General features: G+C 40.4%; 3 protein-coding genes, 1 non-coding gene and 2 pseudogenes across 5 annotated transcripts; 4 read left to right on the forward strand and 2 right to left on the reverse strand.

The window, feature by feature from the left end:
* The first annotated feature begins 59,655 nt into the window (after positions 1-59,655).
* ST6GALNAC3 (ST6 N-acetylgalactosaminide alpha-2,6-sialyltransferase 3) lies at positions 59,656-569,805 on the forward strand. Of its 2 annotated transcripts, XM_070403386.1 has the most exons (5): positions 59,656-59,774; positions 274,391-274,585; positions 372,480-372,889; positions 566,457-566,564; positions 567,609-569,805. In XM_070403386.1, exons 1-5 carry the CDS (start codon positions 59,757-59,759, stop codon positions 567,793-567,795), a joined length of 918 nt encoding a protein of 305 aa, XP_070259487.1. In that variant the 5' UTR covers positions 59,656-59,756; the 3' UTR covers positions 567,796-569,805. The 2 variants fall into 2 exon arrangements, with proteins under 2 accessions (XP_070259487.1, XP_070259488.1); XM_070403387.1 differs by lacking the exon at positions 566,457-566,564.
* On the reverse strand, positions 108,211-108,698 carry LOC139004388 (DNA-directed RNA polymerases I, II, and III subunit RPABC1-like; annotated as a pseudogene).
* Positions 569,806-782,336: 212,531 nt separating the features above from the next.
* On the forward strand, positions 782,337-947,388 carry ST6GALNAC5 (ST6 N-acetylgalactosaminide alpha-2,6-sialyltransferase 5). The gene is made up of 5 exons (XM_070405400.1): positions 782,337-782,555; positions 783,352-783,606; positions 924,086-924,495; positions 933,430-933,537; positions 944,880-947,388. The coding sequence occupies exons 1-5, from the start codon at positions 782,541-782,543 to the stop codon at positions 945,109-945,111; spliced, it is 1,020 nt and encodes a 339-aa protein (XP_070261501.1). The 5' UTR covers positions 782,337-782,540; the 3' UTR covers positions 945,112-947,388.
* LOC139004502 (U1 spliceosomal RNA) lies at positions 790,487-790,650 on the forward strand. Its single transcript, XR_011470384.1, has one exon. It is a non-coding gene; the product is annotated as a U1 spliceosomal RNA (small nuclear RNA).
* Positions 947,389-958,079: 10,691 nt separating the features above from the next.
* On the forward strand, positions 958,080-958,554 carry LOC139002416 (large ribosomal subunit protein uL24-like; annotated as a pseudogene).
* A 13,481-nt stretch (positions 958,555-972,035) lies between these two features.
* On the reverse strand, positions 972,036-1,071,903 carry PIGK (phosphatidylinositol glycan anchor biosynthesis class K). Its single transcript, XM_070405401.1, has 11 exons — positions 1,071,796-1,071,903; positions 1,068,400-1,068,453; positions 1,065,934-1,066,025; positions 1,037,784-1,037,919; positions 1,035,220-1,035,331; positions 1,032,310-1,032,406; positions 1,029,219-1,029,336; positions 1,028,033-1,028,143; positions 1,025,726-1,025,898; positions 1,002,946-1,003,030; positions 972,036-976,002 (listed from the first exon to the last, which is right to left on the reverse strand). The coding sequence occupies exons 1-11, from the start codon at positions 1,071,886-1,071,888 to the stop codon at positions 975,886-975,888; spliced, it is 1,188 nt and encodes a 395-aa protein (XP_070261502.1). The 5' UTR covers positions 1,071,889-1,071,903; the 3' UTR covers positions 972,036-975,885.
* Positions 1,071,904-1,111,922: the final 40,019 nt, after the last annotated feature.

Genomic DNA, 1,111,922 nt, shown 5'->3' on the forward strand with positions numbered 1-1,111,922 from the left:
TAACAGAAATAACCTATTTTTTTGTGTGAAAACTAACTATATACTTTCAATAACAACAAAACAAGTGAGAGAAATTACATTGCTTCACATTTTTGTAAACTTCTTTAATGTCACTTAGAGAAGACAGCTGGATGGATTCTCATGCCTGCTTCTACATTAAGTCTATCGTGATATTACACATCATATAGCCTCTGGCAAACTCCACTGCACTCTTATAAGAGAACTAGAGGCCCAGTGCATGAAATTCGTGCATGGGGGCAGCATCCCTTAGCCCAGCCATTCTGGGACCCCTGGCTCCTAACCGCTCACCTGCCTGCCTGATCGCCCCTAACCACTCTGCCTGCCTGGTCACTAACTGCTCTTCCCTGCCAGCCTGGTCACCCCTAACTACCCTCTCCTGCTGACCTGGTTACCCCCAACTGCCCTCCCCTGCTGGCCTGGTCACCCCTAACTGCCCTCCCCTGCCAGCCTGGTCACATCTAACTGCCCTCCCCTGCTGGCCTGGTTGCCCCTAACTGCTTTCCCCTGCTGGGCTGGTCACCTAACCACCTCTGCCTTGGCCCCCCCCACCGTGGCTTTGTCCGGAAGGATGTCCAGAAGATGTCTGGTCTAATTATCATATGACCCTTTTATTAGCATAGATGAGAATGAAAAAGGCAATACCATCTTAGTATTATTATTTTTAAAATGCTGACCCCACAGCCCTAGCCTGTTTGGCTCAGTGGATAGAGTTTTGGCCTGCAGACTGAAAGGTCACTGGTTCAATTATGGTCAAGAGCATGGGCCTGGGTTTCGGGCTCGATCCTCAGTAGGGGGCATGCAGGAGGCAGCCGATCAATGATTCTCTCTTATCATTGATGTCTCTCTCTCTCTCTCTCCTCCCTTCCTCTCTGAAATCAATTTTAAATAAATAAATAAATAAATAAATAATAAATAAATAAAATGCTGATCCCACAGACTCCCTGAAAGTGTTTTAACAATCCCCAGGGTTTCTTAGGCTGCCCCTTTGAGAACTGCTACTCCAAAGGAAAATGATCTTGGTAGTAAGATTTACAACTCTGTTTACAAGAGATGTTACCATCAATCCCATTAGTTAGATAATGAAACCACTGTAGAATTCCTTTATCACCTGTAATTACCAGCATTGGAAGTATATAGAAAAACAGACCACAATTTAAAGATTGCTTTAAATTGGAGATCCACAACCTTTCAATCCTGATAACATCAGTAGGGTTAAGTGTGAAAGAGCTAAGATTCAGATAAAGGAGAACAAAGCAAGGGGGAAAAAGAAGAAGAAACAGTCATAGACCAATGAGAAGGAAGAAATGACAAGGGAAAGGGTATATGTTGTGGGAGTGGAGACTAATGGAAAGAATGCCTCGCTTAGTGGCTCCAGGTACCCATTGCCCATTCTGATTAACTTTGCTTCAGCAGCCAGTTCCAAATGGTGTTTGTGACCTGAGATCTCCCCCACAGAAGGGGCCCAAGGAGGAGATCCCCACATGTCTAAAGTCATATGTTGGTCTAACATAACTTGGAGGTTGTAAAAACAACCTCCGCCTAAGCTTTCTCAGCTCAGATGCCAACACTTCATTTCTAAAATGAGATTCTGGTTTTAATACTATAACAGCCATAAAATTCACTGTAGGCGAGTGCGACTGAATGTAAAACAACCCAGCACTCCATTCACCTGAATCAGAATGAGAATACAATTAGACAAACCTACGAGAGAGGAGGGGGTGACACTTCATCCACCTCCAAATGGAGAATCAGGCAAAAAAATGACTTTTCCTTCCAGAAAATGCAATGAATCAATAAACAACATTCAAAACCAAAACTATATTAATGCTCAACTTTTGCCATTAAGAGTCACAGGGATTGACAGCATCATTACATGGCCTTGAACTTCAAGGTGATGTGAGAGACATCTGTTCTGATTTGAAGGCCAGGTGCAATTTTCCAAAGAGTTTCTACTGAGTTTACTCAGCCTTACAAAACACAAACCCCCAGCTGCTAAAAGTGATATAGCTTGAAACTTCTGTGCTGGGTGAAAGGTGGCCTGAGGTTGTTTGTGACCTGCTTATTCCTACTGCCAGCATGGCCTTGGTATTCTGCCACGTGTCTGACATCACTGACAAAAGGTTAAAGTCCATCAGGGCTGGTGGAAAAAAAGTCCAAATGCCTACCTGCTTGCAACTAGAATAGGTATATCCCCACTGGATTATCATAGGGTTGTTGGAATCATTTAGTTTCATTATCTGAAAAGCCTACTATTCTTCCTCTTTTTAAAAATGCAAATGAGAATGGCACTGATGTCTCTGGGCTTTGAAGAGCACAGATTGATTGTTGGGCTATGCTCTGTGGCTCACGGCAGCCAGAGAGGGTAGAGAGTGACTCATTTTCAAAAGCCAGGTGTGAATCCATGGGCTTAGGAAGGCCGTGACTTATTTACAGCTTGTTATTTGTCTCTGAGGTCATTTAAGGTTTTATAGGTTTTTATAGAGAGTGATATATATATAGATTGGCCTCTTTGGGGGGCGGGCATGTCTGAAACGTTTCTGAGATTCTTGTCACAGTTGTTACTTTTTATTTGTAGTTCTAATTTAGCACAAAATACAACTTGGACTGTCTCTTTGTGTGAAGATTTTATGTCAACTTAGTCAGCAGGTAAAATTCTGTTCTGTGTTGTGAAAAGAGGCAGATTAGAACTCATTAGTCACTGACGATAGTTTATCAGCTCTCTCTGGTTCACTACAGTAGTCTGGCAGACAATAACATAGGCTGTCAAAATCCCTGTGGGCCAACTGGTAAAGTGGAAAGAGATTCTCTTTGGATTAATCCCCCTCAGAGGAAGTGGACATTGTAGTGATAGTGAAAAGAGTTAATACTGTGGGCTTTGCAATCAGAGAGACCTATGTTTGAATTCCACTCATTTATTTATTGATTCAACAACTATTTATTGTGTGCCTGCTATGTACCAGACTCTGTTCCAGACATTGGGATACAAGAGTGGGGAAGGAGCAAACATGAATGCCTACCTTCTAATTCAGCAGTTCTCAACCTGTGGGTTGCGACCCCTTTGGACCCTTTCACAGGGGTCGCTGTTATGGGTTGGCTCAACGAGATAGACCACCGACTCAGAATTTAAATTTGAAAGCCTTTTTATTAAGCTGGCCAGCTGACCACAGCCCGTACCTTCCCCCTCTGGGAAGCCTCGCGGCATGTGGCAAAGAGCAAGTGTGCATTATGATTTTTATAGCAAAAGTGTTACCTTAGAAGCAAAACAGTGTTACCTTAGAAATTCACAGAAAGTTCATAAACACAAAAAGGGGGGTAAACAGAGTCACACTTGACTAGTCTAAGACAATCTAGCAATTTTTCTTCTATGGTTCCTAACCCTGCAACTCCCCTCCATACGTCAGTCCCTCCTCCCAGCACATACACAATCCTCATATCCTGGCAACACAATCCTTCTCCATACGTCAGTCCCCCCTCCCAGCACATTCTGTAACATTCTGTAACCCTTCCATGGCGCAGTCCCTCACCCTAGCACATCGCCTAAGACCATCGGAAAACACATATATAATTACATATTGTTTTTGTGATTAATCACTATGCTTTAATTATGTTCAATTTGTAACAATGAAATTGGGGGTCACCACAACATGAGGAACTGAATTAAAGGGTCGCAGCATTAGGAAGGTTGAGAATCACTGTTCTAATTGGAGAGGCAGGCACTACTATCCCGGGGACACGCTCCAGGCTCACTCAGCCTTTATGCTGCAGTGGTTCTCAACCTTCCTAATGCCACAGCCCTTTAATACAGTTCTTCATGTTATGGTGACCCCCAACCATAAAATTATTTTCGTTGCTACTTCATAACTGTAATTTTGCTACTGTTATGAATCGTAATGTAAATATCTGATATGCAGGATGTATTTAGGCAAACCCTGTGAAAGGTTGAGAACCGCTGTGCTAAAGAGTTGTGACGGTATTACCTCCCAGCTGCAAAAATCTTCCCTGCACTGCTCTGTGGGGCCAGGCTCAGGCTCTAGAAACTTCTTGCCAACCGGCTTCCTGGAAGGGCCTGCTATAGGGACAGTAGCGGGAGACTGCAGGGATGGAGCAAGGGCCTTTCCCTCCCTGTTTTCGAGTGGGTCCTATCAGTATTAATACCCCAGCCTTGGCCTTCGTCTGACAGCAGCAGTTGGTTCTGGTCTCCAGTCTCGTTGGTACTTTCAGAACCCGCCTCTGGGCACGTTCTCAGAACAGTCACAGCACCTGGGTCGTGCCCCTCCTCAGAGGTCTGAGCCCCAGCTCAGTGGGACTCTTTCTCTGAGCTTCTGGGCTTTGAGGATTCCAACCCCTTCCCTGGATAGCTGCTGCTCCTGCTGTTCTCTGCCAGAGTTCCATTGTGACTCCTTTTGCCCATTCAGACTTCTACCATCTGGGAAACCAATCCCCCGTAGTAAATTTCATGTTGCAATGTCTCCTGTGGTTTTTATTTTCTGGACTGGAACCTGACATATACATACCATACCAACTTAAGATAGTTACGTTTGTAGCAAGGATGGTGGGGAAAGCTAATTGATTATGAAGCACATCATCTTGGCATGTGCATCATTTTCAATAAAGAAAAAAGAGCAAGTGAGTGTTTTCATTCACTTGAGTATTTCAAATGAGTTCAAAGAGAGGGAAGTATAAATGTCCACATTTATTTTCAACAGATCAACATTTCATTTCCATAAAAATGAAACAAATGTTCCTTAAACACTTGTTTAGAACTGTAGGAGAAATAATTCCATGACTTTTCACAAAAAAAATAATTGGATGTTGTAAATCTGTATTTTTTCTTTCTTTTTTTCTTTTTGACTTGGGAGCAAGGCTCCTACTCATTGTCATCCTTCAACCTCTTTTCTGCAAATGTATGTTATTTCTATTATCTCCTTATACAAGATTTAACCAGAATATGTGTAGATTGTATTGTAAAGAATGTGATTAACAACAATCATTACTATACCCATATTCACTTTTAAGTCAAGCCCTTACTATTTCTTGATGTTAATTTCTAAGTGTAAAATAAAATGTTCCTCAAATGCTGTCTAGCATGTAATGCACTGGGCTTGAGAAAACCAACTTCACTTAATCAGGATCAATGTCTCAGATATTGATATGCTGTTAGACTCATAGTTATAGACAATAGTCTTAAACTATGAAATGAAAATAGTAATTTATCTCTATAAATGAATATCAAGTATTTGTCTCTCTTTTTGCTGTGCACCTTGAAGTTGCTTTGATATGTTTTAATAAATGAAAGTTTGGCAAGAAGATGTAAATCTTTGTTGACAGGCAATTGATAAAAAGCCAAAAATATGAAAGTTTCAGTTTCACGTAATTTTAAATCCACAAACAAGGTTTCTTTAAGTCAAAGACTATAATGAATTTAGTTAATAATTAATGGTCACTTGATAAGTTCCCAATAAACTGAAAAGTGAACCATTTTAATGCCATGATAACATATTCTTTTATAAGTGAGACTGTTTCCAATCCGTTGTTATCTATAAAATTGAAGAGGACCCCTTTGAATTATGAGATGAAAGATCATAAAAAATAATTTTGGTGTAGATCCCATATGATTTTTGGCATGTAACTCAGGAGATAAAAAAATTGAGTACAATATAACAGAACTCTGTCCATTTCCATAAAATGATTCCTCAGCACTTAAATGGATTAAACAGAACTGAACTGGTGTTGAATCCTATTTTATTTCAGCATTAAATAATATTCATCCAAACTAACATGAATTGAGGGGGGGAAATCTATTTCATTAAGAGATATATACCCGATAACATTTTACTTGTTCTGCCCAGTAATTACTTTTTAAAATTGGAAACATAGGTATATTGCTTTAATCAACCATGTACAACTAATAATTTGAAGAACACAATACAGAAAAAGTAATTTAATGGTTAGAGCTTCATGTTTACAAAAAATAATTTCAATTTAGAAATATATTTGTAGTTGAGAAATGGGGTAATCAATAAAATATTTTCAAGCTTAGCATAATATTACACTAGGATACAAGTATGTGAAGAAAGTGGAATGGAAAAAGTTCACAAGGAGAAAAAGTATTATATAAGATGGCCAATAAAGAGCATGTTCATCTATTTTTTAAATAGATGATGGTGGATACCAAACACTATGGTATTTAGATTCCATTGTATTTATTTAAAAACATAAGGGAATACTTGATATTTGCAAATGTGAACACTGTATTTACAATATGCTAGAAATGATCTCTTTGCAACTGTTTAAACTGGAGATTGAGCCTGCAACCCAGGCATGTGCCCTGACCTGGAATCAAACCAGCAACCTTTTGGTGCATGGGACGATGTTCAGCCAACTGAGCCACACTGGCCAGGCTAATATTGAATCCTTTTAGGTAATGGTCTAAGAATATGTGAAGGAGTATCTAGTTTTTCATACTTATGTTATGTGACTCATGAGTAAGAAATTTTGAAGACCACTGGCATACAAGGACCAGCCATTAGCCAGTTTAGGAGAAATAGGCAGGTATTTTGGATGGCAATTACTACCTCTGAATCAACGTGGCGATCCTGCTTTCAGCAGAGGGGGTCTCTTGCAGGATTCCTTTGTGTACTTGGGCACAGGACCCCACTTTTGAAATTTGGATCACGCACAATCATGAAAAGACCTGTAAAATTGTATTTAGTATTTTACACATATGTTAAAAGTTGTTAGAGCTAAAATATAATTTGACTTTCTATTTTTAATACCACAGACATTGTTTCTTTCTCACACACTACTAGTGTCTCATGGATCATCATCTTGGGGTACTATTTTTGTCTGACTCATTTCCATGTGCTTTGTACCTTATACTTTGCTTGACAGGTAGAAAATAGCTAATACGTGTTGTTGAGTTCAATTAAAATTAAATAAGATAACATCTTCAACCCTGCCATGTTTGGCTGGCCAAGGTGGGAGCACTGGTTACCTGTCACTTTGATGCACGGATTGTGTGCCATGGATGCTTAGCTCTGAATGGGGACTTTTCAAGTCTACAGGGCTTATAGGTTGCTAAAGGTCATGCTGAATCTATAGCCTCTAGACATAACTATAGATTGTAAAAACCAAGACTATTAGGGGAAGATATAAAATTCTTTGCAATGCACACAGTAGTGGAAGAAAACAAAATCAATCTTGCAAATACTAAAATGTAAATATCAATATGCCCTCAATCAGGTATGAGCATTCACAAACATGGGTTCAGGTACTAGGGGTGCCGGGAGCATTAAAAAGCAAAAATGCAAGCAGTTTTGTCCTGTGTTTGCAAATGTGCTTAGCACAGGTTCTGTCAAATCCTTGTTCACAGAACCCAGTTTGAGTAATTCTGTTTAAATAAGCTGTCAGCACCCCTTTTCTTATTTTCTACCCAAACGAGACTGTATCCTTGAAAATAGTGTTATAAAAAATTTTCTCCCATTTCCTACCTTTAGCCTCACACATTTTTGCCCTAAAATTGATTCCAAACAGTAGCCAGAAAACATATCCATGGAAAGTGTATTCTAGCCAACCCAGCCTTCCTAAAAAGCAAGCAATCTCTTTGCTTCTGCAATTCAGCATGGCCATCCCATAAATAGCCTGCTGACCATGTTAGTGTGCTTTTCATTTACACTTTTACAAGGTTGGAAAGGTCACTCTTTGTCAAAATAATTTTACCCACTGGGAGGTTCACAGAGGCCTGAATACAGGTCAAGGTGACTCTTAATTTTGTGCCTGGAGTTAATTCTTCATTTTCTAAAACAGCCAAGTAGGGAGTGAGGAGGTAGAGCAGGAAAAATGAACACTGTGCTGAGTTAGTTTGTGAGAATGATAAACCTGCAGCCAAACTTTGGATTCTCTCTGTCTTTTTATGTGCTATTTGTTTGTTTGTTAATATATTTTTATTGATTTCAGAGAGGAAGGGAGAGGGAGAGAGAGATAGAAACATCAATGATGAGAGAGAACCATTGATTGGCTGCCTCCTGCCTGCCCCATACTGGGGATTGAGCCTGAAACCCAGGCATGTGCCCTGACTGGGAATCAAACCATGACCTTCTGGTTCATAGGTAGATGTTCAACCACTGAGCCATGCCAGCCAGACTTTATGTGCTATTTGGAAAGAGTTTTCTCAAAAGCATCACTGTCAACACATTCACTTCCCCAGTATAAGTGAAGGTAGGATTTTATAAATAGTTGAATCTCATTTTAGTTCCTGTACTCCTGGCGTGTTCAACAATCTCTATTGAACGTGTATTCAAGTAACACATTTCAGTAAACATGCTAGTTATTGTTGACCTTGTTAGAAGACCAAAGAAGGGCAGCATTTCCAGTATATGTATATATATATTAATGGTTTTGAATTTACATATATTGAAGGGTAGAAGGACTCCTCCATCAGTAACCTCTTGCTGGCATCTACTGATGTCTCTCCCTCTAAATATTTTATTAGTTGAATCAGAGCATTCACCTACATCCTCAGTAAAAACAGATTTAAAGCCAGAAGTTTAGAACTGTTAATGAGTTTGCTGGCAATGCTGCTAAGTAATGGAAATCTTTAGAAAGACTTGACCAGTTCTGGGTGAGGTCTTGTTTGGTGTGGGGAGGTCACATGCTCTGAGTAATCCCTTCTTCAGGCCACCGTTAAATAGCACTACCATGTATCCTGAGGGTCCCAGCACAGTTGCACTGGCTCCTTCAGGAGAAACAGTCGTGACCGGAGACCCATGACACTCACTATCTTGACTACATCCAGGTTCCCAGGAGCAAACAATTTAAGCTGCTCATCCACTGTGATGAGTTCTGAGGTGTTTGAAACTTCTCAGTAGAAAGATACATTATGGGCATGGATCACTGCATCAGCACAGAGGAGCATGTGGCTTCGGAGGTCAGAATAGTTAACAGCTCACTCCAGTAAGTGGGGAAGGGATAATAAAAGAGAGAGTACTAAATATTGGCACCACTGAAGATGTTGTGGGAATTGATAGGTCTAGGGGTGAGGGAAAATCTTGTGCCACTACTGAAAAACCCTGTAATCCTTAAGGTCTCTTCACAGAATGCTGCATTCCTTAGGTCTTGGCTGCACCATGGTTCTGCCTCCCCCCGCCTCAACCCCCATAAAACTACCCCTCCAGACCCATTCAGAGGGGCTACCATTCTCCCAAAGTGTGCACCACAGGTGGAGGGTTGTAGTCTGCACCAGTGTTCCCCAGGCATCCCACAGCCCCTTCTCACAAGCATGCATCTACCTGTGTGTGAAACTCATATTGGGCAGTTGACACCACAAAGCGGTACCAAGTGTATTAGTGACTATTGTTTATGGAGCCAGCAAGTCATTCCAACTAATTCACAGAAGTCTCTAGCTTTCACTATTATTCTCCACCTCAGTATTTCAGGAGCATGGAGGACAGATGAATCAGCCCCCATTGGAGTCTCATAATTTCTCTGATCTTAAAAACTCATTCCATTGCAACCACTTAGGTAGAAACCTATGAGTTCTCCTTAACTCCTTCCTCCTTGCATCAAGCCCTACCTAATTACCTTCGGATTCTTAACTCCTTCTCTACAGACATACCTAGTTGAGGATTTTATTTGTTTCTCTACTTTCAAACATCTTCATCCAGTCCTTTCTCTACATAGCCACCAGTGTGATATATTTTATTTAAGTATGACTATATCAATTATTTATCAAAATGCTACAATTGCATTTTCTCTACCAATTTTCTACAGGGTAAAGTGCAAGGTCCTTACCATGACATACATCTATGAGCCACCTCCAAGAGCTGTTTCCTGCTTATCTCTCCAGCCTCATCTCTCTATATTCATCACTCTCTGCCTTGAACTGGCTTGTTGCTCCCTGAACACATGTCTTGCTGCCATGCTTTTATGATGCTGTTCCCTGTATTGGGATTACTCTTCCATTCTTCCCAGTGCTGAACTTGCATTTAGCCTTTAAGACAGTGGTTCTCAACCTGCTGGCCCTTTAAATACAGTTCTTCATGTTGTGACTCAACCATAAAATTATTTTCGTTGTTACTTCATAACTCTAATGTTGCTACTGTTATGAATCGTAATGTAAATATCTGATATGCAGGATGGTCTTAGGCGACCCCTGTGAAAGGGTCGTTTGACCACCAAAGGGGTCGCGACCCACAGGTTGAGAACCTCTGCTTTAAGACATCACAGGTGATACTTATTAGGAAGCCTTCTCCTACCCTATGAATTAGGTACTCTTCCTATAAGCTCCCACACTACCCTGGGTATTTCTCCATCATTGAATTCATTACTTGTTCATTGACTAGCTGGAATTATATGCTTATATAATAAAAGCCTAATATGCAAACTGTCCCCTCGACTGGGAGTTCGACAGCTCCTTATGACATGCGCTGACCACCAGGCAGCCATATCGAACATGGTGGGTGTTGGTGACACTGTGCTGGTGGCAGCAGGTGGCAGTGGAGGCGCTGCTGGCCCAATGGGCTCTGGCAAGAGTGGGACCATGGCAGGATGGTGGAGCAGGTGAGCGGATGGCACCAGGCCAAGGCAGATGCAAGCGGGGCCCAATTGCCCCACCGATTGCCCTGCAGATGTCGACCAGTGGTGGTGGCGGGGGGTCGGGGCCACCACCTGGCTCCCAGGTACTGAGGAAGCCAGGCAGGGGCCTTATGACTCAGGCGGAGGAGGGTGCATGGGGGCCTGGGAGCCCAGGTGCTGCTCAGGGCCCAGAGTTCAGCTGGGACCTGCCCTTCCATGCCAGACACTCACGCTTTGATCCCCGGTCAGGCCTAGGGACAGCACCCATGCACGAATTTTGTGTACCGGGCCTCTAGTCTGCTTATATTTCTCTCTCTCAATCTGGACTATGAGTTTCTTGAAGTAATGAAAGGTGTCTTGTCTATATTTGTTTTTCAATACTGAGCATAAGTGATTGCAAGTGAGAAATAATGGTGGCAACATATTGACAACTTCTTATGCACATGGCATTTACTATGCATCTTATTTAATCCTCACCACAACTCTAAGAGGTGGTTATTACTGCACCCATTTTACAGTGAGGAAACTGAGATTTAGAGAGAGGGGTACCTTGACCCAGGTCACCTGTAGAGTGAGTGGCAGAATTAGGATTTGAATCTCTGTTTGTCTGATTCTAGATGACACATTCTGTTTACTACAACCACACATGAAGGTCACCGTGGAAGGATGCTTTGCTTTCTGAATCATAATAACATGAAAAGGCAGGAAATTTAGTACATGAAATCTCTTGCTAGTCACCACACCCCTGGGCAAGTGCAGAATTTCATCCTTAGCTGCATTTCTATGTCCTTTACCAAGAAAAGTCCAGTGGCTGTGGACAGTAAAAATATTTACCAGACTGACTTACTATAAAGCATAACTTCTTCATAGAACAAAGAATGACATGAAGAGTGTGCCTTTTAGATTGTATGACATGAAGAGTGTGCCTTTTAGATTGTAGTTAACACTCCGGTGTGGGGTGAATTTCCCGCCAAAATATAAGATGGCGCGGGCAATTATTTAGGTTTCCCGCGCAAAATCAGGGATTTTTATGATACCTATTACCCCAATGGGTATGAAACGGTTCGCATACGCAGGTAGGTATCTTTGTGAACGGCAAACAAACAAATATTTGGTAATACGCAGTTACAATCGGCCCGAGTTTACACGTTTCCCACACTCCACCGCAAATCTATATGAACCGAGTTAAGACGGCTCCCGCGGAGTACGCGCAATTCACGCGAGCCGACTTAACTCGTTTCCCCCACTCCAAGTGTTAAGTAAGAAAACTGAAGGCATCACAGGAAAGGCCCACCTACTGCTGCTGTTTCACTCAGTATTATTTTTTCCCATGATTTGTGGATTTACTTATATGAAAATTCTAAAATGTATATACATTATGAAGTTATCAATATAGTTAAGTAGTTACAAACTTCATTTTGAAAAGAATAAAATTATATGGATTCAAGACTGTTCCAGAAAATGGGGAAAGTATGAACCATCACATATATTAAGAACCATCACAGTGTAGTTACAATAAGTATTGCAAAATGGAATCTATGCATATTTCCAAACAATGTATCTGTGACTTAAATTAGCCTCTGTCATTATGACAACTGTACACCATTCCCAAAGCTTCTTGTCTTTATTTGGGGCCTAGGCCAGCCCTTATGTCAGCATCAAGTAAAAATCCCTCTCCATGATGCTAGCAAGTGGGTTTCATTTAATCAAGGAAATTCAACTACAATTTATGGAGCATCTATTGCAAGAACTGACCTGGACACTGTGGAGGACATAAATATAGTACATCTCTCCCTTAAGACACTTATAAAATGGTCATAGATGAAAAGTTAACCAGAATACAGTGTGTTGTAACAAAAGTGAGTGGCACAGACAGTGGGTATTAGTGACTCCTTATCCTGCTTTATATTTTCCTCATAGTACTATTTCTTGGAGTCATAAGATATTAATTATAATAAGTAAATTATATATATATATTAAGTAAATTATATATATATATATATATATATATATATATATATATAAAATTTTTGTCACTCTAGTCTTCCCCATTAGGATTTTAAGCTCAATAAGAGTGGAGACTTGTATATTTTGCTCACTGTTTTATCTACAGCACCTACAATAGTACCTGACACATAGTAGGTGCTCAATAAATATTTGTTGACCAAATGAGATTTAACAAGGGCAAGGTTTGGGAGGTATGATGAGCTGGGAGTAGACTTGCCTGGTGGGAGGGTATGTTTCCTACTGTGGATAATTTAGCTACTAGAGGCCCGATGCATGAAATTCGTGCAAGAGTAGGCCTTCCTTCCCCAGCAGCTTCCCTCTGGCACCCAGGACCCAGGCTTCTCTCAAAGCCCTGGCTTCATCCGGAAGGACATCCGATCTAATCAGCATATTATGCTTTTATTATTATAGATAAGTGCATTTGGGGCTGAGTTGATCAAGTAAGTAAGGAGTTTCCTCTGGAGAATAGGCACTAGAAATATTTGGGAGACTGAGTTACTCATGTAGGAGCAATTTCTGTTTTCCCAAGTTTGTGGCAAACTCTCTGTGTTTGTAATCACAAGTTTGTTACAACTGCCTGGACTGCATGTTCCTTGTCTTGCCTAAAGCAAACGAGTAACAAGGCCGCGTTGAGCAGGCTGTCATCACTGACAGGCTCAAATGTTACACTCCACTGAGAATGACACTTCTCTACTAATATGTTTTGCAGAAAAATCCTTCAGAGCAAGGACACGGGCTCTTTCAGTGTGTTTCAATTCTTAGAATTCCCCCCATCCCCATCCACGTGCAAGACGATTCATCCATCTTGATTTTGCTCCCTAAGCACCCACAAAGATTGAAAATCAGTGATTCAGAGTTCAAAAGCCGAGCACATCCTTTATCAATCCACCAGATAAATCTGAGTAAAGACTCTGTGGGCTGGGCTGAGTGACTTTGTCATGGAGGTCATCCCCAGCAGGGATTCAGTTAGAAATTCTAACTTTGGGTGACCCAAGTATCCTGTGTCTCAACTTGGAGTATATGTAGAAACTATAAAATTATTAATTTGCTGATGTTTTTTGCATTATTTTTTGTCCTCGAGGTTTTCTCAAGTCTGATTTTTGCTTCACATTCTTACCGAACGTTTTAAAAAAAGATGGCTGGAAACATTTATATTTTACTTACAAAGACAAAATTTCAAATTTTTAATTAGGGTTTTAGTTAATATTTTTTAACAGACTGTTTTATAAATGGAATTCTCTAAATATATAGGTAAATAAAACATCAGAAGGGAATTGCTCTGATTAGAGAAGCGGCGGGGGCAGAGTGCTCCCTGCTGATTTCCTGCTTTTCTTTTTCTCCCCTCCACCCCCCATTCTCGAACACACTGAACACAATTTGATAACCACTGAAATACAGTGACAAAAGGATATTTAACTGGACCATCACAAGGATAACCATCCATCCAAGATTCCCTAAGTAGTATATGCGCTCCAATATACCCTGTTCCCTGATGAATTATGCCACAATAGTGGACTTACTAGTATTCTCCTGGAAAAGTCGCCCTCCTTGTGCTGGGAATTTAAGGTGGGAAAGTACAGACTGTGTTATGTTTTAACTAAACATAGAGAATCCTAGCAGCAATAGAAATGATTATTGTGAAAAAGCAGCTTTCACTTGCAAAATTCTTTAGGTTTTTGCCCGAACTCTCCATATTTCAGTTATTTAGTAAAAATTCCACAAAATTCCTCAGAGGGTGGGTCTGGGTTAGGAAGTATTAGCATAGTACTATGATTGCCACCAGGAGCTGTGAGATATCTAACCTTTGGTTAATCTTCAGAACCCCTGTTGGTTAGCAGGGCGTCTCCTACTCTGCACAGATGGTGCCCTTCGGCTGTGAAGGCTGTTGGGGGGGACAGGTCATGTCCCAGGCATGGGATAGGATTGGCGTTAGGTTTTGCTCTTCCCTTGGACCCTCTGCAAGATTCATGTTCCTTTTGTGTCCACTATACTTAAAAGTAGCCAATGTTGCCTAATATGAGTTATATTTGGAATAACCCACCTGTAAAAATTTTAGAGTAAGGTCTGCATAAGAATTTTACCAAGACAACATATAATTAGTTAGATCTGGCAAAGGGTAGCCTCTATATTAGTGGGGTGGTGGTGCAAAAATTGCAGGGGTATACAAGATGACCCTTTGGGTTGAGAGAAGAAAATATTAGAATATATTTAAATTTGTATAGCATTTTCCTACTTTTGCATTTTTATAATTATACTTACTATTGCAGTACCACAAGTACAGAATTTATGAATCTATACATATACATGTTTTAGAAAGATTTTACTAATAGGATGTGAGAACTACATCATATAGCTCTCACTGCAGGAAAACGAGTTTGTTATTTTATTACTCAATCATTCAGATGAATACAAATCCAAAGAGAGAGGCATAGGGACAGAATGAAGATTTGGGCACCAAAAGTCCTGGGTTCAAATCCCAGCTTGACCACTTCCCACACCGGTCATCTAGGATGAGCATACATCACTGAACATCAATTTCCTCATCTGTGAAAAAGGGATAATTATCCCCATGATTTTAAATGAGCTAGCTAATTTACTGAAAGTGCATACTAGAGTGGTTGGCACAATAAATAATATCTGCTATTTTTTTTGTAAAATCCACTACTCAAATTGTCATAAAATTTGTCACATTTTTATCTGTGTCAATAGAACATGGTTCCATTAAAAACGTAAATAATGTCTGGTCCCTTGGGCTAGAGAAAGATGTGGATTTTCTTCTCCTTTTCGATTCTGGGACCATATAGTCTACATCCTGCACATATTAATCTGTGTGCTGAGGAAGGAGGACCTTTGATTCTTGTCTTCATGGGGCTCTGCTCCGCTCAGCCATAGCTGGATTAATGCATGTCCACGTCTCCATTTCAGGATTCATTAAGAAGAGAAAAGTCAGCTCACACTCTGTGGGTAGGGAGAATGGAAATTTACTTATTAGAAATCTTCCAGAGAGAACATTTCTTAATTACTTGCTTTCGATTAAAATAAAGGTAAATGGAAGTAGTTCTTAAGCCCTGTGATTGTGTTTTCCTGAAACTAGTGTGGGAGTCTGGCAATCAGGAAGCAATTTCTTGTTCACACTTGTCTGCGTCTCAGACAGTTTGCAATCAAACTAATAGACAGAAAAGCCACCTCACAATCTTTTCAGAAGAAGGTGATGTATAAGTACGCAGTTTACCAAGAAAAAATTGCGTCAGATCAGCTTGATTCTTTTAAAGAAGGTCACTAAGCCACTTAGTCAGAGAACTATTATAGATATAGACATAATGTATCTGATTTTTAAAAACATCTGCAGGGCATATTCTGTCAACCTTGTTGTCACTATGGGAAATATGGCCCTGACTATCTGAAGATTAGGTAGGTAGGATTGTGACCCAGTGCATATAGGACAGCAAGTGAGGTAGCAAAGCCTTGAGTGATTGTTCTCAGGGAGATGGTTGATGGTATAACATTGTTGCACAGTAGGAGGATGCATTTCTAGTTAGAATTAGAAGAAGAATGTGATTCTCCTGATTTTAGTATTTAAAATGCTCCTTCGATTACTACAGGTGACAGAAAACCCCGATTGCTTCAGGAAGAATGCCATCACATAGACAATACAGATAGAAAGAGATCTAAAGCTGCATCATCATGCAATCATCTAGTCAGTATGACATTGACCTTGTGTTGGATCATTCATAGCTCTCATCAGCCCTTTGATGTTTTTGCACCATCAACAACGGTGGCAAAGTGCCTAACACTGCTGAACACAGAGAGCAAGGAGCGATGGCGCGCAGCATCTAACATGAACACACATTTTCTTGGCTCAGTTTGATCATGTATTCCAACTTAGAAGTGCTTCTTAGGTAGTTCTTCCCAATCTTTGTGATTTTTTCCTACCTAACTAACATGACTTTTTTTTTTAATGGTGAAGTCTTATAGTTACTATATTATACTTATTTTCTGAGGACTTAACATTAAAAAAAACATACTAAGTGTTTTTCTATTATTTTTGTTAATGCCTGGTTATTAAGTTGCATGTGTTCTCAATGGTCTGTCCTTCTGTCTCTTTTGCCCATGAGCGCATGAATTTTTAAAGTGTCATTCAGAAGAATAAATGGTGATAGAACAGAATTGTCTCTATTGGATAAGGGACTGGATTTACAACAAAGGTTCCCAAATCTGACGGCACATCCTAATCACCTAAGGAGCCTTAAAAACTCCAAGTTCCTAGGCCCACCTCAGAGTCTCCTAGGAGCCGGACCTATGCCATTGTGTTTTTAACAAGTTCTTCGCTGCCAGCCTGGGACCATCTGAGAATCTGTGATTTGAAATCACTAGGTAGATGACCTATTAGCTCTGCAATTCTAAGATGCCATCTGCCTCCTCTGCCATCTATTAAGATGAGACACATGCTATCCTTGGAATAAAGTAGCAAAATAAGCATTTCACTGTTGACAGGACAGCTGCCCCCACTGCGGTGAACTTTAGGCATCCCACACAGCATGTGTGAGAACCACAGGAATTTTGCAAGATAAGCATCTCTTGTTGAAATAGCCTTCAAATCACAAAATTTTCACACCCCTAAAGTTAAGCTCTCAAGAGTATTGTGGAGTGTGTGTGTGTGTGTGTGTGTGTGTGTGTGTGTTGGGGAGGGAGGGAGGTATTTTAAAAGGCGAGGCAGTCAGAAATTTAAACAGATTAGGGAATGTTATGAGGCCAAAATGCAGATGGAGAGTAGGATATTAATTTCTGACTCTTTTATCCAGGAAACTCCCCATTGGCACAGGATGTTTAGACTTTACCGAAAATCTTTACTCGTGAGAGCTGTTGTTAGGATAGGAAGAGAGGAGCAGATCAGCAAGGGGGTATATTTGGCTCTACAGCTGCTCATAGGACTGGGACTTGCTCAAGTCAACTTCATGGCCATTAATTTCAGTATCCCAATTATAAAATTGACTTCAAAGGCCATTCGTATTGCATCTGCTCCCCACTTCAATCTTGTCTCCCCCCTGAGCACTGTAATTTCCTGTGTGACTGCTTAACAGACAACTTAATGCAGGCAAATTTTGAACTTTCCACACTGAATTGGGACCTAACTTTCTAGAAAGTTTCTCTGGCAGTAAAATGTTTTCTCAGTCTTGTATTAAAGCATAAAAAGGCAGCTGAGCTACAGGGCTCCTGCTGTTGAATCTTAATAAGAGAAATGTCAGGAAGTTTAAAGAAGAAGAATAAGAAGAACCTGATATAAAGCTGCGCTTCAGTACTTTCAGCAAATTATAGGATATTTATAACCCATCCCAGGTTGTCCCATGGGCAGGCAGGCTTATTGTAGCAGAACAGAGATTATACCTTCCCCTGTGTACCTTAGACGTCTGGCAAAACAAATTTAAAACAGGAACCTTAACTCACAAATCAAAGGTGAAAAATATTCCGTTTAAACATTTCCTTGAAATGACACGGCCTGTTCAACACTGCCTTCAACTGCCAGTGAATTGGAATCTCATTAGAATGGCAAGTGATGGGTTTTGCAGCCAGGAACCTGGCACTTTGCAGAGTTGTCACCACTGGCCTTGACTTCTTGGTTTTGTCTTCATGACAAAGAGTCATACCAGAATGGCATCTCTCCAGATTTTTTCTAGAATAATGCATGTACAAAATCTGACCTTATTGGATACATTTGTATAGGTAACACAGAAGGCTGAATCTATCACTAATAATAATAATAATAATAATAATAATAGAATAGGTAAAGGAGCCAAAGCAAGTCCCAAGTGGAAATAAAAATTCCTGTTACCCTCCACCCTATGCAAGAGTGTGAGGTTCAGAACTTTTTACTGAACTGCAAATTCTCTTAAATGAGCAAGACTCAATTGAAACTTTCAATAATCTCCAGGCTACTTCCTGAATAAAAGATTCTAATTAGGAACAATCAAATGAACGATTTCACAGGAAAGTCACTAAAAATATAAGCAAGCAATAAGAGGATAGGTAAATTGAGAGAGGGGAAAAGAGAAGAGAAAAAGGATGGAGTTAGCAGCCTGTCACTTCTTGCCTTTGAGAATGTTACCAATGTCCACTTCTTCTAAACCTAAAAGTTCCATATCACTCCTCAATGATTCTATATCCTTCTCTAATCATTATTACAGAAAACTAGGTGGACCAATATACTAAAAATTAACTAAGATCCCCTTTTACTTCTGCGTGAACTTTCCATTTGACAAGCCTGTGATGTTCTCTGGAAAGGCTCACCATGGGCGGTGCTTAGGATGAAGGCTAGAATTTTTTGAAATTTTTTTTATTGTTTGAAGTATTACATATGTGTCCTTTTTCCCCCATCGACCCCTCCCTGGCCACTCCCACCCCCCAGGACAAACCCCCACCGCCCCAGTGTCTGTGTCCATTGGTTATGCCAATATGCATGTATACAGGCTAGAATTTTTATTATTGTTATTTTAAAAATTTATTTCAAAGAGAGGAAAAGAGAGAGCGATAGAAACGTCAATGATGAGAGAGAATCCTTGATTGACTGCCTCCTGCACACTCCCTACTGGGGACTGAGCCCGCAACTCGGTCATGTGCCCTGATGGGGAATTGAACCAGTGACCTCCTGGTGCATGGGTCGATGCTCAACCACTAAGCCACACTGGCAGGCTGAAGGCTAGAATTTGAAAGCTCTTCTGACCTGCTGCCGGCTCAGCACCATTATTATCACAGATTAAAACCAGAGGAAAACTGCTTGTTAATGCTCCCTCCCAGTTCAGAAAGGGAAGAGCAACTTGCCTGTTCCTTAGTTTAAACTTAATCATACAACAAAATGTGACTGCTTCCTCATTCTTAGTCCATTCAGGAAACCAGCCAAGTATAGACATATCTTTGGTTCTTGAGACACACGAGTCTGGAATATGACAAATATGAGTTCAGATCTTGATTCTAGCAAGTGGGCCAAATGACTGCTTTCAAATTCATCTAAGTCTCATTTTCCTTATATGTAAAATAAAGATATTATTATTATTATACCAATAAGTTTGCTTTGAGGATTAAATGAGATGATACATGTGCAGGACTTTTAGAGTGCCTGGCAATATCATAAGCACTCAATAGTTGTGTTTCTTCAGTCCCTTGGTGTCTAGTGTCCAGCACAGATTCACCAGAGGTGAGCAACCTTTTGGCACTAAGATCAATTTAGGATATATTAAATGTTTATGAGTCACTTTAGAAATGGAAATTTAAAATTTATTTAATTCCCTTGGAAAGAATGAATATCCCTACAAATTAAATTACCTATTTTATTTAATACAAGAGTGTCAGTGAGAAAATGGCATGCTTATTATCCACAAAAAATTATGCTGTTACTCTCTAAACTTTTATCCTAAAATTAGCTCATGGGCCAAAAGGGGCACTTTAATCAGGGGTTGCTCAGCTCTGCAACACAATGCTAATAGCTGACATACTTTGACTGACTTGTCATCATCAATAAATCAGGTAGCACATGGAAGCATACCACATATATTTAATATTATTGCTTCAAATCCTTAGTGTTCTTCTCACAACAGTAAGCATTTTGCTTAACAAGATTTTATCCTTTTTAATTAAAAGAGTGTATAAGAAATGTTTTTACAATGCTGATCTAAGAACATTCTGAATTATGTCAGAGAATTGTTAAAAATGCAGATTTTTGAGATTGGGCTGGTCTTGGAAATATGCATTATTAGGGCCCCAACGATACCAAATTTAGAGTTTTGTTGCCCTAAAACAGTGGTTCTCAACCTTCTGGCCCTTTAAATATAGTTCCTCATGTTGTGACCCAACCATAAAATTATTTTCATTGCTATGTCACAACTGTAATGTTGCTACTGTTATGAATCATAATGTAAATATCTGATATGCGGGATGGTCTTAGACAACCCCCCCCCCCCCCACCCCATGAAAGGGTCGTTCGACTGCCAAAGGGGTCGCGACCCACAGGTTGAGAACCGCTGCCCTAAAACATACAGTGATCAGCTTTTGATGCCATTTCTTAAGCTTTCTGTCTTTCTCTTTGCACATTTTCCAAACAAGAAGCCAATATAATGTCAACCTAGAACAGTGATTTCAAACCCTAAGGCCCCACCTGATTCTGCTTTCAAAGTGGGATTCTGATTCTGACGGTGTAGAGTGAGGCTGATCATTCTGATGTGTCTCTAGGAATCTGATAGTCCCGATTTTATTAAAGCTTTTGTGATGGTTAAATAGACTTTCTGAATAGAAGGCAAATATTTTGTTTTAGTGATAGATTACAGTATGTTTTTTTCTTTTCTTACATTGGCCTTCAAGAAAACCTGGCCTCAAACCTTTATCTGATGGACTACTTCATAGTCTGAAGAATAATGAAACATCTGGAACCTTCACGAACAATATAGAAATTTCAGTTTTGCAAAAATTATTAGCACTCTAGGATTTGGACAAACAATTCCCATTCCCTATGCTGAGTAAAATCAGATAACTGTTCTAGTGCAATGATCCGGATTTGAGGTCCTCTATGGCCCTACCCCAGCTCCATAACCACAACCTTGGAGAGGCACATCCACTGCCTCCATGAGGCCATCTTTTCCCCACCCTGGGATGGGAAGGCAGAAAGCTGCTCTGCAAAGGGCTCTTCTTTAGTACCTGGGAGTTGGGAGGGAGGGGGAGAACAGACTGCAGGCACCATAGTAGATGTATTTATCATCTTTTCTTTTAACTGAATGACATGGTTTTTAATTTTAAATGTTTTTTTAAATGTATTTTTATTTTTGAAAGTATTACAGATGTCCACCTTTTTTCTCCATTGATCCCCTCTACCCTGCACAGTCCCCTCTTTTTTTGTGTTTTAGTCTGAGGAAGGGGAAAGATGAGGAAAGAAGGAAGCCGTAAAGGATCTTAGGAAAGACAAGAATGAAAGGCCACTCTGGAAATGGGAGAGAGAGAAGAGATTCCAGATTTCAGATTCCAAGCAACCTCTTTCTTGGCCTCCTGATTTCTCCCTCCTCTCCCTAAATGCCCTGTATGCCAGCTTTCCTCTTTCATAGGTGATGGTCCCTACAGTGTACTTTTCTCTTACCACTGTCTGCTGTGGGCGGCCCAGGATTTAGTTTTGGAAAGGTGTGGAATGGGAGAAAAATACAGAAACAGTGAATAATTTGCAAAAGCAATCATTGGAATTAGCCAGAAAATTATAGCCTTTCAATCACATTCCAGATTTTGGGGTCACTGACCTTCTTCTTTAATCTACTGGAGCCTAATCTAGTAACTTTCCCCGACCAGGCATCTCTCCTTCAAATATCGGAGAAGAAAGCAAACTGCCGGCTTTCAAAGAGCCGCTTTCCATGTATGTTGATGAAATCGATAGGCTTCCCTTCCTGAAGTCCAAAGATATTTCTTCCTGCACACATCAGAAGTACTTTTGAAGTCTTAAAGAGGCTAAACTTTATTTGAAAGAAATACATGTTTAAGTTGTTTAATGATGAGAGCAGAACTGTCTTTGATCTGATGCTAAATCAGTGTGAGGAGACCATGTACATTTTCAAATAAACTTTGAAAAAGTCAGGAAACCTGGAAAGGGTGTACCAGCATGCTGCCTGTAGCCGAGGCTCACAGAAGCCCATCACGGGGTTAGAAGAAACTGGTGTAAACACACGTCAGCATCAAAAGTGTCCTTTTATTGGAAAACTTTTGCAGCTGTGGAGGTCTCATATAATTTAAATACCTGAGTTGTAGTCTAGTTAACAGGCATGTAAATCTGGCAGTAGAAGCAGTTGAGACGATTTTACAGTGAACCTGCCTAGAACTTCATCATTAAATTTTCTGAATGCCTTCTTACTTTTAACAGTTGCCTCATTCAAATTGAGGCAGATTTTTAAATTTCTGCCTAAATTAGACTGGCATCTGCAGGTATATTGGCAGCATTTTAGAATCTACTTATTTTTAAGGACATGTGAATTTGAAAAAAAGCAAAAAAAAAAAAAAGCACACATGCGAAGTGTTACAACGGGGAAGCTTCCTGCACAGTGTCTGGATGTGTTCTATTTATTGCATTTGGCAAGTAGATAGCTGTCACTCAAAAGAAAGGTAGCTAATGTTCAAGTTGATTTAAAATACCTACCTGGAATCGGATTTATTTTTTCTAAGTTGGTCTGGAAACTAAGCAGTTCATTCTTGGGAGATAAGGAGGAGGAAAATGAAGGGAAGTATTTCTAGTAATTTAATTTAATTTAATTTAATTCCATATAATTTTACATTGAACATTAGAGAGTTCCTCAAGCAAATGCTGAATATTAGTTTGCCATTTAACATTAGATTTAGTGTACTTAAGCCCCCAAATCAGATTGAAGCTAAACCGTACATTAAACAATCTTTCCTAGTGTTAATCAACTCTAATACCCGGGCCCAGAGTCATCTTTATTTTGGAGCATGAGTAACCAAATACTGATGATCACCTTTGGTGATTAACACTGTTGTCTTTGTCTGGGCTGCTATAACAAAATACTGGGTGGCTTATAAACAGCTAAAATTTATTTCTCACAGTTCTTGAGGCTGGGGGTTCAAGATCAGGGTACCCGCGGATTTGGGGTCTAGTGAGGACCTGTTTTCTGGTTCATAGATGGTACCTTCTCACTGTGTCCTCATGTGGTGAAGGGGGCTAGGAAACTCTTGGGCCTCTTTTATAGAGGCACTAATCACCTCCTAAAAGGCCCCACCTCCTGATATCATCACATTGGACATTAGGTTTTCAACAAATGAATTTGGGGGTGACACAACATTCAGGCCATAGCAACTGTGGCTTAGAAGCCAACAGGATTTAGGAGTTTGAGGTAGAGTAGTTTTGGGGTGAGTGGGGGTTGGATCTGGAGTTTGTAAACATCTTTCCTGGGGCTTGAGTGAGCTGAAATTCACTTCCTTGATATTTAAAATCTATTCGTAGTGTATAAATAGCAAGCTGAAGAGGACTGACTCTAATGGACACTGTTGGGTGCCTACCCTGGATCCTTTCCTCTTCTCTGATTCTATCAGAACTTTGATTTTATTTGAGTATCTCCTCCTCTCCAATGTAGACATATGTCAGGAAACCCCATGAAGTCATATGGGTTTATAGAGCCCCAATCAAGCTCTGTGGGTGGGCCTCATTGCCTGAAATATCAGTCTTATTTTCCTTGCTAATGTTTGGTTTAGTGGTGAACATGTGACTCAGCTCTATTAATCTAGAAGCAAGTCTGCTGGGTGAGGGTGGGAGAGGGGTTCGGAAGAACATTTCTCAGAGAGAGTTATAAGAAGATACATGTCTCTATTCCACCCAGTGTTGTTGTGTCTGGATGTGATGCCCGGAACAACTGCAGCCATTTCGCCACAGCCTGAGGATAGTGCTGATATTGAGAAAGGCACAGCAGGGTTGGCAAGAACCTAGGTCTTTGAGGATAATGATAAGCCATGAATCAACTAACTACCTCTAGACTCCTTTCTTTATGAGATAATAAATTTCCCTATTGTTACACCATTGTGTTTCTTTTACTGCAGCCAAATGGACCATAACTGATAAAACTGTCCAAGGGGATTTGGAGACTTGGTTAATTCAGTTGCTGAAATAGCTTTTCTAGTGCTAGAAGGTAAAATAATGTGGGCTTTAACTATTCTATCAAAGATGAAAGCTATATGAGACAGCTTAGTTGAGTATATGTCATTTTGAGAAAAAAAAATCAAAGCTAGTCTGAGTGATCTGGGGTGATCCAACAAACTTCAGTGTCATTTCTAAAATTGAGCTGAAAGCACCTCAATTTCTCAGGAGTGCTTCCAGGATAAATTCAATTACATAGTTTTAAAGTACTTTTAGAAGAAAGATATGTCATGAGTTAAAATAATGATAGCTTTTCCTCACATGTCTTTGTATCCGTGTAGGAACAAAGGCTTCTCATATTTCTCCTCCTGAGTCTACAGGGTAATCATGTTTGCGTACTATTGTAATTTCAGTGGTAGCAAAGAAAAAAAAATCATTTTAGTGATGTACTCCATAAATCCATTCTCACTGTATTTGGACCAAATATTCACACATATGTAACAAATGAAGCATATAGAATTTCAGTACTAGATTCCTGACTCACCATTTGAGTGTTCATCCAATGACACTGCACAAAAATCCATAGAATATTTTTGAAGCAAATTTGAAGAAATGAAAATTCAGTTGTTTTAAGGAAACATACCACGCTTATAAATAGAAGGATTCAAATTGAAACATGCTAAATATTCATCAGAAGGAGACTGAATGAATGTATTGGAATATTACATAGCAGTGAAAATTAATAAATAAGAGCTACATACATTCACATAAATGGATCATCTACACTAATAAAAGAGAAAGATGCAAATTAACCATCACTCTACCACTCCGTTACACCCACCAGCCAATCAGAAGCTAGTGTGCAAATTAACCCAACTAAGATGGCAGTGGCCACCTTAGTTGGAGCTGGAGCGAGCAGGAGGCTTGGGTTGCCCCCAGCAATGGAGGAAGCCAAGCTTCCCACCTGCCCTGGCTGGCCCTGGGCTCCAATCAAGGCTACAAAGTTTCAATTATAGAAGATAAATAAATCCCAGATACCTGCTTCCAGCCACCCTGGCGTCCTCTCAGGGAGACACTGAAAAGAAAAAGAAAGAAAGAAAAAAAGGAGAGGCTGGGAGCTTGGGTTACCGGGGGGAATGGCCAGCCTGAAAATGGCCATCAGCCCCTCACTCAGGCTGGCCAGGCACCCCAATGGGAACCCCCCACCCTGAAGGGGCTGTGGGCAGCCTGAAAATGGCCCTCAGCCCCTCACCCAGGCTGGCCACACCCCCATGTGGTGAGGGACCCCGCTGTGGGGCTTGGCCAGCCTGCAAACAGCCATCAGCCCCTCACCCAGGCTGGCCAGGCACCCCACCCTGAAAGGGGTGTGGCCACCCTGAAAATGGCCCTCAGCCCTTCACCCAGGCTGGCCAGGCATCTCAGTGGAGACCTCCACCTTGAAGGGGCTGTGGCCAGCCTGAAAACAGCCCTCAGCCCCTCACCCAGGCTGGCCACACCCCCATGTGGTGAGGGACCCCGCTGGGGGGCTTGGCCAGCCTTCAAACAGCCATCAGCCCCTCACCCAGGCTGGCCAGGCACCCCAATGGGACCCCCATCCTGATCCGGGACACCCTTCAGGGCAAACCAGCTGGCCCCCACCCGAGCACCAGGCCTCTATCCTATAAAATAAAAGGGTAATATGCAAATTGACCCTAACAGCAGAACGACTGGGAATGACTGGTCACTATGACACACACTGACCACCAGGGGGCAGACGCTCAATGCAGGAGCTGCTCTCTGGTGGTCAGTGTGCTCCCACAGGGGGAGCTCTGCTCAGCCACAAGCCAGGCTGATGGCTGCCAGCACAGTGGTGGTGGTGGGAGCCTCTCTTGCCTCCTCAGCAACACTAAGGATGTCTGACTGCAGCTTAGGCTTGCTCCCTGCTGGCAAGTGGACATCCCCTGAGGGCTCCCAGACTGCAAGAGGGCACAGGCCAGGCCAAGGGATCCCCCCGAGTGCACAAATTTTTGTGCACTGGGCCTCTACTACATATATAATAACAAACAGAAAAAGTAGGTTGCAGAAGAATATGATTGTGTTAATATAAAGTATAGAACCATATAAAATGATACTATTCTTTAGGGTTACATAAATTTATAGAGTAAGTATTTTAAAAAACTCTTGGTGCTTGGCTAGTGTGGTTGAGTGTCGACTTATGAACCAGGAGATCACAGTTCACTTCCTACTCAGGGCACATGCCTGGGTTGTGGGCTCGATCCCCAGCAGGGACCATGCAGGAAGCAGCAAATCAATGATTCTCTCTCATCATTGATATTTCTAATTCTCTCTTCCTCTCATTTCTTCTCTGAAATAAAAAAATATATATTTAAAAAAATAAATAAATAAAAATCTAATTTTTCTCCCTGATGGGAGTGCTGACAATTTTCCTAGCCATGTGAGGACAAGAATCACACTTTCAATCTAGAAAATTCTAGATTCTCCATTTATTATAATGCCTTCTAACTATATGGGGTGGAAGCTCCTTAATACCTTTATAAGAGAGCTAGACAAACATGTGAGTCTAATCAGATGATCTGGGTGGTTTATTATAATTTATTATTTTTCTTTTAATTCATGTCTAATGCAATAGACATGTACATGTGTGATGTACTAGACTGTACTCTAGCAGGCCAGTTATACTATGTGGATAATCTTCTCCTTGCAAGGTAATGAAAATCATATATATCTTCTGTTATTTTAAACCCATTGTCCCACTGCATCTTGCAATACCTTCTCTTTTAAACTGTACACCACATACCTCTCCTTCATGGAAGTTGTATTTATATTTGTGTGATGATTAATATGTGTTATTATTTAATTAATGTCTGTATTCTAGACAGGATTACAAGCTCCAAAAAGGCAGAGACTTTCAGTTTTTCTCACCATTGCATTCTTAGAGCTTAGTAAAGTGCATGACATAGAATCAGTGTTCAGTATATGTTGGCTGAATGATTGAATAAAATATGATTGCATGACTTTTTTTTTTTCTCACAATAGCCTACGGACATTAAGACTGCACAATTTCCTCAGGGACATGAGAAAATGGTTTACTGCCGTCCTTTCCACCAAATCCCTCTGCTTTATTTCTCTTAGGTGTTTTGTCACCACTTGACAATTTTTTTTAGGTTTCTCCAAACGAGGGCCTGACTTATGTACAGGAAACATAAGGAAGGAAATGGGAAGAGTGAGACAGAAAAGAGAAAAAGGTGTTTTGTCACTACTTGACAATTTTTTTTAGGTTTCTCCAAACGAGGGCCTGACTTATGAACAGGAAACATGAGGAAGGAAATGGGAAGAGTGAGACAGAAAAGAGAAAAAGCCAGTGAAAGAGATTGAAACAAGATCCAGACTTGAGGGGAAAGGGTCTACAAGTTCATACCCTCAGTTACCTGACAGGTCTTCATTCCCTGCTATAACCTGGGTGGGGTACTAGCAATGAAGTGCATAAAGTCAGTTTCCACTATCTCATTTCTAGTGTAGGTTTTGGGGACATAGTGTGGCATGGTGGTTGAGATGTAGACTGCACATTCAGTAGCCATTTGTGGTTCAAACAGACCTAGGTTTGAATCCTGCCTCTTCTACTTCACTAGTTTGGATGCTTTGGGCTGCAGATAATAAAACACCCTGACTCTGACAAGATTAAACAATAAGAAAATATAGTGACATAACTGGAATTTCAAGGTAGAATGGAATTCAAGGTTGGCTTAACCCAGTGACCCTGGCTCTTTTTTCTTCATATTTTCCTTCCTAAAGAAGTCCATGTGGTTTCCTCTGTCTGTTTTGTCAACAGACAGGTTTCTCCCTCAGTGAATACATGCATATTGCTTCCCAGCACCTGCCTTTTTTTCTTTTCTGGAAGAGCTCAGATTTTGTCAAGCATTTATCTTTCTATATATTCAAGAGAGTTTGACCCTCTGCAGCATAAAGGGGGATATTAATTAGTCAAACCAAACATGGTACTCCTATTCTTCTTGCTTGAGATTGGTTTACTCATGGGTATGAGAAATAAGGAATCTGCCTGGGATACTCAGGATTTGGCAGCAATCACAAGGAGAAAATTAACTCAAAGCTCCCTACCTACCTTTAGGCCTTCTGTTCATGAAACAACAAATTTTCCTAATTTGTAAGCCAGTCTTAGTTGGGTAATATATTTGCTGCCAAAATTGTCCTTATACTATGGCAAAACCCTCTTATTCCAATCTTTGTATGTTGCAAATCACCATGTTCAGAGAAAGAGTGGACATCTCTTACAAGTGAGAAAACTCTTTTGCAGGAACCTGTTAACCTTCCCTTGTGTCTTATTGGCTCAGATGGGATCTTATTCCTATCCTTGTGTTCAAATAAATGCCATTGTCATGGCCTGGAATCAATTATTGGGTTGGGGAGATGGGACAATTTTTGTATGCATCAGGAGCTTTTTTCTGCAGTGTAGGCTGAACTACAGTGGAGTAGTGTTAGAGACAGGGCAGTGAGGAGGATGTTGGGTAGGCCAACTATGCCATCTTTTTAAACCACTTGCAAACTGCACCTGTGAAATGGCAATAGTGATTGTACCATCTTCATAGGGTTGTTGTATGCCTTAGACCAGTGGTCGGCAAACTGCGGCTCGCTAGCCACATGCGGCTCTTTGGTCCCTTGAGTGTGGCTCTTCCACAAAATACCACATGCGGGTGCGCACGTACAGTGAGATTGAAACTTCGTGGCCCATGCGCAGAAGTCGGTATTTTGTGGAAGAGCCACACTCAAGGGGCCAAAGAGCCGCATGTGGCCCCTGAGCTGCAGTTTGCTTACCACTGCCTTAGACGAAATAATACTCTGCCCGGCATTTAGTAAGGTAGTCAACAAGTGTTTGTTATGATTGTTGTTGATGATGCACAAATCCTAGCTCCTTGCCCAGACCTTTGGTATGCAGCTAGTATTCAAATAGCCCATGTTTCATCCCATGTTATATTACAGCAAGTTTAATAAGAAGAATCAGAGTGCCATTCATTCAGCATTCTTAAGTGAAGGGGCTTTAACTAAAGAATACAGATAAATTGAAAAGTAATACCTCTTCTTCCATTTGCATTCCTGCTTTAACAATACAAATTCTTTTTGAGGTACTGCAAATGCCTCTTACTAAATAAAGAGAAGCACACAAACAATGAAATGTCCAGAAATAAAACACATCAATATACTTAGGAATATATCATCCTTGCCACAATTGTCCTAATATAAATAGCTGAAAAATAATTCAATTGGTTCAGTTATCACTTTGAGCCATGTTATGTTACTGACAGATGTTACTCCCTGCCCTTAGTTAGGTGTCCACCCTGGTCCAATCAAATATGGAATCAAATAAACCATATTCCTGATGAGTTCTGTGGGATTAAGGGTGGTGCAGTAGGCAAGACAGTTATTCTGAGGCTTCCCCACGCCATAAAATTCTCTTTGTGGTCATTATGCCTTCAAGCCCTCTTGAGGATGTTATTTGCTGTCTACCCAAGTCATTTTCCCCACTCACACCACCACTGCTTTTTCCTTCTTGAAAGTGCACATATCCCCAATATATAAACAAGAAATGCCCGCGCTTTCCCAACCCATGTTGCGTTTAAGGCAGAGATGTATGGCCCGCATGTGACCCATGGCACTTGAGCTCTGCACCTGAGCTCTAGGAAAGGTTTTCCTACTGACACACAAAAGAGAAATACCTCTCTTCATTATTTTTGCCAGAACTTGTTATATCTAAATATAATGCCTACAAGCGCTGTAGCTATTTTGTAACCCAAAAGAATAAATACGGATGATGTGCTGAAATCTGTGCAAAAATTATGGAGAATGCTGGGTCCGAGACTTTGTGAGCCACCTACCAACCCTGGAACTGCCCTGTTTCTGAGCTTCTTGTTTTGTGATTAATTGTCCTTATTTTTTTAGAATAGTTTTTTATCAAATTTTTTATTATTTTAATATATTTTTATTGATATCAGAGAGAAAGAGAGAGAGAGAGATATCAATGATGAGAGAGAATCATTGATCGGCTGCCTCCTGTATATCTCTCACTGGGGATCCAGCCTCCAACCCGGGCATGTGCCCTGACCGGGAATTGAGTTGTGACCTCCTGGTTCACAGGTTGACACTCAACCACTGAACCACGATGGCTGGGCTTGTCGAATTTTTAGAGAAGAAGGGAGAGGGAGAGAGAGATAGAAACCTTGATGAGAGAGAAACATTGATTGGCTGCCTCATGCAGGCCCCCTACTGGGGATCAAGCCCACAACATGTGCCCTGACCAGGAATGGAACTGGTTATCTCCTGGTGCGTGGGCTGACCCTCAACCACTGAGCCATGCTAGCCAGCTGTCCTTATCTTTTTAAGACACTTTCACCTGCCATTATGTTCCTTGCACCCAACTTCCTTTTCTGTTCTTACAGTCTATTCAATTCATTCTGTTTTCATTTTTTTATACATTATCCAGTATGCCCTTCAGGCTAATGTACTATCTGATGCCCCGGAGTCTTTTGTTTGTATACACACTTATCAGCTGATTGCTCAACTGATGTTTCTTTCTTTTCAGATTTAACCCAGTATTCAAAGTGTGTATACATTTTTTGGGGCACCCTGTATATGTGTTTACAAAACCTAGTCTTGGTCTGATACATAGTAAATGTTCAGAAAATGTAATTTTTTTTTTTCATGGATTCCCTTCTTCCCCCAGACTTTGATTCAATTTGTTCCTTTTTGGCAGCTCCTTCCCCATAGCCTAAAGCAGTGGTTCTCAACCTTCTGGCCCTTTAAATACAGTTCCTCATGTTGTGACCCAACCATAAAATTATTTTCGTTGCTACTTCATAACTGTAATATTGCTACTGTTATGAATCGTAATGTAAATATCTGATATGCAGGATGGTCTTAGGAGACCCCTGTGAAAGGGTCGTTCGACCGCCAAAGGGGTCGTGACCCACAGGTTGAGAACCGCTGGCCTAAAGCATACCCAGGTATCCCTTTCATAGGTAAAAACCTTTCCTTGATCTTTTTACTTCCTGAAGTCATATCTGAATCTTCCTTTACTCTTGATCTACGTCCATTAGCTTCTCTTCTCTCCATTTCCTCCACCTATACCTTTGTTCATGCCTTCATCATATCTTGCTTGAACCACTGACTGGCATCTCGGGGTCTTCTTACCTTTAATAATTCTTGCCTCACTCTATCGTCTGCCTAAAGCCCCACTGTGATTGTGTTATCTTCTGGTCAGAAATCTTCAATAAATTGTTATCCCCTAAAGATAAAATCTGTCCTCTTAGGCTCACTGTCAGGGTCTTCCATGTCTTTCCAAATGTGCCTCGCCTTTCCCTACATTTAGGCACTACTCCATCCCCCTGGATATATGCCCTTCTTCCCCACCCTCTGCATTTGTTAACTTTGTTCACTTATTCTAGTGAATCATCTGTCATCATTCCCAACTGTGAAAAAGTCTTGGTTCTTTATTTTTTTTGGTGTTGAAAGGAGTTTTTAGGGGTGAAATAGGCAGGTTTAAGAAATTTTAGGAATTAAGGGGTCCATGGAAAAAGCACAGGGCTACAGAGCTGCAAAGGGTACATTTCCATAAGATAAGGGAGCTGGGAGTAGCAGAAGGTACATTTCCATAAGATAAGGGAGCTGAGAGCTGCAGAAAGGTATACATTTACAGAATAAAGGGAAGGAAGCCCCTCATTCAGAGAGGAAAGAAGAATGCCCAGAGGGGATACAGAAACAATAAGGGAGAAGAAGGAGGGGACCTCATGTACTTCACAATTCATGTGGTACTTCATGTGAGATCTGAGCTCTGGAGTTGCTATAGTAACCAATCTAAGGGGGATAGTGACCAATCAGAGGGGATATCAAGGCACAAAGATCTGCAGCCTTTATAAACCGAAGAAAAAGGTTGGGACTCTTTCCCCATCCCCACATGGGAGTCTGTGCTTGTTTCTCAATAAATTTCCACCTTTTGCTATACCATCTTTCATCCATGGTTTCATTACTTGACTCCACTGGACAAAGAACCCAGGAACCATCCTGCCCAGGGGAACACCACGCATTCAAGTCCAATTTTCCCGTATTAGTGTTACTGTTTTGGCTAAAAGTCTTGAATAGTAGGAAATGCAGGCATCTTGATAGGACAGTGGAGGTGATATTTTAAGCTGGGAAAAAATTGCTGTGCTCCCCCATTATTTAATGGCTTAGACATCCATGCATAGACTGGTGGGGAGCTAATGTGACTGGAGAAAAGGTTGGGCATTTCATTTAATAAACCCTGGGTTCTAATGGGCATTTTGTTTAATAAACCTTGGATTCTAAAGGTTTTGCAGTCAATGCTATTTGAAGTTGTGGTTATAATGAAGTTGCACTGAATTCTGAACTTAATTTAGAACCACACAATCCCATGGAATGATCCACATTGACTCTCACCCATGATGTTTTTATTGGGCTAAAGTTGCTCAAGTAGATCTGTTCCTGGAGTCCTTAGAAAGGTGTATCCATTGTATAAGTACTTAAGGTCATTTATTGACTATTTACTGCTACATTGTGGAGGTTTTGATATTGGGAGGTGTGATTACTAAGTGAGGAAACTAATTTTACTTGTGTAGCTAATTGGTAATCAAATTTATTTTACATCTCAAATTTGCAAATAAGGGAGTTAATAAGCTTAAAAAATTTAAAGCTGATAATTTTTTTAAAATGTATTATAAAAACAACACATGTTTATCTTATGAACTTGAAAAAAAAGAGAACAATAAAATTGAAATTACTAATTTCACTAACATTTTTATGCTAGAAAATCTCTTTGTGTGTGTGTATAAAAGCCACACTGTTTAAAAATATGTTTTTATGCTGTTTAAATGTTTATTTAAAATACATACGATATTTAAGGTGTATGTCTTTAAGGTCTATATATCTTTAAGGTTTACAAGGCATATATTTTTATAATTTTTACAAATATTTTAATATACCTATGTCTTTAAGAGGTATCTTTGTGTATAAATCTCATAAAATATGTTAAAACAGTTTGGCTTTTATTTATATTCAATTAGGTTAGCAAGATTTAATCTTTTCTTATTAGACATTTTATTAGATTTAATAAACATGACATTATTTTCTAGAAAAATCTTGATTTTATATATATATATATATATATATATATATATGAGTCCCCAAACATGTATATACTCTTTAACAGCTGATAACTTAATTTAAAAAATGAAATGTACTTTAAAAAACACTGCTTTATAATTATCCAAAGTGTGTATACTTTTTTTTATATTTAAATCTAAATGACCAATTTATGTCCTTTATGAAAAGATATTAGGTGTAAGAAAATTAATTTTTCTTTGCAGTGGGGTTTCTGTTAAGTTGATAGCCCTTGTTTTTACTTAGACTACTTACCTGGTTTAGCACTGAGTATTAGTCCTGGTTCTGCCTTGTGTTGTTTGATGTTGAATTGGAGAATAGCTTGCCTGGGGCCTTCCTAAACCACATTGAAATCATTTCCTCCTCTGGTGATTTCATGTCAGAAAAGTTCTGTGAACTTATATTACATTTGCTCCCTGGTGCAGTGTTACCATGCTACCTGGGGATCTCCTGTAAACATACCTTTATGAACATAAGGATGGCAAATTGATTATAGAACATTCCCTTTATACGTATAGAGAAACTACTTTTCAATAATATATACCTCCTAAATCTAACATCACCCAGAATATAAAACCCCAAATCCCTGGTCTATGAAAAGGTGTAATTATCTGTGAAACTAGATCTTTTTTTTTTTTTTTTTTGAGTCAAAACACAGAGTTTGGTCCTCATCACCTGTAGGTTATTAGCTGGGAATACAGGGTACATCTGGCAATCCTTTCAGAAGTCAGTCTCTGTTATACAGAACAAATAAGGTTTCTGAGCCTGAAAACAGCTCCCTACCAACCTTGGTGAAATAGCAGTAGCACTCACAGCAGCTCTGCTTTGATTAAACATTAATGGTGCTGTGGTCACTGGGAATTAATTATGAGCTGTGAAATTTATGTCTGATACATTTAAGAAAAAAATGAAAAGTATGACTGTTTAATATAGACTATTTTCATTGCATTTTGAAGGCTACCTCCATATTAAAAAGGATTAATTGATTTCAATAGCTTTTTTTGCTACTTTTATTAAAGAACAAACAATGCTAAATGTATATGTTGCTCTTCTATAAAAATGCTCAAATAATATTTTCTTCAAATAATTCTAAGAGAACTGGTAATGCATTCTTAATTTGCTGCCAATTTAAGTACAAAAATGTTTATATCTTATTGAAGGTTTAGAACAATGGCAATGAAATCTAAAGATATTTGTTATTTGCTACTCTATAAACTTGCTTAATATTTGTTTCACTTAATTATTTGAATCACATAAAATATGTTTGTGTGAAATATCTCAGTCTGAAGAAAAAAGATGCTTGAGAAAATGTAAAATGATTCTTTTGCCTTGGGAATTTTTCCTTCCATTTTTCATGATTTGGTATTTGGTGCTTTTCCAAGGTATTATAGATGCTTAATGAGGTCTGGGAAGGATGAGATGACAGGCATGTAGGTAGCGTTAATTTTTACAAATGGCTTCCTTTAGGATTTGCCCTCTAGATTTGACTACCCCATGTATTACAATCAAAAGCTTAATATAAGGTACTTATGTCCTGAAATATCTGTAGGGTACATTTTTTCTCCATCCCTTTCTCTCTTCCTCCCTCTTGCCTGCCTTCCTCTCTTCTACTCTTTCCTCCCTTCTTTCTTCCTTCCCTTCCTCCAAACCTCCCTCCCTTTTTGCCTCCCCCCTCTTTCTTTCCTCCTTTCCCCCTCCCCTCTTTCTGTTCTTTCTTTTTCTTCACTTATCCATTCAATCCTTTATTCATCCACCATTATTGATTACCTTCTAAATGCTCACTAAACTTGATTCTCTGTGGGAGATGATCAGATAAAGCTGTAACTGAGCCATTATTTAATCATCTTATCAACCTCATGGGTTAGGTTTATTATTCTTTTCTCAACTTAAAAAATTTCGCCATCTAAGAGGCTTAGAGACATTAAATCCTTTTGTAAGGTCACTGAGGTAATGCATGGCAGATCAGGATCTTTTTTTCTATCTTTGCTTTCCTTCAAGTAAACCCTCTTCCTATGTGTCAGAGATAGTTCTGAACCCTGATATGTAAGCTCATTATACTATACTATTCTGCATTCACACACAAAGATGGGAAAATGTGAGGAAGAGAAACTATTGGCTGGTTTAAATAGAATCAACTAAACTTTAGGTGAATCCATGGATGATAAATCCTTAGGGAAATCTATGTAAGAATAAGTACCATATATTGAGTGCTATTAGGTCCAGAAAATTTTTACATTTTTGTCTCCAGATTTTATGATAATTCTACAGAGGTTGCCCCTCTTACAGACGGAAAACTGACCTTTAATTTAGAAAGATTATCTTGATGAAGATCACAGTCTAGTACAGTGGTTCTCAACCTTGGCTGCACATTAGGATAACCTGGAATCTTTTTTAAATCCTGATTTCTGGGCCTTATCCCTCGGAAATTCTGTTTCTTTGTTATGGGGTGGGGCCACAACATTAGTAACAAAGAAACAGAATTTCCGGAGGATGAGGCCCAGAAATCAGGACTTTAAAAAGATTCCCAGGTGATTCTAATGTGCAGCCAAGGTTGAGAACCACTGGTCTAGTAGAAGGTTGGGAACTTGACTCAGGTCTGTTTGATTTAGATTTCTTTCCACTGTACCACATGATCTTTGGAGGGTGAAGTTGGAGAAAACAACTTGGTGTCACAGAGAGAAATCAACTAGGTACTCTTGTTACTGGAGAAATTAGGGGGTCCAATTTCCCCGACACTAGTGGAGGTGGGGTGGCTCTTGCAACATCTTCAGAAAAAGATTTTTCTAAGACTCACTGGAGGATGAATGTTTTTTTATTGGTGTGGAGTTATATTCCTTGGGTTATAAAGTGCCATGTCCCTTAAATCAGTCCTGAAAAGATCCAGCTATGGGTTCAGCAAAGTAAAAAGCAAAGCCAACAGCATCCAGAGCTTCTGTTCCATCCTGCAGCCAGGGTCCGTCCAGTCCAGCATCAGTTAGTACAGTCCATCAGTCCATTGTGTGGAGTATACATGGCAATGGATATGCAGGGGAGCACATTCCCCCTGCAACAGGAGTCAGGAGTGCAGGCAAGCTGGAGAGGCAAGAGCCTAGAGCGAGGGCTCCTTTGTTCAGAAGTTTAAATATTCAGGTTTTCAGGCCCTTGCAGTGGCCACGCTATTCTGGCCACTGACTCACTCCCAGGTGTGACTGACAGACAGGTAGGCACCTCCCCACATCACTCAAACCTTATTGAGCATGCATCCAAAGCACCTTTGTCCAGTCCCTTTCCCCATCGATGAATAGGGAGCAGTCTTGGAGAGTGTTAAATTAGCAAAGCTGTATAAATGGCATGCCTATATTATCTAGTCTTCCCTTCCCTACTTTCTTGTGAAATAAAACCCAGGTTATTATAACAGTGGCACTCTCATACATATTCTCTTACTGAATTCTTAGCATGGGCCAAGCACCTGAACTACAGTGACCACAAATAGACAGATTCTTCCTTCATAAAAACCTTCTCTCTGGTCCTTCTAATACTAAAGCCAAAGCTGTTTCTAGCCCACTGCCTACGGGAACATTTCTTACATACCTATCTATTTTGATTTAAAATGGTGTCTAATAAGAATGTATTTCTGAAAATATGAAGTAAAAGAACAATTTTCTGTTTTCATTAAGGACAATTGTGTTTTTTGAAGAGAAGAATAAAAGTTCAGTGTTTATGTAATAGTGACCACATTAACCATCATGGTAACCATGGGAGAAAGTCAGCTTTGATGTGGAGTTTTGTGTTGTAAGAGTTTAGAACCCTCTAGTTAAGAAGTCTCTTTAGAGTTGTTATGGTTGCATGTTATTCACCAAGGTAAAACAATAGAGGAAGTGGCCCGAAGAAATAATAATAAAGACAAGGGCCAAGTGCTCACTGCATGCTGGGCACTCACTGTGCCATGTGCTGACGTTTATAATTTAATGTAATCCTCATACCTGCTCTAGAAGGATATAAATTCATAATCCTCATTCTACAGAGAAGACTGAGACACAGAGAAGTCAAGTAATATACAGCAGAATGGGAATTTGAGCTTAGACAGTAGATGATCCAGGTTGATTAAATTCACTTAACAATTGCTCATCTGTCCCTTAATTTTGCTCATGTAAACACAGTAAAGTACTCATTTTGCTTAATTCAACAAACAGTATTGCTCCAAACCTTCTAAAGTGTCATAATTATTCATTGTTGTCATTAAACATTTATTTAGCACCAGCCACATGCCAGACCTCATACTAGGTGGCCAACATACACAGTGTTTGGTAATAGCTAATATAATGTTTATTTTCCAAGGTTTTTTATTTGGATCTTCTCAATATTTTATCTCCACATAATCTTTCTTCAGAAAACAACACATTCTCTGCAGAATACCAATGAGTAATTCCTTTCCATTCTTTTGTGTAAGGCATAATTCAAATTATAGAAAAGGGTCAATTTCATAAACCTAAGTTTCATAAACCTAAGTTTAGGTAACATAAACATGGGATTCATTCAGGTTCTAGTTTTTACAGCTTTCTAAAATCCATGAGTCCTCGAGTGTGTCTTGCATTAAAAACATTATTATTATTTGTAAGATGATCAGGGATGAGGTGAGAATTGAGGTCACGGGGCAGCAAAGATCCATGCAAATGCAATGCAAGGCCTTGGCTATTATGGTTATGGGCAATCAGGGAGTGGTTGTCTAAAGACCATTGCAGAGTCCCACCTATAGCAGGGAGCTGGGTCTACTCTGAGCTGCCTGCTTTCAGGCAGCTCCTTCACTGCTTTGATGTGCTGGTTCTTCATGTCATTCCCCAGCTCTGATCTCCAAGGTTTGATTGTGAGCCAGGGCCCTGGCACCCTGCTGCCTCTCACTTCCAGCCCCAGGGGGACTGTTATAAAAAAAAAAAGAAAGAAAAAAAGAGCCTGTTTTGCTTCTCCACAGATGGAATGTTTTACGTGAGAAATAATCCAGCTGAGTCTGCTCCACAGTTTGAATAAGAATGAACTGCCCTGTGGTTTAGAGAGTAGGGATTCGGGTCAGGAATGTACTATGCTGTCAGAAGAGGCAGTTAATGGTGGGAGTTTGCGAATGCTCCATTTTGGGTTGGCCAATATGGTCTGGTAGTGTTAAGTGTTGATTCTAGAGTTAGAAACAAGTTCAAGTCCTGATGTTGCTATTCATGAACCATGTCTTTGATACTCACTTTCTCCTGTGAACTCTAAAGTTGATGCAAGAAGTAAAAGAGAGAATGCTTAGCATAATGCTCTTCAGTTCCATCCATGCTGTTGCAAATGGCAAGAATTCCTTCTTTTTTTTAACGCAGTGTAGTATTCCATTGTGTAGATGTACCACAGTTTTTTAATCCACTCATCTGCTGATGGTCACTTAGCTAAGTGAAATAAGCCAGTCAGAGAAAGATAAATACCACATGATCTCACTCATTTGTGGAATATAGAGAACAACATAAACTGATGAACAGGGACAGATCCAAAGACAGAGAAACAGTGATCAGACTATCAATCCCCAGAGGGAAAGTAGGGGAGGGTAGGGGAAAGGGAAGAGATCAACCAAAGGACTTGTATGCATGCATATAAGCCAAACCAATGGACACGGACAACAGGGGGATGAGAGCATGAGTGGGAGGGGGGAGGTTGGGAGTTGATGGGGGGATGAGGACACATTTGTAATACCTTAACCAATAAAGAAATTAAAAAAAAATAAAAGAAAGAATGCATGCACACTATTTAGCATATTTCCTGATACAAGCTGAGTGATCAGTTAATGTTATTTATTATTCTTGTTATTTTAGTCTTTATTTCATGAAAAACAAAAAAGGATCCCACTTCTGTTTTTAAATCTTCCCCAGAAACATAGTCCCTAGTGTCCTACAAAACAGTTAATGGTATTAACCCCTTCACATCACCTCCATGCCAGTGTAGCCAGGCGATCATGCTTTGTTATACTAGCGTGTAAAAGTGTAAGAGGCCCTTCAGCTAATGGATGACGTTCTCAGCAAAGCCTTCACTGACCATCTTATTGTAAATTTCAACACTTCCTCTCCCCTATCTTCTATCTATATCCTTACTCACTTTTGACTGCTTGATCTATCCATTTCTAAAAGAAGCATTTTTAAAAAATATATACTGTGGTGTTGAATGTTTAACTAGCTCCTTGAAATTTTGCCAGTTTTTACTTTAAATACTTTGTAATTGTATTGTTAGAAGTATGGAGATTCACACTTACTTTACTCTCTTGGCATAATTTGCTTTTTATCATTGTGTATAGACCCTCTTTAACCCTAAAAGTATATTCTAACTTAAATTTTCATTTGTCAAAAATTAATATAGAAACATCAGTTCTCTTCTCTGTAGAATGGAATAAAAAGGAATGAAGTAGTGATGCACATGACATGGATGGATCTCAAAAACATTAACCTGAGTGAAAGAAACCACAAACAAAGATTACATACAATATAATTCCATTAACAGAACTCTAGGGGGGGAATTAAATTTAATTTGTATTGATTGAAAGTAGACCAGTGGTTGCTAAGGGACAAGAGCTGAGTGGAGAAATTGATTGAGAAGGGGCACAAGGAAATCTTTCCTGGTGAGGGAAATGTTCTGTACCTTGATTGTGGTAGTAGTTACAAGGCTGTGTTTGTTTATTTTTAAAAAGTTTCTTTTTTTTAATCCTTACCCAAGGATATGCTTCACTGATTTTAGAAAGAGGGGAAGGGATAGAGAGAGACACACACATATTGATGTGAGAGAGAAACATCAATCAGTTGCCTCCTATACACACCCCTCCTGGGAATGGAAGCTGCAACCTAGGTATGTGTCCTGACTGGGAATTGAACCTGCAACCTTTTGGTATATGGGACGATTCCAACCAATTTGAGCTACACCAGACAAGGAAAGGTTGTGTTTATTTTTAAAATTCATCAAACTATCCTTTTAAAATGGATGTGTTATTAGTGGTATATTAGACCTCAGTCCTTGAGTCTGGCTAAGAAAGAATTCAGAGCCAAGAACTCTAATAAACGAAGTTTATTCAGAAAGTCACAGAGGTAAAAGAAGTGAGCCAGCTGGGATGCGTGGACTCAGGAAACAATTTGCAGAGGCAAAAGAAGGGCCCTTGGAGCTTAGGAGAAAGAAAGCAAAGGTATGTACCTGAGAAAAAAAGGTGTGAGTATGTTCTAGAGACAGTAAGAGAACACACATGGGTTCTTCATCTTAAGAGTTTTTATCTGTCCCCTAAAGGTGGGGATTTTAGGGGAGGATCTCAATAGAATATTCAACAGTTTTCCAGGTGTATCTTTTTGGGGTTATGGTCTCTACTGATGGGCTGTTGCTAGGGTCAGGTGGTCATTAGTCATCCTATCTGGTCCTGATGTCAGCCACAGTGTCACTTTGTCCGGTTTTGTTGCTTTTCTGGGCCTGGAACTGAAACACAACTGAGGCCTAGATGTTATCTCTAGTTTGACCCATACTCTGTCTCTGTGGTCAGTAGATATGAGACTTTGTTCCTAACATTATTTGATGCGGGCTTAATGCTTAAGAGAGTGGTCATGCAAGGGTTTGTATGGGAGTTGTATGAAGCTATTCTCTGGCTCCCCTGATCTTCCTTTAAGGGGGTCTAAACCTCATGACTAATGACAGGTCAGGGGAAGAAAGGTCCCTTTGGGGGAGGTCCTAGCATGTAATAGTCATTTTCTCTAGTTTTGCCCATTGCTAGGTACCTGGGACTTTCTGCTCTGTGACATTCCATACCTGACCTATTGTTCCTGCTTTGCTCATGCCTGTCTAACTGCCTACTCTATCAGATGTACTTTGTTATACGTGAACTATGTTGCAATAAAGTTGAGTAACAAAAAAATCTGATCTTATGCTTTCTGTCCTTTACCATCTGAGCTTTATTTTGCCTTCATTGTCATCAAAACTTAGTACCACACAGATTTTTAGGTTGATAGTCATTTTTCCTCACACTTTAAATATATTATTCTGTTATCTATCTGTTGTTGCTGAGAGGAACTCAGTCATTCTAACTGCTAGTGTGTCTTGTTTTCCTCCTCCAGTAGCTTTGAAGATTTGCTTTTTTGGGATGTTGTCCATTTCACTAAAATGTGTATAGTTGTGAATTTATTTTTTACTTATTTTGCTTGAGATTTGGTAAATCTAATCACACTTTTCTTCAGTTCTGGAAAGTTTTCATCCATTTTCTCCTTGTATATTGCATCTTTTTCATCCTCTTCATCCTTTCCTCCTAGAATTCCTGTTGGATATGAGTGAGACTTTCTTACATTAACTTTCTAGTTTCCTAATATTCCTTTCATATTTTTAATACTTATATCTTTGTGCTTTACTTGTACTGGAATAATTTCTTAGGTCTATTTTCTATTTCATTAGTTCTCTTTCTACCTGTTAAGGATTTTTATTGCTAAAATTTCAATTTAATACTTTTCAAACATGACTATTTATTTCTTATACTGTTCAATTCTTGCTTTATATTTTGTGTTTCTTACCCTTCACTCTTTGTATCTTTTATTATTTTTAATTTTTTAAAAAATATATTTTATTGATTTTTTACAGAGAAGAAGGGAGAGGGATAGTTAGAAACATCGATGAGAGAGAAACCTCGATCAGCTGCCTCCTGCACACTCTCTCCTGGGAGTGTGCCCGCAACCAAGGTACATGCCCTTGACCGGAATCGAACCTGGGACCCTTCAGTCCACAGGCCGACGCTCTATCCACTGAGCCAAACCATGTACCTTTTAAATGTGATTATTTCTAAGTCTCATTTTCTTCATTATCTCAGGTCACAGTGAGCAGTTTCCACTCTCTGCTATGCCTACATCCTGTTTTCCTTTGTGGTTTATAATTTTTGGTCACAAGTTCATTTTCAGCAGGGTTGGTTTTCCATGTGAGTCCCTTAAGGCTTGGATTATGGAAGTGGTTTTGAGTTTGCCTCTGTGAAGTCCCTAGAGGTTTCATTGGTTCTGGCTTAATTTTTATGTTAAACTTCTATGGTAGATTATGTTTCCAAAGAATGCTAAAACAACATCACCTTTCCTGCAAACTCTTTTGCAATGTATCCTTGCCACTATCCCATCAAGAAATGGAGTTTATTCCCCCCCGCCCCCAATTCTGGGCACCCCTTTTCTTGGGCTTTGACTAATAAAAATGCAGCAGAAGTGACATCACATAACTTTTAAGACTGAGCCCTAAGAGATCCCCAGCTTTCCTCTTCACCACTTGGAATGCTTCTTTATGGAGGCCGGTTATTTGGTTACAACCCTGACTACCTTAGGGGACCACCATGCTATGAAGAAGCCCACATTATCTACAGGTAGAAGCAGAGACTGAGTGGAGGAGCACCAACCCAATCAAACATATGGATGAAGATTTCTTAGACCTTCAGTCTCACTCAGCCCCGTTGAGTCACCAGCTGAATGCGGGAGAATGAATGACCTCAGTCTCCAGTGGAGCAGAAGAACCATCCAGTCAAGTTCAACCTAAATCCCTGGAATATAATCTGAATCTACCACAGCCTTGGGATTCTGATTCTTACACTTGACTCTTTCCCACTAATGATTTAGGCAGATGGTAAGCTCTTTTACCACTGTCATAGTCAGTGGGTACAGTTTTTCAAAGCCACCTTCCATTGGAATTTTTCGATGTCAGATCAGTTTACTGCAATGACTGGAAATGCATCCTCACTCGTTAGGACCCAGCTCAGTTCTTAGCCCCTCTGGCACACCTTTCTCTGGTCATCATAGAGGAGAAGGAAAAATTATTTTCTCTCTCATGCCACCCCTCTACTCACAAACTATACAGTGGTTTCCCGTTTTTTTTTTATGGAATGAGCTTATATCTTTTTGCTCAATATTTTACCTATGGTCAATCTCACCTTTTATATCTCACTGGTTCTCTTCACATATCTCTGATCAGTCAAAACGAACTACCTCCTATTCTTGTACACACCCCACTCCACCTCCTATCTGCAGAATTTTGCTCAAATTGCTTCTTTCACATGAAACACCCAATCCTCTGGTGCCCATATGTAGATGTAACCAAACTTTCAGGCCCTCACTAGAATGGTCCCACTTCCATAAAGCCTTTCTTTGATAGCTCCACCTGCAATCCCATGTAGATCAATAACATTTTTGACCTGTAATTTTTTTTGACTTCTACCTTCTCAGGAATTAATTAATTAGTTAGTTAATTAATTAATTAATTAATAGAGAGGAAGAGAAAAAGAGAGAAACATCGATTTATTCCATTTATTTATGCATTCATTGGTTGATTCTCATATGGGCTCTGACTGGGGATCAAATCCACAACCTTGGTGTATTGGGACGATGCTCTAACCAATTGAGCTACCCGGCCAGCGCTTCTTCTTAGGGTTTTAAAGCATAGTGGTTTAGAGCAGAAGTTGGCAAATGATAGCCCACCAGACAAATTTAGCCCACTGCCCATTTTTGCAAATAAAGTTTTAGTTGAAGATAGTCATACTCATTCATTAATATGTTGTCTATGGTTACTTTTGCTCTACAGTGGCATAGTTTATTAGTTGTGACAGAGACCATATGGCCCACAAAGCCTAAAATATTTACTATCTGGCCCTTTTCAGAAAAATTTTGCTGATCTCTGGTTTAGAGCATGAGAATTGGACTTTGCCTCACCCTTAACATTTACCAGCTGTTTGATCCACAAGCTTACTGTGAAGGTCAAATGATAGAATAGGAATGAACTCTTTTGGAACTTTTAAAGCATGAATATAGAGTATTATTATTGCTGTTACTTTTGCCCCAACTTAAAGTATGTATGCTTTATCTGTAACTGGAGAAACCATTCTTATAAAGAAATGGAAAGAAACTAGAAACAAGCTGGTGTTGTGTTAGATATTATTGCATTCTTTTTATCGAGGTGTAGAGAGATATGTGTGCACAACGAAGTGCTGTAGACTTGAGCTTCAATAAACAAATACTTAGATTAAGCTTCCAAACATAGAGAAAAATTTCTCTTTGTAAGCTCTAACGTGGAGCACATGATTGCAGAATAGACACAGCTAGTGTATAAAAGCACATCTTGGGTTGTTTGTGTTAAATGTCTACCTTAAGGTGCTATTTAGAAAGTGTGGAAGTTGATGCTACCATTTTCCGGTCATGAAATGAACACTCAGCTTTTGTGTTTTTGCAGAGCCAGATTTTAGAAAACCGAATTTCAAAGATGGTTATCAGTATGGATAAAATGAGTGAAAGGCCACTGTTAAAAAAAACAACAACACAAAAACGAGGCTTACTGCACACAGTTCAGAGGTGGTTGTAAAGGGAAATCCCTTTTCTAACCAAATCTCCCAACCAGTGGTATTTTAAAAGAAGTAGATGTTCCATCAGGAAATTTTGCTTTCTGTCTCTCCTGGGACATTATTAAATTTTCTTCTAGGAAGGAGAGCCCCGTAAGCTACAAATTGCTTCCTCCACTGTTTGTGCAGTGAAAACAGCGGGCGGGAGGGGTGTTTAGGAGCCTGGCATTCTGCAGAGCATCAGGGCCTCTTTAATTAGAGAGAGGCTGTCAGGGAAGATGGACAATGTTCCCTTTGTTAGAGCAACACAGTGTCTTTCAAAATCATATTTGTTTTTAAACTCAGGGTATTTGCACACAACCTCGATGAGAAACACAGTTTAGATGATGCATAAGAATTAGACTAGGAGATGTTTGCTTTTAAAAATATAACAAATAGTGGCACAGGTTTTTTAAACCAGCAGCTGCAATGAGAGTGCTGTAAAAAGTTCACTCTCACTTTGAAATTTGCTGGTAAACAAGTTATATCGACTTGAGGGGAGCTGTAATACACATGGATACTTAGGATATGAAAATGGAATTGAAACGATTCTCTTCTGGCAGTGGAAGTAAATTTTATGACAATGAATTCTTAGTTTCTTTTATTCTTTCTTAGGCATCTTCAACTCTAAGTACATTCATGCAACAGTAAAACGATATAGATTGTGATAATTTTTCAACTTCTATGGATTTCATTGACTCCGGCAAGAATATTAAGAGGGCTTTTGTTTCCAAGTATCTTAGTGATGAAAACCACATCATCCAAGAAATTTAATTTTCTAGGGCAAATGGCCTAGTATGGCTACTCAATAGTATATTGATACCTTAATGAAGCATTTTATTTAAGGAAAGTTACCTAGGGGTCAGAAACAGTTGTTGAAATTCTGGCCAGGTCTCTGAGCATATAAAATACCTTTTGTTTCGTTTATTTTTCCCACTGTGGTTTTATTCTATGCATGCTGGGTTACCCAGTAGGAAAACTGGACACATTTCTAAGAACATCAACAAAATAGGGACACCAAAAAAGAAGTGATTTGAGGTGGGCAAGAAGTTGATTGTTGTGTGTGTATGAGTGTGTGTGTGTGTATGTGTGTGTGTGTGTGTGTGTGTGTGAAAATTGCATTTTCAAGGCAATTTCCATGAGAAAAACAAATAAGAGCTTTGTTGTACTTTCTTTGTTTTTAAAAATATATATATTTTATTGATTTTTTACAGAGAGGAAAGGAGAGGGATAGAGAGTAAGAAACATTGATGAGAGAGAAACATCGATCAGCTGCCTCCTGCACCGCCCCCCCACCCCCACCCCGGGGGATGTGCCCGCAACAAAGGTACATGCCCTTGACTGCAATCGAACCTGGAACCTTTCAGTCTGCAGGCCGACACTCTATCCACTGAGCCAAACCAGTCAGGGCTTTGTTGGACTTTCTTACAGATAATTTGTGTTAGGAGGGTTTCTGAGCTGAATTATATATTGAGGGAGGGGGGTCCGTAATATTTTCAATCGGGACTTGATTTATATGTCTTTCATCATATAGGCCTATAGAGGAAATTAAAGAGAAGACATAGCCACTTCCCTCAGGGAGCCTGTGACTTACACAAGCCTGAGACATATACCCAGGAAACAATTAGAGACCTAACCAGTATACAATGTAATTATAATTGTGTATTTGATATTTTATTGATTTCATTATTTTGTTAACTCTCATGATGATGGGTTCTTTTATTAAATTGTTAAATACCCATTTGTTTGAAATATGGGTCATTTGCAGTCACTGATTAAATGCCATGAGAGAACCCACCACCCCGCAGGTGGATGATCAGAGAGCAACCCTTCATAGTTGAAGTTTGCCAGCTGTAGCCCAATAGACTAATGACTATGGTAATAAGCTACATGGGAACCCAATTAACTGGAACCTTCTAATAATTGGATTTTTCCCCTTGCACTTTTTGGGAAAGAAGCAATGCTAGGATGGGAATCAGTAAGAGGAGTTTTTTTTTTAATTGAGTAGGAACTGAGCATGGCTTTAGATGAGTATATATTAAGTATATATCAGTATAGAAAGACACTGAAAAATACCAGCCGTTAAATTTTTTCTTTTTTTGCAATGTTGTTGTTGTAAAGTGGACAAGCACATTCAGGAACATTTTCTAACCATGCAAACAGAGGTTTCTATACAATTCGTTGTTTATTTTACTGAAACCACAGTTATACTTATTCAGCTCTACCTCCCACTTTGGCACAATTAAGTTTTGCTGTGTCTGGAGATGTGCTCTGTGGCCTGACATCCTTCTCGGGGTCTCTGGGAACAGCAGCATCTCCAGAAGGCCCGTCAGAGAGATCCATCAACTACGCTTCACACAAAGAAGAATAAAGATCCCATCTACCAAATACATTAGACTTAGTAAAGACCGCGGGGTTTGGAAGAGGACTTGAATGCTACAGTGCTATATTGCCGGAAACTGTGTTTGCCTTGTTCAGAGCTCCATGTCTCACTCAAATGAATTTGTTGAATAAATATTTCCTATTAGGATGATCAGCATGTCAATGATAGCTTTTGAATTAGGCATTTAAAGATGAGTTGAATTTTGACTGCTGAAGAGAAGGGAAGATGATCCAGGTGGAGGAATGCCATGTGAAAAGATGCAGAGGTGGAAACAAAAGTGGGGGTGAGGGGTGAGGTAAAGTGCCGCATAGAGTTAGATAAAGTCACTTAGTAGATTATCCTTATGTCTTATCTCATGCATGGATTTGATGATGGCTTTAGAGAGAGATCATTTTGTTTTTGTGTTATTTTTTAAAAAATCCTTTATTGTTTAAAGTATTACCTATGTCCCCTTTTTGTGTTTGCGTTTTTTTTTTTTTAAGATTTTTATTGATTTCAGAGAGGAAGGGAGATGAAGAGAGAGATAGAAACATCAATGATGAGGGAGAATCATTGATTGGCTGTCTCCCACACAACACTACTGGGGATCGAGCCTGCAACCTGGGCACATGCCCTGACCGGGAATCAAACTGTGACCTCCTGGTTCATAGGTTGACGCCCAAGCACTGAGCCACTCTGTGTTTGTATTTTTATTCTTCCACATATTATTCTTACCTTCTCCCCAAACACCACACACACACACACACACACACACACACACACACACACTTTGGATTAGGAGAAAGTGCACTGCTTATTGCTAGGGCGAGCTGAGGTTTTAGCCTCACAGCATTTTGAACAAAAATGATAACTGGACATGCTCACTCTGAGGTGCAGAGCTAAGAGAAACTTAGAAGACTCTAAAAGTATTCCATTTGACAGCATGTCTTCCCTTTTATTTAAGATGAGCCCTTGGCTAACTCTCATTGTTTCGCTATTTCAAATCTTATATAAAGAAGCCACTTGAGGTGCTGCTGAAGCACAGGAGTCTGCTGATGGGTATGGCTGGGTTGGTACATGAGGTCACTGGCACTGTGTCCCCTGTGGAAATGCCATCCCAAATGCATCATTTTGCTAAGTGCTCCTCTTCAATGCCAGCACTGGTTTGTCTTCTGAATAGGCGTGCTTTCTGGAAATTACCCTTCAGCTGACCCCACAGCATACCACATATTACGTGTTAAGTGATGTCATTCCCATTCCCCGGTATCAGACTAGAGACGCCTGAGAAGAGGAGAAAGTTTACCATCGAAAGGAAATGAAAAGTGTTTATGTTTCTCATCAGAGGCTCAATGCCAGACACACATTTCAGGATCTAGTGCAAGAAACACGCATGGACGCCTGAGTGAGAATGGAGAATCCAAGTGGACTGTGGGACCCGAAAGAGACGGGGAGATCAGAGTTATCTGTAATGAAAGACTTCTCATTTGTTGGAAGAGAAATGCCAGGTCTCACATAAAGGAGGATTTTAGAAAGATTAAAAGTACTGAAGCTGAGGGTTTCTAATGAATGTTGTAAATTTTCCTCTCCAGATAAGGTGGGTTCTCTCCTTTCTGAGATGGAGTAATAGCACTGTCTTTCCTGAAAACAGAGGGTGAAAACAGATGCCCACTTAAGGCATCATTAATGTTTGTGCAGTAGCCAGGTCTGTGTGACTGCTTCATATCATTAAAAAATATAGAGAGCAATTATGCAAATTAAGAACCCTCCTGTCTATACTTTCTCTAATTCCTCCCTGGGTTTGGTAAGTGAATATTTGTGTTTGCTAAAAACAAGAAGGAAAAAAGAAGAAGTGTAATTTAGAAGGAAAAAAACAAACCTATTTGGTTATATGAGCACCTTCAATGTTTAACAGAGCATCAGTTACTCAGCAGTAATTCAATCACCACTCTCTATATAGCTAAAACTTTAGTAATATTTTATGTAATCTCTGGTCAAGAGAAAGATAGGAGTGTGTGTGTGTGAGTGTGTGAGTGTGTGTGTGTGAGAGAGAGAGATAAGAAAACAGAAGGGAGCCATAACCGGTTTGGCTCAGTGGATAGAGTATCGGCCTGCGGACTGAAGGGTCCCAGGTTCGATTCAGGTCAAGGGCATGTACCTTGGTTGTGGGCACATCCCCAGTGGGGGGTGTGCAGGAGGCAGCTGATCGATGTTTCTCTCTCATCGATGTTTCGAACTCGCTATCTCTCTCCCTTCCTCTCTGTAAAAAATCAATAAAATATATTTTTTTAAAAATCAATAAAATATATTAAAAAAAGAAAAAAAAAACAGAAGGGAAATAAAAGATTTTAAGTCAATGAGTAAATATTTCATTTTACAGTGTAGAGTACCTTGATGGAATATGAAGTCTGAGACTACAGGAGAAATAACAATTATTTTGAAACTGTAGATTTTAGAATTATTGATTATCATTATTATTTTTACAAACTCTGCTTACTAAAAAATTATTTGAGGCAGCTCATATTCCATCAACAAATACTACGGGATGCTAAATGCTTTTCTGGTTGCTTCAATTTGTTGAAAATAGGAACATATTATAACAGTCAAAATTCATAATGACATGTACGGTGAATGTTACTAGTAGGGGATAATTATCAATTGATTTCTTAAGTTTCTGTGTATCTTGCAAATGGAGGTGGAGAATGCCTTTGTTCTGGATTCTCTTTTCAAGGATGTTTGTATGGTTATCAGGCTTGGACAAGAGAGATAGCATTTCCCTCAGGAACAAAAGGTCAGCACACTTCTTGCCCATTACAAAAGAATTCCCCAAGCACAAGGTTCTTCTACTAAATGCAAACCATGGTTCCTGCAGGCGTGGTAGTTTTCTTTAAGTTATGTTGTAGGCATCGGGGGTTTGGGGAATGGGTGCAAATGCTGATACTCTGCCTGCCAGCAATTGCTGTGCATAATAAGTAGTCTTATGACTGTAAATAATAAATAGTCCTATATCTCTGGCCCCAGAGTCTTGAGCTTTAGCCAATAGCCATAGAAGTATGCAGATAGTTCTTAGTTTGCATGTAGGGTGGAATTTCAGGCACTTAACAAATCTTGCCAATTGCTTTGAGTATTTGCATTTAATTCAGACAAATGCTTGAGCCAAACTGGTCCTTTCTCAAGGTAAAATGTCTTCCTTTGTCTTTAATTTTCTTATTAAATTTAAACTGAAAAACTTTTCCAGGGAAAAAAGGGTAAAGTATGTTGTTAAAGAAGGAAGAGATAAAATGGAGTGATAGGAATACCAAACATTGTGAAAAAGGAAAATCAGGTTAAAGAAAAGAGCAGGACGTAGATACTAACATTTTTATACGTTTAGACAAATGCAGTCTTTTATTTACTTATTTTTATTTTTTAATGGGGTTCATTCAATGGCTGTGCTAATAAATATTCCTTTGTTGAAAATACCAGGAGGCTAGTTTATTGGGAGAGAGTTGGTTTACTATTTTTTCACCCATTTTTACATGACAAATTTTAATTGTGATTTAAAAATGAAGAAAACTATAGCATTTAAAACGGAGGCTGATGAAACATAAAGGAAATAACATTTTTCTAGTGTTCCAATTATGCGGTGCTTGTCTTAAATACTGCTGAATTCGCCACTTGAAAGGGAAGACTAATCTTATTTGGAATATGCCATTACTTAGTATGTAACTTCTTACTATTTTTTAATTACAAATATGTCAGTAAAATTGCCATTTCAGTTATTTAAATATTTGATGCCTTTCATTTTAATGAAAATAAAGATAAAATAAAATGGAATGAACTGAAAAAAAATCAGAGCATAAGTCAGTGGAGTCATTTTAATGAGAATAAATATCAGATAATGCACCATGACTGATTAAAAAATACTGTACATAGTGATTTAAAAAAATTATAGTGGAAATAAGGCAACTTCCACTTAGAATAAAAGCATCATAGATTTCTCAATCAACTGAGAACACCCACAGGGATAATTACAGGCCACTCTTGCCATTACACATGGACTGCAAAATCCATCTAAATCAAGTAGTCACTCTGTTGATTAAAACATAAAAAAAAGGCTAAGGTGATCTGATACATGCCTATCCTATCTAATAATAGACAAACATGGTAATTAACCGTACCTCTGACACGCTTCCCATTGGCTAATCAGGGTGATATGCAAATTAACTGCCAACCAAGATGGCGGCTGGCAGCCAGGCAGCTGAAGCGAATAGGAGGCTTGCTTGCTCCAGTGATGGAGGAAGCCAAGGTCCCCCGCCTGCCGCCACCCAGCTCTAAGCTGCACTCTAAGCAACTATGTTGCAATTATAGAAGCTAAACAATACCCAGAAACCTGCTTTCAGCCAGCCGGGCCTCAGAGCTGGAGTTGAAACAGTGTTTTGATTATAGAAGCTAAACAAAGCCCAGATACCTGCTTTTAGCAGCCAAGGTCTCAGAGCTGAAGCCGAGCCTCAGAGCTAAAGCCGGCTCTCAGCTCCAGTGACAGCCATAGAAGGTAAATAAATCCCAGAATAAAAAAAAAAAGGAAAAAAGGAGAGGTTGGGAGCCAGTCACCCGCCAGCCTGAAAACAGCCCTCAGCCCCTCACCCAGACTGACCAGGCACCCCAGAGGGAACCCCCACCCTGAAGGGGTGTGACTAGCTTCAAACAGCCATCATCCCCTCATCCAGGCTGACCAGGCACTCAAGTGGGATCCCCACCCTGATCCGGGACACCCTTCAGGGCAAACCAACCGGCCCCCACCAGTGCACCAGACCTCTATCCTATATAGTAAAAGGGTAATATGCAAACTGACCCTAACAGCAGGACTGGGAATGACTGGTCACTATGACACACACTGACCACCAGGGGGCAGACGCTCAATGCAGGAGCTGCTCTCTGGTGGTCAGGGTGCTCTCACATGGGAGGAACTCTGCTCAGCCACAAGCCAGGCTGATGGCTGCCAGTACAGCGGTGGTGGTGGGAGCCTCTCCTGCCTCCTCAGCAGCGCTACGGATAACCAACTGCAGTTTAGGCCTGCTCCCCTCTAACAAGTGGACATTCCCCGAGGGCAGCTGGGCTGCCAGAGGGATGTCTGATTGCCATCTTAGGCCCAATCCCCTGGGGAGCGGGCCTAAGTCAGCAGGTGGTCATCCCCTGAGGGGTTCCAGACTGCGAGAGGGCACAGGCAGGGCTGAGGACCCTCCCTCCCCCCCAAGTGCACAAATTTTTGTGCACCGAGCCTCTAGTCCTATATAATAAAAGCCTAATATACTAAGTGTCTGGTATTCCATTCAACCAATCAAAGCATAATATGCTAATGATATGCTAAGGCTGCTCAACTGCTTGCTATGATGTGCACTGACCACCAGGGGGCATACAGTTGACTAGTTGAACAGTCACTGGCATGCACTGATCACCAGGGGGCAGGCGCTCAACACAGGAGCTGCTACCTGGTGGTCAGTGTGTTCCCACTTATCCAGAAGCCAGGCTCATGGCTGGCAAGTGCAGAGGCAGCGGTGGGAGCCTCTCCCACCTCCACAGCAGCGCTAAGGATGTCTGACTGCCGGCTTAGACCCGCTCCCCAGCCATTGGTTGGACATCCCCAGAGGGCTCCCGGACTGTGAGAGGGTGTGGGCTACACTGAGGAACCCTGCCCCCCGCAACCCCTGAGTGCATGAATTTCATGCACCGGGCCTCTAGTAGAGAAATATATAAAGATCTTAGAATATCATTATGTGTGGGAGGGATTAACATCCAAAATTCTCTTCTCAAAATCTTTGATTGTTGCCCAAAATGATAAGAAAATCTGATTTTCAGTTTTATAAATTTGTGGTTCCAAACACTTTCTCACCTGACATTTTTAGCTATCACCTTCACAATTGCTGTATTTCCTTGCTTGGGACACAGAGAGGTGAGGGTGAAAAGAAAAAAGATAAGCCAGAAGTTTGTGATCCTTTTGAGAAGGAAGACCAAAAATAAAAGGCACAAATAAAGATTTAGGTAATAGGACAAATTAATGCTAGAAGCAATGCCACCAGATAGGATGTGATTGATTGTGAAAGAATTTTGCAAACAGTAATTGCTGGAATTCAAATAGGGGAAACTATAATAGATTAGGGTGGTCTGAAAAGCATTTAGGGCCAAATGGAATTTGATCTAGGCTTGAAATATGGTGAAATCCAGCTCAATGCAGAGGGCAACGATTGAGACAGAGGTTGGCAAACTACTGTTGGTTCAAACCTGGCCTGCAGACTGTTTTTGTATCCCTGCAGAACCAAGAATGGACTGTACATTTTTAGATGGTGGGGGGAAATAAGATCAAATAAGAATAATATTTCATAACATTGGAAATTATATGAAATGTAAACTTCAGGGCTCATAAATAAGGTTTTGTTGGAACACAGCCACTCTGCGTGGCTGTTTCTGTGCTATGATGGCAGAGTTGAGTAGTTGTGACAGGGACCAAATGGCCCGCAACGTCTAAATTATTTATTATCTAGACTTTAACTGACAAAGTTTGCCAACTCCTGGTGTAAGAGAATAATAGATAATAATGGTGGGAAGGAATGTTGGCAGGCTTATAACTGTACCTACCTCTGAAGATAAAGAGCCACTGAAGCTTTTGAATATAGGAGAAAGCCAATTCACAACTGTGATTGCTAAACACATCACCTGGGGTTGCAAATATTAGTTAAATCAACAAATCAGGACAATGTTTCAGATTCCTAAGCCCACTGTTTTACTACATATATGTATGCATGTATGTACATATATATTTGATCTTGAAAATAATGAATGCCTTTTTCATATGGGATATGCTTCTTAACTCTCTCAGTTTGTCCATCCATCCTAACCTCACACATGTTTGCTGTGAGCAGCTCTCAGAGATTTTCACATTGTTGGACACAAAACAAGACCTTATATCTTGGGGCTTCTCTACGAGTGTATTTAGATGACTCTGCCTTGGATCTTTCTTTTTTGGACTGCGTGACGTTCTTCTTCTACCTTTCCTACAGCAGCTCAGACACAGATACAGAGTGAGAGTTTGTATTGACACAAAGAATTAGCAAAAAATCCTAGCTCTCTCCAGAGGTTTTGTGAGGGCCAGATCATTAGAGAAAAATTAGTTCAGGCAAAACAAACTTCAGAAGGAGGCCAGCTGTTCGACCCCCCTCGTCCCCGCTATGGGTGTTCCCATCAGATCCATCATGGATGCATTTCAAATTTCCACTCTAATATTTTAAGGCAGCATGTTACCAAGCCTCAGAGGCGAAATCTAAGATGTGTAGGAAAACACACATGGGAAAAACCTCACAATAAGAAGAAAATAAACTCTGGGAAATGTGGTTAAGAAATATCAGACTCAATTAATACTGGAGTCTTCAAAAACCTTGGAGAAGTCCAATACAAACCAAATTTAACTGCATGCCAGCGCTTTCAACCATATTTACTTTCAATTGATTATGTTTTTAAAAATCTTAGCAGGGGAGGGGGATTCTTTAAGAAAACCAAACCTGGTTAAAACTTGCATTCTTCTAGGTAATGAAAATTAGGTAAAGAACATTAACTTCAGATTTTGTTCTCTTTTAATTAAAAACAGATATCTTAGTATTTTTCTTTTTTGGTTCATTTGAAAAAAGATTATTTTTTGAAAAAAAAAAAACAAAAAACGATGGGAATTTCCAATAGGAAGGGTAGAGCAGAGATGAACTTAAGGAAGAATATTAAAGGAGAATGAGAAAATCTATAATATTTTTAAAATGCAATTTGAAATCATGCATAACTTGTCTTGGAGTTCATCCCAGAGAAGTGTCAGTATAGTCAGGGATAATGATGAATTCTGGGTTAGAACTGTGCAAGGCTTTGAAAAAGCAGTAAGCTCAAGTTTTAGGAATGCAAAATGTATGACATTTTGGAATGATCTACTATCCAAATGGAGGGAAATGAAGCTTAACCCCATATGTCCATATATTCTTATAAATATTCACCTTTTAAGGGCACAGGCACAGGCATACGTGTACACAGATATAGGTACAGACATGACATGGACATGGACAGATAGATACATGTTTTAAAAAGTTCCTATGTCAAAACTGTAACAGTGCAATGGTTCCTAGTAAAAAAAATCATTTCCTAATCTGGCTCAGAATGAAAAAAAATTACTTCCCCATACATTGTATAATGGATCTTGCAGTCACAGTGTCCTATGGAAGCATAATTTATCTAGTGGATGACACAAAGAATTTTACGATATCTATGATCCATTTACAATCTTTAGATGGGAAAAATTGAGAGCCAATTAAAACCTTAAAAAATGACTCTGTGTAGAATATAAATATATTAAATTAATATGTGTACAAGATAAAATTGGAAAAGTTATGGGAGCCTGCATTTTAATTTTATTTCTCTCAGGAAACTGCATGTTATAGCTCTGAGAATTACTTGGTAATAGGGTTGTTGATAATGAAGCAAAACTGAATTTAAATAGGACATTTTATCCCAAGACTTGTCATAACTCATAAGGTATCAGCCTTAAGGCGTGTTGAGATCTTATTGGAGGGGGAAGATGAACCAGTCAGAGACCAGAGGGGCCTAGAGAGGCTGATGTGGTGATAGGGTCAGCCCACAAGGATCTCTCCATCAAGGGAAGCAAGGACTGGCAGGCTACTACATGGCAGCCCCATGTCATAGGTGAGATAGAGCAGTGCGATTCCTTGGTGGGAGGTCATTCTCATGGGCAGAAGGTGGTAACAGTTTGGTTGTATGGGAGACCTGGACGAGATGTGCAGCAGCTTGGTTAAAGCAGGTTGATAGGTACAGAATGAGTTTACTGTCCTGTACATCTATTCTCCACATACATACATACATTCATACATACATATATACATACATACATACTTACGCTAGGTTTTATCCTGTATGTTCCCTAGGGGGGACACATACTTACCTTGGTTTCTGACTACCAAACCTATGGCAACAGAGTAATCTGAATGGTGCCAAATGTCGGAGACTGGGCTCCTAACATACTGGCCAGCTGAATGTAGTGGTTAAAATGGCAGACCAATCAGTCAAACTACCCAGGTTCAAACCCGTTTCCCCACTCACTAGCTGAGGATGCCAAAATCCATATGCTGTAGATGTCTGAGATCAAATGGCATATTATATTAAATTGAAAGGTGCCTCTATTTTGTTATTATTTTTGGAAGCAGGCTTTTGGCTTTAAGTCACATAACTTGAGACTTGGAAAATTATGCTACATCTATGGGCTAGACTAAGCTATTCCTGTAGTTTGGCCCGTTTTAAAACAAAACAAAAAAAATCCTGCCATATTCTCCCTCCACCCCACTCCACCCCACCACCATGCTCCCAGATATCTGGCTGTACCTTCATCCTCTAATAGGTTCCGAACCTGTTTTCATTTCCATCCAACTGCTCTTCCCCACCTAACTGCTGTCCATCAGAAAAAGTGATTGTTAATATTGCTTTTGTAGAACTTCTGGTCTAGATTTATTCTAGAATCTCTTGAGTTTGTTTTTAGGTTGTTATAAATGTACCTCTGTTTCTATCTATATTTAGGCATAACTTTTAGATGCTAATAAAAATAATGCTTTGAGAAGTGTGGGCATGGGTGGGAGTTTAATTGGGAGAGCCATACCCAAGACTAATGGAGTTAGTAAAGCCCTCACTACAGGATACCCACGTTGTAAGACACTAAATGTTGGCCTCAGTGTTCGTCTTTCTGAGACAGCCACGGTGAATGGAAATCATCCTATTCATCCTCTCCCAGAAGCTTCTTTAGTCAAAGGTTTTGTTCTTTGGGTAATTAGCACTACAGAGTGTTCATAGTGCCAGGAATTGAGGTGAGTGGATTTACAAGCATTATCTCATTTAATTCTCACAAGGATAGATCCTATCCTGTAGGCTAAGGACTAAAGAGAAGTTAAGAAACTTGGTCAAGGCCACCCAGCAAGCACTTGGAGTGCGGGAAACGAGTTAAGTCGGCTCGCGTGAATTGCGCGTACTCCGCGGGAGCCGTCTTAACTCGGTTCATATAGATTTGCGGTGGAGTGCGGGAAATGTGTAAACTCGGGCCGATTGTAACTGCGTATTACCAAATATTTGTTTGTTTGCCGTTCACAAAGATACCTACCTGCGTATGCGAACCGTTTCATACCCATTGGGGTAATAGGTATCATAAAAATCCCTGATTTTGCGCGGGAAACCTAAATAATTGCCCGCGCCATCTTATATTTTGGCGGGAAATTCACCCGACACCGTAGTGCTCAGCAAGGTTGCTCACTGGAGTCTGCTGTGTTGTCTCCTAGACCTGCAGACTTTCTGGAGAGAGCATGGTGTTCTCTGCCTCCCCTCCCCTTCCCACCTGCCACCCTGTCAGGCCCAGTCCCTCTTTCCTTAGAGCTTTGCTTCCACTTGGTTAAAGAACCTCCCATGTTATCTTATCATGTATCTCTTATCTCTCTTACTTGACAGGAGCTGAGCCACTGTTTCAGACCACAAAAATCATTCTTTCATCCCTAACTGGTTGGTAGTATCTCAATAAAGCCTTGACCCTTCAGTTAGTGGTAACTCAAATAAGATTTATTCTTCTAGTAGTAGTCCAATAAAGGTTTGTTGAATTAATAAATGAATGAAAGAGTAAGTTTTCCTGGCTCACCAAAGACCATGAGATAAAGCAGCAGTTTAAAATACACAGTCCTGATCCAGAAGTTCTTATTGAAAATGAGCAGCTCTCTGAAGCAGACGGAGGGGCTGGGGGAAGGAAAATGTTCTCTCAGGTCACTGAAAAGAGCAGCTTCCCTTGGGAGCAGAAAGTTCATCCTCACTCTCAGCCCCCTTTTCCTGTGATTCATTCTGCTCTCAGGATTCTGAATGTTCCCGTCAATAAAACACCAAATCCTAGAAAGCCTGGTTTCTGCCTTGTGGTTTGTGAGCAAATTTCATGACGTCACTGCCTACTAGCAGCTCACAGTGCTTTTCCTGCTCCATGTAGGTGAAACCTCTTTTGGGTAAATAGTTTGGGTCTGGTTTTTAAGATTTTTCTGACAGACCACGTGGTAGAAATCTGTTTATATACAAAGAATGCTCTCTCCTTCTTCTGCTGCATGTGATGTTACTTTCCTTGTAGAAATAACTCTGCTTCTTTTAGCTGGTTCTTAGAATTGGGTTTTCTTGTTGATTTCCACTCAGTGAGGGTCTGCTGAGGATGGGTGGAGAGGACCCAAAACATTGCTTCTCCCAGACACCTGCCTGTTAAGTAGAGGGGCTGTATTACTCTGGTTTAGCCTAAGAGTTCAGGTTGCATGGTGAAATGGCCTCTCTGGATTTCCAAGACTAACAGGAACATTTAGATTTAATCTTGTTACTGAAGTTGCAACAAAGTTCATTCAAATTCTCAATGTATAGCAGGAGGAATAAGCCAAAGAACATATATGCTCCCGAGTGTCTCGGTTGGTTGAGCATGGCCCTGTGCACGGAAAGATTGCTTGTTCGATTCCCCATCAGGGCACATACTTGGGTTGCAGGTTCGATCCCCAGTCAGGGAACCTATGAAGGCAATGGATCTCTTCAGGTGAGGATTAAAAAAAAAAAAAAAGAAAGAACATATATGCATGACACATAAACACAAATAGTAGTGTAATGGTGGCCAGGGGGAAGGGGGTGGGGGTGGGGGCTGGGGCTAGGTGGAGGTGTGCAAAAGGGGGTAAAATGGGGCCATTTGTAATGATGCCAACAATAAAAATAAAGCTAAAAAATTAAACTTGTAACAGGGAAGAGTAATGTCCTGCCTATGCATGTGCACACACACACACAATTTATATACATATATAATCAAAGTATATATAAGAATGTTCTATTTACTGTATTTATGTTTACACACATTTTCATAAACGCACAAGCTTAAAGTATGAAAGAGAAATACATTATATATGTATACATATACACACATATATGTACATGTGCATGTGTGTACATAAAATAGATGGTGTAAAATTCACGGCATCTTTGGTTAATAGGTATTTCTGCTCTTATTAATGGAAAATTATTAACTTTAAGTAATCCCATCACAGAGTTTTTAAGCAGAGTGAAGGCTTTATTAAATAGCCCAGGGAGAATTTCCTTTGCTACTTTTGAAGAATCCTTAGATGGTGCCTGTAGAGGGGTGATCCCAAGCCCATTTAAACTTTTTAAAAAGTAAGAAATGTCTGCAAGGAGTTTTCTTAATCTGTTAGAGGAGCCCGAATCAAGGAGAGGAAAAGACCGCTCTCTCTCCCCAGCCTGCTGCTGGCTTTGTATAAGTTGAACGACAGAACATTTACAGAAATAAAAGAGAAAAGAAAAAGTAGCAAGCACCAAAGGGCAGCCGTGGCGCCCGGGACGGCACGTGACGCGGGGGGCGGGGCGTCGCGGGCAGCCAGCCAGTGGACTGGACCGGGGGCGGGGCCGAGGCCCGGGGGGCGGGGCCTGTGCCCGCGCAGCTTGCACTGAGGTCCCCTTATTTGGATCTGCGGGAATGTGGGCTGGAGCGGTCCTGCCGCGGTACCAGCCTCCAGCCCGTCGCCAAGACTGCCCCTGACTCAGGCGCGCCCACTGCTCGGTGGCAGGAGGGTCGGCAGAGCGTCATGGCCTGCATCCTGAAGGTAACGACTCGGGTCTGTGGCTCCCATGCGTGGTTGGCCAGCCCCTTGCTGCTCAGGGGCACGGAGTCAGCCGCGGTCCCACTGCATCCTCATCTCAGTTGTCTTTTCCTGGCACTGATCTTCTTTTTGTTCCTTTGGCAAATGCATATGGAGGGAGATTCTGAAGCATGCAGTTTGCACAGCCTCTCTTCCCACCATTCTTGTCTGCTCGTGCCTGCATCGAAGGAGCTGCAGACTGTTGGCTCCTGGGGAAAGCAGGGCTGCCTGCGGAATAATGGGGCTGGCAGGGAGGGGAGGGGTGTTCCCGCGGTCCTGTAGCTCTGTTGCCTGAGGCCTTTGAGGGGCCACGGACAGAGGAGAGACTGTATGGTTATTGGTGGTGAGGTGTATAGCACTTTGAATGGAGGTGAGAGTGAGCAGAGAGGTGTACTACTGAGCATTTGATCATGTGAAGACAGAAACTTCTGAGAGTTTTTTTACAGGTAGTCCCTCAGGAATGAGTTTTCTATGAGATCTGTTAGCTCCACGTGTCATTAGCTCTATTTTGGAAAAGTTCATAGCCGGATGTATTTATTAGTCGAGAATTTCGGACCCTCCCTTTGCTCATAAATTTGAACAAACAAAACAATTTCATTCCCTGTCAGAGTCCTCCCCTTAACCACCCCTTCTTTGTTGAGTTTTCTTTCTCCAACTCTGGGTTCTTAGCCTGGACTGAGCATCTTTCTGGGTTCACAGCCTTGGGGCATCAGGTGGGAGTATTTGGTGTGAGTGCCTCACTTGAGAACTTTTCATCCCACAGGAATAGGGTTTGTTTGTTTGTTTATTTTTTCCTGAACTACTGTTTCTACCCGTGCCTAATCTGACTCCTGAATGCATTAATCAAAAACATTCACAGCATGGCCCAGCCAGTGTGGCTCAGTGATTGAGCGATGACCTATGAACCAGGAGGTCAAGGTTGGATTCCCTGGCAGGGCACATGCCCGGGTTTTGGGCTTCATCCCCAGGTTTTGGACTTCATCCCCAGTGGGGCGCATGCAGGAGGCAGGTGATCAGTGATTCCCTCTCATCATTGATATTTCTCCCTCTCCCTTTCTCTCTGAAATCAATAAAAATATATTTAAAACACACACACATTCACAGCATGAAGGTCTTTTGGGCTTGAATAGCGAATGCAAAGGCATATTTGTTCCAAGCTTAGGGGAACTATATGTGACAGAGGGGAACACCAGAAAACAACTTATTTTTAAAATTGTATTATTGTGATATGGCCTTTGTTTCTCTGTAGGATGATTTGAAGCCATCCACTGCTCTGCTAGTTACCTCTTCCAACATCCCTTAGTATTAAGGATGCAAATTAGAGACTAACCTAGTAGAGTTTGTTTCCATTTGACTTAGAGTAAAGGAGATCAGATATTTCCTGTGACTTTTCTGAGCTTCCTGTTTGGTTTCGGAACATTTTCTGGTACACAACAAATAGTTGCAAGATCAAGAGGAAATAATACACCAGTATTACAATATGGGATTTTTACCTTGAAACTTAACACAAGGATTGAACTATGAATATGAGTCACCTCTAGTGTTTCTTGTACTATTAACTGAAAGGGAAATTGAGGAGCATGCCATTTATTGTTGGCTGTCTTCTTTCCTTTTGGCTTTCCCCTCCCTATCTTATACATGTTCCAAACAGTTTTAGTACACATCCAAGCTACACATGAATCTGATCTGACCTTCCTAGCACCTAACACTGACCTCAGAATTTGGGCATATCTGAATTCTCATATTTTCTCCACTGAAAATAATCTGTTATGCATATGGGTAACCTGCAAAGAGCTTTGGACTCAGAAAGACCTTGGTTTGAAAGCAAGCTCTGCCAATTGCTACCTGGGTGACCTTAGACAAGTTGTTTAAATGTCTTTGAGTCTAAATTTCCACAATATAAGATCAAAGTAATAGCATGGATTCCACAGGGTTGCTGTGGGAATGAAATAAAATTGGGTATGAAAAATACTTCATGCACAGGCATTTTTAAAAAAATGTTTTTTTAAATTGATTTTTTTTAGTGAGGAAGGGAGAGGGAGAAACACCAATGAGAGAGACATCAATCTACTGCCTCCTGTACACCCCCTACTGGGGATTGACCCCACAACCTGGGCATGTGCCCTGACTGGGAAGCCAACTGGTGACCTCTTGGTGCATGGGACCAGGCTCAACTTCTGAGCTATACCAGCTTGGTGGCACAGACTTTTAATATGTGCCAATTTTTCCTGACATTATAATAACCACAGTTTAACATATAACAAACCCTGCAAGGGTGAGTATCATTGTTTAAAACCCCATTTTACAGATGAGGAAGCCAAGGCCCCTGGGTTTAAGAGATTTGCCCTAAGGCAGCAGAGTTAAGGATAGAGTGGGCCTGGAGTTAGACCCAAATCTGCCAACATTCCTTCTACTTTAAATCTGTTTCCAAATACTATTCAGAATCCTTATTACCATTGAGAAACAAAGTAACTTTGTGCAATGATGGTCTAAAGTAGCGATTTTCAACCTTTTTCATCTCACGGCACATACAAACTAATTACTAAAATTCTGCAGCACACCAAAACATATATTTTTTGCCAATCTGACCCCAAAAGGCTATAATTTTGATTCATTCAGCTATTGTTGTGTTGGCTCTTGTCATTTTTTAATTTGATAATCTAAAGGAAAAAAAGGTCAGCACCCTGACTAAATGGTCAGGTATTGCATGTTTTAAAAATTCTTGCGGCACATCGTGTACCATGGCACACCTGTTGAAAATCACTGGTCTAGGTGGTCTATGGAGGGCCTTTTATCCTGTTGTCTTTGAAAGGCCATGTTTGCTGGAGTGGAGAGTCTGGAGACCTGGATTCAGTGTAAGCTTGCTCTCCTATGAATGATTTTATAGTCACTGCAACTTGGAACCTCAATTTACTCAAGTTGTAGAATGCAGATAATTATCATAACTGCCTGATAGGGTTTTGTGACAGTAAAATAATGGACTATTTTCTTTCTTTCCCTTTCTCTCTTTCCCTTTCTCTCTCTTTCTCTCTCTCTCTCTCTCTCTTCCTCTCTCTCTCTTCTCTCTTTCTTTTTAAACAAAGAAATTCCCCCATATGCCCGTCCTCGACTTGGTGATGGTATCACAAGATGTCTAAGCCATTGACTCCATTCTCAAGTGGCTTATGGTATAGTAAGGGGCATGGAAAAGTAAATGAATATTAGGTTACAATGTGAAGAATCACATAGGTCTGTGGAAGGCCTAGTAGAAGCATGGAGGGAGAGAGCAGTGATCTCTCATTGGGTGATTGAGACAGGCTTCTCACTTAAGATACTGGAGCTGGTTTTGAAGACCAAATAGTATTGACTGGGATGGAGCTTGCATTTTAGAAAGATAACTCTTGAAGCAGTGTCACTTTTATTCTAAAAGCAAATCTTCTTCTCAACAGATTTTTGAGGTAGATTTTATTATCCATTTTTACATATGAGAAAACTGAAATACCGAGAAGTTGATTAAAGTCTCATTACTGCCTACACAATAGTGACCCTAACAGTGAGAACCTCTGACTAGCTGAGAGGAGAAGCCCCTGCCGTGGCAGCTAGTGGTGATCTTTGGGGTCATCCAGAATTATTTCCTCAAGGTATCACACATGCGAAGGCCTGTTCTGCTCAGGCATAGATCTGGCTCTCATAATAGAATGATGATTACCTCAATAATCATGTAATTGTGGAATTCATACTCACTCCACATGTCATGAGCTTTGAGGTCAGAAACACATGGATTTTAATTATAGCTCCACTATTTACTAACTGTATAACCACAAGTAACTTTCTTGATTTCATTGCCTGTGTTTCTGCAATGGAGATCATCATGTGTCCCTCAACAGGTTATTCTTGGAATGAGAAGAGAATATCTGTAGTTAGTAAGGACAGGCTAGCTATACTGCAGTAAAAGAGTCTTACTAGGTTCATTTCTTGACATGTTCTTGGTTAGGTAGCTCTCCTGGCTAACTGCCATTGTGAGAAATCAAGTCAAAGACTGGTTTCTTTCCATCAGGTGTTTTGAACGTCTTTGAAATTTGATAGAGAAATATTTAATTTGTATCTATTTGATTACTAGTGAAGTAAAACGTTTAAATTTATATAGCCATTTTTCTTTTGTAAGTTACAGACAATTTAAAATGTTATATACTAAAACCCATTCAGATTTTCTTCTATGATTTCTACCTTTGATCCGCGATACTTTTTGAGTATAGTATCTTATAAACCTTCTATATTTAACAAATATTTGGTGAGTTGTGTTTAGTTATTTTTCTATTCAACATTGAAGTGGACACTGAGTGGACAAATGGGCACAAGACAATTGTGAGTCATTTCTTTCTTGGAGAAGATTATGGTTTTGCCAGGTTGATGAGACTTATGAGCATGAAGTAGTTAGACAATAACACAATAGGTGCATGACTAAGTTACTGTTACCTTCTCTACCAGATACCTGTCCTTGTTGTATAACTTTTATCTTGATTGCTGGAAAATTGGATGAATGTTCATGTCAAGTTATGAACTTTGTGTCTTTTCAGTTATTCTTCCTTCCCCTGATTCAGACTTAATTCTTCATTATGTTGCATCAATTCTATCTCAAGAAATCTCTCAAATCCGCCCATTACTTTCTATCCTTACTCCCTCTGCCTCATCTAGAGCCTAGTATTTGATCTTTTGAAATAGCCTCCTTTCCTTCAGACTCTTTGCAATCTTGCCCATTTCCCACATCATTCTCAGAGTATTGTGCTAAAGTGCACTGCTGATCAAACCATTTGTAGGCTTAAATGCTTGTCTTGGCTCCCCAACTACTATGGGATAAACCCAACTATTTAGCTTGGCATTCAAGAACCTTTAGTATCTGGCCCTGTCCAGTAACTGGCCTCACCACCTACTACTTACCCATGGTCCAGACACTTATCTAAACTTATCCCAAGTCGGTACATGTAGCACCTCCTTTCATGGCTCTGTGCCTTTGCAGCATAGTATAGGAATTGAGAGCCTGGGCTCTGATGTCAGACCACACTGTTCCAGTATAGTGAGAACTCTAAGCCTCAGTCTCCACATCTGTGAAATGGGAGCAAAAATAGTGCCTACTTCTTAAGGTTAGGAAGAATAAAAGAGCTAATTTCTGTGGAACAGAACCTGGATATAATTAGTCCTTGGTAATATTTATCTATGAGTTGTTATTATATATGAGGTTTTCTCTACAGGAATTCCCTTTCTATCACTTTCTTTCACTGACAGAAATTCTAATCTTCCAACTCTTATTTCAGTGTCACATCTGCATTCAAACCTTCCCCTGCTTCAGCAGGCTTCCTTTGTGCTCTCATGGCCCTAGTTTTTATCTCTATACTGCCAACTAGCTGGTTACATGCCAGCGCTTTTGTTTGACTATAACTCATAGAGGGCAGGAGCCTGCAGTAGGTCAATGATCAGCTAGTGTTTACTAAGTGTCAGTATATGAGTACTGTTCTCGCCCTAAGTAAGATAGCAGACTCAATGGAAAGGCAAATAAAGTAGTATGCGAAGTATGCAAAGTATTTTGAAATGTATACCTAGTGGTATGGGGGTATATGGGTTGGGGTGGTGGTGTTGAGTCTTGAGACAGAAAAGACCTTGTCTTATTCAGCTTGTTATCAATAAGAACTAGCCTGGATCTCAGCAAAGTGTTTCCTAAATGTTTGTTGAATGAATGCATGGTGTTGTGAATTTTTATAAAAATGCTGATTATGGACATGGACTGAATCTGTCCTCCTTTGTAAACAGCTGGATCCTTCATGAAGATAGCATGGATTTTTCACTCTAACTTATAGTACGTTTAGAGTTTATGAATTAATTTGCTCCTTAAGATCCTTCTCAGTTTACTTCTTATAAATCTGTTTCCGCTTCTCAAAAAAAATCTGGGGCCCTAACCGGTTTGGCTCAGTGGATGGAGCGTTGGCCTGCGGACTGAAGGGTCCCGGGTTCGATTCGGATCAAGGGCATGTACCTTGGTTGCAGGCATATCCCCAGGAGGAGGTGTGCAGGAGGCGGCTGATCGATGTTTCTCTCTCATCAATGTTTCTAATTCTCTATCCCTCTCCCTTCCTCTCTGTAAAAAAATCAATAAAATATATTTTAAAAAAATCTGGGGCCAGTTTGAAACCTAGAGAGAGGGGGAAGAGAGGACTGGACTGGAAGAAAGAAAGAAGGAAAGTACAGGAGTGGCTTATCTTTTTGTTGTGATCATTTTGGTTCCCCAAGTAAATGGAAACAAAAAAAGCAAAAGCAGAAAATAAAACAAAACAAAACCAACATCCCACAAGCACAGTTTGTGATTCTCAAACTGTGAGTCTCAAAGCCTTTGAAAATACATAGTATGGCTTCACTGAGGTTGGGGAGCACCGGAGACTTCACAGGTAGCCAGGTTATACCTCAGAAACTCTAAGGTAACCCCAGCAAGTAGAACAGACAAGGCACTTTGCCTAATGAGTCTCCTATGACATTGTTTTCTGCTGCCCAAGAAATGCTGAAGTCTCACTACCTGCCCGGACTAATTTTCAGTCTTACGGTGACTGAGCATATGTGTTTGCAACTTCCTTGAGCACGCTTTGGGGAATGGGTTCTTGTGTAGAAGCAACAATGCTCTTTGGATGAATTGATAACAACAGCAAGGATAATAGTTACTACTTATTGAAACCTAGAATGTTCAGGCTGGGTCCTGTGCCAAGTGCTTCACATGCATCATCTCATGTGAACTTTTATTACAAGTGAAGATACTGAGGTTCAGAGAAGGCGAGTAACTTGTCCCAGGTCCTGTGGTTAGCCGGTGGTGAAGGTGGGCCTTACCCCAGCTCTGTGTGGTTATGTTCTGTCTTCAGTGCCAAAGAAGTGATTGTAGGAGCTTTGAGTTTATTTCGCCATCTTCTACCCAGGCAGTACTCAGTCTAGACAGCTTCCTAACGCCAGCCTGGTGGGGATCACTTTTAGCTGTGCTGTTTTTATTTGTTCCTTTCTCAGAGTTTCCTTTGTGACAGAGGAACTAGAGGAAATAGAGGGGCCACAAAGACTGGGGAGATAAGAAGGTTTTAATTCAGCCTCTAACACTGAATAGCCCTTTGACCCTGGGTAAGTCACATGTACACCGTCCCCCTTCCCCTCCTTGCCTGAAAAGCTCTCATGTCTCTTTGGGGAGTGAAGAAAAGGGGTGGTATAGACTTGGGGTTACCCTTACCTGTAGGGCTCCTTCAAAGCTCTGGGAAGAGGCCCTGGCATTTTTGTATTTATATTTAGAATTTTATATTTATTTTCTTTAAGAGACCCACAAGTTGTATAAGTTTCAGGCTCCCCAACCTGGATCCCCCCTGGGGTGTTGTTGGAGTCCGAAGGAGAGAATGTTATTAATGCACTTTTTACGGCAGAATGCACTGTACACACATTGCAGAACTATTATTAATATTGTTAATAACCAGATAGCAGCTTGAATCCAGGAAGCTACCTTGGGGGCTGGTGGGAGAAAGAAGGGCTTACATTTGAGGAAAGCAGAGGGAGCCTGCAACCTTTCCAGTGGATGGCGTGAGAGTTATGAAATCTCCTCCCCAGGAGGAAGATGTCTATCTCTTTGTGAGAATTTAACACATACTTGCGCCTGAGGGCTGGGAGTTGGACGAGTTGTTTTCTGTTTCCTGGCTTCAGGGAAAAGTGGAGGACAGCATTTTTCTAATTGGAGAGGGTAGATTTACAAGTGCTACCTGGATCCCATTACGGAAAGTGGCAATTCGCTCCTGGTTATTAAAAGGCTCATTATTCAGTTTATGGATTATCCAGATCCTGTCTGTTTCTGGCCATTCTGATGTACACCCTGTATGCATTTTACTGCCAATTATCACCTCCACCAGAGCTGGGAAGGGAGAGGAGCTGACCCCCAAATTGGTTCATTCCTCTCCTTGTTAGCAGCTCTGTCAAGGTTCGTTAGCAGGAAGTAGTTCTGGGAAATGGCTTAAAGGAGGTGAAGGGATTATCAGTGCCTTCACTATTCTCTCCTCAGTTTAGGGATTGAGAGTGGGTTATGATTTAAAATGGATTTAGAGTCACTAAATCAGAGAGACCGTGGCCTAGCCTATCCACAGCAGTGTCAGGGTAGCTAACAGTCTCAGAGGGACCCTCTGCCCCCACACCCCATATCTCTAGGCCTGTCTCTCATTTCCTGTGTCATGTGGAGGGGTGGGAGCTCACAACATCTGGTACTTGGGAGAGTGGGGGAAAGTTAACTCATAAAGAGATTGTTCAGGGGCCAGGAAAAGGGAGATCCTTGTACGTGAATCATTTAGTGTTTGTGTGTAAAAAAACTGTCTCTGCATATGCATAGTGAATGTAAATATATAAATAGAAATATTCACCTACATCCATTCAATCCAATAATATTTTCTTATATTTGAAAACTCTTGCATGTAAAATCCTTTTCCAGAAGGGACTTGCCTAACTCCAAAGGCTATTTTGTTTCCTAGTGAGTTTATTAGCTGTGCATTCACCAGATACAAAGGAAACACTTCTTGGTCGGTTATGAAAACTGAATTTGCACCTTCCTTCGAGAAGATCATGATCATAGGGAACTGGAAGTATAATGTGTATGTCCTGTGTTGGGAATGACCTATGATGTGGGATTTAAATGTGCAAAAAGAGCTCATCTTAGCTTTTAGGGCTGAAGTGAGCAAGTGACTGTCCTGGAACCATTTCCCTCCTTGGGACAGGTGGGACCCATCCCTGTGGAAAGCAGGGCCACCATTCCTGGTATCAGTGCTTGGTGTTCTCAGCCCCAACAATGCACTGATCTCTAAAGAAAGAGAAGTGAAAGTCTCTATTTGTGAAGGGTTTGCCTTATCAGTCAGGGAAAATGGGCACCAGAGAAGAAAGAAGGCTGCTCTCTGGGACATGGGCAGTGAGAGGCCTGTCGGGTGCAGAGGTCAGAGCTGGACTGATTCTGATTCCAGCTTTGTGCTGAATATGAGTAAGGAGAATAATACCTTCGTTTAATGCTCTGTAGCAGTGCTGTCTAGTAGGACTATAATGCAGGCCACTTACACATTTTTATATTTTCTTTTTAAAAAAATATATTTTATTGATTTTTTACAGAGAGGAAGGGAGAGGTATAGAGAGTTAGAAACATCGATGAGAGAGAAACATTGATCAGCTGCCTCCTGCACACTCCCTACTGGGTATGTGCCCGCAACCAAGGTACATTCCCTTGACCGGAATCGAACCTGGGACCCTTGAGTCCGGAGGCCGACGCTCCATCCACTGAGCCAAACCGGTTAGGGCACATTTTTACATTTTCTAAGAGCCACAATAAAAAAGCAAGCAAAAAGAAATGTGTGGAATTTAATTAATGTATTTTATTGAACCCAGTATATACAAAACATTTTCATTTCAACATGTTATTCATGTAAAAATGGTTAATGAAACATTTATATTATTTTTTCATAAGTCTTCAAAACCTGGTGTATATTTTGCCGTGATAGCATATCTCAATTTGGGTGCTAAATTTTTACCAGAAATACTTGATCTGTATTTGGAGTTTATAAAATGTATAGTCAAAAAAGTAGATTCACATTTCCAAGTTGCTCTTAGGATTCTTAGAAGTATTTCAGGAGTTGAATTAAGTGTCAGTCTTTAAACGTAAGCAAAGTAAAATAAAATGAAATAAAAAATGTGGTTCCCCAGTCACACCGGCCATGTTTCAAGTGCACAGCAGCTGCAGGTGGGTAGTGGCTGCTGAATTAGGCAGCATGTTCATCAGTATTCATCCTCACCATCAGAAGGGACCAATGAACTTAGAGGCAACAAGAGCAATGCAAGAGGGTTGGGGAAAGGATTGTCTACTGGCTAAGGAATGGAAGGGGAGGACACCTTTGTTGGTCAGATTCTTGGCAGCCAAAGGAAAGCAAATGATGAGCAACTAGTGAGTACTGCATCCAGGGACACATTGGAGCCTTTGATGGCCCCATGAAATTTCTCCTGAAAATGAAGTCCCAGGTTTTTCCATATTCTGAGCCTGTTTGGCCCCCCAGATGTTGAGCAGCTGTGAATTCTCCCCAGGGCGTGCTGCTTTGGTCTCAGTGTGGTAGTGTGAACTCCTGGAGGCTTTGAGGTCAGAGACAGACTGTATCCACTTTTATTTGAGTCATTCCTTTGCTCCAGGGGGGCTGTCACATATGGCAGCAATTCAGACAGAATAAACCATATGTCTTCTTTGAAGTCAAGAGATTAAGGTGATGGGAGTTCCTTTGTACAGTTTGCTTATTTTTCACTGCTTATTTGGGTGTATGTAAATTCAGCGATATGTTAATAGATGTCCAATGGTGCTTAGAGCAAATCCACTTGTAAATCAGCAGCTCTGTTTTGCTTACTCTTCTGAGTTGTATTCCTGCCCTGCTCTACCTTATCTTCCTGGATCATAGAGCATTAGCATTTTTTTCATGAGATGAACATTTCATTATAATAATGACAGTCTTTCACTTATTTTACAGATATTTATTAACTCACAAAATTTCAGGATGAGCATTATTACTTTCACCTGACAGATGAGGAAACTGGTTCATATACTTAACTACTTTCTAATGCAAGAGCATTGTGGGGTCCCATATCTCAGCTGCCTGTTTATTTATAGTCCATGATTAAGAATGGGTTTTGCATTTTTAAATGGTTGAAAAAAGTCAAAAGAAGAATGAGATTTCATGACATGCAAAAATATATGAAATTCAAATATCAGTGTCCACAAAGAAGGTTTTATTGGAATACAGAGTACTTATGCATTTCCTATTGTCTATGTCTGCATCCATGCCACAGTGGCAGAGTTCAGAAGTGTCCATAAAGCCTTAAATATTTTTTGTTTTTAATTTTTTATTGAATTTATTGGGGTGACATTAGTTAATAAAATTGTTGTCTGACCGGCATGGCTCAGTGGTTGAGCATCGACCTATGAACCAGGAGGTTACAGTTCAATTCCCGGTCAGGGCATGTGCCTGGTTTTTGGGCTGGTTCCCCAGTTGGGTGCGTGCAGGAGGTAGCCAATCAATGATTCTCTCTCATCATTGATGTTTCTCTCTCTCTCTCTCTCCCCCCCTTCCTCTCTGAAATCAATAAAAATATATTAAAAAAATAATTTGCATATATAACAAGCTCCCAGGTGATTGTGGCCCACACTCTAAGTAGCCCTGCCATACTTCATCCTGTTCAATAAAAGTTGTTGAGTTATGGAAGGCTTCACACCCATACATTCCCCAACAGCATTGACTAAAAATTTAAGTCAACTTAGAAATTTAAGTCATGTGCATTCTAATTGCCATTGTTTGATATCTGCCTCCATTGTTTTTCACTGAAGCCCAAGCTTTCCAATGTCATGGGACTCCGGGCACCATGAACGTTGAAACGCACGTGCCTCTGTGCCCAGCAGTAAGGATTGGGGCAGAAATGAACCTCTCCTCGGTGGCATCCCTCATGCACTTCTGGAAACTCATTTTTTTTTCAAATCAGTTTCAAAATCAGTTTATGATGGTTTATAAACCAGGAAGTTGGTTCCTGCTGATTGTATGTCAAACCCTTTCTTGTTCCATCGTCCCGGTTTCTTTGCTGGCTGACAACAAGGGGACAGCTTCTGCAGTCGGGTTGTACTGGCTTTGGTCACAAAAGTGAATGCGTCAGTGCTCCAGTTTACTTTCTTAGTTATTGGCTTAGGGCTGTCAGATGTTTAAAAAGTCATTATTTAAGGATTAGGGATGGGGAGAGCAAAGCTTGGTGAAAGGTGATAGCGTTTTTTTTTTTTTTTCATGTTGATGATTCATAGCCTTGTTTGGGATTTTAATAAACAACGAAAAGGTTTGGAAACCACTGGCATAAAGAAGAAAATAAGTCTCTGAAGTTTTCCTCTTTGCTCTCTCCTGGCTCTCTGTTTCTATGTCTTCACTTATTGTCCAGCCTATTTTTCTGATTCCCCTCCTTTCATCTCTGGCCTCAGGGCCTCTCCCCAATATAGGTGCTCTGGGGACCATTAGCTAGTAGGTCTAAAAAAATCATAATCTAAGCCAGAAGTTCTCAATCTGTGGGTCGCCAACCTGTGGGTCTCGACCCTTTGGGGTTTGAACAACCCTTTCACAGGGGTCGCCTAAGACCATCGGAAAACACATATATAATTACATATTGTTTTTGGGACTAATCACTATGCTTTAATTATGTTCAATTTGTAACAATGAAAATACATTCTGCATATCAGATATTTACATTACGATTCATAACAGTAGCAAAATTACAGCTATGAAGTAGCAACGAAAATAATTTTATGGTTGGGGGTCACCACAACATGAGGAACTGTATTAAAGGGTCGCGGCATTAGGAAGGTTGAGAACCACTAGAAGGGAAGCCTTATGGAACCCTATTGCCGAGTAGAGAAAGCCCTCTTGCAGAGACCCAGAATAGAGGCCATTTCATTAGAGATTCATAGAAACTCAATTCTACACCTTGTATAAAATTACTGGCATGATGTTCATGACAGCCCATTGATGCATCCGCACACCTTGGCCACGATGGCCTGGAGGCTGACTTTACCATTACCTGTGCTTTCTCTTTTATTGCTGACCTTCTCGACATTGTCATTCTTTCCTTCCTTTCTCCCCATTTCTAGGAGAAAATTTATTCCCCAGAAGCTGCAAGTATCTGAACCATTGCCACCTTATGCCTGCCGCCTTATTTATTGTCCCTCTCATTCTTTCAGTTGGGTGTAGGAGGATTTCTCACTCCTACCTGGTTTGTATCACTTCATCATTTGTTCCCTGCTCGTATAATGTTTGTTTAATTTTACCATGCTGTTTAGCCCTGGCAACCTGGTTGATGGCTTGAGTTGAGCCAGGATTTCTGCATGTGACTTCTAACTTGTTGGTAAGGTAAAGTTTGTTTTCCTCTCTCCCACATTTGACCTCAGCTATTGAAACCTAATTTAAGAAACGATAGCCAACCTATAAATCACTCTAAATTTCTGTATTAGAACAATTAAAATTCACTATATAGTCTTCTAGATTTGTATGGGTAAAAGGGGTTTAGCAAATTGAGACTTTTGAAGGGGAGTTCATTATTAAGTACCTGGAGAGAATCCAGGTATTAGAGGTGAGAGGATGGGGAGAGGGAATGAAGGGAATTAAATGAAAATTTAATTCTGTTTTAAGGGAAATTAGGGTTGTATGAATAATAATATTGTAACTTACATTTACCCAGTGCTTATAGGTATTGTGTTGGGGCTTTATATTTTTGTATTACTATTTAATCCTTACAAGCTCAAAATAGTATGAAGCAGATACTATTATAAATTCCCATGTAGGTGAGGAAATTTAGGCTTCTTTAAATAACCTCTCTAAGGATGTACAACTATCAAAGGAGGGGGAAGGATTTGAATGCAGAAGTTTAGCTGAAGTAAAATACACCTAATAGGATATATTCCGAACATACGGACAGACCTATTTGTAACTTGACCAAAATAATAACTTTTATGATAAAATAACATTAGTAAAAATTTTCTGGGCACTAACTTTATGGAGGTACTACTAGTATCTTTAAGATATACACATGAGCCCTAACTGGTTTGGTTCAGTGGATAGAGCGTTGGCCTGTGGACTCAAAGTCCCAGGTTCGATTCCGGTCAAAGGCCTGTACCTTGGTTGCGGGCACATCCCCAGTAAAGGGTGTGCAGGAGGCAGCTGATCGATGCTTCTTTCTCATCCATGTTTCTAACTCTCTATTCCTCTCCCTTCCTCTCTGTGAAAAATCAATAAAATATATTTAAAAAAAGATATACACATGATTTCCTTTAATATTAAACAATTCTATTAGAAAAAAAATGCTATTACTCTCATATATATTTCACTTGTGAGAAAACTCTGAGGCTTAGAGATAACTCAAGTTCTTTGCCCAAGGTCTCATGGTTAGGGAGCAGAAAATTTGTGTGGTGATGTTATTTTTATAAGTATTATTGTTAGTAGTTAACATTCACTATATGCAGTAAAGCCTTTACACTTAATTAACTAATTTAATCCCTATTTTCCAGATAAGGAAACAGGCAGAGAGTGGTTAAAGTCAGCAAACTATTTTTAGGAGTGATGAGATTTGAACCCAGGCAGTTTGGCTCTGCCATCTGTGTGTGTAACAAATGTGCACATGGCCACAACACCCTCTCCCACCCTCCCCACCCCGTTTTTTTTTTTTTTTTTTCATTTTGCTGTTTTACCTCCTAGTGCAGCTAATCACTTAGGACTATTGAAATCTTTTTCCATCGAAATCAACCCACTTCAAGGAACTTGTGGAAATAAAAAAAAAGATTTTTGAACTGAGATAAACTGAATTTTAAAAATCTTTGAGGTTTTGTTTTGTTATTTGTTTGTTATGCCTTTGAGGACTTTTGAATCAGACCACACTGATTAGGACTCAGATGGGTCTTCAGACCTGGTGAAGTTACCTTCCTTGTGGACATGGCATTGGTATTTGAGCATGAGCACATCATTCTGTGTGGGTGGGGAATGCCAGGCAGTGTTCCCTCTAGTCTAGACAGCTCTCCCTGCTCTCCACATCATTGCCTGTCCCCCTGGCTAACTCGCCAGGGCAGCCAGAGTGATCTTTTAAGAAGTAAATCAGGTTATGGCAGTTCCATGACTAAACCTTTGGGTGGCCGGTGGCTTTCCTTTTCTCTTGAGGCAAACTCCAAACTCCTTTCTGTGGCCCACAGTGCTCATGACCTTGCTCATGCTTACTGTTGGGGGATCACCTCCTACACCTCAGTCCCCTGCTCATTGTTATTCCACCCAGTTCTTGGACCATGTCAAGTCCATTCTTGCTTTAGAGATGCAGGGCTGTTCGTTCTCCTGCCTGCCAAACCTTGCTGCCAGGTTCTTTTTGAGGCTACCTCTCCCCATCTTTCATGTCCCAAATTAAAATTCATTGCCGTGGGCAGGCCTTTGCTAATTCGGCCAATGAAATAAAACTCTTCCTGATGTCTTCTATTTTGGTTCCCTGCTTATTGTGTACTTAGCACTTTCCTAATATATGAATGTATGTGCATTTGTTTGCTTATCTGTCAGTGAAAAGACTGAGAAGGGGGGGATCGCTATTGTTTTGTTTATCACTGTGTACCTAGCATCTAGCACAAGACAGTCGACAAACGACTAATTCAATGAATTCATTTCAGGTAAAAAGAATAGCGTGTGCAAATATATGGTGGCATGAAGCAACAGGTTATTTTGTAAGCCCCTGTCAGTTTGTATTGTTAAGGAAGAAATGATTAGCTTATAAAAGTTAAGAGCTTACAAGTTAAGGGTTTAAACAAGTCACAGCCTGTACGTAGCACCAGGGAGTCTCACTCAGTTCTGACTGACTCCAAAATCGATGCTCTTATCCCCAGCCCTGCCCTAGACAGAACACTATCCTATAGTCAGGGAATGCTAGATAGGAACAGAGGAGAGGTCTCTTTTTATAATAGACCTTAAATAAAAACATCTCTGGGGTCGTGAACTGAAGCCCACCTTTCTGTCTTGGGGTCATTTCTCTCGTTAGAGATATACTTTGTTTTGCCTAATAGATTTTTTTGTTAAGTGGTACAGACATCAGTCTTTTGTAAACTCAATCAAAGTTAAATAAGGAAGTTCCTATTTAAAGAACCTTGTTGCTAATCCCTTGGCAAAGTAAAGAATTATTCTGTATTGGATATTAATGCCTTAATTATTCTCTTTCATAATTTGACTTAAAAAAATAATAATGGCGAAGGGTTTACTTTGTGCATTTTTTTATGGGGTTTTCTAATCTGATCCTCACAACAACCCTGCAAGATGGATGCTAGTATCATGACCTTTTCACAGAGGAGGAAACTGAAGACAGTCTGGCCTGTGTAGCTCAGTGGTTGAGTGTTGACCTATGAACCAAGAGGTTATGGTTTGATTCCCAGTCAGGTCGATCGCCAGAGTGGGGTGAGCAGGAGGCAGCTGATCAATGATTCTTTCTCATCATTGATGTTTCTGTCTCTCTCACTCCCTTCCTCTTTGAAATCAATAAAAAATTAATCTTAAAAAAAAACACACACAAAAAGAAGATGAAGACAAAACTTGTAAAAACTATCATGAAGAAGTTTTAATGAGATACTTTTTAAAAAATATATTTTATTGATTTTTTACAGAGAGGAAGGGAGAGAGATAGAGAGTTAGAAACATCGATGAGAGAGAAACATTGATCAGCTGCCTCCTGCACATCTCCCACTGGGGATGTGCCCGCAACCCAGGTACATGCCCTTGACCAGAATCGAACCCGGGACCCCTCAGTCCGCAGGCCAATGCTCTATCCACTGAGCCAAACCGGTTTCGGCTTAATGAGATACTTGACATAAAGTGTGTGGCACATAGAAACTGTTCAATAAATGTTATTGTTTTATTTTTTAAAAGAAAGGAGTTAGTGTTCCAGTGTTGAGTTAGAGGAGTGAGGCCAAGAATGTAAGAGATGTTTACACAGTTTCCACCCTCTCCTCTCATCTCCCCCTCACCTTCACCCTGCTACCCCCATCTTCAGCCACTTTCTTTCCTCAGAGCTGAATGGAATTGGATGTCTTGTCAACGTGGTGCAGCCTTTGCTATAGGGCCCCCAGACATGCCCTTCTAACACTCTTGGAAATGAATCAAAACACCAATAGCGAGGGGTGTTAGTTGAACTTTCTAACTTTTCCTCCCCTCCTGCGAGGATGGCGCCAGCTCTGGTGAACTCATTCAGGAGATTGGAGGGGCCAGAGCTGCTGGTGGAGGGCTTGGTTACCTAGGTGACATTTACCTATGCAGATGGCAAAGGGGCCCACACTGCCATGGACTCATGCAGAAGTGTACCAAGGGATGGGGGAGGTGGAAAGAAATAATTTTCTCTTGAAATGAGGTAGATGCAGGTGTTAATTTCCTTTGACTGGCAGTTAGTTTTCTGTTTTCAGGGAAGCAGGATGAAGATTAAACTTTAATTTTTGCCTGTAAATACTCAGTTCGTGAACCTGGCAAGCCTCTTAACAATAAAACAGTCCTGGCGCCAGACTTTTGGGCTTCTTGTCTTTTCAGCAGCTTATTGCATTTATTTTACTGCTTTGGGGGATTAGAAAATAGTCTCTGAAGGCTGTTTCTTAAGTGACTTGGAATATTAATGCAGAAAACTTGCTGTTGGACAGTACAGTGAATACTATAGCTTTGTCTCTAATTGGCTATTGGGTCTTTCACTCCCTAAAGTCTTTTTCTTTTTAAACATTTTCTTTATTGTGAAAGATAACACATATTAAGAAAATTCGTAAGACAATGAAGTAGGCCTGTGTGTATTATAAAGTGAATATGTTTGTGCTTGTGACCAATACTGAGGGGAAGACAGAACATGGCCTGTGTCCCAGAAGCACTTCTACTTCTTCCCAGTCCTCACCTGTCGACCCTGCTCCCCCCCCTCCGCCCAGCTCCCCTTCAAGGAAACCCCAGTCTTGACTTTATAAAGAAAAGCAAAGAAGTTATTACTACAAGTTTTGTCATTTAAACTTTAGTGTTATATTGTAAAACACTGTTTTACTTTGTATCTGTTTGGAATTTCATGTAGATGGAGTCATACAGTCAAGTTCTGCTTTTTTTTTAAACCAACACTTTGTTTGTGAGGTTCATACCTGTGGTGGTATGTCGCTGTCATTTATTTATTTTGCTTGCTGTATTATATTATCTGAATATACCACAGTTTAGTTATCCTCTTGACCACTGATGGATGTTTATATTTTTTAACTATTTAAAATAAGGATGTTATGGACATTCTTGCACATGTCTTTTGAGCTCATAGCATGCGTTTCTATTGGTTGTGTGCCTGGGAATGGAATTGCTAGGGCATAAGATATGTATCTTTGGCCTTAGTGATGTTAAAGGATTTTTTTTTAAGTAAAGTTATTAGTCTCATACAAGAATAGAATGAACAACTGTCAGAGGTTTCATTGAACTCATTAATGAGGGAACAAAAAAGGTATTACAACTAGTTTGAAGAATGAAAGACCCATCCATATACTATAGGCAACAAGGAATGCTGAAATGAATTTATGACCAGATGCAAAATGAATCTATCCACAAGGCTATACTAATTCACCAACACCATTAATTTGCATTTCTGTGGACAAGAAGCATTTGTATCATTATCAGTTTTTTTTACAATTTAAACAGTTGCAGAATAGCTCGAAGACAAAGAAAGGTAGAGGGTAACATGGAAGGGTGCACGGGACTGCATACTCAGTACTCTTTCTTCCCTATTCGGAGTCTGGCAGTTGAGAATTCCAAATTGCCTTCCCAAGTGGTTGTTTCAGAGTAGCCCCTCACTAGCAGTGCACCAGAGTTCCTGCTATTCCATATCCGGGACGGCAGTTGGTATTGTCGGAATGTTAATCTTGCCTAATTTGGGTAGGTGTTCAGTGGTATATTTTTGCGGTTTTAATTTGCATATTTGTGATTCAGAATGAGGTCGAGTATCTTTTCAGATGTTTGTTGGCTATTTGACTATCCTCTTGTGTGAACTGCCTGTTGTAGTCATTCTCCCATTTTTAAAAATTTGGGTTACATGTCTTTTTCCTGTTCATTGGTAGGAATTCTTCATATATGTATTCTGTATATATTCTATATATGTTATGTATTTTCCAATTAATTATATGTGTTGCAGAGATCATCCCCACACTTTGGCTTGCCTTTCCATTCTTTTACTGTGTCTTTTGATGGGCACATTAATTTTAAAACAGCCCAGTTTATTATTTTTTTTAATTTTATAGTTAATGATTTTTAAAATCTCTCCTTTTAAAAATCTCAGTCTTTTACTACACTGATGTCTCAAAAATATTAACTTCTAGGAATAATATTATTCTGCATTTTGATTTTAGATCTGAAACCTATTTAGATTTTTCTGTATTACTTAAAATAAACTATCTCCCTATCCCCATTATGGTAACCAATTTTCCTGGCACCAAACATTAAAAAGACTTCCTTTTACTCTGCTTGGTAGTAGTATGTTTGTCAAACACCAAGTGTTCATATATGTTTGGGACAATTTCTGGGCTTTTTGTTAAATTCCATAGATTTGTTTGACTATTTTTACAGGAACACCACACTGTAGTGTTTTTAGAATAAGTAAGTCTTTATTTCTCGGAGAGCTGTTCCTTCCACCATGTTGTACCTCTTTAAGGCTCTTTTAGCCCTTTATATTTGCTTTTGAATTTTAGAATTATCTCATCAATTTCACAAAAATTGTGGAATTTTATTTATGGTTTTTAGGACTGTATTAAATCTCTAGAAATGTCATTCCTAGGTATTTATCCAACAGAAATGAAAACATGTGTCCCCAAAGACACATGTACATTAATATTTATAGCACTTTATTCATAAGTGCTCCATACTAGAAAGAACAATATTTTTATATAATGTAAAACTACTAAGCAATGAAAAGGAATGAATCATTGAAACATTCAAACACCATGGATGAATCTCAAAAACATTACATTGAGCAAAAGAAGCCAGACATGAAAGAATACATACTGTGTGATTTCCTAACAACCACAGCTACTCAGTATTGGTAAATATCAAATCAGAGGTTGATTAGAGTAGGGGGTGAAGGAAATTGGGGTGTTGAACTGCGTAGAGGCATATGAGTACTTATTTGGGTTAGTGATTACAGAGCTCATCAAACCATAACCTAAAAATGTGTATGTTTGATGGTATTTTGTTATGTTTCTCCTTTTTAAAAAGATTCAATTAACTCTAAAGATCTGTTTGGGAAGAACTAACATGCATGTTTACAAATTAAATATTTTATATTATATCTATAAATATTTTATATAGCTCTAAGTATTATTGCCTTTAAATTCTCTCAGAAATATTTTGTTTTCTATCTAAAGATCTTTCACATCTTTTTAAGAATTATTCTTAGGCTTATTTGTAGATATTCTTGAGTATTTTTTATGTTATTACTGGTATGAAACTGACATTTTAAAATTTTATTTTGTTTCTAACTGGTATATCAACACATAGTTCATTGTTTTTTTCTCTCCAGCGTTTTTGCTAAACTCATTAATTGTTGTTTATCTGTAAACTTTTTTTTTGGATTTTTACATCCTTCAACATATCTGCTAAAAATAAATCTTTTATTTCTTCTTTTCTAACTATTTTATTTTTCATATCTTTTTCTTATCTGACTGTGATCTAGGACCTTTAATGAGATGCTGATTCCAAAGAGAAAGCCATCAACATTCCATCAGTATGTGTTAGGTTGGTAGTATTTTTTAAAGATATATTTTAAAAGGAATTTTAATCTTATTTTGCTAAGAGTTTTTAATAATCAATGGATATTGAATTTTATTAAAGTTATTCTTGCACATATTAAAATATTATATGTTTTTTCTTAATTCTGTTAATATAGTGAATAACAGTTTTTAAAAATGTTAACAATGGGTTTCTGGAATATGCCTGATTGGTCAAGATAGATTAATCTTTTTACATTTTGTGGTGGTATTTGGTTTGCTAATATTTGGTTTAGGCTTTTTATTTAGGCTTTGTATCTCTATATTCATGAGAGAAGTAGACCTGAATTTTTCGTTCTCACAAAGTCCATCTCAGGTTTTAGTTATCAAGGTTAAGCTTAAAGTGATTAGGAAATGTTTTCTCTTTTTCTGTTCTCTGGAGATCTTGAGTATGATCAGCATGTTTCTTCTTTAAATTCCTGGTAGAATTTCCTGGTGGAACTTTCAGGTTCTGGTGTTTTCTTTGTGCTAAGTTTTTTTTGTTTTGTTTTTTAAAGGTATGTTTTTATTGACTTCAGAGAGAGGAAGTGGGGGGAGAGAGAGAGAGAGAGAGAGAGAGAGAGAGACAGAAACATCAATAATGGAAGAGAATCATCAATCTGCTATCTCCTGCATGCCCCTCACTGGGGATGGAGCCTGCAACCTGGGCATGTTCCCTGACCAGGAACTGAACAGTGACAATTGGTTCGTAGGTTGACACTCAACCAGTGAGCCACACAGGCCAGGCTGTGCTAAGGTTTTAAGTAATGTATTACACTTTTTTTAATAGCTTAAGACTTCAAGTTTTCAGATTTAAAAAGTTTTTGGTTTATTTTTGTTTGTTTGTTTTTTGTGTGTCAGATTTGGTGAGGTAGTTTTCTAGAATTTTGCCTCTTATCTAAATTTGCAAGGTTGTTAGCATAAATTTGTCCATAATACCTTCTTATCTATTTAATACCTGGATGATCTATAGGATGTCCTCGATTTTATTATTCTTTTCAACAAGTCTCTGGGTTGATCTTCTGAATTGTATGTTTGTTTTTCTTCATTTATTTTTGGTCTTTGTCCATTTCCTTTCTTCTATTTTATTTGGGTTAATTTGTTGATTTTTAAAGATGATTTCTTGAAATGGGATGCTGATTTTCAGCTTCAGTTCTATTGTAATATATGTATTTAAATAATAAATTTCCCTTTAAGTACTGTTTTTGTTGCACCCCACTCTTACATAAAATTATTTTATTATTCAGTTGAGTATTTAATTGCAAAGATATACGCACCCTTATGTTCATCACAGTACTATTCATGGTGGCCAAAATATGGAAACAACCAAAGTGTCCTTCCATAAAGGATTGGACAAAGAAGATGTCCAACATCTATACATATATACAATGGAATACTACTCAGTCATAAGAAAAGATGAAATACTGTCATTTGTGACAACATATATGAACCTTAAGAATATTATGCTATACAAAGTAAGTCAGAAAAAGCTAAGAATCATATGATTTCACTCATATGTGGGATATAAAATTGAAACTCATAGACACAGACAACAGTATGGTGGTTACCAGCAGGAATGCGGTGTGGAGGATAATAAAGGGTAAAAGGAGCTAAACGTATGGTGATGGAATATGATTTGACTTTGGGAGTGGGCACACAATGCAGCATACAGATCATGTATCATAGAAATCTACACTTGAAAACTATATAATCTTATCAATTAATGTAACCCCAATAAATTTAATTAAAAATTGTTTTATAAGTAAACAAAAAGAGAGTATTTTCTAATTTCTACTGGAGATTGTCTAGCTGTCATTCTGTTGATTTTTAGCTTTATTGCATTGTGAGCAAAAAACAGATTCTGATTTCAGTACTTAAAAATATATTTAGAATTGTTTGGTTTCATAGAAGCACATGGCCCATTTTTGTACATGTTTCTTATGTGCTTGAAAATAATGTTTATTCTCTAGTTGTTCTATTTGTTTATTTGGTTAGGCTTGCTGTTTTTGTTCTTTAAATTTTCTGTATCTGATTTCTTTTGTCTTATTTGACTTACAGGTTTCTGGGAGAGGTGTGTTCAAATGCTATACTATGATGGTAGACCTGTCTTTTTCTTCTTTTCTCTCAATTTTACCTCTACATGTTTTGGAACTATGTTATTATATACATAGCAATTTGAAGTTGGTATATCTTATTGGTGAATTGAGCCTTTTGACATTACAAAGTGATTGTCCATACACCTAATAAGAGTTTTTACTATAAAGTATACTTCGTCTGATATTAGTAAAACTATACCAGCTTTCTGTTAGTTAGTACTATTTGCCTAGTTAGTATATCATTTAAAAATATTTTTCATCCCCACATTTCTATATCCTTATGTTTTAGATCTGTCTCTTGTATACAGCAGATTGCCAGGTTTGACAACCTTTATACAGACAGTCCTTGGGTTACATCGGACTCGATGTAGGTCGGTTACGTCGGACTCGACGTACGTCATTTCGTGGTTATGTCGCCATCTCCCACTTATTTATAAAAAAAAAGTTCCATCATTTCGACGTATGTACATATGTGCTTTATGTGTTTTTTATTATTTATTTACCACAAGTAAAGGTCAGGAATTGTTATCTTTCTTTTAGATTTTTTTTTACTGTTTCACTTCATCGCTATTGTGTATGTGCTCCATGTGAGCCACGTAGGTGCTTATGTAGGTGGGTTCCGACTTACGGCGAAAATCGGGTTTCGTCGTGCCGTAGGGTTCCGATGTAACCCGAGGACCTATTGAATTTAATTGGAACTTTTAGTTCATTTACTTTTAATGTGTTTACACACATAGTTAAAATGAACTATCATAATAAGTGCTTTCTTTTAGTCCAGCATGTCCTATGTTGTTAATTTTCTTCCCTTCTTTTGAATGGAATTTGTTTGCTTTTTTACCATTCTACCTTTTCTCTCTATTAATTTGGAAGTTTTACATTCTTTTATTATTATTTTGATGGTATGAGATTTAAGTATACATTCTTGATTTAGGCCTCAGAACACTAACACCATTTATGCCTCTCTTGACTTACGTTGTTGTGTTTTTACCTTGTACATTTCAAATGCCCAAGATATTATTATTGTTTACACAATCATTACTTATTTTGACTTGCTCATGTATTTATTCTGTTCTTTCCTTTTCATTTATTCTTGTATAATCGATCTTCCATCTGGGGTTACTTTCTTTTTGTCTGAAGAACAAGTACTCTTTAGTATTTCCTTTATTGTAGATCTGCTAGTGATAAATTCTTTCCATTTTTGTTTTGTTGAAATGTTTTGCTTTATTTCACCATCATTCTTAAGTGTATTTTCTCTGGGCATAGAATTCTAGGTTGTCAATTATGTTCTTTCAGCACTTTAAAGAATTTGCTTACTCTTGGCTTCCCTTTTTTTCCTTTGGCAGATTTTACGTTTTTGGCTTTGTGGTGTGTGTCAGTTTTATAATGTGCCTAGATGAAGTTTTCATTTTATTTATCCCACTTGGGGTTTCTAAGTCTGCTTGTCTTAGCTGCTTCTAAAGCCAGATATCTTCAGTTTTGAAAAGTTCTCAGCTATAATTTTGTCAAATATTGCTTTGCCCCATCCACTTTCTTCTCCTGCTTTGACTATAAATACTTATATTTAGTTTATTAATTGGGCTTAATTACCTTCTTGCTATATTGTGTAATGTGATAGTTATTCTAAACTTTAAATTTGGTTCTCTCTCTCTCTTTCTCTCTCTCTCGTTTCCCATTTATCTTAATTTCCTAGGGCATTTTTAGTAATTTATGAAATAACTAAAGACTGGATGGCTTAACACAACTGAGATTTATTTTGCCACAGATCTAAAATCAAGGTGTTGGCAGGGCCACACTGCCCCTGAAGGCTCCCTTCCTTGCCTCTTTCATCTCCTAGTGGCCGTCAGCACTCCTTGTTTAGTGACCACATCTCTCTCTGCCCCACTTCACATTGCCTTCTCCTGTGTCTGTCTTAAAACTCCCCCTTATGAGGATACATGTGCTTACGTTAGGGCTTACCCGGATAATCCAGGACAAACTCCCCCTTTCAGCATCTGTAATTTAGTCAGATCTTTTCCCATATCAGGCAGTATTCATTCCTTTGCCACATAAGGTAATATTCATGGGTCCCAGGGATTAAAACATGGACATATCTTTTGTGGGGCCACTATTCAGCCCACTGTACTGTTCTATACTGAAATTCTCAATCTTATAATTTTATCTTCCTACACATAGTAAAACTGTTAAGAAAAAAGTCTGTTTCAGATAATTCCAGATCTGGAGCCCTGTGGATCTGTTTGCTATTTCTGTTGTTTTTACTGGTTTTTACTTACATCTTGTCTCTTCATGTGTTTGTTATTTCTAATTGTGTTATGTTTGCACAGTTGTTTACAGACGTAACTTGAAGTCAATGTTACCCAACTCTAGAGGGATTTACATTTGCTTCTGCAAGTGCTTGGGAGCATCAGCGGTCTAAAAGCACCTTGTTTCAGAGTCAGAGATTAGGATGATTTGAAGGTAAACCATGGTCCTCTGCAGGGGCCTGTTAGCTTTCTGTTCTCTCTTCCTGCTAGGGTGCATGCAGCTCTTTGGAGACCCTAACCCAGACAAATGGCATGCTCAGGTCTATTTCCCCATCCTCAGCAGACTGTGAACACAAATTTCTATTCCCCTGGCCCCTCAAAGCATCCACAGAGAGAAAACAGCTTCAAAATGTCATCTGGGTTGCCTTCCCTTCATCCTCACTTGATTCTTCTCCCCATTCCTTTCCTTCCCCCCAATTTTGTTGTCTTTGGATGTTTTTAGGCATTTAACAAATATTTCATTTATTTTAAAATTATCTTTGATGGGAAGGGTTATTTAGCGTAGTGGGTTATTATTAGAAGCAGGAGTCTTCCTTACGTTTTTTTCATTCTTCTAAATTTTTTATGATGGAAAAGTTAAAACATCAAAAATGTAGAGAGAGAAGAGTGCAAAGAATCCCCTCCCTCCCTCATTAACCAAATTCAATTATTATCAAGGTTTTATTACATACTAGAGGCCCAGTGCACGAAATCTGTGCACTCGGGGGCAGGGGGAGAGGGAGGCCCTCAGCCCAGCCTGTGCTCTCTCACAGTCCAGAAGCCCCACAATCGATCTCCCTAAAGAGGTAGGCCCCACCCACCCGGCTGGGACTCCTCGATGGATTGCCCCCACAGAAGGAGGCCCAGGCTACCTGCTGCAGCGCCGCCGGCTGGGTAGCCTGGGCCTCCCTCTTTGGGGCAATTGTGCACGGAGTCCCCCAATTGATCAATCACTCTGCCGTCTGGCCAGTGGCCTGGGCCTCCCTCTTTGGGGCGATCGTGCACGGAGTCCCCAGTTGATCAATCATTCTGCCGGCTGGCCAGTGGCCTGGGCTTCCCTCTGCTGGGCGATCATGCGATCGATTGTGCCTTGCAGAGGGAGGCCCAGGCAACCCGCCACAGCGCTGCCCTCTGCAGGGCAATCATGAGGCGATGGTCGGGCCCCTGACCAATCACATCGCACCCACCTTGGCTGGCCTGGCACCAGTGAGTGCCATAGCCTGGTCGTCTGGATGGTAGTTCTGCTGTTCGGTCGTTTGATCGATTTGCATATTATGCTTTCATTATTATAGATGCTTGGACATTTTCATGTTGTATAAGAAGTTACAAAGTGGGATTGTATTTCAACCCTAGCCATCCATTCACCTAAATTCCATCATCAGAGACAGGACTTCTGCCTTGGTCACTGTTATGTCCCCAGCTTCAGGCACAGGCTGTGCTGGTTTGTGCTCCATGAGCTGTTGTTGAAGAATAGAATTCTCTGTAGAACCATAGACCATTTGAAGCTAGAAGAGGTTTTAGCCTGTCATACTGAAACCAATTTATAGATGGAGATACCAGGATCCTGAGATCTGAGAAGTGCTCAAGGTCACACAGGTGCATAGCAGAGTCAGACCAAGGTCTTAGCTCAGGGCTCTTCCTACTTTTCTCCACTCCCTCCTCACTTTGCTGGCTTGTTTAACCACCACTTTTTCTTTCCTGATAACACTGAACTTTAAAAGCATTTCATTACAAGTGTGATGATATAATATGGCATTAAGACACGACAAGGCAAGTTTTATTGGCCATTACTACTTGCCTCAAGTGAGTGGTGAAGCCTTTGACCACTCGAGGCATATATTAATAGCCCCATAAAATACATCCTGGATTGCTAGTGCTATTATCATCCGGCTATTATATTTCCTAAAATTATTGTACAAATGCCACTTACACACTTTTTTTTCTTTTTCTTTTTTTATTAATCTGGGGAGATTAGCCTTCTTTTATGAAAGACAGTTCTTCACTTGCTGGAGAAAATAGAATTGTCAGGTGACTAGGAGAGACTATAAGCTTTGGAATCAAACTGATCTGTGCTCAGGGGGTTGCTCTGCTACTTTCTAGTTCTGTGGCATTAGGCAAGTTTCTTAACCTTTTTGAACTTTAGTTTTCTCTTATGTTAAATAACAAAAATAATACTTGTTTCTTAGAGTTCATATATATATATATACATATATATATATGAGTTCATATATATATGTATATATATATATATCACCTAGTTTAGTGCTTTGAACATAGTAAGCAGTTAATAAATCATATATTATTGTTTTGATGAATGCAGATGGGATTTTTTCTTTTAATTAGTCAATTTATTTGTAATATTAAAAAATGGCTCAGAACTTTAACATGAATTTAAAATTTTTTATTAATAAAAGAGCTAACATGGGTGGAACATTTGCTGTGTTTCAGGATTTATATGAAGTGCTTTAAATATACTGTTTCATTTAATCCCCACTTTATGAGATAAATGCTGTTATTATCCTCACTTACAGGTGAGGAAATAGAAATATTAAATAATTTGGGATTTCCAAGCTGGCCAGAGACAGAGCTCACACTAAGCCCGGTGTTCCCATTGCCTGTGATCTTAACTATTCCATCGCACTGCCTCACTCCACCACATCTTGAGTTCACAGTGATGCCAAGGAGTTCATTGAAAGGAAAACATGTCTGATGAGAATTAACATTGAATGGGGAGAATTTGATCAGGAAAATGTTGCTAATGCAGATGGCTCTTGCTAATTTGGAATTTGTCATGAGCCTGATAGAAGGCTTGGCTGAAAGTCTGCGCTGGTGCTAATTTTGAAGGTGGTAATGGGTAAACAAATGAATCCTATCAACAAAAGGAATGTTGATCCTATTTAAGTACTTAACTTCCCCACCCCCAGCATTTTACCACTTCTCTGCACACAAAATTAAATGTAAATTGTTCTAATGTGTTCATGATCACAGATCCTTCAAGTGATCTCTGTTTGGCACGCTTTTGGTTAGTAATGTAATACAGTTGCAGTGGTGGACATTTGTTTCTTATTTTCTTACCACCTCCCCTTTTCCTAATAGCATTTAGATAATTATTTTGGGAACTAACACCTTCTTCCATAGAATTTGGGAGAGATGGGCCCTGATTGGCATTGACCCATCTTCTGAAGACCATCCTCCTTGTGCAGTGGTGAGCAGACTTCAGCCAGGCCTTACTTAACACATAGCATTTTCCGGGTCTGTGTTGATGAATTCAGTCCTGGGCATGTGCCCTAGGTTGGTTGAATCAGAGTGAAGCCCAGGACTTTTCTTTGATGGCTGAAGAGAGAGAAAATTTCTCTTGTTCAGAATGGTCTGGGCTGCCCAGGTGAGGCCTGGAACTGCTGCAGCCACTTTGTTCCCATGAGGAAAGCCAGCTAAAGAATGAGGCAGACATAAGGAGGAGGTGAAAGAATTAAAGAGGGACTGAGTTAGAGTACTGATCAAACCATCTCTAATGTCTGTCCTACTGCTGGACTTTTTTGTTACATGAACTAATAAATTTCTTTTGTTGTCTAAGCCAATTTAAGTTGGGTTTCCTGTTTCATGCACTTGTCCTAACTGATAAAATTGCATTGTATACTTTTTCTATAATTTGGAGTTTACAGTAATAGAGATGGAACCCTCACATCAATAATTGCATTAAGTATCGTTTAACTATTAAGGCAAAACTACCTGGCAGAAAGCAAGTATTTAGCCACAGCATCTGTTACATAGTGAATACTTAATGAGTGTTATTTGCTGCTATTATTGGTATTATTGTAGTATTTATTGTACTTATTAACAGATCATTCTCTTTCAGAGCAAATCTTTGTTTCCTCTCTAGCCCTCATCCTTTAAAAAATGACCTGAACAATGTTGATTAGGACAAGAGGTACAGACAGAGCAGAGTTTTGCTAAGTCCACAGAGTGACTTAGGAGACTCTTCGCCATTTCCCTTCCTTCTCTATTCTTCCAGACATTGAGTTCTGTGAGTGAGTCTCGGTCTGTGCTCAGGGCTCAGCAGTGTGTTTGGGATGACTGTGTCCTCCAGGTGATCTGTTGATGGCCTTGGGGGGCTCTGAGCAGGGATCGCATGGTGCAGCCCAGTTCCTCGTCAGCCGAAGTCGTCATGTTGCTTGGTGTGGGGGGAGGCAGAGCAACAGCAGCAAAGTCCCCCCACCCCCTCCCTTTTTGCTTTTTGAATCAAGAAAAAAAATTCCTAATTCAAACATTAGGAATATTCATTTTTGGATGGGAGAGAGTGAATGTATGAACAACAATAGAAGCCTGGGCCAAAGAACAGTGACTGAAATCAGTGTGCTGACATATATAAATGAATGAAATCGTTGCACTTCCTAAGTGTCCTTCCTTCCCCAGTCTCTCTGCCGTTGTCATGGGAAATGTGTGCATGGCAACATGCACTCTGAAATGGGAAGGAGATTTTTCTTTCCTTTTGCCCAAGATTTGTACACTCTAAAGAGCCAGAAGTCAGTTTCTCGCTATCGTCCTGAGACATTAACTTCTGGTTTTCCCTTCCTGTGAGCCCAGAGAATCATTGTCATATGCTCCCTGGTCATTAGTTCATGGTAAGAAACACAGGCCTCCTTCAGGGTCTCCAACAACTGGGCAGGGTTTCGTTGGCCAAGGAGGGAAGTTTTACTGCCGGTTTGGGTTTGCAGCTGTAGGGCCTGTAGTGCGTGCACTTCTTCAAGTCGCAGTGGACTAAGCTCATTCAGGACTAACTTCTCTGTCTAATCCTGTGAGTGCAATCAATAGCTGATGAGAATAAAGGCAGCTATGGCCAAGTAAGTATCAATCTAGCACATTCTTCTTCAAGTATGTTCTCATTTTATCTCACAATGATCAACAACCCAACGATATCGGTCCTATTTTTAATGGTCATTTCACTGATGAGGGAAGGGAAGCGTTGAGGGGTTCAGTTACTTGCCCTGGTCACAGTCTTAGGAGGTAGAAGCAGCACTCAGTCCCACCTTGGTCTGACACTAGAGAATGCATTCTTAACCAGCCTGCTCTCTCTTGTTACCATGATTATGTGCTCCCTTTGTAGGTGCCCTGTGTGTGCTCTTATCCTTGTTTTCTCACTACTCTTGCTATGCAGAGGCCTCTTTCTGCTTACTTGCTCTTATTCGAAGTTTCTTCCTTACTAATCAGTATGCACCTTTTTTGTGATGGTGCCTTCTTCCTTCTGTCCCACTCTCCAGCCCACCTCATGTTCAAACACAGTCCCTGGCAGCCTTTGTGGATAGGCTCATAGGAAGATGCGGTGTGGAGAAAATGGAAACTTCACTGCTATGGTAGGTTTAGGCTCTTTCCCCCCCTTTTCCTTTCGCATGCACCCCAATGTACTGTAATTGTCCATATGCTCCTAGTAACCCCAGCTATGTGCTAGACCACTTTCTTGTTTAATCACATTCTTAATCTCCAAATCAAAGTGTTCTCCATTCTGAATAGAGATAGCAATATAGCCCAGCTTCTTGGATGGAACAGTGTTTAGCCAAGTTCTGTTTGCTCCTTACTGAAACGTAATCAGATGGTAAAAAGAACCAAATAATTTTTTTAGAATTCCTTGTGATCAAAAAGATGTCCTATGCAAAGGTACTGTCTTTACCTAGTCAGCCTTCTGAGCCTTAGGATGTAGGGGCTCTGAAATATTTTATGGGGAATTTAAATCCTTTGATTGAAACAAAGATCCTAGGAGGGAGGAAAGAGAAAATCTCAGTAATGATTAGGTATAGTGAGTTAGGCATTCACAAAAGTGTCAGTTATTTTGAAAAAAGAAATACTCAATACAGTGAGTTCTCAAATCCGGAGACGTGTGTGTGTGTGTGTGTGTGTGTGTGTGTGTGTGTGTGTGTGTGTTTGTCTGATGTCTGAAGAAAATGAAATTTTTCACATCTCAAAAAAAGGAGCATTTTCCTTTGGGCTTTCTTAGTCCACAGCAGCTTGACAGCTAATCAGAGAGCTGCCACTATGCGGGGTTTCATTGACTCCATTTTCTTATTATTTAATTAGATGATTTATGGTTTCTCTGACAGGTCTGGTGCAGCCTTTGTGTTGCTAGGGGGAATCATACATAACTTGCCGTCCTGGTTATGAAGCAAATAACCGTACCCAGCCCTCATTTGCTGTGATGGTTTATGTTGTCATGATATGTATGACTTTCATCAACGTTAACAGAAATTGGCCAATTACAAAAAAGTGAATAACATTTTTTGCTGACTTTGTCTCTGGTTGCGCTCCCACTGCTCCCTCTTGTTAGGAGTAACAGGAGACTTCTTGAGTTAGAGTGGCATTGTGTTTCCATGCACAAAACCAAAGCCTCCTTCCTGTAAACTGAGCTGAGGTGGGAAGGGCAGGAAAACCAAGGACTAGGCACCTGCCATTTGTTATGAAGGGGTTCATTATCTGAGAGCATTCTGTACATTCTTCTAGAATGTTCTGTTCAAAGGACAAGAAGCAAAGTCCTGCCTCACCTTCCTGAAGTGTTTGGTGGCCCTGTCCCCTGAGCAGTGTGCCCTGCTTGGTGCCTGGCTGTCTTGCTGTAGCGTTTTGGAGAAGCCCGATTCCTCTCTGGCCTGGCAGATCTGGTCTCAGGCTGAGCAGGGAGGAGCGAAGGCTGCGTCTGTACTGCTCGCTCTTGGCATTGCTAGCCTGCCAGGGCACCATGCAGAGCCCGGGCTTCCAGGCACACTTTGGGTGAAGTCATTCTTCCCTGAAAACGGAGATGGGAAATTTCTCCTGACGCTCAGGAGCTGACTGAGAAGGTTAAGCAAAGCCAAGCCGAGGAGAAGGCTGGGAGTGTGTTCTTTCAGACACAGGTTTAGAGTGGGATCACATTGCTCTTCTATGGTTTCCTCTACTAACAAATTATTAAGGTACATTTCCATTGTAAAAAATAATGGCCATTTGAAGGTATTTGAAAATGGACTAAGTTGTACATTTTTTCTTAAAACTGTAATATAGAATATGAGATTAGCAGTGAGCTGAGAATTATCTTTCAAGTTTAATTTGTTTGCTTATGTTTATCTGAATGAAAACCAATAGGGTTGGCCATGCTCAGTTCCTCTCTCTCTCCTTTTCTTCTGCCCATCAGGCTCATTATAGCTTCTTTTCATTCTTTTAGTCCCCCATGTTCTCCACTTCCTCTCCCCCTCTGGAACCTCACCCTCGGAGAAATCTGATCTCAGTTACCTACACTTTATACCTCTTAATATGAATGTAAACCTGGATACTGATATTCCCAGGGGGCTTGGAATAATATCACTTATTGTGAACTAGAAGACTTTGCCTCCTTTATAAAGGAGGTAGAAACCAGAACCTGAATCCCTTTTAAAAATAAACTTGAAACTTTTGTGCTTTGCCTTGTTTTTGCATTGCCTGGACTGACTGTGACTCTGTTAAGTTAGAAGTGTGTGTGAGTAAGCCTTATAAACAGCACTGTCGGGGAGAGATGGAGACCTAACAAAATGCAAACTTGCCACCAATTTGCACTGTGGATTTGGCAACGTCAGCTCACCATACTGTTGTATGTGAAAAGGTTGTATTAAAAGATCTCGATGGGCTTTTATAGACCCCAGAGTCCAAAGAGTTTGTCTTTTTTTTTTTTTTTTATTAAATCTTTATTGTTCAGATTACATTTGTTCCTCTTTTTTCCCCCCCATAACTCCCCTCCTCCCAGTTCCCGCCCCACCCTCTGCCCTCACTCCCCACCCACTGTCCTCATCCATAGGTGCACGATTTTTGTCCAGTCTCTTCCCGCATCTCCCATTCCCCTTTCCCCCCCCAGAATAGTCAGTCCATTCCCTTTCTATGTCCCTGATTCATTATAATCACTAGTTCATTCTGTACATCAGATTATTTATTCACTTGATTCTTAGATTCACTTGTTGATAGATGCATGTTTGTTGTTCACAATTTGTATCTTTACCTTTTTCTTCTTCCTCTTCTTAAAGGATACCGTTCAGCATTTCGTATAATACTGGTTTAGTGGTGATGAACTCCTTTAGCTTTTCCTTATCTGTGAAGCTCTTTATCTGACCTTCAATTCTGAATGATAGCTTTGCTGGATAAAGTGATCTTGGTTGTAGGTTCTTGGTATTCATCACTTTGAATATTTCTTGCCATTCCCTTCTGGCCTGCAAAGTTTCTGTTGAGAAATCAGCTGACAGTCGTATGGGTATTCCCTTGTAGGTAATTGAGTCTCTTTCTCTTGCTGCTTTTAAGATTCTCTCTTTGTCTTTTGCTCTTGGCATTTTAATGATGATGTGTCTTGGTGTGGTCCTCTTTGGATTCCTTTTGTTTAGGGTTCTCTGCGCTTCTTGGACCTGTAAGTCCATTTCTTTCACCAGGTGGGGGAAGTTTTCTGCCATTATTTCTTCAAATAGGTTTTCAATATCTTGCTGTCTCTCATCTTCTGGCACCCCTATAATTCTGATATTTGTACGCTTGAAGCTGTCCCGAGGCTCCTTACACTATCTTCATATTTTCAGATTCTTTTTTCATTTTGCTTTTCTGGTTGGGTGTTTTTTGCTTCTTCACATTTCAAATCTTTGACTTGATTCTTGTGCTCCTCTGGTCTGCTATTGGGTGTCTGTATAATATTCTTTATTTCAGTCCGTGTATGCTTAATTTCTAGATGGTTCTTTATCATAGCATCGAAGGTCTCATTAGTTTTCGTGAGGCTCTCATCAAGTTTATTGGCTGCTTCTAGCACATTATTGCAAGCCCTCAAAATTGCGTTTTTTAGCTCTATATCCTCCATTTCTGTCATGTTTTTTTGTCTCCGCATTTTTTATGCTTTCTTGGTGCACCCCCTTGTGGTCTTTGTGCACAGTCTTGTTCTAGTTGAGCCTTGATTGTTGTAGTTAATACTAGAGGGATTTGACCACCAGGCCGACTGGCTGTGAGAATCAGCTGTGGGAAAACTTCTGTCCTCTGGAGAGGTGCTAATCTAGCTTTGCCTGAGGAGATCCGGCAAATGGCTCTGCGCTGGGCTTGGGCGGGGCAGGATCAACAGGGCGGGCGGAGGGAGCAGTTATGGCTGCTCTCAGTCCCGTTCCTAGAGGCTCTGCTTCTCAGAACCCCAGCAAGGGCTGCAAACCTCGGAGAGAAAGCTGCCCTCACGTTCCAACTGATGCCAGACAATCCCGCTTCTCCCGTTTGAGTCTGAGTCCCTAGAGACTCGCCCGGATCTGGAGCTCAGATTCTGAGACTCCCTCTTGATTGAAACAGACAACCACGCCCTCAGCCACCAGCCAGCTTTGCGCGCGCACCTCGGTACCTTTATATTTTCCACACTGCGCCTCCTCTGAGCCTCGGAATGCTGTTGTCTTTCCTTCTAGTTGAAGAATCTCTCCTCAGCCAGCTTTCCTGTGGTTCTGGGTGATGTCCGTTCCGTCTTTTAGTTGTATTTTTGAAGTGATTGTTTGCGGCAGCAATCTCAGGTGTTTACCTATGCCGCCATCTTGGTCTCCTCCCCAAAGAGTTTGTCTTAAAGGAACAGGCTCTGTAGACAAGTTGCAGGTACCCAACAGTGGATGATCTTGGAGTAACAAGGCTGCCTTATCATGGTTTTGGGCCACTACAAGCACAATATATAAAAAAGGAGAAAATGTTATACCTTTAGTAGCTGATATCAGGCTTTTCTTTAGGAAGAGAACTGATTTTGTTTGAGAAAATACCATATAAGTCATTTGAAGTAGATGATAAAACACTGAAACCATTAGTGTGTGGGAGCCCAAGACACAGATAGAGATGATTAATCTTTTGTATATGAGAATGTAAAAGGAATTTGTATTTTGTTCAGACCTGGGCAGGGTTGGAGAAGAAAATAAAGGAGTAGAGACAAGAGAAGAGAGAGAGAGAGAGAATCTGGAAAGATGGCAGAAGATTGGTAGCTAACTGTTCTACAAGGAAAAAAAACCCAAAAAACCCCCAACTCATAGAGATATTAGAAACTTAATGTCTAATATGAGATTTTAATTTAGTTTGCTGTGTGTTCTCTACTTTTTGTGACTTACTAATCTTTAGTAAATCCTATTTTATTTTTAAATAGTTTTTGAGTGGATTATTTTATGGGAACTAAGGAAGGCTTTGACATTCTATGTTTAGAGTAATCTGGAGTAGAATAGAGATTGCAGATCTATATATATAAACGCCTAAGCGACTGGCCGACCGGCCGGTAGCTATGTCGTGCACTGACCACCAGGGGGCAGACACTCAATGCAGGAGCTGCCCCCTGGTGGTCAGTGTGCTCCCACAGTGGGAGTGTCGATCAGCTGACTGACGGGCGCCAGATGCTGGGCTCATGGCTGGAGAGCACAGCTGAGGAGGCACAAGCCTCTCCTGCGGACAGTCCCCCTGGTGGCAGTGGTGGCTGTGATAGCAGGTGCAGTGGGGCCTGGATGAGAGGGAGTGGCACGAGGCCTGGGCTCTGACTCCTCCCTGGCCACCTGTGGCTTCACGCACTACTTTGTGCTGTGTGGGATGGACGTGGACGGCGGGCTAGAGCCTGATGAGCTGGCAGGTAAGGCGGGGCTGCAGTGGTGCGGAGGTCCACTGATCCCTGCAGGCCAGACCCAGGGACCCCACCAATGCACGAATTCCGTGCACCAGGCCTCTAGTATAGACATAAAATCCTATAGGTGGAGCTTGACCATGAGAGCATAGCTTCAGCGAGAAATTTGTAGATATCTTGGTGAGAGATTTGTATTTCTATTGGGAATGGAGTTGTAGGGTTCCTAGGTCTTAAAAGGTAGATAAGATGGAGGAGTTCCCAAATGACGTTGTTATGGGGTCTTTCCTACAAACCCAGGACTCTGGTGAAGTAATGATGGACTGCCAGTTTTGACACATTTGCAAGATCCTGAAAAATAAAAAAAGAAGAATCTGGAATGTGCTCTTATATATTTTTTGTTGTACCTTTGAGATGATGTGTTGACCTCATCCAGTTCTTGATGATGGTTCTCTTTCAGCCAGAGGTTATTTGACTGCTTCAGAGAGATCTAGAAAGCATGCTTCCTTGGTTTCATCTGTGGCAGCTTGCAACTCAGTGATGGCTGTCTTGCTCACTGTTGTTTCCTGGAATTTCTGAGGGAAATTCTAAGACAAACCATTGCTTTGTCTGTAGACATTAGCTTTGAAGATGATGAATTAAATTTCCATTGTCAAACAGTGCGTGCTATCCAATCCCAGGTGGATAGAATGGATTTGTATTTCACAATCACTCTGAAGAAAGATAGGAAGCTAGAATGTTAATTAGAGTAAGGGGTACCATTCTAGTTTTCATAGCATCCTACCCTGTACTTTTTCTTTGTAGCACTTACCAAAATTGAAATTCATTACCTGTGTACTTGGCTATCAACTACTTTCTTATAACAGGGACTGTTTGCCCTATACCAGACCAGGAGCAGTGTAAACTAAACCTGAGCAATGGGATGAGAGGTACTTATTTTATCCTTCCTATTTTCTCCAGTTTTATAGCTTCTACAATGAATTCCCCCCCCCCCCATTACAAAATACAAATCTTATGAAAATGAAGGATGTATAACTAAGTACTCTATATAACTTATAAAAGATGATATTTGTGCAGTTGAATAAGAGACCTACATAGAAAGAGCTGCAAAGAAAGGGACAGATTGAGAGCTGTATGTACTTGCTAAGTTTCCTCTCTTGGATCTAAGAGCTTGATTAGTAGAGGAGATATCCTAAAGGGAGTCCCACGTGTGCTGAGATTGAGGAGAGTCTATCCCCACAATAATTGACATGGGAGCTTTGTCTTCACTTAAAATAAGGCCACAGTTCATATTTTGTTCTGTACCTTTTAGAATTGGCTTCTGTTTTTTCAAGGGGGAAAAAATGAGACTGCTACTATAGGATCACTTGTTAGATGTATTATGTTTCAAGATATATTTCCAGGCACTCCATGGTGGAAATTTGGCTCTTGGAGCTTAGGCTTGGTTTGTGTATATTTGCTGCATGTCAGTATATTTCAGTATGTTTCTAAGTAAACTGTGTAGTTACCCCCAAACCCCAAATGATTCATGACTGATTTGGGGTAGCTGTAATTTTTCTTTAAATGTCAGAGGGAAGAGAATTTAAATGTATTACATGCCAATAGTATTCCAAAGCCACACTTCATGTTCAAACCACAGAAAGAGTCATTTACATTTAACAGGGCCTGTGAGTCTTAAGTAATGATCGTTTGGGAATGTATCTTTTGATTTTAGGTTGAAAGGAACCATGATGTTTTTAAATTTTTGGTTTTCAGATGAGTGGCTAATAACCTGTTTTGAGAAAAGCATTGGGGATGGGAACATATACGTGGCTTCTCTGAGCACAGAAATCCTGCTTCTCGGTGGACCACAGTTTGACTTTGTTTTCAGGGTTGCCTTGGTGTAACAAAGCGTCCCTTATGCCTCTGGGGTTTTCCTTGCCAGCCATCACCTGCCAATTGGTTCCTGTCTATGTAAGTGTTCTGAGTCGGAAAATGAGGTGTAAGAAATGCTTTATTTGATTCTAGGCCACTCCTTCCTTTTGGAGACCATTAAATTTCAAAGTTTAGCATTTGGCCTGGTTCACGTGCTCTTTTTTTTTCTTCTACTCAAAAATATGTATTTAAGTCTTTTTTTGAGCCTTTACCATTGCAAGGCACTGTGTATACTAGGCGTTATGGAATTAGAATCCACCAGGAGAGTAGGGCTCTGCCATTGTTAAGACTATAGTGTGATAAGATAGAAAAGACATCAGCTGTAAAGCCACACAGCTCTGTCATTGCAGACATGGTCAGTGCTCTGGTCTGGGATGGGTGGATGGAAGAAATCTAAGTAGAAGATTGGCTGAGGGGAGGTGGCTAGGTGAGTGGGATGGAGAGTATAGGTGATATTTTAAGGAAAGATCTTCAAGTGAGAATGAGCTACTGTCATTGTAGAGATGAAAAGAAGATGCAATGACTGGAAATCAGAGCAGAAAGGTGAGTGTGCCCCACGTAGGAGAGAGTGGAGGGCAGGGGCTGGATCATGAGGGCTTCAAGCAACATTGAGGCGTTTGGATTCGTCCTGAGCTAGGAGCTTTCTGTTCACATAAGTGTCCACCTCAGGAAGGATGTGTAGCTTGACCATCCCTCTGCCGGAAGCCGGTCCACCCTTGCTGCTTGATACAGTCACTGCAGGAAAGAAACATCTGCACAGCATATGTTTCAAGGGACCTGGCGATATAGCATACTGTTCTTAATATGTTTGCTCCCCTTCTTGGTGCTATGTGTTTTAACCAAGGTCACCTCTCTGAGAAAGGTTGTTTCCCCAGGTAGGGATTTTTCCCTGAAGTTAGGGAGGAGATAAAACCCCTTAACTAAGTGCCAGGCGGGTAGTTAATCACTTTAACTAAGAACAATCACACTTAAGCTACATAATCTTTACTCCCTGGAATGGAGATAAGAAACAACGCCCTAACCTTTGGAATAGAAATTGACAGGATTAAAATCAACTAGTATAAATACAGATGTAACAAGACAACAGAACACAGAACCTAGAGACAGAACCTAGTAAGAAAACATGGCAAGAGAACCTGACTAGAACCTGGCGACAGAACCTGACTGGAGATCCGGGCTAGAACCTGGCTGGAGAACCTAGCGAGAGAACATGGACACAGAACCTGGCTGGAGAACCTGAACAGAACCTGACTACAGAACTTGGCAGGAGAACCTACCAGAACTTGGCTGGAGATCCTAACCAGAACTTGGCTGGAGATCCTAGCCAGAACTTCACTGGAGGTCCTGACCAGAACTTCGCTGGAGATCCTGACCAGAACTTGGTTGGAGTTCCTGGCTAGAGATCCTGGCTAGGCTGCTGATCAACTGAAGGCTGTCTCTGTGTCATTCCCTCATCACCGACTCCGTCCACACCTTTGGGGACCCCTGGACCTGCTGGGGTTGGATCCCAGCACCCCTCCCTATCCTTCCCTAATATTCCTTCTCCGTAGTTATCACAAGGCAGCCATGTTGCATTAGGCTACTCTGTTTCTCAGCCACAGGCGATGGATCAAGGGGTTTTTTCTTAGTTGATTGCCTTGGGTATTGGCATTGGAATTGAGGAAGAGAAGTTAGTCTCTCTCCTGGTGGCTGAAACAGAGGGCCTGAAAGTGAAGAGCTATTGGAGGCATGTTCTGTCACATGGCGTGAGGCGCAGACATGAAGGAATGAAGCAATTCCACGGAGAGAATTTAATGTGAAATCAGAGAGGGAGAACATACTCCCGGGCCTTCCTTATGCTCCAGGCCCTGGTGCTGTTAGCCTGGTTTCCATGATATAATAGTACTCCTCTAGAAAATCTCCAGTCCCAACTTTTTGTTTAAAGTAGCCAGAGGTACTTTCTGTTACTTGTGTAAAATTATTTTTTCTGTGTGTGCAGATATTTATAGACATATATTATAATTCTGCTTGAGGCCTGTCTTCTGACTGTACATGAGCCTCAAAACGTGTTAATTCATGAAAAGTCAATTACCCTCTAGTTTAGTTTGAGGATACAAAGGAACAGGAGAAGTTAATTTCATCTAACATTTCCCGAGAGTGAATGTGATCCACGGAAGCTTTGCTGCGTAAGCAGAAAAACTTTAATGGGATAATGTAAGAACGTAAAGAAAATTTACCTGTAGCATTCTCTCTCACCTGAGTCTTTATAGCCCACTCAGATCTTAGTTCTTTTTGATGTAAACAGCTTCGTATTAGCATAAGTAAAAAATGTGGTTTATTGACAAGCATGACCAACTACGTTTTCCTCATTCTGTCTTTGCTGTATTGCCAACTCTTGGCAAGAGCAGCTTTGCTAATGGCAGGGTCACACTCTCTGGTCCGGCCTCTGGGCCTGCTCATTTGAACGGACAGTCTCTGCCAACCACTGCTGAGAGTTGAGAAAGTGCTAGCTTGAAAATGGGCAAAGTAAACACAATCCCACACTGTGGTGTGATAACCAACTAGTCTGGTTGCCTAGTTACTGAGCTGATGGGGAGGCATGTTGTACAGTGGATTAAGAACAGGCTTATAGATTCAGACCTGTGTGCATATCCCACCTCTGCTAGTCACATGCTGGGTAACTGCAAGTTTCCTGTTCTTTCTAAATCTCAACTTTCTTATCAATAAAATGGAGGTAATAATAGTATGTACTGTATAGGAATATTATGATTTAGTACAATATTTAAGAAGCACATAGTAAGTTTGTAAGTATCAGCAATTATTATGTAAACCTGGCTACCACACCTAGAATTTGATAAACGCTATGGCTCTTTTACCCTGAAAATGTACATATTCATATCTTTAAAACTTCAGTGGGTATGTATCTCCCCTGACCTAGCTGTCCCTGAACAGCAGGTTAAAGATCCCTGACTTAATCTCACCCTTCTTTCATAGGCAGGGATATTGAAACCCAGAAGAGCTGCAATTTTTCAAGGTCAGGCCTTGCTTGGCAGAGCTGGATCTGGAACTCAGGGACCTCTCTCTTAATTCACTTCTGTACCCACTATGCTGCCTATTTCCTGTGCAGAACTAGAGCATTCCTTAGCTGAATTGATATGTCTATAGAGGATACATGACATTTGAAAAAGATACAGTTAGAAGCCCTCACAAACCTTCAAACTTATAAATATGTAAATGTTTATATAGACCCTTGTTTATTCCCAATTATATTTCTACTAGAGGCCTGGTGCACAGATTCGTGCACCGGTGGGGTCCCTCAGCCTGGCCTGTGGGGATCAGCCTGAAACCAGCTCTCCAACATCTCCAGAGGGGTCCCGGATTGCGAGAGGGCGGTTCTTGGATGATGCACACCAGAATCGGGTTCCCTCCTCTCTGGTTCCAGGTGAGTCACTGGAGAACCTCAGCTGCCAAGTCACCACAACTCGGCAGATCCTGTGTTGAGCGTCTGCTCCCTGGTGGTCATTGCGTGTTATAACTACTGGTAGGATGGTTGAACAGTCGGAGGGTCATTTAGGTTTATATATATATATATATATATATATATATATATATATATATACATAGATTAGGGATCAGGCGTTTCATGTGCAAAGCTTTTTTGTGTGTGAATACAATTTTATTAAAGTATCTTCTCTTGCTTGATGGCAAGTTTTCAAAAGGAATCTGAGTTTGTAATAGCATCACAGGCATTATTACATTTGAGGACAAGGATGGAATCCTTTATGGCCAGAGAGATGCCAGTCCCCTGGCATCTCCGTAACTCTCCTGAACACGAGTTGAGTCATCTGCAAGATCCACATTTGTACTTCAGTGAAATTTCACACTAAAGCATGCCACAGATCTTTGGAATCGCTGCTTACCAACAACTGAAACAAGGATTGTTAAATCCTTTAATGCTAGATAGCTAGATATATAAAAGCCTAAATGACTGAATAACCAGAATGACCGGAATGACCAGGACGAACAGTTGCTATGATGTGCACTGACCACCAGGGGCAGACGCTCAATGCAGGAGCTGCCCTCTGTGGTCAGTGCGCTCCCACAGTGGAAGCGCTGCTCAGCTAACAGACTCGTCCAGTGGCCCGTCGTCCCGGCTGCAGCCACTCCCTTAGTAATCCTGCAGATCCAATCTCTGGAGAATGGGCCAGGTACTGACAGACCAGCACCACCGGCACAATCCCAACAGCACTGCCAGCTTCCTGGAAGTTGGCCTTGGGCACCACAGCCTCTTCCCCTCTCTAGGTGCTCCACAAGGAAGAAAGGATATAAAAGTGGCTGCCAGGTGGCTCCTGACAACTGGCATAAACATCAGCGGATGGTTCTGGATCCCACGCCGGCAAGGGCATCCCACTGTCCACCCAGAGGGCTGATCATGTCCCAGCCTGCCCCCCCTTCCCCGGACCCCACCCTTGTACGAATTCGTGCACCGGGCCTCTAGTTTACTCTATAACATCTCTGTTATATTTGACATTGGTCAGACTGCTGTGTTCCATTGAGGGTTATATTTTAAGAGGTCCATAGCCAATCATAATACACATAAGATCAAGCAGTGAAGATGGGCAGGAATCCTGGGAGTTGGGATCTCTGAGGGATGGTAAAGGCATTGAGTGTATTTTCCCTGGAAGAGAGATGAAGAGGGCTAATAAAATCTGTCTTCAAATAACTTAAGGTTGTCAGGAGGAGTAGGAATTTTAGTTATTCTTCATACTGGATTTTTCACTGAGACATATTTCTGGCTGTTTATTAAAAAAAATTAGGTGATACTTTAACAATAACTATAACAATTAAGGCAGCCACTTATTGGGCTTTTAATGAATACTAAGTACTATGCTAAATGCTTTCCAGGGACTATAATCCTTATTTTATAGATGATGAATTTGAGATTCAAGTAGTTTTGGCAATTACTTCAAGGACTCCAGAGCCTTGTGAAGGGTGAATGCCTCCCTCACAGGGCAGGTGAGAGGTTGTAGGAGGAATAGGTTCCTTGAGCACCAGCCTTCCTGTGTCCCATCTACCTGGCGGTCTCCAACAGAGCCAGTGCTCGGCAAATGAATAAACAAGTGAATGAATAAACAATTGAACCCTGCATTCCGTGGGAGATTGGACTTCTCTACTGGTCTCTAAGACGCTTTAAAACTCACTGAGCAGGAAATCAAATACATTCCCCCATCCTTCGGCTGTTTGTTATGAGCTAGTCAGAGTCTGGCAGGTGGTGAGAGTGCCCTTGTAGCTCTAGTCCTTGGGAATGCGCTGGGTGATATGGTGCTTCTGTGAGAACTGTGGCCATTCGTTGCCCCCAGTGCTGCTGTCTGCATTCTGTGGAGCTTAATGGGATGGGATGAGCTCTGTGGAGCAGAAGACTTGAAGAAATCTGTGAAAAATGACTCCTGCTCCTTTGGATTAAAGACCAACTTAAAGGAATAGTAAATGCTTTATGTTAGCCACACACTTTGAATACTTGGCACAAAATGTCTCCTTTGATCTTTGAGGTAGATAAAGAAGATATAATTCCTATTTTATAAAGGACACTTAAGCTCAGAGAAATCAAGGGACTTGTTCAAGGTCATATGAAGTTCCAATCTCCCCCTAAGCTGCAGGCTCGGTTGTCATCGACCTACTTGGTATCTCCACTGGGATAGAACACAGATACTTCAAATCCAGGCTGACCTAACAGAGCTCCTGATTCCTGATTCCTGATTCTTTCTCTAGTGCTGTGCCAATAAAAGCCATCATAGTAAATGTAGGTGTATTAGTTTCCTATTGCTGCTGTAACAAATTGCCATCAACTTAAAGCAACACAACTGTTATTACCTCATAGCTCTGGAGGTCAGAGGTCTAAAATGGGTTGGCAGGGCTGTATTCCTTCTAGAGATTCTAGAGGAGAACCTGTTTCCTTGCCTTTTCCAGCTTCTAGAGGCTGTTCCTACTCCTTGACTCCTGGCCTTGCATCACTCTGACCTCTGCTTTCATGGCCACATCTCCTTCTCTCAATCTGGCCATTATGCCTCCATCTTTCTTCTATAAGGATCCCTGAGATTACATTGGGCCCATCCAGATAATCCAGGAGAATATCTCCATCCAAAGATCCTTAACTTAATTGTACCTGCAAATCCCTTTTGCCATGGAAGATAACCTGTTCACCCCTGAACAGGTTTTGGAGATTAGGATATGAATATCTTTGGGGGCCATTATTCTGCTTATCACACCAAGTTCTAGGGCCAAAACCATGGTGTTACCTTTGTTCTTTCTCCTATTCCATCAGGAGGTCCTCTTGGGATATGTGTCATCACCCCCTTGCTCCCACCCTCTCCCACCTGGACCATTGATGCTGACGCCTCCCATCTGGTCTCCATGTGTCCACCTTTGCCTCCCTACTGTAGCTAGAGTGGCCTTAAGAACGTGGGTTAGATCGCACCAGTCCTCTGCATGCGAGCCCTCCAGGAGGCTTATATCTCACTCAGAAAAAATATCCAAATCTCTTTCCTGCCCTTTTGCCTTGCATTTCGACTTCTTGCTGTTTCTTAAACATGCCTGGGACTCTCCTCCCTCAGATATGTGTGCAAAGCTCACTCCTTCCTCCTTTCATGTTTCCGCTCATATTTCATTTCCTCAGAACCACCTTCCATGCCACCCTGATACTCTCTGTCCTTGTGTCCTGCTTTATTTCCCCATCTGAGCATTTAGCACTCATGACAATGTGTGTGTGTGTGTGTGTGTGTGTGTGTGTGTGTATAGCTTGTAAGTGTATCATCTGCCTTCTTCTGTTGAAAGGGTAGTTCCAGGAGGGCTGAGATTTGCATTTTCTCAGAACTTGGTATGATTCCTTGTGCATAGAAAGAACTTAAATATATAAATGAAAGCTGGGCTTTAAATTCAGGTCTTCTGGTTCTGGATGGGTTACGCTCTCCCCTCCCTCATGCTTCCTCTCCATGGGGTGTTAAAGAAAAGTATGATTTTGTAACATGAGCAAAGTCTTCTTTGTCCTGGTACCTTTAGGTCACATGTGCTCTGTGCATGCTGGGAGCTGTTACCCTCTCATTAGAGACAGTGACCCTGCGGTGTAATGTTTTCATATCTCAGAGTTACTCCTGACTAAGTACAGATTTTCAGATGAGTTTACCGTGGGGGTAATTATGCTGGAGAATATTCACTTGACTCCAAAGCACCTCACACATTCTGGATGTGTGGGCGAGCTGCAAAGGAGGTGCCTGAGCTCCGGGAACAGAGAGCATCATTTTCAGTCAGTTCTGCCAGAGATTGCTGAGCATCCACTATGAGCCAGGGACTGAGAGGAGGGCTGGCCACACCCAGAGCAAACAGCTCCAGTCCTTGCCTTGGAGGAGCCTGTGGTCACATCAGTGCTGCTTCGAGTGTGGTCCATGGGCAAGCAGTGTCTGCATCACTTGGAAATTTGTTAGAAATGCAGAAGCTTGGGTCCCACCCCAGACCTCCTGAGTCAAAAGGTGCATTTTAACCAGATACCAGGTGATTCATGTGCACATTACAAGCAGCAGCACTGTAGGGAACGTGACAAACACATTAGCAGATAGTTACCGTATACAGTACTGTTAAGAGTGGGAAGCACCAGCTACCCAGGGAGGGTGTCAGATCTATGTGAGCGTGTGAGTGGGCTTTCGTGTGTGGCGCAGAGCAGGCTGGGAGGGTGGCATTGACTGTGAAAGCCAGCAGAATGAGGTAATAGCTGAGGCAGGAGTAGGAAGGAAAGAGTAGGGGTTTTTATAACAATAATCATAGCTACTACTTATTGAATACCCAAGAGTATGTAACAGGTTATAGGAACCACTTACATGCTTCTTGCATGTTCCAGGCCCAGTTGTACTCATTTTAATTTCTAATACACTTAGTTTAGTACATTAGCTCACTTTAATCCTCAGAGGTCTCTGTGAGGCTGACATGGTTATTCTCCCCACTTTTCAGAAAACGAGACTCACATGCAGAGGTCAAGTTATTTGCTCAAGGTTGCACAGCTAGCAAAGGTCAGCAGTGGGATTTGGACTTGTCTTCAAAGCCTGGTCTTTTAACTACATAAACACTACTCCACCTCTTCTCTTAGGGGTGAGTGTGTGTGTGTGTGTGTGTGTGTGTGTGTGTGTGTGAGAGAGAGAGAGAGAGAGAGAGAGAGAGAGAGCACTCCCACTAGCTGTGTGGCATTACCAGAGTATAAAATGGGAGGTGGGGAAGGTAAGGACATGTGGCAGACAAGACTTGAGGGGCAGACAAAAGACAGCTTCCATTTGCTAGGTTAGGCGTCAACATTTCACCCTTTTTCTCTCTCAGGGTGAGAGTTTCAAACTAACCACTTTTGGGGTTATTTGAAGAGAAAAAGAATGTTGGTAGTTTCAGATGCAGCTGTGAGGTCTCAGAAGCTGGAGGAGTGAGGCCAGCAGAATTGAGCTGGGCTCCTGACTGTGATTACTGGCGGGCATGCCAGGTGATGGTGAGCTGGGCAGTTCCATTCATCTCCTGTCTGCCCTTCCTCCTCTGGGAGCCCACCTCGCTGCTGATGAGATGGCAGTAGAGAGCCGGGAAGCCGAGTCCTGTTAATGTTTCCATAGCCAGGAAATCATATACACCCTTTCAAGGTGATGTGGAGAGATGACTAAAAGATTTTTGAGAAGTTCCAGATAGAAATCTTTCTAGGTGGCATTGGGAGGGCCTGTCTCCTGGGCAAGTTGCAGTCCTCCCCTGCCTGACCTTGCATAATGAGGCGTGTCTGTGGCTGAGGAACTCACTCCCCACCTACGTGTATTAGAAAGCGGTATTGACTTATTCCTAACAGGCAGCCAGCTCTGGTCTCCATCCACAGCAGCTGCCATCTGCTGTACTGCTCAGCATGCATGAGGTCAGCCTAACCCCAGCTTCTTTCCCTTTTGGGACAGTGTTAAAAAAAGCTCCCTAACTGTCTCAATTTTCCTCATTTGACACCCTCCGTGCTACCTAGAACTTTTGGAGAACTCCTGTTGATCATATATTTCCTCAGGTTTTTTATATATTTATTTCCTCAAGATTTGGGGAAAGGCAAAGTGTTGGTATACAAACCGTAAAACCACATTGTCCACATGGCAGCCATGAGCTACACGTGGCTACTGAGCATGAGAAATGCGGCCAATTTGCATGAGATGTGCTGTAAGAGTAAGATACCAGATTTTAAAGACTCAATACCAAAAAATATAAAATATCTCATTAATAATTTTTATATTCAATACTTAGTTAAGGGTCATATTTTGATATATTGGGTTAGCTAAAGTACAATATTAAATTCAATTCCACCTGCTTACTTTCAGTTTTTTTAATGGAACTACTAGAAAATTTTAAATGACAGGTGTGGCCTGCATTATATGTTTCTGGGACAGCCTTTCTCAACCTCTTTGATAAGGAAGTGGCCAACAAGGCTTCCGTCTGCTATAACCCATTCTTAGAGCTGAAGGTCAAGTGAATTTAATTTTCCCCCCACCCCTAGGACTTCCTCTTCCCTCCTCACCCCTTGCCTTGGTGGTCCTGGGCCCACTAATCAGATCTCATTCAGGTTTTGGGCACTGAGACTATTGATCAGCAAGTGGCTGCTGGTTGGTGCTTTGCCTCATCTGGCCTTTCACTGGGACTCCTCAGCAGGGGCCTCTCAGTCAGCCAACCCCAGAGGTGAGTGACCTCACCATTCTGACCTCAGCCTTCTTCCCTCCCTTCTCCCCTCTTCCTTTCCCTTCCCTTCCCTTCTCTCCTTGGATGATCCCATCCATGATTATGGCTTCATTTACCATCTTTAGACTGATGACACCCAAATTTATTTCTTTTGCCCCAACCCTTCTCCTGACACCATGATCTCAGCTGCCTCCTGGACGATGGTGCTGGGCTGCCCTGCAGGTACCTCAGAGCTTAGCATGTCCTCAATGGGACTCAGACTCTTCCCCCTCCCATGTTTGTTTTGGCTTGTTTTGTCTTCAAATCTTAGGGAATGGTGCTAATGTCAGTTCACTTCTCCAAGTCAGGTACCAGGCAAACTATCCTTGATGCCTCTCTCTTGTATCTTCCATATCTAGTCAGTTCCCAGGCCCTGTCTATTTTACTGCTAAATCCTTTTGAGTGCATCCTCTTCTCTCCATACTCTCTGCTATGGCCCTAGGTCAGGACACTGGCATCTTTCCATCTGTGTCTGCTTCAGTTGCCCCACTTCCTTCCTTGTTGCCTCTAGTCTTGCTCTCCTCTAGGCCATTCTCTTTAGTGTAGCCAATGTGATCTTTCTAGAACACCAAGGTCCTTGCTGTTAGGATCAAGCCCATATTCCTTTATGTGGCCTGCAAGGATCCATGTTTTCCGGCTTCTACCAATTCTTTTTTAAAAAAATATATAATTTTAAATTGATTTCAGAGAGTCAGGGAGAGTGGGAGAGAGACAGAAACATCAATGATGAGAGAGAATCATTGATCGACTACTGCCTGCATGCCCCCTACTGGGGATAAGCCCACAACCTGGGCTTGTGCCCTGGCCAGGAATAGAACTGTGACCTCCTGGTTCATAGGTTGACACCCAACCACTGAACCACACTGGCCAGGCTTCTGCCAATTCTTTAGCTTCATCTCTTGGTTTCTCCTCTCCAGCCCAAGCTCCCTACTCACCAACCAAACAAGACTGCATTAGTGCCTCTGAGGACCACCCTCAGTTGCCTTGCCTTCCTCAGTGAGGTTAGGAGTTCCATAGTGCTCCAGGCTTCCTTTACTATTCTTCTGACAGTGATACTAGTCCGCAGCTGCTGGTTTAGTTGTCACTCCCTGTCCTTCTGTGTGTGATTCCAGGAGATCAGGGGCCTGTCCTTCAGTTTAGCTGCGTCACAAAGGCCTGCACTCTGTGACTACAAGAACTTCAGTAATCTTTATGATGTGAGTGAACAACAGATTCAGTTATTACAGGTGGTAACATTGGGCAGAAAGTGAAAGTGGGACTTATATTCCTTGCTTGTGGGTAGGGTAAGAGCACGGCCACTGAGCACACTGCTGGCTGGGCATCTGCCTGGACCAGCGATGAGCATGCATTTCTACTCACTGTTTAGTTGCTGGATCATGGGGAGGTGTGGGGTCCTGGTGACCATTTACTCACAACCAGGATGGCTGAACTAGTATCTGCCAGTGAAAGATCTGGTGAGGGAAAGAGTTCAGATTTAATGACTCAAAAGAGTTTGTGTGTGTGTATGTGTGTGTGTGTGTGTGTGTGTGTGTGTGTGTGTGTTGATGAGCAGCTCCTGCAGAAACTGTTCCAGGATGTACTTGGGGGCCATGTCGACCAGGGACTGCTTGACGGAGGGTGTCATGCCCTGCTGCACCACGATGAGGGCTCAGGTGATGTTTTCCTCCTGCATGCGCTGGCAGTACACCTTGATGGTCTTGATCCCCACCTTGGGCTCCTCTGGGAAAAAGACAAACATCTGGTCAGTGGGGTCAACATTGTGGGCCACCAGCACTGTGAGGTCCGTGCGCTGTGGCTGCCCTTCACTTGGCTTGTCCCCATACTGGGCCTTGAACTCCTCTAGTGTCTGGTCCAGCTCATCCTGAGTCACCAGGTAGCTTCGGTCATGGCACAGCTGCATAATGGTCTTGCAAATCTTCCACAGCCGGTATGTCTCCTCCTCGTCATCCATGCCGACCGCCGCTTACACTCACTGCGCCTCTTTTTATTTACCTTACCTGTTCTGACCTGAACTTTCCAAAACTCAACAGCAAATTTGGAACACCTTATCAGTGAAATGGCCATAAGACAAGATCTCCACGGGAGTCCCACTCTTTTCTTGACCTGGAACCCCTGGCAAGACATATTTAACTTCCAGACAATTGCAAGAAACAATAGCCAAGTGAGATTGAGATAGTTACCTTACAACATGAAGCATAGGCAATGGATTTTATTTCTCACCAGCTGGTGTAGTGTATGTCTCCTTGAAGGTGTGATTTAGAAGAGCACAGTAAGTGATATAATCATTTAGTGTCCAGCCCAATCTGTTTACTTCCTTCTGAGCCTCCCCCTCTGCAGGAAGACACAGGTGGCATCTCATTGTGTTTCTGGCTTGTTGTGTTTTGCACTGCCTCTGCGCTGCATCCCACCCAGTTGGTCATGACTTTGGTAGGATCTGAGGATTTAAAAATGCTTAGGTACAGATGCAGGGGAATGACGAAACACTGACAGCTCGTGATTAGAGTATAAATGGTGGTTTGGGACTCAGATGCACACTGAACTCCTTTCAACTTGCCATAAAAGGCTCCATGGTCCATCTGGAAGGAGACATAAAACATCCTTTGTTGTCTTATTTTAGTACCTAGAAGACACTGGGAAGATCAGAAGCAGTTTCTCCGTGCTCCAAAGGCATGTGTTTCCTATCAACAGACAGCAGGCCCTTTTGTATCTGGGTTCACAATCTTTTTGACTGCTTCTGGCATCTTCCCAGCTTTTTCGGATCTGGGGATGATAGCTTTTTGCTTCTCTGCCTTCTCTTTGACACTGAGATCTACTTTATCCTGATGCATTTTTAAGTACCACTTGCGTCCAAGCTGAGGTATTCACTGACACCCGCCACAACAGTCTCCTACTTTTATTCCCAGTTTCTATGTTAGAATCCTATTTAGATGGATAGATGGAGCCAATTGAGCAGCCCCGCTGAGAAGCCATATTCAGTTAGTGTAAATCTTCCTGCTGGGGTTGGAGACAGTGAGGTCCCCTGGGATTCTGTCTGGAAATCTTATTGGATTTGCAAGACTTAAGTTAATATAGAGCCCCTCAGATAGTATAGGGCTTCATTTCTTTGCTTTGAAAGATGTTTTCAAAGGTCTGTTTCAAGAGTTTTACTGATAAGGAAGTTACTTCTAATATTTCAAGAGAAACAGGACACAAAAAGTCTTCTGTGTTCTAATACGTTTTCTCTCCATGCCTTTCTATCACTTTAGTGCTATGTTAATGCTTCTCCCCTACATTTCTTTCCTTCTTTCTCTCACTCACTCTTAACCTTAGGCCCCTTTTGCAAATGGAATTAATTACTAACCATGAAACTTGGTAAGTGATGTCTTGAAGGGAAATGTGTTTCTTGTTCGCCCCCACTTCGATGAGCAATGAATGTCTCTTACAGACATAAGTGAATACATTTCATGATGAAGTACATTTCCCCCCTAAATCAAGTGAGCATCTTCTTATTCCCATGAAGGGTACTGTTCTCTGATTGTTGCTCTGGGAAACAACACCTCACAGAAGAAAGAGTGTGGGCCTTGGAGTCAGAACCATGAGTCTGAGGTCTAGCTCCACCTTTATTTGGGGAAATGATGTCACTGCTCTGTGTTTGCATTAACTTGCTGTAATACAGGGATAACAGTATCTGCCTTACTAAGTTATGTTAAGAATTTAAAAAGAAGGTGCCTATTATGTACGTAGCACCTAGGACACATGCCGATGGTAGTTCTAAGCAGCTCCAGCCACGATCTATGATAACTGTCTTGTCTTCTCCTTCTCGAGTCCAGGAGGCATGGAACCTCCATGTCTTCAGTGAACTAGATCCTGTACTTCCAAAGCCCTGTTATGACTATGTAAGAAAATGACAGCAACAACATTAAAAGTTTCTCAGTTCTTCAGTGATGCTTTTAAAAAGAGGTTTTGAGGTAGGAAGTACATTTCTGGAGTCATTCTTAAGATGTTTGTGTGCTCATTGACGTGAACTACGTAAAATGCACATCCTCAAGGAATGGTTGGATGTGTGAGTGAGGAAGCCTGTGTCATAGATGCCCAAGCAGTATGATGGACCCAATGACGATGCTTGGGTTTTAATCAAACTGAAAAGCCATCAGGGGGACTCCAGGCCATTTGTAATGCTTTATTGGCAGCAGAGTGGCTCTGTATCTGCATTGTCTAAAAAATGTGAATTTTCTACTCTCTTTTAACTATTATGACGGCATTAATATCTGCCCCAAATGTAGATGTTGACACCCCAGTCCTCAGAGTGATGGCATTTGAAGATGGGGCCTGTGGGAGGTAATTGGATCATGAGGGTGGAGCCTTTTTGATGGCATCTGTGCCCTTATGAGGAGAGACATGGGGGAGTTTGCTTTCCCTTTCTCTCTGTCTCTCTGTCTCTCTGTCTCTATCTCTGTGTTTGTCTTTTTATCTCTTTGTCTCTACCTCTGTTTCTGAGCCATGTGAGGATACATCAAGAAGGTGGCTATGGACGAACCAGACAATTGACCTGCAGCACGTTGATCTTGGACTTTCCGACCTCCAGACTGTGGGAAACAAATGTTTGGTGTAAACCACTCTGGTATATTTGTTATAGCAGCCAGAACTGTCTCAGGCAGTAACTAAAGGGTATATGGCAAGAATGATGTTACTAAGAACACTTTATTGCAAATCTGAAATGGAAATAAAGTCAAGGCTCAGCCTTTATTTATAATGAACTTTATGTGTCACATGGGCTTTTCTGTTCTTACATTTTAGTGTATGATGAAATAAACATTATATGCTTGTGGCAGTAAACTGTGGTCAACATTTTACATTGATTAGCTCATTTCTTCCTCATCAGGATGCTGAAGAAGGCATCATTATTATTTTCAGTAGTATCAAAAGGTTGGGATAAAAACTCTGTAAGAGCACTTGGTAATATATCAATGGTGTGTCTTCTGAGATGGGACAATGATGGATGGGCTGACTGCCCATTCAGGGATGCAGTCTCCTGTTGGCTCCAGGAGCCATCAAATGTGTGCCTGGGGGCTGACCACCCAAGGTAGGTGACATGGGCCCACCCTCCAACTGCACTCACCTGCAGTCTTTATCTCATCTTTAAGGTCTTACCAGACCCAACTTCACCTTCTGTAATTCTGCCTATGTCTCTCTTTTTCCTTGCCCTGTTTTATATTTCCACGTAGCAGTGGTTACCTGGCATTATGCTATCTGTCGAGCAGGAAGATCCAGCTCCCAGTCCCAGGTGAGGATTCCACCACATGGTGGAAAGCAAAGAGCATAACAGTGCCAACCGCCAGGATAGTTGTGGGCCCGCCGCAGCACCTGTGGGCCCCCAGTCCCCCAGAAGGACTCAACACACGAAGTGCTGGCTGGAACTGTGCTTTACTCAGAAAGGAGAAGGAGAAGTGACGTAGCAAGATCAGCATCTGTGTTGCGTGCTGTTCTCCCATGACCATCTGGTCCCAAGGCCAGTGCCCGGGCCGTGGCTTGTTCAATGGCTTTTGATGCTTGCTGTTGAGAAGGGCCCCTCTTGGAAGGTGGCTGCCAGAGGATACTCGGTACGTGCTGTCTCCATTTGAAGAGGCCCGCCAGCTGCTGTGCTTCCTCTTCATTAGAAGCCAGTGACAGCGACTTCTCTGGAATACTCCGCTGACTCCTGTTGGAGTGGCAGGCGGACTCCTGCTGGGATAGTGTTGTTCTGACTGCCCAGAGAGTGGCTCTCTCCCATAACCATGTGATAAAACCACCATCTTCAGACAAACAACCTCTTTCAAGAATTTCAGACTTAATAACGAACTTTCACTAAAACAATAAAATGTTGCCATTATAAAAGTCATATTTTCTTCTTAAAAGAAAATTTGGAAAAGGAGAGAAAACTCACTTAAATCCTGACCTCCACACAAAGGTGGAATGGCTAAGAATCTAGTGCATTTCCTCCTATTCTGTTTTATATATGTCTGCTCAATTGCACAGGGCTGTACTGGTGTTAGTGTTTGCTTTTTAAACATAATATGTAAGTATTTTCTATGTTGTTACATGACCTGTTTTAAAAATGAACTAATATTGAGCTGGTGGCTCAGTCGGTTGGGTATTATCCCATGCACTAAAAGGTTGCCAGGTCACTTCTCAGGGCACATGCCCAGGTTGTGGACTTGAACCCTGGTAAGGAGCATGCAGCAGGCAGCAGATCGATGTTCCCCCCTCATATCGATGTTTCTCTCTTTCCCTCTCCCTTCCTCTCTCTCTGAATATCAATAAAATATTTTTTAAAAATAAACTACAATTGAGTACCTACTGATATGACAGAAATGAACTGGCTATTTCTATATAAATTAGCTCATTTAATACTGCACACCAGTGAGGTGGACATTATTATCCCTGTTTTTCATTTGAGGAAATGAAGGCTCAGAAAATTTAGCAGATCCTATAGCTACAAAGGGCCAGAGTCACAATTCATCTGACTTGGGGCTGACATCAAAAACCTGTGTCCCGCTGACTGCATTTAAATGGCCGTCCATATCCTATCTAATTGCACCACATGTTGACTGAGCATCAGCTGAGGGCTACCTGCCCCTGAGACAGAATTCCTCCTTTCAGGGAGCTCTGTCTTCCAGGCCCAACCCAGCACACAGACCTAAGGTGGGAGGGCGACTGCTTTCCTTCCCAGCACAGGTTTCCACCCCGGGGGCTCTGCTCTGATCATGGGGACGCATAATTGGTCCCAGGTGTCATGAGTGTCCCCAGTGGTGGTGTGGAAAAGGAGCCCCTCAGCAATACCCTGGAAAGGCTTGGCTCCGTGTTGGCAGAAACACATTTCTGGAAGGCAGGTGATCCAGGTGCTGATGGTGAAAAGACACGGTTCCTTTGTGCTCCTGTGACTGTGACTCGGTTGCACATCCGAGGCCTTTTTGCTCTGTCTCCTTTAAAGACCTCTGCTCAGGATGGGCCCTGGGGAGGTCAGCTTGGTGCCGGCTCATGTGCAGTCTTCTGGAACTTGCTGCGGCACAGGGCTGGGACGTAGCAGCGCCTGCCACTAACAGGCTCAGAATATTTAATGCAGGTGGTTTATTTTAGAAGTTTATATCCTTCCCTGTAAATAGCTAATAAAAAGAGAAAGCTACAGGCCATTTATAAATGCACTTCTAGAAACCAACTTCAGAGGTTTACTAAGTGGCAGGAACCTGGTCAATAGCTGTTTGAGATGCATTTATTTCTAACGGGAGACAGACTTTCTCCAAAATAGCTTTGTTGTCAATAGACTCTTTGTTCCTTGATGTACAGCTTTACAGATAAATGCCTTTATAGGACTTGCTAATGTGTGAGGGTTTTGAAATTAGTGAAAAATTTGCAGTCTATAATATATCATCTAGTCATCTTTGACAAACTCAATTTTAATCTCATTAAATGGTGTCTTCTGTGATTGTGTGTAGAGATCCCTAAGCTAATTCTACCCTCCTTGTTTTTCACAGGAGAAAAAAATCCCCATGGGGACTGTTCACCAAAGTAGTGTGTGTGTGTGTGTGTGTGTGTGTGTGTGTGTGTGTATGTGTGTGAGTGAAATATTCCTTTTAGATGAACAAGTCCCCAGACGATGCCTGGTAATAAATAGCTTTCATAGTTGGTTAAGCATCAGATCTGGGGAGGTAACTGACTCCCAAATTATGTGATATCTTTGTGCCTGCCAATTCCAGGAGCCTTATTTTTGCTGAGAAAAGATTTGACATATTTGAGGAATTATTTTCTTTTCAGTGCTTTGGGTAGGATGACTTGGACTGGCAGTCATCGTCACTAACCCTTTGATGAGATTCTTTTTCCCAAAGTCTACCAAATCTGTGGGTCTCAGACATGGCAATTCTCACACAAATTCCAGTAGTGATCCTAACCATCTCATATCCAGTGTCAGAGTCAGCTCTAGGGGCTTGAAAGGCAGTATCTCATTTAATCTTTATAGTTGCTTATAAAGTGTATATTTTTTATTAGAAAGCCCAAAACTCCAGTGATTTAAAGGATCTAGAGCACATATTGCCTATTCAATTAAGAGGGAACTATAGCCCTAACTGGTTTGGCTCAGTGGATAGAGCGTCAGCCTGCAGACTCAGGGGTCCCAGGTTCGATTCTGGTCAAGGGCATGTACCTTGGTTGCGGGCACATATCCAGTAGGGAGTGTGCAGGAGGCAGCTGATCGATGTTTCTCTCTCATCGATGTTTCTAACTCTCTATCCCTTTCCCTTCCTCTCTGTAAAAAATCAATGAAATATATATTAAAAAAGAGGAAACTATATAAAACTGAATAAATAAGTTTATGCTGAAAAAAAAGAAAGAAAGCCCAAACTCAGATTGGTTCAGTAATTAGATTACACAGCCAGGGATTGACAGAGGAGGGTTTGAAAGGGAGGTGTGCTTGGGTGGGAGCCTGTACTACTTTCAGTCCACTTTGCTGCCTGCTGCTCTGCTACCCTGCCTATCTATGGCTAACTGACTAGCTGTTGTTTTCTATGATACTGTGTCTGTCTGGGAAGCCTGAGTATTTGTAGAGATTCCTGTCCCCCATTGGGGCACCCTCATCTATTAGCTGCCGCATAAACCAGATATTGGGGTGAGTTCTTGGGACCCCGTGGGCAGGTGAGTACAGATGAAAAGACTTTCTTTCACTTGCTCTAAATAAACGTGCTCCAAAGTTGAGCTCTGTTGGTAGAAACACATTTCTGGAAAGCAGATGACCCAGGTGATGATGGTGAAAAGACTCGAAATAGATAGAGATAGCACCAAACCAATGCAATGGAAGTTCAGGATGTTTGGTTAAAGTTTAGACACTTCCAATAGAGCAGAATCACCCTCCCCCGACCTCCATCAGCTCCAAAGATTTTACTTAAGAATCCTTTGTGTGTGACTTCAGTACTGAAGCAGAAGGCATCTCTGGCTTCCTTTCTCATTAAGTTGCAGTCATGCCCCCGCAAGGGAAATTGTGGGCTAACATGGGTTTCGAGGTGGTGATTTTCTAGGCTGGAAATCTTTTTAAGGGATTTAATCCTTTCCCCAAAGCCAAAATGCTTGTCTGGTTCAGCAGGAAATGACTATTTGAATATGCTTTCCTTTCTTCCAGCTGCTTCACTGAATTCACTGGTGCCCCAAGGAAGCAAAGGCTAAATCCTAACCCCCAAGGTGATGGTACTTGGAGGTGGAGCCTTTGGGAGGTGATTAATTCATGTGGGTAGAGCCCTCATGAATGGGATTAGTGCCCTGATCAAAGAGACCCCAGAGAGCTCCCTGTCCCTTCCGCCCTGTGAGGACACAGCAAGGAGACAGCCACCAAGGACACTAGACACTGAATCTGCTCACATCTTGATCTTAGACTTCCCAGCCAGAACTATAAAATATAAATTCCTGTTGTTTATAAACTGCCTGGTCTATGGAATTCTGTTACAGCAGTCTTAATGGCCAAAGATATATACATACAAATCCACAAACTAGAACTTCACACACACACACACACACACACACACACACACCTCTCAGACACATGTACATATACAGCACTCTCACACACATACACACATAAAGTCATGTAGACACATATAAACACACAAGCACATATACTGTTTCCCTGGAAGAAATGCTCATTTGATGACGATGGGCTTCTTTTTCTGTTTGCAGTTTTTGCCCTTGGCCTTGATTTTTGCAGAAAGCCAGGCTGAAAGCTTCTCAACAGCTGCTGCTTTTGTTCTGAAAGCTCTGTTTTGGTGACATAGATTGAGAGAGAGAGAGAGAGAGAGAGAGAGAGAGAGAGAGAGAGAGAGAGAGAGAGATTAAAGGAAAAAGGTCTCTAAATAAGTCAAAATCTTTCCCAAATAAGTATTTGTCTAGTGGCAGGTTCTAGGCTCAAAGTGGGTTAGTGGAACAAGCCTGCCACTGAGTTCTAATTCTGGTTTTGTCACTAATCAGCAGGGCAAGGCAGTTACCTTTTCTAAACCTCAGATTCCTCACCTGTAGAGATGAGGATCTCTAAGATTTTAGGTCTGAGATTCCATGGATGTCTTTTTCCCAGTGACAGAGGTAGTATACAGCAGAACAGCATTTGAATAAGCTCTAAATCCCACCTGTCTCAAAGATGGACAAGATCAAACACCATCCCAGAGCTACAGGAGCCTCTACTTCAGTGGTTCTCAACCTTCTGGCCCTTTAAATACAGTTCCTCATGTTGTGACCCAACCATAAAATTATTTTCATTGCTACTTCATAACTGCAATGTTGCTACTGTTATGAATCATAATGTAAATATCTGATATGCAGGATGGTCTTAGGTGACCCCTGTGAATGGGTCGTTCGACTGCCAAAGAGGTCGAGACGCACAGGTTGAGAACCGCTGCTCTACTTCCTAACGGCTGTGCTCCGTGCTCACGTTAGCTGTATCTGTCCATCATTGGTTTATTTATATGGCGCTTCTCACCATGAAATCCAGGTTCTTGAACAATATGATTAGTCTAATTTTGGTTTTCTGACAGCAGAAGCAGATGTACCCCCTGCCTGTCTCTTGTCTCAGCTATTATTGATTTTGATGGTGAAAGGGATTAAGCTGATGCTGGTGGAAGTAGATATCAAGATCTCTTTAGCAGAGACATTTTGGATCTGCCTGTTTGGCATTTGTAGGGCATTTCATTAACATTGCAGGTGACATGCATCTTTTACTTTTGGCTGCCTTTGCAATACATTCACTGAAGGAAGGCAGGCCTTGCTCTTGCCAGGTAAGGAGGAAAGAAGGGGTGCCTTCATCACCTATATGGAGTCTGTTGAAGAAGGAGAGAGAGACAGAAACATCAATGAGAGAGAATCATTGATCGGCTGCCTCTTGCACATCCCACACTGAGTATCAAGCCTGCAACCCAGGCATGTGCCCTGACCAGGAATGGAACCGTGACCTCCTGGGTCATAAGTTGACACTCACCCACTGGAGCCCTGCTGGCCAGGCCCCTGCTTATCTTTCTGTCCTCGTCTCTAACCACTCCCACAGATTTTTGTATACTTTAGCATAGTGTTTGTCAGATTATCTGGAAATTGCCTCTCTATATCTGCCTCTTTTACAGAACTTTAAAATTCTTGAAATAATTAATGACTTGAGTTAATCTGGACCAAAGCAGGGATGGATGGAGAACATTTTTTTGTGTGTGTGTGTGTAGCCTGGAGACTTGATTTTCATGCTGGGATGTCCCTGGCAGCTCCATCTAGTGAGCTGGCACCAGGGAGTGTGCCAGTGTTCTCTGTGGCAGCCCAAAGCACATTTTATTGGCCGGCATGGTCTATTTCATAACGCTGAATTGAGACACCCTGCATAGTTAGGGATTTCTGTGGTGGAGACAAGTTCTCAGAGCTGTCCCGTTCCTAGATTAGATAGAGTTCCTCTTGTCTATAACCCAGGGAAGAAGTGAGTAAGGATGTTTGTCTACCTTAAGACAGGCTGAGAGGTGGCCCCAGCCACTGGCATGCTAGACGGAAAGTGAATATTCCTTCTGGCTAGCCCCTGAAGCAACCTGCAGCTCCTAAGTCCCCCTTGGCCCCTCAGAGGCTTGTGCTCAAGTCACTTGAAGACCTAGAGAATCCAGGTCAGAGGAGGGGAGTCAAGATCCAACAAAAGATAACAGGCTTTTTTTTTTTTAGGTGTGTGAGACTAAAACTTACCTTTCTTAAACATGATCAGCATCATGCTTGCTTGTGACAAAAACAGCCTAAAAAACACATGGGGATTTTTGTAACTTAAAGCATTTATTAAAATCCCTGTTATATGTCCAGTTCTATAGCAGAGTATTGGGGGAAGCAATGACACACACAGCTCTGCTTTCCGGGAATGAAAGGAACAAGAACAATTGTTGGAGCATCTTCATTATGCTAGGCATTTTAGCATGTGCTTCATTCTCTTCGCAGTCACCGGGACCGGAGGCTATATTCCTTGGTGTCTTCGTGGGAGGGGCAGTGCGGTGTCCCAGGCTTTGGCAATACCCTAGCATTGCGCACCCATGAAGATACGGAGGAATCTGCCCGTGAGACAATTAGACTCTTTCCAGCCAGTACCCGATCGAATGCCGAAGTATCAGATCAGTAGGACGACACAGTCTCTGAGAGATGGACCTGTTAGGGGAGGACTCTTCAGAGGGGAGGAAGGAGAGCCCCTGGGTCTTGGAGGATTAAAACATTTATGTAGGAAGAGGAACCCCGGAAAAGGCAGGTAATGTTACAGAGTAGGAAAATTTTCAGGCCTGCTTAATTACCTAGCCACCTCAGCAGCTTGACAGCCTGTGCAAAGTTTCTAGGAACTGAGCTCACACACCTGAGCAACAGCCCACAAAGAACAAACAGATCAACACACCTGAGCAACGGCCCACAAAGAACGAATAGATCAACACACCTGAGCAACGGCCCACAAAGAACAAACAGATCAACACACCTGAGCAACGGCCCACAAAGAACGAATAGATCAAAATTAAGAATGGTTCTGACCTTTAATTACCCAGAAATGAGTAACAGGAGGATGAATAGCTTGGCTAAAACTATGCAATTAGCTTTTGTAACTTGGCTTTGCTTGCTGTGCGGAACCTGAACACGGATGTAGTTGTCCCCTTTAAATATTGAACCATGCAGATGGTCTGGGCCGCTTCACTCTTGGGCTTCCCGAGTGGAGGAGCGGACACTGGCCAGTCAATAAAGGCTCTCGAAATTTTAATCAGTCTGGAGTTCTGGTCATTCTGTCACTTGTGCTCCATAACAGTATCACCAAAAGACTTCAGGCGCAGATGTTGGGATGGGTGGAGAAATTCCATCTTTGTTGGGACAGGAGTTCAGGATGGGTGAATTCCTTAAAGAGACTTAATAAAAAATAGTGGCTTACATCAAATAGAAGTTTGTTTCTCTGTCACATGATAGTACAGATGTAGCTGGGTATCTAGAAGGGGTAGTTGGCTCTGCTTCCAGATGTCTTCCAGAAACACAGGGCTTTTTATTGTGGTGCTCGCCATCTCCTAGGGCAGTGATGGCGAACCTTTTGAGCTCGGCGTGTCAGCATTTTGAAAAACCCTAACTTAACTCTGGTGCCGTGTCACATATAGAAATTTTTTGATATTTGCAACCATAGTAAAACAAAGATTTATATTTTTGATATTTATTTTATATATTTAAATGCCATTTAACAAAGAAAAATCAACCAAAAAAATGAGTTCGTGTGTCACCTCTGACACGTGTGTCATAGGTTCGCCATTACTGTCCTAGGGTGTGGCTCATGTGCCCATGGTCCCAGCTGGCTAGCCACTGCCTCCCGTGGCTAGGGGAATGAGGATGGGAGTCAGCCTCCTGGTCATGGTGAGGCATTCAGAGTCCCATGGCATCACCCCGAATCAAGATGCCAGGGCCACGCCTGCTGCAGGAGGGGGTGAGGAGGTAGCTTCTTACTGGGTGGGTGGTAGGTTCTGCTTAGAAAAAGAAGGGGAGACAGCCACCCATCTCTGTCACCAGGAGATAAGGAAGATGAGAATGAAAACTGTCAAAGACCTTTGTGAGGGAACTCATAGTCTTTCTAAAGACATTGAAGAATTATGTTTGGATCTAACCAGTGGGGGAGCAGCCAGTGTTGGTGTCTGCTGAGTGCAATGGGCAGGTCCTGCTGGTGGAGGCCACATGTCACTGTCTTGGACTCCTTTTCTTCTAAATTTTGCATCTGCTTCAGGACTGCCTGACTGCGAGCCACCTTGGGTCAGTTCACCTGACGGACTGGGCCTGGGGACACTGTGTATTTTCTTTCTTAGGTTTTATTCTGTTTGAGAATGTTGGTCTGCAGCCAGAGTAGGGCGAGGGTGACAGAGGGATTACTTTCTTATCACAAGGAAATTAGATGCCTAAGCTAGTGATAGAGTGGGGGTTTTTTTTTTAAACCAATTTTTAGGAAAATTGAACTTATCCTGTTTACCCTTGTGGGAAGGAATCTATTTTTGCATTTAATGAAATGGATCTTGGCAGTAAAGGGTTTAAAACTAACTTTGGGATTTATTTAGAAAGTAATCTCCTTCCCACGAACTTGCCTTCTGTCCTTAAAAAGAGGAAGCTTTTTACGGTGCTAACAGAAGACGCAGTTTCTTTCCCGTGGTTGGCAGGCCCATTAGCGCACACATCTGACAAAGCCTTTCTACATGGTCACAGAGGTCCTTGTCCAGGACCCAACCTGGACTTTTTACCAGGTCATGTGTGTGTGTGTGTGTGTGTGTGTGTCCATCTGGCCATGTGCATATTTGAAATGGGGTGTTCAGGACAAAGGCTTACAACACCCATTTACCCCCTGTGATAAAAGGTTTATCCAGGAAGAGGACTTAAAACATGAAAAATAAATAAATTGAACGGTTCCATTGGAATATGATACCAAATGGTATGGCGGTGGCTGCTCCTCCTCCTCCTCCTCCTCTTCCTCCTCCTCCTCCTCCTCCTTCTCCTTCATGTTGGAAGATCTATAAACATTTTTCAAAGAATTCAAATAAGTTACTCTTCCCTTCACTCCCATGTGGAGATAAGAACTTTTGGGGAGAACTAGTGTTACCTAATAGTAGTATCAAGTTTTGTTTGAAAGGAAATAAAGACTTTCCTACTGAGACAAGTGGGATCGTTGTCACACGGTCTAAGGTGCCAAGCACATGCTTGAGGCTGGACTGTGAATGTGGTGTGTGATGAAGGCATAGGGGTCACCCGGGCCTTCACATTGAGAGGCAGTTTGGAGTTATGGGGAGAGGGCCGTGGAGTCAGGCTGCCAGGTTTAAAGCCCGTTTGGCCACTTCCTGGCTGGCTGACATTGGGCCTCAGTCTCCTCGTCTCTGAAATGGTATAATGCCATAGAGCGCACTTGCCGTGAGGACTAAATGGTTGATACCAATAATGTGCTCAGAGCAGTGGCCACCACGTGGAGGTGCTCAGGAAGTGAACCAGGTTTTTACAACTCCAGAGCTCACGTTTTTCCCACTTCACCAGGACACAGCGCTCCTGGGCACAGAAGGAGAGGCTGGGGAAGCGCCCTGCATTCCTAATGGAAAGAGGAAGGTCACTAGCTGCTCAGAGGCCAGGGAAGGGGGAGGAGCAAGAAAGGGGGAGGAGCAAGGAGCATCAAAACATCAAATGTCACATAAACAAGAAACCCTAACTTCCTTAATAAAGTAGGAAAGCAGATGTTAACCTCTTGTAGTCAGGGTCTACGTCTTGTTTTTACACCCACAGGGCTTGGCCCCTAGTAGGAGTTAAATACATGCTAGAATGTGTTGCCTTGTTCCTTGCTCAGTCATTCAACAAATATTATAAAGTTCTTCCCGGCTAGGCACTGCCCTGGGAGCTTACGGTCAGCAGTGAAGACCACAGACGGAGACAGAACCCCCTGCCTTCATTCCACCTGGACCGTGAGCCCGGGCTCCCAAAGCTCACCACTTTTCTTAACAAGTACAACACTCATTTCCCCCGCCCCACCCTCAGTTTTGTTAAGTAAACCCATCTATCATTCCTGATATCGTTATTTCTTGAAAATTGGACATTGATGCTCTTCTCAAATATCGGTGACCAACAATGGTTTTGGGATCTCCTCGGCAGGTTGTGTCATTTAGAGGAAAGAGCTCCTTTCTTGATGGCAGAAGGCCTCCTGGGTTTGAATCTTTAGCTCTGTTATGGGTTGGGGAGCCTTGTGTATATGCTGACTTTCCAGTATTTTTTACTGAAAAATGAGAAGAATGTGTCTCATCGTGCAGTAGCTTGTCTAGATCTCTCATGGTCCTAAGGATCAGTTGGGTATTTATAAAAATCCAGATCGTGAGCCTCAACCCTAACTAAGCTAAGGATACCCCTCTTTACTATACCTAGCAGCTCAGAGTAGAGTCCTGCACTGCACTGCACTGCACTGCACGGTTATTACAACTTCATGCGTCTCCTCTGCATTTGTTCTCCCTCATTTTGCACATATGATTTTGGAACCTGAGCTTTCCAAGTCTTTCCAGACAGAAGGGGCCACGTCCTAGCTGGCTGTCATTGGGCCTCAGCCTCCTCATCTCTGAAATGGTATAATGCCAGAAAATCCAGCAGGAATCGTCAGGCAAACTAAAAATACAACTCAGTGGCTTCCACCCAGCTTAATTCATCAAGCCATGCTGCCTCCCTTAAGCCTCAGCCCTGGAAGATAATCTATTGCCCTGCTACACAAGAAGGGTGGTATGTTGCCTTGGCCGGTGTGGCTCAGTTGGTTGGGTGTTGTCCTGTGCACAGAAAGGTCATCAGTTTGATTCCTGGTCAGGGCACATGCTCTGGTTGCGGGCTTGATCAACCAGTGTGTGTAGGGGGTGTGCAAGAGGTAGCTTATTGATGTTTCGCTCTCACATCGATGTCTCTATCTCTCTCTCTCCCCCCTCTGTCTCTCTCCCTTCTTATCTCTCTAAAAATCAATTAAAATATATATTTTTAAAAAGGGGGGCATATGTAGCAGCAGCATGAGCATCACTGGGAGTTGGTAGAATGTGTAGAAATGTCAACTCCCAGGTCTCCCTAAGACTTACTGAATAGAATCTGAAGCTTAACAAGTTCCCCACATTACTGTTTGAGAAGCATCAGTCGGTTGACTTCTGGGGGAAATTATTCAGGTGTGTTGTTGTTTTTAAATTGTGGTAATAATTAGTGACTTGAAGCTCCCTTCTGATTCAGGGCTCATGGCTGTTTAAATAGACACATCTGAATCACTGCTGTTATAATGGCATCACAGACTTGATGGCATTTATGAGCTAGAGAGTAAATTCTATATGTGCTGAAAAATTAGAGAAATATGAATTTCACTTGGCAGTTTAATAGAGGCTTTAAAATTTTACCACATGTAAATCATCTTCGGCTTTTGCAATGGCTTTCCCTAAGTAGTTGGATCAGAAAAGAAATTTGTTAGTCCCTTTCCCTTCCCTGCCTCAATGTGGACTTACAAGTGATTAATTTACACATTTGCACACTGGTTAGGAGGTGACATTGATAATCAGCACTGGTCCTCTCAGACAACTTGGCAAATAAACATAAATGGCTTCCTAGGTCTTTGCTTTTTAAAACTTATTGCCATTAAAAGTTGCAAAGCCAATTTAATAAATACAGACAACCTGCTAAGCCAAGAAAAAAAATGCTTGAGTTATATATGTCTGCGCGCGCGTGGACACGATGCGCTTTTCAGGATTAATGATTTCAGATGCTCTTTACCTTCCTTGCCTGATTAAACAGTTTCATTCTAAACAACACTTTCTCCTTTTCGTGCTTCTTCAAAATTTCCTGTCCTCGCCCCCTCAGGATTGATTGCCAGGGTCATCGAGGATGCTGCCTGTCCAACCACACTTCTCTCTTCTTATGAAAGGAAGATTATCCCTTTCTTAATTCCTTGTTTACATTGCTGTCAGATGGGCGGCTTCCAGAAGTGAGTTAGCATTCATTGCGCCTTCCCAGAGGTGGCTCAACTTTGGACGGAGATGCTCTTGCGGATTCTGAGTCCGTGTCATCACGCGTGCTCCTGTCCTCTGTGACTTTGACGGCTCCTCCCCTTCACTCCCTAGCAAGCGGTTGCCAGGGCCTGTCATTCACCAGCTTCTCCCTCCTTTGAAAATCCATTCTCTTCTCCCAATGTGCAGGGTTTTATTACTTTCCCTCTTGATCAGCATTTCCCAAAGTTTATCCTGCCAGGTTTTTTTTTTTTTTTAAATAGATATTCTGCCTCCTCTGGACCCCTAGAGAAATTAATTGGTTATGAAAGAGTACAAATGCTGACTCAGACAAAATTAAACATGGTTCTATGTGTTGGTTTAATCACAGGACAACTCGGAACCCTTAATATGCCACTAGGTAAGGGTTGGGCTGTCGTGCCTCCTTCCCGCATTTTGTTCCTGGTAGAACCTTCTTGGGAAGTAACTAGCAAGACCAGTGTTCAGCAAAATGCACTTTCTGACCTTCTTCTGGGTGTCCCCCCTGCCTGCCTCTCTTCTTTCCTGAGCTGTGTCTAGTGATTGCATGTGTTGCTGAAAATTTAGTGGCCTCAAAATCATCCGGAATTAACCATCGCCACCAATGGCTAACTTTTACTGATCGCTGATGTTTACTGCTAAGCCTTTTACAGGCATTTTTGTTTTTCAGAAAGTTTACCTTTGAACTCAAGTTCAAATGCCTTAACTTGATATTCAAGATGGTCTGTGTTCTTGGACCCATTAACTTGTAGCCACGCATGCCTCTTCTTCAGCATTCAGGATCCATCTCTGGGCTTGGTTTTTCTGTATATGCCCTACACCTCCTATTATCATTTACTATTGATTTGTTTATTGTCTGTCTTCCCTCAGCTACCATGCAAGCCCCATGAGACTGGGATGTTTGTTTTGTCCTTGCTATACCCCAAGCACCTGCAACAGTTCCCAGCATGTAGTAGGTGCTCAGTAAACATTTCAGATACAGGTCGCATTCTCAGTTTCATTTCCTGCCTGTGCTCAGTATTGATTCTCTGTGCCTTCCTTACGTTTGTTTACTCATGTTTAGCCCTTTGTCTTGATCTGCCATCATCTCCCTACACCCTCCAGAGCCTAACTCTCTAAGCGCCATTTCTTTCAAAGTATTTTCTAATCACAACCCCTCCCTGATGGTAAGGGTCCCTCTCTCTGGATGGTTGCTGTTTATACCTGTCTAATCAGTAATTACATGCTGCCTTGTAGTCCAGTTACTTTTAAGTTGAGAAAGGATGGTAGGGCACTCATGTCTGCCTGTCACATCACTGTGGAATATGCTCAGTAAAGTTATAAATGAATGGACCAGACCCTCATTGTGCTTCCGGGGAAGTGAGCCCAGTGTATCCCAGGCTGCACACAGGGACCCCGGCGGGCTCTTCATGCACCTGTGCCCTCACTTAAGGCCTCGAGATGCACACTTGAAGTCCTCAAGAGTCTGCCTATGGGAATTTTTATTTCCCCAAAGTTTCTTTTTACCCTACAAGGCATTTCTGTGGTATAGAACAAAGCTTGGGTTGCAAAAATGTCAATTGCTCATCATGGTAGGAAAAGAATGGTCTCGAATTCAGAGATGGGAGGGCCGTAGGGGCTCAAGCTCATTTTCTTTTTGGGTTTCATTTTCCTATTTCATTCTTTTTAAAATAAATATATTTTATTGATTTTTTACAGAGAGGAAGGGAGAGGGATAGAGAATTAGAAACATCGATGAGAGAGAAACATTGATCAGCTGCCTCCTGCACACCCCCTACTGGGGATGTGCCCGCAACCAAGGTACATGCCCTTGACCGGAATCGAACCTGGGACCCTTCAGTCCGCAGGCCAATGCTCTATCCACTGAGCTAAAAACGTTAGGGCCATATTTCATTCTTTTTCCCTTATTTGGGCAAACAGGTTAATAGCTATAGGGAAAAAAATCTGTTTAAAGAGTTTCCCCCCAATATCTTTATTTTGTTCTCTTTGTTATTTGCTTTCCCTCCATTCTCTCAGAGGGAATTCCCACCCTCCCATGATGTACAGATGCTGGGAAGTGGCAATGCTCTTTGCTACAAAATACGTTTTCTTGGGCAGAGCTAAGCTCACGTGTGTTTAAGGCTGCTGACGCTGGCTTTCCACGGAGCCACAGGAAAGCATGTCATTCTTTCTCGTCCACAGCAGGTCTTCTGTGCCCAGGGGGCTCAGTGGCAGCCAAGCCATACTTATCCACTTTTCAGAAACACCTCATAGTCCCCCAGCCCCTTTCTAATGCAGCTTTTCCATTTATTCATGTCACCACCTGAACTTTGTTCTGTTCTAAGGTGCGGATTAACCCAATGAATAACAATATCTATTTATTTGGGAGGTAGGACAGCTAAGGCTTGGGACCAGGTAGACTTTCATCCCCAGGGTCCCCCATTGACCAGTATGTCACCAGAGTCAGTTTCCTTTTCTAAGCCTCCGTTTCCTCATCTGTAAAATGGGGATAACCATGCCTGCCTCAGAGTGTTGTGGCAAGAACCGGATCAGATCACTTATGTAAGACCTGGAGCACAGGGGTGACACCTGGCGATCACTTTCTAAATGGCCAAGATACTGCAGGTGGTGCTCTGCTTTTCTGGCGAGTGGACTCCTGAGGGCCGGGGTTTTTTATCCTGTGTGTTTGACACCTAATGGTCAAATAATTTTTGTTTCAAAGACAAAAATGCAGCATTTTGCTTTCACGAGCCATTCAACTAAGTTCACTGAGGGGTGCAGCAGGGTAGGGCTGAGTCTGCTGTACTCAGACACTGGAAAGACGTGAAGGTTCCTCTCTCTAGTGCCCTGGCAAGGAGCCTAGTCCTGGGGAGTGTGGCACTTCCTGTTAGTCTAAAAGCAGACCTGTCAGCAAAGGAGGGCCAGGGATGTTGGGTGACATCCTGGAAGATAGGGTGAGGTTTTTATACACAGGCCCCCGCTGGAGGATGGGGATGGCCTGCGTGTGAACTCTCCAGCGGTCATGCTGGGAAGCGCTGTGCTGAGGAGAACAGGGTTTCTCCCCTGCAACACAGGAGAGCCTGCAGGTCTCTACATTGCACTTCCTCCTGCACAGGATGAGGAGGCAGCTGGATTGTCTTTGAGATCTTCTGGCACTGAAGGTCCCAGCTTCATTCCCCACTTAAGAGCCCCGTTATGCTTCCTGTAAGGGCATCTTCACCATTCACTGCCCTGGTGGGCTGGCTTTGGTGTGTAAGGTACATTTCTTCCAGGTTGTTTCAACTGTCCTCTTCACCTTTTTCCTTTTGTTCATGCTGCCTCTCTTCTTGAAAGGTGTCAGGTAAAGCCACCAGGGTTAACTCTGGCTCTGGCGCGTTGAAATCTGCAAGCTGGGAGGTTTCCTCACTCCCGCCTGGGCAGACTGGTGCCTCCTCATTGCATTCTTTCTTTTGATCATGTAACATTTTTTGTCCTGGATTTTCCTTGAAGTTTCAGCCTATTCTCCCTTCCTCATGCCTTTCCCTTTGTAATCTACGATTCCCCGTGGGTAGTGCCGATTTCTTGCCGCCTGCTGAGGAAAGCGGTGCAGCAGGAACAGGGTCCTCAGGGTCCCCTGTGAGGGTGGCACTGTGGCACACTACCTGCACACACATGTGTACACAGATCCATAAACCGTGCACACTCACCGCTTGGTTCCCACCTTTGCTTTATCCGGACGCCGACAATTACAGCAGCTCAGACTGGGCGTAAAGGTTTCTTCAGAGATGGTCTAACGGAGACTTGACATCTGCACAGCAGGCTGGGGACCAGCGGTGCCTGTCTCAGCAGATCTAGGCTGCATTTGAGCCTGTTTCTGCCAAGCCAGGGTCTCAGCGGATCTGGGCCTTTTTACATTTTTGTTACATGCCGGGCTGTAACCATGACCTCTCAACCGCCATGAGGAATGGTCAGGCCCTGAATCTTTAGCCACAACTCCCACTCAGCCTGCTGCACGACCTGGCATTCCGGGCAGCGGTGCCCCTTTCTAAGTGTGCAGGGACACACCGGTATCCCTCTCATAGCAGGAGCAGGGGACCGAGGAAGTGGGATAGTGGCCTCACGTTCTGATGCAAAAGGGAAGGTGCGTTCAGATCAGTGCCCCTGCTGTGTTGGTGAGTCCTTGGTGAGGACCATTAGGAGTCGGGCGGAGCCATCAGAAGTGCCCTGAGATGATAGAGGGGAGGTATGAAAGCAAAATTCTCAAAAGTTTGCATTTAGGTTTATTCCCTCCTTCCTACATCCCAAGGAAGGATTAACCACATAAGGGCAGGCTGTTTAAAAAGACTCAGTCCCTGCTAGAAAGGCATATACCGTCCCCTCTAGTTTGGGTTCCTACAGAACCCCAACCTGAGAGCAGGATTGCAGGGCATGTGGTTTCTGTGGGAGGTGGTCCCAGGAAACACTGAAGGGGATGGGGGGATGGGACGGGGGGAAGGAGGTCAGAAAGGGTGTGTAATCAAGTTAGTGATCCCTGTGGACGACTAGAACTCGGTCCCACGGAAAGTCTGGGAAATAGCATAGCACCTGAGAGGTGAAGGCCCCGCTGGCCCGAGAGCCCCAGGTGGAGAGATGCGTTTGGAGGTCGGCTTACAGCGGAGGAGAGACCTGTGGGCACTGAAATAACGGCCCAGGGCATGTGGTGGAGCACTGGCAGCTCTGCTACGTCTGTGGTCCCATATTCACCTTCCAGAGGAGCCTAGACATTTTCATTACGGAGAGTGAATCCGAAACTCAGGCATCTGAGCCCAAGGTCACAGAGCCGGTTCTTGAGATTCAAGGTCATAAGAGTCCAGGTTTCCTGACTCCGGTTCTAGTGCTCGTGCCACTTGGCTACTCAAGGCAGAAATTTAAACTTGTAATGATTTATGAGGCATGCTGCACCTGACTAATGGGAATAATATTTTGCTTTCCACTGTGGATTCGTTATTCTTTTCCTGAGTGAAAAATTGTCAAAGGGATTAAATCCTCTTTGGGAGCCAGAGAAACAGCAAAAAAATGGCTGAGTGTGTAAATAAAGTCTCCCAGGAAGATCATATTTTTTGAAGGTATTTATTATTCATGTCTTTTTGTCATTGCATGTCTTAAGTGTTTACTTGGGCTTCTAGCTCTTTGCTTTTCCAAGGACACGGCTGATCCTTTCTAAATGAGCCTGACAGCCATCGCCTTAACAATGGCTCTTTACTGTCCAGGTTATTTAAGGCACGGAGAAAAAGTTTATCACAGAAAAGCAGCTCCTAAGCATGTCTCCCCAGGTGTGATGAGGTGTGTGACTTGTCCACCTCTCACCCTTGTGGAGCTCCTCTGGACGGAAGGGTCAGGGTTGTTCAGAAAGCACTGTGGTGGGTGAGGCGGGGCTCTCTCTTAGATTCTGAAATGTCCACAAGCTTTTTAATGCGGAGGGGGGGGCGTCTGTGATCTTCTAGGCTGAGCCTGAGGCTTCAGCCAGCCTGTGCCAAAGAGGACACGTGCTGAGGAGCTGACCGCGGGCTCCTAGCAGAAACAGAAGACGCAGGCGGACTGAGAACATTTAAACGGGAAGTAAATGCCTGTGCATGACTCTGAACTCGTGAAACTAGCTACAAACATGGCAAATTATTCTGAGCTTTGGTCAGAGGTGTCCAACCATGGAAGACCACATCCCAAACTCAGGCATCTGAGCCCAATGTCACAGAGCCAGTTCTTGAGATTCAAGGTCAAAGACAACATCCCCCGGAAAAGTGGAGGAAAGGTCCCGAATTTCCATCAACACTTTCCGTTAACGCTTGGATGCGTGTTGGCTGTTGAATGATGTCTTCATTTTCTAATTTATCCAAAGCCACAAGTTTAAGTCCTGATATGTGGTCGACATAAACCTTTGAGAAAGGGATCTTCCTATTGGAAAAGCTTGTCTAAGTTTTTCTTTAGAATCCACAGAGGGGAATTTCTGGGTCTTATGGTGTGCACCTTTTTCAAGATGTTGGAGGCATCTGGTCTCCAGGAATGGGAAAACAAACCATTGTTACACTTCCCCTGCATCATGATTTCTGATGTCTCTTTTCGTAGATCTTCTCCAGTGCTGGATGTGTCATTCTTTCTCATGTTGCCAGTGATAAGTGGGAAATAATATAACATCATCACTTTAATTTGCATCCCTTTGAATACTATTGTGAGTATTTTTCCCGTGCCTATTGCCTACTTGCATGTCCAATGAAGTTGCCTGTCTTTGAAGGACATGGATGATGCTGTCCTCCCCTGCCTTTCCCTTTTTGCTGCCTGAATAGCCTCAGTAGGCCAGGCATGCCATTGCTCCTTCTCCGTGGCCCCTGCATATCCACAGGCTGCCTGGAGAGTACCTGTGTGCCCCTGGGGAGATGGGCCACCGCCTAGCGCTGCTCCCAGCACAGGGCCTCACCTGCCTGTGCGTGTAAAGTAGGCCCAATAGAGGCATCCAGCTAACAAACCCATTTGAGGGAGCGGATCTCAATTCGGCACGTTCCTCATTCACCTCAGTAAAACAAAGAATGAGTCCAGGCAAGAGGGTCCACCTCCCCTCTAGTCAGACCTTTCTGTGTTTTGTTGTTGATATAGCTTGTCCCATGTAGCTGACTTTTAAACGAAAACTGCATTTTGTTCAAACAATAAACATGGCTTTCTTTGAACAGTGTATTTTGCCTTCTAACGAGGGGAAAGCCCTATTCTATATCAGGCCTATGACTCTGAGCCCCTTCACTTCTCATTTTTCTCTGTCTGAGGGCACACCAGGTTACTGGATTTGAAAGAAAGATCTGGTAAAATCAGGAAATCTTCCCCTTTTCCGTGTTTGTCTAAGGTGTGCCCCGTGGAATGGACAGTGTTTTCTGTTTAGATATGTTCTTTAAGATCTTTCCCTCTGGCTTGATGCATTGGGCTGGCCTTGTTTAGTGGTGTGAAGATGTCAGGTGGTATGTTCAATGTTGAGAATGAGCTATAAACCCACACAGATGAAGCCAGACCTGGCCAGTCCACCTGAAAATTTGCCTATTCATTTCTCTCAGGATTTTTCTTGTGCTGTGTGGGTGGACAATGCTCTCTGAACTCCTGACCAGCTCCGTGTGGCGTTGGGTGCAGGTTTACACCCTGCATGCAGGGTCCTTTGATCCCCACTAGAGGGCACTCGCGTCACTCTTAAAGCAATAGTACCAGGGAAAAAGGGTGGCTTCTTGGTTGGAGTCCCCAGAAGCGCACTGCATTTCAGATGCTACCTGTCTCAGCTTCCACTCTCAAGGTGTGTTATGAAAGTAACAACACTCTCCAGCCCAGCTAGGTGTGGGAAGATTAGTGTCCGGAAACTCCTGTTGTAAATTAAGCACAGTCCCTGCCTGTTCCTGTTTCCTTACTGCAGTGTGATGGTAACCCTGTGGCTTTTTAAACACAGGAGCAGCATCCATCCATCTTTGAGGCACTGCACACCCAGCCTGCTCTTCTCCTTGGTGCCCTCGGTTTATATGTGGCCATGGCACAGTCCTGCTGAGTGGGCGTGAGATGAGGATTCAACCCACTGTGTTGATCCTGCTCATTCCTGGGGAGAGCTAAAGGATGCCCATGGTCGGAGTGGGTTAGCCTGACAGGAGATGTTGCATTGAGAGAGGACTGAAGACTTTCTGCAAGGGAAACACAAGCCACACAGTGCCTCATCAGGGAATGCTACCGCTTCACACAGCCACCATTCTGATTTCTGGGGTTTCTAGGTCACCTGACAGCTACTTGTGGGCTCAGTTCCTGGACCCTTGGTCAGAGCTTCGTTCCCATGACAAAGCATCTCTTTATTGAAATCTTTACATTCCCACCGGCCTTTTCTTTTCCTTTTTCTCTTTCTCTCTCTCTCTCTCTCTCTCTCTCTCTCTCTCTCTCTTTCTCTCTTTCTTTCTTTCTTCTTTCTTTTTCTTTCGTCAGCTCTTCCACTTCCTTTGCCTTGGGAGATGTGTGAGCTCACCTGTCCTTATCTGTGAGTGGGGGTGCCTGCTCCTAGAGAGTCCCCAGTGTCCATGCATAAAGCCACTGGCAGAGCTTTTCCTGTTGGGAGCACAGGGTTTGGGAGGGTGGTTGCTTGGTGACGGCAGAGTGACAGCTTATTTTCTGGGCCTGTGAACTTAAGTTTGCATAGGAAGACTATAAAGGACTCACTTAGCAAATCTCGCCCCCCCCCACTATGCCCCCCCCCCCCCCCCCCCCGGATCCATAAATATGACTACGACCATCATTACTAGCTAGTAATTATAAAACGTGACCACGTGCCAGGCATGATTTATTTACTTTTTGTTATGATAAACTTTATGTTTTAGAGCACTTTTAGATTTACAGAAAAATCAGTGAAGATAAAACAGAGTTCTCAAATGCCCTACACCCAGCTTCCCCTGTTAACATCTTACATTAGTAGGGCATCTTTGTTACAGTTAGTGAACCAATGATGACATGTTCTTATTAAGTCCATATTTTAGCCATTTGAATAGGTATGTAGTGGCATCTCATTTTTGTTTCATTTTGTAATTCCATAATGACAAATAGTGTTAAACATTTTTTCATACTTACTTGTCATCTATATGTCTTCTTTGATTAAATTTCTGCTCAGATCTTGGCAAAATTGTACTGCCAATTTGGAAGACAGCCTTTTAAGGACATCTTGGTTGCTTCTAAGTTTCAGCAATTACGAATAAAGCTGCTATAACATTGGCATGTAGGTTGGGCTTTTGTCCATTTTTTTATTGGACCTTCCGTTGTTCAGTTTTATGAGTTCTTTGGATACAGATCCTTTGACAGATATGTGTTTACAAATATCTGCAAACTTCTGTGGCTTATTTTTTCATTCTTTTAGCAGTATGCAGAGCAGGAGTTTTTAATTTTAATTAAGCCGAACCTAGATCTTGTTTTTGGTGTTTCTAAAAGCTCATCTCTAAACTTAAGGTCATCTGGGTTTTCTATTTTGTTCTCTTCTAAAAGTTTTATAGTTTTTTATTCTACATTTAGTTCTGTGATACATTTGAGTTAATTTTTGTGAGAGATGTAAGGTCTGTGTTTAGCTTCTTTTTTTTTTTTTTTTTTTTGCATATGAGTGCCCAATTGGGTCAACACATTTGTTGTTGAAAAGACTATTGTTTCTCCACTGAATTTGCATTTTTTCCTTTGTCAAAGGTCATTTGACTCTATTTGTGTGGGCCAGTTTCTGACACATTAATCTGATCTATTTGTCAGTTCTTTCACCAATACCATGCTGTTTTGATTATTGTAGCTTTATTGTAAGTTTTGAAGTCAGTTAGTATGATTCCTCCAACACTGTTGTTCCTCAAGTCTTGTGTTTGCTATTCTGGTCTTTTGCTCCAGGCATGGTTTTAAGTCCTTTACATTATTTTAACTCATTTGTTCCTCACAGTAGCCCATCAAGAGGCCCAAATAAGCTAAGCAACCTTCATGAGGCACCTTTATGCCTACAGTCTGGAGAGCATAGTCAAGGTCACAGAGCTGATAAATCCAGGAGGCAGGACTCAAGTCTTGGCAGGGTGGCTGCAGAGGCTGGCTCCCAATCACCCAGCAGTGGCCTCTGCCAGTAACGAAGAAGAAACCCTTGTTTATTTTTGACAGTTAAGTGAACATATTCATGAGGCGATTTCCTAGGCCATTGTGTTGGGAAACAGGCGTTGCGTGGGGAGTCTCAGAGTTCTTGCTCTATTGTCACAGCCTGGGGTTGACATGGCTCCACCAATAACAAGCCACGGGACCTTGGGCAAACGAGCTCTAAAGCCAGGGTCATCACCTGTGAAATATCAACCTGTTAGCCCCTTTAATGGTGTCAGGCTGGCTTCCTAGACAGTCGCCTTCTCAGCAGTGGGGAGCTGTGGGTGCAGTGTGGTTCTCCTTCCTGGCGACAGCATCTGATTGAGTCAGGACAATGAACTCCTCTAGCCTTGGAATTTAAAAACCAGAGAGAGGGGCCCATGGCGCCGAGGCAGCTTTATGCCCACAGTCTGGAGAGCAGGTTCGTCAGTCTTTTTTTTAAAATATATTTTATTGGTTTTTTTACAGAGAGGAAGGGAGAGGGATAGAGAGGTAGAAACATCGATGAGAGAGAAACATCCATCAGCTGCCTCCTGCACATCCCCTACTGGGGATGTGCCCGCAACCAAGGTACACGCCCTTGACCGGAATTGAACCCGGACCCCTCAGTCCGTAGGCCGTCGCTCTATCCTTTGAGCCAAACCGGTTCGGCGTGGTTTGTCAGTCTTGTTGCTGCAGTTTCTGGGGTTGCCCTGGTCCTCACCCAGCCTGGGCTAGGTGCTTAGGGAGTAATTAGTTCTTTAAGCAACTCTAGTACCTTTAAAAAAAATCCATTCCTCATTAATTCTCCCTCTTTCACCTTCTCCCCTTCCTCCTCCTCTTCCTTCTCCATCTCCTTCTCCTTCTTCTACTATTTCTTTCCATTTAAGCCAAGCAGAACCAGCCCCTCTTGCATACAGGCACCTTAATTAGCACAGGGGTAATAATAGCTACCACATTGCTTATCAGGATTGAATAAGATAGAGTGCAAAGCACTTAGCACAGTGCCTGTCAGAGAGTAAGTGCCTGGTAATTAGCAGCTTTTGCTATTATCTAATCATAGCTCCTGATATGCACTTAGTGCTGTATCATATAAACGACGCACTCCTGTGTTGCCTGCTTATGCTCCTTAACGTTTTATGGATGAGAAATGGTGGTGTTTAGGAGTTTGCCCAAGATCACTGAAGCTGCCCAGTGGCTGAGTCGGGAACCCTAGCAAGATCCTTCGCTGACAAGGGCAGGGTTCTTTTCACTGTTTCCAGCTCCTATGCAGGAGGAACGATGATGTTGGGGGGCGGCAATTTCCTTTTCCACTTTCAGGAAACAAGAGTGGAGGTGAGGAAGCCTCACCACTTTCCCGGGCACAGAGAGTAGAATTGTCTGAGACATGCTTTTTTCTGTAGTTAGGGTGTTAAATTGTCCCTGTTAGATCTGGAGTCCTTTTCTGAGCTGCCGTCTGAGCCATGCGCTATGCCTGGTGTCAGCCTATTTTTGGCTTCACCCCCCTCTATATTCTTCTGCATTTATTGAACAAACATTTTGTTTAGTGCTTTTCATGGGCCAGACACTGCTAGGGACAGAGATAAAAATATAAATGAGACCCGTTAAAGGTCTGCCTTTTAAAAGCTTACAATATATTGGAGAAAACAGACATGAAAATAATGAACTATAATGCACTATAATATCAGAGAGATGAAAACAAGCATTTTGGGAGCACAATAATTTATGTAGTACTTACTAGATGCCAGGAACTGAACTAAATGTGTTGTATGGATGAGCTAATTCAGTCTTCACATCAACAGTATGAAGGAAGTACTCTTCTTGCTCCCATTTTACAGATGGGGAAATTGAGGCACAGATATGTTAAATAACTTGGCCTAGGTCATACAGCTAGGATTATGGAGTAAAGTTCCAGAGATTGTGCTGTTAATTATGGAACTAAACCGACTCCCTAAGAGGGTCTGAATACATGGTTCTTTCTGGGATAGTCCATGAGACTTTCAGAGGCGGTGTCTGTACTGGCTATGTGGAATCTAATGAGTAAAATAAACTGATGAACAAAATAGGTCCAGAGGCATGGATGCTTGTAACAGACTGACAGATCTAAGAGTGCGGAGGGTTGGGAGCGAATGGGAAGAGATTAACCAAGGAACTTATCTGCATATATGCATAACCCATGGACATAGACAATAGTGTGGTGAAGGCCTGGGGTGGGGCGGGGGCTGGGAGGAGGGGGGAAGTGATGGGGGAAAAGGGGACATCTGTAATATTGTCAACAATAAGCAATAAACTTAAAAAAAGGATGAATAGCAATTTATAGGTGGATAGAAGGGAAAGAGTAGTCCAAGTAGAGGGGACAATGTGAGTTAAAGCACAGATGAGTGAAAGTATATGATGTGCTCTGGGAGTGACTAATAATCCCAGGGGTGGAGGAATAGCTGAGAATGGTTGGTGATTAAACTCAAAAAGTTAATGCTAATGCAGTAGGCATTGGGGAGCTCTCAGAGAGAGGATTTTATGCAGGGTAATGAGTGTCTAGATATGTTTCCAAAAGATTCCTGTAGCAGCAGTGTGGAGCCTGGCGTGGCCTGGGGGAGGGGGGGAGCGCCAGGGGAGGAGGGGGGAGGCAGGTCTCAGAATAGTGTGAAGCCAGGAACACCTGCCCGAGGTTCCATAATAGTTTAGGTGAGAGAGTGCGTCACCCTAGGAATAAGACAGTGGGTGTGCCTGCCCTTGGTGGCTTTGGGAACTGTATTTCACAGAGTAAGAAGAGCTGTCACCTGGTTCACTGGAGTCTCGCTGGGGAAGGCCCAGCTTGTTGCTCTCTAATATCGCTCCATAGAAGTAGCCAGTCTATGAACTGCTTATTATCATTTGGGTGAAGATAAGGGGCTTGTACCAGAATGTCAATCCATGCACTGCTTCCTTCATTGTGAAAGTCACACACACACACACACACACACACACACACACACCACAAAGTCAACTGAAGCAAACAGTTGCTTAGTGAAGAAGTTGAATTACATATATAAAGTGCAAACTCCTAATTCTTTGCAGCCTGGTAACAATGTGCAGGTCTCCATCGGTCCACAACCACAATTAGAGTAGCGTTGCTACGTAATTTATTTTACATGTAGGCGATATACTTCACATATGTTTTTCTATATGGCCAAAACCTGTATGTGGGAAACATGCTTTAGTCAACCAATAAATAACTGAGGCCGTTAAGCAAATTAAAAGTTCATTTGGGATCTTAAAGGGTTTGAATCTGGGAGACATAGACTCGGGGGAAGGCCAGAAATGTCCTTGGGTGAGACAAAGAAAGCCAGAGCTCATAAAGGCAAAAAACCCCCCACCAGCTGGAACAAAGGAAACGTCCCCTATTGGCTATTTCACATGGTGCGATGGCCAAATCAGATAGGATTGGTCAAGTCCAGAGATGAAATCGAGGTAAACATCTTCATGGAAACAAGGAGTGGGCAAGTCCCAGGAAATACTACAGCAAACAGGGATGTCTCAAACTCCCACCCTCGTCTGGGTGTGGAAATGCCTGAGTCTGACTTCTTTAGAGACCTCCTGACTCCATGTTTGGAACCCCTGATGTTTATGACTCTGTTTTAGTTTATTTCAGTTTACAGTTGCAATGTTTTTAGAGTTTTCTGTTCTCTCTACAGGCAAGCCAAATATGTCGAGAACTCCTCTTTTACTTTTTACATTTTGGATCCTTACACGACCACTTAACCTTGATTGGTAATTGGTAACTCCTTCTGTAGAGATGAGCTGGTGGCCTCTTCCCCCTCTCCAGTATCGTTGCCTTTCAGACCCCAGGTTCTCTCCAACTTCCAATGCCTGGGCCACGATCCCATCCCCAAGGTTCTGAGAAGTGACTGACAGCCCTGCAGAGGGAACGGAAGTAGTGCTTTCTCTATCACTTGGGTGTAAAGCGTTAACTCAGTCAACAGTTAACAGTGATGTTACTAAAGGGATTCAAACATAGGCAAAGTGTCTGAACTAACAGACCTTAAAGATTCTTTGCCACCCTGAGATTTTTCTAAATATATATATATATATATATATATATTATTGATTTCAGTGAGGAAGGGAGAGGGAGAGAGAGATAGAAACATCAATGATGAGCGAGAATCATTGATCGGCTGCCTCCTGCACGCCCCCTACTGGGGATCCAGCCGGTAACCCAGGCATGTGCTCTTGACTGGAATCGAATCTGGAACTCTTCAGTCTGCAGGCTGTGTTCAATCCACGGAGCCAAACCAGCGAGGGCCACCTTGAGGTTTTTCAGTGAGATCAAGGTCACAGAGCTGGTGGCAACAGAGGAGGGCCAGCATGGAGGACTCCGGACCCCACCTCACTGCTTCCTGGCCTGGGCCTGCTTCCCAGTCCCCGCCCCTCGGGCCCTCACCAGGAGCTGCAGACCAAGTGACAGGTTCCCCGGAGGATGGGACAGATGCTGTGGGCCTTCATTTAGTGACAGGACTTTGGAGGCTTTTCTCTCTGCTAATGACCGCAGCCGAAAGGCGCTTTCCATATTGTACTGAGATCTAAATCTGTATAGCAGATGGGCTGACATCGACGGTCTACAGTGCATGTTGGGAAGATAATTCCCAGTCTCCCGAGGAAAGAGATGTCAAATTCAGTTTTACCGAGGAGCTGATCTGCAATTTGGCTCTTCCATCTCTGGCTTACCCTCGCACTGAGCCACATAATTTCCCTGAAGGACCACCTCTTGATGTGGACACAGTCTGTGCAGACGCCAGTTTAGCATAGCACCTCATGCTGAGTCTGTGCGACTCTCCTGGCTTACCTTTTCTAAATGCTGTTTAATTACAGCAGTGTCCATTAGTGTTTTCGTTAAATGTTATCAGGCTTTTGTCAAAGACCCGTAACTGGAGATTGGAAGTTGGTCAGGAAAAGTTGATGGAAATTGACATTTCGCAATGTCAATTGGCCAAAGACAATCAGCACTTAGCTTGAGAAACAGCCAGAAAAAAAATCTTCAAAAACTGTGCTCCAAGCCTGGCTGGTGTGGCTCAGTGGTTGAGCATTGACCTATGAACCAGGAGGTCACGGTTCAATTCCTGGTCAGGGCATATGCCTGGGTTGCGGGCTTAAGTGGGGGTCATGCAGGAGGCAGCTGATCGATGATTCTCTTTCATCATTAATGTTTCTATCTCTCTCTCCCTCTCCATTCCTTCCTGAAATAAATGAAAACAAACAAACAAACAAAAAGCACACACAAAAAATCTGTGCTCCCAACTCCTCCAAACTTAACATCTACCACGTGGCCTTGCTGCTCACCAGCTGTGTGGGTAGGCAGGTTACTTAGCTGATACTTGGCCTCCCTCAGCCCATTTCTCTCTTGTGAAGGAGAATTAGTAAACCCAATCGCCTTATGGGGCGATTATGAGAATAAATAAGATAACCAATGTCAAAGGCGCTCAGCCCCCATCTGGCATATGGCAGGTCCTCAGTAAATGTTTAGTTTGAATCTGTTGCACATGCATTACCTGCTGTAGCCACGTAAATCTCTCTGTGCCACGAAATGTCGTTTTCTTCCTGCCCCCGTGCTTTTGCTGACGGGCAGGAGGAGGGTATGGCCGAGCTAACAACATGTTTTTGAACTCAGAGCACTGGAGTTTGTGGTGCGTTGGGAAGAGCCGAGAGAAGTCCAGCACGAGTCTCATGTGTCCTCAGGAAAGGGCGGTTGTTATTATCTAGATCCGTAGCAGACTCCTGAAGCCGGATTCAAAACTGGGGTGCCCTCTTTAGTCTCATCCCCCCTTTTTATGAAGCATCTTTAACCACTTAAGAACTGATCTCACTCTACTCTCAACACTTATAGCATTTTAGTCCGTGCTACTTATTCCAGCACTTAATTATTTGCTTTAAAATAAGTGTTCCTGAAGTTTATGTATCTTTCTTCCCCATGAAAGATGATTGAAAAGTTCCTTGAGGAAAGTGTTCAGATTTCATGTTACCTGGGTCTCCCAAAGTCTGAGCACAAGGTTGAGTCTGCCGTGATCAACAAATATGTGCTGCTTGATGTGTGAAATAAGTCAACTACCTGAAAACTAGAGTGTACCCTGGACCACGTGTTAGAGTTGGGAGGGTGTGCCACAATTTCGAATCCAAATGGGTGGGTTGAACCTTGACATTTTCTGTGTATGTGATCTTAGACAATTTACTTTTTTTGAGCCTCAGTGGAATAAAAAATAAGGCTACTCCTGTAGTTCACTTACAGTTAAGACTCATTTAATTTTCTTCACATTTTAACATTTTGGAAACTTGGATATGTCTTACAACATGTTATATATAGTTCAATTGGCAGTGTGTGTTTTTTTTCTTCCCTGGTATTCAGTGGCATTTTCAGATTTGATGAAACTTTTACTTGTTAGGATTGTTGTGAAAATTCAAGATAATGTATGCAGTTCATCTTATATTTTACCTGATGTTGCCATAACAGTTAAAAGCAGTTACACACTGTAAAACTAGCCTCATGACGTGTTTATAAAGCCAGCCTTAGGACTCAGGACAAACTTTGCAAGCTGGCAAAGTTAGAAGCCTTTAGGGCCCATGCTTAGGAAAGCACAGAGAAGCTCAAAGCCACCCACCCTTACCCCAGTGGTTCTCAACCTTGGTTGCACATTAGAATCACCTGGGAATCTTTTTAAAATTCTGATTTCTGGGCCTCTGAGGCCCAGGTGATTCTAATGTGCAGCCAAGGTTGAGAACCACTGCCTTAATCCCTCCAAATATACACTGAGTGGCCAGATTATTATGACCACCTGACATTTGTAGGCAAATTAGCTATAATTTCCCGCTGAAGTTGCTAGAGGGCCATACCATTATAAATAGGGAAGCAGGTTGTTTACCACGACACTAGAAGTGATTTTTTCTGAAGATATGGGTAAACAATGGGATTTAACAGCCTTTGAACGTGGGATATATAAATATACATATATATATATCTTCAGAAAAAAAATCACCTCTACTGTTGTGGTAAACAACCTGCTTCCCTATTTATAATGGTCTGGCCCTCTAGCAACTTCAGCACGAAATTATAACTAATTTGCCTACAAACGTCAGGTGGTCATAATAATCTGGCCACTCAGTGTAGTTTGCCAATGTTAACATTATTAAGGTTCGTGGCAGAATGCTCAAGATGTTGAGGTTGAAAAACCCTTCCTCCTCCTCAGATAGCAACACTAGTTCTCCTACCCAGGATCTGAACTAAATAAGAAAGAAGATGAAAGACCTGCAGGTGGAGAACCAAAATGCCACTAGTTCTAGGTTGGTGTGTGACTTATATCAATGGGTAAGTGGGCTCCCTGGCACTGCACCCAAAATTACTTGTGCAGTCCCAGGTACAGCAACCAGTAGGGAAGGAGTGGAGGGGCAAAGGAGATCTTGGTGCTAGGCAGGCAGTTCAATCCAGGGACAGAGGGAGGAGAGAGGGCTGAACTATACAGGAGGCTCACAGATCAGAAACCCACTCACCTTCCAGGCCAGGAGAGGAACTAGGGCCCCGCCCAGCTAAGGGACACTTTTGGAATGGGGCAACACCTTTCATAGAGTGAGGCTTTCAAAGGATGGTAGCTATTAAAGAAAAGCATGACTGATGATCCCATAGTTGGCAAATACTCTATTTTACATAATTTACCCCTTAAGTAGACATTTAAAAGTATATTTACCTAGAATTCCATTGTTTTCAGTTCTTAGCCCAGCTATCATTTACTTGGTCAGTTATGCAATTCACAAATCTGATGGATTTAAAAAAATTAATGTCAGTAATTTTTGCATACAATGTTTAAATACCTCAAGCCCATAATCATAGAGTGTGGCAAATTTAGGAACTGCTCTCGTAATCTTAATAATTAAAGAATAGGAGTAAGTAAACACCGTAGGAAGGCGAAAGGATGGTGTTAGTCAATGCCAAGGCTGATTTTGTGGAATCAGAACAAAAACATATATTTAATTGGGAAAAATGCAGGCATCTGTCTCTAAGGCTTTAAACAAATGCAGACAGTAGTAATAAATTGCATTGCCAGAAGGGATAAAAATGCTTTAAAAATAAATAATTTCAAAGGTCTATATAAAGCCCCAGATTCTGTTAAAGCCCGGTTCCTCGCTGGCCTGTTTACTAGTATATCTTCACTGGCCAGGGATTTGGCTGGGAGGAGAGCTCCTCGGTGGGGAGAGTAAGCCATGTGTGGTTTGCACTGGACATGGTTTAGCTTTGTTTCTGTGTCAGACAAGCTAGTTTAATTTACAAATGGAGTTTTGATACACTCAGGACTGTAAGTGTTGGTGAGGGTCTGTTAAAAGGCAGACAAACCACAGTAGCTCATTTCCTTTTATTGATCTGAGCACAAAGCATTGCTGTTGCATTTTAGAAATTAAAATCCTCTATTCACAGAAGTATAGTCTGGTGCAGTCTGGAAAGATGTTTTCATGGTCTCTCAGGAGTAAATAATATGAATTTTTAAACATTCCCCAGGAATAATTTACACGATTTTAAGTGTTGTAAAGGTATTATAATGTACAGTATTTCTAACAGTAGAGGGAACAGTTAAATATTTTGGGAGAAGTGAAGAGGCAGAACTGTGTATTTGGTAGGACTATATTGTGAAGAACAAGGTATTTCTTTTGTTTGTTCTTAACTCAACAGGCGCTCACTGAGGTGTGTGTGTGTGTGTGTGTTGGGGAGAGTGTTATCTTAAATACTAATATCATCCAGAGATAAGATAGAATCTCCTACTTTCACACTCTCCATAGTTACAGCCTCTCCCTCCCATCCCCTCTTGGCATATCTCTAGAGGAGCTATTGATGTTACTGTTGTTTTTAGTGTTCTGCATTAAATTAAAAAAGTATCTTCCTAGAGCAATTATAAAATGTTCTAGTTGATTTTATGGTTAGTATAAATTCTAAAACATCACAGAGAAACACAAAGAAAAAGAAAATAGCTAACTACTATTTGCATTTTTGTTCATGTGTTTCTAATATTTTATTTTTAAACAGATATACATATATTATAAAATTATATATAAACTATATGTAATTGGTATATAAATGTATATATATTTACATATAATACACTTTATATGTAATTTTATATACATAAAACAAAATTACAAAGTATGAAATTACATGTGCTTTATAATGCTTTATATGGTTTCTAGTCTGTTCTTTTCTTTTATTTAGCAGTAGGTCATGACGATTTTTTCCCATCAATAGGTTTCCGTGTATTCCGCTGCAATGGAAATCCTATTATTTACTTTGCAGTCTTCTCTTATTGAACATTTACATTAATCAGTAAATGACTGGTTTTTCTCTATTGTGAAAAGTGACATCTAAAACATCTTTCTGCACATCCAACTTTGTGTACATCTTCGATTACCTCCTTTGTGTAGTTCTCAGTGGTTACACTTTATTTTATTTAAGAATGTCAACCTGTAGCGCTAGAGCACTCTCCAGAGAGGTTGTAAGCAGTTTCCACTGCCTTGGAGATATATGGAAGTGCTTATTTTTCCATATCCTCTCCAACGGGATGGTCTCATTCTTTTAAGCATTTTTAGCCCATCAAACGAGAGTATATTTTCATATTTTATTGGCATTTCTTTGACTTTTAGGAACTAAATATTGCAAAGCTAATTTTGTCCTAAACATTTTAGAACAAAACAGAAAATAAGAAATCTTCTTTTGTCCATACCTTGGTTTGATCCATTTGCTCTGAATCCCTTGTGGTCCTTTGCCCTGAGGAAAGGGGTTGACCTGACCAGGATGGGGACCCAGTTGGGAGAGGAGTGAAGTTAGGGTCATTTAAGAGAACCTGGGCCTTGTGAGAGAAGGACCAGAAGATGGGAAAAGGGTATAGAAAAGAAAAAAACAAAGAAATCAAAACCTTAAAAAAAATCCCTCTAGGTCTGTGCTTTGCCATGAAAAGAAGGAAGAAAAATTCTCACTTCCCCTGTAAGCTCCATTACCCCTTGGCCACTGTTCCAGAGCTCAGACTGCCCTGCACATGCGGGTGAAATGGTGTATGTGTGCTCTTTCAAGAAGGATGATCCTAATCACAATTTTAACATCGCTTCTCCACAAAGAAGCACTTTCTAGGTTACTAACTTTGCGAACATAAGTTATTTGGTCATTTGGGGAACTACTTATCCTTTTATTTTTCCAATTTAAACATTAACCAAGGCAATCTGAGCTTTGGCTTTTTTCCCTCTTGGGTAACTTGATTCTCCAATTATAAATAATGATTATTTAATGTCTGTTAATTCTATCACAGTTTAGGGTGAATTCTAATTAGCCACCTCCCTAAGATATGTGGTTTGTGGCTTGAAAAGTTTTCTAATGCCTTCCCACCCTGAGATTAATGACTCAGAACCAAGAATGCCTGACACAGAGCTTCATCTTATGCTGGGGCCGCAAATGCTTCAGAGAGCAGCCACACCCTCATACAGATGAAGAACGGAGGCCCCCTTCCCCGCTCCCCGCCCCCCGTCTTGTCTCAGTATTGCAACTACTCACTATTGCACCAAAAAGGCTCAGTTTGACTCTAAGGATGCTCCTTTTTTGGAAGCCATAAGCACTATTTTTCTGATGATCCTAGGTAGTCATTTTTCGCAGTGCTTTAAAGGTTTTGCACAATTCTGGAAAATGGTAGATCAAGATCAGGGTGCCAGCGTGGTCATGCTCTGATGAGGACCCTCCAATGTATGCACTGCCAACTTCTTGTTGGATCCTCACATGATGGAAAAAGCGAACTCTTTAGCCTCTTCGTTTTCTTCTTTTTTTTTTAAAAAATAGATTTTTATTGATTTCAGAGAGGAAGGAAAAGGGAGAGAGAGAGATAGAAACATCAATGATGAGAGAGAATCACTAATCAGCTGCCTCCTACATGCCTCCTACTGGGGATTGAGCCCGCAACCTGGGCATGTGCCCTGACTGAGAATTGAATCATGACCTCCTGTTCATAGGTTGATGCTCAACCACTGAGCTATGCCAGCTGGGCTGGCCTCTTAGAAGAGCCCTAATTCAATTCATGAGGGCTCTAGCATTACATTGGGGGTTAGATTAGATTGTAACAGGTAAATTCTTGGAGAACACAAACATTCAACCCATACCACCCCACCCCTCAGCTTGGGCATGTGGATACTTTAATGGATTAAATGACATTTCCTGGAACCACAGAGCTTACCTTTCCTGAGCATAATGTATAAACTGGGCTTAAACATGAGTTACATCATAAAAAATATATAGTCCTAATTTTACTCTATATAAGAAATGAAACCCTAGGCAATATATTCAAAGAAGGGGCATTTCTGTTTAGTAGAATTTTCTGATTAAGAGTTAAGCAGTGGATGAATGGGGAGAAGTTTAATGGGGACAGTTGCAGTTTTACACGATGAAAAGAGTTCTGGTGGGGGTGTTTGCACAACAATGTGAATGTATTTAATATCACTGAACTGTACTCTTGAAAATGGCTACGGTGGCCAATTTCATGTTATGTGCATTTTACCACAATTAGAAAAAAAAGAGTTAAATGGGAGCCTCTTTCCAAGAGCTTTTTGATCCGCATTTTGACTTAGTAAATATAGGAGGTCAGTATATTTGTGTGTGTACTGACTGTTTGAGGGTCATTACTCTGCACACAGTTCTCATTTTTATAAATATGAAGAAGGCAGAATGTCTTTTGGATGCAGGGCAAATTTGAGAAGAAGCTTAACATTCCTTTATGTTGCTGTGCATTCCTGTGATTTCATTCTTCTCCTGAATGTGCAGAGAGAAAAATAATTTGGATCCCAATTAATTGGGTTCTAATTTATCCGTGTTTTAGGCTCCGGTTGACAAGATCTACCTACTGTAGGACTGAATCATGGCTTGTACGTTAACTGCGCAGGAGAAAACGAGTTTAAGTGCATTTTTCCTCCCTCCCGTGCTTTCCCTCAGCCACTGTGCTTTGTGTTCTTAAGACTCAGTACATTTTTTGGAAGGTCAGCTGTGGGGCAGAGGAGAATTAATATTAAAATGCATTTAATGAATAAGCTGTCAGATGGTTCCCTGAGATAGCGGAGCAGCTGGAAGTCTTCGTTCCCTTTTCTTTCTGATCACTGTGTACAGAGGGAATCATGGTTAATATAGAGGCTCTCTTGGCGTCTCCTCACTGGCCTCCAGTAATCATTCCTACCCCAGTGTTGCTCTATGGATTTCATTACTCTTGAGTGACGGAGCAATTTTCTCACAGAGCACGGCCCCTCTCTGGGAGGAAGGGGGCAGGGAGAGTCATCTACCAGTGTAACAGTAGGAGAATAAAAAAAGAGACAGATTCGGCAGAGAAGGCCTGCGCAAACTGACCCTTGTGTTGCTGGCAGTTTGAGAGGGGTTTTGTTCTGGCTTGGATTGTCAGAATTATTTAATGTGGAGTGTCATGAGGCCATGATTTTGAACTCTGTGCCCTTCTTAGGTTCTGCTGCAAAGCCCAAATGCAGAAAGATTAAACATTAGTTCAAGCAACAAAGAAACTACACAGGAGAAGAAAGAGGTTCAAGAAGAAGAAAAACATCTGGCCTCCACACTAAGGGGAGTCATTTTAGGAAGAAGGGTCTTGTATTGGACTCTGGAGATGGATGTCAGAGGGCTTCACTAGACCCGAGGATGGGAGGAATTTCTTGGGAAAGTATTCTGCCTTTGATGCCTCAGAATAAAAAAAATTGGAAAAACTCAGCAGATGTTGGACCATCTGGGGGGCCCTAATGGTATGGAGAGAAGGAAAACAAGACAATGTTCAAGATACATGTTGGGAGTGTCTTTGGTTGTAATTGAGGAAACTTGGTGGAGGTGGTTTCCAAGCCTGACTAAATGCCTTGCCTCCTGTAGATTACAATTCAGTATATCTGAGAGGGGGCCTGGGAATCTGTATTTCTAAGAGATTTCCTGGCTTGGTTTTAAAACTACTGGCCACAATCAATAGTTTTAATTAAAATGACAGAGAGGGTGGTAGGATTGAGGGAAACTGGCAGAGAGAAAGAGGGAGAATGACCTTTGTTCAAATATCTGAGGAGGAAGATACCAATCAGTCCAAAGCAGAAGGGCTGGCTGAATTGGGGGCAGGAGGCCTTTCTTAGGATCCAAGGGCCACGAGAGGGAAGACCATGCTGAGAAATGCAGACTTGGCACTCACCCACTGGGCTCCTGTGGCTGGTCACTTCCCTCTTCCCTGTCTCCTGCTGCCACCTTCAGCCGCTTTTGGCTGTTTCATCCCTGTGTCAACCCTTCATGCACTAGTTTTGCCCCTTCAGCCACCTCTCCTGGTTCTGCTGTCCATTTTCTTCCTCAGCTCAATGAGCTCACAGGTTAGTCTTCAGCACGATACCTGTCTGCTTCCCTGAGGTACCAGAACCTCCACTTTCGATGCCCTTCTATTTGCTAAGGTCAGAATCCTTGCAGTCATTCTTTGCTCCTTTCTGTCACTCACACCTCACATTTAAATAGTGAATCCTTCCAACTCTATTAACAAGCCATCTATTCTTACCATCTCGGTTATTAACACCTGGTCCAAGGCTCCATCACCTGTTGCCTAGATTATTGCCACAGTCTCCTGACCAGTCTCAGCTTCTGTCCTTGTTCCTTGATTCTTTTCCCAACACAGCCACCACAGTGATCCTTTAAAATAGAACTCCCTCCCTTCTTTGCTTAGATGTCTTCTCTCTCAGAGTCAAAGCCAAAGACTTTATAGTGTCCTGCTAGGCCTTCCATGATGCAGTTTTCTCCTCCTTGCTCTCTCCTAAGTCATCTCTGGCTTATATGTCCCTTGGTCATCCTGCTCTGGCCATAATTTTCTCCTTGTTGTTTCTCATTTAGCTAAGCTGATTCTGCTTCTGTTTCCTCTGCTTGATGCATTTTTTTAAAAAATTATTCTATAGTTGAAAGTATTGCAGATGTCCCCCACTTTCCCCCTTAGCCCACTCCACCAGGCTCATGCCCGACCCCAGGCCTTCACCTCACTGTTGTCTTTGTCCATGGGCTATGCATATATGCATGTCAGTTCTTTGGTTAATCTCTTCCCACCCTCTGAGATCTATCTGTCCCATTTAATGAGCTAGTTATATGGTTCCCTCATTTTCTTTCAAGTCTGACCATTTATTGCTTTAATAGAGAGTCAATTCTGGACCAGTTTATATAAAAATGGAACCTCTCCATTCGTTTCATATTCTGTTTTCCTCTTGTCCTGCTTTATTTTTCTTCATAGCACATTTCATCACTTGACATTCTGCTTCTGTATTTTGTTTGTTTTTATTTGTCAAGTGGTAACAAACAGTTCAAGAAAGCTCCGTGAGGTTAGGGCCCATGTTCTGTTCACTGCAGATCCCCGGTGTCTGGAACAGTACCCAGCCCATACCAGGTGTTCAGAAAGTATTTGTTGAGTGAGTGTATTATTAGACCTGGACTTTCAGTTCAGCTTTATTACTTATTCGTTGTGTGACATTCAACATGTTACTCCTTAGAGTCCAAGTTTTCCTTATTTAAAAAATAGATATAACTTCTGTTTCCGGAGGTTCTTTTACAGAGTAGAACTGATGTTAGATCATGTTTGCACTTAAAATAAAATAGCTATTATTATTGTGGTTGGTATTGATGGAGTTTTGATTTAAGACTGAATTTATTCAAGCATGGGTTGGATTTCAATGGCAGTGGAATCCAGGAATTGGCTCCAATCCCTTTTAACTTTTCTAGAAGAGAAGTTTTAGGTACTTCTATTCTACTTCTCCTAAAACAGTGTGTGCTACCTTCTGATGACTGCTGGGTTTTGAATGATCTTTGTGTAAGTAAAGACTTCCACAGTGTAAATTTTCCCAATGTTTTTAAGCAAGTGATTATAATTAAATACAACTACAGATTGGAGAGTGTTCTGTTTTTTCCAATTACATAGGGTTGAGAAAGATTCATTTCTTGTGTTTTTATGTTTATCCAGCACACTGTGTTTTATATGCTTTTATCTCCCATGTGTTAAGAAGGTAATATCCTTGGTAGCCAGCTTTTTTTTTTTTTTTTTTTTTTTGACATTAGCCAAGAAATATGTGAGTGCTCAATTTTGTGAAGAGTACTCGTGCAGATCGTTTGCTTATTAGCCAGGCTTGGTGTCATCCACACACGTATAATGTTAATAATTACTGGCTATTAATATTGTAAATTTAGCTCAAATATTGTAAATGTCTGTTCTTCCAAGACGGAATGTTAAGATTAGAATTTAGAATTTACAAGTGTGTCTAAATCATTTCAAACAGAAAGCGATGAATCAAATCAGAGACCAGCTGGAGGCACATTTGCATGATTATTTTAATGTGAGGACAGGCATGAACACATACCTGCAAGGGTCACTGACTCACTCTTATGATATGGCCAAGTATCATGCTGTGTTATCAGGAAATCCTGCTGATGAAAATGGAGAGTCCAGTGTCAAACTCACTCTGCCTATTTGTGTTCTTTGCACATTGGGTTTGAAGACTGAAATGGAATGGAGGATAATACTTACATTACTGGGGTTCCTTAGAATTGCTCCATAGTTTTTCAAAAGATAAATCATGCCATGTGATTATTGGTAATCATTTGTCCAATCAGTGTCAAAATGCAGAATGCCCGCTGTGTACTGAGCAGCCACTCTTCATAGAGACACAACAAAGCCACTTTTTGTGAATGAGTCTAGAGTAGTCTTTTCTGCAGCATGAAACTAGTATCTGGCTGACTGAGTCTTGTTGCATGGTCATTTCTCATGCATATACGACATCCTTTATTACTATTCATAAAACTGTTTGTTATGATGGCTTCATGTATGTTTTCCTTTAGAGAGACATGATTATCTGATTTCACATTACTCTGTTGCACTTAAAGTGTGTGTGTGTGTGTGTGTGTGTGCATGCGTGTTTGTAAAATGCTCTCTGGCCTTTTTAGTAATTATATTCATTTTAGTTACTCAAATGAATTGCCAAATGAAATAAATTACTCAGATGAAATAAACATTGGTGGTCATATAGAATTGGAGATGATTCTGGTCTAAATGGGTAAGTAGGCAAGGAAAGAAGATTATTGCTCTACATAAACAAACTAATTTTTTAAAGAACAGAACACTTGATATATTGCTTGATGTTTCAATCTGGTATGGTATTTGAAGAGCATAAAGTTATAACATAGATTTTCATTTTAATGGGAGAGTTGTAATACCCTCATAATTTTTTTTTTTTACTTCTCATTAGTTTTTACAACCTATGAATTACCTAAAACAACTTCAGTCATTTGAATTTTGACTTGCCACTTATTTTCCTAGGAGCAAAATTGTCAGTTGAGAAGCGGAGTCTGTATTTATGGTATTGGTGTCTAAGGCCAGATAGAAGGACTGGTACAGAGCACACAGATGCTCCTTGTGTCATGCAGTCCTGCCGTCACTGTGGGGCTCTGTGCAATATATGATTATGAAGATACATAGAGAGGAATGACAATGAAGCAGTAGTTACTGCCAATCTTGTGCTAAAATAATGAGAATTTAGGAGACATTTTGTACATTCATGTAGAACTCCCATTTTAGACTTGTCTGGAGAATGTTTTGTATGATTTATTTGAAACTTAATTTTTCCAGTTTGTTCTTTCATAGATTATTACATTATTATTTATTTTTAATAATGGTCAGTATCACAAGACTTCAAGCCTTAATATCCTTTTTGTTGTTACTGTTGTTGATTTCTATACTACATTTCAGAAATGGCTTTTACTGAATGTGGGTAGAGACAAATGATAACTATGTGTACATATTTACTTCATATATGTTATTGAATATAGATGATGTATGCATGTTTTGGGAGGGTAGAGACAAGTAATGGCTATATGTTCATAAATATGTTAATGTTGTAGACTTTATTGAAACCTCAGTTCATTGTAATATACATACATATACATTAACATATAGTCTTACGTATGCATCCATATGAAATTACACCTATTATGTGTTTATTCCCTCTTGTTTCTCTTTGCCACTTCTCTTCCTGTCCACTCTGAGCTTATCCAAGTAACCCACTTAAATAACTATATATTCTTGCATAACTTTCTTCCTTTAGCTCATTTTCAGTCATTAACTCTGTTATGTGATCATCCCTTATGGGAGCCAAAAGCATCTCCAAAGCAGTATTTCTCTGAAAGAATTGTTTCTGCTTCATTTAGATATGTTAATTTACCCAAGTCACTAGAACTAGTAAGTTAGAAAATGTACACACAGCCCAGAGGGTTCTAGCTCTTTTCACTTTGCCCGGGCATAAAACTACCAGTGTCGGGTTGAGTGTTGACCTTTTGAGAAAGGTCACTGTGAGTAAATCAACTGATGAGACCCTCAGTGGGAACGGATGCTGTTTGGAATTGGGCTGGACATCAGGGCTCACTCTGGGCAGGTTATTGTGGCTGATCAGAGGATACTTTGTTACTTAAAACTGATTGTGTTGGCCTGGAGTGGGGGAGTCTCCTTCAGACATGGTTATCAATGTGGGAGAGTCTCATGGTCTTACTTTGACTTAAAAGATTTACAGGTGAGGATTTGCTTCAATTTTCTGTCCACGCTCTCCAGCTGAGCATGGTCAAGCTTCTGTCCCTGTTGAGGAATAATAAGGATAATGATCAAGATCATGATCTGGGAGCAGTGGGTTTCATTTCCTGACCACCAAGTCCCCTCTTCTGTACTAACTACTTTAAAGGGAGCATGTCTTTTAACCTCGCAACAACCCTGTGAGCTATGTACAGATGAGGAAGCAGGATCAGAGAGGTAAAGTAACTTGCCCATGGTCACTAGGCTCGTGAGGGGCCAGCTGAGACTCACATCTAAGCCTGCAGTGCTTCCTAATCCAAGCCAGTGCTGTTCTGTGCTTCTGCTTCTCCTGATGCCTGATGTTGAGTTCAGTTCAAGAAATACTTAGGGCGCCCTTTCTGTGGGCCCACAGACACTGTGGCTAGCACCGAGGAATCAGAGATGATCAAGACCTGGGCCTGGCATGAAAAAGCTGACAGATGAGTGGAGGAGACTGACACATAAACCATTTTAGTGTAACGTGACTGAGTGCCACTGGAAGGTAGGCTCCGGGACAGCAAGCCTTTTATTTACGTATCTGTTTTGTTCCAAAGCACTTAAAATGGTGCCCGAAACATTGTAGGTGCTTAGTAAATATTTGCTATGTACATGTATGAACATGCCATGGAGGGAAGCATATTTAGCCTTGTCCATGGTTTTTAGTTGTGCTCTTACTAAACCCTGCTCCTGGCTCCTGACCCCTAGATGGCGTTGCCCCCAGGCTCCCGGCCCACCCTGCTGCCCTTAGCATTTATTCCATAAATGCCCCTTGGAGCATAGTCTGTGTTCCAGGTATTGTACTGGTTCTAGGGACATAAAGGTGGACAGACCAGGCATGGTCTCTGTCCTCATGGAGGGATATGCTTATACTAGTCAATCCAGATGCACCTCAGCTCCTCACCCACGCGTGATCCTCCGCCACACACCATCCCTGTGTCATCAGCAGGGTTGATTTTAAGCGTCTAAATGGTAGAAAGGGCCCATGTACCCAAACTCTTACTTGACCAGATTCCACACCCTATGAGCTTCTCTATAAAGACCTCCTGCCATGGACTCTCATATGAATTCTTCTTCTTTGTTCATATGGGATTTTCTGAGGTGGAAAGCAGACGACAGGTCAAAATAAACCTTTGGCTCCTGGGAAGAGAAAGATCATTAACACGTATGAGCCCTCTACTGTGTGCCAGGCATGTTCTGGGGCACTTCCTCATTCATTTGATTTGCACAGTAACCCTGAGAAGAAAATGATATTTTCTCTGTTTTCCCAGATGAGGCCCAGTGAGGCTAGTGGGGTGTCCGAGCTCAGAGAGCAAGAGAGTATTACAGTGGGATGAGGAATGAAGCTCAGTCTCCCGGCAAACCTGCTTGCCTGAGACTGTGCTATGTTCTCAGGCCAATGAGAAAGGATCTGGGAGGGCTGGGGAGTGAGTGCCTGCTGGTGCCTGTTTATATCCATGCCCTGAAATTGTACCTGTAATTCATTCCTGCTGTCTTCTGCTTTCTGCAACCTCGCGGAAGGGGGAGGGGGGGAGTGCTTTCTCATGTTCCTCTCTAGATTGACGACCTTGTACACGGCACCTCCGCTCTATGGCAGTTTTTAGAGTTCCCCGAGGATCCTCGTAGAGATCACAACTATTTAGGTTCTAAATTACCCTTGTCCAGTTCTAAGCGGATGAGCAGTATTTTCTCCTTCTAAACAATGATTCCTGAGGCTTATTGTTGCAATAATATCACATTGAGTTTCCAAGGAAACTGCATATCCATTCCTTGCTCCATCCCTCCCACTTCCTCAAGGCTGAGTTTTAAAAAAAACACACACAACAAACTTAAAATGTACCATGCTAACCTCCTGCTAGTGTTAAAGTTTTAGTTCCGGCACCAGTTTCTATGAAATGAGTTTTCTTTCTGATCTGTTCTGGATGCTCTTCTGCAGAATAGCTGTGCATTGTAAATGGCACTGAAACAAATTACTGCCTTCATTATAACACACAATAGAGGAATGTTCCACACTTCAGAGTCACAGCTTCTTCAGCCAGACACTCTGGCTGCTTTCTATCCTGTGGTTTCATAATTGCTTACCCGATATTCCATTGTGAGGCCTGGGCGTAAAGTGCAGGTCAGGCTGTGATATCGATGTATAGTTTACTCTCAGTAAGCATGGGTGTGCCAGTGAACGGACTGGATAGATTCATTACATTTGTAATGTCCAGATAAATTACCTGCATCTAAGCACCTTTTAATAGAGCATGCTATCGGTGACTAAAAATATCTTTGGACATTGTATAAACCACTGAATCCAGACAGCCATGTATACTATAAAAGACAATAAAGTGTGCACTTCTTCCAGGGTCCTCCGGGTGCCTGCTGAAAGGCAGGGTGAGCCACACCCTGTCACAGGATGGTAACTTGCAGACCCACTGCCTAGGCATTTGAGCTATGTTGATTGAAGACGTTCTCTCCTCTCTGATCAGTTTCCCCATCCTACACACACACACACACACACACATACACACACACCCTCTTCCCATATAGAAAAGAGTGGTGAGCATCCTTGTGTTTACAGAGACCCTCACCTGGCAGCATCTATAGGTTTATAGCAGCTAATTTCTACCCCAGGGGTAGCTTTAAGCCTCCATGCTGGCCTGCATCCTCTGAGCCTTTGATAGAGATCTATATCTTGCGGGTTTTTTTTTTTCTCCTTTAAAATCACTCTGAGACTTAGCTCTTGAGGAATGTGGAACTTGGGATCTAATTTGTTTTCAGAATTGAGTAGTAATTCACAGGGTATGAGTAGATAGAAATAGCTCAGAAACAGCTGTATGTATTTTGTAGGACAGGGCAAAAGTGATTACTATAATACGTATTGAAATAGGAAGAAGTTATATATAGGATTAAAATTGTGAGGACTGCTAAAGGATTGTTGTGTGTGGCAAATTGCTTTTCCATTGAAGCACGCAGGCTGCTGGGGTCATAGCAGGTGCTGCTTCTGGTATGCAGCAGGTCCAGAGCAGCCTTTCCAGAAGAGTTGGATGGGACCAAGGGAGTGTAACCCCTCCACCTCTCCCCAAAGGAGAATGGGAAAGGGGGTTTCCTTAAGGGGCCCTGGCTCTACCAGGCTCTAAGTTTCTGTAGAAAAGTTGCTCCTCTACATTCCGGGGGAATATTCTTGGTGTGCCCATCATCATACAGGTGAGCTCTTACATAATTTTCTTCCAGTAGAGTGCTTTCCATCCTTTGCCTGTGTCTATCTCCACCACCGCTGTGATAAGTCCACAGCTTCCAGGATCTCAGAGCCCAGCCATGGGCACAGCGGACCTTTCTGCTCCTTTTGTATCCATTTTTGTGCACAGTCATTCTGAGCTTCTTGGTGTCCCCTCTTTGATCTGGGCTGAAGCCGAGAGGCCAGTAGACAGTGGAGTGAATATGGATGGACAGTGGTCATTGTGATTAGTGAATTTAGAATTTTTAAATCTGAGACCAGTACACCTTATGATGGGCAATGAGAAGAATGACTAATCAGAGATCAGAGGCCCTCACAGAGTACATCCAACAACAACAACTAATAGTCTACATAGAGTTAGAAATTCCTTAATTTTAAATGGGAATGCTAACTTAATTTCCAATGAGATTCGTTCCCCAAGCCCACTCTATGCAGAGGTGGGGAGAGAAAGGCTTGTGGGGGAGGCACAGTAGAGCAAGTGGAGAGTGCAAGGGCTGTGCTGCAAGGTAGGTGGGCAGCAGCTCCAGCTCCATCTTGGGAGAGGCCTCATAGTCCATATTAAGGAGTTTGAGCATCATCTTGAAGATGTGAAGGGACCCTTGAAGGCTGTTTCGTGGGGACTGACACTGTGGGAACCCAGCCCTGAGCTTGGCTGGAGGCATGAGTTTCTGGCCATTGGATTATAGTAGAATGTGAATTCTGGTAGCTCAGTTATGGCAGATAAAGAAAAGTTCATCTGCTGGTTGCTTTTTTTCTTTATGACAATCTTCTGACTTGGCAGTAGAGCTTTAACAATCCTTGTTTTAAGATCATCCTGATGTCTAATTGGTAATTAATGCAACAAAAGTAAAGTAGTTTATGACACTCATGACATTTCACCAATATAAGTAATTGATGGTCATTTGTCCAGGAGCATTCTGTGATAGTGATAAGACTCAAGGACTGTGTCATCTGTCATCTGTGCCAATAGATTGGTGGGGAGAATAGGATGAGAGGCAGCCTCAGAGATGGGAAAGAAATATTTTTCACAGAGCAGTGTGAAATGGTTAGAAAAGTACACAGGACACCCAGCTTTCAGCCTAGTGACATCTTGCTGCTTTGAAGTGGTTGCTCTTTCCTTTTTTGCAAGCTTTGGGGAATATTCCCAGTGGTTGGAAGGATTTAGCTTACAGTATATTGAAAAATACAACAAGGCAAGCCTGGCGAACAAAACAACACAAAACCTCCACAAACACAAATAAAACTATTTGCTTTCTTACAAATTTCAGCTGGAATGTGCAGAAATGTCTATTGCTTGTGGTCCACAAAGTCTTCAGGAATTTGACCACCCTTGTTGATCAGATTTATAAGGCAATAGTGCCATCATTTGTGAAAAAATTTATTTGCTCTTCAGCCATTTATTTACACACAGTGGCCTCCTCTTCATGAGGTAACGCTGTTTGCCGTTGTTCTTATGGATATATAAAACGATGAAATAAGGGTGTTAAATTACATTTAAAAACTTAAATAAGGGTTCTATATTTATTGAAAGCCACTGAAAAAGGGTGCTCTTCCTCAAAAGATGTAAGTGAATGAGTCAGACTGTTTCCCATCCCCAGAAGCCCATTAAAGAAAATGGATGTTGGTTGTAGCAGCAGAAATAGCAGAAGTGAAATTAGAGTATAGACATTTACTTCTCAAAGTGTGGCCTCCGGACCAGCAGCATCAGCATCACCCGAGAACGTGTTAGAAACTCAGAATCTCTGGCACTGACCCAGCCTTCCTGAGTCAGAAACTGTGTTATACTATGCTCCCCAGCTGATGTGTTTGTACATTAAAATGTGAGAACCACTGGTGTGGGCTATCCTTTCAAGAAACTTGACCGTGCAGAAAGTGGAGTGGTTATGAAGAAAGTCCTAGCTAGAGCTAGTGGCATTTTTTTTAAAATTTTGGACAAGCCTTGAGCATGTATGTATGTACTTTTAGAGGAGAAGACCTTTGGGAGTAAGAGAAAGGAGAGAAGTGGCTGAGATCCCTGGGAAATTGGAAGGGCTATGGTGTAGGCCAGTGATGGCGAACCTTTTGAGCTCGGCGTGTGAGCATTTTGAAAAACCCTAACTTAACTCTGGTGCCGTGTCACATATAGAAATTTTTTGATATTTGCAACCATAGTAAAACAAAGATTTATATTTTTGATATTTATTTTATATATTTAAATGCCATTTAACAAAGAAAAATCAACCAAAAAAATGAGTTCACGTGTCACCTCTGACACGCATGTCATAGGTTAGCCATCACTGGTGTAGGTACAGGTGGATGATTAGGTTGAACTGAGTGAGTGACACTTGTTCTTTTGAGATGGGAGGGAGGGAAGAAAGGGTGGAGGTGCGTATAAATTAGCTTTATGTTGAGGAAAGGTTAAGGAGGGAAATGGGAAAATTGAGAGCAGTCATGCTTTGCTTAAGGACAGGGATATGTTCAAAGCAATGCATCATTAGGTGATTTCATCACTGTGCAAACACCGTGGAGTGCACTTATACAAACCTAGATGGTATAGCCTACTTCACACCTAAGTTATAGGGTATAGTCTATTGCTTGGAGACTACACGCCTGCACAGCATGTCACTGTATAAAATAATATTTGAGTAAATCAACTACAATAGAAAATGATGCAATCAAGAGAGGTGGTGATCATGAGGTATATGAGGCTGCTGCTGGCATAATGTGGCATAGTGTTTTACAGCAAACTCGTATTAAGTAGAACGAGTACACTCTAAAATAACAATAAAAGTATAGGATGGTAAATACACAAACCAGTCACATAGTTGTTCATTATTATTATCAAGCATCCTGTGCAGTACATAATCGTATGTGCTCTACTTTTACATGACTGGCAGCCAGTAGGTTTGTTCGCACCATGAAAACGGGAATAATGTGTTTAGCTATGGCATTGTGATGGCTACGATGTCACAGGGCAATAAACATTTTCAGCTTATCTTATGGCACCACCATTGGGTATGCCGACTGCTGTTAATGGAAATATTATTATTTGGTGCATTACTGTAGTAAAAAATGGTTGCTTGCTTTCATTGATGATGGAGGTGAGGTCCTTTCCTGAGAGGAAAGGGGCAGACCTGGTCACTGGACTTAAGGAAAGCACAGGTGCCTTTGGTAAAACACATGATGAGGGAAAACAGTAGGAGAGAAGAAGGAGACCTGAATTACAGCTTGCTTTGGCCACTCTCTTGGATAATTCAAACACCTTCTAGATCTGGCTAATGGAAGAGTTACTCTAGATCTATATATTCTAAATTCTAGTGCTAAGCATTGTAATATGATTAAAGAAACTAATATAATGCTGGTCTGAAATGTGACACTGCATTGGCTGTATTAATACTGTCTTATTTTCAAAGAGTCCGAGCTCCTTTACATAGGAACTAATTTTCTTCAAAGGAATTTATCCTGTGAGAGATGGAAAATCTTGGGCACAGATATGCCATAACGTTTGCCCATAGTCTCAAACTGAGGTTGGTACTAGGCTATCTGCTGGCCCCCAGCTAGGGGTATCTTCCACTAGACTATTTACATTTTATGATTTTCAACAGCTTGCACTATACTTGACTTGGAAAAAGCATTTTTTGAAGAGCCCTGCTCTCACAGAACATCTGAGGGAATGCTGAAGGAAAAGTTAAAGAGAGACATACATACTTTAATATTTTACCTCCACACACAGTCTCAGAGGTCTCACTTCTATTGTCTCTGCCAACAGGAAATCTTAGCTGCTTTTCATCCCTTTGTTGGCCTCTTGTTTCTGGGGTCTGTGTTTGGTAAGAAGCTGTTTTGTTTCTCAGTCTGGGTGGTTAAAATATACTGCCTTACCTGGAATATCCGTGGCTATGTGCTGCTCAGCACTGTGGACCAGTTTTTCAAAGCTTTTCAATGCTTTTGCTCTTTGATCAGGAAAAATCACTTACAGTGAGACTGGAATCTATTTCATATACTCCCATGTGTCCTTGTTCTCACCTATTGGTCTTTACTTCCCTGAAGAGTCTGACCTTATGAATTCAATTCTTTCTGATTGTAACATTAGTCAGGAGAATTGGGGAACTGGGGACTTTTGTTTATTGATCCTTTTATCTCCTGCTTTTTTGCCTGTAAAGGTCATTTTTCAGGTAATCCTACTTCTCTTAGTAATTCTCAATGAACACTAACCTTAGGAGATTCGTATAAAAGCCAGAATAAACATTAAATTTAGAAGTGTCATGTAAAAACTGGAAACAAATCTTTGTGCTTCTGAGTATAACGTAAATTAGAGAGAAAAAAATCTAATAAAGAAAGTAGCAGGTTCCTCCAGCCTGTGTAAGGCCCACAAAGGAAAGATATGATCATAGACTTGGAAGACCTCTCCTCACTCTTTGATGCAATCATAAATGTCATTTTCTCCAAGGTGCCTTTCTTAATGTCTACTTCCCTGCCAGTCTACATTAGGCCTCCCTTTTCTGTCTTCTCTTAATGTCCTTGACTTCCACCACAACATTTAACACAACTATAGTTATACATACTTTTGATCCCTCCCCAATCCCCTGCCTATAGTCTCCATGATGGCAGGAGCCTTGCTGACTGTAGTAGATACTAAATAAATATTTGAATGAATAATAATGATAACAGATATTATTTATTGTGCTTACTATTTACTAGGAGCTATGAGATGATTTACCCATCTTATTAATCATTTGTCTTAGTTTGCTCAGGCTGCCATAATAATATGCCATAGGTTGGATGGCTTACACAACAGAAATTTGTTCTGAAGGTTAGAAGGTCTGAAGGTTAGTTGTCCTGAAGGTTAGAAGTTTGAGCTAAGTTCTGGCTGATTTGGTTTCTTTCTGACTTGGAGACAGCCATCTTCTTCCTCTGTCCTCCTGTGGTAGAGAGGGGGAAACTAGCTCTCTGGTGTTTCTTCACATAGGGACACTAATTCCTTTGCATCAGGACTGCACCTTTATGACCTCATTTAACTTCAATTGCCCCCTTAATCCAAATACAGCCACACTGGGGTTTAAGGCTTCAACATCTGAATTTTAGGAGGACGCATACACCCTCCCAACAACTCTAATGAAGTAGGCATATGGTTATCTCTGTTTTACAACAGAGCTGAGGCCTAGAGCAAGGAGGTTGGCCAAGGTGAACTACCCAGGTCACAGTCACAGGTCTTGTGCATTCACACTGGTCTGACAAAGGTATAAAGATCTGAACTATGGTAAACATACAGCAAGAGACTTGAGAATAAAAAGTGATTAGAGCTGTTTGTGTGTAAACCAGGAAAGCCTTTTGGAAGAGAAGTAATCTGAGATACTGAGTAGAATCTTAAGGAACTATATGCAAGGAAGAGGCTTTATATCAGTGGTTCTCAACCTGTGGGTCGCAACCCCTTTGGGGGTCGAACGACCCTTTTACAGGGGTCGCCTAAATACAACCTGCATATCAGATATTTACATTATGATTCATAACAGTAGCAAAATTACAGTAATGAAGTAGCAACGAAAATAATTTTATGGTTGGGGGTCGCCACAACATGAGGAACTGTATTAAAGTGTTGCGGCATTAGGAAGGTTGAGAACCACTGCTTTATAGGCTAGCATAGTGCTTCTTAAACCTTGTGTGTTAGGACCTCTTTACACTCTTAAAAAGTCTTGAGAACCTCAAAAAGCTTTGGTTTATTTGAGTTATATCCATTGGTATTTATAGTCTTAGATATAATCCCTGGGAAAGCTTAAAATATTAATTTATTTAAAAGTAATAATAACCTTGTTACATGTTAGAGCAAATAATATATAGTTATGAGAAATAATTATATTTTTCAAAATAAAAACATAATGAGAATGGTAGTATTAAATTTTTATTTTTTGCAAATCTCTCTGATGTCTGTCTTAATAAAAGAAAGATTCTCATATCTGCTTCTGCATTCAATCTGTTGTATGGGTTGAAGTTGATGAAGAAAATTCAGCCTTACAAAGATACGTAGTTGGACAAGAGAGGAGTATTTTAATAGTCTTTTCAGATGATTCTGGACATTCTGCGTTGTTAATACAGCAAAACTCCAGGTAATAGTTTCTTAAAGATTATTTCAATGTAAAATCTGAAACCGAATCAATGAACTTTTCATATTCTGTTATATTAAATCCATTGGTCTATATTGCACTCTGAATGGATTTTTTTACCCTGCATGATTTTCTAACATCTTGTGTTGGTCATTTGAAAATATCGGTTCACTGAGTTAAAGCAGATCTTTTAAATGTTGACACATTTCGTTACACAATAGCCAAAAATTACATTCCTTAATATCACTACTCAAATCTCTCAACAGGAAAATCTTTAAATCCTGGAAAGCTGTCAAGCTCATGGTGGCAGACACAAGTTTTAGAAAATCAGAATTTTCATTTGAAAACTAGATTTTTAATATTGGCATCATATATTGTTTATTGTTTTGTTGAAGTGAAGTAATAGGATGACTTCATATGTTTTCAAGAAAATATCTGCCCAATGGCCAAGTCTAAATATTCATACTTTGTTAGTTTTTCCTTTCAAGTAAAATTTGTGTTTGATGAAAAAAGCAACTAATTAAGCTTGCAACCCTAGCAGTTGCAGAAATTCTCTTCCTTGTGAAAATCATCATAGTTACATATGCAGGTAAAGAAAAGAGGGAAACCATATGAACAGAATTTCAGGCTGAACGGATAGTATATAGGGAGACCTAGAGGAGATTGTGAACAGTGTCTTTGAGAGGTTGAGTTTGGTTGGCTCATTGATGTTAGGCCACGGGCTTATTGGGGGCAATATAGAAGGTAGGAAATCACAAGAAAGTGGAAAGGTTAAGCATAGGCCTTTATTCCTTTTGGGTTTCTCAGTCTTAGCACTACTGAGACATTGGGCCAGGTAATTCTTTGTTGGGGTGGGACGTGAGGGCTGTCCTCTCTCGGACTCTTTCCCAGATGCCAGTGACGTCCCAACCTCTAATTGTGACAACCAAATATGTCTCCAGACATTGCCAGGTGTTCGTGGGAAGTGGTGGGTAAAATTGCCCCAGTGGAGAACCACTGTTACCAGGTTTTGTCTTTATATTAAGAGCAGCAGAGGGCAGTTAAGAGAGTTTTATTCAGGTTCATGGCATGAGCAGATTTACATCTCTGGACAATCACTATGACAGCAGAGGAGAGAATGATGGGAATTTGGCAGGCCTGGAGACATGGAAACCTGTTAGGATATTGTTGTAGTAGTCTGGGTGGGAAATACCAGACATCTGACCTAAGGTAGTGGCTGGTAAGGTAGGGATGGAGAGAAGTATACAGACTTGATAGGTGATAGAATTGACAAAAGCTGGTGGCTGACTATACAGGAACAGTGAGGGAAAGAGAGGAATCAAGGCTGGCTCAAAGTTTCTGGCTTGGTCCCTGAAGAAGATGGTGGGACTGTTTATTGATGTAGAGACTATAAGAGAAGGAACAGATTTATTTAGGAAGATCAGGAGAGGCTAGCTTGAATTTAGATGCATTGAATTTGAGGCACCTTGTGAGATTTTCATTGTAGGTGGAGTTTTGTTTCTAGACCTTAGGGGACAGATATAAACCAATCAGCAACGAGGTGGAAGTTGAAACTCTGGGTGAAGCTCATGGAAAATCCACTGAAAGCAGGGAACTAAGGGCAGGTCCTGGCAAGAGTAGGAGTGGCTGAGGAAGAGGGGGAGTGTGGAGGAGGAGAACCAAGGTGTGGCAGGGTCAGAACAGTTTAGAAGGGTTTAGTTCTGTGAACAGGAACAAACTTTGTATCCATAACTCAAAGTCCTGTCTTTCCTTCAGTGGCTCCCAAATGCTCATTAGGACTGTTCTGCAGTGATGGAAACCTCCAGGAGATAGAAGGGTGTGACTGGTTATGGAGATGGCCACATTCACCCCTCAGGTAACTGAAGCAGAAGCTCTGAATCATACCATGTAGAGCTGGAGGCGATGCTGTGCCGCTGTAGCGCTGATGCTGCCCAGACTGCTAAATTATGTAGCGGGCTTTGTAATGGAGACGAGTCTCCCCAGCCAGAGGTCACTTACCACTTCCTGAACGAAAACTCTTTTTGAGTTGATGAGTCATAGAATGGTGTTTCTCTTCCATAAAAGCCACTTTTGATGAAAAAGTAATAACTTTAATTTAGTGATTGTGTAGCTATCACTGAAGGGTTATGATGTCATATAACCCAGTCTCCAAGGTCAGCGTTGTACAATGTATATGATTTTTTTCCTGAGTGGTATATGCTCCAGATACCTGACCTTTGATGGTACTAATGTATTATTTACTTGAAACTAAGATCCAGTGCATTCTAAATGGCTGTGACTTATCATGGCTATTTCAGAAATGGATCCTGTGGCTATAAGCTATTTTCACTTGGAGGAAATTCTGTGCTGTGTACTTGGATTTCATGCTTAAAAATTTCAGCAATAGTTTCAATGCTCTGTTCATTAAAATAAGATGCTTCATAACTTTTTCCACATAATAGAGAATGCACTCGGTTGCTCATGTTAGAATTAAAACCTTTAGAAGCTTTACATTTTCTGGTCTGGCAATCTTTGTTTTTCTAATTTATGTGTCACATGCACCCTGAAGGAGTTGGGAAGTTGAGATTTACAGCCATCCCAACTGGGACAGTTAAAACTCTTAATTAAATGAGAGCTTGTTTGTGTATTGAAATGGAAAACTGTGGCTGGACAAAGTAAAATTTGCACTCAATTTGTAGTAAGTTAATTCCCAAACTTACTGCATTTGACCCTTTTCTGGTAATTCCACTGGCCCAACCATCTCCATGGTGACTCTGGGAGGAACCATTTTTGTATGTACAACTTGTTAGCAGTGATAGATTGGATCAGGATTGGGCTTTCCTGCCAAACTATGCCAATAAGCCCCTGCATCTGGAACTTTGTAATTGGTTATGCCAGATTCCCAGTGTGGGAATGGGGCTGTTTTCTTTTGAGTGGGGCCATTTTCTGCTATGTAAAAAGGGAAACTGAGAAAGCAGGTCTACAGAAATAGAAGAATAAAGGCAGAGGAGCAGAGATAAGCAACAGAGAGGAAGGACTCTCAGGACTTTGTGAGCTAAGCTGGCAGTCAGACATCCCTCTGGCAGCCTGGGAGCATCCTAGTCCCTAGTTCCAGCAAATTCCCAAGACTCAGCTCATCCATGCCTTTGGATCTCTGGCTGATCCTGTATTCTAATAAACGAGCAGGTGTGCTTAAACCAGCCCAAGATTTTCTGCACATGGGAACAATGAAATGGGCAACATTGTCTTGATTTCTGTTTTTCAATTGGATGGTGGTTATCATGCTTTGTCTATGTACTTAAAACAAGCTTTTTTAATGAGTTGAATATTATTTGATGGCTTCAAGTTGAGCTAGTCTTTGGTTTAATTGTTACTGATATTTTCTGCAAAGTACAGCAATAGGCATAGGAAATGTCACAACATACAAAAGTTTGAAAGCAGATTTTTAAAACAAAGGAAGGGTGTGTATGTGTAAGCGGTGGTTCATTCCATGTCTAGGAATTCAAGACTTTTAGAGTTTGATGTGTGGACAAGGAAAAGATAGTACAGTCTCTCAGTGATGGTTAGGAGATGCTATGTTGTGGTAACCAGGGTGCCCTTGGGATGTAAGGTTGCTTTCAAGCCTTTTCCCAGAATACTTTATTTCTCATTTTTGGGGGGGTCACATTTCTCTTTGTTCCTTGAAATAAATACTTTGAGATCCCAGCCTAACCAGGACTCTCTGATGACACAGTATTTTCAACGATTGGGAAGAAGATTACTCTTTGATATTTGAAGGTTATCCTATATAATAAAAGGCCAGCGACCGTAATGGCGTAACGACTGAAATGACCTATAGACCCATCGCTATGAGGTGCATTGACCACCTCTCGGTCCCTTCCCCTAGCCTGCAGGCTCTTATCGCTGGATGGCCAATGGGGAACCGTAGGGAGCAGGGGTGGATGGCGGTGGGGCGGGACTGGGGACTGGTGAGCAGGCGAAAGGCAGACCTCCTGGTCTCTCCCCCTGGCCCACAGGCTCAGATCAATCACCTGGCCAACGGGAACCAGGGTGGGTGGAGGCAGCAGGGTGGGACCGGCGACTGGTGAGTGGGCGGAAGATGGCCCTGATTGCAGGCTAGGCCTAGGGACTCTACCCATGCATGATTTCATGCACTGGGCCTCTAGAAATAATAAATATTCTCACAAAGTTCCTCTGTCCATAAGATAGTAATGCAAAAACAAAACATATCCCAATGATTGGTGTGTTCCTTTTTATTATTCAAAACTGTGATAAATGTAGGTTTATAAATATATATATACTAGAGGCCCGGTGCACGAAAATTCATGCACTCGGGGAGAGGGGGTCCCTCAGCCCGGCCTGTGCCCTCTTGCAGTCCAGGACCCGTTGGGGGATGTTCACCTGCCAGCTTAGGCCTGCTTTCCAGGGGATCGGGCCTAAGCTGGCAGTCAGACATCCCTCTGGCAGCCCGGGAGCCCTTGGGGGATGTCCAACTGATGGCTCCCTCAAGGAGTGGGCCTAAGCCATCAGGCAGACATCCTTAGTGCTTCCAAGGAGGCGGGAGAGGCACCTGCCACAGCCGTTGCACTCACAGCCATCAGCCTGGCTTGTGGCTGAATGGACCTCCCCCTGTGGGAGCACACTGACCATCAGGGGGAAGCTCCTGCATTGAGCTTCTGCCCCCTGGTGGTCAGTGCATGTTATAGGGACTGGTTGTTCTGCCATTAGGGTCATTTGCATATTACCCTTTTATTATATAGGATATATAGAAATATATGTTTGTATGAAGGACACATGTGTTTGTATGTAGACATAAAGAGAGGTCTCTATATGTTCAGAAAGATTTTGTGATAAATAGCCCCCAAAGGGTTAAAAGCGATTACTTCTGGGAAAGGGGAGCTGACAGAGCAGGGGAGGAAACTGTCACTTATTTACCTTAAAATTTTAAAAAGTGATGACATTAGAGTAGCATTTAACTTTATATGCACTTTATTACTATAAAAATAAAAATTGAGTTATTTATGCTTTGAAATCATTATAATGAGATATGAATGATCAATAGTTGTGCTTATTTATGTAAGTACTAATTAGGTTGTTAGAACAGAATGTGTGTGTGTGTGTGTGTGTGTGTGTGTAAAGGTATAAGGAAAATTGACTTCTAAGTATAATAAACTGGGAATTTTTATATGTGTCACATACAAATATCTTAGATAAGTAAAATTACGAATATCCTCTTCCATTATTGTATAATTTCCAAATTACTTATTAACATCACATTGTTCTGTATGTAACATGTTGTTATTTTCTAAATGTCAGTCATGTTCATTTAAGGAATACCTTTCTTAGTGACTTTTACAATTTCACTCATCTCATGCTGGTTATGGCCTTTAGAATCTCAAAGGAAGGTTTTTTAGGAACTCATACATGCCCTTACTGTGTAGTCATAAGAAACATCTTCTTATCAGTGTTCCTATAAGTGGTCTCTACATGGAAAAATGTATCAGGGAACAGGAAATCTGAGAACTTGGACCCGATTTTATTTATTGTAAATATGAGTGAACAATATTTCTGTTTTTCCTTGGAGTATTAAGAAGAAAAATGTTTGCAAGCATAGTGATAAAAAGTTATACTTCTTGATTCTGTTAATGGCTAGATCTTTGAATTTGGGCAAATTATTTAAATTTAAGAATCTTAGGTTTTTCATCTTCAACCATCCATTCATCCATCCATTCATTCATCAAAAATGGTAGAATATCATGATGAGCCAAAAAAAAAAAAAAAAATTCCTCTTAGATCTTACAGTCTGCATTGCTTCTAAAGTTTGAGCATGTATCAGTCACCTGTAGAGTTTGTTAATATAGGTAACTGCACTCCACTCTCTGATTTCTGATTTAGTAGCTCTGGGGTGGGGGCCCAGAACTTGCATTTCCAGCAAGTTCCCAGATGCTGCTGACACTGCTTGTCCAGACCCACACTGTGGGGGCCACCTTTCTAGAGCTTGCAGGCTCTAATCCGAGTTGTCAAATTCCAAACTGTACTAAGTGCAGCACAGGAGAGGGATCTGGTGCTGTGAAAGGACATATGAACATTTGAGAGGTCAGACAAGGCTTCTCTGAATAGTAACCCTTGAGATGAAGGGAGAGTTGGAAATAAGTAGGTGAAGAAGAAATGAGACAAAGATGGTTTTTCAGATAGAGGCTCTGAGGAGGGAGCATAGAGTGTGCTGGAAACAGTTTAGCTCTAGTACTGAGAACTGGGGATGTGAGGTTATGAGATAAAGCTGGATAGAGGGAGGGGCAAGTACGGAGCTGTCTTAAGGATTTTTGTCCTTGACTCAAAGGACCATGGGAAAGCATTAGTATTTCTAAAGAGAGAAGGGGGAAGGGAGTGAAGTGGAGTGGGAGGCAGGGATGTGACCCATTTAGTGTTTCAAGACAAACACTTATCTCTTGACTGCAGAGTTGTGGACATGAATGTGGGCAGACAGGAAAGGAGATGATGCCAGCAGCCCAGGTGAAAATTGATGCCACCTTTTAAAATAGGGATAGTAATACATAAGGCTGTTAAGATGAAGAGATAATGATTCATGTATGATGCTCAGTACTGGCACACAGTAAGTGCTCAGACAATGTTATTGCTATTAGAATTCATAAAAACAAATATTTTTGAGGGCTGGAAGTTATCAGGGCCATGGAAAGGGCCATAAAATGTCATACATCCTTGAATTTTCAGGCCTTTCCTGTTCTACCCCAGCTACAGTGGCCTTTGAAAAAGTGGCAGGTTGCCGAAAGAGAAAAGAAAGATGCAGATATTAAATTTTTATGTCTAACACTGAGAACATGAAAGCAAAAGAGGATTCATCATCGAGACAGAAACTGAATTTATAGGTGGTTATATGGCTAGTTGGCACTGATGACAACTGTTTGTAGTTCTCTCGTGTGTAGAAAAAAGTAATGGTGTCTTTGCTTGGGAAGCCAAGATATAGGTGGTAGGGAGAAAATAGCTGTTCAAAAAAGAATACCACAAATAATAAACTCTATTTCTGTGGAGATGTTAAATTAAAACAATAAGAGGGAAATGGTAAAAACGCGATCTCAGCAGAAAGGAGGTAAAGAAGTGCCTTTGGGTAATGCCATTTGGGATCTACAGGAAGATGAAAAGCAGGTCAAGAAGCAGTTTTTAGATGCAGAGTGGCATTTCCCAGTTCATAAGCACTAATAACACTCATGTACACAGCATTTGGCATGTGCAAAACATATTGGCAAATGCGTTAGTAAAATTTAACTATCCCAAGCTCTGGGAGCATTGACTTGGCAAAATAATAGTATCCCCATTAAAGAAAAGTGATTAACTGACTTACCACTCTTTCTGGGTTAATCATGAAGGACACAGAAAATGAACCAGGGGCATTTTATAGCTACAATAGAAGGATGACAGACAGAGAGACAAAGCCATGCACACACCATTGAGTCTTATTTTGACTTAAAGGTCATGTTCTTTACCCAAAGAGCGGGGGGGAAATCATTGATATATCTAAGAGGGTCCTTTAAGGAAGTGTGTGTGTGTGTGTGTGTGTGTGTGTGTGTGTGTGTGTATTCATATACAGTTAACTCCAAGGCTTTAAAGAAATGCAACATAAGTATTTCTTGTGAACCTCTTTGGTGTAAGGTCCCTGCAAGGTATTAGAGGGGATACGGATATGGATAGAGCCCTAAGCTTTGCTTTTACAAAGTTGAGCATCAAATGGGAGGGAAGAGTGCCCCACCTCTACCCTCAGTCCTCTCCCCCAGCCTCTACCAGTCATGGCGCTCAGGGAACTGCAGTAGGAAATGATGAATATGAATGGTGAGTTGCTGGAGAGGGTAATGAAGGTGATACTTAAACAACATCAAATGAGAGGGTGAAGGACAAAGTATCTGCAATCAGTGACTGCCTATTTTATGCTGACGAAGCTGGACAGTCTAGGATCTTAGATCAATTTTTTTTCCAGTGAAAAATTGGCCTATGGTCTTAAAAAATGCAGGCAAGTCATCTCTGTGTGGCTTCAATGCATTGAATTTTCGGAGTATTGATTTATTAGGTATAGATTGATGTGGCCTTTGGGCCGTTGGTATTAAATATGGAGATCTAAATGTTCTTCATTTCATCTTAATTATGAAGAAATTGCCTGTCAAGGAAGGAAATACTTCCAGAGATAATCAAGTCTGCAGCTTTATAGGTATTTAAGTATGGTAACTTTCAACATATGATTAAACTTTATTGATTCTGATTAATTTGTGGGATGTTGTAGAATCAGAGTTTAGGATATTTTAAATTAGATTTTTATTATATATTGAAGTAAACTTAATGACAGTCAATGATGCACAATTGTTGGACTAGGTCTTAGTGTACATGCCAAAGAAATGTAAGGTTGTTCTCAGCCTTGGTTTCAAGGTAGAGTCACCTGGAGCACTGTAGGAAAATCTTGAGACCCAGGTGAAACTCAAGGCAATGAAAGCTTCACTCAGATCAATGGAGGCTGTACTTACTGGAAGCTATACTCAGATCAATGGAGGTGGCTCTCAGACAATATAGGGGCACTTGTTCAATAAAGAACACACTCAGATCAATGAAGGCAGCACTCAGACCAGTGAAGTGCACACTCAGACCAATGAAGGCAGCACACAGATCAATTAAATTAGAGTCTCTGGAGATGAACCAATGCATCACTAGTTTATAAAGCTCCACAGGTGGTTCCAGTGTGCAAACACACGTGAGAACTAGATCAAAGCTCTGGAGAGCTCCTAAAACTACCCAGTATCAATTATATAAAGCCTCTGAGGATTGGGCTGGGGTTGGCAAGTTTTACAGGCTCCACAGATTAACTTTCTTGGGCTGTGGGGCACATTGAGAATTTAACACCAGTGGTATACACCTTGCCCTGAAGAGGATTACAGTCAAATTAGGGGAAAAGATGACTTACATGTGAAAATGTTGAAGAGACTTACAAGGAAGTCCATGTTTGAATGTTTGATATTCAAAATGAATAAAAGGCAAGGAGTGATAAGAAAACATAAGTACTAAATATTTAATGACAAAAATAATTTGTATTTGCATGTTGATTCAGATGGAAATTGTGTTTCCAAAGTGCAGAAATTCTTGGAAATCCTTATTTCCATCATACATCCTTACCATTCATTCTACATTAAAGATTAAAACCAGATCATCTTACTGCCAGGATTACTCTAAATTCTTAGAGTGGAAGAGTTGGAATTGAGAACTGCCCCTTTTATCTGGACCCTAATACAGTCTGGGGTCTGTAGAGGGGAGTAGGATGGAGCGGGTGCTCTGGGAGGGCTCTGATGGGGAAAGAGTCCTTTTGATTCCACTGTGGAGGTGGGAGGAGGGGTATGTGTTGGCCTGGATATCCAGGAGCACGTTTCACAAATGTGCACTCTTCAGAATATTCCGTATCGCAGGATGTGCGTGCATCTCAATGCTATAATCAGGCCCTCACAATCTTTTCCATGGAGTGTGGGAATATTTACTTGATAGAACTTTCTCAATTTACGTTTCACTCTCATAATCTTTTAGCTCTTTGATAACTGCCACTGGTAGTTTCTTAAGAAGATTGAGTGAGAGATGGTATGGGGGACTTACATTGATTTCTATAGCAAAAGCCTTGAAATCTTGTATAATATTAATACCTTACCTCACAGGGTTCTTCTTCAGACTTAGGTGAACTGGTACGTGAATGTGCTTAGGACAGTGCTGGGCTCAGAGTAAGCACTCAGTAGATGTTAGTAATAGCGTAGCTTTCCCCCTGCTGCTATTATTCCCATCATTTGTTTCTTGGGTTGTGGGGCCCTTGAGGGCAGGCAAGATCTCTTCCTTGTCTTTATATTTCTAATTTCTTGACACAGTGCTTGGCCTAGAATCAGCACTCACTAAGTGTGTGCTGAGGAAAGGATTGTCCAGCTCAGATCTGATTGGTCCAAAGCACTTATGCAATAATTTTAAATGTAATATAATTATAATACATTTCAATGGTATTCTACCTGAGCGAAGAGCTCCATGCTGTCCACTATGTCAACACAGCGGGGAATGACCGCCTTAGAAGAAAGGGCTTGTTGTTCACTCAGAGGTTCTCCGTCTCCCCTGTGCCTTCCTAACAGTGGATAGTCCACTACACCTCCCCGTCTACCTCCTTCTCTTCTCAGCATTCCTCAAAGCACAGGTGAGTCCCTGAGTCTCGCGTCCAAGGCCAAAATAGCGGTGGCTATGATTGCAGAGACGGGGTGGGGGAGAGATCCTGGTGATGTGTCAGATAGACACATCAAAAGAGCCCCCTTTCAAAAGAGCATCTTGTTCCATCCCAGCTGACATCCTCTGCGGGAAAGTTAGTGTGTGTTTATGAATGGGACCCTTGCTGTTACTTTTATGTTATCAAGGAGGAAGGAAATCTACAACGGGGTTCAGAAATAATGAAAGTGCGTATATTTTTTCTCCCAAAGAAACCAGAAGTATTTCCACAGCTATATTCTCTGATGCTGCCGATTTTATGCTTCAAAGACTCGAGAATGAATACCTGGCAGTAAGTACTAAATCTGTGTGTGATGACTGACAGATTAAGCACTAGGGACGTTAAAGGAGATTATACCGTGGGTCCCCAAACAGAGAATGTCAGTATTATTTTCCATCTTGGAATTGAATGAAATTGCCTTTACGTTTCTCACCATTGCCAGTGTCATTATATTCTTCCAATTTGGTTCTTACAGTTTTTTCTCTCTTTAGAACCTCATTCACGTATTCAAATAGTGTTTCTTGATCTCCTTTCATGCTGTGGCTTGGTGCTAGCTACTGAAAAAAATTTAACAAAATGTGAGACATGGCCAGTGGATCTTTGTAGCTTATATATCAAGAAACAGAAAAATGAGACCATAAAATAATCCTACAAGTCTTATGTGATGAAGTCCCATGAAGCCATAGTGAAAGAGTCCTTTGAAGCAAGTCAGGAAGCAGCATAGAAAATAATACTGCCTTTCAGGATGGGTGTAATCCTGCCTCATTTGTTGTCAGCCTAGACAGCTGAGGGCTGGTGGCTTTTAATTCTCCTCCAGGTTGTGGAAGGCCGTGGGGGTGGTAGAGGAGCATGGTCATTAGATTTGAATCCTGACCCTGCCACTTTCTAGTTGTAGGGCTTTAGGCAGGTGACTTAATATTTCTGAGCAAAATTAAATATGTCTGTGTCTTTCAGAGATGTGTAAAGAGTGGCAGTAGCCTGGCCAGTGTGGCTCAGTGGTTGAGTATGGACCTGTGAACCAGGAGGTCACAGTTCAATTCCTGCTCAGAGCATATGCCCGGATTGCGGGCTCCATCCCCAGTGTGGAGCTTGTAGGAGGCAGCCTATCAATGATTCTCTCTCATCATTGATATTTCCATCTCTCTCTCTCCCTCTCCCTTCCTCTCTGAAATCAATAATATAAAAAAAGGAGTGGTAGTAATGTTCACAGCTAGCAATGCACTGGCATTTAGAAGGCACTCAATAGGTGGTGATGGTTATTAACGACAATCATAACAGTCAAGACATTTCTGTTGGGCCGCTGAATGCATACTTAAATGGTTACTTTCAGCGAGATAACTCCATTCACCTTGTTCAGGTTAACTTGTCTTTCTTTATATGACACATTGAATACTTTCCACTCTTCTAAATTCGATGCATTAGATAGTATGTCATGGAGCTGAGCTTGCTTCCGTTGAGAAAGCAATGTGTTGTTTGTTTTTTATTCCTTTGAATTTCGTAAGAATTCCCAAAGCAGAAAGCCTCAGGTGACTCCCACCACATATGATGACGAAGTGAATCCAATATTTTTGACTTCTGGTTCTTCTGCCTCTCTGCCATTTTAGTAGTAACTAGCAATATCAACTTGTACTTTTTGAGTCACTGTGCTGAGTATTTTACACCATTAATGTCATTTAACTCTCCTAACAGTTGTGAGGTCAGTGGTTAGCCCCACTTTACCCATTAGGAGCCCCAGTTGGACAGCTGTCCAGTGGGTGACAAGGTGGGATTTGTACTCTCAAAGTCTTGCTCCAGAGCTGGTGCTTCTCTTTGCACTGCCTGGCTCCCCTGCCTCCCACCTGACCCACCAAGCCTGGGGCGGCACCACCTGGCTGGCTACTCCTGCACACTTGGGGTTTAGCACCACTGGGGAGGATACATGACAAGCCCTCACAGCCACCTGCCTCCTTTTCAAATTGATGCTAAAGAATGGATATTAAATTTATCTTCTCTCCGGTGTTGATTCCCCACAGCCCATATTCTTTACTGGCTGTTAACTGTTCACCTTAAATGCTCCAATTCCCCCAACATATAAAATGACCTTGGAACCTGCTTCATGAAGGCGCTGTACTGTCCTTAGACCTGAGCCTTGTCCTTATGCTTCAGAGGGACCTGTTTAATGCTTTGTTTCAGCTGTTCCCACCCATGGAATAAGTGGTGCCCAAGGACAAGGAGTCGCTGTCCAGGAAACCACACCACTCCTTCTGCACCATTGGGTCCCAGGGCCCCAGAACTCTCCACTCAACAGCTCTTACCCTGTGTCATGTCCTGCTGAGGACTTTTCCTGGGATCCTCCTCCTGCAGGTTCCCTTGGCTCTCCCTGTGGGCCTGAGTTTATGGGCAGCTCCTGGGATGGTGTCGCAACTTACAGAACGTCCTAAGAATCATTAAGACAATGATTTCTATATCAAAGTGCTTTGCCAATGGTAAGAGGCTATCTTCATCTTTTCGGGCTACTTTAACAAAATACCACAGACGTGGTAGCTTATTAAAAACAGGCATTTATTTCTACCAGTTCTGAAGGCTGGAACTCTGAGATCAGGGTACCTGTGTGGTTGAATGAGGACCCTCTTCTGGTCACAGGCTTCTCTCTGTGTCCAAAGGGAAAGGGATCTCTTTGGAGCACTTTTATAAGAACTCTAATCCCCTTTCTGAATGCTCCATTCTCATGACTTAAGCACTTCCCAAAGGCCCCACATCCTAATACCACTGTCTTTTGGGGTTAGGATTTTAACAGGTGAATTTGGGGGGCGGGTACAAACATTTAGATCATAGCAGCTATCAGACAAATTTAGCCATTATGTCATGACTGCTTGTGCAGCAAAAGCACTTGAATACTATGACTTCGCCAGAGGATTAGCCTATGAAAAGATTAGGGTCTAGTAGATCACAACCTCCGGGGAACAGAACAGAGACTCACACCATGCGCCTCTGTCTTCTCAAGTCTAACTCTTAGGGGGGAATTGCTCTGGGTGAAATCTGAGGTCTTTCACCCTAACATCCTGAGGGGGGTTCCTTCAGGGGACTTTTTAGTGTCAAGCCATTGAGTTAAACTTAGTGGCTGAGAGTGGGCCCAAGTGCAAGTCCATCATCTGTGGGTTGAGAAAGGTGGTGGGGTGAGGGTCGGGGGGGGGGGTGTCACATTTCTACTTCTTGTCCTTGCCTGGGATCCGAGTGACCCTGTTACACATAGCAGGATTCTCTTTCCATCATGCTGCTGGGATTTCTAAAGTGATTGTTGGTATGCTCTTTTTTTTTTTCTTTTTTAACAGCTGCCTCTGCCATTTTCTAGGAGTAATATGCATCCTAAAAATCATAAATGTCTGTCACATTAATGTTCTGTTCCAGTGGATTTACCTGTATTCCATAGGCACAGCCCACCTCCCCCACATACACATATACATTTCTCTGGAGACAATTAATGCTGAAAAGGATTTCATGGCATTTCTCTTTCCCTCTCTTTGGTGTTTTCCTTCGTCTTGGCCCAGTTTTGTGTTTCTTTGCTCTCCAGAAACCTTCTGTGCTTCTTAAGAGATGAATGTATCTTTTGTACTTCTCAAAGCTTTTGTGTTTAGTGGCTCATTTTGTGTACGTGCTGGAGCTTTCTCAGGCATTTTATTATTTGACTTTGCAATTTTCAAAGGTTTCTTAGAATTTGCCAGGCTGATACTCCAATGTTCACTTGTTAAATTGCTAAGTTTGCATTGTCTTGAGAACAGGTTCCTGGTGTTGTGCCCATTGTAATGGCTGCTTCCATCCCGTTTCCATGGCACTTGGAATGCTTCTTGTAGGCGACGAGCTTGTTCTGTGATGAAAGCATGAACTTTTTACTGTCTTCAGCATGGTGGCTCATGCGGCTTCACACACTCTGTCTTTTACATCAGAGCATCTCATTTGATTGTGCAGATTGCATCCTGCTCAAATGTGCCTGGCCAAGAGGCTATGCGGGGGCTGACTGCCAGCCTGTACGTCCCTTGCCAAGCCCTGCACCTGGTGCTGAGCTGCGTGCCTCTGGGGGGAACCTTTTCCTAATATACACAAAGGTGCCATGTGGGCCAGCAGCTAGTGTGCTTTAACTAGCAAGGTATCTTTAGGAGAAAAGATAGATGAGTACATGGTGGTGTTTCTACTGGGGAACTAAGATCCGCTTACTCACCTGGAATCTTGGCACTCCCCAAGATAAAGGAAGCCAAAACAAATTGTGTAAAAGTTCTTAAAGAACCACTTGGCATTTGCTAGCATTTTACATGCCCTGGAGGATTTATTGTGTTCTCCATTATTCTTCACTTAGTAGGGAACTTGCAGCTAGAGCTACACATCTGACTTCAGCCTGAGTAACCCCTGGGACGTTCTTGCCTGCTGAGAGCCCCACTCTCCCTAGAGGATTGCTGCCCCTAAGGTATATTCCAGCAGCCCAGCGATAGACCACCTTGCTCCCAGGGGCTCCGGCAAGCCAGCCTGTACTTTCCACCTAGTTTGGTCAGTGCCCAGAGTAACCTGATGTGCCACTGGGACCATGTTTTCTGGAAATAAACAATGTAGTGATGTGGTAGCTTTCATCAGGCTGTATTTATACCCGAGAGCTATGTGTACCTTAGTCTTTCTGTTTTTCTCCTCATGGGAACCATAAATACCCTTTCTCCATATAGTATCCTGAAGGGATAGCATAGTTCCATTTAGTAAGTATTTCCCGATGTTTCCCTTTGTTCTGAGGTCTGTGACTTGTAATCACCTATACTGAACTGAATTTGTTACCTGTTCACCTGGGAACCTGTACATTTCTGTATTCATTCTTATTAGTCCAGCAGGACTGCCACAACAAAATACTCCAGGCTGGGTGACTTTAACAGCAGAAGTTTATTTCTCACAGTTCTGGAGACGAGAAGTCTGAGAGCAATATGCCAGCGGGGTTTGTTTCTGGTGAGGACTCTCTTTGGCTTGCAGATGGCTGCCTTCTCCATGGGTCTTCACATGGCCTCTTCTCTATGTGTGCATTCCTGGAGTTGCTTCCTTTTCTCATGTGGACACCAGTCCTATGGGATTAGGGCCTCACCCTTATGACCTCATTTAACCTCAGTTAAAGGCCCCACCTCCAAATACAGTCACATTGGGGGTTAGGACTTCAACAGATGAATTTGGGGAGGACACGGTTTAGTCCATAATCACCCACACTTGCTAGACTTTCTCATGTAAACATAACCAGTGGATATTAAAACATCACCATTTCAGTGGCAGCTTTCCTATCCATTTGGGCTCATGCTGCCATGCTAGAGACTTCATTTCTACCCTCAGAAAAGCACTCCATGTACACAAATTACACTTTGGATCTTGCTCCTTAGATGGCATCCTAATTGTTATATCCAAAAAACTAAGCCTCATTTTGGAAACTGGTCCCTTATGTTAAATGTAGTGAAATGCTTCCAGACAATCTCATTTTGTTAAAATTAAATTGGTGTTTTTTGGACCATATTTGTACCGTAAGTAACATTCTCGAAGGGCTCGGCAGGCTGGGCCCCTAGCCTGTGCTTGCAGTAATCATGTTGATTTTTAATCAAGAGCCTCATTTTGGCAGCTTCTCTTTCTGATCATTTAAAAAATACCTTATGATGGTTTGGAGTTTAGATTCCCGGGTATTGGACCACGGGAAGGAGTCTGAGGCCTTAGTTTTCTAGGAAAAAGTACCTGCCTTGTATGCAATATTAATGGGAAATTTTGGTAGTGATGGCAATGAGGAGGATTTGATTATTCACCTGAACTTCCAGTTATTTAGGGAGCATCACGACATAATTCATGTCTACCACGCAATATTTAAGAATTTCAACAACTGGATTTTTTCTGGGGTAAAAATGATTTCTATGAGAACAGAGTGTTTTGGGGTTTTTTTTTTAGACGATTTTGAAATACAGGTGCATGATAAAAAATACAGATTCTTTGGAGATTAACTCTGAAATGTTTCAGTGTTATTATAAGGAAGCTTCAGTCTAGTTAAATAAGGGCCATATTCTTGGTTATGAATTTTCTATTTGCACTATTTGTTAGTTACTTGTGGGTTAGATAGTATCTGTGGGTGCCATGGTGGTCTAAGACACAGGTAGGGAGAAAGAAAACAGCTGAGGTGTGTATACTAAAGTCTGCCCTGTTCTGTGCTGGAAACATTTGGTAAATAGTTAAATCTATCGCTTATGCTTGAAATGAATAAATGAGTAAATGAATGACTTCATTAATTCAGGCTGGACTGTTTCCCAAATAATTAAAACTAGTGGTAGTGGCAAAGATGATGCTATGTGTTCCCTAAACCCTGTTCCTTTTCCTCCTGGCACACAGCTGGAATTGCGTATCTCACTCTTACTTGATGTTTGGTAAGGTCTGGGATTGAATTCTGGCCAGTGGAATTTTGTGGGAATAACATGTGGCGCTTCAAACCTGGCTTCTGAAAATCTTCCTGCATGATCCTCCCCATTTTCTCCCTTCCCTTAGCCAATGATTGGATGCAGAGGATGCAGTAAAAAAGCTGGGAGATGGTAGAGACATAAGAATGGAAGCATGCTGGGTCCCTGAAACACCGTATGGAACAGAGCCCTCATCAACCCACATGGGACTGTGATGTGATTTGAACAAGAAATAAATCTTCATTGTATTATAAGCCATCAAAATTTGATTTTGAGGTTGTTACAGTACCTTGTGTTAAGTACCATAAACATTCACCTGAGTTTTGTTTCCCATTATTATTATGCTGAAAAGCATTTGACCTGAAAGCAATGCATGCTGCATCCCAATGTACCAATGCCAGTTTTTGCCCTATTAATGACATATTCCTTTTGCTCTACTTATTCCTAGTTGACTCATAGGGAGGTGCTAACTCATAGGCCAAATGAGTATTTGTCAGATCTTGTGAAGTCACATGTACATTAAAACAACATATAAATACCGATTTTTTTTAGAGAGATGAATAGTGCCAAGTATTTATTCTGCCTCTGAAATTTGCCTAGGAGTCTGCTTTCCTGGGCATAACCCAGCAGATGAGAACATCTGTCTTTGGTAGCCATCACCATCTGATGAAAGGAAGGAAGGCACCAATTCAGTCACATGTTCTTAACTGTGGAAATCCCACAAAGGGGATGTGTTTGCAGAGCAAAGCACATGAGTCCCATGATGACCACTGCCTACTTTGGTTCAGGTCTTAAGTGAATGGTTACAGTTTATGAACATATGAATGGACTACTTGTCTCTCAGGATTGTTCTGAGAGAAACCCAAGAAAAAGCAATGACCAGTAGCCACAAAGAATGAGTTTATAAGTTCCCACCACCAGTTTTCCCCTCTTTAAGAGGTCATCATTTTGTAACCTAGAGTTCTCTGGAGTTGTGTGGCTCAATAAGGCAGCCACTAGTCCTATGTGACTATTTAAATTAAAATTGATTAAAATTAAATAAAATCAACAATTTATTTCCTCAGTCACAGCCACATTTCAAGCATGCAATGGCTAGTGGCTACCACACTGGATAGCACAGATATAGACCATTCCCATCATTGCTGAAAGTTCTCTTAGCAATGACATAGAGAGCTACCTCTGATATTTTCATCTTTTTAAAAAAAATAGATTATTGATTTTTTACAGAGAGGAAGGGAGAGAGATAGAGAGTTAGAAACATTGATGAGAGAGAAACATCAATCAGCTGCCTCCTGCACATCTCCTACTGGGGATGTGCCCACAACCCAGGTACATGCCCTTGACCGGAATCGAACCTGGGACCTTTCAGTCCGCAAGCCGATGCTCTATCCACTGAGCCAAACCGGTTTCGGCAGATATTTTCATCTTTTTATGATATAACCAAATTTTCAGATTTTCTCACTTCTCATATATTTGGGACAATAGACCCAAAACGGAGTCACTTATGCTAAGCTCTATTACCAAACCAAGACTTAATTACAGTCTCAGCTCTCCCAGAAATGGATTCTTAAACCAGTCAATCACCAGTCACCTGGATAGTATTAGGTAATGTTCCTGATAAGCCCCTGCCATCCTTTAAAGAAAAGTAACCTTACAGTAGCAATCTGTTTTTGTTTTTTGTTTTTGCCTAGTAAATCTTCCTTGTTTCTTCTCTCTTCTGTGTATAAAATCTTTTGCTTTATATAGCTCTTCAGAGATCCTTTCTATCTGCTAGACTGGTGCTACCCGATTCATAAATGGCTGAATAAAGCCAGTAAGATCTTAAAATTTACTCAGGTGAGTTCTTTTTAACAGCACTGTGCTGGTTTTTGTCTGTTTTGTTTTAAAGCATATGAGATGTTTTAAAGATTGTTACAATATAAATTCTGGAGAGATTCTGGAACAAATCACATGAGGATGATTTCTGAGTACTTGTGAAAGGATGTTGTGATAATTAAGATCTAGCAAAGGTTCACAAGTTATGATGGATTCATTTCATTTCTTTCTATGACTGGCATAGCAATCTAAGGTTCATGAAGAAGGAATTTTTAAAATCTATTTTCTTCATTGCCGGGTTCTCAATATTTTCAGTGCTTGGAGCATAGAAAGTATTCAATAAATATCTGTTGAATGACTATCATAGAAATATGGTTAATGCAGTTAATTTTCATTCTCATGCTATCTTCATAGCAATTTGCTGGGTAATAAGAAAGTTGGGTGAGTTGATAATTAATTAAATAACATGAGAAGCAGCAGATGAAGAAAGCATGCGTCTTGAGTCAGCTATAGACCTATTTTCAATTCTTGGCCCTTTTACTTAACCTGCGTAATCCCAGGCAGTCGTTTCACCTTCCTGAATGACTGTCTCCTCATCTTCAGGTTGGGCATAATAATATCTACATCATAGGATTGCCATGAGATACAAGTAGGGCAATATAAAAGGCTAGCAGGAACATAACCTGGAAGACGGTGTTTAGCAGAATTTTATGGGGTGAGTCTTCATTCGGACCTAGCCAACACTCATATCTCTGACATCAGTAAGGGTATATTGATTGGAGTTGTGGATGGCCTAAACTGGAGTAAGAATTCTAAGGAACCTTAGTAGACTGAAATGACAGGCTAACTCTAATCCTTTAAGGTTTAAGAAGAAGAAATATGATGATTTATATTTGATTCAAAGAAAAAAGTGCAACAGTACTGAATAGAGGATGTCTGCCATAACTTCAGTGTGAAAACAAACTTGGGGACTTAAGAATTAGTGTCATGCACCATGGGTTGTGGCTGCCAGAAATTAGTTTTAGCAATAGAAATGAGGCAACCAGAGTTGCACATTTGAACTCCTGGGAAGTTAGAAATGCTGATGACTGGGTGATGGGCAGATGTTCTGATTTAATTGGGGTGAAATGCAGCTTTGGCACTGGGATTTCTAACTTTCCCCCTTCCCCACACCCATACCAGGCTATCCTAATGTACAGCCAAGTTTGAGAACCACTGGCCTACGCTGATGGAGATCTTGCCATGCTCTGTGTACTTTATATTTATGCAGTCTATACATTTACTTGCATAGAAAAATGCATGGGGCATGAAGTTCTGAATGCCCCATTTAAGCTTCAGGGTAGTGTTAGGAAGGAGTAGACTGGCAGTTGTAACATTCTAAGGGAAAGGTTGAAGAAAACAAAGACAGTTTCTTGAAAAACCATAGGAAGAGGTTAACGCTCTTGGATGTTGCTTGCTTGGTGTGTCTTTGGAAGCTGGATTCAGTTCCTTACTTTGGCATTGCAGAGGGTACATGGAGATTCACTGACTGAGTGGAGATGGGTATGGAGAAGTACTTGCTGGCAATAGTGCTTTCTGGAGATGGTGGGATTACCAGGCTTGAGATTGAGACCTCACAGATTTTATTGTGGACATAAAGGGATGTAAACATGCTAGTTGGTGGGTTGAACTACCAGCAATTTTTTTTTTTTCATTCTTGACCTCACCTCCTGTTCTCTTACTCACATCACCTGTCCAGCCAACAAGCTAGTCTCCTTGCTGTTCTTTGACCCCTACCTCCTTCCGCCCCCAAGCACTTTATCCATCACAGGGTCTTTGCAGTTGCTTTTCCTTCTTTCTGAAACACTTTTCCTCCAGATATCTGCACAATTTGCTCTCACCTCCCTTTCCCCTCTTGTTCAAATTACCTCTCCCTCAACTCTGTATCCCTTTCTTTTTAATTCTTCTCCATCACCCTCTGAAATCTCTCTCTCTCTCTCTCTCTGTCTCTCTTTCTCTCTCTCTCTCTCTCTCTCTCTCTCTCTCACACACACACACACACACACAAATACACACACACACACACACACAAATACACACACACTTATATGTCTTCCTCTAACCGGCTCTAAGACTCCATGGTCCTGGACTTCTCTCTGACGTGGGCACTGATCTGTCCTTAGTGTCAGAATAGTGCTGGGCATTCAGAGGTGCCAAGAAATGTTTGTTGTTGAACACATCACTGGGGTCATCTACTTCTGTGGAATCTTCCCAACTGGGTCTAGATTTTTCTGGCCCTGATAAACTTCCTGTGAAGGAGTCCACCTTATATGCACCTTGGACCGAGAAATTTAGTAACATGGGTAGAACGACCACTTTCAAGTTTCCTTTTCTCCTCCCACATCAAATGGGAGCAGCATCTTCGAAAAAGAAAACTTTATTTACCAATTAGCAGTTTTCAGGCAACCACCGAATGAAATCCAAGGTGGAAAGAAAATATGGAACGTTACTGCAGTGTAATTTGTGCTTTCCGAGCCACTTTGGGTACAGTAAAGGTCAGGAATGCGCAGGAAGGCTGGGTTTAATTTCTCTGATGTGTAAAAATTAGTGCTTTGTCATCAATTACAGATGCAGGAGGACAAATCACCAGCACATTAAGTTGTTCCTGCTATGTAAATTACAAATCTTGTTAGGAAAAAGTATTAGCATTGTTATTTTAAAATGCCATGTTTGATAAACAGTCAGCGGTGGGCATATATTAAAATGCTTGAATTGTGCTAAAATAAATTCTGCCTTTCAAGATAACACCTCATTTCAATTTCATACATGATTAAATATATCAATTTAAAGGTCTTTTAACATATACGTTTTGAAATAATAGTAGTAACCTTTAATTCCCTCTGGAAAAATGTAAAACTCTCCCTACTTCTTTAATAACTTCCTTTATTGACAGAAAATTTTAAGAAATCCTCAGTTACTTTGTTTTGTGTTCTTGTCTATTTTTTCTCAAGGAGAAGAGGAAATTAAATTGTGATCCTAAATCCCTTTCATTTTCAGAAGTAGGTTTTTCTTTTAATCATAGTCTGGATGGAGGTTGTAACAGCTTTGCTAATCAAATATTTTATCTCTAGCACGGTGAGATCATCTAAATCATTGTCCTATATCCAGCAAAACCTTTATTCCTGCATCCGGTAGAACTTGTGAATTTTTCACTAGCGTGCATAGTGCCTCCTCACTGCTGTCCAGAGTGACTGCTTCTCAGCTCCCTTGTAACTCGAGTGTGAAGAGACCTAAGGTTGGGGCTGCCTGACCGGCCCAGGCCCAGGAGGCCATCTGTAGGCAGAGCAGCGCTGCAGTCTTCAGAAGGAGGAGGCCTCCTGTTCAGTCCAGAGACCTTGGAGGCTCGTCATCAAAATCTCCTTAGAGAGGAGACCCTGTCAGTAGATACTTACTGAGTACCTTCTGCATGTCAGATTCCGGGCTCGGGGCTACAGTGGTGGGGAAAACAATATATTCTGTAAAACACCCGACCTAAAGAACTAACGCAACACTTGCCTTTTATTTCTTTGAGATAAAGAAAAGCTGACCCATTTTCTGCAGAAAAAAAAAATATAATACATTCATATATATCAGTACTTATAAAATATTTATTTACTTCTTTCCCTTACTTCCTTCTTCTGTCCCTTTCCTCCTTCTCTTCCTTCCCCTGTGCCCAGAAATAAGCTCTCTCTAGAAACACTACATGGGGTTTTTCCTGGTGACAAGGGGCCTTGAGGAGTGAACAGAGGCTGGTCTTTGACCACATGTTGCTAAGAGCATGTCGTATGTGGGGAGGTAGTTGTGGGACTGGATATGATGAATGTGTCATATGACATATGAAGTGCATCATTGGATAGCGTGCAATTTTCATCTGTAACTGAATAAAATTCTGTGTTGCAAAATGACTCCTCTGACACATAGACTTTACTGCCTCTAACCTGGTTAGAGTTTTATGTTGAGCAAGTTGGGATTGGAGAGTTGGATTTCTGGAGAGTGGTCCGGGTCTTGTTTGGGATTCCCAAGTTGCTGTGGGTCCCAGCCCTGAGTCACTCCCGTGACTCATGGTGGTTGTTGTAGAGAAGGTACCTATCAGTAAACGAAGGAGGCTTCTTCTTATTGTTTGTAAACACCACTTTTATTTGAAAATCTATAATAGAAAACTCTGCTAGAGTAGAAGCATTTGCCCCCAATTTCTCTGCTATAATTTTCTCTTAGTTTCTGAGGGTTTTGCTTCACATTTTATAAGAGCTTACTTAATAGTATGGTAACTTTTGTCAGAAGTTAGAGGCCACGGTAAAACTTTCCAAATTTTTCCCCTGAAACTGAATAGTATGATTATAGTATATAATTTCTTGAAGAACTATCTTCATTTTGTATTTTGGGAGAGACATTAGAGACAGAAAATAATTAGTGTTGAGGGTATGCACATTATATGAGTAAATTCTCATTTATAGTTGTTCTTTAAATATATACATTTTACACAGAGTAAGAGTATTTTAGCAGTCTGTTTTATTTTTAAGGTGTCCCATGCCTGCATGCATAATTAATTGAGTCATTCATTCAATTTAGTTAATTCATTCATCTTCTATCCATCATTCCAAGCCATGGTCCCCTGCCTAAGTGACTCAGAAATGAGCTCTATTTTTGCCCGCCTTCCTCTTTCATTACATTTTCCTAGAAATTCAAACAAACTAGGAAAAATTATGATAAGCATTTCTCGTCAAACTTGAATGTAAACTTTGGGAAGATAGACTTTGTTTCTGTCTGTTCCCTAAAAGGAATGATAGGCTTCTCACTTAAGTTAACTTAAGGGCAGATATTTTTGGTATAAAAGTTACTAAGATAAAAATACTTTAACTCAAGGAATATCACTGCTATTTCACACTTCCTGCAAAATTTTATTATCCAACTCTTGGCGTGAGCTTTGTGTTGAAAGAATGAACTTGCGTGTTTTTGACTCTTTAATGTGAGTGATGAATAGGGGAATGATTGCTCTGTTGTTGGGTAGCCAGCCTTTTGAAGAGGAGGATTCTGAAATGTTGTCTTCATCCATGTGTTTTTTTTCCTTCCATTTTTGACCTCAGCTCTTTCTGTGTTAATAATTAGACATTTGAAATGTGCTTTGTTTCCAGGCCAGAGCTTATATAAATCCATGTTATCATCTTGCAGTTGGTCAATATTGTTAAGAACCTGTGCACTGGTGTTTTCTGGAATATTGCAACAACTTTTTGTCTTCCAGTTATTAAGAACCAGAAAGTGGTCTTTTCTGGAACATTACAACAGCTTTCTGCCATCCTGACTCTACTAATTCACTTTCCCAGTCTGTACCGCTTATTAATGCCAGTATACTTTTTTCAAATAATTTGAGTATATAAAATTTCTGGATAAAAACCTCTCTAGTTTAGGAATTGTTAAACCTAAATCTACAAATAGCAGTCAGGGAATTGATTAACTCTCTGAATTAGTTGTGCAAAATTCTATGTGTAGAGGATCCAGAATTTTGGTCAAAGTGTCCAAGGCATCCTTGATCCACTCTAGAATATTCTAACTCTTTAATAAGAAACACACCTGTTCAACTTGACATGCAGCCTCCAGCCATCATCTGAGGCTCCCCTCACAGTGACCCATTCAACATTTGCTGACCACTCTGCCCTGCCATACCTCACTGCCAGTGAACCAGATGATCATTCTGTTTATAATGTGTTTCTTGTAATGGCCTTCTTGGCTTCGCCTGATGAACTTCTATTTTACCTTCAAGATTTTACTACAGGGCCATCTTCTCTGAAGAGACTTTATTTCCTTTGTCAGGGACAAAATGTTGCCTCCTTTACAGCACTCATCACATTTCCCCACTAAATTTAAGGACAAGACATGTCTCTGTTCAACTAGGTATCCCCACCGTAGAGGACAGTGCTGGCCCAACGTAAATGCTCCTTAAGTATTTGTTGAACAAATAGGCACAAGGGGAGAAGACACATTCATTCCTCAGATGGAGTTAAGGTGCACCCCACAGAGCCCCATGCTGGAATCAACAGTGCCTCCCTGCCGGCCAGTGGTTGATGTAATCCGGACGCCAAGTTGCCAGCCCCCTGGATGAGCTATCTTAGTCTCCGGTATTAAATAGTAGTACATTGATTCTCTGTTCAACACAACAGGTTATAATGGATTCCTCTAAGTTTGTGAAACAAAGGATTGCTGGTGCTGGAGGTTGATTTTGGCCCTCATTAGCTTCGCTGTAAATCTCTAAGGGGACAAGGAGCCTAGGCAGATGCAAAGTTTTCCCCCTACATGAGCCCAGTAAGTTCTGCCTGACAGGATAGCCTCTGTCTCCTATGAAAATGCAGTTTTCTCACCAAGTGACTTTGGAAGGTATCCGGGGCCCTTATGAAAGAGAGATCTGGTCTGGAGTGGTGGTCGCTGGAGATTTAGTTGATATTGTGGTCATGGGATGACAGCAGAGAACCCGGGAGGAGCAGCACGTGTTTTGTGTGTTTTGTTGTCTTTTTCCCAGCCTGTGTAGTTGTCCACCTGGCACTGCAGGACAGGGAGCTACCTAAGCAGATGGCAGCTTCCTCATCAGTGCATCAGGAACATAGACTGAGCAGCGGCCAATACAACAACACTTAGGGTTCTCTTCTGAAGCCCTCTTTTATTTTTGCCTGAGAAAGAGTGCTGCCTGCTACTCTTTGAGGCAAAGTCTTCCTTACTTCAAAATATGTCTCATGCCATCAAAATCCACTCTGCCGGAAGACTTTAAAGGGCCTCTACATTTGCTGAAATGGGATTTCATCTGAATTTGAATCTTATGCCTTCTGCCCAAAGAGCATGAGATTCTACCCTCCCCAGCCCATGCCTGTTTGTGGATGCTGGCAATTTCATAGCTAGAAACTCTTTATTTTAGCTTAAGGCTCAGTCCCCTGTGAAGAACACATTTTGCTTTTTAAGGGATGTGTGTATTCCTCTGAATAAGTCTATCAGAAGTTCCTTTCCTGAGACCAGCCATTGATAGAGACCAGAAAGAGAGCTGGTGGTGCAGACCTGAGGGGAAAACAGACTCGTTAAAGAAGGAAAATACCCCCTCCCCCCTTCCCCCCCAACACACCAATAGCACTGAAGGCCACCAAGATAGCAGTGCCTATGTCACTATTTGTTCTGGAGGCAGTTTCTAACCTGCCATATGCTCCACTGGATTTAGAGAGCCTAGTTAATGCTCTCTCATTTTGCAAGGAAATAACATTACTTAGATAATAGCTTATGGAAAGTGGGTAAATAGTTTGCTAATAAGTTGCATGCATCTATGAATTGCATGACGGAGAGAAAATGATGACAAATTGGAATGAGTGTAGTATGGGAACCAAAGATTTAAGCTTTCAAAGGAGCCATTTTATTTTAAGAGGCACTTTCTCTCCCTCTACTCATCCTAGGGCCCCAGTTATTACTTACTTGCCTCATCCTACATTCCACCTACCTACACACCAGTCCCCGCAAATACTCCCAAGTATTTTCCTTTAACGTTATTTTTGTACTTAATCCTCATGAAGGTTAATAAAGCCCTCTCTCTGTGTGGTATGAAAGCATAACCGATGACTTTATTGGTGCAAATATATTATGGCTGCTTTGACATTTATGTTTTCAGCTCTGATAGATGAATGATTCCCATGAAAGTAAATCAACTGCACCCAGACCGTGGGTATAAAACACACTCTTGTTCTAGGATTTCTTTTTTGTCTGGCAGACAGTGGAGGGGGAGAAATATTGGAATTTGACTTAGTAGTGCATGTTTTTTCTAAAAAAGAGAATTCCCTTTGTTTTGTTTCCTGAAGTGCACCCGTGACCACTTAGTACCAGCCCAGGGACAGATGCCTCTAGTGCGGGGACCTGTTCATGCTCAAGGGAGCCTTGGTGGCTTCCCTGGGTCTAGTTGGATGACTTCATTTTTCTTCTAGAGGGTTTCACCCAATTAAAAATAATTATAACTATAGTTATGAAATATCTTGTTTGTGTTGGCAAATGGAATTTCACTGGAATCCTAATAATTAGGAATACCAGAGAATGATTCCAGTTTCTGGGTTGGGTTTAACTGACTTTTGTGATAAAAAAGAGACATATTGTTTCATCATGTAGAAATACAGATGTTGTGGGGTTTTTGTTTGTTTGTTTACGGGCTTTTTAAAAAGTAATTTGAGTTGACAATGGAAGTCAAAACCAGATGCAACAGAAAATGTCAGTTGTTAGTGCAAACTGACAGGTAGATCCAGGAAGTGTATCCCTATTTTCTTTTCATCCTGTGCCCTTCTTTACATGTTTAAAAAATATATATATTTTATGGATTTCAGAGAGGAAGGGATAGGGAGAGAGAGATAGAAACATCCATGATGAGAGAGAATCACTGATTGGCTGCCTTTTGCATGCCCCACACTGAGGTTCAAGCCTGCAATCCAGGCATGTGACCTGACTGGGAATCGAACTGTGACCTCCTGGTTCATAGGTCAACACTGAACCACTGAGCCACGCCCACTGGGTTTCTTTATGGTTTCTCCCTCCTTTGTGTACAGGAGTGCTGTGGCCCTGATCAATCATGGATGCTGTCTGTAACTTCCAGTAAAACTTCATGATCGATTTCTATTATAGCATTTATCACATAGTATTAAAACTATTTGTTCATTTGTCCAGCTTAATTTCTCATTAGACAGTGAAGTCCTGAAGGCACACTGTATTTACCCATTGTGTGTCTTCATTACCAGTTTGTATCTTCATTACTTGATACCCACTTAGTCTAGAGACAGCACTTAGTAAATATCTGCTAAATGAATTAAAATTGTAGAGGACATTTAGAATGTTTATTCTAAGTAAGTACAAATGTGTCATGTGTCATACACCTATCCGTATTTAGATCTCACTTTCTGGAAAATATTTGAGCAGCAATTTAGTTCGTCACCCTGAAATTGACTGGGGGACTTTGGGACCTATATGTTAAGACTCTCTAGAGAAGAAAATTCCACAGCTTTCTTGTTACTCTTTTTAAAAGTTCAATTATAGTAATACTGAGCATCTACTAAGTAGTTAAGGTATTTCTAGTATCATTTGCTCTCACGTGACCATGTATATATCCAAAGTGCTGCTAGAGATTTGCAGCTATGACTATACAGAAACTTTAGAAAATACTGTGCTGAGCAACTTGTAAGGAATGTGATTCCTAGAATCTGTGTTGGGCGTAGGGGAGGGATGGAGGGAAGGCTATCTAACACCCCAAAGTACTCATTAGTGGAACATATCATTTCATTACTTCTTAATGAAGTGTATATCTGGAGGTAAATACCAATTAGCTACAATTAAGCTTCGGGCCCAAGAGAATTGAGGTTAAGATGTCAAGGCAGAAAGATGCCTATTGTAGCAAAACACATTTGCTCTAGAGGAGGGTGCATTTTCCTATTGAAACATTGGAAATGGACTGTTTCACAGAGGTTTGCCTACCACTTCACATTATAGTTCAGGAGCGCCAAATTTTATGCAAAGCCTTGTGGTTTCAACGGTACTATTAATCACATCACGACTCCTGTAAGAACAAGATCTCTGATAAACTGAAGGACCTTTCTCTCACACGCTTCCTCTAACATTCTTGCTCTTGCATTGCCCTGAGAAGTTGATGGCACAAATCCCATTCTTTTCCTGAAACACTTTATTGACCAAGATAATTCAGAGGTGGTCTGGTGACTTTGGAAAGAGAGGTTAGTTTGGAGTGCATGCCTCTGAAGCCCTCATTCAAATTCATTTCTGTTCAACTTTATGTCCAACTTCATGCATCCCATTTTCTTGTCTACTCTGTGCTCTGGGTCAAACCATCCCAGCACAACCCTGTAGGTGTGTGTGTGTGTGTGTGTGTGGGGGGGGGGTGGTCCTCAGGACCCCAGAGGAACAGTGATGTCAGTCTTGCAAATTATTTGTTAATTATCCATTCCTCAGACATCCTGGTTGGTTTACTTCCAGGAAAAATATTATCTCTGTAAATGCGATGTGCTTGCTCTGGTAAGAATACATATTGTAGTTGAGAGTGAACTTAGATTCAGATACTTTGCTGTATATTAGTTTGTAAGTTTGAAATGAAGCAACGTGAACAGTGGTTTCTGCCTGGAGTGGCTCCCACTGGTCAGGGAGCGCCCTGTGTGTGGATCGTCATTCTTGAATGATAAATGCTGATAGTTATCTGAACAGAGAAGACAGAAGCTTGAGGAAGGGAGCCGCCCTCCGAGAGGCTTCCTCAGATTCAAATTAGAGTCACCAAGGCTATGCTCACTGCCCCTTTACTGAGTTCTGTTTAGGGCTGAGAGACTAAATATATAAACCAACAATGTGCCAAACAATATGTAAAAATAGAACTTTGACCCATGACCTGCAGAAACTTGTTCAGGTTATATACCCTTATCTACGATAAATAGCCCAGGCAGCCTGCCTGCTCTGAGTTAGACTTTTTAGAATTCAGACTGCTGTCTCTAGTAACAATCCAGGAAGCCAGACAACTTCTAAAACAATCAGCCTCAAATGGCCAGGACTTGATTAATGACTGACAACTTCCATAATTCTTATTCCCGCTTTCACCTTAGGACTAATCAGAGAAAGCCAAATATGCTCCCCCTAACCAGTCAGATAGGACGTCTTATTTCTGGTTAGTCCACCCCCAGCTTCCACAGGCCAATGGAACTCCAATCAGGCCCCCCTGAAGTCTTTCCTTTTCTCCTCTGGGACGCTCTCCCACTCCCTGGCCTGCCGTGCCCGAGACTTTGCCAAAACACAGTGACTGTGGCTGACTCCCTGTCTGCAGTAAGCTCTGAGTATATAGCCAGCGCTTGTTCTCATGTGGTTGGCCTTCCCAAATTTCCACAGGCCTGGTTGGGCAGGGAACGTGGTGATCCAGGAGCACTTTTGAATCTCTGTAGGTGGGTGATTCCACATGGCTGCTGTTCCTTCGGGTACATTAGCATTTCCCAGCTCTGGAGAGGGCGACGGCTAGCCCGAGAGAGATGCACGTGGCCCCTGGTTGCCATTCGTGTGTGGAAAGGGCAGAGCAGTAAAGCACATTAGAAAATGTCAGTGCATGCATTAGGTATTACCTTCTGACCGTGCACCCCATTATATTGGTGCTGAGAAGGGAGGAGCGGAGGGTTTCTTTGTGACAGAGATCAGTGGCCAATGGCTTTTTTCTTTCTTTCTTTCTTTTTTTAATGTTAAGGTATAAAGGAAAAGCTTTTCAAATATCATCCTCACAAGATTTGGAAATGGGAGATCTGAGCTCAGGAGGTCACCAAAGGGCTAGTACTGGCTTATGGATGAGTTGGCTGAGAAGCTCTAAGTTCCGCACACTCTTATTTGTGCTGATAATAGGATCCAGTGCAGCAGTGCCTGAGAAACAAAAGCCAGGTTATTCTTTCTCCTTTTCTAATGAAAATTCAATGACATTTCAACAATGACCTCTCCTCAAACCTTAAGGAGTACATAGAAGTGTTCAGAAGAGAAGTTGGAACAATTGCCTAAGAACACTTTGAAACCATGGGACACCTTATTTTCTTATTATATTTGGTTTCTTCTGCACTGAGTTCATTATCTGTGTTCACTCTGTTATTGCTGTATTTAAAAATTGCAATTATGGAGCTTTAATAAGATGAAAGAAAAGAAGGATGCAAAAATACTTAAACATTGTTCGCGGTGAAACATCTATATTATTTTCAAATTATATTTTATTTTATTAGTTGAGCTTTTAGGATCCAATGACAATATCCCTGCATTCAAGTATTTTTTGAAAAAATTTAATTTTATGTGTTTATGATTAGATAAACCTACTGAATTATATCAGTTTATAGAAAAGGTATGAGATTAGCATTATTAAATTTCATATTTTAGTTTGCCTTTAAAAACTTTATTTACATAAAGCCCTCTATATCTTTATGTAATATAGATATATAATGCATATCTTATATATTTAAATATATAGATACTGTGAGATATAGATGCCTATTAGTAACTGATGATTTTTCCTCATCTCCGTTATCTGGAGAAATACATTGGACAGATATCAGAATCAACTACCATTTATCAATTGGCAAACATTTCTGGAATTCAAAGAATTGTAACAACAACAACCCCTCCCCCCCAAAAAAAACCAACAAAAAACAAAAACCACACACACAAATACCCCACACACAATAATTGCCCTTTATTGAGTACTTACTATGCACTAGGCACTGTCTTTAGTTTTTGCTCTTCTTACCTTAAGTGGCATTTTCTTTGTGAAGATCATTTTAATAATTACTTTATTACTTATGCATGCACATTTGCAATGTAAATTTGATGTCTGCTTCTTCCCACTCCACTCTGAGAGGGAATCTAATTTTCAATTCTTTGAATCTAGGATAACTTTGTGACTTTCTTTGACCAAGTGACTCTGGTGGAATTTATGTTTTATAACTTGCAAGCCAGGGCCTCGACAGGACCCACTGCTTACTCTGTCATCCTCTGGGAATGCAGGGCTAGGAGGAAAAGCCACACAGAGTGGGAAGTCCAACCAAGAGCTAGCACCAACCCCTTAATATGTGAGTGAGGTCATATATTACAGAAATAGCACCAAGAGGATATATCTAGATCTAGATTTTTAAAAATATTTTTGTTTATTCTTATTTTATTGAATTTATTGGGGTGACATTGGTTAATAAAATCATACAGATTTCACGTGTACAAATCAATAATACATCATCTACATACTGCATTGTGCACATACCACTCAAAGTCAAGTTTCCTCCTTTCCCCATTTATTCCCCCTTTGCCCATTTCCCCACCCACCTCCCACTCCTCCCACTTCCCTCTGACTGTCACAGTACTATTGTTTGGGTCTAGTGTCACATATATATAATATATATTTTTTCTTAATCTCGTCATCTTTTTTCACCCAGTCCCCCAAACTCCCTCCCCTCTGACAGCCGTCAGTCTGTTCTTTGTATCAGTGTTTCTGTTTCAATTTTTTTTTTGTTAAATTATTTTGTTAATTAGATTCCACATATAAGTGAGATCATATGTATTTGTCTTTCTCTGACTGGCTTATTTACTTAGCATAATAATTTCCAGGTCCATCCATGCTGTTGCAAAAGGTAAGATTATCTTCTTTCTTATGGTCGGGTAGCATTCCATTATGAAAATGTACCACAGCTATTTATGATACGTCTAAGAAGTGCCCAGCTCTGCAGTCCACAAGCTGGAGACCTAGGAGAGTTGTGGTATAATTTCAGTCTGAGTTCAAAGCTCCGGGAACCAGGAGAGTCAATGGTGTAAGTTCCAGTCCAAGAGTGAGTCCAAAAGCAGAAGACTGATGTCCCAGCTTGAAAGCAGTCAGAGTGAGTGAGTTCTCGCTTACTCAGCATTTTGTTCCATTTAGGCCTGCAATGGATTAGATGAGGCTCCCACACTGGGGAGGTCAGTCTGCTTTACTCAGCCTTCCTCTTCAAATGTTAATCTCATCCAGAAACACCCTCACAGACCACCCGCCCCCCCCCTCCCCCCATGGCCCAGTCAAGGTGACACATAGAATGACCCATCGTAGAGGCCGTTTTGAACAACCCAGGTCCAGTTGAGTCACCACAGGACTGTAGACAAGGCCAAGTCCAAATGGCTGTTCCACAGAATTGTGAGTCAAGAAAATAGTTGTTTTCTAATTTTTATTTTATGTTTTATTTTTAATTCTGGTAAAATACACATAACATAAATTTACCATCTTAACCACTTTTAAGGATGCAGTTCAGTGGTATTAAGTATTTTCATGTTGCTATAAACTAATTTCCAGAACTTTTTTATCTTGTGAAACTGAAACTCTATGCTCATTAAACAACTCCCCATTTTGCTTTCCCACTAGTCCCCCGCAACTAGCATTCTTCTGTTTTTAAGATGAGTGTGACTCCTCTAGAGACCTCATGTAAGTGAAATCATGCATTGTTTGAGCTCGGAAGTCTGGTAGCAGAATCCAGCTCTCTAACACAGCACAGTGTAGTACTTTACAGAAAAGCATGCTCAGAATTGTTTTATCTACAGGGGTCTACACTGGACAGAGAGAAGCTTGAGTAACCATCAACACTGAAAAAAGACCATCCATGATTAATGCAGTTCAAGGAAGTGTGCTTTAAGGTGATGGTATTTATCTATCATCTGGCAGTGTTTTAGTCCCCTAGGGCTGGTATAACAAATACCACAGATGAGGGATTTATAAACAACAGAAATTTAGTTCTCACAATAATGGAGGCTGGGAAGGTCAAGATGTGGTGAGCACCCTCTTCCTGTGTGTCCTCGTGTGGCAGAGAGCACAGGGAGAAAGGGCCACCTCCCTTCTAATAGGGACACTAACCCCATTGTTAGGGCTTCACTCTCCCCCTACCCCCTAATTATCTTCCAAAGGCCCCACCTCCAAATGCCATCATAGTAAGGATTCAACATGTGCACTGGGGCGGCGGGGGGACCCAAATACTCATTCCATAGCAGGGTGATACCTCTAGCAAGGGCATAAATGATTCTTGGGCATAAATAACCTTACTTTGTTTATGTGTAAAGCAGAGATATAAATACAATACAATATGTAAACAGAAATGCAGTGTATCTGCACTATCAAAATTGAATTGGGGGTAATTGGGAAATGGTATGTCTAAAAAGGCTCCTGGGTGGGGCAATACTTTTTTTTTAAGTCTAAAAATAGGTGGAAAATGTAGGTGGAGAGGTTAAATAATTTCCAAAGAGCACAAAATGATTAGGTGGGAGAGCTCAGACTCAGCCCAGGCCTGTGTGGTGCCCGTACGTGTGCTTTTATTCACTACGCCTGGATGCCTTCTTGCTGTTTGTTCTGAGGTTGGGAAGCAGCTTACCTGCCACCTCCCTCCAGTTGCTTTTCTGCTTTCCTTCTTTCCAAATTCCTCTGTATCCTCCCCTTGTGGTGGCCTGTGCCCCCTAAACTGCTCTGTTTCCCCTCTTGGATCTGAGGCCTTACCTCCTCGGCTTCCTTGCTAGCACAGGAGTGCTCCAGGAGAAATCAGCTGCTGGAGGGCAGGAATGGGTGTTTGCATTTTAATGTCATGCTGCGGCTTTACCCAAAGGACTGGCTCTCTCCCAGTGGGTTTCAGGGTCTGTCCAGTGGGAAGTGACTTGGAACCATGTGCACTGCAGACCCACACAGGCCGTAGCAGGAAGGCAGTTGCCTGTCTCTAACCAAGCCTGTGTGCTACTGTCTTCACCTGACCCTCTGGACTAGAATCTCCCGCTGTTATTCTATAAACTAGGCTTTACACCTGAGTGTCTCTGTGTAGCAATTCCAAGAACATTCAATCTTCAAAACACATTTTATAGTAAACAGAGGCAGCCATGAGAAACATTGTGTTGTTGCGTTTAACGGTTGTTGCTTTGAAAGAATTGAAAAGCCAGTCTTGGCTTTTTAACCAGGGTTTCTAGCATCAATTTATCTGGAATGAGTGGATTCCTTTTTCTTCTTCTCAGAGGGCCCATGGACGATGAGGAATATCAGCAATGCTAGTACATAGATTGGATTTGCATTTAAAAGCTTCCTTCAGGAGGGTACTCACCCAGAGTGCCCTGCTTAGATAATCAGATGCTAACACCCCCCCCCCCGCCCCCCCCCCCCCCCCACACACACACAAATATAGCCCATGTCTGGTCAGAACCAAGAAGGGTGGGCTTCAGCTTCTCCCTAGAGATGCTAATGGTTAAACCTGGGGTAGCAGGGCCTGGCACTTGTGCACTCTCTGCAGTCTGCAGTCCCTCAGCTGATGGTCTCTGGCTTTCAAGAAAAAGGAAGAACTGTTCAGAGCCATTGCACAGAAGAGAAAAACTCACATGGATGCATGTCAAAGCCTAGGTTATTTTCTTAGAACAGTAAGTAAATAGGTTTCTCTCACTTGATAGAGTGATATAGTAGATACATTTAATGCCTCAGTTTCCCCATCTATAAAACGGGATTATAAGAATAAGTACCTGTATGAGTTTGCTGGAATTGCTGTAACAAAATACCACTAAGGCGACTTAACAGAAATCTATTGTGTTGCAGTTCTGGAGACTAGAAGTTTTAGATCAAACCGTCAGTAGGGTCGTTCCTTCTGAGGGCTTTTGGTGGCTTACTTTGACATTCCTGATCTCTGTCTCCGTCTTCATATGGTGTTATCCAAGTATGCATGTCTGTATCCGAATTTCCCCTTTGTATAAGGACACAAATAAGATTGAGTTAGGGGCCCATCCTACTCCAATATGACCTCATCTTATTTAATGAACATAGCTGCAGTGACCCTATCCTATATAATAAAAGGCTAATATGCAAATTGTCCCCTCAACCTGGAGTTTGACTGGGAGTTTGACCAGGGGGTGGGGCCAGCCTACCGGCTTGCCAACCGTCCGTGGCCCCACCCCCTGGCTGGCCCCACCCCTGATTAGCCCCCACACCCCCTAGGTGGTGGGGCTAGCCCACCAATAGCCTGCGGCCCCTCCCCAAGCTGGCCCCGCCCCATTGTCTCCCCCATCCTGACTGGGGGCGGGGCCAGCCTGCCAACCACCCTTGGCCCCTCCCCCTGGCTGGACCACACCTGCACACCTGTACACAAATTTGTGCACCAGGCCTCTAGTTTCTAAATAAGGTCACATTCTCGAGTACTGGAGCTTAGAATTTTAACATGAATTTTTTTTCAGAGGAACATAATACAACCCATAACATCACTTCATAGCACTGCAGTGGATTAAATGATAATACAAAGTGCTAGATGAGGGTTTGCTCTGATTATTGGTAAGTAGGCATCTTAAAGATAACCATATAAATAGTCACCATGACTATTTTAGGACCTACTATGTGTCAGGGACTATATTGTTATACTTTCTTCTAATCCTCATAGAAACCCTTAAAGTACATTCTTTTTCTCCAGTATCCCCAGTTTACAAATGGGTAAACTGATGTTTAGATAGGTGAAATGATTTTGACATGGCTGACACATCACAATTTGTTTATGATTATAAACAAGATTGTAATCTCAACCTGATCGTGCAACACTTTGAATAATGAAACAATATTTCAAACATTTATAGCTCCTTACTTGTTTTTATATGTAAATGCAATTTTCCATATAATGTGTTGCATTTGCATAATCAAGGTTCTGCCATAATATTTTAGATAGGAAGCTCAGTTGTTGCATAAAAAACTGGTAAACAGATATAAAATAGTATTTTGATCTTGTCAATAATTTTTTTTAAACATGGCAGATTCCTGATTTAGTTAACACTCAGTGAACAGAGTTCCCCCATACTATGTTAGAAATCCTCAAATCATTACAACCTGTCTCCTGCCTGCAGACTGCTGTGTTGGATTCAGGATGGGCCACTGGCCAGGCTTCGAACCAGCAAGGCTGAGGGCAATGGGGCTGGAGCACAGCAAGGCTGAGGGCAGTGGGGCTGGAGCACAGTGAGGAAGAGTCAGATGGATGGTCCTGGGGAGAGGTGTGGAGAGGCTTACATGGAATCAGTAAATCACTTTAGGCATTTGTATTCTGAGAGGAATCTGATTTTCAGTGCAAGTGGAAGGAGGTAAGGACCCATTTCATCTGTACCTTTAGGCTCATTGAAGGGCCTGTCAACAAAGCTGAAAAGTCCAAGAGACACTTATCTATATCAGCCCATGCCTGATTTTCCAGAAATATGGTAGAATTTAAATGGGTACCACAGGCTGAGAAGTATCAGGCAATCAATGTATATGGATGATGGAAAAGCAGTGTTGTTGTTTTTCTTCCTCGTAGGGCCATCTCCCATGGGAATTGGGAACATCATGGAAAGAAGTGATGTAGAGGGCAGGGCCCCTAACCAAATGAATGTTCCTGGAGATGGGAATGTTGGGTTTAGTGCCATGTGCACACATGACTATGCTTTAGAAGAGCGTGGAGTCTAGGGGAAGAGAGATACTTCCAGCTTTGTTCCTCACTTCCTGCTTTTAGATGAATTATGTTGATGTTGATTAATGATAATGGGATCATTTTATTTTTCATTGGTAAGATGCTTTTAACCTTTCAAAGTACTTTCCCATCCTATTTTTCTTACCAGACTGTCAAGCAAACCTGGATAGGGATAGGGGCTGAGCTGAGCTCAGAACTGGCACTCCTGGGGGCTCCCAGGAGTCTGGCCTGGCTGCCACTCCTCTGAGGGCAGTGGCCTTCTTTTGTCATTTCTTCCCAGTCTGTGTCTTCTACCCTTCCTCCTCATTTTCCACACTGTGCTTATGTTATTCTGGTCTTCCTTGCTGTTGCCTTGGAGTTCTGTACATAGCACACTGTGCTCTTTGGAGCAAAGCTATTACAGAAATCTAATAAATAATAAATTTCAGCCCTCAGACAGATCAATAAAATGCATGATAAGAAGAGGCCATTACGGCAAATGAAAAATGCACAAAAGAATGCCCACAGCATGAGTCAGCCTTCAACCAGAGGAAGCTGAGCCTCATGAAACAAACACCAACCGGGCCATATTGGGGCATTTGGAAGCTTTGATTGTTTTAGTTCATTCATAGATATTTGTTAAAGGTCAGTCCCCTGCCATGCCCAGTGCTGGGCATTGGGCATGCAGAGACGTTCTCTATCCAGGAGCTCAACAATTTAGCCAAGGAGGTGGATGGTGCAGTTATAGCTAATTGTAATGCAATGCAATTACCTCTGTAGATAATAAACAAAAATCTCTGAGAGCTCAGAGGAGGAAGGAATCAACTATGCAGACGAGGGGGCCAAGGCTTTCATTAAAGTGATGACATTGGACTTCAAATACAAGGGATGGGTAGGATTTTTTTTAGGTGGAAAAGTTGAAATAGAATGTTTTTGAAGGACAGCAGAAAGGTACACAAGTGTTGGATTGTACACATACTGACATGTCCAGGGCTTTTTTTTTTGTCCATATTTTTTTTCAAATAATTTAAAGTCCTTCTCAATCTGGGTCATTGTAGATAGCCAGCCTTATCTTCCCACTCAGCCTGCTCCAATATTTTGGATTTTTACTGTTTAAGGAAATTTAAGGCCAATAAGCAAGAAGCAACCACAAGAGCAAGGAGACTTGGCCCCAAAGGTGTTGGCAGTGCTGGCCTGGACCATCAGCTATCTCCTGGGTTCCCAGTTTGGCCCCATAGAAGGAAGAATCTGAAGAGAATGACCCAGGCTTGTTATTACCCTGGTCACCTACAGAACACATATGGAAGAAGGGGAATTTTTGCCTCAACGGGCTCTTCTTTCTAACTTACAATTTTTCAAATAGGTGGTCCTTGGACTTGACCTATCAATAGCAACACTCTTTTTCCACAGGGGAGGAGGTTAGGATGCAGAGACAGGAGCCTTGGATTCTCTGAGGAGGAAACATCAATTTCCAACCACAACTTGTTATGAAATCTGATGCAGGGCTGAGATGAGATGCAAAGAAGGCCCTGAGCTGACGGAAGATTCCTCTATCAGCATCTAAATCTTTTTCTTCTGGACTCTGATTTTTATCTACCTACACTTTATTTCCATCTCCCAGGCACAGGGTTTAATCCTCTGTCTCATTTCTGCCCTTTTCTATTAAAGTGGCCATTGACAAATTAATTCTGGGGAAAGAGTATGCAGTTTACCTTTGAGCAATGCGGGGATTAGGAGCATGGTCCCCACGCGGTCGAAAATCTACATATAACTTTTTATTTTTCTAAGGAGATACAGAGTCTGTTCAAAGTCCCTGTGCTCTTGGAAAATGACTTTGTCGAGTCTTTCCTGGCTGGACTTTTATGATCAGTCTGTCAGCGGTAGCATCCATACTCTTTTTAACCTTAGATCTATACAGACTACTCATTCATAATTTGTCTTACCTACTTAATTATTTTAAATTTATTTTTGCGTATAACTTTTAACTGTACAGTCAGCCCTGTGCATCTGTGGATTCTACCAACCTGGGATGGAAAACAGTATTTTTGATTGTGGTTGGGAAACTGTGGCTGGGAATGTCAAAATACTGTTTTCAGTCCCCCACCATGGCTTGATTCTGCAGATGTGAAACCTGGAGATACAGAGTCCCGACTGAATTAATTGGAAAAACACCCAAGTGTTAGTGGTCCTGCACAGTTCAAACCCATGTTGCTCAAGGGTTAGCTGTATACACTTTGGAGTCAGAGGTGGGTTCAAATCTGGAAACTCTTAACTAGTTTAGCTACGTGGCCTCATTAGAGTGATGTAACCTCTCTGAGTCTTAATTTCCTTAAATGTAAATTGAGCATTAAATTTGTCTTTAGATTTGCTGGGAAGATGAAATGAAATAATATACTGCATAGTGTGTTGTAGTGCAGGCATTCTATAAATGGTAGCTCTGTTTGTGTTTATTTCACTGTTAGTTCTTTATTAGTATTGTGCTCTACTGGAAAGAGCTTGAGTTTGTGAGAGCATTCTCTCCAAGACTTGCTAGCTGTTTGTCCTTGGGCATCTTATTTAACCTTGACTAGTTTTCATTTTTCCTTTGGAAAATGGAAAAATTGCTACCCACCTCATTGGATTTTTGTGGGGATTAATTAGGAAAACATACCTAAATTGCTTTACATGGTATTTTACATAAAAGGTGGTTTAAAATGTCAGCCCCACCTTCTCTTGCAGGCCTACACACAGTTTCTGACTCTCTTCCTCTCTGCTCGCATTCTGTGTCAGTTCCTGGCAGAATAATATCTAACTTAGCCATGTTGAGCACTAACTGCGGGCTGAGTATCTTGATTTGTCCTCCTGTTTTTCTTTTGTTTGACCATCTTCTCTTCATTTTCCAGCCTTCTTTGTAGTTAAGTATGACCACTGGACATAGTGTTCACCAATGATATGAGTGGAAGTGACATGTGCCACTTCCAGGCTTGGCCATTAACTTCCTGAAAGTCCTCCTCTGTGCTGCTCTCTTCCTTCTAGACACCTGGGACGGGGCTGCTCAGAGGGACCTAGGGAGCCAGTCCACTGTGTTGCCTTCAGTCTGAGCTCCTGAGTAACTATTGAGCAGAGCAAACCCTCTACCACTATCTTAACACACACACACACACACACACACACACACACACACACACGCAACTGAGATATATTGGGAAATAAACTACTGTCTTTGAGCCATTTCATTTGGGGTCTTTTTGTTTTGGTAGTGTAGCCTACTTTAACACTCCCTCCCCGCACCCGCTTCTATTTCAAAGTTTGACCGAGATAGCAAGAAAACACCAAACTGTAAAGCAATTTTGGAAGAGCATTGACCCTAAAAACAGAACTGGGTTTGAGACTTGGTTTATGATCTTTTTATTTACTTATTTGACCCTTCTCCTTATTGAAAAAAGGGGATGATAGTCTCTGTGACTTTGTCTAAAATGATAGCCCCTAGTCATATGTTGCTATTAAATACTTGAAATATAACTAGTTTGAATTAATAAACTCTGTACGTGTAAAATACACACTGGATTTCATAGGTTTGCTGTAAAAGTAGCAAAAAAAAAAAAGAAAAATAAAAGAATGACAACTAGCTCAAAAAGTTTATTGTTTGATTACATGTTGAATTGATAATATTCTGGATATATGGGGTTAAATAACATATATTACTGAAATTAATTCCCTTTTTTCATCTTTAATATGGCCACTAGGAAATTTAAGATGACAACTATGGCTCATATTACATTTCGTTGGGCAGTGCTGCTCTAAACATCGAAGTATTACTAGTTAGTATAAGCAGACATCCTCTAATACCTCGGAATCTGGGACCTGGGTAGTGGGAATTGGGAAGCAGGGTTTCTTGAATGGAGATGATGGGTCTTACCTTGCAGGACTGTTACTGGGATTAAAGAGTTTACTCCTACGTGCTTGGTGTACAAAAATTGTTCAGCACATGGTAGCTGTCATCATTCTCCCACATTTTCCTTTCATCCACAAGCAGCTTCCTCTGTTACCTACTGGCTTTGAAATTTCTTATTAAGCAAAACATTATTTTGTTTCCTCTTTTAAAAACCCTTCTAAAATGTATTGGCGATATCAAAGATGAGACTTTTTGTTCTCCTTCACCGCCTTTTAATGTCATCATCTCCCTACGAATGCAGTTATAACAGGGAACCTCTCTCGAGATCTAATCTCAGGAAACTGAGAATAATTAGTTTCATTGGAATTAGGGAAATGGGTTTCAAGTCTAGCAATCCCTGTTTAAAGCCTTTTGCTTAGCTAATGCTTTTCTTTAATCAAATCACATTCTTTGAATTTCTAAAGGAGGGGGTCGAGCTAAATGGTCATTATCCTAGACTAGAAATGTTGTATTTTTCTTTGCTTTTGGTTGAAGATCTATAAAAGGGACTGTCTACATGAAGCATGTGCTTTATTTTTTTTAAATATATATTTTATTGATTTCAGAGAGGAAGGGAGAGGGACAGAGAGATAGAAACATCCATGATGAGCGAGAATCATTGATCAGCTGCCTCCTGCATGCCCCCACTGGAGTTGAGCCAGCAACCCGGGCTTGTGCCCTGACAGGGAATGGAATCATGACCTCCTGGTTCATAGGTCGACGCTCAACCACTGAGCCATGGCAACCAGGCAGGAAGCATGTGCTTTCCAATACTGCTCTCTTGGGACCAGATACTTGTTTCATTTTTTCTCTTATCCTCTTCTCCCCTTACCCCTCTTGCCTTCCCTTTCTCCCTCTCTTCCCAGTTCTTTGCTTTTCCTCTTCTCTCTTCCCTCCCTTTCCTTTATTTGTTCACAAAGGCAAAGATAGAAAGAGAATGACACATTAAGAAGATGGAGAAACTGTCCCATTTGTGGCCACTTATAAGCCAGAAGTCACTAAGATGTAAGACTAGTGAATTTCTTCTCAAAGCATTAGTTTATTTTGTATTAACATGGCCCTCCAGACACTCTTGAGGCCAGTGTTTCCTTCTTACTTCCTGGGTAGACACTGTTTATGTTCTCACTTTAGAGGGTGACCCTGAGAGATGTATGTGTTCACAAGTTAGTTTATTCTTTCTTCCCTCCCTTCATCCCTTCTTAAAATAATGGTTTTATTGAGATATAATTCACTTACCATAAAATTCACCCTTTTAAAGTGTACAATTCAATGCTTCTCAGTATATTCAAAGAGTTGTGCAACCATCTTCACTACCTAATTTCTTCTTTTATTACCCTACAGAAAGTACTTATTAGCAGTCACTTCTACGCTCTCTCCTCGCAGACCCTGGAAACTACTAATCTACTTTTTGTCTGTATTTATTTTCCCATTATGGACATTTTCTATAAATGGAATAATATAATATGTGACCGTCTATAACTGGCTTTTTTTCACTCAGCATAAAATTTTTGAGGTTCATCCATATTATAGCTTGTATGAACACTTAATTCTTTCTATTTTTTTAAAAAATATTTTATTGATTTTTTACAGAGAGGAAGGGAAAGAGATAGAGAGCCAGAAACATCGATGAGAGAGAAACATCGACCAGCTGCCTCCTGCACATCCCCTACTGGGGATGTGCCTGCAACCCAGGTACAAGCCCCTGACTGGAATCGAACCCGGGACCCTTCAGTCCGCAAGCCGACGCTCTATCCACTGAGCCAAACCGGTTTTGGCACTTAATTCTTTTTATTGCCAAATACATTCCATTCTATGAATTTACTACTTTTCATTTATCCATTATTCATTATATTTACTTTTTGGATAGTGTGAATGATGTTGCTATGAACATTTGTGTGCAGGTTTTTGTATGGACATGTTTTTATTTCTCTTAGGTACATACCTAGGAGTGGAAGTGATGATCATGTAACTATAGGTTTAACTGCTGAATTGTTTTCAAAAGTGGCTACATTATTTTACAATCCTCCCAGGAATGTTTGAGGGATACAATTTCTCCACATCTTTGGCAACACTTGTAATTGTTCATCTTTTGATTTTAGCTATTTTTGTGAATGTGAAATGGTATCTCATGGTTTTGATTTGCATTTTTCTGATGATTAATAATGTTGAGTACCTATTCTTTTGTTTATTATCTATTTGTTTGTCTTCTTTGGAGAAAGGCCTATTCAGATCGTTTGTCCATGTTAAAAACTGAGTTGTCTTTCCATTGTTGAGTTGTAAGAGTCCTTTATATATTCTGTATACAATCCCTTATCCTATATAATAAAAGGCTAATATGAAAATAGACCGAACAGTGGAACGACCCGGTTGCTATGATGTGCACTGACCACCAGGGGGGCAGACGCTCAATGCAGGATCTGTCGCCTGGTGGTCAGTGTGCTCCCACAGGGGGAGCACTGCTCAGCCAGAAGCCGGCTCACAACTGGTGAGCTCAGCAGTAGTGGCGGGAGCCTCTCCCACTTCCACAGCAGCGCTAAGGATTTCTGACTGACAGCTCTCAGACTATGAGAGGGCACAGGCTGGGCGGAGGGACACTCCTCCTCCCCCAAGTGCAGAAATTCATGCACCAGGCCTCTAGTCAGATATATGATTTTGTGAGTACTTTCTCCCATTCAGTGGATTGTCTTTTACTTTCTTAATGGTACCCTTTAAGTACAAAATGTTTACTTTTAATGGAGTTCACTTTACTTATTGTTGTTTGTGCATTGAGTATCATATCTAAGGAATCATAGTTTAATTCCTAGAAGTTTCTTTGGGGGATTAAAAAAATCAGAGACATACAGAAGGGAGTGGTTTATAATTTCTACCCTGCCCTCGTCAGGCCTCAATGGCTTTCAGACAAAGTTTTGGCTGTGCTCTCAAAAAATGGTTAAAGTCTTATTTCCATAGCAGGCTGGTGGCATGAGGAGGGCACCGCTGCTAGGCATTTGGAGACTGCAGCAATTGCCTTAATTGGACATTTCTCACCTCTGTAGTTGGACTTGTTAATGGCTTTTTAAGTGAGACACACCGGCCAAGTGCTTTAGACTCTTTGGCAAGTCAATTCCTGCTCCATGGAAAATAAGCAGAGGCCTTCAGCCATGAGGAAACCTGAATTTTCTTTGCAGAGGTGAGGGAGAAAGAGCTGTTGTCTGCAGTCTCAGGGGCTTCCAAGTCCACTTTCAAGGGCTGTCTGGGGAAAGGTCTTCCTATCTATCTGTTCTCTCTCAACCACACTTCTTCAACTCAGCAGGTATTTATTGGTGCCTGTGGGCATACAGGGAGGTCTGTCATGTGCCTGCCCTAAGGAGCTTCCCTTCATTGGGAGGTATAGAAAATACACATATAAAATATGGTCAGAAATAATTCGCTAACAATGTAAGACACTTTTCATCCACTCCTCACTGTGTGTATTCCTGCCTCAGTCAACCACTGTTCCCAGATTGTTCTCTCAGAGACCAGTAACCTACCAGCGGCCAAATTTGATAAAATTCTACATCTGTGTTTAATGCCTTGACCTTTCTTCTGAGCTCCACCCTGAATTTCCAAGTGCCTATCCCAGATCTTTACATGGAAGTCTTGGCAGTGAAAGTTTCACACATCTAAAATTGAACTTTTGTTCTCCCTTCTTTCTCACCTCTCCTACCCTCACCTGTCAATCTGTTCTATGCCTTTTGTCATGGCAAAAACATCTACTCTAATTTCCAAATTCTCCTATTATCACTCCATGTCATCAGTTCTAGTCTATGTACCTTCCTTTCCAATCTGCTGTCTTCATTCAGATTTTGATTGTCTCTTTTTTTGAGAATGTTACGATATAAAGCTACTTTACACACAATTTCTTCTCTAATCCTTTGTCTATATTTTTGCCAAAATTATGTTTTAAAAATATGAACCTCATCCTGCCAGTCCTCTGTTCACACATTTTCAGCGACTCCACAGCCCAGAGAATAAAGTTTAAACTCTTTGTGTAGCTTATGTAGACCAGTTAATTCTTCCTCAACCTCCTTTCCTAGTCTTATTTCCCATAGCTCTAACTTCCTTTCTCTTTTCTGATCAGATCCACATCTTTGTCCACTCTCTTACCTTTGCCTGGAGAGTCCCTTTTCTTTCTTCTCTGCTTGGTGAACTTTGACTCACCCTTTAAGTTCCCATACCCAGAATGGACTCTGGAAAGTCTTCCTTGAGATCCATGGGACTTTGCAGACTTCTATTAAGATTCTTAATCACGCTTTTGTGATTGTTCATAAGTTTTCCTCTTGCTCCAAACCCTCACTCTTGCTCCCACCAATGCATTCTTTAATCCCTTTCTCTCTTTTCTCTTTCTCTCAATCTCTCTCTATCCCAAAACTTAGCTTATAAATCTGTCCGCTCCTAAATAAGTAGAAACCATCTTGACTGAGCACTTGGCATAGTGCCTCATTCAGTAGAGATAAAGGTCCTAATGAATGAAGTTACTGACCCAAATATGTTTAAAGGTACTCTCCTCACCCACCTAAAGGCAAACATGTCCAAATTTCAGATTAGTCTACAGTATGGTTTAAGTACTTTTCGTGTGCCAATTATTATTATTATTGCTTATTATTATTATTGTTTTTGGATGATTGGGAGAGTTATTAGGGGGCAACAAAAAACAGAAAAACCCAGTGAGAGGACTTTAGTGCTGCTAAAGATGTAGTATCTTGTCTGGCTCTGTACATGGTGTGGCAGCTTCTGTAACTGCTGCTCAGTCCCATAGAGGGGTCTGTGGGATAGGTGACACTGTAGCATGCTAGACACGTGAGCATTGGCATTAGTCAGAAGGAATTTGCATCTAGGCTTATAGGTTTCATTGGAGTCATCGGCCTAACTTCTCTGAACCTCAGTATCTACCATTTTGATGTGAAACAACACCTTCCTCAAGGATTTTTGTGGGAATAACTAGAATTATGTGTTCTGTGCTTAGCCAAGTGCTTGTATATGGTTGTCAAATAGGAGCTATTTCATGTATATGTTTGAAAGGTTTTGTATGTGTTGTTTTATGTGCTATTTGACTAGTCTGGAAAAGATACAGGTAATATTTCTAATACTAGAGGCCCGTTGCACAAAATTTGTGCAAGGGGCTTGCCCCCCCCCCCCCCCCCCCCCACCTCGCTGCCACAGTGGCTGCCTTGGCCTCCACCCCTGTGGCTGCCTCTGCCTCAGCCCCCACCACCGTGGCTTCATCTGGAAGGATGTCAGGTCTAATTAGCATATTATGCTTTTATTATTATAGATAGTATCTGACCCAGTTCCTTTGACCATGATCCCTTTTCTTAATTTCTGGGACCAGGAACCAGGCTCTCATTCCTGAGTGTGGCTGGTGCTGAAAAAGATGTGTAGTGAAAGCCAGTGTGCTGAACTTGGGAAAAGTGAAATTCTTCCTAGAATTTATATCCTGGGGGATACGTAAATAGCAATGTCCCAGGCTGTAAATGCAGCTGAGAAAGGCTGTTATTGCATTTAATAATCTCTTTTCTGTACTATTAAGACATCTTGATTTAACTGGTAAGCTGCTCTGTGATAGTATTCAATTTAAATAAGGTTTGTGGAGAGGGGGACCATAAGGCAATCTTTCATGGATCGAAGATTGCTGATGAAGCCTACCTGAGTGCTGTGTGTCAGAAATCAAATCACTATCTATTGTCATGAGCCAGTTGAATAGATTCTCTTTTTGATGGTAGAATGCTACTGGGGGGAAGTAGAGAAAGTGAGGATATAAATTGGAATTTTACCACTTCTGTATTGTGCTGCTTACTTTATGGTATTGGAAGGGCCCTGTGTCTCACTGTACTGGTATATTACTAGTCAATATTTTCATATGAAACAAAAATATGGAGACACACACACACTCCCACACTCACAGGCTCAACCTGAAGGTGGAAATCTGAAGGAAATATAATTTAGAGAAAAGTGTAATTTCGTCATAAAAAAAACCCTGGGAGCTTTGGTATTTTATGTTTAGAACTAGGGGCCTGGTGCACAGATTCATGCACCAGTGGGGTCCCTCGGCCTGGCTTATGGGATCAGGCCAAAACCATCCCTCTGACATTCCTTGAGGGGTCCCAGATTGTGAGAGGGCACAGGCCAGGCCAAGGGATCCCACTGGCGCACAGTTGGGGCTGGGAGGGACCACGGGAAGGCTCTGGGGCATGTCCAGCCTGTCTCACTCACTCCCGATTGGCCGGACCCCAGCAGCAAGCTAACCTACCAGTGGGAGTGTCTGCCCCCTGGTGGTCAGTACACATCATAGTGAGTGGCCTTAGCATATCATTAGCATATTACGCTTTGATTGGTTGACCGGAAGACCGGACACTTAGCATATTAGGCTTTTATTATATAGGATTATTTCCAACCTAAACTTTCCTGTGCATGTTCTTCCATCAGTAAATTGGTAGCAAAGAATAGGCCCTATTTACTTTCTGAAGAGGGAAGTAGACACGAGTGTTTGCCAAGTTGAAGTCCTGGACAGAAATCCTGTCATCGATGTCTTGGGCATGCACGAAGATGGAGGAGCTCGTTTAAGATGTGGAGCCTTTCACTATTAAAGCTTCACACAAACCTGAACTGACACCGAATCAAAGCTTTTGTGAGAGCATGACAGAAAGAGATTGATTATGTCAACACACCAGGTGCCAAAAACGTTGCGAAGCATCAGACTTCTTAGTATAATGTATGACTGCTAAAATGCCTCTGAAATTTGGTCAAATTGCAGAATTCTTTTACGATTTCTTATTTAAAATGGGCTTAATTGGAGCATACCCTCTATGGAAAATTATTGATGCAGTTACATTAACCCCGATCACCATGGGGACATATATAGCTGTAGGCTTGGCTGAAAATAATATAAGGCAGGCAAACCAGCACCATTCAGCACAGGAGGCCCCCACATTGCAGAGAATTCTGACTCCCTTAGTTTCAAGGGCTCTTGCAGATGGCCTGGGTTGTTGGGATCCCATCAGTTCCCTGGGCACTGCCTTCCTTCTTCCAGTAGGAGTCTACGGGAGGACGGCGTGTGCAGCACAGATCCTGGGATCTTTCAAAGGATTCTCACAGCCCCTCCGTGGCCAGTCAGCAGTTAAGAGCGAAGTGGTGGTAAATGAGGTAGAAGCCCTCTGTGAATAAAGTAATGGTCTGGAAGGGTCCATAAGTTTGTGTTCCCATTCTGCTAATTTTCTCAGTGACCTTGGCTAATGACTTTATTTCTGTGCTTTTGCAGATGGAAGGAATCATGCAAAATGGTCATACAAAAACCTAGACACCATAAAATGCCATAGAAATGCTAAATATACTCCATTAGGAGGTGCTTTTCTTCTGTTCTTAGGACCGTTACTGTTTCTAGGCATACGTGGATCAGAGATGCTCAGATGCTCTGAGAAGAAAACGAGTGTAAGCTGGCTACTGGTGTGCTCAGCAGCAATAGGAAGCTGCTGTGGAGTGACTCACCCTTCCTCAGGATGGCACAGCTGCTTCAAGCTGAGTTTTTTTAATTTTTCTCTCCTGTTTGTCCCTTTTGGCATGCACCCACTGCTCACCAATGAAAGCCAGTGGCTTCTACAGAAGTCTCTCTTTTGTGATGGGAGAACATTGACAATTGCCCTCCTCTTGTGTTGTCTCCATTTTGGGTAAGTGGGGGGCAGAGTTTACATTGGGTATTGTTTCAAAGGCTGTTTTTGTGAAAAATCATTCCTTCCTGACAATGGTAAAACGGTAGGGGAGAGACTAGAGTTGGCTTTTTTTTTTTAAACCTGGTTCAACCATCTGCAAAGGCTAAATTCAATTGCTGTCCCATAGTCACTGGGAGTGTAGTTATTGCTACAATCTGCCTGTGAATGTCTAGCCTGCAAACTACCTTTATGTTACATGAAGCTGGTTCTTACCCTATGATGTTGACCACATTCCTGTGTAGATTTCATCACCCTTCTCCCCTCTTATCTGCACTGAGTTGTTTGGGCTTGGGAGGAGTGTAAACTATTTCAAAGCAGGTTAGCTTGAACAAGTTATAGTTAAATGATACATTTCCTAAGAAGAGCAGTGCACACTGAGGTCATCTGTATGCAGATTTTGGATTATCTGCTCACTTGTTTTTATCTATGCTGTAGTACTTTTCCATTAGTACAAATAAGAAAGAGTCTATTGAACTTCCTGTCTGGAGAGAGATAAAATGAGATTGAGAATAAAATCTTGCCATGGTTGCAAACTGACCTTGTGGGTTGAATTCGGCCCTTGTATGTATTCTGTTAGGCTGGTACAAATTTAAATTCCACTCCATTTAAGTGACTTTCCAGCTGAATTTGTGATGGTCCCATTGCTCCTTAATGCCTTATACTTCTACGCAGCTTTATTGCATCCTGCTCCCTGAATGAATTTGTGATTGGAACTTCTGGTTAAAAGACTCATTCCTACTAAGAAGCCATATGTGTATATGCTAAGGATTTGCTCTTTTTCTCTGATATGCAGGAAAAGATGTCCATACCAGAACAATAATTAGAAATTAAAAAGTAGAAAGAAAAGAATGACAATTGCAAAAGGCAATAGAAGGGAGGGAGAAATGGGGAATTAATATTCAACAAATACAGTGCTTCAGTTATGCAAGATGATTAAGTTCAAGACATCTGCTAACAGATTTGTACACTTAAAACATCATTGAGAAAGAAGATCTCATGTTCAATATTCTTACCACAAACATGAAAAGAAAGCAAGGACAATACATAAAATTCAGGAAAATAATGACATAAGGAAAATAAAATAGAAATCAAATACATTTACTTCTATGAGAACGTCTATAAAGGAAATGGAAAAAATAAAGTGTGATACAGTGCAAAACAGAATTAAAGAATTAAAAAAACATTTCTATGGTGAAACACACACACACACACACACACACACACACACACAATACAATTAGGAAAAACTATAAAGGGACCCCAAGTCTAACTTATTTAGCAAGTCTGGTAAAATATAGGTACTTATAAAACTTACCAAAATTAAAACTGTCTAATATTTTCAAGGTAAAAATTAAGTTACTTTAAAATACCTTAATAGTTTAAAATTGTATTTCTATTTTGGGTACATTTGAGTCGTTATAACAAGTGTTAAATTGCCTTTGTCATTTGTAAAAGAAAAGAAAAAGGTAATGGCCTCCCCTCCCTCTCCAATGCTATTTCTTTGGGACTGCCATTATTGAATAGATTGCCAATCCATTCACTTTTTGAAATTGTAGTAATTTTACAGGACAATCTTCGTGTAAGAGAAGGCCAGCTATTTGGACTGTTCCTTAATCATAAGGAGAAAAGACTGAAACTCGGAGGCATCAAGTGGCCCCCATTACAGGTGCAAAGAGTAGCTGTGGAAAGAAAGTTCCTGAACAAGATGCTTTTGGAGGGGGCAGGTGTATGTTAAAGTGGTTTCCTAAGTGGCATCCCACTGCTCCCATGAATTTAAATTGTATCCACGAAAAAGAAAATAGAAGCCAATTTTTTAAAAGGTAGAATTTCGAGGATACATATGGATAGGTGAGATTTTGTTTCTTGATTTTTTTAAAGGTAAGATTTAAAAATATCTCCTCCCCTGGTGTTTATTATGGGTTCACAGGTGGCAGTAGATATCTCCAATGAAATGCTTTGGAGTGCATCATGAAGTTCTGAAAACATAAAACTACTTGGGATTTTTTTTAATTTCCAGGAGACTTGAGAAAACAAGTGCTGTGTAAGTTATAAACAGGACATACTGAACAGCGATTTTACAGGAGTGGGGAAAATACCCCCGTCACAAAAGTTAAAATCAGGGTAATCTGCGGCATTCACAATACTCTGAATATCCAGTCCATATTCAGGGCTACTGATTATATTTCTAAAGAAATTTACAAAACCAGATGTCTGGCTGGCAATTGGTTTTGATGAATCTCCAAATCTTAGCCTGGAGAAAATTTGACAGTTGTCAAAAGCAGCTAGTCATTCTGAGTGAGAGGGAATTGTCTCATCTTTTGCAAGAACAGAACTATTAAAGGAGGCTCTGCATCCTAACGTCATGTTTATAAAGAAGGTTTTAGAGCATATGGTTTAGACCCCCAGTTTTTTAAAAGTGATCGTTTTCTTGCATGGTGGAAGTTACTTTAATACGTATATTGCAAAGTATGATTGTATTATGACCAGTCAAAATGTTTTGATATTTCTTTAGAGAAATTCATTTTATATGACGAATTGCATTGCCAAGAAGTGACACCCTGACACTGATGTGGCTCCTAATGGTGGTTCTGAAGCCTAAATGTGCATCAGAATATTTTGGAGGAACTTGTTAAGTATACAGTTGCCCCGGTCCTACCCCACTCCTGTCGATTCTGATTTAGCAAATCGGGGTGGAGTCCAGGCATCTATATTTTCAACAAACCCCATGGGCCATTCGGAACCACAGTTGAGTGAAAAGCACTGCTTTCGTTTGCAAGTTGCCTTAGCTGTGCCCTTTAGCAACAGTAGCTCCTCATACTGCCTTGTGTATCCCATTAAATCTCCCCCATTTGCTCTTTCATCGCCCCCCTCCCCTGAGCTTATGCCCTGACTGTGTCCCTTTTGGCACACACCCACTGCTCACTAATGAAAGTCAGTGGCTTCTACAATGGGCTGAGATTCACAGTTGACATAAGTTGAGAAAGAATGACAGGTATTCTGCTGAATGATGGTGGAAATAAAGAATGTGATAGAAGCCTAATGATGCTATTTTATTTTCTGTCCAGTATCTTTGCACTCTCGGGTGCCTTTCCTTTCGCTAACGGGCCTCTCATGCAGAATCTCACTCTATAAAGCAGATGAGCGGGAGCTGCTCTGGCTGCGAGCCCTGCCCGTTTGGCCTTCTTCTGACTCAGAGACCGGTGTTCAGGCCCCTCTCATGAACCAAAAACCGCTGTGACCTTTAAGCTGCTGTGTTACACCTAAAGGCAATAAGCATACGGCAGTGGCTTTCTCATGTTTAAAATGCTAAAATGTTCTCAAAGTAGAATTGCTCCTTAATTAAAGTGATTTGCATGTAATGTAAAGTGTTTTCCGTCATAAACCTATCCCAACATTTATAGTGAAACCCAATTGTAACGGAATATGAGGTGTTAGGTTTAATTATTTTTGGAAAAAGACACTCATTTAATAAGCACTTATTAAGCATTTTCTAGGTCTGACACAATTCACAGTTAAAAAAAATACAGCGTAGCTCCTCACAAAATTGCATAATCTTTAAATTGGAAGGCCAGATATTCTCATCAAATAGTGCTTATTCAGGTTCTTACTGCTTTAGCTTTTTAAAGAAATGGGCACCTTTCATATGGTGGGTTTATATCCAGATGATAATTCCAGAGCCATCAGGCCTTCAGGTTGCTGGGGAAGGAAATCAATTTTCTTGTCATTTGAAGGCTCCCCTGGGATGAAGTAATATCAGAGGAAGCAATGCAGTCTGGAATGTCGACTTTTCAGAGGTTTAGAGTTTGCTTAGAGAAATAAATGATCTCTGACTTAATTAAACTTCCTTTGAACACCTGTTACTTTAAAGTACTATAGGAGGGCTAGGTGTGCGTGGTGTTGGAAGATGTGGTTCCAGCCACAGGGCCTTACAAGTCTAGCTGGAAATAAAGGTCTGGCACTAAGAAAGCACAGTGAGCCCAAATGCAGGGTTCAGACACTGTACACTACAGGATGCATGATGTGACTGAGGGGACAGAAAAGCAAGTGAAACAGCAGACGCAGGAAAACCAGCATGTTGTTTTTGAAATACCTGTGCCCCTCAAAATCTTCCTCCTCCAAATTTTTCGAGTGAAGTGAGGGCATTAAAGCACTTGAAGCTCTTTCAAATGCGATGGGAGTGTCTTGTTTCTATGAGAAGATTTATGTTCTCCCTGCCCTTTTGATCCTGTTTTCCTATCTTTAATGCTATAAACATATAGAAGGAAAATAGAAGATGCATGCATGTTCTGAAGGAATATAGAATGATGATGCTCAGCTGAAATAGCCATGGTGTCTTTTAGGAGATGAAATAATTAAATATGTAGGTGACAAGCATTAGAACAAAATGCTTTGGGTTGCCATTTCCTTAAAAAACAATCAGAAGCAGTGACAGTAGTAGAAGACATCAAATACTAGATAGCGAAGGACTAAGGACTCTTGAGACCTAGACTGAAGGGTGTAGTGGTTGAGTATGGGCTCAGAGGACAGACTGTGTGGGTCTGAATCCTGGCCCATCGCTGTTTGGAAATGGTTGCTTCACCTCTTCTAGTGTGTTTAATGTGATGATACCTGCCCCTTGCAGTGTTTGGCAAAGCACTCGGCATGGTGCCTGTCACTGAGTCAGTACTCAATAAATGTTAGCTGATGTCACTCTCATCTCTACCACTATCATCCTTCTCTAATAAAAATCAAGCCCTTCTTTTTTGGATAAGCCCATCATTTAATAGAAAAGGCTTGTTTTAAAGTAGTTTAAAAGCAATAAACTCTCCATAGATTTCAGTGGAGAAATTGTAAGTGAAATGGATGCTGTGACCTGTTTGGTACTGACGGTAACACCTCTCTGCTAGTATAGAAATGCTAGCGCTGAGTACACCCACTCTGAGGCTGAATTTAATTAACTGGGGCACTAGCATTTCCCCATGTTGACAAGATTTTATTTATTTGCTGTGGTTTACAAAGCAGCTGGGGTTGTCCAAAAATCTAGAACTCTCTTTCCAAAATTAAAGTTTCTCCTTCATGTAGTTGCTCTAGAACCTAATGGTACCCCAGAGGGTAAAGGGAGACTGGTCTGCCTGTCCCCCTTTCTCAATCTCTTGCTCTCATTTACTTTTTTTCTTTTTCCAACTGAAACATGGAATCCTGGGTTATGTTCATTGAGCTAATTACCTGATTAAGGCCTTAAAACCTAAAGACCCGTGGATGATCTGTGATCATCGCAAGCAGGAAGCCCTGGAAACCAAATGTCCCGTTTGAAATAGCCTTGGTTTTAAAATGTAGGAGGGAAGCTGAGCAGCTAGAGGGTACCATGTGGCTGCCTAACCAGAAAATGTTGAAATGGAAAGATGTTGGAATTGAAAATCAAATGTCATTTATTCATCAACCCACGTTGTCACAAGTACCTTCCTGGAAGACTCAGAGTATTCTGTGTGGTGGTGGCCTTTTAAATGTCAGTCTGCAGAAGGAGTTCTGCTTTTTAGCAAAGCCTCATCTCTAAGGCAACTTGATAATAGTTAAAGTGTTAACCACCATGTATTGAACACTTGCTATGTGCCAGGGACTGTGCTCAGTACTTAGTCACATTTTCTCATCCAGTCAGGCACAGCATCCCTAGGAGCTGGGATACTAGTATCATCATTTTGTAGTTGAGGCAACTGAGGGCTATAGATGAGTAATTTCTCCAAGGTACTGGGTAATAAGTCACAGAGATGGGATACGAACCTGGATCTGTGTGACTGCAAAGCTTCTGCTCTTAATCAGTCTCTATACTGACCATGTATGTTTCATGGGGTACAGTTTCTACCGGAAGGATATTTTTAGCTTGCAGCTAAACTAAATCAGGAAAGGCCTAAAAACGTTAGGTACAGACTCAGATTAGATGTAATGTGTTCATCTCTCTCTTATTCCCGTTGTTTGTTGTTTTTTTCCATTTATCTTAAGTTTTTTAGGGATTTTTTTTTTTTTTTTTTTTAGTGTGTGTTAATTCTCACCCAAGGATATTTTTTTCCCATTGATTTTTAGAGAGAGTGGAAAGGAGGGAGGGAGAGAGAGAGAGAAACATTGATGTGAGAGAGACACATTGATTGGTTACCTCTTGCATGCACCCCTACCAGGGAGAACCTGCAACGCAGGTACATGCCATTGACCCCTTGACCGGGAATGGAATCTGTGACTCTTCAGTCTGCAGGCTGACACTCTAACCACTGAGCCAAAACTAGCCAGGGCTTTTTTAGGGATTTTAAAAAACTGGGCAATATACCATGAAGATCCAATCAGGCTGCATAATATGGTTTGGAAAACCATCATTTGTTGAATCATTCTTTTATTGACTAGCATTCATGTTATTTCAGGTTTTTGCCAGATAGGTAAATTTCCCATGTGAAAGCTGCTGTTATCTCCATCTCAGCTGCTTTGTGATAAAAATGGAATATTGGCAGTGTGTGGACAATTAAGAGACACAATCCCGGTGGCAGAGTCAGTTAGACCCTGGTCCAAGTTCTGGACCTACCACCCACCTGCTGTGTGACCTTGGACAAGCCATCTAACTTTTCGAAGCCTCAGTTTCTTCAGATGAAAAATGAGAGAAATAGTGCCCTCTCAAGGAATAACCAAGAGGGCCAATGGAACACTGTGTGCAGAGGACTCAGCACAGAGCCAGGCACCACCCACCAAGGGCAACAATATTGCCAGTGCCCAGCAAAGATGTCCTCCAACTACAGCTGGGCTGTGACTTCTAAGGGCAAAGCTGTGTTGTTCATCTTTGGAAGATAATAAATACTCAATAAATATTTCTTGTTCAATGAGGCTTGAAAACTTACTGCCTGTCCTGGGCGATATTTGTCTCTTTTTCTTATATCTTTATAATAATTATAACAATTGCTGAAACACATTTCAAGAGTGTCTAGGATGGAGAACCTTCCGTGGTTTAAATAGTTTTACCAGGGAATTTTTTTTTCACATGGAAAGAAGACTGAATTTATAGTGACCTTCCTTGCCTCACATTTTTTATTTTCCCAAATGATGCGTTTATAACTCCAATGTCAGAGCTCTTCAGCCTAACCCTTATTTCTGTAATAATAATGATATCATGATAGCTAACATTATTGAGTGCTTACTATGCACCAGAAAAATGTGTCCAACACCCGTTAGCTACGATTCTCTAATCATCACAGCAATCACATTACTCCTTCTTATACTCGAGAAAACTGAGACTCACTGAGATGAAACAAATTTGCGCAGGTGAGTGGGTTCAGGACTCTAACCCAGCTCTACACAACACCAGAGCCAGCATGCTAATTCCTTGCCATGTGGCTGTAACTATATATTATTGGGCTCCGTTTTTATGGAAATTTGTGTTTGTAAAGATATAGGAACATTTACTGTAATACTCATGGGAGTAAAAGAGGGATATACAGGGGGGTTAAATGAGAAGAATATTGCTCAGCCAATGTAGCTCAGTGGTTGAGCATCAACCCATGAACCAGAGGTCACTGTTCAATTACCAGTCAAGACACATGCCTAGGTTGTGGGCTCCATCCTCAGTAGGGGGCGTGCAGGAGGCAGCCGATCAGTGATTCTCTCTCATCATTGATGTTTTTATCCCTCTCTATCTCATTTTTTAAAAGAGGAGAGCATTATTTTGTCAATTTTGATGCCTCTTCTTTGATGTTAATATCTGCATCATCTAAGCAATCAACTTGTTATCACTTTGGAACAACTAAGTTGCCTTAAGACAAAAACAATATTCAAGAGACTGGTCTGGCTACTCTGTGTAGAATGAGGTAGAGGTGTTAAAAAGCTGCAGTCAATGCAAGCAGCTATGAGTCTGTTGGTGTCATTAGGCATGAGGTCAGGAAATGTGGGATGAGAAAGTTGGCAAATAGAAATACAGTTGGTAAGTGTGAAAAACATTGTGTTCGGACTTAAAACTGAGTAATTAGATCTTTATCCAGGAGTGGACTGTGGGGAGTGGGAGCATGGTTCATCGTCCTCAGGGTGTCACCTGTCCCTGGAGAATAGAAAAGTCCACCCTAACATTTCCTACTCCACTTTAAAAACTTTTGGCGGGGGAATGTCAAGGGGGAAAAGAAAAAAAAAAGGAGTCATATGTAATACTCTTTGTAATACTTTAAGCAATAAAACAATATATATATGAATATATATATGAAATATATATATGAAATATATATGAAATCTATATCTATATCTATATATATCTATATATCTATCTATCTATCTATCTATATCTATATATATATATATATATATATATGAAATAAAAAAAACTTTAGGGAATATAAGCAGGTGGCATTTCCCAACCTTCCGGAGTGCTGTCATATCCTAGATGAGGAAGCATTTCTTTCATTGGGAGCTCACTGGCTCCAGGGTTATGTGGTAACCTGAAGGTCATACTGTAAAGACATTGTCTTACAGTGGTTCTCAACCTTCTGGCCCTTTAAATACAGTTCCTCATGTTGTGACCCAACCATAAAATTATTTTCATTGCTACTTCATAACTGTAATGTTGCTTCTGTTATGAATCATAATGTAAATATCTGATGTGCAGAATGGTCTTAGGCGACCCCTGTGAAAGGGTCGTTTGACCGCCAAAGGGGTCGTGACCCACAGTTTGAGAACCACTGGTCTAAGAGTACCTCTGGCAGGGGCTCTCAGTAGGTTAGCTGAGCCACCATGTTCCAGATCTGATCTTCAATGTTGTGAATATTGAAAATGGTTATCTTTAGGTCATCCAATTTAGCCTGTGCCTTATGAAAACAGAATTGGAAGAACAGCATAAAGGCTATTGCTCAGGTTGTTTGCCACTTTTAAATGTGTATCCTTGGGTAAGTTACTTAATCTCTCTTCAGCTTCCTCATATTAGTATGGGATCTTCCTTGTAAGATGCTATGTTGATTAAATGGGGCCATGTGTGTAAAGTTCTTACAGTGGTGTTTGGAACATAGTAAGTGCTCAATAAATATTATTTGCTGATATTATCATGTCTTATATATAAATCAGAGTTAATGCATGCAACATCCTTTTTATAGAGGCATTAAATCCTAACTCCCTATATTAAGGTCTCTCTGTACCTACCCCTCCTTGTCACCTTTTCTGTTCTCTACCCTCATTCCATTATTAGTATTACTGGGAAACAGTATTGTTTGATCAGAAGGTAGCTCAGTGAACATGGAGCCTGAAAAGAAAGGAGATCATTTAGGCATATAATACTGAAACCCTGAGAAAGTGACAAAATATTCATACCTCACAGTAGCAATTGCCTTTCTGGCACTGGAATTGGTTATTTTCTCAGCTCCAGTGTCTTATTCTTTTGGGCACTGCTGGCTAAACACATTTTTCCCCTCTGAGCATCATGTTTCTCTAATGCTCATCCCTGGCACCTGACATATTCTCTCTGTTGATGGGTTACCATCACTCATTAAACCAAAGTCAGGGTCACCCTTCTTGTGGGCCTGGGAAGTTCTCTTTTCTATCTTTTATCTGTTGATTGGCTTTTGTGCTTGAGTGGCGTCTTGCAATGGTATACCAGTGCAATAGCATTGCTATTTTTGTATTATACACAGAATCCATTGTATACTCTTGGAGCTGTAAGGAACCACAAAGACAACCTCTGTCTCCTCATATTACAGATAAGAAAATTACTTAAGTAATAGTCTGAAATACTATTAGAACAAGCAGATAATGTTTCAGGAGGGAGTTGGGGCTAGCTCTAGGCAGCTACATCAGCATAATAGTAGTAGCTTCAATTTTTCTTCATATGGCACTAAATTCATTTGGTATAATGAATCTATCTATCTATCTGTCTATATTATAGCCATCAAATTATCCTTAGTAACTAGATAGGTGTTATTAGTTCAAACCTTTAAGACCCATGAAAATACTTTGGTTCACCAAGCACGTCTGCCATATGCACTTAAGAAGATTCTGTGCTGAATGGTAATTGTAGTAACCGCTGCCCTACTCTTGTAATATCTTCTATAAAAATAATAATTTGTGTTTCAAATATCTCTTTCTGTGAGTTGCTCAAAGTACTTTGTAGGAAGCACTTACTTAAACCCACCCTTCGAGGTGGCGTATGGAATGGCTAGCTTACCGAGGAGAGGCTCAGTTGGAGGTGGGGAAGAGTGCCAAGAGGGCCCGGGAGCCAGCCCGAAACCTGATCTTGTCCACATGTGATCCTTACTTATCATATTAGAATAACAACATAGATGTTCAAAGATATTTCATAGTTAATGACTCAACTCCACATTAAACTCCTGAAATGGTGGTGATAGATGTCATGTCCAATGATTTGAAGAAGTCCTTTTCGGCCCTAACAACACCAAAATGACTACTGATGAAACCATGCCCTATGACTGTGCTGTAACTCTAGTGTTTTTTCTATTAGATTATATTACTTAGAGATGTCTTTTCTGTGATAACACAGTGGCACATTTAAGGGGTGGCCTTTATACCTCTGGATTACAAAAAATAAATGACCTATTCCTCATTACATCAAGCCAGTCAGCTCTTTCAGGACCATCAAGAGTCCGTTTACACATGCAAAAGATAAAATTCCATGCCATTTTGCTCCAGGGATGCTTACACAGGTGCTATTTGACTTTGACAACTGCTTCGAAGGGAAAAAACACACTATTTTGGTTAGAGCAATGGTTCTCAACCTGTGGGTCGCGACCCCTTTGGCAGTCGAATGACCCTTTCACAGGGGTCACCTAAGACCATCCTGCATATCAGATATTTACATTATGATTCATAACAGTAGCAACATTATAGTTATGAAGTAGCAATGAAAATAATTTTATGGTTGGGTCACAACACGAGGAACTCTATTTAAAGGGCCAGAAGGTTGAGAACCCCTGGGTTAGAGTAGGAGCAATTAAGAATTGATGGGACAGCTTTCAATGAGTCATGTGTTTTCTTCCTTCCTTTCTTTCTTTCTTTCTTTCTTTCTTTCTTTCTTTCTTTCTTTCTTTCTTTCTTTCTTTCTTTCTTCCTTCCTTCCTTCCTTCCTTCCTTCCTTCCTTCCTTCCTTCCTCCTCTCCCTCCCTCCCTCCCTCCCTCCCTCTTTCTTTCTTTCTTTCTTTCTTTCTTTCTTTCTTTCTTTCTAACCACAATTCAATTTGTTGAGCTCAATTATGGCTGAATTGGCCATCAGGTTCCCTGTAGGCAGGTCATGATGTTATGCGGGATGGTGATATTGATACAGTGTCATGCTCTAAGCATGGTCTAGCATAATAACCCAGTTTTGCTAACCATTTTAAATCAAGACTGTGAAATTCAGTGGTAACATTTCACTTCACACATTGCATTGCTGTCCATGTCGCTATTGTTGTCTATGTTTCTTCTTCTTATGTGTTTCTTGCTTCTATTGCTCCTCACATTGATAGGCTGTGAAAACCTAAGTGCCCACAAATGTAAACCTCTCAGTGCTTCACCACTTTTATCAAAATCAAAGTAAAATAAGGCTGAAAATGGACACAGAGCATTCTATTTATTATTGCTTCTGTGCCTGTTCATTGACCTCCGATCAGTGTATAAGAGCAAGGGTTTTAGATTTGGGCATATCTGGGATGGATCCTGTCTCCGGTACTTACTGGCTGTGTGACCTTGTTCAGGCCAGTTTCCTTATCTATGAAGTGAGGACAATAATACTTGCTTCAAAAGGTAACTATACCGATTAAACAAAGATGTGTGTGATGTCTCAAGCTTAGGGCCTAGAATAAACTATTGTCAATGAATGTATCTGTGTTTCTCAAATTCTCGTGTGCTAAATCACCTGCCGTGCTCATGAAAGCTTCCGATGCTGATGCTCACAGCCATCTGCCTCTAAGGGCTTTGGTGCAGTAAATCTGGTTGGAGCCCAGGAATCTGCAGTTTCACAGGTGGATGGTCTGATGATCATAGTTGGAAAAGACAGCTTCAAGTTCTAAGCAAATGGGCTGTATAATGAGTTCTTCAAACTTTTCTGGGTTATGGTCAAATTCCTCAATTTTTCAGAAAAGAAATTGTAACTTTCAGGGATCACTTAACTTACTGCAAATAGCTAGTAGGAAATTGGATGTTGTGGAATTCATTTATCCATTCACCATATGGTTTTTGGGCACCTTCTCTCTGGCAAACCCTCTTCCAGCTGCACTGAATACAATGACAGACAAGGCAGGCGTGGAGGCAGAGCCTAGACCAGTGATGGCGAACCTATGACACGCGTGTCAGAGGTGACACACGAACTCATTTTTTTGGTTGATTTTTCTTTGTTAAATGGCATTTGAATATACAAAATAAATATCAAAAATATAAGTCTTTGTTTTACTATGATTGCAAATATCAAAAAATTTCTATATGTGACACAGCACCAGAGTTAAGTTAGGGTTTTTCAAAATGCTGACATGCTGAGCTCAAAAGGTTCGCCATCACTGGTCTAGACAAACACTTCCCCTTCCTGGGAGCTCTAGGCTCCATTTCTCAGGGCAACTCTCCCTCATTCTAGTTATTATTGCTTCAGGATGACTCAAGAGCAAGTGGGTCTGTAGGTTCTTTAAGTTCCCTCTGCCAGGATTTCTGCCATTGCTCCTGAAAGAGGTTGGGTCTTGAAGGCAGTTGTCTCAGAGGAAGAAGAGCCTGAAGCCTCTGCTCTGTTGGGACCAGAGCCTGCATGCCTGCATTTCTGCTCATACCAAATGGACCTGTTTTCCTGGGACAGCAGATGTGGCCTCCCGCCTGGGAAGGCAAGGCCCTCTAAACCGAGAGGAGGAGACATGGCTGCTTTCAGGGCCCGGTCTAACAGCTTCTCAGTAGATGCCATCTCCTGTTCTCATCTTCCCGCTCTGTTTTGATCATGGCCACCCATCTGAGCTTCTGGCTGCCATTCACCTCGTGAGTACACCAGCCACTAATGGTACTCCTGTCCCATTGGGGGCAGTCCCCTAGTGGTTGGGGACTGTCTGACCTCTCATCTCCTTCTGCTCTTCAGACTTGAGTTCACTTATGTGACACCCACAACTTCAGGCTCAGCTGCTCTGCAGGACCAGGCACAAATGGCCCAGGGAAACATTTTCTTTGGGTTGAGTCTGATGTAGAGTCATGCTCGGGTCTGGTTGAAAGGCGGCATGGTGCATGATGAGAGACCTGAGCTGGGAGCCAGAAAATACAGCCAAACCTCTCTGCTCTGGCCCACTCCCCAACCTTGGCTGAACCCCAAGTTTCTCTAGAGAAGCCCATCTCTCCTTCCAGCCCAGGACTGCGGTGGGATGGTGTCGACAGTGTCTGTGTGAAGACCTCTTTTCTATATTGTGACCACTTGGACTGAGATTCCTGACCCCTTGTCTCCAGTTATCTTCTGATTATGGGTCCTCAAGGCTTGACCTCTTATTCATGACCCCTTGCTTGATGGGCCCATGGAACTATCTGCTTCATCCTCCCATCCCGCACTGACTTCTCTGGGCTTGGTCATTAGTGTGCTTCACTCAGGATCTTGCTAGGTCGCCTGCTCTGCCTCCTCCATTCCCATTCTGCCCAAGCTCTGTCCTGAGGCTGTACAAGGTCAGATGAGGCAGAACTGCATTCCTCACAGTATTTTTTCATCTGTTTCCCACTTTGCTTCTCTGTCCCAGAGAAGAGCACCTGCATTCCCCTCACTGTACTTCTACCACCTTTTCTTCAGGGCCCAACTGAAAATAAGATAAATATTCTGAAGGAAAACATGTCAGTACTGAGGCTGAATATGAATCTGATCTTCAGAATTGTCAGATTTGAAAAATATAAATATTTTCTGAAGAAAATAGACTATTATCTTAATGATCACTTCTGTGAATTTGTTAATGGTCAGAGGCCCAAGGAATGGCTTTGCTTTATGTGTGATATGCAAATGAAGTGAATTCATGGGAACTGAGATCCCAGCTTTAAAAAAAGCTCTTTTGAATCAAAGCAGCCAATATTCTATAAGTCCTCCCCAGATAGGGTTTCTTACAGAAATACTGGCAGACTGCAATGACTGTGGCTGCTTTGATATGAGGATGTAGTCATGAAAAATGATTTCAGCTTTTTACCTTCTGCAGTATAGAGAGGAGGGGAGGAAGTACTCAATGTTCTCATGTCCATCTGAGTCTGCGACCAAAATGCTTTATAATTTTTTAATTGATTCATCTGGAGTCTATTCCCTAAAGAACTCAGAGATCTCCATTTATGTAGAGAAGAAAATTGTAGTCCTATTCCCACGGCTGCTTGAAATTCCATTATTGATGCGATGAGCTCATTGTTCCTCATTTTGATACCGATAAGATATTGAACTGAAGAAAATGCACGAAATATATCATTCTCTACTAATGAACCGAGAAGTGGTGGTGTTGCTGTTTGTTAATTCAAGATTTGTTTTGCTTTGCCAAATGGATTTGCCATTAATTTCACTCAGGCCAGACAAAACTCTCCATCAGCGACATGCAGAGATGGTGGTGGAGCTGTGGAGTAGCTGCCAGAATTTGTCTTGATGATGCTTGATGCAGGTTTAAGAGAGAGAGGAAGTGAAAGGGCCAGAGCCAGGAGGACAGCGGCTGCCACTCTGAGCAGGACCCTTTCCTTCCTGGGCCTGGCTTGGTGTCGGTGAGCCTTTCCTTCAACAACTTCTCCATCCATTCCACCCTCCCCCCCCCCGGCCCCGCCTCCGACCTCCAAAAGTCAGTAAAGCCATGCAGGAGTGATCTGATGTGAAGAGAGAGAAAGAAATTAGGTCCCAACTTCTCAAAACGGAGATACTTATGCACTGAGCTCTAAGAGGCATCTCATTTTTAACTAGCTTAGTGTTTCCCATAGTTTGACAACAGCCCAAATGAAGAAACTACTTCAGGAAGAAAAATCGAGCTGCTGGAAATTAAGGGCAGTACCTGACGGCTGAATGAATTTGACACTCTTTTCTCCTGTTGTTTTGATGCGATTGTGTTTCCCTCCATACAGCCCGTGGCATGCTCTGCCTATCTGTGATGTACTCATCTTCCAAGGCCCAACTGACCCCTCTCCCTCCAGGCACCACCCAGATCACCTTGTCTCCAATATCACACATTTTGGCACTTTATGTTGCCTTGCACTGCCATCTCATGTTTAAATTTCTTACTGGGACTTAATGTTGTTACTATAGAAAGATTATTTTTCAGTAAAAGGAGAAAAATGGACTTTGTTTTGCTCTCAGACTTAAGTTACGGTCAGCTGAGAAGGAGCCAAAACCAGATTTGTGGCCCATTCCCAGCTGAGTGTGCAGAACTGTGCAGCAGACACGGGTGGGTCATGACCCTGTTCCTGGCATTGTTTCATCTCTCCCTTCTCTCAGAGTTGTCTGTCTCTTCCAGGCCTCTTTCAGTTTGTCTAGGGATTAGGTGGAGCATAAATAACCTTCCATAGGCTAAGCCAGGGATCCATCCACACAGAAGCTCGCAACCTCCAGGCAGGTAATGGAATGACCCAGCCCAGGGAGGAGAGCATGGCCCATCTGCCCAGCTCCACCCACCGGCGGACACCCTGGAATCAGGGCTCATGGTTGCCAACATTTTAGATTTTTCAAGAGAAATGAGAAATCCAGACTCTTAAGTAAACATCACAATCTTTAAACATAGGCAACTAATGTGTGTGTGTGTGTGTGTGTGTGTGTGTGTGTAGTATTATATATATTAGTGTATAGTATTATATATATTCTTAAGTTTCCCCCTATTCCCCCCCCCTAAATATTTGACTGCCACATCTAGTCTGTGTACCACTGGTTCGCACTGTCTGCCTTAAATTTTTATTTGGTAGAGACCCAGTTATAATAGGATTGACTATCCTACCATCTTTCCCTTAGTGTAAGGCCATGCATATTTGGTCAGTTACCAAGTGCCACTTGCTGATCAGCGAAAGCTGTTGGAGGATTCTGAAAAGAGTAGGAAAAAGGAAAGCTTGTTGCTTAGTCCTGTAATGACCCTGGCATTCACATCTGTTTGTGAATACATTCTTCAAAATCCAGGAGCTTCTTCAAGAGCCGCCTTCTCCGCCAGACTCTAACCACTCTAGAGTCTGTGTGCTGAAACGCAGTGAGACAAGTTCCTCTCTCTTGCCCTCATGTGAAGCATCAAGTTAGAGCCATAGCTATGCTTCCATGTGAAAATCGTTCTGGATAAGGGATTCAGGGGGCTGACATCAGTGCTCCCCAAATGCTGGTTCCTGAGGAAGTTTCTGTGACCTACAGCTCAGACTGTGAGAAAACCCCCACTTGTTTCATAAGTTAAAATTATTAAACGTATGTTGAGATTATATACCTATTATTTTCCATGAGTATGTCACAATATCTTGAGGAGGAGGTCTTTTTAGAAAGAGTACATTTGCTTATCAGTAAAAAGTTGTCAGCCTTACAGAGGTTCCTTCCATCTCTTTCTTTCTAGATTGTGTGGGTTGTGCAATGGAAAAAGTCTGTGGCCAGGCTTGGGCCACACCCTCAGTTAATGACGGGTGGGGAGAGGAAGGGAAGGATTGGAAGAACTGGGAGCTCCAGGTGCAGGAGGAGTTTGTCCATCTCTGTGAAACTGGTTGCCTTTGCCAGGCAGCATGTCATCCTTTGGTTCACACTTGAGAGAGATTTATCAGAAAGCTGTTGCAAGCAGCTCAGGTTTTAACATTTTTTTTGTGGGGGGAGGAAGGGGGGCAGGGTTGACCTTTCCAGTCTTTGAAAGAGAATGCATCACTCTTGAGAAACAAAAGATCTTATCAGCATGTTTGAATTCAGCAAACAGACCTGGAGACGGCCCCGAGGGACGATGGGCTCAAAGAACATGGATGGGATCATGTAACTTTGACCCATTGCATATGAGCCTCTGTGAGCCTGCTGTGTGGGACCGGCTGCCTTGTTTGTTTTATGAATTGATTCACATATCGATTCCTTACTTGGTGGCTGTGGAAAAGAAGTCTCTCTCCTGTTCGAGCTCATGTCTCTGTGGCTGTCTTCAATAAAGGACTGATCTGCTTATAACACGAAAATCTCCCAGCCCATGTGGATTTGCCAGCCGACTTCCCTGCTGAGAATTTCCCCAGCTGTGGAGTAGGTGGAAAGTGGTTTGCGTACTGGGGAAGGTTAGCAGAGAGGATGCTATATCCATTTTGAAATGACACTTAACTGATGTTACTTCTTGGAACCAGAAGAACTTATTCTAGGAGAGAAAGTATTTATAAATTTCTAATTTCACAATTATTTATTGAGTGTCCCCCTCTGAACCTGGCTCTATCAAAACACAAAAAGGCATATCTTCAGTGATCTTATGCTCTAGGGCAGTGGTCGGCAAACTGCGGCTCGCGAGCCACATGCGGCTCTTTGGCCCCTTGAGTGTGGCCACGAAGTTTCAATCGCACTGTACGTGTGCGCCCGCATGTGGTATTTTGTGGAAGAGCCACACTCAAGGGGCCTCAGTTTGCCGACCACTACTCTAGTGTGACAAAACAGACAAAAGAAAACAAAACCCACACCACAGAAGTTTATTGTATGGTATGTGAGAAGGGCACAATTCTGTGTGGAACACAGAGCTGGGGAAGCAAATAGGGACTGCTGTTTAAAACAGGGTGGTCAGAGTGGGGGTCCCTGATTAGGGGACATTTGAGTAATGACTGTTTATGCTTTAACAACACCACTCTGGCTGCTTCTATGGGAAAACACTCAGAAAGAGCTAAGCTGGAAACATGAAGACCCATTGGGAAGCCATTGTGATAACATTGAAGAAAGGTGCCTGTGGCTTGGAGCAGGGTGGTGGCTGTGGAGGTTGCGAGAAGTGGTCAGATTCCAGTGTATTCTGAAGTTACTATGGATTTCCAGGGAATTGGGCACAGTTACTATGGATTTCCAGTGGATTGGGCACATTTATAAAGTAGGATTGGACTTTAGGGATCATTTAGACCTCTTTTGAGGCCAGGGAGGGAACATCAATGCATGAAGCGAGTTGCACAACACTAGGGGCTTTGAGAAGCAGGATGCTGTGCCCTATCACATTAAAAAAATTAAAACACCACGTGAGCCAAATGAAATGTATTTGCACAATTGGCCTGTGAACTTCCAAACTGCATCCTCTAACAGTCAAGTCCTTTATTTACAGATGAGAGATCAAGGTCCTAGGAAGATCATTGACTTTGTCCAAGGTCATTAAGGGCAAAATAAGGGTCGGAATCTCAGGCTTCCTCAGTACTTGAACTACAAATAGCTTTTCCACCTTAATGTTACTGTCTGTGTGAGCACCAGCAGAGCAGAATGCTACCCCCGCCCCCTCCACTGAGGCAGAATGATGTATTCATTTTACTATTCCTTCCATCTCCATCACTGAGTGTCATCTTAAACTTGCAAGCCCTTCCCTCTCTTAGCCACTCCCACAGAATGTCCTTGGGACTGACTGATCCGATTGATGTGTATGTTGAGGGAATAGGGGTAACGCTGCATCCTCAGTAGTTGGCTGGGTGCTGCAGTAAGGGGAAAATGACAGAGCGAGCCCCTATAAAATAGGAACAGAAAGCTGTACTTTGGGCAATTTGATGGATGGGTCAGTATTTATTTATGTAACAGATAGAAAAGGTAGGTGTGGGGAAAGGAGAGGCCATTTAAAAAAGTGTTCAAAGGGTTCACCTGCAGTTCTTCCCCTGACAAGATGTTCATTGCATTCCTAAACTTAAAAAATTATAGCATCTTTTTTTATTATAAAATAAATACATCCTGGTATGTAGGATGATTTAATATATTTGATAAAGATGGTATTTCTAGGAAAGAATGTTGAGAAAATGAGGTATCTGGGGAAACATTAAGTGGTATTTTCATCTCATATTATAGACAGAAATAAAAATCTCCATAGATTAGAGGTCCTCTAATGACATTAAAGTGAATATGTATTTGCTCCCTGTATAAGGAATTTTGAAGTTTTAAAAGCAAAGTAAAATAGGAAAACATTTATTACATAAAAAATTAAAACACGACCAGAAGCTATTTACAGTACATATTTGACAAAAGGTTAGTATCCTTAATGAAAAAAACTTTATATAGATATATCTTGAAGGAAAACAATCCCCTAATAAAAAGATAATGGAATTGAGACGAAGAACTCACAATTCACAAAAGAAGAAATACAAAATGGCACATCAACTGCCCTAGCCAGTTTGGCTCAGTGGATAGAGCGTCAGCCTGAGGACCAAAGGGTCCTGGGTTCGATTCTGGTCAAGGCACGTACCTTGGTTGCAGGCTCCACCCTGACCCGGGCCCTGGTCAGGGCTCCTGCAGGAGGCAATCAATCAATGTGTTTCTCTCATATGTTTCTCTCTGGCTTTCCCTCTCTCTTCTACTCTCCCTAAAAATCAATGGAAAAATATCCTCCGGTGAGGATTAACAAACAAACAACAAAATGGAACATAAACTTACAGGAAAGGTTATGACCTTCCTAGTAATCAAAGAGAATGAACACTAAACTAAAATGAGATGCTGTTTTTTGTTTGTTAAATAGATAAAGGTAAAATAAAATTTTTAATACTTAAAGCTAGGAAATTGTGATAGATCTGTTTGTATATCTGTGGTATACATACTTCCTGGTGTACTGATCTGGAAAGCAATATCCAACATGCATTGAAAACCTTAAGATATTAATATTCATCAATCAATTAATCTGACCTTTGGGACCTTATCCTCAAAAAGAAAAAACTACAATTGGAGGAAAGGCTTACATCACAGCCTTATTTACATTAGGGAACAATTTGAAACAACCTAAACATCCACTCAAAATCTACCAATATTCATATGTGAAATGAAGTTCCTAGAAATTTACTTCTCACACACATAGTCCTTGTGCCACTCTTGTGCTTTATATATTATGGCGGGTTATTGTAAAATATTCCTGGTCATTTCCAAAACCTTTGGCACCTCACTGCTTCATTCGTTGGGAACATGTTATATGGCTCAGAGGTGAGAGTCCCACTTACCACAGAAACTTTGGAGCATAGATAAAACTAAAAACAAGAAAAAGACCAGCCATAGTGACAACATCCGAAGTCAGAAATAGTTAATATTTTAGTATTTTTCTTTTTAAACTTTGTTAAACATATTCCTAGTTAGAGGGGATTTTCCTTGGTTGTCATCTCTCAATATAGAAAAACTCAAGCGATGCATAGATTAGATATGTGTGTACAAATTTTATTCTAATTTGCTAACTTAATACTACACCCTTAACTTATTCTAAGTCATATTAAATTTTTAAAATTTTTATAAAGATTCTAATTCACCCACTGCCTCTTAAAAACACACCTGCTGTGCAAAGTGAAGGTGGACAACCCAGCTGTGAAGTTTGTCTCTGTAACTTTTAACAGCACAGTGGCCTGCAGCGTGCAGGGGGCAGTCTTTTCTGCGTTTGTTCCCAGCCTCGCCCGATCTCCAGGGACTCAGGCATTTCACTCTGCTCAACCTTACCTCTGATCAGCCTCTTCTCCCATCATTTATCATTCTACATCAGAAATCTACAAGTAAGCAATTTGAGTGGACATGCCTTAAAGCTATTTCTGCAGCCCAAACTTCTTCAATCAATAAAAGAGTGTCAGAAGTTCTGTAGTCAGATGTTATTAAATTCTAATATTATTCCAATATTATTTAAAAAATGCTAGGCCCAGTCCTCTCTGTTTGATTGCTACTCTCTGAAGGAAACAGTAAATGCAGACATAGGCATTTTAAGGGGGTGGGAGTTTAAAAGGGGATGCTTTGCCAGGGTGCTCATACTGGTTACGTGGGATTTGACAGTTGCAGGTAGAGATTGTCACCAACAGTTTACTGTGGCAGCAGAAGCACTATGTTCACCTTCATCCTGAGGGGAATTCAAACCTGGTTGGAAGGCCATTGCTTCACTAGGAATAGAAAAATGTTGCTCTCTGATATCACAACAAATGCAGCCTAGGGCCACGGTTGGTGTCCTTAGTGAGGGGGTAATGGTGTGGCATCCCTGAAGACAGGCTGACCTCCTGCACTCTATGGCGACAATGTTTCTCAAGATGTGTTTCATGCAATTCCAGTTTCCTGGGCTTGGGATAGGTGTTCCTCTGGAAAGTTCATTGCTCAAATGCATTTAGGGAACATTTCATCGCAGGACTTTAATATTCTAAGGTGCATTGTGAACCAGCAAGAACAGGTTGTAACATACAACATTTCCTAGACCTCTATCAACATGAAACCTTTTGTCACAGAAACTAGTGTTTTCTAAAGCTTAATTTTGGAAATTCTATACTGGGGCTTTGTTGATGTAACAGATTTTAATCTTGGTCTATAAACTCAGATAAACAAGAAACATCACACTTTAAAAATTTTTTTGACTATTAAAGTCTGTTTATGAAGCACCTATTCCTCCCAGGTGGTAGCAAGTGTAACCTTAATATCTTGCTTTTCTTGGGGCTCTGTCCCTGCCTGTAAGCGTGGTGCCAAGGTTCTGGTCATTGCTCATCTGCCTACACTCGACTGTTGCCTCCTGTCTCAGCACCTGGAAACCATCCTGAAGTCTTTCCTGGGCAATACCTGAGTCACACTGCTGGAGATAGGGGTGATTTTTTTTCTCCTGAACCTCCCTCCCCCTCTCTACCCCCAACATTCTTTTATTGCCTTCTTCTTGATGATATGTAGCATTAGATACTCTGGCTTTATTTTATTCTTAATTGAGGGTTTTCTTAGTATTTAAGAAAAGATCCCCTCTAATATTTGTGTACTTTCAAGAAGGGGAGTTACTGGCGTCCATCTGAATGGTGCACAGGTAGGGCAAGCTTCAGGATCGGTTTGATCCAGCAGTTTAACAGTGCCATCCGGTACCATTTTCATTCTTCTCTATTGTGTTGACTGTGAAATGATATTGATCCAGGCTTTATGTTCATATACCACATCCTCCAGAAGGAGAGAGACAGTTGGCTTTGGGTAGCTTCTCGGGATCTGAAGAATCTTGGATTCGTGCACTGGTGGGGGCGTGGCCTGTGGGGATGGGCCCGCTGTGGGAGCGCTGCTCATCCTAGTCAGCCGAGCGGCTGTGTACCTGTGAGTGGCTGCTCCCTGGTCCGGCATCTTCCGTGGAGCCGGGGCACTCGCCTCTCCAGGGGACCTGGTTGGGACCGGGCCCAGGGACAATAGCACTGAGAGGTGGTGGAGTAGGCCTCAGTCCTTGGCAGCCAGGAACCCACCTCCAAGCCTCCAGGGTCAGCTCTGTGAGCCTGGCGGTGGCGCTGCGTGGCCTGTGGGCATCTGGAGGAGGCAGCAGGAGCAAGCAGGAGGAGCCTGGGGTGAGGAGTTTGACGACTGCAGCCCTGGTTCCTGCCCAGCCCAGGTTCCTGCCTGTCAGCCCCGGGTTTGCATTGGGAGCAGCCGCTCATCCTGGTCAGCTGGGCGGCGCTCTCACTGTGGTAGCACACTGACCACCAGGGGGCAGCTCCTGAGTTGAGCGTCTGCCCCCTGGTGGTTAGTGTGCATCATAGCGACTGGTTGACCCATTGTTCTGGTCGTTCCACCATTTGGTCGCTGGGCTTTTATTATACAGAATATTTTATACATGTAAAAGAATAAATGTAGCATATAAGATAGATGAAGAGTAATATAATGCAAATCCATAAACCAGTTCTGTTGGAGGCCCCTTCTCAGCCTCCTTAGCTGAGCCTTCCACATTCACTGCCAGAAGTAAGGTTTCTTCGTGTTTATTAATATCTTGTTTTTCTATATAATTTCACTTATAGATTCCTAAACAATATGTTGTTTAGTGTTGTGTGATTTTGATATTAATATCATCTATGTGTATTGTTCTGCAGCTTGCTTTTTTTCACTCCACATGGTTTATGAGATTTGTCTGTGTTGATGAATGAATCTATTTATTCATTTTCACTGTGCTATAGCATCCCATTATATAATTAAACCACAGTTTATTCATCTGTCTCCTGTTGATGGACCTCTGTACCAGCTTCAGTTGGAGGCTATCATGAATAATGCTGATGAAAATCTCTCATGCATTCTGGCCTGTGTGGCAGGGATTCGTAAAAGTACATATAGATTTAAGGTTGACATTGCTGAAGGAGATCATGCACAATTTTAATGTTACTAGTCAATGCAAAATCATTTTCTAAAAGAGAATAAAATTGTTTGCAATGTGAGTAGAATATAAGAAATCCTATAATTCTACATCTTTTCTAAGTACTTGATTTTTGTCAGACTTTTATATAGTTGACAGATTGGCCCAGGAAAATTGGATCTTGTAAATTGCAGTTTGCTTTTTGACAAATTTATTAGGTTGAGGAAATTTTTTTTATTGATGTTTTATTTCATCTTTTGTTAGTATCTATTCATGTCTTTGCCCATTTTGCTTTTGGGTTGTTTTTCTCTTCTAAATTGATTTGCAGTTCCTATAAATTCTGCTTGGTAATCCAGTATCAGTTATTTATGTTGCAATATCTTCTCCCAATTTGCAATTTATATTTTTACTTTTAAAAATAACGCCTTTTAATAAATTTTAAAAATTTAAGATGGTTGAATTTATCAAACTATTTCTTATGGTTTATAGTTTGGTGTCTTATTATAAAAATTATTTCCTACTCCACCTTCATTTTACACACACACACACACACACACACACACGTGTTTAATTGACCTTGCATGAAGGAGGGACCCTATTTCATTTATTTTCTGAATATGACTATTAATTGTTTCAGCATCATTTATCTTTTTCCAATGATCTGCAGTGACATCTCTTATCTATGAAGTTTTAATATATGCATATATTCATTTCTGGGCTCTTTGTTGTGTGCCCATTGGTCTGTTTGTCTGTCTTTGTGTCAGTACCACATTGTCATTGACTTATATACCTTTAAAATAAACTTTTAAAAAATAAAGAAAAAGTAAGCTTTAAATCTAATTAAATCTCCCCCACCTTGTATCTTATTCTTTAGGAATGCTTTGGCCATTCCTGGTTCTTGTTGTTCTGCATACATTTTATAACTGGCTTGAAAATTTCCAATATTTTTTTTATTGAGTTACATTAAAATTATACATTTAGGGAATAATTGACATCTTTATAATTTTATGACAGTGAGTCTTTCTATGTCTTTATTCATAGCTTTACTTATTTAGTTCTTTGTGTCTTTAGTAGCTATTATAAATGGTATCTTTCAAGATCACATTTTCTCCAGCTATTTCTGGACATTCTTTTTTCAACAGAATTTTGTTCTTATACGGATCAAGAAGAGCCTTATTTTAAAATTCTTTATTGTTGAAAGTATTACATATGTCCCCTTTCCCCCCATTGTCCTCTCTCAGCCTGCCCCCACCCCCCAGATGGACCTGGAGATCATTATGCTAAGTGAAATAAGCCAGTTAGAGAAAGATAACCAAAGAAGAGCCTTTAATATCTCTCACCTCTACTTTTTGACCAGCCCAAATGCTTGAAGCAAAGACTGACAGCGTTTGCCTAGTTCCTTGAAAGAAGAAGATAGGAAAAGATAGAGGGAGAACAATGCTATTGAATGGTAGTTTTAGTAAAATTTCCTGCCACACTATATGACCTTATCAAAGCTCACATTTCCAGAAAGATACTATATTTTATGACAAGTAAACCTAGTTTAGAGAAGCCAAATAATTTGCTCAAAGTCACATAGTTAATGTGTTTATGGCAAAGCCAGGATTTAAAATTAGGCAGGCTTTCACTCCAACATGGTTGTATTCATCACACTCTACTTTCTTTGGGAGCAAAAAGAAGGTTCATAACTTTTTAAATATTTTTTTATTGATTTCATAGAGGAAGGGAGAAGTAAAGAGAGATAGAAACATCACTGATGATAGAAAATAATTGATCAGCTGCCTCTTGTACGTCCCCTACTGGGGATCAAGCCTGCAAACTGGGCATTTGACCTGACCAGGAATTGAACTGTGATCTCCTGGTTCATAAGTCGATGCTCAACCACTTAGCCACACCGGCCAGGCTGTTCAGAATTTTTAAAGCACTGACTACAGTGACCAGAATAGATAATCCATTCTGTAGCCCTATTTATATGACACTCCATCCACCCAAAGTCAGCAGAGGTCTGATAGCACTCTATCCTACTCCTCTTGTCACTGTGGCTGGCTGAGGGGGGCAGCTGCTCCCCAGGGAAGAGTCTTTGCACAGCGGAGGAAGTAGACAGCAGCCAACAGCCAGCACCGGCATGCTTCCCTTGGACTGCATATCGATGCACTTAGCCGTCGGCTGGGGAACCACAATGGTAAAGCAGAAGTGTGTGTGGTGTCGAGCTTCTTAATATTTTCCTAAACAGCCAGTGATGGAAAACTGCGATAACAACACAAGTAAAAGCTGATGGCTGTGCAGTCTCCTCTGTGGATTCGACTAGAAAAGATTCCCTGCTGACTATGGCCTGGATGCCTGAGCCCAGCGTTCTTCGGTGAGAAAATTACCGCGAGTCATCTGCCATCTGTGATCCTCATGGGTGGAATCTTCTTCTGGAAGACACGGTTGTTTTCAATCAACCTGCATGCACTACCCCACAGGTCTCCGGAGCTTCGGGGTGTTGTTACAGAAGAAACTGGAAAGAGATGCCTGGTGTTCTTGGTGGCTTGTCAGCGGCAGGTAGTGAGTACAGTGCTTCAGAGTGCTGGGCTCAGATGCGGTGCTTGGAGAAGTGTCTGCCAGTGGCTTTTGGAGGCAGAAGTGGAGTCCACAGAGGCCATTGCCTCTGGCGGGCTCCCTGCTGTTTACAGCCAGAGCACAAGTGTAACTTCTGCACCAGGCACACTGACCCAGGAGACCCCAAAAGTGAAATATGAAGAATTAGGAAGAAAGTCACTGAAACTTAATGGAGTCCTCTTCACAGACGCAAGTTTAGAAACACAGTACAGACGTGGGTTATTCAAGTGGAGGAGTTCTAAATGTTTTCCTGCCATAAAGACAGAGTGGGTGCTCAGTAAACATTTCTTCCTGTCACCCTTCCTCTCTTTCTTGCCTCTCCCCTCACACGGCTCCTGTGTCCATCTGTCCTCTCCCCTCCATTTCTCTGTCTTACCTGCTTCTAACTCTCCCTTCCTCCATTATGTTCTGAGTCAGTGATGCCAAAGTAGAAAGTTGGAAAAAAATCTAAGAACTCTTATTTATATTTGTTTTATTTTATCAGGTGTATATGTCTATTTTGGTGTGAGTAAATTGGGGATATGTTCTTAAAATATATTGCTAACTAAGTCAAGAAGTACTTCTAGGTTATATTTCTTGTATAGTATTTTCAGTATTGATCGTTTTTGGTAAATGAATACCTAGCATGCCATTTTGGGAGCTAACTTCATAACCGTTTCAGCCAGGGGCATGGACCTTCTGTTGGCAAGCCCCTTATTGCTGCCTCCAGAGACAGAAGATTGAATCGGATGCACTATGGTCCTGGCAGCAGCTTGTTCTTTGTACTGTCACAAAGGATTCTTGTAATAATTAAGTGTAATGATGGGCGTGGGATTGAAAATGAAATAAGTGTAGCTGTTGTCACCATTACTAATAGCATGTGCATATTGTGGTATAAAAATTTGGGACTCAAATTAATCTCTGTTCAAGTCCAAGCTCAGTTTGTTGCCAGCTGTGTAAATTTGGGCAATTCACTTTATGCTACTTGAGCCTGTTTTCTGTAAAATGGGATCAGTAATACCAATTTGCAAGCTGGTCACAGAGACAAATGAGGTAATATGTGGAATCACCAGAATAGAAGCTCACTGGGTGTTGCCTTCCTTCTTATCCAGGTCTGTTTCTTGGGCCCCATGGTATGTATGTGTGAATGTATATATCGATCAAACATTAATCGAATGCCCCATTTTACAGATACAAAAGTACAGAGAGGTTTAATAACTTGCCCAAAGCCACATAGGTCTGCCACGTGGCAGAGCCACTAACTGATATTTGTGTGAAGACACCTTAATGTGATCCTTTTTTCATTTTAATTGAAGATATTTATTACCTTGAGATATTGCCTAGAAATCTATATAGGTCTTTCTCTTGAGTCTGCAAATTTTCTCTCCTTGAGGCCTTGGGAAAACTCCAGATGAAACAAATGCATACCTAATTTTGAGTTTATTGTCTGTGTTAATGGAGTAAAGGGGTGAATGAATGCCTTTAAACCAGCCGTGGGCAAACTACGGCCTGTGGCCGGATCCGGCCCCTTTGAAATGAATAAAACTAAAAAAAAAAAGACCGTACCCTTTTATGTAATGATGTTTACTTTGGATTTATATTAGTTCACACAAACACTCCATCCATGCTTTTGTTCCGGCCCTCCAGTCCAGTTTAAGAACCACAATGGGCCCTCGAGTCAAAAAGTTTGCCCACCCCTGCTTTAAACACATTCTCCTTTAGTGCTAGTCTGAGGTGTTGGATTGCAGCCCTGGATTGCTGCACTGGAGCTGGCCAGACAGAGGTGCCCGCAGCCTGCTGGGGACATCCTTGCCAGCTGCTCCGGCCGTGTGCCTCCTCCTCATCTGCAGGGAGCGCACACAGTGGTCACAGGCACACAGCTGGGAATTCAAGTGGGGCCACGTTTCCTGGGGAAAGGGTTGGGAAGTGAAACCTAGCCAGCAGACAGCACTCTTCTGTTTAACCAGAGCTCTGGAGCCGGATCCAGAGAATAATAACGATCACTGACTGTAGTTTGGGTTCTTTCAGCATCTTGTTCTCATTTTCAAATGATTGGTCCTTGGGAAGGCCCCAAACCTCACTTTGCGACTCAATTATACTGCCTGCTTAGGAGTTTTCAAGGAAAATGTTAATTCATGTGGCCTCGATTCATTATTATTTAAGACCATTATCACTTTTTTAGGTACAATCAACAGTAAGGAAAGGGAGGCAGGAACATATATTGAAGACATAATAGGTACCAGGTGCCCATGCTAGCTTAATTGATGACACCAGAGAAGCAGAAATACCTCCAAACAGTAACGGAAAAGGTAGGAAAAGCTTAATGGAGAAAGTAGGGTGCATGGAAATGGGAAAACTAGGACTCATCTAAGTCTTTTTGGTTCCAAAATCCATGTCCTCAAGTCACCCGAGGTGATTAGACACAATGTATAATCACTTTGTTGAGGAGATAAAAATTATATTACGAGTGTTTCTCATCTTCTCTCTCCTGCTGCCTGCTGAAGGGGTTCTGGCTTCATTGGTTCAGTTCCTTTCCTTCCTTTTGATCTGCCTTCAGAGACTGGTTATATTAAAGTTTGTGTTCGATTTCAGGAAGGGGGGGGGCAAGAGGCTTATGGACATATATACATATTCATATCTGTATTTATATTTATATTTTACATATGTGTAAAATGTCAGAATGATAAATCCATAGACATAAAATGAAAATATATCATACTTAACTTTTGTTCTGTTTTAAATACTTCAAGTTTATTGTGAACATTTCTCTTGTCAAAATGTTTAAAACTACAATATCAGCTTATTTATTTATTTACTTTAAAAAAATCTAATTTATTGAGGTGACATTGGTTAATAAAATTATATAGGTTTAAGGTGTACAATTCTATAATACAACATCTGTATATTGTATTGTGTCTTCATCACCCACCCCAAGTCAAGTCTTCTTCCATCACCATTTATCCCCTCTATACCCTCTTCTATCTTTCTTTCCCTCTGGTAGTCACCATATATCTTTTTAAAAAATGTTTTTATTGATTTGAGAGAGAGAGAGAAGAAGGGAGAGGGAGAAAGAGAGAGAAACATTGATGAGAGAGAAACATCAATGGGCTGCCTCCTGCATGCCCTCTATGGGGTTCAAGCTACCAATCCTGGCATGAGCTTTGACCAGGAACCAAACCAGCAACCTCTTGGTGCATCAGACGATGCCCAACCAACTCAGCATCACCAGCCAGGACACCATACATCACTTTTAATATTGCCTAAACCTTTATAGTAAGTACTAGAGGCCCGATGCATGAAATTCATGCAAGAGCAGGCCTTCCTTCCCCCGGCTGCCGGCACTGGCTTCCCTCTGGCCTTGGCTTCGTCAGGAATGACATCTGGTCTAATTAGCATATTACCCTTTTATTATTATAGATATGCCAATATCTGATTAGTGGATATTTAGGTCATGTCCAGTTTTTAGCTTTATTAACGGTATTGCAATGACATCTGGAAAAAAATTTTTAAGTGGTTCAAATTCTTATTTCTCAGGAGAAAACTTCATTGTGTTTTTTCCTTAAGTCAGAAGAATTAGCTATATTTTCAAACTAATTCTTTGAAGCCCTGGTATCATTCTTATAACAGGGTCTTATGGAGACCCACGTCTGAAACCCACAGAAGTGGCATTTCCTCCCATGGGTTTCGCTGTTGCCCCCAGTGACCCATGACCTCCACAGGACCCCATGCACCCCAGGACACTGTGGCACAACCACTGAGCGAGGTGACAGCTTTATTTTTCTTCGGCGTTACTATTTGCTGACGTAGCATACTAATGAAAATTTGTTTTTCCCTTGAGAAGAGGAAACTCCATTTTCTTTTTCTAACTCACATTGAGTTTTGATATACCCCTTTACCAGCTGAATTAATAATTATTTTTTATTTTTAATCTATTTTTACATATATATTGTACTAGAGCCTTAATTTTTAAATGGACTCAAACACATCCAGGCAGTCTTGGGTAGAGCTCACTGAAGTGTTTGTGTGTCTGAGCAGGGACATGAGGTCCAGTCAGTGGCCTCTGTCCCGTCAGCTTAGGGAAGGCACAGATGATCAGGGCTTACATATCTCCTAATCAAGAACAAAAAGAAAATCTGGCCCCCTCAGTACAACTGTCCTTCATGTCTTCTTCCTTTTGATCTTCTGCCTTAAGTATGTGTTTGAAATGTTAACTATGCACCTTGTCCTGACTTCAAATGGTCGTATTTGTTTCCTGCTCAGCAAATCTCCATTCTTCCTGCTTTCTATGTTTCTTCAGTGATGCTGGGATAGGGAGAAGGAGGGAACCAGAAACACAGGCATCAGCCCTAGTGCTTCCATTGCAGTTCTGCTGTTTGTGCCCCCTGGGGCGAACCCCAGAATGAGAGTGATCACAGCAAGCTCACCAGTAAACAGGTGGCATCTTTTCTTCAGCTGTTGGGGTTCCAACTGGAAATTTCACATATTGAGCTTAACTTATAGACTTCGTGTGACTGTGCAAAGGGAGCCTTCATGAATATGTTATTAGAAACCTGATCTCTTTGTCATTGATCTTTTCTGTGTCCTTGATTGTTGGGAGAGGAGAATTGAGTGAGTGGTTCAAGCAATGGAAATGTCAGAGAACTGAGTTAGATATGCACAGGATATGGAAAGGACAGAAATGTATGCTTTAAAGTATTACCATTATTAGATTTATAATTTTAATTTTTTTCTCTAGTCTTAGATAAGGTGAATTGTTGACAAGTCTCTGAGACCAGAAGGAAATTAGATGGTACATGTGTGTAGGTAACACCAAAGGCATTTAGAAAGAGATCCATGAGCAAATAAAACAGTGGTTCTCAACCTTCTGGCCCTTTAAATACAGTTCCTCATGTTGTGACTCAACCATAAAATTATTTTCGTTGCTACTTCATAACTGTAACTTTGCTACTGTTATGAATCATAATGTAAATATCTGATATGCAGTATGGTTTTAGGCGACCCCTGTGAAAAGGTCGTTCGACCGCCAAAGGGGTCGCGACCCACAGGTTGAGAACCGCTGAAATAAAAGCAAATAGGAAGAGGACATTATTGTAAGCAAAAACTGGCAAAAAGGAAGGGTTTGGGTCCAGCAAAGTTCAAATAATCCTACCCAAAGTGACAAATCTTTTTAAAAGAGCACATTGAACATATTTTCTATTCTGCTGGGGTCAACAAAAACAGATGGGAAGATTTGACTGAAACAGAAGAGATTTAGGTGTTTTTCAAACATTTAACAAGCAAAAGAAGGCATTTTTTTTTTGTCCTATTAGTAGCATTAAGATAAATTTAATGTGCTGGTTTCCTGGGATTTGTGCCATTAATTTATAAGTTTTGCTGATAAAGAAGAAAATAAGTGACATTTTATTCTATTTTGCAGGGAGATAGAAAAAGCTTAGGGATCTATTTTGAGGATGGGGGGCCTCTTTAATTAGAACTATTACAGAAACAAGTTAAATGACCAAATATCAAACCTGAAAACTACCTTAGCATATGGATGATGGTTCTCATACAAGGTTTCTCAGCCTTCACAGGCTGAGGTGATAAAATCCAATATCTCTGACCCACACCTTGTCCTGCCAGACCTGAGAGCAGGCAGATCAAGCTTTGTTACATGTGAGATGCCAGGAATCCTTAGATGGTGTGAGTCCTGTCACAACAGGGCCCCAGCACAGACTTGTGCACGGGAGAAGATGGCTTCACATCGCTCTCACCAGCCAGCTCTGCCAAGCAGGTGTCTTGTGTCTGAGGCCTGGCCTCTCGGAGGACTCCTCATGACTAACATAGAGCTAAAGCTGGCAGAAACATATACTTAGATTATTTCTATCCTGAAGCCCTTATCAGAAGCTTTCATTTTAACATTCCATCATAATGACAAGACTAGTGTCACCACCTTAACCTATAAGAAGTAAGAGAATGTGAAGGAACGGGATAACATTAGCCCTGGAGCTTAGATCAGAAGTCGACTAAGTGATCTAACCTACACTTTTCCAGGTTGAGAAGGAGGGGCCAGCCCCTTGGTGTGGTGCCTCTGTGTGCACGTGTGTGTGTGAGGGGGCGGGAGAGAGAGAGAGAGAGAACGCTGGGTGCAGTGCCTCAGGCCCATGATCATTTTAGGGGTACACAAGCATTATTTCATATTTTTAATCAGGAGAAAAAAACGGAATATAATAATAATGAATATATGATAACAGAACCATGTTCAATTCTATCTGCCTCTAAGCCAGTGCTGTCATTAACTGTGTTTAACTGTGTCTACATATGCTATCGAGGGAGGCGCCCATGAAGGCACAAAGGCCAAGGGCCTTGAAAGTCATAATGCAGCCCCGGCTGACTGACAACTGGGAGAGGCCCAGGGAGACGAACAGTGAGTCACAGAGGCAGACAGAACAGAGAGAGAGAAAGAGGTAGGGAGATACACATAGAGTCAAAGATAGAGGGAGGTGAAGAAGGAATCATGCCCGAGGGAGAGACAGGCATGTACACACACACACACACACACACACGCACAGAGAGAATCAGCCTGGCAGATACAGAGAGACACAGGGAGAGGGAGACACGAAGGTATCACAGGGAGCACTGTTAGCAGGGGCAGCCATCAGCTTAGTCTGATTTTTTCCAGCCTCCCAGGATCAAAGCTGCCAGAAGAGTTACAGGCCCTTCCAACCACTCCTTTATCCCCAAACACAGAGAATCAGGTGAGAGGGCCAGGCCTTCCTTTTTCCCCTGCTCCTGGTGCAGGGAGTCCCCAGAGGAAGGGCTGTACCTGTCTCTGGCCTTGACCTTGGGCTGTGCTCCTCTTGGCAGGTAGAATGAGATGCAGTGGCCTTTCCCTTCCTCCAAAAAATGTCTCAGTCATTGCTGCAAAGCCACCAGCCTCCTGGCTGTGCTTGAGCCCAAGCAGCTGGGGCGAGCTGTGCTTGAGCCCAGCAAGCTCGTCCTTGCAACGTGAAGCCTGGGTGAGGGGAAGCGTGCCCGGCTGAGCTCTAGGACCACGGCTTGGTTGTGAATGTACCTGGAAAGAGGGACGATCAGAACATGAAGATCTTGTCCCTTGATTCAGAGTCACACAGTTCCCTTTCCCTTCTGTTGACTCTGGAAAATAGGGTTGGATATTGTTTATAAAAAGTCCCAATAAGCCCTAACCGGTTTGGCTCAGTGGATAGAGCGTCGGCCTTCGGACTCAAGGGTCCCGGGTTCGATTCCGGTCAAGGGCATGTACCTTGGTTGTGGGCACATCCCCAGTGGGGAGTGTGCAGGAGGCAGCTGATTGATGTTTCTCTCTCATCGATGTTTCTAACTCTCTATCCCTCTCCCTTTCTCTCTGTAAAAAATCAATAAAATATATATATTTTAAAAAAATAAGTCCCAATAAGATAAACACCGTTTAAAATGCCCTACAACAGTGGTCGGCAAACTGCGGCTCGCGAGCCACATGCAGCTCTTTGGCCCCTTAAGTGTGGCTCTTCCACAAAATACCGACTTCTGCGCGTGGGCCACGAAGTTTCAATAGCACTGTAAGTGCGCGCCCGCATGTGGTATTTTGTGGAAGAGTCACACTCAAGGGGCCAAAGAGCCGCTTGTGGCTCGTGAGCCGCAGTTTGCCGACCACTGCCCTACAAGAAACCCCAGTGCCATGAACTAATTTACACTAAAAAGTATAATACTTTGATCTTCTCTGAATTCTCGTCTTCTAATCTTGGCAGAGATGGTTGTAGGAAGAAATCATTAAGAAGAAAAGAGAGAGAGAGAGAGAGGGAGAGAGTTAGTTATTACTCCAGACAAGCTCACCCTTCCCACCTTTCAGGGCCAGCGTGGAAGCAATAGGTGGCGGGTCTTTTGGAAAACACACCAGCCCGGAGGAGAAACTGCGCCCGTGTCCTTGGCCGTGGAGTGTAAAGTGTTTTTAGGTGGAAGTAATTTCTTATTTTGCACACAGGATCACAGCGGGGGTCTGTTTGTAAATTCAGTCCTAGCCACAGCCCAACATCATTATGGAGATAATTTGCTCCGCCAAGAGAATAAGGGCAGTTGAAGTGATAATTTATCAGTTTGTTTTCTGTCAGCTGCAGGTTATTTTTCTGCCATTTGTTGACACCAGCCACAGAGTGCAGATGCTGTGTAAATTCCATCAGAAATGGAGTTCTAGGGCCACATTACACGGAGCCCTTCCCCACCCCCCGAGCTCACAGCAATTATTTTGGATTTATTTTCGTAGGTGTAGACACTCATCTATTTAGAAGATGAATAGTTTATTTAGGATTATCTGGCAGCAGCAGGTTAATTGAAGAGTGAGTCCATCATCTCTAGCCCGAATCACAGGCCTGCTTTCTGACTGTCACTGAGATGGATCCAGCGGTGCCCAAGGAACTTAAGTGTTGTTAACAATAGGCCCATTGGGTGGATTTGTTCTCCTTCCCCACTAAACAGATATTAAGAGTATCTACTAGTTTTTTTCTCTCTTGATTATAGACACTTTTTATAATATAATAAAGAAGTGATTGTTTTGCAAACAGTAGTGTAGCTAACACTCTTCTAAGTGTGACACATTTATTTATTTTATTTATTTTTTATTGATTGATTAAGGTATTACATATGTGTCCTTATCACCCCATTGCCCCCTCCACCCCCCACTCATGCCCTCACCCCCCTAATGTCTGAGTCCATTGGTTAGGCTTATATGCATGCATACAAGTCCTTTTGTTGATCTCTCCCCCTTACCCCACCTTCCCCTACCTTCCCTCTGAGGTTTGACAGTCTGATTGATGCTTCTCTGTCTCTGGATCTGTTTTTGTTCATCAGTTTATATTGTTCATTATATTCCACAAATGAGTGAGATCATGTGATATTTATCTTTCTCTGACTGACTTATTTCACTTAGCACAATTCTCTCTAGTTCCATGCATGCTGTTGCAAATGGTAAGAATTCCTTCTTTTTTACCGCAGAGTAGTATTTCATTGTGTAGATGTACCACTCATCTGCTGATGGGCACTTAGGCTATTTGCAAATCTTAGCTGTTATAAATTGTGCTGCTATGAACATAGGGGTGCATATATCTTTTCTGATTGTGTTTCTGGTTTCTTGGGATATATTCCTAGAAGTGGGATCACTGGGTCAAATGGCAGTTCCATTTTAGTTTTCTGAGGAGACTCCATACTCTTCTCCACAGTGGCTGCACCAGTCTGCATTCCCACCAGCAATGCAGGGGGTTCCTTTTTCTCCACATCCTCTCCAGCACTTGTCCTTTGTTGATTTGTTGATGATAGCCATTCTGACAGGTGTGAGATGGTACCTCATTGTTGTTTTGATTTGCATCTCTCAGATGATTAGTGACTTTGAGCATGTTTTCATATGTCTCTTGGCCTTCCTTATGTCCTCTTTCGAAAAGTGTCTATTTAGGTCCATTGCCCATTTTTTGATTGGGTTGTTTATCTTCCTTTTGTTAAGTTGTATGAGTTCCCTGTAAATGTTGGAGATTAAACCCTTATCAGTGATAATATTGGCAAATATGTTCTCCTATGCAGTGGGCTTTCTTGTTGTTTTGTCGATGGTTTCTAATTGTGACACATTTAATTGTCACCGCAAACTTTGAGGTGCCAGTACTGCTATTAACCCAATTTTACAGATGAAGAAACTGAGGCACAGAGCTGTTAAGTAACTGATCCAAGACCACACAGTGTGTGGGCAGCAGAGCTGAGGTTAGTCACCAGCCTGCCTTGGGAGCCTTTGCTCCCCTCCTCAGCGGCAGTGTGGGGGTCACACCTCCAGCTCTCTGTTGATGGGGTATTGATTCATTATTCGACTGATGGGGCAGCCTCTCCTGCTTCCCAGGATTTTTATCTGATGCCATTTTAGCCTGTGGGCCCAAGCTACGATCATTGTCTAAAGCTTTGGAGAAAAGGAAAGTATAAAATCACTATGGAAGCTTAGAACTAAAGTGTTGACTATTTTATCCTCTCCAACCTTCTATCCAATGATATATGGTCCGATTTCTGCTTTCAGAGTGACCAGAACAATGTTCCCCCCCACACACCTTTTTATAGATGTTTTAATAGGCACATTATAAATAGCAAACCAATGCAGATCCCAGTCCCCCAAACATGGCAATCCATCCGTCATTCTGCTACCCCAGGGAAGTATTTGGAACTGCAAGTCCTAGCTGGTCCTTCCCACCCAGGAGCAGAGGTGAAACAGAGGGGATGGCGCGCACAACTATCATGTCAGCACTCACTGCAAAGAGATTCAGATGAGTGGTGCACTCCGCAATTCTACAGAAGCTCAGACGAGGGAGATATCAGACCGGCTGGGTGGGCGAGGAGAGCTCCAAGGAGGGGCAGAATGTGGGCTTGGTGGTTAGGAGGAGGTGGGATTTGAAGTAGACCCTCAAAAGTAGGCTGGGCTTAGAGGACTGGAGAAAAGGAAATTCCATGTACAGAGGTATATGACCAAGCCTCTGGGAATTTAAGGGGCAGACAACGGCCAGAGCTGTGAAGTGAGCACTGTTTTGGGAGTCCCAGGGGATGAGGTTGGAAAGATACCAACTGACCCCAGCTCCCCTACAGGGAGCAGGAAAGTGAACATGTTATACTTTGCTTATGTGTGTAGGAAGGTGTGGGGGTCAAGAATCTGATTTCGTGTGTGGCACGTGGAACCAGTGTTCACTCTCCAAGGGATGGCTCGTGCTATTGGATGTTCTTATATTGTCCAAGGAGCTATATTTTTAAGTGCCATGAACTCCAATAAAAGCAGGTTTGTTTTTTCCTCCCACTGTGTTTTTGAAGCCTCTGTTTACAGGACCTTATGTTACTTGCACTGTGGTGTGATGCCTTTGATCTCAACCTCTATTTGCTACTAACACATCTCCAAGGTGTAGTTTCATTTGGGAGAAACTCCACTGATCTCTGTCTGTGAGGCAAGGTATGTTTCTCAAGAATATAGGGGCACGTTTCTCTGAGAGGCAGCAGGAGCACAGGTGGAAGGCAGACTGGGCGAGGAGCCCAGCTTTGACACTTACTGCTGTGGAACTTCACATTTCCGTGCTTCAGATTTCCATCTGTGTTTAATGATTAAATGTGTTCATTCAGGTCTGATGCTTTAAGTTGTACCTCGAACATAGTAAAGAATGGTGAACTCAGATCCTGCGTTCTAAATTGCTACATGCCCAAGGAGTGAATATCGCATTGTTTATTTAGTCATCTTACTTTCTAGTAAATGTTTATGTCATTTCCATTTTTCTTTTGCCACAACTAAGAATGCTGCCTCTTTGGGCATGTGGGTGTATTTCTGTAGCTGCTCTTTGAAACAAATATTATTATCCTCAGCAAAGGACGGGGAGGCCCAGAGAGGTTACGCGGGCAGTGGGGAGCAACCCCAGGGCCGGAACCCAGGTCTTTTTGTTCCAAATTCAGGTTTGATGGGCTTTCTTCCCTCCTACTCACAATTGCTTCACATTCTCCCCAAACCGGAACATTTGCATTTGGTGACCTATTTCCCAATACAGTTATGTGTCACTTATTTACATTCTGAAAATAACATTTTTAGGCGACTTTGTCATAGTGCGAACATTACAGAGGGCATTGACACACACCTAGATGATATAAGCCTCCCACACACCTAGGCTATGTGGGTGTAGCCTATTCCTCCTTGACTAAAAACCTATACAGCATGCTACTGTCCTGAAGACTATAGACATATCACAATGGTAAGATATTTGTGTATCTAAACATGGGAAAGGTGTAGTAATAATGTGATATGCAAGATGAACAATGATAGACTTTATAGGGCACTTTCCATGAGTAGAGCTTGCAGGCCTGGAAGTTGCTCTGGGTGAGTGAATGTGAAGACCTAGGACATCACTGTGCACTGCTGTAGGCTTTATAAACACTGCCCCACAGCCCTCTCCCTGCTTCCTTCTGAGAGGGTCAGAAATAGAACATCAAAGCTGTCAGTGCCGCTGTATGAACAGGGATGTGGGCTGGGTTAAATGGAAGAATCAAAGAGAAAATGGCTGGGTAAGGCATATGTCACCATAATAGTGACTGAGAGGAAGGAGGGAAAGGTGGCCTGAGGATCTGTAGGAATAAGAAATCAGGATGGAGAGATAAAGGAATGTAGGGGATCATCATGGCAATGTGGTTTTGGCTCCTGCATGTCGGAACAGTGGTCAGATTAAGGAACTTTGTGGTATTCATTAAAAAAGAGGGTATTTAACATGGAGAGAGTGTGGGACTCAGGAGTTAATATTTTGACTTTGGAAATTTGCTTTTGGTTTCATTGACCCTATCTGGTACAAAGGGCTCTCTCTGGCACTGAAGTGGTGAAAGAAATAAAACTTATCTACGCTTCACATCATTGCAACCTGAAAATATTTCTAAAATACAGAGACAGCCTGGCTCCACACTACCATAGAAAGCTTTTACTCAGGGGGCAATGTGGAGCCACCTGTTAGGGTAGCGTATGTGGACCTGTGTCCTTGTACAGGCTCTTAGGTCCTCAACAAAGAATTTATAGCAATGTGCTCTGAAGACCACCAGCTAGACCTGGGAGGGCTGCAGCAGCCTCTGAACAAACAGCGCTGGGCAGGCTCCTCCGTGCTGAAACAGGTCAGTGTCAGTGGCTGGTTGATTGGGATGTAATCTGGGACTCAAAATTGAGGTGCTGTATCTATTACCAAGCCCCACAGAGAGATTGCTCCTGTTAGAGGAAGAAAACTCCTCCTAAGCCACATAGCCTTCCATTTCTCACTGGAAGTTCAGCTCTATTATAGTGTAACTAGAGGCCCAGTGCACGGATTCGTCCCTCGGCCTGGACTGCAGGGATCGGGCCAAAACTGGCTCTTTGACATCCCCCAAGGGGTCCCAGATTGTGAGAGGGTGGTTCTTGGATGATGCACCCCAGAATCGGGCTCCCTCCTCTCTGGTTCATGGTGTGTCACCCTAAAAGCGCAACTGCCAAGTCACTACAGCTCAGCAGCTCCTGCATTGAGCATCTGCCCCCTTAGTGGCCATTGCGCGTCATAGCTACTGGTCAGAGGGTCGAACGGTCGGATAGTCGCTTAGGTTTTTATATATATAGATGGGACCACTGTTGTATATAGGGTCCATTGTGGTCCATTGTTAACCAAAATGTTGTTATGAGGCACGTGACTGTAGGGGCATTGCTACGAACAGCTGTCACAAACCTGCTGCTTCTTTCCTTACTTTCAATAATTAATCATCTGCTATATGCTCCCTGAGGGATGGTGGCTTTAGGTAGGTGAACAGCTGTATGTTAATAAAATGGGGGTGGAGGAGATTTCATGGAATGCCTGGCCCAACCTGTTTACCAAGCCATTGTGCCAAAGCAAGCAGTTTTATACACTGTGGCTTTAATGTGAAAGCCCTGGCTGAGAAATGTCAGGGTGAAGTAACACTTAAATTACTAAAGAAGAAGGCCCTGCACTAAAGAGGCTGCAGAATGACAGCCTATGGAGACGGGCTTGTCTTCAGCAGGAAAAGAAGAGATGGATGCTCCAATTGACCATCTTACTTTAACATTAAAAAAGAAGTACATTTCTGGGTGTGACTAAAAGCTTAATTTAAGAGAACCCCGACTTCTCTTTGATGAGATTTCTTCATATATATAGATATAGATACTAGAGGCCCAGTGCACAAAAATTTGTGCACTTGGGGGGGGGGTCCCTCAGCCTGGCCTGTGCCCTCTCATAGTCTGGGACCCCTCAGGGGAATGTCCACCTGCTGGCTTAGGCCCGCTCCCCGGGGGACTGGGCCTAACCTGGCAGTCAGACATCTCTCTGGCAGCCCAGGAGCCCTCAGGAAATGTCCACTTGCCAGCGGGGAGCAGGCCTAAGCTGCAGTCGGACATTCTTAGCGCTGCTGAGGAGGCGGGAGAGGCTCCTGCAACCACCACTGTGCTGGCAGCCATCAGTCTGGCTTGTGGCTGAGCAGAGCTCCCCCTGTGGGAGTGCACTGACCACCAGGGGGCAGCTCCTGCATTGAGTGTCTGCCCCCTGGTGGTCAGTGTGTGTCATAGTGACCAGTCATTTCCAGTCGTTCTGCTGTTAGGGTCAATTTGCATATTACCCTTTTATTATATAGGATATATATAGCAATGGCATATTAAAAGAGTTTCTTAATTAAGCTCCTCCAATACATCGTTGGAGGAGCTGTGGATCAGGATGGTTGGACCAGCTCTTCCTTCCCCAACTGATTCAGGCTGCAGTGCCCTAGGCCATAATGCCACCTCCACCAGCTATCCCAGCCAAGGGGGCACTCCTGCAGGACCATCAGAGAGGATGCCAGCTGTATCGGATCCCGGCAGAGGCACGGAGCCTGGCGCATTCATCGTGGCTTTGCTGCCCCAGTCCATCCGGACACTCCCCTGGACCCAATTAGCAGATCGGAAATAGCATCCAAGTAGGCTGCAACCACTAAGTTAAAGAGGAATAACAGACATGAAAGAATCAAGTGGGAAAAGGACATTTTGGATTCTGAAGGAGAGGGTTGCTTGTCAAAGATGTAAGGAACTGAAACAAAATAAGTTGTTGCTCCTTAAGCTTTTTTCCCTACCACGGCTGGGGTTCATTAGCTTGGGGAAAATCACCAACATTGCAAAAGAAAAAAAGGAATGCTTATTGTTCCCATATTCAATTTCTTATTTAATATAACAAAAAAAGGTTTTAATAGGAAAGGGAGGGCATCATTCATTTTAGAGTCTGAAAGAAATAAAAATGAAAAATGATCTGCTGATTAGTGATACGTAATTTTTTCCTTGAACGTCTTCAATAATGTGTGAATGTCACATTATATAACACTTATAATGATTAAACCAGAAGATGAAAGAAGATAGGATAGATCTTGTGTTCTTCCCTTGACGAGTGGACAACTCCTCTCATCAATCTCTCTGGGCTTGCAGCCTTAAATTGAATAAGCGGTGTTATTGGGGGAGATTTATTGCCACAAGACTTAGAAGCCTCACTGAGGAAATCATAGAATACTGTTCTGAGAAGCCTCCAGGATAACTCTTGGGATTTGCATGCATTGTAGCCTGTCATGAAACATCGTCTGAACCAGTAATGAGTGGTGAACCTTATCAGGAACTTAATATTCTGACAGCAACATTGAAAATAGGCAGTTGTTGGTGTCCCAGCTCTTGGGAAGGTAACGCATTCTCAGTCCTAATTTAGTTATTTTGTTAGAAATAGTGGCTTCATTATAGTGGGAGGTTATACACTGGTCACCCTGGGTACTGACTGGGGAATACTCATGTAAAAACAGTGAGCTTTTGACAAGTGGGACTACATCAAACTGAAAAGTTTTTGCTCAGCAAAGGAAACCAATGATACCTCTGATAAAAGGTTAATATCCAAAATTTGTAAAGAACTCATATTAAACACCAAAAAAAAAAATTCAATTTAAAAATGGGCAGAGGATCTGAATAGACATTTCTCCAAGGAGGACATTCAGAAGGCCAATAGACATATGAAAAGATGCTCAAAGTTACCCATTGTCAGAGAAATGCCATTTAAGAGCACAATGGGATATCACCTCACACCTATCAGAATGGCTACCATCAGTAAATAAACAAGTGTTGACCAGAATGTAGAGAAAAGGGAACCCTCGTGCACTGTTGCTGGGAATGCAGATTGGTGCAGCCACTATGGAAAACAGTATGGAGTTTCCTTGCAACTTAAAAATGGATCTGCCTTATGACCCAGTGACTCCACTTCTAGGGATTTATCTGAAGGAACCCAGGATACTAATTCAAAATAATATGTGCACACCTATATTCATTGCAGTGTTAATTACAATAGCCAAGATATGAAAGCAACCCAAGTGCCCATCAATAGACAAGTGGATAAAAAAGTGGTGGTACATGTACATAATGGAATACTACTCCGTCATAGAAAAGAATGAAATGTTGCCATTTTGTGACAACATGGATGAGCCTAGAGGGTATTATGCTAATTGAAATGAATTAGTCAGAGAGAGACAAATACCATATGATTTCACTTGTATGTGGAATCTAATGAACAAAATAAACAAAATTGAAAAGACTCATAGGCACAGAGCGGAGGGGTGCTGGGATGCTGGGTGAAAGAGGGGAATGGATTATGAAGTATACATTGATAATTACACAATAGTCATGGGGTGTAAGTAAGGCATAGGAAATGTGGTCAGTGGTGTTGCCATAATTTGGTGTGGCTGGTTGGGGTGCTGGAGGTTTCGGGGGGAGCACTGTGTGGAATGCATGACTGGCTGTTGGGCTGTGCACCGGAAAGCAATTAAAAATGAAATGGAAAAAAAATTAAGATAAAAAAATGAATACACATATTTTTAAGAACAGTTTTAAATTTAGAGCAAAATTGAGGTGAAGGAATAGAGATTTCCCATGAACTCCCTGGCCCCACACATGCATATTCTCCCTCACTAATTGACATCCCTCACCAGAAGGGTGTATTTGTTACAATTGATGAACCTACACTCACACATCATTATCACACAGAGCCCATAGTTTACATTAGGTTTCATTCTCTGTTGTATATTTTATGGGTTTGGACAAATTAATAATGACATGGATCTACTTTTATAGTAAGATATGCAGCAATTTTAATACCCTAAAAACTTCTATTCTTCTCCTATTTATACCTCCCACCCTCCTAACTCCAGAAAAAAACTATTTTTTACTGTCTTCATTGTTTTGCTTTTCCCAGAATGTCATATAGTTGGAATCATACAATATGTAGCCTTTTCAGATTGGCTTCTTTCACTTGGTAATATGCATTTAAGTTTCCTTTATGTAGTTTTATGATTTGATAGCTCATTTCTTTATAGTGTGAGTATTTCATTGTCTGGATATACCACAGTTTATTCATCCACTCACCTACTGAAGGACATCTTGGTTGCTTGCAAGTTTTGGTAATTAGGAGTAAAGCTGCTATAAACATCCGTGTGCAGGTTTTGTGTGGACATAAGCTCTCAACTCCTTTGGGTAAATACCAAGGAACATGATTGCTGGATCGCATGGTAAGAATATTTATAAGAAACCACCGAACTGTCTTCGGCAGCTACCACTTTTATATTACTCTCAAATTCAATACAAGAAACATTGAACGTCTTGTTGAAATCCCAGAATATTATGGAAGGTTTCCTTGTCTTTTATGTGGCGGTCATATACTCATGTTATTTTGGAGATATAGCAAAGTGGCGCTCTTTTTTCCTTTCTTCTTCTGAGACCTTTGGGAAAATTTGCTCTATCTTTAAATAGAAAACTTCAAAACATGAAATGATAGTGTTGTCTAACAACTGGTACGTTATAGGTAGAAGTAAGCATGTGTGTGTATGTGTGTGAAGGAGGGATATGTGTATGTAAGTCAATGTGCATTTGCTCTTTTTTTCATTTTAAAATATATTTTTATTGTTGATAGTATTACAGATATCTCCCATTTTCCCTTCCTTTCCCCACCTCCAACCAGCTCCTACTGCCCCCCTGCCCCTCAGGTCTTCACTACCCTATTGCCCTTGTCCATGGGCCATACATATAAGCATGTGAGTTCTTTGGTTCATCTCTTCTCATCGCCTCAACCCCACATTGAGGTATGTCAGTCTGTTCCATGCCTCATTTGCTTTATTAAGAAGGAATAGAAACAGGATGATTTATTGGTCAATGAAAACTCTTCACATGAAGGCAAACTGGTCATTTATGCACAGCTATTTGGGGGGCATGCTGCCTTGCCTTGTGATCACTAGGGAAACTGTTTTTGATGAGGAAACTTACATTTGTTCAGTGCAAAGGAAGTAGCTCTTTGCACCTTGCTGACTGAATTGCTAATGATTCTTCAGCCACAAGTCTCATTGTCCTCATTGTTTAGTGTTTAAATACAGGTAAGACGATGTCTGTACTGCCATTTACAAATAACTCCTTTACTTCAGTCTCTAAAACCCAGGATCAAACAACACTTTTCTCTTAGGCATATTTTATTATTGGTTAGACTAGAACCAGTCTATAAATTTTCAAAGTTAAAGACACTGAGAAATAGTTTCCCTTAGAATCTTCTTAGAACTTAAGTTTACTCTGAGAATGGGTTTTAGTGTGTGTGTTTGTTTTTAAGAACACCTGTAAAATCTGTTGTTTCATAACTGTTTGTAGGGAAAGTGTGGGCCTCAGTATTGTTTAACTGCAGTCCAACAGAGGACTATCATATTGTACTTCTAATCAAAAAATAAATTGAACATAGTGGTAGGCTTATAGAAAGAGAGAGAGAATTAGATTTGATTAGATTAGCTTTAACCTGCCTGGAATAAAACTGCCTGCCTTTCCTGTTATTTGTCAGCGTTTATAGCAGGTTTCGTCTACATTGCTTTCACTATTATTTCCAGGCGGTAAAAAGGCAGTCAAGCAGAAAAGACACTCATAAATGTCAGAAAAGAGTAAGTTTTTTTACATTTCAAGGGCTTTGAAGGTCAAGTGCAACCCACTTAAAGGAAGCAGAGTGATGGGTATGTGGTAGCATACTGTTAGTTGATATATTTAAGCATATAATTTATGTCAATTTAATGCATTTGTCTATTACTCTATGAAAATGAAATATCCTGGGAAGACTCTATTTATTTTATACATTTTGTTCACATCTTTGAAGGTAAAATAAGTAAGTCAAATTTCCATAATTTGTGATAAGGAAGAAAAGATGTTCAACTTGTCAAAACTGATCAGGTTATGGAGCTCTGTGTTTCTTTCCTTGTTCCTCCCATTATAACTCAGTTCTTTCTCCTGGCAGCTTCCACACTCCATGATGTGAAGAAGAAGAGCTCTGTTAAGAATTCTTGCAAACCAGGGAGAGATTTTTTTCCCCCTCTGGAAGCCTATATTGAGATGTTTTATGTTTCTTTCTTTTCTTTTCTTTTCTTTTTTTCGTTATGAGGTTTTATTTTTTCCCTCCAGGGAGTCTGAACAATTATAGTTTAAAGCTACCGAAAATAGATATGTTCTTTGATATCGAAGAACTTCTTGAAGATTTTTCAAACTAAAGAGACCCAGAGTTTGTGTTTCAAGGTGCTACTAGCATGGGTCTTTGTTGTTAAAAACTCTCAGAATGTTCTACTAAGTGTATTATTCTTTGGAGATGTTGGAGTTTTCAGTACTATGCATTTGGTAAACAGTAAGGTGTTTGAGTGTGTATGTGTGAGTGTGTGTGTGTGTGTGTGTGTGTGTGTATATCTATGTGCGTTCCCACTTCTGCTGAATTGAGTCTCAGTAGTTACCAATTGTTTCTCATGGTGTAAGATGAATAGAGAGAGGATAGGGAGTAGGGAATGGCATAGATATTGCTGAGTGCTCACTATGTGCTATATACATAATGTATATATTTTTGAATACTCCCTGTTACTATGAGAAGTGGTAGGTTACTATCCTCATTTCTCAGATTAGAGGTTCAGAAAGGTAAAGTATACTTGTCTAGGAGAAAACCCAAGTTTCTTTAACATCTAAAGTTAGCTCACTAGGATCGGCTCCAGAGAGGAGGGATTAGAGGGAAGAGAAATAAAGAATAAAACCTGCAGATCAAAGCCAATTTCTTGGTAAAAGTGTGTGTGTGTGTGTGTGTTAGGGAGAGAAAATACATTTATATGTACTAATATGCATTGAGAACTGTAATATATCTACATGGTAAAAGTTCAGGCGTTCTCTTTTCTTTCTAAGGAAATGTCTTTGGTCACCCTACTTAGGTCCTACTTTCCTAGACTTCTTTTCTTTTATTATACTCTTCCCCTTCTATTTCCAGTTTTCAATCTGAAAATTCCTGTTGCTTTGCATATATGGAGAATCACTTCTCTCTTTGCTTTCACTCTCCATTTCTAGACCATGCCTTATCTTAGAATCCAAAGTGTCCATTGTAGTATTTTACTAAAAATGAACCATGAAAGTGTATTCAACAAATGTTTGTTGAGTTCCACATGTAGGAGATAGGATGATGCAGTGGCAACAAAAACAGACCATTCCTTTCCTTGTGGAATTTCAGTCCTAATGAGAAAGAGAACTGACCCACTCCACATTTATATGGAATTTTGGTGTTTATGAAGGAAAGCTTTGTATAGGTTTTATCAGTGTTAAATTTCATAAATCTGTGAGGAAGGGACCCTTAAAATATCCATTTTATAGTTTAGAACTCTGTAGATAGGAACTACTTTGTCTAGTGTGGAGCTGAGGTTAGAATGTAGTCTTTCTATCTACAAATCATATTACCTCTTAAAATGATTAAAACAAAACATCAAGAGATAATACAAGCATTTCAATTTCCATTTACAATAACTATTTTCTCACCTGAAAACCACAGAGACAAATTATTGCATTCATTTAATTTATTGACTCACCAACATTTCTTTTCTTTTTTTCATAGTGACTTTAGGAGTTTTATTTATGGAACAGTTATTTTTTTAATCACCAAGTGATTTTATTATATATACTAGAGGCCCCATGCACAAAAATTTGTGCACTCAGGGGTCCCTCAGCCCAGCCTGTGCCCTCTCGCAGTCTTGGACCCCTCCGGGGATGTCCACCTGCTGGCTTAGGCCTGCTCCCCGGGGGACTGTGCCTAAGCTGGCAGTGATACATCCCTTGGGGGATGTCCACTTGCCAGCGGGCCGAAGCTGCAGTTGAACATCCTCAGAGCTGCTGAGGAGGCAGGAGAGGCTCCCACCATCGCCAATGTGATGCCTTCAGCCTGGCTTGTGGCTGAGCAGAACTCCCCCTGTGGGAGTGCACTGACTACCAGGGGCAGCTCCTGCATTGAGCATCTGCCCCCTGGTGGTCAGTGTGTGTCATAGTGACCAGTCATTCCCAGTCGTTCTGCTGTTAGGGTCAATTTGCACATTACCGCCCTAACAGGTTTGGCTCAGTGGATAGAGCATCGGCCTGCAGACTGAAGGGTCCCAGGTTCGATTCTCGTCAAGGGCATGTACTCTGGTTGCGTACACATCCCCAGTAGGGGGTGTGCAGGAGGCAGCTGATTGAAGTTTCGCTCTCATCGATGTTTCTAACTCTCTATCCCTCTCCCTTCCTCTCTGTAAAAAATCAATAAAATATATTTGGGGAAAAAAATTGCATGTGCACATTACCCTTTTATTATATAGGATAGAAGCCTGGTGCACGGGTGGGAGCCAGCTGGTTTGCCCTGAAGGGTGTCCCAGATCAGGGTGGGCAGGGGACCCCCAGCTCCCTACGATCGCCCACGCCGCCCCTGCTCACGATCGCTGGCTCTGCCCATGCTCACGCCTAACACCTCTGGCCAAGGCATTAGGCCTGGGCAAGAGACCCCCAGCTCCCCACCATCGTCAACTCGGCCCCTGCTCCCTGCAATTGACCGCTCCGCCCTAATGCCTCTCGCCCAGGCATTAGACCTGGGCAGGGGACCCACAGCTCTCCAAGGGACCTCCTGCTCCACCCCTTCCCAGGCCTAATGCCTGTGGCCAAGGCATTAGGACTGGGAAGGGGACCCCAAGCTCCCACCATCAGCGACTGTGCCCCTGCTCCCCATGATCGCTGGCACTGCTCCTGCCCAGGCCTAATGCCTCTGGCCAAGGCATTAGGCCCGGGCAGGGGATCCCCGCAGCTGCAGCCTCCCAAGATCATGGGCTCCACCCCTGCCCGGGCCTTACGCCTCTGGCCGAGGTGTTGGGCCCGGGCAGCGGGGACCCCCAGCTGTAGCTGCCCCTGCCCCGGCCTAACACCTCCTCTGGCCGAGCTGTTAGGCCTGGGCAGGGGACCCCCTCAGTTGCAGCCGCCTGCGATCGTGGGCTCCACCCCTGCCTGGGCCTTACTCCTCTGGCCAAGGCGTTAGGCTCGGGCAGGGGACCCCCCAAGCTGCAGCCGCCCCCGATAGTGGGCTCCGCCCCTGCCCAGGCCTTATGCCTCTGGCCGAGGTGTAAGGCCCTGGCAGGGGACCCTCGCTGCAGCTGCCCCTGCCCCGGCCTAACACCTCCTCTGGCTGAGGCATTAGGCCCGGGCAGGGGACCCTCGCTGCAGCTGCCCCCCGATGGTGGGCAGGGGACCCCCCCAGCTGCAGCCGCCCCTGCCCAGCCTAACGCCTCTGGCCAAGGCATTAGTCTCAGGCAGGGGACCCCCCCAGCTGCAGCCCCCCCCCATTGTGGGCTCCGCCCCTGCCCGGGCCTTATGCCTCTGGCCGAGGCATTAGGCCCGGGCAGCGGGGACCCCAGCTGCAGCCGCCCCTCCCGGGCCTTTTGCCTCTGGCGGAGGCTTAGGCCTGGGCAGAGGATCCCCCAAGCTGCAGCGCCCCCCGATGGGCTCCGCCCCTGCCCGTGCCTAATGACTCTGGCTGAGGCTTTAGGGCAGCGGGGACCCCCAGCTGCAGCCGCCCCCCCCACCCAGCTGCAACCGCTCCCTGATCGTGGGCTCCGGGCAGTGGCTGCAGCCACCTCGCGATCCCGGGCTCCACCCCTGCCCAGCTCCCATTGCTGGCTCCACCCCTACTTCCTGCTATCACTGGCCAGTGCGGCAAAGGCCAGGATTCTCCGATCATGGCTGGGGGGCAGGGCAAAGGCGGCCCTGGGGGCCGCCTTTGCCCTGCCCCCTGGCTCTTAGCTCCCCCCTGGGAGTGCCAGGGAGCTTCTTCTGTGCTTTCCATTTTGCCTCCCTGCATTGTGCCTACATATGCAAATTAACCGCCATCTTTGTTGACAGTTAACCGCCATCTTGGCTGGTGATTAATTTGCATATCTCCCTAATTAGCCAATGGGAAGGGTAGCGGTCGTACGCTAATTACCATGTTTCTCTTTTATTAGTGTAGATATATTAGAAGCCCGGTGCACGAATTCGTGCGCCAGTGAGGTCGCTTGGCCTGGCCTGCATGATCAAGCCGAAACTGGCTCTCCGACATCCTCCGAGGGGTCCTGGATTTCGAGAGGCTGCAGGCCAAACCGAGGGATCCCACCAGGGCATGATCGGGGCCAGGGAGGGACATGGGAGGTGGCCAGCAAGGGAGGGACCGCAGGAGGGCACCAGGGCATATCCGGCCCATCTCGCTCAGTCCCAATCTGCCGGACCTCAACAGCAAGCTAACCTACTGGTTGGAGCATCTGCCCCTGGTGGTCAGTGCACATCATAGCGACTGGTCAACCAGTCGACTGTCTGCCCCCTGGTGGTCAGTGCATGTCATAGTGAGCGGTTGAGTGGCCTTAGCATATCATTAGCATATTACACTTTGATTGGTTGAACAGACAACCAGACACTTAGCATATTAGGCTTTTATTATATGGCATATATATATTCTTCCTTTCCTTTGTGGTTTTTCACCCCAGTGCTTGGAAAGATGGAGGCAGGGTATGTGATCCTGTGGTCTGAGGGCAGGCTCTCCTGGCAAGGCAGATATCTAAGAGCAGATTGCAGGAAATGCGATGGAACTCCCGAGTTCCCCTGTCCCCAACAGAAACATTTCTTTCCTCCACGTGGACCATCCCTTACTTCTAAAATATATTTCCCTCCTCACAGTCCCAGAGCAAAGGAAATCCCAGCAAGGTCATAGGCCCATCTGCTACCACTCCTGGGTTCCTTTTTCTGCTGACCAATTACATGCACGGTAAAAATGCTTATTTTCACCAACATTTCTTGAGTACCTAATATGTGTCAAAGATTGAGTTTCCAAGACTAGGGGTCTAAGATGCAGTCATTCCTTCAAGGTATTATAATTTACTGGAATAGACAGACATAAAAGTAAATAAATACAGGGCCATGAGATAAGCTACTCTAGAGGTATAAAGAAATGATCACTAGCATTTTAGACATCTTTATTGAATTTTGACATCACTACTTACTAGCTGCTCTCTTCATTTGTCCCCTTTGACTAACAGTTTCCTCAACTGCATAATGCGGGGGAGAGGCGATAAGAGTATTTACATGGATTACAGTGGTCAATATTAGAAGAAAAGTGTGTAAAGAGTCCAGCACAATTCTACACACATAGTAGGTGCTCAATTAATGAGACTATAATTATAACATGTATATCTATGTATAAAATTTGTATTATATCTATATCTATTTTACTAGTCTGTCTATCTATCTATCTATCTATCTATCCATCCATCCATCTATCTGGCTATGGACTCCACAAGAATCTAGGGACTAACTAATTTCCTGATGAGACAATAGAAAGGCTAGGGGAACTCTCTGAGAGAAGATGAAGTTTTCAGAGTATGAAGACAGATTCTTTATTTTGTTTTATTGGTTTTTATTTTTTTCCTGAATTGAAATTTTGAGTAGAAGGAATGATACCAATGTATGCAGCCATCAAATGGCATGGAGCTTTCCGAGAACCACAGGGCACCTATAATAGCTAAGGTATGAAGTATGAACCTGGGGAGGCTGATATGCTGAGTGAATAGACATCAGATCATGCAAAGCCACTTGGACTTGGTCTTATTATACAGACAACTTCCTCTCACCTAAATAGAAAATGACAAGCCTGAACTTAAAGGGGTTAAAACAACTTACCTTTGCTTGTGGAGTTCTTGATTGAGTGGAAAGAATAGAAACTCTACCAAAAATGTATCTGAAAAACCAAGACATGATATATATTGAACAAGAATCTTTATTACTGAGGGACAATGGAGAGGTGAGATTTCTGGTGATGTATGCCATTAGGAAGCATCTTAACCCAAGTCCCAGGAGGAGCGAGTGGGCTGTGCTGATGTAACAGGCAAAGTACCCTGGGGCAAATTTTGTCCATTTAATGGCAAGTTCCAAAGCAGCAGGGACAGAGCTCAGAGTGCCTGAACCCCAAGTAGAACACTTACTGTTTTTCCCTGAAAGTCAGCATAAATATTTGATAATGTCTCCTTTTCTGAGAAGGGGCCCTCTCTCAGTGGGAGTGGTATTTGGTATCCTTAGCAGACCAGAATTTTTTGTTTTCTTAAGTTTTTCTTTATGTCTTGAGGTGGATTCTAAAAGATCCTGGGATATTTTGATTTTGAATTCTCACAAAAGTATTTTTTTCTTTCACAGTAATTCAATATAAAAGGCAGTAAAAGTGATATATTTAGAAGTATTCAGGACCTGCTATCAGTGCCACCTGGGAATAAACTATCTTGCCACTCGCACATCCCACAGGAGAAAAGAATCACAATTCACATTTAGGAAATATTGCATGTGTTTGCCTCTGTTTTGCTCGTTTTGACTGCCCTGCTGAAAAGCAGATTTTTTTGCAGATAAAAGTTGCCCTGTCTTGCTGAACTGCTCATATATTTTGCTCTGGAAGAAAAGGCTTTGTTAAAATCAGGAGCAAAGTCTGGTTTGCAAAATACTGTCTAAAAATAACAAAATGCAGGAAAATGTCAAACTGTGCCAAGACTATCGGCCAACTTCGTGCTTTGGAAAACTACCCAGAAAATTTAGCAAATATCGTTTTTAAAGTGAAGAGTAATTATGTGTTTTCTAAGCAGCATCTTATGAATTGATGGGTAGGTGCTTGAGAATAAACGAGGGTGTGGAGGTCTGTGGCCTTACCCTTGTTGCTGAGCTAGGCCAATGGATGCACAGTTAAAGGAGATGAGCCGTGCTGTGCTCGCTTGGGGCTCCAAAACTGTTTGCAGATTCCTCATGTGTTTTCAAGGTTTGTGTACTTGAGGCTTCTGGCTTGGCTGCTTTTGCCAATGGGGAAACATTGGTGAATAAAACAGAGTTTCTATTTTTCAAGAGCTCACAGTCTAGCAGGGAAAGAGATAGTAAGCCGGCCGTTGCAACAGTGAACAATAGGCAGGGAAGGTTCAGTCATAATTCTACAGAAGAATGCCCACTAAGGCTGGGTCTTGGGGACCAGAGCACAGATTTTTAGTTGAAATGTTAAGATTTAGCACAAGTTTACGTCCCGTCCACTGAATGTATTTCTAAAGTTTGGGGAAATGGCTTTTGTTTTGTCACAACTCTTCATTGGTACTTCTTCCCCTGGAACTACCCTTGTGTATATTTTTATGATAATGTTTGCTGATTAAATCTGAATATTTGGCTTATGGAATGAGCAAATAATCTTCAGAGAAATCTTCATCTTTATGCAGCCACATGTAAGAAACAAAAACAGAATTTTCTTTTCTTATTCTAAGAAATATGCATACAAATGAAAAATTTCAGACTGCCTTTGCTTTTACTTCAGGTTTTGAACAAACTAACTCAGTGGGCATTTGCTATTCCTATTGTGAGTGCCATGGCTTAGTGGAAGTGGTTGGGCCAGCTGTGTTAACCCATCAGTGTCCATATACACAAGGGAGATTGAACTTGATCCCATTCTGTACAACGGAAGAAAAAAAAAATGGACTCTTCCTTTTAGACAAGGGTTAAAAAGGAAATAATCTCTTTTGCTGCAAAGTTTTTCTCAGCAGGTACAAAATAGCTGCAATCAGGTAGGCTTTAGTAAATGGCAGCTGCTATCTACCAAGTTGAAAGATCACAAATTCTCACCCCATTTCTATTTCAATTTCGTAGACATTGGGCTCAATTTGTGAGTGTCTGAAGGCATGTCTAACTCTGTGACAAGATATGGGCCTGTACCCTGAGTGGGAACCACGTACACAGCTGTGCTGCCAGCCTGCCTTGTAATGACGTCAGCTCTGGCCAGTCAGGGTCCTTGGGTCATCACTACAGAGTCTTAGATTTGAGAGCCAGCTAGGATCCTAAAAACATTCCATTGCACTGGGCTAAAGAGGGTAACAGTCTTCTGCATGGTCACATGGGTTGTAAGATTTATTAAGACCTAGCTTTTGGCCTCAACCTGTTACCTGTTCTGTGCTAGCAGGATAATATGCCAGGTTGCACTGATTAGTACCACTACTGCCTGGAGCATTGAGTTGAAAGGTGTTGAAATCGCACCCTGACTCAGGGAAGTGGTGCTATAGTTGTGTCCAGCGCTGTGAATTTGGTTGAATGATGAAGGTTGATTGGCAATCAAGTAATTATGACATGATGTGAAGTATGCTTCAGAACTAAGTGTTCTGAACTCTTCCTGGTGGGTCAGGACCATAGAGGCGATGTTTGGGTTTGGTCATGAAGAATAGGGAACAGTTTTCCTGACAGAGAAAGGAAAGGAAAAGACATTTCTGGAAAGAACAATAGCTTGTGGAAGGGACCTGCTATGTGGAGGTAAGAAGGAAACGAATGGCCTTTGAGAGCCTGCTCTGTGCTTGGCACTAAGCTAGGGTGCCATCTCATTATTTGATTTTCAAAATGACTATCATTTTGCAGATGAGGTACAGGGACAAAAATTTAAGTTGCTCAAGATCATCTAGCTACTAAGTAGAACTAAGATCTCAGTTGTTGGGGTGCCAAGTAACTTTCGTGGTAGTTACTCAGGAGGACAGTATTGGTGAGGAAGACTGGGTTGGAGAGGGGGGTGTCAGTAACTTGGGTTTGAACTATTGAATTGGAGTAGCCATCTAAATAGAGGTGGCTAGTAGGTTTTAGAAAAATGGCACTAATTCATCTGGTTATGATAAAAATATACTGAAGATTCGCTGATACCAGGACAAGTCCAGTGCATGCATTTCTAGGCTTCTGCTTAACGGTGGAGATCTTTCTGCCTTTGCTATTCCAGCACAGAGACTCTAAGTAATAAGCTAGTATGCTTTATGCTGCAGGAGCAATTCAAATTACTGTCAATGCAATATTAAATCCAGAATTGATAGGAAAATGGTCTTACTTAGAAATTCAAGTGTTCTTGGCACAATACTATTTATTACCACCATGGGACCTGTGCTCTGGCAAACCTCTGCTTGTGTTCAGCAAAAGACCCTTTACTATGGAAGCGTTCCTCTGCCACGGCTCAACTTTGATCTACAAGAGAGCAGTGTCTATTCCTTAGAGAGAGGCTGGGAGGTGCCACAGTTGATATCTGGCCTGGGAATGGGGTTCAGATGCATATGTATACAAGGCTGTCTAAACGTGTTTAAAAGAGAAGGTTTTTTTGTGTTTTGTTTTATTTGTATAGTCTCAACCAGAAGATAAATTTCCAGATTTTTATGTTAGTGAATCCAATGTCCTAGGCAACTCCAGGACTCCTTGTCATCTTTTCTTTATGGACTTGTGGTTATGCTTTCTTTAGGGTAAAGGGTGAGGGAAGATATTTAAAATAGTTGAGGCCCGATTCTCTTTGCTCCCTAGGATGATGATGATGATGATGATGATGACAACCACAACAAGGATTAGTGCTATGGTGAAAACACCACCATATTTTATTGATTTTCAAATGTTTTCCCATTTTTTTTCTCATTTCTGAGATTGAGGTGTGTCTCATACGCAATACCACTTTGCAGTTGCTATTAACCTGCAATAAAGGGAAATTCTCCCAGATAGGATTTGTGTGGGTTTTTTTTTACAAATCACCTGGGGACATTTCCACCCTGAGACCACTTCGAATTGAATTATTTACTGAGTTTTTCTTAAATCGCACTGGTAGTGTGAACTTATATCAAAAACCTGCTTGAGTACCTGCATGTGGTTCAAATTCTCAGGAGAGTTTATTTTCCTGTTCTCTCTTCTTGCTGTGCCTTTCTTTCTGAATACAAGCTTTATTTCTATAATATTCTAACTTTAGGGGAATACCATTTTGGTGTCTTAGCTTTTTGCAGAGGTTTCTTATTAGACTCCCCATCCTGTTATTCTTATCATATTTAGAGTAATGGGGTGACTAACAATTGATATATCTTAGATTTGATGAAATACTGTAACAATAAATTTACCATTTACAGGGCACTTTCCCTTTGCCAGGCAGTGTTTTAAGGCTCTTTATAAGTAGTAACTCATGTGAGCCTCTAACAGTCATATTAGATTGGTACTATTGCTGCCCCAATTTCAGGTAAGAAAACAGAGGCACAAAGAAGTTAAGCAGGAACCTGTGCCCACGTTCGCATGTATTAACTCATTCAGTGTAGCTCGACCACTCTGGGTTTCCAGACAGGCTGCTGGTGGCAATCTGTTGTCATTCCTGGAAGGTACTGGTTATAGTACCTGATACTTGCTGAGCACACAGCTCAGAAAATGGGCCATTGTCCTTGTTAGAAGAACAGAGTATCCTTTTGTTACCCACTTTTCATTCCCTGATGCAGGATTCTTGCCTCAAGTGTTTTCCTCAGACAAAAGCTGGTTTTCTAAAAAATATGAACTCTTGTCTTTTCATTATGTGTCATATAAAGGATGTTGCTCTAAGCAGGTCTGCTACCATGCAGGCCTGCATGTTCTATCAGGAACTTCAAAGCAATTCTCAGTGAAAAGTCCAGTTCAACCAAAACTCAAATTCTTCTCACTTCACTTTGTCTTCCCATCCTATTTCTCTTCCCCCACCTGCCACCACACCCACATCAAACCTACAGAGAAATCTCCAATGGAGATATATTAAGAGGAAAGAAGAAAATAATATTTGTAGGTCTTCCCCTTAATGAAAAATGTATTTTTTCTAATGATCCTAATCTGAATTTTGGGGGATAATTTATTGTGTGTATTTAGAAGAGAATAAGTTTTGATTCCTCTATCCCTTTTTCTTTCTCTTCTTTATTTTTCTCATGTCTTCTACCAGTATTTACTGACTAAATTCAAGACACTGTGTTGAGAGGGAGAATTCTCAGACTCTGTTCACGTACTTAAGAAAAATTTAAAGATAAAATTATAGGGTAATCTTTTCCTCCCTCCCCCTGTCTTCCTTACTCCTTTCCTCCTTCACCCACCCTGACCCACTTCACCTTCTTCTCCATGAACAGGAAGCCAGGGAGGAAGAGAAGACTTTAGGGAGGAAACATTATTTGAGCTGAGTCATATTTGAACTTGTACAGATGGGGATGGTCAAAAACAGCAGGACACCAGTGAGGAGCAGCCTGGACAAAGGCTGGGCTTTGGAGAATGGTGAGAAGTCCAGTCTGAAGTGTGGAGGGCATGAAAAGAGAGATGAAAGATGAGACTCAAGGAAAAAGTCTTCCCTTTCTCCTTATATGGAAAATTATGTGAGGTGATAGATCTGAATGCACTTAAAAAGAAAAATGCTGTGTAATGAAGGTCAGGTGGGTTCACAGAAAAATAAGAGGTCCCAGTTGGTGTCATCACCATTGTCCTCATTGTGGTTATTCTTATCATGGTCCTAATGACCTCTGAGAAGGGCCGGATACGGCCCATTTGAAATGAATAAAACTAAAAAAAAAAAAAAAGACCGTACCCTTTTATGTAATGATGTTTACTTTGAATTTATATTAGTTCACAGAAACACTCCATCCATGCTTTTGTTCCGGCCCTCCGGTCCAGTTTAAGAACCCATTGTGGCCCTCGAGTCAAAAAGTTTGCCCACCCCTGCTCTAAGACGACCAGCATTTTGCCCTTATGCTCCACTTCAATGTCTCAAACACCTCCAAAGTAAGAATCTATATATATAAGGCTAATATGCTAAGTGTTCGACTGTCCGACTGGTCGCTATGACGAACACTGACCACCAGGGGGCAGATGCTCAATGCAGGAGCTGTTGTGATGCACACTGGCCATTTACAGAGAAACGGCACCACGGACCTGGGGCCCACACAGCAATACTCGGCTTCCCCCAAGTGGGACATAGGCCCCGCCACTGTCCGGGAGCGACATCCCACCAAATCGCAGCCTATGCTGCTGAGATCTGATGGTGCAAAGTGTGGCCCACAGCCCAGCCCAGCCCGGAAATGGTGGCTGTGGGCACCGGGTAATGATGTCATGTAGTAATGCCTGGCTTCCTCTCCCTTGCAACTAGCCTCCTTGGAGTTTCTTCACAGGAACACGACTTGCTTTATAGCCAGGTGGAAACATTTCACACTTTAACCAAATGTCTGTGAAGTGTTTTCCTGTGCTTCATCTCATTTGATCCTCACAGAAGTCCTGGAGTAGGTAGGAGACTTGGTGGAATCCTATTTTCTTTTGATTAGCCAGAAAACAGAGATTTAGAAAGCTTAGAAACTTGACCCGACTGAAAAGAAGTAAGAAATGGTGACCTTGAAAATGACTTCAGGTTTGCTCACTGCACAGAATATAGTCAAACACTGCTGCAGTTAAATATTTTACCCTTTGTTCTCTCTGTGTGATCTACAATAATAATCTGCTTTGTGTTGATATTTACTGCTGTGTTGCTGAGAATTACCTGAAAGAGAAGTTGGGGTGCTTTACTGGGCTGGAAAAAGTAGCTAAATCAGAAAGCAAGTCTAATTAAGCACATTTTTTTTCTATAAAAAGCTAAGTTGACTCTTGCATGCACAATATATATAAAGCTCTCTCTGGTGCCAATCACACGTGTGTGTTTCGATCTGTCATTGTCGATCATGAATTTGGTTGATGGTTATTGTAAAGAAAGGGTGAATAGTGATAGTAAAATATTTCTTCTAATTAATTTCCTTTCAATGTGCACGAATTTGTGCACTGGGCCACTATTTGGAATATAGGAGACAAACTTACTTCTTTAATAGTGAAAGATACCAGCAGATGTTTGCAGAAATCAAATAAGGCCATGAAGGTGAAGTGGTTGAGAATACAACAAAAGCACCTGCTCTGATTGCCTCAGTACTTTCGTTGTCCCTGGTTAGTTAGTACCTCTCTTTCCTCAACGGAATGCTAGGGGCACAGAGAGAGGACAGCATGGGACTGCAACATATTCCTTCTTGTAGTACAAACATCTAATGAAAAAAAAAAATAATTGCAGGGCCATCTACCCCCATCTCTAATAGTCTCCTCATGAGAACCAACCATTTGGATTACATTTTTCTCTGTCTGTTTGTACAGCCATACTGAGAGTCTGCTTTCTGGACTCTTCATACCAGATATGCAGTATTAAGCTTTAACTTTATCTTGGGTTTCTGAAGAGCTTTGATTTCTTTTTGCTATGGGAAAGGACATATGCTGAAGTAATTTGGTAAAGGTGTAGTGGCAAAATGAGATAGAACTGCTTTTATATAATTTTACAAAATGAAACAAACTCAGTGAATGTAGCCATGATTGTCTCATTTGATATTGTAGTGGTTTAAAAGTCAAATCTGGCCAGAAAAACCTAAATCCCCTCCTCAAATGAAATAAGAAAAATGTGCAGGTATATTAAAAACATTTTTCATTATGCTTTTCAAATAGGTGTTAGAGCGTTCAGTGGGATTTCTTATCATATCATCTGACAAACTCATAATGCTTGTGTTTACTTGAACTTCTCTATAGTGTTTGCAGCTATAGGAAGTCTCTGTTGGGGAAAAATATCCCTGAGGGAATTTTGGCACTGGTAATTTTTCCCTAGGCCTAGCTTTTTGCATGGAATAATTTATGACAGTTTAGCCCATGAGAACTCTATTTCCTCTGTTTTTTGTTTGTTGAGTGTGTAAATTCTTACTGGATTATACCCAAGACTGAAAGTGAAATGTTGATGTGGGCTCCAAATTCTTAACATGGGCCAACATATTGATGGTGTTCTACTATTTTTAACCTTTTTCTTCTTTTTTTTAAAACAAAAAATGATCAATATTTTGTTGTTTAGCTGCATCCTTATTGAATAAAAGGATCGTGGAATTGTGGGGCTGAGAATGGAAGACATATCTGTTCTATTACATTGGTTCTTACGAACTGCCTGCAATAAGATACCACACTATTGATTGACAAAGGCTCTTAATGTTTTCTAGCAGAAGTGGAAAAATAATTGCATTATTTTCCCTGAGTGCTAACCAATGGTCCCCAGTAGTTGTCTTTTTGGTACTGGGAATAGAGCCAGATTTAGGGAAAATGAATTAAATTTGCCCACAAATTACTGATTTTGAAGTAAATATAATTACCATGCTTCAGATCAGCCTCTTAATTTTCCCTATGAATTAAGTATTTTGTTTATTGACAAAAAGTATTACAAAATCTACTTCAGGGCTAGTATCAGTTTTAAAATTTATGAAGCAGTTTTATAAGAGCAATTCCATTGGTATGAATAACAATTAACAACTTAGTTAATTCAGTCACTAGAACACAGGCTCCAGAGTCAGAATATCTGAGTTCAATACCTGTCTTTACTGTGTCCTTGCTCTATGACCTTGGGAAAGTCACTCAATCTTTCTATATCTCTCTTTTTTTGGGGATGGGTGTCTGGAAAATGGGAATTACAGAAGTATTTCTCCAACTGATAACACTGAAATATTTTCTGTCAAGACTATGATGATCATTTACATGTACACACTCTATCAAGACTTTATTCCTAGTGCCCCTACTTGGAGAAGAAAGGCTAATCTCTGAAAGTAATGATTGTACTTTTCATATTGATCATTTAATGTCCACTAATGATATTTGATGAAGTGGTCATTGTTGCTCTTGTCATCCCCCCCCCCCCACCCCCCATGGTCTTTCCACCACCCCCTCTATCCATTGATACACCACTTCCAGGGTGAGCTTTCCAAAATCAAGTCTGATCCTGTAGATCATGCCAGACTCTATGGCAAGATATGTAAGACTTTCCATATCAGATCCCTTTCTTGCCTCTCCAGCTCCATTTTGCCTGCCTTCTTTAAAGTCTGCTCTCAAAATCCATTTCTTTTTTAAAAATAATTTTGTATTGATTTCAGAGAGGAAGGGAGACGTCGAGAGAGATAGAAACATCAATGATGAGAGAGAATCATTGATTGGCTACCTCTTACATATTCCCTACTGAGGATCAAGCCCACAACCCAGCCATGTGCCCTTGACCAGAATTGAACCCGGGACCCTTCAGTCCGCAGGCCAGTTGATGCTCTATCCACTGAACAAAACCAGTTAGGGCCTCAAAATCTATTTCTTTTCCTGCTTCCTGGATTCTGAAATGCTGCTTATCCTCCCATGTTGACATTGTTAGACATTCACTATTCGCTTCTTGATGACCTCAATAGTTCTATCACCAGCTATGCTGCTTAAGGCTGGCCTTGACAAGATCTTGAATGAACTCCGCCAATCTAGGACTGTCTACCTTTTATTATCCTCCTTTTCTTATCTCCCAACAAATGAGTGAGAGTTTCCCCATGGTTCAGTATAGTTTAATAAGCAGGATCCATACACAGTTTGTTGATTCAATAGCTAAAACAAAACAAATAAAGACTTCATTTATATAATCTGAGCTTTGCTGCTTTATTCTGTACAAATGGAAAGTAGCTTTATTGCATTTATGGAGAACCAGACTTGAAGCTTAACCAGTGGCATAAGGCAGAATTACATTGATTACACAACTTTTTACATGGGGGAATAATTTGTATTTGATAAGGTCACAAATAGGTAATGGGTAGGGGCTCATCAATGTGTGAGGTGATTAAACACTCATAAAAATAATACAATTGACATTTTCTTTTATATTTATTATTGGGTAAATGAAAGCATATGGATAAAAGTGTGCATTATTTTATCCCAGTAAGAAACTACTTCAGTCATTTCAATAAAGAAATATACCTTTATAGTGTTGTTTATTATGTATGAAAAAGAAACAAAACAAAATAGCAACTGACTAAATTAATAGTTAAAGACATTGTGGTTAAAGACTAGCTCTGTGATAGAAAAAAACTAAAAATATACAGATATAAATATAGCTTCCAAATTTGCTAGGTCCACATTCCTGCAATTGTTTTCTTTCTAAATCATGAATTCTCTGTGGGTTTTATTTTGAAATAGGTATTTCTGCTATAAGTCTGATAAATGATATTCCAACTCTAAAGAGCAAGTAACTAGAATGCCACATTTTTGACGCATATTTTTGCAGCACAGAGGGGACTAAACTCTAAATGTCTCAGCTGTTAAAGGCCCCGTCAGACTTGCCCAAAATGAAGAACAGAAGGAGAAAGCTTTCCCTAAAGCAATTCATCAGTTCTGTTTGGGCACAGGAACACTCTCTTAGAGCTTGTGTGGATAAGTTGCACTGAATAGTTCAAGGTTTTGTAGCTGCTTGGAATATTTGAGAAAAAGATATCTCTAAGTAATTGTCATGCATTTACATAGGCTGGACAAATTTGTTCTGTCCACCAAAGCTCTGATCATTTGTAGTCATATTATAATAATAACTAGAGGCCCAGTGCACGAATTCATGCACCTTGAAAGAAACTGTGGGCCATGAAGCTGTGGTGGGCACAGGGGCAGGTCTCGGCCCATCCTCCACGCCCCCGTCCAGCCCCTCATGCCACAGCCCCCAGTCCCCTGTCTGCCAGCAGCCCTGCTCCCGCTGCTGCTACCACACGCTGATGGCACAAGCCCCACTAGCACCCACTGACAGTGCGGAGTGATCGGGACCAGCGCTGGATGCCAGCTGCAGGTGCGAGCGGGGCCAGTGCCGTCAGTGGGTGCAAGTGGGGCTGTCATCAGCAGTGGGTGCCAGAGGTGGCTGCTAGCCCCGATCACCCATCAGGAGCAGGGAGAGGTGGAGAAGTCCTGAGGGGCTATCAGGGCTCGCAGCTGCCGCTCGCACCTGCTGTTGGAACCAAGTGATCAGGGCCGGAGCCAGGTGCCGGCAGTGGGTGTGAGTGGCAGCTCTGGTGACAGCAGTGGGTAGGAGCAGGGCCGGCGCTGACAACAGGTATAAGTGCTGGGCAAGACCGCAGCACATGGGAGCAAAGAATTTTCAGTAACCACTAGGGACTTGCCCTGATGACAGTGATTGGTGCCCTGATGACAGTGATTGGTGCCCCGCCTTGGTCTGGCAGCCCCACTTACCTGCTCCACCATCCTGCTGTGGCCGATGCCCACCATGGTTCACACGTGTGCCCCCTGGTGGTCAGCGCATGTCATAGCGACCAGTTGTTTGGTTGTTCGGTTGTTCTGCCATTTGGTCTATTTGTATATTAGCCTTTTATTATATAGGATGTTTGGTTTTTGAGTGCTCACTATGGGTCCAAAACTATACTCTGCATTTTCTACATATAGTGTCATTGAATGTTCATGCTTCTGATGTTAGGGGACCAGCTTATGAAGTTTATGTCAGTTTTTTTGTAGTACAAAAGTTTGTTGAGCTGTCTTCTACATTATAAGCTTGACAAGTCCTTACTGTTTTTTCTTGCTTATCCTTATCTGATTGTTGGTTGTTGAATCTAGGGGATTCTTTGATTACTTCAATACAGGCAGCAGTGATCACTTCCATAAACAAATTGTTAGACATAGAACACATGTATAAATAGGTAGCATCTTCTAATTTACTGATTGTTGGTAGACTAGAAACAAGCCTCTGAGTGAATAAACTTAAGTCAAACAATTGGAAGCAGGGCACTGTGGTATGTTACATAGCAGTTTCTAATAAAATGAACTGATTGACATATTTGCATATGGTTGGAAAGTGAAGAATTCTAAAACATGGTACTTTTATACATTCATCCTTTTATTATCCTAAAGTAACATAGATAAGAAAGATAATTTTATCTGAGTTAATGTATTTGTCTATTGTTTGTTTTATGATTGAATCCTGTTTACTTACCTAGTATTACCTCCTACCACATAAAATCTACATACTCTTATTATCAAATGACTTGCAGGTTTCTGACCAAATTAAGGCCTTTCAAAATTCTGTGCCTTAGCCTATGCTGTTCCCTCTGCCTGGAATGCCCTTCCATCTTCACTTGTCTAATCCCTTCTCATTCTTTAGGACTCCATTTAAATACCACCTTTCCAGGTAAGCATTTCCTGATTTGTTCTGCACTACCGAACCCCACTTCTTCTGGGTTGCACAGCACCCTCAGCATAACTCCGTCACCTCCTGAATATGTGGTATTATACTTTTCTGTTGACTTGCCAGCTGCACTAGGTTGTGACTCTTTGTAAGCATGGTCTGTCTTTTTGGGCTTATTTCTGTTTTTCTGCACCTCACCAAGTTTATACAGTATATGAACTTAATGATCAATTGTGACTTGAAGGAGTGAATACATTCGTATAAATCATGCATATCAGTGTTTTGTTACTTCCCCAACACACACAGGCGCACACACACACACACACACACACACACACACTCTCTCTCACTACATTCTGGTATGTGTAGACTTCAAATAGTCTCGTCTGGTTTTGTTTTAATTCCTGAAGCTCAAGGTCATGACCTCGCAGAGTGACTACTATAATAACACACATTCATGTTAAGTCCTGTTGTTCTTGCCAAGTCACACCTTTTCTAGTGAAATTTCAGGGAGGTTTTATATCAGCACCATGGGAATGCTTTTATATTAAACAGGAATGTGGAAGCATGAAGAGAAGTAAAGAATCAGGTCCAGACAACACAAAAGATATTGAGCTGGAAGCCTGAGCTATGAAAGGAACACCTCTACCCACTGCAGAATATGACTTCAGGTCAAGGGGAGATGGTGTCTGGCTTCCACTCTCCATTTGCTTGCCGCATCTTCTCTGTGCTTATCATTTAGTTCCCTTTTATAGGACATGGGAAGCAGACATGTATTACTAGGGAGCAAGCTTTTACAACTATGATTTCATTCCATATTGTAGTTTCTCTCAAAATGGTTTGTTTTCTTCTCATGTACGTGTTATTATACACAGATAATTCAGAAAGACTGTCCACACCTTTGTCCACAGACCCCCAGCCATACAATGCAGTGTGACAACCAAGAGAATCAGAGCCATGCTGGGCTCTGGACTAGACAAAAGCACAAATCCCATCTGGGTCTCCTTCAGAGCAAGCTGCTGTTTGCAACAAGCTACCAGATGGTGGTGAAAAAGTTCTTACCTGTTTACTTAATGGGTGACTGGCCTCTTTGCTTTTATTTAGCCATCTGTTCTGGTCTATGTCCCTTTAACTTGTAAGATCCATCACCTCATTTAAGCTGTTACCTTGACACAGTGCAATGTTGTGGACATAATGCTTCCACAGAGGCGCAAATTAACATGGGTTTTCATGATTAGAAGGTTAAATGGGGTAAGGCTGTGGTAGTTAGTGGTGAGATAAGGGGTTTTGAAGAGGCAGAACTCAAGGGAATTTCAAACAATAGAAAAATTAGGCTGGTTAGACAGAGGGATGGAATTTTTACAAATTACAGCGGCTGAGTAAGAGCAAAAATTCCCTTTGGGTGTCTCTGATTTGTGGGGGCTTATCTTCTGGCCAGAGAGACACTGTGACTATGGGCCCAGAGACGATAAGGGGCTAGCTTTGGATTTCTTTTCTCCTTTTGGGACATTCTGTAAAGAGCAAAAAGAAACTGATTACACCAAGAAGTGGTAATCTAGAACCACAGCAACAACCTCAAACATATTTAGTCATTCCCAGAACGATATTTGGTTTCCCTTAAGTTTGAAGAAGAATCAGGGTCCAAACCCAACTTCATGGAGGAACAGTTTGTGTGTCTTTGCCCTGGATTTGAAAACAGAGTTCCAACCTTGACCTTAGCCTGACTCCTTGACAGTTCCATCCAGATCACCAACCAGGCTTTGAACGCCAGGACTTAGGAAGCCCAGAGCTCTGTCTTCTTATTGTATCAGTTCTGGCTCTACCCACGCTGGTCTCCCCTGAAATAACCAGTATTATTACAGTTACTGAGACTCAAAATATTGGGCATCTCTGAATTTTCTGTCTGCCAATTCTATCCAACCAGTAACCAAGTTCTCTGCCTTTTACCTACATTGAGTTTCTTATGTCTTTTCCCACCTTTTTATTCCCCCTGCCACTGCTCTAGTTTTCCATCCCTCATTACCTCTATCCTAGCCAATTGGAATAACCTCCTAAGTAGCTCCAACTTTTAGTCTCTTCCTGCTCAAAGCATCTTAAATACTGAGGTTTGATAGTAACTTAAAGCAGTCACCTTAAGAAATTAAACAGAAGCCTCCTTCGGTTTACTATCACCTAGCAAATTCAGTGAATTTCTCAGCTTGGTATCCAAGGCAGTCCCTAGAGTTATCACTTGTGTTTCCAGCATTTTCCAGTTCTCTGTGCCCCAGTAAAACAAAGTGGCATGTGGTTAGGAATAATCCCATGTTTCCTTGCCTCTTCGCTCTGTTCCTTCCTCCTAAAAAGCCCTGGAGGATATTTTAGTAAGCTCAGGTTCCAATACATCTCTGCTTTCCCCAATCAGATGCAGTTGCTCATGCTCTTGTTCCGTAGCAGCACATTTCGGGGGATATTCGTATGCTGCTTGCACGCATTTGTTCCTGCCCTATTGTTAGCTTTTCATGTCTTACTTGTGCATATCTTATAGCACAGGTTAAAGTTTCGTTTGCGTAGAGGGTGCTAGATAAAGACACAGGATAATGATTGATAGTGGGACTTTGTCTGTAAGAATGCAAAAAACTTACCCATTCATTCATTCATTCACTCACTCAAGCGTTTGTTGGGTGTCTATTAGTATAGTATGTAAGGTACTTGGAAACAGAGATCAGTATGACATAGTATATCCCATTTCTCCAGGAACTCACAATTACATGGAGGGAAAGTCACATAAATAATTGTACAATGAAAAGTATGCAATAAAAGTGCCTTCAAAGTATGGGAGTTGCAGGACTTCTTACTTCGAGTAGGGTAAATATGTTGGGGATGAAGAGATGATGGTGAGGAGGAAACTGAGCAGTTAACAAGGGCTTCCCATGGTTGGGAATGTCTCTTTTGGATTTGAAAATTGAATAAGTGTTGTCAAGGAAGATAGACAGGTAAGAAAGGGTAGGAATGGAATGGAAAGATAACCCAAGAAAACTGCTTTGCTTACTCTCAGAGGCTTAGCACACTAAGGCAACCTAGTCACCAAATAATTATTTTCTGTTTCCAGATAAAAATATCCTAAATGACAGCATCCTTTGATATCTGTGAAGGAGAAAGGGAGAGTAATAAAGGAACCTCTGTAACTGCTTTTGGTTGAAAGTCATTCATTCTTTCTTCTCTCTCTCTCTCTTTTTAAAATGTTTTGTAGAGAAAGTCTGTGATTGCAGTGAGCTTCATAGCAGCGTTTCTCTTCCTGCTGATTGTGCGCCTTGTAAATGAAGTGAATTTCCCATTGCTGCTGAACTGCTTTGGACAACCTGGTACAAAATGGATACCATTCTCCTACACATACAGGCGGCCCCTTCGAACGCACTATGGATACATAAATGTGAGGACACAAGAGGTAAGACCTCAGAGGGTTATCTGGGATTCGAGGGTATCCATGGTAACAGGTTTTCTTTAGGAGCAAGATGCTTTACAGTCACTGAACTGGCTTTTGCTGCCCCACTGAGCTTCTCTGGGGCCCTGACATTTTCTCTGTTCTCATTGTTAGATGGTTACTGACACACGTCTAAAGTCTGCTGGCCCTTCTGATTCACTGGCTTCATGTGGAGTTGAGGAAGCAATTACCTGTTTTCCTGGTGGTTTGTGGCATAACATACACATCTTTCCATTTATTAACTCTGATAAGCAGTGGCCAGCTAGAGAAGTAGCTGGTTTTATTTCCTGGGGGTCAACTGGTTGGGGACAGCTCTTTGTAGAATTGCAGAAGAGCATTTATACTTTTGAAAACACTAATTCTGAGACCTGGAGCTAGAAAAAGGCCAAGCTGATTTTCAAATTCTCCGTGGCTGCAGAGAAAATGGTATTTAAAGAGTTTTTAGATTTAAAGGGCTTAAAATCATTTCAATCCTGTAATCTCTGGACCTTCAAGTCTTTGTAGCCAATTGGTGGTACAGAAGAGACTGGAGGCATATTGAAAGCGGGGAAGTGCACACTAGACTAGCACTTTCGCAAGCAAGGATTCCTATCATGGAGTAAAGAAAAAAGTAATGAACCTCACAAAATGTGAAACGTGCACAGAAGTGATTAATAAAAGTGTTATCTCTGTTTGTTTCTATGTAGTGCGGTGAATGTGAGGTTAATATTCATAGATGCAAAGTCTGCATTTGAAGTTGTTGGTAACAAAGGTACAAGTTGTCTGTGTATCTACATCCCAGAGAAGAGTTTTGGATCAGATCCCATTGAAGGGTCATTTTATGAAGATACTAGAGAGGAAAGTTACACACAGCACAGAATGCTACTCCTGTTCTGAGTTATTCTTCGCATCCAGGGAGGAGGTGAGAGCTGGCTTCGTACATCCCCTCTTGTAGGCAATATCATGCCTGAGTCTTTGCATCTGGTTAATTTGATTTTTTGAAAACAGTTTCTGTATCTGCAGGATTTACAAGCTATTTATTAGACCTTTATAGTTAGAAAGAAAAAGGCACCATTAATGACACATAAATTCTTAGGAGCCTTGCTTGATGTTTATCCTTTAAATGGTTTCAAATTAATTTTTTTAAAACGGGTCCGTGGCTTGAATTTGTTGCATGTCCTATTAATTGATTTCCTGTATAAAAATCACCTCAGAGAATAGTTTGTCTCGCTCTTGTCTTTGTTACTTTTATTTCTGGCTGTCAATTAGTATTCTATAACTCTACTAGATCGTGTTAACCACTTCACAAGGACCTGTCACAGGCAGAAACATGCGCCTGAAGTTTTTCACAAATTCCTCTCAGGAGGGAAATCCCACCTCAAATCAAGGACCCTTTCATTTGTTTAAATATTAATTGGTTGGATTTTGAAGTATTAAGGGAAAAACTGATGTATGGAGGCTGTTTATTAAATTAGTCATATTAGCTAAGCTATCTTTGATATTCTTTTGGTGTAGTTTTTAATATGACTTTACACAGGATATTGATAATTATTTTGACCCTACAGAGGCTATTTTTTGGAAGGAAACATAATTACTGCAGAGAGTTTTGTTTGTTTGGTATTTTTAGGCTTCAAAAGCACACAGGCATGGCTTGAGTGAAGATAGGGCTAACCATATCAACTAGCAAAGTTATTATGAGGATTAAATAGGGCAAAGTGCATGAGGTGCCCAGTTCCTAGCTGATGTTCAATGAATGAAGATTTTTTTTTGTTTTGTTTTGTTTTTTTTACTTCTCTTATACTTACCAGTTATGACTTGAAGTTCTCAGTATGAATAAACACTAAAATACCACAGTCCAGAATAACAAACTTTGCATTTAAATTTTAAAGACTTTGGATTCAAGGCAAGTGATTAGAAATCAGGGTTTTGCAACTTAAAACCACAATGAGAAGAGAAAAAAAGCATATTACTGCACACTAAATATCAAATTGGCAAAAAATTAAGAATCTGATAATACCAAGTGTTGATGAAGGTGTGGAACAAAAAGAACTCTTGTACACTGGTAGGTAGAGTATAAACTGGAACAACCATTTTGGAAAAAACAGCTTCCTATTATCCTGTAAAGTTGAAGATCTACATAACCCATGCCCCAGCATTTCCAGTCATTGATATATTCACATGGCATGCATGGACAGCAGGTACTGCAGCATTGTTCATGATCACAAGAATCTGGAAACAACCCAGATGTCTATCAGTAGGAGAGTGGGTGAAAATTGTGCTACATGCACTAAAGTACTATACAGCAATAAAAAATGGAGCATGTGACAACATGAATAAGTCTTACACAAACATAGTTTTGAGCAAAAGATCCTATATAATAAAAGGCTAATATGCAAATTGTCCCCCTGACTGGGAGTTCGACCGGGAGTTTGACCAGGGGACATGGCCAGCCAGCTAACTGCCTGTGGCCCCTCCCCCAGCCATCCCCATTCCCATCCCCAATCGCCCCCTCCCCCACCCTGATCAGGGGTGGGGCCGGTTGGCCAACCTCCCACATCCCCTCCCCCTGGCTAGCCTGGCCCAATCGGTCCTGATGGGGGCTGGCCAGCCGGACCCCACCAGTGCACGAATTCGTGCACTGGGCCTCTAGTGCAAGAATAAGATAATGCACACAGAATGATTCCTTTATAGATCAGAGGAAGAGGCAAAACTAAATGATGTTGCTTAGGTGCATACATATAAGGTGCAACTAAAAAGAAACAAAAAGTAACGAAATTATTATCATACAATTGAGAAGAGCAGTTACTCTGAGAAAAATGTGTGGTTTGTGAGCAGTGTGTGTTCCTGGGACACCAACAAAGATGCTACCTCTTGATCCAGTTGAAAGTGACATGGGTGTTCACATTCTAAATATTTTTTTAAGTATCCATTCATGTTGTATGCACTTTTCTGCATTTCTATTTTATAATGAAAATTGCAAAATATATTCTGAGCCCAGTAGGATATTTATTGACCAGGAATTACACAAAGCATTTCACCTTATTTAACAGTAAGAAATCACTAAAGAGAAGCAATGAGGCATTAAGCTAGCTAAAACAAACTAGACATATTTACAATTGGCAATTTCATGTTATGCAAAAAAAACTAGTAGATATGCAGGTAACTTATTCTTGTAGTCTATGCATGATAAAAAGGCCCCATATAACATGAGTGAAGGGGATGAGCAGGAAATTTTGCATGGGAGTTGGAAAACAACACAATACCTAAACAAAATGATGGATTTTCCTCCATCTCAAACGCCTCTAGGTTACATTGACAGGGAAGCAAAATTTGCAGGCTCTCTACCTTCCTCTTCATTGATTTCATCTTTTCTTCTCACAGTCCCAACCCCCACCATCCCTATGTCTGTACTTCATTTGTACTCAAATGCTCTGTGCATTGGTCCTCACCAAATAATGGCTTCAGGTGCGACCCTACCCAGAGATAGCTGCATTAGATAAGATTCTGGAGGAAAAGGTCTTCAAGAACCAAAATAATACAGCTAAAATGATAGGTGGTGGATTGGATATTTGGAGAAAATGGCTTCAATGGGGCCCCTCAAAGCTTGCTCCTAAAGCAGCCTATGTCCCCATTCATTCTATTCTCACCTAGAGAAGGGTCAATAGCTGTGGCTGAGCTGAGCCAGGTGAGCACCGAGCTCATCTACTTATTTTAAGATCTTGTTTCTCAAGGTTTTCTCAGAAGTTTTTCAGAAGAAAGCACATGCTTACTAGAAACCAGCAGACTTGCAAGAAATATTTTAAACAGGTAGACATATGAGCAATGATTTCTAGATCTAGAGTATCTGCAAACACAATCATTGTTGATGATAGTTTTATTGGCTGATGCTTCAGCTAGGCCAGACATTGCTGTCACTAGACAAAGATTTTTATGAGTGGAAACATTTATGAGAAAAAAAAATGTCTCTCCACTACTGTCAATGCAAGGTGGGGATGGGGGTGGCTGAATTAGGTTGAAGATTTAGTAGACATAGTGGAGAGCTGGGTTGCTTAGGAGCAAAATCTGATTCTCTGGTTATTTTATTTTATTTTTTTAAATGAGTTCTGGTCCCTTTGGCTTGGCCCAAGTGGAAGTATAGGCAATCTCATGGATCTGTGACAGTCTGCCCTGAAGGCCTCACATTTAGTAAATTATACCCAGTTCAAGCTCAGCTTCATTTTATCAATTCACCCAGTTTTTGAATGATCTGTTCCCAAGGAAAGTACAAAAAGTAAAAGATAAGAAACACAGGAAAGATAAACCTGGGACTTGCTTATATTTTACATTGTTAGAATATTGTTTTCCTAATCCAGACCCATACAAAGGAATATGTTGTGAAAATCATGAGGACTGTGATAGAAATAATTGAGCACTGAGATAGAAATAATTAGAATAGAAGGAATTAAATACTCCTCCCACTCTATAATGACCACATATACCATGCATGCAGTTGGTGATTGGCTCCCATCGTTTGCCCTGTCTCCTTCCCTTTCTCAGCCAGTGTGAGCTAAGGTTCTTATATTGGCAGAGGGGAAGTACTGAGAATCAGGGAAGCGAAATGAGTGCCAACTAACAGAATGAGTGCTGGTATCCTGAATTTTGCTGGCCACAGAATTCCTCATCCATTCTATGTTTGAGCCAACAACGCATGAAGCAGTGCCAACCCAAAATTTGGACCAGAAGTGATTTAGATTTTGCAAGAGGTCCTATATTTCCCTTTGCTCCCCACCCCTATTAATTTTCTGGCCCACTAACTTAGCTCTCAGACTTGCCCTGCCAGGTCATTACTGTATTAATAATGCAACCCTCCATTTAAACAGGATTACATTTAGGGGTCCCCACCTGTAACATTAGGTCAGAAGCACTGTATTATTGGTTGACCTTTGACATAGTACAAAACATAACCCCATATGTGTTTGGAAAACGAAATCTCTGCTTAGCAATACTTTGTGAACTCTGCTTTCTCCTTAATGCAAATTTTAATGGTTCATTTTGAATTAATTAATTATAGTGGATAGGGAACATATAAACTACTAAGATACTGCAGGACTTTGTTGAAGGTAATCATTGTTTCTGCCTGTTGTGATCATGGCAGATTTTGAGGGAAAAGAAGAAAATGTACTTCAGGCTAGATTTTGTTTGTAGTTTCCAGATATGGAATCAGTTTTCCTGTCATTTTTTTGTTGTTGCTGGTGCTGGGTGACCTGGTGTGAAGATAATTCTCTGAGCAAATAACCTGCAACTCATTTGCATGAACTACTAGATAAGAGAATGAAACTCTGACAATCAATAGAATGCCACGTGCAGATGTTTCTGCTGATCAGTGAGGATGACAGATGTCTCCCTCATATCTGATAAGAGAATCTTAGTATGCCAGCACTGCAGAGGTTCTCTGGTATTTGGGGAAGAGTGACCTTTTGGATGGTCTTCAAATGTGCTAAGTGAAAACACACAAGATTTCCCGAACATAGCAATCAAGTTGTAGGGCGGCATATTGATTTGCTTAATAATTTAATGAGGCCAAAACAGACCTCTTCAAAAATGAGAATGTTTTGAAGTAGACTAAATGAGAATACTTAAGATCAGTTGCTATGACAGACAGGCTGCATAAGCCTAATTAAAGATGTGCATAACATATTGATGTTACAATAGATTTTCCCAAGTTGTGGTTATAGCAACAATTAAGGAACAGAGCTGACTTTCTTGGCAATAAAAGCACACACTCCATGCAATCAAACAAATGTCCACATGTAACTAAGCTGACATGAATATATATATATATATATATATATATATATATATATATATATATATTTGAGAATATAGGCTTTGGATTTTATATAAGTCTATTGAGAACAATTATATGCAAATATGTTTCAAAAGCTTAAAACTAATCAATGTCATTGTTAATTAAAAGCTGAAATTCACATTTGTATAATCATAAAGCAAAAGAAATTTCAACTGTTAAATTGTTATAGAAAAGAAAACAACTACATGAACATCTAAAGATTACTTATTTGGTATGTGCATATTGGCTTAATCATTTTTAAGATCATTTATCCTTTTGCTAAGTATGAGGGCACATATTTGCTGAGTGGAGACAAGATTATGTTTCTCAGTCTGGTTGTGAAACAGGAACTCCAAACAAAGGCCATTATCTCAAGGCAATCTATGCTCTGCTGGCAAATGAAAGGGTCAGGCATCCCTGTGGCTTAAAACAGTTTCAGAAAGCATTCTTGGGAGAGGTGAGGCATCTAGTAGGAGAAGGATTTGGATGGGATAGAAAGAGAAGAAAATCATAGAGTTGGACGTGTAGGAGGGGTTTAATTGTCCCCTGTTCCCTCCTAAGTTCTTTGACTGGTCTCACAATTAAATTGACATGAGACAGACTACCAAGAGAAAAACAAGTTTGATTTCATGCAGGACCCCTACAAAAATCTGAGATTCAAAAGGCAGCCAGGCACTTGAGGCTTCTACACTCCCCTTAGCGAAGAAAAAGGTGGGGGTCTGGGCTTCAAAGGAGAGGAGGGCAATTCATAAGAAGACAGGAAGAGCAGATGTTTGGTATAAGCATACACATGTTTGCCTTCCATGCAGATAGGTTTTTTAGATGAAAAAGTGACCTCTGGTAATAGCTCTCTTATAATGCACTTTTCCCATATAAAAGAGTAACTTCTACTCTGTTTTCAAAGTCTCTCCCGTGTCTGCAGCTCAGAAGTAATCCCCGACACATCATGAGGTGGCACATTCTTTTTTTTTATTGATTTCAGAGAGAAAGGAAGGGAAAGGGAGAGAAAAATAGAAACATCAATGATGAGAGAGAATCATTGATCAGCTATCTCATGCAAGTCCTCTACTGGGGATTGAGCCACAACCCAGGCATGACCTCCTGGTTCATAGGTTGATTCTCAACCACTGAACCACACCGGCCAGATGGAATGGCACATTCTGCCACCCTTCAGGGAAAAGAGCAAAAGCAAAAGTTCAGAACACGCACTGTCCATTTCCCTTCAGCACCTACCACTCCCAGCCGGCCATGGGTACTACATTAGAAGTCACAATCAGCTCCTGGCTGTGTTGGTAATCACCATGGCCTCACACTCCATCCATCCATTTCTTACCTCTCTCTGGTTCCATTACCCTTTGTCCTAATCTCTGGGCTCCTCATTTTGTTTACCTAATTATCCAGTCTTAGAGAGACCTTACCTTGGTCCTGCCAACCTGAAAACTATATAGGAAGCCAGGCCACTTATGTACCCCAACATGGAAGTGGCATCCCATGCCCAGGAGACACTGCCACATGTCTGCATGATCCTCTGTCTTTCCAGAGAAGGAAATCAGATACATAGGGGGGCAATAAATAGGCTACTCTGATTGAAATGCAACTTACTCTGGGGTATAGAGGATAGAAAAGAATTCATTAGGTAATTATGATTTTGGAATGTGAATAGAATCACTGGAAAGGGAAAAGCCAACTCATACTTGCAAAACAGTAATACATATAATATATTCATGAATAACTATATCCATATTCATGCACTAATGTATAGAAATATACAGAAAATCCACCCATCCATATACACATATATGCAGCAATATATACATATACACATGCTCACAGAGCAATATATATTTTCTTTAATATAAACACACTGTATTCTTATGTACTTCGTTATATAATAAAACTAGAGGCCTGGTGCATGAATTCATGCACAGGTAGGATTCCTTGTGGAGGCCTGCAGGGATCGGGGCCCCAGCTTGAGCCTCCAGGCTCACAGCTCCAGCTCACACCCCAAGCCTCACAGCCCTGCAGCCCCACCTGGCACCCCGCGTTGGCTTGGCACCGCTCGCGCATCTGCTCCACCATTCCACCGTGGTCCTGCTCTCATTGGGGCCCATCAAGGCTGCCAGTGCCACATCACAGACAACCGCCATGTTTCACTCTGCCCCCTGGTGTTCAGCGCACTTCATAGCGAACGGTCAAACTCCTGGTCGAACAATTTGCATATTAGGCTTTTATTTTATAGGATGGTTAACATGTGTAATTAGCCAGTTAGGTATATATAGTGCCTCTTGTGCTTGCCTATTCTCCACCACCCTTTTATTACAGAAACAGTCCCTTCCCTCCTGACCAGAGGGGTGTGCAGAAGATTCAGGCTACTGATTGGCTAAATGAGGGATTGGTCAAGAGATAGATGCATGGCCCAAAATGGGCCATTCTGATCCCTTCCCAGATTTTCTTGTTCTAAGTAATGCTGTGGGGAAAGATCCTCTTTTCTTTGGTAGTAGTGTGTTGAGATGTGGATCTCTGAGTGTCAGTGGCTGTGCTCCTTGGGGTGAATGGGACCAAAACATTGAGAGAGGCACTAGCCAGGGACAGAGCTAAAGTGAGAGCCTGGACAATTCTCTAGTGCCAAGCCAAGCAGTTCTTGAAGGCATTCTACCTTCCCTGATCTGGGGAGCTAAACCAGTGAATTCTTTTTTCATGTCTTCTAGTTTGAACTATATTTTGGTCACTTGCAACCAAATGAGTCCTAGCTGATATGTACATTATACGTTATAGTTATTTTACAACAACCAACGAAGAACATGCTGAAACTCATCTTCCAACAAGGTGCTGGCTGGGAGAGCCATCTTTCCAAATCCATACCTGACAACTGCTGGGAAGTGGAGCAGGAGGTCACATCTGTCAGTCCTTCGGTTGGACCAGGTGTCCACAGAGATGTGTGCTCTATATCCTCCTGCTGAGGGACGTATGTGTAGGAAATGAGCTTATCTTTTGAAAAAGGGAAGTAAAGGTCACACTTTTCCAAGGTCCTCAAGCCAGAAAATGGCTGGACAAGACTGATAACTACTGAATTTCTAATCCTACGCAAATGATAGATCACATGCTTTTCATTTTAATTATTCAGAAGAAATCTTCCCTATTGCTATGAGGCATCATCAGTCAAAATAGATTTTCACTTTACAAATCACATCTGTTATTGATGAAAGATCCATTATCATAGTTTTCAATGTTTCAATTGGTTCCCCCAGAAAATATAAGAGGACTTGATTCATTGAAGAACCTTAGGTAGAAAAATGCCCTTTTACTAACTGTCATCTTAATACACTTCACGGGAGTCTGTTAGACATTCAGATATCAAATTGCCTCACCTGAGATAAGCAAAGCAAAGCAAAACAGAGCACCCAACAAAGAGCAACCTGATTTGAGAGTTGAAAAAGATGAGAGGATTAGCTGTCCCCCATGGTAAGAGTGTTTGTTCAGCATTTCTCAAGTTCCAGTTAAATAACCTGACAGAGTAGGTAGGAAAGAAAACAAACCAAAAAAAATTCACCAAGTGGCTATTAGTATTAACCATGATTATTAGTCACCAAATACTTAATAAGTGCTCACTCTGTTCCAGATAAAGTATTAAGGCTCAGCAATGAACCCCACTTTAAAGAAAAATTAAAATTGGGGTTCACGAAGGAAGAGAATAAGACAGACTGGCTTGCAATTATCCTAGAAAATACCACCCAAGGGGCATAGACATTTCAGCTTAACAGATTCATTATTTTGCTCTTAAGAATAGTGAAACCATAACCAGTTTGGCTCAGTGGATAGAGCATTGGCCTGCGGACTGAGAGGTCCCAGGTTCGATTCCGGTCAAGGGCATGTACCTTGGTTGCGGGCACATCCCCAGTAGGAGGTGTGCGGGAGGCAGCTGATCAATGTTTCTCTCTCATCAATGTTTCTAACTCTCTATCTCTCTCCCTTCCTCTCTGTAAAAAATCAATAAATATATTTAAAAAAAGAAAAGAATAGTGAACATTCAAGTAACTTCAATTAAACAATTGTATTCAATGTCTGGCAGATAATTTGCCACTAAGTAGATGGCATCAAATTGTGATTTCTCATTTCCCAGAATAGTCTTACAAAGGCTTACTTACAAATGAAAAATATTCATTAAAGACTTTTTTTTTTACCTCAAAATTAGCTATATGACTCCTACATCAAATGTTACCCCACAAGGCTTTGAAAATGGTATACCTGGTTAATCGAGTAATCTGGCTTATAGAAATGTTTTAAGTAGTAAAAGGAAAATGAAATTGAGTTCTGATATGGCAATATAGCGGTCTAAGATAGCATGACAGTTGTCTTGCTGTATAATACCAGGGCCTGCTGGATAAGACAGGATACGTTATTTAAGGCCCATGGCCTTGCACAAAAGAAGGGAAATCTTCAGGCACCAGCAACTGAGAAGGTATGGAAAGAGACGAAAGCATGAAAGCTGATAGTGTGGCTTCCTGGGGGTTTATCAGTATCCATCAAAACTGAGGGGATGGATAATATCAACCCTGCAGGACAGAAGGCAAGCCTGGGTTCAGCAGAAGCAGAGACTGAGATATGCCAGCGCCACCCCTCCCCACAACCAATCAGACTGAAAGCTGGGACTTGACCAGCTCTGCCCTAATAAAAGGCTAGGCTAGGAAACAAACAAGCAATCACATGAACACTGGCACAGAGAACAGATAAGGAAGCTTATTTATATCTTTAGTCTTTGGATAACAAAAAATTACCCCTGGAAATTAATTTTAGACTTTGAGTAAAGCTGATTATCCTCCATAAGGTGGGTGGGTCTTATCTAACCAGTTGAAGGCCCAATAGAACCAAAATATATGTATTTTAACATATTTTTTAAATTCTTTTTTTTTAATGATGGAAACAGCTCTGGAGTATTTCACAGATAATATTGCTTAAAAACTAAAGTACTTAATTCTAGTAATTTTTTTTGTAATAAATGCAATACATAATCATTGTAGAAAAACTGGAAAACATATTTAAAGAAAAGGTTACCTAAAATGTACCACTCAAATATAGCCCAGGACACTTAATATCTTTAGCTATTTTCTCTAAACCTTCTTTCTCTGTCTACATTTAGAGTTGACATAATCCTCTACATATGCTTCTCTATCTCACTTATTACCATTTAACATTATGCAAAAATGTTCTGTACTTTAGGACAAAAAAGTATTTTCTTCTTTGCAATTACAAAGCATTGCCTAGTGCCCAGCATGTAGTGGATTCAACAAGTGTGATCCAATGAACTTTCTGACTTGAACTGACAACCCCTTCCTGAAACCACTTAATGGAACTTGCTGACCAACGCAATTTCAGTATCTTCTGTTGCCCTCACAGGACAACTAAAATCACTGGCAAAGAGTCACCGATCTCCAGCCTTGGAAAATTAGTTAAATCAGTAAAATAGTATGCAGTCTGTAAGGACTAAAAGAGATAATGACATGTGTAGTGCTTAAGCATACAAATTCACTATCCCTTATCCCAAATCCTTTGGGCCAGTTACAGTTTGGAATTTGGAATTCTTCCATTGGGGATGAGGATAGAGCAGATGAGCAGTATATTATGAAACACCACAACTGGCTAGAGGGCAATGCATTGCAATCAAACAGGAATAGCAAAGCATTTTTATAGCAAGTCATGTGAATAACAACAATAAGTAGACCCTCTCCTTGAGCTTTACAAGTGTTCATGGTGCACTATAAGAATCCCTTGTGTCTGGGTTGTGGAAACACCCTCCAGAGGAGTTTCAATCCTTTCAGCTCTTGCTGGGGACCAAATTTTTGGTTGATTTCCCAGCTTGCAGGGTTCCTAGAAAATGCAAGTAGTAAAATTCAAGCTGACCATTAGGGTCCAGAAAACAAATTCATAGACAACCTGCAGAATAATGTTTGACCAAATACCTGGGCATTATGTTCTGGCCAAGTTGACAAATAAATGAACCATGACAGTGTATAAGGCTTTTAATGAATCATTGAAATGTTCTCACAAGTAATCTCTAGGTTATGTAAAGTCATTTTCCCATATTGTAGATGAGGAGATTGAGACTAGGACAGGATATACAACTCGCTCCAAGTCATACTTGCTCAAAATGGCAGGACTAAATCTTGAAATCCAGATGTCAGAGCCCCAGATTTTAGTCATATGGTCAAATAAAGAGTACCCAATGTGTTGACAAGTTGTTTTCTATAGTGGCCCTGCTTCCTTTGCACAGTTAAACTGCCTGTATCTCTATATGTAATTTAATCTTGATGGCTTTTGTTGAGTTGGGTGCCAAATATTAGAGTTGAAATTTTACTTAGTGCTTGTTATGAGCTGCTATAAGTCAATTATCTTGTTGCAGCCCACATCTGGACAGAGTACAATCATGCAGCTCCCCCCATGACTTTTTACTGTATTGTACTGATAGGCATAACAACCGCAGCATTACCATTCTTGCTATCTTGTTGATGAACTGACTTGATGTTTCTCTCTTTACATTTTTCAAAAGATACAGTGCTTTTTAAGGGTTACTTAAGCCATGTTCCAAAAGCAGAATGGTTGATTACTGCGTTTCATCCCTGGTTGCCCTGTATTCTTGGAATATGTACTTTCAGACAGGATGTGTTGAGGACAGCCTTTCAGAGGGAAATGTTGACTTTCCCAGATTAAAGAACAGATTAAAATACAGTCTCTTGATTTTAAATTAGGTAAAAATTAATATTGTTTGTCAGAAATCCACTGAGGATGAAAATGAGACAGAGTTTTAGGTGCTGAGCTATGTGCCAAATAGCCCTTGTGTTGTTGTTCTTGTTAATCCTCACCCAAGGTTATTTTCCCATTGATTTTTAGAGAGAGTAGAAGGGAGGGGGAGAGACATACAGAGAAAGAAACATTGATATGAGAAAGATACATTCATTAGTTGCCCCCAGCATCAGGGCAGGGCATCGACCTGCAACCAAGGTATGTGCCGTTGACAGGACTGGAACCCAGGACCCTTCAGTTCTCAGGCCGATGCTCTAGCCACTGAGCCAAACTGGCTAGGGTTTGTGTTTCTTTCTTGAACATCTTCTTCAAAGAAACAACTGTCTTTGATATCTCTGGGAGCCACATGAATATGACTTGACTCCAATTGCCCTCATCATCTTCAGAGTTTATTTATTTATTTATTTATTTATTTAGTGCACGGGTCTGTGATCATTTTGCTCATTTACTTCTCGAAACTGGCATGATCATTGTAAATCTCCTTTTCATTAAATAACCCACTCTCAGGCCGTTGTTATTATTCCAATTTAGAGTTTTGGAATGGAGTCACCTAATAGGAGGTCAATCAGCCCTCCGGTGAGTGGTGTGCTTGTGTTAAAAATTCTTATGCTGACAAAAGCACAGGAATCATGGCAATGGAATAATATTCACCATCCGAGCCACCTTGACATTTTGCTGCTAGTAGGAAGCTTTCTTTTTTTATTTTTTGCTTTTAACATAGAAGAATGCATTTTAAATTCTGTAGCCTACATAATCATGCCCATGAGCTTTCTCTTTTCAGTGCATCTTGCCCCCATCACTAGTTTTCTCTGTAAGTGATGTTAAGTATGCAGAAAGCCAATTAGGAGATTCCACTTAGGATTCCTTCTCTTAACTGTATCTCAAAACTTATGTGGTATAACTGCTAGCAAAAAGACATGAGAAGAACAATGTATTCTATATTGGCCCTTCAATTTCTCAACTTTATGCCTCAGTTCAAACTGGCAAGTTTCTCTCTGCTATCTCTATGTAGAAAATCTACCCATTCCTCAAAGCCCAGTCCAAAGTCCTTTCCCTTCATGCTGATTTTCATAATTCTCCTTAGAAGTCACAGCTTCTTCCTACGATCCCTTTCAACGTTTTTTTTTATGGTAAGTAATAATGACAAATACTTGTATTATGCTTTGCAAAATTTATGGACGTATTATTCCATTTAATAAATAATTCTGTGATTTTGATAATATCCTCCATTTTAAACTGAGAATGTTAAACAAATGGAGAACAGAGAGGCTAAGGAATTTGTTTTATGCCACAGAGCTGTCCTCTGTCTCTACCATCAAATCTCTTTATTTGCCAGTTATATCCTGTTGGTTTCCAACCATTAGCATCATCTTAGCCAACACTGTTGAAGACTTCCCTTTGTCAGGCATCCTTCTAAATTGTTCTTTTTTTTTTTTTTTTTTTAATCTTTATTGTTCAGATTATTACATTTGTTCCTCTTTTTTCCCCCCATAACTCCCCTCCTTCCAGCTCCCACCCCACCCTCCACCCTCACTCCCCACCCACTGTGTTCATCCATAGGTGCATGATTTTTGTCCAGTCACTTCCCGCATCTCCCACACCCCTTTTCCCCCCAAGAATAGTCAGTCCATTCCCTTTCTATGTCCCTGATTCTATTATAATCACCAGTTCATTCTGTACATCAGGTTATTTATTCACTTGATTCTTAGATTCATTTGTTGATAGATGCATATTTGTTGTTCATAATTTGTATCTTTACCTTTTTCTTCTTCTTCCTCTTCTTAAAGGTTACCTTTCAGCATTTCATATAATACTGGTTTGGCGTTGGTGAACTCCTTTAGCTTTTCCTTGTCTGTGAAGCTCTTTATCTGACCTTCAATTCTGAATGATAGCTTTGCTGGATAAAGTAATCTTGGTTGTAGGTTCTTGGTATTCAGCACTTTGAGTATTTCTTGCCATTCCCTTCTGGCCTGCAAAGTTTCTGTTGAGAAATCAGCTGACAGTCGTATGGGTATTCCCTTGTAGGTAATTGAGCCTCTTTCTCTTGCTGCTTTTAAGATTTTCTCTTTGTCTTTTGCTCTTGGCATTTTAATGATGATGTGTCTTGGTGTGGTCCTCTTTGGATTCCTTTTGTTTGGGGTTCTCTGCGCTTCTTGAACCTGTAAGTCCATTTCTTTCTCCAGGTGGGGGAAGTTTTCTGCCATTATTTCTTGAAATAGGTTTTCAATATCTTGCTGTCTCTCATCTTCTGGCACTCCAATAATTCTGATATTAGTCCGCTTAAAGCTGTCCCAGAGGCTCCTTACACTATCTTCACACTTTAGGATTCTTTTTTCATTTTGCTTTTCCAATTGGGTGTTTTTTGTCGAATCTTTGGTTTGATTCTTGAGCTCCTCTGGTCTGCTATTGGGTATAATATTCTTTATTTCAGTCCGTGTATGCTTACTTTCTAATTTCTTTATCGTAGCATCGAGGGTCTCATTAGTTTTCGTGAGGCTCTGCACAAATTTATGGCAAGCCCTCAAAATTGTGATTCTTAGCTCCATATCCTCCATTTCTGTCATGTTTTTTTGTCTCCGCATCTTTTATGCTTTCTTGGTGCACCCCCTTGTGGTCTCTGTGCGCAGTCTTGTTCTAGCCAAGCCTTAATTGTTGTAGTTAACACTAGAGGGATTTGACCACCAGGCCGACTGACTGTAGGAATCAGCTGAGCGGAAAACGTCTGTCTTCTGGGGAGGCGCTAATCCAGCCTTTGCCTGAGGCAATTGGCAAATGGCTGTGCGCAGGGCCTGGGCTGGGCGGGCTCAACAGGGCGGGGGGAGGGAGCCGCTATGGCCGCTCTCAGTCTGTCCCCAGGGGCTCTGCCTCTCTGTCCCCACAACCGCTGCAAACCTCGGAGGGGCCGTAGCCAGACAGTCCCGCTTCTCCCGTTTGAGTCTGGGTCCCTAGAGACTCGCCCGGATCTGTAGCCCAGAGTCTGAGACTCACTCCTGATTGAAAACGACAATCGCGCCCTCAGCCGCCAGCCCGCTTTGCGCGCGCACCACCTCACCACCGCACCACCGTACCTTTAAATTTTCCACACTACGCCTCCTCTGAGCGTTGGAATGCTGTTGTTTTTGCTTCTAGTTGAAGAGTCTCTCCTCAGCCAGCCTTCCTGTGGTTCTCTAAATTGTTCTTATGTAGCAGAAGCAGCAGCAGTAATTCCTGACACCTCCTTGCTAGAGACTCAGTTTTCAAAGTAGCTCTGGGCAATAGGTACTATTATTCTCCTGGCATTTACAAACGAATCATCCAAGAGCTGGAGAAGTTTAGTACCTTATTCAGGGAGCATCACTGTCTTTCCATATCACAAATCTGATCTGTAGTCAGTGAAAATGCTGCAAAAACTCACAACTGCCAGTCACCACCCTTCAGCCACCATTGCTACAGGAAGATTGAGCGCCATCTCCTTCTGCACTTACAATGTTTCATGAATGTAATCCATTGGGAGAATCTTAATAACATCTGGCACTATAGTGGCAAGGAAGTTTGGGAAATATAATTAGCTTTCCAGCCCCTGCTACACAGAATGGGGGAAGAAAACACAGAAGAAGGTAAAAATGGATACTGAATACCAATGGACGATATCAGCATCACTATGATAATGATGTGAGACTATTGGCCACTCATTTTGAGTAAGAGTCTGGTAAGATGGTCATCGAATATTTAGTCACTTATATGTGCAGTGGTTTCACCTCATCCATGGGGGAGATGAACAACCACATGGTTCCATGTCACAAAGAATGATTACTTGTTAATGATCAGTGAATTCTGGGTCATTAACCCAGAAGAAAGGAGTGGGTGTTTTCTACAGCTTCTGAGGAGAAGCGTATTCTCTCCTTAATGGAAAATTAAGCAGGTAAACCAATACCCATAGGACTATCCAGATGTGTTCCTATTGGCAGCCACTCAGTGGATATGTAGCTATCCAAATACTTTCTTAATCCTTCAACCCTAAATCACGATGGGGGAGAACCTCTGCTCCCCCTTTCCTGCTCAAATGCTATCCCATTACTTCTTGTCCAGACCATTTCTGCAACTTATCTATTTAAATACTGGAGAAGTTGTCCTCAATTCCTCACATGACCAATAGCTTACAAGTTCCCATTCTAGTAATGGCCCTAGCATAGAAATAAATGCCCATCATGATATTTTCCCCACTACCTCCAATTGATTAGGGAAGAGTTTGCTTTGATGAGTATCTATTTCAGGTGGGTTTTTGTTTGAAAAAGTACCAATACTCATTTCATGAGGAATAAATGTAAATGTTGACATTTATTTACCAAACAGAGTGATTGCTTAAAAATTACTAGCTAATAATCGCCCTATTTGTCAGTATATTGTATCTTTTCCGATTATTGTTCTCTTTTTGTAAAGAAACCTGCTTAGAGTATCTCATGGATTTTTCTCCCTCAAGTGTGCTTTCCAGGAGTTTCCTGCAGGATTGATTGGAACATAAGGATTTCAGTTCATGGCATCCTGTTAATCAGCTCAAATTTGTTAAAGTCATTAGTGTTACAAATTTTCTTGAACTCACAATTTTCCTTACCCAGGGTTAATTCTGCAGCAGTGTGTTAGCATGGGCAGGGAATCTTCCATCAACTCTGTGTTCTTAATGGAGTTTCCCGGGTTAATGACGGTGGGGTTCCCGATAGGGAAAATAAGGCATTTGGTTCAGACAACTTATGGGAACTGAACCTTGCTGAATGCTCTTCTGGGGGTTTCCTTACTGATCTGTCAACAACTGGTGCCTGCATCCCATCAATTCCTCTTCACTGAAGCCTTGCCACACGGTGTATGTTATTTACCCCATTGTTTCCTTTTTCTCATTTTCTGATTCATGAAAAAGACCCAAAAGTATTTGGAAAAGTTGGGTCTCAGCAAATTGTAAGATTAATTTTCCTATGTTAGTCCCCATAATCTTCAGATTGTGATAAGGCACTTAACTTCACTGAGCTCTCAGTTGCCTCCTGTAGAACAGTCAGTCGATACCACTTCCTTGGGAAGAGGTCAGACCATGATTACTCAGGTTTTCACCATGTTGAGGCTGTGCTACATGTTTCAGAGATGGTGGCACTCCTGAGGTAGTGGATGAGATGGTTACAAGGTTAGAGCTTGTGTTAGCGATTGATCCAGGAAAGTCTTTAGGACCATTCGGTCTACAGTCTCTGACATCTGCCCATCTCTTGGCTCATCTCTCATTGCACCCACTCCCCGTGGTGTCCGATGCTTCAGCCATGCTGCATCAGTTTGAATTCCAAAATAACAATATATTTTATACCTTTATGAATTTTCAAATGCTTGCCCCTCCTCTCATTTGCCTGGTGATCTATTCACCCTCCAGGCCTTTTCTGATGACCTCTTTCTGCTTTGTGTTCTTAGTGTAGCCTCTACCTATTTCTGTCAGAGCACCTATGACATTTATTCCCATTACTGTGTACAGAGCTGACTTCCGCTATAAACTGTATGCGCCAAGTCCTTTACATTTCCTTCCTGCCAGTAGTGGTGCCTTCACTCAGAGAGAAACACATTGAAAATATTTTAAAATGTGGGAATTTTAGTGTAGTATTTATTTCAACCCTAACAGAAATACAAATTAGTTTGTTCAGAAACGTGGCTCTTCTCAATTATAATGTAATCAGTAGGTGGGAATACTCAGCAAGATTTATATTTTATAAAGTCACAGGAAGGAGGACCAGTGAATTAGAAGGTATGAGGCAGATTTGAGCTCAGTATGAGTAATAACTTTCTAGGCATTAAAACTGTTCAAAATTGGAATGTGCTATCTTGTCAAATAATGAGGTTTCAATGACCAAAAGTAGTCATACCAAGACTCACAGGGAGGCTATTAAATATAGATTCTTAAATTGGTTTGGAATAGGTGCTAGCCAAGATCCTTTCTAATCTTAGATTCTATTTTTATCTCTTTAACTCAGTTCAAATATCATTAACTTTTTATAATTGCCAATTATGGATTCAATATATATCAAGTTATCTCAACCTTTATTTAAATATTTTTATTAATCAAAGTCAATGAAAAAATTTACCTTCTGCCTAAGCCATTAGTCGGAATGCATCTAGCTGTCCTTGTTTATCTATATTTTCTTTCAGTCCTTGTCTAGCCTATTTAATAAAAGGGTAATATGCAAATTAACCCTAATTGGCAGAACAACTGGGAACAACCAGTTGCTATGATGCACACTGACCACCAGGGGGCAGACGCTCAACTCAGGAGCTGCCCCCTGGTGGTCAGTGCGCTCCCACAGGGGGAGTGCTGCTCAGCCAGAAGCTGGCACATAGCTGGCCAGTGCAGCGGTGGTGGCGGGAGCCTCTCCCACCATCGTGGCAGTGCTAAGGATGTTGGATTAACAGCTTAGGCCCGCTCCCTGTTAGTTGGACATCCCCCAAGGGCTACCAGGCTGTCAGAAGGATGTCTGATTGCCAGCTTAGGCCCGTTCCCCCAGTGAGCAGGCCTAAGCCAGCAGGTGGACATCCCCAAGGGGTCTTGGACTGCGAGAGGGTGCAGGCCAGGCTGAGGGAACCCCCAGTGCACAACCTTCGTGCATTGGGCCTCTAGTATGTATCATAAAATTCCTAAGAGTTTTATAAGTATCTTTCAACTTAAGCCAATCAATACTTAAATGATAGGCCATATGCAGTAGGAGATACAAAGAAGACATCATGATTGTGGTAGCTAACATTTATCAAGTGTTTACTACCATTTTACATATATGCACAACAATGCCATGTTGTAGGTACTATTTTGTAGATGAGAATACTGAGGCACAGAGAGGTTAATTTGCCCACGATCATATAGCTACTAATACTAAGTTGAAGAACCCAAGCAAACTGATCTAAATTCTGTTCCTACAACAATAAAGCATTACTGACTCTTGATGAATAAATTGAATAGGATACTAATCTTACCTTCAAAGATGACTTTACAAAGAAAAAAAAAGATGACTTTACCTGGTAGAATTACATGTGTTTGCTTTACTTGGACAAGGTTGTTCTTGCTTTTACTTTCCTAAAGATTTCTTCTTTCAAGTTTCTCTTTACTGTTGTTGCTTTATGGTATTCTGGCATTGGCCAACTAAATCCATGTAATCTATACCATTTCTGATATTCTAAACTTCCCATATAACTATATATATTTAGTTTAAACTCTTAGGGATATGATTCTGTCTCCATGATTATGTTAATTATCCTCCCCTGAGAATCCTTTATTCATATTTTGCTCTTGTGGGAACCATAATAGTATTCAATAACCCAGTGACAAATTAACTTCTTCTATAAGCATACCTGAGTCCCTGGAAAGTATAATTTAGAGAAGCAGTTTTCAAATATTAACATGCATCAGAGTTGCCCGAAAGATTAGGTAAAACACCAATTTCTGTGCCCTAACCGGTTTGGCTCAGTGGATAGAGTGTCGGCATGCAGACTGTAGGGTCCCAGGTTAGATTCAGGTCAAGGGCATGTACTTTGGTTGCGGGCACATCCCCAGTAGGAGGTGTGCAGGAGGCAGCTGATTGATGTTTCTCTCTCATCGATGTTTCTAACTCTCTATTCCTCTCCCTTCCTCTCTGTAAAAAATTAATAAAATATATTTTAAAACAACAACATCAAAAAAAAAACACACACTAATTTCTGGGCCCCAACATGAGGGTATCAGATTCAATAGCTATGAAGTCAGTTTCAAAAGTCTGCATTTGTTTCATGTTCCCAGTTAATTCGGGTGCTTCTGGTCTTGGGACCACACTTTGAGAGGCTAGGCTTTTTAGAGGTTAAGCTGGATCACAGGTATCACAGGGATGTTTAGAAAGCTTCACAGGTGCTTCCAATGCATACCCAGGAGTTAACGTATTCATAGTATTACTCCAAGTCTTTTAAAAAGCTTGAGCTGATACCATTCAATCCTTGACTGACTTTGTTCTAGAACACTCTATTTTTCACTATTTGATAAAATGCCCACACCTACTTGCTTCAAAAGATCATTTGGGAATAGAACTCTCCTTGAAACATACCTCAGCACAGATCTAGCAAGTAATCAATTGTGGCTTTTAATAACTCCTTTTCCAATTTATGTTTTCCAATTGCCATTCATAGCCCAGCACATAGTAAATGCTCAAGGAATTTTTTAAAATGAAAGAATATTCCACTAGGCTAAATTGACTGACCACATATCTCAAACCATGCCAGAATACCTTTTTCTGATAAAAAAAAAAATAGTAATTTTATTGATCCAAAAGAACCATGTCAAATTGTTTTCCTCTTCTTGCTGTTTTCAATTTTTCCAATTTGGGCTCAGCCAGCAGTGCCACCACTGAACAGGCTGCATGGATTTTAATAAGGACTCCTCTTCCTGGGGAGGATAATAGGCAAGTCCGGAGGGCAGGGTCACACCCTCAAGGCCTGCCTGACTAGAGGCCAAGATTAAAATGCAAGGGCAGGCGGAGAAGGTTGGAAAGAAGCCGCAGTTTCCCACTGCGGATTTCCTCCGAGTGTCATTAGCTCGCCGTGAAGAACACAGGGTAGACTGCATTTGCATGAGGGAAGCAAGGTAGAGCTCAGTTTTCTTAATTTAGTTTTTTTTTTTTTTTTGGGGGGGGGGGAGGCATTATTTCAATTGTTTGTTGCAGTAATAGAAATTTGATCCAAAATATATTTCTTAGTATTATATTTCTTAGCATTGCAAGGCATGGAGTATTTCCCGTTTTTCCCTAATGATCCTCATGGATGGCCCTTGAATTTATTGTGTTAAATAGATCCCAAGGCAGTAGTATAGAGATCACCAATTCCAAACAGCGGTGCTTCCTGGTGGTATAAATGAGGCTCTTGTATCCTTTGCATCAGGATACAGTCAATCGTGGGCCTCAGCACATTGGGCAGTTTACAACACAGTCCTATTCTACTTTGATCTTCACTAGAAATTTGTGAGAATGATTATTGGGAAATTAACCCCATTCTATAGGTGATGAAACTAAGCCTCAACAAGTTTGTTAAAAATAAAACAGCCAATGACCGGTGAGGGCTGTGAAGACATCTCAGGCTTTCTCTCCCCCAGTTTCATGCCTGATTCCAGACACTGCACTGCCCAGTGCCTCTGTGAGAGGAGCTCCTTTTATTCCCACTTGTCTGATGAGAACAATATGAGGCAGGGGAAAGGTGAGTGCATTGTTTAAGGTCAAAGGCAAGGGCAAGAGTTGCTTCTGGAATCGCATCTCCTGGATCAAGGCAGAAACACACCCCATTCCTCCATACCAAATGGTTCCTTTCCTTATTCCCCCTTCCCATTGGTCTGCTGCGTGTTTGTGAGCAGCAGCTGCTGGACCCTGTAGCCAGGGCTTCCTCCAGATGAGCTGATGTGCTGCCAGAGTGGAGACTAGCAGGGCTCACTTCACAGGCCAAGAGGACATCTGCATTTGCCTCTCAGCCCCAATTATTCAAATCTGCTCACAGCTGGAGGGATGACAGGTCCACAGAGAGGCCAGTTTCTGATCTCCAGACTCCCTTTCACCCAGACCTGCCCCTCCTGTTGCTTAAGCAGAGGCCAGGATGAGCTCCCTTGGATGTGGAGCACAGTAATTCCCAGAGTCCCTAGGCACCCTCTGGCTGCTGTGTCAGCAACTGGCTGCTCGCCCGGGCTCTGCAGGGCTCTGGAGTCTGGAGCCTGCTGGCCCTGAGGCAAGAGGGCTGCCAGATGTGCGTGCTAACAAATGGCAGGAGCTACTGTGCGATTATAGCGGCACAGAAATAAGTCGGGAAATTATCTCTCCCACTGGGCTTGGAATCCAGGGTAACTGAGGCAGCAAACAAACTTGTCTGTGTGTGTGAGATGGGACTGGTGTTCTTCTGTTCAGGGTTGTTTTCTTCTCAGAATGAGACCTTTGTGAGCTAACGGCTGAGAGGTTTAAAAGCAGGTTGGCTAGTCCTTGATACCTAAAGTGTGGGCTGGAGGCCCCCATCCCTTGGTTGCTGGTTAGAAATGTGGCATCCAGGAACCAGTCCAGAGCTACTGAATTACAATCTGCATTTTAACAAGCTCTGCAGAGGGTTTGCTTGTGTGTGTGAGGAGCCCTGACCTAAACAATACTCAGGAGCCTGGGGAGGATCTTACGGGCATGCAAGATAGTTCCTCTGCACTTTTGTAGCATAACTTGGTCGCACGGAATGGGGTTCTACCTCCAATACTGGGGATAGGGTGAAATTAATCCTCCCGTCTTCTCTGGCCTGGAGCGGCATTTCCAAAGGGCTGTGTGAAGTGGTACACGTCCAGACGGGGGATTTGCAGCTGCAGGAGCACCACAGGCTTTCTCCTGGCAGTCTCTGACCACGTGGCCCTCTGTGGAGTAGCTACTCACTACATTGCACCCTACGGACAGAAAAGCCCACAGCTGCCCTGCTCAGGGGAGCTGCGCAACTATTGGAGGAGCTGCATACTGAAAATGATGTTGTGGCTATTAACATTTTTATGGGCGGACTGCTTTGCAAAGCCAAGGGAAAGTATTACTCTTCTAGGATTAATATATTTAACAAAAAGTCTGCCAGGAGAAGAGGCTTCTGCTGATAAATAGGATTATGCTGTTGATTTATCTAGTAATGGAGACTTGAAATTACAGGAATCGATGTGTATGTGAAAGCCATTGTCGTCTGGTTAATTATGTTTTGCCAGCATTATGGGGAAGCACTTTATGCTCAGGGCAGCCAAATGTATTTCAGCCAGAAACCTGCATTTTAAGAGATGGGCCGAAATGTAGATAAAGACAAAGCCACCTACAATTCCAGATTTCTGGACACTTGATGTCTCCAGAGGCCTGCCTTCCCCACCCCCTGCATCGGGGCTGTGGCATTGAGGTCTGTTTCCTCCAGTACAATGGTTTTTAACGGGGGTGATTTTGCACCATCCCACTACCTCCATGGGCCATTCATGAATATCTGGAGACATTTTGGTTGTAACAGGTGGGGAGGTGGTGTGGGTAGAGGCCACGGATGGTGCTGATGGTAAATATCCTATCCTATAATGCACAGGACAGTTCTCACTCTCACCCCAACAAAGAATTATTTGGGCCAGAGTATCAGTAGTGTGAAGGTTGGGAAACTCTAGAGCATTCTTGCTTGTGATTCTGACCCAAAGAATTGGGACCAAGTTCATATCCTGTTTGTCAGTAGATACAGAAGTTAGGTCTATGGGAATTATATTCATCTGGGATTGTCTGCCAGAACAGATACCTAGGATGGAATCTAGATGAGTGTACAGTTGGAAATGCTGAAATGGTTCCCAGGGCATTGCCACCTGTCTGTCATTGGTAGTGATGCTGTTTTCAGGGGCATTCTCAGCTTTCTTTTTCCTTTTAAAAAAATTGGTTTTAGAGAGGGAGGAAGGTATAGATGGATGGATGGATGGATGGGTGGATGGGTGGATGGATGGATGGATGGATGGATGGGTGGATGGAAGAAAGGGAGGGAGAGAGAGAAACATCCATGTGAGAGAGATACACCCATCAGTTGCCTCCTCTATGTGCCCCTAGGGGGGATCAAACCTGCAACCTAGGTATGTGCCTGTATGCCCTGACCAGGAATCAAACCCACAACCTCCTGGCACACGGGAGGACACTCCAACCAACTGAGCCACACCAGCCAGGGCTCAGCTTTCCTCTTTCTTCTTTGTGATGAATCAGCCGTTGGTTTGGAAGGCCTAACCTGCACATAGTTTCAGCTCTGCTATTTGCTGAGTGACCTTGAGTGTGGGAGTAGAATAATAGCCCCCACAGATTTAATAGAACCCGTGAATACATTACCTTAGATGCATAACAAAGGCCACTTGCAGATGTGATTAAGTCAAGGGCCTTGCAAGGAGAATACCCTGGAATATGGGAGTGGGCCCAATGTGATCACAGGGGTACTCTTAAGTGACAGATGGAGATTGGGGAGTCAGGGTTAGAGATTTAAAGAGGCTATGCCATTAGTTTTGAAGTTGAAGTAAAGTGGGAAGACAGGACCATGAGGAAAGTGGGCCACCTCCAGAAGCTGGAAAAGGCAAGGAATCAGATTTTTCCTCTGGAGCCTCCAGAAGGAACATACCCTGCCGATATTTGATTATAGCCAGCAAGGCTGGTTTTGGACAAGTGACCTCCATAACTGTAAGATAATGAAAATGTGTTGTTTTAAGGTACAAAGTTTGTGGTAATTTGTTATAACAGTGACAGGAAACTAATATATTAAGTCAGACATTTTCCCTCTTTATGTCCCACTGTAAAATGGGCCTTCATTCATTCATTCATTCATTCAGCAATTACTAATCAATTGCCTCTTATGTGCCAAGCACTCTTCTAAGCACTTGGGATAGAGCAGTGAACAACAGAGACAAGCCCTACTCTAACATAGTGACAGGAGAGCAACAAACAAATAAAAAGTGTGACTGTATAAATGGTATATAAGTGATAAGTGCTCTGAGGGAAATTAAAGCAGTCAAAGGAACTGGAATCCCTGGCTATTTCTTAGGAGGTGTTCAGGGAAGGATTTTGTGATGAGGTGATGATATTCAACAGAAACCTCAAGGAGCTGAAGGAGAAAACCATGAAGACATCTGAAGGAAGGATGTTCACAGCAGAGGAGAAGAGAGAACATGTGCCCTGAGCTAGCAGCTTTAGAGAGCTAAAATACAGGGAGGGGTCCAGTGTGGATAATGATACAGGCTGTTGTGAGAATTCTGGGCTGTTGTGAGAATTCTGGGCAACATACATGAAACCCCTTGGTTTACTTAAAAACACTTTGCAAATATCAGCTATTATCATTGCTGTGATCCCTGAGAGTACATTTGTGGGGTTGCCAAGTGACCTCGAGGGTGACCTTCATTTTTTCTGTCTATATGAAAGTGACGAGGGAACATCTGTTGGCTCAAAGCCCTAGAAATGGTACAGAGAGGCCCAGAAATAGGATTATTTTCTTATCAGGGAGCTGATAGTGATTCTATGTGTGCCTTCCAGATTGGTAACCCTGTTGCAGGTGGTGAAGACAGGTAAGATGGATGGGAGATCAGGATCACTTTTGCTAGCCTCACCCCTTGTAGCTGTGTGGTCCAGGAGGCCACAGGCCAGATGGGGCCTGGAGCACTTAAGTTGTCTCTCACTTGAGTGCACACCATCCTGAGAGAGAAATCACAGAGGGATTTACAGACGGTGACCCTGCCTGGCTGGGGCCTCTGACAGCCCAGCCTTGTGGGCAACTAATCCCTAGGAGAAGCCAGCTCTCCCAAAGGATGAAATGGAAATATTTGAAATATAATTCAGACTCTTCTTTTTCCAAGGCAGATGGTGAAAAGGTTTAGTTTTTAGAAAAAGCTGAGAAAATGAAAATGCTGAAATGCTGCACATGGCATTGTGTTGGGAGTAGGGATTTCTTCTCTGCCACTGGGGGTGGGGGGTTGGAGAAAGATCAGGGGGGAGGCGCCCAGAAGGCTCTCAGAGTCTAAAGCTGGCCTGTGTGCCTACCCATTAACATCTCCAGTTTAAGAGTGTTATGTTATTTTTTCCCCCCGATGCATTTTGTATCTCTAATCTGGTAATGACCAAGGCAAGGTCATAGATGAACTGTGTGTATTACACTCTTCTTTATGCTGAATAATCCACTTGTAGCTGAAAGGCATTTCAGTCATTAATTTGATTATCCTGTTAGATGTTTTCTTTTTTCTCTAAATGAGTTTCTCTAAGCTGTCTTTCCCTGCTTTCTGATAGATAAATGAAATAGCTTCAGAACTGAAAGATTAATGTGTGTGCTTTATCACCGGAGTGGGGGAGCTTTCTCTTTTTAGACACATAATCATAAAAATAAAGGGGCCGTCTTCAGCCCCACCGCTCCTCCGGGGGCAGAGCCTCCTTTATAAAACCTGTGCTTGGACATGTGTGTTCTGCAGTCCGGAAGGGCTGTCAGAGGAAAGGTAGAGGAAGGCTAAGCAAGATGAGCAACTCCAACTCAGGGGGAATGAAGCTAAAAGGAGGGCGAGATCAGCCTGTGCCCTCAGTTCTGTGGGAGCTGAGTCCGTGTCCTCGAAAGCTCGGGGAAGGAGTCCAAAACAGACAGAAACCAGGCATGCGGCCAGGCGCACAGCTAGAAGAACTCAGAGGAGCCATGGCAGGTCAGGCACTGTTGTGCAGGCAGCTTCCCCTGTCCTCAAGGTCAGAGCAAATTCCTACCTTACTTCTCCCTGCTCAATCTCAACATCTAAAACAGGACCTCCACCGAATACAGAGGAGAAATGAGGACCAAACACATCCTTCTGGCTTTGAAGTGCTTTGATAGTTTGTGCCTTTTATTTTCTTAAAGCCTCGGTGGCATGTTAATGTCGAATAGCAGGAGTCCCTTGCATTATAGGATAAATGTGCTGATGAAAAGTAATTGTAAAGCAAGTTTTTCCTGAAGAGTTAAGCCCATCTATGAGAATCACTTCAAGTGACATATTCATTCACTTATTCAGGGAAGAGTTGTGGTGCTCATAAAATGTCAAGCCCTGAGCAAAGCATTGGACCTGGGGCAGGTGTGGGATAAGTCCTCATCCTGGGCCTCCAGAATCATAATATAAATGATGGGGAAACAGACATGCAAATATGCAATTAAATGACACATTACCTGAAGTGTTATGAAAGAAACAGGGAGGATATTATGCTAGGGGTTATGGTGGGCAGGTAAAGGACCAGGGATCCAACTTTGAGTAGCCAAGGATAGCCTTCCTGAGGTTTCACCTGAGACCTGCGTGATGAAAAAGAGCCAGGCATATTGTTCCAGGCCAGGAATGGAAACGATTTCTATGCCAGCTATTCTGGGAAGATGGGAAAGCCTGTGTTTACACAGGGAGATTATTTGTAGAGTCACCAGGACTAAGAGGAGCCTGCCACCCGTATTCTTCTAAGGGGAACTTCCCTGGTCCCCCTTCTCACTCACCTCCTGCCTCCTGAACTTCATGTTCCCTTTATCTGCATTATGTTTTCTCCCTAGCTCTTACCAATACCTGACATACTCCCTAATTTACTTACTTACCTGGTTTATTGCCTTCCTCCCCCACTAGAAAGTGAGCTCCCTAAGAACCTGCATTTTGTCAATTTCATTCACAATTGTGTGTCTCCAGTGCCTAGAAGAGTAGCTGGGTGTTCAGTGAACATTGTTTTCATTGCTCTAAGCTATTTCTTTTTGCCCTTGGTGGGGATTGTGGCATAGAAGGCAGATCAAGAATTTTGAAAACTGCCAGGTGTGGAATAATATGCAATACTTTCCAGGGCTTTCCAGGATTTAAATGTGAAAATGTGCTTAAAAATTGAGTTCCATGCTGGTGTGTAATAAGGACTGAGTGAATATTCTCTTGTGAGATTTATCAACTTTGTGAAGTGGGAGACAGTAGTATCTACTGATTCTCCGTTCCCTTGTTGGGTTCCCCTAGTCTCCTCCAGTGCCTCTCTCTGTCACACGCTATACCCAGCTCTAGCCCTCCATCATGCCCCATCCAGTCCTATCTGTTTGTCGCTCGAGGCCCTCGGATCCTTGGCTTTGTTTTACAAGGGAACAGCTGCTAAGTCTGCAACAGATTCATGCTTTATCATGTACCTCTGATTAAGTTTAATTTATAGGCATAGTAAGAGATTAACAACAGAAACTAATAAAGTAGAACAAATGCAACATTATAATACTATACAGTAATAAAAATTATGTGAATGTGCTCTCTTCTTACTAGAGGGAAAGGGCGGTGGGAGGAGGTAGAAGAGGGTAAAGGGGTGAGAAACAGTAATGGAAGGAGACTTGACTTGGGGTGGTGAACACCCAATACAATATACAGATGATGTATTATAGAGTTGTACACCTGGAACCTATATAATTCTATTAACCAATATCACCCTAATAAATTCAATAAAAATTTAAAAAAATATCCTGTACTGTAGTCACACTTCTTCCTGTGATGATGTGAGACACAGTGCCTACATGATGAGAGGAAGTGAGGTGGATGGGACAGGCATTGTGAGATAGCATTAAGCTACTATAAATATTATTTTAGCACTAGACCTGTGATACCTTGGCAGTCCATCTGATAACTGAGACAGCTACTAAGTGGGCGGATAGTGTATACAGTGTGGGTACACTGGAGAAAGGGATGATTCGCATCCAGAGGAGGATGGAGGGGGACAGAGAGAGATTTTTATCATGCTACTCAGAATGGCACACAATTTGAAACTTAAGAATTGTTTATTTCTGGAATTTTCCATTTAACATTTTCAGACTGCACTTGATTGCAGGTAACTGAAACCGAGGTAAGCCAAATTGTGGATGAGGGGGACTACTGGTGTACAGAAGAAGTGAGAAAGCAAGGCTAGAGATCAGATACGTAGAGAGAGGACATATTGTAAAGAGCAAAGGGAGGAGAGAGGAGAAGGAAGGAGATAAGAGAATGAATCAAAGAGCCAAGAAGAATAGAGGCAGTGGGTAAACAAGCCTGTTAAATGTTGGCAAATCTTATACCCATAGATCAGATGTTAATGCCAAGGTCTGTGAAAATCCTAACAGGGTAGTACCTCTACCTTAGAATACTATATCTAATGATACAAGTGATAATACAATAACATTTATTAAACACCTGCATGTTCCTTTCAGTTGAAAGGAAATTCTGTCATACCTATACTCAGAATTTTTCAAACAGGTCTCATGTTACTCAGAGTAAAAACCAACAGCTTTATGGGATCCTCTCCCCAACCCCACATCTCAGTATGATCCACTTGCCACCCCCAACTCTGAAAGTATTTCCTCTCACTCTCTCCCTTGTTCCCCCATTTTGTTGACAATGGCCTTCTTGCTATTGTTGTTCAGACGAATTATTCTCCCTCAGGGCCTTTGCACTGGTCTTATTTTGCCTAGAACAGTCACCTCCTGGGTCCTCATGATTTTCTCCCTGGTCTTTCTTCACTTTCTAAGCAAAAGTTGTCAACTCCCCACTGCCATTACTTCCTCCTGCTAAGCATCCTCTTCCCTTTGCTTTTGTTTTATCTATACTAACTTACCATCACCTATCATAGAATTTTCCTTTGTGTCAATTGGTTTTCTTTTTAACTATAGACTATGAATACAGGGACTGTGTCAGCTTCCTTCTTGATTCATAGTAGATTCATGAGTGCTGTATCTTCACAATAGCCATAGAAGGTGGGTACAAAAGAGAAATATTAAATTCTATCAGGTAAGTACACTTTCTAAGGTCTAGATAGAAGGTAGTAAAGCCAGATTTCAAATAGATCTGCCAGTGTCCAGGGCCAATGCTCTTAACCACTGTGCTAAGTGGTTCTCAGGGGGAATTTCCGTACTGTAAGGGCACCTGCCCCACAGGGTAGATTAGCACATACCTGGCTCATGGTGAGAGTTCAATAAGCACTCAAGAAATTACTATTATCATAATCATTATGGAGTCTATTTACTACATATATACAGAGAAAGTCTTGGTTGAAATGTTATATGTTCATAAGTTATAATTTTTAAAGAAAGGACATCTATCTAAATTTGGAGATGAGGCAAAACCATGACTGTATGTCCTTTCCCTGTCATACCAGAGCATCATCTAACAAGCCCTCTAAGGATTGTCTGACTCTGCGAAACAATATAATCTTATCTAGCTTAATATTTACCATTGATCACAGTCAAGACTCTAAAGTTTATGTTAACGTGTAGACAACTAGGAAGATGAAAATCACTATTACTGTCCAACAGACAGGCAAATGATTTCTAAGTAGAGAAAATAACCCCCAAATATCAGTGTTTTACTACTCTCTAGACCATTATGCAGTTTGGAGTATATATCTTGGAAATATTATTTTAGAAATCTTTTTGCCCATCCATTCATCCATCCATCCATCTACCTACCTATCTACTACCCAGCTGTCAGTTTTTTTATATCTTTTTTAAATCAATTTTATTGTCTTGCTGATTCCTTCACCAGTGATTTTAATGTAACTTTGATGCGTGCCCCTTATGTATTTGTATTATAATAGTTATTTCATGTATATATTACCATGAAATAGACTGACAATATGATATAATATGGTCTCCTAGCAAGGAATCGGTGGTATCTACATTATTTAAATTCTACCAACTGTCTAGTTCCTATGCTGCTACTCCTGATGAAATCAACTGCTTATAATAAAGTTTACTGTACTTTTGCTTACTAGATATGAGAAAGGTACATCATAGTGGTTAGGAACCAGGGTTCTGGGGTTAGGCTGCCTGGGTCCAAGATCTTGCTCTGCCACATATTAGCTCTCTGATTGTGATGGTTAATTTTATGTCAACTTGACTGGGCCGTAAGATCCCCAGATATTTGGTGAAACACTATTTTGGGTATGTCTGTGAGGGTGTTTCTGTATGAGATTAAACATTTGAATCAGTAAGCTGAGTAAAGCAGATTGCCCTCCCTAATGTAGGTTGGCCTCGTCCAATCTGTCGAAGACCTGAATAGAATAAAAGGCTAGCCCTATCCAGTTTGGCTCAATGGATAGGGCGTCAGCCTGTGGACTGAAGGGTCCTGGGTTCGATTCTGGTCAAGGACACATGCCGGGATTGCAGGCTCGATCCCCAGTCGGGGCGTGCAGCAGGCAACCAATCAATGATTCTCATCGTTGATGTTTCAATCTCTCCCTCTCCCTTCTTCTCTCTGAAATCAATAAAAATATATATTTTTTAAAAAGCATAAAAGGCTAGATAAGAATTCTTTCTCTCTGCCAGTCTTTGACCTAGAACATTGGTCTTTTTCTGCATTTGGGCTTAAACTCAGACTGGAACTTATAACATTATCTCTTCTGTGTCTGCAGCTTACTGACTTTAGATCTTTAACTTCTCACTCAAAATAATCATGTGAGCTAATTTCTTATAATAAATCTCTCTCTGTATCTCTCATATATATGTGTGTGTGTGTGTGTGTGTGTGTGTGTGTGTGTGTGTGTGTGTGTCTATATTTATTTATTTAGATGTAGGTCTATCTATCTACCTGCCTACCTATCTATCCATCTGTTCTTCTGGAGAACTCAGACTAGTACAGTGATCTTGGACAAGTTCTTAACCATACCAAGAAAATGGTGCCATATTAGTACCTCTAGTCTCAGAAGGTATTTTGAGGAGCAAGTGAAGTAATGTATATAAAATGCTTAGCATGTTATCTGGTACATGATGTTCAATAAATGTTATTTATTAATATTAATTAATAGTAATATTAATTATGATTGGTACTTGATTTTCATTTTAGAAACTTAGTAAAGAAAATGGAACTTTGCAAATCTATCAACAGTGTTTAATTTTAATACTCTCTTTGCAAGCCAGGACAGTAATTAAACAACTTTCTTCCTGTTTTTCCTAGAAGCCTACCAACAAGTGTTTACACTGAAGGATATTTTATTTTTAGAGAATCCTACAAATTAAAATAACCATGCTGACTGTATTTGAAAGGTGGCCTCTTATTTATTCTCTAACTTTCTACACTGTGTTACAGTCAGAGATAACTTATTGTTTAGTACCGACAGTCCAGTCTGTAGTTTTATTATCTTGTGCACTTTTGACCCTATTGATTTACGCTAAAAGTGCAATTTAGAGTGAGAGACCACCTGTGATATTTGTACATTTCAGAATGTGGAAGTGTCTTTCCCAGCAACTATTGCATTCTGATTTCCTTTGCACATGAGAGTTGGTGTGGAAAAGGCCACTAAACAGAGGTTGGCAGCCTCTCAGAAGTGCTACGCCAAGTCTCTGTGTATCCCTCTAACTTACAGTTTTCTGTGCCAGGAAGAACCTTCTCTCCTCCAAACCACTGGAGACTGAGAACTGCCAAGACAGAGTGAGACTACAGAAATTGCAATTATCATTACCTGATAGCTTTTTCATTGTTTTTTTCTTTCCTGAAAAACAAGAACTTTGAAAAACTTGTTGCACATTTTCTGCAATCCAGGCACAATGTTCATATTATGTGATGAGGTGATCAGTGGACAAGACTGGAGTTCTGAAACTTGTTGTGGCTTTTCATGCAATGTGTTAATTTATGTAAGCACAGCTCTGGACATGCAGTGTGCATTCATTTAGTAGTCCACTCATTAAATCAATATTGAGCCTTGACTTTGAATAGACAATGCTTTTTCTTTTTGAAGAATAAGTAAGATAATGTATTTAAAGTTCCTAATATAGAGCCTGGCTCATAGTAAGTATTTAGTAATGAAAGCCATTAGTTTTAATCTTCTCGTTTAAAATGTAACAAAAGCAATGAATGTACTAGTAAAGAATCATGCAGAAGGCTTGAAATAAAAAGCAATTATTGCTTTTGCTCTTCTCATATTATTGTCTTAATTTTAAAAAAATCAGTTATTGTGATAATTGCTTGTATAACATTAAATAATACAGGTACCAGTGGTGCTGCATCTTCCACTGGACTCTCACAGGTAAATTGCCTGCTGGGTCCATCTACACTCACCTGGGTCTGGGACAGTGTGTCCTCTTACCCTTTGCAGGGGATCTTACAAGTGTCCTTGATTGTTGAATGCCAGACCCATTGTTCATGGGATGAACTAATCTGAGAGAGTCCACAGTCCAGGACATCTCATCTTCTGGATCATTTCTGCACGGACTTCCAGACCTCTGGGCTGGATGGTTTGCTTTCTGTCTCTCGAGGATGTCTTCCTTTCCTTCTCTTTCTTTACCCTTCCCCTTTCCCTTGGCCTTTCTCTTCCCCTTCCTTTTCCCCCTTCCCCTTTCCCTTCCCCTTCCCCTTCCCCTTCCCCTTCCCCTTCCCCTTCCCCTTCCCCTTCCCCTTCCACCTTCCCCTTCCCCCCTCCCCCCCTTCCCTTTCTCTTTCCCTTTCCCCTTCTCTTTCTCTTTCAGACTTCTGGTTTTTGTTCCATCACCTATAGGGAGCCTCTCTTATCTATCCACCAAGATGAACAATTAGCTCCCCTCCATTCTCTCTTCTTTTATGTTGTCAAGGTTGCTAATGTTCCATTCTGTAACTGTATTTAAAGTTTCCAAGTTTTAATCAAGCTTGATTATAAAAAAGTTAAAAGCCAGATAACAGGTTTTATTTTATAATGTTTATCAACAAGATTTGAAAATCAACTGTATATTAAAGAATAGTATTGTTTCACTATTAGACTTCTTGAATTTGGTAGTTAGATTATGCTTACATAAGAGACTATCATATGTGCAATATACACGCTGAAGGACCACATAAATTGGTTTATACAAATAGTTTAGCAAAAAATATATAATAATAATAATAATAAAAGCATAATATGCTAATTAGACCAGACAGCCAAACGACCTTCCATAGGTCCTTCCGGACATCCTTCCGGATGACCTTCTGGATGAAGCCTGGGCTTTGAGGGCCGAGGCAAGCTGCTGCAGCTGCAATGGCCGAGCCTCTTGCACAAATTTCATGTATCAGGCTTCTAGTTTATATATATATATATATATATATATATATATATATATATATAGAGAGAGAGAGAGAGAGAGAGAGAGAGAGAAAGATAGGTAGGCAGATAAAGACAAAGTAAATGTGGCAAAATGTGAACAACTGTTGAGTCCAGATGAAGGGGGCGCATATATTAATTTCCTTGTTCATTTAAGATTTCTGTTGGTTTACATTTTTTCAAAATTTGAGGAAAAAATTAATAGTCCATTTTCAAACTTCAGAAATTTGAACAAGTTTAAAGCAGATTGATATATTGTATGCTTACAAAACACCCCTCAAAATATATACCAAGCACTGAATTCAAAAAGGGAATTTAAGCTTCAATTTTTTAAGGTCTAACTACTAAGAGTTAATAAGATTAAGAAAAACATGAAAATCTCCTTTGAGTGACACATGTTAAAAGCATTCGTTTTAAATCAGGTTTCTTCAGCTCAAGTGCAATTAATAGTCTAATAAACGAATCATCAATAAGGAGAGTAAATGTGTAAATCAGCTCTTACATTTTTAAACCAAGACAGGTTGAAAATAAACACATTCTCCAGCTCCTTAGATGAGCTTTTTATTATACCAACTCTGTGACATGGATTAAAATTATGATAACGGAGTAAAAGTATTATTTTATCTCATCTAAAAATGAAATATTAGTGTCATAAAGTCTTTTAGTACTTACACTAATATAGGGGCTGACAGTTGTAAAGCAAACACTAGGTTACTGAAGCTCTCCCAAGCATTATTATTCTGATATATGATCACACTATTTTAAACACCACATCTCAATTTTCTGACACATTTTTTACTTTTATAGTTTAAGGATTTGCAGCATTACATTCTTCTCTAACTCCCTGCTGATGGGACTAAGAAAAGTGTTACACTAAGTATGAAAGCTCAGAGTGTAACTTAGCATCGAGAAATAAGGCAGATTTTGTCCTGGATGGTGCATACTAATCAATTTGCAATGATAAATTAATCTGCTAGTATTTCTTCAGGGTGCTCATGTCTATATTCATACGTGAGATTCCGTTTTTGTGTAGTATTAACTGTCAGGTTTTGTTACTAGGTTTATACTACCTTTATAAAATGAATTGGATGACTTCCTATCACAGCTTGGGGACAGATTGTGTAGCATATCTTTTAACTATTTTTTTAAGATTTCAAAGAGTTTTTTTCCAAAGAAATGTATGGCCTAAATTTCATCTTGGAAATATTTCATTAATAACATTTTAAGTTTCATTAATGATTACTTACATACTGTTTTTAAGTCTTCTTAAACCCATTAAAATTTTTATACATTCCTAGAAAATTCCTTTTTTGTCTAAATTTTCCAATGTGAAAATTTATTCTGGGCAGGTTCAGGTGGGACAAAAGTTCTTTGATATAGTAATGGTTTGTGGCTGTCCAAAGGGCCATAGTACATAGATAATATACAGTCTATCTGTAGTATTAAAATTTCATGGGAGTGGGAGTACAAAGAGGAAAAACTTGTCTAAACAGGCTACTTAGAAAGACAACAATGAAAAAAAGGTTAAGAAACACTGTAAAGCTGTTCGAATAGTGCCACTGATTATTTTCTTTCCTTTTTTTGACTAAGTTTTTCGGGTGTTTTATAATTTGAAAGTGATTGTGACTTTTGTTTAAATAATCAGTTATATTTTCAGTACTGAAATGCCCTTGTTGCATCATTTGTGACATCAATGTTGTCATATTTTTCTGTCCTTGCCCTTGGTTGACTTTACTACTCAACATCTGATCCAACTTCCTCCTTCCCCAGAGCAAGAATGCTATGGGTCTCACAGGATTGTGTGAACTGACAGTGAGGTGCTCAGAACTGGTTTTCCCTCTGTCTCATTGGATGTTTTCAGATTTGTTTGATTGCCTTTTCACCTCTGGTGAATTTCTAATTATTGGAGTGTAAAAAGCTGAGCACGGGGCCTCTTTTCTTCTCTACATTTTATTCCCAGTTTCTCCATTCCTTTGCTGGAAATTTTCTTGTATAATTTTATACCTCCAGCCCTGATGCCTTTCATGATTTCCTAACTTGTTTATCCAATTGCCTACTTGATACTTCCATGCGTCTATATAGTAGTTATCTCAATTAGGTGCATGTTCAAAATAGAGTTTTCTCTCTCTTCATACCTGGTTTTTCCCATTTCTCCACATCTCAGCAAATGACACAGCAATCCACTCAGTTTCATAAGCCAAAAACCTCAGAGGCGTCCTAGAGGTTTAACTGCCTCACCTACCTCCACATTTCCATCCATCAGTATGCCAGCCAGTAATAGCTCCAAACCTGTCCACTTCTTTTGATTTCCCCGTTACTCTCTAATCCAGGCCAACACCAACTTTCACCACAGAGCTGCCAAACAGAGCTCTTAAAAATATAAATCAGATTACTTGGCTCCTCTCCTTAAAATCTCTATCAGCCTTTTATTGTTGTCAGAATAAATGCCAACTCCTTATCATGGCCAATGAGGAACCCTGTCCGCATCTCCCCTCCATCATCTGGCCTCCTTCTATTCCCAGAATGTGTTGCACATGTTTTCCCCACAGGGTTGCTGCTTTTTCCTTTCTCGGGACACTTTCCAGGCCTTGGTCTCCATGTGGTTGCCCATTTTTGTCTGAGAAATCTCAGCTCAGTTGTTACTCCCTCAGAGAGGCCAGGCCTTCCCATCTGGCACTGTACCTAATGGTCGTCTCTCTCCTTTAGTGACTACTAAGTCACCCAGGCAAATTCTGTTTGTTTGTTTACTAGTATTTTGAACCAGAATTATTCTTCCAGATGATGGCCAAGGTTCCAGTTGGGTAAATCCATATGATTTTGGGCTGGTCCCATGGCCAAGACTGGGCAGGCAAGACATGAAGGGGTAGAAGGAGGGCATCTGCCTATGGACCTCAGCTACAAGATGATGTTGGGCACCAGGTGGCAGGTGAGGCCTGTACCTTGGCCTTCATGTCCAGAGCCTTCACCACGCCATCATCTATCACCATGTAGAAACTCTTAAGGCATTTGTCTCCAAAGAGTGGCAAAAAAGAATTATCTAATAGTAGATCTGTCTCCTTCCCAAAGGATTCCATGGAGCCTGCTGGGAGTTGAACTTCATCTTCCATATCGTGGGCTCATTCCCACTTACCAGTCACAGAGACACTGACAGTCAGACATGGGCTGGGGCCTACTTGTCCTTACCAGCCTCATCCGGCTCCACAAACCTCACCACGTGGGTCTCGGGACATCCCAGGGTAGAGGCACCTTCTTGACCTTTGCTCTGCCAGGTTCACCTGTTTGAAGGCTTCCTTCATACAGCACCCAGGCCAGGATGGCATCTCCCTTTGGCAGGGGCTGTGGCTGTGGAGGTGCTGCTGAAATGTAGGTCCTCCCAACTGTTCACCCTCCTGCTGCTTCTGGTTGCTGTCCTGCTCCTGCTGCTGCCACTGCTGCAGACGCACAGAGGCTGCCCAGGGGGTGCCAGGCCAGTTTGACAGGCCCAGGCTGCTGATTGGTCCCACCAGTCCCAGTCCTGGCCCTGAGGCCTCAATCACCCCGCCTACCCATGGAGCCGCTGCATGTCTTCTACAGTGGTCTTTGAGTTTATTCTAGTTCTGAGTTCGGTTCTCTCCTGCTGGCCTTCCACTTGTGTCCTGTCAGCCCCATGAAAGAAGGAACAGTGTCGTTCCATTTATAGTGCATATAGCTGGAACAGCACCTGTCTGTCAATAGGTATTTGTGTGTAATGGACTTGTGGCTTAAGTTTCATAGATGAAATGATGAATCTTAAATTATAAATGCCGAGGACATGCTGTATTTAGAAGTTTTGTTGATTGGTTGGTTTTAAAATCAAATCAGGTTTTATGTATGTGGAATTTTATGGAATTTGGTGAGGTGTGTGCCTGAGTGCCTGGGTATATAGGAGAGAGGTTTTTTTTTTAAATTTCCTTTCAAATGAGTAGATGTGCTTTCCCAGTGTTGTTTCAGAACGTCTGTGAATATTGCTTTGGGGTATGTAGCTAGTACTGATGATTCTACATTTATCCATAGCTATCAGGTTGGTCATTTACTCCTGATAGCTCTGCTGGTGTTTTGTTTTTTATTATGGTCTTTTAAGATAAAGCAAAGCAAAACAAAATAAGTTTTTGTAGACTCTTACTGAGATAAGAGAAAATTTGAGATGTAAATATTAATTTATTTGAAATGACTATACTGACTAAAACAGAATTTAAGAAGTATAAAATAATTTAATTTAATTTAATTTAATATAGTATCTCATCAGGGTGATTAGAATTGCCTATGCTTTGGTTGTTTCCAAAACAATCATGCAGATTTTTTTTTCCTTTTGCTTAATCTCAAAATGATTTGGGGTGATATAAAAAAATCCTCTTCCTCCCTACCACCTGATTAATTTCTTATTTAGTGGAGATGCCATGCTGTGGACATGAGCTTACTGCCAAGAAGCCTTGGAGCAATGATCAGTCTTTTAGAGAAACCTTTGATTTATTCTTTTCCTAATTGAAGCATAATATATATTTATTGTAAAGAAATAAAATGTAAATTGTGCATACTCCAAAGACAATTTCCAGTTTAGTGTATTTCCTTTTCAGCGCTTTTTCTGATACATGGTCTTTTTTCTCTTCCACTGTGAGCTCTGCATTGTGATTTCCCTTTGTGATAAAGAGGATGAATCTGCTGGCTCATTTCCTTTTATAGACTGCCACCTTCTCCACCAACCAAGAAAAAGTGTATTCCGGATTTTGCTTGGGTTGCAGCAGTTTATGCTAGAAGAATTATAAAATGTGGAATCTGTAATCCGAATTTGGCCTACCCTGTATCAGAAAAAAATAGCTCCCACCATAGGCAGAGAGGAAACTTTGCGTATCACCCAGAGTGCCAGTGCTCTTGATACATATTTCATGATCACAGCTGAGGCTTCTCCAAGCTCAGAGTGCTGTATCATTCATTTATTCTTTTACACTACAAGATTATTTTTGGCTCTTTGTGTTGGCACGTAGGATTTCCCGTTACTGATCTGCATGAACCATTTATCAAGTCAAGGGTTTAATCTATCAAAGTCAGAATTTCTTTGTTCTGCCTCTCTCTGTCTTGCCTTTCCTTATGGTATTGTCTCCTATGCGTATATTGTTGGCTTAAAGAAGGTTATTTGGAATGCAAGGATTTATCATATTTCTCTTTTTTTTTTTCGAAATAATATATTATGAAGCAAAGTGATATTTTATAGGGAATGATAATTATACTGTAAATCATTTTCTACAGCATTAGATTAATCTCCAAACTTGCTTCTTTGCTAGTATTCCTATTATTGCCAGTAGCTTCTACTTTTCCTTCCCACTCATTCTGAAAACCTGAATCTTCTTTGATTTCCTTCTCCCGCTTCTTCCTAACAGTTATTGAATTGTCAAATTCTTTGGATTCCTGGATATTTCTTGAGTCCATCCTTAATCCTGGCTGTTGTCTTCTGAGAAGCAAGGTAATCTGTTTAGAAGAGTTTTAATGGGACCCAGATATAAAGAGCAAAACAAATTAAGTAATACATTCAATAATACTGAGTACCTGCCATGTACCAAACAACTTTTTAAGCTCTGGAGAGATAGCAGTGAACAACAGAGTAAAAAATTTTTTTTCATAAAGCTACCATTCTAGTGGGAAATACGGGAGAGAGAGAGAGACAAAAAATAATATAAGTAAAATATAGTCTGTTGGATGTTGTTCAGTGCTATGAAGAATAGTAAAGCTGGGTGGACAAGGAAGGCATAGATATAAAGCAGGTGATAGAGATGATAATAAAAGTTAAAACTTCAAGGAGCATCACGAACAAAAACTATACAGCAAAAGCCTTTCTAATTTTAACTGTTTCTTGAATCTCCTAGTTATGATGCCAAATCATAGTGATAATTTGTGCCTGAGCGATATTCCATATGGTCCCTCTCTCTGAGCCATCCCTGTCCTGGCCAGTACTTTTAGTGAAAAATTATTAAGATCTAAATATAGGAATTGTACTGACAGTAGAAAAGAAGGAGGGAAGGAAGAAATTGTATCTGAGAGAATGTGGTAAGGTTGATCCAAAGAGGCGTGGCCACAATGGATGACTCAAGGGACACAAAATGGGGCTTCCAGGGGCCAGAGTGAGACACAAATGGGAATCATGAATAATGTTTAATGAACCTTTACTGTCAATAGGAAAAAAACTAAAATCTTTAGCCTGTTACTCACAGACATCCACCAACTAGTTTCCAACTTTTTTGCCTGGTGCTTCCTTCACATTTTCCAGTACCAGTTTTCTAATTTCCTTCCTTGCTGCTTTTACTTGTTTATTTGTTTAGCGGGAGATCTTTCTCAACCATCACACTAAGTGTCTAAATTCTATCCACACTACTGGACCGAGCTCAAATGTTTCTTTTTCTATAACAAATTAAAAATAATTGCCCCCCTCTTCTGAATGTTAATAACAAATTCTTTTGGGGCCATTTTGCATTACATTTACATATTTATGAGTGTGCCTCCACACTTCTGTTAGACTTAAACCTCTTTGAGAGTAAGCTTCTGCTCTGACTGATCATTTATCCTTCCCCATGCCAAACAAGTGTCCTGCAGGGGTGAGGGAATAATTAATAAAAGTGCACAGTGGCGTATTCAAGGAAAATATTGTCATACTAGAGTGCCTCCAGTGGAAGTCCTGGAAATGGAAATGGAACTATTGTGATAGAATTAGGAGGCCTATAGTGAAGCAGAACGGGTCCCTACTCCAATATGACCAGTGTCCTTCTTTTTAAAAATGCCATGTGAAGAGATAGATATGCACACAGGGGGAATACCATGTGGAGATTGAAGTTATACTGCCTTAGGCCAAGGAGCCACCGGAAGTTAAGAGAGACACCAGGAGCAGACCTTTGCCTAGCTCCTTCAGAGGAAGAGGGGCGGAATCTCACCTAAAAACCACCACATTGATTTCAGACTTCCAGCCTATAGAACTGAAAGCCTGTACATTTCTGTTAAGTCACTCAGTTTGTGGAACTTTGTTATAGCCAATCTAAAAAAACAAGTGTAGTGAGGCTAAATCTGGCTGCGTTGTGGGGAATTGTTTGGACATGTGCAAAACTGGATATGGGGAGACGATTTGAGGCTATTAAAATCAGAGATGCTATGTACTGTGGGAAAGATTAGAGAGCTAATTTGAAAGTAGAACCAACTAGGGTGGGTGAATGATTGGACTTGCATTATCGAGAGAAGAGATGGAAGGCTTGCGAAATTGTGGAGGATTTCAAGTCCCAGTGATTGGTTGGTGACTCCCAAATGTGCATCTTTAGCTAGACTTCTCTCCAGTCTTCCAGATCCTCATATTCAAATGTCAAGTCAGGCCTGGTTGGTGTGGCTGAGTGGTTGAGCATTGATCTATGAACCAGGAGGTCACGGTTTGATTCCTGGTCAGGGGGTATGCCTGGGTTGCAGGCTCGATCCCCAGTGTGGGGCATACAGGAGGCAGCCGATCAATGATTCTCCCTCATCATTGATGTTTCTCTCTCTCTCTCCCTCTCCCTTCCTCTCTGAAATCAATTTAAAAATAAATTTAAAATTTTTTTTTGAATGCCACATCAGTTCCACTGAATTGTCCACAGCCACTTGGATGGATGTTTAAATTAAATAAATGAATTAATTACTAATAATTAATAGGTTTACCATGTAAACGAAAGAAGAGAGACTTAATATGTTACTCCTTCGAATAATTGTATGCTAAAGGGAGACATACTTTCATTTAAACTAAGAAAGAATTTTTAATCAACCAGAACTCCCCAAAATGGAATGGATACCCTTGGAAGGTAAATTTTTATCTCTGATGGCTTGAAGCAAGGGCTAAATGACCATAAGTCTATGACTTCAGGCTATTTTTCTTCTCTCATATTGTCCTCCTTAAACTCTAATTATATGAAGCCTAGATATATTCCTCATTTTGTTATGAGATCTCTAGGAGCAAAGACTATGCTTGGTTCAATTTGCCAGTACCTGTAGCCTAGCACTGAGCTGTATAACTTCGTTACTGCTGCTTTGTTGAGAAAGAACAAGTTTAGGCCTGATTTTAAATATTCTCTATCCCAGCTAGTTCTTTCCATAGTTTAGTAATAAATACACTTGTCTATTTTCTTGCTTAATAATAAAAATGCAAAGTGTTGAGATGAAATATTTCTGGTAGCTAATCAATATTTCTGTTATCAATTATCCATGCTAGATTATGTTAGGCATTAATTTGATGCCATGCTCTGCAGCGTATGGTATGTATGTTGTGCAAAGGCATAATTGCTTGTGTTCATACATAATAAGTAGGTTGGGGAATTTGCCTGATGGTATATCTTAGTTATTAATAGTGATCGCCAAGTGTACATTTCAAGTTTAGAGCCTCATTGGCCTTTTGGGAGTCAGCATCTCAAGTTCAAGGAAATATTAAACCTTTCCTTTCATGGACTCCTGTTCATTTAATCCTGTCAAAATAAGAGCTTTTCTTTCTGAGGAAAAAGCTAGCTGCTAATTAAAGGACTCATGGCAAGGGTTTCATGGCTCTGATTTAATCTGCAAAGGAGTGATGAATTACACGTAAACAAGTCAGAAACACACCTGAGTTTGTTTTTTTTTAAATTATGGCAAAATATCCATAACATAAAATTTACCATTTTCACCATTTTTAAGTGTCCAGTTCAGTAGTGACAAGTACATTCACTATTGTACAACAGATCTCCAGAACATGTTTATCTTGCAAAACTGAAACTATGCCAGCCACACATCTCCCTTTTCTCCCCTCACCCCAGCCCCTGGTAATCACCACTCTACTTTCTGTTTCTATGAATTTGACTATTTCAGACATCTCATGAAGGTAGAATCATACATTGTTTGCTTTTTGTGACTGGCTTATTTCACTTAATATCACGCCCTCTGTATTTGTCTATGTTGTATCATGTGACAGGATTTCTTTTTTAAAGTTGAATAATATTCCATTATATGCATATACCAATTTTGTTTATCCATTCATCTGTCAATGGACATTTGGATTGCTCCCACCTCTTGGCTTTTGTGATGCTTTTACACTTTAAAATATAAAGTTCTTAGATCAGATTTGTTTTTAATGTTCCCTCTAAAAAATATTTTAATACACTTAAAAATTTCTCAAAAATATTTTTCACTTAAGCCTCCTTATTCTAGATTGTGATTATCTAACAATAATGGTATCAAATATTTCTTTAAGCAGAAAAAGATTGTGAAACACAGTTTTAAAACTCTAAAAACAGATATTTAAAACTCTAAAAAAGATATTGTATGTTTTGTCAAATAGGTAAATAAATATGGAAATGATAGGCCCTTGAAACTACTGAAGGTTCAAGGAGATTTTGTAAAGAATTAAGATAAACCATCACTTTAAAACACTCTTTAAAAATTAAATCCCTTTCCACATTTACTGAAGATAAAGCTATTTTTTTTTTTTAACTTTCTAGTGAGTAGAATCTTCTGTGATATCTTAACTAATTCCAGGACCTGATTCTGTGGTTCAGAGGTTTGTGCCAGTGAAAAGCAAGGTGTCATCTACATAATTAAGATCTTTTCGAAAAAGAGTTCTAAAGAGCTTGGAGTATGTATGTAAAAATAGGCCCTAGAATTCTTTTAAAATAATGACAAGCATAGTCTCTTCATTTTTCCATGTCGTGAAAATTGATAAACTCTCTCTCTCTAATTTTCTGAAGATTAAATTCATTAGTTTAATTCATGCTTATCATTCTTGTGTCAACTGCACGGATGTATGCATCTGTAAATATAATCTTCTACTTTTACTGCCTTTCAAGTCCTTTTATTATCCACAATCCCTGGCAAAACATTATGTGTCAGGTGTGAAATTACGGAATTGCCAGTAACAGAAAAAACTATTGCCTTACTACTTCAGACTGAGTCTCTCCTATTTCTCTTTTCACATTGGATGGTGTCTTTATTTCCAATTAACTTCTTGAATTTTTTTTCTCTAAGCTGATTCGTAATCCATTTCATAGTCCCTTACCCTTATGTCATGTTTTCCTTATAAATCAATCTGTGCATGAAATACCCAGTTTTTAACCAAGCTTAAGTTTATCCAATGCACCTTATTTTTGTTGCTGTTTTCAAAGCTGGCAAGAAATTTGTGAACTCAACTCCATAATTATCTTTTAAAGACCTAATATGACTGACTCTTCCAAAACTCTTTTTCCCTGACTTTTAATTTAGCCTACACAATAAATTATCTATTTATATTGTTAGAGATTTGAAAGCAGTTCTTAAGTGCAAAAAAAATGTGCATAGTCAATTATAGTTGATTCCTGCATTTGGTGAAATATCACCTGTTTGCCTTTGTCCCCAGGAATTATCTACCTACCAAAAGAGGTAAATAATAAGAATAAGGAAATATAAGGATACAGGTTGCAAAATGACCACCATATGTCATGATCTCATCCAATTTTGAACAGCTTACTTCACTGAGAAGTTCTAGGTCCTTTCTATTTGCTTGATCTCTTCTATGTGATTGTGGATATACAATGATTAAACAGAATGTTCCCACCTGGCAAGTATCAAGGTACCCTGATGTCACAAGTTGAAATCAATCAGGAGATCACTTTTTCTTTCAGTAAAAACTGCCTTCTATCTCCCTGGCTTAGCAGAAAATGCAAGTGTTGAAACTATAGCAGATAAATGGTACCATTACTAGGCGTAAGATTTGGAAGCCAGCAGTTTTCAGGGAAGATAGAAATAACAAAGCTCCATAGAAATACAGTTAATTCAATGTCTATTGCATGAAAGATCAAGAAATCTTCATAGTAAAGGGTAAAAAATTCTGACACAAGGAAGCAACCATTCTGGCAGATCAATATTAGAAAATGAAAGTGTAGTTCTCCAAAGCAGAGTATCAATGAGATGTCAAAATCTGGACACAGAAAGGCAGAAAAATCCTTCTAGTATATAATAAAAGCCGAATATGCAAATTGTTCCCTCGGGCGGTTGTTCCACCAGGAGTTCGACCGCTTGCTATGATGTATGCTGACCACCAGGGGGCAGTGCAGAACATGGCGGGTGTCAGCAATGTGGTATTGGCAGTGGGCAGCAGTGGAGGTGCTGCCGGCCCTATGGGCCCCTACAAGAGCAGCACCACAGAGGGATGGTGGAGCAGGTGAGCGGGCGGCACCAGGCCAAGGTGTGTGTGAGTGGGAGCCCAATCGCCCCACCAATCACCCCACATATGGCAACCAGCAGCAGTCCTGGGGGGCAGGGCTGCCGCCCGGCTCCCAGGTGCTGAGGGAGCCAGGCAGGGGGCTCAGCCATGATCAATTGCCTTGCAGGCTGGATGGTGGAGCAGGTGAGGGGGCGATGCCAGGCCACAGCCGAGTGCCAGGCAGGGCTGCAAGGCTGGGGGACCGAGCTGGGGCTGCGAGACTGAGGACTCAAGCTGGGGCCCAATCCCCACAGGCCACCCTGAGGGACCCCATCCTTGCAGGAATTCATGCACCGGACATCTAGTCTATATATATAAAAGCCAAGTGACTGGAACGACTGAATGACTGTTCGCTGTGAGGCACACTGCGGCTGGCCAACCAGCCCAATGGGGGTGGGTCTGGCCGGCCAACCTCCTGCAGCCCCATCCCCCGGCTGGCCTGGCCCCTGCTGGCCCCCCCAACTCTGATTGGGGGTGGTTCCGGTGGCCAACCTGTGTCCCCTCCCCAGCCGGCCCGACCCCAATCGGGGCAGGCGGGCTGGACCCCACCCATGCACAAATTTGTGCACAGGGCCTCTAGTACATAAATAAACTCTATCAGGAAGGAGAACATCCTGTGAGCGACACCTGGCTAATTCCTTAATGTGAAGGAAATGGGGGTTGATATCAGAAAAACAGGGCTCATTATTCTTGTAACCATGCTTCTTAATTAAAGAGTAACCTATATATAAAATTCTCACTCTATAATATTAATACAATCATTATTAGCTTTTTTCTTTTCACGTATACATTAAGTCACTAATTGAGGACCCACACATGTCTCAGGCACTGACTTACAATGGTGAAAAGGACACAGCTTTGCCCTCAAGAATCTTACAGAAATGGAATAGACAGCAGGCAAGAAAGGACAACTGTGTGGTAAGCACAGTGCGCTACTGGAACAGGAAGTGGGGCTATTTATCTCAATCCTCAGGGGCAAAGGAAAGAAAATTACTAAGAACAAAGGGTAGGAAGATTACAGGAGGGTAGTGGGGTTGGTTCCAGGCAGAAGGATGTACTAAATTTTAAATGGAGCAGAAGTTCAGTGAAGCCTAGGAAACCCCTGCTTATCTATTGTACAAAGCTCTCTGAACTGGAAGAACTGATGGTGTGGCCAGACTGGGGGTGCCACCCCTGCAGCATTTCCTTGAAGAGGGCTTGTCCCATAGCTTGTCAGATGCTGTATTTATTCTTCATGTTGCTGGAAATTTAGAAACATAGTTTTGACCTCTTCCTTTCATAGCGCCACAGTGGCGATTGCTGCGTGTTTGACCAGAGACGAGTGCACAGAAAAGAGTACCTGTCGACTCATTCCATTTTGCTTTGTACTAGTCCTGTCCAATCCAAAATCAGATTAAAGCAGAAGGAGGGTCGCCGGGAGCGTGCTCACCACGTTGCCAGTGCCCCCAATGACCTAGTCCAGGGGTCGGAACATCTTTTTCAGCAAAGGATCAGGTAGTAAATATTTTAAGCTTTGAAGACCATATAGCCTCTGTTACAACCAAACTCTGCCATTGGTAGCATGAAACCAGCTCTGGGCAATATACAAATGAATGGACTTGTCTCTGTTTCAATAAAATTTGATTCGCAAACACAGGCGGTGGCCTGTAGGCTGTAGTCTGCTGACCCCTGCTTCAAACATTCTCTAAGCCACGGTGCCTGGACCCTTCCACAGACGATTGCTGTGGCTTGGAATGCTCTCTTCCCTTTCTCCCCCGGGCTGGATTTTTAGTTATTCTTCAGCTCTCAGCATAGAGGTCATTTCTTCAAAGGAGAAGCCCTCACTGCTAGACATCCAGGTGTATGTCCCTCAGGGGCTCCCACAGCACTGCACATCTTCCCCTCCGGAGCATGACTGATTTCTAGTTGCCTGGAGACTTGTCTCTCCACTCCAGACTGTGGGTTCTGAGGGGGTGAAAACTGCTTGCTTCTTATGTGCTTTGTATCCTTAGCACCTAACACGCAGTGCCTGGGACATAGGAGGGGCTTAATACATATTTGTTGAATGGTCAGTGAATACAATCACTTACCCCTTCTCTGACTTTGTTAGAACCATAAGTCTAGCAGGTGAAATTTATTTATGGCTTTATAGCTTCTGAGTCATGTCACCATCTTTAGTAGTCATATTGTAACACAGCGATAGTCTATATCTTGGTTCCAGTAGCATTCAGCAGGCTGTGGAAATCAATAGTTTTAGCCCTGTTAGCTAGGTGCCACTTGGGCAGTCTGTGACCACCAAAAGTTTTGTCCCCCATCCTTTTCTCCCCCTAACTGCTGCTCCATTTGAAGTGGAAGCTAGCACCTCTCTGTTCCCTCAGTGTCTTTAGAGGGGGTCCCAGAACCATGCTGTCTGTTCTCCCAGTGTTTTAGAGAATTTTTAGTAAAATATCTCTTTTTAATATAGCATATTATTTCCCTAGAACCAAAGAAATCTATTTGACTTATAAGACTAGCCTGGAGTCACATCAGATGTAATCAGAGTAACTCCCGACCAAGGCTTTGTTGCTGGGTCCAAATTGTGGGGCTCAGCCCTTGGAAGAATATTTCCTAGGAAGCTCCTCAGTCCCTTACAGACACACATCAAGGGGCTGGCTCGCCCCCACCCCACCCCCATTTGTCAACCTGCCCATATATCTCTGAGTTCTAGCCAGAGCGAGCTGGGGTTTGCCCACAGAATCTCCTTTTTTCCTCTTCGACTTGCAGGAAGGACAACTAATAGCAATACTTCTAAGGAGCTCATTATGCACCAGGCATTTATAATCTGTAAGCTGTTTGCAAATAGTAACTTATTTAACCTCCTTGGTCATTTTATTTTACCAAAGAAGAAACTATAGCACAGAGAAAATAGCTGCATTGCTCAACAGAAAATAGCTGCATTGCTCAAAGTCACAGAGCTGGTAATTGTGGAGCTAGGAGTTGAACTCAGGCCATCTGATATCAATATATTAAATCATTTCACTGATGCTATGATCACTCACCTCCCACCCTCTACCCCACCCCTACCCCTGGCCCACTTCCTGTAACATATGCAGCCTCCATTCTATCCACTTCCTTCTTAGAATCTCAGAAAAATAGGAATGAAGGAGGGGCAGGAAACAAATAAGAGTGCATGACTTATGGAAGAGGCTGGGGCTGGAGTGGAAATGTCTAGAAACTACATCAGGTATTAGGCAATACTATTTCTGCATAAGAAAAAGAATTCCAAATCCAGAATACTGTGAGCCTTGAAAATCATGAGAGAATTGAAAATGCCCTTGCATGGCTATGCTGCTTTTTCTCTTTTCAAAGAGCTAGCTTGGGACATTGAAAAGATGTTCTTATTCATTAAGTGTTTTTTGCAGAGTCTGAAGTAGAGTTTTAAACACAAATAGGTGTTTTCCTTAAAACTGAAATGTATTTGTGCTATAATGTAGAGAACATACTGCCTGATGCTGTTTTTCCCAGTGACAATGCAGCAGACACCAAGCAGAAGGAATGCGGCCAGCCATTGGGCAGGTACTTACTCCATCTCTAGAATGGTGTCACATGAAATGATTCTCACCATTACATGTTGCAAATAAAAATTAATAAATAATAATAATAGTAAGCTTCCTTGTGACACAGGTGCTGGCCACTATGGGTCTGAAGATATCAGATCTCAATTGTTTTGTGAAAGCTGGCTTCATTCCAGAGTTGATTAAATTGGAATAAACATAACTTGAATATGTTTTAATGTAAAAATTTTCTGTTTTCCTTCCAAACTTTTGCTTTTTCATAGCTTCATATTCAATGGTTAATTTTTATTTGGAAAAAAATCACCCTTTTTATAGGAGTTTCCATAGACTAAAACATGCTGCATTTGACCCAAAGAAACTGTTTCTTCATAAACTCATAGGCATTAAAATATTTTTTTTTGCAAGGTCACCAAAAGTGATTTGTTTGAGAACACCCGAAGTTAATATAGAAGTACATTGAGAAATCAGATTCTCTCTTCTCTGTTTTCCTAACCTTACTGTGGATAAGGTGAACCATCACTTTTTAGCCTCAGAAACTGATTTACATAGAGGATAAAAATGTTTTTGGAAAGTTTTTTTTTTTTTTTTACCAATCATAAAGCCAGTGTTTTACTATGTAGAATGAATTCATTCATCCATCCATTCACCCACTCACTCATCTATCCACCCAGTCATCTACTCATCTGTCCAGTCTAAATTTTCAACCATTCTGACCCATTTTATCTTTCTTCTATTCTTTACTTTTTCTCTTTGCACTTGTAACCTTATTCTATACAATTTACTTATTTTGTTTATTGTCTGTTCCATACTCTAGAATGTAAATTCTTTTAGATCAGAAATGCTAGTCTACTTTGGTCATAGTATATCCCCAGACTTAGAATGGTACCTGGCTATAAGTAATAATACATATGGAACATTGATTGAATTTTTATTAGATAAATATTTACTTACCATCTACTACTTTTTATTGTACTAAACTGTGAGCCAAAAAGAATCTAACATACAACGATATGACTCTTATTCTCAAGGAGATTCCAGGCTAAAAAAGACATTATGGAAATATATCCTTCAATCAGCATCATTATAAATGGGAAATAGTGTTTCCATATTTGAAATGAAACAGAAGTGCTATTTGTATTTCTAAGAGAATGGCTTCCCTGAGGAAGTGAAATACGTGATGGACATTGACCCTAGGGAAGGATTTGGAAATGGGGAGTTGTGGTAGAAAGGCATTCTAGAAAATAGTGATAGTAGAAATTAACAAGTGAAGGTGGAAAATAGGATAGATGAGATGGAAGAGCAGGGGTTTCAGTTAAGGAGGCTTGGAGACTTGAAAAATAGTAATAGAAGACTTACAGGGTGTCCCAGAAAGATGTATATACACTTTGATTAATTACTAATTCCAATGGGTTAAATCTGACAAGAAAGAAACATTGGAATTAATAACTGTGTTTATATTTTTTGTGGACACCCTATATTTGGAAAGTGTGATTGGATAAAATCATGGAGAATTTTGATGTCACTTGTTGGCATGGCTGAATCCAAGATTCTTTTTCTCTGGTATCTGAACCCTTTCATTTCCCCTCCATTATTACTTCCTAGTGACAATATTATGTGCTTCACATTTTGGGTTTCAAATTAGCAACTTGGCCAACCCAGTTTCCAGAGCCTGGAAGGGATCTTGTGTGAAATGCAGATTTAGTCTTTGATCTACATTTTGTAGGTCAACAAGCTCAATCACTAGGCAGTAATTACAGGGCTCACAAGGAGGATGTTCTTGAATAATTTACTTAAATATATTAGTAACAAACAAGTTTTCACCTCTGAGCATCTCCCTACTTCTCCTATTACTTTGCAGTAGGGAGCTAGGAATTGTCCCCAGTTCTAAGACATTGCTAGGAAGTTGATCTGGAATATGGATTTCTACCTTCTCAAGTGTTGCAGCCCTGGAGCTGTGTAATAACGGTATCATTTAGGGAGGACACTGTGTTTTTATCTTGGCCTGCGAGTCTTCCCAGTGTGTCCTTGTTCCATAAGTGTCCTTTTCAAGTGATGAGAAGCAGACTGATTGGGGGCCCTGCATGAGCAGACAGTACTAAAGCTGCTTGAATGGCCCTTGCCCAACAGTTTGGGGGTTTTCGTGGAAAAATTTACAATTTTAGATATTTTGGTAGAATTTATCATTTTCTTCATTCTCAATTCCTTTTCCTCTAAGTTCCTCCTCTCTCAGTTAATGCCACCACTGTTTGATCTTTCCAGGTACTCAGATTTGAAACTTCAGTCCCGTTAGGAAAACATGGTAATAACATATTTTATTTAAAATACATTTAAGAAACTTATTGATTTAAATGTTTTTCTTTAATTAGCTCTGACAGCCAGAGCTAATTTCCACGGCATGAGTATTTGTGCTTTCAGTTCGTTTTCTTCCATGTTTTCACCTCCTATCTCTTGAAAACACTCTGAAATGTGAATAATACCAAATGCTTTTCCATGAGTTGGTACTGAGTGTCCTTCTTACACGTTGCTGGATTGAGCAAAGCTACCTCTTCAGAAAAGCCTCCAAAGTCATTTTCCCAGTGACTTCCTGATCATCCCAGCCAGACATGCTTCTTGCCTTGTCTACCTTTCTATAATAATAAAAAATTCTAAGAGGAATGGCCTCATACTTATTTTGTACCACTCTCCCAGCTCTAATGGCTATGGCTTTTAAGTGTTGTTGTTTGTTGATAGAGCTCAGGTTTGTGGCCAGGCAAACCTGGGCTCAAATGATGACTTCCACTACATTCGTGATAGCCTTGGGGCATGCCACTGGAAAGGACCAGGCCTGTTTTCCCACCTGTAAGATGGAGGTAATAATAATTGCCTTTCAGGGTTGTTGTGAGAGTAAATGAGATAATGTATGTAAGGCACAGAACATGGGGCCAATGGAAGTTGTTACCGTTGTTTCATTGAAAGTAAAAGGGACGATTCTCAAGGACAGGGACTGCATCTTGAATATCCTTGAAGGACAGCATTTGTGATAAACAAAGGGAAATACTTGTGGGCTGGGGGTAAAGTGTGAGCCTTGAACTGTGAATGCTTTCTTTGCCTTTTGCCTTTTATTTTAGAGGACTTTCTTTAGTATTCTGCCTCCTGATAATGAGGACAGGGAGAAGACCGACTCATCCATGTATTTGCTTCAGGCAAGTCATTTTTGTCTCTGGACCATGGTTATCTATTTGCAAGGATGCAGTCTGTGATAGCTAAATGTTGCTTTGTTTTCCAAAATCACACTAAGACAAACAAATGTAAGTTTGACGGCCAAAAGCCCTTTCAAGAAAGAGGGCCCTGTTAGTGTTTTCATTTCTCAAAAAGCATTCTAGAGCCTGAAAAATTGTGTTCCCTTATCATCCCTGGCATTCTTTGTTCTGGTGCCTGGAGAAGACTGAGTGAAGATGGAAGGAGCACTCCAGGGTGCCCATTTGCCTGGGGTTCAGGGGCCACTGCTGAATTTCTATGTTCTTTCTCTGGAGAAATATGTAGCCTATGGTTTGACTACCACCCATAGTTAGAGAGAAGGAAAGCGTGCACGTTTTGCAGTGAGCCAAGGTAAAAAAGAACTCTTTTGTCAAGGTAATAATAACACTTAGCACTTACAGAGGGCTTTTTATCTTCAAAGGGCTTTCCAAACATTAGCTAATTAAGAAGTCTGCTCAATGTGCAGCAGCTGTTGAAAAAATAAATGGGATGCTTGGGTGTATTAAAAAAGAGAGCAAAAACATGAGGACATCCTATATCAAGCAGCTGCGGTGCTCTGTCTAATTTGTTTGCTTCACCTGGTGGAATAGATCAGACGCTAAAACAGTCCTGCCTCGCAGAGTAATAATGGCTAGGGATGAGGCAGAGCTTGCGCATCATGGAATATTGCAAGGGCTACAGAATATTTACCTGAAGAGGGGAAGCTTCATCGCCTAACTTTTATTAAACTTGCATAACCACAGGGACATGCAACACTAATGAAATAGACATCTGACATGTAGACACAGATGCCCTAAGGAAAACCATGCTCATTTATTCATTCAAATTCACTCAGCAAATACATATCAAGCACTTGCTAGATATTGGAGGTGCACATTTAACAATTACATGGGAACAATGTAAAAACAATTGTAGATCTGTTGTGGTATGTCCTTTACCTACTGTATCTTAATTGTACACCAATAATAACATGCATGTGCACGCATGCACACACATATTTGATTCAATTAGCACTGTCTTTGTTGACACATTGGCAGAAATGAGCTATCATACCCATGCACGAGCTGAGCTATGACTTTTGGTAATGAAAACAAACTAACCAAATGCTTTTTGTTGTGGTTTTATGCAATAGGCCTTGGGAAGCGGCCAACTTTCCTTTTTCTCTTTCTTGGTTTTCATAACAAAATCCATTCATCTAAACCTGCCATTCTGTTTAAAGTGTGTATCTGCGAGATTGCAAATTTTACAGAGGTGAGGGGAGGTCGTACGTGAAGAGAAAAGGGAGAGGGATCATAGGATGTCAAAATATGAGTGCTTGCTTTCCCCTCAGCATAAACACCATGCTATTTATACATGTTTATACACCTGCAAGGCATATTAGAGTGCCTTACTTCCATTGTATTCAAGGAGAAAGGGTAATTATCCTTGTTATTGAGCTGCTTGTCAAAATGGTGTTGTAAGGAAAATTATTTTCTCATTCAAGGAGGACCAGTCATAGAAGAGATGGCAGGGAGGTAAATAAAAAAGAGAGGCTGTTCTAGATATGGGAATGAATAGAGAGGGAACAGGTTCATAAAGTGGAGAAAAATGCCTGCCAAAAATTATTCATAGGTTTATTTTTGCTAAGGAAAAGTTATAAGCCTAGACTAGAGTAAAATAACAATGAGAAGATGAGCGATGCGAAGATACATAAGCAGCTGGTCAGCATCTTCTGAGTTCGGGGCATAGCATTCTGTAAAGTGGTTGGAAGGCCTAGGCCTGCATCCCAGGAGCCAAGGACCAAGGGTTGATTTTCTTTTGTTGTTGTTGTTGTTTAAATTTATTGATTGATTTTAGAGAGAGAGGGGAAGAGAAAGAGAGAGAGGGAGAGGGAAACTGATATGCTGTTCCACTTATTTATGCATTCATTGGTTGATTCTTTTTTTATTTTATTTTTTTAAAAATATATTTTATTGATTTTTTTTTTACAGAGAAGAAGGAAGAGGGATAGAGAGTTAGAAATATCGATGAGAGAGAAACATCGATCAGCTGCCTCCTGCACACTCCCTACTGGGGACGTGCCCGCAACCAAAGTACATGCCCTTGACCGGACTGGAACCTGGGACCCTTGAGTCCGCAGGCCGATGCTCTATCCACTGAGCCAAACCGGTTAGGACGGATTCTTTTTTAAAAATATGTTTTTACTGATTTCAGAGAGAGGAGGGGAGAGGGAGAGAGAGATAGAAACATCAGTGATGAGAGAGAATTGTCAATCAGCTGCTTTCTGCACACCCCCTACCAGGGATCAAACCCACAACTTAGGGATGTGCCCTGACATGGGTCGATGCTCAACCACCAAGTCACACCAGCAGTGCACACTGGTTGATTCTTGTATGTGCCCTGACCAAGGATGAAATCTGTAACTTTGGCATATCAGGATGACACTCTAACCAACTGAATACCGTGCAGGGCCCCAAGGGTTTTTTTGTTTTTGTTTGTTTGTTTGTTTTTAAATACATTCTTTTGATGTCAGAGAGGAAGGGAGACGGAGGGAGAGATAGAAACATCAATGATAAAAGAGAATAATTGATTGGCTGCTTCCCGCATGCCCCACATTGGGGATCAAGCCTGTAACTTGGTCATGTGTCCTGACGGAATCGAACAGTGACCTCTTGGTTCATAGGTTGACGATGAACCACTGAGCCACACTGGCTGGGCCCAAGGATTGTTTTTGAGGGTGCATGCATGGCATAGGACTTGTTAGAAATGGTTAGAAAAAATCAATTCAGTGATCAGTGGCTTCTCTTGGAGCATTGTTTGTAATAGGAACTACTTTGAAATAAAATTTCTGTTTTTTTGTTGGATCATGTTATTCTGTAAAGAAAGGATTGATTAAGTAAATAAGAATTTGTTGGTAGGATTGACTACTGTGCAGCTCTTAAAACAAGAAGGATATGTAGAAAACAGTCACAGTGATTATTCCTTGGGAAGAGAATGGAGGAATTGGGAGACAGAGGAGATGGGAGACTCCCTACTCAGTGTATTTTGCCTCCTCCATTTTTAAAAAAACTTTTTATTTTGAGATAATTGTAGATTCATAGCAGTTGTAAGAAATAATACAGAGATCCTATATACCCTTTACCTGGATTTCTCCAATGGTAAAATCTTGCTATTGGAGAAGTATAGTTTAATATCACAACCAGACCTTCACACTGATACAATCTACTGAGCTTATTCATATTTCACTGGCTTTACATGCACGTGTGTGTGTGTGTGTGTGTGTGTGTGTGTGTGTGTGTATGTGTTTAGTTCTGTGCAGTTTTATCACATATATAAGTTTGCATGATTAATACCATAGGCAAGTACAGTAACATCACAAGGATTTCTTTTATAGCCATAGCCACCTCCCCCCTTTTCCCCCTCCTTTCCCCCTGGAAACCACTAATCTGTTTCCTATGTATATCATTTTGTCATTTTTAAGAATGGTGTATAAATGGAATCATGTTGTATGTAACCTTTTGAGATTGGCTTTTTGAACTCAGCATAATTCTCTTGAGATTCATCTAAGTAATTTTTTGTATCTATTGTTATAGATAACATATTTTTGGATTATTATTTTATTCTATTTGCAAAACAAAACAAAACAAAACAAAAAAAAAAAAACCCTGACTTTTAGTTGGTGTTTGTAGACCATTTACATGTGAGGTAATTATTGATATGTTAGGGCTTAAGTCTGTCTTATTACTTGTTTTCTGTTTTCTCATCTTCCTAAGGTTTACTTGAACATTTTTAGGATTTCATATTTATTATTCATGATGTTTTTGAGTATTTCACATTGCATAATTTTCTTAGTGGTTGCTTTGGGTATTACAAGAAACATATAAATTAGCAAAGCCTGTTAATATTATATTTCTCTTATAGCTTTTGGGTAACTTTTTATTACCTACAAGTTAATATTATAAAATGAAATAAGACTACAAACCAAAACATTTCACTAATAAATTGGTTGTGGTATCAATTCCAAAGTGGAGGCGTGAGTGGGGCTCCCACACAACACCAAGCAATTCTTGGACACCTTCTGAGTGTCCATGAAGTCCACTCAATTCAGACACCATCTACTGGGAGCTAGCATCAGATTCCACAGGTTAAGAGTTTAGTCCTGCAGGACCCCAACCTCCACCCCCTCTTCAGAAGCCAGTAGCAAGCCCAGGTTGTTACCTGTACTTCTGACTAATGGGCTATAGATTAGAGGTTCTTTGGAATACAGACATCAGTAGCAAATCCAGGTTGTTACTTGTACTTCTGACCAGCTGTCCATAATTTCCCAAGACCTTCAACTTGGGTTCAGTCAATTTGCTAGAGTGTCTCACAGAACTCAGAGGAATATTTTCCTTACTAGATTTCTGGCTTATTATAAAAGGATATAACTCAGGAATAGGCAGATGGAAAAGATATGTAGGGCAAGTTGTGAGAAAAGGGCACAGAGTCCATGCCCTCACAGAGGGTGGTGTACCACTCCCCACATGGTCTCAGAATCCTGTCCTCTGGGTCTTTATGGAGGCTTCATTACACAGTCATGATTGATTAAATAATTAGCCATCGGGATTGATGCAACCTCCAGCCCCACTCTTCTCCCCAGAGGTCAAGTGTGGGACTGAAAGTTCCAACCCTCTAATCACATGGTTGGCTCTCCTGGCAACCAGCCCTCAGCCATAGGTGAGGTCTATATGTCACCTCATTAACATAACAAGAGCTGCCTTTGCCACTCTTAACAAGTAGGGTTTTGGGAGCTGTGCCTCAGGAACCCTGGAAGAAGACCAAATATGTATGAGAAATATACCTTTGGGCATTTGAGTGGCTAAATATATATTTTGCTTTTTAAATAATCTTCACCCCAGCATATGTTTTTATTGATTTTTAGAGAGAGAGGAAAGGAGAGAGGGAAGGAGGGAGAGAGAGAGCGAGAGAGACAGAGAGAGAGAGAGAGAGAGAGAGAGAGAGAGACAGATCCACGTGAGAGAGAAGCATCAATCTGTTACCTTTCATATGCACCCTGACCAGGATCAAACCCACAACCTAGGTATGTACGCTGACTGGGAATGAAACCTGCAGCCTTTTAGTGTAAGGGACGATACTCTAACCATTTCAGCCACTGGGCCTGGGCTATATTTTTCTTATAAATCAAAATATTACACTCACATTTACACTCACCCAAAACAAATAAAACAAACATTTATCTGAGTACAGTCAGAATGTTCTGAGTACAGTCACAATGTAGACCAGAAGAAAAGAAAGATCAAAGCACTTCAGATGAAATAACTCAAAGAAATCTTGAGTAGGAAGAAAACAGTAAATCAAATGTTCCAAAGCATGCTTGAGACATTGAAAGTGAGGGGCTTATCCAGGACCTCTGAAGCATGTAGCAGAGACCGCCACAGTGTTGAGTATCCAGCCTGTGAGTTTTTAGAAACTGCCACTCATCACCTGGGTGACCCTATTCCATTCCTTAAACTTTCTAAGTCCTAGCTATAAGAGGAATTAACAATGGAACCTATCTTACAGAATCATGAGGATTTGCTGAGGAAATACTGTATATGTCAAGTTCTTAATGCTGTGTCTGGCATATGGCAACTCAAACAAATTGTTGTATGATGTAACTGAAGTTTCCTCTGAGTGCTTACCTGGGTCCAGGGGTTCAGATGTATAGTGACATGGTGCCATTCTTCAGGATGAGAAGACTGTGTCCCATACGTGCCTCATGGATAGCGCCCTCTTTCCACTTTCTCCACTAAGGCAAGATTTAATCAGATAACTATGTTCGGGGTAAAAAGGGCTTAATCCAGGCCTTTTGGCTCATTTCCCTGCTACCCTTAGATTGATGGTCTTGGTATATGGGAGTAATTGAATATGAAAGAAAAACAGAGTAAAAAACATTGGATATTAATTCAGCTTCTTACTTTAAGGGGATGAGAGGAAAATGTCAGAACTGATAGCATCGTCCTTAGCAATAAGACACATGATCATGCTTTTCCAGCCTTCCGTGCGTCCTGTTGACAGGTCTTTGGATAGAATCTGTTGCAAACAATGCACGCTGTTTACCTTCTTTATACAGGACCCAGAGTATCACAAATGACCCTGAGAACTGCAGTTTGAGTGTTTTCTGTCCTACAAAAAATTGTCCGGGTCTGTTGGATGGTACTTCACACAGGCATACTTGTCATGTTAGGTTATCCTGACCAAGCAGAGATCACTTCTTTTTATTTCCCTTATTCCTTACATGATAGTTAATTTTCATGGTGTGAAGACGTGACTTTGTTTTCAGATCAGCAGAAAAGTTATCACTGTACCTAAGAATATTTTCCTTTCCTTGTGCCTCTTCCCTTTATGGGCCCTGATCCTTTGTTTATAAACAATTTCTATCCATAGATTTTCTTTCCAAGGCTGTTTTTCCTCTGCATCTTGCCAATATCTCTAACCCTCTCTCATCCTTCAGCAGACCTTGCTAAGTCTCCCACAGTGAATTTTATTCCCAGATTAAAAGTTTGGACCCATCTCCCATTCTATTGAGAAAACTGCAAGGAGATTGAGTCTAAGGATAGTTTAGAGTCAACAAGAACTGAATAAACTTGCAGCTGGTGGTACCATCTGTGCCTGTCAAACCATGGCCAAATAGTTTTCCATAGTGGAGAAGGACAGAGAATCTAACAGCCTTTGGTTTGAGGTTACTGAGAAATGATTCTGCCCTGGAGGAAGATTAGGAGAGCTGGTAGGCAGCTCGTTCTCTTTGTATAACCAGGCTTCTTCTGGCAAACGGTCAAATTTGACATGTGGGACCTTAGAGCGGCCTCTTGTGTGTGTCCTTGCTTCCCTCGCCCATCTGCAGGATTCTGACTGTGCCAGGTGCCCACCATGGCATAGGGGAGTCATAGAGTCATGAAAGAGAATTTAAAATAAACTCACAGAACTTATAAGAAACTTCTAAGAAGTTTCGGGGCTGAAGGTGATGCAGAAACAGGAAGATGGTAGAGAGTAGAGGCAGGAGAGGAGGGGGAGGCTCTCCTTTGTTGGGGAGAATCTGCTTATTTGAAGAGGCAAAGAGATAAGGAGAAAACTATGGCAGATAAGCGACATCATTCAATATTAAGAAAAATAAGTGAGAATAAATGAGGAAACCAGGAATGTGTCAGATTAGCCACTTGGATGGGGTGAGGGAGAGACTTCAGAGAAAAGAGGAGAAGCTCGGAAGGGGGCATTCAGGAAATGTTCTTAAGATGGGCAAGAGTGGAACAGGCACTTCACAAGACAGGATAGGGACATGGACAGTAAGCAAAAGGATACTCCACCTCATTACTAATCAGGATAATGCAAATGAAAAGAACAATGAGATAAAAATATTAGCAGAATGGCTAAACCAAAAATGACTGAGAAAACCAAGTACTGACAAGGATATATAGGAATTGGAACTCTGATACTGCTGGTGTAAAATCCTTGTGATAAACTATTTATCACTATCGTTAAGATTGAACATACACTAGCACATACCCTAAATCCTAGCAGTTCTTTTTCTAGGTATATACTCAAACAAAAGAATGAGTATATATAAGCACTGAATATCATGCATATCAATGTCTGTAGCAGCTTTATTCATAATAGCCACATTTGTAAATAATAAAAATGTCCATAAACATTGGAGTAGATAAACAAATTGTGTATTTATGTCATGGAATACGTTAGCACTGAAAAAGAATGAAATGTGGGTGAGTCTCACAAAGGTAGCTACAAAATAAATCAGATGTTTAAAGCTAACTATGATTTTATTTATATAAGTTCAAAAGCAGACCAAGAGAATTTATATGTGAGACAGTGGTTGCCTTTGGGGCACAGAGAGTGAGTAGTAATTGGGAAAGGGTATGAGGGGTTTCTGAGGTTCTTGTCACCTTCTATTTTATGATCAATCTGAAATAATCTATGAAGCTTTACATTTGTGATTTTTGCCTTATTCTGATGATATGTTTCAATCAAAGAGTTTCTTTAAAAGGAGGAGGGTTGAATTATAAATTAGATCTTATATATTTATCTGTTTATCTACCTATTTGTTTACTGATCTCCCTTTGAGAGATCAGTCAGATTGGAATTGTTGTTCAATAATTGCATTTGTTCAACTCTATTCCTTTTCATGTGACATTGTGCCCAAACAATAGCCCATGGGGCTCAGGAGGGTAACCTTCCTGTATAACATGTTTGGTTAATCATCTTTTACTCCCCAGTGCTTTCATACTACACACTCCTTCTCTGTAGTTCTCTTCCAGCAGCAACACAGTCTGAGTGACTTTTAGACCATCCGGAGCCAGAATTGCCCTGGATTGTCTGAGAAACTGCTGCTTCATCTGATGCTTGTTTATTCTGGATGATAAATAGGCACGGTACTTAGGCCATGGTGTGGTTTTACAGAGGACATATAATGATAACTTGAATTCTGGGGAGCACTCAAGAGGTGAATTTACATGAAAAAATCACCAGAATTGTTGGTTGAGCCATGCCAAGCTTTTTATAGTGGGATCCAAAGGGAATAAAATACTGGGCAATGTTTTTAAAATTATGGTATAAATGCTTAAGAATTATTTTGTTCTAAGAGCTGCAATGTCCAAAAATTGTCCCCATGAAAGTATTTTTTAAATTGGGTTTCTCAGAACTTTTTGGCTATAAGATTACATACCTCAGGAATGTTTGTCTGTCTATGTATGTAGGTATGTATGTATGTATCTATTTATCTATCTATCAATCTATCATCAATCATAGGGAGGGTTGAGATAAGAGAGAGAAAAACAGGCAACTTTGGATCCATTTATTGGAGATTCACGTAAGATCTTGTTTGAAAGTAGTTTGGGCTACTTAAAAAACAACAACCACCACTCCTTTAGAGAACTGTTAGTATGATGCTGAAAGAGTACCAGACACCAGGAACTTCCCATGCATAAGACCATGTAATGTAAAGGCAATATCTGTGTACTTACAATGCCAGGGTAAAGTGTTGGAAGAAACAGCACTTGGAATTGGGAGTTTGGAATAAGGACTCCAAGGAACATTACAGTAAAAGATGCCCCAGGACTAAAAGTTAGCTAATCTGCAGGAATAATAACAGTGGTAACTTTTTATTGAATAGATACTATTATTTAGTAATGTTAGCTATTTTTAAGCATTATTTAATCCTCACAAGAGCACATTGCTTGCAGACATGATGGAAGAGATGATAACAGACCAACTCACCCACTAAGAAGCTACATAAATGACTACTCAAAGGCACCCAAGTGTTTCAAAAAAAGGGCTAGAATTTGAGCCATCCAGACACCTGGGAAAAGGAAATGCATTGAGGTGAGCAGGAGCTTCTTCGTGGCTGTTCTCTGTGATGCATTTGCAATACATAAGGGTTATAGAGGCTGAATAGAAAGTAGTAAGCTAGATCTTATAGGAACTTTACTGGAATTGGCAGACAAAAAATCAGTCAGAATTGCTTCTTAGCCATGATAATGAAGGACCAAGATCCCAGAGAAAAGGGAACCAGGAATATCTGAGCCAGCATTCTGCATGCGACTTCCCATGAGGAACCTGTTGGCTTCTACACTGTGCACAGAGAAGCCAAGAAGAGTGCAGTAGTTGAGAGATTGCAAATCTAAGCAGGGATTTCAGGAATCTCATAAAACAGAAAAGGCAGGAATTGTGATCCAGAGCCCCAAAGACCCTGAAAAAAAAACAACATTAGCAAACTCTCATTTGAGACTAAGAATTAGCCTCTAAGAGCCAGGGCAAACTGGAAATAGACCATTTGCTACTGAGTCAAATAATGTGTCTATGCTCTATCTTTCAGAGACAACAAAATCCTCAATGTTGGAAGATAATACCCAAAGCCTATATAACTCTTTACTTAAAATGTACAATAGTCAATAGGAAGCTACCAGATATGTCATGAAACGGGACCAAATATCGGAATTCCAACAGAAAATGGAAATAAACTGTATTTTATTGCTCTACTGAGATTATCAGATTTTAAAAGAACTATGATTAATATGCTTAAGGAAATATATGTACAAATAAATTATTTCAACAACAGCAATCTATATACAAGGATCAATTGGAAATCCTAGAATTGAAAAACGTAAATTAAGAACGCAGGAAATCTGTTTAATATTCCATTAAAAGGCATAAAAGTAATTTTATGTTCCTGAATAGACACACTCAAATATCAAGACATAAAAATAGAAGAATGGAAAAGAAATGCCATATAAACACTGATCAAAAGGAATCTGATGAAACTGTACTGATATTAGACATTGTAGATTTTAAAGAAAGAAATGATACTAAAAATGAAAGAGGCCATATCAATAGTAATAAATGGGTAATTTGACAAGGAATATCCAATAGTCTAAAATATATGCACTTAATAACACAATCTAATCTAATAAAAGAAAAACATGCAAATTGACCATAACTTTGCTATGCCTTAAGCCATGCCCATCAGCCAATCAGAGCGACTATATGCAAATTAACCCAACCAAGATGGCGGCCGCAGCCATGGAGCTGGAGCGAGCAGGAGGCTTGGTTGCTCCAGTGATGGAGGTAGCCAAGCTCCCCGCCTGCCGCCGCTGGCTCTGAGCTCCACTGAAGGCAACAAAGTTTCAATTATAGAAGATAAATAAACCCCAGATACCTGCTTTCAATGGGAGTGAGCAGGAGGCTTGGTTGCTCCAGTGATGGCAGAAGCCAAGATTCCCGCCAGTCCTGGCCGGCTTTGAGCTCCACTGAAGGCAACAAAGTTTCAATTATAGAAGGTAAATAAATCTCAGAATAAAAAAAAAGAAAAAAAGGAGAGGCTGTGAGCTTCTGTCGCTGGGGGGCTTGGCCAGCCTGAAAACATCCCTCAGCCCCTCACCCAGACTGGCCAGGCAACCCAGTGGGGACCCCCCACGCTAAAGGGGGTGTGGAAATCCTGAAAACAGCCATCAGCCCCTCACCCAGGCTGGCCAGGCACCCAAGCAGGATCCCACCCTGATCCGGGACACCCTTCAGGACAAACCAGCCTGCCCCCACCCATGCACCAGGCCTCTATCCTATATAATAAAAGGGTAATATGCAAACTGACCCTAACAGCAGAATGACTGGGAATAACTGGTCACTATGACACACACTGACCACCAGGGGGCAGACATTCAATGCAGGAACTGCCCCCTGGTGGTCAGTGGGCTCCTACAGGGGGAGCTCTGCTCATCCACAAGCCAGGCTGATGGCTGACAGTACAGCGGTGGTGGTGGGAGCCTATCCCGCCTCCTCAGCAGCACTAAGGATATCCGACTGCAGCTTAGGCCTGCTCCCCGCTGGCAAGTGGACATCCCCCAAGGGCTCCTGGACTTCCAGAGGGATGTCTGATTGCCAGCTTAGGCCCAATCCCCCAGGGAGCAGGCCTAAGCCAGCAGGTGGTCATCCCCCCGAGGGGTCCCAGACTATGAGAGGGCACAGGCCGGGCTGAGGGACCCCCCCCCCCCCAAGTGAACAAATTTTTGTGCACCGGACCTCTAGTGTTTAAAAACTGACAAAATTAAAAAGAGAAATGGACAATCTGACAATCACAGTTGGAGATTTTTATAGCACTCTCCCTCTTTAGCTGTTAGCATTAGCAGACAAAAATATGAGTAAGTATATATAATAGATTTAAATAATACAGTTAACAAACTTGACCTATCTAAAGGACATATGTAGAACTCTGCACCCCAAAGTTGTAGAATACACAGTCTTTTCAATTAAACATAAAACATTTAATAAAATTGATTACATACTAGTCAATAGAGTAAGTGTTTAAAAATTCAGTGGATTGAAATCACATGTAGTATTTCCTCTGATCACATTGTAATTAGATTAGATTATAAATCAATCAAAAGATAAGAATATATATATATATATATATATATATATATATATATATATATACATACACACACACACACACACTAATTGACCAGGAACTCCATTCCTGGATACTTAACATAAATAGGTGCATTTAGCAGGAAAGGAAATGTATGCTAATGAAATTTAAAATAACTCTTTGTCAACTGTGGAATAGAAAAATTATATGTTCTGTATTCGTATAATGGAATAATAAATGAACTGCTGCTGTACACAACAACATGGATGAATCTCACAGATGGAATGATGAGCAAACAAAGTTAGACACAAAAAATGTATATCATGTGATTCCATTTATAAATCCCCAAACAGGTAAAAATAAGCTATACTGACACAAGTCAGAATAGTGTTTTGTTTTCTTACTGTGTACATGTTATACCTCATTCAAAATGTTTTAAAAAAACAACAACAAAAAATCTTAAGATAAAAAAAATGCAGAAGAGCATTCTGGGTAAAAAAGGTGGGTGAACATTACAAATGGAATTTTCTTGGGTTCTAGTCTGTCTTCTCCATGAACCTTCCTCTAACTAGTAAACTCTTTTCTTTTAAACTCCACTAACATCTAGCCCATTCTATATTATGGAAATAAATAGAATAGTGAATGGTATTATTTAATTGTCTCAGATCTCTTTTTCTCCCCTATCATGTAGGGCATATGAGACAACATGATGCAGTGGTTAAAACATGGCCCTGGAGACAGACCACTTGGTTTAAATCCCAGTTTAACATTTGGGCAAATCACTTAAACACCATGTTTAGTTACCTTATTGTAAAACCTAGGTAACAACAATAACTATGTCATGTGCTGTTTGTAGAATTAAATGAATCAGTAATTAAAACTAGGTCTATCCCCAAAGTCAGCACTGTATAAATGTTTGTGACTGTTACTGTAATCACCTTGGGGGGAATTGGACCGTTCCTTATATTTGTTTTAAATCCCTCTAATACCTAGACCTGAACTGAGCAATCAGAAGGATGAGGTTTCTGGAAAGCTGGAGGCAGAGATATTTTGGGAACTGACTCTGTTTTCTCTCTATGAATGAAGATGAGCTTATACTGAGGACAAGTTTTGCTCCTGAACCATAAGCTTAACTACAGCTGCCTAAATTAGTGTATTAAGAATTAGATTGCCCTAACTGGTTTGGCTCAGTGGATAAAGTGTCCGCCTGCGGACTGAAGGGTCCCAGGTTTGATTCTGGTCAAGGACATGTACCTTGGTTGAGGGCACATCCCCAGTAGTGGGTGTGCAGGAGACAGCTGATCGATGTTTTTCTCATTGATGTTTCTAACTCTCTATCCCTCTCCCTTCCTCTCTGTAAAAAAAAATAAAATAAAATGTATTTTTTAAAAAAAGAATTAGATAGGAAAATGTTGTTTTCTCAACTCTGGCAGGACCTACAATCCCAGAGAGTGGCTCAGCACTGTCCTGGGGCACCAAATGGGGAGTGCCAATCATATGACATCAGTCTCTTCCCAGTGCAGTCACCTGTTTCCACTGCATTCTTCATTCATGAGTAAGTCGAGGATTTTAGCAAGGGTATGCATCTGTCATTTTCTGCAAATGTGTAAGCTACCTGGACTCTGAAAGGCTATACATATATATATATATTAGAGGCCCGGTGCACAAAATTCATGCACGGGTGCGGTCCCAAGGCCTGGCCGGTGATCAGAGCGCAAGTGCCTGGCGTGGAAGGGCAGGTCCCAGCTGACCTCTGGGCCCTGGGCAGCACCTGGGCCCCCAGGCCCCCACATGCCCCCCTCTGCCTGAGTCACAGTGCCCGAGTCATCACGCAGAGATGTAGTGAGCGCAGCCAGATGCTGTGGGCCTCTGGGCCACCCTGCAGTGCCACATGGAAGCCGGGCAGCCAGCACGCTCTCTTCCAGCCAGGGAGAGGTTGCAGCGCCCCTCCCCCCCCGCCCGACCAATGGGATGTTGGTCGCCACTACCCACCCCCAATTTCCCGTCCCAGCCTGGCCCGGCCCCGATCCACGATTGGGACCTGCAGGCCACTGGTCATCATCTGCAGGGCGATCAGCGGGGTGATTGGGCCCCGCTCTCGCACCTGCCTTGGCCTGGCGTTGCCTGCTCCACCATCCTGCTGCGGTCCCGCTCTCATCGAGGCCCATCAGGGCTGGCAGAGCCTCCACTGCTGCCCGCAGCGCTGGCTGATGCGTGCCATGTTCCGCTCCACCCCGTGGTGGTCAGAGCGCGTCATAGCGAGCGGTCGAACTCCAGGTCGAGGGGGCAATTTGCATATTAGGCTTTTATGATATAGGATAATTCCTTCCTGTTCTGTCTACATTCTTATCACGAAATAACCAGTGAGAGAGTATTCATCAACCATATGTAGAGGATTCCTGAAAGACGGGTATTACCCTAAAGTATCCTAAACAAGATGTACAAGAACATCTCATCTTTTCAGATGTGGTCATTAGATGATTGACACAGGGCAGTAGAGGTTTTAAAGAGATCTAAGAGGTTTGATATTGAAGTTTCATTTAAGGATGCTCCCTCGTGGACCCACATTTTCACTCTCCCACACTAGGGTTCATTTGAGCTTCAACCTCTCCCCAGAATGGCCTTTCATCCTGCTGCATTCTTCTCGCTCTCAGGTGGGCTTTTTCTGGTCCTCCGCCTCCCAGGCCAGAGATGATCATCTCACCCACGTTTGTTGCTCATTTCAAGGCACCAACTCAGTAATCATTTTTTTTTTTCCTTTCATTGGCACTCAGGTTATCTTGAGGAAAATTGAAGTCAACAGCCAATCCACTTAATTTTAACTAAGGTGACTATAGGGCTGGGGGAGGTGTTCTGCCTCCCCTCTCAGCACTAATTGAAAGTTGCACTACTATTTGTAATACCTTAAACAATAAAATAAAATTTTTTAAAAAAGAAAGCTGTATGAGGACAGGGACTTGGTCTTCCTGCAGAATCCCCCAGGGCATGGGGCAGTGCAGATAGATGCTCATTACATACTTGCTGAACGAATGACTGATGCTGCAACTCAGAAATCCCTCACATTTTAATTTCATACCTTTGTTATCCCTTTTCCCATACATCTCAGATTTTGAGTTAGACTCCGTTTAGATGTGTTTGAGTTTTGGTGGCTTGAATTACCTTGTGTTCTCGATGGATTTTAAACTTCCTGGATCCTTAGAAGTGTTTTCTATCCATACCCTGGTCGAGATGTTTAGGACCACAAATTTACCTATTGTTTGAAAACTGGATTTTTGAAATAAATGAATTAAAAATAGCGATTATTTGGTCCTAATTAAATTCTAGCACTAAATTACTTAGGAAATTTCAGTTGATTAAGGTTTTCTGTTGATTAGGTCATAGGCTATTTGGCTTTTTTGATCTGAGATGCTGTTTCCACTCTCATTGCCAGATTATATAGAATAGCACATGCTATAATTAGTCACATTTGATTTTCCCTAATAGGACATTAGGCAGCCTTTTCTAACCACCCCCCAAAAACCCATGAACAAACCAACCCTACAACAATGAAATGTCAGGCAGCCTGTGCTGGGCCTCTAGGCAGGACCCAAAACGCAAGCTCCTTCGGACTCTGGGCCTGCCTGATGCTGCAGTGGGAGCAGGGGGAGGTTTGCTCTGCTTCCCTTCTGTGCCAAGGCCTCTGGAGAAGCTTTTAATCCACTCTATTTCAGACAGTTGCAAGCAAAGAAAAAATGTCATGGGAATATCCAGACTTGGGCAGATAACAGCCCTTCTCTTTATAACCCACTTATTAATCCATAGGAAGGACGGGGCAAAGCGGTCTTTGAACGGGCAGCTATCCATGTGCAGTAGTTGGATGCCGAGCCCTTTTCAAATGTACTCAGAATAAAAATGAAACCCCACTACTTGTTTTGCCCATTAGATAGCATTATCTCCACGGAACGCAAATTCATATCTCTTTGTGCTGTGTGTGGTTCTCACATATGGGATTTTAATAACCTGCATGCTGTGCTATGAATTTATAAGCAGGGCCGATAGAGGAAAAGCACCACAGGACTTTATTTTTTCATTATTACTCTTTTGAAAACAGGGTCTGCCTCATTTCTGTAAGGTTCCTCTGACAGCACTGGCAGTGTTGCGGCTAGAGGTGTAGCTGCTCCTCTGGAAAGGAATAAGCTCCTTATTTATTTGCTGTCTGTTTTTTTTGTTTTGTTTTTCCTACTCCCTTTCCCACCCGCATCCTGCCTTTAGCCACCTCCATAATATCCCATGGCTTTGTGCTTGCAGCTTCAGTGAACCGATTGCACAGAAACAGGCCCCGTTCTCCAGCTCTGAGGTTCATCTTACATGCTGACTTTTTTCCTGAACATCCTTTAAGTGTGGTCGCATTTCTCCTCCATCCAGTTCTGCATGTCCAGGGAGCCTGCATAGTGCAGCCGATAGAAGAAAAGCAGGCTCCGTGGTCAGCTAGTCCTGTATGGGAATGTTGGCTTTGCCCTCTGATCCTGGAGAAATTATCTGGATTTTTGTTAACTCCTTCATTAAATGCTGATGATAAACCTTCCTCCCATTTGGATGCAATGGTTGATTGTTATGTTATCTCTGTGCTGTTTAGCACAATATTTGACAAAGTGTTAATAGAAGCAGCTATTATTATTATTCATTCAACAAGCACTTACTGATTTCTCACTAGATGTCAGACACCATTCTGGATGCTGGAGTGATACAAAGAACAAAACCATTTCCTTGCTTTTATAAAATACACTATCTAATTACTAGTAGCCCGGTGCACGAAATTCATGCGCTGGGGTAGGGGGCGGAGGAAAGGGGCCCCTCAGTCTGGCCTTCACCCTCTCCAATCTGAGACCCCTCAGGGAATGTCCAACTACCTGTTTGTGCCCACACTTTTAACAGATAACAGCTCCATTCTTGTTTCTTTCTTATGCTTAAAACCATTGGAATTAGTAGGTATTCAAAGTGTGTATACATTTTGGGGGGACACCCTGTATATCTCTAGTGAGCAGTGAAAGAAACCAACAGCAGATTTGGAACCCCCAGACAGGGAACCTCGCTCACTCCCCACATGTCTCCCCACTTCACTTTCCACCTTCATGGGCAGCAGGAGAATCAATGTTTTCTCTCATTAATTCAGAAAAGCACATCCTGTCACCCGCTGCCCAGCAGGAGTGCACTAGGCCCCAAGCAAGTGAGGCTCAGTCAGGGCAGCCTTCGCTCATGGGTGCTGGCACCCAAAGTGCACATTCCTCCTCTGCAGTCGCCCCGACTATCCCACTGTTTCACTGAGAGGAAGGAATTCCTCTCCGCCTCTGGGCTCTTGATCTTGAACACTGACCAAAGGCACCTCAGCGAGGGCCGCCCGCGCCCACCAGGTGTGTCTGTCTGCACCTGCTCCTGCCTCAGCACCTGCATTAACCCCCCAGAGGTGATCTCGTAGCTGCACTGGCCTCCGTGGGAACAGGGCATCACCACTCTGCCCTCTCACTGTCATCTCACAGGCGCCCACCCTCAGCACCCAGAACACCCAGACACTCTCCAAAGGACTTGAGCTCATCAGAGGGGATGTGTGCACATCCTGTGGGGGTGTTAGGCATGCCGGGTTGATGGAAGTGCGGTGGAGAGGCAGGGGGAACTTGTGCACGCCTTGGTTTGCAACTGTTGCAGGTGCGGGAGGGTGACAGTGTGCTGGGGGATGTTCGCATGCCAGGGGGGATGTGCACACCGGAGGCCTCTGGCTTTGCAGATCCGCAAACCCCCGTGGTACGGCCAGGAGGACTTCAGTCTGGCCCGCCATGGTGGCTGTCCCTGCGATCCTGCACCTTCTGGGCCAGGAGGCGGATCTTGCGCAGCCACTCCTGGGCGCTGATAGCCTGCAGGCGCTACTTCAGCTCAGCCTGCAGGCTCTGCTTGGCTCACTCACAGCTGTCACCACCGCCATGTGGGGAGTACAGGCCGCCCTCTGCTGGCCTGCCTCCCCTGTCCAGAGGCTCTCTGCGCTGCTCACCTGCCCAGAGTGACTGGGGCTGGGCGGAAGCCAGGCGTCCTGCCCTGCCCAACCCCTGCCGATCCACCCCTGTGCGAGCTGCCTCCCCGCTGGGAAGGGTCACAGATCTGGGTCCCGGGACCATGGACAGTCTCAAGTGCTGCCCCCCACCCGGCAGGGTCACAGATCCGTGTCTTGGTCCCGTGGACAGCCTCAAGCGCTGCCCCCCGCCCGGCAGGGTCACAGATCCGTGTCTTGGTCCTCTGGACAGCCTCAAGCACTGCCCCCCACCCGCCAGGACATGGATCCGGGTCCCAGACCACGGACAGCCTCAAGCACTGCCCCCCACCCAGCAGGGTCACAGATCCGGGTCCTGGACCTCGGACAGCCTTTCCCACTGCCACCTGCCTTCAGTATGCAAATTAGCCACCATCTTGTGGCTTCAGGGTGGGGGTCCCCACTGGGGTGCCTGGCCAGTCTGGGTGAGGGGATGATGGCTGTTTTCAGGCGGGCGGGCAACTGAGGCTCCCAACCTCTCCTTTTTTTCTTTTTTTTTTTTTTTATTCTGGGATTTATTTACCTTCTATGGCTGTCACTGGAGGTGAGAGCCAGCTTTAGCTCTGAGGCTCGGCTCCAGCCTTGAGACCTCTGCTGCTGAAAGCAGGGATCTGGGTTTGTTTGGGTTCTATAATTGTAACACTGTTGCAATCCTGCTGGCTGAAGCCCGACTGGCTGAAAGCAGGTTTCTGGGGAATGTTTACCTTCTATATTTGCAACAACGTTTCTTAGAGTTGCAGCTCAGAGGCTGGCAGCAGCAGGCGGGAAACCTTGGCTTCCTACGTCACAGGAGCAAGCAAGCCTCCTGTTCGCTTCAGGTGCCTGGCTGCCGGCTGCCATCTTGGTTGGCAGTTAATTTGCATATCTCCCTGATTAGCCAACGGGAAGCGTTTGGGGCCATGGGCAATTTGCATCTTTCTCTTTTATTAGATAGGATGAAAGAGTCATTCAAATTGCAGTTGAAAGTTATACCTTGTACCTTTTCCAGGAACACTTAAAATTTGCATTTTTCTTTTCTCAATTAGAGGTGGAGGTTTAACGTCATTTTATAATCTTATATGTAGCTGAATAATCCTACTGTACTTTTATGCTTTATTTTCCATGCTTTTATATCCCTCTTCCATCTTTATGTTGCACCTATTTGGACTGACCTGCTTAAACAAGAAAAATCCTATGACACAGGTTTCTCCTGCTATCATAATCTTTTAATTACAAATTCAAGTCTGTTTTAGATTTAGTCCCTCTAACTCAATATGGTTCTTTATCTTAAATTTCATATTAGACCTCTTAGACGTTAAAGTAAAATGTAGGTTAAGAAAGCAATTTTTGAAAAGTTCAGGAGAAGAAATAACTCAGGGGCTAAATCCTCACATGTCTATGCCAGGACAGTCTGTCCAGTAGGGCCCCTGACTAGAAATCTGCTTATGTGTGTTTTGACACATGGGGACACATGTGTTCATGTACACATGGACATATATTTGTGTGATTTAGACACTGAGTATATTTTATATGGTTTCCCAGGTCAAAAGGAAATTGATAAATTGTATGCCCGTTCCAATGGTACTGAGGTCTCCACCTTCTTAGAGATTCCTATGAATTTACTAAAGCAAGTAAGACTTATGCTCTGAAAATATAAATGCTGTGCAAATAAAGTAGGACCCAATTTAACGTTGATGTTGAGTAATGGTGCTAAAACTGCTATATCAGTAAACATCACAGCTAAGTCCTTTAACCAGTGGGATATGTATAGTTCATTGGAACCAAAAATATTAATACCTGCTTTGGGCCAGGCAGCTTGTTCATGTGGTTGATATTGAAGTATTCTCTTCCTCCAAGAAACATAGTGACTAGTGGGAGAGACCAACAATGAATGAGTAAATGGGTTAATAAGCACACAATTATAATAAGGGTAAGTGTCTCTGAAGGTCCAGCACTGTGTGCTATGTATGAATGGGCCTAATGGGAAGAGTTACCTTTGAGAAGCTGATATTTAAGTTGGGTTCTGCATGAGGAGAAAGTACCTGCAAAAAATGGGAAGTGAAGTGGAGGGCAAAGTATCTTGGGGAAAAAAAAACCCAGAATGCTCCACGTCCCAAGGCTGAGGATATGGCATGGTCAAGAAACTTAAAGAAATTAAGTTTTCTGGCTGACTGTGACAGAGAGGGCCGGTGTCCAGGGTTCCTGAAGCCAGATGAAGGGTTTGGAGTTTCTTCTACACACAATGGGAACCTTGTTGATTTGGGGTTAACAGAAGTTAATAAAGCAGCCTCCTTAAGGTTTCTTCACCCAAGGAGTGCCAGAGGGCAGTATCTTGCTTTATGTAGTTAGTATTTTGATTCAATTTATTTTATGGACCTATACGCCTTGTGAGAGTAGGAGATGTGGATGCCAGAGCTTAGAATCTCCGTGTTTATTTTGAGCTAATTACCACAAATACGTTTTTAATTGGCAACTGTGTATCTTAGACACACTTCATTACATTTAACCTTTGAGATCACTTTTAATTCATCCTCTCAAAAAAAAAGTTTTCTATTAAGAAAGGATGGTATACATTAACATTTTAATTACTTTCTTCTGGCAGATTTTGTGTTGGGCACAATTTATCTGTCAAGGAGGAAATAAAGAAATGGTCATACTTTGAGAAAACAATGCTCAAGTGTCAAACATCCTAATGCATTTAATATTCTGCTTTTACAGAATACTGTTTAGATACCTTTTTGGTACCATTTATTAAGAATATATATAGTTTAATTTTTCATCATAGCTAACAATTGAAAGCAGCTGGATATTTGCTTTATCCCCTGTCAATAACCTGCTAACACTTTCCTGTCATCCTATCAGACTGACCTTTAACCCAGCCTTTACACACACTTAGTCATGTGCATGATTCTTACTTTAATGGGTTTTGATAGATTTCCCTGTGCTCATTTACTTGTAAAATAAATTTATTATTCTACATTTATTAGTTATGTTGTTTCTTGATGCTTTTATTTTTCTGTTTCGTTTTGGTGGAGCCAGCTCATGTTCTAAAAAGTATTTCTTCATTGGGTATACATGCATTTTAGATAAGTTGTTCCATATGAAAAAAAGGTCACAATTCTTTCTACCACTGTCTTCATCTATTATTATCTTTAGTTTCCAAGGATTTTTGCTTTGCTTTTGGAAGGAATTTGTTGAATTAAATCTGCGATAATGAGAGGGACTCGAGTTAACTAACAGAGCTGGCTGCCCCTCTCTGGCATCTACGTCACTGATATTTGTTGACCACTAACCTTCTATAACACCAGTATCTTTCAAATTCTACAACTTTGCTAAGACTTGTTAAGGATCCTGCTACTGGTAGTCAACCTTTTAGCTAATGAAGCATACACTGAGTCTTTGCACAGAGGTTGGTTCCCTCCCAAGAGCTTTTGGCTTCAAGGACTAAGTGTTGCCTTGCGGCTTTGGCAGGCCTCAGAGGAGCCTGGCTACTGGGAACTGAAATGCGTGGAGCTTGCCAACCCCAAACCACTGTGTTCCTCACAGCTCTCCGGTGCCAGGAGCTTGTGTGCCAAGGAAACAGAAACCCGTGTAGAAAATAAACTGTTTTCTCTTGACTTTTCCTCTAGGAAGTTTAGAAGAGGTTGAACCTTGCAAGTGGTTCCAAAATGACTTAGGACTTTACGTTGGAAGTTGAATACTACAGTTTCATACAGAAAACAAAGTGGTACATTATTTGTACGCTCCCTCCCTCCCACCCCCTCCCCATCATCTTACTCCCTATATTCAAAATGTGTATTCTCAACCTGTGGGTCGCAAACCCTGAAAATACATCCTGCATATCAGATATTTACATTATGATTCATATCAGTACCAAAATTAGAGTTATGAAGTAGCAACGAAAATAATTTTATGGTTGGGGGTCACCACAACATGAGGAACTGTATTAAAGGGTCACAACATTAGGAAGGAAGTGATCAGTAGAATTGTGGTGGTGGTGACACTCTTTTTAGCTCTTGAGCTAAGGCTGTGGGTGTGAAAGGCCTCAAGTGAGAGTGTGTGGTGTGGGTGTGTGATGGGGAGGGAGATTATCCCAGTTGGGTGCTTGTTTATGAATGAATGTTGGTTATGGAGGCTGGTAATCTTGATGAGGTCAGTAGAAAATAAATTCATTGGCTAACAAAGCATTTTGCAGGATTCTATATTTTGGAACCCTGTAACATTGGAATTGCCTGTACTCACTTACATCTAATCATTTCTATCACTTCTTCTTATTTACCCTAGCTTTATTTTTCTATTCTTTCCTATTTCTCCTTCAGTACTTTTTCTCTATCCAGTTTTCATCAGAGGAAAAAATATTATTTAATTTAGCACAAGGCTGAGATATGAATGTGGGATACTATGAAATCAAGACTTGACCAACCTCGCCGAAACCGGTTTTGCTCAGTGGATAGAGCGTCAGCCTGCGGACTGAAAGGTCCCAGGTTCGATTCCGGTCAAGGGCATGTACCTGGGTTGCGGGCATATCCCCAGTAGGAGATGTGTGCAGGAGGCAGCTGATCGATGTTTCTGTCTCATCGATGTTTCTAACTCTCTATCTCTCTCCCTTCCTCTCTGTAAAAAATCAATAAAATATATTTAAAAAAAAGACTTGACCAACCTTTAGTACAACTAGTATTGCTCCAAAAAGTTAGACTCTTGTGAAAATTATATAAACTTGGAACACAGAAAAGATTAAATTCATAGCACTTATGTAGCCTTATTTCATAGGCCTGTTGCCTATTTATTAAAATTCCTTGATTCCTTTTAAACCTAAGTTTCTCAATATATTTGGGGTGGGATAATTCTTTGTTGTGGGTGACTTTACTGCTCTTTGAAGGATCTTTAGCAACGTCCTTGGCTCCTACCCACTAGATGCCAGTGATACCCCCTAAACAACCAGAAATGTCTCTAGACGTTACCAAATATCCCCAGGAGATTCCCAGTTGACAATCACTATTTTAGACCCAGGTATTTGGACAAACCATGTTATAAATCAATACATTAAATGTAATGTTTTCTCTAAAAATCTGCTTTTAAATACTGTATTTCCCTATCTTATCTCATTATTTCCAACAGCATTCAAATTCAAAAGCCATTGCCCAATGCTAGCCAAGTCTGAATAGAAAGAAAGTAAACATCTTGCTTTTTATTAGATAAGATGTCCAGCAATGAAAATAGCTGGATTTAAAGAGCTTGTTAAGATGTATTATGTCAGATGAAAAGTGCTATTTTAATCACTCATTGTTATTCTTAGCATAGACCTTTTATTTTGGAAAAATGGATAATTAGCATTTTGGCTTATCACTTTCTATCCATGAATATGAATAATTTGATAGACAGACAACCAAGAGAGACTTCATTAAATAATGGGTCTAATTAGTCTTGGACTAGAGTAAAGTAGAACTTAGATTTCCAGCTTGAGAGTTGGATCTCAGGGTTTAGTGGCAATGTCCTCTCATTTATCCAGGATATTTATGTTGATTCACCTAAAGTTACAGTAAAAAACCAGAGCACAGGTCAATTGGCTAGAAATAAAAGTCAAAACTCAGCTTAGAACTGCATTCAACTTGCAGCTGGATACTTGCAAGAATGCTTTCAAAGCATAACTACAAGTCCTGTGGTGTTTGTACTTAGCAGCTTCAATTTCTAGATAATGGCCCATTATTCACGTGGAAGTGTTAGAAATATTAGCCTGGAACCATTCCCCTTTGTATGCATTATACACTTAACTGCCCTCTGTGGTTATCCATAACACCTTACCAGTTTTCCAAAAAGGACTACCAAAAGCACTTTATATTTTTGAGAACAGCCTTTCTAATACCCAGCCAGGAAATCTGTTTTGAAATTAATTTTCTTTAAAAAAAAATTAATGTAGTCTATCCTTTTGTTTCTGAGACACAAAGCCCAATGCTGTGTTTGATTTGGAGCCATCTTACTGTCAGTCAGAGGGGACAGATAAACATCAGTGGAATTTTCCTGGCCTTGGTCATCTTTTGAAGCTTGCAGTGCAGTCTGAAGAAAAGATCATGATGATCACTTAGACTTCCTCTGTGGGGCAGTGGGAGAACTTAGATCTGAGAGATTATTCTCATCATGAGATGGAGGAGTGATTTTATTCACAATTCATACTCTACATTCATGATCCAACCCATGCAGAAGCATTCTCTCTGTGTATCCTTAAAGATACATCTGACATTTTACCTCCTGATGTTTTCTAAGTCGCATTTTTCTACCAAGGCAACTTGTGTGAAAAAAGAAAATGAAGGTAACAGACATATGATGCTTCTAAAACATATTTAACTTTATTACTAACATCTTCTAAGAGAAAAATAACAAAGAGCCAAAACAGAATGATTTTTCAAGTTCTGAAAGGAATCCTCACATGCTGCAGTGCAGGAAATAAAAAGGTCGTATTTCCCTTTGTAAAATATGTGTTTGAGTGCACTCATTTATTAATCATATCATTTGTTATTGATACATATCTAGTAACCCCTAAGATGGGGGGATCCTGGTAACTACAGTCTTTAGAGGGCTCAGAGAGTGATAGTTGTGAGGATACAAGCTTGGATAAACCAGGAGGAATATACTGCTTTGAAAAGAAATGGAGAGGAATGACGAGTCTCGGATATGTCATTTGGAGGAAATGAAGATTCAGATCTTCTGCTAAATTTACCTTGCCTACTAATGCTCTATGGGCTGGCTTTTCTTTTGTGGGGAACGAGAAATAGTGTTTAATTTTACTAAGATTTGCCATAGGACAAAGACAGAGCTTGCTCATGGGAAAATGATGAGTTGCAGAAGTTAAGAAAATAAAGTCCATGGAGAGTTCTAAAGAATTTGGGAAATCTATGCAAAAGCACAGCTAAAAAGTGGCAGAGGGGGATTTGAATGCAAGACTGAAGACAAAGCCAATGCTTATTTGCATTCTATTATGCTGTTAGAACCTGTTTCTATTATCATTTTCTCAGAACACCGTAAGTGCTTTCAGATGAGATGGAAGTGGAATATGATGAAATGAAGGTTGCTGGTATTGAAGTCACTCTATACAATTATATATATATATATATATATATATATATATATACACACACACACACACACACACACACACACACACGTAATATATTATATTTTATTGATTTTTTACAGAGAGGAAGGTAGAGGGATAGAGAGTTAGAAACATCGATGGGAGAGAAACATCAATCAGCTGCCTCCTGCACACTCCCTACTGGGGAATGTGCCTGCAACCAGGGTACGTGTCCTTGACTGGAATCGAACCTGGGACCCTTCAGTCTGTAGGCCGATGCTCTATCCACTGAGCCAAATCGGTCAGGGAAAATTATATAGTTTTATATACAAAGTTTATATGTTAAACTTTCAGTGTCCTGATATTGATCACTTCTATTTTAAATTATGTCTTCATAGTTTAATCCATATTGGAAAATGTGATTTATGCTTTCGGCACCAAAATGATATAGAAATGATGTGGCCATGGTATGATAAACTTCTGGTCTCCTCTAACATGAAGTAAACATTTAGTTGGAATGAATCCTGTTTTTTAAAGTGTTACCCATGCTTTGCCTAATTAGCACTTGTTATTTATAGCAGTTACACACATGCGCGCGCACGTGCGCGTGCACACACACACACACACACACGTGAAAAGCATTGAATAAAATTTAGAACTGCAAAAATTATTTGGCTTTTCACAGCTCCCCCGCTCCACTGTATCCCCCAGATGAATTATGTGCTACCAAAAGGTTATTTATTTTTATGGTCTGGCTGGTCAATAATATATTCATACATAATTCATTAGCTTGTTAATTAGGCCCATGTTTCACATTCATGGCTGTAGATCTGGCCCAGGTGTGAGGCAGGGAAGCTGTGATGACATCTGTGTCTCTGCTGCCGTGTGTGGCCAGGACTCTTGCAAGGTTCAGATTTCCTTTTTTTAAGGAAAGTAGGAAACCCAATCTCTATATGGCCTGTCAGTAATCCTATTTTATCAATGAAAGAAAAATAACTACTGGTTTCCATTTTGGATTGGCTGTGCTTTAACATTTTATGGCAATTGATCTAGTTCTATTTAAGAGCCTTTGTTTTTAGCCTTAAAATATGTAAAGTAGCTACAATATTTAGTACTTGAGATTTGTCCAAATTGCTCTTTAACAAAATGATCCCGTGGAGAGTTCTAAAGTCTAGTTAAATAAGTTTGAAGAAGACACTAAGAAAGTCCAAAATCTGCTCTTAAAACCGTGGCTAAAATGCACTATAGTTTTTAATAAAGCATTTTGGTTCATTCATCCTGTGAATCATTATTTATTCACGGTTGTTTTTTGATCTTCTGAGTGGAGCCTTCAGTTTTTCTGGTTTGTCTAGTTTCTGCAATCTTGGGTAGTGGAAGAGTGGTAATTTTCTGTTTTAGCTAATTGCTAAGCTTTGCATGGTCACAGGGACTGAACATTTTAGAAAGCCACTTCATTAAAGCATTAAAATACTATGAGCTCAGTAATTTCATTTACTGGGTCAATAACCCATGATATCTGAAAGAAGATTTAAAATAGTTAAAAATAATTGTTCAAATAAGAAAGGAATTTCAAACTATAATTACCATAGCAATAAAAGAGACTCCAAAGCAAGTATAAATATTCCTGTTAATTTAAACCTTAAATATTGAGTTCCTATAATTCAAAAGCTTTAGTTTGTCCATAGTAGATCACAAGATCTTAGACATTAAATAAATTTCAGCAAGCATCTTATCTAGATGTAGAAATTCAAGTATTTCCGCCCCCCCCCCCCCCCCCCCCAGCATTCTTTCCCCTTAAGAACCACATAAAAAAAAGAACTACTTACAATTTAATACCTGGATTGACAGGGTATTCCAGTTCATTCTTATATGAGGCACTCATTTCTCATTTTTCTTAAAGCATTAGCAAAGTTCTTATTTATTTCCCCCCTTAGGTATTTTGCTTGCTATTGTACATTAGATTTCTTTCTATTGTAGATACATTTTTTTTGCTGAGATAATCTTTTTGTTGGTAATTTTGTATATCCACATGTCAGCTGGCTATCATTTTAAAATTTTTCTATTCTAATAGTTTTTCTATGGTTTGATATGTTTGCAAAGAAGACTGTCATATCATCAGCAAACAATGATGATTTTTTTCTTCTGTCCATTATTAATACCTTGCTCCTCACCGCATCTGGTCTCCAGTTATTACACTGAATAGAACTTAAAGAACAATGGTGAAATAATAATGGAATCAGTCACCATTCATATCTTATTCCCAGCCCTAACAAAACTATGTCTGGTGCACAGTTTCCAAACGATGTTTCTCAAGCCATTATCCCATAAGATAATAATAAATTTCCTATAAAAAATGACAGTGAGGTTTCTAAATAATTTTCTGGAATACTGAATTAAACAGAATGGGACAGACTTAAGTGAATAACTACTTATAGCCTTTAGTATTTAATATTCAGTGGCAATCCCCAAGAGGTGACAAATGTATATGACATTTGTCCATAGGGCACCATTTATTAAGAATACTTAATTACCATTTTACAATATAATATGTGAACGCCACTCTGGCAGGGCACTGGTAACTGTGATGTTTGTTTTAGTTTCAGAATGATAACCCTTATAATGTTAAGAAATTATTCTAATAACTATTTTCTTCAAATAGGTTTTCAATAACTTGCTCTCTCTCTTCTCTTTCTGGCACCTCCATAATGTGAATGTTGGTACACTTGAAGTTGTCCCACAGGCTCCTTAGACTATCTTCAAATTTTTGGATTCCTTTTTCTTTTTGCTCTTATGATTGGATGTTTCTTTCTTCCTCATATTCCAAATTGTTGATTTGATTCTAGGGATCCTCTACTCTACTGTTGAATCCCTGTAAGTTATTCTTTATTTCAGTCAGTGTATGCTTAATTTGTGATTGGTCATTTTTCATTTCTTTGATGTTCTCACTAATTTCCTTGAAATTTTCATAAGATACTTGAAATTTTAAGTCCGTTGAAGCTCTCATTAAGATCCTTGAGCAAACTTATAACCATTGTTTTCAACTCTGTACTCGGTAGTTTGCTTGCTTCCATTTCATATAATTCTTTTTCTGGGGATGCCTTCTGTTCTTTCATTTGTTTTTGTTATTGTTGTTGTTGTTGTTTTGCTTTCCTTTTCTTTATTGATTAAGGTATTACATATGTGTCCTTATCCCTCCATTGCCCCCTATTTCCCCAATCATGCCCTCACCCCCCTGGTGTCTGTGTCCATTGGTTAGGCTTATATGCATGACATGTTTCTTTGTATGTCAGTTGCTTCCCTGTGTTTTTTTCTATGTATTAGGTACAGCTGCTATGTCTCATGGAATTGGTAGAGTGGCCTTGTGTAGTAGGAGTCCTGTAGGGCCCAGTGATTCAGCCTCCCTAGTCACCTGAGCTCTAGATACCGCTCTGTGTGGGCTGTGTGCACTGTCTTGTTGTAGTTGAGCCTTGATTGCTGTTGGCATCAATGGGAGGAATTGACCTCCAGGCCAGTTGGCTGTGACAATCAGCTGAGACTACAGTGGAAGAGCTGCTGTGCAGGAGACACCCCTATGAAGCAGGACTTGCTTCAGTGGGGCCTTGATGCTCATTGAGTCTTCCCCTTGAGTGTGTCGCTTATAGATGTGTATAGTCGTAATCTGGTATGGTCTGAAGCTATCTCCACTGGCTCTGGGGCCACCTGGGATGTGCAAAGTCAGCGACTGCCTGGGACCACCTGGAAGAAGCTGCAAAGCAATCTGCAGATGTTTACTACTTATATTGGGCTTGAAAGTGCCCAGGCAAAACCAAGCTGTGAAGCAGGACAGGATGGTGCTAGTGCTGGCTCTTAGGCCACTTATTGATTCTATGGGGCACAATAACACCAGCTGCTGCTTGTTTGAGAGATAATGACAGAAAGGTTCCCCTACCTGATGAAAGAAATAGACTTACAAGTTCAGGAAGTGCAGAGAGTTCCAAACAAGAGGAACCCAGACAGGACCACACTAAGACATATCATACTTAAAATGCCAAGGGTTAAAGACAAAGAGTGAATTTAAAAGCAGCAAGAGAAAGCAGTTAGTTACCTACAAGAAAGCACCCATACCACTGTCAGCTGATTTCTCAACAGAAATTTTGCAGGCCAGAAGGGAGTGGCAAGAAATATTCAAAGTGATGAATAGCAAGAACCTACAACCAAGATTACTCTACTCAACAAAGCTGTCATTTAGAATTGAAGTTCAGATAAAGCTTCACAGAAAAGAAAAAGCTAAAGGAGTTCATCAACACCAAACCAGTATTACATGAAATGATGAAGGGTATTCTTGAAGGAGAGGAAGAAGAAGGGGGAAGAGGAGGAGGAGAAAGGAGAAGAGGAGAAGGAGGAGAAGAAAAAGAAAAATACGAACAATAAAATGGCAATAAATACATATCTATCAGCAATTGAATCTAAAAATCAAAATAAGCAAACAAGAATCTGACAATCAAAATAAACTGATGAATTAAATAGATCCAGAGGCATGGAAACATGGAACAAACTGCCATATCTCAATTGGAATGGGGGAGAGGCTGGTGGGAAGAGATTAACCAAAGATCTTATGCATATATCCATTACCTATGGACAAGGACAATAGGGTGGTGAAGGTCTGAGGCAGGGCAGGAACCAGGTGGAGGTAGGTAATAGGGAGGGAAAGGGGGACATCTGTAATACTCTCAACAATAAAGATTTTAAAAATCTGTTTATTACAAAAAATTATCCTATATGTATATTCAACTATGCAGAATAATGCCATAGTTTTCCGAAGTATTAGTGCAAAGTTCACATTCCTATCAGTTATTGCAGGAAACTTCCAGTAGTATGTTCTTTTTAACACTTGGTATTGTCAGACATTTTAATTTTTAGGCAATCTGGTGGGTGTATAATAGCAGCTCATTGTTTTAGTTTGCATTTTTTCTGATTATTAATGATAAGCATTTTTCTGATGCTTATTTGCCATTTGAATTTTTTCTTCTATGTAATGACGATCTTTTGCCCATCTTTCTATTGCTTTGACTGGCTGCTGTCTTTTATTGTTGATTTGTAAGTATTTGTTACATATTTTATATATTAACTCTTTCTAGGACACTCACACACCTCCCCTACAGAGAGGGAGAAAAAAAAATCCTTTTTTGTTAGTTCTTTTATGTCTTGTTTAAGAAAAATTTTTCCTTGTCTGATTTTATGAAAGCTTTCTCCTATATTTTCTTCATAAAGTAGGCAGGCAGGCAGAGTGGTTAGGGGCGATCAGGCAGGCAGGGGAGTGGTTAGGGGCAATCGGGCAGGCAGGCAGAGGGGTTAGGGGCAATCGGGCAGGCAGGCAGAATGGTTAGGGGTGATCAGGAAGGCAGGCAAGTGGTTACAGGCGATCAGGCAGGCAAGCAGGCAAGCAGTTAGGAGCCAGCAGTCCTAGATTGCAAGAGGAATGTCCGACTGCCAGTTTAGGCCAGATCCCGCTGTGGGATGGGGCCTAAACTGGCAGTCAGACATCCCCTGAAGGGTGCCGGATTGCGAGAAGGTACAAGCCAGGCTGAGGGATCCCCCTCCTGCCCCTACTCACAAATTTTGTGCACCAGGCCTCAAGTTATAAATAATATACTTAGATTTCCATTGTTGCTGATATATCAAAATGCAATTGATTTACATTCAGATTTATATCTAGCAATCCTAACTCCAATGAAAATGATAACAAGTAATATGAGAATTATTATATACCATCAAATCATCTGTAAATAATTATATTTACTACCTTTATATCTTTCATCCTCCCCCTTATTGTACTGGCTAGGATCTCAATGCATTGAATAACAAGGGTGAGAGTGGAAATCATTGTCTCATTCCCAATTTCAAAGTTACAGTTTCCAACATTTTACTATTAAGTGTGAAGTACTACAATGTTGTTGTTTTTGTTTGTTTGCTTGCTTGTTTATTTTTACAATGTTTGATATAAAAATTTTGTTTTATAGAAATAATTTATTAAATTAAGAAAGCTCCCTGTTACTTTCCCTTAACTAAGAGATTTTTTATCATTAGTTGATATTGAATCATATCAAAATTTTTTGCACTTTCTGAGCTGATCATATGATTATATGATTTTACTTTTGAAATGATCATATGATTTTACTGTTATTGTTGCAAATTACATTGATTTTTTCTCCAAAACATTTTTATTTTATTATTTTTTTAAATTAAATTTATTGGGGTGATATTGGTTAATAAAATTATATAGGTTTCAAGTGTATAATTCTTTGATACATCTTCTGTACATTGTATTGTGTATTTAGCACCCAAAGTCAAATCTTCTTTAGTCACCATATGTTTGAACTTCTTTACCCTTTACTACCCAACTTTTTTATTTTGAAAAATTTCATGAGTTCCAAGGTCATTGGACACCATTTTACTGGAAATAACCAACAGACAAATGATGACTATTTATATTTCAATACTTGGCAGACATTTGCCTGAAAATGAATGAAGTGAGCCTGTCACTTAAAGAAAATAACTGTATTTTACTAGTGACAAAAATTGAGCTTTCAAGTAAAAATTAGCATGTACTTGACAAACTTGTATTTTCACCATCAACTTTTCAGTTTTGCAAAACTTACAGGCTTTTCTGATTAGATCAGTGGTATTATCAATTAATGTGTTTAAACTATATAATGAAATTTTTAACATTTTGATACAACTTATTGGACTAATATTTTATAAATGACCGAAGTGTGATGTTACAAAATCATACATAAGTCAATGATCCATGCAAAGTACAAGATAGACCAATGGATTCTAATGTAACAGTAGAAAATCTTATTGATATGGTTTCAGATTGTATATTGCAAATGAACTTTAAGAAATTGCCACATGTCAAATTTTGGTATAGATTCAAAGAAAAATATACACAATTATCTTCCTTTCCCCACTACATAACATTGTAAAACTGGATTCTTTTTCATCTACTTTAATCAAAATAGTCTGTTGTGTGAAAGCAGAAACAGTTGAGAATTTATCTATCTTCAATTAAAGAAATTTGCAAAAATAAAATATAAACAATGCCACACTTTTCACTATTTTGTTGGAAAAATTTGCTTTTTATAAAAAAATCAATGTTACTATGAAATGGGCATACTATTATTTTAAAATGAATTAATGAATATTTTTAAATTTTCTCATTTTCAACTTCTAATATAAAAAATGATATATATTCAAGTCACATAAGCAAAAGATTGTTGGAGTCCTCATTAATTTTTGAGTATAAATGGGACCTTAGACAAAAAATTTAAGAACTACTGCCCTAGGAATAGCATCAGGCATCCTAAGCTCTGAAGATACGATGTTATTTGGCACATTTACCCTCTTTTCATGACAATGTAAGGACCTTACAATATTTTATCTCTATTTACCCCCTCCAAATTACAGTTGAACTTTGAACACTGTAGGGGGTTAGGGCACCAACCGTCCTCCTTCTTCCCCCGCATCTAAAATCCACCTATAACTTAAGTTGGCCCTCAGGATATGAGGATTCCTGATGAAAATACTGTTTTGCAGTGGTTGGTTGAATCCGTGGATATGTAATCCATAGATACGGAGTGTCAACTATATGTCTATTGAAAAAAATTCACTTCTAAGTGGACCTGTGCAGTTCAAACCTAAGTTGTTCAAGGGTTTACTATATATGCTATTTAATGGTAATTTTAAATTCTATAGTTTCCTCTTTGTTTTTGTTTTTATGAAGTTTCACTGTAATTTAGATTTTGTATTTATTTTCCCTGTGAGTCATTTGAATTTATGGATTCTCGTACGTTCTGGAAAATTGTCAGCCATTGTCTTCTGCCCATTTTCTCTCTCCTATCCTCTGATATTTCACATACATTTATTTTAGGCTTTCTCATTGTATCCCCTGTGTCTCTGAGTCTTTTTAAAAAATGTGTTTCATTCTGAACGGTTGCTTTTATCTTCTAGTCCACTAATCCGCTTTACCTTTGTCTAAATTGCTATTAAATATATTCATTGATTTCCTTATTTCATGTGTTGTATTTATTATTTCTAGAGTTTCTAAGCTGTTCTTTTGCACATACACTCCATCACTTTTTATAGTTTTCATTTCCCTATCAACATTTTCAGTTAGCTTTTATCTTCTTGAACACAGTAAGCATAGTGGTTTGGGTCTGTGCCCTGTAATTCCATGTATAGAGTTCCTAAGGGGCTGTTTCTGTTTGTTTTCTCTAATGGCGTTTTGTCCCTTCATATGTCTGGGTTTTTAGATAGTGTGTTGGCTATTGTACTTGAAAACTTATTTGTAGCAATACTTGGAGACCTAGGATGATATTATCTTCCTCCAGAGAAGATTTCTCTTTTCTTTCTGCAGGGGTCTCACAGGCCTCTAGTAGTTTCGGACCCCATAATGTAATTTTCAAAATCGAAGTTTTCAGAGGCATCCTATTGATGTGAAAGAGGGTAATAGATTTTGCAAACTTGTTTATTTCAGACTTTCCTTTAGAATACACTTTAGGAGTTCTAGTCCAAAGTCGATGTTGAATTACCCTTTGGGGGCTCTACATTCTGATTTCTGTTCTCCTAGGCCCAGGAGGCTGCCAGAAGCAGAGCTCAGCTACTTCTTCCAGAGCCGCAGATGCCTCCTGAGCAAAAGCAGTTCTTAGTGTAGGTGCACCTCCCTGAGTTCCAGACTTCTCCAGGCTGGCAGTTCCTCACTATCTTGTTAGGTCTTGGATGGTCTCAAATAAATAGTTTTTATATTGTCCTCAGTTCTCTTAGTTATCGTCCGTGGAAAGGTTGGTTGGGATTTAAGTTAACATATTGAAGCAGACATTCTCATGCCAGTACTTTTCAACAACAATGAATTTTAATATCTCTGTGCTTTGGTTTTGCATTTTCAAGCTAGAATGAATGGCTTATACTGCAGCTTCTTTCCTGAAACCTGTTGCAATTGGAACCATAGACCCTTAATTCAAAGCTTATAAAAACAACATTATTTTCTCCTTATTCTGAAGGTAAGCATGGTCTCAGGACATACAATGCAAACATATGTCACCCAGTCTCCAGTGAATGGTTATAACCTCATTGAGAGATATCCATTGCTTCTTTTTTTAAAAAATCTATTGTATTGCTTTTTTACAGATAGGAAGGGAGAGGGATAGAGAGTTAGAAACATCGATCAGCTGCCTCTTGCACACCTCCTACTGGGGATGTGGCCCACAACCAAGGTACATGCCCTTGACCAGAATCAAACCTGGGATCCTTCAGTCCGCAGGCCGACACTCTTACCCACTGAGCCAAACCGGTTATGCGAGAATACATACTTTCTTTTTTAAAAAATTTTGTTTCAATTGCTTAAAGTATTACAAAGAGTATTACATATGTCTCCTTTTTTCCCCCCCTTGACCTTCCCCCGGCCTCCCCTACCCCCCAGTGTCTTGTGTCCATTGGTTATGCTTATAACGCATGCATACAAGTCCTTCGGTTGATCTCTTACCCCCCACGCCAACCCTCCCCGGCCTTCCTGCTGTAGTTTGACAGTCTGTTCAATGCTGCTCTGCCTCTGTATCTATTTTTGTTCATCAGTTTATAATGGTCTTTATTATCCATAAATGAGTGAGATCATGTGGTATTTTTCTTTCATTGACTGGTTTATTTCACTTAGCATAATGCTCTCCAGTTCCATCCATGCTATTGCAAATGGTAAGAATTCCTTCAACCACGCAAGCAGCAGACACGTGAGCAGCCCACTCCTGTCCATTGCTTCTTTATCTCTTTCACTTGCTCATTTTGCCATCATTTCCTTTCACTTTCAGCTTGGAATTCATGTTACCAGTGCCCATAATTATTTCTCAACTTTGCACTTTCAATACACCACTTGCCACAGTCTCTAGTCCTTGATCAAGCCGGCTAACGTGTGTCTTTGGTTCTGCTTTGGTGCTCCTGAGCCATACTAGAAAGAATATGGTAGGTTAATAAAAAGTCTATAATTTCTAAATTCCAGCTGTGGCACAACTGGAAATCCTTTTTTTGTAGTTGCTCAAAATATTCTCTTTCTCAAAAGTTAACCCCTCTCCTGAAGTTTGTTAACCTTACCTCTAAGTATCCCATCTCTCAATCAACCCTTACTACTGGAGAGAAATGTAAGGAAATCTGGAGTGAACTTAATTTCAGTTCTTTCTTTAAAGTTATCTGGTTTTCCTCTGATTCTTAATTCATTTTTATTATCTCATAGAAAGATCTGCCTCTACCTTTTCAAAGGCTACCTATCCAACACTATTCTTGTATTATTGACTTCTTCCTTCCCTTGGTTCTTACTCCATTAGTGGGACATTCTCTTATATTCACAATCATTCCATCTCTACCACTTCTTCTGCTCAATATAAATTATCTTACAGACTAAAAATAAGACAAGATAAAAAATTATATTGAATGCATGTCAACAAAATGTTGAAATTACCATAACCCTTACTGGCTGGCAGAAATTCCTCATGAATTAAGAAAATGTATAAGGTACCATGATTTTCCTTGCTTTCAGAGCAAATTCTACTTAGAATATAAAGACCTCTAATGCTATATAATCTATAATAATAAAAGCATAATATGCTATCTAGACCGGACAGACAAACTACCTTCTGGACGTCCTTCTGGATGAAGCTGCCCCAGTGGGGGCTGATCCAGAGGCGGTTAGGGGTGATCAGGCAGGCAGAATGGTTAGGGGCGATCAGGCAGGCAGGCAGAGGTAGTTAGGGGCGATCAGACAGGCAGGCTAGTGGTTAGGGGTGATCAGGCAGGCAGGTGAGTGGTTAGGGGTGATTAGGCAGGCAGGCAGGCAGAGGGGTTAGGGGCAATCAGGCAAGCAGGCGAGCAGTTAGGAGCCAGCAGTCCCAGATTGTGAGAGGGATGTCTGACTGCCAGTTTAGGCCTGATCCTGCTGTCAGACATCCCCCGGATTGCGAGAGGTTGCAGGCCAGGCTGAAGGATGCCCCCCATGCAAGAATTTTGTGCACCAGGCCTCTAGTTAACAATAATGTTGTAGGAAATAAAAGTTCTCATGCTTGGTACTACATACAAACTTCCAACATCATCTCCGTTTACTCTTCATAGCTTCTGACATCTAGGACTAATTTCATTTTGTTGGAGAGAGGGAATTCCCCTTTCTACCCTTCTTCAGTTCTTGCGTCTGGGCTACTAAGAAAATTGGCACAAGGGAGAAGAACATGAGGAAAATCCTGAGTTTTATTATATGTACACAGGAAAATTAAAAGAAGAATTCTCTGTGAGTGAAGTAGAGCAGGCTATTAATATATCTTTTAAATAAAGAAACAATAAATTTATGAGGATTTGACAAGATAATGAAACATAAGTTTAGGGGTACATAGTAAGAAATTTAAGTAGAATGTTGGCTTAGGGCAGTAAATTTGTAAAATTAACAAGGGTTTGTTTATATAGGTTTCTCAGCTCTGGATTTTCAATATCCGGGATAAAACTGTCTCTTCCTTAGTTTGATTGATTATTTCTTAGCCCTTTCATAGCAGGGAGGGCACTTTTCAAGGGAGATTTATTTTCTGCATTATAGAGACAGAGAAGAGTCAGAGAGCTCTTCCCACTCCTGCTACTTCTCAAGTGATTTTAATTAGAAATAATCAATGTCATTGTGGGATATTTGGGGGCCACCTTGCTGTGGGCCCCAAAGATACACGTGTAAGTGCAGCTCACCAAAGCAGTGGTATTGAGTGGTACCTGGAAAGATTTACTACCCCAACATCTTTCTCACTTGGGCCCCAAATATACCAATTTACATTTTGTCATTCATCCCTTTGATTAGGCATTTTGAACTCCTCTTCTATTGCCACTAACTCTTCGAAGACAATGTTTCTGAGCCCTAAATGTTCATTGGAATCACGTGTGGAACATAGAAAAATACTTATGTGCAGGTGCCTTCCTCTTGAGTTGTTTGATTCATTTGGCCAGGCATGCAGTCCAGCCATTATAATTTTGTAAAAGTTCTGGTCATTGTAATGTGCAACCAGTTGAGAACCATGTCCCTAGTTGGGTGCCATGTTACCATGGCTTTCTCTCTTATTTTCTTTGTGTGACATACCTGGGTGGTATGTCAGCACTGGGTCCTGAACTCATCTTCCTGAAAGGAGAGGAAAATAATCCAGAGGAAGTCAGTCATAAATGAGTCCAATTTTATTATAATCTCATAGTGATAGTGAAATATAAATGACTTCTTTATCCCAGTCCACGGGAGAAATCTCTCTCTTGGTGTGAGAAGCCTCTTTTTTTTTTTGCCTTCCAGTCCAGAGAAAGCAAGCTGCTTTTTTGGGCATGCCTCCATGATTATACAGACCCATTTCTCTCAAGGAACTTTCAAATAAAGAGAACACATTATCTATGGTAACTGAGAAGCATAGCTTTATGTTGCCTGTTTTAGAATTATTTCTTGACATTAACATTTTTATGCATCCCCATATTAAGTTTTATGCTTGGATATAATGCCACCAGGCAGAAATCAAGGTAAATGCCATATCCCAAATCCACAGAGAGTCAGAGCCAAACCATGGGTTATCAAATCTGTCTTTTTATATGCTGTTACTCATAGTGTATGATTTATACACACTGCTTGCACCAACTGAAAGATGCTGGTTTGTGGAGGGGGAAAGAAGTACATAAACTGGCTGGATTGAACTGTGTTGATTTCTCTCTAGAACAGTCTTCACAGTTCTTTGCTCACAGTTAGAGGTCTGCTGAAAGTGACTCGTAGAGATGAAAACAGCTTGCTTAATCATTCCTGAAACATGGGGAAAATTAAAATACATTTTTTCCTTTGTCAAGCAATAAAAACAATGCCAGATTGTTAATGCCTCTTTTGTACCTTTCACTTGAAAGACCTCAAAAGAACATCAAGGAGAATAAAGGCAAAATCTATTCCCCAATGGCATCATTATACATGTTGAAGCCTCTAAAACTGAAACTCTAAAGACATTCAGAAAGAGCAGAGGAATAAATGACAGCAAACTGAAGAGTGTGTCTCTGGAGCTCTGTTCAACCTGCTTTTTTCAAATCCGTCCAAATTGGATGATGAAAAGCAATGATCTCATTTGTTTCAACATTAAAATAGTAAATTAGTGGGTGGTGAGTTGATTGTCCTATATAGCATTTAAAATGCCAGGAGTACCCCATCTCCAATATTTTAAATTGCATTCTTATGGTCGAAATGAAAGCAACCATGAGGGTCATGTAAAACAATGCTTTTAATAATTTAAACTTGTTCGATTCAAATATGATTTTTGTCCTGAAATATTTATCAAAGCTCCTGTTTTGATTTGAGATGAGCAAGTTTCATTTTAGACTTCAAGACATCAAATGGAAACTCATTTTCAGTTCAGGGGCTCAAGTAGGGAGATAGATTAGTGTATCCAGTGTTGTGTTTCATCCCCGGCTGTTTCTGTTTGCTTCCAGGGTATAGAATTAACAGATTTGGTTAAATTTTAGCTGAGTTTTTGGCGACCTTTTCTAATCCTAGCTGTTTCATAATTTAATGTCTTGACCTTCGTTTTCCATAAAGCCACCTCAGTGATAAATGCAGAGATTTAATAACTACCACTAGTTGACAGGTGACCTTTCGTACATGGCCATTTCTCTTTGCTGGGAGAACCACATTGTTTTGCAAGTTTTAATTCACAGATTTTAATTATCTGTTCTATTGTCTATAAGCTTATTCACGGAGTAAAAAGTAAAGGTTAAATATTTCATTCTTACTGATTAAAATGTAAAGTGCTTGGCAGTTGTCCCAATATATCATTCAAAAAGGATGAGGCCATTTGTCAAGTTCTTACCCACAGAAGAGAGGAGAGGAATTTTGCAGAGTGGTTGGTACGGAGCAGGATGATAAAGTAGATAGGAGAGTGAGCTATCTCATCAACTGGATAAGGGTAACCGTGTGTGTGTGTGTGTGTGTGTGTGTGTGTGGTCACATGAGTGTATTTGTGGATATGTGGATATGTGTGTGTATAGTAAATTTAAAGTTGAGAAACAAAAGAGTTCTTTAACTATATGTATATGAATTTGAAAAGTGACTGTGACTCAGCAAAAGCTAAAGCTTGCCAATCAGAGTAAACAGTCTTAGTTTACTAGAAGGTCATCCTTTCTTTTTCTAAATAAGGCAAGGATCAGTTGGGCATGTCATGATAAATTGGTTTCTAGGGTCTACATAAATAATACTTAAACACAGAAAAGTAAAGCTGACTATTAAAATGTGGCAAACTCTTAAAAAGCAATAAGAATAGACACATCTTTCTCATTCCTGCCCCCATAGTTATAACATTCTTCAGCATTTTTGCAAACAGAATTCATTTTGTGCCAAATAATCATTCTTATAATAAAAATAAAAGTCAGCATGACTGTAAAATGACCTATGTTATGAGCATAGTATCCCAGTTGGCTAGCACCCTGGAGTTTTCAGAAGTACAAAGGGGAGAACAATCCCTGAGTTACAGAATGACTTGGCAGTTTTGAGCTAACTTTCATTCCCAAGGACTTGAAAACAGCTATTGTGGGTGTTTCTAAGGTGAATTTATGTCAAGGAGGTTTTCATGAAGGGAGGAGACCAGCTTATTGAAACATCATCTGCCAGAGTCTTATTTTTCTTTTTTTCAGACATGGACTGTAACCATTTCATGCTTCAGAAAGACACACAACGCACTGCCGTTGTGAATAAAAATTGAAAAGCACATTGAGTAAGATGTGAAGGACCATTTTAAAGCTAATAATACTGGTTGTGATTAATTTATGTTAGACTGAAATTTCAGCCATATTACAAATTGAAAATATTATGAAGAAAAAATATATATGATTTCTTATACCATGATAATGCCATTGCCAGAAAGGACAGGTAAATTCCACTCACATGTATACCTAACATTCCTGAGGAGGCTTTCATCAATGTTAATTTTTTTTTCTTTTCTGATGAAGTTTTTGGCTACCACTATGTTTAAAATATTAATTTATAATTTAATACAAATAATTTAAATATAATACATGGTGAGATTTGAGGTGTTTACTTCTATGTATATTGGGAATAGTGCAAAATGATTCTATATAATAAAGAAGTAATATGCAAATTGACCATCACACCCTCGCACAAGATGGCTGCCACCATGTGGGCACACGATGGCCACCACAAGATGGCCGGCAGGGGAGGGAAGTTGTGGGCCATCAGACCAGCAGGGGAGGGCAGTTAGGGGCAACCAGACCTGCAGGGGAAGGCAGTTAGGAGGAACCAGGCCAGCAGGGTAGGGCAGTTGGGGGTGATTGGGCCGGCAGGGAAGCAGTTAGGCGTCGATCAGGCTGGCAGGGGAGTGGTTAGGGGGTGATCAGGCTGGCAGGCAGAAGCGGTTAGGGGCAATCAGGCAGGCAGGCAGGCGAGCGGTTGGAAGCCAGCAGTCCTGGATTGCAAGAGGGATATCCAACTGCCAGTTTAGGCCCGATCCTGGGATCGGGCCTAAACTGGCAGTTGGACACCCCCCGAGGAGTCCCAGATTGGAGAGGGTGAAGGCTGGGCTGAGGGACACCCTCCTCCCAGTGCACGAATTTTGTGCACTGGGCCTCCAGTAATAAATATTTCTTTATTCTCTCTCACTTCTTAATAGTGATGTGAATGTGTTTCATCAAAGGTAAAGTGCTCCTTTTTAACATGAATGGTATCTACTATCCACTGGACATTGTGTTCATGTCCATTTCCTCAACCCTATAGTGGGAAATAAAAACAAAGTTTTGAAGAATTTATTATGAGAATTGAGTGGAATAATGTGAAAAAGTGCTAGATAGGATGACTGGCTCATATTAAGTGCTCAATCATCCTATCTAATAAAAGACAAAAAGGGTAATTGACCGTACCTTCGCTACGCTTCCCATTGGCTAATCAGGGTGATATGCAAATTAACCGCCAACCAAGATGGCGGCCGGCAGCCACGCAGCTGAAATGAGCAGGAGGCTTGCTTGCTCAAGTGATGGAGGAAGCCAAGGTTCCCCGCCTGCCGCAGCCCAGCTCTAAGCTCCGAAAGCAACGAAGTTTCAATTATAGAAGCTAAACAAACCCCAGATACCTACTTTCAGCTGGCTGTGGCCTCAGAGCTGGAGCCGGCTCTCAGCTCCAGTGACAGCAACGCAGTTTCAATTATAGAAGGTAAATAAATCTCAGAATTAAAAAAAAAAGTAAAAAAGAAGAGGCTGGGAGCTTCAGTCGCCAGCCAGCCTGAAAACAGCCATCAGCCCCTCATCCAGGCTGGCCAGGCACCCCAGTGAAGACCCCCACCCTGAAGGGGGTGTGACCAGCTGCAAACAGCCATCAGCCCCTTACCCAGGCTGGCCAGGCACCCAAGCAGGACCCCCACCCTGATCTGGGACACCCTTCAGGGCAAACCAGCCTGCCCACACCCATGCACCAGGCCTCTATCCTATATAGTAAAAGGGTAATATGCAAACTGACCCTAACAGCAGAACGACTGGGAATGACTGGTCACTATGACATACACTGACCACCAGGGGGCAGATGCTCAATGCAGGAGCTGCCTCTGGTGGTCAGTTTGCTCCCACATGGGGGAGCTCTGCTCAGCCACAAGCCAGGCTGATGGCTGCCAGTACAGTGCTGGTGGTGGGAGCCTCTCCTGCCTCCTCATCAGCACTAAGGATGTCCGACTGCAGCTTAGGCCTGCTCCCCGCTGGCAAGTGGACATCCCCCGAGGGCTGCCAGGCTTCCAGAGGGATGTCTGATTGCCAGCTTAGGCCCAATCCCCCGGGGAGCAGGCCTAAGCCAGCAGGTGGTCATCCCGCAAGGGGTCCCAGACTGTGAGAGGGCACAGGCTGGGCTGAGGGACACCCCCCCCCCCCCCAAGTGCACAAATTTTTGTGCATCGGGCCTCTAGTGTTTATATAAATGAGTATAATACCCTATACTTATACATCTTTATCTAACTGTTGCTTCCCTTCCTCTCTTTTTCATGCTCTACCTGTGCTACAGACAGGAATTAAATTTTTGTTTTTTGTAAGGAAGCAAATGTCAATATTCATTTTAGTAGAGGAAAAAAACCTTGATTTTCAAGGCAATCTCTTTGGCCTTTGAAATAGTATATGAACTGAATCTTAGTTGATCATATACTGAAGTTAATCTCACACTGATTAGGAATTTAAAATTATTTTACCCTTCACTTTGCACAGATTAGATACTAAGTAAAAAATTACTTCGTTTTTTAATAGATGTCATCAAATTCTTAATTTTCTCCAAGCTGAGTGTTTATAACCAGATATGTAAGCAAGAGCTAGTATACTTTTGCAGAGAGAGAAAATACCCAAGTCAAATATAGGGATATTATTATAAAAATCAATATCTTAGATTTCAAATAATAGGAAGTTTTTTACATTTGTGGTCTTTCTTTCAGCAGGGACACTGTAGCTCAGACAGGCTTGGCTGCGTATTTGTAGGGATCTCAGTGTATAGACACAGCCCAAGCCTAACCAAAGCATTTGGCTTGATGATATTTTGAGTGTACAAGAGAAAAAGATAAAGAGGTCAAGTTTGTTTGTAATGAAAAAACAACAACAACACATGCATAGAAATAGGGACAAGTCAACAGAGAAAGAGAATTCAGAATAAAGAGAGGACTTGATAAAGTAGAACCAGACAATTCTTTCCAAAGGTCTCAGAAACCCTAGGAATAAACTGATTGCTGAGGTAGAAACTGAGAAAGTGGAGGCATATGCAATAAATTTTCAAACAAGTACCCCAAATCAAATAATATAAATGAGCTCAAGAAACAGCAGTGCATTTTAACAAAGAAAGTTGAGATCACAAGATGCAGGGATAAAGCCAATAAAAGGAGCTCGGATAACCAGATAAGAACAGCTCTTGGATCAAACTGTCCATTTGTGACTAGGTATTTCTTTCTTTTTATCATAGCTTACTGTAGTTTGAAGGTGCCTTCAAAGGTAAAAATGAGTCCTTTGGGCCTTAGCAAGCAAGCTCTTTGTGTTACCTGAAGCTTCTATTATGATGAAGAATGTTTCACTCATCTCACCCTGCACTCCTATCATACTGAAAGGATGGTTCTTGCAACCAAGTGGTAAATAGAGCAGTCACCTTGTGCACACATGTTTCCTGGTACCTCATTCAGAAAGTCAGACAGCGAGGCAGGACTGTGACTAAGCAGAAGGGCCATGTGACAATGCCCTCCTAAGACTCTGGCCATGGTGACAATACAGCCAAGTGATTAGGATGAAAGAAAGAGGCAATTTAAAAATTATCATCTACCCCCAAAGGCATTGCATTCATAGCACTCTGCCCAATTACATATTTGTTACTTAAATAAGAGGCTGTTGTTCCCATTGTTTGCCCTCAAGTTGTTAGTCAGCTGGTGACCTCATAATCTGCACAGCTGCAGCATCCCGATATGTTGTCATGAAACAGATTGTGATGTCTTAATTGATCACTTTCAGGGGTTACAACTGTCAAGTGAAACCAGTATGTTGATTCTTATTAGTTAAATTAAGCCTTGTTACAGCAGAACCAGATAATTCGCTTTTGTGACTGGGAAATCTAATGCAAATTGCTGCATTTTGTAGATTAGAACATGTCTAAGGCATTTTCTTTATATCTTCCTTTTTCCTTTATGATATTTTTTTTAAATTGTGGAGTCCACACCCCCCAAAATGCTTTTATTATACAGTGAAACAACCTCTTGGAACAGAAAATTGAATATAACTTCCCCGCACCATATGCATCTTGGTGATAAGTTGGAGTGTGCCATATGACACACTCGATTTAAATCAGGCATTGATTTGCATGACTCTGAGTGACTTTGGAGAACTGAGCTAAGTGTTCTTTATCACCCCAAAAGATTTTAGGCTCCTGTATGCTTGATGACGAGTCTTAGATCAATGCCTGATCCTAAGAGACACCTTCTCGTGTCTCCATTTGGCCATTGGTGAAGTCTTCACTAAGGCACCAATCTTCAGAACCTCATTTTAAAGTGCACTAATATACTCATCTACCTTGAGGGGACCTATTCTAACCTAGTGCCTGGACCACCTGCTGTCACCTTAGTTCAGAAATCTAACTGTAGCAGGAATGATGGTAAATCCCTTTGTTAGCAGTTTTAAGATACCTCATAAATGAACCTTTGTGGGCTCTACAAGTCAAGTTTCTTCAAAATTCTTAACTTTGACCTCTCAAATAAGTAGATGCCTTTGTCTCCCTAGCATATTTTATAGGTCTACAATGAAAACTAAATCAAAGAAGTAAAGTTAAATTAATGTATAACTGTTAGCATTCAAAATCCAATGGGAAGCACAAGTATGTTCATCAAAGCAGTTTTTTTTATAATAGAAAAAAAATCAGATAATAACTGAATGCCAAGGAGTAGGCAAGCAGGTACATTGTGGTATACCATATAATGGAATATTGCATATGCATTAAAAATGTCTCTAAGGACTATTTATTGACATGGAAAGGCTTACTGATATGAAATCAAATAAAAAACCAAGGTTACCAAATTGTATGAATGGTATTTCTCAACCTTCCTACAATAATATATCTAGAAGGAGAAAAATACAAGAAAATATTGTAGCAATTGTTGAGCTAAAGAAATATGAAGATCTTTTATCCTTTTATCAATTCTTTTATTTTTTATTTTTCAACTTTTTCATAGCAAGCCCACATTACCACAATAATGAGGAAAAATACTCTCCCCCCCCCCCCCATATCCCTATAGCCATCCTTATTCATTCAGATCATTCATCACATATCATTTTTCTTCTAAGGTCTTTACTGATCACTCTACCAACACACACACACACACACACACACACACACACACACACACCCACACACATACCCACACATTAACCTCTGTCCTTGCTTTAATTTTCTTTACTTAGCACTTATCTCTATCTAGCTTATTTGAAGTCCTAAAAGCTGGTGCTTAACCTCTATGAGTCCCTGTTACCTCATTAGTTAGGAAAAGGGAGGGTGGTGGTTAGAGTAGCCCTAGAGATTGTCTCTGGATAGTCTGAGATCTCTGAGTTCATAAAAGAAGCCTTTCCTTACCCATCCAGAATAAAGGTAAACCCAAAAGCCAGCCAACCCAAGGATGCAAAGGAAGTTTTTAAGGATCTCTGTAATATTTTTGCTAACCTGAGACTTGACTTAAGCAGTTTTCTGAAAATCTTTTTCAGAACCTTGCCATTTGCTGAATTTTTCATATTTTCTTCAACTTCTACATAACCATTCATGCACATAAGTAAAATATAGAATTGATGCCTGGATAGCTCCCTTTTACCTTCTTTTTAGCCATCATCCTTATTAAAGAGATCAGTTCTTTTTATATTTCCTTATTTCATTTGAAATTAACAGTTTTGAATGAAAAGAAACCATTTAGAGTGGAAAACACATGATAATTTGTCCATTTAACTTTAAACCAATACGAGGGGATAGAAATTAAAATTATTACTTAACAATTTGTTTTACCTTTTTAAATGAAAGGATGGCCCTAGTTTGATAACCTGGGGCGCTCAGTATAGTACTGGTATGTATATTTCAGAGATATTCCTACATTCAGCAGGTATATATAATAATCTGAATTTTCTGTTTTCCCAGAGAAACTTGTTTGGATAGGTGGGCCTTACTAATTTATATTTCTTCCCTCATCTTGTTTCTCTTTATGTTTTTCAGCCTTTGCAGCTGGACTGCGACCTTTGTGCCATCGTGTCCAACTCAGGTCAGATGGTCGGCCAGAAGGTGGGGAATGAGATAGATCAGGCCTCTTGCATTTGGAGAATGAACAACGCCCCCACCAAGGGTTACGAAGAAGACGTTGGCCGCATGACAATGATTCGAGTTGTATCCCATACCAGCGTTCCTCTTTTGCTAAAAAGCCCTGATTATTTTTTCAAGGAGGCAAACACCACTATTTATGTGATTTGGGGCCCTTTCCGCAATATGAGGAAAGATGGCAATGGCATCGTTTACAACATGTTGAAAAAGACTGTTGACATCTATCCAAGTGCCCAAATTTATGTCACCACAGAGAAGCGCATGAGTTACTGTGATGGAGTTTTTAAGAAGGAAACTGGGAAAGACAGGTGAGTCCTCTGAGAAGCAGCCTTATTGTCCTTTGTTTTGAATCTTTGCTGAGTCCTTTGTCAGCTATCAAATGAATGCAGAGATTTTTCAAACTGACTGTTATGTGCTTTTGACTATTATGATTACTTGATGAGCCAGCAACTCGGTCCCATTAATTCCACCTACACTACCTTCTGTTCTCTCCAATTTGATTGGTTTAAGGCTCCAAAAAATGCTGGATGCTTTCCCGGGATATCTTTCGATTTGTTCTTATTTAGCTCAATTTGCTATTGATTAAATTGGATTTTAGCCAAAAGTTCCTTAACATTTCAAAACAGAAATGTTAAGGAACTTTAGGACCAAAACTCCTTTGCAAGCAATGGCAAAAATTTACCTGAGACCACAGAACAAACAGGCTATTGATTCTCTAATAAGGCACACCATCACTTGGTATCTAACATGTTAAGCAGAATATCAGACTGAAATTATGCATTACTTAAAAATCATTAACGGTGAATTCTTGAAGAAAAATAAGGTATAGAAACTACTCGCTCAAGTTTTTAAATATCTATTTGCACTTTTCATTGTATCCATTGTTCTGCAGCATTCTATAAACCAGCCTTCCACTTCTTTTTTTTTTTTGAGGCCTGCTCGCCTCATTTTTTCCCTACTCCTTACTTCTTCTGTTTCTTCTATTTCCTCTTCATCCCCCTCATCTCCCACATAACTCTATTGCCTGCCTTTTTTTCCCTCTCTTTAAAAGGGTAGCAAGTATATAGGAGAGAAGTGGAATTCTAAATCAATAGCTCTTAGTTCATATATATAGTTCTAGTAAAGAACTACTGAAAGAAAATACTGAAAGTACTTGCTAAGGTTTTAAATTACCATGAATTTTGCTTATTCATGCAATACCATGGATAAATTGACCATTGGCTATAATTCCAATAGTAACATTCTGATTCCTCAAAATCTGTACCTTTTACTCTTCAATATTATCAACATAACCTTATATTGGGGTATATCTTGTAGGGGAAAAGTTCCTGATGTCTATGGCTATAATTTCAATATTGATAATTATTTTAAAACTAGAGTCCCAGTGCATGAAATTTGTGTACTCGGGGGGTGGAGGGTGGGGTCCCTCAGCCCAGCCTGTGCCCTTTCACAGTCCGGGAGCCCTCGGGGGGATGTCTGACTGATGGATTAGGCCTGTTGCCTGTGGGGAGTGGGCCTAAGCCAGCAGTCGGACACCCTTAGCGCTGCCACTGAGGTGGGAGAGGCTCCTGCCACCGCCACTGTGCTCATCAGCCGTGAGCCTGGCTTCTAGATGAGTGGCACTTCCTCTGTGGGAGCGCACTGACCGCCAGGTGGCAACTTCTGCATTAAGCGACTGCCCCCTGGTGGTCAGTGTGTGTCATTGTGACCAGTCATTTCGCGGTTTGGTTGATTTGCATATTAGCCTTTTATTATATAGGATCTTATCTCCTATTTAGTGTTTTCTACTTCTGAGCACTAAAAATGAACAGCTTCTAATGAAATGTAAGACAGAAATAGCCGTAATACTGTCCCCTTATACTGTTAGATGTACCAAGAAGAATCTCAATGGTTAGATTTGAATCAGGATAGCATAAGCTATTGAAGGAGACAGGCAGTAGAGATAAGAAGAGTAAGTAATCTCACATGTAGGACCATTTCACATAAATATGACCATTCTTAAGAGGCTTTGGAAATATTTGGTCTCCACTACCCCAGAACAATGCAATTAATTAGAGGTCTTTGTTTGTTGATTAGTCACAGTTAGCACTTGGGGTATCCCCCAGTTATAATATAAGCCCTTGAACCATTTTGGAGTATCAGAGAAGAACTTAGTATGCCATATGTTTCCATGTGTTTATATCACATTGCCTTTTGCTGTGAGCTTTCCATGAGACAGCACTGCCACAAATGTGTGGATTGTATAACGAGAACTGGGAGAGTATAGCTTTGGGATATGCATTTTCCTACTGCCTGTGATGAGGGGAGCTGTTTGTATAGTGGGGGAAAACTCATCTGGTAAAATTAATTTGCAGGTATCATTCAGTTGGTAGAGTTATCAAAATAAATGTAGGGGTAGTAGCCAAAATAATTTTTTGATGCTTTCTTGCTGTTTTCTTCATCAAGTCTAATCCTGTCTTGTTGCTTCACCAAATACTACAACCAGACCAAAGAAGACAGCTATGCTAGTGGCTTAGAAATGAGCAGAATACATGGTTTAGGTAAAATCTGTTTGATAAAAGTTGACCAAAATGACCTCAAAAGCTGCTACCTCCACTCTAATTTAAATCTATATCCTAACTATAGTTGTTTGGATTTTATTGTCTAAGGATTTCCCATAGTAACCTGATGCTCATTGACAAATGTCAAACGAGTATTTTTAACCTTTTAATGAAAGAAAATGTCATATTTATAGAGACACTAATGGTGTAATGAACCTCTGTATACCCACCACACAGATTGGATAACTATTAATTCATGGCCAACCTTGTTTCACCTATAGCAGTACTCACTTTTCCCCTCTCCAATGATTATTTTGAAGCAAACGTCAGACATCATATTATTTCACTTATTAAATTTCAGCATGTTTCACTAAAAGATTAAGATTCTTAAAAATAAACACAATGCCATTGTCCTACATAAGAATCAACCATACTTCCTTAATAATGTTATATATTTAGTCTGTTTTCAAACTTCTCCAATAATCTCATTAATATTTAATTTGAATAGTTAATTTGAATCAGGATTAACATTAAAGTCCATACATTCTTCAAATCAGGAGTGCATAAGGTCTGTACATTGCAATTAATTATGTCACCTATATTTCTCTTAATCTAGAATTTTTCACCCTCTCTCTTGCTCTATTATTAAAACAAACAAACAAATAAACAAACAAAAAACACTCACACACACACACACACACACACACACAAGTTCATTTGTTCTACAGAGTTTTCTCAATCTAGATTTTGCTGATTGTAACCAGGATATTTCCTTTATGTTGGTATTTCTATACTGAAGTTTTATTAGGTTCAAGTTTGTTTTCCAAGACCATTGGACCATTGGGTGATACTTCTATCAGGAGGAATACTGTCCGGTTTTCTCTTTTTATGTTAGCTGTCTTTAATGATCATTGCCTAGGTCCAATAATTCATTGGAGGTTGCAAAACAGTGCTATTTCATAATTTCTTTTTCCTTTATTTGCTGATATGTTTTATAAAGAGAAACTTGCCTTCATTAGCCATTTGGTTACCAAGAAAGAGATGGTACCAATCCTTTTTCTTTATCAATCTTAAGATATTGCTTCCCTAACATCATTCAAAAGTGACCAGTAAGTTTATTATTACTAACATTTACATATTGACTTATACACTGAGTGGCCAGATTATGACCACCTGACGTTTGTAGGCAAATTAGCTATAATTTCGCGCTGAAGTTGCTAGAGGGCCAGACCATTATAAATAGGGAAGCAGGTTGTTTACCACAACAGAAGTGATTTTTTTTCTGAAGATATGGGTAAACAATGGGATTTAACAGCCTTTGAACGTGGGATATATATATATTTTAACATATGACACAACATGTATACATATTTAACAGCCATGTTCAAAGGCTGTTAAATCACGTTGTTTACCCATATCTTCAGAAAAAAATCACTTCTACTGTTGTGGTAAACAACCTGCTTCCCTATTTATAATGGTCTGGCCCTCTAGCAACTTCAGCACGAAATTATAACTAACTTGCCTACAAACGTCAGGTGGTCATAATAATCTGGCCACTCAGTGTATACTTAAACATATTTGAAATATTTCAGTTCATTAAAATTATATCCTTATGTTCAAATTATCCTATTTTGGGTTGTGGGAATCTCTTCAAATTGGCTTTTGAGTCCTTTTGACATGTCTTTAGTCGTCTGGATGGCTTCTTTGCTTCCTGGTATTATGCTTCATGTTCTTTTTATATATATATCCTGGTGAAAACCTGGATTCAGATACTTCTCATTTTAGTATTGAAGAGAGCATAATTTTGGTGCTACAGGTGCTTGGCACTGGGTTGCTCTTTGTTTCTTGGTCTTTTCATTGGACAGAGCTAATATGTAAACAACATATGTTGTATATATCATTTGAAGATAAAATCATTATGAGTTCAAACTGAAACTTTCTATTCAAGTTCAGAGCTACCAGCTTTTATTTTATCCCGTGAATCTTAGATCTATTTTTTTCTGCCATGTTGACAATCATAGGTCTTAGAGACACCAATGTAAATGCTCATCTGCTTTATCCCACAACACACCTACAACAATCTTAGAGTAAGAATAACAGCACAACCAGCAATATTATTACAATAAGCATTTTTAGATTATTTTGCATCAAAGAAGGCATTTTAATGGCAGGCATTCATGTGGGTTCATGCTCACAAACTGTGTGTTGGTTATGTCCTAACAAAAACTATAAATGTTTTTCTCCTAAGTACATAAGGGTAAGTGGTACACATAATTGCAGGCTTGAGGAAGTCAGGAAACAGGGATGTCCATTTAATTTAACATTAAATTAACAAAATAGTTGTAAAGCTATTTTGATTTGCCTGTGCTTATTGAAACTCTTTAGTAAGGGCTCCTTTTCTCATCAAGTTTTTAATGGAGAGATTATGTCACCATTACAATGCATAATTTATAGAATTTTTAAAAATTGTGTCCTTACTAGTTAAAGTGATTCATGATAGGTAAATGATTAAATGGAGTTTCTCAAAGAAAAATTTGCCTCTAAGCTAGCTTCTTCAAATTATCAAATCCTTTCTAAAAAAATAAGCCCCTCCCTCATTTATGGGGAGTGTCGTTTTTATTTTTGTTTTAAGGGATTCCTCATTGAGAAAACATGAAGTGGTAGAAGAAATATGTATACTGTTAAATTTCTTTTAAAAAAATGTATTTTTACTGATTTCAGAGAGGAAGGGAGAGGGGGAGAGAGAGATAGAAAAATCAGTGATGAGAGGGGATCATTGATCAGCTGCCTCCTTCAGGCCCCTGCTGGGGATCAAGCCCACTTCCTGGGCATGTGCCCTGACTGGAATCTAACCGGCACCCTTTTGGTGCACTGGCCGATGCTCAACCAGAAACCTCTGGAATGAAAAGTCTTATATTCAAAATATTGACCAAAAAGGATCTCTTTTTCCCCTTTGAATGATTGGTGTACATAAATAATATTAGCCTGCTGACATTTACATATTTGCATTAATACATCTTAAGACTGAAATACCCTAGAGGTGCTGTACGGCTGACAGTGCCACACTCAACATGTAAAGAATATGATTATGTGCCTGGCCATGTACAGGTGCAAAAGGAATGTTAACTCTTCTGGAGAAGCAACAGAGAGTCAGTGTGAGATATTCTGCTTACCTGTGCGCAGGTGGGCAGTTGTAGCTTGCATCCCACTTTAGAAATACATTGGCAAATGCATACCCATTATTTAATTAAGTAATAATTGAGAAAGCTACCATCCCCATTAAAAGTGCAACGCTAACGCAGGGCTGATAAAGGCCTTTGAGCTGGGACCAATGTGGCTCCGCCTGCAGGGATGGGTGAAATTGATGAAAGCTAGCAGCAAATACATCAGTGTTTCAAGATGTTACTGCCTCAGGTGCCCAGAATAAGAAGGGAGAGAGTTACTTTGAAGGATCATTTAGGAAAAAGGATACACAAAAGTCAGTCTCAGAAAACACTGTCAAACTGGGAAAGTGATGGGTAAATACTGAGATGGCTAATCTTTGGCTGCATGCTCCATCCATTCCCACTCAGTCTGAAGGAGAGAAAAAGAAATGAGCGTTGTGTCATTTCTCAGTGTTTCTGCTGGAGACAGCTTTGTCATCCGGCGTGGGTTGTAAGTGCAGCCCAGGTTTCGCTATCACAGCGAGGCCATTTGGAAAGTTTCTTGTGCCACTGTGTGATTGACTTTAGTTATCAAATGGGCCCACATTCCTTAGGTCTGCACACATTTAGTAGTTCCTAGAGTGGGAAGAGGTTTTAAGCCCCTCCCCTGAGAATTTGGGAACTCTCTAAGTTTCTTCAACAAAGGCAGTGCAGCCGGCTGGGAAGTGGTGGTGGGGGGGGGGCGGGGGGGGGGGGGGGTTTGCAAGGGAGACAAAAACAAGAACAAAAAACGGTGCCAGCCCAGGTCAGCCACAAGGTGCAGAAACCGGCCCAGTTCACCCAAAGAAATACTGTTACTCTACCTGGACTCTGAAAACAAAGATGTCTAATTATTTCTGACGCAGAGTGAGTCGGGACTAACCCCAGGAAAACCTGGACCAAGAGAAAATGGGCAAAATACAATATTTCTAGGATTGAAAGATAGGACACTATTAAAAACAGCACCCCCACTTTTTCTTTTCTTGGAATGCAGTTTTTTCCAATATAGCAGCTCAGCACTTTTTTGAGAGCAACATTGACATACTTCTCTGTTAAAACGAATTAATGTTCCCACCCAGCTGATGTATTTGGCAGGAACAGTAAGTTCACGTAGCAGTCACAGGCAGACCCAGAGGACCCCTGAGTCAAAAAGCGTATTGAGTTATCCAGGCCTGTGCTTGCACGCTAACTAACGTTGGGAAACAGGGGACTTCCTTTTTCCCATTATTCATAATGCATCCAGTGACCTATAGAAGGCCTCCTCCATAATACACATGCTAGAAATTAATAATTCAATAAGAAAGAGGAAAGAATCTATTTTAATTATGGAAGGATGGCAAGGATGTTTTCACTTTAGCAAGCTATCAGAACTAACCTGTCATGTGTTTAAAAACCCACACATAGCCCTAACCAGTTTGGCTCAGTGGATAGAGCATCGGCCTGCGGACTGAAAGGTCCCAGGTTCGATTCCGGCCAAGGGCATGTACCTTGGTTGCGGGCACATCCCCAGTGGGAGATGTGCAGGGGGCAGCTGATCGATGTTTCTCTCTCATCGATGTTTCTAACTCTCTATCCCTCTCCTTTCCTCTCCGTGAAAAATCAATAAAATATATTTCTAAAAAAACACCCACACATGCACACACATTGACACACACACATGGACATGCATACACACAGGGTGAAACTATGCTATGATATATTTGACAAGGCAGCATAGTTTAGGATTAAAACAAGAGAAACCGCTAAGATTCAGTGGACATTTTTTACAATGGAAGACTGTGCAGATTCTGGTTGTAGACATCAGGACTTGAACACCTAGTTGCTTAGGGAAATAATGTTCTCCAGCACCTGAGGATGTGACTTGGCAGAATAGTTAGAGCCACAGCCAGATGATATTGTATAGAAAGAAAGTCCCAAGAGACCCTTGCTTTGAACATTCCCTCAACGTGAAGGCTTTTGAACACTACCAAGGATGTGAGCCTCAAAGACAAGCAGGCCTGGAATTAGAAACCTCAATAGAATATGTTCTCACTTTGAAAATTTAGGAAGGCTTTGAAGGTTTTTTTCTTTTCCTCTTTGTTTGAAGTCATGTGATTAAATTCTTCATTTGATTTATTTCTCTCTATAATTTGGACTTCTCTTATCCTTTGATTTCTTTAAATTGACCATCTTTGTCTCTCTTCAAAATTAAGAAAATTAAGAATAGTTATACACCTGCCCTGAAAAAATATGAGCCAGGGGCAATTTCTTTCTTTTTTCCCATGATTCTTGTGTGCCTTAACTCTTAAGAGAGAGTTAGTTGTTTTGAGACGTTTGTCCTATACTATGCCTTTCATTTTATACTGCTGTGCTTTTCGCACTTGAATGTACATACAGTCACCTGCTGATCCAGGTGATTTGCAGCAGGGAGGGGCGTGGGGCTGAGAATGTGCATTTTGCACAAGTTCCCAGGAACCTTGTATATTTGACTCTAACAGGTATTCAGTAAACATTTGAATAAATGAGGGAAAGAAATAATACCTGATAGTTTTTTATTAAGTCTACAAGTCCCATTGCCACCTGTGAATTTCAAAACAGTTTTCTTCAGTATTAGGGGTCACAGTGATACCAAACAAAGCAAGTTCTAGGATTGGATTTTGATAGAAAAGTTTCCACAGTTCTACTCAGAGAGACTACCCCTTGCTCTGTCTTACCAAAAGGTTGGCAAATCTATTACCTTCTGTAGGCATTTTGTGGACTGGGCATTGGGTTTTTAATAAGTCACTGACAGAGCCATTCCTCAAATATAGGTTTCCATTTTAGTTTCACTTCAGTGGTGAATCAAGTTCCAAGGCTTCACTCACAATTCTGTGAGCTGTCAGTTGCCTGGTGTAAAAAACAAATCTGAGCACCCTAACCCAAGGTTATATATTGGGTCTCAGGAAGCAGATGATAAAAAACAAACAAACAAACAAACAAACAAACAAAAAACAACCACGTAGAAGGCAGAAAACAAGACCCAAGTAAAGAAGAATGGATTGTTTTCCAACTCTATCTTCTAATTGTCTCCAAGAAAACAATTTCTTCTTTGTTAACAAATAAAGTAACTTGCCTTACTTTTAAATAACTTCATGCAGAACATAAAGAAAGGAAAAAAAATAATAGCAGTGTTTTCCAACCCACTGCATTAATAGCTGACTTTATACATAGACTTAGAGGAAAATGAATGAAAATGTTTTGACATAACTCAGATCATGTCACTCTTCTACTAAAAACCCAGGGATAGTCCCCCATTTCCCTTAGAGTAAAAGCACAAGTTTTTACAATGACTTACCATGACTTCCACAGTGATCTGACCCTTCGTTTCCTCTCAAACCTTTATTTATTAAATTCCCCTCATGCTCACTCTGCTCCAGGCACACAGACTTCCTAGTTGAATATCAAACACACTAGATATGCTCCCTCCTTCAGGCCTTTACTTCAGCTCTCTGCTAGATCACCCTCCTTTCCCATATATCGCAAGATCCACTCCATCATCTCCTTCAAACCTTTGTTCATTTGTTACCCACTCAATGAGTCTACCATATACTACTTAACATTGATACCCCACTTTCCATAACCAGCATGTCCAATTCTCTTTACCTTGTACTACTATGCTTATTTTCCTCCATAGCATTGTTCACCTTCTAACATTCTCTAATGTAATTATTGATTGTATCATTTATTGTTTTTGTTTATCTCCCCACTAGGATATGAGTTCCTTAAGGGCAGGGTTCATTGTCTGTTTTTGTCACTGCTATATATGTAGTGTATGGCATGTAGTAGATATTTAACATTTGCTGAATGAATGATCAGGAGATGGGAAAACAAATAAAGGGTTCAGGCAAACTTGCACTATTGTCTCAGTGGGTCCACCTAAGTAGCTGAAGAAGAAGAGAATACATATGCTCAGAAACCACATAATTAAGGTAGCTGTTTTAAGCAATTTCTTGTGCTGTTGTTCTACAAAAAAATACTAGGATGACAGCTCTCTCATATTCAAAGAGATTATCATGTCATTCAACGAACTGGTCTGACTGATTTTTATTGTTTAGCACATGGACCAGTTGTTTAAAAAGAATTGACTGTATTAGCTAAATTTTTTGGTATCCAGCAGAAACAGCAAAACTCTCTGACTCTTATTCGGTTTGGTAGAACAATGGTTTCCAAATATGAGTCTATATCAGAATCACCTGGAGGGATGGTTAAACCATAAATTGCTGGGCCCCGCTGAGAGTTTCTGAGGTGGTTTGGGGCAAAGCCGTAGGCTTTGCATTTCTAACAAATTCCCAGGTAATGCTGTTACCGCTGGTCCTAAAACCACACTTGGAGAACCGCTGCAGTAGAGAAAGATTTGAAGATATCAGGAACCATATTGAATTATTTTAAAAGCATTTGGTCCTATCATCTTTATACTATTGCTGTAGTGTTATGTGAACATCTAAAGTTATTTTTATCATGATTATTTTTTAATGGTGAGCAATTTTTTAACCTCCTACTAAAATCCTGCTGTAGCTCTGTCATTTTATTCTTCACTCTCTTAAGATCTTGCTGCTTGATGGTTATGCCAGATGGTGATGCTCATTAGCTTATGAGGAAGTGATGCTTTATCATTCTAGACAGAGAGACAAATCATTCTGTTCTCTGACTTTGAGACAAGAATCAACATTTGGGTGTATGTTCAATCTACTATTTGCTTTACAATTTTGTCATTAGGTATTTATTACCCTGACAATATATGAGCTAGTCATTATCCCTCTGTCATGTATTTCTTTCAAATTATATTCATTGGAAGTTCACATTGGCACTGTTTAACAGTTGCCATCCTCACAGCTTTACCTCCACTAATATGTAATTTCCCTTTTGCCTGAATTATCTGGGTGAGGTGGTTATCTAGGAAGTATATGCATAAAATGAAGATACTGGATAATATTTTATTCTCTGACTCACCCTGTTCCCAATGGATAACTGGGACAATTGGTATTACTGATTTGTGAAAAGCAATAAAACTTTGGTACAAAAAGTAACATGATGACCAAAGTCATCACATTCTTTTTCATTAATTGTACATTTCCCCTATGAAGAAAGAAGAATGACAATTTAACTCAAATTATAAAAACAAAAACAAAACAAAACTTGAAACAGTGAGACACTGGCAACGTCATGGTGGAAGTTTTCCCATGTGAGGTGGTTTAGAATTCAGGATCTGAAAAAAAGGAACATATTTAAGATATTCAAGTCTTAGAGCAAAACCACATTTTTAAAAATTTATAATTTTTACTAAAAGGGTAATTAAAGTTAGTGCTAAATAATTCATGCAAAGACACTATTACAGGGATATATGTAATAGTCTCTTGATGTGAATAGGTAGTTATTCTCCCCAAAATGCCCTATATAGATGAAATATTAAACATGTCAAATTTTCTTAAATTTCTGTTGATTTGAGTGTTGGAAAAAGAGAGCCTTCTGGCAGAGGTTGTCAATCTGCTTTAATTCTTCCAGTTAATAGCATATCTTTGACCATTACATCTTTATTAATTAAGATATTAGTATCCTTGTGATGAAATGAGTATCCCACAGCATGGTTGTATGTATCATTGTGAAGGCACAGAGTCTTTGAAGATAAAAGCAAGACAAAAAATGGCTGTTTTTTCAAGGTCACTTTTCTACTATATATTTTATATTTCTAGTATGTTATGTAGTCCTAAAGAGTACAGTTGGGTTTACTTACATGTGCATTAAATATGCCTCCATCAATGGAACAAACTTCCCTTATGCTCCATGGAGACCATAATTAATTTGCCCTTTGTCTCCTCTTTATCTTTACTTCACTCATAACTCATCTGATTGCTCACCATTCCACCTTAATTAAGAGAGATGACCCTTCCAAAGAGTGAACCATTGGCAACTCTGTCACCTTGAAAGAGTTACATAAAATATGTTAAAAACAGAAATGACTGCATAACTGGTTCATCATATTTTCCACAGCAGGTGGATTCTTGGTGGGCAGAGAGCCTGTTTCTCGTGTTTTTGCTGCCAAGCACATTGTGGGTGTTTAATAAATATTAAATAAGAAGAAGAACTTCCTAATCAAGAGGAAGATTTTTCTATATTAAGCAGATGGTACTCAATAGGAGCAGCCCATCATTTATAAGTAGGAATGACACAAGGTGCTGCCAATTGTCTGGGAAACGTGGCTCTCCCTTCAGATGCTGATTATATGTTGAAGCAAACTTTTGTGACAAACAGCTTGATCAATATTAGTTAATGTTTGTGATAAAAACTGTGAATAGGGATGGACTTTGTGTATCTATGTCTATGCTTCTGCTGTTTTGATGATTAATATTGGCTTCAGTTATAAAAGTATTTCTTGCTATTGGCTTCAAGACAAGTTTTTGCAAATCAGTGTATATCTCATTTTAATCCACAGGCTATCCATTTGATTTGAATTCTCATTATTGCCTGATTTCTAAAGAAGATTTTCTTTCAAGTCCTTTGAGTACGCCTTTGTGGATATTAAAACTAGATGTGAACACCTCTATGATATTTGCATTGCTTATGTTAGTAGCTAAAACCTCAGTGGAACTAATGAGAGTTAATTAGGCATTCCCAAAATACACATCATTTTATGATTTTGCAGATCACCCCAATGAAAATAACCGTCTAATTCCGTCAAGTCATGTAAATTGTAGTGAAAAGGATGATGAGAGTAGGCAATTCTTAGTTCTTTCGAAAAGTTAATTTTGTTGTCAGCACATCCACATTTCCTAAAATCAAAAACCACAGGCAGAACTTTCTAGCACAAGTGAGATTTGGTGATCATGTACTATTTCCATTTCTATCGTCTGCCTTCTTTATAAGATCTATGCAAATGGGGGCTTTCAAGGATGTAAAACTAGCAAGTTTCTCTATTAGGAGCCTAGCAAGCAGCTGCCACTCTTTTTCATAGAGTATAGAAAACATCCTGTTTACTAACATACACCCACACACCCTCATCCACATCTACTTATGACAAGCTATTCTGTTTAAGCAGAGCTTTTATTTTGGTTTGAGATCAGCAGCACAGAAGTATTTTTCAAGTTTTTTTTTTTTTTTTTTTTTTTTTTTTTTTTTTTTTACAAACGTCTCATTCATTCTTTAAGCATATTCCCTGGGTGCTAACCAGGTGTCAGACAATGTCTTAGACTAGACATGGGAGAGCCACTGATATTTGAAACATATTCTCTAGTTTCATTGGGAATTCATCAGAGGTTCTGACATGTGTTGGCAGGTTCTTTGCATCGGTCTCACCACCCTATTTTTAATATTTATAAATCATGCTCATCAGCCTGTCAGTAGGTAGGAAATGAAAGCAACTAGGAAACCCTGCTAAGACAAGAAAATCCGAGTAAAATAAAAATATGTTGACCACAAGGATGTGTAGCAAACCAAGATGTTCTTGAAGCAGCAAAAACATGTACCAAAGTCCAGGCTTTACCTCATTGTCAAATAATCAGTAGACTAGAGATTTCACCTGTTAAGAACTCATGACATGTGCTTTTCTACAACCTGGAGTTTTCCCAGAACACGAGCTTATAAATATATTAGCTTGAGTAAGGCTTATGATAATATAGAAGAAGAATTATCTTTCTATTTGAAAAGCATGTATTCTATAATTCAATATGGCTGAGTACTCCCAGGTTTCTATGTGATTTTTCTGTGTTATGTCTTTAGGTCTTGGTTCAAATGCTGCCTTATCAGAGAACCTTTCCTTAACAACACCTTCCACCTGCCTGCTCCTCCCCGACCCCCATCTGCTTACCAAACTCATGTCCTTTATGTCACTTATTAAGGCCTTGAGCTCTCTTCTGTCTTCCAACACTAAACTGTGAGATCCTTGAGAGCATTTCACCCAGTGCTGTATCTCTGCCCCCTGGAGCAGCGCCTGGCACATAGATGACACTCACTCCCCAGTTGTTGAGAGTATGACTTGAGGCTGTTTGGAATTGTTGCTTTAATTTAAGAAGGAACATTGGCTAAGAACTCTTAGGATGGGAACAGAACTTAGAAATCTCTATCGCACTGTGTCCCAATGGTTTTTTGTAACAATACTCCTTTGTGAAATTTTACCCCTGTGGGCTTTATGCTTTGAAAGATGTGATCAACACAAAACTAAACCAAAAAGCAACAACAGCCCTACATTTGTTAACAAGTATTCATTTCTTCATTTTTGTAAATCCGAGACAAATATAACTGCCATCAGAAATTCTGATAACCAGAAGATAGTGTTCTAGCCGAAAACAAAACTGGATGTGTCAAGAAGACTTTTGTATATTTGATAAATAAATTATTCCTATTTGACTTTTGAAATTTATACATAGAATCTCTGTTACTAACTTCATGGCCCCGTTGCATGGCAGTCTCAGTGAGGAGATTCTAAAATGAGGCCAACACACATCTCCTGGGTGAGGAGACTGAAGACCAGGGTAGATGTAGAGGCTTTATCAGGGTCCTACCTCCTATTGGAGTGCAGCCTCAGTGTCAGGGTCTGATGAATCCAAGGCTCGTGCTGTGTTCACTGGTCCAGGTGGCTTCCCCACCACTGAACTGAGCACCAGCTGCAGTGCTTTTTAAATGTCTTCCATGGACCACCTGCTTCCGAATCTTATGGAGGATCTTGATAAAAACATGACCTCTCAGCCCTGTGGAGTCAATCTCTGGGCACAGGACCTGGGGCTCTGCCTGGTAATCAGTTCCCAGCGGTGTCTTACTCAGACCAGTGTTGGAGAACCAGTCACCCCTTAGGTGCCAAGATTCTTGATTCTCCTCCATTTGAATGGAAAAATAAAACAGTCAGCTCTTTTACCAAACTATATTTATTTGAACGTTGACCAACAGCTTTTCTAAGAAAGGGGCACTGGACCATGTTAAAACTTGTTTAATTTTACCATCAAGTTAGATAATATAAGCTGTGATCTACCTTGAAGTGTGGGGATTAAATCTAGCTAGTTTATTCATTTATTTCACAAACCTTGCAGAGTGCAAGGTGCCGGGGGTTCAAAAGTAACTGAAACAACACTAGTGTAGTTGGGAGAGATATACACTGAGTGGCCAGATTATTATGACCACCCCATCAGTACTTTGTTGGGCCACCTTTTGCCTTCAATACTGCGGCGATTCTTCTTGGCATTGACTCCACAAGATGTTGAAAGGTGATGCGAGGAATCTGACACCATGCCTGATGAATAGCACTGTCAAGTTCTGTGAGATTTGATGGTTGTGGAACCAGCTGCCTGATGGCTCTTTTAACTTCATCCCACAAATGCTCAATTGGATTGAGATCTGGTGATTGTGGGGGTCACCTAAGCAAGGTAAAGTCTCCCTCATGTTCTTGAAACCACTCCATATGAGCACCATGGCATGGTGCATTGTCTTTTTGGAAGAAGCCATCTCCATTGGGATACGCCATCAACATGATAGCATGAACCTGATCAGTAACGATACTTAGGTATGTTGTGCTATTCAGACGTTGTTCCACATGAATTAAAGGGCCCAAATCATGCCAGGAAAACATGGCCCAAACCATAACACTGTCCCCACCAGCTTGAAGGGTTGTACTCATGCATGTGGGGTACATGCTTACAAGCTGTTTCCGCCAAATTCTCACTCTGCCATCTGCATGATGCAACTGGAAACGTGAGTCATCAGACCACATGACTTTTTTCCCAATGCTCGACTGTCCAATCCTTGTGTTCCTGTGTGAACTGGAGACATTTTATCTTGGTAACTGCAGACAGCAAAGGTGTTTGAACAGGCCTTCGGCTTCCATATCCCATACGATGCAGTGTACAGCTAATTTGCCTACAAATGTCAGGTGGTCATAATAATATGGCCACACAGTATATATACTGAGTTCAAAGGCTGTTAAATCAAGTTGTTTACCCATATCTTCAGAAAAAAATCACTTCTACTGTCATGGTAAACAACCTGCTTCCCTATTTATAATGGTCTGGTCCTCTAGCAACTTCAGCATGAAATTATAGCTAATTTGCCTACAAACGTCATGTGGTCATAGTAATGTAGCCACTTAGTATATATGGTTTCAAAGGGCTACAGAGAAGGGTTTGTGATGCCTCCATATGAGGTCTCCGGGCCTAGTAACACAACCAGCTAAGGCCAGGTTTCTAGTAGGCTGCATTTCTAGACCTGTTTGCATATTCGTAGATGGCTTTCCAAGTCCACCATATAGTCTCATTCTTCACAAAATGAATAATGAGGGGATCTGTGAGTTCTCAGAGGTAATGGTTAAAAATAAAAACTGTTAGATGTTATTGTTTTGTGATTAGTTTTCAGGACCCAAATCGCTGTCCAGTCACATCACCCTTATCCTTTGCTCTAATCAATGCCATCCTACTCTTCGTCATCTTTGGGGATGAATTATATAGTTCATCAGCATTTTATTTCCCGACATAGAACCTAGAGATTGAACCATTCAAAAAATTTTCCAGAAATGGCTTTGTGGGATGTTAATTTAATTCTCCAAATGCTGAAAACTGTTTAAGACATTTTTCAAAGGTTAGGCTATTGAATATTTCATATCATGGAAACTGTATTAAGAAAGAGTTAAAGACTAAAGGGCACAAAAAATGAGGGACAATATACTTGAGGAAATCTTAAGCACTAGAACTTCTCATAAGAATATTAATATATCATTCTTTTTCTTCTCCATCTTGAAATGTCCTCAGGCGCATGTAGAATGAGCTGACTTCATGGTTGTAGTTTTGTTGTTCTTTCCTTGTTACTTTGTAATTCTCCCTGTGGCCATCATATTGATTTCAACACTGTGGTCATCATTATAGGAAAATGAAGGCATTAATAATTTGGTCTCTATGGACAAATTGTAATAGAAAACTTTATAAATAATTACCCACTAATGGAAAAATTAAAAATATGCATTGTATTATAATGGTCATAATATATTCATTAAAATTACAATTATGTGACAATGAAAGAACTCATTATGCATTAGTTTATCTTTACATAATATTGCTAGTTAATGGAAGTGTGACGATTACATCTAATTAAGTTTAACAACATTTCTGCACTTCTTGTAAATGGACTATATGTTGCTCGAAATAGTGTCTGTGGAGACATTAGTGAAGCTGAGGTCCATCTCTAGTATGGGTTTTGAAATGTAACCATCAATCCTATCAGAAACCTTAAATTTATGCCTTTTTGTTCGATAACTAGAAATGCAAGTTCTTACCAAGAGTAGCTTTATAAAAAGGTTTCTTGGACTATTTCATTGATACAGTTAAAACACCCATTTGCCCTTCCCCTCTCACAAATTTGTGTGTGTGTGACTCATTTTTGTTTTGTCTATAACTATAGACTTGTTATAGTAAACTAGGGGTCCGGTGCACGAATTTGTGTACCTTAAAAGGAACTGTGGGCCACGAGGCTACAGTGGGCACAGGGGCAGGTCTTGGCCCATCCTCCATGCCCCCACTCAGCCCCTCCCACCACAGCCCCTGGTCCCCTGTCTGCAGCCCTGCTCCCACCACTGCCACACCCACATACTGATGGTGCCGGCCCCACTCGCACCCATTGACAGAGCAGAGAAACTGGGGCCAGTGCCGGCAGCTGGTGTGAGCGGGGCCATCACTGACAGTGGGTGGGAGCGGCAGCTGCTGGCACCGATTGCCCCTCAGGAGCAGGGAGAGATGGAAAAGCCCTGAGGGGCGATTGGGGCCAGCAGCTGCCGTTCACACCTGCTGACAGTGCTGAGTAATCAGGACCAGTGCCAGGTGCCGGCAGTGGTGTGAGTGGCAGCTCTGGCACCAACAGTGGGTGAGAGTGCCAGGCAGGATCGTGGCATGCGGGAGCAAAGAATTTTCAGTAACTACCAGAGGCTCGCCCTGATGACAGTGACTGGTGCCCCACCTTGATCTGGAGCCCCCGCTCACCTGCTCCACCATCCCGCTGTGGTCAATGCCCGCCATGTTCTGCATGCGCCCCATGGTGTTCAGCACACATCATAGCAACTAGTTTTTTGATTGGTTGTTCCATCATTCGGTCTATTTGCATATTAGGGTCCTATAGACTAGAGGCCTGGTGCACAAAATTCGTGCACTGGGAGGCGGGGGTGGGGGGATGTCCCTCAGCCCAGTCTGTGCCCTCTCACAGTACGGGAGCCCCGCAATCGATCGCCCCAAAGAGGTAGGCCCCGCCCACCCAGCCAGGGCTCTGTGATGGGTCGCCCCTGCAGAGGGAGGCCCCGCCCACCAGCTGCAGCCAACCAGTCAGTGGACTGGGCCTCCATCTGCAGGGCAATCATGGGGCAATGGCCGGGCTCCCAACCAATTGCATCACACCCGCCTTGGCTGGCCTGGCACCAGTGGGTGTCATAGCATGGTCGTTGTCCAGACAGTTGTCCTGTTGTTCGGTCATGTGGTCAGTTTGCATATTACGCTTTTATTATTATAGATTTTCAAGTTAGAGGAGTTTCATCCATATTTGGATTATAATGATGGATGGGAGTAGGTGTTTGTTCTTTGCCATAGATTAGAGCACATGACTGTTCCTGGTATCCTATCTGTGTGACTTCGGCCATGTTTAAAAACTCTCTAAGCTTCAGTATTCCCATAAAGCAACTAATATTTATAAATTTCATCATTAGGGCCTGGCACATGGTAAGCATTAGTAAATATCAGTTATTATTATGACTTCTTTTACATACATATTATAATATCAAGAGAATAATTCCAAGTTAGTGTCCCTTTTACTGCCCTGAATTTTAATGATTTGGGTACTCATTCAAACTTATATTTCCTTCCTTGAAAAAAGTAATTACATGTATCATATTGGAAACAGCATAGGGTCTCTCAGCATGTAATAAAAATGTCCCCCAAATGGAGTTTTGAGACACTTGAGCTCTGGAAGGCATTGGCCAAGCCACCTGGGTTTCCAACTGCTCAGGTTTTACTATCAGAATGAGGGTCTGTGGGATTCCTTCCAGACCCTTCGCTACCATCATCAGTCTCAGAGCATCAGGAAGCAGAGACTGTTCCAGGAAATTCATGTAGGAGTTGGAAGACTTGGTCAGTTGCTACTGTGATTCCAAGAATTGATGACACTGGTCTTTATTTTTCTTCTATCCCCATTATATGTTCAGTATACATTAAACTTTCCCTCTGTGAGAGGACTCATTCACTTCCATAGGTCAACCATCAATATTATATGTTATCGTCGTCTCTGACACCAATTCTATATCTTGGTCTCTAAAACTAGGTTAGCTATTAGTATTTTCTATGTGAAATTTAATCTGTCTAAAACTTGGCTCTCTTTCCAGACCCAACTCTGATTGTGTTATCAAGACCACCATCTCTTGCTTCATAATATTGATTATAGGAGTATGTGCTTGACTTCTATTTTAAGATTTTCATCAAATTATGTCTAGACTGTTAAAACGTTGTGCATCTCTTCTGTTTTCTCTATTTTGTTCTTTAAGTCACATTTTATACTTCTTCCAGATTAATCATCTTAAATCACTTTTGTATTTCATTCACCTCCCCACAACTCTTTGATGGGCTCCTCATCATCTATATGTTTCATCTGACATGAGAATTTTGCCCAGTTCTCTCTCAAAGGTCGTCACCAACTAGCCCTTACAAATATTCTCCAGCTTAACCAAATGAGTCTGCTCTTCATACACCCTCCCCACAACATAGTCTGAGCTTTGTAGCTTTTCTGGCCCTGATCCCTCATCTGAAGTGCCCTTCCTTTTGTATTTCAGTCATAAAAATCTGTTGGGACACAGATCAAGAGTCAACCTTTCATGCAGCTGTCTGCAATAGCCCTGTTTATCTCTCGCTCCTGTGAATTCCTCAGGCATTTATTTTCCCACCCTGTATCTTGCACTTTGTATAGGCTGCTTTGGCTGTTTCTTATTCTTTATACATGGTTCTGACTGGCCAATGAGATGAGCATGATGGGAAGCCCCTCCAGGCTGTCTTAAATCTCTCTGTGCAAAGCACGCTGTATATACCAGGTCCTCAACAAATGTGATTTTTTTCAAGCACTTGGAGACAATACTCAAAAGCCTTCTTGCAACTACTGGAATCTGCCTGGAGCTTATGTCATACTGAGAAGTAATACTTTCTATGCCTCTTTCTTATAGGAATCTTGAAAAACCTCTTGGAAGAATTAAGCACAATCCCCTCTGCCCTAAATTCAAAGACCTTCTTGGGGAAGTGTCCTCTTAGCTCAGAGTTCACGGGAGAGGACAGACACACAGGGATCAGCATCATAGCCCTGGTAGCCCCTCTCCTGCTGGGGCCAGTGGTCTCAATCTCCCATTTTAGAAGGGCTTTAACTTCCTTTTTCTGAAAGAGCAAGTGCTGTGTGATCAGTAGCTGATGTCACTTAGCAACCCCCAGAAACAGAAGCAGGTGAACACTGAGCATGCTTGCTCAACTTTGTCACCAACCAGCTAGATAAGCTTGGATGAATCACCTCCTACAACCTCAAGGCTTTATTTCCTCAAACTAGAATGGATGAAGAGCTTTGACATTAAAGTTTGATGATTTTTGTTTCTTTTATTCAGAAGATCCAAATAAAATACATCGCATTTGGTAAAAAAAAAATAAAAAATAAAACTCAAGACAAATCCACCTGATTTTTTGTAGCTCTTCATTTTATAGAGGTTAATCCATCACAAATTCACTTCTCCAATGTCTCTCTCTCCTCCTGCTACCTGCTCTCTCTGTTCCCTCTGTAGCTCTCTTTGTTCTTCCTCAGTGCTCTTGCCTCTGCTACTTATGCTTCTCCATGCCGTGGTGTTTTCAGACAGGCTGATTTGATTAGTGTCTATTCTTTCTCCCATTAAAAGCTTTCTCTGCCCTGTGTATCCTCTAGATATCTGGTAATGCTGTCATTTTTGGTGGCTTTTATTCTTGTTTTGCTTTCATTTTTTCCTTGAGTTTTTTTTTAACTTTATGAGAGGAAAAGTAATATTTTTTAAAAAAATATGTTTTTATTGATTTCAGAAAGAGGAAGGGAGAGGGAGAGAGAGAGAAATATCAAGGAAAGAGAAACATTGACCAGCTGCCTCCTGCCACCCAGGCATGTGCCCTGACCAGTAATGGTACCAGCAACCTCTTGGTGCATGGGGCAATGCTCAACCAACTGAGCCACATCGGCCGGGCAGAAAAGAAGTACTTTCATCCTCCCTCTTATTCCAGGACTTTCTTTGTGTTTCATTTTGTAATGCAGCTATGCAGTATGTCTTAAAGTCCGAAAGGATAGCTAGAGTGGCTTGTGGGGTTATGCATGATGTCTACTTTCTTCCTGATAGTATCCTGTATTTTTTGAAACTGTTTCATCGTGCATATATACATATGTCTGTAGTTAGAAATAAATTGCAATGAAACTACTTACATTGGGCAAGGAAAAACAATGAGTGCCTGGCTTTGGATCTTGCTTCTAGCTCTCCATCAAATGTCCTTTTCCTTGTCTGTCTTCACCACCAAGCAGGACCACAATGGCTGGCTGAGCTGGAGATGGACAGCAGGCCGTGGGGATTACGGAAGTGATCCGATGGTTAGCAGGCGCCTACAAAACTGCAAGTCACGGGTCACTTCTGCTGAATCCCCAGGGCTAGGCTCTTGCTCTTGCTGCCAGTTGTTCCTAAATGGAAGAAATGCAGGAAATAGCACTGACTGCTTGTGAGATCCAGCAGCCTTAGTCCAACATAGCAGTTGTTTTTTAAAGCTGTTGATGGTAGGAGATACGGCCGAAACACAATGAGGTTTATTCATTATGATAGCATCACATCGTGATTACAGAGGTGTGTTTTTTAAATTTTTCATTTGATCTATTTATTCATTCATTTACTCACGTTAGCATTCTCATTGATTGTTCTTATTGATTGCTACATGCTCATTTAAGTTGCATGATGTGTTGCTACTTGCTTACTCCTCATAGATATCAACCTCAAAAAGCAAACCGTGGCAGGCCACCCAGAAACTAAGGTAGCAGGAATCACAGACAGAAAGTAGGTTTGTTTTTACATGCCCGTAAAATTATTGCCACTCATTATATTCATGTAAACATAGGCATGGTGCTTCCTGACTATAAATTGTCATGTTCTAAGCATTTTGGTCTTTCAGGATGTGAACCAAATAAGCGTCTATCCTAAGGAATCAACTCACATAGAATAACGAATCAGTATTTCATTTAATTATGCAACAAGCACTTATAGAACATGCATGACATGCTGTAAATCCTGAAACAACAAATAACATGGGAATGTAAAGCTCTTATTTTTAAAAATATATTTTTATTGATTTCTGAGAGGAAGGGAGAGGGAAAGAGAGACAGAAACATCAATGATGAGAGAGAACCACCGATGGACTGCCTCCTGCCCTCCCCACACTGGGGATTGAAACCCAGACATGTGGCCTCACCAGAAATAGAACTGTGACTTCCTGGTTCATAGGTCAACCCTCAACCAACCACTGAGCCATGCCAGCTGGGCAGAACTGTAAAGCTCTTAAAGTACCTCTTCCAGTGAGGGATGCAGACATGTCAACAAATAAATGCAAAACAAAATTATAAAATTTTATTTTAGAAGAAGTAGCTATTTACAGGATATAGTAGAAAGAGGGGTTAAAGTTGTAATAAACCATTTTTTATTGTCATGTGAACAAAATTGTCTTTGTATTGCATTCACTGCAATTGGTTGATAAATATGTACAAATGCATATATGAGCTGTCCTGGAAGATAACTTTTATTGCCATTTTATATTCTGGTAATTTATATTCAGTGCTCTTAGTCACTTAGTTTCTCAATACCTCATTTTTCTTATGTGTAAAGTTGGGTTCATAATTCATGTATTCAATATTCAAAAAGTATATAGGTTAGGGATATTAAAAAATATATATTATATCACAGAGTTGATTGAAACGACCAAGTAATACTATGAATCTATAAATAATTTGAGAGTATATATAGAATGAAAGATATTACAACTGTTATTATTAGCTTATCTATGGGAAAACAAGTGATTAAATAAATATACACATATTGTGGAAGACAGATTTATGAAATGTGTGCATGTGGCAAATGAGAAAAATCTAATATCTTCTCTTTCAGAAATAAGGAACATTCTTATTCATTTGCTAGAGCAAAAGGTGAAGTTTCAGAGGTTTGCCATTTCGGGGTTTGATAGATCATAGATAATAATTGTCCTAAATGCAGGGTAAATGAATAAATCTAAAAATGTGAAGTGCATTGTGTGAGGCCCTGGTAATACTTTTTCTGAATAATAATATTTTCCCATAATTATATATCCCCTAAAATTAATATTTTTTCCTTCTGAACAAATTTCCATATTATTCTGGTCAGCATTTCTGTGTATCTTCAAAATAATATTAGTTTTGATGTGTTCATGGTGGTATTGGTCAATTATTTTCCATTGATGATTAAATATCTACAAGTCTTATCATTTCACAACCTTCCTATCACTTTATGCTTTACCCTTTTCTTAAACTCCTCAAATTGGAGTGAAAACCAAAATGACTTTCTTTGTTCTTAAAACGACTTTAAATAAAATTTGTAATTCAATCTTTTGCATTATAGCATTTGATTGCAAAAAATATAAATTTCCTCTGTGTCAACATGCAATTTTCTAAACTCACTTCAGTGCAGACTGCTAATCATCAAATGAGACTGAGTTCCAAGATAGATTAAAGGACAGATGATTGAGGATGGCAATAATTACTGAAGGACCAGGAAGTCCATGAGAAGATCATATTTGGGTCATTAGGCTAGCGCTTGTAAATTTAAGCCTAAAGGGATAGTGTTTTCTTTTAGAATGAATCAACCAATGTTATTACTGAGCTATTCTGAGTCACATTTTTTTTTCATTTAATGAGGACTATGTAATTCTCAGGAAATCTGAGTCCGAATTTCTGCTTTACTTGTTTGTGGTACATCAGCCATTATTTAATGCCTTAAATATTGGAAATAAGTCCTTAACCAAAAATATAGTGGGCATATAAATATGAGGCTTTTATTTTTCATTTTTTAAACCATTTAACAAATCCTTGGCTTTGTACCAGGCACTGTACTAATTATGTCTCTTCCATTATCTTGTTTAATCCTTATAATATCTTTAGGAAGAAAAATATTACTCCCCCCTCCACACACACACACAGGTAAGTGTATTGAGACAGAGAGACATTGCATACAATCCAAACTTATTTTGTCTAAAATGATTTACAACACATTTGAGGATCTTATTTTATTTTAAAAACTAGAGGCCCGGTGCATAACGATTCATGCACTGGAGGGGGCGTCCCTCAGCCCAACCTGCCCGCTCTCACAGTCTGGGAGCCCTCAAGGACGGGAGGTGACCCAGCGGTCAGGGGAAGGTGATGCCCCCATCACACCTCTGCTGCTGCCGCTGCTGGCAGCGTAAGCCTTGGCCGGCTTTGGTTACCTGCGCCTTGGGCAGCCCTGGGCGGCTGGGCAGCCAAAATCCAAGGCTTGCCTGTGCCTCAGGCAGGCCCTGGGCAGCTGGGGGACTGAGGGGACTGGGGGATTCTGGAAGCAGGCTTGCGACTGAGGGGACTGGGTACCACCATATTGTGGCTGTGGGTGCCGCCATTTTTGAGGGTGGGGCAGTCAATTAGCATATTCTTTCCTTTTTGGCCGTGGGTGCCACCATCGTTGTGACAGCGTGAGGGTCAATTAGCATATTTTCTCTTTATTAGTTAGGATTGTCCCCATTTTGAAAACTAGCACAACTATTGATTATGACATCACCATTTCAAGGAGGTGAACCATTGCATATTCTATGAATTCTGTCTTTAGTCCCCAACCAGAAGGCGTGATGGAAAGGGGACACCTGATCTGACCAGAGGTACAACGTGGGTGAGCATGTGGCTGACCTACTCTTGCCTTATCAATACAGAGTACTTCAAACTTCTTTTAACCTGTAATCCCATCTGACTGTGTATCCATACCAACACAAAGTACACTATTACAAAATGAGCAAAAACCTTCTTCTTGATTTCTTTAATTTTTTTCTCAAGTCTTCACATCCTCAAAGGAAATATACTTTAGAAAATCAAGTCCAAATGAGAAAGCAAAAGCCCCACCTGATAGAAGAGAGGACCATGTCCTTAGAGGTTGACTTTTTAGGGTCAGCTTTCTAAGTCTCTCAGGATACTGATTCAGAGCCCTTTCTCTGAAGCACAGGATTCTCAATTCTGTTAGGTTTCATGTCTATGCCTCTCAGCAGCCTGTTCAGTAAGATATTCTATTGTCTGATTGTACCCACAATCCTATGTGCTTTCTGCTTTCTAAGGTGAATTTGTTCATTGATAAATATATCATTGGTTTACTCATGTCCAGTGAAGTCTTTTTTTTTAACTTGCTGAATTATTACAAAAATATAATTAATATAATTTTAATGTAATATAAAAAAATGAAATTAATATAATTTTACATTAATAATATAATTGATTCATTTATTTTCATTTTGTATTTTCTCAATTTCTTAAAATCAATTCTAAGGATTTACTTGGTAAATAATAGGTTCTCATTAAGCATTTATTTAAAAATTAATGTCAAAATAAAGAGACTTTCATATTCTAAGTGTGGCAAATGATTAATCTAAACTAATTTTTGCTTATGATAATTTATCTTCTTAATTTTTGAACCAAACCTTGATACTTTTTTTTAAAAAAAATACTGATGACCTGTGGTCTCTTTAGGAAAGCCTTCTGATTTCCTTTAAGTAATTTTAAGATCATTAGATGAGATGCTATCAAACAACATATTTCAACTTTTTATTAAATGATTTAATTGCATTTAATTTCTGTAGACCTCTGCTTTTCTTCTTTTTAACATTCTTATGTGAGATTCACAGCTATAGCCTCTGCCCTCCTTATATGAAGTAGGGCACATCTTTTTATTCTCTCTCTTTATATCATTATAAGGAGATATAATGCTCCAACAACAACATTCTAAGCTTCCCCTCTTGCTTTTATGCTCATAAATGCTATCTCTCCTCCCTGTCATTCTGGTTCCCACCTTGCCTTCTCTGGCCCAAATTAGGGGCTTCCTTGAGGCTAAGAAGTGGCACCTCCGTGGTGACCCCCCTGCTTTGGCCACATCTAGGCAGAGTGGTTTCTTCTTTCCTTTGGTCTTTCATACTCCCTAAGCAGTGGTCAGATTGTAGACAGAGTTGAGTAAATGTCTTCCTGATCAGCTAAAATGTGAACTTTCTTTAGAGCAAAGGGCAATTTTATTCTTTCTATATCTGCAACACTGTGCTAGAAGAAATTAGCTTGGGAATCAGAAAAGTGGTGATAAGATGAGCTAAAAGGTTCTTTTTCTTCTTTGAAATAAGGACTCAATTGCTCATTGCTAACATACCTTTCTTGAAGGTTGCGTGGATACTGAGATGTTGTTTTTTGAAATGTCTGAAGGTTTTCCATGGTAACGCGGTAATTCTCCCATAGTAATTCTCCCACAGTAACTCTCCACCTAAACTGTTAGTCAAAGTAAGCAATCTCCCAAGGGAGGACATGAAATGTCATATATTATTGGTGTTCCTATGACACCTAAGGGAAGAAGAGAGTTCTGGTGAAATGGCGTAGTAAAAAGTCTTTGCAAAAGAGTTATTGTCAAAACTAAACTAAGCTGTTTCAGGAGACTCTTAACTCTCCCCAATATGTGTAGCTTAAAATAAAATCTAAACTACAGAAATGAAAAAGGGAAGTTTGTTTAAAAGGTTTGGGACTTTGAAAAGCTATATGCTTTATACTTTCAAATTCTCATATGCGTCAATAACTCTTCAGATTTAGGAGTGTTTAAAGCATTTGGTTATTGCTGTAGGTTGAAAAATGTCCTTTTACAAAAGTATACCATTTCTGAAACTCTTTCATTTTCTCTCATCAACTGACTTTCATTTCTATCCAATTGCCACTAAGCCCATTTTGCAATCAACTGAAGATAAGATAGCGTACAGGATGTTAGGGAAATCTGTAGAGAGCTGTATTTTTCTTATTTGCATTCATGCAGTTAGTAACCATTAGTTAAACACCAAGGAAATGTAAGGCATAGCGTTGGACCCCGAGCTTATAACACATCAAACTATAACAAGCACCGATGACAGTATAAACAAGTCACTATCCTAGAAAAGAGGACAGAATTCATTTGGACTGATCGGAAGTAGCTTCTAAGTGCCAGGAGTGTGATTTAGACACATTATTTAACCTCTGTGTGCCTCACTTTTCTATAAACAGAGATAATAACACCACCTCATAGGATTTCGTGGAGATCGAAATTTTATACATTCTCAGTGCTAAGAACAGTTGCTAATACCTAGTATGTGCTTAATAGAATATAAATACGGTTGGTTTCACAAAGGATATTCTGGACTCTTTAGGGGGAAAGATGAGAAAGGACTTCCCAGACAGAGGTAACAGTCTGAATAAGAACAAAAGCATGGAAGTATAAAGTATGCTGGAGGGTTCAATGTGGTAGAATTTTTTAATGGGAAATATTGAAAAGATGTCCTCGAAATGTAGTTGGGCAGCAAATCAGAAAATGCAGCCCTTGCTGGTGTGGCTCAGCTGGTTTAGCATCCTCCCATATATCAAGAGGTCACTGATTTGATTCCCAGCCAGGGCACATGCACAGGATTGACGTTTCTCTTTCTCCATCTCCCTTCCTTTCTCTAAAAATTCAATAAAAACATTTTTTTTTTAAAAAAAAAGGAAGAGCAGTATATACCAGGTCATGAATTTCTGACCATGATATTTATGTTTTCAAAAATGAACTTGTGGCATATATAAACGATGTTTTGTAAAGGAGATACAGCCAAAGGTCCAAGTTAGGATTACTGGTTAGGTTATTCCAATGGCCCATGGTAGAGATGATGAGACTAGGATGGGGATGTGCTATCCTTGAGAAGGCAACAAGAACCAGGATTTGAAAGCAAAGATTATACCAAGGGCAAAATATCCACTACAGGTGCATTCTTTCTCTTTTCTAGAAAATAGAATGGTTTTTGATAAAATCGTGTTGTTGTTCTTCAAATTCTGTTTTAGATTTTTACTTTCAAACCACCCAGGAACACTATAGCCTCATATACTATAATTGATTAATTTTATGACTCACTGTTTAAAATAAATGGAAATTTCAAACTTGTTTTTTTATCATGAGAGTCCCTATCTGGCAATAACTAGGCAGAGAAAATAAGATTAAAAAATGTACTTTTTCTCAGTATCTGAGTAAAAAGAGAAACAGGAAGCAAAATGGACACCAGTCTTTAAGGAACTAGGAGAAAATATGGACGTGCTCAACCCAAAGGTGTATGTACCTGTACGTATTGTTTTAATGAAAATAAATATCATTTGTGCAACGATTACTATATGCCAGGCCATGGGCTATATATTACATTGTCTTATTTGATCATCTCAAAAACCTTATGAGGCAGGTACAATTATTATCTTTATTTTACAGGTAAGGAAATTGAGCCTCAGAAAGAGTATAATTATTTGCTTAAGCCAGCAGAAGAAGGAAATATGGGGTGGGGAGAACGTGTTCATGGCAGGATTTGAATCTATATTTGATCTAGAGCCCAAACACTTAGCTGTCCTATACTGAGAACACACAAAAAGCACTGGCAGAAAATACCTAAAAGCTGAATAATTTCTCATTGAGACAAGTAACATTGTCCTTCGTCAACAATGGTTCTTTCTTTGGCCATTGTCACTAATACACACCTTGGTAAGCTTCCCTGGATGTCCGTCTCAATCTTCAACCCATTTAATTTCTTTAAACACCTTCTTGATGGTCTCTCATTCATCAGTTAGTTAGAGCCTTTGGTCACCCATATCTGTTCTTTCAATCCACTCCGATAATCACTAATGTGCAGGTGCATGAAGCAAGTGATGTGACTGAGTGGGAAGAGTCTCCGCATCAGAGGTAAGAGACTGGGACCTCTAACTGTGTGGCCTGGGTTAGGTGAAGTAAGTCAGTAGTAGTTTTCCTTACATAAAATGAGTTGATGTCCATTCCCCTCCAGGATCTAATGGTTAGTTAACTCTAAATTTTGCCACCTGGAGTTTATCTTTAGAAAAACAGCATTCCAAGCTGAGTTTTTCCTCCCACTCCAACTGTCTCTTCTACCAGTTGATGTGAACATAGAGGCTATACACTAATTTTCACATTTCCTCAAGCAAAACACAAACACAAAGGTAAATCTGACACCTCCCAAAAATACAGTATATTCTATAACCCAAAATCAGTGAGTTCCCTTTCTTATGGCATAGCCACATCATTGTTTGCTGTCATTAGCATGACATCGTCCAGTATTTACAATATTGTTTTTATTCCATGGCTGTCCAAGATGCAGTCTGTCCATGTTGTGAAATAATTCATGTCTGGCTTTAGGGAGCCAGGGTGTGAACTAGGAAAAAAAGTATGAGGTACTTCTTTCGGCTCAATCAATCAAGAACAAACTCTTACTTTTTTCTTCTCCTCCCAACAACAGACTTGTTACCTAATGAGAACCCCTGACTTGCACCTACGCTGGCATTATTCTTACACCACCTAGCAAGTGTCCTGATTTGTGGACATCTTAACACTGTCCCCTTTGGGACCCCTTTTCTCAACAACAGAACGTGACCTCCAATACAAATATGTATTTAATTAATTATTTTTTTAAGACTTAAAAATTCGAATGGAAACAACTTGGCTATTCCTCTTTCATCAGATTCCTAGGGAATTCAGTCCTTTTTGCACAAATAGGACTGATGAGAAAGATCAAAATGGTCTCCTACTGTGTGTAAGATCTTTTCTCTTTTAATTACTGGTTTTCTGCAACTTTCTTCTGTGATTGCTCACATCGATAGCATCACAATTTTGATTACTCAAGACTTCTCTTCTTTGAAGTCCCCATCTCTGGATTCTTGGGAGCACCAACTGGTTTTATTCCAGCAGGTTTACTGGCATAATTTTTAATTATGAGTGTCTTCACCAACCAAGGCAGACCTGTCATTGTAAATTCAAACACTTCCTGGAGAGTTAAGTCAGTGTGATCCAACTTGACCTTAAAGAGTGACAACTCTATCGGTTCATCCAGCCTAGAAATTGGAGGGCTGTGCCTCCTGTCTGCAAGATTTTGTTGGAGAGTACAAAGCAGGGCTTCTTCTTAGAGGTGCTGGCAGGGCCAGATGAGTTCTATCACAACACAGCCCTCTGCAATTCCTAAGCTTCCTTCCCCTTCTCTACCCCACTGCCACCAAGAATCCCTAAACCAAAAGGATCTTACTTTATATGTTTAATAGCTTTGGTTGAAGTGTGAGGGAGACTGTGGCTTAGTTCTCTTGGCCTTTTCAAAATTTTTAAGTGTAATGATTTCTAAAGATTATTTTATAGGTTTTGAAAGAAATGGTTTGAAAATAAAGATAGGATAGAAAGCAGCATTCTGATCTTGCCTTATGCATTACAAGGAGGTCAGGCTCCCACCCAGGAAAGATGGCAAGAAACTTATATTTCATGTAAATACTGTTTTCTCTAGCTTTCTAGTAGACTCTATACTGGTTGCAATTTGGTGTCTTAAAAACTGTGGAAGTGTAGAAAGCAGTATTTTCCATTATTTTTCAACACAAATTTTCATTGGCATATTTTTATTAGAGTAGTTGAGACCAATGTTTCAGGTAACTAGAATTGACTTTCTACGTGTCATGGAATCAGAAGCAAAGAAGTTGAAGTCTTTTTGGGAAAGGAGGATTCATTTTTAAATTTATGATAGACTTGGGTGACTTTAGGCTTCATTGTATCCACACGTTTTTTCTTTCCCAGTGAGTCAACTGACAGCTACTGACATGGCGTCCCATCTTTAACATTCATCTCTCTAGAATTGATCAGAGTATAGACCCATAGAGCTAGATGAAAGGACATTAGAAGATTTTTTCTCAATCTACCCATTTTTCGGAGGCTGGAGGAAAAAACTCTCCATATATGCTCTAAATGTTTTCTCCAATATTTTTCTGACAGCTTCTACAACATTTGTTTACCCATTTAGTAACAATTTTTACTCAGTACCAATTCTGCACCATGCATGGTGCCAGACAAACAGTCTAGTCAAAGACAGAAAATTCATAAAACACTAATGAAACTGGAAAAGTTTTCAGGGACCAGCTCCTAAAAAACCTCATGTGCCATTCTAATCTTGAAAATAACAATTTTTAAACATCCCTGGAAGATAAAAATGGCAGTGATGTTACCATACATTCACATAGCACCTTTATTTATTAAACTATTTTCTTGAGTTTGATGCCATTAAGAACAGGGTGTCTTTCTGACTCCTGATTACAGATAAGGGAAAGGAGGCTTGTCCAAGGTCACACCATTAGTGAGCTACAGAGCAGCCATAAGAACCCAGGCCATGAATTCCTATCAAAGAGTTCATTGTTCAGCCTCTACATACACTTTGAGTGTAGGTGGTGGTATTTCCCTTAACAGCTTGCTTGCTCATGGACAAGTGCTTAAGTTATCTGAAGATAACCGAGTCTTCTCTTTACCCTTGGTAATTAATGCTCACCATAGTTGCTTCAACTTAGTCAATGCTCAGTCAATGACTTTCTACGTGATGTAGTTTATGTTGTCTGGATTTTACATCACAACTCTCCTTTATTTCTGCCCTTAAGGGGGAAAAAGTCATGAAAAAAATCAATGAGGAGAAAATAGCTGGCCTGGATGTAAGCAGAAATTCGTTTTTCTGATGAGTCTTGACTATGCTAAATGCCCTTATCTTATAGGGAATGTTAAGTGCATAGGGTAGGGTTGAGGCTCTGGTAGGGAGTCACTAATGTCAGTCATCTACTTCCACTGCTCCCTCTTTTCTGGAAACATGAGCGGGGGAACAGCATCTAACAGTGAGCAGAGTCACAACAAAGAGTAGTCCTAGCTCTCTTCTTAAGAGACAACTCTGACAAGTCTCGTGCCTCTGCTTATTAGACTTAAGCAGGACTCTCTTCCTCTCATCACCAAGGATGCTGAACTCACGTAAGCCCCTCCCAGTCATCTGGAACTCAGAAGATTTTGGTCATCAAATGATACTTCTTAAGCAGTAATGTTTTACTTTCTCCACTTTGTTAATCAAAGGCATATAAAAATGCTGAACAGAGCTGCTGATGTGTCTGAAATAGTCAGTATTGACTAGAGAATTCTAAGTCCAAATAAAGAAAGCGTGATGATTGTAGTTAGTATGAACAGCCTTATCATAGGTACATCCAGGTTTTCATTCAGCTTTGTCAGCAGTGGAGTATGGTTTCTCACCTTGGTGAGAACTTCAGAGACGACTGAGAACCATGTAGGGTGTGACGTGGGAGCATCTCTTCCTGGAAGGTTTCCCTGATGCCCATGTTGGGCCAAGTGTCAGAGAACTCTGCATGCAGCAATGTCAGTGATGTTCAAAGTGCAGTCCCAGGCCAGCAGCATCAGCATCTCCTGGGAGCATGTTAGAAATGTCAATTGTTGGGCCTTGCCCTAGACCTTTTCATCGGAAACCCTGGCATGGGGCTCTGAAGTCAGTGTTGAAACCAGCCCTCCAGGAGATGCTGATGCATGCCCCCTATTGAGAACCCCTGCTCCTTATTGGCAAACACAGCATACCAAAGCTTATCTGCTTATATGCCAGCCTTCATACTGGACTGGAAATTGAAGGTAGGGACCATTTATTTTTATATCCACATTATATACACATCATGTGTGCCTGCATGTGTGTTTTAAAAAGTGGGATCACACAATGTATACTGTTATAACTTGCTCTTATTTGCCCCAACAATATGTCCTGAACATTCTTTCTTTTGGATACAGATATTTTGTGATATGGTATTTGATGACGGTGTAGCATCTTCTAATATTGGTTACATCAATATTTATTTAATTAGAAATTATTGGACAACTTGGAGTTCCTTTATGAAAATAATGCATGCATACTTAAAAGTCTGTTTAAAGATAGCCCACTCACTGTTCCCCACTGTTTACTCTTACCTCTAGGGGCAATCATTTCCCACCCCTTTAAATGATGCTATTGCTATCCATGTTTCTAAATAGGATATATGTACTTCTCTGGTGTAGACCTTTTCTATGAAATTCCTGTGACGACAGTTGAAATTTTTTCTCTCACACACATTCTCTACTCATTCTTCCAATATAGATTCATCAAAGCCAAAAAGTGTGCTATGATTATATTTCTTCTCTTGAAAATATTTTTGAGTGATATTAGTTGCTTTGTATTTTGACTTGCACAATTTTCTAAATGGTTCAAATACACTCCCATGTGCCCATCAGTTTCTCCCCTCATATTCAGACACACTGCCTCATCTGGACAGGTCCTCCTCTGAGCCTCTTATGTCATTGTCATCACGGATCCCTGTATCCCATTTGTTGTTGGATTTCTGGATCCTTTCTTTTTCTTTCTTGGATAATGCCTTCATTTTGCTGGGTTACATCTACTAGAAGCTTACAGAGAAAGGGTGGATAAGAAAAATACATTTCTTGCATTTTTGTCTGAAAGAATCTTTATTCTACCCGCATTCTGGATTGATAGTGTGGTTACGTATAGAGTTTAGCTGGGAAAAATTTCCTTAAGAATTTTGGAGAAATTTCCCATCATTTTCTAGTTGGGAAGTCTGGTACTCTTTTGATTTTTTTTTTTTTTATCTTTTGTGCCTGACCTGATTTTTTTCCTCATTAAAACTTTAAGAAGTTCTTCTCTTCATCACTGGAGTTCTGATATTTCAATGTGATATGCTTAAGTGTGGTCTTTTCAAATGAATTGTGCTAGGCTTCGGTGAGCAGTTTGAATGTGGAGACTGCAGTTGTTCTTGCGCTCTGGGAAATTTTCTTGAATTACTTCTTAGATAATTCCCTCTTATTTTTTTATAGCTCTCTTTGGAACTTCTATTAGACAATGGATTTGTTCTCAAAGTTTCTTTAATTTTTCCAAATTTCATCTCTTTGTTCTTTTATTTTCTTTCTGGCAGATTTATTTAAATGTACATTTCAGTCATTAGGTTTTTAATATTCAGCTATTAAATTTTCCATTTTTGAGAGTTCTTTTGCGTTCTCAGAGTGCTTCAGTTTCATAACAACCTGTCCTTATTTTATGGATGCAATATCTTTTCTTATTTACACCATGTCATTACATTTTCTCCTGTTTCCTGCACATATTATGAATGCATATAGGGTTATTTTTATCATTTCTTTATTTTCTGTTGGTTTTTATTTTCAGGTTTCATTTTCGAAGCTTTCCTCATTTATGCCAATCTCTTGCTGCTGATTTATATTTAAGAATAAAGCAACGAGTTAAGGCTACTGGAAAGTCATGTTGGGTGGAGGGTTTTGTGTATGCTGGTCTTGTTTAGCCAACTTTGGGGGAGGATTCCTAATTTAATTTATGTAGGTTTTTTTACTCAAGGGGGACATTTTATTTCTTCAAGATATGCCCCAATTTGCTGGGGACATCACCTTGGTGGTTAAGATGCTGAGGACCTCACCAGTTAGTGTGCAGATTTGGGAGTTTTGGCTACAAGGTCTTAGTCCCACTTTCTATTGTATCTACTGCTCTGTATTTCAGTTACTCTAGAAGACAGCACTTTGCCCGCTCTCTTGAGGAGGACCAGAGTTGCTTAACTATTCCCTAACTACTGACTTTGAACGCAATACTTCCTCCTCTTTTAGCCCAGCATTTTGCTTGGCCTTTTAGGGTAGCTTGGATTCTTAGTCTGGCTGCTACTATCACTATAAATAAAAATTGCTTATATTTTCAGAGCCTCCTTATCCTTCTCATAAAATGCCAACCTCACAGGTGCATCATAAGAATGGAATGAATTAAATATGTGAAAACACTTTGTGAACTAACTGTAAAGCACAGTACAATCCTGCAGCAAGATGGTAACTTCTCTGTGCGGGATCCTCATACTTTTCCACCAGCATGCCCATCGCTACAGATTTTGTATGGTCTGCTGCAGTTTACAAAGTGCTTTTACGTATTCCTAAAGGCAGTGGAGAATAACTTGCCCCTCCAGAGTCTGAAAGCTAATGAGAATTTTTTTTTAAGTCTTGTATAATCTTAAAAATACACGTGGATCTTGCATCGTGCTCCATACGTATGTGTTTTAATAGGAAAGTAATGTTCTTAGATCCCTTGTCATGGAGTGAAACAACAATTCAGGAAGATGAACAGTAGTATTTCTGGGATTTATATACCTCCCAACATGTCAGTAAATACCGCTGCGATTACACATACCTCTGCTTAAGTTGTACAGAAACAACCTCTGAAACATTATTTCTGGGAAATTTTGTTCCTTCCATTTCCTTGTAGCTGTTTTTTTAAAGTTAAATTCAAGATTAGCTGACAAATTAGCATAGATAGAGAGATATGGGAATAGAATGGAATTGATTGTGGACTGCTAAGGGGAGTAGCTTATTACAAGTGTATAACATGTTTGCTCCCTGTTGCTACACAAAACAATAAAAATTGTCAGGGGAGTCAAGAAGAAAATTAGCAATGTTTCTATATTGCAGGGAAGGAAAGTGGTGACATTGGGAACAGAAATTATAGGCTATGCTCCTATAAATAAATTCAGATTTAAAAATGTGAACTTTGTTGAATACATGAAGTCTACTTCCTTTGCTGTGTGTCCACTACAAGGAATGGTATATCCCATATTAATTGTTTTAAAATGGAAAAAATTTCTACTTCTATGAGGTGTTTTTACATTGTCAATGCGATGGGATGCTTTTCATAATTTTCTCCCTTCCACAATTTTCATCAGTCTTTTACTCCTAAGTAAATATCCTTCTAAGTGAAAACTATATTCATGCTTAGCTAACACAGTTTTGATGCAAACCTCTAGACCCCTCTCAAACATGTTTCTAGCCCCAAACAAATCCCTTAGTTCTATACAGAACTTCTGGAGCTGCCATGGTGTGTGTGTGTGTGTGTGTGTGTGTGTATTAAAATACACATAACATGAAATTTACCATTTAACTATTATGAAATATTCAATTCAGTGGGGTTTAGTACATTTACAATGTATAAGCCTCATGACTATCTAGTTTCAGACCATTTTCATCACCCAAAAAGAAAAACCGTACCTATTAAGTAGTTACTTTCCCTTCTACATTCCCCATCCCCTGGCAATCACTCATTAGTCTGCTTTCTGTCTCTATGGATTTGCTTATTCTGAATATTTCATATGAATGAATGCATTCATGCAATATGTGGACTTTTGTGTCTGGTATTGTTAGCATAATGTGCTCAAGGTTCATTGATGTTTAGCATGTATCAGTACTTCTTTCCTTTTTGTATAACATGAAATTTGTGCATGGGGGAGGGGTGTGTGTGTCCCTCAGCCCAGCCTGCACCCTCTCCAATCTGGGACCCCTCGAGGGATGTCCGACTGCCCTCTCACAATCTGCTGCCTACCAGCCTGATCATCCCCTAACCACTCCCCTGCCAGCCTGATCGACGCCTAACTGCTCCCCTGCTGGCCCAATTGCCTCTAACTGCCCTCCCCTGCAGGCCTGGTCACCCTTAACTGTCCTCCCTTGCAGGCCTGATAGTTCCCAACTCCCCTCCCTTGCAGGCATGGTCCCTCCCAATTGCCTTCCCCTGCTGGCCTGATTGCCCACAACTGCCGGCCATCTTGTGTCCACATGGGGGCGGCCATCTTGTGTTTTGGAGTGGTGGTCAATTTGCATATTACCTCTTTATTATATAGGATAATATTTTGTTGAATGAATATACCACATTTGTTGGTACATTCTTCAGTTGATGGACATTTGAATTGTTTCCACCTTTTGCCATTGTGAATAGTGCTGCTATGAACATTCTTTACAAGTTTTTGTTTGAACACTGGATTTCAGTTCTTTTGGGTCTATTCCTAGGAGAAGAATTATTGGTTCAAAATATGATTTTATGTTTAACTTATTGAGGGACCACCAAATTGTTTTCCACAGTGATTGTATCATTTTACATTCCTACTAGCAATGTATAGGCCTTCCAATCTTTCTATATCCTTGCCAACACTTGTTTTTTTTTTCTTTAAATAGCCATTATAATCCATGTGAGATGACATCTCATTATGGATTTGGTGTACATTTTCATAAAAATTAATGAAATTGAGCATCTTTTCAGGAGCTTATTGGTTATTTCTATATATATTTTGAAGACATGCAAAATATTTTGCCCATTTAAAAATTGGGTTGTTCATCTTTGTGTGTCATGTTTTAAGCATAAAACTCCAGACAAATGGAAGCTACTCTTTGTTCTAGTTGTTTTTCTTTTTATTAGAAATAACACAACTTGTAAAAGTCTTAAGAATAAATTTTGCTAAGTTCTTTGTCCACTATTCACTAAGAAGTCTTTCTCATATCTTTCTCTTTGATCATTGGTCCTCTGACTCCATCTGTCAATAAATAAGCCAACCTTTGATTTTAGGAAATAAATGAGACACCACAAAACAGAGTCCTAATATTACATCTGAAGTTTCATCACGGTGGGTATCCAGGAGTAAGCAATGCCATCAAAGACAATTGCTAAGTGGGTCTGACTTCATTTTTCTTCATTTGCATTGGTAATTTATCTAAGTAATAACATTATTATAACCCAAACCAGAATCCTATTATTTTTCACTTACTTGATTTAATAAATAGAGATGGAGTCCTTTAAAAAGCATTTGCTTTTCTTCCTTACATCACCAAAATTACTCTCGATGGAAACACTTAACCTTTTAGATACAATGACTAGGTGGGAATTAGAACTTCTGATTTTGTTCAAACATGTTGGTAAATGGGTAGAAGGAATGGTAGCAGGTTTTACTGTGGCTGGGTTAGGCTCCTGTGAGCCTTAAGTCAAGTGAGTAGGAGTGATGTCTGTGATCATTTCATTTGAATGTCTTATTTATTGAAGATCATGGCACAAAAAGATCCAACTTAGGAAAGCTGGAAGTGAAATTAAACCCTGGCAGTCAAGATTGGTCATTGTCTTATTTAATCAGGCTCTGTTTTTTTTCTTCTCACCTATAAAATTATTCTTTATGATACTCTGTATCTGCTGATACTTCGTATCCTCTGTAGATTCCTCTAATTATGCCAAACATATATCAATGATCAGTTATCATTTGAACCTTTATACAACTTTAATAAGGTATGTGTTTTATATTTAAGTAGTTTCTCCCCTGGTGAGTGCCCATGGCAGACTTTGGAGTTTGATAGCTCTTCACTCCTTATGTTATATTTCATCTCGAAGTAATTATACGCTATGCCCTTAAGTCTCAAAAGCAGCAAAATATTTAAAAGTACACGATTACACACTGTAGATAACAATATTAAATCTTCAGGAAAAGACACTCCAGAACAAGGCTCTGCATGCTGGAGTCTTTATGCCACTTCTTTCTTCTCTAAAAGCTTCTGTCTCCGCATGGGCATCTCTTATGCTTGTTACAAGTTCAGGGACCCTGCCTCAAAAAGTCTAATCATTCATGATGCCATTTTGCAAAGGAACTCTTGCCACCAGCTCTGAGAGACAAACAAAATGTGATTTTGATGTTGACAGTGATCATGATAAAAACAGTGAGCATGTGTTTTACTACTGGTGCTGTGCTAAGCTCCTTATTATACATCATCATGTTTAAGCCTTACCATAATCCCACTAGGTGGCTGTTATTACCTTTGCATTTTACAGATGGAAAGACTGAGGCTCAGAAGGTTGTTTAAGGTCACTCAAGCAGTAAAATACAGAATAAGGATTTAGTCTTAGGTTAGTTACCCTTATGGAGTCCTTGAAATGCAAGCTGGGTAGGTTCTAGCATGCTTGGTCTTTAACGTGACCTCCTCTGGAAAGTGTACTTGACTGTCTCAGTTCTGTTGACCGCACGGCCTCCTGTTTCCTCTGCACCCTGTTGTCAGCTACATAGTAATTATCTCCATATTGTCATCTTGTTCCTGAATTGCTAACTTCTGGAGTATCTCTCTTCAGGACACAACACAGAGCAGGAACTCAACATTTGTGGAGGAATGGTTGAATTATAATGGGGAAAAAATAAATTCATGTATGTGTGTAAATGAATTAATAGGTTGTTTCCTGCCCTTCTTCCAATTCGTAATATAAAATGGGTGCAGCCATCTCCATCGGTTCCTGTATAAATTACTCCATTATTTTTCTCTTTAGTTGCTTCAGTCCCCATCATTTCTTTTTTAGGGTGCCTTGTGCTTTCTTAATTTCGACAATTGGCACTATATATGCACTAAACCAAATCCAGCCTTTTAAAACTGTAGGTGTCTACCCATTAGTGGGTCTTGAAATTAGTTTAGTGGGTGGCACTCAGCATTCTTTTTAAAAGAAATAAACAGACTAGAAAAGAATACAACTTCTCAGCATGCATGGCACATAAAAAGACACAGTATTTGTTTCAGATGGATGGATAAAAAGAGGATCCATATCTATCAATAGCATTGATTAAGTATCACACATTAAGACATGTTTTAAGCACTGAAAAATGCCACATGGCATTGTAGACAGTGTATCTCTACATGTTCATGAAGAAAAACATTTTGCATTGTGACCCAATATACATCTGAGTGTGCCCTAGATTGCTAGGCAAAGTATATTGCTTAGTGTTTGAAATACACTTTCCTAAATGATATCCAATGTCTAACTTGTGGTCAAACATCACTTGTCCTGCTTAAACAGTTCCTGGAGTTTGATATTTACTCAGCTTCTGTAAAAATTATGCCAAAGTTTAGAAATTTTAATCCCAGTAGAATTATTTTAACATCATCTGATAAAAAAAAAATGCTACAGAGAATTTTAATAGGGAAGAAAACAGAAAGTTTTTTAAAAATTAATAGTGGAAGCTTCACTTTGAAATGCACAGAATTACTTTATTTTGTACTTGTCTTTAAATTTGTTTCCCCAGATGTTAACCTGAAAGCACTGCAGCTTTAGTTAAGTCGTGGGGGCTCCCTTCATGTCAGTCAATGGCATTAATATAGGATTTCACTTTAACTTGCTGTGAGACAGCCAGGCTTTGCTGTGGAATCCATTCATGTGCAGAGCTGCCTTGCACAGCTCATTGGAGATAAGACAGTTTTGACTTCACATGCCAAGCTTTTGCCATTTTGTGTATTTTTAAATTGTTTATGACTCTGCAGCGACATGCTTTTGATCGGACTAGTAGCAAATTGAAAATGTTCTTAAAAATATTGAATACCGAAGTACATACCCATGCAATACTGCTCTTCCTAAAACAAACATTTGTTATGTGCTTATTTTGAGTTAGGCCATTGTTGGACAATAGGTGACAAAATTCTATGGGTAGACTGAAGATCCTTGCATTTGCCTGCCCAGATCCACCCTACACCCTTCGCCTTGCTCTCTGCCCTGGGAGATTGCAGCCAACGGCTCTCTGTCCTGTTGGCTTCGGTTTGGTTTAGCCAGTGGAAACACTAGCACATCAGAGGGAGGGAGGAGGGTAAATGAAGTAGTTCCTGTCCCAGCTCCCTCCTTGTTGGCTCTGTGTGTTCAGGTGACCACTCCCCCTCCTATTGTTTTTCCCTGGTACCAGGCTTGTGTTACTGCGCTCTCCACCCTGCCTTCTCTACACCCTTCAGCATTGGGTACCTTGACTGAGCACTGCTTTAACTCTAAACCTTTTCCTTTAAGACATTTCAGTTCTCCTGACTTACTCCTCATCTAATTTTTCAACATGCACAGTTGAAACAATTTCAAAAGATATATGTGCATTTCTATGTTTCCAGGAAGTTATCTTATTAATCAATACGGAAAGGCATTTAAAACCACAACCTCTGGTTCCTGCAGTGTTTTATCTCTACCCAATTGATACTTGAAAAGCTCAATAAATATTTGTTACTGTGGATGGTGTTGCTCATGACCCATGAAGGAGTCATAGCATTCATTGTTAATTACCTGGTTCACTAGGCTTCCTGGTAGATATCCAGAGAGGAACAGTCTTGAGGGAGAGTAAGAAGTAACCACCTTGCTAACAAATGTTCCACCAGCCCCTACTTCATGAGTCCTAGTTGAGCATTGATTGCTATCTGCTCTCAGAGATGAATGAAAAAGGGTGAAGTAATAATTTAAACCCCTGGCAACTGCAATCACAGAATCAGTGACCATTTATTCATTGTCTGTTGTATGCCAAGCATTGTACTAGACTGGCATCATACTAGAATATTTAAATTAGTATCTTATTCTGTCATCGCAAAAAATTCTGTTTTATAGGCAAAGAAGCTGGGAGTTAAAGAGAATGAGTGACTTGTCTAGAATTGCACAGCTAGTTTCAGAACGAGCTTTGGTTTTACTGTCTTATCTCATCTTCCAAAAGCCTCTTTGTTTTTGCCACCAACTCACCAACTTTGCCAGAGGTCAAATATGCCACCATGTTTGATCTCTTCAAAGTTTCAAACATGTTTTTAAATTAGGCATTCTATACATTGCCAAGAAAAATCTGATTTGGATTAATCTCCTTCCTTTCCAATGGTAAAAGAGTAGAAAACATGGCATTTGTGGATCTGTGGGAGAATAAAGAAGAAAAAATGTGTTGTATATTAGCAAAGGACCTGGGTAGTTTTAGAGCAACACCACCAACACTTTATTCCCTTGGAAGCCAGCATATCCAAGGATTTCTGCACTAAGAAAAGGGACTGAGGCGAACAGAAAACAGAAAGCCACGGAGTCTATCTGAAAACTGTCGGTATCATCTCTATGGAGAGTTATGTTTTTTTGACTTCAATGAAAAAGCAAAAGAAAGCAAGCCAGCTGGTTATAAATTTAATTTATGAAAAATAATACAAAAGTCTAAAGCATCCAACAGTACAGCCATTGATTCTTCTTTCTTGTTCCTTGGGGAGCCATTGCTGTATTTGATATGGTGAACTTCAACTTGTCTTACTTTATCATTTAAATGTCACATCAGCCGTACACAGAGAACAGCTGGGGAGTTGCAGGCTTACTGGGAAAAGACCGGAGAATGTTTCTCACTTCTTTAGGAAAAAAAAATATTACTTGGTTGACAGGTTTTTCCCTGTTGTGAGGATAGCTGTTGTTTTCCTAATTCTTTTCCTCTTCTTTGTTTCTACCCCAAGGTTGCATTTCCTAGTTTCTGTGGGAGGACGTGGGGAAGGGTAAATCATAATGTTCCGGATCTATGGTCTTTCTTAACCTCTGGGATTATTTTCTTTAACATAGTTGTTGGAAAGTCGGCTGTTACCTGCCAGAAAATAAAACAACCGATTTTTCATCAGAAGTTAAATAAACATTGAAAAATCAGCATTCTACAAGGACCATTAGCTTACGTATCACTGTAAAATATTTCATGACTCTTGGTAAAAAGGGTGCTCATATAAGAAATAAATTGTGTTATAACAAACATTTCTCCCTGTCATGGTTAGTAATAGCCCTAATATCAAATAAATCTAAGTTGAATAGTGTGAGTCTCCAGAAAAACTGACCTTCAGTTTCTAATAGTTGGATTAAATCATCGTGACGATGACAGTCTCAGATATAAGGAGATACAAACTTGTATCAACTCCCTAGATCATCTTTTATTTAGAAGAGGAGTGATGTCTCAATGAACTGAAATTGCTCTGTAGTGACCCATTTTATTTATGTATCTGCGTATTCTGACTATCACTTCATACACGGTGCCAAAGAGAGTTCTGCCCATAGCTCCCCGGGGTTCTTGAGAGAGCAACCCACAAAAATACATAGATTAAAAACCATGAGCAGTTACCATTTTACATCTGTCAAATGATAAATAATTTTTGAAGTATAATAATCTCTACTGGTACAATATTGGTGAAACTGCTGGACTCATATCCTATTGATAGCATTTAAAAAAACATTTTGGCAATACATTAAAAGTATCCATATCCTTTGATACTATATTTACACTTCTGGGAATTTAGCCCTAAAAAATCCTTTAGACGAAGTAAAAATAAAAAGATGATGTTCATTGTAGATTTTTTTTATATTAGTGAACATTTAGAAACAACCCAAATACTCAACAGTTAAGATACTTTTATTCATTTTTAAGATATATATATATATATATATATATATATATAAATATATATATATAAATATATATATTTATATTTATATTTGAAGTCTAAGTGATAACATGTGAAATTTTATTATATAGGGCTCAGTGAAAAAATTCTGATTATGAGAATATAAAATTATTGAATACATATAAAATGGAATTTGGTAAAATGTGTTCAGATTTAGCTTTTAAATTTTATTCTAGTTTTATAATGTTGTTTTGCATTTAACAATAATTAAGGCCTAAAAATTACTTGACTATGAAGATTAATATCAGTGAAAAGTTTGTTGTGTTTTTTATTTGAACTTTGTTAAGATGCAGGGGTGGGGAACCTTTTTTTTTTGCAAAGGCCATTTGGATATTTATAACATCATTTGTGGGCCATACAAAATTATCCACTTGAAAAGTAGCTTGCTATATGTGATCAAACATTTAATTAACTCACCCCTAATGACTTGGCCGGGCCAGATCAAATGCTTTTGCAGACCTTATACATCCCAAGGACTAGATGTTCCCCACCCCTAGAACTTAAGAGAATTTTAGTTGTTCAGAAGTAAAATTTTGAGGCATGAAAGTGTCAAGAATTTGGGAAATTAACATTTAAATTATTACATTTAAGCAAAAGTGAAACCAAATAGATAAACAAGAGTTAGACATCTTTCCATAATAATGATGTCCCATTCTTGTTCTTTTTTTGAGTTTTTAATGTTATTACTTGGAGTAAAAAGATCTCAGTAGATGATTTAGACAGAATTAATTTTCTTCAGCATGTTGTAGCAGTGCAGTTTATGGCCATGACCTCACAGTCCTTAATGCATGGGTAAAGAGACTTTGTGGAAGGGGCTGTTTCCCAAAGAACCATCGAACAGAAGAAGAGTATGACACTATCCCTTGCAGGTTTAATCAGATCTAAAAACACCCATTAGAGAAAAACCTATTGAAATAACTTAAATACCCAACAGTAGATGATTGGTAAAATAAAGCATGCTGTAGACATAGGATGGACTATTAAATGGGCATTGAAAGTGAAGTAGAAAAATACATATTAATCTAAGTAAAGTCCACAGTAAAATTATGTGGAAAAAGTGAGATGTAAAACTTTGCATAGAACATGACTCTCATTTTTACACTCAATCATAAGAAAAAATAAGAAATGTGTAAACTTGTCAATAGTGAGATAACAGGCAATTAATTCTCTATTCATGTCCATGTTCTCCAATTTTTTCTCCCTCAGTTAGGAGAGTTGTTTGTAAAAATTGTTTCTTAAATTGAGTTTAATGCAGGCACTCAAATGCATGATGATTGAACTGATGCCTGAAATAATTTTGGAAAGAAGTAACATGAATTAAAATAAAATGAACTACAATAAAATGCAATTTTGGCTGCATTAATTGACTAAAAGTGGACAGTGACAACAGTGTTCAGATAAGGTTTTATTTTTGTGTAACTCCACCAGTAAGTAGCTTATATTGAAATGCCAGTATTGATATTTATGTCCATTCAAGCTCTTGCTGAAATTCATATTTTTTTCTTAAAAAAATTATTTTGCAGGAATTATGATGTTATGTATACCAGATTCAATCAATTCTTCCTTCCTTCCTTTCTTCCTTCCTTCCTTCCTTCCTTCCCTTTTCCTTCCTTTTATCTTTCTTCCTTTCAGTTCTACAATAGTAAGCAGAGTGAGTGAGGATGGGTTTAACTCAGTTTGCCCATTTGCAAAAGGTCTGGGGTTCATGAAATCTTAAAAAAAAATGAAGGTAGCAGGCATCAAAGACCCTCAATTAAGTACCGGTTAGCAACTAGATAAAGCTTTTACCATCACCACCCCCCAAATACTTTAGTGCCTGTGACAAATAAATAGCTATTTGGGGCACTTTGAGAAACCTGATGTTAGCCTTCTGGATTCATAGAGTATGAGAAACAAAAAAAGCCCTTAGCCTTGAAACTTACTAAATAGAACAGCCTGTAAAAGGACAATGTATGTTTTTTATTTGTGCATATATTAAGGATGATTTGCTCCCAAATTTGTCAAATTCTCATCACTTAATACACCAGCCCCTTAGTTAATGAAATGCTATAAACTCTCAAGACTACTACCTTCCTCCACCCCTTCCTCCCAAAGGGGGAGTTTGTTTAGTTATAATTCTGTTCCTGTTCTTTACTCACTTTTTTTACCCAAAGATTTTATCTTTGCTTGTAGAAGGTGAGGATCTAGACTCCTATCATTTGAGGTCAAAAGGCTATGGAATTCCAGGTCAAGAGTGTGGTGGACCAGTGTAGTTAATCATTAGAAGGGATTTTTAACCAATATAATTTGACAATAGCAACAAGTATAGTTTTTAGTAAATATTTTTGAAATGGAAAAAAGGAGGGAAGAAAACAAAGAAAAAAAGGAAGGGCTGTAGGGGAAGGAAGAAAGATAGTTTAGCATCACACAGAAAAAAAACAAGAGTCTTTTCTTGAACATGTGTCTGCTGAGGGGGAATTGCTTGCTTTTTCTACCTTGGTAGTATTAAAGAGAAGGCCTCACAAATGGGGAACCTATTGATTATTACCATAGTATTAGCTAGGTAATGAAATCATGTTACTTATGCCGGAAATAATTATTGCTCCTGTTTCTTTTCAATTACTCTAGTTATGTGTTGCAAAAGTTTAGCCTGGGGGTTAGCCATAAATGATTTTTTTTCTAATAGAAGACTACCATTGAAAGACTTCTTTTTCCTTATTTATTGCTACCTTAATTCAACACACCTCCTCCTATTTCCTCCTTCATGGCCTCATCATTTACATTTTGTTACTTTCTTATGGATTTGAAGGATGACATCTAATAGTATAAAACCTCAGATTGCCCCAGGACCTAGCACAATGTCTGGCGTAGTATAGGCGCTCAGTAAATATTTAATGAATTCAATTCAGAACCCTGGGGGAAAGAGTCACAAATTTATCAAATAATTCACAAAGAGACATATCCCTGGCAGCTAATCCAGTTAACTGTATGAAGGTAAGCTGAATCCAAAACATGTTTCAAATCATTTCTCTTCTTATAAAATTTTTGTTTTGTGGCTGGAACACTTGTTTCTCAGTATGTTGATCAAATGTGACTTGAGCCAGAGAGATTCACAATAAATAACACCAGGAGGCTTATGAATGATGTATAGAGCCACCAATTTAATGACAGGTAAGGCAGAGGAGAGCAATTACTTTATTTCAGAGCAGCCAAAGCCCGGATAATGTAATGCCACCATGGGAATACTGAGTGGCTGTGGCCAGTTTGGAGAAAACGCCTAGAATTTTAATCGTTTGAAATGTTGTGATGGGTTTTTGATTTTTTTTTTGGTATTAATGGAGCCATTGCTTCAGGTGAGCACAAGTGAAAATGGCCCCTCTTGCTTCTCTAGCATCTTCCCACTGAAGGTTATCTGGGCCAGTTGACTGGCATTTACAGTTTTAATCACTTTTCCCTTGCAGTGAAACTATACTTTTTTTTTTTTTTTTTTTTTTAGTTCTCACCTGAGGATATGTTTTTATTGATTTGAGAGAGAGGATGAGAGAGAGAGAGAAAAAAAATCCATTGATTGCTTTCCCTACACACCCTGAATCAGTATTAAACCCTAATCCTAGGTACTAGTATGTGCCTTGACTGGGAATTGAACCTGCAACCTTCTGGTGTATGGGACAATGCTCCAATTGACAGAGCCACCTGGTCAGGGTGAAACTATCCTATATAATAAAAGAGAAACATGTAAATTGACCACCCCTCCGCTATGCTCATCAGCCAATCAGGAGTGAGTATGCAAATTAACCTGACAAAGATGTTGGGTTAATTTGCATACATAGGCACTGGGCGGAGAGCAGAGCAGGATAGCCAGAGGCTTGGGGGGGACGTGGCTCCCTTGGTCACTCCCAGGGACTGAGGTAGCCATGCCCCGTGAAGCCACTGGGCACAGAGCAGAGTGGGAGAGCCAGCAGAGAGTGGAGTGGGAGAGCTGGTGGCTTGGAGGACTTGGCAGAGTGGGAGGCCGTGGGACAGAGACAGAGCAGGAAGGGAAAACCAAGAGCACGGGGAGCACCAGGAATTCTGGGAATAGTAATTCTGGTGGCAGCCCCAGGACCTGAAGCCGAAGCCCAGAGCGCTGGGAGCACCAGGAATGCTGGGAATCTTAGTTCTGGTGGCAGACAGATCTCCTAGACACTAGAGCAATGGTTCTCAACCTGTGGGTTGTGACCCCTTTGGAGGTCGAACGACCCTTTCACAGGGGTCGCCTAAGACCATCAGAAAACACATATATAATTACATTACGATTCATAACAGTAGCAAAATTACAGTTATGAAGTAGCAACGAAAATAATTTTATGGTTGGGGGTCACCACAACATAAGGAACTGTATTAAAGTGTCGCGGCATTAGGAAGTTTGAGAACCACTGCACTACAGCAAAGTGAGCCTGGAGCAAGTTACTGTTGCAGTGGGGGATGGAGGGAAAGCAAAGGTGAGAGACATAAGTAAAATCAGAGTGTGTAGGAAAAATTAAAGGGGAGATATCCTAGAACTTCCAGGAAATCTCCACCAATGAAGCAAAGAAAAAAAATGCCTCTATTATTCTGTGAGCAACAAACCAAATTGGGTTGGGGGTCTCTGACAATTCGTTAATATGATTGCAAAGACAGACAGAAACTCCCGGATTGGAGAGGACTCCCCTGAGGGCTCCCAGATTGGAGAGGGTGCAGGTCGGGCTGAGGAACCCACCCCTGGTGCATGAAGATTCGTGCACCGGGCCCCTAGTACATTTTATAAAACAGGATCCTCCATGACTTATTTTCTCTCTAAAGCCTAGCTTCTGCAACAAATCAAAGGATTTATTGCATTGTTACTGCTTGCCTAGTACTGTGATTCTGTCATTGACTTGATAGAAACAGATCATACTGTTATTGGGTGGACATAAATCATAGCTCATGGGTGAAAGAGATTCCAGGTGAAACTAATTGACTGTTGGCATCTAGGAATAAGAAATGATATGGTTGATTGGCTAACTGAAGACTGGTTTCCTCTCACACGATATCTAATCTACTAGTATTTCTGCATATAAAACAAAATACTAAATTCTTATTCATTAAATGAAGTCCTTATTATATCAGAAACCTGCAAGTTATAAGAAAATTCCTGCCAAAAATGGCCTAAGCAAGAAGTTATTATATCACAAACATGAAATATACTCTCTTCTGTGTGGCCTCTATTTTCAAACAGGTTTTCCCCTTATGCTTACCCAAATCCAATAGGACAAAAAACAAAACAAGGTTTGTTGTTACTGTTTTTTCCTAAAAAGTTTGAACAGAAACTCGTCTTGATCTCTTTAGACCAAGTTAAGTCACATGTCCATCTCACGAATCTATCACTGGGGCCATGATCTTGCCTGGTACTAGTTCTCTCCTGGAGCTAACCAGCTCCACACAAACTGGACTGAGCATGAGGTAGGATGATTTTGCTCAAGTGCTTTTACCAGAAGCACAGGCTGGATGCAGTTAATAGATGACAAGTGGTCACTATACTTACTGATAGCCAGGCCTTGTGCAGGATGTTGATACAGAGACAAATACAGCTTGGTCTGTTCCCTCTTACAGTCTCACTTCTCCAACCTATATAAAAACCCCTTTGCCAGTTCACCTTCTTAAGTCAAAATTCTAATCCTGCCCTACTACTCTTTGCTTTCAATCCTGGCAAAGCAACTGCTCCATATCTTTTGGGTTTTCCTACCTCTGTGGTTTTGCCCTGGAATATCTTTCTTCATGCCTATCAATGGTAGTCTGAATCTCTTTCAAATACTATGATCATAAAACACCCACCGAGTTCCTTATTCCAACGTTTTAGCACTTAACATGAATCTATGTTATGGCACTTACTGCTTAACAATTATTTATTGAATGCTTACTATATGCTTATTCCTATTCTAAAGTGTTTCCATTTTTTCTACTTTGTATTATTGTTCATGGTGTTCTTGTCTTCTACCCCCCTACCTCCGCCCCCCAGTAATCCATAACTCATTGAAAGTGAGATTCCTAAAGGCAGTGACATACCAACAACCCATCATGGGCTATCAGCATATGCCTCTTGAATGAACAAACCTTCATTCAGTTGGCATATCTATTGATCACTAACATTTAAAGCCTAGGAGAGTAAAGTTCTGTTTTATCTCAGATCTCTTTCTGTACAAAGTATGGCAGCGTGCATGTGCTCTTAGCATTCAATAGACATTTGTTGTCTATCTAAATGAGATAAAAATAAAAAATATTCAAATATCTAAGAATTAACTTTTCCCCCTTTGTTTTACATTCTTTAGTCTTTTGGCATCATTTTTTAAACATTTCATGGTCATATTTTTGCAAACAACTTTTATAAGAATGCCTAAGTTCTGTTCTCAGACTTAAATAGGATTCAGGTTATTTTTTTTAACAATGGGACCTTTTTCAATAATTGCACATGCCAACTCTATTGACCCATTATTAAAAGACTGAGCTCTATGAAGTTCTACAGCCAAAGGATTTTTCAGGCCTATATTATATGAAGGTGTTAGCGAGTAAGAGTCATCAGTGGTTCTAGCAAAATTGGCGTTTAACAAGATCAACACTCAAGTTGATCAACACTCAATTACAAGTATAATTGAGCACTTGCCTTTATCTGTGAGTTTGTGATTTGAATTGAGTAACATTTCTGATGTTTTATGTTGTCATTTGGTCTCAAATATAAAAGCCATAAATGAGTGGGAGAAAAGATGCATTTTCTTGATCTCAGACATGGTGACGAGGACAAAGTTTCCCATGCTGGACCTTATCATCCGAACAAGAGATAGGAAGTCTCTGCCATCGTTCTTTTCAATTTCCCTCCTCATTCCTCATGAATAATTTGTCGTCGGTCTTAAATGAGTGCCAACAGGTGTTATTGAAATTGGCAATTAGCATGGCCTTGGTGACCTGTGTGAGAGCAGTTTCAGGACAGTGAGGAAGGCAGAAGCCAGATTACAGTGGACTGAATAGCATGAACGGTTGAGTCAATAAAGTCTGGTGAGGAGTGCAAGGGCTCTGACTGGACTGCCCAAGTTCAAACCCAACTCTGCCATTAACCAGCTGTTGACTATGGGCAGGTTATTAACTCTCTCTCTCTCTTTCTTCCTCTCTCTCTCTCTCTTTCTTTCTCTCTCTCTGCCTCAATATCCTCTTCTACAAAATGGAACAAAAATGGAACTATCTTAAGGTTTTTATGAGGAGTAAATAAGTTTACGTACATAAAATGCTTAGGACAGCACCAGTTTCCTTACAAATTCTCAGTAAATATTGGCTGTGATTTTTTTTATAAATACCTGAGACAACAAGGTGAGACTACTTTTGAAGCTTGGCTATGAAAACTGAAGAGAAATTGAGGTCATTATCATATAAGAGGCAGAGATTAGGATTTTTAAAAATTCCAGATAGGTGAAAGATGAATATTTATGTACTGAAAGAAAATATATAGTTCTCATAGGGTGACAAGTTGAGGCATGTATCAAGAACATGCCATTTAAAAAGAATCTCAATAAAGGATAAATTACCCAGTTTAAAAATGGCCAAAATTAAAAAAAAGATAGGCATGAATTCATGGAGTGATATTACTGAAAAGATGAGGGAGAATAGAACTTAGAGAAGAGGTGATGGATGGATGGATGGACCTTGATTAGGAGAGTCTTCTTGTTTTCTAAGGCTGAGGGTAGTAAAGACTTTTGGGGAAAGCTAAAGATGCATGTCTTTGTGGGTGGGAAGGAGAAACTTGAAGTCATTTAAGACTGAGAGCTGGTTGTTTTTGTGAAATAGGAAGAAGTCATCTGGCAGGAGAAGAGAAGTGGCGGGAGTGAGGAATGGAGGAGGACTGATAAATGAAGTAGTTTATCAGTAGTAACTTCTGGAGGCGAGATGACACTAGCCAGAATGTATAGTCTGACAAAAAGAGTGAGAGTTCTGCTATGATAAAAATTGTGTTCACAGAGTGAGACATTGGTGTTTGCTTCCAAAGGTGGAACATTTCCAGGCGATAAGTCTAAGGTGAACCATTTCAACATTTTTTGTGGTCTACAGTGTGAAGTTAGAATTTGAAATACTTCTTTACCACCAATAAATGATTGATGATTACATCCATATATTTCTTGATTTATTCAATTACCTTTCTCTTGCTTACAAATATGCAATGCTATTGGAAAGGCAGACTTTTAAGGTTGGATTTGATCCTATCCCTATACCACCCAATCTGCTCTTGAATATACTTATAGATGGGATAATCACTTTTTATAGAGCTGACCAGTCTATTTTTGAATAGTCTAAATCCATTCATATTGAAACATAAGTGCTAGAATATGGATTTTATCTTGTGATGGTAAAGCCCTCCAAACCCACATGTCTTTTTACAATTCTATTTTGTCATTTTTCCCATCAAGAGGTCAAGTCTATCCCCTCCTCTTGAATCTGAACTTGACTTGTGAATTGCTTTGACCAGGATGAGGCAGAAGTGACACAATGTGACTTTTGTGCCTATGCCTTAAGGGACATCACAGTTTCCATGTTTGTCCTCTCAAAATCCTGAGTTAGCAAGTGAAAAAGCCCGAATCCCCTGGCCTGCTGGAGAGAGGCCAGGTGCACAGAGGCCCTGGGATGAAAGAGCATGGGAAGAGCTAGGCCCAGGCAGCCAGGCCTGTTCAGCCATCCCAGCTGAATCACCAGACATGTCAGTAACACCACCTTCCTTCCTGCAGCTCCCAGTCTTGTAGCTCCAGCCATGTGGAGCAGGGACAAGCCATTGCCACTGACCCCTAGCCACCTTGCGGAATGGTGAGCAGGTGCTGGTTGCTTTAAGTCTCTGAGTTTTGAGAGCTTTATCATGCTGCAATAGGGTGTGAAGGGGAAGAGTCTCCAGGCAGGGAGACAAGTGAAAAGGCTTCAGACACAATCCAGGTGTCAGGTGATGAGCTGACAAGAACAGAAAGGTGGGCTGGGGTTGGGGGGATCCGAGGGAGGAGGCGGGGGGCGGGGGTGGAACATGGGAGAAAAGAAGGCCACAAGTCTCAGTATGACCTGGTGATTGAATGGGAGATCAGGGGCAAAGGAAAAAGGGAAATGAAAGAGTATTATGAGCCCAGCTGGCATGGCTCAGTGGTTGAGCATCGACCCATGAACCAGGAGGTCATGGTTCAATTGCCAGTCAGGGCATATGCCCAGGTTGTGTACTCGATCCCCATTAGGGGGCATACAGAAGGCAGCCAATCAATGATTATCTCATCACTGATGTCTCTCTCTCTCTCTCTCTCTCTCTCTCTCTCTCTCTCTCTCTTCTTCCTTCTTTTCTCCCTTCTTCCTTCATATATATTTTATAAAAGAGTATTATGAAACTGTCTGGGAAATACTGTTGTGGACAGCAATATGTATAGGTAAAGAATCAGATTCTTGAGGAAGGTAAGTCCAGTGTATGACTGTTATTTTTTGACATGATAGCACAGCTACTGTGTAATAATGTTCCCTTAGCAGCTGGACACACAGATCCAAAGGAGAGGGCCAAGTCGGGGCTGGAGCCATTAGAGGTTTCAAACCTCTCCTTCCCTTTTGCCCCAGTCTAAAGGGTCTTTTCTCACTTCTTTCTCTTATATTTAGTAGCAAAGGTGGCCACATCAAGCAAAGGCACAGGGAGAAAGAAGGGGGAGAGAGAGGATGGCACACAAGCGCAAAAGCCAGGAGGAATCCTGTGGGATTGCCTCTTATTTTAGTTACACCTCTTGGAAGGCTGCATGCTCGGATAAAAATAAGGACACAACATACACACTCAACTAAAATTATCACCTTTTAAAGGTTCTCCCTTTAAATAGACCCAAATGAAAATAAGAAACTCTAACCTCAGCTTTTTAAGTCACAATGAAAGGACAGGAGATGTTCTCCTTTTAGGGATTTGTAAAGCATTCAAAAAGTGTACTTTTATGTTCCGAGCAGGATGGCTGTCTGTGTGTGCACGCAGGGAGGAAGCTGAGCATGCTGAGGTGGTGAGGCTTCTCCCGGTGGGCAATGTCAGGACTTCCCACTCACCAAGTTGTGCAGTATTTATAAAAAGAGTGAAAAATAAGATATACTGTCTGTCTTCTAAGGGAGATGGTATAGTGTAGTGATTCTACAGTATAGTATAAAGGTTACATGCTTATGCTCCACTAGAACTGGTTCAAATCCTTGTCCCATCACTTATTAACACTGTGGCCTCAGACATGCTATTTACCCCTCTGAGCCTCAGTTACTTCAGCTGTAAAATGGGGAGAATACTGTCCACCTCAGGGGTTGTTGAAAGTGTCAATGAGATACTACATGCAAAGCATTTACTCTGGTAAGAGCACAATAGGTGATACCTATAGTAATTGGAATTAGGGATAATTTGGGGCTTTTGTATATTTGGCCTCTCATTGAGATAAGTTTTCAGGAATATTTACAACATAAGGAAATGAGGCCTGAGTCCATTTTCGTTAGTGACTTACATGTAACAAGTATTTAATATAATATTATTTAACAACAGGTCACTTAATAATTTTAGAGTCATTACATTTTCCTCCTGGGGACACATTCTGTGGTTTCACAAAATCTTTGTAAATCTTAAAGCAAATCAAAACTGCCATGCTGGTTCCTCCTTATTTCATCATTCATAGTTTTGAGTGTAAGAAAATAAACAATGTTCTAATATAGGAGTTAGCAACTTTTTCTGTGAAGAGCCAGATAAATATTTTCTCTCTGCAGGTCACATATGATCTGTATCTCATACTCTTCTTTGTCAATTTTTATACCCCTTTTACAATATACACACCTTTCTTTGCTCGTGCAAAAGAAAGGCCACTGGTTGAATCTGACCATAAGCTGTAGTTTGCAGAGCTCTGCTCTAGTGTGAATTTGTATTGTTTATTACTGGGATACTTATGCCAATAAGTGTTGAAAAAAGAAAATGAGCAAATGCGTTAAGTAAATAAGATGTAAGCGATTCTGATTCAGACATATGATGAGCTTAAATAAGACCTTTCATCGCTCTCCTTCACGGCACAGGACATCTTCACTGAGACAGAAGGAGGTTCGGTGTGACTTTGAGGATTGGGGACCATCCAGCACATTAGTTCTGAACAGGATCCTTGTGTTTTGCACAGATTTCTTTCTCTTCCTCAGAGGAGCAGTTTAGAGACAGGGCTTTATGGCATCAGGCATAAGCTGCCATTAAAATCCTAAACTGAAAATTGTGTTGCCCTTTATGAAGATGAACAGCTGGTCAGCCCCAGATGATTGCCGCCCTCAGATCTATTTGTGTTGTGTACAAGCAGCTTGAATATCCCTTCACGACAAGGGGTGTTCAAGACACCTTCCAATCACCAATCGTGAGGAAAAATGTCACCAGCACTGAGTATTCCTCTCAGCCCTGCGTCTGCTGTTGCACCTGTCTCTCTGTGGACTGGACCCAGGACAGAAATATTCTCCTAAAGTCACCGTCTAGGACTGTCTTGATCTTTTCTTTTCTACCTCATGTCCCAAGATGCTTCTCTGGAGACACTGGCAGAGTGTCCTTTTCCCCTCTTTGCCCTGCTGTTCTGCTTGCTGTTCTATTTTCTATTGACTACACAGGGAGAAAAGGAGAAATAATTTTAGAACATATGAGGTACTCCAAGGTATTTATCCCTGGATATGCTGAGAGCAGAGTACATTCTTTCTTTTAATGTAACATGTTCCATGAGTTCTGTCCTTGATCACTTTTGTTCAGTATTGTGAAACCTGTGGGCCTGTGACCAAGAAAAAGTCTTTGGACCTGACTAATCCATAGCAGTCTCGTATGGAAGAAGGGTAGACAGGGAGGAGTGGTAAAAAGGGAGCTGTGAGCTGCTTCTTCCCACATGTCCTGATTATTTTTTAAAAAATATATTTTTATTGCTTTCATAGAGGAAGGGAGAGAGAAAGAGAGATAGGAACATCAAGGATGAGAATCAGTGATCGGCTGCCTCCTACACACCCCCTACTGTGGATCAAGCCTGCAACCTGGGCATGTATCCTGGAATTGAATCAGGACTTCCTTTTTCATAGGTGGATGCTCAACCACTGAGCCACACCGGTCAGGTTGATTCTTACTGTGACTAATGATCACTTGTTCCTACCTCCCTCTAGGTCTCGAGCACGTGTGCAGTCCTGTGTGTTTCATCTCCTAGCCTCATCTGATCATATTCTGTTGGTGTGGTCTTGGGCTAAATTTCCTTTACCTACATGATGATCTGTAAGCCCTCAGCCTATAGCCCCAGGACTGTCACACTCGCTGCACAGGTGTCATCTTTATCATGTCACGGCAGTCAAAGCTTATTTTGATTGGGACAGAGAAGGTCCTTTACTGAATGGAGACACCACCTGTCTTGAGCGTTGGCAAACACATCCTTTTCTGTTTTCTGGAGTTCCCTCTGGTTTATTTTCTGAGAACATTCTTCTGACTCCAATGCTTGTCCTATGTTTGATGTATTTTGGCTTTTCCATTCTGATTGATCTGTAGGTAATTTCTAGGGAGACTTTAATTCTTCCTTGAAGTCAGGTTCCTTGACATCCAGGCCCAGTGCCTCTAACCCAGGGGTGGGCAAACTTTTTGACTCTAGGGCCACAGTGGGTTCTTAAACTGGACCAGAGGGCCGGAACAAAAGCATGGATGGAGTGTTTGTGTGAACTAATATAAATTCAAAGTAAACATCATTACATAAAAGGGTACGGTCTTTTTTTTTTTTAGTTTTATTCATTTCAAAAGGGCCGGATCCGGCCCGCGGGCCATAGTTGGCCACAGCTGCTAACCCATTCGGAGAGAGAATGAGCTTTTATTAACCACAGTGAAAATGACATGTCTTTCCTGTTCTAAAATCCAGATACTCCCAGTACAATTTTTTTTTAGTCACATGACTCTAGACTTTTTTCTCTGGTTAACCTTCTTCTCTATGGTCAGATTTGTGGCTATGGCCCTTCCACTAGATTATTAATTTGTAATATACCCTCCCCAGCACAGTATCAGCATGCTCACAATGGTATTCTATTTACATGCAGGCAGAACTGAAATACTGTCTTCACATCACTAGAAACAGTTACTCCAGGAAGTTTTTGAGCGGTTATTGGAATGCAGAGACAAAGACAACATTCTTCCCTTTCCCCAAACCTCACAGAGCCTCATACAGTCAAACAAGATCTTGGCCACCCATCGTTGGTTTCCTCTTGACCAATGAGGACTCTTCTGAGTATGTGTGTGTCAACCCCTATTGTCCAAATTTATCCCTTTTCTGTTCAGTCCTTCTGTTAAAAAATCACATTTTCTACATAACATACTGACCTGAAAGTAGTGAAGTTGTCTGTAGCTGTTGGTTAATAAAAGCAACAAAACTGACAACTCCCACGTCTGTAATTAAATGTGTGAAACTAACAAATGAAAATAATAGAGAAATAAATTTTTCCTTACCAGTCATGTTGTGACATCAATTTGTATTAAATAATGAGAGTGAGAACTTAGTGGATTTGCTTTTCATTATGGAGCAAATTAGCATTCAACTACTGATCCAAAACAGATTTGCAAAGAGTTACCACTATCAGTAATCATTTAGAGTTAATTTTACCCAGTTAAATTAGAATCTCCAGCAGGACTTAGCTTCTCCATTTCTGAAAAAGAGATGAAAATAATAGCTATTTCTTACAACTGAATCTTGAGATTTGAAACAAACCATGTACATATAGCTTTCTGTATCTGCTCTTACATTTTAAGTATAAACATGAATAAATGTTTCATGAAAAATAAGATGAAATTTAAAAATAATGGTGGATAGCCCTGGCCGGTTTGGATCAGTGGGTAGAGCATTGGCCTGCGGACTGAAAGGTCCCAGGTTCAATTCCGGTCTATTTACATGCAGGCAGAACTGAAATACTGTCTTCACATCACTAGAAACAGTTAGAAACAAGGGCATGTACCTTGGTTGCGGGCACATCCCCAGTGGGGGGTGTGCAGGAGGCAGCTGATCGATGTTTCTCTCTCATCGATGTTTCTAACTATCTATCCCTCTCCCTTCCTCTCTGTAAAAAAACAATCAATAAAATATATTTTAAAAAAATAGTGGTGGACAGACAAAAGTCAGGAAATCATGGATTTGAAAGATACCAAAAATGTCCATTTCCCTGCATAGTACCTCTAGCTGCTGTCATACTCAATAATCTCCAATGAAAAAAGAAGAAAAAGATACTTCAGTAATCAGCTTTAGGAGTCCCTTCCGCCCTTCCCAAATACCAATTCTTCAAACTCTCTTTATTACAGTAAAATCTTATGTATTTATATGGCCTAAATAATATATTTTAAAGATGGTAGAGGGGATAATAACAGGTAGTCACTATCCTTTTTTATTGCCCTGTACATATGATATATAACAATGACATCAACCACAATAATATCAATGCTGAATGTTTAAATGGGTTAGACACTCTTCTGAATCCTTCTTTTTAGTATTATTCTATTACTATCCATTGCTGTTATCAATAAAGAAATAGAGACTTAGGAAAGGTAAGGCATTTGGCCAATTGCAGCTTGTAAGAGACAGCTGGCATTTTGACCATCTGCTCCAAACCTTCCCTCTTAACCTCCTGATCCTGCGTCATTGTATGGTAACTGTGAATTATTGAAAGACTCTGAGTAGGTCCCCCTGTGAGTTTTCTCATCTCTGGATTAATTATTTCCAATTTCTAACATTTTGTCATAGTGTCATGTTCTAGCATTAGTCTCTAACAGAGATATATGGTAGGCTGTTAGTTTAAAATCTATACACATCAAGAAAATCAGCCTAATTGGAGGAAATTAAGGTGGTTGCAATTTCCTGATGAATAAGCACGATAATATGTTGCTAAAGGAAGTTGTAGAATTTTTTTCTTTTGAAAATCTGAAGGGAAAAAGCACAATTAAGGTTTTAACAAACTCTGATTTGGACTCCAATTTCCTGATTTCATAAAATGAATGGTTTAGACTAGGTGATCTCCTTGGGTTTCCCCTAGGCCTAACATCCTGAAAGTCTCACTTAAGGTAGAGATTGGATGTTTTAACCTTTTTAGACTTCTATTTTTATGCTTGAATGATTCTTGACTCCCTTTGATTTGACTCTACATTCTTCAGTGTCTTTCAAATGGAGATCTCATAAGAGCTATTATTTAACAGTATCCCAAATGCACAATGTACAAAATTAAATACACCCGTGCATTTAGAAACTCAACAATCACAGTTCATCAGTGCTGTAAGTTCATTCTCCTATTTGATTAAGGTTAAACAACAAGATAATATTTCTTCATTGTATAGCATTTTAAAATGCATTGTGTATGTGGCAGATGGGATCTTACAAATGCATTAAGTGTGCTTATTTTAATATCTAAGCATATGCAAAAGTTCTAGAAATATTTTACATGCAAATGTCTAGGGATCTTCAAGAGCCCATAATAGCAACCCATACTGGGTGACTTCAAAGCCTTAGTCTCGACAACTAATCACTTGGCTATTTCCAAATCGTATTTCTTCAAACAAATCAAGGGCATTTGTCCTACCCAAGAACCAAGTTTGACATTTTAAAAGCAAGCTGCTTATTGAGATATTCATGCACTGAAAAAGGTACCCCGAATTTCTTTCAAGGGATGAGAAACACCTTTTTTCATGCTCCAGTGACTCAGAAATTTGTCAAAGAGAATTTTATCAAATTTTCTTCACACACAAGAAAAAACTCACCTTTGCAGTTAGAGCCAGCATTTGGAATTTTAGCCGGAGAGATCTTTCGTTTTCTGAAAGGTTATGAGCCCCTGAGGTTTCATTCCTTTCGGAGTCATAATCTCAGTGTTGCTTCTGAGTTGTTAACAATAACACTGATTAAGAGGAGAAAAGAAGGGAGATATTCCACATATCAGTATTAAATGGCTTCACAAAGTAGGAATATTTTAAACACCACAGCATTTGTGGTGAGTAGAATAAAGTGCCCAGTTTTCCAGGGAGCAGAGCAGGAAAGAAAAGCAGAGAACAATAATGATAAATAACTAACCTTTATCTAGAGCTTTCTATGTTCAAGGAATCATGCCAATTCCTTCACATGCATTGTTTTATTTAGTCTACCCAACAAGCCTCCATGAAGGTACTTTTGCTATAGCATTTGTACCAAGAGGAAGCTGGGGCTCAGAGACATTGAATAACTTGACCAGAGTCACCCACACAAAGTCCAGATAGGGTTCATTCCAAGCCTCTGTTCTTAATTGCCCAACTCTGCTCCTATCTTCTCTAAGAGAGGAATACCACAGAAGCATGAAGAGCTAACTAAGAAACAGGAAGACCAGGGTGGGGTTCTAATGGACAGCCCTCCAGAACCCACATCCCACAGCCTATACATACTGGCTTAGTGCCAACACTTAATAAATATTTGTTTAATGAATGGCAGTATGAATAAATGCAAGACAATGTCAGATAATTTACAGGTCATTCTGGCCCTTCAACAACCCCTCACCCCAGTCATTTCTTCTAGCCCATTCTAGCATCTGCCAGTTGTCCGTGATTCTGTAAGACAGCCTGGCTTTCACTGTCAGGGCCAGTGCTGCACAAGTTTGTGAAGAGAGCAACATTCCTGTTTGTCAACCTCTGACCTTTGCCGTTCGTAGCTGATGCTGACATTTCCCAGGCTCATGCTGTCGTTTATGCTGGCTGTTGGCTGTCAGAACTCAGCAAGTCCAGGGAAAACCCCATTAATAGACTGTGATCATCTTTCTTCTTTTTTCCCTTCCTCCCCAGTCAAAATTTAAGGCTTTCTGAAAGCAATTGTTTATTTGCTAATCTGTCTTCCTCCTTTGAACAGTAAGATCTGTGAAGACAGGAGCTGTATCATCCTTATAGCTCCAATGTCCATCATGGGACCTGAAAGAAAGTAGCTGTTTAGTCAACATTTGTTATCTAAATTAGTGAATGAATGGATGCAAGTTTTCACTGCAAACCTTGCTTATCAAGATTGAAAGTAATTGGATACTGCACTGTTAATAATTATTATAACAATGTACTTATTTAGAGGTATTATTATAGAAAGCTTTATAGTTTTCAGAGTTGCAGAGGTGTGTGTGTGTGTGTGTGTACAGAGTGTCCCAAAAAATGTATACACACTTTAACAGCTGATAGCTCAATTTTGACAGTGAAATGTATTTTACTAAACAATGCCTTTGTAATTATTCAAAATGTGTATACATTTTGGGGATGCCCTACATATATATGAAACTAGCATGTTATTCATTAATTTATTCAATAAATACGTATTGAATACCTACTGTTCTATTATGTGCCACAGTTCTGGGATTGGAGTATATTGCTGTTGACCATTACACAATAAAAATGCAACCTTTGCTTTTTACAATCCCTTTAAATTGTTTTTGGAAAAGGATTCTTTTTCTCTGCTCCTGGATGAAAATTCTAATAGGCTCTATAATTCCTCTGCTCACTCATGGGTAAAACAGTCCTCCGATGCCTCGAAGTCACAAACACAGCCTGTAACTGTGATTTCCAGTTCCACAGAATAATCAAAACTCTGAGCGTGAGTTAGCATTAAGCCTTCATTTCCTCAGAGCGTATGAGCAGGTTCATGTAGCTGTTCCACTCCTCCAGATCTGTTCCCCCTTTCTCATCAGGGATCCCTTATCATCTCAACCCAGGCCCTTCGTAGGGTCCTGCTTGTCCACATCTCTCTAAATATCTGCAATTCTATGAAGTTTTTCAAATAGTAGAATATCTGTCAAAACGTTTGGTTGTCTTACCATAACCTTGACTCAACCTTGATAGGATTTCTGAACACATTCCTGGTGCCATTTTCCTAATACATTTCTGATCCATTTTGAGTGCTAAATGATGTCTTGACCACATCCTATGCTTTCTAGACTTCACACCACCTTAAATATCTAGCAATCTCATTTCTGACATTCCACTAAGGGAATTCTATTTTTAGGTAAAGTTACTTTTCTTTCTTGGAGAAAATGTTGGTCTTATCAAGTCACTTAAGCCTCTTGAATTAAGTGTTCTAACTCATTTGTTAATATATATATATATATATATATATATATATATATATACATTCAAGTTATATATTTGAAATATGTATGTCAAGATTTATATATATCTCACATGCTTATGGAGGCTGACAAGTACCAAAATTTGCAGGTGCCAAACTGGAAACCCAAAAGAGGTGACAGTGTAGTTCTGGTTCAGCAATTTTCAACCCATGTGCCATAGCAACTGGTATACTGCAAGAATTTTTAAAAGAGGTCAGTGCCCCTAAACTAAATAAATAGTCAGATATTGTTTTAAAAATTCTTGCAGCGTACTGGTAGAGAATTGCTGTCTTAGTCCAAAGGCCTGTCGATTTGAGAACCAAGAACAGTTGGTATTGAATCCATAGGCAGGAAAACAAACAAACAATCAAACAAAAAGTGTCCCCACTTAATGCAGTTAGACAGTTTCCTCTTACTCATCAGATTGGTCTTTTTCTTTTTCTTTTTTCTATTTAGGCCTCCAACTGATTGAGGCCCACCCGCATTGATGAGGACAATCTGCCTTTTCAGTCCACCAATTCAAATGCTATTCTCATTCAGAAACACCCTCACAGATGCATTCAGAATAATGTTTGCCCAAATGTCTAGGCACCTTGCGTCCCAGTCAGGTTGACACATCAAAGTAACAAACACAGAGGATATATGTGTATGCCGGGTACACAACAGTATTTATTTAACATACCTTTTTACTATTAGGAAATAGAGAGAATAATAGTGTTAATTTTGCTATTATTAGAGGAAAAGTAGTGAAAATAACAGTATATTTGTCATAATATCATTGCATATGAGTTAGATGCTTTAGGGAAGATATCTTATTGTGGTTAGAAGATATGCAATGGCTGCTTTATAATCTCAAACAATGGTATGAAAAGTCAGAGGAAATGAAATTTAGAGGTTGATACTGTAATAATCAACCTCTAAGTTTTGCTAGCTTAATAAAAATGTTATTTTTCATATCACAATCTGTTAAAGCTCAGGAGGCTCTCCTAAGTAACTCACCTTCAAGTTGTAATATCCAGTAGCACAACCCTCTCATATGTTTAAATTTAGATTTTAAAATCATTACATGTCATTTACTTTGAGAAGAAAAAAGATATAAAGTCAATTCCAAAATTATATATATTTAATTGATCACTGGCTCCTATAAATTAGGAGCTGCATGACCTTGGACATATCATTTTTCTTCATTGATGATTTTCTGTAGAACCCAGGGGGGAAAGACTGCAAGTTGAAATAGCAAATTAAACTTCCAAAAGATTGTGTTATTCTGGAGTCTTTCTTATGGAGAACTTTGGAAATATGGACTGGTTAGGCTGATACAGCAGAGGGAACCCTTCAATTGAGTTTTCGATTCAAGTACCAATGTCTCTTTAATCTGGGTAACGTAAGCAAATTAATGAACTACTCTGGGACTTCGCTTCCTAACTTGGAACTTAGGATGTTGGCCTCACTGATTTTTCTAAGTTCATCTCCCAAAAAAATGCAGTTACTTCAGTTGGACAATCATTTCTTTCAATTTGGTTTAAACATGAGTTCTACTTGTGGTTGAGGAAAGGAAGTGGTAAGATGTGAAATGGTCCCTCTGTCCATATGAAACAATCTCCCTGTCTGTAAGTCCACTGAGCACCAACTGTGGTTTGTCTGAACAAGGTTAAGGTCACAGGTCTCATTTACTGAGCATTAGCTGCTTGCTAGTCATAATGTGCCAGAGACTGAGCTGGAAAGGCTGAGGCAGAAGGCAGTCTGGAACTCTGTCACTATCCCAGGGAGACACGGGGAGTCCACACCAGACATGCTGGCTTCTGGCTTGATTTCAGTTCTGAATTAGACATCCTCATTTTAATCGGCATTCATTGTTTCAATTTGTCAGCATTGTTATATTTCTGAGCTCCACACAGAATGCATAGCTACTCAAATGACCTCCTAAGAACTGGTAGCAGAAGCACGAAGATCCATCCTGGACCAACCCCTGCTGTGCCATACACAACCTTCTCAAGAAAGCAAACATACACTGCCTCTGAGCCTCCCACCCACTGCCACTTTGCTACAACCTCAAGGGAAGCCACGCATCTGGAGAGGTTTCTTTCCTGTGGAGCAAGAGGTATCATTTAAATGGTGTCCCAGCAGTGGAGGTTCCTTAATGATGATGAGCCCAAACTAATTGTATTGATTTGTTTATTACTGGCTTAGGAGGCCCATCAAACAAACGGACTGAGACTATTTCCATATTCTTATCTGTTGGGTAAATGAGAAACAAATGACCTCTCCATATGTCTGCATCCTGAAGTCACTGCCCTCTAAGGCTGACTGCTCTGTGGCCTTGGGTGGGCGCTTTCTCCAATGCTGGGACCATTCTGCCATCTGTCTTCTTCAGGCTGGTGAAGAAACTGAAAAGTTTGGTATTTAATTAATTTATGGGGATTTGCTTTTAACGGTTACAATCTGGAGCCTTGCCAAAGGGGCCAGATGTATCTTCTTTCTTCAGGAGACCTGGTCATGAGTATTAATAATCCTAATTTGGGATTGTCTGAGGAAGGGGGAGCTATAATATCTGGAATGGCTGGAAATGAGAATTCAAAGCACTAACAAAACCATATGAATTGAAAGAAAGGGACTCTCTATTTCTGGTAGGGAGGGAGGCCTAACTGTGGAAAGCTCTGGGGTTATGGGGGATGGGGAAGAAAGTCTGTTGCACTTACATCTGTTGGATCTTCTTGGTCTTGGGGCATGGAGCCCACTGCCCAGCCTGTTGTTCCACAAATTAAGAGAAATGTGAGGACTAAAGGGGCTCTGAAGGGAGGTGTAGTAAAGTCTAGGACTGGAAAATTGGGCCCAGGTGGAAGAGAATAAAATAAATGGTTTTATCAGGCTTTAAAAGCCTGAAGCCTAACCATGGGTGGAAGGTTGATCTGTGACTCTTCATTTTCATTGAGGTGAAGCAGCAAAATGGTCCTTAGAAAAGATTTCGGGGGATTTAGAAGGAAAACCAACATTTATTGAGTTCAAGTTCACCTGCAGTTACTCTAAGTGCATTATATGTGTTGTCTCTTTATTTCTCTCACCTACTCCAGCATGTAGGTATTCATGTCCCATTTTAGAGAGGAGGTAGCTAGGGCTTAGATAGTTTAAGTAACTTGCCGAAAGGTGTCCAGTTAGTGTTGGTAGATTCAAAGCCAAAGCCATTCACATCAAAATCATAATCTTAAGAGGTAAAAGCAGATCTCTCTTTCTCTTTATTTTCTCAATAGAAGTCAACAGAGTTGACATGGGCAATACTGAAGAAAATGACACTTTCTGCCCCTCTAGCAGTGCCCTCACTCACCCCAAGGGAGGGCCACATCTGAAAGAGGACAATGTTGAGAGCCTGAATGTCTTTGACCATGTTGGTCAAGGCAAGAGCACAATTCAAACCTACCTAGGCCACTTTAGGCTGACTTTTCTCTTATTGCCTACTAGAGGCCCAGTGCATGAAATCTGTGCACGGGTGGGATCCCCAGGCCTGGCCAGCAATTAGGGCCTATCGGGGCCATCTTGCACAGTCCCAATCAGGGCTGGGCTGGCAGGGTCTTGCTGGACAAGGGGAGGGACCGCAGGAAGTTTGTTGGTGGTGGAGTGGGGGAGGAGGGACCAGGGGAGATTGGCTGGCTGTGGGAAGTTGGCTGTGGGAGCACACTGACCACCAGGGGTCAGCTCCTGCACTGAGCGTCTGCCCCCTGGTGGTCAGTGCACATCATAGCGACTGGTCGACCAGTTGTTCAGTCATAACAGTCACTTAGGCTTTTATATATATAGATATTGCAGCTTGGCCTGCTCTGTGATTCCATCCAGAAACAGGCCATAAAAGAGCTGCTTCTAGCAGCCCAGTCAAGGCTTTGCCCTCTTGGTCTCTGCATTTCTGCTTGGACCTATGGTCCCCACAGAAGGTGGTAGGGAGCCCTTCCATATTCCCCACTACTACATATTATCATAAAAAAGCTGAAGCTTTTTATGTGTTTACCTATTGGCTCCTTCTTTCTATCTGTAATTGGTTAGGACCTCTAGGATAGGAAAGGTGAGTGATTTGTTTTTTCTTACCGACAAGACCATGGATAAACTTTCTGAATGTGAGAGTCATTAAGATGACCTGATAGGCTACAGTGTCTGGGAATGTTTAGGGAGAGTCTTGATCCACAGGATCCCACAAATTCGTATTGTTCTTTTTTTTCTAATTCAAGGTTTTATTTTAGAGGAATTCATCTTCTAAAAGTACTTCACATTTTATCTCCATTTGCAGATCTGAACTACTTTGCAATTCATGTAGGCTGTGTAGGGTTAATAGCCATTGATAAACTCTGCCTCATTCAGTTCTCACAACAACAGCAAAAAACAGAGGGAGATAGAAGATCGTTTCCTCTCTATAAAGAAAGAGATTTAATGAAGGTTAAGTGATTTGCCCAAGGTCACTTGGCTGCTAAGTGGCTAGATTGAGTCTCTGACTGCGTTTCTGCGTTCTGATACATTAACCAGTTGATCTTAAAATATAACAACACTTCACACACAAGATATAAGAAAAGCTGTTGATACATTTGATTACATAGAAATGTCTTCTGCATAATAATGGTAATTAATTAATTAAACAACATGAAAAGATAAATAATAAATGGAGGAATAATTTGTCCCTCTGACAGACAAAGGGTTAATTTTCTTAATATATAAGAAACTCTTCATATATCAGTAAGAACGATACAAACAACCAAAAACAAAATAGACAATGAAGATACATAATTGGTCAATGACCATGAAAACATGATTAAAGAAATACCCCGGAGATATTGTTTTTCACTAATTGGCAATAATTAAAAAGTTTGATGATGCAAAACATTGGTGAGGATATGGGGGAAGGGGGGCTCTTGGTGGGAGTTTAATTTGAAACAGCTTTTCTGGAGGGCAATTTGGCAATATTTATTATAACCTCTTAGTAATGCTCATAATATCTGGTAGAGTGTGAAAGTAGAATCCCATTACCGGAAATAAAGTATAGATGAAGCCCAGAGGATGTGTTTGCTCTGTCTATTGGGCCACTTAACAAACTACAGAGGCCAATTCAGATGAAAGTCAGGGAACCCCTGCTAATTTCCTTTCCTCTGCCCTCTCTCACCTTCTCTCCCCGAGGTCCTCTCCCTTCCCAGCTGTTCTTTTTCATCTTTCTGGTCTTCTCCCAGACTTCCAGCTTCCAGGTTGTCCTGGGTTTTAATGGACGGTAAGGGGCCCTATGGACTTCAGAGTAAAAATATGCGAGATAATGAAAACATCTCCCTTGCTGATTTTGACCACCGCTTAAGAATGTAACTCAAATGCAGTACACTAATAGGCCCTCCCTCTCGGTGAGCAAGATTGAAAATAAAGAAGGAATAGAAAATTCCATTTAGCCCTAACCAGTTTGGCTCAGTGGATAGAGCATCAGCCTGCGGACTGAAAGGTCCCAGGTCAATTCTGGTCAAGGGCATGCACATCCCCAGTAGGAGGTGTGCAGGAGGCAGCTGATCAATGTTTCTCTCACATCCATGTTTCTAACTCTCTATCCCTCTCCCTTCCTCTCTGTAAAAAAAAATAATAAAATAAAATATATTAAAAATATATATTTAAATATATTAAATATATTAAAATATATTAAAAAAAGAAAAGTCCATTTAACTATAATGTAAATTGACCCAGAAATTACACTTAGAGGACTTAATTCTATAGATTACTTGCAAGAGCACATGAAGATACATTTCAGAAAATTAATTGCAATTTTGTAATTGCAGAGCATAAAATATAAATGGTCATCAGTAGACACCTACACAAATAAGCCAGGGTGCATCTCTATTATGAAATACTCATTAAGAGACCCTAAAGAATGGGGCAGATCTTCCATTATTCTCTTATAGGAAGTCTCCTAGAATAGAAAGCAATCTCATATTCTCCAATGTAAAAAAATTTTAAAGACTTTGGCCAACTTATATGTACATTTAGAATTATAAGCAATATTATCAAATGTCTACCTGTATTTATTAATCCAGTTACACATTCACAGTTAAGATCATGGATATTATTTTGGGAGCATTTCCACTTTTTTCATGTTTTTGCTTTAGTATTTTTAAATGTTTCACATGTATCTTTAACACACTGGAGCTCCTTTCTGAGTCATCTACGCATATTTTTCAGCATACGTCTGTCTTATGCTACATCTGTTACTTGAGATGTAGCATTTGTTGGCCCACATAAGATGCTTTCACTAGAAATTTTGTCCCAAACCACAAGTACCCATTCACATAACACCAGGAAAATTATTTTATTATCACTCATTCTGTAGAGGTATATGTAGGATTTCACAATATAACTATTCTGTTGCTTTTCTTTTAACCAGGATGACCATGAGAGGCTTTGTTTGCACCCAGCATAGTCAGGCCACAGCGAGGTTGCTTGTTAAATGATGGTTGAAAAGCTTCTTTATAGAATCTCAAGATGGAAATTTTGAATTCTTACCACCAGCAGTGAAGACTAATCTGTGGTGTATTTCTTTGCTACCTTTTAATCAATTCAACAGGTAACCTCAATAAGCATCTGAAGCTACTCTTGCTCGAGGCTAAGGCATCTTTCACAAACAACAATCTTTTGTTCAAAATTAAGCAATAGGGAAAGAGAGAATTTCCAAGTAGCCTAAGGTAATTATCCTTCTTTTCTGAAGGATAATTTTGGGAAAATAACTTCACCATTTCTCAGTCATTTATGGAATGTATATAGCTGTGGAAAAATATACAAGATATATTTTGAAATAAAAGAACATGGTGCATAGTTGTATTTATGGTAAACCCATTTGTACGGAATAAAAAGGCTGTACAAGTAAACATTATCTATAAATATATGTGACCACATACTCATGAACTTTTTCAGGAATAATACAAAGTGATTACTCCTGGCCAGGGAAGGACCACAGGGGGAGGAGGAAGATGTATCATTTTCCTTTTTACCCTTGTTCCAGTGTTGACAGCATGCATTAAATGGCAATTAATTTAAAATTCTCTCCTTTCCTTTTTCTCTTTCCCCTTTGCCTCCTCCCACAAGCCATTTCTTATTTGGAGTTTTGCTTGCTATTACCACAAGCCAAATTAAACCACTGGCCTGCTGGTGGAAAAGGCAAGAGCCTTTTCAACGATTCTCCTCTCTTTCCTACCCATTGTCTATTGTCAGCACAGATCATGTTCCATCGGTGATGTGTACATCCCCAAATGTATACAGGATGCCTTCCAAGGCCAATGAGTCAAAAGGCAAAGTCCTTATCCCAGGAAATTATATGCCCAGTCACACAAAAACAAGCACCAGGAAAGAGTAAATCATTTTGTTAAGTTGAAACAGCAGGAGAGGACATCGGTTTGGGATAAACTGACTGAAGGGAGCAAATTTTAAAGGAAAAGAAAAAAAAATAAGCTTGATGAATAAGCCAAATGCAATTTTCAAATTAATGAAACCAAAGATAGAGAAGCAGGATATGAAGGCAGTTATAGCAGTAAGCCTCAGAGGAAAGAGAGAGGAACAAAGCTACAGAAGCTTTGACATGAAGCCAAGGGAAAGGGGAACCCGTGTTTAATGAGTGCACACTATGAAATGGGAGCATTGTTGCTTCAGTTCGGTACAGGAATCTCTGACTAAGAGTACCTAAACAATAGAATTTTTTTTCTTCATCTATAACAACCAGTCTGAATATAGGCAGTCACTGGAATTGATCCAACCTGTCAGTAAAATCAGAGCTCCGGATGAGTTCAGTGTCTCCATGATACTTTTGTGCCCCATTGTTCCCACAGTCTGAGAGAGCTGTGGCAGTCTCAAGCATCACAGCCTCCCAGAATCCACTTCTAAGCCTTGAGCCAAAGGGTGACTAAGGGCAGTGTTTCTCCACCTGTAATTCTCTTATCAGGAAACAAGATCTGGCTCAGAACCCCCAGCTGTTTTCCTTGCCTCTTATTGGCCATAGATGTGTCCCATGCTCAGCCTACTTCAAGGACTGCATCCACATTTTTTAGATCAAAGGCTCTCTTTCTGATACCAAAAGAAAAACCAGAGCTCTGTTAGTACGAAGGAAAGGTGATGGTCTTTAGGAAGGTGAGCACCAATGTCTGCCATATTATTTAATCCTCTCAGATATCCTTTTGAGATAATAGCATTAGTATCATTTGTATTAGTTTGCTAGGGCTGCCATAAATTGTACCACAAAGACGGTGGCCAAAACAATAGAAATTTATTATGTTGAATTTATTATGTCACAAGTCTGGAGACTATAAATTCAAGATCAAGTTTTGGGCGGGGTTGATTTCTTTCTGAAGACTGTGAAGGAAGTATCTGTTCCAGGGCTTACTCCTTGGCTTGTAGGTGGCGGTCTTTTCCCCAGTCTCTTCACATTGTTGTTTCTTTATGCATGTCTCTGTCCAGATTTCCCCTTTTCATAAGGACACTCGTTATATTGGATTAGGACCTACCATAATGGCTCATTTTAACTCATTTCCTTCTGTAAAGACCTTTTCTCTAAATAATGTCACCTTCTGAGGTACCAGAGGTTAGGACTACAACATATGGGTTCAATTCAATCAGTACCATTGAACAGAAGTAACAGAGACTAGTGAGATTAGATAACTTGCCCAAGACTGTACCTGCAAACCCAAGTCTGTCCTGTCATGAACTGGTGTTCTTTCCACCATAACACAAGAAACCAAAACAATGTATGAAAAATAGAGCGAGTGAACAATATTGTAATATTTCCAATGTCTATAATAGAATTAGGAATATCACATGGATATGTAAAAAATACACATTTTCAGGTAAAACATTTGAATCAGTATCTCACTATAGAAATAGTTTAAAATATCATTATAGGTCAGATAACAGTAAACAGAACCTAAAAGTTAAGAAAGTATGCATTAAATGGACATGGACAACAGGGGGATGAGAACAAGAGTGGAGGGGGGATTAATGGAGGGGATAAGGACACATTTGTAATACCTTAACTAATAAAGAATTTAAAAACATTAAAAAAAGAAAGTATGCATTAAACTTTATAGACTAAAATAGATGAAAGTAGCAAAAGAATTCAAGGAAGTGGGGCAGAAGGAATAGCTGGCCCACCAAACACTATCAGCAAACAAAATTTGACAAAGGGAAAGGCATCCAATGGTGCCTCAGTTACATCTGCAAAGACCCTTACTCCACATAAGGTCACATTCTGGGTTGATATAGTTTGGAGGGAATAAATGAATGAATATTTAAAGTGGCTTCAGTATTTGGTGTAAAGAATTATGCACTTATAGTCCATGAGAGTAAGCTGTACTTAATAGTATACAGAAATATAAATGAAGATGAGATATACAGATAGCATAGGCAACCCAAGAACATTTAGATGCTTGTGTTAGGGGGTAAGACTATGATATTTTTGGCCCTTAACTATATGGAGTCTTAGATTTGAAAGAATCTAATGTAACTTGTGGTCCAGTGGTATAATAGATCATATTCAGTGAAATTTTACTATTGCTGGAGTTATATTATTTGTGACTTGAGCTGCTCTAAACTGTTAAGTAGTACTATCTATTAGTATTGATATTTTTAAAAGACAGACTGTAGAAAGATGTTCTGATGTATGGAAATATTTAATAGGACCACACCTACTGTCACTTCTTTTCCTAGCATACTTATGGTATGCCCTTGTTCCATGCTAGGGAGCTCAGAGGCTGCTAGTCCCTCTCTCCTGTCTTGTAATTTCACATGTGAAACCAAACATGGCCAATAGGGAGGTGGGTATCATAGACCTACTAAATAGAAAGAAATTCTCTATCAAGTAATGTGGCTATTTTTTTCTGATATTTAGGAGAAGTGTTATTATTTTCAGTAGTGATGTGCTTATTAGCATACTCAGGCAAGAAATGGGCAGCCAAACCTACTATTGAAAAACTTGGAAATCAGGGTAATATGTCAGATAACATTTAGACATGTAATCAAACAAGGGCTTGTTCTACATCATCAGTTATTGACACCACAGGGAGTGGTCCTTCTTCATTTTATAAATAGATCCAAATACAACCTAGACTGGGGCACAAATCGGCAAGACTCAGCCAGCCGAATTGGAGAATTTTATTTCCAAAGAGGCAAGGACTTCAATATGTTTAGATGTAGAATCGCCTCTATATCCCTGGAGAAGCAGAGCTAGTCTCTCTGGCTGTACTTTGCTTGAAGTGCAGTGTTGTATATTAAAAGAACTGAAAATAGATCTCAGAATGGAGGGCCCGAGGCCATATCATCATGAATCTTTCACCTTTGCTAATCTTAATCAGAAATAATTTTTAAAAGGACATGTGGGACAACATGTGCAAGGAGGTAGAGGTGCCACTTAATTTCAGTGCCAGGCACTGTGTTGATTTGACTGTATTTTCAATAGCTGCTAAGGGTAACCTCCTCATTTAACAGCAGAGGAAAACATGAGGTATGTTCAGCTCCTAGGTTGAGACATAATCATTATTTACTAATGTGTTGTATATAGAACATGGGTTTTATTTGACATCACATGCTAATAAACTGCAGGGTGGTGTTGAGCCCCTTGGAAATGGCACCCGTGTTTCCAATGGTCTTCTGCTTGCATTGGGAAGTACCCAGCACCTTGTTGAATCGTGAGGCTCTTGCAAATCTTTATTAGCTGATTTATACCCAAGGGGAGAGAGCACCCACTTCTACTACCACTGAAGTATGATAGAGATTCAATAGTGGTAGAGTGACATTGCATTGTCCCAGAAATGAGGGAGTCTGGGCCTGTCCCAGGAAAAATTGTAAATTAAGTGAAATATCTCTTATACTAAAGCCTCATCCTTCCTTTAACAGTCCCTTTCTCTCTTTCAGTGACCCATGTAAATAGATTGTCATTGCCCTGGGACTTTCCAAGGCTGTGCACATCTTCCCAGGGCGGAGGTTCCCAGCAAAGCAAAACCCTCCTGGACTGTGTCACATGTCCCAGACCTTCCCAACTCATCCTTGAAAAATACAATTGTGCAACTGTTGTGTTTGACTCTATACTGTGGGACATATGTGGGAGTGTATCAAAATGCTTTCTTTTACAAAGTACATTTAGAGGTCAAGGAGGACTTCAGTGTCTTATTTCAAAGGAGGGACTGATAATGAGGGTTCCAGTTCCAAAGCAGGTGGCTTCGCTCGTGAAAAGAGGATGGAGACAGTTTGGCTAAGGAGGCCTGCGTCAGACTGTGTTGAAGGCAATCAGCTGTCACCTCTCTGTGGAAGACAGGCTCTAGAGAAACAACTTGAAGTAAGTAACTATGAATGTTAACATAGTGGAGTGGAGCCTTGGAGCATGAGCGGAAGAGAATAGAAATAAATATTTAAGGTGAACATCTCATTGGAAATAATGAAACATGACATGTGGTTGGTTTCTGGCAGGAGTTTTCAGGAAGTTGCAACCAAGCAGGATCAAGCCAACCAAAGGCCCTGCTAGTCATTGTTTCACAAACAAAACAAGACATAAAAATCTGGCCAGTCCAGCATTGCGCCTCTCAGAGCTGCTGCTGGTTTTGATCTTGTCAGTGCAAAGTAAAGAGGAGGCAAGGCTGGAGGAGGTATTTGGGTTAGACAACCAGTGACACAGCTCGGGAAATAACTCAGTGGAAAACATTTATTTGTTTCACTTCTTTAAAAAGTTTTATTAAGATGTAGTTCACACGTCATATAATTTGCTCATTTAAAGTATACAATTCAATGGCATCCAGTACATCTGAGGTCGCACAACCATCACTACAATCAATTTTATCCCATTTTCATCCACACAGAATATAACCCCACACCCCTCAGTGGTGACCCCTCAGACTTCCAGACCCTGCTAGCCTTAGGAAACCACTAATTCCCTCCCTGCCTCTACTGATTTTCCTTTTGTGGGTATTCCACATAAATACGGTAATACAATATATGATTCTTTTACATATCCTAATATTTCAAGATTCCTCATGTTGTAGCAAGTAGCGTTACTTTATTCTTTTATGTGGCTGAATAATATTTGATTGTATGACTATGCCACATTTTATTTATCCATGCATCAGCTGATAAACATTTGGGTTGTTTCCATTTGTTGGCTATTATGAATTTGTTGCTATGAACAGTCATATACAAGTTTCTGTGGGGACTTGAGTTTTCATTTCTCTGCCACATCAGTTTATACTCCAGCTGCAGTGTATGAGAGTTCCAGTTCCTCTACATTCTCACCAATACTTGTCATTGTCTGTCTCTTTTATTAGAGCCATCCTAGTGGGTATGAGGAGTATCTCGCTGTAATTTTGATTGGGATTTTCCTGATGGCTGATGATGGTGAGCATCTTTTCACATGCCTATGGACTCCTTTCACTTCTTCATCTTGACGAGTGAGACCTGGCCCAGTACAATGGAAATGCAATGGCAGAAAAGTCTCAACACTAATGTCAATGGACAAAAGAACCCCTAGAGCCAGGCCAGTGTGTCTCAGTAGTGGAGAATCAACCTATGAACCAGGAGGTCACAGTTTGATTCCTGATCAGAGCACATGCCTGGGTTGTGGGCTCGATCCCCAGTAGGGAACGTGCAGGAGGCAGCCAATCAATGATTCTCTCTCATCATTGATGTTTCTATCTCTTTTTACCTCTCCCTTCCTCTATGAAATCAATAACAACATATTAAAAAAAACAACCCTGGAGTCTCCATACAAAGACAGGAAGGCTTCATCAGGTTTGACATTTGTCACCTGGGCCTCAGTACTACTGAAACATAACATCCAGATCTCTGCCACTGGAGTATATGATGCTGAGAAAGGCATCTAGAATGGGCTCTAGAAAGGGCAGGGAGGGAGGGAAGAAGGTTTCCCAGCAGGCACCAGCCAGGGACTGATTTGAGTTCTAGGTTAACATCAGGCAGCACATATCCCATAGTCCCCTTTCATTCACCCCTTTTTATATTCTAAATTTTACAGATGGTGGAACACAGTGTCACTTTCACATTAATGATCGTTTGAAAATGTTCAGGTGATATCTGAAACACTGAGCATATGTCTCATTTAAGAACCAGTATTTTTGTTTTTGTGTGTTTTGTTGTTGTAATAGTATAAAAAATATACTGAATATAAATCAGATGGCGAGCATAGGGTGACAACTTAGTAAGGACAATAAACATTTAGAATAAATATCCTACCAAGTAAGACAGAATTTCCTAGGCCTGGGATGCTCCTAAGGTAAGAGTCTAAGACTTGAACAGCTTGTCAGTTGTAAGCTCATCAAGAAATAGGAATGAGGTCATTTATTCTGGAAGGACCACCAGATTTATTCTTTAGTTGTTGGTATAGATTTTTGTTGATATGGAATTACTTGAATGCTGGTGTTCTAAGGAAGTATCTTTTATCACTCATTGAAGTCTAAGGGGAAAAAAAACAGGCAAAAAAATAAATAAAACCAAGTGAATACAAAATGAAAGATAAAAGGGATGAGTATAGTGGCTGTCCAATTTGTATTCAAAGAATGGTTCCAAAATTATTGGCAGGAATTCAGAAAACCGACTTGGGTCAAATTGACTTTCATATTAAGAATAGATGGAAATTTGTAGTACTGGGGTTGTTTGGGCTGATGCTATAGCTATATCTTGGTTAGAATCATAAAAAGCATGGGAAGCCACGCATACTCTGGCACTTGAAATGTAGGAGCAGTTTTTGAGATAGTGGGACTACATCAAAGGGAACAAGTAAACTGGAAATTTTTGTACCAGTGCGATTTGAGTTAGGGGTGTATTAGTTTCCCAATGCTGCTATTACAAATTACCACAGATTTAGTGGCTTAAAAGAACACAAATATATTTTCTTACAGTTCTGAAGTTAGAAGTCAAAAAATGGGTTGGCAGGGCTGCGTTCCTTCTGGAAGCTCTAAGGGAGTGTCTGTGTCCCTGCTTTTTCCAGCAAAGAAGGCACACTGCCCACGCTCCTCAGCTCATGGACCCATGTTGCTCAGACCTCTGCTTCCATTGCCACATCTTTCCCACTCTCCTGTCTCCCCTTTACTCCTAAAACCATCATTGTGATTACATTGGGCCTAAATAATCCAGGATAATCTCTCCATCTCAAGCACTTTAATTTAATCACAATGGAAACATTTCCATTGCCATGTAAGATAACATATGCACAGGTTTCAGGAATTAGGATGTGAACGTCTCTCTGGGGCCATTAGTCTATCTTCTACAGGGAAGGAGGGACTTCTCAACCCTTTGAATATCAGCTTGAAGGTGGTGGAGAGTGTGTTTGTTTTGTGAGGGCTGAACCTGACTCCCCAGGGCACAGTTAAAACTTGGTGGGCTGTCCCGAAGTGTCATCTACTGACAATAAAATCAGAGACTTAAATGGCATAGATGGTCTCTGTTAGAATAAGGATTCATAGCATAAATACGTAAGACATGATCTAACCCATGGCATATGAGGAGCCCTGGACAGAAACTTTAGAATGAGTGTTCATACTGAGTTTAATTTAGTGGCATTCCCAAGCGTATCTTTGAGCTACAAATAATATGTATAAGATACTGTGGGCTTTGGTTCCTACCCTTCATCAATAATACCTTGAGGACCTTATGCAAGGTAGCATGCTGGTTGCTGGGCAAGGTAATACGAATGAGGTGCAGATCCCACAGCCCAGCAGCCTACAGCCAGAGAGAGCACAGGGAGTGTCAGAAAGCATTAGGATGGGAACAAGAGAGTGAGCCATGGGACCACAGCGAAGAGATGCTAGAGGAAGGATGGTCCAAAGAGTGGGAGAACAAAATGTAAAGAAGCAGAGAGAACACAGTGGATCCCAGAATAACAATACCAGTTCCTGGTCTGAGATCTTTGTGGATATGAGCTGATCTTATCCTCACAACTCAAGTGTGATAAATTGACATTTGAGATGTTTCTCAAACACATCTCCACTCCCCCTACCTACTGTTACCACTCTAGTTCAGGACATTGACATTTTTGCCAGTGTTTCCAATTGGTGTCCCTGGCTTCTTCTCTTACGCTACACTAGAGTGATCTATTTATAAAGCAAATCTAACTCTGCACTTCAAATCCTGCCCAGCATAAACCCTAAATTCTTTTACTCTCCTTTCAAAGCCCTCAAGGATCTGACCTGGTTCCACCTCTTTGACCTCACCTCCACCATCTCTCTCCCCGCTGACTTTTACTATTTACAATCCAGAGAGAATGGACTCCCATCTCCCTGCAGGCAGCTGTGCTGTTTCACGCCCTTGGACCTGCCCTCCACACCTCCTTCCCCCAGGTAAACCCTGCTGCTGTTGAAGTCTCACATTAAGTGTCTGCTTCTGCTCAGGATTTCTTTGCTAGTCCCCTTCCTCCCCACCTGTGTCCGGCGCCCCTCCCCTACTCTCCTGCGGTGCCCTGAGCACAGAGGCAGGCAGCCTTTGTGCCTCTGATCTCCCCAGCAGCTTCGAAGGTTCTTCAGAACCAGGACATAGAATTTTCTTCTCCCCCCCTTTAGCCCTTGTACAGCGCTTGACACATAAATGCCTTTCAGTCAATATTGTTCAATTCAACTAACCTGAGCAGGAAAGCCTCTGCCTTTGGTGGGACTGTGCCTTTTTGACATTCAAAGCGTGGCGGTGCAATCGTGGGTGATTTGAGGACACTTAAACATGGAAAGGTTTCCATATCGAAGGCCTCTTGAATCCTGTGAAAATGAATATCAAAATCAATATGCTGTTCAGTTTAGGAATATGAATAAATGATTTCAAATGAATTGAATTTTCCTCTCAACATTAAGTGGTAGAGCAAAATGAATTATTAGATAACACATTTGAAGTAACAGCTCTCTGCTGATTTCTCCTACAATTTGTTTTTACTTCTCTTGCAGACCTCTATGCTGATGTCATGACAATCTGAGAAATATTTATCTTCTTTAACCTCCTACAAGAGAGAGATGGTATCATAGCTCCAAATTTAGAATTATACTTCTTCCTTTGTTTTGCCATCACATCATTTCCTCCTCTTAAATGACTGTTTTTACCTGGAAAACCTCATACTTAAAATTTATGGGTTTTGTAAGCCCGAGTTTAGCAATATGAAAAATAGAATTTAATGTGAAAGATTGCCTCCATTTCTCCTTCAAAGCCATGCTACTTCCCACAGGTAACCTCTAGTATGGGTGTAGCCCTTTCCTATGCATATACATCCACATACACACACCCTGCACTAAGGTGGTCTTTGTTCTTTCTGCTGCTTCTTATTATTTGGATGGAATTCTACTCTCAGCATTATTCTGCCACTTGAGTTGTATTTTAAATTTTATCTAACAACATGTCTTAGAAAATTTCTCTCTATGGAAACATATATATCCATTCACATATATATGCACTTAATCTTAGTGTTTGCTTTTAATAGATACATGGTTTTATCTTTTGGTTGTTGTTTGCTTTATACTTAAACTTCTTGAGTTGGGTTTCTATAACTGACAATTGAAAAAAACCCTGTCTACTTTTTTTGGCTATTATTCTATATGCTATTGCTATCTATGACTTTTGCTATATATGAGGTTTCTATCAATACAAGATTCTTGCTAGGAGAGATTCCTAGAAGTGAGGTTACTAGGTCAGGGGTTATGTGCATTTTATATTCCGACTAGAGGCCCGGTGCATGAAATTCATGCACAGTTAGGGTCCCTAGGCCTGGCCAGGGATTAGGGCCAACCTGGCCTTCTGGCTGGTGGCCGAGGCCTTCCTTCCAGCTGCCAACTGGGGCCTCCCTTCCCCAGCTGCTGGGTGCTGGCTGGGGCCTTCCTCCTTTCCACGCCACCCCCGGGTGGTCAGCGCACATCAGAGGAAGCGATAGAACTCCCAATCTCCCAGTTGAAATCCTGTGGGGACACTTTGCATGTTAGCCTTTTATATATATAGATAGCTACATTCTGACATAGCTTCAAGAGGAGCTGTGCCTGGATTGTATCTGTGCTTGTTCTTTTCACTACATTTTAAAAAATACTATCAATCTTTTTTACATTCTCAATCTAATGGGTAAATATGCTGTCTTCTTATTTTAATTTGTATTCTCCTATACTAGGGAGATTAATGAATGTTTTATAATTTTCTTAGCCATGTATATTTCTTTTCTTGTAAATGGGTCTTCATTCAGGTTTCTATTAGCTTATTTGTCTTTATAACTTTTTAAAGTGCTATATAAAATGGATAGTAAACTGTTATATATTATACATGTTTTAGGCATTTTTTCCACTTACGTTTCAGCTGCTTATTGTAGCTTTTTCAGTATAGAAGTTTCAACATACATGTATAATAAAATCAGTGTTTTCCTTTATTTTTTCTAAGTTCTTGTATAATTTTGTTTTTAAATCTGATATCTGCTGTAACAGGTTTCAAATAAGGTTTAATTTTAAGTTCTCTTTGATATGCTTGAGTGTTTTATTGTTCTGTATAAACTAAAAAATTATCTATTTAAATTGATTAATATCCATGGGATTTTGATTGAAATATTATTAAATGTTTAGATTTATACAGCAGTGGGCACAGTAGGTTTACAGTTATGAGTACACAAAACACAGAATTTATTTTTGTATTATTATTTTTTCTTGTATTATATATTTTTCCATATGAACAACTATAAACCTACTTTTTCCCACCCCTGTATTGGGAGAATCAACACATTTAATATATGGACTCTTCCCACCCAAGAATGTGATATATCACTTTATTTATTCATCTCCTTTTATGTCTTACTAGAGGCCCGGTGCATGAAATTCATGCACGGGGAGGGGGGAGGGTCACCTCAGCCCAGCCTGCATCCTCTCCAATCCAGGACCCCTTGGGGGATGTCCGACTGCCGGTTTAGGCCCATCTAGGCCCAATCCCGGCAGTCGGACATCCCTCTCATAATCCTGGACCACTGGCTCCTAATCACTCACCTGTCTGCCTGCCTGGTTGCCCCTAACTGCCCCCCCCCCCACTCTGGCCTGATCACCTCTCACTGCCTCTGCGTGCCAGCCTGATCACCCCTAACTGTGCCCCGCTCCTAGCCAGGTCGCCCCCAACCGCACCCTCCCTGCCAGCCTGGTCGCCCTGAACTGCCACCCCCTGCCGGCCTGGTTGCCCCCAACTGCCCCCCTGCCAGCCTAATTGCCCCCAACTGCTCCCCCCCCCATTGGCCTGGTTGCCCACAACTGCCCCCCATCCTGGCCTGGTTACCCCCAACTGCCGCCCCTGCTGGCCTGGTTGCCCCATGCAGCCTGCTTGTTCAGTCATTTGGTCGTCTCTCACTAACCCCCCTGCTGGCCTGGTCACCTAACGCAGCCTGCTTGTTCAGTCGTTTGATCGTCCCTCACTAACCCCCCTGCCAGCCTGGTCATAGGCAGCCATCTTGTTAGGGTGTGAGGATTAATTTGCATATTACCTCTTTATTATATAGGATAGTAAAATTTCATCTTTTTCTTCATCTATGTATTGCAAGTATTTGGTAGGCTTATGTCCATGTATTTTACAGCTTTATTGTTTTAGTGACTATGACTTTTTAAGTATGCTCTTAATGTTTTATTTTTGGCAATTAAAAAAAGTTATTTTATTTTTACCTCACATTAGACTTATCAATTTTTGTATATTTTATTTATTCTTGCAAAGAACCAGCTTTTGTTGTGATTAATCAAGCCTATCTTTTTAAGGTTTACCTTCAATTATCATTATTTATATTCTATTTTATGAATTCTTTCCTTTAACATTTTTTGGTTTCCTGTTGTTGATTGTATCATTAAGTTGATTTTTAAATTATTTTCTTTCTTTTTAGTTTTTTTATAACACCCATAATAACTTCATTTTATTTTTAAAATTTTAAGTTTTTTATGTTTTGTTATACAATATTGTATTAGTTTTAGGTGTGCACCCCAGTGTTAGACATTATGTAATTGACTAAGTGATTATCCCGATAAATCTCATACCCATCTGACACTATACATACTTATTACAATACTAGAGGCCTGGTGCACAAAATTTGTGCAGGGGGGATCCCCTCAGCCCAGCCTGCACCCTCTCCAACTGGGACCCCTCGGGGGATGTCCAACTGCCGGTTTAGGCCCGATCCCCAGGACTCTCACAATCCGGGACTGCTAGCTCCTAACTGCTCACCTGTCTGCCTGCCTGGTTGCCCCCAATTGCTCCCCCATGCTAGCTTGCTCACCCCCAACTGCCCCCCCTGCCAGCCTGGTTGCCCCCGACTGTCCCCCCCTGCTGGCCTGGTCACCCCACACAGCCTGCTGTTCAGTCATTTGGTCATCCCTCACTAACCCTCCTTCCAGCCTTGTTGCCCCACACAGCCTGCTGTTCAGTCGTTACTGTCACTGTGATGGTGTCCCCTGACAATTTGCATATTCCTCTATTATTAGTATAGATTATTGACTGTATCCCCTATGTTATACTTTCCATTCCTGTGACCGTTTTTATAACTGACAACTTCCACATCTTAATTCTTTCTCCATTTTCACCCATTCCCCAAACCCTTTGCTTTCTTTCCTTTGTTATTTTTTTAAATTTTATTCTTTATTGATTAAAGTATTACATATGTGTCTCTATCCCTCCATTGCTACCCCCACTCATGCCCTCACCCCCTACTATCTGTGTCCATTAGTTATGCTTATAGGCCTTTGCATACAAAGCCTTTGGTTGACCTTTCCCCCTTCCCAAGTGTATTTAAGGCTCCAGTTTGCCATTGAGTTTTATCTTTGGGTGAGCCCATTTTGATATGTATTCACTGCTATCTACACTAATAAAAGAGAAACATGCAAATTGGTGTCACTCCGCTACCCTTCCCATTGGCTAAACAGGGCGATATGCAAATTAACTGCCAGCCAAGATGGCGGCCGGCAGCCAGGCAGCTTGAAGCGAACATGAGGCTTGCTTGCTTCAGTGATGGAGGACTCCAACGTTCCCCGCCTGCGGCTGCCGGCCTCTGAACTTGCAGTTTGAAACATTGTTACAAATATAGAAGCTAAACAAAACCCCAGAAACCTGCTTTCAGCTAGCCGGGATCTCAGAGCTGGAGTTGAAACAGTGTTTCGATTATAGAACCCAAACAAACCAGATACCTGCTTTCAGCAGCCGAGGCCTAAGAGCTAAAGCTGGCCCAGAATAAAAAGAAAAGAAAAAAAGGAGCGGTTGGGAGCTTCAGTCACCCGCCAGCCTGAAAACAGCCCTCAGCCCCTCACCCAGACTGGCCAGGCACCCCAGTGGGGACCCCCACCCTGAAGGTGGTGTGACCAGCTGCAAACAGCCATCATCCCCTCATCCAGGCTGGCTGGGCACCCCAGCTGGGATCCCCACCCTGATCCAGGACACCTTTCAGGGCAAACCAGCCAGCCCCCACCCGTGCACCAGGCCTCTATCCTATATAGTAAAAGGGTAATATGCCTCCCAGCACCGGGATCAGCAGAGCCGTGAGGCCTCCCGGCACCGGGATCAGCATGACAGGGGGCAGCGCCCAAACCCCCTGATCGCCCTGTGGCTCTGTGTGTGACAGGGGGCAGGGCCACAACCTCCCTATCCGCCCTGCTCTGTTCGTGACAGGGGAAGGCGCCCCAACCCCCTGATCAGCCCTGCTCTGTGCCTGATAGGGGGGAGCTCCCCAACCCCCTGATCGCCCTGCAGCTCTGTGTGTGACAGGGTGTGGCGCCCCAACCCCCTGATTGGCCCGGCTCTGTGTGTGACAGGGTGCAGCGCCACAACCCTCCCCCCCCAAAGGCCCTGCTCTGTGTGTGATGGGGTAGGGCCATAACCTCCCCATCGGCCCTGCCCTGAGTGTGATAGTGGCGGCGCCCCAACCCCCTGATCGGCCCTGCTCTGTGGGTGATAGAGGGCAGCGCCCCAACCGCCCCCCACAGGCCCTGCTCTGTGTGTGACAGGGTAGAGCCATAACCTCCCCATCGGCCCTGCCCTGAGTGTGACAGGGTGCGGCGCCCCAACCCCCTGATCCGCCCTGCTCTGTGTGTGACAGGGGCGGTGCCCCAACTCCCCCTATCAGCCCTACTCTGTGAGTGACAGGGGGGAGCACCCCAGCCCTCTGATTGTCCCTGCTCTGTGTGTGACAGGGGGTGGCGCCACAACCTCCCCATCAACCCTGCCTTGAGTGTGACAGGGGGCGGTGCCCCAACCCCTCAATTGGCCCTACCCTGAGCGTGACTTAGGGTGGCATCACAACCTCCCGATCCGCCCTGCTCTGTGCATGACAGGGGGTGGCGCCCCAACTCCCCAATCAGCCCTGCTGTGAGCCCGACCAGGGGCTGCACCTAGGGATTGGGCCTGCCCTCTGCCACCCGGGAGCAGGCCTAAGCCAGCAGGTTGTTATCTCCCAAGGGGTCCCAGGCTGCGAGAGGGCACAGGCCGGGCTGAGGGACCCCCCCCCTCCCTGCTGAGTGCACAAATTTTTGTGCACCGGGCCTCTAGTTCATTCATAAATGAACTTTGATTTTAATTTTGATTTCCTCTTAATGTTGTCATTTATTAAAAGTAAGGGTTTTTCTTTGCATTTATAATTGGAGAGTTAACTTTCTACTGTTTTTCTTTGTTGTGCAGGAAGGGTGCTTGTTTTTACTCTAGTTAGTTAGAAAATCAAGACTGTAATTTCTACTTTCAAAAAATGAGCTTTTTGTGGCCTCACCTAGTCAGTTTTCATGCATGTAAAGATGTAGCTGTATATATATAAAATACAGGCTAATTTTGATTATCAAATATTCTGTATTCTTTACTTCAGAGTACTTCCTTTAGTTGATTTTTGAGAGAGCTGTATTTTCAGTGTCAAAAAATAATTGTAAATTTATTTCTCCTTACATAATTCTAATAAGTTTACCTTATGTTTTTAATGTTATGTTGTTAAGTATATAATCCTTTTGTTTTTTTTTCATCTTAAACTCAAGTATATTTTTTATCGGTAGAAGTGGAGTTCTTGGGGTACCGAAAGGAAAATAATTTCTAGAGGCTCCCATGGGAGGATGGGGTTTCATGGAAAATTTATTAATGATGTAAATTTAAGGGGGTTCCCCTTCAAGGTCTCATCTCTGTCCATCTCGCCATGGAAAACGTCCAGTGTTGTGTTCAGCAGGGTCAGAATTAAGGCCACTGCCCAGAATTTCTGCTCCATATTCAAGTACAGTCCAATTCAGCATCTGGCTGGCTTAACTTGTGTTCCCAGCTGCAGTCCATTGTGTGTGGGGTCCACTCTGTCATGGGCCATATGACTGCTTAAGGCCACATGGCTATGGAGAGAGAACAAGCCAGTGCACAGTCGAGTGCAGGTCATAGAGCAAGAGAGCAAGAGCCAGCAAGAGGAGAGGGAATTCTTATTCTGAGGATTTTAACCAGGAGCTTCTTCAAACTAACCAATTAACTTTTAAGATTTCATGTGCTTCTGAAGGGGTCCACCCCCCTATCCAATAATCTCTTTCCCAGGCTAGACTGATAGGCAAGCACCTTCCCTACTCACCGGACTTCACTGTGCATATGCCCATTTTCCCCTTTGTTCAATCCCTTCCCCCAGTGATCTGAGGGGATAGACCAGTGGTCCTTGGAGAGCATGAAGCTGTAGCTTCCTGGTGGAGCTGCCCAGATGACCGTGCTTATAATGTCTGACTTCCCTTTGCTTTTTTTCCTTTATTAATATTAACTAGTTAGTTATGACAATGTATTTACAATTGATCGGGCCAGTCTTGATATATTAGTGAAACTTTATGTTCAACCATCCAATGCTATTTTAAGATAGCTTTTGACCTTAATAAAGAGCATATTGCTGAAATTCTTTTGTGTGCCCCAATGGGCTCCTATTTTAAATAAGATATTTTAATTAATACACATTTATTATACTAAATAAAATATTTAATCTTTTATTTTTGGTCACTTTTTCTCTTTTCTGTATTAAGTTGGTTTTATTGTTGTTGTTTTTTACCATTTCTTTTATAGTAATTATGCATTCCATTTTTCTTCATATAGTGTATGTTTAAATGCACTATGGAAACTTAGAGTTTACAATTTTATGTTAACATTAAGTAATTTTCAAAACTACCTTTCCTGAATTAGACCCTGTAGTATGTTTCATTTTCAATTTCCTTACACCTTCCTTCCCCTTCCTATGTTTTGTTGAAATGATCAAAATTTATATATTCAGGTTTTTTTAAAAAAAACAAAACAAAACACTCTCTTAAGAATTATTCCTGCAAATTACCTTAAGTGTCACAGCCTTATTACCAACTGTTTTTAGACCTACTGATATGCTTTCTGGTTAAAATATTAACTATTTTTTCTTATCTAACATCTTCACTGTTTTTTAGATTCTTTTTGGTTTGTTTTTTGTTTGTTTGTTTGTTTGTTTTTCTGGAGCATATCCTCAAGTATTCCTTCCAAAAATAACCTACGGTATAATGCAACCTGAGAACTTGTATCTGGAAATGTTACCTCAGTCTTCACATTTGCAAGATAATATAAATGTAAAAATCTAGGCTGAAAATCATGTTATCTCAGAACTTAGAATCTACATGCATCCAAATTTTTCTGATGAAGAGAATGATGGCAGTCAGTTCCTCATTTCTTTGTGGATAATCTTTATTCACTACAATGTTCAAAATAGTTGCCCCCTATCACAAGTGTTATTGGGCTTTTCAAATGTGGGTAGTAGATTGGTTAACTGTGATTTTTATTTAATCACAATTTAATTAATTTAAATACCATATATAGCTAATGACTATTGTATTAGTACAGTTCTGCAATCATGCATGTGCATATAGTTGTTTCATTAATCTTTATGCATACTCATTATGGACTTTCATTCTCCATGAGTCATCTTTTCTTTCATACTTTTCAACCCTTTGTCTTTTTGCTGTTATGTAGGAGAATCCCTTTTTTGATCTTCAATTTTCAACTATTAATGGTAATTATGTTTCTAATTTCCAAGGACTCTGCTCATTTATTTTTCATAGCAGCCAGCTGCTTTTATTATAGGTAATATATTTTTAAGTATTTGAGATTAAAAAATTATGTATATATACATTCCAGTATATACTTTTTTTCTTTTCTGTTAACTTCTGTTTCCTTAGTGGTTACATCTGTTTGTTGAGTCAATGACTTCTTTTTCATGCTGTCGTTTATCTCAGTTATTAAGTGATTCATGTACGTTTGCTCATATCTGTATCTGATGGTCTTGATTGAAAGATATTGATGGTGACACCTTATTTACTTAGCACAAATGAAAAATCCCTATTGACCTAGCAGCAGATACAGGCTTTAATAACAGGTGCCTTGGTTCCAGGGACTAGGCAAAGAGAGATGCATAACTGAAAGGGCTCCTCTTTAAAGTTAGTTCATTACTTCTCATGTGGTACAGGAGGCCAAACGTTACCAGAGGTACTTCTCAGAGTTTGCACTTTATCCTGCTATAGTTAGAGCTTAATCCCAGAGGCAAATATCGGAGTTGGTTCCTCTAAATGCAGGAGATTGGCATAGCGCGCACACACACACACACACACACACACATTGATAAAAGCTACCTGACCAACCCACCCACACTCTACTGCTTTCCAGGCTTCATTACTACTTCTAATTTTGTGGTTAATTAAGGTTCTTCTGGAAAATTTTACTTATTTTAAAGGGAGATTCTGTAGATCTGCTAATTTTTTTTTTATATTGGATGCATTTAGATTTATGATTATTATATCTTCCAGGTGGATTAGTCCCTTAATATGATATGACCTTGTTTAGCTCCAGTAATCCCTTTTGCCTTCAAGTTATTTTGGCTGATATCATTATAGCTATACCAATTTCCTTGGGTTAGTATTTATATGGTACATGACCACCGTCCTGTTGTAAGCACATGTAATTTTTTGAAACCTAGCCTGAAAGTATTAATCTTTTGCTGAAGTATTTTTGTCTATTTATAATTAATGTACTTATATATTTGGGTTTACATCTACCATCTTATTATTTGTTTACTATTTGGCATATCTGGTTGGGGTTTTAAAATGCTTTTTTTTTTTTTTGCTTTCTATTGGATTAATCAGGTGATGTTTGCCCAGTTTTTTCTATCACCTTGTCAGTTTTACAATTTTAAACATACTTTTAATGATTAAGTGATAAAAATATTTATTCATGATTTATTACTGCTAATACTAATGATTATTTTTATCTTTCATAATAATAATAGCATCTTAGAAAATTTAACTTCATTTACCCCTTTGTGTTATCTTTGTCATGCATTGTAATTCTACATATATTTTAAATTCCAGACATAATCATTATTGATTTGTACCATCTATATTCAGTTATATTTGCCCACATATTTATCTTTGTGTGTTCCTAAATTCTTTCTTCATTTCTATATTTTTCTCTATAATTGTACTAGCGGCCTGGTGCACAAATTCGTGCACTAGTGGGGTCCCTCGGACTGTTCTACAGGATCAGGCCAAAAATGGCTTTCCGACATCCCCTGAGGGGTCCCGATTGTGAGAGGGCACAGGCCAGGCTGAGGTACCCCCCCCCCCCCCAGTGCATGATCAGCCAGACCCCAGCAGCAAGCTATCCTACCAGTCGGAGCATCTACCCCCTGGTGGTCAGTGCATGTCATAGTGACTGGGCAACTGTCTGCCCCCTGGTGGTCAGTGCCCGTCGTAGTGAGCAGTTGAGCAGCCTTAGCATATCATTAGCATGTTACGCTTTGATTGGTTGAACAGACGACTGGACACTTAGTATATTAGGCTTTTATAATATAGGATTTCTTTTGCCTGAGGAGCATTTTTAATATTTCCTTTAGTGCAATCCTATTGACAATGAATTGTTTAATTTTTTGTTTTTTGGGATATGTCTTTATTTCTTCTTTATTTTGAGGTACATTTTCACTATTTGTAGAACACTAACTTGACAGTTTTTAGCACTTTTAAGGTAACATTCAGTTATCTCTGGCTTAGATCATTTCTGTTGAGAAGTCATCAGTTTTCTCATTGGTGTTCCTTTGAAGATTGTCTTTTTTTCCCTCTGACTGCTATTAAGGTTGATTTTGTCTATCTCTTTTTTTAAAATCTATTTTTCTATGATGTGTCTTCAGTAATCCTTTTTAGATCATTTTTATAATGTGCTTTAATGATTTTAAAAGAATTTATTGTGCTTGTAGTTTGCTGAGCATTTTGAACATGTGAATTGATTTTTTACTTTAGTTTAGAAAATTTTGGTATTTTATCTTCAAGTATTGTTTTTGTTCCAATATTTTTCTCTCTTTTTGATGCATCAATCTCAGTATAAAACACCTAAAGATCCACCACATAGTGAATTTTAACCTCTCACAATTGACAAATTTTTATAGTGAATCAGATTGTATTCGTGTATATATCTGTTTGAATATAATGTATATAATGTATAAACATGACTGACTCAGATTCTAATTACCTGATAAAATCTCCATTTCCTCTTTTCTTTGCTATCATTTTTCTTTTCTCGTTTGTAGTAATCAGATATGTTATAGTCCTTCTAACACCAATGTCTGTATCACCAATGAATCTCTTCCTGTTGCCTATTTTTCCTTTCTTGATTTTTGGACACAGGGCCTCATCTCTTGCCATGCCTGGAATGATTTTAATAAATGAAGAGCACTGAACATAAATACTGAAAAGACCACAGGCATTGTGATCTTGAGTCAGAAAAGGATTTTTTTCCCTCTGTTAAGTTGACAGTGCGAGAGGCTACCTTCAATCATTTAAGAATGAGCCAATTTTAGGCTGAATTGGGGTTTTTATTAAATTAAACTAAAACTCAGTCTATCACTGGTTTTCCTTGTCTTTAGTCCGAGGCCTCCATTGCTTGCAGTTAAGATCTTGATATATTTACTAGGTCCATTTACCGTACAGGTCTTTGTCTTCTTAGCACCAGGTGACTACAGAATTTTTCTTCTCGCTTCTCAGAGTTTGTCATATAGCTCTTCAGTCTCTATCTTGTATGCCTTCAGAATCTGGCACTTATTTTAAGGGGGAATCATTTCTGTCTTGAGGCTTCTCAAGTATTCAACTTGACTCCATCTCACCTAACTGTGAAAATACTTTCTGGTTTCTCTGTCCTCAACCATGGCCCTTTGCCCAGTGAAAGCCCAGTTTCCCAATCTATCCCTACAAGAATCTGCACAAGCTTCCAGGGAAAAAGGCAGATGAAAATCATTACACCTTTCCAAGAGTCTCCCTTTTCATGATTTTAGCCTTGCTAGTCCTCATTATTTCTGAAGTTGTGTATATCTTTAAACAGATGATTTTTAAATTTATTTTGCTTTTTTAAAATAATTCTCAGTAGGTAAATTGGTCTACCCAAAACAAATTTATCTGGAACAGAAATGCCTGTCAACCCATTATTATCTCATTGATGTCTTCCCAAATTCCTACCAGTATACTGCTGTGCTGTTAGGATACCGTTTTTCTGTCTTACCATGGCTTTTATAATGATTTCTTATAAGCCCATATCAGCAATAATTTGAGAGGGAAGACAGGTTAACATGAACTTTCAGTAAGCCACCTTAAACTAGAAATGCCATACACTTTGAACCTTCTGCCCTATATTAGAATTATCTGTTTATGTCTGTCTCTACCACTATATTATGAATTTCATAAATTTTATGTGCATGCTTGTCATAATACTTAGCATATTCAATCACACTAATAGTTGCTCATTATTTACCTGTTAAATAAATTATGCAATAAATGAATAAAAGGCCTCATAATGTTCATGATCAATGACTGTATTGGTATCTCTCACATTATGAATAGTATTGTTTTTAAGAATCAAAAATATTACATATAATAATAGAGAAATAGAGACAAATATTTTATTGCTTTATAAAACCTGGCATATTCTGTGCTCTTAAACAGAACTTAAACAATAGTAATGTTAGGTTAGGTGGCTCAGGAGGCGGCGCAAGAAATAGAGTCCAGTGAATCAGAAAAGAAAGGAAAGGAAAGTTTATTCTGCGTCCCCGGGAGACCCACGTACCCCCAAAGACAGGGCACGTGGATTCACACCAACATGGAGGGGGGCGCTTTTTTTATACTGCGGTTGGGTGAGGGGCGGGGACATAAGCTGAGGTATTCAGTTGAGGAGGCTTCAGCTGCAGGGGGGTCAGCAAGGTATTCAGGGAGAAGGAGCCATCTGTGTCTGGCACGTTGACCTGTGAGAAATCCCAGGTCTGTGAGAAATTCCAGAGGAAGTCCATTGTCTCATCCCATGTCTGTATGTATCTGATCCTGCGCTCTCTCCGACCTAACATCCCGACCTAACAAGTAACAAAATATTTCCCCAGCTTCTGGGATTTCTCAAAGAAAATTCTTTAAAAATGAAGAACTTTAATCATTTGGTCCCTTTAGATTTTAAAGTAGTTTAAGAAATATATGTTTGAAATTCCTAATATATATTTAGTTCTCTCATAACACCTAGTATATTTCCCTTTAGAAAAGAAAAAAAATCACATAAAAAAATTGAAGAGAAATATTACCTAACATAAAACACATATTTTTCAAAGATTATATTTCCATTTCTACATAATATACTCTCATTATGAAACTGTCATTGCATTTTTTAAATCATAAACATGGGCACTAAAAAGAAAATGAATGACAATATAAATGACTTTCTGAAAGTGACATCTATTCCAATCTTAGAAAAAAATGAACTCTCTGAAATATTAATCGATCATAATGAGGAGGCCAGCCGTTAGGTAAACAGAGGAGCCAGGAGTGTTTCCCATAGGCCTGCAGCTCGTTGTGAAGGCACCTGGGAACACTGGCTTTGAATTTGAATTTAAAAGTAAATAAAAATAGATCAGACTGTCAACTTGAAGAACTTTAACTGAGAATGCCATGCTTCTGTGTCTTTGTAATTTAACCACAGAATAGGAAGAAATATAATTTTACTAGAAAATAAAATTGCCATAATTCCTGGGCATTGGAAAGGAATTTCAAAAGGATTAGCTTCCGTTTCTGTCTTCCCTCACTCAGAAATAAGTTAAAGGTATGGGTCATGCTATGAGCCAATGACCAAATGGCCAGTTGTTTTGGCAGTACTCCAACTCTGTCAAAAGAATCTTAATCTGATATCTTTTTCATAACTGGTACAGGGGACAGCTCCACTATCCACAAACTTCTCATGCTTTTGGTCTTCACATTCTGGACTTCTCCTTTGATATTAGTCCTGAGTATTTCATTTTCCATGAGGCTACTATTTATAAAGCTTGTTTGCAAGGAACAAAACAACTTATTCAGCACAGTTTCTTCAAACACCAGACTTTTATTACCAGAGGCTTCCTATGGACACCTCTCTGGAGTGGGCCCAATATGTGATAGGGTTAAATATGGAAGAAGACTGTCAAGTTCCAACCTGTACAGCAAATTCCAAAAACAATGACAAATTCAGTAGTTGTGCAGTACTGTAGTGCATAAAAAAAAATGCTTGACCTTGTTCATCTTTGCGTTGTTTTCTGAAGTTGCTAGTACTGTACTTGGAATAGTATAAACTTAGAGAAATGGAAGCTCATCTTTCCCCTTCCTTTGAATATCTTTTCATGATGATTGCCCTTTCCCTTCTCTCCAGCATTTATCCCATCCCTATAGTTCACAATACTATTTTTTTGAAATTTATTTTTAAATTATAATTTAAATATATATATATATATATATATATATATATATATATATATATATATATATAATAGAGGCCCTATGCACAAAATTCATGCAAGGGCCTTGGCCCTGGCTCCCGCCCAACGCCACCATGGCCGGGGGCCTCTGCTGCCTCTGCCTCGGCCCCTGCCCGCTGCAGCTTTGTCTGGAAGGAAGGATGTCTGGAAGGACATCTGGTCTAATTAGCATATTATACTTTTAATATATATATTATATATATATTATATATTATTGTTGATAGTATTACAGCTGTCTCCCATTTTCCCCTCCTTAACCCTCTTCCTCCCAGCCACTACCTACCACCCTATTGCCAGTGTCCATAGGCTATGCATGTAAATATATAAGTTCTTTGGTTTATGTCTTCTCATCTTCCCATCCCCACATTGAGGTATGTTAGTCTGTTCCATGCCTCCACTCTTTGGTTCTTATTTTGTCGGTCAATTTATTTTGTTCATTAGATTCCACAAATGAGGGAGATCATGTAATATTTGTCTTTCTAAGATTGACTTATTTTACTTAGCATAATATTCTCCAGGTCCATCCATGTTGTCCCAAAAGGTAAGATATCCCTCTTTTTTACAGCTGCATAGTATTCCATTGTGTAAATTTCCCACAGCTTTTTTACCCATTCATCTACTGATGGCCACTTGGGCTGTTTCCAAATCTTAGCTATTGTAAGTAATGCTGCTATGAACATATGGGTGCATATATTCTTTCTGTTTGGTGTTTCAGGGTTTTAGGATATACTCCCATAAGTGGGATCTCTGGGTCAAATGGGAGTTCCCTTTTTAATTTTTTGAGGAAACTTCCTACTGTTTTCCACAGTGGCTGCACCAATCTGTATTCCCACCAGCAGTGAACTAGTGTCCCCTTTTCTCTGCATCCTTACTAGCATTTGTTTGTTGAATTTTAAAGATAGCCATTCTGACTGGTATCAGGTGATATCTCATTGTGGTTTTAATTTGCATTTCTCAGATGATTAGTGACTTTGAGCATTTTTTCATATGTCTCTTGGTCATTTGTGTGTCCTCTTTGGAGAAATGCCTATTCAGTTCTTCTGCCCATTTTTTAATTGGATTATTTGTGGTCCTTTTGTTGATTCATGAGTACTTTATGTATTTTGGATATTAACCCCTTACTAGATGTATCATTAGCAAATAGTTCTCCCATACAGGGGGTTCCCTTTTGATTTTGATGCTGGTTTCTTTTGCTGTGGGGAAGCTCCCATCTTTTTTCAACGAATTAGTGGGCACACAACTTCCATTCCCAGCACTAAGGACACTATGTCTCAAGCAGTATACTGTAAAACCAAAGGGGGGCAAAATTATTTAGAATCTGGTCTCAGAATCCTAAAATGCTGTGGTTACAATTTCAGGTAGTTTTTGGACAGAATGAGCTATAACCCTTTCCAAATATTCATGCATGAAGTTCATTAATAATTTTTTCTCTCAGTAACTGAAGATGGATCCTTTAATTTGAAGTGGCCTTAACACTAATGAGTCGTATCATTACTCTGAAATCTTTTAAGTTGGTTTTTCCCCACCTCTCATTGACTCAGTGAGGTAGAAATTAAGGACAGCTCCCATTAGCTCTACATAGTTCCTGCAGCATCTGCTCATGGTTGCAAATTGATCCATCCTAAATATTTATTTGTCTATAAATGCCATGGAGTCAACACAATTGACATTTCACTTTAGACTTCTTTTTTTTCTTCCTCAAACACAAGATTTCCTTTAAAAGTTCTGTCAGTAACATCATTTGCAATTTAAATGCTTTAAAAATATGATCCTTCCTGCTGTGTTTTTGAATACTTCCTTCATATTTAATTGCTGCAGACACTTTAGTTCGTAATTAAACTTTATTGTTTATGATGTTGCAGTCATTAATAGATGTAATAGGAAAAAAGTGGCTAGTTCTAGAAAAATTTCTGACTGCTAATTATAGTCTTAATCTTATTACTTTCCATAACCGTAATGAAGTCATGGGGCTGAGAGGAAGATGGGTAGAAAGTGGGACACAAAACAAGTACACAGTTCATGTTTTTGAGGATTTACTAGACATTTTGGAAGACAAGCTTGAATTGGACTTAAATTGAATTGGACTCCTTGATTTGTAGGGGAGATTAGCTTAGAAATAGCATCTGCAACACTTGCAAGATGAATATCCTCATTTTTCAAGGCTCCTTTCTCCAGCACATCCCCAGGTTTTGCACTGGTGACAGAGAGGAGCATATATTGCAGGGCACAGAGCTTGCCTGATCTCAGAGCCTTAAAAGACTTTTATTGTGAGAGAATGGAGACACTTGATGAATCTGATGGGTTGTGGTCGTGGAAAGATTTGCTATGAACCATTGCACCAAGGTTGAAATGCCCAAGAGGCTGACAAGCTTATTGCCCATTTCAGAGATTAAATAGTTTGGGGAAAAATTTTCTCCCCTGCCAGTTGTAATTGTGTCTGTGAAATAAGTGTTCATTCTGCTTGAGCACTGTGGTTTGTATGCTTCCTTCTACATTTTCCCCCAGTGGGTTGATTCTAAAAAGGTCAGCTCACATTTTCCTGTACCAGTGCAAATTAACCCGTGAACTTGATAACACCTCTCCCCAGCCCCCAACATCCTTGCCACATTCCATGCCAATGAAAATATCAGAAACTGTCAAGTCCCTTTCTTATGGATTGTCTCTGTAGCTGGTTGAAGGGAAGGAAAGGAGCTGAAAAATCTTCCAGGTTAAGGATGTGAGTGTAAGTAATGGGCAAAGGCTACTTTTGGTAACCTTGAGAGTGTGAAGCTGCCAGAGTAGCACTCCTCAGTAGGTAAAGTGGTCATTTAGTTGTTGGAACTTCCAAGGCAGGTTGGAGGGCCTCAATTGCGCCACAGAGAATAGGATAAAGATAACATCTCAAGAAGAAGGAAGAGGGCACAAGCAGAAAAACACAGGCTCATGACAGACCATTTATTCCCTGACATTGCCCAGGGTCAACATTCCATTATTACTCTGCTCACTGCTGACCAGTAGCTAACCTTTTGGGGGATTTAGAGAACGTTTCTGTTTTTAGCCTGGTGGATAAAGTTCATTATGTGTTAACACAAACCACAACATATTCTCCTTTCATAGGCAAACCTTATCTAGAATTCCTGGGTTTATCATTTTCAAAAGTCTCAAGAGCATACCTCAAAATTGAATGTGAGAATATCAAAGAAACCTGGAGTCAGTAATATTTATTCCTGAGCATTCCCCATATCCCTGCCACTGTGCTGAGCCTGAATGTGATTATCTTATTTAATCCTGTAACAATTCTGTGAGGCAGATTCTGGTTTTATCCTGTAGAAACTGATACTCAGAGAGATTGAGCAACTTGCCTACAGTCACACAGTTAGCAATCAGTTTAATCAATTTGAACCCAGGTTTCCTGATTCTAGAATTTGAGCTCTAACTATTGTCCTTTACTTCCTTCTCTTTAAGCCTCAGTACCTAGAGAATGCAGGTTGAGCTGATGCTAGAAACAGTATGATTCTTTACTAACCAGAAGTATGTACTGTATGTGGACCTGAATGAGGTCTGCTTCTTTATGCTTTTGTATTAATAGGGATGCCTTCTCACTAAGTGTTGACTGTGGCTCCTAAGCATCCTAAGATGGTGTTTTCAGTCTGATTACCTTATTCAGGTACCTTTCTCTCTCTACTTTCCTGAATTGTCAGTGGTGATCAGCATCCATGCCTGAGGAGAAGCAGGGGTAGTCCCAGTACATGAGGGAAAAAACAGTGGCCAAGAACATCTTTGTTCAGGTGACTGGTGGGAATAGCCAGTATTACATCCTCCCCTAAATACAACTGTTAACTAAATATCGAGGAACATGAAGTAACCTATACTGAATATGCCAAAATCATACTAGATGTTAATACTAGGCAGGCCATTTTGGGGGAAAGAAGAAGTGGGAGAGGGCAATAGAACTTGAAACATACCATAAAAATATCATGAAAATTTACAATTAGAAGCATATCTTAATCAATGGAAATGACCACTAATAATGTCGTGACTAGGGTACAGGTATTTGAAGTTGAAGATGAAGGTTGGTTGCTCTTTTATTATATCTTATTACTGTCAGAAGTGAGTAGTTATTTTTGTATGGATAGTGTGTCAAGGGCAGAGCTCTACAAAGTCATAGGATCTTCCTTTCATGTTCAATGTCCATAAGTCTCTATTGCTCTTGGCTGCCTGTATTTCCTTGCTTGGTTTGTCTGATTTTTTTCCTCCTTCCCTAGTCCACCAAGTGTTTCAATACCAGGAGGTCAGGAGCTCTGAGACAGGCTAGGCAACCTTCCCTTTCTCACATGCGTGTTGTAGGGCTTAATGAACTAACACATTCTAAATTGATTTTTAAAGGAAAAGTACTGTGTATGTGACAAGCATGATTAACTAACAGCTAAGTTACTAGGAAAGTGAATATTAGGCACCTTTTCCGAATTTCAGAAAAATGGATGTACATAGTCATTTTCAAAGCCACTATTATTTGAATGATATTCAGGCACTTAAATAAAGTCTAGCCCAATCCTAATTATCTGTACTTTTCTCATACCAGTCATAGAGACTGTAAGAGTGGCATGTTTATGCAACTACAATCTTGTGGCATTTCCAGTGCATCAAGGAAAAGATAGACAGTACACTGCAAAATATTAGTTGCCTTTCTATCTACACCCCATACTTCTAGCACAGGAAATATTGTAGCCTGGTGGTTGGGAGTGTAAACTCTGACCCCAGACTTCTGGGGTCCAAACCCTCACTCCACTGCTAGTTAAATGACTTTGAGCAAATTGCTTTACCTCTTTGCATTAGTTTATTTATGTAAAAACTAGGAACAATAATAGTATCTATTTTATAGTTCAGACATCTAAGGTGCTCAGAAAAGCAGTTCCCGACATGCAGTAATAGCTCCTTAAATGTTAACTAGTATCACTATAATTGCCACTAATACTGGCTTAAGCAGGTTCCACCCTTGGATAGAGAAATAATAAGTGGAATTGGTAGTGAATTTCCTAGGATTCACACCTGGTGTTTGACAGTGTACAATACCCACTTACTTTTAATACTAACCTACGGCTGTTCAGCACTTGCTGTGTGCCTGGATCCTCAGAACAACTTGCTGGGATAGGTTACTAGAGTGGTCGCTCTCATTTTTGCTCAGGAGGTTTTGATCCCTCTTCTTCTTATTATTCACTGTAGCCACTACCTTTCACCTGAGGTACAGGGGTGGGTACGGCCCCATGCCTGGGCAGTCATGAACTTCTCATCCTAAGGTAAACAAGGGAACCAGCACAGCCAATCCCAGGGCCTCTCCTGGCACACTAAAGAAGGCAAAGAACAAACAGCTTTGCCTCTGGGTTCATGATGCTGAAAGGTGTGAAATCAGGGTTAAAAGTGACCAACCTCATTCCAAGTGAAAAAGGTATGGCTGCAGTAGGAGAAAATGAAGCCACACAGAGTGAGCTGATCTGCTAGATGGAAGGAGAAGGGAGTTCCAGTAGTTTTAATCCTACAATTTGAGGCCCAATTCCCATCCTTTAATTTGGTCAAATGGCCCAGTATTACTTCCAGCCATGTGAGCCAATAAACTTAATTTTTGTGTTTCTCTTAAAATAGTTTGAATTGGTTTTCTGTCTCTTGAAACTTAAAGAGTCTTTAAAAGACAAGTGCTATAATTCACCCATTTTATGGATAAGGTAATTGAGGCTCTGAGAAGTTAAATGAGTTGGTCATGAAAATCCCATTACCAGTGATTTTCAGAGCTAGAAATTCATAGTCTATTTAATGACACCAAATGCTATATTCCACTTAAGAGAGCCAGGCTGGGGAACTTGGAGAGGGAGCTAGTTAGTAATGAAAAGGACAGAAAAGTTTTGGGGCACCATCAGGTCATGACTATCCATATAACTAACTCATTCACTGATTCATCAAATATTTGTTCAGTCACCAGGAAACAATATAAGGCAAACTGTCCGGCAGAGGAGGTGAGGAATCTGCAGGTAGCCCTGGCTCTCATAAATAGTTGCCTGTTCTCAGCTGCTGTTGGCCTAGCAAGGGCTAGGAAGCCACAGGGCAGCCTACGTGTGTTTTCCGAGTTGCTATTCCAGTGAATAAAACATTTGCAGAATATGTCAAACACTTGGGCCTCTTAGAAAATTGATTATAGATCTTGCCCCTTCCTTAAAAACCCGGCTTTTGTTTTTATTAGCCTGTGTAAATTCAAAATAACTCCTGAATGCAAATACGGATGGCATTTTATTTTTCTGACAAGTTTGGAAGCAGCCTGGGGCAGAGTGGCAGTGAATCAGTAAACATCACGTGTCTTACACCAGGAGTTCATCAACTGTGCACACTATTAATGGGCTTAGGCCATATGTTCCATAATAGCATGTTTCCTCACGTGGACTTGGGCTGCCTGGTCGTATGACAAAGCTGCCACGTCAGTTTCTTGATGTATAGAAACAGGCTCTGCTTAGCCAGCTGTAGAAATCTACCAAGGTCATTTCAGGAGTAATTTCCATTTTGTGTGCTTTTTTTCCCCCTCATTGACTGTAAGAGAATGTGATGTGCCTCATTACAATGTGATTCCAGGTGCATAACACAATAATGACCTTTATGCCAAAGACTGAAGTTCATGTAATTGATAAGATAGAATCCCGTCGATGTTGGGAGCCATTAGCTGGAGGCAGGAACCCTGCTAACTTCTTGACATGGGAGGTCAAAGGGTCAAGGTGAAGGCCCAGGATACAGCCATGTCTGAACACAGATGAAAGAGGAGAACAGTGCTGCCTGGAAGCATTGGGGGGTGCAGCCCTCCCGAGGAGAGTCTGTTAGGGGAAGGCCTGGGGGTCAAGGTGGGGACTAAGGGAGCAGCAGAGCCCAGCTCCAGAGCAATGGGCTGGAATGATGGTCCTCTTCAAGCAGGGGCACTGTGATAACCATCACCCCTGTTTCTTTTTTCAGGTCCTTACTGATTTTCTCTGCTTTGCATCTAACCCAAAATGATATGGTCTCTACAGAGCCATTGCTTCTTTGTCTCTCCTGAATTCTCGATTGTTGGTGCTCCAGTAGGACATCAGGGATTTGTTAAGGAGTCTTTACAATAACTTGGGAAACCTGAGGATTCCACTTTCACCCACCCAGGGATGGGTTTCCTGCCAAAACCTTGTCTGACTTCTGCTCTTCATTGAAAATGGCCAAACAAATCAAATCCTTCACTAGGTGATTATGGCTAGAGTATTGATTACCATTATTTAAACACACATTTACAAATGGCGCCTGGATACAAAAACTGCTGCAGACCTCAGGACCCTTCCTAATGCAGCTTTGTTAGAGTTGCTCGTAGCCGGCACTTGCTCTTTGTGCTCATTCTTATTTTACTCTGACTGGGAAGGTCTTATTTCATGTCTCCTACAAGCTAGCAGAGCCCAAAGCTGGTGCAGAGAAATAGGCCCTGGAAGAGGAAAGTGAAAAGTCACATGTTATCTGAAACCTGAGGCATGGGGTGGGGGTGGGGGTGAGATAGAAATAAAGATAGGGATAGAGACAGAGAGAAAAACAACCCAAATGAGAACGCATTTGGTCAGAAGAAAAAAGAAGTGGGACCTTGAGGGTTTTAAGCAGAAGAAACAAAATGAATACAATGATGAACAAAATGGCTTATTTGTTTGTTTACATCCCTTAAAGTTATAAATATCTCTGTCTGACCATGGATTAATAGTTTTTTTTAGGAGGAGCCTATTGTGTGTGCTTATCCATGTTTGATTTCCAGTACTTTTAGCTCAAACAGGGACAAAGGCTCTTATGTGCCGCTAATGCTTGTAGACGAATAATGTCTTTTTAAATTATTGCCAATCCTGCTGTCATTTCAGGACCCTAGAGACTCTGCTCATTAGGGTGGCAGGAGAACGAAGAAATGAGTTAGGCACAGAGGTGGCAGGGGTTAATTTCATATTTGTCACGAGATCTTGCATGATTTCCCTAAAAGACATTTAATTTCCACTGGGCATAATAACTTGCAGCTGCCGGAATACGCTGTATACTAGTGGCGAGTTCTTGTCTTTAGAGATTCGTGCAAGTCGTTATTTAAAAATAGAGATCCGGGTGCTACAGCTGGCTAATTAATCTACCACCAAGCAAAGCGAAGCAAGTGACCCACTTAACTGTTTTCAGGAACCATGGCTACACTGAAACCAACTTTCCAAAATGTTCTGCACAAGGAACCAAAGCGATACACCCCTGTGGCGTGTTTGTGGTCTTCTCACGGTCTATGTTTCTCTTCTGTATCTCCCTTGCTTTCCCGTGAGCCCCTATATCAGGTCCTCACCCACATGCATTGGAATGTTCTCCAATAGAATTCCTAGATGCTTCATCATCCGGGTCCTTCTTCCCAAGGATACTGACAGGCTCCCATTCATCTCCTGTTTCTCGTCACCAATCACCTGCTCAGGAAACCCCCTCCGTCTGTGTTTTCTACCACATCAGCTTTCAGGCCTCTGCCTGGTTTCTGAGGATTCCCCTAGAGATCCAAGCCATGCATTTCCCCATATTTCCCCTGCTTCCTCCGCATGCACCTTCCTGTCCTGGCATAATGGTCTCTTCCCTCTCACACTGCCTCCTCAACCAGATCACCTCTTCCATTCCTCTCTCAGCCTGAAAAGTTGTACATCCTACAGAGCTCCACGTGTCCGTTCCCAGGCCACCTTGAGTGTTTTCTTTGGACTTGATGGCAGAAAGTTGAAGTAATCAGATCACCATTCATTTTCATCATTGGTCTGTCAGGGCCCTGATCTTATTTTTAGATTCATCAATTAATTAATGCATTTATTATATTTATTCCTCTCTGCATAGGTATGCATTCTATTATGTTTTATGTGCATCATTTTTATTGCATACATCTTTGTCGAATTATTATTTTTACATGTGCATGGATTTTGATTTGCACATGTGACGGATATAAAATTTCACCTGTTTCTTACTTTATTCACTCAACCCTATACCTTTTTGAGTCCATTCCTGTCTCTAAGTCTGGCTGCTGCAGACTCCATGGTAGGCAACCATCACCTTTACCCATGTATTTTCTTCATGATGTACATACTTAGATTCATCCCACTGTCTAGATCAGTGGTTCTCAACCTTCTGGCCCTTTAAATACAGTTCCTCATGTTGTGACCCAACCATAAAATTATTTTTGTTGCTACTTCATAACTGTAATGTTGCTACTGCTATGAATCATAATGTAAATATTTGATATGCAGGATGGTCTTAGGCGACCCCTGTGAAAGGGTCATTTGACCGCCAAATGGGTCACGACCCACAGGTTGAGAACCGCTGGTCTAGATCTTCCCTTCTCTAAAATTCTTGGCATTCATTTAGCACACAAATGGGCTCTTTATTATGTATTGTTTTGTTTTCCTATGAGATTGTTTTGTTTTTCTATGTATTATTTTCCTATGAGAGTTTCATGGTTTTCCCTCACATTTTATGTAACTCATTGGAGATCAGGGGCCATCTCTTGTCATCGCCCCTATTCCACTCCACCCATCCCTACCTCTGCAGCTTGGTGAATAATAAGTGCTCAATAAATCCTTGTTTGTTTAGTGAATTGAGTAGCATGACTTCATAAAAATTGGTCTTTTCGCTGTTCCTACCCATACCCCCAGTATCTAAAATGGTGCCTGGCATGGTGTAGGTGGTTAGGAAATATGTTTGAAGCAAGTCGGTGTCTCATCTTTCACATAAGAAAATACACATGGAGCAGAAGGGTATTACAGGGTTCAAGACACTATGTTCTAATTTCCAACCAGGTGTGTGACACATGGCATGCTAGATAGATTTCTCTAGGTCTTGGTTAAACGGAATGATTTCTCAGATCCTTGTCTATTCTAACTTGCTCGAGTTCTGTGGCTTCACTAACAATTTTCAACACGAAGTAAGGAAGTCTTCAACATGAAATTATCTCCACAGAATACAGAGTAATCACGCTCAAGTCAGTAGAGCATGGAAGAGGTAGTACTGGGTAGAGGCGAGAGCATATTCAGTGGGTTCTGATCTTAAGCTCCCAAAATGATTGGAGACAAAATGAGTATTACTTGTAAAGTTCTTAGAAGAGTATCTGGCACATAATAAGTGCCATGTAAGTGTTTAGTATTATTTTTATAAATTTAAGAAAATCTACTAGTCTTTGTGACCAGCTCTGGTCTGGCACTTGGAAGTCTGTTCTTCATGCTGATATGCAAACAAAGATCCATGAAATTTAGTGTCACTGCTGAAATTAATAGTTTTCTCTTATAAGACAACTAGGGTCCCAGTGCACAAATTCATGCACCTTGAAAGGAACTGTGGCCGAGAGGCTGCAGTGAGCACAGGGGTGGGTCTCAGCCCATCCTCTGCACCCCCGCCCAGCCCCTCTGGCCACGGCCCCCGGTCCCCTGACTGCTGGCAGCCACACTTCCACCGCTGCCACTCCCACGTGCTGATGGTGCCCACCCTGCTCGCACCCGCTGACAGCGTGGAGTGATTGGGTCCAGCACCAGCAGTGGGTGCGAGTGTGGCTGCTGCCCCAATCACCCCTCAGGAGCAGGGGAAAGCGGAGAAGCCCTCAGGGGCAATGGGGGCTGGCAGCCACTGCTCACACCCACTGATGGCACCAAGCAATCAGGAGCAGTGCCAGGCGCCAGCAGCAAATGCGAGCAGCAGCTCTGGTGCCGGCTGTGGGTGCGAGCGGCAGCTGCTGGCCCCGATCACCCTTCAGGAGCAGGGGGAGTTGGAGAAGCCCTGAGGGGTGATTGGGGCCTGCAGCTGCCACTCACACCCACTGACAACGCCAAGCGATCAGGGCCGGTGCCAGGCACCGGCAGCAGGTGCAAGCAGTGGCTCTGGCACCAGCAGTGGGTGCAAGCAGGGCTGGCGCTGGCAGCAGGTGCGAGTGCCCGGCGTGACTGTGGCGCGTGGGAGCAGAGAATTTTTAGTAACCACCAGAGGCTCTCCCTGATGACAGCGACTGGTGCCCTGCCTTGGTCTGGAGCCCCCACTCACCTCCTCCACAATGCCCACCATGTTCTGTCACCTGCTGCTGATGCCCACCATGTTCGGTGCGCGCTCCCTAGTGGTCAGTGCACAACATAGCAACCAGTTCGGTTGTTCTGCCTTTCGTTCTATTTGCATATTAGCCTTTTATTATATAGGATAATCACTAAACAACAGCCTGATTTCTTTTAGGCCCAAACGTTGTCTTTCTGGTAATGGGCAAGTTCTGATTTTCACGGCTTTTGTAAAGTGAAGCAAAGGAATATTATCTTTTAGGATCATGTAGCAGCCAATAAAGATGTTGGGACAAGACTCTTGTGTTCTATATTTGCTATCTATATAAAAAAAAACAAACACCACATATACAATTTTTTTTTCTATTGAGCAGTCACTTAGAAATGGAAACAATATGAATGTATTAATATCTTATGCAGATAATATTTTCCCTTTAGTAGGGAAGGAGTAATTAAATAATATACTTTGCTTTCTCTTATCTAGAGGGAAGTGAATGCAAATATTGGACAAACCATTATTAAAATTCTGAACAGCATTTAAAGCCTGAGCTTGTGTGTTGCTGTAAGGCTTCTTTTTCTCTAGGTCGAGAGGTAAAGCTATTTGTCTTAAAGAAATGACAGAAAAGGTATTGGTGATGGGTTACAGGTTTTATCGCTTAACTACATTTGTTTCATAAGCAAAAATAGCATTTGATAACTGTTTTATTCTACTGGGCAAAAGAAGTCTTAAACAACATTTTAGTTTAATGCTCTTATATGCACAATCCAATTTGTGAATTCATCTGCCACCTAAAAGTTAAAAACAATCAGGTAAAAATACAAAATGAGAACTGGAAACTGCATATGGACTAGAAATTTTGGGACCAAGGAAGGAGTCAACTTCTACTCAATAGGTTGGAAAAATAGGTAGGCAAAATGTTCATTTGGCAACAACAACATAGGAAAATGACTGCGTTGTTTGTTTTAGAGCTCAGAAACACTGAGTAAACTCTAAGACTCACATGGTAAATGGGGATTTTTAAAACAGAACACCTTGGTTTTGGTTTTGATTTTCACTCATGAACTTAATTTGGGAGTCCCATAGTTTCCATTAAAGGAAAGATGGGCTGTGTTCTGTGAACATCTTTCTGTGTTGTGTTCCTCAGGTAGTTCTCAGCTAAAACTGCCTTTCATTTCCATGTGGTTTATATTGAAATAAATATGCATGTTGACTAGCTAGGGAGGATTGCCCTGAAGGTTAGAGATAATGTATGGGAAGGCAATCTGACAAATCTAAAGTCTTATACACATTGTTTTCATTTAGTATTGCATTCAGTAAAAAGCAGAAGCATGCCCTAGCTGGTTTGGCTCAGTGGATAGAGCATTGGCCTGTGGATTGAAGGGTCCCAAGTTCAATTCTACTCAAGGACACATGCCCAGGTTAAGGACTAGGACCATGCCGGAGGCAGCCAATCAGTGAGTCTCTCTTATTATTATTATTTTTTTTAAATATATTTTATTGATTTTTTTACAGAGAGGAAGGGAGAGAGATAGAGAGTTAGAAACATCGATGAGAGTGAAACATCGATCAGCTGCCTCCTGCACATCTCCTACTGGGGATGTGCCCGCAACCCAGGTACATGCCCTTGACCAGAATCGAACCTGGGACCTTTCAGTCTGCAGGCCGACGCTCTATCCACTGAGCCAAACCGGTTTCGGCGAGTCTCTCTTATTATTGATGTTTCTATCTGTCTCTCCTTCTTCCTTCCTCTCTGAAATCAATAAAGATATTTTTTTAAAAAAAAATCAGAAGCATGCCTACTGTGTGCCAGGAATTGCTTTAGGCAGAGAGTATTCAGAGAAATAATAATACTGATCTTTGCCCTTAGAGTTTATAAATACATTGGGGAAACAGGCATATTTACAGAGAATGTAGTGTGGTAAGTGCAATGATTGGGATATGCCAAGTGCTTGGGAACATAGAAAGGGATTCCTGATGGTTTTTAAAGTCAGGGAGGGGTGAGGAAGTTAGGGAGAGGAGAGGAAAGGAGCCCCAGGGAGAGAAGGTTGCATGAATGTAGCCTTGAGGTGAAAAATACTTCAGTGAAACCCAAGTCAGTAAAGAGATCTATATAACTAGAGCTTAAAATAGCAAGCAGAGAACAGCAGAAGATGAGTCCCAGGAGGTCAGATTACAGAAGGCATGTCTATTATGTTAAAGATTCATATTTTATCCTGTTAGTGATGGCAACCCAGTGACATCAGACCTAATGTGGTCACTCTGGGGGGGTATGGAGGGTGGATGTGAGGGTCAGCGAGCAGGATATTGCTGTAGCACAGGTGGAAGATAGTGAGAGTGGGTGAGAACTGGATAGAACTAAGAGGACAAATCTGAAAAACAGTGAAGAAAAGCAATGTATGGTGATTAATTTTATGAGAGTTGGTGAGAATGATCCTCAAGTTTACAGTTTGAATGATTAAGTGACTTGTAATACAATTTACAGGGCGGGGCAAAAGTAGGTTTACAGTTGTGGATGCATGAAAGTTTTTCTTGTATTATTTTTATTGATTATTGTATTATTTTCCATACGAATAACTATAAACCTACTTTTGTCCCACCTTGTATATACAGAACACTGAATGAGAATCAGATAATGGGGATAAAATATATGTTCATTTTTTGGCCATGTTTTTCTTAAGGTTTCTATAAGACATTTGAGTGGAAGTACCAGGAGGCCCTGATTGGGAATAACAGTTTGGGTAGGAAATTCATATTTGTAAGTCATAAGCATTATATGTAAGTGGTAATTAACGCCCTCAAAGAAGCAAGGCAAGGACAAAAGCCTGGGAACACCGGCTTTTAGAGGGTGGGCCAAAGAGAACATCACAAAGGACGCCTGGGGGGGACGGTGCAATGGTAGAAAGGGACACACTTCAGCATCATGTCACAGAGGCTGAAGGAACAGAGGTTCAGGAAGGTGGTGGGATCCAAAGTGAAATCCAAGCAATGAAATCCAGGATAGGGACTTACAAAGGATCCCCTAAAATGGGAAAGCCATGGCTTTTGGTGCCTTTATCAGAGCAGTCTCAGTGCAGGGGTGGCAGCAGAAACCCAACTACAGTTAGGTGAGTGAATTTGGGGAGACTGAGCACAGAGTTTTTCCTTCCAGAGACGGGAGGGAGAGGCATAGTAGGGCAGTTAGAGGAAAAGTAGGGTCAGGAGCAGATTGTTTTAAGAGAGGAGAAATGTAAGGTTGGAGGCTGAAGAGAAGGAACCAACAGGGGGAGATAGATATGTATGATAACACTACCTGATGTAGCCTGTTCCAAAAATGGGAGAGGTGGAGGGGATGGGATTTATAGGAAAGGCTGGCTTTAAGCAAAAAGGACTTAAATTCTTAAATCTCTGAGACTGGACGGATGAATGGATGGAAGAGAGTGGGTGATGGGGGCATGGAGAGGGAGAAATGGATTGCTTCATGGCTTCGGGGCAGAGGTATTTAGCATTTACTCATTGCCTTAAGGAACAGGCACAGGCGAAATTGTCTTCTGAAGCCCCTCAGCACCCTTCTCAGGGTTGCTTTACAGCACCCTCCTCAGGACCCTTGCTTCCCATCTCCATGCTGTTCTTCCCCCACCTGCATGAGAAAGCTTTTATCCAGTGGTTCTGGATTCCCCACATCCATACTGTTTTTCTCTTAAAATACCCATTGATTGTCTGAATTCAAGTATATTATAAACGATTTCATTCAAAGATATAAATATCTGATATCCTGCTACTGGCGTAACCTTCCCAAGAGCATTGGCTTTCAGATGGACACCCTTGCTTTTCAGCGGCCTTGCCCTATTAGACCTGACCAGTCTACTCAACCCAGTCTTCCCACACCCCATCAGTCCACACCCTCTGCTCTAGCCACACTTTTCCAGGAAATGAAGCGCATGGTATACAATCTGAATGACTGGAATAATAATTAGGACAGTGTAGATTTTCGGAGGCATCCCCATTCTCAGACCCTGACAGAGGCAGCCCACAAGCAGTGCTGTGTAGAACTGTGCTGCTGCTTCTGGTATGGTATTTTTTAATACATGTTACCTCCATTCATTGGAAGTTTTAAGCTACAGACTAGGAGTACTATTCACCTGTCTGTCTTAATAGAAAGTTAGGAAAATTTGAGTTAGTGCTGCATTTTTAAATCAGGCTTTACTGCTGTTTACTCATTAATGTTACAATCACAGAAGCAAAAGGCTATATTTTTTCCCTAAAAAAATAGTGTTTTCCATTGTGTCTAAACAATCTCCAAATGAATGCAATGAAAAAATACTCACAGGCGCTCCTGTGCTCAGCATCATGCGTAGATGCCTGAACCCCAGAGGTACTGGCTGTGCCCATGCAGAGAGGATGGCTGTGCTCATTATAAAAAGACCACAGAGCTCTGATCTCTTCTGAGTCTGGGTCTAGCATGTGCAGCTTTATGATTAGGGGCACTGGTTTTAGAGTCACACTGATTTTCTTCCCGATTACCAGTTACAAACTGTGAAACACATCCCATAGCATTGTTGTGAAGATTAAGTGTGATCATGAATTTAAAGGATTTAGCTTCATTGCTAGTACATAGTACGTTTTCAATAAATGGAGGCTGCTACTGAATTATAACAATCAATAATTCATGCTCTGATTTAAGAGACAGCCTGGTTTCTCTAGGTCCAGGCAGAGGTGGGGGCTGCTTTCTCATCCAGCCTCAGCTACATGGCTATTAAACGGTGAGTTTCCCTTACAAACAGGCACACATACTTGCTTTACTCTCATCACTGCTGCCTACTCTTTTTTAGTCAATTAATGTGAGCAGTCACTTGGGGTAATTGTTTCCCTAAGAACCAAATGTGCTTACATCCAGTGGCATCCACTGTAATACAATTAATTTTTTTCTAATAATATTCATCTTGTAGATAGGCACAGTATAAATGAGAGCCGTAATGATAAACTACCTCCTGTTTGCTCATTTTGAAAAGACTCATTAGGGACAGTGGTCCTCAATGTTAATGAAATGATACAATCTAATTAGAGAATTGCAGTTACACACACCAGTACTAGAATGAGAGGAATTGCTGCCTAACAGGTAATGCCCCTGTCTGCACCTTGCTGTTGCCCTCCTTTAGGATGCTTCCAACTTAGTCCGGATCCCATCTTTTCCTGGGGTCCCTTTTGGAATTTAGCTGGCTTCTTAAGGCTGGTAAAAGCAGAAGCTATAAATAGCTTGCTTTTCAGTAGAACAACTCATGCCTGAAAAAGTTGATAATGATTTCAGAATTTCTTTAATTGAGTTTTTAATTATAACACAGATAGCAACTATCCCATTCATATGTAATTTTGACAAAGAGGACAAGCAATTTCATATTCTTTGGCGATCATCTGACAAGTGTGGAAGCCTACAGTTAAGTACCAACTGCCTCGTTTTTGGACAGGAGTACCTGGCAACCACTCACTCGGGAAGATCAGGAATTGGAGCATCTGAATCTTAATAAATTATTTGATAGAATAATCCAAGTGCTATAACACAAGCTGCCACTGAGAATGTAAATCTGATTGGCTGGCTTAGAATCTTGCTTTTCTACTTTCGTGCACATATTGTGAATTGGGATACTGTATAGCCAATTGGTGTATGAACAAGGTCTTACCATAATTATTTTTTTTCTACCTTTAGACTTTATCAGCAGTACATCAGGTAAATTATTCAAATAAATTTTTATAAAATGCAAAGCTTAAGTTTGAGATAAGTACCATGTTCCTTTACTCTTTTTATCTTTTGATACCTTCCTAAGAGTTCCAGAACTTCAGAAGTAGAATTAGACCAAAGAAACTGCTTCATCTCAAATAGCAGAAAACCAGTCCAACATTAGCCTGTTACTACCAGCACTTTCAGTAGCTTTCAAAGGCCAAATACATAGGTCATTAAAATATACAGAGGCCCAAGCTGATGTATCTTTTGCAACCACAGAACAGTAATTTTCAGAACTTTGGATTTCAGAGACCAGGAAAAAAATTCCCCTTAACCCTTTTCGGTCCAACCTCGAGGCTGACCAAGCGCTAGGAGCAGGTCCAACGTGGAGCAATAAGAACATTAAAAAGTTCAACATTCAATCCCGTCAATTAATTTGGACCAGACTGTTTGAATTCCAAAAATAACATTGGACCGCAAAGGGTTAAGTGTAGTCCTACAAAGGGTGGTCACCTTTTTATTTTACCAAGTAAAGATGTTTAATATTTTTTTTCCTTTTCATTTATTTGTTAATTTGTGAATATTTATTAAGCACATACTATCTGCAGATACTAAAGTGTGCCCTGCAGTGACAAACAAAGCGAGGTACATTCTATGCCCTCAAGTATCATACAGTCAGGTGAGTAGACAGTTATTAATCAATTACACTAATATATAGAAAATTGACATTGAGATAGGTTCCATGAAGGAAATGAACATGGTTCTCTGAGGGCATGTAACTCATTAATTTGTAATGGATGGAGAGAGTCAGAGAATTCTTCTCTTTAAAATTAATGCTTGGATTTCAGAGGTCTCAGACTATTTGGGCCTTGTAGACCATGGTAAGGATTTTAAATTGTATGCCAAGAATAATAGAAAGTCATTAAATAATTCTAAGCAGGATTTATGTTTTTAAAAGAATACTCTGGATACTATTGGAGAGTGGATTGGAGTGAGATCAGCTGGGACAAAATTCAGGGGTGTAGATCTGACTAGTGTGGTGAGTAGTTGGATTTGAAGAATATTTTGTATCTAAAATTGATGAGACTTATTGATTAGGTGGGGGGCTAATGAGAGGAAGAAAGAATAAAGGTATAAGGATGGCTTCTATATTCCTGGCTTGAGCAAATTGCCATTTAATATACTATTACTGAGATAAAAAGGCCGGGAGAGGAAAAGGTTGAGGCGGGAAGAAATAATCAAGGGTCCTGTTTTGTGCTTGTTAAATTTAAAATACCTGTAAGATTTCCAAGGCAGGCAGATATACGATTCAGAAGCTTAGAGGAGTATTTTGCTACTAGATATAAGCATTTAGGAGATATCAGCATATCAATGATATTATAGTCATGGGAGTGGATAAGGTTTCACAGAAATAAACATTATGGAATTTAGAACATTTTGAGGCTGATACCAGAGAGGAAATCTTCAGAGCATATTTCTAAAAAAGGGATGTCATTTTAACACCCACAAAATAGAGATAACAAAATATTAGTCCTTTAAATTAAGAGCATTCAGTGGCATCTTTTCTCCATTGTCCTTATCATTCTCATTTTGCTGTGGAGCAGTGAGAACTCTTCGTGGATCAGTGGTTGCAAACCACTGCTAGAGTTTCTGCATCTGCCTTAGGCAGAAATGGCCTCTTTGTCATAGCGGAAGGTCTTATCCACACCCAGCGTCTCCGGACCTCTTAGACTCTACAAGCAAAAGACACATCTGTGGGGTCTGGATCAAAGTAGTACAAGATGGAAACTCACAGAGTAACATAAGGTCCTACAAGAAGTAATCAGTTTCCTCCTGTCCTGAAGCACAAAGTCAGCTGCCTCCTATGTACTTTAAATTGCAAAGAACTAACATTTTAATAATATCGAGTCTTTCAATTCATGAACACAGACATCTCTTCATTTGTTTAGATCTTCTAAGAGGACTGACTGCATTAAAAACTATTGTGTAGTTATTTGTGTGCATCAGGGTCAGTTAACATTGCATAGCTATCTCCTCCTCCCGCCCATCATAGTATTGGCATCCATCACAGTATTCTTTCCTAGTGGACCTAGTAAAGGTTCCTGAATTATCCTATCATAGGGTCCCAGGCAGCCTTGATCAACCAGATTGGAATATGGGAGATAAATACCCTACTACTACTTGCAATAAGAACCATTTTTATCATTATACTTATAACTATGATTGTTAATAACATTCTTAAGACTTTGTGTCATGCATGGCACTAAGCGTTATCCATATCTCATCTTATGTCAACCCTACCAACAACTTAGAGAGTTGAAGCATTTTATAGGTGAAGTCATGGAGGCTGAAAGATTGACATCCCAGGTTTATATTTCATAATCATTTTTACATTATATTGTAATCATATGCCATTATATGCTACAAGGGAAACCCACTGGGACTCTATTTTTCCTATTTGAAATCTCAGCACCTTACGGTGCTGGGCACATTTAAAGTTCTTATTAAATGTTGAAGATCATATATACTCTATAGTGATAGAGACCTTTTGAAGGGCAATGAGTGTGTCTTACAGGATTGGGAATCTCTCACACTACCTAGCCTAATACTCAATAAATATTTGGAAGGTCGAGCAGGTGGGTTTTAAAGTGGCTGAGAAACTGCTATAAACTCAGAAGGTTGTGAGCGGTGCTGCTGGTGGATGGATTACTAATGAAGGCGGATTAAGAAGATGTGCTGCCTGATATGCTGTTTTTGCATCTGTGGGTCTGACTCTTATTTAAGCATTCTTATTCATGACCTGATGGAAAAAAGAAAGAAGCTGCTCATTTTTGGAATTCACTAATGATTCCAATTTGGAAAGTACTGCAAGCAGCTCAGGCAACAGAAATAAAATGCAAACGACCTTTGAGACTTGAGGTATGTAGGTTGGGAATAATAACTTTGTGCACATTTGAAAAAGGCAAGGCAGTGAGTACACCTGGGGGGAGGGAATCCAAACACAGAGCTGTTCTCTGAGAAACAGACGCCAGAGCACAGCGATGCCAAAGTAGGCCCAGGGGGCACCGTGGTGTGCAAATTAAATTCAGGCCAGCCAGGCAGCCTGGCACGATGAAAGGGAAGTCCGGGCTGAGGCTGCCTGCGCAGAAGGGCACGGAATAGCAGTGCCTCTACGGACATTTCTAGCTGAGCAGCACCTGGCGCCACACATTGTGCTCCCACCACCTCATTAGAAAGGAAGCTCAGGCAATTTGGCAGGAGTGCAGGGAATAGCAACAAGAGTGTATGAATTCAGGAGCCTGAAGAAAGGACACGGATAGAAGATGGAAAGGATTAGAAGCTATAGTTTAGCTGCGGAACGCTAAGGGGAAGAGGATGGAGAGGCCCAGAAACTGTTAATAAATATCCAGGTTTACTCTAAAATAGTCACGTGGAAACCTGCAGATCTCCATCAAATTAAGACTTTTCAGATTGAAAATAAATATTTTCTTCCAAGCGATGGGCTTCATGCCTGAACCAGCACTCTGCCTACCCAGGTGCTCAGTAAATACTACCTAATCAAGTAGCCATCCTTTGCCAAAAGACTGTGGGATCCAGGACATAGGCCAACAGGAAGCACATTAGAAAACCAGCCAACCCTTTCCTTAGTGCCCAGTGAAGACAGGATTAAAGGAACTAGATTTTTGTTGTGTTGTTTGAGTCAAACTCTTTCAACAATGAAGGTGCCCCTTCCCATTCAGATAAATACAAAACAAAATAGAAACCTTTGTAGCCTAGAGAATGCTTAAGACACGGATGGCTAGGCTCTGGCTAAATCCTATCACTGTAATTTACTTTTTATGTCAAGGGGACTGGTGAGATGCTCCTTTCTCCCCTAGTGGGCAGTGGGGGAAGAGTCAGAGAAAGCTGTGCCTTCTTTGAACTTAATTTCAAAAAGATCAAACACACAGATATTCAGGTAGATGGACTTGAGGTTAATTCTCTGTTCTATAGAACGGAGTCTCTGAAAACAACAATTGCCCTGGGTGCTATTGCATTCATCTTTGTTTGCAGATCATAACTACACTGTTCTTAACCTCCCGCCTGAGGACAGTCAGGTGTTCCGATTCCAGCCAGTTGAAAAGAAGTCACACTGATGTTACCCAGCTCCAGGCTCCATGTTCCTGCTCTTGCCTTTCTCTCGCTGGACACAACCACTACCCTGAATTTGGGTTTACTAATCTAGTATGTGTTTTTATACTCTAACTATAAATATACATATCCATAAGCAAAAGGTGTTATTTTGCATGTTTTCTAGTTGTATATAAATATTATATTTTGTAAAATCACTACAAAAATTATATAATTACTAAAAGTATTATATTTCAACTAGTGGCCCAGTGCACAAAATTCGTGCACAAGGGGGGATGTCCCTCAGCCCGGCCTGCACCCTCTCCAATCTGGGACCCCTTGAGGGATGTCCCCCCTGTGGGATCGGGCCTAAACCGGCAGTCGGGCATTCCTCTCACAATCCGGGACTGCTGGCTCCTATCCACTCACCTGCCTGCCTGCCTGATTGCCCCTAACCACACTGCCTGTCAGCCTGCTTGCCCCCACTGCCCCCCCATTGGCTTTTTCACCCCCAACTGCCCCCCCTTGCTGGCCTGATTTCCCCCAACTGCCCGCCCCCCCCCCCCCCCCTGCTGGCCTGCTCACTGCCTACTGCCCTCCTCACCGGCCTGCTTGCCCCCAACTGCCCCTCCCGCTGGCCTGATTATGCCCAAATGCCCCCCACTGCTGGCCTGCTTGTCCCCAGTTGCCCCCTCACCAGCCTGCTTGCCCCCAACTGGACCCCCCCCACTGGCCTGTTCACCCCCTACTACCCTCCCATCAGCCTGCTTGGCCCCAACTGACACCCCCCCCACTTGCCTGATCACCCCCAACTGCCCTCCCCTCCTGGCCTGATCACCCCTAACTGCCTCTGCCTCAACCCTGTCACTATGGCTTTGTCTGGGCGGCGGCCACGGAGCTGGCTGGGGTGACCAAGGAAGCCAAGCCGGCCAGAGAGGAAGCCAAGCCTCCTGCGCCCACTCTCTAGCCGACTTGGCTCTGTGGCTCCAGCCGGCGCTGCCATCTTTGTCACATCAATTTGCATATTCCCTCCTTATTGGCTGTGTCACTGCCATCTTTAAGTGACAGTTAATTTGCATATTACTCTTTTATTAGATAGGATTATTTTCATATATCTTGCTATTGATTTTTAACCATATTTTTGCATGTGGTTGTGTAGTGTTTTATTGTATAAATATGCAATAACAGTTTAGTTATATATTTTTCTCCTGATAAACATTTTGACTGATTGTTTACAGTATTTTCCTCTTACAAATAATACTACCTATAATTAACATTCTTCTACATGTTTCTTTGTCACATGTGTGAGGGTTTCTTAGTCTAAGGTATATATCTAGAAAGAAAGTTATAGGGTAAAGGAGGCATATTTCTTTAATTTTCTTTGATTTAACCAAAGTGTTCTACAAAATATTGTATCAGTTGAAACTTCCACAAGCAGTGGATGAGAGAAACTATTTCTGTATTCAACACTAGTTATCAAACTCTGATTTTTCTTAATCTATTGGTGTGAAATGGTATAAATTTATTTTATTTTGTATTTCCCTGACAACAGGTAAGGTTAAGAATCTTACAATAGGTATGTTGGCCAATCAGGTTTCCTTTTACAAAAATAGCCTACTCATATCCATTGCCCTTTTTAGGGGAACAGGGTGTATTCTTTGTCTTATTGCTTTGTAAAGGTCTTTATATATCGTGGATAGCAATTCTTTCTTAGTAACACACAATGCAAATTATTTTCCCATACTGTTGCTTAACTATTCATGTTGTTTATAATGTTGCTTTGTGAATAGGAGTATTCAAATTTAATATAGTAAAATCTATCAACCTATGACTTTGTGGTTTGTGCTTTTTATGTGTTATATAAGAAATCCTTCTCTACCTCCAAAACTTGGAATATATCTTCCCATATTTTCTTACAAAAACTTTAACAATTTTGCCTTCCACAATTAGTCCAGCTGGAATTATTTTGATCTAACATAAAGGAATCTTGTTTTATTTTATTTTTTTTTCCATATGAATAACTCGCAGTCTCAGCCACATTATTGAATGCTCCATTTTTAGGTCATTAATTGATATTTCCATTTATGCATAGTTCACTTTCTGAGTTCTATATTATGTTTCAGTGGTCTGGTTTTCTATCCCTGTGTCAATATGACACCTTGTGTATCACCATAGCTTCAGCGAAATTATTGCATAGGTTAGATACAGGAACTCTGGAGACACACTGCTTGGGTGTGATCCTAACTCTTCCATTCCCTAGTGTGGCACTTTCAGAGAGACCTTCAATTTCTTTCTTATCTGTAAAAAAAAAAAAAATGACAATGGTTGTACCAAACTCATAATGAATTTAAACTTTTTGCCTGGCATATAAATGCTCAATAAATGTTATCTGCTATTATTTTATTTGTAATATCAATATTATTATTACTAACTATGATATCTGATAGGTTAGGACATCTCTACTTTTTTTTCCAAAAACGGTCTTAACTATTGTTGACCTTTTGCTCTTTCAAATGGATGTCAAGATGGGCTTATAATGTCTCATGAAAAAGCCTGTTGAAATTCCACTGTCATTGCATTGATACATGTATTCAATTGAGCCTTCTTATTCATCAATTTGATATATCTCTTTGTCTATTCAGTCATTTTATGTCAATCGAAAAGTAATTTTGTAATTTATTCCACAAAGATCAATGCGTATTAGTTAGATTTATTCTTAGCTACATTTTAGTTTGTTGATATTGTAAATGAGGTAATTTTTTATATCATTATTAGTGCTATGTAAAAATACTATTATTTTTATGTTGACCCTGTATCTAGCCACCTTGCTGAACAATTAATAATTCTAATGGTCTATAGATTATCATAGATTATTTATGTAAACAGACTGATCATTTATACAAAAATACAGTTTTGTCTCTATCTTTACAATATGTACCTCATTTTATTTTTCTTGTCTTATTATAGAGGAATAATGCTAGCAGGCATCCTTGTCTTATGCTAACTCTAATGGTAACAGTGTCAAGTTTCATCACGTTTGATCCTTGCTATAAATTTTTGATATATAATAATCAAATTTAAGAAGTTCCCTTTTATTTCTAATTTACTGAACGTTTAAACATAAATGAATGTTAAAATTCATTACTTTTTTTTAACATGGATTGAGTTTATCATGGATTGTTTATTTTTTTTACTCTGTTAATATTGTATAATGTACTCATAGATTATCTAATGTTGAAACATCATTTCATTCCTAAGATAATAAACTCTGGTATTTTAAAGAAAACTTGGGTTTTTAAGGAATTAGTTGTTGATTTGACTTCACCTAAATTGTCCTTTTTGGGGTCTTAGTATGTTTAGTTCATTACTTCTTTATTTCTCTCTCTCTTTTTTTGGCATTTCTACATTTAAAAAATAAAGCTTGTATAATAGTAGCCAAATATATGAATAGTGAATGATGAGGAGTTTAGAAGTATTAGCTCCACTTATTTTGGAACTTTCTACCAGGAAAGGATTTCTGGGGTATGTTGGTCCAGTGCCATAATTACCTTATTTTCTGAGTAGGCAAATCATGTTGGCGATTTCTCTAAAAACCTGGTGACAGCTGTATCTAGAATGATTTAAGAAGCAGACTCAATTTTTCCAGATAACTGAGTATTGTTTGTATCTTCCTAGAAGCTGTCCTGGGTAGCTGGTGATGGAAAAGGCATCTGCTCTTACTCTTTGGAGCCACTTTTGGTTTTTCTGTTTTTATTCATCTTTGGTAATTGCATTTTTTATCGTTCTAATACTCAGCAAAGAAAATATGTTCTGCTCCATAATTAGTGTCCATTTTACAAAATCATTCTAATGTAATTGCTCTTGGTGTAAAATCCCAGGTCAGTGTAGAATATAATTTTGATGTTTTTGAGCAGTCCTGTTTCTGAATACCTGTCCTAATTGCATGCACACATTCAATTACTGAGAAGTTGTATAGCAAAAGAACTGTATATGAATAGTAACAACAATGTGATGTCCTGGTCTGTTAGCTTTAAAAAATATTTCAGAAATTGATTAAAACATTTAATGTTAGTTTTTCATTCAAGGCTTTGTGAACCAAATGCCTTATTCCAACTGGAAATGTGTTAAAAAGAGAATACTCTTTTCTCCGTCCCTTCTCATCATATAGTATATAGGAAGAAAGAAACTAAACTCCTGGGAGTTATCTCCTTGATTAACTGTGAAGTAATAAACATAGGAAAGCAGCAACAATTCATGGAGTTGGGTACTAAATCTCTACCTTTATGGCCTGCATTTGCCAACTGTCTCTGTATTTGACAGATAAAGTGCATCTGTGAATTTTAAGCTTCTCAGGTTACAGTTAAGATATGTAATTAGATTTCTAGATTTACATGTTCCACCAAAACTTCTGCTACAGGGGGAAAAAGCCAATTAAGCCGGCTTTACTCAGCTTCAAAACAAAACTTCAACTTGAAAATTGATGGAAGAACTTAACTAATGAGGACACTTCACTTGGGGCAGCTTATTGCTCGATGCAGGCTGTGAGCTCTGGGACGCAGGCTCGTCTTTGAAGGCCGGAGTTAGGAACTTTACTTGCCTAATAAAGCTAATTCCTTTAGACATATGGCTTGATGCAAAGGGCAATCAGAAATTAGTATTTTGAACATTTATTGCTTACCGTTTTCTAAGCATTTACACTTACTGGATGAAAGGTAGCTATATGAGAAACTGTATTAACCCCATCAGGTAAATGAAGAGCTACTTCAATGCTCTGAAGCAAAAATACATTCCAAATGCGTAAAACTCTTTGGATTGCTAAGGACTAATTCGAGGCTAGAAATACTTCCAATAATCATAGTGACTAGGACGATAAAAGTAACTAATGTTTCCTGAGCAGATACCACATTCGAGCACTCCCTAAACCTTAAAAACCTTAAATAAGCATTAACTTATTTAGTACTTATGAAGAATATGCATGATAGGTCATTTTACAGTTAGAAACTAATGTTCATGAAAAGCCGAGCAGTTTGCCCAAGGCTATCTATCTCCTTTAGCAGGTTAAATTCTTTATCTTCTGTGAAATGGAAACAGACTTGTTGATTATTGCCTTTTATAAATTAGCCTTAATGGCCTTAAAAGTAAATGCTTCCTTAAATAATATAAGAATCCAGGAAGACACTAGAAATGTCAGCTCATTAGGGTAAGCATATATTTTATTGTTAACAGGCCCAGGAAATTCATGTGGGATAAAGTTACCTATATATCTTCAAGAAGATCATCATCTAATCAGGCAGATAAAACAATGCATGAGGAATTACTTGAAATAATTATAAAACAAAATGTCAGCAAACACAAAGTAGGAAAATACTTGGAATTGAAGTCTAGTTCCTCTGGACCGCATTTGCATCCGCCGTAAAACAGTGGGGGTGGGGTGGGCAACTACTTCCCTTAGGTTTCCTCTTGCGCCAACACCTAAGCTGGTGATTCATGAGTGCATGTGAACAGATCAGTGTGGAGAACACAGCAAGGTCTAAGTGCTGACTGAACAAAGCAAAGTGGGGATGGTCATTCAAGGTGTCCCGGAGATGACCTTTGAACCAGATCCAAATAAGGTGAGTGATGTTGATTGGTTTAGAAGGGCCGAGATCATTCTGATTTGGGGATCAGGTAGAGTGAGGATAGTGATCAACTGGATAAAGAGTGCGAAAATAGTAACTAAAGAAGGGAACAGGAATGGCAGGTTAAATAAAATTTTTCTAAAGTAGATGAGTCAGAAAAATTGAAGAAATGTCAAACTTTTAAGTTTGACATTTTTGAGGAACAACTAGACTGCTTTTTTCAGAGCAGCCACATCATTTTATATCCCCAACAGCATGGAATGAGGATTCCAATTTTCCCATCTTTGCCAACACTTGTTAATACCTATCTCTTTTATAGTAGTCATCCTAGTGGATATGAAGTTGTATCTCATTGTGAGTGGTATCTCATTTATAAATCAAAAAGCACATTAGAATAGCCATAAATCTATTTTTTTAAGGGTTTTGGCGCCAGAAAAACTAATCATAAACTCTGGAAGTAGGATATTGTTTTTTGTTGTTGTTTTCTTTATCACTTTTTCTTGAGATGTATAATTGTATACCCATTTGAAGTGGTTTTTAATATATTCATATTGTGCAACCATCACCACAATGAATTTGAGAGCATTTTTATCACCTTCAAAAAAAAAAAGCTATACCCTCCAATTCTAGGCAACAACTAATCTGTTATCACTATAGATTTGCCTATTCTGAATATTCCATATCAGTAGAATCATACAATGTGTGGCCTTTGTGACTTCCCTCTTTTATTAGCATGTTTTCAACATTCATCCATGATGTGTTATATTTAAGTACATCATTATTTTTATGATAAAAATATTCTATTAAATGTTGGGGAGTTAATGGGGTCAATAGGAGAAGAAGGGGGACATCTGTAATATTTTCCAAAAAAAGATAAATTTTTAAAAAGGAAAAAATAAAGGGGAAAAAACCTAAAATGGAGACGTTGTTATCTACTGAGGAAATTAAGGAATAAAAAAATATTCCGCCCTAACTGGTTTGGCTCAGTGGGTAGAGCGTCGGCCTGCAGACTCAAGGGCCCCAGGTTCGATTCCAATCAAGGGCATGTACCTTGGTTGCGGGCACGTACCCAGTGGGGAGTGCAGAAGGCAGCTGATCGATGTTTCTTTCTCATCGATGTTTCTAACTCTCTATCCCTAACCCTTCCTCTCTGTAAAAAAATCAATAAAATACATTTTTAAAACATATTCCATTAAATGGGTATATACACCTATAGATTTTATTTTTTCATTTATGAGTTTATGAACTTTGGGTCGTTTCCTTTTTTGGCTATAATGCTCATGGACAAGCTTTTATGTAAACATATGTTTTTATTTCTCTTGAATATTTACCTAGAACTGGAATTTCTGGGTGATGTGCTAACTATGTTTGACATTTTTTGAGCAACAACCAGACTGTTTTTCAGAGCAGCCGCATCATTTTATATCCCCAGCAGCATTGGATGAGGATTCCAGCTTTCCCATCTTTGCCAGCACTTGTTAATACCTATCTCTTTTATAGTAGTCATCCTAGTGCAGGTGTGGGCAACCTTTTTGTGAGTGCGTGCCAAAACCAGCAAAATCTCTGACTCAAAATTCTTCTGCGTGCCAACCCTAATTTTTTGAGAACATGTTACACCTACTTGATATCTCTGAAGGTGTACGTATGTGAAGAACCTTGAAGAAATAATAAAATTCATTCAAGCAACAAAAACACAGTATATGATGATGAAAACTACATTTATTTTTTAATGTATACATGTACACTGATAGTCCGACAGAAAACTTTATGACTCGGTTTGATATTATCAGTGGGACTTTTGCTGCTGCATCACTGATGACAGATTTTACATCAGTTTATATTTCGTGACTCTCGGAGATATGCACGAGCTACTACTTTCATCCGTCAGGCTACTCCTATTATGAGACTTAACAAAATTCGTCACTGAGAACAAAGATTCACAAGCGTATGTGGATGAAACCAAAACACTGGTCGGATCTAGGAAGGCAGGGAGAGTTAAGGCAGAGGCATAGAAATTGCTCTTCCCCTCTCTTGTCAATCCATGTCTATGGTCTTTAAGATAACTTGTTATGTAAAATTATTTATTTATCTAAGATGCACCTACACTGAATTTATTGGAAAAAATAAAAAAGTCTATATTAAGAAAAAAATTGTAAGTGGAAGATTATAAGACAGGGTTTCCTGTACCAGCAAAAGTTATTGGTGTGCCATGTTTGGCACGCATGCCAGGGGTTGCCCACCCCTGTCCTAGTGGGTATGAAGTGATATTTCATAGTGAGTTTGATTTGCTTTTCTCTGATGCCTAATGATGTTAAACATCTTTTCATATGCTAATTGGCCAGTTGTATATCTTCTTTGAAGAATGTCTATTCAAACCCTTTGCCCATTTTTTAACTGGATTTTTGGGGTTTTTTTTGTTATTGGGTTATAATAATTCTTAGCCCAAAAGTGGAAACATCCCAATTGCCCATCAAGTGATGAATATATTTTTTAAATGTTCTATATATACACTATAGAATATTATTCAGCAATAAACAGTACTGATAAATGCTACAACTTGGGTGAACATTAAAAACATTATGCTGAGTGAAAGAGGCCAATTACAAAAAAAAACAACATATTGTATAATTTCACTTTTATGAAATGTCCAGAATAGACAAATCTATGGAGACAGAAAATAAGTGATTAGATGTTTCCTGGAGCTGAGGCAGGTATGGGCACAGGGTTTTATTTTTGGGCTGATAAAAATGTTCTCAAATTATTTTGTGGTAATTGATACACAACTCATTGAATATTCTAAACACCACTGAAATGAATACTTTAAATGAATGAGTAATATGACATATAAGTTATATCACAATAAAGCTGTTAAAAAGAAAATATTATTGCATGAATGTAGAGGACAGGATGTTAGAGGCTGAAACTGTAGATAAGGAAACAAGCACAGAAAATGTTAATATAGTCAAAGGAAGTAAGGACTTGAGCTGACATAGTGGTAATGGGGATGGTACAGCAGGGACAAATGCAGGAGGTAACTAGGCAGGCTCTCCCCACATCATCTCTGATGGGTGGTAGCCATCTCTTTATTTAAAAACACCAGAACTGAGGTCTCTGTCCATCACCTCCTATCCTCCAGCTGGCCTGACTAGAGAATCATTTTAATTAACTTTATTGTTTAGGGGCAAAATTTGCTTGTCTGCAACATTTACCCATTGTCTTTAATTCTGCCTTGTCAAAATAGACATGTTGCTATAATAACTTTGGAAAACTTTGTTTGGTAAATGATCAGGATCTGTTGTGGATTATAGAATGTATAAATGTTTGTACAATAAAGGTCAGAGAGATTAGTTCTCAAATTAGAATTCTATTTTTGAAAAACTAAACTGTTTATCAGATGGCAGATGAAGAGATCAAACCCCCATGTGTGTTGGCCCAGCTCTCTCTCCACAAACACACTTTGGGCTGTGCATCAAGGCAAAGTAACCCCCATGCTAGGTGGGGTTTTTACTGATCGCATCTTTCTAGAATACTAATAAGGTACTATCGATACTCCTGACATTCAGCTTAATCAACATGTGACCCTTTCAATTCAACTAACAATATGTTTACATTACGCAGACAGAATTTCTCTCTTAAGATTCCATTAAATATTTAACTAACACAATGAAAGAAAAACACAACCAGTAACATGGCTGTATCAAAATGGGAAATCAATCCGTTTCAATCCTGTTAGGCAGCCCTCTCACTAACCCTGCGGGCAGGAGACCTGTGGAAAGGGAGGGAGGGATCTTAGGCCTAGAGCCAGAGATGGAATTAAATCTTTGTGGGTCCAGCTTGTTTACAATCTTCTTCACTGGCCATGTGCTGACAAAGGGCCAGACTTGGAGACCCCGCTGCCTGCCATCTCTGTTTATCAGGAGATTCAAGGGCTGCCTCGGAAGTCCTGTTGATTGTTTCAGCATTTTCTTTAAAATGTTGATCTTCTCATCCATACGATTTTCTCCGGGATTCCCCAAAGGAAGATACCACTAGGATTTCAGCGTTTCAGCAACATGCTGATGACGAAGTTTGGAATATTGAGTAACCAATTTAACGTTCATGCCCCAAAGCAGTAGAAATAATAATAATAACTATAATAAAAATAGTTTACACTTATTTAGCACCATAACAGTTACAAAACACTTCATATGTATTCTTATTTAATGTATCCAGCGGGAAAAACAAAAACTGTGCTCTTTAACTGTTCAATATATGTTTTGTTTGATTTTATTATGAAAAAATATATAAAGCAAAAAGATGTTCCTCCATAAGAAAAATAAAGGCCAGAAATGTATTTTTCCTTTCTGCTGCCCCTCAATTTGCTTTGTCTAACAGCAAATGTTCCTAATCCCTTCAGCAGGAGTAGAGAGTAATAATGCTTTCTCCCATTTTGTGCAAGAAGGATCCAGTAAGCATCCCAAGTCCAGGGAGAAGTAGACACAAGTTATGGGAGTGAGCATGTGATGAGCTTGACCACATAGCTTTTCTCCAAAAAGTATAGTCATAGAGAGAAAGTAGAGTATCCCCTTCCAGTCTGCTAGTTTGCCTGTGATTAGGCCACAGACTTAATCTTACAGCATAGGTTGTTGTAGAAAAAAGGATAACCTATTGGAATAAACTAAGCATCACAGAGTTAACATGAACCTAATGAAGTGTGAACCCCTGTGAGAGGAAAAGAGATCAGAGAAGAAAAGGAACTAAGTCTGTAGGTCTCCAACAATTTGTTGTGTTTTATATTTTCATTTTAAATTTTTACTTTTGTACCGAATTTATATTGTAATCTTATTTTTTCTTAGAGATCCCCACTCCCCTCCAATCACATAGGGTCTAAGCCTCAAGTCACCTGGATCTACCCTTGCAGAGTACTTAACTCAAAATCATACTACAGACATGACATCAGCCTTCAGAGCAAGGCCAGATTTGGATTAAATGCCAGACTGATGGTAAATCTGGTGATACCAAACTGGTGAGATAAAAATATGAAACACACCAGATTCAAATATGCAAAGTAAATGCATCATTTTTATTTAACAATCCTCATCTGTCCTGGGGCATTGGATGTCTCTAAAACAGCATGGGGGTGTGCACAAAGGGGAAGCACGCTGATACAATTCAGAATTATGATCTCTCCCATAAGACTATTATGAGGATTTGTTCCAGATTTTCTTTTGAAAGCTTTTATTTTGAGCAGTGTTGTAATTTTTATTTGATTTCAGTGACTGTTCTAAGCTATACGTTGGTATTCTGATATCACTCAGAAACTAGTCAGGTAAAGTACATAATTTATATTTGGTTAACAAAGATCCTGTTTTGGATAGTAGATACTAGTTCATGTGTGACAGATGCCTTCTGAAACCCTGGAGGCCAAATTGCAGCCAGCAAGTAATGTATCTCCCAGATTCTAAATCAAAATAGTGGCATACTCTCTTCTAGCTATGTCTGTCTATCTGTTTGTCTATCTATTCAAATAGATATAAATATATCTAGATGTTCATATATCTTTATATAGAGATAAATAGATCTATATTATCTATAGCTTTCTATATACATATATATCAGATATGGCTTAACATATGCATTAGCTCTTAAAGAGGCCTGACTTAACAACTCGAATGTAAAGAGCAATTCACATAGTCAAAAGATTCCAACAAAAAAGGGACTGTAGCAAAAACTTCCTAACTAGTTTTTCTTCTACTAATCTCTCTCCCCATAGTTTATTTCCTACACAAAAACCAGAAACTTTCTTATCAACTTAAATAACCTTCCAGTGGCTTCTGATTGGACTCAGAGTAAAAGCTCAAGTGTTTTTTTAGTGTCCCAGTAGGTCCCCCATCTCCTACCTTCTGCCTTCCTTCTCACCTGTTCCAGCCACCCTGGCCTCCTTGCTGTTCCTGCAATCCTTCCACATACTCCTGCCTCAGGGCATTTCCAATTACCAGAGTCCTCTTCCCTGAGGGACTCTGGCTCTCATTCTCTCACAGCCTTCACACCCTGCTGAAATGCCTTCAAAAATGTTTTGTTGAGCCACACTGAGAATCCTCTTCTCACCTTACACATCACTCTCTTCCTCCGACCTGTTTCATTCTTCCTCACACCTATTTGCACTCTCAGAATTCATTGTCTCTTCTCTGCACTGGGAAGTGCATGAGATGGGAGCTACTTTATTTACTGTTGAATGTCCAGCACTTAAGAGGAATATCCACCCCAGGCCTTTGCCACTCTATTGTCTGTGTCCATAGGTAATGCATATCTATATATATAAAAGCCCAGCAACTGGAACAGCAGAACAACCAGAACAACCAGTGGCTATGACATGCACTGTAGCAGCCAACCAGCCTGATCTGAGCCCCAATCAGCTCCCCGACCCCAGCTCCCGATCAGCCCCCAACATTCCAATTGGAGACAGGGCTGGCCAGCCAACCACCTGCAGCCCCTCCCGCTCCCCCCACCCCCGACCCCAACTGGCCTGGCCCAATGAGCCCCCATCGGGGCGGGCTGGCCAGTCCTCACCCGTGCATGAATTTGTGCACCGGGCTTCTAGTATGCATATAAAATCTTTGTTTAATGTGGGACAGGAACCAAGTGGAGGGGGACAATGGGGAGAAAAAAGAAGAACATTTGTAATACTCCCAACAATAAAGATTAATAATAATAAAAGAATAAAAAAGAGTAGGATCCAGCCAACTCATCCCAGCTTGCTTGAAAATTTCTCCGTTTTATCAGAAAATTTTACATTCTTGAAATATCCTCTGTCCCAGGAAATCCCAAACTGTCGGTCACCCTACTGTCAATAAATAGTTGTTGAATGAAAGATAGGAAAAAATAAAAGGATGAAGACAGAAAAGGAGGGAGCTAGAAAGGACAGGAGGACGAGAGAGGGGGAAAGGATATTAATGGTTCCCAATTATACATGTGGAAAGCAAAAGCAGCATTTTTGTACTGTTTTCAGGAAATGCTTGGATTACATTAAATATGTTTTTTGAAGCTATAAGACCCTCTTATTCTTGTTTTTGATGTTTCACAGTACCATAATACATCTGATTGGAATTTCAATTCCAGGTTTAATATACTCTGCAAGCTGGTGTAGGTTCTATAATTATGCATATTCATGGGAGCAATCATGCCCTTACTTTTGATATGACTGTCAAAGTAAGGTACCGACAAGAGAACAATAATCAAAGAAACAGGGGGACTACCATTTGTTATTTACTTATGACATTTTACTAGAAAAACTCAAGCACAATGAAAGACTATTTTCCATGTGTACTAAAACTAACAAAGCAATGTTATGAAATTCTATTTTTTCTTTCTTTTTACACAATAAAATATTTTAAAGCTACACCACTAGACAGCCACTCCACCAGATGCAATAAAATTCAAATGGGAAGGTACTTAATAATATTGCAGTTTTAATTCCTTTGATATTTCAAAGAATCCTTTGAACAGCCGAAATCAAAACAAGCTAGTACTTAAGGAAAATAGATATCTCTCATGGATCCTTATACTGTGGTCTTAAGAACCGACTGTGTCTCTTCTGGGTGCATTTCAGTGATTTACCTTGAAAATTCTTCATCCTGTCCAGGATGAGTGTGTAAATTCATAATCAGTTTGTGGAATACACTAAGGGAGCACCTGCCTTCCTAAGCTTGGAACTGTCAGTTGGGTATCAGGACACAGGCTCTCCATAAAGTATCTGTTTTATTTGACCTAAGCAAATAACTACAGACCTCTGTGCCTCAGTAGTTGCATCTGTACAGTAAAAATAAGATTACTGTTGCTTGAGGACTATGAGAATGAGAGAAGAGGCTTTAGAAATTAAAGGGGAAAAACTTAGGACAGGACTCACATATTATTTTTTGTATCCCCAGTGCCTGGCAGAATGCCCAGCAAATTCACTGTGGGCATTAGAAGGTTGCTTATCCATTATATCATTCCATCCTGTAAGCCACCCTGTGAAGCAAGTGTTATTTCACCCTACTTGTAAAGCTCAGCGAGGTCAGTGGTGTACCCAAGGTCAGGCAATAAGTACATGGTAGAGGCATGACTGGAACCCTGCCCTTCCAACTGGAGTCTTGTACTCATTCCAGGTCACCTGTGCATTTTCTCCAGTAATTAAACTGAATAACATGGGAAGCATTTCACATTGTTTTAACACACCCATTTATATGTTAAGCATTTCACCTTGTTTTAATGCGATACAGAAATATTATGGAAGGTTTGTGCCCAAGCATCCCTTTGTGTATATACTTTCTTCCTGGCACATCTCTATCCCAGCATGACAGTTGTCTCCCGACCAGGTGCAGTCACACTGTAATTTGGAATCTCTACAGGAGCCTCACTGCATTGAACCAATGCAGGGATTAACACCTATTTCTTCACACACAACCATTCCCCACCTACACAGGCAGTTTTTACCCAACCAAACAATAGCAGACTGAGGTTTTTCACTAGGGAGAGGAGGCGATAGACAGGCACCGTGAAAACACCCACACATTGTACATTACTTGGTGTGTAGGTGCATTAATGAGCCCTTGCCTCAAATCCCAGGTTTGCCAAGTGAGTCTCTGCTCATGTATCAAAGCAAAGTCATCTCGGGTGTGAGTGGAAAAATGCTGGGAGTATTCATTCCTGCACTAAACATTTCCCGGAATCCATTACAAAAGATTCGTTTTCCAAATGTATTTTGTTATTTTAATTTATTTTGTTCTAGTTGTAGCTGGAAACCTAGAGGGAAATTGAGAAAAATAAATGGGTTAAAGTGCCCCAGGGGATGGCTCGCCTGTGGAAGCATCCCAGGAGAAAGGACCTTAATGAGTACTGCTTGTCAAAGGATCTGATATGCGTTTTGCAGAATAAAATAACTCCTTTTCCAGTCCTTGATAAACCATTCTCTAGGGAAATGAATGAAAGGCCATATAATTCTGTCTCTGCTACCCAAAACATACACTTGTAGGAAGTGAAGGCTACAAAAACAATACATTAAAAAATAATTAAAAATACCCATTTCTCTATTTTCCAGTTACATTTTCCTTCCAAGATATATTTTATTGTACTGATGCAAAATGAGTTCAGTGTATATGAGGAGGAGGAAGTATTCCAGCCAGAAATGGATTTCAGCCTGGAGAAAATGAATTAATAGAAACATGGCAAGTCACTTATTCAACCCAGTACAGGGGCTGCCAAATTAACCTTGTGTGAGCTGAGACAGCTCAAGAAAATTCTGCGTTTGTTCTGCTGCAAAATTAACCCAGGCAAATCAAAACAAGACTCCTAGGCACATCAAAATGACACTTTCAAAATAAAATCATGTTAATATGGGTTGCAAATGCAACTTTATTAGCAAGTCAACTTTAGGAGAAGTGCTGTCTGAATGTGAAACCTGATTGCTTGAAAAAAACAAAACACCCCAAATATTCTCCTAATAGGACTACAATTAAGGTCACATAGGCTAGCTAGGGAGATTCTTCCTACTCCTTTTCACCATGTATATTATTTATGCCTGCAGGTTAGGTTATACCCGCCAAACCTCATATTTCTCACCAGAAACAGCACTGAGAAATTGGATGCTATAGGGCTTAATGTTCAATACTGAATCATTTTAATTATCACTTGTGCTATTAGCATCAGAGGTTTGGTGGTGTGTGTGTGTGTGTGTGTGTGTGCGCGTGCGCGCGCGCACGCGCGCGCGCGGCGCTTTTAGGCCATGCAACTTCTGTGTTCTTAGATACGATGTTCATGAAATTAAGGAAATCAGTTTCTAACATGTTCTCTTCTGTTTAAGAATCAAGTGACTTTGTGTTTCACCCGTGTCTAGATGATCTGAATCACCAATCATTTTCTGTCTGAGGCTAGATGTGAAGCCAATCCATTTTCCGTAATGAAGCAGCAAAGTTAAAGAAGGGCCAGGCATGGGAGTAATGGATCTAATTTAGACAATTAATTCAGCCATTTCTGAATAGTGTGCCCTCATGTTGGTTGAGCTAATAATGTTCATCTTAAATCAATATGAAACTTAAACCTTTATGGAATGTCTTTATAAAAATATCTTTATAAAATATAAACCTTTTTGAAATATTATTTAAAATGTATATGTAGTAATGGGCAATTCTTCACCTGTACTTTGAATCCTCTGGTCTCATACCTAGGGTCCTTCTATTTTCTTCCTCCCTCTTCCCTTCCTCTCACACTTCCTTCGTTCCTTCCTTTTTTCCTTCCCTCCATACCTTCAGTTATTTCTCTGAACTGTTGATTTTTCTTCATGCAGCCTATGAAATTGCTTAATTTCCTCCATTTATTCTTATTTATAATTTTCTCAATCCCATATTTTTTCTATTTTCTATGATAAAACTCTGCCATGCTTCATATTTAGCTACTTCAGAAGCATGTACTTTCAATGTCTCTCTCTCTAAATTCTCATTTCTCCAATTTATACAGCTAGTTTTTCACACTACAACAACAATAAATTTACCACTGAAATCATAGGTTGCCAAAGTACATGCACATTTTCTTTGTTTTTATTAATCTTTCTGGGCATTAGACACATTTTACTTTATGAAAATGTTCCCTTCTCTTGCTTTGGGGGAAACCACTCAGGTTGTTCTATTTTCATATGCTTCTTTGGATTTTCTTTTAATCCAGAAATATCATTCTGGATATCATTCAGAAATATCATTCATTCCAGGACTTTTTTCTTAGTTATTTTCATTCTATGTATAATTATTAGGTGACTCCACCCATGCCCACAACCTCAGGTACCATTTATATGTTCATATTCTCAGCCTATGCCTGCTCAGCTCCAGGTACAAATATCAGTTATCTACTAGATGTCTCTAATTCAGTACCTTTGTAGGCAACTAAAACTCACAATTGTTTGAAATAGCACATTCTCTTTTCTCTCCAGACACTCCTGGAGTTATTTCCCTAAAGATGAATAAAGATGATGTACATTGTTTGTGATGAACAAGGCTTCTTTCTATCCAGGCCTAAAGTCAGAATCTCAGTTATCTAAGATTCTTTTCCTTGTCTTCCACATTCAATTTTATACCAAATCTTATCTATTTTAATTCATATTTGCATACTTCTCCCCATTTCCACTGTCTTTTAATTGTCATCTCTCCAATGAATTATTTAAAAATCTTCTGAGATATTATCTTTACTTCTGCTATAATCTCCTGTAAAATGCAAATCCCGTCACATCATACCCCTGATTGAAATCTCTCAATGGTTTCCCACTGTATTAATCAAGGTTTTCTCAGAGAAATAGAACTGATAGGATGGACACACACACATACACACACACACACACACACACACACACACGTATATGTGTATATATTTATTTGTCATAAGGTATTGGCTCACACAATTATGGAGACTGAAATTTTCCAAAATCTGCCATCTGTAAGCTAAAGACCCAGGAAAACTCTTGGGGTATTTTGAAGGCTGAGGCGTGGAGAAACAATGGTGTAGGTTCCAAAATGAGTCTGAAGGCCTAAGAACCACTAGTGCTGAGAAAAAAGATTGATGTCCCAGATTAAAAAGTCAGGCAGAAAGTGAATTCAATCATCCTCTGCCTCTTTGTTCTATTCAGGATTTCAAAGGATTGGATAATGCCATTGAAGGACAGTAGGAAGGACCATCTTTCTGACTCAGTTTACCAATTCAAATGCTAATCTCTTCCAGGCACACCCTCACAGACACAACCAAAATGTTTAACCAGCTATCTGGGCATCTCTTAGCCCAATCAAGCTGACACATAAAAATAACCATCACATTTACTTTTTTATTGTGTTACTTCTATAGGTATTTTCTTTGTGGTTATCATGATGCTTACATAAAATATTTTATAGTTACAACAATCTATTTTAAGCTGATAGAAACTTAACTTCACTTGTATTTGAAAACTCTATATTTTTACCTCATCCCCTCCACATTCTGTTACTGATATCATATTTTATATCTATTTATATTATAGCATAATTTATATTTATAACAACTTTATAGTTATGCTAATTTGTCTATATGTTTACCTTTACATTAAGTTTCATACTTATGCTGTCCTATTACTCTTTAGCATCTTTTGGTTTCAACTTGCATAACTCCCTTTGGGATTTCTGTCAGGCAAATCTAGTAGTGATGAGCTCCCTCAGCTTTTATTTGTCTGGGAAGTCTTTGTCTCCCCTTTACTTTTGAAGGACAGTTTTTCCAGGTATACTAGTAGTATTCTTGGTTGGCATGTGTTTTTTTTTTCTTTTAGCACTTTGAATGCATCATCATGCACCCTTTTAGCATGCAAAGTTTTTGCTGAAAAATATGTTGATAGTTTCATGAATGGCAGGAATTCCCTTGTATATAACAAGTCAATTTTCTCTTGCTGCTTTTAAAATTATCTTTGTCTTTGACCTCTGACCATTTGATTATAATGTGTCTTGGTGGGTATTTCTTTGAATTTAACAGATGAGACATTTCTTGAACCCATCCTGAAGTTATTTCCTACCTACATGGATCCCTCCCCAAAAATAAATAACTTATTTTCAAAAGTACATTATATTTTGTTTTGGCAACTCTGTGCTTTTGCTTTGCCCTGGGGTAACTTTCTATATCTCAACCCCCTTCTTATAGTTATCTCCTATTTATTCTTCAAACATTAGAACTATTATCACCTTGGGAAATCTGGTTTAGACTCCCCTCTCTAGTTCACTTACCTTCATTTAGCATTTACTAAACTTCACTGTAGTCATTACTGCTAACATTCTATTTGCCCTCATAGGCCTTGAGCTTATCATGATACCCAGCTCTTGTTAGATGTTCATTAAATATTTTTAGAATAAATGAACAAATTCATGAAAGTGAGTAAGTAACCGAACCTCTCTTTATTTGGACCAAAAAATGTAGGCTACTTCGATAACCAATCTATTTTTTAAAAGAGGTAACTTACACATTTATAAAGGCCAGTAAACCTTGTACCAATTAAAGGACTTTCAATGCCATGATTTTTATCATAGGCTGTGGAACTGGAACCTCTTTCTTTTAAAAAAGCATGTTTTGTTAGAGAACTGTGTTGAATTCTTTACCTCCATTACCTCTATTTTGAACCTTCAGAGACCTAGTTGTGTTTACTATCTTACAAATGCAAACATTTCTTTTTCTGGATAAAGAATAGGAAAGCATAGCTAGAATTGGATATAGGCAAACAATGCCCACTGTGCCTGAGTGGCTTGGTGCTCTTTATCTACGATACATAAAGAGACTGAATTTATTATCACCCTATTATGTATGTCTTAATTCAAAACCAGTCTGGCATTCATTGTACTTTGTACTATTTGGTTCTGATGGTTTGTAAGATAACAACTTATCCAATATCCACATGGGTTTTCTTAATTCTCTTACTAAGAAAAAAGAGGGAAAAGTGCCTATGTTCTCTTGTTGGAACTCTCTTAGCAGAAATCATTGCCCTTTTAATCAAAATATAGACTGAAAAGATCATGTTGTATCTTCTGTTTTTCTCAAATATTTGGAATTTTTATTAAGTAAGTTATATCTTTCTCATGGGAAAATAATCCTTAAAACTTCAACAAAAACATCAGCCAGAATTGCTGCTGTAATTTTTTTCTTTTTTGGCTTTACCATTCTATACATGAACTATTTTTTCTTACCTATTCCAGTAATATTCTGAGCATCTCATTTATAATTTTTGTTGATTTTTCTTTTGAGATGATGAATTGTTCTAAAATGTATTGTGGTAATGGTTACACACTGTGAAAATAAACAAAAAATTATTAACTTGCACGCATGAAATGGGTGAATTGTGTGAATTATATCTTATAGAGCTATTATCACAAAAAATCTAAATTGTTTTTAATGCTTTAACTGTTTTACTTTTTACATTTAAGCATTATATCCATTTGAAATTTATTTTGGTGTACTAGGTGATATAAGGAGCAGGCCTTTATTCCTTTATGTTGAGGCAGGGTTGTTTTTTTTTTTACATTATTTATTGAATAATCCATTTTTTCCACATGGCTTTTACATTTCATCTTTATTATTTGGTAAACCACCAGACCTATGCATTCACTCAAGGTGTTAGCTTGATGTGTCTGTCTATTCCTGTGCCTGTACCATGTTTGAATGACCACCACTTAAAATACATTTAAACTACTGTTACTTCTTTTTCTCTTTTGCTATTTTTTCAGATATATTGACTATTTCAAATATTTTGTTCCAAATATTTTTAAATAATATTTTGTTAACAGCAAGTACACAGTATGTTCATTAAATTTATACTGAACTAAAGAATTAACAGACCACATGAAATCTCCCTTTATGTTTTACTTATGCATGGCTTCATTTAGATCTCCTAGTGGAGCTTTTAAATTAAGTTTATTACTAAATAATTAAATTGAAATATTTAAATTAATTTAATACTACATATTTTGTCATTGATGACGGTTTGCTGTACATTTTTTTTATTGATTAAGGTATTACATATGTGTCCTAAATAAGGTAATTATATTTTCTTGAACACAAAACATGCCTTTTCTTTTTTAAGATAAAAGTAGTAGGTGTGCCCTAGCTGGCTTGGCTCAGTGGATAGAGTGTCGGCCTGCGGACTCAAGGGTCTCGGGTTTGATTCCAGTCAAGGGCATATGCCTGGGTTGCGGGTTTGATCCCCAGTAAGGGGTGTGCAGGAGGCAGCCAATCAATGATTCTCTCTCATCATTGATGTTTCTATCTCTCTCTCCCTCTCTCTTCCTCTCTGAAATCAATAAAAATATGTATTTAAAAAAAAGTAGGTGACTTTGAGGTGGCTGAAACAGTGCCTACACAAGTAAGTGCTATTAAATGCTCAAAAAATGTTGTCTGAGTGAATGAACTCAAATCCAGGTAAACATAAGAATAAAGAAAAAATAAGAGTGAAGCAGTGATTAGTGGGTTTTATTTGTTTGTTTGTTTTGTTGGTTGTTTTCATATTCATCACCTATTGGTAGTTTCCCAAGAATAGTTAATTGTCCATGTGACAAGGACTTTTTATCCTTATGTCACCTGCCTCTATTCCCTTCCTCCACCAATTTTTGAAATAACTTTACCAGACCACCAGATGCACACCATTAGCTACTGAAGAATCTCTTGTCTGTCTCTTTAGCTTTTCCATAAATACACACATTTCTTCATTTGTTTTTAAGCCAATGCTGTATGTGTAATCATGTGTGAATCTTTATTGAACACTTATGGAATGAGCCACCTGTTCTTACAAATTAGCTGAGTTCTCAAGAAGGCCCAAATTAGTAAATTAGTTGATGAAGGAAATTCGTTGCAGAGACAGCAGGCAGCTAAAGGATTTTCCAGCTTGTCAAAAGTATTGTTAGTCTCACAGCATGGCAAAGAGACAAGAAGATACCATTTCGAACAATTCTAGGTAGTGACTTAGGGCCTTAAACTCACTAGAGAAGATAATAAAATTGCTTGTCTTTATCAGTTAAGAGAAGTTTTACTGATCTCAGACCACAACCCAGAAAGTTAACTAAGTTTTGTAGATGTGGGTAATCTTTTTTCAGTGATCAAAGTGGCTAGGTTAGAAGAGTGTTACCAGGGGAGCTGTGGGGAAATACACTTGCTTATGTTAGTTGTACCTCTGGCTGAAGGCATTGCTGCACAACACTCAGAAGTCACTGGGCCAGGTCTCATCCAGGAAGCATGCAAGGTACCTAATGATCACTTTTTTCAAGTAATTACCAATCCTGCGAGTGAAACTGCCTTTAGGGTCCTCTCACAAGCATTTAATTACTTGTTGAAATATCAACTGCAATATCAACCTTCTGACAGGTCATTGTGTCTGCCTCTTCCTTCCACATTACAAATTCTGTTGTTGTTTGGCATGCAACAGCATCCATCTTATTTGTTTGTTGGATTGTTTATTGTTTAATGATCTATTTAATTTAATGCACTATCTCCAAAATATTGAAGTAAGTCAGAAAGGGAGACATCACATATATTTTAAATACTCAAAGGCAGTGTTCAATTATGTCTAAGGAAGCAAGGCTCTGTGTGAACAATTAAGTACAACTCAAGATTGGACCCAGCCCTGGTCCAGGGAGTCTAAGTGTTCAGCTTGTTCTATGCTCAGATCTTTGCATGACCATGTGATCTGGGTCACATTGCTTATGCTTCACCTACAAAGAGTTAAAGGAAAAACATCCTCTTGGCTCCGTGTTTATAGAAATATTGGCCACAAGTGTGTGAAGGTATGGCCAACCTGACTTCTTTTCTTTACCTCTCCTTTTTTTTGCTGGCATACTGGTAATAAAGTTCATTGTAGAAAAATTATTAAAATGAAAATACATAAATAAATAAATAAACACATTCATAATTTGCCTAGTAGGTATAAATATTGTTAACATTACCGAAACCGGTTTGGCTCAGTGGATAGAGCGTCGGCCTGCGGACTGAAAGGTCCCAGGTTCGATTCCGGTCAAGGGCATGTACCTGGGTTGCGGGCACATCCCCAGTAGGAGATGTGCAGGAGGCGGCTGGTCGATGTTTCTCTCTCATCGATGTTTCTAACTCTCTATCTCTCTCTCCCTTCCTCTCTGTAAAAAAATCAATAAAATATATTTTAAAAAAAAATATTGTTAACATTTTGTATTTATCCTCTGGTCTTATAATTCTAGGAAGCAATAGTGGTCTAGTCATGTTCTTTGCATACTTAGCGCGATTATGAGTTGGAGTAGGTGGGTGGCAGGGGAGATAGAAAAGGATCCAAGGAAAATATTTGCTCTAGACCAGTGGTTCTCAACCTGTGGGTCGCGACCCCTTTGGGGGTCGAACGACCCTTTCACAGGGGTCACCTAAGACCATCGGAAAACACCTATATAATTACATATTTATTTGTGATTAATCACTATGCTTTAATTATGTTCAATTTGTAACAATGGAATTGGGAGTCACCACAACATGAGGAACTGTATTAAAGGGTCGTGGCATTAGGAAGGTTGAGAACCACTGCTCTAGACAGATACTTTTATCTTTTTTTTTTGTCCAATCTTTTCATTAAGAAAATGTTCATCATTTAACAAATATTAATGGAACACCTACCATGTACCAAACACTGTTTTAGATACTAAAAATATGTCAACGAATAATGCAAAAATGCCTTTTCTAAAGAAAAAGGTAGAAAAACCCAGTGCAAAACTTGAAAATCCAACAAATAATTTGTAGCCTTACTGCCCTGAGTAAGCACTTACAGGACCTGTAATCTGACATAGTTCTGAGTAATGATGTGTTAAATTCATGATCAGGAATTCTTATCTAATCTGTGTGTCTAAAATAGTGCACTACATAAAAATGAGACAGTCATATCAGTCTTATTTCTAGATGATATTTTATAGACTTTGGATAATTATTAAAGTCTGCACATGGATAAAATTTATCATCACTTGAGTCAAGTCTATCAGACTGATAGAATCTCAGAGATGGAAGAGTCTTGGAATATTATAGTGGCTGCCCTCTCTGTTCTTACTTACTCTGCATGCCTGGTCCCCATGGCTGAATCCTCTCCCAGTGTATTAAACAGTAATTACCCACATCTTTTTGAGGTCTCCCAGCTTAGGAAGCTCTCTACTTCCTGAGACAGCCTATTTCATCAGCCCATAGCTCCTGTTTTTAAAATTACCTTCCTGATATGAAACTGGAATCCCCAACCTGTGTTTTCTTCTGTTGAAATTAATGTGCAAGTCTCAGGCACTGTCTCCGGCAGTGGAGTTGAGGCATAAGCCCATTTCTTTCCCAAGCTTCAATGGTCAACCAGACATAAAGAGCCCTGGAAGTGTCGGAGGTGCTAAACTACCTTTCATACAACCAATGGAGAGGATAATAGGGTCCATAAGGAAACACCAGTGGTATGTGGACCTGGGGTAAAGTGGTCTGGCTTTGATTTCTGTCATTTTTTTTTTATAACAGGGTTGGTTTTATCTGACTTAGCTAGTTGGAAGGGTGGTACCTTTCTCCCTCACTATGGGTGTGACCTGCTTCAAGCTGTATGCTGAGGCAAAGACTGATCTTTTAAGCTCTATCTGAACTCTTCTTTGTTCAAAGGTATCTAAATAGCTGAGTTATTTTAATAGAATCTCTGAATGTGAAATTGCAGTTTGAAACAGCCCAAAAATCTATTTTTATCGTTGAGAAGAGACTCTGACATGTAGGCTATGCTGTAGAGGAGAAGCCAGTAATGAAATGTCTTGGTGTGAGCCATAACAAGAGATTATCTTTATGTGCAGAGGAAATGAAAACCCACTATAATTACAGATGAAAAAATAATAATTCTTAGGTTTCTATCCAATATCCATTGCAAACACACTAACAGTTTTATTATAAAAATAATACAAATGAACTTTCTCTTTATCTTGTGATTTCCAGTAGCACCTGAACACTACTGTCATGTCATCTAATGCACTCTGTGGTCAATCAGGAGGAAGACAGACTATTCATTAATTGCACAAATGATACATTCACTGAGTGCATATTGAGAGCCTAGGTTGTGTCAGATACTTGCATTGTGCTGAGAATTCATAGACCAATCAGACAAATATTCTCCCATCCCTCAAAGGAGTTTATGGAAACAGCCAATTAAACAGGTTATTTTAGAGAAATGCACAGGATATGAAATTCATCTATGAGACATGTTCCCAAGAACGAATCAGAGTTACTTAGAAGAAGAAGGGGTAGGATATTTGAAAAATGCTTGTGCATCATCTGATGGTGCTGGAGAGCCACTGAATGGCTTGAAGGAAGGGAATAAAAATAGCAGATTTGCACTTCAGAGCAATCATTTGACTAAGGTGTGTAGAAACCATTCAATGGGAATAGGGCTAAGACAAGGAGGACAGGTGGGACTAAGAATGGATTGCTGCCTCTGTGCTATAATCTCAGTGAGAAATCATGAGAGCCTAAAATAAAGTAGTATAGTGTGTCTGGGTTGCAGTTTACTGGGTTAGAAGATAATGAGGAGAGAGGACTGATGGTAACTAAGTGTGGGAGTGGTGAAGGAGAGAATAACTCACAGGTTTCTGACTTGGCTAGTGAAGGTGAAGAGTAATGAGAAGCAGCATACTGAAATCTGCAAGGAAGAGAAGGTGAGCAATGATTCACCAATGAGGGTGTTTGTGCTCCAGGGTCCAGGAACTTTTCTTCAGACACGGACCCCTGAGCTTGGGGGTGTGGCGGACTACACTGTTAAGAACTAGCATCTTTACTTTGAAACTCCAGCTTTCCCTTTTTAAATAAGAGCTCCTGGTTAAAAACTGTATGTCAGGCCCCATCTGGGGGCTCTAAGATCTAATTTTACTTCAGGACTCCAAGGCACAGTGGCTGGCCAAGGATTTGAGAAGATCTCAAATAAAAATCTTGAGACCAAGGGAAAGCAATTTTCATAATGAGGAGGAACACAGCACCCCATATATCATCGTTAGTCTGAGACAAGGAACAGAAGGTTAGGAGTGGGAAAGGATGGTTTCTCCAAACAGGGAACAGGTGGCCAGAATAGTCAGGGCCGGCTACGGACACCTTAGGTAACTCCGCTCAAAGAATTTCTCTGCTTCTCCCCTAGAGACTCTCAGATGCAGTGGAGAACAGGATAATTAGCTGCTTAGCAATGGATGTTTTTCTTTATGACGGTGCTTTTATTCTTACGGCAACACAGGCAAAGGCCAAGGGATAGAACTTAATGGAACCGATAGACACTCTGGAAAATGAAGTGTGTTTTTTTAATCTCCTGATAAACTGAAGTTTTGACATCACAGAATGTTCAAGAAGAAATTTGGCTCTCATTTGAATTGCTTCCTGCAAAGTTCATTGTTTGCTCCCAATCCATAATTGATGATAGCTTTCCCCTTGCTGCAGTTAGACCAAGGAATTGGCAGTCTTGTGCTGTGGAAAGCAGACACAAACAGGTACTAACACCCCAAGAAGAGCTGAAATATTAGTCTCCCAAGACACAGGCTGTACAAATGTCTCTGGCTTACAAAAGAGACATCGCTCACACCTTAGAGCCTATCTTGGAGACTTGGTTTCATAAAAGTTGTATAATGACTCTGGAATTCACAGATGACATGTTAGGAGAAATGCTGAAGGATGAGCTCTGAGCAGCCTGATAACCATTTCCACGGTAGTCTCAGGAATGAGGGTTCTCATAGCTGAAGGAGTAGATTTGCATGTGTAACTAATTCCTCTCTCTCTCTCCACACACACACACACACACACACACACACTTACACAATGTATATTTCTCTGAAACTGCCATACCATTATCTGGAGTCTAGAAGTTTCATTACTGATCTGGTAGGATCTCTTGCCTATGAAGAGTGTCCCTCCCACTGTAGGTATCAAAGTTCTCTTCTTTTCAAGCCCTAACTCTTCATCTCCTCTACATGGAGCCCTTTCTGGATCACTGTAAATGTCTTTGATTTCCCTTGTCCCTGAACTATTTACTTAGAGTCTGTGACATCACACAATGTAATCATCCTTTATAGATTTTAGAGAAGGAAGAGGGAAAGAGAAACATCAATGATGAGAGAGAATCAATGGCTGCCTCCTGCATGCCTCCTACTGGGTATGGAGCCCAAAACTCAGGCATGTGTCTGGACTGGGAATCAAATTGTGACCTCCTGGTTCATAGGTTGAGGCTCAACCAGTGAGCTACACCAGCCAGGCTGTAATCATTCTTTCTGACAGATTGTTCTGTACAGTTTCTCTCCCCTTCCTACCTAGACCCTGAGACCAAAACCAGTTTGATATTACTTCGCCACTCCCAGAATGTCTAGTATAGAGGTGCACATGCAGTGTTGATTGATTAAGCAATACCGGTCAACACCACCACTACCACCCTGGGAGGGAAGGAAGGAAGGGAGGAAGGAAGGAAGGAAGGAAGGAAGGAAGGAAGGAAGGAAGGAAAGAAAAAAGGAAGGAGAAAGGAGGGAGGGAAGGAGGGAAGAAGAAAGGAAAGAAAAAAATTTATTTCTATGGTTCAAAGATATAAATTGTGGCTGTGTGCAATTTTTTTTCCTGTGTTGACTTGATACAAAATGATTCCAATATAATGGCAACAGGAATGGGGGTGGGAATTAGGTTATGTGGACATTTTTAAAGGTTTTCTCTCTTTTCTAATATGTTTTATCTGATTTGCCCTCATTGAATCTTCTTCGAACATGTGTTCATGCCCCCATTACTCTGATTTTGATTACAAAGCTGTAGACTGGTGCATGCTGATTCCTCCCAGGGAATGGCTTTCTTGAAAAGGCCGCGCCAGGTCTTCCTCGCCACTGTGTCCTTCCGCTGGGAACGTGACCTGTAGCGGGAGCTGTGGCCTCTTCATCTTTTCATTGGAATTGCTCTTGTGAGAATGGGGCCCGACAGTATCTTGGCTCACTAATTCATGCCATGTGGGCTAAAATTAAAGCATTAAAATTTCATAAATATAATACCATTTATAAATCATCTCATAAAAAACATTCCTTCCCCATGGAGCTTGGAAACTGGGCATGTCTTCCTCCAGCTGCTGCTTAAAGTTCCCTACAAGCACACTGATATTTGTCAAAAATAAAATTGTGGTAAAGTGGGGGAATATTCCAAAGCGACACCCTGAAAGCACCAAGGTGCACACAGCGCGCCCATTAGTGGTGATGGAAACCGCACGCCTGCCGCGGTGCAGTGGCAGAGCCAGAGCTCAGTCTCAGAGCACGCAGTTCTGGGAGGCCAGCCGTCTGGTTTGTTTATGACCTTATTCTGTTTAGATGGAGAAAGAAACGATTTACCACTTTCCGCACGTTTCTCTCCTATAACATCTCAATATGTTTAGTGGGCAAGGACAGTAGATTCATTAAGTAGATGGTCAGCACTGGCCACAGTTCAAACAATGACTGAGGCTCCTTCTTACCATTTAGCCTCAGAAAGTAGAAGGGGGGGGGGGGGTGTTGATAATGGTTTAAGTTACAGGAATAATTGGCCTAATTTACTACTCAGTTTTTAAAAATGATCTTTGGCTACGCTTGGATAAAAATCCTTTTGTTCTTTTGAAACAGTGGAAATTAGAGTATCCGCACTGAGGTGTTTCCGGGAGGTACATGACACACGTTCATTTGTTTGGCTCGCAGATACTAATGGATATATAATCGCATTTGCCAACCATAAAACCCCTGTTGGTAAAACACTTTGTCTGCAATAATCCACTACTTTCTTGAAACATGCTAATTTGCTCTAATAACTTGGGGACCTTTAAGGGTTTCTGTGTTGTGTAAACAACTAGTTGTGGTAAACGATCAGACTAGAGAGGCCATCTATAAAAATAAAAGCGTAATATGCAAATCAACCAAACCACCGAACAGCAGAATGACTATCTGGACGACCTTCCAGACAACCATGCTATAACATGCACTGGCGCCAGGCCAGCCAAGGTGGGTGCCATGCAATTGTTGGGGGGGCTCCCTGCCATTGCCCCACAATAGCCCCGCAGAGGGAGGCCCAGGCCACCCTCTCTGGGGAGATGATGGGGGAACTCCGCAATTGATAGCCCCAAGGAGAGAAGCCCAGGCTACCCGGCCAGGGCACTGCAGTGGGTGGGCGGGGCATCCCTCTGCTGGGCGATGTATCACAGAGCACCGCAATCAATCGCCCCACAGAGGGAGGCCCAGGCCAGCCAAGCGATCACATCCTACGCCTGTCACCTGCAGAGGGAAGCGACTGGTGGCAAGGGGAGAAGGCAATACTGCACAGATGGCAAACAGTGGCAGAGGAGGGGCCAGCTCCCCACAGCCAGGAAAGGAAAGTCCCCATAGGCCCTGATCACGAGCCAGGCCTAGAGACCCTACCTGAGGGGTCACGGATTGCAAGAAGGTGGAGTTTGGGCTCAGGGACAACCCTACCCCCCCCCCCCCCCCCCCACCGCCCCTGCACGAATTTCATGCACCGGTCCTCTAGTTAGTACTCATAATAATCTGGACTTCATTACTTTTCAGGAATTTGAGAGATTTTGTTTGTTTGCTTGTGTTGTGTTGTTTTGTTTTAATTTCATGTGTTTAATTTGTTAGCATTTCACAGTGTAGGATTAAGATGGATGCTTTGACCTTTGACCTGAAAGTATGTGAACCATATTTTTATTGCTTGATTTGTTGGATTTAGTTTTAAGCACTAGCCCCAGGAAACTTGGAGCAGATCTGAAGTGTCAATTCCTAGATCCAGTGCATGTTCCACAGGCTGAAATATATATATATATATATATATATATATATATATATATATATATATATATATTGCAGTGCAGAATTCCTGTCATCTTTGAGGCCAGTGTCTGCATGCAATGGATGCACTTTATATATGTTAATACCGTACCACCAAGATCATGTGTCAAGTACATCATCTGAAATGTGTTTCTGTGTTAATTGAAATACTGTTTTGATTCAGCCTGAACTCAGCCTTCTCCAACAAGGCTATAAACAGTAACAGGCTGAATATCAGAGGTGCAGCTGGGAATATATCTACTACGTATAACCACATTTGTGTATATGTGAACATACATATACAAGGTGGGGCAGAGTAGGTTTACAGCTGTCATATGGAAAAAGACATACAAGTTATGAATCTTACAATAGCTTTATTAACCGTGTTTCTCATACAACTACAAACCTACTTTTGCCTACCCTGTATTCTATATTAATGCACTGGGGAGAGAGTTCCTATGTTCTTCCTATCATGTCATATATTCATATGGTTCCATGTGGATATAGCTTTAGCACTGAGAAAAACAGACCATTAGATGTTTAGTAACTTGACTGGAAAACCTGAAACAATTTAAATTAGCTAGTTGCTGCTGGTCTTTTGGGTATATGAATTCATATGTCTACTAATATTGTTTCTTTTTGATATTTATTGGAAAGAATTCTAAACATACACAAACATAAACAGAGTAGTATAATAAACCTTCAGCCCCAGTAAACATTACTCGTTTATGTCCCCTGACCCCTCTCCACCATTAGCCACATCTCCCTAACCCCACCCTCTGTATTATTATTTTGATCATATTATTTATATATTTTTTTAATTTCTAAATATTTCAGTATATATTTCTAAAAGATAAAAACTCATTTTTATATACGACCAGAATACCAGTGTCACACTAAAAATGAACCATCCTTGTTTATAGCATCAAATATCCAATCAGTGTTTACAACCCCAATTATCGCATAAGTATCATAAATACTTATACTTTAAAAAGTAGGTCAAATATATGGATCTAAATAAAGTCCAATATTGCAAGTGATTGATATGTCTTTAAGACATTTAAAAATATATAGGTATTCCCCTCCTCTTTTTTCCCTTGCAGTTCATTTGTTGACGATACTTGGTTGTTTGCTTTGTACCTTCTCACAGTCTAGCTTTTGCTGATTGCATCCTCATAGTGCAGTTTAGTATGTTCTTTGGTACTCCTCTTTCCTCTCATTAGTAGATGGGTCTAGAGATTTCATCATATACAGTTTTAACTGTTTTTATAAGACAACTACGTATCTGATATTGCCTGCTTAATAGAAAACACATAGTATCTAGTTGTCTGTTTTGGAGATGTTAGCCATTGGTGTTCGATGCCAAGATCCATTAATTCATTAGGGATTATTAAATGGTGATATTCTAATTTTCTCATGCATTCTTCACTTATTCGATGTAATATTTCCAGAACAACAACAAAAATACCCTTATTTTCTATTTTGTTGACGTGGGATAGTTAGTGTAGAAAAGGAAGGGTAAATTATTGATTCATTTATTTATAGTTTTTAAAGTAATAACTTAGCTCCCTGGCATTCTTCATCAGTACCCAATAAATTTTTAATATAATAAGAAGACATGAATTTTAAATGTATTGAAGAGATTAAACCATTGTAGTTATTATCATTATTGATGCTCAGATCGTCTCATCTTTAGCTAGTAGGAGCCTCTTAAAGTTAGTTAAGTTCTTTGGGCACATTCATGCCCACTCTTACCTCTGTTTGAAAGATTGTATCCCAGAGACTTTTGGGGTGGGCTGCTCCATCTCCCTTTTACTTGGCCTATCCTTTCTGTCTCTTGCTCCTTCCAGGTGTTCTGTCACATGATTTGAACGTGGGGATAGCTGCTCAGAGAGCTAGATTTTAAATGTAAATTACTCAGATACACGAAATGCCAGAACACATTAGTTTTTAACAACCTGTCTTACTCTTCTCACATTTTCATCATATCTTAGGGAACCAAATTCACCTGGTATTTGGAATTCTAATTTTTGGTGTCTCTAAGGCCCAGACTGCAAATGCTATGAGCGTCTGTCACCTTCATCACTGCCTGTCACATGGTAGCCACTGGAGTGCTTGTTGAATGAATCGGTGACTGAAAGAACACTGGAAAAAAACAAGACCATGCTCTCCTTTTACTTTCAGAAATAAATTCAGGTTTAGATATTGTGTTGTGAAACTGAGCACAGTATTAGCTGATAAGAGAGAGTTGATATTGCATGAGCAGGATGAGGTTAGAAATTCTGAGCCATTTGTGGAGAGGGCTTCAACCATGGAAAACTGTCCCTTGTATGGAGGAGCATTCCCTGTGCAGTGTTTCGGATACTAATTTTGACAAACACCGAAGTAAGACATGTGCTTTGGAGTGTTATGGGATTTTGTGCCAAGAGGTTGAAATAATTTAGTGAATCTGAAGGGGGTGGAGGTGGCATAGAATTACGGTTGCTTTATCCATTTCTTCTGATCTGTTTGGGTGATTTATCTATTCTGACTTCCCCTGAATTGTTTAGTGCTGACATTTCATGGAAATAGGTGTGCTAAAAGCCACTAAATATTGTTTTTTAATTACCTCACAGCCTCAAAGGAACAAGTAATCCTCATCTTCTTTTTATGGGCACTAAAATTTCCTCTAACTACCAGCTCCCATAAAGATCATTCTCTTTAAAGCCTTGTTTCTTCCTAAGGAATGTTGGTTTTCTGCATAGATCACTGCAGAATGGAGTCAGGCAAAGAATAATCATTGTCATTCAAGTCAGTGATTCACACTATATCTGGGTATTAAGAGCAGCTCTAATTGGAAAGGGTCCACATGTTATAATAAAGTTATTTATCGCCCAGAGAAGGAGAGCAATAATTTTATAATGTATCATGTGTCAAAACTCACATAGACACAAGAGTATATACAGTTGGAGAGCAATGGCAAACAGTTCCCCGTGCACTTACTAAATCCATGCTTACACCGCCCCTTAAACCAGTAGCCTACATTCAATTTCTTATTGCACTTGCTATATAGATAATTTGGGGGCATTTAATCTCAATAAATTTGGTTGAACCATAGAAATTGACATTTTGTGAATTTTATATTTTCTAACCTCTTTATTATTTACAAATATGTACACATGTGCTTGCTATTATCTCTAATATACTCAGGCACCACTCTTAGGGTGATGGTCAAGAATTTAGTGGAGCCTGGCTGGTGTGGCTCAGTGATTGAGTGTCGACTTATGAACTAGGAGGTCAAGGATTCGATTCCCGGTCAGGGGACATGCCTGGTTGCAAGCTCAATCCCCAGTGTGGGGTGTATGGGGACAGCTGATAAATGGTTCTCTCTCATCATCGATGTTTCTATCTCTCTCCCTCTACCTTCTTCTCTGAAACCAATAAAAATATTTAAAAATAATATAGAGGATGTAAACCCATATTTCATATATTCTCCTGGATAATTTCTAAACTGTTAGTTCTGATCAGATCATTACAGTTTCTGTTCTGGCACAGGACCTAGCTGGAAACTCAACCTATGAGAGTCAACTGCCAGCTCGGCCAATTTCTTTCAATATGCATGTGTTTGCATCGTTAGTATTTTTTTTTTCTTGTCAGTCAGTGGTTTCTTTTCAGGAATCACTTTAAACCCCTTGTCCATTAAGTTAATTAATAAGTCAAAACTAAACAATATAATAAATATAGAAGCCAATCTAACTAGACCACCTAAATCAGAGTAGGTCACAATATGCTGAAAGAGAACATTGAATATGTTGACTCTGACATATGGATTCACTGTCAAGTAGAATATTAAATTTAGTAGAACTTTATGTTTTTTCAAATGATAAAGTAGATATAAATGAAAGCTTAAGCTGAACTGGAATTTTTCTTCCCACATGTGGTCTTTCTCCAAGGCTTAGATTTCTCACAGAATGGCAGTTGGCTTCTGAGTGAGAACCTCTCAAAAGCAAGCTTTCTAAGAAAACACAGCAGAAGTTGCCTATACTTTTAAGACCTAGCTTTGGAAGTCACATGGTGTCACTTCTATCATCCTTAATTAATTAAAGCCATTGCAAGCCCACCCAGATTCAAGAAGAGAGGACACAGACCCCATATTTCTATGGAAGGAAGGTCAGTTTGTCAAATTGCCGATTTGTGGCCGTTGTTCATAAAGCACCACACTACCCCATTAATGAATCCCATATATAGTGTCTCTAACCAACAGTCATCTCGTGACATGGACCTCATTATTACAGAATATAAATTATTCCTTTTCCGAACAGAAACAAATAGAAAATCTTTTTCTCACATTAGACAAAACTATGCTTTCTCATAATTTCCGGTTTCAGGCCCTCATTCTGCCCTCTGGAACAGGACACAGCAAGTGAGCTTCCCTTCTTGCCTGAAAGTAGCTTTCAAGTGAACTGTGTTTTTTCTTAGAGGCTAACATTCCTAGTTGCTCTAACAATGTTTCCTATGTCCCTCATCACCTAGTTATCCTCTAACAATGGTTTATCCTTATCCCACTTAAAGTGCTATTCAATTGGAACACATGTTTCATTTAATACTGCCTTTTGCTAGCTCGGTTGTTATAATACTATTTTTACTTGAGACCATTTCCCAAAAGAAAAACATATGCATGTATAGAGAAATCCATTAGAGCATATTATTAATCTATAATTTTTCAGATCCTCAGAGTGCCAGCCTACCCTGAGCCAGTGAGAGCTGGTGTGGTAGACCATTCTATAACCTTTCAGGCAGCAAACATTTGTGCCTCATGTGGCAAATATTCTCAGCCAGTGAACACTCTGCTGCACCATACTGAGTTGAAAGTGTTCGGCAATGTGTGTTATATAGCCTTCGGGAGCCTCTCTTTTGCCATAGATACTTGTGTTCTGGTGAACTGCTTCAAACCAGAAAAGCAGAAAAAAAATGTATGCAAGTGTTAGTGCTGAGACTGAGGCAAAGAAACAGGAAGAATATCATCCTGGGTGTTAACGTGCAGGGTTTCCAGCAGCTTGAGAAAACTTTGATGAAAAGGTCAAGGTAAAGATCAGCAGGAAATTAGGGGTTGGTGTGAGTCCTTTTGACATTCTGAAGGGCATTAGAATGCATCCCTGCAGGAATGACTAACAGTTATCTGAAACATTTCCAGAAGAAACTAAAGCTAGAGCATGTCATGACTCCTAGTGATTTAACAAAAATGAAGCATGCTTGTCAGCATATAATGCCAGGAGCTCATCTTCATAGAGATTATGTTCTTAGGACCTGTGTAATGCAGATACAGTTGGTACTCCATTTTCAGAAATGCGTGCCCCACACCAAAAAGCATGTTTCTATATTCTATGTGAGTTTTTTAAATTATTGGGGTGACATTGGTTCATAGTATTATATAGGTTTCAAGTGCACATTTCTATGATATATGATCTGTATATGCATTGTGTGTCCACTACAAAGTCAAATCATCTTCTGTCACCATGTATTTGACCCCCTTTACCTTTCACTTCCCCCACACCCTTCTTCTCTCTGGTAACCACCACACTATTGTCTGTGTCTTGGAGTTTTTATTTGTTTGTTTGTTGCTCTCAGTTTTATATTCCACATATGAGTGAAATAATATGGTTCTAAACTCTTCTGTCTGACACTTTGCTTAGCATGATATTATCAAGGTTCATCAAGGTTTATCAAGATTGTAGCAAATGGCAATATTTCATCTTTTCTTTTGGCTGAGTAATAGTCCATTGTATATATAAACCCATCTTATTTACCTATCCATCAATCAAATGACACTTTGGTTGTTTCCATGTCTTGGCTGTGAATAATGTCTATGGCCCTACCACCCTGAATGCACCTGATTTCATCTAGGTAAGTTTTGATCAAGGAAGACTAAAGCAGAATTAACTTCACTACAACCGGACATTTTCACCCATTACTTGCATTGATTTAGCTTTTTAAAGAGCTATATTACACTGTTGACTCATAGTAAATGTCTTCCATAATGACCTCCAGATCTTTTTTAGATGAAATTTTGCAAAGCCAGATTCTCTTCCACACCCACACTCTAACATTTTGTCTAGTCATGGTTGTGTTAAAGTTCATGACTAATGTTTATTGAGTACTTGCTATGCTCCAGGCACAATTACGTGTCTTTCATTATCTCAAAAAATCTCTGCAACAAACTTATAAGGTAGTTATTTATATTATCATCATCTTAGTTTTGAAAGGATTATAGAAACCAAGTAGGGCTTCTAGTCAATATGTGGTAGAGCTGCGATCAATGTCACAGTTGGAATGATATCAGATGTTGAATATGCCTCTTGTGATATCAGCTGTCCATCCTTGGTTGGGTTGTAAACTCCATGAGAACAGGACTTGATCTGGCACAGTGCTTGCTTGGTTCACAGTATATGCTGAACAGATAAATGAATGAATATATTATAGATCAGTCAATCTATGAAGCCATTAATAAACATATATTATACAAAGCCAAATTCCTGTTGATGCAAAGCATGTCTTTCATTCTAATGTGTACTGAAAGTATTTTTAAAGCTATAATTTCATAATTATAGGATTCCATAAAAATGTCATCTGGGGATAGCAAGCAGCACTGAGGCAGAGCAGTCATTTTGTTCAGGAAATGTTAGGTATCTCTGCTCTCCAAATATCTAAAAATCTAGTTGCGGCATCAGACACAAAATTATTTACTGGGCAATCCCAAAAGGAAAAACATGTTCTAAAAGAAGAACATACAAGAAAATCTGACTTTGACTCTCAGTGGAAATTGACATGGATCATGTCAAGTCTAGAGAAATACGATATCTGCCATTAAAATTATATGACCAAAGAAACAAATCTGAGATTATTGAGTTGAGCTTTTTCAATGGTTGAATAATTAGAAGAGCTTGAATAATAAGATGGTTGTAGTAGATTGTTAAAAATATTGCCACTCCTCCCATATAGACTCTTTCCTATGGAACGATGATACCTCCCCCCTTTTTTGATGTCAATCTTGGCCAGTTGACTATTTTGGCCAATGACGTGAGCAGAAGTGTTGTGTGCTACTTCCAACAAGAAGTTATTAGAAGCTTTATGGGGTATATACCTCCATATGGACTTTGCTTTGTTGGAAGGCCAGCCATGTCCCAAATGAGAGGGTTTCATTAGCCTGGGTCCCATAGTGAAGAAGACATCTAGTGAATCCATTATGGTCATGTAATACTAGCAAGAAATAAGTGGTTATAAGGTAGTGAGGACTTGGGGTAATTTGTTACCACAGCATGGTTAGCCTAAGCTGACTGATAAACTAAGTGAATATGCTTGAGGAAATCTGAGCTGATACTGGAGAATCATGTTGGACATAAAAGGAAGAATGGCACGTTGCAGTCCCAACCATTTCCAGCAAACAGAAGAGCTGGACAGTCTAGGAATAGAAGTGTACACAGAGTGGATGTACTGCCCGTGTGGGACTAGGCCCACAGTTGAGGGCCTGAGATAATATGAAAGAAGATGGTATCTTTTTTGCTTCTTCCCTATCATAATCAACCAATTCTATAAAGCCCTTCTTTTGAAACACATAGTCAGTACCTTAAAATCACTACAGTACCTTAAAATCAATAAAATACCAAATGGATTTTTATTGTACTTATTTATGGGTTAAATAGTAGTTTTAGGTTGTGCATCTGAGTACACTGTGGCATTGAGCAGCCAAGGACCTGGAACACCCTGACCCCAACCCCAGGCCCATTAATCAACTGACCTACTCCACTTCCATCTATTTCAAATATTTGCTTCTAATTAGATTTCATTGGTTCTGTCACCAAAAATGTTTAGAAAAACCACTGCTTCAGATAGGGCCACAAGATCATGTCAACAATTTAAACTGATTATCATCAAGTTCTGTGGACTCTGTTCCAGTCGGTTTTAATCTCAACCCTTCTTTTTTTTCTGAGCATGTGGCAGAAGAATCGTCACTACAGAGGTAAATATTCATGTGCCCTGCATTTTGCTTACAGGCACCATATAAACTACATTTAGAACTCTAAATGTTGAGATATACTTGTCAATAATGAAATTTAATTACTGTGATGGACTGTAAGTCCATGTGCATTCTTACACTGTGGAATGAACATCACCTCTTGTGTTTGTTCATTCTCCTTTACTTTCCTGCGGGAGAGGGTTGAAATATAATTTAATCAGGGCACCCACCTGCTCTTCTCTTGCCAGTGAGTGAAATAAACTCTCCATTTTATGGCTGTTTTAGCATTATATTGTGAAAAAAGAAATATTGTCTTGCTAAACTTTTTGGACACTTCTCAATATGCGATATCTTCCTACTACTCCCTGTTATCAGTCATTCTGGTAATGAATGATAATGTATATTGCTAGAATTTATAAAGCTCTGTCAAGGGAGTCCATTATTTTAAGCTCAGGTTAAGGTAAGGAATTAAGATTTATATAAGCCTGGTGCAGTTTCATTAAGAACCAAAGGCATTTTAATCTTTCTCTCTCTTTACCCAAGAGACCTTAATTTCTTAATGTTACATTAATCCGGATTTTAATATTTCTTTCAAAATGTATCTCTTCTCTGAATGCTATTTACTGTCTTTGTCAAAGTCAATGAACAGGTATAGAAAGTATGTACAAGATTATAAAGAAACTACTGCCTTCATGGCCCTTATGGAGGAGTAGGGAAGTGGATGCTCTTAAAAATGAATCTGTCCATGGTACTTTTTCTAGTCCTGTTTAGGATTTTGATTTTACTTAAAATAAATGGCATAAGCCCCAGCTCTGAAAACTAATAGAATGTCTGCACTTACTTGCTGATTTATAACCATTAGGTTAGAATGTGTGTCCATTTGCAGTCAGCAGTTGGATGAAGCAATGCTTTAAAACCAAAGTGAAAGGATCTGTGTTACACGCCAGCAGGCATGGGATATGAAGGCCAGTTTGGGTGGATTATTATTAGAATGATGTTATACTAGTCTTGGTAAGTGGTACAAAATAAGTGGTAGGAAGTAGAAACAGCCTCCTAAGCGAGATAGAGACAAAGAAAGAAATATGTCTGATTACCTGACACCAGTTTACTCTGTGAGACGAAGGCTGATAAGGAGTCCGGGCACTGGGAGAGCATGTTGCATGAGGCCTGGTCGGTACACTGGGAGTGTACGCACTGTCACTGGACAGCTGGTGTCTGTGCCGGTGTAACATCCAGTTGTTTGCAGCTCCAGTGTGTGTGTGTGTGTGTGTGTGTGTGTGTATGTGTGTGTACAAGCACGTTCGGAGCTGTGACTGTGGCTTTGAAATGCCTGGCTAAAGGTCAAAGGTCTCTAGATGCAGAGATCCTGGTATATAAAAAAGGTACAGCTGCCTTTAGAACTTGTGCTCTGTGCTGGCCCTGGGCTGTCTGAGACAGTATAGAGGAGGGCTTTAGTCCCCCCCCATTCACAGTGGATATGTCCCCAAGTCCCTAGTAGATGCCTGAAACTATGTATAGTATGAAACCCTATATATACTGTTTTTTTCCCTATACATACATACCTATGAGAAAGTTTAATTTCTAAATTAGGCACAGGAAGAAATTAATAACAATGAATAGTAATACAATAGAACAATTACAACAATATACTGTAATGGGTATTGTGTGAATGAAGCACCATTATGTAAAATTAGGTTACTGGAACATAAGCACTACGACACTGTGACAGTTGACCTGATCACCAAAAGGCTACTAAGTGACTGTTGGGCCTGTAGCATATCCAGGTTTTCCATGCTGGACGGATGGATGATTCATGTCCCAGGCAGGACAGAGCAGGACCGAGTGAGATTTCATCATACTACTCATAACAGGAACTCATGGAAGCGAAACCACAGACACAGAAGTTGGTTGAAATCCCACTTCTATGATTTACAGTTTGGGTGACTCTGGGCAAATTATTTAATCACTAAATCTGTCTCTTTATCTGGAAACGGAGTTGCCATGAGGATTAATGAAATAATACAAACAAATGTCGGTCCAGTTCTGGGCACATAAATGAAAGTTATAAGAGGGCCTGGCCCTCAGCAGTGAAATTCAGGTCAAATGAGTTCCAGGGAGACGAGAGAAGTGGCATGTGGGTGGCAAAGCCTGGAGCTGTGATTGATGGATTGATGAGAAGCAAACCCGTGGCATCAAAAAGTGTGGACAGATCCTGCTGCTGCCTGTGGTAGCACAAATTCTCTGCAAGTGAGGGTCCGCCCAGGCCTCAGAGATATGAGGAGGCACCGGGCAAGACCTAGGATGCACTGAGAGGATGGAGGTAGGAATCAGAGCTGATGGATCCATAGAACACACTTTGTCCTTTTTCCACCCATAGCCACTCTGCTCCTTGCTGGAACAGATCTCAGCCTGAAGCTCATTTCTCTTTGTACTCTATGTGCCCCTAGAACAGCCGTGGGCAAACTATGGCCTGCGGGCCGGATCGAGCCCGTTTGAAATGAATAAAACTAAAAAAAAAAAAAAAGACCGTACCCTTTTATGTAATGATTTTACTTTGAATTTATATTAGTTCACACAAACACTCCATCCATGCTTTTGTTCCTGCCCTCTGGTCCAGTTTAAGAACCCATTGTGGCCCTCGAGTCAAAAAGTTTGCCCACCCCTGCCCTAGACCCATTCTAAAAATAAACCGTGGACCAAGTAAATGTTTGATAGTCATGAATGCTTTCTTACTGTACAGTCTGCCAATAGAAACATACTTTTAAAAAAGCATTCCACCCAGATCCAAATGAACTGTGCAATACCTTCACGACCCGTCTCCTCCTTTGGACCATCCCCTTCTCATCTCTCTTCTTTGCACAACAGACTCCAGGATCTGTGTGTTATACAGGGCACAGGAGACAGGTCATAAAAGTCACCAGAAAAGATAAGGAAAGGATAAGAAGTTAACTGAATTACAAAGCTTATGGCACAAAAGGAATGCGCTTGATAATTGCCAAGGATGGGATGTTGCAGGGCAGTGCAGGTGCCCTGGTTGGCCATTTGCCTGTTTGCCTTTAAGACCATTGTCCTCCCTTCCATTGCTCTACTGCCAATCACAAGAACCACCATGTTTAAAGCATCCTTGACCACCAGCTTCCTGAAGTTTGGGCCAGCAGAAGGCTGGAGGGGATGGAGAGAGGGAGAAGTGATGGTGATTCTCCCTCTGCCTTGGACAGTCATTTGCAGTAGTGCTGCCTCCTCTGGCCCCACTCCCACTGGACATCCCTACCCAGCATCTGCTAGGCAGTCTCCATGGTGCTACTTGCTCCAGCCTGAGTGTACTGTTTTCTGGGAATACCACTTTCTAGAGGCAGTGGCTTCCTGCTGCTGCCTGTATTTGAGATCCTTCATCTTCCCCTGATTGACTTTTCAGGTCCTCCATCATCTGTATAACCAATTCCAGTATTGCATTTTCTCTATTTGAAGTACCTCAAGTAATTTGTGTTTCTTATCTAGACCCCGAGGGATACACTCCACATGGTGATATGAACCTATTTCTGCCTAATGATTTCATTAAAATGGGAACGTTAATGCATTTAAGCAGATGTGTGTCTATAAAGTTCTGAATAAAAACAAAAATGCATGAATAATGCACCAAGACATTCCATCACAGCAAAGCACTGCCTTGGTCTCTAATATCACTTGCCATTTGCAAATATCTCCCTGTTGGTTATTCTGGGGATTTGTCTTTAGGTCTAAACTCCTTCACCATGACAATCAAACACATTCGGCAGTAGTTTGCAAGAATTCTGCACTTTTCCAGCTGGGAAAAATAGCTCTGAACTGGGTTTTCCCTCCCCCCTGTGCTTCCTGACATGCAGTCCATTTCTACTCACCAGAAGGCCTGTCCATGGTGTAAAGGAATGTGCCTGGTCCACATGTGCCCTGACCTGCTGTCCACTATCCCCTTCTGAATGAGGAAACCGGAAGAGAGGTGTTATTAAGTGGTGAGAGAATAAAACGTGTTATTTTTGTAAGAATTCAGACAGTAGCTTATAAAATGGGCCATTAAAATAATCCATGTCTGGAACTTAGCATTAACATGACCCAGCACGTCAGGTGGGGGAGCGGACACCTCCGAGCTCTCGTCCTCACTGTGTGGCTGCGGAATCCTAGTGGAAGAACCCATCTGAAAGAAGTGGAAATGGAAAAACTGGCTTGTTTTTAAGGTTAGCTTAATTCGCTTTGAAAATAGCAAGATCCCACTAGAAGCAGATGAGATTCTGATACTTAATGGGCTGGAAACCAATTCTTCCTTGACAACCAGCACCCCCTCACACTTAGCTTCTTGTTCACACCAAACTGGGGAAGCGACAATGATAGTCCTGACTTTCTCCCTGAGGGGTCGAGGGTGGTTTCAGCTCTACTCTTACCATCTATTTTGTATTCAGCTGGGGTAAGTACCTAAGTACCCTCCAAACTGGGAATGTATCTCAGTCATCTCCAGCTGAGTCCAATGGCAGCAAAGGGCAGGATCAGCAAGTGGTCTTGGAAAATGAATTCATGTTGTGTCCAAAATGTACTCATGTGGTACGTCCATATTCAAGATGTGCCTCGGTTTCTACTCCCCATTAACTGGGGTCTGCAGAACTTGGTGTATGCGAGACCCATACTTTGTTGAGGTTTTGATCATTTTTCATCTGCCATTACTCTTAGTGTCTTTTAATAGCACAGAATATATCCATTCTGTAAGAGAAATAGGATTAGGATTTTGAGAAGGATATAAAATGATGCAACAATAAATTCTTCAATACCCAGTTGTCAGATATGTTTCACTAAATTGCAAATATCAGATTGCTTTTTTAATTATTTCAAACTCACACTGGGAATTCTATAAGAACCACACATTAGAGGAGAAAATAGGCTTACCTTTTCTACTGTCAGACTCCAGGCACCCACATGGATCTTTATGGCACTGATTTCAACAATACTGTTAATACTTACTTATTTCCAATCAGAGCTGAGAGACAAACCCTCTATGGATCCACTCATTTTTTTAAAAATTTGTATTTAAAGTTAATAATTTTCTTAGGCATTTGACAGTGAATAATAAAACTGAGCTCATTTATTTAAAGTTTCAAAATAGCCCTAGATCGTTCTCTGTGATGAGGAAGCCCGTATGCAGAAATCCAGTAACTGTCCCAGGGTTTCATCCCTCACTCTGTGACCTTGAACAGGCTATTTAATTGTACTCAGTGTCCTTTTGTTCTAGAAAATGCCTGTGACCAGGATGTTTATTATTAGAATTATATTAGATTATTTATTATTCAACAAATATGTTTTGAGCATCTCCTATGTAATAGACATGGAGCCTGTCCTTGGAAGGTTTGGAAAAAATAAAAATCAAATAATTACAAAAATAAATGTAATTGTAGGTGAATAAAGATTACAGAAGAAAGATATTTGATGCTATAAGAATAAATGATAGGGACTTCATTTAAATTAGAGAGGGGAGGGGATCAGGGAAGGTTTTCTGACGAAATACAAATAAGTTGGGATACAAATGATTTGTAGGCATTAACTAAGCAAAGGATGTGTGTGTGTGTGTGTGTGTGTGTGTGTGTGTGTGTAGGAGGGTGGAGTAGACATTTCAGGCAATGAGAGCATATACCCAGGTTCCCTCTGGAAGTCTACGTACCTGAGACAATTGCTAACCTCTATTCCAGTATTTATTTATTTACTTATGTATTTATTTATCTATTTTTAGCAAAAAAATATTATTTTGATCCAGAAATGTGGGGAATTACTTTGACAGTAGGGGTGTGTGTGTGTGTGTGTGTGGGATGGGGGTGGCGTCCTCTGGTGATGCACTGGTACTTTGTAAATATGCATCCTCCACCCTTCCTCGTCTGAGACCTGGTAACTCTCCTTCCTGGTCACTGAAGAACTTGTAAATTGACTCATATCCCCACTGGCCTCCTGCCCAAATTCCTGCTATTGCCAAGGCATTGCCCTGGGACAAGTGAGCTATCATATATGGACCTTTCTGGACAGAAAAACCAAGATATTGCTAAGAGATATCTTGTCCCTCTGACACACCCATCCTGGGCATAAATAGAAGAGGGAGGCGGACCTTACACAGCTTGGAGTGGTGGGGATTAAAGAACCTTACAGAGCAGCAAAAGAACATTTTATAGAAAGATCTATTTTAAAAGGACTATTCATTTCCACACACAGAACACAAAATATTTGTTTTGTCCTCCTCTTTAAAAAAAAAAAAGGGTATTCACTCACAGTTGCTAAGTTGCTGAGAATGGAAACTGTCGACATGATTTCTTCTAAATAACTCCCTGGGAAAGCACTTAAAGTCTCCATTTATTAACCCAAATGTAACTTAAAGACAAGAATGGAAGAATTATTTCTGAAAGAAAATAATCAATGAATCATTTATCTATTTTCCTGCCCTTTGTATAACAAATGGTAATTAGTGTGATGTCTTTGTTGGCAAGTGCTTATCAGACAAAATGCAGTAAAGAAGCAAAAGAAGCTTCTGTAAAGAACTGTGTTGTTTGGCAGAGTAATTGTGATGCTATCGCTGGAATTTTATGTGGTTGCATTGTTAATTTTTAATTTGGTATCCTGAATAGCAACAAGGTTATTAGCACCTACCTGGTGTTCTGAGTGTCCACATTAGATAACATAATCTTGGTAGAGTGAACACTTGGAAATATTCATGTGTCTAAGAGAGAAAAAGAGACCCAGTAGGCTCTAATGGCCTGGAACAGGGCACAATTTTAAGAAATCGAATTTGGCAGAATAAAAAGATATTTTACCAACCATCTTTCTAAACTACTTTTATATTTTCTTTCTTTGGTAAAGAGTGAACCATACCCTGTCCAGAATTTTAGAATCACCTGCCAGACTCTTTATCTTACAGTGTTTGTTCTACTTCCCCCAAAGTTTATTTTCATTCTAAATGCCTACTAGTTGTAATACTTGCTAGAAAAGAGCACCGGTCCCTGCTCTCAAGGTGCTCACATTGGAGTCTAGTGGGAAACACAGGCCTATAAACAGCTGTTTCCAATACAATATAGGAACTATAGTGATGTAGTACATCTTAGGTTATAGGGAGGTAAGGGAGGTGAATTTACTCATGTGTGATAAGCCACCCACTCTCCTGTAGGATCTCTGAGAATTCCCAAATTCACACAGCTAGCATAAAAAAGAACCAGAGTGGAAGGGGCCCCTTATGCTGTCTCTTCTCCCTGAAGTTCATCCAGAAGGAGCTCCTGGATTGGCCCTGGACATGACTCTGAACATGGGCTGGGGTAACTTTCAGTGTCTGCTGAAATCCAGTCATATGATCATGTGATTTTGGTTGTGACTCTTGGAAATAAATATATTTTTCTGATAAATGCAGACAATGAAAAAATACTAACACAAAAGGAAGCTATTGAAAAAATAAAGCTATTTTTTATAGAACTAATTTTATTTTCGATTAGAAGGTGAGCTGTCCCATCAGTAAGTATTACAAATATGATATTCCATGATTTCCATTTGCAATACTACCCATGGATAAACAGAAAATAAGGAAAACATACCAAATCTACCCAACTCTTTAAAAGTGTTGCTCTCTTTTATGTAAAACATACTTATTCCTCAATATTGTTCTTGACTTTTAGGACCTTCAAAACTACCAGGATCTCTAGTATGTTCTAGTTACTTATAGCTTTTCAGAAGACCTGTTATCAAATTATACTCTATAATAAATTATTCTTTATATCCTGATATTGCCATCTCTTAAGGAAAACCTCAATAACAATAGATAGATGGATTATAGATAGATAGATAGATAGATAGATAGATAGATAGATAGATACTAGGGATAGATGGACACAAAGACAGACTAAGGGGCTCTTTTGGGACCTTCTCTTCTTTGATCATCTTTGAATCAACTATGATTCTACAGAATTAGCATGAATGCTACCACATGAATGCCACCTATGCTACCACTGATCCTTAAATTGATTTATGTAACCACTCAATAGATGTATGAAAGTATGTCTGTATGTATGAAAGAAAATATAGTACACCATTTCTCATCTGTCTACAACTTCCCTGAGGAAGTAACAGTACAGCTATTCAATATCCATCAGGCAGTGTTTCTCTAACAAACTCACAAGTCTTCTATGGCCATACTTGGAAATTTGGTTACCCAGAAAACTTTAGGATAAGAAATACATCCTACCTCTTGAAGGACACCTTGCAAAATCTGTACAGTCTTCCAGAAGCTATTCTCTTGGCATTGAGGTGACAGCTAAAGTGTAAGGAAATGAGTCTCATGTCAGACAGCTGTGAAGCTAGCTGTATTAGAAGCCTCATGCTTCATAGGAGCCAATATCTCCCATAACAACCATAGGCATAGCTTCCAAGACCCCCACAACGATCATACCAATTAAAAGGAGTCCCCACATTCAAGTAACCCTAAAGCTATGGCTTCCTATCAGATGTTTATGGTTCTCTCAGCTCAGATGCAATTTATCAACCAGGTGTCATTTTTGTAAGTAATATTGACCTAGTAGCATGGATTATATTCTATCTTATTAGGTTATAGGAGGAGAGCTGGAAAGTTACTGAAGGTCAGATTCTCCTATAGAAAGAGAAAGGTAACATTGAATGGTGTATTTCAGATCTAAAAACAAAAATGACAGACTTTTTAAAAAGAAACTTCAAAATTTTTGAACAGTATAGAGTTACCATATAACACACACCAAATTTCCCCTATTATTGGCATCTTACATTAATGTTTTTTAATTTGTCATAGTTAGTAAACCGATGTTTATATGTTACATTATTATTAACTTATGATTACCTGTATTTTATTTAGAATACCTCAATTTTTCAAGAAATGAGAAACTTTTCATTGGCAATATAATCTATGTTTAATCTGTTGCATACTTAAAATGTTCATAAATACTTAGAATAGTTTGAGACAGGAATCATTTCAAGTACTTATAGCCCCAAAGTGTTTAGCATATAAGAGCATTCAGGTCCACACACTGATTTTTAATTCTCAATGCCCAATAACTCAATATGGTAAACATCATTTATATATACCAGGCCACTTTGTATTTGATGTTTACATTGGCTGCAGTTAGGGTTACAAAGGTAAAGTTGTGGATTTTAAACTTTGTATTATTCTTATGTTTTCTTTCAAGGAGATATATGTATATCTATAGATATACATATATATATTTCTTTTCTCTTACCTTCCCCCCAAATAATGGTCCCTGTGGCTTAGGCAGAGAGGCTGTCCTATAGGCTGTCTATTACTGTTAAAAAGTTGTCCTTAGACCTAGTAACATAATTGGAATCACCTGAGGACACTTTATTAAGGTGCCAGCGGCTGAGGCTCACTCCAGGGATTCTGAATTATAATTTGTATAGTCCCCTCATTCCCAATTTTTCAAGAGTTCCCCAGGTGATTCTAGTTCACGGCCAAGGCTGAGAACCACCGCTTTGGAAAATACAGTTTATCTTTTTAATTCAGAGAAGCACATGAACTGTGGGCCTTGTTTATTAACAGAAGGCCTGGAGGACTCCAGGAAAATTCTTCAAGGACCTCCTCCTTTAGCTCTTGTTTCCCCTCGGTCACCCAAGCAGAATTAATTATTCCCGCCTTAATAACTTATGCATGCCTCTTTTATTTTACTTATCACATGGAGTGATAATTATTTGTTCAATGCCTGTCCCTCAGTTAGACTGTCAGTCTCTGAGATAGAAAGCACGTTCTGTTTTTGTGAGATAGCCTCAGCTTTTAGCACAATTCCTGGCACACAACAGTTGCCCAATAGATGTCCTAGGACAGGGGGGTGGGCAAAAATACCCAAAAAAGATATCTCGTATTGTGTAGTGTTAACGGAAAAAGTTCTTTTTGGACAAATGCTGACTTCAAATTCCAAGAAATTAAGTGTCAACAAATCTGTACTTGTATTTCCCCTGATATTTATAAGATATATGGCAGCTATTCAATTTTTTATTTACATAATTTAGCCTAGCATCTCATTTAGAACATAAAGCAACATATAGTAAAGTAGGGATGGCTTACAAGTGAATGACTAGTTCCATGGAGCCGCAACTAAACTGAAATAACATCAGCGGGGACTTCCCCCTATATTTCATGTCAGAACATTTGTTACTACTGTTGCCATCAACGCATTGTACGCTTGGCCAACCACAGTCTGGGGCTCCACACACAGAGATGTATGGGATGCTGTTAGTCGGTCTCCATAGTCCTGAATTCAATTTTGATTGAACATGTTTATACTTGTGAGCTTATAACCATCCCTGAGTTCATTTTAAGAGATGATCAAATGTTTCTTCTTTTTTTTCCCCCTCCTTGCTAACTACTGATGTTTTCAGAGAGACTTACTAGCCTAGAAGATTTCTGAGGCCATTAATAAAGTAAAGAAAATTCATGATTTAGTCTGAGCCTGAAAACATAAAGCAGAGAGATGCTGGGCAGTCTTCTAATGATTAGTGTCCCCATTCGATCAGTGTAGGAGGCCTGCTAAAGACACTCCTCCCCAGGACTATTCCTGAGTGGGGAGCAGAGAGCCAAGACTTTCCAATTCAACGAATCATTCATATTGATTCATCTTCTATTTATTCACTAAATGCAAGTTGCTTGCTTATCATGTGCTGTGTCCTGGTGATTTCTGCCCTTTCTAATGGGAAGCTATAACCACCTAGTAACAAAAGATTTTCCCACACACAGACCAGACACACCCATATACTTCTCTCTCCCCCACCCCCCCACTTTACCTCACATTTAACATGTCAACCAGAATAAACGCTCAGAACACAAATGAAGGAAATTGTATGTGCTATACATTTGATTTTGTGTCCTGAGATTCAGACCCATTCTACATCAACCCAGGAGTGGTCACCCATGGTTTGAGAAGCATGGGAAATAGCTGCTGATTGAACTGTTCCCCTGTGTGAGGGGAGGTTCCATAGATTCACAAACCATTCAACTCTGCAACATGGGAGGCATGGACTAGGCACTGAGTGCAGATGCCAGAGCTGGCTGTCCCCCTCCAACCACGGTGGGTGTCATTTATGGTGGGAGGGAGTGGGGGAGATGGTTTACCCTTCTCTTCAGATTTGCAATAGGCAAAAGGACTCTATTTCTGAAAAAAGTTACCCCTAATATATGCCAATAAGAAGGAGAGAAACTATTCCTGGTTTTAAACTTTGAAGGATCATCTCAGCCTGCCATTTTGAAAGAAATTGAAGAATCCATTCTTTTGGACTGAAGCAGATGGACCTCTCTCTGCTGAAAACCTAAACTACCAGTGAGTACAGGGCTTCTGTATTTTACTGTCACTTTACCGAGGAAGAAACTGAGGCTCACACAGATTGAGTGATGAGCTCAGATTCACACTGCCAGGTGCCAGAACTGAGACTGCTGTCCTGGAGTCTAAGTCCTTTCCACTGCACCATTCCTAAAAGAATGCTGTGCTCATGCTCCCCACCCTGTATCGCAAGCCTCCTCCTCACCAGGCCCGATTTCAGTCGTCCAGGCTCCGTTTAAGTACGCATAACCAGACGCCTTCTCACCGAGATTCTTCATGACCCGGGTGCCAGACTCCAAGAGGGCAGGCATCCCACGCGCTCATGTGCTTCTGCTCACCCGACAGCATCGGTGCTTTCTGAAGGATGAGCTGCCCCAGGGCACCAGAGGAATGACTGGTGTCGAGCTGACAAGAAGAAATGTTTTGCAAAGTGTGGCTTACAGATTCAGAATTTAAACTGATGGTGAGGCCTTGGGAAAGAAATATGATTTCTAATCCTATTTCAGTCTTTATGCATCAAAAAACTTTTTGTATCTAACCCCATTGTATTCAATAATGGGGAGAAGTAAAATACCTTTTCAAACCTCCACTAATCCTCCAACTGATCTATTCTCATAATTTAGGTGTGCTGTATAGACAGGCACAGAGCCTCGCTGCTCATTCGTGTCACAAATTCTTCACACATTAATAAGTAAGTGGAAAGGCTCTGTTAGACTGACAGGGAAAGATTTTTTTTTGCCTAAATGCTTAAATGAAGACTGATTAGGGCATTTTTTCAATACCAATGTTTACCATATACTTTTTATACCTATGTAAAAAGTAAATTTCTAGCCATCACAAAACAGAAGGACAACCTAGCGAGTGGGAGAAAATATGCACAAATGATACATAAAGTAAGGAGTTAATATCTAAATTACACAAGGAACTCATACAAGTTAAAACTAAAAACAAAACAAAACCACAATCCATATTAAAAAGGGGTAAGAATACCTAAATAGACATTTCTCCAAAAAGGACATGCAGATGGCCAACACACATATGAAAAGATGCTCACCATCACTAATCATCAGGGAAATGCAAATTAAAACCACATGAGATATCACCTCACTCCTGTCAGAATGGCTATCATCAATAAACCAATAAACAACAAATATTGGGAAGGATGTAGGGAAAAGGGAATCCTCATACACTGTCAGTGGGGTTATAAATTGATACAGCCACTATGGCAAACAATATGGAGATTTCTCAAAAAATTAAAAATAGAGCTGCCATGTGATCCAGCAATTTACTGGGTAGTTATCCAAAGAAAGCAAAAACCCTAATTCTAAAAGATATATATACCTATGTTTATTGCAGCATTACTAGTAATAGCTAAGATATGGAAGCAACCTAGATGTCTATCAATAAGTGAATGGATGAAGAAATATTATTCAGCAACAAAACAGAATGAAATCTTGCCATTTTCAAAAACATGGATGGACTTAAAGGGTATTATGCTGAGTAAAATAAGCCAGACAAAGACAAATACCATATGATCTTAGTTATATGTGGAATCTAAAAAAATAAATGAATGAATATGTAAGACAAAACATAGACTCATAGAGATAGAGAACAAGCTGGTGCCTACCAAAGAGGAGGAGTGGAGGGGTGAGGGGGAAAAAGAGAATCGATGGTGGGAACCAGGGTCAGAGTTCCAAGAGCTTCAATGAGGATGTGGGCTTCACACTGCTCAGCTAAGCTTTTGAAGATGACGTCTGGGAAGGGCAGAATGAGTAGATTTTTTAGAAAGTTCCAATTCCTATTCAATAAAAACATAAGTAAATAAATAAATTTAATGTGAAATGTAAGTACATCTAACTAATTCTCACTACATTTCTGTGTTTTTTCATGGAAAGTAAAAACACTCGATGAAACTTATGATCATTGAAATTAATTTTTCAAAGGCATTTGAAAATACATTCACTAGTATTTGCTTCTGCTTTTTTATGGTTGTAGACTCATTGCATTGCTTTTCTTATAGATATTTTTAGGATTGTTGATTTCCATAACTTTGACAAAAGAAACACTATTAATACTTCTCACTTATTTTTCATTAGCTGTTCACATTAAAATAAGGTATCTTTAATCATACTCTCATACATATAATTAAAATGTTCATGTAAAAGTTTGCCATTTTTCAGTTTTAAAGTATGAGCCTATTATAAAGGAACTATTATGGAGTAAACAAAACATTTCATGGTGAAAAGGAACTGAGTGCTATATCTACAAATAAAAAATCAAATATAATTCAATCCAGGTGCATAGATTGCCTGGAAATTATGATAAAATTGGTTGTTTGATTATTTTATTACCCCCTCCATTTTTAGCCCATTGTGTGTGTGGGTTGTGTGTGTGTGTGTGTGTGTGTGTGTGAGAGAGAGAGAGAGAGAGAGAGAGAGAGAGAGAGAGGTTCTGTTGCTAAAAAAAATCTTCCATTCTCCGTCATGTGTTATTATTTTGGGTGATGCACACCAATGAGATTATGATCATTAATATACAATTTTCAGTATGCACACTTTGATAGCTTATGTGTTGTGTTTATTCTTTGCAGCTGGAAAACTGATCTAGTGGGAAGAGAGAAATAGGGATTAAAAATTGATTTTAGAGCAAAGGTTACTGTAAAGGTCCACATTTGGAAGTGGGTTAGCCTTCACCTCTCTCAAATGAAGAGTCATATTTCCTCCCCACCCTCATGATTTAGTCCAAAACTTTCTCTGAGTGCCCACTCTGAGTACATACATCTACTGGGAGCCAGGGGTATAAAGACTGATAAGACAGGACTCCTGTTCATTTTTCTGTGCCCCCTTTACCTCCAAAAAGTCCTGGATCTGAGTGTATGCCACTCACTACCTCATCTGCTATATAAATCAATTCAACCTTTGTGGCTGTTTCACTGTGCTGAGAGAATACTGTGCTGTGTTTTAAAGAAGTCTGTCTGGTATATTTTAAAACATGTCAAGGTTATTATAAACTAAATGCATCAAAGCAACGTTTTTTTTTTGCCAACTTTCAATTTATGAATATAGATTGGCTTTAATAATTAGATTACCATACTATTTCAGGAGCCATTTATCTAATGTATTTTTTTCAAATTGCATTTCACTGAAAATTTTTCCTGGAAATGGTCATTTACAAAATAGACAAAATGTATTGAGGCCAACATGCTACGTACAAAGTCTTCTCTCTCAGGGAAAACAGCATATTAAAGTTCACTAATTTCAGTTCTTTTTGCTTTTTATTTTCTAGTATTTGCTAAATAATAAGAAAAAAAACAAAGTGACTAAGGTCATTTGAGAGAAATGTATAGTTATTGTCAATAAATAAAGGAATTATGTGTCCTGTTTAAAAGAGATAATTATGAAGTAAAAGTACTTCAATAATTAGCTCAAGAATAGTAACTTATTTTTCAAAGTTGAAAGAGGAGATTAAAGAGGCAAGTAAATTAAAAGTTTGAAAAATAGAATTTACACATAGAGAATTCCTATCGTGCTGGCATGAAGCTCGATTTCAAATACTATGTCTTCTTTAATCCTAACACCCTAATGAGGTAGGAATAATTGTTTTCATTCAATAGGATGCTGAAGCTGAGAAAAATTCCTTATCTTTCTTCCTAAGCTTGGAACAACCAGTCAGTGCCAAAGTCAGGATTCAAATGTCCTAAGAAAAACCTTTGGAGTCCATGACCTAGAGAGGAAATGGGAGAAGCCAGTTTGCTGTGGAATAAGGAAGAAATGGAGTGGGAATGGAGATGAGCACAGGAGGTGCAGGAAAGACCAGCTGAGGGAGAAAGCACTAGAGAGACTGCAAGGCAGTAAGAGAACGTCTAACTAGAAGTTAGTCGAGACAAGATCCAAGCATTGGGTTCTGTTAGAAGATAGACCTCTTCCACCCAAATGAATGAAAACAGATAACAATGGCAGGAAAGTTTAGAGAAGGTAGGGAAGACAGTGAGGAAGAAATTTCAGAGACTTTTAAAGACCCTAAATATTTTGCAAAGTAAGAGGTGAGGTCATGTCATCAAGGAGGATGTTAATAGGGCTTCTAGAAAGAGAAAAGGCTGTTAAATGCACACTTGACTGCTGAAAAATCCCTAACACGGGAGTAATAATGGGTCAAAATGTATAAAATAAAGTACTATTTTGGTGTGGGAGTTGTCATGAGGCTGCGTTTAAGTGACTTAACTATATGGAATATTAATAGAGTATTCATTGAAATATGTAGATTTGTTCAGCCACTAATGTTAATGAACATTTAAATGAAACATACAATTTTTGGAGATTTTACATAATTGAATAAACGTCAGTGTTACTGAAAGAAAGAGCAAAAGAAAAAGGTACTGGAGAAAAATAAAAGAGTCCTAACTACAGACAGCTGAGCTACTGAATGCATTGAACAAGCACATAGGAACAAGCTTACCTGTGGAAATCTGATGCTGCCAGTTCACCTGAGTTATAGTTGGGGACCAGTCCAGTGAGGAAGCAGAACTGGAGATGAGTGGGGGGAGAGAAGAAGAGGGATACACTGGTGCACACATTTGTGTCTGTGTGTCTGTGTGTGTCTGTGCACATAGGAGGAGATTGTGAGTGCATAAAGACCAAGGAGGGGACTAGCAGGAGGCAAAGCATAAAAATACACTTGACACCTCCTAAACCATCTTATAAGTTGTTAGTATAATAATACTAAGTTAGTATAAAATACGTTTGTGGTTTTAAGTTGTAAGGCAAACAAAGGCAATGTGCTTTTTAAAAATTGGATATCCATTTTGAGATAGTTTTCCTAAAAACAGATCCCAAAGCACAAACTAAAGGAAAAGATTGATACATTTGATTACTCTTATCAATTTTATTAATTAATAAATTAATGTACTGATTTTTGTTTTCAAAAATTTCATCCATTTAACTAACTTTATAGGTTTTAAAGGAAATAAAACTAAAAAGATAAGCTACAGTGGGAGAAGATACTTGTAACATACAGATGCAGTAGCACAAAGGATTCCTAAAAAAGCCATTAAGAAAAAGACAAACACCCACTGGAAAAAATTAAGCAATAACCTGAACAGTCATTTCACAGAAGAAGAAACATGAATAGCTGATAAACATGTAAAAATATTCTCAGCCTCATTAGTAATCATGGCAATGCAGATGCAAACCAAAATTAAATACCATTTTATGCCCACCTGATTGGCCAAAATGTTAAGGTCTGAAATATATAATATTATTGTGGACAAAGAGCAGCAGGAGCTTTTATATGCTATTGATGGGAATATATATTGGTCTCAGTCCCTTGGAAAGCAGTTTGGAATTATCTCGTAGTTGAACATTTGTTTACTTTTCTACCTAACAATTCTACTCCTATTTACTTCTCCAGAGAAACACTAGTACAGGTATGTGAATGTTCACAGTGGTAATGTTTGCAAGAGGAAAAAGAAAACTGGAAACGTTTCAAATATCCATTGACAAAAGAATGGATAAGTTCATTGTTATCTATATATATAAAAGCCTAAGTGACTGGCCAACCGGCCAACTGTTTGACTGTCTGACCAGTAACTATGACACGCACTGACCACCAGGGAGCAGATGCTCATGGCAGCTGCAGTTCTTGGGTGACGCACCCGGAACTAGGGAGGAGGGAGCCTGATTCTGGGGCGCATCACCCAAGAACTGCCTTCTCACAATCTGGGACCCCTTGGGGATGTCAGAGAGCTGGTTTCAGCCTGATCCCCACAGGCCAGGCTGAGGGGCCCCTCTGGTGCACGAATCTGTGCACTGAGCCTCTAGTGTATTTATAAATAGATTTTACTATGGTAGCAAAAAAAATGAATGAACTACAGGCAAGCATTAGTAGAGATGAATCTCACAAACCAAATATTGAATGAAAAAGACAACTCACAAAGGAATACATGCAAAAAGATGCCATGTGTATGAAATTGAAAACTTACAAAACCAAATAATGACTTGTTCATGGAAACATACATAACATGTATATATAGTTTTCTAGTAAAACTTTACTGGAAAAAAAAAGTAGTAATAAACCCCAAAACTAAAATAATGGTTATTCCTGCTGGGGAGATGGAGGTTAGAACACAGGATCTGAATTGGTAATACTCTATTTCTTAAACTTGGTAGTTTATTATTCTATGGACCTATGGACACGTTACCTCTAGTCCTTTGTAGGTATGAAAATAGTTCATAATTATAATGAGTGTAAATTTGGAGAAAAATTTTCTGTATGCTGGAAATGAAAAAGTCCAGCATACAGAAAAAAACTTGGTATCTATAATAATAAAAGCGTAATATGCTAATTAGACCAGACAGCCCAACAATCCAGACATCCTTCTGGACGAAGCTGGGGCTGTGAGGGCCGAGGCAAGCCACAGGGGCTGCGAGGGCCACCTGAGGCTACGAGGGCCGGCTGAGGCTGTGAGGGCTGGCTGAGACAGCCGGGGCTGTGAGGGCCGAGCCCCTTGCACGAATCTCATGTATTGGGCCTCTAGTTATTCTATAAACATACACATTGGGGTCATATGTATAAATCTTTGTGACTTTCACTCTGAACCACGTAAAGAATTGGCTGTCCCTTACAAAGTCACAGATCTTTGTAAGAATGGTTGAATATTTGAATTATGAGAACAGATCAATTCAATGTTTCATTTTTAATAGGTAAGAAGTACTTTATTATAATGAGTCTGTCAAGTTAACTTTTGCACATAACACAAGTTTACAAAAAGTATACAGTGTAACATTTTCCAGAACATGTTTTATAAAACATCAGATGTTAAAGGTCCCATAATCAAATGCATTCAGGAAATGCTGGACACTAAACCACTCTTAGAAATTTATAAGTGAGCACCTAATCTGGCTGCTAGATTAGTTTTTTTCCTATTAAAAAATTAATGAAGAGAACAGTATGCATAATTTAAATATTCTCTATGAGAGAAGGAGAAAGCATATAAATATAATCTCTGTCGAGGTCTAAAAGAATCCTGCATTAAGTGACATCTGTCACAGTGTCTTCTCCACTCTTTTTTTGACCCCTTGCCCAGGGCCAAATGTTGGAGTTCCTTAAAGACCCACTCTTCTTCCTCCCCTCTTCTTGATTTATATTCCTCCACTATAATCAATAATCTGATTATTTCAAAATATCTTTATGCAAACCTGACGTGTCCAAACTCAGATTCTAAATTCATCTTGGAAATTCCCAAGCTGAAGTCCCAAAGACATCTCAAATTTAAGATGCTATCCGATACCCTAAAACAGGGGTGGGCAAACTTTTTGACTCGAGGGCCACAATGGGTTCTTAAACTGGACCGGAGGGCCGGAACAAAAGCATGGATGGAGTGTTTGTGTGAACTAATATAAATTCAAAGTAAACATCATTACATAAAAGGGTACGGTCTTTTTTTTTTTTTTTTTTAGTTTTATTCATTTCAAACGGGCTGGATCCAGCCCATGGGCCGTAGTTTGCCCACGGCTGCCCTAAAATAACTTGGCACCCGATTTTCCATTTCCATTACAGTCATCATCCCACCTGGTTTTCAAGTTAGAAATAACTTTAGTTTGACTCTTTGCTGAATCTCCTTGCACCCATATTGCTATTTCTCAACTTGGCTGCTCTTCTTGCTAACCCTGGTCACACCTTAGTCTTCATCTTCCTTTTGTCTTCATTAGGCTTGTCTTGTCATTCTATCACCTATTCCTCCCAAATGCAGTTCATAATCCACATAGGTTTATTATCATAAAAATCTAATCATGGTATTTCCTAACAAATCTCCACTGTCTCTCCATAGCTTAAAAGATACTTTGCAAACACAAACTTAGCAACAAAGGCTATTTTACAGTCCAACAATTCAAATCTGTCTCTTTGGTCTCATTTCCTGCCACTCCATGATATATACTCTGTGTTGTGGTGATATTAAACTCCTCATCCTCTGAATTGCTACATTTTATCATATATTGATCCCTCTGTCATGAATGCTCTGCCTCTCTTCATCCAACATGCAAACTTCTATTTGTACTTTAGTACCCAGAAATATCACCTTCTATAGAACACCTTTTCCAACATTCCCTATAAAAGCTGATCACTTTCTCTTCTAAAATACAAAAAACAAAACAAAAACCCCCCCAAGCTGGTTGGACCTCCATTGTGGCACCTAACACAGTGTACTATCTCCTCACCTACACTCTGTCCTCCTTGTATTTTTCATAACCTGATGGCACTTGGAAAAATCTCACTAGATGAATTCACGAATAGAAGGCTAGATGGTATTTCTGTAGTTAAATATCTCTTATTATCAATCTTTCTGAGATTAATTTTTGGGTATAAACTTATTCAGAGTCTTTTTACGGTCATGTTTCCAGCATTGTTCTCACTTTGGCCTCTTTGTTTAAATTTTTTTAATCAATTTTATTGAGATTTATTAAAGTGAGGTATTTTTCTCTCCTAACTGTAGTGAGTGGTGGCCCTCCCCAAGACCATTCTCCTTTTTCCTCACTGACAAATGTTCTGGCTGTGGAATCTCTGTCTTCTAAAGGAGTGGTTGATACACTAAAGAAGTCTCCATTGTGATCAGGCCCACTACCCTAGCTAGCTTTGTTACAAGAGAAAAAGATGCCCCTCTAGGTGAGGGGTTACTAAAAGGCATCTCTTTCTCTGGGCTGCTGTAGCCAGAACCAAGAAATAAGTCTTGGCAAGCAGAATAAAGGCTGTTTTCAGGCCCCATGTGTCCCCAGCCTCGCTCCTGGCCCTGTGCCCTTGTGTAGGGGCACGCTGCACAGCCATGACCTACAGCTCTCATTCTGACTCAGCAGTCTGTACCTTATATGATCCCAGGACTGCCCCAACCAAGCATAGCATTTGCCTAATTATCCTTAGCAGCCAGCCTGCGGCTAGGTGGCTAGGTGACAATTCCCCTTAAACTACTTCTCTTATAAGAATCCTCTAATACACTGAGATAAGCCAATCAGTCAACACAAATGGGAATTTCCATAGGCCTGTGACGGATTCCGATTAAAATGTGATTTTACCCAAAGCTTTATGCCCTCTTTTATATGAATTACAATTTCATGACAAAATAGCAAGTCCATCCTAAATCAATGAGGTAATCCTAAGTACATGAACCTAGAGCATAAACATACTGATGTGAATTAAAATGACAGTCACTCATGAAATAAATGAGGCAGAATGTCCAATGAATTTCCCATGGACACAGACAATAGGGTGGTGGAGGCCTGGGGTAGGGGTAAGGGGTCATGGGAGAAAAAAGGGGACATGTGTAATACTTTCAACAATAAAGATTTTAGAACAAATGAAATACTTAGAATAAATAGAAGAGACTAAATGGTATTTATTTATTCAGCAAACAAATATTTATTGAGCCTTTACTAGGCGATAAGTATTACTCTAGGTCCTAGGAAAACAGATTAAACAAACAAATGACACTCACAGAATTTACAGGAGGAAATGGGAGGAGAAAGACAATAAGTAAACAAATTTCTACAATGACAGATGGTGATAAATGCTGTGGAGAAAAATGAAGCAGGGTGAGAGGATTAGGGTGAGGAGTTGGGTCATCTAATATTGATACAGGGTGGTTGGGGAGAAAGAACATTTGTCAGAGAGAAGGCCAAAGTCCCTGAGCTAGAAACATGTGTGCCTACACCTCTGCCCATTTTCTTCAGTATTAGTCTTTTTTCAGTCATTTTTAAAAGAGCAATTTTTATATTCAAACAGTAACCCTTTGAATTCCATATGTGTTACCAGTGTTTTTTCTCCCACTTTGTCAATGTGTTTTACCTCTGTGATTATTTTTGTACCAATGGAATTTTGATCGGAATTGCATTCAGATTTACTAATTTGGGGAGAATGGACATATTTTCAGCCTTCAGTCTTCTCAGTAAAATTGGTAGTGCAGTCCTGAAAGTTTCACAACTTTTTGCTAAAATTATTCTTTAGTATTTTTTATATTTTTGCTATTTTGAATTATAGGATTATTTTGGTACATTATGTTTTCTAATTATTGGTTCTGGTTATAAGAGAAAACTATTATTTTTAATATATATATTGTATTCAACCATTTTATTAAACTCTTATTCCTACAGTTTTTTGCTTCCTTCTACAATGTTTAAACAAATTTTATGTTGATATAAGGTCTCTATTTATTCTCATTATTAAAGTTTCATGTCTACTTCACTCACAAAAATTTGCAGAACAATGTTAAAGAAAAAAGATAATAGCATACACATTTTCTTGTTCCTGATTTTAATGACACATGCCTTCTAGCATTTTACCATTATTTATGATTCTGGCCCTTGGTTTAAGAGAGATGTTATTTATTATGTTAAGGTGATATTTATTTATAGTTTAAAACAATTGTATTTGGATTGAATATTGAATTTTATCAAATTCTTTCTGTCATTGGTTGAAGAAATAAAATTATGTTTCTTTTGAATAACTGATACAATGAATGAAATTAATATAAGATCTACCAAAAATGTTTCCAGAGAACACTTTTCTACAGGTTGGTCCATGAAAAAGAAATCAGCTAGAGAAGAAATTATCCTCTGGTCAAATACCTTAGAGGAATAATTTTGCATAACATATACTCTTCTTGGAGATTCATTAGCTCATTATCATATGAAAGATGAGAAGTCTGGCAGTCAAGAAATTCAGTTTAAACCAAAACAAGGTAAAATTGAAAGAAAAAATGTTTTTTGTATCCATATGAGATAATGCATGTTAACTAAACTTATTGTGGTAATCATTTCATAGTATATGGAAATCAAGTCATCATTCTATACAGCTTAGATAGTGTTGTTTGTCAATTATATCTCAACTAGGGGTCCAGTGCATGAATTTGTGCACCTTGAAAGGAACTGTAGGCCACGAGGCTGCAGTGGGCACAGGGGCAGGTCTTGGCCCATCCACTGGGCCCCCGCCTGGCCCCTCCCACTGTGGCCCCTGGTTCCCTGTCTGCCGGCAGCGCAGCTCCCACCACTGCTGCTCCCACATGCTGATGGCACCAGCCCCACTCACACCTGCTGATGGCGCGGAACAACTGGGGCTGGCGCCAGCAGCAGTGCGAGCAGGACCTACATCGTTAGTGGGTGCAAGCAGCAGCTGTTGCCCCGATCACCCCTCAGGAGGAGAGGGAGGTGGAGAAGCCCTCAGGGCAATTGGGGCCAGCAGCCACAGCTCGCACCTGCTGCTGGCACAGCCCCAATTGCTCTGTGCCATCAGCAGGTGCGAGCAGGGTTGGTGCTGGCAGCAGGTGCGAGCACAGGGCAGGGCCACGCTGCATGGGAGCAAATAATTTTTAGTAACTACCAGAGGCTCACCCTGATGACAGCAACCAGTGCCCTGTCTTGATCTGGCGCCCTTACTCACCTATTCCACCATCCTACTGCAGCCAACGCCCACCATGTTCTGCACTCTTCCACCTGCTGGCGACCCTTGTCATATTCTATGCGTGCCCCCTGGTGTTCAGCACATGTCATAACGGCCGCTTGTTTGGTTGTTCGGTTGTTCCGCTATTTCGTCTATTTGCATATTAGGGTTTTATATATATAGATAAAACTGAAAAAATACCTGTCCCCTTCCCTCATATAATACCCATTAGCATTCCATGGACTTCAGGTTCAATCTAACACACTTGAGAATTGCAATGTTAATGGCTTTTCTGATATTAAATCATTCTTGCATTCTTGGAATAAAACCTGCTTGGCCATAGAATCTGGGTGTTTGATTTAGTGCTAAGATTGGTTGGTTGGGTTTTAATTGAGGATTTTTGAGTCTGTAATTATCAATGGGATGGTCCTGTCATTTTTCATCCCTACCCCCGTTTGGCTCTTTCCTGGGTTTCAGTGCCAGTGTAATTAATGCTGGGTTGGTAATATGAACTTGGGAAATGTTTCATATTTTTCTGGGCTCTGGAGCAATGTAGGCAGCATGGGAATTATCATGGGATTGTATCTTCTTAATTTGAAGCAGTTTCTATAAAATTGCTCAAAGAGAGATGAGCCCAAACACAGTATTAACTGGTTGTCAGGGAGCTTGTCGTTGACTCTCCAGTTAGCTCTGTTTTCTTTACTGATGAGGCTTCAAGTGTCTCCGAGTTTCTTCACTGTGTGTACACATGATTGCCCTTTGCTCCGGCAGGTCAACGGTTCAGACAGCCTACTTTGCTTAGAAGCAATAACTCCTTGCTCTTGTCACTCAGTTCACCACGGAACAGGGGGGCATCAAAGTCAGGTCAGGGGAGCAGGAAATGATGGAATCCCAGACAGGAGAATGAAGCCTCACCAGGAGCACATTGACCCAGATGCTGGGAACAAAGTGAGGTGACAAGAATGGAGGCCTGGAGGGAGGGAGGCAACAGAGCCAGTGAATGGTGGGGCTAGAATCCCAAGGAGAGGGTCGAGGAGGATTGATCCTATTTTTAAAACACTTTCTTTGAAGCAGTGTTAGGATGAGGTTGGACATGCGGGGTGTGTAAGGGGAGCAATGGGATGTTAAAGCCACTTTTAAAATCAATTCCTTCCCAATACAAAAAAAAACCTCTTTATTCAGAGAGCTGCCGCATTGTTATATACAAAAAGTATTTCACAGATCTGCTAAGGGCTTGGGCATAATAGCACAGAAAGGTGTTTACAGGTTTTCTATTCTAATACAGGGTTTACTTAACATTAAATAGCAAAATCCCTTAGTTGTGTAGGGCCAGGTTCATAGCAGGCGCCTTGCTGTGCTTGGTGTTTTTTAAATAAATGCATATGTTGTCTTTCCCATTTTTATGCAATTTAACATGCTCCTGGAACATAGGGAACACATTACATTGAGATAAATAAATCCTTTTTCCAGGTTTTTAAATATTTATAATAACTCCTTAGGTGCTAAATATATGTGTTTTTTAATCTTGTTTAGTGTATTTCTTAGCATTGATACTTAAATTTCATCTTCCATTATCCTAATACTCTCTAAAGGTGTAATAATGGTCTCATATTTTAACATATTAAAGGCAGCTTAATATTCAGAATTTATATTTTTTTCTAAATAAGCTAATAAGTTACCATTTTTTCTCTTTGTATTTTCCCATGCTGGGTAGTGTTAAGAATAAAAGTAATTGCTCCTTTGTCTGAAACACAAGTTGCACATGATACTATTCTTTCACCATATCCTAATATATTTCTTTAAAGACAAAAAAGAAACTGCTAAGATTACAAACCCCTGGCTCATCCTCATCATGTGATAAATGCCAAAAAGGAAACATGTAAGTTCAAGGACAAAAACAGCTATAGGTGGAAAAGTGGCTCCCTCCAAGCCAGGCCCACCCCTCTCTCCAGGGAAGCCTGTTTGTCTAGGTGAGTTGTTGGGAGGAACTCATTCATCCATTCATCCAGCCAAAGGTCCTTTCTCTCATTAATGCCAGGCCTGTGTTTATCATGCTTATTGGATACTCCTTCTGGAGTGCTATATAAAAAGGAAAACGTAGACTCAAAAAAAGACTTTGATGGGATGTTGGAATAAGAAGTCAGGATTTAAATGGCTGTACTATTTTAAGCAACACTGAGTTCTTTGAAGCTCTTTGATTATCACAAAGCTAAAAATCATTCCTTACCCTTGATTAGAGGAAAGATCTGATTTTCCTGTTGCGGAGCCTTCTTGAAAGGGATGATGGGGGCACGTGCCGCGGTGAAGAGCTGAGACTGAATCAAAGTATATTGATTTTGTGTCTAAACCAGCCTGCACTTTTTCAGTTCCCACACCTCACGGGGAAATACACAGAGGCTGTTTCCACAGTAAAGTTACCTGTGACTAGAGAAAATTATTGGGTAGGAAGATAGGAAAACATATCTTTCTCCTTAGCAATGCTTGAGTGTTTTTCTTTCTTTTTAAAAAAAGAAGACTTTATCACCTTCCTTGCTTCCTGTTTTTGTGATTTTAAAGTAAATGCCAGGTTTGAATATCTTCTGTGTTGATGGTGGTTGCCTGGGACAGGAGTCCTGTTGCTACCAGCTCAGCCACCTCATTCATTCCCTCTTGTTAAAGGTGAACGTAGACTCATAGATGTACCACAGTGGATGGATGTACTGATATGAGGCCTGCCCTGAAGCCACCTCGTTTCCCAGGGTTTTGAGGTTGTAGTGGGGTGGAAAGAAAGAAACAGAAGTGGGAGACAACGTGAAGAGATCGCACAACTCAAGAACAGGGCAAGAAGTATAGTACATGAGCAAAGTCAAGGGTGGCGCACATATCCGGGAGGGTGATGGTGCTACCATCCAGGGAAGTTAATGAAATGAAGTAGTTCAGGAGCGGATGCCACCTCCTCTCTGACATAGCCCTCAGCTGTATTAATATCAGCATTAATTCCTAAGCCATGAGTAGAAGGAAGCAGTATTCACAGCACCACGGCTGTGAGCACTTTGGTTTTCTTCTCTTGCAATGTGCAAAGCTTCTCAGTAAGCCATAGCCCGGGCACCACCCTGAAGACATACAGCAGCCCTGCTAACAGCACACTAGTCATGTGGGATTGCCCCAGGCCCACCCCAAGGTGAATGGCACATACTCTTATAATCAGGCTGCTCAAAGTGAAAGGTACAAAGACATTTCAACACTGGAAAGTGGCCTTCTGATAAATAAAATGACACTTCTGAGGCTGAACATAATTGAAAGAGCTTTGTGCTGACATAAAGACTAAGGACGCTTTCCTACAAGAGGCTAGTATGCAAATAGCACGTTCTGGACTCTGCTGAGGGTGAAACTGGAGGTCAGAGCAGTGAGAGTTGTGGGGGGCAAAAGCAGGGAGGAAAAATTCTCCCTGTGTTTGTAGAATGACTGAGGACATTAACTGCCTCGAGATCCAATTAAGTATGCGCGTTATAACCTCAGGAAAGTACAAATGACACAATCTTCTGAGAGTATGCTTTGCAGTGTAAATTCAAAAGACTAAAATTAATTTAGTTACATTGATATTTTGCCTGATGATTTCAGAGATTTAACAGTGAATATGCCTCTTGATGTTGATATGTTTACTGTGGGTTCAATAAATTACAAAAACACACCTTCCCGTTACTTAGGAGCCCCGTCTTCGTGTACTCCCTTTTCTTTGGCACACTGTGTGTAGCCAGCCCTTGGTTATGATTCGTTATTTATAAAAAGTACAGAGCACATTGCAATCCTGGGTGATGAAATTGGAATTCTGGCTGAGCTATGGGTCAAATAACTAAGAAAAAGGAGTCTAAACCCTGACTCTGTCCCAGCTACAAGCTAATGCACAACATGGTGACTGTAATTAACAATCCTATATTATATACTTTAAAACTCCTAAGAGAGTAGATGTCAAATGTTATCACCACACACGTGCGCGAGCGCGCGCGCACACACACACACACACACACACACACAAATTGTAAGAATGTGAAGGGATGGAGATGCTACCTAATCTTACTGTGGTAATCATTTTGCAGCATACACATGTATCTAATCATCACACTGTACACCTTAAACTTACATGTGTTATATGCTTTTAGTAGCTCAATCAAGCCAGGGTTTAAAAACTGAATCTGGAGGTAAATGGCTACAAAGGGCGCATGTGAGTCTTACCAAATTTTGAGTGGTGATTTGGGTTGTATCCCTGGCATTAGGTATACCCTTAGATACATCAGTAAGTCTCTCTGTTAACAGCATCGATGAGAAAACCCTGGCAAACTGTTTAAAATTCCTTGGGGGAAAATATTGGCAATTTCCTACTTAGTATCAACCTACAATCCAAAAATTATGCAACTGGACAAACTGAGTGCCCCCTACGTGCCAGACATAAGTATCTACAATGGGACGTCTTTACCAACGAGCACCCCTTCGCTGGCAAGTTTACAGTCAGTGTGCAAGTCAGCTACTTATAAATTGGGACACATTTTTCTAAAGAAACAATTTTTGAAACAGTGGTTAGATTCTCAAGCCAATCCTCAACAGCTAATTTAATTCATAATAAAGTGGAACTCAACTTCTAATAGAATCCTCAAACCTAACTGCCATTATAGCAGTGATTTTCCACCTTGGCTGCACACATCACACTATAACCACCAAGGGGGGAATATATATATATAATAAGTATTAATACCCAAACTATACCCTCAGGACAATAAAAGCAGAATCCATTACCGGGGCAGTGGTGGGAAATGGAGCTTGGGAAAGGGTGGAGAGGACAGGAAACTGCCTCTAGGGAGCGTGGGTTCAGGGCTATGAGTGGGAAGGGAGGCCAGGACTCCAGGGTGTAGAGGGTGGGCCAGGGTTTTGTGGCATTGAAGGCTAAAGCAAGAAGAAAAAGAATGGGAAAAGAAATTGGATTGTGGGCTCAGACTTGGATTTGTGGGATTGGATGAAGAAATTGTGGCTCTGATGAGGATATAGGGTTCTGGCATCGGAAGATGGTAGAGGGTCTGAATATTCAGGTCTAGGAGTACAAGGATTAGTGTTACAGTGATGAGGAGGGAGCCAGTAAGAACCCTGTAGGTCAGCATCACTCACCACTTGCTTTAGTCCAGCTCATGAGGAAGGAAGGCAGCTACTTTCTATCTACTTTCTTATTTTGGGTAAGGCTTTCACAAAATTGTATCCCTCTACAAAAAAGAAAGAAAGAAAGAAAGAAAGAAAGAAAGAAAGAAAGAAAGAAAGAAAGAAAGAAAGAAAGAAAGAAAGAAAGAAAGAAAGAGGAATATGTAGTTCTCTTCATCCTCTTGGCCTGATTATGGTCTTTAAGACTAAGCAGATGTAAGGGGGGAAGGGAAGAGGAGTGGAGGGAATCCAATAAGTGGGCTCCAAAAATAAGAGCAGTTTTGTTTATTTACTGTTGCTATCCAACAGCTTTCAGAGTTCGGCAGTCCTTCTCATCCCTTTTTGCAGCACCTTTAGTCAGAATCATGGGCATAAAGTGTTATCATTAACTGGTGAAAGCACATATGCCAGGTGGAGGATCTCCTCAACCACTTTCCTGTGTCCTTCCCATTGTGTAGCTCTGTGTGGAGATTCCTGGCCTCCCAGGACTGTGGCAATGTAGGAAAGGCTATGGAAATGAACCACATTCTCGCATTTCAATCAGGTGTTCTCAAAAGACATTTCTAAGCTCTACCCTGTATTTCTTCCTGGCATTTTCTAGGGCGTGTTGCCTTAGCTCTGCATTCTGGTTCACTCTGTCTGGCATTTTGGCTACTCTGGGTCAACAGAATTACTGGGCTTGAAGAAAAGACACCTGAAAGCAGTCTCTCCTGAGGCAGGTGCAAAACTGAAACCATCCCTGGCCCAGGCTATCTCACCGTCTGCCTCCAAGGCTGCTGAGAGCATCTTCACACACTTGTCCTGGGCAGAGTCCCCTGAGATAGCAGGGCGCCAGGAGGCCCATGGGAGGGGCAAAGCCGGGGTCTCAGGGGCTGCTGGGTGAGTTGGAGGTCTGTGCTTTTGATCTGCTGTTGTTTCATCGGAGGGTGGCACTCAGTAGAGACATTTGACATTAAACAAATAAAGCATTTACACAGCAGCAACAACAAAAGTTATTTATTCTGCTTGGAAGAAGGGAGGTGTTGCTATTATATCCTCTCTGGCCAGAGAGATGGTCCTTCAGTGCTGGAATGAATTTCTCTTCTTTACATTTTTGGATATTTCTGATTTTTTCCTGATGTTGGCAGAACAAATTATTGTGAAAAGAGGAGAAGATGCTCTGGTTCTTCAAGTTTCTGGAGGTCCTGGTATAGATGTTCTGGTATGGGGAAGGTGTGCACAGAAGGGCTCCTTCCCAGGTACAGATTTACTGCAAACAACACACACACAGGTGCTTTCCCCATAGACTTCCAGCTGAGCTGTGTAGCAATACTGTAGGGAAGACGCCACCTCCATGAGAGAAATTCTTCACTCCACTAATCAAGGCAACTAGCTCAACTGGAAATCTGGGTAGACTTCACAGGAAGCATTTTCTTTTCCAAACCCAATGCCATCTCAGGAAGAGAGAGAGAGAAAAAAAATGGAGTTTTTAGGACTGAAATTCCTGGGCAAAAATAAATAACATTCTACCTTAGTGGGCCAACGTCTAGCTTAATAGATGACACTCCATTAGCTATGACTGTTTCAAGGTCATCTGGCTTCAGATGTTCTGCGGGAGCAGACAGACTCGCCTTTAGGAATTTGTGGGTGCCGGAGCAGAAGAATTAGCTCAGCGCCTGCTTGATAGGAGGATGATAACCTGTTGTTTGGCAAAGGTGTTGTGCATAAGGTAGTCAGAAATGTCAGCCTATTGGAAAAACGACAAGTAAAGCCTCCTTCTCTAAGTTAGAAACGAAAACTCTCGGTGCCTGAAGACCCATATGTCAGTCTTGCTGTTGATCTTTTCTAATTGAATTATTCTTCGTTAGTGAGCCGATTACAAACAATTTTAATAGATGTGGGAAATGGGAGTGCAGCTTTGCTTTTCCTATTAAAAATAAATATTCCCCTCGACATAATTTATTTCAGGACTTATTGAGCCATATAACTCAGTCAGAAAAGCGATAATAGATTCGGATAGGCAGGAAATGGCAGCAAAATTAGTCTTTCTTAACCAGAGAAGGTCAGAGCTGCTTTGTGTTTTCTACATTTTCTTTTTCTGTGTAGTCGATTGCTCGGGTTCTGGCTGAGGCTGGTTTAATGATGACCCCAGTGTTAACGGAGACCTTAGCAACAAGCTTGGACACCCCATCTCCTTCAATGGGGTGAAACCATCTCAAATCCCTGTCTGAAAACCTTGTCAAATTTAGTTGTTTAAAAGTTAGCTTTAAACGTAAATGTTCATTTTGAAAGAGAAACAGGGGCCCAGAAAGCATTATTTGTCAGAAGCAACTTTGAGTCTGATTCTGTGCTAAAACAATTTCTAAAGGAAAAGAGGTTGGCTTAACTCAAGTTCCATTTAAATCAAAAAGTAAAGGAAAAGTGAGTCATTTCACTTCTCTTCTAAAAAGGTAACGTGCCAGGAAAAAAAGTATTTCATCTACTGAGATATACCTGATTAAAATCTTTCTTTTTGTCTTTTATTCAATATTAAAGCAAGTATATGCAGAGGGAATATAAGAGACCTGGAAGAGAAAGCTCAAACTTTCCATTAATTACCTTTATCAGGTTAGCAGGAGAACAGGCACCTATGCCTTAGGTAGAGAAAGGTGATTAGCATTCAGAAAACTGAAGCTCACATCAGTGTAGGAAGGGCATGATTTCAAGATAAGTTGAAGGGTAAGTTTTGACAGAAGCAACTTTTTAAAGCCTAACTATAAAACCAGGATCCGATCAAATAGTGATTGTTAATAAGCGTTAAAGATTAGTTAGACGCAAAGTCCCTCATTATACCTAGAGTATTTAATAGACTCATTGTGTTGGAAAGGATCTTAGAGGTCAACCAATCCAACATCAAATCTTTGGTAGCAAGGAACAGACACCTCCTTCAGCTGCCAGAAGCCAAAGAGGAGAATTTATGAAAAGGTTACAGAACCTAAGGGCTGGAAGGAAGCCATGCCTGGGAAATGAAGTGGATCCAGGCACTTGATCTTTATTTTAGAACGTTCCCTTTATTTCTTTTAAGGCCGATGCATATATCCACATGAGTGGTGTAAAGCTGTTATTTGAACATGACTGTGGCTGAAATTCTAAAAAGTGTTTTGAATCCTGAAGTTATAAACATAAAATCTATAAAGTAGTGATCGTCAGCCTGTGCTAAAAAAGCAGCTGCACATTTAGAATCTCTGTAACATGGAATATGTTACTCTAAGTGCAATTACAGAACATGCGTGATAAAAGATCCTAAGCCTGCCTCTTATTCTGCCATCAAAAATAATGTTGCCCCAAAGAAGATTTCCTAGGATGCTAACAGTAGAACCAGAGAAAAAATTGAGGTCCTCTGATGGCTGCTCAGTCAGACATGAGGTGCCTTGGACAATACTGAGAACGAAGATGACCAAGAAAGAACTCAGTTAAGAACCTGAGCTCACGCCATAGCCGGTTTGGCTCACTGGATAGAGCGTCGGGCTGGGGACTGAAGGGTTCTAAGTTCGATTCCGGTCAAGGGCATGTACCTTGGTTGCAGGCACATCCCCAGTAGGTGGTGTGCAGGAGGCAGCTGATCGATGCTTCTCTCTCATCGATGTTTCTAACTCTCTATCCCTCTCCCTTCTTCTCTGTAAAAAAAATCAATAAAATATATATTTTAAAAAAAAAGAACCTGAGCTCTCTGGTGTCAGACTGTCCTTGAGCAAGTTCTTTACACCTCCCTGAATTTGTATGATGAAGATTTTAATACTTCCTATAGGATGGGGGTGTTGTGAGGCTTAAATGAGATGACCTTTTGGCACAATGTCTAGTTCATGTAAATGTTCTATAAATAATAGAAATGATCATTATTAATCAAAAAAGCTTATTTAGTCAATTATTTCCGCGTAACAAATTATTCTGAAATTCAATAGATTACAAGAACATTACTTCCTACTCATTATTTCCTACTCAGCTATAGTTGTGCTCAGCTCAGCTGAACTTAGCTCCAGCTTTGGACTCATATCTGCTGCATGGGTTTCCTCACCTCAGGACTCAGATTAAAGGAGCACCCTTACTTAGGATGTGTTGTTCCCATGATGGAGGAAAGGTGTGTAAGAAATGGGAACCCTGTGTCACCTTGTTCACTTCTACTTATGTTCCATCAGTCAAAGCAAGTCATTTGGCCACCCCCAGAGTCAATGAGGCAGGAAAGTTACTGCACCCACAAGCAAGCCATGCTAGGGAGGGAATGAACAATACAATCCAGCACAGGAAAGTTGAAAGAAAATCTATGGCCACTGATACAGGAGGAATAAATTGTGATAGAAGGAGACTTGACTTGGGGTGGTGAACACATAATATAATACACAGATGATGTATTGTAAATGTGTACACCTGAAACCTATATAAGCTTATTAACAATGTCATCCCAATACTTTTTTTTTAAAAATCTATGGCCATTGAGACAAGGGCCTCGATGGTAGCTTGAATGGTCTGAAATTAGAACTCACGCTGTCCATAATACCTTATGTCCTCAAAATCATGGGCCATTCTTTTAAAAAAGTGGAGACCCAGGGAAGACAACAGAGTTAGTTAGGGTAGAGATTGGATGTTAAGGTACGTTGGTACAAACAATTATCATCCATTCTCAGAAGCTGTTCAAAGGAGAGGAGATGTTGTTTTAGAAGTCATTTAGCTCAGTGTTTCCAGACCTGAAAGGTATTTCAAAGGGCTCCTTAAAGCAGCAATGGTATCTGTTTTCATTTCCATTAATCAAAAAACAACAACAAACAAACAAAAAACCTCAGTAAATTAAATGTGTTTTGTAGAAACTGTTTCCCTTTTAAATAAAGCAGGTTGAGAGCCTCCAGGTGCGTACTGATAAAGCTGGCTTGGTGATAAGTGAAGAGTAGATGGGTTTGCTCATGACTTGTAACTTAGTGTATAACACAGATGAGCACTACTGGGTGCTCCATTAGCATCACACATTTTTAAATTGCTTTTATTCTTACTCATATTTGTTTACATTTGTTCTCAATTCTGAATTAATGAGGAATTTAATGAGAAAGTAAAAACATAATTCTTCCAATTTCCCCCTAGATACTTTCCTCCAGATCCATAAATTCCCACCATCTGAAAAAACTAGTTATATAGAACATCAAGATATCTCTAATATTTCAAAACATACTGTAAGGAAGGAAATAAATCAGTGTTACTTATGCATCCTGTCTCTTACCCATAATCTATTATGGAAATAACACTGATTATGCTTTGAGGTCCGTCCATGTTTGAGGACATATGAGAACTATTCCGTTTTTCCATTATTCTCAACCCTCAATACAACTGCACAGGCTATTCCCTCTGCCTGCAGGACTCTCCTGCTTCTTTTTCTTCTCATTTAGCCTGAATCCACAGCTCAGCTCTTACCTCCTAGTAGGGAAGGAATTACCTTCCCCAGTTCCCTCCAGCTGTGTCTGTTGCTCTTCCCTCAGTACCCCCATAGCACTTGCAGGGAATTACCTCCTTGATAGCCCTATTTTTGAAAATAGTCATTGAGTCTGTCTTCTCCACTTGACCCTGAGTTCACAGCAGGGGCAACTTGTTATTTTCAGTGCCTGGCACAATGCCTCACATCTACAGTGTACTCAATAAATGAATCTTGAATAAATGGGAGTAAGAAGAATTGAAGCTTACTAGGGTGAGAAACTGGAGAGGACATGGGGGAAAGCACTTAAGGAAGACAGAAGGTGTGCACAAGTAAAGAATGAAAAGACAGAGGCTGACATGCACAAGATGTACTTAAGGGCAGCAAATGAACCAACACGTCTAGATATAGCGTTCAGGAACAGAACTCCCAGAAAACATAGTAGGGAGTTTAGGTTTATGTGGAGAGAGCCTTGAAAGACAGCCATTATCTTAGGCTGCTCAGGCTGCCATAATAAAATACCATGAGCTGAGTGGCTTAACAACAGAAATTTATGTCTCACAGTTCTGGAGGCCGAAAGTCTGAGATTAGAGTGCCAGTGCGGTTGCTTTCTGGTGAGCACTCTTCTTGGCCTGTAGTCTTCTTGCTATGTCTGACATGGTGGGAAGAGAGAGAACTCAAGTATCTGTTTCTTTTCATATAAGGGCACTAATCCCATAATGAAGGCCTCACCCTTATGACATCAAATAAAGCTAATTACCTTATGACATCATATAAAGCTAATTTCCAAAAACCTCATCTCTGAACACCATCACAGTGGGGGTTAGGGCTTAAATAAATGCATTTGGAGGAGATACAAGTCAGTCATTACTGAGTGGTTAAGGAATCAGCTCTGCCTTAATAAAGGCCCCAAAACATCTCCATCACCCATCCCTGCCATTCCTGAGATGCTATTGTTCATTTAAGAAAGTGAGCGAAATCCCACAAATTAACGTTTCCAATGGAAGGGGCTTTATAGCCCAAGGGCAAGAGTGAAATAACCTTTTAATTTCTGAGATGAATGAACAAAGTAATTTTTGTGAGTAGTATCTTCTATTTCTATAGCAGTCATAAATCATACCTTGGGGAGCTGTACCATTTTACTTTCAAATGTTCATTTTGAAAGGGACACAGTCGGTTCTTATTATGTTCCTTATGTACAATTTCATTGAATTCATCACAGTCAGAGTCCTGTTGATTCTGTGGCAGGAAAACTATTTGTTATATTCACAGCCTAAGAGCTTACTGATCAGCACAGGCATTTCCCATTAGCTGCTCAGGATGGTAGTACAGCCTTTTACTAAGATTTACTGCTGTCTCCATTTACCCAGGATCCATTTTTTTGTTATTTTCTAGGCCTGGATTCCTTTCATTTGGCACATTCTTTTAAGACCCACCCTCCAACAGTCTGATGTTTGTAGCCATTTGAAAAGTTTATGTCCATTTGCAAATGATTCTAGCCAAGATCGAGAATTCTGCTGCCTGATTTGCAGAAAGCTGCTGCTGTTTAAAGATTTGCTGGGCATGTCCTATTGATAGATCGTTCAGATAGATACACAGTGTTAATATAATGGTCAAACTCCAGAGTATTTCCATACCTCCCAACAATCAAATGATATATGAAAATGCATGGCTTGGGGACAGCTGAAATTCTTTCCACACTTTGGACTTTGCTTCCATTAGACTGGTTCACAGTAGTAGATTAAATCCCAAGACACTACTGATAATCATCAGCTGTTTTTCTTACCTACTCTCTTTGTTTAAATGTATTCTTTCACCATCCATGTGCTTTTGAAACAAATGGGAGAACAAATGTTTTTAATTGAATAATCTATAGTCTGTCATGTAGTCCTCTCCCTAGGAAGGTATATGGAAACTTACTTTGCCATTTTTATTTATCCTGCTAGTGGAGTATATTGATGAGTTCCAATAGTGTTAAAACAAGACATGAAATATTGATTAACTTTTTTAAAAATATTCTCTTTTTTCTCCTAAGTAGAGCAGATTTCAGAAGGTACTGCCAATATTGTGCTGTCCAATAAACCTCTATTATTGGGAGGGTCTTGATCTCTTTGGGGCTTGGATAAGTGATTATTAAGCCTTTGAAATGTTAGCTCAGGGCGCTCCAGGCCTTGTTTTCATCAGTTCATGGAAGAAATAAGTAAGAAGCAGCAGGACTTAGACTGTAAAGTTTGAGCCAAAGGCCCCCAAAGGAACCATTCCATGAAGAGGAGGCAGCCACAGAAACTGAGGCTATGGACTCCTCACTCTTGTTCCAACCTGACAATTTTTCTTTCTCCCCATTGCAGGGGAGGCCTTGCTCTTTGGTTCTAGGCCAAGTGGGAACTGTGAATAAGGAGAACCTGTATTTTTAGAGTCAGGGATGTCCTCAAGGCAAACTACCCCAAGCCAAGAATAGGCACTGAGGAATCAAGACATCTACTGCCCTCTGAGGACACAAGTGAGCTTGGAACAGGAGAATCCAGTGAAATGTGAAAGAGATCTTACCACACAGGACATCCCCACAACAAAGAATTATTTCATCTAAAGTGTCAATAGTGCTGAGATTGAGAAACCCTGATGAAGAGAAAGTGTTGTTATTTTGGCCATCAAAGGATGAGCTTCTTAAGTTCAGAACCCAAGTCATTGTGCTAATTGTGTTCAATAATTAGAACAGAATCTGGTGAATAGATAGGCTCTATCTATGTAATCCAGTTTTCTTTTGAAGAGTGACCACTTCACTTTCCTCAATTTCTCCCCTAAAATTATCCAAAAGGGATGCAGGATTGCTCAATGGCTGAGCATCAACTCATGAACCAGGAGGTCATGGTTGGATTCCCGGTCAGGGCACATGCCTAGGTTGGTGGTTTGGTCCCCAGTAGGGGGTGTGTAGGAAGCAGCCAATCACCATTCCTCTTACATCAATGTTTCTATCATTCTCCCTTTCTCTCTCTCTCAAATCAATTGTTGAAAAAAGGAAAAAGTTCTCCCTTACCAGGAAATAGGTGAAAAATGCTTCACAATATGTTTCCATAAATGAAAAGATGAGAAAGCATGCTCAGAAACAGCAATGTAGGCAAGTGAGGGTTGCTAACAGGCCAAAATGTTGCAACTGCTATAAACAAGGATAGCTTGACAGACAAGGAATCCCTGTGGACATGTGATGGCCTTTAGACATCAAGGAATGGGGGTAAACACCAAGGGGCAAGTAGCTTATATTTTATTGTTAATAAACTGGATGAAAGATTGTATTTTAAATGTTATGCCTTCAAGCATGTGCTACATCAAGGTGTTGACAGCATCATTTTTCCAAGAGATGAGCAAATAAATTTAAGTAGTTTCCAAATGGTAAGTATCTTGATTACCGAGGAGCAGTGGGATGCAAAACTTGGCCGGTGGAAATAAATGATTGATAGCTTCCTCTCATACTCCTGCCTTTATTTTCTCAACTGCACGGCTCATTATTCTGCTGCATTAATTTAGGCTTTCCTATTGTACTGAATTAAGGACTTAAATTCTCTTAACAGCCCTATGGGACTCTTGATTGTTTATTTGTAGATGACAATAATGGTTTTTATCGATCCCCCAATGTGGGAGGTATAAACAGGGCTATGGCTGATGGCCAGCTGGTACATAGTTAGTGCTGCACACATGAGTGACAAATTACAAGACCATATTTGGCCCCAGAGGACACCCTTTTAGAACTTTTTAAGGCATCTGATAATTATCACCAGGTCTCTCCAAGCTGAAAAGCATAAACAATTTCTTGTACATCAGCTCGAGTCATTTTTTTTGTTGTTTTTATTGAACCTCCTAAGGTCTGCTTGGGTATAATTTATACTTCCTCATTTCTAGTATGCCCACACAGCAGGAGAGTTTGGGGACAGTGCAGCTATAAGTATTCCCAGAGCCAGTGCCATCCAGGCCAGTGCAGTCCCTTAAGGACCCAGATCACTAGGGCACTTAATGGGAAGAACTCCTGAATTCATTTAGCAGTTGTCATTATTCCACCACAAGCATCATTATATGGACAATGGCTCCAGATAATTTCAGAAAAACACACTTTGCTAGCCCTCACATGTACTTTGGGTAGGAAACTGCCCACAATTTCTCATCCCAAAGTTATCAGAGGCACCAGGGAAAGACAATGCAACTGTCTAATTAAGTGCTGTTTGTAGGACAGGGCACTTGGGCGGTATGAGCCTCCCCAAGCTGATTCACAGGCAACACAGCTCGCTTGAAGAGATTTGGGGTTAATTATGATGCGCACTACCCAGAAACAGAATAAATCAGATTAGTCTTAAATATAGCACGTATCAGAAATATGGTAAACATTTTCTTATTATGTGGTGAAATAGAAAGATCTTTGACCAGGTGCTAAACTCTGAAATTCCTGACCTTCTTTCCTATGGTGAAAGAAGATGTCATGCAGAGGAACCACTTGGACAGCATACCTATTTATCCTTTGAGGGTTCTGCTCAGAAAATTCACTGTTGAACCATCAGAAATGACTACCTGGGGTGGACAGAATGAGCCAGGAAAGCGTGTTTTGCAAAGCAGTGGCCCATATGCCACACAATGATCCCCTTTTAATCCTGGAGCTATAATGTTATCTTGGTTCTTGACAGTTAGCAACTCCAAGAAACAACACACATAAAAATAAAATTATTTTTTTCTTATTTAGATTTATTTTCTCTCTCACTCAAAGTAAGCTCTACCCTCAATACTTTGGTCCAGTTGTGTAGTTAGTGTTGAGGTAAACATAGAGCGCCTCCCTCCAAAAGTTGTGATGATAGCCACCACCATTGCAAGGTAACAACTTCACATAAAAATATATACTCCAGCCCTAACCGGTTTGGAGGGCGATAATCATAGGATCATTTGATTTTCAAATTGGAAGAAACCTTAGATATGACTTAGTTTATCCACCTCATTTTTGAGACAAGGAAACTAAGATGATCCAAAGAGGCGAAATAGACTGTCCAAAGCCTCTCATTCCAGTAGTGGCAGAGCTGGGATATGGAACCAGGCAGCCTCACTCTCAATTCCGTGCTGGGCTGGGAGCCGACCCCTGTGCCACACTGGGAAGGACCCCTGTGCCGCACTCGGAAGGACCCCTATGCTGCACTGGGAAGCGACTCAGAAGGAACACATGGCCTTGTACTTTGTTGCACTGTATTTGATCAATTGTTTCAACATGTGTGCCTCCCCCGCTAGATCACATGCTCTTGAAAAAATGTGCATTGCCAGCTTCTAGTATAGTCAGTGACACATAATAGGATCCCAATAAATATTTGTTGAAAAAATTAAGAAATGGGTGAATAAGTGGTTTTTCTCATCATAAACAAACAAATGGCCGAAGCCGGTTTGGCTCAGTGGATAGAGCGTCGGCCTGCGGACTGAGGGGTCCCGGGTTCGATTCCGGTCAAGGGCATGTACCTGGGTTGTGGGCACATCCCCAGTGGGAGATGTGCAGGAGGCAGCTGATCGATGTTTCTCTCTCATCGATGTTTCTAACTATCTATCTCTCTCCCTCCCTCTCTGTAAAAAATCAATCTACACTAATAAAAGAGAAACATGGTAATTAGCGTACGACCGCTACCCTTCCCATTGGCTAATCAGCATATCCTTATGCAAATTAACTGTCAGCCATTTGGCGGCCGGCAGCCAGGCAGCTGGAAGCGAACATGAGGCTTGCTTGCTCCAGTGACTGCAGACTGCAACGTTCCCCGCCTGACTTGCTGGCCTCTGAGTTGCAACTCTAAGCAACTATGTACTATGTTGCAAATGTAGAAACCAGCTTTCAGCCTGCCGGGATCTCAGAGCTGAAGTTATACATTGTTTTGATTATAGAACGGCAAACAAACCAGATATGAAGCCTCAGAACTAGAGTCAGAGCTAAAGCTGGCTCAGAATAAAATTTAAAAAAGAGAAAAAAAAGGAGTGGTTGGGAGCTTCAGTCAACAATCACCAGCCTGAAAGCAGCCCTCAGCCCCTCACCCAGGCTGGCCAGGCACCCCAGTGGGGACCCCCACCCTGAAGGGTGTATGACCAGATGCAAATAGCCATCATCCCCTCATCCAGGCTGGCCAGGCACCCCAGTGGGGACACCCACCCTGATCCAGGACACCCTTCAGGGCAAACCAGCCGGCCCCCAGGCCTCTATTCTAAATAGTAAAAGGGTAATATGCCTCCCAGCACCGGGAGCAGCAGAGCCACAAGGCCTCCTGGCACTGGATCAGCGTGACAGGGGGCAGCACCCAAACCCCCTGATCGCCCTGCAGCTCTGTGCGTGACAGGAGGCGGGGCCACAACCTCCCTATCCGCCCTGCTCTGTTCGTGACAGGGGAAGGCGCCCCAACCCCCTGATGGGCCCTGCTCTGTGTGTGACAGGGTGCGGCACCCCAAACCCCCCCCATCCCACGGGCCCTGCTCTGTGTGTGATGGGGTAGAGCCATAACCTCCCCATCGGCCCTGCCCTGAGTGTGACAGTGGTGGCGCCCCAACCCCCTGATCTGCCTTGCTCTGTGTGTGACAGGGGGCGGTGCCCTAACTCCCCTATCGGCCCTACTCTGTGCGTGCGTGACAGGGCGGAGCTCCCCAACCCCCTGATAGGCCCTCCTCTGTGCGTGACAGGGGGTGGCGCTGCAACCTCCCCATCGGCCCTGCCTTGAGTATGACAGGGGGCGGTGCCCCAACCCCCCAATCGGACCCACCCTGAGCGTGACTAGGGGTGGCATCGCAACCTCCCGATCCGCCCTGCTCTGTGTATGGCATGGGGCAGTGCCCCAACTCTCCAATCAGCCCTGCTCTGAGCCCGACCAGGGGCTGCACCTAGGCATTGGGCCTGCCCTCTGCCACCCAGGAGCAGGCCTAAGCCAGCAGGTCGTTATCTCCTGAGGGGTCCCAGACTGCGAGAGGGCACAGGCCAGGCTGAGGGACCCCCCCGCCCCCCCCCCCCCGCCCAAGTGCACAAATTTTTGTGCACCGGGCCTCTAGTAAAATATATTAAAAAAAAACACACAAAAAAAAACAAAAAAAACAAATGCTGTAATTTTTAGTGATCTCTACTAATGCTTGGTCAACCAGGTAAGGAAAAAGGATAAAGAGGATGGAAAGGTAGAAAGTCATATAAGGCAAAGAGAGGAAAAGGGGGCATACAATTCAGTGGGAATAATAACCAGAAAAAGGCAGTGCATAAACATAATTTCTAGATTCAATTTGAAAGCTTTTTGCAAGACTCTTGCCTCTTCTGATCTCTCTTCATTTTTCAAATAAGGACGTTTTAAGAGATGGAGCTTTAAGCAGTTCCCATCATTGCTGCCCCTCCTAAGACTCCAGAGCGCAGGATTGACTGCAGGTCCCGCTGCACAAGCAAAGTTGCCCTATGTGTAGTTCCCTCCCTGTGGTACATCTTGCCACCCGCTTGGTACCCATTCCTAACCCATGCTGCTGCTACTATTCCTGTGACAAAGGAAAGGGCACATAATTCATTGTAAGCCTGTTTCTGGAATACTTTCTATGTAGAAGACATGCCAGGAGCTACAAAGGAAAGTACTTACACCATGGCATTTCAAATTCAGTGACAAGTCATCAGAGGGAATGGGTATATATATATATATATATATACACACTAGAGGTCCAATGCATGAAATTCGTGCATGGGTAGGGTTCCTAGGCTGGCCAGCAATCAGGGCCGATCTGTGGGGTGACCAGTGGGGTGATCGAGGGGCCCCTCTAGCACCCACCTTGGCTGGCTTGGGGCCTGTGGGCTGGGGGCAGCTACTGCATTGAGCATCTGCCCCCTGGTGGTCAGTGCGCATCATAATGACCAGTCGTTCCACCTGTCGTTCTGCTGTTCAGTTGATTTGAATATTAGGCTTTTATTATATAGGATATGTATATGGGCTGGGTTTATCTTTCCTTGCAAATGACCCAAAGTCAATGAAAAATAAAGGTTAAAAGTTACAATTATCAACCCCCACTCTGAGTTTATGTTGCTCCTGAAATTATTGTATGCTGTAAGTAATTTGATACTAAGCAGTGCCTGATTAAAAGTACATATATATCAAAGGATTCAGGGTCCTAATTACAGCATGCTGAAGGCTTGGTACTGGAGAAATGCATCAGCAATATTGGACTTCAGTGGGGAGCATCTACTGGCTGGAGTGCTATACCCAGAGAGGGGTTCTCAGGAGGAGGAGAGCTGGCTGTGCTTCCATAGGCAAAGAGGTCTAGATGTAGGACATTTAGTCTTTTTTAGAGCAGGTGCTACACAGATGCCAAACAACCTGGGGTGAGCCAGATGCCCCTATGGGGAGAGACTTAGGGAGATTGTTCGTTGTCTGTTTTGGGTGGAAGGGGTTACCATGGCTAAAGACAAGTATGGAGATCCCACCTGTCATCAAACATTCCCTTGAACTATTTGGAACTTGGCAGACTGCTCCCCCCCTCCGCCCCCCGCCTACTTAATCAACACTACTTCTCACCCTTCAGTTATTATTCTTGCCATCTCTTCCTTAAACATACCAAGCACACTTACATGTTTGTGATTTTGCCCTTAGCATTTCCTTTTCCTGAAATACTTTTCTCTCATAGCGTCTGTTGAGCAAGCAGCATCTGTCACCAAGAGTAGAAATCCAAGCCCTTCTGCCCACTGCCTGTTGGTATCCGAGTTGCGGAGGCAAACACAGCACAAACACTAGATGGAACAGCACCGCACTCACATAGGGAAGAAACAGAACAAGATAAGTATTAGCGGTGGGCATGGACCCCCAGGGCCAGTCGGTCTCTCCCAGTGGCTAACGCAGGGCCATTGGCCTGCACGCAACCCTTTTGTGCCACAGAATGAAGAACCGATCCCCTCTTTTCCGGGAACAGACTTAACAGTGAGGTCAGCCAGGTGACACATGATACACATTTACAAAGAACAAAGACGTGCCCATCAAGCTAAGTGAAATTAATCAAAGAGAGAAAGACAGATATCATATATTTCACTCATGTGGAATCTACAAAACAAAATAAATGAACATGCCAAACTTATAGGTACAGAGAACAAACTGATGATTGCCAGACAAGAGAGGGTTTGGGGGGCTGGGTGAAAAAGGTGAAGGCATTAACAAGTACAAATTGGCAGTTACAAAATAGTCATAATAGTATGTAAGAAAGGTTTTAATAAAAATTTTGTAACTTAACTTTTACAATATCCTGTTATACATAATATATATATATATATATATATGTATATATATATATATATGTATATATATAGGGTTATATATATATATATATAACCCTAATATGCAAGTAGACTGAACAGTGGAACAACCAAACAACTGGTAGCTATGACGTGCGCTGACCACCAGGGAGCGCACATGGAACATGACAGGTATCGGCCATGGCGGGATGGTGGAGCAGGTGAGCAGGGCCGCCAAACCAAGGTGGGGTGCTGGTCACTGTCATCGGGGCAAGCCTCTGGGGGTTACTGAAAATTCTTCCCTCCCACACACTGTGGTCCCACCCAGCGCTTGCACCTGCTGCTGGCACCAGCCCTGCTCACACCCGCTGCTGGCACCTGGCTCCGGCTCTGATCTTTCGGCACCATTAGTGGGTGCAAGCAGCAGCTGCTGGCCCTGATCACCCCTCAGGGTTTCTCCACCTCCCCCTGCCCCTGAGGGATGATCAGGGCCAGCAGCCGCCACTCGCACCCACTGCTGACACCAGCCCCACTCGCACCCGCAGCCAGCACCTGGCGCCAGATTCGATCACTCAGCACCATCAGCAGGTACGACCAGTGGCTGCAGTGCCAATCGCCCCTGAGGGCTTCTCCATCTACCCCTGCTCCTGAGGGGCAATTCAGGCAGCAGCCACCGCTCACACCTGCTGACGGTGCCAGCCCCACTCACACCTGATGCTGGCTCTGGCCCCAATTGCTCCATGCCATCAGTGGGTGTGAACAGGGCCGGTGCCATCAGCGCATGGGAGCAGCGCCAGCGGCGGAAGCAGGGCTGCTGGCAGAGAGGGGACTGGGGGTCATGGTGGGACAGGCCAGGCAGGGACACAGAGGATGGGTCGAGACCTGCCCCTGTGCCCACCGCAGCCTCGTAGCCCACAGTTCCTTTCAAGGTGCATGAATTCGTACACTGGGACCCTAGTCCTATATAATAAAAGCCTAATATGCTAAGTGTCCGGTTGTCTGGACATTTGTTCAACCAATCAAAGCATAATATGCTAATGATATGCTAAGGCCGCTCAACCGCTTGCTATGACTACAGGGGGTAGACAGTCGACCGGTTGACCAGTTGCTATGTTGTGCACTGACCACCAGGGGCAGAAGCTCCAACCAGTAGGTTAGCTTGCTGCTGGGGTTTGGCCAATCAGGACTGAGCAATACAGGCTGGACATGCCCTGGAGCCATCCTGCAATCCCTCCCCGGCCCAATTGTGCACCAGTCCTCTAGTTATTGATAATGAAGTACAACGTTCGCTAATGACTGATTACTATAACTGTGTTGCATTCATTTCCCTTACATGCCTTACGTGCAGGCGCACCATTTCTCTCCACTAATACTAGCAGCAGATATTTTAGCAGCCAATTGCCATGTCATTAGTCTTGTACTGTCTTATTTGGTGTGCGCAATAGGAAATATTTCGCTTTCGGAGAACAAAAAAAAATAGGTTTATTTGCGTTTTGTTTATTAATTTGTGCAGTTATCCAGTGTCTGGTAAGTTAATGTTCAAGAAAAATATTAATTTTTATTAAAATGTTCTTTTATTTTAACGATTACTCATTTATTTCAGCCCTTTGTATTCAGCATGTCTCTATCAAAATAAGCCTATGTTTCTATGAAAGTTGAAGCTTTAGTTTTTTTTGCAGCTCACATAAAGTTAAACCTTGTGTATTTGGCCCATGTTAGCCTTTGAGTTTGACTTGCTTGCTGTGCACCTAAAATGAATATAATATTTAATGTCAACTATAATTGAAAAAAAATTAACTCTGAAACAGGGTAAGAGATCCCACACAAGGTGGCAAGTCCAGCACCGGCTGTGAGAATTCCTTATCTTTAGGTGAGAAAGTGTTCCAGGCCCACAGCCCATTCTTATGTGACCAAGAGGTGGTCCAAAGCAACACACATGAGCTTGTCTTTCCCAATATAGTCCACATGGCTTCTTCCTATTTCCCTAACCAACCCCCTCCCTCCTTTCAAATCTTTGTTACCATTATCAAAAGAGCCTTCCATGGCCAATCTTTATAGTTTATATCATAGCCATCTCCAAATCCAATCCTCTGGTCTCCATGAAGACAAAAGCTTTGGTTGTTTTGATAACTGCTGTATCCTCAGCATCTACAATAGTGATGGGCACATAGTAGGTGTTCAATAAAAATGTGTCTAAGAGGTGATTAAGACAGGTCTTACAAAGGAAAAGTCTGGTCTCATGATGCCTGCAAAGCAGTGAAGGAAAACTTTTCAGATACTTTCATAGACCAAGTCATTCACTCACACTGCATCCAATTTACACTTAGGAACCCAACAAGCCTGAGAGAAGGCGATATGTCCAGGATAGCAGATAGCACTGTTATCACTCAGTTCTCATCAGGGCTCCAAGCAACTTGCAGAAAACCTGTCTTCTGATATACAGCACTCATTTGTGTCATACAGAAAATCAAACAAATTATTTTTCGCCAGAAGGGAGCAGGATTATTTGACTTCAAATATTTGCCATATGGCTTCTCTACCATGCAACATAGCTTCTAGGCTCAAGGTAGTCAGAGTGGGAGCACGCCCATAAATTATTCAGAGATAATTCAAAGTAAGTGTGACTCTTTGACAGATTGTCAAGTTTCTTGATGCCTTTTCCTGATAACAAGTGCTGTGTTTTTGACAGAAAGTGGCTTGTTCCTCATCACACTTATTGTTGCTCTGTGTATGTTTTCTGTGTTGTTTTGTTTTGTTTGTTGTTTTTGTCCCCCCCACAGAGTCCAGTCTGGCTCTTATCTCAGCACTGGGTGGTTTACCTTCATTCTGGCTATGGATGCCTGTTACGGCATTCACGTCTACGGGATGATAAATGACACCTACTGCAAGTAAGATCACAGGAAATTATTTTTATGCATCTCCAATTCTGATATCTTGTCAAAATATCACAATTCATTTTAATACCATAAATCTGGCAAACAGATAAAGCAACAATTATTTCCCGGTGTTCTTTGCTGACATGACATTTCATTGTCAGAGCATCGAGCTATGACTTTTAGGAGTGATAAAAAGAAAAATATTTACCATCGCCTAATGTCAAATGTCGGAAGAAACGTTTTCCCCTTAATCAGTGGCATATCAGGGACTTGTGGCTTAGAAGTACAGAACAACGTTAGTGGTTATTTAATTTGCAAAGCAAGTGTGTCTTTTCTGGTGGGCTAATGACGTGAGAGATGGCTATCTACTCAATGGCTATATTTGATCATGAAGGACAAAATATCCCGGAGCCTCCGAGAAGCTGACAGCTTAGCAAGAATGTCTGGAAATAAGTGAATAATCTGCCAGATCCTTATTTAAGATGGGTGTCTTTATCCACATATATCCCCGCTGGTGGGATAGTTTCTAATTAGATAATAAAACAAACCTCCCATGCTTCATCAAGGTAATGAAATGTATTTCCCTACCAATAATTGGCACAATATAATTCAGAGAGTGTTTTAATCATATTTTCAAAATGATAATTAAGCCGCAATCTTTGTGATCAAATATTTCTCCACTAACTAAAAGCATATTGGAGCACTGATGAACCAACTATCTTACTCTGAAAAATCACAAAGCTCCTTCAAGCTCTATAAGAGCATTGAACTATGCAAAGCTCGCTTCCATTATGCACCATTTCCTCCTTCAAAGGATAGCTATATGTTTGAATGTAATTGGTGTGATATATAAATTTTATTTGATTTATTAAAGCACTAAGGACCTAGTACATCTTCCTAAAAGCTTTTATACATAATAGTTTTAACTGAGTTCATGGACTAGAATCATGAATAGGTTTGCAAGTAAATGCAGTTCCTGGGCATATAATGTATTCTTGTAAATGAATGCTTTATTCTTCATCTCAATCTTTCTCTCCTTTTTTTTTTCTTTTCTAGGACAGAAGGGTATAGAAAAGTCCCCTACCATTACTATGAACAAGGAAGAGATGAGTGTGATGAATATTTTCTTCATGAACATGCCCCATACGGAGGCCATAGGTTTATCACTGAAAAGAAAGTGTTTGCTAAATGGGCCAAGAAACACAGGATAATATTTACACATCCGAACTGGACAGTGTCTTGATATTGGTTTCTCTTATCTTGCCACACCACTTGACATGATGATGTTCTGCAACTGTGATGCTAAAGACGCTGTGATGATGCTATTGATGATAACAATAATGATGATCAAGACTATACATTCTCAGATATGGATGATGACTCTGCCAGTAACTTGAACTTGGGATTCCGTGCAGGGTGGTTGTGCTCATTACATTATTTCTTAAGGTTCAACATTACCTATTGCACTTTATAATTTAACTGGAATTGCAATGAAGGCCAGTAACATGATAGCAGTGACCTAAGAAATGAAAAGATTTTCCTTCAAATAGTTTCCCAGAATTCTTGAACAGTGAGTAGCTTCCAAAAGCTGTGGGATTTGTCCTCATGAGGCAAGGTTATTGACTCCGTGTTCTCTTGAACCTGAGCAGCTGCACCATCTTAAAGAATGTTTGATTGTCAAACACTGGTACAAGTATTTTGTACTCTTGGTACAAGTATTTTCCCCACAGTTACTAGTTAGGCTGAGGGCAGGAAAGAAATCTTTTCCTGATTAACCATCGTCCTACAGCACCTCTTACCCATAGGACTACTTGACTGTCTCAAACACTTAATTCAAAATGGGCCAAGTAGCACATCTGGATGAATTTTCCATTCTTACCACTCCATTCTTACTACCCCAAACAATATCTATATTAATGTTTAGTTATTTTTGGTTAAGTCCAAAACATTTCAGATGGTTATTTAACATGTAAGATTTCAGCACTGTAATAACATATACTGTGAAAACATGTCTTTACAAAAACCAAAAGGGTTTACTAACTTTGCTTCAACATTCAAAAACACAAAAATACATGCTTTTAAAATTCATGAAGCAGGGAAAGCAAAGCATATTTTTACATCAATTTGTACCCTACCATACTTCATAATATATATTTGTATACTCAAATTTCTATTTTATAGATCCAAGGTGTGTCTCTCCATAGGTTACATTATTATTGCCAAGTGCCAACTGCTAGACATGGAGAGGAAATGATTCCTTGAATTAAATCTGGCCAGAACTTTTGCCTTCTTGGGGTTTGTTTTCCCCAGAGTGGAACAGTTGTTATACCATAATGACAACAGTAATAATGACCTTAATGTCCAAAGTGCTCTGTCATTTAGAGTCCTTTCACATATGCTGCCCCATGTGATGCCCATGACCACCCATTGTCCATCGCCTACTCATTCTGACATCTCTTTAGCAGATGATCTGTAATCTGTTGATTGTTCTGCTATATTGCTCCCCATGCTAATATTTGTATAGGATAGCATTTATGTAGACTAGTCAACAGTTGATTTCAGTGCCAAATACAATATATTATGTCAGAATTAGTCAAAAAATATCATAAGAATGGTCTCGGACATAGACTGGAAATATAGGTACTTTTGATTTTTTTTTTAATGACTCTGTTTAGGTGGAGAAAAGATAAGGAAGCAGGGACAATAGGAGGGAATGAAAGCAGAGAAATACAGTTTCTTGTCCCAGGTTTGTGATGACTGTTTATGATATACTTACTGCTCATTAAGTATTAGCAGGTTGATTTGCTGAGAGGCTGAAAACATTCTTGCAAATGATTCAAAAGATAAAAGCCAGGCGTAACTTACAGAATGTTTTGGAAACCCAAGTAATGATACATTTCACCTCAGGAGCACTTTGCAGGTCTTTACCAGGGCTAAGTCCCATGTTTAGTTTTCATTATTATGGGTCATCTTGGGCCAAAGCCTCTTTCCTGCTCTCTTTTGTCAACTTGATACCCCAGCACTGGTATCCATAACAATGACCAAGTGCCACTTCCATTGTTGAAACTGTTATTGTTGTTATTCTTTTGTTGTTTCTGTACGTGATTTTTAGTTCCATGTATGTTAGTTGTTTTGAGCTAATGATGAATAAAAATGCTCACTCCAAGAAAAATAAACAGAACCAAATGTTTAAATTGTAATATGGCTGTTTTACCCCCATTGTGATACAGAAGTTCCATCCTATATAATAAAAGCTGAGTATGCTAAGTGTCTGACCTTTCAACTGTTTGACCAGTCGCTATGATGTATACTGACCACCAGGGGGCAGATGCTCTGACCAGTAGGTTAGCTTGCTGCTGGGGTCTGGCCGATTGGGACTGGGCGAGACAGGCCAGACACACCCTGGAACCCTCCCGTATTCCCTCCCTAGCCCCGATTGTGCACCGGTGGAGTCCCTCGGCCTGGCCTGTACCCTCTCGCAACCCGAGACCCCTCAGGGGATGTCAGAGAGCCGGTTTTGGCCCAATCCCTGCAAGCCAGGCTAAGGGACCCCACCAGTGCACAAATCCATGCACTGGGCCTCTAGTTTTTAAATAAAAAGGAAACCTTGATCATCATAATGCTTCAGGGAATTGTTATAGGCCTTTGGACAGACATGAGCAGAGCAAGGAGGACGGGCCAGGTACAGAAGCTCAACAGGGTGGAAAGTCCAGGGTGCCCCCAGGGTAAGCTTTCCTTTTCTAGTATATTGCTGATCATGTGCTTTAGATCCCCTGATGTTTCCTTCCCTAAAGACAACAGCTAGGCCTCAGTTGTATTTCAGCTCTAGGCCCAGAAAAGCAGCAAAACCAGACAAATGATGCTGTGGTTGCCTTAGGATTGCATTGACTAATGACCTCTTACTCTAGTGCTGACCAATCAGCAGAGACCAGGACTCTGAAGGAGCACACCTGGAAAACTGATGAATATTCTACTGAGACCCTCCCCTGAGACCTCCCCTAAGATTCCCACCTGCCAGAGAGAGATAAATACCCTCAACAACAGGACCCAGCTGGAGCTCTTGCCTGGAAGTACACCCTCTCCATTCCCTTCCTCCCTTCTTCCCTCTCAGGTTCCGCACAAAACTTGCAACCAGGGGAGCAATGGGCAGCAGCAGTTTCCCCAGAGCTAACCCCCTGATCCTGTCTCTAGGGCCCCTGTTTCTCTGACTTCCCAGTGAGCCAAAGCAGCCCAGCCTAGGCTCTCCTGTTGCTTCTTCTATGCCCTTCCTGTTTCACTGTCCTAAGTGGGTTTTGGCTGCAGCCAATAAGTTCTTGCTTGCTTTGCTGCACTTTGTCTCTTGATTGAAATCTTTCCTTCAAGAAGACATGGACTGAGGTCTCATCATCTCGCCGATAACAGAATGGCATAATTTATTTGGTTTTCTGGTAAGTGAAGGGCCAACTCTATTTGCTTTAGACTTTACTAAACGTCCTTGCTCTTCTGCCTCACTATAGTTTTTTCTGATAGAGACTTCTGCAGTGCCCCATATCCCTCATTCTATGGCAGCAGGTGGCATTTTTTGTGTGTGTGATTGGTTGTTTAGAGTGTTTTTCTTGAGAGGGGGCACAAAGCCTTTCCTTCCCTCTCCTCCCCTTTCTTCCCCACCCCTTCTGCCCACCCCTTACCTTCTTTGCCTTTTTTTCTTTTTTTTGGGGGGGGGGGGGGGAGGAATCAGTCAATGCCCTTATAATTTCTTTTTTTTTAAATCTTTGTTGTCGAAAGTATTACAGATGTCCTTTTTCCCTATTGACCCCCTCCACCCCACACCTGCCCCCTCCTCAGGCCTGCACCAAACTATTGTCTGTGTTCATGGTCAATGCATATACACATATAAGGTCTTTGGTTAATTTCTTCCCCCCCTCTCCTTCTCTTTGTGATTGGTCAGTCTGTTCCATGTTTCCAAGCCTCTGGTTCCATTTTATTCATCAGTTTATTGTGTTCATTAGATTCCACATATGAGTGAGAGCATATGATATTTATCTTTTTATGACTGGCTTATTTCATGTAGCAAAATCATCTCCAGGTCTCTCCATGCTGTCGCAAAGGGTAGTAGAGCCTGCCTTTTTCTCTTAAACCCAAATTCTACACTTTTTATGGTGGTTGTCTCTTGTTTTTCTAAAAGTGAGAAACAAAAAACACTTTATTCTCAATTTGGAGACCTAGTTAAATAATTCCCAGTGTAATCAGCATTTTGATAGAATCAGATGACTTAGTTTTCTCTGTGTTCTTTTTTTTTTCCTTTTCTAATTCTTTTTTTTTTTTAAATCTTCAACCAAGGACATGCACACTTATTTTAGAGAGAGGGAAGGGTGTAGAGAGAAACACTGATGTGAACATTGATTGGCCATCCAACTGGGGACCGAACCTGCAACTCAGGCATGTGCCCTGACCAGGAACCAAACCCCGGCCCTTTGGTACACAAGACAAAGCTCCAACCAACTGAGCCACACCTGCCAGGACTTTGCATTCTTAATATTCTCTGCTTCCATTTCCTGTTCTTCTTTACCCTCAGCTTCCTAATTCTAGTGGAAATACAAGATTTAATTTCTTCCATGTTGAGGAGAAATCTAAGATTTCCTGAAAGCACAGAGAATGATTAAGGAGCAATTCAAGAGAGTACCTGGCCATTACACAGATGCTGGTCAATTGAAAGAGATTTCACCCAGCATGGAAAATGTAACTCAACTCACTCATCGCTGATGTATATGTATCCCAGAAGCTAATTAACATCTGTAAAAAAATAAAAATATTTTAATACTACCCAAGGCTTTAGGCAAATGTCTATGGAACCTGGCCACAACTGCTAAAATCGGCATAAAAACATGCAAGCTAAAAATAATAAGCATTATTTTTAATTCTGCAGAATCCTAGAAAAAAAGCAAGGAAATTTAAAAAAGGGTATTAGAATGAATGTTTGAATCTTTTCTAAGTTAGCCTACTAATAAAGTAGTAATGATTTGTATTATTATGATGATAATATGGATAAGAAACTTTTAGAATGTATGGTTTTACATTGTTATGAAATCTATCAAAGAAAAGCTGACATGGGGGAATGTTTGTATGTATGTACATAGACTCCATTTGTCGGGGGGGGGCGTGCACACAAAGGCATATTTGCAATCCTATGTTTTTCAGGTTGTGTATGAAACATAGAAAACCTATTTTAGTCTTCATCTAAAATTTGTTGGGTTACCTTTTGACTCCTGGTGCAACAAAAACAGCAAAAATCAAAATTAAATGTACTGACTGCTAAGAGTACATAATATCCCTTTCCATGGCTGATCAGAAGAATAAAGCTAGAGAAGCTGCTAAATCCAGGACTAAGAACACAATTAGATGCCACAGTTGCCGCAAATCAGACCCTTAAATATAGCAATATGTATTGTAGGCTTTGCTGACTGCAGCTCAGCTAAAGTCACATGGAAAAACATAGCATCAGGCTTCATTCACACTGAAGTGAATGAACACTGGTCTGCCTATTCAAATAAGCCTGTCTTTAGTGTAAGCAAACTCAGATCTACATGATTTTTATTATGTGGCTAGAGAACTGTGACCATTGTGAAAAAAGAAAATTATATAAGGAGATTGCTCTTTGAGGATTTGGAATGAATCAGCCTATGTGGGAGCAAGAGTCTGAATTGGGGACTTTGCTGACCTATCCAAAAGTAAAAAGCCATCAGAAGAGAATCCCTCATTATTTCCTTAGGAAAATGACAACACGAAAGCACTTCACCTGGCAGTGTGAATTGGATGTTAATTATAAGCTCAATTTAATTTTAATAAGCAAGAAAATATAATAAGATGGCTTGCTTTTTTAAAAACAACATACCCATCTGGGATTTAATGTGGCATGTCAAATGCCAAGAACAAACTATGCTGCCCAGTGTCAGTGTTTGCATGTCTTAGCACAGCAAATGATTTACGATCCCAGGGCTGTGATGAGGGAAAATGGTTTCCCCTCAACTACACTTTTAAAAGGCAAGGCCTCATCATTTTAATAGTATACGTCCACCTAACGACTGAAGGAGCCAGTACTAGCCTTTGTAAGTAGTCTGGACTTTTAGAGCTTCAAGGAGCTTCAGGAATCTGCCATTCCAACCCCTCAAACTTTGAGTTAAGATTGACCTTCTCTAGTACTTTTTCCAGGCGTTTTGTTTTTGTTGTTGTCTTTAGTGCAGAATAGTAGCTGGGAAAATGCATATAAGTGACTTAATTGAAAGAGTCTATTCCTGGAAACTAAGGGCTCCAAATCCTGTTGAAACTATTCCCAACCAGAGAAACCCCCACATGCAAGTGTAGAAATAACTAAAGGAACCTATGCCAGGACTTGTCAATATTCGCTATTACCTCTGTTGCTAACACTAAACCATGTTGTGTCATCATGAAATTATAGGACTAGGTTAAACCATGTAAAAGTGAGTTTCTTAGTTTCTTGGTAACTGAGGATGATGAAGCCTTTGATACTTCTATAAGCTACAGAGTATGAAGGTTGCCTGGTATAACTGGCAGGTCCTATGATTGCACTATGCCCAGGGCCTAAGTAGCCTCATCCCCTACCCAATTGAACTGCCCAATTTGTCTGCACCGATTGGCGAAATGTCAGCCTTTGGCTTCACACTCACCTCTGCACTGCACATGATCTTTGAGCCCAGATACTCTTCTAGAAGGTAAGTGCCCCACAAGACTCAATTACCATGCAAGATCAAAAGGTTTTTCTTTCAAATCCACTCATATGATACTGTTAGAAAAGGGAAATCTGAAACTCTATGCAGTCAGCTCTGAAAACGGTTCCTGTGGCTCAGAGAGAACATACTGTTTTGTTGCTTATTTTTGCTGAACCTTAGAGAAACCACTGCAGTAAAATTCCATGTACATTGCTAAGGCATCAAATCAGAACTGTCCTTGGGCATTGTAACGATGCAGAAAAACCACACTTCGCTTTTCTTTTTTTAAGTTCTCCACTTTTTTATTTTTCTTCTCAGAACAGGCACAATTTGTTTATGAAGGGCGAAAAGCTCTGTTTTCTCCACAGATATGTATCTTTTTGTTTGTGCTTTGGATACTTCTGAAAAAATAGAAGCTCGGTTTCATAAAAGTGAAGAAGATATTGATGAATAAATAGCCAGCTGCTAAACTCATATATTTGCCTATAAAGTGAGCAGTTTCCTCTAAGAAACTCCAAAGGGACCAAACCTAGGGCATTCTGTGGTTCCTTGTTTCTGAACCTACAAAGCACTAATTTTCTTGTGTTTAACTTTGTTGTCATTGGTACAGAGTAAATACCCATTTCTATTACGTAGAGTATATTTTATGCTTCACTCATGTGTCTGAGTTCACACAATTTTTGCTGTAGTCTCTCATTCACTTTAAAAACCTGTAATCTTCATCTATTTATAGAAGAGACTATAAATGCACAGTTGTGCATTTGGTGAGGGTTTTTTTTATTTCCTGGCATCAGATTGCTTTATTTATAGGCACCGTGCCTTAGAATTAAGCTTACTAAGTGGCAAAGGGCTCCTGGTATGTTTTAGTTTGGTTCTCTTTCACAAGACAGCTGAGGAGAGGTGAACAAAACCAGAGTAGGGGTGAGGGGTGAGGTGGGGAGAAGATTCAATAGACTCATATCCAAAGCAGAGAGACAGCCAAGAGACTATTGCAGACAATCATAAGAGTAAAAGTCCACAGTAACTACCTGATGCTAAGAGATATTTACCTCCTTGCTGTGTCAGATTCGTTAGCAAAGTTCAGTTAGTACACAAGCTACTTAAAAAATAGAAGTCTTCATTCTTTCCTCCCTTCTTTCCTTCTTCTAGTCCTCATTTTCTTTCTAGAAAACTTAGCGTTCCTTCAGTGAATAGCCTTTCATTTTACAAGTCAGTTTACAGTACTCTACCAAATTCTATGAGAAACCCCTATTTGGATATGATCTTAAAATGAGACTCTTCTTTGGGAATAAAATAACCATATATTATACTTACATGCCTGGGTTATTACAGGGCTGTTTATCTCCTTCCATTTCCTCAAATACTCTATGAGGTAGGTAATGTTACTACCAGCATTTTGCATACAAGGAAACTGGATCAGAGTGGTTAAGTACAAGGTTATATGGCTAGTGATGGAATGACATTTTTCACTCAGGCAATTTGATACAAAGTCCATACCAAGTTGGGGCAGGCTGATAGATGTAACCAAGTCCAAAATGTCAATGGCTTAACAGAATAAGGTTTCTCTCTCTCTCTCTCTCTCTCTCTCTCAGTTAAATCCCATGTAGATGTTCCTCTCCAACCACCTTGTCTCCAAGGATGACTCAGTGGTGCAGGGTCCTCCCATCATGTGACTTTTATCGTTTTCATCCTTGGAGTCCTCTCTATTTGGCCTGTTGACCGGGGGAGAGCATGGGGGATCCTGTGTTGGAAGGTTTTGTGAACAAATAAAAGACAGTGTGCACCTTTCTACCCACATTCCCTTTGGCCTGGCTCAGTCACATGGCCACGTAGTGAGATTAGCAATGTTGTCTGTGGGGGCGGAAAAAGAACAGGATTTTATATATAAGAACCTGTGGAGGTCTCATAATATTTTAGTCATGATGACATATAGTCTTTTAAAAATTACTCAGTTTTATGCAACTGTTTTTGAATTGTTTATGTTGATAATGCTTATTAGTAACAAAAAAATTTTTATCTACGTGAATGTCAGCACCCACTTCTCAAACAAAGCAAACTAGGAAGCAAAATATTGTGCTCCGTCCTATTATGCCAAGAAACGAGAACATGATATCCTTTACTCAAGGAAGTCATGAGAGAAACTAATACTACAAGCACTTTTAAGTGACTTAATTCTACCAGTGGCAAAATTTACTGTCTCAGTGATCTGTGGTTAAAGTATGATAGATCCATCCTCACCTGATCAACCCATTTTGTGTTTGCCCATTTCCTTTTCAAGATGTCGCAAAGATTAAATTCCCTTTTCAACTTTCCTTCGGTCTTCAAGTCTATGTAGTGGCTCTGATGATTTTTTAAAGTAAAAAAAAAAATGAAACTGCTGGTCCACATATCTTAAAATTACAAATATCTTTGTTATACCCCTTTTCCTTTCTCTGTTCACATTAGCATATAAATTTGCTCAAGCAAAAAGTCCAAATATTCCATAAAAATAGTGGTCCATCACCCAACCATCACAGGTATATTCCCATAGAGAAAGGTCCTTCGTATTTTTGTTCTCTTCAGCTCTCAATGTTTTTCTTCCCTTCCAAAGGCTTTCTATTTTTTGACATTCTTTTCTTTAAGATATCTAGAAATCCTTTTCTCTTAATGTTAATAGATTTTATATCCTAAAATTCTTTCTTCCCTAGTAAAAAACTATTTGCTGTCTTGAGAAATATGCTTTGCATATTAGCATATAAATTTTACTAGTTTGTCCATTGAGAGAGATTAGTTGAGACTCTAAAAACAAAATAATTAGAGAAGGGAATCTGCCAATGCTTACCTTCTTCCAGATCAATGTGAAATTCCTGAAGGACAAGAAAATTTACCTGGTTGGTAAATGACATAGGTTTGAATTTCTTTCTAAGAACTGTAACTGGCAATAATATCTTAAGTTGCTTTACAGGATTAAATTAGGTTTTCATTATCCCTAAAATTCTTGAATAACACAAGTATACAGTGTGTGTACACCATTCAATGTTAAGAGTTCTTACATCTATCATTGATAACATTTTTCAAGCAGATATTTTTCTATGCTCATGAAATCACTTAAAAATCTATATAATTTTTCAAAGTAATTTTCTTCCACATGCCTAAATTTCCCCAGAAGTATAATACATGCAATGAAATTTACTTAGAATTGTTTTTCATCTTCAGTGGTAGTTTTACTTCAAATTAAAATGGCTAATCCAACACACCTTTTGGTGCTGCTGATTATAATGAGTTTCATTTCTAGTACAAAGGGGCATACATACTCTACAATCTTTGATGGATAAAGGGACATTAACGTTGGGTGAGGACGTTAATGTCATGCAAATAGATCTGTGGATCATGCAAAGCTGTGAGCGCCTGTTCAATATGAAGCCATATGAAAAAAGGGGGGAAAAAGCATTCAACTGTACAACATATGGGCTCAATGAAACCAAATAAGATTTGACAGGAGTGCAATGTGGGGGCTGGGAGGAGAAAAGATAAACCAAAGAACGCATATACTTATATGCATAGCCAGTGGACATGGGCAATAGAGTAGTGAAGACCTTGGAGGGGTTGTTTAGGAGCTGAGAGAAAAGGGGCACAGGGGGGGAAATGGGAGATATCTGCAATACTATCAACAATAAAAATGTATTTAAATAAATTAATTTAAAAAAACTGAAAGAAGCATCAAAAAATAATAACATAGTCACAAGTGGCAATTACAGAAACGCTTGCTCTTAGTGCTTAGCTTCCTTAATCTTCAACCCCATAGGAACTATAAGCTTTATTCACAGCACACCTTGTTTTCCCTGGGGAGAAAAAAAAATTGACAGGAACAAGTGGAAAGCCGGGCACTTAGGTCCAAGCAAGACTGGAGCATGATTTCACAGCAGCACCCATAAAAAAACATTTGGAGGTTTTAGAACACTAATGTGAGACATAGCAATTTAAAAGGTCAATATGACCTAAGATGCATGGAAGAGTCTAAGAATAAGAAGCAAAGTTTACTTCTGGAAGTATTTTTAAAACTTGTTTTTACTCTATTTCTGATTAACACATAGGGTATTTTCATTGTCAAAACCATTAAAAAGACAGAAAGGTATAATATTCCTCATCATATTGGCCGGTATTCATTCAGCAATGTTCTATAAATATTAATAAAATTATACATATACTAGAGGCCCGGTGCACAAAAATTTGTGCACTGGGGCGGGGGGGGGTCCCTCAGCCAGGCCTGTGCCCTCTCGCAGTCTGGGACCACTTGGGAGATAATGACCTGCTGGCTTAGGCCTGCTCCCGGGTGGCAGAGGGCAGGCCCAATCCCTAGGTGCAGCCCCTGGTCGGGCTCAGAGCAGGGCCGATTGGGGAGTTGGGGTGCCGCCCCCTGTCATGCACAGAGCAGGGCGGATTGGGAGGTTGCGATGCCACCCCTAGTCACGCTCAGGGTAGGGCCGATTGGGGGGTTGGGGTACCGCCCCCTGTCACACTCAAGGCAGGGTCGATAGGGAGGTTGCGGCGCCACCCCCTGTCACGCACAGAGCAGGGCTCATCAGGGGGGTTGGGGCTCCATACCCTGTCACACACAGAGCAGGGCCGATCAGGGGGTTGAGGGGCTCCCCCCTGTCACTCACAGAGCAGGGCCGATAGGGGAGTTGGGGCACCGCCCCCTGTCATGCACAGAGCAGGGCAGATCAGGGGGTTGGGGCACCGTCACTGTCACACTCAGGGCAGGGCCAATGGGGGGGGGGGGGGGTTGGGGCACCGCACCCTGTCACACACAGAGTCACAGGGCGATCAGAGAGTTGGGGAGCTCCACCCTGTCACGCACAGAGCAGGGCCCATCAGGGGGTTGAGGAGCTCCCCCCTGTCACTCACAGAGCAGGGAAGATATGGAGGTTGTGGCCCCGCCCCCTGTCACACACAGAGCCGCAGGGTGATCAGGGGGTTGGGGAGTTCCCCCCTGTCACACACAGAGCAGGGCCTATCATGGGGTTGGGGTGCTGCACCCTGTCACACACAGAGCAGCAGGGCCAATCAGGGGGTTGAGGGGCTCCCCCCTATCAGGCACAGAGCAGGGCTGATCAGGGGGTTGGGGCGCCTTCCCCTGTCATGAATGGAGCACAGCGGATAGGGAGGTTGTGGCCCCACCCCCTGTCACACACAGAGCTGCAAGGCAATCAGAGGGTTTGGTCGCTGTCCCCTGTCACACTGATCCCAGTGCCGGGAGGCCTCGTTGCTCCACTGGTCTCGGTGCTGGGAGGCATATTACCCTTTTACTATATAGGATAGAAGCCTGGTGCACAGGTGGGGGCCAGCTGGTTTGCCCTGAAGGGTGTCCTGGATTAGGGAGGGGGTCCCGCTTGGGTGCCTGGCCAGCCTGGGTGAGGGGATGATGGCTGTTTGCATCTGGTCACATCCCCTTTAGAGTGGGGGTCCCCACTGGGGTGCCTGGCCAGTCTGAGTGAGGGGCTGAGGGCCGTTTTCAGGCTGGCGGGTGACTGAAGCTCCCAACCTGTCCTTTTTTCCTTTTTTTTTTTTATTCTGGGCCAGCTTTAGCTCTGAGGCTCGGCTCCAGCTATGAGACCTCTGCTGCTGAAAGCAGGTTTCTGGCCTTTGTTTACCTTCTGTATTTGAAACAATGTTGCAGTCCTGCTGGCTGAAGCCTGGCTGACTGAAAGCTGGTTTCTGGGGTTTTGTTTAGCTTCTATATTTGTTACAATGTTGCTTAGAGTTGCAGCTGAGAGGCCGGCAAGGCAGGCGGGGAAGCTTGGCTTCCTCCGTCACTGAAGCAAGCAAGCCTCCTTGTGCGTGTCAGCTGCCTGGCTGCTGGCCACCATCTTGGTTGGCAGTTAATTTGCATATCTCACTGATTAGCCAATGGGAAGGGTAGAGGCCATATGGCTAATTACCATGTTTCTCTTTTATCAGATAGGATTATACTATTTTAACCTGCATTTTCTCCTTAATAAGAAATGGCAAGCATTTTCCCAATGTCACTAGATTATCTTTAAAATTTTTTAGTAGCTGCACTGTGCCATAATTTGATTAACCATTTCTCCATTGTCACTTTTTTCTGTATGATAAAAAGGTTAATTCATGAAATTTTGAATATTTCTCTGTTTGTTTTTTTTTATCATACCAACATGCAGTGGTGCCTGCTTCCATGCATCCTTGCCAAAAGTTGGTATTTATTATGTTTGCCAACTTTATATGTGCTAAATATGTTATCTTGATTTAATTAGCATTTAATTGATGACTATGGAAATTAAACTTTTTTTATATTTATTGGCAATTTACATTAATTCTTTTATGAATTAGTCCTTCCAATACTTTGTCCATTTTTTATTGCAGTGAGATTCACAATACTCTGAAGACACAGACAAATCAGAATTTATTCAAAAGAAAAGGATCCAGGTTGAGTGACCTGGATCATGAGGGAGTTGGAAGTCTTTTGCGCCAGGGATTGAAATCATTTGGCTAGCTTCATAGAACGTGCTGGGCAGAACTAAATTCCAATATTTTAAAGGCATAATGCAGGCACAAAATTAGTTTTAAACACTATAGCTCCATTGAATGGAACTAGAGCCAACAGATGAAATTTCAGATTTTATCTCAGGAGGCCATTCAGAAGAATCCAAAATTGAATGTAAATTTTTAGAATGAGTGAATTTGTGTGATATATTCCCAGATAGACCAGATCACCCACTTGTTCAGTGTTTCATGCAACCAGAAAGAAAGTTGGACTCAATGGCCCTCAAGGCCCCCTCCAAAGCCCATGTTCTGTGAAATAGGCTGCAACTCCATTGGGAAGGCAAGATTTGACACTGAAGGTCTGGAAATACTAAGCCTAGAATGGTTGAGCTTTGGGAGCCCCTCGCCCAAGCAGTAGCATATTCAGATGTCAACTCTTAAAACGAGTTATTTCTGATGATTGCAAATTTCACCAAATTCACATTCAGAGTTGGTTCCCAAATTCTGGAAGTACATTCCTTTGCTGGTAGGTACACACATACCATCCCCCCTCCCCCCCCCACCACCACCACTACCAGTCCTACCACTGCCAATCAATGACTTTATTCTAGTAGTGCTTCACAAGGAGCTATAACTTTGCTTCTCAGTGGGGAAATTTATTCACTTTGTAGCCCACATGTTTTTATATACTTGCTATTGTGCTATGTCTTTGAAATGTAATGACTCAAGAAAATTACATTTAGTATTATAGCATTTCTCATGTTAGTAATTTATGATAATGGATGTCACTGTAGATTTAGGAGTCATTTATATTGTCCACCTTTTCCTATTTCTGCTAGATTAAATAAATTCCTCATATTGGGTTTTACTGCATTTTTCAGTTTTCTAGTCTGTAACATTCACTTTCAGTATATTTATAATCCTTTTACCTAGTCTTTGTAGTTTCAAAATGATGCCTAGGATATTTTAGGTTTTGAGCAATCAATGCCCTTTTCAAATTGCTATCTGAAGGTTTTATAAAATAATATTCCCCATAATACAACTTTAAATTACCTGCCTTTTCCTTCCCTAAACTTAATCCAAGAAGGCTAACGAACATTAAGCATTTTAATCATCCCACATTGTCAAAACTGTCTTCTCATTACTGAGAATTGGAGAGGCCATGAGCCTAATTGTATTCCTGGCAATGTAACTAGAGTGAAAGCTTGATAATATGATTAGTATGTAAATATGAAATTAGTCCTGGTCTTTATTAATTAACTACACCAAAATAATATCTCAACAAATATACATTGAATATAACCAAATTCACGGTTCTACGTTTCCTTATGGAGTTTACCAAAGAGTTATAAAAATAAAAATTCTAAACAATACAAGATGACCGCTGAACAAGAATAATGCAAATAAAAATGTCATATGTTATATAGAAGTATAAGGAAATAATAATTCAGATATAAAAATTATCATTGCATTGTATTTTCAAGTAATGTTCAAATAAACCTACAGGGTGATTCAAACTCTCAGGATGATACAGCACATAGTAGATCTCAGGAAGTGCATCTAAACTTCTATTAGCAATTCCTTATAGAAATGCCTAATACAGGAGACAGCCACCAAGACATCAAGGTGCTTTTATCTAACACAAGATGAGGCTTCCTGACAGCAGCATCTTGTAGGAGAGCAGGAATCTGCAGGGGACTCCAGTGGTCAGGCAAGGCACTGGTACTATTTTGAAGTATATTCTTTGAACAAACAGCACCTTTCAAAGACATTTCAAAGTTAGTGGGGAATTCAAATAGCATAGGATGCGGAACCACTGTAGGTGTAAATATGGGTCCATTTCATCCCTTTTATCCATGTAGATCAATTAGTTTGTGTTATTATTCTTGGTATGCATTTACTATCAGCTTTAGGAGTTACCATGAATATGAATTACCTTGATTATGCTTTTTCTTATGACAGTTTCATCTATACTGAGCTTGAATAAAATTTTTCTGCCCTGACTGGTTTGGCTCAATGGATAGAGCATTGGCCTGCGGAGTGAAGGGTCCCAGGTTCGATTCCGGTCAAGGGCATGTACCTTGGTTGCAGGCACATCCCCAGTAGGGGGTGTGCAGGAGGCAGCTGATCGATGTTTCTCTCTCTTTGATATTTCTAACTCTCTATCCCTCTCCTTTCTTCTCTGTAAAAAATCAATAAAATAAATTAAAAAAAAAATTTCTAATGTAATGATAGCTATATGCATCTAATTGGAGAATTAAGCAGGGCTAAGACTGGGAAAGCAAAAATTATAATATGCTCCTATCCCAATTTTCAGTGGTTGTCTACAACTTCCAAAGAAAGTCTAATAGAAGAGTGACACTCTTTTATGTGATGTAATGGCTTTGATGACCTAAATAACCTACTTATGGCTTCCTGGAAGCCATATTCTAGGAAAAATCACTGTCCTGTGTTAGAGATGAATTACTCTGGGTGGAGAATAAAGGTAAAATGAGAGTGGATAGCTAGTTATAAAATCCTATCATAATATTTTTTCATGTTTCTTAAACTCTTTCCTAATGGATCTTCTTCTCATTATATATTCATCAGAAAGAGCTACTCAGGTGATCTCGTGAGCTATTGTCATTGAGTTTAGAAAGAGATTCATATATGTTTGGTCAATTGATTTTCATAGACATGCCAAAATGAATTTATGGGGGAAAAATCGTCTTTTTGATGTATGGTGCTGAAACAACTGTATGGAAAAAGTGACTGTTAATTCAGACCCCTCACCATAATATAGGAAAGGAGCATGAGAATCATATAAATTAACTGAACCAATCAAAGTTAAGTCAGGGGCCTCCTACATGCTCCCTGACATGGAGCTAGGCTGACCAGAGATGCAAGCAGACCACAGGAGCATCTGGAACAAAGAAAAATGCTGCAAAAATTGATTTATAACTACTCACCCATACCTTATTATTGACCCATGTCATAAAAAGAAAACGCAAGGCCACAAAGTATACCATGTGAAAGTGAATCCCTCCATATGTTTTTTTCCCTATGCCAGCAATTTTCCACAGAAACTACAAGCAGATATGAGCTCACCCTCTAGATATGATTGGGGTCTCGCTTTCCTCTCTTGTGACGAGAGTCTGCCACTCTGTCTATGAAGTGACTTTCACGCTGGCCTCACTGGGAAAGAGAGATTGCTGCACAGTCTGTGAAGCATCCCTCTCTATCTTATTGCTTCACTTCACTAATAAACTTTTTTAAATTTTAAACTCTATGCTGGTTCAAATTTGAATTCTTTCCTGTGCGAAGCCAGGACTCCACAGTGGGTTGTGGATCTTTGGGTTCCTGGACCCCCAGGATGCCTACATTAACCATACAGAAAAATTAACCAGAAATGGATGATTAATCTAAGCATAAAAAACAATCAATGATTCTTTCTCATCACTGATGTTTCTATCCCTCTCTCTTCTTCTCTAAAATCAATAAAAATATATTTTTAAAAATGAAAATAAAAATACAAGCCATAGTCAAGAGAAAATATTTACAATACATATAGCTGACAAAGGACTTGTATCCTGAATATATAAAGAACTTTTACAACTCAACCAAAAAAGACCAAACATCTCAAGTTAAAATAGGCAAACAATTGGAACATATGCTTCACAAAGAAAGATATATAAATGTCCATGAAAAATGCTCAACATCACAATGAACAGGAAATACAAATTAAAACTGAACACTCTACTAGGCTTAAGGGACTCATTGGTGAAAAATTTTAACATACATTCTGCCTTTTTGAAATTTACCGTATAATGAGACATACAGGTAAGTTAATCGGCATTCACAAAGAATGGTAAATGCTGGAACAGGAAAAACACGGGTGCTTTGAAGTGATGACAGAGGCCAAGGGGATTATCAAGGCAAAGTGGATTTAAGCTGAGTTTAGAAAGATGAATGAAAGCAAATTGAGCTACAGAGCTGTGAAGAAGATAAGCGTGGAGAAGAAACGGTATGATGCAGAAAGTCATAAAGAAGAGAAAAGGAAGCATGACAAGTTTAAGAATCTAAAAGAAGTTTACTATGGCTGGTTGGAGAAAAACCACAAGGGTGAGAGAGACAAGGTTGTGGTTAGAGAGAAACAAGCAATTTAATCAGAGGTCAGATCGTACAAGTCTTACAGGCTGTCATAAGGAATTTAAACTTGGTTGTAAGAGCAATGCATGAAAAGCATAGAAAGTCTTTAAACAAAGGACTATAACTTGCTGTTTAAAATGATCACAGAAAGGGCAGAGAAATCAATGAAAATTCACAAGTTTTTAGCTTGAAAAATTGGGCAGATGTTGATGCTACTACCTATAATAGGAAATATAGTAGAAAAAGCAATTGAAGAATTAAGATTTTGACATGGTCAGTTTAAGGTATGTGTAGGACATTGAAATGAAATTTCACATATGAAACTCAGGAGAGAGGTCTAGCTAGCCTAAAGGTATACATTTGGGAGTCATCTATCATAGAGAATAGGATGTGGTAAGTGCTGTGATAGAAATATGGACAGAATATCATAAAAGCACAAAGATCATCTAGTATAGAGCTTGATAGAATCAATCAGTTAAGACTAATCCCATGAAGTTGACTTTTTGAGGAAAAGCAATATCAAAGGGGGAAAACTGTAAAAAGTCATCCTGTTTATAAATGTACACATGAATGGAAAAGGAATATTAGATATTGAGAGTGGAGGTCATGGTGTTAAAAGGAAGCATAGCAGAATGAGTAGGTATGAATGAAGGAGTGTTAATTCAGTCATGATCAAGAGTTAAGGGAATAAAATCTATTTCTAAGAATGTGTTGTTTGTGATTTGGCTTCCCAAACAGGCACGAACACACTGGGGACAGAAAATCCCAGACATATTGGCACTGGACAGGTTCTGAGATGAGGAGAAAAGGACAAAACAGTGAGAAATGCATTCAAGTTTTTAAATGTGCTGTGATGTCAGCAATACTCTTTTCCAGAAACGCGTGAGCCACAGGCTAGAAAAATGAGAAGCTGAAATCACATTTTAAAATTAGGGCAAGACATGCATCATAAATGTGAAGTGTATAGAGGGGAAATTCCAAGACCTCAAAAAAAGGCAAAAATACCTTTATTTGATATTTTAAATGAACAACATTTACCAGGTTATTAATTTATAATGTATTCATTTAACAAATATTAAGTGACAGTGGAAAGTTTAAGTAAAATAGTTGGGAACATTTTTTTAAAATAGAAAACTATAACACTTCAAATGAATACTCAAGCCTGGTGCTAGGCTATCTATATCACAGTTGGAATGTGGCAAAGGGATAGAGAAAAGCTAAAATAAACAGCTTTCAGATCTATACCACCTATGGCTTAAATGGAGATTTTCTTTCTGACTATAGTAACAGAAAATATTCCTGACTTGAGGGCACAAAGTGACAATTCAGAACTTTTGGCAGAAAAAAAGTTAAGTTTAAAATATACTATAAGCAATAACTCCAGGAACTTCCCTGATTGTAATATTTCTCAAAGGAAATATTTATTAAATGATATAGGTATGGAATTGAAGAAAAATGAGATACTCAATCAACAGGAAAGAAAATTACCTCAGGTGTAATATTTGGTTTTCTTTTTGCACTCCATGTTAATGTTGGATAACTGTTATTTTCTTTTCCCCAAAAAAACATTTTTTTCTTTCCCCTGTCTCTTTACCCAGTAACAAACTATGTTCATACATGTGGGCCTATAATCCTGGATGACCAAACTTTGCACCATATCATCTTGGCCATAGTAATTGGTTTGGAATGGGTACCTATCCCAAGCAAGTACAATCAGATCTCTTTCCTGTGACTGATGTATAGATTCTGGAAGAAAGAAATTGACTCTTCCCAGTGATGTTGCTGCAAAAGTATGGTAACAGCTTATCTGGCCAATATCTATCTTCCCTTCAATGGGAAAAATTGCCCATGCTGCAGAGAAGGGCAAAGATAAAGGCTAGCTGGTTGGTAAATACCTTTAAGCCCTCAAAAGTATGAATAATGCCTATTCTAGTTTGTTTTTCATAATTATAAGAGCTAGTAAGTTCCCCTTTTCTCTTTTGTTTCAGACAAACTGTCTAAAGGCTAAATTAGATTTTTGTTATTTTATTATTTGCTGTCTAAAGAATCTAGGCTAATGAAATCTTCCAAAAACATAGACTCCATATTTTGAAAGATATTGTCTATTATATTGTGCTTAGTAAGTAAAAAGTAATGTGATTTACATTCTTAATAACAGAAATTTTTACATCTATTCTAAACTTGTTTCTTTTAATTTAATTTTTAAACATTCTTTTGATTTTATGTCAGGAAGATTTATCCATTGATGTCCATGGGTGTTAAATTCCCTACTATGACTGTATTACTGCTGATCTCTCCCTTTATGTCCATCGAGATTTGCTTTATATATTTAGGTGCTCCTATGTTGGATGCATGAATGTTTACAAGGGTTATATCCTCTTGTTGAATTGTCCCCTTTAGCATAATGTAGTGTCCTTCTTTGTCTCTTAGAATGGCCTTTGTTTTGAAGTCTATTTTGTTAGATATAAGTATTGCTACCCAGCTTTTTTTTTTTTATTTGCATGAAATATCTTTTTCCATCCCTTTTCTTTTACTTGATGTGTATTTTTCATTCTAAGATGGGTCTCTTGTAGACAACATATATATGGGTCATTTTTTAATCCATGTGCCTACCCTATATCTTTTGCTTAAAGTATTTAAGCCATTTACATATAAAGTGTTTATAGATAGGTACATATCTATTGTTTTTAACTATGCTCTTCTGGTCTTCTTCTAATTATTCTTATTCTTCAAGAAAACCCTTTAACATTTCTTGTAATACTGGTTTGGTGGTAATGTACTACTTTAGCCTGTGCTTGTCTAGGAAGCTCCTTATTTCTCCTTCAATTTTAAATGATAGCCTTGTTGGGTAAAGTAGTCTTAATTGTAGGTTCTTGCTTATAATTACTGTGAATATTCCATGCCAATCCCTTCTGGACTAATATGCTTCTGTTTAGAAATCAGAAGTCTTGGGAGCTCCCTTATAGGTAACTAAATGTTTTTTCTCTTGCTTCCTTTAAAATTCTCTCATTGGCCTAGCTAGTGTGGCTCAGTGGCTTAGTGTCAACCTATGAACCAGGAGGTCACAGTTCGATTCCTGGTCAGGGCACATGCCCGGGTTGTGGGCTCGATCCCCAATGTGGAAGGGGTGTGTGTGCAGGAGGCAGCCGATCAATGATTCTCTCTCTCTCATCACTGATGTTTATACCCCTCTCTCTCTCTCTCCCTTCTTTTCTGAAATCAATTATATAGATATAAAGATTCTCTCTTTGTCCTTAACCTTTGCCATTTTAGTTATGATGTGCCATGGTGTGGGCCTGTTTGGATTTATCTTGTTTGGAACTATCTGAGCTTGGGTGTCTATTTTATTCACCAAGTTAAGGACGTTTTGTCATTACTTTTTCAAATAAGTTCTTGATCTCTTGCTCTCTCTTCTTCTCCTTCTGGTACTCCTATGATGTGGATGTTGTTACACATCATGTTGTCCCAAAGATAGTATAAACTATCCTTAATTTTTAAAATTCTTTTTTTTCTTTTTGCTGCTCTGATTGTGTCTTTTTTGCTACCTTGTCTTCCATATCACCGATTTGATCCTCTGCTATATCCGACCAACTGTATATTCCTTCTAGTGTATTCTTCATTTCAGATATTGTATTCTTCATTTCTGGCTGGTTCTTTTTTATGGTTTCTATGTTCTTTTTCATGCTGTTGTAGTTATCACTAAGTTCCTTGTGCATCATTCTAACCATTTTTTGAACTCTATATCTACTTGCCTCCATTTCATTTAGTTCTTTTTCTGGAGATTTCTCCTGTTCTTTTATTTGGGGCATGTTTCTTTTTCTATCTGATTTGGCTTCCTTTTTGTGTTCGTTTCTATGTGTTAGGTAGATCTGCCATGACTCTGAGTTTTCATGGAGTGGTCTTATCTTGTAGGTGTCCTGTGGGACCCAGTGGCACAGTCTTCTTGGTCACCTGAGCTGGTGCCTCAGGAATGTCCCTTGTGTGGGTTATGTGGGCCCTCCTGTTGTAATGGAGGGATAAAGACACATATGTAATACCTGAGTCTTGATTGCTCTTGGCCAGTTTGTGTATGGGATCAGCCCTCAGGCTGGCTGACTATGAGGATATACCCCAACCACAGTGTATGAGATGCTGTGCAGGTGCTAACCACTGAAGCAGAATTAGCCTCAGCAAGGCCGGGTGCCTGCCAAAATGTCCCTTTGGATATGCCACTTGTGAAGCTAAGTGGATCCTAATGTTGTCTGAAGCTGGGTGTGCTGGTTATATTCTTCTTGGGAGGAATTCTAGTATAGGCCAATGTCAGATGCTCCCTGTGACTGTCTCTGGGCAACCTGTTTGGAGCTATAAAGTGATCCACAGTTTGTGGCTGCCTCTGCTGGGCCTGTGCACATGTGGGAAGAACCAAGCTGTGCACAAGGCAAACTTTTATAAACCCCAGGCCCAGGAGCAGATCAGCAAAAGTCCCAAGGCACCTTGAGATCTGCCTCTGCCTTCCTTCACCTACTGGCTGGCTGTTAAGCTCAGTCACTGAAAGTGCCTCTGCATGTACTTGAGTCGCATGAGGTAGATCCTCAATGAATCATCTGGTAGGGGCAAGTGGTGTTCACTAGATTGATACAGGTTCACTCTCAGTGCCAGTGCTGGGTCTGAGGCCACTCAGCAAATGTCCCAGGGCATACCAAGCCTAGCTGCCACTCACTGAATGCTTGAACACCTTTGTGGTGGATCAGGGTCTCAGGGAGTCATCAGGGTAAGGCTAACAGAGTTTATCAGGCCCAAACAGACCAACATTGTGCCATGTGAAGGGGGCAGGGGTTCTGCACCTGTTGGGTGTTCAAGGGAAAATTTCCCCCATTCTAAAATCACACACTCATAGTTTACCAGATTCTGCCAGGAGCTTAATCTCAGCCAGGTGGGGCCACAGAGAGTCAGGACTTAGTAGATCCCCCTGAGAGAGGGAGGTGCCAGTAGGGCTTATAGGAGGTGGCGAGGGGAGTGGCCACCACACATCTCAGTCACTGACACCCCCTGAGTATGCTCAGACCTCTACACCCCAGCCCAGGCAGCTGACTCCTCAGTTGGGGAAGGCCTGGATTTATAGACAGAGAGTGGGGCTATTGCATTTCCACAGGCTGATACCATAAGGAGGCGAGTGCTTCACCCAGGAAAGATGGTGTCTGCAGTGTGGAGAGTGACTCAGCACAGGGATCCTATGGCTGTCCTTCAGCTCTCTCCCTAGAACCACAAACCCCAGTCTCTCCTCACATGACTCTATTCCACTCCACCTTCCCTCTGCCAGAGCCCAGAGTGAGTGGCTTTGAATGAGATTTTATGAATTGGCCCTTTGAGAGGGTGCCTGTGTCTCTAACAGACTCCATGTCCCGCTAGAGGACAGAATCCCTGCTAGGTGTTATATGTATGCCTCTTCCTGGCTCTGGTTCTCTGGGCTGAGGAGCCAGGCTTGGGGTTGAGACCCCACACTTACCAGGGGGAACCTTTTCAGCTGAGATATCCTCCAGAATCTTAGCCACCACCACTGGGAGCAGGGCCAGCCCTTTATACATCTCCTTCCTTCCAGTCTTGATATGTTTTTTTTCTTTTTTTGTTAATCCTTAGTTATAAGGCTTTTCTTCAGCTACTCTTCAGTTGGTAATTCATGTTGCTTGCTCTGTATTTTGGTTGCAATTTTATTCTAAGTATTGAATCAGGATGAAAAAGCTAGAATTACTAATTGAGATGACAGAATTCCAAACAAATGAAAGATTGTCATGCTTTGCTAACTTTTAGAAACTAAACAAGGGCATACATGTAAGTTCTGTGAAGTTTTTCAAAATATTACAAAGGATTTGGAACCTACATGATTAACCTCAGTGTGTCCTAGATTCCAGAGACTCCAGTAGAAACTACGCTCACTGGAAAAATCTCTCTATAGCACTTACAATATAATAATGTAACATATGGTTTATATGCCAATCTCCTCTATTAGACATCCCCCAGATTTTTTACAGTAAGAAAAGTGGCACAGGAATAGCTAGATTTTCCCTAATATCTATTTTACCATTCTCCTACAATGAAAGAACCTCTACATTTTGGCTGGGCATATGGACATGCACCATTCCTGGTGGATATGGTCTACAGTCATATTATTAAATACTGGTTAATTACATGTAAGCTGTAAGCCTGGGTGTTGTTTAAGCTTGAGGTTGAAACTTTAAGAAATAGTTGAGTGTTTCCTGATTCCATTTAAGGACTGAGTACATTCTACTCCATCTCCCACTGAGTACAGCTAAAATCCCTAGTAAGGAAAATATAAAAAAAAACTATCTGAAAAGTAAATAAGAGCAGTCAGACTGGGATGCAAACAAAAATTTGAAGACAATCCCATATAGCAGTGTATTCCCCGTTTGTTTTTTTCCTTTCATGTTTCCTGGATTACAATCTAGATATCCTAAATCCTAGAACAGTGTATCTTGCATGGACTGAAAACCTCTCTCTCTCTCTCTCTCTCTCTTTCTCCAAACTGAGGGCTACAAAGACAGGCTCCTGCAAGATGGAGCCACAGTAATGAACCTGCATCCCTACAGTGGTCATGCTGGTAGCAGGAATAGCACAAAAGGCTCTTTTCTACAAATTGTGCACCCAGTGGGGGAGGGACTGGATTTATAGGCAGAGAACAAGAAAAAGGTCCCTCTGAGACCCAGATTATGTAGGACAAATCACAGAGAGGAAGGAGGTAGAGAAAGGGATCCTTTAAACATGTGTATGAAAAGTAGGATCTAAAAAAGATTATAACCTAATGATCCTTTATGATTCCCCAAGGCCTTAGCAATGTGTATGTATTAAAAAAAAAAAATACTTGAACAAGCAAAAAAAAAAAATACTTGACAAATAAAGATTAATTTCATGAAATGATGCCTATTGATTATCAAAATATTGTATTCTCCAGTTTGGCCAGTGATGAAATATTGTTAGAACCATTTTACTAATGAGTAGAAAGAGAAGTTTTACTATTGTCATTCTTCCCTGGTAAAATGAAAGGTTTGGTTGAGTCTGTCTAGATAAGTCAGGCATTGTACCTATGGATTCATCACACCAAAAGAATCCATTCAGCTGGTTTAAAACTATTCAATCTCGCCCTAACCGGTTTGGCTCAGTGGATAGAGCGTCAGCCTGCGAACTCAAGGGTCCCTGGTTCGATTCCGGTCAAGGGCATGTACCTTGGTTGCGGGCACATCCCCAGTGGGGGGTGTGCAGGAGGCAGCTAACTCTCTATCCTTCTCCCTTCCTCTCTATAAAAAATCAATAAAATATATTTTAAAAAATAAAACTATTCAATCTAAAGCAGTTAGACTCTCCTCTGGCTCAGGTTTCCAGGAATCTGACTGTAGAAGCTACCTGCCCATATTTTTTAGATTAAAACCCTGTTTTAGAGAATGTGAGTTCCAAAACACTCCTATCTGTGGGAATCTTAACATCCCCTTTTACATTGACAACAATAGGCAAAAAATTCAGAGGTGCCTTTATTTCAAAAAACTTTTGTCAAATCCTGTCAACCTAACTTACCTGTGAAGTAAGCTACAAGAGCCTTGGATGTAAGCACTTTCTGTAGCAATCATAACCTACACATCAACAATTTTCTTGAAATTCATTTGTTCATTCAATAAGCATATATTTTTCACAGTAAGCTTCAGTCTGGAATTTGGAAGCTGGCTCTGGTTTTGTCCTGTCTAGGCTGTGTACTTACTTCAACACATATATCATCACACACACACACACCTTTCTTCCAAGGATTCTATTTAATACTACTCATATCCCTGCCTGCATCCACCCAACCCCTCTATTTGCATGGTGTGTAGCCCATGGTAAACACACAAAAAAATTCTCTTGAATAGGAATAACAAAACTGTTATTCAGAGTACTAGAATAGAAGAAATAAATATTGTTATGGCAAGAAATCGAAGAAAGGGAAGAAATAAGTGGAGAGACATTTCCAGCAACACATTTATCAGTTGTTGCCCCTTACTGGGCCTTTGGTCTGTGCATTTATGGTTTCTCTGGTTCCATAGCTGCTGCTGGACTCCAGAGATTAAACCTCTTTTCTGCAATAGATCAAAACCTGATTATGGTTTTGGATCAAAATCAGAAGAGCACTTTGAGGCCTTAAGGCTTCTGAACTCTGACAATATGAGGATGCTGGATCAAAGTGTCAGTAGCAGAACACTGATTTTGTGAAGAATGAATAAATCCTGGGGAGTTAAAGGTTTTCAGAATTTCTGTGTCTGACTTTTCTGACATTATTTTAAAACTTTGATGTAGTTTAGCTGGCTCACTTTTCTGAGCCTATATTTATTTATCACAATGACTCTTCAATAGCATCTTTTATGGGAAATTTTAACTCTGGGATAAAATAAATATTATTTTTTTAAATTGGGGGACGCCTAATAAAAAGTTTATTAATTCAGTCAGTCAGTAAATAGGAATATATTCTATATGTAGGACAAGGTGTGATGAGTAAAAAATAGAACTGTCTCCTAGGAGTTTACCACCTAGTAGTAAAAAATAAATTATATACATCAAAAATTAAAATTTTAAAAGCACAACAAGAGGCTCTGATTCCAGTGATGGCATAGAATGTGTGTAAGACTAACTTCTACTGCCAAGAACTGGGAAAGTTGGATAAAATATAAATAAAAATCTGTTGAAAAGCATTGGAGAACCATCAAAGAGGCAGGTATCTAGGAACCAAGATCCTTAGAGAAGTGAAGTCCAAAGAGGTAACTCTGACATTTAGCTCTTCTTTTCCCTTCAAAACATTTGCAAATTTTTAGGCAGCCTCTAAGAGTCTAAGAAGGTAAGCAGTTTTTTAAACGAATGGGGCTTGGGAGTAAAAACTTTAAGCTCAAGGCCCACCAAAAAGTAGAGGCTATGCTAAAAACATCTAAGGCTTTTGGTTGAAAGGACTACTCAAAAAGAAAGGCTAACAAGAAATAGACCAGCCTACATGAAAGCAGATTATAATCAATCCAATCTCTAATTGAATTAAAGTGATTTGCCCCCAGCTTAACTGCCTGCCAAGAAAAAATATACCCTCTTTGAAGAAAAATAATATGATCCAGAGTAAAATTATTTCTATATTACTTCACATGCAAAATCCAAGATATTTTGTTTTTGTTGTTTTAAATAAAAATCTATTAGGCAAATCAATAGAAGAGACCAACAAGGGATAATGTAGACAGTGGAAATAAACCTTTGGGAAGTAGAATTATGTATAAGAAAGGAACTATCTAATATATTCAAAGACAATATGGCAAGATGAATAATTCAGAAGATAACTAAAAACCAAATAGAAATTCTACAATAAAAAATTCAAAAACTGAAAAATAAACTGAATAGATAGGTTTAGTAGGAAACTAGATATAGCTGAAGAGAAAACTAGTTAACTATAAGATAGGTCAGTAGTAAAGATCCAGACTAAAGCATGGGAAAAAGACTAATGTACATATAATTTAAGTGCTAGAAGGAGAAGAGAGTGAGAATATTTGAAGATACATGGCCAAGAAATTTTCAAAAATAAGAAAGACATCAAGACACAGATTTAAGAATTTTTTTAAACTCTAATAAGAATAAATACAAAAACAGTGTGACACGCTTGCCTTGCCACATGATCACAATACACATGACCTTCCTGGCCACATCTCTCTTCTTGGTATTGCTGATCATTGACCTAACCAGTTGGTCTTCCTACTCCTGCATCTGATCATTTAATGTTTGCAATTTGGCTGCTATCCACAGGAATGTCTGATGGTATCCCATGTATTCCTGCTTGGTGGTAAGTCATCTATTGGTATTAGCACACTATCTTGCCTCAGGTTTTGAGTAGACTGGAAAAGCTTCTCCTAAACCAGCATCTCATGGAGAAGTCAGCTCCTCTGGAAACCATGGATCTCATCTTCTATGATTCTATCTTGCTTCTGCTCTTTTAAACTCTCCTGTTGTCAGATCATCCTGCTCGGAATGGAGGTCATGCCTCTAATCACATCAAAGATTATAAAAAATGTGTTATAACACTTTTGAAATTATAGGCAGGACAGCAATGGTTTAAAGCTTAGGCTCTGAAATCAGAGGACATAATTTTCAAATCCTGGCTCCAATTTCCAAAGTGTGTGGTCTTGAGCAATACATTGATGATAATGAAGCTGGCGCCTGTCTATCATGTATTGAGTGCTTACTCTGTGCTAGGTACCATAGCCAAGAAGTTTTCACACATTATCTCATTTAGCATTTTCAATAACTCAGGGGAATCCAATAGATACCTATATTGTCAGATGAGGAATCTGAGACTTTTCAGATTTACTCCTCATACAATGTATGACTCTGTACAAGTTACTTCATCTCTCTAAGTCTCTTCTACAAATGCTAAAATATAAAATTTATAAGCAATTGACATGATTAAATGAGTTGATGCAGGTAAAGAACTTGGCCTATAGTGAGCCAAATAAGTACTATTTCCTGGTACTATTATTACTACCTTCCACTCTCCAATATGTAAATGATTTGCATATAATATAAAGAAACAAAAAAATTTTTACCCAGTCAGTTAGATCAGAAAGATACAACCAAATTGAGTTTTCAGACCAAAATCTTCACTTTGGTGATAGTTGTTGACAATATCGACTTCAATTTTCATTATAAAATCAGAATTGAAGATATAGGTATGTTGAATTCTAGGGATTAGTTGACAAGTTGAAGATATGTAAACAATCCGAGACCACTGAAAAAATACCAGAACTGTCCCTGGATAACCTAGTGATAATTAGGCAGTCAGATGTCCCTTCTCACCTACTTCCTCACCCTCATCTCCGCACCCAACCAACCATTTGAGGAAATTCCAGGTGTCACAAGCCGTCTGCCCACTTCAAAGCCTATACTATATTATATGGAGTAACACAAGCTCAGCTTCCCCATCAAAGACCACACAAATGTAAATACTCTTGCTTAGTGAAGTCTTTCATTTGTCACTCTGGACATCTATGGTCTCACAACTCCAGAGGAAAGAATCGATGCCATCACTATTCATTTCCATCTATCATGACACCTCAAAGAGATGTCCTTCACAATGACACCATCTTATTCTAATGCTTTACACAAAGTATTCTTTGTCTCATTAATAATTTCACTGACGATGATGAAAGATACCTGAAATGCGGCTTGCCTGTCAGTGTTACTGCTTTCTGGTAATTCTAATGATGTCCAGATGTTTTCCTGCCCTTTCAACCTTCAGACACTCACAGGGAAAACAAAAGCTTTCTTTAGTTTACTTTTAGTTGCCAGTGGTACACTACTTATAGAAAATGTGATTAGTTCCCTGTTTTCATGTGGTTTCTAGTTCCAACTTCTTAAATTTATTATTTAAAAATAAACAAATATTGGTCAGTACACATGACAAAAGTGGCTTTTCCCAATCAAATAAATTCAGGCAGTCTAATCTTTCTTGTATACCAGTATATACATACATTATATAAATTTTATATACATATAAAATTTAAGACTTCCTTTTCTGACCATAACAAGGAAAGATTGAATTTATTGTTTTGCCTGAAACAATAAAAAAAGTAAATTTAATACATAAACCCTTGGTTTTCAAAATACTGAATATCAAGCAATAAGGAATAGTAATCTCTGAGAAATGAGAAACAAATGAGGTGAGTTTTATGACTGCCTCAGCATACTACTTGAAAGAGTTTCTAAGCCATGTCTCATGGAGATAGACCCCAAATAGGATGGCAGATACCATAAGTAGACAAGAGGAAGCTGGGATTCTAGGTGACCAGAGTTGGCAAGACAGAGTACCAGAAGGAGAAAGGTGTACAGAGAGAGAACATCAAAGATTTTCAGAAGCGCCTCCCCGCCCCTCCAAACCCCCCCGCCCCCGCCCGCCAGCCACCCCACTAAAATAGTCAGATGAGTTTCAGCACAGCAGTTGAAACCAGGGAACCAGGGAATCAACTAGCTAAAAGAATTACAAGACTTAACTACCTAAAAGAATTACCAGAGTTTGCCAAGATTCCCATTCTCATTAGCAAAACTAGAAAATCGCATCATTTATAGAGCACCGAGAACAGTACTCAGAAAGTTCTGTGAGTGGGTAATACCACTCTGGTCCCACCTAACAAACCTTAAGAGCAAGGCCTGAAAGGATTCAATGAATCCTAGTAACTTAACCATGTCCCCAACAAGGTCAAGAATATTTAAAAAAATACAAAGATGTCCATTTCCCCCCAAAATAAAAATTTATAAATCTGGCATTCAATAAAAAAATTACTAGGGGTGCAAAAACTAGGGAAATATGAAGAAAAAAATCCAGAATTGACAAAGATGTTAGAATTAGTAGACAATGGCATTAAAACAATTATTATAACCTTTGTCTATATGTTCAAAAAGGTTTAGACATGAAAGATATCTAAAAGACTCATTAAATTTCTAGACATGAAAACTGTAATATATGGGATTAAAAATACACTGGATGAAATTAATAGCAGATGATTAAGAAAAAAATAATAGTGAACTTGAAGATAGAGATAGAAGCTTTCCAAAGTGAAACTTAGAATAAACAAAAGTATGCTCAAGATGGGTCTCACTGAGAAGGTGACTTTTAAGAAAAAAAATTGTAGGAGAAAAGGGACATAGCCATATGGATAGCAAAAGAAAGAGTACCCCAGGCATTACTGGAAGTGATGGATCCAGAGAGAGTAATTGTAAAGTAATGTAGTATTTAGCATTTAATAAGCACTGAAAGGATTCAAATTATCACTGCTGCTGTTATTGTCATTGTCCTTGTTAAGCCCCAAGAGTAGGTGACAGAGAAAGGGGAAGGGAACTCATGTATATAGGGCTTTCTTTTGCCAGGCACTCATCTTGGCATTATATAGACAAACATGGTAATTGACCATACCTTTGCTATGCCTCCCATTGGCTAATCAGTGTGATATGCAAATTTACCACCAACAAAGATGGCAGTTAATTTGCATACATAGGCTCCAAGCGGTGGAGTGAAGCCTGATGGCCCGGGGCCAGCAGAGCAGTGAGGCCTGATGTTTCTGGGGCCCTGCTCCAGCCAGAACTCAGCCAGAGCAAAGGCCTGGGCCCTGGGTGCCAGAGGCAAACCGGTGCCAGCAGCCACGGGAAAGAAAGGCCTATTGCATGAATCTCTTCGTGCAACAGACCTCTAGTATATATATATAATCCTCACAGTAACCCTATCAGATGAATAACCCTATTTTATCAATAAGAGAGCAGAGACTTTGAGGGGTTGAGATATTTAAGAAAAGTCACCAAGAGACTAAGATAGATATGATTTGGTCTCAGGTGTCTCTAACTTCAAATCTTAGATTCTTTCCATTACTCCACTTTGCCACACATGGGATTTGGGGACTTTGGAAAATTAAATGTTCCAAGCTCCTACACATCTCTGTTTTGCCCATCAGTCACAATTAAATGGGGCTACCATAATGTAAGATATAGTTGGGAGGGAAGATCGTCTGTAGCCAATATTTAGTTTTGAGTTAATATTGACATGAAGGAAGGTAGACCCCATATTGCTAGGGCTTCTGTATAAGTTTTCTCAAGAGAAGCCAGAAATTTATGAAATTTCTTTATTTTTAAACTTTCTCTGTGGGTCATTTAAAAGATAACTATGATTCCAAATATAAACTTAGAAACATTTGTTTGACATGTCTGGTCTAGGTAATTAATTAATTAGTTTACATGAATATCAATTTATTGGGTTTTTTATTATGAAAATATTGCAACTAATATTTAACAAACACCCCAAGAATACACAGTGGGGAAAGAATAGACCCTCTAGTAAATGGTGCTGGGAAAAATTGGATAACCATATGGAAAAATATAAGTTGGAGACATACCTACTAGTACTAGTATATCATGTACAAAAATCAACTCAAAATGGATTAAAGACTTAAACGTAAGACCTGAAATCATAAGTTCCTATAAGAAAACAGGGGAAAAGATATATGAAATTGGTCTTAGCAATGATATTTTTTGATATGTACAAGTAACAAAAGCACAAGTAACAAAAGCAAAAATGAACAAGCGGGACTACATGGAACTGAAAAGTTTCTGTGCAACAAAAGAAACAGTTGACAAAATTAAGAGGCAACCTACAGAGTATATGTGTATATGTGGAGGGGTGTGTTTGTAAACCATATATTTGATGGGGGGGGGGGGGGTAGTATGGGATGTGTAGAGAATTCATATAACTCAATTTAAAAAATAACCCAGTTAAAAATGGGCAAAAGACCTGAATAGACATGTTTCCAGAGACACAGGTATATTAGGGTGTGCTCAGCATCACTAATCATCAGCCATGTACAAATTGGAACCACGATGACATGTAGCCCCAGACCTGCTGGGGTAGCTATTTTTAAAAAGTCAAAAGATGAAACATATTGGTGAGGATGTGAAAAAAGGGGGACCTTTATGCACTATTGGTGGAAATGTGGGAAATAGCAAGGAGTTTCCTCAAAAAAATTGAAAAATAAAGCTACTAGAGTAGTAATTCTGCTTCTGAGTGTATGTCCTCAGGAAATAAAATCACTATTGTGAAGAGATATCTGCACTCCCATTCACGATAGGCACAATATGGAGACAACCTAAGTGTCTATTCATGGATGAATAGATAAAAAGAATGAATAAATGGAATATTACGTAGCCTTAAAACATAAGGAAATCCTGCCTTAGTTGAGTTATCATGGATGAACCTAGAAGACATGCTGGGTGAAATAGGCCAAACACAAAAAAGAAAAATACTGAATGATCTCACTTATATGTGGAATCTAAAAAGGTCAAACTCATGGAAACAGAGTAGGGATAGTTATCAGGGATGGGAGTGGGGAAATGTGGAAATGTTGGTTAAAGCGTACATTCAAATTTTCAGTTATAAGATGATTATATCTTGAAGACCTAATGTACAACATGAAGACTATAGTTAACAATAATGCATTGTATACTTGAAATTTGCTAAGAGAATAGATCTTAAGTATTCTCACTACAAATAACTATGTGAGTTGATAGATACAGTGTACAGGCATATCAAATCATCACATTGTACATCTTAAGTAATATAATTTTTATTTGTCAATTATATCTCAACTAGGGTCCCAGTGAATGAATTTGTGCACCTTGAAAGGAACTGTGGACTGCGAGGCTGCGGTGGGCACATGCGCAGGTCTTGGCCCATCCTCGGCACCCCCTCCTGGCCCCTCCCGCTGCAGCCTCGGTTCCCTGTCTGCCGGCAGCCCCACTCCAGCCACCACCACTCCCATGTGCTGATGGCACCGGCCCCACTCACACCTGCTGACAGCATGGAGCAATTGGGGCCAACGCCAGCAGCAGGTGGGAACAGTGCCCTGATCTCCCCACAGGAGCAGGGGAGGTGGAAAAGCCCTGAGAGGTAATCAGAGTCAGCAGCTGCTGCTTGTACCTGTTGATGGCGCCAAGCAATTGGTCCAGCACCAGGCACTGGCAGTGGATGTGAGCAGGGCCAGCTCCAGCAGCAGGTGTGAGCACTGGGTGGGACCGCAGCATGCGGGAGCAAAGAATTTTCAGTAACCACCAGAGGCTCTCCCTGATGACAGCGATTGGTGCCCCGCCTTGGTCTGGTGCCCCCGCTCACCTGCTCCACCATCCTGCCATGGCCGACACCGGCCATGTTCCGTTCACGTCCCCTGGTGGTCAGCACATGTCATAGCGAGCAGTTGTTCAGTTGTTCGGTTGTTCTGCTGTTCAGTCTATTTGCATATTAGGGTTTTATATATATAGATAAATCTGGAAAATATTTTAAAATAGAAAAAGGAAATATATATTGAGTGAATGAAATAATTTCTCAGTATCTCTAAACATTGCACTATCCAGTTAATATTTACTCTGCAACCCTCAAACTTCTCCACATCAATCCCAGACTGAAAAACATCAGAGCCAGAGCACCACCAAGATGAAACTTAAATGACATCTCACCATAAAGCCTTTTCTCATCCCCTCTTTTGTTTTCAAACTCATTTCTAGGCTTTTCTACCTTGTACTGGAGTCATTTTTGTATCTGTCTCATCCTTCCTATGAAACTGTCATTTATCTGAGAGAAAAACCAGCCTTGTTTTTTGGTAGTTTTTCTTTTATCCTACACAACACATAGAAAAACCTTCACAAAAACCTTTTTATTATTAAAAATTTCCAGTATACACAAAAGTAGAGGCCCTAACCGGTTTGGCTCAGTGGATAGAGCGTCGGCCTACAGACTGAAGGGTCCCAGGTTCAATTCAGGTCAAGGGCATGTACCTTGGTTGTGGGCACATCCCCAGTAGGGGGTGTGCAGGAGGCAGCTGATCGATGTTTCTCTCTCATCGATGTTTCTATCTCTCTATCCCTCTCCCTTCCTCTCTGTAAAAAATCAATAAAAATTTTTTTTTAAAAAGTAGAAGGAATCTTATAATAAACCTTCATTACCCATCACCAAACTCTAGCAGTTACTAATGTATTACCAAACTTGTTTTACTTTACCTCAACATCCTCTACATTTCCTAATTATTTTTGTCACCTTTATTTAAATATAATTTTCATACTATAAAATTCATCCCTTTTGAGTATAGAATTCAATGAGTTTTAGTAAATTAACAACTTGTGCATTGCCATGGTCCAGTTTTAGAACATTTCCATCAGCTCAACAAGTTTCTTCATTGTCAGTTTGATATAAATTCCTGCTCTCACTCCCTGCCCCAGGCAACCACTGATCTATGTTCTGTCTCTATAGACCTGCCTTTTCTGGACATTTCATATAAATTGTCATATGATATGTAGTCTTTTGTGTCTGACTTCTTTTGCTTAGCATATATTTTGGGCATTTACTCATGCTCTATTATGTTCCTTTCTATTACAAAATAGTATTGCTTTGCATGGATGAACCACATTTTGTTACCCAAATGATGAACATTTATTTGGATTTTACAACTCAGGGTGTGAATATATGATTTTAATTCTCTTGGGTACACTTCTAGGAGTGAAATTTTGGAGGAATGTAGTGATTTTGTGGTCATTTATTTGGGGAATTGCCAAATGTTTTACAGGTAGCTGCCTCATTTGGCATTTTGACCAAAAACAAATGAGAGTTCTCACTTTTCCTCATGTTCTCTGACACTTGATACTGTCTGTATTGATAGGGCCACTCTGTGTGTATGTGATGCTATCTCATTGTAGATTTTGATTTGCATTTCCCTGAAGATAAATTACGTTGATTATATTTTTGTGTTCTTATTAACCATTCACATATTTTATTTAATGAATGTCTACTCAAATATTTGGGCCACTTATTACTAGTAAGCGGGTTTTTTGCACACTTATCGCTGAGTTGTGTGAGTTCTTTATATGTTCTAGATGCAGGCATATTGTTGAGAGTATAGTTTGCAAATGTTTTCTCCCACTTTGTGGTTTCTCTTTTTATTTTTTTTATGAATCAGAAGCCTAAATGTAAGAACTAAAATTATAATAAGTCTAGAGAAAATAAAACCAAGTTACGCATAATCTTTGTACAAATATTTAAATTACACAAAAAAAGTATAAAAGATAAAACAGAACTTGCTAGAATTTCTACAAGTAACAATCACTATGCCTTTTATGCATATTTTTCTGGTGCTAATATATATTGTATTAACCAGATAATTCTGCTTGAATAGACATTTTCCAATAAGACATACATACAAATGGCCAATGTGTACATGAGAAGATACTCAACGTCACCTGTCATTAGGGAAAAGCAATAGGAAAATTAAAATTGACATCACATTCAGATATGACTATGTACCCGGTAGTATAACTATTGCAAAAAATTAAAATAAAATAAAAATGGAAAGAAGGAAATGAAGGAAGGAAGGAAGGAAGGAAGGAAGGAAGGAAGGAAGGAAGGAAGGAAATGGAGAGAGAAAGAGAGAGAGAGAGAGACAGAGAGAGAGAGAGAGAGAGAGAGAGAGAGAGAAAGAAAGAAAGAAAGAAAGAAAGAAAGAAAGAAAGAAAGAAAGAAAGAAAGAAAGAAAGAAAGAGAAAGTTTTGGTGAGGATGTATAGAAATTAGAACCCTTATGCATTGCTAGTGGGGATGCAAAATGGTCCAGCAGTTATGGAAAATGGTCTTGAGATTCCTCAAAATTTAAATTACCATATGATTCAGAAATTCCATTTCTGAGTATGTACCCAAAAGATGTGAACAAAGGAAGAAGGGACTTAGAGACTTGTATGCCCATGTTCATAGCAGTATTATTTACAAGAGCCAAAAGGTAGAAGCAATCCAGAAGTCCATTAAAAGATAAACGGGTAAACAAAATGTGGTATGTACATACAATGAAATGTTATTCAGCCTTAAAAAGGAAGCAGTTTTGAGACATACTACAAGGTGGATAAATCTTAAAGACCTTATGCTATATGAAATAAGCAAGCCACAAGAAGCCAAATAATGTATTATTCCTCTTATATGAGGTTCTTAGAGTAGTCAAATCCATTGAAGTAGAATGGTGGTTTGTAGGGTCTGGAGGGAGGAGGAAATGCGTGTATTTACCACAATAAATCCACACATTCCAAAACCCAGTGGGCCGTTACAACATTTGTGTTCACCCTCACAAGTCTGCAGGTAGGCTAGGGTTTGTCTGGGGTTCAGCTGACCAAGACGGGGCTGGACTCCAGCTTGAGGGCTGGGATAAGGTCAACTCAGTATTTCCTTTCACATTCCCTGGATTAGCTGCTCCCTGGTCATGTTCTTCTCATGGTCGGTGACAGATGAATAAGAGAATGAGTGCAAGCACATGATGCCTTTTAAAACCTTGGCTTTTGCTGGGCCATTTTGACTTCTGCCAACATTTCATTGGACAAAATGAGTTATATGGCTAAATCCCATATCAATGGAGCCGAGAAATATACTTTGGCCACTCTTGGGGGACATATTGCAAAATTACATAGCAAATGGTAAAATTATAACATATGGAAAGTAAAACATTGAAAACAAGAACCCAGCTCTGCCAGATGACTCGGTTGGAGCATTGTCCCATACCCCACAAAGGTTGTGGTTTTAATTCCTGGTCAGGGCACATACCTAGGCTGCAGGTTCAATCTCCCATTGGAACGCATATGGGAGGCAACTATATACTTGGGTAAATATAAAAATGAAAGAAAAACAAGAACCCAATCTGCACATAGACATGAAGATATATTTATATAGTTTTACATAAAAGGCATCATATGTGTCTAGTTCATTCTTGATAAGTCACAGAAATAGAAAAACCTGGTACCTGGCTTTACAAACCCCAGACAGTTTATTAATAAACTTAGATATAAGAGGAGGAATAAAATTGACAGCTTCTTTGACTTTTGGTAAAAATCTGAATTCTTTTTTCACTTGCTACTCTGTATTTGCATGTTTCCCAGGAATCAACAGCAGTACTTGTGCTACCAGTGACCTAGAAAGTAAATAAGAAACACTGTAAAGATATATTAGTCATTTAAGGAGAGAAATTATTTTCAAGTTCCAGATACCCCTAGATAAGATGGGCCCTGTAGAGGAAACTGGCTGCATATTAAGAGATTCAAAAACCAAGGTATTTCACCGCAAATGAAAGGAATATTCTAAAAAAATAAATTTAAAAAAAAGAGTAGACAAGTAGAGAAGGAGGTAGAAGCATGATATGCTTTGCTTAAGAAGGGGACTTTTATAAAATACTTTCATTTGCCCAAGGTCAAAAACAAGAGAATCACAGATTTCGTATATTCAGGCCAAACAAGAGCTTCTTCAAGCCTGAAATGTTTATTTCCCGCCTAGATTATAAAACAGCAGGAGTTGGAAAAATAAATCTTGTGTCATCAGATAGCCATGTTCCTATTAATATGCGATGCAATGTATTGATAACATGAAGTTCCAGGTTGGGGTCTGCTGGATGCCTGACCTTTGCCCAGAGGGGTATTTGAGGGAAAATTATTTTATTAGTGGTGCTGCAACCCTTCATCTTCCCAGTGTTTTGGACACAAAGACCATGGGATTAATTATATACTGTGAGCAACAACTCATGAATATTTAACACACTCATCTATACTTAATGAAAAAATTTGCATTTTGACACTATTATTTAATGTTCTTTAAGGAAATACTGCTCATTACCTTTCAATTTCATAGATTAGTTGAATGTAATCAGAATGATAAGGCAGGAGAGATATACTATTATTTAAATAACATTGTTTTTTATTACTGCTTCTGCATCTTTGAGCCTCCCCCTTTTCTTTTAAAAGCAACTGGGTTTATTTTATTCTATTCTGGCTGTTCTGTCTTAATCATTTTGCCTCCATGCTCCTTGCAGAAGGGAGTTTCTTTATATTCATGGAAAAACAATGCAAATTAAATAATCAGTGTTGTGCTTCCCTCTGTGTATCCTGTAACAGGGTGTTCTCTCACACAAAATATCCCAATGCAATTGGCAGTAACAGTGTTCCACCTGGGCTGGCAGGCTCAGCTGTGTTGCTCAGACCTGCAGCAAGCAGAGGTAGGCGCATAGCCAGGGGCAATGAAGAGGTCTCTAATTTCCCTGAGAAAGGTGGAACCCCAAGGATTCAGGGTTCAGAAAAACTGGCTAACTGGTGAGGATGCTGTGGGAGATAAGCTTGTCTGTTTGTTTGTTCTCTAATCTGGCTCAATGCATGGTGGGTTTTTATTTTTTTCTTATAAGGAATGAATTTTGATTGTGAAGTGAGCACCTTATCTCCATATCCACTTTAGGGAGTTTGGGCTGAGAATTTGCCTCTAAGAATCCTATTTGTATGAAGGTCACATGTTCTTTCCAAAAGGAAGGGGACTTTGAAACAAATGACCAGGCTCTTCGGAATCAGAATTAAAACTGCCTCACAAAGATGAAGGACAAAAATTGGACAAGGGCAAGAGGAACAGAAAAGAAACTAAAAATCTAGATGCCAGACACTGTGCTAAATGCTTACATGTAGCATCTCATGTGATCTTTACCCTGTGTGGTCTTCATCGTCATCCAGTGTTCCTTCATAAATGTGGAAACTAAAGCTTAGAGAGGTTAATACAGTTACTGAAAAATGGAGCTTGGGTTTGAATCCAGAACTGTTGGAACCTAAAATTCTCATGATTTCAACAGTTCTCAACTAATTGAGGCTTTAAAGTGATTTGCTGTCTGTCAAACATACTGGATTTGAATTAAAATGTCCCTTCCTCAGGAAAGCCTTCTGTCCCCCAGTCCTTGATCAGGTTCTATGCTGATTACAATGTGTGATTTTATATATATACTAGAGGCCCTGTGCATGAAATTGGTGCATGGGCGGGGAGAGGGAGTCCTCAACCCAGCCTGCACCCTCTCCAATCTGGGACCCCTTGGGGGGATGTCCGACTGCCTCCCACAAGGAGCAGGCCTAAACCAGCAGTCAGATATCCCTCTCGCAATCCGAGACTGCTGGCTCCTAACCACTCACCTGCCTGCCTGATCACTCCTAACTACTCTACCTGCTTGCCTGATCACCCCTAACCCCTCTGCCTCCTGGCCTGATTGCCCCTAACCACCTCTGCCTACCGACCTGATCACCTCTAACCACCTTAGCCCCCACCACTGTGGCTTTGTCTGGAAGTATGTCCAGACATGTCTGGTCAAATTAGCATATTACCATAGGGATATATATATATATATATATATATCCCTTCCCTTCCACACACTTGATTACTCCAAGAGAGCAAGGACTACTGTTTGCTCACCATCCTATCCCTAGCATTGAAATGACTTCAGAACTGTGACTGGTTGCTAACTCAGTTCAGAACTCAATCAAGAATTGAAAGAAGTTAACTGAAATCTGAGTGAAAATGTATTATTCCTATTACCCAAATTACATAAAAGAATTAGGAAAGTTGTGACCTTTGAGTTCCCTACTGACCAGAAACTACTTTTTAAAAAGGACTAAACATATGACTTGGATGAATGTAGCTCCTATATCTGCCCTGTAGTCTCAAAATCTTGACCAGTACGTAACACTATTACCCTATCCTATCCAAGATGGTGAGTGTAACATGAGTATGAATTACTGATACAATGAACTTACCCAACCAGACATAAAATGTCTCATAGTTAGGCATCTTTTCAACCCTGGAAGGTTTGGAAATAAGCATAGAAATGAATAAGCAATTCCAATTATAGCATAAATACTGTTGTATTAAATTCAAACTAATCCATATTTTTTATTTAAAGTGATTATAGAGTTTAAGATACCTTGGCATATTGAATCTGAAAGATTAGCTTCTGATGCCAAATTTAAATCAGTAGTTAATTTTAGATTTATGATTTAAATTAAAATCTGTACAAGACTTTGGCTGTTTGTAAATAAATTGGAATATTCATATGAATTTGAAATTTCCTGTATTTATAAGTTTAACTTATTAGATTATTAAGATTATTAAGTATTTGGAAAGGTTTTGCTTGTTAGGACTTTAAGTATTTCCTTTCAGACTTTTTAAATGCTTAAAGAAAAAATTAAATGTATTACATATATGTGTGAAATTTAAAAGTTTAAGCATGTTTGATTAATTAGGTCTATAAATGGGATTGTTGGTTGAGATCGTATGTATCAGTCAGGGTCCAATCAAAGTCAGAAATAAAAGTCACACAGCAATTATTACAGGGAAAGTTCAATAGAAAGCATTATTACCTATAACAGGGGATTGCAGTAATAAGGGGTTGTCTGGTAAGAAGTAAAGAGAACTATAATGTATATAGGACTAGCAGATATAAGAAGCGGTCTTACCTTTAGGGTGGTCTATAGAGCATCCAGGGATGAGATCAGGACCCTGTGGGAGAAGGTTCACTGAATGGCAGAGAAAGTTTCTTTGTAGATCTACTGGTAGAACTTTCTGGAAATGCATACCCTGGAATTTTCCTGAAATCTACTCTATAAGATACCAGGGAATGCTGTTTTTAGAGTGTCTTGCCAGAGGCATGCTGTTTCAAAACCTCATGGGGGTGCTGGGGGAAGCTGCTGGCTGTCAGGTGCTGCTGACATCTGCACACTGCAGGTTCCAGGGCTGAGGAACTGCCCCCACTGCAGGAGTCTGGGGGTGGAAAAGCCATCCCCCCTGAAAGACATTGGAGGAGCCACTCATGCCATCGTAGGAAGGTAGAACACTTGGAGAAATTGCACACACTGCAGGAGTCTCCCAAGATGAAGACATTGGAACTAGGAAGAAAAGCCCCTTCCTCCTGAGTGTCTCTCCAGCACCTGCTACTGACAAAGCTTAACATCATGCCAGACAGCAAAGAAAATGATATTTCAAGGGCTGTTAGGATCAACTTTTGAAGAGCAATTAATGAAGGGTGGGGCAGTCCAATTGGCAACAGTGTCAGAGGATTGACTCTGTTAATTTGAGTTAACAGACATTTATCAGTTGTTTCTATTTAATACTAGAGGCCCAGTGCATGGATTCGTGCACCGGTGGGGTCCCTCGGCCTGGCCTGCACCCTCTCGCAATCCGGAACCCCTTGATGGATGTTGGAAAGACGGTTTTGGCCCGATCCCAGCAGGCCAGGCCGAGGGACCCCACCAGTGCACGAATCTGTACACCAGGCTTCTAGTATGCATATAAGATCTTTGGTTAATCTCTTCTCGCCCTCCCCGCTGCCCACTTCCCTCTGAGATTCATCAGTATGTTCCATGTTTCCATGCCTGTGCATTGAGCGCCTGCTCCCTGGTGGTTATTGTGTGTCATAGCTACTGGCTGGTCGGCTGGTTGGCCGGTTGCTTAGGTTTTTATATATATAGATATAAATTACTAAATTCATAAATAGATTAACAAGACTTTCTATTTAAAGGGAAAGGCTTAACTTTAAAAAAAAGGTTTTAAAATTATGATTTTAATAAAGTAAGATTAATTTAAAACCTAAGTAACTATAAGTAAAACCAATTTCTTTTGGTCCTCAAAAACTACCTTGGATATTAAAATTTTTCATATTGACACTAGGGTCTCACTTATTCTGAAGAATAAGGTAAAGTACAATAAAAATCTAAGTCAATCCCATCTAATAAAGAGGGAATATGCTAATTGACTGTCCCACCCTTAAAGATGGTGGCGCCCATAGCCAATAAGGAGGGAATATGCTAATTGACTGCTCCACCCTTAAAGATGGCAGCACCCACCTCCACAAGATGGTGGCGCCCAGTCCCCTCAGCCCCTCAGCCACCCAGGGCCAGCCTGAAGTGTAGGCAAGCCTCGGATGGTGGTGGCCCAGCCACCCAGGGCTGCCCGAGGCTCAGGTAACCAGGGCCGGCCGAGGCTTGTGCTGCTGGCAATGGCAGCAGCAGAGGTGTGATGGGGTGTTTCCTTCCCCTGATCGCTGGGTCGCCTCCCACCCCTGAGGGTTTCCAGACTGTGAGAGGTTGGGCTGAGGGACCCCCACTCCAGTGCATGAATTTTCATGCACCAGGCCTCTAGTTTTTACATTAAGAAATAAGAATGGGGCAGAGGATAAAAAAACAAACAAAATAGGATACTGGTGAGACTGTAGCAAAGTTTTGACCACAAGGCTCAGGGAGCAACTGAGATTGTGAAAAAAATGGAGAGGAACAAACAGGGGTTTTGAATAAGTGCTTCTGTATTTTGAATTATACCTCTTTTATTGTCTGTCCTTCAGGAGCTGCAAGTAAAAATTGGAACCATGCACTTTTTACTTATTTTTGTTGCTGGATTGCATTTGCTTACCTGAAACACTACGGAAAACTGAGTTTTGTGAAACTGTAATTTATCTGGATATTACTTAATTAATTAAATAATTAAAATAGTAATCCATTTGAAAAACAAATGCACTGCTCAAGCCCTTCCCGAGTCATTGGCATCAGCAGCCTTGGCTGGGGAGGTCACTCCCTCTGTAGGGCAGCATCGGTGACAGGCTCAGCCATCCAGATGTGGCATTTGTACCCTCATTTGTATGTCATGTGATCCAGCATGGGCTAAAGGAGTGAGGAAAAGCCTCCCAATTCTCCTGTATAAGGGTTTGATAGGATTAATCCTTAGCACTCCTTTCCCTTCTCCACCCAAGTTCAGAATTACTAAAGACTGGGACCTTAAAGTAGAACAGATTATTGAGAAAGCTGATTGTGGAGCCTCCTGACTACAATCTATTGGCCACGTGGGCCTGGTAAATCATGTTCAGTCACCATGTCTGATTCAGCTCATTAGTGGTTCTGCGATGAGATTACATGGCAACAGAAAGACTCTCCAGCAACAAAAGACTGTAACATACTGGAATTTCAAACATCTCCCCTTATGTAATTCCCAAGGAGAAACTGAAGTTCAAAGATTAAAGGCACAAAGACTTTTGGGCTGAATACCAAAGGCTCTGACCTCTCCATCAGGGCCCCAGCAGCTACAAACTCGGAGGAACGGAGCAGATCGTGAACTTTCTGAAGGCAGCCAACTCCCAAAGAGAAACAGGAAGCACGAAGTTATACCTGTGCTCTCCTTCTCCCAAACCAGCAGCCAGTGCAACTCTAGCAGAGGCACCCAAGGAAGGAAGCACAGAGGAGTAATTACATGAATGGAATATTATTCAGCCATAAAAATGAATGAAGTTCTCATATATGCTACCATATGGATAAACCTTGAAAACATTATGATCGCCCTAGCTCAGTGGTTGGCAAACTGCGGCTCGCGAGCCACATGCGGCTCTTTGGCCCCTTGAGTGTGGCTCTTCCACAAAATACCGACTTCTGCGCATGGGCCACGAAGTTTCAATCGCACTGTACATGCACACCCGCACGTGGTATTTTGTGGAAGAGCCACACTCAAGGGGCCAAAGAGCTGCATGTGGCCTATGAGCCACAGTTTGCCAACCACTGCCCTAGCTGGTTTGGCTCAGTGGATAGAGCGTCAGCCTGCAGACTGAAGGGTCCTGGGTTCGATTACTGTCAAGGGCACATGTCCAGATTGTGGGCTGGATTCCCAGTGTGGGGTGTGCAAGAGGCAGCTGATCAATGATTCTCTCTCATCATTGATGTTTCTTTCTCTTTTTCCCTCTCCCTTCCTCTCTGAAATCAATAAAAATATATATTTTTTTAAAAAACACATTATAATTTGTGAAATAAGCCAGACACAAAAGGACAAATATTGCATAAATTTATTTATATGAGATATCTCTAATAGGCAAATTCATAGACACAGTAAGTAGATTAGTGGTCACCAGGGACTAGGGTGAGGGAGGAGGAAGGATGGTAAATTATTGCTTAATAGTTACAGAGATTCTGTTTAGGATGATGAAAATGTTTTGACAATAGACAGTGGTGATGGTTATACAACATTGGGAATGTAATTAATGTTGCTGAATTAAATTGTACCTTAAGAATGATTAACATGTCAAATTTTGTATTATATATGTCTTACCACTACCAAAACAACAAAAGATTAAACACTTGGCAATTATGTAAAAGCTGTGTTTAATTCCCTTAAGATTTCTTGTAAGAGTTCTGGGGAGTAATGATGATAGAATGCAGTTTTCACCCAACACATGGACTGTACATCTGGAGACCCTCTCTAACGTAAGATTTCTATCCATTTTCATGTCTAAATGTTCCACTTCCTTGTGCATCAGGCCAGCCTCTCTTTAACTTGGGTTTTTCCACTGTCTTCCTGTGTCTGCACTCTTTCTCTTTTAGTCTCCTTTATCCTGCTGGGTATTCACATTTTCTATCCTGAATGATCTGAACACCTCAGATCTTCTTTCTGATTCCCTTAGTCTGATGCTGAGGACCTGGGAAGAGCCAGAATGGGAGGGAAGAGGTGATTTCAAAGGACTCAGGGAAAGTAACAGGGAGTTTCACATGGGTTATTGACTCATCCCAAGCTCTTGTGTTCCTCATTTATGGGATGGAGAAGAGGAAGAATAAGCACCTACAAATATGAGCAGCCTAAAACCCCAAGTTACTGCAGCCTGACTGATTAATTTTCAGCCATAATAATACCTTCCTCCATGATCTTCATCCATACACTAGAGAGCTCCTGACCCTGACTCCAAATGTGAATTTTAAACTGGGACCGCCCCACTAAGCCAGGCCAGAGAACTGCTCATTCCCAGCTGCAGAGGGCAGGCCCTCTTGCATTCCCAAGACAGGACTTTATTTAAAAAGTGTGTAAAACTAAAGCTGCTAGGCCATCCAAGTGTCTCAGAAGTAAAAACCAGCGGAGGAAAAGATGATTGCAGAAGTCAGTATTCTCAAGTAGAAACCCTGACACTAAACATTTTTCTAAATGTATAATCAGCACCCAAATAGCCTTTGAAAGTGTAGGAGGAAGAAAATTCCTTCAAACAAAAGGAACATAGAAAAATTCTTCGTCTTAGAAAATGTCTTTCAGTCTTTCTCAGATCAAAATACAAGGCTTGATTTGCTTATCCGCCTACATATATTTTTCTTTGTAATCTTAATATCAAAAAAACATAAGAGCCCTCACATGAATCTGTCTCTGACAAGGCAGATGTATCATTACACACGCCAATGCCGGACCACACTGTGGCTCCTGTAATATCAGCAGCTCAAGGTTAAGTAGGTTGTTAGTCATCAGATTCTAAAAATAAGAATGATATTTCTTGAAATTTATCATGCTTTTCATGCAGCTGAAGGTAATTTTCTCCAGATTTGTAAGGTTCTCTGCATTGGTATTCTAATCGCTTACCTTAAACCCCACGGGTGATCTCTGGCTGCAGAATTTGGTGTTTAAACTTTGCATCTGGTTCTAACCAAGATGATATTTTTCCCATGTGACCTATTAAAGTGGGACATGGTTGAATATTGGTCACCCACAAGATGTGAGGTGAATAAGGGTACTTCTGCCTGGTTCCAATGGGGGACCTAGTTTTTAACCAGCCCCCAAGTTCATTTACCAAAGCAGACTACCTGAACCTGGCTATTCAATCATCATTTTAGAGTCTATCTTTTATAAAATTTACTCAACTGCTACAAAAATAATAATCTTAGAAAATAATTTTCTTCCCAGAAACACTTATTTTCTGCTTAGATTAAGAATTTTTTTATGATACTTCTCATCCTCTATCTCCCTTTACCCTCTTCATAAACCCCCACAGACAGCCACAACCTAAACTAATTAAGGAATTAATTTACATCCTACTCCTTTGAGAGAACCAAGTGCTTTTGTATGACAGACACCATTCAAATGTGATATGTGACAACCGTGATTCCATTTTAAGTTGCTAACTCTTGGGTGGGGGGAGGCTTTAATACAATAAATATATCCAAGGGAATATCAGAGGTGATGTGCTGGTGATGGGCACTCGGTGAACAGAATAATTAAAATCATACAATAGGCTCAATAAACTTTTGCAGGGATAGAAAAACCTTGGAGCTCATTTAACATTTTAGACCAATTTCTCCACTTTGGAGAAGAGGGATACTGAGACCTAAAACCAGTCTGGGCCCGACCACTGGCTCTCTGTGAAGAGTTCCTTCATGAATATGGGCCTCCTGTAGGGGGCGCATCCTTGCTCCCAACCCCCATCTACTATCAGGTATGTGATACCATAACAAAAGGAAGATGCAATGAGACCGAGATGGAACAGGAATGAGCCCTTCCCTCATCCTCAAGGGTAAACAGGAGCCTCTTGCATATTGATAAATCAGTTCTAGCTCGGGACACAGAAACATAAGTTCTAGCTGTGTCTTTGGCACCCTGGGCCCTGCCCTCTACATTACCGAGAAGACTGCTCTCTAGGTCTGTCAAAGTCTTTTGCTCCTCAATTTCCAACACCCACAGGCAGGCCAGAAGACAAGCAGGGAGCAGAGCATTTGCTCACATTCAGAAGAAAAAGAATAAAATTCACCCTGTCATTTAATGGAATGATGGGAAGAGGCATTGCTGGTGCAGTGATCCAGAGAAAGAAGTTTTGTTTTTTGTTTTTTAATCTTTATTGTTGAAAGTATTACACAGGTCCTCCTTTTCCCCCTATTAACCTCTTCCAGCCCACTCCAGTCCTCCCCCCTGCCCAGGCCCTCACCACCCCATTGTCTGTGTCCACGGGTTTTGCACATATGCATTATAAGGTTAAAGCTGGGGCCCACGACTCCATTTCTTGCACCAAGAGTTGCATTAGAGAGAGCTTCATTAACACAGCTAACGTGGGTAAGGCATTTAGCGGAGTTGGTGGAGTTTATAAACTTCACTGGTCCAATGAGCTCAAGAAAGAAAAAAAGAGGGGGAACAAGAAACAGATGGGGGACAGAGAGAAGGGGGAGGGAATTTCTCAGATTTTTTAATTCAAGACACCATTAAGTCACTTTCCCCATTAAATACTAAGGGGGGGTGCTCACCCACCACTGATTCCACCCATGCTATGGGCCTGCCTTAGCAGTGAACAAGTTATTTTATGCTGCTTGATCAAGATAACAGTCCTGGATAGGTTATCTAACTTTATGCCGATTTCTAAATGGTGGCAGGTTGCATTGCATCGATACTCCACAGCGATCATTTTCAGCTGGCCTTGCAAACATGAAGCAGTCCTGAATTAGCTTTCCCAAAGAATCTCAGGAAAGGTCCCACTTGGGTCTGAGTCATTGGTATCCTGTGTGATCACGCCGCTCTTCTGGGCGGAGAAGACTGACACGTAGGTCTGTATATCACAGTCAGGGCAACACAATCATCTCCAGTGGAATTCTTTCCTTCCGGCATTCATTGGAACTGATACTAGACTCACTTAGAATTCCATTACCAAACACAAAGGGAAATCCAGGCCGACTGTGACCTGCTGTTTATTCGTGACCAGGAGGATGGTCAGAAGGACTAAGGGCCTGCGGTCTTCATACTAGCATTGCTCGGATGTGATTACTCAATATCAAAACATTGTGTTTCTTTTTCAGAGGTCACATGTCAAATTAAGAGCGCCTTTTCTCTGAGTGCTCATTAATGAAAAAGTTAAAATACAAGCAGACTATCCTACTGGAAACCATGTGGCCTTTGGAATGGAAGGTTGGATTTGGATTCTGTCTTTTATTCATTTAATAACTGTTGACTGATGGCCTGTTTTTCAGGCACTCTGCGAGGAGTTCTGTCACTTTCCAGCCCTGGGCATGTTATCTGATATTTCCACACTTTAGTTAGCCAGAGCTCCTCATTCTTCTTTTAAATAAATGGCAACGGGGCTGGGCACTGGGCATGACAAAGAAAACCATAGGAGCCCACACTTTTGTAGGGCCAACTTCCCCAATTGTACATAGCAGCCCAGCCTCAGAACCCCCAAGGCCATCCTTCCTGCAAAGATGTGTGTGTGTTTTGCCAGTGTCCCTTGTATGTAGAGTACATACAGGCACAGGCCAGCCCTCTAGCAATTCCTGCTATAAGTCTCTCCCGAACCCCCAGTACATACTGCAGACAAATAGAGGTTGAAACAAGCTGGGAAATAAGTGGAATCCTTTTATCCCTAAATATCTCACATCCAGGGCAATATCTTCTCTTTTAAAGGTAAACCAGAAAGGCAAGTGGGCTGGAGAAATAGAGGGTAAACCAACCTGTGCAGATGTAAGACTCTTGAACATCTGCATGTTTATCCTTAATGGTCATTAAAACCCGTTTCTCCAGTGCTCGGGCCATTTACTACATATGTGACCCCGGCCAAGTCACGTAATGTCCCCAGGTGGCTTTGGGGCTTACTGATGTTATCATCATCATCACCGCTGTCATCTGGATCTGGACTTTCTGGTCAGAAAGAGCATGATTTGGAGACTCTACCCCAGGTTCTCCAAGGCAGCCTTTGTGGGTAGTCACACTAGCTGGGAGAGCCGTGACACTGCGTCTTTCCCTGATTGCATTCTCAAACATGGAAAGCCTGCCTGTGTGCAAGAAGTCAGTCTGTGTGAATGCCTCCCTGAACCTGCCCAGAAATGTAGAAATGAATTGGAGCCATAGCAACCTTGCACACTCAGCGCATGAAGGGGGCAGAGCCCGAGCTCCTCATTCTTCTTTTAAATAAATGGCAACGGGGCTGGGCACTGGCCATGACAAAGAAAACCATAGGAGCCCATACTTCAAGATAGTCCCAGAGGACATAGGCATCTGGATGCAATGGGGGAAGGGAGTGGGACAGGCATGAGGACTTCACTGCACTTTACAGTGTGGGATGAAGCTGATAGTGCAGTTCCACGCCTGTTCCTGCTCTGAGAAAATCTCTCAGGAGGCCATAGAATTGTCTAAACCCTGGACCAGTTGCACACTCAGGCAGTGCAGGTAGCTAAGTGCCAAAAGGAAGAGCGTTTTCAATTCCCTTCTCTATGCCAATGACACAAAAATTCACTTTTCCAGAAAGGTGGTATCAGGCATTGGTGGTCAGAGCAGGGAGCCTGCTCGCCTCCATCTGGCCAATGAAGCCTCTGCTTGCAATCTGACAGGAGAAAGGCTTAGTGCATTCTCTCAGTTGTTCTGAATGCTTGCTTGGGTTTGTACAGCAGAAGGATATTTCTGGAAATATGACTTCCTGGTCTGGTGTCTGGTTCTCATTGCTAGGAACTGGGAAGAGCCTCTTGAAGTACTGAATCAGAATCCGGTGAGTGGCATCACAGTGGGGGCATTGTGTGGAGGATCCCAGGTTGTACCGCACTGTGTGGGGGTATACACTGTGCAGCCTGAGTCTCCCGCAGGCAGTAAAAGTGTGTATAGTGAAATAGCTCCTACAATTTAATGAGCCTTAGTGTCTAGCCCTTTTTTTGGAACATTAGAAATCAGTTTGTTAGCCTTGAACATTAATAAGGCTGACATAAAATATTTAGATTGATAGACAGTATTTCAGGTGGAAGATTTGGTAACTTGCTGAGCCAGCCTCTTTGAGTAACAGCCTTCTACCTTTGGATAAACAATAATTCTAGAAGAGATTATGGAGGCCATCCCCACATATAACATGCCCTCACCTTAGCAAGGTATCATTGATAATGCCTGTGCCATCTAACCTCCTTCTCAGGGGATCTACCCAAGCCCACATCTCTGCAAACAGGCCCAGCCATGCCATGCACCACCTGACCTCACACTGGCCACCATTGTTGTCCAGGGATGGGCATCTCTCTCAAGAACAGTCCAAAATAAAGAGACCAGTGACCCACTATTTATGTGGCCAGGCTCAAAATGTTTAGGTGGGTTGGGCCAATGAGATTTTTAAACAAACATATTCTTTTATTGATTTCAGAAAGGAAGGGAGAGGGAAAAAGAAATAGAAACATCAATGATGAGAATCACTGATTGGCTGCCTCCTGCACACCCGCTACTAGGGACTGAGCCCACAGCCCAGGCATGTGCCCTGACCAGGAATCCTACCGTGACCTCCTGGTTCATAGTTCATTTGACACTCAACCACTGAACCACATCGGCAGGGTCCAATGATATTTCTTAATAAATATTTGGAACTGGGAAACTGAGGGTCTATTTGAGTTTATCTGGGCCACGGCAAATAGAATGACACAAGTTCAGCGAGCAGAAACATGAGTGAGCAGAGGAAGTTGATGGTGGAAGAAGGGACTGGAGCAGGAAAGAGTAGAAAGAAAATGCTGCCAGGAGGGAGAGAGACAGAAAAGAAAAGAGAACCCTGAGCTATTTCTACCCCCCACTCCCCCACCCCCGCTGTTCCTAGCTTACACATCCTTTGGGCAATTCCTCTGTTCTTGCAATGAACACACACACCCATGCTGTATTTCAAACACCCCGTGTGGTCACTCCAGGGACGGGCGGACTGGCATGTGCCAGGTGGCGCATTGGGGAGGTGTCTTAGAGGCAAGTTTCTCTTTCAGCTCCAGGCTAAGCAGGGGTGTCTAGTCTCTTGCACCCCACCATTTTATTTTCCATTCTTCACAGGTGGAAACCGCTGTGCTAGCACACTTTTGACATTAAATATATGCTCCCTGCTTCTGGGTCAGCTGGTGGAAAGTAGTGGCCTTTACCCCAGAAACTGATTGTTTGATCATAGACTTATTAGCGTTGGAAAATATCACTTTGGAAATGATTCTGTACTGCAGCCTCCGCAACAATCTCATTTTTTTCCCCTGAGGGACACATTTTGAAGAGCCAGATGGTGCCTGTGCTGCAGCAGAACCCCGTGTTCTCTCCCACCCCCGTAGATTAGCTTCAAACACTTTCTTTTCATCCGGAGAAAATATTTATGCGCATTTGTTTAGCACTATCCCAAATATCTCACTTGGCCTTCACCAATGAGGCAATGGAAGTACATACATTATTGCTCACAAATTGAAAATAAGGGACCTAAGGCACAGAGATACATAGTGACTTACAGAAAGTCACACAGCACTGAGAAGTCACAGGGCAGACTTGAATTGAGGACTTTGAGGCATAGCCAGTATCTTTTCTGCCACAACAGAGCACAGCTCTGATTTTATTTCCTGCCTGAGTCTTTCCATTAAAGTCCTAAACAGTCTGATTAGGTTGAACTAAAAGTCCTTTGCTTTTGGATAGAATATCTTTAGGGCACATGTGTAGGCTGGAAAAAAAAAAAAAAAAAGGTACAGACTGGAGCTCCTCTCCTTTACTCATCTGTAAAGGCCAACAAACCTCAAACCCATGACTCTGAATTGCCAATACCTTAAAAAGCATCAAAGTATTTATAGTGTTAACTAGGGGCCCCATGCATGAATTCTTGCACCTTGAAAGGAACTGTGGGCTGCGAGGCTGCGGTAGGTACAGAGGCAGGTCTTGGCTCATCCTTCCCACCCCCGCCTAGCCCCTCCCACCACAGCTCCCAGTCTCCTGTCTGCCAGCAGCCCCACTCCTGACACCACTGCTCCCATGTGCTGATAGCACTGGCCCCGCTCACACCTGCTGATGGCGCAGAGTGATTGGGGCCAGCGCTGTCAGCGGGTGCGAGCAGCAGCAGCTGCTGCCCTGATCACCCCTCAGGGGCAGGGGGAGGTGGAGAAGCCCTCAGGGGTGATCAGGGCCAGCAGCCACCACTCACACCCTCTGATGGAGCTGAGTGATCAGAACCAGTGCTAGGCACTGGCAGTGGGTGCAAGCGGTGGCTCCAGTGGCGGCAGTAGGTGTAAGTGTGACCAGCGCTGGCAGCAGGTGTGAGCGCCAGGCAGGACCGCAGCCGGAGAGAGCAAAGAATTTTCAGTAACCACCAGAGGCGCATCCCAATGACAGATACCAGTGCCCTGCCTTGGTCTGGTGCCCCCACTCACCTGCTTCACCATCCCGCCACGGCCAATGCTCGCCATGTTCTGCGAACACACCCTGGTGGTCAGCACACGTCATAGCGACCAGTTGTTTGGTTGTTCCAGGTGTTCTGCGGTTTAGTCTATTTGCATATTAGCCTTTTATTATATAGGACTAGAGGCCCGGTGCACACAAATTCATGCACTGGTGGGGGTCCCTCAGCCTGGCCTGGCCCCTCTCACAGTCAGGGAGCCCTCAGGGCATGTCCTACTGATGGATTAGGCCCAATCCCCTAGGGAAGTGGTCCTAAGCCACAGTCTGGCCTCCCTCTGTGGGAGGCCACCAGGAAGATCAGGGGAAGGTGCCGCCCCCATCACCCTGGTGCTGCTGCCACTGCTGGCCACCACAGCTGCCGGCCCTCACTTCTTAGCACTGGCCCTGCCCCTGACCCACTGGTGGGTCAGGGCCAATCTGGGGCCAGGCCAGCTGGGGGAGGGGCTGGAGAGGTTGAGGCACAGCAGGTCTCACCTTGTCCAGCCTTACTGAGTACCTGCTATGTGTCAGACATTATTGTATCAGCTAGGAGTAAACATGAATAAAATGAGACAAAGTTCTTATCTTCATGGAACTTGCATTTTGGAGAGGAGATAGACAGTAATAAAGAATTAAATAAAATCATATAGAGATTTGTGCTATGAAAAAATAAAGAGCATATAAAGCAATAGAGAATGACAGGGAGATCACATGATTTTTGGTCAAGGACTGAGGAGGTGACGTGAGGTGGGGCACAGAGCATGTGAAACACAGGAAGAGAGTTCCAGGTAGGAGGAACAGCAAGTGCAGAGCCCCGAGCAGGGAGAGTGCTTGGTGTGTTGGAGGAAGCAGGAGGAAGCCGGGGTGGCTGCAGCTCATATTTGAGGGAACAGGTGGTAGGAAATGAGGGAAGAGACTTAGCCAGGCAGGATCTTACAGGTCATGGTAAAGACTCTGGATTTTATCTTAAACATGATGAGAAGAGAGCATGACATTATTTGGTTTATGATTTAAGTGGATCATACTCGGGATATTTGCAGAAAAGAACATAAGATGCAAGATTGAATATAAGAAAACAGTGAGAAAGCCACTGCAGTGGTGGAGGCAAGAGAGGATGATGTTGTGCGTCTCTCCCATTAGCACATAAATGCACTGCTGTTTCTTTTATTTCTCCTCATTTTGTGATCTCCAGTAGCTACTGCCTGACATCCCTGCTCCTCTTTGCAGCAAATGTCCTCCAAAGAGCAGTCTACTAGTATAGATACTATCCCCAATTTCTCTGCTCTCCTCTCTTAAACCCTTAACATTTACATTTTTGTGAACCACCACTCCTCCAAAACTCCTTCTATCAACGTCACTATTGGCATCCACATTGCTATAATCAGTGATCAATTCTTGGTCCTTACCTCACCCAGCAGCAGTGAGGGTTACCGTGTAAAGCTGTGTAGGTTATGCCAGAGGGGGTGGGAGTGAAATTTAGTGCACGCTGCACTTGCTGAGCTGCAGTTTGCAGGAGCACAGCTCTGGAGAGAGGGTGCCTTTTCTACTGCACACAAGGCACTATCCTGACTAGTAGCAGTACACCTGTCAGCAGCAGGCATAGTTCATCACCTTCCTCCTTAATGTACTTTCTTTAGCTGGTTTCTAGGACCCCACACACTTGGTTTTCCTCCCAACTCACTGATTGCTCCTGTCTGTCTCTTTTACTAGTTCTTCTTCTCCTGGTACATATAGTAATGTTAGAATCAGGATTTTAGATTCCTTTTCCCTCCACACTTATACTTATGTGATATCACCCAGTTCCTTGACTTCAATATTATCTCTATGTTCTTGACTTCCAAAGTTATATCTCCAGCCTAGACTTATATTTCCTGGACTGTCCCTAAATTCCAAGCTTTTAAGTTCAACTGCACCCTCAGTATCTTCATCTGGATGCTTAACACACACCTCTAACTTAACATGGCCCAACTGAATCCTGAAATCTGCTCCACCCATGTTAACACCAGGCAGCTCAACTCTTCCAGTGACTCAGCCTAAGCACCTTGAATTACTTAGCACACTTCTCTTTCTCCTGCACACCATATCCCATCCATCAGCATACACTGTTAGCACTACTTTCAAAGGCCATCTACAATTGAACTGCTTCCCACCTTCACCCTCCTATCCTGGTTTGAGCCATGTCACTGTAGCCGGGGTATTTCTCAGCATCTAGAAGCATTCAGGAATCTGGAGAAGGGGCTGCATGTAAATTAGTAAAGAGACTAGAAATATAAATTTGGAATACATGGGGGAGCCAGAGGAGACTTCTCTATAGTAACCAAGTTCTCTCTATCTCCGGACCCAGGGTTCTTTATTCATACATTTTGCCCTATAGCAAAGCAGATATACATATCAAAGGTAAGTTTGGTAAATAGCAGGCATTGTCAGGTTGGGGAAACTGCCCTTGGGGTCAGGCAGCAGGCAATAATATATGCAAATCTTTAGGTTTGGGGAAATGCTTTCAGCTATTCCAGCAGCAATAACATGATTCCGCCCTGCTGAATATAGAAGCCCATCAACCTTTTGAGGACTTCTTGCACTTATTATGACATGCTGGAATTAGCCTCCAGCAACTGTTGTTTGCTTCCCTGCAGTAGCCTCCTCTCCCACCTTTGCCCCATCCATCCTATTCTTGGCAAAGCACTGAGGCAGATCCTGTGAAAATGGTCATTCCTCTACTCAGAACATTCCAGGGTTTCTTGGTTTCCCTCAGAAAAAAGCCAAAACACTTGATCTTTTCTCTTTGCTTCTCTGACCATGTCCTCCTACTCTCTCATACTGTACATGCTGCAGCGCCTTTCTAGTCCAAAACACTTTCCCAAAAATATTTGTGACTAAATCCCTCTTCTCCTTTAAGACATTATTTAAATTTCATCTTTTGAAATTACTACCCTTATTCTTCTCCTATTTCCCTGATATGTTCTCTCCCTTTTATCCAGCTTTATTCTCTTTCATAGTGCTTATCACCTTCAAACATTTAGTTATTATGCTTAATTTGTGGTCTGTCTCCCCAAACTATAACTTAAGTTCTTTGAAAGTGAGAATTTTGTTTGTGTCATATTGAAGCCCAGGTGTCTAGAATAGAGTCTTGCACATAGCAAGTGTTCAAAAAATATTTATTGGGTGGAAGAAAGAATGAAACCATGTTATTAAATGCTGTCTAATTTTAATTCCAACCATGTCCCAAAATGTAATACTAAGCAGTCATGCAGGGTATTACAATATTTAATGACTTGGAAAACTATTTACAATCTAGTGCTAAAACTTTTTTACAGTCAGGTTTCAGAAGTGTAGGTACAATATATTCCAATTTTTATTTAAACAATGTACATATTTGCATATTAGAAGGCTAGAAGGAAGTATTTACTTGACAAAATTTTTTTGAAGTGCCTACTATGCACCAGGCATTATGCCACTTAATTCTCCCTGGGTTGGGATTATAAATTGCTGTATTTCTTCTTTATGATTACCTAAATTTTCTGTACTTAGACCCTAATCATCTATTAATTTTATAATAAATATAATTAAGCTGAGTGTTTTTATTTGCTTATGTGCTTTTGAGTGGTCTGTCTTTGGGCAGCACATTTTCAGGATACATGCATAGCCCTATGGTTTATACAGTATTCATGGAAGAGACTACAAATGTGGTTCTCTCTTAAATCCCACTAACTACAGAGAAGCCTAGATCTTATTGCCTGTTCAAACAACTGCAGGAATAGATATGACATCAGCAATCAACATTCCTCCAGCCTCAGAGAAGATATTCTAGGCAATCCCATATAATAAAAGCCCAGCGACCCAATGGTAGAATGACCAGAACTACTAGTCGACCAGATGCTCAACACAGAAGCTGCCCCCTGGTGGTCAGTGCACTTCCACAGTGGGAGCAGCCACTGTCGGCTGGGCTGACTGGGATGAGCATGGCACTTCCACAGCAGGCCAATCCCCAAAGGCCACGCCCTTCACCAATGCCCGAAACCCGTGCACCGGGCCATAGTTGTAGATAATTGGGAAAAGATCACATGTCACACCACTGCTCACCATCTCTGGTCTCAGCATTTTAATTGCTTGTTAGTAAGACACTTTGGAAAGCCTTGAGCATAAGAGAAACAATACACGTTAAACTCCAGTATAATTGTCTTGTATTCATTAATTCACTGCCAGCTTGAACATGATTTCCTTTGTAAGAGGGTGTACTGTTATTTACAAGAACAGTACATTCTATGTACAGGTTTGAAGAGCAAACTCTACCTGGAGTTTATTCCCTGGGGTTATTTCTTTAGCATACTATTTGAAGATTCCTCTATTTCAATTTTAAAAACCTCCATCTGCAGATGTTGAGCCAGGCTGTGAGATTCTCAGCACTAGAGTGGGACAGATGTTTTCCAACGCTGATTTTTTTTTTTTTTTTTTTTGCCACTGTCACTTTGTGCTTTGCTATATCAGTCATATAATGAAATGATTAATTAGCTCTTTTCCTTTTGCCACAGGATCATTTTATAAAATGGTAAATTATGAGCTTTGAGAATGAGATATCTTCATTTGGCACACAGGTCTCTGAGTCCAGGTGTGTCTCCTAGCCATCTTTGTCTGATTGAAATGCAGGGGCACTTCTGGTTACACATGAGACAGAAAGCCTCTGCATAGGCATCAGTGGCTGGGATGGTGGCCACAGTGGCTGGGATGGAGCTCTCCTTCCTAAACAGCCCAAATATCATCTATTTTATTTGGAAATAACCAGTTGAGGCAAATCAGCAGCATGGTCCTGGTTTCTGGGAAAATACTTCCAGTGACATTCACTCTAGGCTAAGCTTTGTCTCTCAGATGACATCAACAGCGAAAGTCTTCACCCATGTTGACTATCCCATGGCGAGCAATCCAATGCAAGAGCCCATTGTCCTTTTCAGGAGGGTTTTTCTGCCCCTGTTGCAATTCACATTGTCAGGTGTAATCCAGTCCCTCAGCTCCTCTAATCTTAAAAAGAAATCATTTTTCTTCTCTCCACTCCATCCACCTCATCACCCCACGCTGCAGTCTCTACAGCTTGCTCATTATACAGGTGACGTGCTCAGCCAGCCGCCTGTCCATGTTTCTTTCCCTCTTTAGCCCCTTCGGCCCTCATTGTGAACAGGAGTGTTTTCTGAACAAGAGAGAATTTTATCTGTGGTCAAATTGGGATTTCAGGGTGATCTCCCCCACCCCCACCCCCCTTGGCTGGCAGATATTTGCTCAGGGAAAAGCTAGCAGGCAAATCGGCTGACATATTGCCCGCAGTGACCAGTCAAAAAATGAGACTTTCTCAGGATGTTGCTATAACTACTATGGTCAGCTAGAAGAGACATTCTTTCTGCTAGCAAGGATGTTGGATTAAGAGACGCCACAGGAAAGAAGAGCTCAAGGATGATCACATTGTGACGGGGCGTGCGGCCGTCAGCTGATTACATTAATGTATCTGAACATTTAATGTAGTCAAGGTCAACGAGGTCTTCTTCACAGTAGTTCTAGACAGGAAACTGAAAATATTATGTATGCCGGCAACAAGTGCCATGATTGATTTTTGTTATGGAATTAATCTGTCAAGGGTTGCAGCTTCAGGTTTGCTGCTGTGAATTATATGTCTGGTTCAGCTGGAAGACACGGTGCTGGGGAAAAGGGCTAAGCCGTCTTTGGCTATCTGCCTCTATCAGAGCTTTGTTAAATGCTTGCTGCTACTGCTGTTGATAGGGAGGTAGATGAGAGGACTGGGGCCAAACATCATTCCATTTAAATTGCAATGAAAAAAGACCGGTATGTGGCAGCCAGGCCAAATGTGGATGGAATAGTCGGGTTAACTTCTGGGTCCAGCAGCAGAGACTCTGACTAATGTGCCTGGGTGGAGCCCAGGGAGCTACATATTAACAACATCCTGCGTGGTCCCCAGCCTCACTCGAAATACAGGTATAAGGTGTCGGACTTCACCATGTTGATGATGAGTCATTAGGCAGAGAATTTACTGTCATGCTGTCGATGTGTGGGAAACTCTTGAGAAGTGTCAGGCAGGGGTGAATTGGCATTTTAGGAGGAAGACTCAGGCAGTCCTATACAAATGGATTTGAGACAAGGAAGAGTAAGGTAGTGGAAACAATGAGGAAGCTGTTTGCATAGGAATTACTGCATCTTTTCAAGGTGAGGACACCCAACAGGGCTACATTCTGTCCCCATATGAAGCTCAATATTCAAAGCAAAGGGATGTGTTCACCATGGCCAAAAGCAATCATCCTTTATTTTGTGTACATCACAAAGTCATTTCATAGACTGGTCTATTCTGAAATAAATTTAATTTTTATTCTCATTCCCCTCTCCTTTCTGCCTCTCTCCTTGTTGCTCCTAGGTGCCCAAGTGCTGATTTGTAAAATAGGGTGTAAAAATAAATGAATAATTGTGAAAACAAGCTATTCACTACTACACAAAAGAGGATAGTCTAAAACCATTTTTAGAGAAGTGTGGTTTTTGTTGTTTTATTTTTCAAAAACATCTCAGCCAAAGCTCAATTGATTGGCAATTTTAATTTCTTAAAAGCAGGGAATATAAAAATATAGGATCATGGGATCTCAGAGAATGCAGACCCATTATTGATTATCCATCCAAACTCATCCAAAGCATGAATTCCTTCTACAACATCCCCTCCAAGGAACATTACCACTAACAATGTCTAAAACTAACATAGCACTCATATGTTTACATTTGTTAATTATTTAATCCTCACAACAACCATATAGGACAGGCATTGCTTTTATCTCCATTGAGACACAATAAAAGCACAGCTTGTAAAGGGGCAGAACAGGGATTTCAACCCAGGCAATCCATCTCCAGAAGGCATGCTTACCCATTATGCTACACTGCCTTCAGTGGATGTTTTGCATAAATACTTCCAAGCATAGGGAATTCACTAGCCCCAGAAACTGCCTACATCATTCTTGTTTATTTGGGTGAATAGACATATCTTCCAATAATCTAAAGCAGGGGTGGGCAACCTTTTTGTGAGTGCGTGCCAAAACCAGCAAAATCTCTGACTCAAAATTCTTCTGCGTGCCAACCCTAATTTTTTGAGAAATGTTATGCCCAGATTTCAAGATTCCCAAGAAACCACATCAGGGAGCCAGCCAATCCAATGCAAAAGCATAAGAATCTGTATTTCAAGCTAGCTTGAGCTCCCCTCCACCAGACTCACCGACACAATGGCAAACCAAGTGGCCGAGAGACAGAACCCTGCCTAGAGACGGGTTTTAAAGGGGGGGGGGTTGGAGTAAGGGGAGGAGAAAGGACTGTGCTCTGCCGATTGGCCAGGCGCAAGTCGATGTCTTGTTCCTGTGTGTGGCTAGCAGAGTCTTAGACTTCCGAGAAGAACCTTCTTGCCAAGGACGTGGCCAAGGTAAGATGGAGGACGTAGCCCTTACCCTGGGGCAAGATGGAGGGTGTAGCCTTTACCCTGGGGCAAGGTGGAGGGCCTAGCCTTTACCCTGGGGCAAGGTGGAGGGCCTAGCCCTCGCCCTTTCAAGAACATCTTACGCCTACTTGATATCTCTTAAGGTGTACGTATGTGAAGAACCTTGAAGAAATAATAAAATTCATTCGAGTGACAAAAACACAGTATATGATGATGAAAAATACATTTATTTTATTTTATTTTTTAAAAAATATGCTTTATTGATTTTCTTCCACAGAGAGGAAGGGAGAGGGACAGAGAGTCAGAAACATCAATGAGAGAGAAACATCTATCAGCTGCCTCCTGCACACCCCCCATTGGGGATGTGCCCGCAACCAAGGTACATGCCCCTGACCAGAATCGAACCTGGGACCCCAGAGTCCACAGGCCGAAGCTCCATCCACTGAGCCAAACTGGTCAGGGCGAAATATACATTTATTTTTTAATGTATACATGTACACTGATAGTCCAACAGAAAACTTTATGACTTCGTTTGATATTATCAGTGGGACTTTTGCTGCTGCATCACTGATGACAGAGATTTTACATCAGGTTTATATTTCGTGACGTTTAGAGATATGCATGAGCTACTACTTTCATCCGTCAGGCTACTCCTATTATGAGACTTAACAAAATTAATCATTGAGAACAAAGATTCACAAGTGTATGAGGATGAAAACATGGAGCGTAACGCTATTGCAAAGTTTTTTAAACAGAAAAAATTTTCTGGAATGGCATTCCAAGTCCTCAATAGTTCGTTTTCAACACCTCTCTGGTACTCCTGTCTCTAATCGCTTTTTTTTTCAATGTTTTCCAAGTCAACTCTAAGGTCACTAAATTTCTCCTTCAAAATTGAGCTACTCTGAAATTCAATCAACTGCATTTCAAAGTCAGCCATGTCTATGGTCTTTAAGATAACTTGTTATGTAAAATTATTTATCTAAGATGCACCTACACTGAATTTATCTGAAAAATTAAAAAGTCGATATTAAGAAAAAAGTTGTAAATGGAAGATTATAAGAGAGGCTTTCGCGTGCCAGCAAAAGTTACTGGCGTGCCATGTTTGGCACGCGTGCCAGGGGTTGCCCACCCCTGATCTAAAGTCTTCTCTAATATTTCCACACATTGCATCCTCTGGAGTAATAAGAATGTTTAATTTGTATATTGCCCAAAATCTTTTCCTGGGTATTCAAATTTGTCCTCCAAGACTTAATTCATGTCATTTCTCTGTGAAGTTTTTGGTTCTAAAATGTGGTATATTTTTTTTCTTTGACAAGTTATGTGTGTTCTACTGCTGCGTTTGTGTGTTTGGGGATGTAATATTTTTTAATCGAAGGAGTAGAACTTTATATTTCCTTATTATATGTAATTAAAGGTTGAGCCTATTTTCCATAATCTATGAAGATATACTGTTATCTCCAAATATTGCCCATTATTCATGTTATCATTTGATAAAACATGAAAAAATCAAGGCTCAAAGAGGTTAAGTCACTCAAAGTGTCAGTAAGTGGAATTTGCACCCAGTTCTCTCTGACTTAGAAATGCATGCAAATCCAATGGCTCACTGGGGCCACCAGGTCTGCTTGTCACCACATCTGTTTCTGGCTTCCTCATGCCCCGTCCCTGTCCCTGCCCGCCAGAGTGAAAGGGGCCCGGCTGCTGAGGACTCCCTTGTTTCAGAGCCACCTCCCTCTCTACTCTTCATTTTTATTTGACTTGAATCATGAGAAAAGGTGTTGTCCTGATATATTACCTAATAATAATGTAGCTTTTGGCTTAATACTGATTCTTTTTAGTCATCTCAACCGTATTATCTGTGATTACGGTTTTTAAAAACAACTTAAAGTCATAATGAAATTAATTCACCACTGTGCTAATGTTCAGAAAAAAATTATTCCAAAGACTAATGCGAATTAGTAGGAAGGTTTTTAAAGCTCTGTGATTGTACTAGGGGGTGATACAGAGTCAAAAGTGCCAACATTATTCTTTTTTAGTCAAAATAATATTTAGGAAGGTATTTGCCAGCTTATAAACAACTTAGAAACATGCAACGGTCCACAGTGTGACAGACAGGAAGGGTGTAGTGACAGTGGAGATCACCTCAAAGATCACTTTGAACCCTAAAAATAAGGACAGCAATAGGAAAGAACAAAATAAAAATCTCACTGCAGGATCTTGAGATAATTTCTAATCTTTAATTTTTCTTCCCCTTTGGCATTACCAAAATACATCTGCAGACATAGGACATCCTTATCATCATTTTCAAACTACCTGTCTCCATTTTCATCCTAAATCATTTTCTTCACATCCCTACTTCTCAATCAACTTAACAAGGTATTATTAGAAACCAACTGTGATCTTAAAACTATGCGAGTTACTCAGAAAGATTCATAGAAAGATAGCTACAGTAGCCTTTTTAGAATTTTAAATCAGTTGGTAAGACAGACTACACAGAGGGAAAAGAGCCCTCCTGCTGATATATTCAGTATATCTTCCAGTACTAAACCCATCAGGCTAGATACATATGCTATAAGAATCAGAGAATTTATTCATTTATCCTAAAGACATTCTGTGAATGCCTGCATGTGTAGTATTCCAGAGGGGGCCTGATGAAACAAAGATGAATCAGATATGCTCCCTGACCTCAGAGGCACAAATACTACTGGGAGAGACAGAAACATAAAGACATCATCAGAAATTATCATGGTTGGGCTTTGTATTAGGCCTGGAAGGACAAGTAGGATTTCACTATATGCAGAGCAGAAGGGAGCTCGTAAGGTGGCACAATTTAGCTCAGCAACATGACAAGAAAAATGCAGGAGGGTGGTAAGCACACAGCTTGGGAGGTGGAAGGGAATTGGAGAGGAGTGAAGAAGTCAGCCCGATTAACAGGACCACCTCCTGGATGTGGCTGTCATCGTGTTGCTAGAACTTTGTGTTAGGAAGAAATGCAGCAAGATGCTGGGTCTTACTAAAAAAAGACACCTAAAACATTTACTTATCTTTGGGTTAATCCTCACCTGAGGTATTTGTCCATTGATTTTTTAGAGAGAGTGGAAGGGAGTGGTAGAGACAGAGAGAAGCATCAAGGTAAGTGCCCTTGACTGGAGTCATACCTGTGACCCTTCAGTCACAGGCCAATTCTCTATTCACTGAGCCAAACCAGCTTGGGCTTTAAAGCATTTTGAAAAATGATTTTTAATTTACATACACATGCATTGTTTTACATTATTTTATACACACATTAGACTTAATAGCCATTCTTCTACTCCCTGGGCTCTATCCCTAACATCTATAGGACAAAGAGCAAGACATACAATATGTTTAAATATTTATAATTTATAAATCAATTTGGCAAAATGTTAAATAAAAACTTCTACCTTCCTGCCTTGACAAATATGCTTCAAAACAACCTGGGAGATCAGTTTTGAATTTAAGAGTTCTTATTATCTTCCAAGGTCCATGCTGGAATATGGTGGTTTGGGGAAATCTCACTGATAGCCCATTGCCCATTCTTCCCACACTGTGGGATGTTCAAACATATCTGTCCACTTCTGTCCATTGGGTAAGTTCCATCATACCTGCCCCCCCCCCCCCACGACCACCACAAACAACCACCCAGGGCCTAGAGGGATGTGCACTTGAGGTATGGCCCATTCTTGGAAGAACATATTCAGGGAAGAATTCTGCACAAGCCTTAGTAATGGACTTTGAGCCATGGATTAATGGTGCCCAGAATGTAGCCTAAAAGTCAGGCTTGGAGATCAGATCCTGCTGGGTCTATTTCTTTGCCCCTGGGACTCCTACCCAGTGAGGAACTACCTAGACTTCTTTGCTTCATTCTTGTTTTCACTCTTTGGGTGATCTCATCAGTCTCTTAGGCACAGAGGAAAGGCTAGAGTTGTGTCCCCTAAAGTGCAGAACACAGGGTGGAACCTCTCCTTACCAGCTCCAAGGGCAGTATTCCCCCACCCCGTCTTGCACTGGGTAAGTTATCTGGAGTTCTTCACCTGGATGGTTAGGACTGAGGACATTTATACTGAATGTTCCCAAAGCTTCTGATAAGGTGGTGCTTTAATTTAATTGTCACATTGTGATCTCCCCTAAAGGCCTGTCTATTAACGCCACCTTCCTCCAAGCCAGAGTCAACAGTCAGTTTGAGTGTGTGTGAGCATGTGTGGGAGGGAACAGTGAGATGGGGAACTCACTTTTCTTACAGGCATAGCCTGGTGAAGTATTAATTATCAACATTAAACTCTTTCTAAACTTCTTTACCTCATATTTCACATGTGTGTCTCCACCAGTGTAGAGAAGAATGCCTCTTTTTGTTATTGAGACCGAAAAAGGAGTAAAATAATAAAATATAGGCAAAAAAACAAACAAACAAACAAACAAACAAACAAAAAACCCTGTCCCTTCCGGCCACAAGGAAGTGTAGGCAGGTTGACCAGAGGAAGGGGATGGGATGTGGTGGCAGTGAGAGTATCCTGTGAGAGTATCGTGCTGTGAGTTCCATCCTGGGAGGTCATGAAAAGGCTGTAGAGTATGGATCTGAGGCACACCGACTCTCGCCGCACTCTCTGCACAGGCACCTGGAGGAGGTGGTGCAAACCTCAGTGGAGACAGCCCCATGAGAGTAAAGGCAGATGATCAGCAAGGTTAGCAGAGAAGAGCCCGAGTGCTCTTATCAGATCCCCCATTTCTCTTTGGCTCCTTGATGGCAAAGGCAGGAGCCCAGCACCCTGAATGCTGGCAGCTTTAATACTGTGCTGTATGAACGACACATCTCATATATAGATGTTTGCTCCCATCAGTTGGGATAGATGCCTACAAGAGCCTTTGTGTTTGTTTCCAGTTCTTAGTCCTCATCTTACTGGCCATTCAGGAACATTCAACACAGCTAATTAGTCTCTGCTCCTTGAAAAACTTTCTTCACTTGGGTTTCAGGATATACTTTCTCTGGATTTATCTCCTACTTCACTAGCTTCTTCTTTCTTCCTGTTTTTAGTCATATTCTGTCTATTCCTCCCCATCTCCCTAGCCTATAAACACTGGAGTGCCCCATGGCAGAGTCCTCAGGCTTCTTTGTTTCTTTCTTGTTTTCACTCTTTGGGTGATCTCATCCAGTCTCTTGGCCTGAAAAAAGCATCAATATACAAGGATTCCTATATTGGCATTCCACATTGGACCTCTCCTCTGAACTCCAGATTCATATATCCATCTGCTTGCTCAATAGTTTATTTAAATTAAAATTGGATGCTGACAATCTACTATCATATGGGATACTTAAACATGATGTTCTTGATAATTGATACAATAAGTAGTCAAAATTGAATATGGATAGATAAAACTTAAACAGCACAATGAGTGATTTAGGATTAGGAAGAACATTGTACCCCAAAACTCCAGGATACATATTCTTCTCTGGTACACCTGGAATATTCATGAAATTCAATGATGTACTAGACCATACAGAGAGCTTCAATAAATTTCAAAGAATTAGTATCATCATAGTATATTTTCTGATCACAATGTATATAATCAGAAATTAATAACAAGAATTTTAAAAACCTAAATATTTGGAAGTTTAAAATTATACTTCAAAACAAATCCTAGTTTTAAAAAACAATGGAAATTCAGAAATGCTTATAACTGAACAATTTTTGAAATAATACTTATCAAAAGTTGTGGTATACAGATAATACATTAGTTAGGGGAGAATTTATAGCCTTTAATACTTACACCCACATGCAAGATTTCCTTTGGGTGCATCCAGGAGTAGAAATACTGGGTCATAGGTAATGGGAGTATTCAAATTCACTGTGAAACACGTTTTCTGAAGAGACTGTACCAATTTACAACCCCACAGCTGTATATGACAGCTATCATAGTTCTACATGATCACCAACAATTGATCTTTTCCAACAATTTATTTGAAATACTAATCTATTATTGGATAAATGTAGTAAACATCTTTTTGCCAGCTTTTGGATTCTCATGCTTCTCTTCATTAGTCTTTTAGTGAACAGGAGTATGAAAAACAATAAAACTTCTTTTAGTTTATAAGTTGAGCTTTTGTATCTTGTTTAAGAAATCCTTACTATCCCAAGATCATAGAAGAATTTTCCTATACTCTGTTTTTAGAAGTTTGTGAATTTTCTTCACATATAAGAACTTAAACTTTCTGGAATTGATTTTTGTGTCTGGCATGAGGTAAGGGTCCAATTTCACTTTTTGTTCAGTGAAGAACCAATTTTCCCAGTGCCTTTTATTACATAATCTGTCATTGCCACATTAATCTGCAATGCCAGTTTTCTCATACATCATGTTTCCATATTAAATGATTTTATTTCTAAATTCTTGCTGTTTTATTGGATTATTTATCTACCCCTGAGCTAATAAAAAAGTGATAATTTCCATAGTCTTATAACTTTTAAAAATATCTTATAGGGAAAATTTCTCTTATTTCCCCCTGCAGAAAACAGGTAACTTTATGACATCAAGTTATCATCTACAAGATCATTGTACAGTTTACATTTATTTACATATTATATGGGAATGTCCATAGTAACAAAACCTAGAGACAACCCACTCTCCATGAACAGTAGAATGGACAAGTTGTGATCAAATATGAAATAATATACAACAGTTAAAATGAGTGGAGAATAGAAATATATGTAAACATGAATGGTTTTCAAAAAAATGATATTTTAAAAATTTAAGGTCTTTATTGTTTAACTAGAGGCCTGATGCATGAAATTTGTGCAAGAGTAAGCCTTCGCAGCCCTGGTGGCTGCCTCGATCCCTCCTTTGCAACCACCTTGATCTTCCCTCACAGCTGGAGGCAGCTGCCTGGATCCCTCCCTCGCAGCAGGGGGTGGCTGCCTGGATCCCACGGCTGAAGCCCTGGCTTCATCTCAGAAGGACGTCTGGAAGGATGTCCAGTCTAATTAGCATGCTATGCTTTTATTATTATAGATGTCCTAGAGGCCCAGTGCATGAAAATTCGTGCACTGGAGGAGGGTCCCTCAGCCTGGCCTGCCTCCTCTCACAGGCCGGGAGCCCTCAGGGGTGGGAGGCAACCTGGCATCAGGGGAAGGCAATGCTCCCATCACACCTCTACTGCTGCCACTGCCGGCAGCACAAGCCTTGGCCAACCCTAGTTACCTGAGCCTCGAGCAGCTCTGGGCGGCTGGGCAGCTGCCATCCAAGGCTTGCCTGTGCTTCAAGCTGGCCCTGGGCTGCTGGAGGGCTGAGGGTAGGTCTGGCCACACTGTGTGCCTGCTGTGCCCCCCCCTCCCGCCCCGGCTGGGCTGAAAGGACTGTGGGACTCCAGCAGCAGGCACAAGGAGCAGCTGGATCTGCCTGAGGGTGGGTCCGGCCGCACTGCGCACCTGCCAATCCCCACCACCCCACAGGGCTGAGGGGACTGGATGCCACCATTTGTGGCTATGGGTGCTGCCATCCTTGTGATGGTGTGATAGTCAATTTGCATATCCCCTCTTTATTAGATAGGATTATATAAGTCTCCTTCCGCGCGCCCCCCCCCCCCTTGACCTCTCCCTGGCTGCCCCCAACCCCCAGCATATGCCCTCACCTCCCTCCCCCGATCTGTGTCCATTGGTTATACTCATATGCATCCATTCAAGTCCTTTGGTTGAACTCTTACCCCGTAACCCCCCTCCTTCCCTCATAGGTTGGACAGTCTATTTGATGCTTCTATGACTCTGGTTCTGTTTTTGTTCATCAGTTTATGTTGTTCATTACATTCCACTAATGAGTGAGATCATGTGATATTTATCTTTCTCTGACTGGCTTATTTTGCTTAGCATAATGCTCTCTAGTTCCATCCATGCTGTTGCAAATGGTAAGAGTTTCTTCTTTTTTATAGCAGCATAGTATTCCATTGTGTAGATGTACCACAGTTTTCTAATCCAATGTCATTCATACAAAAAAAGATAAAAGATATAAATGTATTTAATTAATACATTTATACCCAAGTGAAGGTCTGCATTTCTCTTAAAAGCTAGGCAAAACAATGTGTATTTATATGTTTAAGTTAAAATCATTAATGTGTTTATGAATCTATTTTTATGATGTCCTGCCTTATTAAGCTCTTTCAAGTAACCAACTGAATATCAATAATGAGAACATCAGATAAGAAGGCTTCTGTGGTATGGTATCACTTAATTGAACTAAAATCTAGTTTCTTTTCTTTCCTCATTACCTGGAGGGTGGCAGCTTGGAAAAAGAGTTAATAGTTAATAGGTGAAATGTATATCTGTGTATAGTGTGAGTAACATTTTTTAGTCCTGTCAATGTATTTTATGTTTGCTTGGAATTAATATTTAGCTTATAAATACCACATCTATTTTATCTATATTGACTATTATGACAGAGCCTGCCTGTGTTTCTCCTTCCAGAATAATAGCTAGAAAACATTGCCCAATGTCCCTTGCAGCTGGATATGGTGAGAAGACTGAATTTTAGCCAGTGGAATATAGGTGGAAATGATGTAGACAAATTTTAGGCCAAAAAAAAAAAAACTACCATAGAAACCTCCCAGGTAAAACCTTCAATGACAAGTTCTCCTTCCAGCTCAATAGAGATGACCCTGCAATGTAACCTGGGAGACACAAGTGGAAGGCAGTGCAGCCTTAAGATGGAAGGAGCCTTGGTCACTGTAACATAACTGGCAAAAGAGTCTTCCTGACCGGGAGTACCTGCACTGGATGCCATGAGTAAACAATAAGCTCCAGTGATAAGATACTTAAAAGGCTTTGGGGTTTATCTGTAACAGCAATTAGAATTTATCTTAATCAATACCAGAAAAGCTATTTAAGAAAAAAAAAATAGAGGAGAAATGCAGCTACAATTAGATATCTCTTTCTTCTCTCTAGAGAACAAACAGATCCAGAGCAGTCCCATATACACTAGCTGGCTGGACTGGGACAAAGAAGGAAGAGAGCAACTGCTCAGCTGCTGCCCATTGACCTTTACAAATTGTGGCAAAGTAGTCTGTGGCCAAAGTTTTGCTCTTGCCAATAGCCCATCATCCAACCTATGATGGGATTCAAGGCCATTAAAGGCTTGAATTGTAATGGCATGCATTTATGGATTCAAAAAATATTTGTTGAATACCTATTATGTGTTGGAAACTGTAAAAGGTTCTGAGGATACAGTACTGTAATAGTGCTTTCCAAAGTGGAAATACCCAGCATTGCTAATGTTGAAATTATTGATATTATTGAATTTCTAGAATTCATGTATCTATAAATCCCTCCACATTCTTGGGGAAAAGGACAAATTTTTTTGGTTCTGTTTAGCTACACTTTGAAGTTTGCTTTTCCCTCTTCCAAATAGAAATAATTTTAATTTTCTTAAGATATGGCTGAGAGCGCTGGAACTCAAAATATATCCATGTGCTTCACTGCATTTCTCTGTCCTCCTGTAGCTAGGTGAGGTTATGTGACTAATTCCTACTGGAGGAAAGTAAAAAGAAGTCTAAATCCTTTCTAATATGAGACTAATAAGAGTGGATGTGCCTTTTCCACACATGCTCTTTCTCTCTTCCAGCCAAGAGGCAGGAAGCAAAGAATTTGGAGATTCCTGATTTGCAAGATAGAACTAGCCTGGTCCCCAAGCCATAGCTGGGATGAGAGCCACACAGGAATGCCACATGACCACACTGCATTGTGCCATGAGTGAGTCAGAAACATTGATTGTATTAATCCAATAAGACTTAGGTCTTTATTTGGTGAGCAGTGTTGTCCTGATAAATACTAAAAACTGTGCTATATATTAAAACAAAGGAAAACAGTCAAAGATGAACAATACTTATTAAAATATTAAAAGCCCAGTGCATGAATTCATGCATGGGTGGGGTTCTGCTGGCCCACTCCAATGGGGACCGATCGGGCCAGGCCAGTCGGGGGAGGGGACGTAGGAGGTCAGCCGACTGGTCCTGCCCCAGATGGAGGCAGCTGATCGGGGGGGGGGGGGGGGGGGGGGCCTGGCCTGGGAGGGGGGGGCTGTGGCAGGTTTGGAGGTGGGGGGGCGATCAAGGCCCCGATCATGCCAGTTGGCCACCACAGTGTAAGTCATAGCGACTGGTCATTCCAGTCATTCTGGTAATTCCAGTTGTTCTGTCGATCCGGTCGCTTGGCTTTTATATATATAGACTAGAGACCCAGTGCACAAAATTTGTGCACAGGGGGAGTGTCCCTCAGCCCGGTCTGCATTCATCTCTCAACCCAGGACCGCTGGTTTCTAACTGCTCACCTGCCTGCCTGCCTAATCGCCCCTAACTCTTACCCTGCCTGCCTGATCACTGCTAACCACCTCTGCCTGCCTACTGATTGCCCCAAACTGCCCTCCCCTGCCAGCCTGGTCACCACTAACTGCCTTCCCCTGCTGGCTTAGTTACCTCTCACTGCCCTTTCCTGCCAGCCTGGTTACCCCTAACTGCCAACCCTGCTGGCCTGGTCACCCCTAACTGCTCTCCCTTACAAGCCTGATCCCACTAACTGCTCTCCCCTACTGGCCTGATCACCCCTAACTGCCTCTGCCTAGCCCCGCCACCATGGCTTTGTCCGGAAGGACGTCCGGAAGGATTTCTGGAAGATGTCCAGTCTAATTAGCATATTACCCTTTTATTAGTATAGATTAGAAAAACTGAGGGAAAAAATACAGTCTCAATCCCATTTGTATTTTACTGAAGAAGGCTCTTGTAGAAATTCTCAGCCTCTTCTAACACCTTAGGAGCTAGCTCTGCCTTTCCTCCTGACTGATCACAATAGGCCACATGATCACAGAAAGTTACCACATCTCAGTGGAAGTCTGAAAATTTAATATAATGGGATACTTTTATGACTCAACATGGAATTACTAATGATTTTGTTTCAGCACAAGGGAATTGATTTAATTGGGAAAGTGAATTAAAATACTTTATTAGTGTTGCTAACATAATTATCATTAAATATTTTTAATACCCCAGCAGTGATATATGCATGGGCATAATGCTGTATGGAGAATAAATGAGAAAAAAACAAAGGCCTTGCAACAATTGGTTAGATTTGAGAGGGTAGAGCTATTCCTCAGGGTAGGAATTTTTATATTCTTTTTGTAAAAGAAATAGGTTCTTTTCTCAAAGTCTGCTAAAGATGAAGAAAGCCAAGAGCTACATGGGTTTAAAGAGCTATTTTCTTCACCATGAACACTGAATGCTAGCAAAGCAAATATTGTTAAGATAGATGCTGCTGCATTTTAATAAAACAAGTTTCTGTGCTCTTTTCTCTAAAATACAGTTTACCAGAGTTGTGTAAGTTGGAAGGGTTTCTTCTGAAAAAAAATGCCCTTGCTGTTTTTTAAAAATTTTCTGTCAATAATCAGTAAACCTTCACTACTTATTAAGAAACAACTATGATTATTTTTAAGCAATATATGTATTTACTAAGAATTATGCTACTAGTATATAGCTGCATTTATGAACCAATCCAAAATCCAAAATATCTGCCTCAAATATTAGCTACATGGAGTACACATTCACAAAGGCATGTTGCTGCAGCATAATTTCCTTTTTCTCATTAATCACCTTTCTGAGCTCCTTGTTTACCAGACTTCAGCTTTACTTCTGCATTTCCTAATCAGCAAAATGCACGTCCTAAAGAAAACAGCTTGTACCATGACTGCATGGCTGAAAATCCAGGGCAAAAAGCACAGTTGGTTGTTACTTTCAACCAACTCCCACTGTGAAATGATAAAATGTACCGAAACATGTCATCCTAATCTCCAGAGGTAGGCTAGGGCTGGTGTCAGATTTAAAAATCTCACCATGACAATCTAGGAAGGGACAGGTTCTGTTGAGAAATTTGCATAAGTTGTTGTTTTTTTAAAAAATAATCACAAGCCTTATTTCTTCATTGGTCCCTTAGACCAGATTTCTATTACCTCTGTATTGCCAAGTGAAAATATGATGCTGATGTATTCAGAGAAACAAGGGTTCCACAGTTGTGTGCAGAGATAGAAATATTAATTTACATTAGAAATGCACTCAGACAAAAAAATATGTGGGCTGAATTTTTGGGTCATATCCCATAAACAGCATCCTATTGAACAATACTTAGAATTACAGAATCACAAACATTTAGGTCTGGAAAACATCTTTCATGCTGTCATAATTTAATGCCTTTATTTTCAGAGAAGGAAACAGAGCTCAGAAGGGTCAAGTGACTTATTTATGATCACACAGCTATTTAAAGATAGAGCTGGGTCAGAAATTGAGGTCTTACAACTAACTGAGCATTTCTTTTGTGCATACAATGCATGGGGTGGACCAGATGAATTAAGAATGAATGGAAGCCAACGCACTACCTAAGTGATCCAGGGGGATACCTGTAGGCAGAGCTATTCATTGATTTGCCACAGACATTTGATGAGGAACTTGAAAATAGACCACTCTCAAAACACTCACTTGAATTCGATAGAACAAATGCTTATGGAGACCCTTATGGGCAGTCACAGAATCAGGGAATGTGGGTGCTTTGTATTTGAGCATCTAACACAAACTTCTAGAATATTCTCATGGAAGCCCCATGTGTCACCTGCATACTTTAATATGCATGTATTCATCAGTACACCATCAGGCAATAGAGAGTCAAAGGGAAAGAGACATTTCAGTTTCTGTGAGGAGAGACAGGGGGCACAGCAAAGGGATGAGGAAAGATGGACTAAATCTCTTCTACACCTAAACTGGAGGTCTTGTCCTGTTTGTTTTGTTCTTTCCTCTCTTTTCCCATTTTTCTTCCCCCCTCTACCTCATCCCCTCTCTTTCCCTAGGGCTTCTCAGAAATAGGTAGATGTTTGGGATATTCAGAAACAGATAAGGTCTGGGATATTTCCTCTTTTCAAAAAAATTCTGAGGCTCCAAGTATATATTAAATGTTTTCTTTTAACAAATTGACAATTTTAATATACAGCAAAAACAATGTCATTGCACAATTCATAATATAATTATGATTTTTAAAAAGAATTGTTTCACTGCTTACTAGGACTGTGACCCTGAATGGTACACAATCCTAAAGTTGTAGGAAAGATGCCCTCTTTCTAACCTTTCTAACCCGAGTTTCTAACCTCTTTCTAACCTGTGTGATTGGATGAAAGAAACCAGAAGTATAAATATGAGAACTTGTATGTACATGCCAACCAAGTACCCTCGCCATCTATTTTGTTTCTCCATTGCCTGTACCAGAGAGGACAGAGCGCAGTGTTTCAGGAAACACAAGACCAGGACCTCTCTCAGGCCCTCCCGCTGGGTTTCAGAGTCTGGCAGGTGGAGATCAGTTGGGCAGCTGCAAGCCAATAAGAGGAGTTCACTCATGGAAGCACCAGCAACTGTTGTGAGGGAACAAAATTTAAGAACGAACCAAGGGAGAAGGTAGATGGGGTAAGCATTATTTCGATTTTGAGACCAGACTCAAAATCTAAGGAGAAACCTGAATGAAGGGCCAAGATGCGTGGGCAGAGGAAGGCAGCCCTGAAGTTAGACCCCGACAGGACAGGTGAGACCTGGAGGACACTGTGTAAACTTGGACGGGGAAAAGTTTGGTTCAGAGGTAAGGCCAGAGTTGGTGGGAAAATATGAACAAAACCATCCTCTAGTCTTTCATCTCTTTCCTGTTTTAAGACAAATAGTCAACTTTCATCACTCAGGAGCTGGTCATCTAAAATTCTCTCTCTTTGTATTTGAGCATCTAACGAAAACTGGCTCTACACACTAGACATTTATTCTCCATTGTTCCTCTACCAGAGTAGACGTGGGAAAAAAGAGCAAGTGGAATCCAAACCAGTTAGAATCTGACTTGGTAGGGATATAGGAAAACCATTTAACTCTAATCGTTTTTTTCTAAATCACATGGATTTCATTTCACCACTATCATTGGCCTCATTAAATCAAATGCTTGAGAATTGGCAGTTGCATATGCTTTATCTGGATAAAGGGTTGCATATTGGCCACTTCTTATATGTCAGTCTCAATCTAAGACTGAAAACTTACTACCAGGTTTCTAGCCCTGGAACCTCATGCAAAACTAGTTTATATGTGTATTTTTCTGGTTTGATTGTCTACAGATTATATTAGATCCTCAAGACAGGCCTATGACCCTAATACTATAAAAATAACTTTTTGTGGCAGTGGGAGATAGAACAGGGTAAAGGAGGGATAAATGTCGATGAAAGGAGGTTTGACATGGGGTGGTAAATACACAATGCAACATGCAGATTATGTCTTGTAGAATTATATACCTGAAACCTATCTAACTTTTTAACCAATGTCACCAGTTAAAAAATAACATGTGTGTTTGTGTGTAAATTAGAAGATAGATTTTTTTTTTTATGCTTTGAGGATTATAATAACCAGATCAAAAGATAAATTACTTTGTTCTTTTTACTTATGTCAGACATCAAAATGGTCCAAGACCAGACAGCTTTGCCACATAAGCTTGTTATCTAAGGCATACTGAGCAGAGTTGGTTTGAGGCTCCAGGCATGCGACGGGATTGTTGCAAAATGCAGACTGGGTGGGTGGGGCATTTGTTCACCACAGTTTTCCAGGGAAGTTGAGGTTCAGGTCCTGGTCACTATGCTTAGCCTGTCCTATAAAATTACAGAAGAGAAATAGGAAAAGGGACTCAAGCTCGAGTTCCAAGCAGACTTTCCCCACAGAGAGATATGGAATTGTCCTCATTATCATAAACATCCAGTCTTCTTCAGGGAAAGACAAAGTGTATTCTCTCCATTTGTGTTGAATGGCTTGAGTATGGTCCTGCCAGCAGACAGAGGGATGGACCAGAGGACCTCCCCAAGGACCTCTGAATTTCCAGCATTTTGTGAAGTTTAGACTTTTATTTTATATTCCCCTAATCTACCTTGAAAATGGCCAGAAATGACAAAATGTATTTTCCCCTCCAACACCAGTTTCTAGGCAGGTACCTATGTCTTTATGGGGCCAAGCCCTCTCTCCATTCTATAAGGTGTACTTATGTAGAACACTTTTCTTACACTTTGTCTGTTCTTCAGTGCCTGACCCTTTGTCTAGATGATTGTTTTCAGCCGGCCTGGTGTTTGGCTGACTCCCAGGGTTCTGATAACTACATTTGGAAGGGTGTATCTGAAAATGCAGAGAGCCATATAAATTGTACTTAGAAGTGTACACATTTGAAAATTTAATGGGATGCATCCATCACTCGTGGACACCAAAATGATGATTTCATAGATCATGTAATTGTTCTGAATACCTTCTCTTGACAACCCTCATCTTTGAACTTGTAGCTGTTTCATTTATTGCAGCTATGTGGATCATTTAAAATTTAGCCCACTTTGTTCCAGGTGATTTATTTAATGTTTAGAAGTCCATTTTGACATGTTCTTTCATTCTTTCCACACAAAATAAATAAATAAATAAATAAATAAATAAATAAAATAAAAAATCTCGCCCTATGGTCTTAGTAGAGGCATCATTTACAGCTAGAGAAGCATATCTGAAAATGCATTACCTTTAAATAGTAGGATTCATCATATCTGAGTTCATGTCTGATAGCCAAAAGCCCCATTTCATTTCAAAAGAAAAATTGCTTCTGTCAGTGTAAACAGAATGCATTATCCTCTTTTAATAACCATTCTTAAGTATTCTGCTGTATTACTTTTTCACAGCTGTATTCCAATAAGCTGTAGAGTAATTGCCAGTTCTCCTGTCTAATAGGTTCATTATTCTTTTGCCATAATTGCAGCCATTAAATGTTCAATTGTTAAATTTCCACTCCTACGTTTACTTAGTGTTACAGTTTATAATGGGGCATGTCATTACAGCACCCCAGTGGCCAGGGTTGTTGTTCAAAGTGTTTCTAAAAGTCAATGAGATCCCTGTGAAATATGTCTTCATTTTTCATTTGTTCAGTCATCCTCGCCCCACCCCCACCTCAAAACTTTTCTTCCCTTTTTTTAAACATTCTAAATAGAGTCTTACAAATTGGTAGGTTTTACTAGAAGTTTAAGGACCTGACCTAGGCTAGAAGACATAAAGCTGAGCCTTCAGTGTCTCTGAGCACTGCTTTCTCACTTTAGTATCATGATTCATATATAACAAGGTGATAAGGCGAAGATTTCACTAAGGAAATTAACACTTAAGACTTAATGGTTTTTTCAAGAGCTCTGATTTATCTTTTATCATGTTACATTCGTGGGGCCTTTTCATCAAATGAAATATACATTGGTCAGAGGTTATGGGATCATTAACAGTGGCCTGTGATGCTCCTGGTAATAAAGGGAATACCTTCCCTTTATTGCTTGACATTTCTATATATGTCACATCCTGGGGTCTGGGCTCACCTATTTTGTCTGATGCAGTAGACTGTGTTACTTTAGGAGGCTATACTGATGAAGATGGATAGGAAATGATAAGATATTTTAACTCACTCATTGTATACAGCTGCGCACCTTCTGATTTGCTTTGTTTGTTTCTTTATTTCCTTTGGGATGTTGGTATAGAGCTGAAAATTCTTTCAAATGACATCTACTATTTCTTAAGCACTTAAAGATTGGCCAAAAGCTTTGATCTAGATAACATTTCATTTTTTAAAGAGTTTTTAGATCACCTATTTATCAGGTAATCATTACTTTCAAGTTATTTTATTTCACTTTCATTTATCACATTAGCTTTTATTTCCTTATGAAGCTGAAAAATAATTTTTTACAGCCAATGGGTTCACATTGTAATTTTGTTTAACTCATTTCAGCTCTGTGTTCTTTTGGGAATATTCTATGATATAGAGTTGACTTTGTTTTTTGGTAAGAACAGTAGAAGCCTTTTAAATAATATGGTTCATGATATCAGACATAGATCAAGTTATACACCCTACACTATAACCACTTTTATCCATATATGCACTTCTTCTGTTAATTTACCCTGATGTTAGCATCAATAATAGATAACATTGTCCTGTCTCTATACTATCTGATTATATACATTGTTTCTCATTTAATCTCTATGAGATGAGTACATTTATGATTTCCACTTTGTAGATGAGGAAACTAAGACTCAATGAGTTTAAATAACTTTGACTAAGTTATAAGTAATATCTGAGTCCAGTTATTTAACTTCCACTTGACATTGTTATAGAGGGAATACTGCTACAAACAGTGAAAAGAACTTAAATGCATTCATGAAATGGCAAATGTTAAATAACTCTAGAGAACTCTTCCACCTTCTTAGGCAGACAGATTGAGAAAGCAACTTGTCAAAGGTTTCTGGGGAAAAATGAATATCCAGGACAACATTCTTCTCCTGTCAATCCTCCTCCACATTAATCCTTCCCACAAAATAGTCTAAAGGAAATAACTGTAAAATTGACCTAAGAGTGGTTTATTAGTTCCAATAACTATCCAAAAAAGAAAAAAAATAGATTTAACATGTTTAACGTAGTTGTATCTATCCCAAAAACTCTATCAAAGTGGCCAGGTGTTACTGTCTATCATATACCAGGAATATAAATTTTGTAGTAAGACTTTAGATATAATTTATTTGCTGCTGATGAAAAAAAATGACACTTCTTTTTCTCTTCTGGCTATATTGGCTTTGCAACAAGCCCAAAAGTGAACAATTGTTGTTGTCAATAAAGCAGTCAGCTGTGTCACTTGGGAAAGATATATATGGAGCAAGGCGGTATTATTTTGACAATCACTTTCTTCTAAAGAAATACAGTAAATGTATCTTATTTTGCTCGTTTACTCACAACACAATGGCCAAGATGGAAAAAAGAAAGAGCACAGCATAGGTAGGGTCGATAAGAAAGCCATATTGTGTGTTTAACAAAAAGAAGCACATTACCTGATGAAGTCAAAGGCATCACCCAGGAAGAATGACTATAATGGCTGCAGAAATAATTGGAGAGGAAGTGAAAAGATAAGTATCTTCATGTCTGAAAACAGATTTCTTACCTGTCTCATTAGGTAGGTAATCTTTTGGTGGTGTCATATTTTAGAAAGTAGTCAGCTACCAAAAATAAAAGTCATAAAAGATTTACCAATTATAAAGCAGCTATCACTAGAGTTAATTTAGTGCAAGATAAAATTAGCTGATCAACTTTTGGAAGTTTTCTGAAAGGATTGAGTATAAAGCAGTTAAAGAAAAGGCTGTCTCTTGTACTCAAGTTCTCTTTTGATTAGAGATGTCACAAAGAAATGACACAACTAAAGAAAGTATATGCAAGATCCATCACTCTAATTGTTTAATACTAGAGGCCCGGTGCACAAAAGCCATGCATGGGTAAGGTCCCTAGGCCTGGCCGGCGATCAGAGCCAATTGTGGCCTTTGACTGCCTGCCAGGGCCTTCCTTCATTCCTCACCGCCCCCTGGTGGTCAGCACATGTCATAGCAAGTGGTCAAACTCCAGGTCGGTCGAACTCCCAAGGGGACAATTTGCATATTAGCCTTTTAGTATATAAGATATTCAAATGCTTTTCTCAGGTCATTGAGAGCTACAATGACAAATTATGTTCATTTACTTAAATTAACTATTCTAAATGAAAGGGTTTAGTAAAAAAATACTTATTTTAAATATATACATATAAAAATTACAAATGGTCAGAGAAAGAGATCATATGTTGATTTCTTTTCCTGTTCCATAGAAACATAATGATTTCAACTTCTTTTATATCCTTGTTTCTTAAAAGAAATAAAAAAACACATATATTAAATATGAGAGATTTAAAGAGGTTTAGAGAAGCCTAAACTGAATCTATTACATGGAAAATTTACCTAGATATGATTTCATTCTTCCAGTTCAATCCTGGAGGGGTCCAGAAACCACAGAAAGCTTCATTACAAAATATTACAAAAGCAATAGGAGAAACCCTGGAGAAACAGAAGGTAGTTAGCTCCCCGTATGCATATTGGGTGGAAAGGGGGTGGGAAGGCACCTAGAGTTGAAGAGGAGCAGGAAGTGGAGGAAAGTTTTCTTGTATGCACTTTCCTCCGCCTTACATTGACCTCAGTGAGGTAAAAACACCCAGCAACTCCAACACAACCAACTGCATATTCTCTCTACTGCTGGTAAAGAAATGGAATCTCTTTAAAATATTGATATTGTATCCTGGAAATCTGCTAAATTGTTTTATATTTAAACAATTCCAAAGTGTATATTTTTATACATTTTAACATTGAAAAGAATCTTAAAATCTAATTTTCTAGGTAGTAATCATCATTGCCTGCGAATGAGTGAATTTGGTCATAGCTATTATCATCATTTCAACTGAATTGTGTGTATAGTTAGTACTACATGTGCTGAGTGTAACTGTCAATTTAAATGTCTTCAAAACAATTACACTGTTATTAAATTTGGAAAGAAAAGTTATTGAGTATACAAAAAAGCCACAGAAACAGAGCAACAAAGCATAAACTAGATATTAATGTAGTAAATATTCATTATAGGAGGAATAATCAAAATATCATATTTACTTATAAAATAATAACCAAGTGCTATTCAAAAAGAAAAGAAAGGAAAATCACCATAGTAGATAGAGCTGTGTTATAGGTATTTACTGCAAGGAGTGCAAAATAATTATCTACCTTACATCAAGCAAAAAAACCGAGGGAAGAACTTTCTTAAACTCTGGAAAGACTAGAGAAACTGACAAATCCTTCTGTACAAATAAAGACTAATTCAAGCGGTATGCAGCACTATCGTTAAGTCAGTGTCAGAATTTAATTGACATCATTTTTTTTTCTTAGTAGAAAATAATTACGTCTTAGCAAATGATAAAAGTTTATAGACTCAATGTAAAACAATATGAGTTTTAATAATACTCATTATCATAGTTGAAAAAAAGACAGCTGAGTTTCTTTATAATCTTTTTATGTTTTTTTCCTGTCATATTGTGCTGGCTGGGATCTCCAACAAATACTAGAAGAAAGGAAGATAGGAAGGAGCCTGTTATCCTTCAGTAATTTCAAAAGCAAAGCTTTCAACATTCTACTTTAAACGTAAGGTTTAACAAAAAATTGTTGTAAATATATTGTGGGTTAAGAAACTTTCTTAATTTGCTTAGAGTTTTAATCATAAATAGATGTTTTGTCAAACAACTTTTCTGCATTTATGGAGATAATCATGTATTTCCCGTTTATCTGTTGATGTGATAAATTGCATGCATTAATTTTTCTAATGTTAAATGAGTATTGAATTCTTAGATTAAACCCAATGACCAAAATGCATTATTATCTGTCTTTTATGTTGCTCAATTCAATATAATATTTTGTTTAGAGCTTTTACATCTATGTTTATAAGTGACCTATTTTTCCTTTCTTGACTAGTCCTTTTCAATTCTTAGTATCAAGATTCAGTTAGTCTTATAAAGTGAGTTTGGGAGCATGTTTTCTTTTTCAAATACCTCTTGAATCATTTTCTGAGGGCGGGGAGTACCTTTCCTTGAATGCGTTGTGAAACTTGCCAGTGAAGCCATCTGGTCCTTGAGTTCTCAATGTGGGAAAATTTTTGACAACTAATAAAATTTCTTTAATGTTTATAGTTTTATAAGATTTTCTGTTTCCCCTTGAGTTGGAATGGTGAGTATAACCTATTATAGAACACAATCTATTATATTTATATTTTTATTGTACCTTATATTTTAATAGAATCTGGGTTATTTCATCTATTTTTCAAATTTAATTCTACTAAACTGCCTATAAATCAATATTTTATCTTAAATGCCTGTAGCTTCTACACTTTTACATCCTTAATATAATTTGTGTCATTTTTTTTTGTCTGTGCTTCACTCCCTTCCACAGGTTTGTCATCTTTACTAGTCTTTTAAAGGGGAGTTTGTCTTTTTAAATTCTCTTGTTATACTGCATTAATTCTCTATATGCTAATTGTATTCATCAATTTCTATCCTTATATTTATGTTTATATATTTTTTCTTTATTTTTGGTTCTTGGAGTTTATTTCACTGTTTTGTTTTTCTAATTCTACTTTGAATGATTAGCTTATTGAGTTTTACTAGTTTTCCTACTTTTCAAATGTCAGCATTATTATATGGTAAGGCTATATATTTACCTTTTGGTTTTTTTTCTGTTGTTGTTTTATTTTTGCTTTGTTTTGTTTTGTTTTGTTAATGTTCACCATAGGGTATTTTTCTATTGATTTTTTAGTGGAAGGGAAAGGGAAAGACAGAGAGAAACACCAATGTGAGAGAGACACATCAATTGGTTGCTTCCTCCAAGGGTCCTGACCAGGGCTTGGAATTAAGCCTGCAACTGAGGTAAATGCCCATACCCTTGACTGGAATCAAACCAGGGACCCTTCAGTCCTCTGGCCAACGCTCTATCCATGGAGCCAAAGCAGCTAGGACTATTTACCTCTTGTTTTTGTTAAATTTGTTGTTACTTCACCTCGTTCATTTCTGATTTTGTTTATTTGGGTCCTCTCTCTTTGCTTCTTGGTGAGCCTGGCTAGAGGTTCATCAATCTTGTTTATCCTTTCATAGAACAAGCTCTTGGTTTTGTTGATCTTTTGTATTGTTTTTTGTGGGGTCTCTATGTCCTTTATTTTTACTCTGATCTTTATTATTTCCTTCTTCCTGCTTACTCTGGGCTTTTCTTATTACTCTCTTTCTAACTCTTTGAGTTGTAAGGTTAGATAATTTATTACCATTTTTTCTTATTTTATGAGGTAAGCCTGTAGAGCTATGAACTTCCTCTCAAGATTGTTTTCACTGTGTCCCATACATATTGGATTGTTGTATTTTCATTGTCACTTGTTTCCATGATGCTTTTTATTTCTTCTTTCATCTCTTTGGTAACCCAATCATTGTTTAATAGCATGCTATTTAGCCTTCAGGTGTTTGATTTTTTTTCATTATTTTTATTGTAGTTGATTTCTAATTTTATGCCATTGTGATCTGAGAAGATGCTTGATATGATTTCTATCTTCTTGAATTTGAAGAGACTTTGCCTGTGTCCCAATATGTGGTCTATCTTAGACACGTGCATTTGAGAAGAATGTATATTCTGTGACTTTGGACTGAAATGTTCTGAAGACGTCAATAATTCCATCTGATCTAGTGAGTCATTCAGGATTGATATTTCTTTGCTGATTTTTTTGTTTAGAGGATTTATCCAGTGGTGGGTACAGTATTCTTGGATTCAGACCCTTGCTTTGCATGACTGTATATTTCATTCCATTCCCTTCTGGCCTGATGTGTTTCTGTTGATAAATCAGTCACTAGTCTGATGAGAGATCCCTTGTAGGTAACTTTCTGTCTCTGGCAGCCTTTAAGATTCTTACTTTGTTGTTGGTGTTTGCCAATTAATTATAATGTGTTTTGGTGTCAGTCTTTTTGGGTTCATCTTATTTGGGACTCTGAGCTTCTTGGACTTGTGTGAGTTTTTTCTTCTTCCCAATATTAGGTAAGTTTTCTGTCATTATTTCTTCAAACAGGTTTTCTATTCCTTGCTCAATTTCCTCTCCTTCTGGGACCCTTATTATGTGGATGTTGTTTTATTTTGTGTTGTCCCAAAGTTCCCTTAGCTCTCCTCCTGTTTTTTAAGTTGTGTTTTTTTTTTTCCAGTTGCTGCTCTGCTTGAGTATTTTTTCCTTCCTTGTCTTCTAGCTCACTGATGCTGTCCTCTGCTTCTTCTACTGTTGTTGCTTTCTATTGTGTTCTTTATTGCAGCAATGTAATTTTTCATTTCTTCTTGGTTCTTCTTCATTTCCTCTTGGTTCTTACACATATTGTTGAATTTGTCTTCCAACCTTTTCAGCATCCTTATGACCATTACTAATTCTTTCTCTGACATATTGCTTGCTTCCATTTCATTTACTTCCTTTTCTGGTGATTCCACCTTTTCTTTCATATGGAGGCTGTTTCTTTGTCTCCTCATGTTTGCTCCTCTCAGGGTTTCTGGTAATGTAGCTCTGTCTCTTCTTCATTGACTTAAAAGCACAAAAGACAAGACACAACACACAGGGCACCTAACACAAATGTATTCACAATACCAATAACCCCAAACAAAGGTGACCACCAGAGAAAAGAGAATTAGGGGATAGAAAAGAGTGCAAAAATGATATTGAGAAAGGAAAAAAAAATGTAAGAAAGAGAAGAAAAAAGAAGGGGAAAAATATATGTATATGGGAAGAAAACTCCAAAAAACCAACAACTAATCCAAAAAATGCAAAAAATAGATGCCAAAACAACAAATACCCAGCTTAATCTGAGGAAGCAGAGCAACTGTGTTTAATTCGCCAATTCTGAGTGGATATTATTTGATTCAGCTGTTCCTTCTATCTGCTCTGTGAGAAGGTACAGGTCCTGTTCGCGTATTCAGCCACCATTCTGTCTCCTCCTGGACAAACTTTTTAGGTGCCTGCAGCCAGGGAGACTGGAGTCTGGATGTTCGTGGGTTCGCAGCTGAGGCAGCTGGTCCCTGAGCATTGTAGTTGTAGGGTCCTGGGAGGTATCCGATGTTTCCCCGGTTGAAGGTAAGGCTGGGCTTCTGATCACAGCCGCTCTCCCCTTCAAGATGGCACAGTCTCTGCGGCAGAGCCAGCCACTCTGGGAGAGATTTCAGCAGTAGTAGAGGCTGCCCTGCCAGGGGGGCCTGGTCTGCCAGTCCCCAACAGTCCTGTGGAATATAGCTGTCCCTCATTCACAAAAACAGACACTCCCTGCATGTCCACGCACTCTCCTTTCGCTCTCTCACTCACACACTATCTTACAGCCTGCTGTCCCGTCAGCCACCATCTTCTTCCTCTCAGATTTGATTCTTATAAAATATATATTAGGATAGCATTTATGCTTGGCCTCGACTTTGGTTAAATATTGAATTTAATACCCTTCTGAAATGTACATTTAATGTACCTCCAGAATAAACCTAGAGAAACCCCTATCTGTGTGCATCCAGAGATGTGCTCAAAATTGTTCATAGCAGCACTATCCATAATTTTTAAAAGCTGGAAACACAAATGTCTATCAATATTATATTGAATAAATAAATCATGGTATGTTTATACAATCAAATACTGCTTAGAAGCAAAAAAATAAATAAACTAGAGATAGGGGTGAATCTTATAAACTTAATTTTAATGAAGAATCAAGTTATTGAAGAATGAATGTGATATAATTCCATCCATGTAAACTCAAAACCAGACAAAATTAAACATATGTTGTCTGAAGATACATAAGCAGATATTAAATCTATTTCTGAAACAGCAAAAAAATTATTAATACACAATTTGGATTTCTGCTTACCTCTGGGAAGGAGACAGTGAAATTAAATAGTTGAGGAAGGCTTAGGATCCTGTAAGTTAGTGTTAATGTCCTAGTTCTTGGGTTAGGTGACGAATTCATCATTTCATTATATTATTATGAAATGGAATAGAAATAGCAGTCTATGGTAGACCAATTATAACAGTGTGCCATGAACCAAGAATTATGACTAATACAATTCTGTGCACCTGGGACCCATAGAAAAAGCAAACAAAACCAAGAAATGATTATTCCAGAAATTCATGGTCATGCATCCTTATCGTGGCTACCACTGCTGGCTGGGGGCAGGTGCTCTGCTTGGGAGCCTCTGTGGTACCTGCAACATTCCAGTTCCTATCTAGATGGTGGTCACGCAAGGGTTCACTTCGTTATTTTTTAGTAAAGTGCCTTTATATATTTTCTTTATATATAAAGTCGTCCATAATTTTTAAAAGACATATACAGAGGGACACAGATACAGACATATTACATATGCAATTGTGTATAGGAAACACGTTGGGGAAGTTTGGTGGGAGCGGACTGTGGCGGTAGTCACTGGGGATGGGGAGTTAGAAACAGTAAACCTGTTTCTAACAAGCCAGTGGTTTTGTCAGTTCTGCTTACACTCCCTATGTAATTGATGGTCATGAAAGGAAAACTGTACACTTACTGCCAAGGCTTAGAACAGCTCCATTGGACTCACATCAGCTGTATAACCATTTTTATTACACGGGATAATTTATAGTACATGTACTTACAGTGATTTTCCTCTGCTAAACCAAAGCAGCAAAATTTCCACAGGCATCAGACAACATCGCCTTATATATCCTCTGCCAGTTTTGCTCCATTATTTACTATTTTTATCCCCCTTGACTGGTTCTGTTTCCACTGTACTTTATTAAAATATATTCATCATTTATTAAACACAGTTTTGAAAAAGGAAATAAATCATCCACAAGGGCACCAGACTGAGATAACTATATTACATTCTGCACATTTTATTTCCACTCATATATTTTTAAGCAGATATAATCCTAATGTAAATAGTATTTTAATTCCACTTTTTTTCTCTTAACATCATAGTGTAAACATTTTTCCTTGTTATTCATGGCCTTCATAATTATGATTTTAGTGGCTGAATAATAGTCCATAGACTTAATGGTTCATAATTTACTAAACAATTTCATAACTATTTTATACATATAATTGTTTTTCAGAGACATTTTGTAGCTGTTCTTACGAAGCTGCTGCAATGAACATTTTCTTGCATGTAGATGTTTTGCTTCTGTGGAATTATTTCCTTACGACACATTCCCCAAGGTGAGATTGCAGGGTTAAGGGCTATGACTGTCTCTATAGTTCTTCCTTCGTGTTGCCATATTGCTTTCAAAAGGGTCATAATAGTTTACAATTACTGTACAAAAGTGCTCATTGGAACGTAAGCAACTGGCATTCGTGGGATTAATCATTTCTGCTATCCTAAATTCTTTCTCTCAAGATAGAAGTTTTTGATGCTTTTCTTTTCTCCATTTTCAAGAAATTAAAACTCTCCTGAACCTGGCTTGTCCAGAGTTCTTCACCAACCGGGGTGATGGCCACAGCAGTTTGCATTTGGCAAAACCCAACCCATGCAGGCTCTTCATCTCCACCACATGCTGTTTCTCCTGTGGCAGAAGCTCGTCCCGCAGTAACCGGGCATTTGTTATAAGGAATCCATGTTGCACGAGATTCCTGCCTTGCCCAAGTATGTGTCAGTAGTTCCTTGAAGATAGATTTTTAAGATATTTATTCCCAAGTGAACATTCTTTATTGGATAAATGCTTGTTTCTCTGTTTAAATCTTGGAAATTCACCTCTCTGCAACTTCAGCACATCCTATTTCTATTTTATACTTAAAAAAAAAAACAACTTTAAAAGCATTTATTTTCAAAAGAGTTCTCCCCTCCTACCAGTATTTCAACATGGGCAGCGCTGTTTGAATCTAACATCCTGTCAGTGTCACTTTCTGCCATCCCCGTCCCCATTTAGACTCACAAGAACTGGAGAGGCCAGAACCAAGATGCATTGGGTAAGCCCAGGCCTCGGCTTCTTCGTTCCAGTGGGAGCTCCACCCACCAGCATCTGGTGACATCAACTATTCCTGGGTCCACCCAAAACACTCCATCAGGGAGTCCACTTACCTGCTGGGGGAAGCTTAGAGAGTCACCAAAATTGACACCCGAAATTTGGTGACAATTTTACCCTTTTTAAAATAATTAACTCCTAAATGTGAATTCTCTCATATTTTATTTTTCTGTTTCATTCTTTCACATCTTTTTGTATTGTCTCCCCTTCCAAAGTGTACAGTGGAACTCTGCAACTTGTCCAGAGCCCCCGAGGAAACAAAATCCCTGATAAATTAATTTCAGTCATAAAAACGCATACTCGAAATGGAAAGTCATTTGTTCTACAACCAAAGACATACACCGACAAATATTGCTGATCAAAGTATTTAAATTAATACTTCATTGTATACAATGTTAAAATCCTGAAAAGGTAACTTTCATTTTATTTTATTGATTGATTTTTAAAAATCTTTATTGTTGGAGAATTACATATATCTCCTTTTCTCCCTATTGACCTCTTCTAGCCTGCCCCTGCTCTCCCTCCTCCGCCCAGGCCTTCACCACCTTATTGCCTGTGTCATGGGTTATGCATATATATGCATACAAGTTCTATGGTTGATCTTTTCCCACCCACCTTTCCCTCTGAGATTCAACAGTCTGTTCCATTATTTATTGATTTTAAGAGAGAGAGAGAACACACATTGATGTGTTGTTCTACTTATTTATGCATTCATTAGTTGATTCTTATATATGCCCTGCCCAGGAATCGAACCCACAACTTTGGCATATTGGGATGATGCTCTAACCAACTGAGCTACTCAGCCAGGGCAAGAAAGTAATGGTAACTTTCTTCTCATCTTCCATGTATCTATCTAACATTTGTCAGAATATGCTACAGTAGAATGATTGAAACTTGCAATTTAGAAACCATGTCCTTACAAAAAGTATCCACCCCAGATAACATCCTACCTTTTTTTTCTCTTTTCTGCTGAATGTTTGGGAAGGGAATTGCCATTTCTATGCTGTAAAACAGCAGACATACTAGGTTAAAAACACACATGCAAAGACAAAACTGTTTAAACTGCTTTTAGTCAACAGCAGTAGCCTTCCATAGGCAGACCTCAATTTTAATGACATGGCATAATTTGAGAACAATTATGGGCATTGCAGTGTTCCCTTTAGCACATTATCACCTCTGATGTCATTCTTTTGTGCCTTTTTAAACTCAATTAATTTTCATACATAATAATATTTATCAGTAAGTGTATGTCAACCCCATATTGGAACTTGGGTTTCTACCTGAAACATTTTTCTTTTAGACCTAGCTGCAAAGTTGATATATCTAATTTCAGAACATTTATATACTGACCTGTAAAAACCTATATGTTACAGCAGATCACTCTCTGAGCTTTAATTTTTTATAAGGATAATAAAACTTTCAGACTATATTTCTATGTATAGCAGAAATTGCTGTCAACAAGTAATATAGGCCTGGTTCATAGAACACAAAGTAACCTACAAAAGCGGCAAGCATATAGTCAAGTTTGTGATAAGTTTGCATGATGATAGATGATTATTAGAGTTAGTGGGGTGATCACATTGTAAGGTATATAAATGTAGAATCACTATATTATACACCTGAAATTAATATAACTAATATAATATGGTATACCAACTACACTTAAATTGTTTTTTTAAAAGTAAGCAAGAGTTATTGGAGGACTGGATGAAGAAGTTTAAAGAAATAACAAGGATACTAATAGGAATACTGGAGACAAATGTAGGCCAGGGGTATCAGAGTAAGCCTATGTGTAATTAGATCTTTGGGGGACACCCATTTTCACATTTAAAAAAAAAATTAATGCTAGGTTTTTGAAATATCTTTCTGTATTCCACCCCCATCAAAGCAATTGAGTTTTGGTATATGGAACACATGTACTTTTTAATCCCAAGCCCTGAAACCCCAGAAAACTCTAAATGTTTCTAAAGAGAAAAAGTAAAAATAAAAACAACTACCAACAAATTGATATTAAAATCTCATGAAACACTAGATTTTGGAAAACAGCAGAGCATGTCTTTAAGCTCTGTCTATTTTGAACATAGATTTGTTTGCCAGGCCAGCGAATAAAGGAATATAGTTCTAGACACACAAGGGTCAGAAGGCTTACCACCCAAGAATCCCTTCTGTCAAAATATACTTCTGCAAAATAAAAATAAACCCAAGTAGAAAGGAAGCATGGGATGAAAGAAAAAACTAAGCAAAGGACCAAAAGTGACTAAAATGACCCAAGGACTGGTGAGACAAGCTGTTCACCTCTATGCTAATTAAGATGTTGTGAATGCTGAAGTTCTGGCCATGATGGAGTACGAGGGACCGGATTAACAACCCTACTGTAAACAACTGGAAAATCAGACAAAAGAGATGTAACATTGGTTTTCAGTCATTGGACAACAGAAACATAGGATAATGCTGCCTGAAAGTAAAAAAAAAAAAAAAAAAGGAGCCCTAGCCGGTTTGGCTCAGTGGAGATAGAGTGTGAGCCTGCAGACTCAAGAGTCACAGGTTCGATGCTAGTCAATGGGCACGTGGGTTTCGGGCTCGATCCCCAGTGTGAGGTGTGCAGGAGGCAGCCAGTCAATGATTCTCTCTCATTATTGATGTTTCTATCTCTCTCTCCCTCTCCCTTCCTCTCTGAAATCAATAAAGATATATTTTTTTAAAAATCACGGGGGTGGGGGGGGGGGACAATTTGAGTTTTGTAGTCTTCCCAGTTCACTGCTTGGGGTGAGTTTCCAGGCCTCGGGACAGGAAAGAGAGATAGAAGCCAAACATCTCAGCAGTTTTGTTGAGTTGAGGAGACATACTAGTATTTCACAATTCAGAGCTGTCAAGTGGCAAGAATTTATGGGGCAGAATATTGAGATAAGGGAGATGCACAAAGACATAGCTCTAGAAATCTGCAGAAGGGTCCCTTCAAATCAATGTTTGATCTGCACATGCATGAGCAAAAAATTCCCAGATCTGGAAGGGTGTAGATGGAATACTTCCTGGAGCTTGGCGGGGCTGGGGATAGTTTGTGTTCAAACCAGCCAGAGTAGAAATCCCACTGCATACACAGGGCATTGGGTAATGTCCTCAGAGGTTATTATGTTTGTAGAGGAGCCAAATTAACTCCTCATTAAAGACTGCTCTAGACCCACCTATGCAAAGCTTACAAGTAAGTCTTGGAAGAATCAAACTCATTCTAACTAACATAGCTACATCTCAGAACAAAGCTCAATAATATGTAGGGTATTCCAAAAACATGTATACACATACATTTTTGATAGCTTAAGTGATGTTTCTTTCTTTTCAGGTTTAACCCATTGGAATTAATAATTATTCAAAGTATGTGTATGTTTTTTGGGACACCCTGCATAAAGAAATACAGCAAAATCCAGTATCAAATGTTATGAAAATTTAATAGAAAATTACGAAGCATAGAAAGAATCAGGAAAATATAACTCTTTAACAAGAGTAAAATCAATTAGAGGAAAGACATAAGAAAAAATGCCAGAAATCCAAATTCCATCCCTCCATGAAAGCAATGGAAAAATAGCAAAAACTGCCCTGACCGGTGTGGCCCAGTGGTAAGAGCATCGCCCCCCACACTGGGGGGACATGTGAGTTTCAGGCAGACTAGTGTGAACTTCTCAACTTCAGGGCCTTGTATTATTCAGGTTTGCACTTTAAATTTACATACCCTCGGCCGAAACCGGTTTGGCTCAGTGGATAGAGCATCGGCCTGCGGACTGAAAGGTCCCCGGTTCGATTCCGGTCAAGGGCATGTACCTGGGTTGCGGGCATATCCCCAGTGGGGGATGTGCAGGAGGCAGCTGATCGATGTTTCTCTCTCATCGATGTTTCTAACTCTCTATCTCTCTCCCTTCCTCTCTGTAAAAAATCAATAAAATATGTTTAAAAATAAATAAATAAATAAATTTACATACCCTAGAAACAGTGTAGACTTTGCATCCAGATGCAACAGGTCTTGGGCATGTTATTTAAAACTGGCCACAAACCACAAACTGGGGATAATTGTTCCTGAAAGGCTAAAGAACTATTTAGCCCAGTGGCATGGCTCAGTGGTTGAGCGTCGACCTATGAACCAGGAGGTCACAGTTCCATTCCCGATCAGAGCATATGCCTGGGTTTCAGGCTCAATCCCAGTAGGAGGCATGAAGGAGGCAGCCTATTAATGATGCTCATCCTTGATGTTTCTACCTCTCTCCTCCTCTCCCTTTCTCTCTGGAATCAATAAAACATACACACAGACACACGAAGTATAGGGTTATTTGTCCTCTGAGATTGGGAAAGCAGTAATGTCATCCTTCTAACCAAACATGGGAGAACATGAAGGATTTGCCTGTGGGCACAGAGCAGACACAGCAACCCTAGCACTCAAGCCAGATCTCCTGAGCCTGAGTCTGTCAGACTTCTTCTGTGTGAGTCTATGGTAGGCAACACAGCAATGTGGCTAACAGCACAGATTTTAGGGTAAGGCTGCCTAGGTTCAATTTCAAGTCAGCCCCTATGTAACCCTGGAGAAGTTATTTAATCATTTGGTGCATCAGCTTACTCATCTGTTAAAATGGGGAAACTAAGACTGCTTACCTCATAGGGTTGTTGAGACAATTCATGCATTGAGGTGCTTGGCACAGAGTGAGTGCTCAGTAAGTGCTAGTTATTATTACACTGATTTGTCCAATTAACCTGAATAGGTCATTTTGGTGGGGTGTTTTACAACCAACCTACTTTTCAGCAACTATGGAGCAGGCTAAAAATCATTTCAATGAAAGCAGATTATGTTAAAAAAAACAAAACAATAAAACAGAACCAACACCATCAGCCAAATCTCCTCTAGCTCTGTGACTCCCTGGGCACAAGGTGCATGAATTCAGTTCCACATACTAATCAAACTATCCTTGCTTAGCCTGGTGCTGAGGCCAAGATGTTTTCTCTTGACTCCACTTTGGACAATTCTGAAACTGGCTGAGTCAGCAAAAGCTTTTCACTCCCTTGACAATCCAGTGTTTAAATGTAATTAAAAGTTCACCTACCTTCTCTTAGCACCATCAGGAATAGGATTGAGATTTTTGACAACTCTGTTCTCTGGCAAGACATCTCAGCATAGTTCTTGGTGCTAACGTAGTTCTTGGTGTGTAATTACCCTGTCACCCAGAGAACTATTAGTCTCCTCCTCCTTTAACGGATACATGTGAAGCACAGAAGTAACCCTCAAAGAAATCTGAAACAATTCAAAAGAACATGTTCACCCCTATGTTCATTGCAGCATTATTTACAATAGCCACGATTTGGAAACAGCCCAAGTGTCCATCAGAGATGAATGGATAAAAGAGCTGTGGTACATTTATACAATGGAATACCACTCAGCTGTAAAAAAGAAGAAAATTTTACCTTTTGCAATGGCATGGTTGGACCTGGAGAGCATGATGCTTAAGTGAAATAAGCCAGTCAGAGAAAGATAAGTACCGTATGATTTCACTCATATGTGGAATCTAATGAGCAAAATAAACAAACAAACAGACTGACAGCTACTGGGGGAGGTTGGGGAATTGGGTGAAAAAGTGAAGGGATTAAGCCAAAACCAAACAAACTCATAGACACAGACGGCACTATGGTGACAACCAGAGGTAACAGAGGGTTGGGGGAGGTAGAAGAGGATAAAGGGGGGATAAACAGTGACAAAAGGGGTGGTGAAAATACAATACAATATATGGATGATGTGTTATAGAATTGTACTCCTGAAACTTATATAATTTTATTACCAATGTCACCCCAATAAATTCAATAAAAAGTTTTTTTAAAAGAGAGAAATAAAAGGTGAAGGATTGAAAATATTTTAAAAGATGTCATTATTTACATACTACACGGCTTGTAACCAAGATGACAGATCCAAATGATGACCCAGTGATCTGACAGCTTGAAATCTCAAAGCTTCATTCACCAAAGAGTGGCAGCAGGATTTGGTGGAGAGGAGGAGGGGTGACAACCGAGAGAAAGGCAATGAAGTGTTTTGTCTACACATATGTAGATGTGTCCTCCTAGAAATAGGCTTCGGGGAAGGAGTGCTAGACTGGTTGTATAGCCTGATCAATACAAAGCAAGGGCTCTAGCTGATCTGACTCAGTGAATAGAGTGTCGGCCTGTGAACTGAAGGGTCCCGGGTTTGATTACACTCAACGGCATGTACATCAGTTGCAGGCTCAATCCCCATTCCTTCCGGAGGCAACCAATTGATGTGTCTCTCTCACATCACTGTTTCTCTCTAGGTCCTCTCCCCCTCCCTTCCACTCAATAAATATCAATGGAAAAATATCCTCAGGTGAGGATTAACAAACAAACAAACAAAAAATGCAAAGCAATGGGGCAAAGAAAACGATTGTTAGGTGGGGAGGCACTTTTCACAATCATTATAACCAGTCTTCACTAGGGCCCTCTAAAATAGGTAATCCCGCCATCATTTTGCAGATGACAAAACCAAGGTCCCAAGAGAGGTTACATATACTGACAAGGTCACAGAGCAGATGTCAGATGCAGGATTCAAGTGATTATCTCTCTGGCCCCAAAGTGCCTACTCTTCCTTATATTAAGCAGTTCTTCTGTGAATATAGAACATTCCCAATTACTGCCCAGATATTTCAGGCAAAACAAAAGTTACCCACATTGCCCGCCTAGAAGACATTTGTCTGAGTGAAGCAGCAGTCACTTGGATTCTAAATTAATCTCTCTCTCCCTCTCCCTTTCATCCACTGTGGAGAGGGAGCCAACACATATGAGAATAGATAAAGGCAGTGATTAGAAGGGTGTGAATACAAACTATGAGAAAGCATGAAAGTAAGGTTCTGTGTTTATAATTGGCTTTAATTTGGAGTTCAGTGCACGAAAAGAGATGCTAGACCCAGCCCTTTATGTGTGATGATCAGGAAAGTGATTTTGAGATGAAAATTTATTAGTCTACATATCTGCTCCTCCCTGAAACTCTGAGCACTTATTCTCATATTTTAATAAGTTTCACTACAGCTCAGACAACAGAGCTCTTATAGCTGTGAATAACCCACTGGATTCCATGCCTCTTTGTAAATTCCTAACAATTAACTAATTTGTCTAATGACACAATGCTGGAGGAGGTAGATGATTTTTGTCACAGGTGCCAATGAGGGGAAATTTTTAATTGCATTGCCAATCGTAACTACTCGAGACCCGTTTTTCTAATTTCTCCACTTGTCACTTTCCTTTTTTTTTATCTTTCTTGTCTTCTGCTCACAAGTCATCTCTCCCTCTCTTCCTTCCAATGTCACCCCTGCAAATGGCACTCAAGGATAGAGTTTTCTCATCCCTGATTAAAATATCCAAAGATTCACATGTATTTTCTTTTTCCCAAGGGCCTACTACTAGATTCTGACCACACATTAGTTACCTTTGGAATAAGTTAATACCCCTAGATCAGGGGTCCTCAAATTATGGCCCACGGGCCACATGCAAATACAAATATTGTATTTGTTCCCGTTTTGTTTTTTTACTTCAAAATAAGATATGTGCAGTGTGCATAGGAATTTGTTCATAGTTTTTTTTAAACTATAGTCCGGCCCTCCAATGGTCCGAGGGACAGTGAACTGGCCCCCTGTTTAAAAAGTTTGAGGACCCCTGCCCTAGATGATGTGAATCAACTTTTCTAGAGTAATGGCTTGAACTGCCTGGTCTAAGCCGTTGTCATCCTTCTCTGGGACCACTTTAATGGTCCCTTTAGTGGCATCCCTAGTTATGCTCTTCCCCCTGCAACCCATTCTCACACAGCAGCTAGAGGGTTTGTTGCTGTTGTTCTTAATGTAGTTTTTAATCCATGTGCTGATTTTTGAAGAGTCCATTGGAGAACTCTTTAAAGTTCTCCAGTGGCTTTAACCACACATTAAAAAAACAACAACTACATAGAGAAGAGCTGGTCCCTGCTTCCCTCTCTATCCTCTCTCAACTCATCTTCCCCTCCATCATCTATTCCAGCTACAATGGCCTTCTCTTTGTTCCTATCCACCGCCGAGCCCTTGCACTGGCTGATGTCTCTATGCTCTTCCCGAAATCTTCCCATGGCCATTCCTTTTGACATGTACTGTTTCATGTTGTTTTCTGAAGGAGGCCCCCTCTGCCCAAACAAAAGCATCCCTCAACTTCCATCTATGACATCAGCCAGTTATGTTTTTATGATATTTTGTTTATTTCTATATTTTCTGTTCTCTTTAGATATCCACTATAATAAGTCCTCCATAAAATCTAGAATTTTCTTGTGTTGTTCACAAATCTCCATGCCTGCCTGACACATAACAGGTGATTTTACATATATACATATATATATGCACATATGTATAAAACAAATGAATACATATTTACAGCGTACTTTTAATATAAAATTGCCTAAAAATAGTATGTCTGCATTTTTATAAGTGTGAGTATGTGTGTATGTGCCTCTGTGTGTATGTGTACAGAGTAAATATTAAAGTAGCAAAAAATAATAACTGGTTATCTCTAGGTTATTATAAACAGTTTATCTTTTTACTTTTGTGTAATGTCTATAATTTCTAAATGTTCTTCAGTTATTATGGATTTGCATGGTATTACCAGGCAAGATCTTACTCCCCAATATTTGTATTGAGTCTGCCCAGCAATGTGAAGCAAGGGCCAGCCCACCCCTGCATAGTCCAATAACCCCTTCCCCATTTTCAGTTCATGACACCTGGAATGTGGACAACTAGATTGCTCCCCTCTACCTGTGGTTTGTGTGAGACTGTAGATGACACAGTAACACACCATGACAGCCATAGAGTCAAACAGAAATCTAGCTGACAATGAAATTCCTAACCCAGGAAACATCTCAGATACAAACGGGAATAAGGTGCATGCAAATCACACAGAACTGCAGCCCCCAGCAGAGAGCCTGAGAGTACGGGCACTCCATAAACCCCTACTGAATACAGTGACTTTTACAAAGCTTATTGTTCTAAGTAAAATAAGAGGCAGACCACACAGCTGGATGCTTCCATCTCAAAACAGCTCTGGGGTTCTTGCTCTTGGCAAAACGACCTCATCAACCTGCAAACTTTGTGGCTTGAAGAAGATGGAAATCATGAAGGAAAGTGAAGGTAGCCATGGCCTTGGTATCTTTTTGCTGTCACTTCCAAGATAGTTTATTCCTCACTCCACAATGAAGAACTGGAAAAATGGCTCATCTGGAAAAAAAGAATTGTATGCCTTTGATAGTTGCCACCCTTCAACAGTTCTTTAGGGGCACACGGCACTCGGCGGCAATCATTGTCATTTTCCCTGTCTCAGCAATAAAAGCCAAATCAGCTTCGGTTAGGTGGTTATGAAAATCAATTGTTCAATAGTATAATTATCAGCTATTCTGAAGAGATTGAATTTATCGATGAGAGTCAGCAATCCGATGCATATGATATACCAGGGATAAGGCCTGAATTGCTAACTGTTCAGTGAACACGCCGGGCCTCTGCAATTTTCATTGTGACAAATTGTTGACCCAAGATAGATTTTCTGACCTGTCCATCATATCGTTCCGCTAGGGCAATTCCGCTGCAGGCGATAGTGGCTGTTACTGACACTTGCGTGGGGGAAATAAAGCTAAACATGACAAGGCTAAGGCATAGCATGTTTTCAGATCAATAATCAGAACTTGTGCAGGTGACGCTGGGACATATAGAAAGAGCGCCTGATTTGTTTTTATTAGGGTGAAGTGGGTTTTATTGCAGCTGTTATGATCAATTGGAGGCAAAAGGGAGAGAGAAATCTACACAGAGAAGAGGAAGGTCTCCTCTCAAGGGCAGCTAGAAATCTGTCATGTAACCTAATCATGCCAGACACACTGTGATCCGGGTCGTTCTTTAACCCAAGGGGTTTCCATCCGGACACGAGCAGAGGAAACAGCGAGTGGTTCTGTGAGCCTCACAGTTGCTGAAAGTTCCCTGTAATTTCTCATCCCCATAATCTTACTTAAAAGTGTCGTGTGCGATAACAAAAGGAACAATCTTACGGCTGAAGTTGGAATCCTACTCACATGTTTTCTACTCAAGTTCAGTATAATTATGCACAACTCTGCCTGTGGGGAAAAGGAAGTGGATCTGTAAACAAACAATCCAGATTCATGCTTCGAAGTTGAAAAGCAGGTGGGAAATGTAGGATTATTTGCACACACATGTCAATGAGGTATGTGACTATGGGACTCAAATTCTCTCTCCTTCAACATTTATGTCCCCTCAGCTTTCACTTGTTTGCAGAGGGAGTAAGTGGTCGTGTCAGCAGCAGCTCCGTGCAGTAAAGCCTCATTTAGTCCATTTTAGGTTACCTGAATGAAGTTTTCTGAGTTTGATAAATCTTCGTTTTTGACACTATCTTTCCATTAGGAATGCCTTGCTTTCTGGAACTGCTGAGTCACTGTTTATGCTGCCTGCCCTACATTGAGAATGCGTCTCACCGTGTATCCACTTGCCCCTGTCCTGCGTCACCTGTGGGCCCCACTCCTCACATCTGCCTCCAGGTGCCTCTCTGTGGTCTCCTCAGTCAGAACTTCTCTTCCACTCCCCTGTCCTCCCACTGACCTTTGTCCTTGATCTCGCCCCATATTCACTGCAGGTCCTGCAGTCATTCTAAGTGACTTCAACACCCCCAGGGGGACTAACCACTATTCCCATCATCCTCCACTTCAACACCTCATTCCCACCCAGGGTCTTAACTTCAGCATCATTTTCAGCAATAACAAGCACAACCTCTCAATTCATCCCAGGGTCTAAATATTCCTTGTACTATTCCAACTCTTTTACTCCCAATCCAACTCTCCTTTGCCCCTACAGGAAGGGGGGATGTGCTGACCCCCCACCGTTTTACTGTCCTCATGTTTTCTGAATCTATATCTCCAATTCTGACCCTGCCATGAGCTACAAAAATAGATTTATGACTACCTATCACACATCTCTATTTGGATATCTAAAAAGGTACCACAAACTTAATGTCTTAAAATGAGATCTTGATTTTTATCTCCCAAACTTGTCATTTCCCCAGTGTTCCCCATTCCAATAAATGTCACCACCATCCATTAAGTTAAACTAAAACTCCTACATTGCCATTGTTTTTAGACACATTTTATTTTTTCCAGATTCTCTCTCTCTCTCTCTCTCTCTCTCTCTCTCTCTCTCTCTCTCTTCTTCCTTTCTTTTCTTTTCTTTTTTTTTTAGAGAGTATGGAAGGGAAGAAGGAGAGACACACAGAGAGAAAAATCAATGTGAGAGAGACACATCAATTGGTTGCCTCCTACAAGCACCCTGACTAGAGCTGGGGATCAAGCTTGCAACTGAGGTACGTGCCCTTGACTGGAATCTAACCTGGGACCCTTCAATCCAAGGGCCAACACTCTATCCACTGAGCCAAACCGGCTAGGATCTCAAATTGCTATTTTAAATTTTTCTCTTTTTAATATATCCTTCATTTAATCCTTCAGCAAGTACTATAGGTTCAACCATAAACATATCTCTTGTCAACATTTCCAACATCTAAAGTTAGCTCTAGTTTAAACTAATACATCATCTCTTAATTTTTTTTCCTGTTTCCTTTTTGTCTCCTAAATTGCATGCTCCACACTGCAGCCAGAATGATCTCAATGCTTTCATTAAATCACATCACTCACCACTGTCTTTCCATTGTAAAGGCATCGTGGAAGGCTTAATCTCCTGCTGACCTCATCTCCTCCTCCCTCTCTCTCACTTAATATATTCTAGGCACACTGGCTACCTTTCTGTTCCTTGAACACATCATTTTCTATCATGTCTCAAGGTCTTTGCCCATGTTCTCCCTTCTGCCTAGACTCCTCTTACACCCACATAGTAGTTTGCCTGTCTTCCTGTCATCATTGAGACTTTAGACCAAATAACATAAATGGAGAGAGATGTTTCCTAACACTATTAAGTAGCCCCTATTCCCCTAGGCACTCCCTTTGCCAACTCCCAATTTAGTGTGTTTGTAATACTTTGTGATATAAAAGTGTGTTACTAGTCTTGGCCAGGGTAGCTCAGTTGGTTGGGTGTTGTCCCCTGCACTGAAAGGTGGCCGGTTAGATTCCTGGTCAGGGCACATGCCCAGGATGCGGGTTCGGTCCCCAGTGGGGGGTGTGCAGGAAGCAGCAGATCAATGTTGGGCTCTCACATCTCGAATCAATGTTTCTCTCTCCCTTCCCATCCTTTCTTTCTAAAAAAAAAAAAAAAAAAATTTTTTTTAAAAAACAATAAAGTGTGTTGTTACAATAAATCTGTCTCACCATCCCCACCCGCCAAAATAATTGAAAGCTCCATAAGGTCAGGAAGTTGGGACATTTAGTTCTTTCTATATCTCTTGGACACAAAACAGCGCTGAATGTAAAGCAAATTCTCAGTATTTATCGAAGATGAAATCAATAAAATTACATTGAGAAATGGCCTACAGTTTAATTTTATGCTGATAAAGATGGAAGTGCTGTGCTTCCAGACAAGGAAATGTATAAACGCGATTTCAAAGAGGATGTTTGGCTACGTCGTAGCACAAAGCTCTCAGAAGCACCCATTTTCAGACAAACTTCATCTAAACGCTTATACTGATGCTTCAATTTTATAACTATAAATGCTTGGAATTTTTTTATTTCTGTGTTAGGGCAAGACAGCTGACACAACACAGGGTAAATATAGTGATGCTTATAATTGTTTTAAAGAGCCCATAGTTCACACATTTTATTAATTATTGCAAACTGGAATGGGTTTATTAGGTATGATCTTTGGGTTATATACCAATGTGACAAGGTTTATTTTATAGACATGGGGAGTGTTAAAAGAACATTTCAAGGATGTGCACTCCACAAAGTTGGTCAAGGATAACACATCAAATATTGGTTAGCAGCAACCAGTTTTAATCCTGTCATTTTCTTTAATGCATGTCTATAGAGACAAAAGAAAATAACTGATGAATTGTTGGAAATCATTAGCTAACAACTGATAGAGCTTGAGCAGAGCTGTGCAGACTGCAATTGTACATCTCTCTAATCATTACTTGAATTTACTCTGGACCATGTGTGTTTAGGTAGTACTAGTCATGCTTGATGGTGTTCATTTTGTTTGGAACCTGAAAAAAATGTAAGAAGATTGGACAGAAGGCAGTTGCCATTTATAGTCAGAAAGATTAGCTCTTGTTAACAATTATATCCCATAAAAAATAGGATCAAGCTCCCATTGCAGTATTCTCCTCTTCCTTCTGTGATTCCCTAACTCTTAATACTGTTCACTACCAACGACACCCAGGCTGAAACCTTGGAGTCATCAGAACTTAATTCTCTCCCTTCCTCCTATTGCCTCTTAAGCTCAGATTTCTTCCACTTCATTGGTTCCTACTTGTGCTTTTTTCTAGCATTGCAGAAACCATCTAATTAAATTACCTCCCGGCCTGCTGTACCCAATTCTATCTATTCCCAGTGCTGAAGATTGAAGAGCGGGGAGGGAGGTGTTGCAGAGAGACAGGACTAAATCCCTAAAGAGGTGCACAGGAGCTGCTCAATGCCCCCCCTCCCCCTCCACGGCCTCATTAAAACTGTAAGCTAAGAAGACCCAGTGAAAAAGGCCCTTGCTTGTGCCCTGGGAAATTCATCACTGGATGATCATACCACTCATGTCCAGTAATCCCTATTGAAGAAAAGTTTTGTGACATACCATCCCCACTCATGGGGGCTTAGGTACTACTCCTGTATGCTCCCTTAGCACCTAGGCACAGATTTATAGGGATCTGACCCCCACATTTATGGAGTTTATATAATTAAAGCTTTGTTTGAACCACTTGAATCTCCAACCCAGATACTTACATGTCATCATTTTATTCCTGGTACATATTACAATGTCTAGCATATCATAGAAGCATCGACAAGCCCTTGTCATGTTATAAGCATGCAATAACTCTTTGTTAACAAAGTAATTAATTAGTGCATGATTGATTAATAAACTAGGTTGTTCATGGGGCTTGAGGAGATGGCATTAGGGTCTTAATAACCTATTTTGGGAGGTGCACAGATGAGGCATCAAGAGTTCCCAATAGAACTCAAGCAGCTGATGATCTCAGTGCCTATTGTGGAAGAAAAACATTTGTTGTTAAATGCTTCATTTTTATACATTAAGAAACATATGCTAAGCCTACATAGAAGCAAGGCCTTAATTCTCTGCATTCGTTCTATGCTCCTTGAGTCCTGTGGATGGTACTTTATGCCTGGACTTTGATTCAAGCCAAGCGGCCTTGATAATTCAAGGTTCCTTAATGAGCCAACAGAACATTCCCACAAGCAAGGTTTTATGGACAAAGAAACTGAGATTTAGAAAAGTTGAATAACTGCCAAAGTCACAAAGCTAGTTAAGTGCAGAGCAGGAATTCTAAACCAGTTCTGTTTAACCCCTAAGCCTTGTCTTAAGCACCATGATATTCTGCTTCTGCACCAAAGGTGAAGGTAAATATAGAAAAGAACAGCACTTTTAGGTAGTTCCAGCATCATTAGTCAGGTGAGCGCTAACTCCTGTGTTAACTAGAGGAGAACAGGAGGATCCCTACACTGGATTGGTCAATAGTGAGTCATACACATGTCACTTACATTTGCCTTGAATAAGTATCTATGTGCTGTAGGAAGAAAATTCAGTAAGACATGCTACCTGCTCTGGAGAGTGCCTTAATGTGAAAGAGAGGTAAAGATAAGTTTAGAATTCTCAGGAAACCCTTAGAACAGACATTTGGTCCAGTCTGGAGTCTAGAAAGACTTCCTGGAGAAGCCAGAGCTAGAAGTGAAAAATCAGAAGAAAAGTAAAAAAGGGTTTCCAGGCTAAAGGAACAGGATGCACAAAAACTCGGAGGCTTGAAGTCAAATAAGTGGGTACAAAACTCTGAAAATATTTGGGTAGTGCTCAATGCAAAAAGTGGAAATAAGGGAGTAAGTGTAAGATTGGAGTCGCTCAAGGAATTAGGCAGACGCAGAGAGCAAGCAGGAGGGAAGTTTATTAGAGGGAACGGGGGAATGGAGCCAACTGAGGAAGGTTAGGACTCAGCCTCCATTGTCCTTGGGGTTGAATTTTATGCGCCAAAACCACAAGGAGCAGAGGCTGTGGGATGTAAGTGTTCTAGTCTGATTAGATGGAGTTCATTGTCCTTCAACCTGATTGGTGCTGGCCGTTGAGGCTGTGGGCTGTAAGCGGCTGTTGTTATCCTTGGCCGGCTGTCTCGCCCTCGGTGCCGCTGCCTCTTATTGTGCCGGATAGGGTGACCGCAGGCTGTTCCACGAAATGAGGCTGGGAGCCACTTCTCATTTGGGACTTTCTAGTCCACCTGAGCCAAATGTCCTCTGCTGGCCTGTCAGTAAGCAGATGAATAAGGTGACCAGATGCCCAGATGTTCCTGGGATGATGCAGTTTTATACCTGGATTTACATCTAAGTTAAGTGTGAATTTCCCTCAAAAGTATCCTGGTTTGGGTGATAATTTATATGGACACCCTGCAGATGAGGCTACAGAGTGAAATAGAGGCCAAATTAAAAGAATCATTTATTTCACACTGAGAAGTTTCTGGATTTACCACAAATATAAAGAGATGATTTTAGGTAATTCACAAACAAACTTTAAAAAAATTTTAATAGCTGTCTATGTAAGAAATATCCAAACCTATAAAAAATTTTTGCAAGAGTTTACTTGAGCCCAATCTGACAATTGCCAGGAAGCAAGATCTTAAATGCTCCTGAGAATGACAGTTTTGCCATTTCTTTTATGCCCTCGACATTAAGGAGGAAACATAGAGATTACAGGAAGGTCAGAGAAAGCAAGGCAGGGATTGGGTTATGAGATAATTAACAAGATTATGTGCTCATTAGGGTGTGGTAACCCAGCTGCAGAGAAACAATGGACAAGGCTTGCTTAAGGCAAAGATTAGCCTTTTACTAAAATCATTATATGCCTGGGGCATGACTACTCACCATTACCTGCCCAGTTAGAGATTTATAATCATATCATCCTGTGAGGTTACTTTCCTTGGAACCCCCTTTTCATTCACATAGTTATATACATACTAGAGGTCCGGTGCATGAAATTCGTGCACTGGGGGGAGGGTTTCCCCCCAGCCTGGCCTGTGCCCTCTCACAGTGCGGGAGCCTGGAGATCGATCTCCCCAAAGAGGTAGGCCCCGCCCACCCATCCGGGGCTTCTTGATGGATTGCCCCAAAGAAGTAGGCCAGAGCCACAGGACCTGCCTCCGTGCCACGCAGAGCCGTGGGACCCCCGGCCTCGGTGCACAGAGCCACAGGAACCACCTTCACGCCCCGCCCACATTCACGCATGCAGCCTCGCCCACCCTAGATCGCCTGCTGCACACACAGCCTTCTGGTGATCGCTCGTTTCTGTGTGAGGGCCTCATGACCACATAGGCTTTTATTAATAGGATGTTAATGAATATTGGGGGGAAACATAGCTAGCACATCAAACTCATGATTTCATGGACATTATTGTCTTAAATAGACTAAAATAATCACTGCTCTGGTGATCCATCCTACTTGGACTCAATGTATTCAGACCCAGTGTTCTGGCAGGAATGTTTCAGAGCTTGAACACCAAAATCTTCTCTCACAATTCTAAAAGGTTGGAAAGGACACATCATATGAACTCATTATATGGATTCTCCTATATTGACTAGTATGGGTATCAATATATTCTTTTCAACAGTACACCGAGTTCCAGTGGTGCAAAATACCACAACGGTATGAAAGGGCTGTGTTAATGGCCGGAATCTAGGAAGCACTTCAGTAGGAGTCAAGGAGATGAGGAAGGGCTCCAGGCCAGGGATTTCCATGGGAATATTTTTATTTTACTCTCCTGCTTAAAGCGTTGCACTTTGATCCCCGGTTGGAGTTAAGGAAGCAATGCTAAATGGAGAAAATCCAGGAAGAAAAAAAATTATTTTCATAATTCAAATAAATGGTGAAGACTTAAAAATAAAAGAGGGGGGAGAGAAGGCAATTTTTGAGATACTGTATGTTTAAGGGCTAAAAATCAATAAGACTAGATGATTGAGCAGAAGTGGGAGACGAAAAAGTCTAGTTTGACTCCTAGGTCTCTGACTAAGGCAACTATATAGAAAAGTGGTTCCACCATCCACAGCCAGGGCTATGAAAAACAGCGGGTTACAAGCAGAAGACAGTGAATTTACCAGTTCTTCAGCCACAGCATGACCACATGGGAGTGGGAGGTAGAGGAGATGTTCAGAAAAGAGCATCACATTTAGAATAAGAAGAACTTGGTTCAAATTTTAGTCTCATTATTTACTTCTGGAAAATGTGCATAATGTATCAGTAGGTTGTTGTGAGAATTAAATGAGAGGCCATGTGTGAAAGCACTTTGTAAATTGCAAAGTTTCAGTTGTTATTTTGAAGTAAATAAGCAGAAGTGATAATGAATTCTAAGAGTCTAAAAATGATAAAGCTCAAAGGCACACTAAAGGAAGACTACCACGTGGTCTGCTCTTGCTGTGCTGCACTCAAACCACCTCCCACAGATGAGAATCTTATTTTTAAAAACCCTTAGAGAAAGAAACCTGATTCACCTGGTAAAAATCCTCACTATTTATCAATACTTAGCCTAATTTTATTGTGCTTCTACTCCTTTTGTTCTATATCGTTGGGTCCCTTATATTATTGATAACCCTTCAGGAGGGCTTTCCATCTTGTCTTCAGTAGGCTAAATGATACCTTATGTATTAAGCTATCTGCAAAGCTCTTGAATGTATGTATTTCTCAGAGAAACCAGCTTAAAGAAATAACAATTCCCCACCTCCTTAAATCCTTTCTGGAAAAAAACAGGTTATAAATAAGGAAGGCTTATTGTGTACTGTTTTTGGTTTTTTTTTTTTTCAAGCTTAAACATCAAGATTTGTCCCTTGTAATTTATCTGAGATTAGATCAGTACAAGCCATCCTAACCTTAGTTTCTTAACCTAACAAAAGTGGGTGCAGTGATGCCTGCCCTCACTCTAGCACCGGTGAGGGGTGAAGCTGTGGTGATTAGCAGACTAGGCAAGAGGGACAATAGCACTGAAAGTACTTCACAGTGTAAACACCTACACTGCTGAAGAAATGCTTATGACGTGTTAGCTTATTTGACTCCTCTAGAGCCCCAGGAGGCACATTTGCACATGTAATGTCACCACATCAGAGATGGAAAAAAGCAGACATGAAATGGTCAGTTCTCATGTTCAAGATCCTATAACCAATAGGCAATGATGCCAAATCCTTGATCTACTGACTCTTACTCATGCATTCACTCATTCAACAAGTTCTTTTAATCACTTGTATATGTGATGTGTTAGATGCTTGGAAGAAAAAACAATAAAGAAAAATGTACACCTGCCCTCCCACTGCCTTCCCCACCAGAGCTTACAGTTCTAGTAGGGGAGAAAAATAAATAAGACTCCACCAAAAAATTTGTCAGAAACTGGTTATCTGTCTGCTTCATATATTAAAAGCTTGGAATAATCTCCCTGATGAAATATTTGGAATATCAAAAATTTTAATGAATTTACAAAATAAATTGTATCTCACACATCTTATAGCTTGAGGCAAACACAAGTTGTCTAACCAATATCCATACTGATAAAATGCTCCCCATATTTCTTACCAATAGAACCCTGAATTTGTTTAAAAAAGCAAAAAAAAAGATAACCAAGTTTCCCCACTTCTTTTGATGCTAATGCTGGCTATTTGGTTCTGTTTGGACTGAAGATATGGAAGTAAAAATCTACTTAGCTAAGATTTTAGGAAAATTATTATTCTCCTAATAAAAAGGGACAGACTCAGCTGGCATATCTCTTTTGTCCTTTATTTAACTTCCCTTGCCCTACCCCACCCCCTGTTTCTTCATGAAATTGGATGTAATGCTCAGACAAGAAAAAGCTATTTTATGAGCATAAGGAAGACAGTTAAACAGTGGGATGTCATAGCAGAAAGACAGGTGAAGTCTGGGTCCTTGATGACATCATGGAGCCAAAATACAGCACAGGACGATCTACCTCCAAACTTCAGTATGTAAGGAAAACAAAGCCCTATTCTGTTAAACCCCTGATGTCAAATTTCTATTCTGTGCAGCCCAAAGCAATTACCAATATGTACGCAGCCTTTGCTTTATTAGCAACGAGAGACACCAAGCAGAATTCTTTGACATGAAAGAACATAATGTCACAGAGTAGTCTAGTCTTGGGTTTTCTTTCTCTACTATCTTAGCTTGGAAGCAACAAATGAGAATATAATCTATGACAATATATATTGACATATGATCTATGACAGTAAGTGTTCTTAATTGAGTTATTTAAATTTTCTATTGATCTGGATGCCAAGGCACAATTTTAGGAACAGTGTGGATATTTCTAGGGTGGTTGTGTGGCATGTGGTCAGAATTGTTCCCTGTGTGCCTTTACCTTATTTGTGTGATATTCTACTGCCATGACACAGAACTTGTATACTTCCAGATAGGAGGTGTATGTGAGGTATTAGAGACACAGACACCTATATAGTCTGACAGTGTGTGTGTGTGGGGGGTGGGGGGGGCGGGGGGCGGGGGGAGGCAAAACACGTTCTCTTCAAGACTAGTCTATTTACAGGGAGTTCTGGATTCTCATCATCTTATACAAACACAAGCAAACTTTCACATCTTGGTCCTACTGAGATCCAGTGCAAAAGATAATGGAGGATTCCCTACAAATGAGGAGCTTAAGGCTTCAAGTTTCTCATCACTTTTTCTGACAGCCATAGATACTCTGAGATCTGGATGGCTTCATCAATGGGCCCCAACTGGTATGAAGACAGCAGTGTGAGCTGGATGAGTGTTCTGCTGCCTGGGCTGTCCTAGAGAGGTGGCCATAGCACTATCCCTTGATAAGGTGAGCAGAGAGGAGCCCTGATGCCAGTTAGAAGTAGCAGGACATGCAGAGATTGGGCTTCTAGCTTCATCAGTAGTAACCAGGTACATACATTTTGTACTGACCATCCAAAGTGGCCAGACATTCAAGAGCTGGAGACGTCAGATGAATCCCTTAGCCTTTTAAAAGCCTATACCTAAAAGCCAATCATAAATTTCAAAAATTGCACTGGCCCAGAAGTTCAAACTGAAGTATTCAGTTCTTGTTGCAATAGCTGGCTTTGTACCCCAGACCTAAAAACTTTTTTTTTTACTCTCCCAGGATCAGTATAATGAGAAAATAAAGAAGGAGGAGGAGGAAGAGGTGGAGGAGGAGGAGGAGGAGAAAGAGGAGGAGGAGGAGGAGGAGGAGGAGGAGGAGGAGGAGGAGGAGGAGGAGGAGGACAAAGGGAATATCTCTGCCTTCTTACCAAGACAGCACTTAATAAAAATTGAATAAACCTTTTGCAGCTTTCCAATGAAATAAGGAGTCATTACTTTAAAATCAGATAAAAAATATTACCATTCTTTCAACAAATATTTATTAAATGCTGATTTTATTGGTCTGGTGCTTTTAATTATATTAATTGATTATATAATTCATTGTGCACATAAAGGTTTTGTATCATGCAGGTCCATGTGGCAGGTCTTGAGCCTATTTTGAACTTCCCAGCCAGCCAGCATGCTTCCTGGCCATGTTTCTCCTCCTATACCTTTTCTTCTACACCCCTGCTACCAAACATCTTTCAAATGCAGACGGCATACAAACTAATTTTACTATTAGCTTAAGCAAAGCAAATAAGGCATAAATCCTCTGCCAAAGAAGTCATACAGTGCATCCTAAAGCCCAGTTTTATATGCAATTTTTAAAGGATCTACTGTTTGGTGTAAGTCATGACACTGTTCTCCTTTCATTAACTCAGAATTAATTATGGGATCTCTTCTTTTCACCACCTGAGACTCTGAAATTGAATCCAGCATTTTAAGAGGCCCTGGTCCTCTTTGCTGTAGTCAACACCCATCACTAGTATAGTGAAACTTACAGAAAGTCACCTCAGGTCATCACTACCCTCACCCCCAACCCCACCAGAAGCTGGCTTGATGTTTATAAAGGACCCAGGAGGGATAAATAGAGCTCCTGAGTTGCAGTCAACTTTGGGCCAATGACCATGTATCAAGTACAAAATTTTACAAATATGTTAGGTAAAACGATGGTAGAGCAGTTCTGAAAATAACATTATAAGGGCTCAAATTAATCTCTTGAAGTAGAACATTTCACAACCCAAAGCTCTTGCCAGGAAATTCTTTTAGTCCGTTGAAGCTTTTCTGCCTCTCCAGGTCTCTTCCTGTCATTGAGATGTGCCTGTTCGATGTCTGAAGTCAATTTTCCTAGGCAGTTGTTTTCACAAATGTTTTCTTTTTAGGTTTTTTTCTTTTTCTTCCTTCCTCCCTTTCTTCCTTCTTTTTTATTTTTCTTGATGTTCTTCTAATCTCCATTTTTTTTTCCAGTCTCCTGGTTTTCTTTGTCCCAAATGACATTTGCTAGGATTTTCAATTTAAGTCCAAAGGTAAATTTGATTTTCTGGGTGATAATGGAAAGTACACAAGGCTACCAGAGAGTCTTTCTAACGTGTTAGTCTGATTATAAAAATCTGCTACACAAAATTCTTCACTCAGAATAAAATCAAACTTCTTCATCAAGGCCTTCATTTATTTATTCAATCAAACAAATGTGGTTTCACTGAGAGATCTGTGTGTCGGGTATGGCTCTAGTACGCAGAGATTTAATATTAAACAGAGAGCATATACTCTCATGGAAGTTACATTCTGGTGTGAGAGAGTGAGACAATAAAACAGAATAGAGTAATTTAATTTCTGATATTGACTGTGAAGAAAATAAAGAAGTATAAGGGGAAAGAGTGACTGGGGAAGGGACTCTTTAGTTAAGATGCTTAAGAAAGGCCTCTCTTAGGAGTGACATTTTACCTGATGACCCAATTAATAAACACTTAAGATCAAAGTATTAGTTAAAAAATGAATGTTAACATTTTTAAAAGAAATATTTATTTCCAGTTGATAATTGGCTTTAAGAAATTTGGGGGCAATCAACTCACTTTACATTACTGACTCTCAGCTACTTCTACACCAATTGCAAGGGGGCTGCTGGGGAAGGGGAAATATTGTGTGTACAGGGAAGAGGGGTGGGAAACACATTTTTTGAGTACACTCTATCTGAGTCATTGTGCTTGATGCACATTTCTTAATCCTCAAAAAAATCCATAAGACACATATTACTATCCCTATTTTATAATGAAACTGAAGTAAAGAAAAAGTCCTCGGTATATTTCTAAAAGGCTTTGTGTATTCATCATATCATAAGCAGAATATTAAATGTTAATGTTGCAGAGGATTTTGTGGCCAAAAAACTCCCCCAAACCTTTAAAAAAAACTTTTAGGAGAATCACACTGATAAAGTGTTGGTTGGCAAGACAAGAGAAAAATCTAAGATAATCAAATCTCTCCAGTGAAATCTAAGAAAAATAAAGTGTTAGTTATCTGTGAAATCCAGTTATATGAAATTTAATTTATTCCTTTATATATGTATTTTACTTTGTAAGAATTATTTTGAATAACAGCCTATTTTTATCTCTTTCTACAATGCTACCTTGTAGACTAACTTTTTGTACTTGTGTGTCCTCTAAATTAATAGAATCTCATGTTAAAGCAGAGTCAACTCTCTTCCAGGTAGTTCTACTGCTACTCAAAATATGGCCTGTATTGGGATTGAAACCCCTAAGTATTGTGAGACCTTGGGCAATGGGGTTCTTCTCAGGTAGATAATGAGAACATCTAATATCTAAAAGTCTAAAATGTTTAAAATGCTGTAATTCCAATTTTGGTTCCTTTTGAATTCCAATGGTTATAGTTTTAAGACCTAAGGAATGGCCTTGTCTTTGCAGTTTCAAATGAAGTAGATAAAAAGAAAATTGAATAATAACTGACATTTATTGAAGTCTTATTAAGAACCATGTTCTAAGTCTTACATGTAAAAATTAAATAATCCTTTACACCAACACTGAATAAGTATTATAATGATTTTACAGATGCAGTCAAGCTATGGTTATTTTGATAGTCCAAAACCATAAAATAAAAGAGCAGGAATTTGATCTCCAATGGATGGATATCAGAAGCTATAGCTTTAATTATTACACCATACTATACTCTTAATACCTATACTGAAGACCCTAGCTAGATAAAGGTAAACTCATCTTTAACAATGGGTTATGAGAGAGAGGGGAACTAGAGTAGTTTGGGGTTCCCCCCTTTTTTCTCTTTACCATGAGCATGTACAATTCATTTAATTCCATTTTTAAATCACACAATAATTTATTTCTTCTTTTTCATATCAGACAGCAAGAGCAGGAGTGGAGTTGCTAAATCAGTGGGAGAATCCACAGTTTATGGCAGAGTTTTGTGAATTTATGTCACATGAGCAATAGCAATGTTGAGCAACAGGTGGAAGTGGTAGGAGTATGAATGTGTGATTTTTGTATTACATGGTACATTAGTTGTACTTTTGGAAAATAAGGCCTGGTGCATGAAATTCATGCACTCAGGGGTGGGGGGGTCCCTCAGCCCAGCCTGCACTCTCTCATAGTCCGGGACCCCTCACTCCTTACTGTCCGCCTGCTCACTGCTCCTTACCGCTCGGCTCACTGCTCCTTAGCACTGTCGTGGAGGCAGGAAAGGCTCCCACCACCACCACTGTGCTCACCAGCCATGAGCCCAGTTTCTGGCTGAGCAGCGCTCCCCCTGTGGGAGCGCACTGACCACCAGGGGGCAGCTCCTGTGTTGAGCGTCTGCCCCCTGGTGGTCAGTGCGCGTCACAGCATCCGGTTGTTCCACTGTTCAGTCAATTTGCATATTAAGCTTTTATTATATAGGATATATAGATATGCATTATTTGACACTTAAAATATTTGATAAATCTATCTGTTACTTTTCTTGCTTTAAGGGCTATGAATTTTTCCAGTTTTATTGAGAAATAATGGACATACATCACTGAATAAGTTTAAGTTATACAGCATGATGGTTTGACTTACATATATTGTGAAATGATTACAGTAGATTCGGCTAACATCCATCGTCTCATATAGATACAATTTTTTTAAAAAAAGAAAGAAAAAAGGAAAAACATTCTTCTTGTGATGAGAACGCTTAGGATTTACTCTCTTAACAACTTTCTTATATATATACAGTCATGTTAGCTATATCATGTTGTACATGAGCTTTTTAGGATAAATGTGAATGTGTGGCTTAAAAATTATTACACTCTGAGAATCCTTTGAAGAATCTCTCTCTAATAAAGGAAATCATATTATCTTTAGAGTATAGGGAAGTATATTATATATGCTCTTTGGAGAAAAGAGGGGTAGGAATGGAATTCACGTGCCTTTAAATGCAGAGTGTAGGAAAGGGATTAAGACCACAGCTCACACTGCAAAACAAATACATGATAATGTCCATAATTAACTTCACATATATGAGGTTAAAAGGAAAGGAGGTCAATTTGTGTTCAGGCTAAAATGAACTAGGTCTATGGTCAAGTTCAGGTTTGATGAGCACAACTTAGTAAAGGTTTGTGCACTGATCTCAAGCCAAATGGCAGTGAAATAGGACTGCAGGAACCATATTATTGGACATTGAAAATATTAGGCTGGTAGTCACGTGTATATAAAAAAATGAATGCAACTTCACATAGAATTTTCTTTCGTACCCATAAAAGAGAAATAAAGACAATAATATAGAGCACACACTAGCTGATTCTAGGGGCTTCTTTTTTGTTTTTCTTTAACAGGGAAAGGAGCTTCTGTGCACCCTGCTGAAAAGAGGAATTGTATTGGGTCCATGACAATAATTCACCACAAGACCTAGTAGGCTTTGACATGCAGACTATTATTGTTCAGTGAATAGACTCTAATGGAAGATTCTTGGAGGAGGGATTACTGACATCGCTCTAGTGGGTACTGACCAGTACCCCGGGCCTATTAACAGGTAAAGTCTTATAGGGAGAGCATCACTGACCCAGTCTTGGCCATAAAGGATACCCTTTGACTGTTCTCCCCAGTGTTTTTCAGAGTTCCACATTCCACTCTTAAGGGTGGGCTTAGCTTATGTTGTTGTCTTTCAGCTATTGAGGCCTGGTGTATTTGCAGCTTGTTCAAGTCAATTTTATAAGTAGTCTTTACTATGTGCAAGGCATTTGGGATGGGGCATTAGCAGAAGGCTACAAAGGTGAATAAGATGTAGTCTATTCTCTCTAAAATCTGACCTGGGGGGACGGGGGGGAGAACACATGTAACTGAAATACAAGGCAAAATGAAATTCATTCTAAAAGCATTCCAAGAGAGAAGCTGTAGGAGGACAGAGTGCTGGAAATCCTTACCATTTAGTGTATCACATAGATGTGGATGCATCAATCAGTTTCAAGCAACAGACAGCAGCCCAGGCTAATGTGAATAGAAAATGGATTTACTAAAATGGTGTTGGGTAGCTCACAAAATTTCTAGGAGGGCCAGGCATAGAGGCTTTGTGGACAAAAGTAGTGTGCAAGATCGCATAGCACAGAGCTGGTCTGATGAAGACACCAGTGCTACAGAGCTGGACACAGATTCCACGACATGTACCCAGGGACAGTGAACATAGCATATGGCCCAGAACCACATTCTGAAGTCTCTGAAAACTGATGTTGCTGCAGCGACTCTCGCCGGAGTGGAATCCACACAATCCCTGCCTCTCCACATCACCAGCACCCAGCTGCAAGTCTGAAGTAGCTATCCCTCATTGCCAGGGTCTGAGTAATGTTCCTGGACCATGAATTCAAGTGCCTGGGAGAACAATCATGTTTTCAGTTTCTCCAGTAGGCTCCAGTTCTTTATTATATGAGAGGGTGAAGGGTGATTCACAAACATATGAAGGGTATTCAGATGCTGGAAGGCCAAAATTCATTGCAACAGCCTACCTACATTGAGCAAGCTGTACTGGACACCTAATTTAAGAAGAGGAGATCTGTAATCAGCCCATTTTTGCTTGCATGTCCTCTTTCCTTTGTTCAGTGAGATGATGCTTTTTATCATTTGCTACTATCCTGTATTCCCTTTCATCTTAGAGCATTTTGCAGTCTCCTGAGTGAGATAGTCAGAGCTGGTACTTCTAGGATTTATTTAATTGTGGTTTTTTATTTGTGCCCAGGATTATAAATAAGACTATATTGAATGGAAGATGTTTAGTTAAAGGGAAAAATAGTAATTCTTCTAAATTAGGTGGTGATTTGGAAGAAAAATATATATTATTATAACACTAGAGGCCCAGCCTGCACCCTCTCCAATCCGGGACCCCTCAGGGGATGTCTGACTGCCGGTTTGGATCGGGCCTAAACCGGCAGTTGGACATCCCTCTAGCAATATGGGACCACTGGCTCATAACTGCTCACCTGTCTGCCTGCCTGATCACCCCTAACCCCTCTGCCTGCCTTCCTGATTGCTCCTAACCCCTCTGCCTGCCTAATTGCCCCTAACTGCTCCCCTGCCAGCCTGATTGCCCCAAACTGCTCTCCCCTGCCTGCCTGATCACCCCTGACCACCTATGCCTTGACCCTGCCACTGTGGCTTTGTTCAGAAGGATGTCCGGAAGGACATCTGGAAAAGGACCAATCTATCTGGTCTAATTAGCATAATACCCTTTTATTAGTATAGACTAGAGGCCTGTTGCATGAAGATTTGCGCAATAGGCCTTCCTTCCCCTGGCTTGGCTTCTCTGCTTGGGCCGTAGCAGCAAGGCTTGGCTTCTCCACTCAGGCCGCAGTGAGGCTTGGCTTCTCCGCTCTGGCTGCAGCGGAGAAGCCAAGCCTCTTCAGTCTTCATTTGTCTTCGCTCCACGCCTGCATATGCAAATTAACCGCCATCTTTGTTGGGTTAATTTTCATACTCATCCTGATTGGCTGGTGAGCATAGTGGAGTGATACCAATTTGCATGTTTCTCTTTTATTAGTGTAGATGTATTTTCAAAGAAACAGTTTGAGATAAATCAGACAGGTGGATAGTTCATCTGACAAAGGAAAAAAATTTGAGATATGAAAGTAAAGGCGCCGAAACCGGTTTGGCTCAGTGGATAGAGCGTCGGCCTGCAGACTGAAGGGTCCCGGGTTCAATTCCAGTCAAGGGCATGTACCTGGGTTGCAGGCACATCCCCAGTGGGAGATGTGCAGGAGGCAGCTGATCGATGTTTCTCTCCCATCGATGTTTCTGACTATCTATCTCTCTCCCTTGCTCTCTGTAAAAAATCAATAAAATATATTTAAAAAAAAAAAAAGTAGAGGTGACACAATCAGCTATATGCTTCCTTACAATGAGCAATATTCAATCCAAGATATATAAGGAAGCAGAAGGACTTCAGGCAATGGAAAACTACAGTAAAAGGAAAAACCTTGCTCAAGCATTTAACAGGATAATATGAAACCTCTCTTAGATTTCCCTAAGGGGCTCTGATTCACTAATAGATACTTCCTTGATTTCCTCTGATCATTAAGTAGAAAACTTTTGGTTACTAAAAAAACTTTAAATTAAATAATTACACAACATAAATGACTATATAGAAGATAAAAGGCATTCCCTCTGAATTTCAGACTCATATATATACAAATTTCTATTCGAAGTCTACTTAGAATCCTCAAGTACATAGCACTCAACATCCCCATCTGAATTATATTATCTTCTCTCCAATCCCTGTTCCCTTTATATTTCCTAGCAACCCCCGCCTAACCTCCTACATATAATCCATTACAATATTCCTCAATTTTACATCATAAATACGTTTTCAATCTGTCTCCTTCTCCTGGTTATCACAACCACTCTGTCTGAGTGCTAGTCTTCTCTCACGGGAATCACGCCATGTGCTCATACTTGCCTCCTTAGCTCTGACCTGTTGCCCTCAGAGCCATCCTCCATGCAGCATCAGAAGGGCCTTCTGAAACTCAGATCTCCTCTTGGCTCCTCGTTGCACAGCTTTTTGCATTCTTAATATGATAGTCTTGGGCAAATCACTCAACCTCTCTAAGCCTCAATATCTTCATTTCAAAACGGAACATAATGCTTTTTAAAATGGAAATTACTCTAAGAATTGAATGATAAAATGTGTTGAAAGTGTCCAGCACAGTTGCCAGCGTAAAGTAAATCCTTCTGTGAAATTTTCCATAATCATTATCAACAATTTAAGTCTTTTGGTGTAGATTTTTCCATCAGAGAAGAATTCTAATACACAGCAGATACCTTTTGTAAAAATTAAGAAACAGAAAGGACAATGCATAAAAGATTATTTGCATGTTGTCCAGAGCACCATGTAACAAATGATTTCCTTGGAATCTCCCAAGGGGAAAAGGAGTCATTTACTTTTCAGTGGGAACAGTGTGTCAATGCAAAAAAAAAAGTTAAAATCCACCCAGATGCATGAGGAGTGACAGCAGCAACAGCTGCAGCACCATTAAATGTTTTACAGGTATTCATTCATTTATGTATTCATCAAACATTTATTAAGCACCGAACATGTGCTCTGTGCTTCTTGCTGGGAATACCAAGAATAGAATTCAAAGTGTGCTCCTAAAAGAGCTCACAGTTTAGTGAGAAATTTGTAAATTAATGTGCTCTCTATGATAATAGAAATGTGCACATCCTTGGAGATCTGTAAGACCCCCATTGAAAGGGGAAGGAACTGAAGGGAGTGACAAGAGTAGGAGGAAAAGGAGGGGGCAGGAAGGTCATTTGAGACAGAGCAGCACCTGAAAGACACACCTTTCAAGAGGTCCTGCTTGATAAGTCAGCCATGAATCATTTAAGGTGGCTGTAGCAGTGCATCCAGTTGTGACAGGCTTTGCCCTGGGACACAAAACTGGGGCAATATTAAGTAGAGTATTATTGCCTCTGGATCCTGTTATCATTTGAGGTGCCTCCTTGATCACTGGTCTCTCCAGATCCAAGTTTAATACATTCAAAAGACCAATACCTTCAGCCCCTTCTTCACCAAAATGCACAAGACGGAGCTAAATCAGTCCTCCTTCTGGGCTACTCTGTCTAACGCCTTCCATGTGACCAGATTCTCTAAAGATGCAGTGCCTTATGGCTTGTTAGAAGAATAGCAGAGGCCAGAAAGGAAGGAATGCAAGGCCATGATTGTTGTTGTTGTTTTGCTTTGTTTTTAAATCTTTATTGTTGAAAGTATTACATAAGTTCTTCTCCCCCGGCCCATTGACTTCTTCCAGCCTGCCCCCACCCCTGACCCCAAGCCCTTACCACCCCATTGTCTGTGTCCATGGCTTATGCATATATGCATACAAGCTCGTTGGTTGATCTCTTCCCACCTCCCCTGCCTTCCGTCTGAGTTTCAGCAGTCTGTTTGATGCTTCTATGTCTCTGGATCTATTTTTGTTCATCAGTTTATTTTGTTCATTAGATTCTACATATGAATGAGATCATGTGCTATTTACCTTTCTCTGACTGGCTTATTTCACTTAGCTGCATAATACTCTCCAGATCCATCCATGTTGTTGCAAATGGTAGGAGTCTTTCTTTTTTACTCTCATATAGTATTCAAGGCCACATTTTAATCACTGAGTTAGATCCTTATGCCAAACAAGGATTTTCCAGACTGTCAGTACCTCAGATAGAAGGCCACCAATGACTCTCATTCATTCATCTCTAATCCATATTCTCTCTCTCTCTTTCTCTCTCTCCTGCCCTTTCTTTTCCATATCACCTCTCCATATCTCTATTCAATCACCCAAATTATTGTTCAAGAAAACTAAGCTCCTCCCCAAAAAACCCTTTTTTGTGTGTTCCTGCCTCAGTCACTCATGGCATTCTCTTTGGCCTAGTTACTGAGGTCCCCAGAGAACAAAAGGTATTCTCCCAAATCCAATTGTATCCCCTTAATGAGAACTGCAGGTCCCCTGACTTCCTTGCTAATTTTAAAGTCACCCCGTAGCTTAGGCAACTGGGTGGGTGGCAATATCACTAGAGACAGGAAATAAATAAATCTGAAGGGAGCATAAGAAGCCCTCAATTTGACCATGTCAAGTTTGAGGGAATCTCTGAATGGAGGTATACAGTGAGCTGTTGGAAATACGCACCTGCCTCTCAGTAGAAAAGTCCTAGAAATAAAGACCCAGGAGACATCACCATGTAAAATAGTGCCAAAGTCAGCAAAATTGATGAGATTGCCTAAGAGCAAAATACAAGCAGGGAAGAAGAATAAAACATTAAAATCCAAGATGGATAAAGAAGATTGAGTACAAGTGAAGGAATGCATGGGCAGGGAGACAATTGGACCAGAAAGTGTGGTGCCACAGAAGCTAAGAGATGAGGAACATTCAAATTTGTTCATTCAACCCAACACTGATCGAACATCTACTATGTTCCAGGCACTACTATGGATGCTGAAACAATACTTGCAAAAAAAAGGGGGCAAAGGGGATAGTCCATTTCCTCATGGAATATTCTAGGGGAAACAGATCAATAACAGGTAGGCAGTGATAAAAGCTATGAAAAAATCTAAAGCAAGTAAGGGGATTGGAAGTGATGAGGGAAGGGGGTACTATTTTAGATAACTATTTTCAGGGAGGGCGTCTTTAAGAAATAACACTTACACAGAGATTTGAATGAAAAGAGAAAGCCATGCAAATACATGGAAGAATAATACATGTTCTAGAGGCACAGACACTGCACTGTCACATGCAAAGGCCATAAAAATGCACTGCTAGCTTGTTTGCAGAACAGTAGCTGTGGTGTGGTAAGGGGGATGCAATAAGAAATGAGGCAAGAGTGTTGGCCTTGGGCCAGACCATGCAGGGTCTTGCTGAGAGGTCAAATGTGATGACTGACAAGATGCTATTGGATTTAACAATTAACAGACCATTGATGGCCACCGTGAGAGCAATTCAGTCAAGTATTGTGGAAAGAAGCCAAACAGACTGCAAGAGTTGAAGAGTGGGCTGCACAAGAGAAAGGAGAGACAGTGAGTATAAACTCTCATTCAAGATGTGTGTAGAGCAGGGAAAGGAGGCAGGGGTGGGCAAACTTTTTGACTCGAGGGCCACAATGGGTTCTTAAACTGGACTGGAAGGCCGGAACAAAAGCATGGATGGAGTGTTTGTGTGAACTAATATAAATTCAAAGTAAACATCATTACATAAAAGGGTACGGTCTTTTTTTTTTTTTTTTTTTAGTTTTATTCATTTCAAACGGGCCGCCGCGGGGGCCGTGGTTTGCTCACGGCTGGGTTAGAGTCTGGCTGATGGCATTGCAGGTTGAGATAGCATTTGTTTTAAGACGAGGAAAACTTGACAAAGAGAAAGATGCAGGAGAAAAAAAGGAAGAATCGTGGACAAAGGAAGGCCCCATAGATGAAAGAATGAGATTTGAAGCACAAGGCGGTGAAGCTTCGCAGAGGAGGAGGGACCTCTGTGTGCCTACTGTTATGCATATGCCACGTGATGGGGTGAGGTGAGCTCAGGAGTGTACGCACTGGCCTCTGTTTCTCCTGGGAATGACGAGGCAAAGTCCTGTGCTGACAGAGAGGACTGGGCACAGGTGGGAGTCTGAGCCGTGTAGGGAAAGAAGATACAGGGAGAAAGTTGCCTAGAATCAGGGAAGGGGCTGGAAGAGGGGCAACCCACACTGAAGGCATTGACAAAGGTGGAAAACCCTTAGGTTTGAGAACCCCAGCATCCAATGAGAAACTTGGGGGGCTTTGGGAGGCAAGTCAGGCCAGAAAGGATCCCAGAGAGTAAATGGAAAGAGATGAGAGAGGAAAAGGAGCCATCTGGGAAGCTGATGCCCACACACTCGAGTGCCAACCCCTAGTTGTGAAGAAAGTGGTGGTGGACAAGAAAATCCACACTCTGTCATCGCTATGCATTTAGCAGGCCGAATTCACAGCTAATTAAATCTATGCCCTATCTGTCCAATGATTTCCTTTATTTCTGAAGTTCTGGGAAAGCATATCTTTCAAGTATGGTTGACTGATAAATACTTAATATTGGAAGTATTTCCATGTCAGTTATCAGGATGTTACAGAATAGTGACTAAAACTATCTTCTCTGTCACCAGACCTCCTAGATTTGACCCCACCTCTGATGCTTACCAGATCGGTGACCTTAAGTAAGTTCCCTAACTTCTCTATATTTTTCTCAACTGTAAAATGGAAATTATAATAATACCTACCCCCGTGGGTGATTATGAATATTTATTAATTAGTAGGACAAAGTCTGGCAATATGAACACTGTATTTGTTTAATAATAAAATTCTATTATTAAATAAAATTACAATGCTAACCATTGAACATCAATTAGCCTAATCCTCATTTAAAAACTATAAAATATGTTTGTTGTTTCCATTTTACAAATTAAATAAACTCTGGAGGGTTACATGACTTTCCCAAGATCACACCGAAAGGAAAAATAGTAAGTGGGACTTAATCTCCTGTTAATATGCTCCCAAGGCAAGCACTCCTTTAACTAAATCATGTTGCACTGTGAAGGTTTACACTTGCAAAGGTTACATCTATGCAGCAATTTCCAAGTAGAGAAAGCCACTATGTACTTGGATGCTGTTCCCTTTTGAGTGGCTTATGTGGTCTGTTCTCATATGCATCTCAACTATGGAATCCAAATCAAATTGCACATACACCAACCCCCCCCCCCCCCCCCCCACACACACACACACATACACACAAAACCCTTATGTTCAGCACTGAATCACAACCCAGATTTTGAGGTTAACTTTAAAATGTATTAGTTTTGGTTTGGTTGTTTTAAACCTTTAATGACATTTGATACATTAAGTTTCTGCCACCCTGAAGTATTTTTAAAATGTCAGTTGAAATGATTGATTTGTACTCACCTTTTATAAGGTTGCTCAAGCCCTAGCACAAAACGTCGATGACTGATTAAAGAAAAATGAACCATTTGCCCTATCTACCATAGGAATTCCCTCCATAAACAGCTCAGCTCATTTTCATTCGGGTCCCTTGCTGGCACAAGGCCTTCAGCAGCAGTCCAGGGCATCCCAAATGCCAGTCCAGACTGTTCTGTGCCAATGTCACCACAGGTTGCAGTGACATGGAAAAAATAGAATAAAAACATCCATGCACACTCAATATGCTGTTTCTTTTTTGGGAAGGACTGTCTTGTTAGAGATGCAAGGCCATGTGATATCCAAGATCACATTACACACTCCAGATCCAGCCTGTGGATCCAACTCCCAGCCTCACCACCTACCAGAGGGGGACCCAGGCAACTTGTAAACCCGGTGCCTCAACTTCCCCTTTTGTAAAATGAAGCTGGTAAGTTTCAACTGTACAATTTTTGTGTGAGAATTCATTGAATTCATGCATTTAGAATATGCCTGGCACATAGCATGCAAAATATATAACCCACTAGTATCATCATAGCATTTTGTTCTTTCTCCCTGTGGGTTTGGAAAATAGGCTTTGCTTATATAAGTAGTATCACAAATACATGGTCGTTATGCATATTTTATTTGTTTGTTTGTTTATTTTGGTATGTTTAGTTTTTGTTGTTGTAATATTATTATGTGGCCACATAAAAAGTCTAAAAGATGTCACTAGCATATGGTGGTTATTGATTCTTTTTCATTTTGTCATTTGTTGTTGTTTTAATATCCTTACTTGACAAAACAAAAAGTTTACAAACCCATGTCAGTCCCCAAATTAATTTTTTAAATGTAATGGTCCATGAAACCCCCAAATTTGGATATCACTCTCACCCTTAGGAATTTCTTCAATAAAACAGCTGCACCACTGGCTCATGTGCAGCCATGAACTGTAGGACATTCCATTTTAATTCCAGCAAGTGGTATGAAGGAATACAATGAAGACAGCTAGTGTGGCTCCTGGGACTCTTTTGCCAGCCCATCTAATTAGAGGCTCAGAGGTTACTCAGGCAAGGCAGGAAGATTACCCTCGGCTGAAGTAGTGAAACTAGTTTTATAATTTGAACATTTGGAAATATAAGAGAGGCAGTGTGTCCATTTGCTTTACAAAATATATCATGTAGTTGGCCCAAGAGTTTTCTTTTAAATGTGAAATAACATCAATGTAGTCAGAATTAAGTGTACCACACATATAGAAAAATCTTAAATTGAGCCTTACACTTCTTAACATCTTAGACGTCTGCAAATATGTTCTTGGACTGCAATAATTGTTATTCTGGGATGTCTATTAAACAGCATTTCTCAAAGTAAGTTCTCCAAAACAGTAGTAGACTGCATACTGTATAAGTTTCCTGGGGCTGTCATAACAGTATTAAAAACAGAGTGGTTGGAATAAGAGTTACCTATTTTCTCACAGTTCCGGGAGCTAGAAGTCTGAGATCAAGGTGTCCTCAGGGCCACACTCTGGAGGCACTAGGGAGCACTCGGTCCAGGCCCCTCTCCCAACTTCTGGTAGTTCCTGGGCTTCTGGCAGCACAGCACCAGTCTTCACATGGCATTCTCCGAGTCTGCCAGCACCTTGATCTTAGATCCCCAGCCTCCAGAACTGTGAGAACTGAATCTTGTTTAAGCCATCAGTCTATGGCGTGTGTTTTTTAATTACAGCAGTTTGAATTAAAATAGAGCTTGGATATATGAATTGAGGGGTGGGGAGCACAACTTAATATATAACAAATACTCTTTCATAAAATGGTTCTAAGACTAAAAAATATTGGGAAATTTTGCCAACTCCATCCACTACCTTCTTGAAAATATTGAGCCTCTAGAATAAAGAAACTTTATGCAATTTAAAAAAAATTCATAAGACGCAATGTGTCTCAAATTGAGGCAACTGGGGGATCTATTTCCTTAAGTGACATTCATTTACACCCACTATTATTCCATGAAATACTGCTCAGAAAATGCAGCCAGATTTCAAGCAGGACAGCAACCTGAGGCTTACACCGTGGTCATTGTCCATAACAACTGTGAAAACAAATTCCAGGCAAAGCAGCAAGCCAAGCCAGTCCATAACCCTCTGGTCTCTCCTTGTCTCTTTGGGAGAAGAGGAGTGTTACAAATCCTGGACATAGGAACTCTTTGTGGCAATCATGACAGACTCAGAATCAAGTGGCCAAAAGGAGGAGAGGGGATCAGGGCGCTGACATTCTGCCCAGGCTCCTTAAATGAGGTCATGCACTGAGTGCACAGGCGACCAGCCTGAGAAACGGCAGTGCAGGAAGAACCCGTAGGGAAACAATAGAGCGCGGTGGCGGCTGTTTTATGAGGGAGAAGGAAAAAGAGTTAGGATGCGCACTGGCTGCCCATAATCAGATCCACAGCTGGCTGCCTCGGGCAAGCGCTCCGCCAGGCTCAGCACCCCAGCGCTGAGGTTTGTGGCCCTGCTAATCCCACTCTGCATATCTCCCTGCTTGACAGGCACGAGAGAGAAGCTACTGTGCAGGGGCTGATGTGCTTTCCTTTCCCAGCAGATGCTGCTTTATGGGATGCCTGACTTTGCGATTAACTTTGGCTTATTTTTATTTTGCTTTAGTTCCCGGTGCCAGCTGAGCCCCTGTGAGTTTATTAATCCAGCCCTGGTTCTGCTCACCGCAGCTGGTTCACCACTGTGTCTGCAACTGGCGTTTTGCTCGCCTCCTTTGGCCTGCCCAGAACAATTGCGGGCCTATTTGTCTCCACCGGCTCTTTAGCCCACAGACCGTCTCAGATACTGCAGAGCCACAATCTTCATTCAGAGCTGAAAGAAAAATATGCTACAGATGACAACACCTGTGGAATTGTAGTAAGGCCTGCTATCGAAAGGGGAGAAGCGAGCAATTGTAGTGCAGAGAGGACTAGGGCAGCCAACCAGGGGCATTTAATTAGAAAGCAAACTAGCCTCAGGTATGTGAAGATGTGAGAAGTGATGCCCGAATTTTGATGAGAAACAAATATTGAATAAAACCTTTAAAAACAGATGGGGGAAGAGCACGAAGTCTGTCTTTTAAAGGAAACTCACTCAACTGAGTTCACACAAAAAGCGACGTGAGCTTAGTAATAAAAGGCGTTTGGCGTCCTCTGGTTAAAACCGGGGCTTCAAATGCCAGCTTCTGGGGTTTTCAATTATAGCCTCTAAATTCCAAACATAGGCCCTTATCCACATGGAACAACTGCTTAGCAGGTGAAACGATTCGCTGAACAGCAAGCTCAGAGATGGGATGCTAATGCCACGTTAGTGTCATGAAACTCAAGCAATCGGTGTCTGTATGATAAGCCCAAGCTCCCACTTGGCCATTATTTGAAGCTTTAGAAGATGATCCATTTTCCTCCCTGTTACCACACACCAACACGGACTCAGGCACACACAGACACACACATTTACATGTACACACACACACACACACACACACACACCACTAGAGTTTCTGCTTCTCCATTTAGACACAGGAGCTAAAACCTGTGTACTTGAGGCCTTATTGCCAAAGGCATGTGTGTTCTCCTGCCTCCCCTCTCCACTCCACCTGAGGGACACTGAACAAAACAAAGACAAGCATATTGAGGAAAACTGGGAAAATAATACTTGGTTCTCCTGGTGAGAAATTGAAACCCATCAAGACTGTTGGATAAAATGCAATTGTTCTTCAGTCAGCAGCATGGAAGCCAAAGCAAAGGACTGCAGAAATCAGAGGCTGGGAAAGACAACGAAACACAGGAGGGTGTGAGTGATTCCCTACAAGTGGTCTGGGGTGTTCTTTAAAACCGCATCATAATGTCAGGCTCCCTGCAGGGCTTTTTCTAAGCAATTCCTTCCAAGTGCCCTCAGAGTGAAAACTGGTAAGCTCGAGGAAAAATGAATTTCTGAGATAGAATACGCAATATCTCTGGAGTCTGTGAACCAGAGGGTGGTGCAGGAGGGCATTTTGATGCTAGGAATTTGAATTGCAACAAGAAAGAAAATATGGTGGGGAATCCAACTGTCTTTTGGCAAAGTTTGGAATATTTTGCAAAATTTTCACAAGCAATAAAAAGGAAATCAAACAAAGCATTTTTTCCTAACAATATTTTTCTCCCCCCCCCCGCCCACCCCCCCCCCCCCCCCCCCCGCCAATTCCATCCATGTTTTGTTGTTATTTCCACTAATAAGTCAGCTAAACAACAATGCAGAAGCCCCGAGGTAGTGAATTGCTATTCAAATGTACCTTATTTTGTCACTGAGACTAAAGATAGGACAGGTGAGCCATGGCCCCTCTGACCCCTTTCAGGAGACAGTATGTCCTCTGAACAGTGAGTAACCCAATGTTCTCAATCTTGGCTGAACACTGCTATTACCTTGAGAAGTTTTTTGAAAAATACTGATGCCTGGATCCTCCCTCCCCAGAGAGTCTGATTTATAATTGGTCTGGGCTGCGGCATGGCACAGAGATTTTTTTTAAGCTCCCAGGTAATTCTAACTTGCAGCCATGGCTCAGAACCAATGTAAAACTAACCGATAGCATTTGGATTTATTGTTTCTGCAAATCTTTTTCTCTAATATCCTTTTCCTTCCCTGCCCTTCCAGAATTCCCCATGGGCCTCTCTCCTGAACCACCACAAACTAATATTGTAAGTCTGAGTTGTAGCACAGTGCATGGGCCTAATACCCTTTTCTGCTGGAGTCTAATGCAAGACGAATTAAAACAGCCCCCCTTTTCGCACTATCGGACTTCTCAATACACACATATATATATATATATACAAATTCAGTCTTCCCAGATTTAGTACACCAGACTGTGCATCAGACAGACTGAAAACTTAGTAGAAGGGTTTGGGCAATTTCAAACAGGAGTTTCAAGTCTAGAAAAAAACAGGGCTTTCTACTGAAGTGGACTCTCCTGAGCCTCAAACGAAAGGGAATCTCATAGGTAATTCCCCCACTATTTACCAGGGCCCCTGCCATCACAGGTAGCAAGCTCCTCCACCAAAGGCCTTATTTCTAAAACCCCTCCCTAGACTTACTTCACTTAGCATAATCCCCTCTAGGCCCATCCATGTTGTCATAAATGGCAAAGTTTTATTTTTTTATTGCTGGGTGATACTGCGTTGTGTGTTTGCATCTTCTTTATCCATTCATCTATCGGTGAACACTTAGGTTGCTTCCATATCTTGGTATTGTTAATAATGCTGCAATGAACATAGGGGTGCATATATATTTTCAAATTAGTGTTTTCCTTTTCTTTATCTTTGGATGAGAACCCAGAAGTGGAATTGCTGGGTCATATAATCCCTACCTTCTCCAGGAAAATGCCACCTCTTCCCACTCCCTGGGACTCTCCTATACACCATATTCCAAATTGGAGTTCCCCTGGAGAGGCAGCCATATGTGTAAGCCAGATGGGCAGTGATGCTCTTAGCCTTCCAAGCTTCCCAACTTGCCAGGGGAGTCATGGGATCTAGACACAGGAGACAAGGTTGTCCTGGATAGTCCAACTGAGTTTGTTTCCTATAGCTCGCCACTAAAGTTATAGTCCTACCAACAACTTCAGCTAAAGAGTCTAATAAGTTAATTAGGTAACTTATCTCAAGAGTGAGTTATTTGTCCCTCCCCATTCTCTACACACACCAGTATAGTCTTTGCTAGGAATCTCAAATTTAAGTAACTTCAGAGATCAGGGAGATACATGGGTATGAGACAGTAGAGAAGGTTAGTGACAATTCATTTAATGCTATTCCACACTGTATTAATCAGTGTTCTCCAGAGAGATAGAACCAATAAGATACACATGTATGGAAATATATATGAATCTATATGGAAATATATACTGATTTGTTATGAGGAATTGGCTCACATATTTATGGAGGCAGAGAAATTCCATGATCTGCCTTCTACAAGCTCAAAACCCAAAAAGGTCAGTATAATTCAATACAAGTCCAAAGGCCTAAGCACAGGGTTGCCAATGGTTTAAATCCCAGTCCAAGGGCTAGAGAGGATGAGATGAGGTGTCTCAACTCAAGCTGGAAGGCAGGAAGCACAAAAGGGTGAATTCCTCCTCCCTCCACCTTTTGTTCTATTCAGACCCTCAATGAATTGGATGACACCCATTTACTTTACTGAGGCTACTGATTCAAATGCTAGTCTCATCCAGAAACACCCTCACAGACACACCAGAAATTATGTTTAATTTGGACACCCATGTCAAGTTGACATATATTATTAACCATAATAAATATTAAGGACATAAATATATAAATTATAAAAATTACTGTGCCAACCAAACAAAATACATTTGAGGATCTAAGTTAGCCTTCTGGTTCCAGTTTTTGAACTCAGATCTAATTCTATATTGAGGAAAAAATATTTATTTATTCCATCTTCAAGGCATATGTCTCAGCTTAGGAATCATTACTGACCTAAAAAAGATGTCCCACCTAAATCACCATTGAAGAGTTATATTACCACTAGTGGATGCACTCTCTGCCCCCATAATCAACAGAACTGTATAATTCTCACATTTACACTTTTTTTGTTAATCCTCACTAGAGGATATTTTTTCCATTGATTTTTAGAGAAAGTGGGAAGGAGGGAGGAGGGGAGAGTGAAAGAGAGAGAGAGAAAAAAGAGAGAGACAGAGAGAAACATTGATGCAACAAAGACACATCCATTGGTTGCCTCCCACACACTCCCCAACCAAGACCAGGTGTTGAACCTGCAAACAGGTACATGCCTTTGACTGGAAATCAAACCCAAGGCCCTTTGATACAGGACCAACTCTCTAACCATTTAGCAATACCGACCAGGGCTCACATTTATACTTTTGATCAAATTTCTCTTTTTATCCCTACCACACATCCCTCTGTTCCTGTACCTGGCTGTTGCCTCAAATCTCACCTGAGGTGGAACTTTCTCAAGGGAGCCTTCTCTACTAACTACCCAAGTTAATCTGGACACCCTTAGGCATTCCCGTAGCACCCTGCATTTATTTGTTCATGGAACCCTTTATAATTTTAAATATCTTCTCTAGGCACACCGACCAGATTGGAAAAGATTTATAAGTCAGATGATATTATATATTAGTGAGGCTGTGCAGCAAAATGAACTTTTTAACACCACTGGTGGGAGTAAAGATCTATATAATATGCAATAGAACAAAAATTAAACACCTAAGTATCAATCCCAGGGAAATTATTTCACATGTGTACAAGGAGATATTGCTGATAATGTACACAGACGTATTTTTGTAATGTATGTCATTAACAAAATGGATAATTAAATTTTATTCACTAAAGTATATTCATAAAACAGACTACCATGCAACAATAAAATGAAGATATTAAAATTACATGTATCAATGGATCAATCTCATAAACATAATTCTAAGAGAAAAATTCCAGTCATAGAAGACCACCTGCAGCATGATATCATTTATATAAAGTTTTGAAATATTTAAACAAAATTATAACTTGCTTAGGGAACATATAATGAGTTGTATTAGTTTATCCCAGGTGCTGTAACCTGGACCACACTTTGGATGGTTCAAACAACAGAAATGTGTCTCACAATTATGAAGGCTATAAATCTAAGATCAAAGTGCCAGCAGGGTTGGCTCCTTCTGAGAGCTACAAGAGAGAATCTGTTCCATGCCTCTCTCCTAGATCCTGGCCATTTGCACACAATCTCTAGTGTTTCTTGGCTTGCAGACGCATCATCCTGATCTCTGCCTCGATCCATACATGGCTTTCTCTCTGTGTGCATACCTGTCTCTGTGTCTAAATTTCCCCTTGTTATAAGGACACAGTTATATTGGATTAGGGCCCACCCTAATGATCTCTTCTTAACGTAATAATTTGCAAAGACCCTATTTCCAAATAATTCAGAGGTAATGGGGGAGGGGGGCACAATTCAACCTGTAACATAAATATATAAAGAAATGCATGATAATGATAAATGCTAAATCAAGGAAAGTGGTTACTTTAGGGGAAAATGAGGGACATGTGTTCAAAAAGGGGTTGACTTGGACTTCAACTGCTGTTACCGGAAATGGGGCCAGGCCCTGAGTGGGTCTGCCAAGGGCTTAGTATAGAAGAAGCAATAGGAGAGCCTAGGCTGGGCTGCCTTAGCTCTCTGGGAAGTCAGAGAAAAGGGGGCCTTGGGGATAGGTTCAGGGGACTAACCTGTGGTGAGTTGCCACTGCCCATTGCTCCCGGGTTGCAAGTCTCGTGGGGTCCCTTAGAGTTTAGAAGATGCATGCTTAGAGGGAAAAGGGGAGGAAGAAGAGGGGAAAGGGAATGGCAGGGCCTGGTTACTTTGTCTTGAGGCTTTATCTCTTTCTCGGAGGCGGGAAATCTTGGGAGAGGTCTCAGGGGAGGGCCTCAGCAGAATATGAATCCATTTTCCAGGTGTACTCCTCCAGGATCCTGGTCCTTACTGATTTACTGATTGGTCAGTGTCAGAGAAGGAGCTCATCAGTCATCGCAGCTGATCCTGGTGTCGCCCACCTGGTTTTGCTGCTCTTGTGGGCCTGGAGCTGAAATACAACTAAGGCCTAGATATCATTTCTAGGGAGGTGACCTTCGGTATCTGCTGTAAATTATTATCAAATTGTTCAGCCATCTGTTTCAGTTTCCCTATTCTACTTGTCCTGGCTGACTGGACTGTCTCACTACTCTGGGGGTATTTTATCTCTTAAGTTGATCATGAATACACAAATATTCAAACTATTATTCATTATAGTTCCTTTCATGTCTAAAATATTTTATGATAATTACTAGAGGCCGGTGCATGAAATTCATGCACGTGGGGGGAGGGGGCTGTCCCTCAGCCTAGCCTTCACCCTCTCCAATCTGGGACATCCCTCCCACAATCAAGGACTGCTGGCTCCCAACCGCTTGCCTGCCTGCCTGACTGATTGCCCTTAACTTCTTCTGCCTGCCAGCCTGATCACCCCCTAACCACTCCCTGCCAGCCTGATCGACGCCTAACTGCTCCCCTGCCTGCCTGATTGCCCCTAACTGCCCTCCCTTGCCAGCCTGGTCACCCCTAACTGCCCTCCCTTGCCAGCCTGGTCACCACTAACTGCCCTCCCCTACAGGCCTGGTTGCCTCCAACTGCCCTCCCCTACTGGCTTGGTCCCCCCCAACTGTCCTCTCCTGCAGGGCTGGTCACCCCCAACTGCCCTCCCCTGCCAGCCCAGTCACAACTAACTGCTCTCTCCTGCTGTCCTGGTCCCCCCCAAACTGCCCTCCCCTGCAGGCCTAGGTCCCCCCCAACTGTCCTCCCCTGCAGGCCTTGTCCCTCCCAAGTTCCCTCCCCTGCCAGCCTAGTCACCCCCAACTGCCCTCCCCTACAGGCCTGGTCATCCCTTAACTGTCCTCCCCTGCAGGCCTGATTGCCCCCAACTGCCCTTTCCTGCTGGCTCAGTCACCCCTAACTTCCCTCCATTGCTAACTACCAACTGCCCTCCCCTGATGACCATCTTGTGTCCACCTGGGGGCGGCTATCTTTGACCACATGGGGGTGGCCATCTTTGTGTTGGAGTGATGGTCAATTTGCATATTACTTCTTTATTATATAGGATAAAATATATATTTATGATAATTATAAAACACATATTTAATGATAATTAAAACATTTTTCTTAATGTTGGTCTTCAATATAAACTATAGAATATGTGAGGGCAGAGCCTCTGTATCACAAGCCTAGCATAGACCTTGGCATATAGTGGGCATCTAATAAATTCCTGAATTAGTGAATGAGGTGGACATTATTATACTACTTAGAGATGAGGAAATTGAGAAGCAGATGAGGATACTGAGGTTATGGTCATATTATTGTATGGATGGTCAGCAGAGTCAGGGCTTGAACTCAAGTACTCTGACCTTCCAATATCACTAGCCCCCTTTCTTTGAGTAGATGAGGAACTGAGGACCCCAGAAATCAAGAGTTATTGCTTCTTTTCTGTTGTTTTTGAATACTCAAATAGTTAATGGGCCAGAGACACTCAGTTATTAACAGGCCTCAGCACCTCTAATGACAAGCGTACTTGTTGAGAATTTAGGGACCAACAATGTAAGTATGTGGAGCTCCATACCCACTGAAATTGCCTGGATGCAGGTGGGCAACCTTGAAGAATTACAGTGATCACATATTCTTTGTGGCAAAAGTAAATAAATAATGAACTGAAAGCCGAAACCGGTTTGGCTCAGTGGATAGAGCGTTGGCCTGCGGACTGAAAGGTCCCAGGTTCGATTCCGGTCAAGGGCATGTACCTGGGTTGCGGGCACATCCCCAGTGGGAGATGTGCAGGAGGCAGCTGATCGATGTTTCTCTCTCATCGATGTTTCTAACTCTCTATCTCTCTCCTTTCCTCTCTGTAAAAAAATCAATAAAATATATTTTTTTAAAAAAATAATGAACTGAAAGGAGCTAGAGGGGGGAAAAAGCATACGATACAGCACATCTCTAGGGATAACAGTATCTAGTAAAGTCTGCCCATATTCCCAAATATCTCCCCTGATTTGGGAATTGTCTCTTATCGACAGAAGTGGATCTTCCCATTAAGTTTATACATCTATCCCCACCCCTCTCATTGTGGTTGATTGGATCGAAGATAATTATCAGACCAGAACTTACCAATCACCTATGGATGAGAAAAAGAAACTGAGAAGTTTAGTCAGTATCTGCAGCTGAATGGAAGCATAACATCTGGTTTGCATGCTATGGGTTGGCCATATTCCACATGTTAAACGGTAAACCTAGAAAGAGGATGGAGAGAGAGAGAGAGAGAGAGAGAGAGAGAGAATATCATGAGAAGGAGAGATAGATTAGAGATGAAAAACAAAGAGAGCCAAAGACTTACCAGGTGCTCTTTCCAAATCCTTCCCGAGGGCCACCTGTCCAGGGAAAGGTCCCTGAAACTTTAAAATAAATGTTCACTTTACTTAAGTGAGGCCAAGTTAGTTCATATTACTTGTAACCAAAAGACCTGACTAATATAGCTTGGCAGATGGTGGGGACAAAGCACAAAAGAGAAAGGAATGAATGTCTCAGCCTAACAGGTGGCAGGAATAATGTACCCAGTCCCATTCTCCCAGCCTCGCCCACCTGCTACCTTTCCATCCCACACAGCAGACACATTTCCATATTTTCAATCCAGAATGGAAAACAAATGAGAGAAACAAAATCTTCTAAACTATTAGCAGAAGCCAAATGGAGCTGGACAGCCTCCAGCTACCCACTCAGCCACCCTCAAGCAGCTGTCTCCAAGAGCTAAATGGGGACAACTGAGCCAATAAGAATTCAGCTTTGGGAGTGCGCAGGAGCCTATCCCAGGGCCAAGGAAAGAGGTGGGATGCTGACGTAGTCATGGGAGTGAGAAAGGGTTTTAAGGCTGAGGAGTTAGGGTGACAAAGGTAAGAACTGATAAAAAGAGAAATTAGAGTAGGCAAAACACCAAATACCTTGTTTAACTTAACTCTTTAAAGGCCACATTAGTCACTATTGAATGAGTTTGTAATAGTTTGAAGGGAAGAAAGGAAAAAACCCAAACTCACTTATTGGAATGTGTTCATGTATACCAATTGCCTTATACTGGTAATATGCATATATTAGATGAACATCATAATCTTTAAGTAGTTACGCAGAACTAAGCTGTATCCAGACCATGAGCATGAGTAACCATGTTTTATTCAACCTCATGTCACCAGTAAGCAGCATGGTGCCTGACTTAAGGTTTGCATTCAACATATGCTTGGTGAAATTGACTAAACTGAATTTAATGTGCTGTAAAGATGATCTGTATTGGGACTGAAAGTTGGGAATATCCTCTTGATTACTGCAACCAGAGGTGAAGGTCTAATATTAATACATGAAGCCATGTTTCTGCCAAAAAGGAGAAAATCAGCTTCTTTTCTACCAAACAAGTTCAAAATGGTGTCTTCTACACTGTAGCATAACTGAGAAGACAAAACATATACGGAAAGCCTAAAGCATTCAGATTCTAAAGAGACAGAGCTTCAGCTGCAAGCAAAGCAAGGCTATGAAGCATTCCCTACACAACTGGGGTGGGTTTTTCCGCTATGCAATCCACCCATGTCCCTTCCACACTGCCAACATGCCTATCAGCATCAAACATTTCCATCATTTGATGAGGGGACCGGTAAGTATCCCAGAAGGATTAAAAAAATGAAGGAATGTGCCCTTGGGATGGTTCATATGGGCCCAGCAAAGCTTCATTTCTTCTGGTGTGAGTGAGAGTAAACAACCCACTAATGATAGGCTTGCTGGAAGCCATTACTGAAAGGACCCCTCCAGGCATCAGGAGCATCACAAAGGGTTAACGTGGATTCCTAGCTCAGATGATGAGCAGCACCTCCCAGAATGCTGATTGATGTTCTGCAGGATTGGTCTGGCTTCCACCAGGCCCAATGCATTGGGGCTCAGTGATCTTCTGTTGCAGATTACTGTCCCCCGCTTGTGGTTCCCTTTGGTGTGACCTCTACCCCAGCTTCTCTTCTAAACCTATGCCTCATTCCACTTCTCAACTCTCTCAGTGATCCTCATTTCAAGCTCCTGAGAGGAAGATCATCTTGACCTTTTCTGCTTCTGTTTCCAGTGTGATGTGCTGGCATAATCTTTAGGCCAGGCATGCTTGAGGGCTGCCTTTGTGTTTCTCAAATCCTCTCCTTTTTAAATGAATCCCTTCTAACTCAGAAGTTTTACTTCTCAAACACATTTCTGTTTCAGACTTTAATAGCTTATAATGGAAGTAAAAAAAATACCAAAAACTTCAACTTCACTTCTTTTCCTCTGCATTTCTGCTGCAACAATTCTCATTCTTTATTCTTTTCAAGGCAGCATGGATTCCTCCAACTATCTAAGGAACATGCCATTTACCTTCAAGGAAATGGTGAGAACAAAACTGTACATTTCTTGGTATTATTCCTATGTACTATTTTAACAGAAATAGGTGGCCAGCACTTTGCAAAGTCTTTTGGAAAAAGGAAACTTAGCAATTTTATTTCTAAATATTGTACCTAACGGGAACTAAAAGCAGGGAAATTTTAAAAGCTGATAGTCCTTTCTAGTTTCACAGCCAAGATCTGAAGTCCCTGAATCCTGACTCCCCAACTAAATTTCAGATGGATAGAGAGAGAACCCCCCAAATTCAAACTCTTAGTCACTAGCTAGGTTTTGCTCCAATTCTCTTTCAGGTCTTCTACCCTGGTGAACTAAGCTAGTATGTGTGACACCTGCAAGGATACTTTTTAACCTTTCAGGCTAAGATCAAGCCTAGAGGCTTAGGTTCTGATCCCTCTTACCTTTACCTTGGGGCTTATCTTTGTCTCTTCAAATGATGGTGAGGTTGAAAACCCAGGGATTCCCCTAGTGTCACACTATGTGAGATGGAAGGAAGAAGTACAAAAGAGAGGCAAAGAAAAAAGAGAGAGAGAGAGAGAGAGAGAGAGAGAGAAGATAACTGTTTAACCCTCTTCTTTCCTCCAATTTAGCTGTACCTCTATCAAAGAAATCCCACTGCATGTAACTAGAAGACTATGTTGTCCAGTATCCAATCAAAGTCCCTTTGTCTTGGACTTGCACTGTCCAATATGGTAGTTACATGTGACTGTTTAAATTTTAATCTCAATTAATTAGCCACATTTCATGGTGTCAAGAGCCATCTGTGATTAATGGCTGCTCTTCAAATACTGTAGATACAGAACATTTCCAATACTAGAGAAAATTCTAAGGAACAGCACTGTAAATCTAGACAATGGAGAGAAGGGGGTGGGGCTAGAGTTTTCTAGGACTTAGTATGACAAATAAAGGTGAAATCATAAGGCAGACTCAGATGGTGGTAATTGTAGGAGTGGTGCTGTTAGTAATAGCTTGGCATGTATTAAGCACCTACCCAGGTAGATGCAGGTTTTATTTCCATGTTATAGAAGGGAACAGAAAGGTTATGTAATATGCTCAAGGTTATACATCTCTGAGTGGTGGAGCCAAGTCTCAATTCAGGAGGTTGGGTTTTAAGAGTTCATTCTCTCAACCACTATGTGGGATACAGAAAAAGATCCACAAAACCTGAAAGAGGAGTTACCCATACCAGACACATGGAGCCCAATCCAGTGATGTTTGAATAAGGCTGTGTTTTTGCAGACACTGGCTGCAGCTTTCCATCAGCTACTCAGAGAGAAGAACTAAGACATCAGTTCCAGATTCAACAGTGTGGCCTTTGTCATATTTGCAGATGTTGGTACATTATAAAATGCATGTTCATTATTATTCCATAATCTCCAATACTTCTTTAGCTGCCATTTTAGCTTATAAATTCTATGGAGGTGGGGATCATGTCTGTCTTCCTCATGACTGTAATAACAGTATTTAATACCAGTACTTAATATAGTATAAAGTTTGTAGTAGGCTCTCAATATGTCTCCTTGTGTGCTTACCGAAGAAATAAATAAAAATAACCTCCCCAAGTTTGCTATACAGTGAGATGTGGACTGGTGGGGTTGACCTGATTATTAGAGTCAGGATTTCGGTGTGCACAAGTAGTCAAGTACTTTGGTGCCACAGACTCAGCACTCTCTCAGGATGTCTCACACAATGGACAGTTCTTAATTTTGCAACTCAGCTTGCATTCTCCTTTCCTATGGCACAGCACCCCAATCTACCTGGGGAGTGACTGGTTCCCCATTGTGTACAACCTTGGAATCCTGTTATTTAAAGAGACCTGCCCTCCTCTAGCCTCATGGGAAGCCAAAGTAAACCAACCCAACTCCCCTTCCAGACTGAGACAGGCAGGCGGACAGGTTCACTCCAGTTGTGACACCCTGCCCTTTGAAACTTCCCTGATTTCTGCCTTTTCTGAATCTGTTTTCTCAGATGTTCCTTCAGTTGTCTGAGTACCCTGCATCCTTCCCAAACAAAATAAAACAAAACAAAAAAGTTTTTATTAAGTTAGCCAAGTTAGTTTAGATTTTGTTAAACAACAAACAAAAAATTCAACTAGTGCATCTAAGGAGGCTTTTCCCTGCCTGCATGTGCTCAGCATCTCACCACCATCATCTCACCCAGGGCTGGCTACATCATCTGTGGGCTCCTTTTACAAAACAGGGAGGAAGTGCTATTAAAATACTAAAAATAAAGCTTTTTCTTTCTTCTGTGGTCTGTCTCTCAACTCATCATGGAGTTTCTTTTTTATTTAGCATCATTCTAAGTTTCAAAAATTACAATTTGATCCCTAGCCAGTTTTGCTCAGTGGATAGAGTGTCAACCTGTGGATTGAAGGATCCCAGGTTCAATTCCGGTCAAGGGCTCATGCCTGGGTTGCAGGCTCAATCCCTAGTAGGTGGTGTCAGGAGGCAACGGATCAATGATTATCTCTCATCATTAATGTTTCTATCTCTTTTTCCCTCTCTCTTCCTCTCTGAAATCAATAAAAATATATTTTAAGAAAAAAGTTACAATTTGAAATTATTATGATGAACTTTACTGTTTATATTGTGCAATGTCTTTTTTAAATTAAAATATCAGAGCATTTAATTGACATGCAGAATGATCAAAATTACACATATTGTATTTCATAGATCATATAACACGTATGTATTTCGTTCTTACTAGAACAGTGGGAACACTGCAAAAACTAACTCAACTGCTTTTACTTCACTTCTTGGTAAATGTACATTCCACCTTTGACTCACTCATAAGTAATTAAAGACCCAAAGGAATAAGAACTACAGGAACCTTCCCCTTTTCTCATCATGTTCAGCATAAGTTTCAGGATGGCAGCACAAGTGAGAAAGGATGTGATAAAGTTCCTTAGTCATTCATGTTTCTTAGAAATCCTTGCCTTTCTGCATTAAGAGCAGGCTCTGGTTCGAATGGAAAGCATGGCCTCTTGGGGCTGTCAGCACCCCTATTTACCCAGTTGTAGATGTACCACAGTTACCTTGTTGTGGCTTTGAGTCTCACTGAGCTCCAACACATTGTGTATCCACTCAAATTCTGTGCTTATGGGGTATTGCAAAGACTATATGCAAATGAGATGGCAATGAACAGCAGTGAACATGCATATTGTCCATACCCCTTCTGCTACACACCCACTACACTATCTCATTGGACTTTATTCATAAAATATAAGTTAAAAGATAAAATTGTTAACAATTTCGGGATTATGACAGCAGCAAATTGCTCCTGGGTATGGACCTCTGCGTGACTGCACAGATTGGATTATGCTGAAGGCAGCCTTAACCTCATTTCAACCTGGATTTGGAGTAGTAGCAAACAGCCTACCCTCCATCAGTGTCTGCCCTAAAGTCCGCTGGCCTGCCAACTCCTCATTACAAGGAGGTGCCCCTGAATGGTAGAATACCCCGTATCCTTTCTGGAGGATTCAGAGAAAATAAGAAGAGATCAAATTTCAAATAAGGGTTTTATGCTTTTCCTACTTAGGTGCATTTCGGAAAAGCCTCTATAACCCCACTTAATGAAAGGGCAGAGAGAAAATCCCTGAATATTATTCTACTGCTTCATATAATATAAAAGAAGGGAGATTTGTACATGGCAGGAGAGCATCTAATAATGACCCTTTACTAGACAAGATGAGAACATTGCTGGAAATATTCTCAGAAGCTTTGAGAGGGACCCTCCTCATTCCCAAAGTCTCTGCTCTGCCCTCTTATTGTCTCAGTTCAGCTGTGGTAGCATTTGAGTCATAGAATCATAACAATGTTGAATTGGAGGGAACCTTTGAGATAATCAGATCTAACTAATTTTACAAATGGGATTCGATGACTTGCCTGAGGTCACAGTACTAGTCAGTAGCAACACCTGAAAAACACCTTCTTATTTTACTTTTATGCCCATCATTAGCCCACAGCACTCTTTTTCCTAACTATGAAAATAAAAAAATATACTGCATGTTTCTAGTTATAAAATGTTTTTAATGGAGAAGAGAATTGTGATTGCCAGGGGTTTGAGATAAAGGGGAGTGAAAGGAGTGGGTGTGGGTGTGGCTGTGACAGGAAGTGAGAGGTCCTTGTGGTGGGTCTGTGTCTTGACTGTGTCAATATCAGTACCGTGATTATAATATTGTGCTATAGTTTGAAGAGATGCTCATTGGGGAAACTGAGTAAAGGATACACAAAGTCTCTCTGTATTATCTATATATATATAAAAGCCAAGTGACCGGAATGACTGGAATGACTGGTCACTACGACAAGCACTGCGACTGACCAACTGGCCCAATCGGGGGCGGAGCCAGTGAACCAACCTACTGTGTTCCTTCCTCTCAGATGGCCCAGACCCCACCCATGCACGAATTCATGCACCGGGCCTCTAGTTTCTTATAACTGCATAGGAATCTACAATTATTTCAAGATAAAAAGTTTAATATAAAAATTTAGTCAAGGGTACACTTAAAGTTTGACTTCAGTCATTTGTGATAAATAATAAAAGAAAACCAAACACTAAATTAATAATAATTGAGCCCTATTTTCTTACATGAGCAACCTGAGGTTGTACCTGGGCCCTCATATTTCACACTATTCTTGATTTATTATTATTATTATTATTATTATTATTTCATTATTAGTAGGCTTTACTCTTCAAAGTTTTTTCTTGACATGGGCTATTTGACAACACCCTTCCAAAAAAGTAAGAGATCACAGTCCCAGAATATACACAGTGAGGTGACATTGGTGTCACAAATAACCAAGAATGCTTACTTCATTTAGAATCCAGAGAGATTCTGAACATCAGGCCACACCTTTGGACAACATGGTTTCATCTCTTCAGGATGACAATACAGGAGAAGAAACATGTTTTAAATATGTTTTTATTCACTTTAGAGAGAGAATAAGGGAGAGGGAGAGAAAGAAACATTGAGTGAGAGAAACATCAATTGGCTGCCTCCTGCACACCCCACACCAGGACCAAGCCAGCACCCGGGCATGTGCCCTGACCGGGAATTAAGCTGGTGATCTTTTGGTGGATGAAACGATACTCAACCAACTGAGCCACATCAGCAAGGGAAAGAAGAGGCATTTTTAGAAGAATGTCCATTGGATACAAAACCACCCCATAAAGATTATTAAGGCCATTGGGGCTACTAAAGCCCATCCTGGAAGAACAGGGAAATATAATTTCTTTTTCTTTTTCTGTGTTTCTCTTTTTTTTTTTTAATAGAATGATTTAAATTGCTCAGCCTCATCTCAAATTATACGAGTGGGTTAAATGAGGTGCCACTTCCTGGAGTAAACACTGATCTCAATTCAGCATCTGTACTAACTACCATCAGAGAAGAATTCTTTGTTCCTTGGTCAGATAAGTCCTCCATACATTAAAGTAATGTAACTTTAAGGAAAGAGGAAAAGAGAAAAGGGATAAAGACATTAAAATTCAGAATAAAGATAATGAATTGGCTTTAAAAGAAGTTTAAACGAAGAAACTCTTTGTTCTACAGAATTCCCAGTGGGTCAACATTGATTCATTTGGAGTTAAAGCTAAACTATGTTAGGCAAGAACCAGACTATTTTCAAGGGTGGATGTGAATAGCCTTTTCACAGGTATAATTGCCTTGTAAACAACCATGAAACAGAAGTTATGTATATTATTAGAATTATTAGGAGTGTGGATACATGAACAAAAAATATCAGTGTAGCACTACTTGGGCATGTATCTTAGTCTTCACTTTATTCTAGCATTTGAAACAAACTAAAGGTAATTGGGAAAATTTGGCCTTTTAATCACTTAAGCAAAACATCATTTCTTTCCAAGAGGAAAAAGAAATGACATTTTTGTTTCCCTTATTTATCTATTCATCCTTTAAAAAGATAAAACCATTGCCTGGTCAGTGTGGCTCAGTGGTTGAGTGTCGACCTATGAACTAGGAGGTCATGGTTCGATTCCCAGTCAGGACACATGCCCAGGTTTTGGGCTTGATCCCCAGTCGAGGCTATGCAGGAGGCAGACGATCAATATTTCTCTCTCATCAATGATGTTTCTATCTCTCTCCCTCTTTCTTCCTCTCTGAAATCGATTAAAAATATATGTTTTAAAAACTATTCTATGTAAGCCCACTAGTGGCTATACAGTATATCTTGGGGATACAGCTGTGATGAAAAATTATGCAGCAAAAGTTTATCTAGTTTACATAGGTTCCAGGCACTATTACAGCAAAGATTAAATCATGTCGTTTTTTTAATAGCCCTGTGAGTTAGATATCACTATCTCCCTTGCTGTCTTCGGCGTGATGCATCCAGAAACTTGTAAATTCTTCATAAGGAGAATCATCTCCAGTCTGTGGTAAAGAGCAAAACTGTAAAACCTGCCTGGCAAGTCAGGTGTCAATTTCCCAGCTACTTCTTGTGGGCATTTTAAGAAATGTTTGCTATTAGTATTTTATATTTCCTCCTGATATTTCCACTGAAAGCAATTTTATTAATGTAAGGATTCAAAAGGACAACGTGAAAGGAAAAGTAAATGATTTTTTTACATTACAGAAAAACCTTCATGGGAGAACGGACGGTTGGAGCTCAATCATCTTTGCTCATTTCGAGCCCACAAGCCTAATTAACACTGGCTTGTAATCAAGGCTATTATTCTAGTGGCTACTTCCTCTGCGGACCTGCCACCACAGCACTTCTGACCACTTCTTGTTGTCAAGTTCACACAACAGATCTTTTCTAACATGTCTCTTTTTCCTTTATGAGCATGAAACGAGTGGACGTTAGCCATCTCCCCCACTGCTTTTCTTTCTGATTCCTTTTTATTTATTATTTCTATTCTGAGGGCTTTCTCTGGAATGGAGTCGCTTTTTCTATTTTGCAAAGGCCTCCTTTCCCACTGGAAAAAATCGGGGTTTGCTATTCAGCAAAGTGGAGGTCCTCTGACTGTAAAATTATTAGAAAGCACTTTGCTGGGAATTCTAATCCCACACCCCCCTGTGAGCATGAGATTGCTCCCCAGAACATGGTGGAGGGCCCTGCAGGAAACTGGAAGGACCCCGGCCTCAGAGGTAGGCAGATTTCATGGAAAATTCCAACTCCATGACTTTCTGGCTCTGTGACCTTGGGCAAGGTTGCTGAGCCTCAGTTTCCTTATCTATAAAATAAAGATAAAAATGTGTACTTTTGCAAAATTGTTTTAAAGATTTGGTGAGTACAGAACCAAATGTGTCTTTTTCTTTATTCCCTGGGGGGAGGTGGGAGGATCAAAGTCAAGGTGTTGGGCATCAAGTGGAGAGCTAAGGGAAGACAGAAGAGAACCCTATACAGACTCAGCGTGCAGCATCCAAGCACTCAGTGAGAGCTATTATGGGGGCATGTGATGAAAACCACGTGTGGGGTCTAAAGTCAGACAGACTGTGGTTAAGTCCAATCTTCACTAATTACTAGATCTTTCCTTCTTCTGTAATTGGGGGAATTAATACCTGTTTCAAAATGTCATCATGAAGATTAATTTGCATAATATTGGCAAAGTGCTTAACCTAATGCCTGGCACATAGTAAGCTCTCAGTAATTGATAAGAATTTTCATTAATATTGGTAGCAGTTCGATGTCAGTTTTTACTTTAAGGGCATTTCTAAATCTTTTCAGGCCTTTATTTCTCACTTGGAAAATGGGTGCATTTAGAAGGTACTTCATATGGCAATTGTTAGAATCGAAAGCAACCACTAAAAACAGTTGGCAGCATACTTGGCACCTAATGGGTAATGAGTACTTGTTTTCTCTCTTGCCTGATCATCAAATAGTAGTTGAAGACTATACTCTGGACTTTCTGAAAATGAATATTACTCCTACCTACTTCTCATAACCTCTTTCTTGGTATTTCTCTCCACCTCTTTGATTGGTTTTTCTCTGTCCTTCTCGGACATGAACCTTGATGTGCGATCCATCATTTCTGATTATCCAGGAGATGTATCTGAAGTTTTCCGGGAAGACCCTCCTTCCAAAAATGGTCTCTACTATGGTTCCCACATTTCTATTATCAGCAATTTATTTCTCCATGTTCTCTGTAAGACAGAAATTCATTTTAACACTTCAATTGGAGCAAGTTAAAACTTTCCTTCTTGACAGGAAAACTAAATACCCTGGAAGGGGCTGGGTGACAGAGTCAATGAAGAATGTGAACATAGAAGAAAAAGCTTTCAGAATAAAGGCAGGGGAAGGGTTATCAAAGAACACAATGCCATATTTTCACAGCGTTTTAAGACATAGACCAAGGTCTTCTAGAATTAGCTTCTCGAGTTTCTCTCTTTCTTCCCCGCCCTCCCCTTCTCCTCTCTGCCTCCTTTTCCCATGCCCCTCTCTTTCTGCTCCCTCCCTTTCTTCTTTTTCTGATTCACATTTATGTTTGTCCACTTAAATAAAGAACCCTGCTTTCTCTTTTTCTATTTAGGGTGTTTTATACTGTTTCCCATTTCCCTTTCGTAGTTTCAGGGACCATTTTTATTGCATCTGCAACCCATATGCTGACACAGCACCATCCCTCTCCTTCCCTTTTCCCATTTATATCAAATACTGTGCAGAAAATTCATCCTGCTCAGTGTCAAACGCCAGATCCACTTTAGACATGCATTATTTTTATTCGAGGTGGGTTTTATTCCTACTGTCTTTCCCATAACCTTCACAACACACACACACACACACACACACACACACACACACACACACACGTTCCCCATCATTACCTGACCAGTAAATCAAAAAGCTGTCTATTCTTTGTACCCTTTAGAGATGTGTGGAAATATTAGATGGTGAAAGCTGGATCAGTGTAGAGTGAATTGGTGCCCAAAATCTAGAAAGCAGGGAAGCTTATCTGATCAGATTTCTTCTTCTTTTTCCTGAAACTTATCCCAGCTTTTGAATTTGTAAAAGTGAATGAATAAGTTGGTGAGAAACAGATTTCTCAGAAGATTTGCATCATGTCCAGCTTCTTTTTAGGGCTGAATTTTTTTTTTTATTAAGAACACTCTTTCCTTCTGGCAATTGGAGAAATTCATGTCCAGGAAAATACAATGGACTCACAACCTAAAGGACACACAACTAAAGAAACACATGTGCTCTTAGAAATATTGAGTCTGTGGTCACTACCTTTGGAGTTGCATTTAAGCCTAATACAGAGACCAGCATCTACTCTGGTGTTCACTATCATTGGGCTTAAAGATCTAACATGTAGTCTATAACCAAAACTGTTGGAGGAGTCTTTATTGCACAAATGCTCCCACACTCTGATCTCAAACAAGTAATTCTTTGGGGACACTACTAGTAAAATTATTTGGGATATAATAATTGTGTTCCTATAATAACCCACTAGATTATTATAGTCTCCCTTAAGGAAGGCTCCTGATTCCAGGCCCCACAGCACAGTGCATATGGCGTGCCCTCAGTAAAACATTTTGCGGTGAGTCAAAAGGTGGATATTAGCTAAGCCATGCTTAATGAGTGAAGCACAGATGAATAGGTCAAAGGTTCAAACTACCACAACCTGTCATCACATTCCATTATGTAGTCCCAGACAGATTCAACACAGATATAGAGTTCAATTTAGAGGCTGAGACAATGGCCAAAGAAAACTGCCTTTCTCCCAAGCTCTTGTCTGTTTTTCCCTTTGTAACATGCTATACATGTTCCATTTATTTGGTTTGTTGCTTCACTGGATTGTTCATGCAATGCAGTATCATCAGACTTTGAGTTGAGATGGTCAATTTATGTGCAACCAGAGAGATCCTGGAAAGCAGTCATGTTGCACTGAGACAGTTTTGTCCTGACAGGAGGCCATTAGCATTGAGCTCCCTCACTCCCAGGAAGACTTGCCTTACTAAGACCAGCACAGTTACTCATTGGAGCATCATTTCTCATAGAACGCTGGAGTGTGAATCAGAAAATCTGTTTTGCATTTTTGCCTCTTCCCACACTTGTCCTTGGGACCTTGGGCAGGTCACTAAACCTCTCAGGACCCATCCAACAGCACCTTAAATTAGTATTTTCACATGTGTCATCTTATTTTTTCTTAACAGAGCTCTTTAGGCTAGATGTTGCTCTCCTTGTTCTACAGATTCTTACAAAAGCCAGCATTGGTTGAGCACCAACCATGTGCCTTGCACTGTTCTAGATTCTGGGGATAATCAAACTTATGGCTCAGAGAAGTTTTGTAGTGAGGCCACTACCCTAGAAATGTTTTCTAATGATGACAATCTGGGTAATTTTAATCAACACTCAGGTTGAAGACAACAAAGAGGAGGGAAGAAATATAAGAAGCATCTTCTTTAAAGCACCTAAGAACTACGAAGACCCTGAGAATGACTCAGCCACAGTCTAGGAGGATCTGAAGATCCAGAGAATTAGATCCAGCTCTCAAAGCTGCTTTTGCCTGAAAATACTTGCCTATTTGGAAGAAACAGCTGCAAAACCAAGTTGTGAATTTGGTGACTTTGAAAGAAGGGGTTGGGGGCGGAATAAAACTCTAGGACCTGCCAAACCTAGGGAGTATGACAATTTCCCTACATTAAGGTGGGAACCCATGGGACATATAGTCTCAAGAGTGAACCAGAAATAAACCATCTCTTGCTTGATTCTCAGCCTATATTCATGGCAATTAGGAGTCCAGAGAACCTTAATGCTTAATCTTCTATTAATGTTTTATGAGATGAGTATAGACTAAGTCCCTGGAAGCGGCCAACAAAAATCCTCTTTGGATAAAACTATAATTATCCTTGGCCTCCAATTTTTAATAATATAATGTCAAGTATATTTGTATAACCAAACAGCAAGGAAACATGGGTCAAAAGGGGTACCACAAAGTATTAGTAATAGGGTTGAATTATCAAACATAAACAATAAAATGACATATTTTGCTTACCATGTTTAAATAAATAAAAAGTATCCTATAAGAATATATATAAGTAATAAGAAACTATAAAGTTACATAGCAGATTTGAATAAGAACAAATAGAGCCCTTGCAGGCTTTGCTCAGTGGTTCGAGCATCAACCCACAGACTGAAGGGTCTTGTGTTCAATTCTAGTCAAGGGCACATACCTCAATTGCAGGTTTTATCCCTGGCTCCAGTGTGGGCACATGCAGGAGGCAACCAATCCATGTCTGTCTCTCTCTCTCTCTCTCTCTCTCTCTCTCTCTCTCCCCCTTCCACTCTCTCTGAAAACCAATGGGGAAAGACAATATATCTTCAGGTGAGGATTAATAAAAACAAACAAACAAACAAACAAACAAAAGAACCAAATAGAAGTTCTAAACTATAAGTTAAAATAACAAATTAAAAACTGAATTGTATTTAACCCATGTTAAATGCAACTGAAGATAGAATTGGTGAACTGAAAGACAGGTCATAAGATATTGTGCAGAACAGAGCGCAAAGAAGCAAAATACAGAGTATAGAAAAGGTAAAATACATAGAAGGCACTGTGAGACTAACACACATTTAAATCGGGATGGGAGAAAGGGACTGTGATGAGAGAAACATTTGAAAAAACAACTGCAGATAATTTTTCAGAATGCAAAATTAAACTCAAGGCTTGTAACTCCAAATTGTATGTTCTTTCTTTGTAGTTGGCACAGTTTTAAATCTCTTTATCCCAGCCTTTTTTACTGTTTGACATTTACCTTTTTCCCCTTCATTTACTCTTATCATAGGTGTTTATCCTGAAAAAAAATTATAATATCAGTTGTCTTTGAAGAATGATGATGATTCTGCTCACCATGTCTTATAGTAAAAAATAAAGGACTTATTGAGTGTCTCAAAAAAGGTCTCATTATACTGCCAAGGGATCAGTGCTATATCCCTTGGTTTTTTAAATAGTGTTATGGGGATCATAGAGACGGAAACAGGTAACTCAGTCATGGGGAGCTTAAAAAGCCTTCACCAAGGAGATGACATTTCACCTGGGTCACAAAGAGTCTTGAGGGAAGACTGGGAGTTTGTCAGATTCATAAGGTGGAGTGGGCATTCTAGGCAAAAAAAAAAAAAAAAAAAAAATGTGTGCAACCATCCAGACATTAAAATTCATGGGATGCATAAGGAAGCAATTCATGTTGCTTGGAGACAGAGTACATGATAGGACAGGAGGGAAGTTCTGCTGAACAATTTAGATGGCACTAAAATGAAATGCGCATCCCTTTAAGGAATTTGGTTTTATCCTATAGGCCAATATTCCTCAAACTAGAGTCCATGGATCCTTGGAGTAAAGTGAGGACACACCCTTGGGATGCAAAAGTTCTCTCAGAAAATTTTTTCCCTCCTTTTTGATGAGAACCTAAATAAAACAAAACAAAGAAGCAAATAAACAAAAACCCTACAATGAATACATTTATATTCTTGATCATTTGGATTATTACAATATTTGTTGCCTCTGGTTACATTGTCACATTAGATCTAATGTGGGAACCAAATATGCAGTAGAATCCATTTTACAAATAAATAATCACTCTGACAATAAAACAATCAAGAGTGGTAGGGTCTATGTTTATTAGAGACTAGAGGCCCAGTGCATTAAATTTGTGCACAGGGGAGAGGGGTTTCCTCAGCCCAGCCTGCACCCTCTCCAATTGGGGATCCCTTGAGGGATGTCCAACTGCCAGTTAAACCAGCAGTCAGACATCCCTCTCACAATCTGGGACCGCTGGCTCTTAACCACTCACCTGCCTGCCTGCCTGCCTGCTTGCCTCTAACCAATCTGCCTGCCTGCCTGATCATCCCTAACTGCTCCCCTGCCAGCCTGATTGCTCCCAACTGCCCTCCCCTGCTGGCTTGATTGCCCATAACTGCCTCTGCTTCGGCCCCCACCAGCATGGCTTTGTCCGAAAGTCGGATGTCCAGAAGATGGCCGGTCTACCCGGTCTAATTAGCATATTATCTTTTTAGTAGTATAGATAGATTATATACAATAGGATTGCTTAAATGGAGTGGGGGGGGAGCCTTTTTCAGCAGGAGGAGATGCTCTTAGCAAACAAAAATACATAATCCCTATATCTGGACTGATAGCCAGCCATAAGCACTATACTGCCAAACCAGTCATTTAAAAATTGAACCACTTTCTTACACCTTACACGAAACAGTGTTGCCTTTAAAACCCCTTCTTAGCCCCCATTTTACGTTCTGCCTTCATAGTTAACCCAGATTAGGTTCTGATTGGTCGGTTTCTATGCCAGTCAGTGTCAAAAGCTCTGCCTCCTAGGTAGCCATTGGCTCCTCACAGTTCACCCAGATTTGGTTCTGATTGTTCGGTTTCTATGCCAGTCAGTGTCTCTGGGACTATCTCCTGGCCTATCTCTGGGCCTGATCCACAGCCGCCACAGCAGCTGCGGATCAGGCCCCACTTCTCTCTCTCTCAGGCCTCGCCAGCAGCCCTGGCGGCTGCAGATCAGGCCCTGCCTCTCTATCCAGGCCTGATTTGTGACCTGATCTGAAACCACCACGCCTGCCTCGCTCCACCCACACACATGCTGCTGCCCCGCCCGCCAGCCGCCAGCCTTACTGTGATAGGAGCCTGTGGGCTGTGGGGGAGGGACCGAGAGGTGCTCCATGCACGTACTGGTGACCGGTCATCCATCTGGTCGTTTAGGTCATGACGGCCCTTGGCCTTTATAATGTAGATTACATGCTTCATTTTACAAAGTATCCAAGTCTGATTTTAAAAGAAAAAACTTTATGCAGTTCAAATAAAACAGAGTACCATCAGTTTTTGACCTTGATATAAGTGACAGTTTTTAAGTTTTAATTTGTTGGTAAGTGCATTTGATTATATGGGGTTACATAGACATATCCTAGTAGCAAAATGACAATTGTCGTACACTTAATTAATTATATTCACATTGAATTATTTTAATTATGAAATTATTATTGAATTATTTTATTATAAAAAATGTTTTATGTTTCATTGATAATTGAAATAAAACACATTTTCCTAGAATACAACTTTTGTTCCTTAAGTAAGGCAATAAATTGAGACTCTGATGTGAGATCATGAAAACAACATTGTACAGGAGAGTGACAGCCCCTCTAAGGATTTCTGGTTTATAACAAATGGTCAGAGACAGATTTGTTAAATAAATTATTTGTTTGGAACAAATCAAGTCCAGGTAGCATCATGAGGCATTGGACAAAAGATCTTTGGTTGAATTTGAATAGGTTTTCTTCCGAATTTCAGACAAAATGGAAACAATGATAGAAAACTTGATTTATTAGTCAAGTCGTTTCAAAATGGTCTAAATTAGCCATTTCCAGAATTTGCTGACATCTTTCCACTGGTTCTGTGCTACAGCCATGAATATTTTCCAACAACTATAAGAAATAAAAAAAAATAACTTCGAATATCATTTTCCCATACACAGCTCCAGTTACAATTGGATTAGGTAATTATATAATGGAGATTGAAATCTACCATAATGATGAACCTATCATCAAGTCACCAAGAGAGCTCCATACGGATCAAGGGACAGCCTCACTACAATAGGCATTTGATGATTATTCCATAGACAAAATTACTATAAGTAGGTGGTCTGAACATCCCAAAATAGTAAACAAAACTGTGATGCTACTTAATACCCTTATGGACAACATCCTTAAGTTAACAGCATTGCCTCTGTAGTGTTTTTAAATTTAAGACACAGAAACTGAGTAAAGATAACACATACAAATATAGAAAAATTTAGCTTTATCACTGTACTTTAATCTTTCACATTAAATTAATGTGGTTAATTAGAATCTTATTGATTCTATAGTTTTGCTTGTATTCAGTTGTATATTTATTTTTGGATTTAGATTTGTATATTATTTATGAGGAAAGTAAGTTATTATACCTCATCATACATCTATAGATTTTGTTCATATTATAATAAATAATGTAAGTCAGCACTACGAGTCTCAAAGAATTTTTCGCCTTTAAAAGAAAAACACTAGTATAGGCCCTGTGTTGCCACTGAAATATTTAAAGGGGGGAGTAGGTGGCCAAGTTTTCATTTTAAATTTACCCTCAGGCAGTGTGTGAAGGTTAGCATGAAAAGGGGCAAGACCTGAGACAGGAGTTCAGTTAGGAAACAGTAATCTAGTTGAGAGATAATGAGGATTTTAACGAAAGATACTGCTTCAGGATGGAGAGGAACTGGGACATGCCAGGTGGGTCCCTTGTGATTTATTTCCTGTTGTTTACAATGGTTTGGGATCTATTATACAAGGGCATATGGCTACGTTTATGGAATAGGCTCTGGGGGGAAGAGGATAACTTACCAGCTGGATCAAGAAGTTTAAGAAAAGGTGACGGTCTCTGGACCTCAACATTATTCCACAGAGGGGCATGCTGGGCCTGAAGCTCTGATGGACATGAATGGGGGGCCTATGTTTAAGTGGAAAGATGCCCCCCCATTCAGCCATGAATCACTCTCTTTATGGGACAAGCCTGAAGAATCAAGCCTTGCCCCTGGGGGAATACACAGTCCGCCTAGAATAAGACTATCTAGCCCTAATTGATTTGGCTCAGTGGCTAGAGCATCGGCCTGCAGACTGAAAGGTCCCAGGTTCCATTCCAGTCAAGGGCATGTACCTTGGTTGCAGGCACATCCTCAGTGGGGGTGTGCAGGAGGCAGCTGATCAATGTTTCTCTCTCATTGATGTTTCTGACTACTCTCTTTCCTTCTCCCTTCCTCTCTGTAAAAAAATAAAATATATTTGAAAAAAAAGACTGTCTAAATTTGAGGTGCTAGCAATTAGGGAATTGCTAGGAATGCTAGTTCTTCTGAACCTAGAAAGCTTGAGCTCATGAGATGAAGCAGTTGACCTCACTGGAGGGAGGAAACCTCTTGACACATTGGAAGTAAAGCTTCAGTGCAGCTCCTCCCTCTGAGAGAAAAAGAATTCCTAGTTCCAGCTAGCTCTTTGTTCAAACAATGAGGGTGAGCTTCCAGTGTCATTTCAGACAATTCTGCTTATTACACTGCTATCTAAAAGTTATTTTATAGATACAATTCATCAGAGTTGGTGAATAGTTGAATTTGGGGGTGTGAGAGAGAGGGGAAAAGGAGTCAAGAATCACTCTGAAGTTTGTATCTTGTCTAGTTGAGCATATGGTGATTTCTTTAACTGAGATAAAGGATATGGGTGAAGAAAAGGGCGCTATGGTGAAGAGGGAGATGATACATTCACATTTGAGTATGTTGAGTTTGAGATGTCTCTGATACATTCATTTGAAAGAAATGGAAGCCAGGCAATATTGATTTGAAAGTCAGATGCACTGGTTATACTACTTGAAGCTTGAGAGGTGAATGACAATGATATTTTTCTATGTAGTCTGGGAAGAGAAGAGAATTTTAACATTTAACAGCAGTGCAGAATAGTAGATCAATTGTTAAGTGAGATGAGGCTGGGGCAGAAAGAGAGAAAAAAAACATATATAAGAAGCCCAAGAGCTATCATTATAGAACTATTCAGACAATGTGAGAATTTTTAGGAAAGTAGTGAAAGCACATTTTACCATTGTTTGAGAAATGGCTGAGCTTAGAAAGCAGATGACTTTTTTTCTAGAAGTTTGCTGATGAGAGAAGAGAAAGAGAGATAAAGTAGGAATCAATGAGGAACCATGTGAGAGTATTATTTATTAAACTTTAAAATCATATTGAAAACCTTATGAGTTTGGTTGACATATTAGCTGTATGGGATAAAGTTGGGTCATGTTTGCCCACCTCAAGTTTTTTCTAATGATTACTAGTATAAATTTTGAGGTGTTTACCAGCGGAGAAGAAGAGATTTTACTTTAAGTGTAAACCAGATCTGCAAAAATTGCTTCTCTATTCTAATACCCTTCTAGCACTTGCCCTGACTTCATTTTTAGCCCCTCCAATTCAGACCTCTCCCCAGTTCCCAAGACCACAGTAACCTACCAAAAATAAAATCCCAGTCACATCATTCACTTGCTCCTGCATTCCACTATCTGGTCCTTGCCCAAATTTAAATGTCTGTTAAGCACATATTCACTGAATACCTCCATGTGCAGTCTAGTGTGGGAGACCAAGAAGTACATGAGCAATCGTAAAACAGCCCGATACAAACTATAATAGGGAGGAGCCTGGAAAACTAGATCTAGAGATCCTCGGAATGTTGATGGCTGAGAAAAATCCAAGGGAATGTCAGGAGTTGATTGCATCTCTCATAAATGCTCCACTTTGCACTGGTAATTTTTGTGTGTTTATATATGCTGTCCCTTCCATCTGAAATGTTCACCTCCATGCCCATCAGCCTGTGGAACTTCTACTTATCTTCAAGACTTTACACACATGCATCTTTCCCTTGAAGCTGTCTACAACACTCCTTGGCTGGGCCAGATGCCCTGACTTTGTACTCCCAGAGGAAGTTACACTTCCTTGTGCAAAAACATTTGTCTCCACCTCTATCTATGTATGCATTCTTTGAGGGTAAAATACGTCTTTCATTTTTAATACCTCCCCATCTAGCATAGTGCCTGGCACATAGTAAATTACTGAGTGAATAAAGTTGCTTGACAAATGAGTTATCTAATTCTAAAGCTTTTTAGAATTCTGGGCAAAGAGGCGCTATGACCCTTGAAAATTTCATTTAATTTTCCAGATATTTTCCAGCTTTATGTTTGGCTATTGATAACTAAGGTCCTTTAATACAATAAAATTCCTAACTCTATTATTTGACTCTCTGTGCCTATGAGCACACATAAGATTTGATTGCTCAAACATGTTCACTATTGGCAAAGTCTGATAAATTCATGCATTTAAACTTCAACCAGAATTTATTAAATATTTACTGTGTTCAAGGACCCGGGCTCAGTATATCAACAATGCAAATAAAGTCAATATATTTATGGAGTTTATAATCTAACTAGAGGCCCGGTGTCCAAAATTTGTGCACTTGGGGAATGTCCCTCAGCCCACCTGCACCCTCTTGCAGTCTGGGACCCCTTGGGGGATGTCCACCTTCCAGCTTAGGCCTGCTCCCTGAGGTATTGGGCCTAAACTGGCAGTCAGACATCCCTCTGGCAGTCCGGGAGCCCTCGGGGGACGTCCAACTTACTCCTTAGGCCTGTTCCTGCCACGGCCGCTGTGCCAGCCAGCCATGAGCCGGCTTCTGGCTGAGCAGTGCTCCCCCTGTGGAAGCACACTGACCACCAGAGGGCAGTTCCTGCATTGAGCATCTGCCCCCTGGTGGTCAGTGCACATCATAGCAACCAGTCGTTCTGCCATTAGGTTCAATTTGCATATTACCCTTTTATTATATAGGATGAGAGAAACATAGTAAAGAAATAGGCTTGCATGTAAATACAATTTGGGATAAGAGGTATGTGGGTGAAAATAATGTGCAGTAAGAGAGATTAACAGAGGAGGCTTATTTTAAATTATGGGGCCTGTTATGTGGAAAAAAATATTTAAAGCTAAGACCTAATGGGTGCATTAGGAGGTGAGGACAGAGGGAGACCATTTCTGCCAAGGGGAGACATTTGAGAATGCCTGTCCACAGGAAAGCTAGTGTGTGCAGAGCCTGGTGAAGGAGGGGGTAAGTCTCCTGAGTTGGAATTGGAGAGGTAGGCAGATGCCAAACCATACTGTGACTTATGGGTGGGTCAAGTTAAAAATTGTAGAATCATTTTTACCATTAATGGGAAATTTTTGAGGATCTTTTAATAAGAAAATTATATAATCATTTTCATTTTTAAAGATCACTTTACTATGGTATAGAAAACGGATTTGGCCCGACCTGTGTGGCTCAGTGGTTGAGCATCAACCTATAAACCAGGAGGTCACTGTTCAGTTCCCAGTAGGGAACATGCCTGGGTTGTGGGCTCAATCCCCAGGAGGGGGCTTGCAGGAGGTAACCCATCAATGATTCTCTCTCATCGTTGATGTTCATATCTCTCTCTTCCTCTCCCTTTCACTCTGAAATCAATAAAAATATATTTAAAAAAGAAAATGGATTTGAAGGGGCAGGAGGAAATATGAGAGCCCAATTAGAAGACATTTGGTTAGAAATTTGGGTTTGGTTGCCTATAATGGAAAACCCAGAGAACAGTGGCTCACAAAAAGCTCGGAGCCAACTCACCTCTCATGTGTGAGGAAGCTCAGAAGAGCAACAAGGGCTGGGGCATAGGCTTCATATGTCAGAGCTGGAGCTTCTGTGATGATCTGAGCCTTTCCCTCATGGGACAGTCACAAGGCATCTGCCAGTACTGTCACATCTCAGGCAGGAAGAAAAAGGAAGCTCTAAGGCAAAAATGGAACATGTCAGCACCTGTCCCCACCCCTTAAAAGACTTTCTCAGAATTCACCCAACAACTTTTACTCACATATCACTACTCAGAACTGTGTCACGCAGCCAACCCTATCTGCAAGGGAGCTTCAGACTTTTTTAAAAATCTAGGTTTGTTGCCATTCCAGACAAAATTAGGCTTAGAAAGGGAGACAAGAAAAATGAAGAATTGATAGCAAAAGCTGCCTCTACCCTTATCCACCCCTTTTCATCTCTTGAAGGGAGGGTGGGAGGGTTTGCTTGTAATTAGGATGGTTGTGCTGTGTGAGGCAGAACATGCTGTTGTTTGTAAATTTAAAGACAGGAAGAGAAATGTGCTTGAATGAAAAAGGGCTGAGAAGGAGGCTGAAAGATGCAGTAAGTTGGTTCACTCAAAAGCCATGCAGCCCTCTTTTAACTTGCCTTCTGAAACAACATTCCTAGATCCCTTTGCAGCTGGGACACTGGCATATTATTTCTTGTTTACACCCAATACACAAAGTCCCCCAAATTTTGGATGCAGAAGTGGGCTGTGAGTGGTGGCATATCAATACTCTACAGATATCAGCTTTTCTGGCAGGAAGTTGACAAAAGATGTCTGATCTGCAGGTATGGCCAGAATTCTAGGGTCCTGTTATTAATATCTGCCAAAGAATCCAGGGATGTGGTTGGATATTTGCGTGGAATGCATTGCCCCTAGCTGTGTTGTTTATGACCATATAGTATCTAAAACTCATCAGCTGTTGGGTTTTTTTAGATTTCTTTTTTTAGTTAATGAGTTTTCTTTAATAGAGACTGTCCTGATACAAATAGCTACAGTGGATTCAGTTGTCTACATCTAAGGACCTTGAGTGGTATAGGAAGTAGAATCCTATGGAACAGTGTATAGGTAGTTTATTGTACTGTTGTGAATATAAAATGTTTGCATAATGTGATGAATAGCACATGCCATTTTATTAAAAGCCAACTACCTACTTAACTCTCCTTTTGGATATATTTCTTTTTTAAATATGTTTTTATTGATTTCAGAGAGGAAGGGAGAGGGAGAGAGAGAAAGAAACATTAATTATGAGAGAGAATTATTGATCGCCTGCCTCCTGCATGCCTCCTACTGGAGATCAAGCCTGACCTGGAATTGCACTGTGACCTCCTGGTTCATAGGTCAACCCTCAACCACCAAATCACACCAGCCAGGCTCCTTTAGAATATTTTAAAGATGCCCCAGACTCAATGTGTCCAGATAATGAACTCTTGACAATGAACTCCCGATAATGAACTCCAAGGTTTGCCACTCAACCTTGTTTTTATGGCTTTGGGTTATGGCTTTGAGTATGTTTTGTAGATAATTCATCAGTGCACACATTCATTCATAGCCAAGTTCTATTCTGCTACCTAAATGTCTGGATCGCATCTACTTTTCTATATTTCCATCATCACAATCAAAGCTACCATGATCTCTCTCCTGAATTACTAAATTAGTCTCTTAATTAACTGAAAATTCTCTCCCTAATCTAGGTTTTACAGTTTTGCCTGAATTTTCAATGCAAAATATTGTGGATTAAGAGAAACCAGTCTCTGCAGTCTGGCCCTTGCCCACCTTTCTAGGCACACTGGTCACCATCCTTTGTTCTTTGTCCTGATTACTTGCCACACTCCCCAGCCATTGCCCATGCCAATTCCTCTTCAAGAAAGTTTTTCTGCCGAAACCGGTTTGGCTCAGTGGATAGAGCATCAGCCTGGGGACTGAAAGGTCCCAGGTTCGATTCTGGTCAAGGGCATGAACCTTGGTTGTGGGCACATCCCCAGTAGGAGATGTGCAGGAGGCAGCTGATCGATGTTTCTAACTCTCTATCTCTCTCCCTTATCCCTTCCTATCTGTAAAAAAAATCAATAAAATATATATATTTTTTAAAAGAACGTTTTTCTCCTCCTTCTTTCCCTGGGAAACTCTTACACATCCTTCAGATCTCAGCGTAAGCACAAATTTCTGCTCCACTACCATTTATAGCTTTCATCATAATGGCAACTATTAATGTATTTGTTATTATTTGTTAATGCTTATCTAAATCCTCTAGATCAGAAGTTCTATGTAAAGAGGAACAATGTTTGATTTGGTTCTCTAGATACCATGTATTGTTTTCATTTAAATTTATTTGTTTACTGAGATTGAATAAGGACAGCGCCTTTTGAATAGTGAATAAAAAGAACTAACAAACCAGGTAGTTGCATATGTAATTGCTCATTTTCATATCAAAACTGCAAAGTCAGCAGTATTTCTAAATTTGCAGACAGGTTCCATGAGCAGTAAGTGGCAGAGGCAGGACTTAAGTCCAGGACTGTCTGACTCCAAAGCCCGAATTCTTTCCATTTCACCATGCAGACTTCCCCTCTTAAATGAGACAGTGTATGTGAGAGCACTTTGTAAGAAATATCACCGGGTGTTGGGTATTTTTATCATTATCATCTAGGCTGGGAGATGAACAAAGGGCAGTAATGCTGCCCACCATCAATATCAAATAGCAAATGATGACGGAAATATCTCTGTTTGCACAACACCACACTATCAGCGTCCTTGCATTTTGGTTTGGTTGGCAGCCTCAATAATTTAATGTTTTGTTAGGTGTCTTGTGATAACCAAACACAATTCATCTTGATTATTAATGTCTCTTGAAAATTTTTATAATAAATATAGTGTTCTGATCTGAACCAGATAAAAGTAAGATTTTATTCAGCTCTCCTCATCTTAGAAACCCATAAGTCATCAAGGATGTAATGCTAGAGACAAAGAACAGAGGAGGAGGAAGAGGAGTGCAGACAGACTAACTCATCATTTTCTTATCTCTGAGGAATGTGTCCTCCCTGTACTTCTGACCCACTTCAGCCAATTACTTTGATTTGTAGCTGGGACTTGGTAGCTTCCAGGTAAACACACGGTCTGCTCCTTCTACTTAGTAGAGGCAAAGGAGGGAAAGTACACAGTCCTTAAGGTCTCAAGAGCACCCCAGTCCTTAAGGCAATAACCAAAGCAGACTGGGATTTGAGGAACAGTTTAAGAGCAGGAAGAGCAGGAACTCTGAGGACTGATGACCAGTTAATCCAGTCCCTCATCTCAAATGAGGACAGGAAGGAAACAAAACCAGGAACAGTTTTCCCAACACACTCAACATTACCAAAATAACTTATAGGCAGCGATAAATAGTATAAACAATGCAATGGTATATGGCTTTTTTACAAATAACATTTATTATTTTGCCATTGAGGATTTGAAAGAAAGGCTAATTGTAAGAAGTACAATGATATTAAAAAGCAGCCAATGATGGTGCCACCCAGAAATAACATTTGTTAAGTTTTTATTAGATATATTTACTTTCAGTATTTTATATTAATAGTTTCACACAGCTGTTAACAATTGAAATATACAATTTTGCATTCTTTTTATATTATCATCTTGCAATATCATTAAAAATTCTTCATAAGCATAATATTAATAGCCAACATAGAATTTTATTAGAAAGTTATGCATATTTTACTTAGCCTTGTTTCTAATTGAAGATATTTTCTTTTTTTCCTTTTACTGCATTACACCATAACAAACATTTTTATTACTAAATTTTTGTCTGTATATTTTATTATTTCCTTAGAACAGATTCTGGAGAGGAGATTTTTGCATCAAAGGATATGAAGAGCAAGGCTTTCAATATATACTTTGAAATTGCTTACACATACACACACACGCACACACCAGTGCTCATCAACTTTAAATATTAGTCATTTAAAAAATCTTTAATATTCCAATAAATAATGTCTTATTTTAATTTATATTTATTTGATTACTGAGAGTCAGTTGGTGTTTTTATATATTGCTTATATTTCTTCTTGTATAAAATATATTTACATATTTATTTTTCTATTGGGCAGTGCTAATTTTATTAAAGATTTACGTGAGTTTCTTATATGTTCAGGATGTATATAGTTTCATGGGACTAAGGTCTATGAGTTGCTGTAATTTCTGAAATAAACAGAGTTTGGCAATCAACTGACTCCAATTCATATAAGTTACTACTAATATTTTGAAAGATGGGCAAAGAGATCATGATGATTGAGAAGACTAACAAGCAAGCTTTAAGTGTCTATAACCAGTGATCTTTATATTAGGAGGGTTCCAATAAGGCAGACATTTTTAGGATGAGAGGAGAATTCTAAAGGTTCTAATGATTTCAAGGGAATTAGAGAGTTTGCCTTCAAGGTAAGAATTTTATTTGACTTTCTATCTCTGTAGTGATGGATTATGGGTGTTAAAATGCAAACTGATAAGCAAGTAATCAAATTAAAATGAAAAGACAGAACGCTTTCGACGTTGCTTTACTTTGCTGAGATGATGGACTCATAGACAAGATCAAATAAATTATCCAGGAGTTTTGCAATTAAAAAATATTTAACTGTGGAGAAAGAAATGAAAATCAAACATTAAGAATGACCTGGAAGGTGGGAATTGGCATATTTATTTATTCTTTATTTCCAACCCTATGACTTTTTTCAGTAAATATATACCACTTTATAGTCAGATATAACAAAAAAAAGCTATAAGAAAATAGCATGGACTATTTATTTGCAAGTTCAACAACTTTAACAAAATTAAAACAAGAGGAAATTAATCCCAATAAAACTGCAGTAAATATTTGAAACTATTTATAGAGTGAAAAATTGGAAGCAGCACCCCTACTAACACCAAAGAAGAAAGACATGTATTAAGTAATGAGATAAGCACAGTTGCCAAAGGACCACCTAAAGAATTCAAGATTTGCAGCAGCACAGACATAGACCTAGACCTCCACTTTTTTATTAAATGATCTTACAAAAACCTCTTAGTCTCTTAGCCTCAGCCTCCTCATCTGTAAAACAGGTGTTAATAATACCCACTTGCAGGATAACTGAACATTAGTGACAAGGTATGTAATGCATTTAGCATAGGTTGGCACAAAGTACGTACTCAGTAAATGGATAAATATTATTTTTATTATTATCATTGTAACATAAAAAAGGCATTTTATTTCCACTCTCCAGATAAAGACAGAGAGTTTAGATAACTTGCTCAAGAGTTGGTAAGTAGTGGAATGAGATTTAATCAACCTATTTTTTACTTCATAACTGCTCAGAACCACTAAAGTGTTCGATACACAATATTTGAATGGCTGAATGAATACTAAATGTAAAGAGAAGATGCTAAAAGCCAATGATATAATCAAAATAAATATGTTTTATGTCTCTGGAGAGCTTAAAGTTCTAGCTCGGAAATAGGAAGAAGTGGGGGTCTACACGGCATTTTAATTCCTTCTCCCAATAAAAATTTCTCTCAGTGTAAGAGAAATGAGCACATTGAGTCAAACAGCAGGGTGTTAGAGGAACAGAATTTAGCTGTTGGACACAAATTCTAGCAAGAAATAAAATACATATCTCAAAATCTGGGGAAAAAATGTTTGCAAAAAGACTCAGTAACCCAACCAACAGTGTTTTAAACTGAGATGAACAAGAGAAAAGTAAATAAATAAAACCACCACGCCACATTCTGTAGAGGACAGCAAGTGTGACAAAGAAAGGTGCCATCATGAGAGTACAGCTGGCAATCTTCAAGAAAAGACTGAGGAGTGAGTTGGTCACAATCCTCACAGCATCAGGCCTGCCGATATGCTACAGGGGAGGTGGTCACGATCATACATGGAACAGAAAGAGGTGAGAGTGTGGTATGGTAAAGGAACTGCAAGCAACTCAATATGGCTAGAAGGCAGGATGTATCCAGGGAATTATGGAAGAGAGTCAAGAAAGACTGGCAAGATCCAAGGTAGGAATGTCTGGTATTCCAGGCCAGAAAACTTGAGTTTTATATTGAAGGAGAAGAGATGCCACTGTCAAATTTTAAGGAGGGTAATAACAGGATCAAGTTTGTGTCTTTTTATGGAGACTGGACTGGAGAGAGACCATGGCAGTTGGCCATGGCAATGGCTGGGATGCATACAAAGTAATTAGGGCAACAATTATGATGTCTAAATGCAAGAACTTCCAGGGAAACTGGAAGGAAGGAGGCACTTTTATGAGCTATTTAGGAACTAAAGGCACTAGACCTGGGTTGTGTGGGATGCAGGAGAGCTTAGCATTGCAAATGACTCATCGAACTTGAAACATCTGCACTTGTTTTTTTTTCTCTCGGTCTCAGTTAAAATGTCATTTCTTCAGAGAAGTAGTCCCTGACTACCCTTTGAAATACACACACACACACCACCACCACCACCACTACCACCACCACCACCAACAACAACCTTCTCAAGAAACGATGAAATACTGCCATTTGTGGCAACATGGATGAACCTTGAGAAAAGTGTGCTAAGCAAAATAAGTCATCAGAAAAGGCTAAGAACCATATGATTTCACCATAGGTGGGAAATAAAACTGAAAATCATGGATGCAGACAACAGTATGGTGGTTACCAAAGGGCAGGGGATGAGGGGTAGTAAAGGGTAAATGGGGCCAAATATATGGTGACAGAAGATTATTTGATTTGGGGGTGCTGGGCACACAATGCAATGTACAGATCATGTATCATACAAATGTACACTTGAAACCTATGTAATCTTATTAACCAATGTCACCCCAATACATTTAATTTAAAAGTTAAATTCAAAAGAAAACACCTATCTCTCACATCACTGTGCTAATGTTTTTCATAGTAGCAATCTCCATCAGGGATTATTTTACCTATTTGTTTACTAGCCTTTGTCTGCCTTCTCACTAAGTTATAAACTCAATGAAGAGTACTCAATGTTTGTCTTGTTCATCAACACAGGGCCAGACATATAGGTTCAAAATAAATGTTAGTTAAGTTCATGTTTCTAACCTGAGCAACTGAGAGGTGGTGGTGCCAATGACAGAGATTGAAAATACAGGAGAAATAAGAAATTTTTGTGGGGATGGAGGAGTAAGATGAGGAATTCTTCTTTGAAAGTTTTTAAATTTTAAGTGTCAGTTTTAAGTTATTGGAGAAATTACAATTGGGGATATCTAGTGGCTCACTGATGAAAGGTGATAGAAACTTGGAGCAGAGATGTGGGCTGGAAATGGGGTTAAGAGCCAATTGTATTTGACAGCAGCACTTGAAACTATTTGTATGACAAGGTGCCCTGCACATTGGTACTGATTCTAGGGCACAAGTGGGAGCTGAAATTGAGCCTGGGTCTGGCTTGCCAAGCTTTGTGCCCTAGAGAAAATCTGAGATCCCTTGAGAAAGGAAGTTTGCTTCTTCACCAAAAGGTGGTATTTTCTGGCAAGAAACTGTGAGATAACCCAGAAAAGCAAGGAGAAGCACCTTTTTCTAACGTGCACAAAAGCATTGTGTAGGCAAGCAGCATGCCTGGCTATAAATGAAGAACACCCAGGAAAGAGGGCAGAATAGCAGCAAAGGACCTTCCACAGTCTCATTCAGATGGGCTACACTTTGATGTCTGGCTGTGCAGTGCTCAGAATATGAGGAAAGTGGGATGTGGGTTCCTGGGTGTGAGTCCAAATTCCAGCTCCTTTGATTAGTAACTGTCACCCCAAAAAGTCACTTTACCTCTACACTTGCTTTTTGTTTTTTTTAAAATGGGGGGAAATAATGGTGCTTAGCCCATAAGACACTTGAAAATATTTGATGACATAATGTTAGTAATGCATATAGTCCAGTGTTTGGAACAGATCCCACCCTAGAAAATGCTGATCATCATTATGATGGCTGTAGAGGACACTGATGCACCATCACCCAGATGCTTCTTTTGGAAGAAAGGAACTTCTCCCCCAGTGGAGAGTACTGCAGACAGAGAGTGCTTAGCTGTCAGCATCTACAGAGATGTTCTGGGCTGTAGAGAGCCACCTTCCACAAGGTCACAGACCCTTCCTGGAGCAGCAGGTATCTAATGACTCATGCACATGGGATATAAAGGCCAACTCCCTTCACCCCAAGTTAAGACAACTCTGAAGGCTTATTCCAGATTTGGACCTGCCCTGAAGGTTAGGCCAGCCTCCACTGAGGCTAAGGAGGGAATAAATAAGTAAGAGAATAACACACTCAGAGAAGGGAACCAAAGTTAAGAGCTATGCTATGCAAGGCTGCAAAGCTCACTAGAGGTCTTTGTTCCATGGGAGAGCCTGAATGATCCACCAATCACCAAAGTAATAAGAAATACACCGGTTACATGGGTGCTAGTAACTCTAGGAAGTGCACTGGTGGCTCTCCTTTTCATACCAGAGCTGAAAGCTGGAGATTCCATTGTGGATTAGACTCACAAATAACAGGGTGATGATAAGACCCTGAGACACTGAAGGCCAGATGCCAGAAGCCTGATGGATGCAATTATGGTGAGTCAGAAGGACAGATGTAGGGTAGGGGTCTGACCGACAGAGGATTATGGAGAAGGTTAATTATCTATGGCATGCCTGGGTAGGGCATGGGTAGGAGAATAAATGGGCAGCCAATGAGGATACCAGTCTACATACATAATCAAAAGATATAAAAATAGATAAAATAATAGATCACAACAACCAAGGAGGCAGTAACCCCACTATAAAGTCACAATCCCTTGCCCAGTTTCCAGGGTTGAGCCAGGTTTCCGACCTGGATCCATTGACTGAAAGAAAAGGCAGGCCCCAGGAAAAAGGACCTTTTAATGCCACACAAGTGTACATAATAATTCCCCCCAAAGTGACCTACAGCCATTTACAGTGAAGAAAGGAGATTATCTAAACCTTGAGAGGACTCTTGGACACTGGGTCTAAGTTGACATGGACAACTGGAGATTCAAGGTGGCATCATAGTTTATCATTAGTATGAGGATATACAAGAGCCAGGCCATAAATGTAGGTATAGGTAACAATGGGCCCCTTGAGTCCATGGACCCACCCAGCATTCAAATGTGTAATTAGCCTGAAGATACCTAATAGTTGATACAACTGACACAGAGAGTGTTTGGCCTTTGGGGCAAGAGCTACCATACTGGGGAAGACAAATGGAAGCCTCTGAAATTGCTCCACAATTTCAGCTAAGATAAGAAGTCAAAAATAATGTCACATTTTAGGGAGAATGGCAGAAATTATTGCCATTATTAGACCTAAAGGAGGTAAGGATGGTGATTCCCATCATAACAGCATTTAATTCATAAGTCTGGACCCTATAATGAAACACATGAATAGTGAAGGATGACAGCATGCTATTGCAAATTCAAAAATTAGGAGCCCCAATTGCAGCTGCTATGTTAAATGTGTTATCTATGCTAGAGCAGATTAACACAGCCTCAGATACATGTTATGCAGTTATTTATCTGGCAAATTAATTCTTTTTCATTCCTATCAGAAAAGAGGATCATAAATAGTTGCACTCACTTGAACAGACAGCAATATATCTTTGCAGTCTTGCCTTAGGGCTTTGGAGAAGAGACACACCACAGGGCATCAAATGACCATAAGGCCAGAACTGTCCATCATGACCTGAATTCTGTCAGACTTATCAAGTCATAAAATTGGATGTGCCCAGCAGCAATCTATCTTAAATTGGAAGTGGTACAGCCAGGACTGAGCACAGCAATTCTGGAGTATACGAACAAGCGTCTAGGGGAGGTAGGACAGATCCACATGTCACCCACCAGTTTTTCTCCAGCACTTCTTCCTCACCTGTACTTCAACACCTGGCCCCCCTGAGAGATCGCTCATGAGCTCCAAGCTTGCTCTGTCAGCATGCTATATAAGTGAAAGCTGAAAATAAATGGTGGCAGCAATACCACCTCATTCAGAGGTGTCTTTGACAGTAATAAGTCAAAATCCCCCCAATGGGCAGAGCTTTAGGCAGTTTACCAGGTCACCCAATTTGTGTCAAAAGAGAAGTGGCCTAAGTTAAGAGTATAAGTGGACATGTGGCAAATGTCTTGGCTGGTCAGCATAGGGTCTAAAAAGAGAAAGAATCTTGGGAACGAGGAATTCTAGAGAAAAGGGATTTGAGTACGAGCAAATATTATTATAGTGCAGCTCAGTCTTCCTCTATCAAATTCTCCCTGCCTTCCCCATGTGTTGAATCCAATAATGCAGTCTAAATAAATCTCTAACTCAGTCTGCTCTCTGGGGAACCAACCTGCAAAAATTAACTAAAACATTGAAATCATAACTTTATTTTGTTGTATTTCCAGTGCCTAGTTCTGCCACAAATTAGGGTCTTTTTTTATTGAATTTATTGAGGTGACATTCTTAAAACTATACAAGTTTCAAGTGTACAATTCAATATTAGTTGAATAAATGATGGAACCTCTAGGAGGCTGATTAGACAAGGCCATCACAGAACTATTTCTGAACTCTGTATCAACCTGTAAATTCTTGATTTCTTGGCTCTAATTTATGTTTCAGTAGCCTGAGGAAGACATAAAATAGTAAGGGTAAGAAGCTTGTTATGACTGCAAACACACACACACACACACACACACACACACTCAAAAAGACATACCAAAACACACATTTTTGTCTGTATTTTGGACAAATATAATACAACTTAATAACTTTTAAAATCATCACTAACACATCAATATCATCAAAGAATAGTTAATGAACTTCTATTCTCAGAAAATTGTCATAGAGACAAATAGAATTTCATAGAATATTAGATTTTTTAACAAAAATTCAAGTTTCTTATTTAATATTCCTGCCTTAAATTTTTTATGGATGCTTAAATGCAATACATCACTAAAGTTGAAAATGTGGCTTGTATTGTGAAGCCAATTTGTTTTCAAATATTCAAAACAATAGAAAAAAATTTTGTTAAAATATATGTAGTATTAGTTGCAAGAAGTAAACTGAAAGGAGCTTGAAAAACGTTCTTGGTAAGATTCAATGCCATGTATCATAGCATCCTTCCTAAAATGTGAAGAATTCGCTACCTGCCTTTTGTCAGCTTCTTTTCCTGACTTGCTCTCATAATCCACTTGTCTGAAGAGAAAGAACTGAAAGCTCTGCTTGCACCATTTGTGGGATAATGAACATTCTAATTTTTATCAAGATAATTCCCTATGAGCCAACACAATTGGGTTGAATATGAAATTTGAGCTCTCCCACTGTTTAATAGGACTGGGCTGGTCCAAGCTGGGTGTAGGAAAGTGCTAATGATTTCCAAAGTGTCCACAGACTATGGTGGTAGCAGCAGTAGTGCAGCTTAACTTGGTATTCTAACATACAACTTCATTGCTTGGGACACGGAGGTGACAACATTTTTTAAATTTCTTTATTGATTAAGGTATTACATGTGTCCTTATTCCCCCATTACCCCCCCAACCCTCCCACTCATGCCCTCACCCCCCTGTTGTCTGTATCCATAGGTTAGGCTTATATGCATGCACACAAGTCCTTTGGTTGATCTCTCCCCCTTACCCCCACCCTCCCCTACCTTCCCTCTGAGGTTTGATGGTCTGATCAATGCTTCTCTGTCTCTGGATCTGTTTTTGTTCATCAGTTTATGTTGTTCATTATATTCCACAAATGAGTGAGATCATGTGATATTTATCTTTTTCTGACTGGCTTATTTCACTTAGCATAATGCTCTTCAGTTCCATCCATGCTATTGCAAATGGTAAGAACTCCTTCCTTTTTACCGCAGTGTAGTATTCCATTGTGTAGATGTACCACAGTTTTCTAATCCACTCATCTGCTGATGGGCACTTGGGCTGTTTCCAAATCTTAGCTATGGTGAATCGTGCTGCTATGAACATAGGAATGCATATATCCTTTCTGATTGGTGTTTCTGGTTTCTTGGGATATATTCCTAGAAGTGGGATCACTGGGTCAAATGGGAGTTCCATTTTTAGTTTTTTGAGGAAACTCTATACTGTTCTCCACAGTGGCTGCACCAGTCTGCATTCCCACCAGCAGTGCATGAGGGTTCCTTTTTTGCCGGAGAACAATTCCAGCATGACAGCAGGGCTGAATCTGGGAATGGCTGATGGCATTTCCCCAAACCTGAATAGGATACATTAAATTGATTTCTTGGCTGCCAGACAGCTGAAGGGCATCTTAATCTACATGTTATTGCCTCCTACTGGCCAAACACCTGAACAACCGTAGGCTAATTCCCCCATTCTGACAATGCTTCTGTATACCCTTTGAAGTGTATATTTCTGCCTCGCCTCAGGACAAATTGTGTTAATAAAAAGCATGGGGTCCTTAGACCAGCCGTGAGCAAACTACTGCCCCGGGCCGGATCCAGCCCGTTTGAAATGAATAAAACTAAAAAAAAAAAAAAAAGACCCCGTATCCTTTTATGTAATGATGTTTACTTTGAATTTATATTAGTTCACACAAACATTCCATCCATCCTTTTGTTCCTGCCCTCCCGTCCAGTTTAAGAACCCATTGTGGCCCTTGAGTCAAAAAGTTTGCCCACCCCTGCCTTAGACCGTAGACCTTTGAACTTAGATCTTAGTTTCCTTTAAACTAAGCTCCTCTGACCCCCAAATACCTTTCAAAATTATGCTTTGTCTCCGGACTCTTACTTAATCTACGCACAGCCTTCTCCAGATTTCCTGAACCCTTCTTGATGCCAGAATAAGAACCCCGGCACTTTTTCAACATTTTAAGAGTCAATTGTAGATGGTAAGTATTAATTCATATATTACAGTATTTCTTTTATCTGAATCATTGCTACAATTTTAAGATAATCTCTATTGCTGGTTCCTCTTTCATTTATTTGTTTAATTTTTAAAGTATTTGATCATGTTTACAAAATTATAAAACTATTACTTATGCACTATAAAAATGCTAACGATAAAAACTTATAATCCTCCCCTTCTCTTCCCATTTACATCCACATGCACAATTATGAACAGGTAATCTTTGACTGGAGGAGGGAGATGGAGGTATATAAATATTTTATATGCATTGAATTTTATATAAAGGACATCATAAAATCATCCAAATTTTATGTCTTTTCAATCTTTTGCTAGATGGTCAGTATTTTAGTTTTACTTTGGCTTGTAAATTTTCATTTCTGATCTGCTTTTAGTTCTTCTGATGTTAAAACATTAACTATAGAAAAGGAACATAAGTCCCTGTGTCTTGGTTTAGCAATGTTATATTGAATCTGTTGAGTCTGCAATATGAAAGTTGAGGACATTAGTGCAAGTATATCTCTCCTTATTTCTCCCCAAACCTCTACCACCTCACATATTGGGGTTTGTCAATTGTTTTATTACTTTTACTTTGTCAAGTATAATAACATCTACATTTTGGTTGGCAACCATAATCCTCACAGTACATTAGTCTCTTCTTTCTTGTTATAGCTATCTAATGCCACAGGTCTTTATTTGATTCTCATGCTTAGCTTGATTTCTTCATTAATTACAGCTCAAATATTTGAGAATACAGGGTAGGACAGAAGTAAATTTACAGTTGTGAGTATGAGAAACAGAATTAGTAAGTATTAGTTATTTTCCATACCAACTACTGTAAACCTACTTTTGCCTCATCCTGTATATTTGTTTTGTCTTTATTAATAAACAACTTGGCTTAAAACAGACTCCTGGTTTACCCCTAATTCTCTCTTCTCAGACCACTAACGATATTGCTCCAATATTTCCAAACTTTGAGGCCAATCTCATTTTTTTCCCAAGTGTCACTACTTACTTGTTCTTCCTATCTAGATAGCAATACAGCTCTTTTAAATTTTTCTAGAGGTTTGTTGCTAGCATACCATGTCTTAGGGTTTATTTAAAAATATCATTTTGTTGTTGTTGCTTTTGGAATAAACTAATGTGAGGGGATAACAAACTGTCTTGAATATCAGAAGATCTGGCTGCTAGAACTTGATATAAACATATACTAGTAACTTTGTGGGGGAGTGGAGGGGTTGAGCAAAAAAGAAAAAAGAGAGAGAGAACTCATGGACACAGACAACAGTGTGGTGATTACAGGGGAGGGGTAGAGGTGGAAGAGGACATAGAGGGAATAAATAAAATTACAAAAAAAATAGATAACTTTGGATTGCTCATTGATGCTCTCTGGGACTTAATTTCCAGATAGTAATATAGGAGAAAAGATAACACCACCTCTATCAAATCTTCTGGCTCCACAATCCAATGATGCCTATTCAGATTCATGGCTTTTACAATATTTACTAAGTCACTGCAATCCTTGATAAGCTGAGAGTATTATAAGAAATATAAATTAATTATAATAAAAAAGAGAGAATAGATGTGGACATCTCATTAGCTCTTCCTCTTTTTACATGTGCAATGGGTTCCACTAAACATAAATAAATGGTCATATGTGTAACATTAGAAATATATGGAAGAATTACTAGGAGAAAAACAACAGTCTTTTTTCTCAGGGTCCATGTCCACCCTGGCTTGGAGTTGGAAGAGCACTGGGTTCTGGTCTTATTAACGTCACTGACTCATTGGTATGAGTTTGGGCAATTGATCCAGGTAAGCCCAGGTGTGAATCCTACCTTTGCCATTTCCTGGCTGTGTGCTATTGAGCGAATTGTAAAGCTTTACTTACCCCCTGTTTCCTTGTATGTAAAATGACAATAATTATTCCTACTTTCTAGTGGTGTTTGGGGTATTAAATGAAGCATATTTATTTAAATGATGTTTAGTTCCCTACCTTCCAGCCACTTTCTCTCTGAACTATCTTCTCATGTTAACATTCTATTAGTCTAATTAAATTCTGGATAATGTAGTATATTATTCATTTCCCCCCTATTTCTCTGTGATATTTTTGTAAGGTACTTGCCATTATAGCTTGGGTGTAAAATTTTTCTATTACTTGGAAATCTCATTTTTAATGAAATATTTGCTGAAGACCCATTTATAGTTCCTAATTAGGCATGGCAAATGTATCCCTGAGACCACCATTTAGTAATTGCAAAATAGATATTGTAAAAATACATAAAGAGAAAGAAAGCTGCCTGATAGCAGCCTGAATCTCCTCATTTCTCCTCCTAGCAGAGTCTTTAGATTTGGGAAATTCTCTGAGGTCAAAAGAAAATTAGCTGCATGAAAAGAACTTTGACACTTTATTTCTAAATAATCCACCTGAAGAATCTGAATTTGACATGAAATCTTACTCAATTAAAGAAAAGAACAAGTTAAATATAGCATTTCACAAATAACAAACAGGTGCTGGTGAGTATTCTGTACTTTAGGTCTGTTAAAAATGCAAAAGAGAAATAAAATATATGCTTAACTGCTTTAACTCTTTTAATTTTGTCTCCTGAAGCCATATATCACCTGGCTTGGTGATTGATTATATCATTTAAATTCAATTCTCAAAAATAAGATAGTCTATTAAATCACAAATAAAATTGTCATATTTTTTCACTTACAAAAAGCAAAGGTAGGATATGAATAAATTACTAGTCTAACATCTCCCCTCAGGGGATCTTCCATTAAGCTTTTTTTTAAAGTAATGAGCAGTGTGGTGGAATCAACATTAAAATCAGCTCTATTTATTAGCAGTGCAACCTTGGGCAAACTGCTCAACCTACTTGGGGCTTCATTCTCTTGTCTCTATAGTGGGGGTTAAAAAAAAAGCCTTCAAAGGTTTGTTTTAAACACCAGGTTAAGAGATCAACCTTGTAAGGGCACTGTAAAAAAAAATGACATCATTAATAATAGTTAATAATTAAAATAAAATCCTGGCATTTTTGTATGCTATCTCATTTCCTCACAACCCAAAATCTAGAAGATTATTATTTTTCCTCTTTGTTCAATTTGTAGGGAAAGGTATGCATTTTGAGAAACCATCCCATTCCTCTTGGTTTGACCTCCAAATTTAAAGCATTCGTAAGTACCCAACTAATATAATCAACACATCTTTGTTGAGGCTCTATGTGTGCAATACATTGCATTGGGTGAAAGGAGACAAGAAATGCAGCCCATGTTAGTGTGTGGGACTGAATGAAACAATCACATTAAGCAAAGCTTGCCTTCACCATAGGTGGTGCTGAACATTTGAGTCATCCCTTTAAAAGGATTTAACCTTCTCTTCTCTATCCCCCTGTGTTGAATATCTCCCTTTTACTTCCAGTCTCATCTCCCTGCTTTGCCATCTTGTTCTGTGCCTTCTGAAGATCTGTCTGGTTGGCTACATTGAAGGCCTCCCTTGCTCTGGTGGCCTTCAGTGCATGGGGAACCCCACAACAGGAGAATGGAAAGGGAAAGAGGGTGAGGCTGGGGTGAAGGTCACAGTTTCTTCTCTGTTTGTATCTAGGGATTACTTCAAACACTACTGCTAGCATAGGGCTATTAATGATGTCTGGGCACTATACTTCCCTTTATGGTTTTCCTTCACCCTCTGTAACTTTATAAATACTCTCTTTAGTAAAATCTTTTCAAATCACTCAATTTAAATACTCTTCTATTTGCTACCAAGACCCTGACCGACACACCTTCCTACCCCCAACCTCTACCTCTACCTCTTCCCCACTTTCAAATCTAGGTCCTGCTTGGCTTGGTGTCTCTAAGCCAGTGTTTCTCAGACTTAGGAATTTTCTGACCCTGAAAATACATTTATGACCTCTCAGAAGTCCATGGACATCAATGTGAAAAGCATTGGTCTGCCCAGTATTCAACCCCCCCTCCCAACATAAGAACCCCATAGTTTAAATCTTTTTCTATTTAAAGAAATCTGATCATAATAGAAAGGAGTCAAAATAACAATTACATGTTATTGTTTGTTTTTATAATTCATTGCATATTACAAAATCCCAATGGTTTACAAGACCTACGGTTCTTAGAACTAAAAAATAATCAGAAAGACAGTTTAATTCAGTGTTTTCATCTTATAAATGAACTGAGATTTAGAGAAGTTAAGTGATTTACTCAAGGCCATACAGCTTTCACTGACCAAAGTTACAATCTGCTCCCTGAGTCCTAATCCAATGCTATTTTTGGCCCAATACCTTACCCAATTTACACTATCTTATATAGAAAATAATGAGAAATAAAATGTTCTGTGCCTGAATAGGAACACTTTTCTAAGAATCTGTTCCTAGAAGCAGAGGAGAAATGATAGGCTTTTGAGATATTAGCCATAGAAGATATCTTTAGACTCTCCCTGAGTTTCTATACAGGGAATCTGAGCCCCAGTTAAGATCCATATCTTGTGCTTCTCATATTTCCCGAAGTATTTCCATAGCATTTCCCCCATCACTTTCAGGATCTCTAAGGGGACTCTGAATAATTTCATACCCAGACTATCCCCCAAAATCTATCATTTTTCCTGATGATAGAATTTTAAGACTCAAAGAGATAGTAAGACATAGAATAGTGAAAAAGCAAAATATGCTGTCTGATAAAGAATAGCACAGGAACTAACCTATAAATTGAAATATGAGTTAGTTAGCAGTTTCCTTTACACTACCTTGATAGCAACTGACAAAGGCTTGCTGAAAGAGGACATATTTGCCCTTGAGCCCACAAAGTCAAGGTCTATGGCAATGCACTGTTCAGTCAGCATGCACTCTAGTGCTAGCCTTTACATGGGATGCCATCACCATTGCAAGCCATTCGAGATAAAGTTTTTCATCTCTGTCTGAGGAAGGCGTGACTGCCATTCGATCCAGAGGAACATGTCAAAAGCTAGTATTAACACTGAGCAGACATCATTTTTTATCTTAAAGAGGATATTAAATAATCATAGTAAGTTCATACAGGTGAGCCTCCATGTACTGGCCATAAAACAGCACATTGTTCAGGTTGAATTCTTTTATGAATGCTTATTCTGTGAGTCAATTGGCCAATAACTTTGCCAAGTTGTTAATATCTATATTGAGGAAGGCCATGAAATTGAGGTCCATGGCCACCACTGGGATAAAATCAACTCCAATTTCCTTCTACTACCGTTATTAGTGGGTACATTGGAATTTGAACATAGATACTTGATATTTGTCCTGAGATGTCCATTTCAGAAAACCCAGAGCTAGTATCTGATCAATACCCTTTGCTCAGCTCTAGAACAGAAAAACCTTTTACAACACAAGCATTTTGCTCAGTCAAATTAGAATTTCTTTATTAAAACAGAAGATGAGAGGTAGAAACGGAGGTGAGGTATTTCCAAGCCAGAGATTCTATTGAGGAAATTCATAGATGAAGATGATCCCCAGGGTCCCTTTAAACTTTCTAATCCTCTAGTTTAGGAATGCAACACACAAAGTGGAGCAAAAGTAGGTTTATAGTTGTGAGTATGGGAAACAGTCTATTCTTGTATTATTATTTATTAATTATTGCATTATTTTCCATAGGAACAATTGTAAACTTACTTTTCCCCCACCCTTTATGTCTCTGGCATGGTCTGTGGATTGACAACAGCTAAACGTAGTTCATAGAGGTTTGCTGCAGAATAATCTAGACTTTTGTGTCTCACAGAAACACATTTCTGCCCTTCTCCTACTCCACCTCCATCTCCAATGGCTGTACTATGACTCTCTGAGACTTCCCTGGCCAAGAGAGGGTCTTTATTCTTTAGGGTGGCGGAAGGTTTGACACCCCTAAATTGACTGCAAAGCTAGGGGGAGTGCAGGGGTGCCTCCCATGAAACCTGCAGGAGTGTTTTATCCAATTTAGTCAGAGTGAGGTGCTTGAATTCAGTCCTGGGTCTGAAACCTAGTTTAATGCTGGCCCAGTTCACTAACCTCTCATCCATAAAATAGAGGTTGGTACTTTCATCCATAAAACAGAATACACATATTTATGCAGTAAGGTGGATGAAGGGTTAAAGAGAGAATATATGAGGCTTACACTAAAGCTTAGCTTCAGCCCTGGGGTGTAGCCAAAATCTGGTATTCGGCTTCAACTTTGCCCTTGATCTTTGGAAGATTTAATAAACAATTTACCTACTTCATCATCATTTCTGGCATCTCCCACCTCGAGATCATCAATGATTGTGGGTTCTCACCAGCCACACAAGATCAATACAACACATGACAATATTGGCAATAAAAGGAAGGGGTTCGATTAGGACACAGCATTGCTCTAAGAATATTCAGCTTCTACTACACACATACACACACACACACACACACACACACACACACACACGAGTAAATTAAAAAACACCAGTCCAGCTGTTTAAGCCTCCCAGTAGAAATCTCCAGTCCTCTCTTCATTGGGAAATTACAGATCAATTTATAGAAGAGTTTTCAAACACTCATTATAATAAGCTTGTCTAGGTCATGCCAACAATGTCTATAAATAGTTACAGTACCGAACTCCTAACATCTGGGCATAGGAAGCATCATGTCAGGTGGCAGGCCCTATACTCATTCACCTCAACCTGCTTACCATCACCTCTTCTGAGAAGCTCTTCCTGGTATCTCCATAAAATGGTCACCAGTCCTTCAAGGTATCCTGTTGCAATTCAATTGTTATGCTGCAAGTTGCTGAAAATGTTTAAGAACAATGGTTTAAACAAAAGATATGTTTATTTTCCTTCTATGTAAATGAAATTTTAAGGTAAGAAGCCCAAAGCTAGAGGCTGGCCTCATGGTCACCAAGATCTAGACACAGTGGTCAATCTGCTTTCCTTCTGACCTATTCTCTCCCTACTGGCCTCCACCTCCATTTCAAGATGGATATTCAAACTCTAGCTACCACATTCCAGATAGCAGAGAAAGACAGGAGACAACAAAGGAATGTCCTTTTATCTTAGGAAACACCCCAGATATTGCACACAGAACTTCTGTCTATAGCCCACTGGCTATAAGTTAATTGCAAGGACACACAAGTGGAATCGGTAAATAGTATTTTAGCTAAAGGGCAGTGTTTCTGACAAAATTTGGGGTTCTTGGTTGTAAGAAAGAAGAGATAGTAGAAGGCATCGCAGTTTCTTCCCCTCCTTTAAGAGGTTACCACACTTGTTTACCTGTCTTTTTAAGCAGCTGGTAAGTTCTTTTAAGAAAAGCTAGAACAAAGCAGTGTCTTTCTTTCTCAGGTTCGAAGAGGGCCTGATAGGAATTACACTCAATAAATGTTTATTAGTAAAGGCAAATTTGAGGCACCTGCAATGTACCAGGCACTTGATATATGTGATCTCTAGTTCTTTCTTAATTAAAATATAAAACAAAGACCTTTTTTAAAAAACAAGTACACTTAAAAAAAGAACTTGTTTCAATCCCATTTTATAAAAAACTAGAGTCCCGGTGCACAAAATTCATGCACTCAGGGGGGTGCCTCAGCCCAGCCTGTGCCCTCTCGCAGTCCAGGAGCCCTCAAGGGACATCCTTAGTGCTGCCGCGGAGGCAGGAGAGGCTCCCACCACTACCTCGGTGCTTGCCAGCCATCAGCCCGGCTTCTGGCTGAGCAGCACTGACCACCTGCGCTGAGTGTCTGCCCCCTGGTGGTCAGTGCAAGTCATAGCAACTGGTTGTTCTGCCGTTCGGTCATTTTGCATATCAGCCTTTTATTTTATAGGATAGGAATCAGGCTCAAAAATATTAAGTAACTTACACAGACCTTCTGTCCTGTGGGTGGCAGAGTTTAAGAGTTTGTACTTAAAGAAAGCACCGCCTGACTCCAGTCACACTCCTTTTACTATGTGGGCTCCCCTACCTGCTACTTCTATGGTTTCCTTCCCTGCCACTAATGTGACAATTCCAGGGATCAACATGGGTTTCTGAACCTTGGTTTATTGACCCATATCATGACCACTCTAGTGGGAAAAATGACTGGTAAGATCAGTGTGTCCTGGGCTCTTGAGAGTGAATACTTGGTACATCTCTTTTATTTACTGTGAAATCCCTTCCCCATTTGATCTCACATTTTACCATTTAGTCCAACTGTTCCTTCACTCCTAGCCCTACTCCAAGAGCCAACTGATAAGACTATCCTCTGCTCTGCCTGGATGACTGCTTATTTCCTTTGTATAGATTTTTGCTCATCCTATATCTCAAGATAAGGAGGAACTCAGTACCTAGACCACCAAGAGTGATGCTTGCAGAGTTCATCCTTATCTCAGATTTCTGCCTCACAGTCAGACTCTGATTGCTGTCCTTGGCTTTTACCATTACTGTGGTCACAAAAACATAGATCTTCACAGCCTCCTCCTCTCCATGTTAATAGTGCCTTAAAATAGCTTACTATCTAAAAACCCCTTCTTCCACATCCACTGATGCAGTATGTTCTATTTCTATTAATATAACACAAATTATTCCTAAGCATATGTTACCACATAATTATATCTTTATAAACCCTCTAACCAAATACATTTTATATACTTATTAATTAAACTCATAAAAGTCCCAATAAAATTTCATACTGATCTATATTACATGTCATATTACACTATTTTGCCTTTCAAACAGAGAAATTCTTAAACACTGTTAGCATATGACTATACAACTAGAATTAGCCACAGGTAAGGATTAGAATGCAAGGCCTTTGGAGAAATGGACTAATTATATGTCTTAAATGTCCATATATTCTGGCCCTCACCTTGCCATGTATCATATCGACCATCACCTAATTCCCAGAGTGATCTATATGGACAAACAATGTCTACAGCCAGTGAATCAGGCCCAGCTCTAACTGTCCATTGGATTATATTCAGCAGCACATTATATTCTCCTAAGAAAGCAATACTATCGCCTCATGCCCAAAAGTGCTGAATTCTTTGCCTTCTTTCCAAATAGATATTTTCAAGAAACGAATTTGACTTAGGAAAAATGGTTTTGCTCATGTGTGGGTCCTACATTTCCTAACTAAGCTATATGGCAATAAATAGCATTTTAAGAATTTGTTTACCAGGATAGGGAGAATTTTCTTTTACTCTCCCTAACCATGGGTGGGCATTTTGCATCTTCCAGGAAGTGTTGGTGAAGGCCCTGCTGTCATCACACCAGACTGGTTAGTGCAGCCAGTGAGGGACAGATGCAGACACTACTGCATCCCCAGTCACAGAGTTGGGACACAAACTTCAGGGGCTTTCAAGGGACTGGGTGGGACCTAGAACAGGTCTGCAAATTCTAGAAATCTTTTTAAAGAAGAATTTGAAACCATTAAAAAAACACAATTCTATTTTAACTAAATCCAAGAAATATATATATATCAATACTGAGTACACACCAGAAATAATACAAGGGACCAGGGACACGTAGATCAGAAAACACACCCTCAGTGGATTTACAGACCTTGGAGGGAGACGCAGTTATACCTAATTAGCTCATGCATGTCACCTTGTGCCATGCATTCCAATAAAGGCATAAGAATAAGAACAAGAATAAAACATAAATACAAATACAAAGCAAACACAAATATAAGAATAACTAATATTTGCTGAGTGCTTGCTGTGAGCTCTAAAGGCATTATCCCTTTTATTCCTCACAGCAACCTATCAGGTATAAGTCAATACATTTCGTTTTGCAAGCAAAGAAATGCAATTGGGATGAGCAGACTGGAGTAAGAAATTTTGCCTTCAGGCATTGGGGAAGGCTTCACAAAGGAAGTAACATTTGTAGAATCATCAAATCTGGTTCCTGATATAGCCCCCACCAGGCAGTAATGGAACTTCATAATAAAGTCACTAATAGAAATTACATACTGGGGGATTTCCTATGCAGTTGCTAATGGGGAAACTGCCTATACTAGATGACTAAATATGTTGTTCTAGGCCATTAAAATTGTATTATGCATATGCTGAGGTTGGGGTTGGCTAAAACATTATGGAGGGCTGCTAATCTGATCACTAGACCATGTTCAGTAAATTTGTTCAGGGATGAGCCAACGTTGAAAGTATAAATCCAGCTGTAAATAAGGAAATAATTGGAATGCCTGCATCCATTGATGGTAGCTTGTGGCCAGTTAGAACCTTTTTAAAAATTTATTTTTCATGAAATATTTTGTGCATTTAGAAAAGTATGTCTAGTGAATAGCTAAGGTATAAAGAATGATTAAGTGAACAGCCATTTGCCCAGAGGCAGATTAATAAATAAAACATTAATAATTCTGGCAAAGCCCCCAATATCATTCCCCATTAGATTTTTTATTTCCCTCTATCCCCACTAAAGACTGTGGCTTTTAAAATAGTTTTATAACAGCCCTGGCCAGGTGGCTCAGTTGGTTGGAATTCGTCCCATATACCAAAAGGTTGTGGGTCAATTCCTGGTCCAGGCACATACCTAGGTAGGGGGTTTGATCCCAGGTAAGGGTGCATACTGGAGGTAACCAATCAATATTGATGTTTCTCTCCCACATCGATGTTTCTCTCTCTCTTTCTCTCTCTCTCTCTCTCTCTCTCTCTCTCGCTCTTTCTCTCTCCCCTCCTATCTCTAAACATATCTTCAGGTGAGGATTGAAAGAAAACAGTTTTATAACATATGCATGTAAACTAGGAATATGTGCTAGCACTCATTTTTGTACATTTGAACTTTAATAAGTGTAATTATGATCTGTGTATTTTTTGTGATTTGCTTTTTTTCCCCACTCCACATTGTTGATTTGCATCCATGTTGAAGCAGACAGTTACATTCAATCATCTTCACTACTGTATAGTATGCAAATTATTGATCCATTCTCATGTCAATGGATATTTGTGTAAACACAGTATGAATATTTTTATACATTACTAGAGGCCGGATGCACGAAATTCATGTAAGAGTAGGCCTTCCTTCCCCCAGCTGCCACACCGACACCCGGGACTCAGGCTTCCCTCGCAGAGGGAGGCCCCATCCACCCGCCACAGCCCATCAGTCAGTGGCCTGGGCCTCCCTCTGAGGGGCAATCATGAGGCAATGGCCGGGCCCAACTAATCACATCACACCTGCCTTGGCTGGCCTGGTGCCAGTGAGGGTCATGGCGTGATCCTGGATGGTCCAGATGGTTGTTCCGCTGTTTGGCCGTTCGGTCAATTTGCATATTACTCTTTTATTATAGAGGGTTTATATGAGCAAGAATTTCTCTATAGTGTCACCTAAGAATGAAATTGCTTGGTAATGGGATATGTTTTCTTCAAATTTAAAAAAATAATGGCAAAGAATTGTCCAAACCGGTTGTACTGATTTACACTCTCACAAGGCCTCTATGTCTTATATTCTCATCAGGTTCAGTATTTTCCAACTTTGCCTGTCTGATGGGTGTAAGATACTAACTTCTTGTAGTTTTAATGTGCATTTCTCTGGTCACTAATTAGGTTAATTTTTACCCCACACAGTTATTAGCATTAACATTTATTGTTCTTCAAACTGTCTTTTGACCACTTTTTCCTCTCGGGTTTTCTTTTATTTATTTGTACTGTGATAAACATAATTTTTGTGTTAATATAATTAAATTTATTACTTTTTCATTTATGGTTTATGATTGTTTAAAGTTACATCTCTACCTAATGTAAATATTTTATTCTATATTCTCTTTTAGAAATGTTACAGATTTCTTTTTTTTTTTTTTTAATATATTTTATTGAATTTTTACAGAGAGGAAGGGAGAGAGATTGAGAGTTAGAAACATCGATGAGAGAGAAACATCGATCAGCTGCCTCCTGCACATCTCCTACTGGGGATGTGCCCGCAACCCAGGTACATGCCCTTGACCGGAATCGAACCTGGGACCTTTCAGTCTGCAGGCCGACGCTCTATCCACTGAGCCAAACCGGTTTCGGCGAAATGTTACAGATTTCTTTTCACTTTTAAACTTTTAATTCTCCTGAAATCAACTTGATTAAAATATGAGGCAGATATCCAATTTCACTTGTTTCCACAAGATAGCTAATTGTCCCAATACCATTTATTGCATAGTCCATGTTCCCCCTTGGTTTGCAAGGAGAGAACTCGGTATCTGTTAGGATTCCATATGTGGATGGGTCTATTTCTGGCTCTATTCTGTTTAAATGATCTCTTTAAGTACCAGAATATTAGGCTAATATACAGTTTTATGACAAATTTTTATAGTCAATAGGTCAATTTCCTCACATTTGTTATTTTTTTTTCAAGCTGCTCTTAGCTGTTTATCCTTCCCTCTTTTACCTCCTTGTTACGTGCTATCTATCAAGTTTCATCAAGAATTCATTTATTACTTTAATAGACCACTTGTGAGAGACCTGATCTAAGAGCATGTTGTATCTGCATTTACTTAGGTCTTCTTTAATGTCTTTTAGTAAAATTGTGTACTTTTCTGCATAAAAGACTTAGACATAATATATTTTGTTAAATTTGTTTCTCAGTATTACATTTTGTTGCTATTTTAAATATATTTTATTTTAAACCAATAATTATTGATTGCTATTGTATAACTATGCAATTGACTTAAAATTGATCTTGTATCTGGTAACCTAGTTAAACTCTCCTAACGTGTGTGTGTGTGTGTGTGTGTGTGTGTGTGTGTGTGTATAGAAAATAAGTCTTTTACTTGGACAATTTCCATGTCCTCTCTGAACAATCAGTTTTGCTTATTCATTTCCAATCATGCCAACATTCATTTATTTATCTTGCCTTACTCCAATGACTAGAGCCTCCAGTACAATGTTGAATAAAAGTCATAACACTTGACTTCCAAAAATTGGAATATTTCAATGACCTTCTTGCAAAGGAGGTCATGCTAATATTCTTGGACTCATTCTATTGTTAGTTTATGTGCTGCCAAAGGGAGAGACAACTAAACACTGGTGTCCCAGGTGGCAATTGTCCTCTCCTGTAATTGGACAGGGACTCAAGGAGGTGATTGCACTGGTGAGGCCTTCTGAGGAAGGATACTGTTTCCAGGGTAACAAGTTTCAGCCCTATTAAAATCATCCTTTTGAGCATACCTTTTTGAATAAAATCTTCATCTCATAAGCAGCCATGCCTTTTATGTATATTCTCTCACTTCAACTGCCTTGAAAGGGGAGGCAACTGTACACACTTTGGCAACACATACAAAAAGGAGGCAACATTTCTGCCACAAGGTGAGCACAGAGAGGTCCTAGCCAAAAGAGTGACCAGGCCGTAGCCAGTTTGGCTCAGTGGATAGAGCATTGGCCTGTGGACTGAAAGGTCCCAGGTTTGATTCCGGTCAAGGACATGTACCTTGGTTGTGGGCATATCCCCAGTGGGGGGTGTGCAGGAGGCAGCTGATCGATGTTTCTCTCTCATTGATGTTTCTAACTCTCTATCCCTCTCCCTTCCTCTCTGTAAAAAATCAATAAAATATATTTTAAAAAAAAGAGTGATCAGTCCTCCACAGGAACAAATTTGCATCGGTACTAATACACTTGATTATCATGCCAGCCCAGATGTGCCATCTTTATTATCTCCATAACCAAGTGAATGTGTTTAGTTAGGCATTTCAGCGTGCAACCTCTTGCCTTTCTTTCTAAATCCCTATTAGATAAATTGGAATTTCAGCAGCCAGTGGCAGATTTTAGTCCACACTACTTTTTTTCCTGGCTTATGAGAGTGGCATTGAGCATTTTAGCTTTAACTGCAGTAGACATGTAATTTATTGATAAAATGGGAAACTGGGAGTGAAATGGGTGATAGATAGGTAAGATGCCTGGATGCAGGTGAAAACTAGCACTCTTCTGAAAACACCTGGGTACATAACCACACCAGCTATACTACTTTGATAAGGGCCACTTCTTTCTCTAGCTCCTCTCCTCCATGATGTTTCTTACTGTCATGTTTCATCTCTAATTCAAAAGTTTTCAGTTCTATTCTGTGAGGGATTCACCCAACCACCGTCGAACCTACCAGTCCACTTGGAAACTATAAAATGGCAAATGAGGTGTAGCTGAAGTACCTCATGAAAAATCATTGAAAGAACCTCTGCTTGACCTCAAATGCTGTGTTTCACATCCTTTGTTGTGTTGTGGAAGACAAGGCTCTAATCTTCTCATCTGTACTTTTCTTTCCAAATTATACTATCGTAATATCCTGTTAAAGTGGATGACATGCAGGACTTAACACATATATACACACATAAAACATTACATAAATGGTGTATTTATCCTTGATCAAGGAAATTTGCTGTAAATAGCACACCATATCAAGATGGTCTTTGGTATGCTTTTTGTGCTTTATTGGTGATACTCAGAGAAAAGCATTTCAGTTGCTTTCAAATAACATTTCAACAGGTTTTCAGCTTATTCTGCCTACCTAACAGGCCTGAATGCCTCTAATACAAGTCAACAGCATGTTACACCAGAGCTGTAATCTATTAATTGCATTTCAATTATTTTCAACTATTTCAAGAGGAGATGACCTTCAAGTGTGGTAGAAACAAACTTGAAATAGAATGGAGACTACTCCCATTGAAGAACTGGCTTTTCTGAAACAGATAATATAAGTCCCACAACCTACATTTTCTGATGTTTCAAACTGTATCCTGATAGTTTCCAGTTTTACACTTTCATAGAAAATTAAAATGTGTATCTATCAAGAAAGACGGCTCTAAAGAGCTAGATTCAAGGCCAGCACTGAGTTTTGTCTTACAGGTACATAGAGATTGAGAAGCTCACAAAACAGTAAATGATAATAATAATCAATATTTTTTAAATTCTTATCATGTGCCAAGTTATTATCATGTTAAGAGCTTAATCGTTATTACCTGATTTAATCTTCCTACCCCTGTGATGTAGGTGCTCATATAATCTTCATTTTATAGGTGAAAAAACTGAGGAACTTGTTTGAGCTCATAACATAAAGTGATAGAGCTAGGATTTTATTCCAGACCTGCTGCCCTTCAATTCTTCAGTAAACATGGCTTGCTGTGTGTGTATGAACTAAGTGCCAAACCTCTGATGCTTGCTTTCAAACTCTCTTGTCACCTTATTCTGCTTATTCTATTAGGGAGACTCACCCAGCCTCCCTAAGATTTGCTGTTACTCATGCTCCTTGACTATAGTAAGATAGAAACTTATTTGCTCATCCACACATCTACTCATTCACCAAAGAGATATGCTCCTACAGCTACTCAAAGAAGAAAATCTTGTTCTCAGACTGTGATAATATAGGGAGATTTTAGAGGCGAGCTACAGTTGACCTGTTTCTTCTAAAAGCAAGGACGGGAACCTTTCCAAGTTGGAATAAAGAGAATGTGACATGACACAGAGTTGGGAAAGAATAAGGATTGCTTAGGAAACATGGTGATTCAATGCAGAAGTTGCATAACAAATGATAGGAAATTCATTTGGAAAGGCTGGTCAAGCCAGATCACAGAAGTTACCAGATTAATTCAGGAAGCCACACACATTCTCCCCCCAAAATGATAGTTTTTGGAGTCAAGGACCATGACATTGATTGTAGTGACACCATCTCCCACACAGAACATTGCATGGTCTTTAGCTCATCATATACACTTATATATGTGCTAAACTTATAAAGAAATAAAATGTCAGTCTCCCCAAGGCAATGTGCTTAAAAAAATGGATTACAACCTTAAATGAAAGGAAGTACATTCAAGTGGTGTAGTGTGGCTCGCATAAAAAGATAAAAATAATTTAAGGAGTTAGCGTCATCTCAAAAGAATTCCTAAAACTGCATGAACTAATTAAATAACTAACATTTTTCGTGCTTGTGCTATGTGCCAGCCAGTGTTCTCAGCGTTACATTTAGCATGTCACTTAACAAACTTTATGAATACTAGTACATATAACTATTATGCCCAGTGATTCTGGGATACTGGGGGTTATTAATAATCTTTCTAACATTAAACTAAAATTAGTGTGCAACCAGAATTTATAGAAGCCAGACTTTATGATTCTACTGAGTCCGACCATTTTTCAAGGCTTGGCAACATGGGAAAACTTCTGCATGGAATAGGCACATGGTTAAAATTTTCAGTTTAGGGGAAGAAAGCTTATTATTAGAATATGATTTGTGTTGTCTTGATCGGGTGCTGTGATTGTTTTTAATTACTATTACTATATTGATTTCTTTTTATAGAGAGAGCAGGGTGAGGGAGAGAGAAACATTGATCCATTGTCTCCTATATGCATCCTGACTGGGGATCAAAAGCACAACCTCGGTATGTGCCCCAACCAGTAATAGAACCCACATCTTTTCTGTGTATGGGATGATGCTCTAACCAACGGAGCCACACCAGTCAGGGCTAATTACTATTACTTTAGCTTCATTGTTTTTTACTTCAATTTTTATAGGTTAATGACTCTAAAATTGGTAATGACTTTTGGGGGGCCCTCTATAATTTTTCAGTAAATAAGTGGAAGAGCTTGAGTATAGTTTTCATTATTTTATTCTACTCCAATTTTTTGTTAGTGTAGAGTTGTTGTTTTTACTAGAAAGTTGGGAATGGATAAAATAGATGAATCAAATAATCTTTTGCTCCACCTGAGCCTAGACCTACTCAGATGAGGCAACCTGAGAAACAAATTAGTGTCCATCTAAATGATTTTTGTTGGACCCAGAAAGCACTAACACTCAAATTCAAAGCAATTGGGTCCTACAGTTTTGGACTGGCCAATGTGGCTCAGTTGATTGGGCATTGTCCCATGCACCAGAAGGTTACCAGATGTGGGCACGTGCAGGAGGTAGCCGATCAAAGTTCTGCTCTCACATCAATGGTTCTCTCTCTCTACTTCTCCCTCTCCCTCACTATCTAAAAGTCAAATAAAATTATTAAAGAAACAAAACAAAACAAAAAAACCCCAAGACCTAAGCAATGTTAATGGTTAAACACTGAGAAGAAAAACAGAGTTATCCACACGTGAATACTGACTATCCAACAGCTTTTTATTTAATCAACTATTTTCTTTTCTCTACCAGGGAAAACTCTTTTTCTTTCTCACCCAAAATACAGGTGACAAGAGCCATCATCATTCATTTTACCCCATTGTACTGTCATCAGACAAATCGTGCTAGTGATTATTTCTGCTCAAGACTTGCCAGTGAAAATGCATCAGAAAATGTCAACCTTCCATTTCTCATCTTAAAGACAACATAAAATAAGAACCCAAATTCACACAGGTGAACCCATCTGCTCTAAGCATAAAAGCACACAGTCTTCAGGATGAATTATTTCAATGTTTAAGCTTTTTGAGTCAGATGGCCAACTTTGTCAAATTATTAATGTTTTTACTTCTTTCAGATAGAGATAATTCAGAAGGAAGTTTTCATTCACACCCCATTATAATTTTAAATTTAAATCAAGGGTTTGGATGGTTTCGTTTTCCTGACATTTTGAAAGCAATCTGGAGTTAAAGATTTTGCACCCCTTTTTCTTCTTATGCTTCATTAAAAACATGTGTCTCCTATTCATCCACTAACCAGTGGGCAGCTCCCAGAATCAAATATGCCTCCTCATCTTCCCTCATCCCTCCCCCCCTACAATAATAACACTGACCAAACGTCATTGAAATCTCACTTAGCTCATGTCACAGACATTGCAAGAAATGGAAGACCACTACGAGGGTCAGAACTGGGGATGTGTTAGTTTTCTTATGGTTCACTTGGCCTTAATTAAAAAAAATTGAAGGCAAATGTCCTTCCCTACATAAAATATTTCTCTAAATGGAGTGCTACTTATACACCAATAAAAAGTTTGTAAGTCCCTCCCTTAGCAAACAAATTAAAAGTATAAGTATTTTATATGCATTTAGAGTATATTGGTGAATTTTTATTTTAATATTAAGACCAGTCTTTTCAGAATTGGCAAGTCTTCCGTTTTATGTCATGTCTATTAAGACTAACAATTATCATCTTAAATGTAAAAATTAGACTTAAACATGATTACCTAACGTCTTGTTCCATAAATAAATACATTATTTAAATTATTTCTTATTACAAAAGGAATACATGCTTCTTGAGTTTTGCTAAAAACAAAATAAAAAAGTAAAATGTAGCCACTCGTCCAGAGTAAAGCTCAACTAATATCTAAATGTAGATGTCCCTGTCTTTTATCTTTCTTATAAATTAATATGTAGGCAGTGTATTCATTGGATGTAAGCAAAGGAAACCTAATTGAAGAAATTAATGCAAAAGGGAGTATTTATCATAAGAATCGTAAGATGTCTCCCTAAATTCACAAGAAGGAATGCAGCCAGGCCTTACAATCAGACTAAAACATACAGGAGGGGTGGGGGTTCTCTTCATCCTTCATCTCTCTTTCCTCCTCCTGAGGCAGAAAAGGGCAAGTACCAACACCTTGTGATTTTAAATCTCCTCTGTTCAAGCTAGCAGCCAAACCGAGAGTGGACACAACCCCCATTCAAAGCGCTCTGGGAAAGGAAGAGGATTTTTAAAGGACCCATCCTGACCCAGTCAGCCATGGACAGAGGCATGCTTACCTTCTGGTTCTACAAACATGGCTGCTTTCACTGTGACTACATGTTTGAGCTGAAGAGAGAAGTAACCCAAAGAAAGGAATCACTGAGCTGCCAGGACAGTCATGGATATCCACGAGGATTATTTTTATTTTGCAAAAGTAAAAACAAGCCATACATATTGTTTCTAATTCTCCCCCTGTCAATACTTGCTGCTAATGTTCAAATTGGTTTCCTTTTTCCTCCCTTTATTTTTGTAATTGACCAAAGTTTCTCTGCATGTTTGTTTTCCTAATCCAGCACTTTCACAAGTCTTTTACATTATGGCACACACACGGAAAACAATGCTTCTGTTGCACACTCAGTAAACTGGAGGAAATAAGAGGGCATACATACACACACACACACACACACACACACACACACACTAGGGGCCCAATGCATGAATTCATGCACCTTGAAAGGAACTGTGGGCTGCGAGGCTGCAGTAGGCACAGGGGCAGGTCTCGGCCCATTCTCTGCGCCCCCGCCTGGCCCCTCCTCCCATGGCCCCAGGTCCCCTGTCTGCCTGCAGCCTTGCTCCTACTGCCACTCCCACATGCTGATAGCGCTGGCCCTGCTTGCACCCGCTGATGGCGCCGAGCAGGTGGGAGCTGTGGCTGCTGCCCTGATCACCCCTCAGGAGCTGGGGGAGGTGGAGAAGCCCTCAGGAGTGATGAGGGCCAGCAGCCGCTGCTCGCACCTGCTGATGGCACCAAGTGATGGGGACTGGCGCGCCAGGCACTGGCAGCAGGTGCGAGTGGGGCTGATGCCAGCAGCAGGTGCGAGTGCCAGGCGGGACCGTGGCATGCAGGAGCAAAGAATTTTTAGTAACCACCAGAGGCTCACCCCGATAACAGCGACCGGCACTCCGCCTTGATCTGGTGTTCCCACTCATTTGCTCCACCATCCTGCCATGGCCAATGCCCACCATGTTCCACACAGGCCCCCTGGTGGTCAGCGCACGTCATAGCTACCGGTTGTTCAGTTGTTTGGTTGTTCCGCTGTTAGGTCTCTTTGCATATTAGCCTTTTATTATATAGGAAATAACTGGGTACAAATTATATTTTATTTGTATTTTAAAGTTATTATTTAAAAGTAAAACAGTAAAATCAAAGAACATATTAAATATTGAATTTTTATAAAGCTTCCAAATAAAATATTCTTAAGGTTTAATAAAAACTTCAGCTTGCTTTCACTCTTTTATTTATATCAGATTTGATGTTTGAAATAACTACACAAAATTCCTGATGAAATATTTTCATGAGGATATTTTCAAATTCTTGATAAGCAACATCAATGAAAACCTCTGCAGATTAAAAAATGTAAAGCATTTTTACAATTATTCAAAAATGTACACTTAAATTTAATTTAAAAAATGAACAGCTCTTCCTTTTCCTTTTATCTATTAATGTAATATTGAAATTTCTTGTGATGATATAAATAGATTTTGAATACACTGAAATTTTTTATATTAAGTATTTCAAAATTATATATATATATGTGTGTGTGTGTGTATATGTATGTATAGATATAATGCTGTAATTTTCAGAATAAGCATATATTCTTGGAGAGGCCATCCTGAAGTTAGATAAGTTGTCACTAAAAATTTAGGACACTCTTCCACAAATGAACAGAAGTTTCCCATATATGTGATAAAAAGAGCTTTACCCACCCAGAAGCCCCGCCCTGGACCTACCTCACCTGGGGCCAGCGCAGTATGCCCCCAACATCTTGCTGACATTGGCTGTTGAAAGAGATATCCAAGTGGTATGAGTACCTCCTTGCCTGCTCTCTGCACAGCATAGTGAAGCAGAGTGCAAATGAGGGACAACACAATGCCAGCCTATGGGTACCAAGGCAGTAGATGCCCATCAACAGGATAACCAGCCCCAAGCCCGTGATCCTGGCCCACAGTCCCAGGACCCACGAAGCACCTGTATTCGCTATGAGACCACTCCACCCTTCAAGGAGCCCCAGATTAGGCAGCTCTGAGTCAAAGGCTGTGGGGCTCCAGCAGCTCCAGGCCTGCCCAGCCACCCCGCAGTCAAAGGAGATCATCATCTTATGGCTCACCTGTAAACCATTCACAGCACCGGGTCAAGGTTGTGATCTAATGATAGGAAAGTTTTATTCATTTGATTCTACTAGTGAATAATGGTTTTCAGATTTTGTTCTATGAGCTCCAGGATTTTGTTACAGGGCCTCAGAACCCTCGTGTGGGTGAAGGGTTGGAGGTATGAGTTTGCCTCTCTCTCGCGACAAGAGCAGTCTTCACTGTTACCTCTCTTATATTCAGGTGTGTGTATGGGAAAGGGAAGGATTTCAGCTTCTCAAAACAAAAATGTTTTAGCCCACAATATTGGTGTTTATCTTTAAAACTTTTAAAAATGTACATGAAGATACATCAATCAAGAAACAGTGTACTCCATCTTATAAAATGTGAAATTTAATCCTCTCCCCTTTTCCGCTCATTTGTTATTGAAATGGCCTAAGACTTTAGATCTCAATCTTTTAATACATTTTGACATTATGTATCTTCTCTTTCCTTTTATTTTTGACATTTGCAGTGAGTTTTATAACTACATTAGAAATAGTAATCTACACTTAATGCTATTTCACTGGCTACATCTTTTACTACAGTTTCTTTTAGAAGTCTTCCTGATTTCTAAATTCTTTGTTATGATTAATTTCTTGGTTCACTGGAGCACTTATTCAATAATTTTTTCCAGGAAATATACACTAACCATATGCTTTCTGATGCCTTATGCATCCAAGATTGTTTTTCCTCTATCCTTCCATATGAAGGCTAATGTGGCTGGATTAGAATTCTGGTAACACAATATTTTGCTCCTTGAAATTATGTGGACAATGTCTCATTATTTTCTGCCAGTGTTCATTTTAAAGAGGAAAATGTTGACATCTGCTACATTATTTTTCTTTATAATTTATCTATTTCATTGCATTGGAAAATCGGTGAATTAAAAAGGTTTGCCTTAATATATCATCATTTTAATTATTTCAACTCTAAAATTCAAGTTTTTCCTCCATTTAAAAATGTTTTTCTTTTACTATTTCTTTGACTGTTGCTTCCCTCTACCTGTTATGTGCTCTTTTAAAGGTATTTCAATGTCATGATATCAGCTCACCTAAATTGTGTTCCACTTCTTTTCTCTCATTGTTTCCAAACCTTTACCCATTCCCTTAGTGTCTTGGTACAATTTATCAAACTTATTTCTCATTCATTAGTTCCATTTTCTTCTGTGTTCAATTAACTCTCTTTCCATTGCATGAATTAAGAGTTCATATTTTTTTTCATCTCAAAGTATTTTTGGACCTAGCTGGTTTGGCTCAGCAGCAGTTCTCAACCTGTGGGTCGCGACCCCTTTGGCGGTCGAACGACTCTTTCACAGGAGTCACCTAAGACCATCCTGCATATCAGATATTTACATTACGATTCATAACAGTAGCAACATTACAGTTATGAAGTAGCAATGAAAATAATTTTATGGTTGGGTCACAACATGAGGAACTGTATTTAAAGGGCCAGAAGGTTGAGAACCACCTGCTCAGGGGATAGAGTGTCAGTTTGCGGACAGAAGGGTCCCAGGTTCAATTCCAGTCAAGGGCACATGCCCAGGTTGTGGGCTTGATCCCCAGTGGTGGGCATGCAGGAGGCATTCTCTCTCATCATTGATATTTCTATCTCTCTCTCCCTATCCCTTCCTCTCTGAAATCAATAAAAAATATATTTTTAAAAAGTATTTTTGACTTTCAGACTCTTCCCTTTTCAAGACTTCCTATTCTGCCTCATTAATACAATATACCTTATTGAAAACACAAATGAAAGATTATCTGAGAGATTTTGTCCTTCTTATGACTAGAAGGCCAACATTTGCCGGGGTTCATCAGCGAGCCTGCTGTTTCTTGAGCTGCTGCAGCTTCTCAAATATCTAGTGCATTTCCTCCGGTCTGCTATGCTCACCCAGCATTTGAGAGTTCAGGCAGATTCTGCCCCAGAGAATTTGGGTTCCTAATCAAGTATTTCAGGCTGACGACAAATAGAAAAAGAGTGAATTTAGATTTACTGTAGTTTTAGTTTGGGGATGTCGTGTCAGCCAGACAGTTGGCTGGTGCTCCTCCTTCCCCTTGCCACCTGGCACAACCGCCTTTCTTAGGAGCCTGCACAGCTTAACTTACCATCTGAGCCAATGACAAACCAATAGTGAGGACTATGAGGGGGCCGGTTGCCTCATCTATAATGCAGGTGCTAGTTCATACCTCATGGTGCGGTTGTAAGGATTAGAAGAAGACACACACACACACACACACACACACACACGCACACGCACTCAGTCACCTATCCTATCCAGTAGCCCTGCGAGCTATGTCAGAGGGCGTTGGGAACTTCTACGGTGTCTCCTGTTTTCCCACCCATGGACTCTTCCTCCTCACACAGCAATTTCAAAGCTAGACAGCACTTCCCTCAGTCTGGACTCATCACCTTTTCCAATTATGTTAACTTGCTCTTCTGGGTGGGAATTTGGAGGAGGGAGTAAGTTTTTACCCTACTGCAACAGTACCTGGCATAACACCAGTTCTTAATTTAGATTCATTGAATGAGACACTATCCACAGCATCAACTCCCCTCTCCATTCTAAAACTTTCCTGTTTATAAGTGAGAGGCAGTGACCTAATGTCACCTCTAGAAAGCCCAGGCTTACTGAAAACAGTTTTATCACAGTTGGCAGCAGCTGACACCAATCAAAGTCCAATTAGTTGATGAGAATGTCAGAGAAATGATTTTAGACTCCTTTAGGGCTGGGAGTTGGAAAGGCAATCGGTCAGTTGAGTTAGACAAGAGGCTTGGAAATTTACTGAAGAGTTTTGAAGAGTTGGAACACCTAAATGAACATATCCTAATCAAAGATAGACTGAACAGCTGAAATCTGCTCAGAGGCATGGAGAGCTTCCGCACTGAGCTAATTTTAATCACCATCTTTAGATAAGAGAGAAATAAGCAGGCCACTCCGATACATTTAGAAATTCAATTTGAGGTTTGAGACTGAGAACAAGGAGGTGGAATACTGAGTCTCACATCAGGATTGCAAAGGCCCAAATAGCCCTCTCCATCATGAGAGCAATAGTCCTGTGCAGGTTCTGGCATAAATTCAAAAGAATATTGAATTTGGAAAATAGAATGGAAATCGTTGTGGAGCCACCAAATTAATCCTTCTTTAATGATTAAAAAGGTGGCGCACCCAAGATCAAAACAAATCTCAAACCGGCAAGAGTCAAGCTATATAACCAAGCTAAGAAGATCAGCTGTCCAAGAAAATAAAAATAAATATTCAGACCTCTCTGAGGTTCCATCCCAGTGGATTTGGTTAAATGTGGTACAGAAAGAAATTAGTCAGAGAAAACCAAAGCCAGGGTGGTTCATGTCGATTTACTGAGCGGTGCCTAAAAGGAGGCTGCATCCCCAAGAAAATGGAACTACCCCCATCCCACCTTAAATTAGAGCATTAAACTCTTTTATGTGAAGCCACTAAGAATTTTAGATTTATTTTTTACTGCAGTATAGTCTGGCTGTTTCAGTTAGCTCTCACTAAATAATGTTGTCAAAGCAAATGACCACAAAATACCAGTGACCTAAACACTACTGGACTTCCTTCTATCAGATGTGGCTATAAATTGACTGTGTCTCTGCTTTATGTGTCTGCGTTTCGGGATGCAGGGTGAAGAAGCAGCCCTTATTTGGTGTGCTGCTGCTCTCGTGGCAGAGGCAACAAAGGTGGTGGAACCACATGATGACTTTAAAGCCTCCTGTTCGGAAGTGGTACACAACCCGACTGTCCCCATTCCATTGCTCAAAGCAAGTCATGTGGTCAAGCCTTCCTACAGTGTGGCAGAGCACTACAGTCCCTTCACAGGTAGGGGCAGCAAATAATGGGGAAGAATAGTAGAATCTACCACATTACCTCACCTTGGCTGGCACACATTTTGGAATGGAAGTGAGCTGTCATCAAATACCAAAGCAAACACAAATCCCCATGAAAAAAATACACAACAAAACCCACTCTAATATGTGGCATCGGCTTAGCAGTGAAGTGCTGAGAAAGCCTGCTATGGGAAGTTGAAGAGATGGATATCTGTGTCATATCTTTGGTGAAACTATCTTCAAAGGTGCCTTGGAAGGCAGCTCTCCTGGATAGGCATCGTTAGAGGGAGAGGGAGAAAAGTCAAAATTTCATGTCATGTTTGGCTGTGTTTGGCAATATTACAAGACAAGCAATTCATCAGAGAAAAACTGAACAATTTCAAGCAAAAATGAAGTTAGAGTGTCTAGAAACGTGGGGTCTTGCAAGACCAGAAAAACTGACTGCTTCCAGACTCCAAACAATAAGAGATGAGATGTACTAGCAAAAAGTAACCTCCAGTGATAAACTAAAAGAGAACTTTGGTCTTTGGAGCTGAACTGCCTACTCATCCTGGAACATCTAGCCATCGAAAGCGGGAATGGTAGACAAGAGGTAAGTGTCGATATTATTTGTGATGTTTTGGAACTTCTATGTTATAGCAAATTAGTTTGAACCCCAACTAATGCACAACTGTAAAGTCACCCTGAGTACTACTGCATCCAAGATTGAGTTGTACAGCAAACCTCTTGGAGGCCAGTACCATTGTCCAGCCTTGTTTGATATCTAACCTAACCTTGAGTAACTTCTTGCTCAGTTAGTCTTTATAATTACCAAAAAAGTGGTGGGGGGAGTGGTGGCTGATCTAATTTGTTTTCCTCCTTTTATGAAGTGTCACTCAGGCAAATATTAAGGAATTCAAAGACCTGCAGGAAATTATAATCTTGTATAGAATTTACATTGAATTTAAGGAGAGGTGAATATGCAAGGTCAAATCTAGGTACTAACATTCTCCCCAATTCAGTTCAGTTCTCCAAACATTGATTGCAAACCAGAGAGATTGAGAGACAAGCAGTTTTTGCCCTCAAGAAGTTACAATTGATTAAGGAAAACTTATCAGCAGGTATAACGTTGTGATATAGTGCAATAAATGCTATTGCAGAGGCAAGTAAACATGGGGTGCCCTGGGAGCATGGGGTGCTCTGGGAGCATGGGTGTTTGAGGCAAGCACTCGGGGAAGGTTTTGCAAAAGAAGAGATGCCTTCGCAGACTCTTAAAGTAAAAGTGAAGGAATTATCCTTGCAAGGGGTGAGGGAATAGTGTTCCAGGCAGAGAGCACCAGGGGAACTAAGCCAAGTATGTGAAGGAGACATCTCTATTCCTATTCCAGAGTCTCTAGTTGAGTATTTTATCCAGAACTGTCACTCAGGTGAGTAACAGGCCACTGGGACTCTGAAAGCTACCTATTGTGCTTGCCTTCCTTTCATTGATGAATCATTTCAAATGACTAGCCTCAGAGAATGTCCTTAGATACATGTGTATAAAGTTGTAAGGGCTAAGTATTCTTTCTCTCACATGTTGGTTGACAATTCTTCATGGTGTTTCTGCATGTCTTATATCAGCTTTCGTTCTAGACTATCTTTTCAAGAGTGTCTGTATGATAGACAGTCCTTGAAGATAGAGATAATATCTCCCTGCAGGACAGAAAGCACATTTGTTTTCTGATCCAGGATGATAAAGTTACTGTTTCATTCTAGACATTATCCCAAGATTGGACTGAGGTTTACTAGCAACAACCTTTCAAAGATAGGCATTTCCACAGCTGCAATGCAAACCTACTGTGTGCATATCACCTAGGTTCCCTGTGCGATTTGAGGACAAGAGGAACCAATGTGAACATGAAGCTCAAGCAGTCTGCTAAGCCATCAGTAATAATGAAACTGTGGCAGCCTAACTGGTTTGTGTGTAAGTGAATAAAATCTGCATAGAGATTGACATTCCAGGTTTATTTTCATTTTGAGTCAGAAAACATTCCCTAAACAAAAGGGATGAATTTCTAATAAAGAATTTCAGACATTAGCAACAGGTAAAACTGTGTGTTAGGACAGCCCTGGCTGAGTGCTTTGGCATTGGTTCCCCTTCTAAAATGAAGGAGTGGGAAAATCAGAAGGGGATTACTGGTGTTTTTCAATGTATTGCAAAAAAAAAAGGCATTGGAAGTCTGACAGTGATTCATGTGTGTGCTAATACCTTTTATATTGTTGAATGTATTGTGTCATGTTCTGGAGTATAGACCTGCAGTTAAATCAAGTTTATGGGAAACCACACATGTCACACACACACACGCTGCCTTCTGAACTCCAGGGGTTTGCCATCTCCTAGGTGTGGTCCTGGTCATCGAATCAAAGCTATCTCGATAGCACAGTGTTCGTTTCCAGCCTGTGGGAAGGCAGAAAGAGAGCCGAAGGCAAGCAAACTTCTTTAAGGCAAATGTCATGAAAGTTGCATACTTTCCTTCTATTTATCATCTTTTGAGAGAGCTTGGGCACATGATCATAGTGAGCTGCAAAGGGAGCTGGGAAATTTTGCTTCTGGCTGGGTTGCTTCTATGTGCCCTGCTGAAACTTGATGGGGATAGGTGGAGGCTCTGTAACTGTAGAAAGAAAGAGAAAACAATGAGAGGCACGTTGTTGTCTGTTCCACAGACTAAAAATATGGTGACCCACTGTCCTCTGCTTTCTTGCTGATGAGTCAGTTCCTTAAAAAACCTGACCAATACATGTGTCGTCCTCAACAAATGCTGCTTAATTCACCTGGTGGAATAAAAGAGTGCTATCTCTTTATATGTCAGAGTGACCACAACGCACCTGTGAGTGTCCATGGTATGTCCAGGTGAGATCCAGGGATGTTCACATGGAAATGAAAATCCCTTGTGTGCTTGGCCAGCTGGACTTACTCCATGGAGAGAAGTCAGTATCACTCACATTGACGAGTCACAGACATTTCTCTCTCACTGCCTCACTGTTGATTGAAAGCCAGGTGGAGAGGTGATGGAAAGGTGGGACTTATCCTCCCTTTCGCTCTGCATGAGGCTGCTTAAGGGAAGAAGACACTGTGAAAATAAAAGGGAGGGAAATCTTTCTTCCCTGGACACAGGTTGTTTTACAATAAAGAAGAGAAGCAATTTCCAGGTAAGACTGGTCTGTTTTTTTAGTGAATTATCTAAATAATTCAGTGACATATTTTCTTGCTTGATGAAGGGGATGCAGTTAAAAAGATGCCAACCAGCATTTTATTCAATATTTCTAAGACATTTTTGGGGGGAGATGAAAATTGGTTTGAATCCCAAGAGTGATTCAAATAAAAGTTTAAAAAACAACAATAAGCCCTTCATCAGTATTTATGTGTTAAGTGAAAACACATTCAACTAAAAGAAAACTAAGTTGCAAGCTGAGTGTTATCAGCACAATCTCTCATTAGCAGCTCATGGCCTAAGGGCAAGGCACCTGGGAAAAAAGTTTAACCCTTCCATGGGCATCCCATGTGCTACTGGAACCTGAAAAAAGCCACATTTGCAGTGAGCTTTTACTGGGACTGTTCTTGCTCTTTGCTGTCAATTCTAAAATGGCTCCCCCCTCTGGATCCTCCACATTGTGGTGGGAGTAATCCTTCTAAAGCACAAATCTCATCATGTTACTCCTCCACTAATTCCCTCCAGTAACTTCTCATGGCCAAGGACAGTGGTCCGCAATGGCTTTCCCACTGCAACACCCAGGACAAATGTCATTTAGATGCAAGAACTCACCCACTGCTGACCAATGTAAAGAAGCAAAGCAAAAATCATCACAAATATTTGTCGAGGGAATATTTTCACATGTAACCAGCTACACATCTCATTTCACGAAGAAAAAAAAAGTAGCTAAACATGGCCAATCTTTATTTTTAAGGGGAGCTTTGCTTTTTCTACCAGGACCCTAAAGTTCTTCCTTCTTCAGGACCTTTGCATCCTCTCATATCTTCACAGGGTTTACTCTCACTTCTTCCAGCCTTGCTCTGTTGCCATCTCCTTAGGGGACATTTCTGATAGCTGCCAGTCAGTTACCTATTCCTTTACTTTTTCTTAATTTCTTCTTCATTGCATTGATCACTCCTTGAGATTTTATAATGTATTTTTTGTTTTTCTATTTATTTATTTTTTTCTCTCCCCACTAGGAATAGAAGTTCTCAAAGGACAAGATCTTTCTGGTTTACTGCTATATTCTCAGTGACCACATCAACAGTGCATACATATACAGGGTGTCCCAAAATAATGTATACACATTTTGAATTATTATAAAGTCATTGTTTATTAATAATGAAAAGGAGTGAAAATTAAGTGAGTTATCAGCTGTGAAAGTGTATATACATTTTGGGGGGACATCTTATATTTGTTGAGTGCATGAACAAATATTGATACATTAGTCGCTATCTCTTAAACTGGAATTATTTTTATACTTAAACTTTTTATTCAAGTATGATATACATTCTGAAGAGCACACATATCCTAAAAGTACAAAAACATGTTAAGTTCTAGAAGCAAACACATATCTGTAACTAGCACCCAGATCAAAAATATAACATTGCCAACTACTCTAAAACCCCCTCATGCTTCCTTTCAGTCACCAACCCCCCACCATAGCTAATTTTTGTCCTGAGCTTTCGAGCATAAGTTAATTTTATCTATTTTTGACCTTTATGCAAATGGAACCATAAGTATATTCTCTTTTTTCTCTAATGTTTACACAATGTGCTGTGTGTAGTTGTATTTTATTCATTCTCATTGCTATATGATTTTGTACTGTATGAATGTACCATAATTTTTTACATATATTTTTTTATTGATTTCAGAGAGGAAGGGAGATAGAGAGATAGAAACATCAATGATGAGAGAGTATCATTGGTCGACTGGCTCCTGCACACCCCCTACTGGGGGGAGGGGGGGTTTTGCCCACAACCCAAGCATATGCCCTTGGCTGGAATCAAACCTGGAACCCTTTAGTCCGCAAGCCGATGCTCTATCCACTGAGCCAAACCAGCTAGGGCTGTACCATAATTTTTTATCATTGTACTGTGTTGTTGATGGTCATGTGGGTAGTTACAAACTGTGCTGTTATAAATAGTGCTGCTCTGAACATCCCAGGGCACATACACCTGCATGTCTACTGGGTCTGTACTTAGAAGTGGAATTGCTGGGTGAGAGGGTTTGCTATACATTTACATTTTCTAGCTACAACCACTTTTCCCAAGTATTTGTGTCAATCTACACTTCTACTGTGATGTATGAGAGTTCAGGATGCTCTTGAGTTATTGATCATTTCAATGATTATTTTTTTCTACCTAAATAATTCTGAATGTTTTTGATAGTCTCTTGTTCTTTCCTTTTGTTTTTTTTATTCCTTTGATATTTCACACATAGGTACATTATATTCTATATCATATAATCCATATATCTGTAGTAGTTTATTGAGTTCAAATCATTGATTGGCTATTTCTGCTGATTTTCAAACACAGTGGCTTGTTTTCTCATGTTTGCTAAGTTGTTGGTGGTGGTTTTTTAAATAATAAGCTCATATTTGCCTGAACTTAATTTTGGGAAATGTAAGTAGCCAAAGTTTGAGATGGCTTTCTCCATCTTTAAGTTTTCAAAACTTCAGATGCCAGAACCAGGTTAATTTAATCTCTGGGCTTGCTATTTGCCTGACTACAGAGGTTATATAAATTTAAACCCAGACACCACACAGGAATAGGTCTATGATAGCAAAGTCTCAGGAGATACTTTTGTTTTTCTGCTTAGAAGAGATAAGTCAGTTTCACAGTCAATTTTGAGTCTCCCTTCTCTTTAAGGGTGTGGCTCCTTACAGTGTCACTAATGTATATGGGATTGACGCATTCGGCTGCTTGCTTGGCAATATTCTTTATGCCTGTATTTGGCTTCAATCCTCAAAGCTCTATTTTCCAGGAACCTCACCTCTCCCCTCCTCCATCTAGGTCAGCCCAGTTTTTGTGTCCACTTCCTACTCTGGTTTCAGCATCTCAGTATTGTAATTTTATTTATGATTATGTTACTCTCCTTTGAACATTTCTCTTACTTTCTTGCACAGTTAGTAAAGTATTTAAAGCTTTTTTGTTGTGTGACTTTAATTTATGCACCACCTGGGTGTTTGTCGGTGAAAGAGCTTTTCAAAATATCTAATCTGTCATGCTCTAAACGCCTATGTTTGACTTCTTAATTTAAAAAAAGAAGTATTTCTTCTTCCTTTCCCCTTCCCTTCCTTTCCTATGGAGGCAGAAGCAAAGGAAGGTGTGGGGCTGAAAGACAGCAGAGTCAAGGAGGTGGCTGTAGGGTGGGGGGCTGAGAATGCAGTGGGGGTGAGGGGCAAGAAGACAGCAACAAGGCCAGGGAAGCAGCAATAGAGCTGAGGATCAAAGAGACAGCTGACATGACCTAAGGATTGGTGACATGCAGCAGGATTGACCATGTAAGTAAATATGTTTAAAATAATAGAAATAGGTTCCTCACTGTCAGAGAAAGGATTAAAAATATAGATAAAAGGATGGCTAGAAAGAACTTTAGGTGCTGGATTGGAATTAAAGGTGTCAGTATAAAATCATAGGTTTTTAATAGGTATGTAAATAAATATTGATGTATATATGCATATAGATAGGTAGATAGATATCATAGCTCTGTCCAGTGACCCAATAGCAATAAGTAAATCACACATGAAAATCTTCATTTCTATTTTGTTAGTCAGATCCAGAGACACTGAAGCATGCAACCGACTGATGTATTACAGAGGGAAGGGGGGTAGAGGTCCAGAAGAGATTAACCAAATAATTTATATGAATATATGCATAACCCATGGGCACAGACAATAGTGTGGTGAAGGTGGGGGAGGGGGTCAGTTGGAGGGGAAAAGGGGACATCTGTAATACTTTCAATAATAAAGGTAAATTTTTTTAAAAAATCTTGGTTTCTAAATACCATCTGCATTAGTAGGAACCAGAGAACCTTGGGAAAATAGCTAACTTTAAGGGTGAGACAGGGAAAATATGAGATGAACCTCTAATTGACCAGAATATAAAGAATGTTCAAAGAATGACAAAGATACTCAAAGGGACAGAGGAGTAGGCTTGGAAAGACTTCCACTGGTCAAATCTTGGACATTACAAGCAACAAAATAAGTGATGATAGTAATAGATTAAAATATGTTATTGAATAAAACAAATATTCATGAGGCCACACAGATGGGAGGAAGGAGGGAGGAAAGAATGAAGGAAGGAAAAAGGGAGGGAGGGAGGGAGGGAGAGAGGGAGGGAGGGAGAAGGGAAGGAAGGAAGGATGGAAAGAAGGAAGGAAGAAAGGAAGAAAGGAAGGAAGGAAGGAAGGAAGGAAGGAAGGAAGGAGAAAGAAGGCAAAGTTCATCCTTAAAATAGAAAGCCAACCAGTAATAGAAAACAACATCTGACAATCAATATACTTGGTAGCTGATTTATTCTGAAGTTGTCTTGGAAGTCAAGGCTGGTGGGTGATGATTAGATGGGGAATAGGATAAATACCTATCAGCACAAAAGGAAAATTATAACTTTGCAGTAGAGGAACCTGGAAGACACCATCATGACCAAGTGACCAAGGTAACATCAGCAGTGATGAATCAGATCAACACTGTGCACCTTCTGACTTGATAACCAAGAGCACAGCTTCATTTCTGCAAAGCATGCATGCCAAGCCTGGTCATGAGGAAACACTGAGTGGACCCAGACTGTGGGACCTGCTAACACTGCACTGTCTGGGATGATAGCCACTTAGCCATATACGGCTGTTGAGTATGTGACCAGACCTAATTGAGATATGCTGTCTATACACTTAATTTCAAATACTTTGTATAAAAAGAATGTAGATATATAACTTTATACTTATCTACACTAATAAAAGAGAAACATGGTAATTAGCGTACGACCGCTACCCTTCCCATTGGCTAATCAGCATATCCTTATGCAAATTGTCAGCCAAAATGGCGGCCGGGAGCCATGCACTGAAGTGAGCAGGGAGGCTTGCTTCCTCCAATGATGGCGAACTCCAATGTTCCCCGCCTGCCACTGCCGGCCTCTCAGCTGCAACTCTAAGCAACTATGTACTATGTTGCAAATAAGAAGCTAAACAAAACCCTAGAAACCGGCTTTCATTCAGCTGAGCTTCAGCCAGCCGGACCACAACATTGTATTGATGTTTTCAGCAGCTAGGCCTCAGAGCTAAAGCTGGCCCAGAATAAAAAAAAGAAAAAAAGAAAAAAAGGAACAGTTGGGAGCTTCAGTCACCGGCTTCCGGAAAACAGCCCTCAGCCCCTCACCCAGACTGGCCAGGCACCCCAGTGGGGACCCCCACCCTGATCCAGGACACCCTTCAGGGCAAACCAGCCAGCCCCTACCCATGCACCAGGCCTCTATCCTATATAGTAAAAGGGTAATATGCCTCCCAGCACCGGGATCAGCGGAACAGCGAGGCTCCCGGCACCGGGATCAGCGTGACAGGGGGCAGCACCCAAACCCCCTGATCAGCCCTGCTCTGTGCCTGATAGGGGGGAGCTCCCCAATCCCCTGATTGCCCTGCGGCTCTGTGTTTGACAGGGTGTGGCGCCCCAACCCCCTGATCCACCCTGCTCTGTGTGTGACAGGGGGCAGTGCCCCAACTCCCCTATCGGCCCTACTCTGTGAGTGACAGGGGGGAGCTCCTCAACCCCCTGATCGGCCCTGCTCTGTGCATGACAGGGGGGAGCTCCCCAACCCCCTGATCGACCCTGCTCTGTGTGTGTCAGGGTAAGGAGCCCCAACCCCCCTGATGGGCCCTGTTCTGTGAGTGACAGGGGGTGGCGCCGCAACTTCCCCATCGACCCTGCCTTGAGTGTGACAGGGGGTGGTGCCCCAACCCCCCAATCGGCCCTACCCTGAGCGTGACTGAGGGTGGCATCACAACCTCCCGATCCGCCCTGCTCTGTGCATGATGGGGCGGTGCCCCAACTCCCCAATCGGCCCTGCTCTGAGCCTGACCAGGGGCTGCACCTAGGGATTGGGACTGCCCTCTGCCACCCAGGAGCAGGCCTAAGCCAGCAGGTTGTTATTTCCCGAGGGGTCCCAGACTGCGAGAGGGCACAGGCCAGGCTGGGGGACCCCCGTCCCCCCCCTCCCCCGAGTGCACAAATTTTTGTGCACCGGGCCTCTAGTTATATTATAAAATGATAACATTATAAAATACAATAGATTAAATAAGTATGTTATTGCTGTTCATTTCACCTAATTCTTTTTCTAATGTGGCTACTAGAAAAATTTACAATATACATGTGATTCATGTACTGAGCAATGAGGTCCTATAAAATGGAAGGCCTGCACTGTTTAATATATCACAGATGTGAGAGACAAAAAAAATGTTGAAGAAATATTCCAGATTGATGGAGACTAAACTGGCAGGACAATTAAATGCACAGACTGGGTCCATCCTGTTTCCTCATGACCAGACTCAGGCATGCATTCTTTGCAAGAATACCACAGAAGTGAATGGTTGATATCCAATTCACGGGAAGAATTATTGTATCTCCTAGTAGAAATAGAACCCAGTTTCATAAGGACAGAAGACACAAATGTTACTGAGAGGCATTAGGTGTAATTCTGCAAGGTACCACTCCTCTTTATCAGTTGGTTCCCAGAGGTCTCTATCTTGGCCATAGAGAGGAGGAGGAAGAAAACAGGCCATATATTGATCTCTAATTTATAGCCACATATAAGATAGCACACTAATTTTATAGAAGGTTGGCTTCAGTCAAGAACAATAGTCTTTAATATTCCATTTATCCACAGTTGAAAACTAGCTGCTTCTGGGGGTTGAGGAGTATAATAATACTAGTGATTTCCATATGCATCATCATACTGACCTTTTAAATAATATAGAGGAAGAGGAAAAGAGGAGAGAGAAACATCAATGAGAGAGAAACATTGACTGGCTGCTTACTGCTCACCTCTCACCCAGGATCAAACCCTCAATTCGGGCATGTGCCCTGACTGGGAATCAAAGCGATGGCCTCTTGGTTCATGAGACAACATTCAACCAACTGAGCCACACCTGCCAGGGCCCTACTGACCTTCTTATTGATATAATGTTTATCCTCTGGTCCAACATTGGATATACCATCATAAAACTGCATTAAGATGTTGGTTTGCACAGAGGGACTGGCGAGGCAGGATGGGTAGGGAAACCACAAGCAAATCCTCTCATCAATCCTATGATGTGGATGCTCTTATTATTTCCATTTTACATATGAGGAAACTGAGACAGAAGTTAATTAACTTGTCCACACAGTAAGTGGCAGACAGGATTCACATCCACTGTCTGGATGCAGGGTATGCTCTTAACCACCGAGTCTCTCTTTGGAGAAGTTAGATGACTCAACCAACAGAACAACCAGGACATTGGTCATCTAATTACTGCTTTATCCCTCTGTACTCTCCGCTATACTGCCTGCCTTCTTGGAGGATGCTGGAAAGAGAACACCAAGGATTTATAATCCATAGGAGAGAACGAGTAAATATTCCTTACATAACCATTGAAAGTACTAAACATATCATGTTGTTTATCTTACAAAGACGAAATGTGAAACCTCATTAATTTTTAAGTAGTATAGATTTAGTAGCATAGATTTTCACCAAACAGAAGTAAACTGAAATCATTTGTCACCCTCCTATGTAAAACCCTTCAGTTATCCCTCACTACCTTTCAAATATAGTCCAAATTCTTTAGCCAGGCACACTTCATGGACTAGATCCTGCCTACCCAGCACTCCACGCCACCCCGCAGCCCTACTGCTCATGTTGCATTCTCACTCCAGACTCCAAAAATACTGAAATACAAACATGCTTTTCCACGTGCCTTGGTACATGCATAAGCTGAACCCTCTGCCCAGAAAGCTCTTCTCCTCTAGGTTTAGGCCTGTTCTGGCTGCCCTGGCCCCACATGGTTGTATTAATGATGTTTTATTATATCGCATATTTTGATGCTTTATTTTTTGGGGCCTTGTTGATTCTGGAGGGACTGCCCCTCTGAAGGTTTACTAATTCCTAGAGATGGCAAACAACTAACCTAGGAGCATGCCTTTACATGCAAACTACGGTATTTTTTCATGTATAAGACACTATTTTTTTTTTCTAAAATCATTAGGCTGAAAATACGATGGGTGTCTTATACACGGAAGTCAGCCAAGGAGGGTGCCGCGTAGGTGAGTAGCTGCCCATACCTGTCAAACAGACTTCCTCCGATCACTAGCCTTATTGTTACTGACATCAGCTGATGCCATAATTGGAGGTGGAGGTGGAGGTGGAGGTGGAGAGTGCATAGATGCAATAGGGACCTGAGCATTCTGAGTCCATAAAGATGTCAAAAAAAAAAAAGATAAATACCTGTAAGCGATTGTCTTACTCTGCAAAACTCAAACTGAACGCAATCAGCTATGCAAAAGAGCATGGAAATAGAGCTGCAGAGAGACAATTTGGACCTCCTCTCACTGAGTGTATGATCAGACAGTGGAGAAAACAGGAAGAACAACTCCTTACGATGCCAAAAAAGAAGAAGGTCTTAAGAGGAAAACCAGCAAAATGGACAAACTTGGAGCAGAGGCTTAAGACTTGGATTATGGAGCAGCACCAGAGTGGCTTATGTGTGTCAACCAAGCTTATTCAATGTCAGGCAAGAATGTTTGCAAGTGAAATGAACACTGTTAATTTTACAGGAAAGGCAAACTGGTGCTTCAATTTCATGAGGAGAGAAGGGTTGGCCATGAGAGCACAGGCAAAGTTAGCTCAGAAAATGCCACCAGTTTATGAGGATGATCTAACATTATAGACAGTGACTCAGAAGACAGCAGTGATACAATAGAAGTTAAAGAAATTGATATGTCTGTAACTTATAGTGATGAAGAAGAGAGCAATGATGCAACAGAGGCTAAATAAAGTGATATAATGCATAATATCATAGCACTGTTATGTAAACATTACCTGTGATAATTACTAAATAAAAGTGTGTTCTGTTTTATATTTAAAATATTGATTTCTTAATTTTGGGTTGGAAAAGTGGGGGGCGTTTTATACATTGGGGCATCTTATACATGGAAAAATAGGAAAGCAATCCAGAGCCCATCCTCTCAACTGACTTCTTTTTTTCACCTCTCATCCACCCAAGCTAATCACCCCAGGACCAGGAAACTAAGGACAGCATAATGCCCCAGAGCCTACTAAAATTATTCAATTAGCCAATCCTAAATTTGCATACCCTGCCATGCTCAACCACAAGAAAGGCCCATATCCCCTCCTCCCTCCACCTCCTGACCAAACGTGGCCCCTTGTGTTATGACATGCCTCCTCCTCCCGAGGTCTCTGAGCATAGCCAACTATCTTTCAATGGCAATCATCTCCTGACCTGTTGACTTCATCATACCTAAATAATAACCCATTTAATAACCAATAATTTAAAACTTGGTGGGTTCATTGCTCTTGTTTTTTTTGCCACCGTCACACCATGGGCATGTTGCTATTATTGTACTTTCCACACACCCCCACTGCAATCCTTTCTGGAACTGCCTCTACTGAGACACCTAGCACACAGCGTGTCACAGTGTAGGCTCTCAATAAATGTTTGATAGATGAAGCAATTAATTAATTAATTAATTAGCCCTAGAAGCCACAGCATGTCCAGTCACTTAGATACAAATCTCATCACTTTTCAATTAGCCTTTCCACTTATGACACCTATAAATCCAGACACCAAATTTATCCATGCAATATTAAAACACAACTCACTGGTATCTATCACTAGTTAATAAAAGCATGAAACAATGCCAGCCATAGTAGCAAAATATTATTTGGTACAAAATGCGTGTGAAAGAAGTTCTGAGAAAGAGTATGAATTGGAACTTTATCGCCTCAATTTTATACCATGCATTCCAACCTCATGAATCTGAAGGTTCATAAATTCTATTTGATGAAAGCTTACAAAAAGAAGAAATGACTTCTATATATTAAAGCCCTTGATGTATAACAATGCATAAATGGTAAATGATCTCACCACATATCATTTCAGCTATCACGTTCTAAGAGGGAGGGGGAATCACATGTAACAGAGGGCCCATGTGTTAATTGAATTACAGAGTTTAAGCCTCTTGATAATCTTGCAAGTGGCAACCCTGTTCCTTCAAAGACATCATGTTGAAGGAGACCCCAGCCTTCGATCTGACTTGTAAAGTGAATAGAATTCACATGAGAAGTTAGCCCTGGTTGGAAGAAAGTAGAATGAAGGGTCTGAAAACAGAGAATGAAACAATGCATGCTTCTCCAGGAAGAAAAGTCAGAAACGTCACAAAACCTGTAAGGATATGTGGGAATTGATGTCCGTTTCTAGATTGAGATGGCGTAACAAAGAAGTGGTCATCCACACCCACACAGGAGGGATGGGCTACCACTGGCCACCTGCAGGTGCCCAGTGATGTGAGGGAGGCAGCATAAGCCTTCATAGCTGGATTTCTGCTTCAGTATCTTGAGCCCAATTAGCAATACCTAAATACTAGGACCATGTTGATACATACTTTGTATTCTATCAATAGTTAATGAATGCATGCATATTTTAAAAATAGTTTAAGTTGTTATTCAAGTACAAATTTTAATGCAAAGTCATTTGGTTGTGCCATTGAGATACCCATTTTGGCTCTCATAAAAACAGGCCCAACAGCCGCTGTCATGGCTCTTGCCTGGCATCTTAGGAGATGCAGCTGTTTATCTGAAGAGTGACAGGAGAGGTTATTTTACTTCCAAAATATCCAATAGGCCATGTGAGGCAGGCCAACGAACACGTGTAGTGATCATCAGCCTGCTTTAACTTTTTAAATTAATGTTTCTTCTCTCTCCCAGGATTACAAAGGCCATTCTTTTCCAAGTTCCCCTAGTTTTCCAAGGGTGCTGCCTCGGGAAGGACGAGGAGATCTGGGGTTTCCACTTCAATGTGGGAACAGCTCCATTTAATTGAAATAGTGAGGCACGAGGTAAGATTTTATTTTAATGATAATAATAATTGACAGGAGTTTGCTGTTGTTGTTTTAAGTTCATTATGTGTGAAAGTTCCAATATTGACACTGCCACTTAGTAACTATGGGATGTTGGGCAAGATACTTTGCCTCTCCATGCCTCGGTTTGCTTATCTGTAAAAGGGGCATAACAATGACACCTAACTGAGAGGGTTGTGATGAGAATTAATTACACAGAAAATGTTATCTACATATTAAGTATTCTCACTATTATCTCATTTAATCCTTAAAGTAGCCTCTCTGAGAAGGGCAGTATTCCTGTCACCCTGGCATTATTGGGACAGCTGGCACTTAGAGAGATTTAGTATATTACTTGAGGTCACAGTCTACAAAAGGCAGAGCTGGGATGAAAACTCGAATCTAGTCAACAGTGGAGCCTTACCATTAACTTTACTCAGATGTGAAGTGTAGGTTCCACATATTAAAAAGAAATTTGAGCCCTGGCCTGTGTGACTCAGTTGGTTGGGCATTATCCCACGTGTGAAATGGTTGCCAGTTGAGGCAGCCGCATTCTCATATTCATGTTTCTCTCTCTCCCTCTCCCTTCCCCTCTAAAAATCAATTTAAAAAAAGAAATTTTAAAATCACAAATGTAGGTCTTTATTGAGGAGGCAAAGTTCAGGTTAAATTTTTTTAAGTGTTGACTTTTAAAAATTTTAACATTTCAATGCTGCTTCAATAAAATCAGCTATTTTAAATGGCACAGGCAACATTTCCAAACAAAAGTAAGAAGACAAGAGAATAATATAAGTTAGCGTGAGAAAAGAAGCAGGAGATGTATGTAGTTTAATCATGCCTTTTACATTAGCAGAAATATTGCAAGGACACTCAAGAACACACTTTTCAATTCATTTTGAAAACTCTTTAGCTGGTTTCCCCTCTTGCAGCTGCTACTCCTTGTGTTGTAGGCTGCTTTAAAAGAACAATGAGCCTGCCTTTGTCCGGTGGGCCCAGCATCGCCCTTGACTTACCAGGAGAACCAGGAGCACATCCTCACTCAGCTGTCAGGTCATTACATTGGGTCCTGCAGGGATGGGCCTTTATCTTTCATATATGGAGGGAAAATTTGCTTTCTTTTAAGGCAGTGGTTCTCAACCTTGGATGCACATTAGAATCTTTGTTATGGGGTGGGGCCACAACATTAGTTACAAAGAAACAGAATTTCCGGAGGATGAGGCCCAGAAATCAGGATTTTAAAAAGATTCCCCGGTGATTCTAATGTGCAGCCAAGGTTGAGAACCACTGTTTTAAGGGGTCACTGTGTTTACTGGTATTTGTCTCACCCCATTTTACTTTGAGATATTATAAATAATAAAACAGAAATCAATTCCTAATGTAAAATGCTTCCTCTCCTGAAGTTCCCTGGTCTTCCTTCATCGAGACTGGCATGCCCTCAAACACTCCAAATTTCATAGGTCTGGGAGATTTATGAATCCCAAAAAAAGACTCAGCATGTCCACCCTCGCTGAACTGTACTCTGGCAACAACATTTCTCTACAGGAAAGTGGAAGAGCTGAGTTCAAGTCCTGTCTCTATTGGTCATGTGACTTTGGATCACATGACTTTGGGTAAGTTGCTTTAGCTCAGTCCCAATTTAAACAAAGTTCAAACAGTGATAATAATAATCATCCATCCATCCACTCAATCACATTCACTAAGCACCTACTGTCTGGCAGGCTCTGGGAAAACAAAGGTGAATAGTACAGAATTTCTCAATTCAACTGCTCACAATTGACATCAGGAGATGGACACTTAGACAAATTATTGGTGAGAAAAAGGGGAAGGACTTGACAAGAGGTGTTTCTGTTTGAGATATCAGCTGTGGAGGCAGGAGGAAATAGCCACGAGTAAAAGATCCCCAGCCTTAGTTGGAAACCACACATGTTTCTACCTCACAAGGTTATTGGAAGGTTCAAATGACATAAGGAATTTGAATCCTTTGAAAACTCTGAAGAGCAATTTCCCTGTGTGGCAGATGCTGTGGGCACCCCGCCAAGCCCCCTGCCTTTGCCACTTTCATGCAAACTGGGGTCTTAAAGCTCTTGCACCTGCGAGCCTCGGCTGGAGGGATTGTTTCCTGCCTCCAGGCCCGCCTGCTTTGCCACCTGTGCAGCAAGGGGCAGCTGCCAAGGAACCAGTGCCCACGGCCCCACCCAAGGCAGTCCTCAACTAAACAAATGACAGGACTCCCTCCGCCCGTGGGTGGAATAACCGAGGCCTGAGTTCCACACTGGCTGCCAGAATTTCCCTGACAGGATGAGCCCCAGTTGTCTACAGTAATAACTTGCCTTATAACGCACCATTTATTGGCCGCTTTCCCCTCCTGTGTCACTTCCTCACTACCCCCAACGGCGTTTTCTTCATCTGCCAAACAAACACTTGCACATGGTATGCTTATCCCAGGGTATGCTTTCAAGAGAACCCAAAGTAAGACAAGAGGTAAGCCAATGTGTATTGTGTATTATTATTCTATATCTATCTGAAATGCAACCAGAATTATTCAAACCATTTTTTTCACGGCAAAAATAAATACATACACACTTAAATAAATAAATAAATGAATAAAAATAACAGCTTTGTGTTTATAAACCCTCTTCTGCATAGTTAGGATGTGATCCACTTTAGCTAATAGAACTTAAATGCCTGTCTAAGAATTTCTATAATTCATCTGACCAACACTGCTCTGGCTGAAGCTTTGACCTCTCGCCTGGCTTTCCACAATAGTCTCCTAGCTGTCCTCCCTGGGCCCTGACATTCCCCCCACAAATCCATCCTTCTCACTGTCTCCAGAGACATCCACCCAGAGAGTAATTCTGGCCAGATCACTCCCAGCCAACCCAAAGAATACTATCATGAAAATTTTAAAAGTTTTTTTTAATCTTTATTGTTAAAAGTATTACATATGTCCACTTTTTTCTCCCATTGGCCCCTTCTAGCCCACCTGCACCCCCCATCCCAGGCCTTCACCACCCTATTGTCTGTGTCCATTGGCCATATATATATATATATATATATATATATATATATATATATTCATTGGTAGTTCTCTTTCCACCCACCTGCCTTATAATTGACAAAAGGTTTTGCTTCTATCGAATGGAAAAATTGTAATATTCTGATATCTGTAGAGCAAGATGCTTGCTGGCCATTTTTAAGAAAAATGACAAAGTAAATATACAAATCTGCAATGTGGACAATGTGCGATGCCCACTTAGATGTGCATCATTGTGCACTGCACAACCTGTTCTACTGCGCAGACCACCCTGGTTCTGACAACTCCCTGCCTCACCCATAAACTCCCTGTCTGCTCCCAGCACACCCATGAGGTGCCATGCTTCCATGCCTTTGTTCATTTTGCTGTCCTCTCTGCTTGGCCTTCTCTCAGCCTGTTTCTAGTGACCCTTTAAAACCATCTGAGCATTTCTGCTTTGCCAGAAATCATATCTGAACCATTCTCACACCACCATGTTTCCTTCTTTGCCCCCTCTAGTTCTTCATGTATTACTCAACTTTTACACTTAACATATTGGGTTCTAATTATCTGCTCATGTGTTTGTCTTCTGCAGGAAGGGCTGTGTCTTACTCCTCTTTGCATCTCCAGAATCTAGTGGAGGACCTGGCCTAGGGCCAGAGCGTTTAGAAAGCAGTGGAGTGTGTGGAACGTGGAGATTGTGAGGGAAGGGTCTGCAGTCAAACAGACCTGATCAAAGCTTGGCTGTCACTTTCTAGCCACAAGACCGTGGGCAAATGGCCTCACACCTCTACATCAGTTTCCTTGTTGGTACGTGGAGATGACATCATTACAGATAAGCCCCTGCCTATATTAGCATAATGCCTGATGGCAGGCACACAATATATCTTAATAATAATTATTTTTATTACTAGTGGCCTAGTGCAAGAATTTGTGCACATTGAAAGGAAATTAACCCCTAGAGTGCTGGGGAGCACGAGCGCGCTCCTCCTCTCCTGTCTTTCGCCAAAAGTGCCAGGAGCGCTATCATAATTTTTTTCCTAAACTGCTGTAAAATCAGCAAAAATGCTTTGGAAATTTTAGCATAGTTCCTAGAATATTGGTTGGCACACAAAGGGTTAAGTAGAAGAAATATTTTAATATCGCTATTCGCCCTTTCTCTCTAATAGAAGTGTCAACCAAATTCACGATGGACTATGACAGATCAAAACACACGAATGTGATTGGCGTCAGTGAGAGCTTTATATGTATCATGCATTCGTGAGTCAACTTAGCCTTTTATAGATATAGAATAAACTTGCTTAATTAGACCTGCTTTCTGATTTAGCTAAACTTTTTCTAGCCCAGTGAAGCACCCAACTTCTCTTTCAGGTAATTGTCAGCAACGCAGCAGTAAATATCAACATGAAGCAGATTATTATTGTAGATCACACAGGGAGAACAAAAGGTAAAATGTTTAACTACAGCAATGTTTGACTATATTCTGCGTAGTGAGAAAACCTGAAGTCATTTTCAAGGTCCACCATTTCTTACTTCTTTTCAGTTGGGTCAAATTTCTAAGCTTTCTAAATCTCCATTTTCCGGCTAATGAAAAGAAAATAGGATTCCACTGAGCCTCCTATCTACCTACTCCAGGACTTCTGTGAGGACCAAATGAGATGAGGCATAGGAAAATGCTTCACAGACATTTGGTGAAAGTGTAAAATGTTTGTACCTGGCTATAAAGCAGTGATTCCCAAAGTGAGAACTACTGCCCCCCGGTGGGCACTGTAGTGATCCAGGGGGGGGCGGTGATGGCCACAGGTGCATTTGGGGGCGATGAGTAACTGCTATTAAAATTTAAAAAAAATTAATTTCCAGGGGCTGAGTAATATTTTTTCTGGAAAGGGAGCGGTAGGCCAAATAAGTTTGGGAACCACTGCTACAAAGCAAGTTGTGTTCCTGGGCTGAAGAAACTCCAAGGAGGCTAGTCTCTAGGGAGAGGAAGCCAGGCGTTCTACATGATGTCATTACCCGCTCCCGTGGGCAGCATTTCCCGGCTGGGCTGAGCTGTGGGCCACATTTTGCACCACGGAATCTTAGCAGCATCTGCTGCAATTTGGTGGATTGTCGCTACAGGGTGGTGGCGGGGCCTGTGTCCCACTTGGGGGAAGCTGAGTGTTGCTTTATGGGCACCAGGTTCGAGGTGCAGTTTCTCTGTAAATGGTCAGTGCATGTCACGGCAGCTCCTACATTGAGCATCTGCCCCCTGGTGGTCAGTGCGCATTATAGCGACTGGTCAGTCGGACAGTTAGCATCTTAGCCTTTTATATACATAGAGAAGTTCAATAAGCATTTAAGGATGAATGTGCCTCCCTTTATACCACACAGGTAGTCTCCTGTGAAAAACATGCATTTTGTTTGATCCATCTGTATGATCAGAATGGTGGCGAATACTTCATGTAGATTAGTAGATTTTGATTACACAACCATCCTGCTAGAAAGGTTTCACTGTCCGCCTATTGCAAGTGAGGAAACTGAGAAGAGCCATCAGTGGCTTGCTCTCAGTCACAGGAGAGTTCAGTGTTAGAGGCCAGCCCATCTGGTCTGTGTGAGTCTAAGCTGCTGCTTTGATAGAAGAGGGACCCCACTGTCCAAGTGCAGGTTCAGAAAGTGGGGGTCACTGGTGGACAGGGCAGGGTGTGAAGGAGGAGCAGGATGGAGAGAGGATTGTTGAAAGACTCAGCTGACTACACCATAAATACGTACTGTAAATCCAAAGAACAATTTTGTAGTTAGTTGGAGTATTCCTGTGTGGAGAGTCAGGAGATGGAATTAAGAGGAATGGTGATGAGGACTTTTAAGCTCTATTCTCTCAGCAACTTTCAAATATGCAATACCGTATTGTTAACTAGTCACCATGCTGTACATTACATCCCAGGACTTTATTGTTTTATAACTGGAAGTTTATACATTTTGACTCTCTTCACTCATTTCTAACTATGTGTGGTAAAGAACATTATCTAGACTTACTGTAGTGATTATTCGCCAATGTATACAAATATCGAATCATTATGTTGTGAATCATTATGTTGTACCTGAAACTAATATAATGTTACATGTCAATTATACCTCAATTGCTAAAAATAGAAATAAGAAAAAAAAAAAACAGAAGCTTAGGGATAAAGTTTTAGGTTCCTGGGCTCACTTCAGGGGGGAAAAAAAAGGGAGTCTTTGAATACATAGGAAGGATCCTGGGTGCTATGCAAGGATTTCTAACTTTATCTTACAACTATAAAGAAACAGAGACTTTTGCCCAGCTGGCATGGCTCAGTGGTTGAGCATTGACCTATGAACCAGGGTGTTATAGTTTGATTCCCAGTTGGGGCACATGCCCGAGTTGTGGGCTCTAATATAGGCAAAGCTAATCTATAGTGATAAAAATCAAAACAATGTTAGCCTGTTTGTTTATTGGATGGGGGTTAATATGAGTGGAGGGCAGCATGGGGGTATTCTTTGGGATGATGGAAGTGATCTATGGTATGTCTTGACAGTGGTGGTGGTTAACAGGTGTATAATTTTGTCAAAACTTATAAAACTGTGCACTTGAATTTTGTGTATTTTATTGTATGTAAGATATACCTTGAAAAAATTAAAATAGCAAAAATGTGCATCACAAAACAAGAAAGTGCCTTTGGTATATTATCTGTGGATTGAGGGTGTAAACCATATTCTTATCATCAGATCATCTTAGAGTTCAGTAAAAGAACTTGATCATAGGAACTCTTACAAAGAATTCATTCATTTGCCCTAACCGGTTTGGCTCAGTGGATAGAGCATCAGTCTGTGGACTGAAGGGTCCCAGGTTCGATTCTGGTCAAGGGCATGTACCTTGGCTGCTGCACTTCCCCAGTAGGGAGTGTGCAGAAGGCAGCTGGTTGATGTTTCCCTCTCATCAATGTTTCTAACTCTCTATCCCTCTCCCTTCCTCTCTGTGAAAAAGTCAATAAAATATATAAAAAAAGAATTCATTCATTCTTTAACAAATATTTATTTGTTTTAACAAATATTTATTTAGCCCAGTGCTACCACTTACTATTTGGGTGACTTTGGACAAATGACTGTCAGTGCCTCAGTTTACTCATTTGTGAAATGGGGACAGTAATAACACCTAACTCCTGGGCCATATAGGAACTAAACGAGCTGATACATGTAAAACTCAGACCCATGCTGGCATCCTATATAATAAAAGGCTAATATGCTAAGTGTCTGGTCGTTCAGTCATCCATTCAACCAATCAAAGCGTATTATGCTAATGATATGCTAAGGCCACTCAACTGCTCACTATGACGTGCACTGACCACCAGGAGACAGATGCTCTGACCAGTAGGTTAGCTTGCTGCTGGGGTCCAGTCAATAGGGACTGAGCAAGATGGGGCAGACATGCCCTGGAGCCCTCTCACAGTCCCTCCCCGGCTGGCCAACCTCCTGAGTCCCTCCCCGGCCCCGATCGTGCACCCATGGGATCCCTCGGCCTGGCCTGTGCCCTCTCGCAATCTGAGACTCCTCGGGGGATGTCGGAGAGCCAGTTTCGGCCGATCCCGAAGGCCACGGACGAGGGACCCCATTGGTGCATGAATTCGTGCACTGGGCCTGTAGTATATAATAAGGGCTGGATAAATGTTAGTGATTAACATTATTTCCCTCAGTGATGTGCCAGGTTTGTAGGGTCATAGGACACAGTTCCAGTACTAGAAAATTTATGATTTACTAGGCAGGATAAACAATACATACATAAATGAATATGCTTAGTATAGTAATAGAATTTGAAAAGTGCTTTGAGGACATAAATGACTAACTGTCTTGGAATGGAAAATCCATTCAGAATGACAATAACAGCAACTTAAATCAAATCAAGTTTAAAGAGGTGTTTTTTATTTTTCAGTATTATCATTATTATAGTGATGTCTCCTATTCTTGGCAGCATCTGAAATTTGTGACCTCTTTTCTTCTGTGCCCTGGCTCATTCCTAGGTGACCTCATCCTTTAATGAACCGCCATGCCCAGTTCATGCCTCTAAGCCCAACCAACATCATGCCTGAACTCCACTGCCTGTGACACCTCATACTGAGTACATCTAAATCCAAATTCTCCATTCTCAGCCCCCTAATAACAGCTCCATTCTCCAGCCGCCCAGTCCAAAAGCCTTGCATTTGCTTGCCTCCTTTCTTTTTCTTTTATCTCCTATCTGATAATCAGCAAATCTTAAAACCATTCATTTCTCCTAAAAGCACTACATACTCCTTCAACCTACACTACTATAATAGCTTCATAAAGGGTCTCCCTGCTTCCACTCTTGCTCCCCAGCACAGCAGCAAGGTAATCTGTGCAAAACATCAAGAACCCATGTTCTTCCAAAGCTTTAACTTCAGCTGGTATTCTTCACAGAGTCCTTTTCATGGCCTATGAGGCACTGGCATATCTGGCCCTAGATTACCCCTCTGCCCTCCTCCTCTACGATTATTCTCACTTCCTCCACTCCAGCCACACTGACCCCTCTTGCTGTCTTTTCAAGATGCCAGTCAAGCTCTTACCTCATGGCCTTTGCACGTGCTGTTCCCTTTGCCTGGAATTCCCTTACTCCAGATGGTCCCATGGTTCACTCCCTCACTTTATTCAAATCTCTGCTCAAATGTCATTCTAGTTAAAACAGCATATACACCCCTACCCCAACCGCTAACTGTTTTACCCTACTTTTCCCCTAGGTCTTACATTCTATTATACTGCTTTATTGCCTTAGCTTGAAATGTAAGCCTCATGGGGCAGAGGCCCTCTGTGTGTCTTGGTCACATCCCAAGGGGCTAGAACAGTGCCTGGCATAGAGTTAATGCTCAATTGATACTTGTGGGATGAACAAATGAGTTACTATTAGCTACTGTAGAGCTTCATTGTGTACAAAACAGACACAAACAATATCCCAATAAGCTCTTTAACCACTTGTGGGATAGGCTTTGTTGTACACATTTTAAAGGTAAATTAAGAGTGTGTTTAATATTTTTTAAGTCCTTTGCTAAGGTCATGCAACTTTTGGTCATATAGGCCAAGCCCTGGTCTTTTGCCTTCAAACCCAGTTTATTAATCATAACCACAAAATTTTACTAAAATAATTATAATCTGTTAGTACTCTTCTTGACACTTTACTTGTATCTCATTTAACCTTCACAGCAATTCTTTGAGGTAGGCACTTCTACGATTGTTGTTTTGCAGATAAGAAAACTAAGCACAGCTAAGTCACTTACCAAGGTCAGAGAGCTGGCTGGTGGTAAGGACAGAATCTGGGTCCTGGCGGCCTGATTTCAGAAACTTGTTCTCGACCTACCAGCTCACCAGGCACAGCCTGTGAAGGAAAGAGAGCTAAGTAAACTGCAGAACACCAATGGACCAGTATCAAATTTGTTCTAAGACTTTCTGCCATAGTAAGCTTTTTGCTTTTGCTGCATGTGGCAGAATCTTTCTCTTTTCTCAAAGATCATAAGGTGGAAAGCAGTTGTAGCTCAAATGCGTTTTACCTTATGTTGTTTTCTGCTTTCCCTCCATCTTGGGGATGTTTGAAACATTTGTTTCTGAATTGAGAGGTCACTTAGGAGTCAGGGTGGGGCTGGTGCGCTTCCAGCAGTTTGTCTTTCTGCTTTATTTGCTAGTTTTGTAGAGCCTTTGAGGCTGTGTGCACAGGCTGACCTTCCCTCTGAGCTCTCCCCCGCCTCCCTCCTCACCCCATGACATGCCTTGTTTCATAAATTCTCACCTTTAGTTTATCATATAACCCACATTGTAAAACACTCAAATTCTTTTCTTTTCTTTTCTTTTCTTTTCTTTTCTTTTCTTTTCTTTTCTTTTCTTTTCTTTTCTCTTCTCTTCTCTTCTCTTCTCTTCTCTTCTCTTCTCTTCTCTTCTCTTCTCTTCTTTTCTTTTCTTTTCCTTCCTTCCTTCCTTCCTTCCTCCCTCCCTCTCTCTTTTTTTTCTGGTAGAAATCTATTTGATTGGATGTGACGGCACTAGAGGCAGAAATGTGGCAAAATTTTAAATGGTGAGAAATCCATCTCAGCTACCTAGATTTTGAGAAGCAAATTGTGATTCCCTGGCTCACTTTGTATTGAACTGGACAAGTTAGATGAACTATAAAAGCTTTATTGACTTGTCTACTTGCCTCCAAGTCAATCAAGTGTCTGTGAATGATGCCACTATTTGTTCTCTCTGACTATTCAAATTATTAACTTAAATGTGTGCATAAAGTTACACAAAATAGGTGGATACCCTTAAAATATCAAATCCCTCAGATCTTAAATAAGGAAGCACTCAGACTTGAAAAATAAAGCATGTGTTTTGATTGATTCCTAGTTCTTTATAATATAAAGGTTTATAGCACTAATCTGGGAATAGATTATGAGTTCCTGCAAGTTAGTATGTGATCTGCTCATCTAGGTGTCCCCACTACCTGCCACATAGTAGTTGCTCACCAGAGTAGTTGCTTAACATCGTAGGCACCTATAATTATATGTCAATCTCTAGTACTCTGCCTTTCCTTGCCTACCTGTGGACTTGAGTCAGGCACTTCACACACACACACACACAAACACACACACACACACACACACACACACACACACACACATGCGTGCTATTCATCTCTATATTCCAAAATATAGAACCACTAGATAGCAGGCAAGCATTAAATGATCACTAAATTGAACAGCACAAGGATTTTATTTTTTGTTACTGGTTTTATCTGCCCATTTCCCATCCTACCAAGTTAATTTGGCTCTCTGGCCAGAGTACCTAAAAATCACTGGATCATCTAATCAAATATTTGAAGGCCTGAGGCCTTGAAATTATTCAAATCAAGTTCAGAATTACATTTTTAAATTTACCCTGATCATTTCATAAGTAAATTTAACAACTAGCTAACTGCTATCCCAGGAGGGAAAAAAAAGAAGCATAAGCTTAATGAATTTGGTCAGACATACTGTGTAACAGATGTCCAATGTGCTGCCATGAGCTTAAATCATAAGTATGATGGCTCTGTTTGGCATGGCAAAATATATTAGAAGTGTTTTATCGGTCACTGGGCAACTCGCTAGATGGAAGGGGAATAATTCTGAAAAATGCTGGAGCTGAGTCTAGTAGCATCTCAAAAGGAGCTGTGGAGAAACACAGATAGCCTGCCTGCAATGATTCATCAAGTTGGTCCTTTGATTCACTAATTTGAGTGTCAAGTGCAACCATACAATAAAGAATTGCCAGGACCTGATAAGATTCTCCTCTGGCTGCTGCTTTTCCTGCCTTAACAACTGGTGCTATTCATGCCTAAAGCACAAATTGAATAAATAGCTTCAAGGCTGCCAATGTTGGACGGTGTTTTGAATTTTTTGTTTTTCCTTGTAAGGCTAAATCCTGGATGTTTCTTTCCCCAAACACATTGCATTGATAGTCATTGTTGCATCAATAATTTTAACTTCCCTAATACTAAGTATGGAAGGATGCCTCTTAAGTTAAAAATAGTTCCTGTTGTATCATCAGTCCAGCCATGGATTAGTGAAGATTAAAAAAGGATTGTAATGCCTTTTTTGGCCTTGAGAAAGCTCTTATTATGCCTATGGTTCAGTTGGCCTGCTGATCATTTCCATCTTAATGTAATCTTTAACATTACACTGCTACAGGTGAGGTGTTAAGTAATATATTAATACAACTATTCTCACTGAGCAATTTCACAAGAAATATGTTTTTAGCTAAATTAGACATCTAACAAATGTCATTTGAAATTCAACATGAGGGGGAGGACCCTTTAAACAGTATATTGGTGTGAATTTCCCAACATAAAAAAAAGGTTTTAAATTTTTTTAATTGAAGGTTTGAATGTGAAATTGTGTATTCTCAGTGCAATAGACTACCATGAGCAGAGCACCAAGGGCCTTTGGAGGCTTATAAAATAAGCAGTAAGCAGTTCTATCTCCAGAAGCCAGAAATCTTTCATTAAAATTAGGGAGATTCCACAGGTTCCGTTAACCATGTGGAGCTGATGTGTTGAATGTTTTTACACTTGAAAATCACTAAGGACTTCACAGGTCTGGTAGCAAGGAACACTGTAATATTTAAAACAAATAATGAATAAAATAATCTAGATGAAAATTGTGATAAAAAGATTGCATGAGAATAACTGGATTAGAAAAGTAAAATTAAGGGCGAAGAGAGTATGAGAAAGCTTACAACTGAAAATCTGAAATAATAAATAATTTTTTGGAAAAATTATTTTGTGGTAGATTTCCCCACACAATACACATACATGCAAAAGCTGTAAATAAGGCTATTGACATTTGGGCGGTTGACTTGTTTTTAGAAAAATCACAAAACAGAACATTTAGTTTGCAAATTTTCAAATGGGAATCACGTTCAGAATCCAGTTGGGTTCTCCTTTTTTTTTTTTTTTTTAATGATTTCATAAAAGATAAATAAGCTCTCGGGCCAAGGGGTGGTTGTACTGACACGGTTAACTCCCTCGCCCCAGAAATTCCATTAGGCTGAAAAGAATATTTGGGGGCGGGAAAGGGGGATGCAGTGGTCTTTAGGACCCAGCAGGCGGCGGCAGGCGGCAGTTGTGTAGATCACCGAGAGACTACGAGGGTCCGGTTCAGTTTTAATTCTGTCTCTAATCTCTGCAACGCCAGCGCTTCCTGGGTCCCGCGGCTCCCCTGCCCATTCAGCAGCCGCCGGCTGCCGGGCTCAAATCAGAGCCGCCCGCGCCCCATCACCCATCATGGAAATCCTTCAAGAAAAAGTGGCTCCGGACGCATGTGCCTGAGGATTCCGTACAAAAGAGGTGCCCAAAATGAAGACCCTGATGGTGAGTCATTTGTTCCAACTCTCGGAGCAGAGGCGGGGACCCCTGGGAGCAGCGTCCCCGGGGTGAGTGGGAGAGCTCCAGGGGCGCCCAACCCAGCCTCGCGAGGTCGTCTGCTACAAAGGGATAACTTTCCACCTGCTCCGCGTCCCCGCACGATTCCGGGGTTCTGCCTGAGTAGGTATCCCAGAGCCAGGATCAACTCAGCTTGCGTAGGCTCCTGGATCTCGGCAGGACGTCTGAGGGGCCAGCAGAGAGCTGGAGTGATGGGCGCATTGCTCCGGGGATGGGGGATACCCCAAAGCAACCGCCTGGCAAAAACTAAGAGAGGTGAGGGGAGACCTTTGCAGACTTTCTGGGTTTCCTTGAATGATTGCAAACTTGCAAGAATCGCCAGGGTAAAGCCCCAAGGGTCCAGAAAGGAGAGGGTGCCAAGGCTAGAGATTCCAGCAGGCGAGTTGGGGAGAGAGTCCCTTCCCCGAAGTGCGAGAGACCCCCGCCCCTGCCCGCTCCTCCGGCGCGCTCTCCCTCCAGTAGCCAGGCGCCGCGCTCCACCTGCCCTCTGCCGAGAGAGCTGGGAGGCGGCGGCGGCCGAGAGCAGCTACGCTCGGGAGCATCCCCTGCGGTACCCACGGCAGCGAGCAGCCTCTGACCCGGCTGGGCTGCGCGCGGCCGCGCCAGGACCCTGGCCAGCTCCCGCCGGGCATCGCCCCCGGCCGGGTCTTGCGGGTGTTTTCACCGGGTGCGCTCCCACCGGGTGGGCTCTGAGCGGCTCTCTGCTCTCTCCGCCCGCCCGCAGCGCCATGGTCTGGCAGTGTGTTTAGCGCTCACCACCATGTGCACCAGCTTGTTGCTCGTGTACAGCAGCCTCGGCGGCCAGAAGGACCGGCCCGCCCAGCAGCCGCAGCAGCAGCAGCAGCAACAGCAGCGGCAGCAGGCGGCAGCGGCGACCGGCAGCGCGCAGCCGTCGGCGGAGAGCAGCGCCCCGTCGCGCCCCGGGCCCCCAGCAGGACCGCGACCGCTGGACGGATACCTTGGCGTAGCGGACCACAAGGTGACAGCTTGCTCGCCCGCTCGCACGCCACCCGGCTGGGGAATCCCGCACACCTAACCCTGCCCTCTTTCCCGGGGCTGGGAGGCGCCGTGAGTAGGTGCGGTTTGGAGGCCGGAAGGGGGAGTGGACCCGCTGGGGTAGGTGGGATGGTTCCTACTTGATAGGAATTACTATTTGGAAAAGGATGCAAAGTTTTCCAGGGAATAGGGATGCGATGAGTGGACCCCAAAGCCCAATGTCCTAACAGGAATGGGCCCTGGAACTTGAACCCTCTGATCCCCATAATTGCAGGGTCCGGTGTGTGCTGGCTTCCGGAAGCCTAGGGTTTGGCCGCCAAGCCTCGCCTTTGTGGGAGTTGACCCAGGATGGCGCTAGTAGCAGCCCTGGCGTTCCACCGGGCCGTGAACCAGAGGGTGAGGCCGCTGCTCAGGCTCAAAGACTCCCCTCTGATCTCTGCTTCGGTTGCTCTGGGAAGAATTGCCACAGCCCTGGAGAGCGGTGCCCAGGCAGGTGCGCGAGGTTGGAGGCACCAACTCAGCTTCCATTGGCTTGAAACTCACCGTTGACGGCCTGTTTTCCTCTGGCTTCCCGGGAAGCTGCTGGCTGGCTTGGCTAATAATTAATAAGATAAATTTTTTAAATTGAGCCTCCTCTTCCTGGAATAATGAATGTCTGGTTTCAGTGTGTGAAGCCTTTGGGAGAATCCTAATCAAGTTTTCTGATTCTGAAAAGACAGTTTAAATGCATTCCGCTTTATTTGAAGCTGCTAATGTATTTTGATTAAAACACAATTCCACTCTGTGTCTGCTCTGTAGAGCTAGAGGATTTCTTGAAACCACCCAACTAATCTGCTTTTTATATTACTAGATTTTATGGTTGTGGACCAAAGTGATAGTTAGCAGGTACTCCTTTTGTGTGGAAAGATTGCTCTCACCCTGCAAGAAAAAGCCAAACTTTTTAAAGGAAACAATCAAAACATTTCCACTCATTGGTGCAATGAATAATGCTAAGGGTTTTTGGAAGGTACAAAAGAATTTAAGACAGGACTCAGCCTTTAGAGGTCTTTGAATACTTGGGGGTGGTGGGTAGGGGTTGGGGTATACCATGGAGTGTAGATAGATAGATAGATAGATAGATGATAGACAGACTGATAAATATACGTGTATAGGAAATGCAAGATGTAAACTGTTAGTATTGTTGGGTACAGAGATGAGAAAGATAGATCACTGCTCACTGGAAGGATCAATGGAAGTTTCTTTGAAAACATGGAACTTGCACTGGGAAGAATTCAGAGAAGCAGAAAAGAGGAAGAGATTTCATTACAAAGTGATTAGGGGGAGGGGGCTGTGGTAGACTCAAAATCAAAAGTAGAGAGGGTCATCAGTTTTACAATTCCAGCTGCAATTTTCTAAGTTGCTGATTGATTACACACTTTGTATCTGCATGTGGGAGCAACTGGTAAGGGCTGGAGTTCTAGGAAAGTTTAGAGATCGGCCTCTGACTGTGGGTGGATGTGTAACTGGAAATGATGAATATATTGAACTTAGGGGGTTTTCATAGCTATTGTTTACTGGAAATGGTATTAGCACTGGTGGAGTTTTGATTAACAGAGTGTCGGAAGGTACATTTGCTGAGAGCTTTGATGGGCCTGTGGGAAAATATTCCTAATACTTTCCTCCTTGTGCTCTTCTGCTGGACACCAGCTAAGAACATTGATAGCCTAAGGCAAAATATGATGCCCTCATGTTTGCAAAACAGTGTTTATTCACATAAATAGGTCGTATTCCATTTTCAATGTATCAGAGCTTTAGTTCATTAAAATGAAGGACAGCTCTTTTTCTGGAAAGAATGTTAACACTATATATGAGAAAGTGAGATGATCTGTAGTAAAAGGGTTTTATAAATTGTGAAGTGTTGTGGGCATGATAAATATGTCTGAATGTCCTTGAAATTGTTAGCAGAGAACTATAAACATGACCAGGAAAATCTTTGCAGATAATTGATAGTAATGAAATTCTTTCATAGAAAACCAATATGTCTCAAAATTCCATACCCAAAGGGTCCAGGGGGGGTTGCCCCACCCAAGCAAAGGAACAAAGGCAAACCTTAAAATCTATACCTCTTTCTAGGCATCCTCCCAATTGTACCACGGAGCTATACATAAACTTCTGCTCAAAATGCAATCATTGACCCTCTTAACTGTTACTATTTAGCTGGCTAGCAATTAGGCAGAGTTCTATGTCTGATGGCTGTCTGAATGTGCATGTGTAAAATATTTGTCCTCTCCAAAAGGTGCTGCCTAATCATGTTTACTTTGGGATCTTCCTATATCTTGCTTAGGCAGAGATTTGTTAAAATATTGCTAGGAATTCTTCTCTTTTCTTTTTTCAATTAACACCGGGGAGGGTAGGAAATGACAGCTTTTCTATTTTTGTTACATTACCAGATGATACTCTGATTGCTCTTTTTGTCTTCACTCTCACATCAGGCCTTAGAAAAATTATAGGATGTGCTGAGTGTGATGACCACCAAGCCATATGCAGCTGCATATTGAATCAGAATTCCAACAGACTTTTTATCTGCCGCTGATTTACAGAATCTGGGGAGAGTTACAGATTCCACTTAGGAAACTGTTCACATCTCCGTGGCCAGAGGTCCCAGATTCTGCGAAACATGTAGTGTTTCTGTTCCGTTAAATGAAGGTATTAACATTATAACTCCAAGATTAAATTCAACAGGTGGTCCTAAGCCCAAGCACCTGACTTTCACAAATTACAGCCTGTCTGCAATGATAGCCTTGTCTCGTGCAGCAGCAGACTAAATTGCTGTTGAGATTAAATCACTGTACGCCTTTGTTGAAAGACATGCTGCAAGTCAAGTCAGTGATGAGCAATATGTGTTGAAGCTTAAAATATCACTTTCCATGGTCATATTTCCTAAGTCCTCTTTTACAGATGATGCTGAAATTGTAATTCCAGTAGGACCCAGTGAAGGCTACTTGGAGTTCCTTGTGATAATGAAGGCATTTCGTTCTTGTTGTTGTTGTTAGATTCTTTCTCTTCATTTCCAATACCTCTCCCCCAGACCTTTCCCCACAAATGTTTCACCAGTTTATTTCCTCCTTCTTACACGTCTGTCATTGCAGCTACTGCATCTGTATCTTGACATTACTTTCTTGGTTCCCGTTTTTAAAAGCCATTGATTCTAACCTTATTGGCCAGACGGAAGCAAAGAAGCCAATTTGGGGAATCTTCTGCATTTAGAACTGCAGCATAATATATAACCAAACTGACACACACATGTACACTCGATCAAGCAACCCTCCGAGGAAACCTCCAAGTCTCCCAGCAGAGGGGAAGGGGCCTGGAGCACCATTCTATTTCCAGTCCGGATCTGGTCTGGGTAGATAAAGTTATTTGCCATCTGGTGGACTCCGTGAAATGAAACTGTGAGCTGATTCCCATTTCTAGTGGACAGGAGCCCTTATCACAGAAGGCCCATTTGTCACCCGGACTGCCCTTTTCAGAGAGGGCTTAGAAAAGGGCAGTGATCAATGGGGTCTGAAGCCGAGCTGCTATCTCCTTGCTTCAGTAGTAGCTCCCAGGAGTGGATTTTATACATACCTGTAGCATGCTTCTTGCTTCTTTCTTTGCCTCTTTTCTTCCATCAGTCTTCAGTTATTCAAGCAAAACAAACTGCTTAAAGGTAATAGTACTATAATTATTAATTGGTAGATGTCCAGTTGAAATACGACAAACCAATGCAAGAGTTAGAAAATAATTCAAAACCAAAAAAGGAGGAGAGGGGGCACATGCCATATAACTTACTTTGAAATTATGGCATAAGTATTCTTCCTTTAGAAAAGTATGTAAATACTCAAATACAAGTTTATACCATTAATTATACTCTATGGTATTGGAGTCATCCGATGAATTATAAGTAATTTGGATTTTAAATAGATCCAAAGCAAGCTAATTTTCAGTACTCAAGTAGTACAAAGTATAATCGACTACTGATAATGGAAACCCTGTTTTCACAAAACATCAACCAAAGGAAACATGACGTGGACTATTTGTTCATGGGTAAGGAGCTATGATAATGTGGTTACTGTTAATGGGATAATTGATTATACAACATTCATTACAATACTTAATCTTCCTTAATTTTATGAGAGCAAGGAGTATTCATCCAGCTTCCCACAGGAGGAATCCCAAGATACCTCCGTGTCAAAGCCCAGGCCATACCTGGTGGATGAGTTGACCTGGCTCCCTTTCAAGTTCAAAGCATTCTGGCCTCCTTGCTGATCCTTGAATACTCATTCTTCTCAGGATCTTTGCATTTGCTGTTTCCTTTCTCTATAAATCTCTTGCCCAAGATCTCTTGCATAGTGATTTCTTCTGGTCATTCAGCCCTCAGATCACATGTCATCTTCTTGTGACCCACTCCTCAACAGTCTTTAAAGAGCTCTTTCCTTAACAATCATTCTCTACTATATCAGCCTGTTTTATTTTTCTCATAATTCTTACTTTCTGAAATAATCTTCAAGTTTACTTATCAGTTGTTTGCCCTCCTCCAAGAGAATCTAAGCACTGTGAGAGCAAAGTATATGCAACCTCTGTATGCTTTTCTTTGGTATAGCAAAGGGTCTCCTGGACTCTTGACCAGTTTAACTGCAAGCCCTAGATCAGCATTTGGTACTTACTGGGCACACAATAAGTATTTATTGAAAGAAAGTAGGAAGTGGGGGTGGGGGTGGGAGGAGGATGTCAAGAAGGACAGAGCTACCTCATCTTATGTTAAGTTCTTTCTCTACAAGAAACATCAGTGCAGTCCCAAGGCCCTGGTATGTCTCATCATTATTAAATTTGTTATAATAATAATGGGAAGGAAAAAGAAGAAATTATCTAAAACATAAGAATCTTTGGGAATGATGTTTAGGAATCTACATTTTTTAAAATATGTATATTTGTATTGATTTCAGAAAGGAAGGGAGAGGGAGGGAGGGATAGAAACATTAATGATGACAGAGAATCATCAATTGGCTGCCTCCTGCGTGCCCGCTCCTGGGGATCGAACCCACAACCTCACAATATTTGCTACCTCTTGGTTCCTGGGATGACACTCAACTGCTGAGCCACATCGGCTGGGCAGGAATCTGTATTTTTACAGGCTTTCTTTACCATTCTTGTGCACATTAAAATTTGAAAATCATCATTTGCCACATTTTTAATCATCACCATGTGTAGTTCTATTGTTAATTTGTTTCTGGGTTTTTTAACTAATCATAGTCCTTAGTAAATACTCATTGAAGGCCTAATAGTTGCAACATTGGGTATTCTGGAGAAAGAACACAGTCCTTATATTCAAAGAACCTTTTATCTAATTGGAGAGAAAAGACAAAGAAACAAGAAAGGCTAAATAATAAAGCAAGTTCTGAATAATAATATGAAGCCAGGAAACAATAAATTAAGACACTGAGACTAAAAAAGAGGCAATTTCTGTGATCTTTTTTACAAAATAGGTTTAATACTATTATTATCTTAGAAGTTATAAAACTTTCAAACTAAAATTTTGTTACTTATTAGCCCTTTTTAATACAAATGTGCTTGTATATGTATTATTTAGTATATGGCATCCAATGAATAATTACGAAGCAACTTAGATAGCAAAGCAACTTCAAAGTGGATTGATTTTATGTAAAATATATACAACCTCTTTATGCTTTTCTTTGGTATAGCAAAGAGTCTTCTGGACTCTTGAAGGGAGCTAACCCAGCTACCCTGTTTAACTATCTGAAATACATGGTGACCATATTTTTCAAACCAAATCTCATAACTGTGGTATGATGAATTCGAATATAATTGTGTTGGCTACAAGACAGAATATTTGTAATCAAATCTGTCCTGGAATCTTGGCATTTTTTTAGAGAGGACTTTTTATCACCCCAAGGTCAAGTGGCAGCACAATAGAATTCCTGTCCTTCGAACACTGGGGTAAAGGGAGATTAAAGGTGAAAAAAATACTTTGAAAAATTAAAACCCATCATTAATCAACGAATCATTTGGAAAACCTCCTATAAGCCTATTTTGTGTTCTTTGAGCAGCTGTGAGGATCTTAAGGATTGAAAGACAAGGAATGATTATATTTTAAATAAAGATATTATTACACTGAACTTGATTCAAGAGAAGATTTGGCTTGGGAGTCAGTAAATTTATGATCAAATGATTGATCAAAACTTGGGGGTCGAGACATTTATGAGATGTATTCAGATTCTTCTTCACAAGCACTTTTAGTCTTAAACTCTGAGTCTGGGGCAAATAAATATTTTTATTGCGGGCTCCATCCAATTTGGTTTCCCAAATAAAAGTCACAGAATGTATATTCTCAGTTTAGACAGCATATCCACAGGGAAACCTTTTCTGACTTGTAGCCCAGGTCAAAGCTGAGTTGTATGTTTGTCTTCAGAGCCAGGATCCCATGATAATACTTATTCTGTTTATTTGTTATTTCTTATCAAAAATTGTCTGCCTTTCCCGCTTGACAATCAGCTCTTAAAGGCTGGGAATTTTTTTCTTTATTTTTTGTCATTGTATTCTTAGCCTTTAATAATGTAAGTCTTTGATAAAATTTGCTGAATCAATAAGTATATCTATATAAATATTTTAAATTTCTTGCAAAATAAGCCTACATTCAGAATTTCTGACCATTTGGAGTTCCTGAAAATAAATAGCTGCACATCATAAATAACTATTTCTCCTGTCACAATCTGTAGTTCTGAAACTATTTCATTTCTTCATTATGGTACTTGTCAGATCTCTTAAAACATACTCAGAATTTTAGAGCTAAAAGGAAAAATAAAAAAATATATCAAAAGGAATCCATGACTACCTGGCAGGGGAGATACCATGATCACGAAGGTGGTTTTCCCAGGGCGAGGCTTATCCATTGCACTCCGGATGTGCTGACCCCTGCGATTTCCCCAAATGTGGGAAACTCGACTGCATAATTTGTGGTAGTGGGGGACTGTGTTCACGCTCTCCCCTGGTATAAAAAAAAAGGAATTCATGAGTGGTCATGTGATTTTCCCAAAGTTGTGGATTAGTGGCAAAGCTGAGACTAAAATGTGGGTCTCTGATGTGAATATCATTACTATAATGTAAATTTGGTGCCAATATACCCTAAGCAGTGACTCCACATTATTTGAATAGAATTTATTGAAATGAAGAGCCAAAGCCTACCCAGAAAAGAAATAAATATTTGAACATCGTATTATTCTGAAATGAATGTGAGAATATGCTTCTGGATAGTTAAAAAGAGCTTCTTCCACCAACCACTGGCTTAGCAATGGGTACTCTAAAAGCTGCATCCAATCCACGCTACCTGTGTAAATGGAGCAATTTGCAAATCAGAGTGGATTTTGCCTTTAAAAAGTAAACCAAACCAACAGAAAATGCCATGAGCAGACCACTTGTTTGGCTGAATTACCTTCTCCACAGCGGGGAAGAAAGCATTGTAAGGAGACTCAGTTAACCAAGAGTTTGAAGAACTGCCATTCCACAAGCAATCATCCACTCGCCCTAAATTCTGAGATGGAATACTTACTCCGAGATAGAACCACTTCAGGCAAATAAGAAACCATTTTATCTATGACAAGGAAAAGTAAGGTTGATAAGTTGTAGATCAGTATGAAAAGGAAACTTTTTATTTTGTTCTCTTTGAATGGTTAAAAAGGGATCTGTAGTGTTCCTGGGAGCCTCGGAGACTCAGAGGATACTCTGGCAGACTGAGATGCAGAGCTAAAACATTTTTTTATGAGAAAGCATATTCTGGAAATTAATTGCACATAAGGGACCTCTCCACTGACTAATCTACAGATCTGTTCATGTTCTTTGCATGCTTCTAATGGCTGCCCATTGCCTAGAGCATCAAGGTCAGACCCCATAGGAAGGCCCCTAAAGCCCCCGTAGGGTCTCCCTGCCCTACTTCCTGAACCTCACCTCCCACAGCTCGCCTCGGCCCAGGCTCCACTCACCCTGAGAACACAGCTTGCGGTTTCACACTTACCTGCTTTTCCTCCACCAAGGAATTTCCTTTCTCATTTTATCCACCAGGTAAAGAACTAAGCATCTCCTTTCTAAAGTTTTCCCAAATACAATTTCTGTGCATTCTGCTAAGCTATCCATGTATCAAGTAGTCGATCACATATTGACAGAGTACCTACTATGTGTTAGACACGGAGAAAATGAAAGGACCTAGTTCCTACCCACAGGAAAATCACAGTGGAGGAAATACGTATTATAATTTACTATACTTTTGTAAGTGCTAAAGTAGTCTCTGCATCTTACACATGCCTCTAATGACACAATATTGTGATGATTCATCTGCATGCTTGTCTCCATGACTTCTTCAGGCCAGGAACATAACTTATACATCCTTGTATGTCCAGAACCTAAAACTGTAACTTACAAACATCAAACTCAGTAAATCTTTGTTGAATGTTAGGTGAACGGACTCCTGTTGTAATTATGTGTAATAGGAAGAGATTTAAACAAGCCTGGCTAATAGACTTACTAATGATAGAAATGTCAGGAATGATAAGTAGGGGCAGAAGGACTTCCCCTCTGTGACATACAATTAATTTCTGGTTCCTCTCTCAATACAGAGTAGCATTTGCTGACCTTGCCTGAGCAGCTGACCAGGTGCTGAGATACAGGAATGTCCATCTTTGAGGGCAGTATGGGTGTCAGAGGAGGCAGAGGACATGCTCTGGTACTTACCAGATCACTTTTTACCTGTGAGTGTTTGGCAAGGCATGCAACTTCTTGGCCTGAGCTTGTCTGTAGAAAAAGAGCTTAAACTAGATTCATTCATTCGCTCATTTTATCAATAATATTGTGCGTCTACCATATATTTCCCATTGTATTCAGGACTGAAGATGCAACAGTGAATAAGGTGTGATGCCTGACTCCACAAAACGTACATCTAAGAGGAGGGGCAGATAAACACAAAATTATAGGGAAGATTTGGATAGAAATATTTACAAGCTATGGGGATGGATGTTATCCTGAAAGCTTCAGGGAAGTCTTTCAAGGGGAAATGAGAGGAGTGACTCCATCAGATGTGTATTCCAGTGGATCACCCTGGCTTGAGTGTGGCACAGGCCAGAAAAGTCTTAGGTTATAGGAAAAAGGACCAGTGAGCAGACTGTTGCTGTGATCTTTGTTAAGTGATGCTGGTGGCCAGAGGATAAAGGGACCTACAGTTCCTGCCACCCTCAATTTTCTGTGATTGCCCACCCCAATGTGTTGGCACAGACGGTCTGAATGCCGCTCTCAAACAGCAAAAGGTTAGTGGTTCAAGACTGCCTCTCGGTAGCTAGTGAAGAGAGTTTGAGGATGAGCCCAGATGGCACTCCACCTTTCTCTAATTTTGAACCTCGCTGTGCATCTTAATACCACATACTGACTTGAGCAGAAACAGTGGTGTTATGGCTAAGGCTGAAGCGAGCTGTTTGTGGAGACTCCGTACTATATGCTAGCTGTGGCGGGAATTAAGCCCACCACCTGCAGCAGAGCCAGTGGGGTGTGGAATGAATGTGCTGGAAGAAACTTTGTGATGTAACAATTCTCCTGGGGGAGACTTTATTCTAGAATAACCTTGTCAAGGGAGGCTGCTGCATAATAAATCTTACCAGGTCTAGATCGGTTGGAAATATGGGGTGGAGAGTACTTTCCTCTCCTTTCATTTCCCACATAGTTACAGAGCGAGCAATTATCATTTTTTTGGATCAGTTAAGTTTGTTAACAACTTCTAAGAAAAGAAAAGTTTCTGTTTCCCTTGCATCAGAAGGAAATTGGCCGTAAAGTAATGTAAAATTTGCCAAGAGGGAGTCTGATTCTTAATTCATTCATTTGGTTGGGAGCAAAAGTTATATATCTGAATGAACTCTGGTTTTATGGTTACTTGGCAATGTCCCACCTGCCAGGCTGCTGTTGGGGATTTCCAAGTTTTCTCGAATTACCTGGAGTGGTATCTGCTTCCACTCTGTACTGCAAACCATAAAGCTGGCTCGTTTCATTTTTATTCTGCTTGTTTCAAGTTTTGAACAATCAAAGTGCAGGAAATGATAACATTGTACTTGTACTCCAGATCCTGGAAAAGGGAAAAGGGATTACAGGAATCTGTGTGTGTTCCCTGTCACCAACACCCCATGCAGAGCTTTGCCTTGATGCTCTAGCCATCACAAATCCCTGGAGGAACCATGCCCCTTAACCTTATTAACAACAGTGTGTGGTTTTGGCTCAGGTTGAAATGTGATGGGTTTTTAATCCAAAAGTTCAGAAATAAAAGTCAGATAATAAAAGTCAAATAAAAGCTCTCACCGAGAACAGGATTTCCCAATGGAATGCCCCTGTGGTAGTGAAGTGTTAAGAGGAAATCACTGGACCCAGGACCAAGAATAAGGACCAGAGTGAGATATAACATCAGGTGCTCCTTCCCTGTTTTCACAGGGGCTCTCTGGCCATGGAGACATGAAATGCTGACTGAGTTTTAGAAAAGCATGTAGGGGGTGGCTTATCATGGGCTGTGCAGTGTTTACACAGGGGTCGCAGGTATTGACATTATCACATTTGAATGTGACTTGAGGTGCTGTTTGATAACAGAACAGGAACCACTTTGTCAAAGATAAGTTCCTCAGACGAGGACTGTGTCTTGTTTTTGTTTCTCTGGAATGAATACCATAGCTCACTCCCCTCTATCACCAAAAGGCTCAGGTTGTAGAGGGAGTTTTGAATATTAATGCTGATTGGTCTGCCAAGTAAAGGACTATTTTTTTTAATCTTCACCTGAACATATGCTTTTTATTAAAATGTTTTTTTCTATAGAGAGGAACATCGATGTGAGAGAGGGACATCGGTTGGTTGCCTCTTGTAGGCGCCCTGACCAGGGAATGAACCACATTCTAGGTATGTAACCTGACCGGGAATTGAACCTGCAATCTTGGTATTCAAGATTACGCTCCATCCACCTGAGCTACCTGGCCAGGGCATACATGATTATTCTTAATGGGCCCAGAGAACATTCTGATAGTGTCTCACTCTTTCGAAGTTTGAAAAATGGAAAAGGGACAGAATCTTAGTTTACATATCTTCCAGGGTATCCTGCCAACATGTGAACGCCAAAACACAGTAGTATTTCTGCAAACTATGCCTGTAGACCATAGTTGAGGTCATGGAATGCCTTCTATCTGGAAAAATCTTCCTCTGCATTATCCCCACGATAGCAGGTTGAGAAAGAGAAGGGAGCAGAGAGCCAGAGTGCTGGTTCTGCAAACAAACTTAACCCCAGTCAGTTGTAAATGCATACACTGATCTTCTCAAAATGGCAAAAGGTAAAAAAAAGAATAGTTATTCATAAACCTACCACCAAGACATGATTACTGCTGATAATTTAATGTACTTCCTTGCAGATTTTTTCATACATTTCAGATGTGTGTATATGCAATGTTTAATGTACTTCCTTCCTATTTTTATCCACATATGTAGGGTCTGTGGCATCCATGTGTACATTGTTAAAGAAGGGCATGAGCAACACTATTAGATCTTAATGAAAGACCTATATCTTTTAATAGCTTAAAACCAAAATATATTCCAATTAGAGTTAGAATAATTAAGAAATGTGTGTTGATAATTGTGGTGAATCCTGCACTTAATAATCCTCCAGATATGTACATCTTTCCACTAGCTTAGAAATACCTTTCTGTCCCTGTTGTTTACCACTATTTATTTATTTATTTATTTAAATATATTTTTATTGATTTCAAAAAAGTATGGGAGAGGGAGAGAGAGATAGAAACATCAATGATGAAAGAGAATCATTGATCAGCTGCCCCCAACTGGGGATCAAGCCCACAACCCAGACATGTGTCTTTGACGGGAATCGAACCTGGGACCCTTCAATCTGCAGTCCGATGGTCTATCCACTGAACCAAACCAACTAGGGCTGTTTACCACTTTTTAATTATGGCAATGCCCCATCCCTACATTTAATTCCCCACCTGTTTGCTCATCTACAGGATGTGTTCCAGAATGTATAAGTTTTCAAGATCATTACTAATAGTCCCTTAATCCTTGTTGTCACTTTTCTCTAAATGTCCTCCAACCCATCAGTCACTGTTTTGGGGACTTTGCTCATGGCAAACTCATATGGGCACAGTCAGAGACGATGATCTCCATCTTCATAGTCGCTGCGTGGTCCCTTTCCAGACATATGCCTCATATTTGCCTTTATTTATTGGGTTTCCACTCTGATTTAATTCCCTGCCCACATATAGTACAGATCTCATTCCTTGTCCATATACGGTACAGGTTTATTGTGACATAATTGTTTTTCCTAAAAAGAAATTTTACAGCACAAATAATTCTCACCTTCTTAATAAGCAATATTTTGTGCATTTCTTGTTCATCTTCTAGCTTTATAAAACACTTTAATTCCTTTATCTTATTTTAACCTGCCACTTATTGAATTCTAGGACTGCTCTTCTCTGTTCTTTTTTTTTCTTTTGGTGCTCGATGATGTCTCTGAGCAACTCTATTTCTTACATTTTTCAAATATTGTCTAGCTGCTATTTCTTGATTTTGGCAGAACCTCAGAACTCCCATTATTCTTCCAGGCCACAGGTGGAATAATTCTGTCATTAGAGACATCAGGGTCTGCCTCTCTCATGACGGCCAACTGGCAGGGGATATATTTTATGCATCTCAGTTGGTGGCTTCCAAGTAAAGGAATGAGTCTGAAAACATGCAATCTTTGCCAACAAGCTCTTTATCTAATTAGTCCTTTGTTTTGCTACCTGAGTTCTCTTCTTTTTTAAAAAAAATCTTTATTGTTGAAAGTATTACATATGTCCTCCTTGTACACCCATAAAGCACCCTTCTTTATCCCCTGAATCCTTCCCACCCATTGTTCAAAATGTTTTCATTATGACATTTTACCCATCTTAAGTACACAATTTAGTGAATTGATATTCACAGTGTTGTCAACATCACCACTATCTATATCCAAACTTTTTTTTATCACTCCAAACAAAGACTTGGTAGTCATTAAGTAATAACTCCCCAATTCCCCTCTCTCTCCAGCTGCTGGTAACCTCTAATCTACTTTCTGTCTCTATGAATGTGCCTAATCTTGATATCCTATATAATAAAGAGCTAATATGCAAATGGTTGTCACGCCCTCATGCTGCCATGCAATAATGACTCAGACACTCAACACTGGGGAGAGAGGAATGGGCTCCAGCCAGGCACAAATGAGCTTGAGAGAGAGGAATGGGGACCAGCCAGGCTGCGGCCCGGGCGAGAAATAAGCCGCCTGCCCCATGGTCCCGGGTGCCTGTGGCTGTGGCTCGCCCGGGCAAAGCCGGCCCTGGTCCTGGGTGCCTGTGGCTGGCCAGAGGGAGGGAAGCCTGGGTCCCGGGTGCCTGTGACTGGCTGGAGGAGGGAATCCTGGGTCCCGGGTGCAGGGCGAGGCAGAGGCAGTTAGGGGCAATCAGGCCAGCAGGGGAGCAGTTAGGGGCGATCAGGCAGGCAGAGGTGGTTAGGGGCGATCAGGCAGGCAGGCAGAGGGGTTAGGGGCAATCAGGCAGGCAGGTGAGCAGTTAGGAGCCAGCGGTCCCGGATTGCAAGAGGCAGTCGGACATCCCCTGAGGGGTCCCAGATTGGAGAGGGTGCAGGCCGGGCTGAAGGCCCACCTGCCCCATGCACGATTTCATGCACCGGGCCTCTAGTTTCATATATGTGGACTCATTCAATACTTGTCGGTTTATGACATAATGTTTTCAAGGTTTACCCATGTTGTAGCATGTATCAGAAGTTTGTTCCTTTTATGGCTGAATAATATTCCATTGTATGGATATACCACTGGACACTCGCATTGTTTCCACCTTTTAGCGATTGGAAGTAATGCTACGATGAACACTGGCATTCTCATTCATTTTCCCCTCCTTTTTCACTCCTTTTCTCTCTCCATGGCAGCACCTAAGTCTTCAGCTCCCTCACCTCACACCTGTGCATGCCACCCTACCCTTTACCTATTACCACCTCAATAAAAACATATAAAAGTTAAAAAAAATACAGAGAAGAGAAGCCATTAATTGCACTAATTATATTTATTTATCTAAAAATAATGCAAACATTTTGAAAAATAGGAGAGGTGAAATGTCTCCATAATCCTACACCTTTGGTATAAGTAATGATATAATTTTTTATTGATTTCTGCCAATATTTTTTATTGCATTCTTTAAAAAAAAAAAGCCTGAATGTGAGCATGTTATGTGTTTTTTTTAAAGTGTTAGTTTTGTTTCCATTTTTGATGATTTTTTATTGAGAGAGAGAGAGAAACTTTGATTTCTTGTTCCACTTATTTATTCATTGATTGATTCCTGTATGTGCCCTCACCAGGACTGAACCCACAACCTTGTCATATCGGGATGATGCTGTAACCAACTGACCTACCAGGCCATGGCCCATTTTGCTAATTTTAAATAGTCCTTAAGATTTCCTTTGGTTAGTGTTTGCCTTTTATGTCTTTTTCTATCCTATAATTTTAAGTCTTTCTATGTACTTACATTTTATGTAATGTCCAGACCTTCCCCAGATATTTGCTGGGTCTGACACAGGAGAGTACAAATGAAGTTTACATACATCCTAATAGGTTATCAATAATTATGTCTTCATTTAGGAAAGATTTTTACCTTTCAAAGGTTTCATCTGACCTATTGCAGTTATGGATTTGATCAGAATAATTTTCTTGGTCATTATATTGTCTAAACAGTAAATAAGTCTTTATTAAATAAAGATGTATCATATCATTCTTGAGAATCTTATGTGGGAAATGCTTGACAGAAGTCAACCCACCTGGATTATCTCCAATAGTTAAAAATGTAAACAGAGTACCTCTTCGAAGATTTTCTATGTAGTTTTTCAGTTGTCCCCCCAACAGAAGTTCCTTTTCATATGTTCTAATTTATCAGAATCTCACATTCTTCTCATTCTAATCCCTCCTCCTCATACACGCTCTGAAGCAGTGACCAGCTCTACCTTAGCCCTTGCACAACCCACAAATCTTCATGGCATTTGAACACAGTGGCCTTTTGTTTTGAGGCAGAGGGCAAGAACTATGGGGAAGCACTTTTTCTGGGGTCTGAATGTGTTAGACACAGTGGATGTTGACAGCCATGGCTAATGCTGTGACAGAAGGACAGAGGTGCCCATATGGTCTTCAACATAATTTGTGCAATGCTGGTGACCTGTTGTGCCTTGAAAGCAGTGCTTCGCAAGTTCTAATGTGCATTTGAGTCACCCAAAGGTCTTATGAAAATGCAGATCCTGAATCTTTAGTTCTGAGTTGAAGTCTGAGAATCTGCATTTCTAACAGTTATCTCGTTGGCCCAGGACCCACATTTTAAGTGGCGAGACTCTGAAGCATAAGACCCAGGTCAAGGGCCCTCTCATCTGATATCCCTAAATGAATAGCATGTTGCTGCAGTTCTTAATCTAAGCTTGCAATTATTGTCTTTTCAGAGTTAAATATAGGTCATTTACATTTATTGTGCTTTTTTGCTGTATATTACTGAAATATTGGAGGGTTGTCTTTTTCCCCCTCATTTAAACATTGGCTTTGTCTTTTATTCCATGCTTTTTGTTGTTGTTTTCTTCTTTTTCCCCTTCCTCTGGATGGGTGGAGTTTTGTGTGGGGGGAAGGGTGAAAGTGGGGGGGAAGGAGGGGTTGTTTTTGTTTTATTTTGTCACCCTTATTCCATATTTAACGTACTGGCTTAGAAATTATCCTCTTGATTTCTATTCTTTTAATATCATTCTTTAAATTTTAGCATGCACACTTACCCAAGTCTCAAGTTAATATCTTTATCCTCCTTCCAGACAATTCAAGGACTTTAGAACACATTAACTCTGGTCAACCCAAACACTAATCTTACATGCTATTTTATTGAAGTATTTTAGTTATTTTTATCAAAGACCAACAAATTATATATGAGCATTATTGTTGTTTCAGATAGTTGATGTTTATATAGATTTACATGCATATTACCAATTTTTTTCAATTCCTTAGCTCATCATCTCTTCTTACAACTTAGATTTCCATTATCATTGTTCCATAAATAATTTTTAGAAGTTTTATTGATGAAGTTTTGTTGGTGGTAAACACAATTTCTGTTTACCTGAAATACCTTTATTTTGTCTACATTCTTGAAAAAGAATACCATTCAATATCACCAATTATTTTCTTTCTTAGTATTTTGAAAACTTAATTTCCATGTGTTCTCCATCTCAATGTTGATATTAAGCTGTTTGGTATCAGGTGAATTGGCATTACATTTAGGTAACCTAAATCATCATACTCTTTAAATACCCTGTCTCTCCTTTGTCTCTTTATTATATTTTATATTTTCATCTAACTATGCTGCATTCTAGGTGTTTTCTTCTTATTTTTCATTTGGCTAATTCTCTATGCAACTGCATCAAATCTATCATTTAACTCATCCACCAAATATTTCCCCCCAAGTCATTTCTAGCTCCCCCCCCCCCCAAAAAAAATTATTTATCTTTTCTCATAGTGTCTTTCTCCTTATATACATTTTATTTCTGTTATCTGATAACTCCGGTATCTTACATCATTGGATATTTAAATATTTTTTGTTTTTGTTGTGCCTTTATTCAAGGAAGCTTATTTATGTATGTGTATTATTTATGTGTATTATTTGGAGGGGGGGGGGTGTTTATCATGACTTCATGTTCACCTGGTTTATGTCTGCAGAAACTTTTAGTGACCTCTGTTGAAAATGTATGCCTCCAAAGCGAGCTTGCATTTGTTTCTGCCAAGCTTCTGGGGGCCCCGCCAGCTGCGAACTACCTCTCTAAAATCAGCCTGACCCTCTGCACACATGCCGGTAGAGTGAATGTAAACCGCCGATCTACATGATTCTTAGGAATTCTCAAGGAAGATTTTTTTACCTCCTTCCTCGGAGACCAGGACAGAGTAGACAAGTTTTTTCATACTTCCCCAGTGCTGCATGGATTTTATTTTTATCGTTTACTCTTTCCTTGGAGATATTGGCCTTTCAGGGTCTCCCGTACCTGCTCAGGCTCAGCTGTGCCTCCTGACTCTCCACCTGGCTGTTGAAATCCAAGGCTCTGGGTAAAGGGTCAGCAGTTTTCCTTAAAGCAGCCGTTATCTCTAGTATCTACTCAACATGCTGGATTTGCACTCTGGCTTTATTTTCTACCTTTGTGTATTTTCCTTACTTTGTTGTTAATTCACCCAATAAAAAAGATTTTAAAGCATTTTATCAATCATTTTTAGGGAATTTTAGCTGGTGCTTGTATCAGTGGCAAATTTTAAAATATTTAACTGATATATGATTATTTTAGAAATATATTATAGTAGAAGAATAAAATAAAAATTTCTGGGGATTTTATAAACCAGAGATAGCATAACCACTGTAAAAATATTGGAATGATTTCTTACAATCTTTTTTCTTCTATGTACATTATTTTTGCATAGATGAGATCACATAATATGTATAAATTTAAGCATATTTAAAAATATCCAAGAGTAGGAGAGTGGAATATTATATAAAGAGGATAACAGCAAATAATATCAAGCCTTTTCAAATAAAAATCTCAATTATCAGGTCATCCAATATGATTTAAAAACATAATTCATCATGCATTTTTTACAATAAAACTCTCTGTTATGCAGACTTCTTTTGCAGAAGGCAAAAAATGTTTTCATTTAGTAATTCTTTTAGCACAGTGTCCCAACCATATTCTTTAAATAACCATTTACAGCGAGTGTTGGAATAAAATAGTATTAGTAATTGATTTAAATGGTCATCAAACATGGTAAGAGATTTCATCTAAAGCACAGAGTAAAAAATAAAAGCAAAGTATCTAGATCTGTGAATGGAATGAAAATCTTAAGTGGAACAACTGAAGAAGTAAGTTTAAAGACAATCTTAACCATAGACCAAAAAACCCACAAGCAAATGTAATCCATAATTGGGTTTCTAACTTTGGATTTAAATCAGATAACAGATTCCCTATTGTTTTTACCCCAACTTTCTTCTTATTTTTGTTAGTTTTTTCTTCATCTCATTTGGCTGGAATAGACAAAAATTACTTTCACAGTATGAATAGATTAGTGGATGGACTTTCTGAGCTAGTTTCAACTTTGCTGTCAATTTTGTGTAACGGTTTTTATTTCTGAACTGTCAGTGAAGTGCATTGGAGAACTCTAACTTGGAGCTCCCAACATATTTAGAAAAAGCAGACAATAAAGAAAATGTGCAATAAAGGTTTTTTTTTATCAGGTTAGATTTATTGTTTTATTCACATATAATTTACCCTTTTAAAGTATATAATTTATTGGGGTTTTTTTTTCACAGTTATGCCATCATCACCACAATCTAATTTTAGAATATTTTCATCACTCCTAAAAGAAACCCTATACTCATTAGCAGTTACTCCTCATTCTCCTCTCCCCCCAGCCCTTGAAAACCACTATATACTTTCTACCTCTGTGAATTACCTATTCTGGATATCTATAATAAAAAAAGCATAATATGCTAATTAGACCAGACAGCCGAACAACCTTCTGGATGTCATTCTGGAAGAAGCCGCGGTGGCAGGGGCAGAGGCAGAGGCGGTTAGGGGCCATCAGGCAGGCAGGCAGAGTGTTTAGGGGCGATGAGGCAGGCAGACTAGTGGTGAGGGGCAATCAAGCAGGCAGGCAGGCCAGTGGTTAGGAGCCAGCAGTCCCAGATTGCAAGAGGGTGCAGACTGGGCTGAGGGACACCTCCACCCCCACCCCCACCCCCACCCCCGTGCACAAATTTCATGCACCAGGCCTCTAGTTTCATATAAATGAAATCATTCAATATTTAGGTTTTTTTTCCTAACTGGCTTCTTTCATTTAGCATAATTTTTAAATATATATTTTATTGATTTCAGAGAGGAAGGGAGAGGGAGAGAGACAGAAATATCAATGATGAGAATGAATCATTGACTGGCTGCTTCCTGCATGCTCCATACTGAGGATCGAGCCCGCAACCTGGGCATATGCCCTGCCAGGAATCAAACTGTGATCTCATGGTTCATAGATCGATGCTCAACCACTGAGCAACACTGGCTGGGCTAGCATAATTTTTTAAAGCTTCATTAATGTATTAGAACTTCTTTATTGTTGAATAATATTTCCTTGAATATTGCAGATTTTATTTATCCATTCATCAGTTCATTGAAATTTGGATTTTTTCAATCTTTTTGGCTATTAAAAATAATGAAGAATTAACATTTGAGTATAAGTTTTTGTGGGAACACATGTTTTCAACTTTTCTGGGTATTATACCTAGGAGTGGAATTGCTTGGTCATATGGTAATGCAGAGTTTAACCTATTGAGGTACTGCCAAATAGTTTTTCAAAGAGACTGCACCATTTTACAATCCCACCAGTGATGCACGTATGAAAGTTCAGATTTATCCATATCTTCACCAATGTGTGTTATCATCTTTTTTAAAATTATAACCATCCAAGTGGGTGTGAGTACCTCATTGCGATTTTTATTTGCATTAACCTAATGGTGCATAATTTTTTATTTTGATGATACTAACTTGTCTACTTTGTTTTTATTTTGTATGTTTATTCTTTATTAATTAAAGTATTACATATGTCTTCTTTTCCCCCCATTGACCTCTCCCTGGCCACTCCCACCCCTCAGCACATGCCCTCACCCTCCTAGTGTCTGTGTCCGTTACTTATCCTTATATGCATGCATACAAGTCCTTTGGTTGATCTCTTACCCCCTCCACCTTCCCCTGCCTTCCCTCTGAGGTTTGACGGTCTATTCAATACTTCTCTGTCTCTGGATCTATTTTTGTCCATTAGTTTATGTTGTTCATTATATTCCACAAATGAGTGACATCATGTGATATTTATCTTTCTCTGACCGGCTTATTTCACTTAGCACAATGCTCTCCATGTCCATCCATGCTGTTGTGAATGGTAAGAGATTCTTCTTTTTTTACAGCAGCATAGTATTCCATTGTGTAGATGTACCACTGTTTTTTAATCCATTCATTTGCTGATGGGCAAATGAGTGGATTAATCTTAGCTATTGTAAATTGTGCTGCTATGAACATAGGGGTGCATATACCCTTTCTGATTGGTGTTTCTGATTTCTTGGGATATATTCCTAGAAGTGGGATTACTGGGTCAAATAGGAGTTCCATTTTTAATTTTTTGAGGAAACTCCATACCGTTTTCCATAACTTGTCTACTTTTTCATCAATTGTATTTTTGGTGTCATATTTAAGAAACCATTGCCTAATCAAAGATCATGAAGGTTGTATCCTATGTTTTCTTCTAAGTTTTACTTCTTGGATTTGTGGTCCAATTTGAATTAATTGTGCATATGATATTACATAAAGGTCTAAGTTCATCTCTTAACATGTGGATATCAAGTAGTCCCAGCACCATTTGTTGAAAAGATTATTCTTTCCCCTATTCAATTACCCCAGCGCCCCTATCAAAATAAATTGGCCATAAATGTAAAGATTTATTTGTGGACTCTCAAGTCTATTCCATCAATTATGTTATATATATAGTCACCAGTCATAGCAGCCATCACAGCTCCTCATGTGCTTAAGACTGGCGTGGGCAATGATGATAAATTGTCATGAAAAAGAGCCATGATCTTTTATTTCCAAAGGTCCTGTAAAGATGCCTGTGCAGCTGAGAATTTTTTTGGTTTATATAGGCTAAGAATAGGCCTGCTTTGTACACTATTCAGCAAGTAGTTAAAAGGTTGTAAAATTTTTCAGGTCTCTCAGAGCTCACTCTTGTAGGAAGCTTGATTTCACAACTCTTACATGACAGTCTCGAATAAAAGTACTCCCATGAGAGTGTTACTACGGACAGAGAAAAAGATTGTGCCTCTTTTATTGCTGCTCTTGTTATTTAGGGCTTCTTTGTTTCTTGCTGTTGCTTCCAAAGATTGCATTTTGCAATAAACAGCAAGACCATAAGATAGATCTTAAATAGAGAGAGCCATGTTTAGGAATTTTGTTTTCTTTTGTCACAGTGATTTTCCATTTACCCTGGAAGGCAGTCACCATTATTTGTAAGCAGTGAAGATAAATGTGGTTTCTGATGATACTCATCTTTATGAATAGAGCAGAAGCCGTATCTCAACTTTCCCTTCCATTCTGGAAGCATCTGAATGTATTTTAAATGTTTCACTTAAATTAATCTGACTCCTAAATAAAATATTGATTGTCTGAGGTGAGAAAAGAGAAGACCCTTAAGCAGCAGCACACAATTACATATTTTTTAAAGTAGGAGGGTTACTTGTAGCTGATACAGAGGAAATTTGGGAAAGAAGGGAAAAAAAGAGCTTTTCTATATCTGGAGTCCTTTAAGTCCTTCATGGTACTATGAACCAACATAGTACACATGGTAATCAGAGCACACATAATTAAACCTCTCATTTTTAGTTTTTGCACTCAACTTGTCCAGTTGTGCAAAGAAAGGGGAGAGGGTTCAATAGGCACTGAGTAGTGGGTGCCTCTAGCTGCTTTATAAGCTCTTCCTCAAAACAAATCAACACCTATTCACCATCCACCATAACTAGCTTATTCCCAGCAGCAAGCATTATTTGCTAGAATGCCCAGATTCATTGCTGTAGACCCTAAGCATGTGAGGTTACTAGAGACCAAGGTTTGTTCTAAATATCATTCATGTATTTACTCTATAATTTACATCTGTAGCCTTGGCAAGCACAGGAAATAACATAATGAAAAAAAAATGTAGGATTGTGTTAGATTTGGGGATCCAGCACTCAATAGCTTGGTAGAATGTTTAGTAGAAGTTTGTTAATAAAGAAAGAAAAGAAGTGGGGGGATGGACAGACAGGTGGATGGACTGACTTGGACTCCATCACTCATAGCAGTGAAAGATGAAATCACATAATGACACATTGGGACATAAAATGGTATGAAAGGCAAGGAGAGGTGAGCTAAAAGAACGCAGAGCATCAGAAAAGGAAAAGTATAGCATAATGCTTAGTGGAAATGTCTTTGAAGACAAAAGAGACTGGATTTCAGTCCTCGATCTGCCATTCATTGACTGAGCTGGGACAATTCACTGAACTATTTCTGAGCCTCAGTTCGCTCTACACTGTGTAAGGAGTAACAGTATCTACCTCATTGGGTTATTGGACGAATTTAATAAGAACATAATAAACTAATCACTGTGACTCCTTTAGTGCAATATCAAATGCACAGGAAGAACTCGGGAATTATCAGCCTTTAGTAGAAGATGCTGGTTATATTCAGGTTTTCTTTGGCCCTAAAATGTGGCCATGGCACACAGATGTAAACATTTTCAAATCAGTCATGGATGGTAAGCTGTAAGATTTTTTTTCTTACCTTTGAAATAGGTTCAAGACACTGCTATTATGGAAAACATCTGTATGAAAAACTATCATTTTTGTACCACTTGTGTTTCTTAAATCTTTCAAATGCCCCAAGTTTTCACCTTGACCATTCTGGAAGCTGAAACAGAAACTTAACCATCATAAACCTTTTTGAGGAATGCTTTGAATCTATTTTGGAGCAACATGAATGAAGTCTCCTTGTAACTGACCTTCTGTCAACCTGAGTGTATCCATTCCAAGGACAGAGTGCACACCCCCACCTGCCCACCATCCCTGTGGCAGCAGTTTTCAGATCCTAGAGAGTTTTATGTGAGGATTACAACAAAAATCAGCCAAGTGTAGGTAATGATACCAGGTGACACGTGAGTTTGGATCATACAGTGGCAGGGGAACCTTTAGGCAGGGAGACTTTGTATGTAACTGTGCCCAGTGCACCTTCCCTGTGGACTTTATGGGCACCCCACAGTCACTTGTCATTTGGTGACTGAAGCCGTACTCAAAAGGGGAAAAAAACAAACCTTTACATTTCACAATGTTAACTCTGAGCAGGGCAATTCATGAGTAAAGATATTGATGTTCCAATAATTAATCCAAACTCTTAAAAGTGTTGTAATTAATCAATTGCCAGTTAAAAAATCAACATACAGAAATCAGTTTGTTTCTGTACACTAGCAAAGAAATATCTGAAAGAGAGATAAGGAAAACAATTGCATTGGAATAGTATCAAAAACAATAGAATACTTAGGAATAAATTTATCCAAGGAAATGAAAGATCTTCATAATTGAAAGTATAACACTTTGATGAAAGAAATTGAAGAAGACTCAAACAAATGGAAATATATTCTATGTTCATAGATAAGAAGAATTAATATTGTTAAAATTTCCATATTACCCAAAGCCAGATTCAATTCCTATTAAAATCACAATGGTGTTTTTTTCACAAAATTAGAAAAATTCTAAAAATTTATTTGGAACCACAAGATCCAGAATAGCCAAAGTAATTCTGAGAAAGAACAATACCAGAGGCATTACACTTACTGATTTCAAACTATATTACCAAGCCATAGAATCAAAACAATGTGGTGCTGGCATAAATATAGACACATAGACCAGTGGAATAGAATAGAGAGCCCAGAAATAACCACCCACATATAAAGTCAAATAATAATTGGCAAGGGGCCAAAACACAAAATAGGAAAAAATAGTCTCTTCAATAAATTATTTGGGAAAATTGGATAACTACATGTAGAAATATGAAATTGGACCCATATCTTATACCACTCATAAGAAAAGTAACTCAAAATTGAATAAATACTAAGTATAAGAGCTGAAACCATAAAACTCCTAAAAAGCATAGAGAAAAATATTTTCAACATTAATCTTGGCAACAAATTTTGGATATGACCCCAAAAGCAGAAGCAACAAAAGCAAAAATCAACAAATGTGACTACATCAAATTAAAAAGCTTTTGCACAGCAACAACATCAAAAATCAACAAAATTAAAATGCAAACTATGGAATGGGAGAAATTATTTTCAAATCATATATCTGATAAAGGGTTAATATCAAAAAATGTATAAAGAACTCATATAAAACAATAACAAAAAATCTAATTTAAAAATGGGCAGAGGACCTGAATAAACATTTTTTTGGAAAAGAAGACATACAAATGGCTAATAGGTACATAAAAAGATGTTCAACATCACTAATCCTCAGGGAAATTTAAATCAAAACCATAATGAGATATCATCTTGCACCTGTTAGAGTGGCTATTATTGAAAAGACAAGAAATCACAAGTGTTGGTGAGGATGTGGAAAAAAGGGAACTCTTGTGTTCTGTTGGTGAGAATGTAAATTGGTTCAACCATTATCGTAAACATTAGAGGGATTCCTAAAGATATTAAAAATAGAATTACCATAGAATCCAACAATCCCACTTCATGGGTACATATCCAAAGGAAACTGTGGGATGTCAAAAAGATGTCTGCACTCCCACGTTGTAGCATTATTCACAATAGCCCAAATACAGAAATAACCTAAGTGTCCATCAGCAGATGAATGGATAAAAGGATGTTTTTATATATAGTATAATATAACTTATATGTGGAATCTAAACCAGCTGAACACCTAGAAACAGAGAGTAGAATGGTGGGGAAATGGGGAAGATGTCGGGTCAAAGGGCACAAACTTGCAGTTAGAAGTGCTGGGGATCTAATACACAGCATAGTGATTATAGTCCGCAATACTGTATTGTATACTTCAAAGTTGCTAAGAGACTAGGTCTTAAATGTTCTCATCACAAAAAAAGAAATGATAACTGTGTGACATGATGGAAGTGTTAGCTAACAATAACAGTGGCGATCATATTGCAATATGTAAATGTTTCAAATCAACATGTCATACACTTTAAACTTACACAATGTTATATGTCAATTATATCTCTATTTTTTAAATGTCAATCCTCTAAAAATTAAAGTAAATTAATAATAGAAATGCTCCTATGTATTTTTCAGGTGGTAGATGTGTGATAAAAGTGGATTGGAATGGGAAAAGTATTAAAATTAGTTTGAGATGTGAAATTATATGATTACAATCATAACTAATACCCAACATCTTATATTTATTTCTCACTATAATTATGAAAGATTGTGTAGGTCATAGAGAGTGGAAATATTCATTTCTCAAAGTAATATTTGGTGTTAGACCAGAATCAAATATACTTTTGCATAAGAAAATGTTTATCAAACCTGCCATAGGAGGAACCAATTATTTGTATTTTTTCTAGGACTTTAATTTCCTGATCAAAGCAGTTAAATAAGCACTAATAATGAACAAAATTAAAGCAGGAAAATGGTCAGTCTAATTTCAAAAGTGGGAAAACGGATAAAAATAGTTATCATTTCAAATACTTCATCTTTATGCTTTGAAATAGGGATAATTTTTCTTAAATATATGTTTCTTATTTCTTTGGTGATTAAAAAATCACATTTAGACACATTGCTGCTAATAAATACTTCCCTTAGTTTAATAACACTGGTTTGTGGAGAATTATCTGAAAATATAATTAATTAATTAAAATAATGCATACTTATGGACTAATATTTGCTCAGAACATTGCTATTTTAGGGAATAATATGATGTTTACAGTCAGCACGTTGTTGGCTTTATTATGTGTCAGTGTGGTTTCAAATAAATGTTTTATAAAGTTCCTTGGTAGTCTTTAATGAGAAAATGTTTTGCTTTAGAACATCAAACTTGGAGAAATGGAATAGTTGCACTAAGTATTCATGTTACATTAATTCCAACATCCTCTTCTGTTAAAAATAGTTAATTGGTATATTCATATACATCAATAACTGGACCACAAAATACTTCCAGGACATAAAGAATTATGTATTCATGTGATACACCTTACTTCCTTAGTCCTCAATGTCCTTAGGATAAAATAAAAAGGCTTATTGTATATCACAGTGTACTGGTCAACCTTAGGACCTTTCCCAATTAAGGTGGAAGGGATCTTGGTTGCTTCTAATACCTCCTTACGTCCTTTCTCAGCATCTGCCAGGAGGAGGCAGCACTGAGATTGCCTCTGCCCAGGACTGGGCTTGCTTCCTTTTGCAGTAAGGCAGTGTTCTTCCTTGTGAGTGTAGTTAAAACCTAGGATTTTATGTGGAAGAATTCGAGCCAGGCTGGGATGATATATGTTCTTGCAGTCGACTATAGTATCATTTTAGCTCTTTTATTACAAGTCATCAAACACTATATCTGGGAAACATGAAAATAAATTATGGTACATTCAGAAACTGCTGAGAAATAACAAGAAACAAGAGAACAGGACACTTTGGGAATATAAGACCTACTGAATGAGAAATATTTTGTGCTGGCTATAAATGAATTTGATACTTGCAGAGAAATTCCACTGCATTGGTCTTCTGATCTGGATAACATTTTCCTGATCTTTTGCCTAGTGTAAAAAATAAACTATTCTTTTAGAAAGGTTCCATAGTGTCTTTATCAATTTAAATTTTGCTTTATCACTTTATTATGTGGTCAATTTTTAATTTCTCTTCAGTGTTCATGAGGTGACAATATAAAATGTAATAACCTATTTCTAATGGCAAAATGTTACACATGATTTTTTCCCCAGCCCATTTGTATAGTCAGCTGAGAAAGCAGAATGCATCTCTTCTCCCCTGAATTCCTTTGCACGATAGCTCCTAGAGTCAGAGGATGCTATCTTCACATCTCCTGAAAATTGCTAGAAGATGATATATTGAGATTAACTGGTTCCCTTCTTAGTGTGATTATGTTTCTTTAAAGAAAAAGATACATGATCTTGTATAAAGTCATAAGGAATACACTAAAAACTGTTCGAACTAATAAACAAGTTCAGCAAGGTTGCAAGTTATAAGATCAATATCCAAAATCAATTATCTTTCTATACAATTGCAATGAACATTTCAAAAATGAAATGAAATAATTGAATTTATGTTTGCATCAAAAAGAATAAAATATCTTGGACTAAATTTAACTCAAGACCTTAAAACTTATCCTCTGAAAACTAAAAAATACTGTTGAAAGAAATTAAAGATCTAAATAAATAGAAAAACATCTCAAATTCATGAATCAGATGACTTAATATTGTTAAGTTGACAATACTCCCCAAATTGATCTTCATATTCAATGAAATCCCTATAGTAATCCCAACTGACTTCTTTGTACAAATTGACAACCTGATTCTAAAATTCATAAGGGATTGCAGGGGACTCAGTAACCAAAACAATATTGAAAAAGAAGAACAAAGTTGGAAGCTTTCAAATTTCAACACTTACTATAAGTGAGAGTAATCACAATAAGGGGTTACAGTCTTATAGAAATAGATCAATGGAATAGAATTGAGAGTCCAAAATTAAACTCATGTGTCTATGGTCAAATGATTTTAACAAGGGTGCCAAGACAATTCAATGGAAAAAGAAGAATCTTTTTGAATGATGCTGGGATCACTGGACAATTACATGTAAAAGAATGAAATTGGACCCTTACTCACACCTGCTAACAAAATTAACTCAAAAGGATCAAAGGCCTAAATGTAAGATGTCTGTAAATGTAAATCTGTAAAACTCTTAGAAGAAAATGTAATAGCAAATCTGCATGATCTTGGATTTGACAGTGGAGTCTTAGGTCTGATAACAAAAACATGAGCAACAAAAGAAAAAAATTGGTCTTCATCAAAATTAAAATTTTCTATACTTCAAAGGACACTGTCAAGAAGGGGGAAAGCTATCCCACAAAATGAGGGAAAATATTTGCGACTCATATACCTCACAAGAAACTTGTATCCACAATACATAAAGGACTCATACAACTCAATAATAAAAAGACACATAACCCAATTTAAAATGGACAATGAATCTGAATAGACCTATCACCAAAGAAAAGACAATAAGCACATGAAAAGATTTCCAACATTATTAATCATAAGAGAAATGTAAATAAAAACCACAATGAGCTATCTCCTAGGATGTATCTCATACCCAGTAGAATGGATATATTGAAAAAGACAGATGATAAGTGTTGGCAAGGATGTGAATAAGGTAGAGCCCTTATACACTGCTGGTGGGGATGTAAATGGTGCTACCACTTTGGAAAATAGTCTGGCAGTCCCTCAAATGGTTACACAGAGCATTACTATATATCCCTGCCATTCCACTCCTAGGTATATACAATACGTGAAAATATTTAGCTACAAAAACTCATACACACATGTTTATAGCAGTATTACTCCTAACAGCGAAAAAGTGGAGACAACCTAAATGTCTTACCAACCTATGAATCAATAAACAACATGTAGCATATCCATAAATTGAATATTTTCCGCCATAAAAAGAATAAAGGACTGATACCTGCTACAACATAGATGGACCCTGAAACCATGAAACTGTTATGCTAAGTTAAAGAAGCCAATCACAACAGGTTACATATTACATAATTCCATTCCTATGCAATGTCCAGAACAAGCAAATAGATGAGTGATTTCTTAGGGCTGGAGGAGGGGGTATTGGTACATAAGGGGGTGATAGCTGAAGGGCATGTGATGAAAATGCACTACAATTGTGGTGATGGTTTTCCATATCTCTGAATATACTGAATACTGTTGAAGGGTGTAAATTAGACTTGTGAACTGTGGGGTATGTGGATTGTATGGTGTGTGAACTATATCTCAATAAAGTTTTATAAAAATAAAACAGGAACATGAGGCTCTCATCGGCTTAGGCTCAGGTCACATGCTCCTTGCCCATTCCAGGGGAAGAGTTCCGTCCCACCCGAATATGAGTTGTAAATAGGCGGAGGGCAATCTTCCTGGACGAAGGATGAACAACGCCAGATGTTAAAAAGGGAAAAAGTTTACTATACCTGTCCTCGAGGTGATTAAGAGATTTGGTTTTTACAAAGGGAGGGAAAGGCTTGGTTGGGAAGAGGAAAAGGAAGCAATTCAAATTCACAGCTATTGAGGGCCATGACAGTCATTAAGTGTTCATTAAAAGACACATACAAGAATGTCCATAGCAATGCTATGTATAATAATCCCAGTAGTCATCAGTATCTGAACAAATAAACTGTGGTATCTTCAAAATGGAATACCATGTGGCAGCAAGAGTGATTAAACTACAAAAACTCGTACTGTGAGTGAATCTCGCAAAGCTAACATGGAATGAAAAGAGCCATTCACAAAGATGCCAACTATATGATTCCATTTGAATAAAGTTCAAAAATAGGCTGGATGAATCTGAAGACAGATTAGTGCTCATCCTGGGGGGGGGGGCGGGGGGGCGGGGGTGGTGCTGTGATTGAAAGCAGAGGAGGGGCTTCCGGGGTGTGAGAGGGGTCCATTTCTGAATCTGGGTGCTGTTTTCATGGGTGTGTTTACTTTGTGGAAATGTACACTTACTATTAATGCATCTTTGAGTGTCTCTCATGCAGGTGTAGAGACTTTCCCCAAGGCTGAAGTGGATGGATAATAACCACTTACAGGAATCAGAGTTATGGGATATGTTCTGAGTGTGGAAAGAATAGATTCCTTCCAGCTTAGCCATTTCATTTTTATTGTCATGGAAGCAAACAGTCCAGCAGTTTTCCCTAATGCCACCCTGGTTGGGTGTCCTGACCTTCTTCCTACCAGGTTCACATAGAGACAGAAGACATAGATGGGGGCACAGACGGAATGGGGGATGGCACATTTCTCTAAGTCAGTGGTTCTCAACCTTCCTAATGCCGTGACCCTTTAATATAGTTCCTCATGTTGTGGTGACCCCCAACCATAAAATTATTTTCGTTGCTACTTCATAACTGTAATTTTGCTACTCTAAACAATATGTAATTATATATGAGTTTTCCGATGGCCTTAGGCGACCCCTGTGAAAGGGTCGTTCGACCCCCAAAGGGGTCGCGACCCACAGATTGAGAACCGCTGCTCTAAGGCATGCTCCTGTCAAAATTAGAAAACATGCTCATTCTTTCATTAAGAAACTACCAGGGCACTTGCCTTCCAACTATGGTTGGAGGAAGGGATCTTTCTTTGAGTTCAGTGCTTTGATAACAAATAAAAATATTTTTTTCCAGTTATAAAGACAAAACTTCTATTCTGTAGTGTAAAGCAATTTTCATAGAATGAAATCTTAGTTTCTTACATCAGTTTTTTGGAAAATGGGTTCATGTGTGGATTATCAAGAAAATCTTCCCAATGAATGTGGGAGGCTTGTTTCAGTTTGTTTGATGTAGGCGGGAAGCTTTGGGGGAGGCAAGTGATACGTTCATCTCGCTTGCTTACTGTAACCTTTCTTCAAAGCAGAATGGCTTTTCCCTGGTGTTGAGATCGAGAGAAGTGCCTTTTATAGTGTGGCAGAACCTCCTTATTCTCATAGGAACTGAAAGTCATCCTTCACTAACTGCTCGAAAGGAAGCAAAATGCTCTCGTCTTAAATGTACGCATCATTTTGAGGGAGGAAAAGCCATAATGAGTCCTTTCTTTATCTTTTTCTGAACCCAAGAGCAGGACATGATAGTTAGGCTATTATCTAGAAACTAAAAAATTCCAAGCCAATGTACAAAAGAGTTAGTGCCCAAGTTTCTTTTTACTGGGCTGTGATATAGCCAAGCTAAAATTAGTCCCCTTGAGATGGAGACTATGACAAGAAAAGTGACACACCCCCAACTAAAGTGAGCTCTCCAAGAGCTTCTAGAGCAAAGCCGCCCTCCTTAAGGTTCCTCGCCCTGGTTTTGTGGCAGCACTTCTCAGGAATCATTGGCAGGGCGGGGGGGGGGGGGGGGGGGGGGGGGGTTAAGGGGGGCGTAAAGTGGCAGAGTTGTTCATGAATATGCAAAAGGTGAAGTGAGATTTACATTGAGAAAGGCAGTTCAAATAATATCTGAACTTTTGAACTTCCTGATCAGACAATTATTCTTAAAAATCTGTACATGATGAGAAGGAAAATTAATGCCACTTAAAGTGTTGAATTTTAGAAATATACAGCCATTAAATATAGCACTTCTCCCATTAGTTTTTTGATTGTTGAATACAGGCATGACAAGAATTTTAAGAAGATACTTCTGATTCATAAGATGGGGTATAAACAAAAATTCCTAAGTAGAAAGGCATATGTGTTTGGAACTTAAACTTGTCTGTTTTTGCTAAGAAGTGTGTAGGTTGATGCAAGACATCTGTCTGTATCCCCCCCGCCAGGTCTTGCTCCTGAGCTGAAAATCTTCATATCCAGTGACTTAATAGATACATTATCTTGACTGCCCCACAGGTACCCTAATTCAACCTGTTCAAAAAAACTTATCACCTCCACTATCCCCCCAATAATTGGGCCTTTTCTAGCATTCCTTTTTTCTATTAATAATTGATAAACCAGCTTCCAAAATGATATGCTTATGTACCACCCTTGGATCCTGCCATCTCAGATGCTACCCAGACCAATCTACCACCCACTTTCCGGGTCCCATGGTGCCCATCTAGAAGAGGCCACCACCATCCCTCCCCTGACTCCCTCAACATTATTCCAACTAGTTTTGCTGTGACCATCCATTCGTTTGCCTCTTTTATTCCATTACCACCAAAGGGATCCTTCTAAAACTCAACTCTCGTGTCTTTTCTTTACCCATTTATTGGGTTTCTGTTTTAGAGTAAAATCCTTAACACGGCTTATAGGATTCAGTTATGACCTTGACCCTGCTTTCTGCTCTAGTCTCTGTGACCTCCCCATTCCTGTTGTCTCTGAGCATGCCCAACTCTCTTTGGTGGTAACCGGGAACAGAAAGAGCAAAGGAGGCAGCAGGTTTTCAGATTTGCGGCTAGCGTAGGCCAACTCATAAAAATCCAAGACAAAGTCCTTTGGGTGGGGTGACGGTGACAAGACCTTCAGTTGATTTTCACTAGCTGTGACTACCCTGGTGAGAGAAAGCCCTTCTCCACACTTTCTTATGTATCACCAGCTCTGGGCAGCCCCTTTCATTTTACCCTTTGTCCTGAACTTCAATTCTTCCAACTTCCCCTGAGGGTCCACTCTTCACTACCCTGACCTTGGTGACTGCCCATTCATTTGCATGAGGTTTTGCTCCCTACTCTGCATTCTCCTAATTGGGACCACTAGGGTAGATGTTTGAATGTAGCCTTTAACTGCTGCCTATAGTGGATTCCAGCTAAGAGGGCATTCTTAGTTCACCTTAGTTTTAGTTTCAAGATGGTCCCAGTCTCTTCCAGTATATTTTTTGTTGTTGTTTCTATATATCGTATTAACTAGGAACACTAACAATTTCTAGTGCATTATATTTCTATTACGTAGTACACAGGGTATTTCCCACATGCAAGGAACCTGCATGCTCATAATTAGCAGAAAACCCTAATTTAATGCAATAGGTTTCCTTTCTGTTGATACTGCCTGTTACTCACATCTCAGCATTTCCCTTCTCACCTGTGGCTCCAAGAGGACTAAGCTCTCAGGTTCTGATTTTGCCATGTTCTCTTTCTCCTCAAGGCTTTTACATTACAGACTGCTTCCGGACCACTGGGGTTTGACCGTTCCTCTTTGCTTGGCAACTTTATAATCTCAGCTGAGACCTTGTTTCCACCAAAACATCTGGGCTAGAGGTTTTCCAAGTGTTTCCAGCACCTTCCTCTTCCCTTCAGGAAGCTCCTAACACACTCTGTCGGGTTGGTTTGAGCATCTGTAAGCTCCATTCAGGCAGGATTCTTGTCTCTCTCTTGTTCATCCTTGTATCCTCAAAGCCAGCTGCAGTACCTGGCCCCAAGCAAGAACTTAATGATCATTGCTTAATGAATGAATAATGGATCACTCTATTAATCATTTAATCAGTGAATCAAATTTACAATTTTATGCAAGTCTCTGATGCCTCTTAAGAAATTGAAATTTTATTTTCTGAAAGTATATATTAGTTTCACTTTTTAAAGAATCGGATTTATCTCTACTTTTAATCATCACTACCATTTTTATTAAAGCCAGCCTGCTACACTGTAAAATGCATGAGGCATCTGATATTGCCTTAAGAAACCTGTTCCATAGTAAAAACTCTCTAGGCTCTCTCAGCACTTCCCATTTTATATTGAAAGTGTTCGTGTCTGTGTGTCTGTAACCTGTAAGACATTCAGTGCCTCAAGGACAGTGAGCATATCATATTCATTTTTCTGTCCTCACAACCTCAAACCTAGTGCAGTGTCAGCACTCAGCAAATGTTTATATAAATGCTTAAGACAGGTCAGAATTCAAGTCTTGGCTTGACTACTGTCGCTGACCCCTCTCTCTGTACTTAAGAGTTCAAAGCCTCAGTTTCAGTTTCTTCATCTGTAAAATGGGAATTGACTAGTATAATAGATTATCTTGCAGAGTTGTTATGAAATATTACATAAAATAGTAAATGTGAAGACGTGTCTAGAATATATAGAAATTACAAGTAAGCTAGATAAAAGGACAAATTTAAGCTTCATTGTGAAGAATTCTGGTGCATCAGAATGTTAATTTTTCACTGTCATAGGCTGGCAAGACACAATCTCAGATCTAATAAAATATTTGCAAAAAGAAGCCAAAGAGACAACCTTCCCAATTTTTGTATTAAGAATATTTATCTGGAATAGAAAACAAAGTGAGATGTTAGGATGCAAATAAAATACACTATAAGACAATTTATAGAAGCTCAAATGTATCAGTTACATGATTTGTCTTATGACTATTCTTTTCACAAAGGAAAATGAATTGGACAAATAATATTTTCAGACTCTAAATCCTTGCAAATGAGATGTGCACTTGGAGACAGCTTATAGAAAATGGGGCAAGAAAATCATAGCAAGACTTGTTCTTTTCTGGCTAAAATTCTACAAAGTTGTCTATAGGGTATCCATGTTTTATTATCTTAGTCTTTATTACTTACTTGGTCTTCCTTATTTTATTTTAGTTTTTATTTATATTCTATTATTTAGCCCTTATTATTTATTCTTCCTCTTTTCTTTGAAATAACAATAAGAAATCACCAAGCAATAAGGTTCTCTAGTCATAATGGTGTTTAGGAAAGTCAAGATGTTAAGTATTCACATTATAATGTGAATAATGTGAGCAATTATAATGGGAAACAAATTGAAAGGAAAATAATTTTACACTTAAACCTGAAGCCTCCAATTTCCAGCATAGCCTGCCTTCCTTTGCTAAGACTGAGGCATTTTGCCGGGTTGTTTGGTGCTGCATTGTTTTATTCATCTTAAAACTGACGATTTCCTTGTATTGGTTTGTCTGATGATTTTCATATCATTTAGTGTTATCTTAGTGAGAATTTGTAATTTTTTTCAATTTTTTCCTATTCCTCTGTAATTACTGTAGTTACATCTTATTTTATAATTTGTATAAATATATGCAATCATGGAATTGGAACACATGGGGCCGGTATCACAATTGCAACGGTTGAAGATGTATAATTTTTTTTAATCTTAGGGGGAGGGAAAGCTAAGTAAATATAGTCATTTAGCTGTCAAAATTGATTGCCCAAAGAAGTCAACAAACATTTTTATTTGTAGACAAGAGGTTTTGTTTTTGCCTGTACTTATAACTAAGAGATGTGGACATTTTAGTTTTAAATACCGGGTTGATACCTGGTGAAACACTTATAAAAAGAGTTTCAATATTAAAGAGGGTTTTAATATTAACTTTGAAACATAAGACACTGAGGACCATATGCTTCTAAAGACATCTATCCTGTAGGTTATTATTGTGAGTTTGAAGACATATTTATTAATACCTTGAATTGGATGTGAATTATCCACACTGACATCTATATCTATAAAATTAAAGAAGTTTATGTTGATATAGATAAAAATATAAAAGGTGGTGATTTATTTATATGCCTTTCAAAATTCCTATAACTGTAAAATTTGTTCCTCTGATTACACATTAGGTAAATAAATAGTACATTTAAATAAGTCGGCAAAGCTGAAAAATATAGCATAATTCAAATTCAGCACCCACAGGAATCCTAGATGATTAAAATCAGGCTTTACTAAAGCTAGCCCTGTTAGCTCTCAGGTTCCCTGTGCACGAGGGAGCACGGTCCATTGGGCTACATTCATCTTTAACTAAAGAACTGCCCTTGCTATTAGAAGATGAGGGACAGGCACGTCAGCAATATGTTCACTCAGGGAAGTCTTGAGGCGGGTACAGTTCTTTGCTAAGATTTTGACATGTTTATAAAAAAAATGGTAGTAATAACAATCATTTTGTGTACTTGAGAATATGGAAAGTGAACAGAAAACGCGTTTTCTACCAAAATAAAGGCAAGCTAGCTGCATTCAGTTTTTTTCTCCTTAAACATTCCTGTGTAATAGACTTCCCATTTATTGGTTGTATTCATAGTTTTAAGACAAAAGTATCTTTTGCCTTCAAGCCAAGAAGAGAAACCAAATTTGGATTGAAAAACGACATTTTCTATAATTGTGTTCTAAGTAAGCGTTTCTGAGACACAGAGGTTACAGGTGGGAGGCCGGACAGAAGACACCAGGGGAGAGGTGACTCGGCCGCCTCACACAGCTGTTTCACATAGTCTCTGCCAACCCATCCCTTGTTCGTGCATTGCCAGAGCAGTCTTCTTGTTGTCTCTTTAGTTCCTCTCAAAAAACAACAACAAAAACTCTCTATGCCTTATTCAAATGTCATACATTGGTCTTAGGGGCTGGAACTAAAAACTTCACGATCAAAAATTTTATCTTCCAACTTTAATTTTGGCTTAAATTTTATTTTTCAAGTAATAGAAAAGTAAAGTTTCTTTAAGCATCACGGTTTGGGTATACACTAGAAAATGAATGAAATTATTAAAGGATGGGATTTTGAAGCAATCTTCAGTAAGGAGAAACTGCAAGGCTTGAATAAACCTTCCCATAGATCTCCTTTAATGCTCCAGTTAAAATCTAGCTGGTGTGTCATTGGCTTTGTAAGAAATAGGATTAAGTCTTTCAATATAAAATTTGAGGCTTTTTCTTTCCTTTTAGGTATTCTACTTGCATTGGGGAAGAGCTTCATGGTCCAAGTGAGGAGTTTTTCCTTATATTTGGCTAAACAAAAACGCTAGCATAGGTTCCTGTAAATTAAGCTTTGCTGTGTTAGATACCACTAAAATTTAGTATATCCACAAAGTACACTGTTAATTATAGTGAACAAACTAAAACAATTGTTAAGATCCTAAGTAGAATAGCTGTGCTTCTCCAGAAGTAATTCCTCCTGGATGAATTGTGAGTCTCCCCAGGAACCCCTTGAGGGTGAGTGGAAAGTCAGGTGGGCAAAGCTCTGCGCCCCACTTCCTCCAACTGTACAAGTTTTGATTTGGAAAAGGGAATTTTGACTTTATTATTTAACCCTGCCTATAACCGAGACCTTACACATGTGCTTTACTGGGGCTCTTTGCATACACATAAAAACAAAAAGGGCTTTTCCTTCGATTCATAATGAATGTTACTGGTATAATAATCAACACAAAGTAAAGCTTAAAAAAACTAAAAAAGCATAGAGACAATTTTCGATAGACAAAAACTGGCTTGCTACCAAGACTGAACATTACTAAAAATCAAGCTAGGAAAACTTAGGCTAAATGTTATCAGCAGAGTCAACTGTCCTATATTTGTTTATGATCTATTATTGATCTAGGATCCCTAACAAATACATATACACAGTGTGATTCAATTAAACCTACGCACATACGCACATGCATATTCCTGTTGCCTCTAGTTAATGGGGTTATAAATAATTGAAATTTTTGGTTTCTTTATGTTTTAATAGATAATCTATTACTCAGGTAACATATAAAAGTTATTTAAAAATACATTTAATCAGCCCTCACTGGTTGGCTCAATGGGTAGAGCGTCGGCCTGTGGACTGAAGAGTCTCGGGTTTGATTCCGGTCAAGGGCACATGCTTGGGTAGTGGGCTCGGTCCCCAGTAGGGGGTGTGCAGGAGACAGTTGATCAATGATTCTCTCTCATCACTAATGTTTCTTTTTTTTTTTAATATATTTTATTGATTTTTTACAGAGAGGAAGGGAGAGAGATAGAGAGTCAGAAACATCGATGAGAGAGAAACATCTATCAGCTGCCTCCTGCACACCTCCCACTGGGGATGTGCCCACAACCCAGGTACATGCCCTTGACCGGAATCGAACCCAGGACCCTTCAGTCCACAGGCCTACGCTCTATCTACTGAGCCAAACCGGTTTTGGCTCATCACTGATGTTTCTATCTCTCTCTCCCTTCCTCTCTGAAATCAATAAAAATATATATTTAAAAATACATTCAATCAGTTGGATAGAAATTATCTTTTTTCTGAAGGACATAGAGATAACAGTTAAGTTGATAATGCGCATGAAAGCTCTTTTCTACTAGTAGCTTTTAATAAAGTTGAAAAATGAGGAAAAGATCTCAATAAAATGTTTCTAAATATAAGGGTGATTTTTACCCTAGTATCAGAGTTGGTGAAGAATGAGGCCCCATGCCATGTATTAGACACTCCCTGTCTTTCTTTAGTTGGACAGCTACACAAATAACTAAGTGGAGTGTATCTATTACACACACACAAAATGAGGTGTATGAATGTGAAGTTGTCTCTACAATGAAGAATCAGAAGGGTTCTATTCTGCCCATTTGTTGTTGTCTTCCCTTTTCATTGTATTCACAAGTTAAGCTTACTGAGATGTCATTTGAATATTGTAAAATAGCATTGAAATCCTACCTTTTAATCTCCTCAGGTAAGTACCCCCTCTACTCCTTTTACCTATGCCTTTATCTTTCCCTTCAACACTTGAGTAGAGACCTTTCTGAACTGGTTTGCCTACTTCTGGTTTTACCCCTTCAAATTCATCTCTCATGCAGTTGATTGGGGTAATTCTAAAGACCGATGCAACCACAGCACTCTCAGTTTAAGTGGTGTCTGAGCTTCCTGGGACCGGGAGAAAGCTCTTAATGTGACTTTGACCAGGTCATCCCATCTCAGCCTGCTCACCTCTCGGTTTCTCTACTCCCAGCCAGCCACGTTATTTAACATGGTACTAAACAGCTTGTTTTTCACACCCAGCAGTTGTTCACACTATTTATTCCCACTCCTGGACTGCCCTCTGGCCCCACACCTTGCAGATGCCCATTTTTCTCCTCTAATGAGTTTCTGTTCATTTTTCAAGGCAAGGCTCAGTCACCTTCTTGTCTGAAATGTTTCCTCTGATACCTTCTCTCTGTCCCTCAAAAGGACAAGGTGCTTTTCCTCTGATTTTAAGACCTGAATTAATTCATCTTAACATCCCCAGTGCCTTACAGACTATAAGCACTGAGTAAACATGGGATGAAGTTCCCAAAGAAGTTCCCAAAGATGAAGCCGAGAGTTCTGAGTTACTTCAAACAAATAAACTAAACTTCTAACCTCTTTCATTATAATCCTGGCAAACTCACAATACCTTTACCCTAAAATAAATTTGCAATCAAAGAGGTGAAACGAATGAGAATAAGAACTGAAGTGTAAAATTTGCATTTTTAGCATTGTGCAAGAAATAATAGAAAAGAGCCATAACCAATTTCATAGAGGATTGCTAATAAAAATCAGAGGAAACACCATAACATGGCATTAAATAAGGTAAAAAGCTGTGCTGAAGGTAAAAAGCTTGGAGAGGGAAATATTTGTGGAAAAATAAGGCAGTGAGAAATAATGTTCTGGATCATGTTTTGACATGCTGTGTTCATTGTTCTGGCGATGACTGTATTTTACATGTAAATTGGAAGAAGGAATAAAGGAAAGGGAAGTGTGTGCATGTCATGCCCAGGAAAGGAGGGTCAAGTATCTTAGACCAGCTTCTCTAGTCAGCTCTAGATATCTGGTCTTTCGATATATTGATGATTTTTAAAATTTTGTTTTCTATGAAGAAATAACAAAGCTTGGAAATTAAAAAATCCCAGCTTCTGTAAATTCAGTGACTTTTCATGAACCCACCTCATTATTCTTTGACATCTTAAAGGAAAACAGCCATAACACTGATAATCTTTGGTGAATTTCAGACTAATGCTATAGAAACTATGAAGACATTTAAACTAAATGTACTTATAGTTAGGCTTTATTTAAAAAAAACTACCAGTTCAGATATAATGTCAATCATTGAATAGTCCACTTATCTCCTTTATTAAAAGCGGCCAGAACAAGTGGCTGGCCCAACATCAGCCTATGAGCTAATCTTACAAAACAGATGTGGTCAGTCAGGCGATTTGTACTGAAGAATTACTGGCCAATCAATCAGATGCTGTCTTAAAGAGTTTGAATGCAGAAACACAAATAATATAGTGATGACAAAGCCCACAGACACACAGGCAAACAGTAGGCAGAGGCCACAAGAAAATAGAAGATACAAAGTGGGAAGAATAGAAAGTTGTGCAAGGCAGTAGAAACTATTGTTTCAGTGAGAGGTTAATGTCAGGAGAGGTAGAAGCCAGCAACCAGAATCAGAAATAAAGTGAGACATGGTTAGGGTGAAGTCATGAGATTAATTTGGATCCTGGGCTGTGATATACAGTAGGAAGCAGCCAGAATGAATGGGAAATAAAGTGCTAGTGGCAGAGAATGAGAATATAGACTACTTGCTTAAGAAGTTTCCCTTGCTTAAGATGGTGAAGGGAAGCCATCATTTAGAGGAATTACACCTGAGGGACTTTATTTAGGGTAGGATGGAGCAGGGAACAAACTTATAGGTTAAGGAGAAATTTGAAGATGAAAAGAAAATGAAGTTATTGTCTTGGCCCCAGAGGAGAAAACAGAAACAAAGCTTGGGACAGGGACTTAGCCTTTGAAAGGAAGAGGAAGGGGCCATCCTCCAACACAGGGAATGAAGAAAGGAAGCAGGACAGGGAAGGGGGGAGGAGCAAGAGCTCTTCACTTCCTGTTTTGGAGACTTGATCTTCAGTTCAGAAAGAGTGAGAAAGTTAAAACAAAAGAAAAACAGAGAAAATCAATGAAACAAAATGCTGGTTTTAAAAAATAATCAGTAAAATTGATAAATCTCCAGCAAGACAGGTAACAATATAAAGAAAAGAGACACAAGTTACCAACATCAGGACTAAAATGGGGATATCACCTCAAATTCTGCATCCATTAAAAGGACAACAATGGAATACTATGAGCAACTTTACATTCATAAATCCTACTGATTAGAAAAATAATAGAGCAATCCTTCGAAAGCTACACACTACCAAAACTCAACCTGAGTTGTCCTATAACCATTAATGAAATTGAATTTGTAATTTAAAGCTCTAAGAAATGGAATACAAGATGTCTAAAACTAATTCACCATTTGAAAATCCATCAATGTAATCTACCATATCACAAATTAAAAGAGAAAGATGTATAATTATATCAACGGACACAAAAAAGCATAGAACAAAATCCTATACCCATTCTCAATCAAAACTCTCAGAAAACTAAGGATAGAGAGGAACTTGATAAAAATATCTGCAAAAACCTATAGCTAACATCATACATAACAGTGAAAGGTGGCATGCTCCCCTCTAAAATGGGGAACAAGGACAGGATGTTTGGCACCGCTCCTCTTACGCATAGTACTGGAAATTCCAGCCACTGAAATAAGTCAAGAAAACATGTTTTAAAAGCACTATCTCTATTTGCAGATGACATGATTATCTATATGGGAAATTCCAAAGTATCTACCAAAAGCAAAAACCTAAAACTAATAAGGAAGTTCAGCATGGCCACAGGATAAAAGACCAACGTGCACAAATCAGTTGCATGTTTAAATACTCACAATGAACATATGGAAATATAAATTAAAAACTCAAAACCATTTACAGTCACTCCAAAGGAAATGAAATACTTAATATAGACATAACAAAAACTTGTGCAGAATGTATATGCTGAAAACCACAAAATATTGACAAAAAGAAGTCAAAGAAGACCTAAATAAATGGAGTGACCAAGTGTGTTCATGGATTGGAAAGCTCAATGTAGTAAAGATGTTAACTTTCCCGAAACTGATCTGTAGATTTAATGCAATTCTTGTCAAAATCAGGCAAGGTTTTTGGTAGCTATAGACAAGCTTCTAAAATTTATATGGAAAGGCATGGGACCTACAATACCTGAAATTATCCTGAAAAAAAACAAGAATAAAGTGAGCAATAACTCTACTTGATATTGAAGCCAACATATGTATAGGTACAATAACCAAGATAGCATGGTATTACTAAAGAAATAGGCATGTGGATTATTGGAATAGAAAGAGAACCTAGAAATAGACCCTCACAAACATGCCTAGCTGATTTTTAACAAGGGTGCAAAAGCTATTCAATGGAAGAAGGATGGCGTTTTCCACAAATGGTGCTGGGGCAATTGGGCATCCATAGGTAAAAGAGGTGAACCTTGACTTAAATGTCACACATTATAAATCAGTAACCCAGAACGCATTGTAAACTTAAAGTAAAATGTAAAAAACTAAACTTCTAGGAAACAACATTTGAAGAAAGTCTTAAAGATCTAGGGCTAAGCAGAATTCTTAGAATTGACACCAAAAGCATGGTCTATGAAAGGAAAAATTGATAAATTGTACTTTATCAAAATTTAAAATTTTTGCTCAGCAAAGACCCTCTAAAAGAAAAGAAAATATATGATTTGGAAGGATATTTGCAAACCACATACCTAACAAAAAATAAGTATGTAGAATATAAAAAATATTGTCAAAACTCAGCAGTAGAAAACAAACAAACAAAAAAACCCAAACTAGTCAGGAAATAGGCAAAGATGTGAATAGGCATTTCCCTGAAGAAGATACACATATGGCAAATAAGTACATAAAAAGATGTTCAAAATGATTATTAATTAGTTAAATGCAGATTAAAACCACAATGAAATATCACTGCATACCTACCAGAATGACTCAATAAAAAGAAGTAACAGACCAAATGCTAGCAAGAATACAGAGAACCCACATCACTCCCACATTGCCAGGAGGGAGATAAAATGATACAGCCACAGCAAACAGTTTAGCAATTTCTCATAAAACTGGTTATCTCACCCAGCAATTACACTCTTGGTAATTTAATCTAAAGAAATGAAAACTTATGTTCATACAACAACCTGTCATAATAGCCAAACCTATTGAAAACAAACCAGATGGCCTTCAGTGACTGAACAGAGAAACAAACTGTGGAATATCCATACCATGGAATACTGCTCAGCAATAAAGAGAACAAACTACTGATACAACAATTTGTAGAAATCTATAGGGAATTATGCTAAGTGAAAAAAGTCTACTTTAAATGGTAACTTACTAGATGTTTCCACTTATATAATACTTTTTGAAATGGCAAAATTTTAAAAATGGAGAACAGATTATTGGCTTTCAGGAGGTTAGTGAGAAGAGGTTGGGCGGAGAGCAAGGGAGGCCATTGTGGCTGTAGAAGGGCAACATGAAGGACCCTTGTGGTGAAAAAAAAAATGTTTTCCTCATTGTCTATATCAATGACAATACTCTGGTTGTGACATTGCACTGTAGTTTTTCAAGAGATTACAATTTGTGAAATATTGGGTAAAAGGCATACAAGGTATTTCTTATGTCATATAACTACATGTGAATTTACAATTATTTTTAAAACAACGTTTATTTTTAAAAATTAAATAATACTACAAAGTGAAAAAGAGCAAATGGAGACTAGAGACTTTCAGCCACAGGACAGGATTTGGAACAGCTCGTGTGGGAAGTATTTGTTTCTCAACCAGAGATGAATAAAAGGGTTATCCAGTGCCATTACCAGCCCCACTGAGGTTAGATTTTATGGATTTGGAGCAGAACAACTGATGTAATTAAGTGTATTTGGAAAATCATGATCCCAAGACACGACTGCCCCATATCACATTTAGCGAATACCATACAGATATTCACAGAAACTATAATGCATCAGCTCAACACTTCAAAAAATTTACTGTGCCATTTCAATGAAAAGATACTGCATGCTATACTCCTGGGCTTTTGCAAACGCATCAAATGAAAGTCCAATTGAAAATGTGGTCAAATAAACACAGCATGAGCATACCAAAATGAGCATTAGAGCTGGGTAGGGAGAAATCAACTGTGACACCAAGAGTAAGAGAGATAGATTTATGCTGAGTGGTCTAATGTGGTGTGTGTGTGTGTGTGTGTGTGTGTGTAAGTGTAAGTACAAGTATAGCTGATGTTGTGTGGGTGTAATTGTATAAGTGTGGGTAATATTTTTAATATGTTTTTATTTATTTCAGATAGGGAAAGGGAGAGGGAGAGGATAGAAACATCAGTGTTGACAGAGACACATCAATCGGCTGCCTCCTGCACGCCCCCTACTGGAGATCAAACCTGCAACCCTGGCATGTGCTCTGATCAGGAATCGAACTAGTGAACTCTTGATTCATAGATTGATGCTCAACCACTGAGCCACACCAGCTGGGTGAGTGTGAACAATTTAGGCCTAAATTAAAGACCTTTCTTCCAGATAAAAGAAATATTATTTATATCTTCAAAGCCTACAAATGAGGGTCTCTTCAGTGGCTTTGCTTTTACTCTCCACTAAAGCCCTTTTACTCCAATTCCAACGGTGTTACTTGAAAGGCAGGACATTGAAGGGATGCTTCCCTGCCTCAGTATCTAGAGACGAGGCTTCTATTTGGGAGGGTCATTCAAGTCTTGATGGCAGATCTATTTTGCATCTCGATACTTCAAGAACAGTTTTTGTGAGGACACAAGTATTTGTTGAGTCATTGGATGTGTTCACACATACTATTGAAATCAAACTTTGTTTCTCCCAGTTTATTGGACTTAATGGAGGACACCAAAGTATTTTTTATAAAAAGGATTTATTTTGAAAGAATTCTAGTGTTTACCCTAGGGTTAGTAGAGTGCTGACCTATGGTAATAACCAACACCTTTTTTTTATACTTTAAATACACTTTTACTTGTAAATTACAGTTGACATTCAATATTATATTCGTTTCCAGTATATTAGTTTCCAGTAATTAGACATTATATAACTTAGCAAGTGATCATCCTGATAAATCTTATAACCTTCTGACACCATACATAGTTATTACAATATTATTGACTATATTCCGCAAGCAGTACTTTACATCCCCATGATTATTGTGTAACTACCAATCTGCATTTCTTAATCTCTTCACCTTTTTCACACACATCCCCAAACTCCCTCCCATTTGGCAACTGTTAAAATGTTCTATGTGTCAATGAGTCTGTTTCTGTTCCACTTGTTCCTTTGTTTTTTTGAGATTCAATTGTTGATAAATATGTATTTATTGCCATTTTATTCATATTTTAGATCTTTCTTTCTTCTTCTTCTGAGCAGTGTTTTGAACTCTGCTCAGAAAAGGAGCAATGGCCTCTGCCAGCACTTCTGTCTGGGAGAAAGCGTCCCCAGCTCTTGCCCTTGTGTAAGACAATTCCGTTCCTCTCTGTGTGTCCCTGGTGCCTTTTGAGCTGCTACCCAAACGATGGAGTTCAGAGCAAATGAGTCTGAGGAGGTCCATGTGTGGCCCTTTGAGAGGAACATCTGGGACTCCAGCAGCCCTCCGTCCCACTCAGCCACAATCCCCGCTGGTTTTTACAGCCAGAAGTTATGGGGACTTCTCTTCCTGGCACTAGAACCCTGGGCCAGGGGGCCTGATGTGGGGCTGGGACCCTCACTTCTCAAGGGAGACCTCCACAGCCAAAATATTCCTCCCCATTTTGATCCGCCATATGTGGGTGTGGGGCCAGCCCATTCCACTCTCTGCACCTCCTACCAGTTTCATGCAGCTTCTTCTTTATATCTTTAGTTGTAGGGCTTCTATTCAGCTAGACTTCAGGTGGTTCTGAATGATGGTTGTTGTGTAGTTTAGTTGTAATTTTGATGTAGTTGTGGGAGGGTGCAAGAACCACATTTTACCTACACTGCAATCTTGTCGGGAAGACCACAATATTTAATACACTGTCCTTGTCCTAAAGTTTTCACATTTCCTTTCTTCTGCAAGGTCAACTTTACTGATGGACTAGTTGAAACATGTTTCTTTAGCTTCCTCACATACTATCACATACATACCGAAGTTCCTCTCTACCCTTCCCTGGTGTTCAACAATGACTGGAGCATCAGCAGTTATGTTAGCTAAACACCCAGGGTCTCAGAACAAGGGTGTTTCAGCGAAGGGAACCAATAGTTCCAAGAGACTTTAAAGGATTAAGAAATGTGTGGTCTTTTGGGTCCAGTGCAGACCCATGAGCAGTAATTACACCCCCACACACACTTTCTTGCACCTAAAAAGAATAAGTTATTCTGGCTGCCCTGGTTCCCTTAAAGATTCCAGCAATCAATTTGAATTTGCCAATTCAAAGCTAAAGACATATTTATCTTTGTCATCGGAGTAACTTATATTTGATGATCATAGGGCTGAACAGACCAAAACAGAGTCCATTTTTCTGCCTTCTGTCAATATGTACTCACATTAATTCAAAACTTGAGCAGTCTGTCATTTGCTTTAAAATTTCAACTTACAGAGCCTCTCATGGCAATGCATTTCAGAGTTTTAAAGCCTCCATCATTAGGGACACTCACCCAATATTTTACACCTAAAGAAGAGCAATAAAGAGGTCTGTGTGTCCTGTATGATACAACCCTTCATTAGTTATATTTTGTAAAACAAATATATAGATAAAAACCTACATTCAAATTTTTCTGGAGTCCCAGTAATAAATGTAAAAATTTCTCCTGCTCCTTGCACCTGTGGGAGATACAAATTGCCATTTCAAGCAATTCTGCATGTTTTGTTTTTGTCAACTGCAGCGAAGTAATATTTTAAAAGATAACTAGTGATACAACTCCCTGGAAGAGATGCTGGGACCTACATTGACACATTTTAAAAATATATATATTTTTATTAATATCAGAGAGGAAAGGAGAAGGAGAGAGAGAGATGGAAACATCAATGATGAGAGAGAATCATTGATCAGCTGCCTCCTGCACATCTCCCCACTGGAGATCAAACCCGCTACCCGGGCATGTGTTTTGACTAGAAATTGAACCATAACCGCCTGGTTCATAGGTCGACATTAAACCACTGAGCCACACCAACCAGGCTAGACTGACACATTTTAATCCATAAGGCAGCAACCCTGAAACCAGGACTCCCAACCCACATGCAGCTCTTACAGGCTGCCTGGCTACTGAAACCTGGCCGGGTCAGCAGAACACTGACATCTGCGCACCTCTCACTCCAGCTGACTCGGGTGTGGGACAACTCAGCAATGGGTCTGCCTGGTGGGACCTAACAACTTCATGGCTCTTTTCATTCCTTCTTGTTATTTTATTTTTTCTTGTTATGAAAATAAAACCAAGTAATAGAAAACTTAGAAAAGATCAAAAGCTCTAAAAGAGAAAAAGACTCATGTACCCGTGATATCAAGTGATGATCACTTTTATCTCTGTGTATATTTTTCTAAAATTAAAGTAGCATATTTATTTAGCAAATTCAGGCAATAAAGGGGGAAGAAAGTATCCTATCACCTAGAGCAGTGGTCGGCAAACTCATTAGTCAGCAGAGCCAAATATCAACAGTACTTCTTCAAAATAGACTCGCCCACATTGAAAACCGACTTCTGCGCATGGGCCACGAAGTTTCAATCGCACTGTACGCGCGCCCGCACATGGTATTTTGTGGAAGAGCCACACTCAAGGGGCCAAAGAGCCGCATGTGGCTCATGAGCCGCAGTTTGCCGACCACGGACCTAGAGGCAACCACTGTTAATGTATTGGTGAATCCTCAGTCCTCTCTATTCACACCCACACATGCAATTATCACTGTAACTTATGTAAGGGGTCATTCTCTGTATCATCATGCCCTGCACATGGGCTCTGTTTATTCAATTCAATTTCAGTGAGATCTGTCCATTTCAGGAAATATAGAAAACTTTCTTTTTAATGAATGCAGATAATTCTTTTAAATGGGTGGGTGGATGTTTTAGAAATTATTCAGCCTATCCCTTATTTATGAATATGTAGGTTGTTTCCAGTTTTCTGTTCTCCAAACGAATGCTTTAGTGAAACTGTCTATACATTTACTAGAGGTCCAGGGCATGGATTCATGCACTGGTGGGGTCCCTCAGTCTGGCCTGCGGGAATTGGGCTGAAACCTGCTCCCTGACACCCCCCAGGGGATCCCGGTTGCGAGAAGATGGTTCTCAGGTGACACGCCCCAGAATCGGGCTCCCTCCTCTCTGGTTCCAGGTTCATCACGCGAAAACCGCAGCTGCCAAGTCACCGCAGCTTGACAGCTCCTGCGTTGAGCACCTGCCTCCAGTGGCCTTTGCACATCATAGCTACCGGTTGGACAGTCACTTAGGTGTTTATAGGTAGATAGATAGATAGATAGATAGATAGATAGATAGATAGATAGATTCTTGCACTTAATAGCTCCTTGAGATACATTTCTAGATGAGAAAATAATGGATCAATTTTGATAGTTTTACAACTGCCAAAGGAGAGGTTATGAGAATGTATGCACATAGCAATGTATCTGATTCCTCAGACTCTTATCAGCATTACTAATATTTCCCCAATTTGCTAAGAGAAAATAAAATATTTACTCCTTTCATTAGGAAAAAATAAGTCATTTTTACTAGTAGTTTTTCATGAATAGTTCAAATAGCTTTCATGTAATTATTGACCATGTTACTTCTTTTGTAAACTGCTTATTTCAGATTGGGATTTTTGTTTTACTTTAAATTGCTTTGTAAAGATTTACTTTATATAACTAATACATGCTTCATTTATTGCAAATATTTTCCCAATTTGTTATGTTTTGGTTTGTTTATAATGTTTTAAAATTATGTATAAATTTTAATACCTTCATACAGCACCTAATACATAATTTTATATCTGGCCTTTGCCTGTTTAACATTGTATTGCTTTTACTTTTCCTTATTATTAAAATTCTAGTAAAATTATTTAATGAATATATAGAGTGATACATTTTAAAATGTATCACCGTTTAGCTGTTTCATTACTGTTGGCTATATTTCTATTGCTTCAGCTTCTCACCACTATAAATAATACTGTGCTGAGGGTAGTGAGGTGATAAGCTGGCAGAAAAATAAAGTAGCTGTGATCTTCAAAATTTTATTAACAGCAGAAATTGAAAGTGAGGTGAGACTATTTTTCTTTTATTACTATTGGGTGAAGGGACAAGGATGTAGCAAAGGCCCAATTGCGATACCCTAAAAATAGATGGGATGTGTGTTTAGAAAAAAATAGCCCCAAGGAAAACTAATAAACAAAGGACAGCAGCACTTTAAATTTGTGTATTTTAGTAGACTGGTGATTTTAATTGCACTTCAAGTTTTTTTTCTCTGCACTTGTCCCGTTAGTTCAATTGGGACATGAGGTCTTTTTTCCTTAATTGTAGAGTCCCTCGTGATTTCCATCACTTTTTGTTACTCTTGGCAACAATAAAATGTATTCATTCTCTTTAGACTTGTCTAATAAGTGCCATCATTGCATTATTCAAGCATTTAAACTTGATTGATGAGTTTATCCAAAAAGGTTGTTCATAAATCTGTTAAAGTCATTTATTTGTGATTCCAGTATAATTGTGTATGCCAGTATTAATGCTGCTTTCCAGAAGATTAACCATATGTTGTAGGCCTAATTTGGGGTTCGATGTAGAAAGTGGTGATCTTTTCAATGTGTGATTTATTGAAAGAAAACGGAGCTTGATGGGGATAATCTGGGAGCACACTGTTGGGAGGGAGCCCCCAGATAGCCCTCGGATTACTTGGCTGTGATTCAATAGTTTATACTGTGGGACTTCTAGCACCAAACAGGGTGAAATATAGTCTCACATTTGACTACCAATTCTGTTGTTCTCTCTCTTTTCTTCACTAAGACCAGGGAATAGAACATAAAGGTCGGCAGCTTCATCCCAATCAGAATTGTTTTAATACTGTCCTTGCATCTTTATCCTTCATTGATTTTTTTAATGTGATGTGATGTATTATATCTATATTCATTACAGTGTGATGGATGCATCAAAGTTATACTTTTGGAAATGTGACTTTCAATAAAAGGAAATACTTGTGAGTGTTTGTGCCACATCAACTGAGTCACATGAAGTTCTTAATATACTATAATTCAATAAGGGCTTTTCCCCCCCTATTTCATCACAGTAAATGCAGCACGTTGGTTCCATCACCTTACCTAGGTGATAGAGTTATTTTGACCCACTGAGGGTTTTACCTATAGTTTCCATGGCAAAAAAAATAGCCCCTAACTAAATCATATGGGTGAGTCTATTGGTACTCAACTAGGAAGTGTCAAGTGCATAATTGGACAACTACAAGTGAGAAAGGTGTCTTATTTTGGAAATGTGCATATCTACTCTTGTCCGACCTCAAAATTTGTCATCTTTGCTTTTGAGGACTGAGCCTCTTTCCATCTCCACATCCCTATCTCCACCTCCTGCCCAGGGTCAATTAATCATTCCCAAGATTGTTAGGGTCCTGCCCCTGTTCATACCCACATGATATTGTTACAGTATCTGTCTCCCTTGTGTGCATCTTAAGGGCAGAACACAGGCCTGGCATATAAATAGCCTCAGGGCTTAGTGCCTTTCTTGGGCTCTAGCACATATTTTATTAATACAATTGCATGAACCCAGTCTTATCATCAAATTCTACCAACAACCAGATTGAGTTTAGAAGTGGATCTCCCACCAGTAGAGCCTCTGATGAGACCAAAACTCTTGCCAACAACTTGCTTGCAGCCTTGTGAGACCGTAAGCAGAGGGTCCAGCAAAGTCATACCCATACTCCTGACCCATAGAAACTGTGACAATAAATGTGTTAATTTAATTTGTAGTAATATTGTTACTCAGCAATAGATAACTAATGCACTGATACTTTGACTTACCTGGATTTTCACCTCTAAGCAAATTTTGTAAAGCAAATACATTTTTTTCAATTATTGGAACTAGTTTCTTTTCCTCATTTTAGTAGCTTCTGCCATTTTAGCAAGACTGGCTGAGGGATTAAGTGTATATTTAATAATAAACCGGTTATCATTTACAGCATTTTAAAGCTTATGTGTAATAGACTGTTGGTTAGTAGATGATGGTTCATTTTCTCATATGTAAGCTTGACATAATTCTGTGGTTGGGAATGTATCAGGCACATATATCTAGAGCTCCAAAGAGAGATATGTACCAGAGAGAGATTTTTTTTTTCAAATCATTAGACTTTTCCAGATGGTAAGTAAGCTACTGAAATGGATTAAATTACTTCATCATCTGTAGAAGGTAAAAAAGACTTAGGACAAAGCCCAAGAAAGAAACAACAATTAAGGGGGCACAAAGAAGAAGAATCAGCAAAAGGGAAACCAAGTCAGGAAGGTAAGCAAAGATTTAGGAGACAGTGATATCAGAGATGCCAAGAGTTTCAAAATGAAGAGATAACATACATACATACATACATACGCACATACATACATACATACACCTAAATTAATTGGATTTAGGAATTAAGAAGTAATTGCTGAACTTAGTGGGATAAAAGTTGGACTTCAGTGACTCACTGAATAACTTAGAATGAGGAAATGGAGTCAAATACTCACTTAGGTGATAGGTAAAGGGAACACTGAGTCAGGGAAAGACTCTTTCTTAAATGATGGAAGAGGCTTTTTATATTTGTTAGCCAAGAAGAATTAACAGGGGGAGGAAGGAGATCATTGTTAAAGTCCAGGATTGATAAGAGGGCAGGGGTGGAGTGGACAGCATGAAGAATTAGCCTTAGATGAGGGAGAACAACTTTCAGATGAGAGAGAAAGAAATTAGCCTATGTGTAGAAGTAGATGCATTCATAGGTGTGGGGTGAGAAGTCATGGAATTAACATGATTTCAGTTTCCCTATCTGTTAAGAGTAATTGGGGTACAGCTGTGTTGAAGGTGAGGAGATTTTGGTTTTTCTACAGTAGAGTGAGAAACCTGAACTTACGCAGTACCTTGCAGCCTCGTTTTAAGACTGTTCCCAAGGTCATCCCTCTTGCACTAATATGAACTATTATCTGGCTGATAAACACGGCTTTTGTCTTGTTTTAATTTAGCATAAACATAAAAGAAAAAATAGATTTTCAGGTTGAAATGAAGGAATTCCATCTGTAGGACATGCTCCTTGCAACGAACAGGGTAACATGGTCACCTTCCTCGCCAGAAGGGGTGATAGTACTTTACTGTTGCAGTCCCCACCTCTTTCTTCTCCTGATGTAAGTGAAACCATGTGAGTCATCCCTCATTTTTCTCTATGACTGTTTCTTCTGGAAACTATGCATGCTAACTTCTTTTTTCTTCAGAGAACCTAAGATAATAAAATTAGGATTGTTTTCCATTTAATTTCTTAAGTGGAATCTTAAATTGTTACCTCTAAAAAGAATGGTCTATACGTAAAACATCCTCCATATCTAGTGCAGCTGTGGATGGAGCTCTGGCAATGGCTGCTTCCAAAGCCAACATTCAGATCTTCTGAAATTGTTATAACAGCCTAGTCTTTCATTCAACATACTGATTAAATACCTGTTATGTATCTGGTGCTATTCTAGGCTCCAAATAAACACCCCTGTTGCATACTTTTATCTATTTATTTATCGTTTTATTGACTTCAGAGAGGAAAGGAGAGGGAGAGAGAAATAGAAACATCAATGATGAGAGAGAATCATTGATTGGCTGCCTCCTGCATGCCCCCCACTGGGATGGACCCTGCAATCCAGGCATGTGCCCTTGGCAGAATCGAACACAGGATCCCTTAGTCCACAGGCCGATGCTCTATACACTGAGCCAAACCAGCCAGGGCCCCTGTTGCATTTTTATGTACATGTGAGGGGAGGGACAGTGAAGTTGAAAATGAACAAATAAGATACATCAGATAATGATTAAGTGAGAAGTATAAACAAAATTAAATATGGACATATGATACATAATGACTAGAAAGAGGCTAGCTTTAGACATCTAAAATATACAGAATTCAAGAGCTTATCAGATTGCAATCAGACAGCGAAGTAGTTTGCAATTACCCTGACAAGAGCATAAATGACATAAGACCTTCTCTGACCATATTTCTGAAGAGCTGAATCTAAATCAGGAGAAATAACTCTCTTTTGGGAACTTGGGAGCCTGGAGACAGATACATCCCTGACATCAGTGGAGGGTAGTATGGCCAGTCCATCCATTCCTGGGCCAAAAAAAATGCCCCATAAGCCAGAAAAGAAGAGGCCAGGAAGCATTATAAATGAGTAAAATGATGTTTTAGAAATTCAGTCTCTTGTCAGTAAATAGTTCTCTTAGTGTATTGGTTAATTCTCTCCCCTCTTATTACTCCTTTGTCTTATATGTAATCAATTGATTATATAACACTAATATTGCCACCATCTCTTTTCCTGATCTTCACACGGATGGTATCAAACTATCATCTTTCCTTCTTTTTGTTTAGACTTTGGATTCTGAACTTACTTTAACTACATTCAGGCTGTGGAAAATGGAGGTTTCTGAGGTTACGTTTGAACGATCTTTGAGTGACAGGCTCCCTTTGGCCACACAGAATTGCAAGAGTGAAATAAAAAATGTGGATGTGGTTCAAACTCCAGCAGCTTTTTTCACCTCAGAAATGGAATCTGGCAGTGGCTAGCCCCAGGGGATGTAAACAGAACCTTACCTGTAATTAACCCCGGGATTCCCTTGTTCTCAATGCAAATGGAGTCATAATTTATAATCCTATTTCCTCTTATAGAAAGGAAAGCTTGTTTTTCAGAGGGGGACTGGCAGTGGAATAAAGGACATGCTACCTGTGGAATTGTGACAGCTTCCTCCTATCTCCTTCTAGAAAACCTAAAAGATAGTAAAACTGGAGTTGCATTTGATGTAAGACATATGGTAATTACTGTAATAATATTATCACCGGGGTTCTGCAATGGTTTTGTCAGTGAGGTGCAATTTCACATACTGTCTGTGATAAAATCCCCATTTGAGGTTATTGATAGCAATGCCTTTCTAAAATGGTATAGGTGTTTTGTGACAGCTGCGAAGTTCCTGCTTTATATCCAGGTAATTGGGCTGAGAATAAGGCCTGCATGCTAAACCCTGAAGATGGGAAAGCCCAGGGAATACTGTGTATATTGTGGTAGTTATTGACAGGCTAAAAGGAAAGCCTTTGCTCATTAGGTCTTCTGAAGCAATCCTGAAGCGGGGAAAAGGAGAGGGAGCGGGGGAGAGAGAGATGAAGGAAGCCTCTGTGGGGTCTTCAGTCGTGATTTTTAAATTAGGAGCTCATCAATTATATCATGAATCTACAGGTCATATTTTAAGGCTGGATACAGTCTTCACAAATTAGACTATAATTACTTCCATTTCATTCTGTTGTTGGGTGTTTCATAAGTTAGATTCTACTTTGCTTAACTGTTGATTTAATAGAAATTAACTTCAGCATAATAAGCATGTGGGCACATAATAAACACTTTTATTTGTCACAGAAAAAAATTGGTTCTATATTATGCTATCCTGAGCTAGCTCTGTATATTCGATTTTACAGCTGCTTCCAGGGAACCACGTTCTGCATTGAAGACACTAACAGCATGCTAAAATGCACTACTCTAAATTCTCTTTTGGAAATATGGGAAATAAATAATAACAATAGTATGTCAAAGAGATTGTATTGTTTAGATTAATAAAAGGAAACTAATACAAGTCCAGAGAGGGGGAAAATATCAGAATATGGGTTTTCCCCTTTTTGATGTCATCTCTGGTGCAGAATTCATTTTTTAAAAATCCCACTAAAGACCCATAAAACAGTGAGCTCTATTCAGGAGTTACTATTTAGGCACAAATGATCACTATTGGCAATATTTAGTGAGTGTGGTGTTGCATACTCTTGTAAAATTGAGTAGATATGTGTACGTAAATCTGTAGGTTAGCACATTAACTCTGCTGTGAAGTGCTGGATATTAATATTATTAACATTAATACTAGAAGTAATATTAACAGTTTGGGAATGCAATTGGTGTTGTTTTAGTTGGTTATTATGATTTAAATTCCTTGGGGTTTTATTTATTTATGTATTTTGTAAAGGAAAAATTGCCTAGATGTCAAATAATTGAATTGTAAAGGAAGTAGCACAAAAACTAAAGACCTTGGGCCCTAACATTTATAGCCACGCATTTGGGATTTGTATAAAAGACCTACAGCAAGGGGGTAATTCAAATTATTTTGATGCAATTTAATTCAAGAATTATTATTATTGTTAAATGCCTGAAAAGCCCAGACACTTTCTAGCCCCTGAGAATAGAAACGTGAACAAAATTAATTTCTGCTTTCATGAGCTTACACTTATTAGGTATGAATTCTGTGCCAAACCCTGTGTGTAACATCTCAGGTAGAATTGCCAATAGCTCTTTGAGGTATTGTACCAATTTCTTAGCAAATGAAGTTGAGACTCTGAGCGGTCATTTGTTAGACTGGGAAAGAACCAGGAGTTGGCTCCTGTCTGACTCCCCAAGCACTCTGAACTTTCCTCTAGTGCAGCAGGAAGGTAATCTTCTACAGACGTAAAAAATATTCTTACTTTCTCAAAGGAAAACTAACAGGCAATAAAGACACCTCTACATGGGTTAAAAAAAATTAGCAAGTTTGTTTGTTCATATTATTTCCTTTTGTAACCTGTTCTTTGACTATTTTTTCAGGGGCATTTGTATTTTTACATTCATTTGAAGCTCTTTATTAAAATATTATGCCTTTGTTGCATGTACTATAAATAGTGTCTCTGTCTATCACTTTATTTTATTGGTACACAGCCCTTTAAAGCAAGTGTCTGGTTCATTGTCTTTTATTTGAAGCAACAGATCTATCTGATGACTGAAGTGAGAACCAAACGCAGTTTATTTGGTTGTTCATACTCTAAAATACAGTTCAGAAAAGATAGACACCAGCAATAATAGCTTATTTATTCTTGTGAATGAGCCTTTCCCTTTGGAGTAAAGTTCATGGGCAAGTTTCATTGAAGGATGTTTTTTTGTTGAGACATTGTGTGCATGTGCTGTGGGAGTTTGAGGGAGGAGGAATCTTTTCAGTGGAGTGCCTTTGTTTGTGGGGTCAATCCTTAATTTAGAGAACTTTATTCTAAGGTAATTAAATAGTGTTTGTGAGGTTGCTCAAATAATGTAAATCTGGAAGATTTACTTTCAACTATATAATCACCCTCCTTTTAAAATTGCATTAAGTGCTGTACTACTGATAATAAATCTTAGATACTAAAGATTTTTTAAGGCTCATAGCAGAGGTCATGTGGTGATGCAGTGGAAAGAACATTCCTTGGACTTTGTGCCAGAAGGTATAGTTTTCATCTAGAAATGAAGATATGGATTGGATAATTCCATGGTCCTTTAGGACCATTGGAAAAGTCTTTCCCTTTTTATATAAGGGTTATTATCCTTTTATAAAATATCTCTGTTTCCTTCTCCTTCCCAGATTTAGAGAAGTTCAAGAATTCAATTGTACACGTTGAGTCTTAAATATCTGAGTTGGCTCTTAGCTGTATGGATTTGAAGTCCAAATGAAAAACTGTAACTGCAGACGCACATTTTGAAGTTGTTAGTAGACAAATATTATTTAATGTCCGTGGACATTGGCAACATAAAAACACATGAAATTAGAAGAACTCAAGATGGAACCCTGAAAAGATCCCATATGGTGGTTCTATAGAAATGGAACTGGAAAAGGAGACAGACCACCATGTCCAGGAATTGGAGATGCCGTTTGGTAGTCCCATGAGATGCAGAATTAATAAGACATTATGGTCCGTGTCAAGAAATTAACACAGATAATACGTAAAAAACACCAAAAAAAATAGTAAAAATAATACATTAATCAAGATATTTGAAGGTCCATGTAATAAATCTTCATCATATAATAATTGTTTGAATTCCCATGTGATTTGGGATTTAGAAGAAAGAGGCCTCATATCCTATTTTAAAGAAAAGGGGAATCAGGAAATTCTTCATGAAGGAGGAAATAATTCGTCTGGGCCTAAAAGGATGGTGGGAGAAACCAAAGTTGAAGACATTCCAGATAGAGGGGGGAAAACTAATCCAAAGCAGGAAAAGGGTATAAATAGGACACGTTCAGAAAGCAGAGTAGGGCTGAGCGGGCTCCAGCCAGTCCTTGTGTGAGTTAAGGGCTGAAGGTGGACAGGTATTATGAAACATTAAATGCCAGGGGAAGAGCTGATTCCTAATCAGGCAGGTAACTGAAATTACTGAATGCATTTTCAGTAAAGAACTTTGCTCTAAAGATAATCATTTAAAATGGAGATTTACAAACCATAGAAGTAGCAAATAATATGTGACTTATTTATTAAGCATAACTAACATTTGAATGAACACATTAAGATTCAAAGAGTTTCCTTTAAGTACAATTAGAAGATCTGAGTAAAAGGAAAGACAAAAGACTAAAAACGAAAGTGATCCCTTATGTTTGCAAGGTCATTCCCACACTCTATCATCAGTTCCCTGGCATCCCCAAGAAACAGGAGATCCCTCAAAGTCAAGTTTGTGTGTTTTTCCCCAGGAAGCAGAATAAACATCCTCTGACTAAATGCCAGCTAGCTCCCCATTCTCTTTGTTGATGGGAGGATTTTAAGACATAATCCGAAATCAGAGTGGTATGGGTGAAAATGGAAGGGAGTTCCCAGGTTCCTAAGGCACCATCCTTCATTCAGCAAACATCTCCCAACCATCTTCTAAGGGCCAGATGCTCAGAAAATCAGCCTCATCTACTATTGGCAGCCGACAGATGAAATGGATTTAGATGATTCTCAGGATGGTCTCACTATTTTTCTCCTAGGATCTACCTGACTAATAACATTTCTCTACATAACTCATTCCCCCTGAAGAGGTAAGGCTGATTCTGACCAAAATAGAAGTTTAAGAACAACCATCTTTATTTTTCATCTATTCCCCTTGCCGTCTTTCTCTCAAGTCTATCTGAAACCTCAGTGTGCAAGATACACTGGCACAAAGAAGGGATGGTATCAGAGAAACAGTTCAAGGTTGGAGGATTTCTTCAGGTTTCAATGAGGGAAGTGACAACAGAATTAGATGCAAACGGTCAGATGAAAAGCTTTTTCAGAGTGAGAATCAGTAGGACTTTGTTACCTACTGAAGGTGGAAGGTAAGAAAGAGTAGAGACTCAAAGCTGACTCTGAAGACACAATTCAAATTAGCAGACAAGAAGAGAAGCAGGGAGTGTGTGTGTGTGTGTGTGTGTGTGTGTGTGTGTGTGTACATGTGCGTGCTGCTGGTGGTATGGAAAGGGGAGCTTTAAAGGTTCATGTTGGACACATTCCTTGGAGATGCCACACTGAGATTTTTTTGTAGATACTTGAATATCATCTATATCTCAAGAGAGTGTTCTAGTCTAGAGTACATAGGACTGGGATCACTACAGGAGGAGAGACAGAATGGAGAGCTTAAACTGAGCTTGCAGGTGTTGTTTTTGTTGTTGTTTGGTTGGTTTTTGCTTGTCTTTTCTTTTTAATTGTTTTTGATGTTTGACTATACAGGTTTTTCTTAAAGACCTAAGTTTGCAAAATCATGCACTAAAAGACTTAAGCACTAAAATACGAGTGAGGCAGACTGCTCAACACCCATAAATTTTAAATCAAAACCAAGTTAGATTCCCAATAAATTTTTATTGTTAATCCTCACCCAAGGATTTTTTTTTCCAGTGAATTTTAGAGTAAGTGGAAGGGAGGGAAGGATTGGGGGCGGGGGAGATAGAGAAACATTTTTAAATGTGTGAGAGAGAAACATCGATTGGTTGCCTCCCACACTCACCCCAACAAGGGTCTGGGATCGAACCTGCAACCCAGGTACTTGCCCTTGACTGGAAATCGGACCCGCAACCCTTCGCTGCATGGGCCAATGCTCTAACAACTGAGCACACCAGCCAGGGCCCAATAAAATTTCTTTAAAAGAAAATGATTGATAGCTTGATGGAAGGTGATGTAAGGAAGGGTTGGAGCTGCTGACTTGTAGAGGAAAGAGCAAAATGCATTCATTAAGACAAGTACCCAAGAGGCACTGCCAAGACATAGTACATGCAAACTTTAAGGAAGAGAGAATGAATACATTGGACTGGCTGGAGCACTTAGGGATCAGATGCTGCTACTTTCTGGTGCAAGACATTAAGATTATTGAAAAAAATAAAAACTAAAACCAATATGAACATGTACCTGATACTGATGTCAGTTTTGTTACCAGAGGAGCACATATAAGAAGCATGCCTTATGTGCTGGGGGGTGGGAGTGGCGGGGAGAGGTTAAGTGGGGGGAAAGGAGACATATGTAATACTTTAATCAATAAAGAATTAAAAAAAGAAGCATGCTTTTTTCTCTTCTCACCTACTTGATAAATAATATGTATGCTCATAATCCATTGTTCTGAGTAAGGCGCCTGAAGAGATCAAAACTGACTTTCCCATTTGAATACCTCTGGGACTTGGATATTTAATTTCCATTTGCCACACACTCCACCACTCCCTAGTGTCTTATACACCCTCACCTTCCATACATTTCACACATTTAAGTTTCCTGCCTTGTGTCTTTGGTTTGCAGGCCCTTGTGCAGAGAAGAAAATAACTTAGGAAAAAGCTCATACTTAAGGACAGGCCAGGATCTAAAAACTGGCAAATCAGAGTGGTAGATGGAGAGTCTGGAGAAAATTTTAGAGCTAAAATCAAAGGAGGAAGGGATTTGAGAAAAATAGAGTCATGAGTATAAGATGCTATTGGGAGGTCCTAAGAGATCATTGGATTCAGTAGTCTAACAGTGGTAACTTTGGTAAGAACAGCATCTGCTCCTGGTGTGCTAGGGCCAGAGCCAAACTGCTGTACCAGGAAAGGGGCTACAGATGGTGAGGTAGGAAATGTGCTCCATTTTTTTCAAGAAGTTTTATGAGGAAGGAAGGAGAGAGGAGAATTGCTTTTTATAAGGAGGCAGGTTGAGAGAATCCTCCTTGTACAGTGAGGAACATTTGAACATATTATTTTTGGACTGAAGAGAAGTAGCTACTGGGGAGGAAAAGAGAAATGATTGAAGATGAGACAATGAGAGCAAGAGAAAAGATTAAATGGAACAACTCTCTAGAGAGCTTATTTCCATTACATAATTCACTATACAAATGTGGATTCATCTTTGTTTCATTTCCAGCTCCTGGCTGGAAGTGTGATTTCTGGCAATATCTTCACAGAATCTCCCCTGCCCCCTTTACACAAACCCCAGTAATTGCTCTGTGTCATTCCTTTGGAAAGATACGTGGATGATAGTACTTTCTACAAGAAGATACCTACTGACAGCGCTTTTTTCCAAGTTGGAGTGAAGGGTTGACTGCGGAAAACTAAGAATTGATGCAGGCCATTTCTGCTGTGACTGAAGGTAGTGAGCAGATATTCATGATCAGTGGACCCCTTTTATTACTGACTAGAGGCCCGGTGCATGAAAATTTGTGCACTCGGGGGAGGAGGGGGTCCCCTCAGCCCAGCCTGCGCCCTCTCACAGTCCAGAAGCCCTCTGGGGATGTCCACTTGCCAGCTTAGACCCACTCCCTAGGGGATCGGATCTAAGCTGGCAGTCAGATATCCCTCTGGCAGCCCAGGAGTCCTTGTGGGATGTTCAACTGTGGAGAGCGGCTACAGTGTTTGGACAGGTTCAAGCTTTAGAATAATGAGAGGGCACAGTCCTCTCATGGACACGTGTAAGTCCCAGCTTGGAGGGCAGAGCCCTCCCAGCACAACTATAGCCAACAGCTATAGTTGTGAGCCTGAACCTATGGTCCGAACATGTGGCCCCACATGACTGAGTGATGTGGGCTTGAATCAGTTCAGGTGCATGCAATTGAGTAGGATCGAACGAAACCCACGAGAATGTTATAAACATCTTGACCAACCCTTACTTGTCCTCGTGGAACCTGGCTATAAAATAAAGACACGGCTTGTAGTCCATGGTGCTGTCTCTCTCCATCAGAGAAGGCAGTGTCCCACTCAGACCCAGCTTTTTCTTATTTTGTCTGTCTTTTCTAAATCCTTCACTGCCCCCACTGAGGGTCACCCTTGGCCACTGGTGCAGCACATTCGACTGCAGCTTAGGCCTGCTCCCCGCAGAGAGCCTCAGCGCTGCTGCAGAGGCGGGAGGGGCTCCTGCTGCACTCACAGCTGTCAGCCATACTTGTGGCTGAGCAGAGCTCCCCCTGTGGGAGCCCACTGACCACCAGGGGGCAGCTCCTGCATTAAGCGTCTTCCCCCTGGTGGTCAGTTCACGTCATAGCAACCCATCGTTCCCAGTTGTTTGCTGTTAAGGTCAATTTGCATATTACCTTTTTATTATATAGGATGAATGACTTGTCACATTATGCTTAACATTTCAAACATTATTAATTTTAATTATTTACATTTCATTGTCTGCATTACATAAGCATCTGAATTCCACAATGTTCTCAATGAAATATTTACTAAACAATCAACCCTCTTGGGTTTCACAGAGGTAAATATTTTCAAATTGCAGCAAATCTTTCCCCCAGGAGACTTCCTTCACATACCAGTGTTCCAGAGGTGACTGCTCTCTGGGCTCTTACAGCTTCAGCTACGGCAGCATCCATTTTGTCTCAGGGACACTGTTGAATATGATGGGATGGATTGTCCTACTTAGCATTAGTGTTAGCAGGTTGATTGCTACTGGGATGCTCACTCCATCTCCCTTCTCATTTGTCTTCTGAAAGGACTGTGTTACCAGAGAGCCAGAGGGAGCTCTCCCTCCATGGCTCTTGTCATGCTTGTGAGAAAGAATTCACACCAGTGACAGAAAGCAGTGTTGAAGTAAAGCAAGAAAATGTATGAAGGAAGCAAAGCAAATGAATAAAGCACAAGGGGGCAACTCAGCTAGTCTGAGCATCCTGCCTGTTCAAGGGTTTTATACTTTTCCCACCTATAGGTTTCAAGGTTCCCCAGAAAGATAGACTAGATTTCAAGGTCCTCCTTTTACATTGTTGTGGCTTTTTCCAGAATTTATTAGGACATCTGGTGATTTTATCTTGGCAAGTCACGAGACTGCTGACTTCTTTGTTCAGTGGGTGAGGTTAACTCTCCTTTTTTTCTTCCTCTTTCCCTCCTCCTGCCTTAGCAGCTATCTATCCTGCCTTGGAAATGTATTAACAAGGAACCAATTCTGATAACAGAAGAATAAAGAATTTTATTTGTGGTCAAAAAGCAGAGGCATGATGAAAACTACTCACATCTCCTACAAGAGATGGTTAGTCACAATACTGATGAGCCAGACAGCTTTTCCAAAGTGAAATCAAAACCCACTGTCAATGAGGATGTCATTTCTGCAACAAAGGCCAAGGGAAACAGGCTTATTCACTGTGGCATCTCTGACACAAATACTCCACAGCTCCATTATCCTTTGTAGCCGAGGTCAACAAAATGTGACCTGGTTTCTGTTGGTTTTCCAGGAGTGGAGTTAGATGAAATTATGGGAATGTACCTATTATGCTAATCTACCTATGCTCACTATAGGAGTCTCCCTTGTTACCATTTATAAGATCACTGGGAGGGTTGATTATTTCATGAATATAACATAGTAGTTAAGAGTAAGATATATGAATGAGAACTTTATTTATTTCACAAGTATTTACTGATCACCTGTTGTACACCAGGCATTATGGTAGGCACTAGGTACCAGAGACAAAAAAAAAAAGACCAATGTGGTTATTACCTCCATGGATCTTATATTCCAGTGAATGTTATACTCCAGAATTTGAGTCATGGCTGCCATCTACTAACTGAATGATTTTGGATAGGTTAATTTCCATTTTTTCCTTATCTGTAAGGCCTCAATTTCCTTATCTGTAAAATAGGGATAATCAGAATACCTCCCTCATAGGATGGTTGTGATGAATATTTATTTACATGCAAATATGTGTTAAACTCAGAAATCATAAGACTGGTGTTTGCAGCTGGCTTCACTGGAATGTTGTAACTTAGTTACGCATGTATAGTTTCACTCAAAACTTGTACTTGAGGCGCTTTACAAAATTAGCATTTTAATTATGAGTAGTAAATTAAAAATTATTACTAGGCAAAGCTCTAGATTAAGTAGCAATTGGAGACAAGATACAGAAGATGTGGTGACCAGCTGTTCGAGAGGACATATTTCTGAATTCAAGTAATGGGTATAATAGCTGGCATGAAATAAGTTCTCAATAAATGCTTTTGTTGTTAGTGTTATTGTGATTACTAGGCCCAGAAGCCTTCATAAGTAAATAAGACTGACATCATGGAGCACAATTGTGGTGCTTGTACATAGCAAATAATTAATAAACATTTGTTAACACACATTAGTGTGCATTTTTAGGGTAGGCTATTTCAAGTATATATTAAATAGAGAAGTCCATAGAAATGAAGTAATCTGGCTCCCTCAGGATGATGAAACGTAAGACCCAGAGAAGTAAAATAACTTGCCCAAGTCACATAGTGAGTGGCAAACTGGAACTAAAATCTGTCCAGCTGGAAGAGGCCTGCTGTACCCCACATGCCTCTCTTCTAACCACATCATCTCGTATTCAATGACAGTGGTGATAAGTACCATCCACACCACAGTGGCAGACTTCAAACACCTTTCCTTTTATGCCAGGCTTAGTTACAAATGTTGGATTATACCAAATTTACCTTCTCCGGCTCCTCACCTTTCTGCCACCTTTATATATATACACTAGAGGCTCGGTGCACAAAATTTGGTGATCAGGGCTGATCAAGTTCCCCGCCCCACCGCTTCCTCCTTCCCTTGCTCCCTCAGAGCCCTGCTGCCCCCACTGGTTGCACACCATGTTCTGCGCCACCCCCTGGTGGTCAGCGTACATGATAGCGAGCAATCTAACTCCCAGTAGAACTCCCCAGGTGACACTTTGCATATTAGCCTTTTATATATAAAGAATGCATTTATTGATTTTGGAGAAGGAGAGAGAGAAACACAATGATGATAGAGAATAATTGATAGGCTGCCTCCTGCACACCCCCTACTTGGAATTGAGCCTACAACCTGGGCATGTGCCCTGACCAGGAATCAAACCATGACCTCCTGATTCATAGGTCAACTCTCAACCACTCAACCATACCAGCCAGGCTCTGCCACCTGTCTTTTACAAAACAGAACTTTTGTCTTTTTCATGTTGTATCAAAATGAATATTAGATTTCTTAGCTCCAGATCACCCTGACCTGTTAAGTATTGCCTATGTGAGTGATACAATAACCTTCTATTTCTCTCTTTTAAAAAGTGAAAGCAGTTTCAAAGGAATTGTTGCGAAACAAATATCACAGAATTGACAATCAGAGCTGGTTTCACTGGATGGCTGTGGCTTAGTTATGCTTGCTTAAATTCACTGAAAACTTTCGTTTGGAGCCTCACAAAATTAATATTTTCATTGTGGGTATTAAATAAAAAATCCTCATTATGGGGCACAGCTCTAGTTAAGTAGCAGGTGGAGACGAGATAGGAGATGTGGCTGTGGTGACCAGATGTCAGGATTGACAACTCTGTAATCTTGGGTAATGGGTCAGACATATTGTAATTTCCTGTTGTCACACAGGCCTCTTAAATACTACTTTGTGCATTCTTAAATGCCAGTGTTGTGCTCAACTGTTGCAGTGAACATGTAACAGGCAGTGTTCAGGAAAGCTAGTCAGCAGCTCCTCTAACGTGGACCTGGATTTATCTTTGTATCCCATGCTGAGGAGTCCCCATTATCATCAACATAATAGACACTGTTATCATTGACTTTATGGGCGGTAATGCAAGAGTTCTCCTTGAACCCTAAAAATCAAGTTAAGAGGACTGGTTGCTAGCCTCACCTGCAATAGTGAGTTGAATGGTGGCTTACAAAAACATATGTCCACTTCTTAATCCCTGGAAACTATGAGTATGACCTTATTTGGAAAAGGATTCTTGCAGATGTAATTACATTAACCAGCTTGAGATGACATCATCCTGGCTTACATGGACGAGCCCCAAATCCAATAACAGGTATTCTTATAAGAGACAGAAGAAAAGAAGAGAAGACTCAGACAGGAGAAGACCAGGTGAAGAAGGAGGCAGAGATTGGAGTGATGTAGCCACGAGCCAAGAATGCCCGGAGCCACCAGAAGCTGGAAGAGACAAGGAACGATTCTCTCCCTAGAATATGGAGGCAGCTCGGCCCTGCTGACAACTCGATTTCGGGCTTCTAGCCTCCAGACCTGTGAGAGAATAAATTTCTCTTATTTTCAGCTACCAAGTTTGTGGTGATTTGTTACGGTAGCCCCAGGAGAGTAATACATGCTAACTGCAAATCCAGGGCTCCCTGGATGAGAGGTGTTGCACAGGGCGGGTCGCTCTGGGTCACTTCTGAAGAACACGAGCTCTGTGGGTGAAAAGATGAACAGGTGTGGAGGGCAGGAGGGGTCATACCTGTGTGATCAAGATGGAAGCACCTGAGGCCTGACTGAGGTTATGCAGGAAGTATTCACATGTTCTCAGCACTTTACTTCCGAAAGGATTGCTTGTTTCTTTGGTTCCTCACACATGCTTCCAGTTTCCCCCTCCTCCTAGGCATGTGGAGGAAGAACATTCTAAATGTGCCTTTTTCTTCTATCCTGCGGTATAAGAACAATTTGGACTTCAGAGCCAGCCACTTTAGCAAGCAATAATTCTTAAATTGTTTCTACTTCTATTATTGACTTAATTTAGCATTTATTTTTCCTTTACCATTTATTCACACGTGTCTGTCCCATGACAGACTAATGTTCTCGTGGGACTGGGAAATTTATTATGACAGATAACCTAGTCAGGCTGCACTCATCAATTTACTCTCCAAAATAACAAGAGCCATTGATGTTTCATACATCAGTCACTGAGAGCCTCTGGAGAAAAGCCTGCTTACGTTCACACACGTGTGCGCTCCTTCGTTTGGTTTGTGGAGACAGCTGTTAAGCCCTCTATCTGCCAGGCACTGTGTGGGGCACGGAGTGTTCAGATGCACCAAGCCGACCTGGTGCCGCCCTCCTGGAGCTCTCAGCACAGCCGCACACCTGGGTCTTGGCAACTCTGGACTTGGCGTTGTCTGAGGTTCCTTCCAGATCTAACTTCACTCTCAGACACTGATTTACTCTCAGATGCGTCTCTCCCCCAGCCTAAATCACAACAACCTGGACTGCTCCCCCCACCCCCCAAAAAAGAGTTCTGAAATTGATAAGGACATCCACAGGGCTTCTAGGAATGTGGGTGATGAGTTAGGCAGATGTTCCCTCTCCTCTCACCCTCCACCTCCACAGGCATCTGGAGTAACTCTCCCCAACGTAATCAAGACAGAAGTTGATGCAAAACCTACCACAGCCGATTTGCATTGTATGTGTCAGATACAGAGCAATCTGAAGAGTTACCTCTAGACGGCTAATTTGAGTCATCATAAATTCCATAAGTCTGCGCCAAAGATTCGGTTAGTGCACATTTCACATGGTATGGGATCTCTTTGGGATACAGCGGCATTCTTTATCAAAAGTAGGGTGTGGGTTTGCACATGCAGGGCGCGGCAGAGTTGTGCACGCCCAGCAGGTAATTTATTTCGTGGTCATGTGCTGAGGAGCACAACTCCAAGTGCAGGCAAATCAAAAGTGAAGAGGCCCCTGTGTCCCTGCTGCTGCTTCTCTTACCCCAGGGCCGCCCGAGGCAGCACTTTTCATCCTGTAGGATGCAGCTGTGCTTCCCCTGTACATGTGCCAGAAAGCAGTCTCAGAGCAGACGTGTCCGGCACCTGTCTGAGAACATGGGCAACAACTCTTTTAGAATTGCTTTCATTTTTTTAAAGTAGGTGGCTAGTATATTATTTCCACAGCTAATAGTTTACAAGTCAAGATGATCGGAGCTAAGAAATATAATATTCATTATGATACTGCAAAAAGTTTTGTTTGGCAAAGAATTATTCTTCAATCACAGGCCCGAGGAGTGTGAATGTGAAAGAGTACTTAGGGTCCTGTTAGATTGCCCCCTCTCTATCTCCCTTACTTATCCCTCTGCACCGCCTACCCACCCCCAGTAATGTGAGCCACATGAAGGCAGGGATTTTTGTCCACATTTGCTCATTGTGTCAACCCTGGTGCCTTGCACCATCTGGTGTATACTGTTATTCAACAGATATTCATTGATAAGCAAATGAATGAATGAGTGCATTGCAATATGAAGAACTATCCTTCCAAAAGAATTCACTTGTGGAAATAAGCTAGCGCATTGTTTTTATGGCGCGTCCTTGATTAAGGGCAGGCTTTAAAATTAACATGAGATAGAGTTGGGGATTTTAGCAGCTAGTCCAATGACATTGCTCTCTCAGGGAACTGTTCTCTGCTTCCCTCCACCAGTTTTTCTTCCCCAGCATTTGTTTTGGACCTGCAGGTATAGCTTTCTCTCTCCAGAATTCATCTGAGGAAAAATTGTCTTTTCCTTACACTTAACATTCAGCAAATTGAGTAAACCAACTTAGGTGAATATTTGACTGTTTTTTGGAACATCAGAGGCGTGGAAGCTCAAGACTGTCTGCCCCTGCTGCCTGGGGGATGATTGATTGACAGTCTGGGCCTGGCTCAGGGTGGTTCTTCTGGGAAATTGGAACAGACTCTGGATTCAATCTTGGTTCAGCAGAAGGGCCAGGCCAATGCCAGAGTCACTGGGTAAAGGTGAGTGTCTGTGAAAGCCTCCTTACTGGCCCCAGGCCCATCTGCCATTCTGAGAAGTTAGCACTCGTCTAAACCTGACCTAAGTGTCCAGAAGGCCTGGGGTTGTGCCTCAAGTACAGGATTGATTATGGTTTCCAATAAGATGTATCTGTGATGCCCGAGGTGATTTTTTAGGAGGGGAAAAAAAGGAAGATTAAAAAGGCTATGTCAAACTAGTGTTTTGATTAGACCAACAGCATAATTTTAGAAAATGGAAAGCAGTAGAATTGTAGGAGAAAATGTGCCTGGGCCCTGCCCTCCTGGGATGAACCAAGGTCATAAATCACCCCCGACTGTTGCCAATTTTTCAGATATGATGCTTCTACATTTGTAGGCTTAAATGTGCTACACTGCGAAAAAATTACTAACACACAGCCACATATATTTAAGCTTACATTATTATATTTGTCATCTTTGGAAGATATTTCATGTACCCTTTTCTGGAATATAGAGTGATCCTGTGTTTTACTTTCTCATGAAGAAAAGAGGAAAACAATAAGCTCCTTGGTTTAGGAAGAACTAATTAGTAAATTTCCCTCTGGTTCTCCAGGCCTGTGGCCACTGACTTCCCTGAAACTGAACTTTGCATCCTGGCTTCCATTAGTCTTAATAGAAGCCAAGCATTCACTCCCCCTCACTGTGATAGAAGAATCATTTTTCCTCTGAGTGGAGTAATGGTTGTGAAGTCATTTAGGTATTCACAGAAAAACCAGCCTTTTACTGTTGTTTTTATAGATTCCAGGAATGAGGCTAAGAGAGACCCTGCTTCCTTTTACCGTAAATACCATTAATCAAGACATGAGTTCTTAGTGTACAGAAATGATTGATTCGAATTTAAATGAATTACTACTATTCAGGGTTTCCTTCTAGGCTCAGATGAAACAAAATTATCCAGTCACGATAGCTAAATTTTAGAGTTGTTCCTTAGATTGCCTAAGTAAGACTTGTATTTCCAATGCATGCACCAAATATGACAAAAGAGAGCAAAAGCTACTTTGCACAATTCTGATGTATATTAGATCCTAAAAATAGTATATACTTCACCTCCACCACTTCTGATTTATTCATTCCTGACCTCATTACCAAGGCAACTCACCCATTTCTCTCAGCCAGTCCAAGACCAATATCTTACTGTAGTAGGAAGTTTTCAGTCTGAAAAAATGGGTTGACTTTAAAATTTGACAAAGTAGAGATTGGAATTACAGTGCTGTTTTAAGTGAAGAAATGAGGTCTGATTCCCAATCTACATAATAATTCAACAGAATTTAAGGCTGCCCTTAGCACTTTGCATTAGCAGCAAGTAATTACCTCCAACTAGAATAAAGTAAGGGTCAAGAATGGTTTCAAACAATCAAGTGCAAGTGTTACTTGCTTTATTGAACATGCTAATACAAAGCTGTATTTGGAAGAGTCAAAGAAGAAAAATGCCTCCAAACCAAATCGCCTTGCGAGCTTTTTCGCTGGAGTAAGCCAGAATGGTTTGTAGATGATAAAAAGTTTAAAGTGTTTAGTTTTAACACTTTAAATGAATTTACCTAGCAATTTAAGTGGTTTTAGATTTACGTTTCTGCGTACGTTTCTGCGTCGAAACTTAATGATGCATTCTATGTATACAAGGGTAAGCACGCATATATTTTTTTTTGGAACTTATAACAACTTATTTTCAAATGGATGTTCCTGTCCCTGAATGGATAGATTGGCATCCTAATAGATTATAAAATTAATTTAAATAGATACGAATTATATAATTTTAGTATGTGGAAGTATTAGCTGATTCTGGTTTCCTCTTATGAAATATTAGGCCTATGAAACATACTTATTCAAACTCAAACACATTTTATTTATTCAGTCATCCATGATTCTAAATTATGTGGGCAACAATTCAAATTCATAACAATAATTTTATTTATTAGCAGTAGATTAACTTCAAGAACAAAAATGCAGCCAGGCTCAGAATTCATGAATTCGGTTTTTTGTTTGTTTCATTAGACAATAAATGACTTTTAGGATGAAAATATTTTTACATTTAGGTAGATGATGATATAAATAATTGTGGCCTAAAAGCCCTATCTTGTAGCTTTTGCAAAAGTTTTCTCGCCCTGGCCAGGTTAGTTGGTTGGTTGGAGCTTTATCCCATATACCAGTGGTCAGCAAACTCATTAGACAACAGAGCCATATATCAACAGTACAACGATTGAAATTTCTTTTGAGAGCCAAATTTTTTAAACTTAAACTATATAGGTAGGTACATTGTTATTAACTTAATTAGGATACTCCTAAGCTGCCTTTGCTAAAAACGTCCTCATTTTATAATAATAAAGCCACCAACACAAAATAATTACAATTCTTAAATTGATGACAAAAATACCTGTAGGATTTGCAGCTGATGGTAACTTTATGCTTCGAGTAGGTACTTTTGTCACCCGCGTGCAATTTGCAGACGCGACTAGCACTAACCACTGCACATGAGACTGCTGACTGACTGGCTCACTCAACTCGTGCATGAATCACGCGCGCCTCTCCTGCGCTGCGTATCCTGGGGGTCCGCCTGCGCCCTGTCTCCTGTTGCCTGACACCCCCCACTTCTTCTAACACCACTTCTTCAAAATAGACTCACCCAGGCCGAAAACCGACTTCTGCGCATGGGCCACAAAGTTTCAATCGCACTGTACATGCACGCCCGCATGTGGTATTTTGTGGAAGAGCCACACTCAAGGGGCCAAAGAGCCGCATGTGGCTCGCGAGCCACGGTTTGCCGACCACTGCCATATACCATAAAACATTGTGGATTCAATTCCCAGCCATGGCATATACCTAGGTTGTGGGTTCGATCCCCAGTTGGGGGGGAATATGGGAGTCAATCAATGGATGTTTCTCTCTCATATCGATGTTTGTTTGTTTTTCTCTCCCTCTCTCCCTTCCTCTCTCTCCAAAAATCCAGTAAAAACATCATTGTGTGAGGATTAAGAGGAAAAAAATGTTTTCTCTATCATATAGCAGGACATAAGTAGAAATTAAGCTCTTTAAACTAAATAAGTAACTTTTAATAATGGATTGTTAAAGTTTAAATTAGATCATGATTATTAAAAAGTTACAAAAGTATTCAAAAACTATCTGAAGCACTTAATTCATTTAAATGATTTCTATTTTATCTTAAAGGATTTTTTGAACACATTAAAATAAGGAACAATTAGGGAAAACCATGACTTCTAGAATGTGTTAAAGCAGAAGAGAAAATTTGGGCATGTGTATATTTTCTTTTCAAATCCCTCCATCCTGTACCGACACATTTATATTCCCAAATAAGATAGCAGGAGAGAATCTCTGGACAAATGAAAAATCTTTAATCCTGCAGAAATCTTCTGTCCTGAATTCTGCCTCTCCCACACCCCATCCCCCACCCTGTGTCATCCTCAGATGGGGACTTGATAAATCAGAAGAAAAGTCAGAGTAGGGCAAGTTATACTTCAGTAACAAAACAACAACAAAAACCAAGGAGTAAATTGTTTAATACACTAAGGGTTTGTTCTGCACTAACTCAAAATCCAAAGTAAATCAGATAGATGGCCCTCTTCCATCATATAGCCTGCAAGGTTGCTGTGTCAAGAAGAGAGCCAAAAGTTTGCTCCAGGTATCTAGAAGGGCCAAGCTTGGAATCACTTCTTGTCACTTCCTCCCATATTCCATTGATCACAAGTCAGCACCTGCCTCTGTAATTGAGGTCACCAGCCCTGTGTCAAGGGAATCTGCAGGGAGGATGTGTTAGAGACGTGTCACCAGGATGATCAACTCAGGAAGAGCCCTCCCACAGTGACATGCCAGGAGAAAAACCATTAGGTACATCACCTAGGAATTCTTTGGCATTGATTTTGTCCTCTGCAACTTCCAAATGCTCACTGTGGTCACAACTACAGAAGAAAATCATCCTTCTCTAGCTAGTAAAGTCACAAAGTGGAATGTCTGAGTATCTGCACCTACTAATACATCACTAAGACATCCTTGCCAAGGGTCTTTAGCCCACTGCTGAGAGAGAGTCCATGGAGTTCGGGAGAGAAAATTATAGAAGGTAGAGTGCTGCCTGACACCGGGACCCCAACTCAGCCCATGGGGCTTGTCATATGTCACTGTGGAACTATAGACCTTTAGAGCTTCACAGAGGCTCAGCCTTCTCCCCATGTTTGCACACATTTTGCAGTGGGAACTGAAGCTCAGAGAGGTTGACTAACCCAAGATCAAGAACATGGGCAGAACTGAAATGGAAACCTGTATCTTCAGAATCCTAACTAAAGGCCCATGTCCTTACACCATTCTGTGTTAGGGAATTCACAGCCACACTTATTGAAACCTGAATGTGGTATCAAGAGGAGTAACATGCTAATGTAGTATCCATAATGGTAATTATATATACTACATATTTATATTATATGTATATCATATTTATGATGCACACACACACCATTTATTGAGCAGTCAGCATTAGCTGGACACTGTGCTAATCATTTTATACTAGAGGCCCGATGCACGAAAATTAGTGCAAGAGTAGGCCTTCCTTCCCCCGGCTGCCAGCACCAGCTTCCCTCTGGCACTGGCTTCCCTCCGGCACCTGGGACCCAAGCTTCCCTCCTCTGGCCGCCTGCAGGCACCCAGGACCCGGGCCAGCTTCCCCTGGGCCACTTGCAGGCACCGGGGACCTGGGCTCGCTTCCCTCAGGCCGCCCACAGGCACCCGGGACTCCAGCCGGCTTCCCTCCATCCTGGCTTTGTCAGGAAAGACATCCAGAATGACTTCCGGAAGATGTCCAGTCTAATTAGCATATTACCCTTTTATTATTATAGATACTTTAGCTCTATTTTTAATAATAACTATAAGATATAATCTCTTTATTATTCTCAATTTATAAGTAAGAAAAATGAGGCTTAGAGAGATTAATTCATTTATTTGGTGACATTCCATTGAACCAACTTTCTAAGTCTTTCCTATGTAAAGGCATTAAGCTAGTCATTGTGGTAGAATTTAGAGATAAATTAGGAAAGAGCTGTGCCCTCAAAAGGATAACAACAGTGACATCTGACAAAAACCACAGACAGTGGTAACAGTTATAAAATGGAGAAATAGAACTGATGTCAGAAGATTTGGCTATATCCCAAGGGAATTCAAAGAAAATGATATATTTTTTCCATATCAAATGGATTAGGGGAGGGAACACAATGAAGGGCGCAGCTGGACTGAGCCTCAAAAGAAGGGTATGTGCTGAGCACTGGAATTGGGGTAAAAGGTATTCCAGACTAAACAGAAGCAAGCACAGAGCCCACGTGCTCTGGTTCCATGCAAGAAACCAAATTGGATGGGAAGTTTGATCTCTGACCAGTACATGGCCAGGCAACAAAGGGACAGTGAGTGTCAAACATTTGGAAAATAAATACCCAATGTGACTAATCTCATTAATTACCTGCTATTTAAAAAAAAAAATCTTATTTTCTGATTTTGTTATACCAAAAGAAATTGAAAAATCATTAGAAAACTTGTAAGCTTGGTGTCTAAACTAAAAGCCAAGTGGAACTGACCAGCCCTCTGTGAGCTTCTCTTCATGGGAGAAACTAGAGCATTTTCCTGGAAAGTCAAGGGGGTCTACAGCTGTTGAGGTCGTTGATGCTGTGAATCCTTGAATCTGAACATATTATGGGTCAAATCAGTCTCTAGGAAACAGGGAATCTGCAAAAGGCAAAAGCCTGATACAACACAATAACCTGCATCACCACTTTAAAGAGGAGTGGTGAGTTCTCTCCCCTGAAGAACAAAAAGAGATTGGGTTTAAACCAGTGATGGTAAAGGTTTAAACACTAGCAGGCTTTAATAATATGTACTTAGACACTCCTTAAGTTTATTTTGAATTTTACTAAAATAAAGGTAGCACACAATTTACAGTGATAAAATATATAATGCTCTTTGCTATAATTTCATATAGCCCTTTGGTTTTCCAAGAATGCTTTCATTGATTTTTGCCAAATTCTTGTGTCTGTAGCCAATCTGTGGTTGCAATTGATGAGTAAGTATAGTTCCAACATGAATGTGGATGATATTTTGGGTTACTTAATGAGTAAGATAAAAGTGAAGCACAAAAGACCTATGTTGGAACTTGACTTACTCTTCAATAGCATGAGTGACTTCTTTGCTGAGTCAAACAATAGTTTCAAATAATGAAAAACTATAATTTCAATTTTAGGCTATTCATGATGTAATGGCTACAGACATGACACACTTGTTATTTTAATCTATTAACATTTTCTCCATTATTTTTTTTAACAATCAACAGTATAATAATCCATGTTATGATCTGTAGAATTTGCTTTTTTTCTGTGATACAAATATTCCCATAAGGCTGGTTTCCAGCTACCAGTGAGAGATCACTGAATCCAGAGTAGGGAAGAGAAGCACAGTATCAGACCTTATATAATGTCTCCCCTGGGGTGGACTGAATATTTAGGTCCCCCTAAAATTCCTTCTTTGATTTCCCACTTCCCCAGTGTGGTTGTCGTTGGAAGTGAGGCCTTTGGGAGGTACTTAGGTTTAGATAAGTCCTTGAGGGTGGGGCCCCTCTGATGGTATTAGTGTCCTTAGAAGAAGAGGAAGGAGAGACTAGAGCTTATTCTCTTCCCCCCATGTGATGACACAGCCAGAGCTGAAAGACTGTCACCTACCAGCCAGGAAAAGGGTTCTCATCAGAAACTTAATCTGCCCAGCATCTTGACCTTGCTCTTCCCAGCCTCCAGAACTGTGAAAAATAAATGTATACTGTTTAAGTCACTCAATCTATGATAGTTTGTTATGGCAGACTAATATATCCAACATACAGGTAATGTAAATAACCTCATGATTAATAGTAAAATGTGATAAAACAATTAGAAAGGGGTGATTTTTGAGTATTTGTTTTTATTTTGTTTACTTTTTATCCTATATAATAAAAGCCTAATATGCAAATCAACCGAACGGCAGAATAACGGTGGAATGACCGGTCGCCATGATGCACACTGACCACCAGGGGGCAGATGCTCAACGCAAGAGCTGCCCCCAGCCCGCAGGCCCCAGGCCAGCCAAGGGGGTGCCAGCAGGGACCCCTGATCACCCTGTTGGTTGCCCCACAGATCGGCCCTGATTGCTGGCCAGGCCTAGGGACCTTACCCATGCACGAAATTCTTGCACCGGGCCTCTAGTTTTGAAATAATTATAGATACATGAGAAGTTGCAAAAATGGTACAAAGTCCCACATATCATTCACCCAGTTTCCCCAATGCTGACATCTTATATGACTGTAGTACAATATCACAAATAAGAAACTGAGACTGCTATGATATGGCTGAACTACAGACTTTCATCAGTTGTCAGCATTTTTATATACACTCATTTATGGTGTGTGTGTGTGCAATTTTATCCCAGGTGTAGATTTGTGTAATCACCAGCACGTTTGGAATACAGAAATGTCCCATTGCAACAAAGAAATTCCATTGTGCTTTCTCATTATATTTCACCATTCCTTCGTTGTTCCCTGATAACCATTCATCTCTTCTCCATTTCTATAGTTTTATTACTTCCAGAATGTCAAAAATATATAACCACATAATATGTAAACTTATAAGACTGATGTGTTTCATTAAGCATAATTCCCTGGAGATTTTATACCTTGTTGTGTGTGTCATTCCTTGTTATTTCTGAATCCTGTTCCATAGTGTGGATTTCCCAGTTTGTTTAACCATTCACTCACTGATGGATATTTGGGTTGTTCCAGTTTGGCTATTTTAGACAGAGCTGCTATAAACATTCCTGTATAGGGTTGTATGTGTATGTAATTTTTCATTTTTCTGGAATAAGTGTCCAAGAGTGTGATTTGGTGGTCATATTGCAAGTGCAAGAAACTTCCAAATTACCTTCCATGGTGGCTATTTCATTTCACTATCCTACCAGCATGTATGAGGGACAAGTCCCTCTGCATCCTTCCAGCATTTAGTTTTGTTACCATTTTTCACTTCTGCTACTTTAATATTTTAGCACTGATACTTCATTTTGATTTTAATTTGCATTAGTTAATGGCTAATAACGTAGGAAATCTTTTCATGTGCAGATTGGTCACCCATATGTCTCTTTGGTGATATGTCTCTTTATATCTTCTTCCCATTTACTAACTGGATTGTTTGTTTCTTTGCTGTTGAGTTTTGACAGTTCTTTACATTTTCTAGATATAAGAACTTTGTCAGGTCCTAGCTGGTTTGGCTCAGTGGACGGAGCCTCGGCCTGTGGACTGAAGGGTCCAGGGTTCGATTCCTGTCAAGGGCACATGCCCAGCTTGTGGGCTCGATCCCCAGTGGGGGGCGTGTAGGAAGCGGCCAATCAATGATTTACTCTCATCATTGATGTTTCTGTCTCTCTCTCCCCTCAATAAATAAAATCAATAAAAATATATTTTAAAAAAGAACTTTGTTAGGTATGTAGTTTGCAAGTTTTTCCTCCCAGTCTGTAACTGGTCTTTTCATCCTCTTAAAAGAGTCTTTTATAGTACAAAAGGTTTAAATTTTGATCAAACTTTAATGTGTCAGCATTTCCTTTTATGGATCACAGCCTAGTGTCATATCTGAGAACACCTCACATAGGTTTAGATCTTGAAGATTTTCCACTAAGTTTTCTTATGAAAATTTTAAAGCTTTACATTGAAATCCATGATCCATTTTTAATTAATTTTATAGGGTGTGAAGTGTTAAGTCAAAGCTTAATTTTTTTGTCCCATAGATGTCCAATTGTTCCAATACCATTTGTTAAAAAGATTATCCTTTTTCTACTGAAATTTCCTTTGTTTCTCATGTAATTTATCTCATTGTAAGTTAATTTTTAATAATGGCTATGGTTAATATCCAGCTCACAAACTCCCTGAAAATGTAACAGTCTGCTCTGGGAGCCCGTATAGGCTGGCTTCAGCACACTATTGGTTTTGATTAGGAGGGAAAAGACCATCATAGGGATGATTAAGGATGTTAAGTGTGTGTAAACAGTGAAACATATAACATTAAACATTATAAAAGCATCAGGCCCAGAGGTAGCATTAGTACCATCTTACAGAAAATTAAAACTCAGGTTTGAAACTCACACTTTATTAGCTTTTGGAGAGAGACAGCAGGAATTGAATGTAACTCATGCTATTAATTTGAAATTGCTTAATGAATAGGTTTCCTTCAAGCTAATTGAGTGACCAGGAAGCTTGGTAGAGAACAATCATGGCCTCTGTAGCCAAATAAAGCTGGTCTGAATTTTGGTTCTGACATTTACCAGCTTTGAAGAAACAACTCACTGGGGAGAAGAATTAAAAGCTGTGTTCATTCATTTAACAAATACTTGATGAGTTCCAGCCTATGTAGAAGGGATTGGGGATACAGCGTGCGCGAAGTCATCATGATTTCGGTCCTCAAGGAACTTATGGTCCAGTGGTGAGCTGGACAGTGACCAAATGAGCACATTAGTAAAATGGTATTACAGCTGTGATAACTGGCATAAAGGGAAAAAAGCAGGTGCTATGATTCAAACAAATAAATAATAATAAAAAATAGCATGGTTTCTAGCTCACAGAGGTTGCTAAGTGGTAGATGATGATGATGATGATGATGATGATGATGATGATGATGATTACAGATTTTGGGTAAGATCAGTGTAGCACACTTTGAGACCTCATCTGAGGTCCTGACTACCTGTCATTTATGTTGCACACTATAATACCCACTTTGCATGGAAAGCTAAATTGGATGTATTTTAAGGGACCTCTCCTACTCTAAGAATCTCTGATCATCATATGTGTCCAGCAGGAATCTGTTTAAGATGTTTACATAGAGATGCAGATAAATTTAGCAATCAATGTGCTAGTCATTAGGTCAGATGTTACATATGTTTATACTTTTAATAACATTTTTACTGTACCCCCAGTCATTGTGCCTTTTTGTAAAATGGACTAAATTATGAAAAAGTATTTAGGAATTAGAAACCTGGGACAATGAGATGACTATAGAAGTGTTTGACAATTTTATTTTCAATTATTATACACATAGGGTTTTGTTTGGTAGTAAGTTCTTGTTAATCAATGTGTGTGTGTTTTTCTCATGAAGTCCATAAATCCACATTAAGTAAAATTCCAAACTTGTTAATGTCCTTTTGCTTTCCCACTTGAGTTTCTGTATTTTCATCAGAATAATTCACTAAAGTCAATTTTAGTTGGTTGTGGTTTTTTGTACTGGCTTTCTACTAAGTCTCCCCTGGCTTACTAAGCATCCAGACTCACTGTGGGCCACCAGAGCAGGACAAAGCTAGGGCAGGGGCTATGAGGTATCTGAGCACTTCCATTTATTGGTTGATATGCTTTATTATTTTTCTTTTTAGATATAATTGGCATAAAACATATTATTCTAAGGTACGCAACGTAATGGTTTGATATGCTGTAGACAGGGGTTAGGGGTGATTTTATTTGCTCTTCTTGGTCTCTATAGGCTGTGGATGACAGGTGTGGAGAGATCCTTATTTCGTTAATGTCTAGTACGTAAAGCCTGCATATTTTCTTCGTGTTTTAATATAAATACAATGATATATTTTGCACTTTAAAATCTATCATGGAAGCATAATAATATCCATACTTTTCTCTTTTTTGTGGTTCGCTTCTTACATTTAACTCTTTAATTCTCCTGTAACTATCACTTGCTTTTGGCTTATCTACCCCTTCTGTTGTGGCCTACGGGCAAGTAGAACATAAGGAATCTTTGCCTAGTTTGCTTAGAGGTGGACAGATGCTTAGAGAAATGAAGGGCAAGCTAGGGCTTTGTCCAAATGTGGTTGGTGGTTTTTGAATCACAAAATGGACAGGGGCAGGGGTAGGTTTGCTTGTAAATTTCTTACAAAAGTTAAGTGCCAGCCTCTTGGCACTTGAGGCTCTCATTTCTGATGAGTTATTTTTTAGGACCAACTGCCCTTCAAAGTTGGCTGCTCGTCCGATTTCTCAGGTTTATGGATTGTCACATTCTTAGTCACTTGTTTATATACCCAATTCTTCATTAAGATTTTATCTTCTCGTGAGCAACCACTACTTCCTTCTCTCCCAGCGCACCCAGCTGGAGCCTTGCCCTAAGTAAATTCTCAGGGATTATTCTATCACATTTGAAAGCCTCTGCCTTGGGATCACAAGAGGTGTTACATCAAAAGCAGCTTATTTTTCTTTGGAGACTGATAAGAAAAGAAAGGCACTTGAACAGAAATGAGTATAGGAGCCCTTGTGTACTCTGCAACCTCTCTGAGGCTGACTCTAACACGCTAAAGCCTCTTCATTTTGCTCAAGAAGTGGTGAAAAAGCAAGGCCGTCAATACTACCTTTTGAAGTATATGTTATACCGATATAGCCAACAACAGCCACCCTAGTAGCTGCCTGGGTATTGCCTGTAAAGCACTTTGGAAGGACAAGATTATGAATTCAATTAAGAATCTCTGTATGGAAAATTCAAAAGGTCACAGACCTTCTAAAAGTTCTTTGAGTATCCTGTTTACAATTGCTATTCATAGCACACACATGTCCCTAGAATATAAATAAAAAGGAAAGAAAGTAAGGGAGAAGGAGGAGGAAACGGGGGAGAAGAAGGAGAAGGAGAAGGAGAAGGAGAAGGAGAAGGAGAAGGAGAAGGAGAAGGAGAAGGAGAAGAAGGGAGAAGGGAAGGGAAGGAAAGGGAAGGGAAGGGAAGGGAAGGGAAGGGAAGGGAAGGGAAGGGAAGGGAAGGGAAGGGAAGGGAAGGAAGAAATGAAAATTGAATGATGTCACCCTCCCTTAAATAAGCCCTTCATTAGTTTTTCTGGTTTGGGAGTAAAGATCAAATTCGCAGGGCCCATAAGATCCTCCACTGTCTGCCCTATGCCTGCTGCTCAGCATCACCTCTCCTGCCAAATTCCTCGCTCTCTGTGCACTAACCTCGCTGACTTCATTCCAGTTTCTCAAACATTCCATGCTTCTTGCCACCAGAGCTGTTCCCTCTCCCTGGCTATGCCTGCTCCCGTCCATGTACCTATCTCTTCCTTTAGTCAATACTTATATGTCTTTCAGATCTCAGGTCAAATATCACTACAGAAAAGTCTTCCTTGAATGTTCCATTACACTTTTTCACAGTAACTTCTACGTCCAGAGTAATTATAACTGCAAACTTTTTACAGGGTCATTTCATTAACAATGGTCTTCTTCTCCATCAGACTAACGTCCATAAATGTGGAAACATAGTTTGTTCTTGCCACCATTGGATCCCATGTGCCTAGAACAAAGGCTGATCCACAGGAAGTGCTGAATACAATTTTTGTCAGGAAGACGAATGAATTGATTAATGGAAAACAATTGGTGAGGGCTTACTGTCCAAAGTGAAGCCAGTACAGTATTGAATAATCATTTAATCAGGTAGAGAGTAAACCGATTTTTAAAAATAATTATTTGGTAATCTCTGAAGACGATTCTGAAATAGACACATACATAGCCTGAGAGAAAGATGAAATCACGAAGAGGGAAATTTGAAGAAGAAGGTTGGAGAAAACATGATGAAAAATTCAGAGCTACTTGCTAGTTCTGTCTGAAAGCTCCGTGTTCATTCTAGTCACATCACTGCCTCAAGGAGTTTAAAGACACAGGGAAGAGAAGAGCCTGGAAGGGCAGCTTGAATGATCCAAGATCAAATGTCAAGCAGCTCACAGAAAGTTGAGAGACTTACAGTGGAAAGTCAAGAGGTCTTAAAGGAGATATAGTTATAGATCCAAATCTCAAATGCTGTGTATGATAATGTCTCCCACTTTCATTTTAACGAAGACCTGTGTATGCAGTGCAGATCCTAGAATGGAGGCCCAGAAAATCCAAAGCAAATTTAGGGTGTTGTTCTGTTTTGTTTTATCAGAAGCAACGAAAGCACCTAAAAGCATATGGTAATGTTGAGTATTAAAATTGATATCTAAGGATAAAGTGTTCTTATATTTGTGGATGACTTTTCTCATTCTCTCTCTCTCTTTCTCCTTTCTCTCCCTCTCATACACACACATATGAATATACCTTCATTTTACAGAAAGTATAAAAGTAACTAGTATAACACAGAGATAGTGTTAATTTGATCTTTTAAACCAAAATGCTACATATTTCCCCTGCATGTTAATCAGCCTTTTTTTTCTTAGTCTAAAAGAAACAGAAGTATGGCTGTTGTTTTTCACTCCGTGTACTCAATTGACTCAAAAAAAATTAGGGGAAATTTATAATTTTTTACTATTTACCAAGGGTTTTCTAGGGAATAGCTGAACATTGACTTTTTTTATAGAATTGTTTGTTATACTTCACACAGTTATAGAGATGGAATTGGCTTCTCCAAATACAGTTTTGAAACAGTTCCTCCATCCTGTGGAGAAATCGTGTATAGGATTATTAGGGTCATTTTTAGAAGATCTGGTGAGAATAGAGAAGAAGGAAGTTGGGAGGATGACTGGGAACAGACAGGGTTTAAGGAGAAACTAAGGTGAAGACTATGATAGTAGAGCAATATAGCCCATTAGCTACACTTTATCTAATTATTTATCACATTAAGGAATATGACTAAAGACTCAAAGAGCCATACACTTATTTCTAGCTAGAAGGTAAATCAACTCGAACATGTCCAGCCAATGCTTTATTAATAACTAGAGGCCTGATACATGAAATCGTGCACAGGGGGAGGGGTGTCCCTCAGCCCGGCCTGCACCCTCTCACAGTCCAGGACCCCCTGGGGATGTCCAACTGCTGGCGGAATTGGGCCTAAACCAGCAGTAGGACATCCCTCTCCCAATCTGGGACAGCTGGCTCCTGATGGCCTGCCTGCCTGCCTGATTGCCCCTAACCTCTTGCCTGCCTGCCTGATTACCCCTAACTGCCTCTGCCTCAGCCCCTGCCACCATGGCTTCATCTGAAAGGATGTCCGGAATGACATCCGAAAGGTTATTAGGCTGTCTGGTCTAATTAGCATATCATGCTTTTGTTATTATAGATAGACTAAGATCACTCAGTGAGTGTTCTGATTAATTGATTGCTGTGCATTTACAACCATTTGTATTAGAGCAGATACAATTCTGCCTACAAAGCCATAATGAAATTATGCATAAGCAAAGACTTGAGTTGGTCTGAATGTCTTTGACCTTGAAAAGAGATAATAAGTAGGACTAAGCAAGATGGGAGCTAAGAAACAAATTCAGGACAGGCCTGAATTGAAGAGTGGGGTGTCTTAATTCCTATAGGATGGCCTCGTTTAGGTGATCATCATATAGAAGAGTGGGTTGGGGACCTGATTCAGTAGGTAGGCAGAGGCTACCAGAAGCACTCAGACTGCTTCTCAAAGGCAGTTGAATACTGTATGTTCTTTCTTCTCCATTTCCACATTTACCTCTGTGATAGGCAGAATAAAAGCCCACAAAGATATCCTAATGGTTCCTAATAGATATCCTACTCCCCAGAACTTATGGATGTTACCTTAAATTCCTTACCTTACCTTTTCAAAGGAGACTTTGCAGATGTGAAAGTTAGAGACCTTGAGATGGGGTAATTGTCCTGTCTTATCCAGGTGAATGCAATCTAGTCATATGAGTCCTTAAAAGAGGAGACTCTTACCCAGCTGAAGTCAGAGTCAAAGGCAGATGTGACTGCCATTTGACCCAGTGATCCCACTTCTAGGAATATAACCTAAGAATCCAGAAACACCAATGAAAAAGAATATATGCATCCCCATGTTCATAGCAGTGTTATTTACAATAGCTAAGATCTGGAGAAAGCCAAAGTGCCCATCAGTAGATGAGTGGATAAAAAAGCTGTGGAACATTTACACAATGGAACACTATGCAGCTATAAAAAAGAAGGATCTCTTACACCTGAGACAGCATGGAGGGACCTGGAAAGTATTATGCTAAGTGTAAGCCCATCAAATAGAGACAAGTATCACATGATCTCACTTATATGTAGAATCTAATGAACAAAACAAACTGGTGAACAAAAAGGATCCACAGACATTGAAGCATGCAACAGACTGACTTATTTCAGAGGGAACATGGGGGGAAGAGATTAACCAATGAACTTACATGCATATATGCATAGCCCACAGGCAGACAATAGTGTGGGAAAGGCCTGGGGAGGGGACAGGAGCTCAGTGGAAGGGGCAGTGGATGTAAAAGAGGGGATATCTGTAATACTTTCAACAATAAAGATAAATTTTTTTAAAAGAATGATGAGAGAGATGCAACATTGCTGTTTCTGAAGAGGAAGGTCAGGCGCCATGAGCCAAAGAATGTGTGTATTCTCTAGAAGCTGGAAAAGGCAAGGAAATTAATTCTTTTTAACATATCCAGGAGGGAACACAGCTCTGCCAACTCTTCAATTTTAGCCCAGTGATACCTATATCAGACTTCAGACCAATAGAAAGTAAATTGTGTTGTTTTACACTCCCGAGTTTGTGGTAATTTGTTACAGCAGCAATAGAAACTAATACAATCCCATAATCTGAGCTACCAACATCACTCAGCTGAACTACTGCAGCCACCTCCTAACTGGTTTCCTTCTCTGCTTACAGTTCTGTTCTTCCACAACCCACAATTGTTCAGTTGTCCCCTTGAAAAAAATGCCAGATAAATAGTATTTTCTAGCTCAAAACTTCAATAAATCCATTTCTGTTAGGATGAAACCCATAGTTCTTAATGGCCCCTCTCTACTCTCAGACCACACTGCTTTCCCTCAGGACCCAGAAATTCCCTCTCAGAGGTAACTTTTCTGACTTTTATAATAATCACTTCCTTGTTTTCATTTATAACATAATCACCTATGTATATGTCACTAAACCATATAACTTAATTTTATCAGTTTGTTGAACATTATATAAATAGAGTAATACAGTAAGTATTCCTTTGAGTATGGCTTTCACTCAACACTATCTTTGAAAATCATGTGTTGCATGTAGATAAAATTTGTTCATTTTCGTTCTAATAATTAACCTCTGAATTCTTTTTTAAGGGGAAATTAGTTACAATCTACACTAATAAAAGGGAAACATGCAAATTGACCATCCCTCTGCTACGCCCACCAGCCAATCAGGGCAAGTATGCAAAATAACCCAACAAAGATGGTGGCAGCCACGGAGCTGGAGCGAGCAGGAGGCTTGGGTTGCCCCCGGTGACAGAGGAAGCCAAGCTTCCTCTCTGCTGAAGGAGTGGCTGGGGGCCTAGGTCACCAGGGGTGACCCAGGCTTCCAGCTCACCCTGGCCTCTGCTCAAGGAGGGGCTGGGGGCCTGGTTCCCTGGGGGAGACCCAGGCTTCCAGCCCACCCTGGCCTCCACTCAAAAAGGTGCTGGGGCCTGGGTTGCTGGGGAGAGTGGCCAGCCTGAAAATGGCCTTCAGCCCCTTAACCAGGCTGGCCAGGCATCCCAGTGGGACCCCCACCCTGAAGGGAGTGTGGCCAGCCTGAAAACAACCCTCAGCCCCTTACCCAGGCTGGCCACACACCCCCAGCAGGGACCCTCACACCATGGGCGTGTGACTGGCCTGCAAACCACCACAGGCCCCTTGTCCAGGCCACCCCACACCCCAAGGGAACCCCCCACCCTGATCCGGGACACCCTTCAGGGCAAACCATCCAGCCCCCACCCATGCACCAGGCCTCTATACTAATAAAAGGGTAATATGCTAATTAGACTGGGAGACCTTTCAGGAGACCTTCCAGACATTCTTCTGGACAAAGCCATGGTGGCAGGGCTGAGGTAGAGGCGGTTAGAGGTCAAGAAGGGAGGGCAGTTGTGGGTGATCAGGCTGGTGGGGGAAGGGGCCTTTGGGGTAGTTGGGGGTGAGCAGACCAGCAGGGGGGCCAGTTGGGGGTGAGCAGGCCATCAGTGGGGGTCAGTTGGGGGTGATCAGGACTGTGGGGGGAGGGAGTTTGGAGTGAGCAGGCCAACAGGGGGCCAGTTGAGGGTAAGCAGGCCAGTGGGGAGGGAAAGTGGGAGTGAGCAGGCCAGCAGGGGGGGCATTTGGGGGCGAGCAGGCCAGCAGGCAGAGTCGTTAGGGGCAATCAGGCAGGCAGGCAGGTGAGCAGTTAGGAGCCAGCAGTCCCACAGGGATTGGGCCTAAACTGGCAGTTGGACATCCCTCGAGGGGTCCCAGATTGGAAAGGGTACAGGCCGAGTTGAGGGACAACCCCCTCCCCCCCATGTACGAATTTTGTGCACCGGCCCACTAGTTTATTATAATAAATAATAAAATCTCCATGTGCTACCTACCCTACCTCTTCTAACTTTGCTTTTTATCATTATTGTTGAAAGTATTACAGATGTCCCCTTTGTTTTTTGTGTTGTTGTTTTTCCCCATTGATCTCTTCCACCCACACCTGCCCCTCCCGGCCTCCACCACACTATTGTCTATGCCCATGAGCTCTGAATTCTTTTGGATTGGTTGGGTAAACAATCATAACTGTAAACAAGGAAAAATTTGTATCTTTCCAAAGGTACTTTAGAATTTTTTTCAATAATAGTTGAAATACAATATTATATTAGTTTCAGGTGTACAACATAGTAATTAGACATTAATATACCTTACTAGAGGCCCAGTGCATGAAATTTGTGCATGGGGAAGGGGTCTCTCAGCCTGGCCTGCACCCTCTCCAATCCAGGACCCCTCAGGGGATGTCCAACTGCCTCTCACAGTCCAGAACCACTGGTTCCTAACCATTCAGCTGCCTGATTGCCCCTAACCCCCCTGCCTGCTTGCCTGTTTGATCACCCCTAACCACCCATCTCCCTGTCTGCCTGATTGCCCCTAACTACTTCCTGCCAGCCTGATCACTCCTAACTGCTCCTTTGCTGACCTGATCACCCCTAACCGCCTCTGCCTCAGCCCTGCACCTGGGACCCAAGATTCCCTCCTCCGGCCAGCTTCAGGCACCCGGGACCCAGGGCCAGTTTCGCCCAGGCCAGCGACAGCCTCAGAGGACCATGGGCGGACGGCTTTGCCCGGGGCCGCAGCCACTGGCACCCAGGACCACAGGCAGGCGGCTTCTTCCTCTCCCAGGCCACAGCCACTGGCTACCAGGACCACAGGGCAGGTGGCTTCTCCCTCTTCTAGGCCACAGCCACAGCCGCTGGCACCCAGGACTGTGGGCAGCTTCACCAGGGCCCGGCTTTGTCAGGAAGGACACCTGGTCTAATTAGCATATTACCCTTTTATTAGTATAGATGAAATGGTCGCCCATAAGTCTAGAACCCATCTGATTAAAAACTCCTTCTATTTCTTGTTCTTTCTTTGGTGCACTGATTTGAACTTCCAGTACAGTGTTGAATTAAAGTGGCAATAGCAGCCATTCTTGTCACATTTCAAATTGAGAAAGATGTCAGCAAGTTATTAGTAGGTATGAAGTTTGTTGAAAGTTATTTTGTTTTGTTTCTGTAGATAGCATTTATCAGGATAAATATGTTCTCTCCTCTATCTAATTTGCTAAATGTTTGAAACATGGATGATGGTTGATCGACAACGATGAACATATCATTAATTTTTTATGCTGTTAATTAGGTAAATTGTATTAATTAATCCTTGATATGTTAAACCAACCTTGTATTCCCAAAATAAACCCCATTGGATCATGAGGGATGTGTACGTGTGTGTGTGTGTGTGTGTGTGTGTGTGTCTTACTAGATTCAGTTTGCTAATATTTTATTCAGGATTTTTACATCTAGGTCATGAGTGAGATTGCCCATAATTATCTGTAGTGTTCTGCTGTGCTGATTGGATGTATTCATTTGCCTTATTATGCAACAGAACCAGACTGCTTTAATTACTGACGCTTTCTGCAACATTCTAATTTCTAACAAAGCTAGTTATCCCCTCTTGCTTGTTTTTTGATGGTTCTAGTTTATAAAATTAAAAATCAGCTCATCGGGTTACAGGAAAAAAACATGTGTGTATTTTTATTAAATTTATAAATTAAGGAAGATTAACATTTTTATGATTCTATAGCTTCATATCAAAAAGGCATGTGTATGCCTTTTCATTTGTTGAAGTCTTGTTTTATATTCTTTATGCCTACTTTATAGGCTTTTTCCCCTAATAGAAGCCTGCACATTTTCTTGGTAAACTTATTTATAGGTGTTTTATTATTTTTGTTGCTGTTGCAAATGGAGTCTTGTATGAAGGCTATTGATTTCCATGTGTTAGTATTATAAGTTAATGCATTACTGTATTTCTTTATTGCTAGTATGATTTTTAAAATTTAAATCTTACTATATCTTCTCCTTTCCAACATTTTTACCTCTCATTTTTTCATAATTTTATGAGATTGTAAACCTGTACATTGTTAAATGATAATGTTAATACTTGCTATCCTTTGCTTGTGAGAATATTTCTAGTGTTTTTTTTCTATTAAGAATGGCATTGGCTTTAAGAAAGACATAGATACATTATCTTGTGTTAAGTAACTAACCGTTGATTACTCTTTTGTTGAGTGTTTATCAAAAATGGATTTGGATCTTTCAAATATTTTTCTGTACATATGAAGTTATTATTTTCCCTTTTGACCCATTAAAATGACAATTAGATCTACATATTTCCCAGTATGGAACCATCTTTGCGTTCCTGGATAAATTTCACTTGGACATAATGATTTCTTATTCTTCAGGGCAAGAAAGTTTAGAGCAACATTATTTATAATATTCAAAAATTGCAAATAATGTACGAGTTCATTAACAAAGTAATAGACAAATTGGGGTACTTTCACCAATGAAATATTATATATTAATGGAAGTTAAACATTACAAACCTATGTACCAGATGAATAAAATTCAGGAATATAACATTGTATCCCTCACCCCCCAAAAGAGCCAGACACAAAAGAATATATATACTACATGATTTTATATACATAAAGTTCAAAAGTGGGCAAAACTAAAGTGTTTAGGAATACATATTTAGGTGGTAAACATATAAAGAAAAATAAATAAATCATTACCATGAAAGTACGGATAATAGTTACCTTTAAATAACAGAGAGGTGCCTAGCTGGTGTGGCTCAGTGGTTGAGCATCAACCCATGAACCAGGAGGTCAACATTCGATCCCCAATAGGGGGTGTGCAGGAGGCAACCAATCAATGGTCCTCTCTCATGATTGATGTTTCTGTCTCTCTCCCCTCTCCCTTTCTCTCTCTGAAATCAATAAAAAACATATTTTTAAAAAAAGGAAGAAGAGAGAGTGGTGATTGGACAAAGTTTCCTGAGGGGCTTCTAGGGTACTGGTGATGTTTGAATTCTTGACCTAGGGAGTATGTGCATAGGAATGTGCTTTATAATAATTTATGGAGCTTTCTATTTATATTTAACTAGAGGCCCTGTGCACAAAAATTTGTGCACTCGGGGGGGAAGGCGGGGTCCCTCAGCCCGGCCTGTGCCCTCTCGCAGTCTGGGACCCCTCGGGAGATAACGACCTGCTGGCTTAGGCCTGCCCCCCGGGTGGCAGAGGGCAGGCCCAATCCCTAGGTGCAACCCCTGGTCAGGCTCAGAGCAGGGCCGATTGGGGAGTTGGGGCGCCGCCCCCTGTCATGCACAGAACAGGGCGGATCAGGAGGTTGCGATGCCACCCTCAGTCACGCTCAGGGTAGGGCCGATTGGGGGTTGGGATACCGCCCCCTGTCACACTCAAGGCAGGGTGGATGGGGAGATTGCGGCGCCACCCCCTGTCATGCACAGAGCAGGGCCAATCAGGGGGTTGGGGCGCTGCCCCCTGTCACGCACAGAGCAGGGCCCATCAGGGGGTTGGGGAGCTCCTCCCTGTCATGCACAGAGCAGGGCCCATCAGGAGGTTGGGGAGCTAACCCCTGTCATGCACAGAGCAGGGCCGATCAGGGGTTGAGGAGCTCCCCCCTGTCACTCACAGAGTAGGGCCGATAGGGGAGTTAGGGCACCGCCCCCTGTCACATACAGAGCAGGGCGGATCAGGGGGTTGGGGCGCCGCCACTGTCACACTCAGGGCAGGGCGGATGGGGAGGTTATGGCTCTACCCTGTCACACACAGAGCAGGGCCTGTGGGCGGAGGGGGCATTGGGGCGCCACACCCTGTCACACACAGAGTCGCAGGGCGATCAGGGGGTTTGGACACTGCCCCCTGTCACGCTGATCCGGTGCCAGGAGGCCTCGTGGCTCCGCTGATCCCGGTGCTGGGAGGCATATTACCCTTTTACTATATAGAATAGAGGCCTGGTACATGGGTAGGGGCCAGCTGGTTTGCCCTGAAGGGTGTCCTGGATCAGGGTGGGGGTCCCCACTGGGGTGCCTGGCCAGTCTGGGTGAGGGGCTGAGGGCTGCCTTCAGGCTGGCGATTGACCAAAGCTCCCAACCGCTCCTTTTTTTCTTTTTTTTTTTTATTCTGGGCCAGCTTTAGCTCTGGCTCTAGCTCTGAGGCCTCTGCTGCTGGTTTGTTTGCGTTCTATAATCGAAACAATGTATAACTTCAGCTCTGAGCTCCTGGCGGCTATATTTGTTACAAAGTTTCAAACTGCCAGCTAAGAGGCCGGCAGCGCAGGCGGGGAACATTGGAGTCCGCAGTCACTGCAGCACACAAGCCTCATGTTCGCTTCCAGCTGCCTGGCTGCAGGCCGCCATCTTGGCTGACAGTTAATTTGCATATACTCACTGATTATCCAATGAAAAGGGTAGTGGTCGTATGCTAATTACCATGTTTCTCTTTTATTAGTGTAGATGCAGTTTTTTTCCATATTTGTATATTGGATTATGAAAAGGTTTTCTTTTTAATCACTTGCTAATAAGTTATTTAAGATTTTTACATCATTAACTCAGAAATGAAATGTCTATAGTTTTCCCACATTTCTCCTTTTCAAGGTTTGGTAAAAATCAATTGAAGATTTCCTTCTTTGTCTAGACTCTAAAAGTGTTAAGATCACTGTACAATTACCCATTCTTTAAAGACTTAAGTGTGTAAGACCCCAAATTGTAAAACTACCAGAAGAAAACATAGGGGAAAACCTCCTGGGAAATTATTTTTTTGGATATGACCCCAAAAGCGCAAGTAATAAAAGCAAAAAATAGATAAAGGTGATTTCATCAAATTAACAACTTCTGACAAAAAAAAGGATCAGAAAAATAACATTTTTCTAATTTTTGCATCTTAAAGTTGTTTGTAGCCTTTTTACTTGAACTTTGTGCTTGAAGAAGAGTTTGTATGTATATATAATCCTTATCTTAAACTTTCTTTGCTTGAGAGTCTTGTAGATGTTGTGTCTGATATTCAGTGTTGTAAAAAAATAGAAGGCTAGCTTGAATTTTTTTTCTTTATGTAAAATTGGCTTGATCCTCTCATCTGTCTGCTCAGAAGGTTTTTATTTTAAGCCCAGTAACCTTACTGTGCTATGTCTCATTGGTGAGTCTGAGTCTTTGTTTACTTCTATTCCATTGCATTAATTTACTCATTCTGATCCTCTGTGAATCTACTGTTTTCCATAGTATCTCTTTACTCCTGTACTCTTCTTTTGCTTTCATTTATTTAATCTTTCTATTTTTCTTATATACCTTTGCTAAGTTCTGCCAGTTTTATCTTATTTTCTACTACTATTCTACCATATTTTCCCTGAATTCTTCCATTTCTGTATTATTATTTATCTTCTTTCATCCAGATGACTGCCTCATTTGGAGTATTTGTTTTTTTTTCTAGTGAGTCCATTCAATTAAATAAAATCAAGATCAAGCCTTCTCCACTATTCTTTTCTGCAATTTATACATAGAAAAATTTCTGGGGAAAATATATCAAATTGTTAATATTGATTGTCACTGGAAAGTAATCAGGGCAGACTTCTATATCTATTTAACTTTTTATTACAGAAAAAAATAAACAGATTAATGAACCCCCAGCACCTATTACTCAGCTTCAGATTTGATTCATGAACAGTTTTGTTTCATCTATATTCCTACCCACTTCCTTTCTTCTGTATTAATTTGGAGCAAATCCCAGATATCATATTATATATTTTTAAAATTATTTTTATATTTTCTTTATTGATTAAGGTATTACTTATGTGTCCTTATCCTCCCCCTTGCTCCCCCATCCCCCCACTCAAGCCCTCACCCCCCTGGTGTCTGTGTCCATTGGTTAGGCTTATATGCATGCATACAAGTCCTTTGGTTGATCTCTCCTCCTTACCCCCACCCTTCCCTACCTTCCCTCTGAGGTTTGACGGTCTGATCCATGCTTCTCTGTCTCTGGATCTGTTTTTGTTCATCAGTTTATGTTATGCAACCGATCCCAGAGAAGCCAGTGGGACCCCAGGGGAGAGTTCTCATTTGGGGTTTTTTTTCTATCCAAATTCATGGCAAAATCTTCATTCACAATTTTCATCTACCCTATGGTAATATTTTACAAAAGGATGCACTTTGTTCAAAAATTTTGCTCCTTTTTGCTTTTGTCTTAGAGTATCTTTGTATCAATGATGTGATCGTTTCTTCTTTATTAATTGGTTGTTTTTCTAGACCAGGCATTTTATTGAGTCCTCTTGAAGCAGGTCCAGGTTAGCATTCCTGTCCAGCACAGCTTCACAATGCACAGGTTCTCTTCCCTAAGCTTCCACAAAGACACATGCTTCCTAAAAATGTGCCTTGTCTGTCTGAATCTCCATTTGGCCTAGTTTCCTCTTTTTCGTTAAACTTAGTATGGTTCTGTTGGGGGTGGAAAGTGACCTGTTTGTCTACACACTTTTGCCAGCAAAGGGTCCAGCTTCAGCATCTCAAGGCACATCTTCCACTTTCTGTCTGGAAGTGTGTGTGTGTGTGTGGCATTTCCTGAGATCTGTCAAGGCTGGACTCCAACCACTGAAATCTTAAGATTTTTCCCTCAGCATCGCTGTACTTCCTCCTGGGAGAACTTAGTTGTTTTTAGAAAATATTAAAAATGTAATAGAATCTGTCTTGACATTTTATTAAAAGCTGAGTCTGTGTTTGTCTTTTCCATTCTTCTGCTGCTGTAGGCTGGTTCCCAGGTAGAGAAGGTGTAAGGCTGCATTGCACAGCCATGCATATGTGCTGAGAGTCTCTGCCCCAACGCCAACCTCTACCAGAAGGATATTCTTTTATACATTTGAAGACTCTTTCTTCTGCCACCTTAGTTTCTTTGTACAATGCCAAAAATAGTACAAAAACATCTTCTTTGCAACTGTAGGCCTTGTTCATTGCATGGCAGCCTGATTTTTATGGAACTTCACCACAGAATTGATGATTCTCAGCATGAATTCAAATAGCAGTTACCTGAAAACCCAGATACATGAGGCTGCATCCCCCAACCTGTCAGTTCTGCTGGGGTGAAATGTGGATCATCCCAGCTTTCTTATGTCCCTTGTTTATTTCAAAATGGATGAACAGAAATGCCCCCAGAGGAATGATCTGGTGCTAGCTGCAAGGCTCTGTGCAGATAGCCAGACTCTAAAAGTTAGGAACCTGTGCCTTCCCAGATGTATTCTGCTTCTTCTCCTACCTCATCTTCTCAAATACACTCCTTGTTCATACTAGAAGCCAATGGAAAAATAGATCAGTGACAATTGATAAATTGTTTCATGAGATAACCTGTTCCTCACAGTGATCTGGGTGTTTTGATAATTTAATAAAGGAGCTACTAATAAACTCTGTGGGACTCAGAACCCTCCACCAGGGACTGAGGAAAGCAGTCAAGCAGTAATTGCAGTATCTTGGGGTTTAAATGGCAAGAAGCCTTGTACCATCTTTAGGCCAACCATGAAAGTGGTACAGGAACCCATAGAACAGTGGTTCTCAACCTTCTGGCCCTTTAAATACAGTTCCTCATGTTGTGACCCAACCATAAAATTATTTTCGTTGCTACTTCATAACTGTAATGTTGCTACTGTTATGAATCGTAATGTAAATATCTGATATGCAGGATGGTCTTAGGCGACCCTTGTGAAAGGGTTGTTCGACCGCCAAAGGGGTTGCGACCCACAGGTTGAGAACCTCTGCCATAGAAGGTATTGTATAGAGAGGGCTCCTGAAAAAACTGAGGCCTTCAAAAAAGGGGTGTAGACAGATATGGGGGAAAATCCCAAACTCTCCCTTCTCACTCTCCAGCTCCCACAGAGCGTCTCATTGGCCAAACCCATTTAAAAGCCACATGGCAAATACAGTCCATTGATCAATCCATAATGATCGGCCTCCCAGAGCAGAGGGGAAAAGAGTAGAGAGTGGACCTAGAGGGGCAGACAGAAAGTTAACAGAACTCTGTGGATCCACCAATTGACTAAATAAAATTCAAAAGGCACTTTATTTCATAACAAACACATTGCAAAGATTGTTGGCTTGCTGAATTGTTGGAAAGGTGAATTTGGGGACTCAACACAGTTATGCATCATTATGTACAAATGAACAAGTATCTAGAGCTAAAAGCTAAGGCACAGAATTGTTTAAACACATACCCACTGAGTATTATCTGAAAATCATCCAGCTTTTATATTACCATTTTATCCAGAATGCCCCACCACTTCTCATTCAGTTTCTATAAACAGTTCTCTTCTTCCCAGCCTAATTTTACTACTGGTTTTCCTACCTGTCTTCTTCTCTGCTACTTCTACTCTTTCTCTTGAACAGATTTGTTCATTTCTTTGATGTTGTTTCCACGTCTTCTCTAATGAGACTTCAAACTATTTTTTCAGCTCAGCTCTGCCTCCTGAGCTCTCAACCCATAGATCTAGCTGTCCACTGGACACGCACACTTGGGTAATTTATAAGCATCTTAAATTTACATGCTGAAAACCTACCCCATTACCTTAAACCATCCGACACCCCTCCCCCAGCACACACACTTATGCCTGTTCCTGAATTCTCAAACTTATTTAACATTTTATGGCCTCCTTAATTTTTGTTTTCTAACAAAAATAGATAAAGTATGGAAGGAATTCCTTTTCCAGAGAAATAAGGAAATGCAAAAGTTTTCACTAGTGTTTTCTATAATGAGGAAGAAATCATATATTTCTATAGTCTTCATGTCGGTCAGTTTCCCAAAAGTACATCGCAAAGGTGATCTTCAACACCTGACTTCAAATTATACTAAAGAACTACAATAATCAAAACAGCATAGTATTGGCAGAAAAACAGACACACAGGTCAATGGAACAAAATTAAGAGTGCAGCTATAAAACCACATGTATGTGGGCAGATAATTTTCGACAAAGGAGCCAGAAACACACAATGGAGTAGCAGGGGTCCTCAAACTACGGCCCGCGGGCCACATACAAATACAAATATTGTATTTGTTCCCGTTTTGGTTTTTTATTTCAAAATAAGATATGTTCAGTGTGCATAGGAATTTGTTCATAGTTTTTTTTTAAACTATAGTCCAGCCCTCCAACAGTCTGAGGGACAGTGAACTGGCCCCCTGTTTAAAAAGTTTGAGGACCCCTGGTCAGTAAAGAAAGCCTCTTCCATAAATAGTTCTGGGGAAAATTGGAAAGCCACATGCAAAAGAAAGAAACTGGATTACAGTTTGTCCCTATGTACAAATATTCATTTGCTGCCTCAAATCCTTAGCCTGGAAAATAACTTACTTTTCTAGCCTCATCTTTCCCTCCTTATCCATCCATTCATTTGAAACGTGGAGCCTCAACTTCCATAGTTCTCTAAAATGTTTTCTGTGTGCCATGCACCTTTCTCTCGTTCTTGGTAGTTCCTACTTATCCTCTAAGAAATGCCTCCGCAGTGCCCTCAGCAGGCCTCCAGGTCTGTCTCTTGCTTCAACGGTGTTTGGATGGAATAGACCCAGGGACACCCTGTCTTCCAGCCTCTGACCATCCTCCTACCTTTTTTTTCAGTCACTCACACTTGGGTAGTTTCAGAACCACCTCAGCCATCCTCAGCCTCCGACACCAGCCAACACTGTTTTGGGGTGTTTTTTGTTTGTTTGTGTGTGTGTGTGTGTGTGTGTGTGTGTGTGTGTGTGTGTGTTTCTTAATTCCTTATTGCTGAACAACCATGAGCTCCCAAATTTGTCAGAATTATTCCACCAAGGTGGAAGCTGCCATCAACCGCCTGGCCAACCAGCATCTGCGGGTCTCCTACACCTACCTCTCCCTGGGCTCTATTTAGACCTCAATAATGTGGCTTTGGAGAGTGTGGGCCACTTCTTCCGTGAGTTGGTGGAGAAAAAGTATGAGGGCCCTGAGCATCTCTTAAGATGCAAAACCAGGGCAATGTCCGCATTCTCTTCCAGGATGGGCCGGAGCCTTCCCAAGATGAGGGGGTTGGGACTCAGGACGCCATGGAAGCCGCCATGGCCTGGGAGAGGAACCTGAATGAGGCCCTTGTGGAACTGCATACCCTGGGTTGTACCCGCACAGACACGCATCTCAGACTTCCTGGAGAATCACTTCCTGGATGAGGAGGTGAAACTCATCAAGAAAATAAGTGACCACCTGACTCACCTCTGCAGGCTGGCGGGCCCATAGGCTAGGCTGGGGGAGTATCTCTTCGAAAGGCTCCTTCTCAAGCAGGACTAGGAGCCTTTGGAGCCCAGAGGCCTTGAGGGGTCCTTCTGTATCCCCCTGGTGTCTGGCTTTTGCCTGAGCCTCTCTCTCCCTGAAACCATTACTCATTCTTTTAACCACCCTGGAGCCCTCTCTCATGCATTGGACCAAATGGAAACAATAAAGCTTTAAAACAAAAATAAAAAAGAAGGAAAGAAAGAAAGAAAAGTAAAAAAAAGAAAGGAAGGAAGGAAGACTTCAAATATCTCCCCAACCATGATGTCTTTATGAACTCTAGTTTTAGTTGTTCCTTCCTCTGTGATTTTGTCTATCTCTGCACTGCACAGTAATTACATGTTTACATTTATGTTTATTCAGCTACTTCAAAAGCCTCAAAGGCATGGATAGATCGTAGTTTTTCTTTGTGCAAAATTGGGAAAATAGCAAGGGCTAAATCAATGTTTATTAAATTAATGTACATTTTATTAACCTAATTTATTGAGCATCCTTAGTGGTCATTAAACAGTGCCATCACTCTTATGTGTGATTTCTCTAATGAATTTTGAGATAAATATGGAATATTGCTGCACTGTCCTTTGGACACAGGGGGATTTAATTCCTATTTATAATTACCTTACATTGCTAGAAATAACTTTCCCTACAAAGGCAAATCTCAGAGATTTCTGTTTAAGAAAATCATTATTGTTGGAGAAATCTGCAAAGCCTGACTTTGCCAGGCTCTATACCTTGTATCTAAGCAGTCCATTCTCCACTATGTTATGTTTGGCTTTCAGTCCTGGAAAATGCTCCTTGCTCATCGCCTTCATGCCAATTTATCCAACTGTCTCCTCTCCTTTAAGTAAGCTCTCCCAGGAAAGCCATATTCCTTCTCTTTTCACTTGTGAATTTCTCTCCACTGGAGCTTTCTGACAGAATCTGAGGAAGTGTTGACTGAGGGAGAAAGAGGGGGAAAGGGCTTGTTTTTAAAGGTCTCTCCTTTTTGCCTCATATCGGGGGGAATTCGTTTAAGATTAAACAAACCTGTTATAAAATAACATACACTGTACAATGTACATGCACCCACAATGTCATTATAAATACATTTTTCTTATCAGAGAAGAGGACAGGCAAATCAGCCACTCCTGCAAGGTCAGATTTCACGGAGACAGCTGAATTCACCCACTGCTGAATTATGTTATTAAGCCAGTAGTGATTCAGCATTGTCATCTATTTTGATTGACACCAAAAGCCTTCTAGGACAGTGAATTGCAAAGACACGAGAAAAAAAGTCACTTACAAAATGGCTTGATAGCTCCTGTTAATGAGTTTTAAAATGTAGTGCAACAACTTAATCAAATCAGACAGCTCCATAAAAGGATTAACTTGGTCATTGGCTCCCTTTCCAAAATGACTTTGTTTTACTCTATCAGGTGATAATTTTTTGGTGACTAAAACATGCACACCTAAATGTGAAATGGTGTGACCTGAGGCAGGTAACGGGTTTCCCAAAGTTTCTCAGAGCTGTCTGTAGTGTGGCCTCCTGTTGAATGAGTTGTACACCTTTTCTTAAGTCTCATTTTAACGAAAGAGAAAAAAGAGTGTGAATGGCATGTATTAAAAGCCATGAGCACGAGATTAAGTAGTCAGTTTGCATTAGGTCTTGTTACCTAGTATCTTTAAATACTAGAGATTGTATTTAATTCAACATGGCATTGAGAGGCAGGGAAACTGGAACAAAGTGAGGAAAGAGTAGATTCAGAGCCCCTACCTCAAATTTATGTGGGTCACATTCTTGCTGACAACCAGGTTACCTGCACTTCTCAAATTACTATTTCTTCTTCTCCTCCCCCCTTTTTTAAAATATATTTTTGTTAATTTCAGAGAGGAAGGATGAGGGAGAGATAGAAATATCAGTGATGAGAGAGAATCATTGATCAGCTGCCTCCTGCATGCTACCTACTGGGGATCGAGCCTGCAACTCGGGCATGTGCCCTTGACCAGAATGTAATCCTGGGACCCTTCAATCTGAAATCTGATGCTCTATCCACTGAACCAAACTAACTAGGGCCTCTCCCCTCCCCCCTTTTTTCTTTGATTTTTTTAGAGAGAGTGAAAGGAAGGGAAGGAGGGAGAGAGAGAGAGAGAGAAAGAGAGCAAGAGAGAGAGAGTGAGAGAGAGAGAAACATCAATGTGCAAGCGACATATCGATTGTTTGCTTCCCATATGCACCCTGATGGGGGCCAGAAATGGAACCTGCAACCCAGGTACATGCTCTTAACTGTGGTCCATAGGTGCATGGGCCAATGCTCTAACCACTTAGCACACCAGTCAGGGCTCTTCCCTTTTTTCTCTGCTTTCTCTCTCACCATTTCATTATCAGCAAATAGCAGTGAGCCCAGAATAAGTATGTATTAAATGAATGGAAAGTGGAAGAGAGAGACCACTAGGTTTCACTGTCTTTGAAAGTTCTGCTCTTAGTAAATGTGGCTCAATTGTGTTGCAGGGCTGTAGGTACCTTTTTCATTTGCAAGGAGCTTTCATAAACATGTCCTCATTCAAAATGTGACAAGCAGGCCGGCCTCCACCCCATTTACAAAGGAGACTGAGAATCAGAGAGGTTAAGCAACTTGCACAAAGTTGCACAGCTAACTCCTGGCAAAACCAGGCTTTGAACCCACGTCTTCTAAGCCAGAACGAGGCCTGTGGGTGCTCCCCATACCAGGTGGCCTCTCCTCCCTGTCCAGGACTCCTCTGTATCAGAGTGGGTAGATGGTGATTGTGTCTTATCCCTCACCTGACACAGGGGTCCATGCCTGTTCAGCACCAGATATTGCACAAAGCTTTCAGGTGGCAAACAAGAGTGAGATGTGGTCCTTGCCCTCAAAAACACTCATGATCTGATGTTTTGAACATGCACATTTTCAACTTATATGGTTGAATTTTTTTGTAGTTGCAGTCCTACCCTGCCCGCAATTCTAATAGCATCCAGTGACATGGAAGGAAAAGCAAGGCTTGGTGGCTTGCACATACATTAACGACTCTTGCCTCAGGTTTGAAACAAGGTTTTAACCATTCTACAGATGGGTTTGGAATCCTCACCATAGTGCATATATGAAAATTGAGGCCAGAGGATTGAATTTATAAAATGACTGCAACTTCTTTCAGCATGTACTTTGGAACCAGGATGTCATTGTCAGAGAACTGCTCTGGAAAATACAGGCAGACAGTGTCTTTTGCTTGTTCCATTTCTCCAGTGTTAGTGTCTCCATAGAATCCCAAGTGAGAAAATAACCTGTAAAGGTGTGAGTTGGAGATCACATTACAACATTCATGCAGGTGAGACCGTCAGAGATGACGGGAAAGAAAATGACGCTTTAATGCATGAGAGCAGTCTTCCAGGGTTTGTACGAGGACGTGTTATATTTTAACAAGTAGAGTTCCCAGGAGGGTCAGTTTCAGGAATGCCACTTGAGACCCGGACAAGAATAGGTGGTTGATGGCTGTCACACTCGCAGGTAAAGCAGAGCGGGAAGAGGTGAGGTCCTGCGAAGAAGTGCAAATTAAAAAACAAATCTATTTTTTGTTTATTGCACAACAGATGAATTTGAAACAAAAAGAAAAAGAATGCTGTAAATAAGTAGGAACTCGAGAAGTAAACTAAGTGACAAAAGATTAGTTCTCACATGTAGGAGATACACAGAGTATGTGTGGGTTTTTGGAGGCAATAATTCCTAGTTTCAAGAAACGATAGAACACTCAGGAGAAGACAGGAACCGTGGTTCAGGACATGAAGGAACATGGCAAGATTGCAATGGGTCTAGAGGGAGTGGCTTTGCATGAAGCATGGTGGCAACAGATTAGGCTAGCTTTGGCTCCCCATGGCCTAAAAATCTTGTATAGAAAGTTTCCAGCCAATGACTGCTTGAATGTATACGACCCTGCCATGTAGATTGAAGCTTCTCTAGGACTTTTAGTTGATCCCTCAAAGATAATCCAGGTGACTTAATCACCACTCATTGAATACTACAGTGGGGATCATGTCAAGATTTAATCTTTTCTTTCATTTAGTAGTAAAGATATGAAATTAGATACCTATAATACAGGTGACATTTGAAACTAACAGTCTGGGGCTGTACAGCAAAGGATCTCCTTTGAGTTTTATCTGAATGTAAATGACATTTTAAAGGGGAAAAATGTTTAGGACAATTGCATTGTATAATTGAACAAAGTGTGTTCTTATTTCAGATCCAACGACAATTGCAAGGACTCTGAAAAGGAGATAAATTGTGTTCTGTGCTGAGCAGCATGAATGGCATTATTCACAGGAAAAGGAAATCTGACTTCCTTTATGTACCACTTGCATATTGGGGTGTTTTTTTTCTGACGATTAGAACTTAAATTTTTAAAGGTTAGAGTTTTAAAATTCTCCAGAGACTTTGAACCCTCACTGAGTAATCCATCCAAAATCCAGAGGCGTTAAAAGTTCTGTGACTAATTTGTGTGAAATGTTTGAAGATGAAACTCTCTTTTGTAATTACACACTGCAGAATATGGCATAGTTTCTGCCATATGAATTACCTACCTGAGGATACTATCTGAAAGCCCTGCCTTGCATAAATAACAGTCTCTTGCAGAAGAATAGCAGTGTTTTCCTATCTGGAATGAAAATTATTTTAGAATCATTCTCATGCAACATTTTTGCATTATTACTTAGATCTAGTGACTGTGAAAGAGAAGTAAACTCACACAGCTGGCTCTTTTCAGACAGGGTGATTCAATTTATTCTTGTTCCAATAGTGTAGGAAAATAAAAGGTTAGAATTACCTTTTGGATTCAATGTGGTATTTCCCCTTGATGCCTAAACAAATGGAAGGCAGGCGGCTTTGCCAGCTTTGGCCTCCAGGATAGTAAGGGATTTCTTTTGTGTTTTGTCTGAAATCTGGTGCTGTTCCATAATAATGAGAGGTTTAGATACTGAATGTAATCCTTCCAACAAATCCAATGTCTTGTGCCCTTTCCAGAGACTGTCCTGGCTCACAAAGAGGAAGAGACTTCCTTTCATTCTTATCTGGTGTGTACGTTTGTCCTTTTGAATCATACACTAAAACAATTTGGGAGATGGGTTGTCTAGTACAAGCCTGCACCTGCCTGGGAGATGGTGACTCAGTAGGTCTGAGGAGTGGTTCAGGAATGTACAGGGGATTTGTGTGTGTGTGTGTGTGTGTGTATGTGTGTGTGTATGTGTGTGGGGTGTGTGTGTGTGTGTGTGTGTGTGTGTGTGGTGGTAAAATTTACATGACATAAAATTGATAATTTTCATCACTTTTAGTGTACCAATCCGTGGCATTAAGTACATCCACATTGTTGGGCAACCAGCATGACCATCCATACCCAGAACTTTTTTGAAGCTGTATACCCATGAAACAATAAGTCCTCACTCTCCCTTTCCCCAGCAGAGTAATCACCGTTCTACTTTCTGTCTCCAGGAATTAGACTCTGCTGGTACCTCCTCTAAGTGAAATTATGCAATCATACAACATTCATCCTCTTGTATCAGAATTGTTTCACTTGACATGTTTTTAAGGGTAATCATTTTGTAGCACATCAGAATTTCATTCCTTTTTAAGGCTGCATATTGTATCCATTGTATGTATACACTACACTCTGTCTATCCATTCAGCCGTCAATAGGCATTTGGGTGTTTCTGCCATTTGGCTATTGAGAATAATGCTGAGAACACTGGGGTACCAATATCTGTTCAAGCCTCTGCTTTCGATTCTTTTGGGTATATGTCTGGAAGTGGAATTGCTGGATCATAGATAATTCTATGTTTAATTTTTTGAGGAAGCACAATACTGTAGTTTTTAACCAATACTGCAGGTTACTTGATCAGATAATTTGAGAAACACTTATTTATCAGTTACATGTCTCTACAGAACAAACCACCCCAATAATTAATAGCTTAAAACAGTATTCATTTTTTTCAGCTCACCGTTCTACTGGGTGGCTCTTCTGAACTGGGGAGGGCTTATCTGATCTCTGTCGGTCCAGCTCATGCTTTTATGGTCACTCGGTTGGTCAGCTGGGTGCCAGCTGGTCCCAGATAGCTTCTGTCATACGTATGGTGATTGTTTAGTTTCACATCATTGACCAGGGCAATGATGTGACTGGGTGGAGAATGTCATTGTCCAGCAGTCTCACCCAGGCATGTTCGCATGCTGGCAGGATTCCAAGAATAACAAGCGGGCAAGCCCCAATGCACAAGCCCTTTTCAGATCTTCGCATTATGTTTGCTTGTCCCATTGGTCAAAGCAGGTCACCTGGCCAAGCCCAGAGTCAGTGTGGAAGACACTACCAAAGAGTGTGGATATCAAGAAGCAGAAAAAGAGCTGGGACCATTGCTGTTATCACTCCATCACAGTTTACCTGCTTAATTCAATTTTCTGATGAACTCTGGGTTATCCAAAAACTTCCTCCGGCCATCCCAAATCAGTGAGTGAAACATCATAGTCTCTGAAGTTGCATGCAGGCCTCAAGAACTACATGTCCCAGCTTCTCTGAAATGCTCTCTGTGTGCTCGTTCATTCATTGAACAAGCATTCATTGTGCATCTACTTGTGTCTGGAACTCTTCTAGGCTTTGGGGACAATGCCACCAACAAAGTAATCCAGGCTTCTATTCTCTCAGGACTTACCTTCTCTTGTAGGTGGGAAAGTTCTGGGAGTGAGAATAAATGTGTTCGGATCCCCACACATATCCAGGAAGCTGTTTGTTTGTTTTTTCAGCCTGCACCCATTTTCCCATTCTCCACCCCTTTGTGCTTTTATGACTATTTGAATATAGAAAAATAGTTTGTTTAAATGAAAGTTCCAGATATTTGAATGCCAGGAAGCAGATGTTAAGCTCTGTAAGGACATGAAATGTGACTTTTAAGTTATAATCTTTACACAAGACAGGTGGATTTGTGTCTCACCTCCTTTATGTTTTCTGCAAGGTTTTATGGCTGAAACTTTTGGCCTCACTGCTGCTTGAGGGAGGGAAGCTGATCGTTACAGCTCAAAGGGCACCGAAGAGCCACATACAGCTGAATACTGATGGATGTCTAGGCCCACATTTTCTTTAGACATTTCTTTTTTTATTATTATTGTGTGTGTTTAGTCCTGTGGGAGTAGAGTAGAATTCTGTATTCTTAAACTAAGACTACTTTGTTGGAAAGGTTGACTTTTATAGACTAAAAGTGTCTCACAGCCTTTCGGCACCTGGAGATGAGGTCAGCTTAATGTCCAACCAGTGGTTCAGAGGGGCTGAGACACCGAGAACTAAGCACCTTTGCCAACTAAAACTCACTATGTGAACAAGAGCTCTTTTGGGGGAGCAGCCAAGCTTCAAGCTTCTGTGTAATCGGACATCACAGTGGCAGAGAATTAGAAGATGGCATGTGGGAGCGCTCAAAGTGTGCGCTTTAGAGTCTGACAGATGTGTCAATTATTAGCATTGACCTTGGGCAAATGACTGAACCTATCTGAGTCTTAGTTTGTTTATCTATAAAATGGGATGATAATCTATCTACCTCAGGAAATTTGGAAATTTTAAGAGACTGCTTGTAGAGATGTTAGCACAGTATTGTAGTGGGACTTGATAAAAATATTAGCTAAAGGTTGTTATCTTCATAAATGCTCTTATAATCTACAGTTTCATTACCACAGGAGGTGGCTGTGGCCTGGCTCTTGGCCAGAATCTAAGCTACAGGGGAGGTACTCTGTGAACCATCCTAGCCTCGTTTCAAGCTCAGACAAAGATATTTAGGAAGCTGAATTTGGCTGTTTATTCATAGCCAGTCCGGGAATCCTATTTGGGCTATTGCCCACTAATTGAGCTATTTTTCTGTGACTTGGAGTTGTCCCAGAAACAGCAGCAAATCCGTCTTTCCCCAACAACAACAAAACCCAGCACTTCAAACATTAGCACCCTGCCTGGAATGATTTTAGGGTTGCCTGGCTGGTGTGGCTCAGTGGTTGAGTGTCAAACTATGAACCAGGTGGTCGCAGTTCAATTCTTGATCAGGGCACAGGCTCGATCCCCAGTTGGGGGGGCGGGGGACATGCAAGAGGTAGCCAATCGATGTTTCTCTGTCATCAAAGTTTCTATCTCTCTATCCCTCTCTCTTCCTCTCTCTAAAATCAATAAAAATATTTTTTAAAAGAAACCTCTTTCCCCCAAATACCCACTGAGTAGTTTTCCACTAAGCTTTCTAGAAGAGCTCATTACCAAAATGTGAATGTATTCCATCTCGTGTTTTCCAGTTTGGACTTAGCTGAAAGTAGCAGCTGGACCCAGTGGGAGTTGGGTTGGGAGTCGACTTTGATGGATGGGAACAGGAGTTTTATGAGGCAAGAGGAGGAGGGAGAGAGAATTTTGGAACGTGGGTATGGGAACCATGCTACTCACTTTCTCTAGAACAATCCAATTTCACCATAAACATGAGACACTTAGGAGAGGGTCAGATGCCACCTCTGGGCAGCCAGGGAGGTTGCGTGTCTTTGGAGCTGGGGAGAGCAGGGAGATAAGACATCGGGTAGGCGAGGAGCCCAGAGAGGAAATGAATGAAGGTGAACGGCAAACTTCTCAGCTGAGTTCCATGAGCCCCATTAACTGTAAAGCAATGTGGGAAACACCACCTTCCCGTCCTCCCCCGGGTGACAAGACACTGACCTGCCTGCCTACATTAATTTCTCTCAGGGGCTCTGTTTCTCTCCTCACTTTTTTCCCCTCACCCTCTACCTTGTTATAGGGAGATCTTTTCCCCCCGGAGGAAACCATAATTCTATCACGGTGGGAATTGAGAGGTCTTCAAGTTTCTTACTAGTCTTAGAATATTTTCTTAGGACAAATTGCCAGTTTTCTCTTTTATGGGAAATACTAAAATGCTTTTTTTTTTTAATAGAGTGGCCTTGATCCCTTCCCATATGCTGTTCTTTCTAATTTCTAGCACGGAGCAGGACAAATTGAACTGAAGGGGTTGTCAGCCCGGTGGCAGTCGCCATATTGATGGCATTACAACGTTTGCTCCAGGTGACCTTGAATCAAAGTCCCGGGTCATTTTCGCCAGTGACCATTGTGAAGTGATAACACTATAGACGCAGAGCTTCACTGTGTCTCTTATCCAGGCCCAAGCACAGGGCCTGGTGCTCAATCAGTGCTCGATTAATATGTGTTCAGCACCGACTGGAGAGATGGTCTACGATGTAAGGTAATAACCTCGCCAGGTACAGGTGGAACCATTGGGGTTAGCACCTCTGACAGGTGGTGCTTGGCAGCTCTGCTCCGGGCAGCATTTTCCTTCTTCCTTAAAACACTCTCCCTCAGCCTGAGAGGCCACTCGTCCTAAAGTGTGGCCTGTGGACTCAACCCTCAGACGCCAGTGTGCGACCGTCACCTGAGCCTGTGGCTCCAGGACACCTGGGCATCCTAGACTGAACGCCTGGCCACTCCTCTCCTTCAATATGTCAAGGATCATGCTCTCATTAGTTTGGAAATGGAAATTCTCAGACTATTTCTAAAAGCAACTGCAACCTGGGGATGAATTGATTCAGCTCACCAGTTCTCCTGAAAATGTTTGAAAGCAAACTTGAGCTGCCTCTGTCTTCCCAAGGAAATCTACACGTAATGTAGATGCTGAGGACCCTCAAGAGGCAGCCATTTTTTTTCAACCCCTGATGTCTCAGTGCAAATAGGAAACTTTGATCACCTTCCTTGAAGTTTGCGGCTACGGCTGTTGGCCTCGTTAAAGCGGGGACAGGACAGCCCAGCACTTTCTGACGGGTAGGTGAGTCCTTGCTGGGAATAAGCTCCAACTGTCTTCCAAGGTTGCCCAGGACCGGAACAGTAGTTTGTGAGTGACACTCAGTAGGACAGTAATGATTAAAGTGATGAGAGCTCTAACGTGGGAACACTGGCTCCCCAGACAGAATTAAGAGTCGGAGAAACATTTATTTTATTTTATGTGTCTTGGTCTCTCTGGCCTGTCCAAAGGCACCCACTCATTCAGACAGGAAGGAGTGGAGACCTAGGGATGCAAAAGTGCTACCGGTGGAAACAGCACCATGTCACCCCCTGGAGTTGTCAGGGGTCAGAGAAACTTTAGACTTTATTCTCCAGGGATGTAGCCCAGTTATTTTTTGTTTCTTACCAAATACCCCAAATGATTCTAAAGGTTGGAGAGTAAATGTCCCTGACAGCACACCCTCATTGGTAGTCTATATAGTTGTACGTCAGACTAGTTAAACATGTTTAAATTTTATTTTATAAATAATAATATTTCTTTTTCATTTGCTACATAAAATACCTTTATATTTTGCATATGTAGTATATAATATAATTATTTAGCACATAGTATATCTATATTGTATTTTTATTTTGTAATATAGTGATAACGACATATTAACTGTGTATATAAGAACTCCATATCATATACACATATCATATACACAATATTGATCTAAATGCTTTATATACATTATCACCATTAATCCTCACATTTGTTTTTTAAAGAGTTGGTATTATTCTCATCATTTTACAGATGAGAGAAGCTAAGAGATTTTCCCAAGATCTCCTAGCTGCTGAGGAGTAGAACTGAAATTTACCCCAGACCTGGTGGTTCTGGTGCCCAAGACTTTTAACCACCACACTGCACTGGTCACAGTGTCCAGAAACTTTTGGAAATCGGACTGGAGAGAATCACATGGCTAGGTAGCAGAGAAATATGAAAGTCTGTGGAAAGGGTAGGAAAGATGCCTTCTCTGTAGAAGTAATGGTGAGGAGTTTTTCAAGCCTTAGATAAACGCATACCAACTACATGTAGCCAGGAGCATACTCAGTTGATTCATATCCAACCCTACAGAAATAGAGACTTTGCAGAACCTCACCAACCAGCTGTGAACGTGGTATGGAAGACACGGGAGCTGCAGATCAGCACTTACTCTGGAAATGAGAAAGGAAAAGCATCAAGATGAAGTATCTTCAGGGCTTCACCCACCCAGGGATGGGAGGAGGTCTTGCTTCTAAATGCCAGTTAAGACTAGGGACAGTAGGAACAAGGGCACGGAAGGTTATACAGTAACTTACACTTCTAATTAAAAGCCTTGCTGGGCTTTCCGTTTCGTGGACACCCTTCTGTGCTGAGGGAAGGCTAGAAGGACAAGTCCTAAATAATGTGAATGGACCTCCTTCTGATTGGGGCCCCCTTGGCCATTGTGAGCCAGTAGACAGGATTTTGTAACAAGCCAGCCTGGACACTTGTAGCTAAAGTTCCAGATGATTGTGGGTAAATTGGGAGAGGTTTCTAATACATCTTAGGATTCATTCATTCTTCTGTAAACATTTATCGAGTGTTTCCAATGAACCAGGCAGCACGGTAGGGGATACAGAAAGGAATATGGCAGAAGAGGATATAGAAATAAAGAAAAAATAGTCCTTTTCCCCAAGAATCTGACAGTTGAGTGGTGGAAACAGACAAGAAAACCAGCACCAGCTTCAAGAGGTGTTTCCATAGACATATTTAAGATTTACTATAATATCCATGAGGCAGAGGCACTTAACACCTCTTAGGGGTGCCCAGCCAGTGTGGCTCAGTGGTTGAGCATGGACCTATGAACCAAGAGGTCTCAGTTAGATTCCCAGTCAGGGCACATATCTGGGTTTTGTGCTCAATTCCCCAGTAGGGAGCATGCAGGAGGCAGCTGATCAATGATTTTCTCTCATCATTGTTGTTTCTCTCTCTCTCCCTCTCTCTGAAATCAATAAAAATATATTATTTTAAATAAAAATAAAAATAAATCTCGTTGGAGTAAGAAAGTCCCCTAAAGGAGGCCTTGCATTATGTCATGAAAGATTTGCAGCTGTCCAGGCCGATGTGGAGAGCATCCCAGGCAGAGGGAGCAGTGTGCCTAGGAGAACACAAAGCTAAGGCAGCCCCACAATCCTGAAGGTGCACTGTGAACGACTGGAACTGGCCAGCTGGTCCCCCAACTCTTTGTACGCTGATGGAATGTGGAAACCCAGTTCTAGAACCTCAAGAACCCCAAGCCAGGGTCTACGTTTCTTTCTTTCTTTCTTCCTTTCTTCCTTCCTTTCCTTTCTTTCTTTCTTCCTTTCTTTTCTTTCTTTCTTTCTTTCTTTCTTTCTTTCTTTCTTTCTTTCTTTCTTTCTTTCTTTCTTTCTTTCTTCCTTCCTTTCTTTCTTTCTTTCTTTCTTCTTTGTATTGATTCCAGAGAGGAAGGTAGAGGGAGAGAGAGATAGAAACATAAATGATGAGACAGAATCATTGGTCGGCTGCCTCCTGCACACCCCACACTGGGGATCTAGCCTGCAACCTGGGTATGTGCCCTGACCAGATTCGAATCAGTGACCTCCTGGTTCATAGATCAATGCTCAACCACTGAGCCACACCGGCTAGGCAGGGTCTACATTTCAGTATGAAGCCAGACTCCCTGATTCTAGAGGCTCATCTGGGATTCTGTGCACAATTTCATATTAACACCACTGGGACAACAGATGCCCCTTTTGTGAAATTAGAATTGCCAAGGAGGAAATGAGCTAATATTTTTTGAATAGTCCAGTGTTTCAGGCACAGGGGTAGGTGTTTTTTGGTTGGGAGGAGGTCATTTTTTTTTTTACATCATTGCACTTCCTAGCAACTTTCTCACCAATTTGTAGCTGCTAGCCTTAATCAATCACTGAGCAGAATCCTCTTTTACCCAGAGATGAGTTGTGACTTGTTTTCTCCTGGGCTTCCATTTGCATTTAGATGCATCTTCCTCTGTGAGAAGCCATCCCTCAATCCTAATGCTACATTGTATTTCAATAAGTGACTTGCCTCACAGCCCTACTCCCAGCTGCCATTCATCCTTTAGGGACTCTTACAATTATTTACATGGACGTGGGGCTCACCACCTTAAGTGAAAGGATAAACAATTAATGTCCCAGCTCTGGACAGCAGGCTAGCCTCTCTGGGATGCCGTTAAGGCTTGTCTTGGGGAGGGCTGTACAACATGGCTGCTCAGACGGAACTTTAACTAATTATTCAATCAAGGATTTGGCAGGTCAGTCGATGGGAAACCACGTACAGGCGGGTGAAATTGATCACACTTCATTTCCCATCAATTGTCAAGCCAAATTGTGGATAAAGTCATAAGTAAAGGATCATTGCCCATCATTCTCGGGACCGGCTTTCTCTATCTCTCCCACTGACTTACATCCCAGACTGATCGATAAAAGGCAAGTATTTTGTTCTTACAGAGGGAACCAGTATAAAATGTTAACCACCTTCTGAGATGCAAAGGGAGGCGAGAGTATTTTCTGTTTCATAATTGATGCGGCGGCAGCCGTATAATCCCCTAACCTTGTCAAGCAGCTCGGATGTGGAGGTTGGTTTTTAAATCCCATGATCCATTATGCATCGCTTACTTCCACATCTATTACCATTCCATCAGCCAACTGACAGGGTTCCCCATCAGGGCCTCGGAATGTGCAGGGCCCTTCAACTTTATGCCTGTGGACAGGCCTGTGGAACTTCACACATGGCTGATTTACAGGCAATTAGCAGGAGGCAATGGATGATTTAATGTAGCTTTTCTGGAAGTTATGAATAAAGGATGCAGGGAGGCAGGTCCTCCCCCTGTCCCTCCTCCCCGCCCCCCCTCCCCCAAAGGCTTGGATAGATCCAGGCCATGAATTTTGTGACTTTAATCACTGCCCTCTCAGAGGATGATGTAAAATGGAATGTGTTCTGGATAAGTTGACTGGCAGCCCCTAAAACTCACTGCTGGTCGGGTTGGTAGAGACCTACCGGGTGGGCCAGTGAGCCCTGGAGAAAGTAGAGATCCCACAGACTCAAATTTATGTGCATGCTTCCTCACCCCACTGTGCCCCACACCCCTCACTGCCTCCCTTGTACACGGGACCTGCTGGAGCCCAGACAGAGAAGGCCTTGAGGGTCTGGACACCAGCAACCAGGAAATAAGCAGAAGGGAATTTTCTGAGAAACATGGCCAAGTGCAAAATGATCACAGTTTTTTCTCACAATTGTGGTATTTAACACTGCCTTTGGTATTTAACACCGCCTTTGGTTTTCTCACAACTAATTGAGAGAAAACAAAAAGGGTGAAGTATTTAAATCCTGTTTTACAATATAGGAAAAGGAAATTTAGAAATTTGATCAACCTTCCTCATGCCATAGCTCCTTAATGACAAAGATGAGTTTTGATTCCAGATCTTCAGTGCAAAGTGTATTTTCTGTAAACCATACTAGTATTTCCTTAATCAGTAGATGTCAATTAACCGGTTTTCTCATGCATATACACATCCTTTATTATCCTGTTAACTCAACAAAAAATGTGTGCTATGTGCTTACTTTTGTATGCTAAAGGAGCTCGTAATCTAGGGAGAGAGAGCAGAAGTAAGCAATATGATACAATGTGGATGTTACTAAGGTGGCTGGAGGGTGGGTGCTTTGGGAGTATGGAGGAGGCACGCCAACTTTTATCTTTGGGGTGGTCTAGCAAAGTCTTTCCTGAGGAAATGGCCTAAAGCCTCAAGTACAAGCAGGAGTGAGCCAGGTGGAAATAACTTCCCAGACAGAGGGAATAGCTTCTGCAAAGCCCCAGAGGCAAGACAGAACTTACCAGGCAGATGGTTGGAGTTGAGAATACAAGGTGGAAAGAGGGAGAGGTGGGCTGAAGAGCCGCCTGGGCCTGTTCATGGAGAAGCTTGTAAGCCTGAAAGGGACTATCCCCACAGATCCAGGCCTTGGTCCCCACCCCTCCTCCTCCTCCTCACCCTTCCCTCCAGGAGCCAGGAGGAAGGAGGTTTGACTTTTGGTCACCATCAAGAACCCATGAGAGTGGTGATATCAGAAGTAAAGCTTCTGCTTTATAGAACACTAGAGGCCTGGTGCACAAAATTCATGCACAGGGGATTGGGGGGGGGGGGTCCCTCAGCCTGACCTGCACCCTCTCCAATTTGGAGCCTTCAGGGGATGTCTTACTGACTGCTTAGGCCCGCTCTCTGTGGTTCTCTGCTGTCTGAGGGGCCCGTTTGGCTGCTCCCAGGTTGCCGCAGGTGACAGCCAAGCAGGCCGTGCTGTGCGCTGTCTGTGGGGCCCGCTTGGCTGCTCCCGTGTCATCATTGGCGACAGCTAAGCAGACCCTGCTCTCAGCGGCCACCCCCAGGGACTGGAGGACTCCAGCGGGGCTGAGAGGACTGGGTGCCACCATCTTGTGGCTAGGGGCACTGCCATCTTTGTGTTGGAGTGATGGTTAATTTGCATATTACTCTTTTATTAGATAGGATAATGGTGATTGCTCCAGCAAACATTTCCCCCAGAAAAGGACTGTAGACTAAGTGATCTGATCAAGGTCACTTGCTGCTAGTCAGGGCAGGAGCTGAGCTGAGGCCAGGCTTCTTGTCCCAGCTGCTTTCATGATGCTATTTAACACTGCCTTTGACTCTTTTGTATGTCAGTCTTTTCACTCAAAAAAATAAAAAATTCACTGAGATACACACTTTTTTAAAATTATATTATTTTCTTTTCCAAATGCTTCATATTGGAGAAAATATGTGGATTTGTGGATGGAGGACAGACTGTCCTCCATCCACAAAAGGGGTTTGGAGTTTGGGGTTTTGCACTGAAATTAGGATCTTCAACAAATTCTCAAATGCTACCTTGTTAATTGAATGAAAGTAATACACGCACCATTGTTTCAAAAATAATGTGATAAGCCTCGATATTAAGACCTCTTATATCTGACTGACATGAGCAATTCAAAAGGAAGGAGAATTGGCAGTGACGTGGATAGGACATCATATGCCACAAGTCTGGGTGGGATCATTCAAAAAAGGGAGGCTGGGCCTTCCTGCAATATTTCAGAGTTGGGGAGCAAACCTAGTCCAAGCTGTGTAACCAGGAAAAGGCATAAAGAATGGGGAGACTAGTACCTCTCCCCTGCCTTCCAGGTAGTACGCGCTGGGGGCACTTTAACTACATGAGGCCAGTTTCAAATTCCTTCAGCATCTCTGTTCATTAGAGAACAGAACTGGTAGCTGTTCAATGGGTATGGTATTGGGGGTGCAAACACAGGTGCCCCCAGGAGCCAGGCGGGAGCTATGACTGTGTGAGGCCGGCCTGGCAAGTGCCAGGGGCACGTGGCAAATGCCCTCTGAATGTAGGTCCACATGCCTGGGGTCCCCACGGAAGGAGAACCCAACGACCCCGATCCTCTAACTTTACAAGGAAAACTAAAATTCTGGTGTTGGTGTTTCTTTTATGTTTTTACATTAGAAAGTTTCTGATTTTGAAATGTTGCAACCCCTGGCTTGTATCCTTATTTACTAGGAGGAAAAGTGGTCGCTTACTGTATATTTCAATCGTATGGGAAGAGATGAGTATGAGATAAGGAAAGCAGGAAAACGAGGAACTGACACAACGGATGAGTACGGCAACTCCCCGGGGAGCCAGAGTCAGGGCCCACGAGAGGACGAGGGGGGCCTCTGCCCAGTCCCTTGGCCCCGCTGACTGGACACGTTGATTCCTTGAAGCCCCCAGGAGGGAGTGAAACCACATCAAATCCCTTGAGCTTCAGGGAAGGAAAAAAATATATATCATCTCCACTTAAACTGCTCCATTGTGAAGCAGTGACATCCTCTGAATGACAGGACGGGAGAATGCACCTGGATGGTCCCACATGTCATTTGTTAGAGGCAGAAGTATGAAAATGTTCCCCACAGCTCGGTGGCGTGGAATACTGAAAAACACGTCCTCTCTCTACATGGGTGTGTGTGCAAGGAGAGGGAGTGAAGCCATCGGTAGCGTGCTCTGTTGTCACCACCGAAGTGCCTTGGCGCACCGGTGACGCCGGGCAGGGGAAAGCCCTTCAGTGCAGTGAGGACCGGGCCAGCCAGATGTGCTTTGGCTGCTGTGTTCATGGTACACCCGCTGCTCACAGCCCCCCCCCCCCCACCTCCCCTGAGTTCTCACCCAGGCAGCTGCATCTTCGTAGCTAACAAGGAGAAGAGAACTGGAAGCAGCTCATGCAGGCCCTTCCGGTAGAAAGTTCCCCACACTGTCCAGGCCACCATCTCCATTCTCCAGGCCATGTTCATTCTCAAGCCTGCCTGGAGGGCCTTCTGCAGACTTTACAATTAGCCTTGCTTCCCTGAGTCCTATGCTTGCAATGAGCAGAGGAGCAGAAGGGTTCTGAAAGTTCTGGCCCAGTTGCAATTGTCGCATTGAGGAGGTTAGTTCCTTTTGCTAGAAAAGCTACCTTGGATGTGCGTGCAGCCTTGGCACACGTGTTTTTTTAAATGTGCTTGTCACATTTAAAAATTGCCACTTTGCTCGCAATTATAAGCATGTAGGAGTGTCTCATGTTTCATTCCCTCCTCCAGATTCCCATCTTAGACTTCTCACTGCCCTGAAAACAAAAAGGACTTGGAATGAACTCAGACATCAGGCTGTGGTGCAAACACAACAGCGTAGGAAAAAGACCCAGACCATATTCTACTTGAAAACCCCTCAGATTGCACTTATACTGCCAAAACAATGCAAAGAATTGAGCCAACTATCCGTGTTATTTTGCTGGTGAAGAAAACTTTCATTGCACTAACATTAAAGAAAGGCTTTAGCAATAACTCTGAACTGTAAATTAGGAATGCTTTTTCTACTGTGACGTCTCCTTATGATCCATGCAAAGATTGCAAGTGTGCTTGGGAGGAGTTTCTCATGTTTAATTAGTATTTTTAAAGTGCCTAGACTGTGATTTTAAGGCTGTAGTGTCGCATTCATGAGGGAGTCCCAAGGAATTTTCAGCTTATTTCTCATGCTGGAGTTCTATAGTTTGGGGGAGAGAGCTCAATGGGTTTAGGCTCATTGCCTAAATGTATCAGTAACAAACTACCCCAAACTTGGTATAAAACCGCAAGACTCATTATTGTTATTACCTCTCAGTTCTGAGGATTGATTAGATCCAGCAGGGCAGACCTCCATTGAGGTCTTTCATGTAACTCATACTGTTACAGTCAGAATCTGGGGCTGGAATCATTAAAGGCTCTGTCACATCTCTTGGGGCTGATGTAGGCTCTTAGCTGAGACTTCAGTAGGTTCTGTGGCCAGAACACCTACAAATGGCCTCTTCGTGTTACCTGGACTTCCTCACAACATGGCTACTGAGTTCCAGGGTGGAGCATCCCAGTACAGAGAGTCAGGCAGAAGCCATATCACCATTTCTAATTTAGCCTGGAGTCACCCAGGGATAATTTCCAATGCATTCCATCCATCAGGCTCATCAGTAAGGTGAGCCTACAGTTAGGGCAAGGGGAGTTAGGCTGTACCTCTTGATAAGAGGAATGTCAAAGAATTCTAAGATATGAAAAACTTCAAATCAGTTTTTTGTGGTTTGTTTTTTTTTACAAAAAGGAGTCAGACCAGCCTCCTTTTAAAAAAGTGGTCATACCTTCCCTGCATTCCTTAGGACATTTGTCCACAAACGTCCTAAGGAATAAACAACTCAAGTAAGTCTACCAGACTCCAACTCACCAAATTGGCTGGGCTGAAGAATGTTGCTTTTTTCTTTCCCAAGATGAAGTTATCTGTGAAACTAGGATGACAGCTCCTCTTTTAGAAGCCTCTGAAATTAGCAAATGATTCTCAAGTAGGATAGGCATGACTCCTGAGTAGTAATGACTCCATTATTTTGGTGCTGCCAGGCCCATAGTCAGGCTGCTAGATGTGACGTGTGCGTCTCCTCGCATTCTTAAGCTGGGCAATCGGCAATATCCATTTTTTGAGAACATGCATTGTTCACAAGAGCCTTTGTCTTGGATAACAGCTCCTGTTCATCAAAATGATGCATTGCACTCTGATTTTCTACTTCTGTCTTTCTTTTGGGGTATTCCTTCCTCCTCTCTGATTGCTTTTTCTTCTTAGACCATTACTCTAGTTGATAGTGCCAGGTTATCATTGGCTTCCAACTCCCTCTCCAATAAGCCTGTGATTGATACTAATCTTCCTCGGGGGACACATTTCATAGGACGCACAGTGCAAACCACTCTCTCAATCTGAGCTTTATATGTGCTGACAATTTACAAGGTTGCACCTCACACTCATCTGAAGAGGCTTAGGGGGAAATTTGAGAAATTTGAGAACCAGACCTTCTAATAAGAACAGAAATGCCTGTCATGCCATTCAGCAGTCTGTCTTTAAAAAAAAAAAAATCAGCCCAGCTGGAGTGGCTCAGTTGGTTGAACATGGTCCTGTGCACTGAAAGGTTGCTGGTTCAATTCCAGGTCAGGGCACAAACCTGGGTTGTGGGTTTGATCCCTGGTCAGGGTGCATGCAGACAGGCAACCAATCAATATTTCTCTTTCTCTCTCTCTCTCTCTCTCTCTCTCTCTCTCTCTCTCTCTCTCTCTTTCTCTCTCTCCTCCCCTCCCTCTATTCCTCTCTTTAAGTATGTCCTCAGGTGAGGATTTAAAAAAAATTTTTTCCCAGCCAATGACATTCTGGATCTGAATTTTTAGATTAGTGCTATTTGGACATGGCTGGTTCCTAGGAGACCAGCATACATCATTTCTCCCTTCTTTTTTAAAAAAATATTTTTATTGATTTCAGAGAGGAAGGAAGAGGGAGAGAGAGATAGAAACATCAATAATGAGAGAGAATCATTGATTGGCTGCCTCCTACAAGCCCTCCACTGGGGATCGAGCCCACAACCCGGGTCTGTGCCCTTGACCAAAATCAAACCTGGGACCTTTCAGTTCGAAGGCTGATGCTCCATCCACTGAGCTAAACCGGCTAGGGATCATTTCTCTCTTCTAAAGAGAGTGGTATTTTAATTATTTTAATGAAAGCTTTCACTTACCATTGATTCCATTAAAAAAAAATACACACAAAAATGAAGGTGATTGCAAACACCTTGCTGAAGCAGAAGCCGTTCTTCGTAATATAGCTGCACCTTTCCTAGGAAAACTGAGCTCCTGACAGATTTATAGACACGCATGTCACCCTCCTCATTTGATACATGCTTGGGTTTATATTTTATTTTTCCAGACCCAAGAAGATGTTTTCTGAAAAGTTTTGATTCCTCATATAAAGTTTGTACCCCTACAATAGGTAAGCCAAAGAAGCAATGCAATGCTCTATTTGCTTGCCCAGTGTGTTCTTCAAATGAATGTTTGCACCCAGAAAGGTGCAAACATTCAGACTCAACACTGTTAAGCAACACAAGCTAGATATATGATTTGTTAATTAGTCTACTCAAAGAAGTTTCAGAGAGAAAGGGAGAGGAAGAGAGAGATAGAAACATCAATGATGAGAGAGAATCATTGATCAGCTGCCTCCTGGACACCCCCTACTGGGGATCGAGCCCGCAACCTGGGCATGTGCCCTTGACCGGATACTGACACAGGCCTGTGAAACTCAAAGAAGTGTCTGTCTCTTCTCCCTCAGTATGGTCACACAGTGCACCAGTAAATCAAATAGTTATGAAAAGTGGGCTGGATTGGTATTTTAACTTAAAAATTCAGAGCCAGTTATATATGTTGAGAAAAATGAATATACAAAAACTTAGTTCTTTGGGGTAGTTAAATATCACCCCCAATCTTGTTCTCACATCTATATTAGCCCTTTCAGAGGAAATAATTTTCCAGAACCCTTCTGTTTTTTCCCCTCTAATGTCTGTGTTATTTTCTGAATAAATATTTCTGTGAAAATTGGACCTTATGGGTTGAATTGTGTTCTCCCAAAACATGTATTTTGAAGCCTTCACCCTCATTACCTTAGAATATAATTTTACTTGCAGATAGGGCCTTTGAAAGGTAATCAAGTTAAAATCAAGTTTTATAGGTAATCCAATATGATTTATGTCCTTACAAGAAGAGGAAAGTAGGGCACAGACATCCCGGAACAAGAAGCAACCATGTGAGGACAGAGTGAGAAGGCACCAGCTGCAAGCCACGGAGAGAGGCCTCAGAAGAACCAAACCTACTGACACCTCGTTCTTGTACTTCTAGCCTCCAGAACTGTGAGAAAATAAATTTCTGTTACTAAGCCACCCACTCTGTGGTATTTTGTTATGGCAGCCTTAGCGAATGAATACATTGAAAGTTTTTCCTGCCTATAACAGGAACTCATTCTTCTGGGTAACTAAGGAAAAATGACCTGCACATTTCTAGGGACAGCTCTGAGCAAGGTGACAGTAGCCCAGTCTCACTTCCAGTATGTGAATGATAAAGTTGGATACCGGTTAAAGTGAAAAGGATGAACTTGTATGAATAATATACTGATTTGTTCCCTAGCTGGTTTGGCTCAGTGGATAGAGCATCAGCCTGAGGACTGAAGGGTCCCAGGTTCAATTTCAGTCAAAGGCACATGCCCTGATTGTGGGCTTGATCCCTAGTAGCGGGTATGCAGGAGGCAGCTGATCAATGATTCTCTCTCATCACTGATGTGTTTATCTCTCTCTCCCTCTCCCTTTCTCTCTGAAATCAATAAAAATATATTTAATGAAAAAATAATAATACAGTGGGGCCTTGACTTACGAGTTTAATTCGTCCTGTGACGGAGCTCGTAACTCAAAGTACTCGTATGTCAAATCAAAAAGTGAACGAGTGAGACACGTGATGCTGGGCTGATGTGGCGTTCACTGTGACGTTCGCTGTGCCAACTAGCGGTGGGGTATCTGAAGCTGGCTCGTAACCCGAATTTTAGCTCTCAACTCAAAGCAAAAAATCGGCTGAGAGATGGCTCGTATCTCAAAAAAACTCATTAGTCGGGACACTCGTAAGTCAAGGCCCCACTGTATACTGATTTGCCCGACCTGTGTAGCTCAGTGGTTGAGCATCAACCTATGAATCAGGAGGTCATGGTTCAGTTCCCGATCAGGGCACATGCTTGGGTTGTGGGCTCAATCTCCAGTAGGGGGCGTGCAAGCTTCTCTCTTATCATTGATGTTCCTATCTCTCTCCCCCTACCCTGTCCTCTCTGAAATAAATTAAAAATATATACAAAAATAATAATATACTTATTACATAGGGAAACAATAAGGAAGAGTCCAATGTGAACTGAACTCAAGTTCAATTTATACAAAGGTGACTGAGGGTTTTAAAGAGAGAATGAGGGCATAGCAAGGGGCGTGAGCCAGGGCTCAGCAGAATCAGGGAACTGAAAATTTACAAAAATGTAGAAGAGCTGGTGGGTCCATATGATACCCACCTGGGCTTGTGAACTGGCACTTATTGAAGTCAGGCCTCTCTCCTCCCACAGAGACTGGGATACAGGAGCTCTGTGCTCAGGTGTTGGCTGGAACAAACAGGGCATCCTTTTGACAGCCTGGAGCTTTCTCAGGAGGCACTGTAAGGGGAGCTAAGGTCATCCTAGGGATGCAGCCTAGAGCCATGGTAGTGCTTGTTCAAGTCTTCGGAGACCAAGGTTCACAGGCTAGTAGAGAGGAAGGCCCAGAGGAGCCTGCCTAGAGTCTGATCAAGGAATCTTTGTCAAGGGCCACCGGAGTCAGACACAGCCTATGCACGGACAAGTGCTATTTAAGCCCTTCTAGCACTGAGAGGCATGGGAAGGAACCAGAGTCTGTGCTGACATAGCGGCAATCAGTCATGGAATCCAGAGCCATGCTGAACTGTGAGATGACGTGGGCCTAGGAGGAAACCCCATAAAAGCAGACCTGAAATCTGGGGCAGGCTCAGCAATCCTGGCAGGGAAGGGGGCAGGAGCCTTCAAAGTTAGAATGTAGGCTTGGCATGATTTTCTGTGCCCACTGCCCTTCGTTATGCTGTTTCCACAGCGCAGGCAGAGACGTGGGAGGCTGCGCATGGGGGTCTGGTGGAACTGGGTCAGTGCAAAGACAACTAGAAGAGCCTTAGCTACAAAGCGGGTAGGACAGTTTACAAAAGGGGGAGTGAATCGGGTGCCATAGGGGGGTGTCCTGTGCTAATGCTGGCTGAATAGTGCCCATTCAGGTAAAGGGGTCACTGTCAGGGCGACAATTCGGAGAAAGCCCGGGGAACAAGCTGCAGCCCAGCCGAGGGCAGTGGAGGAGAGGCTGGCTCGGTTCATGGGGCCCTGAAAGCTTAGGGGCTTCTCAGAAGCATGATTCTGACACTGCACACTGGACTGGGTCAGCTCCCCACCAGGACTCTTCTCATAACACCCTGTGCTGTTTTTTCCTAGCATTTATTACAGTTTGTAATTACATACTTGTGCAATTATTTAATAAACATCTGTCTCCCCTACTACACCGTATGTTGTAGTAGGCAGAAACCATGACTATTTTATTTTCCACTGAATTCCCAGTACCTAACACGGTCCCTGGCAAGGGCTCACACTCAAGAAATATTTGTTGAATGGACAAATGAGTTGATTTATGTTGATGCCCCCAAGCTGTCAGAGCCTCACTTCTGCTGTGAATGTGATGGGATGCATAGAAGGTCAAGGACAGAAAGTAGTGTCCTCCCAGGGGCCAGCTGAGAAGGCCGTGCCGTGCCCTCAGCTGGCCTCAGGGTCTCAGATGGCAGGCACATCAATGTGGATTGGGAGAGCGTTTCGCCTCTAAAAGGCCAACGGAGATTTCAGTGACTTAGCCGGATTCTTGGATTTCAGAAAAGGCTTTGACATGTGAGGCACAGAAACTTTCTGCAAAGAAAACAGGGTCAGTGGACTTACCTGTGAAGACCTGGATGGGTTATGATCTTTGTCAAAAACGTCCATGGTCCTTGCAGTCAGAAGCACGGACCACACAGACAGCTGTTTCGCAGCCTCCAAGCCTGATGTGATGGAGCAAACAAAGACCATCGCAGTCCCGGAAGCACCAGACCCTGCTGCCCAGAGCAGAGACTCAGAGAAGCTGCCTGCCCCCTGACTCCATCTGCCGTGACTTGCCTTTCTCACTGGTTGGGTCACCTCCAAGGCTGTCTGCGTGGCCTAACTTCTTCTGCATCGATCCCTGGTCCCCAGCTCTCCCTCTGTGGATTCTGTTTGTCCTAGGCATAAACACTGTAGGCATTTAAGCTGGAAAAGCCCATCAATTCTGAAACCTTGCTCTTTTCCTCCCTCTCTCTCTCTCTCTCTCTCTCTCTCTCTCTCTCTCTTTCATACACACACACACACACACACACACACACACACAAACACACACACACTTACCCTGGTCCTCATCCCACTCCAAGGACACTAAATACAGGCTATTTCATGTGACACAGTCGCTCCTGTGTCTCAAGGAATTAAGGAAATAGCAATGAAACCATTCTGATACCTGGACACCAATTACTTGTGGTGAGAATTAGCTTTCTCTAGGGACCTGGGGTAGTCTTGGTAAAATATGGGTCGTGGACTATATGGATTTTGATCAGAAAATGTAGTTAAGAAAGGTCTGGAACATGGGTTGCTTCCTAGCCACAGCGAGACCCTTGCGTGGCCTGGAGGCAGGCAGAGACCATGCACTGATTGTGTGGTAGGGGGAGGAATGGGAGATGATGCAAGGAAGAGCGAGTGTTAGTTAGAAGAGGCCAAAAGAAGACAGGCAGCCAGTTCACAGCTCTACCTGTTGTGGCAAAGTCACAGGCCCACCCCAAGCCACCCTCCCTCCTGCTGCCCCTCCCCCCACAAGCAGTCTCCTCTTTTTCCAATGCAGAGCCCCCACCTGCGAAGACCACGTGGCCCAGAGGCCTAACTCGCCTCCCTGTAAATGCAGGTAGATGAGCTCGTTCTATCACAGAGCTTAATTCCATGGGAAGGCCAGCAGTTGTCCAAACTATTGTCAGGAAAGAATATTATCCCTCAGATTTTCTGTGAAGAGGCAGCACTGCATCATGGGAAGGGAACTGGGGAGCCAGAAGTTTTCACCAGAATTCTGGTCCCCTGTGGGCACCGAGGCACTGTGTGACCTTGGGCAGGTTCCTCACCTCCTGGGGCTGCTCTTTCTTTCATGTAAATGTCATGCCACCTTTGGCTTGTTTGCTGCCAATTTTGAGGGGGAAAAGCTTCCTGGGAGATGTGATTAAAAAAGAGACTGCCGGTCTCTTGGCCAGGGGACGGACCCTCATGCTCAGACCGCATGGGCACTTTGGATCAATCAGCCCCAGCGCCTCTGTGTTAATTTTCTCCTCCTTCTCGCCAACCCTGCTGTCTCCATATAAGGGCCCAGCATGGCCGATGGCATTTAAAACTGCTTCCTAAGGGGCACATGCATGCAGCCTGCCTGGGCTGCCTTTGTGCGGAGCTGGGACCGAGCATCTCAGTGGCCTAATTCCAGCCTGGCATGGGCTCGCAGAGGTGTCATTATGGGGGTTCAGAAACTAACTTTAGTGACCCTCCAGGGCAGGGGAATAGAGCCCCGGCTCCATGTGCCCAGGAGCAGCATACTGGCCAGGGCTCCTCAAAGTCAGCAGAGAGGGCACAGCAGGTGTCCACCACTGCACATGTTTTACTGTCCATCCCCTCAGTTTCTGTGTAGCCTCCGTGATGGCAGAGATTCTGTCTTGTTAGCTCACTCTTGTATCCTTAGCACTCAGCACAGTACCTGGAACATAATAAACTACTAAGAAATAGATTTTGAACCAATGAATGAATGAATGAAATGGTGCAGAACACACTCTTGGAGTCTGGCCCTCACCCTACAGGCCACCCCTAAACTGGTCAAAATCAAAGCAGGCAAAGTGGTTTGGGTCATCAGCTGCCCAGGAACTCTTGGCCCTAGTGTGGGTATCCTCCCAAGTGACAGGAGGAATGGGGAAGAGTAGTGCCGACAAAGAGTGCTTTCCCTTCCACTCCAAAGGCAGGAAGTCGTGAGAGCTATTGACATAGAAAAGAGCAAATGGACACCAGCTGCACAATGTTTGAGGGTCCATTCCCGGTTCTATAATGTAATTAATCCTAAAAAATATATTTCCTGAACGCTAATTACTTACAATAAAAATAATAAGTGTTGCTTGGCCAGTGCGGCTCACTGGTTGAGAATCTACCTATGAACCAGGAGGTCACAGTTCAATTCCAGTCAAGGCACATGCCTGGGTTGCGAGCTGGATCCCCGGTGTGGGGTGTGCAGGAGGCAGCCAGTCAATGATTCTCTCTCATCATTGATGTTTCTATCTTTCCTTCTCCTTTCCTCTCTGAAATCAATAAAAAATATATTTAGAAAATATTAAGAGTTGTTCTTTACACTGAGGAGGAATTGAAATGGGTTCAGGTTTCTTTACACTTGGACGTGGAGTTTATGACCCAGTCTCAGGGGACCGAGCATTGGGAGCAGGGGTAAAGGTCCACTTCAGGTTCTCATTGTCCTCTTCCAAGGCTGGAAGCGTGAGCCTAAGTGACCACTTATTGAGCATCTATTGTGTGTCAGATACTGAGCTAAGCTTGTGGATAAGACATCATCCCCAGGCCTTTGTGGTGGGGCCGGGGGCCCTGACAAGTGAATGACAGCTGTAAAGAGTTGCGGTAATTCAGGTGAGGGGTGATAGAGAACTGACCAGGGGTGTTTAGTATAGGAGTGGAGAGAAGTGAACAGAGGTGAGAGAAACAGAGGATGAAGGACAACCAAACCGAATGCTGCCTTGGTTGAGGTAGAGGAGAAAAGGGAGGGTTAAGTGTGACTCCCAGGTTTGGGGTTTGGGCAGCTGGGTGCGGCTGAGGCCTTCACCCAGGAGAGGAAGAGTGGCAGTCGGGGAGACTGATGATGAGTTCAGTCCCAGATGTGTTGCAGGTGAGGGTCCTATGTGCCATCCAGGAAAAGTCCATTAGGAAGTGGAATAATTTATTACAAAATACCAGTGAAAGAGTGGGGGAATTTCACTGTGTGTAATATTCTTAAACACCAGCAATGATCTAGGTAGACATGTCCTCCTGCACTTGAGGACTCATTTACAGTCCTGGCATCCCTCCTCAGTCTGTCTTATTTTAGAAACAAACACATCAGCCGTGAGTGCAGCTGAAAATGAGCCGGGCCAGACCAGTGGGGAATACGGTCTGTCAGGCTCTGTACTTGCCATGCCTTCTTTCAGTGACCCCTACCCTGGCCTCCTGCACTGGCAGCTTTGAAGGTTACTTAGTCCTTCAAGCCTCAAATTATTTAAACCTCCATAGCCTCTCAAGACAAATCCTGGTATCTCAGACACCCCAGGCATGTCCAGGAATAAGCACAAAAGACAAAAGTGTTCACCTCTGCTCAACCTAGCCAGAGCCACTCATTAAGTCTCATGCCTTCAAAGCTGAAACAAAACTTACTAGTAAAATAGGAGCGGTGGTCCAGTTTGGGGGAGTTTAGAGTTCTCAAAATGTATCGGTAAAAAAAACCAGATATGAAGGGTCATGTTTAGTAGGCTTTCCTCTTTGGGTAACGGAGTTGTGAAAGATCTTTGAGCAGGACTGATAGGAACAGAACTGTACTTTAGAAAGAAAGCACAGTTCCTGCACTCTGGCTCCTTCGTTAAATAAGTGGACAAAAAAGGAAGTTTCCTGGATGCCTGATATAATAATTACAGTTATACTGCCTGCTTCATAAACAGGTCCAAATTACGTATAATGGTTTTTGCTCACATAGTCAAAACAGTGAGAGTTCTTAGTATCTCTCACCCAAGCAATGATCCAGGGACTTGTTCTCCTTCCATTCTTTGGCTCTGCCATCTCTGACACGTGGCTTCCAAGTTCACCTTACCATGAATATCAAGGCATTCAAAGGGGAAAGAGAGTGGAGAATGCACCTGTTTCTTAAATTCTCCAGTGACCTCCATTTAAATTCCATTGGGAGACACAGGGTTCCCCTTAGAAGCCTGGGGATGAGATATGTAGTCCCTGATTGGGCAGCCACTTCCGTCTATGACTATACTATGGAAGGGAAGCAAGAATTTTGGTGAAAAGTCTATTAACACCTGAGTGAGGGAAGAAAAGCTTATTTACCCTTCAGCAATAACTTTTCAAAGTAGTCTAGCACCTCGTTTTGAAGCATGGTTGAGGAATGAATTTTATGAGCAAATGAGGCTTAAAATAACATAAAAGCAAGGTTCTTTTTGGCATCAACTAGTATTTGTCTAAGTTATTTTTTGAAGGTTCCAAATTGATTTTATACTTCCCCACCTAAGTGAACAGAGCTTAAGTTAATTTAAGCTTTTCTTGATGACTTAGAATCTCCATTATGCATGTCACTTATCATAATGCAGTGTGTTGTATTCCGATGGCTTTAGAGAGGTGTGGAAGTGTTTGTTCCTGCACTGAATGCCTCCAGAATTCTGGGCTGTTCTGCAAAGTTTCTTCTTTAACTGTTCTGGCCGCCTAAGAATTTTCACAGTCACTGTGTCTGTCATCTCGATGCCTCTAATTTTTGTTTTCTAATGTTTTATGTTTTCCTGCCATTTTTGTTTTCTACTACTGCCTCCCCTCCATAGGCTTTCTTTTTTCCCCTTGACTCTTTAATCGTCTTTTCTTTGCAGTCCTTCCTCTTCAACTCTGTTTTGCCTGTTAAAGCAAAAGAGCAAGCACACACTTGGGAGTGGGATTAACTTAGGTGCCAACACGGGGTGTCTCTATGACCTTGAGCAACTTAACCTCCAATCTCTGTTTCCTCAAATATGAACCAACGTTGTAATATAGACCTTATTGGTTTACCTTAGGGTTAATTCAGATAATAATATTAATAATATAAAACTTTTCTCTGTAAAAATTGGTAGCCATTATTATTGTCATTTTGGCACTTATAAAACCTGATTTTCGTGGGCACCCTCAATAGAAATAATAACAACCCCCAGGACTCCAGGGAGTGAAAATTCAGGAACAGATAGAAGAAGAGTCAGAATATAAGAGACATTTCCACAGAGTGGATGACTGTAGCCATGAATCAGGATTCCTGAAAGTCTGCAAGGAGTTATGGATTTACTAATGTGGTTGAGTGTGATCTAAAGAAAAATCTATAATAATAAAATCGTAATATGCTAATTAGACTGGAGGGTAGGAAGAAGCCGGGTCCCATGTGCTAGAGGGAAGCCGATGCCGGCAGCCGGGGGGAAGGAAGGCCTACTCTTGCACGAATTTCGTGCATTTGGGCCTCTAGTCTAATATAAATGAATGAAGCCAAAAAGAGGAATAGCAAGAAAAAAAGAAAAGTGAGTAAAAGTCTTCCAAGTTTCTAAAAATAACAACAAACACCTTTATAAACAATGAAACTATCACTTCTTTCTGCCTTCATCCACTCCCAGGCTTCCTGAAGGAGCTAGGACGCCTCGCCTGTTGCTAGGAAGCAGCTTCCTTGTATCCCTGCCTGTTCGGGTATAGCCAGAGAAGTGAAGGCAGCTGTATACTGGGCAGCCTGCCCAAGAGGTTCCATGACACAGACAGTAGGTCCTTAATAACTATGTGTGGAGAAAATGAAATGGGAAAAGAAGAAAAAAGGTGATTTTTTTTACTAATACAAGGAAAGTCATTCTAGGGCCCAGAGGAGGCATCATGTTTAGCAAATGAAAGCAGATGGCAAAGTACCTCCCTACTACATCACAGCTAATGTCCATCGATGGTCAGCAAATGAGTAGACTGTGCTTGCATCCATAATCCTGTTCCTAGCCTCCTGCTCTATTTATTTAGCTAATGGCTGCCTCACTGGTAGCTCATCAAGATGGTGTTTACTGAGCTTGGCAAAGTGAAAAATTATGATTTTGTTTACTCATGTGTTTCCAGCTGGGGTGCTGAGCTGTTATCTGGGCTTCTGAGGGCCAGTCCTATATTCTCAGAGCCCCTAAAGTAGGCAGCTCAGTAAACAAACCATCAGCTTGAACCCAAGTGTCAACACTGACACAGTCTGGTTACTTGCTACTTGGCAGTAGTCAGTCTCCACAACCTCAGATAATGACTCATTTGGGAAACTTTTTTATGCTTAGATAATAAAGTGAGTAGAAGTAAGCTTTCGGTGTGTTCAGTTTAGTTTGTACTACTCAGTCTTCTGTGAGAAAAACGAGTATTTGTCCCAAATCAAATATTCTCTTTTGAACGAGTTTGTTTCTTGGTCTACACTTGGGCATGGCAAATGGAAATGGAATTCCAAACAGAAAGCCTGGGAGAGAGGCTATGGTTCTGGACCAGTTTAGTTACCTGTGCAGCAAATAATTAGCAAACACTTATTATATGTTAGATCCCAGGGATATTGTGGTGACCTGTGTTTGGTGACCCAACAGAGACACGAATCCAGTTCTTAAGAACCTTGCCATTTTGTGAGGAAGAGGCACATTGAATCAGTAATTGCAGATGTGATAAAATCATAAAGGGAAAAACAGGATACTAAGCTAGCCTGGGAGTTTAGGGAAGGTTCTCTGAGGAAATGTTGCTTTGAATGAGTGATGAAGCCATGTGGAGCTGCAAAGTCCAGCGAAGTCAGTGTTACTGAGTGTGGAGAGCCATAAGAGGGTGGCCGATTCAGGACTTGGCAAGCTATCAGGAACTGGTAAGCCCCTGGAAGGACCTCATTCTCAAAACAACAGGAGGCCATTTAGGGATAATAAGCAAAAGCATGTCCTAATTAGATGTACATTTTAGAGAGACCATTCTACCTGGTGTGGAGAATAGATAGAAGTAGATGTAAGAGACAATGGAATACTACGCCGCTATAAAAAAGACGGAATTTTTACCATTTGCAACAGTATGGATGGAACTAGAGAGCATTATGCTAAGTGAAATAAGCCAGTCAGAGAAAGATCAATATCACATGATCTCACTCATATGTGGATAAAATGATCAACATAATTTGATGAACACAAATACCTCCAGAGACAAACAGTAGGGGAGAGGGGGTTAGAGAGCAACCACAGGACTTATATGCATGCATATTAACATAACCAATGGACACAGACACTGGGGTGGTGGGGGCTTGCCCGGGGTGGGAATGGCTGGGGGCAGGGAGTCAATTGGGGGTAAAGGAGACATATGTAAAACTTTAGACAATAAAATAAATGAATAAATAAATAAAAATAAGTAGATGTAAGAGGACTGCCTAGGAGGCATGGCAGTGACTGGGTGAAGATGTCGGGTTGAACCAGGGGTGGGTCAGGGGGAGCAAAGTACAGATAGATAAAAATGAGCAAATTCAAGAGAGATAGGCTCTGTGAGTGATTGGACATGAGAGGTAACACCTTATTCAGAAAGGTTCTTTTAGTATCTGTAATAAGCTATGATAGTCATAATAGTTACTCCTTACTAAGTGTCCATCATGGCCATTTTACAGATGAGAAAACTGAGGCTGAGAGTAAGAAAGTACCAACCAACAGATAACTGAACTGAGAACTGAACCCAAGTCTGGCTCCCAAGACAGTGTTTTTGCCACCTTAACTCTACAAATATAATGTTCTGTTCAATTCCATATTTTTCTCACTTGCTCAACTGAAACCTTTGCTCCCATTCCCCACCTCATCCCCCATTTAATGCAGCTATATGTGGAACTTCTACGCTCTCATCATTCTCTTGCCTTTGGCCATAATTTTTAGTTATCTTTCCAGATGTGGGCCATGCTGTATTTATCTTAGGGCCTTTTCAAATGTGGCAGAAGCCGAAGAAGACAGCTTTATGGAATTAGGCCTGTCTGGCAGCATTAAATATCACCTCGCTCTAATGAAAATGCATCTTTTTGTTTGTTTTAATGAGCGCAGGAGGCCTTTACATCTAATCTCCTCCTGGAGAAGGTAATTGCATGTAAGTGACCTTTGAAGGAAATCACCACAGGGAGTTATTGGAAAGGCTGTGAGGTGAGCCGGTGTGTAACATCAACCGTTGCACTAGCATCGCAGAGAAGAAACGGGCTCTGGAAACAGGTTTGTCTCACTGACAACTCATCCATGCCTGTTTTGGACAAAGAAAAATTACCTACTTCTTGCCGAGAAAGTAAAGCAGTAAGGTATTAAGAGATTTCTTTATCTCTGGGGCACTGGTATATGTCATGTGTATATCATGATCCCTGCCCCACGGCACTCATGTTTTAGTGGTTAGGACAGATATAAAGAAAGGAAGGAAGGAAGGAAGGAAGGAAGGAAGGAAGGAAGGAAGGAAGAAAGAAAGAAAGAAAGAAAGAAAGAAAGAAAGAAAGAAAGAAAGAAAGGAAGGAAGGAAGAAAGAAAGGTAAATCATTAGAGGTTATGGTGTGAAGAAAATAAACAGTATCATGACAGATGATTAATTTGTGCCCCCACATCCTTACCTGGTAAATTAAGGGAAATGGTAGAACCTGCCTCTCAAAGCTATTTTCAGGATTAAGTTAGATGAGGCATGCATGGTACTTAGAACAGTGCCTGGCACATTAGTTGAACATTTTGTCAGTATTATTAGTGGTTAATATCTTTGTGATATGATAGGTGGGGAAGGCCCATTTCAATTAGGGCAGTCATGGAGGGCCTCCTGGAGGAGAAGGCTTTTAATCTGAAACCTGAGAGATGAGAAGGGGCCAAGCATGTGAATAACTGGGGTAGCAAAGGCCAGAGACAAAAGAAGGCGCACCCGGTCTCTCCCAGGGGCAGAATGGAGATTGGTGGTTAATGGGGCTAGAGAATGGAGAGTAGAAAGAGTTGAGGGGCACGAGGCAGGCAAGACTCCAACCAGGTAAAGAATTAGGATTTTATTCTTCAAGCAGGATAGGGGAATGGCATGCTTCCTGCTTTAAAATCTCACTCTGGCAGCTGTGCAGCGACTGAACTGTAAGGGTGAAAGCCAAGTGACCAGGAAGCAGCATCGGTGAGTGGAGATGCTGGTGGGAGGGTGGGTGGCAGTGTATTCATTTCCCAGAGCTGCCAGAACAAATTACCACAAGCCGGGTGTCTTAAAACAACAAAAATGTATTCTTTTACAATTCTGGAGGCCAGGAATCTGAAATTGAGGTTTTGGCAGGGACGTGCTCAGTCTGAAAGCTCTAAAGGGAGAATTCTACCTCACATCTTCCAGCTTCTGGTGGTTGCTGGCAGTCCTCAGAGCTCCTTGGCCAGCAGACACATCACTCCAATCTCTGGCTCTATCATCCATGGTTTCTCCCCGGTGGCACTGTGTCTCTGAGTCTCCTTCTATTCAGATGCCAGTGATGGATTTAGGGCCCGTGTTGATCCAATATGACCTCATCTTTTTTTTTTTTTTTTTAAATATATTTTATTGATTTTTTACAGAGAGGAAGGGAGAGAGATAGATAGTTAGAAACATCGATGGGAGAGAAACATCGACCAGCTGCCTCCTGCACATCTCCTACGGGAGATGTGCCCGCAAACCAGGTACATGCCCTTGACCGGAATCGAACCCGGGACCTTTCAGTCCGCAGGCCGATGCTCTATCCACTGAGCCAAACCAGTTTTGGCAATATATGACCTCATCTTGATTTACATTGTAATTACATCTGCAAAAAGCCTTTCTCCAAATAAGGTCATATGCGTAGGTGCTTGGGTTTAGAACTTCAACATTTCTTTTGAAGGGAGAACATGATTTAACCCATAATGAGCAGGAAGTTACTGACTAGCCACAACTCTGAGGGGTTGTATTGGCTTGAGAGAAGCTGCTATAGCTCAACTTCTGGGGCAAGAATAGCCCCCAGCCATGCACAGAGGCATTCAGCGTCTTCCTTCTCATAGGGTGTTGAAATGTTAAACAGCTTATTCCAAATAAGCTTATTCTGAATAAGCAGGCCAGTGGTGCCAAGGCAGGCAGCCCTGCTGAGCGTGGCTTGTCAAGTAGGGATGTTTCTTCTTATTTATCTGACTTCACCGTAACATTTCCATTTGTAGGTTCCATCTTAAGGGCACTATTAATCCATGATTCCCCTTTGGTGAGTCCCTAGTGACTTTGAACAGTCCATGGACATAGTGGATTTTCTTAGGGATCTATAAGTGAGGAAACCTGAGCTTACCCCCAGGTGCTGCCCTTAGCATGTGACCTTGAGCAAATCACATAACCTCCCTGAGTTTCAGCTTCTTCCGTTGTAAAATGGGGGTACTGGCCTGACCCAGGAGTTGTCAGCCTGGAGGATGCATCTGAATCACCATTAGGACTTGTTAAAACCCAGATTGCTGCGACCCACCTCAGAACATTGGATTCAGAAGATCTAAGGTGGGGCCTGAGGATTTGCATTTCTAGCAAGTTCCTAGACTTCCTTGTTGCTGCTGATCTGGGAACCATAGCGTTAGAATTTATTGGCAGAGATCATCTCTGAGATTTCTGCCGGTAATGCTATTCTGTAATTCCAAGAAACTCATTTCAATATAATCAGCTAGGTAAAGTGAATCTTCTAACTTCAGCTATCAAAATCTGTTTCTTTCCCGATTTTATTGCCGTATAATTGACAAATAAAATTGTATATATTTAAAGTGAATAATGTGCTGATTTGATATACATACACATTGTGAAATGATCACCACAATCAAGTTAATTAACATATTTATCCCTCATATTATCACTGTGTGTGTGTGTGTGTGTGTGTGTATGTGTGTGTGTGTGGTGAGAATGCTCAAGGTCTATCTCTTAGCAAATTTCAAGTAACTATAGTCACCATTTTGTATATTAGATCCCCGGAACTTATTTATCTTATAAATGAATGTTTGAATGCTTTGACCAACATCTTCCTATTTTGCTTACCCCTGGCCCCGGCAACCACTGTTATACTCTCTTTCCATGAGTTTGACTTTTTAAAATATATTTTTTAGATTTTGTAAAGTCACATAGATAATACAGTATTTGTCTTTCTCTATCTGGCTTATTTCACTTAGCATAATGTCCTCCAGGTTCATCAGGTTGTCATAAATTGCAGAATATCCTTATTTTTTTATGGCTGAATGCTATTTAATTGCATATATGTGGCACATTTTCATTATCCATTCATCCATAAATGAGCACTTAGATTTTTTCTGTATCTTGGCTATTATGGGAAATGCTGCAATGATCATGGGAATGAAGATAGCGCTTCAAAATTCTGATTTTGTTTCCTTCAGATATATATTCAGAAGTGTGATTGCTGGGTCATGTGGTAAATCACTTTTACAAAATATGACTTAAAAATATGACCCAGCCATTGCTTATTTTACTTTGGATTTACCTCTCCTGACAAGTGTGTTGATTAAGTGGCTCCTCTTTCTCTCTATTCTCCTAGACCATCCACCCTCCTCCAGCTACGGGGCTCTGCACCTATAAGATACTGCAGAAATCAGCAGAATGTTGACCAAGAGTTCAACAGAAGCACTTACCCTTGGTGTGAATTATTTAGGGCAGAGATGGGAATATAATAGATGGAATTAGAAACTTGAAAACTAATGGCATAGATAAGCCCAGGAAAAGATACTCCACATCATTAGGAAAATGCAAGTCAAAAACACAATGAGAACTTCCTTTCACCCATTAGAATGGTTATAATAAAATAGAGAGGCAATAATAAGTGTTGATGAGCCTGTAGAGAAATTGGAACCCTTATTTATACAGTGCAGGTGGGAGTGTAAAATGATGTAGCCACGTTGGAAAGCAATTTGGCAATTTCCCTAAATGTTAAACATAGAGTTGTCATATGTGACCCAATAATTCCACTTCTAGGTATGCAAGGTGAAAAAAGCCAGACCCAAAAGACTATATGATTCTGTTTATGTAAAATGTTCAGAAAAGGCCAATCTGTAGAGAGAAAAAAAAAGTATATTAGTTGTTGCCTATGGCTGGGCATGGGAATAGATAATGACTATATATGGGCATGAGGTTTCTTTTCAGGATGATAGAAATGTTCTAGAATTAAATTGTGGTAATGGCTGCACAATTCTGTAAATATACTAAAAAGGATTGAATTTATGTTTTATATATCAACAAAGTTATTAAAAAGACACTTGGAAAATAGAATGCAATTAAATTAAAAAAAAAAGAAAGCGAATGTGGTTTCCTGGGCCTCTGTGAAGGTCACCTAGTGCTGAAGGTGGTAATGACATATGCAGGAGATTCCCTTAGAAAACATCAATCTAGTTACCCAGACAGAAAATATCAGACACTGGTTACTAGCAGACAGTGATACTTAAATACAATGAGCACATCTCTTTCATATTCTTCATGTGCTAAGCACTGTGGTAGGTTCTACATACCTTTTCTTTTTCCCCCCAGTTGTTTGCCCTTTACTTTTATTGTTAACACCATTTCCCCCACCACCTTTGCCCACCTGAACCCAACCCCAGTCCACTCTTCCCTCTGGCCATCACCACACTGTTGCCTGTATCTGTGGGTTATGCATATATGCTCTTTAAGTAATCCCTTCACCTTTATCCAGTCTCCCTCTAACCTCACCTCTGACACCTATCAGTCTGGTCCATATGTCCATGCCTCTGTTTCTATTTTGTTCATTAGTTTATTTTGTTGATCAGATTCCACATGTAAGTGAGATTCTATGGTATTTCTCTTTCTCTGACTAGATTATTTCACTTAGCCTAATAATCTTCAGGTTTATCCATGCTATAGCAAAAGGTAAGAGATCTTCCTTTTTTATTGCTGCATAGTATTCCATTGTGTAAATGCACCACAGCTTTTTTTTTATGCACTACTGATGGGCACTTGGGCTGTTTCCAGATCTTAGCTATTGTAAACAACGCTACTATGAACATAGGGATGCATATATTCTTTTGAATTGATGTTTCAGGATTCTCAGAATACATGCCTTTCCATTCATCCATTAATTCAAAAATACTTATTGAAGTTCTTCTTTGTGCTAGGCACTGTTCCGGTGTTGAAGATACGGTGTGGCTAAGAAAGGCTCTTTCACGGACCTTCCATTCTAGTAAAGGAAAAAGACAGTACTAGTAAACATTAAACACACAAGCCATCATTAAGAGTATTTAGGTAGTGATACATGAGTTTAACAAAATACATCTGGATAATGGAGAGAAGGGCAGGAGATAGAAAAGGGGGCAGTAAAAAAAAAAAGAAAGAAAAGAAAAGGGGGCAGTATGGATTAAAGGGCCGGGGAGGCCTACCTGGGAACACTTGAATGTGAAGGAGCAGTCATGCAAAGATCAGGAGAAGAGTGATCTGGGTAGGGGCAGGGGGAATAACTAATATAGCTCACATCCGACAGCAGGCAATGGAGAAATGGAGAATTCTGTACAAGGTGATGCTGGAGAGAGAGACAGGATGGAAACTGCATGTCTTAGAGTCTGGTTTCTCATTCCCAGTGCAATAGGAAGCCATTGGGGGATTTAAGCAGTTGAATGACATCATCAGATTTATATATTAAAGGGCACCCCAGGAGCTTCATGGAGACAAGAGGAATGAGGAAAGTAGTGTTAAGAGTTTGCAGCGAGAGCCTAAAGGGAGATTGTGATGGCTTAGATGAAGCTGGTGGCAGCAGGGAGGGTAAGAAGTGGCAGGATGTGGGATGTATATAGGAGAATAGATCCAACAGGATTGGATGACTTGTAGCGGGTAGAGAAAGAGAGGTATCAAGCATGGTCCTTGAATTCTGTCTTGAGCAACTGGGTGGAAGGAATGCCATTAAATTACATGGTAAACCTTCCCTTTGAGGTGGGCTTGTTGATATTTAAGTTACAGATGAAGAAACGGGGGCTCAGAAAAGCTAAGCCACTTGGCCCAAAATTATCCACCTAAGGTGTAGAAGAAGCAGGTTCAAAGCCAGTAATTCCAAATGCTAGATTTTAAACACTGCTCAGTCCTGCCTCCTGCCCAAGGAGCACTTCATCTTTAGACAGCTCGTAGATGGAAATCATGGAGGTGGCATTGCATGGAGAGAGGAGGACATCTTAGCAGTAAAGGCTGGTGGGTGGGCTTTTCATTGAATAAGAGGAAAAGGAACAGCTTAGAAGAGTAACATTTTCCTAGTGCAGTGATGGCGAACCTACGACACGCGTGTCAGAGGTGACACACAAACTCATTTTTTTGGTTGATTTTTCTTTGTTAAGTGGCATTTAAATATATAAAATAAATATCAAAAATATGTCTTTCTTTTACTATGGTTGCAAATATCAAAAAATTTCTATATGTGACACGGCACCAGAGTTAAGTTAGGGTTTTTCAAAATCCTGACACGCCGAGCTCAAAAGGTTCGCCATCACTGTGACCTAGTGAATCATATTACATAATCAGAGTGGCTTATGCCCAGTGTCAGGCTAAACCGAGATTGACAGCTAATAAAAGCCCAGTAATTACAGGAAAACATCAGATTGGAAAGTACAAAGATTCTCGAAACACCTGAAGCCATTTCATATATCTTATGTTTGCTCCAGACCAACAGGCAGCTCCCAGAGCAAGACTGGTCTCATTACTGAGCTAATGGACATTGTGCTCCGAGGTACCCTTTCCCTCTGCCACATAAATCAGAATTTTGAAAAGTGAAGCCCGAGATTGTCGTGCCGCAAATGTTTGCAAGGACGTCACCGGGTGTTTTAGGTGTCGAGTGAAATTTGACTTGGCCTGGTCTGTTCTGTTCAGAAAAGCTCCAGAGGCCTCGGCTGGGTCACAGGGAGAAGTCTGTCTGCTCTCGCTTTCGGGGCTGTGACAGATTTCCCACGTGTGCTTTGTCAGGCAGGGATTGCTCATGTCCCCACAGCCCACAGGAATAAGTTGTGATGAAAGTTGTCATGCTCCCCTATTCCCTGAATATTTGGGGGGGGGGGGGGGTTGTGGAGGGAAGTGGGAGGGTGGAAGAAGAGTCTCATTCACACCTTTTAAATCATTCACAAGCCCCCACTAAGTGACAGGCACTGTCCCAGGTACCAGGATAATGACAAATGCTTACACATTATCATAAAGCAAAAGTGACAGCAGAAGTAAAGTAGTATGCCTTGTGTTTGCATGTGTACGTGCGTGTGTGTGTGAGCATACCCACGCATTCCCTCTAGAGAGCCAGCCCACCTGCCTCCCACAGGCTCCTGTTCTGCAGGCTCCTGTCCCGCAGGCTCCTGTCCCGCAGGCTCTGGGGCCTGGCCTGCAGCTCCGAGATCAGTGGGCTGGAGGGTGGTTACTCCTCTGTGTGCTGTAGATTTTCCCGGGCATTTTTCACCTCACAACAGCTCTAATGACCTTGGCATCGAGCTCTTACTGGGGATTAATAACAGGCTGGGCTTAATGGCCCTTACTGTGTCCTGGACCATTTTCTCAGCCAGCCATTAATTCCAAGCAGTTCCCTGGGCTCTGGCCATTACAGCTCCCTGGGCCGAGTGGCTGCCCTGAGGCAAATGGCGGCAGCCTTCTTCTATGCAGAGACTCCCACAGTGACTCCCCCTTCTCCTCTCCATGGCATTAACACGAAGGGCTTGGTCCGTGGGCAAGTTATTGGTGAGGGCACCGCGTTATGTCTTCTTTTTATGTCTCAGGAGATAGGTTTTCTCAGAGGACAGAGAAGGCAGGAGGTTCGGTTTCACTCACTATTTATTGATCCATCTATCTATTCAATATTAACAGGGTGATTTTTGTGGGTCAGATGCCAAGATTAAAGTGACTTAATATGGGTTCCCATGTTTTCTACCAAAGGATGGAACACCTCACCAAATGGGTGTTTAAGGAAAATGTCACCAGGAATCAGAGAGGCTGGCTACTGTGAGGAGGAGTCAGAGAGGAGGCCTTGATGGGCTGTGAGTTCACTGGGCGCCTCCTCGTTGGAGTTTTATCTCCTAGGCTGCCTAGCAGAGCCCAAAGCTCTCATTCCCACACTCCACCAAGTGATGCAAGCCAGCACATGAATGCTCGAGGGGAGAACATGCAAAAACTGCAAGGAATCTTAACTCACCAAAACACGAGTAGTTCCACCCATATCATTAAGACACTAAGGATTATAAAGATACTGAGACGAGCAGGATCAGGGCTCTCTCAGAGGACTGCATCACACCCCAAGAAACGGTCACACAGTATAATTTGTAATCATTCTGCCTCTCAAGACATCATTAGTCCCTCCAAATGCAGAAAACAGACTTCATTTCCTCCTCTGGAAGTGATTCAGCCTTTGGCACATGCTCTTGTCAGCCGCAGGAAGTGTAACATTATGTTTAGAGCCATTATTGTCATTTTACTGGCACCACTTACCAAAAAACACTTAAAGCATAATTCAGACTTCACCTTTTATTTTCCGCATTGTTTGGTGCATCTGCACAACTCAGAGAGTGGGTATTGGTGTCCAAGGTAGTCAATACCTCAAAGCTAAGGCACTGGGCAGGAGTCATGATGGAGGGCTTTCTGGGAGTGGGTGGACCCCAGTGTGTTTGTAATGCCTACTGATCACAGAGGGTCAGTGTCGCACAGGCAGGAGCCTTGGCCTTCTCTGAAAGGGGCCTAAGCTGAACTCACATGGGCAGAGGATAAAGAAAGAGAGAGAAGGCCTTGGAATCTCCATAAGGTGACACGAATTTCACTTGCCAACCAGCCTGTGATCTGAGAGTTTCAGCAGAATAATTAATCATGGGAGAAAGAGATGCTAGGACTCTTCTTTGGATTGTTTTCTCCTATAAAATCAGCACAGTGTCTTGAAATTATAAATCACACTGGAAAATTCAGAATGATAATTCTAGGTGAGTCTGATGAGAAAAAGCAGGTTCCAATGCCCTTCAGGTCCAGTGGAATGAAATCTTACAAAGTGACCTTATTAAGCAAATCTACTAAGTTACATAGCACCTCAGGGGTGTATTAAGTGCTAGGAAAATGTATTTTAAGTGAATGAACAAATGAAGGTCATTTGGTCACAAGTATCTAGTTGGTCCTCTTTTTGTTTTACAGGTGAGAAGGTCAAGTGCTTGATTTGTGATAAAGTCTGCTTTAGACCCTGTGTTTCCTGTGCCTAATCATCAATGAGTTGCATGCTATTTACAGATGCCCCTGTCATCTTTGTAGGATCTTTTGAGTGGGCTTCTCCATGAGTAGAGGTTTCTTGAGATGCAGGACTTTCAATGCTAAAACCCAAACAACCTCTAACAAACCAGTTGAGTTGGTCACCTTAAGTGTCAGAGTCTGTCCTGGTTATCTGTCCTGCTCCACCATCAAACCTCCATCAGCCCTTGGCTTCCTCATATCCAACCATAATCAGACTCTGCTACCTCTGTTCAACTGAGACTATTTTGGTCAAGGCCACCAAATTCAAAGAACACTTCCCAAGTTTGGTTCCACTTGTCCTATCAAGTTTTATGACACCATTGAGCACTCCCTCTTTTTAAAAATTAACTCATCTGCACAGAGAGGGCTGACCCCTGCACCCACACATGGAGGTTAAATAGCATTTCTGAAACAATGAATGGATTAACAATGAGATCCAGGAAGAAATCAAAAATTAACTGGAGACAAGTGCAAATGAACACACAACAACCCATAATCTGTGGGACACAGTGAAAGCAGTCCTGAGAAGGAAGTTCTTAGCATTACAGGGCTACCTCTAGAAGCAAGAAAACTCTCCAATAAACAATATAGCCCCAAACCTAAAAGAACTAGAAAAAGAACAACAAACAAAGCCCAGTGTAAGTAGGAGGAAGAAAATAAAAAGGATCAGAGTGGAAATAAATGTCATAGAGACTAAAAAACAATACAAAAGATAAATGAAACCAAGAACTGGTTTTTTGAAAAGATAAACAAGATTGACAAACCTTTAACCAGACTCACCAAGAAAAAAAGAGAGGGCACTCAAATAAATAAAATCGGAAATGAAAGAAAAGAAATAACAACTGACACCACGGAAATAAAAAGGAATGTAAGAAAATACTATGAACAATTATATGCCAACAAATTGGACAACCTGGGTGAAATGGACAAATTCCTAAAAATATCCAATCTTCCAAAAGTGAATCAGGAAGAATCATAAAATCTGAATAGACCGATTGCACTAATGAAATTGAAGCAGTAATCAAAAAAAGTCCTACATCAGATGTATTTACAGGTGAATTTTACCAAAATATTCCAAAAATTAACACCTATCCTTTTCAAACAATTCCAAAAAATTAAAGAGAAGGGAAGACTGCCAAGCTCATTTTAAAGGGCCAGCATTATCCTAATTCCAAAACTAGATAAAGATACTACACAGAAAGAAAATTTTTGGCCAATCTGATGAACATGAGTGCTAAAATTCTCAACAAAATATTAAGAAATCAAATCCAGCAATATGCTGAAAAGATCATACACCATGATCAAATGGGATTTATTCTGGGAATATAAAGTTGGTACCATGTTTGCAAGTTAATAAACATGATATATCACAAATAAAATTAAGGATGAAAGTCAGATGATCATATCAGTAGATGCAGAAAAAGCATTTGATAAAATCCAGCACCCATTTATGACAAAAACTCTCAGCAAAGTTATAACTTAACATAATAAAGGCCATGTATGGCAAACCCACAGTCAACATCATACTCAATGAGCAAAAAATAAAAAATAAAAGTGTTTCCCTTAAGATCAGGAACAAGACAAGAATGTCTGCTTTCACCACTCTTATTCAACACTAGAGGCCTAGTGCACAAATTTGTGCATGGGTGGGGTCCCTCGGCCTGGTTGGCAATCAAGGCCTATCAGGAGGGCTGGCTGCCTGAAGGGAGGTTGGCCAGTCACAGGAGGTTGGCTGTGGGAGCGTACTGACCACCAGGGGGCAGCTCCTGCATTGAGTACCTGCCCCCTGATGGTCAGTGCGCATCATAGTGACTGGTCATTCCGGTCATTCTGGTTGTTTGGTCCTAACGGTCACTTAGGTTTTTATATATATACTAGAGGCTCTGTGCACAAAAATTTGGGCACTCGGTGGGGGGGTCCCCTCAGCCCAGCCTGTGTCCTCTTGCAGTCTGGGACCCCTCGGGGGATGACCACCTGCTGGCTTAGGCCCACTCACAGAGGAATTGGGCCTAAGCTGGCAGTCCAACATCCCTCTGGCAGCCCAGGAGCCCTCAGGGGATGCCCACTTGCCAGCGGGGAGCAGGCCTAAGCTGCAGTTGGACTTCCTTAGTGCTGCTGAGGAGGCGGGAGAGGCTCCCACCACCACCGCTGTACTGGCAGCCGTCAGCCTGGCTTGTGACTGAGCAGAGCTCCCCCTGTGGGAGTGCACTGACCACCACGGGGAAGCTCCTGCATTGAGAGTCTGCCCCCTGGTGGTCAGTGTGTGTCATAGTGACCAGTCATTCCCAGTCGTTGCATATTACCCTTTTATTATATAGGATAGAGGCGTGGTGCATGGGTGGGGGCCCGCTGGTTTTCTCTGAAGGGTGTCCCAGATCAGAGTGGGGGTCCCACTGGGATGCCTGGCCAGCCTGGCTGAGGGGGCTGAGGGCCGTTATCAGATTGGCCACATCCCTTCAGGGTGGGGGTCCCCACTGGAGTGCCTGGCCAGCCTGGGTGAGGGGCTGATGGCTGTTTGCAGGCTGGCCACGGCCCCCAGCCACCCAAGCTCCCAGTGGAGACTGGCTGGAAGCAGGTATCTGGGGTTTATTTATCTTCTATAATTGAAACTTTGTTGCCTTCAGCGGAGGCCAGAGCCGTCCAGGGCAGGCGGGAAGCTTGACTTCCTCCATCGCTGAGGCAACCAAGCCTCCTGCTTGCTCCAGCTCCGTGGCTGCCAGCCACCATCTTGGTTGGGTTAATTTGTATATAGTCGCTCTGATTGGCTGGTGGGCGTGGCTTGGGGCATAGCGAAGGTAAGGTGATTTGCATGTTTCTCTTTTATTAGTTAGATAGATTGTACTGAAAGCTCTTGCCACAGCAATCTGACAAGAAGAAAAAAAATGCATCCAAATTAGAAATGAGATAGTAAAACTGTCATTATTTGCACATGGCATAATACTGTATATAGTAAATCCTCAGGACTCCACCAAAAAACAACTAGGACTGATAAATGAATTTGGTAAAATAGTAGGATACAAAATTAATATTCAGAAATCAGTGGCATTTTAATACACCAATAATGAACTATTAGAAAGAGAAATTAAGAAAACAATCCCATTTATCTTTGCAAATATAAATAATGTACCTAGGAATAATTTTAACCAAGGAGGTAAAAGACCTGTGGTAAAAAAAAAAAAAAAATAGGAAACTGAAGAAAGAAATTGAGAAAGATACAAACAAGCGGAAGCATGTACTGTGTTCTTGGATAGGAAGAATTAACATTATTAAAGTAGCCATACTACCCAGCGAAATCTATAGATTCAATGTAATTCCTATTAAAATACCAGTAGCATATCTCACAGAACTAGAACTAATATTCCAAAAATTAGCAAAGCCTAGAGCCCGAGGTCAGTGCTAGGTCTCTTTCCCTCTTGCCTGATGCTCTCTGTCACCAATTTAAAAGAGAAAGGTAAGAATGAAAATGCTGATGAGTTAACAGCAGAAGGAATATGTCCTGGCATGAGAGTGAGGAGATGGGAGATGGGCAGCCTTCAGGGACAGAAAAGTGGCCTCCTGGTGCCACTGGAGGGTTGCAGCCACTTTACAGGCAAGGATACCAGACTCAGAGATGTTAAGAAATTTGCCCAAAGATGCAGAACTAGCAAGTAATGGAGTAACACTTTCAAACCCAGGTATTTCTGGATCCAAAGTTACCCCCAAATTGAAGAACAGACTATACCACAAATTGCTGTGACACTAGCTTTAATGCTCTTAATTCACCTTATTGAAGGTTAAGTGTTGATTGATATTCTTGGATGCTGTACAAATATGTTTCTCCAAAAGAAACATCTAAGCATAGTCTGGGAAAAGACATGTAAATTGTAATTCCTGAGATGCTATAATTTTGGAATGACATTTTGTCCCATTTTAAGGGTAGAGGGTGAGAAATTGAGTTGGTCCATCTTTAAAAATGTAGAGAGCCTGGAGCTCAGAGTCACAGACCTCACCCGGTGAACACAAGTGTGCCCTGTGGAAGCCCTGGCCATGTAGTGCCCAACAGCGACAGCTGCAATGGCAATGCTCATTTCAACCCCCCAAACCAATGATTTGCTTTCTGAACAACCTGTGTGCTAACACATTAAACGTTCCCCTGTTCGTGTTTAATGAGAAACATCTCTCAGTTGCTGTTTGAAGATAATGTAATTAGGGCCTGAGGCCAAGGCCAGTGAGTGCACAAGAAAATGACAATCAAGAAGGCTCGGAAGGAAAGTTGCATTGTTAGTTCTTCCCGGGAGCCTCAGCCCTTCTTCCCTGTTAGCTTTGAACAGGATGCACTGACTCCCTGTACAGTCTCAGGACATTGGATCCAATTTAGTGCAGCATAGAGTTAGACTTGCCTTTACCCAGGGAGTTTCCTGAGCCATAGCTCTGTCTTCAGAACCAGAGCACCTGAGGTCAGCCACCTCACTGCGAGGGGCTCACAGGATGGGTCCAGCCTAGTCTTCTCCACCTATTAGCCGTGGGACTTTGGCAAGCCACTAATCTCAAGTCTCCGTTTTTTTCATCTTTAACCGAGGATAGTTAATGCCCCCATGTCACCTTGATATCATTAAAATACAGTATTAGGTTGAGCCATTTGGAACAGCCACTGTTTGACCTGTAAAAATAGCAATTGCAGGTTGTTGAGCCTGATCCTTACCATAGGACCTGGTACAGTGATCGTTCAATAAGGGGTAGCTGCTATTGGGATTATCAGCCCAAATAGAGCACATTGCAGGCACTCAGTAAGTCAGTACTAATCACTTTGGATTGATAATTGACACGTGGGCTTATGCAATGGAGATTCTGCCATTGCACATTTATCATTCACTTGACATCTAATTCTTCTTAGGTGACAGGAACTATGCTGGGCATTAAGAATGAAATAGACGGGAAAAGCAGAATCCCTCCAGGTTCATACCTTCGTGAGGGACAGTGGGTCTGTAAAGGTCTGCAGTAAGTATAACAGGATGAGGAAAGGACTGTGCTAAAGTACTAGTAAAAGGGACTCTGTAGAGCACAGCCAGGCTCAGCACAAAGGAGAGAGTGGTTGCTTTGGCTAATATATTTTTGGATGGTCTCTCGATGCCAGGTACTGTTCTGAGCTTTTTTCCTATAATTGCCGCTGATGGTGTCCTTCTCCCCATGTCTTTCAGCCCCTGAAGATGCACTGCAGGGACTGTGCCCTGGTGACAAGCTCGGGACATCTGCTGCGCAGCCAGCAAGGCCCCCAGATCGACCAGACCGAGTGTGTCATCCGCATGAATGACGCCCCCACGCGCGGCTACGGGCGCGACGTGGGCAATCGCACCAGCCTGAGGGTCATCGCCCATTCCAGCATCCAGAGGATCCTCCGCAACCGCCACGACCTACTCAACGTGAGCCAAGGCACGGTGTTCATCTTCTGGGGCCCCAGCAGCTACATGCGGCGCGACGGCAAGGGCCAGGTGTACAACAACCTGCACCTGCTGAGCCAGGTGCTGCCCCGGCTGAAGGCCTTCATGATCACGCGCCACAAGATGCTGCAGTTCGATGAGCTCTTCAAGCGGGAGACTGGCAAAGACAGGTACAGAGGGCGGGGTTGGGGGGCCCTGCAGGGGCACGGGGGAGGGGAAGGAAATGTTGTCGCTGGCTGATTCACCCCAAGCAACTACTGTGGCCCCACTGCTCGTGCCATTGACAGAGCTCATCTGCAGGTCCTCCCGGAAACTGGGCTGCTCAAGCTGAATGTGTAAGGCAAAGTGAAATGAAGAAGTGAGACAGCTGTATGGATAAGTCAGGGCCAAGTCCGTGTTCGTGAGGAAGAGGCCACACAGCTGCTGGCTTACACTGGTAACGAGCGTGAGATAATAGCTTTACTGCATTTCATTTCATTTGTGTGAACACTGACCAAAAAGAAACATATGGGTTTGTTTTTTCTTTTCAAATGCAAGCATTTATTCAGTCGGCTGATATTTATTGAATACCTATTATTTCCCTGCACCAGGCACCAGAGATGGAGTAAAAAATGAGATAGATCTAGACCCTGCCTTCCTAGAATATAAAGCTTACAGGGCGGGTGAACATGCACCGAGAAGTGGCCAGTGTGCTGAGCATCAAGGAGGGGAAGAAGGTGGTGCTCTGACGAGCAGGACAGGATGCTTGCCCGAGTCTAGGGAAAGCTTTTCCCATTGTTCGTTACAACTCAGTAATGGGACATGAAGTCCCGGTAGTGAGTCACGGCAGGATTTTTTTTTTATGTAATGGAAAGAATGACATAGAACAGACACTATTAGCCTTCATCTCCCGAGTAAATAAGGCAAAGTATTGCTTCATTAAATAATATTGGTTTTGGTTTTAGACATATGTAGAAGGTTCTTTATGAAATGACAAAAATGTTCTAGGATTAGATAGTGGGATGATTGCACAACCTTGTGAATATACTAAAAACCACTGAATGCACACTTCAAAAAATGAAATGAAAACCACACATGCATACACACATATGTATACATGCTCAATCACGATGTAACATGTATTTCTCATTGTAGGTTAAAATGTTTTGAAAAGCACTGGTCTAGGAGATGCGGAATGAGGGAAAGGCTTTCTCAGAAAGGTGTATTTAAGCTGAGAACTAAGCCAATAATTACTTATCCAGGAAAAGAAGAACCTGGGAAGGGAAGAGAGAAACCTCCTTATGGGCACAGGAATCAGAGGTGGAAGAACCCTAATCCTAACTCTGACCTTAACCCTTAATTGGAGAAAAGTTCCCTAAAGCTGCTGGGGAGTGGGGGGATGGAGTGGGGAGCCATGGCCAGAGATGAGGCAGACATGCAGACTCATGAGCTGGCAAAATCTAGGTTTAAAAAAAAAGAGCAGCTAGGTATCAGAAGCAGCTGTGCGTTGTATTCCAAATACACAGCTGACCCTACCCCTCATTAGTTGTGTGTCCTTAGACATGTTAGCTAGTCTTTCAGTGACTTCACATGTGAAATGAACGTAGGGATTAGGCCTCAAAGGACTGGTCTAATAATTAATTTCCCTTGTTTCCTTAATTCCAAGCATGTACTTTTATAATTAACATACATTTAATCATGTAATTTACTCCCTCCCTTACAACTGTTGCTGACTTAATCTCATATCTTAAAACTAAAGAGATGTGATAAATAAACAATATAAAGTACTAAATCCACTGTTTGGCTAGTTTAGGCAGCTCATTTTTGGAGAACAAAACCAATTGTTCCCAAATTCTTTGCTTGGAAAAGCTTTCTTTTTATTTATTTATTTATTTATTTATTATTTTTTATTTTTTTATTAAATCTTTATTGTTCAGATTATTACATTTGTTCCTCTTTTTTCCCCCCATAACTTCCCTCTACCCAGTTCCCACCCCACCCTCCTCCCTCACTCCCCACCCACTGTCCTCATCCATAGGTGCACGATTTTTGTCCAGTCTCTTACCGCATCCCCCACACCCCTTTCCCCCCCAAGAATAGTCAGTCCACTCCCTTTCTATCCCCCTGATTCTATTATAATCACCAGTTCATTCTGTTCATCAGATTATTCACTTGATTTTCAGATTCACTTGTTGATAGATGTGTATTTGTTGTTCAAAATTTGTATCTTTACCTTTTTCTTCTTCTTCCTCTTCTTAAAGGATACCTTTCAGCATTTCATATAATACTGATTTGGTGGTGATGAACTCCTTTAGCTTTTTCTTATCTGTGAAGCTCTTTATCTGACCTTCAATTCTGAATGATAGCTTTGCTGGATAAAGTAATCTTGGTTGTAGGTTCTTGGCATTCATCACTTTGAATATTTCTTACCACTCCCTTCTGGCCTGCAAAGTTTCTGTTGAGAAATCAGCTGACATTCATATGGGTACTCCCTTGTAGGTAACTGACTTTCTTTCTCTTGCTGCTTTTAAGGTTCTCTCTTTGTCTTTAGCTCTTGGCATTTTAATTATGATGTGTCGTGGTGTGGTCCTCTTTGGATTCCTTTTGTTTGGGGTTCTCTGCACTTCCTGGACTTGTAAGTCTATTTCTTGCACCAGGTAGGGGAAGTTTTCTGTCATTATTTCTTCAAATAGGTTTTCAATATCTTGCTCTCTCTCTTCTTCTGGCACCCCTATAATTCGGATGTTGGTATGCTTGAAGCTGTCCCAGAGGCTCCTTACACTATCTTCGTATTTTTGGATTCTTTTTTCATTTTGCTTTTCTGGTGGGGTGTTTTTTGCTTCTTCATATTTCAAATCGTTGACTTGATTCTTGCAATCCTCTAGTCTGCTGTTGGGAGTCTGTATAATATTCTTTATTTCAGTCAGTGTATGCTTAATTTCTAGTTGGTCCTTTATCACAACATCGAGGGTCTCATTAGATTTCTTGTAGATCTCATTAAGTTTATTGGCAGTTTCTAGAAAATTATTGAAAAACCTTAAAAGTGTGGTTTTGAACTCTATATCCAGTAGTTTGCTTTCCTCCATTTCTGTCATTTGTGTCCTTTTTCTTTGTCTCTGCATTTTTTATGCTTCCCTGTGTTGATACAGTGGTTTTCTGTGCTAAGTGTCCTCTAGGGCCCAGTGGTTCAGCCTCCTCAATTACCTGAGGAGGACACTCTTGGTGCACCCCCTTGTGGTCTTTGTGCACAGTCTTGTTGTAGTTAAGCCTTGATTGTTGTAGGTATCACTGGGAGGAATTGGCCTCCAGGCCAATTGGCTGTGAGAATCAGCTGTGTCTGCAGTGGGAGAACTTCTGTGCTGGAGACACCCCTCTGGGGCAAAACTTGTTTCAATGGGGCTTTGGTGCTCACTGAGTCTGCCCCCTGAGGGTGTTCTTTATGTTTCCACGGAGCTGCAAACTGGATGGTCCCACTCTGACCTCTGGACTTCCTGGCTCCTGGATCTCTAGGGAGGTGCTAATCTAGCCTTTGCCTGAGGCTATCCAGCAAAAGCCTCCCTGCAGGGCTTGGGCGGGGCAGGTCCCATGGGATCAACAGGGCGGGGCTAGCAGTTATGGCTGCTCTCAGTCCAGCCCTCAGAGGCTTTGCTTCTCAATGTCCCGGTAATCGCTGCAAGCCCCTTGGAGAGAAAGCTGCCCTGGAGTTCCGACCGAAGCCAGACAGTCCCCCTTCTCCCGTATGAGTCTGGGTCCCTAGAGACTCACCTGGAACTGGAGCTCAGAGCCTGAGACTCCCTCCCGATTGAAAACGACAACCGCGCCCTCAGCCGCCAGCCCTCTCCGCATGCACCTCCACACCTTAGTATTTTACTTCCGCACTGCGCCTCCTCTGAGTCTCGGTGTGCTTTTCTCTTTCCTTCTAGTTGTAGAATTTCCACTCAGCCAGCCTTCCTGTGGTTCTGAATGATGTCCTTTCCATCTTTTAGTTGTATTTTTGAAGTGGTTGTGCGAGGCAGCAATCTCTGGTGTTTACCTATGCCACCATCTTGGTTTCTCCCCTCTTTTTATTTATTTTTAATATGTTTTTATTGATTTCAGAGAAGAAGGGAGAGGGAGAGAGAGATAGAAACATCAATGATGAGAGAGAATCATTGATTGGCTGCCTCCTGCATGTCTCCTATTGGGGACTGAGCCCACTACCCAGGCATACACCCTGTCCAGGAATTAAACCGTGATCTCCTGGTTCATAGGTCAATGTTCAACCACTGAGCCACACTGACCAGGCAGAGCTTTCTTCTTAAATCCTGGAAACATTTTAACCATTGAGAGCTGGTCTAGGCAGGAGTGGGTGTGGCATCTGATTGAAAGAGAAGGGGAGCTGGCTGTTGGTACTGTGGCCTCCTTTCCTGGTTCAGCCCAACCAGCAGATCACATAGGTCATCGTCACAAGCTGCCATGAAATCCAGTCACTTATTGCCCTTTAAAAACCACAAATAAAAGAGAATGTCACTCATTTAAATGAGTTATTTAATCAAGAGAGCATTTTATAAGGGAAGAATAATAAGGGGAGTTATTTATAGTTTAATTTTTGACTGGTTAGAAAACTCAAAAGAAGTAGAAACAATCTTTTCAATAGAAAGCACGTCTCTCTTTTTAGTTTAATGGTTGTTGGCTAATTTTAAATATTTTTAAAACACTGCTGCAGTGTTTTCTATTTAGGATAATTACCCATTGCTATGGAACTTCTTAAGAAATCATTTTAAGTTGTAAATTTGGAGACTATTCATTCCACCCTTCACTTGGGTCTTTAGGAAATAATTTCACATCAAGACGTATCTCACTCACTAAATTCATCAAATTCTGGCCAGTGGAGCCTGTTGCTCAATAGGTCTATCTCCCAAGTGAGTCCAGCTGGAAGGAGGAAACCAAACTTTTGGATTGGCTATTGGGCCCCTCATATACAGACATTCATGTATGAGGCTCCATAGTCCATGTTCAGGAGAATCACACATATGATTTGCAGGATGCCAAAGTACATCGCAACTTCTAGAATCTCTGTACCTCTTACCTTTAGGAAACCATCTTAAAGAAAATAATATTGTATTGATTCAATATTCTCATGTGTCTATATTCTTAACCTGCAACTTACTCCAAGCTAACAGAACCAAGTCCAAAACAGCCCTTCAGAACATAACTACTGTAAACTAATACACAAAACATTTAGGGTCCCACAGCATTTCCTCTATGTATGCTTGTCTTGAAATCCAACAAAAATGTAGCATATATCAAAGATACACAAAGTATGGCATATATAATTTTGTCCATCTCATGATAGGACATTCACTTCAGGCTAATATTTTAAAGAAATAGAATAATTCAATAGATTTTGATTTATAGAAGTTTCACCCTACTTCAAAGTGGAGAAAAAAAATGACTCAGGAACAATCTGCAATTAAGAAGCATGGCAAATGAGATAGATGGCCAAGTGGTATTCTTTAACATTAGAAAGTAACTGTACTTGAAAATAACTTTATAATTGAATAAGGGTACATTAGGAAAATATGATTCAGAACCAATATTATAGTAATTAAATAAAGGAAGCATAAATGAAATAACTGCAGGAAGAATATTTCCATAGAGATTATAAATGAGATTCTGGTGGAGCAGAAAGGCCTTTAATTGTAATTTAGTGTGCACTATGGAATTATCGGCTCAGTGTGTTACTTCATCATATAAAAGAATATCTGATAATTTTCCCTAATAAGCACATGACAGCTCTTCATATTCCTTCATTACAGCTGATTAAATGTAAAAACAGTAGCTATTCCTTTGTTGCAAAAAAGAATTCAGATCTTTTTAAGAAAGACAGCACAAAGCAGTTGCATTTCTATAGCATGTGATCCCAAAAGGCTATTATTTAGAAAGTCTGGGGAATTTTAAGTGGCACTTTAAACAATTCTTTAGTTTCTTTAGTCTTCCACTTGGTATTCTTCCCATTTTTACCCACAAAACCTTTCTCTGTAAGCCATATTCTCCTGTATTTCAGGCTGTAGCTTATGATCACTACTACAACACACAAAGAAAGCCAAAATCATGGAGTAACTTCTGCCATTTGGAAATACCCTCATGGTGTTTCGGACAACTCTAAAAGCATAGAGACATGGGTAGGCTTTCCAGATCTGGGCTCTGCTCCTCCCAGCTATTCACTCACCTGTTTGAGCCTAGAACACCTGGCCATCCATCCCATTGTCACAGCCACGTAGGTGAAGACAGGATCTAATTTGAGGCAAGGAACTTCCTTCCCTTCTCCCTTCCAGTTTAGTCATTTCTGCTCTATCCCACTTCCTTCATTCCCAAAGGTCTGATGAAATATCCCTGGTGAGAAGACACGGGATTGTTAATACACACATAAGCTAGAGGCTCTAGAATGTTGTAATTACTGCCCTGACTTCTGATGGTGGCTCCTACCCAAGAGTGAGTAGCAGAGTGTTGGAAGGATATCCGTTTCCTTGTGCTTGCTAAAACGCACTGAAGGGATGCTGAATTATTTAGTCCATTTGCTCCAACCTAGCAACCCAGAGAGGAAGAAGGGATCTCCATGTATCAACACATCAGACTGGGTACTTTTTAAATATGGTGTCTCTTATTTAGTCCTCAAAAGAGCCCAGGAAGAGGGAGCTTCCCATGCCGGCTTTGCAGGTAGGAAATCAAGGCCCAGGGACCAGCAATAATCTGCCTCAGGTCGTTCAGCGGGTTAGTGACAGAAGCTGGTAAGATACAAACTCATGGTGTCCTCATCTCTAGGAGCTTTTCAATGTATTTCCCGGGCTCTTAATGGGTCAGGATACAATGGAACGGAAAACAAAAAATGAGTAAAGGCATTAAGCACCAGAACGTTGAAGCCATGAATTCAAGAATGACTAAATCACTCATTCCTGTCAGGTATTTGACAAAAGAAAGGACTTTTTAAAATGCCCTTTTTTTGTTCTTCATGTGAAATGGAAATAATGCAACCTGCTTAACAAAAATCCTTCCTTCTGAAAGAGGGGTGGCACACAGTGCAAGTAGAAAAGCTTTCCTGCAGTCCTGTTATTCACATCACATGTGGGCTGGGGCTGGGCAGAGTCAGGCAGTCTGACCTTGGGGATAGGTGTTTGAAGCTGGCTGATGAGGCATGCCATAAGCACTGGGCGGGGGAACGGGGAGTAAGAGTGCAACCCCAAAGAATTGAATTACTGTCCACAGCAGCATAGTGTAGTAGAGCGAGTCATTCTTACAGGTCAAATTAGACTTTGATGTTGTATCTCCACAGTTATCCTTAGGCTTGGCACGTAGTTGGAGCTCAGTACTGATGTTTGAGTGGATAAGTGAATAAATGTTGGAATGCACAGACTCATTCCTTCACCTTTGTCAATTTTTGGTCTTCTAATAAAAATTTCCAGAGCGCTCTGAATATTCTGAGGTAAAATAAAGCAAATCTTGTTTAAACATAAGCATTGCTTTGGTCCCCTTCCTCTGGTCATTAGCCCCTCTCAAATGAATGTACAGCAGATCCTCAAATAGGATCGTTTTGCTCAAGATGCTTTGTCATAATGTTCATGAGGAGGAAAATCAATTCCCAGCCAGAGTCCCTGTGTGTGTGTGGAGTTTGCACGTTTTCCCCATGTCTGTGTGTGTTTTCTCCGGATGTTCCAGGTTCCTCCCACATCCCAAAGATGTGCCTGGGAAGTGAACTGGTGTGTCTACATTGTCCCAGTCTGGGTGTGTGGGGGTGGGGGTGGGAGTGTGCCCTGTGATGGAAGGGCGTCCTGTCGAGAGTGGGTCCCACCTTGTGCCCTGAGCTACTAAGATAGGTTCCGGCCAACCACGACCCTGAACTGGAATAAATGAAGTTGGAAACTATTCATTTTACTTTTTTATTAATATTTCTTAAATGTATGTATATCTCACATTTATTTCAATGTTTAACATTTGAACTGTTTGGGGTCTTTATTTAGATGTTTGGTGATGTTCCTGTTACTAGAAATATGCCATCGGAACTCTTATTTGTATCAATTAGCCTATGGAAAAATTGGTTTTGTGATAAGTCATTGTGCTTAAAGTGGAAGTTTCCAAGAATCCATCTATGATGTTAAGTGAGAACTTACTGTGCTCCTTAGGAAAGACATTTAATCAAGATGTTGCCATTAGTCTAGTTGAAGACAAGCTTCAACTAGATCAGTGGTTCTCAACCTTCCTAATGCCACGACCCTTTAATACAGTTCCTCATGTTGTAGTGACCCCCAACCATAAAATTATTTTCGTTGCTACTTCATAACTGTAATGTTGCTACTGTTATGAATCGTAATGTAAATATCTGATATGCAGGATGTATTTAGGTGAAAGGGTGTCAGGTACTTGACAAAAGAAAGGACTTTTTAAAATGCCCTTTTTTTGTTCTTCATGTGAAACGGAAATAATGCAACCTGCTTAACAAAAATCCTTCCTTCTAAAAGAGGGGTGGCACACAGTGCAAGTAGAAAAGCTTTTCTGAAGTCCTGTTATTCACATCACATGTGGGCTGGGGCTGGGTAGAGTCAGACAGTCTGACCTTGGGGATAAGGGTCGTTCGACCCCCAAAGGGGTCTCGACCCACGGGTTAAGAACCGCTGAACTAGATGGTTTGAAAGAACAATCAATTAATAGACACATGTGCGTTTAATTGGATGTAATGAGCTCTTTATTATCCACACCGCTTGATGAACAAGGAATATTTCTGGTTAGTCAAGTATTCTAGTTAATAAAGAGTTGACACAAGGGGGTTATCATCTGACAGGAAATTGAGTTGTGGCAATATGCACTTGAGCACTGAAACATTGACCATCATCTTTGATGATGAGGAAGTCCCTTGAGCATCCTTTAGTGTCACAAGTCTACCATGATGGCTCATCATCATTTATGATTGTACCGTGGAACCTGGTGGTGTTGGTGGAGCTATCTCTTGAGTAAAAAGCTCCAGTTATTTACCAAACGGAGAGAGGGTGTGTGTGTGTTCACAGTCAGCTTTGCTCCAGAAAGGGTCTAAGATGGTGGTGGGTATAATGATTATCTTACCAGTCTGCAGACTGAACTGCTGTTGCTTCCAGGAAGATCTCCAACACCTGGCTCAGCACTGGCTGGTTCACAATGACCATCGCACTGGAGCTCTGCGACAGGATCAACGTGTACGGCATGGTGCCCCCGGACTTCTGCAGGTAGGATCGATCCTGCAAGTGTAATTCACCAGCAGTGTCGTGCGGGGTTTATAAACATCTGATTCCAAATGTCAACCACAAAACATGTCTGTCTTCTTGAAGCAATTAATTAACATGTCCCAAGTGCTGGTTCTAGAAAAACAAACAGCATTTAATGATGTGATATAAAATATTGAAAGTTTTTGTTTGTACTGCTGGAGAATTAATCCATCTTGTGGGCTTCATTTATCCTCTGAATATTTATCAACCCAAAGTAATGCAGTAATTGGCATAATATTCACGATGAGCAAGCATTAAGAAATATTAGTTTGATTCTCATTTGAAAGGACTGTGGTAATTTTTAATGAATTAAAGAGGGCAATTTCTTTGACGGCAATGCCTGTTTTCTAAAATTAAAAGATTCCTTTGAGCCTCCTTCCCTCACCACTGAGTCACCTCGGTTTGTGCTTCTAAGGCCAGAGCACAGGCATAATTATTTTGATGTATTACTTTACCGGGAACATACACACATCTCTGTTGCTACCATAAGTTACTGCCTTGCAGGTGCCCAGGCAGAATTTGCTTTCCTAACAGATGCGCTGATTTGCGTAAGCTCGACTGAAAACTCATCTGTAATTTAAAGTTGTTATGCCTATAAATTCAGAAAGTGCCCTTGAATTTAGGAATGCCTGACAGCAGCACATGGACAATGCTGATCTTCAAATGCTAAAACCTGGGGTGAGGAATGTTTTAAAGTTGTTCAGTAAAATGTATGCTTGCTCCACATGTATGACACCTAACAACTTCTCAAAAGGCCATGGCCTTTACACAAAATATACAATTTGGAGGTTTGAGGCAAGAATAAGAAAAGGGTATTTAGTCATGCTTGACCACTTTTTTCCCACACTTTTGAACCCCAAAACCCAACAGCAACAGTCATCATTTATATGTAAGGGTCAGGTCATGGAAGAGAACGAAACGTGTGGGCAGAGCAGGCCTTTGTTATGTGCCTGGACTCACTCATCCCTGAGGGTTACATAACGTGGTAAGGAAGAGTGTAGGGTCCAGAGCCTGGCCACTTACTAACCTAGCGTGACCTTGAGCACGTTGCTCAGTCTTTCAGTGTCTCAGCTTCCTCACATAAAGAGTGGAGGTGTTGGTAATAATTGACTCTACCCCATAGGGTTGCAGGTGGATTAAATAAGTTAATACACATAAAGTGCTTGGATCAGGGGCTAGTACATGGCAAAAGTTAGCTTGGATTCTCACCCAGTTCCTCATCACTTAATTCACTGGCCTTGTTTCCCTGTTTAACTATCTATGTGCAAAAAGTAGGTAGGATGGTGTAAGAAAGCAAACTGTCTCCTCAAACCAACAGGCTACAAAGACAATGGGAGCAGTCCTTATGGGCATGCAGAGAGCTGTCAAAGTCCATGGTTATATGGCAGAAATAATTATGTAATATTGCCAGTAGGAACCACAGAGAAAACGCATGAATAAATTGACATGTTAATGACTGAGAGTGTTCAAAGAAATATTCCATTTATTTTGGAAAACAAATGAAAGGCAAGTTAGCCTGTCATTTCTCTCAGAGTTAGTTCATTAAGACTTCTTTACGTAGATGCCAACAATTTATGGAATGATACCAGCAAGGAAGTCAGATATTGTCCATGCTCCACAGGCTGCCAGAGCTCTGGGTTTCTGTCACTCAGCCTCCATCTGTCCCGGTAGTTATTCTCCCAAGATGCTTTCAGGAAGAACTCTTCCAGCCTGGCCATTGTCTCAGTGGTTGATCATCAACTCTTGCACCAAGAGGTCACCAGTTCAATTCCTGGTCAGGGCACATGCCTGGGTTGTGAGCTCAATCCCCAGTAGGGGGTGTGCAGGGGGCAGCCGATCCATATTTCTCTCTCTCACCAATGTTTCTCTCTCATTATCCCTCTCCCTTCCTCTCTCTCTAAAAATCAATAAAAACATAGGGGGGGGGGGACCCTCTTCCAACGGATCCCTGTGCCCAGCGCCCTGTCATAGCAAGTGGAAAATTGTGCTGGGTGTCCCCTAGAGGTGAGGGCTAGGCTAGAGAAGGCATCCTGCTCAGTCATAATGCCTGTTTACGAAGGTGGGAAGAGAAGGACCAGGAGGAGCACAGACTGATGCTCAAGTTCCTTTCATCTTCATTCCAGAACATGTTGGTTGAACCACCAGGCACCCAATTCCTAGCTGGGAGACCTTGGGCCTTGCTTCCCTCATCTGCAAAGTGGTGATAAGAAAATAATAAGAACAAGCAGATCATGGGCAAGTATGTCATGGGGAGGATTAAACAAGATCATTGTCCAACAGACAATTAGTGCTCAGGAAAGATTATTATTATTTCTAATGCATTACTACTATACCATAAGATACTAGTCTATGAAATTATTACTATTTTTATCCTGAGGACATGAGATTTACCATAAAAGGTACTGAGACTTTAGGAAGTTCAAAGAATAGGACACAGCCCTCAATGAGCCTTACCCACACCAAAAAATAATGAACACGGCAAAGCCTCTTAGAGTCAAAGGATGCTTGCAAACAGTATCTGTAACCAAAGAATGAAAAAGCAGTATGTAAGTCAATTCCTCCACTGGTCTGATCATTTCCACCCCCAAACTTTTTGGGGTTTTTTTGGCCTGCTCCTCCCAGCTTCTCTGCCTAGCTGTTCTCCAGCAATAGAGGTGTAAGCAGGGGGCCATGTCTTTATAAGCAAGTGAGGCTAGGGGTCCCCAGGTCGTGGGGGACATGCTCTGACTGCAGGCAGCTGGAGAGAGGGAACTCTCCACCCAGGATGGGCAGCCCTACCTCCACGGCCCCAACACCCAAACTGCCCAGCGTACCCCCTTTTGTCTTTATTTTGAAAGGAGCTGAGGACTGTACAGGGCCATGTGTCATGCAGGGTACATGTGTCATGATCTCTAGGCCTTAAAGGGGTAAGATATCAACAAGGCCAAAAGTGGTAAGGGGAGGTTTTGTGAGAACAGAGCCTTTGGTGGCACTCGGGCTGAGTCCACCAGAATGTACACTCCCCGCTCTGCCAGTTTGACTCAGTGGATAGAGCGTCGGTCTCTGGACTGAAGGGTCCCAGGTTCGATTCCGGTCAAGGGCGCATGCCCAGGTTTCAGGCTCAGTCCCCAGTGTGGGGCGTGCAGGAGGCAGCCAATCAATGATTCTCTCTCATCATTGATGTTTCTCTCTCTCTCTCTCCCCCTCTCCCTTCCTTTCTAAAATCAATAAAAATATATATTTAAAAATAATAATAAATAAATGAATAAATAAATAAATGAATGTACTCTCCTCGTAGGCAGAGACTGTGTGTTTGCCTCACGGCTGGAGCACTAGTGCAAGCACAGCGGATAGTTACTGTTCTGGCTGATAGCGATGCTCCCTAAGTTTTATGTGAGTGAGAGGTCCTGTCCTCTACTCGCTCTTCAGTGCTGTCATGAAAGGGTGCTGATGTGGGTGAAAGTAACCATTTCTGCCTTTCAGAAAGCTATTTGTGGAATAGACTGGTGAATTTCAGAGGGAAGGTTGGGGTGAGGGGGTCCGGGAGGAGAGGTTAACCGGGGAACATATATGCATATATGCAGAGCCCATGGACACAAACAATAGTGTGGCAAAGGCTTGGGTGTGCCAGGTACGGAGAGGAGGGGGTCCATGGGAAGAAAAACAGCAACAACAACAACAACAAAATTAAAAAGGGGACATCTGTAATACTTTTAACAATACAGATAAATTTCAAAAAAAAAAAAAACTCTGACCTCACTGAGCCTTAGTGACCTTGAGCGAGTTACTGAATGCCTGTCTCAGAAGCCTGTGCTTCCACGTCTGTAAAATGGCGATGACAATAGTACTGACCTCAAGGGTATGCATAATAGTTCTAAGAGCTAAGAGGTGAGGAGTGCTTGGCACAGCCCCGGTGTATGTTAAGCTGCATTCACTTACCAGGCAAAGGGACTCACTAACCTATTAGCACTTCTAAGGAGATGTCCAGAGAGCACTAACGAATGGTGCTCAGTGGTGAGGAGGCCTGGCTGCCGGAAGGGAAAGACCGGCATGGCCTCCTCTGGGAGCTGGGTCCCATTTCTCTTCACTATTGAGAACTGTCCTCATGTGGCCTCCAGCTGCTCATGGGACATCACGGGCTGTCCACCCCGTTCCACTGCTTCCTTCAAGTGCCCAGTTTCTCACTGGAATGAAGAGTTAGCCACATGGGGCCAGATTTCAGCAAAGAGAGAGCCAACTGTTCATTTTTTAAAAAAATTAACTTTTTGGAACTTAAGGCAGGATTAGTCACCTCAAAAGAAGTCATTTACTAAGTTAATCAGAGAGACAAAGAGACTTGCATTCATTCAGCTAATGTGTACTAGGCACTGCGGACTTAATTGACGATGAATGACACAGGGTCTCTGCCTTCAGTCACCTGAGTGTCATAAATCTGACTGTCACTTAAAATCCTTGGAGTCCCCCCTCCCCCCCAAAGCTTTTAGAACAGAGTTTAAATGACAGAGTTTAAGTGACAGTGAGATTTGTGACTCCCTAGCTTAGCACACATGCCCTTCCGGACCTGGCTTCTGTGTCCACTTTAGTCTCATCATCTCTGCTTACGCAGACGTATTTTAGCCACACTGAAAAACGTGCTGTGCCAGTCCCTTTGCCCTTAGCTTGGAATATCCACCCCTTTCTCCAGATTACTGCTGGTTCTTTACTAAGAATATTAATGGCTGATATATTTTTTCTGTACATACCACATGCCCCCCTCCTACACTTAATATGAATCCATGTGCCAATTCACTTAACCTTTATGATAATCCCATGAGGTAAACGTTGTTAGTATCAGCATTTTATACAGGAAGCTGAAAGGAGTGAACCAGCTGGCCAGTGCAGAGCTAGGATTTCAACTCAGGTCTGCAGGACTCACTGTGTCAGATGCATCAGGCCCTCCTCCTCTTCCTCGGACCTCCTTGCTGAGTCAGACCCCACCTGTGCCTCCTCCCCCCGCCCCACCTCATTGGTTGGTTTTCCATCTCCTTCATTTGCCCGCAGGATCCTTAAGAGGAGGGGTCATGTCCGCATGTGTAGCTTTAGCAGTTGTTATTGTGTCTTGCACTTGCTGTGTATTTTAATATGGGTTGGCTTAATAGATAAATTTTAAAACCTCCCTTTCCTTGACAGTGTTTAAGAGACTGATTCTAAACTTATCTCAAGACCAAAAGTGTCAGGTGAACAAGAAGTGTAATCGCAAATGGCAAATTCAGATTTCGAGGGTCCTCAGAAGTCACTGTGGCCTCCTGTTTCATTCTCAACCAGAGCTGGCACTGGGTCCTCCAACAGGGGCTCAGGCGTCAGGCATCAATGTCTATCCTGCCTTCCATCACCAGACTCCAGGCTCGTCCGGGGTCAGAAAGCTGGAGAAAATCCATCCCCTGCTGCATCCTAGACAGCATCAAAACACACTATTGTGTGGACAGTGGACCCTTAAGTCATGCCATACTCACACAGGAAGCCAATCCACTCTCCCTCAGGGGACTATGAATTGCAGTGAAAAGATTTGTTATCATTGCTTTCTAAACCGAGTATTATTCATCTTGTTTTCCATTATAAATTATTGGCAATAATAATGAGCCAAGCACTTAAATTCTTTCTAATAATCTTATTTCTGGTCATACTTAACACATTGCCAAGTTTACAACTCTCAGCTACCCATTATTTCTTCAGTCTTAATTAGAGGAGTAATGACTCAGAGTGATCACTGTCATGGAACTAAATTAATATCTCATCTCTAATGTGAAGGACATCTCAAAGGCATAGTGAGTACCAGAGAGTTGATTCTTCTAGAATTATTAGCTTGTGAACATGAATACAGCTGCCAGCATAACAGAGAAAGTTCCTACATGGCCACGTACACACGTGGAGTTAGATGCTTATGGAGGACGGGTAGGAAGTGGTAATGCACCTGTGTGGTTCCCATTCTATGGCATAGTCTTTAAATATATTGTCTTTCTTCCTAGATGCTTATTGCTTCTTCTTTCTTTGCCATAATTCGACCATGTCTTACCAGTCACTAGGGGTTTTCAATACCTTCCTTCTCTCTCCTGTGAGTACAGCACCCCTGATATATTGTGAGATGTTATGGCACCACCTGAGCTTCCTGGGTTTAGGGGGGGTAAGTTCAGGTGACTCGCATTGGCTCTTTGCCCGAAGATGGGTAAACAGCTGCAGTCTCTTGGTGCTCAGTGTGCCCCAAATACACAAGTATTATTCTGCCAACTTCTAAGGTGTGCAGCAGTTTACCTTCCAAAAGAGGCTCCGAAGACAAGGAATCAGGCAGCAGAATAAAGGTGGCTCAGTGGGTCTCATCGGCCTGAGGCAGATGTTTGGGAAGGCCTGTTTCAGGAACATTTTCTTCTGAATGCTACACAGTGTTCCCAAAGGCCCCCCTGCAAGCCAATTTCAGAACAACGCAGACACTTGACAGTTATTGATTTCACTCCCTTCCTCAAACATTTCCTGACTACCTAGTATGCCAAGTACCACGCCAAGAATAGAAGAGTGTTTAGAGAGAGCGTCTAGAGAGAAGCAAAGGCATCATTCTTTCCTTATAGATAATCCAGCCGCAAACACAGAGAGCAGGGCTAACCTAGATCATATCCGGAAATGCAATTATCCTCCCTTGCTTGTTAATGTTATAGGTTTCTTTCCAGTTGTACAGCTTAGCTTTAGAAGGTTGAAAAATGGGACATGACAAACTCCCGCTGCCATTAACATTAGTGGGCAGGATTGTTCATGAGCAAGAGACCTCTGCTTCACACCCTGACCAGCTGCACAAGCTCGGGGCACCTCTGTGGATAGGTGCTTGGGAAAATGCACAAGGACAAAGTTGTTCCCAACCATGTGTTGCCAACCCCAGTGGGAACCTGGGGTGCCATTAATACAGAAACCCATGTGGTGAGACAGGAGTTTTTCCAAGACACAAAACCTCACTCTTAAGAGGACAACTTTGGTCCAAAATTAGGCCCTGAAAGTTCTCCAATTTCTCTCTGCATGAGTTTTCTCATCTGTAAAATAGCAATAATGACAGTACCTTTTTCACTAGCGTGCAGTGAGGAGTAGATAAATTGGTCTATGTAGAGTGCTGAGCACTGGTTTTGGGGTTGAAACGGTCAAGTCTGGCACCTTGGGTGGCCCGTGAATGAAGCCAGGCACTAGACTCTACCCGGGTGCCAGACACTCACCTATCAAATGTAGCAGGTATACTTACCTTAGATGAATGGAGGAGTACATGCGGTAATGTAACTTAAGCACCAAGTCCTTAGCAGGTATTTAATTAAATCAGCCATCTCAAACCTGGCTGCATAGAAGAATCCCCTAAGGAGCTTTGTAACATTATTATATCTTTTTAATTTTATGTTTTGATCATCAAGTTTTAGACTTATAGAAAAACTTACAAAAATAATATAGAGAGTTCTGGTATACCTTTCACCCAGCTTCCCCTAACGTTAATATTTTGCATAATTAAGGTCCAATTATCAAAACTACGAAATTAACACCAGTGTAATACTCCTAACAAAGCTAGACTTTACTCAGACTTCTGCAGTTTTCTTACTGATGCCCTTTAGTCCTTGGAAGACCCAACCCAGGATGCCTTTGCTTTTCCTTGTCATGTGTCCTTAGTCTCCTCCCATCTGTGACCTCAGTCTTTCCTTATCTTTCACGACCTTGATGTTTTTGAAGAATTCTGGTCATTACTGTAGGATGTCCCTCGCTTTGTATTTCTGTGATTATATTGAGGTTACACATTACTGGGAAGGATATCACAGAAGAGATAAGCCCTTAGCATCTTATATCAAGAGGTCCATGGTGTCAAAATGTCTTATTGCTGGCCATGTTAACCCTTATCGTTTGGTTGAAATGGTGTCTGCTGAGTTTACTCATTGAAAAGTTACTATTTTCCCCTTTGTCATTAATAAGTAGCTTGGGGAAAGATACTATACGCAAATAACCCAATTCTCCTATCTATGTCCCCACTAATGTTCTATTCATTGGTGCATCTTGCCTGAAACAATGACTATGCTCTTTTAATGGTGATTTCTATTCCCCCATTCTTTCTAGATTTGTTCATTGGAATTCTTCTCTAAGGAAATGCCATTTCATCTCCCTCATTTATTTAATTACTCAGTTGTTTATTAAGACCATCATGGACTCATGGATATTTATTTTATTTTATGGGTTTTATAATCCATACCATCATTATTTATTTTGATACTGAAACCTAAGGCATTTTTTTTAAACACCCATGCCTGGGACCCTCTCCAAGTCAATTAAATCCGAATCTATGGAGGTGGAACACAGACAACGGTATTCCTTTAAAGCTCCCCGTGTGCACTAAATGTGAGTTCTCTCACTCTCCCCACCTGCTTCCTTCATAAAGAAAAAAAATTTCCTCCTCTCATTATTCTGCAGGACTAGCTCCGCTCTGGCCCTGGAGTACTGATGACAGGCTGCAGCCGCTTAGGTAACCGGCTCTGTGATTAGCTACCGCCCCTGCCTTACACCCACCTTGACTCCTTCAGGTCCCCTGGCCCCAAACAGGGACTTAGGGACAGACCTTCCCTTTACAACTGTGGCCTCCTGGTGTGGCATTTCTGCTGATATTTATTGTTGTTTCCACCGGGATCAGGTGAAGAAGGAAAAAGCCACGGCAGCCTTTAGAAAGTCAGGTTTGACCTTGAACTGCGAAGGGCTTTCTGAATGGAAAGGTGGATTACAGCTGGGCTGCGGCTCTGCCTCCTCAGTCCCACAAAGCACGTGTCTGCCATTTGGACAGAATCGTAGTGGATGCAAACAACCCCCACTGCTTTGGACACCTTTGAAATCAAGAATTAAATTTACCAAATATGTAAATTTAATTCTCCCTTTAGGTAATCAATATAGAGCCAGATAGGGTTTCATTCAAAGCGATGGTCATCCTGAATGAGGAAATTGATCCTCCAGCATCCTTCAACTGGTTTCCAATTTCCCTCTATCCCAGGTGCCAAATCAATCTCCTGGTTATTTTTAGAAACCTAATTGTTTCTTCAGTCAGATTGATGCCAAGAATATGTCCAAAACTTAGAGGAATCAGACTTAAAGCCTGATCTGTACTGGATTAGAAGCTTAACCCCAGGTAGGCCACGGCAGCATGAACTTGGCATGGTTCCCCAAATTATGCCATGGAAGTTTTAGGGAGATTTGTCTCACAAGATTCTATTGCTTTTCTTTTTTTCATAGTGGTAGTTCCAACTTACTCTTTTCCTAGCATGCATTTTCTATATTGAACACATATTCTATTTAAGGAGACTCCAATTTCTAGGGTAAGTAAATAAGTGACATCTGTCATAACTAGACAGGACAGTTGCTGATGTTTCACTACACAACATATAGATACTTCTGAGACGGGCATAATAGAGATGCAAAGTACTCATTCAGCACAGCATCCAACCCAGGATGAGGAATGTTTGAATGTTGCATGACCAAAATAAATCTCTCTTCCTGGAAGAACTTTAACCTCCGAGGAGAGGCAGCTCAAAGGTTTATTGTTGTCAGAGCCACACACTCAACACCCCTCTTGATAGAATACTTCGATCCCTGACTCCAGTAGAGTTGCTACCCTAAAAGCCGTTTGTGTATTGATCTCCTCCGAAGAAAATGAATAGGTGTCTAACAGGATGAGCATCTTGGGGACCGAAGGGGACCCAGGACACTAGGTGCTGAAAGGTGGTTTGCTGGAATGCCTGGCCCTTTTTTGTTTGTTTGTTTTTGGTAAATCATCACCTGAGGTTATTTTTTCATTGATTTTAGAGAGAGTGGAAGGGAGGAGGAGAGATAGATAAAGAGAGAGAAACATCGATGTGAGGGCCAGGGATCGAGCTTTCAACCAAGGCACCCTTCAGTCCAGAGGCCAATGCGCTATCCACTGAGCCAAACTGGCTGGAGCTGCCTGGCCCTTTTAAGAAGAGAGCTAAGAAGAGACAAAAAAGAGCATAATCTCTGCCCCAATACTGGTTAGCTCAAGGTAGGAAGACTTACCTATTGGGATATCATAACTAACCTTACCATCTAGACTTCAAGACAGAAGAGGTAGAGTAGACTGGCCTAGAATGAAAGCCAGTCTGAAACCAGGGCTCTTTGGTTATAGATATTTTAGTAACCCTACAACAAGGCACACACAACCTTGAAGACATGAGCCAATGTTTCTCGTTTGAAGTGGAGACGGATATAGACGTGAAAACGTTGGGACTGTCAGGCTGCACAGCGGGGACTGAGGATTTGGAGTTTCTGGGTTTAGAGACTCTAGAGTTGAGTGCATCGTCATCTGTCTGGACAACAGGAGGAAAATGAAGGCATTGTGACTTCTGTCTTCTTTCTTTTTCAAGCAATCAAATTAAGATCATCAGCCTTCCATACCTGGAGAGGAGATTGTCTTTAGAGGCTTGCTGTGTAGCTCTAGCTCCATATAAATTTCTTTCAACAACAGAAATTCAAAAATTATTTATTGAGCACCTACTAGGAACAAGACAAAGACCTGACCTCATGAACAGACAATGAGCAAGGAAACAACAGCAGCTTCAGACAGATGCTGTAAAGAAAATAAATCCGAGTGAGAGGGCGTGAAGGGGCGGGCGCCAGGTAAAGCTTCTCTGAGGAGAGTACATTTGAGTCCATCCTCAAAGGTGAGAGGAGTGAGCTGGTGAGAGCATGTTCCAGCCAGGTGATGGCCCTCAAGGGCAAAGGCCGCAAGGTCGGGACGAGCTTGGAGGGGTTGACGACCAGAGGCCAGTATGACTAGGGGACAAGGTCAAGTGGGTTAGGAGAAGGCTGTGTCTGGAAAGGAGTCAGATCACTAACACCCTATAAGGCCATCCTCTTAGTATAATTGGATGTCTCTGGACCATTTTGGAGTTGGAATAGGGAAGGGAAATGATCTGTTTTTATTTTACAAATATCTCTAGAGATGCTTGTAGTAATAGACAGTATGGGTGCAAGAGTAGAAGTAAGGAGTCTAGTTGGGTCTTAATAATATATAGTTTTTGAATCCCAAAAGCCTGAACATCCTACTGTACTGTTCTAATCTCTCTGTCTGATAATGATGGCCACTGTTTTTATTTCACAACATAAAACCTCTCTGCGTGCTTATGGCTTAAACATCGGAATGAAAACATTTGTTGAAATTCATTTAACTTGAAAATATGATTTGTGCTTACCAGCTTATTAAAGATAACTCTTACCTCAGTCAGTCAAAGGAACTTTTTTTTTTTGCTTTAATGACTTATTTCATCTTCCTTCTACAGGGATCCTAACCATCCTTCAGTCCCTTATCACTATTATGAACCTTTCGGACCCGATGAATGTACAATGTACCTGTCCCATGAGCGAGGGCGGAAGGGCAGTCATCACCGCTTCATCACGGAGAAACGAGTCTTTAAGAACTGGGCACGGACATTCAATATTCACTTTTTTCAACCAGACTGGAAACCAGAATCACTTGCTATAAATCATCCTGAGAATAAACCTGTGTTCTGAGGAATAAGCGTGTCAGACCTAAACCCCAAGCACCCACTGTACCAGACACCAGGCCACTGGACTTCCTGAGCCCCAGACACGAAAGAGGAACAGAACTGGCAGGAAATGGCTTCACTCGTCAAGAAGTACCATGTGCAGATGCCTACGAGAAGTGACTACAAAACAGCACCGCTGGCTTACAGGAAAATGCCAGAATTAATGCACTCTGATGCGTGTTCTCCCTTTCAAAGAAGCAGACCTCTTATTTCAATGATGCTGCCATGGTTACATTTTGGGTCTCTTTAAGTATTGCCTTCAAAACTGAAACATGAGCAGCTCAACAGCATCTATTAGGTGCATTCCTTTATAGAAATGCCATGTCAAAAGTCACTTTTCTATCAAGGTGTATCCTGGCCTGACCTATAACCTTTGTCATCTGTTGGCCCCGGTGTGTGTGGTTTGTATAAAGCTGCCTGAAAGTGTTTCTGATGAGCACAGCTCCACGGACTTTCATAAAGTAAATGCCCAGTATTTATTTACGAAGAGTTTTGTAGTGTACTCTAGGCCAGTATTTTTATAGATTATTATGTGGTAATTTAGCCCTATCTTTACTTAGGTATTTTATTCTAACTCTTGAATCCCCAACGATGGCTGGAAAGGCCTCGAATCGGGTTGATGAGTTGCTGTGCTCACAAGGCTCATTGTCAGCATGCAGTTGGAATTTTCGCTCGGCAATGTTGTCTTGCATTTTCTGAACCCTTAGGCTTCCAGAATAGCTATAACATTTTCCAAGGTGCAGAAATGCTCCAAATGACAAAACTGAAAACCAAAAACTGTGTCATTAACACAGAAAGAGACGAAGAAGAGAAACTGAAAGATAGTTTCCTGTAGTAATAATTGGTGGAGTTCACTTAAGCCCTGGTTTCCTCTTCTGCAGAATGATGTCCCTGTACTAGATGACCTCTTAACATTTCATTCCAAACCTGAAATTCTATGGGACTTTGAGTCATTTCAGGACCTTGAACTTGGAATGATGGGGCTTCCACAGTACCAGGGGCCTTTCATATTGCCCTACTACCTATCTCCCTCTTGTGATTAAAAACATAGGTTATCCCTGGTCCCCAGTAACTAAAATCTACTCCCTGCTTTGAGAGAGAGAGAGAAGAAAGAGAGAGAACTTCCATGGTGTTGCCTGACTACAAGAGCAAGGGACTGCACTTCTGTGAGTCTGTCAGGAGGATTTTCCTATCATATCATGCATTTATCCTATGAACTATTTAGATTCACTCCCTGCAGATCTTACATTATATTCACCACAATTCATCCCTGGTGTGGAGGAGTGTGAAGGATTTATTTTGTTCAGAGCCAAGGTCAGTCGGTATGAGAGATTTTCATTTAAGCAAGTAATATTGTTCAAAAATAGTCTTTTAAAAGATATAGCAGTGTGTGTGTTTTTTTACCCATGGATTAAGAGGCATTAGTTTCTCTAATGCCAAATTTGAAGGCACCAGCAACTACCAGGTATGAAGACTGATGTTGTTTTTACAGAACATGACCTGGCTTGTGATTCAAGAAGTTGTCTCACATTACCAGTTCTTTTCCCTGTCCTTAATCAGTACTAAGATCCCATGTCCCTGCAATAACTGGTACTATTAATTACCTGGAGTCTGGTTGTTGAGATGCAAACACAGCCTAGATATTTATACATATAGCAAAATGAAGTTGGTGTTATCGTGGTGTGGCTTGAGCTATTAAAAGCCAGTACAATTGAAATGTCTGTTCAAAACATACTGGAATGTGTCCTATAAATTTTCTCATAGTTTGTAAAGAGAATTTTTTTCCAGTACAATCTCTTCTGCAGCATGGACTCTGAATACACAATACTTTATGAGCCTTTGAAAAGTGTATAAACTTTAGATAATTGACTTACAGGCCACCCTTACCATCACTTGAAGGGATTATATTGTTCAGGTATAAGTAGCTCCTTTAACTACTTTTATGGACAGTTAAGAAGGCATACTTGGGAAATGCAACGAAGTATATATTACTAATCCAATAATATCTCAAATGTCTGTGTTATCTTCAAGTTTTAGGGTTTGTTTGTTTTTTAAAGACCTCATGATAGCTTCATCTTTTTTTGTAACTCCTCCCTCTCAAATACCCAAAAGAGTGAAAAAAAAAATTCTGAAATTTCTGTCTTCACTGGGAAATATTTTAAATACATGTGTAGCTAGGACATGTGAGTGTGTGAGTTTATATTTTTTAAAACATGCTATAAATAAATGTAAGAAATTATCACTTAGGCAGTGGTTTTATTACAGCATTTAAAGAAAATGCCTAGAATTCTGATAGATTGTGCTGATGGACCTGGTTGTGGGCAATTGAATTCTTATATTGCCACTATTTCATAACTATCAGTCTTAACACCATTCAACGCCATTAAGCATCAACTCTGATATAAAAGGTGACTATAAAACCATGTTTACAGACTTCAGTGATTTCAGTATCTGATTGTGTTTGAAGCCTAAGTCATCCTCGTTATGTTACATACCTTTTTCTTCTCTCCCCAGCTGTCATCAGCTTCCTTCTAGCCTAAGACCCCAGTAGCACAAAGCCACAGCTGGACGATCCGTAGCATCTCTTATTTCAACGCAACAACATTTGGCAGAGGCCATTACAATAGATAGCCATTATGAGCAAAGATACAGGAATTCACAAACAAAATCAATCACTTCAAATGGCCCATGAAAAGAGGAACTTGCATTTAATATTCTATAGTAAATATTCACCCAAGAAAGCGTACATTAAAAGAACATTAGGAGGTGAATATTCAGTGTGCTCTGTGGGGACTTCGCTGTGTGGTTTCCATTGTGGTTGATGGGTGTTTGGTAACTGAGTCCTTGCGCTTCAGTAACCCTGGTATGTGTTCCTAAGGGCTAGATGTAAAACCAGGGCGGTTCAGCAACTTCCTAAGATTTCAGAGTTAGACCTTTTTTTCAAAAATTAAGTGAAAGCAAAACACGAACTATTGTACCTAAAAGAGAAAATCGTGTGTGGTTTCGTGGAGTCCTTAGTGACTGCTAGATATGTGTATCAGATCCCAAACAACACTTCTCAAGACAGATTACCTTTGTTTTCTGAAATTCTCTCCATTACTGATCTATTTGAATTACATTTATTTAGTTATTTATCTTAACCTTCATTGTTGAGAGTATTATTTGAATTACGTTTAAATGGAAGGATATAAACTCATTTTTTTAAATTATTTTTCTTGATTTCAGAGAGGAAGGGAGAGGGAGAGAGAAATAGAAACATCAATAATGAGAGAGAATCATTAATTGGCTGCCTCCTGTACCCTCCATCCCCCCACTGGAGACCAAGCCCACAACCTGGGTATGTGCCCCGACTGGGAATTGAACCATGACCTTCTGGTTCATAGGTTGATGCTCAACCACTGAGTCACAGTGGCCGGCTACAACCTCATTTTTTAAATCAAAACCCCCCTCAAAGATTAAAAATCTTGATTTCGAAGCTAAATGAATGCTAGGTAAAAGTGGAAGGAAAAGCTGAAATTCTGTTAGGACTAAGATAGTGTTATTTAAACACTTAAGTACCTATTTACAATAGACCAAATATTTACCCTCATGTAGGCATGGCCTCATTTCAGAAATATACCCTGGCTTCCAAGAGGGTGATGATTGAGATTGCCCAATAGACCTACTCTGAGAGAAGGGTCTCTGTTCCCATTCTCTCTCACTGAATTGTCAGGTGATAACACGCCTGCATATTTCATACCTGATCTAGTTACTTCTTCCATCCTCACTGCTTCTCTCTTGAACCTCATTTTGTCTTGTTGTTATCATTCTCTCATGGTAGGCTTTTTGTTGTCCACAGTGTGCTCTTAAACCAGCAGTCTTTGGGAGCTGTTAAGGTCTCCCCGGTAGATTTTTAAACTAGAGACCTATCTTAGGAACAGGTTTGGGGTGGGTCCTGCCATGACCATATTAGGTGAGAGGAGTATATCTGGCTACAAGACAAGGGTTTTTGAAATACCATCCTGGTTTCCCAGATCCAGGGGAGTAGGAGAGGGAAGGAGGACCAAGACACAGACTCCTGGTACTGAAACCAGGACAGTCCTGGGCAAACCAGGATAGTGAGTCACCCTATCAAAAGGCCACCTCAACAAAAGAACTGTGATGCTAAGGCCTTGGAGGGAAAAGTGAACCAATTGCCTAGGTTCTAGTATACGCCAGAAGATAATTTGGAATGGAGAGCGGTGGTAGAGTGTCCATAACATTCAAACATGAACAGGAGTAAGCCCTCTATTCTATCTCACTCGTCCCCACCAACTCAGGGTATTGAACCAACATGGAAATGCAAAAAAAAAAAAAAAAAAAAAAAAAAGCGCTGCACTCCTGTTTGTTTCTACTTAGAGCTCTAATGTTACATACTACCTTGGGTTGTTCTGTCTTCTTATGTATGTGACCTGTCAGTCTAATTAGACTGTAAGCTCCTTGAGGGCAGGAACTGTTGCTCCTTTATCTTTGTAGCCTCATGCCTAGTACAGTGCCTTGCACACAATAGGCAGTCAATAAATGTCTGTTGTTGATGATAACCTCTTAATGTTGACCTATACCTATTGGATTGGTAATTGATATACAGTCTTCCATTTAAGATGTACAGGAGACAGAATAGGTGATAAAATAGTTACATTTTAAGAGGTGGCAGGTGTATGATGTTTTTAATCAGCAGAGCTGACCTAGATGTTGGTAGAATAATGTTGCTGAACTCATTGGGTTTGGTAACGCTGGCTGTACTGAACACAGGTGAAGCAAAGCTCAGCGAGCTTTGTGTCCTCGCTGTTAGTAGCACAAATTAAAGTTACTATTGACAAAGGCTATACCGTACGCAGAAGGGCCATGAGAGCTCTGACTTCTGTGGTTCAACTACAAAAGGGAGGCTAAAATGAGATGAGTTACAGACTGCCTTGAACTTGACAGCTTCCAAAAGTTGCTGGAAATCCAACTGGTGGTTATTGAGGGTCTATAAAAATTAAGTTTACATTTGTCTTAAGAACAAAATGAAACAAACAAAAAAACAGAACCCTTGTGTTTCTATGAAGCGATCCAAAATGGTTTCATCTCTATCCAAATGGGAGGGGAAAGAACTCATGGGAAAAGGTGGGGCATTCCAGGTTCCTGAGTTACTACCTGGCCAGCACCTGGTGTCCAGTTACTTCCAGGTTGCTTGTGAAGGCAAGATGGCACAAAGTCAGTAAAGGTGAGTTAGCATCCAGTGGCTACCTCGACAAAAGATCATAATCATTACTTTCTTAAGCACAGAATTCCTTTCATCATCTACTCTTCCACAATTGTGTAATCTCAATTTCATTTTGTAAAGTGTAGGAAAAAGCACTAGAAGACACAGCATGAAACTGAGAAAAATGCTTATTTCTGAATGGATAGGATTAGAGATTTTCTCACAATTTCAAAATTGTTATTATAATCACATAATGTTATTTCATAAAATATTTAAAAAGATATCAGAGCAGGATTTCAAACCGAATCCCAACAGGGGTGTTCAGAGAAAATCTAATACATGCCATGTCTAACTACACATTAAAAGAATGTCTTTGCTTTACTACATAAATCATCTCAAGGGTTAGCATCTTTAGTTCTTTACCATGTGACTAGTTCTTCAATTTCAAAACCAAATATAGGAAATCCATGAGATTGAATCAAAATCTTCCAGTTGCATTTTAGCTACTGAATATCTGCTGGGCGCTTTGCATTTGCTTTGTATATATCATTTCACAGTAATCCTATTGTGCCATTGTGCAAATAAGTACAGGAAGACAAAGAGAGTTTGTGTATCTGACCCCCCAGAGTGATGAACAAGAGAGTGGACACATGGCTGCCACATACCAGGCACTATTCCAAGTGCTTTACATATAGAAATGCCTTTAATCTGCACAATTGTCCCAATAAATACATAGGTTCTTTTATTGTTCCCGTTTTATAGATGTGAAAACTGAGGCACAGGGCCCTTCAGTAACTTTCCCAAGGTCAGAGGCTAGTAAGTGGGAAAGTCGGGTTAGAAGCCACAGGGTCTGTCTCCAAAGTCTGCCCTCAGTCACCTTGTACTTCGTGGCAGAAATTTAATCCTACAGGTAGCAATTCTATCACATCATATTTATAGTATATGTCATATTTGATACATACCAAATAATAGTTTCACATATGTAAATCATGAAGCAAACATAAGAAGAATATTACCACTAGCCATTAACCTACATGAATGTTCCTTCTATTGTCCTGGATTTTCTATTTACCATACTCTTGCTTTTAAATAGTTTTATTATATACAGATATATCAATGAATAATCTATTGTTTAGTTTTGCATATTAATTAACATAAGGTTAATAAAACAGTGTGTTTAGTTTTCTAATACTTTCTTTTATCCCCCAGGATTTATTTATTTATTTTGCATGTAACTCTAGTTTATTTTCACTGTTGCATACTGCTATTGTGTGAATATGTCATATTTTATTTTTATCCATTCTTCTTTTAGTGAACATTAAGGTTTTCAGTATGTTGCTAACATGCACAATGCTTTTATGAACACTCTTGGAAAGTTCTTTTAGTGCACGTGTACAAGAATTTTTATATAGAGTATATGCTGAAAAATAAAATTGTGGGGCTATAAAGGGAAGTTGTTCACATGTGCATGATTTTGCCAGATTGTCTTCCAAAGTGGCTGGACACTTTATATTCCTAACAGTAATTGTTCACTTTTTTGCTAACACTTGGCTTGGTATTTTCAGACTGCAAATTTTGCCCATCTGGTACATGTAAATTTTATCTCATTGTGACCTTAACTTGTATTTCTCTGACTAAACTTATGAAGTTTAGTATTTTTTTCTTCATTAGTATGACCTCATCTGTGAAATGGCTCTTCATCTTTGTCCACCTTTCTGCTGGTTACTTTACTTTCCTTTTCTCTTTGAAGGAATTTTTAATATATTCTAGATACTGTGTGTTTTTTATGGCATGTGTTGCAAATATCTTCTTCTAATCTGTGGCTTGTCTTTTCTTTTTCACTGATGCCTTTCAATGAACAGAAAAGTGTTAAATTTCAGTGCAGTCATGTTTTCTATCTTTTCTTATACCATTAGAGGTGCCTATATTTTATTTAATAAATCTTCCACAGCCCTTATCAATAACTATTTTTCTACATTTTGATCTTGAAATTTTCAAAGTTTTTGTCTTTCATGGGGCAGTAAGGGACTTATATTTTTGTAGAAAGTGAGGTAAAAATCACTTTTGTTTTTTGTAGATACCAACTGTCCCAGCACCATCTCCTGAAGAATTCATTCTTTTCCAGTGATCTGCAAAGAAATTTCTGTATATGTGAGAATTTACTTCTGTTCTCTGTATTCTGGCCCATTCTAATTGAATTGTCTATCCCCACACAGTCCTAATTACATAGCTTTATAGTAAGTCTTGATATCTGGTAGAGCTATTTCCCCTCACCTTATTTTTCTTGAAGAATGCCATGCTTATTCATTTTTTAAGTCACTAATTTTTACTGAGTTGTTTTTATTCAATAAAGTACACAGATGTTTGTATATATATTGATGAAATTTTCTATATCTGTACACACATATAACCAATACCGGGATCACAATATAGCACATCTCCAGCACCTGGAAAGCTCACTCATGCTCTCTTCAACTCTCTTGTAAATGCTAACCATTGACCCCCATCAATGCAGATTTCTTTTACCTGTTTTTAAATTTTATATGAATAGAATTATATGGTATGTACTTCTTGTGTCTAATTTCTTTCAGTCAAAATTATGTTTGTAAGATTCATCCCTGTCAATGCATATCGCAGTAGTTCCTTTGTGGTTGTTGGATAGTATCACATTTGAATACCAGTTCTAAAGATGGTGGTCTTTGGGTGGTTTCCAGTTTAAGGCTGTTATGAATATACCTGTTATGGACGTATTTACCAACTCTTGGTATTGCCAATCCTTATACATTTAACCCTTTTGCTTTCTATATAGTTGTAAATCATTATGGGTTTAGATTTATATATTCTTGATGAATAATAATGTTGAGCATCTTTCTATATGCTCATTGGCCATTTGCATATTCTCTTTTGTGACATGCCTTGTCAAAGTGTTTTCCTATTCTTCCAATTGAATTGTCATTTTTTTATGTATAGGAATTCTTTCTATGATCTAGAGTCAAGTCGTTGGTTATATATTGCACTATGTGGCTTGCCTTTTCACTGTCTTAAGGGCGTGTTTTGAAGACTGAAAGTTCTTAATTTAATAACTTTAATTCCAATTTATCCATATTGCCTGTATAATTTGTGTCCTATTTAAGAACTCTTATGAAGCCCAATGTCATTAAGGCAATCTCTTATATTTTCTTATAGAAACTTTATTTTTTTTCTCCTTTCCATATTTGGATTTATGATCCATCTCAAGTTGAATTGGGGATAGGATGTGATGTAGGGGTCAAGGTTTTGTTTGTGTGTTTTTTCCCTTATAAGGAAATCCAATTGACATAGCACCATTTATTGTAAACTAGAGGTCTGATGCACGGAATTTGTGTGAAGGTAGGCTTCACAGCCCCAGCTGTCTCGGGACTTGCAGCCCTGGCTTTGTCTGGAAGGTCGTCCAGATGGTCGTCCCACTGTTTGGCTGTTCAGTCAATTTGCATATTGTGCTTTTATTATTATAGATACCACCTTTCTCCACTGAATTAGAGTGGTGCTTTGGTAGTAAATCAGGTTACATATATATGTTGGATTGCTTTGCTTTAAGATTATGCTGGTGTTTCTTGACTCTAAATTCTATACCATTTTTTATTCTTGCACAATTGTCATGTTATCTTAATTATTATCCTATATAATAAAAAGGTAATATACAAATAGACCGAACGGCAGAACAACCAAACAACTAATCAAAGCATAATATGCTAATGAGATGCTAAGGCTGCTCAACCACTCGCACTGACCACCAGGGGGTGCACGCAGAACATGGCAGGCCTTGGCAGCAGGCAGCAGAGTGCAGAACATGGTGGGCATGGGCCGCTGCGGGATGGTGGAACAGGTGGGGGGGCACAAGACCAAGGTAGGACACAGGTGGCTGTCATCGGAATGAACTCTGCTGGTTACTGAAAATTCTCTGCTTCCACTTGCCACAGTCCCGCCCTGCACTCTCACCTGCTGCCGGTCCCAGCCTGGTTTGCACCCACTGCTGGCTCTGGCCCTGATTGCCCCTCAGGGCTTCTACACCCCGCCCCCCCCCCCCCGCTCCTGAGGGACGATCAGAGCAGCAGCCACCACTCGCACCCACTGCTGGTGCTGGCCCCACTCACACATGCTGCCAGCGCTGGCCCCATTCTCACCCACTGCCAGCACTGGCCCTTATCACTCGGTTCCATCAGCGGGTGTGAGCAGCAGCTGCTGGCCTCGATTGCCCCTGAGGGCTTTTCCACCTCCCCCTGCTCCTGAGGGGCAATGGGGGCAGCAGCCCCCAATCACACCCACTGTTGGTGCCGGCTCCAATTGCTCCATGCAGTCAGCAGGTGCAAGCGGGGCCAGCTCTGTCAGCGTGGGAGTGGTGGCAGCGGGACCAGGGCTGCCAGCAGACAGGGGGCCAGGGGCCAGCAGGAGGGGCCTGGTGGGGGCACTGAGGATGGGTGGGGCAACTAGGGACCCTACTCATGCACAAATTTCATGCACTGAGCCTCTAGTAACTGCATAAGTCTTTATATCTAGAAATGGTAAGTATCCAGCTTATTAATCTTCAATATTGCTTTAATTATTCTTGGCACTTTGTATTTCCACATACGATTTTAGAATCAGAGTTAGCACCTTCCACATTTAATAAAACATGCTGGGATTTCTATTGAGATTGAATTGATTATAAGAATCATTTGGGGGAGAGTGGACAATTTAACAGTATCAAGTCTTTCAATTCATGAACTCAATTTGATGTTTTCCATATAGAGGCTTTAAACATTTTTATCCTATTAAAAATATATATCCTAGATACTTGTATTTGATAGGTTTGTTTGGTGCAATTTTAAATAATTTTTGTTCAACTTAATTTTCTACCTATTTGTTATTAGTATAGAAAAATTTAATTTTTATATTGATCTTATATCCAGAATAACCACTGAATGAACTCTGTGATTTGAAAAGTTTGTGAATTCTTTTCTTCCTATTTTTGTGAAAACTGACAGGTTTAGTCCTTTCTTTCCAAATTTATATTTTTTATTTTCTTATTATAGTAATATTTTATGTTCTTATTAAGTAAGACTCCCAGTGCAGTGTTGATTAGAATTGAAGAGTGGCCATCTCTATTTTCTTCCCAACCTTGAGAAAAATTGTTTAATGTTTCACCAAAAAATGATGTTAGTTGCAGGCTTTTTGTAGATATATTTAATTAGATGAAGGGCATTTCCTTCTATTCCTAGTTTGCTAAGAATTTGTATCTTTAGTGTGTTTTGGATTAAAGTAAATGCTTACTCTGCATCTATTATGATAAGCATATAGATTTTCTCCCTTATTCTGTAACTGTGGTAAATTACATTGATTTTCAAAAGGTAATACCAACTTGCATTCTAGAATAAACCTCATGATGCAATATCCTTTCTCTATATTATTGTATTTGAGTGCTAATATTTTTAAAGGATTTTTACTATTGTTCATGAAATAGCTTGATATAATTTTTCTTGTATAACTGTCATGTTTTGGTATAAAAGTTATGCTGGTGTCATTAATAAATTAGGAATTGTTTCCTCTTTTTTATGTTCTAAAAGAGTTTGTGTAATATTGGTATTTCTTTCTAAAGTGTTTGGAAGAATTGAAGGCATTTAGAACTTTAATTTTCTGTGTGAAGAGATTTTTTAATTATAGATTAAATATCTTTAATACATATAGAGCTATTCAGAGTTCTATTTCCTCTTGGGTCAATTGTAAATTGTGTTTTTTAGTAAATTTATCCATTTAATCTAAATTGAATAAAGTTTTTTATAATAGTCTCTTTTTAATTTCTATAGGATATCTAGTATATCTCTTTTTCTCATTATAATTTACCAGAGGGCTCTTGACTTTCTTTATTGTATATTTGCTTAATGTGTCCTTAAATTTTTTATTTTTATGATTTTCACCCTTCTCCTTTCTTCAGTTAAATTTACTGTGCATGTTTTAGTTTCTTGAAGTAGAGGTTTAGACCATTGATTCTTCAACCATTCTTGTCTTGTGTAATACATGAATTTAGAGCTATAAATGTTTCTCTAAATTCTGCTTTAGCATCATCCTACAAGTTTTAAATATGTTGAATCTTATTATCATTCAGTTTAAAATATTTTCTGATTTCCATTGTGTGTTTTTTTCATTAATGCATTGGTTATTTATATGTGTGTTGCTTAATTTCCAAATAATAGGAATTTATAGAAATGTTCTGGCTACTATTTTCTAATTTAATTGCATTGTGGTCAAAGATCATACGCTGCATGATTTCAGTTTTTGAAATTTATTGAGACTTGTTTTATGGCCTAGATCTTGTCTATTTTGATAAATATTCCATGTGTACTTGAAAAAAAGTAGCTATTTTTGTCATGGCTGTGCATAGTATTCTTTAAATCAATTAAGTCAAGTTCATTGCTAGTGTGGCCCAGATCTTTAATATATTTACTATTTTTTTTTTCTGCTATTCTATCAGTTACTGAGATGGGTGTATTGAAATCTAAAATTATTATTGCAAATTTTTCTTTTTTTTTTTAGGCTGTCAACTTTTGCCTTATATTTTCAAAATGTGTCATTAGGTACATACATATTTAGGATTGTCATATCTTCTTCTTGAAGTGTTACTATAAAATGTCATTTATTGTCTTTAGTAATACCTCATTTCTTAAAGTCTCTTTTGCCTGGTATTAATATAGCTACATTTGCTTTGATTTTGTTAATGTTGGTATGTCTATACTCTTTTGTATCCTTTTTACAGATTTTTATTTCAATTGTGTTTTGCCTTTTTATTTAAATTGGTGCTCTTATAAATAGCAATAATTGATTTTTTAGTCTGCTTGGTCAAATAATAATAGTGAAGTATTTTTAAATTCTCCAATATGATATTAAATTTCCTTCCATAAATCTACAAATATTTTGCTATAACTATTTTGAGGAACATACAAGTTTATAATTGCTTTATCTTTCTGGAAAATTAATTTTTATAATTTGGTATTAACCACTTTTACCCCTAATTGCTTTTTTCCCCAAGTCTGTATTTTTCTGCTAGTGTTCTTTTGCTTACTATTTTTGGGGGAATATTTTTCTTTTTTCTTTTTTTACTTTCAACCTTTCATGTCCTTATATTTTAGGCCTTTCTCATAAACAACAAAACATTTTTTCTTTTTCAAATTTGATCATTTCTTTTATAGGGGGTTAAGTTCATTTCCAAGTTGTGGGAATTAATGATATATTTAGACTTATTACTATTATCTCGCTTTGCAATTTCCACTCATTCTTCTTTAAGTTTTTCTTTCTTTTATTGTCTCTTTGTTTCAACTTTGTATGGTTATGATAATTACTATTACTGTTATTCCACCTTTTTATTATTGGTTTGGAAGTTATATACTTAAGAAATTCTATGATTAATCAATAATTTTAATTGTTTCTCCCTGCCTGAATAATTCTCAATCATAAACTCCCTACGTACAGTCTATTCCATCTGCCTCATTTTCAATGCCACACATAAGAAATTATTTTCATTTAATATAATATATATAGTTTAAATTTATAAAACAAATTTAAATTAAAAATATAAATTTGTTCAGGGCGAAGATTTGATGGGAAAGTGGGTGTAATCTGGAGCCATCCATTCACAGATACAGTGGGTCTCAACCTCGAAGTCCCCATACTCTTTCGGTGGCTGAGCAGCAGCCAGGGAGAAGGATCAAGATGTCTGAATGAAGTTCAGTCTCTTTGTGACTTCTGACTGGAGCAAGAACCATAAAAGGCATTTTAATTCACCTTCCCACATTCTCAGGAAGATGATGTCTTCTCCTCTTTCCAAAGAGCGGAGACAGAAGTACAATATTCGATCCATGCCCATCCAAAAGAATGATGAAGTTCAGGTTGTTCAAGGACATTTACAAAGGGCAGCAAATTGCAAAGCAGTTCAGGTTTACAGGAAGAAATATGGCATCTACATTGACCGAGTGCACAGGAGAAAGCTAATGGTACAACTTTCCATGTGGGCATTCACCCCAGCAAGCTGGTTATCACTAGACTAAAGCTGAACAGAGATGTAAAAAGACCCTTGAAGTTAAAGCCAAATCTCACCCAGTGGGAAAGGAAAAGGGCAAATACAAGGAGAAACAATTGAGAAGATGCAGGAGTAAGACAATCTTAGATACAACTTTCATTAAAAACTTAAAATGAAGAAAAATGTATATATAAATTGTTTAAATGTATACTTCTTTATTTCTATGCTCTACATTCCTTTTGGCATATCACAAGTTTTATATGGGTTTCTTTGTATTTTTTATAAATCCTTTAAAAGTTCCATTGGTGAAGATTTATTTGTAGGGAAAACATATCTGATCCATATGCCTAAAAAGGTCTAGTTCATCCTTGATTTTTGGATATAAAGTTTTAGGTTAATAGTGATTTCCTCTCACCTCTTTCAAGATATTGTTCCACACAGTATCCTGATTTATGTTGTTGCTGACAAGTCTATCATTTACTATTATTACTCTGTTCAGCTCTGGCTGCTTATACAATCTTGTTGCTGTTAATGGAGTCCTGAAGTTATGCCACGATGTGCCTACACATGAATTTTCTTTACTTACTTTGCTAGACAACAAGTTACTTCCTATATCTATATATTGCCAACTTTTATTAATAATAGAAAATTATTAGCCATTATCTTTTCACCTATTATCTCTCCTACATTCTCTTTATTCTCTTTTTTTGTACTAATATTAGATACATAATAGGTCTGATGGTCTGATTTATCTTCTATGATTTTAATTGTTCTTTTATATTTTTCACCTCCTTGTCTTTGTGTGCCACATTCAAGGTAAATTATTTAATTCTATTCCTCAATTCACTAATTGTCTCTTATCTTGTCTAATCTGTTATTTAATGCAGTCTAACTCAGACCAACTCACCAATTCAGAGCAGTATTCTTTGGCCCAAACCTATATTTCTATTCCTATATTTTTTGTAGAACATTTCTTTGTGGACTTATTGAACATGTAACATATCTATATATATATAAGCCTAAGCAACTGACCAACTGGCCAGTAGCTATGATGTGCACTGACCACCAGGGGGAAGACGCTCAATACAGGAGTGGAAACTATAGACATGGAAACATGGAACAGACTGATGAATCTCAGAGGAAATGGGGTAGGGTGAAGGGCAGGAAGAGGTTAACCAAAGATCTTATATGCATACTAGAGGCCCAGTGCACAAAATTTGTGTGCTGGGGGCGGGGGGCGGGTAAGGTTGTCCCTCAGCCCACCCTCCCCCTCTCACAGTCCAGGAGCCCTCAGGGGATGTCCTACTGATGGCTAGGCCCCCTCCTTGGGAGGGGCCTAAGCCGCAGTCTGGCCTCCCTCTGTGGGAGGCAACCAGGCTGATCAGGGGAAGGTGCCACCCCCATCATCCCACTGCTGGCCGCCGCAGCTGCCAAGGTGTTTTCATCAACACGGACTCCAGTCCCTTCACCACAAAAAAATGGCAACTTTCTTTAGGCATTTTCAAGATGTCTCTTTCATAGGATATGACATTTCTTTCTTTCTTTCTTTTTTATCCTCACATGAGGATATTTTCACATTGATTTTTAGAGAGCATGGAAGAGAGAGGGAAAGACAGAAACATCAATGTGAGAAGAACACTGTGATTGAGCCTCTGCATGAGCCCTGACCTGGGCCCCGGCCAGGAAGGAGCCTGCAACCTAGGTACATGCCCTTGATCAGAATCAAACCTGGACTCTGCAGTCCACAGGCCGAGGCTCTATCCGCTGAGCCAAACTGGCTAGGGCAGGATATGACATTTCTTAGCCCCTCCAGCAGCGGACCTTCATTTTTTTCCTCCAGGAGTGAGATGGAAAAACCTAGATTACCTTCTTGGATTCTTATTACCCAAGTTACCAAGAACACTGTGAATAGCATACGGGGAGCTTAGCCAATGAACGATAAGAAAAGGTGTTTCCTCTGCAGCTCACGTGCAGAGGCAGGACTGCTGGAGAGGGCCTGCCCTTGGCCACAAGTGGCTTTCTCTCTCTCCCTCTCCCTTCTTCCTCTCCCTCTCCCTCTCCCTCTCCTTCTCCTTTTCCCTCTCTTTCTCCTTCTCCTTCTCCTTCTCCTTCTCTCTCTCCCTCTCCCTCCAGTCCACTCTCTCTAAAAAGCAGTGAAAAAATATCCTCTGGTGAGTATTAAAAAACAAAAGAAAACAAAATACAGAATAACAGGCCTCCTCCTTGGAGATGCTGAATATACAGGCCTGAAAGAGAGAATTCTTGGCTCTGTGGAGATCCCTACATGAATTTTATTAACAATATTTAGAAAATTAGCCTAAGCTACACCAATGATTCAAGTTTGTGCTTTTCTGTGTTCCAAGGAAGAATCAAATGATCTTCTGTTTTATTGTGTCAAAACAAAATTTTTCACGTGTTAAATACATAATTCTTATTCAAATACATAATAGCAGATGCAAAAGTTTTGTTTAACTCAGTGAAGGGACTGGCAGGATGATAATGCTGTTCAAAGGAGATTGCCAAAGATGAAAGCCTGAAGTAAAACTGCTAAATTAGATACAATCTGGCTAATGTGCTATAGGACAATAAAACCATCACTTTTTGAATTGGTTTGTATTCTAGACAGAAATTAGTTACATCTTTAAAAGCCTAAAAATTCTTTTCATCTTCTCACTCTGCTGATCGTTATATGTAACTTTCCAGGGCTGTACAATGTCAAAATATATGGAACTTATTTAATTGTAAATAGTGTGTCAGAGTTATGTGTTTCATAGAAAAGGAAATGATCATTCTGTGGGCCTCTAATGCCCCAATTATACTGAAAGGACTTGCTGTCAAAGTATTACTCTGGGCCTGCACTCGGCCACAGAGGCTGCAGGTGGGCCTGCCCTTTCCTCTCAGGGCCTGCGATTGGCTGGCGAGGCTGCAGGTTGGCCCACCCTCTCCTCTCCCAGCCTGTGCTCAGCTGCGGAGGCTATGAGCCGGCCCCCCTTTCCCTGTCCGTGTCCACTCCGGCCACCCTGTCTCTGTCTCCGTCTCCACTCAGGGCCTCACCTGTGCGCGCAACCTCCTCCTGTCGGGTCGCTAACCGTTATGGCGTCCTGGCCTAATTTGCATACTATCTTTATATATATATATATATATATATATATATATATATATATATAGACTAGAGGCGTCCTGGCCTAATTTGCATACTACCTTTATATATATATATATATATATATATATATATATATATATATATATACTAGAGGCCCAGTGCACGGATGCACTGGTGGGGTCCCTCATCCTGGCCTGTGGGGATTGAGTTGAAACCAGATCTCTGACATCCCTGAAGGGTCCCGGATTGTGAGAGGGCGTATGCCAGGCCGAGGGCCTCTAGCAATCCATATAAAATCACAAAATACTCAAGGAAATATGCCACCCTAGGGGAGATTCAACAGAAGTAAGTAACCACACTTTGTATATTTTAATTAGTTATCAGGAACAAAATATAAAATAATTATATATGACATTTTTAAATATTTTAAATGGATTTTAAAATAGGAAAGTTGTCATAGGAACAACTACAATTCCCAGTAGCATCTTCCTATAATCCTGCATACCAAACCATATCAACCTCAGGGGGGAAAACAACCTAAATAAGGCACTTAACATTTATCTACCCGAAATTTAATTTTATTGGTGTCGGCCTGTCCAAACAATTTTAATTGTCATCGCTCACACATCTAATCTCTTATTGTTTGTGCCAAATGTAAAGTTGATAAGAATATTATTTGGGAGATGGTTTTTCAGTCAAGGCTTCTCTGCAGGATAAGAGAAAGCCCCTGATTTGGATGGAACTGATCTACCTGGAATTTGTTCTTACACAGATTTTACCCCCCCTTTTTTTTTTACAAGAGCCTTCAGTAAACATATCACTGAAAGCAAAGGCTCTGTCTATATCATCCCCTGGCCTGTCACAAACCTAAAAAAAAAAAAACAAAAAAAAAACCCTAAATCGGCACCTGGAGACCACTGTATTCTCTTAAGTTCCACCATCAAATAGAATTTTCAAATTTCTTTTTTGTGACTCTTGGCTGACTTCCAGGGTGACCTTTCTCAGCAGTATTCTGCTCTGGTGTTCAGCATCCTCTCTTCCTTTTGTCACACCACCTCCTTCCACCTCTTCTACCCACATGTCTGCCTCATTCCTTCCCTGGATTTCAAAGGGGGTGTGAGCATCTGGCCTGGCATTTTTAGTAAGGGATAGGATGAAACAAGATATTGGGGAGAGTTACCTTGATTTTCTTTGTATGCACTACCATTTCATTATCACATCTTATTGTCCTACTTTGAGGTGGTAACAAGGTGTGGGTTTGATGGTTCCCAAATGGCCCACCCAACTAAACCCTTCATGAGACTAGAACTATCCATTCTGTATCTAATAAGAAGAGATCGAGAGGGGAAGCAGGCTCACTCACAGGGTCAGAGAAGATCACAGACAGTTCACTGGCAAGGAATCATTCCCACAGTCTGCAAAATCAGGAAGTTGATCCTTAGAAGTCTTTGGGTTTCTGTCAAGTTATTTTCAACAGAGACAGGATTGTCAATAGCAACAGTTTCCACGGAGGAAGCAGGACCAAAGCTAAAGGTAAGTAGAGAGAAGTGAGCTTGGATAAAAAAGGGCTGGATAAGAGAGCTTAGAAATAAAACTGGAAATAGAGGCTGTAGTAAAATTATCACGGACCTTACAGTCCAAACTGAAAGTGTGAATTTGGTGATGTTAGCAGTGTATCACTGAAGTTTGCTAAGCATGGAAGTCATATGAGTAAAACAATGCTTTAAGACAGTGGCTCTCAACCTTCCTAATGCCGCGACCCTTTAATACAGTTCCTCATGTTGTGGTGACCCCCAACCATAAAATTATTTTCGTGGCTACTTCATAAGTGTAATTTTGCTACTGTTATGAATCGTAATGTAAATATCTGATATGCAGGATGTATTTTCATTGTTACAAATAGAACATAATTAAAGCATAGTGATTAATCACAAAAACAATATGTAATTATATATGTGTTTTCCGATGGTCTTAGGCGACCCCAGTGAAAGGGTCGTTCGACCCCCCAAGGGTCACGACCCACAGGTTGAGAGCCACTGCTTTAAGAGGTTCTAGGAATGTTAAAAACACTTTTTCTACTAAAATTATTTTTTAAAGAAAAATAACTTTAAGTATCAGTGTTTCAGTTTGTATAAGGTTATTCCTTGTTATCAGTATAATTCTACATGACTCCAATAGAGAGAGAAACAAATGTTATTTGACTTATTTTAATAATAATAAACCTGTATCCTTAATACCAAATATCTTTCCCCTTAAATTAATCATTACTATTGCCATGCGTGTGTGTGTGTGTGTGTGTGTGTGAGTGTGTGTGTGTGGTCTCAGACTGATTTTGGCAAATAAAGTGAAGAAGTTAAATAGCTGAGGGCAGAAGAGGGAGCCCAGTTTTCCAATCTGATTCAACTCTAGGACAGAGTTACTGCAAGCAGAGAGCAGGGGTGGCTGTGCACTCCAGAGGAGCAAAAGGCCTGTCAGCCAGTCCATCTCACAGGCCCACTCTCTGCCCCCTCCCAGCTGTGAGCCTCTCACGTTGCTAACCCTCCCTTTTCTGTGAAGCTGGGGTTCTCCTATTGTGTCTTTAGTATAGCACTGCAGTAAGAATCAAATAAGAACATGTGAAAAGCTCCTGTCCACGATTCCTTGGTCCCAGCAGAGGTCCTCTGGACCTGCTCTAAAAGAAGTGACACGTATGTCTGTAGAGACTTAGGAAGTCATTTTCATAACTTCCCCTTGTTAAAACATCCACCTGCCCAGAAAGTGCTGCCCACGCCATGCCTCTCCTTCCTCCTGCCCTCCTCCTCCGGCACCTGGTCTTTTAAGACTCCTGTGCTCCACTGATGGAGCGTTTCCTGGTCTCACCGCTGGAGCTGACCTCTCTTCCCACTGTATTCTGTTCGGAGGTCTCTCCCCGCTTTTGTTAACTGTCTCGCTCCCCACGGTAGACGGGGGCTCCTGGGGTTCAGGTGTAGCTGGGATTCAACTCCAAATCTCTAACACCTATCACGATGCTTGAAACCAAGTAGAGGAGTTAGGGAAAGGGAGAGAGAGAAAGGTAAATTATTTCAGTCAATAAGAGGTCCCTGTCCTCAGAATCTTGTGGTTGGTGGGGATGTGGATGTGTAATGCTCACATGGGACAGTGGAACCCAAAGGCTCTGTGGGGCTGGGAGGATGGGAAGTGTGACCAGGGCAGCCTCTGGAGCTTGACTGGTGAGTTAGAAAAGTCTTCAAAGTAACTTAACCATTTGATGGGATAGATTTGTATTGTGAGTCATGTAACAACTGGTTTATTTATTTTCCCCAACAGGCAGTTTCTTCCCTTTTGAAAGTAAGTTTTCAGGAATTATTTTATCTTTGTTGGAAACCAGTGAAATAGTAAAAGACATCTCCCTCCTTTGCATAAGTCAACAAAATTGAAAGCTCATTGCACAGGGTGATGAGATGAAGGTGCACAGAGCTTTTGCACCAATTCCTCTCCTCTCTCCCTGTGAGGCACTCATTCCACTCTGGCCTAGACTACATGACCTCCGGGATTGCCTTTCTCTGATTCATTCTGTCCCCAGTGCACCATTCAACTCATAAAGTACAGCTGACCCTTGAACAGTGCAGAGTAGGGGCTCCAACCTCCCACACAGTCGAAAATCTTTGTATAACGTTTGAGTCCCCTCCAAAACTTTACTGATAGCCCACTGTCGACAGGAAGCCTTACTGATAACACAGACAGTCAATTATTAACACATGTTTTTATGTTATATATATTACACATTGTATTCTTACAATAAAGTAAGCTGAAGAAAAGAAAATGTTATGCATTTACTGTATTTATTGAAAACCATCTGCTTATTAGTGGACCCTCACCATTCAAACTCGGGTTGTTCAAGGGTCCGCTGGACTGATTTTGCTCAGCACTTGCCCCTGAGTTCTGACCAGCTGCAGAGTTAGTCCTCATCCTGCAGCCTGGTCTCCCTCATCGGCTCTAGTACCATCTCTCACAGCCGCCAGGCGCGTCCCAAAGCTCTGGCTACATCAGGTGGTTGATGGTGGCTCCAGGCTTCACTCCTGCCACTCCTGGCGCCTCGAGTGCTGCCGTGTGTCCCATCTCGTGACAAGCCTGCCCATCACAATGTTTCCTTCTGTCCCCACACAGCCTTCAAGGTTCAGTGGAGTAAATACCTGCCGTTGGCAGTCCAGCTTCCAGCTTCCCACATTTTAGGCCAAAGTTCCACATATTTTCTTTGAAAAAACAATCCCTTCCACTCATAACCATGTGGTTTATAGGGACTTAGCTCTACACACCGCTCCAGGAGCAGGCCCTGACTGGCTTAAACCTACCACACATCCTGTGTCACCCCCCGCCCCCCCGACACACACCCAATAATTGGTTCAGGGATGGAAACATGACCCTATGCGGGGAGCACACTCTTCCCCAGCTCACAGTGCTTTAGAGTCGAGAGTGCTAAAGCCCTATTTGCTGCCACAAGGAGAATCGCATTAGGCATGGAGCCATCACGGAAAGTAGATATGAGAGATAGATCTAAGAATAGCATTGAGTGCTGGATCAAGCTGGGCCTGAAGACAAACTTCTTCTGAACACTTAACCATGTAAATAAAGTCTATTTTTTCTAATCTAAGCAGAGTTGCGTTGGATTTTCTGTCATTTTCAAAAAATGTGTATCCCACCAATACTCTCAATTCAATAACAGCTCTGGAACTCCCCTGGAGCTCTCTTCCCCACGGCCCACCTCCACATCCCCGCCTGTAAATGCCTCAGAGACAGAGGCTGTGTCATTCACAGAGAAGGCATTCACACTTGACAAATATTAGAGGGATAGAAGACAATGTATAGAGTAGATCAGCACCAGGGAGCAGCCAAGTGCAATGTCAGTACAATGATGTTTGTAATAATTCCACCTCCCTGCTGGACATTTTTCTCAGCTGTGGTTTTCCAATGAGAGTATGGAGAACCACCGCCTGGTTGGCAGGAGGCTTAGAGATGCAAATATTGCCAGATATTACCCAGAATCCATCCACTAAATTATAGTATAGTAGAAGAGAAAATTAAAGGGTGCATTAAAGAGTCAGTATTGCTTTATAAAATGTTAATTATATAGGTACATAAACATATATGTGCATTAGGTCACAATGTAAAATGTACTTCTTACTGAGGATGGGAGTGAAATATTTGTAGAAACCCCTGATCCGGCTCCCACCTGGGACGACTCTATAATACAGAACATAGAAGAATAGAAACAGTGTGTGACATTAGGGGACTTATTTGGTAAAACGCCTTGTTTACTCACACAGATATATGCATACATATATGTACTGAGTCCCAATGTGAAATGTATTTCTTGCTGTGGGTGGTAGCCCAAAATCTGAAAATCACTGATTTGCTTTCTAACTGAGGCCAGGAATATTACAAAACAGTGTGAGTGCCGGAGCTGCAAGCCAGCAACATAAGAGAGGAAAAAGGGGACACAATCCCCTCAGCACCGAGAGCTCTGTAGCAGGCAGATGTCTGTGCAGAATGAGTGCTGGGCTTCTAGGCAATTGCGGAACGGCAGGTCACAGGGCTGCTCACAGAGCCGAGGCAGACAGCAGGGCTGGGCCACATCGGGGCCCGTATATTCCCATCCGGTCTCCATGCCCAGCTCTTCAGGTATTGCATTGAAAGCCATGCAGACACAGGGGCCTGGAAGAGAGGCTCAGCATTCTGAGCTGCTTGCTACCTTTAGCTACCAGCCTAAAGGACTCCGCCCTCCCGGCCCCCCCCCCCGCGCAGGGCTGCTCTGCAGGGAATCTGACCTCCAGAACCAGTTACAGGAGCAATGTACAGGAACTTGTGGCTGCTTGAGTTAGCTGAAGAACAGCAACAAAAGCCAGGTAGGTGTCTCTAAAAAGCAGGTAATTTGCTTTCTTAAAAAATTGTTTGCTCTTCCCGTGTTTTAAATTGTTCATCTCTTTTCTTCTACATTCACTTTTAGTGTGTGCCAGTCTCTAAACGTTTAGCACTTAGAGAACGTCACATTTCTTTGACTAGTTTTAGCTTCATTTTAATCTTCCTTTAAAATAAATTGTTTCAGCTACCTGGTTTGCTCTTTATATTCCATTTAAATTTTCCTTCCATTGCTTTCACTTTAAAATATCTTTGTTCCCTTTTTCTACTTTAGCTTTACTCACAACTACATACTTGAAATTCTAGCTTCTGATTTTAACACCTAAAATATTATTTCTTTTATCCTATTTTCCCTAGTAATACTTGATAATTTCTGAACTTCTGGCTTTGTCTTTTAACCTGTTTGATACATTTATGCCTTTGATTTGATTTCTCTTACTTCAGCCTTAATATTTCTCCCCAACCTTTAGTTTTATTGTTGTATAAGTGTTTTTTCTTATTTATAATTTTAATTATTCGTTTCCTTGTATAATGTGCATTTATCAAGCTGACAAGCAGCAGAAGTGTGAAGCTCGGGCTCTTCATCACTGTTCTATTCAGCCTTCTTAATCTGTAGGCACTTTTGTAATGAACTGAACAAGGATATTTACAGTCTGCCTCGAAGATGCTTTTTTCCTCTTTTGATCCATCTCCATTCTTGGCAGGGTTACAAGAAACCTCGTTGCCTGAATCCTTCCATTTCTTGTATTCATTGCAAGGAGGATGGAAAGCTGCCTAAAGCTAGAAGAATCCAGGATTTTTAAAACAAAGTCGACAGGATTCTTGGTGGGTGGTTTCCAGGTGTGTGTCACCTGGGCCAGCTTCAGCGTGGACTGCCAGGAGGCGGCACTCCCTCCCTCTCAACCTCAGCGGGTCTCCCAGGGAAGGCTGCGGAACTAGGGGGAGGTGGTGAGAAGGGGCTGGTCCCTTGCCCTGGCCTCTGGCAGGGAAGAGGACTTGCCCTTAACCCAGAGGCATAACCTGAACAATTTAAATGACTGCGGTCAAGAATCTTACCCTTTAATACCATCTTGTCTGGGAGGGGGTGTATCAATCAAAGTCGGTCAGAAGGCAGACATCACATACTAAGCCAGTCCATGTTGAATGGAGCCAGCCACTGCCAGGTCACGGGGTGTGTGGTAAATGTGACTGATCCCATGGACATTCGCTCCCCGCTGCACTTCCTCGCTGTGACATGAGTTCCTCGATCAGACGCAATACTTTGCAGAATGCCATGATGGTAGGTACAGATTTCTGTGAGCTCACAGAGGGTGATGCTAGCAGAAGTTTAAAGAGCAGGGAATTCAAATCCATACCCAGAATATATTTACCTCAGTGTGGACAAACTTCTGCCCACTCTGAGATAGTCCATGTAACAGACCTGCACCCTGGGGAATGGAGGCACCAGCCCAGTTAGTGGCTGAGAGTGAATGTAGGTCTCTGCTGTTGCTAAACGAGGCGCTCAGCAGTAGCAGTAGCCAGAGCAGAACTTGGTAAGGAGGAATCCAACCTGTCGTGCCCATACATAGTCTTCACCCACTGTTTCTCGTGGACCCACCGAGCAAGCACTGGGATGGCTGGCAGAAGAAGCTAACTGGCATCCACAGAGTATGGCATTTTGCCCACCTGATTATTAAGAGCTTCCTTTGCAGAATGCTATGGTGAACATTTGCATGGGGCATGGATATTCTGCACAGTCTATACCCATTCAGAGAAGATTCAGAATCTAAAACAAGAAAAAGAAAAATAGAGACGAGCTGGGTAACGAGGTGATAATGAACGGTGTTAAGTTCAGCGTGGGGTATGCCGAGTCTGAGATTTCTGTGGGCCTTTCCAGCACAAAGGGGCCCTTCTGGAATTCAAGAGAGAAATAAAGATATCGAAATTGGGCTGCAAATGAGGTAGAGGTAATAGTGGAAACCACATGCGGGGAGTTGAAGTTGGAGAGTTTAGGACAGGACTGTGCAGAACATCGAGAGAGGAGCACCTGGAGAAGATGAGAGTCTAGGGAAGAAAGCCCGGGGTGGGGCGAGGCAGGGTCATGAAGGCAACAGTGGGAGGAACCAGCAATTGTTACATATTAAACATTAAGGAGGGAGAAGTACAATACAGGCAGGAAAAACTCCATCGGATTTGGCAGTTAGACCATTGATATCAGTACAAAAAATCATTGCAGGTGAGCAGTGGGAGCAGGTCGCTTCAGAAAAAGGTTTGCGAATGAATACAAGGCAGGGAAGCCAAGTCAGTGAAAGCTGCCCATTTATTCAAAATAAGACCAGGAAATGAAGTAAAAAGGAGCTCTCTGCGGCATTTCTATATTAGCATTTAAAAGTGGACATAGGATTTCGAAAGTTTTTAAGACCAGAAAGCTTGAACATTTTATAGAATGAAAGGGAAAGCACTTCTATGCGAAGGGAGACTGCTGGACCAGAAGAGAAGCACCATCCCAGAACAAGGGATGGGATTCATAACTCAAACTCTGTGACCAAATGGGTGGGGGCAGGGATAACAGAGTGGGGGAGGGAAATTTATAGGATGTAGAGCACCAAGTAGACTTGGTCACCTTCCCCCAACTTAACTTTCAGATTACAAAGCATATTCCTCTGATGACAGTAAAGGCTGACTTGGAGGGACAGGCCTGAAGAAAATTTATAATAATTTTGGATGTGCAATAGTGGGGAATGAGAAGGGAAGAAAGAGAGAAATTTAATCTGGCTGCTCAAAGGCCACTGCTTTCTTACAGCCTTCTCTGCCACTTCCCCTGACAGTAAGTACAATATTAATAATGTGTTTGTATAGCAATTAAAAAGTTCCTTTTAAAATCCCTATTCTATCCCCTTACATGGCACTTGTCTTTTCTGCTAATTAGTTATTTTCATGTGTGTCTTTTAAGAATTTGTAATGCTTCCAAAAAGAATCCTGTTTCTTTGTATCCCTCATAGCATCTACTAGACTGGGTAACATAGTAACACAGTATTTCAGTAACTACCCCTATACAACAAACCAGCCTAAACTTCGTGAGTAAAAACCCAACTTTTTCAAATTATTATTTTTTACCATCCCAGGGATCCACGTGGTGGTTCTCACATGGGGAACTCTCCTATGGCTGCAGACGGGACACGCCTGGAGCCTCCTTCCCTCCATCTCTGGAGGTGGCTTGGACTGGGGCCTGGGCCCCAGTAGGGCTGTGGGCCAGCACACACATGCCTGGCTTCTCCAGGTGGCTGGGCTCCAAGAGCAAGTGTCCTGAGCGCGCCAGGCTGCTGCTGGGTCACCTTTCAGGCCAAACTTTGGAAGCCATGCAGCATGACTCTGCCACATTCCATTCGTCCGAGTATAATCCTGAAGGCCAGCCCCATGTTCCAGGGAGGGGAATGTAGACCCCACCTCCTGAAGGGAGGACTGTCACAAGAATTTTCAGATCCTGCATACAGTAAGTGCTAAGTGCCTGTTGAAGCATTAAATGTGTTGAGCAAGCCTCAGAAGGAAATACTAGTCAGGGTGACAGGCTGGTTCCTGTGATCTCCCCTCTCTGGGAAGAACCCGAATAGAGAGAGGTCGCTATGTTCTTACAGGACCTCGGCCCTCTGGCCAGGTGAACCCTTGAGACTGACAAGGTTAATCAGTTCTTCCACAGACAGTTAGAAATGGAAATAAAGTGATTTTCCTCCTCCTAGTGGTGAAGGAGAGGATGTGAAGCTCTGGAGTCCCCAGGCATGTGAGGAGTCAGTCTCCAGGAGAGGTAAAGGCAGCACGCAGAGGAACTCCGTGATATTCCAGTCCCGGTGAGGCTCAGAGCAGACCGCCTTCTGGGGGCGGGGGGGGGGGGCGGTTATGTGAGATGTCGCAATATCCCTGCAGCAAATCCCCCTCTTGGCCTAAATCTGTCCTAGTTGGGTTTCTGTCATTTGACACTTGAAAGTTCTGACTCACGTGGGGTGGGGAGGAAGAGGGAGCTTCCTCCTGGAAACGCAGTCCACACTGCGATGGCAAAGTGAGAGAGAAATTCAGAGCGATTACTACCCAGGTATCCAGGACCTGCAAAGGGGATATACTGTCCATCAGGTTGTGCTGAAGGTGTGCTTACAGCAAAGTGGACAGACCACTGAGAAGATTAAAGGAAGACTGAGAAAAGCTTCAACCCATTTAAATAGAAGGGGAAAATAGAAAAGAGAGACAAGAGGGTCTGCGGGTTGAAACTGGACAGTGTTGAAAGAAAGTGAAAAGGAACTGTTACCCCAAAAAGACATCTGCTACTAACAGAAGGGAACAGGGCCGTCCAAGGCTAATGTAACCCCCGGGCCTGAGTGGAGGTTGAAAACGAGCCAGGCAGAGTTCTGCCCAGCATAAGACAAAAGGCTGACTTCCTCTATGTGCCAGGCGCTGTCTGATGTGCTTTACATGTGACCTTAGTTAAGGACCCCGAGGTGTCCTACATGGTTCCTGCCAGCTGTCCCTGAAACCCTAGCACAGGAGAGGACCACAGAGCATGGGTCATATAACACGAGCCGCCCGCACAGGCCCCTGACCGGGTGTTCCTCGGGCAAACGCAGAATCCTCTGAAGTCTCCGAGGCTGCAAGCAGCCCAGGCAATAGGAATGATGAGACCACCTTTCCGTGTTCGAGATAACTGAATTTTTAATGATTGGTTTCTTAGTCACACCTTCATCGATTATCGATCCCATTATTCAAAAGTATACACAGTTAAATTAACCCAAATATTTCAAAGCACATTTCCAAAAGAGTGAAAATTTTGCACTGAAAGAAAAAAAGAGAGACTGGTGACCAAGATGTACTGTCCACGAACTGAAAGACTCTATTTATGCAGCAGATACACATGCAGGCAGGGCAGGCGGCAGCAATGAGGTACTGAAGACACTGCCTCTGTGATAAATGCCCTCGGGGAGGAGACATGACAATGAAGTAATGAGGCTGATTCCTTGCAGAAGAATTGCACACCGATCTCATTATAGCCATACCTGTGGGATGTTTATAAAATATTTCTTTCACAAGTTAAAACAGTATCTGTTACAGATGGATTTAATTTTGGTAAAATCAATGAAAAAAGTTGTATGTTAATGCAACATTTGTTGTAAAGATTCCAGAAACACATGAGTCAAAAATTCAAATTACGATTCTCACAGTAACTGTGACTGTGCTATACAACATACATAATGGAAGAAATGTTACCCACATACACCACTGTAAAAAACACCCAGTAAGCAGAAACAAGCTGAGTTATGCTTGTTGTGGGAACCATCGTTCTCAACTAGCGAGGATATATAAAAATTGAAACCATAAATGCGTGCATTATTTTATGTACTTAATTCGAATTTTTCTTGATCCAATTTAATCAGCTTTGCATCCAAACTACATTTACCTTTCATAAACTGCAAATGAATGTCTTTCATAATTTGTGAATCTGCATCGTTTGGTTTCCTTTACTCACACAGGCTGCCTTTGCAGAATGGCATCAATATTCCCCGCCTCTCCCCCCCAAAGGTCACGACGTGCCTGCCGGGATCCATTTCTCTACATCCCTTTCCTCCCTGAAGAACACCGTAGGGGAGGGTAAAAAACACCAAAGAGACAAGAATCACATTGAGTAGCTTAGAAAGGTAAATAAGTGCAACAGAAAAGAGGGCACCGGTACCGTTACCTTCCCCCTTAGCAACTTCCTAAGCAAAAATGAGACAAATAACACCACCATATAGTTAGTTTCCAAAGTGATTAGTCATAACATTATCTCATCTGATCCTCACAACAGAGAGACAAAAAGAAAACACGTTTTGGTTGTTGAGCTCTTTGTGACTCCAATCGAATATATTTAAGGGTGTGCTTTTATGTTAGCATTTAGAGTCTGGGCCATTTAATTGCACTTACAATATTACCCACTTACCATATGCAGAGAAGGTACTTATTACTGAAAGCAGAGTATACTTTATGCAAAAAGATCATGGTTATGAGCTAAATACTTAACATATTTTAACTTTAACTATATTCTGAAAATTCAATAATGAAACAGAAAGAGCTACACCTGCCCTTTGCAACTCCGCCTGGACAAAATGAATCCTGTGCATTACATCCAACACTTCTTGTCCCTGTTTGGTTTTAACTAAGAAGGGCAGCTAGCACAACCTCTGAAGAGGAATCCTTTTACTTCCCAGCAGTCTTTGCCATCAGGGCTTGATTCATTCCATTCAAACTGAATTACTCTGATTCAAGAACAGTCACATTTCCTCTAGGTAACCCCACCCCACCAGGTCATGACCTGGGGTGTACAAAGGGTGAAACGGTCAAACTTCTTTGTCTATTAGCACTACTATAATTGGTTATTAGAATTTAGGTCTCCCCCGACCCCCACCCCCTCCTACGTACAGAAGGATCCTTTTCCACATAATGAGGTAAAATTTCCCTTCTTCATCTTTCTAGTGCACCAAAGACCAATTAAAATGAAGATCCAGAGTTGGCAGGAAGCTTCAATATCACTTGTTCTAACCTGGGAGAGAACACAGTTAATCCTCTGCTTGTGAAAAGTATGACCACTTTGCATATAATTAGAGGGTAATAACTGAGTGCTAAAAGGAAAACAAATCCTAAGAAAGGGGCTTATTGTGGAGAAAGAGTTGTCTTTTTAATGTTACCTACCATATACAACAGACCTTGCAATGAATAATGATTGACACATAAGTTTTTGGATAAAACATATAATCACATGATCTCACTCATTTGTGGAATATAATGAACAACATAAACTGATGAACAAAAACAGATCCAGAGACAGAGAAGCATCAATCAGATCATCAAACCTCAGAGGGAAGGTAGGGGAGGGTGAGGGTAAGGGGGAGAGATCAACCAAAGGACTTACATGCAAGCATATAGGCCTAACCAATGGACACAGACAACAGGGGGGTGAGGGCATGAGTAGGGAGGGATATGGGGTAATGTGGGGATAAGGACACATTTGTAATAACTTGATCAATAAAAAAATTAAAAAACAAACATATAATCCAAATAGGTATTCCATGGGACATAAATATGCAACTTTCAGGGTTTTCCCCCACTATCTGTGAAGAAACAATATCTGGGGCTGACAGCAAAGCATATTCTGAATACCATTTCCAGTTATTAGAAGGTATGAAGCTGGCAGGTAAATGATGGAGATAATGGGCTCTGGGATCTTGTCAGAGACCAGAAAAGGGGCTATTTACTTACTGCCTTATGTGATAAGCCAGTCAGATGTAAAGGCAGGGCTATAAGCGTAAATCCTCCATACAGTCCATCCACTTTATGGGACTGTCGCAGGAAAACTATGGATCCGGCCAGTGGGCAAGGTTTACCTTAAACAGAATGAAACAACCGCTCTTTCAATAGGGAAAAGGAAGCGAAAGTGGTCAATTCTAGATGATCACAGAATGAATGAATGCTTAGAAGTATGAAATGGTTGTTTCTCTTGAGCAGTCAATATATGAAATTCCCAAAGGTCTTAAGCAGTGGTTCTCAACCTTCTGGCCCTTTAAATACAGTTCCTCATGTTGTGACCCAACCATAAAATTATTTTCGTTGCTACTTCATAACTGTAATGTTGCTACTGTTATGAATCATAATGTAAATATCTGATATGCAGGATGGTCTTAGGCGACCCCTGTGAAAGGGTCATTCGACCACCAAAGGGGTCGCGACCCACAGGTTGAGAACCACTGGTCTTAAGTTTTCCAGATAAACTGACAGCAAATAAGGTCTTGAAGACTGTCAGTACCATAGATTAAGAAACAAATTTTTCATATTTACTTAAAATTAAAGCTACAGAATTCCATGAGTGACTGACAGTAAAATATTCACATATTAAAGAATGAACCAAAGGACAATTTTGGGAACAAGGTAAGAGGTCCAACAAAAGAACACTGTTAAATAAATTACAGTACATTCATAAAATGGGTGCTCTGCAGCCATTCCCAATGTGTTCTTGCAGAATTTCTAAGGAGAGGCAAATGGTTGATAACATATTGTGAAATGAAAAGTGAGATTACAAAATGGTTCTATACAATCTCTATTTTAGACCCGCAAAAATAAGTACATAGAAAAAAGACTGGGAGAACATACCCAAAACTATGATCAGAAATTAGCTCTGCTGGTGAGAATTTAATGTCCTCTTTTTTCTTTTCCAAATGAAAAGGGGCTAACGGGAAATTCTTTCTTTTTCAAAATGAGTCAATAAGTATATTCTGACCTCTTTGTCCCATTTTTTTAATAACACACCAAAAAAAAACATGAAAATATATTTAGCGGCATTTAACACTTGCATTAACAATTATTTTTCTTTAAGTTAAAAAACAATAGTGCACCAAATTTAGTTTCCTTATATTTTTTGCCAATTCACATAAGAGCAATGAATTTTTAAAAAGATATGACATAAATTTTTATCCAAGATTGTAGTCTTCCATGCAGTCCTCTTTATGCATCATCGCACCTAGAAAATGAACTTCATGTGCTTGATTCCGTAAGTTTTGAAGAAAACCATGATGATGAGTGCCCACAATCCCAGAATAAAACCCCCAGGAGGATGCCAATCTTTCAGCTTTGGTTTCTGCAAAATAAGGATGACATCACATGGTAAATTTAACAAGAGGCAAAGAGTTCAACAATGGGTAAAGCAAATACTAACAGAAAACAGACATTTCACAAGCTGTGTTTTAAGGGGGAGTAATTTAGCCAAATTAAATGTCTTAAGATAGAAACAATAGTGAAGACTTCAAATCAGATAAATATCTCAAGGTGGCTCTTATCAACATTAGTTTCAAATGATATTTTGTTCCCTCAAAGGGGCCTTCCCTGACCACCCTACCCAACCATCTCCATTCAGACAGGTTATTCAGTAGCCTGACAGCCCTCATTTTGAATTTACATGTTCATTAGTTTGTTGGTTTTATCTGTCTCTCCTATTAGACAATAGCTCTATGAGGGTCATCTTGTCATATTCCCAGCACCGACCTGCACAGTGCCTGGCACATGGGAGATACTCATTCAGTACACTAAGTCAGTAGAAAACAAAAGCTACCCAATCCATTTATCTTGACATTCAACAAATACTTGTTTGGGGGCCAGTGCCTTTGGCCATGTTACTCCCTTGAGTTAGAATGCTCCTTACTCCACTGTGCCTATTCAAAACGCACTAACTCAAATGCCAACTCCTCCAGATTTTCCCAGCTGATATATGCTTTTCTTTTCATCTGTAGCTCCTTCTACTTTTACTTCTATTATCACAGTTATCTTTATTGCTTATCTCCCTATAAACTTCCAGGGCTCAAATTCTGTCTGAGTCCATTTTACATCCTCTTCTCCATCCCCTACGCCTCAACACTAAGCCAAGTGTCTTGATGTTTCCTTGCCCAACAAGGACAGGCAAACCAGTCTTCCTCATTTAACTGTCTTTCAACAGCTGCACTATGGCCCTGAAATTGGAGGTCTGTGAGTGACTGTGATCTCTTTATGAGTTCTACTTCATGAATTACTAGCTAAGACTGTAAGGTTGTTATGATGAGAATCATATTTTAGACTAGAGTGGCGAGAAATTGTAATCTGAACTTAGCTTCAGTCATCATATAAACTCCATCCAACAAACGTTCACAAATCTCTTAGAACAGGGGTCCTCAAACTTTTTAAACAGGGGGCCAGTTCACTGTCCCTCAGACCGTTGGAGGGCCGGACTATAGTTAAAAAAACCTATGAACAAATTCCTATGCACACTGCACATATCTTATTTTGAAGTAAAAAAACAAAACAGAAACAAATACAATATTTGTATTTGCATGTGGCCCGTGGGCCGTAGTTTGAGGACCCCTGTCTTAGAAGAATCCACATCTTATGGTTTGGTTTTCCCTTATATAACCAGGACACTTAACCTCTTCACTTTTAGTAGTGCACGTTAAGAAATGTGGTGTTGTTGTTTGTTTTTTATACTTCATCTCTTTAAAGTGCCCCCAAACCGGGCATATGGAGCATGATAGCAGATGATCCTAGTTTAGCCTAGCAAAACCACATTGATGCCTGCATGCCAATCACTGGGAAATGTGCAACCACCTATTCTTTAGATGCAGATCTGAGAAGATTGTTCAAACCTAAGTAATCAGTGAGAGGCATCCACCTGTTCTGTTGGCAAACACCAACAGTGCTCTAAGGCGGGGGGGGGGGGGCGGGGGGGGGGAGGGGAGGTTCAGGAGTAAAAATACGCCCACACAGAGAAAGAAATATTCTAAAGATGCAGAGAACATATCTCTGAATAAGATTTAATAAGGAAGCAAAAGATAATTTAGAAAAATTTTAGTTGAGATGGACTTGAATAAAGATGGACAAGGAAAGGAAAAGATGCACAAGGAACCAAAATATATTTTTCTTAATGTTACAGAGAGAAAAATAAAACAAGATACAAGGATAACAGGCTAGATACAAAGAGAGGTGGGTAACATAATTTTGTAACAGCAAATTAAAATCTACATTGACGAAAAAGATAGTGTCCTAAGGACATCATTGAGTCCTTCTTTCACTTAATTGTGAAAGACTGTGGCAAAAAAAAACAAAAAAAAACCCAATTCTCCATACTTCCCTGCGTCTACAGCCTTTGCAATACGTTGCTTTATAGCAGCTCTCATCAAGAGGTGGAATCTATCACCCAACCGGCGTGGCTCTGTGGTTGAGCATCGTGAACCTCTGAACCAAGAAATCACGGTTCAATTTCCCTGTTAGGGCACATGCCTGGGTTGTAAGCTCAATCCCCAGTTGGGGAGCATGCAGAAGGCAGCTGATCGATGATTCTCATCATTGATGTTTCTAGCTCTCTATCCCTCTCCCTTCATCTCTGAAATCAATAAAAATATATATTTTTTGGAATATATCCACTGAGATGACAATGTGGAAGGAAAAATCCTAAAATTTTCTTTTCATAAGAAAATTAAGTTGCATACTTGTAACCTCGGGTTTCTGAAACTATGGTATAAATACTGGTAAGAAGAGTGTGAAGGGCAGCTAATCGACCCCTTGTCCACCATGAACTTTGTTCAGGTCGGGGGAGGTCTGTCAAGATACTCCCCTCTGACCCTTCTAGAATAAGAAATAATCATTTGAGCTAAATTTCACAAAGTAAGAACTTCTTCAACCACCTGTCGCATCCTAACAGTGTTTACAGCCAGCCTTTGATAGAGCTGTCCAGGAAAAATACTGCTGTACTGTCTCCTGGAGGTAAATTTCACACATGTCTTTCCCATCCAACCCCCTCACTTTAAAGGAACTGCAGGGATGCTCACTTCTGGCTCTTGCCTATAGTCTTCCTGGAAACAGACCAACTCCACTTGTCACCATGCCAGGAATCGCTCTCAAGGAAATAAAGTGGGGGGATCTAGAGACTAACTCCCCTAGCTTCCCTCTATCCTTCCTCCTCCCAACTGCAATCTAAGTCAGAGGCCTCGTTCCTTTCCATCTGAAGTTAGCCATTTATGTCATTCAGATGTTGCCCCCTTCTGGAGAAATGAACATCTCCCAGGATCTTGATGCGCCTTACCCATGGTAAATTTGCAAAGCAATTCATCTAATCTAGGATAATTGACAATGATTTGTTTTTAACTGTGATTTTATTTTTAATAGAAAATTGACCATGGTTTTTCCTTAATCATGACCTTTTTTTTCTGTGATAAGAACACCCACTATTAACATTATTAATATGGCTCTGGAATTTCTGGCCAATTCAGATATAACATTTAGGGAGGAGAAGTAAATTCTCATTATTTGCAGATAGTTTGATTAGTTATCAAACAACTCAAAATAAACTTATAATTATTGATATTAAAGAGCTCAGACTTAAGATAAACATATTTTAAAAACGGTCCCAATATGCCAGTAAAAACAAGTAAAAAAAAATAGAAAAAATTACAGTTGCAATAGCAATAAGAAATATTAAGTAGCATGAGATATAAGGCAAACAATCTGTATTACTCTGTAGAGAGGGGTAAAAAGTCCTGAATACAAAAAGGAATATGATAAAGCCAATCTATAATGTTGTTCTGATGCAAAATACATCAATGAAACAGAATAGAAAGTAGGCGATCAGCCCAGTATCCAAGAATTTAGTATACAATAAAAACTATTACAAGCCAATAGGCAAGGTGTTCTAACAAAGGATTAACATTTGGGGAAAAAAAAATCAGTTTTGTTTCTAACCCAACACTATAAACCAAAATATACTTTACATGACTTAGAATTAGATGAAAAAATATTAGATGGGGGGAAATTTTTTTTAATTACTTTTGTAAAGTGGTACCTACGGACACATCATAATGGGGCTACGTTAATCGCAAAGGTGGAGAGCAGTTACACAGGAGCTCATGTGGAGAGAAGAACAGGGGTCCAAGGGCCAGCAAGCTGGGGGGACTGTCAGGTGGGTGGCTACTCAGGAAGGACTACTTGGGAAAGCTGGCTCTTGAACGAGGTATCGAGGTATCGTAATTGGGTTGGTGAAGAGGAGGGGATCACACCCAGGCAGTGGCACATGGAGCAAAGTCATGGTGATGAGAAAAGCCAGGCATTGGGAAAAGGGTGATGCCCCAGCCTGGGCTGGTGCAGGAAGGTGATAAAAGCTCCACGAGGGTAGAAACTGGCATCCTCTTTGTTCACTGCAGAAGCCAAGACCCTGGCACTTAGGAAATCCTGTTGAAAGAAGTAGCAAGTTTGGGCCATGGAGAGTCATTCTGTGAATGCCCAGCTGTGTGTTGGGATTTGAGACAATGAGAAGCCTTGAACCAGTGACTAACCACAGGTAAATGGGGTGAAGATACAAAATGTGGGAGAATATGCACAGTAAAGGAAATCATAAGTTTAAAAACAATGAATAAAAACAAGGAAGAAAAGGTGAAAATATTTTTATAAAAAACTTTTGAAAAGATCTACATTTTGCAAAATGGATAAGTCAAATGAAAAGGTAAATAAATAGGATAATATGACAGACAGGGGGTTGAATTCAGTACATGAATATTTCCCAAAAATTAATATGAAAATATACAAAGATTTATCAATAAATGGGAAAAGAAAAGAAAATTGTTGAGAAAGGAATAATTATGAGTGGCTAATTAATATTAGAAAAAAATCAGTTTTCCTGGTCACAAAAACAAATTAAAAATGATATATTATTTCTTTCTCTTTTTAAAATTAAACTAGTAAATGTTATTAAGGATGGTCTACTTTTCAGGAAAGTAATCTATTAACATGCTCAGAGGTCTTTAAAATGTTCTTACTTATTCACTTCTGGGATCTATTATACTCCTAGCTAGGACCTATATTAAAAAACTCAGAAATGGTGACAAAAATTTAACAAAAAGATTTTCTTCTCAGTGTTATTTATAAAATAAAAAAAAAACAGAAAATAATCTATATCAGCGGTTCTCAACCTGTGGGTCGCGACCCCTTTGGGGGTCGAACGACCCTTTCACAGCGGTCGCCTAAGACTATTGGAAAACACATATATACAGTGGGGTCTTGACCTACGAGTTTAATTCATTCTGTGACGGAGCTCGTAACTCAAATCACTCGTATGTCAAATCAACAGTGAACGAGTGAGACAGGTGATGCTGGGCTGATGTTGTGGCATTCACTGTGACGTTCGCTGCGCCAACTAGCGGTGGGGTATCTGAAGCTGGCTCATAACCCGAATTTTAGCTCGCAACTCAAAGCAAAAAATCGGCCGAGAGAGCTCGTATCTCGAAAAACTCGTTAGTCAGGACACTCGTAAGTCAAGGCCCCACTGTAATTACATATTGTTTTTGTGATTAATCACTATGCTTTAATTATGTTCAATTTGTAACAATGAAATTGGGGGTCACCACAACATGAGGAACTGTATTAAAGGGTCGCAGCTTTAGGAAGGTTGAGAACCACTGATCTATATAAATAAAATGAGAAGTAATATACATCCACATAATTAGCCATAAAAATGTTTTCAAACAATTTTAATGACTTGAAAAGATGTTTATATTGTGATAAAAAAATAAAAGCAAGATGCAAACTAAGTATAAAATATGATCTTTATTTCTATAACAATATTCAAATGAAGAAAATATACTAAAGTTTTAATAGTATTTCTCTGGGGTAAGTAGGATTAGGGATAGTTTTAATCTCTTCTCTCCATAAATCTATACTTTTGAAAGTATGTTTTCTACAATGGATATATGTATGTCTTTCACCATTTTGGTGGGGGAGAGGAATTTACAGAAAAAACTTGTATTAAAAGAGCCCACCTAGAAAAATCTTCTTATATTCACTTTTTCCAAATTAGGAGATATACTGCAATAACACTGTTTAGTATTTGATATCCTACTTTAAGAAAAAGTAACATCAATAGCATGACAGCAACAAAATAAAGTGCTTTTTCAGTATGTACTTAATATTCTTGAAGTATAACAATGCTGCTATTTTTAAGACAACTATAGGTAATATTTTAGACATTCTACAGTGATTTTACTTACAAATGACAGATTGTTATAATTACTATTGCTTTTTGAGATATGTTAGCATAGGTAGCTAGATAGTAAAAGAAGGGAGCAAAAGGAATCAGACACTGAGAACCCTAATAAACTGGGAAGCTGAATCCAATACTGGGCCTGCTTCACTAGGAGGCTACAGCTTCACACGCTCCCCAGGGAACCACCTGTCCCTTCCCTGAAGATTACTGGGGGGAGGGATAGAACAATAAAGGGAAATTCTTCTGCTGGCACATGCCCTGTTGAAGCCAAGATGGCCCAAGGGGAGGTGCTTCTACTAGGAGGCATGGACATTAGGAGTCAAGATGGTGACCATAAAGGCCTGTCTAGCCTGGGAAAAGCATCAGATTGGATAAGGGACACAGGACCCTGGAAGATCGAGGAAATGATTGATTAGGAGGAGGATCCAAAACAAGCCCACAAAAAATTGGGAAGTTGACTGGTTCGTTTCAAGAAGAGCCTAGTCCTTCCCAAACCCAAGATAATAGAATCCCAGCTTAACAAAGAGCCTCCTCTCCCCCTCTCCTCCCCTCCCCTCCCCTCCCCTCAAAGAGCCTCCTCTCCCCCTCCCCTCCCCTCCCCTCCCCTCCCCTCCCCTCCCCTCCCCTCCTCTCCTCTCCCTGGTAACCCATGCTCAGCACCTATGGGGCGCTGGGGCTCAAGGAGACTGTGCAGGCCTGGGCACAGAGCCGGCCGGAGTGCAGCCAGGAACACAGAATGAGCTAGCTAGATGAGGACAGAGACATGGACTGAACCACTAGCACAAAATGTCTGGACACTGGCCCTATTTCTGGGCCTGATGAAGACAAGGCTGAACTTTTCCCATGCCAGGATGGACAGAGATGAGACACCAGAGCTGAACCCAGGACCAATGCCTCTTCCCCTCCCATACAAAGGTCTCCCAGAATGCTTTCCTTGCAACTCCGTGAAAGGACTTCATTTTCACCAGCAACAAGCTCATATTTAATATAGTTTATAACTTCATTTGTGTCCTTATTAGAGCTTCTCATAAAATGACTGTATGTAGTTAAGGTTCTCTACTGACTGCTATTAAGTACACTTTTTTTTAAACCTTTCACAATAACAGTGATAATACAAAGGTGAAAACCATACTTAAACACTGCAATGTGTCATGAGCAAACACTTAAAGGCTCAAGGGCCACCTATTATATAAATGCCTAATACTTCAAATTAGATAGGTAGCTAAGCAACACTGCCCTGCCACTTGGGAACAGTATTCAGTCTCTTCTTTCACATTGCTGGAAGAACATTACCACAGAATTTTAAAATAGTTAACAGACCACAGATCTAAGTATTAACTTTATGTAAAAAGAGAAAACTAGGATTTTCATAATTGTATATATTTATTGGCAAGCAAATAAAAATTTTCAAGGTTTCAATGGGATGCTTTTCTTAAAATATAATAAGCATATCAGTTCAGTTAGACTGTATTTTAAATAAGGTCACAATTACAATTACTTTAGAAAATATCTTTTTTTAATTGTTTAATCAGTGATATGTTAGTATATCTAAACTACATTCTTTCTATAAAATATAATTTGTACTCTTCAAGTGATGTTAATGATATAAATCAAAGACATCCTATAAAACCCCTTCCTCCTGAGTATGCACAGGACTTGTGACTATGATGGGATATCGCCTGTGATTAGGTTACATAATTGAGCAAAGATGAATGGATTCTGAAGATGTAATGAAGGTCGTCCCTAATCAGTTGGCTTTTAGTTAATCAAAAGGGAGATTATCCTGGGGGAAGGAGCTGACTTAATCAGATGAGCCCTTTAGAGGAAGGTCTCAATATCAGAGACAGAAATCAGAGAGACAGATACACTAGGAGCAGACAAGATGCTCTGCTGTTGTAGAGTGGAACTGGGGAAGGAATGGCAAGCAGTCTGCAGGCGCTGAGGGCCTCAGTGAGTCCTACAACCATGAGTAACTGAATTCTGCCAATAACCAATAAGCTTGCTCTAGGACCCTGCGCTGCAGATGAGACTACAATCTAGTTGACACCTAGACTGAAGCCTTGTTAGGCAGTAAGCACAGGACTAAGCTAAGCTGTACCCAGACTCCTCGGCCATGAAAACCGTGAGATAATAAATGCTTTAAAATCACTAAATTTGTTTGCTATGCAGAAATAGAAAACTTGTAACGAAAGTATTCATTGCATCCGATACTTATTCCTTGGATTCCTTGGGGAGAATAAATAATTAAGATATTAACTAAATATGTTTTTAAAAAGTAAAGAGAATGAAATATTCTAGTCTAATTCTTCCCACTCTTCCAGATCAATTCTCTAAGACCCTGCTCAAATATCACCTCTAGATGAAGCCTGTTCTCATACCTCAGTAAAAATTAATTTCTGCTTCTCTGTGCACCAATGGCCAACTAATGGGTGTGATTCTAATACATTTTGGTCTTATCTATTTCTACACCTTAGGAAGGTCTCAAGCTTTGAATACAATAAGGTAATCAACTTAAAACTAGTTTCCTCTTGAAATAAGAAATATAAAATATTCAAATACAAATAGTAAATATACATTTACTAGTTTATACTCTTGGTTTTATGACTTAAGGAAAAATAAGAATTGCACTAATCAAATAATACAATCTATTTAAGAAGTCCTAGTGAGAAGTTAAAAATATTTCTTTTAAAATATGCAAAACAATTTGAAGTTTGAACTACATAAATTTATTTTTTAGTTCTTCAGTAAGAGATACAGCATACATGATTAAATGTTTCAATCTCCACTTTACACTGGCACACAGAGGTAGGCACAACTGACTGGAGTGGAGAGGTCTTTGAAATCATACGCAAATCTGATTATTTAAAGCAAGAAATACCTCCACACACATATGCTTTGATTTTTACATCTACATAAAAATGGCTACCTTAAAAACTACTATGATTTACCTTTTTTTGTAATCAAAAGAAGTTTTAAGTGCATAATAACAGGCATTATTATGCACTTTCTGCACCTTTAAGGTGTATATATTTATTTCCTACACATGAAAGATGGACCTAAAATGTTTTCCTAATAGGCTGACAGGTGCTTTTAAAATTCAGAAGTGCTATTTTATTTTAAAGCTAGAAAAATCCCTTTGTACTGTATTGTCTTACATTTTTCTCGATTTTTCATCAATAATAAATTCAGCAAATATTTTGAATGTCTACTATGTTCAAGCCATTTTAGCTAAGTGGCTCATAAATATGATTATTCTTTCTTATAAAAGTAAAAATGTATATGAACATAGTTTGTATTTATGTTTGTAAGTCATGAAAAAGACCATTCTCATTTACATTTGTATAGAAAAGTTGACAAATTCTTCTTAAGTAAAATTAAGGTATATGGTAAGTTTTATAAATTAGCAATGTTCATAAATATTGATGATGATGATAAAAAAATTATTTCAAGGTTTTTTCCTTTCTCTGCAAAGAGCCAGATAGTAAATATTTTAGGCTCTCTAGGGCATACAATCTCTATACCATGTACTCAACTCTGCCTCCTAGTGTATAACTAGCCTTAAACAATATGTAAACAAATGGGCATGACTGTGTTCCAATAAAACTTTATTTACAAAATCAGGTGGCAGGCTGGATTTGATCTATGGGCCATGGTTTTCCGTGCTCTAGAAAATTGCTATTGAATGGGTTCAGATTATGACACCCCAAAATATGCCACTGATTATTTTGAACCAAAGGCACTTGAGAAATAGCACATGCAGAAAGGGTTCCTTGACCTCTACCTTTCTATCTAAAAGTAGATCATACAATTTCCTATGAGAAAGGTGCCTCTGCTAAACCAGGAAGAGTGAACTGGTTCTGTTTTTTCACTGCATAATGAACTTTTTTCCCTTTTACAGATTCTCTATCTTAAAAGTAGGTACAAATATGTAGCTAGTAAACTAGCCAAGGAACAACTCACTTGTCCCTTCCCAGGATCTAGAGAAAGGACCATCTCTCACTTCCAGTACTGTTTGCCTCAACCACAGAAAGTTAACATTTATTCAAACACCAACAAGCCTCTACTAAAACACACTTCTGCCCTAATATTATGATCTACACTTAACCCTTAAGGCAAATATCGTTGGAAAACCTAAGAATACATCAGAAACTATGTGATACATTTTGATATAATAGAATATAGAAAATAAAAACATCCTTTATATTGGGCACATTTATAAAATTACAATGAATTTTAAAAGACCAAAACTCAATTTATAACTTTCATCATGATTATATCATATCTGTTAATGACAGAAAATTCATATTCATTACAAATTATATTAACAAGTCTTTACTATTTATATAAAATACATTTTAAAAAAGAAAAATTTTATAATGTATTTTCAATGACATACCAAAAACTTTTCTGAAAGCCTTTTGTCTTAGTAACTAAGATGATAAAGTTGTAATGCAAAGGAAGTAAAGTTAATTACTACCAAGCTCTTAATATTCAAAGTAACACCACAGGTCAAATGTCTAATATTCATTAGGGATGTTTTCTTTCTAAATGTAATGAACTCTAAATTACTTTGACTTGTGAAAGAAATGTGTGTTTGTCTAGTTGTTTTAAATTACTGATTGTTTACTTTAGTCATGTGTAGCTAATCCTCAAGTCTACTCATACAAATTAGAGATCATCAGAGCTCTTTGACACTCATTTTTCTTACAACTTTGTAGAAATCACAATCTATTTGGCTGCCCTCCGTGGTGAAGAACAGACAAAGAATTAGTATAGGAAAACAGTGAATGAGTTGTATTCCAAATGTGCTGTTTATCATCAGTTTTACGGAAATCAGAAAAGATATGTTTGAAATAAAGTTACATTGTTAGATTATCAGAATAATTCACAAGGGCCTATAAATCCTTAATGTTGCTGAACTATCTGAACTATGGATCCTCAGATTAGATGACCACATATGAAGAAAGTCTTCTCTTGATTCTGAGAAGGAAGCTAGGTAGTCAGGAATTGGAACCAAGGGGGAGGGAGGAAAGGAAGTAGAGCCAGGAACCCAACTAATTGGGAGTTACTAAGGCACCCCAACTGGGTGGGGAAGGAAGGGTGCATAAGGGAGACATGAGCTTTAAAATGTATGAATGTTGCTAAGACAGGCAACAGGCAGATAATCAGTCATAAGACAGTTACTAAGACGTATAATCAATCCCAAGAATGTTATTAAGACAGAATTCTTTGAAAGGACCAATCAGGAGCTAGCAAGGCATGAATCTGCCCCTAGATTCAAAAGCGCATGCTTCCTCTCTTTCTGGCATGCAATGGGTTCCTGATGTTCCTGATGCGGAGGAGCAAATGCCCTGTGCCCACGTGGCTTATGGCCATGTGGGACTCTACACGTAGACCAATAGACTTTAACATCCAACTGTAACATGGCAAGGAAGCTCTGGACACTGGCCTGCTCCTGAAACCCTCGCTACACCTTTTCCAGGACTGGCTTCTCTTAATAAACTTTACTTCCACTAACCATTTTTGTCTACGAATCTATTCTTCAGTTTTGTGAGACAACAAACTCGGGCTCAAACATACCACAATTTGGTTTCAAATCAAATGAGCAACTATTGATAAAATTTTAAATAAGCAAAGCTAACCTTTGGCACCCTCTCCTATCCCTTTTTGTGCCATAACCCTTCAGATCTCTACCTTGTCTCAAGCCCTCATTGGAGAGCCAAACAGTTGGGGTGGAGAAAGAAATCAAGAATAGAATTATGAAGAGGGTGACTCTCTTTACAACAGATTCTAAATAAATGGATACTCATGTGTTGAATATTGAGCTAGCTCAGTTGATATTTAGTTCTTCCAAAACATGGTTTTAATTAACCGTACATGTATTACATCTGTTGACACCTTATTCATCAAATATCCTGGGGACCAGTTCCTTCATAAAAACTGTTACAGCCGAAACTGGTTTGGCTCAGTGGATAGAGCGTCAGCCTGCGGACTGAAAGGTCCCAGGTTCGATTCCGGTCAAGGGCATGTACCTGGGTTGCGGGCACATCCCCAGTGGGAGATGTGCAGGAGGCAGCTGATCGATGTTTCTCTCTCATCGATGTTTCTAACTCTCTATCTCTCTCCCTTCCTCTCTGTAAAAAATCAATAAAATATATTTTTAAAAAAACTGTTACAATGCTCACAGGAGAAATGGCTTTGAACTCAGACCTACATCCAAATTCTGGCTTTGTCACTTACAAGTAGAAGATCTTAGGCAAGTTACTTAAACCCCTCTGAACCTCAATTTATCGAAGTATAAAACAGGAGTGATAACTTTTTTCAATGGTACTAATTATTTCTCATGATGATTATGATTAACTGTGAAATATGATGTTTGTACCTGTTTACAGGTGCACAATAAATATGAAAAGGAGTAGATGAATTTCAGAAACATTTAAGAAACAGAATAAAAAGGAATTTAAAACCAATTATATATGAACTAGAGGCCTGGTGCACGAAATTCATGCATGGGGGAGAGAGGGGCCCCTCAGCCCAGCCTGCACCCTCTCTCGAAATCCGGGACCCCTCAGGGGATGTCCAATTGCTGGTTTACAGGCCTAAACTGGCAGTCAGACATCTCTCTTGCAATCCAGGACGCTGCATGCACCAGTGACCATACTTTTCATACAGATGAAAGGCATCTTGCAGTTGTATGGGCAGCTACATTTTTTTTGCCCTGATTATAAAAAGTAGTACATAACATGGTCCTTCTGAGACATTAGTACCATTTTCCCCATCTTATGGGTGGAAAAACTGAAGCAGAGAGAAGTTAAATAATTGTCTTTGTCACACAATTTTAAGTGTTAGAATCAGGGCTGACCACAAAATGTGCAAGCCAGAGTCCATGCATGTCATCACTGCACCATCCTGTTTTTTCAATGTTAGAGTAGCCTTGCCAGATTTTAATTTTTAAATATAAGAGACTGTTCCCAATATATAGGTAAGGTCCTAAGCCTGGCCAGCAATCAGGGCCTACCTGGCTGCGCAATCGGGCCCCCGCTGGCACCTGCCTTGGCTGGCTGGCCTGGCACTGCCTGCTCGCCCCACCCCCCACAGACTGGTCCTTCTGCAGGTGGTTCCACCATTTGGTTGATTTGCATATTAGGGTTTTATATAGATAGATTTTGAGAGAGAGAAAGGAAGGGATGAAAAGAATAAAGGTTCTCTTAAAACATAATAAGAGAACCGTTAGGAAAGGGTTAAATTCTGCTTTAGACAATGTATTAAAGACCCAAGTGAAGCTATCTTACAGGCAATTAAATGTTGTTCTGCAACCCAAGAAAGAGATGAGAATATTTGGGGGCCACCAGTATGTAAGTGAAACTGAAAACCATTATGGTAGGTATAAGAGTAGGGAGTGCATGTTCAATAGGAATTTGTACAAGAGAATCATAAAGATAGGTCTAGGAGGAGATCAGCAAAGGTTTTTCAAATGAAGAAATCAGAGAGATGGGTATAAAACCAGTATACAGTGGTGGTCCAAGAACAACAACAAAAAAAGAAAACAACAATGAAATGAGTTTTCAGAGAGATTAATAGAGTTCAAATCTACAAAGAAATCAAAGATTTGGATGATATGAAAATTGGGAAATTTTAGTGCACTTTGCAAAAACAGTTACAGAGCAGTTGCTGGGATACAGACTATAATAAAGTAGACTGAGGGGGGAAAAGGAAGTAAAATGAACAAAACTAGTTTATTCTTTTTATTGTGGTAAAATATACATAACATAAAATTTACCATATTAATCATTTTTAAGTGCACAGTTCAGTGCCTTTAAGTACACTCATACTGTTGTGCAACCATCACCACCATCCATCTCCAGAACTTTGTCATCATCCCCAACTGAAACTGTACCCATTAGACAAAAACTCCCCAGTCCTTCCTCCCTCAGCTCCTGGTAATCATTATATTCTATTTGCTGTGTCTATGAATCTGCCTAATCTAGGTGGAATCATATAATATTTGTACTTTTTGTTTGGCTTCCTTGACTTAGCACATCGTAAAATTCAAGTACTTGTCAGCATATCCTTCCTTTTTAAGGCTGAATAATATACTGACACTATATATCACACTGTTTACCCATTTATTCACTGATATACTGTGAATAATGCTGTTGTAAACATTGGGGTACAAATATCTTTTTGAATCCCTGCTTATAATTCTTTGGGGTATGTACTCAGAAGTAAAAGTGCTGGATCATATAGTAATTGTTTTAATTTTTGGAGGAACCACCACACAGTTTTCCATTGTGGCTATACCATTCTACATTTCCACTGCAAAGGGTTCCAATTTCTTCACATCCTCAGCAGCACTTATCATTTTCTGTTTTTGTTATTTTGGTAACAGCCATCCTAATGCATGTGAAGAGGTGTCGCACTGTGATTCTGATTTGCATTTCCCTACTGATTAGTAAAGTTGAGTTTCTTATCATGCGCGTATTGGCCATCTGTATATCTTCTTTGGAGAAATATCTACGATGTCCTTTGCTCATTTAATTGGGTTGTTTTTCTGGTACTGAGCTAGTCTATTTTTAAAACATCAATAAGAGAGAAAGGGGAAAGAGTGAAGCTGGAAGGGAAAGCAGGATTGAGGAAGACTTTTTAAAGCACTTTTCAGCAGTGGGGAGTATAAAGACAAGAGAGAACAGGTTCCTGACTATGTAAGCAAGGTTATTGCTGATACAATTCACACACGTCTTCCTTTGAGGTGGACAGAAAGACTCATAAAGATACAAATAAGTTTGAAGGTACACTGGAAGTGTATTAAAGGTGTTTTTGCCTAATGACCGCAATTGTTCTCCAGACTTAGGAGGCTAAGTCTTAAGCTGAGCTTTAAAGAGGATAGAAGTGTAACAAATATCGGGAACAGCTGCTATGGAAAACTGAAGAACCTAACTAGATATATCCAGCAACATTTAACCCAGATGAAGCTGTCACTCTCTTCATTGTTGTTACTATTGTTACCGTTACCATCATCATATTTCCAATGTATGATTTGCAAAAGAAAAACTAAGAGACTTGCCCCAAATCAAGCAGTCACTAAATGGTGATTTTAGATTCAATTCCAGTACACTGTTTGTATTACATTATGCTGCTTCCTAAGAAATGCTGTAATGAACATAATGGTTTTAAACATAAATCTTTCTGTCATAATTGAATCCCTTCTTCTGAATAAAATCCTAGAGGTAGAATTACTATTATTATTTATAAATTCACACAAATAAATGACTTCTAAGAAAGACTGCATTAACTTATATTCCCCATCAGCAATCTATGAGCATGTCCATCTCACTGCATCTTCACAAACATCAGCTCTTCTCACCTTTTAAATGTTTAGACATTTGGTGAAAACTGGTATCTGTTTTTATTTTAGAACTAGAGGCCGAGCCTGCACCCTCTCCAATCAGGGATCCCTCTTACAATCCTGGACCGCTGGCTCTAATGCTCACCTGCTTGCCTGCCTGGTCACCCCTAACTGCCCCCCCCCCCTTGCCGGCCTGATTGCCCCTCACTGCCTCTGCGTGCCAGCCTGATTGCCCCTAATTGCCCACCCCTGCCAGCCTGGTTGCCCCTTACTGCCCCCGCCTACCAGCCTGGTCTGCCAACTGCCCCCCTCTGCCAGCCTGGTCACCCCTAACTGCCCCCCCCCCCCCATAGGCCTGGTTGCCCCCAACTGCACCCGCCTGCCGGCCTGGTCGCCTCATGCAGCCTGCTTATTCAGTTGTTTGGTCGCCCCTCACTAACCCCCCTGCTGGCCTGGTCGTAGGCAGTCATTTTTTGAGGGCATGAGGGTTAATTTGCATATTACCTCTTTATTATATAGGATACTTAATGACCAGTAAGGCTCACACCTTTCATTTCTTTTTTTTTTTTTTTAATATTTTTTATTGATTTTTTACAGAGAGGAAGGGAGAGGGATAGAGAGTTAGAAACATCTATGAGAGAGAAACATCGACCAGCTGCCTCCTGCACATCTTCTACTGGGGATGTGCCTGCAACCAAGGTACATGCCCTTGACCGGAATCGAACCTGGGACCTTTCAGTCCGCAGGCCGACGCTCTATCCATTGAGCCAAACCGGTTTGGCAACACACCTTTCATTTCTAATAGAGAAATTTAATATATCAGAAACTCTGATGACAAATTTATAGGTGGACAACATTTTTCAAATTTACATAAAGCTGATGAAATAGTATTGAAATATTGATCAGTATTTTCAAACAGCTTCACAGTTTCATTTATTCCTTCAAAAGTGACATTTTTGAAGTGACTGTCAGAAGTTATAATATGATAGCTGAGATTAATCTATATACATTTAAAACAATATCCCAATTGATATTTAAAAATAGCACATGGCCTTTAAGTAGTTTAATTTTAATTATCTGCCTTATAATTTGAATAAAAATAAGTGGACAGTAATATTATTTTTCACTAGATTCAGCTTTAAAGATGCTGTAATTAGGGAAAGCTTTAACATTTTAAAGCAATCTTAGTCCTTGGACAGGGGAGTGATATTATCAATACCTGGAAACCCATCAAAAGGATTCAGCAACCTTTTGATGAGTTTCCAGATACCGATAATTCAATAGGCACATTTTTAAAATGGTGTCAGAGATTTTCCACTTGACAGACATTTTAGTCAACCTTTAGCCATACTGCGGTAGGCCTTACTGGAACAGGAAAACATTAAAATGCCAAAATAACTATAGTAAAACAATATAAAGAGTTATCATAAAAAAGGACAGAACTGAAAATGGTGCAAATCCATGTGCACAGCTGGAAATGCAGCATCCAAAACATCTCAGAATGTAGAGATGTGAGAAGAGAGTCTGTTATAAAGGGTCCCGACTTAGGGTAGTTTAACTTATAAATTTTCAACTTTACAATGGGGTGAAAGTGATAGTAAGCATTCAGTAGAAACCATACTTCAAATTTTTAATGTTGATCTTTTCCCAGGCTAGTGAAATGTGGTACGATACTCTCTCATGCTGCTGGGCAGCAGTAACGAGAAGATTTTGCTCAAACGCAGACTAATGTAAGTGTTCTTAGCATGTTTATGGTAGGTGAGGCTAGGCTATGATGTCTGGTAGGTTAGTTGTATTAAATGCATTTTAGACTTAACAATATTTTCAACTTATGATGGGTTTATTGGGACCTAATACCACTGTAAGTCAAGAAACATCTGTATACTTATTTTTAAACTAGAGGCCCGGTGCATAAATTCGTGTGTGTGTGTGGGGGGGGTCCTCTCAGCCCAGCCTGCACCCTCTCCAATCAGGGACCCCTTGGGGGATGTCTGATTGTCCCCCAAGTTGGACATCACTCTCACAATCCTGACCGCTGGCTCCTAATCGCTCACCTGTCTGCCTGCCTGGTAGCCCCTAACTGACACCCCCGCCCCCGCCAGCCTGATGGCCCCTCACTGCCTCTGTGTGCCGGCCTGATCATCCCTAACTGCCCACCCCTGCCGGCCTGGTCACCCCTAACTGGCCCCCCGCCAGCTTGGTCACCCCTTACTGCCCCTCCCTGCCAGCCTTGTTGCCCCCAACTGCCCCCCCACCGGCCTAGTCGCCCCTCACTGCCCCCCCTGCCAGCTTAATCACCCCTAACTGCCCCCCCCCTCTGGCCTGGTCGCCCCAACTGCCCCCCCAGCCGGCCTGGTCGTCACTGCTTGTTCAGTCGTTTGGTCGTCCCTCACTAAGCCCCCTGCTGGCCTGGTCATAGGCAGCCATCTTGTGAGGGTGTGAGGGTTAATTTGCATATTACCTCTTTATTATATAGGCTGTCACAATTATAATATTAAGAGACTGGACTATACAAACAAAGGCTCTGTGGGCACATACTACAAATAGTTACCTGCAGTGGTCCTCAACGTGAGGCAGTACTGCCCTCCATGGGAGGGAGGAGTTCAGAAAAGGTAAGGCATTATGTGGTACCACAATGACTAAGGACTGCCAATGGTAACTAGTGTTTGGAAGGACCAGGGATGCCAAATCTCCTATAATACACTGACCAGTCTTGCACAGTAAAAGAACTGTTCCACTCAAATGCCAAGAATACCCCCAAAGAAAATAGTGGACATATCAGGAAACTATATGGACTAGATGTACTAGAAAAAAATTATCTCTAGGATTAAAAAGGTATAACAAAGCATAGATGAAGCCACACTTTGCAAGATAACCTTCTGAGATTTAAGCCAGCATCTAACAGGACACTCTCCAGTACTTCTCTCCAGTAAACTAAATCTTTAATGGATACTTAGCGCTAACAGTGATTTTTGAGCAGCTTGTCTGATTGAAAGAGAATAGTAAGGTTACACTGTGTCATCATCATGCACAGTACAGGGCTGCATTAAGAAAAAGAGATGTTGCCATCTACTAATTGTATAAAATATTAAAAGATTTGCAAGAAGCCATATTATTAAAATAGGAAGATATCCAGAGAAAGCCTGGGATATGGATAAGAACAGTGAAAAAAAAAGTGGATAATAAACATCTGTCAAGGCACAAAGTAGTTATTGACATATAATACTTGAGTAAGTTGAAGTTGTTTAAAGCATGCATGGGTTTGTACTTTTTTTTCTAGATTGATTGAGATATTACTGAATAGTCTATACTCTTTAAGCTTCTACACAGTGATCACTTAGACTTCCCTTCTCTATCAATCTGGGAATTTTACTACCAGCTCACCTTGATGAATCAATCTCTTGTGTCCTGGATAATACGATTTCAGGTTTTTGGTTTCTTTTATTCAACAAATCATACCTCCAGAAATTTCTTGAGAAACGATGAATGGGAAAAACTATTTATTGAGACCTCAATATTTCCTGCATCATGATATTGGAAGGATAATTTAGCAATTAATAAAATCTTAAATTAGAAATTATTTTAAATATTATAAGCAGTCATCACTCTACTGCTTTCTTGTTTTAAATTCTGCTGTTGAGAAGTGTGATAGCATTTTGATTCTTGTTTTTACTTATTTTTATTTTTATTTTTTATTAAATTTATTGGAGTGACATCAGTTAATAAAATTATGTTTCCAGTATACAATATTATAATACATAATCTATATACACTGAGTGGCCAGATTATTATGACCACCTGATGTTTGTAGGCAAATTAGTTATAATTTCGCACTGAAGTTGCTAGAGGGCCAGACTATTATAAATAGGGAAGCAGGTTGTTTACCAGGACAGTAGAAGTGATTTTTTTCTGAAGATAAGGGTAAACAATGTGATTTAACAGCCTTTGAACATGGGATATATTTGAATGTGAGTGGCTAGATTATTATGACCACCTGACGTTTGTAGGCAAATTAGCCGTACACTGCATCATATGGGATATGGAAGCCAAAGGCCTGTTCAAACACCTTTGCTGTCTGCAGTTACCAAGATAAAACGACTCCAATTCGCACAGGAACACAAGGATTGGACAGTCGAGCATTGGAAAAAAGTCATGTGGTCTGATGAATCATGTTTCCAGTTGCATCATGCAGATGGCAAAGTGAGAATTTGGCGGAAACAGCATGAAAGCATGAGTACAACCCTTCAAGCTGGTGGGGGCAGTGTTATGGTTTAGGGCATGTTTTCCTGGCATGATTTGGGCCCTTTAATTCATGTGGAACAATGTCTGAATAGCACAACATACCTAAGTATCGTTGCTGATCAAGTTCATCCTATCATGTTGATGGCGTATCCCAATGGAGATGGCTTCTTCCAACAAGACAATGCGCCATGCCACGGTGCTCGTATTGTGCAGGAGTGGTTTCAAGAACATGAGGGAGACTTTACCTTGCGTAGGTGGCCCCCACAATCACCAGATCTCAATCCAATTGAGCATTTGTGGGATGAAGTTAAAAGAGCCATCAGGCAGCTGGTTCCACAACCATCAAATCTCACAGAACTTAACAGTGCTATTCATCAGGCATGGTGTCAGATTCCTCGCATCACCTTTCAACATCTCATGGAGTCAATGCCAAGAAGAATCGCCTCAGTATTGAAGGCAAAAGGTGGCCCAACAAAGTACTGATGGGTGGTCATAATAATCTGGCCATTCAGAGTGTGTGTGTGTGTGTGTGTGTGTGTGTGTGTGTATCCCATGTTCAAAGGCTTTTAAATCGCATTGTTTACCCATATCTTCAGAAAAAAATCACTTCTACTGTCGTGGTAAACAACCTGCTTCCCTATTTATAATAGTCTGGCCCTCTAGCAACTTCAGCGCGAAATTATAGCTAATTTGCCTACAAACATCAGGTGGTCATAATAATCTGGCCACTCAGTGTATATTGCACGGTGTGCTCATCACTCAAAGTTTAGTCTCCTTCCATTACCATATATATATATAGTCCCTTTCACCTTCTTCAACCTCACTGCACCTTCTCCTTCCCCTCTGGTAACCACCATATCGTTAGCTGTCAATGAGTGTTTTTGTTTGTTTTGTTTATTCATATTGCTTCCTGTTTTATATCCAACATAAGAATTAAATCATATGATTGTTGTCCTTTTCCATCTAAATTATTTCACTCAGCATGATATTCTCAACAACAATTCATGTTGTTGCCAATGGCAGTATGTCAACTTTTCTTATGGCTGATTAGCATTCCATTGTATTGTAGCATATCTTCTTTATACAAGCATCCACCAAAGGACACTTGGGCTACTTCTATGTCTTGGCTACCATTAGTAATGCTGTAATGAACATAGGGGTACATATATCTTTACAGACAAATGTTTTAAATTTTTTCAGGTAGATACCCAGAAGAGGGATTGCAGGGTTCTATGGTAGCTCTATTCTCAATTTTTTGAGGAACCTCCACACTATTTTTCATAGTGGCTCTATAAATTTACATTCCCACCAGCAGTGTATAAGGGTTCCTTTTTCTCCACATCCTTCCTAAGACTTGTTATTTCTTGCCTTGTTGATAACAGCCATTCTAACAGGTGTGAAGTGATGCTTACTTGTGGTTTTGATTTACATTCCTCTTATAGCTAGACAAGTTGAGCATCTTTTCATGTTATCTGTTGGCCAGTTTTATGTCTTCTTGGAAAAGTGTTTGTTCATGTCTCTGCCCACTTTTAAACTGGATTGTTCTTTTGTTGTTGAGTTGTGTAAGTTCATTATATATAATGGAAACTGGCCCCTTATCAGAGGTATTTGCAAGTATCTTCTCTCATTTGGTTAGTTGCCTTTTTGTTTTGTTGATGGTTTCTTTTGCTGTGCAGTGCGTTATAGTTTAATATATCCCATTCACTTATTTTTGCTTGTATTCCCCTTCCCTTTGGGGTAAAATTCATAAAGCCCTGTCAGACACCAAGGTCCATAAATGTAGTACCTATGTTCTCTTCTATGTATTTAATTGTATCAGGTCTTAAAGATAATGGATTATCTTTAATCCATTTTGAGTTACATTTTTTTTGTACAGTGTCAAATAGTAGTCTAGTTTCATTCTTTTGCATGTGACTTTCCAATTTTCCCAGCACCATTTATTGAAGAGGCTTTCTTTTCTCCATTGTGTGGGGTTTTTGGGTCCTTTGTTGAAAATTAATTACTCATATACATGTGGGTTTATTTCTGAGTTCTCAGTTTTGTTCCATTGGTCTGTGTGTCTGTTTTGCTTCTGCCAATACTGTTTTGATTATTGTTTTGATTATTGTAGCTGTAGCATGATTCTTGTTCTTTTATTGTAGCCTTATTTTTTTCATTCTGGAACATTTTAGTGCCTTTGTATTTTTCACTCTTCTAAAATTTCAAAATGATATTCCATGGCATTGGGTCTATTTGTTTTAAAGTATATTTAGTAACCAGTAAGTTCTGGAAAAATTTAGTGTATTATTTAGAATAGCCTCCCTTCATTTATTTTTGTCCTCTTTTTCTAGTATTTTTGTTAGTCAGATGCTGAATTTCATCAATTATTGTCTAAAACTGTGAAGGACCTGAAATGTTATCTTGCTTCCAAGGTAACAAGTTGGCCTGGAAGTTTCATAGATACTGGCAGAACACATGAGACTCCTGGGTTAGAGACAAAGAACTGTATTACGCACAGCTGCCTGAGCTTCCTGTCTGTGCCAATTCTCCTTGCCCTCCCAGTCCCATGGGGACAATGTAGTGGCAGGACTAGTTAGAAGCTATGCATACAGTAGGTTTTTTGTAACAGACAAAGAATCCCCAGATTAGGAAATACTGAGTATTTTTTGAGGCCACAGAAAATCTGTCCAACCTTTGCCCTGGAGGAAAACATTATCTTCATTATACTACACAGTAAGCAAATCTGCCCTTTGTTCCTGGGGGAGTCACTATTTCCATCTTCCAAGACTGTTCAGTATACAAACATCTTCGACAAGATAATCCAGAATAAATACCTGTCAGTGACTCTGCTCACAAGAAGTATTCCTCCAATTTTCCTTCTCTTTGTCTTTTTGTCCCACCTTCCTCAACTTTGCCTTCAAAACTTTCTACTGAAATTTTTATTTCTACTTTCATAGTTTTAATTTCTAAGAGCTATTCCTTGTTTTCTGAATATTCCTTTTTTGCATAGTATCCTGTTTCATAAATAAAATATTTTCTCATTTCTTTCTGAAGTGGTGGTGGCAGTGGTTGTGATGATGATGAAGATGATGATGATGATGATGTTTTCTTCAGTGCTTGACATTATCTGTATTTGCTAATTTGCAAATTTCCGTTTGCTTATTTTGATCTTTGTCTTTCATAATGAAGATATTCCCTAAAAGTCTGATGACTCTTGGTTGTATCTTCATAGTTAAGAGAAAATAAAACACTGATCAGAAGACTTTTGTGCATTATTAGCAGCACTTGTCAACTGCTGGGCTTCTAGTGGGGCAAAACAGACTGAGACATGTCTATAAAACTGGGGTCATGCAAATGTCAAAATGTGTATTATTTTTCTATTAGGCTAGTGTTTTCAGGGAGGATTCTCCAAGTGTCTGCCAAAATACTTAATCAATTGTTCCAACATCATTTAATGAATAGTCCTTAATTTCTCACTGATCTGTAATGTGACCTTTATCACTGATATAATCCACACACATACTGGGGTTTCCAGGTTAGCTAGGTGATCTATATGAACTAGACAGAGGGGCATTCACATTGTTTCCAATTGGTTATGGTCACAAGTAAGGCTGATATGAATATCATGGTACTAAGATACTTATATATTAGTTCTTTAATTTATATGTTAGTGGTACATGCTAGATACTCATGAATGGAACCACTGGGTTGAAGAATATATATATTAAATATTGAAAAAGACTAGAGGCCAATGCACGGGGGGGGGGGGGGGGGGGGGGGCAGGGAGTGCGGGCATCCCTCAGTCCGGCCTGCACCCTCTCCCATCCGGGACCCCTTGAGGGATGTCCGACTGCCTCTCACAATCTGGGACTGCTGGCTCCTAACTGCTCGCCTGACTGCCTGCCTGACTGCCCCTAACCACCTCTGCCTGCCTGCCTGCCTGACCACCCCTAACTGCTCCCCTACCAGCCTGATCGCCCCTAACTGCTCCCCTGCTGGCCTGATAGCCCCTAACCGCCTCTGCCTCACCCGGCACCTGGGACCCAAGATTCCCTCCTCTGGCCGGTCTCAGGCACCCAGGACTCGGGCTTCCCTCCCTCTGGCTGGCCACAGGCACCCAGGACCCGGGCCGGCTTTGCTCTGGCTGGCCGCAGCCACAGGCGCAAGCTTCACCTGGGCCGCAGCCGCTGGCACCCGGGACCATGGGGCATGTGGCTTGTCCCTCTCCCGGGCCGCAGGCGTAGCCACTGGCACCTGAGACCACGGGACAGGCAGCTTGCCCCTCTCCCGGGCCGCAGCCTGGTTGATCCCCATTCCTCTCTTACAAGCTCATTTGTGCCTGGCTGGTCCCCATTTCTCTCTCCCCAGTGTTGAGTGCCTGAGCAGTTCCAGCATGAGGGCGTGATGACCATTTGCATAATAGCTCTTTATTATATAGGATGTTGCAAGATGCCTTCTAAGAAGATAAAAATAATTGAGATATTTATCCAGGTATACAAGTATCTTATTCCTAGCATACCTGCCAGAAATGGATGACTTTTAACTTTAAAAATATCTTTATTGCAATATAATTCACATACCTTAAGTTCACCCTTTAAGTGTACAACTCAAAGGTTTTAGTATATTCACCAAGCTATGCAATGATCACCATTATCTAGGTTTAGAACATTTTTATCACTCCAAAAAAATACAAAGTCTGTATCCATTTAGAAGTCAGTCTTTTTTTCCCTAACATTAACCCCTCCCCCCCCCCCCCACACACACACACACAAAACTTGTTTCCATTCTAACTAGAATCAATAATTTGGGAAAAATCATACTTTTATATTAAGTTCCCCATATCATCAAATAATTTAGTATACCTTTCTGTTTATGAAACATACGTTCCCAAGATTATTATATAGGTCCTTTGGTTTACTTATCACATTTACTCCTAAGTATTTTACTGTTCTTTTCATTGTTGTGAAAGAAAATGTTTCCCATTTTCATTCTGTGTGCTTATTCCAAAAAAGAGAAGCTATCAGTTTTACTTATCTTGTACCTGGCTACCTGGTTAATTCTATTGTTTATAACTTGGGTCTCATGGGTTTCCTAGATGTACAATCATATTTGCTAGGACCCCTAAAAAATAGTACACAATTTGGCAATATAAAATAGCAATAAGAAGAATCTTGCCTAACTCCTGCTAATAAAATGCAGTCTGAGTAACAAGATATTAATTACTTAATTGGCTAAGACCCATTCCTCTCCTACTTCTTAAGTTGCTCCTCACATTACAGCTTCCGCCCCTGCTCCTCCTTTCTAGCAGTTTCTAAACTGCTACCAATGAAAGGCCCTGGCTTCTGACTCCTGGGTAGTAGAAAAAGAAGTGCTCCTGACTCTCAGGGTACCATTAAAAATACCTATCAATCCATTCAGATGCATGCATACATGGTACAAGGAAAGATGCTGAAAGGAATATCAAGAATGACCAGAAAGGCAATCAAGTAGGAGATAGAAAACGTGAATAAATAACATTACTTCAAATAGAAATGACACATTTGCTCCAAAATATGAATAGATAAAGCATGTGTCAAGATTAGAGGAAAATAGTTACTATAGTATAAAAATAGTTTCAAGTGGAGGTTAGATATATGCTATAATAATACTATCATTTACATATGTTACAGATTAAAAAGCTTTTATGGGATTGGCTGAACCTAATTATCACATGCTTTTAGGGGGAGAAGTTGCTGTCAAATAATCCACTTATAAGTGAATTTCTAGCAACATAATTCATGTTTCTTAACCACCACTTGGACAGACAATGGTAAGAGTCCCAAAGTTGTAGTATTGACAGTAAAGGGAAGTAGCAAGAGGAATAGATAAGAGTCTGGTTTAACAATGACCTTTCCTGATTACCCCTTGAGAACAAAAGTAATTTTATTCAATAAAAATAAAAGAAAATGAATCCCTATGATGAAAATTTCTTTAAAAGTCAGTAATTTTTATTAATTCGAACACTACAGAATTATAACTATAATGTTCATAATTTAGTGCTTAAATTAATACAGCTTTTTATACTGCAAAAATTATGATAAAAGTTCTCATCAGGGTCAAAAATTTTCATCTTTGAATTCATACAGTTTATAACAGCAAAATGCAGCTGTTACATAAACCATAATTTATTGGACCTTTCCTGCTATAAAAATATGACTGACATTTCATCTGATCAACCAACCATCTTAAAGGTTAATTCTTACTTCCTGTTTCAGATTTTACTGTAGGTGAACTGGTCTGAGCAGCATCTATTTACCTATTCTGAGCAACCACAAACTGTTTCATTGCTCACTCTTACTGTTAAGAACATATTGACTTGCTCCTGCTCTGCTGTTTAATTCATTTATGCTGAGATTCAGGCATGAAGACAGAATTTTAAATGTGACATTTGCAGGCTGTTAGGTCACTTAGGCTCTGACAACTCTAGGGAATTCCTGACATATAAACAGAAACTGATTACCAAGCACAGGTAGGCTTCCCCAAAGGGGCAAATTTCTGACCATTTTTTGTAATGTCTCACAGAATTTTAATATTAAATTTTAATGTCAATGTAAAGATCTCTATAGCCAACATTTTAAAAAGCCTGTTTCTTTTAATAAGTTCAAATTGGCACTCTTCTAATCAACCTATATCAGCTAAATAAAAATTCTTATGATTAACAAAGACATATAGAAAGCCTTATAATAATAACATTCATTAAAATTCTGAAAATTTCTGACCTCTAAGGGATTTTAATATTTTCTATTATCTACAGATTCTGGAAATTCTGATAAGTCTAAAGGCCATAACTCTTGTCAACAAACCATTTCAAATTCTTAGATTCTAACCCAGCAAGGAAGACTTTAAATGCTGTCAAAATCACAGTACAAAATGTAAGTTTAAATACTTATCACACTGCCTTTTCTAAAATTACAGTTATGTAGAAGAGATGAGAGGAATTATAATTGGAAATGAAAAAACTGCCCACATGACATCTAAAATTACACTTCCCAAGAGTTGATAATGGGGTGGTATAGAAAAAGTAGGGAAATACTGTTTTCTCATTTTAGCTAGTCAAAAAATTATACCAAATTATATTTTTTCAACTCTTTTCCCTTGTCAGTAAGTAATAAGTACTATATACAATGGTTCAAATGAAAGTTTCCTGAATTAAGTCTTATTGTCAAGTAATGCACAAAAGATAATTCTGATTTTACCCTGTATTTTATATAAGTAAGAATTCTACTGTTACACAGCAAGCAGCCATTTAATACTGTACTTTAAATGAGACTCCCAAATGTAATAGGTGGAGTCTAAACACGGATAGACGGCCTGGAATGCCTTCAGCAATAGCACATTGATTCTGAAAAACCTAACAAAAGCAATTACTTTTCAGAGATTAAAAAACTTGTTTCTTTAAAAAGAATAAACTGGAAGCAAACCTGGTGTATTATCTGAGCTACTGGAAGTTGTTCAGCATATTTCAGGGGTTCTATTAGTTCCTCATCCATCCAGTCTTCCTTATCTCTGGAAAAAAGGAATTAAAAGACACAAAGAGAAGGTAAATATTATTTTTAAATATGTCAAGTATTTAAATATGTCAAATATAAAATATATTAAAAATAGTTAATATATTTGAAATAATCAGTATTTCCCAAAAATCTATGAAAAACCACCTAATGGTAATTTTTAAATTATACAAGTATAAATACATTCACAATGCATTTAATTACTATGTAATAAGAGTAGCTAACATCACCTAATAGTCTCAGATCCTGTCTTTCACTCTAAGACTTAAAAATGTCTAAGAACTCTCTGCTTGTAGGGTGTACTGGTTATCATAGTAAAGGCCTTCAAAACCTGTGCTCCAACCATGTTCAAGCCTCATCACTAGCGAGTCCTTCTGTCTGTACAAATCTGTTCTTTCATTCATATCCAACCACTGCCGGCCACCCACCAATAGGCCTTGCAGTTCCTGGACTCTGATTTTCTCCACTATTTCTCATTTGGACCAACACCAATTCCTTCTTTATTTACTCTTCTTTCAAACATAATAATTTATTTGGACCCATCTAGGTACAATTTTTACCTCCTTAAAGACAAAAACCATGTCTTATTCTTCTTTATAGTATTCCAATGTTTACCATATAATAGAAAACAAATATGTGCTGAATAAAAATATGAATAAAATAAAGACAATAATAACTCTATGACAGATTATTTTGTATGAAAATCTTTTCTTTAATATCTACATTTACAATAAGATACGAAGTTGACATAATACATATCTAATGCAGTATAAAATAGTAAAGTGGAAAATAAGAATAAAAACCAAATCTCCCCAAATGAAGAGAATTAGAAAAGATATTTTAAAGTAATTATTGATCTTTTTCAAAATAGCAAATAAACGTATTTCAAAACAATAAGATTTCAACATATTTAAAGTTCCTTTTACCTTTTTTCTTTGCAAATTACACATCAACTTATCAACTTAAAAATTAAATTTTAAAAATCAAAACCTTGAATTATCTTGAAAAATAATCAAACAAGAGTGGTCCAAGTCTCTAAGGCTAATGAGAAATCTGGAATCTCTCTCAAGAACCCCTTTGCTGTATATCTGAAACTAACACAGAATTATGCTGAATGTAAATTGTAATTTTAAAAAAAAATTTAAAAAGACAAATAAGGACAAAATTTTGGATATGGTTTCAGAGTTTAAAGAACTTAACTATGTAAAAAATCTGAATATATGTGGCATAATTAGCATAAAAATAATTAATTTGGGGGAACTTCGAAGTCTCACTAGTGATGAAAAAATTAGTCTCAAACAATGTTTTATAGAAACAGAAAGTAGAGTAATGGCTGCCTGGAGCAAAGGAGGGGAGAATAGGGAGTTATTATTTAACTAGTGGCCCAGTGCACGAATTTGTGCACATTGAAAGGAAATTAGAAGAAATATTTTAATATCACTATTAGCCCTTTCTCTATAATAGAGTGCCAACCAAATTCACGATCGACAATGACAGATGGAAACACACATGTGTGATTGGTGCCAGTAAGTGCTTAATATGTATTGCACATGCACGAGTCAACTTAGCTTTTTATAGATATAGAATAAACTTGCTTAATTAGACCTGCTTTCTGATTTAGCCCAATGAAGCACACCAACGTCTCTTTCAGGTCAGCAACACAGCAGTAAATATCAACATGAAGCAGATTATTATTGTAGACCACACAAGGAGAAAAAAGGGTAAAATATTTAACTGCAGCAATATTTGACTATATTCTGCGCAGTGTGAAAACCTGAAGTCATTTTCAAGGTCCACCATTTCTTCTTTTCAGTCGGGTCAAGTTTCTAAAATTTCTAAATCTCTGTTTTCTGGCTAATGAAAAGAAAATAGGATTCCACCGAGTCTCTACCTACCTACTCCAGGACTCCTGTGAGGATCAAATGAGATGAGGCACAGGAAAACACTTCACAGACATTTGGTTAAAGTGTGAAATGTTTCCACCTGGCTCTAAAGCAAGTCATGTTCCTGGGCTGAAGGAACTCCAAGGAGGCTAGTTGTTGCTAGGGAGAGGAAGCCCGGCATTGCTATGTGATGTCATTACCCAGTACCCACAGTGACCGTTTCTGGTCTGGGCTGGACTGTGGGCCGCATTTTGCGCCATGGGGTCTTGGCAGCATCGGCTGTGATTTGGTGAGCTGTCGCTTCCCCTGTGTCCCACTTAGGGGAAGCCAAGTGTTGCTTTGTGGGCACCAGGTCTGTGGTGCCATTTCTCTGTGTGTCATGGCAGTTCCTGCATTAAGCATCTGTCCCTGGTGGTCAGTGCACATCATAACAACCAATTGGATGGTCGGACACTTAGCATATTAGCCTTTTATATACATAGACCAGAGGCCTGGCGCACAAAATTCATGCACAGGTATGGTCCCTAGGCCTGGCCTGCAATCAGGGCCATCTTCCCCAGCTGCCTGCAGCCGGCCCTACCCCCCGCCACCACCCACCCCTGGTTCCTCATTCACCATCGGGTGATTGGTGCCTGACAGTCAGGGGAAGGGACCGAGAAGTCGGCTGTTCCCGCCCACTTGCCGGCCCCACCCCCGCAGCGGGAGGCCATCAGGCAATCAGAGCCTGTCGGCCAGAGAAATGGACCAAGAGGTGGTCAGTGTGCCTCATAGTGACTGGTCCAGCAGTCATTCTGCTGTTAGGGTCAATTTGCATATTACCCTTTTATTATATAGGATAGAGGCCTGGTGCATGGGTGAAGGCTGGCTGGCCTGCCCTGAAGGGGGCTCCAGATTGGGGTGGAGGGTCCCCGCTGGGGGGCGGGGCCAGCTGGGGCAAGGGGCCACCAGTGGTTTGCAGGCCGGCCATGCTCCCATAGGGGTGGGGGTCCCCACTGGGGGGTGGGTCCGGTCTGGGCAAGGGGCCACAGGCAGTTTGCAGGCCAGCCATGCCCCCGATTGGGGTTGGGGTCCCTGCTGGGGGGTGGGGCCAGCCTGGGCTTGGGGCAGCTGAGGGTTTGCAGGCTGGCCACGCCCCATATTGGAGTGAGGGTCCCCACTGGGGGGTGGGGCGGTCTGGGCAAGGGGCCACAGGCAGTTTGCAGTCCAGCCATGCCCCTGGCTTTGTCAGGAAGGACATCTGGAAGACGTCTGGTCTATCCGGTCTAATTAGCATATTACCCTTTTATTAGTATAGATGGTTAGAGTTTCAATATTGAAAGATTAAAAAAAGTTCTGGAGATGGATGGTGGTGATGTCTACATAATAATGTTAATGTACATAATGCCACTGAAATGTACACTTAAAATGATTAGAATGATAAATTTTGTTATGTATATGTTATGACTGAATTGTGCCCTCCTCAAATTTGTAGGTTGAAGCCCTAATCTTGAGTCCCTCAGAATGTGACTGTATTTGGAGAAAGGGTCTTTAAAGAGTCATTAAGGTTAAAATGAGTCATTATGGTTGGGCCCTAATCCAATATAATAGTGTCCTTATATGAAGAGGAGACTAGAACAGAAACCGGTAAAGACCACAGGAAGGCACTGGGGTACTAGGCCATCTATAAATCAAGGAGAGGCCTTAGAAGAAACCAGTTCTGCCAACACCCTGATCTTGGATTTCTAGCCTCCAGAATTATGAGGAAATAAAATTCTGTTGTTTAAGCTACCATCTGTAGTACTTTGTTATGACAGCCCTAGAAAAGTACTACAGCAGGCATGTCAAACTCATAGCCCAGGGGCTGCATGTGGACCACAATGAATATCTTTGCAGCCCAGCCAATATAAACGGTATGTAAGAAACACTTTAATAAAAATTTTGTAACTTAATTTTTACAATACCCTGTTATACACAGTCTATATATATATAAGCCTAATATGCTAAGTGTCCAACCATTTGACCATTCGACCATTCGCTATGACATGCACTGACTACCAGGGGGCAGAAGCTCCGACCAGTAGGTTAGCTTGCTGCTGGGGTCCGGCCGATCAGGACTGGGTAACGCAGGCTGGACATTCCTGGAACCCTCCCGCAGTTCCTCCCCAGCCCCAATCTTGCACTGGTGGGGTCCCTCGGTCTGGCCTGCACCCTCTCACAATCCAGGATCCCAACAGGGGATTTCAGAGAGCTGGTTTCAGCCCGAACCCTGCAGGCCAGGCCAAGGGACCCCACCGGTGCATAAATCTGTGCCTCACGCCAGTTTCGGTCTGATCCCCACAGGCCCAGCTGAGGAACTCCCGCCCCCCCCCCCCCCCCCCGAGTGCATGAATCTGTGCACCGGTCCACTAGTTATTTATAACGAACTGCAACATTCGCTAATGACTGATTACCATAATCATGCTGCATTCGTTTCCCTTACGTGCCTTACATGCAGGCGCACCATTTCTCTCCACTAATACTAGCAGAGAATATTTTAGCAGCCGATTGCCATGTCATTAGTCTTGGACTGACTTGTCTGGTGTGTGCAACAGAAAATATTTTGCTTTCGGAGGACAAGAAAAATAGGTTTATTTGTGTTACACTTATTAATTTGTGCAATTATTCAGTGTCTGGTAAGGTAATATTCAAGAAAAAATATTAATTTTTATTAAAATGCTCTATTAGTCCTAACCGGTTTGGCACAGTGGCTAGAGCATCAGCCTGCGGACTCAAGGGTCCCAGGTTCGATTCCAGTCAAGGGCATGTACCTTGGTTGCGGGCACATCCCCAGTGGGGAGTGTGCAGGAGGCAGCTGATGGATGTTTCTCTCTCATCGATGTTTCCAACTCTCTATCCCTCTCCCTTCCTCTCTGTAAAAAATCAATAAAATATATTTTTTTAAAATGCTCTATTATTTTATGTTAACAATTACTCATTTATTTCAGCCCTTTGTATTCAGCATGTCTCTACGTTTCTATAAAACCTACGTTTCTATAAAAATTGAAGATTTAGTTTAAAATAAAATATTCATTGACAAAAGCAAACATTATTTTAAAACCTTTCACAATGTATATTTTAAAAGTCTATCTACATTTTTAGGTATATAAAACACATACCAAGCAACAAATGGAAAATAGATAATCATCAAAATTTGAAAGTTTTATGCTTCGAAGGACACTAACAAGAAAGTAAAAAACAAAACAGAAAGAAAGAAAAGTTTTGCAAATCATGTATTTGAAAAAGGATCTGTACCAAGCACATATAAGTAACTATTATAACTGCATAATAAAAAGCTAAATAATACAATTATAATTTTTTCCTTCCTCATGAAGGATATTTCTAAGTGAAAGTTACATATTTGCTTGTTTCCTTTTTACTGAGTGGTTGGGATGGAGAAGAATAGAATGACTAGCTAGTACAGTTTGGTGCCAGTGCCTTGACTCCTGTTAAGACACCAGCAGCTTCCATATGTGTCTGCTAAAAAAAAATAAAGATAAAATCATTGACGTAGTTCTAAGAGTACACACAAGTACGAAAAAGATACTCTTGGTGGTTTATTCCAAAAATCAAAGTAATATGTATAAGGTGAAGTACTTTTAACTCACAAAATTCTGTCAATATGAAAAATGGATATCTAGCAATTTGAATCACATTTTTTAAATGCCAAGTAGCTGTTATGAAACATTCCGAACATATCTCTATATTTTGTTTGTTGTTGCAGATATGACAATTCACATCTAAACACCTAAGCATGCATCAATCAAAGATAAATTTGAAAGTTTTCTTAGGAACTGCAGGACATTTTTTAAAGATTACGCAAAGTATAATTCACAAATAATCTTGATTATCACTACACTTAGGAGTTTCTTACTTATTCAATGTCTCACAATAAATTAAAATTATTACTCATTTTTAATTTCTTAAAAATGTTTGTCCATCATTTTCTTGCTTTATATGTTGCTAGGAGTATGTTGCCAAGCTAATATTCTTTCCATTTTAATTATTTTCATTTTAATATTTATTTTACATTTTAAAATTAGTTATTACATTTTTGGCTTGGAGACTCAAATGTTTTGTTTTTTTTTTTCCTTTTATTTAAGGCCTAATGCTAAGGATATAGGATATAGCTAAAAGTTAGCTGTTCTAGAACCATTCTCCCAAACACATAGGAATATTTCAATAGGGAAATTCAGATGTCCTATTTCTAAAAAGTTTTTTCATTATAATTTGAAATATGTTTCTGCTCATTTTTCATTTGTTCTTCCAGTTCAAGTTCTCAGAATAAATATATTGAATTTTCTCTATCACTCCCTCTCTGGTCCTTTTATCTCTCTTATTTCAGTTTCATTTTCTTGACTCTTTTTCATTTCTATTCTTTATGTCTTTTACTGAACTTTTGGTAATATCTATCATCCCTCAGGTACCTTGTAATTTAGTTTTCATTTCTGAAATGAATTTTGTCTTTTTTCATCAATTTCTTTCTAGAGTTCAGTCAGCACCTGTTTCATACATCTTCCTGTTTGTCCATTTCAATAGTGAGTATTGGAGTGTCTGATTTATGGTGTCATTTCATAATGCAATTGCTAGGTTATTCATGTTTGGGTTTGGTATTTCTGTTTTCCTATTTTGTGGGGGGGGAGGGTTCTCTCTCTCTCTCTCTCTCTCTCTCTCTCTCTCTCTCTTTCTCAATTTGTACAGATGCTTCCTTCTTTTTCTGTTGAAGATTATTTGTGATTTTTTACCAGGACCAACAATAGTAACTTATTTCATGATGGCAGAAAGAAGGGAGATAAGTTGGCTTGTTAGGTTTCTCAGTTCAAGAGTACCCTTCTTGCCCTGGCCAATGTGGGTCAGTGGTTAGAGTTTCAGCCCGGGCACTGAAGGGTCTCAGGTCCAATTCCCAGTCAAGGGCACATACCTGGGTTGCAGGTTTGCTCCCCACCCTTAGTTGGGACACGTGCAGGAGAAAACCAATCAATGTGTCTCTCTCACATTGATGTTTCTCTCTCCCTCTCTCTCACCTTCTCCTCCTCCCTCCTTCCACTCTCTCTGAAAAAGCAGTGGGGGAAAAAAATCCTCAGTTGAGGATTAACAAACAAACAAACAACAGTACCCTCCTCTGTGACAATACTAGAATGCAGTTGCATTAATAAATGGTATTTTTTGTGATGGTGGTGGGAACAATTTGCTTTTTTTTTTCCTTAAAGCCATTGATTATTGCTTTCATTTCACATTTTGAGTCCCTCCAAAAAGGGAAAACTGTTTGTATTATTTCTTTTCAAGATCCTTCACTAAGAAGATATACTTAAATATTTTAATAAGGAACCAATTTCTGCATGGAAAAAGCTGAGTATCCTTTTTTTGTACTTTTCTACTTTTAACTGTGTTTTTGTATGAAAAAGCAATAAATGAAATTTATTTATACTATGAAAGGATTTTCAATCTAATATACCATCTCAGGTCAAAATGCAATAGAAATATTGTCAAAAATCCTCTGCATAAGTACGTAAAATACTGCTGGCAAAATTCTGAAACCTAGGAAGATGAGGGAAGTTTACAAACCCTCATCTCTTTTGTGTTCTTTTACTTTTATAAATGCCCGGTTTCCTCAAAAATCTTCCTCCTGTGCTATGAAAGCACTCCTGAAATTACATTGTGAAATTACTTACTGTGCCCATATCTCAGGCCATCTCTGATTCAGAAACAGGTGAACTTTTTATTCTATATTGCGACAGGGATATTACATTATCATGTGTAAAATGACATAGCTTACTGCGTGCAGAAGGCCAAAACATCTTTTCAAACACTAAAATACATACCCAAAAAAGGAAGAGGAAAACAGAGACACTGTACTGTGCCAAATACAAACTAAAAATTACGATCAATAAATAAGTCAAGAAACACACATAAGTCAATCACTACACATAATTTAGTGTAGTCCAAAATCATTAAGAAATTGTTTAAACATATCAAAAACAAACACAGGAAGCTAGCCAAAGTTAGTACAACCTCACAAGCATCACAGCTCAAAAAAATTATTTAAAACTACATAAAGAAACCAAATTAATTTCATTTAATCTTGTTGGGGGAAAAACAGGATAGAAAAATCTCCACTCATAAATGGCATTTTTAAAAAATGCCTAAGTATTCATATAAGTGACAACACATATTGTTGTACAAGATATACTTGACAAACCTGGGACCCTATGACATTCTTGAAAGTTTAAAGACACTCTAAGGGAGCAGAGAATTCAATTTTATTGGTCAATAGAGACAAACACAAAATGCTCTTATAATTCCAGACAGGTCCCAAAAGTCACTGAAGATTATTGTAGTGAAGATGTGTTTTATAGCAATGAGACAACAATCTAATGCATCATCTTCCTTGAAATGAGATCTCCTCCTAAACTCACAGCAAAACCATTCTTCTAATTATCAACTAAAAACCTGTGAGAGAAGGTATTAAAAGATAACTCTGAAGAAACAAAAGGAAGATGAGCCAGGAGAAAGACATAGTTTGACGCAGACAATAGAAAGTAAGTCCCAAGAGAACTAAGGGTACATTAATTTACAGCCCAGTTGTTGAAACGCATCTAATTTACTGTCAGCTTGCAGTGTGGTATAAAAATGCACAAACTGGTTAAAAAGAATAGCTCCCAAGCAACTTAGTAAAGCAGTTATAACAAAATTCCAAAAAACAAGCTCTAGTTCTCATGAAGGAAGTTTAGAAGTAACCTCTTAACTGGTAGAAGTTGTAGTCAGGCTTTCCAAAAGTTCATAATACCAGCTAACTTGTATAACATATGGAATTATCTTTGTAGAATCAAAGGCAATCCTATATAATAAAAGGCCAGCGACCATAATGGCTTAACGATCAGAACGACCGATCGACCAGTCACCATGAGGTGCATTGACCACCTCTCAGTCCCTTCCCTCAGCCCGCAGGCTCCGATCGCAGGATGGTCAATGGGGAACCATGGGGGAATCGGGGTGCTGGTGAGGCAGGACTGGGGACTGGTGAATGGGCAGAAGGCAGAGACCTCTTGGTCCCTCCTCCCGGCCCGCAGGCTCCGATCATGGCGAATGGGGAACCACGGGGAACCGGGGTGGGTGGCAGCGAGGTGAGACTGGGGACTGGCAAGCAGGTGGAAGGCAGACCTCTTGGTCCCTCTCCCTCGCCTGCAGGCTCCAATCGCTGGATGGCGAATGGGGAACCAGGGTGAGCAGCAGCGGGGCAGGACTGAGGACTGGCGAGCAGGCAAAAGATGGCCCTGATCGCAGGCTAGGCCTAAGGACCCTACCTGTGCAAGATTTCGTGTGCTGGGCCTCTAGCTCTAAAATAACAATGGTGAGAAGTGGTCAGAGAAAAACCTGTCAAAATTATCGAGCCCTTACTCTGTGCTAAGCACTCTACTAGGAATGTACAACTAAAGTTGTATACCAGTATGTATTGTTCTAGTCATTTTACTTTGCTTTTACGTACATATCTCTATGCAGGAAAAAAATATTTAGACTATCCTTAGCATCATTAGTAAATTATATTCTATATGTGTAATTCAAGCACTTACTTTTCTCACTTAATATTGTTTTTGAGATCCAAGCATGTTAATATGATTATCAATTATAGTTCACTACTGTTAATAGCTATATAGGGTATAGGAAAATGCTCCATTTTATTTAGACGTTCCAATATTGATGGGCATCTGCCTCCAATTATTTATTATTAGAAATAATGCAATAAGTATCCTTCCAGGCTACTTCATTTACATGTACAAGTAATGTTCTATAAAGGTGTAAACTATAGCCCACAGGCCAAATCTGGCCTGTAACCTGTTTTTACATGCCTGGTGAGCTAAGAATGGTTTTTGTATTGTTTAATGACTGAAAAATAAATCCAAAAGAGAATAGTATTTTATGCCAAATGAGACATATAACATTCAAGTTTTAGTGTTTATAAATAAACTTGCATTTGAACACAGCCATTCATTTGTTAATGTATTATCTATGACGGCTTTTTCAATACAACAGAGTATTTGCAAGGAAGCTATATGACCTACAATGGCTATTTACTATATGGCCCTTTACAGAAAGTTTGCCAACCCCTGTGCTAGAGTAAGTATTTAGATGTGCACTTGCTGGGTCATAACTTATGCACATTTTAAATTTTGCTAGAAATAACCAAAATGCTATCCAAAGGGGCTGTATGAATTTACACTGCCATGAGAAACGTGTCAAGTTCCCATTTCCATCCATCACCACCACTTAATTATCTATAAAAAATTATATTTCACTGTTTCAGTTTCTATTTCCCTTTTAAAAACAGATTTATATGATCACTGAATATGAGTCTTTCCTCTTTTCCAAACTATATTTCCTTTGGTCATTTTTCTATTGTGTTGTTGTTTAACCAATGTGCTAAGTTACTTATGGACAGAAATATTTTGACATACATATTGCAAATAATTTCACCCAGATTGTCCTTCTCTTTTAACACTGTTTCCCTTTTTTCTTGCTATGTATATTTTAATTTTGTTGCAGTAAACTTTATCAGTCTTTTATTTACTATGCGTTGGGTAGCATGACATCTTTTCCTACAATTTCTCTACTCTCATTGAGTTTAATAATTATTAAATGATAGATTCTTAGGTTTTCTATTATATGGTCTGTAACAAACACAGGGAAAGTTTGCATATTCCTGATTCTTATACCTCCTATTCTATCCCTTGTCTTCGTGCATTAGTTAGGATTTCTTGTGCAATGATGAGTAGATGGAAATGTATCCTTATCTTGTCTGACTTTAATTGAGAAGCTTCTACAAATTCACCCTAAAGTATAGTTTGCTACCTGGCTTTAGATACATGGCCTTTATTAAGTCAAGGCATCTCCCTTTTACTTCTAGTTTGTTAAGTCATGTTGCTTTTTTAATCATTAATGACTGACGAATTTTAATTAAATGCTTTCACTGAATCTACTGAAACAATTACAAAATATTTCTCATTTAATGTAATGATCTATTTTCTAATCCTAAATAATTCCTGCAATTTTAAGATAACTTCTATTTGGTCATTTTATTTTGTGAAGTATTTTTATTTATATATTACTAGATTTGAATTTTATTTAAGACTAGAGGCCCAGTGCACAAATTCATGCACTAGTGGGGTCCCTTGGCCTGGCCTGTGGGATCGAGCCGAAACTGGCTCTCTGACTTCCCCCTATGGGTCCCAGATTTCGAGAGGGTGAAGGCCAGGTGGAGGGACCCCACCAGTGCAGGATCAGAGCCAGGGAGGGACACAGGAGGTTGGCCAGCCGGGGAAGGACCATGGGAGGGCTCCAGGGCGTGTCTGGCCCATCTCACTCAGTCCCAATTGGTTGGACTCCAGCAGTAAGCCAGCCTACCAGTCGGAGCGTCTGCCCCTGGTGGTCAGTGCACGTCATAGCGACTGGACGACCAGTCGACTGTCTGCCCCCTGGTGGTCAGTGCATGTCATAGCGAGCGGTTGAGCAGCCTTAGCATATCATTAGCATATTACACTTTGATTGGTTGAATGGCTGACCACACGGCCAGACACTTAGCATAATGGGCTTTTATTATATATATTATATAAGATTTGTATATCTGTGGTCATTAGTGAGGTTGGCTCTATATTTTTTTCCCTACTGTCCTTGTCTAGTTTTGGTTTCAAAATTAACTGGTTCCATCAAATAAATTAGGTAGCACAATTTATTTATTCTATTTGTATATGTCAGCCCCACATGAGTTTGATAAATGTCACAGATAAAAATCATCTAAGCCTACTATTTACAGTTTGTTGGGAGAGGACACTTATTTTATACAATTGAAAAATAAAGCAAGACTTTTTTTTTATTTGTTGGCTTAACATTTCTTTTAATTACTTTTTTCTTTAATCCCCTCAAAGTATTACTCTAGCCACATTCCAAGTAATATCTGTGCCCATCTACTAAAGATGTTTCATGTAAACAGCACATTTGGGGGTTTGGTTTTTAATGTAGTATGACCACCCTTTTTAATACCATTTTCTCCTATACTGTTTTTTGTCTTATTTCCTCTACTTTTATTCACTTAGTGGCCATTCTCAAAATGTAAAATGCATACTTACCTTACTATCTAAAGCTACTAAAACTTAACTACTCGTCTTTCCCCAAAAAGGAAACCTTCAGAATACTTTAAAACTAATCATTTCCTCCATTTCCTCTCCTTATATAATACTGTTATTAAATGCTTAGTACTTTATTCTATTTTCCAAATAATTATTATCATTGCTATTATTATCATAATTACAAAGCAGACTTAGTTTTTGCTTCAACTTACATTTTTACTAATATATGAGCACAGCATCCTTCCACTCACACCTCTCTTCCAGCTCCTTTGCTTCTTCAAAGAGTTCACTCTTTTAGGTGTTGTTTAATTAAGGGTGTATTGATTCAAAATAATCTGCTTTTGTATGTTTGGAAATGTCCTTATTTTTTATTTATTCTTTAACGATAGTTTAACTGGGTAACCAATTTTAAGCTGACAGTTATTTTCTAAAGCCCAGCTACCCACAAATGGACCCACAGCCTTGTGTCCTGGCCCTCACACAAAGCCATTCTAACTCAAAACTCTACATTTCTCTATCAGTAATGACCACTTAGGAAGCCTTGCCTTCCATGTTTACTTACCACGTGGGTTTTAGCCCCTCATATGTTTTTCTCCAAGAGATTTCCCTAATACTGAGGAACGAGGAGCTTACTATTGAGAGGCACTATTTAGCGATGGGCTCTTGCAAATACTTTCTGCCTCACAGATAAAAGGGCCTGCCGCAGGATAAAGCAAATGATCCCCAGTAAAAGTATGCTGGGATTAAGATGCCACTGGACAAACACATCAAGGGTTAGCTCTATCAGAGGGACCCCACCCATAGATCATCTTTTTATAGTAAATCTAAGCAGAACTTGCAAAGAGAGACAAAGAGCCTGAGCTCACTGCCAACTGCTTAGGAAAGCTGCATGTTTGGAACACCAGCTGCGAGTACCTAGAAACTGTGGGAAGTTAAACCTATGCAGCACCTTCCACTGAAAAAGGGGGTGCCACCACTTCTATTTCAATCAATGGAAAAGCCAGAAATGCCATTCATCAAACAATATTTTTTGTCTCCACACAACTATTTTCTTGGTAGCTCAGCTATGTATTTAAAAGTGCTTTTTTGGCAATTTATGGAGTGTCTAGGTCTTTTATAACAGAGGAGTTTTTCAGAAAAATCCAGTCAGCAACAATTCCAAAAGTGAAGTCAATTGATCGTTCTTTATTATTAACTTCAAACCACTTCTCTAACTCATTTATATTTCTTGTTCTGGAAAAATTGAAATGTTACACCTAATTCTGAATATTATAGGGTATCCTTTTATTGAGAATTGTTTCCTTCTAATGAAATTTCAACCCATGAATGTCAAAAGCCATTAAAGTCAAGTTGTGTTTTTATATCTAAGGTAAAAATAGGATTTTTCATATTCAGAGCAAACTCATTGACAACTTTATTACTGGAACTACTCAAGGTTTTACTGTGCCTAATTTTCAAAGAATTAGAAACAAAAAAAGACTACCCTTAACACTAAAATTATACAAGTTACATTTTAATCATTTTCTATAATTTAGAAGATATTTTTTGTACTAAAGAGAAATCATTATGAACATCAATTATTATTCAAGCCTTAAGTTAGAGCTTTCCCTATCATTAGATGTAAGATTTTAAATGTATGTATCATGTTTATGCAAAGCAACAAGAGCAATTACAACTCCTTTTATTACAAGGAGCAGAACTTGAGGGTGATATCTCTAAGCCAGAGATTGTCTATACTCATAATTTATTTCTCACATACAGCTCATTACTACCTGTCCCAATACCGTAAAGCAAAAGTGCAAATAATTGTCCTAAACCATGCAACTTTAAATCACCTGATAGAAATCTACTCCATCTGTCAATATATATACTCTTAGCATACATATCTTTGGTATAAAGAAATTAACATTTAAAAAAATAGATATACTTATTTGAATACAACCCATTTTAAACTGCTCACCAAGTATCTGAATTTCTGACTGGCAATGTCTTTCAGACCAATTAAACCAGGTCCACGAAAGCGAATTCTCAGCCAGCATCCACACTTAGAAATCACGTGACAAATTCAGGTCGTTTGAGATCATATATTCTGAACTCTTGTATTACTAGTATTTTAGTTTGTTTTCACTTTGAGAATCCATGCTGGAAAATATTAACATTAGAAGCTAATCCCATCAGATGAAAAACAAAGAGAGGCTCTTAATATAGAAGTTAAAATGAGGTTGATCCATCTCATTGAAAAAAGACATCCCATAACAATAGTAGCTGCATGCATCCCTTTGTGAAAGTACTTTCAGAATAATATGCGACAATTTCATTAAAGTGAGAAATTTAGAATACCACTGAATCTGACAAGAACTTTGTATACATAAATTGCAAACAGAGAAAGAATAATAATAGATTTAAACATTAATGTTTGCTTTATGAAAAAAACATAATATGTTCCCTTTCACACATAAAAATTTAATTACTACTTATATTACCAAGACATGGCCAAAAACAAATATGAATTTTTTTCAGTCTCCTAATTTTTCTTTATTTTTATGAGAAAATTAATTTTAAAATAAGCATTTAAATGAAATGTCCTCTCCCTTGCAGAAATGTATCTATTGCATTTGTAATAAAATATACTTTAAATAATATTTACTATATCAATTTAATGAAAACTCATATAAATGATTTTACTTGTGATTTTAGATACAGTTTGGCTTTATTAAAAATAATTTGTCATGAAATTTCAAATTATTGATTAGCCCTAAAAAATCATAGTATTTCCAATTCACTCAATAGGTGTGCCTCAAAATTGATATTAATCATGAAGGATATCACTAGCAAAGGCCTCATGGCCCTGTCATTTTTCCAGGTTCATATTTACCCTGCCCACCACAATTAAAACTATAGATGGTTTAATGCTAACATTTTGATACCAGAATGAGTATTATAAAAGACTGATAGGTTACAATAATGAAGTAATACTTCTAAGATAATTAACAGTAAGAAAAAAAAACACAATGAAATAAGCATAATGTCCTGAAATAGAGTTTTGTGTGTTTTTTTAATCAACTACATAAGTAAGTATGGGAAGTCCAGAATGGGAAATATGCAGCATGGATGACAAAAATGCCAATTGAGTTATATAAACAGAGCTATAGTGCACTAAATAAAGATGGTAGCACTCCCACTGTAACCTTTTGCATTGGAAGAGAAACGTCAGCCTGGCTGCGATGATTTTTACATGGCATTAACAAAGTATGCTCATTTTATATACATTACCCCAAATCCTCACAGTAGAGAGTTAATCACCCTTTTCCAGATAAAATATCTGAGATTAATTAATATACCTGAAAAGATAAAGTAAGAAACTAAACTAAATTTGAACACAAGTCCATTCACTCCCGTATCTCTCTACTTTATCAAATTGCCTTAAAGGTTCCCTCTAGCACTGGGAGGGACAATTTGGCAGTGCCTCACCTATAGAATACTTGAAAATCAGGTAAGAAAGCATACCATGATTTCAACAAAATGGCAATTTCTGGAATCGGATTACAGATTTATATTATAATGTAAATATCTTCTGCCCCTTGTTTCCCCACCAGCTACAATCCTAAAGTGTTATATGTAAATCAATTTTTTAAAACTTCAATTGAGATCTCCCCACTGATAAATTATAAATAACTACTTTATCTTTATTACTAAGTAATCACCAATAATCTTCACATAAACGTAAGATTTTTTGAACCTTCAATTTATTATGCAAACTATTTCTAAAAATATGCCAGAAGAAAGTCAATTTTTAAAATCCAGTAGATTTACCTATTTTATAACTAAAGTTCCATATTACTAGGCTTATTAAAGCAAAACAAATTACATATAGGAAGATATTTTTGCTATCTTTTTTAAAGTGAATATTCAATATCAAAAGTCATTTTCTTCTCTGTCAGTGGTGTGAAGAAACAAATATCACGATTTAGTTGGTGGTACATTCTACCTTTACCCTTCCTAATTAAAAAAATGATTGCTCCATATATACAAATATGTAATGCTACTGCCACCTTCTGGTAAAACACAACTTCCCAATTCTTCATAGTATTCCAAATGAGAAACTTGCAGATATGAAATAACTACATGCTAATACTTGATTAATAAAAGAATAATTTTTGCAAATAGCCAAAAATATATTAAAAATGGGATTCTAGCAATAATTTTCATCAGTACATGTATTATGTTCTCTAGATAATGTTGCTCACTGAGCATGTTACTATATTTGAGGCACATAATTTAGAGCTATAAAACAAAATGAAAATTAATTCTCCTGAAGTGGAGTTATTATTCCCATTTTAAAGATGAGAAAACTGAGAATCAAAGAAGTCAAGTAGTTTGCTCAAGATTACACAGCTAATAAAAGCCCAAGGCTCTGAATTCAGGTTGATTCCAATGACCCTGACTTTGATTATTATGCTGTAATATCCTCTAGAATGGCATTTAATAGGCATGAAGTTGATTTAATTCATTTAGGATGTTAAATCTTAATTTAGTGGAATAGAGCAATAATATTGTAATTAGTAAGTAGGCCAAGAGAGTCACCAAACATAAAATCAAACCTTAAAGGTTCCATAGTCTACTTTTCCATATAATTCAGACCTTTATTCCCCAAATATCCCAATGGATTAAGTTCTAATGTTTTATTTTATAAATGAATACTATGTCATTTTGAGATTTTTCATAGTTCAAAAATTTCAGGTTCTGTATGTTTAGTGTTTAAATTAAAATGAACTTTGCTTTGATACAATTTAAATATTAATAAACACTCATTGGAAATTACTATCCCTAGGAAACATATTTACTAATTTACATTAAGAGAGGTTTACTTATTCAAAGGGGCATAGTACTATGTTCTTCTATACTATTTACATACACTTATTCTTAAAAGTCATAAACCAACTCAACGGATATTTTGTTAATTATAGATAGTGAAATAAATTGCTTTAAAAAAATCTTCCCATGAAATGATCAACACATTATTTTGAAATTATAACAATAAGAACTTTATGTGTATGTAAAATGAGAAAATGGATAATATATTATCAGTTTTGGTTTTTAATGAATCGAATAATCACAACCTAATTTATGTTTTGAAATTCTACTTTAATGAAGTCTTGAATAACTGACTAACTGAAGTGACTAACATTTATAAATAACAATTTAAAATAAATGGCCCATAATACAGAATTATACTTATGAGTAAATTCATCACTTTGAAAAATAAAGTAGTATGTAGAATAGTAGGGGAGAAATCCTATTGTCTGAGCCATTTTGGTGAATCTTTGGTTCATAATCATATCAATTTACTATAAGCAATTTTTAGTGAACAGTTTAATCACAAACTTTCATATTTCTCACAATCTACTTTACCCAACTCCAAAACAGATGTTTCTACTGATTATGTACTTTTAAATTTTTATTTCATTTCCTAGTAAACATTATAAATCATGACTAGAATTCATGTTTAATGATACACTAAATACTGTAGGTCCTTTACAATTTCATATAAATTTTGCTATCTCTACAAAAAAAGCCTGCTGGGAATTTCATTGGGATTGAGTTGATCAACAACAGAATCAATAAGGTCCAAGATTGCAGTCAATATGAAAATTAATTGTTCTATATTTGAGCAACAAATAGAAAATAAATTCTGAAGATATCACTTAAAATAGCAACAAAAATAAAAATTCTTGGAAATAAATTTAATGAAAATTGTGAAAGACATCTACACTGAAAACCATAAAACAACACAAAGAAAAATTACAGATCTAAATAAATGGAGAGATATGTACATGGATCAGAGGACTCAATATTGTGAAGGTGTCCACACTCCTCAAATCAATATACAGAATCAATCCAATCCCATCAAAATCCAGGGGCTTTTATTTTTTTTTTTTAGAAATTGAAAAGCTGTTTCTAAAATTTATTTGGAAACACAAAGCACCTAGAATAGTCAAAAGAACCTTGAAAAATAAAAACTGCTTTAGGAGTTAACACATCCTGATTTCAAAACTTACTATAAAGCTAAAATAATCAAGACAGTATAAGAGTGATATAAGCAGACCTCTAGATCAATGCAACTGTAAAGTCCAGAAATAGACCCACACATATATGGTCATGTGATTTTTTTTTTTTTTACAAAGGTGTCAACACATCTTAGTAAGGAATTCAATCTTTTCAACACATGGTGCTAGAATAACTAGATATGCATATGGAAGAAAAATGAGCCTCAAGTCCTACCTAACAATATACTCAAAAATTAATTCAAAGTAAATCAAAGACCTAAACATAAAAGCTAAAACTACAAAACTTCTATAAGAAAATAAAAGACAGTCCTTGTGACCTTGAGTTAAGGCTAAAAATCCTTGCACAAAGGTCATTAAGCATAAAGAAAAAATTCATAAATGAATGACATTAACATTAAGTCTACTCTTCCAAAGACATTAAGAAAATAAAAGGCAAGCCAAAATACTAAGAAAAAATATCTGCAAAAATATATCTGACAAAGAATTTATATCCAAAATATTTAAAGATTTCTTATAATTTAGTAAAAAAAAACTAATTTTTAAATAAGCATAACACTTTAATAGACACTTCATGAAATATGTATGAATGACAAATAGCACATGAAATGGTGCTCAATGTCCTGTCATCAGGGACTTACAAATTAAAATCAAATGATATATTACTACATACCTATAACTAGACTAACTAAAATTAAAAAGACAATATTAAGTGTAATTAAGGATGTGAAACAACTATTTGTAGAAATGCAAAATGGTACAATGACTATAAAAATAGTTTGGAAGTTTCTTATAAAGTTAAACTTGCACTTCCACATGATCCAGTAAACCTACTCTTAGATATTTAATTCAAGTGAAATAAAAACATGTTTAAAGTGGCTTTATTCATAATTGCCAAAAACTGAAGGGGGCAAAAACAAATATGCTTTCATTGGTGAAGGGATAAACTGTATCACATGTATTGCCCAGCAATAAAAAGGAACTAACTACTGACCAACAGGTATGGATCCAAAATGCATTATGCCAGTAAAAGAAGCCAGATTCTAAAGCTTACAGAATGTATGATTCTAACTATATTACACTCTGGGAAAAGCAAAACCATGGGGACAGAAAACACCAGTGGTTTCCAGGAATATAGTGGGAGGATTGGATAAAAATAGCCATAAGGAAATTTCTTGAGGTGATGGATTGTCGTGGTGATTAAGTGTGAGCATTTGTCAAAACTCAGAACTGTATACTAAAAAAGGTGACTTTTATAAGTAAATTATACTTCAATTTTTAAAAACTGAACAAACTACAGTTGCACACAACAACATAAGTGAATTCCAAAAACATAATATAGGCAAAAGAATCAAAACATAATTGTTTAGGTGATATAACTAAAAGGAAGAGCACGACAGTGAATTCCATAAAAGTTAGGATAGTGGTTAACTTTGGGGGAGATAAGAGGGTAGAGATGAGATGGGGAAAGGGCACAAGGAATGGGGCAGCTTCAAGTATACCGTCACTGTTCTACTCTTTTTCAGGTGGTTACTTGAGTAGTTACTTTGGGATACTTCATTGAGCTACATTTATATTTTACTTTCTTTTAAAAGAAAACAAGCCAAGTAACTCAGGGCAAATTATAAAAGAATAATATAAAATATATATATTTTTAGAAATATAAAGCATTCGTATCTTGGCTATACCATTTATTAGACGGTATCTTAACCTTTCTCAGCCTCAGTTTACTCATCTAGAAAAAAATGTATTCTGTTTTTTTCTTGGGCAATGCCTAAAGAATTTAGACTTCCACATTTTGTAACATTAAAATGTGCCTATATTTTTACAGCAATAGGCTAGAGGTTATTTTCCCAATATAGTAAGGACACAAAACTGGTAATCTGAGTAATTCTGACATGGACTGATGACTAAATTCTAGAAAGCCCAATCTTTCAGGAGGGTAGACTGCTTATTTGTCTGCATACTTGTCAAAAATCAACCTATGTATATTCAGATGAAGAAGTTAGAATCAAATTATATAAGCCAGAATTATTATAATCAGTCCATACTTTACCTCATTTGTTCTTGCAAATAAATTAATAACACAATTAGTAAGACATATGCAAAATAAAGTGTTGTTACTAACTATATGACTATCTTACTTAATATCTAAGTTTCAGAAGACATATAAAAACAATTATTTCATATAGCTATTTTGGTCAATTTTATGTACTAAGTTATTCACCATATTAGGTTTTAGAATAGTGTACTCTAGTACACAAATATGAAATATAGACAGTCTAAGTCTGAACAAATCAGTTCTGTTGTTTTCCTAATAAATGTATAAAGTAATATTTTAAAGTATAACTGAGAATTTTAATAGCAGCTACTGTGTTAATATTTTTAAATTAAGATCTGAAAAAATACATACACATTCTAGCCCAGGGGTGGGCAAACTTTTTGACTCGAGGGCCACAATGGGTTCTTAAACTGGACTGGAGGGCCGGAACAAAAGCATGGATGGAGTGTTTGTGTGAACTAATATAAATTCAAAGTAAACATCATTACATAAAAGGGTACGGTCTTTTTTTTTTTTTTAGTTTTATTCATTTTAAATGGGCCGGATCCAGCCCGCGGGCCGTAGTTTGCCCACAGCTGTGAATCTAGCCCATAATTTCCTTAATAAAATAGTTTTCACAGTATCTGATCTCTCATTAGTATACTTTTCTCAAGGCACTGGCTATCATTCACTTTTGCATGTAAATATAACTATATACAAGATAATATTTGTAACACCCAAGTAGAAATTCCTGAAGCATTTTGGGAACTTAATTTTTCTAAATTAATTAGTCTATGCCAGTGATCATGAAACCATCTGTAAGCAATATTCTAAATAAGTTTTTTTTAATAAACACTAGAGGGTGCTCTAATTCAACGGTGCCTGGTGTTTGGCTTTAATGTTTAAAATGATTTTCTCAATTAAAGATGAATTAAGATACTCTTCAGTATCAACTATTTTTGCATCCATCACAGTACATGGGGATAATTTATGAGACAAAATTCCATTCTTCCATAATATATAATGAAACAGTAGAATTCCACTGAAATCATTTTTTATTGTACAATTATTACATATTTAATATTTTGTGAGGTGAAGAGGACAGAAAATAAGTACAGAGGAGTATAAAGATAGTCCTTGACTATAAAGGAAATTAATGCAGTGTTCATATGGTTAAGAGAAGATATATCACATCTCATAGACTTAAGTTCAAGGGAAATAAAATGAATTTGGTAAAAGACGTATAGTAACTCAATTCCAAGTTTAGTTGCTAAGTAATAAGATACAGTTCAACTATTTTACAAAGGTAATTTGAAAGTATTAAACAGTAAATAAAAGTGATATGATCTGCTGTCTTAAGAAAACTGAAAAGAAAAAAATCCAAGGCCTCGAATATCCAGAATAGGAAATAATTAATAATAATATCAAGTAAAGTTCAATACCTAGTAAAGTATATATTTCAAGAAAGTGGATATTAACTATTTAATCCTAACAAAATATTTTGCCTTTAAAAATGTTTACAGAGAAAAAAATAAATTTTAAATATTTATAAAATTCACATACCCAAAAACAACTAATTTTCCTCCCCCCCTGTCCCCCCGCCGCGCGCATGTGCACGTGCACACACACACACACACACACACACACACACACATGAATGCACACTCACTGCTCACTCAAACACAATCCACTCCCCAAGAAGGAAGTACCTGGCTTATACCTCTCTCTTCCATTCCTTTACCAAAAGCCTCCAAAACAAATCCTAAACAGTGGCACCTGTTGATGGAGGGTCACTTCAAATTTACAATAGCCCCAGAGAAAACGTTTCAGATTAACAAAATACAGCACTAGGGAAAAGCCAGAGATATAACTGAATCAGGCTCACAAACCATTCAGGCTCTAGAAGCCAAAACAGATGGCAGTCAGAGAACTAATCAGATTGCTGGAGCCGGAAGAAATTCTGAACAACAAGCATTGTGTTATGGTTTGAAGTATGTATTTGGCACCTGTATTCTTTTGGCACTCACTTCCCTTTTTATGTTTATCTGCCTTGCATCTGCCAGATTCCTAGGGCCCGTATTACACACTAAATGCCCAGCTGCCAACTTCCCTATTCAATGTTAATCACTTAATACCTTCTACTTCGATTGGTGACAGCAAACACATTCATTAGAGATTAATCTTTTGAAATGTTCACATACCTGACCTTTCATGAAGGTTTTCTGAGCCATTATATACACCTCCAACAACAGAAAAGTATGGCTGTGAGACAGCCAGTTACAGGAAACATTTTAGTCTTTTTTTTTAGCAAATCTTAAATCATCTTACTACAAACATTATATTTTGGAGTTATGACATAATCCTAATCATGATCATAGCTTCTCACTGATATTTATAGCTTTTGCCCATAAATCTGAAATGCATAGGGCCTACATAAAGTGAAGATTGGGTAGAAGTGTGTAATTTTATTTACAAACACCAACTTTCATCGCTTACTCTTGTTACATAAAAATTTAAAAATTGTTAAACTAGGATCTTCTATTTGAATAATAATTTTAAGATGAATACCTGCTTTCCAGGATTCCTAAATCTGGTTGCAAACTAATAGTCTCTGTTGTAATTTCCACTTTCCGTACACTTCCAAAGAAATCGGTTATCAGGACATTTTTAGGATCCCTCTGAAAAAGATCAGTGCGATGTCCAGGAGTAGACACACATAGACTTTTCGGACATACCTGAAACTGAAAAAATATATGTAAGAATAATAAATACACATACAGCTTTTATTAAGCCATAACACAATATAGTAGACTGCATTGTGTTTTTAAAGCTCTCCCAACCTAAAGAAGATACATTTCTAAAGATAAAGGTTTCACTGTTATAGTAGTGCTTGACATTCTAAGAAAGTTATAAAGACATAAGAACAGGTGATAACACGGGAAACTGCCAGGGTAGAGTAAAAAACATTCAAGTTTTTGAATCATATGCTACAAAGTATATTTTGAACCCTTAAATCTATGAGAATGCAAATGCAACACTATGACAAGAGAACTGGTTTTTTCTACATCTATATCTATCTTAGGAGGTTGCTCTGCCTGAGTGGTTTCTTTAAATGTTTTGTAATTGTGACCCTTCATTCAAACTTTAAATTCAAATTAAAAATTACACGGTTGCCCTAGCTGGTTTGGCTCAGTGGACAGAGCCGCAGACTGAAGGGTCCCAGATTCGATTCCAGTCAAGGACACATGCCTAGGTTGCTGGCTCTGTCCCCAGTGGGGGGCACGCAGGAGGCAGCTGATCAGTGATTCTCTCTCATACTTCTGTCTCCCTCTCCCTTCCTCTCTGAAATCAATAAAAATATGCATATTTAAAAAAATAACATAACCCAATATGTAAAAAAAAATGAAATAGAAGTGCTCTGGATCACAGGGAGTTCAAGCATAGCCTCCCCACTAGATATCCCCCTTACTCTCCTGCTATGAACCTATGGAAACGATTCCATAAATCAAGTAACTTTCATAGTTTATGCATGATGAGAACAAATCCATGGCACCTGCAGACACCAGTGCTCCAAAGACTATTGTCTAAAAGCACAACTTCATTGCTACACAGATCTCACAGTAATTTTTAAGTTAATCTTACTCCTGATAACCCACATCAATAAATTACCAAGGACACACACATATTCAATCACTCAGCAAAGCATATAAAGTATCTATTATTACATACACTTCCTACTGTTACCTTCACAGAAGAAACAAAAATTGGTAAGACATGGTCCTGTCCTCAAGGTTTACCCAACACCCCCTTCGTTCTGAAGCTACATGAAGGTAAGGACAGTGCCTGCCTCTTTCACTAGGGTATAGCCAGTGCCTGGCACTTAGCAATAACTCAAGAAATATGTGACTGCATGAACAAGATGTAAATTAATGGGGGGAAAAGAGTGAATGTCATTGATGCACAGTAATTATCCAATCTAGAATTGTTTCAAGCTTTTATTATGCCTACTTTCTTTATTTCTTTTTAATTGATTTCAGAGAGGAAGGGAAAGGGAGAGAGAGAAACATCAATGATGAAAGGAAATCATTGATACGCTGCCTCCTGCACGCCCCCTACTGAGGATCAAGGCCACAACCCTAGCATGTGCCCTTGACCACAATCAAACCTGGGACCCTTCAGTCTGCAGGCCGACGCTCTATCCACTGAGCCAAACAAGCTAGGGCAGTTATGCCTATCTTCAATAGCAACCTCTAAATAGATTTATTTAAAAAGATACAATCAGTACAGAAAAATCAGTGGAAAAAGTGAGCTAAATTCAACAAGCCATGTCAGTACGTTGTATTAAAAGTTGTAGGTGCACAAAAATACTTAAGAAAAGGTCCCTCTACTCCAAGAACTTCCCATTAAGCGAGAAAGACACCCACACTCAGTAAGTTCAAAAAAAGATAGACTATGGTAAATGATATGAAAGAGAAATAAAGCTACGAAAAGCTTTATTTATTTTATGCAAATTCCAACAGGGAAGAATTTGGGAAGACTTCCTGAAGGAGGCAAGATCTGATTTTACTCCTGAAAAATAGGCAGAATTTCAATATGTGAATATAAAAAAGTACATTTCTGGTAAGAAAAAGAGCAGAGCAAATGAATGAAAATAGAAAAGTATCTCAAGGAAGAGCAAGATAACTGGTCTAAATCTATAGGTTTCTTGTAGTGAAGAAAAAGATACTACTGTAAAGGGAGATTCAAGGTGTGGTTTTACAAGGCTGCCTTCAGCATATGGCACAGTACCCTAGTAGTACAGGGAATAATAGACTTCACTGATCATGTTAAGATTAGCATACCTATGTGCTATAATCAAATCAAGCAAATACTTACAAGGTCATTCATATTAGTTTGGCTAGCTGGATTAATTTCTTCCAAAAATTCTAAGACATAAAATGTGTATCTATCCATAAGGTGAACTCCAATTGCAGGATCAGGTTGATGCTACAAAAAACCAAAACATATACAATAGCATATTATTCAGCCATAAAAAAAGAATAAAATAATATGGAATAAAAATAAAACAAGCTCATAGATACAGAGAACAGATTGGTGGTTGCCAAAGGCATGGAGATATGTGGTGGGCCAAATAGCTGAAGGAAGTCAAAAGGTACAAGCCTCCAGTCATAAAATAAACAAATCATGGGTGTGTAATTTATAGCACGGCAACTTCCATTAATAATTCTGTATTGCGTATTTGAACATTGCTAAAAGAGATCTTAAAAGTTCCCATTACATGAAAAAAAATTATATAACTGTGTATGGTGACAGATGTTATTTACACTTATTGTGGTGATCATTTCACAATATATACAAACTAGAGGCCTGGTGCACGAATTCAGGCACCAGTGCAGTCCTTTGGCCTGGCCTGCAGGATCAGGCCGAAACCAGCTCTCCAACATCCCCGAAAGGGTCCCAGATTGCGAGAGAACACAGGCCAGGCTGAGCGACCCCACTGGTGCACGATCGGGACCGGGGAGGCACGCGGGAGGTTGGCCAGCCAGGGAGGGACCACAGGAGGGCTCCAGGGCATGTCCAGCCTGTCTCACTCAGTCCCAATTGGCCGGACCCCAGCAGCAAGCTAACCTACCGGTAGGAGCATCTGCTCCCTGGTGGTCAGTGCACATCATAGCAGCTGGTTGACATAGCGAGCAATTGAGCGGCCTTAGCATATCATCAGCATATTACACTTTGATTGGTTGAATGGATGACCAGACAACCAGACACTTAGCATATTAGGCTTTTATTATATAAGATATCAAATCATGTTATACACCTAAAACCAATGTCAATTATACCTCAATTTAAAAAAAAAAAGTTTTAAAAGCCAAGCAAAAAATATATGTCTAATAACATAATTATAACCAATGTTTTAAATGTAATCAAAGTTTCCTTCTAAGGTATTAAAAAAGTCTAAGAATAAGAAGTAGCAGATATACTCATTAAGCATATAAGTGATTTGAGAAATAGCTACACATTCTAAAGACAATGCAGTTTACAAATGGGAAAAATTACCTACCGAGAGTGAATCTTCCCCCACTTGGCTACTAGCTAAAGCCATTATGTTAGGAGAATAAAATCGCTCATACATGGATGCTCCTTGACAAGTATCAATAATAAACAGTAGCTCATTGTAGCTGAAAGAAAAGTAGTAATATCTTTGACATGAATCATGCTGTTAATCATACATTGACTAATATTTTTACAATACTTCCATAGCATAACATGTTTAAGTTATATCTTAGTCATTTCATTAGTTAAAAATTGAAACTTTTCAGTAGAATTCCCAATACAAATTTGATATTAGAAATATTAAAGGTATAATCCTGTCCAGAAAAACCACCTCAGTGGGGAGTGGTTATTGTGCCTCAACTCTTTCCCCTTCCCTTATCTGTGCCACATAATTCAGAATCCAAATGAATACTCAATACTGAATTCAACAAACACATACTTGGTACTCATGCTGCCCTAGAAACTGACCTACATTCAGAAAAAAAAATAGAAATTTAAAAAAAAAATACACACACACACACACACACACACACATATGACTTAGTCACCATACTCAAAGAGCTTAAAAATTTAACAGGAAGACAGATGCTAAACTGTACGATAAGTGATACAAATATTTATTGAGAGCCTACAATGTGCCTGATACTAAGCTGGAAATACAACAGTCTCTGCCCTCATATTGCTTAGGAAAGTCAAAGTGCTGTAAGAGCACTGAGAAAGGACAGAGAGAACTGTAAAGAAAGGCAGGTCAGGAAAAGGTGATGTCTGACATGGGCAGTGACGAGTGAGTGTTATTGTATCCAACAAAGAAAGAAAAAGCCCATTCCAGCAAAGAAAGAAAATGCTTGTGCTAAGGCACATACATGTGAATAAGTATAAATGTTTGGGGGAATGGGAGAATAGTACTATATAGCTAGGATTTAAAGTAATTTGGGGAAATGGAGGGAAATTCATTTCAAAAAGGTAGGTTAGGTCAATCTGTAAATAAAGTATCCAATATAAAGTCTGGATCCTATCCTATAAATTTGAAGAAGCCACCAAAGGCTTTTTTTAAGTGAAAGAATAAACACAATAAGCTATATATTTTAGAATGAGCTGCCTCACTGGTGAAAGTGAAAGTAGGGAGCAGATACGTTTTCTCAGAGGTTTATCGCAGACACTGGATCTAGGCAAATAGCTAACATTGCACCTAGAAAAGAAAGTATGTAATCTTTCTTTTTTAATTTTTTTTTATTGATTTCAGAAAGGAAGGGAGAGGGAGAGAGAGATAGAAACATCAATGATGACAGAGAATCACTGATTGGCTGCTTTCTGCACACCCTATACTGGGAACCGAGCCCACAATTGGGCATGTGCCCTGACCAGGAATCGAACTGTGACCTCCTGGTTCATAGGTTGATGCTCAACCATTGAGCCAAGCCGGTCAGGCAAAAGTATGTAATCTTGAACCACAATATCTAAGCAGGTGATAGAAGGTACAATTAATATAACATTTCTTCTGAGACAAACTCAGTGGAGGCCCCTGAGGATAGAAACTTCTAAGGTTACATGAAGCAGTACAATATTGCACCACCTGGGCATGGATCCTAGTGCTGGCACTTTCTAGTTGTGTAAAGCGTGGCAAGTTACTTAATCTGTTTAGCTCAATTTAATCATTTATAAAAAGAAGGAATAATAAAAGTAGCTACTTCATGGAGCTGTTATTAAAACTTAATCACACAATGCCCAGCATCTACTATGCATTCAATAAATGTAAACTATGAATAAGATAAAACCAGTACCTAGCAAAATCTTCCTCCTCAATACTTCCATATATTCTGCTTATGCTTATAATTCAATATTTATAATATTTAATTTGTAGCGCAGTTGTGTATTTTCTTCTACTATATTTTTAACCCTTTCAAGGCAAAATAAGCATCACATTCCCCTCTGTGCCATATGTTTAAAAAGTACCCATAGGTGTTTCTTGAAGGTAACCAAGTTAAAAGCAGTGCTATGGCTATTTTTTAACTTTATTTTTATTGCTGACACTATTACAGATGTCCCCATTTTCCTCCCTTTGCCCACTCCATCCAGTCCTGCTCCCCGCTTCCTTCTGGCCATCACCACACTGTTTTATTTTAAATTCACTCAATAAGTGCCAGGAGCCGGTACATCCTTGCTGCTTGACACAGTCGCTGCAGGGAAGAAACATCTGCACAGCATCTGTTTCAAGGGATCTGGCGTATATGGCATACTGTTCTTAATATGTTTGCTCCCCTTCTTGGCGCCATGTGTTTTAACCAAGGTCACTAAGCTACATAATCTTTACTCCCTGGAATGGAGATAAGAAACGCCCTAACCTTTGTAATAGAAATTGACAGGATTAAAATCGGCTGGTATAAATACGGATGTAACAAGACAATAAACATGAGATCCTCTTCAGATCCTCATCAGTTCCTAACCAGAACTCCGACCAGAACTTTGGCTGGAGATCCTGGCTAGAGGTCCTGACTAGGCTGCTGATCAACTGAAGGCTGTCTTCGTGTCATTCCTTCTTCGCCGACTCCGTCCACACCTTTGGGGACCCCTGGACCCACTGGGATTGGACCCCAGCAAATAAGTTCATGTAACAACTTTCAACTAAAGGGATGCTTAGCATTAGATTAATAACAATATATCATCATAATGTGAGTCAAGTTACAAATTTTATGCTAATGGTAATTTCAACATTTTTTTCCAAATAGTAACATATTGTTATCACACGCAGGGCCAGAGAATGTGCAAAAAGTAAGAATAGGTACAAGTTGGAAAATGAATATATGTTCATAATCCCCCTACATAATGAGGAACGTTGTTAGTGGGACTCTTAGCTCCTCAAAAAGATGGCTAAATAATAAGAGTTGTTATCTTAAAAGGTTAACTTTTTTCCATGTTCTTCAATAACTCTGAATTTTTTCTTCTAAAAATAACTCCATTCAATAGAAATAACAAACATAAATCTAAAAGAAATGATTCAAATAAATTAAAAATCTCACAAAGTAGGACCTACAGATCTACTAACCATGGAAAAATTAGGTACCAATTTATCTTGTGAAAAGTAGTTATTTGCTAATTACCGTCTTTTCTGCCACATTTGTTCAAAAGCATCTGCAAGTTCTATGTTGGTAATTTCTTCAGAATCTTGAAATTTCAAGAAACCATTGCCACCATGTCCTTATAGGAAGAGGCAAAAAGATCAAACAGACACATTTTTTTAATGCAAACTACATATATCCAGATATAAATATTTATTTCTTTCATGGCAATCTTTAATATTATTTGTTATTACATACTCTAAAGTAAAAAATACTGTGAAAGTTAATTTTATACCAATTAGAAAGAGAATAATGATAGACATAAAAATAGTAGATATAATATCTCTAAGAGTTTTTCTATCATTCAATTATAGAAAAGCACATTTATATTTTCTCATTGGCTCCATTATTAGGTCAGAAATGAGTTTCCATAGATGAAAATTTCTCATACACTGAGCAAACACGTGTGGTGAGAAAGAAGTAGAAGACACTAGCAAGTCTCATGGTATGCCAGCACTATTCAGTGTATACTTGGAATGCTTTACTACTAGAAAGTGTAGTTATCACTTAAAAAGTGATGTTTTTACAAGTATCAAATTCCACCCTGGAGAGCTGACCAGAAGATTCTGACATTTAGAATGAATTAAAGACTCAATCTGTCTGGATTCTAACAACAGCTTATCCACTTAATGACTGTCATCTTAAATTACTTAATCTTTCTATGCCTCAGTTTCTTCAGCTGTAAAGTGAGAAATATGTCAGTAAGACCTTCATTAGCATGCCTACATAGCTACAGATTTTATAAAGGCACCTCCCACTGGGCAGCAAAATAGAAAAAGTTTTCTATTTTACTGCCTCTCTGAATATATGCAGTCCTGTGAGCTCAGAAGTGGTTAGTGGGTATGCCTTTGTGGGGGGAAAATACTTCTCCTTCCCATTAGACAACTCTATGGCAGGGCACACAGCTTAGTAAGTGTAAACATATACTGAATTTTAGCTGCCACTCAACTCCCTACCCAAACACTTAAGTGAAGTGCACAACCCACACAACCCTATATCAATTCTAAATATCAGCACCTTCGGTTGCTGTGAGGATGAAATGAACTAGACACAGTGGTTTAGAATACTACCTTAGGTATAGTAAGCCTCAGTAAATACTAGCTATTATCAGTTTTATTACCATATTATAATTAGCAACCCTCCTGTCTTCTTCCATGGGTTAGCAAACTCCTTCTGTAAAGGGCCAGGTAGTAAATGTTACAGGCTTGTGGGTCATCAGGACTCTGCTATTGTAGTGTAAAAGCAGTCATAGAAAACATGTAAAACAAATGGATGCGACTATGTTCCACTAAAACTTGATTTTCAAAACAGGGAGCCCTTTCATGGACCATCATTTACAAAATCCTATTTTAGATTACTGGAATTTCTTCCATATCAGTCAACTCAGAAAAAAAATTGTTGTAAAACCTCTTGTTTGGTGCATCAAATAAAGCTAAGCTACAAGACTATATACTTCGTCCCATTTGCCACAAAGGCTTTAAAATTTCTTGTAACTTAAATAAACTAAAATTAAAATTTTCCTAACTCCATTAACTCTGCTGTGTTCATTTATAAGGTTTATAAAGTGACTGCATTTTAAAAGCTGTAAATAAATGCAGAATGATAGATAAATAAAAGGAAACCGCTAAGTAGGGGTCAGTAACAGCCTTCCTGTGACATCTAAGAATCATTCTGCACCTGTTTTATCATCAGCTTAATGGAATGTCCCTGAAAAAAAATGTTTAAATGACAACTGATCAACATTCATATTTACTGAATACTACTATAAGACAGGGCACTGGTGATAAAAAGGTGAAAAACACATCATCATTGACACCTTGGAGTTCAAAATGTAATAAAGTCAATAAATATCCAGACAAAAAAGTAATCATAACTTAAATGCTAAAATAGAAACTGCAGATTAATATGGAAGTGCAAAGAAAAGAGCTACACCAGCCATGGAGATGAGAAGTATCTTAGGCAATACCAGGACATACCAGGACACTTCTGAGGAAGAAAGGAGGCACTATCAATTACATGGGGACAACAGGTGTAAACTCAAACTGCTGCAAGCAATTGAAAACATAGGTCACCCTAGACTTAGAAAGGAAAATCACTGAGACTAAAACGTTAAGGAGTAATCAGATAGGCAAAGTGAGCTGAGAAGACATCAATAAGCAAAGGCAATAAGCGTAAGCAAACAATATGAGGACAGAAATAGTCCACTGCTTGGAAGGGAATTAGAAAAAGTATAAGAACTAAAATTAGATAAGTAATAATACGAACTGAATTATATTAATTATATATTACATACAGTATAACTCCACAAATAACATAACTATATTATGGAGGACTTTACAACAGCACTCAATGTATAGACAAAAGACTACAGCAGCTCATATTGGGGAACTATATTAAAAATGCAGTTTCATGAGCCACACTCTGGAGCAAAACTAAATCAGGATTTTAGGAAAAGGCCTAAGTATCTGCATTTAGGTAATCCTTATACACACTAATATTTGAGACTCCATCATTGGAAACCAGAGGTTTAAGAAGAGGAGGGATAGATTTGCAATTTCTATTAAATACTTCAGTAGGACAATTAATAGGAGACAAAACTGAAGGCAAGGAGGCTAAAGCAGGATATTAAGTAAAACATAAGAAGCTTTACCAGGGTAATAGTAAAAAACAGAAATAAGAAACTAAGGGACAGCACAAAACGTAACACTGTTCTTAAATATTATTTCAAGTTGTTATATATTATGAGAACTAAATAACAGAGGGAACCGTATAACAAATCAACTATTTTAACCAAAAAATCATTTAAGTTGTTTAAATTTCTTTCCATGCAAATTTCTTATTGAAAAGAGTAGCAATATATCCTATTATTAAATATCTAAATTCTGAAATTACCTGTCATATAAATAAGAATATTGCTCCTATCATCAGAAAGAAGACGTTTTGACCGAGGAGTACTAGGTGGGATCCTCCCAGTTAATACCCGTAAAAAATTCTCCACAGTTACCTGAAAAAGAGAGAGAGAGAGAGAGAGAGAGAGATATCAGATAAAATAGAACATAGGGAAACCTGATAATTTTTTTTTTACTTAAAAAAACATTCTTTCTCCTTTTTCTATGTATTATTCAATATAAATTGAAAATAAACACAAAGAGAAATAAACTAAAAATATATTCATTTAAATATGCACCTCAAAATAACTGCCTTCATTTAAAAAAAACTAACAAAAACTACTTGGAGCGGGGGGAGGGGAGTTAATTCTAAATTTAAAACTTAAAAGCTATGCAAAGTATTGCCAAGAATTTTATAAATCTGGCTTCATAGGCAATTCTTTAGGAAGATAAAAAAATATATAGAAACTTGTGAATAAATTCAGCTATATAACTATCGCAGTTAATCTGGGCAACCACTTCCGTCAGTTCTAGTTCAACCATGAAAGACAGGTCCATAAATCATAAAAATAAAACCATATGGATCGGTCCATGAATAATCCCCAAGTTATGTATCTTTGATTTTTTAGTGCATTTTGTTAAATTTCACGAAGAATATCTTTAACATGTAAAAAATTCATGCCTCTTTAAACCAGATTTCCCAACCTGGAATTTCTGCACCTCTGGGATTCTTTGAAAGCATATTTAAAGTCATGGAGAACGTAATGCTAATTTAAAGTTATATTATACAGATCTAAATTTAAAAAGCAGAAAATCTTTCTAGCTTTTTTGTTTGGCTTTGTCGGAGTAACACTCCCTCCACGTTCTGCATGGAGTAGGGTTCGGTATCTGAAAGAGGAGCCGCACACAAGTGAAAGAAAAAGACACGAGATAATTTTGCAATATTGGGGGACCAGGCGGGCAAGTCCCGAAGGACTTCCACTGATGCTCAGGCCGCTCCAAGCTTTTATTTGATCTTGGGTAGCCCTAGGGTAAGGAGTTTTGTCTGGGGTAGCCTTAGGGTAAGGAGGTTTGTCTGGGGTAGCCTTAGGGTAAGGAGGTTTGAATGACAATTTCCAGAAATAGGCAGAATATCTGATCAACAATAATCAACAAGGATCTACACAAGTATCTAAGGAATTAAGGGAACTAAGGTGGGGATGCTTCAGCTATTATTACCTAAATTAACTGGGTGGTTCCTAGATTAACTGGGTGGTGCAGTTCTGACCTTTTGCTAGGACTTCAAAGGTTACTAGCTTTTGGGGGTCTGTCTAAACTCAGCTAGTGAAGACAATGAATGGACTCCGGCAGGCTTTTCTCTAGATCATGGTGTGTGCGTGCGTGCGTGTGTGTGTGTGTGTGTGTGTGTGTGTGTGTAAGCTCTTTGGTTTAAATTTATCCCAGAAGACAGCAAATTTTTAAGTGTTTTAATAGGATGTCTTATTGGCTAAAAAGGAAGGAAAAATTCTGTTCTACATTTTATAATGACTAAATAAACAAATAGAAAGTCCAACATTTATATACATTTAATCATTCAACAAATATTCTTTAAAGTCTTTAAAGGGCTAAAGGTACTTGCTAGATATAAGATAGGTAATATATAAGTCATGTCCTCAAGTAGTTTACAGCCTGGAAGGACATAGATATGCTTTTAAAATTGCTTCAAAACAATTCTGGGAATACAGCACATTGTGTCTTACTTTTGGTAGACTTCGTAAAAGAAGGATTATTGAGGAAAACTTCATTAAAGAACACTTCAAATTTTAAACATATTCACAATCTTTCTTTTATTATTAATTTCAGAGAAGAAGAGAAATGGAGAGAGAGAGAAACATCAATGATGAGAGAGAATCATTGATTGGCTGCCTCTGGTAGGCCCCACACTGGGAATCAAGCCCACAACCTGGGCATGTAGCCTGACGGGGAATAGAACCATGACCTCTTGGTTCATAGGTCAATGCTCAACCACTGAGTCATGCCAGCTGGGCTACAATCTATTAAACTTAAAATGACATTTCAAGGGAGAAAATATAGTATAGTGCCACTATTCAAGTTTACATTTTTATTTTTAATCATATATGCATAAAAACACTAGAAGCATATTAAAAGTGGTTACCTCTAAGTAGTAGAAACATGGGTGAGTTTTTTGTTAGTCATTTTAATTTTTCCACAATTAATATATTTACTAAAAATATAAAACTTAAAATTTTTGATCAAATATGAAAAACAAATAATACATTTACTGTAAAGGAAAGTTAATATATGAAACCTCACTAAAATGCTCTCATAAAAACAAAGATAAAATTATTTTATCCTAAATACATATTTAAAATATTCATGTTGTGATAGTTTTACTTATATATTGTTTCCTTAATATGAACTCCAGAAACAGAATTATATCAAGGCTTAAATAACTATTATGTACAAAGTTTGAAGACAAAGAACAATACTATTTTATTCTACCACTATTTTAGAACTTAAGAGTAACAATAACTACATTTCAAAAATGTTGCTAAATTAAAAATTTACCTCATAACTTCTATAATCTACTTCCACATCATCTCCATATACATTTAGTTCCATATTCTTGTGACTAAATACTGTAGCTGGCTTGGGATTCCTAGGGTTGCAGGCCATATCATCTGCAAGCATCAGAACAATGTGGCTAGAAAAAAAATTCCAGAAAATATATTATTTAAATAAAACCAAAAAGTTAAAAACAGATGCATTTTCTTTATGTCATGTGGCATTGTTTTCATTCTTTCCTTCATTAAAAATAACTTGAGCCCTAACCGGTTTGGCTCAGCGGATAGAGCGTCGGCCTGCGGACTCAAGGGTCCCAGGTTCAATTTCAGTCAAGGACACATCCCCAGTGGGGAGTGTGCAGGAGGCAGCTGATCGGTGTTTCTCTCTCATCGATGTTTCTAACTCTCTATCCCTCTCCCTTCCTCTCTGTAAAAACTCAATAAAATATATTTTTTAAAAAATAACTTGAAATCATTATTGATTACATACTTAAAAGAATTATTTTTTCATATCCTTATATAGTATAAGTTTTAAAGTAGAAAAATTAGAGCAATCTGGCATGAATTTATCTACAGAACTTAAAGTTACTAATTTAAATTTTTTTCCCAACAGAGTGTACTTTATGCCATATAGCAAGAGGAAGCTGTAGGAACCACACTGTCCTCCCCAAACATTTAAAAATAAATTAGTAATATGTGACATTCTCAGGACTTACACAGTTCATGTTAAACTATGATATTCCAACGAATTTGACTGTCAGAAGCACAAATGCTTAAATATGAAGACACGCAATCCAGAAGCAAGTGCAATCAGTGTATCACAGGATTACATCTCCTACCCAATCACTCTTCACTAGCTCCAGCTCCCCAGTACCAGCCACCATCATCTCTTGATTGGACGACACTAGAATAGCTCCCCCCTGGCTTCGTGCTTCCATTCTCACCTTTTTACAGTCCATTTTCCTTATAGCCACCAGGGTGATCTTCCTTAAATAAGTCAAAACATTAAACTTTCTTACTTAAAACCCTCCAAGGACTCGCCACTATAATTAGAGGAAAATCAAAACTCCTTACATGGTCTAAAAAGCTCAATTAATGTGGTCTCTATCTCTCTAGCTTTGTTTGGCCGCTACCATCCACCATGTTCCATCACTGGCCTTTCTGTCCTACGAATATGCCAAGCCTTCCCCATTTCAGGGGCTACTGACCAAATTTAGACTTCTCTTCTCCCAAGTCTTCATATCATTTCAACCTCAGCTTAGATATTCTATTCTCATTATGTATTTTATTTTCTACAGGTGATTTATGAATCTGAATCCCTATCATCTCCCACCACCACCACCCCCATTAGATTACAAACTCTCTGAGGGCAGGGCTTTATCTACCCTGATTCACCACTGTAACCATCAGTAATACAGCCTGGTATATAGTAGGTATTCAATTAATATTCATTGAGTGAACGAAATATTTTCATTTTTGCATATACTTTCTTTAAGAGAAAATTACAAAATTTCTCTTAAATACTTATCTTTATCTTACCATTAAAACAGCTGGACATCAATTATTAATTCTACCTTGTACTTGAGCTTCCCAAACATAAGGGAAAGATTAATTTGGCATATGCAACTAGTTTGGCAGGAGATAACAAGAAGAAAATGTTCTGCTGCATATGTTCCAAATACATTAAAGTTCAAAACTGAATCATTTTGATTTTTCTTGAAAATTGGCTAGGTTTATATTTTGAAAGGGTTCCAACTCCACCACATTCAAAGATCAGATCTTCAGCTGTTACTGATTCATATTCAAAAAATGATGAAAGTTATTCCTCTTAAAATGGAAAATATATCTTATATTTTTAATAATGTAAGATGATTAGCTTATATTAAGTGATTATTAATCAGATATTTTTGTTAAAAGCCACCATTAAACAATACTGAACTGACCTCCCAATCTCAGTATGAAAATAAAAAGTATTTCTTTAGGCCATGTTTTTGGTTTAAGATTCAGTATCTACTCAATGTCAATATCATAAAGAAGTAATAATTTCAGCTTCAAATTATAAATTCAATCAATATTTTTCCTAAAATTTTTAAATCTATTTTTCAATTACAGGTGACATATAACATTATATTAGTTTCAGGTTTTCCTCCAGATGCTTTTGAGCCTCAGTATAAGCACAATAACCCTATGTTAACATAATCAATATACCATTTAAAAATCATTATGTTTGTGGATAGTAAATGAAAAACTGGACAGGAAACAGACTGAATTTCAAAGGTTTAGAAGTCCAACCACACACTCTGTTCACTGTTTCTAAAACTTACGAAATGTTCAATTCAGAACTGTTTTCCAAGAGGAAAAAAATTCTCACTTGGTCCAAGTGTTAAATTGTTTGTATAATAATACTTACATACAGGGGTCCTCAAACTACAGCCTGCGGGCCACATGCGGCCCGCCGAAAACATTTATCCGGCCCGCTGGGTGTTTTTGCCGCCGCTGTGTGCATAGGAATTTGTTCATAGTATTTTTTTAAACTATAGTCTGGCCCTCCAACGGTCTGAGGGACAGTGAACTGGCCCCCTGTTTAAAAAGTTTCAGGAACCCTGCTTACATATATACATGAAAGTTAACTCCTTAAGTTTATAGTTCTTATCTACACTAATAAAAGAGAAACATGGTAATTAGCGTACGACCGCTACCCTTCCCCTTGGCTAATCAGCATATCCTTATGCAAATTAACTGTCAGCCAAGATGGCGGCCGGCAGCCAAGCAGCTGGAAGCAAACATGAGGCTTGCTTGCTTCAGTGACTGCAAACTCCAACGTTCCCCGCCTGCCTTGCCGGCCTCTGAGCTGGCAGTTTGAAACATTCTAACAAATATAGAAGCTAAACAAAACCCCAGAAACCAGCTTTCAGCCGGCCGGGATCTCAGAGCTGGAGTTATACATTGTTTCGATTATAGAACGCAAACAAACCAGATACCTGCTTTCAGCAGCAGAAGCCTCAGAGCTAGAGCCAGAGCTAAAGCTGGCCCAGAATAAAAAAAAAGAGAGAGAAAAAAAAGGAGCGGTTGGGAGCTTCAGTCAACAACTGCCAGCCTGAAAACGGCCCTCAGCCCCTCACCCAGACTGGCCAGGCACCCCAGTGGGGACCCCCACCCTGATCCAGGACACCCTTCAGGGCAAACCAGCCGGCCCCCAGGCCTCTATCCTATATAGTAAAAGGGTAATATGCCTCCCAGCACTGGGATCAGCGGAGCCACGAGGCCTCCTGGCACCAGATCAGCGTGACAGGGGGCAGCGCCCTAACCCCCTGATTGCCCTGCAGCTCCGTGTGTGACAGGGTGCGGCGCCCCAACCCTCCCCCCCCACAGGCCCTGCTCTGTGTGTGACAGGGTAGAGCCATAACCTCCCCATCGGCCCTGCCCGGAGAGTGTGACAGTGGCGGCGCCCCAACCCCCTGATCAGCCCTGCTCTGTGGGTGATAGAGGGCGGCGCCCCAACCACCTGATCCGCCCTGCTCTGTGTGTGACATGGGACTGTGCCCTAACTCCCCTATCGGCCCTACTCTGTGCGTGACAGGGGGGAGCTCCCCAACCCCCTGATGGGCCCTGCTCTGTGCGTGACAGGGGGTGGCGCCGCAACCTCCCCATCGACCCTGCCTTGAGTGTGACAGGGGACGGTGCGCCAACCCCCCAATCGGCCCCACCCTGAGCATGCCTGAGGGTGGCATCGCAACCTCCCAATCCGCCCTGCTCTGTGCATGACAGGGGGCGGCGCCCCAACTCCCCAATCAGCCCTGCTCTGAGCCCAACCAGGGGCTGCACCTAGGGATTGGGCCTGCCCTCTGCCACCCAGGAGCAGGCCTAAGCCAGCAGGTCGTTATCTCCTGAGGGGTCCCAGACTGCGAGAGGGCACAGGCAGGGCTAAGGACCCCACCCCCACCCCAGTGCACAAATTTTTGTGCACTGGGCCTCTAGGAAAACTATAAATAAATATAAAATTATAAATTAAACTAATAAAACTACCAAACTAATACTACTCTAAAAACATTAATTCCACTTGAAGGATGATGTTCTTTTGCTAAAACTAAATGGCTACTGTTATATTTAAATGGAGAAAGAGATAACATCAGGCCTGGCTTTACAGTTCATATTTTTCTATATTTTGACATCCACACTACAATATGATTTGATGATATGAGAAGTCTGTTCACAGAAAACATGTTGTACAAAATGCAATTCATAACTTCCAGACTGTTTACTTTTCAGTAGTTATATTTAACTACGCCTTGGCCAATAAACATTCTTTGAACACCAGTTATCATGAGATCTATCTTGACTCCATAGTGTCTTTTCCACTTGCATATCAAGTTAGCGTCTGAGCAGTTATTTAAGTCTTCACTGAGTGGGTATAAAATAACTGCTGGAATTAAGACCAAGACAATCTACACTGAAAACATACTACTACACACCTATAAATAATGGGTAGTTGTTTCTTATTAAAATTAAGACAAAATCCCTCAAATATATCCAATCGATACAAGAATACGATATTCTTACAGATTGGCAATCTTATACTACCAGGTGTGATGACTCAATTTTCACACTTTATTCAAACCCCCGCAAAAGCTACATCGCAAAACAAAGCATATAGTAATATGGCTTTCTCTTAACACAAAACCAAAAGAAAAAGTGAGCTCTGAAGTTATATGAAGTTCAAAGTGGGTTTGAATACAAACAATACATAGTGGTTATTTACATAGGTAGTTTTTACATTTTTTTAAATCATGTATTCCAGTAAAAGAAAAGAATGTGAAGACAAACATATATATGCATACCTATATATACTAGAGGCTCAATGCATGAAATTCATACATGGGTAGGGTCCCTAGGCCTGGCCGGCGATCAGGGCCAATCAGGGCCTCCCTTCCCCTGGCTGCCAGCTGCCAGCCGGGCCTTCCTTCGTTCCACACCGCCCCCTGGTGGTCAGTGCACATCATAGCAAGCAGTCGAACTCCTGGTCGGTCAAACTCCCGCAGGGGCAATTTGCACATTAGCCTTTTATTATATAGGATGGAGATATATATATATATATATATACACACACATACACACGCACTTACATATACTTAAGTCTATTATATATATTTAAAGTAGCAAATACTTAAGTCTTAGCAATCAGTGTATATATATATACATATATATATACAGTGTATATATATATACATATATATATACATATATATATATACAGTGTGTATATATATATATATATATATACTGATTGCTAAGACTTAAGTATTTGCTACTTTAAATATATATAATAAATACTAGTGAAGCATAGTTTCTTTCCTTTTACAGATAAAATAAGAAAGTGCTACTATTGTCTTCCCTCACCACTCTTGGATATAATCTAGATAGAATACTTTGATCATGCTTATATAGATTTTATTGATCATAAATATAAAAATGAAAGTTTAAAACTTATCAAAAAAGAAACATATGTGGGAGGAAAATGGTCTAAAATAAATACTTTCCTATTATCATGTTTGCCAAACATTAAAGGAACAGGTAAGCCCTGCATCAGGACTGCTAGGACTCTTTCACACCTCCCTGAAATTTTCCCTTGGCCCAATCAGGAACCAGTAATCAGTGGTTATATATATCTATATATATGTGTGTGTGTGTCTATATATATATGTGTTTATCTATACTAATAAAAGGGTATTATGCTAATTGGACTGGACATCTTCCAGATGACCTTCCGGACGTCCATCAGGACAAAGCCGCCATGGCTGCAAAGGGTCGAAGAGAGAAAAGAGGGCCTTTGTCGCAGCTGTGAAAGACCAGAGAGAGAGAGGGCCTGGCAGCCACTGCACACCAGAAGTCCCATCTCTGCACACGAGCTGCACAAGAAATACCTTTTCTGACCGCTCACTGGCTAAGCTTGCGGCACACCACTCACTTGGGTAATAAGAATCCAAGAAGGTGATCTAGGGTTTTTCCACCTCACTCCTGGCGGAAAAAACAGAGGTCCACTGCTGGAAGGGCTAAGAAATGTCATATCCTGCCCTAGCCAGTTTGGCTCAGTGGACAGAGCCTCGGCCTGCGGACCGCAGGGTCCCGGTTCGAATCTGCTCAAGGGCACATACCTAGGTTGAAGGCTCCTCCCTGGCCGGGGCCCAGGTCAGGGCTCATGCAGGAGGCAACCAATTGATGTGTCCCTCTCACATTGATGTTTCTCTCTGTCTTTCCCTCTCTCTTCCATGCTCTCTAAAAATCAATGGAAAAATATCCTCAGGTGAGGATTAAAAAAAAAGAAAGAAAGAAAGAAATGTCATATTCTATGAAAGAGACATCTTGAAAATGCCTAAAGAAAGTTGTCATTTTTTCATGGTGAAGGGATTGGAGTCCGTGTTGATGAAAAAAACTTGGCGGCTGTGAGGTGGCAGTGGCAGCAACAGCAGGGTGATGGGGCTGGCGTCTTCCCCTGATCAGCCTGTAGCCTCCTGCAGAGGAGTGGGCCTAAGCCGTCAGTAGGACATCCCCTGAGGACTCCCAGACTGTGAGAGGGGGCAGGCTGGGCTGAGGATACCCATCACCCCAGTGCATGAACTTTCATGCACTGGGCCTCTAATATATGTGTGTGTGTGTGTGTGTGTGTGTGTGTGTGTGTGTGTGTGTGTGTAGATGAATAACATTTTATATAGATGAATAACATTTTATTATCATAGACCAGTGGTCGACAAACTGCAGCTCGCGAGCCACATGCGGCTCTTTGGCCCCTTGAGTGTGGCTCTTCCACAAAATATCAGCTTCTGCGAATAAGCCACGAAGTTTCCATCGCACTTTACATGCGCACCCACACGTGGTATTTTGTGGAAGAACCACACTCAAGGGGCCAAAGAGCCACATGTGGCTTGCGAGCCGCAGTTTGCCGACCACTGCCATAGACTATTAGAGTGTGAAATTTCAGAAATGATAACTTTTCATTTATGATACATTGATATTACCTTAATAAAAAATTTTCACTGAAATTTAAATAAAGTACTATATTGGTCAAATGTTTCTAAACTGTTCACTTAAAATTGCTATACATTCTAAAACCATGCTACTAATCAAGTATTACTACTGTAGAGCATTTTTAGCTACCAGAAGTAGGATCACCAGGCTTATCTTCAATAACATCATCATTCCAATCTAGAACAGTAACTGAGGATCAAAGGGATCTTTGATGCTCTCTTACTAATAAATCTCAGGGTTTCTACTCAAAGGTGTCAGTTTTTTTTTCCTGACATAAATTATTCAGGAATACTCTGTATATTATTGCTTCTTCAGGAATTTAATGACTGTTGGACCAAGCAAATGCAACAAATTTTGTTATATCATCATTAGCTTGATGCCAGAGTCATTCACTTTTAGGCTTTTCTTTCTCCTCTTCCATGTGCTGAGGAACCTCCAAGTTAATAAATCTCGCCACTATGCACTATGAAGGTAATCATAACAAATCTAGAAGCAGCAGGTGCTAGACAATTAAGATTTTATGAATTACATTCAACTTGCCAAATGTCAAACAATGGCATTACTAGATTATATGATACCAGATATTTTGACCTGATATTATTAGAAATAAAATTTAAAAAACTGCATTGCAGAGACAGGAAGTCAATAGCAGCACACATGTTACATGAGGGTACAACTAGCTAGCTAAAGGCTCATATATTCAAAGTCACATGTGTTTTCGTTTAATACGATGATAACTAACATTTATTGAGTACTTGATATATTTCAAGCACTGTACTAATAAAATAAGCACATGACAAGCATTATATCATACATTATTTCCAAGATATAGTATTTATGCTTTAAACTTCATTACAAATACTTCTTAAATTTTAAATAAACAAATCATTTAATTTTATAGTTATAGATTTTAAGTCCATTTTCACCTTTAAAAGGCTGAAAAATCTTCCCAAAATCTTTTTTAAATTACAATAAAATCTGACTGAGAATGCTTGAGGAATTGAATTAATTATCTTTCAAAACCTAATATCAGCCTGGTGCCTCTGTCAACACCTGCTCTACCTCCACCCTGCAACTGACCATTGTGAACCTCCTGCCTGGTGGCCACAACCACTGCACCTATGTCACTGCCACCATGGTACCCACTGTATGATTAAGCTGCAATTTTCCAAAAGTAAACATATTCCTCTTTTGTCATCACACATTTATGGAGTTTCTGAAGGACAATGAAGATTACTGCCAAGCACAGCATAACCTTTACAAGAACAAGAGAAATGTAAAATTCATTACTAGTTCACCAGAAAGCCACGTAAGAGCAGTTCCTGTACACAGAAGAGTTGGGTGGAAATATGCACAGCATTTTCCAGTTCTGACCTAGATGGATTAAGCCTCAGTGCACTTCCTTTCTATTGTTCAATGTTATGACTGAAGATTTGCTTCTTGCTAGGAGGTTCATTTTTTTTCAATACTTCCAACTTCAAAGCACTGAAAATTTCAAGTGGAATGTGTTGAAGTTTCTTTACATCATTTCTGTATTCACTTTTTAAAATTCTTTTGTAACTAACATGGCTTGAATGAACTGCCTCCCATGAAATCACATACAAACCCATGATATTTCCTTTTATATGCAATACAACCAATGAGACCTTAAACAAAGTTATTGAATAACTTCAGAAGTGTGGAGTTACCACAATAGTAAGAGTATGTAAAGCAATGTATGACACTATTCTTAAGGAAAAAGAAGGTACCCATGTTCTTGACTGGTTTCTGATGAAGGTGCACCACCATCCAAACCAGACTGTTGATGACTGGTTAAGTCTTATAAAAAAAAAATCACGTTTTGTGAAGAACATGGTTGTTGTACTGATGGTCATTATATTGCAGCCCTGGGAGACCTCCATGCTTGTTGCCCTGGCATTAATAGAAGGTAGAATGCAACATGAAGATGCAATAAAGATCATAGGACAAAAGTAGCATGAGCTTTTAACATCAAGAAGTTTATATATTTAGGGAAGTATGCTCTCAAATGAGTCTGTCCTGCAAAGGCTTCACAATGGCCAATAAAACTGGGGTGCCTGATGCTATAGTCTTGAAAGTGAAACTTCTGAAATGACCTAATTTATTGTACAAACTAACCAAGAAGTTAACTTGGTGAATAAGTCTAAATAAGCTTTTAAAGGAGCATTGATAAGCAGTTTTACAAGGTTAGATGCTTGACAGAACCTCTATGTTGGTGCTATGACCAACCCATTCAAACACTTAGCAAAAGATCTTGATGTTCTGTATTTAAAATGTGCTTATCGTTTGTACCAGTTCACCTTTACTAAAATCACGCAATACTGAGTTAAAAGTCTTTTCAAAATCTATTTCTACTAGAGGCCCGATACATGAAATTCGTGCAAGGGGATCGGCCCTCGCAGCCCTGGTTTCGTCAGGAAGGTTGTCCAGAAGGTTGTTCAGCTGTCTGGTCTAATTAGCATATCACTCTTTAATTATTATTGATTACAGAATCTTATCAATAGGTAAGAAATTTAGACAGAGTAGATACCAAACTATCCAGTATAAAACTTGTATATATTTAGTATCATAAAACTAAAACCCTAGGAACTATGAATCCTCTAGATCTTATGTGGTTTATTTCTTCAGTCATTTCAAGCATTGAAAGCAGGGCCTATAGAGTTATTTGCTTACTCACTTTATGTCTATATCTCTCACACCCATACCAGTATAGGTCAGATTTGCACAACCATTAATTTTTGTTAGATTTTTTACCAAGTCATACATTAATTACTTAATGTCTCTACATAAATCTCATTTTGTACTGTTATGGAAAACCTCCATTATGAAAACCTATGTTGTACAGAGTACATTTTAATGTCTCCAAACAAACAACAAAAAGGAATAGTTTTAGAGATAATTTAATGTTTGTATTTTGAGGTGTAACTTAATAGGTAGGGCCTAAGAAAAAGCAATGGGAGATGGGGTAGCTCTTAAATATTTCTAGTATGATATTGCTTTTGTCTTGTGAAGAATATGTAGAATATGCTCTTTAGTAAATATTTTTAAAGGTAGATTCTTTCATGCTTAATCATGAAATTTTTGAAATTCTTCTTTTTCCATACCCATTAGATATTGTTTACCAGCTATTATTTTTGTTTGAAGCATTCTTTTTTCCCTTCTCTTCCCACCTCCCTTACAAAAAAAGAAGTGGGTTTCTGCCTAGTGGGTGTGGCTCAGTGGTTGAGCATTGACCCATGAACCAAGAGGTTATTGTTTTGATTCCTGGTCAGGGTATAGGCCTGGGTTTCGGGATCAATCCCCAGTAAGGGGCTTGTAGGAGGCAGCCAATCAATATTTCTCTCTCATTGATATCTCTATCTCTCCATCCCTCTCCCTTCCTCTCTCTAAAAAAATCAATAAAAATACATTTTTTTTAAAAGTGGGTTTCTGCTAGTAACTGAGCAGCCATCTAATTTTTATATGCTTCTTGAGCAGTGTAACTCAATATTTGGATACTTGACAATTTATTATGTAATTGATCAAATGGTGATGTGATCTAATGTTAGTTATTTATATAATCTTGTAACATATGCTTATAGTTCTGTGGGAGAAATAATTTGTCAGTGTTCACAAGTTTGTAAAAACCTAGTGCAAGAGTTTAACATCTAGCCCTGGCCAGCAAGGCTCAGTTGGTTGGCACATGGTCCTGTACATCAAAAGGTGGTGAGTTAGATTCCCAGTCAGGGCACATAACTAGGTTGCAGGTTTGATCCTCGGTCAGAGCACATGCAAAGGCAATTGATCAATGTTTTTCTTTCACATCGATGTGTGTGTGTGTGTGTGTCTCCTTTCCCCTCCCTCCTCTAAAATCAATAGAATACAAAGAGTTAAACATCTAAATAATTAATGAAATGCAAAAAAGACAATATATATTAAACTACTTTCCTGACTAAGTATAACCTACTACACAACAATCTTTATCAGTGTACAAAGTTAATATTTGAATATCTGAATATTTTTATTAAATATAACATTATAGATAGAATTATATAAAGTTAGATTTTATTTGCCAAAATAAACCCTAAAATATTGTTGCAGAATAATCCTATCTAATAAAAGAGTAATATGTAAATTAACCGCCACTCTGCAACAAAGATGGCGGCGCCCATAGTGGCCAGGGCAGGACGCTAGCGGCGTTACCCCAGCAATGCGAGCCCAGCATCCGCACCCTGGCCACACAGAGGGAGGAGAGGGGAGGGGCCTCGGGCCAGAGGCTGGGGCGAGGGACACTGGTGTTGTTGCAGGCCGGGCTGAGGGACTCCCCCACCCACCCCGCACGAATTTCGTGCACCAGGCCTCTAGTCTTCTCATAAAATCTTATTTGGGGACAAGGCAAGATGGCGGCTGGCAGGATAGAGGTGAGGAAGAGGGTATGAGTGAGGGGGTCATAGGGGAGTGCATGAACGTGTGTAGTGTGTGTGTGTGTGTGTGTGTGTGTGTGTGTGTATGAGTGAGGGACAGTTAGATCCTGCGGGAGTATCAGGGGATCTCCTGGACAGGTGGGCACTCCCCAGGCTGCAGGGCTCGTGCACAGAGCCCATGCCATCTTGGAACCCATCAACACCACCCAGACTGGCCATGGACACTGGCCGGGACCCTGTAGCCACACCACACAAAGACATGCTTCCTCGTCCACATAGCTGCAGACCCCAGGACATCCACCTTCAAGAGCACACAGCTCCCATAGCAGAAACTCGGACTTCTCCCTCCCCAGCTGCCAGCCCCCGGACACCGTGGTGACACCACTCCAGCGCATGGGCCCCCAGAGCCTGCCACCCAGGCAGGCAGCTCCTGGGTGCCTCTGTGAGCTGCCACTGGGCATGCATGTACCTAACCAGGGCTCATGGTCCCACAACAGGAACTGGGACTTCCCCATACCCCAGCTGCTGACCTCCGAACACTGCGATCAGGCCACTCCAGTGCGCAGGCCCCCCGAGACCCCCGCCCAGGCAGGCAGGTCCGGGGTGCCTGTAAGCTGCCACTGGGCACACATAACCAACCAAGGGCACACAGCTCCATAAGCAGAAATGGGACTTCCCCTTCTCGGTTGCCTGCTCTTGGACACGTAGGTGAGTTACTGAGGACTCGCTTCCCTGGAAAAGGTCACACTGTTTCAGCCACAGACTCCAAGATTTCCATATCCCCAGCTGCTGGCTCCTGGACCCCTCGTGATTCTCAGAGGGAAATCACTCTGGCCAGAGTCCCACTGTCTCAACTGCAGACTACAGGACAGCTGCCTCAAACCATCACGAGCTCCAGGACCCTCATAATGAGTTACAGAGTGACGCGACCCTAGCAAGAGTCACACAACACCAGCCAAAGTCACAATACCTGAGCCTCAGGCCCCGAGACCCCATCCTCCCAGGCCGTGGACTCCGGCATCTCAGAGTGAGCACATACCAGTGAGACCTCAGATAACCCTTTCCACAAGAGCCAGAACCACGATCACATCCACAACAGCTTGCACAACGAGGTCGGGGGTAAGTCACATTGCCAGACAATCCGTGACAAGACTTCATCCACAAATGAGAAACTAACATTCAAGAATCAACTACATCAGGAGGACGCAAACACTTCAAGTAGGGGGCTCCACTAGATCACCAAGCTCAGGAGATCTGAGAGACTGCACGACTGGGTCCCAAGATCACCACCTACATAGCACCAACCCCTAAAAAAACTGGGTAGCAAAGAAGTTGGATCTAAGACATAGAAACAATTAAAACATTGCAGCAAAAAAGGGGGGACAAAAAGCAATCCCAAAAGGAAAGAAAAAGAGAAAGCACCACAAAAGGAATTAAATGAAATGGAGGCAGGTAACTTGTCAGAAAAAGAATTCAGAGTAGTAAGTATAAGGATACTCAAATGTGGATGACAAATACACACCAATCTATGAGAATTATAAGGAGCTGAATGAGAATGTCCCCAATATGAAAAGGGACCAAGAGGAAATGAAGAATGACATAGCTGCAATAAAGACCACAATGGAAGGCTTAACAGTAGATTAGAAGAAGCTGAAGACCACATCAGCAAGATAGAAGACAAGGTAGAAAAAAACACCCAAGCAGAGCACCAACGGGAAAGAAAAAAAAAAAACTTAAAAAACAGGAGGGGAGACTAAAGGAGCTCTGGGACAACATGAAACTAAACAACATCCAAATAATTGGGGTGTCAGAAGGAGAGAAAGCTTAGCAAGAAATAGAAAACCTGTTTGAAGAAATAATGACAGAAAAATTCCCTGATGCTGAAAAGAAAAAAGCCACACAAGTCCAAGAAGTATGTAAAGCCCCAAACAAGATGAACCCAAAAAGACCCACACCAATACACATAATTAAATTGGCAAACAACAATGACAAAGTAAGAATCTTAAAGGCTGACAGAAAGTTACCTACAAGGAATCTCCCATTAGACTATCAACTGATTTCTCAACAGAAACACATCAGGCCAGAAGGGAATGGAATGAAATATATAAAGTGATGCAAAGCAAGGGACTGAATTCAAAAATATTATACCCAGCAAGGCTATCATTTAAAATTGAAGGTGAAATCAGGAGCTTCACAGAAAAAAAAAAAAAAAAAAGACTGAAGGAGTTTATTACCACCAAGCCAGCAATGCAAGAAATGCTAATGGGACTGTTGTAAAAAGAAGAAATAGAAAGAGAAGACGGAACATAGGCCTAAAGAATAAAAATGGCTACAAACAAGTACCTATCAATAATAACCTTAAATGAAAATGGACTAAATGCTCCAATTAAAAGACATAGGGTAGCTGAATGGATAAGAAAACATGACCCTGCCCTAACTGGTTTGGCTCAATGGATAGAGTGTTGGCCTGCGGACTCAAGGGTCCCAGGTTCGATTCTGGTCAAGGGCATGTACCTTGCTTGTGGGCACATCCCCCGTGGGGAATGTGCAGGAGGCAGCTGATCGATGTTTCTCTCTCATCAATGTTTCTAACTCTCTATCCCTCTCCCTTCCTCTCTGTAAAAAATCAATAAAGTATTAAAAAAAGAAAAGAAAACATGACCCATATATTTGCTGTCTACAAGAGACTCACCTCGGAATAAAGGATTCACACAAACTGATAGTGAAGAAAAAAGCTGGGGTAGCAATACTTATAGCTGACGAAATAGACCTCAAAGTGAAGGCCAATAAGATATAAGGAGGGACACTTCATAATACTAAAGGGACCAATTCAACAAGAGGATATAACTCTGATAAACATGTATGTACCCAATACAGGAGCACCCAAATACATAAAAATACTTCTGGAAGACATCAAGGGAGAGATTGACAGCAATACAATCAGAGTAGGGGACTTTAATACCCCAAAAATCCTCTAAACAAAAAATCAGCAAAGAAACAACAATGTTAAATGACTCACTAGATCAGATGGAATTGATTGACATCTTCAGAACATTTCATCCCAAAGAAACAGATTACACATTCTTCTCAAGTGCACACGGGACATTTTCAAAGATAGACTGCATATTGGGACACAGGCAAAGTCTCTTCAAATTCAAGAAGATAGAAATCATACCAAGAAACTTCTCAGATCATAATGGCAAAAAATTAGAAATCAACTGCAATAAAAACAATGAAAAAAAGATCAAACACCTGGAGGCTAAATAGTATACTATTAAATAATGATTGAGTTATCAAGGAGATCAAAGAAGAAATAAAAAGCATCCTGGAAACAAATGACAATGAAAACACAACAATCCAAAATCTATGGGACACAGTGAAAGCAGTCCGAGAGGTAAGTTCATAGCTCTACAAGCCTACCTCAAAAAAACAAGAAAAAATGGTAATAAATTATCTAACCCTTCAACTTAAAGAATTAGAAAGAGAGCAACAAGAAATGCCCCAAGTAAGTAGAAGGAAGGAAATAATAAAGATTAGAGCAAAAATAAATGACATAGAGACCAAGAAAATACAGAAGATCAATAAAACCAAGAGCTGGTTCTTTGAAAGGATAAACAAGATTAATTAACCTCTAGCCAGGCTCACCAAGAAACAAAGAGAGGGGACCAAAATAAACAAAATCAGAAATGAAAAAGGTGAAGTAACAACCAACCCCACAGACATACAAAGGATTGAAAAAAAAATACTACAAACAACTTTATTCCAACAAAATGGACAACCTAGACGAAATGGACATATTCCTAGAAAAATACAAGCTCAATCAGGAAGAATCAAAAAACCTGAATAGGCTGATAACTACCGATGAAATTGAAGCAGTAATCAAAAAACTTCCAGCAAACAAAAGCCCTTGTCCAGATGGCTTTACAGGGGAGTTTTACCAAACATTCAAAGAAGAACTAAAACCTATCCTCCTCAGACTATTGAAAAAATTCAAGAGAAAGGAACACTTCCAAGCTCTTTTTATAAAGCTAGCATTACCCTAATCCCAAAACCAGATAAAGACACTACAAAGAAAGAGAATTACAGGCCAATATTCCTCATGAACATAGATGCTAAAATCCTCAACAAAATTCTAGCAAATCAGATCCAGCATTACATTAGAAAGATCATACACCATGACCAAGTGGGATTTATTCCAGGGATACAAGGCTGACACAATATTCGCAAATCAATAAACATGATACATGACAAAAACAAATTGAGAGATAAAACTCACATAATTATATCAATCAATGCAGAAAAAGCATTTGACAAAACCCAATACCCTTTCCTGATAAAAACTCTCAGCAAAGTGGGAATAGAGGGATCATACCTCAACATAATAAAAGCCTTATATGACAAACCTACAGCCAACATCATATTCAATGGGCAAAAACTAAAACAATTTCCCCTCAGAACAGGAACGAGACAGGGATGTCCACTTTTACCACTCCTGTTTGATACAGTACCAGAAGTGCTAGCCATTGCAATCAAACAAGAAGAAGGAATAAAAGGCATCCAAATTGGAAAAGAAGAATTAAAATTGTCATTATTCACAGATGACATGATATTGTACATAGAAAACCCAAAAGACTCCATCAAAAAACTATTAGACTTAATAAATGAATTTGGCAATGTAGCAGGATATAAAATTAACACCCAGAAATCTAAGGCTTTTTTATACACCAACAATAAACTCACAGAAAGAGAAACTAAAAATATAATCCAATTTACCATTGCAACAAAACAAAAAAATTAAGATACCTAGGAATAAACTTAACTAAGGAGGTAAAAGATCTGTACTTGGAAAATTACAGGATGTTGAGAAAAGAGATAGAGGAAGACATAAACAAATGGAAGAATATACCGTGCTCATGGATCGATAGAATAAACATCGTTAAAATGTCCATACTACCCAAAGCAATCTATAGATTCAATGTAATCCCCATTAAAATACCAACGGTATACTTCACATATCTAGAACGAACTCTCTGAAAATTCATATGGGGAAAAAAAAAGACCCCGAATACCTACAGCAATCCTGAGAAAGAAGAGCAAAGTTGGAGGGATCACAATACCAGATATCAAGCTGTATTACAAAGCCACTGTTCTCAAAGCTGCCTGTTACAGGCACAAGAACAGACATATAGACCAATTAAACAGAACAGAGAACCCAGAAATCGACCCAAGCCATTATGCTCAATTAATATTTGACAGAGGAGGCAAGAGCATGCAATGGAGTCAAGACAGTGTCTTCAATAAATGGTGTTGGAAAAATTGGACAGATACATGCAAAAAAATGAAACTAGACCACCAATCAGAAAGGATATATGCACCCCCATGTTCATACCAGCACAATTCACCATAGCTAAGATTTGGAAACAGCCTAAGTGCCCATCAGCAGATGAGTGGATTAAAAAACTGTGATACATCTACACAATGGAATACTATGCTGCTATAAAAAAGAAAGAACTCTTACCATTTGCAACAGCATGGATAGAACTGGAGAGCATTATGCTAAGTGAAATAAGCCAGTCGGAGAAAGATAAATATCACATGATCTCACTCATATGTGGAATATAATGAACAACATAAACTGATGAACTAAAATAGATCCAGAGACACAGAAGCATCGTACAGACCATCCAACCTCAGCAGAAAGGCAGACAGAGGGGTGAAGGGGGAGTGGGGGAGGGGGGGGTGAGAGATCAACCAAAGAACTTGTATGCATGCATATAACATAACCCATGGAAACAGTCAGTGGGGGGGAGGGGGGGTGAGGGCATGTGCTGGGGAGGGTGGAAATGAGTGGGGAGAGGTCAATGGGGGAAAGGATTCATATGTAATACTTTAAACAATAAATAAATAAATAAATAAATAAATAAATGCCATCTATGCCAGTTTTAAAGAAAAAGATCTTATTTGATTATCCTTTGCTTCCATATAATTGAGAAAAATTGACAGTTTAGGTAAATTAAGTTCTGCTTAATATGGGTTTTACTTTCTAAAATAACATCTGAATTTCATGATTTGAAGCCTTGGAGATAGACGTAATTTTAAATATAAATTCGTGGGTGGGCGTAAAGATTTAATGTCAAGGTACATGTTTACTGAAATGAGTAATCTCCCATTCATGCTAAGGTCAAATTCTTGTAAACCATTAATATAAAACTCTGATATATCTTTCCTCCAAAGAAATAAAATTAGATTCACAAATGTAGAGTCAGACATAATTATGACAGAATTATGACATCGTTTTTATCGATTCTGCATCAGAAGTCCTCAGAACTTTCTTAGAAAGACTACTGTCACCACTCTTCATGTGAGATGTCAAGTTGAGTCTGAATTATTTTAAGTTGCCACCATCCAAGCACTTGGGTCTTTTTTCTGTTAGAAGCTATTTACTCCCCTGCCCTTGTCTCTTTCATGTATCACATCACAGAAGAAATTATACAAATCGACAAGTATATTCTAGCACCTAAGTCCTATGACCTCAAATACATTAGGATCCTTTTATTGGTTCCCCAATATTTTGCAATAGTTCAGAAAAAAATCAAAACCATTAATGGAGGAGTCAATGCAGATACTAAGAGCCCCAAATTAATTTTAATCCTTCTCTTCCTGTTTTTATTCCTCCACTCTTTTGATATCTTCCCCTAACCCAGTGGTCGGCAAACCACGGCTCACAAGCCACATGCGGCTTTTTGGCCCCTTGAGTGTGGCTCTTCCACAAAATACCACGTGCGGGCATGCGCGTACAGTGCGATTGAAACTTCGTGGCCCATGCGCAGAAGTCGGTTTTCGGCCTGGGCGAGTCTATTTTAAAGAAGTGGCATTAGAAGAAGTGGGGGGTGTCGGTCAGTTGCGCGACGGGAGATGCAGTGCCGGGGAGGCGCGCTCGATTCATGCACGAGTTGAATGAGCCAGTCAGTCAGCAGTCTCATTGTGCAGTGGTTAGTGCTAGTCGCGTCCGCAAATCACGCGGGTGACAAAAGTACCTACTTGAAGCATAAAGTTACCTGTATTTTTCCAACCAGCTGCAAATCCTACAGGTATTTTTGTCATCAATTTAAGAATTGTAATTATTTTGTGATGGTGGCTTTATTATTATAAAATGAAACATTTTTTTAGGTATGTTGAGATGGTTTGGACATACAGAGAGGATGAACAAAAGGAGATAGACGAAACAAGTATACAAGACGAGTGTGGATGGGAGAGTTGGAAGGGGTCGACCTCAGCGAACGTACCTCTATCAGATTAAGGACGTTTTTAGCAAAGGCCAGCTTAGGAGTACCCTAATTAAATTAATAACAATGTACCTACCTATATAGTTTAAGTTTAAAAAATTTAACTCTCAAAAGAAATTTCAATCATTGTACTGTTGATATTTGGCTATGTTGACTAATGAGTTTGCCGACCACTGCCCTAACCTATAAATCCCTTCTGTCTCAAAATAAAAAATCTGCCTTGGTTCTAAGTCCCCTCAGTCTATGCTCCCTTTTATTTCTCAATCAACATCCTCCAGTCACTTTTCCTACTTCTCTGCCTTCCAATAATTCTTCAAACTACTGTAACCATAATTCTACTCACCTGATTCAAAAGAAACTGAGCATACCTCTTATACAACATTTCCATATTTAACACTGTTGGCTATTCCCTTGTCAAACTCCTCACTTTTCCAGTATTCCAAATACTCCTTCTCTGCCACACCCACCAGATGTCTTCTTGACAGGCTCCATTAAGCAGTCAAACTTAAAAGATGACCACACTCATTATCAAATTCAGTTAGAAAATATAGAACAGCAAATGATGTTTGCCAGTAAAACAGTGTGGTAGACAGAATAATGACCCCAAAGAGGTCCATGTCCTAATCCCCAGGACCTGCGAACCTGTTACTTTTAAAGGTTAAAGGGACTTTGCAGATGACTAAATGAAGAATCCTGAGATGGGGAGGTTATCCTGGGTTATCTGGATAGGCCCGATGTAATCTCGAGGTTCATGATAAGAGGAAGGCAAGTGGGTCAGAGTCAGAGAAGGCAATGTGACAGCAGAAGCAGAGAGGAAGGAAGAGTGTGACAACAGAAGAGTCACTGAAGATGCTATGCTGCTGGCTTTCGAAATGAAGAACAGGGCTGGGGGCCAAGGGAAGCAGGCAGCCTCTAGCAGCTGAAAAAGGCAGGAAATGGATTTACCCCTAGAGCCTTCAGAAGGAATGCAGACGCAACACTCATTTGGATTTCTGATCTCCAGAACTAATCTGTATGGTTTTTAGCCATTATATTTGCAGCAACTTGTTATAGCAGCAATAGAAAACTAATATGGGGTGTGGCAACAGGTTTACAGTTGTTCATATAGAAAATAATACAATAATAAATAAATAATAATACAAGAATAAACTGTGTTTTTCATACTCACAACTATACCAGTAAACCTACTTTTGCCCACCCTGGACAGGAAGCATTAGGCATTCCTCACAACAATCTACACAGCAACACATACAACTGTCCAGGGCTCTTTCAAGTCTAAGAGGCTGTAGCTGATAGAATGACTTAAGTGTATGTATGTGTGTTTGTGATCCTCCCAAACTGTTTTCTTTGATCCTTCATATGACAACCCAGGTATGAGGGAATGAGATTTACATCCATTTTGGCTTAGAATCCTCATGCCCCACTGGAGTTAATACCTTATGCAATAACTCCATAGACACAGTTTGCAGGGTCCTTAAAAGGAACAAGCCTAATTACAAGAATTCATCCCACTCAGAGAAACCCAAAGGTATGGCTGCGTATCCCGCGGCCCACCTGCGCCGCGTCTCCTGTCGCCCGCCCTCCTGTCGCCCGCCCGACCGACACCCCCCACTTCTTCTAACGCCACTTCTTCAAAATAGACTCGCCCAGGCGGAAAACCGACTTCTGCGCATGGGCCACGAAGTTTCAATCGCAGTTATCTAATCTATAGGGAACATATTTGACATAAGTAATGTTGCTTACCTCTATCACATACCCAAGGGAACAGAGTTACAAAGTGAACAAAAGTCAAATTCTTTTGTAAAAGGAAAGAGTGTTGTTAACCCTTTACCCACACCTCATTCTAGTCAGGCTCTCTTAATTGCAAGGAATCACTAAAGCTAGTTCAAATAAGGAAAATGAATATTAGAATGGAACACAACTTTACAGAAAGTCAAGAATAAGCCTTTACCAGATGATAGAACTCAAAAATAGTTTTAGATATGTCAACATTAAAAAGTTGTGGAATGTTACAGATCCCAGTGTTTTATCATTAACATGACTCATGCAAGCATCTGCTCTTTCTCCTTTTCCTACTAATAGGCATACTGTTCCTATCCAGTCTGTACTCCCAACCAGGCTGATGAACCAAGTAGATTCAACCCATGCAGGTATTGTTTCCCCATCTTACAGACAAGGGCACTAAAGATGAGAGAGATTCAATAATTTGTCCAAGATTTTTTTTTAAAGCGAGCATTATCTTTCTCAGGTTTACTAAAAGCCTGATGACATAGCAGGAAGTAAAACATGTAAGTACAAAATACAGGCACAGAAAAAAAATTGCCTTACGTCACAGTGGGGAGAACTCTGAGTGATGCTCCCCCTAGTGACTGTTCTGGATTCCTCTGACCTGGATGGTTTCTCACTCTCTAGGCTCAGGACCACTAAGGTGAGAAACTAGGGAAATAGAGGGGAGCTATAGCCACTTACCGATATCCTTATCTCATATCTTTTACATTGCTTCTTTGATTTGGTAGCAATAAGAAGCAAAAGCAACATAAGTCAACCCATAATTCCTGCCCATTTCTGAAGTTAGACTAGACTTTGTAGTCTGGTCTAACTTAATAACAGAATCAGTATCTAAACTAATGCAATCTGACTCTAGGGCGTGTTATTATTTTTTTTTTTTTTTGCCTCCATGCTATGCATTACATACCTAGGATTTATTAATCATATAGCCAGAAGTTTGTACCTATTAATCACCTTCACCCGTTTCACCCATCCCACCTCTGGCAACCACCAACAGTATCTGTTCTCTCAATCTTTGATTTTAGCTTTTTTTAGATCGCATTTATAAGTATAATCATACAGTATTGTCTTTTATTTCCATGTCTTGGCTATTGTAAATAATACTGCAATAAACATGACAGTACATATACCTTTTTGAGTTAGTGTTTTCAATTCCTTCAGGTAAATACCCAAAAGTAAAATTGCTGGATGATTCAGTAGTTCTATTTTTAATTTTTTGAGGAACCTCCATACTGTTTTCCACAGTGGCTGCACCAATTTACATTCCCACCAACAGTGCATCAGGGTTCCCTTTTTTCCACATCCTCGCCAACACTTGTTATCATGTCTTTTTTAATAACAGCCATTCTAACAAGTGGGAAGTGATATCCCATATGGTTGTGATTTTCATTTCCCTGATGATTAATAATGTTGAGCACCTTTTTATGGACCTGTTGGTCATCTGTATGTGTTCTTTGAAAAATATCTATTCAGATCCTCTGCCCATTATTTTTTGAGAAAGAGAAAAAAAAAAGAGAGGGAGGGAGAGATAGACAGAGGGAAAGAGAGAGAGAGATGCAGTGGTTAGAGCACTGGCCTGCACACCAAAGCTCTAGGGTTTGATTCTTCTGCCCATTTTTAAATCGGTTTGTTTGTTTTTTACTATTGTGTTGTGTGAGTTCTTTATATATTTTGGATATTAACCCCTTATCAGATATACAATTTGCAAAAATTTTATAGTCAAATTATTAAAATTAATAAGACTTCATCAAGTTGCTAAAACAATATACAGAACTAACTACATACACAACAGAAAATGTATATTTATTTTAAAAGGTACCATTTAAAATATCAACAAAAATATATAAGAACTAAAAATTCTACTAAAAATGTTTATGAAGAAAAATTTTAAATTATGAAACTTGTTTGCAAGCTGCTAAACACATAATTAAATGAAGATATATATTATTCATAAATTGAAAGACTTAATACTATAAACAAGTCCACTCTCTAAATTAATCTAAAAGTCACTGCAATACAAATCAAAATGTGCTCTAAGGAGGAGAATAATGACAAAGTAAAGGGGGCAGGGTTTTAAGAACTTGACAAGCTGATATGAAAGAACAAAACCCAAGAATTCAAGGTAATTCTAAAAAACAATAAAGTCAAGAAAATCAAGTTATCAGATATGAGGAAAGTGTCAATAACAAAGACACTGGGATACCACTGGTGAAGGAATAAGCATCTAGATTATTCAACATCCCAAAACTTTCCTATCTACTTACAAATCAATAAAGATATGTCCTCTCTGCTCCATAAAACCCTTCACCATCTTCTTAGTCTTGCAAATGGCTCTCCTTATTACCTAAACATTGAGAGCCTGGTGCAAATGCTCCTTTTACCTTTGTCATTATTTCCACTTGAGAGCACATTTCAAGTTTTTAACCATTCTAAGTATTCATATTCAAACATTATTACTTATATTTTGTCTGAGGAAATACTGTTGAGAAGTGACAGAAGACAAGAATCAGAACATTCAAAGGCATGAAGTAATATTATCTTGACAATAACTACAATACATTGAAATCTGCAAAGCACATTTACTACAGTTCCAGTCCTTTTGTTCATAAAAAATAAGGCAAAATCATGAAATAAAAATAATAAAATAAAATTATAAATATATATTTAATTTAGAAAATTTTATAAATTAATTGTAATGATTTTTTAAAAATCTTCTGCCAAAGATATCCTTTTGAAAATTGATTTTTAGAGCGAGAGGAAGAGAGAGAAAGAGATTGATTGGTTGCCTCCCATACTCACCTTTTGGGCTATGGGACAATGTTCCAATTAACTGAGCCATCCGGCCAAGGATAATTGTAATGATTTTTTAAAAGTCACTCAACTTCCTCCCTGTAAAGAGTAGTCTACAAAGTTCTACACAGTGACACAAAGAAAAGAAAGATAGATGGGTAGGAAAGGACAGGACAGTGGATATTCTAAGTTTTATCGGTGGGATAGTGAAAAAAATAGAAATGGGAGTTACTAAATATTATGTAGCAGATGTCAAAACAAAAAAAAAAATGAACATAGTAAATTGGAATTGACAAAGCTGTAGTTAATGACTAAAGGCTGGTTGAAAATTTTGGATTTTATGGAGAGGCAACAGAGAGTCACTGCAGATTCTTGATTGTGAGAGTAAAAGACAAAAGCAGTGTCTGAGAAAGATAATTCTAACAGCTGTCTGTAGGATGAGTTGGAACGGAAAGACTTTAGAGACAGAATAAACAGCTACAAAGCTGCTGAAATACAGAAGCATGTATTACAGTTACAAACATGATGAAATAAAGAAGCAAGAAGTACATAAAACGTGAAGTAATACTTAGACAACAATAAAAACTATGGAAAAAATAACATGTTAACAAGAGAGGCATTCCTTATATTTATTTTTTATAATACATTTTAAATTCTTTTTTTAAGTTTTAGGGGTTTTTTGGTGGTTTTGTAAATTTATTATTATTGATTTTAGAGAGGAAGGGAGAGGGAGAGAGAGATAGAAACATCAATGAGAGGAAAAACATCAACCCGTCAATCAGCTGCCTCCCGCACGTCCCCTACTGGAATGGAACCTGCATCCAGGCATGTGCCCTGACTGGGAATCGAACCACTGACCTCCGTGCATGGGTCGATACTCAACTACTGAGCCACATCGACCAGGCATATTTATTAAAGTAATATTAACGATTTCCACAACATCCCAACATTATATTCATCATGTAGCTATATACTTTTAATTTAATAAGGTATTAAATGATCAGTGTGAATAATTACACCAACCTCTATAGGAGTGCCCTAAGAATAAAAAGAAATTTTTAAAATTTTCTAATTATAAATACTACATAAATATTAACTGCTATAAATTCTTAAGGAGAGAGGAGATAGCTAAGATATAACAGAAATGCTCCAGCCATAAAGGCAAAAGACCTGGATTCAAATTATGTTTTCATTATTTAATGTTACCTTTAATGGACCTTAGTTAAGTCATTTAATAACTCTAAGTAATCATTTTTAATATGTAAAATAGGAAAAAATACAATCTCTCAAAAGGCCTCCAAGAATAAATGAAATAATTCATTATAAAATCTCTAACACAGTGCTGAATTATGGTGGATAATGAATGTTTGGTACAGGGTGGGTAAAAGAGGAGAAAAAAACAGGGGTCCCTTTTGGCTGATCTCATTAGAGAAAAAGCCAAAAGTATTTTTAAAGAACCATAACAGCCATGCCCTTCTCCATTAATAAGAAAAAACACACAAAAATTGCTGAAATATCTTATTAATGCTCTACCTTAGAAAATGCCCTCTTTGGTATACCATCTAATCCATATCAGCATAAAAAGCAATCATTAAAAGCTGTATTAACAATGTAATTTTAAAAACAACAATATAGGCAATTAGTAATTTTTTAATTTATAAAAAAAATTTACCAGAATTCACATTTATAATTCTAATATTTATTACTTGAGAAAGAATTTAAAACACCAGACCAAAAATAAAAAAGTGCACTGGAGGGAACTTAAATAGTAGGAAGGTAGGGCATGAGTAAAGTTAAAATTAACTTGTCTTAGGCAAGACTCTTATCTACTTCTATCTAATAGAAAGAAATGAATTTAAAATTCCCTGGTAAGATCATCCCACCCACAGATACTTAAAGTAGGAATTGGGAAATCTATCCTATATAATAAAAGAGAAACATGTAAATTGACCACCGCTCCGCGGTGCCCACCAGCCAATCAGGAGTAAGTATGCAAATTAACCTGACAAAGATGGTGGGTTAATTTGCATACACAGGTGCTGGGAGGAGAGCAGAGTGGGAGAGCCGGCAGCTTGGGGGAACATGGCTCCCTCGGTCGCTGCACCCCCCCCCCCCCAAGCCGCTGGGCGGAGAGCAGAGCGGGAGAGCCAGCAGAGAGTGGAGTGGCTTGGGGAACTTGGCTCCCCAAGCCACCAGACGGAGAGCAGAGAGGGAGAGCTGGCGGCTTGGAAGACTTGGCAGAGTGGGAGGGAAAACCAAGAGCTCAGGTAGCACCAGGAATTCTGGGAATAGTAGGTCTGGTGGCAGCCCCAGGACCAGAAGCGGAAGCCCAGAGCGCGGGGAGCACCAGGAATGCTGGGAATCATAGTTCTGGTAGCAGACAGATCTTCTAGACAGTAGAGCAAAATGAACCTGGAGCAAGTTACTGTTGCGGTGGGGGATGGAGAGAAAGCAAAGGTAAGAGACATAAGTAAAATCAGAGTGTCTAGGAAAAATTAAAGGGAAAATATCCTAAAACTTCCAGGAAATCTCCACCAATGAAGCAAAGAAAAAAAAAAGCCTCTATTATTCTGTAAGCAACAAACCAAACTGAGTTAGGGTCTCAGACAATTCGCTCATATGATTGCAAAGACAGACAGAAACTCTAAGATGGGAGAGGGCTCCCCTGAGGGCTCCCAGATTGGAGAGGGTGCAGGTCGGGCTGAGGGATCCCCATGTCCCCCACTGCAAGAATGTCGTGCACTGGGCCTCTAGTCTACACTAATAAAAGACAAACATGCAAATTGACCATACCTTCACTATTCCTTAAGCCACGCCCACCAGCCAATCAGAGCAACTATATGCAAATTAACCCAACCAAGAAGGCGGCCGGCAGGAGCATGCAGGAGGCTTGGTTGTCCCAATGATGGAGGAAGTCAAGCTTCCTGCCTGCCGCCTGGCTCTGAGCTCCACTCAAAGCAACAAAGTTTCAATTATAGAAGGTAAATAAACCCCAGATACCTGCTTTCAGCCAGCCGTGGCCACGGAGCTGGAGCAAGCAGGAGTGGGTTGCCCCTGGCGATGGAGGATGCCAAGCTTCCCTCCCGCCCTCCCTGGCCGACTCTGAGCTCCTCTCAAAGGCTACAAAGTTTCAATTATAGAAGGTAAATAAATTCCAGAATAAAAAAAAAAAAAGAAAAAGAAAAAAAGGAGAGGCTGGGAGCTTCTGTTGCTGGGGGGGGGGGGGGGGGGGGGGGGGAGGGCGGGGGATGCTTGGCCAGCCTGAAAACAGCCCTCAGCCCCTCACCCAGACTGGCCAGGCACCCCAGTGGGGACCCTCCACCTTAAAGGGGGTGTGGCCAGCCTGAAAACAGCCATCAGCCCCTCACCCAGGCTGGCCAAACCTCCATGGGGTGAGGGTACCCACTGGGGGGGACTTGACCAGCCTGACAACAGCCATCAGCCCCTCACCCAGGCTGGCCAGGCACTCCAGTAGGGACCCCCACCCTGATCCGGGACACCCTTCAGGGCAAACCAGCTGGCCCCCACCCGTGCACCAGGCCTCTATCCTATATAATAAAAGGGTAATATGCAAACTGACCCTAACAGCAGAACGACTGGGAATGACTGGTCACTATGACACATATTGACCACCGGGGGGCAGACGCTCAATGCAGGAGCTGTCCCCTGGTGGTCAGTGTGCTCCCACAGGGGGAGCTCTGCTCAGTCACAAGCCAGGCTGCTCAGCCACAAGCCAGCCTCTCCCGCCTTCTCAGCAGCGCTAAGGATGTCCGACTGCAGCTTAGGCCTGCTCCCCACTGGCAAGTGGACATCCCCCGAGGGCTCCCAGGCTGCCAGAGGGATGTCTGACTGCCAGCTTGGGCCCAATCCCCCAGGGAGCGGGCCTAAGCCAGCAGGTGGACATCCTCCGAGGGGTCCCAGACTGCAAGAGGGCATAGGCTGGACTGAGGGACCCCCCCGAGTGCACAAAGTTTTGTGCACCGTGCCTCTAGTATATATATAAAACCCTAATATGCAAATAGACTGAACGGAAGAACAACTGAACAACCAGTTGCTATGATGTGCGCTGACCACCAGGGGGCACACGCAGAACATGGCAGGCATCAGCAGCAGGTGGCAGAGTGCAAAAAAGGGAATAAGGAACTGCTAACAATGCCATATAGTTTTTCTTTCCCCACCAACCCCCATGGAGCATTAACAAGGGCACTTCATCTATGCTCTGACAATTTCACATCCTTCCAAGGGCTCTAAGTTAAGAGCTAGAGACTAAGAAGCTGGGACAGCGAAGGTTGGATTTTGGCAGCAGGCAGCAGTACCAACATTAAGTTTCCAAAGGCAATGATAGTAGCTATGCAGTACCTAAGTCTAGACTTCAGCAATTCACAGCTGCATTGTTGTCACTGGACTGGTTTTATGTCATTGTTTTTAGAAATGTCTTCTCTGCTACCTGGTCTTCCTTGTTTCTGACTATTTACAGCTACAACCTTCCCATCAATTTGGGAAGCATACTAATCAATATGCTTTCCATAAATTCCTTTTCTACTTCAACCAGTCAGAATTGTCTTCTGTTGTCTGCAATCAAAACCCCACACTGAGGCATTTAATGATTAAATAAATTCTACTTTATCTAAATTTTTACATTAGTATTGATTGATGTTTTATATAATTTTCCATTATGGTCTTAAGCAAGTTATACATGGTGGTATGTTCTAACAACAATAAAAAAAAAAACTTCAAATTTCCTTATCTTTTTTAAAAACAACACAAAAATGCAAATGTAATAAAACAATCATCTAAGAGTGATTTTTACTAAAGTTCAGAGTTACTCTTTATTATGAATTCTTACCTGTCAGGAATGCCTAGCCTCTTCACACTTCTATAAACAGAAAGTGTATTTGCAACATGTCGATAATTAAACCAGAATCGGGATGTACACACCTAAAGTATTAAAACCAATATGTTATTTTTATGAATCAAAATAAGCCACAAAAGTACAGAATTATTTCTCTTTAGGTAGGATATAGAGATGCCTAAAGAAAGAGTATATCATAATTCAGGCTTAGAAACAGCAAAGCACATAAAGAATTGTCAATAAAACCAATCTCTCTAGAGCAGTGGTTCTCAACCTTCCTAATGCCGCGACCCTTTAATACAGTTCCTCATGTTATGGTGACCCCCAACCATAAAATTATTTTCGTTGCTACTTCATAACTGTAATTTTGCTACTGTTATGAATCGTAATGTAAATATCTGATATGCAGGATGTATTTTCATTGTTACAAATTGAACATAATTCAAGCATAGTGATTAATCACAAAAACGATATGTAATTATATATGTGTTTTCCAATGGTCTTAGGCGACCCCCGTGAAAGGGTCATTCGACCCTCAAAGGGTTGTGACCCACAGGTTGAGAACTGCTGCTCTAGAGAGAGGTCTTTTATAACTAGCATTAAATAAAAAGGCCACTCAGCTTAAGAGAAAAAAAAAATCTTTGGTGAATTCAATCAAATAGTGAACCAACTTAGTTACCCTCAATTTCTGTGACTCTAGAAAGTTCCTGTTTCTAAAAGATTCAATTCTTTAAAATCAAAGACAGTGCGCATAATCCCTTCACAGAATTGGGTTATATAATATTCCTTTTACTCTAGATTTCTTCCTAATTTTAGTTGTGAAAATTATAAAATAGAGCCGTAACAGGTTTGGCTCAGTGGATAGAGCATTGGCCTGCGGACTGAAAGGTCCCAGGTTCGATTCCGGTCAAGGGCATGTACCTTGGTTGCAGGCACATCCCCAGTGAGGGGTGTGCAGGAGGCAGCTGATCGATGTTTCTCTCTCTTCAATGTTTCTAACTCTCTATTCCTCTCCTTTCCTTGCTGTGAAAAATCAATAAAATATATTTTTTAAAAAATTATAAAATAGACACTAAAACATAACATACAAAACAGTTTTATCTGTACATAAGAGAATGTGTTTGCTATAAAGCTGTTAAACTGAACAGAAAACTAGAAATAATGCAAACTAGTTTTACATTTAAAAACTTTACTTGTAGAATTCTTTGCAATTATTTTTATATATTGATATAAAAAATACAAGTTCTAAAGGGACACAAATTGGCATTTTAAAAAAGGATTCCTAAAAATGATATCAAAAGAACTAGAAAAATCTAATGCCGTACCTCAAAAGTCAGGTCTCTTGAGAATCCATTCCAAAAGAGGTAACAGAGATTGGGGTCAGTAACATACCTACCCATCAAGCACCCTTCTACCTCCTACCACATGCCTCTGCTAATAGTGTAAGTACAATAGTTTTGAGACCTGCCAGCACCGGTTTGGCTCAGTGGATAGAGCGTCAGCCTGCGGACTTAAGGGTCCCGGGTTCGATTCCGGTCTGGGGCATGTACCTTGGTTGCGGGCACATCCCCCGTGGGACATGTGCAGGAGGCAGCTGATCAATGTTTCTCTCTCATCAATGTTTCTGGCTCTCTATCCGTCTCCCTTCCTCTCTGTGAAAAATCAATAAAATATATTTAAAAAAAAAAAATAGTTTTGAGACTAGCATAAATGTTCTTGCCCTGCAAACAGAAAGGAACTACAAGTTCTTTTCATTAAAATAAATGTTCAACTTAGAATCCAATAAGAAAAAAACTAAAATTTTTTACTACATAAAAAAGTAAAACTTCATATATGAAAAATAGCATAAAATCCTAACTGAAATGAAAAACTTGAAACAATCATCACACAATAATCCGATTTTGAAAAATAGGCAGAGGATGAGAGCAAGCATTTCATAACAAGAGTATTAAAAATGGACAATAAAACTCTTAAAGATGCTCAACTTCTATCATAATTTAAAAAACACACAGTGATAGGTATCCAAAAAGTCTGGCAATTCATAGTACTGGCAAAAGTGCAGGGAAATGAATACTCATGTTCTACTGACTAAACTAAAATAAACATAAACTAAACTAAATCTTCTAAAAGGGTAATATGCAATATACATCAAGTTTGAAAATGTACTTATCTTTTGATTTACCTCATATCAGTATGCAAAAATATGTATTCAAGGGTTTCCACTATAACACTGCCTGTATGAGCAAAAATCAAAACCAAAAAGCTAGAAACAAAATCACTACCCATCAGTAGCAAAGAATCTACAGGTTCCCTAACTTGAGCAGAAATAGTATAATGTATATCTGAACCAATTGGTAATATGATACAATAAATTTTATTTTCAAAATTTTGATTCACACAAAATTTCTCAGACACATATCTAAGTGAATAGAATGGTATACCTTCATAGAACTTACTTACCAAAACAGCCCAGTTGTTTGTGTGGCCACTTCTAAAGAACTGCTCTGTTTGTTCCTATCAGTCAAATAATAGCAAAAAGATTAGAAGAAAGCCACATTTCCCAGAGTAAAGACTGGTAAAGGACAGTCAAGATCCATGGAGTTTTTACAGTTATAATAACAATAAGTCATCATTATGTAAGTTTATAAAGATGCTAGTTTTTGACCTATGAAGGACCAATAGAGTTTTATTTTTCTGTTAGGGGGCATTATTTTAGGGAGGGGCTGTTTGTTTTTATCCCAGTCATCTCTTCCTTATATGCTTCTAGTTTTCCATTCAGTCTTCCAATTGTGAATGACTTATTTCATATCTTGATTTCTAAACATAATAAGTAGTAACCTTCCTGTTGAAATTTCATTCAATATTCATTCGTCCTCTGCGCTGGGTGCTTCCAATTACTTCATTTGAACTTACCAATATATTTGATTGAGCACATTCTCTGGCATCCTGTCATGTATCACTTCACTAATCTGTTAAAGTGAATCTGAATTATATTTGCTGGCATGGAACATTAAAAACTTCAGCATCCAGATACCTAATGAACATGATTTTTATTATATACTAAAAGAATAATGAATATAAACCATAATGACCTCAGAGCTGCTCCCAAGCAGTGTTACTAGACCAGTCAAACTGCCTGGATCCAAATCTGGGTCCTATTACTTATTACTTGTATAAACTTAGGAAAGCTGTTTAATTTCTCTGCACCTCCATTTCCCCATCTATAAAAATGATGTTACCTGGCTCACAGAATATAGGAATGGTGACTGGAACCTAGTAATTGTATAACTTATGTTAGCTGTTTTAATTTTCAACTGGCAAGAAAATTTCAGGAGGAATGAAATTTCTTAAAAAATCACTCAAATGTGTGTGTGTGCATAAACAGACATACACACATATTTATTTTTAACCATTCTCAACAGCTACCTAGATGCTTTAAAAAAGCAATGTGCGATGGTGCATAAAGCACTGGTTTAGGGATTTGAAGATCTGAGTTTTATAGCCCAGGTCATATCCCTCACCTGCGAGACTCGGGTAAGTCATTCAGCTCTTTAGAGTTGATTTTCCTCAAGCAGAAAATGAGAGCTGAATGTTCTTTCCAGTTCCAAAATTCTTGGATCATTAAGACTTTAGGGGGCATTAGGACTTTAGGGAAAAAGTTGAGATAGCAAAACCCTTTTGTGATTTTTTAGACAATATAGGCATTGCAAAGTTACTCATTCATTCTACATATGATTAGTGGAGCACCAGTTATATGCCAGATTTACTATGTAATATAAAGTGATATAAAAATCATTGAAGAGCATGCTGCTTTCTCTCAAGAATCCGAGTTCAATACAAAAGACAAGCATGCACATTACACAATGTCATTCATTCATTCATTCATTCACTCATCACTTTGTTGGGCGCCATGTGCCAGTCACTGTCCTGAGTGCTCAGAATACAATGTTGGGCAAAAACAATCAGAGTACTTGCCTCCAAAGAGGTTACTATCCAATTTGCTAGACATATTAAGCAGTTGCCAACCTATAAATTCTATTAAGGTAAGATACACAGTATCATGAAAGAGTATAACAGGGGGAAATGACCTAATTTGGGGGGTATGGTGTGGAGAGGTTTAGGGAAGGTTTCCCGAGAGAAGTGACATTTGGGTTAGGATCCAAAAGATGAAAAGAGGAAAGATAGTTCCAGACAAAGGAAATATGGGCCCTAATGGCAGGTGGGGCTTAAAGGTGTTGAGAAACTGAAAAAAGATTAGCATAACTAAAAGTTTGAAAGAGAGAGAGAACTGGGGGTGTGGGTAGGGGCCAAAGTATGCAGGGCTTTGTTTATGGGGTCATATAGAGATTTTGTCCTTTATCCTTAGAGCAATATTAAGGTGTACATTGGTCACATGATCAGACATGCATTTTTAAAAGTTACTCTGGCTGTAGCTTGGAGAATAGATTGCAGGGAAGAAAGAATGACTTGATGTAGACTAGTTAGGGAGCCATTGCACTCCAAGTGAAAAATTGTGGAATAATAGATAATACAAAGCATACATGAGTTATAATCCATGAATGCTATACAAGCTTAATGTACAAATTACAACGGCAATATCAAAGGAAAGGGATAGGGAAAGGTTTTACTGCATCTTACTAAAGGGACAAAAGAATCAGGAGGTATAAAACATGGTAATGTGAAAAAGCACAGTAACAATCAAAAGAAAAAAAGAGTAATGGCATCCAAACTGAAGTGTACAAGATAAATCACTAGAGTAAAGGAGGAAAACAGAACTCCTATTCATATTCGTATTACCTCAAAAATATGCTTTATAAATGTTGAATATATAAATTAGCAGTAGTTCATGAATATATAAATAAAGAGAGAGAGAGATAGAGAGAGAGAGGAAGTGCATGCTCAATATCCGTTTAAAGTTTGGAGTCCACGGATCTAAATTCAATGTACTGAGGTGGTGGGCAGAATGGGTTCCAATATGAAAGCTGGAAAAGTAGACAGAGGCCAGAGCATGATGCTAACTTTATTCGGCATGCAGTGGGAAAGATTCAATCAGAAGAATAACCTGATCAGGTTTACATTTTATGAAGACTAACCTAGCAACTCAAAGTGAGGGGAGTTTGGAAGCCTGGGGGAAACGAGATAAAGTTAATTGCAGTAATTGCACTGGTCTCGGCAAGAAATTACCAGGCCTGCATTAAACCAGTGGTAAAAGCAACTTTAGAAGCTCAGAACACAGAACTTAGTTTTGATTAAAAAGTGCGATAAAGAGAGGTGTTTGTTGTTTGAAGCCCCAGGCTTCCCGCCCAGGAGCAACCGCTTGGGAAATGGGGCAGCCAGAAGGCACGGCTGGGACACAGACCTTCCGGTGCCTGCTGACTACACGGGCCCCTGAAGACGGTGCTAGAAGAGATCTAGGCTGAAGAACGGGGTGCGGTGTTTCTTATCAGAGCGCGGGGGACAGTGAAAGCTTTACGCGAGGCCAGAACGTCCTGCGAGCCAAAACCCAAACACCGCACCCACCCGACTCCCGGCCGAGCGGCGCGCTGCAGTTTAGCAGCAGGAAAGGGCTGCGCTCTGCTCGCCTTTCAGCCGCAGGGCGTGCACACCGGGCGCAGAGGATCGGGTCCTCGCCCCTCTCCCAGAATTTGATTCTTTTAATTCGTCGGTTTAAAAGGCTGCAACAGACTGAGAAAGCCCTGCCCGTGACACCCTCCCACATCCCAGGGAGCCCAGTAAGAGGCGAAGGACTCCGGGAGGCTTCCCTCGGCTTCTGTGTATCGGACATCGGCTGGGCGCTCGCGGCCCCGACCACGCTGTCCTCCCAGGGCCCGGTCGCTCGGAGGGCCTGACTCCTACCTCGATCTGACTAGTGGCCAGGCTGCCGAAGGACAAGAGCAGCAACCCTGCCAGGGCAGCCACAGCTCGGCTAACATAGCAGGTGGCGGCCATGTTTGCCGGCTTCAGCCTCCGGCACCTGGAGGGGGCGGGGCGAGTGCCGTAAAGCAGCGCGGCGGGCTGGCGTGTTTTTGCGACGCCCGCCTCCTCTCCAAGTGGCCAGATTGTCATCTGTCCTCAGATCTGGAGTTTCCCAGGCTTTCTGGGTGAAGATAGAGGGAATCGAACCTTTATCTTTTATTGCATTTTCAATTCGGACATTGTAAAATAAGTATACAAGTTTGAAACACAAGTGTGAAAGGTGAGAAAGACAAACCTGTGATCCCACAAGCTCTCAGAAGCTAATTCCTTTTTTGCGTAGTGCTGCCAATTCTCTGAATATATGAAGCTGGATGTGGTGGGAAGAGCAAGCATGTAAGCACAAAAAGATGATTAATTGGATCTTTTGCAAATAGAAAGATAGGTGGGTGCTGCAACACGTTGAGGCCTATTACTTATTGAAAGTGTGAACATGTAGAAATTAGTTACGTTTTTGTTTCTTCAGTAATTCTGGAGCTAAATCATCTAAAAGACAGTCTGAGGACTTAATAAGGTTGTGTATATTTATTCAATGATTGCCGGGAGCCGGTCCATCCTTGCTGCTTGACACAGTCGCTGCAGAGAAGAAACATCTGCACAGCATATGTTTCAAGGGACCTGGCATATATGGCATACTGTTCTTAATATGTTTGCTCCCTTTAGCACTATGTGTTTTAACCAAGGTCACCTCTCCGAGAAAGGTTGTTTTCCCAGGTAGGGATTTTTCCCTGAAGTTAAGGAGGGGATAAAACCTCTTAACTAAGTGCCAGGCGGGTAGTTAATCACTTTAACTACAAACAATCACCCTTAAGCTACATAATCTTTACTCCCTGGAATGGAGATAAGAAATGCCCTAACCTTTGCAATAGAAATTGACAGGATTAAAATCAACTGGTATAAATACAGATGTAACAAGACAACAAGACAGAGAACCTAGAGAGAGAACCTAGAGACAGGACTTGGCTGGAGATCCTACAAAGAACCTAGGGACAGAACCTAGAGATAAGACTTGGCTGGAGATCCTACACAGAACCTAAAAACAGAACCTATCGAGAGAACCTGGCTGAAGAACCTAGAGAGAGAACCTAGTGAGAGAACATGGCAAAAGATCCTGGACAGAACCTGGCTACAGAACTTGGCAGGAGAACCTGGAGAAGCTGGATGGAGAACCTAGCGAGAGAACATAGCACCAGAACTTGGCTACAGAACCTCTGGTGGGAGAACCTTGCTATGCTGATCAACTGAACGCTGACCCCATGCCATTCCTTCTTTGCTGACTCCGTCCACACCTTTGGGGACCCCTGGACCTGCTGGGGTTGGACCCCAGCAAATGATGTTCATTATATGCATTCAATTTTAAATTCTGTTTTTCAAATAGCACGACATAAACATGTGTTTATGCTGTCTCAACCTGTAAGAATGTATATAGTTTGAGCCAAATTGTTGACAGTTGCCAGGAGGCAACATCTCAATGGATTGAGAAACGCTCCAGAGAATGGCAGTTTTGCGCCTTATTTTTTACATTAGAACCAGAGAAGAACTAAGAGGGTTACATGAAACCCATTGGTGACAGATTAGGGAGGCAGGAGAAAGCAAAGCGGGAACATTTCTGGGACTGGATTAAAGGTAAAAGGAACAAACACATACTTCTTTTACATTGGTGGGTATAGGATAGTTAACAATAAACATGATAACAATAATAATAAGGGGTTCTGTGGTCTCCTGCTCTGGTGGGAGTGTGCCTTGAGGGGTCTGGAAAAAGGAAATTACCCTGCTATTCCAATGGTATGTTATCATAGATTCTAAAAGACAATAGACAGGCTTAGTTAAGGTAAAGATTGAACTTTGTCAAGGAAGATACCAGCCTAGGACATGACCAACTGCCATGACTCGCTTTCAGTTAGGCAGTTTTAGTTTCAAACCATCCTACGTGGTTACTTTAGGTCTCCGACTTTGTAAGGCCTTCCATGCAGGCCTCCACTGAGCTTCTCAGGTTTAGTATGTGGCCCCTTTTGTGTCCACAGATGCTTCATAATCTTCATCATTTTAACATTGAGTGGTAACATGGAATTCCATCCCTGTGGATGCCTAAGCCAAAGTAATTGCCCTTCAAATGGACAATACAAAGTTTCCAAGCTTTACTATAAAAACAATATTGTAAAGAGTATCTTTGTGTGTTGTCTTTTCACATTTGTTCAATTATTTTCTTTGAATAATTTTTCTAGAATGGAAATCTTGAGTTAAAAGATATAAAAATTTTAGTGGCTATTAATAATGTTGCTTCCCAAAGTGTACAAGTTTACAGTGCCATCCAAATATACAACCTAACACCAAATTATAATATTTTTCCACTTCTAAATTCCTTGGTACAAAGTTACCTCAAGGATGTTATACTTCTAAATCTTTACTATCAAGTTTTATTGTCTTTCCTTGTGTCCATAAACTATCTGTATATTCTCTGATGTAAATTTTCTGTGTATAGCTTTGTTTTACATATGAATTTGAATGAGATCTTCATTAAAAATTTGAGATTAATCCTTGCCATATTTTATGCGATTGCCAGAAATAATAAGTTCTGTGAGAAAAGGAAAAATAGAACAGGGTAAAAGAGTTAGGAATGCTGGGATGGGGGACAGATTACAGTATTAAAGAGGATGGCTAATATTAACTCAGATGGCCTCACTAAAGAGGTGAGATTTGAGCAAAGACTTGGCACATATTGTAAAACATGAGAACACAGAAGACAAATAAAATATGAAAAGTGAAAAGGCATTACCAATAAAGGAATAGCAATTTTGATGGCAGCAGATTAAATGAAGCAAGAGCTAGAATTTGTTGAGCACCTTCTATAAATCAGATGCTTTGTTATATGAATTACATGCATTATTGCTCATCTTTACAGTAACTCAAGAAGGTAGCTCTTTTTATCTCCAACTTACAAATGACCAAATAGAAGCTCACAGAAATTAAATGACTTCCCAAGACCACACAGCTAGCAAGCTGAAGACTCAGGCATCAAAGTTTGATCGGCCTGCCACCAAAATCTAGTTTCTACTTACACGACTCCAAATAAAGCCATTATCAAGATCACTGGAAATCTAATACCAATTCCAGTTAACACTTTTTTTGTTATTTTTCTTGACCTTACTGCATTCATTCATCCAACTTTTACTGTTAAGGGCCAGGTAGTAAATACAGGGTGTTGCCAAAAAATGTATACACACTTTAACAGCTGATAGCTCAATTTTTAAAATAAAATGTATTTTAATAAACACTGCCTTAATGCTCATTAAAAGTGTGTGTATACATTTTTGGGAAAATATATATATAATTTATATATATATTTATATATATATATATATATTTTTTTTTTTACTTAATTCCTTCACCTGCTTTCATCCAGCCCCCCACGCTCCTCCCCTTCTACACCTATCAGTCTGTTCCATGTATCCATGTGTCTGTTTCTATTTTGTTCAACTTAAACTGTACACAAGAATAAACTCAACATGGATTAACAACTTAAATGTCTCAATACCATAAAAATCCTAGAAGAAAACATAGGCAATAAAATCTCAGACATTGCTCCTAGTAATATTTTTTAAAATATGTCTTCTTGGGCAAGAGAAGCAAAAGAAAAAATAAACAAATGGGACTACATCAATCTAAAAAGTTTTCACACAGGAAAGGAAAATATCAACAAAATGAAAAGACAACCCACTGGAGGGGAGAACATATTCACCAATGATACATCTGATAAGGGGTTAATTTCCAAAATATATAAAGCACTTATACTACTCAACACCAAGAAGACAAACACCCAATTAAAAAATGGGCAAAGGACCTGAATAGACATTTCTCCAAAGAGGACATACAGATGGCCAATAGACATATAAAAAAATGATCAATGTCACTAATCACCAGAGAGATGTAAATTAAAGTCACATGAGATAGTGCCTCCCACCTGTCAGAATGGTTATCATCAATAAATCAACAAACAACAAGTGCAGGTGAGGATGCGGAGAAAAGGGAACCTTCATGCACCATTGGTGGGAATGCAGACTAGTGCAGCCACTGTGGAAAACAGTATGGAGTTTCCTCAATAAAAAAATATAAATTAATTAAAAATAGGAATGCCTTTTGACTCAGCAATCCCACTTCTGGGAATATATCCAAAGAAACCTGAAATACCAATTCAAAAGAATATATGCTCCCTTGTGTTCATTACAGCATTATTTACAATAGCCAAGACCTGGAAACAGCCCAAGTGCCCATTAGTAGATGAGTGGATAAAAAAAAGTAGTGATACATTTGCACAATGGAATACTACTTGGCCGTAAAATTTAAAAAGGAAATCTTACTTTATGGGGCAGCATGGATGGACCTGGAGAGTATTGTGCTAAGTGAAATAAGCCAGTGAGAGAAAGACAAACACCATATAATCTCAGTTATATCTGGGATACAGCCAGTTTTATACCTACATGTAAGACATGTGAGCAGTTTTAAACACTACTCCACATGGGAAATTCTGTTTAAACTACTTAAAAAACTTTTTTTTTTTTATTTCAGAGAGAGGAAGGAAGAAGGCAAGAGAGATGGAATCATCAATGATGAGAGAGAATCATTGATCATTGATTGGCTGCCTCCTGCATGCCCCTGACTGAAGATCGAGCCCACAACTCAGGCATGTGCCCTGACTGAGAATCGAACCGTGATTCATAGGTCGATGCTCAACCACTGAGCCACACCAGCTGGGTCTGACAAATATTTTTAACCATATCAGCTAACAAATAGCAAGATGGATAGATTTTAATTGCAAATAAGCAGAGCACTTATATGGGACCGTCAGCCAAAGGGAAAGAAAGAGAAAAGTTAAAGAGCATGGATAATCCATATGTGCTTAATCTTTTTTAAATGTATTTATTGATGGCAGTATTACAGACATCCATAAGTCCTTAATCTTTACCTAGGCCTGTTGTGTTAGCTATATATCAACACTTGACAGATTTATCAACAATGGAGAAGTTCTTTGAAGCATAAAATTTTTCACCAGCTTAAAAGTTCTTCCCAGTAATGACCCTGAACTTACCCAAATGTCACCATGTACCTGCAGAGTTATACTCAGCATTTTGTATAGTTCCCCTGAATCTATATGGATGAGCAAATTTTCATAATTTGTATGTAAGGAAATTAGGGGTTTTAATTTCAGTTTAATAGGTTTAGATTATACATCAGAAAGAAATTGATGACCACAATATTTTTTAAGGATACTGAACTACCTTCTCTGAAGGATTCTGAGAATATTGTAAAAACTGTATCTTTAGCCCTAGCCAATTTGGCTCAGTGGATAGAGCATCAGCCTGTGGACTGAAGGGTCCTGGATTCGATTCAGGTCAAGGGCACATGCCTGGGTTGTGGGCTCGGTCCCCAGTAGGGGGCCATCAATGATTTTCTCTCATTATTGATGTTTCTATCCCTCTCCCTTCCTCTCTGAAATCAATAAAAACATATTTTTAGAAAATAAAAATTTAAACACACACATACAAAGCTGTATCTTTTTCATGGTTTTGGCAGTAAGATCTCTTCAGTTGCCATCAAAAATTATATGATTCTATATGTACACCTTAATCCTTCTATTTGAGCATTTAATGTTCTTATTGTCTAAGGTGTATACCTAAAACATGGAGCCTCTCCCAAGGTTCCCATGACCAACACTGATTAGTCTTGCTTTTTTCAACTTCCTATTTGTTGAATTTCTTAGTTTGAACTTAACAATCTTACATGTAATCACCATGAATTAGCATTTTTGGAGGCTAAAACTGAACATAGAACCTGTAGAGCCCACCTTTGGGCCTCTGGAGTCTGTTATAGCGCAGTGTAGCCAGTGGGGTCAAACTACCTGGGTTTTGGTTGCAGCTAGACATGACTAGCTGTGTTTCCTTGGGTGAGTTATATAACTCTGCTAGCTTTGGTTTTCTCTTATATAAAATGGAAATAATAGTAATGCCTACTTCTTGAGATATTGCATAGGTATGCATGCTAAAACCCTTAGCTCAGTGTCTGATATATAATAAGTACTCAGTTAATGTTAGTTATTAATATTTTCTTTTTCCCATCCCCTGTGGCCAGCCTGGTTCCCTGCCTCCAGCAAGTTCTCTACTTTGTTCTCTGCCCGCATCAATAGAACACCAAACTGCAGGTCTATAGAGGCAAAAATTACTCTGTTAGTCTGATGTGAAACTGTACAGCAAAATTTACTTCCACTGCCTTCCTGACTTTCACTTAATTAATAAAATAATTTATTTTCAATGTTCTTGTTTTTCCCATAACTTCAAAGAAATATTTGCAAAATTCAAATTAGTATTTCTAATATTTCTATCCAAAGAAATAATAAAATAAAATTCTAATTCACATTGCCAGACATCTCTCTGTAGTGCCATATTGTAGCAAAATAAATAATTTTTTTCATGTAAACTTGGTCTTTCATAGTATTTCTAATTTTATCTGTCAGTTCTGATGAAAAAGCCCAATCTTTCCATGCATGGTTTCAAAATCTTCTTTTCCAATAAGCGATAAATTTTTTTGAATAGAGAAGTACCCATCAGTGAAAGATATGTAGGGTTATTATGTCAGTAAATTTGTATAGCTGCATCGTATTGTTTCAAGAAAATACAAAACAAAATTACTTTGGTTCTTAAGGGCATCATTAGGTATAGACATATCAGAACAAATTTAATCATAATAAAATGCATTTTGCTCCTTTTGTGTCAGTACCACAAAAATGAATATAAATGCTTTGTTTACATTTTATTTCTTTTTACTGTTAAAGCTTTTTGTTATTTGAGAGCTAAGTTTATTTTCGAATAAGTAAAACAAATTTTAATGTCCCCATAGGGCTCTCTCATTTCTTCTCTAAAGGGGACTTATAATTATTTATTTAAAAAAATTATTGAGGCAATTTTAAGCCAGGTTCAAGAATTAAAAGGAAATTTTCGACATAATTAGATAAAGTTATCTAAAACTGATTTTGGACACCTCAGTGAAGACACCATTCAAGCAAGAGAAAGCCTTTCTGATGAAGGACCATGTCACAGATGTCAGTGAGCCCCATAGATAACAAGTTGAATAGCATAGATCCTAGTTGCAAGGGGCTCATTCTGCAAAAGAGGAGGCAGACAGCAGTCACTTGAATAATTAGTAGCATAACAGGGATCTAGAGCTCTATTGGAGGTATATCTAACATCCTAGTGGCATACAGAGAAACATAATTCTCGTTAACTTCTCTAACCTCAATTTCTCCATTTGTATCTTGGAGACTAACGTTAGCCCTATCTCAGAGGGTTGTTAAAAAGAATAAGAGATAATAAATATGAAATGTTGAGCACTGTGGCTGGCATATGGCAAGTACTAACTAAGTTTAATGGCTGTAATTATTTTCAGTATTGCTATCACTATTTTTAAGTAAAAATCAGGGAAGGTTTCACTTAGCAGGCAACATTAAAACTGGGTGTTCAGAGCTGGAGAGAAGGAGTAAGAAGTTGCCTCTTTGGAAGGGGCAAGGGGCATTCCAGGCGAAAGTAAGGACATGAGCCAAGATATGGAATCAGGGAAAACCATGCTGTTGCTTTTTGAGGAAGGAGGAGTAACCCAAGTAACTGGAACATAGGAACATGGGTGTGAGTGTGGGAAATGGTGCTAGCCTAAGAATGTTATACTAAATGCTGAGTGCTGAACTTCATACTGTGGACAGTACACCACCATTAAAAATGTTCACATAGCAAAGTATTATGATCAGATTTATGTTTTAAGAAGACAGCAGTAAAGATACTAGAGATAGTTAGGAGGCTATGGTAATAGTTTATATGAAAAAAGTAATAATAGCTAACACAAAATGCTTATGTGCAGATGCTAATTGTTTGTCTAATTTATGTAAATTAATTCTTATAGCAGTCCTATAAGGCTACTGTTATTATCTCTATTTTACACATTAGGTATACAGTTGTCAAATAATTTGTTTAAGGTTCCATAGCTAGTGTTGAGGCTAGGATTCAAACCCAAAAAATCTTACTCCTGAATCTTCATATTAAGCATTGTCTTTCACTGCTTCTCAAGTAATAGAGTCAAACTAGAAAAAAGGAGTAAGAATGGAGAGGGAAATTTTATTCAAGAGACATTCAGAAAGTAGAATCAACAGAATTCTATGGCCAATTTTTAATTCAATGAAGATTTATTAAGTTTCTCCTCCACAGAAATCACCTGCAGCCACAGCAATGAAAAAAGGCAATGCACCTGTTTTCATGAGGCTTGTTTGCCAGTGGAAGAGCAGACCATATGTGATTCATAATAAGAACAAAGGCAGAAGAAAATAGAATGATGGGTAATAGAAAATAATAGAAGGGAAACTACAGTTAGATTAATTATGACTATGAGAATGTGGACTTTAAACTAAGATGAAGAGTTCTAATGAGCCAATCACAGGAGATATATATATCCTATCTAATAAAGAGGGAATATGCTAATTGACCCTCTCCATCACAAAGATGGCAGCACCCACAGACAATAAGGAGGGAATATACTAATTGACTGCCATGCCCTCAAAGATGGTGGCACCCACAGCCACAAGATGGCTGGCAGGGAAGGGCAGTTGTGGGCAATCAGGCCAGCAGGGGAGGGCAGTTAGGGGTGACCAGGCCAGCAGGGGAGGGCAGTTGGGGGCTATTGGGCCGGCAGGGGAGCAGTTAGGTGTCGATCAGGCTAGCAAGGGAGTGGTTAGGGGGTGATCAGGCTGGCAGGCAGAAGTGGTTAGGGGCAATCAGGCAGGCAGGCAGGCAAGCGGTTGGGAGCCAGCAGTCCCACAGGGATCGGGCCTAAACGGGCAGTCGGACATCCCCCTAGGGGTCCCAGATTGGAGAGGGTGCAGACTGGGCTGAGGGACACCACCCCCCAGTGCACGAATTTTATGCACTGGACCTCTAGTGTATATATATATATATATATATAGAGAGAGAGAGAGAGAGAGAGAAAGGGAGAGAGAGAGAGAGAGAGTTAGAATTTGGCAAAAGGAGAATAGTGGCATGAGATAAGGTTGGAGAATTAGGAAAAGACCAGTTTGTGAAGGACATTTAGGCCATGGTAAAAATTTTTATATAAACCTGAATATGATGAGATGGTCTGGAGGGTTTCAAGGAGAGAAGTGGATTTGGTGCTGAGGGAAGAAAAGAAGCAGTTGAGGATTCTTTCAGAATAGGTGACTGAGAAGATGATGCTGTTTTCATCACAGATAGCAAATACAGGAGGAGGAGCAAACTGCTGTTGTGGGACCTAATAGTAGGTTTGATTTGGGACAGTTAGAGTTTGAATGACTTACAGAACCTCCAAGCTAGAAACAGTAGTCTATATGGACCTTACTCATAGAAGAGTCAAAGGTAGGCATCAATATGTGTGAGTCATAAGCTGGTCCTTGGAGTCAGTGATGACATCACTCAGGGAGCACCTGCAGGTCAGGGTTTAGGCAAACAAAAATGGAAAAACCTGAAAAGAGGCAGTTATTGAGGAAGAAAAAGGACCAATATGGAATTGAGGGGGAAGGGAGGACGCATGCAATAAACATCAAGAAGGAAGAGGCCTAGGACAAAAGATTAAATTTGGGGATTTAGAGGTCATTATGACCTTTACTAGAGAGAAATTAAAAATCATCTCTTATTTTCCACAGAACCTATCCAGAACCTGGACAATCCAATTGGCATAACAACCAGTAAAATTACTTACATGCAACTATCTTTATATTTTATGTTTCTGTGTATATGTGTATAATGGTTCATTGTTTCAGTTCCTGTTATTGTATTTGTGCTTCTACTAGGAGACAAGCTGGAAGAAAAGCTTCAAGAAGGAATTTAAGCTAAAATTTGAAGCAAGACTATGTAGGTGGAATTGGGGCAGGGATTTCAGATATCTAAAAAGACATACACAAAATTGCAGCCATCCCAAAGCAAAAAGTGCTGGAGAGATGGTAATTAGACCAATTTAGTGGGGCTGACTAGCATTATTTTATGACATTCACTAGTAGTAAAGCTAGAAACGGGCTGGTGACAGAATGTGGAGGAACTTAAATGCACAATTCAACATGTTTGAATCTTCTCCTGTAGGTAATGCAGAATCCCTGAGGACTAGAAAGAAAGAGACAGGATAAGACTACCATAAATCTGAGAATGGTGCTCGGCACACTGCAGTCAGCAAGATAAATTTATTGGAAGCTCTTTTCCAGTTAGGTAGGGTCAGGTAAGGGCTAGGTTCTATCAAGTGGAATCCTCATCAATCAACTGTTGGCATACAAAATTGAAGAACAAACACCCTGAAATAGTCTCAGAAACAGAGCCAGGGTAGAACAGCCAACATCTATTCACTCATCTAAGAAGCTAGATAGAATGTGAGAGCCAAGATATAGAATCAAAACAGGTAAGAGTAACCAAGAGATCTGAAGGGAATGGGCATGGCAGGAGGAGGCAAGGCCAAGTTAGAGTGCAGGTACTGAGAGAATAAGTTGCCACAGTCCAGTGGAGAGAGTCAGAATGGGATGGGGTTGCAAATATCCGAGATATTTCAAAGTAAAAGTACATGAGATTTGTTGACTGTTTAATGCCAAGAAGAGGAGTTTCAAATATAGTGACTATAAGAATGGTGATGCCATTAATAGAAATAGGGAGAAAAGCTGGGACTGGATTTGAAAGGTGGCAGGAGGATAAAGAATTTTTTTTAGACATGTTATTTTGAGGTGATGATAGGTTCAAGAAATGTGAAATTAAAGGACATGATTGGAAATAGGCACTGTTTGTATAGATATGCCAGATTAATGTGTTGAAATGCATAAAATTTTTAAAAAGAGGCTAAGAAAAGAGAAAAATCAAGAGCTTAAACCAGAACCCCTCTGTTTTAGACAAAAGTAGGAAGGGAGAAAAAGGGACTAATAGAAGAGGTAAGAAGAAAATGAGAATATACTAATGTTGCCTGGCTGGTGTGGCTCAGTGGTTGACCATCGATCTATGAACCAGGGGATCACAGTTGGATCCTGGTCAGGGCACATGCCTGGATTGTGGGCTCAATCCCCAGTGTGGGGCATGCAGGAGGCAGCTGATCAATGAATCTCTCTCATCATTGATGATTCCATCTCTCTCTCCTTCTCCCTTCCTCCCTAAAATCAATAAAAATATGTTTTAAATGTCACACAGCCTAAAGAGGAATATATAAATGGAGATGGTCACTAGGTTAGAGCAAATGCTGTGGACAATAGCTTCAGGTGTCACCTGTGTGTTGTCTACTCATCTCTACATCCTCCTCCTCTGCCCATTTCCGAGCACCTCCTCATATCAGTAGCTCCCTCCACTTGGTCTGGGCACCCATTACCTCCAGAGGATATTAGGGATATATATATTTTATTAGAGGACCAAAGGGTCCCGGTTTTAATTCCAGTCAAGGGCACGTATCTTGATTGCAGGCTTTTCCCTGGCCCAGGCCCCTGGTCGGGGCTCATGCAGGAGGCAACCAATCGATGTGTTTCTCTCACATTGATGTTTCTTTCTGTCTTTCCCTCTCTCTTCCACTCTCCCTAAAAATCAATGTAAAAATATCCTTGGGTGAGGATTAATAAAAATAAAATAAAATCAGTAAAAGCATGTCCGCAGAAGGGGATTAAAAACCATATATATATATATATATATATATATATATATATATATATATATATATATGATTAGCCTTATATGTATATGCAAAGTGTCCCCTTGGGGGGGACCAGAAGTTCGATTGCTAGCTATGACGTGCACTGACCACCAGGGGGTGGCATGGAACGAAGGAAGGCCCCAGCCGACAGCCAGAAGGCCCTGATCAGCCCTGATCGCGGGCCAGACCTAGGGACCCTACCCATGCATGAATTTTGTGCACCGGGCCTCTAGACCTATATAATAAACAGGGAATATGCAAATTGACTGTCACTCCTCCACAAAGATGGCTGCACCCACAGCGGAGGCTGAGTTCCCATAACGAGCCTTAACGAGAAATCAGCAGGGACCTGAGGCTGCACCCACCCCCCACCCCCATGGGGCTTGACAGGGGACCTCAGGCCATGCCCCCCACCCTGGTGCCAATCTAAATGACTTCAGGCCACACCCTGTGGCAAGCTGGCATGGCCATGGCCTACTCAGCCCCAGGGCACCTTATGTGCTGAGCCAGCTCAGCCAGGTTCAGTGACCCTGAGAGAGGGCAGTGAAGGATTGAGAAAAGACAGACAAGAGAATAAAAGCTGGGTCTGGGTGGGATACTGTCCTCTCTGATGGAGAGCCTCTCTGATGGAGAGCTAGCGACAGCGCCATGGACTACAAGCCGTGCCTTTATTTCATAGCCAGATTCCATGAGGCAAAGTAAGGGTGTGGTCAAGATGTTTACAACATTCTCATGGGTTTCGGTCCTACATGCATCTGAACTCTATCAAGCCCACATCATTCAGATTCGTGGGGCCACGTGTTCAGACCATAGGTTCAAGCTTACAACTATACCTATTGGCTATAATTGTGCTGGGAGGGCTCTGCCCTCCAAGCTGGGATTTGCACATGGCCATGAGAGGACTGTGCCCTCTCATTAGTCCGAGGCTTGAACCTGTCCAACACTGTAGCCGCTCTCCACAGCGCCCCCCCTCCCCACCCAGCAGGGCTTGACGGGGGACCTCAGGCTGCACCCCTCGCCTTGGCACCAGGCCGGGGACCTCAGGCCATGCCCCCCGGCCAGCAGGGCTTGACAGGGGACCTCAGGCCATGCCTTCCGCCCAGTGGGGCTTGACAGGGGACCTCAGGCCGTGCCCCCTGCCCTGGCACCAAGCTGGGGGACCTTAGGATGCGCCCCTCACCCTGGCACAAGGCCAGGGGACCTCAGGCCGTGCCCCCCACCCCGGTGCCAGGCCAGGGGACTTGAGGCTACACCCCCCCACCTGGCAGGGCTTGACAAGGGTGGGACCAGCCGGATCTGGATCTAGCCTAATGGGGGAGGGGCCTGGCCGGGTCTGAGTCTTGCACCATTTGGAGGCACACATGGGTGGGCGGGGACCTGACTCTGGGTCCCATGGTGCACCCCAGACTCTGACAGGAGGAAGATTTTCATATACATTTTACTAATTTTCTTTCATCTCTCACACTTCTATTATAGAGAAAGGGTACATAGCAATATTAAAATATTTCCTCTAATTAATCCCCTTTTAATGTGCACAAATTTCACCCACCAGGCCACTAGTAAAATATGTAAAGCAGATAGCCAGAGGCCCAAAGGGTCTGACAGTCCAAAAGAGAGATCACATCTGCAGATGTGGGTGTGGACTGTGCAAACAGGAAAGCAGGTGAAGACCTAATGTGTGTCAACATGTCAATTATCAGCCACCTCAGAGACTTCCAAGCAGAATTCTCTTATTCACTACCAAAATGCCAAGTATGACACCTCTCCAACCTCCTGTTCTCTCTCTCTCCCTCATTAGATAAGATGCCAAATAAGAGAGAAGAAGAAGGGACAGGGCTCCGAACTGGACTGAGTCCATTTTAACCTAAATGACTGAGAATTACTGTGTTTGCCAGAGTGTACAAGATAACACTTTCTTCTATCAGTTAAAAACAAGAGCTAAAAATAGAAATTAAACTTATTTATGGGAAATAAAATGAGTTGTCATCTTTTGCACACATTAGCTTGTTTCTGTGAAATTTGCACCTGCTGCACATACAAGCCTGGAAACTATTATGTTCCTTGAGTAATTACCACATTCTACTTTTGATACAGATTAAAAAGGGCACAAAACTACTGAGAATTAAGGGTTAAAATTGTACCTAAGCGATATGTAACAGTGTCACAAGGTTATATATGAGGTTATGGGTGTCAGAGAAAATTAAGTTTTTTATTCCATTGTGTATAATTGATACATCCACTCAATTTTCATTACTGCTCTTCTAACAATATCTAAAAAGAATGTTAAGTATAATATGTATAATTTAAGCATGTCAAATACCATTCCATTTCTATCCTAAGAATGTAGAAATGGAATGTTCCAGAAATGAGTCAATTAAATGCTTTTGAAATTACTCGGACACAGGATCAATTTTTACCCCAAAACGATACATCAGGAAGAAAGGGCTTTTAAAAATCCATTACATTATTCCAGCTGATGGTTGTCAGTGTAGTGATGATGCATTTTAATACAAAAAAAAAAGCTCTATGAAGAAAATCTAACTCAATTAGGAGGGGGGAAAAAAGAGCAGTGTGCTGCTTTAGTACCAAGCATTTTCAGATTTGATCAATTTAAGATGTATGCAATCCTGGCTTTCTCGGGCACCCCAACCAGATTGCAGATGTCAAGGAGTGAGCATAACAAAAACTAGGTCATGAATATAGTCTTTGGGTCCAGGAATCTCAACTCTTTTCTACCTTATCGTTAATTCCTTTACCAATCAGGGGACTTACTGAGAGGTTCAGGGAGTCTCTGTTCCTTGATATTTGCTTAGCAGTCTTAGTCGTAGGGGCTTATCATCCATCCAAATGGGTCTTTTCTCTGTTTTTGATGAGTCCCCTCAGGTGCCCATTACAGAAAACCTATATTGGGTATGTGGAATGGTTCTACATCTAGATCCTTACTAGAGTAGACAAAGTGTATTAATCCTAAAATGCAAAGACATTTCCACTCTGAAAATCCAAAAGAAGCCCTGACTGGTGTGACTCAATTTGTTAGAGCAGTGGTTCTCAACCTGTTTCACAGAGGTCGCCTAAGACCATCGGAAAACACATATATAATTACATATTGTTTTTGTGATTAATCACTGCTTTAATTATGTTCAATTTGTAACAATGAAAATACATCCTGCATATCAGATATTTACATTACAATTCATAACAGTAGCAAAATTACAGTTATGAAGTAGCCACGAAAATAATTTTATGGTTGGGGGTCACCACAACATGAGGAACTGTATTAAAGGGTCGTGGCACTAGGAAGGTTGAGAACCACTGTGTTAGAGCATCGTACTGTACACCAGAAGGTAGCGTGTTTGATTCCAGGTCAGAACACACCCAGGTTTCAGGTTCAGTCCCCAGTTGGGGCATGTAAGGAAGGCAACCAATCAATGTTCTTTCTTCTCTCTCTCTCTCTCTCTCTCTCTCTCTCTCTCTCTCTCTTTCTCTCTTTCTCTCTCTCTCTCTCTCTCTCTCTCTCTTTCATTTCCATTATTGTAATGGCCTTCTGACTGGCTTCTCTGACTCTCTTCTCCATATAGTAGCCATAGCAAACTTGTTAACATATAAATCAGATCATCTTAGTCCTCTGTTCAAAACTCTGATCCCTTCTATCCCATCCAGAGTAAAAGCCAAAATCTTTACAATGACCCGCCATGGTTTACAGACCAAATATTTGTACTAAGTAAATATTTGTTGGAAGAATAACTCTTTATTCTAAAAGTGTATCCATAGTATCTAAGGCAGGGGTCCTCAAACTACGGCCCTCGGGCCACATGCAAATACAAATATTGTATTTGTTCCCATTTTGTTTTTTTACTTCAAAATAAGATATGTGCAGTGTGCATAGGAATTTGTTCATAGTTTTTTAAAAACTATAGTCCAGCCCTCCAATGGTCTGAGGGACAGTGAACTGGCCCCCTGTTTAAAAAGTTTGAGGACCCTGATCTAAGGGTACCCTCTCTATGCTCTCTTCCCTATAAAGTTAAGAGCTTCATGTTCAAAGTGGATTACACCTGACACACCCTCCAGACCATTAGTGGAAAATTTTTCTTGCCGAAACCGGTTTGGCTCAATGGATAGAGCGTCGGCCTGCAGACTGAAAGGTCCTAGGTTCGATTCCGGTCCAGGGCGTGTACCTGGGTTGCGGGCACATCCCCAGTGGGAGATGTGCAGGAGGCAGCTGATCGATGTTTCTCTCTCATCGATGTTTCTAACTCTGTCTCTCTCCCTTCCTCTCTGTAAAATATCAATAAAATATATTTTTTTAAAAAAGTGGATTACACCTGACACACCCTCCAGACCATTAGTGGAAATTTTTTCTTAATTTGACTTGAATTCTGTGAGATCAAAAACAAAACTCTTTACTTACTATAATGCCTATCACAGAGTAGATACTCATGTATTTGTTGTGTATACCATAAATTACCATATGTGAGGAAGGGAAGGATCGATGTGGGATAAGCAAAACTGCCCAGGGGTAGCCTGGGAAATTCACTTACCAATATAAATAAATAAACAAATCCCTGCTGCTGCTAGTTCTAAAGGATATGGCAATAAAAGCTTACGTGACAAAGAGCTTCATCAGTAATCACGTGCAATTTTGAGTGCCTACTGTGTGTGAATTTCCCGTTGGGATCCATGTCTAAAATCTGTTTGGTTTCCTGGTTTTGATCTTTTAATGTATAAAGCACTTCTTTCCCAGTTGGCAGCACACAAGCTTCCTGGACTTCAGGGTCAGTTGCTGTAGGATAACTGCCTGCTTCTCTGGAATGAAAGGGACTTTGATCTGAGTTGTGCACTCTGTATTTGAAGTCAAACCATCTTCAGTGAATTCCCTCAAGCATATTGGAATCTCTTCAGTTACTGTCGTATCGTATAGCAGCACAGAGACAAACAGACAGAAACTTTATTTTATGTACATAAAATAAAAATAAATAGGCTTCTGTATTTATGTATAGTTGCTGGACAGAAAAATAAGACTATTAACAGCAGTAACCCTATGCAATGGCATAGAGTGCTGGCATAGATGGTGAAAAAGCAGTATTTTGCTTTTCATTTCTATACCTTTTGAAGGTTTTAAATCCCTGATTCTAAGAGTTTTGAGCTCAAAATCAGACCTCCCAGCTAGGCTTATCGGTCACGTCTGCTTCTCAGCTTGTATGTCCTTGCCATCGGAGCTTCTCTCCCCTCCCTCCAGACTCTTTGCCTGGAGCTCTCTTCAATTTGGGAAGAAAGGTTAGATTATTTTATGTATTTTTTAAAATAGCTTAAATTAAGGGGGAAACAGTATAAATCTTTGTAGAAAGTCTACACCTGTACTTTGTTGCTGTGGTGGCATGCCCAATAATTTCATTCAAGCCATTTCACAATAATAATAGCAGCTAGCATTTATTGAGCCAAGTGCTTTACATGTATTAGTATTAACTCATTAAATACAACTCTCTAACATAGTACTAATTCTATCCGAATTGTTAAATGAGGAAATTAAGACACTGAGAGTTTGAGTGACTTGCTGGAAAGAGCAAAATCGGTCAGCCTCTAACCAGTAAGCTACACTGTCTCTTTTCATGCAAAAATTTAATAGTTTTTTTTTGTAAATTAAAAATAAATGAATGGATGGCTTTAATCTGGTTTGTTGTAAGGTTTTCAAAGTAAAATTTTAGCTAGCTAGTTTCTATTCCACATGTTATTTTATTATGAATTGCTTTCTTTTTTCTGCTTTATATGATACTTAGGGAATTATTTTGGGAAGTGTATATACAAGTCACACAGGCGACTGCTGGCGAGAGCAGTAGTTCTCAGTCTTCCGGATTTCCAAAGGGTGGTTGTACCTACAGTTCAATGAAGACACTATGTCTGGCAGTTCTTCTGTCAGTGGACTTTCTCACTGATCTTTGAAGATTAGAGTAAGATTTTTGTACCTCCATATCTTCTGAGGCTTTCTCTTTCCCTTGAAGGAATTATGGAAATTTGGCTTAATGCCTTAATTTCAAGGCCTATGTGTCACAGGGCCCATGTCTTCACCAGAGTGCAAGATTCAAGCCTATCAGTAGTTTCCATGAAATCAAAATAAAACAAATGAGCAGTAATTTTATTGAAGATATGGTGTTGAGCAAGTGGCATCTATCATCTATTATCAAGAGTAGAAGTCTAGGTACTTTTGCCCACTGCATCTGGGTATTGGCGTCGCCAAGGAAAACAGGGTGCAGTGAAGCACTAGAGCAGTGATGGCGAACCTTTTGAACTCGGCGTGTCAGCCTTTTGAAAAACCCTAACTTAACTCTGGTGCCGTGTCACATATAGAAATTTTTTGATATTTGCAACCATAGTAAAACAAACACTTATATTTTTTATATTTATTTTATATATTTAAATGCCATTTAACAAGGAAAAATCATCCAAAAAAACGAGTTCATAGGTTCGCCATCACTGCACTAGATGAATGACAGACACTTTTCTGATGGAAAGAATAGACAGAGCAAGACCAGCTCCAGTGTGCACAACAGTCCCCCACAGCCTGCAGATCCCACTCAGCAGCCAACACAGAGCAACTGGCCTGCAACTCCTCTTACGCTGCAATAGATGGGTCCTTTTCCCACAGGGGACAGATATAGTAGTGGGGCTGGACAGGTGCCATACAACATGCACACTTCCACAGAACAAAGGAGTGGACGGTGAGTCTGAAACAGGGAAAGACATCCCCCCCACCCCCCCCCCAACACACACACACACACACACACACACACACACACACACCGCAGGAGGTAAGTCTAGAACAGGCTGTAGGTGTCCTTTATTTCTTGATAAAGAACTGCTCCAGGCTCAAGGCCCATTCTTACTCAGCCAGGAGGAAATTGAAAGACTGCCATGTGTGCACAAGACTGCCTTTCTCAACATTTAGAAATATCACAGAAGAATGATCTCAAAATGCTATGTAGTGCTATCCCGTTCTAGGAAGCCGAGAATGGGTTTGGGGTGGAGGTTAGAGCAGGAAAGCAAGAGTGGGAGGAAAAGGATAAGGGAATGTGGTGAGAGAATGGGATTTTAAAGTTAGAAATGCTTGATCTCTTTCCAAATGTGAAACAGAGTATGTCATTAATGACCTCTGAAAACATTGAGTTATCAGCAAAATAGGGGAAAAAACATTCTAGGAAATTTCTAAATTGAACTGCAAAGATATTAACAGATAACATTCGTTTAAAAGTTAGCAATTGTGTGTTTACTATATTAAGCAAGAAATTCATCCAGGATCTGTTATTAAATAAATAAGTTGCTCATAGTTTTAGTCAAGACTTCAACTTTTTTTTCCTTCCAGCTTTATTGAGATGGAATTGACAGATAATTCTTAAATGTATACGTTTAAGGTATAAAATACTAGAGGCCTGGTGCACCAGTGGGGGGGTGGGGGTGGTGCTGTCCCTCAGCCTGGCCTGCACCCTCTCCAATCTGGGACCCCTCGAGGGATGCCCGACTGCCAGTTTAGACCTGACCCCTGCAGGATTGGGCCTAAACTGGCAGTTGGACATCCCTCTCACAATCTGGGACCACTGGCTCCTAACCTCTCACCTGCCTGCCTGCCTGATCATCCCTAACCTCTCTGCCTGACTGCCTGATGCCCCTAACTGCTCCCCTGCCTGCCTGATTGCCCCTAACCACTGGCCTGCCTACCTGATCACCACTAACCACTCTGCCTGACTGCCTGATCGCCCCTAACTGCTGGCTTGCCTACCTGATCACCCGTAACCAATTGCCTGCCTACCTGATCATCCCTCACCACTGGTCTGCCTGCCTGATAGCCCCTAAACACTTGCTTGGGGCAGAGCCAGCCCAGAAAGGGGCCGTCTGCCTACCTGATTGCCCCTAACCATTCTGCCTGCCTGATTGCCCCTAACTGCTCGCTTGGGGGCAGGGCCAGCCCTGCAAGGGGCCATCTGCCTACTTGATTGCCCCTAACCACTTGCCTGCCTACCTGATCACCCCTAATCACTCTGTCTGCCTAACTGATCACCCCTAACCACTTGCTTGCGGGTGGAGCCAGCCTGGCGAGGGACCGTGGTGGTTCTGGTCTAACAGTCATTATGGTTATGATGCTGTTACAGTCTCTGGCCTTTTATTATATAGGATGATGATTTAATACATGTCTTATTGCAAAATGATTTCTACAATCAGGTTAGTTAACACATCCACCCCTTCACATTATTACTTTTTAATTTTGTGGTGAGAAAATGTAGTATCTATTATCTTAGCAACATTCAAGCATACAATATAATGTTGTTAACTGTAGTCACCAGCTGTACATTAGATCCCCAGAACTTACTCATCTTTTTTGTTTTAATTGATTTTTTAAAGAGAGGGATAGAAAGATAAATAGAAATATCAATGAGAGAACATTGATCAGCTATCTCCTGCATGCCCCCTACTGAGGATCAAGCCCACAACCCAGGCATGTGCCCTGACTGGGAATTGATCCAGTGACTGGATCGATGCTCAACTACTGATCCACACTGGCAGAGCAGAACTTACTCATCTCATAACTGGAAGTTTGTACCCTTTGACCACCTTCACCCATTTCCTCCATCCTCCAGCTCCTGGCAACCACCAATCTACTCTCTGTTTCTGTGAGTTCTGCTTTTCCAGATTCCATGTATAACCTAGATAATACAATATTTGTCTTTCTCTGTCTGACTTACTTCATTTAGTATAATGCCCTAAAGTTTTGTCCATGTTTTCTCATAAAGTAGGAATTTCTTTCTGTTTTATGACTAAATAATCTATAATAATAAAAGCATAATATGCTAATTAGACCAGATGTCGTTCCAAAGTTGCGGCCAAGGTCCTTGCATTAATTTCGTGCATCAGGCCTCTAGTATTTTATAATATACCACGTTTCCTTTATTCATTTCTTTATCAATGGATAATTAGGTTGTCTCCATACATTGGTCTATTGCAGTGATGGCGAACCTTTTGAGCTCGGCGTGTCAGCATTTTGAAAAACCCTAACTTAACTCTGGTGCCATGTCACATATAGAAATTTTTTGATATTTGCAACCATAGTAAAACAAAGATTTATATTTTTGATACTTATTTTATATATTTAAATGCCATTTAACAAATAAAAATCAACCAAAAAAATGAGTTCGAGTGTCACCTCTGACACACGTGTCATAGATTCGCCATCACTGGTCTATTGTGATGAATGTTATAATGAACTTGGGGTGCAGATACCTCTTTGAGTTAATTTCATTTCCTTCAAATATATACTGAGAAGTGGGATTTCTGGATCATATAGTAGTTCCATTTTTCATTTTTTGAGGAACCTCTGTACTGTTTGCCATAGTGCTGTGCCAGTTTACATTCCCACCAACAGTATACCAAGGTTCCCTTTTCTCCACATCCTTGCCAACACTTGTTATCTCTTGTCTCTTGATAACAGCCATTCCAACAGGTGTGGCATGACATCTCATTGTGCTTTTTATTTGCGTATCCCAGATGATTGGACCATGTGATTTAAGTACCATATTTCTCACCTGCATTGTTGCAATAGCCTCTTGACAGGTCTCCGTACTTCCATGCTCTGCTGACCACCTCTGTTCTCAACACAGCAGCTAAAGTGATCCTAGGTGAGGAGGTGCCAGGGAAGAGTTGGAGTTCTCAGGCTTCAGGTCCTCTGCTTCTTTTGGTCCCTGGGTGATGTCTTCTGTTCAGGTGCTGCTTCACTTTGGGCCTCTGGTAACCAAAGTTTGCTGCTGGAACACAAAGTTTCCTGATGTGGAACCTACTGGCTTGGTCAGGGGCCAGTACTTCTCGCTAACTAACTAAGCTTCATCTTAGGCAAGAGAAAGAGACAAATGTTTCCTTCCTTGACTGCCCAGGGCTACAGGATTGATTTTATCTTTTTTTATTTTTAAGTATTGATTGATTTTAGAGAGAAAGAGAAAGAATTGTTTGATTAGTTGTTCTGCCTATCCATATATTCATTGGTTGCTTCTTGTATGTGCCCTGACTGGAGATTGAAACTGCAACCTTATCATATAGGGCTGACACTCCAACCAACTGAGCTACCTGGCCAGGGCGATTTGATCTCTCTTGAATGTAACCATTATTCCCTCTTATGAACACATCTACCTTGGTGGTGGTGGAGTTGTTGTCCCTTTTCTGTGGTTATCACCACTAATCTGGCTTCCAATCTATTGTCTCAGTGTGGAGTGAGTGAGGCTACCCAGCAGACCCTACTGATAAAGTGCTCAGATCCCTAAAACTCCCCTCGTTCATTGGTGGTACTTCATGAGATTGGGCCTGCTTAGTTGGAGGATCTCTGTTTAGCTGCATACTACATCCCTGTCATATGTGTGCTCTTTGCCACCCCCATCTCATGGACACTGTGGCGCAGGTGAGGCCCATCTGCTCACAGTGCGTGCTGTATCTCTTGGGAGCAGTGAACTTGCAGGAACAGTTCCTGCTCTCAGGCCACCTGGCTTACTACAGTGACATTTTCTCTTCCCGGTGTTCTTTCCCTCACTCTCACAGCCCTAGGGCAGCTCAACAAGCCATGAATCAGCAGACAACCACCAAGCTTTGAGACATTAGTCTGTTCTTCTACCAGCTACCCCATAAATAGAAGGGAATTTCTTGGTCTTCCAGAATTCCCTCAGCTTCAAGTAAGGAAAGCATTTGAGCACCTCCCTTCATTCCTCTGGGGTGAAAAGAGGAGATAACCCCTAAACCACTCTACTGTCCCAGTCTTCCACCTCCTCTATGTGTCTCACTGGGAAAGGTCTTCAATTCAGTTCTCTCTCTTCACGTGAGAACAAGCTAAGAGGCTCTTGCCAAGAACTGGGCCTTTTAAAACATAGCATTGGCAAATTTTATAATTTTGCTAGTATTCTCAGAAAGAAGTTATTCCTGCGCTATTTGAAACCTTCTAGAGCTAGAAAAGATTTCAGTTAATACTTCACACCCCTGCCCCTGTTACTCATCCAAAATGACACCAAGATATTTAAGATTCAAGATATTTCATTTATTTTACTAATTCTTGTAACTGTGTTTTTGTTTTGTTTTATGTAGTGGGTTCCCTACTTTATTTCTTTCAGTGTGGCAAGGTTTCCATTATAGCCACATAGAGTTTGAAAATTAATAAAATGAACTTCTGATAATTGTTACTGGTATTATTATTTAATGAATAATTTTAAACAACTACTCCTTATGCAAAAACGTATATTTCCCCTAAGCAAACACAGAATCTGTATCTATGAGTTCAGGCCTAAAAAAAACTTTAGACATCAACTCATACTAATCTCTTATTTTATAAATGAGAAAATTGAAACTTGGAGAGGTTAAGTAATTTGGCCAGTGTTATATTGCTAGTTAATTAGCAGAGTTTGGTCAGCACTTCCTAGCCCTTTAGAACACTTATAAATACTGAAGCTGGGATTATGAGTGTAATTTTTCATCTATAGTCTGACTTCCCCCACCCTTGACACACTGAATTCAGCTCTGTCAGGGCAGGGGCTATCTGTTTTGTTCTCTGCCGCATCCCCAATGCCTACCACAGGCTCTTGCACATAATAGGTGCTTAATAAATATCTGTTAAATAAAGGAATGAGTGAATGGCTGGATGGATTCAAAATATATGTATGCAGATTCTACTATGATTTAGATACCAGTGTTTGGTTTGGGAGCTGCAAAGGGGAATAAAACAGGGTCCAGAAAAGAGGTAGATACAGAAACCAAGGGCCACAGGAGCCCCAGGCAATGATTCACTCTGGGAACTATGTTGATTCTTCCCCTGGATTTGGTAGGCAGCCTTTCATTAGCTCCCAAAAGATCCGGGATATAGCTCTCCACTCAAGACCTTGTACACCACTTTTCCCTCAACAATGGAATATTGCATTTCTGCTCTGTTTTATTCTAGAAGAGTGGCTCATAGTAAGTTAAAAATATACCAATGTGTCCACAATTTCAGAGGAACAGATGACTCACAGTTCAAACCACATGAAGGGAAATGATTATAAGTCAGCTGTGAACTTACTGGTTCCAGAATAATTTAAGGTACTAGCCTGCCTGGTTCCAGGAAGACACTGGTGGAATCTTTTCTATACTTGGTTCATAATCAGGTAGAATGGATGTCCCAGTCTCCTTAGGATCCTTTAGATCAGGGGTGGGCAAACTTTTTGACTCGAGGGCCACAATGGGTTCTTAAACTGGACCGGAGGGCCGGAACAAAAGCATGGATGGAGTGTTTCTGTGAACTAATATAAATTCAAAGTAAACATCATTACATAAAAGGGTACGGTCTTTTTTTTTTTTTTTTTTTATTCATTTCAAAAGGGCCGGATCCGGCCCGCGGGCCGTAGTTTGCCCACAGCTGCTTTAGATGTTGCCCTGTGGCGCTGCAACAGTAGAGCAGTTATGTAACTGTCAGGTCGAATTCTTTTTCCATCAAGGAGGCTCCCACAGGAGAGAAGTGAGATTCCTTCTCCCTATGCTCACATTCAAACTTCCAATCATGGGAAGTCAAAGGCCATGAGGAAGGAAGTGCTCTCAGCTCATATTAACTACTTGACAGATTATTACCAGAGTCTGTTCTCATAACCACTAGTGAGATAGTGGTAAATGCCACTTAAGGAGAAGAAAACCCCCTCCCCAGTGGCTTCAGTTGCCTCATCCATTAGATATGCCTCCTCTCTGTCGGGAGGGTGCCGAGGCTGGGAACTGCACAGCACAGTACAGAGGTGGAGGTACAGATGCAGCTTCTGGGTGTGAATATAGTTGAAACAGAGAGCAGATTTATACAATCATATCACCGGTCCCTGACATGGATCACGTATTTCAAACTGAAATGCCTCATACAGACATTCAGCAGTGGGTAGTGGCCATCAGCAGACCACCGTTATCCATGGGTCAGTGGAATAATACAGGCCTTTTGTACAGACTAAAATAATTCAGCATTCTGGTTAAATTAAAAGATCAAACAAGAAAAATAGTATGTCAAATCTTAGAGAATGTAGAAAGTATATAGCAGAGATCTTCAATACAAAAATCTTTTGCTGTTAACAGATATAAAATTCTAAAGAACTTGGAAAGCAAAGAACTTAAAGTCTATGGCAGTCTCAAAGGAAAAAAAGAGAAAGTATTTATGTTATACAGTCTGCAGCCTGGCAGATAGAGACAGACAAAAAACCAAGACTTTTAAATTTAATGTATAGAGAGGCTAAGTGAACAGTGTTTTCAAATTTCTAGCACTGAGCAAGGCAGAAACTGTATATGGAAGCAAACAGAAAAAGCTCATTTGCTTCATTACATGGAGTGTGAAAGTGTATCTGTGAAGTAGGATGAATAAGGTAGAGTTGCTCACGGGGTTCATCAAAATCGTTTGTGCCTATTCATATGTACATTCACGAGTATCACAATTCATACATATTTGTATTAAGGGAAACGCAGAATTGATGGCCACTCTGCACAGGGAGGCACAATTGGACGTATGACTGGACATGTAAAGTTATACAGGGCTGCCCACTGGTTTGGCCCCAGCACTTTCTGGTTCCTGCCTGGTTGTTGATTACTGTCATGAAAACGCTGATAATTCACCATCAAGTCACATTTAGTTGGCAGAGAGCCTAGGCATTTAAGAGATTTATGAACTTTGATGATATTTGCACAAACACACGAAGTGAGGTTACTCTGGCAATGAATAAATTTAATTCATTGTGCAGTCTCAAACTTTACAATAGGTACCAAATTGCTGCTATGGAAAATATTTATTTGCAAAGTTTTAGCATCTTTACTGGTTAGTGGTCTGATGGCATATGAAGCAATTGAGATTATCTGTGAAATTCATTCTTTATTTAATGATCAAAACAGTTTGAAACTCTAGAGATCCACATCTTTTCAAGCACTCAAAGGTTTTGAGAGATGGTTCAAGGAAAAATAAGCCAACAAACTCAGATTTACCAAGAACCATTTCAAGCAGACTCATAGATACAGAGACCATTTTGACAGTTACCAGATCAGGAAGGATGAAGAATTACAAATTTGTAGTTATAGAATAAGGAATATAGTCAATAATATTGTAATAACTATATATGGTGTCTGATGAATATTGGATTTACCAGGGTGGTCACTTTGTAAGTTACATAAATGTCTAATCACAGGGTTGTACACCTGAAACTAATATAATAATGTATGTCAAATGCAATTTTAAAATAAAAAATATTTAAAAATAAGTAAACAAAATGTCTATATATAAAAGTCCAAGTGGCTGTTATGACTGAACGACTGGAACGAATGGTCAATCAGTCACTATGATGTGCACTGACCACCAGGAAGCAGACACTCAATGCAGGAGCTGCCCCCTGGTGGTCAGTGTGCTCCCACAGCCAACCTCCCATGGCCAGCCAATCTCCCATGGTCCCTCCCCCCGGCTGGCAGGCCCTGACCACCCCAATCAGGCTGGCCGGTCAACCTCCTGTGGTCCCTCCCCCCTGCCTGCTGCCATCCCTCCCCTCACTGGCCTGCCCCAATCGAGCCAGCAGCCAACCTCCAGTGGTCCCAGCTGGCCAACCTCCTGCAGTCCCTCCCCCGTGGCTGGCCCCGATCGCTGGCCAGGCCTAGGGACCCCACCTGTGCACAAATTCATGCACTGGGCCTCTAGTAAATAAATAAAATAAAGTGCCCACTTCGAAGTTGTTCACAAGGACTTATATCAGCTAGTTTTTAATGTCTGGTTTATTACCACCATTTCTAATTTACTTTAAAGCATATAAACATCTTTCTAAAGACAATGAGAAAAAAGTAAAAGTGGTGAAGTGGGAACAGTGTACAAACTAGGGTTGGATATGAGAAAAGGTGAGCATCCCTGTTCCACAATCCATTAGTTTGTTTGCATTTCAGAGGTAAGAAGATACCACCATATTTCCCATAAGCTCAAAAACAAACTACTGCCAAAGTTATAATAGCATTCTAGTACTTGATGTATCTTGTCTGATAAAAAAAACATGATTTGTTTAAAATATTGAGCAAAATGCTACAGGATCTTACAGAAAGCAGTTTCTTCATACTGCAGAAACCAAAGAATGCTTTATGAAGAAGACTATATTTCACCAAGAGCTTTGATGCAGGAAGAATTTAGACATATTGAATTGGGGAGTTATTCCAGGCAGAAGGAAAAGTCTGAGCAAAGGCAAGAAGGCATCAGGCAAATGTATCCAAGGAACAGTAAGCAAATCAGTTTAATTTGAGCTTACAATGTGGGAGAGGGAACGATGCATAATTGGAATCAGAGTCTTAATGATAGAATAAGAAATTCAATAAGCAACAAACTGGAATTTGAAGGCAGGGAATTAGGTTAAGTTTCAACTCTTCACTTACCAGCTCAATTAACCCTCACAATAACTCAACAACTTAAAGAATAATATTTCCATTTTTATAAAAGAGAAAACTGAGGCTCAGGCTGCTTAAGAACTTGTGGGCATCAGACAGCTGGATGAGAAAGAGACAAGGCTGAAAATTTCCCCCACAGCTTATGCTCTTTCCATTCCCTAATGTCCCTGTTGCATTGTCTGCTTTGAATTAGGAGCCTTTTCCTCCGTGGAGATCACGAGCATTTTGCCACACTGGCTACGTCTTTGTTTCCTAAAAAGTGAGCACAGTACTTGGTATATAGTATGTGATCAATAAATGTTAGCTGAATAATAGAATGATTATCTAGCAACCCAGTTTCATGACAGAATTGGAGTACAGGAAAGAGGCCAAGGCTGGAGATATACAAAGGCAGAAGTCACCTGCTGAGAAAGGTCATTGGTGTGGCCACACGATACATGAGTTTAAAGGTATTTATAATAAATTTAAAGAGTATGTCATGAATACACTGACTTCTATATGAGCATAAGAATACTTTTTCTTCCCACTCCTATTGGGAGGTAGCTATCAAGCCCAAAGATATAAGGATGACTGGCCCCCATGAAGCCACAGGCCATGTTGGGAAACACTTTGGAAAGTGAGTATTCAGGACAACAGAGGTATATAAACACTTCCTCTTCTCATCCACAAAGGTAGTTCCAACATTGGGACTTTCAACATTTCATTAGCATGAAATAGTCTTCACAAATAACGCTTGCCAATTTCTGAAAATTAAAAACGAGAAACACAATTCGAAATTTCCTGTAAGAGAATATGCCATAGTCTTGTGCTGTATTTTCTGAAGATGAGAGGAGCAATGACCTCTGGGACTCCATTTGGAGTTTAAATTTGAAAATAGATGAACTAATGAGAGACTTTGTTTTGCTTTCAATCATGGAAGTGTAACAATGGCCAACAACATTTTTCAGAAAGGTTTTATAGACTCTCAATTTTTCAGATTGAGAGTCTATAAAACCAGTGATCAGAGGCAGCTGAATGGAAAGATACCTAGCACCTAATACCTATTATCAGGGAATGGTAGACACTCACTGTTTGTTTGTTTTTTTGTTTGATTTAAATTTCATTCTGTTTTCTGGCTACAAGCATGAGGGATAATAGCAAAGGCAACTGAAATACTCAAGCACTGAACCACAGTCATGAAAAGAGAAACTTAATCTCTAACTTGATGCAATTAGCGTCCCCCAGGCCCCCATCCCCCATCTAGGCTAGTCAATGTAGATGGGATTTGAAAACAATAATCCTAAAGAATGATGGAGCAAATACATTTACAAATTCAAAACACATCAAACAATGGGGCTGCAAATATTCACAAAACAGAATATTTAAATTGATCATAAATTACTCAAAACACCATTTTAGAGTATTTATTATGTACATGACTGTGATAAGTTTCACAGGGGTACAATAATGAAGGCACATTTTGGAGGCTGGAGCACATGATAGAAATAAACATACATAAATACAGTACAAGATATGATAGAGATACAAGAACATTCCAGGGAGCACAAGGTAAGGAAATGCTTAAATCCGTTAGGGCTGAATAAAGGTGGCCCTTTTTGAAAAAGGTACACTTAATTGGATCCTTGTAAGCATGGAAATATTTCACCAAGTATAAAGCAGAGGAATCTAGTTTTAAGCTGAGGGAATCAAGTAAGTGAGGGCTCAGAAATAAAAAATAGTATAGGATGCATGGGTTCCATGTGATCAATATATTTTAAGATATACCAAGTAATGGAAACTGAAATGAAATTATGAAGGGCTTGGAAATCTATGCTAAACATTTTTACAATTTACTCTATAGATCAGCACTTTCCAATAGAACTTTTTGTGATATGATCTATGTCTGCACTATCCAACATTGTGGCCCCTGCCCACACATGCTCTTTAGTACTTGGAATGTGGCTAGTTCAACTGAGATACTGAAATTTTAATTTTATTGTATTAAAGTTATTGTGAAATAATTAATGCATTAAATTGAAATAGTCACATGTGAACAGTAGGCACCATATTGGACAGTGCAGAAAATGCTAACCACTAAAATTTTTGCACAAAAGAATGACATGTTTGGAGACATGCTTTAATATTAGTTTTCCTTTGCACAATCTAAAATGTTAATTTATTTGGGGAAGAGACCTCTTTAAATAATTACTGCTCATGTAATCTCCACTAGATTTTTAGACTTGTAATTTAATCTAATTTAGAAAAACAGTGTGAATGTTAACTGATTGTATCGCAGAACAATTAATAGAAGAAACATGGCTACACAGAACCAGTTTTTAAAAAACAGTAGCAGATGGCAAATTCTCGTAAGTTTTAAAAATTCTAGCACACCAACAAGACTGTCTTGTGACTGTTAAGAAAGAACACATTTCATTCCTTGGGTGGAAAGATTACATTTTACTCATCCTAAACTGATTAATGCATGTATTACTAACACTTCATGAGACATAGTAAAGCAATGTGGACACTCAAAAGGGTCAAATGGTTCTGGCACATTTTGTCATTTAGAAATATTAGGCCTTTAGGCTCAAGGAATTGCTATTTGTCAATAATGATAAAAAAGAATAATAAAAACTCAAATGTGTTACTTTCTGCAAAAAGGACTTTTAAAAAATAAATTAATGTCATATTTTTGTTTTTCTCTAGGAATTATAATGGACTGAAAAAGATTTTATTTCAGAGCATATTTCAGAACATTTATTTAAATCAAGATAAAAATGCTTCTGTATGTATTTTAGCTGTAGCTTTTAAATTTAGAGACTTCTTGGAGTTCATATTGTTTCCTTATTTATGTTTATTATAGCCAAGTTAGGTTGACACAATAAAGACAAGATTTGATGGGATTATAAATTTCCCATTGGTAGGTAAAATATTAATGCAGATGAATGAACACTGAAATTCTGGAACAGGAAATCCCAAGTATATTCTTGAAATAGGTAGAAATTCCTCTCTCCTACTTGTATAAGAAGTTAACTTGTGCAACATGAGCTCAGATGGTTGCAATAAGTCAGAGGCTAAGGATGAAAACAGAAATGTGGTCAGTAAAGTAGTAGGGAGAAACCACCATGTGCCAGATCCCTTGAGAGCAAATCAGAGTTCTTTTCTGTGTGTCTGCCTTTGTAAGTTAGTAAGTTACTTGCAGCTATTAGTTAATAGTTTCCTATTGTCCTCCGGCCAAAAAACATGAAGTCATCCTTGATGATTTCTCTCAAAGACCACATTCAATCTGTCCAGAAATCCTGTTTGCTCTGTCTTCAAAACATACCTAGAATTGAACTAGTTCTCATCGCCTCTACTGACATCATCTCATATGAATCACATGGCCTCCCAGCTGCTTTCCCTGCTTCTACCTTGTTCTTTTACCTATTCCTAAATTGGCAGATAGATGTTCTTTTAAATGTCAGACCATGTTAGTCTAGGCTCAAAACCTTTCACTAATTTCCTGTTTGGTTCAGAGTAAAAGTCCAAGAACTTGCCACAATTTACAAGGTCCTATATGATTTGGCCTTGTTCCTCCTGCCCATATCCTCCTTCACCCTGTTCCAGCCACATGGGCCTCCTTGCTGTTGCCAGAATGTGTCAGGCATCCTCCCTCCCTATGACATTTGAACTGGCTGCTGCCCAAGATATTGGCTCACTCCCTACTTCCTCAAATCTTTGCTGGAATGTCATCTTCTCCGTAACACTGTCCCTCACCACTCTATTCAAAACTGTAACCAGCTTCTGGCCCTCCTTACTCTCCTGTATGCCACTTACCACTTTCTAATAAATGATATACTTAATTATGATATGTGTTGTTCATTTTCCCTCTACTAGATATACAGGGTGGGGAAAAAGTAGGTTCACAGTTGTGAGTACGTGAAACACAGAGTTTACTATTGTATTATGATTTATTAATTATTGTATTATTTTCCATATGAACAACTGTAAACCTACTTTTGCCCAACCCTGTATGCTCCATGAATGTGTTTTATTTACCTACGTGCCTTGCAGCACAGCGGTGCCAGCAATGCCTGGCAAATAGTTAGTACTCAAGAAAGAATAAACTAAATGAAGTATCATAAAATACTATTTTCATTGTAACTTGTGTAGCCTAATCATGTACTTACTAGTAACCCTGCGCACGAATCCGTGCGCCAGTAGCTCGCTGCTGCTCTCCTGTAGGTCTCCACCCACTACCCTGCCCTCCTGTAGCTCCCCTTGCCCCTTTTCCCCCCAGGCCCCTCTCATAGCTTGCTGCCCTGCCCCCTCCTGTAGCTCTCCACAGCCCGCTTGTAGCTCCCTGCCCCACCCTCCTGCTGATCTGTGATCCGGTCATTACATAACCACCATTTGCATATTACATCTTTATTATATAGGATAAACCATGATGTTTCTAGACTTTACAAAGGTAGTGCTTGAACCAGGTTTTCTCAGCACCTAAAGATACTCCCACATAGTAAATCAGGGATCCCTATAAGTAGCCATTAACTCTTTCAAGTCATTGTGGTACAATTTTAAAAATGCTTCAACATGTTTGTTTTTAAAAATATTAGAAAGTTTACTTTTTCCTCCTAGGGTATCTTTCTAAATTTCTTTGGGTAAGTCCTAAGTACTCTATAGATACAGATATAGATAGTTCATTCCCGCATTCATGTGTATCTATTTTAGGCCAAGCATTGCCCAAATTACTGGGAAAATAAAGATTTATAGGAGATGGTCCTTGCTTATGAAAAGTTCAGAACCTCACAGTCAGAGAGACTACGTTATATGTAAGTTATTACTTAAAAGCAAACAACATTGTGTTTAGAGGAGCAATTCAAATCTAAGTGCAATATAAAGGTACAGGCAAAGGGCCATGGATGGCAACTTCACTTTTGATCTGCGTATTAAATAATAAAATAGCAAGAAACAGTTAGGAGGTAATGGACTTTAAGAAAAAGATGGTTTGGGATTTGAATTCCATAATTCACCATCTTTTACTTTTTACTATATCTCTTTATTGAAGTACTAGAGGCCTGGTGCACAAAAATTTGTGCATTTGGGAGGGTCCCTCAGCCCAGCCTGTGCCCTCTCACCGTCTGGGTCCCCTCAGGGAATGACCACCTGCTGGCTTAGGCCCACTCCCCTGGGCCTAAGCTGGCAGTCAGACATCCCTCTGGCAGCCCGGGAGGCTTCGGGGGATGTCCACTTGCCAGCAGGGAGCAGGCCTAGCTGCAGTCAGACATCCTTAGTTCTGCTGAGGAGGCGGGAGATGCTCCCACCACCACTGCTGTACTGGCAGCCATCAGCCTGGCTTATGGCTGAGCAGAGCTCCTGCTGTGGGAGCACACTGACCACCAGGGGGCAGCTCCTGCATTGAGCATCTGCCCCCTGGTGGCCAGTGTGTGTCATAGTGACCAGTGATTCCCAGTCGCTCTGCTGTTAGGGTCAATTTGCACATTACCCTTTTATTATATAGGATAGAGGCCTGGTGCATGGGTGGGGGCCGGCTGGTTTTCCCTAAAGGGTGTCCCAGATCAGGGTGGAGGTTTCACTGGGGTGCCTGGCCAGCCTGGGTGAGGAGCTGAGGGTCATTTTCAGACTGGCCACACCCCCTTCAGGGTGGGGGTCCCCGCTGAGTGCCTGGCCAGCCTGGGCGAGGAGCTGAGGGCTGTTTTCAGGCTGGCCACACCCCCTTCAGGGAGGGGGGTCCTGCTGGGGTGCCTCCCGAGCCTGGGTGAGTGGCTGATGGCTGTTTGCAGGTTGGCCATGGCCCCCAGTGGGGACCCTCACCCCATGAGGGTGTGCCATCCTAGGTGAGGGGCTGATGGCTGTTTGCAGGCTGGCCACAGCCCCTTCAGGGTGGGGGTCCCCACTGGGGTGCCTGGCCAGCCTGGGTGAGGGGCCGAGGGCCATTTTCAGGCTGGCCACACCCCCTTCAAGGTGGAGGGTCCTGCGGGGGTCCCTGGCCAGTCTGGGTGAGGGGCTGATGGCTGTTTGCAGGCTGGCCACAGCCCCCAGCCACCCAAGCTCCCAGTGGAGGCTGGCTGGAAGCAGGTATCTGGGATTTATTTAGCTTCTATAATTGAAAATGTGTTGCCTTTTGCGGAGGCCACAGCCGGCCAGGGCAGGCGGGAAGCTTGGCTTCCTCCATCGCCGGGGCAACCAAGCCTCCTTCTTGCTCCAGCTCTGTGGCTGCCAGCCGCCATCTTGGTTGTGTTAATTTGCATATAGTCGCTCTGATTGGCTGGTGGGTGTGGCTTGGGCACAGCGAAAGTATGGTCAATTAGCATCTTTGTCTTTTATTAGTGTAGATAACATGTAGAAATTGCACCTCCTATTTGTACAGCTGAATGAGTTTCCATAAGATGGACTTAGCCATGTAACCTACACCCAAATCAAGGAACAGCACATGAACATTAGCCCCAAAACCCTCCTTGAGTGCTCTCTCTGTCACTTCACTCCCCTATGGGTAAACCACTGTGCTGAGTTCTCACAGCATAAGTTTGTTTTGTGTGGTTTTGTACTTTATGTAAGTGAAATCATATTGTTTACATCTTCTGTGTCTGGTGCTGCTTCAATATTGTTTGTGAGACCCATCCATATTGTTAGATGTAGCTGTAGACTATTGATTCTCACTGTATATAGTATTTATTCCATTTTGTGAGTATAACAACTTATGTGTTACGCTGTTGGTGAACACTGGAGTAATTTCCAGTTTGGGGCTATTTAGAATAATGCTTCTATGAAAAGTGTAATATATATGTTTTGGTGAAATAAAAAATGCATATGTTCATTTTGAACAGTTATTTCCAAACAGTTTTCCAAAGTGGTATGCAAGTTTTCACTCCCCCAGCAGTATGTATGAGTTCTGATTACTACACAGGCTCATTAACATTAGTATTGACTGTTTGTTTTTCAATTTAACCATTCTGGTGGGTATATAGTGGTATCACATTGTTTATTTTGCATTTTCCTGATAACTAATGAAATTATTACTTTTTACATATTTATTGGCCATTTGAATTTGAATTTGTGAAATGTTTGCTCAAGTCTTTTGTTCATTTTTCTATTAGATTTTCTTTTTCTTATTGATTTGTGGAAGTTATATATTTGAGTCCTTTATTGGATATATGAATGGCAAATATTCCCTCCTACTTAATAGAACGCCTTTTCATTTTCCTTTTTTAAAAATATATTTTTATTGATTTCAGAGAGGGAGGGAGAGAGAAAGAGATAGAAACATCAATAATGAAGGAGAATCATTGATTGGCTGCCTAGTGCATGCCCCCCACTGAGGATCAAGCCCACAACCCAGGCATGTGCCCTTAGACCAGAATTGAACCTGGGACCCTTCAGTCCGCAGGCTGATGCTCTATCCACTGAGCCAAACCAGCTAGGGCCCTTTTCATTTTCTTTATCATAACTTTTGAGGAACAGAAGCTCTTACTCTTAATGTAGTCTGATTTATAATGTATTATTTTATTACAAACTAGAGGCTCAGTGCACGAATTTGTGCATGGGTGGGGTCCCTCAGCCTGGCCAGCAATTGGGGCCCATTGGGGCCATCTTGTCCAGTCTGGGGGAGAGACTGCAGGAGTTGGCTACCAGCCCAATTGGGGATGGCCGGCTGGGGGAGGGACTGCAAGAGGTTGGCCAGCCTGGGGAGGTTGGCTGTGGGGGTGCACTGACCACCAGGGGGCAGCTCCTGCATTGAGCATCTGCCCCCTGGTGGTCAGTGTGCATAATAGCGACCAGTCGTTCAGTCGTTCGGTCGACTGGTCGTAACGGTCATTTAGGCATATATATATATGGTATATATACCTTAAGAACTATTTGTCTACTCCTTGGTCACAAATATGTTCTATGTTTTCTTCTAAAATTTTTATGATATTACCAGTTATATTTAGATCTGAAATCCATCTGGAATTGATTTTTGTGTATATATTCAGTCAATTTTTACTGGTGTGATCTTTGACTCAGTATCATTTTCTTCTTCTCTAAAAGTGGAAAATAATGCCTAGTTCAAGTTATTGTGTGAATTAAATGAGACGATGTGGTAAAATGCTTTGTACATTAGGCCTCATGATGTGTAAGATACTGTGCTGGGTGCTGCAGCATATACAGAGATAAACCCCTTCCAAAAGGTGCTGGTAACTATTCCATAAAGCAGAATATGAAAAATGTTATAACAGATTCATAAATAAAAACATGATCATGGGAGAGCAGCACAAGAATAAATAATGGAAGAAAAAGGAATTTTTTTTAAAAAAAGAGGCCCAAGTTAGAAGTGAAATGACAGAAGTTCAGCCTTAGCAAGGTAGATAAGAAGTTATGTTGAAAATGTTATAAATATAATTTTGATCTATTAAAGTGAAACTAAGAATAAATTTTAAAATATAATTCCTTATTAGTGAGAGTATAGTAAAACTGGAACTCTCAAACACTCAGAATTTTGCTAATGGCACGATAAATGGATTAGGCCCTTCTGGAAATTTGATAACTAAATCAAGAAACATAAAATGCATTTTCCATTGTATCCAGTAACCTACTTTCGGAAATTTTTCTGAATAATAATCTATTTTTTTATTACATTTATTGGGGTGACACTGGCACATAGTGCAATATGCAGCTCTTGTAACATAGAAGCCCACACCTGAAACCTATATGATCATACTAACCAATGAATAATAATTTAAAAGGTGAAAAAATATGCAGAGTTCTTCATACTAGAATTGCTCACAGCAGAACAGTGGGAGCAACCACAATGTGCTGCCCCAGGAGGAAATGGTGAGATTGCTGTGTCAAAGCTGCTCCGTGACCTTTCACAAGCCACTTTCTCTTTTTTTAAAATATTTTTATTGATTTCAGAGAGGAAGGGAGAAGGAAAACGAGATATAAACATCAATGATGAGAGAGAATCATTGATCGCCTGCTTCCTGCATACCCCACACTGGGGATTGAGCCCGCAACCCGGGCATGTGCCCTGACTGGGAATCAACCGTGACCTGCTGGTTGATAGGTTGATGCTCAACCACTGAGCCACGCTGGCTGGGCTCACACAGCCATTTTCAAAAGTGGTTATGCAGAGCCTGTGTAATAAAGTGTGTGATAATGTTTCTGAAAAGTTATGTATCTGGGGGAGTGGGAGATGAGATAGGATAACAGCTAAAAACCCAGTAATTTTGGGGGGGCGGGGGGTAAGAAACATTGAATGAAGTCTCTTTTTAAAACTTTCTAAGTACTCTTTACCGTATATGGATTTATATGAGTCATGTACCTTTGTGTCCCCACTATAACAACCTTCCTCCACATATCTACTTCTATCATATTATTAAAACGTTATTACATTTATCTGTACTTAATTATTACAAGTCCATCTCTTTCTATAGACAGTGAACCCCTTTAGTCTTGTTCTTTATATTCCCAGCTTCAAACACAGGCCTAGTATCTAAAAGGTTATTTCATAACTGTTTGATTAATGAATGCATACTTTAATGAATAGATAAATAAATAAATAGGATTTTCCAAATCTTAGCTATTCTTAGTATATGTTATTACATAGATGGAGATTTTCTTAATGCTTTCAGACATTAGGGGAGAGTTTAAAATCTTTTACTCTCTAACCCCCTCTGGCTCAAGAATTCCTAGAGGTCTTTGAGATCCAGAATTCCAGTGTCTGGCTCAGCTCTTCAGCTGGTGTGGGGAAATAGAGCATTGGGGAACATCTGCTTTGGCCAAAGAATTGTGTTATACACCATTATTTCAGCCTGCAGTTACCCCAGATTTCACAGATCAGTTTGTACATGCCACACTCACAAAAAAGTAAAAGCCTCAGAAAGACCTTCTAAAACAAATATGTGTAAACAAGGGGAGTAATTATCAGGACAATATAGATGTATAGTGAAGGTCTTATAGGTTTTAGGGTTTTTTCTGGGTAAACAAAATATTTACAAATTGCCCAGAATATATAAGTGGCCCAATAGGTGGTCAATTGGTGAAGGAAATAGAGTAATTCGGAGGGTGATATTGTGTGTGTTTTTTGTGCTGAATGAGAAAAATTCAACACTCAAGGATTCAATAAATAGGAATGACGTGTTGTCTGTTCAATCTCTGAATCAAGCAAAAAATTTCAAACCAAAAAGAACCCCGAACAATTAAAAAATCTACTGAGATAAACTTGCTCTTATACATGTTTTGTTGTGCTTGTGTTTTAAATAACACACAACTCAAATATAAAATGACATCTGCTGGAAAAATAAAAAAGGAAGGAAGGAAGGAAGGAAGGAAAAAGGAAAGGGAGAATGCAAGGGCCCTTAGAAAACACCGAAAGGTACAAAGAAAATATTGTTGCAGGACCTCATCAACTTGAAAGCCATTATGATGCTGCTGCCCTAAGGGAAGAGGTCGCATAGGGTTTTGCAGTTGGACTAACACTGTTGGTATTACCTTGAAATAAGACTCTCTGAGTCTGAGCTATTTCATTTTATATAATGAGAATAATACACATTTTACAGATTAAGAATTAAAGATGACATATATATAGCTATGTGATATACTTTATAGAGTGTTTATCACAGGTCTTGACTCATAACAAACACACAATACATTTTTACCTTGCGCTATGGCCAAACTTGTCATCACGTCCTAACTATCCACACCAGTGCCTATGGCTGATCCCATTAGGCTCCTCTCCTGGGGCAAGGAGCTGCAACATGACAAATATTTTGCAATTCACTGCTAAAATTTTCTGTAGTCCCCCGTGAAATTATAGATGGCATAAGTATCTGTTAGGAGTGGATGAGGAAGGGAATAAGCATAGGCTCCAGCCTTCTTTGGGTTTGGGGAAGTGCTGTTCCGGGCATAGAGCCGTCGAACCTTCTTTGTGTGGATGGAGTGAATGGTTCCTTCCAACAGACACTTGGTTAGTAGGGTACAGAGTAGGTTCACCCTTTGCTGAGACCTAGCTCGTGTGTCAGCAGCGAGCCCTCTTAGGTAATCACCCGGAGAAACATTCCCACCAAGAGCTTCCTCCTCTGGGCCTTTGCAAAGTTCTAAGTTATTTTCCCAATGGTTATTCCCATTCCCACTTCCTCTGCCACTTCCGGCAAACAAATCTGAACTCTGCCTCCTTGCTTCACATAAACAATTAGGTCTGTTTGATTTTCATCATTCGATCAATCACTATCTAATATGTTTTTATTTATGCCTTTGGGTGGGTATTTTAAATGTTTGCCTATCATTTATCTCTATCAGATGTTGTTTATGCATTTTTATTTGCTCATCACACGCACTCTCCAGTAGAATGTAAGCTCTTGACAGCAGGGATCATGTCTGTCTTATTCTGCTGTATCTTAGAACCCAACGTGGGAGCAGAAGAAACTCTATGTAGAGACACCAGACACGCAGTAACCATCTTAATTTGTGAGCACTTGCAGGAATGCATCCCCAAGTAAACAAAGAACAAAGGGCCATGAACCCTTTATATACACAGCCTTAGCACTTCATAGCAGGGATTAGTGGGCCAGCTTTCTCATGGCAAGGATGTATTTGTTGTTCCTTGTCCTTTCTCTTTCCTCTCTTCCAAACCGTCAGCCTGTCTCCTGAGTGTCATGTAGCTCTTTCCCCTAGCCGGCCACACCCCCTTTGCAAAAGTAATTATGAACATCTTGCCTCCTTCATACATATGGAACACACCAAAAAGTACTGATTGCCAGTACATAAGGCTACCTGAAAGTCTGCCATATCTCCAGTTGCTATGTTTTTCCGGCTATCTATAATATTTAGTGCCATGTAGTCATTCTTATGTACTCTCTTTCTCCAAGCAAGTTGCCATCCTTGCCCGACTACACTAACGCGCCTTTAGGTTACGTTTCTTCCCAGGTTGGAGAATGTGAGCTGAGCTCTGCCAGATTCTTTTCTGTAAAGGATGACCTTGACAGGTCCTGCAGAAAGTGGCCTCTTCAGTCCTAAGTGCTTCACGTCAGCTGTGCCTGTTCACAAAGTAAGCCTTCATGCCATGGATGCTGGTACTTGTCAAGCACTGTTGCCTAGGGAAAAGACAGTACTTTCACCACCACCGTGAGTCAGAAAATGGAAGGTGGGCCTGTAAGTGAGGTGGCATATGCTGAGGGCAGAAACCAATTTCCCTGGAACTGGAACACCTGCCTCGTTTAAGACTACCACTTGACACATGGTTTCACAAGTGCTCAGAAAAAATTTCATTTACTTTACAAAACTCAATTAATTCTTGACTTTCCTCCCTCGGGTAAAACAAAAACGCAGCTACAGCGAAGGCTTGAAAAGCAGATGTTTGCGGTGTTTGCGGGAGGAGAAGTAGAACCAAGGAAAGATCTGTAATGGACAACCAGACACTGATATTTTGGAAACAGTTGCAATATTGCTTCTCCCTCTGGCCAGTCCCCAGATGTCAGCTCCTATCAGAGCCTCCCTTTCTCTCACACACCCTCCCACAGAGTCAGGCCTTGCACACAGTTAAAGATCATAGTCTCAGTGTGCCATGGGCCACCTTTCAAACAGCCAATGAAAAGATATTTTAATAGAGGAAATGAGTCATCTTGGGAGATAGGAAGAAGATGGCTACCCTTTGATAGTAAGAAGATCCTTCACCTACATTGCTGCCTTAATGCACCCACCCATACTCACCCTGGAGTGATTGATGGCCCACTGGGTGCATATTCCTCATATCTAATTAATGATGCCACCCACACCACCTGCTAGTCACGTTTTGAATTTCACCAGCTTTCCACCACCCACTTCTCTCCTCTATCTTCCCATTCCTCTCTATGGAGGTAAGTTACTAGTTGGCTACTTACTAATCCTTCTGTTAGTGAATAGGTCAGGCTACTCTAAGGCCTCAT

The sequence above is a fragment of the Myotis yumanensis genome, unplaced genomic scaffold (genome assembly GCF_028538775.1).
Source record: "Myotis yumanensis isolate MYYU_CA2020_CCGP unplaced genomic scaffold, mMyoYum1.0.hap1 SCAF_2, whole genome shotgun sequence".
NCBI lineage: Eukaryota > Metazoa > Chordata > Mammalia > Chiroptera > Vespertilionidae > Myotis > Myotis yumanensis.

Coding starts and splice junctions, on each gene's coding strand:
- ST6GALNAC3 (XM_070403386.1), top strand. Junction 372,890..566,456: donor AAGGAAACTGGGAAAGACAG/GTGAGTCCTCTG, acceptor TCCCCCCCACAG/AGTCCAGTCTGGCTCTTATC. Junction 566,565..567,608: donor ATAAATGACACCTACTGCAA/GTAAGATCACAG, acceptor TTTCTTTTCTAG/GACAGAAGGGTATAGAAAAG.
- ST6GALNAC5 (XM_070405400.1), top strand. Junction 783,607..924,085: donor TTGGCGTAGCGGACCACAAG/GTGACAGCTTGC, acceptor CATGTCTTTCAG/CCCCTGAAGATGCACTGCAG. Junction 924,496..933,429: donor CGGGAGACTGGCAAAGACAG/GTACAGAGGGCG, acceptor TGTTGCTTCCAG/GAAGATCTCCAACACCTGGC.
- PIGK (XM_070405401.1), bottom strand. CDS start 1,071,888: ATGGCCGCCACCTGCTATGTTAGCCGAGCTGTGGCTGCCCTGGCAGGG. Junction 1,037,920..1,065,933: donor AGGCTAGGCATTCCTGACAG/GTAAGAATTCAT, acceptor TTTTTTTTCTAG/CCACATTGTTCTGATGCTTG. Junction 1,032,407..1,035,219: donor TATTCTTATTTATATGACAG/GTAATTTCAGAA, acceptor TCTTCCTATAAG/GACATGGTGGCAATGGTTTC.